The sequence below is a fragment of the Diabrotica undecimpunctata genome, chromosome 4, assembly GCF_040954645.1.
Source record: "Diabrotica undecimpunctata isolate CICGRU chromosome 4, icDiaUnde3, whole genome shotgun sequence".
NCBI classification, from domain to species: Eukaryota; Metazoa; Arthropoda; class Insecta; order Coleoptera; family Chrysomelidae; genus Diabrotica; species Diabrotica undecimpunctata.
In genome coordinates, this window is record NC_092806.1 from 11,904,759 (window position 1) to 13,006,796 (window position 1,102,038).

At 33.0% G+C, this 1,102,038-nt stretch overlaps 20 protein-coding genes across 21 annotated transcripts; 11 read left to right on the plus strand and 9 right to left on the minus strand.

Annotated features, from left to right (window-relative positions):
• The first annotated feature begins 21,851 nt into the window (after window positions 1-21,851).
• On the plus strand, window positions 21,852-716,077 carry FMRFaR (FMRFamide Receptor). The gene is made up of 8 exons (XM_072527842.1): window positions 21,852-22,110; window positions 406,654-406,733; window positions 542,059-542,106; window positions 694,103-694,570; window positions 696,836-696,971; window positions 701,501-701,801; window positions 704,644-705,017; window positions 715,581-716,077. Exons 4-8 carry the CDS (start codon window positions 694,246-694,248, stop codon window positions 715,774-715,776), a joined length of 1,332 nt encoding a protein of 443 aa, XP_072383943.1. The 5' UTR covers window positions 21,852-22,110; window positions 406,654-406,733; window positions 542,059-542,106; window positions 694,103-694,245; the 3' UTR covers window positions 715,777-716,077.
• On the minus strand, window positions 166,009-181,145 carry LOC140438565 (uncharacterized). Its single transcript, XM_072528226.1, has 2 exons — window positions 180,810-181,145; window positions 166,009-166,290 (listed from the first exon to the last, which is right to left on the minus strand). Exons 1-2 carry the CDS (start codon window positions 181,050-181,052, stop codon window positions 166,009-166,011), a joined length of 525 nt encoding a protein of 174 aa, XP_072384327.1. The 5' UTR covers window positions 181,053-181,145.
• LOC140438566 (uncharacterized) lies at window positions 203,937-204,338 on the plus strand. The gene has a single exon (XM_072528228.1). It carries the CDS (start codon window positions 203,937-203,939, stop codon window positions 204,336-204,338), a length of 402 nt encoding a protein of 133 aa, XP_072384329.1.
• Window positions 291,328-301,435, plus strand: LOC140438567 (uncharacterized). The gene is made up of 3 exons (XM_072528229.1): window positions 291,328-292,876; window positions 292,958-295,699; window positions 301,266-301,435. The coding sequence occupies exons 1-3, from the start codon at window positions 291,328-291,330 to the stop codon at window positions 301,433-301,435; spliced, it is 4,461 nt and encodes a 1,486-aa protein (XP_072384330.1).
• LOC140438568 (uncharacterized) lies at window positions 481,466-482,812 on the minus strand. The gene is made up of 2 exons (XM_072528230.1): window positions 482,215-482,812; window positions 481,466-482,061 (listed from the first exon to the last, which is right to left on the minus strand). Exons 1-2 carry the CDS (start codon window positions 482,810-482,812, stop codon window positions 481,466-481,468), a joined length of 1,194 nt encoding a protein of 397 aa, XP_072384331.1.
• LOC140438569 (protein FAM200B-like) lies at window positions 509,427-511,684 on the plus strand. The gene is made up of 2 exons (XM_072528232.1): window positions 509,427-509,590; window positions 511,384-511,684. Exons 1-2 carry the CDS (start codon window positions 509,427-509,429, stop codon window positions 511,682-511,684), a joined length of 465 nt encoding a protein of 154 aa, XP_072384333.1.
• A 140,727-nt stretch (window positions 716,078-856,804) lies between the features above and the next one.
• LOC140439172 (uncharacterized) lies at window positions 856,805-866,806 on the plus strand. The gene is made up of 5 exons (XM_072528910.1): window positions 856,805-856,945; window positions 858,238-858,477; window positions 859,159-859,281; window positions 859,372-859,581; window positions 864,874-866,806. The coding sequence occupies exons 1-5, from the start codon at window positions 856,898-856,900 to the stop codon at window positions 865,219-865,221; spliced, it is 969 nt and encodes a 322-aa protein (XP_072385011.1). The 5' UTR covers window positions 856,805-856,897; the 3' UTR covers window positions 865,222-866,806.
• A 139-nt stretch (window positions 866,807-866,945) lies between these two features.
• Window positions 866,946-889,707, minus strand: LOC140439171 (heat shock 70 kDa protein cognate 2-like). The gene is made up of 6 exons (XM_072528909.1): window positions 889,600-889,707; window positions 882,918-883,098; window positions 870,758-870,992; window positions 868,662-868,940; window positions 867,634-868,601; window positions 866,946-867,268 (listed from the first exon to the last, which is right to left on the minus strand). The coding sequence occupies exons 2-6, from the start codon at window positions 883,089-883,091 to the stop codon at window positions 867,020-867,022; spliced, it is 1,905 nt and encodes a 634-aa protein (XP_072385010.1). The 5' UTR covers window positions 883,092-883,098; window positions 889,600-889,707; the 3' UTR covers window positions 866,946-867,019.
• Window positions 889,708-900,934: 11,227 nt separating this feature from the next.
• Window positions 900,935-922,969, plus strand: LOC140439173 (transmembrane protein 135-like). The gene is made up of 9 exons (XM_072528911.1): window positions 900,935-901,192; window positions 903,556-903,686; window positions 903,776-903,899; window positions 905,110-905,240; window positions 906,728-906,818; window positions 908,154-908,321; window positions 909,954-910,094; window positions 917,473-917,639; window positions 922,904-922,969. The coding sequence occupies exons 1-9, from the start codon at window positions 901,031-901,033 to the stop codon at window positions 922,947-922,949; spliced, it is 1,161 nt and encodes a 386-aa protein (XP_072385012.1). The 5' UTR covers window positions 900,935-901,030; the 3' UTR covers window positions 922,950-922,969.
• Window positions 922,970-925,279: 2,310 nt separating this feature from the next.
• LOC140439174 (protein obstructor-E-like) lies at window positions 925,280-975,179 on the minus strand. The gene is made up of 4 exons (XM_072528912.1): window positions 974,977-975,179; window positions 929,677-929,901; window positions 928,740-928,928; window positions 925,280-925,832 (listed from the first exon to the last, which is right to left on the minus strand). The coding sequence occupies exons 1-4, from the start codon at window positions 975,158-975,160 to the stop codon at window positions 925,513-925,515; spliced, it is 918 nt and encodes a 305-aa protein (XP_072385013.1). The 5' UTR covers window positions 975,161-975,179; the 3' UTR covers window positions 925,280-925,512.
• Window positions 975,180-995,445: 20,266 nt separating this feature from the next.
• Window positions 995,446-1,020,461, plus strand: Upf1 (Upf1 RNA helicase). The gene is made up of 14 exons (XM_072528913.1): window positions 995,446-995,591; window positions 995,659-995,907; window positions 999,896-1,000,126; window positions 1,000,241-1,000,420; window positions 1,000,519-1,000,731; window positions 1,000,965-1,001,356; window positions 1,004,840-1,005,122; window positions 1,005,258-1,005,629; window positions 1,006,775-1,007,190; window positions 1,008,412-1,008,695; window positions 1,011,528-1,011,766; window positions 1,015,216-1,015,413; window positions 1,015,502-1,015,770; window positions 1,017,827-1,020,461. Exons 2-14 carry the CDS (start codon window positions 995,728-995,730, stop codon window positions 1,017,870-1,017,872), a joined length of 3,303 nt encoding a protein of 1,100 aa, XP_072385014.1. The 5' UTR covers window positions 995,446-995,591; window positions 995,659-995,727; the 3' UTR covers window positions 1,017,873-1,020,461.
• Window positions 1,020,462-1,026,918: 6,457 nt separating this feature from the next.
• Vlet (COMM domain containing 10 protein valette) lies at window positions 1,026,919-1,028,989 on the minus strand. The gene is made up of 2 exons (XM_072527843.1): window positions 1,028,797-1,028,989; window positions 1,026,919-1,028,744 (listed from the first exon to the last, which is right to left on the minus strand). Exons 1-2 carry the CDS (start codon window positions 1,028,826-1,028,828, stop codon window positions 1,028,180-1,028,182), a joined length of 597 nt encoding a protein of 198 aa, XP_072383944.1. The 5' UTR covers window positions 1,028,829-1,028,989; the 3' UTR covers window positions 1,026,919-1,028,179.
• A 1,421-nt stretch (window positions 1,028,990-1,030,410) lies between these two features.
• Window positions 1,030,411-1,032,458, plus strand: LOC140438132 (U3 small nucleolar RNA-associated protein 15 homolog). The gene is made up of 3 exons (XM_072527844.1): window positions 1,030,411-1,030,567; window positions 1,030,618-1,030,874; window positions 1,031,191-1,032,458. The coding sequence occupies exons 1-3, from the start codon at window positions 1,030,478-1,030,480 to the stop codon at window positions 1,032,413-1,032,415; spliced, it is 1,572 nt and encodes a 523-aa protein (XP_072383945.1). The 5' UTR covers window positions 1,030,411-1,030,477; the 3' UTR covers window positions 1,032,416-1,032,458.
• Window positions 1,032,459-1,033,007: 549 nt separating this feature from the next.
• On the plus strand, window positions 1,033,008-1,038,787 carry DCAF12 (DDB1 and CUL4 associated factor 12-like protein). The gene is made up of 6 exons (XM_072528914.1): window positions 1,033,008-1,033,559; window positions 1,033,969-1,034,196; window positions 1,034,653-1,034,820; window positions 1,035,674-1,035,889; window positions 1,036,383-1,036,571; window positions 1,038,057-1,038,787. Exons 1-6 carry the CDS (start codon window positions 1,033,152-1,033,154, stop codon window positions 1,038,210-1,038,212), a joined length of 1,365 nt encoding a protein of 454 aa, XP_072385015.1. The 5' UTR covers window positions 1,033,008-1,033,151; the 3' UTR covers window positions 1,038,213-1,038,787.
• Window positions 1,038,788-1,045,542: 6,755 nt separating this feature from the next.
• Window positions 1,045,543-1,069,764, minus strand: LOC140439179 (uncharacterized). Of its 2 annotated transcripts, none has more exons than XM_072528917.1 (10): window positions 1,069,372-1,069,764; window positions 1,067,180-1,067,344; window positions 1,065,672-1,066,861; window positions 1,058,172-1,058,280; window positions 1,050,175-1,050,361; window positions 1,048,767-1,048,908; window positions 1,048,411-1,048,676; window positions 1,047,001-1,047,269; window positions 1,045,760-1,045,880; window positions 1,045,543-1,045,701 (listed from the first exon to the last, which is right to left on the minus strand). In XM_072528917.1, the coding sequence occupies exons 1-10, from the start codon at window positions 1,069,578-1,069,580 to the stop codon at window positions 1,045,675-1,045,677; spliced, it is 2,685 nt and encodes an 894-aa protein (XP_072385018.1). In that variant the 5' UTR covers window positions 1,069,581-1,069,764; the 3' UTR covers window positions 1,045,543-1,045,674. The 2 variants fall into 2 exon arrangements, with proteins under 2 accessions (XP_072385018.1, XP_072385017.1); XM_072528916.1 differs by having other exon boundaries at window positions 1,058,172-1,058,292.
• An 827-nt stretch (window positions 1,069,765-1,070,591) lies between these two features.
• On the minus strand, window positions 1,070,592-1,078,010 carry Prp5 (pre-mRNA processing factor 5). Its single transcript, XM_072528915.1, has 2 exons — window positions 1,077,319-1,078,010; window positions 1,070,592-1,073,191 (listed from the first exon to the last, which is right to left on the minus strand). The coding sequence occupies exons 1-2, from the start codon at window positions 1,077,856-1,077,858 to the stop codon at window positions 1,070,651-1,070,653; spliced, it is 3,081 nt and encodes a 1,026-aa protein (XP_072385016.1). The 5' UTR covers window positions 1,077,859-1,078,010; the 3' UTR covers window positions 1,070,592-1,070,650.
• A 299-nt stretch (window positions 1,078,011-1,078,309) lies between these two features.
• On the plus strand, window positions 1,078,310-1,079,182 carry LOC140439184 (probable U3 small nucleolar RNA-associated protein 11). Its single transcript, XM_072528923.1, has one exon. The coding sequence runs from the start codon at window positions 1,078,424-1,078,426 to the stop codon at window positions 1,079,129-1,079,131; it is 708 nt and encodes a 235-aa protein (XP_072385024.1). The 5' UTR covers window positions 1,078,310-1,078,423; the 3' UTR covers window positions 1,079,132-1,079,182.
• Window positions 1,079,183-1,079,203: 21 nt separating this feature from the next.
• Window positions 1,079,204-1,084,814, minus strand: NANS (N-acetylneuraminic acid synthase). The gene is made up of 4 exons (XM_072528919.1): window positions 1,084,543-1,084,814; window positions 1,084,072-1,084,411; window positions 1,083,200-1,083,426; window positions 1,079,204-1,079,848 (listed from the first exon to the last, which is right to left on the minus strand). Exons 1-4 carry the CDS (start codon window positions 1,084,651-1,084,653, stop codon window positions 1,079,465-1,079,467), a joined length of 1,062 nt encoding a protein of 353 aa, XP_072385020.1. The 5' UTR covers window positions 1,084,654-1,084,814; the 3' UTR covers window positions 1,079,204-1,079,464.
• A 239-nt stretch (window positions 1,084,815-1,085,053) lies between these two features.
• Window positions 1,085,054-1,095,815, plus strand: LOC140439180 (poly(A) RNA polymerase gld-2 homolog A-like). Its single transcript, XM_072528918.1, has 8 exons — window positions 1,085,054-1,085,137; window positions 1,085,198-1,085,432; window positions 1,085,586-1,085,840; window positions 1,086,615-1,086,786; window positions 1,091,801-1,092,101; window positions 1,092,214-1,092,382; window positions 1,095,022-1,095,294; window positions 1,095,353-1,095,815. Exons 2-8 carry the CDS (start codon window positions 1,085,285-1,085,287, stop codon window positions 1,095,808-1,095,810), a joined length of 1,776 nt encoding a protein of 591 aa, XP_072385019.1. The 5' UTR covers window positions 1,085,054-1,085,137; window positions 1,085,198-1,085,284; the 3' UTR covers window positions 1,095,811-1,095,815.
• On the minus strand, window positions 1,090,183-1,091,183 carry EMC3 (ER membrane protein complex subunit 3). Its single transcript, XM_072528922.1, has one exon. It carries the CDS (start codon window positions 1,091,016-1,091,018, stop codon window positions 1,090,293-1,090,295), a length of 726 nt encoding a protein of 241 aa, XP_072385023.1. The 5' UTR covers window positions 1,091,019-1,091,183; the 3' UTR covers window positions 1,090,183-1,090,292.
• Window positions 1,095,816-1,102,038: the final 6,223 nt, after the last annotated feature.

Consider the following 1,102,038-nt stretch of genomic DNA (forward strand, 5'->3'; position numbering starts at 1 on the left):
TTATATGATATAGTTTGGCTTAAGTGTTATATATTTTATTTATTTTTGTTTTATTTATTATTTCGAAGAAATTTTCGCCAAGGCAATGTTTCTGTTAAAAAATAACAAGTTTTGTTCTTTTTAATACAATTAAGTGTTATATGTCTTTTTTATAAACTAAAAATTGCGTAAATTTATGACAACAATGTTCAACAACGTTTTTTGAGTTGACTGGTTTAAATTTTATTGTAGTTTGTTCTTGTAAGAGTTAAAAATAAAGTTTTTGATGTTTTAGATTAGAGAGCTATTTTTCCAAATACTGTATAGAAATATATTTGAAATATATAACTATAAAACAAATTGGTTGTAAACATAAAAAAGTATTTTTTATCCAAGGGACGTAGAAGTAGAAGTGGACTCGATGGCTCAGCGGGCTGACAGACTTATTTCGAACTGAGAAGTTTATGTACAAGTCTAAAATAATGAAATCCAAAACAGATCAGCGACTTTGAATTGCAATTTACGAGGGAATAAAGTCGGCCGATCGGTGGTATAGGTTATGCTGACTCATCGGTCCATAAGATGATAAAAATCAGAATAGTTGTAGAGGTAAACCTTATTTTGGTATTAACAAGGTTTAGAGTGAACCAGTGCCTCCTATTTTAACAAATTGTTCATATTTGTAGGTACTCTTTTTGTGATTTTGAGACTACAATTGACAAAGAAAAATTATAACGCTGGCCTTAGTTAATTCTTTATGTTAGGGTTAATTTAAATACAACCAAATGCAATAAGGAGCCACGTACTTCAAATTATATTTGTGTACAGAAACACTAAAGAAAAATTAGGGAATCATTGACTAATAAGAATATTTAAGACTAATAATCCTCTCCGTTTCGACATTAAAAAGTACTTGTTTTAATAAATTCTTCATATTAGTCGTACTCGTCTCTAGTTTCGATATTGACTCGTGCATTGGTAAATTCTTTATATTAGGATCAAGTTAACTGTCACAATTATGTTGCCACGTTACTATAGTCCTTCAAATAATATTTGTGTAAGGAAACATTCAAGAAAATTTTGGGAATCATGGACTAATTTGAATATTTATCAGTAGTACTCCCCTCTCATTTCGATATTAACTCTTGCTTTAGTAAATTCTTCGTATTAGAATCAAGTTTAATGCCACAACTATGGTGTCATGTTATCCTAGTCCTTCAAGTTATATTTATATATAGAAACATTCAAGATTTTTAAGGGAATTTTTGACTAGTATGAATATTAGGCACTGATACTCCTTTTTCGTTTCGATATTAAAAGGTATAATTCATGCTTTACTCAATTCTTTATATTAGGATTGAATTTAATGCCACAATTATGGTGCCACGTTACTATAGTCTTTCAAATCATATTTTTGTGCAAAAAGATTTAAGAAAATTTAGGGAATCATGGACTAAACTTTACAATCTTCGTATTTGTCTTTGACTGGCTATATATTTTGCCATGCGTTGATCATTCAGCTTGCTATTGCCATTGTGGAATATACGCCTTTCTTAAAAGAAATCACCCTTCTCTGTTCTGAGCTGTTTGCTTCTAATTTATTTTTAAATTATCAAACTATTATCAACTTTGTCGTCGCTGAAATCAATTTTAAATGTCACTCTTATACTGACTCAACAATATCAGAGGACATAAACGTATATACTTCTTTTTGTTCTTTTTATGGTCTATGTTTTTGACAATTCACCTAGCCAACAGCCCTAATACTTCCATGTCTGTTCAAAAAATGGCTTCAGTCTTTTTTTTATTAGTTTCGATGTTTTTTGTCTGGTATATCTGTTTTTTGGTTTATTCTAGATTGTCGTATTTGTTCTACCAAAAAGTGTAACTTAATTCAAGATTATTGCAACAGTGGTGTCACGTAAGCATGTGGTTCTCAGTATCTGTTTTAATGTGTTCCAAAATTCAAAAAATATTTTATTACTACAGCACTGCAAGAGTTACAATACTAGGAGCAATGATTACCTGGATCATAACGAAAGTTACCTATATTGTTTTATACTTTTAGTGTATACAATTATCTCGAAATCACAAAAAGAAAGTGAGTAATAAATTCACTGTATTTATGGAAATTTTCTTGTAGTATCAATACAAAATTAGTTTATTTGATAATGTTACAACAGGGGTTCAATGTGAACCCCGCTTACTTTAATACATTTTTCAATTCCTTCACTACATTTTGCTTTACCTGCTAGATACAAGGAGTGGTCCACAAGTTTCAGGACTAAGACTTAAAGAACTAAAAACTTACATTAAAAGTATTATAAATCAATAAATGTTTGTACTCTTCAAAGTACTATCCTTGGCACTGTTTTTTAGGAATGTTCTTTAGTTAGTTCAGTGAGTTTTTTTTAATTTTTTCTATTGGGCCAAACATTTTTTACTGAATAGTTGACAAAAAATCGCGTTCAAAATTTACAGAAGTAATTAGAACATGCTTGCACTGAAATTATTGGTTCTAAAAGCTCTTATGCAAATAAAAATTATGTTATTGAATCTTCTTTCAGTTGAAATCTAACAAAAATACGAACTGCAATTGAGTATCGGAAAAAACGTAAGTTTGGTTAACTTAAATGTTAATCGATGCTGCCATTGCTGCCAACCCATCGATATAATATACCAACCACATTCCGCCGGTTGCGACGTTGCCACGCAATTCAAAAATCCTGGAACTTAGTGATCAGTCCTCGTACATAATAAATTATTAAGACGAACGTTATAATTAAACAATTTATTCACAAATAATTTATTTTTATTTATTAACATTTATTTCTATGGTTGTTTAACGCACATTGTTTTGTGCATTTATATATTAAGTGTATATAAAAATAAGACAGCTAGAAAGTTCACAATAAATAACTCTTTACATTAAATAAACAAAATTTATAGAATGGAATAATATAAACAATATTAACTCTTTTTGTTTGTTAACGAATATCAATTATTTTCCTTTTTTTGGTGGTTTATTCCAAAAGTATTTGATCTTCGTTCATAACTTTGCAATGCTTTGTAGCTTGTCATGTTGCTCCTTTGGTACTTACTTTCCGTGCTCTCTTCAGTTCTGGGAGCTTTCATTGCTTTACGATATCCAGGACTCTTTCGTTGGTTTGTACAGCCCCACGGTCATACAGATCATCTTCAGCGTAGCCTTACTTTTTCAGATTGTACTTGTAGTGGGTCACTCCACTTCGCAGCCGGTTTAGAGGTTTGCACCTGGAGAAAGGTAAGTTGACCCTACAACTATTTCCTCCTTATCGTCAAGTAAAGGTTGTGGATCGTGCCAGATCCAAATTTCTCTCTTTTGTTCTCTTGGTGAGGTCTCCAGCTGTTTTGTGTGATGAAAGAAGCTGCGGCGTGACTTCATTCGGGCGGAGTTGTTCGGAATGATCATGTAGGGGGAGACAGCTGTCTTTGACTTGTTTGTCTTTATCGACCTCTGCGGCTACAGCTCTTCTGATCTTAGGTGGAGCTATTCCTGCGATGGAGTAGATTTTAGGGAAATGGGTAAGTCTAAGGCACTCTGTAATGATTCGACCCGTCTCATTTAGAGCAGTATTCACTTACGAGGCGTGTGTTTAGAGTGTGCAGACCAGATCCGCTGAGAAGCTCAGCAGCCTGCAAGTACTGAGTGCGAAGGATATGTGGATGAGCACCCCAAGTTGTGCCTATCACTTACTTCAGGATGTTTTTTTGATATGACTTTCATCTTTATGGTATGAAGGTTATTATTTAAATGGAAAGCACATATCTGTGTTTTTGACGGATTGGCTTCAGGTGGTTTCGTTCATAATAAATGAATTTTTTTGTTTCATGATGTATTGGCTGGTCGTTTGTCTAGATGTTAAATATCAGGTGAGGTAGAACGCTACCCTGGTCTAATTCGTTCGTCGCATCCTTAGAAGTAATTCCTATTCGACTTAACATGCTTCAATCGGTGATTTAAGTCACCGAAGCAATTCTGAAATTCACTTTTTGTAATGGTCTTCAGTGTCATAGTGTTATTTGAATCGTCGCTATTTCATTGAAAGGTTCATTTTAAGCTGCATTCTTATTTTCAAAGCCAAATAGAACTTTAGGTAAATCATAATAAAACAATATTTTTCATTCACAAATTGGAACAAAATCGCCACATGAATGAACGCCACTATTATTTTCGGAAGGGGTGTCACGTAGTTGCAAAATGTGGGGTCTGAAATCTAAAATTATATTCTGGTCATGAATAGCGGTTGCCAGATCTATAGTTAATTTTTCTGCGCATGTTTGATGGACAAACATAGTACAGAAAAGGTAATAAAAGGTAAGAAAAGGTAATAAAAGACATGAAAAACGTGCAAAGACTCATGTAGGACGGATGTAGAAGCAATGTAGCCTCAGGGGTAATACTAAACCTTCCCCATTACATATACATTTAAGGAGGATCGCTCTAAAAAGTACCTTTAGGTTAACACGTACTAAGTATAACTTTTGAAATTTTTTTGAGCTTCTTCTAATTGATCATCAATTTGGATTTATACCTCGATGGTCTAATAACATATGTAGGCTTCTGTCGAATGCATTTGAGACGGGGTAACTATCTACACACTGTCTTTTCAAAGATATTCAACAAAGTGTCTGATGATATACTACTTCATAAACTCTGGATAATTGGAATAGGTGAACCTCTGCTCTCTTGGTTAAAAGAGTTTCTTAATACATCGTAAAGAGATTGTTCAAATAGTCAATTTTCTGTCCTATATCATTAGTGTGTACTTCAAGGGTCTCTCTAACACATTTATTAATGATATATATGAGTGTTTCACTGTCGTTAGTTGCTACCTGATGGTTGCTGATGACTTTAAATTGCTCTATCTTATTAAAGTCTACTGACTTTCTTCAGATCTAAAAATCGAATGAATTATCAGTATATGATTAATCACTGACCAAGATTTTCTTAATTGCCAAAGGAATTTTGTATAATTTGAATAGGTTTCACCCATTTTTGTCGAGTTTCAGGTAAAACTTTTATATCTTTTGTACTTTTACTCTTATATAACTTTTTCTCAGTCTTCAGTGTCATTTTCAGCGATTACACAATATGATGAACGCAAAAAAAGCAAAAGCTACAAACTCTTATTCCTGTTGGCAACTGACATATCGGAAAGAGTTACTGATTACGCTTTTACTCCACAGAGGGCGCTTAGACTCGAAGTTATGAATGAAGGTCGTATACTTTTAATACATCATATTTTTATTTTATATAAAGTTCAGTTGCTTTCTGACTAGGCAAATTCCACTTCCTATGAGTTTATTTAATGTTAATATTAGGAGAATAACGTCGCTATTAAAAACATATCACTAAGAAACATTCACTAGAAAAGGACAGCAAAGCAATATAGTATCGACAATTGTTTAAATATAAGATAATACGATATTAAATGCTTTTACAATTATTATGCTTATGAACTCGTTTATCTACGAAGTTTAAAATATACATTCGAGTGATCAGAGGTAAGATCTTTTGCATTTTTTTCCTAATTTGAGTTCTATTAGTTCACGAATTATGCTAATTAAAAAATCTTCGTTGTGAACGGTCAACGGTCCTTAGAAATTTTAACATTTAACGAAATACTTACATCTCAAAGATCGGTAAACCTTTGTGTGGTTAAAATTTGTCGCAATTTTTATGCCAGGGCAATTGAATATTATTGCAGAGAAACCATATGTTTCATGCCGTCATGATAACACAGGTTCAATCATTTTCATATAGGACTACATACCGTAAAGAATCAGTGGACTCTTGTTAAGTTTATAATGTTTTTTATATTTTTGGCATAAGTAGACAATCTTTACTAAATGTTTACATTGTTATAGACTAAGCAATAAACCGGCGATTTTTGTTATTTTTATCATTTATTTTTTAACTCAGTCTCGTCTCGTTTTCGTTCATTAATTTTAGGAAAAGACTTCCAACTTTTAGTTTTTCCGAGAAATTGTTTTTTCTGATATAATAACTTTTGTTCTACCCTTTTTTAAGCTATGCTATTAGACTCAGAATCATTTCTGCATTGGTATTATTTCATCCAGTCCGTGACAGGCTTCCATATAGAGTCGTCTACACTCTGGGAGCAATCCAGCTCGCACCCTGCCCTACCTTTTACTTCACAAAAAACTCGAAGGCTGATTTGCTCTTTCAACAAATTGTTTAAATTTTAGTCTAAGAATAAAGTCTTTCTCAAGACTATGAAGAAAGCACAAATACACTAATGGATCTATTAATAGCAGAGGATTCTTCGACATAAGATAGCAAAAGACTTTTACAAAGCAGATGAGGCAATAACCGAGGAACTGTTCGTTTTTTCGACGAAATAACAAGGTTTTCAAGGTAAACTTCTTTTGGTTAAACTTCTTGGTTCTAAAAATATAGCACAATCTTTTTTTACTCTCGTCATTGATTGCAAATTACAATACTGTGTGAAGACCACACTTGTTTCAAACTTCTATTGGATATTTTAAATAAATAACGTATATTTTGTGCATAACTCTAACAATAACTCATCTATCTTTATTGGTTTAACTTGGATTGATCTCACTTTTTTCATCTTTAGTAGGTTGTTCAATAAGTCTTATCATTCCATAAGAAATTCCTTAAGAAAGTTTGTAATTCATGTTGTTGTTCAATATAATCCCTCCGAACTTGAATACACTTGTCCCAGAAATATTTTAGTTTATATATTCCATCTCTGAAGTGGGAATTCGTTCAGTGACAATCGTTTTCCACTTCCTTTAAATGAGTTTTTTGAATCGATAAGTACAGGCAGAAGTCAGACGGAACTAAATCTGGCGAATAGGTGGGATGGTATAACAATTTCGTTCATGATTTTTGTGATGGTTTTTTAGAATCGCGTGTAGAAGAGTGTGTTATCTTGGTGAAACATGTGAAAACCACGAATTTTTTCATTCAGCTAGTCAAAAATCTTACAAAATAATACTTTGACTTTATTGCTTTACCAATTAGAGGTTATCGAATTGCAAAATTCCTTTCGGATTCTAAAAAATTGGTGCCTACACTTGCTTGGTCGAAATATGGACTCTAGCTTACCTCGCAGCCAAAGTAGCGGTTGGCAACACTCCTTAGTTTAATTTAGAAAGATAGTAGTAGATGTAAGTTTCAATAATACTCATAAAATGATGCATAATTGCACCGTTTGTCGATTTGATGGAATCAGTGTATCTTTTATTGATCAGTATATAATATGATTTCTAATAATGTTTACTTTGCTAATTGCAATTGATTTCTATGTCTACAGTCTACGAGATAATAGTTGGAAAAAGTGTTTGGCACCACTATACCATTATAGTTACCAACAGAATTCTACCAATCTAGCTTCCATTTCGTTCCTTACTTTCAGTCCAAACCAACCTTGTATCTTGGAATATACCTTTTCCCAAAAAAATATTTCTGCATGATATTCATTTTTCTATTGTAAAAATATACTGTGATACTTCACTGTAAATATATGAATGAGTTAAAAAATGTAAATGAAATTGTCATCTGTTTTATGTGTTCATCAAACAGGAGTACTATCTTTGGAAATATAAAATGACGAACTTAGTAGCGCCATCTTTTATCAAGCGACCAAACTTATTGAAAACATATTTATTCCGCGTGTTTTATTTACCATGTTTGATTTCTTTCTGTATCTCGTTTAACTAAGTTTAAAGTAAGCGGAATTTTTGTTGGAATATTTAACCGTCAGTCTGTTTTAGCATTTTGTTTCGTTTTGATAGTATTTTGATTATATAACTAGAGAAGATTTTCAAAGTTTGTCGGTTGCTTTGCAATAACTACTGCTATACAATTGTATAATAGAATAGAATAAATACCACTAAAAAGAATTCGTACCACACGTATTTTACGTGATGAAATTTTTTTAACAATCTTGCCTCTAAAAATGTTTGCAATAACGTTTAACAGTTTTTTTATTTATTGTTATGTAGTATTGTTTGTAGTCTAATGCAATGTTTTTATAAAAAAGCTAAAATATACTGTTTGGTTACCAATAAAATTGTTTTATTTAAAGCGTTTCTTTTTTTCTTGCCTTTTCTGACTCCCTTGATAGTTGGAACTGGACTCACTTCACTTTTTCGACTTAGTAAAGCATCAAGATATACTTCAAGAAGAAGAAAAAAGAGAAAAAGGCAAAACGAAGCTAATTATGAAACAGACGTAATTTAATAAAGGACAACAGTAGATAAATCATCAGTGTCTTTGCTTTAAATAATTACGTTTTGAGAGCTGTGTCGTTAAGCTAGTAAACAAACGTGCCAAATAAGCAATGCCTATTTTCCAGCTGGGAATTTAGAGTTGTGTTAGCGGTAGCACCTTTTATCGGAACCACCAAAATCGAACAAACGATAAGCAACCCCTACTTACTTACCAATAGCTTAGGGAGGAGGATGTGGTAAGTCGTATTACATTCTTTTGACCTGGGGTTGTAAAATTAAAAAAAAATCGGCGTAAGAATGTAGAAGGTAAAAGGAAACCTTTATATTAAAGTTTCCTCAGAACGTCTTTAGATGGCAATTCAAATCACAAGCCACAAAGAATCCGTTACTGATCATGGACTTCGGAAACCTTGATCCGACAGGGAAAGTACAACTTAGAGCGCGAGACCTTCCAGGTCGTTAGTAGACGAAATCCTCGCGTAGCAAAGAGTTTAAGAACAGAAATCCACAATACGATTCGCAACCTGGAACGTTGAGTCTATCAGCCAGGAAAGCTAGACAATCTAATGCAGAAAATGATGCAGATGAAAATAAATATAATGAGCTTAAGCGACGTTCAGTGACCATAGACAGGTAAACTCAAAACAAAAAACGGAATGATGCATTATGCTGGAAACAATGAGACACAGAAACAGATAGATCAGTAATTAGCTTAGCCCGTACGCAGGGAGAATAGTAATGGTACAATTTTAAAGACGAATAAGGTCTTCTTCTTAACGTGCCCTATCAAGTCCCCTTGACGTTGGCGATTAACATGGCGAAACTGTCTCTGTCTTGAGCTATTCTTAAGAGTTGCTCAGCTTTCCTCATTCCTGTCCACTCCCTGATATTCTTCAACCAAGAGGCCTGCTTTCTACCAACTCCTCTGCGTCCTTCGATTTTACCCATCATAATAAGTTGAAGAATATTATATCGGTCTCCCCTTACTACGTGTCCAAAATAGGTTATCTTTCTACATTTGATGTTATCAAGCAGCTCGCGAGCAGCATTTGTTCTCTCAAGGACTGCCACATTTGTCAGTATAGCCGTCCATGGAATTTTTAGTATACGTCTGTGCAGCCACATTTCAAAGGCCTCCAGACCATTAATGGTGGATATTTTAATGTCCATGCTTCGACACCGTATAAGAGGACTGACCAAATGTAGCATTTAACCATGCGCTTTCGAAGTTGAAGTTGTAAGTTATCATTACAGAAGAATGACTTCATTTTTAAAAATGTCGTGCGGGCTATCTCCATTCTACGTTTTATCTCTTGATCTTAATCTAGTTGTTCAGTAATATGGCAACCAAGATAATTAAAACTGGACACTCATTGAATTATATGACCATCAACATATAATCGTGCATCTTGATGTGCTAAACGGCTAAACACCATGTGTTTTGTTTTTGAACAGTTTATGTTTAGGCCAAACTCTCTTCCCACTGTATCAATGGCATTTAAAAGGCATTGTAATCCATTCATGTCATCACTTAAAATAACTGTGTCGTCTGCATATCTGATTGTATTTATCAGAATTCCATTAACTTTCACGCCCCATTCCAAATTATGCAGCGCTTCTTTAAATATTCTATCTGAATATAAATTAAATAACAGTGGGGATAGTATACAACCCTGTCTGACACCTCTTTGTATTTTACATATTTCTGTTGATTTTCCGTTTATGCGAGCTGTCGCTGTTTGACGCCAGTATAACTTTTCTATGAATCGTATGTCTTGATTATCAACTCCTTTATCTTTTAATATTGTAATTAATTTGTGATGCTGTACTCGATCAAAGGCCTTTTCATAGTCAATAAATACAGCAAAGACGTCTTTCCTTTGATCTCGACATTTCTGCAGTAATCCATTTAGTGCAAAGAGGGCGTCCCGAGTTCCCAGTCCATTTCTGAAGCCAAATTGTGTTTCATCCTGGTCTTCTTCACATTTATCTCTGATTCTACTGTGTGGCTCATAAGGCTTATCATTCTATAATCGCTACAGTTTTTCGGACGTTGTTTTTTTGGTAGTGTTATGAATTCGGACTTTAACCAATCTTCAGGGATATCACCAGTCGAATAAACATCATTGAAAAGCTTGACCAGTATTCCAATGTTTTTCTCATTTATAAGCTTTAACATCTCTGTCGGTATATTATCAGGGCCAATGGCTTTCTTGTTCTTTGCTAACTTTATAGCATGCAGTATTTCTGATTTTAGTATTTCTGGTCCTTCACCTTCAACTAAAGTCTCCAGTTCTTCGGGTCTATCATCATTATACAGTTCACTTATACAATTACACCAGGTTGTTCGAATTTCATGTTCGTCTATTATCATTTTTCCCGACGAATCGGTTATAGTATGTGGAGTTTTCTAATGATAAAGACCAGCTACTTCTCTAACTTTTTTAAACATATTAAACGTATCATGTTTTTCATTCAACTTTTCTACTTCCTTGCATTTATCCTCCATCCATTTTTCTTTAGCCACCTTTATTTTTTGTTTAATTAGTTTCTGTTTTTCCTTATATTCTGTCTTGTTACCTTTCAGTTTCCTTCTTTGCTCCATTAATTCCAGAATTTCATCAGTTATCCATTGTTGTTTTTTGTGTCTGTGTAACGTTGTTGAATATTTTTCTATTACTTTCAAGGTAAGATCTTTAAATGTGTTCCATATTTCTGTGTTGTTTTCATTGATTGGTTTCTTTAGCTCATTGTTTAAGTCATGTTCTATTAACGTTTTGTTGGATATTGAGATATTTAATTTTGGTGTTTTGGGGCTTTCTTGGACTTTTTTGAGCTTCATTTTGATGTCAGTTATTACAGGGTTATGGTCTGAACCGATATCTGCATCAGGATATGACGAATAAGGTAAGTGAGCCAAATATTGCTAGCTTAATGTTTGGTTGTAAATAAAATCTACACTTTTATTAAATGAAGAAAAATTTGGGTAGTAGTAAAGAAATGAATTTATTGTCTTTAATAATATAACTGCGAGACGTAAGTTAGGGATATAGCTAAAAATTAAATAAACAATAATACAACAAATTATACTGTATAAATCAATTAAGTCACTTATTTACATCAACCATTGATACTAGCTTTTGTTTTTTTTTATTCAAAGAAATAAATAATTAAATTACATTAAATTTATAAGTTGTTAATAGTTTAATACCTTAGGAAAAGAAGCCGAAAAATCTAAAAATTACTGGGCACTATTTTTTAACTGGAATATCTAGGGGAGTCAATAAAAAAGGCGTACAATCTTGTAGGTATCAAAATTTTTACTACGTCGTGGTCGTAATTAACATTTAAACAAAAAAGCGACTTCTTAATTCAATTCAATATTGAATATATGAAAAAACTACGCATTTTAGATAAAAACTTTCAACAGACGACTTTCTTGAAAATACTTTCTCTTTAAAATGAGATTTTCTAAATAAAAAAATGTTTATAAACAAAAAAGTAATTGAAAATTAAACGCCAAAGTAAACATTTTTTCAATTGTTTATAATAATTAAAATACACATTTAAAACACATTTAATAATGTGAATTTTTATGTAGTTACTATATTTGCGAAAGATGGACCGGATCGGTCAAATAGTATTTAAACAATTCCATGTGTTTATCCCCTTTGATAGAAAAAAGGTTATTTTCAAATAATGACTGTACAGGTGCTATTTCAATACTTAGAATAATTTTTTTGGTTTGATTCTCTTTATAGGGTCTCAAATTTTTAGGTTTTTAAAAAAGAATAATATTTTTTAATTGTTTAGTTACGAATAATTGATGCAAGTAAAAGGGTAGCATTGGTTCGGGGCCACAAAAATAAATTTCCCCAGATCTACTGAAAAACAGGGCATTTTACAACATCTGGAAACAACGCCTTCCATAAGAGCCTATGTGTTAGAGTGAGGTAGAGGCTGTTGTTATTAGTCAGATTACTACGTGTAACACGTTAAATGAAAGAGGAGGAGATATCCAATACGGTAACACAAAAAAACAGACGAAAAGATATTGTCAAAACGGTACTATATTGTATCCCTGTTGCTATTGGTCCAATTTTGACATATGAGACGTCAAATGAAAGAGGATGAGATATCGAATATGACAACAATAAAATCAAAAATGGCAACATTGCCAACACGGCACTACATCGTATCTTCGTTGGTATTGGTTCAATTACTACGTATGAAGCGGTAAATGAAAGAGGATGGGTAATGTGACTGATACCAACAGAGAAACGATATAGTGCCGTTTTGGCATTGTCTTTGCGTTTGATTTTTAGTTTAACACATTCGTTATCATCTCCCCTTTCCATCGATACCTTGCACGTTGTTGAACGTTGAGCCGTTTAGACGTTACAAGCTTAGTGTCCTTTTGACAATATGCCGCCATGTTTTTTTCTGTGTCTACGTATTTTTTGGCCCCTCCACTTTCCATCAATACCTTGCACGTTGTTGTACGTTGAGCCGTTTAGACGTTACAATCTTAGTGTCCTTTTGGCAATGCCGCCATCTTTGTTTTTTGTGTTAACAAATTCGTTACCTCCTCCCCTTTCCGATGATACCTCTTACGTCATGATCCGATGAGCCGTTTTACCCATCCCCCCCGCTAAAAGCGTCAAAAATGACCAGAATGGACCTTAAAATTTTTTAAAAATTTCCCCACAATCTGGGGAAAATTGATTTTCTACCTCACTCTAACACATAGGCTCTTATGGAAGGCGTTGTTGAAAGATTTTGTGAAATGTCCTGTTTTTCAGTAGATCTGGGGAAATTCTATTTTTGTGGCCCCGAACCGGTACTGCCCTTTTACTGATGCAGAATGAAATACCATTACCAGTGTTGTACCAATTATAATTTGCTTACAGGGGGTTAAAAAAGAGGACTGAACAATTACTGGGCATGGAGATAGGGTAAGCAAATAAATTAATACGTTTTCGAGCGGCTACTCGTATTTAGGTTGGAAAACAAGGTCGTGGATAAGTATTCCTTTTTTTTTGGGGACTGGGAGAACTAACTACGAAAAAGTAATTAAGGAATACGTACAGAGATGTCCTAGGCAACACTAAACAAGAATATTTCTAAACTATTTAAGGTCGCCGTTAAAAAAAGGTACAAGTCCAATTTTAAAGAGGAGGGTAAGGTACTAAATAACCTGAAGCCAAATTTCCATGCAACTCAGTGGTGACACGATATTTATTGACATTGTTTTAATTATAACTGATCTAAGGCATGAGATTTAGAGGTTAAACCGTGGGAAAATCTTAAATTATGTTGTTTAATGTTAATTGACTTTCTTTTACTTCAATAAAAGATGATTTGAATCAATTACTTGCTTTAATTTACAATTATACCATTTTCTTCTAATAGGTGTAGTTTTTACCCCTAAAAAATAAAAACCAACCAACGGAACAAGTCCAAAAGTGAAGTGGAGGGTGAATAGAACCTAAATCCAAATTTTCATGTAATTCGGTGCTGATACAGAAAACGCCGGTGTATCGCCGTATTTCACGTTCATTTACTCGAGTAAAATACAATAGATCAAAACCGCCGAATAGAAAACACATTGCTGATCGATAAAGACCCTTGCCACTGTTGACACTTTACTTGCAGCATCGATACTTTCTATGACATGGGGGGTAGTGGTATTAGGAACGGTGGCACCTACCTTTTTATTTTAACTTAACACAATTTTCATAGCAGCTGTAATTCCTCAAGAATGGTTATTGTCCACCTTTGTTACACTACCAAAGACAGCACATACAATAGGATATTCACAGTACAGAACATTATCTTAAATAAATAAGCTACACACTTAAAATCTTCCTGAAAATAATACCGGAATACTCTACTCAAAAACTGGAAAAGGATATAGATAATACCCAGTTCGGATTCAGGAAACGAATTGGAACCAGAGAAGTACTCTGCGCTTTTAATATACTGGCGCAAGGATGTGTAGAATCTTTATAACGAAATGCTTCCACATATTCCACACTTCCACCAGAACCCGTTCCAACACGATGGGGAACATGATTGAAGCCACTTTTTTCTATTCTAACTATTTCGCAGATTTAAAAAATGTAACTGTCATTCATTAAATCAAATTTTAGTTTGCTTCAAAAAACTATTACTCAATTAAAATCATCAAAGTTGTCCTTGGTAGAAAGCATAGCCTTAATAAAAGAAATTAGATCAGCTTGTCAAAGGTGTCACTAAAAACAATGGTTTTCAGAAACTTACTGAGGTAGCTGACGTTTTGTCAGTAATCTTTGCAAAGAACTAGAATTAAACCAAATTAGAATCAAATTATAGAAATATGCAAAAGACCAATGCATGAGTTAAAAGAAATGACCAGAGACGGAAATCTTTAAAGACGACAACACATGACATCCCGATGACCACTACAGTCCCTCTCGGGTTTCAGGACTGAAGAGAAAAATGTCATTTATTTTTTAGGCCTTTAAGGCCTTCTTTTATTAATTCTGCGCTTTTTCTTTTTTTACGATGCCCTTCTGTTCCGGATGTTATGCGATTAACATGGCAATCCTTATTTTGCTGGCACTCATTTGGAATAGTCTGGTTGAGGACTTGTTGGTACTGGAGCCAAGCAATTCTGCGATAATGCTGACTAACCGAGTAACTTGTTCTTTAATCAGTTGACTGCTTCTTCTATTTTACCTAATGAGGGTGATTTTATTTCTATTTGTCCTCTGTCGTTGTTGTAGTCGTTTGTTTGTATTCATTATTTTTGATTTCTGTTATGTATCGACATTCTTAATCAAGCCATTGTTCTTTTCTTTCGGTATGCCTAGGATTTCTTTTGCAGTTTCTTCTCTAAGACTATTATACGTTTCGCATTAGTTGTTTATGTCTTTATGTTTTTGTTGGTTTTCTAATCTTCTTTTTGTACTTTCTGAATAGGTATAGTTTGTTCTCTTAAGATAATATTTTGTTAATTCCCGATACCCTGTGTACGTTTCAATTAGGGTCGGAAACTCTAATTAAGAATTCAAATGGGGAAGTTATTAACCTGAAACTTAGAGGGATGCATGAAAATTTAATTAGGGTTAAGTAACAGCGAGGTCCTACTGTTCGCGCATTATTAAAGATATTTTAGTAAGTATTTTACAGATCGTAAAAGAAATATTATTTGGCCTACAATAACAATAAAACTTTACACCGAGAACTTAAGTATAAACTTGAATTAGTACTCAAGAAGTTTTATGAAATTTGAAAGGTAATATATAATGTACAAGTACTGTATTACTGGTGCATTAATAACGCTACTTTAGTACATTTTATTATAGTAGGGTGAAGTTACTTTAGTTTTATTCTATTTTTTCCTATTTATAGTTTTTATTTAATATAAACATAAACTCTTCAACAACTTTGGCTGTTATACACCCTTTTTAACACAATTTTTAACTTGACTTCAAATTTTTAGTTAAAAATGTAATTTTCATCACAATCAATTGTGGCTTTCTTCTTCTTGTGGTGCCTATCCGTTACGGATGTTGGCTACTAGCATGGCAATTCTAACTTTATTGACCGCAGCTCGAAATAGTCCTGAAGTGGTCAAGAAAACGATTTTCGTAAGTTCTGGAGCCAAGATATTCTTCTTCTTCCTGGTCCCCTCTTTCCGTAGAGCTTTCCCTGTAATATAAGTTGCAGCAGGTTATATCTATGATCGTTTCGCATTATATGTCCAAGATATTCTAGCTTGCGCTGTTTCACTGTGGATATAATTTCACATGTTTCATCCATCCGACGTAGAATCTCAATGTTTGTTATTCGGTCCACCCAGGAGATCCTCAGTATCCGTCTATAACACCACATCTCAAACGCCTCGAGTTTTCCCATGGATGCCTCGGTTAGTGTCCATGATTTAACGCCATAGAGCAGCACTGTAAACACGTAGCATCTCAATAAACGGATTTTCGTTTTTAAGGGTAGGTCGTGGCTCTTAAATATCTTGCTCATTCTGACAAACGATGACCTGGCTTTTCCAATTCTTTCTTTTATCTCAGCTGAGTGGTCCCATTGGTCGTTTATGGTGGTTCCTAAATAGTAATAACGGGGCACTTGTAGTATTTGTCTACCAGTAATTGACTAGGTGGAATATGCTTCTTACTGATGACCATGTACTTTATTTTCTTGATGTTAAAATCAAGCCAGTATTCTTTACTGATTCTCCACAATTGCGTTACTAGTGTCTGTAAACCTTCTAAACTGTCTACAAAGAGGTTGGTGTCGTCTGCATATCTGATGTTATTCAGGCGCTCACCATTTATGAGAATACCCTCTTCGATATGCTCTAAGGCCTGGCTCATGACGTGTTCCGAATAGACGTTAAATAATAGGAGAGAGAGTATGCAGCCCTGTCGTACTCCCCTCTTTATTGCAACTTCTTCTGTTAGTTGGTCTTTCACCCGAATGGTTGCTGATTGGTTGTAGTATATATTCTTGATTACTCGAAGGTCTTTGTTATCCAGATCAGTTGCCTTTAGCATCTCATGGATATACCATGAGCTTATCGTCCTTGATTCTGTCGAAAGCTTTCTGGTAGTCGATAAAGCATACATAAATATCGCAGTTGACGTCTCTATACCTTTGAAATAATACCTGAACCGCGAACAAGGCTTCTCTTGTACATAACGCATCCCTGAATCCAAACTGTCTTCGTGAGATCTGTGACTCGCATTTCTGATAAATTCTTCTGTGTATTATCTTTAAGAAGGTCTTAAGAATGTGGCTTATTAGACTGATAATACGATGCTCTTCGCATTTTTTTGCATTAGGTTTTTTAAGTATAGCAATAAATGTAGATTTTAACCAGCTCTCTGGGATTTTTCCCGAGTCATAGGTTTTATTAAATGTTGTCGTAAGCCATTTTACTCCTTCGTCTCCCATGATTTTTAGAAATTCTGAATAAAAGTTGTCGGGCCCTGGTGCTTTACCTGCTTTGGTTGCTTTAATTGCGGCTTTGACTTCGACTTGAGTGATTGGTGGTCCTGTGTCGTATTCCATAATTATCTGGTTGTTATCTCTGTCGTCATGGAATGTCTTCTCAACGTGTTTCTTCCATATATTCTTTGTTTGTTCAATGTCTATTACCGGGTCGCCATGATTATCAGTCATATGTCCTGATCTCTTGAATTTGTACATTCCTGCTGCCTCTTTTACCTTCTTGTGGAGATTAAACGAGTCGTGTCTACTTTCCAATGATTCTATTTCTCTGCATTGATCTTCCAACCATTTGTTTTTGGTTTCTCTAATAGTTTTTCTTATTTCTTTGTCAATTCGTTTATACTCCCACATGTCTCTGTTTTTAGCTCTTCTTCTATTCACCATCATATTTAGGATTTTATCAGTAATCCACTCTTTCTTTTGAACCGTTGTCGGGCGAAGATATTTGTCTAGGATTGTCTGGTTAATTTGTTGTAGTTTTGCCATTTCGTTATCTGGTTCATTAGCTTTGTCTGTATTTTTTAATTCTTTTTCTATATAGGTTTGCACCTGGTGCCTGGTATCTTCATTTTTTAATGGTCCTTAATCGTATTTTCTTGCTTTTGCACTCTCTATCTTCTTCAGCTTTAGTCTGATGTTAACGACGAGTGGGTTATGGTCCGACCCGATATAAGCAACAGGATATGTTTTGGCTGATGTTATTAAGTTTCTGAATCTTTTATTCACCATAATGTAATCAATTTGGTTCTGATGATGTGATCTGGGGCGTCTTGAGGTGATCTCCACGTATATAATCTCCTAGGTGGTAGTTTAAAGAAAGAAAGAACAACTGGTGATTACCAGTTGTTCTTCCACAGCGAAGGTGATCAGGCGATCTCCGCGTTCGTTTCGTTCCCCCAGTCCAAAGAGTCCTACGGTTTCTCCATACCTACCCTTTCCCACTTTGGCATTCAAGTCTCCTATAAACATTTTTATTTCGTTTTCGTGAAGTTTCTTCAGAACACTCATTAGTTCCGAATAGAAAGTTTCGATCTCTTCGTCTGATTTGTCTGCAGTAGGTGCATATACCTCGATTGTGTTGGTCTTAACAAGGAAGGTGTTAAACTGAATACGGAGTATTCTCTTTGAGATTGGGACGAAGTTTGTGACGTATTTAGAGATGTTCTTATTCACTATGATACCAACTCCGTTAATATGTAGGTCTTCGTTATTTCTGGAGTAATAAATCTGGTGGTCATGTACTGTGCACTGTCCAGATCCAGTCCAGCGCATTTCATTTACACCCATTATATCGATAGCAAGTCTATCCATTTCCTTAATGGCATTGTGTGTCTTGCCCTCCTCGTACATTGTTCTCACATTCCACGTAGCGATCGTAATGGTTGATCTGTGGGGTTTTAAAGAACAGGGATTTCTCTATACGCCAGAACTTGGTACTGAAAACGCTGCTTCCGTTTCCAGGAAAGGGGAACTAGGCTATACTTATTTAATGGTGGCAATACTCGGCATGTTACAATACTTGCCTTGGGTTATTGTAACATTTTATAAGGTATGCTTTCCTAAGGCATACCCACTACACCCTCCAGTATCGCCGCTGCTTGGTCGGAGATTGCTTATTCAGTATATTCGCAACTAATCTTGGTAGCCTGCAGCTTAGCCTGAGCTAAGCCATTGTGGCTTAATCCCATGTGAATAAAATTTTTAATCTGTTTTCTGTTTCTTAGTTACCAATTTTTACGCTGGGTCTTTGATTTCAATACAGGCTAATTATGATACGTATGTTTCTACATTACTTTGTTGTAGCAGTTCTACAAGTTTCTGATGTCTATAGAATGTCTTCTGAAAAATCAATGAGGATCATACAGATCCTGATGATATGCATTTGGATATTTGCCTTAGTTATAAGCGAAATTAATTAAGTGTTTTGATACACCTACTTCTTTTAGTATCTGTCATAATTATTATCATTATCATCAAATGCTTTGGGATAATCTATAAAATATATTGAATAGTGGAATATTGAATTCGCTATGTACAAATTAGAACTACAGACGGAACTCATAGAAGCTACAAAAGCTCTGTATAAAGAAAATAAAGTGTCCATTAAAATGGGAACAAGAATCATAGGAGACTTCACCACAACAAAAGGGCTCCTGCAGGGTTGTTCCACATCTCCAACCCTATTCAAAATATACTTAGAGAAAGCCTTGACTACATGGAAAAGAAAATGCGAAGGCATGGGAGTACCGGTACGGAACGAATACCTATATACGTTTTGCAGACGATCTAGTAGTAATTGCACAAGACCAAGACGACCTCAGCTACATGATGAAAAAACTACAGGAAGAATATACCAAGGCTAACCTAGATATTAACCTCGCGAAAACAGAGTACCTATCTACAAATGAAAAAGACATAGGAGATCTACAGATTGATGACAACGTAACAATCAAAGGAAAGGATAAATTCAAATACCTGGGGTTTATAATCACGAAAAAGGCAACAACAGAGGAAGAAATTACACAAAGATTAGGACAAACAAGAACAGCAATCCGACAACTTAAGTCAGTATGGTGGGATAGACACCTAAATATGAAGTCAAAAACGCAGATTTATAAAACATTAGTGCGAAGTATTATGACATATGGGGCTGAAAATTGGATCATAAACAAGAAAAACAGCAGTAAGATAGTAGCAACAGAGATGGAATGTCTGCGAAGATGCTGCAGAGTAACAAAAATGGATAGGAGAAGTAATGACGAAATAAAGCAAAGAACATCAATAGAAACAGACATACTAACATATATAGAACAAAAAAGCGTAAAGTGGTATGGACATGTAAGAAGAACTAGCGATAGCAGATGGATAAAGAGAATAACCGAATGGAGCCCCATAGGAAGGAAGAAAAGAGGACGACCCCGAAAATCCTGGAGGAACGAAGTAGACGACGCCATGAGTAAGAGAGAACTAAACGATGGAGAATGGAACAACAGAGATGGAAACGGTTGAGCGAGGGAAGGCAGTGAATACTGTAGAATCCCTAAATATATATATGAATTCCCTAGTCTTATGGTTAGAAGGTGTTTTTAAGTATCTCTACCTTTGATAAATCCAGTTTGCCCTTAGGGTACTTCTCTTTGTAGGAAACTATTCTGTTTCTCTTTACTCATGTCTAGCATTGTTTTGCTGACATCTGAGATAAGGAATGGTTCTATAATTGTCGCATGTTATACTAGAATTTACCGATCGCCAGTCTTATGTCATTCTTGAGTATATCTAGTTCTTCATCCATTTCTTCAGAGATTTGATAAACAAATTCTTGATTGTTGAACATCTTTATATAGATCCGGGAATATAATTTCCATGTCTCTGCTATATCTTATCTGTTGGTTTTTAAGATTTCTGTGTGGTCTTCAATGGCCCAAGCTCTAGCTATAAAGTCTCTTATATTGTGATAGTACTGTTTTTTATCAGCCTTGCGTCTTTGTTTTATTTCTTTATTGAGGTTTCTTAAATTAACTTTTTCATTTTACGATATACATCACTTTGACAAAGATTTCTTCTATTCTCAATTATTTTAAAGATTTCATCGATTATCCAGTGTTTCAGTTTCAGAGGATTTTTTTGCACTTCTTGGAAAAGGTCGTCCTTCTTTCTTAGTTCTACCCTCTTTGTCTTTCTCCGGTTGTTGAGCGCTTTAAGTTTGAGCTTAACTTTATGAACTGAAAGTGAACACATTATGGAATAATAAATAAATGCCACATGAACAAAAAAACTATCCGGCAATTACGTTGCAAGATAGCTTTTAAAAGCGGTTCTCAAACTTTTTTGGTATGTAGCGGAAACAGTTATACCTATGTGTATTGTTTAATAATAATCATACAAAAAGGATAGATACAGTCAGAGTTACTGAGTAAATAATAAGTTAGTAACTTATTTTTTATTCCTTATCAACAGTAAGAAGTTGTGGATATTCATCACGAACGATGCAATAAAAACCATTCAGTGTAATTGTTTTAAACAATTTTAAACAAGAAGGGTTTTGAAACCGTAAGCTTATTTTGGTAATAAACGTATCTATCTATCTCTGTATCTATCGCTCTATTTATCTATCTATCTCTATCATGTTTCTCAACAAAAAAATAATAAAAAAAGTTCTTAAAGTGGTCATAAGTGGTGCTTATACCCTCTATATGATATTTATAACAATAAATTTCACCAATATGTGAGTTAAAAAGGTACACTATTTTGGTAATTAGTTCACATATACGACAAAATGCTTTATGTCCACGTAACAGTCAATTTTTTTAAAAACTGCAAGCTATTTTCAAGAGTTTAACTACCTTCTTGTGTTTGAATAAACGCACATGTCACGTCAAAAGGATTCCATGATCACAGACAAGCTTGCATGCAGTATGCAGGAGCACGAAAGTCTCCTCCGCAACATCCTGCAAACTTTTCGGAAGTATCCTCTTCTTCTCTCGTCTCCTCCGCCAAGCGGCGAGCCACCAACGACTGACGCGTCGTCGAAAATGGAGGCGCTTAGCGTCCTCAGTGCTGGTCGCATCGTAGAAGGCGCCACAACCCGTTGACTTTGATGTGATATACAGACATCGCGGAATCTGCGGTCGGACGCGAAAAAGTTTTTGACTTTTTCCCGTAGCGCGCTGTTTCCTTTTTTGCAAAACTTCGAAACAATTTTGGTGAATTTGTGGGAAGTATTTTGTGTGGATTAGAGAGTGATTGTTGTTTGTTTTACAGTGGTCCAAAACTTTTGACAAGTTTTTGAAAGTTTTTCTTGGAGAAAAGTTTAATATTCTAAGTGATTGCTGGTGACACTTTTTTATTTTATGACAGGTTGGTAGTAGTTTTTCTATATGAAGAATCTAGATAATATTTGCATTGATTTTACAAGATGATTGATTTGTTTGAAGACCAATTTAACATTTTTTAAGTCATGTTTTAACAGGCAGTCAACACTTTCCTTTCATACATTAAAATTCTAAATTTCTTTTTATTTTTACATAAAAAGTGTGCTTTTTTGAGAACGGTTTCTAGACTGGTAGCCAAAATTTGTAAATATGTAATTTTTGTAATAAACTTTTATTGGAAAAGGAAAATAACCACTTACTACTTTTCTGGATGTTTTTATTACAAAGGGGAACAGAGGATAAGAATTGAAAATACAATTTAATTACCAGTTAAATTATATCAATATTAACCCCGCGGTGGTAGCGCCTCTTTTGAATAAAAATTTGATAGCGCCGGGTTCACTAGACCCGATATATAAATATAATACATATAAATATATATTTTTGTATATTTTTAAATATTTTCCTAGCCTTTATTAATTAACTATCTATTCGTATTACGTGCCACATTGTACAATGCATAAAGTTGGTCCAGTGTATCAACTCCACCTTTTGTTTTATTATAAAATGTGACAATTTCTGGTTTATATTGATTCCCGGAATCTTCATCAATTATATCGTGATATAGACTAGAGACTAACAAAACATTTTTATTTTGTTTTGGAGTATAATACACAAGGGTAATATGTTTTTGAAAACCAAATACTTAATAGAAGAGGTTTAGGCTTTATATTATTAAACTCCAAACAAATGCCACGTCTATTTTTCCTGATTGTGCCTACATAAGTTAATGTTTGTGTCTTCAAAAGATCATTTATAAGTGGAAACGTTGTCACAAGTAATATTTCGCGACATTCCCGAAATTGGTGTTAACAGACGCTCCACAATACTTTTTGAATGATTTTTTACTCTAAATGGCCCATTTGGTTGCTCACTGACGTAAACATCTAGGTTTTTAGTGTAACACATCTTCGAATCTACTAACATAAATATCTTAAGGCCGGTTTTATTAGGCTTTTTTTGGTTAAGTATTAGCGGAAACTACATCGTCCCCTAAATGCCTCCAATTGTTCATCAAGTCCCAACTGTATAATTAACTGTCTTTGCAATTCGTAACAAATTCATCAAAAAAAATTCTTATCGGAGCAAGTTTATCTATCTAGAGCTTTTCGTATTCCTCGTGTTTCCCTATACTCAAAACGTAACATTCCACAAGAAGCAAAAAACGAAACCTTTCCAAGGACATTGTCAACCAGAACATTTCTACTCCACACCCTTTTCTATCCCACAGTTCTTCAGGATTTAGTCTAGCAACTTTTCAACATCCTGCCAAATATAAAGCCTTTATTTCAGTTTTATCTGTGGGTCGTGCCAATCTTTCTCGGGTGTATGTAACATTTTCAATAAATTTGTTTGTAAATTCATTTATTTTGTATCTAGCATACCGTCGGAAATAAATAAACTCCGGTATTCTGCAGGAGTTTTTACCTGTTTCGCCACTCCTCTAACTGCGGGTAAATAAGTAATTATATTCTTCCACGGGGTTTTCCTCTTGTCGAAGCCAAACTGCGTTTTCACCACACTGTCCCATCTCCAGCAGTAAAACGAGGTATTCGTGTGTTTTTCGGTTCACAACTTTCATCAGAATTGGAAGAAGAAGCATCCTGTTCGGTATTCGATGACTCAGATTGAAGTTCGCAATGGCTGAAGTTGTCGGTCTCTGAACAATCATCTTTCGAATTAATCTCTATTTCACTGTCAGATGGTACTTCTTTCAGTAGACGAAGAAGTCTGGCTTGCTGGGCCTCGAAATCCATTATCTGCAAATAATTATTGTCATAAGTTATAAAATACAATGTAAATAAATTATTCACGTATATAAAATACTAGTTAATCAAGTAAAAAATTACTAACTGATTTGGTAGCGCTGGGTCTCCTGAACCCGACATATCCACTTTACAAAAAACAAAAGATCGTAGTACCATGTACTGTCGGAGAAGATAGAAACAGCTGAATGGTTTTGTTCACAGCGCTGTTGCCAACGAGGTTCTGTGCAGTTAAAGGTAGGTTCGGGTTTCACAGACCCGGCGCTACCACCGCAGGGCTAAAAGGAGGATCATCATGTTATTGTACGATAAAGACACAATTACTTCTTTAAGCGAAAACATATCTTAAGAGGAGAAAAAATTGTTAATATATAACTAACAAATAAAAAAAAGTGATAGAAAACATTGCTGGGATAACAAACGAGTTCAATAAAAAAAATGTATCTATAATTTTAAAAGAAACGGATAGTCATAATCACCATATAGTCTGTAGCATCCTCTGCTAGATAGATGCCTCCCTCAGTTGTTTCCAATGCTCCGAATCTTGTGCCGTATAAATCCAGTTTGCTTGTACTTCTACAGTATGTTTCAACGAAAATTTGACCCCCTTTGAACTCAGAAACTCAGAAAGAAGAATTTCTTCAAAATTTAAGAAAACACGTTAATTTTTATTGGAAGTGGGACGAAATTTAGTGAAATCATAAATAACAAGCAACATCGATTGTTCAATACGTGTTTTTCCGACGTGTGTACTTTAATGTTAAATGGTGAAGTTAATAGACATAATTGTCGTTATTGGAGACGTTGTTAGAAGACGTTATTGATTTGCTGATCACTGACACATTGGAATCTGATAATAATCTTTTAAAAGATGAACTGACTTTCAAACAGAACGGGGCACCCTCACATTATGATATACGAGTAAGACAATTTTTGAATCAACGTTTTCCAGTGCGTTGGATTGGCAATGATATCTGAGTTTTTTTGGAGTACGAGTCTTCATTTTACAATCTTCTTACTTTATTATTTATTTTGTGTTCCTACTAAATGCCCTGCTGAGTTCTATCTCCATTATTGATTAAATCGTTTACGTGTCGAAAACAATATTAAGTTTGTTCTTATGACAACCTCCTTCGCTGAAAGCTTTTGTTAAGTATAAGCGTTAAGTACTTTGTAAGCTGCTTAGTAAGTTTTCGCACTAAAATGTTTTTTATGATTGGTCTGTATTATATCGTGGCAAACCCAAAGTAATAGGGTTTTAAGACGGTTAGAATATGTGTTAAAGCTAGCCCGTATTAGTCGTTTAAACAAGTATATCAAATTACCTTTGTACGCTCAAATGAAGTATAATTATTATCCATTTTAACAAAATTATGGAGTATTTATGAATTTAAAGTATTTTTAAAACAAATACTACCGGTTCTGAACATTATAACATATCTAAGGGAATCAGCAAGTGTGGGAGACTAGGTTTCAAAAACACCGCACAGGCAAAGACTTGTCAGCATCTGAACACGCTATAGGCTAATAGGTCGACTCGAGTTAGGCTACCGGGATGGGCAGCTCACGTATTCTGTTGGTAAAAGAATTATTTTAATTTATTTGAAGGTAGGTACAGTCTGAGAGACCATGCGTCATGACTCAGTTAGAGTTCTGGATACGAATAAAGTTTTTAGAAGTTTTCTGACTACTTTTTCCTACTATTTCCTACTTTTTCCTGATTCTTTAATAAAATAGAATGTTATACCTATAATTTGACTTTTTAAATGCAACTATAGGCCTTTAAAGAGAAGAAAATCGGGGTTATCTAAAGCCCCTTTAGGCCCTTCAAAACGAAAACCACAAAAACCGGGCCCAAACACTTGAGCTCTACAGAGACATAGAGTAGCCCAGATCAGTGGCTTGGGACGTAAGCAAGCAATTTTAGTTACGCGGACGTCACTAGAGTATAACTGGATTAAAGCGCCTCACGCTAGCCTGAATTTTCAATCAATTAGGGTACCATGTTGGGGTTCTATTACTAAGGCTAATAGTGTGCTCCTATCGCGCATCAGGTTACTATAGGAGGGAAAAGGTTGGTCAGGAGCATTAAAGTAATTTTTTAGGTACACGTCAATTTTTAAGTATCTCCTTAAAAAAAATCAAAAGGAATCAAATCAGGTGACCTAGGAGGCCATTGTATTGTTCCTCTTTGACCTATCCACTGATTTGGTTCAGGTAGTTGCGGTCCAAGGCAGCGTAACGTGGAGGAGCGCCATCTTGCTGCCGCCATAAATCATTTCTGTTTGGAAACAATCGATTTAATTCGGGAAATAAGAAGTTTTTAAAAAATTTTAAATATCAAGGACCTGTTAAGGTTTCTTCGAAAAAGTATGGTCCAATTATCCTATTATCTATTATTCTCGCCCAAAAATTAACTTTCTCTGGGTGTTGAGTACGGCACGGTTGCATTTAGTGTGAATTTTCCTCACTGAACCCTTTTTTTAAATAGATCGGTTCTCTGTTATTTTGTTTCATTATAATTTAACAAAATTCCATTCGTTTATCAAAATCATCTTCCATTAGTTCTTGTACTAACTAAACTTACTTTGTAAGGATGCCACTTTTTCTTCTTCAGCTTTCTAAGAACTGGTCCATGTCATTATCTAACGCTACTTGCCGTGAACTGGTATGGGGATTATCTTGAAAGACTAACAGATCCTGTAGTTGTTTGGTAGAAATTGGTTTTTTACTACTTTTAGGGAGATCTTTGACATGTCCTGTTTTTCTGAATTTCTGTTTAATTTTCCTTACAGTGGATTGTGAAATTGGTTCTTGGTTGGGCTATTTATTATTAAAAAACGTACATACTTTTTTCTGCGTACGTGTTTTATCTCCACAACCAATAATTATTAGAATTTAAATTCTTTGCGTTTCAGTCAGCTTCATGTTGATAGATATAAAGACTTTTTGAATACGTCTACTACAATAATACTATTAATTACTTAACAAAAAGTTAATTAAGTTATAGTTCCATTAATCCATCCAAGTTTAAGTAGTAACAGTGCTTACGGAACAACGAATTTATTTCTTTCATTTTTACCATACTGTATATATATATATATATATATATATATATATATATATATATATATATATATATATATATATATATATATATATATATATTCTCAGTTCTTAAATCGTTTTACATAATTTCCATTAAAAGTAGATAAATATAAATCTACATAAAAATATTTTCTAAACTATTTGTAATATCTATGCTAAAATTTATAAATAGTTTTCATTCAAGAGTTCAAAAGAATCCAAAACGATTATTAAGTGTCGTACATTTTAAAAAAATGCCAAACGTTTTATCAGTTCTTTAGCGAAACAGCAAAATTGTCGCGCAAAAAACTGTCGAGCGGATAAAAAATTGTTCAACTTTATTTATGTCAAAGTTACGTTTGTGCATCAGGGGATTTTAAAAGTATTATTTTTCGGTTATATATATGATGTTACACTAGACTATGCATTAGACTTATCTCTGAAAATATGATATTTAAACTCGGAAAATTTGTACTTTCGTGTAACTGCAGCTGATCTACACGTTTAAAATATTTACGGCTCTCTATCATTTCAGTTTTATCGGCTGTCTACCGATCACAAAGATTTACGACAATAACATTAAAAATGTTTTATTCAAAAATAAATATATTTCAAGTTTATGTTCCTATTTAAGATAAAATAAAAGAAGAACTGAAGCATTTTTACAATATATAAGAATTTTATTGTAACTTTCAGACTGGGAATTCAAAACGAAAGAAATAAAAGAATTGCTCATTTCTGCCATAATCGCGATAACATACAGTGCTAGTCAATAATCCATTCCCATCCCTCGTATCTTTTGAACGGTTATACTTATAATAGTGACATTTGGAGGGAGGTAATAAACAGATATAGGCTTCTTAACTAGTCATATGTCATTATTAATAGTGACAGATGACGTTACAGCGCTGGTGTGACAGATAATTTTAAATAGGACCTAATGCAAGTGATACCTCGTTTGAAAGGTATTGAAAATACCTATTCAACCACATTAAATTTGAGTTTAAGCCCATTTTAATAAATAAATTAAATAAATACTAAAATTGTAGTTTCGCATTTAATTAATAAATATTAAAACCTCCGCCTCTGGTTACTTGTCAAAAAGTTGACGTTTTTCAATTCTCTAATGATTTTTACGTCAACGTCAACTTTTTTGACAATTAACCAGGGGTGAACGTTAGAATATTTATTAATTTAATGCAGAACTACAATTATTTTAATATACCTATTCAATAATACTAATTATGTTTGGATTTAAGATGATTTTGACGAATAAATTAAAAATTAAATAAAATAAAAATTCTAACGTCTTTCTTTGGTTATTTGTCAAAAATTGACGTTTAATTGTTGAAATTTAATTATTTTGAATAGGGATGTGGCGTCTGTGGGACAATGGGGTTAAAAATATTGCATACGATGATATCACTGATTTTGTCGAAACTGCCAATGCCAGTGACAGTGTAAATGTAAATTCTGAATTTGAATGCTGAAAAACAGCAAGTTAATTCAATTTGTACAAAAATTTACATAAGAAATTCGTTTTCGATGAAAAACTGTTGGTACAAGCAAGTTTTGGTGTAAGAGAAATTCCACTTTTTGTTGTCATTTTAGAGGTTATCATATGTCACAATCAGATGAACCGTTCAGGAGCTGTGAAAATTTCTGGTCATTTTGTATTTTGCAACTTAAATTTTTTATTGAGATCAATTTTGGTCTCAGGGTAACCTTCGATAAATAATCCTATAACTAAAAATAAAAGGAATGATATAGGGCAGACGAGATCACGTTAGACACAGATGGCGTGGCTAAGAAACCACCTTAACTTTTGTTAGAAAATAGCACCTGAAGAGCAAGATAATATATCAGTTTCCAGTTTCTACAAATCTTTCGTTTAATAAAAATACAAGATATCATTATGTAAATAATTATCAAAAATATATTTATCTAATAATTCTACAGAACAATAAAACACTGAAAACTTTGTTTTCAAAACTTCCACAAAATTTATTTTAACTTCTTATCACTACAGCTGTTTCGGCTAATTGCCTTTCTCAAGTGATCTCTTTTTGGCTTGGGTTTACACTTTATAGTCTCTAATGAAATAGGTTGAGGAGGGGAGAACTGTTTGTCTCAAGCTGGTCATTCAGAATTATATCTGTGTTTTTTAATTTGTTTATTTCCATAGATTCTAACAAAGATAGCTTAAGGCCTTTATTTTGAATGTGTAGAATTTTAAATTCGTCATTAAACGAATGATTATGATCTAGAAGGTGAAGTGCGTATGTAGAATCTGTTTTTCTGTTATTGAAAGCCCTTTTATGTTCTGCTATTCGTTTATTAAAATTTCTACCTGTTTGACCAATGTAAGTTTTTGGGCAGTCGCCACATTTAAGTTTGTACACACCACTGTGTAAGTGTTTTTTATGTTGGCTCTTGTTGTTTTTAATATATTTGCCTAGGTTGTTATTTGTTCTGAAAGCTTGTGTTATTCCTTTCTTTTTTATGTGTTTGGCTATTTTTGTTGATATTTTTCCTGTATATGTAATCGAGCAGAAGGTACAGGGTTTTTTCTCTGGTGGTGGAAATACTAAGTTCAGGGCTTTCTTGTGTAGTTTTTTATTTCAAATTTTATTAATTGTTTGTTCGTTGTATCCATTGTTTACTGCTATTTGCTTAATGATATTTAATTCTGTCTCAAAATTGTATTTTGACATAGGAATTGCTGTTAATCTATGTAACATACTATGATAGGCTGCCAGTTTATGTTGTGTGGGATGGGATGATGAATTGTGAATAGTCGTGTCAGTATGAGTAGGTTTATGAAATATGGAGAAGTCATGTTTTTTTTTAAGTTTGGTAATTTTTAAATCTAAAAAATTTATGGATTGATTTTGTTCTGTTTCTATTGTAAATTGTAAAGCCCTGAACTTAGTATTTCCACCACCAGAGAAAAAACCCAGTACCTTCTGCTCGATTACATATACAGGCAAAATATCAACAAAAATAGCCAAACACATAAAAAAGAAAGGAATAACACCAGCTTTCAGAACAAATAACAACCTAGGCAAATATATTAAAAACAACAAGAGCCAACATAAAAAACACTTACACAGTGGTGTGTACAAACTTAAATGTGGCGACTGCCCAAAAACTTACATTGGTCAAACAGGTAGAAATTTTAATAAACGAATAGCAGAACATAAAAGGGCTTTCAATAACAGAAAAACAGATTCTACATACGCACTTCACCTTCTAGATCATAATCATTCGTTTAATGACGAATTTAAAATTCTACACATTCAAAATAAAGGCCTTAAGCTATCTTTGTTAGAATCTATGGAAATAAACAAATTAAAAAACACAGATATAATTCTGAATGACCAGCTTGAGACAAGCAGTTCTCCCCTCCTCAACCTATTTCATTAGAGACTATAAAGTGTAAACCCAAGCCAAAAAGAGATCACTTGAGAAAGGCAATTAGCCGAAACAGCTGTAGTGATAAGAAGTTAAAATAAATTTTGTGGAAGTTTTGAAAACAAAGTTTTCAGTGTTTTATTGTTACATAAAATGAATTTCCATCAAGTAACGGTCGAATCCATCAATTAATTCTACAGAATCTTCATATTCCATATGTCAATAATCAAATACCTACCACTTACAACTATATCACAGTTTAATGCTTAAAAGAGTTTCTTAAAAGAGAATTCTTTTTAAAGCCATATACTGTAACTGTATATTCAAACCGATACTTATTAGACGTATTTCACACCTTATCTATACCACTAATGTTTCAATATCCTACAAATTGAACCGCCTTTATCCACCATACACTTATATTAATCCGTCCTTTCCTACTTCCGTACAAATATCTCTTTGAAGTTGAAAGCGAGTGGTATTCACACCCCACAATCCTTAATAGTAGCGCCTGTCTAATTGCGAAATCACACAATACTAAGAAAAGTCTATCCAGCTTTCCAGATTGATAGGTAATTCGGTAGTTTCAATATATTTTAATATCAATTTAGTAGTCATACAGGGTAACATTTTGAAAACTTTAAATATAAAATATTTATAATTATGATTTGCAAATTTGGACCTTTTATATGTTTAACTGATTTAGTATGCTTTAGGCTTAATTTTCCAAAAACAAATTTTTCCCCAATTCAACCACGTCATCATTAATTTTCATGGTTTAATTTTGAAAATCCATTACTACATGGTTTTCCGATAACTCGTCTACACCTACTATCATATCATGCGACATATTATGACGTTAATGAAACTTTAAATAACTTTTATGATAAGATTTTTTCTGTGTTTAATAAGTATATTCCAGTTTACAAAAACTTTAGCCATAAATACCCACCCTGGTTCGATGCTGATATCATTCACAACATCAAATTAAAAGCAAAGTTTAGAAAAAAGTTTAAACGATTCAAAAATCAGTGTGATTTGCTTGAGTTTCGACGGTTAAGACACCTTGTCTAATCAAAAATCAGTTTGGCCTACAATGTATATGTCGAGAATATCCAAATTGCTTTATCCATCAACCCCAAGAAGTTTTGGTCGTACGTAAATTCGAAAAATAATAGTTCAAGAATTCCTGGTGTGATGAAATATAATGACATTACTACTTCCGACCCACAAAATATTGTGAATATGTTTGCAGAATTTTTCAAGAGTGTTTTTCTGTCATCAGATATTAATTTCAAGGTTAACTCTTCCTCAATTAACGCAGATTACTTAAATTTTTATCCTATTTTAGAGTCTGAGATAATTTTGGCTAGTTAGAAATTGAAAGACAAAATGACGTGTGGACCTGATAATATTCCATCCTTTTTGGTTAAGGATTGCATAGGTGCCTTAACTGTGCCACTATTAAAAATTTTTAATTTATGTCTTCTTAACAACGAATATCCGAGTCTCTGGAAGGAGTCAAAAGTGTGCCAAATATTCAAAACTGGTGAAAAGGGTCAGGTAGAAAACTACAGACCAATTTCCATTATTTGCAATCTATCGAAAGTCTTTGAAATAGTTTTGTATAATCGTATTTACTCACGCACTCGTAATCAGCTGTCTCAATATCAACATGGTTTTCTCTCCAACCGGTTCACTGTGACAAACTTATTAATGGTCACACAATATATCTCAGCGGCCCTAGATAATAGAAGTCAAGTTGACGTCATATATACTGACTTTACGAAGGCGTTCGACAGAATTCACCACGGCGTATTACTTTCTAAATTGTGTCTCTTTGGTCTTTCTGAGGATGCCGTGACTTTTATGAGGTCTTACTTGTCAAATAGAACGCAGTTTGTTGCTTATAAGCTTATAATGGTTACAAATCGGAAAAGTACCTAGCTGCTTCAGGGGTTCCACAAGGCTCTAATCTAGGTCCATTATTGTTCTTGTTATTTATTAACGATCTGTGTGAATCAATTTCTGCACCATGTTTATGTTATGCCGATGATTTAAAGATTTATTCATTGATAAGCGACCTTAATGATTGTCATTTTTTGCAGAGTGAACTGAATCGTGTACATGAGTGGTGTAATGCAAATCATTTGAATCTTAATGCCAATAAGTGCAAAGTAGTTAGTTATTCTAGGAAACAGTCTAATTTATACCATCCTTATATTATCAACGGCAATGAACTTGAACGTTTAAATAAAATTAAAGACCTTGGAGTTACATTTGATTATAACCTCACCTTTGTTGAACATGTAAATTTAAAGGTTAAAGAAGCACTTAAATCTTATGGATTCATAATTAGAAATAGTCGAAATCTCACTAATACTAAGGCAATTAAATTACTTTATTACACTTTTGTACGCTGTAAACTGGAATATGCCTCTGTCATTTGGTCACCTTTTTATGATGTACATATCCAACTTATAGAGCAGGTGCAGCGTAAATTTTTAAAATTTTTGTCTTTCAAAATTAACGGCATATATCCCAAGATAGGCATCAGCAATAGTGCGTTGTGTAGCGGTTTGGACGTAGTATCATTAGAATCTAGACGAATTAATGCCTCCCTAATATTCCTGTACAAGCTACTACATAATCTCATTGACTGCCCTGATATTCTTCGACAAATAAATTTTAACGTTCCATCTTATCCAGTGAGAAATTCGATTACGTTCAGAAATACACAAGCTAGAACTAATCTTATGTTAAATTCTCCTCTATTTCTCATGTGAAACTATTATAATTCCTTAAGTGCTTACTGCGATATATTTTACTGCAGTTTAAAGCAGCTTACTAGGATGGCTGAGATCTACCTAGGTGATTGAGTAGTTTCTTTATGTTAAGGTAAAATACTTGAAAAATGTGTTTTTTAGTTAGTACTTATGAATTATTAATATATCATTTAACTTTAGTATTGTATTTTGTCCTATAAATGGATTCTGTTGGATAATAAACGCTATTATTATTATTATTATTATTATTATTATTATTATTATTATTATATTAGGCATCTATATATCTATCTATCCAGCCCTTGCTGTCCAATTTTGGACATAGGCGTCTTCCTTCTTCCACGTCTCTCTCTTGTAGGTAGTTTGTATCTACTTCAGGGCCTGCGTGTTTCTTTAAGTTATCTGACCATCTCATATTTGTGGCCTTCCTCTTTTTTATTTGTAACTATATTGTCTCCAGTTTATAATCATCTTATTCCATCTGTCGTCTTTCTGTCTTATGAAATGTCCAGCGAACTTCCACTTAAGTTTTGCTATCTGCGTTAATACATCGGTCACTTTTCGAGTGATGATCACAAAGTGTCGGTCACAAAAGTGACCGATATATTAGGCATGATCAAAATATTGTAGTGAAAAATAATTTTTCCCAGTCGTACCTTAATTCATGTGCCTTTATTTATCATTGCCAATGTTCGTCTGTTCTCGCCCACTTAATTCATTTATAGGTGTTTTGTAAATTAAATTTGTCAAATTTTTCTTCTTCTTGATGTGCATATCCGTTACGAATGGTGGCGATCATCACGGCAATCTTTATCTTATCTGCAGCAGCGCGGCAAAGCTCCACAGATGTTGTATTGAACCAGATTCTGAGGTTCTTTAACCAACATGTTCTTCTTCTTCCCGGACCTCGTTTTCCAAATATTTTTCCTTGCAGGATGGCTTGAAGGAGAGCATATCTGGATTCATTTCGCATAATATGTCCGAAGAACTGTAACTTTCGAGATTTGATGGTGGTCAGTATCTACCTCTCGGTTCTTATGCATTCTTCTGAGGACCTCCCTATTGGTAACTCGGTCAGTTCACGAGATCTTAAGCATTCTCCGATATAGCCACATCTCAAATGCTTCCAGTTTTCTGCACATATCTTCTTTCAAGGTCAACGATTTAACACCATAAAAAAGGACAGAGAAGACATAGCACCGCAACATTATTACTTTTAGAGAGAGAGGTTGAGAGAGTATCAAGAGAGAGGTTGTGTGTGTCATCTGCATATTTGATGTTGTTTAGCCGGTAACCATTTAGTAGAATACCTTTTTCAGTTTCGTGCAAAGCTTCGATAAATATTCTTTCAGATTACAGATTGAAGATTAGAGGGGACAAACTACAGCCTTGCCTCACTCCACGCATGATTTTCACATAGTCAGTGTGTTCACCTTCAACTCTGAGATTTGCTGTGTGATTCCAGTAAAGATTTCTAATGATCTTGGTTGTTAATTCATGTTTCTTTTAGTATTTGCATCATCTTGGCGTGCTGTACTCGATCAAACGCTTTTTCGTAATCAACCAGACATGCGTATACGTCGCAGTTGACGTCTCTGCATATCTGGAATAAGACTTGTACTGAGAACAGAGCCTCTCTAGTACCAACAGCATTTGTGAACCCGAACTGGTTGGGGGAAATTTGACATTCACACAGTTTGTAGATTCTCTTATGAATTCTGAATTAACTTCTATTTTCTATTTACGATATTTTAGATCCGGAGTTTATCAAAATTTTTATGGGTGTTTCACTCACAAAACTTAAATTTGATCCATTTTCTTTTTCCTTATGTCCTGCCAGTTTTATAAATTCCTTTGGATGATAAAAAATTCCAGTTTGCTTCTTTGTTTTTAGTGAGCGCGTTCGTGAAAACTCTCATGTTGTATTTCTGCTGTCATCACATTGTCTTTCTTTCACATGCTTTTCTACTTGCGTCTTATTTACTTCTCTTGGCCTTTCTGAGTTATATCTATTGTCCCGAAAACCTTGTTCATTTATTTATCTGTAATTGTTATTTTCTCTTAAATTTGTATACGTATTTTTATTACGATCTTCCCTAAATCTGTCTTTGTTCCATTGTTGGTTCCTTGGTTTGTAATTCTCTCTTCTGTTTTCTCTATTCAAATATTCTTGCCTAGGGATAAAATCTCTTTGTGGCCGTTCTTGATGATAATTCTGTCCCCTCTCTTTGCAATCCTGCGTTACTTGAGTTCTAGCTTTTCTGTCTCGTAGACGCAATTCTCTTTTTTGTAAGAATTAACAAAGACTATCAATATCTTTATAATTTTGTAACGTAATATTACGATCTTCTAAAGTTTCCTCGAAATGTCTGGCAAATAGTTCTACCAATTGTTCTGATGAATAATTATATTAAAAATGTTTGGCGTTGTTGTAGATCTGTAATGCATAGCTTTTTTCTGATATTTATTTTTGTCATTATATCTTCCGTTCTGCAGTTCCTTGTTAATTTCCAGTTGCTGGATTTTAACCAAAAAAAATTAAAAAATCTTTTTTCAAAATTTTCCCAACTATTAAATTCCTCTTCTTTACTATCAAATCATAGGCTCGCTTTAGCTTTGAGATGGTTTCTGATAGATTCTTTACACGCTTCGAAATTTTCCGCATATTGTATTTTTTTTTTAATTTTGATAAATGGAACCGGGTGTGTTTTTCTCACATCCTCGCCAAATTGGATTTTCACGTCACCTGTACCATGAATGACTATTTCCCTTCTTTCTCCGAATTTTTGTTGAGTCTTGATATCTGCAATTTGTTTTGCTTAACTTTTTCTTCTATCTCTCGCTAGTCTTCTTGTATCGCGTTTTCAAATTTAAATTCTAATTCCTTAAACTTTCTTTAATTTGATCTTTCATTTTCATTTTTTGTTTTTTCATCTCTTTCTTCATAATTTTCAAACATCCTTTTATTTCCTTTTTATACTTTTCTATACGTTCCTCCATTTTTCTGTTGTTCTCTTCCAAGGCTTGTTTTGTCTCCTGGTGATCTTTTTCTATTGCTTGTTTTGTTTCCTGTTTATTTTCTTTCATGGTTTGTTTTGTTTCATCCATTTTCTTTGATGTTTCTTGTTGATATAATTGCATCAGTTGTAAAATCTTCTATTTAAATGGGAATAAGCCACAATTAAAGGTTAAAGTAAGTTTATTATAAGAAATTATTATTATAAAAAAATAGCTTCAGTAAAATATTCTCTATTTCTGATAATTTCTAACTTTCTGTCTCTACCATTGTTGTTTCTTCTTGATCTACAGTTTCTTATTGTCTTGCGTTTTCCTTGCTTTTATTCCTTGTACTATACATTTTGTTTTTAACTTTTCTTCTTCCCCGCCAAATACGAAACTTATATTTTATGAAATCTCCCCGCCAGATGTAAAAACTTTCTCGAAAAAAAAATTCCTCGATTTGTTGCACATACAATAAATTTTTCACTCACAGAAATATGAATTGTCAAAAAATAAAAATGTTTATAAATTGCTATCAAATGTCAATAAAACTGTTATATAAAGTTGTTAAAAATTGTAAATATCAATAAAAATCAAATATAGAAATGGAATATATCGACATTTTTTTCACTCGACCAATAAATTCTTAACCATCTCTAAATTTCTTTTCCAATTGCTTTCCTTTTCAAATGCAACTAATATTTTTGGATTGCCACACACGTTTAGACGACAATTATTATGATTTGCAAATTTGGACCTTTTATATGTTAAATGGCTGTAATATGCCTTAGGCTTAATTGTGCAAAAACACAAATTAATCTTAATTAAAATTTGATCTCAGGGCTCCCTTTATCGTTAATTATAATAAGTGGCTTCAAAGTATTCTTTAAGCAGTTGCCTTTGAGGAAAGGATGGACAATAGGAAAATAAATTAAACCCAATAATTTTGTGATACTAAACTAATAAATAATTTATTAAAACAGAATAAAAAGATATAATAAATATATATATTTTTTTTTATTTCAACTTTAACGTGCTCGGCTACTATGGCCACTTACACAGGTACTATAACATGAATTTTCATTACACAAACATTTACATTAAGAATATGTTACAATAATACGGAATGATAATAATATGTTATACAATGTCTAAATTAAAATCTAATTATATTTTTTGATATAAGTGTTCATCTCTAAGGAATTGTAGCACAGCTTTTATTTGGTCAGGGTTGTTTAGGATATCTCGTACTTCACTTTTGAGTTTGTATTGTAATCTTCTGGCCAAATGTTGATGGCATTCAGTGAGAATATGTTTGATTGTCAAATATGATTGGCAGATTTGACAGGAGGGACGGATGCTAGAGGACATTAGGTAGCCGTGTGTGAGTTTTGAATGTCCTATCCGAAGTCGTCTTATCACAATGAGATCTCGTCTTGAGAGGGCTGAATAGTCAAATGTAGGCTGACTGGTTATTGACGGTTGTATTTCGTGTAAGATCGAACGGTTAGAGTTCCAATGCTGCTGCCAAAGGAGTCTGGTTCTTCTTTTAATATATGATTTTAGGTCCTTACAAATTTGAATTTTATCGGTGATTTCAGGTGATGCTGTAGCAAGTTTAGCATAGTGATCTGCAGTTTCATTGCCTTCTATACCAATATGTGATGGCAGCCAGATTATGGTAACTGTTATGTTTTGGGACAAGATAATTTGGTAAGAGTCTAGGATCTTTTGGACGATTGGATGATCAGTAAATATATTTTTGATAGAATAGATTGATACTAAAGAATCTGTGCATATGGCAACCTGCTTATTAGGTGGAGATATATGGTTAAAAGCTTGCAATATACTAAATAATTCGCCAGTATGAACGCTGCTGATGGCTGGTATAAGTGATGACTTAATTAGTGAATGAGAGGTTGTAACAGAGCAGCCTACTCCTGTGTCATTTTTTGAGGCATCCGTGTATAATATTAGGTCGTATTTATTTGTATCTATAATGTCTTTAAATGCATTTATAATGATCTCTTTCGGATGTTTATTTTTATCGAAGTTGGTGAGCGAGGTGTTAAATTTGGGCGTGGACATGATCCAAGGAGGAGATGGAGGGAGATAAAGAGGAAGGGTATGTGAAAGAGAGATATCATTAAGTGTCTGTGCTAAAATTAGTGGAATAGGTTTTATTGGTGGTAAGAAATTGGTATTGTGTAAATTATACGTGGACATTACAAATAAGGGATGCACTGGATTAGAGGGGTTAGCTGATACCGATGCTGCAATAGAGAGTAGCAGTTGTTTTCGTCTTATACAAAGAGGAGGTTCGTTAGCTTCGCAATAAAGATTATCTACAGGACTAGATCGAAAAGCGCCAATACAAAGACGAAGGGCTGTGTTGTGAATTGAGTTTAGAAGGTTAATATATGTTTTGGAGGCGGATATATATATATATATATATATATATATATATATATATATATATATATATATATATATATATATATATATATATATATATATATATATATATGTGACAACCATAATCTAGCTTGGAGCGTATTAGTGATCTGTATATTTTAAGAAGTGAGTTTTCGTCAGATCCCCAATAATGATGTGATAGAGTTTTTATTATGTTTAGTCTTATGCTCGTTTCTCTTTTTATTGCAAATATATGTTGCTTCCAAGTTAGTCGTGAGTCAAACGTTAATCCGAGAATTTTGCATTGTTTAACAACAGGAAGAGGGACATTGTTGATCAAAATAAGTGGAGATGGAGAAGGGGGACGTCTACTAAAGTTTATAATTTTAGATTTTACATTGGATAAAGATAACCCCATGTCACTAGTTGTTTTTAAAAGTGTGTCAACAGCAGTTTGAATAAGCTTCGAGGTGGTAGAAGAGTTTTGTCCATGACAGTAAATTACTAAGTCATCAGCATACATGATATGTTTAATAGGGGAAATGAGGTGAGAGCATAAATCACTTATTGCTAGATTAAAAAGTGTAGGACTTAGTACCGATCCCTGAGGTACGCCATCAGTTTGAGTATAAGTAGAAGATAAAATACCGTTAACAGAGACTCTGAACGATCTAGAAGATAGAAAATTTCGTATGAAGTTAAATATATTACCATTAATATTAAGAAGGATAAGTTTGTTTAATATATATTGCCTACTTATAGTGTCAAAAGCACCTTCAATATCAAATATGGCAGCTACGACTTCTTGTCTTTTGTTTAAGGCCTCTGATATATGAGTTTGGAGGATTACAAGGTTGTCTTGGGTTGAACGGTTCTGACGAAATCCTGACTGTTCACTAGCAAATATCTTATGTTTTTCAATGAACCATAGGAGTCTTTTATTAATTATTTTTTCGAATATTTTGCACATCGTACAAATTAGTGATATAGGTCTATAAGAGTTGGCCAAGGAACGTTCTAGGTTAGGCGTTTTAATAGGTATTACGATAGAGTTTTGCCATTGATTGGGAAATTGGTTAGATGACCAGATTAAATTATACATCTCATGTATTTTGAGTAGGCTACAGTTTGAGAGCTTTTTGATTAATATGTAAGGAATGTCGTCAGGACCAGCGGCATTGTTTTTACAAGTTTGAATAACTGATACTAGTTCTTCAAAAAGAAAGGGAGAATTAAGATGTGTGATGTCCATTATTGTTTCGGGTGAGGAACAGGGTGGGGCGTTAGGTAATGGTTTTCGTAAGGAGGCATCTATTTTACTTTTGAATTTAGTGTCGAAGTGCGTTGCTAGGGTTTCACCGATTTCTTGATTGTCAGTGATTGTAGTGTTATTTACAGCAATACTAGAGATTTTGAGGTTGGTGTTGTTTCCTTGGATTTGCCTAATCTTTTTCCAGAGGTCCGCCGGATTGGTGTTTGAATTAATAGAGGATACATATTCTCTCCAAGATGATTTTTTACTTTGTTTTATAATAAATCGGGCTTTGGCTCTGGTTTTCTTTAGTTCAATAAGATTCTCCAGATTTTTGTTTTTACGGTAATTTTTAAGAGCTAATTTTTGTTGTTCTGTTGCAGTTTGGCAAGATGTATTCCACCAAGGTACTGCCTTTCTTTTATGGGAAATACTATTTTTGCCTATGTGCAAATTTGCAGCTTTAAGTATGGAATCTGTGATTAATAATAGATTATTGTTAATATTGTCGGATAGGGATAGAGAAGGTAAGGTGTTATCTGTTTGTGAAGTATAGTCTATCCAGTCGGCATTTTTTAGCCGCCAGAAGTTTCTGGTTATAGTTTGTTCATGGTTGGAGATATCAGATGATACAAATATTGGAAAGTGGTTGCTGTCATATAGATCATCGGAAGTTTTCCAAGTTAGTGAAGTATATGTTTTTGGGTCGCTAAAACTAAGATCTATTGCCGAAAATGTGCCAGAGGAAAAGTTCAGATGCGTATTAGAGCCTGTATTTAGTAGACAGGAGCCTGTGCAATTGATAACGTTTTCTATAGTTTTACCTTTGCCATTAGTATGGTTTGACCCCCACATAAAGTTATGAGCATTGAAGTCACCTACTAGAATATATGGAACGGGGAGCTGATATATAAGATTTAGAATTTCAATTTCTTTAAGGGGGTAGTTAGGAGGAATGTAAACACTGCATATCGTAAGTTTATTAGGACACCAAGTAGTTACGGCGATAGCCTCGAGTTCGGTGGTGATGAGAAGATGGGATGAATATATTTCACTTGAAATAAAAATAGATGTCCCACCACTGGCTCTGTCACAATTAGTTCTGATATAATGATATCCTTCGAACTTTTTTAGTGTGGGAAGCTTAGATATTTTTGAGTTCGTTTCTTGTAGACATATGATATCGGGTTGTTTTTCTGTCACTAGTTGTTGGATTCTTTCAATACGGGGAAAGAACCCATCGCAGTTCCATTGGATTAAATTGAAGGTGAATCTTGAGTTGAAGGGGTAAGGGGCAACTGAGATGGTTGTTCTGGCTGTTGGGAGATAAGGATTTTGGTTTCATCATCGGTTAGGAGTTAAGATGAGACGCTGATATTATCAGAGTCATCTGGGTTTAGCTGTCTTTTGATTTTCTTTTGAAGTCTCGTAAGTCGATTTTTAAGGAATCTTTCCTTAGTTTCTGAATGGAGAACTGTTATGTCTTGTAATAGTCCTTCAATATTTGACGTAAAAACAAAAGCTTCATTAAGTGGACTAGGATTACCATGTGTATTTTCTAGGAAAGCAATAAACTGAGTCTCGGTCAAAGTTAGACCAGATGGATTATTTTTATAAATGGCCGCTACGGATTGTAGTGAACTAGCTGTTAGATTATGTTCCTCTGATTTTGTAGTTTTTGCTTTTTTCTTGTGAGGTTTGGAGATAGTGTTTGTTTTTGTGGATAACGGAGGAAGCATTTGGTTAGACGCTGGTTCGGGTGTACTTGCTGAAGATAATAGAGAGAAGGAATATCAGAATTGCTGTCTGTTGATATAGCTCTTTTTTGTCCTTGTGTGGGTGGAATTGATGGGTGTATAGTTTCAGTATCTATTTCAGTGTGGGTTTCTGTCCAATTTAAAGTAGTTAGGTCTGATTGAACAGGAGTGTTTACGTCAGAAATTATATCAGTAATTTCAGATGTAGAGGGCTCTAGATGGGGTAGTTCAGTTTGAGAAAAAGTAGTTGGATTATTGGTACATGAGTCAGCGGTATGTCCGACCTCTTTACATAAAAAACAATGCAATTTATCCGTAGAAATAAATATTCTATAAGGTGTGTTTTCGTATGTAATAACGAAGTTTCTATCTATTGAAAAGTTCTCTTTATCGGGGATAATATACGTTACTCTTCGGAAGCTTATTATGTGTGCATAACCTTCTCCGAGTGCACCACATTTCACAAATGACACAGGAGAGACCAGCTGTAATCCAATATCTTTAAGGGCTTTCTCAATTATGGAATGTGGAATTGAAGGAGATACGTTAGATATAAGAAGGCGTTTAGCTGGGGTGATAAGTCTTCTGATGGGAACTACTGTAGAGTCGATAGAGATATTTTGATGTGTTTTTAGAAGGTTATCGACAACTGTAGGCGAGGAAAGATAAATACAGATGCGGTTATTTGGAATACGTGATGCAAAGGTATTGTTTTTTGGGATAACAATGTCCCCTATAGCTTTAACATAGTCAAATAAAACAGTATTTGGAATAGCGTGCATTAAAATGGCTTGCTCCTTACGTGGGAAAGTAGGAGGTGGAGGTTTGGATAAAGTAGCAGCGACATATGATTTTGTGGGGAGGACTTGTGGAGTTGTGAGGTTTTGATTTGAGTTCATTTTTGTGAGTGTTCCTGGATACCAAAAACACTTCACTTAATTTTTAGTATTGCAACAGTCGTCCTATTAGGACACTGTGGATAAAATAATAGGAATATAACAGTTACCTGTATCTGCAGTTTTCCTTCAGTTGAATATAATAATATTATAGTCCAATAATAATTGCTTTTTCCATAACACACAAAATAATTCGAATTATCACATCACAAGGTAATGTTTACTCGTTGGCTACATCAATGGGAATCTTGAATACTAATTAATTGTAATATAACTATTAAATACTGTTTAATATACACACAATTATTAAAAATTAATAGGAGAACTTCTAATTATTAAGTTTGAAATATATATTTAAATTTTACAATTAATTAAAATCATATATATTTTTTTTATCACACAACTCTTGTTCTAATTTTCTCCTCAATAGCATTAAACTCCCGATCAGACATTGCATCGCCATCTTTTATCAAAATCCCTACATTTATTTTTTTATTCGACGTCTATTATCCGTGTAAAACTAATTTAACTCTCGCTTAAATTCAAACGAATGTTAAGCATTTCAACCTACACACCTCCAGTCTCACGCTGCGGTAATTCTCGACACATGGACGATGCTACAGAAACAAATGAAAATAGCAGCAAAAATAAACTGTGATCTATGGATCAATTTGTCTTGAGGATATATTATAGCAAAGGTTATGCGTATCATGTATAGGTTGCTTTAATATTTGGAAATATAAATATATTTACAAATATTGCTTAAAATGTAACAATAAAATTATACAGGAAAGCGATTTATTATAAAAAAAAATTTATTTTATTTTTTGACTGTATTTTTTTTAGTTTCGTTAGGACCAGAATGTTTTGAACTAAAGAAGTAATATACTAAATCTAAAAAATACATCTTGTGACATAAAGACACACACACACAAAAAGAGTACCTCCCATTAAGATAGGCAAAATGCCCTCACTCTCAGAGTTCAATTTTTTTTATTTTTTTACGTTCCATGTGAATAAAAAATAAGGCTTGGGACATAGAATTCTTGTTCAAGGAGAAATGTTATACAAATCTGACACTGGAACTGCATTATCAGTAACCAAGAAAGGTAAAGCATTGACTGGTATAAATACTCGCAGGTTTACCTCGAGGTGTAAAGGCCAAAGAAGCAAAACTTAAAGATGTAAACGAGCTACTAAACAAACATTTCTGTTCAAACTGGAAGCAAATGCAGAAGTTAAAATTCTATCCCAAAGCTTTAAACTAGAATGAGCGACATACGCAGGATTTTAATGATCCAATCAGTGAACATACGGAATTTATTCCTAGTTTTCGTGTGTAATATATTAATATAAAATAAATCCTTTCCTCTAAATAAGTATTTTCTTTTATATTTTAAAATTTATATCATCATTTTAATTGTTTTTAAAAATTGACAGAAGAAAAAATATCTAAAATATATTCAAAAGTAAAGTTGTAAATTGTTTTTTTCTAATCTAGAATCTGAGAATCTAGACCCCTCAATTATACCCAATATGACTGAAAGTTTTAAATCGAGAAAAGTAAATAAATATTTACTTTTATCTATGAAAACTATTCCCTATTTATATCTTTATATCCCTTATTTATGAAAAGTAAATAAATATTTACTTTTCTAGATTTACTAAAGAAAACAGAAAAAAGCTTTACATTTCAATATCTACACATGATTTATAAGTTAATTCAAATATGGGTGTAGAAATCCGATAAAATGTGATATCGATCCTTAATAATACTCCTCTAAGTTTATTAATTTTTCATCAAATTATAGAGTTGAAAAAGCTATTACATTGTTACAGTATTATTAAAATAATTGTTCTTAAACTAATAACTTCATTTCAATTACTCAATACAAAATAGTACAAAAATATTCGAAACTTGTAATATTAAATCGCATCAAACAATAATAGTCTAGGCGGGATCTGTTTTGGAGTCAACATTTTCCATAGGAAGCTATTTTTTTACTGGAATCCCTTCAGGATGTGCCCAATATCGATAATCACGATATGCGCCAGTCGCAAACCCTGTGCTAATTTTTTTATTTAATAAAATCTGAAAACAATTGAAAATTTCTCATTTTCTTGCTCCTATTTTAGTTTATAATTCGGAAAATATTGATCCTAGAGAAAAAATTATAAGAAGTTAAAAGTTTTGTTATTCAATTTTACACAACATTTCGTTAGCTAAAAATTGAAAATTTAATGTTTATTGTTGAAAAAGTAGCAATAATTGAAAAAAAAAGTACAAAAAAATGAAGTTAATCCTTTAAATGTTTTCGACTTTCTGAACTTGACTTACAAGCTCCATATTCCGCATAGAAAATCTTTTTAATATGTTTAAAACGTGTGCTAAATTTTGTTAAGAACGGTCGGATAGGTTTTGCATAATAATTTTGCAATCCAGCCTACTGGAAAAAAAATCGCAAATTTTCAAATTTATAGTAGGCCCTAAATAAGCCTCTCAGATAATTGCAAATTTTTTACATATAAAAAAAGGCTCAAACTTTCAAACGCTTTTTGTAAAATTCAAATCGGTTCACTAGGAGAGCCTAGAAAATGTTTTAAAGTTTTAAACATTTTATATATATATATATATATATATATATATATATATATATATATATAAATATATATATATATATATATATATATACATTAGACTTATAAACAAATTGAATAACTTTACGTGCTTTAAACATATCAATTTCAAAATTTATACACTTAAAGAACATTAAAAGACGCTTCTTAAAAAAAAAGATACATTCGGCTTACTGGTTGCCGAGATATTGAAAGTCAAAGTTGGCATACATTTGCCGTGTAACCATAAGTGATAGAGGGCTCGTTTTTACAAATACCCTCGTCTTGTCAAGTACTTTTTATATAAAAAGTTTTACGTAATGCGCTTCATGGCAACATCCATAAAAAAGACAAATAAAAAACCGTTTTTTGCGTAAAGTGTCGCTTGGAATGCATGAGAGGTGGTGGTGGGGGACATTTACTCGAAATGTGAATCGAAGAGTTCAAAATCATAGCGCGCGCTAAAAATTGCATTATCTCGGCTTCTTATTAACCAATTTTGCTCTTTTTTTTGAATCGATGTCTCGGACGACAAGGATTTCAAATATCGTATTTCAAATACCATTTTTAATTTCAAATTGGGAAATTTGCAATAAACAATTGTAGGTTAAACAAGTAATTGCATTTTTTCTTCATGCATTTTTTTTGAGCTTGCAATTTATACATTGAAGTAAGTTGTTACTTTTAGTAAAAAAATATGTATTTATAAATTGTTAATAAATAATTTAAATTGTTAAAACAAAGGCGAACGAAAAAAAAATTTTTTTTTTCATAAATAAACTTTATTTTGACTCACTCTTCAATAATTTTTTTTTAAAGTCTTTTTCTTGTTTTGGAAAGACAAGAATCTTTAGGTCTTATTTCTTCCTCAAAACCTTCATTGTCCATTGCAATATCTTCATCCTCGATCTGTAAATTTAATGTTTCTTCTCCTTCATCTGTAGCTTTATCTTGTGCCTCTAGAAAATCTAAGGAATCCATTTTTGTACAAAGTTTTTTACATTTGCAACTAATATTTCTGAATAATGAGTCAGGTAGTAATACCTGCTCAGTTTGTATTGGCTCAAGACCATTTTGAGTTAGTTCCCACCCCTACTTAGTAGCATTCAAGTTATTTCCAAGCCACTGCTGTACTTGGAAATATACACAAAGCGAGTGTTGCTCAGCTGCAGATTGTGTTGGTGGCAGCATGGACAATTGAAAATTTTTATTTTTGCAACCTTTATTAAAGCACAAGTAGCGAATTTTATTCAATGTAAAATCGCACTTTGAGTGGCCCATATACAATGCCGATATAATTTTACATCCGCTGCGTTTAATTTCTTCCTTAGTGGCACTTTTTTCATTAAAAATGGTTGCTTCTTGCGATACTTATATCATTATTTGTTGAAAATAATTTAACAATTTTGCTTTTTCCTTGATAAAAAAAATGCAGAGGTTGTATCACAACCTTATAAATTTTGAAATTGATATGTTTAATGCTCGTAAAGTTATTCAATTTGTTTATAAGCCTAAAAAATGTTTAAAACTTTAAAAAAATTTCTAGGCTCTTCTAGTGAACCGATTTGAATTTTACCAAAAGCGTTTGAAAGTTTGAGCCTTCCTTTATATGTAAAAAAATTTGCAACTATCTGAGAAGCTTATTTAGGGCCTACTATAAATTTGAAAATTTGCGATTTTTTGCCAGTAGGCTGGATTGCAAAATTATTATGCAAAACCTATCCAACCGATCTTAACAAAATTTAGCACACGTTTTAAACATATTAAAAAGTTTTTCTAAGCGGAATATGGAGCTTGTAAGTCAAGTTTAGAAAGTCAAAAACATTTAAAGGATTAACTTCATTTTTTTGTACTTTTTTTTCCAATTATTGCTACTTTTTCAACAATAAACATTAAATTTTCAATTTCTAGCTAGAGAAATATTGTGTAAAATTGAATAACGAAACTTTTAACTTCTTATAATTTTTTCTCTAGGATCAATATTTTCCGAATTATAAACGAAAATAGGAGCAGAACAATGAGAAATTTTCAATTGTTTTCAGATTTTGTTAAATAAAAAATTTAGCACAGGGTTTGCGACTGGCGCATATCGTGATTATCGATATTGAGCACATCCTGAAGGGATTCCAGCAAAAAAAATAGCTTCCTATGGAAAATGTCCATTATGGTCTAAATTTCTACAGATCCCGCCTAATCTAATAACTGTATTAAAACTTTCCTATAATACAAATAAGGTACCCCGGGGTAATAGAAACCTAGAAAATCAGTAATTTCTGTTTAAGGATTTCTAAAATATTTAGATTCATATCCAGTCTATAAGGTTACTGTTAGGTTACACTATTTTCTAATATGAATGTGGTGTTAAAAAATAAAAAAATCTTTAAAGAACTTTTTTCTAATAAAAAGTTTTAATCATTGCCCCAGTGGCAAGGGGCAAGTGTAAACATATCTCTGGGGCAAGTAAAAATAAATAAAAAACATTTCTAAATACCTTTCTAATAAATGTTTTAAAAAATATGGCTATTATCGAAAATTATAGTGATTTAGAGAAATAGGAGACGAAATTAAAGCCTGTTGTCTTTTTGTAACTTACTTAAATGCGACTGATATATCTGGTACGTTAAGAAAATAATATTTTCCATAATTTTTTATTCATTTACGAAGTCAACCAACTTTAACTTCAGTATTAAAGTACTGCAAAATTTTAGCGACATGATAAATATAATTTGAGCCTCATTTAACTGGAAATTTCATTAATACGAAATCATCGGGCATAGCCTCATGATGTAACTCTTTTTCTATGGGAGAGGTTGAAACCCTTAATATATCAATATCGTCATCGGAATCTGATGTGGTTTCAATGAAAGCTTGTTCATCATCACTTCATTTTTATTTCTCACTAATGATGCCTTCTTAGAATTATAATCTTGAAATCGTTGGAAAGCCTCGGGTTCAAATTTTTTAACAGGGCTCACTGTATTGCAGAATGGGTAAATACCGCTCTTACTGAAAGCCCTTCTAATATGGTTCTAATTCAACGCCTTCCATACTTGTGAAATTATAGAAGAAAATATTAATTTTGGTAACTTTGTACCGTAATTTCTTCTTTGCCACTTTATAAGAGCTTCATCGTACATTTGTCTTAAAGGCTTGAACACAGCCAAATCCATTGGCTGTAGAAGATGGCTAGTACGTGGCGGTAGTTTTAAGATAATTATGCCTTCCTTTAAAGCGTTTTCTATAAGAGCAATTGATGTGTGCGAAGAGTGGCCGTCATAGATTACAATAACGGGTCTCTTTTTAGGAATATTCGGAAGGAACGTATGTTCAATATAATTAGAAAATGTTTCCGTTACTATTTATCCGTTTATTGTTGCTCCATATGTAATTTATAGATATTCGTCATCTTTCATTGCCCAACCAATGAAAAACTCTAATTAGTTGGATGATACCGTTATCTCATTCGTTCAAATATCAACAGAATGGATGATGACCAATTATCACAATATTTTTTAATCGTTCTTTCCACAATTATCTTTTATAAGTTTATTCTTTTTTCTCATATCTTATATTTCATTATAGTTTTATTTGATTAAACAAGTCGATATGATTTCGACAGTTGTGGATTATATCCAAAAACTATTACGTTTTCTATCACTTTATTAGTTATAAGGATTTATCTACTTTTTATAATAGTTAAGTACCCATATCTACTATATTACTAGCTTATTGCAAAATGAAAAAAATTATCCAAAAGCAGCACATCTGCTGGCTTTGATTAGTTGCATACTAAATTGGTGAAACTAATATTGCTAATTTTTGATATTGCTTTTATTTTTTATCAACCAATCTTTCTAATAAAGACCGGTAATTAAATAGATGCGAAAAAAGTTCTTAAACATTATAAGGTCCACAAAGGAAGCTAAAGAAAACATTTTTTTGTTTTTCAACTAGTCCCTAGTATCACTGTGCCGTGACTGCCCTTCTGCTTTCTGTTTAAGTAGGTAATTTTTCTTCTTCCTTCTTTTATGTAGGCTTTAAAGCCTGTTTCTTCTTTAATATTAGCCTCCTAAATTGTTTAAATCATCGCACCATATTTTTCTTGGTCTGCCAATATTTCTTCGTCTATTTGGTGACTTATCTCGTGCTATTCGTACTATCCTATCCTCTGCCATTTTACTAATATGTTCGTTCCACTCATGTTTCCGTTTTGTCACCCATCCATTTGTCTTTTATATTGCATGCTCTTCTTATGTTTACGCTTCTCTACCTATCCAACAGACTTTTCCCTGATATTGGTCGGAGTATTTTCATCTCTGTTGTTTCTAATAGTTGTCTCGTTTTAGATGTGTCTGGTTTTGTCTCCACCGTGTATGTTGATATAGGTCTAATTGCTGCTTTATAAATTCCTATTTTTGTGTCTTGTCTTAAGTGTTAACTTTGTTTTGGATCTTACCCAGTCGTTCCTCTTTTTATCTGACAGCCGTATACTTACCTAACATTGCTCTTTCCATTGTTCTTTATGTTGTTACTAGTCTATTCATATTTGCCTTGGTTAGGGTCCAGGTTTGACATCCATATGTCGTGATAGGAAGGATGCATTGGTTGAACACTTTGCTCCTCAAGTATTGGGGTATTTTGCGGTTCTTAAGTATCCAACTAAGTTTTCCAAATCCAGCCCATGCTAGTCTTGCTCTTCTAGTAATTTCCGCACTTTGGTTCTCTTTGACAAATCTCAGGATTTGGCCTAAAACAAAATTTTGAATAGCTCACTATAATTTAAAGAGCGATGGAGAGTGCCATGCTCGGAATCAGTTGGAGAGATACGATTCGGAATATCTTCATTAGCGAGATAGGTAAAATTATCAATGTCGTGGAACGAATAGCAAGGATCAAGTGCCAATTATTGGAAACAACCCTAAAAAATGGACATATAGAATAACAAACTGGAGACCAAGAAAGAACAGGAGAGGAGGGGTAGACCGCAGAAGATGTGGACGGATGTAATCAAACATACCGTGGGCAAGCAATGAATGAGAATTGCTAAGAGTAGACATCAATGCAAACAATTAAAAGAGTCCAGCAGTGGATAAACATAGGATGAAGACAAAGTAGAAGAAAGAAGGTTGAAACTTTCTGAAAATCAACAGTTAGGATGATATTTCATCAACTTCAAGAATGTCAAAATCAGATGTGCTAAAATAAATATTTTTAAAAAGACATTTTAAAATATCATTTCTCTGCAGTTTTAATTAATAATATTTACATCGTAGTTTCGTTTTCAGATATGTTAGCACATACCTTACTAAATCCCTTTTCCTTTTTGAATAAGCTTACACTATCATACTATAAATCACAATTGGAATTTAGCTAGTAGAAATATTCATAATTGGCTGTTTAATATTTATAGAAAGCCATTTGTTGACATTATTAACACATTTTTTTATGTAAATTTATAAATTTGCAATGCTAATTTTGGTTTAGTTAAAATAATAGTAAAATATGTCTTGGTAATATTTAAAAAAATCTAAACTACCTGTATTGAATTAGTTTGGTTAATGCATTTGTTTTTTTTTTAAACTTTTGTCTCTTGCTTTTAATTTAATTTAAATTTCTTGCTTTTTTATTGTTTTGTTTTAATTTTAGACTAATATAACAATATAATATACTTATTTACAAAGCTTAACAGGCCTTGAAGACCTAGGGCTAAAATACAAATAAATGAAAAACATGTATTACAATACTTGTATCAACTGGGATGGCTTCTTGTCAAAACATGCTCCTTGCCCACTAAATTGGCTTACTACTCTCCTCCATTTATCCCTGTTTGTTGCTCTTTCTTCCCAACCATTAATTCCCTTTTTTCTGAAGTCTTTCTGTATGCTATCAAACCATCTTTGTCTGGGTCGTTATTTTCTTCTTTTCATGATTGGGCCCCATTTTAGAATCATCTTTGGCATCTTCTTGCTTTCCATTCTCATCACCTACCCCATCCATTTCACATTCTGTGCCGTTATGATACTACTGATACTTGGTTCGTTATACAGTTCATCTAGCTCCCTGTTTGTTCGTCGCATCCAACTTTCGACCGTGTTTTGCCTCCATACATAGCTCTCAGCATTTTACTTTGTCATCTTTCCAATTCGTCCGTATTTGCTTTTTTCATTGTCCAAATTTCACCATCATACATCACTATGGGCCTTATTATTGTTTTATATATCCTTAACTTCATTTTCCCTATTATTATTTCGATTTAATCAGTGGTTTCAGGCTTCCTATCTTTTTATTTCCCTTTGCCAATCTGGCATTCAGTTCCCATTCTTCTTGACCTTTCTCTTCTATAATAACACCCAGATAATTACAATATATTCCCTTAATTCATTAGATAAAAAAGTAAACTTCTTCTCTTCCTTTGCTCTGTATTTCCGAGTATCATGTACAGAGTGGGTAGATAAAATTAAATACCTAGGAATGGTTGTTCAGAAGAACCTTAAATGGAAGGCACGCATTAACTACTTGGAAGTCAAAATAGATAAAGCAAAAAATGTAATGCGTGCTTTGTGTGAACCAACTTGGGTGTATGACCCAAAAATATTAAAAATGATCCAAGAAGTACGTATCCTAAGTTATTTTAATTACATGCCCTAAATATATCTTAAAGCAATTAGATCAGATGCACTACCAAATTATCTGGATTAACACAGGATGCATGAAGTTAACTCCAATCCAAGCCTTGTTATTAGAGTTTGGAGAACTGTTATTAAAATACGGGCGTGAATTGCTCACAACAAAATTTTTGTTAAAAACTTAAGTATTAAAAACCACCCTGTCATAAAATTAATCGTTGAGATAGAAGCACTTTGTTATATAGACAAGAAAAACTGGAGAAATAAGGAAAAACAAATATTGATAACAACTCTTAGAAAAATCCAACCTTAGTTGCAGAACCTATACTATAGTAAATTGCTTCCTTGCTATGAATACGAACTGGAGCTATAACTTTAACCAATGAGAAATTCTGATTAAATAAAAAAAAATTAATTCAACCTTATGAATTTGGTGAACATAGTTAAAAAGTTTCGTTCATACAACAATTCTTTACGGATGGCTCAACTGATACAATGGGAAATGCCGGATAGATTATTCATTTTCATCTAAACTACCCGATCATACCCAGCTATGTACAGCGGAGGTGATTGCGATCAATCAGGCAGTCCAAATTATACTGGAAGAAAATATCACCAAAGCTGTTATCTTTTCTGACTACAAAAGTGCATTACAAAAAATAAAAATAACAGAGTTTTCCAAATAAACACAACTTCTTCTTCTTCCTATGCCGTCCCCATTAACGGAGGTTGGCGACCACATTTTTAAAAGCTTCTCTGTCTTTTGCAACGTGGAATAATTTGTCTACAGTCATGTTTGTCCAGTCTCGAATATTTCGCAGCCATGACTTCCTCTTTCTACCTATTCCGTTTTTGCCATCGACTCTACCCTGCATGATGACCTGCAGAAGACTATATTTATTATTTCTTAGTATGTGTCCAAGGTATGCAGTCTTGCGTACTTTTATCGTTCTCAACAATTTTTTGTCTCGACCCATCCTTCTCAGCACTTCCTCATTGGTGACCCTGGCAGTCCATGGAATTCTTAACATTCTCCGGTATATCCAAAGTTCAAAGGCTTCAATCTTTTTAACTATTTGCGCTTTAAGTGTCCATGTTTCTATCCCGTACAATAGTTGCGACCAGACGTAACATTCAACAAACCTCAGTCTCAGCGCAGTATTCAGATTTTTGTCACAGAACAATTGTTTGAATTTTAAGAACGCTGCCCTTGCCATTTCTATTCGTACCCGGATCTCTTGGTCTGGATCTAATTCTGTGTTGATGTAAGCTCCCAGATATTTATATTTTGTCACTCTCTCTATTTGCTGTCCACCAAGAGTTAGTTGTTCATTATTTATTGGACTCCTTGATACTATCATAAATTTGGTCTTATCTGTGTTGATGTCAAGTCCCATTTGAATGCATTCACTATTTATTGCATCTAGTAAAGTTTGTAGTTCTTCTATACTCTCAGCCATAATTACCGTGTCATCTGCAAATCTCATGGTGTTTATGATTTCTCCACCAATTCTTATTCCCTCTTTTCTTTCCCATAAGGTTTTTCTGAATATGACCTGTGAGTACACGTTGAAAAGCGTCGGAGACAAGACGCATCCTTGCCTAACCCCTCTCGCAATCGGTATATTATTTGTTTCTATATCGTTCACCTTTACTACTGCTTTCTGGTTCCAGTATATAGCCTTAATAAACTCAATGTCTTTTTTGTCTAAATTGATGTTTTTTAATTCATCTATTAACTTCATATGCTGCACTCGGTCAAAGGCCTTCCTAAAATCTATGAAGCATACATATGCACTCTTGTTATATTCCCGACATTTCTGCAAGAGTACCGTCAACGCAAATAATGCTTCTCTTGTACCCATGCCTCCTCTGAAGCCAAACTGAGTTTCATCTATCTGCTCCTCACATTTCTTATAAATTCGGTTTTGAACAATTTTCAAGAGAATCTTTAATAGGTGGCACATTAGACTTATCAATCTATAGTCATTACATGATTTGGGATTGTTGTTTTTTGGTAGAGGTAAAAATATCGATTTAAGCCATTCTTCCGGGATGTTGCCCTCTACATATATGTGGTTGAGAATTCGGGTGAGTCTCTTTATATTACCGTCATCTAAGGCTTTTAACAGTTCAACTGGAATTTGATCAGGACCCGGTGCTTTTCCTTGTTTTGCATTCTGTAGGGCATTCTTTACTTCTGAGGGTAAAATTTGTAGGTATTGTTTTTCTTCACCTATATCTTGTTCATTTTCTCTCTCGTCATGGAACAGATGGATTATATATTGTTCCCATACTTCCTTTATTTTGCTCTCTTCAGTAAGTATTTCTCCATTATTATCTCTTGTTATGAGTGTTCTTCTTTGTCTGGTGTTGCCTGTAAGTTCTTTCATTTTTTTATGTAAGTTTGAGGTGTCATGTTTGTTGCTGAGTTCTTCCAATTCCTGGCATTCTTTGTTCATCCATTCCTCCTTAGCCTTTCTGATTTCATATTTGATTTTATTCTTGATGGTTTTATATTTATTTTCATCTTTATTTTTGTATTTTCTTTTTTCATTTATTAGCTCAACTATTTCCGGTGTCATCCAGTCTTTTTTAGTGGTTTTCTCTTCTTCGCCTAGGACCTCCTTTCCCGCTTTTAGTATGGCTTTTTTCATATCTGCCCATTCAACGCTTCCTTCAGTTAATTTATTTATCTCAACTATGACTTCTATATATCTACATATATCTATCAACTATATATCTACATCTATGACAACATATGTCATATTTAACGAAAATATGAATTATCCAAGCAAGGCACAATAATATCAAAATCTTACTGGTATGAATCCCGAGACATCTGGTATAATTGGAAACTACAAGGCTGACCAACTTGTTAATATAGGTCGTTCCCTGAATATTCCCATGAACATCGAACTACAATTTTTAAATTTTATACCATATTAAAAAAAAAAAAAAAAAGATTTGGTCCAACTGGACAGCTGAATGGTATGAACGATATGGTACAAGTAGTTCATTCTATTTCAAAATTTATAAGCACATCCTCACTCTACCATCTTTTTCTTTTGCGTATTTTAGGCCTTAAGGCCTTGTTGTACACACTTTACGTAAGGACACACTCTACCATGGTTTAATAAATTCTCATTCATCGATAGGAGATATTTAACCAGAATTATCCATATAGGAACGGGTTATTGCTCATCACCTCTTCATCTATTATAAATTTGAGTCAACCATGATCCTTATTGCGAATATCGCCAAGTAGGAGGCTTTGTTGTGTTGTCTGACTAATATTTTAGCTTGAGAAAAATTAAAAAGAAAATACCAATACAAGTATACATGTAGAATAATCCAAAACAAATAGATGATGATTAGAAGTGTAGACACTGATTGCCGAAGCAAGACAAAGAATGTCTACCCCCAAAGTAAACTAGGTAAATTGTCAATGACTAGGTCCAAAAAAAGAATAAGAAGAAGAAGATACTGTTGAAGATTATCATAATACTTATAATAAGTAGTATATTTTTATTATGAAGAATACAGATAAAATTAGATTATTAATTTTCTGTATTATAAAGTAACCAAATAAAATGATTTGTTTAATTTGTATTTTCAAAACGATTTCCAAAGTGGAAAGTAAAACGCCAAAATTAACGTAGTTTCAATTAAAATTGTTTTCAATTAACATTAAAAACAGTAGATGAAATAAAAATTCAGTTCTATTTAGTATAATTTTCACTGATATCTATTTGGTGGTTGCAGAACAAAAAGTGATTTTTAAACAAATTTTTTTTCAAAACTAACATTATGCGCACCTTAATAACAAGTCGTTGTCGTTACCAAACTTCGTATTCACATTTTGTTGTTGTTTATATTCCAGTTAGGCTACTATCATCTAATAAAATACCAATGTCTCTCCTTAACAGTACATGATAAAGGAATAAATTGGATTTAATGGTTGTTTAATGGATGTAATTTTTTGTCAATAATTATATGATACAAATATATAATTATTATTTGTTTATGGTGGACCCAGACATTATCGTTTCATTACTGATTAGAAAAAATTACTGTTTGATTGGTATTAAGTTTAAAATTAAACGATAAAAATTTGTTAATGGATCTATATTTTTCAGTAATTAGATTTTTTCTACTGCCCATTTATTATATAGAATATTTTAAGATCATAGTACTTCATTTCTTCTGGATACTCTTCTTCTTCTTTCTTTATGTAGGCTTTAAAGCCTGTTTCTACTTCAATATTAACCTCCTAAATTGTTTAAATTATCGCACCATCTTTTTCTTGGTCTCCCAATACTTCTTTCGTTCATGTGGTGACTTATCTTGTGCTATTCGTACTATCCTATCCTCTGTGTTCGTTCCACTCCTGTTTCGGTTTTGTCACCCATCCATTTATGTTTTCTATATTGCATACTTTTCTTATGTTTTCGCTTCTCTCTCTATCCAACAGACTTTTTCCTGATATTAGGTCCTATAATATACTTTCTCCTCCGTGTCTTAGAAGCTCGTTGGATATTCCGTCTGATTCTGGCGACTTTCTATTTTTGAATAAAAGTGGATATTCCATATTTTGGATACTCCATACCTCAAATAAAAGTTATTCCTGTTCGTTAATCAAAATCATTTCACAGGATACTGGGAGAGAAATAATAGGTTTGGATATGGACTGAGGGTAGGACAATAGTTTTCCCTGTGTAGTAGGAGATAAAGCAAAGCTCGCGTATGCAGGCGCTCATTCTTAAAGTAGATCTGTCTACTTGATGGCTTTTAACAAATTTTTCAATGGTCGTGTAAGCCGTATCTATTTCTATGTCCCTATAAAGGTCACTGTTTCTGTTTTGTAACAAAGAGCGTTGACAACTCTCCTCAGCACTTTAGTTTGAAATGACTGGATGATGTCGAAATTACTTTTACCGGCACAACTTTGCAGCTGGATGTAATATGTTTTATAGGTTTTAGTATGTGTTTACACAAAAGCAATTTGTTCTAAATTGACAAGCTGGATTGTTTTTCCAATAGGTAATACATTTTTTTATACTTAACGCTAAGCTCTTTTCTTTTCTTTTTGACATTTTATGTAACACCCAAATATTTAGTCTTTTATTCTATACCGGGGGTAATTTAACAAGAAGGGAAATAGCGCAGATGAAATCAGAGAAAGAATAAACAAGTGCAGATCAGCGACCCGTGCCTTAAACTCTCTTCTCTGGCAAAAAACAATTCGACGAGAAACCAAAAAACACATTTACGGTAGTATAGTCCAAAGTATTACACTTTACGGTTCGGAAGTATGGGACGTCACCAAAGCTAATAGAAACAAACTTATGACGACAGAAATGGATTATCTAAGACGAAGCTGCGGTAGATCGAAACTGGAGAAAGTTAGAAACGAATAAATAAGAAACGAAATGAAAATGGAGTGAAATATCAATGATGACATAGAAAGAAAACAATTAATCTGGTTCGGACATGTTAAAAGAATGCCAGAGTACAGATGGCCTAGAAGAGTACTGGAATGGATCCCTCCTGAAAGAAGAAAGGGACGACGACCACGGAGAAGTTGGCACAACGATATTGATGAAGCAATGGCGGCAAGATACTTAGAAGAGGCAACTGCATATGACAGAAAAAGATGGAAATTGGGACGGAGAAGCGGCGACAGCCGTAATCAATCCGTTATTATATATATATATATATATATATATATATATATATATATATATATATATATATATATATATATATATATATATATATATATATATATATATACTCTATACTGATGTAAAAACAACTATAAACAAAATATCATACGAACAATTTTGGAGGTTTTACGAAAAACCAATAACACCGATCAATTTTGAACAAAAATTCTAATATATTTCACTCTAAATTAGAAACCTGACATCTTACGAAAATAATTACTCAGGGAGAAGTAAATAATGACCGAAAACTAAATCAGGAGGTCGTTCCAAGAAAATAATTAACTGAGGGCTTTTTTGGCCGAAAATAGGAAACTTTTGGTCACTTTTATTACTAAATTAAATTAATGGCAATCTAGACTTATCTGACCGGTTCAGCGCTCGCCTTATTTTCCCGGATCTTTACAAAGGAAGAAAGACCACGACAGACTTATGCTACAATAACAAAATCGTAGATTAAATCAAACCCAGAAAAAAATAAAAAAGATTTTTCATTTTGTTGCCAAATTGTAAATATTTTAAATGATCAACTGTATTTACAACTTTAGTACAATGTGAAACAAGAATTTAAAACAATTATTATAGTTTATATTTTGCTTTTATTCTTATAACTGGATTATCTTCTAACTTATTGGATTAATTAAAGAATAATTTAAATGTAAAATTCGAAATTGTCGACGTTTATGCGCAAGGTACAAATTATACCATGCTTTTTGGTGCAGCAAATAAAAGAATATATTATATTCCATATGCATCGCTACATTTTATAAAGGACTGCGTTTACTAGAAGTGTAATTTAGATATTGTGATTTTGGGCAGATCAAATGCCAGTTAAAAGAGCCGTAAAAATATTTAAAAAATAATAATAAATAAATAATAAAATTATTTTATTTTATTTTAAAAATACCTATTATTTAAATTTTATAAACACAGAAGACATAGTACCTTTACCCTAATCTACAGTACTGTCTACTGTGCTACTTTTTTTAATACCACCATAATTTGGTATTAGCCACCATATTCACCTGACTTCTTTACGACTTTTGGCTGTTCCCTAAACTAAAAAAACCTGAAAGGGGAAGTTTAGCCACGATTTATGATATAAACACCTCATCGCTAGAAAAGTTTAAGACCATACCCAAAATTAAGTATCAGAAGTATTTCCAGAATTTGAAACAGCACTTGCTTAAGTCTATTATATTTGTTCAGTATAGTTTGAAGGGGACAATTTAGATATTAGTAAATAAATATTTTTTCTCGAGAAAATATAAAGTAACCTTTATTTTCAACAAACCTCGTATATTTCGCTTTTTGTGTTTTAAAAATATATTATTCCAATTAACATTTACCTTGGCATCTGTTGCCAAACGCTGACAATTTGACATATCACTTTCAGGGGATCGTCCTTGTTAGTGATTGTCAATTATTTAAAAGAGGTTTGACTAAGTTGATTCCCAGCTGATAATAAAAAATGCAGTTTATTTTTGTACTTAACCCAGCTTTTTAGTATTTTAAACTTATGTGTAATTGGACAAACATTTACATTGATTTTTCCCAATAAATATTTTTTTAGAGACTGTTGCAAATTTTACAATTGTTTTTAAGAAGTTGTAGTCCGTCTTAAACTAGGGCCGAACTACTTGAAGTCAATGCAAAGAAACAGAGCTGATGATTTTTGTCTAACTATAATACATATTAAATCTCACAAATATATGAAAAAAAAAAAAAATACAAAAATATAGTTGTCAAAATAAACCGAGAGATTTATCTCAAAAGGTCAAAACCAGAGAGTTTAAACGTACCGACGAAATATTGTAAACGTGGCAAAACTATTGCAGAGATCTACATAGAAATAACGAGACTAGCAGAAAATCTATAACCCTCTGACTATTCTAGAGAACCTAATATCTTACTTTTTGAAGTAAAAGATGCAATTAAATCCTACAGAGAAATAAATTCCCAGGCATTTACACAATACCAGAAGAAATGCTGAAGTCACTAGGTGACAAAGTACTAGGTGTATTACCTTCATTATAAAATATCGCAAGAACAACAGGAGTTTGTAAAGGAAAAAGGTACACATGAGCAATGCCTAAACCTGAGACAACTCATTAAAAGTCGAGACAATTTCAAGTACTTATGGTAATATGCTTTATTGACTACCAGAAGGCATTCTATTGTCTAATCTTGATAAATCTTTGGTTCATTTTAATACAGATGCGTACACTGATACACTTGGTGATACTTATTAAAAATCTGTGCAATGCACATTTGACAAGAGTACGACTAGATCAGAAGTACTCTACCAAATTCAGAGCAGAGAGGGGGATTAGACAAGGATGAGTGTTATCACCTGACTTATTTAATATTTATGGCGATTATGTCATAAGGATGGCTTTAGAAGGATGGGTCGGTGGCGTAACGGTGGCTGGTAGTAAAATGTCCAATATAACTAACGATGGCAACTACAAAACAGAATTTCGGAGACTCATAAGTATGCCAAAAATGCGATGAGTTGCCTAACTAAAATTTGAAAAGATAGATCTATCACAATAATTCTACACGAAGCAGAATACGAATATGAATATACTTGGACAAATAATGATGCCTTTGATATGTTGTGTTGGAGAAGAATGCTGCGCATACCTTGAAATAATAGAAAAAGTCCACACGTATCTTCAGTGAATTTAGAGAGAATTAGTTTAGAGAGATTAAATATTTCTGGCCACGTTCCAGGAAGAAGACCAGGAAGACAGTCAGCAACCCGATGATCCGACCAAATTGAGAATCCAGCGGGCCACTCATTCTGCAAATCTCTTCTGCAGCTAATGCATATAGAAAATTTGTTAGAACTATTGGAGAAACACATGATCCTCAGTTATGGGGAACCGACAAGAGAGAGAGAGATAGAGAGAGAGAGAGATGGAGATAATATAGAATCTATATACTTTCCTAACATAGTACTGTTAATGCTATTTACAGCCACGTTTGTCTGTTCCCATGTGTTCTTTGGTATTCCTCTTCTAGCCCTTACAGGTGTAGCGTCATCTACATATCGAATATTTGGATGGATAGGATGGATGTCGTTATTAATTTTTTTAATACTACTTGGCTTTTACCATTTTGTGTTGGTTTTAGGAGAGTTTAATGTTTATATTGAACAGTATTTAAAATTGCTTGTTTCGTAGATTACAGCAAGTTTGTTATTTATTTCATTTGTTTTTTTTTTTCAAGGGCTTTCTTAGTTACTTCTTCTGAATATTTGTTGAACAATGTTGGCGATAGCTGATAGCTAATAGGATAATATATTATAGGATAGAATACCTGATAGGATAGATAATGCCAAAAAACTTTTAAACCAGCTCTACCTTTCCTTCCTAGAAGGGGGATTAAAAATAAATATATCTAAAACCCAGATAATGACAAATTTTGTAGTCACCGAAGATATATGGGCAGCCTTCTTGTTCAATCAATTGATTGAACAGGAATTGAATTGAATTGGTTTCATCGATTTGATCGAATTAATTGAATCATCAATCAATTAATCCCTTAATTTGTAATCTCACATTATTCTTAACTTCTTAACTTTTTATAGTTTCACGGTGTATAATTGAAACATTGTGAAACATATCAAGTAATATTTTAATAATAAGAGCCCATTCAACCTGCAAACCTACAAACTTAATAAATTGCGAAATAATATATTTTCTAATTAAACTTCCTAAGTGTTGCAATAACGGCATAGATTGAATTATATTGTAAGCTCATAGTTCACAGTTTGCTAGTATGATAGATGAATTAACCTCTGTGCTGAGGTATACATTATTTGTGAAATATTAAATTGGGGATTTGAGCTCATTTGAGCGCAGTCTATTATAGAAAGTTACCTAACCAACAACTAGAGTGTAATTATCAGTAGCTATCAATACAACTATAATTTTTACTCTACACTTCAATCATTAATTTACCATCGTCGATTGAGAAGAATTGGACAAAGGGACATTAGAAACCAATTCGATCCTGATATTAACATCGAATTGTCCACTTCGCAAGTTAAACCACATTTTCAAATCGTACGAAATACCAACATGTCTTAAAAGAAAACCTTTAATCAGTGTGTTTTGCCAGTGTTCACTTATAAAACGGAAACTTTGACTATGACAAGCAGGACAGCGAAAAATATTCGGGTGGCTCAAAGGACTCAAAGGTTTCAATATGAGACACGATCCTAAACCGCCAGCTACGACGAAGATCAGAAGTGGCTGTTGCTGTAGAATAATAGCAACACTGAAGAGGAACTGGGCAGGTTACGTGGCTTAAATGACAGATAACAGATGGATAAAGCGAATACTGGAATGAAGACCAAGAGATGATGCCTACCGAAGCAAAGGTCTTTCACCAACACGTTGGATTAACGATCTAAGACGTTGCCATAGGAAAGGAAGGCAAGAGATACAAGATCCAAACAGATGGAAAATTATGAGGAAGACCTATATCCATCAGTAGACAAGCAAAGGTTGAATGATGTTGGCGACACCATACAGCTCTGCATCACAACTCTTTTTATTTTTATTTTTTCTGATACGGAATTATTAATGCGTAGTCTCGACTTTTGTAGCAATTATACAATAACTGCCGTAATTATCTGTACTTGGCTGATTTTTTTTTCTATTTCCATTTAACGATTTTAATAAATGGTTCAAAATGCGATGTTAATTTTTTTTTATAAGATCTATAACTTAGTGTAATCAAATGTCAGATCGTCGCTGCATATTTATACATCATATTTTTCTATGAATGTTGAGTTGTTTTTCCCAAAAAATTTATATCATAAATTATATTTGCAATAATAAAACATGAAAAAATTAGATTTCTAACCACTTATTTTATTTTTATTATGAATCATAATCGCCAGAAGAGTCATAAAAATTATATTAAGAGCACCAGATCATAAAACTGTCATCTTTTTGGTGCCCCGTATACAAAAAATGTGCAATAACGAAAACAGTCTAGCATTTATTTTGGATATTATAATAAACATTTTATATTGACAAGGAAAAGTTACGATGCATTCGCTAAAACGTTTTTGACTATTATTTGTTATCCTTCGTTTATATAAAACTGTTATATTGGAAAAAGTAAGTGGCAGATTTGGTTTAGATTTTAATATTAAAAATATTGAGTATATGGAGTATATGGTCATACCATAGGGTGGTTCAACCAACAACAAATAGAACGGGTCACAATTACTGCTATCTGGACACAAATTTGAATGATCGGTGAGATTACTCGACGGAGGTAAAAGTAAGGATTGAAAAGGCAAGATCAGTATTTATTAAAATGAAAAAGATTTTTATAAACCACAATGTATAACTCCCAATTAAGGTCCTCTAACTGAAATGTGATTTATTTTCTCATTTATTTTGTACTGGGCGGAATTGTGGACTTTGTCCGAGGCATCTATAAAGCGCCTTGAAACATTTTAAATGTGGTGCTATAGACGCATACTGAGAATCTCTTGAATGGAAAGAGTTATTAATAATTAAGTCTTGCAAAGAATGAAAAAGAACTACGAAATAAGCATAGGCATCATCAATCTAGACATAGGGCTATCTCAGCTCTTTCCATCTGTCTCTGTCTTATGCGGCTTATCCAGTTACTGCTAACACGCTTCAGATCGTCAGTTCATCTGGTTGGTGTCCTCTGCTCCGTTCATGAGTTTTTTGATAATTTGGCGATGTGTTCGGCCCAATTCCATTTTAGCAACGCGAGTTTTTCGATAGTGCCCATTGTTGCTGTTTTAGGATGTATTACTTAGTTTGTTATTCGGTCTCAGCATCTGGCACAACTGAAATATACGGGCCTACTAGATTCTTTGATGATCTTGATGGGCTATAATGTGGAAGCTTTTCTTCTTCTTAGGGTGCCTGTTCCGCCTGAACATTGGCGATCATTCTGGCTATGATGGATTTGTTAGTTGCTATACGGAATAGCTGTGTTGAGGACTTTCTATACCGTGCTCTCAGGTTAGCAAGCTAGGTTATTCTTTTTCGTCCTGGGGCCCTTTTTCCTTCAATTTTACCTTGCAAATTGCATTGGAGTATCTGCCTTGATTTCTTATTATATATCCCAACTAGGTACTGCAGCTTACGACCCTTCACGATGTTGACCAAATGCGCGGTTGTGTTCATCCTCTGTAGTACTTCTTTATTGGAGACTTTGTCCATGGTATCTTCAGGATCCTTCTGTATAACCATAGCTCAAAAGCCCCTGAAGTTTTGATAGAGTTTCCGCCTTCAGTAACTACGTTTCTACTCCGTACAGAAGCACTAAGTACACGTATACTTTTTCCATCGTCAATTTGCCAAGCGTCGGCTTTTGAGATTCTTTGATGTCAATGCCGACCATTGGCGTGGAAATTAAGAAAAGGGATCAGTTATCAAACGCATATTTCAAGAAAAATCATACAATTTTTATTAATTTTTACATAATTATATTCAGGAAAATTTCTCAATTTTTGGGCAGAAATTGTTTAAACAATTTTTTAAACAAATTCAAAATATCACCTTTTGTGCTCCAAAAAATATTTTTTAGGTTTTTGGGTGACTCTAAATAAGATCTATGTCATTTTTCTCAAAAGTTAATAGTTTTGGAGATATAGGCGATTTAAAATCCGAAAAATGCGATACCTAATATGCATTTTCGAGGCTTGAAAAATATGTAAATGAGTATTTTTGAGATTCAAGAGTATCTAAACTAAAGTATCAACATTGATTTTGATGAGAAATCGGAGCAATATTTTCCGTAGCAGAAAAAGGTGATCTTTTGAATTTGAATTGTTTCCGGCAAAAATGTCCGGCACCCTTCAACCTTCGATTTGTTTAAACGGGGCATTTTTGAATAGGACTCTTCAAAGGACAGAATCAGTTTTTTTTTTCAAATGGGAGCGGGCTCACAACATCGAATAAATAACAAATTAATTCTTTCAAATTAAAGCTTGTTAATTTTAGTGATTTATAAGAATATTGGACTTATTATTTAGTTTTTACATAAACCATAATATTTTTTTACAATTATCTGTAAATAATGGCTCATTCTGTCAGAAAATTTTAAAAGATTGTCTATCCAGCAATTAAGATAGTCAACTGAAATTTAATTTTTAAACACGGCCTACTGTTAATGCACAAACAGGGTGAATCTTCAATATTTTGCTTCGAGTTAGAGATATCTGAAAAAGTTATTTGGAAAAGATGTTCCAAATATTATTATAACCCCACATAACAAAGTTTTATGTCAAAATTCGCACTTTTACTTTTTTCATTAATTGAAGAGCTTATTTCCAAAGTGTCTTAAATCCAAAATTTCGATTTTTTTAATTTTCTTTTTTTAAACTTTATAGATTTCTTCAAGTCTAGAATAAAGTTATATGTACCAAAACAACTTCTTATTTACCATTTAAAAGTGCATATGAAAATTGTAAAATTGTATAATTTGTATGTTAAATTTGTATGAAAATCTGTAATTTCATGGATTTCATTATATGGATTTAAGACACTTTGGAAATAAGCTCTTCAATTGTAGTCAGGATTCTAAAACGGACAGTTGGCTGTCCCGAGATGCATCTTTAGACAGCCAATTGTAGATTTAGGATCGAGATTACAAATAATACTGAAAAACTAAAATTGCGAATTTTGTCATGAAATTTGGTATGTGCGGTTACAATAAGTGGAACAACTTTTCCAAATAAGTTTTTCCGATTTCTCTAACGCGAAGCAAAATATCGAAAATTTACCCTGTTTGTGGATTCGCAGTAAGCCGCGTTTAAAATTTAAATTTCAGATGACTATCTTAAAAAAATGTGCACTATCAACATGTATGACTGTGCAAAATGTCAAATCTGTATGTATTTTAGTAGCTGATATATAGAGGTGTCTTCATCTTAAATGCGATACACTGTATAATAATGAATACTAGTGTTCAAGATGCATCGCGATAGCTGTAAAGAAATTAATTAGAAGGACTGAAAAGAATCGTCAGAGTCTTCTGAAGTCGAATCGTTCCCAGGTTGGATAACTATTGGTGCTATTGCCGGTAAAACAGGATATTCGTTTTCTATTTTTACAACATGAGCTTCGCAATTTTTCCACACATCGCTATTAATGCCACTAATTATTTCTCGAATATTCGCAATGGCCATTGCGCTTAATGTTGGTGACTGATTATATTTTCGCAATCGTTTTTTTACGGTACCCCAAACCATTTCAATTGGATTAAAAATGCAATAGTATGAGGGTAATCGCAAAAGAGTATGGCCGTGCCTGCTGCAAATGGTGTCAATAACGTATTCGTTTTTAAAATTCCGACTTTTGATCATTCTAATTAATTCTTTCTTTACTGGAATCTTTTTAGGAACAGTGATGTTTTTAAGTTGCATAAATTTTAAAATTTCGTCCTTTTTCGTGTTATTATTAGGTATTTTATTTAATATGCGGGAATGATCCGACGCATTATCCATAACAATCACTGAATTCGGCGGAATATATAATTATATTCAGGGAAATCTCTTAATTTTTCACGAATCAGTACTAAAGTAGGCACTCTATTTTCTTTGTAAAAATTGTAAACTGTTCGCTGAATAACGTCTTTTGCAGCAGTGTCAATCCTACCCAATTTTTTATTTGGTCGCTTTCGTTTTAAGGAATGATCTGTAACTGTGCCTAATTTAATAATTGTATATATCGTCTTATACCCGATTTTTGTTAATATATGAATATTCGAAACAATTGCATTATCAGCCATCTCAATATTTTCTTTTTTCAAACACTCATACATATTTAAAACTATTCTTTGGGATTGTACGTGCAAATCTTTATTTTTTAATTCCGGGCTGTCATTAAAATAATTGTCATTATTTATTGATAACACAGAAGTTAATGCATCTTGATCATTCGTTTCAAACGGTCTCCAAAATGCCATTCTAGAAAAATATAATATTACTTACCTTATAAACCTCCGCCTGTGATATCTGGTTGCAAAAAGGAATATTTTAGGGTGTCAGATAGCCAGACACACAGGTGTTCAATACGATTTATCGCTTTGCGCTGCGCTGTTGTCATAATGCATGAGTTTAAAATTACTGAATGTAACTTTAATATAACATATTAATATATCTGCAATTTTTCATGTTTCCAGGTAAGGTATAAAATCAATGAAATTTGGAAAAAAATAATACAATTCTTGTAACCGTTTTTGAGAACTTGGATTCTTAAAAGATGTCTGATTTCTTAAAAGTCGATCATTATATCTATAAGAGTATTACCGTTAAATTCACCAACATGGCAACGTCAAGATAGATCGAAGGTCCAAATTCTCTCCAGACTACAATGTTGCCGATATTAGAAAATTACTTAGAGCATAAGTAATATATAAACGTTCACGGTTGCTTTAATTCATTAGTGAAGAGTCCATGGAAATATTAGTACCTAGTTAATTAATTTATAGATATATTTTTTGGGAATATGTTCATATCATTTTTTAAGAGTGTCGTTCGTTGACTAGCAATTGAATAATAACGAATAGAGAATAGAGAATATTGTTTAAATATAACCTTAGGAATTTAAGGAAATATGTCTGACAACCTTGATTTGAAAGGCGGTCTCTTTAATACCAGAATGAGACATGTTTATGTTGGAAAATTATTAGTGGATGTACTATAACATTTAAGGAGCCTTATTTTTGTTTCTAGGATGAGGTCATGGCTCTTGAATACAGAGCTCATAGTCAAGAATGCGTATTTTGCCTTTGCGATGCAATATTTAATCTCTTGTCATTATTTTTGTTTTTTTAAAGTTCATCCTAAGACCTACTTTTTCCGAAGCTTGAGATAGTTGCGTCATCATGGTCTGTAGTTCTTCGAAACTTGTAGCTAATAGTACAATGTCATAAGCGTATCTCAAATGACTCAGTCTTTGAACACGTCTTCCAGTCCAAGTGTAAATAGCTTTGGTGAGATAACATAACTGGCGAACTCCTCTGTTGATTGGTATAGCTTTGGTTTTCGCATCTATTTGTATTTTCATTGTAACTTTTTTGTAAATATTATGTATGAGGATTCTGTATCGGGAGTCTATCCTGCAGTTGTTCATAGCTCTCTCTATTGCCCAAAGTTCTATGGAGTCGAATAACTTTTTATAATCAATGAAGCCAATGTATAAGTTTCTGTATTTGCGTTCTGACTGTAAGAAGATGATCCGCTGTACTGTAACCTTTTCGGAATCCTGCCTGCTCTACCGGTTGATAGCTATCGAGCTTCGACGTTAACCTGTTCTCTCATAAACAGTTTGTACATGACAGCAGGGAGATTGGCCTATAGTTCTTCAGATCTTCCCTGAAACAATACCTGCACGCTAAATAAGCTTCCATCGTACCAACGGCGTTCACAAATCCAAACTGATTGGGTACAATTTGTTCCTCGCATTTTCGGTAAATTATTTTGTGGATGACTTTTAAAAACAGCTTCAGCAGATGGCTCATTAGGCTTATAACCTTCACAAACTTTTGCTTCTGGTTTTTTGGGCAATAATATGAACTTGGAAGCCTTAACTTTATATAAATGTATGATGAATGTCGACATTCACCGGTAAATGTTAGAAAATATGATATTTAACCAATAATTAGAACATACGCCAAGCGTTTTGGTGAATGATGACATTCACTGGATTTCTGGATTTCACAGTAACCTAATACACTAAATATTACACTCCAGAAAGTAAACATTTAAAGGTAGGTTAGCCTTTACTTTTTGGTGTCTGAATCAGCTCTACAGACCTAAACGATTAATGAAATGTGTACAAAACTAGTACAGTTATGTTAAAATAACTATATAACAATTTTGATAGATAAAATCTAGAGACTAGATATAAATCAAAACATTTTAATCATTCTCACTTCATACTTGCATAAGTACATAAAAAAACTAAACATGATTTGATTTTGTTTAACAGTTTTTTCACGCTTCAACAAAAATTGATTGATACATGACTATTTCATTAAACTGCCTAGTCAATCACATATATATTATGATATAAAAAATGTGTCGAATAATAAAACCCAATGCTTAAATGACCTTGATTATACGTTTACATTACGAGAGCCATGACACTGGCATTGAAACTTCCATAGCTGTTGTGCAGGTCAGTGCAAAAACAACCTTTTGATTTAAGAAGATTTAAAAGTGATAAAAACGTGCTTGCATATTGTATTGTTCTATTATGTGTGTTTATTTCTCGAGTAAACAGCTCTTTATCTATGTATAAGCAAATATTTTAAATAAACAAATCAAAAATATCTAAGAAACAAAAAGTTTTTTTCTCAAATATATATCAATTTTGATTGGATTTTAAAAAGTGACAGAATTAATTTCAGTGTACACTTAAAGTCACGTACATAGACCGCTTTGCCATTTAATGCTTACTTTACTTTGTCGTGTCCAGACATGTCATTTATAAAATTTCGGTCCAGTATCGGGCTACGTCAGTTCCATCTTTGTTAGCGAGCCACAAATATTCGAGGGTACGTCGATGAGGACAGTTTCTGCATGTAAGAAGATGTTCCATATTCTGTGTTTCTCCACAGTCACAGTTCACATCATCTTGGTCGATTTTTCCCCATTTTGCCATGTTTGATTTTACTGGAGCGACCCCCGTTCTTATCCTATTCATAGTTTTCTACGTTTTAAAATCTAAGGACTGGTCGGTCCATTGAAACTGGGGAAGAGGGAAATACTCAGGCGGTTCATCCAGCACTGTTCCAAGGAAGCTTTTACTAGATTTTAGTCGCTTTCGTGGTGTTCGAGCTTTGTATAGGGCATGCCGCTCGTCTGTGATTTGTTTAATTTTCTCTATGTGCTCTGCAACGCCTCTGCGTGTTAGGGGTTTTTCAATACTACTGCTTTATATAGATTTGCGTAGATAGAGTGGCGTTGGTTTCATGCAACCGTTACTATCCTGCATGTCTCATATAGTGCAGTATCAACTTGTTTGGTGTGGGCAGATCTGCCCCAAATGGGGCACGTATATTCAGCAGTTGAGAAACACAGTGCCTGTGCCGTTGTTCTTAAAACGCCAGGACGTGCGCCCCATTTACTTCCCGTTAGCTTTCTGAGCATGCTGTTCCTAGTTGTTACTTTCCCTCTCGTTTTTATGCAATGTTGTCTGTAGGCGAGAGACCGGTCCAGAGTTACTCCAAGATATATAGGTTGGTTTGCGTGTTCTAATGTATTGCCATTCCACGCAATTTGGAGTTTTCGCTTGGCTTCCTTTGCGTGAAGGTGGATAGTGCAGACTTAGGTTTTAGAGGGATTGGGTCTCAGGGAACTTTGAAGGTAGTACGCTGTCATTGTTTTTAAGGCAGTTTCGAGTTTCTTCTCCACTTTTTCAAAACTATTTTCTTGGGCACATATTGCAAGATCGTCAGCATAGAGGAAGTGCTTGGTTTCGGTCGGCGTAAGTTGGTCGTTTGTGTATATATTGAAGAGCATTGGTGCTAAAACACTTCCCTGTAGAAGGCCATTTGCACTAAGGAATATACGACCTTACCCAGATGGTGGTCATTGAGAGTGTCGTATAATTTTCGGAGCAATGTTTTGTGCCTAACTGTGTCATAGGCTGCTGTCAAATCTACGAAAGCAGCTCCTGTTATCAGTTTTTCTTCAAAGTCCTCTTCAATGTGTTCTGTTAGTGCGAGAACTTGACCGATGCAAGATTTGCCGGGTTTGAATCCTCCTTGTTGTGGGATGAGGTGCCTTATTTAATGCTGATAACTTTATGCTGATAACTAGTAGCCCAATTAAGCGAAGATATCTTTTCCATCTTTATGTATAACATTTTACTGCTCTGTTGTGTCAATCAGCGCTGCTCAACAAGTTTTTAGATGTATTTTATTAAAACAGGACCGACGGAATATATTATATTCATAAAGTGAATTTATTAACAAAAATGTTTTAATGAATTTTGTTAAATTTTTTGTGACGTACAATGTAGGTTCACCAAATAATCAAAGGTATGCCTTTCAAGAACAAATTGTTATTAGAAGAATAAGGTTCCATTCACACATATTATTAAAAAATGATTCATGTTATCCAAACACTTTTATGGGCAAAGAGGTATGTACTGCCGCGGCGATATCTGTAAAGTTCGTATTACCATCAAATTCTTACTTCTTGCCATATACATACAGTGGAGCTCCGGTAATCCGAAATAATTAGGATCGAACCCATTTTGGATTACCGATTTTTTTGGATTAAACAGATTTTATTAAGACACTTTTTTAATAAAAAATAACATAAATACGTAATATCGATATCATTAAGAACAGTACTTTCGTTTTGAACGCAAAACACCGTTAAGTTAATAGCGAAAATATATCTCAGGCCCATACGGACACATAGACGAGTTTATGCTAACGTCACGCGCCAATCAGACGAATTTCCATAACCAAAATATCAGTCCCTGCCCAATTCCCACTGTCAGTGTCTCATCAAAAGTTCGAACTCGTGTGATTACACATTTCATATTTATTTCTACGGTTTTAATTATTTGAAACAATAATAATAATTAAAAACTTGTTCCTGACTTTTCTAAAGCTGTACAAACTCATCTACGATGATCACTTGGCCCAACTGCTTTATCTTTCTTTATTTTTTAAAGTGCTTAAATAACTTCACCGCTTGTTCTTTTCGTGACCATTGCTGTTACTCTCTCCGATAGCTCAAATGGTTTTCTATATTTTCCTCTGTTAAGACTTCCAAGATTCGAAGACCCTATCCTGATTTTTGTATCTGACACAATTTAATCTAATTTTTTTTGTATTTACATAAAGTACCTCGACGACTATGGCCATTGGTACAAGAAAAATAATGTTAAATTTATAATCAATAATAAAAACAAATAATAATTATATCACTTTAATTAATGTTCATTAGGTTAAATATTCTGGAAGAGTTTGGCGGTTTTTGGAAACTAAATCACTTATTTGAGAAACCCAATAAGTCAAAAAATTAAAACTTTCGGAAAATAAGAAAAAACTGTGTGAGGAAAAGACGAAGATTTCTATATGTTAAAAAAGTGATATAATTCCATTTATACATCATTTCTTGACTTTTTCACTCCAATATTGTTTGAAAAAAAGATTGAGAATAAGCTCTATATAAGCTCAAACTTGATTGACTTATGGAGTTTCTCGAATAAATTGATCAGCGTCACCTGAAACTAAACTTTCTAAGAAACTAAAATGAAACAAAATACACATAGTACTGTAATTTATATTAAAAGTACAAAAAATATTATTACAACTCAAAAAAAAACGGGTGTGGCAGTCCAGTGGGACTGCCGGTGGAAGTTACACTTCTATACACGCATTCGCCGTTACAAATTTATTTGGGAGTCAATCTGCACAATCATTACATACGTAATTTTATAGGTAAGACATAGCAGAAAGAGAAACAGAATTAATAACAACTTACTAACAATGAAGGATTGAATCAATATTTTGATGAAAATGTATATTTTTATTTTCATATATGTATGAAAGGAGTTGAATGCAAAATTTTTTTACACATACTCTGCAGTAAAATTTATTGTTTATTTTGTTATTAATATAATAATACAATACAAATTAAACTGCATCATTTATAAGTATTTAAAAATGACAATAATATACATAAAAAAATACACTACAATACAGTGCAACATAATTCCATATATAATAATACAATACAAATTAAAATGAAATATCCATAAGTATTTAAAAATGACAATAATGTAATAACATTAATAAAAAAGTCTTCCCCGACTGGGAATCGAACCCCGGTCTCCTGCGTGACGGGCGGGGATACTGACTACTACACTACCGAGGACATAACACAAATGTATTTCAAAATTGACAGTTCTGGATCATACAGTGATTTATTGAGATTATTATTTTGAAATACAAAAGAATAATATAATTATGAACATTTAATAAATAATACAAAACATATCACATAAATAATAATATTAATAAATATTTTATTATATGTATAATATTATATGTATATATATATATCTTTATATAATATGTATAATATTAAATTATATATACAAAAGGAACATTTTTATATTCGAGAGAGGAAGAGAGAGAAAATATATCTTCTGTCTCTCTCTTACTCATTATCTTACATATGTAATGATTTCACAGATTCACTCCCATACAAATCTCCAACGTGGAGCGCGCATATAGAAGTATAACTTCAAAAACTGGTTGTTGTGGGCCAGTTGAACAATTCATTATAATAGTCCTGGATATTTTTTACATTCGGTATATAACTTTGTAGTTTTTGTATACCAACGATCTTCCTATAATTAATTGGAATCTTTTTACTGGGATATGCCAATTGCCAATGCTTCAGGCAATATTATTGTATTTTTCTATTATTGTCAAGACTGAAGGTGTGATTGGCTAATCCGTTACTAAATGGTGTGTTACAAAGAACTTCTCTTAAGTTCTCGTAAGAGTGGTAAAAATGCATGAATTGGCTTATTTTTGTTGAACCTTCCGATTACTTAAATATTTTTGCCACTGGATTCCGCAGATAACATGTTTTTTTGTAGTACTCTGGCCACAAAATTTTGTAATCAATTACGTCTTCAGCATTGTCCCATACCACAATAAAGCGGTTATTTTTACATAAAGTTTTTATCAGCTGTCCATATTCTTCCATGGGGTATACACGCTCTTCTTCTTCTTCATGTGCCATCTTCTCCAAGAGGGTTGGCAACCATCATGGCAATTCGCACTTTCAATACCAGCAAACGGTCAGCAGAAGTGCAGTTAAACCAAGCTCTCAAATTGTTTGACCAAGAGATGCGCCTTCTTCTGCGACTCCTTCTACCCTGTATTCTTCCTTGCATTATTAATTGAAACAAGTTATAATGCTCGCCCCTCATGACATGTCCCAGATATTGCAGTTTTCTGACTTTAATTGTATTTAAAACCTCTTTATTTTTTCTCATTCTTTTCAACACCTCGACATTCGTGATTCTATCCACCATATACGGTCTACTTTTCTTTTAATCACCGCAAAATCCCTATCACAGAGTAGGAAGGAATTACCCCTTATAGGAAAATAATGGTCAATGGTCTTAAATTTTTCGAGAGAAACCAAAGCGGAAAGAAACCTTAACACAGTGTTGTTTTTATTTTGCGCTCCATAACCTGAAAAAACATAAAGATATTTCACTAACTGCATGTTCTCAATAAAATACCCTTTTTTTTAATTATATGATTTATTAAGAATTACATAAAATGTTTGATTTCTGAAACGAAACAATTTATAAAAATAAAAGTTAATTTTCTACTCTTTGTTAATTTTCTTCTTCCTTTGATCCTTCCAACATCATGGTATAGGCTATTATTGTTATCAGTGCTACAAAGGCAATAAAGTCTACAATGATGACATAATATGTCATAATATGACATTTTTAAAACTCCAAATTTATTTAGGGACACAAAGTTCCAAGTACAGCTGTTACAGTGCCCTAAGGTTCCAAGTACAAGTCTAACATTTTGAAAAAACCATGAAATTTACATTTTATACCACAACGACAGCATTGTTTTAAGAATCACTGTATTAACAAATCCTTAAACAATAATATATAACATATCTGACAAAGTACCTCATTAGAAATGAGCAAACTTTATTCTGGCCCTTCTTATCGTTACCCTAATGATACAGGAAAAACGTTGCTTTTTCTGTTTTATTATTGTTAACACAAAAACGTTCATTGTTACCTGGTGAAGATAAGAAAACCTCCTGCACCGGAATTTGTGGCAGTTAAAGGTTCTGCATAAAATCTATAGAAATAACCCCAATTTCCTCGTTGGACTCGGCCATTTCTTTAACAAATTTTATTTGAGTTGAAAATTTCTTAGCTCGACGTAGATGAATCATTTTCTCGGCGGCTGCAACTCTCTTTGCATTATCGTTCAAATGCGTACTACTTATTTTCATTGCAAGCTCCTCATACACATAACACATGTGTCTACCTGAGATCTTCCACATGATAATTCAAAATCTTCTTTAAAAACTTTTCTGTAGTATGAATACTTAACAGTGACATATTCCAGAAATGTTTCTGTAAACATTTTGTATGAGTGATATTATAGTTTCTTATTTAAATAATACTTTGTCTTGCTAGTACAGCTTTGTGAGATATGATTTAATATGTTCACGAATAGCATCTGTAATAATACCAGAAATTGCATTGCCTGGGGTACTTTTTCCCCGTTTGTCGAATGGTAATTTTCCTGCACTTAAAAGAAGTAAAAGCCGCCTCACTCGGTCAATTGTTACTTGGTGAAAAAAACAGAAGGCTAATTTACAAACGGTAATTTTCCTATTAGAGGTTGATATGGAGTATACACAGCTACTACTTCAATTATTTATTGAAAACTCACCAAGTTCTTTTCTTCTACTTCGTTGGTTAACTTCAGTTGCAGAAATTAGGTTTTGTAAATAACATTATTTTTTGTAGTCAAGTCCCTAGGTGGTTGGGAAATCTGCATTTTTTCGTCGCTACTGATCAATAAAAAGCACTTTTTCCTGAACCTAAAAGTTAGGTACATATTAAGAAATTTAGATTGATTAGTCAACAACAAATTGTTTTCAATGAAAACTTTTTATCAGAAAAGAACAAATTATCAACTTCCTTGCAATCTTGGAAAGATGGAGAAGGAACTGCAGGAACATTCTTCACCTTCCAATTGATATATTCGTTTCCTTTTACTCTAGCTGTTCGTTTCATTATTTCATTTCTAAATTCGTAGAGTTTTTTTATTCTTTTCTTTTTATGATTAAGTAAATTAATATCGTTACGATCACTGTCGCTTTGAATTATTTTAAAATAGTTTTGTCAAGATATAAAATAAATACAATACAATATTATTACTACTGTATACGTATTCACTACACATTTATCTACGAGCATCTACGAAAATTGACTGTTTTGATGGGAAATCTAAGTCATATAATATTTTCTACCGATTCGTATAAATAAGGCTAATTATATTCCATTATTATTATGTTCTTTTCCAATGCAGATTTCTCCCTATGTCCAATTTCAAGTAAAACTGTCGTACAAGTTCGTTTCAAATAAAATAAATACTAATCGTACAGTTAATCCTATGAAAAATATATTTTTTTCTAAATCGTTATAAAAATACATGTGTAAACTTTACGCCGAGGTGTAGACAATAAAAATACCTAGCAGAACCTTGAGAAATAAAATTATACCAGATGCTTTAATTTTAGTTTCTGACTATTCGCTAAAAATTATTAGTGTGAGGCGATTCATTTATTAACTTTGTTTGTTGTTTTTAACTTAATCAAATTAATGTCGTGTTTTTTTGCGTACGTACACGAGGAAAGTATTTGTAGAATAAAAAAATGTAGCTCATAAGAGCTTTTATTGATTTATGTTGCGAGTTTTTAAAAAGATTTATAGAGATTGAATTGTTGATTGTAATGTGTTTGCCCTTATTGCTTTCTCTTGGCAAATATACGGTTGTTTTAGGTCACTTTTTATTTAAGAAATATTAAAGTATTTGCTTTTTTTAACCTTTATACAGGGTGTTTCAAAAAGGTATGTCATAAATTAAATCACGCATTCCGGAGACAAAAATAAATTGATTGAATCCAACTTACCTTAGTATAAAAGTATACACAAAAAAAGTTACAGCCCTTTGAAGGTATGTATGTATGTACAGCGTTAACAGGCCTTTTAGGCCCATTGCTGGATGGATAATTTCCATCGTTTTCTATTCTTAGCTAACAGCTTCCAATCTCTGATTCCCATCTCTCTGACATCTTCCATCACTGCATCTCTCCATTTCTTTCTTGGTCTTCCTCTCTTTTTTTTGCCCTCAGGTACTCTCCAAGCAATATTCTTGACTAGTCTATTACCTTGCATTCTTTCTAGATGGCCGAGCCATTCTAGTCTACGTTTTTTTACCACATTTGTTATTGTAGGGTTAGCATACAACTGATACACTTCTGCATTAGTTCGTCTTCTCCATTCTCCCTCTACTACTTTTCCACCAAATATTCTGCGAAGTATCTTTCTTTCCCATGCTTCCAATGTGTTCTGTACGGTTTTGTTCATAGTCCATGTCTCGGCAGCGTATAGCATTGTGGGTCTAATTATAGTTTTGTATACTCTTATTTTTGTATTACGAGATATATCTTTGGCCTTAATTATTTTGCTCATGGCTCCAGCACACCTGTTGCTCTTGGTCAGTCTCAGGTTGATTTCAGTTTCTTCTTTACATGTCTGATCAATAAGAGTACCTAAGTACATATATTCATCCACCTTCTCGAATTCTACAACTGATCCATTCTCCACTTCCAATTTAAAGGATCCCCTGGTGCTTATTCCTTTTTTGCTCGAGATCTCCATGTACTTCGATTTATTAATATTAACTTTCAGTCCCATTTTAGAGCTTTCCCGAATCAGTCTTTTTGTTATATTTGATAGTTCTTTTCCATTTCTTGCAATGAGAACCACATCATCAGCGTATGCTAAGCATTGGTGCTCCTTGTATAAAATAGTACCGGACCTATTTATCCCACTAATCCTTATAATTTTTTCTAGAACTATATTGAATAGCAATGTAGACAACGGGTCTCCTTGGCGAACACCTTTTTTCACATCGAATTCTTCTGAGACTGTACCGTTGCATCTCACAGCACAAATGGTTTGTCTAATTGTCATTTTTACCAATCTTATTATTTTTTCTGGCACTTGGAATTCTTTTAGTGTTTCTATTAACTTGTTTCTGTTTATTGTATCGTAGGCAGCTTTGTAATCAATGAAAAGTACTTGTGCTGAAATGTTGTATTCATAGCAATTGGTCAGGATTTGTTTTAGCATAAAAATTTGATCGGTTGTTGATCTTCTTTTTCGAAATCCTCCCTGGTATTCTCCTAGATTCTTCTCTATATATATTTCTAATCGTTTTTTAATAAGTATGGCGAGTACTTTATACATTACTTCTAATAAGGATATTCCTCTATAGTTTGTGCATTCAGTTCTATCTCCCTTTTTGTGTATAGGAATTATAATCGACTTATTCCATTCTTGAGGCATTTCTTCGGCATCCCATACTTCTAGTATTAGCTCACCAAGTTTGTTTATTAAGACCTCTCCTCCATATTTTATGTTCTCTGCCACAATGCCGCTCTCCACGGGACTTTTTTGGTTTTTCATATCTTTTATTATTTCGTCAATTTCTTCTCTTGTGGGCTTTGGTATTTCTTCTATTACTATTTGAGGTCTAGGAACATAACAATTTTCTTCAGTAGTCACTTCGTCATTTAGTATCTCTTCGAAATATTCTTTCCACCTTTCACATATTTGGTCTTCATCCACTATCAGGTTTCCTTGCTTATCTTTTACATTCATCGTTCTTCCCTGGTACCCAGTTTTAATGTATTTTACTTCTTTATAAAAATATTTTATTTCATTTTTCTTGTAATTTTCTTCAATGCGCTTAATTTTATTCTCCATATACTCTCGTTTCCGCTCCCTTAGGATTTTCTTTACTTTTTTTCGTTGTACGGCATACCTTTCTAGGTCGTCTTGTTTTTGCGAACGTAAACTTTTTAATCTCAAATATGATCTTTTTTTTAACTCTGTTCTGCATTCGTCATTGAACCAGTGGTTTTTTTAAATCTTTTTGCTCTTGGTATGTTCTTCGAAGTAGCTTCCTTTATTAGGAAAGTATTTGTAGATTAAAAAAATCTAGCTCATAAGAGCTTTTATTGATTTATGTTGCCAGTTATTGGAAAGATTTCTAGACATTGAGTTGTTGATTGTAATGTGTTTGCCCTTATTGCTTTCTCTTGGCAAATATACGGTTGTTTTCGGTCACTTTTTATTTAAGAAATATTAAAGTATTTGCTTTTTTTAACCTGTATACAGGGTGTTTCAAAAAGGTATGTCATAAATTAAATCACGCATTTCCAGGGACAAAAATAAATTGATTGAATCCAACTTACCTTAGTACAAAAGTGTACACAAAAAAAGTTACAGCCCTTTGAAGGTACAAAATAAAAATTGTTTTTACATGTTACATGTTGTTACATTATCTCCTAAACTACTTGACATTTTGTAATAAAAATGGACACGTTACTTTCTTGTTCTGAAAGCATTTTTCATAAAAAAGGAACAACAAAATCTAAGAGCGCAGAAAAATTTTAACGGGGGTGTGCATCCTCAAATCTCCCCAAACTTTTGACTACGTTCTAATTAAATGAATTTTGTGGTATTGGTTTAACACATTATTTCTAAAATTTTTTGGCTCATCACTTTTTTCAAAAAACAGTTTTCATTGAAATACGGCCCTTTTTATTAACCTTCAAAAAATTACGTGCAACTAAATAAATGGCTTAAATGAATAAGCAAGTACAAAAAATGTCTATAACCTCTATAAATATAATATTACAATAAATGTTCAAAATGTCCCCCATTTTCTTAATCACATTCGGTATCGTTTTAATAAGGGAAACCGAATGCGCTGAAAAATCATATTTTTCTGAAGGAATTGATTTGCAGCGTCAATTATTCTAACCCTAAATTGTTGTTCATCCTCTATTGTTACAGAATACACTTTCTCTTTCATAAATCCCCAAAAGCAAAAGTAGATGGGGTTAAGACCTGGACTTTTGGGTTGCTAAGAAATAGGTGCATTACGACCCCTTCCAATCCACCGGACACGATACTGCCTGCAAAGGGATTTCCGGACTTCATTACTGTAATGCGGTGGAGCGCCATCTTGTAGACACCACATATTTTGTGCTCGTTATGATGGTTTGTTATTCCATTTCTACTGAAGGTAGCCTCGTCGGTAAACAAAATATTTCTAATAAAATTAACATTTCGAGGGGGTTAAGGGCTGCACACCCCTCTTAAAATATTTTTCTGTGCGTTTAGATTTTGTTGTTTCTTTTGTATGAAAAATGCTTTCAGAGCAAGAAAGTAACGAGTCCATTTTTATTACAAAATGTCAAGTAGTTTAGGAGATAATGCAAAAAAACAATTTTTATTTTGTAACTTCAAAGGGCTGTAACTTTTTTTGTGTATACTTTTGTACCAAGGTAAGTTGGATTCAATCAATTTATTTTTGTCCCCGGAATTCGTGATTTAATTTATGACATACCTTTTTAAAACACCCGCATTAAGTTACACATGTAACTATTTAGAGAATTCGTCTAATTGCTGTTTACTTTGTATTTATTTAGCCTTTAAAAAAGATCCAGGTGACTAATTTCTCAAAAGATTTTTCAAGAACTTAAAATAAGGTAGGTACCACAGATTTAAATAAACATTTTTATGGGATGGGACAGCGTTTTTTGCTGCAGGATGGGATTCGGGACTAAACACGGGACGGAACTGGCGCCTTGTCCCGCATGTCCCTCAAAAACTGCAGTTTTATTATTAATGAAATGATTAGATAATTAAAGTTCTACAACTATCAGCATTATGTTTGCAATTCTTTTTGATTTATTGTCATGCACGCCTGGTATTCAAAAAATTGTTTTAGTTTTGGTCCTCCTAATAAACCGTCACCTAACATTACGGCGAAATCACCAGATGTCCCATCCCTTTTTGTTTCGATGACCTATAAAAACCTTTTTTTAATGAGAAAAGAACAATCAAGTAAATAAGAGGTTTGTTTTTAGACGGTCAACCCAGGTACTAGAATCAACTTTAATTTGGGAAAAATTTTTATTTTTTTTTGGTAGTCAGCTTTCTTTGGGGATTCCTCCTTTCAAAATTCACTCTGAATTCCAGACCAGATAATCATCTATCTTTTAATATGACTACGCCGTGATAAAAGAGATTGGATTGGACCATTTGGGAGTTCTTCTTCGGTTTCATACATCACCGATTTTGCTATAACCTTACTGTTATACTGTGTTATACTTATTAGCCACATGATTATCCAGATTTAGCCATACGACTCCCTATAAGGATAAAATTGTGATATCTAGTTGATGTGACTTGGTATGCTGGAATATCTCCCAAAATTTTCGTACCCATCTGGACGTCGCGAGGAGTACAGCTTTCTGCATGGCTTTATAGAGATGTTTATTTAGATCCAGTTGTTTTATGTTCTCTAGGAGGTTTTTGGGAATAACACCAGTAGTAGAAAGAATAATAGGTACTGTCTAGATACTTTCCATTCTCCTTTGTCTCCAAATTTGTATTTTTAGAAGCTATCGTTCAGTTGTATTTAACAAGCAAATTATTGGTGTTAGGTATCGCCACATCAATAAGTGTTGTTTGCCTAGTAAGTTTAATAACTAGTATAAAATTCGGTCAATTATGTGCCACTGGTTGGTCTGTGAGCACAGTGCGGTCCCAGTATAGCTTGTAGTTGTCATTTTCAAGCATTCTGTCAGGGACGTATTGTTAATACGTAAGATGGTAGGTTATAGAAGTCCCAGTTTGCCAGCTAGTTCTTGGTGGATAATTTTTCCTACTGAGTCATGGCGTTCTATATAATCAGTTCCGACAAATGCCTGGCATTCCCTGGTAAGATGTTGGATGGTTTCTTGGGCTTGGCATCCATATCGACATTTGTCATTTTGGACTTGAGGATCTTTAACAATATATTTCAGGTAATTTATAACCAGATCGTCAATGGCAAGTAGAAAGCCATCGGTCTCGGGAAACATCTTTCCTGATGTCAACCAATAGTTCGACGCTGTATTATCGACATATTTTTGACTGATCTCATTGAGATCTCGCCCATGCAGAGCCTTACTTATCCAGTTGCACATTTTTTCTTGTTTAGTCAGGTGATTTATGCGCATTTCTTGTTCCCCCAGTTTAAGCGGCGTTGTATCATCTACTGCGCAAATTGTTTAAATTAGCAGCCAGTTTATGTAATTGCTCACCTATGTCCATAAGTCCTCTTTCTGCTTAATATCGCGGTAATGTTGTTCTCTCTACTGCACTGCCTAGATGGTGTTTTTGCGCATTTGTGAGAAATGTTCTTACTTTTTGCTGAAGACTCTCTATATCCGTTTTTGACCAATTTATAATACCAAATAAGTAGCTCAGCGTGGGACAGACGTACGTATTTATTTTAAACAAATTTTTGCTATTAAGATATGACCGATTTAGTTGTCTTACTATTCGTACGAACTCGGAAGTTAGTTCGGTTTTCATTTGTTTATGGTCAATTTTCCGCGCTTGCTTTACTCCGAGATATTTGTACAGACCATTTTTACCCATTGCCTCGATGTTTTGGCCATCTTGCATATCGAAACCTCTGGGCTGAACCTTTCCTCTGACTATATTTAGTATACGACACTTGTCTAGTCCTAAATGCATACTGATATCATTTGAGAAAGTTTTAGTCACATTATTATTATTGTTACAGGACATAATTTTATAGATTGTTAAGAGGCAATACCTTGGCCTAGAGAGCCAAGACTGATGACGGATATTCCTAATGGTTAGCAAGGTACAAGTTCATTTTTTTTTAAATTAAATAAATTTAAACGGCAGTCTAAATTGAAATAAAATGTTCAGATACTGGAAACTAATAAAAATACATCAATGAATGTAAATTGGTCCGTACGGTTTTGTTATATTCATTTTAGTAGAGCGAAAAACGTCCTGTAAATGGGACAAGTGGTAAATTTAAGCGAAAGGGTATGTATAGTGACATCGTAATTGAAATAAAGTGTAATTGCCGTTAAGTTTAGGTGAATGCCCCAAAGTAATTAATATTAGCTATTAAACTAGCCGCTGATCACACGTTTGCCCTAAAATGCAAAGAGAAATATGCAAAATAGAACGGCCAAAAGTGGGAAAAGTTCGAATCATTAACGTCTGGACTAAATTCCGAAATTTTAATTTTGTACATCAATGACAAGTATCGTTTTATTATTTGGTTAGCTAAGAAAACTTTTTTGGTGTTCACTAGAAATTATCTATCAAGTCATTGAAAAATCTGTAATTAGGGTTGATTGGGAAACCCCTTAATAATAAGGCTTGTTGGTAGGATAGTCACAAATATAAGTTACTTAAAATTTATGGCTATACCTAATTCGTTTTACAAATTACCATCTGTCAACAAAAGCACGTGAAAGCCAAACAGGGTGGTACTGAGGTATATTATATGATTTTTAAATTTTTAAAAATATTTACTTTTGAAACTATTAGTGTAAGAATTTCTTAAAATTTAATCACTGTGAGCAAAATTTAATGTTTTATTGAAGGAAAATGTGCTAAAATAAAATATTCATTAACTGAGAGATACATAACAAAGTAAACATTTTGAATAAAAAAGCATCACGCTACAATTTGAATTTAAATAGAGTGGTAAGTTTGGATCTGTAACATGAGAATCCGTCTGACTTAAGCCAATAAATTATATTTAATAGCCTCTTGGCGAATGAGAGGGCGAATATCAAAACGTGCTTATGTTTACAGATGGAAATTTGCTAAATGAATAAACTTTAGCCGTATATTTTTCAGAAATCTTTTTAAAAATAGGTAAAAATTAACACATAATTAAAACAATAGGACATACATAGATATACCTGGATTCAACAAACAGGCAATCTAAAATCAGTCATCGATTATATTATTAGTAAACAAAAATCTGTATTGCAGTGAAATGATGTAAGAGTTCTCCGAGGAATAACATGCTCCGAGGAATGAAAATTTTGTTCCCACTTAAGATAATACACGGAGACCAAAACCTTGAAGACAAGCAAGACTTGCAGACAGTTGACATTCCGAAGTACAACTTCAATAGTTTTATAAATGATAGTACTAAACAGCTATACCAACGACGACTGGATGAAAAACTACGAGAAATAGAGAGACAAACATTTTCAGATATGTACGAGAATATTATTGCCAGTTTACACCAGGCCTCTAAAGAGACACTCGGGACACAGCAAAACAAAATTTAGTAACAAAATATGGTGGAACGAAGAAATCGAATATATGGTAAAACAGAAAAAAGAACAGCATCTAAAATGGCTAAATACAAAAAATACTGAAGACCATCAAGCTTACAAAGAAACCGATAGACAACTACGAAAAATGATAAAACAAGAAAAGAATAAAACATGGGATCAGAAATGTCAAGAAATCAATACATACATCGGAGGGAAGCAATGTACAGAGGTATGGAATTTTATACAATCAGTAAAAAATACAGGAAAAGACAAAGAGCACACATACACACCATAAAACCAAGACAATGGAAAGATCACTATGAAAGCTTGCTGACAGAGACAAGACAAGAATACCTAGCGAACTCCCAAACACAGTCAGTACATATACAAGGAGAGGAAGCGAGGGTAGACATCGAAACAGTAAGGAAGGCTGGAATGACCCTAAAGAATGGTAAATCCGCTGGACCTGAGGGAATCTATGCTGAAATGCTTAAGAATGGAACTCATAAACTATTTGAAAAATTAACGTATGTGATCAATCAGTGCCTAAATGGACACCCAGTACCAGAACAATGGAGAACGGCATACATGTCCTCAATACACAAAAAGGGGGACAAAAGGAATTGTAATAATTATAGAGGCATATCGGTAACCAGCACCCTGAGCAGACTGTATGGACGAATTTTGAGAAATATGATCGAGGAAGAATATAAGCACAATGAAGAGGAAGAACAAAGCGGGTTCCGTGCAGGAAGATCGTGCACAGATAACGTATTTTGTCTTAAACAAATAATAGAAAAAAGATCGGCTAAAAATCTAGAAACTCATATTACTTCTGTAGACCAAAAAGCATATGACAACATCCCCTTAACAAAATTGTGGACAACGCTGAAAAGATCTAACATCAATCACACATTGATAAATGCTGTACAAGAACTATATAGAGACTCAAAGGCACAGATAAAAACAGGAAAATATCTAACGGAAGAATTCCTGGTTACAAAAGGCTTGCGACAGGGATGCTGTATCTCACCAACCTTATTCAAATTATATGTTGCAGCAGCATTGGAAAGATGGAAAAGAAAGGTGCATAGGATGGGTATAGAGCTTAGCAATGAACGTATATATACACTCCAGTTTGCTGATGACCAGGTAGTACTAGCGACCGACAGGGAAGACATGCAGTACATGCTTAGAAAACTGATAGAAGAATAAATGATTTAAATTAATTACTATTTAAATGGGAATAAGCCACAATTAAAGGTTAAAATACGTTTATTGACGTTTCAATTTCCACTTCGGAAATCGTTCTCAAAATACAAACATTTGTTTACTAATATACTTCTGTAGAAAACCATGGAGTTCTTCGCCTTGGAAACGATTTATTTTTATTTATATTTCTTTCACCAAGAACTTCCTTGGCCGAGGCTAAGATATTAGACTTAATTTTTGTCCAGCTTTCTTCGACTCCACCTTTTTTTGTGATATATGTGTTTCTGCTTTTTCCGCTTATTCTTTTTTGGAATAGGTATCTTGTGGAATCATCCTGTAAACGTTCGACTTTCATCTTTGTGGTGTATTCTGGTGTTTTTTAACACATATATGTGTTTTCATTCGGATTTTGCACAATACCAATTTATGATCGCTTCCTATTTCTGCTGATGCTGATCCATAACGATTATGGAAGATATAAATGCAAGAATAGACAAACCCCAATGGGTGGTTTTTTGGAAGTTTTGGAAGTTTTTAACTGTCAGAGATTCTACAAGTCGATTTTTTGCCCGTTACCTTTTCGTCAATAAAAACCTAAATTTCTTTTACGACGTTTTTCGATGCTGAAAAATCGTTTCAGAAAAAATCGTGATTTACGCACAAAATATTGTGATTTTATGCAAGAATGTTTAGATAAGTGTCATATGTCTCTCATTCCTACAGAGCATAACCATTCTCCTTCGGCCTATTATATAACTCATCACGCCGTTTTTAAAGAACAATTTTTTTAATGCAAGTTTGCGTGACACATGGTGTACCTCTAAATGACACCTTACTTGTAGGTATAAAGCTTTGGAAGGATATTGCTAGCCTTTTACTTAGTAATTTCGATTCTATTCCTATGTCTTTGTTTGCGATATTAAGCCAATATACAGGCAAAAATATGTCTTTTCTGAGTATTGGGACTATTAATGTAGACTATTGCATTTCATCATCCTAGAATTTCTTTCAGAAATTGGATGAAATACCAAATAAAGAACTAAAAATGTTACAAAAAAAATTTTTTGCAATTTTATCATTTATAAATATACAGGGTGCCAAATCAGACATTGTTTCAAGATAAAACTCGCCATATCTCATGTAAAACACTACAATTTCCAGTATAACTGGAAGTGGTAGGTAACTTCTACCTATTCCTAACCTAAAATATAGGTTAGGAGTAGGTCTCATATCTAAAAACCCCGCATTTTAAATTTTCAGATATTAATTTTGTTTCTCTAAAACGTGTAATTGGGACTCCCAAAGAATCACCCCGTATATTTGTTTACGGTTAGGAGTAAACACAAAATTTCCTTGTTGTACTTATCTTTTTGTTTTTTTTTACTTTTAACTCTTAATTAAAATAATTAACTAATTTTTTAGACAATGCATTAGTAAGTTAGTTCATGTGTTGTTTTTGATTTATGCAGTATGCTTAGTCATCTTAACTGATAATTATACGTCAAAAACCTTTCATTGAATTCATTTTTAATTTTAATTTTTCCCAGACAACCGACGAATTTTTGGAGATCACTGTACTTCACTAAAAAAGTTTCTTTGTTTCCGAACATGTGGGCATCCACCTACATATCCAAACCAGTATTTGCTTAATTTAGTTGTCGATATTCGAAAGGTTAGAGTGGCCTTCCTAACCTTTTTTGGGAAGATTAATTTAAAAAATATTTAAATATGGGCTTAGGATATTTTGCTATTTTCTTCTTAAGACTAAAGTTTATATGATAGGGACATACATTTTTTGAGACAATGAAAGTCAGCAAGTAAAAGTAGTTCGTACGAGGACCATTCTGACGTATATTTGCTAATTTACTATCTACTTATATTTCGCTTTTTATTAAGCATAATACACAGCGTCTATTTTATCTTAAGTAAATAACTATTTATTAGTTATCAAAATTACACTACTTTGTGTTGTAAATTAAAGTGGAATTACTTACTACAGATATCACTGATGATATTCTGATAATATGTTAATATTTTTATAATAAATTGTATTCTAATGGTATTTGTTGTAGTTTGTGGGAGTTTTTTTATGGGAAGGAGGTGGTAATTCATCTAAAGACCGTACCAGGCCGTGTCCCAATGTAATGCTCATTAATGCTTACTTAATGCTTACTAATTACTTACAATGTAATGTAAGTATGCTCAGGCATGTGTTAGATTCAGGGTGGAAGGATCCATCTGCACGCAGTCCTCCCAGAGGACCCTGCCTACCAACTAAAGTACACTCCCTCAACCGGACTACTCATGTGGTAGGTCTTCTCCAGACCGGAGCATCACATGAAAAGCTTGTCTGTTCTCTCCCTCTCTCTCTTACCCTTGCTGTAGATTCCTTTCTAGTATTTATTTCTTTTCGACAAGTTAAGTTACTGCCTTCAGTATCGCCTTGTATTCAATCTTTCCTCTCATTGCTACCGGCATTATTGTATTTGTACCAACCCTACCTTCTTTCCTGTGTAATTCGTTTCTGTCGTCATTGAATATTCTGCACTCTGGGTAACATCCCTACAATCACTTGCATGGCCACTGTTGATGTTGTTCTATATGCACGTTCTACCCTTAGCAGTGCTTTTCTTTGGGCTTTTTCTAGCATTCTCCTATATTTGCCATACCGGTATCGCATAGAGTACAGTAGAGTGGACCACTTCCATTAACACTCTCCTTTTTTCAGTCCCTGGTTGGGCATAATCCTTGTCAGCGCCGAAATTTTCTCCTCTGTCTTGCAAACGACGTACTTCACGTCCTCATCAAACGTTCGCCTCATAGCTTCAGTCTTGTCGACCGCCAGTAGGAGGTCCCTGCTTCTCATCTACGTCTCCACTTTGTTGAGGGCTAGGTTCGCTCTATGTATGATTAACCAGTATTGTTGTGCTTCACCAGCACCTCAGGTCATCCACATACGCTATTTCCTATACACCAATGTCCTGGTCGGCCTCTAAAATCTCATTGTATAGAACATTCCAAAGCAACGGCCCAGGATGGAGCCCTGCGGCACTGTCACCGTTGTCCTCATAGAGTTACTCCTTGGAATATTGATACACCTATTTATGAAGTAGTTCCGAACCAAGTTTTGCAGTTATAGATATCTCCAAGTCGACCAGTAGTCTGAAGATAATTTTCCAGCTAGCCCTATTAAACGCATTTCCTATATCGAAAAAGAAAGCCACCATCCATTTGTTCCTACATTTGGATATGATACTCTTGATCCTGGTTATGGAGTCTACTGCAGAAGAAATAAAACGTAGATATGATATAGCAAAAGTCACTGTAGAAAAGATGGACAAAATATGGAAGGACTCTTAAATTTCGTGAACTCTAAAAATGAGGTTGATCAACTGCTTAATATTCCCAATATTGACATACGGATGTAAATCTTGGACTCTACAACAAGCGAAAAAAAAAAAAGAAAGATAGACGCCACTAAAATGTTCTGTTGGAAAAGAATGTAACGAATTTCGTAGATTGACCACAGGACAGATAATTCAATTTTAAATGAGCTAAAAGTCAGCAAACGGCTATCTAAATAGCAAAGTCCATCTCCAACAATTCAAATACTTTGGACATTTTATGAGAGCAGACACAGAAAACAAGGAAAGACTCATTATCCAAGGTAAGGAAGACGGCCGAAGATCACGAGGAAGATACCCAACAAAATGGATCGATCAAATAACAAGAGTATGAAAAAGCAGTGCCGCATTTAGGTCAATTGACGCCTTAGGTAATTCTCTAGTAGCCGCCCTTCAAACTTGTATTATTTTTGCGAAAAAAATTACAAACAAAATTTTTTATTTAAATAAGAATACATTAAAAATGGATTTAAAATACGATGTTTATATACATATAACAGAAAACATTGTCATTCCAGTTCAATCACATCAGGGATTTCTTCCTTGATTTTTCTTTGACAAAATCATCTATAATATCATAATTTATCGGCTTTGTTACGGCACTTTCTAAAGTTATTTTGGCACTGAAATTATTTTTAATTCTTGACATTTTCAAAAATGATCTTTCGGTGGACACGTTGGCAACTGGAATGCACAAATAAATGTGCAAAGTAATGTCAAAATTAGGGAAAATATCTTTCAATCCACTCTTTACATATTTAGATATGTCAATTGGTGATTTTATTGTGGTGTCCAAATGACCCTTAAAGTGAATGAATTCATGTATGAATTATGAATGATGTATCTTGGTCGTCTTTATAAATTTGTATCAGATTTTCAGCTTTTTTAATAATTTCTTCATTGTTTAATTTTGGCAAATCTGTTATAACACGAAAACGTTGATAAATAAGTCGATAAGATTCCAGATGTCTATTCAGGTCTCTTATCAGCGTCGATTATAATATAGAATGTCTGGATTTTTATCTCATCACTAGCTGAAAAGTTTAGTTCATCATTGGCCCCCTCGTCAAACACGTTGCAAAACATTGCGCCAGTATTGTACTTCGTTGTTAAACGTACTTGTTATGGAACAGTCAGTCTATTCTGTTTTTTAATTTACCTCGATTGAATAAACTCAAGACATTTGATTCTTCATGTCGCTTTATTCTGATGCCAGCATTCTTCCAGTCATTAAAACTTGTATTAAAAGAAGTCGGTTGCGCCTGAAATAGATGACAAGGAATACAAAATACACTATTTTTCGATGTAGAATAAATCTTTTATTATCTACAATGGTACTTCCAAGTTTCAGTATAATTCAAACCAAATTAAGTCTTTAGTTTCTGCCTAATGTGCAAAATACATTTACATTGAAGTATTTAATGACTCGCCACCTTTGCGTTGCTACCGGCGGCGGCGGCCGAATAATCTCTAAATGTTTTCTAGAGATGAATGCCCACTTTTATTCCATTAATGGATATACATTTTTTTGTGCATTGATGCTCTAGGCAACTGCTTATATTTGCCTAATGGATAAAGCGAGTTCACAGTGATAGGGTGGGAGCCTCAGAATCTTCACGTTGTGCTTTTTTGCAATATTTTCTATTATGTACCTGTCATATTTTGCTTTGAAGGCCTTAACTACATCAAGTAACTCGCATTTTAGGTAGTATTCTTCAAAAAATAGGTCCTTTGACAGAAGCCATTCTTGAATATCTTTTTTTAGTGTTAAACTATTTGGAATTTGTTCTGACTTTCTGCTGTGATAGGAGGCATTGTCCATTACCACAACAGTTTTTTCTGGCCAATTTAGCATTAAGTTTTTTTTTGAACCAATCTTCGAAAGTCAGTCCATCCATTTCGTTGTGGTAGTCCTAAGTATTTTTTTGCCAAAAACATGAGCTCTGCTCCATCAACAAATCCACTGGTAGATCCTGCGTGCAATAAAACGAACCGTGCACCACGAGCTGTTGGAGCTTTTAATCCTGTTGTCAGACCACGAACAAAAGCATCGCGATGAGATATAATTGTTTTATCAACCCAGTATTTTTTCACACTGTGCCCGATATTTATCCATGATTCATCCAAATACACTATGTTGTATCCTTTTGTACGGTATTTACGAATTGCGCGTAAATAACGATGACGTCACGAGATGATTTCTGGTTTTTCAATCAAAATTGAGTTTCTGCCACGTTTTATAAACACAAAATCCATATCACTCAGCAAGCGATGTAGCGTGACTCGTGAAAGGTTGAGCAAAGTTTCTTTGACATTTACAACAACTAATATGGTGTTTGACACCTTCATCGTACTTGTTGTCATGAGAATTACCAACCTTTCGCTTTTCGGGTCTGCTCTTTGGAGATTGTTGTCCAGCAGGTGATGAATATTCCTGTCGTATGCGAAACAGAGTTTTTTCGCAAACACCGCTCATTTATGACACATTCCTAATTACACTTGATACAGAATCGTTGTTATCCTGATTAAGATGATAATTAATAATATTTATTAGTATCTGCTTCTCTGAAAGTTTCAGAGCTTTTCCACGTTTCCCTTGAACAATTTCCTCTATTTTACGGTAAAAATTCGGTGTCGAATATAAGAATAGTCAACGACATAAAATATCAATAATTGCCAACAGCAAATCACAACAACAGCCACCAACAAATAATAACAATAACAAAACAGTAACGGTACATCCAAGATGGTATAAATAATCGTAACTCCAATATGTTTACGCGCTCCGAAGAACAAATAAAGACTAATTGAGGCCCTGGATGTATCAAGCTTTTAAACATATTCTGTACAAGAATTACTCTAATTGCTTCTTAATTACTAAATAACTTAGAAGAAAGTATTTGCAGTTAATATCAACCAAAATTACAAATTGCTTACACATTATGTCAGCAATTAGCACCGCATAGACATAAATCATATTTTAAATTTGGCAGTAAGTAGAAATTACCGGAATTATTTTAAACTTTGAAACAAATGTTTATTTAATGCACATTTTATTATACTACTGCTACTAATAAAAGATAAAAGTTGATAAGTTACTATTAGAAACAAATAATGTATAAGATGATGTCAAATTATTAGCAAACGATATTTGTAAATTACATAAAATTGTACGTGAGGACTTGTTGAGAACTCCTGGTTTATTCCGTTCATTTTGAAAGATAGACAATAGAGAACGCCATCGCTCACTGCATAAAACTAGCAACGTCTTGGCGAAATTCCCATATGGTTAGCATTGCATATCTTACCCTATACAGACTAGTCATTTTGAGACAAAGTATAGTAAAGATTATATTTTTGTAAAATTCATGTTTTATACTCTGTTTTCAAAAACTACTACAACAAATAATTAATTGTGTTAATTTCATTAAAAATCTCCCAAACCTTTTTTAATTGTAAACCCTCTCGACAAATGATGGTAAATTATTAAGGTAAACGAAGGTCATATCGAACATTCGGTATAAAGTGTTTTAAACGTTTGTTCCTATAATGGTTAAACAAAAATGTAAAAAATGTTTTAGATTATCAATTTTAAGTATTAATGGATATCTGTAATTGTCCTGCTGTTAATTGCTTGTTAAATTTAATTATAAGCCTTAAAAAAAAAGCAATTATAAAGTTTAATTAGCATAATGCATCTATCCTGTGACAGAAACCATCAACATGACAAAAAATACATTGACAATGACTATGGTAACAACTTTGTTGTTACGAACCGAAGTATATTATCTATAGGTATAGAAAGTATTGAGCCATTGAAAATTTGTACAAGATACAAATGACGAGAATTCCAGTAGTGGGGAAAAATACGAGAATAGATACCTTTTTATAACCTTTCGCCGTACGCCTCGATTGAGATAGCAAGATAAGGAAATAATATGGAGGTATTAAAATAACAAAATCTCAGTCTTTTTCTTTTTATATTAGGCTCAGATTTATTATTATTAGAGTTTTGTACTTGGCAACACAGGTACACAATGCTTCTTCTTCTTCTTCTTTTTCTTTCTATTTATTGGCTTGCATGCTCATGCATCTACAAACACAGTAAAGAGCTTTGATTTTTCAGACTTTAACTAAAAAATTACTTTTCTATAAGGATGCTTAAGATAATTTGAAATAAACTTAGTATTCTTTGCTCAAACTAGTTCGGTGGCGTAGCCGCCATGGTATCCTCATGACGGTCAAGCCTCGAATCGGTTCACAATGCTAGTAGTGATTCCAGTTGTCAACTGTCACTTGTAACCTTATTTAGTAATGTAGCACATGTTTAGTTTTAATTCTTACTGTAGAATAAACTATTTAAATAATTAACTGCTAACAAATTCCAAGAATGATTGTTCAAACTTAAGGTTATAGTTGTATTTTTGATGGTTCTCTTGTGTCTAGCGTGTTAGCGTGTAAGAGATTTGCGGCGTTGACAAAAACTTTGAAAGATACCCACATGTGTTCCAGTTTTTAAAGAAGCCGAGGAATCAAGGTTTGCTTCCCAGGGAACATGTTCCATCCTCATTTTGTTTGTCCGTGGTTGTCATCCCAGGCTATTTGGCAGTTGATGCATTGTTTGTGTGGCAGAGAATCCAAATCCAGTTCTAACTCCAGAAATTTCAAAATAAAGAAATTAACATTTAGTGACGTACCAGGTACCATTTTATAGTTAAACTTTTTTCATGTAGAAATAAACAGTTTTTCATTTGTAACATTATAACATTTGTAAATTATAACCACATAATAATTAAAATTACAAATGTTAGGGTGTGGCCTAGCTATCATATTAATTGTTCTCAAGTTTTAAAATTTAGTGGTGACATCTGACAATTAGTTTTATTGTTGACATTTGGTAAATACCTAATCATAAATTGAGATCTTTGTTTTGGTTTTGTTTTTTTTTTAAAAGGTTAACCACTATGCATAGTTCCATTTACGAGCTACTTTTCATTGTAATTGTAAGTTTTGAAGTATCTCCAACTTCTAGAGTTTGTAAACGGATAGTAATATAGTAAGTTTGTTTTTTGGATTTTATTATTATTTGTAACTGTTGGTGAGACAACAATTTTTTTCCCTAAACCATTTTTATTTATTTCTTTTAAAAACGTTTCTAACCCCTTTTTGTATTGTTTAGAAAGGACGCGCCTTTTCTTTCATCCAGCAGGAAGATTCTTCTAAGCGGCCTCCATTTTAAATAGCTTAAGAACCTTCTTGTGTTTTGTTTATACAGGAGACTCATGTAAGTATCTCTTTTGCTTTACTTTTTGTATTTGCCCTAATCCAATCCCATCTTGTTATTCACTTATCCACGATCCAGCTCTCCAAATAAACCCCAAGTAGCCGTTCGCAAAAGTTTCAAATTGTTTTGTTTGCCCTATCTCGACCCCAATAATTTCTGTCCCAAATTTTCAACCCCCTATAATAATACCCTATGTGGTAGGCAAAATAATCGTTACAACACGATGCTCTTGTTTGTTAGTTCCTCACTTAAAAAATAAATTGTGAAAAGCAATGCTACTTACGATCTTGGAACAAGCCTTATAAAATACTTGGTCTGCACTTAGTTTAACTTATGAAAACACTTTATCAAAGCACTTTTTGAATGGTGGACCTATTTAAATTTCGTATACACTAAACTCTGTAAAAACACGATACAACTTACTTTAAAGAAATGCCAGAATTTGACAGAAACTAAAAAAATAATTATACCCTTAAAAGCAGGTAGGTAGCTACGACTTGCTATGCTAATAAAATAATCTTTTTCGTGGAAAATCATAATTATTAAATGCAGGTAGTAATGAAAAAGTTCTGAAAGGTATTAAGCGATATGTAATAAGCTCGATAATAATATAAGTTTAAAGATTAAAAATTCCAACTAAGAGAGGAAAATTTTAAACTTTTGTATTTAGTTATTTTTAAAATGTTCAAAATAAATCGTGTTTATCTTAAATATGCAATGTTAATTAAAATGAGCAAAAATATGGAATATATGCATCTATATTCACTTTGCATATTGTATCATTTGTAAATTCCTGGATATATATTTAAATCCTCTCGTAGATGTATTAAAACACCAAAGTATTTCAATTCCTCTTAGCGTCGCCGAGTTAAAATAAACCATTTTAGAGTTTGTTTATATTTCACAGATGCGTTTTTCCTCGGTATTTCTTTTGATCGAAACCGCTTTTAGGATATTTTGCGTTCCCGTTTCCGTCTAAGTGTTTTGTTTATACCAGTTGAGCAAATTAATTTCAAAGATAATTGCGACACTCTCGCTGAGGCGTGATCAAAAGCGGTAGACTTCAGCGTTAGTCCAAATTTTTCGTCGAATTTGAAATGTTTTCTCGTTTTTTGTCCCTTTTTATGGAAAATAAGTAGTTTTGTGGCAGTTAATAGTAGCAGTTCAATGTGTAGTTGCAGTCTAATTTTTTAAGGAGAAAAGTTTCCAAAGTTTTTGTTCCAGTGCCCCAACTTCCAACCTCAATAATTCGCACGGTGATATATAGTTTTTGTTCGTGTGGCAGAGAGTTTAAGCCCAGTTCTACACCCAGAAATTCCAGTGAAGTCTAGTTTCCACCCCCAGCATTTTTGTGTAAAACCCCAGTGCAACTTTTGTGTTTAAATTTTAAAGGAAAAGTAAAAATAAACATTTTATTAATGATTGCTTTCATAAGAGTTTGTAAAGATAACTTTTTATTTGTAATCATTTATTTCTGTTATAAATTATAGCCCACTAACAATAGTAAGTGTTTCTCTTTGTTATTTTTGTATTTACTTTTGTGACTATGAATATAGTATTTTTGTATTGTCTATTTTTGTCACTGTTTATGGTGAGACAACAATAAATGTCCAATTTACTTTCGTTACAATTTTTAAATTTTTTCCCCAAAACAATTTGTTTCTCACATATTTCGTTGAAATTTGTCACCCCGAAGTGGTGTCCTTATTGTAAATAGCTAGAGGTCCTTTCTGTTGTTTTGTTTGTCCATTTGTTCCAAGAGATTCATGTAATTACCCCTTTGTTTCATTTTTGTAGTTTTTCCTCATTTTGCCTCAATCCAACCCCCTTTCCATTCACTTATCCACGACCCAGCTACTCCAAATAAACCCTGAGTGCCGTTCCCATAAGTTTCATTTATTTTGATTGCCCTATCTCCACCCCTAGTAACTTCTGTCCCCAATTTTCAACCCCCTATAGTAATACTCTATAGGGTATTGGTAGGTAAAATATTACGTTACAATATATTTCGCTCTCTAGTTTATAAGTAGGATAAGTCCACAGTAACATATGTAGTAATAACAATATCCGTTAAGAGTTTTCTTTAAAAAATGTGTCTGGAAAAACATGAAAATCGGCAACAGCTATATCCCATTTCCATGTTACATGTTGCATATAATCCAATCTGCACTGATTATAGTTGCATCTAAATGACCTTTCAGCAGAATGTAGATTCTATTAGAGATTGCAAAATTTATTTAAAACGTGAACAGAGAATAGCAATCTCTACTGGAAAAAATTTTATTCGTGGAAATGACACCCCATTGTTTTGTCTGTTTTTGTTCTACTGTTTCAAATGCTTTTACACAACTTAAACTCGTAAAATTTAGAAGGGCTACGGACAGAACTGCAGGATTTATCGCAAAACAATAAAAAAGTTTTAACTGAAACGCGATGAGTAGTGCAGTATTTGCCGATGGCGCCCAACGTTTTGCTAATATCGAGCTGGACTTCGACAATTTGTTCGGCTATTCTTTTTTTTGTATTGAAAATTTTTTAAATATAGAAAACTTGATTAATTTATAACAAATGCCTATTTGTTTATGTATTAACGGGGTTACCCTTATTTACTAAAACTGCAAAAGGTTAAGAGAATTTATTAAAACATAAATTGATAAATATATATATATGTATATATATATATATATATATATATATATATAAATATATATATATATATATATATATATATATATATATATATATATATATATATATATATATATATTTGTCATTTCTAGCATTTTATTACATCATTCTCGATCATTATAACAGTCATCGTCATCTGCACCTTGGTCCCAAATTATTTTAAAGAATGATTCTAGTAAAAATGAAGAGTTTTTCTTTCGGTTTCGGTTCATTAAAATATGTATATATACTGTATTTATTTATACTGTAAATATTAGTGTGTGGTGCGTTATCATTACTAAATTAGGTATATTTATCTGATTTATCTTGCGTGTCAAAACGGTTGTAAATATTTGGCTTTGCTAATTAGTTGTTTTCGCCGATTATCTCCCCGTTTACTACCAACTAAACAGGTTTATATATAAATATATTTATAATTTTTTAGCATTATTACATTTCTGTATCTAAATTCAATAAATCTATTATCATTTATTTCTTAATGGAAATATAATTTCCAGAAGAATACAATAACACTGCCCTAAAAAAAATTTGTTTGCAGACCTTTTTTTTCCCTTGTTGGTTTCTCATTGATAACGATATTTTGGTTGCCACAAACCCAAAATTTACTATGGGAATAAAGAAAGTGCATAGACTTTTTATATAATATGAATTTAATCAAAAACGGTATTATTACAGTAACAACAACTAGGGAAACATGGGAGACTGACGTTCACTTAACAAAAAAATCTAATTTTATTTAGGCAAATAAGAAAAATAAGTTGTTAAATACGGATTATAAACTTTTTTCCAAGTAATTTCACTAAAAATAACATAAATAAACTTATACCTATTTTTTAATGAATAAAAAAATATTAAGAAAAACGTACACTGAGCGGCATTTGCAAAAAGTCTGGGGTAATACCGCTCAGTTACCTTTTTATGATATATATGCATTGTTATTCTTTACAAAAGTCACAAATACACATTTTTGCTTTTTCGCAGCCACTGTACTCTGAATTAAACCATCTACACTCTTGACCAAAGTCATTGCAGATTATGCAGTAGATATTCATTTGGAAACGGAAGAAGGTGAAGACGCTTCCTTACATATTCTTCGTTAAGCTGGCATCTTTTTTGTATTACATATCATATCTCTTTTCTTCTTTATAAGTAGTCCTTTAAATTTTGCTGAGGAAGTATCCAAATATAAATCAATTAAGTATAGAAACCAAGAAAAAATATTAACGAAAACTGGAAGTTTTAAATGAAGGGAATGATCGATAAGAGGATAAAGAAGAGACAGAAAGGCCAATCGTAAAAGATATTAAGGAACAAAATAAGGAACAAAAATTGAATTATACAAAAATATGCTTAGGAAAATTTACAATATATATACCGCACAAAGACATTCATAAGGTAACATGGACTTTTTCCGATGAAAAAATAAAAAATCAAATAGATCATGTCCTAATAGAAAGCAAACATGAAAAGGCAATAATCGATTGCAGGAGTTACAGAGAAGCAGATGCTAACAGTGACCATACACTAATAATATCAAAATTAAAACAAGAGCTACCAATAATACCAAAACCTGGTAGAGATAAATTAAATTTCCAATTAGAGCGACTTCAAGAGAAGCAGGTTGTAAACAGACTAGAGGAAGAAATAAATAAAAAACTAGAGAATCCAATCAAACAGGATTGAGGATTCATAGATGAAGAATGGCAGACCATACAGACAGCCATGTCGGAAGCAGCGGAAAACTGTATAGGAAGAGAGCATATAAAAAAGCGGCAAGACTGGTTTGATGAAGAATGTAGGAATGTTTTGACAAGAAGAAACAGGGCAAAACTACAAAAAAAAAGAAAATACCCAAAATTCGATCGAAAACTATGTGGCAAAAAGGGAAGTGAAAAGAATTTGCAGAAAAAAGAAAAGGGAACAGCTAGAAAAGCAATAAAAAAATATAGAAGAAGCCTACATAAACAAAGAGGTAAAGAATTTCTACCAAGAAGCTAAGAAATCCAGAGAAATTACAAAGAATAATCCATAGTATTGCAGAAACAAAGAAGGCTTACTTCTAGGTGAAACAGCAGAAAAATTAAACAGGTGGGCGGAATATTTCGAAGATCTATTAAATACAGACCAACAAGAGGAACTTGAGGGAAATGAGAATTGGCAAAAAGATGAACGTGAAAGGACGTGCGAGGAACCAACTCTGAATTAAGTGAAAGAAATAATAACAGACCTAAAAAATAACAAAAGTGCAGGATAAAGTGGTATCCCAGCTGAGATTTTTAAGGAAGGTGACGAAAGATTGAAGGAAAGGATATTTCACTTGATACTAATAATTTGGCAAAAAGAAGAATTGCCGAAACAATGGAATAGTGCTCTTATTTGTCCTATCTATAAAAAAGGAGACAAAACGAAGTGCGAAAACTATATAGGTATAGCGCTATTAGAAGTAGTGTATAAAATACTTGCAAAAATTATTGAGAAAAGATTAATATTGTGATACCAAAGTGATTGGAGAATACCAGGGAGGTTTAGATCAGAAAGAACAACTACTGATCAAATAAGTATGTTAAAATTAATACAAAATAATAGCTACGAACAAAATTTAGGATTGCATATGCTGTTTATCGATTTTAAACAAGCATATGACTCTCCAAAAAAATACCAGAAAAGCTTATAAGGCTAGTGAGAATGACGCTTAGGAACACGATGAATAGGGTAACAATAGAAGGAAGCTTTGTAAGACAGTTCACAGTGAATAGAGGTTTAAAACATGGGACTCAGCTATCAACGAATTTATTTAAACTAGTATTAAAACAAATCGTAAGAAGGTCAAATATAAGCACAAACAGAACTATTTTCAATAGCAGGGAATAGCGCATAGCGTACGAGGATAATGTGGTGATACTAGCGAGAACAAAAAACATTTAGAAACAGTTTTCCAGAAATTTGAAGAAGAAGCGAAAAGATATGTATTAATAATAAACCAAACAGAAACGCAATATATGGAAATAAGAGAAGGCATAACAAATGATAACAAATATATCAAAATGAAAGGAGCAGAGACTGTCTATAGATATAAAAGAAGAAAAAGAGATAGACACAAGATTAATGAAGGGAAGCAAAGCGATAGGGTCACTATATACATTACTGAAAGCCAAAAATGTGCCAAGAACAGCTAAACTTTGACTTTACGAGACAGTAATTAGACAGTGTAAAAGGTGCTCAGAAAAATCTTCGAAGGAATAAATACCACAGAGATTATTTGGAGAAGATGAACGAATAAAGAAATCATGAGGATGTATTGAAAACCAGCAATTACGGCAAAAATACCAGCCCAAAGAGCTAGATGGCTTGGTCACATTATACAAATGCCAGAGAATTGAAATCATGTCTGCAGGAATTTTACATAACGATAGAATAAGACACGAAGAAGTAACGAGAATTATGCGGATAAAAGGTTCTTTTATTGACAATTTAGAAAGTTGTCAACTGATCGTACTGTGCCAGTACGGAAACTAACAGGTTGCCAAGAAAAACTAGAATATCCAGAAGGTAACATGTACCAGGAACCTAAGAGAAGAATACTGGAATACTAGAAGAAAATGAAAACTAGATGTCAGACCCCGTTGAAACACTCTATAAGCCGATGTGAATATATTTTTATCGATTTTTTACTTAACCCAGATATTACTACCGTCCTTTTAAAAGGCAGTGTAAATTATGCGTAATTTAGGTTAGTACAGCTACCAACTGATAGATGGCTCTAGATGAAGTGTTTTCAAGAGCCAGCATTCGACAAGTTTTAACGATTTTAGTGCGCGCACATGCTGTAATTGTGAGGTTATCTGTGTAAATTGCGAGGTTTTGGACTACAAAATGGATGCTTATAATTGGAGGTAAGTCTAGAATTAAAAAATTGTTATTTCGCGGTATTGGCATGTGGATTATTGTATAATAGGGACTTATGTACGTATATTCTTGGCTCGAATAGTTGTCACGTTGTTTCAAAGGCTCGCCGCTTGGGATTTCATTTTGTTCTTTTAAAAGGACGGTAGTAATTAGTACTACCAACGTGCGTATTGTTTCAGGAGGCCTCTCAAATTGCATGAGCTAATAGAAGAGCTTGATTCTGATGAAATCCCAGTCTCTCCAAATGGTTTGATTATATTTCCCCCAGAAAATGCCAATGATGATGTCACCGATTGCGACTCCGGCGATGAAGAACTAACTACAATAAATAATTTACCGGGTAGTCAGTTGAGAAACGATGTAGAACTTATTTTTGACAACGCGACTGAATTACCACAAGATTCTGTGAATTCCAGCCTACCAGAAGAAGATTCGGATGATGACAATATACCATTGGCTTTGTTTCTTTCCAAGGAAAAGCTGCCCCATCAATTAGAGAAGAGAATATCTGCACACTGGATTTAAGGAGACTTGTATCAACACCCTGATTGTACTTACTGGAAAACTCAATTTGGACCGAAAATGACTCAGTCGCCGATGGAAATTTTCAATTTGTTTTTTAATGATAAAGTCATCAATTTGGTTACCGAATACACTAACATCTACGCAGGACAAAGAAATCTTTTGAATGACATTACTCAAAATGAGATTCGATGTTTTATAGGCGTTCTTGTATTGAGTGGTTATGTGGTTGTGCCGAAAAGGTACATGTACTGGGAAAATCGTGACGATTCGCACAACGCAATGATGGTAGCTGCTATATCTAGGGATAGATTTTCCCACATAATGAAAGTTTTGCATGTTTGCAATAACTTGTCATTAGATAAATTTGATAGATTTGCCAAGATGCGACCCCTGTTCGACGTAATAAACAAAAAATTTATACAATTTTCCCCTTTAGAACAACATCACAGCATAGATGAGGCAATGGTTCCGTATTTTTAACAATTCATCGGGGGAAAACCAATCCGTTGGGGGTACAAAATGTGGGTAGGAGCCGTTCGTCTGGGATACATAGTTTGGTTTTCTCCTTACCAAGGTATTTCCACTACAATACCTGAACAATATAAAGTCCTTGGATTGGGTGCATCAGTAGTTCTATCCTATGCAGACAGATTGAATGAAGTATGGCCTCAAAGGCGATTCCATCTTATTTTTGATAATTATTTTACTTCTATTCATTTACTGCATGAGCTAAAACAAAGAGGCATATTTGGTACAGGCACTGTAAGGGAAAATCGCACCATGAAATGCCCTTTACCCTGTTCATCTATTATGAAAAAAACTGAACGTGGTAAATACGAGTATCGTCTTGATAAAAATACAGGAATAGTGGTTTGCCGCTGGCATGATAATAATATCGTTTCTATTGCTTCCAATTTTGTACCAGTAATGCCTTGCTTCTCTGTAAAGAGATTTTCACAAGCAGAGAAAAAACATATTCAAGTTCCTCAACCAAATATGGTTAGAATATACAATAACTTCATGGTTGGCGTTGATCGCAGTGACCAGAACATCAGTTTATATCGAGTGTCCATAAGAGGAAAGAAATGGTATTTTCCCCTTTTTGCTCATTGCGTTGATATGGCTATTCAAAATGCGTGGCAGATTCACAAAACTCAAGACGGTAAACTGGATCAACTTGAATTTAGAAGATCTATTGCAACTAATATTTTGGAAACTTTTAAAAAAGAAACAAAACGCGGACCTTCTAAGCGGAATTCGAATGCGGTAGCCAATTCAAGATATGACGGTATTAACCACTTGGTTCTTTATCAAGAAAAGCAATCGCGATGTGGATATTGTCACAAAAAAGTCCAGTTTTTGTGTGAAAAGTGCAAAATACCTTTACATCCAAAATTTTGTTTTAAATCCTTTCATTCTTTGTAAATTGATACTAATAAAATATATATGATATCTGGTACCGTATATTACTACCGTCCTTTTAAAAGAACATGTCAAAACTTGACAGGTATCGTCATAAAAAAATATATGATTGTGTTTTTTGGTTCCATATGCTATAATTTCCATGAAAATTCGAAATTAATTCAAAATGTTAACAATAAAAGTTTCAGTAGTATCTGGGTTAAACAAATGTATAGCCTTAGTACAAATTATACAATTCAAGAAACTACAATAAATCCTCCAAAAGAAAATTGTTTTTTGTTTTTACATTACATCCAACAATATAAAAGTGAATAATAAATCATCGTGCTCTTGACATAATTAATGGCACATTAGCTTTAAATATCTACTACTGGAACTCGCTGATATTTTAGAGAGTGCAGCTCTAGCTATTAGTCAGATATTCCATTTCATTCGACATTAATCTCGGAAAATTATAAAGCTGTTTTTCACACATTATGAATTTATTGCTATGGTGCTTGAAATTATCTCGAGAATTCAATTATATTGAAGTAAGATAGGACGTGAGTACTGGAATGTTGAGATAGACGTGAGTGTCCTGAAGATATTTTATAAGTTCATAATATAAATTTACGATTCCTAAAATTCTTCATGACTCTTTTTTATTAATACTAATAAATATAAACGGTTAAAGCTAAAAAATATTATTTAGTAGTACGAAAAATCCTTTAGAAGACGTTAGAGACTTTGCTCGACATGTATATTAAGGATGAAACATTGGTACACATTCTAGTACATTAAGTACAACATACCTACGAAACTCAACCGAGACAGCACACTACAGAAAAAATGGAGAATACATGAAAATAAAGAGAAGATCGATAACATCCATAACCAATGTCCTGAGACGTAAAAGGGTCATGGACATATGTTTAAACTAGATAGAATCTATGCCCAGGGATAGAGTGGTCAATACCACTATCCTTGGAGAGACCGTGTTGGTCCAGGTCGACAGACGGGAGTTCTGTCACCACTCATGTGGAATCTGGTGATGGACAAACTAATAGGCAAATGGCAAATGGCCATAAAACAATTAGATATGTGGATGATTTGTGATGTGGAAAGTCAAAGATCGCGTGAACGAAGCCCTAGAACTAGTAATACAATGGACTTACAAATAGGGGCAAAATTTAGAGACAAGAAATTCAGCTAAAGGAAGAGGTAAAGTATCTCAGGGTTATACTAGATTTAAAACTTACCTAGCACCGGCAATTAGAAGAAATAACAAGCAGTGCAGTTACAGTTGCAGTTATGAGGGTCAAGCGTATGGGAAGAAATGGAAACTAAAACTAAACATGGTGTTTTGGGTGTACATCATGGTAACCAAACCCACAATTTTATAAGCAGTGACGATGTGGTAAACTAAGACACTTCAGACACTTCAAACAGCTGTAAAAGCCAAACTCAGTAAGGTGCAAAGACTTACGAGTAAGGGGATAACTGGTGCCATGTGTATTACTCTAACAGCAGGTATAGAGGCCTGCCTCCCTTACACTTGATAATATAAGGAGAAGCAAGTTTGGAAACTTACAGAATAAAGCAATCACTGAACTTTTGCAACAGGGAAAAATCTGGTATACAGATAGATTAAAAACTACAGCGGAAATGGGGGCAGAAATATACTCCAATCATCCAAAAATTAGCAAAAGCTTTGACTTGGGGAGAAACTGCATTGTCTTCAAGCGAATCTTTATGTGATACTATAATGTACAAAAGAAAATAATGAGAGAGCTCTTGAAAACAGGAGATAAATATATTGTCAGACAGCCAAGCGGTTTGAAAGCACTAGCGTGTCAGGAAGTGACGTCTAGGATAGTGATAGTGTAGGACTGCAACAAAGGACTAAATGAACTGAAAGACCGGAACAAGGTTGAGCTTGTCTGGGTACCAGGATATCAGGGCATTGAAGGCAACGAAAAAGGAGATCAACTTGCAAAGAGGATCAGACAAATCAAACGAACCGGCTGTAACTCTGGGAGTATTAAAAGCTGCAGTTCATAGGGCCGTGAAGGACTGGATCAGAGAGAGTTATAAGCAATATTTAGAGAGAATCCCAAAACAAACACATGGAAAAATTCTTCATTGGTAGACCATGTAGAATAAGAACAGAGGAACTGCTTCATATGAACAGGAACAAACTGAGAAAAGTAACAGGAATGTTGACTAAGCACGCAAAATAGGCATTTATAATGAAGACTTTAATTGAAGATTCTGTGACAAGGAACTTTTTTTTTTTTCGTCTTTATAGAGGGGGGGTCTGGAATCTTCAAAAGAAATCTCAGTCCAGGGCGCCACCTGACCAACTTTAGTGCAGGATTCGTTCTTCGTACTCCCGGCGATAGTTCCCGAGGTACTTTAAAATGCCCTCTCGTCGCCGAGTCTACGCCGAACGCCTACCTGCTAAACCAGACCCTCCTCTGTCATCCAGCGATTCGGAAGCGGAATGGCCGCTGTAAGGCCGGCATCACTTCCGAATCACTACTTTTATTCATTCATTCTCCATTCATACACATCCACACTCTATTCATCAGCAAGGAGGCTCCCTGTCTCGTTCCAGGTAGCGCGTAGAAGACACTCATCGCTCCTAGTTCGGCATCCGTCATGAGACTCCTACAGGCAGTTATCTCTACCGCCTCGCTCCAGACTGGTGCCGCGTAGAGGACGATCGATTGTACAACACCGTGTAAGACCCTCCTCCTTTCGGATTTGGGTCCTCCAATGTTCGGCATCACCCTCCCCAACGCAGCCGTACTATTCGCAGCCTTCCGGACCACCTCCCGCACGTGCTCTCCTCATTTTCCATTCTGATGCAATGTCACTCCTAGATACTTTACATGTTTCTTAGGTGTTAGACATGCTCCCGCACATTTTAATTCAATATTTTGCCTATTCCTTGTCTCCTTCAGAATGATGGCTTCGGTTTTCTCTGTCGCAAGTTTCAGTCCGTGCTGCGTCATCCATTTCTTTACGACGCCGCCTGCGTTTCTAACCCGGTATTTGAGATCTGGCTCATCCCGAGCCACTACCAGTACAGCGAGGTCATCCGCGAATGCGAAGGGGGTTGTACCCTCTCCGTATTCACAGTGCATAACCCCGTCATATGCCAGATTCCATAGCGTCGGGCCCAAGACAGATCCCTGGGGTACCCCGGCCGTCACGTCCACGATCGTGCCCTTTTCCACCATAATCCTTCTCTCGGACAGATACTCCGCCACCACATTCATCAGGTAACCAGGACATTCTCTCTCCTCCATTGCCTTCATTACGTCGTTCCACTGCAATGTATTGAATGCATTCTTAACATCAAACAACAGCAGAGCCGCCCAGCGATGTTCATCCCCTCTGTTGCGCAATGCTTCGAGTACACTCATGATTGCATCAATCGTGCTTTTCCCTTTACAAAAACCAAATTGCCTACTTGATAAACCACCTGACCTCTCAATCATGTCGTCTATGCGTACTCCCAGCATCCTTTCATACAGCTTACTGATGCATGGAAGCAGACAAATGGGGCGATACTTTTCCCTAGCTTTGGGAAGCAGTATTAACCTCGATGTCCTATATATTATATGTCCTATATGTCCTATAATCCTCGATTTCCTTCCTGTGACAAGGAACTAGAAACTGTAAAACATGTATTATGCGATTGCGAGGCTCTGGAATGTAAAAGACAAAAACTGTATAGGCAATCAAGAAGAGACCCTGGTATATTTAGGATACACCAAGCAAAAGACCTGTACAAACTTCTACAGGGTACAAAAATTTTAGACTGAGTGTAGGAAACAACAATGGGCAGAAAACACAATAAGCTTTAGCTTCGGTAATAACGGAAATCTTTTGTATCAGCTAGCTCCAGGAAAAAAAAATAAAATCCATAGAATTGTTATGGGATCTCATAATATAAAGAACAATAAAAGAAAAAAAGAAAATAAATGCAAATGCAATGACAAAGAACGACGAAATTTACATTAAAAATAAAATGATAAAGAAATTTAAAGAACCTAATTGAAAAAGAAGCGTTTTATTTGCCTTCTATAATTAATTTCTCTTGTGAGATTTCTGTCTTGAGTAATATCAATATTTCGGTTTCCCTCTCTCTCTCTCTCTTTTCGGTTTCCCGTTTTAGTGCTTCCAGGAACGTTCAACTCAGTAATTATTCGCACTAAGTGATTATTATTCTAACAATATCATTAATAAATCATGTTCCCAAATAATTCTTCAAAATAATACATGGCCCTATAAATCAAAAACTGGAAAAAGGAACAGATAATAGTCAGCAAAATAAAATAAGAAAGTTACAATATCTGGGACACGCACTGAGGGGAAAGCAAAAGAGGAGGAAAAAGTATATGAAGAAGGAGAGTATCGCGGTTGAAACATTTAAGGGACTGGTTTAAATGCAGTTCAGTAGAGCATCGGTGGATAGAGTAAGGATAGTGATTATGATATCCAACCTCCGATTGAAAGAAATCATTAAAAAAAAAAGAATTTTACCATTTTCCTCAGTTTCATTTGTCCAAAGAGCCTTTGTAAGATCCACGGAGCAAAGATGTGTTATATTCATTGTTCGTAAAAATATGTACAATGTATCTGCACTGTATACAAAAATGTTTACTGGAATAGTACAAATGAAATAAATAAATGTTGAAGCAAATATTTTTGTTGAAAAATTGTTTAAAGTTTTCTGATAACTGTAGTATTTATATCTATAAAATCAAACAAAATAAATCCTAAATAAAGTCTAGATATATTATTTCAAGATTCTTTTTAAATATTTCTTTTATATTTTGGTAAAAAATTTAATTAAATGATCGTAGTAAATATATATATATATATATATATATATATATATATATATATATATATATATATATATATATATATATATATATATATATATATATATATATCACAATATATCACATAACTACTTATTATTTACCAAATTCCAGGTATCTATATATAACCACTTTCAGCATTCTTGTTTTATCGGTCTCCTAAAGAAAACCTGTCTACTTGGATTATACAAATTACTTTTATCGCAATAGTAAGAAAATCTCCTTTAAAACCAGTTACTAATTTTAAAATAAAACTATTTATTATGTACCAAATTTCAGGTATGTGTATAAAACCAATTTCAGCATTCTCGTTTTATCAGTGTCCTAAAGAAAACCTGTCTACTTGGATTATACAAATTACTTATATCAAAATAGTAAAAGAAAACCTCCTTTGAAACCAGTTACTAATTTTTAAATGAAACTATTTATTATTTTATCGAGATATCGAAGAGGCACTTAGAATAACGAAAACAAGAGAAATCACGATAGTCCTAGGTGATCTCAATGCAAAGATTGGAAAGGGACAAAGCGGAAAGTGTATAGGAAACTATGGTCTGGGAAATCGAAACGAGAGAGGAGACCGTCTGTTACAATTCTGTCAAGAGCAGAACTTTATTATTACAAACACATTTTTTATGTTACCAAACAGACGACTGTATACATGGCGATTGCCCGCAGATACATCGGAGAAAGTAGTCAGAAACCAGATACTACATTATGATCAATGAAAGATACCGTAATGCTGTTAAATCCGTGAAAGCATATCCTGGATCAGACGTGGCCTCAGATCATAATCCACTTATAGCCAAAATTACACTCACCCTTAAAAATATTAAAAGACATCAAAGAATCCCTACAATAGACACAAGAAAACTTAAAGAACCTAAAGTAAAAGAATGCCTCCAACATGAACTGCATGTGAACTGCAACAAATTGAACACAGACACCAATGGTATTGACGAGTACTGGAATCGACTAAAAGATTGTCTACTGGAACCCTGTAAAGAAATACTAAAGACTTCCTCAAGGAGAAAAGAGGAATGGATGAATGACGAGATACTCAATATGATGGAACAACGGAGACAATTTAAAAACAAGGATAACAATAAATACAGAGAGATAAACCACTAGATTAGAAAGACGATAAAGCAGGCAAAAGAAAAATACTTTGAAGAGCAATGCAAAGAGATCGAAGACCTTCAAAATAAATATGATCTGTTTAACCTACACAAGAAAGTCAAAGAACTGGCAGGACTAAGAAAACAAAATCCCACTTGTACAATTCTGTATAGACACGGTACTGCTATAACACATACGGACGAGAAAATACAAAGATGAGCAGAATATATCGATGAATTGTTCGATAATGAAAGAGGAGATCTGGAGCACATAGAACTTACGTCAGAAGAAATAGGTCCATATATTACAAAAGAAGAAATATTGCACGCATTAAAAACAATGAAGAGCGGGAAAAGCCCTGGACCTGATATGCTTCCTATAGAAATCTTAAAAATTCTAGATGAGAAGCACATTGATGTTTTAGTGACACTCTTGAACCAAATTTATAGTTCAGGCGTATTACCCAAAGAGTCGTTAACATCTATTTTTATTTGTCTCCCTAAAAAGAAAAACGCAAGAGAATGCAGCGATTACCGCACCATTAGCTTAATGTCTCATACGCTAAAGTTACTACTTAAAGTCATCCATAACCGAATATATCACAAACTGGACATAGACGTTAATAATACACAATTTGATTTTCGCAAAGGCCTACGAACACGTGAAGCTCTTTTTTCACTTAATATACTAATACAAAGATGCTTGGACGTCAATCAAGATATATACGCATGTTTTATTGACTATAATAAAGCATTCGATAAAGTACGACATAAACATTTAATGAATGTCCTGAAATCAAAGAAGATTGACTACAACGACCTCAGGATCATATCAAATTTATACTATAAACAGCGAGCAAAAGTACGTGTTAACGAACAGCTGTCAGAAGAAATTGAAATTAGATGTGGAGTAAGGCAGGGATGCGTATTGTCGCCAATTCTTTTCAATGCTTACTCCGAAGAGGTCCTGAAAAAAGCTCTTGAGGGTGAAACAGCAGGAATAAAGGTAAATGGAGTTCCCATTAACAACATTAGATATGCGGACGACACTGTAATCTTAGCCGAAAACATTGAAGATCTTCAGAGACTGGTGACCAGAATAGCAGAGTATGGAAAAGAGTATGGTCTAACAATGAATGTCAAGAAGACGAAATTTATGAGAATATCGAAAACTCAAAGAAATAACGAGAATCTTCTAATAAACGAAACCAACGTCGAACAAGTGGACAAATATGCATACCTGGGAACAATGATTAACTCCACAAATGATTACAATCAGGAGATAAAAATAAGAATAGAAAAGGCTAGAGCAAATTTCAACAAAATGAGAAGAGTTCTATGTACTAGGGATTTAAAACTGGAACTAAGAGTTAGGTTGGCGAGGTGCTATGTTTTTTCGACTTTATTTTATGGGATGGAATCTTGGACCTTGAATGCGACATCAATGAAAAAACTGAAATCATTTGAGCTGTGGGTGTACAGAAGAATTCTGAAAATATCATGGATAGAACACGTCACAAACAAAGAGGTTCTGGGAAGGATGAACAAAGAAATGGAAATTTTAAATTCAATAAAAACAAGAAAATTAGAATATCTCGGACATATTACACGTGGAGAGAAATACACCTTGCTCCAACTGATTATGCAGGGAAAGATCCAAGGAAAGAGAAGTATAGGGAGGCGTAGAATGTCATGGCTGCGCAACCTGAGAGAGTGGTACGGATGTACATCAAATGAACTTTTCAGAGCAGCCGTCTCAAAAGTCCGAATAGCTATGATGATTGCCGACCTCCGCCGCGGAGATGGCACTTGAAGAAGAAGATTTATTATTTACCAAATTCCAGGTATGTGTATAAAACCACTTTCAGAATTCTAGTTTTATCGGTGTCATAAAGAAAACCTGTCTACTTGGATTATGCAAATTACTTATATCGCAATAGTAAAAGAAAACCTCCTTTAAAACCAGTTACTAATTTTTAAATAAAACTATTTATTATTTACCAAATTCCAGGTGTTTATATTACCACTTTCAGCATTCTTGTTTTATCAATAATATAAATTACTTATATCAAAATAGTAAAAGAAAACCTTTTTTAAAACCAGTTAATAATTTTTAAATGAAATTATTTATTATTTACCAAATTCCAGGTCTGTATATAAAACCACTTTCAGCATTCTCGGTTTATCGGTGTCACAAAGAAAACCTGTCTTCTTGGATTATACAAATAACTTATCAAATATAAATTTCTAGAGATCTTGGATCTGTTATACTCTTTTTACGCGGACGACACGTGTGAATGTTGAACTATGGTCCATTATGAATCCTAGCTTTGTTTTGCCTTTCGACGGTTTTGTCTTGCACCTTTAGTTGTTCTTTTAGATTTTCTCTTCCTTTTTTGAATATAAACGCGTGCGTTTTCTCTGAATTTATTGTTTGCCTGTTTCTTAGTATCCCGTTTGTTATGTGTGTTAAAGATACAATTGCTTTTGAAGAAAAATACAACAGATGCATGTTGGTGATTTCGTCTATACCAGGTGCTTTCCTTGGTGAACTTTTCTTGATCAGTTCACTTGGTGATGTGGAATTTATTATTTCTTCTTGTTCTTTGCATTTCTAGTTATGCTTCTTTGACTTCTTCTATAAAGTCTATGTCTTCGTTTTGGTAATAATTTAGTGTATACTCTATCTCAAGGGTTCTTCTCGCCACCTTGGCTTCTCTTCTATTGTCCTTCCGTTTTATCCGCGGAGTGGGGGAATGGAGTTTCTATCGTTTATTAAAGTTCTTTGAAGCCTTTACATTTCTTGCATGTTTTGGCCCTCTTCTTCTATTTCTTTTAAGCAATTGTCCTACTGTTAGCTTTTGTTTTCTATTAATAACTGTTTGATTTATTGATTCAGTCCTGTTTATTTTCTGATTAATGTGTCTAAATCTTCCCATGTGAATTTTATATATTTCTTCAGTAGCGTTATTTCTTAATGCTTCTTTTATGATGTTTTAGATCTCTAGTACTTTTTGCTTTTATTTCTTGTAGATTGTCAATGGTAGAACGTTTCCAATTCCTATGCTCACTAATCGTTTAAAGTTTGACCATTATTTTCTTTTTTTTCCTTGTGTTGAACCTCAAAATGTTCAAAAGGTTTCTAAACTCCTCGGGCCATCAGCACATCTTTATCGAACGCCGGCTGGCAAATTTCATTCGAGTGCGTAGCAAGAACTGTCGTTATGTTAAAAATCATGACCAAAAAAGCGATTATTACACTACACCTTCTTAGTAAGTCTTTTACAAAAATATACTTTTTGAGCTCTATCCGTTTGTTTTCAATTTATTTTCGACACCTACTGGTGTACTGTGGAACGCTTTGATGGCCAGAATTAGTACGTGAGATTTATCGAAAATATTTAGTGTAAAGCCGCTCTTTCAAATAAAGGAGGATAAATTTTTGATAAATAAACTTTCTGAATTATTGTAAAATATGTAATTTTAATATTATGTAATCTCAGAAAAATTTTATGTCGGCCTTAATCTTCGACAGAAAAACTAATAGTGCATTTTTATTACCAAGGTATGGACCAATTGAACTGAGAGTAAGCTAGCAACTGTTATGACATTTTTTTTGCTTCACAAAGCCCCATCTCACATGGCTCTCACAGTTTCAAGATCTGCTCTAATTATCTCGAGACTGGATAATTCGCACTATCAAGTTTCGAGTTTATGAAACAAGTTATGCGCTTTTTAAACTTAAAGCTTAATGGAAAAACTTAATGTCGTAAACTCCAATAAAACTTTTATTTGGATCATTAAATACATTTGTTAATCTAGTAACAATGGGAAAATTAATTTCTTCCTGTCTTAGTTCGTTGTTTACAAGTTAATTCAAATACGAATATATTTTAATATTAATTTAATCTGACACTATATATCACTTGATAAAAACAAAAATAATGTTGGACATCCGCATTGAACCGCAACTTTAAAGTGTCATATAAATATTTTATGATGGATTTAATTAACAATGTAAACTAATTTTAACAAATTGTAAACATATTATATTTCATGCATACGCATGCATGGATTTTTTCCAGAAGGTGAAAATACGGTGTAACACAAAAGTAGTCAAAAATATTTTGAGTAGTATCCTTAATACAGTATTGCTCAAAATAAACAGTACTGAAACTGAAACATAGATGTCTCTTTGTGCGCGCTGTCATATTCAAATTAACTAGTATAGACCTGTCAAGTAATCCTTAAACAATTAATTATTAAGGCCTAATTGTTCAAAATGGTGTTAAATACAGAGGAGAAAGTGTTTCTTGTGATGCATTATTTTCGCTCATACGGAATCGGCCGACGTAATAGTGCAAGTCTGCAATACGTGTGTGATCAAACATACGGTTTAATAAACGTTCTTCAAGTAATACTGTAATTTTGAAGGTTGCTGAACAGTTTAGAAATACGGGTAATGTATTGTGCCAACGAAAAGGAAACTCAGGGCGTCCCAGGACAGTTAACAACAACGATAACCATGAAAGTGTTTTTAAGCGAATCTTGGAAAATCCGAAAGCCAGCTAGACAAGAACAGCGTTGCATCTTGGTTTAAAACGAATTTCCTTGCAAAGAATCCTGAAGGAGCTGGATGCATTTTCGTATGTGATACAGGTACATCAACAATTAAATCCCAGGGATTATCACAGTAGAGTGGAATATTGTGCCAGAATTCTTGCATTACAGTATGAAAATCCTGCATTTTTGAAAAATGGGAAACATGATTTCTGGGCTTTGCTAGATCAGATGAAGTTCAAGAAGTTCCTTTACATAGCGCAAAAGTGAGTGTCTGGTGTGCAGTTTCGGGACACGGAATCATTGGTCCATACTTTATCGAAGAAAATGGTAGGCAAGTCACACCTAACCAACAGAGGTACATACAAATTTTAACACGCTTTATCCCTGATCTACGTTAATCTTCTACTGCTGTCGCAATTCGTCAATTTGGAACATTTTTTAAACAAATTTATCTCACAATTTACTGACGTTTTTTAAACGGGCTCGAGCCCGTTTTTAAACGGGCACCACCAACCATCAATGAGTTAAAGGATGCCGTTAGAGCCTTCTTCGCGGACTTGAGACAACCTTTATTCCATAACATTACGAGAAATCTGGAATATCGGTATGAAATCTGTATTGAGAGAGGAGAAGTTCATTTAGAACTTGTTATAAAGTGTCAATAGTATGTATTTTTTAAAACAAAATAATTACAAGTTCAATACTGTTTATTTTGGGCTATACTGTATTATCTTTAATCTACTTTTTCTTCTACTATTGCCAATTCGTTACCTAATGTTACCATATTGGTTATTCTTACTTTATTTGTGGAAAAGCTCTATAGTATTCGTTTGAAACTATTGTGACTATCTTCAGAGTATCTTGCAAAAGTTTTCTTAAGCATCTGGATGTCGCGAGTAGTATATCTTTCTCTATGGTATAGAGATTGTAACAATGTACCGACTCATTAGAAACGGCGGCCACCAATGTGTAAAAATAAAACTACAACTGACGTTGGGAGTTTTCTACTAGCTCTAGTTTCTCAAGTGTAGGTACGTCTCATCTTAAATGCAAATCTGAAAAATGAGTTTGGCTGGAATAAATAAAACATAATCTTAACTAATCATATTTATTATACTTAGTTGAAAAAATTAATTTTTGCTGTAGTTATAGTGTGATTGTAGTTGGACGTAGATGAAGTAGTTTCAGGCCATGTTATGTTCCACGTGCTTCTGGAAATCCCACTCAAATAGGGAAAAACATTTATATAAGGCCACATAAAATAAAATAAGTGTTAGCAATAGCCTAAATTTTAACCATTTCCTTGCCATAGAAGATTAACAAATATTTTTTTTTTATTTTTAAATGGATATTTACAATTTACTCATAAGCAGTACATTGAGTAATTTGTAAATATAATGACAATATTTACTAGATTTGGGTATCGTTCAGCGGCGGTTCTCCATTTTTACCTATGTAACCAGGTTTTCTAGTCAAGATTTTTCAGTCTTCGTTTTTCCATTGATAGATGATTTAATTCACTGATAATTTGGTTGTGGTGCATTGAATTACGAATTTTGGCCTTGTTGACATGGAGTGACATAACATCTCTTACGGTTGGAGCTAGCTATCATACGCAATGTTTTTGATTGGAAGATCTGCAAAATGTTTGTGTTTGAAATCTCGCTACAATCCTAGAGTTCTACGCCGTTAGTCCATATTCGTTTTAGTATAATTTTGTAAAGCAGTATTTATTCTCCAATGACGGTTGTGTCTTTCCCAAAAGTAACCAATTTATTTGTTTCAATTTTATATTGAGCTAATTTTTTTTGGCGTTATTGTGTTGCTTCCAGGTGAACTTTTGGTCCGAATGCAACCCAAGATATTTCACTACGTCTCTAGCAGGAATAGGTAATTTGTCAAGATTAACTAGTAGACAGGTGTGTCTTGTTATTGTGAATGTGATTTGGGCTGATTTTTCGTTGTTGGCTTTAATTTCCCACTTTGTCAACCAATTCTCTAATGAACTTTGATCAAATAAAAGGCAGATATTTAGCACAGTTTTAATAATCAAATCTTGCCCAAGTGATTTCGCTTCAACAATTATACATAGAATGTCATAAACATAAAATTGTACATCACACTACACTACACAAGGACAAACACTTTAAAATTAAAAAAAAAAATAGGCGAAGCTACATTATGGTCAGCATCAGGAGAGAAAATGGCTCCCGATCTTAACGGCAATGTTAAGGTGACATGTGACATGACTGCTTGGATGGGCAGTCACAGTCATGAAAAAGTGATCTGCACATTTCAAAATTCTATGAAACTAAGCATTGACCAAAGGTCCAACTGACACTACTATAGGAAATCAACTTACGAAATATGAATTTATATAGCATATTTTAAGTAGATTGCATAATCCAAATCTCACACTCAAACCTGTCTATAATAATTAGGGTGTTAGTTTGAGAGCCACTGAAGTGGACGTAAAGTATGAATGCAAGAAATAGACTAAACAATCTATTAGACAATGGGTGGTTGACTACAATAAAAGAGTCTACCAAGTACTATCAATACTGTAGAAAAGACGAAATCTGACTATGAAATTAAAATACTAAAATTAAAAATCAAATTGAGAGCAGAGTGTATACACGGGATATAATTCAAGTAGACCAGTTAAACCCACGGTCAATAGGAGAACTATTAAATTAATATGTCAAAGTGTTACTCAAGACCAACTGACACACAGTGGAAAATAGTGAAATATACAACTGTGGAGATGGTATATCTAAAATTACGCAGAGGTATAGAGAGTATAATTAACGCCAACTATAGATCAATTGAACCTGAGCAAGCTAGTTTTGTAAATTATAGAAGAATAAAATAGTAATGCAGGCTAGATTATAGATATACTAAATTATTATACAAAATATACCTGCAGGCAACAACCACTGTCAGATTACATACTAACAGTAATCGCATAAAAATAGAACGGGGGGTTAGACAAGGAGACCCAATGTTACCTAAACTTTTTAATACGGTGCTAGAACATGCTTTTAAGAATTTGGATTGGATGACAAAGGGAATAAAAATAGATGGAGAATATCTAAACAACTTACGTTTCGCCGATGATATACTTATAATAGCTGAAGATCTAGGTATGGCAAGAGAGATGGTACAGGAACTCGTTGTGGCTACAGAAAGTGTAGGTTTAAATATAAATATCTCGAAAACAAAAATCATGACCAATTTGGTACCCAACCAGAACATCAGTATTGGTGGAAAAGAAATAGAACTCGTAGATAGATATAAATACCTGGGACATGAAATTATGATTGGCAGGGATAACCAGACTCATGAACTGAAGAGAAGAATCGGCCTTGGGTGGGCAGCATTTGGAAAACTGAGAGAAACTTTTAAAAGTGAGCTGCCCACATGCCTAAAGAGAAAGGTATTTGATCAGTGCGTCCTCCCAGTCTTGACGTACGGAGCAGAAACACTTACCTTAACAAAAGCAGCAGCTACCAAAATGAGAGTCACGCAGAGAAGAATGGAGCGGTCCATGTTAGGAATAACTCTGCGAGACAGAATAACTAACGAAGACATCAGGAGAAAAACCGGAGTGACTGACATCATCGAGAAGATAGCCAGACTAAAATGGAGATGGGCAGGACACATAGCCAGAATGACAGATGGGCGATGGACAAAAAGGTTATTGGAATGGAGGCCAAGGGAAGACAAGAGAAGCGTCGGTCGACCACCTACAAGATGGACTGACGATTTAAGAAGACTCGACAAAAACTGGATGAGAGCGGCGCAAGATAGACGGGGTTGGAAACATGAGGAAGAGGCCTATGTTCAGCAGTGGACTCTTGAGGCTGCATGATGATGATGAAAATAGTAATGTTGATCAAAGTATGAAATTAATAAATTTTTAGTGGGTATACTCAGTGCAGGAAGTCTAAACAGCTGAGCTGGATCCCCTACGAGGTGAAGCTGCAATAAAGTTTTTAAAAATAGGTTTAAATTTACTACAATTTAAATTAATTTGAGTATTTAGACAGTGAGACTTTCCATTTGTTTCCTTTGTAATCTCCAAATCTTCCAATAAAAGTCCGTCGATACTGTGGTAAACCAAGACGAAATTGTCAATCATCCAACTGAATTCTTGAATTCGCTTGATTTGTCAGGCATACCACCGCCCGTTCTTACATTGAAAATTGGCATACCCATCATTCTTCTTTGAAATATAAATCCACCATGACTTTGCAACAATTTTGACTGAAAAATTCAAAGGTGAAGACGTACTGGCACGTACTGACAGATATGCCGTTCGAATTCAAACGTTTACAGTTTACAGTACAAGAACAATCGTTGCAAGTGTGTGGATTAACTTTGGGGAGTCCATGCTTCTCACATGGGCAGCTCCTCTATGTGGCCTGCTCACGCTTCGGAAAACCTTGTGATTTATTCGTTTACGCACCAGTAGGAAAAACAATAAAATATTGTGTATTCCGTAGCACTTCACTAGATATCGAATTGAAACGAAACACTGCAACGTCACAATTTTTTTAAAATGAATAAAATCAATAAAATGACTTAAAATGAATTGTATATTTGTGTAATGTCTTTCCTTCAAATTTATTTTAGTTGTTGGCATAGCAACGCGAGCAGGGCACAGCTAGTTGATCATAAATCATAAAATCGGTTTCAAATTAAAAATTTGTATTTTGAGAATGATTTCTGAAGCGTTAAAATAAAACACATTTTAAAATAAAATTGTTTTTAACACTAGAAAGTCGGAGGGACCAATTTTTACCCCTGTTGCGATTTGAAGTTATTGTAGTTCTTTTATTTGACACAATAATAATTTCATATTTTATGACTTTTAATATTTTGATACAAAGTCTTATTTAACGCAAAAAAAGATTGTTTACTAAATTTATTAAATGGATTTTCTAACAAACCTACCATAGAAGTCTGAAGGGGCCAAACTGGCCCTGTATTAATTATTATCGTTTTCTCGAAAATTTGACGATTTCTTTTAACTTTCTGTAGGATAGATAAAATTATGTTTATGTACGTTTATTCCTAGAAGGTATTTTGTTACATACTGTTTGTTCATTGAAAGTATTTTGTTTATTTAGCGGTTTATTAGGTTCTGCTGACTCTCGTTTCTAGAATATTGAAACATTCGTTCAATTGTGAAAATTCAAGACGACTGTAAAGATGTCTCGTCGTGGACTATCAGAGCTTGAACTTCTTGAAGAAATACGAAAAATACAAGAAGATGTTTCGGGAGGTGAATCTGAATTTGCTGAAAATAATGAGTCAGACGATGAACAATACGTACCACCACAAAATAATGATTCAAGTGACTCTGATGGTTAAGAGCAGTTAGAAAGTTTTATTGTACAAGGCTCACCAATTTATGGAAACACTGCTTCTACAACTCAACAGCACGAGTCAGCTAATTTTATCGTGAATCCAAGTGCATCTAAGCCAAGTCACAAGAGAAAAAGAGGTCAACAAGGAAAAACTATTTCAATCGGAGACACCGAACAATCGAAAGACGGAACAACGTGGAAAGTTATTGATTCTGGATCAGTACCTGGTAAGATTATGATTTTTAGTATCTCCATATTCAATGAATGTTTGCTCATTACAGGACGCCGCGCTCAGCACAACATTTATCGAGAGGAATCAGGTCCTACGTCGTATGCAAAAAGGAACGTCAGTAACAATTGTGTGGTAAGTGCTTGGCATCTAATAATCAACGACAGCCTGTTACGTCATATAAAAGAATGCACTATTGCAGAAGCACATCGATGTTTGAAAAATGACACATGGACTATAACTTTGGAAGAACTGGAGGCTGCCCTTGCTATTATGTACGCAAGAGGAGTCTACGGCGCCAAAAATTTCCCAACCAACAGTTTGTGGTCAACAGTATGGGGTCCTCAGTTTTTTAGGGAAACTATGCCATGAGACAGATTCAAGGATATTATAAAATATCTCAGATTTGACATAAAGCAAACGAGATCTGAACGATTGAAAACCGACAAATTTGCTCTAACCTCTGCGGTTTGGAATGGATTTATAGAAAATAGTGGTGCATGTTACAAACCGGGAATAAACCTTACTGTGGACGAACAACTACTGCCTTCTAAAGCCAGGTGCCCGTTCACACAGTACATATCAAATAAGCCGGATAAGTTTGGCACAAAATTTTGGCTTTTGACATGCGTGGAATCAAAATATATTGTAAATGGTTACCCTTATACTGGCACTGATCATCTACGCAAGAAAGATACATGAACATGTTGTTTTGCGGTTAATGGAAAATCAACTGGGAAAGGGCAAAAATATTACGACAGATAACTACTTTACATCGTTAAAATTGGCCAAGGCATTGCAAAAACAATCAACAAGTCTTGTGGGTACTTTGAATCGCAACAGAAAGGAAGTTCCTCTAAGCGTAAAGAGTAAAAATGGAGAATTATATGTTACCCATATATTCCAGAGCGACGAAAAGATAACACTTACTGCATACCAAGGAAAGAGTCACAAAAATGTGCTTTTGTTGAGCTCATTACATCAATCAGTGGATGTTGCTGTCGATGGAAAAAAACTTCCTCAAACAGTAAGTTTTTATAATAAAACAAAATACGGGGTTGATATAGTGGACCAAATGGCGCGTCTTTATACTACAAAAGTTGCTTCAAGACGATGGTCAATGCACGTGTTTTATAACATTCTTGACTTAGGAGCAATAAATGCATGGATTATTTATAAAGAAGTTACTGGAAGTAAAATCAGTCGTCGTAAGTTTATTCTTCAGCTGTGTGAAGAATTACGGGCTCCATACCTTGCCTCCCGAAATGTGGTACTATACCCAGCACCACCGGATTTACCAACCACCAGCACTGTTACTAGCCAAAAAATAAAAAAATGTCAGTTAAAAATATTTTGTAAACGAAATCATACTTCCAATGAGTGCCACGGCTGTAACAAGGCAATGTGTGGCAAATACCAAAAACTGCAAACTGTATCAAATTCTATCGTCAAGAGTTTATATAATTTCTTAAAACTGTTTATTTTTATTTTTTGTTTATTCCCAAATAAATAGTTAATTCTTAACTTGGTTTTTATTCATTTAGGAACTTGGGGCTAAAATGATCCCTTCGGGCTTTCTAGGTAAGTATGCTAAGCCCGACTTTCTAGTGTTAAATCACAGCAAAAACAGTAAATTGTCTTATGACTATTATAATTTATAGATATGGACAGACACGAGTCTAAATTTATCAAAAATTATCAATTAATCATAAAACATACATACATTTTTCTGTCTGTTCTAGTTTTTTTATTTGGACGTCCCAAAAATTGAAAGCCTTCACCCTTTAAATATAATTTGCTCCATATAAATTCCATTAGGTCGCATCAATTTTCTTTAGCTCCCATTAATTCGACCCCCGAATCCCGCTTATTTTTCATATGAAACTCGTATCTCCTACAACCAAGTGCTATCGTACACCGAAATGATCAATATCAATAATTAATCTTCCTGAAATTTGAGCTACGATAGCAGGGTCACAAAAAATGATGAATCGTTGACAATTTTTCACCAAAAATAATCGAATGAGTGTAATGAAGGCTCGTTGATTAGCTGTAACACTTTGTAATTATGTTTTTTTACGAATTAGGTACACACTCAATTGGAAATTCTTGAATGGATTGATTTCCACCTTGGCAATCGTTTACAACACACAAATCTGAAAAATAGTCATGAAAAATGTTTTCTTGAAAATAAAATTTGTCTAGTAGTTTAATTTTATAGATCTGCCTAACTTATAAAGATGCTAATTTAACATATTATACACATCGTAAAGTGGAGAAGTTTAAAATAGTCCTATTTTTGAGGTGTATTTCACGGATAACTACTAGATACTACTAGAGTTAGATATGGTGGATATCATGAGTAAGCTTTAAGTTTATAGTCCAGGGGCCAGGGCTGTTTCCCCTACGTGGAACAAAATCCACTGAGTTTCAGAGTGTATTCTTATCTGGTTTGACTCGCTAAATTCAAATTTCCAACTTGTTTCGTGTCAAAACTATTACCGATTAGACTGCGATAAGAAGTGAATACTTCTTATCGCTCGGTATGATATTTTGCACGGGCCCGAAATCCTATTTAGCGTGTCTCGAACAATCGAGACGCGCATAGTAAGTGCATATAAATACATAACACTTATTATAATTTTATATAGTATATATTTATAAGAACACGAGAACGACTTGGCTGATTTCGACTTTAAAATATTTGTATAAAATAAAATAAAAACTGAATACATTTAAATAAAATTAAATAAAATTAACTAAAATTATATAAAAAAATTATAAAAAATTATAAAAAATTATAAAAAATTATAAAAAATTATAAAAAATTATAAAAGATTATACAAAATTATAAAAAATTATAAAAAATTATAAACAATTATAAAAAATTATTAAAAAATTATAAAAAATTATATAAAATTATAAAAAATTATACAAAATTATAAAAAAAATACAAACAATAAAAAATTTTAAAAATTATAATACATTTTAAAAAAATATAAAAAGCTATAAAACGTTATACAAAATTAATAAAAATTTTAAAAAATATATAACCAAAAAATTATTAAAAAATTATAAAAAAATATATAAAATTAAATTATAACAATTTATATAAAAATATAACAAATTATACAAAATTATAAAAAATTATAAAAAATTTATAAAAAAATTATACAAAATTATAAAAAAATAATCAATTATAAAAAAATATATAAAATTAAATAATAACAAATTATATAAAAATATAACAAATTATACAAAATTATAAAAAATTTAACAAAAAATTATAAAAAATTATATAAAATTATAACAAATTATACAAAATTAAAAAAAAATTTAAAAAATTATAATAAATTTTAAAAAAATATAAAAAATTATAAAAAGTTATACAAAATTTTTAAAAATTATAAAAAATATATAAAAATTATAAAATTTTTATAAAATTATAACAAATTATACAAAATTATAAAAAATTATAAAAAATTATAAAAAATTAAAAACAATTTTAAAAAATTATAATAAATTTTTATAAAATTTAAAAAATTTAAAAAATTATAAAAAGTTATACAAAATTATTAAAAATTATAAAAATATATAAAAATTATAAAAAATTAATAAAAAATTATTAAAAAATTATGAAAAATTATATAAAATTATAACAAATTATAAAACATTATATGGAAAATATTAAAAATGTATATGATAAATAGATTCTGTTATATTTAACAAATCATTAAAATCAGCAAGAAAATGAAATTTAAAAAAAAATTAGATTTTTTAAATTTTAAAGAAGTTTAATATGGGTGTTACTATAAAAAATTCAGTAATAAGCAGACATACAATTTCATTAACTTACATATAGTATAAAAAAAAACTTTGTATTCACTTGTGTCGGCACTCACACACCCAAGTTCCACGCTCTTTTTTGTCTCTTATCTATGGAACGACAAATTTGAAATATTAAATTCGAGAATGACCCCCACACGAAAAACTACACGAACAAGCCGTATTTTGCCGAGAAAATTAATTTTGGGACCCAAAAAAAAAAACGGGTGTGGCAGTCCAGTGGGACTGCCGGTAGAAGTTATACTTCTATACACGCGTGCGCCCTTAAAAATTTATAGAGTCAATCTGCACAATCATTACATATGTAATGCTATAGGTAAGAGAGAGCAGAAAGAGAAAAAGAATTAGCTATATAGGTATATGGTGCATCGTTTGCTGTATATAAACATTTGACCTGTAATAGGAGTATAGTAAATGAAGGATGGTATCAATATTTTAATGAAAATACATATTTTTATTTTTATATATGTATAAAAGGAGATTAATGCAAAAAAAATTTTACACATACTTTGCAGTAAAATTCATTGTTTATTTTGTTATTAATATAAAAATTACAATACAATAAATACACTGCAACGTAATTCAATATAATAATACAATATAAATTAAAATGTAATATTCATAAGTATTTAAAACTGCCAATATACATAACTTGCTTTACGAAGATAAAAATAAAAAACCAACAACTCGGATTATGTTGTAAATTTTCATTTTATTTTAAAATTTATGTTTTTTGCGTATATTACATATATTTAATAAGATAATAGGAGGTTTTTAAATATTTCAAAAATAAAAAAGGAAATTCATAATTGGGATTCGAACTCACAACCACCAGCGTATGAACCAAACACGTAAAGGATTTGCCAATTAGACATGACACTAACGGATTTCAAAATTGACAGTTTTCGGTACAACAGTGATTATTTTGAAATACAAAAGCCTAAAATAATTATAAACGTTTAATTTTAAATAATACAAAACATATAACATAAATAATAATATTAATACATATTATATTATATATATTATATATATTTATATATATAATATTATATATAATATTAAATATATATACAAAAGGAACATTTTTATTCTCGAGAGAGGAAGAGAGAGAAAATATATTTTCTGTTCTATTTTAAGTCTGCCGACCGTGCGTATAGAAGTATAACTTCAAAAATATTTCAAATAAAATATGTAGCTCAAATCATTTTAAACAAAAATGTTTGTTAAAATGTTTTAAACATTTTTTATGTTGAATGAACCGTTTTCTAAAAACAACGCTTGAGCGACGGGCGATTTTGAATGTCAGTTCCGCGCAGGAAATCAATATTAAATAAAAATTTTTTTTTAGTTTTTGTATTTTGGTCGCAAATGAAGTCATTTTCTATAAAGTTATTTATTAAATAAACTTTAAAAACTTTAATACAAAAAGTCGATTTTGACAAAAAACATGAGGTATTTAAAACATGACTAAAAACACAGAATTTAAACTTTTACATTACAAATAATCGCAAGTCACAGCAAATACCTTGAAGAAGACGGTGTTAAGTGTAATTTATAGCAGAAGTTAAGTACTTTTGAAAAACGTACTAGTTAAGAAAGAGCACTTTAAACGTTTTAGCTCGTTTGTTAAATTTAACCAATTTAGAAATATTGACAAATTTCACTGTAGTCATTCGAGGCCGGAGTTCAATTTGGTGGTAATATTTATTAATGAATCCATACTACATAACACAAAAAGCTCCTTTATAGTAAAGGTGCTGACAAATAGCACCAAGTAATGAATGTGTTGCCCTTGGTCGTTATGTTAACAATAGAATAAACACCGTGGATGCGTCTCTAGGTTGAATGTCACGGAAAAAGCGTGCATCAAAACATGCTAGACACCGGAAATGCGTTTAACTTATTCAAAAATATAATGATTGTTATGTTTGTATTTAAAATATATTAAAATAAATTTGATCTAAACAAAAGGCAAATTAACACGTGTCAATTAACTAAATAATTGTAGAAGCAAGGATATAAGTTTTTATTGGTGTATTAAGTATCGATAGTACAGTTACTCGTGTGAAATTTGAACTATTAGGAAGTAGCCCAAGAAACAAAATAGTCAGATATTTTCTGGGATTAATTGTTTTGTTTTTTCTTTGACTATTCGAACTTTATCTAAATTATTATACGTTGTCCATTCGTCATCTTCCATGTCACCTAAATCATCAAAAACTTCCTTAATTTCTAAATCGATGTCCTTAGTGTACTTTGTGTGTATATCTATTCGAGATAATGCGTCTGTGTTTGTATTGGCTTTGTCTTTTGTGTAAATGTCCTTGAAGTCAAATTCTTCTAATTTCAATCTCCAGTGTACGTGATATGAAAGTATTTTTTTCCTTCCAAATAAGTAGAGTCAGAAGTACTTGGTTGCCCACACCATTGCCTTTACTTTTCTATTGTTGAGTAGTTGGTTTCCGTTTCGTTCAATGTTCTGGAAGCGAAGGCATGTGGTTTATCACTTCCAACTGGTCCTTGGGAAAGTACTGCTCCGATAGAGTAATTGCTGGCATCTATTGTAAGGTTAAACTTTTTCTTTTTCATGTACCATGTCCTTTTAGAACGTTGGTTACCATCATAGCTATCTTAATTTTATTTACTGCCAGGCTAAATACCATGCTTGTATCGAAGGTTAAACGGTTTGGAAAAATCCGAAAATTGTCATACCGGTCCATTAATTACTAAGTTATTGCATGTATCAAACCATTCTACAAATTTGCGTGTATGTTTGATTTTTGTATCCTTTACAAGCATGTTGTTATAGGTTTTGTGATTTTTGCGAAATTTGAAATAAACTTTCTGTAATATCCAAGGAATCCAATAAATCCCCTTATTTTTTAATTTTATTCTTTCTCGTGTAACTAAGTGTGCCTGAACATGAATTTCCTTTTTTAAGAACTAACATTTATCGACTTGTAAATCGGGCTTCTCTTATCCATTGAAATACCCTTGTGCGAAATATCATGTGTTTTTGAATTGATGTTGAATACATGATTAAAACGTCCATGTAGACGAGACAGATCTCTCCTTGGAGTCCTTTTAATACGCTGTCCATTATGCGTTGGAATATGGACGGAGCGATCTTGTCCAAATGACATTCTAATATATTCATAGTGTTCATTATACACATTAAATACTGTTTTTTTGCTAAAGCTGACGATAATGAACCACTAACACCAGAGATGACGACAAACGAAGAACTAAATATTGAGGAGGAAGAGGTAAAGGAAGCATTAAGCAAATTAAAAAATAGAAAATCAGCAGGAGAGGACAGAATACCGAACGAACTCCTAAAGTACGGAGGACCAGATCTGACCAAACAACTACTAAAACTAATCCAAAAAATAATAGAACAAAACAGAATTTCTCAAGAATGAAGATCAAGCATCCTAATACCTCTCTTTAAAAAGAGAGACAAATGGGACTCGGAAAATTACAGAGGAATTAATTTATTAAAGACAACACTAAAATTAACAACCAAAGTGATAACAAATAAATTCAATAAAATTATAACACTAGCAGAAGAACAACAAGGTTCTAGGTCGGGAAGACCATGCACCGACGCTATATTTATAATGAGGCAAGTGCAAGAGAAATAATTAGAATACAACAAACCGGCATATCTATGTTTCTTTATTCTTACAAAGGAATTTGACCTGGTCAAATTAAAAGACGTTATCCACTTACTGTATGCAAGAGAGATACCTCTAGGAATAATCAAATCGATCGAAAATATCTACCAAAACAACACAATAAAAGTAAAAGTAGAAGAACTAGCCGACCCTATTGAAGCTGGCAATGGGATAAGACAGGGAGACTCCCTGAGTCCTCTATTGTTCAGCCTGATTATGGACCGCCAACCGCCAGAAAATTTAACATGTTAATTTCCCCAAAAAAGACAAAATGCATGGTTACAACAGCAAATTTACTAAGATGTAAATTGGAGCTGGAAGGTCAGATAATAGAACAGGTGATGGAGTTTAAATATCTAGGCATCACATTATCTAGCTACGGAAAGCTCGAAACCGAAGTGGAAGATCAAGTGAATAGAGCAAACAGAGCCGCAGACTGCCTAAATGAAACAATATGGAGAAATAAAAATATCGGAAAAGAAACGAAAGGCAGAATTTACAAAACAGTCATCAGACCAATAATGACATACGCGGCAGAAACAAGACCTGACACAGAGAGGACAAAAAGGATGTTAAAAACAGCAGAGATTAAAACACTTAGAAAAATTGATGGTAAGACACTATGTGACAGAGCTAGAAGTTCAGATATACTACGTAGATGCAAGGTGGAGAACATCAAGAACTGGGTAAGAAATAGAAGAGTAGAATGGAATGATCATATAAGCCGAAAAACAACAAATAGAGTAGTAAAGACGGCAAGAGACGGTTCCAAATAGGAAGACGATCAGTAGGAAGACCACGAAAATACTGAGAATTTCTTATTCAGCCATCTTAAGTCGAGAGTGGTAAAATACTAACATCGTCCCAACTTGCCAAGAATATTGCTAATATGAGAAATTTTATTTCGTATAATTGTCTGACAAAAATATTTTAGATTAAGTCCTTACATTCTGACTTAGAGTTCGATTTAGAACCTAATTTAAACAAAAAATTAAATAACTACGAAGAAATATATTGAATAGAAAGACTAAATAATTAGGAGAATTTCGAATAAATATAGACAATTTTGAAAATATGGCTGTTCCATAATTTGACGTAAACAATTTATGTATTCTTCCACATTTTGACGGAAATCTAAATGAATTACATGAAGTTTTGACAATTCTTCTAAAACATTATTATGATAAACGGATCTGTTAGAGTTTTAGAGCAAAGACTAGATCCAATGAACATCGAATGTTCATAAATAACGAGGAGGAAAAATGTATTTAAACCGATATTAACTAAGAGGAATAAGGAAAAGAAGACGTCCAGACCCCTAACAGAGGGTTTCTTGATGTAAAAAAAATAGACACGTAGAACCGGAAACGGACGATATTTTCTATACTCCAATATTGTAAATAAATAAAAACAACAAATAAAAAGCGTATGTAGATTCTATATTCTAAAAAAGTCCTAAAGTCTATAATTATTGCATAAAAAATTGATGCAATTAGAAACATACCTTGACATGCGTGATTAATTTTGTCAAGCGATTTCAATCCTTGAATTTCTTATTAACAGTATAATTATTTTTTTCAGTCAATCTATTATACATCATCTAATATATATATTTTTTCAATTTTTTTCTCAATGATTCTCTCAATAATTGTCGTTCGTTCAATGTCGCACACCCATTAATAATTTATAACACTTTAAAAGTAAAACTAATAGTCCAGGTGGTCAATTTAATAAAAATATAAATCAATGGAATTTTGGGCCAGGATTTTTTCTGGGGCTGAAGCAGATCTGGGTACGTCAGGTCATTCTATCAGCATTTTCTCTTTTTACAACTAATGTGTCAGGAGAAACTAAACGTCAGGAGAAGTTTCAATCATTGCAATATTCAGAAAGCGGACCATAAGAGCTGCATCTTCTACAAATGTGCATTTTTTAAAAATAAAATTATTATTCTAATACTAGGTCAATAATTTTGACTAAGAAAAATAATTCTTAATTGAATATTTACAATAAATAAATCCTTTGACGAACTATCAATAAAGATTTGAAATCGAAAATGCAGATCAATCGTAAATCGGAACTCATTCATTAATCAGAATATCTAGTTATAAAAAACAAAAGAAAGAGTTAAGAAGCTGGTTACTTCTAAAAAAAAGAAAAAGAAGATTGTACTAGTGAAAATCAATAAGTACAAGAAAAAGAAACTGATAAAAATGACTTAAGTCCATGGTGTATTTTTGATGAATTTATTGGACATGACTCATCTAAACATACACCTGTATCTAGAGATATAAAAGAAGTCGACATGTATTTGTCTGATGATATTACCCACAAAAAATTTCGAACGGAGATTTTAACTGTCCATTACAGTGGTGGAAAAACCATCGCCATGTATATCCTAACTTAACCACCATATTCATAAAATATTGTAGTATTGTAACAAAATCTGTTCCTTGTGAACACAAATCTGGTTTAATTTTAAATAAAAGAAGAACACGGTTAACAAGAAAAGTGGAAAAACGTATGTTTTTAAATGTCAATTTAGATGATTCGCGACTTAATAATGTGTCATGTAAATGTAAGTACTATTTGTATTTTTTAATTTATTTTTTAAGTTATAATAAATATATCCTTCGTTAGTTTCTTTCAATATAATAGCCAATATATTTTTTGTGTACTCACTTATTTGAAACTACTGATAAACAATCAACTAGTTACAGTTTACGAAAAACGGTTCCGATAAAAGTGTGAACGACCCACCTCTAGTTTCTTAGGATCGGAACCAGAGATATGTATATCTCAGATCGGAACTAATCGGAACTAATCGAAACTAATCGGAACTAATCGTCTCACTACTGGGCAATGGGCAGCAATAAGAAATATGGAGGGGAGACCAAGGGGAAATATGATTGTTATCTTTGTCTATTCGCTGAAAATATGATTTTATATCTGTGTTAGATATCCTGTCAAATTTTACCATACCGACCATAAACTTTTACCTACACTGTATTTATGATAACTTGAAAAACAAACTAAACAATACAACCCGATATTAGTAATTGTACTACGTCGGATACTATGGATGTAAGGTTACCGTTTGCTAAAATTTTATCGCAAGATTCTTGCAGGCAGCGTACCATAACAATCACTGAACTACCCTTCAAGTATTTTTGGCCACTCATTGTACTTGGTATTTCTTTAAAAGGCCGTAAAATTTGGGAAAGTTCGATGTACATGGTTTTTGTTTTTGTCACGTTCATTTCTATAGTAAAATTCCACTATTTGGAAGAGTGATTTTATCGTTTAAACGCTGAATGTCCTTAAATTTAAATATACTCAGCAGCCCTCGAAAACTACCCGCGTAATTTGTACCCGATATGTAAAAACAGAAAAAGTGTGTTATTAGAAAAAAAAAAAAAAGAAATTATTGTGTGGAGAAGAAAAAACAGGAGATTATCATGAAGAAATGACTTCCGAAGTATTTGAGCGCTGGTTTAAGAGAATCTTAACAAAAGTAGAACCTGGTCAGGTCACGTCAATAGACGTTTTAGCGTACTTCCGCGACAGCCGGGTAGCATCAATACTCTTTCTGCAAATTTACTTGTGTTTTTTATAGCTTTTTGTAACAATAAAACACCGAAAACTTTGTTTTCGAAACTTCCACAAAATTTATTATAAAATCTATTACTACAGCTGTTTCAGCAGAGTACCTTTCTCAAGTGATCTATTTTTGGTATGCATTTACACATTATAGTCTTTAACCAAATAGGTTGAGGAGGAGAGAACTGTTTGTCTCAAGTTGGTTAAAGACTATAAAGTGTAAATGCATACCAAAAATAGATCACTTGAGAAAGGCACTCTGCCGAAACAGCTGTAGTGATAAGATTTTTTAATAAATTTAGTGGAAGTGTCGAAAACAAAGTTTTCAGTGTTTTATTGTTATATAAAATGAATTTCCATCAAGTAACGGTCGAATTCATCAATAATTATAGCTTTTTGCTTATGACATTCTGTATTTTTAGGGGAATGTAGGGAATAAACCACAAAATATATTCAAATGTTTAATTTACTGTCGTTTCGATCTCTATAAAGAGACCGTTTTAAATATATAAATGATAGATATATATTTTTTTATAGCTTTTTGCTTGTGGACTTCTGTATTTTTAAGGAGAATTTTGAAAATAAGCCACAATATATCTATTTACATGGTTAATTTATTGACGTTTCGATCTCTATTCCAGAGACCGTTTTTAAGATTAGAAAAAAAAAGAAAATAAATAATATAAGATTATATAAATATTATATAAATATATAATAATAAACAAATAAAATAAATGTAACTATCGTGTATATCTTTGAAAACGGCCTTTGGATATAGAGATAGAAACGTCAGTAAAAACCTGTAAATAAATTTATATTGTGGCCTATTTCAAACAAATAATATTTAAAAAATATAATATAATTAACGTTGAAATAAAAGTGACTGTACGCCACCGGATTTTCATACGTTTTTCCCCACTTCTCTGCCTTCAAACGATAAAATCACTCTTCCAAATAGTGGAATTATAGTTTAGCTGCATTAATATCGTTTATAAGTTCTTATAGTTTTTCAGAATTATTAGCAATCAGAACGACGTTTTCTTCAAATATTAGATGCCCTGAATATTCTCCATTAATCGATAGGCCTATATTCTGTTAGTTCATTTTGCTGAATATGTTTCTAGGGTTGCGGTGAAGAGCTTTGAGGATATTGCGTCTCCTTGTCGGACACCTTTTGTGGTTGGAAATTCTGGAATATTTTTTTGCCGTTCTGCATATATTTGATATTTCTGCATGCATGATATAAACGCACTGGTGTTTGTCAATGACTTGCTTGCTCTAGTTTCTATGACTGCCCTGGGATATATAGAATTGAAAGCGTTCTCCAAATCTACGTAAGTTAAAGCTAACGGTATTTCATTTTATTTAGCTCTACTCATTAGTTTATATATATTTACAAGTTTTGCAGGTTTTACAAGTTTTTTTACTATATATAATTTACAATATTAAGTACTACAGCAATACCTATATATAATTTGTTGATACAACAATCTAGTAGTTACTGAAGGGGGTATTTGGTTGGCTGATAATATAAAAAATATTATTATAATTATTGCTATCAGTAAAGTCAACTAATGATGGCAGTGAATAATAATTTTTTATTTTACTCGTAGAATAATTAAAAAATACGTTTTAAAATAATACATCATGAATGACCATATATAAGATATTTACATAAATGACTATTTAGAAAATATACTTTATTGAATAAAATTTTATTCATTTCTCTAAAACACTCATTATAACTGATCTAAAATCGTTGAAAATAATTTGTAAAAACCCTCGTTTTGTCGTTCATCGACCTTCATTACAGTAAGATACTTTTTTATTGTAGAAGTTATGCACTTCCCGTTTAAAGGTCGCGTTTGCCGTATTACCTTATTTGGTATAAAACCAGACACTTTAAAATAATCTACTTCCTTTTACTTTCATTCGTGTCGCTGTATAGAAACAATGTACATTGTTTAAATATTGGAATCACAATATGTTTTTGTCTGAATATTTATGATTACAGAAGTACGAATTATGTGGCATCCAATGATCACACAAAAAGATAAATAATTTGACAAAAAGCACATCTGTAATTTAAAATTGTTAAGTTTTACTTGATTTATGAGGGATTGGCGTATATAACAGTAGTGTTGACTTATGTATTTTATATCGTAGCAAACTAATAAAGCATTTGTTTAAAAACAATGATAAGGCATCTACTCTACATAAAATATAGTTAGTTCTTACTCCTCTCTTGTGACTACAGTACATACTACAGACTCCGTTTTCACAAACTGTTCACTTCCTTTTTATTACTTTCTTGGTTACAATGAACAGCACTATCCGTATCATACACTTCTTCTTTAGGTGCCGTCTTCTTAGTGAAGGTTGGCGATGACCTCTGCAAAGTCTTCCTATTTTGGGCTTTCTTTATTAAACTTTGAAAGTCTTATCCTGTCCAATCTTTGATGTTGCGTAGCCAGGTCATTTGTCGTCTATCCGGGCCGCGTCTGCGTTCTATTTTCCCTTCTATAATAAGCTGAAGAAAGTTATACCTGTCGTGTCTAAATATGTGTCCAAGATAAGACGTTTTACGCTTCTTGACAATTTCTGTGAGTTCACGTTCTCTATTCATACGCCTTAAAACTTCTTCATTTCTAACGCGGTCGGTCCATGGAATTTTCAGCATACGACGAAATACCCACATCTCAAAGCTCTCTAAACGTCGTAACGAGCTGACTGTTAACGTCCAAGCAGTATCGTAGCGACAAATTAAGATTACTGGTAGTGAGTAACTGTCGCATCTTTAAGAAGGTGTTTCTTGCCTGTTCTATTCTACATTTAACCTCTTGTTCTTGGTCTAATGTTTCATGTATCCAACAGCCTAAATACTTAAACTTATTCACTTGTTCAACTAGATTGTTGTTGACTAGTATGTTTATAACTGGTGTGTGTTTTTTTGAAATTAACATTGTTTTGGTTTTTTTTACATTCACCTTAAGGCCGTATAGTTCTCCTTCACGCACTACTTTGGTTAACAGAATTTGTAGTTCTTCTTCACTGCCAGCAATCAGTACTGTATCATCGGCATACCTGATATTGTTCACGATTTTTCCATTAACTTTTATTCCTTCTTGTGCTTCATCTAGAGCATGTGCAAAGATGTCCTCTGAGTACAAGTTGAATAATAATGGTGATAGTATACAACCTTGTCTAACTCCTCTTTGGATGTTTATGGTTTCAGTATTACCCATTTCAGTTCTGACAGAGGCGTTTTGGTTCCAGTAGTGTTCCCGTATTAATGTCGTTTGGATCCAGGTTCTTTTTTTGCAAACATTCTATTAGCTGATCGTGTTTGACTTTGTCAAAAGCCTTTTCATAATCTAAAAAAGACACGATGAACATAAGTCACTGGCGAAGGAAAGTAACAAAGAGCGACCCCTGAAAAATTAATAGGTGAGAAAGAAGGAAAAAATATACAGTGATGAGTGTCTTACCACCCGGCTTTTTAACGTAAGAGATAGCAAACACAGTTACCTTGTGAAATAAAAAGAGATGAAACTCGTAGAGGTGAGAAATAATCAGAAAAACCTATAATTTATATTACAGTACATTACCACTATCGATAGTCTCACACCTTTAGACGTTAGATTCGAGCTAAATCACCTCGGTCATAATTATTATGAGTAACGTCGAATGTGTGACGTATTTCCATTTTTTAATTTCGCATAAAGTAAAAACTGATTGACCACAATAAAGCAAAAAATGTGAATAAAATAATTTAATTAATAGTGATTATTTAATTTAAAGTTTTAAATTATTAACCAAGAATAATTTCTACTATGATTTGAGGAGTTTCATACACTCTTGTCACGGAATAATTATAAATCCTTTGTGGATTAGTGGTAAGAATTCGACATTGCGATACAGACATCGCAGACGATTAGAGTTCAAAACCCACATATGGTTTTCTTTTTTTTTTTTTAAATTGAAATTATGCAAAGATCGTTTTGCTTTGAATCACTAAACAAAACTAAACAAAAACTAAAGTTAAAACAAAAAATCTTATTCACAAAACAGTATCGTCGTACTTTCGAAAATAAAGTAAAAACTTTTAAAGAATGTTTAAATAAGTAAAAATTCTACAAAAATAAAAAAATATCCGTGGCCACTAATCAATCGATTAGGAAAAGTCGCACTGAGATATTCACTGACGATGCGAGAATTATGTGCAGGACAACCATCGTGTTAAAACCATATGGAATCGAAAGGTATTGGTAAATTACAAAGTGCTGGGACAATTTCATTTTGCAGAAGTTCCAAGTATTTCCGCCCAGTCAACATACCGTCTATAAAAAATGGACCAATGACATGATTCCCTATTATGCCTCCCCAAACATTTACTTTTCGAAGACGCTGGGTACGAGCGACATAAATCTGACTAGGATTTCCTCGAGATCAATACCTAGCATTGATTGAATTGTGACGGCCATGCAATGAAAACGTACATTCATCGGTGAACAAAACGTTCTCTAAAAAATGTTCATCTTGATGTGACATTTCCATTGCAGTTTGACAAAATTCTAAACGTCTATATTGATCCCCAGGGAATTGTTCGTTGGATTTATGAAGTTTATAGGGACGGTATCGATGTCTTTACAAAATTTTACCTACTCTAAATCTTGGAATTCCACATTGTTCTTCGAGACGAGGTGTTGATTGGGTAGGATTTTGCTCAATACTTGCACAAATCAAAGTGTCCCTTAGTTCCAAATCTGGATTTACCTCCCTTCGTCTGTGAACTCCTCTTGGATCGAACACGGATCCATAAGTAAAAAAATTACGTATAATAGACTGAATTGTTGATCGTGCTGGAGCCGGCCTATTTGGAAACATATTTACAAATTGTTGTCTAATCATGTTGTCTGATAATCCATTCACATGCCAGACAACAATTTGCACTTTTTCCTCGACCGTTAAAATCCTTTTCACGAATTGTTTTTTCAATAAAAAGTTTCTGTTTACCGTAAAAAACACTTCTCGATGTGTTATTATTTGATAACTTGAAGGCTTGATGATTTGGTTATCTATAAAGCAGGTAGCTGTTCTCGCGCATCCATTCCAATGTCGTCAATTATTTTGAAAATAATTACCTGTACAGAGGAATTGATATTAACACTGAGAATTTAGCGATGGATTTGACATTAAACAGTCTTCAATGGATTATTTTCCATTCACAACTGAAGACTGTAAAACTGGAATTAAATTTGAAATATTTTGTATTTCTATTTTATAACATTGGAATAAGAATAAATTATAAATAATGAGTTTTTAGAAAACTTGTTACCTAATATGTATCATATTTTCTATTATTTTTGATTGAGTAAAACAAAAATTTTACCCTTGGTGTGAATTGAACCCCAGTCTTCTTATCAATAGACAACGTCTCTAACTATTACGCCAACTCCACTTACAATTGTTTTCGGACTGATCATACCTATTTAGTTTAGTCAAATATTTCAGTTGAGTTATTTTTATTATTAAATAAACTTAAAGATTTTTAATTTAAAATCGCTACTAATTAATGTTTTTTACTATAATATATCTTAATATATTTATTCATTTATTCTAACATTAGAAATTATTAAAATAAAATATTTTCGAGGTCATCCGTATAATTATGACTGAAGTCAAATAGACACGTCTAATAACTAGACTTATCTCGTACTATATCACAACTTAATCTTCTTCTATCCTTTCCGCTATTTTGTCGGGTGGTAAGACACTCATCACTGTATACCACCGAAGACAGTACAGTAAATCATTTTATATGCAGTGCAAAAAGATAGAGAATTTTTGAAGGACAAGGAAGGTAAATTAAGATAGTTATTTTGAGTTGAAATGTGCATATGTATAAAAATTTATAATAAAATATTTTTTCTATTTTGCCAGTGTTTTACATATACAATAAATAAAGAATAGTATGATATCGTAAATATTTCATAGTATATTTATATTAAACCTGTACTGTACAGTTTTCGTAATCCTTACTTTATTTTTATTTTTAACATAAGACTTAAATATTACGACCTAAAACATTTCCGGGTTGAAAAGGTTTTAGAAACATAAAAATCATGTCGTAAATTTGATATCTGCCACACGTTCAATTTTTGAGATACTTTAAGGAAATACAAAATAAACCAACAAGTAATAACGCGGTATTGATGTTCGACAGTTTCGCTGGAAATCGCTCACTAAAGATCCTTTTATGGTCTCATAAATTACGATTGGGCGCAGAAGATATTCCGTACGATTTCGTAAAATGGCTAGTATAGTCATATGTTCATAGACGCTGAGATAATGTTCCAGTATTCAATAAAAGTTAATACAATGTATAAATATTTTAAGTTTATCGTTTTGTATTGTATGCCTATTATCTAGTCTACTTCTTTAACATGGTGTTAAACCATTTGTTGTCTGTTTCAACATTAAAATTCGTTCCATATTTCCATGGAGCGTTGCAAACATATTCTTCTTTTTTCTTTTTAATTATTTATTACCTGTTTAATTAATCGATTTTCATCAATTGTGTTCATAAAGTCGTGTTATACATTTCGCAATCTTATTTTTCTGTTTTCTATATAATTTTTAAGCTATTTAATTAAGAGAATATATTTTCTGACGGAACTTTTTTCCGATATTTCTGTCTGTGGGGATGGACTATAGTGGAGCCGAGCCGATTTTTTGATAAGTTTGAGCTCGACTCGAAGCTCGAAATTTCGGGCCGAGCTCGAGATAAAAGCTCGGCTTGAACTTCGAGCTGCAGGTTGAGCTCGTGAGTCGTGTCGGCTCAGCTAGAATAGTTCGAGCCGAGCCGAACCGAGCTCAATAACATAATAAAGAATGTAAAATGTAACGTTAATATTCCAGTTTCTCGAAACTTCTTTTTAATCTTACTGTTAACTGCGTTATGGGTATTTCTGGTTATTTATCATTAAATAAATTACACACTACCATCTAAGTTACCGATCTGTTTCCATACCCAATCGTCATGAGTATTTCATTTCTTTGCTTCACCCTTGAATAAATTATTGACAACTAATTGACAATTTCGTCTTGGTTTACCACAGTATCGACAGACTTATATGTTGTCGTTTTGCTGGGTATTTATATATATATATATATATATATATATATATATATATATATATATATATATATATATATATATATATATATATATATATATATATATATATATATATATACATTACAGGATCCAACTTGTAGGAACACATTTTGGATACGGCTATCGCCGTATTCCCGTTCTCCTCCGACAATCCTCCCGGTTCAAGGCATGCTCCTCCTCCAAACCTCTCGATTCCATCGCTCTTCTAATTCCTTCATTCCATGAGCGTCGAGGTTTACCTCTTTTTCTTCTTTTAGAGGACTTCCATCTGTGAAGTTTTTGGAGCCAACGTTCCTCAAGCGTTATCAATAGGTGTCCAAACCATTTTAAACCTCTTCTTTCTATTCTGTCAATGACCGTTTCTGTAGCATTCATGTTATTTCTTATAGATTCGTTTGTCTTCCTTTCCAGCCTTGATGTTCTAGCACTTCTTCTCAAATAATCCATTTCAACTGCCAACAATCTTCTCTTTAGGTCTGCATTAATTGTCCATACTTCAGAGCCATAACAAAGAACCGATTCAACGATGGTTTACCCTATTCTTTTTTTGTTCCTTTTGGAAATGTTGCGATCCGACCATAAGGAGTTCAGACATTGACTTGTAACCCACATTTTACATATTCTCTGTATAGACGCTTATCATAAATTCTAGATCATAAGAATCTTGAGCTAGGACGACTTGGTCATCCGCAAAGTTCAGGGAGATCAGTACGTCATTTCCTATGGGGATTTCTATTCCCCGGCAGTGATTTTTCCAATTTTGGAGGGCTGCCTCAATATATAAATTAAACAGTAAGGATGACATACTGCATCCTTGTCTAAGTTCTTTAGTTACTTTTATTGGCTCTGATAGTCTAGCCGATTTTTAGGTAAGTAGGATTATCCCTGTATTCTTCTGTGATTATTCCTAAAAGGTATTGACTAATGCCGAGTTGTTGTAAAGCTTACCACAATTTAAGTCTTGGTACTGTATGATACACTTTTTCTAGGTCGATGAAGGCTAGATGTACTTCGGTACCAACCGCTATTCTTTTTTCTATTAATTGTTGAAGTATAAACAAGCTATCAGTGCAAGATCTACCAGGTGTAAATCCACTTTAGTCTTCGCTAATTAGATGTCCTACATCATCTTGTATTTTTTCATTTATTACCTTTCCTAACAATCTTCCGAAAGTAGGTAGGACACTGAATCCTCTGTAGCAGTTAGGGTCTTTTCGATTACCCTTTTTAAAGATGGACACTTGGTGAGCGGTTTTTCATTCAGATGGTACTTTAATTAGTTGGCAGCATTGATTCATTAGAAAAGGTATTCGTTCTATTAGGAGTGAACCTCCTGCTTTAAGTAACTACAGCTATATTGCCAGGTCCTGGAGATCGCCCATTTTTCATTTTAATTACCGCAGTACGAACCTCGTTGTTGATAGTATTAATGTTACTATTTGTTTGTCTCTCCATACTGTATTCCTCTCCCAATATGTATTCCAATTTGGAATTTGGACTAAATTTTTATAGTGATTTTCCCACATTTCTATAGAAATTAAGTTGCTTAAGGAGTTATGAGTGTTTTTCTTTAGATTAGTGAGAGTTCTCCATTTTTCCGTAGTCTGAGAACCACCAATTAAATTTTTAACTTGAAGACATTTTTGTTCCCAGAAATTGCTTCTTTTATTTGATTACGTACTTCTACGTTTTTCCTTTGATATGTTACTCTATTGCTAGATGTTTTATTTGTTAGCCCCTTCTTATATATTTTGTTTTTTCTTGTATTATTTCTTTTACTTTTTCTGTCATCCATAAGTAACTTTTTTATTCTCGTTTTGAGGTTGTTGTGTTTATATCCATATTTCTTTTCACCTCATTTAGTTCCTTTTCTAATCTAGATTGAAAAAGATGTTTAATACTTGGTTGAAATAAAAGGTGCAATTTATATCTCTCCGTTTTGTACTGTGTAGTATTGTTTCTCTCACTTTCGGTGTTTTGTTTGTAGTATTGTTTAAGGGGGCACAAAAGATTAGCTAAAAGAAAGTAGTGATCTGTCCCACAGTTAGATCCTCTTTTTACTCTGCAGTCTTGGCACTTAAATTTTGATTTCTGTCTCATTATTATATATTCTATGATCGACTTGTTGGAGTGAAGGTCGTTCCCAAGTGTATTTATGAATATCTTTATGTTGGAATTGGGTATTCATAATTTTTAAACCAAAAACTCAATTAAGCTTTCCCTTGAACCATTTTTAACTATTTCTCCGTGCCGTCCCACCACGTCATCGTCTATTTAAGAACCTACTCTGGTATTTAGGTCTCCTAACAGTATTATTTCTTGATGACTTTTTATTTTATCACAAATGTTTGATAACTTTTCATCGTTTGTTGGCGCATAGACTCCAACAACTATTGTTTCGATGCCGTACAATGTGACAGTAATTGTCAGAATTCTTTCAGAGATGTACGCATAGTCTTTTATATATTTTTTTAACGATTTTTTTAAAAGAATTGAGACCCCTGATTTAGCGTATACGTGTTTCTCTATTTCTGACCATATATGAATGTAGTCTTTAATCTGTTAATTTCCTTGGCCTTTCTTTTTGGTGTCAGAGAGCACTATGATGTAAATTTTTTGCTTCGTAATTTCAGTTAAAATTACCGTTGCCTTGTAAGTCATGTCTTGAGTGTTCCAAGTACCAATTTTCAAAGTCCTTTTCTTTGCCAGGTGTCGTCGTCGTAAGTTTCCATCCATATTCTGAGGCTCGGCGTTAGAATTTTTAGTCAGGAGTTTTTTCAGATGATGAGGGACTGGCTCATCGCTCCAACCCACAAGCTTGGAGGACCAGGATTTTCTGTTAGGGTTTCTTCCCTTAGTAGACATGTTCCAGTTTTAAGGGGCCAGAAACTCGCCTTTCACCCTCTCTCGGCTGCTATATAAAGCACATCCATTATACGCCATATACCCGGTGGTTACGCGACATATGTCTTCAAGGACGTGAGAGTAGGATTTACTGGCAGAGTTAAGTTCTGTTTCTAGAACCCCCAACCTTTTCGTTGGAAAACGGGTGGACATTTCTCAGAATTTTATTGCAATATAAGAGTCGACATCTCATATTACCCCCGAGGTCCAGCCTTTAACCACCAAATAAATGTCATTTCTACTTTAAATTAATTTTAAGCAATAATACAAAACATTCACGAATTAATACAATAATTACTGTATTACTTAATTGTTATTGAACGTCAATAAAATAATGACATTTGACAAAAAACTAGTAGGCTACTTTCTTGCGATTGATAAGAAATAATATATTTTATAAGAGCATATTTATTTCGAATTCTGTCCGCTAGACCCAACTTATATACCTTTTTGGAATCAGCTCATTTTTATTGATATAAAATTAAAAATGTCACAAGATACAGGGTGTTACATTTACAAAAAATCTTATGGCGTCATCACCTGAATGTGTATCACTGTGTATAATTAAATTTTTTTGTAAAATGTATGTCATTAAAATTAAAAATCGTGGGTTAAAGTTTTTTTTAAAAGTCTTTTAGTTAAGAAAATATCCAATTTATTCCATACTTTACGGACACCCTGTATAATGAAAATCCATATTTGGTAAAAAAAAGTATCAGTCGTAGTAGAAATACATAAATTAGAAAAAGTATCAAGAGTATTAGCTAAAATATTGACAAGCTCGTTAAGGAAAGTTCGACACGTTTCGAATTCAGCTCGGCTCAGCTAAAAACAACTGGCTCGGCTAGAAGCTCGGCTTGCAAGAAACAAACCAGCTTGAGTTCGAAACTCGGCTCATCAAACCTGTTTGGCTCAAATTGAAAATTAAAAAGAAAACCTTGCTTAATAGGTCAAAATGTTCGTTTAATTTCTGCTTTGATAAATCATAAAGCAAGTCAGAAACGGAGAATATTATTTTTCCCCACATTAACTTTTTTTTAACAGCAATATCGCATACCTGGCTTAAAAGAATAGGTTGTTTCATGTTTTAATTATATTTGTTGAACTACCTTTTTGGACAACCAGTCATTTCTCTCTATTTAAAAATGTAACATAAGTTAAACAGTAAACATAAAAGGTAAGACGAGCATACCTTACCTTATTTATATTATTATATGATGAGTTAAGTAACAGTTTAATAAAAATGTTATATGTGTTGCTATGATTGAAATTGCTATTTCCAAGATTGGAAAGAAGTAATTGTTAGCATGCATACTTGGAATTTATAACTCTCCCTCTCTACCAAATACAGTGGACTTGGATTTAAATTTAATTACGTTTGACTAAAGTGCTCTAGTTATCTTATTAAAAGCCATTCTTCAAAATTGTAAATAAATAAGCAAACACACTTTTTTTAATATATAAAATAGTGAAATCAGAAATACATAGATATTGACAGATTAAAAATAACCCAACCCGAAGTAAAAAAGAAGAGATAAGCTTCGGAAAGACACTGATAGATGGGTTTTTATTTTAAGCAAAAGTAAGACAAGTGTTTTCCATTTCAACGAAGAACAGATGTCTAATTGGGCTATTAATCAAAACATGCGATTTCTTAATAGAAACAAACCTGTACTAAAAATTAATTTCTCGAAGCATTTGCTCGAAATAATTAAAAGAAAAATGGATTGCTGGCTAAAACATTGCATGTATTCGTTCTGAAATTATTGTACACATAGCTCCAAATAATTAGCGAAATATATTTTTTAAGAAAGATCTTTTTTTGGGAAAAATGTTTTATTATCTTAACCCATTCGCGGACACTTGGTATATTTTTAACCTACTCAGAACATCACTAGTTTTTTGTTTTAAAATCCTTTTTTATTGCAATAATAAGTACTGATCAAGAGTTAGAAAAGCGATTTCGTCTTTTTTTCTAGAAAAAAATAGGTGTCTGCTATTACAGACGTGTCCCTATACATTGAAAATTTGAATATACAGGGACACAGTCTGCTATTGCAGACGCATAGTAGTAGAAACAGATATTGCCAAAATAAATAAAAAACCACGTATTTTGTTATAAAACTAGTTACTGTCGTTAATAATACTCAACGCAAGAGGAAAACATTTTCTCTAGAAAAAAATACTTGGGAAAATTTCCGAGTGAAAATTTTTAAAACAATCTCCTACACATAGCGGTGGCTTCTCATCACATCCAGAGCAGCGCCATGATGTCTGCCCTCTTTTTCCATTTCTGGAGCATTGGCGACATCTCAAAAAATAACTTTTTCTTTTGTAACTGGAAGGCAAGGGTATTTTCTCCAAAACATGTTGTAAAGCAGCTTGAGGAGGGGCTGAACTTGAACATTCCCTGGGATTATTTATCGACCCACGTTTGACAAGTTTTCTTCCGTCTTTTATATTTGGTGAAATTCCAAGTAGATCTTTTATTATAGCATCTCGAAACATAAGAAGGGTGATCTTCGATTTCGTTATATCTCGGTAAAGAAGGTAACTGTTGACAACAGTAACGTCAATCAGATGAAATATTACTTTCTTATACCATCGTATTGATTTTCGTGAACAGCTGTAATAAGATGTTAACTGGTCACTTCTGTCAATACCTGCCATATTTAGGTTATATTCTGAGACTTCTTTTGGTTTAATTTTAGTTTTGTTGTAAGAATTAGTAGTCTCGATCATTTCTGGATGGAATTTGGTGGTAATCATCAACACCTCCCGCTTATCTTTCCATTTGGAGACATACACCTTGCCCTTTCGCAGCCATTTATGCTCACCCTTCTTAATTTTTTTGGTGGTGATTTCTTTAGGATTTCCTCTGCGATTCGACCTAAGGGTTCCTGTTGTATGAGTTTTACGTTGAAGTAATTTGTTTGACAGGGGAACGCTGTTATAATAATTATCCATAACAGCATGGTGTCCCTTGTCCAAAAAAGGTGAAAGAAGCCTAAATACGAGAGATTGCAATTTTGTCATATTGCCTTCTTCTATTTCTTTGCCTTTATAAATGTCGATGTTGCAAGTATAACCTTTTGTCGTGCACAGCTCGTAGAATTTGATTCCATATTTTGCTTTCTTTCCTTTGATGTATTGTCTGAAACTCAGCCTGCCTCTATGTAATAATAGGGACTCATCCAGGGACAATGCTTCCTTGGGAGAGTAAGCGCTCTGGTAGTTCCTAATCAAAATCTTCAATAATTCACTTACTTTATTGAGCCTATCATTTTTGTCTTTTTCATTTGTGCAGTTGAAACATCTGAGCAGATGTTCGTATCGGCGTCCAGACATAACATAGGAAAATACAGGGTGGTAGTATAGTGGATTATATGAGAAAAGTTTTCGCATAATTGGAAATCGAATTTGTCGTTGCAATAAAGAAATCCCTATAAATTTGTAAAGTTCTTCTTTTGTAGTCTCAACAAAGTTAGTTGTTCTGGAATGTTTAGGTTTAGGGCGATTTGATATCTCCAGCTTGAGACCATATCCATTGGTACTATTTACAAGAAGATCCATTACTTCGTCAGTCCAAAGCAATTTGAAAATTTCTAGTGGTACAGGTTCATGGTCAAAATGTAGTTGTATCCCTGCAGCAGCATGATCGAACTGAAAGTCTGGTATGTCATCATACGTTTCTTCCCAATCATCAGATTCTTCGGAACTAGAACCATCCGCAACCTCTACAGTTTGATTTACGACAGGTGGTGGAATTGGGTTAGTTTGACCTACGACAGGTAGCGAAGTTGAATTAGTTTTATCTGGTGGTGGTAGTGGAGTTGAATTGAAGTTAGATTCGTCAGATGAATTAGCAGAATAACTATCATTTGTATTTGAATACTCTAGGTATCTATCATCTGATCCAGCAAATTGGTCTGTATCGCTGCTACTCTCGTGATCATCATTTTCATCATCCGATTCAGGTTCAACTTCATCAAAAAGATCCAGTAATCTGCGTTCTTCTTTAGGGTCCATTTTTTCAGAACCTGGAACAAGTGTTTATTTGTAAAATAATTTACTTTGACCGTCAATACATTTTTATTTCAAAGATAGGCTAAGCACAAAAATATGTAAGAGTCATGTGATGGACGAAAAATAACACGTAGAACAGGGTAATAATATACCATGTATCTGTTAGCGTTAGCCGAAGGTTTGAGCGATTTTCAAACTAAACAATAAGTCCGGCTGTTCAATATCGAATCAGCAATCACGCAAAAATAATGGTTTTGTTTTAGTCTATCGTGGGAATAAATATAGATTTTATCTGAGGCAGTTTTCAAAAACAATAATAAACTTTTAAATGTACTTACTTTTGCTATAATTGCGACAATTTGCTTGCGACACCCAAAACGCGTATGTAGAAACGCACAATAAACGACTGCACCATGCAAAGTATATGGAGAGACTGCCTGTTTTAACAGACGTGACGCCATGAAAATATAATGTGAGTAGGGGAGCGCGGAAGAATCAAGGTCAAATAAAATGCTTTCATGGGACACTTCCCTGACAACAAACTCGATATATAGGGACACCAACCTTCATATTTAATGTATTTCCCTACACATGTGTCTGCACACTGTCCCTACACATGTGTCTGCAATTGCAGACACGCCCGCGAATGTGTTAATGAATTTTCAATCTTCTTAGTCAATAATACAATTAGTAAATACAGCAAAATCCGTCAATATTTCTCTTTTGTCGTTTTTCCATTACTGAAGATCGTGATTTCTCCAATAGTCTCAACAAATTTTATTGTGTAAAAAATTTTATGGACTCATCTCATGTTGTAAGTTTTTATGCTTCTTTTATTCTTTCTTCTAAATGTGCCTATCTGTTAGAGATGTTGGCGACCACACTGACCCATCTTATTCTATTCACAGTAGCTCGAAATAGATAAGTTGACATTAGAAGAGTCCAAAAATTAAAAGTCAATATTGTCACAATAGGTCTTAAAGTGAATATTTACATATTAAACTAAACGTAACAATAATCTACAAATTATATTTAGAGTAGAATAATGAGAAGCAGTATGCAAAAGAACTTGCTATTCTTCCGAAGCTATGTTCTTGTGGCATGTTAAAGTAAATGCTCAAAGAGATGTACGAAGGACAATAACCAAAAACAAAAGCGAATGCTGGGAGATAAACTGCTCCAGAATTAACACTTACCTGGGAGGTAGTAAAAGTACCGAAAGCTGGAAACTATTTAAATATCTTTGAAAAGATATCATCTCTACTATTAGCCTACGTGAATGGAACGAATACTTTAAAAACCAAGTAACGGAGGAAAGGACAGAATATTTACAAACACCACAAACGTACTCTTATGTACAAGTATATACAATAAATGCTGAAAGAAGGATATTCATCAAATCCAGGTAATATCTTACCCAAACAATTAAAATACGGAACTGGCAGGTGACTAACTCATGTATTAAAAATGAGGGAGACTGCAGTGATATGTAGACCGAAGAACAGGCTGGCTTCAGAGCAGTAGATCGACTATTGACCATTTTTTTCGATTATCTAACTTTTATTATTAAACGTAAAATTCTCCGGCATATCTATGGAGGAGTACAGGAGGGCGGATTATGGCGTAGACGCTATAATTTCGAACTTTACCGCCCGTACGACAAACCTGATATTATTAGGTCCATCAAAATAAACCGGCTGCGGTGGTCAGATCACATAGAGAGAATGAATGAGATGGAGCCGCCAAAACATATTTATAACCAAAGAATAGATGGAGTAAGAAGGAGAGGCAGGCCCAGAGCACGATGTAGGGATCAGGTGGAGGAAGACTTGAGAATGTTAGGAGTACGAAACTGGAAAGCTAAGGCGAAGAATACGAGAGAATGGAGACTTATCCTTGAGCAGTCTGTTACGTTGTCTCTGTGGGCTTTTAATAATATTGACGACCAGTTTCTTTTTAATATGTTTTATTAAAGACCAACTAAACTTAATACATGATTATATCTAACAAGCCATCTTTTTCGCCTCCTGTCCGCTGTCCATCCCCTTCACCTGTCACTCATGTTAAGGTAGGTTAACAAATATTAAGGTAGGTTCACATAACATAATATGCCCCTTTTTTTTTACAAAAAAAAACTAAACTATCCCAACAACCTAAATCTACCCGCAACACTACACTGCCGCATTACTCTTCTGAAAATGAAAACCTTTTTGGTCTATTTACAATTCGACCACTCCTGGTACAAAATTGATTACTTACATTTGGTCTATGTGACCTATTTAAGCTAACATTTAAATTGTCATAACTTTGATTTGAAATTGATGTATCGTTGTTCATATTTGGAGCCTCATACAAATTGGAACTAGCTGCTGTACTATTTTCATGTTTAACTATCACCTCACTATTTTGTCTACCAATTGTACTGGCAGCCTTTAATATGTGTTGTCTGTTCCTACGATAATGTACACCTTCAGGTGTTCTGACGACATATGATCTTGGAAAAGGACCTATTTCTATCACAGTAGCTGGTAACCACGGTGATGATGGAACCTTTTTATAAAATACATTTTCTCCAACAAACAGATTCGGTAAGTTTCTAGCTGACCTATCATGATATTCTTTTACTTTCCTTTCTTTTTCCTTAATAAATTTGTTATATTCGTCCCTATCAATTGTTTTTGGTATGAGTATTTTTTCACTAACAGGTAATTTCATTCTTAAATTACGTGCCATTAATAACTGTGCTGGAGAATAACCACATTCTAACGTTGTATTTCTGTATTGCAACATTCCCTGATATGGATCAGAGCCTGACTCTATACACTTATTAAAAATATTCTTTACAGTTTGAACTGTCCTCTCTACCAAACCATTACTTTTTGGATAATAAGGACTAGAACTTTGATAAGTAATGTCCCAATCTACTAAAAATGACTGAAACTCTTTTGATGAGAATGGGGTACCATTATCAGACATTAAGATCAATGGTATTCCATGTCTCGCAAATATAGACTTCATTGTACTAATGACCTCTTTTGCTGAAGTATTATTTAAAGGCGCTATTTCAAAGTATTTAGAATAATAATCTACTAATAATATATATGTGACTTTACTATAATAAAAAAAATCAACACCAATTTTCTGCCAAGGCAAAGTTGGTATTTCATGTGGTAATAGTTGTTCTGGACTATTTGATCTATGATATTTAATACATATTGGACACTGTTCAACTTTATTCTTTATATCTACTGTCATGCCTGGCCAAAAAACTACTGTACGTGCTTGTCGAATACATTTTTCATATCCTAAATATCCTTCATGAATTATTTCTAATATAACTTGACGCAATGATTCAGGAATTATTATTTGATTTCCTCTAAAGACTAATCCATCCACAACATGTATTTCATGATTGAAATTGTAATACGGTTTAACCTCCGTTTCCAATTTATTTTTTGAACTTGGCCAACCTTCATTATAATATCTTATTATTGACTGTAAAACTCTATCAGTTTTGGTTGCTGCCTGTATTTCCATTAATTTCTTTGAAGACACAGCTAAATTGTTAACTAATAAACTTCCATGTATACGTAACTCTTCATCTCCACTATCAGTATTATCTGGACCTTCTACTGGTGCCCTACTTAATGTATCTGCGATGAAAAGAAATTTTCCTGGAGTATAGCTAACTTCTAAATCATAAAGCTGTAAGTTTAGCATCATCCTTTGCAAACGTGCTGGAACCTCAGATAATGGTTTTTTAAAAAGACTGACTAATGGTTTATGATCTGTTTCAACTTGAACTTTTCTACCATAAATGTATTGTTTAAATTTAGTACATCCGAACTGGATTGCATATAACTCTTTCTCTATTTGTGCATAATTTGACTGAGCCTGTGACAAAGATTTAGATGCATATGCAATAGGTTTTTTGTTTTGTAAAATCACTGCACCAACTGCAAATTGTGAACTATCAACTGATAATGTTAAAGGTAAATTGTTATCAAAATATGCTAGTACTGGCGTTTGACTAATCATTTCTTTAAGCGACTCAAATTCTCTTCCATGCTCTTCTGTCCAATGAAAACTAATATTTTTTTTCAATAACAACCTTAAATTTTTTGTACGCTCTGCTAAATTATCTATGTACTCACCTAAATAATTAATCATTCCCAAAAATCTTCTAATATCAGCTACACTGTTAGGAATAGACATTTGACAAATTGCACTTATTTTACTAGAATCTGGACATATGCCTTCTGCACTAAAAATATGACCCAAATATTTTATATCTGATAATAGAAATTTGCATTTGTCCATATTGAATTTTAAATTGAATTGTTTTGCCCTTTCTAGTACTAGTTCTAGTATTTTATTGTGACCTTCCAAAGTTTCACTATAAATTAAAATATCATCTATATATAAACAAGCTCCTTCTATGTCTCCAACTATTTCATTCATTACTTTATGAACAATTTCAGGAGCGCAGCTTATACCGTAAGGTAATCTTGTAAATCTAAACCTTCCAAAGGGTGTATTAAATGTGCATAGCTTAGAACTCTCTAAATCTAATGGTATCATCCAAAACCCTGACTGTGCATCTAGTGTTGAAAAATATTTTGCTTTTGCTAATTTTGACCTAATCTCATTAAATGTTGGTATAGGATAATGACATCTTTTTATAGCTTTGTTTAAATTACGGGGATCCAGACAAACTCTCAAACTTTTATTACTTTTTTCGACTAAGACTATTGAATTTACCCATTCACTTGCTTCATTGACTTTTTCTATTACTCCCGTAGACAACATTCTGTTTAATTCTTCTTTTAATTTATCATGTAAAGAAAAAGGTATTCTTCTTGGCGGTTCTATTATAGGTTTAATATTTTTATCAATTTCTAAGTGACATACATTAGGTAGACAACCTAGACCAGTAAAAACTTGTTTATTTTTCTCTATTATAGACTCATGACTTACTAGACCAACTCTTTTAATTAATTTTAATTTATGACAAGTATCTAGACCCAAAATTGTTTGACACTCCAAATTCACAATAATGAACTCAATACTTTCTAACCTATTCGCAATTTCACATAACAAATTTACTTTTCCTACTATAGGTATGACATCATTTGAAAAAGACTTTAAATTTATACATGTAGGTACCAGTTCTAACTTTTCTACATTAACCTCATTAAAAATTTTTATTGACATCACATTAGCTTGTGCACCTGTATCTAAATAACATAGGTACTACATTTATTTTATTGATTCTGACTACAATTGACCAATTCTGATTAATACTATTCTGACTAATAGTTTTAATAACAAAACATGGATCACTTCCATTATTAGATGATTGTACTGTACTTTCTCTTAAATTTATTTTATTTACTCTTTTAGTTTGACAACATTTTGCATAATGACCTTGTTTTTTACAATAATGACCAATAGCTACTAATGCTGGACATTTATTTCTATGGTTTTCACCACATCTTTGACAAACTTTTCTTACCACTTGATTATTTTCACTATTCTTACTCTGATTTGCACATCCATTATATCTTGATTTAAAATTCTGACTCGTTACCTGACTTTGACTGTTTGTGTTCGTACCATCTATGTTGTACCTTTGACTATCATCATTTCTCCAACTTGGACCTGGGACTTCATTTCTATACCTTGAATGATTTGAATTGTGACTCTTGTAACTACTATTTTGGTAAAAATTCGGACCTGGACCATCTTTATTCTTCTCTACTTTGTATACCACTGCTTCTGAATTTTTATTTAACTGTTGTGCTTGCATTTGAGTTGTAATTATATTTTGAGCAATTTGTAATACCTTTTCTGTCTTCAGATCTACTTCTTGCAATAGTTTTTGCTTAATTGAATGGTATTTAGGATTTAAACCAATAATGAACATGTCACACACCAAACTTTCTTTTAAAATTCCTAATTCACATGTTAAACTCAAATTCTTTAGACTAGTCATGAAATCTTCAATGGTTTCACCATCTTTCTGTACTCTAGTAAGAAAATAATGTCTTTCTACTGTTAAATTTTTCTTCGGGTTACAGTATTTTTCAAATTTCCCTACAACTTCTTGAAATGTTACAGTATCCATGTTAACCTCAAATAACTTGTAAATATTTCTTGCATCTGTACCAATATAGTGCAATAATAAAGCTACTTTTCTCGCATCGTTTTCTTCCTCTAAACCTGTGGCCCTCAAAAATATTTTGAAATTTATGCTCCACTCTCCCCAGTTGTGTGCCAAATTTCCTTGCATTGACAATGGTTGGATTTCATTTCCTATTACGTTACTTTTTATTTTTACAACGACAGGTTGATTCTGCTCTATAGAATCTTGTTCCGACATAGTTGAACTTTATCTTTTTACCGTTTTTAATTAAATTTCTTTTAAAACCAACCAGACCACCACGTGCTGTTAGACCATGTTTCGACTTTTGTATGACTATTATAATACTCGTTGCTATAATCTGACCTGAATTTCTTCTGACACCATGTTACGTTGTCTCTGTGGTCTTTTAATAATATTGACGACCAGTTTCTTTTTAATATCTTTTATTAAAGACCAACTAAACTTAATACATGATTATATCTAACGAGCCATCTTTTTCGCCTCCTGTCCGCTGTCCATCCCCTTCACCTGTCACTCATGTTAAGGTAGGTTTACAAATATTAAGGTAGGTTCACATAACATAACACAGTCCAAGACCCACCATGGGTTATGGAGCCAATGATGATTATGATGATGAACTTCTATTATTGATTATCTAAATTTCTCTTCTGCGAAAAGGGAGAGAGATGAGGCAATAGTAATTCGGGAAAAATGTTTTTTCTTTATGGTGTAGTGAGATATCTTCTTGATGTGCCTATCCGTTACGAATGTTGGCGATCATCATGGCAATCTTTATCTTATCTGCAGCAGCGCGGAAAAGCTTCACAGATGTTGTATTGAACCAGATTCTGAGGTTCTTTAACCAAGATGTTCTTCTTCTTTTTCTTGGACCTAGTTTTTTAAATATTTTTTCTTGCAGGATGGCTTGAAGGAGCGCATATCTGGATTCATTTCGCATAATATGTCCGAAGAACTGTAACTTTCGAGATTTGATGGTGGTCAGTACCTCTCTTCTCGGATGATATTATAGGTTCAGAAATTGTTTACCCACTTTAATTAGTACAATTAAAAACTGGAGCACACGTATGTATTTTTATCATGTGTGTTTTGTTTCATAATACTTTCGCTACACTTTAGGTTAGCATTGTATACTCAGCACCGTGGTATAAACATTGTTTGACCAAATAACTAATATCTTATATAATCGTAAACAGACCAGCAAGAGGGACAGTAGTTTTTTCGTTCATTCATCACTCGTATTTTAGTCTAGTCGGTATTTGTAATGTAAACACGAACTTATAAAAATAAGTATTGAAATCAAAATTCAATATATTAATCAACCTCTCCAACAAGTTAAGATGCTTAAGAAGTATCGCCAACCAAGAGATGACAAGATTACAAGAAAATATCTTCTCTTTATATTATTTAATAATATATTGCCAATATTGACTCATTTAACCAAATAAAACTAAATTATTAGAAGAATTTTTACCAAGTAACAAAAACAAAATTTGTTTAAATTACACAGGTTTACAAAAAAAATATTTTTTAAAATTGTTTGCAATTTCATAACTGATTTTTATGTATTTTTCAGCGCTGATTGCAAAAATGCAATCCATTTTTTTCTATCACGTAAGGTTTTCTCACAAAAAAGGAATTACTTTTTGGTATAATAACAAAATTTTAGCAATTTTTTAAATTTTTTCTTAAGTTAAAGGATTTTATTTCATGTATAATACATGTTATAAACTACATATCTAGTACACTTACATTTCTCTTTAAGCTCATAAGTCCTTATAGTAACGCTTTTGCTTTCCGTCGAAGCTTCTTTTATTGCTTTTTCGGCTGTGTACTCGTTGAGGGTCATCTCGGTTTAGCATCCAGCAGTAGTCCGCTATCATGTTGACGTTCCATCTTCCTTGATACCTTCTTTCCATTTCCTTGATATCTTGGTGGAATCTTTCACCCTACTGTTAACTTACATCACCAAGGTTTGCAGGGAAGTAGTCTAGATGTGAATGGAGGAAATGAACTTTAATGCTCATGTTACATCCCAGCTTCTTAAAGTTGTCGAGCATGTCTGCGACGATTGTCTTGTAGTTAGGATCTTTTTTGTTTCCTAGGAAACCGGTAACAACTAGTTTAAAAGATGTCCATGCTGCTTTTTCGTTTGTTTCCATTTTGTCCATAAAATTGGGATCTATCATCAGTTTTCTAATGTCTGGTCCGACAAAGACTCCTTCCTTTAGTTTTGCCTCGGATAAACCAGGAAACTGTCCACAAAGATACTTGAAACACTCCCCTTCTTTTGGCAACGCCTTTACACATTGTTTCATTAACCCCAACTTAATGTGGAGTGGTGGTAGTAATACCTTTTTGGGATCCACAAGGCTTTTCCTCTCAACATTTTTAACCCCCACCTGTAAGGTTTTTCTCAAGGGCCAAACTTTTTTAATGTAGTGTTGCTTTCTGTCTCTACTGTCCCATTCACAGAGAAAGCAAGGGAACTTTGTATAACCACTTTGTTGACCAAGCAGCATTGAGATCACTTTCAAATCACCACATAGTGTCCATTTATGGTCTGAATAGCAGAGTTTGTTTAAAACCAGTTCGAGGTTTTCATAACATTCTTTTAAGTGAACAGAATGTCCAACTGGCATAGAAGCATACTTATTGCCATTGTGTAGAAGCACTGCTTTAAGGCTTCTTTTTGAAGAATCTATAAAAAGTCTCCACTCATCAGGAGCATATTCTATTTTGAAACGTGCCATAAGTCCAGGAACATCACTGCAAAACACCAAGTCACCTTCTTGAGAAAAAAAAGATACAAACTTCTTTTCCCTGGAACGATACCAAGAAAAAGACGTACCCGGAGCCAAAATATTTTTATCTTTTAATCTAGACCCTAAAAGTTCTGCCGAGTCTTTAGGAAGACCTAGGTCTCTAACTAAATCATTCAGTTCAGATTGTGAGAATGGAACGGGATCGGTTGTGCCAGGATCGTAGCCATCACTGTCTTCTTCACTTTCACCTAGCTGAGCCAATGGCTCGTGGTCATCTAAAATACCATCCAAAGAAACTGGAGGAGAGGGTATTGGTACTTCAGGTCCATGAGGAACAGGGCGAATGGCTGATTTGATGTTAGGGTAAGAAATATCCTTTTTGTTGTTCAAATTGAAACCTTGAACATTGCAAGAACAAAAATAGCAGTCATCACTATGGTTTTTGGGCTCCCTCCAAACCATTGGTATTCCAAAACGAAATGACTGCTTTTTACCTTGAAACCATTGTCTCAGTTCTTCAACACACACTGAAAAAACTTTGTGTGGGGCCCAAAACTTGTCTTGATCACCCAACTTTATACCAAAATAGGCAAAATATACCTTTTCAACAAAATCGGAAATGTTTCTTTGTTGCTTTTTAACTGTATAATTACCACAAATGTAGCAGAAGCAATCTGGTGAGTTGATACATCCTCTGGTAGCCATTTTTCATAAAACAACTTCACACCACAAGAAAACAATCTGTTTAGGCTGATGCCTTGAATTTATGTTCTTTGTAGTTCGATAAAAAATCACTGAAAGTTATTTGATTCACACTTTATTGCCAACTATCCGTGTGTCACGAGATATCATTTAATACTACTCTCACAATCACTACTAGAAATCACTAGTAACCACAGCACGTGAACAGTACAGAGTGAAGAGATACTGTGAACTGAAGAACAGGTAGCAGAAGCTCACTGCTTGGTGATGGAGAGGGGGATGGGCACTGTGGGAGACAGGCACTGACATAAAAGATGCTCAGTGAGTCAGTAAGTGGATGGCGAGGAAGGGGAGGCAATGGACAAGTACCGACATGCAAATATTGCTGGTTTCTCCTAATCAACTCTTTATTTTACATACAACTTGTATAGTAAAAAAACAGCTAAGTAACTTAAAATACCTTAAAGTATTTTTTATACTTACTAAAAGTACTATGGGCTTAATAAACAGTTCATAAAGATCCAAAAAACAAAAATTCAAACTCACTAGAGTACGGAACTATGTATAAAAATATCGAAAAAAGCTAAAAATAGACAAGCAGTTTGTGGAATAACTGTACGCGATGGAATGTTTTCACTATTTTTCCCAAAATTAGCGTTGAAAATACTATAAAAATCACTTATTCAATTTTAAACAATTTTTATGTCGCAGACCTGTGTTATTAATGTTGAGACTCTGTGTGTTTTGAGAACGATTTTCGAAGTGAAAATCGAAACGTCAAATAAATTTAATTTTAAAATAAAATTGTGGCTTATTCCCAACAAAAATATTAAATTGCGTTACCATAGATGCCATGGGAAAATTATTTCAGAGTAAGCTCAATTATTACTTATTCAAAAGCTATATTTTTTTGTCATTGTACTCTGTATATTTATAGAACGTAACATTGATTTCAACTTTATTATTCTCCTATTCCCCTGTCCCGTTGGAACAGTCTCAATAAAAATAAAAACTTTTCAATATTGTTCGAATCTAGTGGACTTTTCGAAATACCAATCTAGCTTTTCACATTTACTGACTGGAAAATGCTGAATTTTTATTTTTTTAATCAATTGAAAAATTTAATAACCAGACCTGAAGTTTATTAGATTATTAATTGTGGTTTAAAAAGTATATTTGTTAAATTTTATTAAAGCGACCAATTAATACACGTTTATTGTTTTTTGAGTTTAATTAACGCCTATTTGAATAAATAGGCGAGTACATTGGTATACATATAAAACGGATCTTTGCGGTTTTGATAGCTAATACATCAGCATAGAACTTTTTCTTCTTTATGTGCCGTCTTCTCTCAGAATGTTGGTAACAATTATAGCGATTCGAATCATCGATGCTGCAGCTCTGAACATTTCTTTATAACTACAGTTATACAGATTGCCAGATCCATGTCTAGATAGACTAGTCTAGCTAGCTAGAAAGAAGTGAGAGATCAGATACAAAAAATATATACACTGGGAGAACGCTTTACAGGTGAGATTGGGCAGTATTAGACCAATAATGAGGTATTGCACCTGATTATTCTCGCTTGCTATACCCAACATCTTCTGTTCTGTGTTGCTTGTTGCTACTGGAGAGTTGATACTTCTAAAGATGTTAAACATCGGACTCACAATCAATTTATTCTACCACCAACGATCGATAATTTACTATGCATCCTCAGGTCAACGGTAACTGGAAAACTGACTACTGAAAATATAAAAACCCATATTAGGGTACTGTCTGGTATAAAATATACACCAATTATGCCAATATTATATCTGTGATTATTAAATATGACTTTAAAAATTGATTAAATACACAAAGTAAAACTTAAGTGAAAAAACAATCTAGTAAAGTTGAAATTAAACAAATAAATAACTAATAAATATTACTTACATGCCGATACAAGGATTAATAATTGAGGCCAGTAGAAGCATAGTGGACTAAGCCCAAATTGAATGAATGGAGATAAATGGGTTTAAAAATTTAAAAATGGAACAAAATTTTCATTTAGCTTTATGTTTTAGTTTCGGAATATTTTTATTCCCACTTATTTTAGTATGTATCAAATGAGGTATAGTAATTATTTAGTACCGCAAAATGTATAGTAGCGACAGTTATTCCAATTTTAATTTGGGTTAGTCCACTTTGCTGAACTGCAGTTGTACCAAATTTAGTGAAGCAATAGTATGAAATAAGGAAGTTTTTATTGTTCAAACATATTGATAACACTAATATTACATCAAACTAAAAAAAAACATTAAATTCAGTCATCATCTTCATTCAATGCATTATCAGTTAACAGCTGTCTGAAGGTTGCAACTGTCGATGATTGAATACTTGTATAAAAATTATGATGCACCGGAGGAATAAATTCCATCAGTTGAACTAGGTCTTTCTTTTTGGCATCATTTATCACATTGCCAGTGGGGTATAATATGGGTAAATTATTGTTTACTGCAGGTAGAAGAGTTTTTGGTTTACTTATATCAACAACCTCAAAGTGTGCGTCATTATTGGAGTACTTGTAATGTATTTTATTCGGATGTTCTTTGGTGAACCATAGCCATCGAATTTTCAATCATTCAACCTTAGACTTTGATTGTGAAATTTTTCTGTTTGTGATCTGACTTTCTAGGACCGTGGTAGAAATAAAATCAGATGTAGTCATCTCTATAATCTTAAATGGATTTTTTTTCTTGCATTTTGTATAACGAATTGCCAGTCAGTAGGTATTTAAATATGGGGATGAAACTTTTTGTCTTTCTCAATCAAACCAAAATCTTGGTCACATGGTAAATAAGAGTAGCCACTCACCAAAAATTTATGATGTATTTCATCCACTGTGTATTCTGGAGAGCAAGTAATATAATTGCACAGTACTGACATCTTTATATTCCGGTTTTGGCCGCCACATTGATCGGAGTACATTATGACTTTTCTTGAAGTGACGAAATTTTTAAAGTAATACAAAATGCAAGACCCTATTTCTTGAGGTCCTCTTGAAGCCACTGTTTCATTCCAAGTGAACATATACGAGTTATTAGTACCCATATCGTGAATACTGAAGCAGTAGGTCCACAACTGTCTTTTATAGTAACAAATTCCAGTTGTTAATACTGGGCTGGGTAGAGTTTTCATCAAATCGAAACATATAACTGAAACTCCACAAAATTAATATAAACAACATAACCTACAAAATAAATGGTTTTAGGTATAACCTTATTTCTATTTATTTCTTACTTAATAATAAAATAATAAATGCTATTACCCACCTTCGATAGAGCTCATTGTACTTAAGATATTTACGTTCACAAGGAATCTGCAATTTGCACGATATTCAGATCTTAATGTAATCCACAGTATTCCCAATCGGGAAAACAGTAAAAGAGCACTACACCATACAGAAATGCAAAGTGGACTAAGCGCACGTAGTCCACTTTGCATTTCTAAGATCGTGAAATAAATTAAACGCTAAAAGTAGTATAATGCTGCCATCTAACAATCAAGTACTGAAGGTGTCTTGGTCCACTCTGCATTCGATAGATGTTTGTTTTACCGATTGAATGGTACGTTAAAATTAAAACTGACAATTTGTGGGTTAGTCCACTATGCTTCTAGTAGCCTCAATTAATGTTTGAGAAAACATAGTTAAAACTGTTATGGTAAACTGGTAACGGGTGATCATCGGTTTTATTGTAACTATTGCACAAATAAAGGGAAAGTTCTTGAGAGGAAAAAAGGTTTTGAGGGGAAAAGATATTAACAAAAGATATTAACTAAAAATGATTTCTTTTTACCTATTTGAAATGGACTCACACTGGCAACATATTCAAGATTATGACGTTAAACATCATTTTCTTCATGAAGAATCTCAAACTACAAACTTATGAAATTATTTATTAAGTATAGTAAAAAGCTCCGAGAATTTAGACGAATATACATCCTACGGAATTTGTACCTACCATCAAATACGTTCTTGGCTCATACAGTATATAATATTTTTTATAATCTATGATATTTAAGTTAAGATATTACATTCCGTATATAGGACGCAAACTTCTTATTGAGCTGAATTGTTCAATTAACCTCCTTTGCTAACGCTCACACCAACTGCAGTATATTTTATGACATAAATGAAATTGCACTTGTTGAATTGAAGTGTCGGCACTTTGTTTTTTACTTCTGCATTACCGTAATTGGAAACAATAGGATCTAGCGATGCATCATTCTGAAATAAGTTATTATCTTATACCTTACCCAATGCTTATAATATACGTTAGAAATATATATAATTTAGGACTACAACCTTTTTGTTCTGTGGTACTATGTTAATAAAAAGCAGGACAACCGCCCTTTTGGTATGATTTTATTAAAAAAAGAACCTTATAATCAGAACTTAATGTTATAAAAATAATATAAAACTTGAATTGGAAAGCAGTTAATCATCTTCGGAACATCAAGAATTGTCTTTGTTAACGACAACTTTATTTTTTGTTGTTTTTAAAGATTTATAGATGGGATGGTAAATAGAAGGTACCCATTCTAGCAATTCCGTTAGGTGGTTATATTTTGAATTATCAATTGGAATTATTTTTTCATTATTTATTTGGTCCAATATCTTTGGTAAGAGACCATCTAGACAACTTCTCATTTTTCTTTTAAAATTGACAGTTTTAAAATTATCCTGGGAAAATGTTGTTTTATAAAACATAATGCCAGGGTGGTTTCTTTCAACTTTCAAGTGCACAATTTTAGAGGATTCTTCTTCTTTAAGTTCCATCTTCTATCGAAGGTTGTAAATCATCATGGCTATACGGACTCTGTTGACTGCCGCTCTAAAAAGTTCTGCACTACTGCATTCAAACCATTCCCCTTTAGAGGATAGAAAAGTTTATTGTCTGTGTTCCGTTTCCTATTAATAAACGGACTTGTCGATTCTTTTCTGATTTTTTCAAAGTTGAAAAATCTCTGGTTTTTTTTTTAAAAGCTCATAAACAATAAGCGGTTTTAAAGAACTGCAGGTCCTTATAAACTGGAACCATTCATCGGATACAAAAATACTCATAGTAGGCAGTCTTTTCTTCTTCCTCTCAATCAGTGCATGTATTGTGTCTGCTTCGTTGTGTGTATGCCCCTTGAGTAAATATTTATGATAAATTCTAACCACTGAGATGTTGTGGACATCTGAGTTGTCTGACTAAAATGTTACCTCTTCTGTTGTAGAAGGTAAATTTTTTAAATACATTACAGAGAAAGCTATCTCGTTTCCACCCATTTTTGCAATAGACTCGTCCCTCATGAAGCATGAACCTTCAGTAGTACTATCATTATAAGCAGTACTATCAATATAGACGGTAAAATTAAATATTCATAACTGCTTTAAATAAAACGAGTTTCTATTTGTTAACATGGGTGTGAGGTGGCATTTTTGCAAATCCATCATTGCTACGACTGCGGTTAAATTCTGCTTGCATCTTATCTTACCCCGCCTTTTTAACTTGTATCTGTTTTTTGCGTCATTCAAATGATCTGTCTTCACTTTAAAATATCTTCAACTCCATTAGGATCTGCCTCTTTTCGCTTATTTTCAAAACTGTCACAAATATCACATATATCAATGTTAGGGGGCTTGAAATGAAGGTTCAACTCGGTAGAAAAAATTTCCTGGTTTATACTTTTCTTTACAGCAAGTTGTTTAATTACTATTTAAATGGGAATAAGCCACAATTAAAGGTTAAAGTACGTTTATTGACGTTTCAATTTCCACTTTGGAAATCGTTCTGCCAAATTGCCAAACATCGCTGTTTGGCATTCGCGTTTACTTTGATCCGTTTTTACGTTTAGAAAACTGTTGTATTTATCATGTTTGATTTTTATTTTCTCTTCGATTTCTTCATCCGACCAATAGGGTTTTCTTCGTGTTATCTTTTCATACTCGCTTAATTTTTCTTCTCCTGCATTCTTGAAAAATTATTTAATATAGTTCTATAGGTCCTCTATACTATCAAAATTTTCGCATAATAGTTTTTCATCCAGTCGTTTTTGTATAGTATTTTTGAGCTTTCGTTGTTTAAGGTTTTCAAGTTGTACTTAATTTCCAGAGTTGTTTTTGTACTGTTCCTGTTCATCTTCTTTTTCCTTGGCTAATTAAAGGGGAATTATTTTAACTGACCAAGTGGTGAATACTTCTACATATGCTTCTGCTATATACTCGAACTTGTTGTATCTTGAGCTTTCTATTTTGTCGAGTTATCACAAAATCGAAAATTTATTTTAAGATTTAATATAAACACCACTAAATTGTTCCGTAGATCACTCAATAAGATGCGAGTTACTATGATGGTCACCAACATTCAGATCGGATAGGTACCCTTAGGATGCATCCCGTTAAACTCCCGACATAATTGCTTGTCCCAAACAAGGATAAAAAGAGTTTCATGCTAAAATTATAATTCATGCCATGACTTAAAAAATTTTCACAAAACCTAAGAATTATTATCTTCAAATCGAGGAAGGCAGGAGATAAGTTATTTTAATTAATGTTAAGCTTTGACCCACTTAATACTCAAGATAATAATATTTAATAAATATAAATGAATTTACATCATTTTGACATAACCGCTTTATTAATTCTCACCCGTTTTAAGCACTCTATATCTGTGTATCTAACATCGGCTTTTGTAAATACTTTAATCGTTTAATATTTTCGTATATAATACACTTGCCAAAAAGTTCCAACAATTTCCTTTTTATGAAACTGTTCCAAACGACGTTATGTACAACCAAGGGATCTATATTATATTTCGTTCGCCATAAAGACTGGATGGCTGTTTTGAAATTGGATTAACTGATGCCGCAAATGATGTTTCTCTACCGCAGTGTCGTGGGTATTAAACTTTGTATTGAAAGTTCCGATGAATAAATACATTTAAAGTTTTGTGTAGTTCAAAGCTGTGAAAGTAGAGCAAAAAGAAGACAGAACAACTAGTGGAAAATTAATTATTTGCCGGTTGGCTAATCTATAAAGTCTTTTTATTTCTCATTAATTGTATAAAATTGAATTGGTACATTATATTCTAGAGGGTTAGAAATTAAATAGATGATTGCTATTTAATAAATTTGTATCAAATAAATGTGCAAACATGCTGTTATACAGAGTTAATTTTAAGTATACAGCGTGCGCCAAACTTCTGGCTTTCTCTTACTACGGCTAAATTATGGAGTAGATAAAAAATGTTTACAATGAAACTAAAATTTGCAAAGCATCATCAGGTCAGTGGTACAAAGTAAATTAAATGCTGAAATTATAAAAAGCCCATATTAGGGTGCTGTCTTATAAGGATATAGATCAAAACAGTTATAGATAAAAAAAAAGGTTTTAGTAATTATGCCAATATTACATGTCTGTGTTAATCAATATGCATAAATTGCATTAGCAGACAGAGTAACAACCCACAAATTGGTAAGAGAAAAAAATCTGTTGAATTGTAATAAATTAGAAATAAACAAAATACTACTTACATTTCGGTACAAGAGTTATTATATAGTGATTGGTAATTCATAGTTCAAACTATCCCTTATTACTGATAATAGGTGGTCTTCGGTCAATGTTGTAACTGTCTAACAACTTAGGAGGAAGTTTCTTGAGGGGAGGGATGTTAACATATGATATAGGAGTAAGGTATATGTTATTGTTTGTTGAAAGAAAATGTGATGTTTTATATTATTTAAATCATTAAAGTTATTTATATTTATTGAAGAGATATATTTTGAAATGTGTGTAAAATTATTATATAAAAATTTTCAATAATTTAAGGTATTCTATACCGTGTGCCAATTGTAAAAACGTGTAATCGGAGAATCATCTCGTAATTTTCACAGTAGAGTGATCTCGCATCGCAGCGATATAAAAACCAAAAAAATAAATGCATGGGCGCTGACAGAACATGCATTAACGTTAAAACATGAATTTAATTTCGAGAATTCCTGTATTTTGGCAAAGGAAAAAAAACCATTCAAAACGTGTTTTTTTGGAAATGTGTTTCATAAAATCCAATACGTCTTGTATAAATAAAAAGTCTGACAGATAAACTGAGTAACATTTATTGTTATTTACTGACAAAACATCAAAAATAAAATAAAGATTTACTTTTACATATACACACCATAATACACCTGCATGCAAAACATGTTGCATACCATCAAGATAGGTTTAATATACTACTTTCATTAATAGAACATGAAGAACACTTAATTACATTTTATTCATACTATTTTTGTTTTTTCTTTCTGTTCTCTATGGGTCAGTTAAAACACACCATTAAAAGATGTGAGAAACGAAATTTTTACTACCGATAACTATATTTTAAAATGTATTTTGTTCATTATTTTATATGTTATATTTTATATGTGTAATTAATGTTGAGTGTCATAGTTTTATATAAATAATCTCGTCGACTAGTAAGTTGCACTGACAATTTGTGATATGTTGTAAATATTTACACATTCTTCTAATTACAGTGCCTTGAAGAAGGAATAAAAACAATTGCGAAAGCTAGACCAAAAGTCAAAAGAGAGTTTCTGTAACATCCCGGCCAAACTTTCTGACTGCAGCCCTAATAAACTGTGTTGTTTGTTTATATTTACAGTCAATAATATCCAGTATTTCTTGTATATATATATACATATATATATATATATATATATATATATATGTATATATATATATTTATATATATATATATATATATATATATATATATATATATATATATAAATATATACGAATCCCATATTTTTTACAATTTTTCCTCCAATTCGTTGACGGACCTGACAGGATGTTTTCTCAAAGCTTTTCTCATTTCGCGCCACAAAGTCTCTATCGGGGACAAGTCGAGACTGTTAGAAAGCCATTTCAGAAGTTGTATGACATGGTGTTTAATCCATTATAAACTCTTTTTTGAGGTATGGCAACCTGCGCCATCGTGTTGGAAGATAAAATCTTCCGCTGATGTTAAACGGTATTTTATACTCGGTAAAAGACGTTCTTCTAAAATATTTAAATATTTGTCCGTGTTTACAATCCCACCGATAAAATGTAACTTTCCCACATCTTTAGACGACATGCTGCTCCAGATCATGACAAATGCAGAAAATTTAACTTTTCTCTTCAGACAGTCGGGATGGAAAGCTTAATTTTTCCTGCGAATGACGCGACTCCTACTGCCTCCAAAACAAACTTTAAATCTTTACTCATCACTGCATTGTATGAAAGTACTGGTTTCGCTTTTTTTGTTTCAAACAGCAATTATGTTGAGAAATATCGAATTCCTGAATGTTGTTCTATTTTTACAGCCGAGGCTGCTGCTGTACAGAAAGCACTAGCTTGGTGTGTCACTAATTATTGTGAGAACATCGTTATAGTATCAGATTCTCAGGCAGTATTACAAGCTATTCGTAGCCATCCATTGGATAGTTTTCAAAACTCCATTATACTTGATATCAAAAAATTATTACATGATCTAAAATTCACAAAAAAAAAACAGTTACTTTACTCTGGGTTAAAGGACATAATGGAGTAATTGGAAACGAATTAGTGGATGGTATAGCAAAAAATACATCTGAGATATCCGAAATTACAAATTTTTACTACTTTAAAGATCTTTTTTCTATTATCAGGAGTATTGGCAGGGAAATATGGATGTCAAAATATAAAGAGGTTCAGAAGACTTCAAGAAACCATTACTTTTCTATTCATCCATGCTTACCAAAAAATATTCCCCATTTTAATTTTAACTATAATAGAGTACATTCTTCGTTAATAACCCGGTTAAAACTTAACAATGGCCTCTTTCCAGAGCATCTGCATAGGATTGGAATCTATGAAACCCCTTTCTGTCCTTGTGATGGTAAATCTGTCGGAGATTTGAACCACTTATTTTTCGATTGTCCTAATCATAGAGAACAGACTCGAAGCCTATATCTAGGTTTAATTGATCTCAATATTAGCCTACCAGTTAACATCAGCAATCTGTTATCTTATTCTGACAAATCTATATATAATATTCTAATCAAGTTTATAAACGATTCTAAAATAAAAACTTAAACATCCTTATAACAATTTTCTGTGGCAAAAAGATTTTTTGTCTATTGCCATCTCTCTCTCTCTCACACACACACACACTGCATTGTATTGAATCCCATTGCAACTGAGTCCAATCTTTATGCTATTTTGACTATTTTAGTCTATTTTTTTTGTTGTAATGGTAAAAGTGACGAAACAATTCCTTCTAATTTTTTCAACTATAAAACTTACTTCGTAAGTACCAAATCAGAATTTGTGGGCCTCTCGGTGACATGTTGATCTAGAAACGTGTCTTCCAATAACGTCACTCCATAAAATGCTTTACTAACCATACTAGTGATCAGTGTAGTGTGTCTGTGGGCTCGGAAACCCTGAAGAAAACATCGAAGAGGATGTCGAAAGCTCGGCGCAATGATAATTGACGCTATTCAACCCAGAACACTGTTGAATTTATTATTAATTCCTGTAATAGTATAAATCTTAGCTCTGGCATTAATATATATATATATATATATATATATATATATATATATATATATATGTATATATATATATATATATATATATATATATATATATATATATATATGGAAGGATAATGCGAGTGAATAATATATATATATATATATATATATATATATATATATATATATATATTATATATAAATGGCTGTTAGCTGTGTTTAAATATAATATGGAAACGCTTTTAAATACATACCTTTTGAAAGTATAAATAAACCCTTTTCAAAATATATAATGAGTTTCTATAGCAGCTCTCGTTTGATCTAATTCGGGAACGGATTATTTCCTAATTGCTGGAGAAAACCGTTCAGCAATTAAGTGGGTTATCGCCTTTATACCTCGTTAAAAAATTAAATTGTTTTTTAAGTCAATAGGACACACGGATTTTACGAGAAAAAACGATAGTTTGATGTTCAATTATTAGACTTATAGGTTAGTATTGATGTTTTATTGTTTCAAAATTGTTATAAATAAATTTCCGTGGTAAACATTGTGTTATCATTTTACTGTAATATTAAAGCATAACATTTTTTCGATTAAAAATAGAATTTAACTTAGGTATAAAAAATCGAGCTGTTTCAAACGTTAAAATTTGGACGTTCATAAATCCCGAAACGCAACAATATATCAATTTGTTTATGTATTTGTTTAAACTGACTTTTGCAATATAAAACTACTTAACTTAAGCTTTTTGTTTTTTTAAATTCGATGTCCAATCTATTGAAATATGGTCCGAAAAACACTCGGTATTAATTGTTTGTTTGCATTTTACGCTCAATATAAGCATTTTACGAAAAAATCATAGCAATAATTTTGTTTTAAATTAACTCAAATGATTTCTCAAATTAGAAGTATAATAACTGAGGAAAAGTCCGAAATATCCCAAAACGATGTGAAAGAAGGAATAAACAAATTAAAAAACAGAAAGTCACCAGGAGAACATCAAATACCAAATGAACTCTTAAAATATGGAGGTGATCACCTTGTACAACAACTGCAACTTCTTATTAATAAAATAATCACCACGAATAGAATACCAGATGAATGGAGGATAGCGATCACAGTGATGTTCTTCAAAAAAGGAGATAAGAAAGACCCCAATAATTATCGAGCAATAAATCTATTAAATACAACACTCAAATTGACAACAAGAATAATAGCGACAAAAATAAACGAACGAATATCTCTGCAAGAGGAACAGCAAGGATTTCGGACAGGAAGATCATGCACGGATGCAGTTTTTGTAATAAGACAAATAAAAGAAAAGTCAGCAAACAGCATATATATGTGTCTGATAGATTTGAAGAAAGCGTTTGATAGAGTGAAAATTCGGGACGCGATACATTTATTATATGAAAAGGGAATATCAATGGATTTAGTAAAAACCATTGAGAATATATAAAAAGATAATATAGCTATGGTAAGATGTAAAGGAAAACTATCGCAACCTATCAAATATGAAACTGGCATTAGACAAGGAGATGCGCTGAGCTCATTAATATTTAATCTGATAATGAATGAAATCATAAAGAAAGTTAAAAAAAGAAGAGGATATAGAATGGGAGAAAAGGAAATAAAGACCTACAAAGATTAATTAAAGAATTCGAAGATACGGCGCTCATATACAACATGGAGATCTCAACAGAGAAAACTAAAACGATAAAGTGATATTAGCGGAACCGAGACGATGTAAACTAGTCGTAAATAACAAAATAATAGAACAAGTGATGGAAACTGAAAATTGGGAATAAAACTGTCAAGCTACGGAAAAGTGGAAGAAGAAGTACAAAAATAAGTGAACATGGCAAACAGAGCAGCAGGATGTCTCAACAACACAATCTGGAGAAACAAATACCTCACAACGAAAATGAAAACCAGGATATATAAATCAACAATAAGACCGATAATGACGTACACAGCGGAAACAAGAGCAGATACGGCGAAAACACAAAGACTACTGGAAACAACAGAAATAAGTCTTACGAAAAATAACAAACCAAACTCTAAGAGACAGAGTAAGAAGTGAGGAAATACGAGCGAGATGTGGTATAGAGGAAATAAACGCGTGGACCAAAAGAAGAAAAGTGGAATGGAATCAACACATCAAAAGAATGACAGAAAATAGAATAGTACGAATAGCAAGAGACAAATCGCCAAATGGAAGAAGATCATTGGGACGACCGAGAAAAAGATGGTCAGACAACGTCAATTGAGGCTAAAAACCGAAGTAAAACAGGCATTAAGCCTATTTATAAAGTAGGAAGAAGAAGAAGAAGAAGATTTCTCAAATTAACTCAAACTGATTTCTAACGATTCTATGATTTAGAAGACCATAATATACAGTTACCAGAATTACAAATAAAACAGGATGTAAGTGTCTGAATTCAATTTAATTTTCATTTTTTCAATAAATATTTGCTGCTCCTGTAATATATACGTAACAAGCGTGTCAAAATATTCCAAGAGTTCCTTGAAAACTGCTTCTATGCTGTTGATTATTTCCGATATATATGCTTCAACTGATTCGCTGTTCAGTGCGGCATTGGCCGTGTTACCAATGGTTTTAATTGCCGATGCGGAGCCTTTCCACAGTTTTTCAAGAGTGGCTATGGTCTGTTCGTGTAAATGGGATACCTGTAATTAAAAATAAAACGACATTTTAACAATATTTAACACAGTATTGTTCAGTATTAAAATAACCTGTTCTCATTTGAAACGTTGGATATGTTTCTGAGAGATATAAATGAAGGGTAGTAGGTTTATAGATTATAGAACCTCTAGAATTTCTCTTAAATTATTTTTAAAAATCTTTGAAAATATTTTCATAAAAGAAAAAAAAATATTAAATAAGTTTAACGATAATTTTTTTTTGTTTACAGACAATGCCTCGCACCTATAAGAAGAAGTTAGGGCCAACAAGAAAATTACAGTACAATAAAATTTATATGTAACGAGCATTAAAAGCTGTTGTTAGTAGGAGTATGTCTATAAGAAAGGCCTCTGAGAATTTTGGAGTACCTTATACCACCTTACAAGAAGAAATTCGAAAAAAGAGGCAACATCTCAAGATTGGAGCGCCACCAGTTCTTTCTGAACTGGAACAAAAAAAAGCTGGTTGACTGTCTACTAGTGTGCGCGGACTGGGGATATCCTCTACACAGTATTGACATTCGATATATGGTTCAGCAGTTTCTTAACAGAGCAGGAAGAAGAGAAAAACAATCAGAGACAATTTATCAGGACCAGATTGGTTCTTCAAATTTATGGACCGACATAAGGATCTCACCGTAAAATTGGCAGAGAATACAAAAAGGGTAAGGGCTGCAGTCACTTATGAAACAGTTGAAGAGTATTTTCGTCATCTCGGAGAGTCTTTGAAAGGGGTCGCACCATCAAATGTGATAAACTATGACGAAACCAACTTCACGGACGATCCAGGAGCTGTAAAAGTCGTGTTCAGAAATGATCAAAACACGCTCATCGAGTGATGGACACGTCGAAAACGAGCACTAGCGTTATGTTTTCAGTTGCTGGTGATGGAACACTGTTGCCACCTTATATAGTGTACAAGGTAAAGCATATGTATGAAGAATGGGTCGATGGAGGTTTTCCTTGTGCACGATATAATAGAACGATCAATGGTTGGTTTGACAGCACAACTTTTGAAGACTGGTTCCTATCGATAGCATTGCCCTACTTCAGAAACTTAGAAGGCCCTAAAGTAATGATAGGGGATAATTTATTCAGTCATCTTACAGTCAATGTTATCGAGCAATGTTAAAATAATGGTATAAAGTTTATACTTTTACCTTCAAACTCCATAGATTTATTACAACCACTTGACGTTGCCAATTTTCGACCTTTAAAGAATGCTTGGAGGAAAGTGCTCACAATTTGGAAAATCAAAAACAGGGGTGTCCTGCCCAAAACTGTTTTTCCAAGACTGTTAAAAGAAACAATAGAAAAAGTGGGTCTGAAATCAACCTCAAACACCCAAGCAGGCTTTAAAGCTTGTGGCATAGTGCCTTTAAATCCTGATCAAGTGCTCAAAAAATACAACATTTGAGTCGTACAAATATGGACAATACCATTGTCGATCATTTGAGAGAACTAAGAACAGGTTTAAGTGAAAATCCAAAGAGAGGTAAAACGATGAAGGTGGCAGCAGGAAAAAGTATTTCTAACAAAGACCTTGTACAAGAAAGTGAAGGTTCTGAAAATGACCAAGGGTTAGATCTAAGTTTTTCAGAGTTGGAAAATGCCGAGGAAATTTCAGAGGACACACCCCAGGTTTCTGATGATACACATTTTCCGCTTGGAGAATTTGTTGTCGTTAAATTTGTTACGAACAAAATAATCGATTTTTTGCTGCTAAAATTACTGATATTTCTGACGAGGAGGTCACACTTCAATGGTTGAGGAAAAAGTCGTCAAAAAAACAAATTTGCTTTGCTTATTCAGAAATCGAGGATATCGCCATAGTCTAGAAAGAACAGATTATAAAAAGAATACAAGCAATTCCTCTCAGAAGAGAAACATTTACCTACAGGGGGATTTACAACCTTACGTTAGAATAAGTTAGAAAGTAGGTACCAAATTACCAATGTACCACCAAAGAACCAACGTCTTCCTTTTGTTTTTTAGAAATAAATGTTTTCTTTTATGTTTTAAGTTTTTTCAATGTTTTAAACCCGAATTTGTATTTATTTTCGAAATAAAGTTTTTTAGTAAACAAATGTGTTGATTTTTACAATTTATTCCATAAAAAATAGTTTTTTGCGTAATCGGTTTTACCCTAAAGCTTGCTTAAAAGGAACATAAACGCAATTCAACACCCGATCGGTTTTACCCCAACCTATGGGTAAAACCGATCACCTTTTAAAAATAAATGAAAAAAAAAACTATTAGGATGCTTTCAAAAGAAAAACCACTAATTGGCACTATGATCCTTTAACATATATAATTTGCAGCTTTCTCGATTCAAAAATAATCATGAAAACATGAAAAAAACCTCAAATTTTGGTCGGTTTTACCCCGTTCGACGGTACTTGATGGAAATTCATTTGATCTAACAATAAAACACTGAAACCTTTTGTTTTAAAACTTTTACAAATTTGTTATATTTTATCACTACAGCTGTTTCGGCAGAGTACCTTTCTCAAGTGATCTATTTTTGGTATGTGTTTACACTTTATAGTCTTTAATTGATTACATCGGTCAAACTAGCAGAACTTTTATCAAAAGTATAGTAAAACATAAAAGGGCTTTTAAAAACAGGAAAACAGAAAAACCATCTATAATAATTAGAATCTATGGAAATTAACAAGTTAAAAAATACAGACATAATTATGAATGACCAACTTGAGACAAACAGTTTTCCCCTCCTTAACTTATTCAGTTAACGACTGTAAAGTGTAAACGCATACCAAAAGTGGATGACTTGAGGTCCTTGAGGAATGCACTCTGCTGAAACAGCTTGCTGTAGTGATAAGATATTATCATAACTTTTGCGGAAGTTTTGAAAACAAAAGTATTGTTTTTTTAGCAAGCTCAAAAGTTGTCTATTTTTCAAATTATTTGAATTTTGTTGTGTTAATTTTTGTATGTAATTTTTTTTTCAGTTTAGTTAGATAACATGTATAAACTGCATCTAGTTTTATTATGTTAATACAGTTTTAGTAATTTTGTATAAATATTACCCAATATGTGTAAAAAACGGTTTATTTCGATTTCCGGCGAAACTACCAAAGTTCAATGGAAAGAAGATAGCAAAGTTGTAAGTATTAAACAGTTCTACAACTTTTGTATTTGCACTTTTTTCATAAATCGTTAAAATTTATTCGAAAAATTCAAATAATCGAGTTTTTAGTTTCCTATTTTTATCTTCCACAAACAATTTTTATTTTAATCAAATTGGTAAAAAGTTTTTATACCTATCCCGAACACACTGTAACTTGTTTTTTCTTTAAACGTCAAATAATGGTGACATTACTTATCTAACTTGATCCTGTCAAAGTTTGATGTCTCCGCCGGCAGCAGTTTTTTTTCCCATTTATTTACGGCGGAGGGAAAAATGTTGTCATGGCATCAATATGAAACATGTCACAAAGCAACAATACAAATGTCATTAACAACAATTAAACATCATTTTTATTTAAAGTAATATTAAAAGTACAATTAGTTATTGAGGCATTTTCAAAATTGAAACCGTGCAAAAATGTTCCCGACTCTTGATACGCATTGGTAATTGTTGATGATACTGATGGTCGAGAACAACTTTCAGCAATCATTCCCGATGTTGGCGAATCATGAGGGTTTAAAATTTTTTGAGCATTATCGTTCTTATTTCTTATTGAATCCTCTATATATCCTTCGGCAACCGTGCTTGATTTCCAGCCCCCATGTCGTTTGAGGCATTCTAGATTTCCGCCTCCATCAATTAAAAGTGTTGCTGAAGTTCGTCGTAAAGAGTGACCGGTGTATGCGCTTGCGTCGTTTAAATTTAAATAACTAGCTACTTTTTGGGCTACTGCGCTGATCGAATGTATTCCCATGACGCTTCGGTAACACTTTCCATTTTGGTACTTGATAAAAAATCGGTTTTCTGTGAAATTTTCAGGCCGCAGTGATGCATACTTTTTATACAGTTTAATGTAGTTTTGACCAATTATCGTAAAAGATCTAATTTGTCGTGTTTTACTGTCTGGGATTTTGATAATTATTACATTTTCTTTATCCTCAATGTCCACAGTCTTCATTTTTACCATTTCGTCGCATCGACAGGCGCCGGTAACCCCAATTAACAAAACAATCTGAAATATTTTTATAATTTAGTAGAGTATACTATATGCCTTGCAATATAATTTTTTTTTACCTTTAATCCTAAATACAACTTATCTGGCGCTTCAAACAAAAATTTATCAAACTCGTCTTTAGTGAAAACTTTAGACTTCTTTGCAGTATATCCTTCGCTTGTTTTTTTTTCAGAAAGGCTTGTAACTTTAAAAATTTGCTTATATATCCACATTTTTTCTAATAACTAACTCGGATTTTATCAGAGAGTATCGTGACCACATTGTAGAAGATTTCCATTTATTTTCATTTTCCATTATATTAAAATATGCCAGTAAAACGTCTTCGGTAACTTGCCGCACTCCTCTTGTATCGCACCAGTCTTGGAAGTGCTTGTACGCTAACCGATACTTTATTCCGGACTTGGAGGGCCCCAAACGTGCTACTGCATCATTAGCCGCGGACTCAATTTCGTTTAGGTTTTTCATTTTCGCACTAAATTTGCGCTTGCGGTTGCAACAACAATATGCTGTCTTTAATAATTGCACTTACTTTACTTTTTCGTGTCTGGATCCGACTACAGTTTTTCTGACCAATATCGGGCTACGTCTACACCCTTTGTATTTGCGAGCCATAAATCATCGAGGGTGCACTGTGATGGGCAAAGTCTGCATACTCTCAGGTGCTCCATGTTCTGTATTTCCCCACATTCACAAAGTGCGTCGCTGTCTGTCTTGATGCCCCATTTAATGAGGTTCTGTTTTACAGGGGCAACACCTGTAATTAATAATTGCAAACAACTGTCAAACAACTGTAACCAGGGAGACGCAAATCCCACTGACGACTTAATTATTTTAATTTCTAACATCTAGACGACTTTGATAGTTGTAACAGTTAATTTCGAGTAAAAATAGCGTGTGAATTGTACTATTTATGGTTGAAAATTGCTACGTTTGAAGAAAAAATAGTATACTTTATTCGGCAAAGAAGCGACTTTTCTTGACTTGCCCTCTATTACGCGCCTCACTTCGTTCGGCGCGTAATATCGGGCGCGTCAAGAAAAGTCATGCTTCTCCGCCTCATAAAGTAATATACTATTATTTAAAATATTTATTTTTTCCCATATATTTATTTAATATTGAAACAGGACTTTAATCGAAAATTCTCACGTAAAAATACCTGTTTTTTAAAGTCGGTGCTGTTCGCAGAAATCTCTACTTTGTAGTAGTGTAAAAAATATACATTAATGTAATGAATTTTGTCAAAACATTCAAAAAAACTTGAATTCAAAATGTTTTGTAGTTAAATTAAATTTTGAGTTATTTATAGTTTAATTACTCAACAAAAAGTAGGAATCCATGTTACATTACTAAACGAAAAAATTGCAAAATCATAAAACATAGAAATTCCAAAAAACATAAGAACATACTTGATTTTATAAATATTAAAGATATGGTTTAAAGGGAATTTCTTTTAAAAAATGTGACTGCAACAATTCTTTTGAATAAAAAATTTAATTAATTATTTTCTAATTAAATTTAATGCATAGAAAATGTTATAATATAGAAAATAATAAAATTCTTAGTGTTTTCACATAGTGAGTGACTCCTTGTTCTTTTAGTTCTTTTATAATAAAAAGTAGGCATACAAGCAGTATGATAATGCACTTTTACTGCGACTAAATTAGGCAGATTTTTCAAATGAGTTAAAATGTTTTTATCGAAATCATTTAATGTGTTTTGTTTTTAAAAATGCCCCCTTTCGAATTTTGCCACTGTGCTGCCAGAACTCGCATCTTTTTTACTACGTTTTATTTTGATCAATCCTTGACATATTCAATAAATTACAACAACTAATTACACCTCGTACATAAACCATTCGAAGTTCCACTCACTTTTTGTTAAAATAATTGAAGCACACGTTAATATAACAAAGCTGGAAAGTTTTCTAGATTGTATACATCAAAACTTAAACAAAGTTGTAGTTCTAATGCATTTCGAACTTGTTTCTGGTTTGTCCCTGTCTTGTCTTATCACACATTGTTTTGCAAGAAAGCGAACAACTATTTCTTTAAGTGACAATCCCTGTTGAAGGAATTATATTTAGTGGAAATTCCAAACTTTAACTTTGAAATTTTCAAACAAGACTTAAACTACTGGAAATGAAGGGAGTTGGGAGAAAACCGTCTTGTAGATTTTAACAAATAGTATCGCACCATTCCTTCAAATCGATAGAAAATGATAAATATTTAAAGATTTTAAAGCCTTTTAACTTGACCATTGGGAGAAAATGATATCTGTCCACGCGTAATTGGGCGAAAACAATGATCTTCATCAAAGCAATATCGCTTGCCACGCCGGCGCGTCGCATGTATAATATTTTTCAGTTGATTCGTAATTATACACGTAATTAGATTTATTAGTTTATTTACAAACAACAGCAGCCGATTGTTTTGTGCAAAAATTATTGTTATACAGTATTGTTTAGTGTGAGTTCAATATAACATTATCTCAAACTGGCTAATAGTGAAAAAACTGATAGAAAAAAGAAAATAATGGGGAGGATGGGGAGGAGGGAGGATTTACAAAGTCGTCCTTAAACCGGTATGGTGCTACGGAATTAAGTTTACGGAATTTGCCTTCTGCCTTTCTTCCTTTTCCCTCCTATTCCTCCCATTAGCATTCTTTTTGGCAGTGTCGTATTTTCCATCCTTTGGATGTGTCCCAACCATCTCAGTCTTTGTGACTTTATGATCCCTACGATATTCGGCTCTCCATACATCTCCTCTAATTCCATATTTGGTCTTTTTATCCATATACCATTCCATAATTTACCTTCAAATATTTTCCTGGGGACTTTTCTTTCCCAGACTTGCAGCAAGACTTGCTCGGATTTGTTCATTGTTTATGTTTCACTGGCATATAATACAATAGGTCTTATTACTGTCTTATATATTCTTATCTTAGCCCTTCTAGATATTTTTTTGCTTCTTAATAAATTGTTTAGTGCAAAAATACAACGGTTACCGGCCATAATTCTCGCTTGGATTTCTTCCTTCATATTTGGTCTTCTCGTGAATGTCGCTCCTAAATACTGGAATATTTCTACTTCTTTGAATTTATATGGTTTTTCATCTGTTATTCCTGTCAGATATGGTTCTTGTAGGTAATCTCTTTCTGTCCATTCCATATATTTGGTCTTTTCTTCATTCATATACATCCCTTTCTTTCTCGCTTTCATTTCTAATCTTTTTATTATTTCTTTTAATTCTTGCTTACTTCTGGCTCTCAGTACAATGTCGTCAGCGAATGCTAAGCATTGGTGTTTTCTTTGATATATAAGTCCTGACCTGTTGATTCCAGCTTCTTTGATGGTAACTTCGAGGACGATACTGAACAACAGCGATGACAGTGGGTCTCCTTGTCGCACCCCCTCACTGACCTCAAACTTATCTGTTTCTTCGCCATTTATTTTAACCCTATTCTCTGTTTTTCGGAGTGTCACTTTTACCATTCTTATCAGTTTTTCACTGATTCCCATTTCACGTAGTGATTTGTGTATTTCTTTGCGCTTTATCCTATCGAACGCTTGTTTAAAGTCGATGAATAGGGCCATTGTAGGTTTCCCATATTCGTAGCTTTCTGCTTGTATTTTGCGCAGTAGGAAAATTTGATCCACTGTGCTGCGCCCTCTTCTGAATCCACATTGATATTTCCCCTATGTCATTATCTATATTTTGAGATAGCTTATCTTTTATATATACTGCAAGTATTTTATATCCAACATTTAGTAGGGCTATTTCCCTGTAATTGTGGCATAAACTTTTGTCGCCTTTTTTGTGAAAAGGGCACAGTGTCGCTTCGGTCCATTCCTTCGGTAATTTTTCTTGTTCCCATATGTCTTTTAGCAACTTTTCCAAATGCTTAATTAGTACTGGTCCTCCATATTTAAACATTTCAGCTGTTACTTCATCTCTTCCTGGGCTCTTATTATTCTTTAGTTTCTCTATTATTTCTTTTATTTCTTTTTCGTTAGGTGGTCTTTCCTCTATTCGTTCTTGATCGACATTTTCCTTCACTTCTTCTTCCTCTTCATATTCTGTTGTGGGAATTTCATTTAAAAGTTCTTCAAAGTATTCTTTCCATCTGCTCAATATTTCTTCGTCACTTACTAAATTTCTTCTATTTTTGTTTTTGTAGTGTACAGGTTTTCCTTGGTACCCCTTTTTCTCATTTTTCATCCCTTGATATAAGTTTCTAATTTCTCTATTTTTATAGCTCTGTTCTATACATTTTAATTTATCTTTATTGTATTTTCTTTTCTTAGATCTCATTATTCTTTTGGCTCTTTTCCTTTCTTCATTGTATTTTCTCTCTATCTCTGTTGTGTTTTCTTGCATCATTTTCATTCTTAATTTATGTCGTTCATCTAGTTCCATTTTACATTCATCGTCGAACCATTCTTTGTATTCGTGTTTTATATGTCTATTACTGGCCTGAGCTGCTTTGGTCATACATACTTTTATTTGCATCCATGTTTGTTCAATGTCCCCACTTTCTGCAATATTATCTAATCCTCTACTGAGTATTCTTTCATATTTATTTTGTTCTTCTTCTGTCAGTAGTCTCACAGGTTTAGTTGCTTTATACTTTTTCTTCCGCTGGTTTCTAAGCACTGGAATAAGTTGTTTCATTTGTATTCCAACTATAAAGTGATCTGAATCTGCATCTGGACCTCTGTATATTCTTATGTTCTTTATACATTTTTGCATATCTTTTTCGATAAGCACATGATCAATTTGGTTTATGGTTTTCCCATCCGGTGATCTCCACGTTCCTTGGTGTATTCTTTTCTGTTGGAAGTATGTGCGCATAATGATCATATTTCTTTCTTTCGCGAAATCAATTAGGAAGTGACCATTTTCGTTCGTTGTTTTATGCAAGCTGTATTTTCCTATGGTGGGTACATATATTTCTTCTTTTCCTATTTTTGCATTACTATCACCTAGCACTATTTTTACATCGTATTTGGGGATATTTTCGAATACTGTATCTATTTGATTATAAAAGTCTTCTTTTATTTCTATACTTTTGTCTTCAGTCGGTGCATGTATATTTATAAATGTTATTTTTTGGTATTTTCCTTTTATTCTTAATACACATATTCTCTCTGAAATTGATTTGAAGTCAACGATTAGATCTTTCAGCTTTTTATTTACCACAAAGCCTGTGCCTAACATTCTATTTTCTCCTAGGCTGTTGAAAAATAAATAGTCGTTTATTTCCATTGAGTTTTGCCCTAATTGTTTTGTTTCTTGTAGTGCTACTATTTCGAACTTGTATTTTTTGCATTCGTCGATTATGTGTTTTAGTTTTCCTTCCTCGTACGTTCCTCTTACATTCCATGTCCCTACTAATATGCATTCGTTTATTACTTTGTTTCCAGTAATGATCTCTACATTTTGTTCATCTCTTGTACCTTTATCTTGCCAAGTCGTCTTCGTTATTTTAACCCTAAATTTTGCTGTTAGTTTTTTGGTTTTACATTTTTATCTTTTACGGCCAATTGTCGTTGACTGTTATTCCATGTCCATATTTCTCCATCTATGATTAGCTTCTGGAATCCTACTTTTACATTTTTTCCATTATATCTCTCTACCATAGCCTTACTTCTAATTTCTTTCTTGATAATTCTTTCCTCCTTTGACATATCACCATTTATGTATATTCGCTCGTCTGTTTTGTTTTTTAGTTTATTTTTATTTTTTATTACTTCAACATCTGGGGGAAACATTTCACTCAATTATCGAAATTCTGTAAATATTCCAGTCCAAAGTACTTAGGATTATCATAAACGCTTCATACTACGTAGCTAACAGTGTTACGGCTCGTGATCTTAAAACGAAATCTGCCAAAGAGGAAATATCCTACTTCTCTCAGATGTATGATAAACCACAGAAAATTACCCCAACACATTGGCTAAACCTCTAATACGACGTCTCGTCCAGCGAAGATTATACGGTATCTTCCATGGTGATCTACTTGTCAGATTTTTTTAAACTTAGTATTGTTCTATAGTGTAGTCTTGTGATGTCACATCGTTCTGATTAATTGCAGGCCCCAATTTACTATGGGGCTATCAGGGTATGCTATTATAAGATTTTTTTAGATCTACGAATATTTTTTCTTTTCAGCAGAACAGGTTGTCAGTACAATACCTGTCTGTATAAAATCCAATTTGCTCTCCGTCTTCCGTAACTTGCTTGTCTATTTTTTTATAATCTTGCTGTTAACTTTAGAAAGAGAGTTTGTTACACTGAAACCTCTATGCTTGCAGAACTTTCTTCTGTCTTCTTTTTCATGGACGTTTGATACGAAGGCTGCTTTCATTCGGGTGACAGTTCTTTGCCCCTTAAACAGCAATTTAACACAAAAGCGAGTAGTTGCAGTAGCGAGTAAGATCCACACTTTAAAAGTTCAATAGAGAGACCTGTAGGTCCAGAAGCTTATCTATTTTTCATTGTCGTTAAAACTTTCTTTACTTCAGTTAGTGTTAAGTATAAAGTGAGTTCTCTTCTATAAAATATGTCTCTGTTAGAAAAGACTGGTCATTATCCTCAGAAATAAATTATGGACAATCTACAGTCAATAGATTTTGATAAACATATTTTAAATCATTTAACGGCCTGTGGCTGATATGAACGTTTTACTTTTTATCCGTTCTCAGGATTTATATTGTTCTCCATACTTCTCTTAAGCTGCTGAAGCTAGTGCTCTATTGTTTATATTATTTACACTTATTGTCTCGTTTCAGTTTTTGCCCTCATTACTTATTTTTTAACACCCTTAGAGCATCTTGTGGTGCAGTATTTCCGATCTTCTGTGCTTTGGTATTAACCATATAATTATGTGCCTTTTTTTTCTTTTCTGCTACCTTTACTCGAATATCGTCAATCTATCATTCTTTTGTACTCCTTCGATATAGTATTTGCTCTCCCAAGGCTTTTATAGCCGCTTCATTTATCCATTTTTACTGTTTCGGATAAGCATATATGATATTTCAAGCGTAATTACAGTAATATATTAATTAGGCCACTTTGGTGCTTTCACTAGACACTCGTGATTGCCCAAAAATTGAGAAATTTCACGTAGCTATTTAAAAAAACACATTTACCTTTAGCACTCTCTAGAGATTTCCTTTAACCTTATACTAACAGATCGAAAAATGAACAGTTTTGTTAAGTTTTTATGTTATAATAATGGGTAAATGGGATGAGATAAAGGTTTTTTATTTTGTAAAGTATGCATAATTATGCAGTTTGTAGCTACGGGCGCACTGCAACATCGCACATTGTGTTTCTCATATTATTAGGTTTCAAAATTCATTCCACACATACTGTATCAAACTTTAAAACAATAGATAACTTCAAAGTCCAACGGATATGAACACAAAGGTAGGCTGGATGGCAGAAAAGGCAGCTACGGAAGCGATTATCTAATAATGACTGTTGGTAGAGGGGTCGTTAAGCTTGGGGCAAATATACCGAGTTTATTATGTTAAATAACTGTTTCAGATATATTGTAATACTTTCATGTAATTAAAACAATATGGAACCTTTAATTAATAAATTTTGTAGAAAATTGTTGTAATTGTTAATTTTTTTTTTAGGACACCACTCAACAGAATAGTTCGAACTCTCGTGCCTCTTTTTTGTTGTATGTACAATATTTAACAAATCTATACAAGTGGTTAGATATAAGGGTAACATTTGGCTAGATATATGAGTCAGTGACAGAAACTTTTCTGTCGTAAAAAGCGTCTGCACTAAAAAGAGAAGTATATATGCGTCACCAAGTCTTGTAAAGTGTTTTACCTAGTACGCAGTATAGATTTTGCAGATGAAGTGAATCATTAAATGCAATAACGAAGCTAGTTTGTAACGATGTGCATCGCTAGCTATCGTCGCCGACTTATCAACGCTCTATACATACGCACTCCCACCGCAAATACCACTAACATCGATGCATGCTAGAACGGTATAAAACAGCGTACGCCACAAGAGAAAATCGACACAACTGATTTTCTTTAGACACCCCAATCTCAGCAGATACACTACACACAATTTAGCCGCAAGAATCGAATCGACCTGAGACTCGGAGGCGATCTACTCCAGCTTCGTAACCAGATTAAGGACCTTGGTGTGGTGTTCACTGATACACTAAATTGGTGGGCGATCTAGCTGCAAGCTATAACAGGGTCAGGAAAAGAGTCGGTTTACTGAATGCCCTCTGTGGTAAATTCAGACAAACACACTCAAGTACACTTATATACACGTACAAAACATTTATCAGGCCGGTGATTGAATATAGAGCAAATCTTTATATTATGTTCAATCACCACCTTACACAACAACTGCTGGGATTGGAATGGGGAATCCTAGAGTAAACAACAAACGGTATGACTACCCCTCTGCCTTCATACATCAACTGTCGAATATCCAGCCCATCAATGAGAGGCTCTTCTCTCTGAGTAGGAGTTATACAATCAAAACCATCTGTGGGTAAAACTTCAGAGCCCAAAATATCATTTAAACTACCTGCTCAGTCATCGGAAAGGTAATAATCAGTAGACACTTTAAATGCAAACTGCCATTCCTACTTACTAAATTGCTGACCCTTGCCAGCAACGAACTTTTTGAGGAATACATTGATATCCTGGAGGCAACTCCACTTTATTTTCGCCGTGACTAATAAATAGCTCACTTTGAGCTTTGCTACGGACAGGGAGGGATCGGTTTTCTCTGGTTTTCCGATCCCATTGCACAAATATACCTGTCTATTGTTGAGGCTACAGCAACAACTGCCCTTTTCGCGATTCATAATATTTATTAATTAAATTCATTCATAATTCATAATTATATAATTTTTACTAATAAATTTCTGAAAAGGACCGTTTTAGCTTAAACCCTTTCACCTCTGACCACCCTCGACACTACCTCCTCCGCAGGACTACAGCCACCGACGTGTACGACCAGTGAACAGAACAGAGCGACGCAGCCGACACCTTACAAGAACAAACCATGTCCTAAATAGGTGTCCCTCCTAAAACAGGACAACAAAACCAGCCATAAAAAAATACCACCAACAGAAAAATAATAACCAGACAACGATGGAAGAGAGAATCAAGTTGTGCTAAATTTCTGATCAAGTGGGACTTCACCGAGCCTTTGGGTGTTTAAGGTCAACCGCCCGGAGTTGTATCAGAGTATCTGCAAACAACTCCACTGGCTCTAGGGTGATGATCGTCACTCGACACTGAGTGACACACTTTTCTGACTTTTTGTAAGCTTTGTCCATAAAATTGTACAATTTTCAGTGACAGTAAAGCATATTTTTATTCTATTTTATTTTAAGTAGCTTGATCAGACACCTAGACTAATAAATAAGTAAGTATATATAATTAGAAGGTGTAAACATCTTCAAGTACCTAGGTTTATTACTAACTAAGGACTATAACGTCAGGCAAAAAATTAAAAGAATTCCAATGAATATAACTATGACCTAGGAAGACAACTGGTTGCAATACTTCCAAGAAAAATTAAACCGACCGAATGCAGAGCATCAATAAGATCAGTTTTAACATAAGAAGCTGAAACGTGTTCTCTTACACCCTATAATCAAGACCAGTTTAAGGAAGGACTAAAACAGTAGGGTTTGTGACGTAGGAGCTTTGGGAAATCTAACGTTGTGAAATTCATTAAGGCAGTACGCCTTAGATCGATTGGACGTGGTCAAAAGTATTTGACCAAAGAGGACTACTGGGACGACGTACTATACCGAAAAGACCAAAACTCAGAAACCGAGATAGCCTAGAAGACTTTTTTTTTGTGGCATAGACTTTCGTCATTCAGCCAGTCTCGAAAGGTTATAATATATTCCTTAAGAAAGTATATACACATAAGTACAGATTATTTCTCCCAGACAAATGCACAGATATCCCTAAAACGAAGTAGACGAATAATTAATAGAAAAACAAGTCGAAGGAAAATACAAGGACACTTGCTTCTCGTCTAGGTTCCCGTCAAGACATTTATTTTAACAGACAAACAATACTGGACCACGGATAAGGTATTGTTACATATAGGATAAACAGCCTAGAAGACGGGTTATCAAAGTTAAAGGACGAGGAAGATTTGCTACACAAAGGATAAAATGGAGAATGTTTTAAAGAGGGCTTTAACTAAGTGCTACTAATGACGACTTAACAAAATAAGGACCCGTTAAGGAAGTATAAAATCATCAAAAAGATAAGACATTTTATTTGCTCTCAATGCTGATCTAAAACAAATATAACTACCTTACCTTTTGCTTTGCTTCTTCTCCTATCTTCAAAATCTCCGGATCCAACTCCTTTTTAGTTTTATCGACCGTCTTTTCAATAGTTTCTTTCATAACTTCATTTATATTTTCTAATTTCTGTTTAGTATCCAATTTTATGTCATCGAATTTTGCAACGATATCCGCTTTGATCTCATACAAAGCATCTTTGGCGTGCTTGATAGATTCGTCTTCTTCGGGTGGTGGTGTCGCCGAAGAAGATTCCATTATTGGTAATTATTGATCTAAAAAAAAAGTATTTCTTGAAAATAATGTAATATAAATTTTATTTTACACTGCCAATTGTCAAAAATGTATGTCAGTTATGTCAGTAGGGGAAGTAGAAATTTAATTTTTAAGACAAGCATTGGAAAATAAATAAGAACACCGGAAAATTTAATTTTTTAGAAAAATTTTAGCATTAAAAGGAGCATTTAATTAATTTCGAAGCTGTTTAAATATTATATTATAGTTTATTGTATATATTGAAGCAGTTTTCATTTTTATTGTGTTTTGAAGAGTAGTATATTGCTACAACTGTAATGTTTTCCATTTTAGTATCAAGAGTAATATTAGTAGGTAAGCGCCGGGAGGGTTTGAACAATTTTTTTAATAAAATTATGGCGTGGACATGGATAACAAATATCTCAAATTTTGAAATCATTCTGATTATTGTATGTCTCCTCACTATATATTTGCATAGTTTGTGTACAAATATAACGATGTGAATGAAATATTCGCATATACATACCTGATGTGTCCAAACCGTCCTGACTGACCGGGAGGTCTGGACAATAAACGAATAAATACAGAAATATTACTTAAGGTTTTTTTTGCCAAAAAAGCTTTGGATATCAATAAAACAAACAAAATATTCATTATTAAAATAAACTGTACTGGGAAAGATCAATGTTAAAATATATCATGTCTTTATATCTGGCACTTTGATCTGTCAAAGAATTTGGTAACCTTACAATCACTTTTTCTCACCAAACCGATTGTAAGCAACTTGCTTTTTCAAAAATTTCACGTTGTAGCCATCTACAACAACTTCTTAAATTTTGGCGGCATAATGTCGAACCGAGTTTTTTCCAAACACCTTACAAACTACGAAACTATCAATTTGAAGTTTAGTAAGGTCCTCATCCTGATCTTCATCGTTTTCCAAATATATATCTGAAGATGAGTCTTTGTAAATCACTTCTTGCTCATCGGAAGACGACTCGCGCATTACTTTCCTCTTTACCATCTCTATTTTTGACGTGACAACGTCTTAAATTAGGTTGTGGCTCGGAGTCATTTAAGAAAAAGTGTAACGCCCGCTCACGTCTGTTACAGTGAGTCGCCGAACGAGAGAGAGGCCCGCCGGACCGGCGAATGCCTTGCGTCTCTCTCCCACTCAAACATGATCGGTTCGCTGCGCGCGGCACTAGAGAATTAGGCGCGTTGAATCGCTAAAGTTGAAAATCGTTGAACGTATCGTCAGCTGTGTCTGTAGTGAAAATGTGGAGTGCTTAGATTCGTCATTTACAACAACTACAACAATAAAGGTAAATAATTGTACACTAATATTTCATTATCGTAAACTATGATTGATTGATTAATTGTTAGATTGACACAAAAGTTGAGAAACTGAGTTTATAGGTTATATCATACTATTGACAAATGTTGATAGTGTTAAGTAAATTATTAGTTTAAATCACTCTGCAATCAATCGTAATTCAGTCGATTGAGAAGAAACAGCGCGTATTTCTAGTCAAACATTTAAAATAACAAATTATAACTTCTAACCTGTCAAAACAGGGCGACCAAACAAACGAACTAAACCGACCAATCACCACGCGCGAAGTTAGAATTTAACTGTGTTTAGCAAGAATTTCAAATTCCAATTTTAGTAAATGTTTTAATTTTCAACTTTACCATTTACATTTAGAAATTTTAAATTTATTTAGCAAAAATTTGAACCTTCGATCTGAATAAGTGTTTTGATTTTCAAATTGATTCTTTAAAATTAAAAATATTAAAATATATATAATCAGAAGTGAACGTCACATAACATTATCTGTACTTATTATTATTTAATATGTAGGCAAATACATGTAACCATACTTGGTAGACACAATTGGAAATAGTAATTTTTTATAACTGAAAAAAATAAATATATAAAATACTGGTAGCAAACAATAACTTCAATGATCGATATCTCCGCAACTAATTGATATATCGAAAAAATTTTCAAATAAATTATAAATTCTTATTTTCATTCAATTCCTTGTTCCTATTGTGCAATTTAATAATATTCATATCAATAAATATTCTACCGAGAAAAAGACGTTGTCACGTAAAATCTTCGCCCGTAAAACCGACTTTACAGGCAACCGATTTTTTTATTAATTTGTGGTGTCTCTTTTTTCAATTAGGTACTTTTCTGCAATTGAATTGCGTTTCGGAGTATCAGTTGCTATTATGTTTGTTCTTCTTAACGGACCTTCTCTAGTTAATTTTCTTTCTAGAGATTTCGGGTATGGTTTTATTTGGGATAGTAGAAGTAATCTTTCTTGTGCTCGCTTTGGACTAAAGTGCCAGGCTGTCACAATGCAGAGAGGCTAAATTGCGACAACACCTACACATTTTAATTTGAAAATTCACTTGATGAAGAAACATTGGGGAAAATAATTTCATTAAACATTATTTCTAAAAAATTATTCTACAACTTTATATATAATACTTTTATCGTAAAATTAAAAATAAAATGTACAAAAATAAAAATACAAAAATAACTAAAATTTTTTGAACAAATTTTCTTTTGGTCCTTATAATTTTTGCTTCTGGTCATTTGATAATAAAATGACATCAAAACAATATTATACAGGGTTTTTAATGATAAGAGTAATTTACACTACAAATTTGTTTAATTATATAAATTTCTCTGGCTCTTGAGTACTCGCCATCTTTTAATAAGTGGTGCAAAGGTTTTTCGCGCTGTATCTCCGTAAACTAGTAATCCTACAGAAAATTTAATTGACATTATTTTTAGCAAATTAAATTTTCTACAACATCGATTCTCAAATTTTTGTTTACACGTACCACTTCATAAATTCTGCGCCAATCGCGTACCACATATTAAAAAAGTAGATAAAAAAATTTATTAATTTTGGCAAAAATGTATTTATTTAAAAAAGGGCATTATAAATATTTCAAAATAAAACTTACAGTCTAACCCAGTCCAAAAATTCAGCAAGAAGGATGGTTCTGCATAGCTAGAACAAGTGAATCGATATCAGGATCAATTGTGCTTAGTTTCATTCGTAAATTTGGATCAAGATTAAACCTACTGCGAAATTTATTATTCACTTGTAGTATAGCAGAAAATCCAGTTTCACACAGGTAGGTGGTCGTAAAAGGAAGTAAAAATAACAATGCTTTTTTTGATAAGGCTGGATATTCAGTTCAGTTCAGTTTTAATATTTAGCCAGAATTCGGTTAATTCTAATTTTGAAAACTCTATTTTCAAACCCCCATTACACGATAGTTCTATTAAAGACTCTTTTTTATCCTGTTTTAATGTTTCAGGAATGCTATCCAAAATAAATGGTTATCGTATCCAAAGAAACTGAGCATAGTCTTCGTCAAAATATTCTTTAAAACTATCAATTAGCATTTGACAATGCTGTTTTATGTTAAAAATAATATCATCTTTAATCTTTGTTTATGCTCAACCACAAAATTTTCTAGATTGGTAAACGACTGCAAGTCTTTGTTTGAAACACTATTTTTCATCATATAACATTTCATGATAAAAGCATTTATTTTGTCGTTTACAAAGTCGCAACTCGAATAACCTGTTCAACATTTTTCCTTTTGATAACCATCTTACCTCTGTGTGTAGCAATAACTGAATATGATCACTTCCCATTTCAGAGCATTGTTTTGAAAATAAACGCGAGTTTAAGGCTCGAGATTTTATGTAATTGACTATCTGAACGGCTTCATGGAGAACATGTTTAAATTCATCTTGCATTCGCTTTGCTACCAAAAGCTTTTCTGTGAATACTACATTGGGTAAAAATACAATTTTCTGCAACCAGTTTTACTTTGGCAGTTACACCTCCGTATTTTCCTGGCATGGCTCGGGCACCATCCAAACAGAAACCAACGCATTGTTTCCAGTCTAGTCCATTTTGCACAAGAAAATCATTGATTTTCTTGAATATTTCATCGGCAGTAGTTAGTTCCGTTAACGCCTTACAAAATAAGTACTCTTCTTCGATTTTGGTTTAAAATATATATCGCACATAAACCATAAGCTGAGCATAGTTTGTTACATCTGTGCTCTCATCAAGTTGTATTGCAAAAAATAGTATTTTTTATCCGGTTTACCAATTTTTCTTTAACATTTAATGCCATTATTTCAATCCTACGACGTATGGTATTATTGGATAATGGTATAATACCTGAATTCTCCCCAAAAATACACATTACCATATCTTGTGCGGCAGGTAGAACTACTAGTTCTTCACCGATGGTATATGCTTTTCCACACTTCGCCATTCTTAAACTCACGAGGAAGGATGCTTCTACTGCTTTTTAGTTCCTGCCGGTGAAATTCGATGTTAATTTTTTTGTGCCTCTCATGTCCGTTAACTTCCGAACGAAGTAATCCTTAGGTTTATTTTCCAACACTCAATGCTTTGTATTGAAGTGGTGTTTTAATAGCGGTTTCATACACTGGTTAGAAAGAATTTCCGAACAGATTACACATTGGGGCCTTGGCTCATTATTTATATTCGTGAATGTAAATTCCATATTAATGTATTCAGGATCATATTTCCTAACCGCCACTTTTAGTTTTTTGAAAGAACTCTTTTTGTCATCACCCTGTATAGGCTCCGACTCTGAAGTGGAGCTCGATAGACCGGGATTTTTAGATGTTCTGTTGTATCTTTTAAGTCACTTATCCATTTTTGTATATGCAAAAATGAGCACGAATCAGTAACAGCAAATTACTCGTCTTTTCATTTCTTAGTAAATTTTATTAAAATTCTTCGTTTCTTCTAGTCTATAGAGTACCACCTTTAAGTGCTTTTTACCACCAGCGGTAAGCGTACCACAGTTTGACTATGACTGTTCTACAACTTTATTTCTATTACTTTTTACTATTTAAACAAGACCCAAACGAAAATTTATTTCAACAGTTTTAGCTATTTTTGTTTATACCTTTTTACTACTTTTTTATTCACTTTATTAGTAAAAGTAATAAAAATAGAGTTTTAGACAATTTAATTTGCAATTAAAAATTTCGGACAAAATTTTTTGTAGGGTTAATAGTTTACGAGATACAGCGCGAAGACCCTTTCCTTTATTTTTCCAAGATGGCGGCCGGGGGATAAAGGTGGCCTTAATTCATAAAAAAATGTAACATTTCAATGGACTACCTTTAAAACATATAACCCTGTATTTATTTATTTGTAGTATTATGAGATTTAAATTAATAGTTCGCCTATTTTAGATGAATCAATATCACAACTTTATTAATATTTCCATTTTTTAATTCCTTCGTGTCTATTTTAAACCTTTAAATCAGTATCGATATGATAATTTTAAAGAAAACCAACGACATATATGTCCATATCCAATGTCAAGCGCACATATCAATCAAATTCGAATAACTCATTAAATTTCTATTTATATGCTAACAAAAACATTGCTTGCCCAAACAAGCTTAATGACTAAAAAGGTCGATGTAGGAAAATGATTATTAGCAGCAAATTCTGAAAGGTTTAATTACCCACCGTAGTTGACATTTTCCAAAAATGTTATTTTTCTCTGTTGAATATCGATTACTACTCCAGTTCATTGAACGACCATCAGTTGGTATGTTTTTTAATAGCAATAATATACAGGTGAATTCCTGTTTGACATCAAGTACTTAATTGGGAAGAGGAGAACGACGAATATTTTAATTTAGTATCAACCAAAGAGCATTTAGTAGAATTGACGATAGAAGAATTTATTAGTTAGTATTCTTCTAAATTGTCCGTATAAAATTCATCGCTTTTCTTAATTTCAGAATTACTTAAAGTGAAATACTTTTCGTCATCTAAAATAATATTTTTTTTTTGTTACCCAGCTCAGTTGGCGACAGCATCTTGATATACTATGGAGTTGCACTCGAGAGTATTTAAAGCACTTACATCGCTTTCGATATTTTTTAAGACCGTTTCTTCTCAATTTTAACGCTATCGTACTCGTAGAAGATCTGTATTAACAAGTCACTCTCCTTATTGACATTCCAAACTGGTTTTTTGCTCTTGTCACCAATTTCTCTGACCTCTGGACAATAAATGCACGTGGTATTCCACTTTTGGGAAGATTCAGACAAGGTATTCTCTGTTTGCACTCCGCTATTGTTCTAAAAATTGTTCTGAGTCAAATGTTTTCATTCTCGAATATTCGACACACTTTAGCTTTGGGTACCCAACCAACAAACTTGTAGAAACTTTTTCTTATCCTTAATTTATACGATATCTTAAAGTAAAAATTTCAAAATAAATAAATCTCAACTGACAGTAAACAGAGTAAACAAACTTTTGTTTCCAAAGACAACTTAATATTATTTTGTTTTTGCTAATATGGTAGCAGTTTTGATTCACCCTATACTTTCTTTTGTCTATTTTTATCTTCTTGCGTTTTCACGATTGATAATATAAATATTTTGGACTCTGTTTCTTCTTCTTCTTTTTCCTCTTTATAAGCAATTCTGCTTGTTCATTGGCGGATTAATACCTCTATGAAAGATTGTCACTCCATCTTTTGCGCGGTTGTCTCTTGTTATTTTGAGGACACGGGTCTCCTCCATTCTGCTTATGGGGTTATTTAATTCTTTCTTTTTTATTTCTTATCTCTGCCGTTTCCAGTAGCATGTGCGTTGTGGCTGTGTAGGGTCTTGTTTCTGAGGCATATGTCATTATTTGTCTTACACTGGCTTTATAAATTCTTGATTTCATCTCAGTGTTAATGTATCTGTTTCGTATATAGTGTAATTAAGGCATCGTGCCACTCTATTTGCTTTTTGTACTTGATCTCTCACTTCTTTGTCCAGGTCTCCATAGCTAGACAGTGTAATTCTCAGGTATTTTATTTCCATTACTTGTTCAATACTAATGCCATTAACTTGTATTTTACATCTGTTTGGTACTTTACTTACTACTATTGTTTTAGTTTTCTGAGATTAGATTGTCATATTAAATTCTTTTGCTCTTATGTTAAATCTGTGGACCAGTCTTTGCAGACTATCTTCATCTTGGGATACCATAATTGCGTCGTCTGCGTAACAGAGTATTTTGATTTCTTTATTTCCAATTTTGTATCCTCTTCCTATGTTAACGCTTTTGACGATTTCATCCATGATCAAATTGAAGATCATGGGGCTCAATAAATTCCCTTGTCACATTCCGCTGCCTATTTCTATAGGTTCTGTAAGTTGTCCATCTATTCTGACTTCCATTTTGTTCTTTTGGTAGATGTTTTTAATAGTTTTTATAATGCAACTCCATCTGCAGTTTTGTTGTGTGGATCGAGTAGCTCGATAGAATTGTTGCCGGTCCCAAGCCCGGATAAAGGAGGAGGGGGTCCACAGCCAGATTAGCATGATACTGATAGACTTTAAAACCATACAGCTTATAGAAACAGGATTATGCCTCGGAACAGGAATGGACTCTGTTTATAATAAACAAATTGCTTTGATCTTAGTTTCGTCTATAGAGTTTAAAATAGAATGCTGAGTTCTCATATTGGCTATTTAGTCATAAAATAAATAAAAAATTTTCCTTCTCCACTCGTGGGAGATTAAATGTTCTGACTGCTTCACTTCCACGGTAACAATCGTAGAGGTACGATGTGTGAAGTCTAGTCTGAGCTTGAGCTCAGCTTGTAGCTCGGCAACATCGGTTTTTTGTGAGTAGCACAACCAATAAGGCAGTAATTCAGTTTCAGCATGAAATTTAAAATAATAAAAATTTTTCTAAAAAGAACGGTTATTGGAGTCTTTTGGGAATGACTCTTTAGGTTAAGAAGACCCCTGCTGTAGTATTATTACCTGGAACTACAATGAGCCTAATTAATCTGTTCGATGGAAATTCTAGGTTTTCCTATGAAGCAATTACGTGTATATTATGACGACGAAGTGAGGAAATGTCTTAGAATACGTCCTGGAAGAGTAGTAACATTCCAGCAAATTTTATCCTTATTCAGTGCCGCATATTTAAGAGCATCTACAATGGCTTCTGTGATAAATGGTTTTCAAGCAACCAGCGTGTGGCCTGTAAATATAGCCGTTTTTTCTAAAGCAGATTTTTTACCATCTTCTTCTTCTTCTTCAAGTGCCATCTCCGTGGCGGAGGTCGGCAATCATCATAGCTATTCGGACTTTTGAGACGGCTGCTCTGAAAAGTTCATTTGATGTACATCCGTACCACTCTCTCAGGTTGCGCAGCCATGACATTCTACGCCTCCCTATGCTTCTCTTTTCTTGGATCTTTCTCTGCAGAATCAGTTGGAGCGAGGTGTATTTCTCTCCACGTGTAATATGTCCGAGATATTCTAATTTTCTTGTTTTTATTGTATTTAAAATTTCCATTTCTTTGTTCATCTTTCCCAGAACCTCTTTGTTTGTGACGTGTTCTGTCCATGATATTTTCAGAATTCTCCTGTACACCCAAAGCTCAAATGATTCCAGTTTTTGCCATCAGCTACAACTAATAATAGAACTTGGGCCCAGTAGACCTGAAAATCAAGTAAATCCTCTTATGGAGTCTATTAGAAGAAAAACTCCCAAGCCTGAATTAGGTTTGTCCTTCAGAAAGGCTCCCGAGCCGCAACCAAGATCCTCCAAAGAAAGTGACTCTAGTTTTAAGTTCTTAAGTCCCTAAGCTATCTAGCATTGACTATTTACTTTAAGCGCTGCTATTGTAGCAGTAAACAAGAGATAAAGCTGCCTTTTTGAGGTCTTACAAAACAGAAGGCGGAATTGGCACAGGAAAAAAGTAGGCTATGGAGGCAAAATTCGTAAAAAGAAAGATAAGTGATGATCAAACCAAATTACAGACGAGTAAAAAATCCAAATTAAAAAAATAAAAAAGTAGATTCAGATTCAGAAGGCGAAGATAGTGACACTGACTGCTTGTACTGTGGAGACTTTTATTCAAGTTCTACATAGGGATGGATAAGCTATTCCAGTTGCCATAAATGGACTCACAATTGATGTTTAGGTGTAGACGAGGAGGATAATGAAGCAGTATTTGTAAAAGAGTTTTGTCAATAAGTTTTTCTTGGTTTCAATTTCGTACCCTTTTTTTTCCTAACCGACGGAAAAATGGGGTAATATACATTATTTTCTGTTCTTTCATATAATAAGAAAAACTTTTTCTTTTTTAACTTTAAGTTATATTAATAAATAGATACGACTATAACAATAATATTTGCCTTTTTTCAAGACTTTGACAGATTTGTTTTAAAACCCAATTTAAACCTTAAGTTCCTTATTTTGCCCACCTTTCCCCTATGTCATTGAACTGGTATTGAAGTGGAAATTTTAATAAAGGTACAATATATAGGTTGTTGTATTTAAAAAACCAAATAATAATATTACCAGACAAATGGTAAATCTAGCAACATTACAAGCATCAAATTTGATATCTCCATATCGCAGAATAAGCTTATCCCGATTTTTGTAGAATTCGGTTCACCGATTTAAGAGATAATAAGACGTGTCCAGACTTTTGATCCACTCTACATATATATTCGCCTGCGCTTATACTATTTCTTCTTATTAAGATTCCAATACACTTATTCTTCTCATTATTTCAATAAGTTTTCTTATGCTCTCTCTGTTATATAACCCGAGTAAACAAGAAAGCCTAATATAACTAATAATGGCCATTCCCAATCAGAAACCTTACCAACTAATAATGTCTAGATATATACTATCTATTTATGGCAAGCGCTTTTCTCTAACTTTCCTTTGAACCCAATAACAACTAAACTTGCACGAAATTATTCCTTATTGAAAATTAACAAAACTGTTTAGTATGTCCTAAAGACAAAGCGAATATGCTTTTCCTGGTTTCTATTGCGAAACTCTAACAATAGGATTAATTTTCATTATTTGAATAACCAGGTCATTCTCAGGAGAAATACGTCGAATACAGGGACATTCCTTCGTTCTAAACAATCTTAAAGAGATAATAATTAAACTTACAGTTTAATTATTATCCTAAGTGTTTCGGATAAAAATATAGAGAGAAAAAAACGGAGAAATATTTTATTTGGTACCATAGTGTGAGAATTACTTAAATTATTTAAAGGTTTTATTTAAAAGTCCGTATTTAAAGTTGCTTCAATTAAAATGTATTTTCGATTAACAAAACTTTGATTTTATTGTATTAAAATTCGAAATTGTGTCCGGTTTGTATGAAGTTCTTTGTATTTTACTTACTTTTGTGTTATGCGTTGTTTTAGCAACTAACCTGTTTGGTCAATATAGCTACAATCACATTCACTGTATTTTTTTATGAAGACAACGTTAGATATAAATTCTTTAGGTGTTATATCTCTGGTTTTTGCCAAATATAACCACTTTTATACCACTTGTTTCTTCTATACCACTTGCTTCTATTAATCCTACTTTCCCATGCAATGTATGAGTCCACACCACACCAGTTCTAACACTAGTTGATACTCATTGTTACTTGTTAAAGGATAAGAGATATTTTTTAATTACTAATAAAGTATTTCGAAAAAAAAAATTTAAGTAAACAAAGAACATTGAATTAAAAAGTAAACAAAAGAACAAATAAATTATTTGTGATATTCCTTGAAGAATTTGTCATGCAGAGAGATATTTCAGCATTGACATGCTTTAACTGTCTTATTTTTACACTTGACAACGATGTCTTGATTTTTCACATATTATAAGGTGTTGTCCACTGGATTTTAGACTTTCTGGTACAATAGAAGAACGTGATGGTAACTGGGTTACATATTTTTGTAACAATGACAGTACCACCATTCTTCGAAAATATAAGTTATGGTATTTGTAACCATATTGTCTAGCAAGGATCTACGCATTACTCATACAAACATTAAACCGTCCATATGTTCGATATGTCCGTCCAATAAATCGACACCTCCTATGAATGTTTTGTAAGGTTAGGTTGGATGATGTCAACTTTTGTTTTAGCTGCAACTGAATACCTTCCTACTTTTTAAATCAGTGCTATTCCAAATTTATTTGACAGCAAATTCACAAATTCACAATATTACTATCGTTCCACTGTAGGGCTATTATTTTTTTATCCTCTGTTAGGAGGCTCGCATGTGCACCTCTTTCTCTTTTTTTATTTAATTTTTTTGCTGTGAAAACAGTCTCTAAACAGCGACTGGGTAGAAGTCCTGAACGTGAAATCAAATCTTTTCCGTCAAAGAAAGTAATAATAAAATAATTCCTCATAATTTCTTAAGATGTAAACGTCGAAATCTGAGAATAAACATTAACGATTTGTAGTTTAAAGCTAGGGGATAAAGGTGTTACGTACACAAAAGTCTAGTTTCACAAAACGTTGCTGTTTCTTTTTAATATTGTAATTAAGGCGGAGGTATTATATTTGAAGCCCAGCCTGTGACTTTCTTCTTATAATATGTTCATCAATATTTTTAGTTGGCTGCCTGCTACCGTTTTTATAAAAAGAGCCAAATAAACGCTTTTGATCTTGCGAAGTTATTTTTGCAAAACATTTTTCTACACAACACTTATGGACAGCAGAACATAACTTATTCTGTACAATATTTGCCGTAAATTTTGACACATACTCTTGTCCACTCTATCCCTTAGATTTTGTCAGATTTTCTTTCCAATAGTCTTTCTGAAAAATTTTCTTTTTGGCACCTTTTGACACCACTTTATCTAAAATAGCTTTACGACTATCCATTACTTTAAAATGCATTTAAACTTACAGTTGAAAATATAACATAACCTCAATCACATTGTCAGAAATTCACCAAAACAGAGTTAATTTAGAGGCACAAATAATTCTCAGCTGTGCCAATACTTCACTAAAACAGTGTTGTACCAACGTAAGAAACCGTAATATCGTACAAAAAATTGGTAGACTGACAGAGAACAACATAAAGAATTCAATTCTGTGTTCTCCTGAAGAACGCCTATGGGCCTTTGGTTATTATAGTTACCGCCTCAATTGTTCAAAAAATAATCCTAAAATTATATATTTTTCAAGGCATCATTCATTGGAATCAAAAACAAAATAAAAATGTTTCACCTTTATCCACTTATGTGTTCAATTAATTTTATTACTTTTATAATCAATATCTTTAAAGAAATTTCCCAGTACCTTCATTGTGCAAAAATTATAACAAAAGGTTTTCTCCTGTCGGTAACTCTCCAAGTTCAATATAATATCTTTCTTTCAGCTAAGCAATGTTTAAAGAATGTCTTAGAACATTTTGACGTTTGTCAAATGAAGTTTGTTACATTCTATATTTAATATTTAGTTCTCTTTAAGTATTTTATATTTAATTTTGTAATTTGTTTCAGGTAGGACAAAAACTATTATAGTAGTATTCTTCATGATCAGCTGCCTTTCGCGTGACACAGTCTGCCTAAAAACTATAGCTTATAGATCTGGTAAGATTAGAAATTTCTATTGTTTTTATTAAACTGAAAAAACTTTTTAATAAAAAGAATAAAAAAGTAATAACAATATATAGATCTTGGATTTATGAATGAGAGTTTTTTAGATTTTATTCCAAGAAAAAAAACTATATTTCTAATTTTTGGATTTCAATTTAAATAAAGACGATATTACTGAACAACCGTCTTAATGCTACATGAATTTAGAGAATATCCCTCTATTTATTTCTCTTAGTTCGTTTGACTGTTATATCCTTATATTCTGTATACCCCGGCTCTTTTTAAGTTTCGATTGAACTCACACTGTTTTAATTATTTGAACAATACGGACCTTAAATAACAATCTGTTTCGGGTGGTCTGCTGTTATATTTCAGATGTAAACGTTCGTTTTGATCGTTTTATTCAGTGAAAGAGAAATGGGGTTGATATACAAACCAATATAAATGTAGATAAAAGAATATGGAAGTTATATTAATATAATTCTAAATCTTCTTCTTCTTGTAGTGCCTATCCATTTCGGATGTTGGTCACCGTCATGACAATGTTTCTGAAAACTGCTGCTCTGAAAAGAATTGTGGTTGTTGTGTTGAACCACGCATAACCACATATACCTACGTAGACTTTTCAGCCAGGAAACGGTTTTCTTTCTCGTTTTTCTTCTACTTTTATATTTCATCTTCAATATACTTCATTGTTCCTCATGATGTGACCGAGGTATTGGATTTTGGCTGTTTTTATTGTGGTTATATAATACTAGATAATTATGTCAAACTTATACAATTTTGTATCTTGTTTTTCTGAGTATTCGTTTTATGAATACTTTTTGAAGTGTTTAATTGAATGGCGATTTTTTTGTAGAACTCTGCATGAAGAACAATATCTTATTTGGGTTTTAAAGTTAAACGAAATAATAGGCTGCTGAATAAGTTTTGCGTTTCAATAAGAGGGGGCGTTGCTACTAGCCCAATTTCTTTTTTTATATTGATACACTCTTTATATACATCTGTGTGGAGTTTTGTTTCAATTTGTCAATTCGTTCTTTGTTTACAATCTATTTAATATCGACGTGTTCCAGAATATTTTACAATGGAAGAAATCATGTATTGTGCAATGATGTAATTTTTAATGTTTTGAAAGGTTTTCCGCCCTCTCGGGATAAATATATCCCACAAAAAATTTAAAAGTACGCGTCCTTTAGTGAAGAAACAAGAAAATAAAACTGAATTGACAATACTGCTTGACCTCCGGCATCAGTTACAGATTTATTTTCACAAGTGCTCGACGTTTCAATTTTCAATGCATTAATGTTCACTTTTTACTGTTTTCATCGAAATTTTTGAAGAGTAAATGAATATTTTCTGCATTTATTTCAGTGATACACCATATTCTAACATATATTTGCTCGAAATATTCCTGATTTTCTAGGAATAACTCTAGTGGGACTATAATGTCCCAGTCAATTTTTAAACGGGACATATTTAACCGATCGGTTTTTTTTGCAGTATGTCGAAACGAAAGCATTCTAAAAAGGAACTTTAATCTTTAGCCAATAACCTTTCATACATTAAAAGTGAGCCAAATCCTATTGAGACTGATGACGAAAATTATGGGACAGAGAAATAAAGCTGAAAATCTCGTAGTCATAATTGATGAAACAAAGAGGAAAATATAATATTGTCTATCCTAAACGACAGCTTTTTTTTAAGATTCCAGATTCCTCCAATGAAATTTTTGGGTTGTTTTTTTGTTATAGGTTACATTCTGCCTGCACTTCGACACTGTTGGTCAACCCTTGCTTACGTTGATAATATACTAATTAAAAATAGTATTTCTAGAAATAGATTATCATTATTACTATCAAAAATGTACATGAATGATCCAGAAAATTAAAATTCTCTTAAGACGTATTACGTAGACAACATTGTAATTTTGTTTAAAGCATACATTTCAAAAGTGTTGAACTGATTCTTCTAGACAGAGTACTGATGAAAGCAAGGTGAAATTTAAAGGGCGTTGTAACAGTACTTACCGATGAATGCTGTGAAAAGGGGCATTTCAATATGGGTAAAAAGTGACGCTTTAACTGGTTACATCTATGATATAAATGTGTATGCCGGGAAGAAAAACGGACAAGTTAATGGAGAGCTTGGTGAGAGAGTTGTCCATAAATTAGCTAGTACAATAAAGTCTATGGACTTGGTTATATGCTTTGACATATTTTTTCCTCAGTGAAGCTCATGGATTTTATTTCCCTCTGTATTGCAAACAAGAAAAATCTACCAAAACTCATCAAAAAATTGATAAGAGGACAATCTGAGTTTGTTGGAAATAAATAAATATGGTATAATTTGTGCGAAGTGGCAAGATACCAAGTAAGTCCTAATTCTTAGTAAATGTCATAGAGTTGGCCTTAAAACTGTACTGTATCGTGATAAGGATGGGTCTGAAAAGAAGTTGCCTGCCCAGAGACAATTAGCTTCTACAACTATTTTATGGAAATAGTGGATTTGGTAGACCAAATGGCAGATTATACGACATACATCGCAGATCGGGAAAATAGTGGAAAAATATGTTTTTTTGACTAATTATGGTTGCTGCTGTAAACAGTTGTGTAATCCACAATGATCTTTATCGGAAAAAATATACCTTGACTTGAAAGGCTATGTGAAAAGTTCACATAAGAATAAGGTAGACGGGAAAGTTGTCCAAGAGGACAAAAGGCATATTAAATGTAGGAGAACATCTGCCAGTTAAGAGGGAACATGTCGATGTTGTGAAAGGTGTTTCCCACGGAAAATAGAAAAACCAACCACAACATTGTGCAGAATGTGTCAAGTTCCACTTGTTAAATAAATGTTTAAGAACACTTGGACTTTTTTTCATAGGCTACCACTGGGATATATACGTCCCAGTTAATAATACCGATGGGTAGTTCCCATGGGTTGACTTCAAACAAGCCGTTTCTGAATATTTATGTAAATCTGGGAAGTCACTACCAAGAAAGAGAGGTCGTCCAGTAGGACAAAATGAGACTCCAACGTCTAGTCATCAAGGAACTCCAATGTCTAGTCGTCAAGGAACTCCACCTGCGTTAACCAATGGAATAATGTTTAATACGGACTGTTGTATATCGTTATTATTATTACTTTCAGTAATACAGTGTCATCTTGACCTAATCTAAAGTACTTCACCTATACCTATGCCATGAGACCTTGTACCGCCTGTCCCAGGACTTAACATTCATGAGCTATTCAGTCTCATGACAATAACCCCACACCAACAAAAAGAACAAGAAAAACTCCTGCAAGACATTAAGATATACCAGTGGCGGCTCGTGGCTTGAGAGACAAGGTCGGCAAGGTATTTTTTGTCTCCTCAGATAGGTATACCGTCTAATAAAGACTTCAATCATCATAGGAGATTTTTTGTTGTCTTCTTTTTTGTTTTTTTTTTGTTTTTTCCTATAAATTTAGAACCTAAACATGTTTATAAATTAACTCTAGTCTACGTTGTTTGGAAGTAGCAAAATGGGTTATAACGTCATCGTAAAATTTATTAGAGTTTTGGAGAGATTTTAAAAGTTTTTTTTCTATTGACATTTGAGACAAGCTTGCCATTCTCTCTTGTTTCATGGTATTTCGACAATACGTTTTGATTCTTTTGAGGCAAGAGAAATCTCGTTCATTTGAGGCAGACGTTGGTGGTAATGAGAGAATTAATGACAATAATTTATTAATTTCGGTAACAGTTTGTTGTAATGAATTACAGTATATAAAATTATACATATCTTGTAACTTATCCCACCTTCCGAAAATATTTGGATCAGCATATAAAACTTTTAATTTATTTTTTAATTTTATTTTATTAAAGAATGATGGATAATTTTTAATTGACCTATCTAATAAATATCTTGGAAATTCTTTGGCGTAACTTTTAAATTTTGAATCGTCAAAGAAGTCAAAAATTAGCAAATCTTCAAAATTCGAAAAACGAGTATCTATTTGCATAATAATAGTATCCAAAATTTCAAAATATACTCGTTTTTCGAGATCTGTTTCTGTGTCATGCCTTTGTCTTTTTTTTGGGGGTTCGGAAATATCAAGCGAGTCCAAAACGTCACTGCGTATATACTGGAAATTACTATCATTACGAAAATCTCTGAGATTTTGCACCAGTCTTGTTATTCTATTTTTGGAATGAATAATGTCAGTTAACTGATTTTGAACAACATTGAATATCAAATCGGTTTGGATAAACACTTTCTTAAAAATATTTAAAAGTATGTTAAAAGAGTAATCATTTAATAAAGTTTTCAAACAGATTGCTTCACGGATCGAGATATCATCACTTTCAAAATCGTCGCATTCAATAATAAAATCAAAAACTTCCAAAAGCTGTTCACGAAAATCTGCTACAGTGAAAACTAACCGAGATTTAAAATTCCATCGCGTCTTACAAACTGTTGGCATTTTTTTCGAAACAAACCGTTCTAAAACATTAGTCCGTTTAAGCGAGCTTGAGAAAAATGAAGCAAATCCGCTTAAACTGGCAAAAAAAGACGACATTCTTTAATTTTTTTACATGTATCCTGCAAAACTAAATTCATTCTATGCGCATGACAGTGAGTAAATAAAGCTTGCGGTGCAATAGTTTTAACTTTTGCCTGGAGACCATTTAATTCACCAGACATCACGGCAGCGCCGTCATAAGTTTGCCCTACCAATTTATTTTTGATATCAAAAAATTTTAATCTGTCCTTTAAAACACCAAAAATATATTCTGCCTTATGGCTTTTACTCACGTCTGTAAGACCTAAAAACCTCTCATAGATATTACCACGTAACGCGTATCGAACAACAATTGATAATTGTGAATGACATGATATGTCGGTAGTTTCATCTACTTCTAGTGAAAAGCAAATGGTTTCCTGAATCTCAGATTCAATAAAGTTACTCAAAATGTAACTAATTGATTCTATTAATTCATTTTGGATTGTTTTAGATACACCGCTAAATGTCTTCGAGTCAGAAAGTAAATTAGAAAATTCCAAATCGTATTTCTTAAACATTTTTATTAGTTCTCTATAATTACCTTGATTTAACGAATGCTCCGATTCATCGTGTCCCCTAAAAGATAATTCCTGACAACTTAAAAAAATTACAATATCAATTAAACGACGTAAAACTGCGTGATTATTTTTTACAATTTCGTTATGTTTAATAGCATTTTCGTTGGGCATTATCTAATGAAACATAGATATTTTGTTTTCCAAATAAATCTAATTTAATCTGGCTGTAAGTATGATCTTTCGAAATATCATGTTTATGTAAAGCCCTAAATAATTCCTTTAAATCATCGTAACCAGATTCACACCACGGATTTTGATATTTGCCCCTATTTGTCGAAAATAAAATGCAAGGCCAACAGAAAAGTTTGTTTTTTATTTCACTCCCGGTAAGCCATGAGTACTTGCTGTACCAATTATCTGAAAATGATCTATTACTTCCCTTACCCGCACTAATATTTATAAGCCGGGACATTTTAGGCAAAGGACGCACCTTATTTTTAATAACAATTTGTTCTTCGTATGGAATAGATGAAAACCCATTATGCAAAATATAATTTACAATATCAGACTTATCAATACTTACAGTTTCTCCCATGGCTTGCATTTTTTAGGTTAATTTACCTGAATTTGTTTACATTTTAATTTAAAAAAAAACTTCTAATATGTCAAAAAACCCTTTAACCTTTAACTATTTACGGCAGACGTAACGTATCACAGTATTACTTTAGAAAATAAAAATTAATCACAGAAAGAAAGGTTAGTTCGTGCATTGAATATCACTTCACTTTACTACTTACGTTCTTATATGAAATAACATTTCATCCCGCGCTGGCAATGTACAGTTTGCGACCAATCACCAATCCCAATGAAGCATCGGCAAATTTAAATTTGCCGTACTTGGTAATTAAGTTCATATGAAAAGAAATGTATATTTGGTTGCTAATCAACTAATATTCCGTTGATTTTTACAAGTAAATCGTCAAGGTTGGGATCGGCGTGCCGAACACTCAAAACGTGCCTTTTTAAGAATTCACTGGCGGATGGATTAACGCTCAGATTGGACGAATTCTTTTAAAAACCATGAATAAAATTTAGTCTGGTCGAATTGGTCGAATTCTTTTAAAAATCATGAATAAAAGTTAGTCTTTATTATCTCACAGATATTTTTTTATTTCTCAATAACAAATGACATCAACTGATTACCTGCCACAATTAATTATTAAAATACTGATTAAATTAAATATTAAAAAAACTATAATATCTATAAAGGTGTGGGTCGGCACTGCCGACCCTGACCGGCCGCCACTGAGATATACCGTTAAATTCTGTGCGTACGGACAACATTTTACACATGCCAGAATGGTAAAAATATTGCGAACAGTGTCAAATATATACAAAAAAAAACTTACACCAAATGTAAAAAGTGTGAAGTATTTTTATGTTATAATGAAAAAAGGAATTGTCTATAACTAATGTAACATAAATAATACATAAAAATATTTTTTATTTCATGTTTGCAATAATTCATGCAGTAGAGGGTTAATGAAGTTGTAATGACTACACGTCGTTGTATTTATTTGAAGCAAATTTGAAATTTTAAATAAAACAGAAATGATGTGTGTAAACAGTACACTTCAGTAAAATTCCGCCAACTTATTAAACGGAACATGAAAATGAAACTGAAATGATCCAAAAATACATCAAAGTATAATAAATAATATGTCCCTGGCTTGAAACACGTGTGTATACGGCTGTGATTGCTATCCAAGGTGGTGAATAAGCGTATCTTTGTTTTCATAATATAATGTTAATGAATACCTATTATCGTTGCACTGCTTTGGTATAGGAATTTCATTAGCTATCATAATTGTCATCTTATCGATTGTTATCTTAACGATTCCATTCACGACAGCAATACGGACGTGGCTTAGAAACTTCTCCTTCTTTTTGTTTAATAACGTCAGTAATTGCAGTCACAAGAAGACCCATCAGCTTTTATTGAAAAGCTGGGAAATTGGCTGTATCTTTAAGTTGAAGAGCTAAGGATGAAACGGGACAAATAATAAAGATATTTTTTTTTGCAAAATATTTTATTGTTTTGGAAATAAGGAATATACTTGACGATTTATGTGAAACATTTAAAATATTATAAAAATTACAAGCATTAGATGGATATTTGAGCAACTTTATATACTAATTTTACACTTTTTATTATTGAAAAATCATTAACATCTCAACTTGTATTTTATGTGTTATTTTCTATAAAAAATAAACTATCGTAACAAATAAACCAATGAAAAAATACAGCTATTAGCTATTACTCCAGTCGTTAGAGACGAAAAGACCACTGAACGTCTAAAAATCATACGAACAAGCTGAATTTTGTCGAAAATTTATGTATTTACGAATTTTTTCCAATAAAAACAAGCAATAAAGTTTACCACTTTTACCGCCGGCCTTTTCTCTAAAACCTTCCACGTAGAGTGAGGAAAACGGAAAAAAATCGATTTACCAAGAATCTGTACGCTGTAACGATGTTCTGATCGTTTAACAGTTCGAACCGTGGAAGTGTCAATATTTGCGCATCCACTTCTACAACGAGATGACGAAGTTGGATTTGTAGCGGCTATTTAAGGCGTGTGAGTAGCGAAATTAGACAGTCTTGTAGTAGCTAGCGCTCTAGGCTCCCTAAATCGCCGGTGTAGTGAACCTGCGAGCCAACGCGGACAGAGAGATTTCCGTATTGAGGATCGTACTCTGTCCTTAACCAAGCGAAACCCATCGGTATTGTGTATTGAACATTGCCGTGGGTCTGCACAGCCGAATATTTTATTTGCGAGTGCGTTCGGAGCCCCCGCTGAATTGAAGCGGACGCAAGCATAAGTCTGCGTGTGATCGACTTCACCTACTTCATTTCTTTATTAGTAATAATTAATTTCTTTTCTTTTATAGACGTTCGCCGGGGAGTTCATTCATCGCGGGACCCAGACGGGGACGTAGAATTCACTTCATTTTTATTTATTGTATGTACGGCGTAGAATTCATTTTATTTTATTTATTGTTTATATATGCTAAATTAATAGATTTATTTTTTATTTCAACCTGTGTTTTACTGAGTCTGTCGCCCCGAAAGAGCTACCCATCACAAACTGCCGCCCGAGCAAAATTAATAACATGCTGACAGATAAAGACACAGACTCAGTAACAGGTACGTCGTGGATTAACCGACTTTGCAAAGAGGAATTGCAGAGCGAGGCCGAAAAATGCGGCTTAGATCCCAAGGGAACCGTCGACGAATTGAGAGCACGAGTCAGAACTTATTTTAAAAATCGCGAGGAAGCTACAGGAACAATCCCAAAAGAAAAAACTTCCAAGGGAACAGAATCCGACACACTGACCCAGGAAATTTCGGGCATCCGAAGACAATTACAGGAATTAACAATAACGAAACAAATGGGGCAACCAGAGTTGCTAAATCAAGTACGAAAGTAGAACACACACTTCGACAAGAAACATTCGGATGCAATAGAATTCTTAGAGAGGATAGACGAATTAAGCTTGGCCTACGAGATCGATAAACAAGACCTACTAAGAGCATTACCAGAGTTATTAGGAGACCACGCTTTGTTATGGTACAGAAACAATAACAAAAATTGGAAGTCATGGACAGATTTCAGCGAAGATTTTAAAAAAGCTTTCTATCCCAGGGGATATTTGCTACAACTAGAAGAGCAAATCCAAAACAGAAAACAGAGACAAAACGAACCAGTAGATAGATATATCACGGAGATTTAAACAATAATCAGACGAGAATGATCTTTTCCCAGAAACCAAGAACTCGAAAGGATATACAAAAATTTGTTACCAGAATATAAGATAAGCTTTATGCTCGCCGCCGGGATTTCGGAAACTTAGCCGAATTACAAGATTTAGCCCAAGAATACGAAGTTTTAGAAGACGAAAAGACCCGAGCAAATCAGATTTGCCGTGGAAACTGGAAACGCACGGACCAAGCAGAGTACGATGCGAAAACGGCATGCTTTAGATGCAAGATGCCAGGTCACAGCCGTAACAACTGCGAAAACCCATGGAAAAAGTTTTGTTCGCGTTGCGGCAGAGAAGGAGTTTACAGCAGCGACTGCTGTTTCAGGCATCAGGGAAACGAATTACAGACTGGAAAAACAAGGAGTCGTCCCAGTCTGTAAGACAAGTTAATTATTTAATATTGGATATAAAAGATGTAATTAAAAATTTTTTGAATCCCAACACCTGGATTGCTGTTATTATTTTTAACATCATCAAAGTTTTGAATCTTTTGGCTGTAGTAATGCTATGTTTACTAATATTGTTTCATGGTACATTGACATTTTGTTTTCGACACCGTTCATGGGTATCTTGTCAATCAGTTACCAGCTGAAGTCCGTTTGAAGAGGTTTACTCTCCGGACACTGGAACTCACTTAAAGCATGGGTGTATGTTACCTGAAGTAAAATTTAATTAAAATATTAAACATCAAATAATATTAACAACATCATGTACAATCTTTGGTAACATTATATATTTTAAAGGGTTTTTACCCTAATATTTTGGTGGCTCAGGCATGGTAACCTGTAAGTATAACCATTTTGCTTTTTTAACCTTAGTCAAAATTTTAAACCACGTTTACTTTAATTAAATGGTTTATACTTATTTTAGGTATTGTTAACCTAATGATGGAACTGTTGTTCCGAAAACGTTCGTGTTTTTAATGTAGCCCTTTTAAGGGTTTTTATAAACTATACCCATTTACAAAGATTAACCTCTTTTTGTGATACGTGGTATACAGCCAGCTGCAGGAATTATTTTCCTTGTGGATTTTGTTTATAATTGTTAAAATAAACAAAAAAAAATTGAAAACATATGTCACAAGAGTTTTTTTGTAGTTACTATAAGTGTAAAAGATGGGACTAATCTGTTGAATAGTTTTTAAAGAATTCTAATTGTTTATCCCACTTGCGAAAATAAAAGGTTTTTTTGGTCTCATTACCTTCGTAAACTCGTACTCCGCCTCTGATAGTTGAGGTGAATTGAGTAACTCTGTAATTATTAGTGCCGATCGCAAACCCGGATAAAGGAGGAGGGTTTGCGTCAGGAAGAGCATCCGACAGTAAAAACCTTGCTAAAACCATGGAAAGAAGAAATATGTAAAATAGTTTAGAGGCTACGGCGTTCCCCGTAAGCGACGCGGAGTTGCAGCTTTGCCTGACCCCTGTGAAAAGTGAGCTGGGGCTACCCCTTAGATTACGGAACGGACCAAAGAAGCCAGTCCTGAGAGTTGCAACTCTCAACGTCAGAAGCATGATAGGCAAAGGAAGAAAGCTCGTCGATTTCATGCAGAGGAGAAGGATTTGCGTACTTTGTATGCAGGAAATTCGTTGGAAAGATTATAAGTCGAGAGATCTTGGAGATGGATGTAAGTTAAAGTATAGTAGTTCGAACAGTCACGGCAGAGATGGAGTAGGTACTATTTTGAACAACGAATGTAAGGAACATCTTGTAAGGGTAACAAAGGAAGAATTTTGGAGGAACCTTGATTGCGAGATGTTCGAAATTCCTGTAGACGAAAAGTGTCTTATTGGAGGAGATTTGAATGGACATATTGGTACAGAAAAAGCAGGAATAGAAATAGTTTATAAAGGTTTGGGGGTGGGAATAAGAAATGATAAAAGAAATATTTTGATTGACATTGTAGTGGCATGAGGTTTGGCTGTCATTAATATTTATGAAGACTGAAGACCAGTATGTTACAGACGGTAGCGGAGGACTAGAAAGTCAGATAGATTTTGTGCTGTGTTTAAGAAGTTAGCTAAAAGAGGTTACGAACTGTATAGTGATAAAGGGTGAGTGTGTAGCTAGTCAACACCGACCGGTGATAGTGGATACGCAGACAAAGATAAGGTAGCAAGAAAAGCAAGTAGGACACCAGAAAGTAAAGTGGTGGAAGTTAAAGGATAAGGATTTGGCAATAGTCTTTAAGAGTAAAGTACTAGAAGAGCTTGAGAAAAAATATACGGTAAATGACTGGTGGAAAGCCAACAGTAAAATTGTCGTGCGAGTGCGAGAGGAAGTGCTAGGAAAAACATGTAGTAAAGGGCCTTTTAGAGACAAATAAAAGTGTTAAGAAATCCTCAGCTTGTTCGGCTAATTCAGCTTGTTCGTATAATTTTTAGATGTCAAATCTCTGATGGATGGGCTATAAATCAAGTTCACTAGGCCAAGGTAATCAAAAAGTTACTTACTTCTGTTGTTCATATCTATGCTACCCCAAATGGTATGGTGATCGTTGGAGTCGACGCCAATAATAAGTTTTATGCGCTTATATTTGGTATATTTTAGAACGTTCTCTAAGTTAGTCTCTGAAAGTTGTTCTTTAGAATCAATAGGGACGGTGAGAAGACGGAGCAATTATCTCTAAATGATTAGAAAATCAAGAAAAATTATTAAAGACAAAAAATATGATGCTGTGACATTTTAAATAAAATTTACTTATTACAATTGTTACAAAATGTTATATTTTTTAAATGTTCTGCATATACGTACTGATTGCACAGAATATAAAACCTTTGAGATTTCCTGTCCTTAATTCTGATGCATAAAAAACATTGCTGATGTATGGCAATAACGGGAACAAGTTGTTCGTACGTTCATATAGTACAAAAAAACAAATGAGCATTAAATCTGAGATATTTCTCAGAAACGCGTTGGTAAGCTTCTTTTATCAACCGTTCTTATATCTATATATTATTTTGTGGACGTATATTCCATATGATTCTTACATCCGGTCCTGATGCGCCGCTCGGGGCAAACTAGCAACGTGGTCGGCCGTTCTCATGTAAGACATACATTGCCTGTACATCTTACCTGCACTGCATTCTACCTGTGGCTTTTACTATAGATCCATTAAACGTCGCTGAGTATTTTGCTTTATACTTTAGTGAGATCTTTTAGTGAAATAAGTTCTGCAACAATTTGCTGACTACTTGGCGAAAAACTATATTTCTCAAGAGGCAGACTCTCCTTCTATTTAATTCTAATAAACTTCAGTTTTTAGAAGTTTTAAAAGATATTCAAATTGACACATATAAAAACACGAAGTTTTGTGAAACGAAAAAAATGGTACTGAAAATACTTTAAGAGCATTAAAAATTTGTTCATCACAAAATAGCGCAAATTAAGCAAAACAAAATTATTAGATTTAATTTCGTCAAATGTATTTCATTTACATTCATATCAAAATAAATGCTTTAAATGCCTTAATTAATTAAATGTTTTAATTTTGAATTTTAATTTTAATTAATTAATTAAAAATTAAACAAATACCTATAAATTGAAACTGTTTTAATTTATATTTGTTTAATTTTGTAAATGTAGAGGATATCCTGGATGTTTTTACACTTTATTGTTTTTCCTCATATACAGGGTGGTCCTTAATTAATTGTACAAACGAAAACCGTGAATTCTACACTTTAAAATATTACGATTTAAGCCAAATTGCTTTAATAAAATGTTGATATTAAGAAAGATACAGGGTGTTAAAGTGCAAATTTAAAATTCTATTTTTCGCTATAACTTTCACGTTTGTAAACATTTATGCATAAAAATTTACAACTGGGTATTTTTAAATATGAGAAATTATAATTTATTGCAAACTTTGATGTAGCTTATTGAGGGCGCCACATATGCCACATATGTGGCATACATTTGCACTTAACTTTTTTGCTGTTTGAGTCTGTATTTTTGATAAAAAATATTAAAGACACATTATTTTAACAAAAAAAGGTATACTTCTTAATAACTTCAAAACTTAACAGTTTTCGTGATAATCGCATTTTACAAATCAGCTGCATAATTCTGATTTAAGGCAATTACTCCAAGCAACGAAAGAAAAATAGACAAAAACATTAATAAATCTAAATTTTGGTATAAAATACCTTTAACTAAAGTCAATAGTTAACGAAATATTAAATAAAATAAATATATCAGCATCATAATTGATAATAGGATTTCACAAAAACGGAATAATAGGGATTTTACATCAAACATTTTACGTTTTATATTAAATTAAAGTCATAATCAAAACATTTTGTTTACAAACCAAATTAAGAAATAGTTAAACTAAATAACATAACTTTTTGTCAACGTAAGTATTCGATATGTCCACCATTTTCTTTAATTCATTTGTCAATATATTACATAAAAAATTGTCTCATGTTAAATAGCATCATTGGTTCTAAAGAAACTGCTGCAGTATTTATTTCTTCCCATAGTTGGTTGCGAATGTTTATGGGATTTTTATAGAGACGTTGTTTTAATACGCCCCATACACCAAAATTAAGCGGATTAAATTCTGGGCTACGTGGTGGCTATAATGCATAATGGATGAATATATTCTTTTGGATACATATCCAAACCTTATGGTATATTATGGAACTACATCTTATTTGTAGCAGAGGTTAAACTGTGATGTATTTGATTCATTGGTTACTTATATAAACACGGAATAACCTATAAATGTCATTACTTATTTATATGATTACGTTACAGCTTACGAGTAACTATAATTACATCTCGAACACATGGTCTATTATGATTAACTAACGAACTAATATTATGCTGAACTAAATTACCTGTGTGTTTATTATATCTATAACAATATCGGTTATTAGGCCAACTATGATGTTTTTGTAAAAATGCTGAGTCTTTAGGGTTCGATTGGTAGCAAAAGTATTATGAAACAAGACACATATGTGTTATTCAATACCTGGGCTTTAGTTTCTAATTGTCATTGTAATGAATGATAAGTATTCTTTTGGAATTTTTTATAAATTAAATAATTATATATTATAATTATAAATAATTATATCAATATCTCACCACATTGCAAAAGAATATGACTGCCACGATAAATCCAACGTTCGGAACAGTTATATTTAAGTATGTTCTCACTGCCTTCTCTCTAGAATGTGGTGGTGTACCATCTTACATAAACCACATATTTTGGGTTTTCAGCATTTTACAATAGGGAAAAAGTAATACAATTCCAGTAGATATAGAAACTTAAGAAGCGATATAAAAGGGAAAATGTAAACATGATGACGGCCAACGTCTGAATACGGACACGGCACCTAAAGAAGAAGATGAAGAATATTTTCATAAGACATTTAGCAGCCATAACAAAAATTTTGTAATGTTACATTATCATCTTTGAGTTGTTGTAATAAGAATAAAATGTGAATTATGCTTATCTACAGGTATTCAGTGCTTCACCGCACAAATATTACAACTAAGAATTATTATGCAGCTGACTTATAAAATGCGAATATCTCGAAAACGGTTAAATTTTAAAGTTATTAACAAGTATACCTTTTCCTTGTAAAAATAATGTATCTTTAATATTTTTTAACACAAATAAAGCTAACTTTAAAAGCAAAAAAGTTAAGCGCAAATCTATGCCACACATGTGGCATATGTGGCGCCCTCTATCAGTTGCATTAAAGTTTGTATAAACTATTCTTTTCCCTTATCATGTCATTGATTTCCTGGTTTATGTCTCTTAACTTTTTCATGTGTATGTCTATTTCTTCTTCAGTAGTGCTATTTCTGAGAGCTTCTTGTACGATGTTTTCGAACTCTAGGACTCTTTCTTTTATTTTTTGTAGATTGTTTATCACTGGGACGTTGTTAATTTCAAAAATCACAAGTCTTTTATATTCTATAAATATGTAACAACTATTTTTATATAATTTCTATATAAAATACAAAAGTCACAGTACCAATTTTGCCGATAATAATTAAAATTATTTTTTTAGAACTTAGTAGATAAATACTTAATCCGCTTAACAATGGGAGCGAACTAGTATTCGGTCTTCGGAGCGATCTAGTATTTAATTAGAAGGGTTTTTGACCTCTGGAGCGAACTAGTGTGCTCCGTTTGCAGCATATCTTTCTATTTTTTGGATCTCTTTAGCGTCAGCAGTGTTGTTGTTCTTTGAAACACATTGTTTGTGATTTATTTAGTTAAAAGTGATCACGGTGACAATAAATTATGAGTAAAGTAATTGATGAAAGTGCTTACAATATTTAAAAAGTTTGATTTTAAATCAAAATTTATATTTTAAATAAAGATCACACTGTATTTATTCTTAAATAAAACTGATTCCCTTGTATTTGATTATGCCACATTTTCCTTTAATAAACGATCCTTTCATGTATACTTTCGATACCGAATAGTTTTGAAGTTTCACATCCTTAACGTTCTCAAAGAGACCACAAAGAGGTTTCTTGACGGTTTATTTTTTTGTAATTTAGTACCTGATGTATCGATGTTCCACAGATTGTTACCGTCTCAAACTAGAGCCTTTGGTAAAGTTATACACTTGGACTATATATCGGCGGAGTGTACAACATTTTCCGTAATTTCCACTTATTTTCTAATCGTACTGTATTCTATATTATTATAGAGAATAGATGACAACTTTTCGATAGAAACATCCTCTCAAAAGAAAATCTAATATCGAATAATACTTTTTTCTACCGTCAGTGGTTGTTCCATGTAGCCAATATCTCGATCGACTAATTTCCTTTCGGAAAGTTTTTTCTCCAAAAAGGGTCGCTGGTCAGACTCAGTCTCGCATACAGTCATTCATATTCATAAGTTATTATTCAAAATGTGATAAATCGATATTTCTTTTTACTAGTCTCTTCTTTTTACCGATAAAATGCATTTTCGCCAGGGATTTTTTTGTCAAAGATTTTCATTACTAGCAGCCACTGTCGTGTTTTATTATCTCAGTATAGAATGTTTTTATTTGATTGATTCTTAAAACTGAATGAAATTGGTTAGACATTCCTCTAAATACTTATTGTCGTGTTTTCCTAAACTTGATATTGTTCTGAAGCTCTTTTCTTGTGTCGTCTTCATGCAATTTACTATTGTTGTTGAGAATAAGTGACAATTTCACTTTAACATAAGTTTATTTGACGTTTCGATTTCTACTCGGAAATCGTTGTAAAAATATAAAACATTAACCATTCAGTAGGCGCAGTTTATTTTGTGTATCAGTAGTCGTACACGGTCTACTACACCAGTCGTAAAAATAGTCCTCTGCATGCATTTTGTTTAAATTTCAATAAAATATTCTATTGTTTTTTCAAAAAATTTAAAAATGTTCAAACTCTTTGTCATTGCGTCATAAAAACTCACTATCACTAATTACCAAATAGAGAATATTTTAAATAAAATCGATTCAAAAAGTTATCACAGCCCAATTACATTTTCTATAGAGATAATAGGATTCATACACTGATGTAGCACTGTATGTTGTAGTTTACCGAATACACCTGTCAAAATCTCTCAATGCGATTCCCCAATTCAAAACTACCAATTAGCAAATTATCCGAGTGACAAGAGTGCTGATTTCGTAAATATCAATTCTGCGTTTTGACCTGGAATTTCAAAGTGATACACACACATGTGGATAGCGATCTGGAAAATTGCCAGAACTATTAACAATCGCTAAACAGTTGCTTTTCAGATAATGGATGTAACATTACAAAGGGGTATCGTATCGGTACGGTTTCAACACTTTAAAAATTAAATGCCCTGTGTTAAATGGACTAAGTAATTACAGTTTGGTTTTAAACTGTAATTGTAATGATAAAAGAAGAAATTGTATTTCCATTTACTGGGTGTTTCTATATTCGATCTAAAACACTCTACAAACAAGAAATTCTCACAATATTGATATAGAAATATAAATCCGTAAAGAGTATAGTTGGTGACGTACATAGGTTAAAAATTTGAAATCCGAATAAAAAATTGTGTACAGATATAAAACAGTTATTATGTATCTATTATTTTTTACACTGTCCAATCTTTTATTTTTGTGAAAAAAATGTTTCCTATATCTTTAGAAGGTACAGAATATGGGAAAAATAATTAAAACAATTTTTGGCTAATATATACTTCTTCTTCTTCTTCAAGTGCCATCTTCGCTCCGAAGGTTGGCGATCATCAGCGCTATACGTATTTTCGAAACTGCTGACCGAAACAATTCGTTGCTGCTACAGCTATACCATTCCCGTAGATTCTTTAGCCTTTCCTGCTATTTTCCCTTGCATAATTATTCGAAGCAGTTCATATCTTTCGCCTCTTGTAATGTGTCCCAAGTATTGCAGTTTTCGTTTTTTGATCGTAAATATGACTTCCTTTTCTTTATTCATTCTTCTCAAGACCTCGACATTTGTGACTCTCTCGGTCCATGATATTCTCAGGATTCTGCGATACATCCACAGTTCAAATGCCTCTAATTTTTTGGTATCAATCTTTTTCAACGTCCATGACTCCATTCCGTAGAACAGCACAGAAAGTACGTAACATCTCATCAGGCGAAGTTTCATTTCAAGGCTCAAATCTCTTCCGCAGAACACTCTCTTGATTTTAGTGAATATGGATCTGGCTTTTTCTATTCTTATTTTGATTTCTGCTGAGCTATCGTTGTCTTCATTTATAAAAGTGCCTAAATATTTGTATTTGCTAACTCGATCGATAATTTCATTGTGTAAATATACATTTTGAAAATTTTGTGTTGATTTCGATATTACCATAAATTTAGTTTTCTTTATGTTCAAAGATAGTCTTTATTCTTCGCTGCAGTCTGCTATCTTATTCACCAATGTCTGTAGTTCTTCAAGTGTTTCTGCGATCAGAACGGTGTCGTCGGCAAATCTCAGATTGTTTAATCTAACACCATTTATTTTAATACCTACGGATTGCTCAGAGAGTGTTCTATTCATTACGTCTTCGGAATAGAGATTAAACAGGGTTGGTGACAGTATACACCCTTGTCTCACACCTCGCTTTATTTTAATTTCTTCAGTGGTATTATTCTCTACTCTCACTACTGCTTTCTGATTGTAGTACATATTTGCTATTAGTCGGATGTCTCGTTTATCTAAATTCTTTTCTGTCAGGAGTCTGATTAGGTGATCATGCCGCACTTTATCAAAGGCCTTGTTGTAATCTATGAAACACATGAATACATCTTGATTTATGTCAAGACATCTTTGAGACATAACGTTCAGTGCAAACAACGCCTCTCTTGTTCCAAGTCCATTTCGGAATCCAAACTGGATATTATTGATGTCCATTTCCAGTTTTCTGTGTACTCTAGAGTGTATAATTTTCAGGAATATTTTCAGTACATGGCTCATCAGACTGATTGTACGGTAATCACTACATTGTTTGGCATTTATCTTTTTTGGTATAATAACAAAGGTGGATAAAAGCCAATCTTGTGGTATTTTTCCTGATGTATAAATGCTATTGAAAAGTTCAACTAAAATGTGAATCGAGTCTTTTTCTATTAGTTTAAGGATTTCCGTTGGTATTTCATCTGGACCTGGGACTTTACCATTTTTCATTCTTTTTAGTGCGTACATTACTTCTTCTTCCGTTATTTCTGGACCTTCGTCTCCTTGTATGTTACTTAGCTCAGATTGTTGTCTATCATTTGCAAAGAGTTTTTCAATATGGTTTTTCCATGTCTTCAACTGTTCTTCTAGTTATGTTATTATGTTTCCGTTGACATTATACAGGGTATTTGGCTGCTTACGTTTTTGTGTACCTGCAAGTTCTTTCACTTTTTTATGTACATTAAAAATATCATGTTTTGCCTGCAATTGCTCTATTTCTTCACATTTTCTTTTATAAAAATCTTCTTTTGCTATTCTGGTTTCTATTTTGATTTCTTTCTGTATTTGTTTATACCTTTGTTCGTTTTTTCCTTTCATTATTCTCCGATTGTCCATGAGAAGAAGGATCTTATCAGCCATCCACCTTTGCTTTATTTTTGGTTTTTCTTTAGTTAGAATTTTCTTCGCAGGACCTGTTATCGCCATTTTTACGTTTTGCCATTTTTTATCTATGTTGTTCGTTGTCTGAGATGTTTCTTTTTCATGAAGTATTTTCAAATTATTATTAATACATTTTTGCAGTTTCTCCTTTACCTCCAGGTTACATAAATGACTGACGTCTATCTGATTTGCTCTTCTTATTGTTATGGTCTGAAAAGACATCTGCGCCTGGGTAAGCTTTAACGGATTTAAGGAGTTTCTGTAAAGTTCGTTTATCAGTAAAAAATAAATAAATTTATACTTAGCAATAACAAAAAAACGGGTTGTATCAAATATGCTACACTGGGCACTAACACTAAAAATTAAATTTTTAAGTTTACAGATTTACGTAGAACGAAATGTTACGAAACAGTTATTAGTTTTGTTTAAACACAAATGTAGATCGTACTTAGAGCTACTTACTTCTTTAGGCGGAATGTAAGATGTTGTAGCTGAGCGATCTCTTTTAGCTTGAATTGATTTATCTACTTCACTTGGACATTTTCTTTTCTTCGATTGATTGGAGGCTCCAATATGACATAAGCAGTATGCTACTTCTGCGCGAAAATCTGTTAACCGAAGGATATTAGTTTGCTTCCGGTTTCCTGCACATTTTTTTATACAGCAACCAGCTATTTATTACAACCATATCTACTAAATGGTAAAATAAACGCAAATACCACCCCCATGCCCCCATGCTCCCCATGTGTTTGTTGTATTATTTTACAATATATGTACAGTTCTTCTGTTTTCGGTCGTAACGATTTATTGGGGTAATAGGAATTTCTTTGACAAAACTAGATAAGAGTGATACGGTTTTGTGGTCTTTCCAAGAGACAGAAGACACTTTAACATCATCAATGTTGCTTACCTATTCGACAGAGGTACCTGTTGCTTCTTTTCTAATGATGTCTTCATTTGGCAATTTGCTATTGGATATTCTTACTCTGCGAACGGTTCCTAGCGAATGTATCCCTTTTTGTGCCAATTGAACTAAGAGTGGAAACGATGTGTAAAAACTGTCGAAATACACTCGATAATTTTTAAAACAAAGAACGTTTCTGCAAAGTCTAATAACAATATTTGCGCTAGCCCCCAAATCCGTTTCATTTGGCAAACAGATTTTCGCAACTTGTATATATTTCAAATTTATGGAAAAAACCACCAACCCCACAAAACACATACAATTTATAACCCCATTTGTAGGGGTTAGCAGGTAGATATTGTTTTAAATGATGTCTAGCCTTTGATGTGCATAATTGCTCGTCTACGAATAGATATTTTTGTAAAGGTATAGACTGAAATTTAGAATTCAATGCATCAACTACAGGTCGCAACTTGTACAATTTATCATAATTTGCATCGTTTCTTCCTGGTGCTTTACTATTGTCTGCGAAATGAAGAAATCTACGGATTCTCTCAAATTCATTTTTGCTCATACATCAAATATTTGGTGATAACCAAGGGATGCTGACCAGTACTTTCACACATTCGGCATATGTACAATTGACATGTATCTAAATGTATTTTGAGCTGAGTAGAAGTCAAATTTGCAGATTTATTTACGTCCACTTGCGTATGTTACAAAGTAGATTCGGAAACAATTTTCTCTAATAGATTGTCATCAAAGAAATATGAGAAAAAACTTATTGGAAGTCTGAAATATAATTAGACACAGTATCGTCACCCAAAAATACTAAACTATCTTCAGGCAAAACTAAATGTTTTCTTTTTCCATGTAATTGTTCTTTCAATTTTTTGACATGGTTGTTAGGTTAATTTTGTGCATGTATTTCACCATTATTGACCTTTTCGTTAGATTCGTCAATACCAGCTGGATGCAGCAAAACAGTTCCATCTTCTAATTCGATATCCATCGACTAAAAAATCAAATGTTTCTTCGCTAACTTTCATAGTGTCACAAAGATCGACAGAATCTTCAACTTCAAGCTCTTCATCAGACTCATCAGTTTTATCAAAGTCGTCTTCACTTTCTGATAAATGTGCCAATATGTCTTCTAAATGTATAAATACAGACGAATGTTGACGAATGTTGAGGATTCCATGGGTACAAAGAGTTACTAATGTTGAGGTACTTCGTCGCATGTGTAAACAAAAAGAATTACTAAGAATAATCAAAGAGAGGAAAATGCAATACTTGGGTCATGTGTTGAGAAAGATATGAATTACTTCAAGTTATACTGGAAGGAAAAGTACAGGGCAAAAGATCAGTAGGAAGACGCCAGAACTCGTGGCTGAAAGACCTGAGGAGATGGTTCGACCGCTTATCCGCAGAAATCTTTCGCGCAGCAGTTTCCCAAACTACAATTGCCATTTGGATCGCCAACCTTCGAAAGGAGACGGCGCAATGAGAAGAAGAAGTCTTCTAAATCTTTTTCTGCCAAATAACCTTTATTTTTCTTATGGGACATTTTTCTGAAACAATTTTATTTTCGTTAGGTATATAATCACTGAAAATAATGAGTAAATAATCATATATTTACAGAATTTGTAAGTTATATCCATATGCCCTATTGGTCCGATGTATCAGATCTGCTACAACTATTTTTATAGCATCGTATCACCCAAATATAATATTTTTGTTTCATATAATAATAAATACTTTGTAAAACTAACCTTATGTATTGGAATAAATGCACAGCAAAGCACAATTTCACAGTTGTTTTTGTAAATTCTTATAAATAACGGTAGCCTTCCAGTCACCACTGACCACCAGTACGACTCACAAAGAACTGACCTCTCTAATCTCACTTCAATACCAAAATCCTCAAAATAGGCTTTGTAGTCCGATAAATCCGGGGGTTTGCATATGTGATACACTGAGCATCCAGGTTAAATTTACTGTATCATATACAAATATACGAAATTTTACCAGGCCGTATCAAATCTGCTACAGTGTAGGGTTAACATTTAAGCGGGCAGACGAGAAGTGTGAGTCCGCTAACAAATATTTTCTCATGTCTTTTTGGTAAATTCCACAACTAAACCTGCTGACAGAGTTAACCTTCTTAAATAATAATTGATACTAAGTGGATATATACGACTCTGGATCTTAACAGAGAGACAAAAGCAAAATGATTGATGTTTTAACTAGATTTATAAGATATAAGTGATGACACAAATCTAAAGATCCACGGCTCCAACAGGATTTAAATAGTTTGCAGTAAGTAGATTGCTCAAGTTACCTATTAAGAACCAAATAGATCATTTAGATAGTTACCGATATAATATAACTTGAATACAGTCATTTCCTCAACTTTCTTGACGAGCATTGTATCAACTAATTAAGTTTGTTACTACAAAGATAATGGAAAGTTGGTTCAAGTTTCTGTAACTTTCCAAACTCCAAGACTAATATATACAGAATGAAGGTGTATGTTAAGCGATCGAGGAGACTTAAATAGTATGTCATGCAAATCGATTAGGTGTATTACAATGAATATCGAAGTTTTATACTCATCAAGTAAAGTTTTTGCTCCAGAATGTTTAACACTCACAAGAAGATTGCAATACGTATTTAACTTATAGTTCAGCTAAGAAAATTTACGTGCATAAACGGGCAATACGAGTTGGCGGGACCCTCTCTCCCATGTATAATGATAATATGATTAATAATTAAGAAATATTAGGCTGCGCAACCTGAGCGAGTGGTACGGTTGTACATTAAATGAACTTTTCAGAGCAGCCGTCTCAAAAGTCCGAATAGCTATGATGATTGCCGATCTCCGCCGCAAAGATGGCGCTTGAAAAAGAAGATTATACGAAAATATTAACAATTTATGCGAATTCGTAATTATTTATTGATTATCAGCGGCGTTTCATAAAGACGTCTTAAAAGTTTTGTATTAAAATTTGAATTTATTCGAGACATTTATTTTATAACTATTTTTTATTTATAACTACATATTAATATTCTGGTTTAAGCCTAAACACTTGGATGGGATGTGGAGTGGGTAACATAAGCCGCAAACCCCTATATTTTCTATCTTATTCATAGGTATATCCGATACACCAGCGTAAGCTTGGCCAAGTAGCAGATCATTTTTAGTTTTAATGCTGTTACATAACCCTTTTTGTTTTCTGGTCAGGATTTGAGCAATCAATTCAGTAGATCATTCACTGTGAAGTCTGGGCCGCTTGAGTCTCTGACCCACAATTTTATTATAATCGTAAATACACGTTTTTTGTATTTTTAAAAGAATAATAAATAGTTGAATAGATAATCCTACAATAAAAATTAATATATATTCTGTGATTTAAAATTATCGTACGATCATTCTTAGCATATTTAGCACAAATAAAGTAAATCCATTCTTAACCGTCTTGGATAAAAAATATATTACAACAACAAAATTATTTATATTAATCCTTTCTAGTCAGATGATCCCATTTGGGATCATAGCAATGTTTTCTGCTTTAGCAGCAAAGGAAACTACTTATGTAGATTTGGCAAACGATATTGCGTTGCCTCACCTTCCTACTAAATGACGCTGCATTAATTTATTTGACAATTCTATCAGTAAGCGTTAGTCACATTTCAATGTAAAACTTCGTAGTGAAACAACGATCATCAATTCACTGTAAATTTCAAATCATTCTAAGGTGAGTAATTGAACCAGTAATTGCAAGAAAAAATTTATCTTGCTTCTTACATTGTTTTTATTTGATAATTTGCATTATAGTTTGCTCATACTTACAAGATTGTTTATGTAAACATTATAAATATTAATGAATCCAAATGGAATCATTCGGCCATTGTGGAGGTCTCCAAATGGCATCATTGGGAAGTCGTGTGAATTTTGTTTCTGTCAAGAAAATACAAAAGTACAATATACTGTGTTATGTCAGATGGATCGTGTGTTCAAAACTACCAAAACCAAAGTTTCTTTTCGGGAATTGCAAAATCTGTCTCAGGAAGAGGTAGTTGGTCTTCTTGACGACTCTGATATCGAATTTGATGTTGATAATGAGGAAGAGACTATGGAAGAAGAAATGATTAAAGAAACTCAAATAGAAGAATTATTGGAAAATAGTTTGAACACCCAAGTTACAGACTACCCACCCACAGAGAATATGGAAGAAAAAACTGTTGAAGAAGTTACAGAAGAGCCACAGACAAGTCATGCCAAGAAAAAAAAGCATAGAAAAACCAACTTATACACCTGTCCAATATTTTAAAATGTTTTGTGACAATGATATTATTCAAAATTTTTCTGAGCAGACAAATTTGTATTATGTGCAAAAAACAGTAAAAATATTGATACTAATGCAGCAGAGATAGAGCAGTTCCTAGGCACACATATATTGAGTGGAATTGTTCGTGTTCCTTCGTAAAGAATGTATTGGGCAGAAGAAACGCGATATAATACGATAGGTGATATCACGTCACGTAATCGTTTTGATAAACTGCGAGCATATTTTTAAGTCAACGATAATTTAAAAGTCTCGTTTAGCAACAATGACAAATTATATAAAGTAAAACCTTTAATTGAAAAAGTTCGGCAAAATATGAATAAGATAGAACCTGAGGAATTCAACAGCATCGATTAGTTTATTATACAATTCAAAGGGCATAGTAATCTAAAGCAATATATAAAAACTAAACTTCAAAAATGGGGCATAAAAGTTTTTGCAAGAGCAGAACGCAGCAGCATAATATACGATTTTAGATATATGTGGGAAAAAATAGTCCAAGATGAATCATTCTTGGAATTAGTGAGAAAATAGAACTGAAGTTGGTCAGAAATCTGCCAAATCACATGAACTTCAAGATTTTCACTGATAATTTGTTCACATCTTGCTGCAGGGACTGTAAGAAGTGGGTGGCTAGTAGGTTGTCTTTCTTCAGAAGACAAAGTTCTAATGGCAAAGGTCGTGGATCCTCTGATGTAAAAATAGACAGCAAAAAAAATATATTACTGCTCTCAAATGGTATGACAATAAGTCCGTCATATTAGTATCGAACTATATAGGAAAATATCCTCTTGATAAAGGGAAGAGTTGGTGCAACAAGAGCAAAACCTATGTAGAAAATGAACGGACAGCAACTATCAAAGAATATAATGGTATTCTCCAATCACTTTGTTATCCTAGTTTATTAATCTTTTCCTAATAATTTCTGCAAGTATTTTATAGACTACTTCTAATAGTGCTATACCTCTATAGTTTTCGCACTCCGTTTTGTCTCCTTTATTTTAGATAGGACAAATAAGAGCACTATTCCATTGTTTCGGCATTTCTTCCTTTTGCCAAATTATTAGTGTCAAGTGAAATATATTTTCCTTCAATCTTTCGCCACCTTCCTTAAAAATCTCAGCTGGGATACCACTTTCCCCTTCACTTTTGTTACTTTTTAGGTCTCTTATTATATCTCTTATCTTCCTGCCAATTCTCATTTTCATCAAGTTCCTCTTGTTGGACTGTATTTAATAGATATTCGAAATATTCCGCCTAACTGTTTAATTTTTCTGTTGTTTCACCTAGAAGTAAGCCTTCTTTATTTCTGCAATACTGTGGATTATTCTTTGTAATTTCTCTGGATTTCTTAACTTCTTGGTAGAAATTCTTTACTTTTTTGTTTATTTAGGCTTCTTATATGTTTTTCAATTGTTGTTATAGCTATTCTCTTTTCTTTTTTCTGCAAATTCTTTTCACTTCCCTTTTTCTTGCCGCATAGTTTTCGATCACATTTTGGTTTTCTTTATCTATTTGTAGTTTTTCCTTGTTTTTTCTTGCCAAAATATTCCTACATTCTTCATAAAACCAAACTTGCCGTCTTTTTATATGCTCTCTTCCTATATACTGTTCCGCTGCTTCCGACATGGCTGTGTATGATCTGCCACTCTTCATCTATATTCTGCTTGACTGTATTCTCTAGTTTTTGATTAACTTCTTTCTTTAGTCTGTTTACAACCTGCTTCTCTGGAAGGCGCTCTAATTGGAAATTTAATTTATCTCTAACAGGTTTTGGTATTATTGGTAGCTCTTGTTTTAATTTTGCAATCAGTAGTGTATAGTCACTGTTGGTATCTGCCCCTCTGTAACTCCTGCAATCGATTATTGCCTTATCATGTTTGCTTTCAACGTGATCCATCTGATTTTTATTTTTCCATTGGGAGACGTCCATGCTACCTTATGAATGTCTTTGTGATCAAACCTTGTGCTAGCTGTCTTCATTTTGTTCTCTGTAGCAAATTCTATTAATATAATCTAAAATTTAAACTAAAAATGTAAACTTTGTCCCTCTGTTATAATTTCCTTCGTTTCTACTTTCGCATTCATGTCACCAATGATTATCTTTATATCGTATTTATTTATATTATCTACTAATTATACAACTAAACACAAATAAACGGTGTTAAATTAGTTTTTTTATACAACAATTTATTCTTTTTGATTTTTTTTTTGGTATTTGAATAAACTTTTGTTTCTTTTCTACAAACATCTATCAAGAATTAACGACTGAAACGAATAACTTTTAATGACAGCTATTCTAAAACATTGAGGGAAGGATAATCTCTAACGGAAGTTACCGTCTGGGTTTGCGACAATATAAACCTAACAGTCCGCCACTGATGATGCTACCGAACCAGGCCATTTCATCCCAACTATCACCGACTTCGGTTTAAAAGTACTCTTCATCGTTGCCACAGTCATAAAACACGACAATCCCTTAATAAGACCATAACCTTTTATGTTATATCTTATACACCGGTCAGTGCTGTTTTGGCATTTTATTAAAACGGGTCTAACTTTCCTATTACAAAAAGTTTTTTTATGGATTTTAGCGTAGATAATTAGATAGCTATGGTTATTTATTTATTTAGAATGCGGCATTTTGACACCGAAAGCCTAATAGATTACAGGTACACGACACTAATCAAAAACATCTACGAGAACGCTACATCAAGTATACGACTACACGAAGACACAGAAAAATTCAGCTTAGGTCGAGTAGTTAGACAAGGAGACAATATTTCACCAAAATTGTTCACGGCAGCTCTAGAGTCAATATTTAAGAACACTCAATGGCAAGATATGGGCATCAATATAGATGGAGAAAGATTAAATCATCTAAGGTTTGCAGATAATGTTGCATTAATCGCAGATAACTTACAGAATACAGTTTCTATGATGCATTCGCTTAAAAGTCTGTCTGAAAGAGCAGGATTAAAGATAAACTTTGAGAAAACTAAACTTATGACAAATCTCGTATTGAGTAGAAATATAACTATAGACAATAATACCATACAACAAACAGACACTTACAAATATCTGGGACACGAGATCAAAATAAGCAGAGACAATTAAACACATGAAATACAGAGGCGAATAGGCCTGACATGGGCAGAATCTGGCAAATTAAGCCATATTCTAAAAAGTTCAATTCCCATGTGTCTCAATCGAAAGGTTTATAACCAATGTGTTTTGCCTGTACAAACTTATGGAGCAGAGACTTTAACACTCACGCAAAAATCTGCAAATAAACTCAGAGCTACACAACGAGCCATGGAACGTGCAATGCTGAACATGAGCCTTCATGACCACATAAACCAACAAATCAGACAAATCAGGAGTTCAAGACGTCATCGAAAGAATCACGACGCTTAAGTGGAACTGGGCAGGTTACTTAGCCAGAACACAAGATGAACAGTGGACAAGACGTATTATGGAATGGAGGCCTGAAACTATAAAAGAAGCCGAGGACGACCACCGACTAGATGGACCAATGATATAAAACTCGCTACAAGCGACCTAGTGTAGAGAACACTGGAAAGAACTGAGGGAGGCCTATGTCCAGCAGTGGACGCGAGTGGCTGATTGATGATGATGATTTTGACACACTTGTGAGATTACAATAAAAAATAGACAAGTTAAATTAAAATTTACTCCTAAAAAACTAGATAAATCTAATTTATAGGCAAACAACGATATTGAGTTCTGATGCGGTTAAGTATGCACCAGGCTACGTGGTGGGCAATTTCAGGAGGTGATGCAAGGTATAATCGTATTTGTTTAAGATTCCCACCATTCATGGGTCCATTTGGTGATCGTTTTGAATTCAATTGATGCGGCCGTTTCTGCGGTTTGTATGAGAGATTCTCTGGAGCGCAGTAGACTTTTGGCTGCATCTTCTATATGTATCTCGAATCTTTTTACATTCTTTGGTCAAAAGAATAGCGGGACATCGTGAGCATTGTTGATCCATATTGGTGTGCACTATTTAGCTACATAACAAACAAGAGCTAAGCCTGAAGACCTGTGTATGTATGCCAATACTTCTCATGTTGTGAACACTGCTTATATTGATTTTATTTAGTGATGTAGTTTTTAGATTTTTGGCAACTGTATTTAAATGTTTTCCTGAAGTTTAACGTTCCATCTAAAGTCACATCTAGGTATTTTGTGTGTTTATTGTGGTTGAGTCGTATATGATCAATGTGAATGTTAAGTGTTCTTTTGGGTGGAAGGAGGTTACTTCCGTTTAAGAGGCGTTGATTCAAAGTTTCAATTTTTGAAAATAACTTCCCATAACTTTTAGGTCTTCAATCAGAACCTCCTCATCTTCTAGGAATTTGGTTTTGTTAAAAAAGACCAGTCATCAGCATAGTCAAACTTTATTAATATTATTAGCATGCCTGCGATGTAATCTGCGATCTAAGACAAGGCGATCCACTTTCTCCTTTTTTATTCAACTTCGCTTTAGAAGTTGCACAATCCACTTCAGATGTGAAAAAAGTTTTTACCCTCCTTGAAATAAGCCTTAAGGCCAAGGCAGATAAGACCAAGTACATGATAGTTAACTAAAATCTAAAACTACGAAAAAGGTAAAACATTTTTTTAAATAAATACAATTTCGAAGTCGTCAAAGAATTAAAATACTTGGGACAAGTGATAACAGACGAAAATAGTTGTGACATAGATGTAGCAGCTGAAATCATGGAAGGAAATATTGTTTTTTTAGGGATGTAATGAAAGTAGAAGTCAGCCAATCATCCGGTATTTCTGTATTTCTCCGGGTTCATAGAATATATTAAAAAGTTTAGCAAGCACATGTATATTCACTAACCAAAAACAGCAGAAATACATATATCACAGCAAGTGATGGAGTCGAAAAAGGCTAGGCAAAAATTAAGCCTAATATCTTAGCCTCGGCCAAAGGAAAATTCTTGGTGAAAGAAATAAAAATAAATCGTTCCGAAGGCGAAGAACTCTATGGTTTTGTACAGAAGTGAAGAAAAATGTAAAGATAAGAAAAATGCTTACCTGAAATGCATGTCAACGAAACACAAGAGGCATACCATAATTACAAGACAATTAGAAACGAAACAGATGCACTTGTAAGAAAAATAAAAAATGATCATTGGGAACGCTTTTCGAAAGAAATAGAACATGATTTTTAGGGGCTGTCAAAGGAAACATGGCGTTTCATAAGAGGTCAAAAAACGGAGGTAAAGGATTTAATAGAACCAAAACACATAGAAAAGGTTACGTGGATTGACTGCCCAAAAAAGCTATATCCAGAGGAAGAACAAACGACGCTAAAACCAGAAACACAAGAAATTACCACAAATGAAGAACTTAATATAAATGTACAAGAAGTTGGAAAATACTTGAAAACCTGAAGAACAGAAAAGCAGCAGGTAAAGACGAAATACCAAATGAGTTACTGAAATTTTGTGGAGCAGCAATGACAGAACAATTAACAACATTAATTAATAAAATTATAAAATACAATAAAATACCGGAAGAATGCAGAACGAGGGAACTAATTCTACTATTTAAAAAAGGAGATAAAAAACAGCCAGAAAACTACAGAGGTATAAACTTGTTAAATACTATCCTAGAACTTACAACTAAAATTTTACAAGTGCTAATAAATCAGAGGATAAGTTTAGCAGATGAACAACAGGATTTTCGTAGTGAAAAATCGTGTATAGATACAATATTCGTTATAAAGCATATTACGGAGAAATCACTGGAGTATAATAAACCAGCATTTCTGTGGCTGATTAATCTAAATAAAGCGTCTGACAGAGTAAGACACAAATATGTAATCCATCTTCTGTATAATAGAGAAGTTCCCCTAAATATTATAAAAACTATCGACAACATCTACCAAAACAACAAAATGGAAGTTAGAATACATGGACAACTTACAGAACCTACAGAAATAGGCAGCAGAGGAATAAGACAAGGGGATTCATTGAGCCCCATGCTCCTCAATTTAATCATGGACGAAATCATTAAAACCGTTAACAAAGGAAAAGGATACGGAATGGGAAACAAAGAAATCAAAATACTCTGTTACACAGACGATGCAATATTGATAGCCCAAGAAGTAGTTAGTCTGCAAACACTGCTTCATAAATTTAACAAAGGAGCAAAAGAATTTTAGTATGACAATTTTATCTCAGAAAACTAAAACAATAGTAGTTAGTGAAGAACCAACCAGATGTAAAATAGAAATTGATGGCATCAGTATTGAACAAGTAATGGAAATAAAATACCTGGGAATTACACTGTCTAGCTATGGAGACTTGGACAAAGAAGTGAAAGATCGAGTACAAAAAGCAAATAGACTGGCAGGATGCCTTAATAACACTATATGGCGAAACAGACACATTAACACTGAGACGAAGTCAAGAATTTATAAAGCCAGTGTAATACCAATAATGACATATGCCTCAGAAACAAGACCCGACACAGCCACAACGCAAATGCTACTGGAAACGGCAGAGATAAGAGTACTGAGAAAAATTACAGGAAATATGCTGAGAGATCGAAAAAAAGGGAAGACATTAGAAGAAAATCGTACTTTGTATAAATGAATGGACACAAAATAGAAAAAAAAAGAATGGAATAACCACATAAGCAGAATGGAGGAGACCCATGTTGTCAAAATAGCAACAGATAAGTCACCAATCGGCAGAAGAAGTATTGGACGACTGCACAAAAGATGGAGTGACAACCTTCCATAGAGGTATTAATCCGCCAACGAACAAGCAGAATTGTTTATAAAGAAGAAGAAGATGTATATTCACTTGTGACGTCTCGATCAAAACAACGATTTAATATACAAGTAAATGATTTCATTTTGAGTGTAGAAAATATTTTACTTAAAGAATATCTTAAAATCACCTTGAACATGATACGCCCATGTCTTGGATATCAAAGGATTTCTATGGAAAGTGTCCTTCTCAATACCTGCCGGAACAATTTAAAGGATAAGTTTCATCTGTGGCCTGAAACCGCCGACCTCTTTTATATTGAAGTAGTTAGCAGCTTGGAAAATAGACATCAGGGTAGAAAATGAAAACTTAAAGTCTTTTAGATACTGTTGTCAGCTCTAAAATAAAGTTAACATCGGCTGGAGATGGCTATTACTAGAACGAGGTGATTCCCTATACGAAAATGTTTTTTATTATCGATTTCATAAAAAAATATATAGGAATAAAAATAAATACAAATGTACAGACATTAGTTGTAACAAACAACTTTAATGATTTTGACCATAAAGACGTAATACATTTTTATAATAACTACTATTTTTTCACTGGCTTTGTTTCACAGACTTTGCCTTGAAATGGGGTGGAAAATAATTAACTATGCAGGCAAGAAACAAATATATACCTATCTATAATTACACATATCGGAAAAGTCTAGGGATATTTTTATAACATAATAAAATTCATAAAAATAAATTCATGTGGTCATTTAATCTCAATTTAATTGCTTCCGCTTCCTTACAGCTCAGCAGTACCTCGTCACCATTCTTTAACCTATCGTTCGTCAGTTTGCTGGTGCTGTTGGTCAAAACTTCCACCTCATGTAGATAATGCTCGTCCACATGTCGCACGCTTAGTGAGAGACTGGCTTTCCATTGAAGGTATTGATGTATTGCTTTGGTCACCACAATCCTCCGATCTGAATGCCATCGAGAATCTTTGGATTGCGATTGGACCTGTCTGTACATACTGACGGCGTCCACTCGGTTCGATATTAGAACGCTCACTTAAGGCAGAGTGACGTGTACGATGGTCAGCGCTGACTTCTACGCGGCGCCGACGAGCGACGCGTATGACCGCTGGGCTGTCAGCGCTGATCACCGTCCGCACTGAGAGCTAGGCGTTATTCAAAAACGCTTCCTTGAATTTCATATATTTTTGGCAGTGGGCGCTGATGGTGGTCGTGAGACTACGGACGCTAATGCCGTCGAGTAGAAATTATGCGCCTTGTGTTAAAACACGCGTAAGGGCGCATAATTTCAAAGTTATACGTGACTGTAGTGGACTGTCGGAGTGATGACGTAGATTTTATTGACATCTGTCAGTTTCACCAGTTCTACAAGGTTATGTAAATAATAAAGCATGTTGTTTTATAAAAATAGCAATAAAATGCATGTATCAATAAAGTAAGGTTAGAATTTCTTTAATTTAAACTTTTAAACTATATTTCATAGAAATAGAACACTAAATTATGACGGTATTATCATAAAAAACACTATACTTAAAAGAAAAAGCAGCAGAGGAAGCAAAATGTTAACTTTATAGAAATTAAAAAGTCTTGAGATTGGGCATTTAAACTTTTGTTTATAAAGTAATAATAACAATATGACAGCTGTGACGTCACACTCCAGCGGTCCGTTGCGCCGCATTGAGATCACTTTGTCTGCGATGCGCGATGTCAGCGCTACGTGTTACTTGATGCGTGTGACTCTATGCAACGAGTGAGCTGCGCGCTACCAATGCGAATAGCGGCGAATAACGCGGACTCGCCAACGGTAATGTCGTTCGTATACTATAAAGCTGTTGTTCGCCGTTGACCTTGGCGCTGGCTATCATATACTGCGTTTATAAACTTTCGGTTGGCGTTGGCGTTAAAGATCATTTCTAACCTTACATTTTTGATTTGGTATTATTAATTTTTGCCTGAAAATTAATACAATGGAAAATGAAAATGCTCGGCCTTTGTCAGGTGCAGTGGCACTTATACACGATACTTTGTATTCGAGCAGCACTGAGCCTTCGAAATAAAAGACAACGTTAATACAAAAGGAGGACCATTAACCAGAACAGAAAGACAAGAGGTAATTTTAATTATTATACAATATAAAAAACTGCGATATATAGCAGTTTTTGAAATATACCAGGATACAGGTTCCAGTGTTTGAGTAATTACTGCAAATGATAAAACCAAAAATAAATGTAAACTATCGCTCTGATGGAAGTTCTTATATATAGGGAATATAAATTAAATTGTCTAAACTATTTTACTTTATAAATACAAACATAAACAAACAAATAATTTAATTTGATTGGTTTGACAAAACTTGTCACTTTTTCGGTATCGCTATTGGCTGCGATGACAAAGATACAGTCTTTTTTATGTTCTGTGATCGTGACTACAACCACAGAAGGGTTGGTGTATTCTGTGCTACAACGGCCAACGGCAAAAGATAAAGTTGGTTCATCTTGAACGGAACCGAACGCCAATGCTAACGGCGAACGATGTTTATAAATAGACATACGAGTTTCCCATTTGATGTTGTACCTCGAACGTCAGCGCCAGCGCCAACGCCAACGTAAAGTTTATAAATCAGCCTTTACTCCATGGTAGTGCCTTAGTGCCTTTGTTAGGTTGAACCTAGGCTAACCAGACGACATTAGCGCTCCTATAACAGACCCCTTAGACAAATGTCTACATTCTTAGAAGTCCGAAATATCAGAAAGAACTTTTATGAATCTAGTTTTTTTCCCTTTACCTCAAAACAGACAAATTTTATATGGATTTATTACTATCGCGTAGAGGGCAGCACGTATTTGATATATAATTTATAAGATATAAAGGAATAAAAGTGACAGTTAAAACTGGTGTTTTTGTTTCTAAATATATACAAACTAGTTTAGGAGTTGATATAGACATATGTCTACATGGTGACCGAAAGGATTAAATGCATTAAAAGCTTATAATTAATTAATTATAATATATATAATGCTTATAATGCTACAATAATTAATGCTTATAATTTGGACAAGTTCTTGTGTTTTGTATGCTGCACCTGAGAAACATAACTGTATTTATTAGGTGCATGAGCGTAACTCATTTTCTTTATCGATTTGTCAGATTACAGAACTGCTCCACTTTTAGTTTTTGCAACAATATCGTTTTACGCAAAAACTTGTGTTGATAAGTGGCTGATGTATTTATTTGTTCTTGGATGCATTGATTATTTTATTAATAATACATTGTGTGCTCACAGATTCTGTTTAATAACACGAGACTAATACGTAACGCAGCGTGCTATTTTATTGTAGCCTAACGATGTTCTGATTACTTTTCCACTTCAAAAATAATAATTTGTCAGGATCGATATTACGACGTGCTTACCTAGATAGAGAAACCGAACTAGTAAACTCTTTTACACTATTATATATACAGGGTGAGTCATGACGAACTTTACATACTTTTACCATATGTAGAGTCCCTCAGGGAGCATATCATGTGGCCACTAAAAAATGTCAACTCCTCTTCTTTATTAATTAACAGGGTGATTTGTGTAATTGACCATTTATTTCATTTTACTGTAGTGTTTATACGGCTCATTTGATTTTTTTAATTTTTGCATGATACAGTACACTACTATCAAGCATTCGACTGGTATTAGCTAAACTAAAAAATTCCAGGACTGGCTTTGGAAAAATTAATTTAGGGATTCGTATTAAATATTACACCCTGTATAAATTTTTTTTAAAATGCAATAAGTGATTTTCAAACTACATAAATAGCTAATGAAAACGACATATGCGACAATGTTGTCGCACTTTTATTAAATTTTTAGTGAACGATCAAATCTTACCAAAAATAGAACAACCATAATGAAGTAATAAATTATAAGGTAATTAATTTAAACAAATGTTATAAATTTCAAACATTTTAATTGAAATGATAAACTGAGTCACTGCACAACAAAAAACAGTAACTACTGACAATAACGAAGAACAATTTAAAAAAAAAACTAAAAATATGTACATAGTTATGATAAACCCATAAATTAGAACTGGAAAAGATACAATAATGGTAACAAAATAAAAATAATTCAAAATAGATTTTCGAAATGGAACCCTGCATTGACGTATTGAATTACGGATACTCTGGGGATCGTTTCTAATAGTATTACAACAATGTATAATTCTATCAATTAATTGTTGTCGGTTATTAATATTCACTGCGTAAACTAGTTGCTTCAATTGTCCCCAAATATGGTAATCAACGGGATTGAAATCAGGGGATCTTGAAGGCCACGAAATAGGACCTGCACGTCCTATCCACCTGTTGCCATAAACATTATTGAGATGTTGTCTCACTGCCAGTAAAAAGTGTGGGGGTGCCCCATCATGCTGAAAATACATCCCTCGAATAGCAACGTTCGCGTTGGCAAGCAAATTCGGCAAAATATTTTGTAGAAAGTTCAAATAGACCTGCCCTGTTAAAGGACCATCAAAAAAGAGGACCTACTAATTGGTTCTTTATGACACCAATCCACACGTTAACCGAAAACCTTAACTGAGAACGACGTTCTCGAATAGCATGGGGATTTTCTTCTGCCCACACATGTGAATTTCGTGAATTATTTATCCCGTCTCTGGTAAATTAGGATTCATCTGTAAATAGTGTCCTGTATAGCGTTGGTCGATTATTGTTAATTCATCTACAAAATTCCAACCTATCGATCTCATCTCCAGCATGTAGTCGCTGAACCATTTGAATGTGATATGGGTATAGATTATTTTTTTGTAAGACTACTTACTTTTGATTGAGTAACATTGAGTTCTCGACTTACTTGTCTAGTGCTTATTGTAGGGTTCATAGTAACGGCGTCCATAATGTCATCTTCCTGCGCTTCATCTACATGTCGCTCTGTTGTTCCACTAGGAAAAGTGCCATTTTCTCGCAAATAATTAAAAACTGACCCAAATGTTGGATGACTGGGAGTTCGACGATTAGGAAATCTCCTGCGATATTCTCTACTAGCAGCTCTACCATTCCCATTACAGAATCCATAAACAAATATTATGTCTGCATATTCTGTGGTCGAAAACTGATGTGGCATTTTGAACGAAAGTAACAAAAGCTCTACCAAAACTAACACAATGTACTTAACATAGATATGACAGAAGAAATATGTATTCTTGTACACATAAATAACAATTGATAATGACAATAATGACAATGGGTATAAAATATCAAGAAACGTCAAACGGTCAACGCCAACCTTCATTTTACTTTATTAGATTTATTTTTATTTAGTACAGTTGATGCAATGTATTATTATTTGACATAAAATTTTAATCATTTACAATCAACAAAAACTAACACATACAAGAGGTTTGACTTTTTAATCAATTTAATTTATTATTTATCGAAAATAATGCCCCAATACGATCTATGAGTAAAAATTTAAAATTGAAAAACAATTGATCCTATCGTAGAGATAATACAAAGTGATAGTAAAGATGTTAATTTTCTACGTATTAGATTATGTTGTAGGAACTCATTTTAATTAAAATGTTTGAAATTTATAACATTTGTTTAAATTAATACCTTATAATTTGATACTTCATTATGGTTGTTCTATTTTTGGTAAGATTTGATCGTTCACTAAAAATTTAATAAAAGTGCGACAACATTGTCGCATATGTCGTTTTCATTGGCTATTTATGTAGTTTGAAAATCACTTATTGCATTTTAAAAAAAAATTATACAGGGTGTAATATTTAATACGAATCCCTAAATTAATTTTTCTAAAGCCAGTCCTGGAATTTTTTAGTTTAGCTAATACCAGTCGAATGCTTGATAGTAGTGTACTGTATCATGCAAACATTAAAAAAATCAAATGAGCCGTATAAACACTACAGTAAAATGAAATAAATGGTCAATTACACAAATCACCCTGTTAATTAATAAAGAAGAGGAGTTGACATTTTTTAGTGGCCACATGATATGCTCCCTGAGGGACTCTACATATGGTAGAAGTATGTAAAGTTCCTCATGACTCACCCTGTATATGTTATGATTTTATTGACAATTTTAAACTATATTTTTGTTCTTTACTTTTATTTGACAAATATTTGAGCGGTTCAGAGGCAAAGGTGACTAAGCCACAAAGTGGAGTTTTTGTGATAAATCATGTCAAAGTTAACTTTAAATAAAAAATACAATTTTTATGATAAAAAAAATGTTACACTTTATTTTTTTTTAAGGAAAAGCTAATGTCATAAAACAACATTAAAAGAAAAATCTCACCAGGTTTTATTATTCTAATTCTGTGTTCAAAAAGTATAGGCACATTTGCAGTTACAAAAAATATATTCCTAGAGAAACTTGTGTGTTAAGGCTATGTTTAGGCACATTTGCCATAAAGAAAACTAAAACAAGTAAATTGTTTAAAACAAAAATTAAGACGAACAGAAAACAAATCTCCAACTTTTTAGCTAAAAACTTATTCTAGTGCGTATTTTTAATTTTCGTGTATAATTGCTTCTTCTAAGCCCTTTGGAACCAGAATAAAACCTGTGGAACTCAGGCGGAATAAACTTAAGTAAATCCATTAAATCCTTTTTCTTTTCGTTTGTTATTGCTGTCCCATTTGGATAAAGAACATCTAGGTTGTGCATTACAGTAGAAGATGATGAGCGGCCTTTGATTTTGCTTAAATCAACCTTGAAACAAATCCATGTTTTGTGCTGTATATTTTACATAAATTTTTTTTGGTTCGTTTTTAAGATATCTACCTAATCTTTTGAATTTTAAGCGATTCAACTTTTTCACCAGTTATAGATTCAAATTTTATATTTGTTATCTTATTCTTAAGATACTTGATACTAAAAAACCATAGTAATTTTATTCTTTTGACTTGGAATTTTGGATTTCTTTTTTTGGTCGATTGAATTATGGAAAACCAAACATCGGGATCAAAAATTCGATCGTAGTGTTTTCTCTCCTTTTCAATCAACCCAAAATCTTGATCGCATGTATTAAAAGTATGTTCAGATACAAAAAATCATTGTTCTATAACTTTGAGTGACGATTTACACTTTTTATATTTACCATTTGCATCTTGAAAAGATGTCCCATGTTCTTGTTTTTGTGCTAAAGCTAATGTAATGGAAACTCTTACATACCACTTGGTCACAACGTTTTTCATCCGGTAAAGTATATACACGAGTTTTAGACCTACATGAATTTTGATTTTGGGTATAAGTTCTCTTTTTGCTTTCTACTTTTATTTGACCTTGAATAAAAGCTGTTTTCATTTACCAGTTAAGCGAATAGTAATTTTTAAAGATGTTTTGCTTTCGTTCGTTAGAAATTTTTATATGACACTTCATTTTGCACGAACATGGTCCAACTACGAGTTCTTTAGCATTTTCACGTTTTCCTTCTTCCGTCACATATTCTTCTTCCTCTCCCTGGCTATCTTCGTTTTATACCTTGCATGATTCTAAAGATTTCTTACTCTCTTTTTGGAATGTTGGTGCGATTTGCGTTCTGGTTCATCATTGTCTTAATTCTTAGTGTTCGACAACCCATTTATTTTTTTTTCACTCAAACCATCATTATTCTCGTATACGACAATAAAAAATATATATTACACATAAACCTGCGGCAAAATAGCCTAAGCCACATTTGTTTATAAATGGGTATTTAGGGATTATCTTGCTTGTTTTATATTTGAATATTAATATTGTTACTGTCTTACCTGAAGACACGAAATTTGAAGAACTGGGATTATAATCGCTATCTATTTCGCTGAAATCGGATCCGAAAGGCTCCGATGCGTCACTGCTCATGTTTACATCCACAGATCACCTAACCTCTAGATGCTTCACGACAATACTTTAGTTGGATATGAAATTCAGCGCTCCAAGAGATTTGTATCGGAACTAATTCAAGCGATAAATTACGCGGGAAATTCAAAATTTAATTTTGGTGGGAAAATTTAAATAAAGCTTAAAATATTTAAATATTTTGGCGAATTCGAAAAAAAAATTGTATTGTACCGTTTACGAAAAAATAAGACAAAATATAATTTATTTATTTATTTAATACATGTAAAACAACTTTGTATATAAATTTAGAATAGAATAGAAATATGCTTTATTACCACTGAAAATTGTACAATTTTATGGACAATGCTTACAAAAAGTCAGAAAAATAACAATTTAAAATTTACTGAAATTACATAAATCGTCAATATCACAAAATAAAAGATAATAAAATACACAATGTATTGCAAAATTTAAATAAATTGCAAATTGCATAATAAATCCTTACTAACTAATACGTTTAAGTTTCTGCATGTGATACTCAAATATATATTTATACAAATACTTTAGTTACTGATAATATGGTCTTTTAGATGGATAGGTTTTTGTTCTTTTACGGAACTTAGGAAAAGAAGTTGCAGATTTAAGTTGCAAAGGGAGATGGTTGTATAATCTTTTTACTAAATATAATATAGATTTCTTTACTAACGCAGTGGACGGGATCAGTAAATACGATTAAAGGTTGAATTTCTGGTGGAGTAGTCATGATTAGGTCTTGCTGAAAAAACATGTAGGCGTTTACGAATTAAGCAAACAGTTTCTAAAATATATAAAGAAGGAAGACTTAAAATCCCGTGATTTTTTAAGTATCTTCTGCAATATGTTATTCTACCGAGACCAAAAAGATATCGTATTGCTCTTTTTTTGTTTGTAATTTAAAAACAACTGTCAGATTAAGCAGCTGTTCTAGAACCCCAAAAAACAAGACCATATCGAAGATGAGACTCGAACAAAGAAAAATATGTTATTTTGGAAGATGCTAAATTAATTTTCTTCAAAACAGATCTTATTGCATAGCAGGCTGACGCTAGTTTCTTACTTAACAAATCGATATGAAGGGACCATTTAAGGTTGCTGACTATAAAAATACCAAGAAATTTTACAGAGCTTCTATACAGAGCAAAACCTTCTATACACCTTGTATACTTATTGTAATGAAGACTTGGCATAATCGCCATTTCGTCAAACATTATAGCTATATGCTTATCCATTCCTTCCATTTTTGATGTTGTTGCTTTTAGTGACTCAAATATTAACTTATTAATTCCTGGGCCTCCAATAGATTGAACCAGATGTCTATTTAATGTTGACTTACTGAGTAAGATTAATATATTGGAAAGAATACTATATGAACGAGCACTTTGTTTGTATAAAGACAAAGCCAAACATTTCTCATTAAGAGTAAATCGTCTAAGCTTTGTTGCTTTACAGCTCTCTCTGTACTGAATTTGAATTAGCATAGCTGCCATTCTATTAACGTTCTGAAGATCACCCAACTTATTTTCTTTATAAAACTCTTCAGCTTCAAACAGTCTGCGTTGAAAAGACTTTTTGTTATTTCTTTCCAAAGAGTATTTGTGGTGTAATTATTTTAATGCTCCATATAATTTTTTCTTTTTAGGGGTAATTGTACCTCTTGATATATTACACTGCTGCAATATTTTCAGTGGTGTGAAATTCTTAAGGGCAACACCTAAAAATAAATGTGATGTTAATTTCTTTATTCAATCCTTACAAGGCAAAATCGATTCATTATATTAACCTTCGTGTAGTGGCATTACTGCGTGAGAGACTTAGTAGACTGTTTTTTGATGTAAGTATTAAACAATTTATTGTAAGTACTAGAATGTTTCAGTACCTTCATATATCTTTGTTAGATTTTAGCAATGGGAGATTATAAACACAGGCAAGCTCCTATTTCTAGTTTTTAGCCCCAGCTGGTCTATGACACTGAGGCAACTAAACTTAAAAACTCTAGTGTCACTATCCGAAGGTTAAGCAAACTGTTAATTTTATAGTTAATCATATTAGAGAATATTTATAAATCTGCTGATGACAATACAAAATATAAAATTTTAACTACAATTACCTTTTAAATCCTTACTCTCATCAGTTTGTATTAAAATTTCTTCGTTTGGTAACTGTGCATCATTGTGTTCGGCAACTAAAAAGTTTCATAAAATAGTAACCAATTTGAAAATTATTGTTATCTTCGTAATACTTACTACAATGGGGTATCTCAAATGATTGAAACATGTGTGTAGATTGTGCATCTCTACTTGTTGAAGAACTCTCAACTAAAACAAAAAGTTAATATAATAATTTATACCATGATTCACTTCAAGTAAGATAATTTTTATTAATTACATATTAGGGTCCAGTAAAAGAAATTTTTGGGGTTAGCACCTTTGGCTCTGAGCCACTCATTTATGTACGTGCCGATGTTTGTTATAAAAGGGATATGTGTTTTTTTCTAATTATTGTCTTAATTAATTTTCAATAATTCATTAACGGTTACCTAACGTCGCATAAACTCAGTATACCCATATAAAGCATCTATATATCTGCATACATATATCAATGGTTGTAATCTGATGGAAGCAATAGTTGTACAATATTAGAGAGTGGTACGGCCTGTTTAACTAGCGTGTGAACTATAAACAGAGCGATATGGAAACGTAGGTGGATGCGTGCAATGGTGAGGTTTATCCAATTAATCTGGATTACAAAGAGAATATTGACAAGTAGAAATATGGGAACATATTATGTTTACACGACAATGCACATTTTGTGATTGACGTTAAGAGGCGAAATTAAAAATAGGTCAAAAGCTTTAAAGAACAACATAGTGCATACAAGTGTCTTACGAATCATTTATAATTTTCAGTATTAATCGAATTATATAAAACTTTAAAGGTCTTTTGGTTACTTTAATAAACAATGGGTTAATTAAATAGGGTCTTAAATTAATGTGACCTTTATCCTTTCTTAGAATAGCTAGTAAGCTCCCAGAATTTCAAAGCGTCTTCAGTTTTAGAAGACAAATATTCAACCACTTATAGATATAGACTTATCTTCTTTCTTCTTAATTACATATAAACAAACTTCGTATTGCATATTTTAAAGTTTAGATAAACCTTTATGTTGTTTTTATAAGCAAACATATCACATTACAGCAAATTGTTTAGGGCCTAGAACTCTTTAGGACAAGAATCCTTTCAGTCTAACAAATCACCCTTAAGCTATGGCTCCACGAGCGACAGATTGTCGCTAGCAGTAGCAGTAAAATGTAGCTTGATAAATGAAAACAACAGCAGTGATACTGAGTGGCTCCACGCGCTGAAGATTGTCGCTTCGTTTCGAGACCGAGACGCGTCGTCAAGGTCGTTTCGCGTTCGAATAGATCCGGACCTATTTTTTAGCAGTAGTTTGCAGCGCGTTTGTTGCTCCACTAGCAGTAATTTGTCGCTTGTAGCGGTAATTGCCATTTAATCGGATATTTTTGTTCTTGTTTGTTTATTTCTCTGTGTTTGTTAAGTTGTTTTATAAATTACTTTAAAGTTCTATCATACAATTTTGTGTCTCAAATCATAACAAAAAATTATAAGTTCTAAGAAAGAAATAAATCCAATATTTTCTTTATCGGTACTCTAGATAACAAAAATCAATGGATGTTTTTTTTTTTCAATCTCAAGTAACCATATCAAACTGTAATTTATAATAGATGCTATTATTAAACAAGAAAAAGTTGAATAGAGAGTATAAACAGTTTTTATTGATTTCCCAAAAATCTATTTTTTCGATTTCCTTCTTCGAACTGGTGATTCATTTCTATATAAGTGGTTGTCTAATCATGTCATATAAATAAAATTTTAATAATTACTGTTTATAGTACAATTTTATTATCCTTCAGTACTAATGTTTCGTTTTCGATAGCTTGGCGTGATTCATAAATAAAAGAATGCAACAAAGCAGATTTTATGTCGCATCAGAATTTTTTAAATTATTGTAACATAAAAAAGCAAGTTAGGTATTGGAAAAGGAAGATTCATTACATCAACCCAATATGATAAATGAATATAATCGACATATGGGAGCCGTCGATTTACTTGATAATTCAGTAGCTAATTACAGAATACGCAGAGGTAAGAAGTGGTAGCGGCCCCTTTTTATTCTAATGAAAGTTAAATAGTTAAATATTTTTAGGTAGATACATGTATAGGATTATAAAATATGTAATTTCAAATCTTACTTTAAGGTAGGCAATTGCTAATTTTTCTTCTGGGCTTAGGCTATCACGCATTGATGTATCCTGTTTTCGTATGACATCTTCTATTTCACATAATAAAAAATTAAAAGAAGACACTGACATCCTGTAATTCTTTTAATTTGTTGTGTAAGAGAAAAAATTTTCCCTCTGTCTGTCTAGGGACTAGAACAGGGTGAATCCACCATTTTCGTTGTTTTTTAACCCTACGTCGAAGGCACAATGCCAATATTAAAGCAACTTTTGTTTGAAATGATAGATTATCCACACTATATTATTGTATTATCGGTGTGAATTTATTTTACTTATTTATTTATTTATTTTATCTGCTATATACACGGACATTATATAAACACACAAGATACCACTGATTGTAGCTGCGTCATATTAACGCTCATGGAGCCATTACAAGACCAAAACGCGGTGATATGCGCGCTGTAAACCGTCGCTCGTGGAGCCATGATTTTACTGCTTTACTGCCGCCGTAATTTTACTGCTACTGCTAGCGACATTCTGTCGCTCGTGGAGCCATAGCGTTAGAAATGGGATATTCCAGCCAGCAATTCTAGTACCGAACTACACCTAACTAAACCTAACCAAGAAACATATACGATTTTAATATCTCCCGTACTTCGAAAACTAATTGTATCTTAAGATCAGTTATCAATCAACAAGAAAACACTTTCGGAAATCAATATTACTCCATCTCCTACTGAAGAATTAAATTAAGAAATGCCAACAAAACTAATATTTCACAATGTGTCAAATAATTTTAACGTAACATATAAACAAACTGTTGACTTTTTTGAAAATTATTTCAGCTCGTCTGTTCCTTGAGCTTGCTACAAACATACATAACGAATAAACCCAACTTTATGAATATGATAACAACAATTCAGTCGTATTTTACAGAAAAAAGCATGAAAACCAAATGCACTACAATATTAAACCAAAAAAAACTTTTTTTTTTGAACGAACAATGTTACAATATTTGTTATATACGATAATATAATCTGCAATCTTTTAAAAAGTCAATTAGAGCACCCTACACATTTGGCCAACTAAGTATCTGTTTCAGTTTGCCGTTTATTATGCGCTAGTCTATATAGTCTATAATAACTGCACTCAACGAGTAAGTGTTCTACTATTAGACGGTGAAAATCACAATGTTTACAAGCAGGTGGGTTTTCAGACGTTATCAGGTATCCGTGAGTGAAGCGAGTGTGTCCTATTCAGAGTCTTCGAATGATGAGTTTGTCCCTCCTAGTCATTGTAAGTATCTTAAATGCGTATACAGTGGGATTGATTATGTGCAATTTTGTGTTTTGTCCATTCCAATAATTTTGCCATGTTTTACGAGTATTTTGTTTTATGGTTGTTGCTAGATCTTGATAAAGTTGAATTTTTTCTAGGCGTAGGTCAGAACAACTTGCTTTTCTTGCTGCGATATCTGCAAACTCATTTTCACTGATCTCCCCTACATGAGACGTGGTCCAAAGAATGGTTATTGATGTTCCTCTGCTGTAGTTTTGATGACAGATGTGTTGAATTTTTTGGACTATCGGATTTAACTAGTATATGTTGGCAATGGACTGAATTGAAGAAAGAGAATCGGTGCATACAGCTAGAGATTTCGTATTAGGAGAAGTGCTTTCAAGAGCTTTAAGGATACCATATAATTCTGGAGTGTGAATACTACAAGTGGTTGGTAGTCGGTGTAGAGCTAAGGTTATGTTTTCGGTACATACAGCACAGCCAGTATTCTTTTCATCTTTAGATGCGTCGGTATAAAGAACTTGATTGTACTGTTTTGCATTTATTGCTTCTTGAAATAATTGTCTAAGGAGGTGGTTAGGAGTGCCTTCTTTTTTATGTCGAGTAAGACTAGTATTAAAAGTGGGTAGCTTATTGGTCAATGGAGGAATATTGGAAGTACTGATGGGGGTAGTTATATTCAGGTCTATAGCTGTTACCAAAGGATTTACTAATTGTGGAAGGGGGTAAACAGATCTGTCTCTATTTTCAGGAGCGTGGTGGATGTTAATGAGCTTAATTACTGGGTTTTTTGGGTTGGCGGAAACTCTAGTGAAATAGGAAGAGTGTAAAAGCTGACTTTGTATGAAAAGGAGGTTCCAAAGCTTCAATGCACATGCTTTCGGCGGGGCTAGATCGAAATGCACCTAGACATATACGTAAGAAGGTCATTTGTATTGAATTTCGGGATTTAAGATAAGTATTGCATGCTATATAGAGCATGCATCCATAATCTAATCTTGAGCGAATAAGAACTCTATAGATTCTCAATAACATATTTTCTTCAGCTCCCCATTGATAATGTGCAAGTGTTTTCAATATGTTTAGTTTACCAGCACAGTTGTCCTTTAGATTTTTTAAGTGTATTTTCCAGTTTAACTTCTGATCGAATATTAGGCCCAAGATTTTATGATTATTTACTGTAGGTAAAGGAACATCGTTTAGATATATTTCCGGGTTTTGAACACTTTGCTTTTTGGTAAATCTTAGTATCGTAGATTTTGAGCCGGAAAGTTTGATGCCGTGTTGTGTGGACCAAGAATATACGTAAAGTAAAATAAACAAGTAGATCATCAGCGTACAGTAGAGCTTTTACTGGTTGACGGACTTCTCTTGAGATCTCATTGATTGTTAAGTTAAACACAGTTGGACTTAAAACACAGCCTTGAGGTACACCATTAAGTTGTTCGAGAACATTTGACTCATTGCCGTTTATTGCAACTTTAAATTTACGGTGATTTAAAAAGTTATCTATGAACGTGTAAATATTGCCTGTAATATTATTATCGATAAATTTCTGTAATATTACATTCTTTGAAATAGTATCGAAGACGCTTTCAATATCGAAGGCTGCCACAACTGTATCATGTTGCTTATTGAAATTGTCGGTTATATGGTTTTGTAGTAATACTAAATTGTCCACTGTGCTTCGATGTGGTCTGAATCCCGATTAAACGGAGCTAATTATATTGTGCTTTTTAGAAAACCAGTTAAGTCTATTATTGATTAGTTTTTCCATTAATTTGCACATGCAACATGTTAATGAGATCGGTCTATAAGAGAATGGCTCTATTGAAGGTTTGTCGGATTTTTTTATTGGAAGAATGATGGATTGTCTCCACAGGTTGGGAAACTTTTCGTTGATCCAAAGAAGATTATAAAATGAAAGTAATTTTGTGAGTTCATTGATGGCTAAATTTTTGAGGAATATGGAGGGTAAATTGTCAATTCCTGCTGCAGAATTTTTTAAGGTAGATACAGCAAAGGAAAGCTCTTGAAAAGTAAAAGGTGCGTTTAAAGCGAGTAGGTCATCTAAGAGATCTGTAGTAGAAGGAAGATCTTTATTGGGAGTCAGAGTATTTGTGTAGTTGTCGTTTTTGCTTTTATTATAAAAATGAGTTGCCATAATTTTAGCAATTTGATCATCTTCAGTTACTATTGAATTATGATAACTGAGCGCTGAAATTGACAAGTGTGTTGTTTTCCCCTGCATTTGTTTAACATAATTTAAGTCCTTTTTATTAACTTTTTTAATTTTAGCAACATAGCGATAGAATTGCTTCTTCCTACTTCCTCCCAATACCTTTACTAACAGAAAAACTCCTTTAATTTCATCCTTGCCATAGGTAAAATATTAAACCTCATCCTGCAATAAAAGATCAAAGTCACCTGCACTAATAGGTAAAGAAATATATAAATTGGTTTGTATATATCCTCTATTCCTATTTTTGCATCGAAGTTGTCAATTGTCAGCTGTATATCTTTTTTTTTTGGCAATCATGATGGTTGCCAACCTTCTTAGAGGAGATGGCACATGAAGAAGAAGAAAACGTTTAGACTACTTGTTATTGCGAGATTTCCTTTCTATTTTGTTTCTTGTAACGCCAGTATATATATATATATATATATATATATATATATACCGGTATTTAGGCGCCTCGCCCTTCCGGTAGGCAAGCTGGCATCACTGAGCCGCAAGCCCTTATCTCTTGCCGTACTGCTCCACCATAGGCCGATCAGACACCAGCATATTCTAGTCTAAGCCGCAGATTCATTTAGACTGCTGCGTTAGACTTTTTGTTTTCTGTACACCGAGCTGGGGACCGAACTCACGTCCACTGACCCACTCGCAGTGAAGCGAATGAGAACCGGCCGCCCATCCCGCTTGGCTATCTGACCGACCGATACGCCAGTATACGGACTCATATTTATTTAATTCTTTTGAAAGTTGTTTAAGAATTTCTTCATTTTAAACACCTCTTTCATTTCCAGTTCCTACCTTAAAATTCTTCTGATAATTTTTTACTTGTATGTTCTTTACCTTTTCCTTTGCCGAATTTAATTCCAGAAGACATAATGATTTTTTCTAATTGACTAACGCAGTTTCTCGCGTTTCTTGGCTGTTGCTTTATTTCCAGGTCATTTCATCCATTGTTTTTTGATATGATACACATATCTTTAGTGTGTACAGTCAACAACGACTGTAACAGAATAAGAGGCAGACAAACAGGAGTAATCCTAGGTGCGCGAAGAAGAAGAAGAAGAAGAAGATATCTTTAATGAACACTCTTTTTAATTTATTCTAAAATGATTCTGTTGATTTTTATTCTAGAGTTCAGTATAGGATTGCTATTATTAATTTATATTTAAAAAGTTTTATGAGCTTTCATAACCTAACCTAACGTATCAGAACTTACATAAAATATTGAAGAACCATTTATACATATCTCTACAAACTGTAAAAGTAAAATTTTTATTATCATTAAAATAAAATGAAACTTGATAAAATGAATTTTCTATAGTCCATGTAAAGAAAATAAACTTAATTGAATATTTTAAAAGAGTTTTCTCCATAGATACTTGAGATACATTTCTATTCGAATCCACCGATCTAAAAGCAAATACTTTACTAGGATCTTACGATCTACGATCAAAGATAGTGTCAACAAAGATAATTGAAAAGATTTTCTTATTACAAATTCTAGTCAACACTCTACTTTAATAATCCCGATATTGAGCACAATAGATTCTGATAACAAGCTACGATATTACAAAAATATATACTTCATTATTTTTCGAACTAAAAAGAATATTTCAATATAATATGATATTTACGACAGAACAGCAAAGTTGTTAGATATTATGTTTTTTTATGGTATTAAGCCACGATTATTGGTTATGATTGTGATGAAAATCACATTTTTAAGTAACTAGTATTTTTTGTACAATTATGTAGTATATTGAATACTGTGTATATACATATAACAAAGAGTTTGGTATAACCAAAGATGTGTATTTATGTGTATTGTGTGTTGCATAGTAGGTCTAAGTAATATGGCCATCTAAAAAATTTTCTACTATTTTTATGTTTAAACGATAGAATTATTGATACTAGCATAGTAATACAAATTCAGTGTCGACTGTAAAACAAATGGTCCCACATTCATTATATGTCAGCACAGTACGTCATTGTTGTGAAAAGTCACTATTCTAGAAGCTGGTTATTAATTACATAATTTTTAAAAAAGACTTGTTCTAATAGGTAAGTTTTTATTATATTAATTGTACTTACTTATTTCAGTGTATAGTTTTTGATTTATTACATTTTTTCGTAGACAAATATCAAAATACAGTGTTGAGTAATATGGCGAGGTGAAAAGTAGGATTATATGGCCATGGCCATATTTATCTTCCTGTGGCCATATTACTCTACAATAAATATTTTGCTTGCTGTATTAATATGATTTATTTTGTTACAGAAATTAGACGAGAAAGGTTGCAGGTTATTACTTCCCCATCAGCAGAAAGTTTTGGCACAAAAAGGCGTAAAAAGGGTACATGTTGTTACAAACGAACATGAACAAAGTGTTACTATTGTTTCTTGTGGTAATGCTCTTGGTACAGCAATCCCTCTAATGGTGGTTTTTAAGGGTAAACGTAGTAAGCCAGAATGGGTTGACTCATTACTTCCAGATGCCGTTGTTCAAATGACTGCAAAAGGCAGCATAAATATTGAAACTTTTTTAGTTTGGCTTCAACACTTTGCAAAATTTAAAACTGCTGGTCTGTGCATTATCATATTTGATGGTGCAAGAAGTGACTTGGATCACACTATTGTAGAAACTGCCGAAAGATACGAAATCACCAAGCTCCAACCAATGGACAAAGCTGTATTTAGAAATTTTGAATATTACTGGGATGATGAAGTTATAAAATATTATTTTATCCATAGGGATCGTGTTATAACTAAACAGAGATTTGGGGCAATTTTTTCAACTGTTTGGAAAAAAAAAACCACCTAATATAAAATCGGGGTTTTCTTCAACAGGAATTTTTCCATTCAGCCCAGAAGCTATCCCAGAGATAGCGTTTTCTCCTAGTACTATCACGTACCAACATCAGGAAGATAAAGAGAATGTGCCATTGTCATAAACTAACGTTGGTAATAAAGCAAATGATTGTATCCCGTCAACATCAGGCATACAACAAAAAGATTACCGTTGTCATTCTACTTTGGGATTACAATCGAAAAATAACTCAAAAGAAGTATGTCTGGACACTGATAATAGCAACTCATGTCTTCCCTTCACTACGGGTATTCAACCGAAAAATCGCCCGAAAAAACCCTTTCTGGACACTGCAAAATCAAAAATTTTTAATAATTATCAATGCTACGAAAATTAACCAATCCAACAGAAAAATTGAAGTCCTTGCCTGCTAAGAAAAACGGAACAAAACAACAAGAATCTTGGTTCTGCAAATTATGGTAGATATGAGACTATGTAGCGTATGTAGCACTTATGTCCACGAAGAGTGCATGCGTCTCACAGCCAAAGACAACATTGATACATTATTATGCCCTGATTGTGAAAAATAAGATAATATTAAGTTTTTGTACTGTATTTGCATAACATTTAAAAAAATTGTTAAAAATTTAAAAATACATAAAATACTTATAGTACTGATTTGTATAGCAACAATTTCAACTTTGTAGGTGCAATACTAGATTTTATAGTGTCTTTTGCTTCATTTAAGCTACTTCTCCAGTTCCAAATTCATTTTATTTATTAAATCTTCTGCCAATCAAAACAAATCAACTGCCAGTATTATGTATAAAAGACATAAGGCATGTCATGTATGTGCATAAATGAACTTGAAAACCATTGTACTATAAAAAGTATATTAAAACAAGTGTTTTTATAACATTTGTTTTTGCTTTTCGACATACGTAACAAAACTAAACTCTAAAGTCGCGTACAGACTAGCACACCATTCGCGCTCAGAGCATTCGTTGAAATTAGAAATCACCGCATATGTATGCGTGCTCAAAGCGCTCCATCCATTCGTGAAAAAATGTCTGAGTAGCTGCTTATGGTTAGTGCCGCGTTTGTGGATATTAGTTCATTAAAAAAGAAAAAACAAAGGAAAAATAGGCGATGGTGGACGACGCATTTATTTAAAAATAGAACCATACAAATGAAGTCCGATTTACTAGTAGATTTAGCGTTAGAACCTAATACTGGACAATTTCTGCTCATTTTCTTCTTCACAACTGCTAAATCTATATCAAGATTTCTTGAAATCGACTTCCATGCATCTTCTTTTTTTGTTTTTGAATAATAAAACTTATTTTTTGGATCCCATAATATAGGGTTTTCTTCATACAAATCTATTAATTGTAAACATTGTTCATTTGACCACTCCATTTTACACATAAATCAATAAAATGAATAAAACTCAATAAAACCAAACTTGTCTTGCAAATGCAACAAATCCCCACGCTATCCGTCTAAACTGAGCGCGAACGCACACGTATGTTTCTTTAATGTGTGCGAAAAAACCGACACCACTCTGGCTGGCAGCATGTGTGCTCAAGTCATTCGCGAGAAGCAACGCATGCGGAGAGAGGTTACGAAAGCGCCGTCCACATTTGCACACGTATGTGTATTCATGGCTGCTCACCGCATGCGTTCGTAAGTCTGTACGCGCCTTAATAAAGTAACCGAATATACAATTATTAATATAAACGAACTTTATAAAGAATTAATAAATTCTAAGAGTTGTTTTCCAACAAACCTTAATCTTTTAACATTTTCAAATAATATGGTAATTCTTCATTGCATTTACAAACATGTTAAAATATGTAAATATAAGTTGTAAATACTATATAGGCATAATCTGTTAATATGATTTAAAAAAAAAAGAAAACAAAAAAAAAGTATACCACAAATTAAAAAAAAAACATAAAAGAATTAAGGAAATAGAAACAGAACAAAAACCAAAAAAATTAATCCAAAAAAAGAACAAAAAAAAAGCAAAAACAAAAAAAAGCAAAAAAACAAAAAAACAAAGTAAACAAAACAAAAAAAAACACGAAATTAATAAAAGAATAAAAAACAAAATAAAAATATATCAAAACAAAATTTATGTATCCATAAAAATATTAGGTATATTTAGTACAAACATTGATAACTGATAACAAGAAAATTTTGACTATGAATCTGCAATCAATAATAATTAAAATTCAGTCGATTTTAACAATAAACACACAAGTCTGGCTAATTGGCACTGCCAAAGCCATTTTTCAGAAAATAAAACTGACAATTGTCACAAAAAATGCATTTTGCCTATAATCCGAGCTTTAGTCATCAGTAGACTTCGGCAAATATGCAAATAAAAATGTAGAAAATATGCGCATAAATATGCACGTGTTTACCCGAAAATATGCAAATATTTTACAAAATATGCATACAAATAAATAAAAAAATCGTAAAATAGTAACAATTTTATTTAAAAAAAAAGTGTACATAACTAAATATTTCCTACTATTCATTAATATTTACATTTATTTTAAGTAACTACATCATTTTTAAGTATGAATAAACTTATTTAGAATTATGGTAACAATAAATGACCAAGTGGTGTTCAAAATTTTCTAACAAAAACTTGTGGCTTCTGTCTGAGTACATATATTTATATATGGAAAAACTTCGTTCAACATCAACTGATGTAACGGGAGCATTTTTCAAACTAACCAAAACATTTGGTTCTAAATTAATTGTTTCCGAAATATTTCCAGCTAGAACACTGACTACTTCAGAAAGAATATGGTAACCTTTATTTTTTTCCATAGTAGCTTCAAATTTTTTTGAAATATCTTTTCCAATATTACCTCTAACGTTCCGACAACATGACGCAAATTCTTTTATTAATGCTGTTTTTTCGAACAATGACAGTTTTGGTGATTCTAACTGAGTAATTGTTTTTTGAACAAAACTAAAATTTGATTTTATAAATGAAAGTTCTTGTTGAAGCAAGTTACTCTGAAAAGTTTGTTTAGAATCCAAAAGAGATTGGGAACTTTCATCTGTTAACGTATCAATTATGTTCTTTATTTTAACAAAATGATCTGCATAAAAATTAGCTGCTTCTAACCATGTTCCCCATCGCGTTAAAATCGGTTGTGGTGGAAAGGAATATTAGGTAGCATTTCTTTATAAAGTTGAATTCTTATAGGAGATTTAAGAAATACTTTTTTGACACTGGATATCATGGTATTTACAAGAGGAAACTTTTTTCGTATTTCCTCTGCAACTCTGTTTAATCCATGCGCTACACAAGTAACATGTATTAAATCTGGGAAAAATATTTTTAAATTTTGTCCTGCTTTCACCATATAAGGAGCAGCATCCGATAAAATAAGCAGTAATTTATTAGAAGGAATAGTTGTCGGAAGAAAAAAAGTTGCTAATGTTTCTTGTATAAAACGCGAAATTGTTAAAGCAGTTGTTTTCTCAAGTTGCTGGCATGAAATAAGATGAGATTTTGGTAAGGTATCTTCTTTAAGAACACCAATCAATAAATGAGCAATATACTTTCCTGAGGAATCAGTGGTTTCGTCTACAGATATGTAAAAATAATTATCTGCAATTTCTTCCTTAATATTAATTAACACCGACGAGTATAGCCCGTTCACATTATTTCTTCTTAGAGACCGATCACTTGGAACATTAAGTTTGCAATATTTTTTTAGAAACGAACTAAAATTTACATTTGCTAATTTTGAAAGCGGTATGTTTGCAGACACTAATGCGCGACACAAGTCTTCATTAAAAGTTTCTTGCTCATCTAATTTTTTTGAAGTAGATTGGAAACATTTAGCCATTGAAGTTTGATGTTTTCCTCCTATTTTTCCTTTTTTTTGCAATGTGTGAAGCAGTTCTCACATGTTGGTCTATCTGAAATTTCTTCTCACATGCTATCTATAAATAAAAATAAAAACCTTTATTTTAACCCAACCTTTAAAATATAAAAATATACAAGGTGTTTTTGGTTAATCAAATAACTGGTTTGGAAAAAAAAACACTCGCTAAGTGTTTTAAATGCAGTATTAATCCACAAATTAGTTTTTGTTACTAACCATTAGTACATCATATAACTTATTTTAAAATTCAACAAAAGTTTTTTTTTGTTAATTCAATTACAATAAAAATAATTGTGTTTTAGAATAGCTGACTTCATAAAAAAAAAGTAAAGGTGAAAAATTTTTCTAAATACACACCATTGTATTGTACCATGGACAATTTTTTCTCACTAAAGGAAGCTATTTTTCATTTAAAAACAACCTACGAGTACTAAATTTCAAGTAAATACGTTTATTGGTTTTAAAGTTATTGTTGTTATTAACTAAAAGAATTTAATTTTTTTTAATTTTAACACCCTGTATCTCAAAAAGTAAATAAGTTTGACCCCTCATTAACTATATCGTTTTGTTCAATTTTTCGAGAAGTATCTACAGTCAAACGTTGTAAGTGTCATTTGGAAACACCCTGTATGTATGAAATATTAGATATTTAATAGAAAATATTAGATACTTACAATTTTGCCACAGACTGAACAGTAGATTTTTCCCATATCCATAGACAGCTCTTTATAAGGTTTAATCCAAGTTGAAGCACTGGTTGTTTTAGGCATTATAAAATCACAATCTTCCTTTTTGTTACAAACAACGAGTGTTTACGCTTTGAATATCAAAACAAAAATGATTTACAAATCTGAGCATCAAATTAGAAATGTTTAGGTACCTAATTCAATAAACTGGGAGATTTTGGAAAATCCCTAAATTAGGAACAAAACTATTAGCCGTTTACTTGCTGTTAAGATACAATAAATTGTAGATAGATTTGGGGATTAGATCATAAAATGCAAATGAGCGAACCCTTAGCGATTATCCAATAACTGAATGCCTCAGTGACCGAGACTTTCTAAGAATGTTGAGGGCTACTTAAATTGATCTTCTTTGAAATTGTAAATGTTTTGTACCTGTAGAGATTACGTACTTAGATCATTTCTTGATTAAAATGACTACAAAATTTTATACAAGAATTGAAATAAATTGGTATGTTTAAAAATTTTCAAATACAGTATAAAAATCTGAACTTTTATGCACTTTATGCAAACTTTTATACAAATATGCCAAAATATGAAATATTTGCATAAAATATGCACAATATGCAAAATATGCAATATGCATATTTGCCGAAGTCTAGCAGCGAATTTATGTTTTCAGTCGTTCTCGCATTTATAAGTATTCCATCGTCTTTATCAGGCTATTTCATGATGTGCTAATATAAAGTTAACTCCCACAAAATGATTTTAATAATAATACAACCTGTCAGATCAAATTTTAGAACACGTGTTTAAAGTTCGTTTTTGTAGATACTTTAGTATCAAAATAAACTTTGTTTTGTTAGTGTATTCTAGCTAATTAAATGTCTGAATACGGCTGAAATATAAGCACATTTCTTTTTAGTTATTTTGAGCTTAGCCGAGATCTTAGTTAGGACGCTCCCAAGCCGCTTAATCTACTGGTCTACGCCTATTTTTACTCATTTTGTTACATGTTTTTTGGAACTTAATAAAATTAAGGGGGATTTTTCAAGCCGTCCTTTCACTAACAAGATTCGCAAAACTACACAGTAAAAATAATCTGGAAAGAAATCTGTTGTGAATTTAATGTAGCACAGACTAACAAAACATAACTATTTATTTACTTATGAAACAGTTATAAATAATTCAATTAATCATAGCAGCGTAGACATTCCGAGCTGCTCATCGACATAACATAATCTCACCCAAGCATGTCTAATATGATGTATTACTAATAGCCGACACGTGGAATGCACTGAATACGATGATTGAGGAGTTACACACAGAATATCTAAAAAAGGACTGAAAATGAATTTCAGCAAAACTAAACTAATGTCAAACAAAGATGACAAACCTATGATAAACATCCAAAGGACAGAGATAGAACACGTAGATGAATATACATATCTGGATCAAAATGTCAAGGTAACCAAAGAAAATCAGACTACCGAAATAAGCAGACGTGTAAAAATGGGATGGGCAGCATTCTGAAGGCTCTCATACGTACTTAAAAATAAAAATATACCTCAAAGACTGCGAACCAAAGTGTTTAATTCCTGTATCATATTATATTATGTTATATCATACCTGTACTTACATATGAAGATCAAAGCTGGACATTCACTAGAATAAACATGGAGAAGATCAGAAAAACTCATAGAGCTATGGAACGACAGATGCTGGGTATCTCACTCAAAGACCATAAAACCAATGAAGACATTCGTAATAGAACAAAAGTAAAAAATGCTGTCGAACAGGCAGCTAAACTGAAATGGAAATGGGATAAACATAACGAACGTCTTAAGGATGGTCGATGGAATAAAGAAATCGGGAATTGGCGTCCATATGAAGCCAAAAGACCAAGAGGAAGACCGCAAATACGCTGGAACGACTAAAAGAACTGCAGAACCAATGTGGAAACGTCTTAGAAGCAACAGAGATGAATAGCGAGAATTAGGAGAGGCCTATATTCGGCAATCTAAATAGAGAGAAGGGCTTAAAAAAAACTTTTTGGCCACATGGGAGATTTACATCAAGAATGAAACGATAACGTTGGCAAGAATTCTTATTAACATGTAATCAAAAAAAAATGTTCGGCCATCCCGTAGCTAAATACACTCTTGTACACATCTAGGCTTTGACAAAATAAGATGATCGATGTCTGCTTCTGACACATCGTTCCAAGCAACTTAAACTTCATGGGGTAAGTGTGCCAGAGTCTGTGGGGGATGGTGAAAGGGTGGACTGTCTCCATCTCATTATGTACCCACATGTTCAACAGAACTTAAATCTGGTGAACCGGATGGCCACGGCAAAAAATTAACGCCATCTTCATGGAGAAACTTCATAGTTCAACGAGCAATACGAGGACCCGCGTTATCTTGCTGCAAAGTGACGTGTCGACGGCCGTCTAGATAAGGCAAGTGGTTTGTAAGATGTCATTAACATAACGCACAGCTGTCATACTGCCTCGAATAAACATACGTGGTAATCGGATACCATAGGCAATAGCCCTCCAAACCATTACTTCAACTGTCCTGCGTATTGTGCGTGCCTCAACATAAAGAATTCTTAGGTAGTTATATTTTCCATAATTAAGATGAAATTTATTGTATTAAATAAATATTCTACCATCTTAGAGTTCAATTGTTGTTTTGTAAATGCTGTTGCTTTCGTGCAAATGATTAATATACTACTCATTATTTCAAATGCTATATATTTGGTATCATAAGAAATTTCTTAAAGTACATTTCATGTAATGAATGTACAATTATCTATTGATTTTGTGTTTAATGTAATACGAGCAAATCCCTTAGATAATACTCTATGCACTACTCCTAATGAAGCTTATTGGGAATTATATTTGTTAGTAATTTACTGCACAATTGATGAGCTGGTAGCTAATAATAGACAAGAGCAATTAACTATTTAAGGGCTCAATGTCGTTTAAAAGCAATAAAAAATTATATCCACGTAAAGTAATCAAAATAAGATGGCATTTTAAAAACTATACTATGGGTAGAAATAATGTTATCATATAAGGGTTCCATTGGAATGACTGATTAGAATACGACAGAAAGAGGAGAAATAATTGCAGAACTTTTTCTTTTTATGAAACTTGTGAACTTTATAGTAGAAGAAGTAAAATTCTGTCTTTCGTATACTCTAATTTTCGACCTTTTTCCTAACAATTTCAATTTTTTTTCCTTCTTCTGTCTTTAACTTTTTGTAGAAAGTCCACTGTCTAGAATAATATAAATCTATTTGATTTACCTCTTTTTTATGATTTTCTTACCTATGTAATAATATAACTTATTCTGAAGCTATTTTCTTGTGGCATTTTAAATTAATTACTATTTAAATGGGAATAAGCCACAATTAAAGGTTAAAATACGTTTATTGACGTTTCAATTTCCACTTCGGAAATCGTTCTCGATTTCCGAAGTGGAAATTTAATTGTGGCTTATTCCCATTTAAATAGTAATTAATATAATTTAATTATTGAGTATACTATTAATAAAAATCATTATGAATTATCGCATAAAAACAATTAATTTTAAAATAAACTGTCATTTTACGACATTTTTGACTGCATAGTTTTTGATTTAAAACTTTGCTTACCATTAATCCTGGAACCAAAAAGTGGGGTCGCCCTTGGCTCAGCCGTTTCGTTTTTCTTGAATACGCTTGCGCGTAGTCTGGACCTCGGACTATCGCATAGTACAGGATAGACACAAATCGGGCTCTGATTCCTGGTAGTCACCTCGTAGTTTTAGTACTGGTTGATAGCTTATAATGCGTGTATGTCTCTTAACACGTTTACGCCATTACCAGATATATAGGTCTGGCATGAACTTTACGTTCAACCGGCACTGAAATTTGGAGACCTTGCGCTAGCGCCACCGACACCGATAAAATAGATATTTATGAACTATAAAAATAATAATAATAAAATTATAAATATTATGATATAGGTACCTAAGGAATCGTCGTGATGTGCTTTAGATTTTAGTTGTGTTTTAAGTTACCAGATGCTAGCAGCTGGTAACGTCCCACAAAGACGTTTTTTACACTATGGAAACAAAGAAAGTTTTATAGCAAACATTGTACACGTGTGTTGTTTTTTAATTAAAATCTATAAAAATGTCGTCTAGAGGCGAAATAATGGCTAAATTTGTGTTGAACAAGCACCAAAGTGGTTGAATACAAACTGCAAGTAAATCTAATAGTGATCCATTTGAAAACTTGTCTGATGGAGATCCTGAATTCACTCCTAGTGAAGGACGAATCAATAAATTTGAACGAAGAAGTATCCAGTGATAAAGAAACTGATAATTATAAATCGAAAAAAGAAATTTGTAAGAATAAAAGTGAATCTTATAATTTGATTGTCATTATCTTTATTTTTAGGTGATGCTGAGGAAGATGTATGGACTGACATTCAGGAAACAGATAAATTAGATTTTAATGAATATCCTACAGATTCAAAAATAAATATTTAATGTGAAAATATGAGCTTATTGGATATTTTTTGTCTACTTGCCACAGATGAAATTTTGGATTTAATTGTTCAAGAAACCAATAGATATGCAGAACAAGAAATTGGTGTACACAGTATCAAACAACAATCTAACAGTAAGTGGATTCCGACTAATAAAGAAGAAATTAAAAAATTCTTTAGTATCGTGATCTGCATGGGATTCGTGAAGGTCCCTAATATTCGATTATATTGGTCCAAAAATGACCTTTATAATAATAAGTTTATCTCATGAGTTATGACTACGGATAGATTTTTATTACTTTACGGTATCTACATTTTCAAAATAACGACGGTATATTAGAAAGCAACGACAAATTATACAAAATCAGACATGTTTTTTTAGCTGTACTTAATGACAGATTCATAAAAATAATGATTCCTGGAAGGAATGTAGTCATAAGATGAAAGAAAGTATGGTACCTTGGCGTGGTCGTTTGAGTATATGGCAATATATAAAAAACAAAAGCCATTCTCAGAAAGTTGTGCTGACCTTAATGAATAGCTTGTTATATACCCGGCGAACTTTATATGCTGATAACTTTTATTCGAGCATTACTCTTGCAAAAGATCTATTAGATCGCCAAACTTTTTATTGTGGGACTCTTGGAAGCAATTGGAAAGGTATTCCAAGGGGAATAGTTCAAAAGAAACTAAAGAAAAATGAAATAATTGGCATCACAAATAAGGACAATATAAAGGTAATCCGTTGGCAATACAAGAGACCGGTATTAATGTTATCCAGTAAACCTGAGCATATCCTAAACTTCTGCAATATGGGCAAGAAAATGAGATAAAAAATAAGGGAGGAACCAGTGGAATATATTTTTAAACCGCTAGTTATCCAAGACTACAACAAAGCTAAAAAAGGTGTAGATTACAGTGACCAAATGGCAAAGCTTATTATTCTTTCTTAAGAAAAGGTCTTAAATGGTATCGTAAGGTAGTCTTCGAACTAATAGTGCTACAATTGGATTGTACTATAGTACAATTGGATTAGTGCTACTATAGACAATCCACAACAGCTGGATTGTCTATAATAAGACAAACATCGAATAAAAGCTACCCATGCTAACGTTTCGTGAATAGTTAGCATTACAAGTTTCAAATCAAAATGAGTGTATTTCTGAAACCAATTTATCAAAACGAAAACATTGTCTGCAACCAAAAGAAGGTCATGGTAGAAAACGTAGAGGAAATTGTGTTAATTGTTACGAGAAGTTGAGAAAGACTATGAAAAGTAAGGAAGCTGACAAGAAGATGACCAAAGTAAACACTTTTTGTGAACATTGTGAAAATAAACCGGCTTTGTGCTAAACTTGTTTAAATGATAGACATATCTAATTATTAATTACTATTTTAATTATTATATATTTGTGTACACTTTAATATTACTTCAAATAAAAATTGATCATTTTATTTATTTCTTAAAAGTAAAATATTCCAAATTACCACATCAGTATCAGTATATTTTTTTATATACCGTAAATACTTTACCGGACATCGGAATCTGGTGCTATGGCTGTCAGAAATGGATTAAAATGTTTACTATGAGATAGCAGTGTTAGATTCAAGGTAATTTCAAATACAAAGTCACAGCAAATGTTTATTTATAGATATGTTTACCAAACTCATAGGTCTGGTATCGTCCGAATGGTAGGCAGTGTGACCAGAAACGGGGATCTGGTAACGTCAGTAAATGTTACTGACAAATTGAATGTTGTGAATGTGATTTTTAGATAAGATAGATTTTCATAAGATCGAAAATTAGTCGTTTTGTCTTTTGAGCGCATGCTCTGGTTTACGTTATAATTTTTTTCAGAGTAAAGTAAGATCTTTATTTTGTTTTTTATCCTAATTATTATTATTATAGGAAATATTATTGTATGAAAGAAAGCGCTCTCTTATAAAAAAATAACTTTGGGACGAGCTATATAAAGACGAATAAAGTAAAGATATCAGTGGCCAGGAGTCTTTAGATAAAGAAAATAGTGAAGATGAGGATGGCTGTTTAGTCAATGATAATCCTGATGAATATACATTACAAGAAGTATAGAAGTAGGTAGAAATAATGAGGACGTAATGGACATAGAACCTACCGATAATCCTACAGAAAACGTCCCGGATTTTCTGCTCGTAACAGTTTCTATAACTAAATTCTTACTCAACAGTTTTTCTGTCAGTCTATTATAATATATTTTTTTATAATTTCTTCTAAATAAACTATATTTTATTTTTAAAAAATCGTAATTTGAGTAACTATTTAATTTTTGCAGAATTTTTAAACCTTAATATAATCTCGTAACTCTTCTCAATTTCCTTGACTTATGTGACCCAAATCTGGCAAAAATTTGGACTAATGACTTAATTTATGTGCGCCGCATACCGAACCATAAACATCCGCCATCCGAAAAGAAACATTGCTCTTCCGCAGTTGACCCAAAAATTTTAAAAACAATCCTCAGATTTGGGTCACCGCCCGCAGAAGATTCTCGTATGCATTACGGCTGCCGCCTTTACCAATTGTGTTTTACATTAAATTTAAATCTGGACCAATTTACTCGTTTAAGATGTGACAGGGGGTTAGTGAGATACTCCGTAGTTCCGGCAGATTAATCTGGGATTGTTGGGATCTTTATGCTTTGCCGAAATAGTCTCTATTCCACAACGGGTAGTTAAATGGAGTGAATATTATTAGAATAGAATTTATATATATATATATATATATATATATATATATATATATATATATATATATATATTATATATATATATATATATTATATATATATATATATATATATATATATATATATATATATATATATATATATATATATATATATATATATATATATATGTATATATATACAGTGTGTCAATTTTAAAACTTACAATGGGCTATATCTCACGAACAAAAGCTGATATTGTTGCGTTCTGCACATACGATGACCTCAATATAACAATTTTGGTCATCCTGAAGGGGGAGAGAAGATATTCTGTTCAATCTAGAACTCGCTGGTTTCCCCCTTTTGGATTGGGTATGTATATTCAAATAAAGAAAAGAAATGAAAACCAGTGGACTGTATAAAACTCTATTTTAAACAAGAAGGTGAAATTAAACATAAATACACATAACCCAATATACAACTATAAATAAGGAAGAATATATTGCTTAAAAGAAGAAGAATATATGTAGTACAAACTTAAATATTAATCAATACGTAACGACACACAAAAAAGAGAACCATAAACAAACCATAGATAGAAATAATATTATACAAAAAAGAAATAAAAATATGAATATATATGTCATATAAAAAAAATTGATATTAAACGTGAAAGAGTGAAAAATATACGCACATATTATAATATACTTAATTCGTAATAAAATGAATAAACCTCGTTAATACAGTTACACAAAATGCAATCAAAAATATCATATATGAATTATATCAAACTCAACTCAAATTATATATTCAAATACAAATATTTAAACTCAATTCAAATTATAATCGGGAATGACATATTACAAAAAATAAGAATATAGTAAATACTACACAAAACAAAACAAAATGTCCACTTGACAACGTTTAATGTTCTGAATAAAGTTCAAAAGTTCAAAATCGCGACACAATATGTAATAATTGGGCACCAAATAAACGTACTTAGCCCATGCAGCAACAAAATTATGGTATTGTTCCTTACCCAATGAGAAGATGGCACTCCGGCCACCGCAAAAAATATGTCTTCACCGACGAATAACAGGAACCACAAAATTCCTAATGTAACTTTTCTGCATCAAAACGACTTCCTCGGTCAAAGGACCGATGCTAAGTGTCTTAAGGTACTCTTAACCCAAACGCACACACATGTGTGTGGTTTGAGAGATAAAACTCGATTCTGATTGTGTAGATGCATCGCTTATCTCGAATACACATCTGTGTCATTTTGCAGATTGCCCGTCTCGTAGCATGTAGTTTTTAACCCAGATGCACCCTTGTACACGAAATCTTGATATACGGGGAGAATCAAAACTACCAGAAAAGTCTTAATATTTAATAAATGTTTATTAACAGTTGCGAAACTGCAACAGATATCGAAAAATGCTTGAAACCGTTTCTAGAATAATAAGGGGGAATTAAAATGACATAAAAGAGAAATCATCATCATCAGTGACATTACAGCTCGTTATGAGCCAAAGCCTTCTTCAGAACAATCTTCAATTCGCTCCTGTCTCTGGCAACTCTTCTCCATGCTTTAACTCAGATGGATTTTAGATCATCCTCTATGTTATCTTGATACCTAAGTTTTGGTCTTCCTCTGGCTCGTCTTCCCACTGGTCCTCTTCGGTCGAAAATTTTTCTGATCGTTGCATCTTCATCTCGCCGTATTATATGTCCTCTCTGTCGAAGGCGTGCTAATTTAATACATTTTACAACGTCAGGTTCCCCAAAATTTTTGTATAACTCAAAGTTGTAGCGCCTACGCCACAAACTCTGTTGTTGGACTCCTCCATATATTTTTTTTTAGAATTTTTCTCTCGAAACGTTTAAGCAATTCTTGGTCATTATGTGTAAGTGACCACGTTTCTGACCCGTATATTAACACTGGCCTCATTAGTGTTTTATATATGGAAACTTTAATTTTTCTGGGTAGTTTTGGGGCCATCTGTTTTCTCAAGCCTCATGAAAGAGAAATCACTGAATAAAATATTAAAAGACCAAATTAATTAAGATCTAGTTATCGTGGTTGAAAGTCTTTGTTGATTATATGGTAAACTAACCTTTTATTTCCAAGAATTTTCTAATGGCTCCTTCTCTTATTACGACTGTGATTTGCCTACCTTTTGCTCGTACTCTCAGTTGCTCTACACACGCCTGCTATCTCCTCTGCTTTTCAATGTCTCTCGCACACACTATCGCCGCAACAGTCTCTCCAAAAGCTCCTTGATCAAACTCCTGTCTCACAGGAACCCAAGAAGAATCCTCTACTGGCTCCTTCTCTTATTACGACTGTGATCTGCCCACCTTTTGCTCGTACTCTCAGTTGCTCTACATACGCCTGCTATCTCCTCTGCTTTTCAATGTCTCTCGCACACCCTATCGCCGCAACAGTCTCTCCAAAAGCTCCTTGATCAAACTCCTGTCTCACAGGAACCCAATTTCTTTCTAGTCGAAAGAATTTTCTATTAGTCGACTAGTACTAAATATACTATACACCTATTTGTTTATTTCAGGATGTACTTTCGTTTTCCACTGCTACCAATCCTTGGGGCTCGTTCCACAAACACAAAAAAGCACTTGCTTCTTTGGACGTTCAAATCATAGTAGTCTTCCTTTTTCCGGGCAAAACCTGATTTCCTTCACTTCAATCCCCCCTTCTCCTTTTCATTAATCAGCCACAAACATCCTATATACCATGCCACCCCCTTCGACCAATCAAATTATGTGACTTGTAAAACATATATTCTATAACCTATCTCTCGCTATGTTATATAATGTTGCTGTATGTTAGTATTGTTGAATCTTCTTAACTTTACAGCAGTTTCAATTGGATAAAATAGAGCATAATCCTTCTCTTTAATACATAAAAAGTTCTGTTACATATATGGTTTTAATATGGAATTTATTATAGAAATTGTCTTGATGGATTGTTTAGTGGACTTTTTAAAAATGGCTTCACACTATAATCAGATTCTCCATTTCTATTATCTCCATTTAATTTTGTTTTAATTATTAAGATTATGAAAGCATTGAATGCCTACTAATGACTACTTTTTACCAAAGCACGGAATTTCTTCTCAGGAGTTTATTTAAAGGACAGGGTTTTGTACAAACATCCCACGACAAAGTGCTAGAGTTAGGATCTCTACTGTAAAGACTGTCCTATCAGCCAGAGTATTGTTGGTCGTATCCTTCAACTACTAAAATTTTTTAAAAAAATATGAACTTTGTGACTTAACAGGAACATAGTAAATTTGATATAAAAAAAATCGTTTAATGTCTTTTTTGATTTTCTCCTCTCTCTACAATATCAAAACTTTTTGAAAAAGATTGAACTAATAAAATATGTCGCTTTTGTAAAATATCAAAGATTAAACAACAAGAATGAATTTCAGATGTCTCGAAACATTAATCACCGAAGAAATTGAACGTTTTATCGATAAATATTTAAATTTGAAATTAAACATCCGCTCAAATTTTTTAAAGATGGAGCTTTTACAGTCTTTCTATCTGTTACGTTATACCATTAATTTGATTTATAATTAAGGCCTTTCAGGCGATAATTACGTCATTATTTTCTGAGCTTTCTTATTACTTGACTATTACATTGCTGCCTGTTTTGGATCTCTTATATTCTTCCATGTTGATTAATTTTAACCGGCAAGAATATGAAATTTTAATTTAAATAGCACCATTGCTATTTATAATTAATTTAATGTTTTATGTTGGTTGCCATTTTTAACAAAATAAACAAATTTTGATTGATGTAACAAATATTACAAATATATATATATATATATATATATATATATATATATATATATATATATATAAATATAATATCCAGATAGAAACTCGATATCGTTGCAATAGAGCAATAGATATGCTAAGTGACCTAATCCAAACAACACAGAGGAATAAACCTATTTTGGTAATGGTGGACCTATTCTCAAAATACGTAAAATTATATTGCTGCCGAACAATAAAAGGTACGGAAATAGTTGGAAAGATTGATCAATTTATTGAAGAAGTTGGAACACCGAGAAACATACTGTTAGACAATACCACATATTTTCGAAATGATAGATTTAAAGGACAATTAAGACAAAGAGGAATCGATACCAAATTTGTGCGTATACGTCATCCACAGAGCAACCCTTCAGAGAGAGTGATACAAGAGGTCACAAAATTTTTACGCATAGCATCGGATGACCAATACAGACATTGGGATAGAAAAGTGCCAGAAATAGAAGAGTATTTGAACTCTATTCCCCACACGATAACAAAAGAGGCACCCGTATTTATGATGAAAGGGCTAACACCACCAAGACCCTGGGAAGAACCAGAACAAAGGGAATACCAAAAAGTGACAGAAATAGTACAAAGAAGATTAAGGTGAAGTGTAGAAAAATACCTTCAACGCCAACAGAGACAAAGAAAAAGAAGGCCAGTTACTTTTGAAGCAGGAGAAAAAGTAATGGTAAGATCGTTGAGAGTATCAAATCTAAATAACAGTGTCTGTTTTTTAGGAATGTTCATAAATCCCATTTTGTATTCTATGATTTGTTTGGCCCATATAAGGATCGGGAGCAGTCTGCACAAGGAATTTCATAAACCCCGTGTTGTTCATTTGAAATATTGTCTTTAATTGATCGGACAAGAGATGAAAGTTTTTATTGGGCGATAAACATTATCGTTTAGGCAATATTTAACCCCCAACAAAAACTTTCCTGAGGGTTTAAAGTTTGAAGTTAGAGACATTATACATAAAATACGTGAAAATAAAGAACATGTTTCTATAGAGACGGTGTTAAAAAAAATTAAAAGACAAAAAGAACGAAAGGCTAATAAAAAATGATAAAGTTATAAACGTCCCATGTTTCTATTTTTCTTTTAATAATTGTTTTACTTCAATTTGTGTTAATTTAATTCATTTATTAACTTTATCTTTTATTTTATTATTTTTATTCTAAAAATAATTTTTGCCAATTCTTCATTTAACTCTTAAATCAACTAAAAATGTTTAGTTTTCATTTTTAATCTGTATTTATGTCAGTTATATGTTCTGTATTTGACTCCAGTCTGTTCTATCACAGACACGGAACATATAAATTTCTATGCAACAACACTGATGACAAGCATCTCTCATCAGCTGAGTTCCCTGGAAATTTCACGGAGTAACAACCAGACAGCGACTGAAGCCAGAGAACTTTTTACGACATATTTTTCAAACAGAAATTACCCATTGTTTAAATGTTAAATAAATAATAAGTAAAAACTGCGTTAACTTAATTGGTTTTTTAATTTGTCAGTCGACCTATCCTTAATCAGTTTGATTCCGATTTTTATAATTTTGACATCGTTTGTCCTACAACGTTAGATTACACCGAATTTCACTTATCAATTCCTTATCGAAATCCATTTTTTTTTATTCTATTCAATTTCAAATAGGTATTGAAAAATGTATGCGTATTGTACGATTGCGCTAATCCGTTTAGTTTGTTTGATCGGACTATTCTATTATACGACTGCGGATCTTACGAATGGCTGAAGGCGCCAGCAGGTATCTGGACACGTGCCTGGAAGTGTTTGTTTTCGGTGCGTCCGTTCGATCAACTTTAAAAACTAATCTGTCCAATCTGCCTCTTCGTAATATGACTGGCTTTTTGGTGCGATTTGGACACAACAATAAGAATTAAATGGATTAATAAATTTCTATGGGAAATCGGATAATCACACAGTCGCATGGTGGTACGACTGAGGCACAGTTAGTATATAGTGTTAGAACTATTGTTTAATAAATATATTTTTCCGTCGACCGTCCATTTATGATCAATTTTAACACCCTCAAAATCATTGATTAATGAACCCTATTAATGAATGATTTGCAGTGACAATAGTGATTGGCAGTGACCTGTGGTGTAGGCAGCCAAACATATACCTATTTATATTCCCACTAAAAAATTAATTTAAAAATAAAGTAGCCGCTGTTAGTACTATCTGTCATTGTATGTCATTATTTACTTTATTGTTTAAAATTCTGTGTATTTGAAAAATCAAAAGATGGATATTGACGAAGAGTTTAATTTAACTCCACCAGAATTTAACTTCTTCTATCACAGAATTTACAGAGGTCCAAGAAGACTTAAATATAAATTTGTCAAAATGCTATAGGGGAGAGGGGGGCAAGTTGTTACATAATTGATTCTATTATTTATTTGGGCAATAGTAGATCTTTTATATGAAAACTAAAATCGGATTAAGGTAGTTGATACATTTACACAAATAATGTTAATTTTAATTTATTTAAAAAATCATATTTGACATTTTGTTATTATCAATTTAACTCAACTTGTAAATTGTAACAACATACCCCACTATGAGGCAAATTGTTACAGTCCATGGGGTAAGATGTTACAATAGAAAAAAAAATTCTAAAAACTTCCCACAACATTATTTAGTGGTCACAGAAAGAACCCTTGCTTAGCTACAAAAAATATTATAAACATAACACAAAATGAAATAAAATAAAAAATGAAAATCTGAACAAACCTGTTTACAAGAATGTTAAACTAGTCACTATCGGACGAGCAGTGAATACAAATATAAAAATCATCGTCTTTTCCACAAGCAATATGTGCCCACTTTTGACACACAATGCACCGAATCCATTCTTCGTTTTTGGACTTCGAAAATGGAGCTAAACATACCAGACACGTCGATTCCTCATCCTCTTCCGAGCTTTCAGAATCTGATTTTTTGAAGGTGTTTTTGGTAATGACGGTCCGTTTCTTACATTTTTTAACAGTAGTTTTTACCTTGTTTCTTGATTCACCTGATATGTTTCTTTTGGTTGCCCTCACATTTTTTTTTCTTTGTCTTGCCTTTTCTTCCTCCTCCAAAGCTGATTTAATGGGAGTATCAGTCAAAACAGCGGTTCATTTCTTCGGACCCCCTTTGGATTTCCTTGGCATTGCTTTTGGATAAGGCTTCAACTCCTGGGGCGTTATATGAGTAGGTGAATCGACAGGTTCATTTATCGCCAAGTTAAAATCTGTGCTTGTAGAAGGTTGCTGTTGGGAAGGAGTTCTATGTGTTTCGGTGCCAATAGGTGCCGGATCTATGACTACTGTTGCGTTTATATTTTCTGTTATTGGCCTATTTGTTACCTCTGCAGGCAAGAATTCATCATCTTGAAAAATTTCTCTGTTGTATGGCCAAATTCCTGTCACACTAAATCCTTTTTGTATATTGAGAGGTGTAACAGCAAGAGGAAATGAATCTTTAAGAACGATAGGAATATCGTAAATGTTCATTACTTTACCGGGATTAGATCTTAACCATGCATCTGCAGCACTATTAAAATATCTTTTAAGTGGGCCAAATACCGTCCTATCAAGCGGCTGCAACTTGTGTGATGTATGTGGCGGGAAACTTAAAAGAACCACTCCATTTTCTTTGCAAAAATTCAACACCGGAATAGACAAATGAGACTCGTGATTATCTAATACCATCAAAACGGGTTTCTCTTTGCTACATCGTACAAACTGGACGAAATGTTTCATAAACAACAAAAAGTTATCACATGTCATCCATCCAGAGGAATGAGACGCACCTACACAACCAGGAGGTCCATTGGCTACCATAATATCTTTGAATTTCTTTCTCGGAAATATTAAAAATGGAGGTACAAAATTTCCAGTTGCGTTGACAGCTAATGCCAAGGTAACAAGTTGACCTCTTTCTCCAGATGTGATAGCACCTACCTGCTTAGTTCCCCTTTTTGCAATGATTTTTGTAGGCCTTTGGACAGTTGTAAGTCCAGTTTCGTCCATATTGTACACTTCTTGGAGCTCAAATTTATATTTATCATAAACTTCGCCGAGATTGTTAAAAAACTGTGACACATTATGACGATTAAACGCGATAGCTCGACCCATACTAGTAGCTTCAGGTGTCCGGACTGATAAAGTTCGATGCCTCTTCAAAAATCCATATAGCCAGTCTCTGGAAGCTATTTCATTAACCTTCCAATTTTCCGGAACTGATATTTGATTGGCTGTTGCATATTGAAATGCAAATTTTCGCAAATCAGAAGTTGTAAGACCGTAATAAATTTTAGCAGAATGCTCAGTATATGCGGCAAGTTCCTCTTCTTCAGCATTGTTAAATATTTTTCTGGCCGTAGCGTAGCCGACGAAGTTCTTGTTACTGTTTTCAGCACCTAAGTTTGATTTTCTTTTCATATAGTGGTGCAATGTCATAAAATTAACTCCATAGCGAGTAGCAGCATCCCTAATTGACAGCAGCATCCCTAAGTGTTCTTGTAAAACGGATTGCGCCGCCCTTTCAAATTGTTCGGTTGGAATAATACCCCTTGTGGTTTTCTTGGTATACGTTCGCACCATGTTAAGCTATCTGAAAACAACCAAAACAATTTCATGATAGAAAAATTTAATAAAACCTAATCTGTGTTTCTAACATGCTTTGCGAAAATAAATGTAGGTAGGTATGCTATTCATTACAAACAAATTACTATCTACAAAATATGTCTGATCACAATATTGGATTTTTAGTGAAATCATAAATTATGGTAACCATATTGTAACCATTGTAGGTATTTCGATATATTCTTACATTAACGTGTTCGGGGCAAGTTGTTACAGTAACAACCTGGCCCCAGATTATTGTAACAACTGGCCCCACGTGTACGAAATGAGGTTAAGTCAACGTTTTTTGGTAAATATTGAGAATCAATTACTAACAATAGAATGCCAATAACGAGAAATATATACGCTTCAAAACTATATAATACACATATTTATACTACTTACCAATTTCTCACAAATAAAAACAAAAGCCACCTGACAACGGTACAGTTTTAGACCCGAAACCACATTCTAAGCAATAACACTATGATGGATGTCTGACTTGAGTATCAATATCCGTTCACAGATGACGGGTCGGTTGACCCAACTTTCCATAAAATATCGGCAACTCATGATACTTGCTGCGTTTTAAAATAATTGTGTAACAACTTGCCCGTGTAACAACTTGCCCCCCTCTCCCCTACAGCAGATAATGATTTATCAATATCTTCCTTTAATTTCAGTAATTGTACCATTTCTAATATTAATGTTTACTATAATAAAACTACCACTAAGGAAACTTTGAATAAAGTCAATAAAAGCTAAAAAAATTGTTGTTTATCGTTAAGTAGATAAATATTTAAACTAAGATATCTTTATTTCTGAAAAGTACGGTCGACGGAAAAGTTTTGTAATGAACTAATGAATTAAAATGGCGATTAACAATCTCGAACATTAACGCGCTCGCTTCGCTCACGCGTTAAAATATCTCAATTGTTAATCGCCCTTATTAATACACTTGTTGGTTAAATAACTATATATAAATTATTTATATTTATTATATATATATATTTTTTTTTGAACCTATTCTCTATCCTTCCATTGTTAGATGTAGGTCTCCCCCAGTTCTCTCCATCTTTCCCTATCTTCAGCTGTTCTCTGCCATGTGAGACCTCCTTGTTTCCTGATTTTTATTATATATATTTATATTTATATAAATTATTAATTTATATAAATAATAAATAAACATTTTAGGCGTTTAAAATTTCCCAAGATTACATAACTTTATATAATTTAACACATTTGATGATTTATTCCATAATAATTACTGTAAAAAACAGTTTAATTATGAAATGGACGGTGCGAGTAGAAAAAGAATATTAAATAGCTTACCTCGTGTTCATTATCATTCGCAAAAATATTGTTTTATATCCTAAGGGCAAAACAAGTGTGCCCACGAGTCGCTATTCTCCCTAATCTGTTTTGTTGTTTTACGTAAAAATCCAGCATGTGTACTTATTTAAGTATTAGGCAAATGAGCTTGTTTTAAGAGATACGTTAAGCATAGCAACAGAATAAAAGCTTTGTTATTTCCAAGCTTCAGTTCTACATAAATTAGTAGCTCTTTGTGTAGCGAAACAGTCACTTTTTAAAAAACATCTGAATATTTAGATGTTTGTATATTTTTTCGTTACTAAATACTTTCATTAAGGGCAATTATATTTTTTTGTTTTAACTTTTAGGTATTTACAATCCCATTTTAATACATCAATTAATAGTGAAGCTTAAGAGAGAGAGAGAGAGATGTTGTATTATGTTCGCTCCGTCGCACATGTTCACTTTTCTAGTAAATTATTCCGTATTATTAAGTTTTTTAAAACAGTATTTTCTATACTTTTATATATTTACTTATGATGTATTTATTTCAATAAATGTATAATTATTATTTTTTTTATTTTTATTACAATTTTGATATCGGTAAAGTATAAAAACTAGTCACGAAAAGATTAACAGTGCACTTGATTAATAAAGAATTAGAAATTTATTAGTCCAGTGACGTTCTTATGGATTTTAAACCTAAATTTGGCAAGCCTTAATACAACAATAATTTTTGTAAAATTGTTGATAGTGTGATATGGTATATAATAAGGCATTTTAAACATTTTTATATTATTCTTTTTATAAATAAGGGAGATATGGAGTGTATCCCACAAGATACATAGTCAAATATCCAAACATATTGTAAAAGTTTATTATGTATCTTATAAGAAACATAGCCTAAGACTGTAGGTGAAACCTCACAATAAAAGCAGAAACTAAAAGTACTAAAACTAGTTTTTTAATAAAAAATAGAAGCAAAAAGTAAAAGTAAAGTAAAATTGTAATTTTTCGTTCCAGTCCCTCTATAAGGAGAACTGAAATGGCAGACTAATTACCTCGTTATAAGTCGATCTCGTTATATCAGACAACAATAATACTGTGCATACATATGAATATGTAGTTTTTTAAAACATTAACTTCCTATAGTGAAGCCATTCGGAGCAATATAAGATACTAATAAATATTGTTTAAATGGCGTTTAAAAAAAAAAAAGTTTACTTTTATTGTCAATAATATACGTTAAAACAAAAAATCTGTATTCTGTAAATCTGTATAAAGCATACTTTCAAGGATAACATAAACTATTGCTTCTGCAATTGGAAGAAGTCTGTCATTTTTGACTGCTTTAAATTGTCCATTATCATTCTATATTTTCTAAAGATGTGAAATAGTTTTATTTATTTTACAGAAGTTTATTGCGTTTAGGGGCAGTTAAAAAGGGTATTTATTTATAGCCACGGCCGGGCCAAAAACGTAATAAACACGTTTTTAGATGTTATTTTCTCTCGTTGTAACCAAATTCGCCTCGTTATAGACGGTTATATAGAAATTTCACGGGACATCTAATATACCTTGTTATAAGCGAAGTTGTGTAAAGCGTAATAACCGTGTTCGTTATAGAGGGAGTATCTTCTTCTCATTGCGCCGTCTCCTTTCGAAGGTTGGCGATCCAAATGGCAATTGTAGTTTTGGAAACTGCTGCGCGAAAGATCTCTGCGGATGAGCGGTCGAACCATCTCCACAGGTCTTTCAGCCACGAGTTCTGGCGTCTTCCTACTGATCTTTTGCCCTGTACTTTTCCTTCCAGTATAACTTGAAGTAATTCATATCTTTCGCCTCTCAGCACATGACCCAAGTATTGCATTTTCCTCTCTTTGATTATTCTTAGTAATTCTCTTTGTTTACACATGCGACGAAGTACCTCAACATTAGTAACTCTTTGTACCCATGGAATCCTCAACATTCGTCTGTATATATACATCTCAAAGGCATCTATTCTTTTTTCTATTTCAGAGTCCATTGTCCAACTTTCACAGCCATACAGTAAGACAGAAAAAACGTAACATCTGATCATTCGGATTCTAAGCTGTAGACTAAGGTCTGATCTTGTAAAAAATGTTTTATTGCTCATGAATGTTTTCTTTGCTTGTTTGATTCTTAATAGGGTTTCTTTTTTTGGATTACACTGACTATTGATATTTGTTTCCAAATATTTTATGGAATTTACCTGTTCTATTATTTGACCCTTGGCATACACCTGTACGTTTATTGGTGTCTTTGAAAATACTAAAGTTTTAGTTTTGGAAACGTTTAGATGCAAACCGAACATTTCGCTGTGGTGAACTACCGCATTTATTATATTTTGTTGTTCTTGTGCGTTGCTTGCTATTAAGACGGTATCATCAGCATATCTGATGTTGTCTATGCTGATTCCGTTAATCTTAATTCCGCCTTGGACCTCGTCTAATGCTTCTCTGAATATAGACTCCGAATACAAATTAAAGAGTAGCGGTGATAAGACGCAACCCTGTCTCACTCCTCGTCGGATTTGTATGTCTTCGGATGTTGTGTGCTCTATTTCAATTGTTGCCGTTTGGTGCCAGTATAGTTCTGAGATAATTCGCAAGTCTTGTTCGTTAACTCCAGTTGTTCTCAGAATTTCGATCATCTTTTGATGGTTAACGCAGTCATATGCTTTTCGATAGTCAATAAAACATGCATATACATCTACATTCATGTCTCTGCATCGTTGCGTTAACACATTTAAAGCAAGAGGGAGTATACTGTAGTATTATGCTCGCAAACTGATTTTTTATATTTGACTAACAATACAAAATGTCATTCCACGATAAAGATAATTAGGGTTAGATATCTTGCTAACTACCAGCCATATTTCTTTTTTGCCATTTAATTTTGAATAAAATTCAGCCCAACAAAAAGTGGCCCGCATATCTTTAGGTTTTAATTTGATACTAAATACTTATTTAGTATATAAAAACACTTACAAGAAATATATTTGTAGGACCGTTCATTAGCATTGCGAATACAGAAGCCTACGCAAGAAGTATTTTACAAGTATATAAACTTTCCGCAGCTATTTTAGTAAAAACGACGTAAATTTAAATATTAAAATTTACCACAAGAAAACATTTTGGAACTTTCTATTCAGATACATGGATTTAATTTTAAAGGGTAACTTTACCTGAAACCTCGAGAAGTCGTCGGAGTATCTGAAGTAATTATCATAATTTTATGAGTAACATCTACAGGAGTTAGAAATTTTTAGGAGTAACTACTCAACCGAGAAATGTGTTCTCGATGGGGTAAGTAACTATATATGAGAGGTGCCAAACCATAACGTTGTAAGTGCCACTCGAGCTGAAATACGTTTAAACCGTTGTATGTACCGACCTTTACTTGCACTCTTAAAGCCAAAGATATCTCCACCTTGAATACTAAGAAAGAAAAGTCATAACGTTGTAAGTGCCTTATGAGTTGCAACTATAGTTGCTACTATCCAGTTAAAGTCAAAAGCTAAGCTATTGCTAAGCAAAAACTAGAAATTGACCACAGGCAAGCTGACGTGGCAAGACAACAATGAGTACAGATTGCATAGAATACAGAGGAAACAACTCATATATTCGAATGGTTTAATTTGATCTCCAGCAACAAATCTTTCAACATTAACTCATACCCAAATGTACTATAGCCGTCAGCTTGCCTGTATTAAAATGGATATTCATTTAAAAGACGAAGGAAGGGACATCATGCTCTTCTGGAATAAAACTGTCGGCAAAGAGGGTCTAACGAGATAGCTTCTTGTCTGTACAGGTTTTTTACTAGTAGCGAAATAGGATTCACTACAGATAAGCAAAAGCTTATTCTCTTGTCAGATAATTGTGCTGGCTAAAATAAGAACCAGACTTTACTTGTTATGTATCTCGTTTTGATTCCAAAAGGTTTCTTTTCCAAAATTTCCTGTGAAAGGACATACGTTTATCGCATGTGATTGCAATTTTGCCATTATAGAGAAAACAACGAAGCATGCCAAGCCGATTATAACAAAAGACCTTATTGAAATTATTGCTAATGTTGGAAAGAAAAATCCGTTCGTAGTACATATAGTGTATATATAAACTTCTCCAAGAAATTAACGCACCACTTTGAATTATTAAAATATTTTATTAGTGTTAATAAAAATTTCCATTGTAATGTTATATTTTGCAAGCCCCTTGTATATGCTATTCGTACACTCTATATTTATTGAATGTGTTTTATCGGTATAGTTTTTTTTTGCAACAATATAAAAAAAAGCAAAAAATGTACTAATTCTATAATTTTACTAATTTCCAAGTGTTCACGAACTTTATTCGTGATTCGCTACTGTTTAATTGTTGATTATTGTTAATTGTGTTTATTATGGAGCGTTAATCACGTAATTTAACCCGAGATGAATGTGCCCAAGCAGTGATATTCTCGGAAGAAGGTTGGAGTTACCGAAGAATTGGTCGTCGATTTAATGTGTCCCACACATCCGTCTCACGGATATTAGAAAGATTCCTCGAAACAGGGATCATACTTGCAGACCAGGGCTAGGACGAAACCGGGTAACTACCACTATTCAAGATCGAGTTTTAAGAATTTCTGCTCTTCGACAACGTTTTGTAACACATCGAAGTCTATAAATTCAGCTTCGAGACGTGCATGCTATACAAATTAGTACTCAAACTATTCGCCAGCAACTTAGGGAATACAACGTAACACCTAGGATTGCCGCCCGAGGTCCTCTATTAACTGTAAAGCATCGAAGGGAGAGACTACATTTTGCCAGAGAACACGTTAATTGGTTAGAGGCTGACTGGGAACGAGTGCTATTTACTGATGAATCCAGATTTTGTTTGTACAAGAAGAGACGTGTTCGTGTGTTGCGACGACCCAACGAACGATATGCTCAGTGTAACTTCTCACACACCACATTTTTTTATGGAGGATCCGTTATGGTGTAGGGTGGTATTTCTTTAACCGCACGTACGGACCTAGTGGTCATACAAAATGGAACTATTACAAGTAAAGGGTACATATTGGAGATCCTGGAGCAACATGTAGTACCATTCGCTCCTTATATCGGTGAAAATGTCTTGCTAATGCAAGATAATGCCAGACCTCACGCTGCACAGATCATCAGAAATTATCTAGAAGAGGTAGAAATTAACACTATGGAATGGCCAGCGCATAGTCCGGATTTAAATCCGATTGAAAATATCTGGGATATCCTTGGTAGGGTATTAAGAGCGACACCGATCCAACCAAACAACATACAGGAAGTGGGAGAGAGGCTGATCCAGATTTGGAGAGAACTAGACCAAAATGAAATACGGCAATTAATTTTAAGTATTGGTCAACGATGTGAGGCTGTTATACGTAGTAGAGGTGGAAACACTCGTCATTAAGACTTCTTTCATATTTTAGTTTACTTTCATTATCATTATTTTTTTAGAATTTTCCGCTTTATTTTTTTTTTCTCCTGTACTTCAACATTTTCTGATGATTAGACAAATTGTTATAATTACTAATAAAATGTAGAATAAATCTAATAAAGTTTTATTTTTTATTTCTGTGCCTGTGTACAAATAAAATTGATTTATTGAAGTGGTGCGTTAATTTCTTGGAGAAGTGTATATATATATATATATATATATATATATATATATATATTTGGAATATTGGAATTATTTCATCTTTTTCTTAATTTTTATATATAAAATTATTAAACAAATTATTTAATCTCTTGGAGTGAAAAACTTACTGTACCACTTTTAAAAATTTAACCAATTTAAATGTAAATGAAACATGTAAAAGTTAAATTAAACATTTAAAAATAAATTAGTATAGATAAAAATAATTTTTAATCCCACTAAGACTGAAGATCTACGAAAAATCCTTCTAGAATTTAACGATGCCTATGGAACTGGTCCAACTGAGGATGAAAGCTGATCTTGCTGCTTTTAGGTCCTTTCTCACTTCGAAAAGAATTATTCACCTGCAAAAATCAAGTGAAAGTCACCGAAACTACTATTCCATTGCGTCTCCAAAACGAAATATTTAAACAATACTACGTGTTTGTTTGAAACTTTTGTTTGTTTGTCCTCTGTCGTTTCTAAAGCAATATTTGTGCTTTACATTCGTATTTCAGTAACAAAAATGAGTGCTAGTGAAAGTGTTAAACGGAAGAAGAGAAAATGTGTACTACACACTGACGAGTATAAAGTCAATAGAATTAAAAATGCAATATTTTTTGTAGCAGAGTATGTTAATTATAAAGGCAATAATAATATAGTAGTGCGAGAAAAACCAAAGAACCGTGCAGGTAAATAGTTGTAACGAATATACCTAGCCAAGTTATGTTAAATTAGGTTATATTTTAGCTGCAAGATAAAATGCTGGGATAAAATTACGGAAGAACAGCGTCAGGACGTTTTGAAGAAAATATATTCCTTCAAGACAAAAATCGAACAAGATATTTACCTACAGAGTCTAATCAAGGCCATACTTATAAAAAATCGAAGACCAAGAAAATTAGAGAACAAGAGAAAAAGATCATTTAAAGAGAGAACCAGCTCATTTTTTATACCGTTCATTTTTCAAATTTTCAAAAATTTCTTGATTTTTAAAAATGGTGGCCATCTATATAAAAAATATATATCAACAACTATGTTTATTTATGAATCATACTAAGTCATCGCATTTAATTGAAAATTATTCTTAAACTAAGATTTAAAATTTTGTAATTTTACCCTTGTCATGTTTCAATTAAACCCTATTGTCAGTATTTTATACAGTGTGTAAAAGCCAAATGGAATAAATTCATTATTTAGGTTACTGTACATATTTATAAAAAATCCCAAAATATGTCAAATTTAAATTATAACTTGACATTCTTTAACGTGAAAATGCAACCCCTACCTTCAACCCTCTTAGAATGACAGGTACAACCCCCAATTTTTAAAATAGGAAGTATAGGCTTGTGATATATCGTTTGAAAGGTCTTTTCATTCTCCATTCAAAAATGTAGTCGCTTTCAAGTTTATTAAGATTAATTAAGATAAAATGAATTAAAATCATGTGGTTACCGAAATTCGCTACAATACAATCAAAAACTAAAATGTAATGCAAAACGTAATAAAATGTAGAACACGAAAAAGAACTATAAATGTTAATGAAGTAGATGTTCAAAATGTTCACCGCGAACGTCTTGGCAACATCCTACTCTCAAATAAAACTGTCTTCTAACATTATTTAACATAACAGGCGTGATCTACCTAATCGCAAGCGTTATTCGTTCTTTTAAGTCATTTAAATCAGAAGGTTTAGTTTTGTACACATGGCTCTTCACATATCCCCATAAAAAGAAATCTAATAATGTAAGATCAGGTGATCGCGCTGGCCATTCAATCGATCCTCGCCTCCCTATCCACCGATTGGGAAATATTGTATCGAGGTACTGCCGGACATTAAGTTGGTAATGTGGTGGTGCTCCATCCTGCTGAAACCATATCGTATTCGCTGGAACTTGAGGGTTTCCTGGATCAGGATATAAATTTGCCAACGTTATAATGACATCATTTTGAAGTAGTGCCAAATAATTGTTACCATTCAAGTTGCCCTCAATGAAAAAGGGACCAATGATATTGTTTCCTACAATCCCTGCCCAAACATTAACCTTTTGAGGGTATTGAGTGTGTTCTTCTGTCATCCAGTGAGGATTTTCCGTGGCACAGTAGCGGCAATTTTGCCGATTAGCATGACCGTTAAGTGAAAAAGTACACTCATCAGAAAACATAAGTCAGTACACTCATCAGTCTTCTAATTGGATAATATTGTTATCCAAAATGTCCATCATTTGCTCACAAAAAAAAGTTCTCCTATCAAAATCACCTTCCATGAGCTCCTGAGTAGGTATCATCTTATAGGGATGGAATTTATTTTCTTTTAATATAATAAAATCCACAAGGAAAATAATTCCTGTAGCTGGCTGTATACCACGTATAACAAAAGAGGTTAGTCTTTGTATGTGGGTATATTTTATTTTATAAAAACCCTTAAAAGGGCAACATTACAAGCACGAACGTTTTCGGAACAACTGTTCCATCATCAGGTTAAAATGCCTAAAATAAGTATAAACCATTTAGTTACAGCAAACGTGGTTTAAAATTTTGACTAAGGTTAAAAACAATAAAATGGTTATACTTACAGGTTAACATGCCTGAGCCACCAAAATATTTCTTTGGTAACATTTTTCATTTTAAAGGGTTTTTACCCAAATATTTTGGTGGCTCAGGCATGTTAACCTGTAAGTATAACCATTTTATTGTTTTTAACCTTAGTCAAAATTTTAAACCACGTTTGCTGTAACTAAATGGTTTATACTTATTTTAGGCATTTTAACCTGATGATGGAACAGTTGTTCCGAAAACGTTCGTGCTTGTAATGTTGCCCTTTTAAGGGTTTTTATAAAATAAAATATACCCACATACAAAGACTAACCTCTTTTCTTTTAATATGTTTACTATCGATGTATGGCTAGCATTGAATGTAGCGGATGCCTGTCTACTCTATGTATGTGGATTTTCCTGAAACTCAAGCAACACATCTAATTTGAGTTCATCACTCAGTGCATTGGCAGCTGCTTTTTTTATCTGCCTTACATGACCAAACTCGCGAAACTGCTTCTCTACTTTACTTATTGTTCCTTGGGATATAGGCGGTAAATTAGAAAACTTCTCATGAAATAGGCGAGTTACTTCCTGTTGTGTTCGGGTGTTATCTCCGTAACCAATCATTTGTAAAACTGTTATTTTATGCATTTCCGTTAATCTAACCATTTTTCAGAATTGAATTGAACAAACTTTTTAGTTAAATTAAAATACTGACAACTTAAATAAAACAATTTACTAATGCGTGTTAAAATAACGTTGCCACGGAAATTCTTTAAAGTTTTTTAATGGTTACCATCTAAAAACCACATTGCTATGGTTTTTGTTCACTTTCTCATTATCAAGACCTAAACGGGAAATAAGTTTTGAGTATATTTTAGCGAATTTCGGTAACCACATGATTTTAATTCATTTTATCTTAATTAATCTTAATAAACTTGAAAGCGACAACATTTTTGAATGGAGAATGAAAAGACCTTTCAAACAATATATCACAAGCATATACTTCCTATTTTAAAAATTGGGGGTTGTACCTGTCATTCTAAGGGGGTTGAAGGTAGGGGTTGCATTCTTACGTTAAAGAATGTCAAGTTATAATTTAAATTTGACGTGTTTCGGGATTTTTTATAAATATGTACAGTAACCTAAATAATGAATTTATTCCATTTGGCTTTTACACACTGTATATTTAAAATAATTTATAACATCTAATCTCCTGGAAACGGTTTTGTGAAAAATTTAAGTTTTATGACTTACTATGTTTCATAAATAATTGATTCATATAAAAAGAAGAAACTATAAAAACTAAGAATTAATTTTTATATTTGTGATATTTGCAATATATTATCAAGTTGTAATAGATGTAGTAAAGTCTGTATTCTACCAATTAAAAGAATTCTAGACATATAAAGAAACGATCTTAAAAAGTGAAGCACAAGCTACGTAAACAGAAATCTTTTTCCACTCTTGTCTATCTTTACTTTACTCTTGGAACCGTACACACTCCGCGGAAACACCTTCTTAGATTTGCGAAGTAATTTATTTATTTTATAAAGAAGTGAAGTGCTGTACATGAATAGCCTTTATTTATTAGGAACGTTTCAGGAGAAAATTGTGCGAACAATAACGGTTAGATTAAGGGAAACGCGCCAAATTTACGAAGTAGCAATTTATTTTCAAGTCACCGTCTGCAAGGCTTAAATGAACACAGTCGGGCTGATGTAATTTCTTTTTAATTATTATGGTAATATACTAAAATGCTCGAATAATAATTTATTGATGTATTTTATCAAAGTTGGTTAATTGGAATATTCTAGAAATAGTTATTTATCTACCAGGGGTATTAATACGTTCATCTCTTCATCTCTGGTAAATTGTTTTGTTGTCCTTCAGATATGCATTGATATTTGAATTTTTTTTGCCTTCTTCTTCTTAAAATGTCTATCTGTTTCGGATGTTCGGAAATCCTTTGCCTTCCTGGTCCTCGTTTTCCGTCTACTTTTCCTTGTACAATTAATTGCAACAATCAATATCTTTCGCTGTTCCTCATGATATGACCGAGGTATTCGATTTTGGCTCTTTTTATTGTGGTTAACAACTCTTTTTATTTTTGCATTCTTACTAAAACGTCCTGGTTAGAATTTTTTCTGGCAGTTTTTTTATATGTTTTCTAATTTCATGGTCTAAAGTGATCATCTAAGGACTATTTAAGCAAAAAAGAAATAATCAGAACACCTTTATTCAAAATAAATTAAAAATAAACTAATAATAGGCAATTCTCCATAAGCAAAAACCACAACTTAACTGAACAATCTTACCAAAAAATATAAAGACCATATGATCAAAAATACAATAGTAAATAAAAATCTAATAGTAAGATAATACAAGGAAAAGCTCTGCCCGGTTGTACAGTGAAAGAAAACAAATTAATCGCTGTTTGAATTCACGCTATTTTGACAACTTATGACAGCATGCTCCAGGCACAGTAATGATTCACAGTTTGAACAGATATATTTAGTTTTCCGATCTCGGCTTCTTGTACATACTGAACATCTTCCCATGAGTTTTGGAATCTTGGCAGGTGGCATCTTGGCCAAAATGTGCAATGTTTTAACGAATACTCCTTGGTATTCTTGGATTATTTTTTCTTTCAGATATGTGGTCCTGGATCAATTCAAAGCCCAACATTTTGATAAACAATCTTCTGACAAGTTTGAAGTCTTGATTGTTTTCTCTGTATATCACCAAAGCATTTATGGCGGCTGTATTCAAGAGAGAAAACACGATCGTAAGAGGCCATCTCCGTGAGTTTCTAGATACGTTATATGATGCAGACAGTTCATCCACTACATCTACTCTACTTTTAGTAAAGTTGTAGAAGCTTATTATTTCTGGTAAATTTTTATCGCCAGTTGCTTCATCAATAGCTCCATCATGGTGCATGGTGGACAACAGTAGGATGTTTTTATTTTTTTTTGGCACATACGATAAAAGTGTAATATCTTTCTGAAAGCCAAATAAAGATGTCACTTGTTCTCTATTCTGGACTGTCAAAAATTGTGCTGGGATGCATCGTTTGTTCTTTCTCAGCGTGCCTACTGACGTAAGTTTATGCAATTCGTTCAGCAATTTTATCATTAATTCATAACTAGTGTACCAGTTGTCAAAGGTCACATTTCGGTTGGAACCAGAAATAGGTTGTATTAGCCTCTCTACTATATCTATTGGAGAATTACTAACACTGTAGGGACCTTCTGGCTGTTTTCCTGCATACACTTCCAAATTTAAAACGTAGTACGAACGGGCATCAACTAGGGCTTGAACTTTGATCCCATACTTTGCAGGCTTGTTGGGCATGTACTGTTTAAAAGCACATCTTCCACGAAAAGACTCCAACTTCTCATCTATCGTCACATATTGAGAAGGAGTGTAGGCCTGCTTACAATTTTCAATAAATTTGTCCAGAATTCCACCAACTGGAGCTAATTTGTCAATCGCCAATCTGTCTTTACGATTCTTGATGTTATCGAACCGAAGACAGACCATCAGGAATTGAAAACGATTTATAGACATCGTATTGCGGAATATACATCGACACCAGTTCCATCTGTTTGCCATAAGTCTCTCAAATTCTGACGATTAGAATGAAACATACCTGCTAAATAAAGAAGTCCGATAAATGCTTTAATTTCACATTCATTGGTTGGTTTCACCATGCATTTATTTTGATATGCAATTGATTTTTGTTGAATTTTGAGATTGGTCCAGCGCACTATGTCTTCGATCATTTGTCGGTCAAAAAGCAAGTGCCAACAATCTAAAGCACGTTTAGCATTTTTTGCATAATGCTTCACACCCGGTAAATGAGTAATAATGTTCTCTGATCTTGTTCGAACCCGTTTATTATTTGAAGCAAGTTTGTTCCATTGTGTTCCGTCTTTTCCGAGATACATTTCTTCGTTTCTTGGAGGTCCGTCAGTGCTTTTATTTTCCGTCTCATTCTGAAGTTCTGTTTTTGATGTCTCCATGTGTGAATCTCCGTCAGAAACTACATCTTCTATTGCGATATCCTGCTCCGAGTCGGTGTTGTGGTCGCTTTCAGAAATATGGTCAATATCGTCATCGCTTCCCGATTAGATGGCACCGTCATCAATTTCAGCCCATAGAGCTTCAAGCCTTTTCTGTTCCGCTTCGTATGACATGATATTTTAGCTAAAAAATTAAACAATTAAATATGCAGATTCAAATAAGTCAAAAATAAAAACTTACTTATAATGTCAAAATTGCAAACGCGAGTACATAGGTGGGGTTTGACACACCCCAGAGCGTTTCAGGCGTGTGTAACTTCACTCACTGCCTACAATGTACTGAGTGAGGTAACGCCTGAATTCGATGATGGGGACATTTTTGGGAAGCTATTAGGGTGGACGTGCGCATAAGTCTGCGTTTGATTTATTTTAAGAGCGATATTTGGGAGCTGGGGTTTGTGAAACCTCACATATGTAGTGCCGGGTTAATTCTAATTCAGGCTTTAACATCCTCTACTGCTTCTTGAAAGATTTCCTCAGAGTATTTGTTAAATACTCTGAGGAAATCTTTCAAGGGTCGCACTCGGACGTCCCAGAATGCGATGGAGAGATAACATCCAAGCAGATCTCCGGAAAATGAATATTCCATTTGACCCTAGGTTGATGGAAGACCGAACAAATTGGAAAAAAGTTGTACAGTCCGCCAAGACCCACCCAGGGTTGTAGCGCTACGTGATGATGATGATAAAACTGTCAAGTCGGGACGTGACAACTATTTTTGTCGGTCAATAAGCCTACATACATCAACTGTCGGGCCCAACGATGCCGGGCCTAACGTTGTCGGTTACGACAATGGGGTGGTCTTGTCAGGACGTATGTAAATTGTTTAAAACTGTTGTGATGTGATGTTTTTCTTTGATTTTGTTTCTTTGTTTTATATTCTTCTTCTTCTTTTGGTGTCTATTCGTTTCGAATATTGGCGATCATTCTTGCTATAATTGTTTTATTAACTGATGCTTTAAATTCTTGTTCTTCCCCCAATTCCTCGCTTTCTGAACACTTTGCCCTGAAGGATTATTTTCAGTAATCTGTACTTAGTGCCGTTTCTCATTATAGTGTCCGAGATATTCTAACTTTTATATTAGCAATTAAATAAATAAAATATTCTTAATAACAAATAGAGATTTAGAGCTTTAAAACTTACAATAATTAACAGAAAAAATTAACCTTGATGCTTTAATTTTGTCCATAACTTTATAAAACTGAAAACAATGTTTCACAAAGAAAAGAACGAAATTCTCCAATATAACAAAAAGATAATAACCATTCCTCTCTAATCCGCAAAAACCGCTAAAAATTAAAAGCCAGATGTCACTCTGCCCGGACATTAATTGGTATGATTAAAATTTTTGTTGGGAGAATTAGAACAGAAATTACTTGGAAGGAATTTTCTTCGACAGCCCTTAAGTTCGGATCCGAATGGATTCCGAAAGTTTTTAAAATGTTTTCCTTGAACTAGCTTAATAAAACTTTTAGCGATTTGGTGAATAAATGTAGAAAGTTAACAGTAATTTTTAAAATTTCAATATTCGAGGGCATTCGAAATAAGAAATGTTTGAAAACACTTCATAAGCTTCGAAAAATATTCACAGTAAATTTTTGCTAGCTTTATTATGCAAAAAATATTTTTAAATGGATTTAAAATGAAAGGAAGGGATAAAAATGTATTTAATCAAAATGCAGCTAATAAACATTTGTGGAAAATTTTATCTGAAGATACTAATCTATTTAGTAAAATTGACAAGCCATTTATAATGGGTTTAACAATTAAGTACTGAAAGAAACGTACTGAAAGAAAAAGGAATCACCCGTTTTGTGTCAATCATATCAAGACTCTTTATAATATAAAGACAATATGTATAAAAATGAACTGTTACCGATGTACCAAATAAACTTAAGTGAGATGCCTAAGATAGTAATCCGTTTTCTAAGACATTAATTATATTTGTCCTAAGTCATTGAGAAACATGATGTTTAGGTAATTTTAACTACTCCAGTCGTCAGAGACGAAAATGCCCGTTGATAGCGGATCCTCTCATTTTATATCTCTAGTTACTTTGAACTGTCTTAAAAAGCTTCCTTCCATTGTTATCCTATTTATCGTATTCCTAAGCGTCATTCTCACTAGCATTATAAGCTTTTCTGCTATTTCCAATGTTCTGATGGTTTCATATAGGATCGTTGGATTTATGGAATCATATGCTTGTTTAAAATCGATAAATAGCATATTTAGTCCTAAATAAAGTTTTGTTGGTAGCTACACTCGCGATCATAAAATCCGGGTCACCTTGAAAATTTCAAGTTTCTGGAATATTTTTGCCTCTGGTGGAGTAATAACCTTTTTTTAGGTTAACGTATTTTTTATTTGTCGTCAATGTTTGTTTTGAAAGAAAAAGAAAACGGTTTTTTATTGTTTTTATTGAAAAAGCAGAAAACAAACCAAATTGTTGATAAAACAGGCATACGAAAAAAATGGAAAATACAGAACGTGGTAAAATGTCACTGAAATTTCAATGACTAATATCGTGTATTGCCTCCACTTGCTCTAATGACCTCTTGCAGACGACGGGGCATACTCTCAATTTTTCTCCGGATTACATGTTGTGGTACGTTATTCCACTCTCCTACTAACAGATCCTTAAGCTCCTGTCCGTTGTTAGGAGGAGATGTTAGGGGTTGAATACGTTTTTTCAAATCGTCCGAGATATGTTCGATGGGATTCAGGTCCGGAGACCTAGCTGGCCAGGGTAACCTCGTAATTCCAACCTCGTCCAAGTATTGCATACTGATCGTGGCAACGTGCGTTCGCGCGTTGTTCTGCATAAAAACGACGTTTTCTCCAAGCCTTGCCATGGTATGCATAACATGTTCTTCCAGAATCTCCGTAATGTCCCGTCGTGCAGTTAAGGACCCATTTTCGATGAAGGGTAATTCTGTGCGAAAGTCGGAAGATACACCTCCCCAAGCCATGACCGAGCCTCCACCAAATGGCATTCTTGGAGCAATGCAAGCTTGTGAAAATCATTCACCGGTTCTCCTCCAAACTCTTACACGTCCATCGGATCCAGTTAGGCAGAAACGGAATTCATCTGAGAATAACTCTTTGCTCCAATCGTTAATTCCCCAATGCGCGTATTGTCGAGCAAAAGCTAGTCGTGCAACTCGATGCGCCAGGCGAAGTGGCGGTCCTGTAGCCATTACCCGAGAAGATAGTCCAAAAGAACGAAGTCTTCTCCTGACTGTTGCAACGCTAACATTGCCATTTCGTACTTCCTGTAGACGATTTCGATGCATAATCGCAGTTGAGGTCAGGTTTCGTAAAGCCTGAAACACAAGAAAACGGTCATCTCGTACCGTGGTCATTCTTCTTCGTCCAGATCCAGGTCGTCTGGATAGCAAACCCTTCTCCTGAAAGCGTTGAAGCACTCGTTGAACCGTAGAAATACTTACGCCAACGGTTCTTGCGACTTGCCGTTGAGTATGACCGTCTTTCACAAGCGCAACAATTTGTGCCGTTTCAATAACAGTCAAGGGTATTTTTGGCAAAAAATATACAATAATAAACACTAATAATGGCACTAATAAACACTAATGGTGGCAATAATAAACGTTTGTTCGTTGCGTTTGAACAGAAAGTCGAAGCACAAATGAGACATTTAAAATAAGCAGCAGTTACAGGTACCGTTCATTTTGGGAAGTGTGCGCTTTCCCGCGAAATCGGCACCATTGAAATTCTTTGTTGCAAAGGAAACCGCTAAGACTACAACAATTCCCAGAAACATGCATTAGTTTGTATTTGTGTTATTATTATTTACGATAAAGCTCGTTAAAAATGAATTATCGGTGATTTTCAAGGTGACCCGGATTTTATGATCGCGAGTGTATTATTTTGTATTAATTTAAACATACTTATTTGATCCGTGGTTGTTCTTTCTGGTCTAAAACCTCCCTGGTATTCTCTAATTACTTTGTTATTATATTTTATTAATATTTTCGAAATAATTTTTGCTATTAGTCTATAAAGTATTTTATAGACTACTTCTAACAGTTCTATACCCCTATAGTTTTCGCACTCCGTTCTATCTCCTTTTTTATAGGTAAGATAAATAAGATCTCTATTACATTGTTTCGGTATTTCTTCCTTTTGCCAAATTATTAATGTCAAGTGAAATATCATTTCCTTTAATCTTTCTCTACCTTCCTTAAAAATCTTAGCTGGGATATCACTTTCTCCTGCAGTTATGTTATTTTTTAGGTCTCTTATTATTTCTTTGACTTCATTCAAAGTTGGTTCCTCGTACGTCCCTTCTTCAACTTCTTGCCAATTTTCATTTTCCTCGAGTTCCTCTTGTTGATCTGTATTTAATAGATCTTCGAAATATTCCTCCCATCTATTTAATTTTTCTGTTGTTTCTCCTAGAAGTAAACCTTCTTTGTTTCTGCAATACTGTGAATTATTCTTTGTATGATCTTTATATGATTTAAAAAAATATTATTAGGCAGGAATGGATGGATGAATATTGAATCCAAAGTGGAGAAAGGAACTGCAAAAAGTTCGCTAATCAGAGAAAATCTTTAACATAACGAAAAAGTCAAATTTGTAGCTAAAGATGTTGTGACGCCCTGTAAAAAAGAATTTTTACTTTCTCATACATTATTATGCCATTAGCACTGCTGTAGTAAAGGCTTTAGTACTATTTGCGACTTCGTACTTATGCGAAATGGGCTTTTCTGCTGTTGCAATAATTAAAAACAAGTACAGCTCAAACATAAACTTGGAACAAGAAATAAGAGTGGCAATTTCCAAACTGGAGCTTCGGTTTCATAAGCTGTGCTTAAAAAAGCAAGCACATCCCTCACATTAACCAGCCAGTTACATAAATAAATATCCCTTTTCATTTTTGTGCCTATGCTTTGATTTCGTTCTTAATGTCTTAATATCTAATAAAATATAAATGTTCAAATAGTATTTTTGTTATAACTATAACCTGTTACTAGGCTAGTACTAAAATTGGTAAGTATTATTGGGGGTTGGGTTGAGGGGGCGTCGCCAAAAGTAGCAAAGTCCCAAGAACGTCACAGTATGAATAAGTCTGGGAAGCCCTGGTGTATATAGTCCCTAAAAGCACAATATCAAAGCTTAAAGTACTTATATTATACTACACTTTTTGAATTCGCGGGTGATCTTAATGCGAAGCAGAGACAATGGGGTTCAATACATGTATCAACAAAGGGTGAAGAATTGCTCAAAGCGATAAATAAGAATAAGTCTGAGGCAATTTCAACAAGAAAGCCTACGTATTCGCCCACATACCCTTTAAAAATTCCTGATTTATTAGACTTTTACATTAATAATAACGCATTGAGCAACTATATACAAATAGAAGAGAACTAGAAGTCAACTCGGATCATACTCCCATTATATTAAGTATTAGTGAAAATATCATTAAAAATCCCCACAACCCTGTGTTGGTCAACACTAAAACAAACTGGGACAGCTCGACAACTACAGTAGAAGAAATAATTGACTTGGCGGTGTCATTAAAAACTAAAGAATACTTACCCCTGGATTACTAAGAAGATTAAAAGAAAAAACTACTATATATACATAGATTATTCTATGAAAAAATAAGAGCGAGAAAGCAATGGCAACTAACCAGAGCACCACAAGATAGAATAAAAGTAAACCAATTTGCCTCTGAACTAAAGAAATAGGAAAGTTGAATGCCAACTCAGAGTTGGCGTTAGCATTCAACTTTTCTACTGTTTGGATGTAGTAAAACTCGTTCGAGTAGGGACTTATGTTCCCGCTTGATAATCTAACAGTATCGGCATACTGTCATACAATTTAATACCTTCACATATGGTTTCATCCATTTAAACTCAACCAGTGTTTGGTTCTGAGGCTATTGAGCAAGTACTAAAAAAGTTCACTGAAGATGGACTGATATGACCGAAAACGTTTTGAACTTTATTTTTTTGGATTTTTAAAATTTAATTTTTAATTATATATACCAATTACAACAGAACTGTTTTACTGCAATGTTCGAGTTTTTAACTATATGGCATACAGCCAACTCCCGAGAATTATCCTTTTTAAGTTAATTAATGTTTTACAGTCGGCCCTCCAAACTTTATTACATAATATTTTAAGTATGTTTAACCGCTTTTGGCATTTTTGGTGGAATTTATTAATATGCATATTCCAATTTAATGTTTTAAAAACATTTTTTTTCTAAATAAGTTACTTACATTGACTGCGTTATAGGGAAATCATTTTCCGAAATCAGGAAATCAGCCGAGTTAACATAAGCTGTAAAATGTTTGTTGCTGAAACTAGGTTATTAGATTTAAATCTGCATAAATACTAACTTTAATAGGAGCTCTAATTACATTTATAATGCTAGTAAAGCAATTAAAAAGAGGGCTGACTTAAAATGGACTCTTGAAGGATTCCATTATCTAGCATTTTTGTAGAACATGTCTTTTTCCTCTTCTTCCTCTTTATAAGCAATTCTGCTTGTTCATTGGCGGATTATGACCTCTATGGTAGGTTGTCACTCCATTTTTTGCGCGGTCGTCTGATACTTTTTCTGCTGATTGGTGACTTATCTCTTGCTATTTTGACGACACGGGTCTACTTTATTCTACTTATGTGGTTATTCCATTTTTAATTCCATTTTGTGTCCATTTATTTATAAACTGTACATTACATTTAATGTCTTCACTTTTCTTTCGATCTGTTAGCGTATTTTCTGTAAATCTTCTCACATGTACACGATATCTGCCGTTTCCAGTAGCCTTTGTGTTGTGGCTGTATCGGGTCTTGTTTCTGAGGCATATATCAGGAATATCTGGCTTGGTCTTACACTGGCTTTATATATTCTTGACTTCATCTTAGTGTTAATGGGTCTGTTTCGCCATATAGTGTTATTAAGTCCTGCCAGTCTATTTGCTTTTTGTACTTGATCTCTCAGTCTGTAGTAAGTTATGATTATCAAACAGGTTATGTCACACCACTCGAATGCCAGAGAAACGATGTGTAAAAAAGGTGCTTTTTGGAGAAGGCAGGGGACTTATTGAAGACGTTTCGCTTCTTAAACAAGAAGCGTCATCAGTTCATCTAAAAAGAACAATATGAAAAACCAAACATCCATGGAAAAGTTATTATAAGTTGGTTACCTCAAAAAGATATGTAGCAGTCAAAGATATAAAATGTGTAAAGAAGCTTATGATACTGAACATTAAATATTATGTTGTATAGACAATTAATTGAACTGAATACAGTTTACAAATTAACTCAACTTATCACAGCAAAAGACATGTGGTAATGGTATATGTATATAAAAAAATATGTGAAAAAACTTAAGTAAAAAACATTAATTTATAGAGAACCAGAAAGATCATATGATGCACTTCCAACAGTATATAATTATTTAAATTTGATCTTAACTTTAGGTAACATTATTAAAAATTAAATTATAGATATTTAAAAAAATATATAATGAAGTTACCACTCTTAAGCTTCTCAGTCGCTGTCGTTGAAATGCGACAGGAATCTAGGTACCACGCCGAACGAGGCGTGGCGTTTTTTTTTCATATTGTTCATTTTAGATGAACTGATGATTCTTCTTGATTAAGAAGCGAAACGTCTTCAATAAATAGATGAAGTAGCCACCTTCTTTGTCTTCTAATTCTCCACTTTGACCGAAAAACCCACCACTCTTCGAGTGTTCCTTAGTTTATATTGGATTGACGGTCGTACTCCTTTTTTCGATATATATATATATATATATATATATATATATATATATATATATATATATATATATATATATATATATATATATATATATATATATATATATATATATATATATATATATATATATATATATATATATATATATATATATATATATATATATATATCTACGGCATTAAGTGAACTCCGCCCATGTTAAAATTCAGGTTCAATTGAGCTCCGTGGTCAAGTGGATACCGATATACGGAGCTCACTTGACAATTCCGTAATATTGGTTCAGTCGATTCATCAGCATGTAGAGTTTAATAATTTATAAAAATTTTTTGGAGCCCGTAAATACCCCTGTATCATAAATGTATATCGCTTAGTTCACGTGTATATATTATAGGGGTCGTTCAGATCTTCTTCATTGTATATTTGAACCATACGTTTATCGGTTTAACTAAGCTCTGAGAGTTTGGCAACTGTGCGATTATACCGTATATTTTCAACATATACCCTGAACGGTTTATATGGGCTCCTTATTTTTATCTACTGTTTGTAGACAGTGGAATGTCATACGCATAACACTGTGTAACAGAGGATATCATATTACCTGGTATAACTACGTACTAAAATGTAACTGGTTCTTTAAAAAACAGGTATGAAGATACAAAAGGATTTGGGCTAATTATTGAATGGAATGTTCGCTTGCATAAAAAATTTTATTTTTTCTGTATTTTTAAAGATGTTGTTTTTTCATTTAATATAATTTTATTAGTTCAATGCCGAACTTGATGTTTTTTTTAATTACAGAAATTTCGTAATATATTTTGTTTACGTGAGTGTCTTTGTACATTTTATGTAAGCATCTGATTAATAAAAACTACTTTTATTTTATTCAATCTTCTGCGATATATTGTATAAAGCTTTTTTAATATTTTAGTTCTGGTCTTATTTGTGTACTACATGTGATATCTCGATAGAAGGTTATCTCAAAATAAATATGGTTAAGTACTACAATAGATATTTTTGTGTTAAAATGGGTAGTAGTGTGCACAAAAAGAAAGAATGGTTAATTTCTCTAACAAGGTATATTCGGCAGCACAAGCATATAGTACAAGCGTCTATGTTTTAAGGGCGGAAGGACGTGCGCCTCATTTTTAGCTGAAAAGCTTGCGAAGAATAATATTTCTGGTCCTCAATTTACCTTTTAGTTTTAAACAATAATCTATGTCTGACCCGGTGTGATACAAACTATTTTGAAAACGTCTATATTGAGGAAATTGAAGGAGCACCCACGAGTTTTTCAGGGGTTTTGGCTGAAAATATATTTATAGTTTATTTTTATTGTGCAATAATAGGTGTCTCGTCTATATAATAGAAGTCCTAGTATCTACCGGTATGGATCGTTTGTTTGTGTAAATGTTATACAGTGTAGGTGCCTTTATGCTACCCCAAGCGAGACCGTTCTTCATCTGCTACTCTTACCAGTGAGTGATACAAAAAATATTTTCTTATGTTGGCATACGCAGACAATGTAAGTGAGCTTGTTATCTAAGGGGATATCATATAGTTTTTGGAGAAATATTCTGTAATTTAAGGTGTCGTAAGCGGCATTTAGATTGAAAAATACCACCCCTGATACCGGATATTTTTCGTACCCGTCTTTTTTTTGCCAGGTTTAAGCAAGGTAACAACTTTGGCTTGTCTCTAAATTTTGGCTATCTCCATAATTTGAATACAGTTGTTCATCATGCGGATAAGCCATTGTGGAGTGTTTTTGGTCCAGGTTTCGTAATAAACTTTGTGCTCAGATCCTCAATGTCGGTAGTTGTATTATTTTTCATTAAATATGTAGATGGTGGATCCAAGCTCAACATCGTTAAAAGGTTCTCTCGGCTGACTGGTTTTGTCCTTTCTTACTTTAAGTTATTCTTTGCTTCTTTTGCGACAGAAATAGCATGTCTATATCTATGATGTGGTTTTCAGCGATCAGCTATATACCAAATACTCTAGGTTAGGCCCTATATGTGTTTCCTGCACTAGAGATAAGTTACATTCGTGTTTAGCTCATATGTCTGATAAGTTTAAGTAAAGTAAAGTTTCTTGATCTCTAGATATACCCTTAACAGTTATAGACATATGTTATTAGAACAGTTGGTTCTAACAAGGACCAATTTGACAAAATCATATTAAAGGGGTGACTGAAGAATTAGCCGATTAATTAATTAATCATTACCCGGGGTATGCCCGATTGCGGTGATCTTATTAGTACTTCAATCTTCCTTAACGCGCGTTCTTTAAATCCCATAAGTAATGCCTAATCTTTTACTTTTTATTAAAAATTTAAATTTTACATGCCGTGTATTACTTTTTGACGATATTTCGAATCAGATTTGTATAGTAATAATTTTAGGTATTAAAGAGCCTCTTTGTGAAAAATAAATAAGTTTGTGATATCGGTCGCAACTCATATCTAGATAATAACAAAATAAACAGTTAAAATAAGTGTAAACAATTTCAACTACATATATCAGTGCCACTGTTCAGGTGATGGGTTTATCACAGATTATCAAAGATTACATTTTAATTCAATGTTCTATTTACGTATTTTCAATATTAAAAAAGTAGGAAAAGACATGTTTATGCTTTTATTTTTTTAAATTTATTCTATTTTCTTTTTAGAGTTCCGTCTTTTTTGAACGACCTGTGTTCTTTTTTTAATTGGGCACTTGTCCAAAGATATGACAAATACTCTGTCCTCTACTATTCTACATTAATATGACTGATTCATTATTTTCTCTAAACACTCTGTCCTCTGCTATTCTACATTAATATGACTGATTTATTTTATCTTTCTTGCAGCAATTTTAATGTTTATCCTGTGTATCTTCTTCTTCTTCTTCTTCTATTTATATAGACATAACTTTCATTTTTCATTGTGCCTCCAGTAAGTTGCCGTTCCATCGTTTTCGTGAGCTTCCTACTGATCGTCTTCCTACGGGTTGACCGTCTCTTGCCGTCTTTACTACTCTATTTGTTGTCATTCGGCTTATATGATCGTTCCATTCTACTCTTCTATTTCTTAACCAGTTCTTGATCTTCTCCATCTTGCATCTACGTCGTATATCTGTACTTCTAGCTCTGTCCCATAGTGTCTTACCATCAATTTTTCTAAGTGTTTTCATCTCTGCTGTTTCTAATATCCTTTTTGTTCTCTCAGTGTCAGGTCTTGTTTCTGCCGCGTATGTCATTGGTCTGATGACTGTTTTGTAAATTCTGCCTTTCTTTTCTTTCCCGATAGTTTTATTGCTTCATATTGTTTCATATAGTCAGCCTGCGGCTCTGTTTGCTCTATTCACTGGATCTTCCACTTCAGTTTCGAGCTTTCCGTAGCTAGATAATGTGATGGCTAGATATTTAAACTCCATCACTTGTTCTATTATCTGACCTTTCAGCTCCAATTAACATCTTAGTAAATTTGCTGTTGTATCCATGAATTTTGTCTCTTTTGGGGAAATTAACATGTTAAATTTTCTGGCAGTTATATGAAATTGGTGCAGCATACGTTGTAAATCATCTTCATTTTGAAAGAGTAGTATTGCGTCGTTTGCACAGCAATTTTAATTTGTTTTTCTTCCATTTGGTATCTTTTTTTAGTTCTTACTTTTTTATTATTTCATCCATAATCAGGTTGAACAATAGAGGACTCAGGAAATATCCCTGTCTTATCCCATTGTCAGCTTTATTAGGGTCGGTTAATTCTTCTTCTGCTTTTACTTTTATTGTGTTATTTTGGTATATATTTTCGGTCGTTTTGATTTTTTCTAGAGGTATCTCTCTTGCGTACAATAAGTGGATAACGTTTTTTAATTTGTGTTTCTTCTGCATATCATTATTTCTTCTGTGTATTAAAAGTTAAATTTTGCTTATTATTAAGATTCCCTTAACGTGTTTATTAATTGTCTTGTTTCTGCAGTACGAATATATGTGTATCATGATAGATTGTAATGCATATTTCATTTGCGTTTGCCAATTACTTTTTCACTTCCTCAGCGATAGGTCTTTTTTTCCTCATCAATAACCTTATCTTATCCTCGCTCGATACAGCTATTCTAAGATATTTATATTTCACTATATGCTCTATCATTTGGTTTTTATCTCAAATTTGCACCTATGACGAAATTTATAATACATATCTAATATCTGGTGCTTTCATATGAAACTGGAATAAAACACTTGGTAGATAATATTTATTTGTTTTGAGTACACTTTTTTTAGAACCTAGTACATAAAGGAATAAATATTTGTCTGTTTAGTGTTTTCCAAGTCTGTAAAACATAAACAGGCTTAAATATTAGATTATACATTTATTAAGAATATTCAATATCGAAATTGAAGATTTTGTATCACAAAATATGAATAGGTTTTTACATTTTGTTTGACGTTTTAATCTTCTAATCGGAGTTAATTTTTCGAAAAACTATAAAATTGTGAAAACAAATTGCTATATAAAAGTACGAGGCAATATTCTCATGCTGTGAGCTTTGCTGCTCTGTTACTTGTATAACGCTTAAGCTATTTTTAATTTTTTGTCAATATTTTTGAGGTGTTTCCTTAAATGACCATGTTTAAGGTTAGTACGTTTGATTAAATGAAATTGACATTAATTTAATAGTTTCCATTTTATTAGTACTGATGGTATATAACTAGCATCTGTTGGTACTATATATCAATTTTAACATGTGGAAGTGAGAGCACTCTCTTGTTAGTATTTTCAGTGTAAATTATGTGGCAGCCGTAGCTCAGTGGCTGTGTTACTGGCTTAACAAGCTGGAGGGCCCGGGTTCGAATCCTGGCACCGACAAAATTTGAATTTCTAATTTAACTGCGCTGCCACCGTGCTTCGGAGGGTACGTAAAGCCGTCGGTCCCGGCTACGAAAGTAGTCGTTAAGTCATGTTAGGGGCGCTTGCGCGACCTGAAAACCCTAACACTAGACCTTAGCCAGAAGGTTACACGAACTTACTTACTTACTAGTGTAAATTATGACGAAACCAGAAATAACCCATAATATTCCCCCCGTGTGATCTTAGTATTTCCATTGATTGAATAATATAGGGTCTCCAATATTTCAGTCAACGGTATGTCAGAGTGGTTTTTATTAATTTTTATATATATTTGCAACATGAAGAAGAAAGTTCAGTATAGGCAGTTAAACAGCTAACCTGTCAATTTAAAAGTAAGAGCAAGTACCAACTTGCTGAAAAGCATACCCATACACAAAAGGGATGATAAAATGTACTGCACAAACTATAGCGGTATAAGCTATATATTAATTATTAGGATATACAGATTTTTTTCTAATAAACCTATAACGATTGAGTGAATAGGTGAACTATCAAATAGGAGACTATTATTGTGGAATTAGAAATAAATCATTGATCAATTATTCACAATTAGGCAGTTAATGAGAAATGTTGGGAATACAAAAAAAAACATTAAACTAGTTATTTATAGATTTTGAACAAACACATGATATAATAATAAGAATAAAACTATGGCATACTATGGCATAACTAGGCTTAATTTAACAAGGAGTAACGTACAAGTAAAGTAATATTTCAAGGAAAATTATCGACTTATTTTCAAATGTACATTAACCTCAAACAGAAAGAAGACATTAGAAGAAAATGTAACGTAAAGTGTATAAATGAATTTACACAAAATAGAAAAAAAAAATGGAATAATCACATAAGCAGAATGGAGGAGACCCGTGACGTCAAAATTGGAAGAGATAAGTCACGAATCGGCAGAAGAAGTATCGGACGATCGCGCAAAAAATGAAGTGATAACCTTCCATAGAGGTATTATTCCACCAATGAACAAGTAAAATTGCTTATAAAGAGAAATAATAACAAGAAAAAAAAAGTAACATCTCTCAGATAAATAAGCGGAACAACAGAAACTGAGTATAAACGTGTGTTAGAACACTTTTAGAAAATTAGTTTAGTGCGGCAACATAGAGCCTGTCATATGTCCGTGCGTTTTATGTTCAAGATCAAACAATCTGACGGGATCAAGTCGGCAATTGACAATTTTGACATTAATCAAATAATTTCCAAGAAGACGCCACGTTTTTCTAATATTTCACAAATTCATATGTTCTACTAATTAGTTTTTCCAAAAGTTAATAAATAATTCTATTTACTCACACAAAATATAATTTACAGTCCACACCATTAATTACTATTATCTACCACAAGATAATCCAACATATTTGGTCAATTCTAGCCGGATAGTGTGAGTAAAATAGAATCCATAGTTGTAACTAGAGGCTGTTCAGAGGTCGAAGACAGTCCCATTTACCATTTAGAGGATCCAAATCCATCAGTACATGTGAGTTTGTTCCATTTCTATTATCTTTAAGATTTGATCAAACAGTGTATTTGAATTTAAATTTCCATAAACAGATTTTTCCATATTTTGATTGTATAACGCCATAGATTATCAATCAGCTAGTATTAGTATTCTAGCAAGGTATTTCTTATTATTATTCTTAAGTGTTGTTTTTGAAAGATTGCCATAAATCTTAAAAATGAGTAGCTTAGCCAACAATATAAGAATCAGAGGTTCTTATAAAGCCAAACTAACAAGTTTAGAGAACTTTGTGAATATATTAAAAAATGCTACACCATCTAGCAAACCTGAAATATCAGAAGTTCAGTTAAGACATGACTCTGGTAGCAATTTGTTAGTTGAATTTGATCAGATCCAACTACAAATTGAGATTGCTACCAGTGAAGATAAACTACAAGAACAAGTTGATGAAAGAGATGCTTTTGAAAATAGGTATTTTAAAGCAATTAGTTTTTTAAAAGATTACATTAACACTAATACAGTAATTAATACATTGCCTCCTAGTTCTACACCACATGTAGACTCATTAAATCATCTCTTGATGCCAAAAATGAAAATACCTGTTTTTAAAGGTGATTTTGAACAGTGGTTGGAATTCAAAGCCACATTTACCAGTGTAGTTCATTCAAATACCACACTTCCAGATATTCATAAATTTCAACTCTTGAGACAATCTGTGGATGGATATGCCAAACGTATTGTAGATAAAATTGAATTCTCAGGAAATTATTATCAGACTGCATGGGATGCACTCTGTATGCGGTATGATAATAAAAAATTATTAGTCAATAAACATATTAAAGCCATTTTCAATTTAGATTCCATCCAAAAAGAATCACCTAAACATTTAAGGCATTTATTAGATAGTGTCTCAGATAGCATGTCATCCATTGACAGTTTACAGATTACAAAAAGTAGTTTAACTGACCTTTTATTGATTTATATTATTTCCAATAAATTAGATAAACAAAGTTATAGAAAGTGGAAGGAATGTCATATTAAAGAAGAGCTTCCTACTTTAACTGAATTTTTTAATTTTCTAAAAGTAAAAGTAGACACTTTGGAAGAAATTCAAGACCAAAGTAGTCAAAAACCTAATACCAATTATAGTAATAATTCTGGTTTTAATTATAAACATGAAAACCGTGATAGTCGAGGTGAATATCAAAAAAGAGTTTTCCAAGTTAATGTTGCAGAAAGAAAGTCTTGCGTTTTGTGTAAAGGTAACCATTTAATATATTCATGTATTGAATTCCTAAAATTAGATACAAAAAATAGATTGTCTAAAGTCAATAATTTAAAGTTGTGTCATAATTGTTTGAGACATGGACATAAAGCTGCTGAATGTACTTTAAGACCATGTATAAAATGTAATTCCAAACATAACTCATTAATACATTTTGAAAATAGTCAGCAACATTCAACTGACACTGCTTTAAAATCTCCATTAGATTCATCATCAGTTAACTGTGCACAAAGTGATGAGTTGCCACCAACGGTAACCCATCAGTTTTCTGCACAAACAATGAATATTAAACATACCCAAGTTCTTTTATCAACAGTGGTTTTTAATGTTAAATCCAATAATCATGAATTAATTCCATGTAGAGCAATTTTAGATAGTGGTGCTCAAACAAACTTAATAAAAGAAAGTTTTTGTAAAAAATTAAATATGTCCATGATTCCTACTAACCTAGCCATTAGTGGTATAAATCAGACAGTATCAAGTATTACCAAAAAATGTCAAATTACAATATGTTCCAGAGTTAATAATTTTAGTATTTCATCCATATTTTATGCTGTGCCAGCTATTTCAAATCAAATTCCTTCAACCAGTTTTGATATTGAAAACTTTAATATCCCATGCAATATTCAATTATCTGATCCTTTGTTTAATGAATCTGGTAGCATTGATGCTATTATTGGTGCCCATCTATTTTGGGACCTCCTTTGTGATGGAAAAATCAACCTAGGAAAAGGTTTGCCAAGTTTACAAAACACTAAATTGGGTTGGATAGTAAACGGAGCTGTCCCCTATGAGACAACTCATGCAGTGTGTCATTTCACTAGAACTATAGCCGAAGATGAGCAGTTAAAACTATTTTGGGAAATTGATTCAATCCAAGATCCCATACCACCATCAAAAGATGATATTTGCTGTGAGCAAATATTTGAAACCACTACCACTCGATCAGAAAATGGACACTTTATTGTTCAGCTTCCATTTAAGTTTTCACCTGAATTATTAGGAGAATCCTTAGATACAGCAATTAGCAGATTTTTGTTACTAGAAAAAAGATTTTCGAGAAATAGGGAACTTAATGATTTGTATAAACAATTCATTAAGGAATATCAAGAACTAGGACATATGGTTAAAGTTAACCCCACTATTAGCTTACATCCTTCTAGAAAATCATATTTTTTACCCCACCATGGAGTACTAAAAGAAACCAGTCTTACCACAAAACTAAGAGTAGTTTATGATGGTTCATGTCCCACTACATCTGGATGGTCTCTTAATGACCTACAGTACACAGGGCCAAAAATCCAAAATGATATTTTTGACATCCTCATTAGATTTCGGCAGTACACATATGTGGTGTCTGCAGACGTGTCAAAAATGTATCGACAAGTAATGGTACATGAAGAGAATAGACCACTACAACAAATTGTCTGGAGAGACAATCCAACAGATAATATTGACGTGTATCAATTAACTACTGTAACCTATGGCCAAAAATCAGCTCCATTCTTGGCAATGAGATGCATGCGTCAGTTAGCCTTTGAACATGAATCTCAGTTTCCTTTAGCTGCAAAATCCATATTAGAAGACTTTTATGTAGATGATCTGTTGACAGGATCAAACAATTTACAAGAGTTACAAATGAGATGTAATGATATTTTTAAAATTTTAGAGTCTGGAAAATTTATTTTGAGAAAATGGATTTCCAATAATCCTGAAACCATTCTTAACATTAATTGTAATGATATTTCCAACAATGTTATTAACATAGGAGATTCTGATAGTTTTAAAACTCTTGGAATCCAATGGATGAGTCAACAAGATATTCTTTGCTTCAAAATTTCTCTTACTGAAAATTCCAATCATTTATTTACTAAACGCCAAATATTATCTATCATTTCCAAAATTTATGATCCTTTAGGTCTGCTAAGTCCAGTCATATTAATTGCTAAACTAATAATTCAAACTCTATTTCGACTTCAAAAACCATGGGATGAAATAATCCCTCCAGAATTAAATAACAGTTGGACCAAACTGTATAATCAACTACCATGTCTAAATAAATTACACATTCCAAGACCAGTACTTGGATTAGGTCATAAAATTACAAGCATCCACTGCTTTTGTGATGCTTCAATGCATGCTTATGCAAGTTGTATTTATGTATGCAGCATAGATCCAGAAAGCAAATACCATTCTCACATTCTGTGTTCAAAAACAAAGGTCGCTCCTATCAAATCAATAACAATACCTAAACTTGAATTGTGTGCAGCTTTGTTAGGTTCCCAATTAATTGACAAGGTCACCAAATCTTTATCAATTCTAAATATGCCGATATACATGTGGTCTGATTCAAAAATTGTATTAAGTTGGCTAAAACTGGAACCTAGCCAGTTACAAGTATTTGTTGCCAACAGGGTAACAAAAATACAATCACTCACCAGTAGTGATAGTTGGCATTATATCAATACAAAGGAAAATGCCGCAGATATAGCTAGTCGTGGAATCTTTCCTGAATTCTTTCTCGAATCACAACTGTGGTTCCAGGGACCGCAGTTTTTAAGACAGCATCCTGATTTGTGGCCTAATGATTCAACTGATGAAGTAATTGAATTACCAGAGCTTAAACGATCTGTTCAAGTATCACTTCATTCCACTGTTCAGAACAGCTGGATTACTAATTTTATTACCAGATTTTCCAATTTGCATAAAATGAAAAGAGTTTTTTCATATGTAATGCGTTTTATTAGAAATATTAAAAATAAGACAAAAGCCCCAAGCTTACTTTTGACTGTGCATGAAACCAATGATTCTTTTCTGCTATTGATCAAACTTGTGCAAGCAGAATCCTTTCATGATGAAATTTTATGTTTGTTAAATGATAAACCATTGAGCAAAAAATCCAGATTGCTTCATTTGTCTCCCATATTAGATAAAGGATTAATTAAAGTAGGTGGTAGACTTATGCATTCAACATTGCCAGAAAATGTAAAAACACCAATCCTATTGCCGAAATTTCATGTATTAACCAAGTTAATTTGTACACACTACCATGTCAGTAATTTGCATCCTGGACCACAGCTTCTATTGTCATTAATCAGACAACAATATTGGCCTATTTCTGGCAAGGTATTAGTAAAGCAAATTGTAAGACAATGTGTTAAATGTTTTCGTGTGAAACCTCCTCACAATTGTGTAAAAATGGGATCTTTACCCAATGAACGCATTACTCCAGCCTATCCTTTTGAAAATGTAGGACTTGATTATGCAGGTCCATTTCCACTGAAAGAAAAAAAAGGTCGTGGAAGTAAAATTTTAAAATGTTATGTTTGTGTATATGTTTGTTTTGTAACAAAAGCTGTACATTTGGAATTACTCACTGATATGACAACTGAATGTTTTCTTGCATGTTTTAAGAGATTTTTATCACGAAGAGGAATTCCTACCAATGTTTACTCTGATAATGGTTCAACCTTTAGAGCCGCTAATAAAGAGTTGAGGTCTATCAAAACTTTTTTATATGAAAACCAAAATAAAATTAATGATTTTGCTTTAACAAAAAATATAATTTGGCATTTTTCCCCACCTTATAGCCCAAATTTTGGGGGTTTATGCGAATCAGCAGTGAAACAAATGAAGTTTCATATGAAAAGAACGCTTAAGAATATAAATTTGACATATGAGGAATTTCTCACCTTGCTTACCCAAATTGAATGTATTTTAAATTCGAGACCATTGTTTGCCAAATCAGAAGATCCATCTGACTTGGAACCAATAACTCCTTCCCACTTTTTGACATTACGTCCTTTAGTCTCCATTCCTGAACCAAATCTCTTACCTATCCCAGTGAATCGACTAAGCAGATTCCAACATGTTCAACAGCTGCATCAGAGATTTTGGAACCGCTTTTCCAAAGAATATATCAGCCAGCTACACCAATCTTATAAATGGCACCACAGTTCTACCAACAACATTGTACCCGGATCCTTAGTTATCATCCGTGATACCAATCTACCTCCATGCAGATGGATTTTGGGAAGAATAATTAAATTATTTCCTGGTAAAGATGGAGAAAATCGAGTAGCTGAAATCAAAACTTCCAATGGACTCATCATCAGATCTACACGACATTTGTTTCCACTGCCAATAGAAGATTAATAGTGTCGCAGTGTTTTATCTCGGGACTAAGTTTTTTTTGCTTTGATATTTACTTGTTTCCTACTATATTTTGAAGCATACTTCAACGCCGGGAGTATGTTAGAACACTTTTAGAAAATTAGTTTAGTGCGGCAACATAGAGCCTGTCATATGTCCGTGCGTTTTATGTTCAAGATCAAACAATCTGACGGGATCAAGTCGGCAATTGACAATTTTGACATTAATCAAATAATTTCCAAGAAGACGCCACGTTTTTCTAATATTTCACAAATTCATATGTTCTACTAATTAGTTTTTCCAAAAGTTAATAAATAATTCTATTTACTCACACAAAATATAATTTACAGTCCACACCATTAATTACTATTATCTACCACAAGATAATCCAACAACGTGAAATTCCAAAATTAACATTAAATAAATTACCGCAAATCGTACGAACTGAAATAAGTGTTATTTTCTGCTCATATATATAATAAGAACTATATTTAAACCAAGTGACAGAAAAAAAATTATATATATATTTACTTCTAAATGATTAAGGTCTATAAAATTATTATTAAAGTTAAAGCTTATACAAGCGACAAAGTTTTTAAAACAATTAGACCGAACATAATATCATAACTGTAAAACATAATACCTATATACGGAAACAATAAAGAAATAGATATGTTTAGTGGTTATGAAACCGCTTGTCGTCTGCCATGAATTTTATTACAGAATCAAGTTACCAATACCATAAGACACCAAAATATTTTGTCTGAGTAATGACTTACTACGATAAAAAGAAATAGAATACTTTTATAATACACAACGTTATAACGTTGTGTAAACGCATGTTAATAACAATTGGTAATAAAGACATAAAGATACCCACTAGAAAGTTTAAAATTTCAAAACGACAGTAAAATAAAGTTCAAGTATATTATTTTCATTATTTGTTCAATACTGATGCCATCAATTTTTATTTTACATCTAGTTGGTTCTTTGCTGACTACTATTGTTTTAGTTTTCTGAGATGAAATTGTCATAATAAATTCATAATGCCAGGTATTTTATTTCCATTACCTATGTGGTTATTCTATTCTTTTTTTCTATTTTGTATCCATTCATTTATACACTATATGTTACATTTTCTTTTCGATTTCTCAGAGTATTTCCTGTAATTCTTCTCAGTACTCTCATCTCTGCCGCGTCCATTATTCTTTGCGTTGTGGCTGTGTCGGGTCTTGTTTCTACTAATGCTATCAATTTCTATTTTACATCTGTGGTCCTTTGCTGACTACTATTGTTTTAGTTTTGTGAGATGAGATTGTCATATTAAATTCTTTTGCTCTTATGTTAAGTTTGTGGACAAATCTTTGCAGACTATCTTCATCTTGGGCTATTAATATTGCGTCATCTGCGTAACGGAGTACTTTAATTTCTTTGTTTTCCATTCTGTATCTTCTTCGTTTGTTAACGCTTTTGATGATTTGATCCATGATCAAATTGAAGAGCATGGGGCTCAATCTCAACGAATCCCTTGTCTTATTCTGCTGCCTATTTCTATAGGTTCTGTAAGTTGTCACTCTATTCTGACTTCAATTTTGTTATTTTGGTCGATGTTTTCGATAGTTTTTATAATATTTAGGAGAGCTTCTCTATTATACAGAAGATGGATTACATCTTTCAGTCTTACTCTGTCAAACGCTTTCTTTAGGTCAATCAGACACAGAAATGCTAGTCTATTATACTTCAGTGATTTCTCAGTAATTTGCTTTATAACGAATTTTGCATCTGTACACGATCTACCACTTAAAAAACCCGGTTGTTCATCTGCTAAACTTATATTGTGATTAATTAGCACTTGTAAAATTTTAGTTGTAAGTTTTAGCGTAGTATTTAACAAGTTTATACCTCTGTAGTTTTTTGTCTGTTTTTATCTCCTTTTTTATATAGTAGAGTTAGTTCGCTCCTTCTCCATTCTTCCGGCATTTTATTGTGTTTTATAATTTTATTAATTAATATTGTTAATTGTTCTGTCATTGCTGCTCCACAATATTTCAGTATTCGTTTGGTATCTCGTCTTGACCTGCTGCTTTTCTGTTCCTCAGGTTTTCAAGTATTTTCCGAACTTCCTGTACATTTATATTAAGTTCTTTATATGTTGTAATTTCTGATGTTTCCGGTTCTAGCGTCGTTTGTTCTTCTACTGTATATAGCTTTTTAAGGTAGTCAATCCACGTATCATTTTCTATGTATTTTAGTTCTATTAGTTACTTTACCTTCGTTCTTTGACGTCTGATGAAGCGCTATATTTCCTTTTGCAGACGAGAAAAATTATGTTCCATTTCTTTCGAAAAACGTTCCCAGTGACCATTTTTTATTTTTATTATAAGTGCATGTGTTTCGTTTCTAATTGTCTTGTAATTATGTTATGCCTCTTGTGTTTTGGTTGACATGTATTTCAGGTAAGCTTTTTTGTTTTCTTTACATTTTTCCTTCACTTTACTTATATTTCTTTTACCGAGAACTTTCTTGGCCGAGGCTAAGATATTAGACTTAAGTATTGTTCAGCTTTCTTCGACTCCATCACTTTCTGTGATATATGTATTTCTGTTTTTTTCGGTTCTTCTTTTCTGGAATAGGTATCTTGTCGAGTCATCCTGTAAGCTTTCGACTTTTATCTTTGTGGTGTATTTTGGTGTTTTGTTATCACATATATGTGTTTTCATTCGGCACAATACCAATTTGTGATCGCTTCCTATTTCTGCTGATGTTAGTGCTCTCTATTCAACAGAATATAGTCTATAATAGATCTTTGTCCTCTACTGTTTTCAAAAATGTATTTGTATTGTTCTTTGTGAGGGAAAAATGTATTATTATTACGTATCTGGTTTTTGCTGCAGAGGTCCGTTAGAAGGTTTCCGTTTTCATTTCTGATATTTTCGTTATATCGCTGTTTTATCGCTGGAACTAAATCATTGCCAACACGGGCGTTAAAATCACCCATAATGATTATATATTTATCATTTGGGGTCTCGTTTATTACAGTCTGAAGGTGTTCCTAGAAGTTTTCCCTTGTGGTGGTATCTTTGTTGTTCTCTGGAAGTGAATTGCTACCACATTCAGAGGTTTAACATCCAGTATAAATACACTTACTATTTTTATACTTGGTGTAAAAAATTTTTGTGTACTAACAGAGCGACTCCTTCTTTGGCTCTGGTTTCTTTGGCAACACCACTGTAAATCATGAGATGGTCATCTATAATAATTTGACCCTTTTCCTTTTTTCTTTGTTTCTTTTAACGCACACATGTCTATATTTTTTTTTCTACAAGCTCTTTTGTAATTTTCTGCTCTCTTGTAGAGACTTTACGTTCAAAGCACCGATGCGAAGTGTATTTCTCGTTTACCACAAATTCGTTGTCCTCTTTCTCCCGTTAGTCGTCGTAATGAAATCATTCCTGTCCCGAGGCATAATTCTGTTTCTATGAGCTGTATGGTTTTAAAGTCTATTAGTAGGGTGCTAAACTGGCTGTAGACCCCCTCCTCCTTTATTTGGGCTTGGAACCGGCAACAGTTCTGTCGAGCTACTCGATCTACCCAAAAAAACTGCAGGCGGATTTGAGATATGTTACTTAAGGATGTACTTAATCTCTATTAATTCTTTGATCTGTTTTTTATTCTCTTTCAGATCTGTTTTATATTAGGTAAATTCTTATTTCATTCCTTAGGTAAATTCTTATTTCAAACCCTCCAGCGTACTTTCAGGTCTACATATTATATAAGTATTTTAGTTTTTTTTTTTTCATTTTACAATGGTTGGCTACATAAATGGCCCTGTCATTCGCTAAAAATAAATCTTCTTCTGTGTAGGTCTCTCTCATCTCTGTGCATGCTAGTAGATTTTTTGTGGTAACAAACTTTATAATCTTACCGAAGGGGCTTCTAATTTCAGAAACTGTTACACGATTACTCTATTTGATATACGTACATTAATGTACTAAATGTTTTAGTGCCAATGCATTTTAATAAAAAATACTAATTAATAAAAACGGAAATTTTCGCTTTTCCAAGTTTATAATACACACTTTCTTATGTTTGAAAATATATAAAAGTAATATAAATTACCGCCTGACTTATTAAAACTAAAAAGTAAAATAAAGGTATATAGCGGTTAACAATTTATATTTAACTACATAAATTAGCCAAATAGTCCTTAAATTTCTCCATGATTAAATTGATGGATATTTAAATAAATTTCAAGTTCCAGAATGTATCTGCTGTAAAATTTGAAAATCTACTACTAATACAATTATTGGCAACATCGCAGGAGTTTAGAAGGATATGCAATATCGTAAATACGGATCCCAAAAATGGTTTATCCTTTTGTGGAGTCCACTTAATCCTACGTGTTGGTCGGAGTCTACATAAAGCGCTACATAGATAATAAAATACACGGTGTATATTCTACTGGAGTTAGTATAATACCGTTTTAGAACGGAGCTTACATTAACCGCTAGATGTATATATATATATATATATATATATATATATATATATATATATATATACATAGTTTGTTAAGGAAGCGATGAAATTTCGAACTATAGAGCGTTTGGTGGTGATGCAGATCTTGTGAAATCCAGCATAACAAACCACCCAAGATGCGTGGTCCACATTATGTGAATGAATGAAAGTGATCCTGCTAAAATAGCTATACTGAATAGGCAGAGAAAGTGCAGAAAGACTTAAGGGAGATTGGAGTAAGGAGATCGAGAAGCCACGCACTCGACCGAAAAGGATAGAAGACTGTTTTGAGGCAGACCAAGGCTCACGACCTGCTATAGCGCGAACTGATGATGATGAGTGGAAAATTCTAGTTCTTGAAAAGTCATAGCAATATCGAAAGGGTCTTTTTACATGAAAAATTTCAATATTTCTTATTGTGTAATAAAAATTCCGGATTTATATTTTGGTAGCTAGAATTTTGTTGGTAAACTTCAACTAACGTTTAATCAATAGCTTTTTTACAAGTGAAGATCTTATTAATGTATGTAAGTGCATTTATATGGCTATAAGAGTTGATACCTTTAAGTTTACGAATTTATTCATTTAAATAACCTGCGAATTTGGTGTGATAAGCAAGTTCTCCAAGTATCTTTTTTGATATAACGATTTAGCTCTAAGTTTTTTAAAACTAAGTAAATTTTTGTCCGTTTTATGTTTTTTTTAAGTTTTTTAACGGTATGTTTACAAGATGACAGAGCTTGTGCAATTTTACTATTCCACCAACGCAATGATCACGTTGCCTTTTATAAGGTTTTGTCTTTTCTATATTTTTTTAACGCCGTTTTTAACGCTTAAAGATGTAATATCATAGTTTATATCATTGCTTAAATGGAAAATTTTCAAGTTTGTCGGTTCCGATGTCGGATTGATAAGATGTCCAATTTGCGTTTTTTAATTTCCAAGACTGATAGATTGGGAAATAAAGAAGTTTATTTTATATTTTCTTTTTTTTTATTTTATGTTGTCAATGTTTTCATTGATAAATGATTTTATTTTTGTTTAGAAATGATAAACATACATTTTTAAATGAGCTCGACAAAAGCTAGCCCAATTATTTTTTTAAAAAAACCAGGAAGTTGCAAATTAATATATTGGTCCCTAATGTGTTTTTACGACGTGTTTATTTTTCTTAAAATTCCTCAGCATTTAATTTACGTCTAATTGAGAGAATTTTATATTAGCGACCTATATAACTTTACAAACACGTAGTATTTTTCTGTAAACATCAAACATGTCACTTTCATACTTAACGGTGGGTTGTAACGGAAAACATTTTTTCAAATTTATAATTTTTCAAAAGTTGGAAAACAAGAGTTCACACAACACGTACTTGTTTCAGGGCAGGATTAAGTTACTTTTTGCTTTATTTTACTTTAGTTGTGTGTGCGTCTTAAACTTTTCAGTACACAATTGAGAAGCAATGATGGAAAGCTATAAAATTTTAAATAATTAAAAAAAATTTAATTTTAATTTTTTGATAAAAAAGAAACTCTTGATATAAGAAACCAAAACTTCCAATACCTTGGCCTCGTCATAGAAAAGCCAAAACAGCATTACATGTATCTTAATATATAAAAATGTAAAAATCATGGATAAACACAATATTGGAGACAGCCGTAGGGTAAGGTGGGGTAATTGGATCATAATTTTGCAACAAATCTCCGTTCGGCTTAGATTTTTAGTTACCTTATGATCAAAGTATAAGTAAGTTTTAAACTATAATATGTCTAAAAACATGACCATCATAATACTATTTAAATGTATGAAACCTTAATTTGATTAAAGGTATTACAATAATAATAAAATAAATAATAAAATTGTACTTACGGTGGGTCCAGTTACCTCAATTCACAGGAGTAACTGGAGCAACCAGCCCAAAATCTCATAAGAGCTGGTAGAAATCATTGTGGGCTATATAAGCCTGATTGCAATGATTATACCTTTCACAGAAACCTCAAACTTTAATTTAAATTAAGCGGATTTGAAACCAGACTCAATGCAAGGATACTGTCTCGTACAGCAGATAAGATTTATGAACAAATTATATACAGTTTGCAGCTAACCATTTGTATTTATTGATATTAAATTAAACAGCTTGTAAACTTACATTAACAAATCAAAACAAAATTCTTTATGAAACAGAAACTGCAAATTAAAAAATAAGATTAGTAAAGAAGCGTTTATAATCTCTAAGAAATAATGTTTGGTTCTTCAATTGCACCAATAACCTCATTCCAATCATATTTTCCAATATCTGCTTTATCTGGCAACTTCCATGACTTCAAAGATTTCTGCATCGATGAAATTTCAACGTGGTCATCTGTAAAGCTTAAAGATTTTTTTTGGAAAATACGCTTCATCATACTTAAAGACTACATATTCAACAATTTGTTTAAGGCCTAGTTGTTAAAAATCTCCACAGGTCTGCTCACCAATATTATTACAGAACATTTCAAACTTCTTCTCGCTATCTAATTATCTTTCATTTTCTTCTACCATATCTTGCAAATCAACATCATCACTACTTTTTGATATACAATCAAAACTGTTCTTTTTCTTCTGTTTTAAAAATATTAGTGTAGTCCTAGTGCGTGAAGCTTTTGGTATGGCGTTTCTTTTATTATTTTTTTTTTCAATTTATTTTATTTTTTTCTTTCCTCCCTTGTATTTTTTTTTTTATTAGATAATCTTTGCAGGTGATAATTTTACAGTTAGTGACCAGTCTTTTACATTTCTTCCCTCAATTCTGTGATCTTGTATCTTTTTCATCATTTCTAACAACAATTTCTCAAATGATTTACGTATTTATAAAATAGGTCCAATTGGCGAGATAGGACTTTCTTTTTTTACTTAAAATTCGTTTGCAGAACTAGCTTTGGTTTTTTTTACCATTGCAAAGGTAGAGACGGACCTTTCTGGCTTTTCTGTTATGATTAAAGCGTTCGAGACATGTGATTGTACCGTATCTGAAGCAGTATGGGATGCTTGTTGCCGTACAATTGGATAATTGTAATCTTTCTGATTTTCAACGGCTATAATAGGACTTGAATCTGGTTTTAGTGCTGCTGAAGATGTAGGCCTACTGGCTTCTGATTGTACTGTGGCTAAGGAAAAGATAGTTACTAAGTGTTGGATAGCCAAAGAAGCAGTGGTTTTCAAGTATCTGTAGTGGAATTAGGAAGATTATTTTTATACCTTAGCAAATCATATTTTTTGAATATTGATGCAGAAATTGCATCTCTGTTGAGACTTTGTTTATCGGCATCGTAAATTCCTGTGGCTTTAAATTCATTAATTATATTAATACCTATCATACATACCTATCATATGCTAAACTCGGTTCGCTATTCCCAGTCCGAACTGTCTAGTGAATTTAGTAATTATTTTTTTGCGAAGTTAGTTACTTTTTGACAGACTAAAAGTGGCTGGAAATTACTATACAACCAAGCACACGTACTCATAGCCAATATTAATAGTAAACAAACTAAATAGTAAATAAAATAGAACTTGCGAATTACCGACAATAAATATTTATTTATCTGCACCATATAATAAATATTTATGTTAAATTATAACAACTAAAATATATTTTTTAAATATATACTACCCAAAATTTGATGTGTTTAGTATACACTTCCACTATTTAGAATAACTCTTCTTTTTTTAAACAAAGTAGTATGCAATAGTAGGATACTTTAGCTATTAATACTGAGAAGTAGGAATTGTTGTGTTGTAGGTTTCCGACAATGAGTTTGTCAAAATATGCCCGAGCTAAGCGAATGGAGTTTAGCTTGGTTATCATTGTACATATATTGTCTTTGCGATGAGTTTTTCCCTCTGCCACTTATTGAGTGCCTTGTTTCAATCATTTTCAGACCTCTAAAACTGACACATCTAATGGTTGTAATAAATATGTCGTGTGTGGAGGTACCTTCATTATAATAATTTTCTTTTTTTAATAACTTAATCAAATCTGGACACATGGATAGCATGGCCATCATATATTAATAAAACTAGTCTTTCCATTGCAATATTAGTTAAAAAACATCTCTTAACCAATTAAAAAACAAATTAGTTTCCATCCAACCTTAAGACGAATTAGTTTGGGATATTGTATTCCCATTAATCCAATTATCCATTACATTATGTACCTTTTCCGTCGACCATCCATTTATGATTAATTTTAACACCCTCAAAATCATTGATTAATGACCGCTATTGATGAATGATTTTCTATTAATGAACGATTTTATTATAGGCAACACAACATACATTGCTTGTATAATAATTTAACCACATTTAACGCTCTGTAATTGGCAGTGACCTGTGGTGTAGGCAACCAAACATATAGGTACCTATTTATATTCCCACTAAAAAATTATTTAAAATGACAGCCGCTGTAAGTACTGTCTGTCATTGTATGTCATTATTTATCGTTAAGTAAATAAAAATTTAAACTAAGATATTTTTATTTCTGAAAAGTTCGGTCGACGGAAAAGTTTTGTAACGAACTCGTGAATTAAAATGGCGATTGACAATCTCGAACATTAACGCACTCGCTTCGCTCGCGCCTTAATATATCTCAATTGTTAATCGCCCTTATTAATACACTTGTTGGTTAAATAACTATTAAATACACAGAGGACAGGTATCATTTGACAATTAGCAAAACATCACAACAAAACAGATGCATTTTTTTAGCCAGACGAACTGGTCTTTTGAATGCTTTTTCTACGAATTGCACCAACGACTTGTTTTACTAGGGTCGTGGCAAAATGACGTCTCGTCTCAATTAAATATACAATCTGATTTCTCCTTTAGGTTTAGTTCTTCCACAGTTTTTATTAATACTTCAAAAACAATTATAGATGCATTATAGATGCAATCAAGTGAACCCAAGGGTTCACCTGATCGCATCTAACATGTTCAATAATCCTAGGTTTCTTTATTGACAGATGGTGCCTAGTTTTAAATGATCTAAACAAGTCAGGGCCTGGTCTCCGGTTTTTAAATCTACTTCTGATATTATTCTGTCTTATATACAACTATACTAATCCTTCCTATCTGGATAGGCCAACTCCATTTTTGTTCATAATTTTTAAGCAATTTGCAATTTCTTTTTTTTTCAAGAGATGACAAATACGTCAACTCTTCCACCACAGTTACCTTCTTTTAAAGTCGGTTCAGTTCCACGCATTCGTTTAACGCAGTGCTTCAGTGTAGATCGTGGAATGTTGTAAAATAATACTGCACCCCGTGTCGTATTGATGCCATTTCTCATGGTCATGAGAAGTCAGCACCTTTCAGAGTTTTTTTTATGTACGTTCGTACCATTTTCTGCAACAAAAACCAATAACCTAGGCTTTGAAAAAGTAAAGAATGGAAAACATTTTTAGGTCTTTATTCTTATAAAAAGGAGACCCTTTAGATTCCTTTATATTGGGGAGTATACCTGTTGTGAAGGATTAATTAATTATGTACGATAAAGTTTCGGCAATATCTCTTCTTCTTATGGTGTTCTATCCAATTAGTGGATGTTGGCGACAATTCTGGCATACTCCTCTCGGTCTTGCGTGGCTCTAAGAGTGCATGGGCATCGAGGTTTGCTACATTCCTTATTTGCCATTTTCCCTTAAATTTTTTTTTAATAATTGAAACTACCTTTTCATCAGTTGTTGGGCAAAGAAAAAAGCTTCTGTGAAATTTGTTAATGTTCATGCTATAATTTGGAATGATATTATTGCTATGATTTTTATCAATAATTTTTAATCGATAATTTATGTGGTGCTGCATTCTGATTTACCCTTATTATCTTCCAACTTTCTTTCATTATATTATTTGATTTTATAATACGATCATTATTAGGTACTGTGATTGCAAGTATTGCCATTTAATTTTTTGCCATTCTTGGTTGAATAACTTATAATGGTCGGTGTAATAAGGACTATTCAGTTCCTTGCGTAGCCTAGTCATCTCACACAACATATGGACATTTCTAATGTAATAAAGGAATTTATTTTTCTTTCGATATGTTCTTTTCCATATTCTCGGAAATATCATATTATTTATATTCAAAAACATTGATTTTGTCTTTTAATTCGTCGACTAATTTTTTGAAGTACTTATTTTCACTTTCTAACGATTTATTCATTTCAACAATTTGTATTTGTTTCTTGAAATTTACGTTGGAGGGATCACAACAAACCATTTTGTTTTCGTCTATAAAAACTATTTTGAGCACTGCTTATTGCAATATTTATGATAACTTTCAAGTTTTATATCACTGTTCTCGCTATTAATATCGAGATTTACTTGACTACTAAGATCACTGATGAGTTTACTTGACGCTATCTTGATGACCCCTTACATGTTAACTAACAGATTTATTTAAAACAATTATTGTGAAATTTGGACCAATGCCAGACGACTGGAGAAGCAAGTACTAGTGGTTATACCTACTTTGGCCTATTTTTTCTTTCCACATTCGAAAATACAGTATTCTCTAGCTATTCTTCCACTGGGTAATTAAACAATTACAGTAATCCTCCGTTTTTTGAGATTTGACTGTATATGTGTATGTTCCCTACAATATTAGAATCTCCTGTAATAAACTGTAAGAATGTTATAAGGCAGTTTTCCTCATTACGGTTCTGTTCAAAGAGAAATCAAAATTTAAGTCTACAGCTGCTCGAAACTTTTTGGTGGTTTCATTATTAACCTGAAACATTTTTTTATTTATGTTTTGGCTCCGATTGTATAACAAGAGTTTATATTAGGTTGCGAGGTCAATCAAGTTTTGTTTTTGTGAAAAAAATCACCGCTTTGACGTAAAATAATAACAGTAAATTAAACTACAGGTATTTCGTGCTCTTTTTATTTAAACAAATATTAATACTATATCATTTTGGGCAATAAAAGTAAAGTTTTCACATCAGATTTTGTCATAATAAACAAAAATCTGATATATTTAGTATGTTCTATAAAGATTGATACATTAGAAATACTTTTTCCGGTTATTTTTGTAACTATTTGTCTCCTTTCTTGGTTTAAGCTAAGCTAACTTTTATATTGATTTTGTTCATCAAAAAATCTCATATAATCACGTGTCCGCGACTTAAGATATTAAAGGTCAAAGGTCACGAAAATGAGTTTTCTGCAAATATCTCGTTTCCCTTACACTTTATGACATTTAAGGTGGTAAGAAAAATTGTAGAATGGAAAATTCTCTTCAATTTTTGACTCAAGTACTTTTATGTACCTTTAATCCTTCTTAAGATAGAGCGCAAAGAGTGGGGGACCGCTTACCTGTGTATACGGTAACGCGAAGTCAGCCAGTAGGATTCAATAAATAATAAGTCATATAGTTAATTATTCACTTAAAATACTATTATTACACACTACTGTAATTTAACACATTACATTTTCTGTCAGTTTTTACACAATTTCTTTTCTTAAAGTAACTATTCCTTTCATTTCTAGTTTTCTTATCAGTATTTTATGCACCAATTCACAGAAATTATTACAAGGAAGTTTTTCTTAAAAAGAATTAGTTCTTCGCTGGCGCACTTAAATAAGATATATTTCATAGAAAATGATAGAGCCTGTGTTTCCGTTCTTTCAGCCTGTTTTATAGTGTTTGTGCTTTTGTATCCTGGTGCTTTTGCCCACAAACAGTAGGAATATTCTCAAAACGAACCTCTATAACTATTACAACTCTTTTGTTTATACAGTTATAACAAGAGACATTTATAACAATCTTATAAATGCTTTGTTTATATGCCTTAAAAAGATAATTCTTAAAACTAGAATTCTTGGATGCCTTTTATTGGCTTTAAAACAAAATTGAATGAACATAATTTTCAGTTATTTTCTTTTCGCTTCTTTACTATCTCATTATGAATTTTAAATCAAATAATAATAAAAAAATGTTTTTGTTGCAGGTAGGACATATACTATTATGATAGTAATCATCATCAAATGTCCCTTCAGCCCTTCATGAGTTTGGCCTAACTCAAAACTAATATGATTCTAAAATACTCCTGTAGTATTTGTAGTTGTTAATTGGTCTGGTAACTCATTGGTCTGGTAAGAATAAAATTTTTTTCTTGTTTTGAACACAGTTGAACTTTTTAATAACCCCGTAACAACACTCGTAACCGGTAAGCTGGAGTTACGCAGATTCCTAGTACTTTAGAAGTTGTAACATTTTCCAGTGACCTTGAAACTTGCGCGCACTCATTGACCTTCAAGTCACTATTGATAGTTATTCATGGTACAATGAACACAATGTATGATACATAATGTTCCAAAATCGGTTCGCTTCGCGCATGACGTAGTCAAGACCGCTGCTTCACGCAACATTTGAATGTAGTTGTATAGGAAAGACTTTTAATTTTAAGTGTTTTTATATAATTTGACTAATTTAATTATAGTAATTATAAAGGGATGATAAAATTATGTTATTATAATATTTAATAATAAATAAAATTTTGAGGTTAATTTAAATTTATTGATTTTTGGTACAGTTATTTTGTTAACATAGATATTTTTTATAAAACACGTTTTAATTATCTTTTATTACACGTAGGTGCAAGTTAATCAACTTATACTCCAGAGTTTAATGTTTCAGATATTCAAAAAGAATAAAAAAAGTGGTAATGAAGGTACACAAAATTTGTATGTATATACTGATATAAACACAAAATCAAAATAAATATTGATAAAGTCAACTTTATTTAGATCGGATGAGCTAGCTGGCCATTGATTATGAGTGTAGTAGTGAGGTCACACAATATTGCACAATATTTTAAATGACATCTTTTGTAATTTTCACCCATAAAATTATCTTGGTATTGTTTAATAGGATAACATTATATATTTTAATAATGATAACATGATTTAACAAAGAAAAATATGTTATTTTGAAAGATGCTAAATTGATTTCCTCCGAAACAGATCTTATTTCAAATTGCATAGCAGGCTGAGGCTAGTTTCTTACTTAACAAATCGATATGAAAGAATCATTTAAGGTTGCTGTCTAAAAAAATAACAACGATTTTACAGTAATATGTTAAAAAGCTTTAAACTGATATATTCATATAAATTCTGGGTCTTCGTTAATCTACAAAATGAAAGATATTATAATAGAGTTTTTTCTAGTTGCATAATTACTATGCACATCACTCAGTTTATCTAAATGTTTTTAAAAGCACCTATTTTTAACACATAACAAACATTCAAACATTGCGATTGTTCATGAAGAATAAAAATGAATTAATGCAAAGCTGAATGAATTACTGCAGAGCACCGATATCGTTAGATTTGTAAAGTCACAAAGACTAAACTGGCTTGGCCACTTAAAAAGAATGCCAGATAATCGAGCTGTACAAGTAATCCAACCCAGCATATATCTAAATTATTTTTCTATTATAAAATAGATGACTCAGTTAGTATTGAGTTACTTTAAAATATATTTATTATTTCATAACTTGCAATTTGCAGTCGTCACCATTGATAACCGATATTATTGTCGAACTTTTGTTTTAATATAAGCGTTCTGTCTTGCCAGTGTAAAGTCGTCTGAAGTCGATATTTATTGTGTTTTGTGTTTGAACTAATTTGTGCCTTATTTTTATATTATATATTGTTTGGTAAGTAAATTTTGCATATAATAATCGGTGGGTTATAGTAATGTGTATATTTTTTATTTTACTAAATTTAAAAATAAATAAATCTAAAATACCATATTGAATTATAAATCATATTTTCCTTATTGCAAGAAAACTATAGAGATGTCAATCTATTAAAACCTATTAACAAAAAAAATATAGGTAAAAGAAATAAAATAAGACAATCAATTTAAAAAAGGTTATAGTAATTATGCCAATATTACATGTCTGTCTTTATTAATATACATAAAATTGATTGAGCAGACAAAGTAAAAACCCAAAAATTGGTAAGTGATAATCTATTGAATTGTAATAAATTAGTAACAAACAAAATACTACTTACATGCCGGTACAAGAATTTTTGGTTAATGATTCGTGATAAATAGTTCAAACTATCCTGTATTGCTGATGATGGGTGATCTTCGGTTAATATTGTAACTCTCTGACAATTAACGAGGAAGTTTCTTGAGGGGAGAGATGTTAACAAATGAAATAGGAGTAAGGTATATGTGATTGTTTGTTAAATGAATGTGACGTTTTATATTATTTAAATTATTAAAAGGTATTTATATTTATTCAAGAGATATATTTTAGAAATGTGTGTTAATTTATTGAAATTTTTTACAGTAAGAGGACAGTTGTATGACAATCAATGAAATTAGATGTACTATTTTGTGGGTGTGAAATTTCTTTGACTTGTAATTATCAAATTTTTAATAAAGTGCATTTAATTTCTGTTTTGGCAGAAAATTGTGATATGTTAAAATTATAAAACTAAAACAATTAAGGACAATTAGGGACAAACACAATTAAAAGGACAAAAAAGACATAAAATTTAAAAAAAGGGGACTTATTAGCACATCACTTTGTAGGAGAGGAACTGGTAAAATTGAGTTTTTTTGTTGTCTACTCGTATTTTACGAGGTAACTTTGACAAGCTAATGTAGGTTAAAGTGTGACAGTTTTTCTTCTATTTCTTAGGGTTGTAACTAAAGTTAACTAGCTTCTGAAGCAAACAGACCTTACTAAAATAGTAGTTAAACAATTAAATGGAAATTGTAAGCTAATATGTATAATATTGGCATACTTTTAATAATCATTAAATGAATTAAATTTAAATTTAAATGTGACAATCGAACTAATTGAAATAATCTTTTATACAGGGTGGTCCTTAAGTAATTGTACAAAAAGAAACCATAGATTCTAAACTTTAAAATATTGCGATTTAAGTCAAATTGCTTCAATAAAATGTTGATATTAAGAAAGATACAGGGTGTTGAAGTGGAAATTAAAAAATTTAATTCTCACTATAACTTTCATGTTTGTAAACATTTATGTATAAAAATTCATAACTGGGTACTATTGATCATCAGAAATTATAATCTGATGCATACTTTAATGTAGCTAATAGAGGGCGCCACATATGCCACATATGTGGCATACATTTGCACTTAACTTTTTTGCTTTTTAAGTTACCGGTGTTTGTGATAAAAAATATTAAAGATACATTATGTTCAAAAAAAAATGTATACTTGTTAATAACTTCAAAACTCAACAGTTTTCGAGATAATCGCATTTTACAAATCAACTACATAATTCAGATTTAACTCAATTACTCCAGGCAACGAAAGAAAATTAGACAAAAGCATCAATACTTCTGAATTTTGGTATAAAATTCCTTCAATAAAGTTAATAGTTAACGAAATATTAAGTAAAATAAATATATTAGCAGGATAGAAGAGTAGCATTTGACAAAATAACAGAATAATTGGATTTTATATCAAACATTTTACGTTTTATAATAAATTAAAGTCATAATTAAAATATTTTAATAATAAACCAAATTAAGAAATAGTTAAACTTAATAAAATTAAACTTTTTGTCAAAGTAAGTGTTCGATATGTCCACCATTTTTTTTAATTTATTTGTCCATACATTCCATAAAAGATCGTCTCATATTAAATAGCATCATTGGTTCTAAAGAAACTGCCGTAGTATTTATAATAAGTATTACAAGTATAATATATACTAAACATAATATAATAATAAAGTATTCGTTTGGGAATTTTATGAATTAAATAATTATATTAATATCTCACCACATGACCAAGGAATACGACTACCACGAACAATCCAACGTTCAGGAAAGTTGTATTTAATTATGTTCTCACTGCTCTTTTTTCTATAATGTGGTCGTGAACCAATCAATAAAATCATTTTTAAAAAAATGTAAATAAATCTCACCATTCAAATTACAAGGTAATTCCCATTTCCATAAAAAATAATTACAAATGGTACCAAACCATACGATATACATTTTAAACATGAATTTTAAATAAACTTATGGTTTGAAACAATTGGTAATTATTTTTTACGGACATGCGAATTACCTTGTAATTTGAATGGTGAGATTTATTTACATTTTTTATAAAATGATTTTATTTGATTTATTAGAAGAATTGTCATCAAACTTAAGGCGAAATATGTGGTTTATGCAAGATGGTACACCACCACATTATAGAAAAAGGGCAGCGAGAACATACTTAAATACAACTTTCCTGACCGTTGGATTGTTCGTCGTAGTCATATTCCTTGGTCATGTGGTGAGATATTAATATAATTACTTATTGCATAAAAATCCCAAAAGAATACTTATTATTATACTTATAATACTTCCCATAAACCCAAAAATCCCATAAACATTCGCAACCAACTATGGGAAGAAATAAATACTGCAGCAGTTTTTTTAGAACCAATGATGCTATTTGATATGAGACGATCTTTTATGGAATGTATTGACAAATAAATTAAAGAAAATGGTGGACATATCGAACACTTACTTTGACAAAAAGTTTAATGTTATTTAGTTTAACTAATTCTCAATTTGGTTTATAAATAAAATATTTTGATTATGACTTTAATTTAATACAAAACGTAAAATGTTTAATGTAAAATCCCATTATTCTGTTATTTTGTCAAATCCTACTATTCTATCCTGCTAATATATTTATTTTATTTAATATTTCGTTAACTATTAACTTTATTAAAGGCATTTTATACCAAAATTCAGAAGTATTGATGTTTTTGTCTAATTTTCTTTCGTTGCTTGGAGTAATTGCGTTAAATCTGAATTATGTAGTTGATTTGTAAAATGCGATTATCTCGAAAACTGTTGAGTTTTGAAGTTATTAACAGGTATACCTTTTTTTCATAAAATAATGTATCTTTAATACTTTATATCACAAACACCGGTAACTTAATGAGCAAAAAAGTTAAGTGCAAATGTATGCCACATATGTGGCATATGTGGCGCCCTTTATCAGCTACATTAAAGCATGCATCAAATTATAATTTATGATGTTCAATAGTACTCAGTTGTGAATTTTGATACATAAATGTTTAAAAACATAAAAGTTATAGCGAAAATTAAAATTTTAAATTTCCACTTTAACACCATGTATCTTTCTTAATATCAACATTTTATTAAAGCAATTTGGCTTAAATCGTAATATTTTAAAGTGAAGAATCTACGGTTTCTTTTTGTACAATTACTTAAGGACCACCGTGTATAAGAAAAATTTTAAAAATTTTTAAAAAGTCAAATAGTAATTACCTATTTGAAATGGACTCACACAAGCAACACATTCATGATTTAAAAAAATATAGTTTTCGAAAAGGTAGCTCTACTAATATTATGCTAGGTAATAATTTTAAGCTATGAATTAATTAACAAAGTTTATACTCAACTGAAAACATGGAACTCTAATCCAGGGTAACGCTTTTGCGGGTATGTTCTGCCTCGAAGACTAATTAAATCAAAGACGTCGATTTACGTTAATAAATCAGTAAACGCCACGTTCAGTTGCAAGATACAGCTCCATGCTAGACTAAACAAATACGTTTAGGCACTGTACACACTACAAAGTGGTATGTTGTAAGGCAATATTGGTCTGACACCGACAAGTGTTTAGCCATTGATTTGCTTCTCCAATAACTCTCCATATGTATGTATTTATGCAACTACTACGGAACTGAGATTAACTTAATTTTAGATGAAAATGTTTGCAAACTTCGTACCAATAAACTGTCAACTATAACAAAGTGTAAATTAGTTTTTTATACATTTTTTTTCTATTTTACACATTTATTTAGGAATTAATATGTTAGAACTAAGTTAGAAATTACTCTTATTATTATTGTTCAATAATTACAACTACGACTTTGAAGATATTTGTTTAACAGTCCCTTGAGTCATTTTCAAATTTACAATGAGTGAAATTCTTGTTTGGAAGACAATTTTAACTAAAGTCAAAGTTAAACTCAAAAGGAAGCAAAATTCAAAGTAATTGCAATTATGTTGACGTGTTGGCTGGTCGCCAGGAAAAAAAGCCAAAGTAATTATCCTTTGAGAAGAAGGTTACACATATCAAGAAATAGCAAAAAAATTGGTAGTAGCACCACAAAATCAGGTGTAATAAAAGTTTGTAAACGTTATTATAACACTCGAATGACAAAATTAGCAAAAAGAACAGGCAAAATACCGAAAGTTAGAAAATTACTACTATTAGAAGAAAGTTGTGTGAAAATGGATTGCGAGCACGAACTCCTAGAAAGAAGCATTTCCTGAACAAAAAACAGAGGCAAAAACGCATTAATTGGGCTTTGGCACGTAGAAAGTGGTCAGAAGAACAGTGGAGTAAGCAATCCCCTGTAAACTGCACACCTAATAGATAGCATGCTCAACGACCGAATGTTTCAAGTAGTGATGGGCACAGATATCAGCCCACCAAAGAAACTTAAGAATGGCCTACCACAGGGGTCAGTGCTCTTTCCACTACTGTTTAGCTTATACCTAGCAGATATGCCGGAAACACAGTCAAGAAAGTTCGGATACGCCGATAACTGGGGCCTCACTACACGATGCAGAATACTAGAAACGTCTGAAGAAGTTCTGACGGTAGACATATATATATATATATATATATATATATATATATATATATATATATATATATATATATATATATAATGGGCAAATATTTCCAAAACACAAGTTATTTGCTTTCACCTGAACAATAAACTTGCTGGAAAGGAATTCAACATACGGTTTGAAAATACCACACTTACCCACAACAAAACACCGGAGTACCTGGGCGTAACACTAGACAGAACGCTATCATTTAAGGAGCATTTAACAAAAACTGAACAAAAGTCGAGTACAAGAAATAACATTATACAAAAGTTCTGCGGTACCACCTGGGGAGCATCGGTTTCCATTCTCCGCTCTACTGCCTTAGCCCCTGTTTTCTAGACCGCTGAATATTGTGCTCCAGTCTGGCTACACAGTCCATACGTAAAAATGGTCGACAATCAGCTGCACAGCACTATGAGGATGATAGCTGGTACAATTAAATAAACTCCCACCCAATGGCTTCCAGTATTAAGTCACATCTCACCTCCACATTTACGACAAGTCGACGCACTCACACGTGAATACAAAAAGATCATGAACAATATAAACCTGCCGATCCACCAAGATACCGAGGATGCACGAAATACCCGTCTCCGTTCTAGAAAACCACCAATGAAAACGGCAAGAATGATACACGAGGAGTTCAACATCATGAATGCATGGTCCCAAGAATGGAACGAATGGCAAAATAACATGCCCTGCATTACCCACAAGCCAAAAGGTTTTGATCTTCCACGCAAAACATGGTCCACTCTAAATAGGATCCGAACCAGACATGGCAGATGTGCATACATGCTACATAAATGGGGAAAGAACCCGTCTCCTCACTGTGACTGTGGGGAGAACCAAACCATCGACCACATTATTGAAGAGTGTCCCTCAAGATCCTACAATGGTAGCCCTAAAGATTTCCTGTTTGCAACTTCAGAGTCAATACTGCCACTGTTTTTTGCGACTATGCCAAAGCTTCTGATTGTGTATATCACATTTTGATAAAAAAACTAAATTTAAACGAAATTCGAGTTTTTTTTTGAATTGGTCTTAATCTTTCTTAAGGAATAGGACAACAGTTTCTTTAACAACTAGTTAAAGCAAATAATACTGACTCTAGTCACAAAAGCATTGTATGTAAAGTACAACAAGGGTACATTAGGTCACATATTGGATCCGTATTGGGTCCTCTACTTTTCCTTATCGTTACAAATGACATCACTAACTTAAAAATCGATAAAAAAAAATTTTCTTTTTGCTGATGATACCAGCATTATATGGAGAAATTCTATTATTGCAACTCTTCATGCAACTATAACTTCTGATATACTTAAAATAAAAACCTGGTCCGACTCTCAAATTTACTCTCTTTTAACGTGGATAAGACAATAGCATTATCCTATAAAGGAGCTCTTTAACCCTTGTTTCTTTATAACAGCCAGATCGGTATCGTTGATTCTGTAAAATTTCTTGGTATTTTTGTAGACAGCAACCTTAAAAATGCTCCCTTCATATCGATTTGTTAAGTAAGAAACTAGCCTCAGCCTTCTGTACAATAAGATCTGTTTCCAAGAAAATCAATTTAGCATCTTCCAAAATAATATATTTTTCTTTGTTCGAGTCTCATCTTCAATATGGCCTTTCTTTTTGAGGTGCTAGTACAGCTACCCATGATGTTATTCTTAAATTACAAAAAAGAGCAATGCGATACCTTTTTGGCCTTAGTAGATTAACACAGATTTTAACTCTTCCCTCTATATATTTTAGAAACTGTTTGCTTGATTCGTAAACAGCTACATATTTTTCCAGCAAGGCCTAATCATGACTACTCCACTAGAAATTCAACCTTTGATGTGTATTTACCGATCCCGTCCACTGAGTTAGTAAAGAAATTTATATTATATTCGGCAAAAAAATTATACAACCATCTCCCTTTGCAACTTAAATCCACAACTTCTTTCCGTAAGTTCCTTAAATTGACAAAAGCCTATCTATCTGAAAAACCATATTATTTAGAGGTAGAGTTTCTTAACGAATAACGAAGAAATTACAGTACGTTTAGGTACAAGCAACTAAAGTGTTTTTATAGATATTTGGGTACCACATGCAGCAACTTTAACTTAGTACGTAAGGTTTTAGTATGCAATTTACAATTTAGTTAAATTTTGCAATGGATTGTATATTTTATTAACTTTTATTTGGTGATATGGACGATTTATGTAATTTTAATAAATTTTAATTGTTATTGTTATTTTTTCGACTTATTGTAAACTTTGTCAATAAAATTTTACAATTTTCAGTGACAATAAAGCATATTTCTATTCTATTCTCGTCTATTTAATTTATTGTAGAATATTGTTTTTTTTTATTTTGAAAAACCCATATACAATATACAATTGTATATTGTTTCCATAAATAATTTACTGATAATTTTTTTGTAGATAAGTAATGGCTTTTAAGGCGTTTAACATAATATACAATGTATTCATACGTTCACTGTATTTTTATTTAGACTTTTATATACGCTTTAAAATTAATAGAAAAATATGGTTCAGCTACTCACTCTAACCAACAACTCTACTTCGTCGAAGAATTTATATCCATTAGTATAAGCTGTAACTTGCCATTACTTATCTAGTATTACAGTTACAGTTCAGCTGCTGGATTGAGGTCGATACGGAGGTCGTATTTCTCGATTAATATAATTTAGAGCTACTCATCGATACTAATTGACAGTGACCTTTACTGAACTTGAACACGCGGAAACTTCTTAGAGGGTGAAGAAGTTTCGGTCTCTAATAAAATGTATCTATTACTAAAAGTTTTCTCTTTATTGAAAGATGCGTCAAAAGATCTTATAAAGAATATAACGCGGTGAATATTAGGTAAAACATTTTCTCTGGTATTATTTTAAAAATATTTTTTATTTACACAAAACCGCATCGACCATTATATGTTATTATTACGGTGTGTAGAATGATAGAAACGAAATTCAATATGAATTTGTATACAGGTAAAGTCATCATCAATATCATTAGCTCTACCCTTTTGTGGATCTTAGCTTGTTCTATGTTTTTCCGCCATTTTGATCTATTCCTTGCTTTTTTCCAGTTGTTTATCTTTATGAGTTTTTAGATTTTGTTCCACTTGTTCCATAGATCTAAGTTTAGGTCTGCCTTTTGGTTTCTCACTACTGGAGTTTGCTTTAAATCTTTTTGTATTTCATTCTCCTGCAAAACAATCAGGTTACTTAATAAAGAACATCTAGACATTATTGTGAAACTCTTTAAAGATATCTACGATACGGACCAGATTCCAAAAGATTTCATTCGCTCTACATTGCCCTATCCAAGATACCACGTGCAGAATTCTAACATTAGGTTTACCAATAATACAGCGATAGTGTTAGATAAAATCGACGATTTTTAGTGTCTTTTAAATGATCTACCTTTTGCAAGTAAAGCTTTGGGTTTAAAAATAAATATCAAAAAGACAAGACAGCACTTAAAAATAAGTTTAGAATTGCCTGCGCCAATGCCAATATAAACATTTATTAATGTTTGTCATTTTAATGTAGATCTTGATAATCCTTCATTAAAATCATCACTTCAACAAGTATCTACAGTACGATTACTACAAATAAGTATAAAAAGTTTCATCTATATATACAATCGGTCTTTTTCCACCTATATATATATTACTTTAAAATAGAATTAGGTGAAACTACGAAGAAAATTTCCAAAAAACCCAATTTGTTTTTAAAAATAATATGAAAACTAGGGAGGCTGTTTTTGAGCTAATTATCCTATTACAAAAATGCCGCAATCAAAGAAAAGATCTTTTTGCATGATTTGTTGTATATCAAAAGGACATTCGATAAAGTACATAATGTATTTGATGCAGATGCTAAAGAATATAGGAACAGATGATAACGATATATTTGTGTCATTAACAATCTAAACTGTATATATCATATATGGACGAAATTTACATACAACGAGGAGTCAGACAGGGTTGCATTTTATGTCCAATGTTTAGTCGGACTATTTATTTAAAAAAGCACTTAGGAAAGAGCCAAATGAAAAAAAAATCAACAGAGAAATACTTCATGTAATTAGATATGCCACTGATACAGTAATTCTCTTAAAAAATATTGCAGGTCTACAAATTTAGTTTGACCATCTTCATGAAATGGGTTTTAAAATAAACTCAAACAAAACCGAATTTTTACTCCTTAGCTGTAACCCACATCTAGATGTTTAGGAATACAAATTTACATGTTTAGGAACGGACCATCTAGATCCAAACCCACCAAAACCACTTCTCTAAAATTCGTTGCAATAACCGTCTCTTGGTCTGTACTCTTGTATGAAGCAGCAGTGTGGACCATAAAAGTGTCAAGCATAAACATAATCGACGCAAAATAAATGTAAATTTATAGACGTATGTTGAAGATACTGTGGACGGTAAGAAAAATTAACGAGACTTCAGTACTAAGAAGGTCAACAAAGATAGATGTCTTATATGGTACATAAATTAAGGACACATGCCTTGCTTATTATCTACCATTTATCTATCTGGTATTTCTCAATCAACTACATCCTTACCCACCCCAATTAAGCTCCTAAACTGAGCAACGTGGTCTTCAGAAAGTCTTGGTGAGTGATTAGCTTTTTAACATATACTTTTTTTAGATTTTTCGGTACAGTAGGTACTGTAAAAAAAAAATTATAAAATAGATTTAATATAATAACTTGTTTCATATTTATATTATACTAATACTATAAGAAAAATCCCACTTAAGCATAAGTAATATAGAGCAATCAAGGATTTTGTACTTATTACCGGCCATAGCTCATTTTGTGTACTGTATGTACTTGTATAATAATTATAAAAGTTATAAAAGGTTTATACAAATAAGAATAAAGCTCCTTATAGTTGTTTGTTATGAAAAGGGGGTAATCTGATAACTATTATAATTTAGGAACTATGAGCGTTTTATAAAAAACTCTAATTGCTCTCCTGATAATAATTTCTTGAAAACTTTAAAAAAGTTTCGCTCTAATTTCTCTATAGTCAGATAGTGTAATATTGTATTAATTAAAATCTCTTGTTTAAGTATAATCTATTTTCTATCCTCAGAGGAGCAAGATTATCTATAAAGTAGTTGTTTTTTCCTATATTCTTTTTTTTGTGTTTTTTCCTTTTATCTATATTCCTTTACGGAAAAAAATTCTATTATAAACTAGAAAAACTTGAAGGCAATAAACAAATTAAAATTGGAAAAGCACCAACTTTATAAGACGATTTTAGAATGTTATCTCGTCGTTATCTTTTTGGTATTTTTTCCGATTCTGAGATTTTTTTATAGATCTAGGATCTTAGCCTTATAAGCACTATTGAGTAAAGTCGCGGTAACATACAGTGTGGCGAAAAAGTACGGAAAGAAGGTAATTTCCCTGCAACCAATAAATATATATCTATGAAATTCGACGATCATGAATGAGATGATATTCTGCATTTTTTAGAGAACATTTTACTTTTTTTAAAGAGCAACCTAGATCGAGTTCTATATCGAAGAAAAGTTTATTTTTTCCTCTTTTGAGTAATACCAAGGTACCAGTTTATTTATGAAAAATTTTGTTACATTGCAATTTTATTATTCCATTTTTATTTTTCACTAAACTTGGTAACACCTCAGATATATTGAAAATCTAAAACTAAAAATAGTAGTATATACTGAAAAAATGTTAAAAAACATTTTGTTTACAACAAAATATCAAGTTTTAAATTAGTCTTACTTGTATTTGGTATCTGCAGTGTTTAAAAGTAATTTTTAATAACAACGCCAAAGTTATCCGAAAAGGATCAAATCCAGATACTAATGTTAATCGGCTATGGTGATAGAAAACTACTTACAAAGAAAAAAATCAACTCATTAACAATGTAAATATTGAAAGGCCTCCTATAAATAGATCAGCGGTTTCTAAAATTTTTAATAACTTTAATGAATCGGGTAATGTATGGGATCGCCCAAAATCTGGTATACCAAAAATCGCAACTAATGAAGATAAGACTGTAGATGTCCTTCTAGATGTTTAAGAAAATCCTAAAACATCTACGTGTCTATCTAGAACTATCTAGAAATTGTAGTATTAATAGGAAGACAGTATAAAACATTTTACATAAAAAGTTCCACCCTTATAAACTTCAAAACCACCAAGAATTAATAGAAGATGATTTTGATCAGAGACTAAACGATTAACAATTTTTTAGATTCCGTTGCAATTGCCGATATAGGTCAGAATCCATTCCACAGTGGATGGATGAGACTCACACACAATATCCACAAAAGGTTAATGTGTGGGCTGGTTTAGTAAAAAACCATAATAGGTACGTTTTTCTTTGATGGCGCACTGACCGGTGTAAAATACCTTGATCTTCTCCAGCATCAAATTATTCCTAAAATAATCAACTTATCTTCAAATATGACAGTGTGGTTTCAACAGAATTGCGTACCTGCACACTATCGTAATTGTTAGGTGATATTTGAATAACGTTTTTCACCAGAGATAGATTGATCGAATAGCTGCACTTAAATGACCGGCAAGATCTCCCGACTTGACTCCAAATGATTTCTTGTATGGGGCTATCTTAAGGACGAGGTCTATTTTTAACAGATTTATTGCAAACAAACAGACGGCCAACATTTTGAGTACCTTTTTTGCATGGCAAAAAATGCATTTTTTTTTCATTTTAATTGTTACTTTACAAAATTAATATAAATTCTTCATCATCATCATCATCAGTGGCGTTACAGCTCTTTATGAGCCAAAGCCTTCTTCAGAACAATCCTCCATTTGCCCCTGTCTCTGGCAACTCATCTCCATGCTCTAAATTCCGATAGACTTCAAATCATTTTCTAGGTTGTCTTGATACCTAAGTTTCGGTCTTCCTCTTCTTCGTTGTCCGATCGGCCCTCTTCGGTCAAAAACTTTTCTGACTATGGCATCTTCCTCTCGTCTGATTACATGACCTATCCATCTGGGGCGTGCTACCTTAATGAATTTTACAACGTCAGGTTCTCCAAATCTTCTATACAACTCAAAATTGTAACACCTGCGCCACAAACCTTGTTCTTTTATGCCTCCATATATTCGTCTTAGTATTTTTCGCTCAAAACGTTTGAGCAATTCTTGGTCATTCTGTGTTAGTGTCCAAGTTTCTGAACCATATGTTAGCACTGGTCTTATTAGTGTTTTGTATACAGTCAGTTTAATTTTTCTAGGCATTTTTGAGGCCATCTGTCTTCTTAAGCCATAGTAACACTTCTTCGAGCACTATTCTTCTTTTGATTTCTTCACTGACGTTGTTATCTTTGGTTAGCAGCGACCCTAAGTATATGAAGGTGTTAACACCTTCCAGTTCTAGGTCATCAATTATTATTCGTGTAGGTGTCGGGTAGCTTGAGCTAGTGCAACACATATATTTGGTCTTTTGAACATTTATATTTAGCCCCATTCTGTGTGCAGATGCTCTTAACGACCGAAATGCTTCAGTCAGAGATTCTGTGGACCTACCTATGATGTCTATGTCATCTGCGTATCCGACAATTTGTACTGATTTGTTAAAGATAGTACCATTCGTAGTAATCTACGACTCTCGAATTATTTTTTCTAATGCCAGGTTAAATAAGAGACACGACAGTCCATCACCCTGTCTTAATCCATTTTTGCAATGGAAGGGTCTTGAGAGATCGTTTTGGATTTTTACCATGCTCTATGCACCTGTGAGTGTAAGTTCAGTTAACCGGACAAGATCAAACGGAATTCGAAATTCTACCATAGCAAGTAGAAGTTTATTTCTATTAACGGAGTCGTACGCGGCTTTGAAGTCAACAAATTAATATAAATTCTTCAACAATCATATATATCATGTCGTTGAAATTACATGTATCATGCAATACGCTAAACGCTGACGTCACACAAATTTAAAACGCTCTCTAGAAAATGAGAATATCGTCTCATTCGTTAGTAGAGTGTAGAGTATTCTTTGCTGTAATTTAATGATTTTGAAAAGTGATGTAGCAGTTCGTTACTAGAGTGTAAAGTGTAATTTGCTGTAATTTAATTATTTTTAATAGTAATGTTGCATCCGTGGGAGAATGGGGTTGAAAATATTGCCTACGATAATAACACTAATTTTGTAGAAAGTGCCAGGAAAAAACTACCTGTATGTAAATATGTTTTAATATGTACAAAACTCAATATGAGGAATTTGGCTTCAATGAAAAAATGCAGGTATAAATAACTTCTGATTTAATAGAAATGAATTTTTCAACTATATACAAAATAGTTAAAAAAGAACCCCACAATCGCAAAAAGCGATGTGACTAAAAATTTTTAAGACTATAGATACTTTTCGAGGTCTTGAAAACAGCTTTGAGAAAACTCTTCACAATTGAGAAAAAACTGGGCTTTCAATTTAAAATAATAAATAAACGTCATATTATTATATATCCCGAGAACGAAATATTAAATTAAGTTACGGGATGAGAAAGAGGGAAAAAATATAAAAGGTCCTGATAGGCGGAAATTACGAAAAAAGCCAAAATATGCAAAAAAAAATAACTAGAATAAGCAAAAAAGAAAGAAAAAAGTTTTAAAAAAGTTAATTACCAAAGAACTGAGTTAACTGCCAGAATTCCAGCTTTGCATTATGATTTTCAACCACAACTCAATTTAACTTATATAAAATTCATTATTAACTATTTCATTGCTATTACTCGTAGGTTATAACTTTAAATTACTTTTCAGAAATATCGGAAGTTACACATATATAGTTCTCAGAAGTAAGAAAATGTCACAAACAAATTTAGAGATCGAGGCGTTCAAGCTTAAAATAAATACGTAGGGAATTTGTTAGTTCGTAAATAAATATTGCAGAAGTTGTAGAATGAGTATTAAATCTACGAGTTAGTTGCTGTTGATATGTAATTATACAATGCACATAAATTATTTTGTAAGACTTGCATTTAATCTACACAGCTGTACGGAAATACAGTTATTTGTCGAGATTTTTTCTCAACAAGGATAACGAGTATAGTTTGATAAGATGTTTAAAAATTATAAGCAAATAAATGTATTTGCATTGCACTCTGGCAATATTGATATTTATTTTATCTAACGAGCATCTGTCTCAGTTACGATTATCTTGTTATTACGGCCTCTGCCGTTCAAAGCTTAACAGGTATAGATGGCGCTTTTGGTAGCTACCACTCGAGAAGTGGGAAAAAGCAGGACAATTCGTTAGCTTTCCATGTAACAGTTTATATCTACCCGACTGTCTAAAGACGTACCTCTGTCTTTAAACATAAAACATAAAAGTTTTTTTAAATATCCCAAAAAATGTGTTGGAATGCCTGGTCTCACTAATTAATGATTCCTTTAAAAAAGGTATAATTCCACAGTGTCTAAAGACAGCCATGATTACTCCTCTTCATAAGGGTGGCGAAAAATCGAATGTCTGCAAATATAGACGTATTGATAGACTACCGGTCCTATCCATAATTATTGAGAGACTTCGAAAAACCCGACTTATGTCCTTTCTTGTTGAAAACAATATTTTATCACAAAGTAAGTTTTGCTTTTTATCTAATACATGTGCCAGTGATGCTATGTTTTTTGTACTACTTAAGGTCTATCAAGCACTAAACAATAATCTTTACACTGACACTGTTTTTTTGTGACTATGCCAAAGCTTTTGATTGTGTAAATCACGACATTTTGATAAAAAAAACTAATTTTCTACGGAATTCAAGGTATTTCTTTGAATTGGTTCCAATCGTACTTGAGGAATAAGAAAGAACTAGTTAGAGCAGATGATACGGACTCTAGTTACAAAAGCATTGTATGTGGAGTACCACAAGGTTACAAGGTTACAAGGTTACAAGGTTACACAAGGTTTTTGCTGATGATTAGACTTCGGCAAATATGCAAATAAAAATGTAGAAAATATGCGCATAAATATGCACGTGTTTACCCGAAAATATGCAAATATTTTACAAAATATGCATACAAATAAATAAAAAAATCGTAAAATAGTAACAATTTTATTTAAAAAAAAAAGTGTACATTACTAAATATTTCCTACTATTCATTAAGATTTACATTTATTTTAAGTAACTACATCATTTTTAAGTATGAATAAACTTATTTAGAATTATGGTAACAATAAATGACCAAGTGGTGTTCAAAATTTTCTAACAAAAACTTGTGGCTTCTGTCTGAGGACATATATTTATATATGGAAAAACTTCGTTCAACATCAACTGATGTAAAGGGACCATTTTTCAAACTAACCAAAACATTTGGTTCTAAATTAATTGTTTCCGAAATATTTCCAGCTAGAACACTGACTACTTCAGAAAGAATATGGTAACCTTTATTTTTTTCCATAGTAGCTTCAAATTTTTTTAAAATATCTTTTTCAATATTACCTCTAACGTTCCGACAACATGACGCAAATTCTTTTATTAATGCTGTACTTTCGAACAATGACAGTTTTGGTGATTCTAACTGAGTAATTGTTTTTTGAACAAAACTAAAATTTGATTTTATAAATGAAAGTTCTTGTTGAAGCAAGTTACTCTGAAAAGTTTGTTTAGAATCCAAAAGAGATTGGGAACTTTCATCTGTTAACGTATCAATTATGTTCTTTATTTTAACAAAATGATCTGCATAAAAATTAGCTGCTTCTAACCATGTTCCCCATCGCGTTAAAATAGGTTGTGGTGGAAGAGGAATGTTAGGTAGCATTTCTTTATAAAGTTGAATTCTTATAGGAGATTTAGGAAATACTTTTTTGACACTGGATATCATGGTATTTACAAGAGGAAATTTTTTGTTGTATTTCCTCTGCAACTCTGTTTAATCCATGCGCTACACAAGTAACATGTATTAAATCTGGGAAAAATATTTTTAAATTTTGTCCTGCTTTCACCGTATAAGGAGCAGCATCCGATAAAATAAGCAGTAATTTATTAGAAGGAATAGTTGTCGGAAGAAAAAAAGTTGCTAATGTTTCTTGTATAAAACGCGAAATTGTTAAATCATTTGTTTTCTCAAGTTGCTGGCATGAAATAAGATGAGATTTTGGTAAGGTATCTTCTTTAAGAACACCAATCAATAAATGAGCAATATACTTTCCTGAGGAATCAGTGGTTTGGTCTACAGATATGTAAAAATAATTATCTGCAATTTCTTCCTTAATATTAATTAACACCGACGAGTATAGCCCGTTCACATTATTTCTTCTTAGAGACCGATCACTTGGAACATTAAGTTTGCAATATTTTTTTAGAAACGAACTAAAATTTACATTTGCTAATTTTGAAAGCGGTATGTTTGCAGACACTAATGCGCGACACAAGTCTTCATTAAAAGTTTCTTGCTCATCTAATTTTTTTGAAGTAGATTGGAAACATTTAGCCATTGAAGTTTGATGTTTTCCTCCTATTTTTCCTTTTTTTGCAATGTGTGAAGCAGTTCTCACATGTTGGTCTATCTGAAATTTCTTCTCACATGCTATCTATAAATAAAAATAAAAACCTTTATTTTAACCCAACCTTTAAAATATAAAAATATACAAGGTGTTTTTGGTTAATCAAATAACTGGTTTGAAAAAAAAAACACTCGTTAAGTGTTTTAAATGCAGTATTAATCCACAAATTAATTTTTGTTACTAACCATTAGTACATCATATAACTTATTTTAAAATTCAACAAAAGTTTTTTTTTTGTTAATTCAATTACAATAAAAATAATTGTGTTTTAGAATAGCTGACTTCATAAAAAAAAGTAAAGGTGAAAAATTTTTCTAAATACACCATTGTATTGTACCATGGTCAATTTTTTCTCACTAAAGGAAGCTATTTTTCATTTAAAAACAACCTACGAGTACTAAATTTCAAGTAAATACGTTTATTGGTTTTAAGTTATTGTTGTTATTAACTAAAAGAATTTAATTTTTTTTAATTTTAACACCTTGTATCTCGAAAAGTAAATAAGTTTGACCCCTCATTAACTATATCGTTTTGTTCAATTTTTCGAGAAGTATCTACAGTCAAACGTTGTAAGTGTCATTTGGAAACACCCTGTATGTATGAAATATTAGATATTTAATAGAACTATTAGATACTTACAATTTTGCCACAGACTGAACAGTAGATTTTCCCATATCCATAGACAGCTCTTTATAAGGTTTAATCCAAGTTAAAGCAATGGTTGTTTTAGGCATTAAAACATCACAATCTTCCTTTTTGTTACGCACAACGAGTGTTTACACTTTGAATATCAAAACAAAAATGATTTACAAATCTGAGCATCAAATTAGAAATGTTTAGGTACCTAATTCAATAAACTGGGAGATTTTGGAAAATCCCTAAATTAGGAACAAAACTATTAGCCGTTTACCTGCTGTTAAGATACAATAAATTGTAGATAGATTTGGGGATTAGATCATAAAATGCAAATGAGCGAACCCTTAGCGATTATCCAATAACTGAATGCCTCAGTGACCGAGACTTTCTAAGAATGTTGAGGGCTACTTAAATTGATCTTCTTTGAAATTGTAAATGTTTTGTACCTGTAGAGATTACGTACTTAGATCATTTCTTGATTAAAATGACTACAAAATTTTATACAAGAATTGAAATAAATTGGTATGTTTAAAAATTTTCAAATACAGTATAAAAATCTGAACTTTTATGCACTTTATGCAAACTTTTATACAAATATGCCAAAATATGAAATATTTGCATAAAATATGCACAATATGCAAAATATGCAATATGCATATTTGCCGAAGTCTACTGATGATACTAGTATCACCTAGAGGAACTCTAATATTGCAACTCTTCATGCAACTTTTTATCTACTTAAAATAAAAACCTGGTCCGACTCTAATTTACTCTCTTTTAACGATAAAACAGTAGCATTATTCTATAAAGGAGCTCTTCAACGCTTGCTTCTGAATAACAGCTATATCAGTATCGTTGATACTGTAAAATTTCTTAGTATTTTTATAGACAAAAACCCTAAATGGTCCCTTCATATCGATTTATTAAGTAAGAAACTAACCTCCTACAGTTATATTTTATTTTTAAATTTTATTTATCCGTGAGCTTTCTCTGAGTATTGGTTTTGCATTTCTGTGATTGAATGACGCAAAGCCCTGAGATTATTTAGCAATTTGAGCTAGACCAAAAAAAGTTTTGTTTCATTAATTATTAATTTAAAATAAATATAAGTTTTTTATAAACAAATACATAAAGAAAGAAGTAGAAACAAAACAATGTATATATATATACATAATCATACAATACTAAATCATACAATTACAATAATAACTTTAATATTGTTGATTCTTTTCACTTTAGGGAATTTATCAACAACTTCAAATTTCCACAAGGATACATTTTAGTGAGTTTTGATGTAGTGTCTCTTTTCACTAACTTACTTCTATCCTCCTCTATGTTACCACCTCCTTAAGAAATCATTGGAACTCCATTCAACCTAACTGCCCTGTTTCATGGGATGTATTTGCAGAACTGTTGCAACTAGTATTTGACACTAATTTGTGACAAATATTATCTTCAAATATTTGGCACACGTATGGGTTCCTCAATCTCACCTATCCTAGTCAACTTTGTACTGGATGATTTGGTATCTGACCGTTTGGGTCTTTTTGATTTTCAAATCCCTTTTATTAAGAGGTATGTGGATGATTTATTATTAGCCTTACCCCCAGACAAGATTCAGGCCACCTTGTCTATCTTTAATGAGTTTGATCCTCACTTACAGTTCACTGCCGAACTGAAGGACCCTGTCACCAATAGTATTCCCTTCTTAGACATGCGTGTCATTAGAATGGGAGATAACACCTTAACCACAAGTTGGTATAGGAAACCGATGGCCTCTAATAGGTTTCTCAACTACCATTCTTGTCATCCTTTCAAATATAAACAAAACGTAATTAAAGCTTTAAGCTGTCGGCTAAATAGATTGACACATCCGATTAATCGAAGGAATCACTTCAATTATTAAGAAGTATTCTAATTGAGAATTCCTACCCATCCTCTCTCATTAATAAATACCTTTACTTACAAAGCTATGGCTCCTCTTTAGATGACATACCCAATGGTGACTAACTTAGAATAATATCTAATAATTCAATTAATAGCATTGTTCTGCCTGATACTGATCTTGGGACTCCTACTACTCATTATTCATCTTTACCTTACTTCCCTCAAGTTACTGAGAAACTTATTAAACTTTATAAACAAAATAACATACCTGTGAAAATCGCTGTTAAAAATGCTAAGACTGTTAGAAATTTGTTTTCAAAATCTAAAACACCCTTGTCCCTTCTGGAACAAGTTAATACCATTTATCACATACCTTGTGCTGAGTGTGACTCATGTTATATCGGTCAGACTGGGAGATCATTGAAAGGGCGCCTTACTACTCATCGTAGTGACATTAATTTATCTAAACATACTTGTGCTCTTGCACAGCATGCTATTGATACCAAGCATAAGATAGACTTTAATGAAGTTAAGATTCTTGGCACAGAACGTAATCTCGTCAAAAGACAGTTTTTGGAAATGTGTTCAATACTTAAACACCCGAATGCTCTTAACAAGAGAACAGACATCAGTAACTTGAGCCAAATATATCATGCTTTAATATTGCAGAATTAGGCTTAACAAGCTATTTACTTTATCATTGTCATTTAAGGTGTACAGGTTTACCATATTTTCATATTTCCTCATTAAATAATTAAATACATATAAACATATAAATAATAAATTTAAATAAAATAAAAAAACAAACAAATATTTCTTACTTATATTAACTTAAACTTATGTAACTTTTGACATAGTCACTGGTTGCATATTCACATATATTTATTAACATATAAAATAATTTTAATATAAAATAGAATACAAGAAATATTTCTTACTTATATTAACTTACACGTATGCAACTTGCATTACTGTTGACCTAGTCTCGTGTTGCATATACACAGATTTGTATTATATGTTTTTAATCAAATAGTTCAATACAGTTATATCATTGATATGATTCATAGAATCCTTTCTTTTCATTTGCAGCTCCAAGTTATGAACCTTGGACTGTTGGAAATTATAATTGATCTTCACCTGTGGCTGATATGAGTTTTTGGTTTGACCTCACTTGTTTTGTTTGTTTTTTCTTAGCCGATCAATGGGGGAAATTTGGTGTTATCAATCACCTTTCCTTTCATTTATTGGTTCCTTACAAGCAGGTTGTCACTTAAACTCATCCTATAATTTAAATAAACCGCTCTATCATTAGGGTTGGTATTTCACCTTGCTGTTCTGTCATAATTAATGGTAACCTCAAGGTTTTTACTGTCTTTTGCGTTGATGGCGTGATTGCCTTTATTGAACACCATTTTACCGGCAGCATTCAAGAAGCCAGGAGTGGTAATTTCATTATACATTAAATTATTCAATTTCAATATTAATTAATATAATAATGCTACGTAAAGTAAAAATTAAATCATAACTATTGCTATATTGTTGGAACTGCTTCTTTGATTTTCTTAGTTCTTCATTCCCTTTTTTAATGTTTTTTTTTAACTTATACATTTATATAAAAAAACAAAACCACATGTTCTTTTTGCTGTGCTGAGTTTGAACAAATTGTTAACTTATCTAGTTCAATTTATTGTTTATACATCATAATCGTATAATGTCCATTTACTTAAGTGTCTTTACAACTTTGTTATCACTGACTGCTACATATCTTTTTAAGGTAACACATGTAACAACTTTTTCATGCTTGTGTGGTTTTTTCATATTGTTCTTTTTAGATGAACTGATGATGCTTTCTGATTAAGAAAGCGAAACGTCTTCAATAAATAGATGAAGTAGCCATCAACTTTGTTTTTTTTTTCTCCACCTTTTGACCGAAAAAAACCCACCACTCTTCTGAGTGATCCTTAATTATTTATATATATATATATATATATATATATATATATATATATATATATATATATATATATACGTATAATGTATATATATATATACATTTCAGATTATATTTTTTATTTTATTTTGATCGATCTCAGTTAGAAACTTCATGGCGAAGCGTAATCGGGTCCGTATCGGGTCTAAGGGGGAAGTATTTAGCGTTAAATTAGATCAATTCACAGCTCCAAGCCCGGTCCGTCCTTCAAATAAGATACTGCACCTAATTTGATAATCGCCACTTTAACTCGATATGCGAAATTAAATGTTTCAATTACAGTTTTAGTTCGTAGCCAGGAAATGTGATAACAGCAGAAGGAATAAGGTCAGTGTCGAGCGAAGACTACCATTTCAATATTTAATTAAAAATTTAAAAAATCTTGAATCATTATTACTGTGTTGTATATTTTTTGCTTATTTAAATGTTAAATTATTTAGTAAAATATTTAAATTCCCTACGTTACCATACATACTTCAAATGATGCGAAAAATTATTTGTAGGATGGACGCGTATGTGGTTTTCCATTCCTTTTCATACCCGCCCAGAGCTACTTAATTTCACTTACGTTTACACAAGTGAGTTCTCAAATATATAGAGTCCCGCTCACGAACACGTGATTGACGCGTGAGTCACGAGCCAGGTCATACAAAATGCATAAATTAAGTTTATTCCGAACTAAATGCAAATATAAACGTACAATCGACTTATCTCTGCTCCGAAATTGATTAATTCTTGCATAAGTATTATAAAACCGTGACCTAAATAATTATGAACGTTGAAAATCACTTATAAAAAATATAAATAAACATTACCTTCTTTTGCAATGCATTCTTTCGCATTTAGTAGCAGAAAATCTTTTGCAATGAAATATAAAATAATCAGTTTCCTTCCTGAAACTGGCAGCGATATAATTAAAAAATTTTCCAAGGAAGTTTAACTGTCTGTTTTTCTTATACTGGGAAGACATTGGAGGGAATATTTATGACTTAAGAGACTTGCCATCCCGCTTTTGAAACACATCGTAGTATCTTTGCACAGTGATTACACCATGTAAAATCTTGCACGCTTTGTATTTTTATAATTTTATGTTTAAGAAATTTATACCTTTATACGCCAGAAAAATTTTAAAAGTCTTTTCCAATTTCCTCTTTTGATTTCATTCTTGATAAACGCGACTAAAAAGCATGCTATTCAACCTGTCAAAGCCTGAAACTTCAGACATGCATATAGTACTATGAGCACAATCGATTAGATTAGTCCAGTAACGTAAGCTGCTGCAACTAATGCTATGTGTGAGGGAGCGCACGATCACGAATTTTCTTCAGTAACGCTCACACTCCATCGCTCACCTTCACACCTGATCACGTTCACGCCTAAGAAGATTACTTACGTTCCCAAAGAGTCGCGCTGTGTCCCCAATTATTTCACATAACGCTCCCAACACAAGTGATTTGGGGATTAATCCCTAGGCAAAACGCAGATAAAATACTGATACAGCCGTTTTAAAAATGACTGTTTTTGAATGTGCTATTTTTAATGGAAAATAAATTGTTATTGAGTTCACTTTTCTTGCTTACTTACTTTATTTGAAAATTCATTTATTTTTAGGTTTAGATTTCCACTTCGGAAACAATTTTTGAAGTTTAAATTTGGCTTTGTAGGAAAATAATAATTAAATCCTGATTATTGTTATCTAATTAGAAATGATTTAAATAAAGGTTTACGATTTGGAGATTGTATTTAGTCAGCTATTATTTCAATAATTTCATCAGATATCTTGGTCTTGATTATTTAGACTCACAAAGCAAATTGGAATTTCTAAACATGACTTTGTTTTTTTAGATCAAAGACTATCTGTAAGTTGCTAAGTTCAACCCAGTCATACGTCTTAAAGCGGCTTCCCACGGTCGGCGATATTGCGGACGTAAGCGGACCAGCCCGCACCACGCACCGTGGGAAAGGTCTCGTCCGTGGTAGCACAGACACGTCCGTGCTGGTGTGTCCTATCCATCTAGAGTCGGTAACATCAAAGGTGCGGTACATGCTCGTGCGACGCGATCCTAGCGCGTCTGTGTTTTAACAGACTAACAACGCAGTTGTCTTTTCTGTAATGTTGTCAAAGTTGTTTCGCAGTTTTTACTTAAACTTTACTTCTCTTTCACTTGGCATTTTGAAATAACGTTAAATCAAACACTACTGTCATGGACCTACACAGACTATCACGGACCGTAGGAAGAGCTCTGTCTCCGGTGCGTTGCCGTCCGTGCTGATCGGCTGTCCGCGATGATCTGTACAATCGTAGATCGTGGGAAGCCACTTTTATATACAATTTCTTATTTATAATATTTTTTAAAAACGCTTTTCGTTTTGGACTAACCATCCTTAGGTGACAAAGATATGATCTTGAATTTGACTAAGATCTAGCAGCTCTTAAGATTTTCTATGTGATTACAGCTGTAACACATAACTTAGTTGATCAGTTGATGTTGGTCTGTCTGCTTCTTGAAAATTCATTGACTCTAAACTGATAACAAATTTAACAAACCAACTCAACAAGCAAATAAGCAAATCTAAGATGATTTATTGTATTACTATGAATAAATCTGTATTTATCTTAGCGATTGATATAATATTATTATAACTATATATTGATATGTATTTGAAAACGCTCTTTCGGAGAGCCCTCAGGGAAGTGGGTAAAGGAATGATTATCAATAAATCAATATATTCTTCGATTGCTACTTTTGTCTTTATTAAAGATTTCTTTTTTAAATCAATTTAAAATCAATAGTTGAACAATAAAGTGAAAAGGTTAATTAAGAAGTTCTTATTATAATCACTACAGTGGGGTTCTAATTACAGTGTCGTACTAAAAAAATTGAGAAATTTAGTGTAATGTTCGATTCTACCAAAATTAAGAATAAATTTCCACTTAGCTGTTAGAAATTCTATCTTCTTGATTTCTGGAGACACGATCCCAGGTGAGTACTTAATATTTATTATTATTATTTCCTTTAATAATCCGACGTTTTATCCGACTTTTATCCGACTCTTATGGACAATTGGATAACATCCGATCCTAACTAATATGGAAAACTAATAGCCAATCCCTTAAGGAGTCGCGAGATTATAAATATAAGTTGAAAAGATGATCAAAATGGTTTGAGATTAAATCACAGAGTAAAAATAAAAGGCCTTTGTTCAAATGTGGCCTTAAAGTGTTTCTAATACGAAATTGGTTTATAAAATCGAGTTTTTTTTAGTTTAAGAAAACAAATCCACACGATAGGTGATAATTGCTCAGCTTCTCACTGCTACAACTATTAAATTTTCGGAAAACTATCAAGAAAACTCTAGAAAAGCAGCAAAATTGCGTTGTAAGTTCTACACGAACCAATACTTTTTCATACAAAAGACCACCAAAGAAAGGAAAAGAAAAAAATTAAAGATAAGTTTTTATCAGGCGCCGGCCATTGTCCAGTAAGAATTTATTTAAAATACGTTGTTGTACTACTAATAGGATTGAGATCTGTTTAAAAATACAAGAAGAAGAATTCTATCAAGCTATTTTTAACATTAACCTTTAAAATAAGAAATAGGCTTTTTGGTTTGTTTATTTTTAATTCAAAGTTTATTATTCATTTAAATTTATACTTATTTTTGTTTTAGGCTGTACAAAATCAAGGAAAGAACGAATAGATCATCTCAGCGACCAAATAAGACTTGGGAATGCATTAATTTTCCATGAAATCTTGTGGAGTTGTTGACAATTATTTAGCCAAAATTAAAATAATAAAACTTTATTTCAATAATTTATTCTGAATTCTTTGGACTTGTAACAATATCTCTAAATATAAATATTTACTGCAGTCAAATAACGGAACTTAACGAAATCAAAAAGATCACGAGAAAAAGATACATCTGTCTCCCAAAAGGACCCACGCAGAAGTATTTGTTCTTTCTTCAGAAAATTACCAATCTGACACATGGTACTTTCTAATTCCATGGATATACTTAATTTAAAAAAAGATACAAAAATTTATGGAAAAAAGTACGTGTGTCTAATTTGACCTTTTCGAATTTACCCACTGCAGTTTCAAATGGTCAACTTTTCTATAGTTCTTACTCTGGATGAACATATGTTCCGCTAATATTAAAGGCAGTTAAAAGATTTCAAAGCGCATGGATCAGTAGTACGTTGAAGAAAAATAAGAAATAAAAAATAAAAAAATTTTGAAAATGTTACATTATTCCATGAAGCAACACCTAGTTTTCAGTTTATAATAGTTTCGTTAATTTGCACCAATCTTCTTTCCTTTTGTAATAGTGTGCTTTCCTTTAGCGGTTTTCCTTTAGAAGAAATTTGTATCAACTCGACGGTAAAAATTTGATATATTTTTTTGATCAGATTGTCCTATCGACAAAAATCAAAAAGCATTTAAAAGGTGAAGAGTGAGGGAGTACAGCTTTTTTATGCCACTTTTGCATTTTGCCGCAATAAAAGTCATTTTCTATAACAGTGTTAAATAAATAAACGTTGCGCGATTTTTGCCATTATTTACGATTCTCATTAGATCATTAAAATGTATTACTTTTTAAATATCTTCAAACCCTATGGCATGAAATTATGGAGGTCTGAAGTGAAATCTATCTAGTTAAAAAACGTTGAATAATAAAAGGCTTGCTTCACTTTGAAACCAACCGCATGATATGCACCTTTTAAGTCAATAAATAGACCAAAGTATACGTTAACCGAATACCACAGCACACTCCCACCAACGAGGCCTCTTACGTCACGATTCGACGAGCCGTTTTACCCCCACCAAACTAAAAATGTGGCAAAAAAATTTTTGCAGAGTACGGGTCGCTTGGGCCAGACAGTGTGACGTCACTCTCAATAAGCATTGGATCTACATTACCGACTCAGCAGTCCCCACTTAGTCAAGATCGCAACCCTTGGTTGTAACTGCCAAACAGCCCAACGTACAACAATGTGCAAGGTATCGATGGAAAGGGGAGGGGTAACGAATACGTTAACATAAAAAACAAAACATGGCGGCGTATTACAAAAAGGACACTAAGCTTGTAACGTCTAAACGCCTCAACGTAGGCCTCACCAAGCTAAAAATGTCGCAAAAAAATTTTTTTACTACACCCTGTATATGAATGTATGTATTTACACACCTGTTATACGCAAAATATGGTTCCAGTCTTGACTAACGTTTTGAAATGTGCTGTTACGCGTTGGCCGGTAACGCAGCTCCAATGCTTACCGACATTGGTGCCAGTGACGTCAGAATTGGACTTTAACCATCTGGCCAAGTAATCCATACTCTGCTTTCCTTTTTTTTGTATTTATTGCTCTTTTGCAGCAAGGGTAATAAATTAAAACATTATTAACCAGCAATATATTATAAAAAATTTAATTGTTTTTTTTGTAATTACGACTTTGCTCCAGAATGAATTGTTTTAAAATTATATGGAAGGAAAGTAGAAAAATATCGATGTCTTTAGTAATTTTTAAATATTAAAATTTTTTTATTAATGTTCCCGACCTCTTGAGATGGAGGATAATTCAATTATTTTTACTGAAGTTATTACCTAGTTAAATTAGTATATTACCATATTTAAATCAAATCACATCGGTCACGTAACTTTGTAGTTTACTATTAAACCCCACTAAATGAAATATGTTCCACATCTGAAAGCCAATCAAATCCCCAGTAGGGTAGGATAGTCGTAAAGATGATAATCAGCGTAGTATAAAATTATGAGTTGCAGAAAACTGTTTAAAATGTCTCTACATTGTACAGACTATATTACTGGTTGCCGTTACGACTTTGTTTATTTAAATATAACAAAAAATAGCTGCAGAACTTGAGAAAATCTATTGATTTTCGTATTTATTGGTCCCGGTTGATTTACTTGTCTATTTGAATACCTGAAGGGCCACTAAAAACTCTCCATTTATGTTTGATTCTTATATTTATGTTTAGAAGGTGTCTTATTAGTCCAGTCGTCAGAGATTTTACCCCTAAAAATCATAAGAACAAGCTGAATTTTACCTAGAATATTAATTTTGGGACCCCTAAAAAACAAGCGAAAAAGTTTATCACTTTAACCCCTTTGGGATTCCCCTAAAACTCCCCTCGTAGGGGGGTAAAAAAGCAAAAAAACCGATTTACCAAGAATCTGTACGCCGTAGAAAAAAAATGTTTCAAATAAAAACTGTAGCTGTGATATTTTGAAGACAAAGTTTATTACCAATTTTTACTTAAAACAAACCGTTCTCTCAGAAATAACGCTTGAAGCGACCGGCGATTTAGAATGTCAGTTTCGCGCACGAAATAAATGTTAAATAAAATTAGTATTAACTTGACACTAAAAAGTCGATATCAATGCGTTTTTATTTATAAAAAGGTGCAGCTTTTGTAAGCAATTTTTGTATTTTTCCGCAAATGTAATCAGTTTCTATAAAGGTGTTCAATAAATAAACGTTTGCACGAATTTTGCATTTTTTACGATTCTCGTGAGAACAATATAATTTATTACTCATATTGACCGGTCGTAGTGAAATTTCCATTATTGGAGACCACTCTTTAAAACCTATAACATGAAAATTCAATTTTGATTTGTGACAACAAATATGAGACATTTGAATTATGACTAAAGTCGCATGCGACGGGCAAAGTTACTAGTATACTTATAAAATTCATAGGTTTAAATAAAAATTGACATATAAAGATTATTTAGAAAACCAAAAGTAAAAACCTGAAAATATTTATCCAAAAAGAATAATGAATATTTTTAAAATAATATTAAATATGTACCTTGTAGTATTTGTAAATTTCTTGGTATATATTGAAATCCCCTCGTATATGTACTAAAACACCGAAGAATAATTTCAGTGTATTTCTATTTCTTTTCATACCGTAAGTTAAAACACCGACAAAGTATTTCAATTCTTTTCAATAGTAATACCACTAGTGATTCAATTTTCGCGATAAGTCTGTCGATTTACTTCTAAACGAAACTGAGTTGCTTGAAAACACTTGCTTGTGTTTTCTTTAAGAAACTCAGTTGAGTTTAGAAATAAAAGACAGACTTATAAGCTAAATTAAATCACGAGTGGTATTTTATTAGACTATTTCATGAACAAAGTGATAGGTCGAAAATTCAGTAGAATGAGAGGAAGAAATTTAGTTAGTCTTTCGTTGTTATTTTCTGCATCTAATTTGTAGTTGCGATCTACACAGAACATCATAAATTGTCTCCATATATAAGATTTAGATTTTCCTGTGTTACTCGGTATATTTTCTTCTCGGTATATGTTTTGGTTTATAACTTCGTTTGAAGTACCACCGAAACGACTCGTTTTGACGTATACAGCTACAATAATTTTTTTGGCAAACGTCAAACTTTGCTTTGCGATCGGTATCCATGGTTACGTCGTTGAAAACACGAAGCTGATAGACCAATCAGAATTGAAAGACAGTTGGTGTTTTCGCGATAACACAAGCTGTCTTTGGTTTGTGATTGGTCAGATTATGTGAAAATTTCAAGATGAAAAAATAATTTTAAGTGAAATAGTCAATTCAATTCTCGAGGTCGATAATAAACAATTTTAAAGTTTGTTTATATATCACAGATGGGTATTTCCTCGGTATTCTTTGATCGAAAGCCGCTTTAGGATATTTTGCGTTCCCGTTCCCGTTTACGTGTTTTGTTTATACCAAGTTGGGCGAATGAATTTTAAAGATAATTACTCTTGCTGTTAGAGGCAGCTGGCTTCAGTGTTGGTCCAAATTTTGCGTCAAGTTTTTTCGTTGTTTCGCCCCTTTTCATGGAAAATGTGTAGCAGTGTTAAGTTAAATGTGTAGTTACAGTTAAAAGTGAGGTTTGGAAGATGAGCTATTGAAAGCAGATGTGTTTAGTTTAGTCGGAAAAAAACGGCAAATTTGTTAAAAAAAATTAATTTTATACAATGTAATGTGTCAATTTTGGACGAGTAATCACAGTTTTTTTTTATTTTTGTAAGCTGTCTCTCATCTGAGATATTTGTAAAACGGCGTTTACAACAATTTTAAAAATACCCACATGGTTCCAGTTTTTTTTAAGAAGCCGAGTCTAAAGTTTGTGTGCAGTGCCAATTCTAACCTCAATTTGATTTGTCCTAAGAAGCCTTTTCAAAATACTAATTTGGAGATAAATTTGTTCGTGTGGCAGAGAGTGCAAGTCTAGTTTCCAACCCCAGAAATTTTAGTGAAACTCAGGTAACTCTTTTTGTTTGAACTTTTAAAGTAAAAATAGACATTTTTTTCTAATAATAATTGTTTTCATTAAAATTTAAGAAATTGTAATAACTAAAATTGTAAACCTTAGGGTGTGGCTTAGCTGTCATTTTATTTGTTCTCAGTTTAAAGATTTAGTATTGAAATATGACAGCAAGCACTATTTTTGACTTTTGGTACATATCTAATCATATTTGAGATTTTGTTTGGTTTTTAAAAAAAGGTTAATCTCAATGCATAGTTTCACTTAAAAAGATATTTTTTTATTTGTAATAATTTATTTCTGCTACAAATTGTCGCCCATTAACAATTGTAAGTTCTTGTAGCATCTCCAACTTCTAGAGTTTGTAAACGGATAGGACATAGTAAGTCTGTTTTTCTTTCTTTAAGTTCCATCTTCTATCGAAGGTTGGAAATCATCATGGCTATGCGGACTCTGTTGACTGCCGCTCTAAAAAGTTCTGCACTACTGCATTTAAACCATTCTCTTAGGTTTTTAAGCCAGGATATTCTTCGTGTAAGTCTGTTTTTGATATTTTGTATTTTATGGTTCTATCTATCTCACTATACAGCCCTTGCTGTCCAATTTTGGACATAGGCCTCCTCTTCCTTCTTCCACGTCTCTCTATTGTAGGCAGTTTATATCCACTTCGGGCTTGCGTGTTTCTTTAAGTCATCTGATCATCTCATTTGTGGCCTTCCTCTTTTTCGATAATAACTATATGGTCTCCGGTGTATTATCATCTTATTCCATCTGTCGTCTTTCTGTCTTATGGTATGTCCAGCGAACTTCCACTTAAGTTTTGCTATCTGCGTTAATACATCGGTTACTTTTGTTTTGTTGCGGATCCAAGTATTTCTTTTCTTGTCTGATAGCCTGATGTTTAGCATTTGCCTTTCCATGGCTCTTTGGGTCTTTGCTATTTTTTCCATGTTTTCCTTTGTTAACGTCCAAGTTTGAGAACCGTAGGTGAGAATAGGGAGTATACATTGGTTGAAGACTCTTGTTTTTAAATATTGGGGGTATTTTCTATTTTTTAGTATATAGGAAAGTTTTTCCAAGGATACCCAAGCCAATCGTATTCTTTTCTTTATTTCTCCAGTCTGATTTTCTTTATTTAATTTAACTAGTTGTTCCAAATATACATATTCTTTTACTTGTTCTATAAATGTTTGTGCAATTGTAATTATTAATTCTTCTGGTTGGTTGGTCATAATTTTCGTTTTATTATAAATCATTTTCGTTTTATTATAATTTTATTGTTATTATCTATATTTGAACTTTGATGTTTATGAAAATATCGAAAACTCAAAGAAATACCGAGAATCTTCTAATAAACGGAACCAACGTCGAACAAGTGGACAAATATGCATATCTGGGAACAATGATTAACTGCACAAATGATTACATTTATGAGATCAAAATCAGAATAGAAAAGGTTTTCGACTTTATTTTATGGAATAGAATCTTGGTCCTTGAATGCGACATCAATGAAAAAACTGGAATCATTTGAGCTGTGGGTGTATAGAAGAATTCTGAAAATATCGTGGACAGAACACGTCACAAACAAAAAGGTTCTGAGAAGGATGAATAAAGAAATAGAAATTTTAAATATAATTAAAACAAGAAAATTGGAATATCTTGGACATATTACACGTGGAGAGAAATACACCTTGCTCCAACTGATTATGCAGGGAAAGATCCAAGGAAAGAGAAACATAGGGAGGCGTAGAATGTCATGGCTGCGCAACCTGAGAGAGTGGTACGGATGTACATGCATCAAATGAACTTTTCAGAGCAGCCGTCTCAAAAGTCCGAATAGCTATGATGATTGCCGATCTCCGCCGGGGAGATGACACTTGAGGAAGAAGATATTTGTAACTGTTTGTGGTGAGACAGTAATAAATGTGTAATTTTTTTTCTAAACCATTTTGTTTATTTATTTAAAAAATAAAGTTTCTAACCCCTTTTGTTTCATATTTGTAGTTGCCCCAATCCAACCCCCTTGCCATTCACTTATCCACGACCCAGCCCTTCAAATAAACCCTGAGTGCCGTTCGCATAATTTTCGATTTGTTTTGCTTGCCCTATCTCCACCCCAGTAATTTCTGTTCCCAATTTTCAACCCCCTATAATGATCCCAAAAGGCAAAATATTAGTTACAACCTCAACTAAATATGGACAGTAACAGAAGAAAATAAAAAAGTTTTTTTCGAAAACAGTGATTTAAATAGCACAAAACTGAATCCTATTTTTAGTGTTTACTAGAAATGGGGAAGACGTGTCTTGTTTAGCGAGAATTAGCTTTACCAACGTAAATTTCATGACAAAACGTATTTGAGGGATCATACAAAAAGACAAAGAATATACGGACAGTAAAGGGGTAGTAGAAAATAAAACCAGAAAATAAATTATTAAACAAAAGAAAAATAATAAAACAAAATAAAGAGTTAGAAATAAACGAAATTTAAAGAAGTTGGGAATAAAATAATTATTTGAAGATGATAAACAACAAGGTAACGTTTAAGAAGGTAAACTCCTTTATCTTTAAGATTTTCAAGATAAAATCCACCCCCCTTTCCTTGGTAGTTAAAATTTTGTGGTAAATTTATTTACAAAATCCTGCTCCTCGGTCCTAATCCCTTTTGGGATGTGGTGACACCATTAGGCCTTTACAGTTTTTTCACGATTTCCCTCCATCCTTCCCTGTCCTGGGCTAGTTGTTCGGCTTCATGTAACCCTTGGTTAATCAATATTGTTGTTTGATCTACCCAATAGCTTAAAGATCTTTCCCTAGGTCTCTTTCCTTCAATTCTACCCTCGACTATCAGTTTTTCCATCGTACCTGTTCTTCTAGCAATGTGTCCAAAATACTGCAAATATATCTATTGTATTTGTTTAAGCAATCTATCCTATCTATCTATTTACAATATATATCCCCATAAAAAAATAAAGATTGACGGATATGAGTATTTTTTTATTTTTATTTTGCATCAATAAGGACAATACCTGGATGTAAAGTTCTCGGTGGCCCTCCTGTATATACATTAATTCTCATCAAATTCTGCGCTATCATATTAAAATATCGATTTAATCTAAAGCTTCAGCTCTATAAACTATATAAAAAGAATCCCTATTTATTAACTCATGATGGATGGCGTATTTCCTCGAGGTAACAAAAAATAAAAAGACAAAATTTTCCTTTCAGATATATTGAGTTACATTTTTGTGATAAAAACTGATCATTGAAACTGCTTGTAAATATAATCTTTGCTAAAGAAAACCACTAACATGATGGAGTGAAAAGTTTCCAGTTTATTCTACTTCAGTAACAGATACAAAATGAGGAAACATAAATATTGTAATCAAATGAAATAATTCACTTAACTAGAAGCAATGATGTAGAAGTTTATATATAAATAATAAACTCAATAATCGTCGTGTCCAAGGTTTGGTATTCCATAATGTATATAAGGTTCGTACAGTATTGTTATATATTTATACTAATATAATAAATAAGACTCAACAAACTTCAACTAACTTATTTATTGACACCCTCACAATTGACATGACACAGATAACCTAAAATAACATAAAACATAGTGGCCTCTTTTATAAAGGAACTTTCATAACAATCTTCTCCGCTTAAAAAAGTAAAAAAAAATAATTAAATAAGCAAATCTTACAAATTTAATTTGGTAGGAGCTTTAATTACTCTACCTGAACGAGTAGCAGTAACTGTTTTAGTAGTAGAAAGTCTGACCTCAGTTTTATCAAAGATCCTTTCAGTATTTTCATTAAAATCATTGAATTCATTTTTATCATTGCTAATAGGACTCTCTACTGCTTCATTTGTTATTGATACTTTTCTCGACATTACATTATTAGCGTTTACATGACTGTGTAACTGATTCTTGCCCAGAATCACTTACAACTTTTTCAGTAGTGGAAACTATCGGTTTTGTTCAGTAAATTTTGTAAATTTGAGGAAGATACCTACATCTTCCTCAAATTTACATTTACGAATATCACTAGCATATACAAAACTTATATTTTCCCCTATATATACGAAATATGTTGACGCACTTACAACTCGTACTATCTTACCCCTGAACCATAACTTGGTTTAATTTATTTTTTACATATACAATTTCGTTACTATTATAGTTTTATACCATTGGACGAACTTGATTCTGCAATACGAATTTTATTATTAGGCTTAATTAAATCAAATCGCGTTCTAGGCTTAACTTTAAATAAGTTCTCTGATGGACTAATGCCTGTAACCGTTGATGGTGAATTTCTATATGTAAACAAAAAATTTAACAACTGGCTTGCAATCATCTGTCTTGTTATTAGAACGCTTCTTCCAAAATCTAATGTTTTATCCAATCCCTTTTTTACCGTTTGTACTGCCCTCTCCGCAATGTCATTACTTTGTGGGTGCTAGGGTGGTGCCTTTATTGGTATGATCCCATTGGCTTGACAAAACTGTATAAATTCACTAGAACTAAAGGGTGGTCCAGTATCTGAAACCAATTCAACCGGTAACCCAAACACAGCAAGTACTTCTTTTAATTTATTAATTGTTTCAGAAGCATTTGTACCCCTGTCCATCATTTTAACATACATTCATTTACATTTATTGTCTACTACTATTAAAAAAGTGTGATTATGCTTATGAAAGAAATTTATACTGACTCTATAAAAATTATTGGGAGCATTTGGCCAAGGCAAAAATGTACTAGAATTAGAAAAGTTTTGTGTTTCTTGACAAATACTGCTAGAACTAATAAAATTTTCAACATCATCTGTTAACTTAGGCCACCAACAGTAAGATCTAACTAGCATTTATGTTCGTACTACTCCTAAATGCTGTTCATGAAATAAATATAAGATATTATTACGCAAAGAACTAGGGATCACTACTTTGTTTTGTGCTAGTAAGCAATGATTTTCAACTGATTATTCATATTTTCTTTTAAAAAAAGGTTTCAATGAAACATCTGATACCGATTCAGGCCACCCAGATAACGTAAAATCTATTACTTCCAATATTAGCAAATCTTTCTTAGTAGCATTCATAATATCTTCAAAATTTAAAGGAATACTATTAACTAAACTGAAAGAATAAAGAGAACTTGAGATTTCTGTTTCTGATGTCATCGGAAGCCTCGATAGACCATCAGCATTTGCAATCATCTTTCTCTTTTTATACTGTATTTCATAATTATAAACAGATAGAATAATAGACCATCGAGTGATTCTAGATGCTGTAGCTACTGGAATACTTTGATTCTTTCCGAAAATAAATTGTAAAGGTTGATGGTCAGTCAACAATACAAACTTTCGACCATATATATATATATATATTTATGGAAACGTTTTAAGGCAAATATTATAGCTAAACTCTCCCTTTCCAAATTAGAATACCGTTGTTCAGCTGTTGATATTGTACTAGATGCAAACATTATAGGTTTTAGATCATCATCTATTTTGTGGCTCAATAGTGCTCCAACTCTATACTCACTAGCATCACAATTAATACCAATTGGAAGGCGAGGGTCATAATGAGTTAATACATCATTTGACATTAGTAACTTTTTACTCTGCTGAAAAGTTTGTTCAGCTTCCTCATTCCATTCAAATTTTGTGTTTGCTTTGCATAGGTCATATGATGGTTTAAGCTTTGTAAACAAAATACTAATAAATTTCCCATAGAAATTAAGAAGACCTAAATATGATTTTAACTGCGTTACATTTTCTGGCGCTGCAGCATTTTTAATACATACGACTTTTTCTTCCGTTGGATGTAAACCACCTGCATCTATAATATGATCCAAAAACTCTACGCTTGATTTATAAAATTTACATTTACTACCATTTATTTTTATGTTGTATTCCTCTAATTTTTTTAAAACATTAATTACATTTAAATGACATTCATCTAAAGTTGTACCATGAATTAAAATATCGTCTAAATAACATTTAGTTTTTGGAAGATTGGCCAGCACTGTTTTCGTTTGGAAAATACCTGGGGCTGAGCTTACGCCATAAGCAAGTCTGTTATATCTAAACAACCCCAAGTGGGTGTTAGTAGTAAAATAATCTTTCGATTCTTTCCCTATTTCAAGTTGCTGGTATGCTCCTTTTAAGTCTAACACTGTAAAATATTTACAACCTGCTAAACTAGCATATATATCATTAGGCAAAAGTAATACATAGTGATCTCCATTTATGGCTGTATTTAACGTCTTTTTAAAATCAACACAAATTCTAATTTCATTTACATTCCATGATATTCCACATTCCACGTAAAAATGATTCAAATTCATTTTGGAAATACATCAATGATAAACTATCTAGCCATAACCTACTTAACTCCTAATTTATCAAGTCTAATCTGCAAGGAATGGTCAAAACATAGTTAATTTACTTCTTCCAAACTGTGTATTCACCAAATAACAACAACCTTTACGTACCTATCCATCCATTAAATAGCAACAAATATTTGTCCTTCTAAGATAACCATGACCGATATTTTTAATGGAATAAATGAGCTTCCCAATAAGCTTACTGCTGGCCCAGATGGAGTGCCTAATTTTGTATTAAAATAGTGTGTCTGTACCCATTTAATGCAGTTTATTATATTGTTTAAAAGATTTCTGGAAACCTCTATATTTCCTTCTTCATGAAATGAAAGTTATGTTGTTCCTATATTTAAAAATGGTCAGAAAGACAACATTGAAAATTACCGTATGATTTGTGTACAATCTGCAATCCCTGAGCGATTTGATTGTCTTATAGCGAAGCAACTTTCTTGGTTATGTAAAGGCTTAATATCTCAATCACAACATGATTTTCATAGCAAATAATCCACTTCAACAAACTTGGTTTGCTATCAATCTGATATATTATCTTAAATGGAAGACCGTAAACAAGTAGATGTAATATACACAGATTTTTCCAAAGCATTTGATCGTGTAGATTACCAAATACTTTTGGGCAAATTAATTAATGTAGGCATTGAACAAAACGCCTAACAAAATGTTACGTATACAGTGTACTATACTATGAAGTGGAATCATGGACGTTAAATCTAGACACAATAAAACGACTTAACGCCTTTGAAATGTGGACCTATAGAAGAATTATGAGGGTTTCCTGGGTAGATAGAGTTACGAACAATGAAGTACTAAGAAGAATAGGTAAGGAGAAGGAAGTTATGCATGTGATACGGGGCGAGAAGTATGGCATCCTGCGACTCATAATGCAAGGAAAGATAGATGGCAGAAGAAGCATCGGAAGAAGACGAATTTCATGGCTCAAGAACCTGAGAGAATGGTTTGGATGCAGCTCAAAACAACTTTTTAGAGCTACTGCCTCAACAATTAAAATAGCTATGATGATTGCCAACTTCCGTAGCGGAGATGGTACCTGAAGAAGAAGAAGAAGGCATTGAAGTCAGGTTTGTTGAATGGATTAAAAACTTTACATCTGTTTTGGATGTCAAAAAGGTATTCTTTGAGTCAGTTATGATTGTGTAATTTCTCTTGTCCGTTTTGTTAATTAATTTTAGAGCTTCAAGGAGATAGAATTATAGAATTAATTTCAAATTTTGAATCCCAACTGTGAAATTAAATATTGTAATTTAAATTGTTAATGGGGGTTAATGGGGTTATCCCGTGTATTAAATAAATAAATAGATTATAAACGAAGTTCTATATTTTATTACGCATTTTATAGATGGCATACACGGAGAAGTTGTAAAAAGGTATAGACCGTTAAATTGATGGTATTCGTAAAATACCTCATTTTTTTTAGAATTGAACTTCAAATTTGAGCGCGCTGATAAATTTCGCAATATCTCGGTTTCTATCGCACCCAGGAGCTTGATTTGTTAAGGGCAGTATCTCGATAAACTAATAGGAACTGTGCTATTTTATTTTCTCCTGAAAAAATAAATTAGTTAAATTTTTTTATAAAATGTTAACTTTTATTATTATATCGTGAGAAATATTTAAATTTTGTTTCTCACTGCTTAGTTGATTTTATGATTTCATCGAACAATATAAGAGATGATGATGATGATGATGATGATAGTTTGTTTGGCATGGAAACCAGTCCTTTTGCCACAGATTTTTAAATGATTTACGTTATGTTTATCAATTAAAAACTTGATTGTACTAAATTTATATTATATATCCGGATGCATGTAAGTGATTACATATGAGTTCGTATATAGATTTCTGATTCAATGACAGTAGGTGGGTTATGTTTACTGGAAGTTGTACATTACTTTTAACTAGGTTCTCATAAAACGTAGATGAGAGTGCTTTATTTTTAATACATCCAAACAGGATGTGATTAACATCACACTGGGAAATATTATCGCATAAACACTTTCCTGATTCTATAATGTTTAATCTAGCCAGGTGAGCAGGAACAGCACCGTGACCAGTTTTTAATCTTGTGATAGTTGCTGCTGATCGTTTAGATATATTATAATGGAATATGTGTGGTAATTCTGTTAGGGATGGTAACGTAGGATGGATCTTGTAATAATGATTATTTGAAGTATTCGCCAATATTTTCCATCTGTCTTGCCAGTTAAAATTTATTTTTTTAGTATAAAAATTGATTAGGTCTGATACTGTGTAAATATGTTCTTGTATACCTGAATGAGTAGAATCCTTAGCGAGCTCGTCTACTTTTTCATTACCTTTTATCCCGGAGTGACTTTTTGCCCAAATAAATGTTATATCTTTGTTTCTCATTTTTTGTTTAATGTCACATATCAGCTCACATGTTTTATGGTTTAACTCAGTATTATTAAGTCCACTAAGAATTGACTTAGAGTCTGAGATGATCACAGCATCTTGCAAATTTGCGTGCTCTAGCCAATCCAGAGCTTTCCTAATAGCTACCGCTTCTGCAGTGTAAATAGAGCAATGTGGAGGAAGCTTTATTTTAAGTGATTTGTTTTTGGAAGGAATATACACTGCAGACCCTACTTTCCCATCGTTTAGTTTAGAACCATCTGTGTAAATTATAGTTTCATTAGTATATTCACTCAATATGGAGTTCAACAGCTTGTTATTTATTTGATGTGAATCTGAATATTTCGGAAATATAATATTTAATTTTTTTAAGATTGTATTAAATTCTAATTTATAAGATGGTTTAATATAATTTGTTGAAAGTGTAACCGGTAAATCATTGGTTTCCAGAAAGGCATCTGCTAATGGTGGTGAATTTTTTATTCTCCAATAATTGTTTACTAGATTTTGAATGGATAACTCATACAGCATACTTAGTAGGCCACTTGTTCTAGCCCTTAATTTTAATACATATTTTGTTGCTAATAAATTTCTACGATATTCTAATGGCATTTCATTACTTTCAGCAAGTAACAGGGGGCATGGTGTTGATTTCATAGCACCCAAAGTTAATCTCAAACTTTTAAACTGAATACGATCTATTTTTAGTAAATGTGTTTTGCTTGCTGATCCGTATAACACACATCCGTAATCCAAAATTGATCGCACGTAGGTCCTGTAAAACATCAATGCAACTTTGGGATCAGCACCCCATTTTCTGCAAGTGACACATTTAAGAAGATTAATGCCTTTCTCACATCTTTTTTTTACATATTGGACATGTTTAGACCATAGTAATTTGGGGTCTAGGATTATACCAAGATATTTATATTCAGTGACAACGGGTATATCATATCCTGACAGGTGTAGACTATCAGGCGTACGTAACCTATGTCTTGTAAATATCATAATGGCAGATTTTTCTGGGGATATAGTAAGTTCGTGGTCTTTAGTCCAATTATCTACTAGTTTCATGATGTGTTCCAGGACCTCCACACAATCGTCATATGAATCACGGACGGAGTAAATACATATATCATCGGCGTACTGTATACATTTTATGGAATCAACAAAAATGTCGTGTATACTTGCCGAAAATATGTTGAAGAGAATTGGGCTTAATACAGACCCCTGTGGTAATCCTGTATGAGTTATTCGTGGACCATATAACTGATTACTATGGTCTCTGATATATAAAGTTCGGTTGCTAAAAAGATTAACTATATTAGCGGATAAATTTGTGGAAAACCCCAGTTTGCATAACTTTGAATGCATTACTGTTAAATTAACACAGTCGTAAGCGCCTTTAAGGTCTAGAAAGAAACATGCTAAATATTTATTTTTTGAAAAATTTAGTTGGATATCTGTTGTTAAGTGACTTATTGCATCTAGTGTTCCCAGACCAGATCGAAATCCGTATTGAGTGCTTGGCAAAAGATTATAGTGTTCGACTGTCCAGTTAAGACGATTTTTAATAATTCTTTCGAAAGTTTTTGTTATACAAGACAATAGAGAAATGGGTCGATAAGACGATGAGAGAGTTTTGTCTTTGTTGGGTTTGATAAAAAGACATATAATTGTTTCTTTCATTTTGTCAATGTAATTTCCTTTCAAAAGCCAATCATTAAATATTTTTAATAAATGATTTTTTGCCTTATCGGGAAGGTGGTTAATTATGGAATAAGTAATATAATCTTTCCCGGGCGCAGTAGATTTTGATATTTTAATAGCTGCATCCAGTTCTTGGATGTTTATTGGATTTTCTAGTAATTTAAATTTACTGGAATTGCATATTGATACGTGTTTTAATTGGTCTTGAACGTATGGTGGAGCGAACTTGTCAAGTAACTCTTCTATTAGCTCTGTTGAAATTGGTTGTGTCTTTGAATGATAATTTTTGTTAGCCATTTTATTAACAAATTTCCATATTTTGTTGAGCGGTGTATTTTTATTGATAGTATTTACAAAGTTGATCCAAGATGTTTTTTGTTTTTTCATAAAAACAACTTTGCATTTGGCTTGGATGTGTTTAAATTGTAGATAATTTTCAAGATTTGAGACAATATTATACTCTCGAAAAGCTTTTTTTCGACACGATATTAAATTTTTACATTCGTCGTCCCACCATACGGGAAGACCGGATTTTGGTTGAAATGATTTTTGAGTAATCATAGCAGAGTCTGCAGCTTCGCTAATTGTTTTTATTAAGTTATTAAACATTTCCAAAGATGTAACATCTATGGAATGAGTATCTAGAAGGCATTTTTCTAAGTAATTTTCAAATATAGACCAGTTCGCTGAAGACTCTTTCCATTTTGTGGAGGTATAGATTGTTCTTGGGGAATATTTCAAATCTAGGGTGATTTGGATAGGGATGTGGATTGTACCTAGTGAGTCATTTAGAGGATTCCAGGTAGTAAAGCCTGTTAAATGAGGAGATACTAATGTTAAGTCTATCATAGAAGGACGTTCGTTTGGTCTGGATATTTTGGTTGGTCTTCCGTCATTGAGTAAAATTAGATTAGTATTGTCTAAAGCGTCAGCTAAAATATTACCTTGTGCACTATCCTGTATGGAACCCCACCTACAGTGATGACTATTAAAGTCGCCCCCAATTAAAAGTCTGCCTTTAATTTGTCCAAATAAATTTTCCCAATCTTTGGATGAGACATATATTTTAGGAGGTTTGTAAACACATACTATTGATAATTTAACTTGTTCTAGAAAAACACCGCAAACCTCTATATTTGGATTATAATTTGTTTTGAATTTTATATCTGAAAAGGAAATGTTGTTTGCAACTAAAACAGCAACGCCTCCATAGCCATCACGTCGATCAACTCTAACATTATTAAAACCTTTAATATATAAATTTTTATTTTGTGACAACCAAGTTTCGTTCAGAAGAATGACATCAATTGTATGACTTTCTAGAAAATTAAGCAAATTAGTCTTTTGTTTTATAATAGATTGGCAGTTCCACTGAAGAATATTAAGTGTTCTATGATTCCCCATCACTATCGTTGTCTGATAAACAAGAAAGTATATTTCTGATTTCATTTTGAGTGACTTTTTGGAATTCAACTGAGACTAGTTTGGGGTCAATTTGTTTAATTATTCTTTCTAAAGCAAATGGAATTTCTTGTAGAATTTGTAATTGTATTTTTTCTTTATATGCTATAAACTCATTACGATATGGGTTAGGAATTATAGGATGTGACACTGATTTTGTTTTAGAAGTTGAAGGAAATTGTAAGGCAGTTTTACATTGAGTCGGGGATATGGCTTTTCGTTTAAGAGGATTAGAAGTGTGTTTAGGTTTAGGAACGAATGAATTGTTTACTGTACGGTCATTTGCCGCAGTCGGGAGTTGGGGAAAGTTATTTAGGTTACTAAGCAATTCAAATTTATTATGTGTCGTGATTTTGGCATAGGATGGATTTTTTGCTAAAAACTCAGCTTCTTTAAATGTAGTATTCTCAATCGCCATTATTTTTTTAATATTATATTGATGTTGATAAGCTGGGCATTGTTTCGTTAGAGTCGTATGATCGTTTGTTTTACAGTGAAGACAATATTGTGAGTTACTACAACGGGAGTTGTCTTCGTGTTCTTTGCCACAATTTTTGCATAAGCTGAAAGTGGACTTACACTGTCTGAGAGTATGACCAAATTTAAAACAATTTAAACACTGTACCACAGGGTATATGTATTGTTCAACTTGAAACCTTACCAAATCTAACGTAATATATTGAGGAATAATATTTCCTTCAAATGTTAAAATTACCATTTGCCTAGGAACAAAAATAGTTTCATTATCTGAATCAATAAGTTTTCTTTTCATACGTCTTACCTCGGTTATTTTTTGGTCGGAAATAATATTATTCATCATATAATTTTCGTCCAAAAAAGTATCAACTTGTCTAATTATTCCTTTTTTGTGATTAAAAAAATTCGGAATGTAAGCAATAAATTTGTTAGAAATAATTATGTCGTGATTGACTAAACTATTTGCACAAGTGTAAGAATTAAAAATTACTTTCACTTTATTTCTACCGACGAGTTTAATATCGACAACATCTTTCTTAAAAAAGTTATTAATGAATAAATAATGACCTACTCGGACTGGTGATAAACGTTTAATATTTGGGTCGATGGACTCGACAAAAACAAAAAACGGGCCTTTATCAGAGGATTTATACCTATTATTTAAATCAAAACGGGCACTTACTGCCTCCATATTTTCACCTTTATCAGGGGGTGGCTTTTCGCCACCCGAAGAATCATCCATTTTTAAATATAAAGAACAATCCTACCTTGTTTTATTATTCCTTACTATTTAAAAAACTAAACTTTAACTGCTTAGAAATTGAAAACTAATTAGCACTTAATTGATGTGGACACTATCGATGCCGGCACACAACTCAACAATATAAGAGGGAAGTTTAATTTTGAGTGAAAGGTATGTGTGTTTCTGGTTTAGAGTTTGCATGTATACAAAATATGTATATGGCATAATTTTACAAAGAACAGTTAAAAAAAGCCTCGTGTGCGTTTTGTCTTGTTCATATTCTAAGTCAAAACTAAGTCGTTGCCCTTTAAAATGATTTTCATGGCATAAAGTCCAACATGAAAATGTCCTTAAGAACAGTATCGTACAAAAAGTGTTTTCCATATTTATTACAACAAAAAACAATGTCGTCAGACTACATTAAATGTGCCGCTTCTTGTGAGCTTATTAACACAGACAATGCTAAATGTATTGCATCACATTTTAAGCGTGGTGAATAATTAGAGCGGATGAAAATTTAATAAGCATTCGCGGGAGCAAAAAATAATTGCTGGTGAAAATGTTTTCCCTTCGTCGATCTGCTCAACTTTTTTCTTCCTCGATATTACCAGAAATTTATAAGAATTCAAACAATTAGAACTTTATTAAAAGAAGCTTGTTTGGGAATCCGAAACAAAAAATAATTATCAGAACAATGAAGGCAGGCAATATCGGATGATTTTTCTGTATGTATTGTCTTCGCTTTTTTGGAAAGATTAATAAAAATGTGTAGGCTTTGCTAATTTCGGGGATTTTGACGTTAATTAAATAAAAATATAGCAGTTTTGAATAATTTATTTTATATAAGATTTTGGTTACAACAAAATATGGTAATTTCTTAAGAGAATAAAAAAATTCTAAAAATAATAGTTTTTATAAAATATGTTTACCTGCAAATATACACTGTGTCCGTAAAGTATGGAACAAATTATTTTTTAGCTAAACAGAGCATTTTAAAAAATAATCCCGAAAGACGTCGATTTTTGATTTTAATTTACCGTATTTTAAAATAATATTCTAATATACAGGGTGAATTACTTTCGAGTAATGAGGTACCGTCATTTTTTTTTTAAATGGGACACCCCCATTTTGTCTCAATTTTCGGATTACTCTAGCTGAGTTGATTCCAAAAATGTATCACATGTTGATTCAAATTGGTACAGGGTGGACAAAAATACAATACTTTTGTGTGTGCTCATAAAGTAACGCGTTAGTTAAATTAACAATATCAAAAATAATTATTGTCTAGCGGAAAGAATATGAAAGAAATTTTTTCTTATCAATTTAAAAGAAATGTAGTAGGCTATGTTTTTATTAAATGTCATTATTTGTTTAGTAATTTATTGATGTTCAGTGACAGTTTAGTACTACAATATTTTTGGTATTTGTCAATGTTTTAATTATTGCTTAGATTTAATTTGAAGTAGAAATGGAGTTTGTAGTGTAAAGCAAAGAATTGAAATACTTATGATGATTGGGTATGGGGACAGATCGCGAACTCAGATGGAAGTGTGCAATTTGTTTAATAATAAATATCCAGAAAGACCTATAACGCGTTCAACAGTCAGTAAGATTGAAAAGAAATTTCGAGAAACTGGTACGGTTGAAAATGCACGAAAATCAGGTCGTCCCTCTGCAAATGGTGATACAGCACTAGATGTTTTACTTAGTTTTGAAGAAGATGCGCACACTTCTGTGCATAAAGTTAGTCGCAATATCGGTGTTAGTAAAATAACGGTAGACAAACTATTAAAGCTTGAAAAATGGCATCCTTATAAAATCAAACGTTTGCAGGAATTAAACGAAAATGATCCCGATAGAAGAATGCAATTTTTCGAAGCAATGATGGATAACTGCCACCGAGACCCTCTCTTGGTACAAAACATTATTTTTTCTGATGAGGCCAGTTTCACGTCAAATGGCGAGGTTAACCGTCAGAATTGTAGATACTGGGCAAAAGAAAACCCCCACTGGATGCGTGAGCATCATACACAATACTCGCAAAAGGTAAATATATGGGCTGCAATTGTAAGAAATCGAATCATCGGACCCTACTTTTTCAAAGGTAATTTAAACGAGGCAACGTACCTTGCGTTTTTAAGGGGGTAGCTCGTACCTACTTTACGTAATTTGTTTCCCAGCAGACGTAATCGTGGAGGTTTTGATGAAAGTTTATGGTTTCAACAGAATGGTGCATCTCCACATTATGCTGTAGATGCTGTACCTAGATGAAATTTTTCAGAACAGGTGGATTGGTAGACGTGGACCTATTGAATGGCCAGCGAGGTCCCCAGATTTTAATTCTTTAATTATGTTATGTGGGTCCATCTAAGGAATGTTGTGTATCAAACGAAATCAGCAAATATTCAAGAATTACAACAGAGAATTCGGACAGCAATAAACAATATTTCTCAAAATACAATAAATAAGGTTCAACAAGAATTTGTACAACGTTTGGGATACTGTCAAATACAGCAAGGGCTGCAGTTCAAACATTTATAAAGTCATGTATTTCTTCATATTCTGTCCGCTAGACAATAAGTATTTTTGACAATATTGTTAAGTTAACTAACGCATTTAGGAACACACACAAAACTATTGCATTTTTGTCCACCCTGTACCAATTTTAATCAACATGTGATACCTTTTTGGAATCAGCTCAGCTATACGGCTCAGAAAAAAATGACGGTAGCGTCATTACTCGAAAGTAATTCACCCTGTATATTAGAATATTATTTTAAAATACATTAAATTAAAATCAAAAATCGTCTGTCAGGATTATTTCTTAAAATGCCCTGTTTAGCTAAAACAGAATTTGTTGCTTAGGTACTTTACGGACACAGTGTATATTGGCTTATTTATTTATATTTATGATTGGATTTAATTTCTTGTGTGAAATTGAATAATCTAAGGCAGGTATATTTTATGAACTCTCTTCTCACAATAAAATATTTAAAATTTTTAAACTTTTTAAATTTTAAATACTATTTTATACTATTACAGATAGTTCTTGACACCGACAATTGTTGATTTTCGATTATTGTATTTAATATTTTTATTTTGCTTATTATCTTATTACCAAGTGTTGACCTATAAGTTTGAAATTGTAAATCTGATCTTTTTAGTTTCTGATACAATCCTTAGACCCAATCCCTACAAAATCATACCAATATTATTCATAAATTAGATTACAATATCTATTTAAATATTTAATCACTATATCAAAGTAATTTATGTTTACTTTGCATCATATAGTTGGTTAACCTTATTTACAGTACTAATAAAAAAAAAGAAGAATTGTCACACTTTAACCTACAACTACTTCAACTGTGTCAATTTTACCTTCTAAAATTTATTAGACAACAAAGAGTTATTCATGTTTGCCAGTTCCTCCTGCATACAAGTGATGTATGCAGTGCTATAAAATACCCCCTTTTTTTAAATTAAATGTCTGTTTTGTCCTTTTGAATGTGTATGTCTTCACCTTATTCTATAATGGACACGACTTACCACCGGAGTGGACAAAAGCACATATTAACAACATCTACAAAAAAGGAGATAGAAAGAATTGTTCAAACTACAGGGGGCTAAGTGTCATAAATTCACTCTCAAGACTGTATGGAAAAATAATAAAAAACAAAATTGAAAAAGAGATGACAGATGTTGAAGAAGAGAATGGCTTTCGTGCAGGCAGATCCTGTATGGACAGTATATTCTCTCTAAAGCAAGTTATCGAGAAAAGATTAGCCCACAACCTTTCAACTCATATAGTCTTTATAGATCTGACAAAGGCATACGATAGTGTACCACTTTCAATGCTTTGGGTAGCAATGGAAAAACAAGGAATAAGCAAAAAAAATATACAAGCAGTACAACAACTCTACAAAAATATGACGGCAAACATTAAAACTGGAAATAGATTAACTAGAGAAATTCCTATTAGTAAGGGTCTAAAGCAAGGCTGCTGCATAGCACCTACACTCTTCAAAATATATCTAAATGAGGCACTCTCAGTGTGGAGAAGAAAGTGCTGCAATATGGGCATCCCAATCGGAGATGATAGATTGTACACGATACACTTCGCTACAAGCCATTCTAGCTGAAGACGAGAGTGATGTAGGCTACATGCTTAGAAAACTGGAAGATGAGTATACCAAATGGGGCCTCATAATTAATATACAAAAAACTGAGTACTTAGTTGTAGGAGAAAAACCAGAAAGCCTACAAATCGAAATGGGAACTATAAAACCAACAGACAATTTCAAATACTTGGGAGTCCAAATAACATCAAAAGCAGGAAGTAGCGAAGAAATACACTCCAGGATTGGCCAAGCAAGATCAGCTACCAGACAGCTACACGGACTATTATGGAATAAAAAAATAACAAAAGAAAATAAAAGAAGAATCTATAAAACAATAATAGAAAGTATTGGGCTGTACGGCGCCGAACTCTGGGAAATAAACCAAAGAAACAAATCAAAAATTAAGGCCATGGAAATGAACTACTGGAGACGATGTTGCCAGCTCACTAGACTTGATAGGGTGAGAAACGAAGATATTCGGAGAGAAATGGAAATCGATCTAGACATAATAGACACAATCGAAGCCAAAAGACTTAACTGGTATGGACACCTTCAGAGAATGCCTGAAAATAGATGGCCAAAAAAAATAGAAGAATGGACTCCGCCAACTAGAAGAAAACGAGGTAGACCAAGACGATCCTGGAGAGACGATGTCGACGATGCAATGACCGCCAGAGATTTAACAACTGAAGATTGCTTCGACAGAAAACGCTGGAAATTAGGATGCGAGAAGCGGCGCCAGCTGTAGAAGACTCGCTTGTTATATATATATATATATATATATATATATATATATATATATATATATATATATATATATATATATATATAGTATTTAAGATTTTTGCTACAGCAAAATCTTCTATAAATGGACTGGAGCAAATAAAAAAAGGTTATTACTCTTTGTTTAACAGTCGTGCAGCCAGTCCTAAAATTTTTTTATTAAATAAGATATAAAAAGAAAATAAATTTATCAATACAGATGAAGCAGTATGACCCGATAAATGGAAATGCAAAACAAATAAATTTATTTTACAAACCATGCAAGTCAGAGAGATTTAGGTCTAAATGATATATCGTTTGAAATTTCCATGTTACGCGTATTTTTACATTGACCTATTGTGCATCAGCTGGATATACATCCAAACACAATCCCAATTTGATACCCGTAATTTGTGAATTAAGTCTATAAAATCTATTTAGCAAACAATCCCTTTAATCGGGAAAATTACAGGTGACGTTCTGTTTTCACGAACGTTTAAATCCCAGATTTTCGGAGTATCTAAAGGCATAAATAACACTTTGAAGCTGAATTTAGAGCGCAAATTAGGCATATCTCATGACATTGCAAAAAGAGTTAGGGGGTTGTTTGACAGAATTCTATTAGTAATACTCGATTTTTATATTTTGGTTTTATTTGTTTTGCATTTTTGAAGCGCAGCTTCTATACTGGCGCCGTATTACTTTTTCTCAATAGTCTATAGAGTTTACCGTCACAAAATAACGGTTCTTCACATCGATTCACTAGTCTTAATCAATTCGTTTCTACTCATCATATATTTATTCTAAGTAGGTTTAAATTAACGACTGCATAAAAAATAACATATACAGCAGGACACTAAGAGAAATATACAGGACAAAGTATGGAAAGACTATTACAAGGAACTGTTAACAGAACAAAGAACACAATTTATTGGAAAAGAAAACAGTCGAAGACGAAGCAGATATCCCGCAACATGAAATAGAAATAACAGATATGGAAATGAAAACGGCCATAAAAGCAATCAAAAATAAGAAAACACCGGGACCTGGAGACATCTCAACTGAGCTTATAAAGTACGGCTCAAAAAAAATACACCAGATGATAGAATGGATATTTCAGAAAGCCATAAATGGAGAATAGCTCCCAAAGGAATGAACAGAGGCATATATGACATCTATATTTAAGAAAGAAGATAGAAAACGATGCAAAAACTACAGAGGAATAAGTGTAATATTATCAATAGGAAGATTATATGGGGCTTGGCATCGAGGCTTGAATCCGGACGATACTGTCAAAATACGCTCCGTATTAAAATATAAATTTAGTGTAACAAAGTGAAAAATAAACTAATACAAATAGACTACAGTGAATTCAGACCGACGGCTGTTCTTCCGATAAAAATATTTCGTCAAAATTCAGCAGATATCAGTGAGTAAGCATTGCAAAAAGCACAATAACCTCTTTATACAATTAATAAACAATAGACAAAAACATCCCGATAAGAGCTGAAGTGCTGTCTGAAATAAAAGCGACGTTGCCGGCTATTGAAAAATTTCTGCATTAAATCCGAATCATTATTACGAAAATCCAAATCTGAGTATAACTCTAAAGTGCTGAGAAGGGTTGAAGCTCCGGCAAGTTGATTGGGCAGACACCCTTACCGCGGTACAATGGAGCAGATACTAGAAAAATTAGAGAAAATCGACGAAAGAAATGTAAGAATCGAAAGTAAAATAGATAAAACGCAAGTAGACCTGGATAAATTAAATAAAGAAAACGAACAGTTGGAGGCAGATAACAAAGCAATGAGAACTAAAATCACAGAACAAGAAGTTAGAATCGAAATACTGGAAAGACAAGCCAGAAGAAAAAACATAGTAATACAGGGGGTCGAAGAAAACCAAACAGAAAGCGAACAAGAGACGATAAATAAGATAAAGGGGATAATGAAAAAAATCGGCGTACAAACAAACCTAGATAAAGAACTGGTAGAGATGAGAAGAATAGGCAGACAAGGTGATCCCCAAAATGTACCCAGACCCATCATATTAGAAATGAAAACGGAAGCTACGAGAATGGAAATTCTGAAGGCTGCTAAAAACCTAAGAGGAACTAAAATATAGATCAATGAGGACTTCCCGAAGAAAATACTACAAGAAAGGAAGCATCTTCTTCAGCTCATGAAAATGGTACGCCAGGAAGGACACACAGCCGCATTAAAATACAACAAATTATGGATAAATGGTGAACCGTTCTCACTGGAGCAACTAGAAGGCATAGATGTAAATTATTGGAAGAAACCTGAAGAGAAGAAGGGTAACGCTAGGACAATAAATGACAGATCTCCCATATCTGATAATATAGATCCAAGAGGAAAATTTATGAAAATGGCGTCAAAAAACTAACAAAAAATATAACAAAAGACGGCGACAGTATAACGGAGTTGGCAGTGAATACGGTCATGAAACTGTTTTGTAAGAAAAGACGCAAAAACAAAACAAAACAAAATAAAGCAAAAAACAAAAATAGAAAAATAAGAATAGGAACGTGGAATATCAAAACACTTCTAAGACCAGGCATAATGGAAGAGTTGGCAAAAGAAATGATAAAATACAAGATGGGAATACTAGCGCTACAAGAAATAAGGTGGGCAGGAGAAGGGATGATTGCTAGAAGAAATTACACAATGTACTACGCAGGAGAAAGCAAACAGGGGCGCAATGGAACTCCCTTTCTAGTTAGTAATAGCGTAAGAGACAAGATTATTAACTTTAAAGCGGTTGATGGAAGAATATCATATATTAGAATGAAAACTGGATGGAGACCAACAACAAAGAGACCAAAGGGGAGACCCAAAACAAGATGGAGAGATCAAGTCTTAGGAGACATAAAGAAGCTGAGAATCTACAATTGGAAGGAGCGCTGTAAGGACCAGAAAGAATGGAGGAAAATTGTAGACAGGGCCAAGTCACACATGCTGCTATAATAATAAAAAAAAAACAACAGCGGACTGATTCTCCGCAATAAATAAATCAGAGAGCTCAAAAGGGCGGCAAACACTCCGCCAGGAGTGAATAAGCCATGATGATGATGATGATGATATGGGAAGATATTGCGAGAAAAGATAGAGCAAGCGATAAAAGGCAAAATCGGGGAGGATTAGGCAGGCTTCACGGCAGGAAGGTCATGCATAGACCACATATACACACTGAAATAAGTGTTAGAAAAGAAAAAATTAAAAAATAGAGATATACATTTGGCATTTGTGGACCTGAGAAAGGCGTATGACTCTGTACTAAGGTCAGGACTATGGGAGACAATGTACAAATTATAAATACAGACGGAACTCATAGAAGCTACATAAAGGAAATAAAGTGTCCATTAAAATGGGAATCATATAAGACTTCACCACAACAAAAGGGCTCCTGCAGGATTGTTCCACATCTTCAACCCTATTCAAAATATACTTAGAGAAAGCCTTGACTACAAGGAAAAGAAAATGCGAAGGCATGGGAGTACCGGTACGAAACGAATAGCTATGTACGTTAAGCTTACGTTACGCAGACGATCAAGTAGTGATTGCTCAAGACTAAGAAGACCTCAGTTATATGGTAAAGAAACTACAAGAAGAATATATTAAGGCTGCCCTAGATATTAACCTCGCGAAAACAGAGTACCTATCTACAGGTGAAGAAGACATAGAAGATCTACAGATTGACGACAACGTAACAATCAAAGGAAAGGATAATTTCAAATACTTGGGGTTTATAATCATGAAAAAGGCAAGAACAGAGGAAGAAATTAAGCAAAGACTAGGATAAACAAGAACAGCAATCCGACAACTTAACTCAGTATGGTGGGATAGACATCTAAATATGGAGACAAAAACACATATTTATAAAATATTTTTAAGAAGTATTATGACATATACGGCTGAAAATTGAATTATAAACAAGAAAAAAAACAGAACATGTTTTTGCATCTCGGAGGTTTGAGTCTGATTTATTTAGATAAATCACAGAGATTTCGATGAAAAAAAAATAAAAATCGAGTATAGAATATTTTTTCTGTAAGCGTATCACAACATAAAGAATCTCGACGACTTTACAGATAAAAAATACTTAACTGCTATTAGCTAAATAATAAAGTATTAAATTTTAAAATATACATATAATTTAAATAGACTATATTATATCTAAGGCGAGAATTTTAAAGAGTTCACTCTTCCTGAAAAGTTGTGCACTTCAAAAAGTCACACCTTTGAGTGGCTTCCGCATATCCCGTCGAGTTATTGGCACATCGTTCAGGGAGTCTCGAAAATGTTTATCTCAACTTGTAGTGAAAAGGCGATTGATCTCAACATGCTCCTTTAAGCTCAACGGAAACAAGGCATAAAGGGCAAATACTTGAGAGACACTGTTAAGAACCGCTCCCTTTGCCTTGTAGAAATTATCGAACTTGGTCAATGAACAGGGACGTATATTAACTGAAGTGTACTCGATAAAAGAATGGTATACGATACAATACACGAAATTTGCTTAAATTATTTTTGAGACATTTATGTTTAAGATTCCGGTCTAACAATAGTGTATCGACATAATTTTAATGAGAGAAATAGAAATTGTCTTAATTTTCCGGTTTCATCGTGATTGTCACTTTTAAATTAAAATCTACTATATTCTATATTATAAAAGAGTTAAATTTGAGAGAAAAAAAAAAAATAATAAACACTGTATTAAATTTTCGGTTTCACATTGAATTTCACAGTTAAAATAGAATCAATTATATTTTATATTGTAAGATACAGACAAAGTTGAACTTTTTTTATGAAATCTACTCTTTTGTTTCGTCTTTGTTATTGAAATACTCTGTTAAAGAAGTATAATAGGCAAATTCATCGTTTCTTTACTGATACAGTTAAACAAAACGCGTGTGTCCTTTGCTTCTAAGATAGCGACTGCCACAGACCAAGGGCATAGAGTGACATTTTGTTGCGTTGTGTCGTTCGTCGATTTCGTTGTTCAGATATGGTTTATCTTTTGGAATCCTGACTAGCCTGATTTGATTTAAGTAAAAAAAAATGTACCAAAAATTAAAAAAAACGGCTTCGGCCACAAAAAAATAAAAAAATAAAACATGTAACCATCGAACGACCCATTAAAAACAGTGTGTACCAATAAGTAACAATATAACTACCGTTAAAAAATGGATGCCAATATGTACCCTTCAAGGTCTAGGTTTTTATAAATTTCAATAAAACTCACAACTTTCTTTAGGAGCCATTGTTAGGCCTTATCTAGCTCAGTCCCTCAGGTGTGTGAACGTCTTATCTTAGTAGGGTAGACCGGGGACAATTGAAACATTTCTGCATTTTGATTTTTTTTCTCCGCATCTATCGCAAATATCTAAATTACTAAATTAGTTATAAAAAGCGTATCCTATTGTGTTTCTATATATATCATTATATTTTGTCTATATAATGTCATTAATAAGATATTAAATAAAAACTTGAACTTGTCAAATTGTTTCAATTGTCCCCGTGGCAGGGACGAATGAAACAGATACCTGGGACAATTGAAACAGCACTAAGACATAGAAAAATAGTGTTTATTCTAGTGAAAAACATACAATATAGAATATTTTTTATTCTGAAAGGCAATTGTGGCATACGTATAGTTCTTCTTGGCGAGTACACTCTTCATGGGACCAATGACGACACTCAGTGCACTGCACCCATTTCTCTCCAAGGCGACTACTACGATATGCTTCCAAGCAAACCAGACAATAGCAATCATCCTCTTCGTCGCTATCACTCTGTTGCTGATTGTTCTGGCATTGTTTGGTTTTCTTGTATTTTCTAAAAGTTGTATTTGATTCGTCGTTTAACTCAGTCACTTTTTTCTTAACCTGTTTTTTCTTTTTTGCGTCATATTCCTCTTGGATAGCATTTTTCTCCGGCGTATCTGTATAAACTGCAGACTTCCTCACTTTTCGTTTGCCAATTGTTTTTCTAGGGAGCGCTTTCGGCAACGGTCTAACTGCTTCTGGTGAAAATACAACCTGCGATGCTTGAGCAATGCAAGTGCTTGGAGACGCTGGCTGTGTGTGATGTTGTGGTGATGTTGGCAAGATATCAGCTCTCTTAGTATGTAGAGGATTTTCACTAGGTGCTTCTTGAAGAACGTCAGTGGCATATGGTGTCGTGTTATTAAGAGCTGGTCTATCCGTGACATATGTCTCTGTTAAAGGGATATATGCCTGTTCAAGCAAATCCAACTATAATATTTGATTGCGTGAGGACCAACGTTAGAGATAATTTAGCTATGCTGGGTATATCGTAAATTGTCATCGTTTTTCCTGGATTATTTCTCATCCAAGAATCGCAACTTGAATTGAAAGCCTTTTGAAGGGACCGTAGATAGAACAATCCAGAGGTTGCAACTTATGCGAACAGTGCGGGGGAAATGACAAGCCGACAATGCTATTTGTTTTACAGAAATCCAATCAGCGTATACTTATGTGCGACTGGTGGTTATCAAGTAAAAGCAATACTTTATTTTCGGTTGAAGCGTTAGTATGCTTTTGAAAATGATTAAGGTATACCAAGAACTCTTCCTCTTGCATCCACCCGCTCGCGTTTCCCGCTCCAATACACCCCACTGGACCGTTACGGACTAAGTGATCCTTGTATCTTTTTCGTGGAAAAATAAAAATGGGCGGTATACTGTTACCGATAGCATTGACGGCTAAAGCTATGGTCACCAATGTTCCCCTCTCTCCGGATGTAAGTGCTCCAACCTGTCGTGTCCCCTTTTCGGCAACAACTTTACTAGGTTTTTGAACCGTCGTTACCCCCGTTTCATCAATATGATATGTATCTTTTGGTTCAAATTTGTACTTATCCATTACATTAGCCAGGTTATCATAAAAAAGTTTTACGTTCATTACATTGAAACTGGTTGCTCTCGAAAGACTTGTGGCTTGAGCGCAGCGGATTGAAAGTTCTGGATTGCGTTTCATAAATCCAGAGAATCTTCTCCTGCCATAGCATTTTGTCTCCAGGTATCAGGCATGTTCAACGAATATTTCACGGCCAATTGAAAGGCCAATTTCCGAATTTCTTTAGGCGGTAACCCGTAAAATATATGTGCCGCTTTGATTATGTATCCAGCAATGCTTTTTTCCTGGTCTATGTCAAATACTCGTCTTACGCAATGATAACCCATTGTGACTGGAGTAACGCATCCTTGCTCAATTGCTTTTTTCTTTTTTTTTTGATAAATCTACTTAATGACACGTAGTGTAGATCAAATTTAGCTGCAGCTTATCTTATGGACGTGTTATTTTCAGTAACCTCTTTATAGGCTTCTTCATAAACCAAAACGGGTTTTAAACCCCTTTCCGTTTTTCTCACTCGTACTCGTGGCATCCTAAAACAAACCAAACAGTTAATAGGGCTCGTGCACAAACTACGTTGACAATTTTTCCAAATTTTTTCTACAATTTAATCTACGTTATCTCACATGAATTTGAGGGGGGTATTAATAACGCCCCTAAAGTGTTAACCACTGGATACTCTACTACAACGTACAATAATAAATAACATAAAAGACTACTCTGGGGACAATTGAAACATGTTTCAATCATCCCCTATACTATTTGTTTCAATCGTACCCACGAGACATTTTTTCGTAAACACTTAAATATCTTTTCACTCTAGGACAATAGTAATAATTTAAACTGGCCTCCCTAAAGAAGAAATGCCAATTTAACTACAAAAATAGTCGAAGCTGCATACTTCCGATATGTTGCGTCACCTTTTGTTGTTCAGTGCAAAAGTTTACTTCGGTAGCGGTAAATCACGCTAACGAGAATGTACACATGTAATGCAAACGACAATCAATCGCTGACTGATAGAGACACCGGGCTCCTAGAGGCGCTGCGTTTGCTACAAGCGCGCGCGGTTTTAATCACGGAATACTACCAATATGGCGGCGTTTCAATTGTACCCTGTTTCAATTGTCCCCGGTCTACTCTAGTTATTTGGGAAAGTATTTAGTATTTATTTTCATATTTTACATTTAATATTTTTTTTGCTGTACTATGATATGATCTTATTTAATGGTATATTTTAACTACTTATTTACTTTAAAAGATATTATTTTCTGCTATTCAGTAAAATCTCATTGTCAAACTGGCTAGCACATTTAGTCTGTTTTTAAGTTCAAAGATATTGACTTGTCTTTTGTTATTTGGAAATTATGTCGCCAGCACACAAAACGCTGTAAAGTATCATGTTTCAAAGTTAGATTATCGGCATTCAAAAGCGCATTACAATAGAGCTGATTTATGGGGGTGTACTTGTCCCATGGACCACCTAATGGTCAGAGTAATTTCTGACCATCTCAAGACAACACTTTCTATCGAGACAGCGTACCGAAAGCATATCCAGTTTACCAGGTTTGTCCTTTTTATACCTCGGCGCCAGCCGTCGGTCGCGACGGCAGATACAACTCTACTCCACTGGCTACGATTAATACACCAATATTTCAGAGGTAAGACTTTTTGTTTGTACAGATAACAGTAATGAGTTAAAGCCAGCTAATTTTCGTAATTTATTCACAATTAATATTTGCTATTTTCGCTAATTTACTAACAGTCAAAATATTGCATTTTTTCTCCCATTATTATTTCTAAATTATTTAACCAGCGATCTCTAGTTTTACACCAAACAGTAGTAAATCTGAACAATAAGTTTGGCTGGGACAAATAAACCAATATATTAACTATGCATATTTATTATACATAAAAAATATAAAATTGAAATTTTAATATTAAATCAAAATTAAACAAAACAAATCTTGTATATAGCTTTACATAAAAACATTTTTAAATGATAACTATGGCTTCTGGTGTTGTCTTTATAGTTAGATAGAATTGCAGAATGTAGTAGTTAGTTGCTGATGTAGCAATCTAGATACATTCATGTTTGTAACTTTTGTAACAGGTGGCCATTAAACTCTAAATCTGCATAGCAGCTGCAGTTGTTATTGCACGATCGATCATGTGCTGTGGAAAGTCTTTAACGATGACCTAAGTGTCTCCAACACCAGTTCCGTGACTGTTGCACCCTACTTTCTAGCTCTCTCTCAAACAGTCTCCTCTCGGCTATCTATATGTTGCATACCAATTAAGTATATGAGACCGTGTTCGATATTTCACAGTATAAACATTTTTCATTTTATCCAATTCCAAATCTGTAAAGGTATGCCCTGAAACAACGGTCCTGTGAACATCTACGTCAGGAAGTAATCCAAGCGATGATGCCTGCAGTACATCTATTTTCTCAGATTAGAGACTTTCGTTCACTGCGTCACTCTTTTCAATTCGTCCTATTCCTCTTGCCACACCACAATGGGCCTCTCTTTTCCTCTTTTCTTAAACGTTCTTTTAATATGTCTTTATTTCTTTTCTCGTATACTTTTCCTTTACTACTTCTCTCGTATACTACCAACGCCTCGGCAGAGACTATTCTGTATGCACATGCCACCCTTAACTCTTCCTATCTGCTCGGATAAGCTACTTTCTGTACGCCTTTGTTAAATGTTCAATACCCCAGACATACTTCGCGTAGAGGACGATCGATTGGACAACAGAATAAAGAACCATTCTTCTCTTAATTTTGGGTCCTGATGTTGGGCATGACATCCCCAACGCGGCGGATCTCACTGCAGCTCTTTGAGTCACCGCCTTTATGTAATCCTCACACCTTTCGCTTTGACTCAGAGTCACATTTAAATATATCACGCATTTTTTGAAACCACTCTGTTTCCTGCACATTCGAATGTTATCCCATCGCTTTTCTTTGGCCCCTTAAAAACTATAGCCTTGGTTTCATCCGCAGCCAGTTCTAGGCCATGCATTTTAATCCACTCCTCGACTTGTACGCTGTGCATCGAAGATAAGGTCCTCCCTCTCTCGAGTTGCTATCTATCAGCCTAGCGGGGTCATACGCAAATGCGAAAGGAGTTACACCCTGTCCGTATTGTTGACTCACAACCTCGTCATATGCCTGATTCCACATCGTAGATCATAGGAGCGACGCCTGTGACACTAAAATCGTCACATCAATAACATTTCTTTTTTACTACAATTTTTCTCTGACAGATAGTCCAAGACAAAATTCATCAAGTACTTACGGAAGACTTCCATCACCGCATCCATTGTGCTCCTGTTCTTTCTGAAACCGTACTGCCTGGGTGACAACCCGCCTGAATCTTCAATGACTGTGTCGATTTCCCGTCTTATAATCCTCTTGTATAATTTACCTATGTATGACAGAAGCCAAACAGGTCGATCTTGTCTTCCCCTTTGAAAGTAGCAGGAAGTTTCAAGCAGTGCGTTCATGTGTTTCAAAAGCCATGTTGGCTCCAGACTACCAGTGTTTTTCACCGCTTCTTGTGGTATCTCATCTAGTTCCGGAGCCTTTCGTGTCTTTAGGACATTCAACGATTCCTTGGGTTAATCTATGGTAAAATAAAGAGCTCGTTCAGCTTCGGCGTCCCACTGCACTCTATACCAATGGCCGTGTGAAAACAGTTTTCAGGTAACCTCAAGCTTCCTGTCCAGTGGTATTTCCTACAGTCCGTGTTGTCTTCTTGACTTGCCTTGTCTTCTTGTATGGCCTAACAACACCTCGGGATCAGTCTTAGCCGCATCCACTATCCCTCTTTATCTACCACTAGAGACGAACAAGGTACATATAAAAAGTATTGTGCTTTTGACTTATCGATCAAAATCTCACAAGAATCTATAATAGACACATTGTGATTTTATTAATCTAAATAAACTAATAACTGTTGAAATATTGGTTTATTTATCAGAACGGCACCTCTTAACATCTACTAAGACATCGTATTTCACAACCATATAATTTACATGGCACTCATGAAGTGCCATCACAATAAATTCTTACTTTAAGCACCTATAAATAAAAGTAAATACGTCGGGTTTTAGTCACACGTTATTTTGGGACAACAGACCACCTGTTGCATGCGCCGCAGAATGTGTGCTTAAATAAGTTTTAAATAACTTCGAATGTTACACATTATGCCTTCATTTTCCTTAAAATAGGACAGTTTCGCTTTCAAACGTGCAGGGTCGGAATGAGAATCGAAATGGGTAGTTTTTTTTTATTTGGGTTCGATCTCCTGGTTGGAGATTAGAGAATTGGAGATCAATAGAAAATCGTGATCTTATTTGTTAATGTTCTAAAGAATTAATGTGTTATGAGTATAAATCAAGTGTATTAAGTTTTTCATTTAGTATACTTATCAGTGGCGGCTCGTGGCTCTATAGACAATGTCGGCAAAATTGTCTTTGTCTCTTCAGATAGATAAAGACTTCATTTATCATAGGAGACTTTTTGTTTTTTCCTATAAATTTAGAACCTAAACATTTTATAAATTAACTCTAGTGTACGTTGTTTGGAAGTAGCAAAATGGGTTATAACGTCATCGTAAAATTTATTAGAGTTTGGAGAGATTTTAAAAGTTTTTTTTCTATTGACATTTGAGACAAGCTTAACATTCTCTCTTGTTTCATGATGTTTTGACAATACGTCTTGTCTTAATTCTTTTGAGAGAAGAGAAATCCCGTTCATTTGAGGCAGAAGTTGGTGGTAATGAAAAAATTAATGACAATAATTTATTAATTTCGGTAAGAGTTTGTTGTAATGAATTGCAGAATACAAAATTATAGGGGAAAGTTTCTAAATCCGCCTCCTTAATCGTACCACCTCTATTTGACTGCTTTATAGATACGCTAGAGCTTCCTAACAGTGTTATTGTGTACTACAAGAGGAATACCGCGAGTTTCAACAGAGTTGTGCATGTTCGCACCATTCTGCTTTGTATTATTACAATTATTGTGTTTTTGAACGTGTGCTTGTAGATTTCGTGCATCCTACGTAAGCTCACATCTTTTTTAAAGGTAAGTGTAATATAATTTTATCAACAAATTTGTATAATACACTAAATCTAGTAGGTATCTAAAAACCAATAGGTTAAGGCAAACAGTTTTATTTTTAGGTTATAAATTGCAAATCTTTATGAAAAGTAAGAGTTGCCTTGATCGCACCTCGCTACTTTTCCTTGATCGTACCGTTACGATCAAAGACACCCTCTCCTGTATTATATAGGGTGAGAGGCACTTATGGAATAAAATTATCTCTGTCCTTGTTTTAAAAAATCATAAAAAATGCTGAGATCTGTTGATTTTTAAATATAAATATTCCGTAAGTGCCTTCCACACTGTATACAACTACCTACTTATTTTTCAACTAGCAGGAGTAATAACAACCTAATACACTTGTATTTTTGTGTTTTAGATGGAAAAAAGGACATATGGGTTATGGAGCGAGGACGATATGAACCGGTCTCTTCAAGCTTACCGTAATGGTGATGTTGTATTTCATAAATGCTGCCGTCGGTATGGCATACCAAAGCCAACTTTCAACCGGCATCTTAAAGGAAGAAATGTTGCTAAGCCATAAAAAACATTGGTCGGTTGTCTATCATACCAGCGGACATAGAAAATGATATTCTAGATCATATTTTTAAGCTAGAAAGCTTAATGTTTGGACTTACAATCACGGACGTAAGACGGTTGGCATATCAAATTGCTGAGAAAAAACAATATTTCCCATAACTTTAATACTCAAACTTAATTGGCTGGTAAGAAATGGTTTTACTCTTTTAAACAGCGACATCCTGAACTTGCTTTGAGAGATCCTCATGCTAGATCTTTATTACGGCTGAAAGGGTTCAACAAAGAAAATTTTTGTGAGTTTTTTGACATCCTACAGAAGCTTGTTGAAGAAAACAAAGTCGATGCCACACGATTTTACAATGTTGATGAGTCAGGACTTTCTACTGTCCAAACCAAAAGTCAAAAAATACTTGCCAGAAAAGGTAAAAAACAGGTAAGTTCAATTTCAAGTAGCGAGCATGGTATCAACACTACTATGGTATGCTGTACCAGCGCATCCGGAAACTTTGTTCCACCTATGCTTATTTTTAAGCGTATGAGAATGACGCCTGAGCTTAAAGTTGGAGCTCCACCTGGAAGGTTGGACATATCTGAGTCCGGGTACATAACCATTGAACTGTTTATAAAGTGGCTGACACATTTTGTTGAATTGTAAAACAAACCTCAGACACAACTCATTCCAAAAATCTTGATACCATTGAATATGCCAGGAATCATAGTGTTACCCATATTGTTACAACTTCCAGGACATACAACACATCGACTTCAGCCTTTTCAGCCCCTTAAAGACCTACTTTATTCAAGCAGTTGAAAAGTAACTGAGGACTAATCCTGGACTATGTGTCACACAATACCAAATCTCTGGATTAGCTACAGAGGTGTATGGCAAGGCTGCAACTATTTAAAATGCAGTTAGTGGTTTTCGTGTCAGTGGTGTATGGCCAGTAGACCATACTGTCTTTAAAGAGAGTGACTTTGCAGACTTTTTTTAAGATCTTTAAAAAAGTTTCTATAAGTTTTTTATGCAAAACCTACCGTTCTCTGACTATTCAACATTATATGATGGATTTTTGTATTTAATGAATAAAAGTCTATTGTATTTTATATCCACGTTTTCCAATGAAATCTAAATTTTTGGAGTCATTCGCGAAAAACCGTTTAGAAACATGATTTTTTGCTATGTAGTTTGTGAAGTTTCAATCACGAAAAACTCCAAAAATATTGACTTTTCGAAAAAACTCTAGAGAGCATTTTTATATTAAAATATTTTATCGACTACCATGTTTTTTTGTGACCCCCGATTTAGGACGGTAACCTCCCCCAGAGAAAAAGCACATATTGTTGTGGGGTAGATTTTGATCTTTGACGTTTTTTTTAAATACTACCAAAATTTAAAGCAAATCGATATATACAGTGCTAGTCAAAAGTCCGTTCCTCCCCTCGTATCTTTTGAACGGTTATTGTTATAATAGTGAAATTTGGAGGGAGGTAATAAACAGACGTAGGCTTCTCAACAGGTGACGTAATAGTGACAGATGACGTTACAGCGCCACTGTGACAGATAGTTTTAAATGGAACCTTATGGCAAGTGATACCTCGTTTGAAAGGTATTGAAAATACCTATTCAACCATACTAATTTTATTTAAGTTTAAGCTTATTTTGATGAATAAATTAAATAAATACTAAAATTGTAGTTTCGCATTTAATTAATAAATATTTAACAAAGAATTCTTATAGTAAGTGTTCAAAATTTGCTCCATCTACTTTCTGACAGTAATGCATCCTTTTTATAAACTCTTGTCGTACTCGTTCAAATGTGTCGGGGGGAATTGCCCTACATTCTTCAACAATTCGTTGTTTCAAAATGTCAATAAGGTCGGGTGCTGTAGCGTAAACATTAAATTTTAAGTATCCCCAAAGAAAAAACTTTAATGTCGTGAGGTCCGGTAACCGAGCTGACCATTCTATCGTACATCGTCGTCCAATCCATCTACCACGATATTCTACATCTAGGTAACATTTCCATTGAGATAAAAAGTATTTTTGTCACTAAAACAAATTGTTTTTATGTAATCGGGCTGTTGGCTAATTTTATTGGACTTATTTTCCCAGAATTCTAGTCTTCGGTCGGAGTCATCATCTGAAAGTTGGTGCACAATTTTTAATTTGTATGGATAAAATTTGATTTTAGCCAACACTTCGGTGTACTGTCTTTTGATTGATTCCATAGATAGATGCGACTTGAGCTGTAGAAGTAGTAGAGTTTACTACCATTTCTAAAATTATGTCAATTTTTTTGTCATCACTAATTGTTGTTCGACCAGATCGTTTGATATCTTTAACACTACCTGTTTTTTTAAACTTCCGGAGAAACTTCCTCAAATAAGCTCTTGATGTAGGGCGATCGGGGTTCGTCTTATTAAAAAGACGTTCCGCTGCATGGAAATTATTTTCACATTCACCAATTATTAACATAGCTGCTACTTTGTCGGCTACAGTACGTACCATTCTGCCTTCGTAAAAATTTAAACGTCTCGTTAAACAATAATCAAACTAAATATTAATTAGGAACAACTAACTAAAAACAACTTGACTAAACTTGAATTGACTAAACTTGAATTGACTAAACTAAGCAGAAACTGAAACTATATGTTCAGGTATAAAGCGTTTGCAAACTAAAAATAACTTGAGAATTGACTAAACTAAGCAGAAACAAAAACTGAATATCGAGCTATAAACGCTTTTTCAAACTAAAAACAACTAAAGAATTGATAAACGTCAACTTTTTGGCAAATAACCAAAGGCGGACGTTAGAATTTTTATTAATTAAATACCAAACTACAATTTTAGTATTTATTTAATTTATTCATCAAAATGGGCTTAAACTCAAACAAAATTATTATGACTGAATAGGTATTTTCAATACCTTTCAAACGAGGTATCACTTGCCATATGGTCCTATTTAAAATTATCTGTCACAGTGGCTCTGTAACGTGATCTGTCACTAATAACTCACTCGTTATGACTAGCTAAGAAGCCTACGTCTGTTTATTACCTCTCTTCAAATTTCACTATTATAAGTATAACCGTTCAAAAAATACGAAGGGGGGGACGGACTTTTGACTAGCACTGTATAAAAAAATCAGAGGTTTTCTTCTATTATTACCGTCATATCATGGACTAAATGTAGTAAGTATCCACGTTTTCGGTGAAGTGCAAAAGTAGTTTGGTTAGTCATTCTAAGCTTTAAGAGCTTTTTTGAACAGCTGTAATTACGATTTTCAAGTAGTTCCAATAAACTGACGTGCAATTCACGATGCAGTTTTTTTTTGTAGGTAATTAGTAGTTTATATTATCTGAATAAATTATGAAATGGTACTCACAGCAACTTAAATTTTATTTTTATTCACTGAAACTCATAAAAGAAATACAATTAAGGATAAACAGCAACATTGTCATCTTACATTTTATTATGTAGTGCCATGAAATATTCCATTGTTTTCTGATACGGGCCATTTACATACCGCAATTGAGATTAAATTTAGAACAACTTTCCCAAAATATAAGAGTCTCTTTTTATGTTTGTTTTTAAACCACTTTTGTGATTTCCTGATCCAAAGATATTTTTGCATTTCAGTTGTGTCGTATATTGTTATATAAATAATTTTAAACTTAATTATTCTCTGCCATTTGCCAGCAAAGATTTGAGTAAAACTTCCAAAGATATTACATCTTCATGTATGACGTATTAAAAAAAAAGTAAAAGTAGACTAAAATTATTATCTTCTTCTTTTTCTTGTCGCTGCTTATACATAATAGTACAATCTTGAAAGTACTATCTTGATTAATTAATATTTGTATTTCCTTTACTACTCCTTGGACTCTCCTCCATGTTTTGTTCTTATGTACTTCTCCTTCATGTATTTATCAGTCTCTCCATTTAGTCTTCCCTGGCCTACTAATTTTTTATTGTTTTCTGAGCGTGTCCACTATCCATTTCCAGTTTATTCTTATTAGTATAATGAACTTTCCAATAGGTTCTTGCCCTATAAGGATCTACAGGTTGTGGCGTTTAAATTTATTTCAGTTTAAAAGTTTTAACGAAACTGTACGTTCATGTTAACCTCATGTGTAGAGATTATTTTCATAGGCCTGAATATGTCAAGTATATTTACTTACTATACTTAATACTACCTACTACCATACTTAAAAGTGTAATTACATATGGCATAGAAGTTTGGCCAATGAAACAAAAAACAGAGAAACTGTTACTAGCAACAGAAATGTACTTCTGGAGAAAAGTAGCAGGCAAATCAAGAAGAGATCGGATACCAACTGAGAGAATACGAGAAATGATGGGAGTCAAGCATACAATAGTTGATGACATACAAACAAAACAGTTAATATTGTACGGGCATGTACAGAGAATGCCAGATGACAGGATTCCGAAACAGATTTTGACGTGGATACCACAAGGAAGAAGAAAAAGAGGAAGACCGAGAAGAAGCTGGAGAGAGGGAATTGAAAAAGAACTAAAGGAAAGAGAAATCCCTCCAGGCCTATGGTTAAATAGAGAAGAATGGCGATTAGGAGTCGGAAGGTGTCGAAGAACGCTGGGAACCGATAGTAGTAGTAGTATTTACTTACAAGTTTAACTTATATATTCACAAAATTTAATTAGTTTTGGCCATGATTAAAGTAAAGTAATAAGATATTCTCATTGGAACAGAACCACCCCTTTTTTTTTCAATTAGCTGCGGAGAACTTTTAAAAGAGCAAACCCAATTTCAGTATGGGTAGTCAGTTGTTAGTTGTATGTTGAAATGCATTCTAATGTTAATATAGTTTAGTTGTGTCGAGAACTCACATATTATGTTGTACTAATTTGATCATGCTCTGCTTTTTTAATTAATAACAATATTAAGTGATCCTTTTTTGTAAATTATAGAGTCCCACTGGCAATTAACTTTTCAGACCTTTTCTACCCACTGATTTCTGCCGACGGAGTTAACGACACTTCAATTCGCTGTATATTGGTTTACTACCAAAGATATTCGGACCGGGTATTATGTACCTGTTCCTTTGGTTTCGTCATCTGTTATTCTCTAGGCCGATTGCCCTGTCTACGAATGTCGTCGAACTGTAATGTGAGTCCTAACTAGTTGACTATTTTCTTACATTTAGTGTCGGTATTAAGAGAATATAATTTTTATTCTAAAAAGTATAGTAAATTATGGAAATTCCTGTTTATTTTTGTAGCATAAATTTAAGAAAAACGAAACAATGGCCTATTGGATTCGGTTCTAGGTTACATCCTTAGATCATTTCATTTATCATAATTTTGTTTATATTATTATTTTTCATTTATTTAAAGCGGCAATCTTTTTTTTGTCTTTATAGAGGGGGTCTGGAATCTTCAAAAGACATCTCCGTCCAGGACGCCGCCTAACTGATCCTAGTGCAGGATTCGTTCTTCGTACTCCCGGCGATAGTTCCCGAGGTACTTTAAAATGCCCTTCCTTCGCCGAGTCTACGCCGAATGCCTATCTGCTAAACCAGACTCTCCTCAGCCATCCAGCGATGCTGAATTGCCGCTATAAGGCCACCATCACTTCCGAAGCACTACCTTCATTCATCCACAGACTATCAGCAAGGAGGCTCCCTGTCACGTTTCAGGTGTGTGGAAGACCCTAATCGCTTCTAGTACGGCATCACTCCCAGGCGGGCATTTCCTTCTTCCTCACAGTCTGACTTACGCATTCTAAAACTCATACAATCCGACCCATTTTTCTAGCTTCAATTTACAGCATCTTTCCCTATTACCTTTGCCGTTGGTTCAGCTGTCCCCACAAGGCTGCCGCAGACACAGTTCTGTAGGCGCATGCCACTCGCAACAGACTCATTCTGTCCACTCGTGTCATGAGCCTCCTATAGGCCATTACCTCCACCGCCCCGCTGCAGACTGGTGCCTCGTATAGGACAATCGATTGTACAACACCGTGTAAGACCCTCCTCCTTTCGGATTTCGGTGCCCCAATATTGGGCATTACCCTCCCAAACGCAGCCGCACTATTCGCAAGCTTTTTGGGCCACCTCCCTCACGTGCTCATCCCATTTTCCATTCTGATGCAATGTCACTCCTAGGTACTTTACGTGTTTCTTGGGTTTTAGACATGCTCCTGCACATTGTAATTCAACACTTTGCCTGTTTCTTTTCTTCTTCAGAATGATTGTTTCGGTTTTGTTGCCGCAAGTTTCAGTTAGTGCTGCGTTATCCATTTCTTTACGACGCGGTCTGCGTTCCAAACCTATTGTTTGAGATCAGGCTTATCCCGAGCCGCTACCAGTACAGCGAGATCATCCGCGAATGCAAAGAGGGTTTTACCCTCTCCGTCATATGCCAGGTTCCATAGCGTCGGGCCCAAGACAGATCCCTGGGGGACCCTGGCCGTCACGTGCACTATCGTGCTCTTTTCCACCATAATCCTGCTCTCGGACAGATACTCCGCCACCACATTTATCAGGTAACCAGGATATTCTCTCTCCTTCATTGCCTTCATTACCTCGTTCCACTGCAGCGTATTGAATGCATTCCTAACATCGAATATCAGCAGGGCCGCCCAGCGATGTTCATCCCTCATGTTGCGCAACGCTTCGAGTACACTCACGATTGCATCAATCGTGCTTTTCCCTTCTGAGCCAAAAAAAAAACCGTGAAAAACCAAACTGCTTCTGAGATAAACCACCTGACCTCTCAATGATGTCGTCTATGCGTACTTGCAGCATCCTTTCATACAGCTTACCAATGCATAGAAGAAGACACATGGGGCGATACTTTTTTCAAGCCTTGGGGAGCAGTACTAACCTCGATGTCCTATAAGGCTCAGGAAAAGTTTGTGCTTCCAGCAGTGCATTCATGTGTTGCAGAAGCCAAGCAGGCTCCGCCCGTCCTAGACCCTGCACCGCCTCAGGTGGTATGTGATCCACTCCGGGAGACCTGTACGACTTGAGTGAACCGAATGCCTCGACAAATTCATCCATGGTTAAGTTAAGGTTGCAACCTGCTTTAATTATAAGATTATTGACAACAATAATGGTTGTAAGATAGTTGTTTTGATTAGTATTTAATAAATACATGTTTCATGATGACAACAGGTGTCATTATCTGTTTTTTTTTTCAAGTTAATATGTATACATATATGTATCGTTCTGACGAGACCTAAAGAGGTCGAAATACGTATAAGCGGTTGTCGCTGCCCTGTATCAAAACAAAAATATAATACCGTCATTATGTTTTATTACTTACTTCGTGTGGAGTACCAGAAACTGAATTCACTACGAATTTTGACCAGGATGAACGGCATGTGGAATGCAATTTTAGATTCCCTTGCCGAGTAATTTATCCAGCTGTTTGTTTCGCAAGTTTTAGGAAACACAGTGGTAAAAATTTGAATTCGGTTTCGCCAGGTAGAAATCGTTTGATTTCTCTTTTTGTTAATATGTATAGTTTAATTTCTTAAGAGACTTAATGAATACATTTTTGTTTTGTTTTAGTATTTTCTGAATTATTTTATTGACGATATAACTTTTTTTGCTTATGGGTAAATATATCAATTTTTAAAATTTTCTTTGATACCTCGTTGTTTGTTTTTACGTATTTTTTATGTTTTTGAGAGAAATGTGAATCTAATGCTTAGTTTATCTTGAGTTCCTTTATGAGCTATAGGTTAAAACTCATTGGAGCCCATTTTGTTTTGCAATTTAGCTGTATTCAGTGTTTCTTGTTTTTCTTTGATCGAACTGTTATCTAATTATGTATCCTGTCTTTCATCTGTTATTTTTTCTATCATTTATATCCTTATCCTTTTCCTTAAACGACCATTTTATTTTGGACGGCTATTACCGTCATGGCATAGTGAAGTTTGCTTTGACGGCTATAGACGTCAACGTACCCGTCAACGTTTTAATACATAATTTTTAAAAGAGGAAAAGTATTATATTACATACAAAAGTATAAGAAATAACTACCAAATAAATTACTTCATACTCACTAGTTAGTGAGACTAAAATTCTCAACAGAATTTTTAAATACTTTTTACTGACTTTCCCCAAGTCAATATTGTGGAATTTTGAAAACTTTTTTATTTTATATTAGACATTAATTGTTTTGTATCGACTTTGGGGGACAGATTTGCGTAAACAATTTGTCAAACTCATGTAAATTGCTAAAAAAACTTCAAAAAAATTAATTATTTCAAAAATAATTACTTACAATCTTCTCTCCTCGTTCGTTGTTTGACATAACTTTATTTTTTAAGTACTTTCTAAATAAATTATATTTTTAACCCTTATCAACGCGACTTTTCTTTTTCTCAGAGATAGAGATAAAAAGTTTTGAAGATACGAATCCCTCTTAATTTGTTTTACTGAAAGGGATAGAAAATTAAAGAAGTTTAATTAACTAAAGGGAATGTTTTCCGTGCATTTTTCATAATTCTAACTAATTAGGTTTTTATACGCTGTTAAACGTTTCTTTCAATTTAAAAACGGGTTATTCTAAAAACAAAGGACGTTAAATCTCACAATTTATATAAGTTTTTTTAAAACTATTTTTCGTTCTGTACAAAATGGAAACCAAGTTATTAAACGTTTTTGTGTTCATCTGTGACGATCTTTCCTAGAGTCAGATTGCGTATTGGTTTTTCTTTTAATCTTTATTTTTATCTTTTCGTCATTAACAAAGTTAATACATACATGCTGGCATAACAATTTTTACACAGTGAATAAAACACATAAATCCGGATAATTTTTATTTTAATTATACAAATTAATACCTTGTAATATCATCCTTGCAGTCGATGACCGAAGAACCTAAGAAGGTCCTGAAATGTTATGTGTGGTCCATTTTATTGTATGGTTGTGAGATATGGACGTTAAAAACCACAATGCTAAACAAGTTAGAAGCATTCGAATAGTGGTGCTATAGACGAATCCTAAAGATATCGTGGGTTTCGCACACTTCCAATGAAGATGTTCTTCAAATGATCAATTCAGAACGTCTGCTCATAAAAACCATAAAGAAGAGAAAAACAGAATACTTCGGCCATATAATTAGAGGACCTAAATAACATCTACTTCGCCTTATAATACAAGGAAAAGTGGAAGGAAAGAGATGGATTGGTCGAAAGAAACTTTCATGGCTGCGTAATATTAGACAATGGTGTGGTTCCACAGTAGAAGAATTATTTCGCGCAGCTGCCGACAGAGAAAGGTTCCAGGAAATTGTAAACATGATGACGGCCAACGTATGAATACGGACACGGCACCCAAAGAAGAAGAAGTCGATGACAAGCTGGATTCTCTTGGGCATGGATTGAGCAGAGTTCAAGAAATATTCTTCTTCCATGGTCAACCACAACCTCTTCAACTCCTCTTTCAGCTGATTTATGTTGCTCGGTCCACACTCTTGAACTTAATTTTTCATCTTATTCCAGGCGTTCTCGATATAAGGTCGCGAGTTACCTGGCCATTCCAATAGGTTGATATTGTGATCATTTTTTTCTTTGACACTCTTTTGGAGTTGTAAGCAGGGACACCACTGTGTATAAAGAAGTCACATTTGTGAATTACCCAAAAGTTCATATAGTTGCTTCCTCATTCTAATATTATTTGGCAAGAAATACAATCCTGCCCTTCCCTTATTTCTGCTAAACGCACCCCATACCATTACACTTTCAGGATATTTGACGGTTTTAACTGTGAACTTTGGATCAAACTTTGACGCGATGTGTGGACGATGAACAAATTTAAAACTTTCTCTTACTAACCTGAACTACTTTCGTCACTGAATATGACTTTTTTCCATTGTTCAGGTTTCCAATGCTGATACCTTTTACAAAAATCTAATCTTTTTTTGCCTAATCTTCATTGCCATACCAGAAAGACTCAGAAACTCAATCACATCAGTGAAAACCTATCCCGGGGCTGACTCTCAATTGGATCACAACCCATTGGTGGGTAAACTGGGAATCAAACTAAAACGTATAGAAGGGAAGCCTACCAAAACCAAGATATACATTAGGAAATTAAAGGATCCCAAAATTAAACAACAAGTACAGGAATTCTTAAGAAGAAACATTGGAAACTTGAGTGAACCCGCACAAGACGCAGTTGCTAAATGGGAATAAATAAAAAGAGCTGTTGAAATGACAAACAAGACACTTCTGTTACAGGAGCGCGTAAAGAAGAAAGAATGGATGACGGATGAAATCCTTGATATGATGGAAGAAAGAAGACAACACAAATGCAAAAATCAAGTGAAGTATCAAGAAACAAGTCACAATATAAAAACAAAGATAAAGGAAGCGAAGGAACGCTGGCTGAAGGAAAAATGCGATGAAATCGAAGAGTGCGACAGAAGATATTACTACCACAACATGCACAAAAAGATCAAAGAATTAACAACTAAAAAGAAAACCAATAATCCCCACCCGACACTAATAGACGCAGATGGTAACCTTATATCAGACGACTTGAAGCTCATCGACACATGGAAAGATTACGTAGAACGACTTTTTAACGATAAACGCAGAGCGACAGTGGACCAAGATGACGAGATGACTGGACCCGAAATACTAAGGTCTGAAGTGGAAAAAGCCATTTCATCGCTAAAAAACGACAAAACACCAGGTCCCAACAACATACAGGGCGAGATCATAAAACTCCTATGCGAAACGGATGACCACTTCCTCGATTTTCTGACAGGCCTTTTTAACACCTTTTACGACAAAGGGGAGATTCCGGAGGAATGGCTTCGATCGACCTTTGTAGCAATACCTAAAACACCAAGTGCAAAACACTGTGATCAACACCGCTTAATAAGCTTGATAAATCACATTACCAAAGTTTTCACCAAAATCATACACAATAGAAAATATAGCAAATGCGAAGCAAATATATCGGAGTCACAGTTCGGATTCCGAAGCGCATTGGGCACAAGAGAGGCGATCTTCAGTCGGCGATCTTCAATCTGCAAGTTTTAATTCAAAGATGCAGAGACATGCACAATGACGTCCACTTGTGCTTCATCGACTTCTCCAAGGCGTTTGACAAGGTTAAACATGATAAACTCATGGAAATGCTCAGGAAGATGTATATTGATGGCAAGGATCTGCGCATAATAACCAGTCTCTATTGGAACCAAAGTGCTGAGATAAAGATGGGCAACTTACACAGTGGGAAGATATTAAAAAGGGTGTACGACAGGGATGCGTCCTCTCGCCGCTCCTGTTCAATATATACTCTGAACAAATCTTCAGAGAAGCACTGGGAGAAGTTTCGGAGGGTATCAAAGTAAACGGAGAGGTAATCAATAATATTAGATATGCTGACGACACAGTTATTATCGCAAATGACTGCAACGAGCTTCAAAGACTCATGCAAATCATACACACAGCAAGTCAAGAATATGGTTTAGAACTCAATACAACCAAAACTAAATGCATGCTCATCAGCAGAACACAACAACCTCCGATGCAATTGACATTAAACAACCGAAAAATAGAACAAGTGGAGACATACACATACCTTGGAACCACAGTCAACACAAAATGGGACCAGTCAACAGAAATAAGATCACGAATTGAAAAAGCGCCAAACGCGTTCAACAATATGAAAAAGTGGTTCACAAGCAAAATCTCAATGGAACTAAAATTTAAGACTGGTCAAGTGTTATGTCTTCCCGGTCTTGTTCTATGGAGCAGAGGCATGGACCACAACGGAAGCCACCCTGAAGAAACTAGAATCCTTTGAGCTATGGATATATCGCCGTATTCTTCGGATATCGTGGACAGACCACATCACTAACGTGGAAGTAATGCAGAGAATAGGCAAAAGCAAAGAAATAATCTTCACCGTAAAGAAACGGAAGCTTGAGTACTTCGGACATGTCATGAGGCATACTAAGTACCGGCTGCTACAGTTAATAGTCCAAGGAAGAATCGACAGTAGGAGGGGACCGGGAAGAAAACGACACTCATGGATGCATAACCTGCGACAATGGTTCAGACTAACATCGACCGAACTGTTCAGAGGTGCCGTAAACAAAGTCAAAATAACCTTGTTAATAGCCAACGTCCGAAACGGATAGGGCAAAGGAAGAAGAATCTTTTTTTTCTTCATTGCTTTTGTAAGCAAGGGCTTCTTTGCAGCACATCAACTTAACGTGAGATAATGCTAGATTTTTCTGAAGCTGGTAACGAATTGTGAAGGAAAACAGGATATTTATTTGTGAGTTTTGTGGCAGTTATGGAAGGGTTCAACATTACTTCACGCCTGATAATGGTGTAGAAAAAAGAAGTTTAACACTGACTACCCACATAAAGCAACTGTGTACAGTACAAACACGCATAATAAACTAAAGAAACTTAGTGGTCGCCGCCGTCGCAACTTTTTAAATAATAGTTAGTGTAAATATTGTAAAAATAAATTTTAATAATATATGTAATAACAAGTTTATTATTAGATAGCATCTTCACACAATTCCAAACTAGAATATTTCTAAAATGTGGAAAAAATTAAACCTACCGTATTTTAAACTTCCCTGTATTTTCGTCAAATCTAACGTGATCAATTCGTGGCCACGAGCACTTTTATTACATCAAACCATCAAAGCGAGCTGTATAAAACCCCCATCAATTTTTGAAATCTTCGAAAGCCATCCGATTATTTGATTACAGTACCTTTTTTACAGATTACGTTTTTGTTCGAAACAAAAAAGAGTGTTTGATTGGCTATCGGATATCTCCGGATGACGTTACAGCACTGCTTAGTGACGAAACGCCGTTGTGAAATGTATCCGAATAATGTATTGTGTAATAACAAAGGTTTCAGATATGTAGTAAGTTTCTACTAAAAGTCAAACAAAAAGTTATTTAAATGAAAGACAACCTTTCACTTACAAAATGATTAAATATAAGTCCAAATTTAAAGAATTTTGTTCTTTTTGCTTTTCTTTTTTCGGTGCCTATTTGTTTCGGATAATGGAAATTTTGACCATTCATATTTTGTCCACCCTGTTCAAAATAGTCCAGTAGTTGTCATAGAACACCATGTGCCCAAATTTTTAACCCAGGAGCTCTATCTGCCTCCGAGACCTCTACAGGGTGTTTCAAAAAAAGGTAACCCTGTCTCTAGTGTAGGTAAAAAACTGAAAAATAATTGGGGTTTGCTTAGTAAAAAACTTTTGTAACGCCATCCGTTTTCAAGATACAGGGTGTTGAAGAAAAAAAAAATTACGCATTTTTTACAATTTTGCCGAAACTACTGGCAACATTGTAACGAAATTTTATACGAATATGTTTTGGAAGCTGATACATCCCATGAATTTATTTTTATATCTGATTTTCATAGAGGGCGCTAGTTACTCAGATCGTACTAAGTATTAGTCAATATAACTTTTTTGAGAGTATAATTATTAATCAAAATTTCAAGTAAACTCAAACATTCAATTTTACACGAAAAAGGTACTCTTGGTAAAACTCGATACTGTGTACCGTTTTCGGAATATTTTGATTTGGAAATTATGAAGTAATAATTGATGCTGGTAGTAATGATAAAGTTCTAATAGGTATACCTCTATTTTCTCCAAGTGTGCCATGGAAATCTGACATTTATTGATTGTTATGACGATAAATCAACAATAATTAGAATGTTGAAACCTTGTTATTTGTAAAAACAAATCAAAATGTACTCAAATGTTGAATCCACTGATATGTTATTAACCTTAGGCGAATGTTTAGGATGTTCTAGTGCAGCTGTGACACGTTATGCAGAAAAGTTTCCTAGAAGAAACTTACCAAGTAAAAAAACATTTAGAGCCGTTGAACGACATTGTCGAGAAACTGGGAATGTGAGACCAAATAAAATAAATTCTGGTAAACCAAGAACAACAAGAACAATTAATAAAGAAAATAATATTTTAAGTTTACTTGATCAATATCCAAAAGTTAGCGTAAGGAATATAGCAAGACAAACAAATACTTCTTCTTCAAGTACTTGGCGGATACTGAAAGAACAGCAATTACATCCTTATCAAAGTCCAAGAGCTCTTGCCAGATGATCTACCGGTTAGAGTGGATTTTTGTGAAACATTGCAACAAAGGACAGCCCACAATCCAAATTTTTTAAAATGCATTCTTTTTAAAGACAAGGCCACCTTTACCCGACAAGGTATGTTTAACTCACATAATGCACACTACTGGTGTGATGAGAACACACGAGTTAAAAGAGTATCACATTACCAACACTCATTTAAAGTTAATGTTTGGGCATCAACTTTAGATAACAAATCATATTCTACCTGGAAATTTAAATGGTGATATGTATCTGGATTTTTTAAACAATTCCTTATTCGAGATAGAAGATTTAACGCTAAACAAGCGAAGATCTTTATTTTTTATGCACGATGGAGCTCCACCACACTTTGATAGAAGGTGTCGTAATTGGTTCAGTAATCATTTTCCGAATCGATAGATGGGTAGAGGTGCAGAAGCTCCGATTCATTGGCCTCCTCGGCCATGCGATTTTAACCCTTTGGACTACGCAGTTTGGTCGTATATTAAGGAAAAAGTCTATGCTACAGAGGTAAATTCACGCCAAGAATTGGAAGAAAGAATTCAACGTCAATTTAATGACATCATAGCTGATCCCCTACCGTTTAGAAGATTAATGGAATCTTTAGAAAAAAAATTAGACTTGTGTATTCGCGAAAACGGAGGCAATATTGAACACTTACTGTAATTGAATTTTATTTTATGTTCTTAGTCATTAATTTAATTTTCTTCTTGTGAGTTTTGTTTAATTACTAACTATTTTATACCAGCATCAATTATTACTTCATAATTTTCAAATCAAAATATTCCGAAAACGCTACACAGTATCGAGTTTTACCAAGAGTACCTTTTTCGTGTAAAATTGAATGATATTTAAGTTTACTTGAAATTTTGATTAATACTCTTAAAAAAGTTATATTGACTAATACTTAGTACGATCCGTGTAACTAGCGCCCTCTATGAGAATCAGATATAAAAACAAATTCATGGAATGTATCAGCTTCCAAAACATATTCGTATAAAATTTCATTACAATGTAGCCAGTACTTTCGGCAAAATCGTAAAAAATGCGTAACATTTTTTTTCTTCAACGCTCTATATCTTGAAAACGGGAAAAGAACATCAATATTGCTATTGCTGATCGTGCTAGGTTGAATTTGGAGTGCAATTCAGATATTTTGAAATTGGCATACCTACTCTGTTAATTACGTTCGCCTCAGTTTTCCAATTGAAAACAATTTTAATTAAAACAATATTATTTACAATAAAAATTATTATATTATACCTATTTTTTTTATATTACATTTCCTAGCAAGATCAGCTGTAACATTTCGTAACGTTCGTTGTTTCGTGTATGTCCCAAATACTCGCTGCCTTTATTCAATAGATGAATAATATCATGTATCGATTATACTGTTCGACAGCAATTTTGTTAACTAACTAATTCTTGCTCATTCTTATGCATTTTGCTGTGAATATTATCTCAAAAATTGCCTAGAATTTGACATATATATTAAAAATACATATTTTTGTGAAATGTTTATATTTATGTTCCTGAAAATAAATAATAAACGAAATTATCGTGGAGTCTCTCACGCCTGTGGCGCAACCAGGGGGGTTTTGGGGGTTAAACCCACCCCCCCTCCACAAGGGCATAAATAGGAAAAAAGTATATAAAGAACAGTAGGAAAATGTAACTTGTAATATTTTTCATTAAGTATATTTCGATAGAGTTACCAAATATTAGGCTCATGAGAAGAGTAGACAAAACGAGTCTGTTACGAGTAGCATGCACCTACACAGCACTGTATCTGCGGCATTATTGTGGACTATCACGGGTTGTGTTTCTCTGCATGTGTTAGCGGTAGAAAGGAGACATCTCTATGATAGAAGAAAGCCTTTGACAACAGCCATAAAAAAAGAAGAAAGGAAAATATGAATGGACAGATGGCAAGAAGAGTGAAATAACACAGAAGATGTTGTCCAGTAGACCAAGATGCTGATCCCGAGCCTAAGGGACCAGGTAGATTGTCTGTTTTAGGGCGTATCTTCATAGGTTCAGAAAGACAGATGCAGATAAACGCCTATACTGCGAATATTCCGACACTTTTACTTACACAATGCTGGAGTGTAATATATGTAGAGTGAAGAGAAACAGAATGTATAGAAATAGGTATGAACCCTGTAACTGCGAGAGAGATGATCTTGAGGATGACAGGAAGTAAGGAGGGAAGGAATAGTGAATAGGAAAGAAGAAGAAGAGAAACCCCAACCGGACCAACGACAAAGAGAAGATCTAGATAAGGGAAGGAACTGTTTCAAAAATGTCCTCAACCTTACAGCGGCCATCCCACTTTTGGAGTACGGTCCGTGAGATAGTCAACTAGGCACAAGTAGGAGAGGGTGGTTTTAGTTGGTAGGCAGAATAACAGATACCTAAATCTTTGACACTTTTATCTTTAGTACTTTAAATTAAACTAAAGCCCAAATTTTAAGGACTCAAAAGTGAGGTAGCATAAAAAAAAGTCGCTACCCAACCAAACACCCCCCTCCAGGAAAATTCTAGGTGCGCCACTGTTTTACGCATCTCAAGTCCGTAACAAACAGCCATTTTAATTAAAGTAAAAGACAAAAAAGTAAATTTTGTCAATCAGTGCTATTATTTTTCTATTTATCCTATGGCCATACTGTCCAGATGCGCGTCCTACGCTGTATATAACACGTGCAAAGATTGTATGCTCCATATAAAGCAGCTCAAAATAGTTATATAAAAACAAAACTCCATAAAAGTGTTTGTTGCCGTTTACACGAACACAAATAAATAACAAAAAAAGCAAATACCGTTTTGAGAGCATAAACAATCACTGAAACTTCAACTGAAAAGTCGCTTTATGCGATTTCCTCGTTCGAGTCACGAATCCTAATTGGCTTGTTTGATCAGATGTTCAAAAAATACACAAATTTCAATTTAAATTCAGCAGTCAGAATTTGCCGATGAAGTAAAAACGTGATAAAATAAACGAATCGCCCAGCAGTTGTTGTCCTCTACACAAATTATATCGGTTTTGTTTTAAATTCATTTAATGACAATTTTCGCGGGATTTTATTGGAATTTTATTAAAAATGTTTGAAACTTTTTGTTTGTGGCATATATATAAGTTAAATATTATGTTTAAATGGGAATAAGCCACGACTGATTGTAATGAAAATTACATTTTATAATTCTTTCTTTCTTTCTTTCTTTCTCCCCTTCCTTTTACCCTATCAGGGTGTCGGATTTGGGCTAGCTATTTTAATTTTCATTTACCCATCTCTTCCATTCTTTTCTGTTTCCTGCCATTATTTTCAATTCCTCGAGTGATTTTTGCTTAAGTTTTCCCGCCTCTACTACTTGCTGTATCCATTTTTTTCTTTGTCTGCCTCTTTTTCTTTTTCCGATGTTTTTTGCTTCATAAATTTTTCTTGTTATTCTATTGGATTGCATCCTCATCAGATGCCCATACCAGTTCATTTGTCTCTTTGCTATTTTGTTCATTATCGGTTCCTGGTTGGCCATTCTCCTAATAGTCTCGTTTCTTAATCTATCCCATTTTGTCTTTTCTTCTTAGATGTCTCATCTCCATTGCGTTTATCCTGCTCTTATGTTTTTCCAGAATTGTCCAGTTTTCACTTGCATAGAGCACAGTCGGTATCACGATTGTGTTATATATTTTTATTCTTGTTTCTCGTGCAAGTTCTCTTTTTCCCATTATTGGGGCTAACGCATAATATAACTTGTTTGATTTCTTTGCTCTATTTGTTATTTCCCAGTCTATTTTTCCGTCATTAGTTATTATACTTCCTAGGTATTCGTAAGTTGTTACTATTTCCAATTCTGAGTTTTTACATTTTATCTTTATTTGATTATTTTCCTTATCTCCTTTGCCGCTGATTATCATTATCTTACTTTTTTCCTCGTTTATCTTCATTTTAAGTTCTTCTATTTGTTCTACCCATATATCCATTATATCTGCATTTTATTCTCGGAATCTGCTATTAGTACTATGTCGTCTGCATACATTAAGGACTCTATTGTTACCGCTTGTAATCTGCGGTAACTTATTATTGTCTGTAATTGATTAGTTCTGACTCTAGTGTTTCTTATCAATTCGTTCATTACTATTATGAATAGCAAAGGACTGAGACTATCTCCTTGTTTAATACCTCTCTTCCAATTAAATGCTTCTGATCTTTCCCCTGTTATTTGTACCCTTCCTTTTACCTCTTTGTAAGTACTTCCTATAATTTTTATCAATGCATTAGGTACGTTAATTTTCCTCAAGCATTTCCCTATAATATGTCTTTCTATCGTGTCAAATGCTGCTCTTAGGTCTATGAATGCTAATACTAGTTTTTCCCCCGTATCTATGCTTCTTTCTATTAGGTTTTTAATGATATATATGTTGTCATTTGTCTGTCTTCCCGGTCCAAATGCCGTTTGTTCTTCTCCCAATACCATTTCTACTTCTTTTCTCAGTCTCTTCTCTATTATTTTCGTATATATTTTAAAGCATACCGATGACAGACATATTGCTCTATAGTTTTCGTAGTTTACATGTTCTCCCTTTTTTGTATATTGGCACGATGATATTGTTCTGCCAGTCTTTAGGGATTGTTTGTTTTTCCCACGCCTCTTTATATATTTTCCATAGCCAGTTTATTCCTTCTTCTCCCATGTATTTTACCATTTCCGGTTCAATTTCATCATCTCCACCTGCCTTGCCTATTTTTATATTTGATAATCCTTCTATTACTTCTTCTCTACTTATTTGCTCTGGCTCTATGTTTTCTTCGCCTTCATTGATTATATTGTCTTCCTTTATCACTTCGGTATCAAATTTTTTCTCATAATATTCTTTCCATACCCTAGCTATTTGTTCTGGGCTTATTTGTATTTGGTTTGCAGTATCTCTTACTGCGTTTATTTCCTTTCGTTTTCCCTGCCTTATGTGTCGTATTGTCGTCCAAAAGTTTCTATTATTTGTTATATATTCTTCCTGAAGTTCTTCTCCAAATTCTTTCCATGTTTTTGCTTTTGCTTGTGTGACTGTCTTTTTTGCCAATCGTCTCTGCCTATAGTATTTTTCTTTATCTTCTTCTCATCCCGTTTCGATGTATTTTTTCCATGCTATTTTCTTCTTTTTTATTTCTGTCTTCACTTCTTTATTCCACCATCTTGTCCTTTTTAACTGTTTATTATATTTTTTGATTCCACACACTTCAGTTGCTGTTGTCTTTAATACTTCACTGTAGGTATTCCATCTTTCTTCCATTGTCCATGTTTCTTTTTGGCACTCTATTTGTCTCAGTCTTTTGTTAGTTTTTGTAAAATTCTCGCACACTTTTTATCTTTAGTTTGTTTACATTTACTTTCTTGTACTCTTTTTTTCCACTTCCTCCATTTTTTCATCCTCCAGTTTTGCAGTGACCATCCTGTGTTGTGTAGACAGTTCGGGTTCCTTTTCCGTTAAGATGTTTTTTTATATTTTGTTCTAGGATTCTCGTATAGACTATATAGTCGATTAAGCTTTTCGCATTTCTCTCTTCAGCCACACATGTATATTTGTCGTTAATGGTTTGTTCACTGAATGTGTTTAATATTATCAGGTCGTTGGTTTGGCAGAATTCCAGCATTTTAATTCCATTTCTATTTAGTGTTTCTTCCCCATATTGTCCAATGCATCTTAATCATCTGTTAATATCCTTACCTACTCTTAAATTCCAATCGCCTAAGATTATTATTTTTTCTCTTGTCTCTCTTAATTTGTCTAATGCATTTTGGAGTTCGTTGTAGAATTCTATCATTATCTCTTCTTCATTACCTTCTGTTGGTCCGTATATTTGTATTATTCCTATCTTGTCTTTTTTGTTCTATTTGGGCTGTGATTATTCTAGATGATACTACTTCGTAGTTTGTTATTCTTGATTCTATTCTTTTATTCACTATTATACCGACTCCTTCTTTTGCTCTGTGAACCTGTGGTACTCCGGAATAATATAGACTATATTTCCCATTGATATTGATATGTCCTTTCCCTATTTTTTTTTTGTCTCGCTTATTCCCATTATTTGTACCTTCATTTTTTCCATTTCTTCCGTAGCTTCTATTTCCTTGCCGGTCAGAACTGTCACATTCCATGTCGCTATTCCTATATGATTTGTCTTGTTAAGATGTATTTCTTTATTACTGTATTCTTCTTCTCCATTATTGGTGTTAACGTTGATTTGACATTTTATAATTAAGTAAATAAATAAATAAATTCGTCATTTCCTTTTAGTCAAACATAATCTGTATAGAATTCGTCAGTTAAGTAAATAAAATAAACAAACAAACAAATACACTAAACAAACTAATAACAAAAACGGCACGTGTAGGCCAGTACATGGCCTTATTAGAGACAGCCCTAGCCTTATTAGAGAAATGCCTTAATACAAATTTTATTCTTTAATTGACCTTTGAACGTTGTGATTATGTAGAACTATCTCACTATTTATAAATGAAAACTTATTACTATGTTAAATTGCACTGAACCAACGATTTTTGTTCATATGTTTGAGATAAAATTGAGCCGAATGCAGTTAAGGAAGTTTTTGCCAAAAAAGGGTAAAAAGGGAGTGCATATAGTAGCATCTAAGCACGCTGAAAACGTGACAAACGTGCCGTATGCCAATGCTAATGGTCAGTACGTACCTCCAATGATATTATTTAAGGGCCAGAGGCTCAAACTAGAATGGAAAGAAAATCTTCCTTCTGGAACCAAGGTATTTATGACACCTAAAGGAAGTATGACAAACGATGTTTTTGTGAAGTTGGAACATCTTCAACAGTTTCGAATTGAAAGTAAAAATACTTTGTTGATTTTGACGGTGTTAAGTCTCATTTAGATGTAAACATCGTTAAAGCTGCTGAAAAGTACGACATTGTCCGCTTTTGTTCACCAAGCAATACAATACATGATCTACAGCCCATGGATGAGCTTGTTTTCAAATTTTTCGAACCGTTTTGGGGCGATATGGTTCTTTGTTTTTGGATGAATATTCTTAAACGCTCGATAAGACGCATATTCGTTGGATGAATATTTTCTAAAGTTTGGTCCAAGGCTATGACACTAGGAAATATGATCTCCGGATTCAAATATACTGGAATTTACTCTTTCAATCCATCAGTGATTCCAGAGAGTGCTTATGCACCTTTATATCTAAGTGAGCTTAAAATCCCAATGATGAAAATGGAAATAAGCAAGACTGAAACACTTCCATAAATCAGAAGAAGTGCAGAAAGTAAACAAAGTACTTCTGCAGAATCGATAAATTAGTCTTTAACCAAATGGATTAAAACTTTTCTTCCTAAATGTTCTCTAAAATAAAAAGACAACATTCTTTAAACTACTCGATTCATGACATATCAGACAATGAAGATATGGAACCTGTACCAACTGTTACCGTTTTAGACACCACATTTAAGCTAAACACGTATTTTACCTAAATGTTGTCCACTGCCAATAGTAAAACTAAAAGGATTCAAAGAAAAAATCCATTCATTGACGAGCCCAAAACCTAGTGGTTAACTTGTTTGATGCTCCTTCTGATAAAGGCGATGCTGCATCGAAAACTATTAAAAAGAAAAATGAACAGCCCAAATGCCGCCAAAATGAAGAAAGAATTTTCAAGGAGTGAAATTGTTTATCCGTCACTACCGTCTACAAGTGGTACAATTAAGAAGCCATCAACTAAGTCTTTACAGCGAGGCCTGTCCCATAAGGAATCATGGTACTGCTTCGTTTGTGACGTGGACCAGATCAAAGATATGAAGATGTGATCAGCCTGCTGATGGTATGCTCACGAAGAATGCGTAGGATTTACACAATCCGACAAAGACACATTTATCTGCTTAAAATGTAATTTAAACGATGTACAAAAATTTTATAGCTTATTGTATGAGAACAAAGATAAAGCGACTCAAGATGCCTTTATTTTGAAATACTGCACTGTGAATCGTACTGTGTGCCGTCGGCCAAAAATCGAAAAGTATTCTCCAAAGAAGCACCAGGTAAAATGTTTCATCCGTAATTTTTTATCCAAGGAGCAAGTTTCAGTTTGCCAAGCAGCTTTTTTCAACATGCTAGGAATAACAAAACATAGGCTTTCCTATGAGATAAAACGATTTAATGAAACAGGCCAAGTACCGATTGAACGCAGAGGTGGTGATCGGAAATTTGCGAAATATCAAGATAAGCTGGAAGGAGTACAAAAGTTTATAAACCAATTAAAATGTACTAAATCCCATTACTGCCGTTCAGTGACGAAAAGAATGTAGCTTCCATCTGAAATCAACGTCTCAAAATTGTATTTAATGTGCACTGCTCAGAAAATTTGATCGGAGACTGTGAAAAGGTCGTTTTTGCTATATATTTAACAGAACATATAAATTTGAGCTTTAAAACTCCAAGAACAGACGTTTGCTCAAAATGTTTAGAGCTAAGTAAACGCATTAAATACGAGAAAAATGTGCAATCTAAAATTAAACTAATGACTGAAAAACGGCTTTACAAACTTTGAGCGAAAGAATTTTTTCAATTTGTTCAAGAAAACAGAGAAGACCTAATCACTTTGTCGTTTGACTGCCAAAAAAAATTTGGTCTTTCCCAAAGTTTCTGATCAAAGTGCTTATTATTCAAGGCAGTTTTTTTTTTCATAACTTTACTGTTGTTGGAGGTTCCCCAAAGTCTCCACTTTCAAAGGAAAATGTATTTTCATACTGTTGGACTGAGGACATGTTTGGCAAAGAATTAAATGAAATTTCCCCTGCAGTCTTTTTTCGACTCAATGACACTGATTTTGGGAACATCTCAAAGAAGGTACGATGTGCTAGCCGAGAGCGCACCACTAAATGTTAAATTATTTAAGTTAGTTTTTCCTATAGTTGGTCACTTATTGTTACAATCCGATACCGTTTTCGATTTACGAAAATCAGAAGTAGTAACTACCCCTGGAGAGTACAAGGAAATTATTTATGAATCTTCTACGATCGTTGATATAAAACAAAGCTGTGTTTACAATTGGAAGTCTGCTGTTCAAGAGGTTCTTAAACCAGTAGGAGCATAAAGTTTTCAGTTTAAGAAATGTAAAAGGTACATTTTAAAACAATGTAGGATAGGAAATGTTTTAATTGGAGGTGAACTTCATTACAAAAACGATTTCGGATCTTTTGTAAATATCACACGAGAAGGCAAATAGATTAGCCTGATCAATCCAGGAAAAGTTATCCCCGATGCTCACAAAGTAAATTATTTTTAAATTGCTTGATGTGCTAAATCTTTTGACCAAACATTTTGGTTTAGACTGGACACAACTCGATCAGATGAACTACTATAAAGAGCTTTTTCAACGTTATAAACAAGAAGCAAACGAGAACTACTTGGAGAATCCTGTTTCAGAGTTAGAGTCTGTCCAAACCTGTGAATATATACCCGAACCTCCGGATATTTTAGTTTAAGTTATATGTATATAAATTGATTACATATTATTATTATCGTTCAATATCAAAATATATTTTTTTTACTAAGTAACCGACACAATGATGTTTTATTAGTTTCAAAAATGGCAATATCCGTATAGATCAGTTTATATCCGTCAATCTCCAAGCATTGCCAACAAAAAAGGCAATCTCCAAAATATAATAGTAAAAAAAAGGAAAAGGAATAATTTCTTAAGCTCCTCTTTCTGGACATCCGTTCACAAACCAATCATTCTTCATCAGTTTTATTGTTTTAATTTAATTTTGTTAGTTTCTACAGTTTTTCGCAGTTTCCCAAAAAATTATGGAAATGGTGATTGCCGACTTAGGTTTTACACTCCTCAGATATGGGGAGGAAACTATCATTCCTGAACTTTATGTAGACAACGTATATAAAAATACTGAAAACTCAAAGAAATAATGAGAATATTCTAACAAACAAAACCAATGTCGAACGAGTGGACAAATATGCATATCTTGGAACAATGAATAACTCTACAAATGATTACTTCAGGAAATCAAAATTAAAATAAAACAAGCTAGAGCAAATTTTAACAAAATGGAAAGAGTGCTCTGTAGAAGAGAGTTAAAGTTTGAGCTGAGAGTTAGTAGGCAAGCGGTTTACCCCTCAAAAGACGCTTAGAAACAGAATATACCGACTAAAATTCTTTTTGCATTTCTAATGCACCAAGATGAAATGTATTTTTTTTTTAATTTTTACAAGTGGGCCGGCAATTGTTATTAACAAATAACTTACAAAAAATACAAAAAAGCAATTTCACCGAATTGCTTCGGAATCAATTTTTTAGGTGTATCTCATCAAAATAAACACTTTTTCTCTCTTGATAATTTTTCGAAAAATGCTTCCTTTTCGAGTTATTTGCATTTTTTTGATGAAAAAATGCCTTAATTAGTGATTTTTGGGATTTTTTTTTCTAAAAAACTATTAAATGAATTGCAATTCTACAAATAGCTTTATAATCTTTAAACCGTCGAGTACAAGTTAGAATATTTTGACAAGGATAATTTTTTCTATCTTGCTAACAACGTGGATCCAAATATTTCGAATATGCCTTTCGAGCAGTCTACCGCTAAGTGTGTACAGCGGTTTCGGCGATACAGGCGTGCGGCGCGTAGAAATATTTGTTTAAATTTAAAAATTAATTCAATACAAACAATATTACGTACAATTTATAAAAAAAAGATATTTCTAATTATTTTTATATAGACATATTATAATTAAAACAATTCAAATTAATTCTTTACAATGCTATAATAATGTAATTTTTCTTTTAATATACGTGGTGACTATATTATTGAATGTTTTATTGTGAAATACATTAAACAATATAATATAATTAATTTTCATTGAAAAATATAATAAAATTAAAATCTAATATTAATTATACATCGTTTTCATTGTCAATAATTTGAAAATTTTCGTCAAGAGCAACAGGATTTCCATCTAATAAGCCGATTTCATTGTCTTCAATAGAGTCGTCTTTAACATTTTTACAATTCTCTGGTGTACATGCACATACTGCGCAGCATTCTAAATTATAGGAAATACAATTACAATTGTTCGTAGAACATTTTCCGGTACATGAGCAGAAATACTTTTGTAACATATCTATAACACATGCCTTCAAAATAATTAAAATCGAAACAATTATTTTCCATTGTCCAACCATGGGTTAATGGATCAAGAGATGAAATAATATTGTTTTTTTGCTTGAATCCATTCATTTATTTGCCACTTTGCTCTTAAGTAATGTTGTAATAATGGTGGTTTCGAAGGTGGTAGTTTTTTATTAGATGCATTTTTTTTAGCGCCTACAGCACCTCAACCGCTCACCGCTGTACACGCTTAGCGGGATACTCTCGAAAGGCATATTCGAAATATTTGGGTCCACGTTTTTAGCAAGATATAAACCATTTATCCTTGTTAAAATATTCTAACTTGTACTCGACGGTTTAAAGATTATAAAGTTATTTGTAAAATTGCAATTCATTTAGTAGTTTTTTAGAAAAAAAATCCCAAAAATCACTAATTAAGGCATTTTTTCAATAAAAAAATGCAAATAACTCGAAAAGGAAGCATTTTTCGAAAAATTATCAAGAGAGAAAAAGTGTTTATTTTGATGAGATACACCTAAAAAAATTAATTCCGAAACAATTCGGTGAAATTTCTTTTTTGTATAAGTTATTTGTTAATAACAATTGCCGGCCCACTTGTAAAAAATAAAAAAAAATACATTTCATCTTGGAAAAATATATAGAATCGAATAAAAAAGGTTTGGTGCATTAGAAATGCAAAAAAAATTTTAGTCGGTTGATGCTCTGTCCTCTGCTTATAGGGGTAAACCGCTCGCCTATAGGTTTCCAGGTGCAACGTTTTTTAGACTTGATTTTATGAGATGTAAGCTTGTACTTTGAATGCGACAAAGGCCTTTCAAGTTTCCTGAGCTCAATAAATAAATAATTCAAATAGTTTATACTTAAAGATAGTATTATACTTATAAAGATATATCTAGTAAAAAAGTGTGTCTCAAACTTTACAAATTGTATATGGGTGTTATAAGCATTTTTTTTGCTTTGTTCTTGATAGACCTTACTTTTAACCAAACATCTTTGGACTTCTCGTATATAAAGTTAATGTAACACAAAACAATAAAAAGCCTTTACTTAAAAGTAATTAGGTAACTGACAATACTGGTAAGGAAATTTCATTTTATAATATAAAATCGAATAAATACACAAAGATTGATCGACATAAGATTATCTATATATCTTCTAAAAATAGAGTTGTCTCACAACACAACAGTGCATATCACTTGTCAGATATACCATCCCGTTCACGATATTTCGACATATTTGTTCCAGAGAGCAGGATTACTCGAGATAAGGCAAAATTCTAACCCGTCGTATCTCCTTTTCTCCGTTTTGAAACATTATAGTCATTCTGCTCTCATCTCTAGGGGGAATAGAGTCTAAAAACAGCGAACGAAATAAATGTCGTCTATAGTTTGAGAAATGTTCCTTTCGATACAATTCCGTGATGGAATTTGGTCAAGAACTTTTCCATCTTTCATGAAATTTTACGGAAACGGCGAGGGAAAACGTACCGACGGGATTACTCGATGATAGTGTTTGGACATTTAACTTTCCTAACCGTTCATGAAAAAATATTGGAGCTTGGTTTGACGCGACATTTAATACCTGATATGAAATAAGAACGGGTAATTCCGAGATAGATGGACCATTGTTTAAAATTTTATTAGGAAATTACATTAACCCATATTTAACCATATTTAACCATATTTAATAATGAAACAAATATTTTCAATAACGTGTTTTTGGCAATAAATTAGTGTAATTATACCGCGCCAAAAAACTTACGTTGTAACACGCGAACGGTCAAATCGACCATATACATAGTTTTCGTATTAACCCTGAACTGGTGGCGCCCCATATCGGAACACCAGTAGTGGCGCCAAGTCCGACAGACCCAAAATTCAATAATTTATTAATTAGAAAATCAAAACAATTGGTGTATTATCGAGCTTTACTTCTTTATGAATATCATTTAAATAATAAACTGTAATTTGGGACCAATAAATAATATAACCTTACAAAATAATTAATAAATGGTGGATGTTCATGAATTGTAAAAAATAAAACAAGGGTTCATGCAAATTAACTTTTATTTCATTAAGGGGACAAAACAATAAAATATAAGATTTATTTGTCAAACTGAACTATGAGTTGCACTTTTAAACATTTTGTGGGTGCAATATACAATCAAGGCACTGAAACTGGGCATATGTTAAACAAATAAATTTTTTGCACATTTGATTTGATTTTAGCTTGGGTCCAAATTTTTCATCAAATTTGTAATGTCCTTTTGTTCTTCGTCCTACGTTATGGAAAATCAGTTTAGTAGCGGTTATAGTTTATTTTTATGAACGAGAGAGTAATTAGCATAATTTTAACTGGTAGCTCCGACCACTCCATGGGCGTGCTCAAGATTAATTGAAAAATTACTTTAAATAATTGTAAAAAATAAATGAAATATTTCAGTGTTATAAAGTGTTATGTGTATGTAAACAAAAGTGACCTCTTTTATCACACACTATATTAGAACTGACTGGCCTACATTAAAAAGGGTTTTAAAAAATTCACATTTTTTTTTAATTTTTAAAAATTACAAAAGAGAAAAAGAGTTTTTAAAACCGTCTAAGGTATGTTAAATAGATGAATAAAAATATTAATATAAAACGTACAGCTACTTGTTACAAATCCAAATCAGATTCAGAAGATGAACTTTCAGAACCAAGATTTATAATAACTGGCTCGATCATTTTATCAGTAATATTGTCCAGCTTCCACATTTTTTCCTCTTCTTTAATAGTGTGATTTACTGCCTTTTCCAGTTTTCAGGTTTTACATTATTTACGGCCTCCAAAAACAATTGTTTAACATCATGAATTTTAAAAGTGGTATTTTTTCTTGAAACTTCACTCTTTATCTGTGCCCATACCAGTTCAATCGGGTTTAATTCACAATGATATGGATCTAAGTACTGTCATTCCACAATTTTTGGCAATTTCATCAATTTCGTATTTTTTTAATTTTTCTTTATGAAGGGCACACAACGAATAAAGTTCCTTTCTTATAGATCCGGGATGGTACGTAATATTTTTTGAACTCAGCCAATTCTGCAAGTCTTTTTTTAACCACTTGGTTGTGGGCAGTCCTTCTATAAGTCTGGAGTGATAACTTGCATTATCCATTACTATTACACAGTTCTTAGGAAGAAGATCTATCATTTGTTCGAACCATTCTTGAAAGACATCAGCGTTCATGTCTTCATGGTAGTCACCGGTACGAGTTGATTCAAAAATGTTAATAAACCACCTTCAACAAAACCGTCTGAACTGCCAATGTGTACTATTATCAGCCTGCGTCCCTTTCCTGATGGTGGGTTTAAACCAGTAGATAAGTTATTTACAAAAGCGTGCCTTTGACTTGTAACAGTTTCATCCTGCCAAAATTTATTTGGTGTATGACCCTTGTTGATCCATGTTTCATCAAGATAAAATATTTTTCTTTTTTGGTTTCTTATTTCCTTTATGGTTCTTAGAAAATGTCTTCTCCATATGACAATATTGCTTCTATCTAATAAAATAGACTTTCTGGGATTCTTTTTCCAGCGGAAGCCTATTAGTTTTAAAAGTTTCCATAACGTACTTCGACTCATTTCTGGGTAATCCTTATCATCTCGAACTGAGACAAGAACTTTATCCAATGTTGGAAATTCTTGTCTAAAGAAGAATTCATGCACTTTCCGTCTAAGTCCTTCTTTAAAATGATATTCTATTTGAAATTTTGGTTTCCCTGGAGCATTACGTGGCATTTGAAAACTACCACATTTCTCTTCTTTAATAACTCTGTAAATCGTAGATTTCCCAACACCAAGTGTACTGCTAACTAACTCAACGGTCTCATCAACACTTTCACATAAACGTTTGTCTGTAAATGATTTAAAACAATTAAATATTAATGTTTTTTCATTAACTGTTAGAGGATCAATTTTTCGGCGTTTACACGGCACTTCCAAATTTTCCATAACACTAGTATACACAATAAACTGCACCTTGCAACTGAAGTACCTACTTTTAGTGAACTGTTAAGAATTTTGAATACGCCACTTGGACCTTCCTATATACAAAATGGAAAAACCCACTATCACATTTTCTGTGGAATAAGTTTAGAAGGTAATTATCTAGTCAATTACTGTCGTAGATTCCTGAAATTAAAGAATTAAATGTTTGATTGTTGAAACCCTTACTTCGTGGAATGCACTCATTTCAGATAAAATAAAACGTTTTATTTTATCTAAAGAATTAAACTTTCTTTTGCAAATAGGCAAAGAATTAAACTTTATTTTGCAAATAGATAAAATAAAACGTTTTATTTTATCTAAAGAATTAAACTTTATTTTGCAAATAGGTAGGTACTTATTAAACTTTTATTGGTTATATATAACCAATAAAATAAACATCTTACATTTCTTGCAAATTCATTAGTACCTGTTAACCTCCATCACTCCGACACTGGCAACCTTATTTAGGGATTAGTAAACCTCACAACTATTGTATTCTATTCTGCTCCAACCTTTATACCTGGTGGTCATACTCAATTTAAAATTGTTTTCTTATATACTTCTGTAAACTTGTTGACAAATATCTGTTTTTCATTGAGTCACCCGTATCAACAGTTTAGGGATTTGCATACATAATTTATTGTTTTATTACTCTCTCATACATAAAAATACACTATAATAGTAGCAATTTAATGTGTAATTGCAGTCCAATTCTACCTGTCCCAGTTTTTCTTAAGGAGAAAAGTTCCAATTTTTGTGTTCAGTGCTTCTTCAACCTCGGCGTTCCTGTTTTGTTCCAGAAGCAGTTTTTTGATCGTGTCCAGAGAGTTCAACTTCAGAAATTTTAGCAATAATCCCAGAAATTTCAGTGTAAAATTTTATGTGAAAACCCAGGTAACATTTTGTGTTTAATTTTCAAAGTAAAGTAGACATTTTTTTCAAATAACAATAATTGCTTTCATAACAATTTAAATAATGTAATAGGTATTATATATTGTAAACCAAGGGTGTGGTTAGGCTGTCAATTTATTTGTCCTTTGTCGTCAGTATAAATGTTGACATATGACAGCTAGCCTTAAATTGTCTATGACGTTTGTTTATTTTGTTTTTTTTTTGAAGAGGTTAACTTAATGAAGTTTCATTTTAATTAAAAGATAGATCTTTAATTTTAATAATCTATTTCTGCTACAGTTATAAATAACTTAATAATAGTTTTGAAAGTTTTTTGTAGCGTTTCCCAATTGTAAACAGATGAGACATATGTTAGTATTTTTTACATTTTATTTTATTATAAACCCATGTAATTTGTTTATCTGTTTGTGTAACTATTTGTTTGAGACAAAAATAAATGTTTATTTCATTTCTCTGAACCATTTTGTCTTTTATTTGAGAAAAAACTTTTTTTGTGTTTACTTTTTTAGGAAGGAAGAGCCTTTTTTCCTTCAGTAAGTTTAGGATCCTTCGAAGCGGCGTCTTTTTTTTCTTAAATAGCTAGAAGTCTTTCTTGTTGTTCTATTTGTTCATTTGTCCCAGGAGATTCATGTAAGGAACCCCTTTGTTTCATTTTTTTGTAGTTGCCCCAATTCAACCCCCTTGCCATTTACTTATCCACGACCCCAGCTCTCCTAACAAACCCTGAGTGCCGTTCACATACGTTTCGATTTATTTTGCTTGCCCTATCTCGACCCTCATCATTTCAGTCCCCAATTTTCTACTCCTTATAATAATACCTCATGTGGTAGGCAAAAATATTTCGTTACACAGTTTCTACTTCAAACGATTGAAGTAGACGACTTTGCTCCTTTTCATAACTCATTGTGCTAAAAATATTAAATTTGACTAAGCAAAATATAAAATAATACATGTTTACATAATAGAATAGGAAATGAGGCGGAAATAATATTAACTATCAAAAGACGAAAACTTGAGTACTTAGGACATGTGATGGGCAAAAATACGCATTATTACAACTTATTATGCAAGGCAAAATCCGAGGAAAGCAAAATGTGGGAAGACGAAGAATATCCTGGCTTAAGAACTTAAGGGAATGGTTTGAATGCAGTAGTGCAGAACTTTTTAGAGCGGCAGTCAACAGAGTCCACATAGCCATGATGATTTCCAACCTTCGATATAAGATGGAACTTAAAGAAGAAGACATAATAGAATACATAATATCAGCAAAATTACTCACCATTTGTAAAATAAATTCCAAGAAACGAAAATAAAACAACAGTCACTTGAGTTACTTAAGTGGTGGCGCCAAGTCTAATGAACCCAAATAGGCTATAACCCCATTCTTTTTATACCGTCTCTTGGGTCTGAGTTACTTGGCGCCACCGCTGCAGGGTTAATAAAAATAAAAACTTATAAAACTTTTATTTTAAATATGAATAAAATTGAATGCTCAATATGTATTTCTGACATATAGTTTAGTATGCAATTGTTTAATAGTAGATATAAATTAAATTATCTACACTCTTTCCCACTCTCCCCCATCCTTTATTTGAAAAAAAAAGTACTTGAACAACTTTGTGCGGAATTCAGGCCTCTTTCTAGTTTACTTATTTAACACTGGGTATAATTGGGCATATTTCACAAAAAACTGGTTTTCAAATTTTTCTTCACAGGTTACGCCCCCTAGCGGTTAATCCAGAAACTTGAAAGTTATTTTCAGCGATTTCTTTTGGCCACTTTTACTAAGGAATTTTTTCTCCTAAAGTTATAACATGACTAGTTTCTGATATATAGCCGAGAGATCGGCTTATTGGACCACCCGGTACATACGCCAGTCTATATAGATAGTCAATAAACAGTGCATTTTGAGTCATGCAACTAACCCATTCGTACTTGAATGGTGTACGTTTAATAAAGAAAGGATTTTACAAATAAATGATGGTTTCCAGCAATATTTTTAAGCTTTTTGTTTTGCTGCATCTCGTGATTATAAACCGTGAATGTGCATTATACAATATAATTTTCTTTGTGCTATTTTAGCTTTTAAAAGATTAAATCAAAACAAGTTACATTGCATGCTATGAATTAATTTTTAAATTTTTCATAATACTGGGAACCTTATTATATGGTTGTATTACCTTAACATAAATTTCATCAATGTATTGTTAAGTAGACCAAGATATTTAAAATAAAAAAAGCGATAATCGATCGTCATTTACAAATAAGAAAGAATTTACAGATTAAAGAAAAAACACAAGAGGGGAGAAGATTACGAAACATTTGTAAGACATACTTACATAATAGTGATAGTAATAGTGATGTGGAAACAAATTATCCGCGCGCCAGCCGTGTTGTTTTGAAATTTTGAATGTTTAGTACTTATTGTGAATTTTAAAATTATGCATAAGAATTATACGCATAAGAATTCTTAGATATTACGTGTTTAGGGTCCTTCTCTATGGAGTAGAAAGCTGGAGTCTTACAGAAGATGCCATAAAACGATTAGAGGCTTTTGAAATGTGGTGCTACCGACGTATGTTGAGGGTCTCATATATACACCACACAAGTAACATAACTATTCTCCAGATGCTAAGAAAAGACAGAAAACTGGCTTAGTTTGACCACATCATGCGTAATGATAAATACCCACTTCTACAGTTGATTCTATAAGGCAAGATTGAGTGTAAGAGAGGCCCTGGACGTAGACATATATCCTGGCTGGCCAATCTTAGAAAGTGGACTGGTCAAACGTCAACTCATCTATTTCGAGCGGCTGTGAATAGAATAAGATGGGTCAATGTGGTCATCAACATCTGTAGAAGATAGGCATATTTAGAAGAAGAAAATTATGGGTATGAGGTAGATCAAGGATGTTTGCAGCTAATGGCCGAATGCCTTCGAGACGACGCGAGACGATGAGAATGAAATATTGAGTACGACGATACAGAAGAAGAAATTTCTGATACGGAAGGTGTTCTCCTGGGCCTTTTATTCTTGGTAAAGGCACAACTACTAAATGAATGTGCATCTACATGCATGAATGACACTTCTAAGAAAACTATAACGGAAAGAGAAACGCAACGGACATAGATGCTTTACAAATTCGTTCTTTTATTGGTTTACTCTATTTGACAGGTTTATTGAAAAGTGGCAGGATAAACAAAGACGAACTTTGGAATAAAGATGGTACATGAGTTAAGATGTTTCGACTAACAATGTCCAGGTACCGATTTAAATTTTTACTACAACACCTAAGGTTTAATGATTATAGATTCACGTGGGGAAAGAAAATTATTGTATAAATTTTGTCATATGCGAAAGATTTTTGGTATGTTTACTTTAACGTGCAAAAACGGTTACACGCCGTTTGAATATGTCACAATAGATGAAAAATTAGAGGTCAATGCAGTTCTAGACGTAATAATTTTTATACCTAATAAACCAAATAAATATAGATTAAAAATTTTTGCGCTAACAGATTCCTTTTATAATTTCAATTTGGAGCCATATTTGGGATAAACCCACGAGATCCTTCTGTTGTAATTCTCCATCGGAAATGACAAAGAGAATATCATGGCCTCTAAAAGGAACAAAACGTAACATTACTGATGACAATTGGTTTTCAAGCATACCAATAATCCAAATCTTGCTTCATGATTACAAACTTAGATTTCCATTAACATGCCGCCAAAATAGGAAAAAAGAAACTACCATATAAATTTTCTTGGAAAGCCAAGAAAGCGCTGGGAAGACACAGTAAGCAGCGACGCACAAGCACTTTTAGGAGTCCGTGTATGGAGAAGAGCAGCCACAGACAGACAAGGGTGGAGGCAAAAAATAAAGGAGGCCAAGGCTCATTTTGGGCTGTAGTGCCGTAGAAGAAGAAGAATATAAATTTTCTAAATCCAAGAACAGCCTTACTCGATCCAGCATGTTTGCTTTTCATAATAGTATTACTTTGGTGGCTTGTATACCAAAAAGAAATAAAAACGTATTCCTCCTGTCTAGTTTATATCATGAAGATACAATTGATGAGAATTCCATGAAACACCAAATAATTCTTGACTACAATTCCACAAAGGGGGGGAGTTGATTCAATAGATAAGTGATGTGCACTAGGAATACTCGACGATGGCCAATTTTTTCTTCCATACTAACTAATACAAAAAATATTAGAACAAAACAGCATTCCTTAGGAATGGAGATTAAGCATCCTAATATCTCTTTTCAAAAAGGGAGAAAAATCGGACCCAGAAAATTACAGAAGAATTAATTTACTAAACACAACAGTAAAATTAACAACCAACAGGATAACAAATTAACTAAATGAAATTATAACACTAGCAGAAGAACAACAAGGTTTTAGGTCAGGAATATCATGCACCGACGCTATATTTATAATGAGGCAAGTGCAAGAGAAATCAACAAACCAACACAATAAAAGTAAAAGTAGAAGAAGAACTAACCGACCCTATTGAAGCTGGCAATGGGATAAGACAGGGAGATTTCCTGAGTCCTCTATTGTTCAACCTGATTATGGACGAAATAATAAAAAAGTAAGAAATAAAAAAGGATACCAAATGGAAGAAAAAAACAACTTAATATAATCTGGTATGCTGACGCCGCAATACTACTCTCTCAAAGTGAAGATGATTTACAACGTATGCTGCACCAATTTAATATAACCGCCAGAAAATGTAACCTGTTAATTTCCCCAAAAAAAAAAGACAAAATGCATGGTTACAACAACAAATTTACTAAGATTTAAATTGGAGCTGGAAGGTCAGATAATAAAACAAGTGATGGAGTTTAAATATCTAGCCATCACATTATCTAGCTACGGAAAACTCGAAACTGAAGTGGAAGATCAAGTGAATAGAAGTACAGATATACGACGTAGATGTAAGGTGGAAAACGTCAAGAACTGGGTAAGAAATAGAAGAGTAGAATGGTAGTAAAGACGGCAAGAGACGGTTCCCCAATAGGAAGAGGATCAGTAGGAAGACCATGACAACGATGGAAAGAAACTTACTGAAGGTACATTGAAAGACAGAGTCATGTCTACATTAAAAGAAAAAAAGGATGCCAAATATAGCTGCTATAAACCTCACGGTGCTTATCTAGTGTAATAATAACGAGATTTGTTTACCACAAAGATAGTTTTTGCACAATTTGTCATTCGCTCTGATCGAACCGCAGCTTCACGTTTGTGCCTGTCAAGCAAATATACCACGTATCATGTCAGCGAGAATAAAGAAAATCACTAAGGTATATCCTGTTAATCACTCTTGACATTTCTAGATGGTAGTAGAGGCAGATGTGGCTTTTGCTACGGAATAAAAAATAGACCCACCAGTCGCAGTTGCAAAAGATGTGGAAAATTTATGTGTGGTGAACATACTATCTATGCTTACCCAGATTGTTTTCAGGATAATTTTTTTGAATAGTTTTAAAACATGCTCTAACTGTAAGTTGCCATTTTTGAATAGTTGATTAAAATCTACTAAAATCATTTCCAAAGATATTACAATAAATTTAAGCCAGTAGGTTTAACAAAAATATATAGCAGTGGACATTCAGTGGACAAAATCTGTCATATTATTATGTATATATCACATCATTTATACGATACTAATTAATAATAATTTGTTACAGCTATTTCTACAATTTTGCGATCATCTCCCAGAACTGACAAATAACGAAATTTATCACTAATAGCTGGATCATTAAGAAAGGTAAGAAAGATTATTTATTTGAAATTTTCGTTAAGACCTTTCAAAAATAACAAATGACCAATAACAGAATCCATTAATAATTTCCTCCAACAATTACTAGTTTCGTTTACTTTAGTTATCCCATTTGAATAAAGCGATTTCTGTGAAACACGGATACATACATCCCAATCTCCTCAATAACCATCATTCAAATCAGATTTGCAAATGACAAGAGCAGGGTAAACTTTGATCAAACTCGTACACGGGGGTAATGCGAATTGTGAATCAATAACTTCCGAAATGTTAATTAATCATTTCAGGAGCTAACCACAAGGCCCGTCTAAATAATTGATGAAGAGGCTGGAAGTAAACTCGGTAAAACTTAAATATGCGAGTAGTTTATCCTCGCTAGGGGTCACAGAGGCAATAATAGTATTGGAGATTTCTAGTGGCGAAGATTTACAAGGAGTTTCTGTAAAAAACTGGCTGACTCATACATTTTACTAATTAGGCGTAAATACCGGTTAAAATTTTCACTGAACGTATCTGTTACCTTATGGGTTTATCCAATACCCCAGTCGTCAGAGACGAAAACACCACTGATCCTCTAAAAATCATACTAAACTGCTGAATTTTGCTAATAATGTCAATTATGGGATCTTAAAAGAGATATTGTTCTGAAGCTATTTTCTTGTGGCATTTTAAATTAATTACTATTTAAATGGGAATAAGCCACAATTAAAGGTTAAAATACGTTTATTGACGTTTCAATTTCCACTTCGGAAATCGTTCTCAAAATACAAACATTAGTAAATGAAACAAATTTTGTTTTTTGTTACTTAGTGAAAAATTCTTCTAATAATTTAATTTTATCTGACTCATCTATATTGACAATTCAGACATACATTATACATTTTAAAGTAGACGACTTTAAAATGATATTGCCAATATTGTTGAGTTGCGTTCCTGGGACGACTTTACTTATAAGATAGTTCATTCGATTATATGAAATCAACTTTAACTTGAGAATATCCGTCAGAAAAGATCATAACATGTAATTCGTCTTTAAAAAGACAAATACATGCCATGATGACAGTAAAATTCTCCTGTTAGTGATTCCATAGTAAATTATGAGAGAAAAACCAGGAAAAAACCTCATAATACTATCCCGACATGGTAAGTATTTGATCGTGCATTTAGTTTACCTTCAATAAACACCAAATTCCGATTTTATATGTTTGTTATTTAAAAAACATAAATGATGTATTCTCTATATGTTACTGACTTACCAATACTGGTATTTTCCTTTTAATAACTTCCTCTTTCAATATGGGTAACCAGATCCTACTACATTCTGCCGAGGAATTCGCGACACAATTGGTCTCATTTAGCATAATTAGAGCCGGTTCTTTGATTTTTTTCTTTTTACCATCCGTTTCTTTTAGGACTATATTTGAATCATTCCATTGAACCCTATGTTCATTATCTCATGCGTGTTTACATATTTGAGATCTATCAAATTCTCTATTTTTAATATAGGATTGATGTTCACTTATTCTAACATTTAATGGTCTTGATGTTTCACCTAAATAAAATTGATCGCCTTCACAAGGTATTTTATAAATGCAATTCTTTGTCCTTTCTTGTTCATTGTTAGGTTTGGTTTTGGACAAAATAGATCTCAACGTGTTTGTTGTTTTGAATGTTGTTGAAATGTTAAATTTATTTCCTATCCTTTTAAGCTTTTCCGATAATCCTTTTATGTATGGTATTGTTATTTTCCTCGTATTATTCCTTGCATATGCTGTAGGATCTCGTTCTAAGTTGTTTTGTTCTATTCGATCGATTGTTGAAAATTCCTTATTTATAAACGATAAAGGATAATCATTTTTTAATAAAACAGATGTTAACAAATGTTTTTCCTCCAAGAACGAATTTTCGTTAGAACAAGTAATTTTGGCTCTAATTATGCTAAATGAGACCAATTGTGTCGCGAATTCCTCGGCAGAATGTAGTAGAATCTGGTTACCCATATTGAAAGAGGAAGTTATTAAAAGGAAAATACCAGTATTGGTAAGTCAGTAACATATAGAGAATACATCATTTATGTTTTTTAAATAACAAACATATAAAATTGGAATTTGGTGTTTATTGAAGGTAAACTAAATGCACGATCAAATACTTACCATGTCGGGATAGTATTATGAGGTTTTTTCCTGGTTTTTCCCTCATAATTTACTATGGAATCACTTACAGGAGAATTTTACTGTCATCATGGCATGTATTTGTCTTTTTAAAGACGAATTACATGTTATATTTTTCGGGACGGATATTTTCCAGTTAAAGTTGATTTCATATAATCGAATGAACTATCTTATAAGTAAAGTCGTCCCAGGAACGCAACTCAACAATATTGGCAATATCATTTTAAAGTCATCTACTTTAAAATGTATAATGTATGTCTGAATTGTCAATATAGATGAGTCAGATAAAATTAAATTATTAGAAGAATTTTTCACTAAGTAACAAAAAACAAAATTTGTTTAATTTACTAATGTTTGTATTTTGAAAACGATTTCCGAAGTGGAAATTGAAACGTCAATAAACGTATTTTAACCTTTAATTGTGGCTTATTCCCATGTAAATAGTAATTATTTTAAAAGAGATGTAAAAAAGTTTAGCACTTTTACCTGCCGGTTTTCGCTAAAACGTCCCTTGTATTTGGGGGGGGGGGGGGGCGATTTGATAAACAAAACAAGCAAAACAAACAAATCAAAAAAAAATTTAAATAAAAATTGAGCTGAGATAATTTTAAACAAAAATGTTTTTTTGTGTAGAGTGAACAGTTCTCTCAAAAGCAACACTTGAAGCGACCGGTGATTTTTAAACGTGAAGAGAGCAATTTCGTACGCAATTCTTGTATTTTTTCACAGATGAAGTCGGTTTTTATAAAGGTGTCAATCTTTTCTCAATAGCCTGCTTTTGAAAAAATATCGTGTCTATACAGAATCTACCTGCATGAAAGCCATTTTATTCTTCTGTATTTGTCATATCTTTTTCCAAAATAACTTAAAAATGAAAGAATTTTTTATCAAAAATTTAACAGTGTACCACAATGAGGCTACTAATGTCAATGATTATGATATTGACTACTAATGGTCAATTCGGAAGACTTAATATATTTTTGAATTACAAATATTGCTTGTAGTTTTGTAATGAAAAGACCTAGAAAGTTTATGTACTTACTCCTCAAAACTTTAGTCTCGATCTCTAGTTTATATGGTTAAAGGATCATAACGTTATACATTTTGGTTTTAGTTTCTCAAAAAAATGATTTTTTGTGGTTTAAATTTGAAAAAAATACATTTAATGATTTTTTTTATGCAAAACTTACGAAAAATTAACGTTTTTACGAAAAAAAAAAATGGATTAGTTATTCCTTTATACAGTAAAAAAATACAAAAAATGTTTTTACAATAAAACTATAATTATAAATTTAAAAAGTCCTTGTTTTTGTGGCATATGTAAGCGGTACTTTACTTCGAAAGAGCACAGAAGACTTGTGCCTTTATAATCAGGCTACGTAAATGTATCTTTCGAAAGTTTGTAAGGTATCAAAAATGAAACTTCGACCGACTTGTTGGCGCCATTGGATGAACCTGTCACATGAAGACCTGAGCAACAAACCGTTTTTCCTGATTTTTTCACAGAACTAACTTGAAATTCAATAAGGAAAAAAAAAAACCTCAACCATAACAGGCAAGCAAGGAATGGTGGTAGAAATAAAATTGACGAAGACAGGAAACAAGAAATTATAACACAAATAAACAAAACTCCGAAGTATAAGAGTCACTACCGAAGACAACAATGTTTTGAAACTCAATTTCTACCGTCGGAAGTAACGCTTGCGTTATTATATCGAATGTACAAAGAAGAAGTGGTAAATCCTGTTAGTTTTGTTTCATACAAGCGAATATTTTATTCAAAATTTAATCTAAAATTTAAATCATTAAAAAAAGACACTTATAACACCTGCGACACCTATCAAGCCAAAATTAATTGTTTTCCAAATGAAGAGGAGAAAAGTAATTTACGTGAAGAGCATGATAAGCATATTCATATATGGTAGGAAGCTAGACAAAAAATGACTAGTGACATGAGTAAAGAATGCAGTTGGTTGGAATGTTGTTCTTGAGAAAGTTTTAATCTAGAAAAAACATTGGGTTTTATAATCTAGGAACACATTCGGGAAAAACTAATAAGGGATTCTGTAATATTTGGATGGAAAATGAAGCAGGTAGGGTCGCTCAAGAGATTGGCTCTTGCTTGATGAAATTTATTGACGAGAATGTCTCATCTGATATTACATAGCTTGTGATGTGGTTTCATTCATGTGACGGACAAAACCGCGATATGAGGTTTATGTAAATGTATCTTTTAAAAAAATTATATACTCTTTCTAGTCTCTGGTCATAGCTTTTTGGCAAATGATTTAGACTTTTCTGATGTCGAGTGTGCATAAAAACACCAACAAATATTATACACTCCTGAAGATAAGAGTAATGGAAGGATGTCAAAAAAAATTAGTTTGTCGTTACAGGTATGAAATCTACAGATTTTCGCAGCTCGGCAAAACTAAAAGGAAATATAACAAATAGAAAAAGAGATGTCAACAAAGAAAAAATCAGCTGGCTGCAAACTAGGGAAATTATGTTGGACAAAGCCAAGCCATTTTCAATTTTTATGAAAACACGCTTTGAAGATAGTGCTTACACTGAAGTGGATATCGATATATAGACGATATACCTCTAATATGGCCCAACGACAAGGAAATCTCCAATTCAAAATTCAAGACATCATGTCTATAATGCATCTTAATCCCGAAGTTTGTCAGTCTTTTTATAAAAGTTTGATGGGGAATGCAAACTTGGAAGATGATTTAGATGGATTCACAGGACTTAGACACAGACCAGATTTAGAAATCCAACCAATTATTAAATCCCAGTAATTTCATAATAACAGTTTTTTAGATTATACGCGTACAGCGTATTAAGTCACCCCAATTGACCGTATTTGAAGAATTCGTTATCATAGAAGATTCTGACGAAGTGTCTTCAAATATCTTCCAATATACGGGTGAACCGATGAACAACTAGAAATAAACAAGATATTAAAACCCCAGTGTTTTTTCAGCTTGAATTAGTACCAGGTTATGCCGATGATGGTTAAAATATACACTTGAATATACTTATAATACCAAAAAACACAATTTTTGATACGACTTAAATTTTGAGCGGGAATAATAAATCTAAACTTTAATTTAAATCTTTCACCAGCAGAAAAATAAACAGTTCACCAAAACTTAAGCATGCTATTTCATTTCTGCAATAAAGTTTAGATGGCGGAATTGTCTTAACGTTTTATTTAAATCGGTTTATTTCCGCTAGAAATGCTGGAAAAAGTTTCCTTTTAACCAAACACAGCAGAAAATTACGTGGAAGCATTCTAAAACTAAAGAGATTGAAAACAGAAGAAGTAATTTCATTAGCCCGATAAGAGAAATGTAGATAAGATGAATATTTACATAAGCGATTCGCTTTAATGTCGTCTAGGGGATTAGTAAACAAATTCTGTGAGTTATTTTTAGCTGGAGTTGCATATTGTACTTGCAGATGAAGAAATACGAGTATATCATTCAAAAAGAGAATTTTTGTATTAAATGTTTAAACAACCAGCGACTAGTTTTTGTACATAAATGTAAAAAATAATAATTAAGTACCTATAAAATAATTTTAAAATCAGATTTTTATTTATTTAATATATTTAATTCTTGTTCCTAAATATCTCTTTTATGATTGGCCATTTTTCTCTGTCTTCTTTGTCCTTTTATCGATTATTCTCTCCGTTTAAAACTTCTAATTTTTCTTGGTCTCATAATTGATTTAAATTTAGATATTTTCTTAATAAGTAAAAGTTCCTCTTTTTGTGAAATTTAAAGAACAACTTCTTCTTTCTGATACAGATATAATAAAAAACAATAAACAACTTTACACACAAATTAACAAACAACAAGAAATAAGATCGTGTAGATAAAAACAAATCAAAATTGACAGAAACATAATTATCCACCTACCAATTTAACCCTTTCAAGTCAGATTTTTTTTTTAATTATCGGTATAGAATTTAGAACTTTTTTTGTTTAAAACGTATAAATATGCAAACATAAACTCCGCCAAGATCCGCCATTTTGTCCGGGACATATATGTCCCAGTCAGACTTTATTGGAACATATATGTGGGACTGTAATAAGACTTCAGACACCAATTTATTACTTTATTTTAGTAAAGAAAAATCATGATTACTCAACCAATTATGTCACCTTCTATCAAAGTGTGGTGGAGCTCCATTGTGCATAAAAAATAAAGATCTTCGCTCGTTTAGCGTTAAATCTTCTAATATCTCGAATAAGGAATTGTTTAAAAAATCAAGATACATATCACTATTTAAATTTCCAGGTAGAATATGATACCCTAATTATTTGTTACCTAAAGTTGCTGCCCAAACAATAACTTTAAATGAGTGTTGGTAATGTGATACCCTTTTGACTCATGGATTCTCATCACACCAATAGTGTGCATTATGGGAGTTAAACATACCTTGTCGCGTAAAGGTGGCCTCGTCCGTAAAAAGAATGCATTTTAAAAAATTTGGATTGTGGGCTGTCCTTTGTTGCAATGTTTCACAAAAATCCCCTCTAACCGGTAGATCATCTGGCAAGAGCTCTTGGACTTGTCTGTAATGATAAGGATGTAATTGCTGTTCTTTCAGTATCCACCAAGTACTTGAAGAAGAAGTATTTGTTTGTCTTGCTATATTCCTTACGCTAACTGTTGGATCTTGATCAAGTAAATTTAAAATATTATTTTCTTTATTAATTGTTCTTGTTGTTCTTGGTCTACCAGAATTTATTTTATTTGGTCTGACATTCCCAGTTTCTCGACAACGTCGTTCAACGGCTCTAAATGTTTTTTTACTTGGTAAGTTTCTTCTAGGAAACTTTTCTGCATAACGTGTCACAGCTGCACTAGAACATCCTAAACATTCTCCTAAGGTTAATAACATGTCAGTGTATTCAACATTTGAGTACATTTTGATTTGATTTTACAAATAACAAGGTTTCAAAACTCTAATTATTGTTGATTTATCGTCATAACAATGAATAAATGTCAGATTTCCATGGCACACTTGGCGAAAATAGAGATATACCTATTAGAACTTTATCATTACTACCAGCATCAATTATTACTTCATACTTTTCAAATCAAAATATTCCGAAAACGGTACACAGTATCGAGTTTTACCAAGAGTACCTTTTTCGTGTAGAATTGAATGATGTTTAAGTTTACTTGAAATTTTGATTAATAATTATACTCTTAAAAAAGTTATATTGACTAATACTTAGTACGATCCGTGTAACTAGCGCCCTCTATGAGAATCAGATATAAAAACAAATTCATGGGATGTATCAGCTTCCAAAACATATTTGCATACAATTTCATTACAATGTTGCCAGTAGTTTCGGCAAAATCTTAAAAAATGCGTAATTTTTTTTTCTTCAACTACCTTTTTTTGAAACACCCTGTATATTAAACCTAGAGCTAAGATTAATACTATTATAAAAATTAATATTAAACTCACCAGTCTTCCGGGTTGAACCGCGTCGTTATCCGTTGGGCCGAGCTTTCGACATCCTCTCTGATGTCTTCTTCAGGGCTTCCGAGGTCTCAGTCTCCCGAGCCCCCAGACACTACTACACTCACTAGTCACTTGTAGTTCACTCACTAGTTCACTACTGTGAACTACTGTTCAGTAGTGTTAATGGGGGTGTCCATTATACAACATGGAAACTTTTTCAATTTTATTAAAATCTATAAAATTAACGAATAAATATTAAAATTACTTTATTCATTTTTAAACATATTACTTATTTAAGTTTTAAAAATACAAAAAACATAGTATGAAGCTTGGCACCAGTCTACAGTACGGCCTAGTGTTTCATTTTGTTAATTCAGCCACTAAAAAAAGAGAGTCCAGCATTAACTTGCTACAAAAAAGCAAAAATGACTTTAAGGTAAGGTAAGTAGAAAGTACATACATACATGCATTTGATTGCAAACTTAAATAGTTCTTGGTTAAAGTTAAACGAACAAATTATGTAAGTAACTTTAGCTAATGCAGAAAATTAGCAAACTATTTCAAATTTATTATCATAACTGCAAATGCCGCTCTAAATTGCTTAAAAATTTGCGATGAAAAACATTAAACCGGAACTTACAACTAACTTTCTACGGACCAAAGTTCGTTTATTAAATTAGGTTTGAAATAACAAGATTAACCCATCGAACCAAAGTTCCCGTCGGCAACTCACAATTGACTCTAATTTATTATCGCTAGAATTAAGGTGCTCCAATTGAAACAGGCGAAATAAAATTAAGACTGCACAATTTGTGTTCTTTTACTAACTTTTCTACTTATTTCAGCGCGGTAATGTAGTTAAATGATGGCAGTCGCGTAAGTAATTGTTGGGAACTAAATTTCTCGAATAGTTCTTAATAAATTGTCACAAAAACATTTTCTCGTTGTTTTATTTTTGATGAGCTAAGTTAAATTTACTTCTCTACTCGTTAGATAGCAAGAGCGTAGTGCATATACTGCAAATGTTGCATCACAACCCCCAAGATTACTTCTATTTAAAAGTTAACACATAAAGTGCCACCATAATAATATTGTTTGATGCTCCATACTAACCAAACATTTTTTTTTGCAGGAATTTATTTAAAATCTTAAGAGATATGACATATTCTTCATAAACAATTCAGTTTTTGAAAAAAAAAATGCAAAAAATGGTGAACAACATCAACCCTCCGCGGCCTTTAATGATTACGTCCGTCGCTGTGGGCGCTGTGGATATGCGCGGCTGACATCACGTGATCGCCAAAACGTTTCATTCTACGTTTAGTTCTCTTCTTATGTCCGTTATTGTATGTATAAGTGTCGGCCATCGCGTCGTGTTTTTGTAATTGCAATTGAGTATTTTTGTAGTTAACGAAAATATTGTTTTACAAGAAAGAACAAGAATGACTACAAAAACTATGGAGTGAAATACTTTCTGAGAAAAGTCTGATTTTCCACCAGACATCAACCAAGTGACTGAGATTCAGCTGGTTCTGATGAGCCAATATTTTTAAAGAAATGTCAAAGGTTTTGGGATTCACCTTTTAAAACATAAGATATGACTTTGCAATCGACCAGTTCTTAACAACCGATAGCAGAAGAGTTTCGTTTAAAAGAAATTGAACAGACGTCCAATGTAGCAGAGGCGGATCTATTACAACAGTATTTTTTGTATCTGATAATGTACAACATGTTTCAAACCTAAATGCCAATACATGTGATAGTGCAAAGTCTAACGAGGATGTTATTGAGCAGAATACAGTCTTTCTCAAATCTGACGACGATCATGCTACAACTAATGTAAAGAATGTAGACTGAAGAATGTAGAAATTTTACAATAAACCAAGTTGGGATCTGCTACCGGAAATAATTTGAAATACTTTGCATTTTCAGTGGAATATCCTGGGATCCGTAATTCTATATATGATAAATATAATATGATTCCATATGACTTTTATAAGCTTTTGATTACTAATGGTAAACGTAGATCATGCACACAATAATAAAAATACAATTCCAGAAGAAATAGAAAAGTTTTTGGGACTAACAATGTTGATGGGACTTCTTTCTCATCCTACAATGTCTTTATACTGGTCCAAGAAGATCATATCTAAAAATAGACTTTGTCAGCTAATATCAAGAAATCTTTTTTAATTACTTCTAAAGAACTTGCACTTCGCTGACAACGAAGCTGTTATGGAAAGCAATGACAGATTGTATAAGATTAGTTCTCTTTTTTCAACTTAAAAGAAATTTTCAAATGCCTGTCATACCATCAGGTATAAATTGATAAAACTTTGGTACCATTTTAAGGGCGATTAAAATTTGAACAATACATTAGCAATACGGGCCACAAATTTTGCAATAAAATAAACTGTTAACAAGGTACGGAGTATACATAAAAAACCTAATAAAATAAAAGACTCTTTGTGGTATTATCGCTAAAATATTACAATTCATAAAAAGATTAAGTTTAAAAGGAACGTGTATTACATTTCTCATTTGTTTATATAAAATATGTTTAATAATTCGAATCGAGGACATTCATAAAAATAGTCTTGATTAGAATGTGCAAGTCAGCAGTATTGTGAATCGTAGGTTGATAACACAAACTTGACCCACTAATGAATGACTGCTGATATAGCAAGGAATATTATAAAAGAGACAACGAATATTATCTTGGAGATCATAACTAAATTAACGGCAATATGGCAAGTCGAGATAGCACGTATTAGCACAACGTTAACTAAGTACTATTACATACAAGATTAAGTAACTTTGTAAGAGTGTACAGTAGTGTTTTAAATAAATGTACCATACGATACCATAAGTGAAGCTTATTTATTACAAAAGAAAAGACAAATCCCTAAATACAGCAGTTTTAATATTTGATTCATTCTGTTAAAGATGATTTTGACAATTTAGAAAAAGAATCAAAAAAAGTTAAATGTTACATTTGTACTAATGATAAAAAAAGCAGAAAACACGAAAACTATTTGATAATGAAATTCCAAAACATGAAATAAGATTCAGTGGCAACATTTTAAAGTTAATATATATTTTGTTGTATGCGATTTTTAATTAGCAACATTAAAGAAAGATCTGAAGGATATAAAGCTAATAACAATAAATTCAAAACAATGTTTCCTGATTATTTCGAAGCATCAATTGAATTTTACAACTTTAAGCAATCGCCATTTTAAAGCTATTTTTATGTAAAGATTTGTTTTGTAATTTTACCATAAATATTAAGCTTTTTAATTGTAAGAAAAAAATTAAAATAGATCTATAATAAAAAAAAACAGATATCTGGCTTTGTAACAGTCCTTTTTTTCTTTATTTCCTTGTATTGGTTCTATAAAAATAAATAATCTTATTTGTTCTTAGGTTGGCACACTGGATTCGTGGCAGTTTTGATTTTATAAAAGGTATTTAAGCAAGCTAAATATAAACAGTGCATTTTCATAATTAACTCCTTCCAACTTAATTTGTTAAATACAAATCAATTTTTTAAGTAAGCTTTTAGCCGCAAATTTATTTTCTAAATTAAAGTTAATTATATCTGAAAAGTTGGAGATTTCCTTAGATTCAGTCGTTCTCGATTTGCCCGAGGATTTATTCCTTTTAATGGCGCGTTTAAGTAAAGTGTTCCTCTGTTTTGATTTAAATGGAATCTTCGGATCGCTCAAAGAGTCGCAAACGAGATTCTGGCTGAACTTTATCCTTATATAATTCCAACATGCCTGGATGCGCTTTGTGTCTATTGGCAGTGGTGTATCCTATTCTTTTTAATAGACAATATTTTATTTTCTACTACTAGGAAGAGCTAGTAGCAAAAAAGAAGGTGAATTCCACTTTAAGTTCACTTTTGGAAATAAAGTTCTAAACGATATGAATGGACTACTTCAATGCACAATTTTATTATACACACACATGTCATAAACCAGTAATGAAGAATATAAAAATTATATATATATATATATATATATATATATATATATATATATATATATATATATATATATATATACTTTCTTGTGTTTTGTTTCACTATTAAAATCAAAATTTTCATGTTTGGTAAAGTCTATCGCAATTTTTATAATATTTATGTGAATTTATTCTAGAATGTAGGTGCTGACCTGTTTGACCTATATAAACTCCTTGACAGTTTTAACATGGAATTTCATGGACTATGTGTGTTTTTGTGATAGAGGGGTTTTACTCTTAAGTTTTCTAAAATATTTATTAGTAAGGTTTTATGTGCTATTTGTAGATTATGTTAGTATTATAAATATTTCAATTTGCTTGTTTTTGTTGCCATTTACCATATATTTGGTCTTTTGTACATTTAGTTTAAATCCCAATTTCTCATAATTCTTAAACAGTGTCCTTAGCTTATTGCTAGTTATAGTAAAATGACCGCTAGAATCCAGAATATTCGACGATGCGAATTCAATAAGAAGTTACCACCTATCAGCACCGAATATTCGGGAGCCTGACAACATCAATTGTGACTTACTAAAACCGCAAATTCAGCAAGTGTAATGATTTTAAATAAAGCATTGTAAAACCACCTTTTTTAGGCTGACAGTCTGACAGTTTGATATTAGTGTGATATTATTCTGAATAATATAATAATATAATATAATAATATAATTTTGAATTGTGTATAATAAAATATTTCATTATCATTATCATCATTTGGCTCTACAACTCTATGTGAGTCTTGGCTGCGTTTACTGTTTTCCTCCATTGTTGTCGGTCCTGAGCAGCTATTTCCCATTGCTGTATTCCCATTTTGCGTAGATCACTGGCTACTGCGTCCTTACATCTCTTTCTTGGGCGACCAACTGACCTTCTGCCATCGGGCCTTTCCCAGAATGTGGCGTTCAGGAGTCTTTCGTCACTCGATCTTAGTACGTGGCCCGCCCATCTTATTCGGTTTGCTTTAATGTAGCGTACTATGTTTTCATCTCCATATACTGTCTGAAATTCATCATTGTGTCTTCTTCTGCATTCTCCTGTTGTCTCTTCTCTGCAAGGCTCATATATAGTCCGCAGTATCTTTCTTTCCAGTACCAGTAATTTTGTTGTTTCCCGCTGGTTCGGAGTCCATGTCTTGCTTCCATACGTTATTGTGGGACGAATTATTGTCTTGAACACTCTGATTTTTGCTGGTATTGAGAGTATTTTTGATTTAAGTATGGTCATTAATGAGTAATATGCCCTGTTTCCTGCAATGGTCCTGGCTGCCACGTCCTTTTCATATTTATTTTCAGATGTTATGATCGCTTCCAGGTACTTGAGTTCTTTGACGACTTCAAAGTTGTATTCATTGATGTTACGTTTTCTCTAACCGTTGGTCTTGGGTTCTTCGTAACCACCATGTACTTGGTCTTGTCCTCGTTGACCTTCAGACCAACTTCCTTGGCTCAGTTTTCGAATAGGATGAAAACTTCTTTTGCATCTCTGGTAGATTGTGCAGTTGTGTCCACGTCATCCGCAAACCCTCATAGTATTTTTGATCCTTCAGCGGCAAATCCGTTTGTCAGTTGTAGTTAAGCTTTTCTTATCGCATGTTCCAGTGCAAAATTAAATAGCAGGGGGGGGGGAGGATCTCCTTGTCTAAGCCCGGTGTAAGTAATAGAGAAACACATTATAGCAACGAAACTCCAGAAGAAGCTAATGCAAAAAGTTTTGTTCGTCCCTTACAATACTTCTTCAGGGGATGGATAGTACAATGACCGCTAGAATCCAGTATATTCGACCATGCGAATTCAATATAAAGCATTGTAAAACCACCTTTTTTAGTCGGACAATCTGACAGCTTGATATTAGTCTAAATAATATATTCTGAATTGTAACTAAAATATTTGCTAGTGTAAATAAAAGTTTATTTTGAGTGTTTGTGCTTTTTAAAAAAGTCTTTTTCAAACGAAAATTCATAATTAGTATGAGTCGTCAGTATTAGCAGCTATTAGTAAACTTTATCGCCCGTGAACAGAAGAGAGTATATTATGTCATTATCCACCGTTATTCCCATTTGGTCATTTCCACCGATATATGCTGAGTGCTTCTTCCAGGTTTATTTAAAATAATAGAGCGCTAAGGACATCCCTGTCTTATACCCTTACTAATCAGAAAATCTTTAGACGTCGTCTGACCTACTACTACTTTGACTGCGCTGGTATATCCTAAGTATAGGGTTTTTGCAGCTTTAATGCAATTTTTACTAATACCATTGTTTTTCATGCACACTCACAACTGATGTAATGGTAGGGTATCGTAGGCTTTCTCAAGGTCGACAAAGCTTAAGTAGACATTTGACTCTCTTTCTATGTATTTCTCTATAAGCTGTTTAATTGTCAATACACTTTTACACAAGAGCGACCAACTCTGAAACTGTTTTGGTCTTCTGATTCTTTAACTGAATTAACGTGTTTTAGTACACGCCTATAAAACCTTTTTAAAAAACGTATTACACCAATTATCCTATAATTTTTGCAGTGTTTTCTGCTTCCTTGTTTATAAGTGGAATACATAATTGCTCTATTTTATTCTTTGTGTGGCGACTTGTATTAGTGGGGCAATAAAGATAACTGCAAGAATCTCCATTAATTTATCCGGAGCTGCTTTAAGTTTGTGGATATGGTAAATTGAAGCCGAGTTTACTTATGATCCCTTCCGACACATAGTCCTAAGACGGGTCCATTATATCACCCCTAGATGCTTTGAATACTTCTTTACTTGTATTTTGTGGACCACGGGCTTTCTCATTCTTTAGCTGCATGACACTTTTTCATACTTGTGCAGCAGTTATTATTGCTTTTTGTTAAACATTAGAAGATTTCTTTTTAAGTGATTTTCTAAAACTCGATTCTATCTTTCGTTAAAATCTTATGATATAAATCTCTGTGTTCGTAGTCCTTGTTGTAAAAACAACCTATTTATAATATTTTAATCGTAATATAGTTATTTTACCAAATTGTATGCCCAGCTCGTCAGCTGTCGTGTTAATGTGTGTTCGACCAGCTCCCTCATAAACTCTCTCCACCCCGCGTTATATGACTTAGGACAGTGCGAATTTGCCTCTCGAAAAGTAAATACGGGCTGGGGTGTATTGTCGATCCCGAAAAGTGCGTGATGTGTAAGTGATAGATGCGCTTGTAAAACCGGTGCGTTGTTTTGTGTTAAACCGTATACCAGTTTTGTCTTTCTCAATACTCTGTATCTTTGTTACTGCCTCTAAGCACTATAAAACTAATGATATTTGTATAACTCTTTTTAGTATTATCAGAATTGCAATAATTATCAATGTAGAATCAGCGTAAATCATCTTCATTAGGTATATGTGTTCCTATCCTCGGCAGTTCCAGTTGCTATGCATTTAATCAGTTTTACATTTTTTAGCATGTAAACGTTTACAAGTTTCTAGTTCATGAGTCCACCAACGGCATTCCTTTCTTCTAAATCTATTACAGACTTTTTGCCCTAGAGCTTCTTTTGCAGCATCGTTAAAGCACGATTTTATGCTGATATATGTTTGGTATATCAGTTTGGATTAAGTTGTAGTTGATATAGGAATTTAATGGAATTATCCTGTAAACTATCTAAGTTATAGTGAACTACCTGTCTTGAGTTTCTTGGCTTTTTAATTTGTTGGTGTTTGGTATATAGGGCAAACATTTTGCTTACTGTAAGAAGCAGGTAGCAAGTACAGCTAACTCGTTTAGATTTTACTTGTTTACTCCCGCGCTGTCGACCGCCGAAAGGTGTTAAGTTTAATGGCATAAGAAAAGGTGTTATCCAGTTTTCTAAATTTATTAAATACTTTGAGAAATCAATATAAAAAAAATTATAAACAAAAAGTTACATATTATTATCATTAAATATGCATGCATAAAAGGATAACGATTTTTATCTTCTAGTTACACATTTAAGATAAATTTAGAACGTTTTAAAATAAGTTCCTAATACAGAATAAATCGAGTCTTAAACACAAAAGCTCAAAAGCTGTGTCATCGTTTTATTAGGAATCATCTAATATCGAAGTTTCTAAATAACGAGAGCTGGTTTCTGGAAAAGTCGGTATGAATATTTATATAAGTGCCTAAAATAAACATCTAGGGAGAAATTCTAAAGCTGAATAAGGCTTAAGTGACAGTTAAGTGCCATTTCGCAGTACATTTATTTATAAATGGAAAGAGGGAGGAAGTATTATATTGGGTACGTTGGATCAAAGATCTTTCAAAGTCGAGGAAACAAATTGTTAGAAACGTGTATTTAAGGGAATTTATTAGGGAAGAAAGCTTTAAATAATAATTATCGGAAAAAATGTTATATAATGTATTCCATTGTTAAAGGTAATTAAAAAAAATAAACAATTTAAACTTGAGGGTCAACCTAATTCGAAGTCAATTTCTCGCAGATTTTGTAAGGCTTGTAAGGAATTTTATTTTATTTTAATTATTATTACTATTTTGATAGTAATAAATAAATAAATTATTTATTAATTAAGTATTTTTTAATAGCTGCTTATCATATTTAAATTTCTCTTAATTTGTTTATTATTCTGAGGAGTTATTTTTTTGGTTTCTGCTTGTACTTTTAAATAATTCATTTGTTAACATCTCTCCCCTCAAGACACTTCCTCGTTAATTGTCAGACAGTTACAACATTAACCGAAGATCACCCATCATCAACAATTACAGGATAGTTTGAACTATGTATCACGAATCATTATTTAAAAATTCCTGTACCGGAATGTACGTAGTATTTTGTTTGTTTCTAATTTATTTCAATTCAATAGATTCATTATTCAATCTTCGCTTATCCACTGCTGGACATAGATCTCCCTCATAATTTTCCATCTATTTCGATCTTGTGCCTCTTGCATCCAATTCCTATGACAACGTTTTAGATCGTCAGTCCAACGTGTTGGTGGACGACCTCTGCTTCGGTAGGCATCATCTCTTGGCCTCCATTCCAGTATCCGCTTTGTCCATCTATTATCTGTCATTCGAGCCACGTGACCTGCCCAGTTCCATTTCAGTGTTGCTACTCTCTCTACTGCATCAGCCACTCCTGTTCTTTGTCGTAGCTGGCGATTTGGGATCTTGTCTCGTAGCGAAACGCCCAACATAGCACGCTCCATCGCCCTTTGACACACACGGATCTTTTGAACTGTTCTCCTTGTCATGGTCAACGTTTCCGCACCGTAAGTTAACACTGGCAAAACACACTGATTAAACGTTTTTCTTTTAAGGCATATTGGTATATCAGACGATTTGAAAATATGGTTCAGCTTGCCAAAGGCTGCCCAAGTCAGTCTTATACGACGGAGAAGCTCAACGGTTTGGTTATCTTTTCCTATGCGGATCTCATGACCTAGGTATTTATAGGCCATTACCTGGTCTATGGATCTTGTTCCTACGCATATATCTTCGCTGACTACAAGATTTGTCATCATCTGGGCTTTAGATATACTTATTTTCAATCCCCCTTCTAGCGAGGAAAGGTAGAGCTGATTTAAAAGTTCTTTGGCCTCATCTATCCTATCAGCTATTAGTACAATATCATCTGCAAACCTTAGATGGCTAAGCTTTTCTCCGTTTATGTTTATGCCCTTGTCGGTCAGTTTTGCCCTTTTACATATATATTCCAAAAGCGTAGTGAACAGTTTCGGCGATATGGTGTCCCCCTGGCGTACTCCATGTTGTATCGGGAATTTCTGGGTTTGACGATCACCCACTCTAACACTGGCTGTTGCGTTTTGGTATATGTGTTTAATTATATTTATATACCGATAGTCAATTCGGCATTCTGTCAAGGCTTCCAACATTTTTGTTGATTTACGGTGTCGAATGCCTTTACATAGTCGACAAATATTAAAGCTAGTGGTTTATTATATTCAGTGCATTTTTCTATAAGATTTTTTATTACCAGTAGGTGATCGTTTGTTCCATAGCCTTTTCTAAAACCCGCCTGTTTTATGGGCTGATAAAATTCCAATTTATTTTCTAGTCGTTTCGTAATTATTTTTATAAATAGTTTATAAATATGTGAAAGTAGACTTATGGGCCTGTAATTCCTGAGGTCGGTAGCATCCCCTTTTTTATGAAGTATGATAATTTCTGCGTTATACCACTGGGTTGGTATTATTGCTTCCTGCAAACATCTAGATTATCTCTTACCAATTTGTGGGTTTTCACTTTGTCTGCTAAATCAATTTTATGCATATTAATAAACACAGACAGGTAATATTGGCATAATTACTATAACCTTTTTTTGATCTTTATCTTTATAAGACAGCACCCTAATATTGGCTTTTTATAATTTCAACGTTTAATTTACTTTGTACCGTTTGACCTGAAGATGTTTTGCAAAGTGTAGAAAGCGAAACCGGTCGTTTGGTAGTAAAATTAAATTTATTGTCAGCAAGTCTAATTTTATTTCTTTTACCTACACCATTATCCTTTGCCAGGTAAACAACTTGATATATTACGTGACTCAAGTGATTGTCGTAGATCATTATCCATCCACTTGGATTTGCCAAACCCACTATGCCAGGTAGAGCTCGTTGTGGTCTATGCTTTTTATAATATTTCCTTGGAAAAAGCATGACAGGTGGCAGAAACGTACCATTCGCACATACAACGACACATGTAGCTAGTACAACTATTTAGATGTTTTACACCTTTCTCCGCTACGACTTTTTTAGGTTTTTGCACTGTTGTACAAGTCTGATCAAGGTTATCTGACAGCAACATAATATTGGAACTGCATGTCGCTCGACCCTTGGTTTTTATTTGCGCACCATGTCTTTAAAAAACATAATAAACTTTTATTGTACCTTTACAACATAATTTTATAGCATACACACTTGGTACAAACTTTAGTAATACAGAATAGGACAGTCCCATTGTGTACTATCACCCAATGCCTCATTGTATACCAAGTAGCATTGTTATAAACAAATGAAAATACAGTGTGGTATTATTGACCCCATTTAAAATTGATTGCATAAACTCAACAAACATTTCAAACACGAATTTATTTTTTAAATATCTTATTTGACTAAGTTTTTATAAATAACAGCAGTTTTTACCACTGGATTAAATTTGACCGCGTATTGGGTAAAATTTACTTCTTCTTCTTCATGTGCCGAGCTCGATTATCGAGCGTTGGCTATCAAATTGGCTATAGTAATTTTGTTGACGGCAGCTCGGAAAAGAGATGCAGAGGATCTGTTAAACCAATCTCTCAGGTTTCTACGCCATGACGGTTTTCTTCGACCTGGCCCTCTTCTTCCGTCTACCTTGCGTTGTATTATTAAATGGAGTATATTATATCTCTCTGGGTGGTGCATAACATGGCCAAAATATTCAAGTTTGCGATTTTTAACTGTTTTGACGACTTCCGTAACTTTTCCCATCCGATGCAAAACAACTTCGTTACGAACTCTATCCACCCAACTTATTCGTAGGATTCTTCAATACACCGAGATTTCAAAGGCTTCCAGTTTCTTAAGAAGTGTATCCATCAAAGTCCAACCTTCGACACCATACAAAAGAGTAGAGGACACATAACATCTCAGTAATCTAATTTTCAGACTTAAAGTAATATTGTTTCCACATAGCAGTTTCTTCATCTTAAAGAATGCAGCTCTGGCCTTCTTTATCCGTATTCTAATTTCTTTGCTCATGTCCCAGTTCTCAATTAGATTACAACCAAGGTAAGTGATACTGGTAGTTCTCATCAGTTGTTCACCATAAGCTGTTACCACTTCCGGTTGTATTGGAGTTTTACTGACGACCATCACCTTTGCCTTTGCGGTGTTTAGCTTAAGGCCATATTCATCACACGTTGTGGTAATCCTATTAATTAGATGTTGAAGTTCTTCGTAATTGCTTGCAATTAACACTGTGTCATCCGCATATCTCAAATTATGAATATTGACGCCATTCATTTTTATACCACATTGAACATTATCCACTGCTTTATTGAAAACGAACTCAAAATAGATGTTAAATAGTAGCGGGGACAAAATGCAGCCCTGCCTTACTCCTCTTCGTATTTGAAGCTCTTCAGAAGTGTCCCGGCCAATCCTGATGTTTGCACGTTGATACCAGTAAAGATTTTTAATAATGCGTAGGTCTTTATCATAAATACCTACCTGCTAAAAGATTTTGTAAAATTTACAAAATAATCAAATTCCTACAAACAAAAAAGACTAGATACATAAAAAAAGTCAAAATAAGAGATTTTCCAAAAATATTTTTTCAAAAGGTTCAAATAAAAATGTAAAAAAGCAAGACATTGGATATCCAATGTTGAAAAAAATTAGGAGTCCCGGAACTGGATAAATTCATCGCATATGCGATGAAGGTGATCTAAACAATAAAAATTTTGGCATTGATCGCACGTTTGTTTAGTTTTCCGGTCAGATTTTCTGGAACACTTTTGACGCCGTCCACGTCCCGTATGTTGCTTTTTCGGTGAAGCTTGATCACTTTCTCCCAAAACTTAGACTATTTTGGATCGTAAATGTTTTGTAAGTCGCGGATTACTTTTGCGTTCTTCCATAATTGGCGTAACTAATGCTAATCCCAGATCTTCCAGGAATATACGACGTTTCTTTGAATAGTCACTAGTGTTTGTTCTGTAAATTACCTGGCTGTTGATTCCAGCTGTGTCCATTAGTGAAAAAAATATTCTTAGTGGCCACCTTCTACAATTACGAGCTACACTGTAACTTGCTGTTAACTCATCCACCGTATCAACCTCTCCTTTTGTAAAGTTATAGAAACTTATTATTTCTGGTAAAAGTTTCTCGTCGGTAGATTTATCTATTTCAAATCACGTTTTTCCATTTTTTTGGCACAAAAGATACCACAGTTATATGTTGAATCTCTCGCTTTTTTTTTCCTCAGAGTTCCTACTGAAGTTAAACTATGTCGTTCACGCAATGATATTTCGATTTTAATTCTGCATAAATTTCCATATTAAAAACTTAAAAAGTACGGGAGTCTACTAGGGCCTGAATTTTTATTCCGTATTTCGCGGACTTGTTCGGAATATACTGCCGGAATGAGCAACACATACGAAAAGACTATTTTTCAAAAGCTGCCCTAATAGGAGCCAACTTATCAGACTGTTGCCTTTCTTATCGATTGTCTACATTATCGAAACGTAAGCAATGCAATAAAAATGTAAATCTATTGAGTGCCATCACTGAACAAAATATATCGCTTCCTGTACCATTTGTTTGCCAAAGGTCTTTTATATTACGATGACAATTTCTATATACACCCGCTAAGTAGAGGAGGCCAAATAATGCTTTTATTTCAACAATATTGGTCCTGCTACAATATGCTTTATCTTTGTAGGCTAACGCTTTTTTATATATCAATACATTCGTGCAGACTGTGATACCTTCAAGCATTTCTTCATAAAAAAAGAAGCCAGCAATCTAAAAGAGTCTTAGCGTTTTTAGTATATGGTTTGAATCCTGGTAAGTTCGAAATTATGATCTCTGACCTCGTTCTAACTGCTTTATTACTATGGTGTTTTCTCCATTTTGTTTTGGAATCCCTACCTAAATATTAAGGATATTTTTTATCTTGTTTTCGCTTGTTTTCAGATTCCAATACTTCTAGTTCCTAATTTTTTTTATTTTGTTCACCATCAGACTGATTACTTATGTGATCAATTTCGTTTTCATCATCGGAGTCCATGATTTCGTACTCATCATCTTCGAGTTCCTGCCAAAGTGCCAATAGTTTGTCTTGTTCTTTTTCGTAATTCATTCTAGAGAAAAAAGTTTATATGTTCAACAAATAACGCCACGAATTAAAATTGTCTTAGTTATCTTGCGAATTAAAATTGTGTCTTCGTCACCCAGGTGGGGTCACTGTTTTAGGAAGCTATAGGCAACCAATAAAACATCTGTGTAATAACCATAGAATTATGCTAGTTCTAAGTGTGTTGATGGTACCATTAGACCCCACCTGGATGACGCCGGGTTAAGACACGAATGGTATTTCACGCATGTTCTTGCAAATTGACGCAAATCAACAATTGGTTTCGATAATAAGTTAACAAAACTATATAAAAAGTATCTTCTTACCTTAATTAAACAGTTTATCACTGTAACTTTCACTAGGTCACGAATGAATTAATGGAATTTTGACTAGCGCTCTAAAATGACATTTCTGTGATAATGTTGGTTGCAGGATTGAATCTTGGAGATAAATTTGAAAAATTTTTAGATTGTCTTATTGTGTACCATGTTGTCGTTGTGTACTGCTCTTCCCTAAATACAATTATTATTTTTAAACATACTATTTAGTTTATATAATAATTAAATTTACTATTAAATGAAATTGATTTATATTTTATTAATATTTTACTATTTTGTTTAAATTTGACAGGTCTGTCAGAAGTAAACAACGTTTGCTTTGTTAATAAGTCTACAGGCGGCTACTTTATTCCATTTTAAAAATAATATTTAAATCTTAAAAATATACCGTCTTTTTTAACACCTTTTTTACTTTGTGTAGGTTCTTTCATTACTGAAGGTAGGAAAAAACCTAGAAAATATTTCCCAAAAATAATAAAAATCCGAAACATCTACTCTGTTTAAAACAAAGTATGTACTCATTATCAATTATTCATTAACTCAAAGAATATACAATAAAATTTATACCAGTAATTAAACATAAACAGGAAGAACAGCAGAATCTACGCAATTAAACGAAACACAACATCTAAGAAACATATTTCATTAAGACCTTATCTCGGATACCTGCTTTCGGGGCTATTAATTAAGATCGCAAAGGTAGTTACAGCTTACATTATGGGAAAATCTAATTTAGTAAAGGTACAAAAACTAACTTAAGCGAGCCCTTTATTAACGACATGTTTTCTTATATTGTTATCCACAGATTTCATATTGCAACTATCTTATATTGGATTTATGTGTTTAAAGTAAAAGAATTTAGGTTTTTGTTGATCGTTTTCATTCAACTATCTGTATTTTTATTCATACAATAGACTACGAAAAGACATTAAAGGTTGTCATATGACGACACTTATTAAACAAAATAACATCACTTTTTGGATAAATATCGTTTTACTTTGTTAAAAACGTATTAAATTAATTAAACTTATCTTTGTTATGTTAGGCCCATGATATCTATTTAGTGGATTTAATACTTAGTATTATTTCATCAGAGGAAGACAGTGTTAACGCTAAATGAAAACTTTTAGGCAGGGTGCACAGATATCAGTACTTACGTTGCGAACTAAATGAAGAATGGGATAGAAGTACGGAAATAAAACGGCGTCCAACGAAAAATTTTGAAAAAACCATTCGAGGGTATTAATTATCATATTTTACAAAGATATTAACCAAAAAATAATTTTTACAAGTGCAAATAAAACCTCGTGAGTTAAAGGGTTGAATAAATTTTGACAATTAATTAAAAATTATAAAATTTTGTAAGTTTTCTTTTCGTTCTTCTTGGCCTATAGAATGAAACTTATCTTTTGCGGTTTTGTAAATTATTTCATCAAAAATTTGATATCATAACAAAAAAAAAAAAAAATGAGATACAGTGAGTTAAAATCGCTTTACTAAGCTCAGAGATATGGCTATTCAGATATAGGATAAAAAGGACTCAAGCTTAATCTTTAGGCGGTAAAAAAAGTTATAGGCTCGGGCTAGGAAATTCAATCAGTATCCATTGTTGTATACATCTACATCTACTTTTACCTAAATTTTTATGGAATTTAAGATTATCAGGAAAAAGTACTATCAATTAGCAAATGATTAAAAATGCGATTTTCGAAAAACTGGCTATTTTTAAACACTGTATCTTCGAATGAAAACGACAATAACCTCTGCATCTCGAGAAAATCTTCTAAGACGACCAATAGTTAAAAATGACTGGATGACACAAGACATCTTATATCTAATGGACGTTCGGAGGCAGTATACATCCATAAACAGAGAAAAATACAATGAAATACATAAAGAAATCCGAAAAAGAATTAAAGTAGCAAAAGTAGGTGGACCAATAGGTTTCAGCTAAAGTTTCTATTAAGCGTGGTATCAGACAGGGATGTGTTATGTCACCGATGTTGTTTAATGCCTACACTGAACCAGTTTTTGAAATAGCGTTAAATAATCGCCGCAAAGGTGTTAAGATCGGTGGTGAAATTATTAACAACATCAGATACGCCGATGACACCGCAATAATGGCAGAGAGTCTAGAAGATCTTCAAACCCTGTTGAATGCTGTAAACAACGAATGCACTGAAAAGGGCTTAACAATCAATGCAAAAAAACAAAATGGATGGTGGTCGGAAAAATTAATATCGAAGACTCAGTACTAAGATTAGGTAACAAAATCCTGGAAAGGGTGGAACACTTTATATATCTGGGTAGCTGGATTGACTGCAGGGTTGAAAGTGTCGAGGAAATTTCGACCAGAATAGAACTCGCACAAAAAAACTTTATTAACTGGCGTTCTGTATTATGCAGTAGAAGTCTGTCGTTGACCACACGTCTAAAAGTATTGAAGTGCTACGTCTGGTCCACTTTGTTCTATGGATGTGAAACCTGGACAACAAAAATAAAACATCTTAACAAATTAGAAGCGTTTGAGTTATGGTGTTACCGTCGCATGCTCAGAATCCCGTGGACAGCACACATATCTAACGAACGAGTGCTAGAGACCGTGCACAAAGAGCGAGCATTGATCAACATCATCAAAATGCGAAAGGTCCAATACTTCGGTCATATAATGAGAGGAAATAAATATCGCTTACTCCGGTTAATCATTCAGGGCAAAATCGAAGGAAAACGTTGGGTAGGAAGAAAACAACTGTCCTGGCTGCGTAACATTAGACAATATACAGGTCGAACGGTCGAGGAACTGTTTCATCTAGCTGCCGACCGAGAATCATTTCATCAGCTTGTCAATATGACGATAGCCAACGCTTACATACAAGCACGGCACACAAAGAAGAAGATCTTCGAATCTACTAAATAGATTGTAATTTACCAACTCCTTTAATTCTTAAAAAAATCAAACCGAAACAAAATTGTGTCTATTTTTAAGGCATCGTTTTTTATTTTGTTGAACATCTTGTATAATATATTTTTGTAAAACGTCCTAGGCTACGCTATTCATCCTTTTATCTCCTACACCAATATCAATTCAATACCACAAACGCAATAAAAACATTTCCCGCTGAATGCGGAATATCTCGTGTTTAGGAATTGTAAAGCAATTTTTCAAAATATATTTTATTTCCCTCAAGCGATAGATGAATAGACAATGTTGGCGTTTTAATGCTCAAGGCTTTACTCTTGTTTCAGGAGGCAGCAGTAACATTTACATTTCTTTGAGACTTCTATTTGCCGTTCGGGCAGTTTTCCATTTTTATTATAAAAAAAAGGACCTCCAAACTCATAAAAGTCGTAGAAGCTTTTTGGTTTATAACGATAAAAAACTAGATAATTTATATGATTTTGGACATTCCTACAATATTTACATGGAATTACTTGGGGGGATTTTGTATGAAGGAAGGACACTATATATTGATAATTATTATACTAGTGTAAATTTATTGAAAGCTTCTACAGTGTAAAGTATATGAGCGGAACTCTTAGATCTAACAAAAAAAATCTCAAAGCTGTATGTCAAAAAAAAATTGAAGAAAGGGCAAATATATGGAAAACAAAATGATGAGGGCATAAGAGTTGCCAAATGAATGGATAAACGTCCTGTATTAATGATTAGTATAGTTCCCAGCCATACAGTAAATCTCCAACGGACAGGAAAAAAAATAGAAAAGGTGAAGACATTCTAAAACCACCTGAGGATATTGCTGATTATAAGACAAAGAAAGTTGTGGACTTGTTCGTTCTCCGATCAAATGCCTTCATGTTATACCCCGTTAAGAAAAAGCATTAAGTGGTACAAGAAATTGTTTTTCTAAATTTGTCGTAAAGCAATAATAATAGGGTTATTTTCAATAATTATGGTAATAATCCTAAAATATGCAATATGTTATCTATTCGCGAAAAAATTATTAAAGGACCATTACAAAGTAAAATTACAGTAAAATTAAGTCCTCGTGAACCAGACATTGTTCCAGTGAAAAAAACCAAAATTATCTTTGCTAAAGAATAAGTTACAATAATACGAAGGTAGTGCTAGACAAACAAGAAGACGCTGCTTTTTACCGTATAATAAAATTCGGGATAGTCAAGGATCAAAAGCAGCCAGAACAATAACAAAAAAAGTGTGTACATACTGCGATACATGTGAGGATACACCAACTATGTGCCTTCCTTGCATTAATGAAATTCACAAACCCACTTAGTTTTGTTTAATGTTTAAATTATCACTTAAGTTTTGTACAATATCTATGTTATACTACGATGTTTTAATTTTAATAAACCATTTTTACTGCAGTTTGCTGGCCTTTATTTGCGACTATATAAATTATGATCTGCCAAAACGGCTGCAAGCCCATTTATTTAAAACTATACCATTTAAGTGTCTACGCAATATAAACAACATGTCTATTAACTGAGAGAGTTAAGAAATAGAAAGATACCGTGTACCACCGGTGGCCATAAGCGGCTAAATGAAAAGTTAGGCATGTACCACCGGTAGTACACGTCATCGCGAACGTGTTAAATAAAAAAATTAAACACCTTGGGGAAACCTACAAAATGTCTCAAAAATTCTGCGCAGTGTCAAGAAAATTAAAAAATGAGGGATATTAAAAAATCATTTAATTTTTTTTAAGTGCATATTTTCCAAGCTCTAGATATAATTATTTAGAGTTTTAACAAATGGTTTGCAACTTCTTTCTACACGCTGCTGTCCTCGACGCATCAAGGAATTTGGATATCGGTTAAAATACTTGGGAATTCCAAGGTTGGCCAAATCCAAATTTCTAATTGATTCGATGCAGGGAAATTCCACTTTCGCTACGTAAAACAAAGGATTTGTTTGACATAAAAGCAGGTAGATTTTCTCTCATCGGTCAGTCGAGCTTGCCTCTTCTACTGTAGACCTAGTCGGTGCTATTATTGTTCCTACTAAGTTATTGTTTTATTTCTGATTTTTTTATATACCATTTTATTTTAGCATTATTGTATATTCAGACCTTTTCAGGTTAGAATAATATATTGATCTATATTTGTTTTGATTGTTTATTTTTCTTGTATTTTGTGTCTAAGTTGTTCTTCCGTAAGTTAAGAACACTTAGAAATATTTATCTTGCTTTTTCTATCTTATATTCTGATTTGTACTTTGTCTAAGTAGTTCTTTCCGGTAAGTCAAAGAACTCTTAGAAATATTTCTCTGAATATTTGACTTGTTATTTTAATTGTGCGTTTAAGCCGTTCTTTTCCGGTAAGTCAAAAGAACACTTAGAAATATTTTCATAATCATTGTTGCATTATTATTTCCGATATTTTATCTAAGATATTTTCTTCCTTAAGTTAAGAAAATACTTAATACATTTGTCTCTTTCATTTTCTATTTTATGCTAAGTTGTTTCTTCCGTAAGTCAAGAAACACTTAGCAATATTTCCACATCTTTTCTGTATTTGATTTTCGTATTTGTAAGTCGTTTCTTCCGTAAGTCCAGAAACACTTATAAGTATTTGTATTCTTATTTTTCCATATTTGATTCTCTTGTTTGTTTTCACTCTAAGTTGTTTCTTCCGTAAGTCAAGAAACACTTAGAAATATTTCCATACCTTGTTTCATATTTACATATTTCATTTATCTGTATTTCTGTCCTAAGTTGTTTCTTCCGTAAGACAAGAAACACTTAGGAATATTTCTGCACTTTTCTATTCTTTTATCTTGTGTATTTTACTTTTCATTCTAAGTTGTTTCTTCCGTAAGTCAAGAAACACTTAGAAACATTTTCTTTGCATTGTACTTTTATACCATTTTATTTTTCTTGTTTACTGAGTTATTCCTTCCGTAAGTCAAGGAATACTTAGACTATTTTACCTGTTCTGTTTTCTATTTTTGATCTGTTATTTTGTAACTGCTCCTTGAAACTGTTACCTATAACAGATACTTGTCACGGTAACCGTTATTTTATACCAGTAGAAGTATTAAACCATTTTATCAGTGACAAGCAAAGATGGTCAACACCCGGTCTAATTCCGAGGACAGGAAGAAGTCCGCAGAGCCGGCGATGGGTCCTACAGGCCCAAATGCCCCCTCTCGGCAACATGGCGCCCAACAAACAAAACCCGAACTCACGACCCCAGGACCGTCTTCGAGCCAGCCTGCTACAGCTGACTTTATCTCTGCCTTGATGCAAGCGATGGCGGCCCTATCCACAACTCAAGGCACTGCACCCCAGATGCCTCAGCCTGGGACACCGAAGTCCAGGATAAATTACACGAAGCCCCCTCAATTCTCAGGCCGGGACACCGAGAATCCGCTCAGCTTTTCGACAAAAGCTGAGAATTTCTTAATCAAACATAAGGTAGACGAGGACCAATGGATCGACTACCTCATAGACAATTCCCTCCACGGCGATGCGAAGAAATGGGCTCAGAAATTCTCATACACGGACCTGCCATACACCACATTTCGAGACCGTCTACTAAGGAGATACAATGACCCTGCCGCAATTTCAACCCTGACGTCGAAGCTTCATGGAGAACATCAACGTAGAGACGAATCCACGGAGGAGTTCATTAACCAGAAATCTGCCTTATTCAGACGTCTCATGCCACATACCCCCGAGGACCAGAGGTGTATAACGATAGCGAACTTACTGAGACCCGACATCGCGATCTGCCTGAGAGCGAACATCCCCAGAACCGAGGAAGACCTTCTGACAATCGCCCAGGGCATGGAATGTGACATCCGCCGGACCGGCAAACCCCAGCAGCAGCAGCAGCAACAACAGCCGTACCGTCCCCTACGTCAGGATAACGCTCCACGACACCCTGAGGCGATAGACCAATGGAGGAACCCCAGCGGACAGTACAGGATGCCATCAATGGACCAACCATCACCTCCAACCCCACAGAACCAGGGAAACGCCAATCGGGGCGCCAACTGAACCCTGTTGTGAAGATGGTGCCCCAACTGAATCCTATTCAGGTACAACCCTCGACAGCAGGCCTCCCCCAACTCTATGGAAGGATCAACGGGCAGCAAGTGAAGATTTTGGTCGACACCGGTGCCTCCGGGAACTTCGTTCACCAGAGGTTGATCCAGAGACGGGACCTGCAACGAGGACCAGGACTGGTTCAGCTGGCATGTACGGGCAGCACATCCCGCACCCTAGGGACTGCTGCAGTCAATATGAACATTGACACTCTGGACACGACTGTAAACTGCATGGTTATGGAGGATTTGAACCACGACGTTGTGTTAGGGATGCCTTGGTTGGAGCAGGAAGAGGCCAATGTAGACATACCCCGAAAATGTCTACACGCTGGTACTGCCTGCCGAACCACCATCTACTGGGCGACCCCAGCAGAAAGGCAAGCCAAACCACAACAGCTGGAATTCCATCAAACCCCATCCCAACAAGCAGAGCAGTCAACCCAAGAGGACAATGAAATATTAGACAACCGTCCACGTCAGCCGACCACTGAAGAAACCGAAACAGCGGACATCAGTATAGGCACACCCGAAATAGAAGAAGAAGCCTACGGCGTTCAATTACTAGAGACGATGGAGGACGTCGACGAGGAGGAAGAACCTAGCCTGACAGCAGATGACATGCCAGACGCCGAATGCTTTCTATTGATAGAGACAATGGAGCACGGCGACGAGGAGGAGGACACCGACCCCATCCTCGACGGTCCGGTCGACATACCACTCCGAGAGGAAATCCGGAGAAGTCACCGGACACACAAGAGAAAGAAACGACTTCGAAGACGCGAGCAGCAAACCTCCGAAGAAGTACCCACAAGCGAGATTGAAGAGAATCTCCTCCAAGAGTTCACGATGGTGGACGATGCTGACCATAGGACCCTGACCCCTCCGGACAGACGGGATGAAGGAACCACAGCGCAGCCGACCGCCAAAGATGAACAAGGATAAGGTCCCATTACGACACGTGGAGATATCAAGTTGAATTGAGTAGCCTTATATCTTCACGACGTCGTAGGACCTCCTCAGGGTGAATAAAGTAGCCCTGACGGAAGCAGACGAGCCACCCGGCACACCTGGACCACCTGGGCCTACTGGACCATATACAATTAAGTTCAAATATCTTAAGTACAATATCTTAGTTTTTTTTTTATCTTAAGTCTTTTACATTATATTCTTTTAGGGTAAAAATTTTATTATTGTATTTTTTTTTTATTCTTAAATTGTATTTTTCTATTGTTTTAATAAATTTTCTTAGCACCGTTAGGTCTTTCAGAGGAGGGGGGATGTCCTCGACGCATCAAGGAATTTGGATATCGGTTAAAATACTTGGGAATTCCAAGGTTGGCCAAATCCAAATTTCTAATTGATTCGATGCAGGGAAATTCCACTTTCGCTACGTAAAACAAAGGATTTGTTTGACATAAAAGCAGGTAGATTTTCTCTCATCGGTCAGTCGAGCTTGCCTCTTCTACTGTAGACCTAGTCGGTGCTATTATTGTTCCTACTAAGTTATTGTTTTATTTCTGATTTTTTTATATACCATTTTATTTTAGCATTATTGTATATTCAGACCTTTTCAGGTTAGAATAATATATTGATCTATATTTGTTTTGATTGTTTATTTTTCTTGTATTTTGTGTCTAAGTTGTTCTTCCGTAAGTTAAGAACACTTAGAAATATTTATCTTGCTTTTTCTATCTTATATTCTGATTTGTACTTTGTCTAAGTAGTTCTTTCCGGTAAGTCAAAGAACTCTTAGAAATATTTCTCTGAATATTTGACTTGTTATTTTAATTGTGCGTTTAAGCCGTTCTTTTCCGGTAAGTCAAAAGAACACTTAGAAATATTTTCATAATCATTGTTGCATTATTATTTCCGATATTTTATCTAAGATATTTTCTTCCTTAAGTTAAGAAAATACTTAATACATTTGTCTCTTTCATTTTCTATTTTATGCTAAGTTGTTTCTTCCGTAAGTCAAGAAACACTTAGCAATATTTCCACATCTTTTCTGTATTTGATTTTCGTATTTGTAAGTCGTTTCTTCCGTAAGTCCAGAAACACTTATAAGTATTTGTATTCTTATTTTTCCATATTTGATTCTCTTGTTTGTTTTCACTCTAAGTTGTTTCTTCCGTAAGTCAAGAAACACTTAGAAATATTTCCATACCTTGTTTCATATTTACATATTTCATTTATCTGTATTTCTGTCCTAAGTTGTTTCTTCCGTAAGACAAGAAACACTTAGGAATATTTCTGCACTTTTCTATTCTTTTATCTTGTGTATTTTACTTTTCATTCTAAGTTGTTTCTTCCGTAAGTCAAGAAACACTTAGAAACATTTTCTTTGCATTGTACTTTTATACCATTTTATTTTTCTTGTTTACTGAGTTATTCCTTCCGTAAGTCAAGGAATACTTAGACTATTTTACCTGTTCTGTTTTCTATTTTTGATCTGTTATTTTGTAACTGCTCCTTGAAACTGTTACCTATAACAGATACTTGTCACGGTAACCGTTATTTTATACCAGTAGAAGTATTAAACCATTTTATCAGTGACAAGCAAAGATGGTCAACACCCGGTCTAATTCCGAGGACAGGAAGAAGTCCGCAGAGCCGGCGATGGGTCCTACAGGCCCAAATGCCCCCTCTCGGCAACACTGCCACCGTTTGATATTATTAGCAAGCAATTTATGAAAGTTATACTTGTAATTGTCAATTAGTAGCATTTTACTTATTTCAAATTTCATCATGATGGACTAAAGACAATCAAACCGTAACTAAAATAATAACATTGAGATACGCACTAACCCTATTTCTTAACATAAAATTTCAGGGGAAACAGGGAAATACTTCATAATACTTTAGTGATAATATCACCACACGATTCAAATTGTCTTTAGAAGTTTTTGGTTGCACAAGATATCCTCGTGCACAAATTATAATAAAAATGTCTCTGATGTTTATGTTAACTATTATTTTACCAAGTAAATATAATTAGTTTTTGCAGAAAATTAGATTACTAAAGTTAAGAAACTATAAAGATTACTAAAATACACAACCACTTTCTCGAGCGTGTGTATGTAGCATACACCGATTTTGCTGGTGAGCGACTGAATATAAAGATACGGAAAATTAGCGAAAATTATTCTAGCACTATGAACCTAACAACTCTGACAAAGTGCATTGTCTGAACTTCGCTCTAAAGCTTTGTAGTGTACAGAGAAACCATTAAAAATACCCACATTTCTCTACTTGCTCTAATTAATAGAAATTTATAATTTACAAAGTTGAACGATTTTGAACTATGAAAGCCACGACATTTTAGGAACATAGCGGGTTGCTTTGAAGCAGACGGTGAAAAGTAGTATTGAATGTGATATTCTAAGTAAATTGTTGTTTGTTTGTTAGTTTAATTTTCAATGGCCTGTCTACACTTCTCTAGAGATATCACCTGATCCAACTGCTTTAATTTATGTGGTGTTTGAGAAACTCTGTTATTTTGGTCAAAATTTTAAATTTACTGTTTTTCTGTAGAAGTATCTGTTCAATGAACTATCAAAAGCGTACATATATATATATATATATATATATATATAATATGTGTGTGTGTGTGTGCGTGTGTGTGTGTGTGTGTATGAGTGTATATCTATTATTCTGATAAGCAAATTTATAGATTTTTAATTGTACTACAATGGTTCAAATAGCTTACCTTAACTCAATCTTACTCCGCCTCTGATTTTGTGGTTTAGTATCTCTTCTGTTGTATTTGCAAGTAAGAGGACCATAAGGTATAATAAAATACATAAATATCCAAAATAAATTTCATCAATATGTTGTATAATAAAAAAAAAATCAATAGAAAGTGTCGTATGCAAAATTCCTCAATATAACATCAGCAACAAAAATTCATATACCTGCTATAAAATGATTAAATTTTTTCAGTTTTTTACAGTTTCAAAATCATGACATATAAATTATTAGAAAATCAAAACACACAAATACACACAAATACACAAACACACATATCCCTAGCATGTTTGACAAATTGTAGGAACAAAAGAAAGTTGTTTCTCTAATCACGTCGATAACTATTAGTAAAAACAAACTTGATCAAAGATGTAAGATCAAAGTTAAAATTGCAAGTTAGATCGTCTTCTTCTTCTTCTGGAATCTGGTTTCTTCTGGTTGAATGGCCTCTCCTTCTGGTTAGAACTTTGCCCAAAGGAAGTATATTTATAGGACAACAATAAAAAAACTCCACCTGCTGGTTTCTGGTTCTGCTTCCAATCGTTCCAAAATTTGGTAGTCTCTCAAAAAGATCTTCATAGCCTTACCTCAAATAACTAGTATTCAATAAAAACTTACAATTGTTTGGAAGCTCTCTGCTTTTGTAATGCCTGGCTGCAAAATCACCCACTCCACGGCTTTTTACACTACTACACTAATTCTCAAAAAAAAACCCTCAGAAAATCAATATTTAATTTTAGTGAATAATTTTATCAACAAACACAAAACAAACTTTCTCTTCAAAATCTTGTAATTGACCCCTTATATTTTTGCTTTCTTCCATCAACAAAGTGGCCGTATTTTCAACTGTTTCCTAAAGTCTTCCCATTCGTCAATTAAAAAACTTCATTTCAAGATGTAGCTCTCCCAGTCTTTCTTTCGACAGAACCTCTATACGCTTAACATATTAGCCGACCTCGCTTGGCAACATTCCTCTAAAATTAGCACTCCCTTTCTATTAATGAAACTTATTCTTATTCTTATAAGGATACTAAAGATGTGTCAGAGTCTTCTTTTAATAATAGTTTCATTGCAGCTGGATTTATGTCTGGTTTACAAGGAAAATGAAAAAAACGTACTGTTATGTAACTCGAAAGGGCAATTTTAGAATGTATATATACCATTTTTCAAAGTAAAAACGTTGGACATCACAATTTATATAAAGTGACGTCACTTATATTTTAAATTTCCAGAACGTCAAACTTAGAGTTCGAATTTTCCTAACACAGCTAATAATCGGAAGCCAATACGGAACTGCTCGATCTTTCATAGGCGTCAACATGGTATAATAATCAGAAAAATGTAATCATTATTATATTCGGAACTTTAGAATTTTATTGATTAAATAATCAAACATATTTGCTATTATTAATAGTACAAATTTTATGAAATAACTCTTTAAGTCTAATATTCTACAAAATAATAATTTTAATTAAATAGATCAGACAATTGTACGCAACAATACTTATACTATACACATACCTAACAATACTAATTTTAATGACAGTTCAGCGTGTGGCAAAATTGTTTAAAGTGTTGCCGCTTTTTTAGTGTAAGAATTTTGTTTATGTTTTGATTTCTTACACAATTTGATCATAATATATTATATATTAATAAATTGTATTTATAAATACATATTAAATTTAGATTAATGGCTTAAAAAACTAAAATTATTGTTGTGTATTGTGATTGTGCTATGCCAAAACAACTAAATAGTCTGTAGAAAGCTGATAAGCTTTCATATAAGATAGATTATTTTGCACAAGAAATAATGGTGAGACGTTTTTATTATTAATGCTATGAAAGATGTAAGTTTAAAATTTAGAATATATAATTTTGTATTACAATGTTTTCTTATGTATTTCAGTGTGTTGCAGTAGTCTTAAAACTAAATGTATTTACTGTAAATATAACAGTTTGACAAATAGTTGACATTTTAAAAATTTCTCACTTACTAACTATTCTGATCTTTTGGCAACGCTGTGGAGTTCTGACGTCGTAAATCTTGAATGACGTGCAATCATTTTTATATGAACAATTATATAGAAAATATATATATATATATATATATATATATATATATATATATATATATATATATATATATATATATATATATATATAAAATATTTAACGTGATTATTTCGACCAAAAAACAATTTATAAATATGTTGGAAATATCGGGTATGTGGTCTATTAAATAAAAAATCTTTGTTTTTTCTAAATCTCAATATTTCGCCATTTATTTGATGGCTTCATCGGGAGTAAAGAAATTGAAAGATTATACACATAAATAAAATTAAAACTAAAATAACATTATTGTTGATTACACTGTACATTTAATAAAATGCATGTTAAAATTTAAAATATCTTTGAGCACGTTCGTTACAATCAATAAGATGGAACTTCCATCTTATTGATCCATCCATTGAGTTCCATCTTATTGATTGTAACGAACGTGCTCAAAGATATTTTAAATTTTAACATGCATTTTATTAAATGTACAGAGTCATCAACAATAATGTTATTTTAGTTTTAATTTTATTTATGTGTATAATCTTTCAATTTCTTTACTCCCGATGAAGCCATCAAATAAATGGCGAAATATTGAGATTTAGAAAAAACAAAGATTTTTTATTTAATAGACCACATACCCGATATTTCCAACATATTTATATATATATATATATATATATATATATATATATATATATATATATATATATATATACATCTTTTATAGAAATTTTTTCTATAAAAGTTTTTAACAAAAGTTAGTTAGTAAAAAAAAACAAAAATTGTTTAATTTACTATAATTTACTAATGTTTGTATTTTGAGCTTCAGAACAATACTTCACTTTATGACAAATTTATTAACTGTACTATAAGAAATACAATCTCAACGAAGAAGAAATATTAGCTTTTAAAAAAATCAACCATTGCATGAAATGATCGACCCTATAATAGTAAATTCTTTACCCAGCTTTTCCAGCATCCCACGGTTCTGGCTGTATGATTCTATTCTACTTTGTATTTTATTCCAAAATTCCAATTAACTATTTATGTGAAAGAATGCCTTAAAATGTTTGGATTTAATATAAATTCCTTCTAGTATTCGGAAGTTAAGGGGCTATGAACGAACAGAATGCACCATTATTGGATGCGCCTAGATAAAACTTATTTTAGAAAGTTTTATTAAATAAACAGAAAAAGCAATCAAATAGTTCGGTGTATATCAATCAGTTTTGAAATCGTTTTGTGTTTTTATTTCTCTTCAATTTTCTGTTCTGGATAAAAGAGGAACTGTATTACTGTGGCATGTTCAACCCTAGAAGAACCAAGGATGGGTAAAAAGTATTCCATAGCATACATTACATTACATACGATTTTCTAAATACCTTTGTTCCTAAAAATCTTAAATAATTGTTGGCATACTACTGCGCTATTAGATGACATAATTAGCATTTTTATAATTTCATTCATTTCTTACATTTATAAAAACTTTACGGTGAACTAAAAATAACCCCCCTTATTCCATTATGAAACTGGTAGAACTTTTTACCAAATAGAGTTCTTGAGTGCTGGAATAACCTTAACGATAACATTGTCTCTGCTCCCTCTACCAACTCGTTCAAAAACAGACTTGACCGTTTTACATTATAGTTAAAATATTGTTTTTCTTTTAAACCAAAAATTGTAATTTTATTTCTTTTATTTGTAATTTTTGTTTTTTTTTTACTAGTAGGTTATTAATGAAATTTCTTTGTTTTTGGGCATAATAGGGACTTAGTTCCTCTGCCCTTGCTTATGTATAATAATATTAATAATAATAATAACTTAAGAACTTATTTTTAAGAACCACAAATGAGCCAAACAACAACAAGAGCTCCACCCGCTGAAGGTGCTGCGCTGGAACATCAGCCGGCGCTCACTCAAGCAGGACGACCGAGGCAGCGCATGAAATGGACTGTGTCCATAAACGAAAATATTTTGCGATTTTATTATAAGGTGACAAACCTCGGTCAAGAAACGATCGGCTATCGACAACAACTGTATGCCGAATTTTGCAGGGAATACCCAGAAATTCAAGTATCTGAACAAAGAGTAGCAGACCAATACCGGGTAATTTTAAGAAACAATCTTATCCCAGAGACTAGACGCGACATTATCAGAAGCGAAATTGAACAGGAGATCCATAACCAAGAGCAAGTTGCAGACCAAGTCCCTAATGAAGTCCCCAACGAGCAGATTCCTGAGCTTCTCGTACAAGAAACTCAACCTAATAATACACAGCAGGACAATAACGAGTTGCACGATAGTCTGGTAAACGAGATGGCACGCGCTGTACAAGAGTTTAGTGGAACAAACCCACTTAGCAGACCACCGCTACCAAAAATAAACTCTTCTAAGAAACTAGGAGCGCTGTTACAAATTGTGAATACTGAAGTCCTACCCAATTATATCACAGAAGCCCACACATTAGAATATTTGCATATGCTGATTTACTGTGCGGCAACAGCAATTGCTAATGTTATGGGCATTAAGATCAGAACACGACGGGGTACCAACATCGGAAGGACTGGTAACAGAATAGCACCCTGGGAAAAACGACTGCTGGGGAAGATTGAATTACTGCGTAGGGACATTGGACAAATAACAGAATACATAAGAGAAGTAAGAAGTAGAAAAATCATCAAAAGAGCTGAAGAAATATTGTTTAACACTCTAAGACACTCACGACATGATCCAGAAAACAACACACCTCAACAATGCCTGGACACATTAAAACAAAAACTATCTGTTTACTCAGGCCGCCTGAGGAGGTACAAGGTTAGTAACCACCGGAAATGCGACAACATACTTTTTGAGCAAGCAGAGAAGGCTTTCTATAGGAAACTTAATTCCACTGTAGAAAATGCAAATAATAAATCCTACCTAAGCCAAGAAGAAATTCATGAGTTTTGGGGAAACCAACTTTCGACACCAGCTACTCATAATAACAATGCTGGATGGATTGAACAAACGACGAACAACTGTCAACACTACAGTAATATTCCTTATGAACCTTTCACCACTGAAGAAGCCTCGAACATTATCAAAGAGCTTCATAACTGGAAATCTCCTGGACCAGACGGAGTTCAAAACTTCTGGCTAAAGAAGTTTTGGAGTGTTCATGAGCTTTTAACAGTATTTATTAATAATATTATTTCTAATTCACAGGAAATACCATCATTTCTTACTCAGGGAACCACTTATCTAATACCGAAGGATCAAAGTAATACCCAAGATCCAGCAAAGTACCGCCCAATTACTTGTCTTCCAACTTTGTACAAATTGGTCACATCCTGTGTGGCCCGGCGTATCTACCAACATTGTGCTCTGAACAATATCATAGAGCCTCAACAGAAAGGATGCGCTAAGGGCTCCATGGGCTGCAAAGAACAACTTATTATCGACTCAGTCATTTCTAACCAGGCATACACCAAAAAAAGAAACCTTTTTACTGCCTTCATTGACTACAAGAAGGCTTTTGATTCAGTGCCGCATGAATGGCTTATAGATATATTGAAAATATATAAAGTCGATGATAATCTCGTGACCTTTTTGAAGAATATAATGGCAGAGTGGAAGACTAAAATTCACCTCCAAATACCGGGTGAAATTAATATCGAAACTGAAAATATCCCTATTAACCGGGGGCTTTTCCAGGGGGACTCGTTGAGTCCACTTTGGTTCTGCCTAGCAATGAACCCACTATCTCAGCTGCTGAACTCTACTGACTCAGGTTTTAGCATCAAAAATAACAACACTGTTGTAGCGAAGCTTAATCATCTGTTGTATATGGATGATTTAAAATTAATGGCTTCCACTCGAAACCACCTAGATGAGATGCTAAAAACTGTAGAAAATTTCTCAAATGATATCAGTATGAATTTTGGACTAGACAAGTGCCGTATACTAAATATAGTCAGAGGAAAGATTCAGCCCGGAGGTTTCGATATGCAAGATGGCCAAAACATCGAGGCAATGGGTGAAAATGATATGTACAAATATCTCGGAGTAAAACAAGCGCGGAAAATTGACCATAAACAAATGAAAACTGAACTAACTTCGGAGTTCGTACGAAGAGTAAGACAACTAAATCGGTCATATCTTAATAGTAAAAATTTGTTTAAGGCATTAAATACGTACGCCTGTTCCGCGCTGAGCTACTCATTTGGTATTATAAAGTGGTCAAAAACAGATATAGAGGGTCTTCAGCGGAAAGTAAGAACACTTCTCACAAAGGCGCAAAAACATCACCCACGCAGTGCAGTAGAAAGAACAACATTACCGCGGTATCAAGGGGGAAGAGGACTTATGGATATAGGTGAGCAATTGGATAAACAAATTGCTAATTTAAGAACTTATTTTCAGGTACAGGCTGAGACATCTACTTTACATCGAGCAATTTGCGCAGTAGATGATACGACGCCGCTTAAACTGAGGGAACAAGAAATGCGCATAAACCACCTGACTAAACAAGACAAAATGCGCTCCTGGATGAGTAAACCTCTGCATGGGCGACATCTCAATGAGATCAGCCAAGAATATGTCGACAATACAGCGTCGAACTATTGGTTGACATCAGGAAAGATGTTTCCCGAGACTGAGGGTTTCCTACTTGCCATTCAGGATCAGGTTATTCCAACTAAAAATTACCTGAAATATATTGTTAAAGATCCTCAAGCCCAAAATGACAAATGCCGATATGGATGCCAAGCCCAAGAAACCATCCAACATCTTACCGGTGGCTGCCAGGCATTTGTCGGTACTGATTATAAAGAACGCCATGACTCAGTAGGAAAGATTATCCACCAAGAACTAGCTGACAAACTGGGACTTCTCCAAACCGACCATCTTCCTTATTATCAATACGTCCCTGATAGAATGCTTGAAAATGACAACTACAAGCTATACTGGGACCGCATTGTGCTTACAGACCAACCAGTGGCCCATAATAGACCCGATCTCATACTAGTTAATAAAATTACTAGGCAAACAACACTTATTGATGTGGCGATACCCAACACCAATAATTTACGTGTTAAATACAACGAAAAGATCGCCAAGTACAGAGATCTAGAAATACAAATCAGGAGACAATGGAGAATGGAAAGTACCCAGACGATACCCATTATTCTTTCTACCACTAGAGTCATCCCGAAGAGCCTCCTAGAAAACATAAAAAAGCTGGGTCTAAACGAACATCTATATAAGATTATGCAGAAAGCTGTGTTACTTTCGACGTCCAGATGTGTACGAAAATTTTTGGGAGATACACCGACATACCAAGTCACCTAGGACTCGATAACATGGAAAGAGTCCCACCAGAACTCAATCCTTTTGATACCGTAGGTATCTGGGATGAGTGAATTTTCCCCTTAGAGGGAGTGTGAGCCGTATGGCTAAATCTGGATAATAACTTATCTTCAGCATTCGACGGTAGCACCACATCTCTAAACTTTCAATATTTTCAGGAGTCCAGGCCTGTACACCGTATAATAGCGGGTTAAATACGTAGCCCCTTAGCATTCTTAATCGTAGAGGGATGCTTATATCTCTGTTACAGAAGAATTTCCTCATCTTTATGAAGGTGGCCCTGGCAATTTCGATACGTCTTTTTATTTCATTGTTTTGGTCTCCAATTTCGTTTATTGAAGTCCCCAAGTATTTGTAACTTGACACTTTTTCCATTTGAATGCCGTTTATACTAATATGTGCTGGTTGTGCCATGTTCTTACTAAAGGCCATATACTTGGTTTTTTTGATATTGATACTTATGCCATAATTGTTGCAGGCAATATTTATATTTGTAAGTAATCGTTGTAATTCTTTTACTGTTCTTGCAACTAGTACAGTGTCGTCTGCGTATCGAATATTATTTACAACCTCTTCATTGATTACGATTCCTTCGTTTGCTTGCAAAAAGGTTTCCTGGCAGATGCTTTCACTATAAACATTAAATAGCAGCGGTGACAAAATGCATCCCTGTCGTACTCCTTCACGTATTTCTATTGCTTGTGATATCTCATTTTCTATTTTGAATATAGAAAATTTTTTTTCTATTTTTCAGAATAGAAAAAAAAATATTGTATTTGAAAGGGCCTGAACAATCACTGGGCCTGGAGATAGGGTAAGCAAATAAATTGAAACCTTTGCGAACAGCTAGTCGTGTTTTTGGTTGTAGAACTAGGTCATGGATAAGGATTCCTTTATTTGGGGGGAACTGGGAGAACTAACTACGAAAAATAAATAAAAACATACTTAGATAGATAGATACATAAATGTCCTAGGCGACACTAAACAGGAAGATTCCTAAACTATTTAAAATAATACGCCGTTTAAAAAAAACCCAAAACTCATAAAAGTAACATTTGTCGGTTTTTTAAAACTCTCGGCGAGAACGATGTTTCACCGTTCAGACCCTACTTTGTTCTCCTTGCTTTTTGACCGCCACGCCAACCTCTCGTTGTTAAACTTGTCTCTTCCCGTATCAGTTTTTTTACTTGCAGCTAATCCGGATTTCCCCCTTTGTGGAAACTTATTTAAACTAAAACGCAGTTAAGGCGAACTTGACAATTACGCAGTTAATATTATTTTCAGATGATTCCTCAAATGCACTTAGGTAAAGATAGTTCAAACACTCCTGATCATGGAGCTGCGCGAAGGCGGAGTCAAATTCACCTAAAGGCAGAAAGGTTCTATTGTAAGTGGAATTATACAGTGCATAGTACAATGCGTTTCGCATGGAAGTGAGGACTAAACCAAATTTCGTCTACTGCGCCGTGGTCAGGAGTGCTTGCAGTATCTCTAAATAAATTTCAGATCGCTGTGACGTAAGAGCCAAGAGCGCGTTTAAGTACACAACTTCAGATCGCTGACACATATCAGCTAGGGGCGTATCAAATGAATTCTGTTTATATATTTAAATATTCGATATGTAAAGTAAAAAGATCATGTTACATAATAAGACTGTGAATATCGGAGAAGACCCCAAAAGATCAAATGGTGGAGATTTAGTCTAGCCAAACATGCATTTGAAAAAAAGCATGCTGAAGCATTTTTTTTAAATTTTTATCAATATTAAAACAAATATTTCAATAATGGTCATTTTGTACCAAGCAGTAAATATTTCAACTTAATGTATACAAGAAGTATTCCCAAATGTGCCCAGTCAGTTTCAAAAACCTATAAACTTTCAAATTTTTCTATTGTTTCACTCAATTCACCAATACTTTATATAAAGTTTAAAGCCCTTATATCCGCTTTAATGTTAAGTTTATCGCCTTACCGGTATAAACTACAGTCATCCATCTTATACCGTTCTTATAGTATATTCTCGTAATTGCATCTTTTATTATCTGTCGTAAAGGGAATTTAGGACCGTGCTTTAGCGATTACTTATTGATGGCCGTGAAAAACTTTGTTCCTTGCCAGTATATATGGAAGGGTGTATTTTCCTTTTAAAAAATAATACAGAATAAAGGGTTTTATGAATAAAAGAGTTTTACTATGGAGAAATATATTGCGTGGATCAAATTGTGAAGTGTTAGTGTTTGTTAAAATCATTGGTGAAAATTCAAGGGGTGATTGAAACATTGACCTTTTTTACTATGTGACTATTTCTCATTTACTTACATTTGTTTTTTTGGAGTTATTTCCATCCTTTCAGTGTATACTTTTTAAACTTTAATCCTAATTGAAACTCTCTTTACTGCTGTACCATTACTACTTTTACCATTATTATTGCATCATTCATACGATCGGTTATAAGGATTATGTCATCTGCGAATCTCAAACGACTGAGCTTCTCTCCATTTATGTTGATACCATGCTCGTTTATGATCTGGCTCTTTACAAGTATGTTCTAAAAGCGTCGTGAATAGTTTTAGGGAGACAGTGTATTGGTTTCTTGTTTACTTAGTCTTATGCTAGTTGTGGCATTTGATTATTGTAGTGTAGCGATGGTTTATTTGTCATTCTGTGAAACTCTTTTAACATTTTCTGCTGGCTTGTGGTATCGAACGCTTTCTCGTAGTCCACGAATATATGTGCCAATGGTTTGTTATATTCTTCAGAAATCTCAATAATTTATTTTATAACTAGTAAGTGGTCATTAGTGCTGCATTCCGATCTATAAAGTATAATTCAAGTAAAATCGAAGGAATCGGTCACACAGGGGAATGTCCTGCGCCATTCTCTGTACCTTTAAGTGGTGTGTAATTATACCTGCTTCCAACTGCTGCAGTTTTAGTATGGGTTTTGTCTTTGAGCTACGTTGACGTAAGGTTTTATTACGGTATCAACCGCATGTCAGTGTTTACGTTTCTATAGTTAAAAGCGCTCCAGTGTGTTGTTTCGCTATTAGTATGGCAGCAAGTTCAACAAGTTGTTCTAAATTTACTTGCAAATCTGTAAAACCTTCAGATTATGATTTTGAGGCTATTTTAGCTCAATCGACTGACAAAGTACCTAACGATTTAGAATATTTTAGTGATAGTGATATTGACGATGTAAGCAAAGAAGTAGGCATTGAAAGTCAACACGACACCGGAAGTGAGCAATCGGAAAGTTCTGAAGACGAATATGATTCAACTGCTACTGCTAAGTCATATTTGTACGGCAAAAATCGTTTTAAGTGATCTACTACAGAACCCATAAAAAATGTAAGATGTACGTTACACAATCTTGTAACAAAACTACCAGCTCTTCGGTCCAAAGATGTAAGAAACGAGACTTCATCATTTTTTTTTAATTTTCGTATTTCCGAGTATATAATACAAGAAATACTTAAATGGACAAATTATAAATTACGTGCAATTCGTGAAAACTATAGAAAAATAAATAGACCAGAACTAAATAAAATATATGAAATAGAACTGAAAGCCTTTTTGGGATTGGTTTTATACACATCAGCTTTCAAATCCAATGACGACGATATACACTCTATATTTGCTACAGATGGCACTGGTAGGAATATATTCAGATGTTTTATGGCAAAAGAAAGATTTGTAATATTTCTAAAATGTTTACGTTTTGATAACCCTCTTGATAAAGAGGAAAGAAGAAAGATGGATCCAACAGCAGCTATTAGTAACATATTTAATATATTTATATCAAATTGTCAAAAACTGTATTCCATAGGCACATGTGTTTGTACTGATGAAATGTTGGTCAGCTTTAGGGGCAGGTGTAGGTTCACAATGTATATTCTAAATAAGCCTGTGAAATATGGCATTAAAATAATGTGCCTGACTGATGCACAAACTAGTTACTTATACAATGGCTATATATATGCAGACAAGGACACTGACGGATCTGAGGAAGAAAATACTATGAATAAACCAACTCAATCTGTTCTTCGGCTTGCTAAACCTATTTATGGAACCAACCGTAATATCACAACCGATAATTGGTTTAGTTCTATAGAATTAGTACAGCAGTTAGAAGTTAAGAAGTTAACCTATGTGGGAGCACTTAAGAAAAATAAACGGGAAATCCCTCCGGAATTACAGCCACACCTATGCAGGGAAGTAAATTCGACTTCTTACGGAAATTTACGAAAAGTTTAACCCTAATTTCGCATGTGCCAAAAAAATTGAAGGCTGTTTTACTTATTTCTTCGATGTACCATTCAATAAGCACGGATCAAATTACTGGAAAACTAGAGAATATAGCTCATTATAATCTTTCGAAACGAGGTGTCAATACGCTAGATGCCAAGTATTATGTATGGTTCTCATGTACGGATATACTTGGCAACGTTGCACTTGGTAAACGGAACCACAAGTGACAGCCGTGACATAATAACCAGACATGGACAACAATTAGGTTAGGGACTCCATGTGAGTGAACATGAATAATAATGTTAATTTAGATACCATAATAAAGATTAATAACGTCGTTCTCGACGGTGGCCACTTACTGTTTTTTACCGCATCATTGGTGTAGCATATTCAGAGAAGACTCGAAAATCCCAGAATCCTGAAAGAATTGATATGTTGTATTGAACGAATACTAAGACAAAAACGCCAAAAAGAAGCAGATTTGGAAGAAAGGCTTGAAAAGAAAAGTAGTGTTACTTATGTCCAAGTGCATTAAAGCGAAACACCTTTTATGTGTGCTTTTCTTGTGGAAAACCAGTGTGCTTACAGTGTACAAAGAAAATTTGCGGACTTTGCGCTCAAAATGACTAGTTATTTTATTGAAATTTTTAGTTATTGTCAGTATTTTGTATTTTATTTTTTGTTTATTCATATTATTAGCCTGTGCCTTTTAACATTTTTTTATCATTTTTTAGTTACCAATACCAACTCAATTTTTTTTCTAATTTAATTTATAAAGGATTTTGTAATAACGTCCGCCATTTTTTTTTAATATTACACATGCGTTCATAATTTTCTTGAAAAAATAAAGTTAATTTTATTCGCAGCAGTATTTTATTCTACAGGAATGTGAAGAATTATTCCGTAGTTAATGTAAAAAACAATACAGTGATATAAGACAGTTATATGAGACAAATTCATATTGAAAACAAAGGGGCATAGGCAGCGGTATGACATACCGCATATCAGTGCTGTATGTCATACCGCAAACATCCCAAGTCGAATCTCAGATAGGGGATAGACATACAGAAGAAACAAGCAGTCTGTATACTGATATAGTACTGTTTCAAAATTGTCTACACCAAATTCCAAAAATTTTTGGTCTCCATTTTTGTTTAGGTTCGTTCGTGTCGTAAAGTTAATATTAAACGAGATAATTTAATAAATATGCTTTTTTACTGTTTTCGTTGTTAACTTAAAAAATATGGACAGCAAAAAAATTTTCTGTAGAAATTGTAGCAAATCCCATTTGCAACAATTTTAGTTCTTATCATTTTTGTCGAAAAGAGAACAGCAGAGATATTGAGCAAAAACGGTTCTTCTTTAAATTTAGGATGGCGGCTAACGCATCGGTGGAATACATTTGCCGTTTTAAATTTACCCTACTATTCACCCATCCCAAGGGTTGCAACAATAAAATTTCGGTTAGCTCGCCACGAAAGTATTGGCCAGAAAGTTGACTTTTAAGTGACACTGTAAATTTTAGATAACATTACACTGTTTTCCAATAGAAACCTTAATTTAAAACTTTCTACTCCAACTCTAATAAATAATGATAATTCAGTACATCAGTTAACTATAAAACGCCAATTGGAGAAACAATGTATATGGTATCTATCCATGACATAATCGACATGCAACTCGCATTAAAACTAATGCTACTATCTCTCCAGAGCTCAATAAAAAGTGTAACTATAAATTTCAGGTGAAATTGTTATCGTAATTATTGATCCATGGCTTTGGATCTGCCAATTAAGCTAAATAAGTAGTTATTAAAGTGGAATAGAGGTTTAAGCAGAAACGGTTTATTGCCTCGGAACAGAAACTTTAAATTCTGGTAATTTATGCAATTTCTAGATAGTTTCAGCACAATTTAAAGTAGTTAGACAAATTAGCTAACTCTCTGAACAGCAGTTTATTAACACAATAAAACCCATTTAAAACAAAAGTTTATTTTTGCAATTATTTTTGCTAACGACTATATCGTTTATAGATTAGTATTTACAAATGGAAAGTTTTTGATGACAGTTATATTCGCATTATTCATAACCTTCCTACCTAACACCAGTGGAAAGGGGGGCGAATTCTTACCCCAGCTCCAGCCCCAGCAAAACTAATATTGCACTGCAAGATACCACACGCATGGAGAAACAGCATAATGATACCAATGTTCAAGAAAGGAGATAAAGAAGACCCCAACAATTATAGAGGTATAAATTTACCGAATACCGCACTTAAGCTTACTACAAAAGTCCTAACCAACAAAATCAATAAACTAACAACTTTATCAGATGAACAACAAGGATTCAGATCCAGAAGATCCAGCGTAGACGTCGTATTTTTTGTACTAAGACAAATCACAGAAAAGGGCATCGAGTACAATAAATTAGCATATCTATGTTTTATAGACCTGAAAAAGGCTTTCAATCGCATCCAAGTCAAAGATGTCTTACATCTGTATAAAATAAACATACCAATCAATATTATACAAACCATCGAAAACATCTACTTTAATAATCGAATATAGGCAAAGAAAAATGGAAAACTAACACAGTATATACCAGTACAAAGCTAAGTCACACGGGGTGACTCGTTAAGCCTACTTCTCTTTTATATAATAATGGACGAAATAATACAAGCAGTACGTAAAGGTCATGGTCACAGAATGGGGAACAAAGAAATCCAAATATTATGACATGCAGACGACGCTGCATTAATCGCCGATATAGAAGACGAGCTCCAAAGAAAAACTAAGAAATACAATATGATAATATTAGCAGAAAAAACCAATTGTATGACAACATCTAAATACCCACTACGATGTCAAATCGAAATCGAAATCGAAAGGTTTAGATATCTGGGAATAGATATAACTAGTTACGGAGGTGTTGAAGAAGAAGTACGACAACAAAGCTTAAAAGCAAGTAAAGCGGCAGGATCTCTTAATGACACAATCTGAAAGAATAAACACCCAAGATAAGACACAAAAACAAGAATCTATAAAGCAGCAATTAGACCTATATTAACATACACGGCGGAGACAAGACCTGACACATCTAAAACGAGACGACTACTAGAAACACCAGGAATGAAAATACTCCGACGAATATTAGGGAAAAGTCTGTTCGATAGGGAGATAAGCGAAAACATAAGGAGAGCATGCAATATAGAAGACATAAATGGATGGGTAACAAAACGGAAACAGGAGTAGAACGAACTTATTAGTACAACTTACGTCAAATAACTGTCAAAGTTAAACTTGATAATTAAAAGTTCTCCTATTAGTTTTTAATAATTGTGTGTATATTAAACAGTATTTAATAGTTATATTACAATTAATAAGTATTCAAGATTCCCATTCAGGTAGCCAGCGGAGTGGTACGGTGGTTAACGTGTACGGAGTGTAAATAGCTCCCCCCTAAATGGGGGAAGCTTTAAAAAGAAAGACGCCGTTAGGTGTAACTATTAACCAGACAATGAGTGCAAATAACTCTAAAAGTGATGCGGAATCAGAAAATTATTTATCGGTCCCCGTACAAGACATGGATACCACTTTAAGTTCTGAGACAACAGCTGAAACCAGTCGTCAGGTCATTAGTGATAAAGAAAAGGATATTTATAAACAAAATAAAACACCTAAAGTTTTTAATCTAAGAAATGGAGATAAGTATAATTTGAGTAATATTTGTGTTTTTATCGAACGAAAAAATATTGAAAATGCCGGCCGTCTTCATCCCTTATTTGTGGGAGATATCTTACACAAAAAACTAAATGTTAACAATATTAACCAAATTAGATCTGTTGGAAAAAATAGAATAAAAGTTAGTCTAAAAACATGTTCTGATGCCAATGCTTTAGTAAACAATCCTCTTTTATCAGAAAATGATCTTGTAGCGTTTATACCTAATCATTTATTAGAAATTAAGGGTTTGATAAAAGATATTGATACTCAATTCGATACGAAATATATTTTAGATAACATAAAATCTCCTTCAACAGTAGTTGATGTTAAACGTACACATCGTAGAATAGAAAAGGATGGTGATATACAGTATGTCTTCAAAAAAACCATTATTGTAACTTTTGAAGGGAACACTTTACCTAGTTATATTTCAATAAATAGTGTATATTTTTCGGTGGAGCGGTTTTTTAGCAGAGTTACACAGTGCTTCAGATGTCTACGCTATGGTCACATTTCTAGGCAATGTAAAAATATTGAAGAGTTATGTATTAAGTGTAGTAATGTAAAAGCTGAAAATCATGTTTGTCACGATTCAGAAATTCGCTGTTTATATTGTAAAACAAATGACCACGTTTCTATTTCAAGAAAATGTCCTCATTATGAAAAACAACGTAAAATTAAGAATGTTATGGTTGAACAAAATATTTCCTTTATTGAGGCAAAAGAATATTGTGAAATGTCTTATTCTGGTATATCTGTAAACAATAGTTTTTCTATTTTATCCAACTCCAATTTTCCGCCTTTACCAGCGATTGAATCTAAGTCTGGAAATTCTAACTCCCTTTTACACTCAAATTTTAAGAATAATAGCAATTACGTTTTGCCCACCCATCCTACACGAAGTCCTACCGGCCATAGCAATAAAAAACGTCGAATTTCTAATGACACTCCTCCTCCACAACCGATGTTTCCGTTTCAGTTTGGCCCTAATCAACCACTGCCTCGAAATAATAATCCACCAAATTATCAAAATTTAAATAACAAAAACATTGTAAAGTCAATTGCAGATTTTATAGTTGAATTTTTAAAAGGTATTCATACCATTGAAGATATCAAAAATTTGAATAATGATTTAATTCAAACAGGAATAAATAAAGTGTTGGAGGACACATGTTAAAAGTAACCTTCACTCCATTACCAAAGACATTAAATATTTGTCAGTGGAATGCACGTTCTGCTGTTTCGAATAAAAATAGTCTAATGCATTATCTTGTAAATAATAATATTGATGTAGCAATAATAAGTGAAACATGGTTTAAACCCAAAAAAGTATATAGTTTCGTAGGTTATAATGTAATTCGTAAAGATAGACAAGATGGTTTTTCAGGAATTTGCATTTTGGTCAAAAAGTCGATTTCACACCTAGAATTAAGCATAGTTTCCAATTTTAATGTCGATCTTCTTGTTTGTGGTATTAATATCAAATTCAACAATAAAACTTTAAGTATAATTTCCGTTTATAGGTCACCGGATATTAAAACCAACACAACTGATTGGGTAAATATTTTTTCGCAGTTTTCAACTCCATGTATTATTGGTGGGGATTTTAACGCGCATCATGCTACTTGGGGATCCCATAAAAACGATTCTATTGGTAAACAACTCATTGAAGCAAGCAATAATTGTGATTTTGTAGTTATGAATACTGGCGAACCCACGTGTATTACCCGGCCAGGATGCAATGATTCTATGATAGATGTTACCTTTTGCTCCTCGGACGTAGCTAGTGATATAGATTGGGCAGTTTACTCTGACACACTTGGATCGAATCATTTTATGATAAAAATAACTCTTGCAATGCAGCAAATTCCGCAGGACATCACAATTCCGCGATATAGATGGAACCTAAAAGGAGCTAATTGGGAACAATATAAAGAGTTTGTGGAAGACTACTTTTATAACTTTACTGATGCAGAATATCCAACCACCAAAGAAAAATATGCATTCTTAATCAATTGTATAAATAATGCGGCACAAAGAACTTTAAAAGAATACAGACCGTTTAAGTGCAAAAATCGAACACCTTCACCTTGGTGGGATGCAGAATGTGACAACATAATTTCTGAAAGGAAACATGTACTGCAAGTATACAAAGAAAACCCCACAAAAGATAATTTTCTTGCATACCAAAAATGCATGGCACTTACTAAACGAACATTAAAAGAAAAAGCTAAAAAAAGTTGGATTGAATGGTGTTCCAATCTCAACAAAAATACTCCAACTAGCATGATATGGAAACAAGCAAAAAAAATGAATCGTAAAACAATAAACATTGGTAAGCCACATAATGATAATTTAATAGATGAGTTTTTTAATCATGTAGCTCCCCAGACTGTTCCTTTCACTGTAAATATCGAACATACGATCTTAGATAAAAAACATTTTTTGGCAAATAATTTTCACATTAATGAACTAAATTATGCTTTAAGAAATAAAAAAAGTACTGCCCCGGGTTTTGATCAAATAAAGTATCCGATGTTAGGGAACCTACCAATTATAGCAAAAAGTTTTCTTCTACAAATTTTTGATGAGATGCTTGCAGGTGAGTGCATTGAAGATTTTAGGAAAATTATAATCACACCGATTCCTAAACAAGGTAAAGACCCTAACTTGGCCCATTCTTATAGACCAATTTCTCTGCTATCATGTGTGCAAAAAACTTTCGAACGTATGATAAAACATAGGCTGGAATGGTGGCTACATAAAAAAGACCTGCTTACGCCCTGTCAATTTGCATACAAAAGAGGAGTGGGTACGCTAGATGCACTTACAACCTTAGTAACAAATATTCAAAATAATTTCTCTAGAAATAACTTTCTTCCAACAATTTTTATTGATATTGAGAAAGCATATGACACCTTAAACTTAAATATTTTGAGTAAAAAAATGATTATTGATTTTAACATTCCTAAGGCAATAGTGTATGCTATTATCGGATTATATTCAGAAAGACATGTTTATGTCAGGGATTTTAACAACCATTTATTAGGCCCAAGATATGTTTTCACAGGAATTCCACAAGGAGCTGTCTTAAGTCCTTTTCTTTTCAATTTATATACAGCTGACCTACATAAATTAAAGTTGGAAAAATATCCTTTTAAGATCATCCAATATGCAGATGACTTCTGCATTTACTGTGAAACAAAGAAGAGAGATGAAGCTTTTGGATTTTTAATGGATACCTACAACGTTGTAGAAATATGGTTGGAAGAAAATCACCTTCAGCTGTCGGCCACAAAATCAGTAGTGACCATTTTCAGTAGACATAATATTCCCAATATCGAAACATTTATAGTAAAACAGCGAGAAATTCCTTTTAAAAAGGTAATTAAATATTTGGGCATTATACTGGATCACAAGCTCACATGGAAATTTCACATAGAATATATGTTAAATAGATGTGAAAAAGGCCTAAACTTTCTGAAAATGACAACTAAAACTTGGTGGGGAACAGATGTTCAGACTTCCTTACTTTTTTATAGAACTTACATTCGCTCTATCATAGATTATGGATGTTGGTTATATGGATCTGCCAGCAAGAACTTACTAAACAAATTAAACATATTTATAAACCAGTGTTTGCGTATCTGTATTGGTGCCATGAAGACAACTCCCATTGAGCCCCTTTATGTTGAAGCACGTGAGCCTCCAATTTCTCTTAGAAGACATTTCTTGGCCGAAAAATTTTTACTGAAAATTAAACACCAGAACACTTTCCTTTATACCGAATTAACAAATTTAAACAATTATGATTTAACGAATAAATATTGGATTAAGAAAAATTCTCCAACCCTATGTGAAGCTCTTAGAGAAAACACAGTTTGTGCTGATGAAGCTATTAATTTAAAATCACACACAGATATAAATGATTTTGAAGCTCTTTTTTATAGCGTTAAATTTATTAAACCAAATTATGTTAACACTGGAAGAGCAAATAACAACATTATAACAAGCATCTTATCCAATTGGGATTACTACAGTACTATCTACACGGATGCCTCCAAATCAGAAGACGGTACAGGATGTGCCTTTTACATCCCCATGGAGAAGGTAGAAAAAATGTTCAAATTAAAAGCAAATATTTCCATATTTAGTGCGGAAGCAATTGCCATATATCAAGCCCTACTTTTTGTTTCTAACAGAGATTCCTCCGTTATTATTGTTTCAGATTCCATGTCAGTTCTCACAGCCATTAACCAACCTTTTGTTCCAACCACATACTCCAATCCCTACATAATATTAATTAAAAAATTAGTTAAACACTTTAAGGAAAATAAAAAAAATGTGATATTTATATGGGCCAAAGCACACAGTGGAATTAAACATAATGAACATGTGGACCAACTAGCCAAATTAAGTATTTATTCAGTGGATACCACAGAATTTCTACCCAGTATTTCTGATTTGGTTGCTTCACGCAAGGCAGTTTTAAAATATAAATGGAGTGACCTATGGTCTGAGTTTTGTTTTACCAACCCAAATAGATACACTTCTTTACACACAACTGTCCCTGTTGCACATTGGCACAGAACTTATAATGTCCCTAGGCGTTATATAACAACCATATCTAGGCTTAAATTTGGACATGCTTGTTTTCCTGCTCATCTTGCAAGGATTCATGTGATCGAGAGTAAAAACTGTGTGGAATGTGGAGTAGAAGGTGACCTAGATCATGTAATTTTTGGTTGTGCCAAATATAATTTGGAATCCACCTTATTATATAATAATATAGTTCGTATTACCGGTAAATCTCCGTTTAACGTTTTATCTGCCCTAGCGACTCAAAATAGATTAATTTACGATTGCATAATCGATTTTTTGACCAAATGTAATATTTTTCTTTAGTAAAAAAAAAAAAAAAATTGGTTTTTACTTTTTACCTTTGTTTTCTCTAATTTATATGTTTAATCCTATTTACCGTGGCCTAGTTCTGTGTATGTTATATATTATAATGTCCTGATGGTCCCCTGGACGTGAAACGAGTGACCCATGTTAATTGTATATGTTTATGGATATATATGTGTATGTATTATTTATATTTTTTCTCTTCTTTTTGTTAAATGTTGTAAATTTATCTATTTTAGTCTATTCGATTGCAAATAACTCAAAAACTTTTTACTGTACCTAATGAGATTAAAAGATTATGTAACTGGCTGTATGGCAAACTGCCGAAGCCATAAAAAAAAAAAAAAAAAAAAAAAAAAAAAAAAAAAAAAAAAAAAAAAAAAAAAAAAAAAAAACTTATTAGTAGAATGGCAGAGGATAGAGTAGTACGAATAGAACGAGATAAGTCACCAAATGGATGAAGAAGTTGGCAGATTAAGAAAAAGATATTGCGATAATTTAAACAATTTAGGAGGCTAAGGAGTAAAAACAGGCTTTAAAGCCTACATACAAGAAGGAAGAAGAAGAACAATACGTCGAGTCTAACTATTTATTTAAGGAATCTTTAGTGGAAATAAAAATATTCTTCTAATTTTCTGCCTATTGTAAGTATGCATTTTTAAAGAAAGAAAGGTAGATTTATTTTTACTGGTACCTGAAATAATCAAAAGAAATTTAGGATCAAAAAAATTTTGTAGTTGGCAGACGCTGCTTATAATTCTGGTAAGTAAAATGGACAAACTACTGCTGAGTGTGACTGCGAAGTTTGTAATTATTCAATCCTAATAAATGTTATCACTTTTAAAAGAATATGAAAACTTTGTAGACGACTACTTAGATGAGGAAACCATTGATGATAGATGAGCTTTGAAAATCCCAGCTAGGCATAATAGACCAATTAACGCCTATATTTCCACAGTATCGGTAGGTCTGGCTTCATTCGGATCTGTATAATTCTTTCTTAGTTTAGAAATAAATATGTTTGTATTCTTTACAATGGTTTCGAGAATATTATCATCAATAAAACATTTACAACACTCTAAAGGATCAACTGCTTGACGAGCATTTCTTTTGAACCTGATAAGTATGAAATTAAATTAGAACTTCTTGTCCAAACATTTTTTGGAGGCGCATGTTTTCTCCAGGATACCCCATCTTTTGCATAATAAAAGAGCCGCCGGTTTTTCGTATTTGTTTCAAAATATTTTGAAGTTGCAGGTTTCTCCCCCAATCCTTCCCCCAATTCTGTTTCCAATTCTTCCTCTCATTCTTCTTCTGTGTCTTTGTTGTGGTCACTTTATTCACACCTGTCTGGTTCTATCTCGCTTTCCAAATCAATATTTTCTTCTTCTACTTTATCATAGAGCTGTTGTAATCTTTGAATTTCTTTCAGATAAGGATCCATCACCATAATCTGAAAAACAAGAAAAAAATTAAAGGCTGGAACATTACTATATTTATATATAACTATAGGAATTAAATTTCTTTTCATTTCTTTTGAACCTGATAAGTATGAAATTAAATTAGAACTTCTTGTCCAAACATTTTTTGGAGGCGCATGTTTTCTCCAGGATACCCCATCTTTTGCATAATAAAAGAGCCGCCGGTTTTTCGTATTTGTTTCAAAATATTTTGAAGTTGCAGGTTTCTCCCCCAATCCTTCCCCCAATTCTGTTTCCAATTCTTCCTCTCATTCTTCTTCTGTGTCTTTGTTGTGGTCACTTTATTCACACCTGTCTGGTTCTATCTCGCTTTCCAAATCAATATTTTCTTCTTCTACTTTATCATAGAGCTGTTGTAATCTTTGAATTTCTTTCAGATAAGGATCCATCACCATAATCTGAAAAACAAGAAAAAAATTAAAGGCTGGAACATTACTATATTTATATATAACTATAGGAATTAAATTTCTTTTCATTTCTTTTGAACCTGATAAGTATGAAATTAAATTAGAACTTCTTGTCCAAACATTTTTTGGAGGCGCATGTTTTCTCCAGGATACCCCATCTTTTGCATAATAAAAGAGCCGCCGGTTTTTCGTATTTGTTTCAAAATATTTTAAAGTTGCAGGTTTCTCCCCCAATCCTTCCCCCAATTCTGTTTCCAATTCTTCCTCTCATTCTTCTTCTGTGTCTTTGTTGTGGTCACTTTATTCACACCTGTCTGATTCTATCTCGCTTTCCAAATCAATATTTTCTTCTTCTACTTTATCATAGAGCTGTTGTAATCTTTGAATTTCTTTCAGATAAGGATCCATCACTAAAATCTGAAAAACAAGAAAAAAAATTAAAGGCTGGAACATTACTATATTTATATATAACTATAGGAATTAAAATACTTACTCTATGTAGGTTATACTTAACAAAAAATAGAAAAATAAATTTGCTTGTCGAACACAAAAGTTACTCAAATAGTCGGGTAGAGTCTGGCAGACCAAAAAATAACTAGCGAACTATTATACACTAATACAAACCTCGTTTTTCACTGTTTTTCGGCATGTGAATGGAAAGGTACTGAAGAACGCAGCGCACTCCGACATAAAATAAGCAGTGAGGCATTCGAAATAAATTGTAGCTGGTCTCACAGGCCCCACCTACTCAACGGTTAACTCGGCCAAAAATCTAATTCGGTCATATTTTGTTTAAAATATACTTAATAACCACAATTTTTACTAGAACACTGTATATTTTAATATAATACATTCTGCTAACATCAAAAACTGCGATAAAATGATCACCACACAATTTCTATCATAAAACCCCCCAATTGCGTTCCAAGTTCAAATAAAAATAAGAAAAGTTTGTTTAAAAAATTGCACTGTTGTTCCCGTCGAAAATTGCTTTCAGTATCGTAATATCGCTGTGCACAGTTGCAGAAGAGTGCCTTAGCCATTCGATAACATTTGCATACGCTCCAATGTTATTACTAGACGTTAGAGGCCAAGGTCAAAACTGTTTCCAACTGTTTCTGGATTTTCTTTTTGTGCTTAGGTTTACATTAGGGACACGTGACATTTACCCGGCCACTTCAATCTATTTTTAGAGCGGATATATGCGCTTCTATGCTTGTTATGGAACTTTTAAATTAAGTTAAAACATAATATTAGAGAGAATAAGATATATGAAAAATGATAGCTTTATGTTGGAAACTTGTACTTTAGTTTTATTTTGAGAGACTTTAAATGTAAGAAAAATATGACCACCGGAAAATTTTAAAACTAACTTTACTGCTAAGTTATTATTTTTTATTATTAATTATATTTTTTACAGTTTGCCTAAAGTGCGCAAAATTTTTCTGTTAATATGTCTATAAAAGTTTATTAAGATATTTTATTAGAGTCGACATGCATCATATAAAGTGTCTATTAACTCACTGATAACCTTACTTTCCTGTGATAACTTCTGTTTTATATAAACGTAATTTACACTACACAGAATAACGACCTAAAGAATATACCGGGAAAGTTCGGAATAGGTCAAAAAAAAAAACAAAAGAGGAGACCGCTTTGGAGTTTGATAATACAAATAACTATTCTATTATGAATACTCGAATATACCTTAAGTACACGCCGACTTAGTACTTGTATGGCACTTGACACATTTAAATTTACATATATTTTACATAAAACCTAATACATATGTTTACAAACGAACATCTAACTTATTTATATAGTCTATCTTCTCTGGAGTCGCCAATAAGAAATCCTCTGACCTGCCATGATAGGATCTTGTGGGACACTGTTCTGGTTCTGTGATGTGACAGATGGATTGTGGTTGTCCGCAGTCACAGAGTGGGGATGGTCGTTTAACCCATTTGTGCATCATGTAACCGTATCTGCCGTGTTGGGTTCTGATTAGGTTCAGCATAGTTTATGTCACAGCCACCTAAAGCTTACAAGCCGTGAGGTGAGAAAATTGGCAACGTTGGAGGTAGTCCGATAGTGGTCCGATAGCCCTGTGTTTACTTGGAGAGATTATGCTAATTTTGTTTGTATTTCTTGTATTATTGGTGAATTATTCGATTAAAAAAAAGGTATGTATTTTTTACGTATATTGTAAAAATTGTATGAAGCATTAAAGAATTAGATATATATTATTCAGACAAATAATACGTACAAACTGTTAAATTCACAAATTCAGACACTGCTTTAGTAATTACAAACCCCAAGTCGATGTTAATTTATTGGTACAGGGAGTAGTAATATGATATTCTAACATATTTTTTTAATAACAGATGCCGAGACACTGCAGTGTACCAAATTGCAAATCAAATTATGCAACTACTTTAAAGTATGAAAAGGCCCAAAGTGCATTCTCTTTTCCCAAAAACGATCACCTTCGTACTCAGTGGGTTAGATCTATTAACCGTGAAGATTTCACAGTAACTTCTAATTCGGTAGTATGTAAAAAACATTTTGATGCAACGGATATTATTGAAAGTGAGTCATTCATTGATAAAAATGGTACGGTTCTTCAACGAAATTTGGTTTTTCCCAAGTTGAAAGAGAATGCGATACTAAGGATTTTTGAAAACCAACCGTTATATGTATCTAACCCAAAACCACCAACAAGAAAAAATCCTGAAACTAGACGAGCAGAAATAAGCCTCCGGAAAGGAGAGGATAAGCCTTATCGTGGATTTCAAGGAACTTTTACAAAGTGTTAGTGAGAGGATTGAGTTAAAAAACTGGCAAATAAAAGTTGTAGAAGAAAGGATTTGTTTTTATTTATTAAATATTGACAATCAGTGCAGTGATGAGTGTATAAATGTTATTTCAAACATTAACATTACGAAGGAATTACTTGTATCTGTTTATGTGAAGGACATCCAACTGTCACCTCATGATTTAAAATGTATTTTACCATTTGACTGTAAGTTATCGCGGTGGTCACAACTAGAAAATCTGCTGTCCAGGTATTCTTTTTTTTTAAAGTCCTATTGACAATAATTTTAAAATAACCAAAATATGTAGTGAAATTGACAGAGTGATAGAAAATACGGATGTAGATAAAATGAAGGGAGTTCTGGCTTTTGTGAAAAATCAGTTACTGTTACTAACAGCAAGTAGGGCAAAATATTCTCTACCAACAATTATTTTTGCTCGTACCATATATAATCAGTCACAATATATAAGCTGAATGCACTTGTATTACTTTTAAATTCTATTAATATTACACCTCATTGTATTCAATGTTTTGCAGTTTTAATAGATGTGATATATATATATATATATATATATATATATATATATATATATATATATATATATATATATATATGTACCTTATCAGACTATTTTGTACGATTTTTTTACTTAATTCTATAGCGAAGATTATGATGTTCCTCTTTTATTTATTATTTTGTTGGGCTCTTTACAGTCGGACTACTTCTAAGAGCTGATGCGGCGTTGCAATTTTTATTTCACGGCTTGTAAGCTTTAGGTGGCTGTGTTTATGTTCATGGGAACGGGTCTTGGGAACCGACATCAGAATCCTTAAAAAACTGAAGAATGGACTGCTTTAGGGATCTGTCCTAGCTTCTCTTCTCTTTAGCCTGTACATCGTTGATATACCAGAAACAGACCAAGGAAGTTTGGTTACGCCGATGACTGGGTCTTTGCAACAAGGTGTAAGTCATTTAAAGAAACAGAACAAATCCTCACGGTGGACTTACACACAGTGGGAAAGTATTTCCGTAAGTGCAGGCTCCAACCAAAGAGGTTTCCAGTTTTCACCTAAATAACCAGCTTGCAGGAGGAACACTCGATATCCAATTCGAAAACTCCACACTCGCCTACAATAAAACACCAAAACTTTGGGGTGACTCTTGACAGAACCCTATCTTTCAAAGAGCATCTGTCAAAAACAGCGGAAAAACTTAAATCCAAAAACAACATCATCCAGAAGCTGTGCAGCACAACATGCGGAGCATCGGCTTCCACCTTGCGACCATCTGCTCTGGGCCTTGTCTTCTTAACCGCGGAATACTGCTGTTCAGCCTGGCTTAACAGCCCACATATACGCAAAGTAGATGCCCAATTGAACAATACAATGAGAATAATTGCTGGCGTTATCAAATCCACCTCTACGCAATGGCTCATGGTACTGGTCCACCATCCAAACTACGGTCCTTCCCTTATAGGTGATGTAATATCACATATAGTCCCTCATATGTGATGTAATATCTCCCTCAAATGTGATGTCATATATGTAATACACTCCCTTACTAGTGAGCACAGAAAGATACGCTAATCTCTCAAGATATAGATGCTGCCAATAGTAATCGTCTACGCTGCAGACGACCGCCAATAAAAACAGCACAGACTGTTATGGAAAATAAGTTCAACTTGAGGACTACTTGGACTCGAAAATGGATGGAAAGTCCTGGAGATAGGTCTAGAAATCAAATTGACTACATCCTCACTAATATTCGGCTGAAATAAAATTATCAACCCATACAGTCAGATCATACCTAGGGTCTATATAAGGATTAGATTATGCTCTTCTCGTAGTTAAAGTAAAGCTCAAACTTAAAGCGCCCAACAAACGTAGAGAGACAATCAAACTATCAAAGAGACTATCAAACATTGTGATCAAACAGCTATTAATCGCCCAAAGGTAAATAATCTTGTGAAACAGAAACACTGTATAACAGATGAAACCCTTAAAATAATTTAGAATAGAAGAAATCATTGTCAATGTGGTGTTCATAGTGAAAGAGAAAAAGCTAGTTTAAGATATCTCAACACGGAAATCTAACGAAGCCAGAAAGCCAGAATTTGAGCCTAACCACACAGAAACCCTGAAAACTAACAGAGAAGAAATAGCAGAGACATGGAGATTATATTGTCAGAATCTATATAAAGATGATCAATGCCAGGAACTTCTTTATTAAACCCTAGAAGAAATCGAAGAAAAACCTAATATACTCCAGAATGAAATAAAACTGGCGATCAGCAAACTTAAGTATAACAAATCATGAATGTGTTGCTTGTGTGAGTCCATTTCGAAAGGTAAAAGAAATAATAAATTAGACTTACTCACAATCAATTTAGACAATAACTGTCCAGACAACTGTCTGGACAGTTAAATTAAATTGATTGTGAGTAAGTCTAATTTATTATTTCTTTTACCTTTTAAGTATAACAAAGCACCAGGTCCAGATATGATAACAGTAGAAATGCTCAAAGCCACAGAAGAAAACGAAATAAAATTGCTTCATTTGCTTTGTAACAAAATATGGTATTCCCCGTAATGACCTGACGACTGGACAAAATAAATAATAACTGCTGCAATACATCCAAAAGGCAGCTTCCATACATGCGACAACTATAAAACCAAAATTCACCAGAAAAATAAATTATTGCAGGTGGCTGTATACCATGTATCAAAAAAAGAGGTTTCCTTTTAAACCCCTAAACCCCTTTTTTAACTATAAAACCATCTCTTTAATCTCACATTTCACCAAAAAGGTTGCTACACATAATCAATGAGAGAGTGAAAACTTTGCTACAAAGAGAAGTATCCCAAGAGCAAACTCGATTTACTAAAGGTAGAGGTACTCGAGAATATCTTCTGAACATAAGACAAATAATGGAAAAATCTAGTAAATTCAATATATCCCTATACATTTGTTTAATAGATTATCGCAAAGCGTTTGACAGGGTCAAATGACAATACTCATGGCTAAACGAAGTAGGCATACCACAACACTTAATTTCGCTTATTTTTGACCTGTACTAACACACTACTGGAACAGTTAAAGTCCTTGACTTACTCTCAAATGAATTCGATCCAGAACAAGGTGTCAGATAAGAGTGTAGCAAAATTCGCTGTAGGAAATATGGCTAAAATATGGAAGGACTGTCAAATTTCACGATCTCTAAAAATGAGGTTAATCAACTGCTTAATATTCCCAATACTGACATACGAATGTGAATCTTGGACCCTACGATAAGCACAAATAAGAAAGATAGACGTCACTGATATAATCAGTTTCTAAATAAAGGTAGATTGCCGAAGATCAGGAGGATAATCCCCAACAATATAAATCGACCAAATTACCGGAATATACAATGCACGACTTACAAGAAATTCCAGAGACAGATATCTTTAGAGGCGAACAATATGTATGGTTTATGGTTATGGTTTATGGCGAACAATATTGTATGGTTTAAATGAGTTTGTCAATTTGATTTTGTCCTGATCAATCACTTCTTTTCCCATACTCCTGTTTTTTACAGAACCGTAAAGGTATGTTTTGCTTTGGACTAAGGAAAGTGCATTATGAAAAGTTCTTTCAGGGTCTCTTCGCCAATCCTGAATACTTGTATAATAAAGGTGTAATTATCTGAGCGGTCCATAACCTATTGGCAAAATTAAAATTTCATCTGAGTTCTGTCCTTTGATTTATATACAATGTTGCTATTTTGAACATCTTGAAAATGTTTAGCAGACGTCTCTAGATCCAATATATGTCTTATCGTCTGTTTAACCTTACCTAAATAGTATTCTATTCACCCTTTCTCTGTTACTCACGCGCTTCGTGGTAACATTCACGTTGAAAGCTAAACGATACGAAAACCCTAAATTTCCTAGACTATGTTAGGATGTCTGTATCATTAGAAATAAAAGGAAAACCTTTAAATATTATTCTTAAAGCTTTGAAAAAGCGGTGAGTTTATTGTCAAGCTATTATAGTTCGAAATTCCCTATAGTTGTTTTATGTTTTGGTGTGGGTACCAATTGTATCTTAAACCAAGTAAGTTAAGTATGTATCTATAAATAAAGTTTTCAATTTCAATTGTCCCTTTTAGCAGTAGATCGTAAATAAAAAAAGAAACAAATTCCCTTTTAACAAAAATGATTTTTGGTGTTACAAATGACGTCACATTTTTATCTGGAAATAAATCGTCCGGCTTTGCAATAAGCCCATAAACGTGGTCGAAAACTAATTTATAAAATCCAATATTTCATTTTCTGAACCATTATCCTCTGTGTAGAAAATCCTAATTTTGTTTTCAACACTTTTCACCCATAATGGATGGATTTCGTAATAACCGCATTTCATATTCTATCAAAAAAATTTGTATGGTAAAATATTGTGTTGGAAAATGTTATCAAAACAAATTGCGTTGTCTATTTTTGTGTCGTTTGTTGGATGGAGTTGTTATTTTTGAAAGGCCTGTAAACATTTTTCACGGACAGAACAATATAGCAATGATTTGAAAAAATGATGTGTCTAGACAAATATATTAAAATACCTACAAAAGAAGGTGTCAATATATCGCCGAACATCAAAAGTAGAAAATACAATAACAAAACAATATGGGCAGAGTAAATATAAAAGAAATTAAGTTTATATGGAATTAACCCACAATTAATATAATGATAATTATATTTTACCATGAAATTTGACATTCAATTTCCACTCCGGAAATCGTACTCAAAAAAGATTGTTAAATAATTTTGTTAAAAAACGATGTACGTATATAATAACATAGACTGAGTATGTCAGTAACGAGCAGTGACGATAACATATTTTGTGGTAATTCGATCTGTCTCTCTCTAGCACATTGAAACTCCCCATTCGCTCTCGCCCTAACAAAAAGAGACTATATAGTTGCTATATTTACTTGATATAAGATAGAAACAACAACAACAAATACGTCGTAGTCACTACCCGTTGCTGGCATGTTCAGTCTATAAATATATAGGACTCAAGACAGAGCCTTGAGGTACTCCACAATTAATAAAGATAATTACTAGAGTAGCGCTCATTGACTGATACAGACTGTATCAGAAGGCATCTGTCTTACAAGAATGAACTGAACCACTTTAGAGCAGTGCCACTAAAACCATATCTTTCCAGTTTATTAAGAAGTATTTTGTGATTGACACAGTCAAAGGCTTTAGATAGATTACAAAAAACTGCGACAGCAACATAATCGTTATTTAAAAAGTACAGTTTTTCCATGAATTCGAGGATGGCATAATATGTACTTTATAATGACTGGAAACCGAATTGGAAGAAAGAAAGTAAATTGTGTTTTTGTAAGAAAGTCCCAATTAGGATTTTTACCAATTTTTCTACAACGTTTGAAAGCGACGACAATAATTAACAGGTAAATCGTGGTCACCACCTTTATACAGAGGAATGACCTTAGCACGTTTTAAACAATCGCTAAAGTGACCCGTTGAAAAAGGTGTGTTAATTGCCTCCGCTAAAATTCTCAGAACATTATCAGGAAGAAGGGATAAAACTTTAGATGAGATATCAGTCGAGTTAGTGAGAAGAAAATAAAAGGAATTTGTACTATTTAAAAAATGCAATGGATCAGAAGAAGAATTAAGTTTTTCAGCAAGTTCTGGACCTACCGAGCAGTAATATTTATTCAGCTCACTAGGGTCTAAGACTATATCAATAGTTTGGGGAACTTTAGCTCTAAGACTATTAACTATAGGCCAAGATTCCTTTTGTTTATTATTAGCATTTTCCATTCTAGATTTAAAAGATATACATTTGGCTAATTTAGTAACCTTCCTATATATGGACCCATAATTTATAGAAATATATCAAAAATTCATCATTGCACATTATATGTTTTTATCTTATGTTTAAGTTTTTGCAGGAAATTCTAATTCCTTTAGTAACCCAAGTTTTCTTACTTTTCGACTTAAGAATTCTTTTTTGAAATGCTAAATTGAAAATCTTCATGAGAGTGTGATGAAATTGATGAAGCAAATCAGGAGAGCAAAAAATAATATTCCAATCTTCCTGATTACATAATTTGATAAGCCTGTCAAAATTACTTTTGCTGAAAATAAGAGTACGACTTACTCACAATCAATTTATTCAACCACCAACGACCGGTTTCGGATAGTATAATTTTCTATGCATTTCCAGGTCAACGGTACATGGTGCTCTCAGGTACAATTACATATAGCAATTATTCCAACATTATGTGTGTGATTATTAAATATGAATTTAAATTAAATTAAATTAAATAAAACTTAAGTGAAAAACGATCTAGTAAATTGAAAAAGAAGTTTGTCTTTATTTATTAAATAGTTGCAGTAAAACCGATAAACACCTGTCACCAGTTTACTATAACAGTTTTTTAACTATGTTTTCTCAAATATCTAATAATAATCCTTGTATCGGCATGTAAGTAATATTTATTTATTTAATTTCAATTTTCTAGATCATTTTTCACTTAAGTTTTATTTTTTAATTTAAAATCATATTTAATAGTCGTACACATTTAATATTGGCGTAATTGCTGTATATTCTGAACCAGACAGCACCTTATTTGGGCTATTATATTTTTGGCATTAAGTTTACCATGTACCGTTGACCTGAAGATGCATAGCAAATTATAGTATGCGAAACCAGTCGTTGGAGGTAGAATAAATTGATTTTGAGTAAGTTTTATTCTTATTTCTTTTTACCTATTTTAAATTTGAAGGGTCCACGGGAAAAACGTGTTCAGACACATTTTGTAACTTTTACAGGAGAGCTAAAATAGTGTTATAATCTTGTATAGAAAATTCCTAGAAAATTCTAAAATGATAGTAAATATATTATTAAATACCTAATGAATTTTGAAACAATTCAATAAAATCGGTAAGATAGTTTCGAATATACATAGACGCTTTGAACGTGAAATGAAATCTTTTCTGTCTTTTTCATTTTAATTCAATAAAAATTCAATTATATCATCATATGGCACTTAAAAAATAAAAACTATAAAAACTAAACAAAGAACATTTTGGACTTGCTAATAACGTGTTTAGTCCATTGTGATAACTCCACGTAAGTGATTAGTCCAACCATTATACCTTGAAATGAAGATTGAATTTTCAGAATAAAAGATAGGTCAGCTTTAAATAACTAAACACAAAAATTAAAAAGCACAAAATATTTTATTCAGAATCTACTTTACAATATTACGTTTTTTGTTTGGCTTCTTTTGATTTTCAGAGTAATATGGGAGATTGGTAAAATATTGTCTTGCAGCATCCTCATAGAATTGTTTAAGTACTTGTAAATCATCATACTTCGGCTTTGATATCGGTAGGCGATCTGAAAATAAAGGCAAACATCACCTATTTTGTTTGAATTTTACTTTGATGGCCCTAAGAAAAAGATTACTACTATTTAGACGTACCTTGATAAGCCTGTTCAGGGTAGAAGAATTCTCCATCCTGCAGAAGAGGTTGTCGATCAGTTTTACGTCTAACGTCAGATTGTAAGTGTCTCTATGAAACAATTTGGTTACTTCTTTTGTTATTTTAGCCTCAAGAATTGGTCTTGTAGGAAACGGGCATTTGTCCTTATAATTTGCTTTTAAAAAAGAGGTCCAATCTCGTATCATATCCTGCTGAACTGGAATTATATTGAATGGTGTGGAGTTTGATCGTCTTGCTCTAAAAACGTCATTCCATTCATTTGGGGTCTCAACTATGCTTCTCTTGTTGACCAAGGAAATATTTTTATCGCATTCCAGATAAGAATGTCCTCTGATGGGAAACGTTATTAAAACTTTGTCTAGTCTGTTAATGCCATGAACTAAGTGATACAGGAACAGAAATACAGGGTAATTTTTGTTCTGTCCCTACATGAGTCACAAAATATTTGAAAATCTCTTACATTCGGATTAAGAACTTTACTCATGTAGTAATTCAAGAAGCTTATGACTTCATTTGCACCCTTATTTCTTATATCTTCGGCGTAGGTGTAGAATATTGCATCCCGGTTTGATGTATATTAAAACTATAAAAGGACAACTGTCGCTTATAATATACATCATTTGATGTAATGTTTGGAACCGGTAAATTCTTCTGGTAGTCCATACATACACATTCTTTGTTAGGATCTGATAGTTTCTTACATAGTTTCCTTGCCTTTCTTTTCCTTGTATAAAACGTCACTGCTCTTAATTTATGTAACTTATTTTCATTTCCAAGAGCAGTAATTTCACCCTCAATCACTTGTTTCTGATCGTCACTAGCTTCAGTAAGTTTAAGATTTAAACTCTTAATTTCCGCATTGTATTTGTCACATATTGAACAAGTATCTGTTCGGGGGTATCCAAAAGAAAGATTAAATTTATTATTAAAGATTTTTCTGTAACTCTCATACGATACAGGAAGATTGGGATATTTTCCTTTGTAAAGTTCATAGCATTTAGATATCGATAAATCTTCAGGTACAAATTTTTTCAGTATCGTTGAGGCCATAATGGCATCTTATACCTCTAAATGAGTTTATATGGTCATAGACTGCCTGTATTTTCTCATCACTCAATCTTTGGGGTCGATTTAAATAGCGACCTCTTTGGTCCCTAGGAGTCAAGCCTTTTTCTTTTGTCTTGAAATACCATGTAAGGATATGAAAGCCTTCTTGCAAACAGGAACTTCCTGCATAATATTGCCTCGTTTCACTCTTACTAAATATCTAAAATTATAGTCTCTACTTTTTGGATCGTCCTGTCTAGGTTTTCTACGAACAACCAATGTTACTGCAATAAAAGAGGTTAGATATGATGACTGTTCATTACAATTTCCTAATAGATTAAAATCTTTTATAATCCCTTTCCTATCCTCGGGCGGAATAATTTTAAAACAACCAAACATTGAGCAGTTACAATCAGGACCTGTTTAATGACTACTAGCTAACATTCTTTTGTTTACATCAGTTAGTCTACCAAAACTATGTTTTTTTCTTAGAAGTTTTACCTGACGATGGCTTCTCTCTCTCATCACCACTAGTATCTACACTGTTAATTTCCATTGTTCCTATATAATTAATTACTAATATATATAATAATCCCCGATAAATTTTTGTATCACTCAAAGTTAATAATAAGTGCATAGTTTTGGGTGGAGTTTATATCCCTCCTGCATCCGACCTAAATGTATACATGTTGCACTGCAGTTCAGTTGAATATGTGATGGAGAAGTGTGAAAACTTGTTACTGTGTGGTGATTATAATTTGTCAAATGCTTACTGGAGTAATGACAACTTTGGATTAAATGTTGAATGCCCTGAAGACTATCCTGCTGTGTATTTGGCTAATTCTTTTGGTTATTTTAATATGTTTCAAATAAACAATTTACCTAATAGTCGTAATGTCTTTCTTGATTTAGTATTTACTAATTCAAATAATGTTGATGTAGTTATTCCACTTGATTCACTATTCACCTATAATTGTAGAATTAACTGGTTTTGAAAAGCATGATCAACTGAACTACGAGGAATTTTATTATGATTTTAAAAATGCAAATTATATTGGACTAAATGATTACTTTGCAAATTTAAATTGGGACTTACTTTTATCAGATGATGTGAATTACAGCTTAGCAGTATTTTATGATTTTATGTTTATAGGTTTTGACTTCTTTGTTCCGACCAAAAAATTTAAAACAAGTTCGTTTCCGATTTGGTTTAATGGTAAATTAAGGAAGTTGATATATTTAAAAAAGAAAATACATAAGCAATATAAATTGTTTGGCAGAAGGGATGATTATTTAAGATTTTCTCAGTTAAGAAATGAATGTAAGCAAGTCTCCTCTCAATGTTATAGTAACTATTTGAATAATATTGAGAATGGGATTATATCTAATCCTCGACATTTTTGGAAGTATATCAATAATAAACGTAAAAGTTATAATCTGCCATCTAATATGTTCTACGGTAATAGTACAAGTGATAATGCTCAAGACGTAGTTAATCTATTTGGTAAGTTTTTCTCAACTACATATTCTAATTCTAAAATTAATCAGACCCCAATTTTTAACCATCAGCAGAGTGTAAATGTGAATAATTATAGTATTGAGGTCTCTGACATAATTGATAGTGTTTTAAAGATGCCTTAGAAATTATCGCTTGGACCTGATTGTTTGCCAGCTTATGTTCTCAAGCATTGCATTTTCACTCTTGTAAAACCTATCTGCTTCTTATTTAATTCCTCATTGAGTACCGGCATCTTTCCTGATCTTTGGAAGACTAGTTATCTAACACCAATTTTTAAATCTGGTAATAAAAATGATGTTGAAAATTATCGAGCGGTTTGTAACCAATCTGTATTACCCATACTTTTTGAGTGTCTTGTAAATAACTTTTTGACATGGAATTGTAAAGATTTAATTGATGTTGGACAACATGGCTTTTCTAAAGGTAAGTCTACATGCACGAACTTAATATTGTATACGAATTTTATAGCTAATTCAGTGGAACAGAAGGGTCAGGTTGACGCTATCTACACAGACTTCTCAAAAGCCTTCGATAGAGTTAACCATGATCTGCTTATTGCTAAATTAAATGGCTATGGATTTGGAGGTAAAATAATTGAGTGGATAGGTAGTTATATATCTGGTAGAGGTCAGTATGTTAAATATGGAAATTGTTTATCTCAACGAATATCTGTAACCTCAGGAGTTCCTCAGGGGTCTCATATTGGACCTCTCTTATTTAATATATTTGTTAATGATATATCCTCAGTGATTAAAAATAGTAAATTTCTAATGTTTGCTGATGACCTTAAAATATTTCGAATAGTTAATGACCTAGTTGATGCCTCTTTGTTACAGAATGACATTAAAAGCTTAGCTAGTTGGTGTGAGGTAAACATGCTATACTTAAATATACAAAAATGTTTTAAAATTACTTTTGGAAGAACAAGAGAGTTTGTAAATTATGATTATTGTATAAATAATGTACCTTTAGAGGCACGTCATAATATTAAAGATTTGTGTATAAATTTTGATTTTAAACTAACTTTTAAATATCACATTAACGAATCTTCAGCTAAAGCTTTAAAAATGTGGGGATTTATTCTTAGAAACTGTAATCAGTTTTCAGTACAAACTTTAAAAATGTTATACTGTAGTTTAGTTCGATCAGTTTTGGAGTATGGTTCTCTCATTTGGTCTCCTTCATATAACAGTGACATCTACATTATCGAGAGAGTTCAAAATAAATTCTTGAGGGTATGTGTTTACAAAATTGGTTTTATTAGACATCAATACACATATGATGATATACTGTCAATACTAAATATCCAATCACTACATGATAGAAGATGTCAAGCGGATTTATGTTTCCTTTTTAAAATTATAAATGGATATGTTCAAGATCCAGAGTTACTAAGTTTAATAAATTTTAATGTTAATACTAGAAGAACTCGTAACACTGAGATTTTCAACATTTCATTCCACACTACGAATTATGGCCAAAATGAACCCATTACAAGAATTTTACGAACTGCCAATGAGCACAGCAATAGTTTAGAGTTATTTGGAATATCTACAGCAACATTTAAGAAATCATTTGAGAGATTTTAAGCATTGTTTAATAACTTAAGGTACTACTTTAATTGAATTTTGTTTGATTTTAATTTTGGTTGGTTTTTTATTAACGCAACCTATATATAAGCTTTGTAAAGGTTGACGTCATATTTCTGTAAAAATAATATATCCGTTAATTAAATAAATAAATAATTAACACTGACTGATGTACACTCAACGACAACCAATAGCGAACTGATGCAATGGCTCCAAGGAAGGACTGAACACGTTCTTTGCGTTTAGGCAAGCGACTAAGCACACTCATTTATTTATATCCGGTATACGGATAATTGCAGGATTTACAACATTTTTAATTAATATTAATTGACAATAGATTTTAAACATTTATATTTTATCTATCAGTGATTACTTTATTTTTTAGTAATTTTTTATCTGCTTATCCAAATTAATTATCACCAGCGCGTATATATGCAGCTACATTTTTAAGTAATTGTTAATGCATTATTTAAATAAAACATACTTTCATTCTTCGCAGAGCTAAAGTTTGATTATCAAATTACTGTTCAATTTCGCACTTCGTAGAATGAAAGAAACAATAAAGTCGAATGTTTTGTAGAACTCCGACGACAGAAACACCTGGATTCTTTGATGCAATTAACAGCATTCGTGCACAGTGGAAAATCTCAAGAAACATTATTTCGGAATAGTCTTGATGTGAATAGTGTGGCAGAAAACACGTGTTTGCACTAACGCCAGCATGACGTGATGTTGTGAAAGGCGCTTTATGGTGTATTACATACGAGTTTCAATGCATAAATTGTGTAATAGAAAAGGACGATATTTTCCCGCTCTATTAATGTATTTTGAGGTTATTTTTGGTATTTTATGTATTCAATTGCGACATTTGTCAGATGTCAAGACAATATTACAAAATTTCGTAATAACATGCAGTAATAAATCTGTAACAAGGTTTAGATAAAAATTCGATACGATTCGATGAAAGATTCCGAGCACGACTATCAGGAATATGTAATAGAGTTAAGTTGGTCACCGTGGCAACACATAGACATAAAAAGGTTACTGCCGTTCGTTGTATTGTGAAAAATGTAGTTTACTCTAACAAAAAGTATTTGTATTTTATATAAGGTGTTAAGTAATGATAATTGAGGAGCGTCTATTCAAAACGTCACATGTCCATCATTAAGTGAAAATAAGATAATAGTGGGATTCTATAGAAATTCCCAAACTGAACAAGAATATAAGGTCAGAATCAAGCAAAATACATCTTGTCCCGTATTAAACACATAGGAAGATATACATATCCGAGCAAAACAGCACATGTTCCAATCGAGTAATTTGATTGTATATTTCGACCAAAACTACTCATGTCCATGAGTTTATAATATGGACTAGTGCAAATTCTTTTTCAAAACAGCACATGTCCACAAATCAAAGTTTTCTATATTAGGCTTTTTTACCTATTTTGTATGCGGATACTCAGTCATAGATGGCAATACTAATCCTTTATAATATTTTAAAGTGTTTGTTTACAAAAAAATACGATATCTCCACGTTTTGTATCTGTGGTTAACTTATAAAGTGCTAGCACGCAGCGTACAATTATTTCGTTTCAAATACGTTGTTTTTGTTCTGCGAATTTTTAAATTTTTAAGAGCTACATAATAGTTTTACCTTACTCTTTATAGTTGAAAATTATTTAATAATAAAATATGGATGGAACTGTGGGGCAAATTAACGTTGGCTCTAGAAAACACTCGAGGCGAGATATTTTAAAAGAAGAGAAGACTATTTTTAGCAATTCGATTACTAAATTTTAATATGCGTGTTCATTAAAGGTATACCAACAATGACACTGGAATGAAGAGATTCGAACGTCCTTGTAATCATAACTAGAAAAACTTAAATTGCAATTCAGTTTCACTAGAAGAAACTAAGATACAGAGGGAAAAACTTTATGGATATTCCAATAAAATTGATCAAGACCAGAAATTGCGCCATTTTATCTAAGTGTGTCCACTCCAGAGGAGACGTGAAAGAGATAACACAGAGGACAATAATGTTTATCAACATTAAAAAATATCAATTCCTTATCTTATCTTTATCTGTTTAATGATAAACAATGAAAGATCCTTCTGTTTCAACACGTGTTACAACAATAAACAATCCTTTCAAAAATTACAATAGAAAACTTTCCGTAAAATCTTTCCATACCTTCGTAACTACCTGCTTATTTAGAGGTGAGTTGACGACCTGCAGATATTTCGCGGAAATAAACAAAAACTCCATATTTCGTATTTATCGCATTTATATTCAAAAATTTCGCCGAAATTCGCATCTATTTCGTAAAAACGAAAATTCCATACCCCATGATATGTTGATTATTTATGGAAAAGAGCATTGTAACAGTAATTGAGCTGTCCAAATTTATGAATATTGGAATGTCAAAAAATGTTGTTCATAGAACATTTAGGGAACAACTTCTATTCTGATATATATATTTTGATATTTCTCTAAAATTAACATTTTGCAGGTAGAACCTAAATCCATCTAGTGTTACGTGCGGATGAAGCATGTTTTACGAGAAACGGTGTGTATAGTTTTCATAATTGCCCAATATGGCAATAAGGGCTGGAATAATTACCGATCATTTGATAGGTCCATATTATTTACCCAGAACACTAAATGGAAAGGCCTAGTATAATTTCTTACAAAATGTTTTGCCGGTATTTCTTGAAGACGTGCCTTTGCAAACAGACGGAGCCCTAGCACATTTTACCTGAACTGTTAAAAATCTTCGTGATACCACTTATCCTCGTCGTTGGATTGGTACGAATGAACCCATTTTGTGGCCACCACGAAGTTTTGAACTCAATGTACTGGAGACATCTGAAATAGTTAGTTTATGATCACCGAGATGAAATCGAAACAGAAGCTGAATTACGGGAACGAATTTTTTAATGTTGAAGAAACTATCCGACATAATTTAGTTAACTATGGCATTTTAAACATTTATTTTAATAATTATTGCCAAGTAAGTACAAGTATCTAATTTAATTTTAGTTCACAAGTAAACAAATTACTGATAGTTCGAGCATGACGTAAAAAAATAAATTAGAATTATTAAATGTTGTCTATTGTATTTAATCTCCACTGTAAACTATGTAATTCAGTTAAAACACTCGGCATTCAACACATTTAAAGCTTAATAAATACATAATACTAGATCAGTTTTAAAAAATAAAGTGTTTTTTTATTCTAAATAATTGGCATGTTAACAAATCGTTTAAAATAATGCGTTATTTCAATTCATTTCAGAAAAACTTTGCAAATAATTTTTCTTAGTTGCATTAATTACTTTTTAGGAATAAAACCACAGTATTACTTACTTACTTATTAATAGTAAATAGTAAAAATAATAATTTATTTAAAAGTTTAAACTTTAATCCAAAACCTTAATTCTTCTTCTTCTTCTTTTTCTTCTTCTTTTTATATAGACATGACTTTGTCTGTTTTACAATGTGCCTCCAGTAAATTGTCATTCCATCGTTTTCGTGGTCTTCCTACTGATCGTCTTCCTATTGGGAAACCGTCTCTTGCCCTCTTTACTACTCTATTTGTTGTCATTCGGCTTATATGATCGTTCCATTCTACTCTTCTATTTCTTACCCAGTTCTTGATGTTCTCCACCTTGCATCTACGTCGTATACCTGTACTTCTAGCTCTGTCCCATAGTGTCTTACCATCAATTTTTCTAAGTGTTTTCATCTCTGCCGTTTCTAACATCCTTGTTGTCCTCTCTGTGTCAGGTCTTGTTTCTGTCGCGTATTTTTATTTCCCGATATTTTTATTTCTCCATATTATTTCATTTAGACAGCCTGCGGCTCTGTTTGCTCTATTCACTTGATCTTTCACTTCGGTTTCGAGCTTTCCGTAGCTAGATAATGTAATGCCTAGATATTTAAACTCCATCACTTGTTTCATTATCTGACCTTCCAGCTCCAATTTACATCTTAGTAAGTTTGCTGTTGTATCCATGCATTTTGTCTTTTTTGAGGAAATTAACATGTTAAATTTTCTGGCGCTTATATTAAATTGGTGCAGCATACGTTATAAATCATCTTCCCTTTGAGAGAGTAGTATTGTGTCGTCTGCATAGCAGATTATTTTAAGTTGTTTTTCTCCCATTTGGTATCTTTTTTAGTTCTTACTTTTTTTATTATTTCGTCCATAATCAGGTTGAACAATAGAGGACTCAGGGAATCTCCCTGTCTTATCCCATTGCCAGCTTCAATAGGATCGGTTAGTTCTTCTTCTATTTTTACTTTCATAGTGTTGTTTTGTTAGATATTTTTGATCGTTTTGATTGTTTCTAAAGGTATTTCTCTTGCATACAGTAAGTGGATAACGTCTTTTAATCTGACCCAGTCGAATGCCTTTGTAAGATCCACGAAACATAGATATGCCGGTTTGTTGTACTCAAATGATTTCTCTTGCACTTGCTTCTTATCTGTAATTTTCCGGGTCCAATTTGTCTCCCTTTTTAAAAACACACCATATCCAAAAATACCCATTGGATAGTTACGGGATGTACGGTAACAAATTGCAGACGAGCGGTACAATTAAAGTGATCTAATTGTAACTGTCCATATTAGTTGTCATATATCAGATATCACTTTAAGATTTTAGTTAAATCTGAACGACTAGGATTACTTAGGATCGTTAACCTTCGAAAGAAGATGGTGCAATAAGAAGAAGAAGGACCCTGAATGTAACAAAAGAAAGTATGGTTTCTTATCAATCTACTGATTCTTGTGATACTGATGTTAACAACATATTTTTAATTTACATTAATAACTGATACTATAGACTAATAAATTCAAGTAGACAAATACATTATCGTGGCTGAATGGATCAAGTTATCCAAAGTCATTAATTAAATAAAAAAAACTTAAACTATAGATCAGTACCATCTTCCCCCGCCTATATTTTGATTTAAATTGTTAAATGTTCCCTCACATATTCACTGACCGTTTTTTAAACGAGCACTGAATTTGTGTTATAAAACGTTCCAAATTACGCAAGAAAAAGTGAGCGATGATATCGAAAATCAAATCTTGAAACCAACATTTAAGCACACTTGATCCATAAACTACCCCAACGTAGTACACGACCTACTAACCATTTGCCCATCAAAGAGAACGACCCGTCGAAGCGAAAATTCGTGTTTTACAACTCTACCCACTCGATAGATTTCCTTCAGCGGCATAAAGGTGAGCCGAGGCTGGTTGTTTGCTTTCAAAAATCAGTGTTTTATATTATATTTTATTTTCTTCTATCTGGAAAGCTGGAATGTGCGTAGTAAATGAGATAGGAGGGTTGAAAGGAACTGTCAAGGTCGGAATGTTGTAATAGAGGAAAATTTTCTGCACATCATAAAATAAAATAAATATTTATTATTTTATGACTTTTTTATAGTTCTATGGCATAGAAACAAGGTAATAGTTAGAAAGGAAATGTCCACATATCTAAGCCATAGTTTGGGTTTATATTCTGCTGTTCTTATTGCCCGTTTCTCTATGTCTTGCATAAAAAGATTTGCTATCACGGGAGATAGCGGTGAACCCATCGGTGCCCCCTCAACTTGTTTGTACCGTTGATCACCATATATAAAATATGTGTTGTTTAAGCAGTGCCTCGTCAAATTTAGGGTATCTTGCGGTACTGGGTATTTTCTCCTTATAATTTCCAAGGATTCATTGATGGGAACGTTGGTGAAAAGTGAAACAACATCGAAACTTACTAACAAGTGTCCCGGCCCAAGAGTAACATCTTTTATACGCTCGATGTAGTGGCCTGCGTTCTTAACGTAGGAATCAGCTTCTTCTGCGTAAGGCTGTAGCTTTTCAGCCAGGAACCTTGCCAGTGGTTGTAACGGTGATCCGATGGAGCTCACTATTGGTCGTAGTGGTAATCCATCCTTGTGAACTTTTGGTAGACCGTACAGTTTTGGACATCTCGATGATTTTTCCCGTGGAATAAGTTGAAAATGATGTTCTTTATTAATATTAGATGTTTGTATTTTTGCTTTTGTTGTTTTTTCTAGATATGTTGTCGGGTCAGTCGATATCTTCTCGTATGATGGATCGTCTAGAATATCTTTCATCTTTTGATCGTAGTCTATGACATTTATAACCACTATAGCATTGCCTTTATCAGCTGGAAGTACAATGATTTCTTTATTTTTGCGCAATGAATTTAATGCCTCTTTTTCCTCGTGTGTTAAGTTTCGTTTTGGCGGTTTAGCTGTTCGTAATATGCGTGACACGTCTTGGCGTATAGTCTCGGCCGTGTCGGATGGTATATTGGTTATTGAACTTTCCACTTCGCATATATTTTCAATCGGTATGCGTGCAGGAGCTACTGCGAAATTAAAACCTTTCGAAAGAACACTCTTTGTGGCTTCATCTAGTCTGAAGTTCGAAAAATTATAAACCAGTTTACAGGTATCTTGTTGTGGCGTTTCTATCGGTTGTTGTTCTAATGATAGTCTCTCGAACTTCTTAATTTGTTTTGTTTTTGTTAAGTCGGCGTTTGTCTCTGTTCGAAAGTTGCTGAGCGTATCTAATATGTTCCATAGTACCGGATGTAATGTGTTGCCAAGAATCAGGTGAAGTTTTAATAATCTCGAGTTTATCTGATCGATTTCTCGTCTGGTGTCATGGATGGATTCTCTAATCAGTGCTAAACTAGCCCGTCTTAAGATGTTTTTGGTTTTCTGGTTCTTTTTGTGAAAACTTAGTTTCATGCTTTTAGGAATTACCTTTTTGTCCCTACACCGTTCTAAAAAAGTAAGATTGCATAGCAGTGTACTTCTTTTTGATCTCATTTTCTCGAATCTTCGGATATCTGGTAGAATTTCCTTCCCGTGAAGGTTAATTATGTTAGTTTTGATTTTTCCGCGGGAGCTGTATGTTATATCAATGGTATTCCGGGTTTGACTCCGCGTTAAATGTTGTTGGTTTTGATAAAAACCATTTTGACGACGTTTCGGCAAGATCTCACTTGCCATTTTCAAGTCTCTCTGGATGGTCTGCTTCTTGTCGATGTTCGAGTGGAAGTGACGCTACGGGTGCTAGGCAGCTGGCTTTTGTAGTTACTGCGCGTTGCGCGCGCTCTTGTAATTGGTCCAGTGCGCAGGTCAGTGGGCGGGGTCTTGGTCGATTCCGTTCTTGCGTTATTCTTCGGGATAATTGGTTTCCATGTTTTTGGCAATCTTTGGGCATCGTCTCGAGAATTTAAATTATTTTCTTGTTTTTCTATTTCTATGGCTTCTCTGATAATTTGTTTTCTCTTGTTTTCGACATTCGCTAACATTACCGTATGTTTGAGGTCAATTTTGTGTCCTGTAGCTAAAGAATGCTGGGTTAGGGATGACGTCGTTTCTTTTCGTTCGATGGCATTGCGATGTTCTTCTTGTCTTACTTGGATCCTTCTATTTGTCTGTCCAATATAGGCTCTATCGCATTCTCCACAGGGAATTTTGTATACTTCTTGGTTTTCTAGGGGAATCTTTGCAAAAAGTTACAAAAGCGTTAAAAAACAACGGCTTTTCCACACACAGAATCGAAAAGGCACGAAGACCACAAAAAACAACAAAAGAAATAAAAGAAGATGAAAAACCGATTGCCAAAACCACTCTACCGTATATTAAAGGCACAACAGAGAAGATAAGCAGGGTCCTGAGAAAACACAAAATAGAGACTGTCTTCAACACCGACAGAAAAATCGCAAACATATTACCATCTGCCAAGACAAAGACACCTGACATTTCATTACTGAAACACCCTAAGTCCGTTTTACAAATGTTTATTTAAAGAGTTTAGTAACGATTTATAATGCTTTTTTATTTGATAAATTCTTACATTAGATGTAACCTATTAACTTCAAACTTTACTTTTAGTGACCATTTTCAGATGCTTATAACGTTTTTTTCATGTCGTCACCTGAAAATTATTACAGGCATATTGAAAACGTTTACAAATTATTTTGAACGTGATACAATGTTGAAAAGTTTGATATGTGTCTCAATATCTAAATGTACATTTCAGCAATGAAGCTTCCGGTTTGCTTGCCCGTACATACTTTTATTTGTGAAAATACCAAAGCGTTATTTGTTGCAGTATAGATAGAAAGCTCACTACCGTTTGCAGCTGACATCTCACACGTTCTTTCGAAAAAATTTAATGGATATTTTCAACACTTATTGTGCGTCTGTCGCAGTTACAGAATGTAATCAAAAACAAAAAGATCACAATATTGTTTGATTGATAAATACACTGCATACTGAGACGCAGTTTGATATATTCAACGTTATAATATGAAAATTTTGAAATATTGGAATCTTTGTTCATATGTTTTGTATTAAAAAAAAAATAAAATTCGGAATATTATAAAAAGAAACTTTTTAAAATTTATTAAGCAATATTAATAATCATCCTTTGACTTTAAAAAAACGTTATGATATTTGCAATGTGAATCAGAAAACTTTAATTAAATATATTTTTAAAAACTTTTATAAAATTAATGGTATTTTAAAAAAGCGATAATTTTTGATCTTCTGATGGTGTAGAGTCTTTTATTTGGAACATAAAAAAAATTCTGTCACAAAAAAATTATTGACTGACCTTTTAATTCACACACGACGATGTCTCCTTTTGACCAAAACAGCTCCCTCTTGTTGATTATGTTAGCTACCAATCAAAACCTTCTCCGTCCTAAGTATTAAACTATCAGCATACCAGCAACTCTTTCTGCAAAATACGAGCAAGCCTCTTTTACCAGTACTTGTTCAAACAAACTCCAAAATTCTCTTCTCTTTTTCATATACTTACAATATACTGAGACCCAAGTATTTTTTTACTTGGTGTCCCAAATATTTTTATTAGTTATAGTTCTTGTGACTTATTCACTTGGACTTTACAAAATCAAGGAGGTATTCGACTTCTCAACTTTGACCTATCTCTCGTTCCACCTTTCAGCCATCCACCTATAACTATTAACACCACTGATACTTGCTTCTTAACTGACTACACAAAACTTCACTTGCTTCTTTCAGATGACCATTACATAATAATCTTTTCTACTCCAAACTTTCAAACATTTACTCTCTTTCATTCCTATTCCAAACTCGCTAACCAATCAGAAATTTCCTATATCCCTCCTCTTATTTTACATCAGAAAAACCCAAGCATCGCTTCTAAACAACTTTCTTTGAAAATGATAATTGTTTTATCTTATACTTTCTAAATACAATAACTACCTGCTGGCTTTGGCCTTTCCAGCGAAACAAAACCAAAGTCTTTTAAAATATAACATCTACAAATACCGGGAAACAATTGCTATTCACATTTAAGTTTTACTAATGTTTTTCAGTCCTTCAGGGTAAAACTCATGGATAAACCCACTGCTTAATTAAAACTAACTTAAAACAAATATTTACAAATCGATGTACAGGACGTTGTAAATTTATGTGCCCGCGTTCTATAACCAAATAAAATTTTTATTTTATCTTTGATTAATAAAATGAAACACAACAATAAATATATATATGTTATTAAACCATTCCCTTTTCTAAGTTATGCCTTTCATAAGAAAATTAGTTCTTCCGTGCGCAATCGAAGCGAATTCAGTTATAATGGTAAACAGACAGCATCGAGAAAACACGAATATCCTTTCATCATTTATATGTCCTTTACGAAATCGCGATTGAACGGAAACTAACAAAAAAGAAAGGTCTCTTGAAACTTTGAAAAGTTTTCCCGTCAGTAAATTTGAATCCGAAATTGGGTTTAAAACGGTCAAGTAACTAGTTTTTGCCGTCTTTTGCGATTTTGTTTTATAAGAATATTATCAATACAAGTAAAAAATATGTTTGCTTTCCAATTTATTAAAATTTTTCTTTTTTCAACAATATTTAAAAAGATTAATATTACTTTAAAGACGAGATGAAATATTTAAAATATACCTGATTCGAGATAAAAGTATACCGAGTATACTGAATAATGCAAATAATAATGGGTATGTGAAACATGAACGATGACAAAACAAAATGAGAATAGATTAAGAGTCGCAGTAAGAAGAATTCTCAGAGAAATATATAGACCATTTAAGAATAATACCACAGAGCAATAGAGAGAAAGAAAAAAATATTTAAGAAAGACTGCCAAGAGACAAGATCAGTATATCGTAAAGCTGGTCTGGGAAGAGAAACCGACCGTTAGCGAGGCCAAGGATGCGGTGGAAAGATAAGATCTGCTGTCTATTTTGGCTGTAGGCGGTACTTATTGTATCTCAATATGTGGTCTAGATATTTCAAGTTTTCTTTGTTAAATTATGCTTACAATTTCTTTTACTTTGATAATTCTGTGCATCACTCTTATGTTAGTGACATGCTCAATCCATGATATATAAAAAATGCGTCAGTATACCCACATTTCGACTGCTTTTAGTCTTTTTATGAGCATCTCTGTCAGCGTCCATGCCTCTGAACCGTATAGTAAGAAAAGAAAAATATAGAATTTAATTAGTCATAATTTTAGAGAAAAAGGCACATCGTTGCTTCCAAGGAGCTTTTTGATATTCTTAAATGGTACTCTAGCTCGATCTAGTACTATACATACAATTCTACATGGTCAATTCTACATAGTCAATGTTGTTTATCCAGGCCATATTCCTCACTGACTGACTGCATTAACCTTTACCGTTCCCTGTTGTAATTCATCTATGCTACTGACAAGGATCACTGCGTCATATCTTATGTAGTTAGTTAACTCACCGTTTATTTTCCATACATTTTTTAAATACTTTGTTAGAGTAAATATGTTGGGGATAAGATACGACCCTGTCGTGACATTTCTTTTGATCTCTACACTTTCAGTAAATCCATTACATATTTTTGCTCTTGATGTTTGACCCCAGTATAGGCTTACCACAATCTAAATATCCTTGTCTTCAATACCTGTATTTCGTAGGATGTCTTTTAGTTATTCATTGACTGCTGTATAAGCACCTGGAAAACAAAAACTGCTTCTCGAGTTGCAGGAGCTTTCCAGAAGCCAAACTATGATCTATCAGATTTAGGCGCTCTAAATATTGAACAAGCAGAGGAACTAATGATGGAGCATTGTAAGTGGAGGCAGATTAATAATAAAGTGAAGATCTATTTCGGATCTTCCCCAGCTTTTCTCGAAAAGTGCTGGAGAGAAAAAAAGATGTAAATAATAATTTCTATAAATTGTTCTTTTTCGTATTTTTAGCGGAATTTTAAACATCGTTGTGACTGGCGTTTCTTGTTGTAAAATCGAGGAAGGTGCATATTCAAAACCGGTTTGCATCATTTTTCGATATTCTCAGAATACCTTTTACCGAATTATAAGATTTCTTCCTTTTATATCAGAATGACAGTTTTCTTTGACATTGCTTGGAAAATCTTGATGTTTCTCGTGATTTGCCACTATGTATAGAATAGAATAAAACAGAAGAGAAATTTGTTTTATTGTCACTAAAAATTATAGAATTTTATGGACAAAGCTTATAAGCTATGAACTAATAAGTTAAAGTTGCTTCATACGATACCCAAATATAGATAAAAATTCTTTAGTTACTTAAACATAAAGATACTGTAATGTCTTAGTTATACATTAAGAAACTCGTCTTAAAAAAAATGTCATTCATAAAGATAAGGAGAAGTAAAGGACCTAATACTAAACGTTGTAGTACTCCACATACAATGTTTTTGTGTCTAGAGTCAGTATCATTTGCCCAAACCACTGGTTTCCTATTCCCTAAGTAAGATTGGAATCAACAGAAATATTTACCTGGAATTCCATAAAAGCTTAGTTTTTTATCAAAACGTCGTGATTCACACAGTCAAAAGCTTAAGCATAGCCACAAAAAACAGTAGCAGTGTTTAGTGCTTGGTAAACCTCATATAGCATTGACAACGTAGCACCATTGGTACATTTATTAGATAAAAAGCTGATCTGATTTTGTGATAATATGTTGTTTTCAAAGAGAAAGACGTAAGTACTTTTTTTAAAGGAATTATTAATTAGTGAGACCACAACTTCCAACCAATTTTTTGGAGGATTTGAGAATATTTTTCTGGATACTCCATCAGTACTACAGAATGATTTGCTTTTGATAGTATTGATTGTTTGAATCAGTTCAGATTTATCAACTATTCTTAAAAAAATCAATTCGAGACCTTTTTTGAATTGGGAAAATAAAAAATGGGATCTTGTTGTTTGCAAAATATTCAATGTTATATTTTTACTCACAATATTCATTAAGGTTTTTAGGGTTTGAAAGGAAAATGTTTGAGCTGTGTTAGTTATAGTTTTTTTCTTAGATGATTTTGATATTCACTTTTAGAGATTCTTAGATGATTTTGATAGTACACGTTTTTAGGCGTTTTAATAAGTTTTAGATAAGTTTCTCGGTACTTGGTGATATATTCAGCGACAGAGACGTTGGTAATAAATTTCTTAATGTATACTAGTGAACGGATATTCTTGGCTGATATGCAAATATCTTTGGTAGTCCAGTGTTTGTGATGTTTTGGCTTAAATGTAATTAAAGTAAATACCTTATTGAAAATACAGACAAGGTTATGTAAAAAATCACCGAAACTATAGTCCATGTACACAGAAGGAAAGTGCCACCCAGAATTCAAGCAAAAATTTTGAAATTTACGAAAGTTCTGAGCGGAAAAAATCTTAAATAAACGTCGGTTTTTTGAGGAAGGTTTGCTGAGAGTGTAAAACTTGGTATACACTGCTTCATAATCATTTTTCATTAACATACAGAATAAAAAAAATATCTCAATACAGCAGATTATATAAATAGATACTGTGGGACAGATAAAAGACCAATAGGTAGGAGACAACTAGGAATATCCTTTACAAGATGACGAGATACTTGACAATCAACGTAACAGAAACGACAACATCCGTAGGATTGGATCAGTGAAAAACAAAAAAAAATTGAAGCAACCTATAAAGCGAATCGTTACCGAAAATTTTCAAAAACAAAATGATTTATCGGCTAAATTATTTATGATCGATTTCTTCCCCTTTTTAAGTTTTACCCTCTATCGAAGGTTAAAAATCATCATAGCTGTGTGAACCCTGTTGCCTACCGCTCTAAATAGTTCTGAACTACTGCATTCAAACCATGCCCTTAGGTTCTTAAACCAGGATATTCTTCATGTTCCCATATTTTGTTTCCCTGAGAGAGCTTCTTTAAATATCACTTAATTCTAGATAATAAAGAGTAATGGGAACAGCACGCAACCATGACGGACTCTTCTCTATATTTTGATGTCTCTGGTGTTCTGGTTGTCAACTTTTACCTTATTAATTTGATTATAATATAGATTAAACACATTTTTGCATATAATTTTCAAATAATTGATTTCGCAAAGTAACAAACAAAAATATATATTTATATATATTATATAAAGAAAAAGCTTTCGAGGTATTCCAAAATTTGAAAATTTAGCGATTTAAAACTCCAAATGCCAATTCGAAAAGTCAAATGTTAAAGATATTGTTAATGCTGACAAAAAATCAACTATATACCGACTAATTATTTTTTGTTGTAATATGAATAGTGGGAAAGAAAATCTACTAATTACAGCAAATAGGAAAACTCCGCTGCTGAGTTTAATTGTATATGTCCATTTCTATTTTTATATAAATTTAATGAAATACGTGGTTGAATTCGTCACGGTTGTTTTCAGTAATGATTAAATCCACGAAACACGAAGCCCTTATACCACACTAGTCATATTATTCCTTTGTCAATTAAGTATTTCGGTTTGTAGTTTGTCACTAACAAACGAAATAGAACAGCACAAACGTTTACCTTCAACAACTAGACGCTCTAGTTTTGGTGATGAACGGAAGTAAGTAGGAAATTGTGCTTGTTTGGTGGGTTGGCAATGTTGAAATCCGCCGTTTGATCGGAACACGTCTGTCACAGAGGTGAAATAGAGTATAATTAATGTAACACAACCATAATGTGTAAGATATACCATACAAATGTGCTACAATATAGCCTAAAGAACACGAAACAGAGCCGTTATCAGGAAATGTGTAAACTCTACAACGAACCTATTTTAATTTATGAAAATTTCTTTTGTCCCCATCAAATCATTTTCTAAGTATTAGAATTAGATCAGAAATATTTTCTTTTTAAATATAAAAAAACATACAAAAATAGTCATTTGACATACATGAAGTTATACTTCTATACGCGCGCTCCACGTTGGAAATTTGTATGGGAGTGAATGTGTGAAATCATTACATATGTAAGATAATGAGTAAGAGAGAGACAGAAGATATATTTTCTCTCTCGTCCTCTCGAATATAAAAATGTTCCTTTTGTATATATAATTTAATATATATATATATATATATATATATATATATATATATATATATATATATATATATATATATATATATATATATATATTATATAAAGATATATATATATACATATAATATTATATTCATATAATAAAATATTTATTAATATTATTATTTATGTGATATGTTTTGTATTATTTATTAAATGTTGATAATTATATTAGTCTTTTGTATTTCAAAATAATAATCTCAATAAATCACTGTATGATCCAGAACTGTCAATTTTGAAATACGTTTGTGTCATGTCCTCGGTAGTATAGTAGTCAGTATTACCGCCTGTCACGCGGGAGAACGGAGTTCGATTCCCAGGCGGGGAGGACCTTTTTATTAATATTATTACATGGTAAATTAAACACATATGCGTAAGTAGAAAAGTTATGTATATTATTGTCATTTTTAAATACTTATGAAAATTGCGTTTTAATTTGTATTGTATTATTATATTGAATTATGTTGCACTGTATTGTAGTGTATTTTTTTATGTATATTATTGTCATTTTTAAATACTTATGAATATTGCATTTTAATTTGTATTGTATTATTATATTAATAACAAAATAAACAATGAATTTTACTGCAGAGTATGTGTAAAAATTTTTTGCATTTAACTCCTTTCATATATATATATATATATATATATATATGAAAATAAAAATATACATGTTCATCAAAATATTGATTCAATCCTTCATTTACTATACTCCTATTACAGGTCAAAAGTTGTTTATTAATTGTTAGTAAGTTGTTATTAATTCTGTTTCTCTTTTTGCTATGTCTTACCTATAGCATTACATATGTAATGATTGTGCAGATTGACTCCCAAATAAATTTGTAACGGCGAATGCGTGTATAGAAGTGTAACTTCCACCGGCAGTCCCACTGGACTGCCACACCCGTTTTTTTTATGCTTTTTTTGCTTTTTTAAAATTTGTATGTTTTTTTGGAATTTTTGTGCTTTTTTATAACCCCATATATAACCTCATATAAACATAACATTTAATTTTACTCTCAATTATAAATTATTACTTAAAACTTAATGCTATACGAGTAGATGAACTCTGAAATTATAAACGTTACAAAATGAAAACCTTTTAGACACTTTTCAAAATAACAAAAAAACTCCACGCGTTATTATCTCTAGAGGAAAAAAGTTTTGAAACATCCTAACACCTATTACAAAAACACGTTGTAACAGAATTGTGTTTCAAATTCAATTTTCAAAAGAGGGTGATTAAAGGGAAAAAAAGTTCTTTATACAAAGGAAGTTTTACAATATATTTAACTCCATTTAAATATCGCTTTTGTTCTCATTAAACTTTTCTTTTTCATTTTCGTTTCAATTTGCACCTAAAGATGTACATTTAGAGACAAAAATAGGACATATTAATTTTAAAATTTATTTTTTGTGTAAATACCGCTCCATGTTGGAAATTTGTATGGGAGTGAATCTGTGAAACCATTACATATGTAAGATAATGAGTAAGAGAGAGACAGAAGATATATTTTCTCTTTCTTCCTCTTTCGAATATAAAAATGTTCCTTTTGTATATAAAATTTAATATTATATATATTATATAAAGATATATATATATATATATATATATATATATATATATATATATATATATATAAATACATATAATATTATACATATAATAAAATATTAATTGATATTATTATTTATGTGATATGTTTTGTATTATTTATTAAATGTTCATAATTATATTAGTCTTTTGTATTTCAAAATAATAATCTCAATAAGTCACTGTATGATCCAGAACTGTCAATTTTGAAATATTTCTGTGTTGTGTCCTCGGTAGTATAGTAGTCAGTATCCCTGCCTGTCATGCGGGAGACCGGGTTCGATTCCCGGTCGGGGAGGACTTTTTTATTAATATTATTACATTATCGTCATTTTTAAATACTTATGGATATTGCATTTTAATTTGTATTGTATTATTATATGGAATTATGTTGCACTGTATTGTAGTGTATTTATTTATGTATATTATTGTCATTTTTAAATACTTATAAATATTGCAGTTTAATTTGTATTGTATTATTATATTAATAACAAAATAAACAATGAATTTTACTGCAAAGTATTTGTAAAAAAATTTTTGCATTTAAATCCTTTCATACATATATGAAAATAAAAATATACATGTTCATCAAAATATTGATTCAATCCTTCATTGTTAGTAAGTTGTTATTAATTCTGTTTCTCTTTCTGCTGTCTTACCTATAGAATTACATATGTAATGATTGTGCAGATTGACTCCCAAATAAATTTGTAACATGCGTGTATAGAAGTGTAACTTCCACCGGCAGTCCCACTGGACTGCCACACCTGTTTTTTATAATAGGCAATAACTGTTTAATATATTAGAAACAGCAGAAGATATGGGTTGCTGCAATTAATTCTACAAGGAAAAGTAAAAAGAAAGCGAGGACCAGGAAGGCGAAGGATTTCCTGGCTGAAAAATCTACTTACGTGGTTCAACATACCACCCACAAATCTTTTCAGAGTAGCAGTTTGCAAAATACAGATGATGGTTCACCAACATCCGAAACAGATAGGTACTACAAGAAAAACAAGATCTGTGGTAGCTCTCACTACATGTAATGAGCTGCATAAGATTCTGATGCCTTCTGTAAGTCAATAAATCAAAATTGTCCAATAGGAAATCGATTTTTATTCATAGTGCCCTATGATATCTCGTATGTTTCTATACGTTCATTTGAACGTATAGAAAGTTTCTATACGTTCATTTGAATGTATAGAAACGTCAAATAATGAAGATACTGTGTAGTGTCCTTTTAGTAGTTGCCTTTTTTATTTGTTCTTTCTAAATATAATTAATATATTCGCCCTTTTTCACTTGATATGTCGCATGTTAAGAGTTGATCAGTTGTTTATTTTGTATACAGCTAGAGGCCTTCTTTAAGTCAATAAATCAAAATTTGTCTAATAGCACATCTATTTTTATCCGTAGTGCCCTATGATATCTCGTATATCGCTATACTATCATTAATAATGAAGATACTGTGTAGTGTACTTTTAATAGTTGCCTTCTTTGTTTTTTCTATCTAAATATATTCAATATATTCGCCCCTTTTCATTTGATACGTCGCATATTAAGAGTCGATCAGTTGTTATTTTGTATACAGCCGGAAGTCTTCTTTAAGTCTTTAAGTCAATAAATCAAATTTTGTCTGATAGTAAATCTATTTTTATCTATAGTGTCCTATGATATCTCTTATGTTGCTATATGCCCATTAATAGTGAAAATACTGTGTAGTACCCTTTTGGTACCCGCCTTGTTTGTTTTTTCTTACTACTTAGTATATTTATTATTTTCTCCTCTTTTATTTGGTAGGTCGAATGATAGGATTCGTTTAGTTGTTTATTTTGTACTCAGCCAGAGGCCTTCTTTAAGTCAATAAATCAAAATTTAGTTAAACTATTTTTATCCATAGCACCCTATGACACTCCTATGTACCTATAGGTTCATTATAAATAAAGAAACTGTATAGTGCCCTTTTGGTAGTCGCCTTGTTTGTTTTTCCCTTCAAATAACTTCTAACAAATTAAATTTGTTAAATTAACCTCTTCTATTAATTTTCTATTGATCAATGTAATTTCCGAACCAGTGTCTATCATAATTTTAATCGGTTTCCCGTTGATAAAACCATCTACAAACTTTAAATTTACTCCACTTCTTTTATCATCATTTTCTGCCAATTTAATAAATTCCTTCGGGTGACAAAAAATTCCTGTTTGGTTTTTGTATCTAGTGAGCGCCTTCGTGAAAAGACGCTTGCTGTTCTTCTGTGCTCCTTCTTCCGTCGCTCTGTCTTTCGTCCTCATGTTCTTCTATTTGCGTGTTGTGGATCTCTCTTCTATTTTCTCTTGGTCTGTTGGACCCGTATCGGTTTCCACGATTTTCCTGTTCATTTCGTCTACTATTATTTCTGTTTTCTTGATAATATGTGCGAGTGTTATTTCCATTTTGGTTTTCTCGATATCTGTCCTCATTGCATTGCCGATTTCGTTGTTTATAATTTCCTCTTCCGTTGTCCCTATTTTCGTTTTCCCTTCTAGGAATAAATTCTTTTTCTTTGTAATCCCTCCTAAAGTTTTGTCCTCTATCTCTATAGTCTTGATTTTCGCGTTGTTTATAATTTTCTTGCGATCTTCTTATTTTTCTTTCTCTCATTTTTGCTTCTCGTATTTGTAGGAATTGGCATAAACTGTCGATATCTTTGTAGTTTTGTAAATTTATGTGATCTTCTAGAGTATCTTCAAAATGTCTGGCAATCAGTTCTACTAGCTGTTCAGAAGAATAATTGTACTGCAGGTGTTTTGCATTGTTGTATTCTGAAATTCCCATTCTATCATGGTATCTCCCATTTTGTAAGTCTTTGTTTATTTCTAGCTGTTGTATTTTTCCCCAGAAATAACTTAAAAACTTTTGTTCGAATTTATGCCAATTGTCAAATTCTCCTTCTTTGCTGTCAAACCATAAACTCGCCTCATCTTTAAGATGGTTCCTTATCGTTTCTTTTGCTGTTTCAAAATTACCGATGTATTGAATTTTTTTTTTTTTTAATTATTTATGAATATTACTGGGTGTAATATTTTTACGTCCCCGCCTAATTGTATTTTTATATCACCGGAACTTTGGATGAGTATTTCTCTCCTATCTCCCGTCTCTCGTTGTTTTCTGATATCATCAATCAGTTTTTCATTATTTCGGCATCTTTCTTATACATAATAAAGATTTTTCTTATTAAAATATTTTTTGTAGTTTTTTTTTTATTTTCTATTTTTTAAGTTAGATTATAAATATGTTGCATTTATGTGTGATATTCACTAAACAAGCAAACGACGAAAATTTTATGTCGCAGACAACTATAATATCGATGACTCTATATAAATTTAATATTTGTTTATATTATTTCTTTGTTGAAAGGTCTATTTTGCATTTTCAAATAATTTTATTACCATTAATCCCGAAAACAATGAAAATCTGAACGATAAATATCTAATATCAACAAAATATCGATGCAGTTTTAATAAAATATAAATATTCATTATTTAATATGGTTGTTCCTATGTATATTTTATAATTTACAGATTAAATTTAAATCTTTATTTTCATAATATTAATCATAAATATTAAAATATCAATTTGATGCGTCATCAACAGATATTTTTAAAACAAAGGCAATATTTTGTACAATAAATTAAATTGCATCTACAATTTGAATATACAAGGTGGGAATAAAGTCATCACCCGATGTTCCTTTGATGTAATTTTTTTAGAATGAAAAATTTGGTTCTGCTTGTGAAATTTGCTCATGAATTTATTCCATCAAGTCGAGAAACTGATATGGGCCAAGTGACCACCGCTAAAGTTGATGACCTTACGGACCTGTTTTATGACATTTTCCATAACTCTTGCCCCAGAATTTCAAGTGACTGGTTACCGCATACCTGGGGTTTAAAAATTCCCCATACAAAGAAGTCTGGAACAGATAAATCGGGTGAATCGAGCTGACCAGTGCAAATTACCAAAACGGGAGATTAAGTGAGCCAGAAGTGCTTCCTTCAGAATATCGGTTGTGGCTCGAGCAATGTGCACCGTTGCACCGTTTTTTAGGTACCACATGTTCTCCAGTCCCAATTCATCCAACTTCTTCTTCTTCTTAACATGCCATACACCAAAGTGCGTAGGCGACTATCTCATTACTAGAATTCTGTTCTTGGCGGCGTGACACAGCTCGCCTGTATTGTGTATTCCTGTCCATTCTTTAGGCTCCTCTCTACCTTCGATCTTCCCTTGTAGGATTAACTGTGGTATTTCATATTTTGCTCCTCTCAATATGTGCCCAAGGTACCCAATCTTGCGTTTTTTAATTAATTCAAAGAGTTCTCTTTCCACGCCGGCTCTCTTAAGGACGTCATCGTTTCGAACTCTATCCACCCAAGGTATGCGCATCATTCTTCTCAATGACCACATTTCAAATGCTTTAAGTTTGTTGATAGATGTTTTTTTCAAAGTCCACGTTTCCATGCCATAAAGCAAGATGGACCATATGTAGCACTTGACCATTCTGTAGCGTATTTCGAAATTTAGGTTTTGATTACATAGGAGCGGTCTGAATTTCACAAAAGCTTGTCTTGCCATTTGTATTCGGGTTTTTATCTCTTGTTGTGGATCCGATTGGTCATTGATTGTGGTGCCAAGGTATTTAAAAGTTTTCACGCGTTTTATGCGATCGCCACCTATGCATATTATCGGGTTTTCTGGAGGGTTTCTGCTAATGACCATATATTTCGTTTTCAAAATGTTGATTTTAAGGCCATATTTTTTACCTATGCTATTCACCTTATCAAGTAATAACTGCTGATCTTCCAAATTATCAGTTATAATCACTGTGTTCGCATAGCGTAGGTTGCTAATTGGTATGCTGTTTACTTTAATGCCTAATTCCGTGTCTTCTAATGCTTCCGCAAATATATTTTCAACATATAAATTAAAAAGCATCGGAAAGAGTATGCAGCCTTGGCGGACACCTTTCCGGATTTCAAATTCATCCGTATATTGGTCTTGATCAATCCTCGCCTTTGCCAATTGGTTCCAGTATAGATTCTGAATAATTCTGATCTCCTTCTGGTCAATGTTGGCCCTATGTAGTAGTTTCATCATGATATCATGTTTAACATTGTCAAATGCCTTCTCGTAGTCGATGAAGGTGAGGTAGACATCTTTTTGTTGATCTAAACAGTTTTGCATTAAGGTGTTCAAACATAAAATTGCCTCTCTTGTTCCTAGTCCTCCCTTAAAACCGAATTGTGTTGACCAGCTAAGTTCTTCTAGTATCTTGTACATTCTTGAGTGTAATATCCTAAGGAAGATTTTCAGCAAGTGACTCATTAAACTGATTAAGCGGTGTTCATTGCATTCTCTGGCATTAACTGTTTTTGGGATCATCACAAAGGATGACTGCAGACATTCTCGCGGAATGTAACCAGTATCATAAATTCTATTGAACAGCTTTACCAAGATTTCGATATTCTCCTCGTCTAGTAGTTTTATTGCTTCTATATTAATTACATCTGGACCTGTTGCTTTATGCATCCTTGTGGTTCTAACTGCATATTCTATTTCACTTCGCATTATTGATGGCCCTGATAAGTTTTCAGAAGGAAGTTTGCGCGTTGGTTGTGTTGGTCTTTCGTCATTAAAAAGTCTTTCTGCGTATTCTTTCCACGCCATTGCTATCTCCTCTTCTGACTCTATGTATTCGTTTCTGTCGTTGCGTATTCTTGTTCTGTGGTGGCGTTTGTATATATTCGATATTTCTTTGATCTTCTTATGTAGTCCAAAACTATCTCCTTTTTCCTGCAATTGTTCTATTTCGTTGCACCTTTCCACCATCCAACGTTCTTTTGCTTTCTTAACCTTCCGGCGAATTTCTTTGTGTATTTGTCTTGATTACGGTGTTGTTTATGTTGTCTTCGCTTTTCCATTAGATCCATAATTTCGTCCGTCATCCATTATTTATGCTTTCTCTTTCTGATCTGTGTTTTAACTTCCCTGTTTACTGCCAGAATCGTTCCTTTAATATCATTGACCATCTCTTCGATATCATAATTTTGTTCTATTATTCGCATTCTTTCATTAATTTGATTTGCATAGCTCTTCTTTAGATTTTCGCCTCTCATCAGTTCTCTTGTATTTATTGGCGTGCTGGTGTTTGTATTTGTTTTCTTAATTTTTGCTAGTTTTAACCTCACATCTGCTATTAGCGGATTATGATCGGATGCAATATCAGCACCTGGATATGCTGCGATTCTTTTGATAGCGTTACGAAATCTTCTGTTTATTAAAACGTAGTCAATTTGGTTTCTAATTATTCGATTTGGACGTTCTCCTGGTGATTTCCAAGTATATCACTTACGAGGTAAGAGCTGAAATCATGTGTTCATGACGACAAAACCGTTCTCCTGGCAGAATTCACACAGCAGGTCGCCTCTTTTATTTCTAACTTTAAGGCTGTACTCTTCAATTATGTCTTCATATCTTCCTTTACCCACCTTGGCGTTAAAGTCGCCCATTATTATGTTTATGTCCTCTTTCTTTGTTCATCCAACTGGGAAAGACAAAATTCCGTAGCCCGAGCCATCCACAGTCGTCGTTTAGACTGCGGCTTTTTCAAACAAAATGGCCCGATAACTCATCCCGAGTAATGGCTTTTCGTGGGTGATACATGGGTTTTTGGTACCCCAGAAACAATAATTTTGTTTATTTACGTATCCGCTAAGATGAAAATAAGTCTCATCGGTCAAGATAATTTTCGACGAAAAACAATTGTCCTTATTTTCATTGGCAAAACAACTGCAAGTAGAATTAATATACAAGAAAATGTATTGGTTCATGAACCAAACATCCAAATTTAGTCTACATGATAAATTAATACTGTATAAATTTATTCTAAAGCCAGTTTAAACTTACGGTATGCAGATATGGGGTACAGCATGTAATTCTTACTTACTGAAACTTCATCGTTTCCAATCTAAAGTTTTGAGACATATTGCCAATGCACTTCGGTATGTACCCAATTATGTTGTAAAAATATTGTTGTCTCACTCAGTGGCACTTACAAAAATAGACTACTGAACCATCCAATGGTAATAATTCTCTTAATATAATAATAAGTAATGTTTTATGCGATTTAGAGGAATTTAAGACTGTTAACAATATTTTGAACTTATACTCGATATCATATGAAAATAGAGACTATACGAATATGAGAATACCAAATCTTAACATCTTATATGTGCAATCCACTGATGATCTTATCATTTACTGCCACGTTAAATCGGCTTGCAACACATCTAAACTTCCCTCAAGCAATTGGGTTTTTAGTATTCACATCGAAAATTAGATAAATACATAATTTTTAAGTCTATCATATGTCTGTTGGTTCCGTCTATGCCTGAAGATTTTTTAGGTTTTAGTTTACGTAGCGTAGCTTTAACGTCAGTTCGTAAATTTCGAGTTTTTGATTCGAGGCTGTTTAATATTCTTTAAAAATAAATTTAAATCGACTAGCTATGCAAAAAAATCATCATCATCATCAGCCGTTTTGAGTGCACCGCTGGACTTAGACCTCTCGTAAATAATTTCAATGCATTCTATCTTGAGCACCCTGGAGCCAGTTGTGCTGAATGCGCTTGGTGTCATCTGACCACCTTGTTGAAGAACGTCCTCGATTACGATAAGCATCATGTCTAGGTCTCCATTACAGAATTTTCTTCTTCCGCTTTTCATCTTTTAATCTCGCAACATGCCCCGCCCAGTTCCATTTCAATGTTTTAATCCTTTGAACTGCGTCAGTAACACCAGTTTTTCTCTGAATTATTGTATTTGATACTCTGTCTCTGAGGGATATATTCAGCATTGACCTCTCCATCGCTGTACCATTCCCATTGTAGCATTTAGCATTGACCTCTCCATTGACCTGTGCCACTTATATTTTCTTGATTAATTTTCTGGTAAAGGTCAATGTTTCTGCTCCATACGTTAGAACTGGGAGTACACAGTGATCAAAGACCTTCCTTTTCAAGCACATGGGAATATCTGATCTGAAGACTTTCTGAAGGTCTCAGTTTTCCGTAATCTCATGTAATTTAATCTCGTTACCTAGATATTTATAGCTACACACGTGTTCAATTTGGGTGCCGTTAGTTGAGATATTTTTCGCCATTACTAGGTTGGTCATATATTGTGTTTTGGAGAAAGTAATTTTAAGTCCAACTCGTGTACATGAGCTCTAAAGGTCTTGAAGAAGCTGGCAGGCATGATCTACCCAGTTTGTAATACGGATTATGTCGTCTGCAAATCTCAAGTTGCTCAAAAATTCTCCATTTATGTTGACTCCAATATTTTCCTAATTATTGTTTCTCATAGCACTCTGCAACAAAGTGGTGAATAGCTTAGAGAGATGGTATCTCTCCTTGTCTAATACCCCTCTCGAAGGGAAATGTATATGTGCTGCCATAATACATTCTAACTGCAGCTGTTACGCTATTATATATATATATATATATATATATATATATATATATATATATATATATATGTATATATATATATATATATATATATATATATATATATGTAAATATTTTTTTCTTTTTGGGTGTGGTAGTCAATAAAAACAGAGCTTTGCTAAGGCGTACTATTTATTCTGAATCCAAGCTTTCGGTGGTTTTTTGCCACCTTTATCAAGGTCTACAAAGAAAATTACTATGTTGTAACAATTTGAATGGTGCCAAAAAAAAAGGCTATAAAAAACTATAAAAAACTTACCCGAATGTAAGATTCGTGGCATAAACAACAACGTTAAATAACATGATAATACTGAAGTTGCAACTAAACTTAAAAAAGTTACTGTTAAAAAAACACTTTAAAATTACTAAATACGTTAAAAGTTAAAAACAAAATGAAGGACGACATGTTAAAACAGTCGTCGCTGCAGGTTTGATTTCAGTCACATTTCACGAGCAGAAAGAGAAAGTGGGTGGACAATTATTGTTTAAATAGTTAGGAGAAAATACAAAAAACAACTTTGAAAATAACGTCTCACAAAATACTGTTTATGAATTTTGAGTAATACCAACTGTATTACCAACTTAAAAATAAGCGGGAAATTAAAAATGTTATTTATAACATAAGCAATCGAAAGAAAATAGTATTTAGTAAATAGGTTTAGAAAAAATAATAACTCAAAACAAAACAAAACTAAATTAGTAACTGAAGTTTGATCACAAGTATTCAAATAATACTGAAATTTTAAAAAAAGAAAAGAAACAAAGAAAACTCTGAGATGCAAAATAGCTCAGTCAAAAGTCAATATAAAATTGTAAATTTTGCTAAGATTCTGGATCTCAGATATCTTATTAAGATTGTTATTATCACTCTTGCTGATATGTACCATCTCTAAGAAAGTTCTCTTAAATTTATTTTTCTCTCTGGCTAATATTTTTACATTGTTGAAATCTATCTTATGGTCTAGATCGATAGTATGCTCTGCCAAAGCACAAGTAGGTTTGTTTAATCTACAATCACTCTTCTGAGAAATAATACGGCTAGACAGATTCCTTCCAGTTTCACCCATGTACGTGGATGGACATTCAGTACATTGAATGCAATAAACAACATCTGTAGTCTCTAGAGTGGTTAGGGGTTGTTTTATTTTGCTATATAGCTGACGTATGGTTTTGATGTTCTTGTTAGCTATTTTGATGTTCTTAAAGTCTTTTTTTTTCCAAACTAGTCAAAAAAATTTTGGACTACTTTTTCTTACTATATATATATATATATATATATATATATATATATATATATATATATATATATATATATATATATATATATATATATATATATATATATATATATATATATATATATATATATATATATATATATTCCGAAGAAGAGTTGTGTACCTGTGATCAATACTGCACTCTGTAAGAGCTCTTAACATGGAGCTATGCTGGACTGAGTCAAACGCTTTCTCCAAGTCTTCAAATATTAATATCAATGGCTTGTTTTCTTCTGTACGTTTCTCTATTTAGGATTTTATTACTTGTAGGTGGTCATTCGTTCCAGAGCCACTCCTAAATCCGGTCTGCTCTAATGGTTGGTGAAAATTCAGCTTATGTTCAAGTCTGTTAGTAATTATTCTCATAAAGAGCTTATATAAATGACATAACAAGCTGATATTTCTGTAGTTTCTAATTTCTGTTACATCTCCTTTTTTGTGCAATACTATTATAATGGCACTATTCCATTTTTCTGGTGTAACTCCTTCAAAGAGCCTGGCATTATAAAGCGTTTTTAAAGCTTTTATGACGCATTCGCCTCCTAACTTTAGCATTTCACTTACAATGCCATCTTCTCCAGGTGATTTGCTGTTCTTCAGACCATTCAACGCTGATTCAATTTCCTCTTCGGTTATATCTGGAAGTTCCTCTGATCCTTGATTTTGTATGGCTTCGATTTCCACCTCTGGAATGTGAGCATCTCGACAATATAATGTTCTATAGTACTCTTCGAGAATTTTCATAATTTTTTGTTGTTCATATACAGCATTTCCTTGTCTATTTTTTAGCTTATAAATGTTCCTGGTTCCTGTCTTCAACTTTCGTTTTAGAGTTTTAAGGCTTTTATTTGCAAAAGTTTATTTGCTATTATTTTTATGCAAAAAAATACGAAATTATAAATCGAAACGAAAAGTATAGGGCGCATTTTGATAATATTTGTCAAATTTTGATTTGAATACTCAACAATCGACTAATCACTATAATAAAAAAGAAGACGAAGGATACAAACTATTTAAAATATCTAATTTCATTTTTATTATTTACTGTGGCTCTAGAAACTTTATATTGTACTGTTACTCAACACTTTATGCAGTTTTTGCATAAAGTTCTAAAACATACCATTATTTCGCTAGAAACAACATTCCAATAAATATCTTTCATACCCTTCAATCACTCTCGAGGCAAATCTAAAAACTCTCCATACCCTCCTTTATTCCAAAAAACTTCTCGTTCGTATAATTGATTATTTCGATTACAGACCGTTCCAAACCAATTTCAGTTTTGCCAGTTTCGTGATACTTTTAACTGATATTCCGTGTTTCATTCACGAAAAAGCCATCAATCACTTTTGGTTAGTTTTTTTCTGGAGCTCTAAGCTGTTGAGGAGTCGGATATAGGCTTATAGGGTCAAAGGTCAATGCGAGTTTCCGTATTATGCAATTTGAATCCTCACTGCGGGTTTTCGGTTACGAGGAAATGACTGTAGTTATTTACAAAAACCCTATTTTTATTTTATGATGTAAACAATAAATATTATTTTATATGTGCCATAAAAAATGATAGTAATGTATTCATTACTAGCGTATTCGACTAAAAATAACTGTATTAATTTTTTTTATATATTATGTTCTTTCAATTTTATTTCATCACCATAAAAAAGCTGTAACTATCCAATATACCGACTAATAATTTCTCAAGACATATACTTTCAGTAATTTTATTTGATAATCAATATTATTGTTTCCCGAGATCCACCATATTGTGTACCTCCTGGAACGTGACTAATAAAGCAGCTTAAAAAGAATGCGTAGAGTAAAACGCCTATATTTCGGAATTCCAAGGAAATCATTGACCTTATTTATTGGATCGTTTATTTTTAATAGATCTAAAAAGCAAAATTTTTATTTATTTTAGACTTTTATTGAAAATTTTCAGTTAGAGTCACAAAAATATTGTTACTTGGTGTCTAGCATATCTGTCATTAACATTTAATACCTGACCTTAAAAAAATTAATTGATATATAAAGGGAATAGTTTCTATTCCAAGTTATTGGAAACGAGCTTCTGTTCTGATTTATTAATGAACTATTTCATTTAGATTTTCTATTTTTGATTCACTAATTTGTTCCTTCGTTTTTAATATCTGTTGTCTAATACCTTCGTATCACGTTCTATCTCTTATGGTTATAGATAGGGTTATAGTAGATCGCGGCAGGGCCTATTTATGAGCCCTTAAGACACATAGATCATTTGCTACAGGTCAAATATATCACTTTTATGACCTAGTCTTTAAGGTTTCTGGTATCCAGGCTGCTATGAACTCCCTTATCTGTTATAATCAGCAGGGCTATATCAACACCTTTGTTAATGCTTGTTAGGCTACTGGTTCATAATAATGTCTAATATCTCAAACTAAAAGATCCTAGAAGATATATACTGTAAATATATCTATCTAAATAAATATCCAAATGAAATAGTGAAAAGAATGACCCATTAAATTGTTTGAAAATAGTACCTCGTGGTCCTAGTTATTTGATAGGAACTGATAAAAATAAAAAATTGAAACTATGCAAAAATATGGTGTAGGACTGTGGAATAGAATTTCTACCCACCTGGGGTACCTTCCGTGTTTCTGTTGCAATCGACATGTTTGGTTTTGGAGGTTTTGGTCATATCCCACCACGCTAGCCAGACGGGTTGGTGGGGTAGAAGAATGTGTCGTGTCCACCATTGTAACCGAGGTTAGCGGCCTACTCAGTTCAACCAACACCCCTCGGAAAAGATGGGTCCGCACCACTCATTCTTAATGGAATTAAATTTCCTTAATTCTGGGTGTTACAGTTATACCGCTGATACTCGGTCGTCAGAGTCTCGTTTGTGATAACAGGGTTCAACAAGAACGACTGGGTAAGATCCAAAACAAAAGTAGAGGACATAGCAACAAAAATTGCCAAACTTAAATGGAGCTTCGCGGGCCACACTGCTAGACAAAAAGACCAACGTTGGAATACGTACAATACAACATTGGAGACCTTACGAAAGTAAATGACCAAAAGGAATACCACAGATGAGATGGGTTGATGATATTAAAAGAATAGCCGGAACAAATTGGAAATATGTTGCTCAGGATAGAGACCGATGAAAGAAGTTGGGAGAGGCCTATGTCCAAATATGGACAACAGAAGACTAAGAAGAAGAAGAAGATGCGAAAATAATCCGTGAACCAAAACAATCTATACAAAAATGTGGCTGATTTTCTCAATTTTCACAATATGTGTCGACTTTATTGGTTTTATATATGACATATTTTCGCCCGTGTGTTTCAGAATTTTTTTGAAGCAGTTCTTGCACATTTTTCTTCTACTATGTTTATTCCCCTCTTTCTTTATTTTAATAACGTGGTTTTCACAAGCTAAAGTCTAAGTGGCACAGTCTACAGTTACATCGGCTTTTCACACTTAGATCAAATCTTTTCTGAAATCTGTTATAGAGATCGTGTTTCCTGTTACCAGTTTATATGAAATGTACGCATTTACCAAATATGTGGTTAGGATAAGTTCAAATCCTACTTTTCGGAGTCAGATTACACTTTTCCTAACTGGATTTGAATAGACTCTAAATTGATCTGATAAATCTACAGCTGCTTTACCTTGTGCAGTCCACTAAAACCTTGTTTCAGTTTTATGTGCTTATTACATGGCACTCCTATCATTTCGTTTCCATGTTTTGTAGAAAGCATAATAATGTTTCTTTTATCTTTATAATTGATGATTAAAATTCCGCAGTCATTTTTTAGGGAACAAATTTTACCACGTTTTAACTTGGCTCTTACAATTTCTTTGGTCAGACCTTTTCAGTTTTGCCGAATAGTTCCAATTACATGTGTATTGGCATCTTACATTTTTTTGGCCAGAGACTAGTGTACCAGTTATATTAGTGTTTGTCCCACATTTACTAAACCTTCAGTTAGATATACTTAGTACAACTTTTTCAGGAGTGACCCTAATGTCTTCTTTGCCTGCATCTATTTTGATATTATATGTGTATTCAGAACAAAGTTTGAATTAAAATGTTATTCTATACTTACGCCTTTTTGTTTTAATATAGTGACGAAACCCTAGTCTCCCTCTAAATGGTAGGAGAGTTTCGTCTACACAAAGAAATGCTTCAGGGATATATAACGACTGAAAATTTGTTTTTAAAATATTCAGCAATGTTATTTTATACAATTTGTCGCTTTTATCTGCTTCTGCATTATTAGCAAAATGAATTATGCGTAATAACAATTTAAATCGATTTGTCGACATTACTGCAGTAGTTAGGCAATGATGGCTGTTTTACGAATCCCATCCAAGCCACTAATCCTAGAAATGTGTTGAACTTTGATGAAGTGTCCTCAACTGTAAGAAGTTAAGCTAAATAGTTGTTTGTCTCATCGCAGATAAGTGATATTACTTTATACGATGTACAATTCGCCAACAAAGCTACTACCTCTGGTTGCACTCCCGATGAAACAGAGAAAGAATCTATTGGCTTACTATTTCTAATTCTGGTCCCTCATAATGGATTTTTATTTGATTGTGAACCTGCTACCGATATTGATGTCAAATTCTTAGATTCTTGCCTATTAGTTGGCATTATATGTAACATTACATTACATAATATATTAAACTACTTGTTAAAGGTAAGACAGATCCAACATCCTGAATACCTAATTTGACCCGTTCTGTTTTATTTATAAATATCTGCATATTTTCTACACTTTCTGAATTGCATGACCTTTGTGATTCCAATTCGGGCTTATACTGGAATGATTCATTACTATCTGAGCTCTCAAACGGTTCCCAGTCATCTTCATCTGAGATTTCTCCAAAATTGTCTGCATATTTTTGTAACTGTTGATTTTTTAGTTTACGTTTACAAGGGAACATTTTGTAAGTTTTGTACCTTATATACAAAGAAACTACAGTATGATAACACTGGCCCGCAGAGATACACATACGAAAATATTGCAGGCAAGGAATGTGTTAAATATCATTTCACAAAAAACTATTTTATAACTTCCTTGAAAAATTAATATAGAGTGCCACACGAATCAGTCCCTCTTAAAAAAACGATTTGTCATTCTATATAGCTAAAAGTTGATGAAATCTGGCGACTAAACGATAAAAGATTAAAAGACGGAGACAAGAATATCCTGCCAGCAACGTAGTATATAAGCTCTCTCTTGAAAAGCGGATGGAATTTTTCTCTCCACTAGATCAGAAATCACGATCCCTATGCGGAAAGAAATACTTTAAGATAAGTAACACCCGAAAGAAATTAGACGATATTCTATTCTAAGTTTTGTTAGAAGATAGTGTGAGAAAATGTGGTCAAACTTACTTTAATAAAAACGGGGATTTGGAAATGCAGTCTAGAGTTAAAGGTGGTGAATCTACTGTAAATAAAAAATTATAAAAAACATTTTATTTTTTTTTGTGTCTATATTCAGTGACTAATTTATTACTTACAGTTTCATTTAATTTTCATCTTTAAAGCTTCATCAGTTCTCTAAAATATAACAGATGACATAGAGTTTATAAGAAATACAGATGTTAATAGTTCATAACGTACAACTCAATATGTAGTATATTATCGATGTTATTATATATGTTATTATATATGTACACACAATACAACACAAAATTAAGGATTATTATACAAAAGCTGTATACAATTACAGTTTACAAATACAAAAAGTTCCTAGAGAATTCCAGTATAACAAAACTTCTAAAATAGAAAATTGCCACCTGTCTACTTTTCCTATTCATCCACTTTACTTATTTGCTCTTAATAGAAGCTTTTTCGTTAAATTAAACGTCCAACTTTTCTTGATTACATTTAGCTTTAGAATACCTCTATATATATTTTCCGTGCTGCTAGAATCGTTTGCACAAATGTGGCCCAATTCGGCAAACCGCAACAGAAATATCTCTAGCGAGCAATAATTTAAAGAAAGTTTTTGAAACCCTTAAAACTTCGAATGGACTTGCTCAGAAAAGCGGTTAGAGGGTTGTTAATAAAATACTCCAGTCGAGTCTTTTAAGCAAATGTTTTGCTTTTAAATTTACTGCAAGGTATTTATACATATAGAGTGAAAAGTTAGGCGTCATTGCTCAAGAGCAAATGTTATCAATTTTTTTCGTAATACAAACAAACTTGATATTGAGGGCTATGATGTATCATTTATGTGATAATTACATGCTGTAAACTCCGATTGTAACACATTTATGTAAAAATTTTCAAATCGCTATGATGTAAGAACTACGTATAACGGGTTGCCTACCTTGATATGTAATTTATCTTATGTAAATGTAATTTTTAAGATGTCTAAAATTGCGTGCCGTTTTCGCTCTTAGTTAGGTTATGTCATGTTAATGTATAATAGTTTCTGTGTGTTATTTTAGTTACAATCAATTTTATAGTTAGACATAAATGACGTGCAAATGAATCTTCAAGAGCTACTGCTTAGCTGTTTTTCTTTTGACTTTTAAATTTTTTTCAGAATCGCAAACTCTTCTTCGCGACTTCTTTTAAGTTTGTTAGTATTTTGAGTATTTTAGTATTTGCATCCCCTTTTTGATTATTCTTAGTATTTTAATCTAATTCTTGATAAGTGTTAAACGACTTCTTCGTTTTGGATGCGGTCCAAAGTTTTTTTAAATTGTGTCGTTAAACTCACAATTTGAATGCGTTTTAACGCTCCTAGAAGGAGCGCACTTTTAACACTACTAAAATGACCGCCGGCGGTCAAATAACTGCTTATGGGTTAAATGCGTAAGGGACAATAATAGACAATATAATTTAATTTGTATTGTTATTTATGATCATTTACTTTTGATTCTAGTTGCAAATCTTAAAGAGATTTGTTTTAACCCATTTATTTATTGACAACATGTATTACGTACATGAATGAAAACAAGACTTGGCACCTTATCAGTTAAAATATGTGGCTAAATTACGAACAGAGCTGCAAAATCGCATAAATAAGAATTTAACAATTCGATATATAAATATTATACCTATAATTACACCAAGAGGGAAAACCAAATGTGGTAAAGAGGAACAGCAATCCGCCAGACATGAAATGGGACTCAAGAATCAAAGCTTGCTGAAAATGGAGCAAACTCATCTGTACCTAAATAAGGTAAATATATCGGTATAAGCAATCCATCACTAACTCATCAACCGATTTGGGCGGATGAGTTAATAAGTGCTATAGCACTTTTTGGTCCCGTGGTTTAGAAATTAATCCAAAAGGATGAACCTGTATGTGGTCAGCAGCATAAGGATGAAGAAACACTACATTAAATATCGTCAGATTTCCCTAGAACAATAACTATGCAAAATACGGTTAGTCACTTGGCCCCCAGTCCACGATGGACCTTTAATGTTCGAAGGGTGCTAAGAATCCACGCTAGGAGCCACCTGAATGTGGCAAATAACTATATAGAGAACAAATTCCTTCTTAATTTTGGGATATGGAATGTGAAAAGATTGTTCGAACAAGGAAAGACGCACAACGTGATTCAGGAAATGGACAGACTGAACCTACAAATATTAGCCATAATATTGCGGTAAAAGATTGGTCATGGATAAAACGATATATTACTCCGGAAATAACAGCCGAGATCATCTATACAGAGTAAAGATAAACACCTTCAGGAGATTCCAAACAGCAATTTTGTTACGTAATACAACTTTTACTCAAAAATGTTAAGACCAACAAAAAGATTTTTTCGTCTCATTTATAGACTATGAAAAAGCTTTCAACAAAGTTAAACATGACAGTCTCATGGAATGTCCAAAGCGAAAAGGACTTGACAAAAATGATATTGACATAGTGATAAATCTCTATTGGAACCAACAGGCTGTGATAACATTAGATGGACATAGCACAGATCGACAGATACGCAACAAATAAGTAAAGGTGTGTACAAGGCTGTGTACTTTCACCATTACTATTTAACATATATTCCCAAGAGTTATTTACTTAAGCACTTAAAAACTTAAAAACTGTACGGAAGTGATCAAGATAAATACTGAAAATATAAATAACATTAGCTATGCCGACGATAGAATCATTATCGCTGAAAGTAAGAAAAACCTGTAGACGCTATTAAACACAATTTTTAATACTGGGATTACAGTTTGGTTTAACAATGAACATAAAGAAAACAAAAACCATCATTAAAAGTAGTAAAGTCATAACAAGGATTCAGATAAAAAATGAAGATATTGGACAAGTGGATAAAATGAAGTACTTAGGAGGCTAAATTATTGAAGATTTAAATCCGAAATCAGCAATTTGAAAAATAGAGCAATCACGACAAGCCTTTTTAAAGATGAGGAATTTAATTTTAATATAGTTAATTTTTAATTAACTAAGGTCTCAATCTGCAAATCCGATATCGTATGGTAACCTGCTATCTCCACTCTATTCTTCCTTATGGTGCCGAATCTTGGACTGTTAATGTTGACTTGATGAGAAAGCTGGAAGCTTCTGAGATGTGGCTTTTTAGAAAAATTTTGAAAATACCATGGACCAATCACATTACGAACAAAATGGTGCACAGAATGGAAAGAGATAGAGTACTTTTAACCACCATTAAAAGGAGAAAGACAACATATTTGGGCACTCACTTATAAATGAGAAGTACGAGTTGTTGAAGCTGAATATGAATGGTAAAATCGAAGGAAAAAGGGGTCATGGTAGACGACAAATATCTAGGTTGAATAAGTATTCGTTACTGGACCATACTAAACTTGTACTTTACCTTCATATCACGGTCTTTATCATATCTCAGGTTAGGGAGGCGCCTGAGGGGATACGTAATTAAGCTAGTAAAGAACTAATAAACATTTAATGAATACATTGTTAGCTATTTTAATTTATAATAAAGTATATAGAAGGAGTTCTTTTAGAATTCGTGACTTCTTTGAACAATTATATTCCTGCAATGCGATGTTTAAATATGGCTGCATTTTATAAACAGCTCACACAGTAGAAGTTGATTTTGTTTATTAATAACCAGAATTAGTATAATTTTATTATAGAGCAGGGCTTGGTAAACTGTGCGTCTTGTGTGAGTATAAAATATATGTATTAATAAATAAATCAAATAAAAAATATAACATTAAGTCGACAGACCCTTGAATTATTCGAAATTATTTCAAAAATTGTTCAACCCGAAAATTCTCCGATGGTCCACGAAATTATCCAAAAATCGGATAATTATCCGGACATTGACAACACTGTCAACACAACAGACTCAGTCGAGTTAGCACAAGGCACATTCTATTTCGACGGTGGGCTCCCCTCCCCTGTATTCCCTACTGTCGTGCGATGCGTGTTATGTCATTTAGTCAAGCTTTTGTTTTGTTTTATTATGCACGCAGCATTATATCAACAATGAATACTTATATTTAAAAGAATAGAAAACGAAGTGAAGAATCAGGCGAGAGCAATAATGTTATTTTAGGTAAAAAGAAGAAATATAGGAAATATGACGAAAAGTATTTGGATTATGGATTTATTTACGATACTAACTTGAATGTAGAACTTCCACAATGTGTTGTTTGTCACAAAGTGTTGGCGGCTGAAAGTGTATTTCCTAATGAACTAAAACGGAATTTGGAATCAACTCACAGTCATTTACAAGGTAAGCCAACAGACCTTCATGTAAGAAAATTGCGAGAGCTAAAACATCAGACCACGGCTTTGGTTTCAAGAGCATAAATTCCTATTGAAGCATTGCTAGCCTCTTACATGGTAGCTTATCGTGTTGCAACATAAAAAAAACCACATACGATCGTTAAGGCACTGATCTTACCTGCAGCGGTTAATATGGTAACAGTAATGATTGGAGAATCATCATAAATAAATAAAAAAAAATGTACCTCTTTCAAGCAATAAGGTTAGTCGCCGTATTCACGACATGGCAAAAGATATTAATGAGCAAATTGTGGGGAAACTTTCAGGTTTATTTGTCATTCAACTGGGCGAGGCGACGGATAGTAATGATGATGCTCAATTAATATGTTATGTACGGTACATACAAGAACCATATATATGTGAGGATCTGTTTTGCAGAAAAATATGTCAAAGTTGTAAAGCTACTGATTTATTCGAGATTTTAAACTCATATATGACTGTAAATAATATTAAATGGGATAACTGTGTAGGCGTGTGTACAGATGGTGCCCGAGCGACGTCTGGATAGTATGGAGGACTACAAGCTCTCATCAAAATCAAGGCTCCAAGTGTAAAATGGACACATTGTGTCATACGTAGAGAGACCTTAGCAGCAAAGAACACCTGAAGTAAGTGTTGTGATAGATAGCATTATTAAAGTAGTAAACTACATTAAAACACGACCTGTGAAATCAAGGCTTTTCCATAAACTTTGTGAAGAAATGGGGGCCGAGAACACCTCTTTAATTTCTTATTGCAACTTTCGTTGGCTGTCCAAAGGTAACGTACTCGCACGTGTACACGAATTAAGAAATTAGTTTTCCACGTATCCATATACAGAATCAAATTATGATACGTAAAACTTTATTAATTCAGAATTTATAATAAAATAGTAGCATACCGCTGTGACATATTTAACAAACTAAATGATCTGAATAAGTATTTGCTGGGAAACAATACTCATATTCTGCAATTGGCAGAATAAATTACTTTGTTTCAGAAGAAGTTGCTCTTATAGAAGAGAAAATTAGAAGATTAAGAAATTGACTGTTTCCCTGCTTTACAAGGTATTCTACAAGAGAAATCGATAGAAATCCTTGATCCGTCTTTAAAAAATGTGTTTACACAACACATGTTATTATTGAGCGAACACTTTGAGAAATAATTTCCCGAAGATATGAAGCAATATGACTGGGTTAGAGACCCTTTCCTGTCATCCACGCCATCGACACTTTCAACGGAGAAAGAAGAACAACTGACAAAACTGTCCTGTGATTCCAGACTAAAACTACAATATGACAAGACAAACTGTTTGAATTTTGGAGCTTACTTCCTCATGAATATCATGCCATCAGCACAGCTGCAGTCATTAAAAACAAGTACAGGACAAACATAAACTTGAAATAGAAATGAGAGTGTCAATTTCCAGATTGGAGCCCCGGTTTCATAAGCTGTGCTCAAAAAAGCAAGCACATCCCTCACATTAGCCAGCCAGTTATTTTATTTTGGGGCCTATGTTTTGATTTCGTTCTTAATTTCTAATAAAAAATATAAATGTTCAAATATGTTTTTGTTATAACTATAACCTGTTACTAGGCTAGTACTAAAATTGGTATTAAAAGTATTATTGGTGGTTGGGTTGAGGGGGCGTCGCAAAAAAAATGTCAAAGTCCCAGTCCCAAGGGCGTCACAGTACGAATAAGTTTGGGAAAACCTGCTATAGAGTAAAAATATAACTGAGTACAAATTTAACGTTACATCGCTCCTTCTACGACTTAAATTTAATTAATTAATTATTGGTTTTATTCTTAGAGTCCATATTTCAATCCCATAGAGATGACATAAAAGAAACCAGACGTAAAATTTTAAAAGTTTTAATTTTAATTTAGTATCAAAATGTGCATCGCAAAGTGGACGTCGTAGTATATATCACCATCATAAGTTTTATCACACTAATAAATCCCCCTGTATTTATAACGTATCTGAGCCTATAAACCAGTCCGTAACCGAGCGATATTGCTGTAATCAATCGCGTATATTCGCGTCGTTACATTTCATCAACACAAATGGAATTGTGTTCTCCATTCATTACCATTCACCCTGATTTTCAAATGAATGTGGAAAAATCAGAGATCGAGAACGAATTTCCTTATTCCGTCGAAACAAAAATCGACAGTTGGACAGCTTTCGCCCACTGGTGAAATGCTAAATTTAGTTCGAATTTGACCTAACCGCAGACGGTTTTTATTACAGATACGAGAAAAAAGGCAATTTATCATTCCGTGATGTCATTACACTTGATGACAAGAAAAGATTCGGCTATAAAAGAATATTAAAGGACACAGAAAAGTTCCGTATATTTACTGAGACGATATAAAACTAATATTTATTTAGATAATTAATAATAAATCAGAAGATTTAGGTAAAGTCTACAAAAGTTGCTGTAAATATTATTTTGCGGAGTTACATATTCTTTCTATAAAGTATTTCGTAACCCTGAACTGCAATCCACAAATAAAACGCAGTATGTACAGCCAACTTAAAACCGATACATCGGCTATCAATTTTTTTTCCAGTAGGGGAGAGTGGGGCACATTCGGCCTGGGGGCAGATTCAGCCACTGCAAATAAAATTTTAAATAAGCAGAATTTCGCGCCGAATTTTTGCTAGAAATGTAGCAACAATCCATCTTCACTTTAGTTGTTGGTAATTGTGCAATAAACAGTGTCCAAATATTTGTTTTGTTTTTAAGTGTGTTTTTTCAAGCTAAAGGTAAGTTTTTAAAAAATATAATATATTTTATGTGAATTAGATAGTTGCTGTTCACATATTTTTGTAAAAATTTGCTCATATTAGGTTGAAAATCTCTAGTTTCAGAATATGCATTGACATAACCTCTAACTTTGACTAGAAGGTCACAATAAATTTTTCATGCTTGGAAAGTCAGGTGGGGTACTTTCGGCCGGCCTAACGGGGTACATTCGGCAGTGGCCGATTGTGATCCACACTAATTTAGTAGTAGTTTTAGTGATTATTTTGATATTTTTTTTTGTATTGCAGATGGTAAGAAAGTATCAACATAAAACAGATCGAGCAAATATAAGTGAGCAGCGCATAAAATATGCTCTACAAAATATCTTTTCATGAAATATGTCAGAAAGACAGGCAGCAAGAACGTTTAATTTAAAAAGACAAACTTTGCAATCTGGCATGAAAAAAATGTTAAGAACAATGACGGTTGAAGAGTTTTTACAAAAGTGTAACGATAATGGATACGAAAGCGAAAATGCAATAGTAGGTTAGTTGATTGTTCTTGTGTTTTAAATATTTTTTTGATGTACTTGTTTGTCATAGATGAATAAATATATGTTTTTTAGGTAATTACGCTTTAAGAAGTGTATTTTCTTCCTCACAAGAAGACATGCTAGTGGATTACATAAAGCAACGTTCTAATATGAATTATGGCTTAACCTACGAACAAATAAGATCAATGGTTTTTGACTACGCGAAGATTTTACGAATTTGTAAATATCCAGGGAGCTGGGATATAAATAAAAAGGCAGGAAGAGAATGTCTACTTGGCTTTATGAAAAGGCACTCTGATTTATCATTAAGAAAACCGGAAAGCACGAGTTTGGCAAGTGGTCTCGAATTTAGTAAAACAAGAGTGGAGGAATTTTTTCAAAATTACAAGACAGTGTTACAAAAATATAATTTTAGCCCTGATCGAATCTTTAACTTGGACGAAACAGGTGAAACAACAGTCCTACGCCCTCCCAAAATTGTAGCACCAAAGGGTAAGAAGCAAATAAGTCTAGTATCGTCGGCTGAAAGAGGTGAACGTGTAACAGTTGTCGGGGTTATAAGCGCCATAGGAAACGCATTACCACCGATTTACATATTTCCCAGGATTCCCAAGAAATATCGAAGACTATTTATATGAGGCACCGTCTTTAAGTGTATTATTTGGAAATAAGTCTGGGTGGATGACTAAAGACCTTTCTATTAAAACTCTGGGGCACGTTGTCAACCACACAAAATGCTATAAGGAAAATAAAATATTATTGCTGCTGGACAACCATGAGTCGCATACTAGTCTAGACGCAATACTTAATGCACGAGATCATGGAATAGTAATGCTTTCGTTTCGTCCGCATACTTCCCATAAACTCCAACCACTTGATGTGTGAATTTATGGGCCTTTTAAGAGTAAATGCTCTGTTTCCTTAAATTAGTAAATGATAAATAATCTGGGAAAAACTGTTGCTGTTAAAAATATCCCAAAAATTACGAAACAACCATTTTTAGAGGCATTTTTCCTTAAAAATATTACAAGCTCCTTTAAAAAACCAGGAATATGGCCCCTTAATTCACAAGCATTTAGTGACGCAGATTTTGATGCCACTAAGGTCTATAAGAATGAATCAAGACGTGAAAATATCTCAAATCAAGATGCAGATTTTGAAATAAATAATCAGCCATCTACTTCAAAAAGTGCCAGCGTAGTCCTTGATGACTCTGTACAAGATAATATGGAAAAGTCGGGGATCGAAGGCGACGAAACAGTTCCGAGCAAAATTCTAAGTCCTGAATATGTAAGACCTTTCCCAATAGTTGAAAAACGTCAATATAAAAAAAGAAAAATTAAAGCAAACCAAGGAAAATCTAGAATTTATACAGAAACCCCTGAAAAACAGCGATTGAAAGAAATAGAAAATGAAAAAAAAAATAAAAGAAAAAGTGAAATAAGAACAAGAGGACAGTAATCTAAAAAAGAAGCAAAAATTCTTAACCAATAGGGATAAACAAGCAAAGAAAGCAAAAATCCAAAAAATTAAAAAAAAAAGTTTTTGATGACAGCTCTAGCAGTGAGTATTTTTTGTGACGACTCGAATGACAATGAAAGTCTTGCATCTTTTGAATCCGGCGAGGAACTCATAAAAGACACTTGCATATTAGTAAAATTTAAACTGAAAACAACAGTGGTTTATTATGTTGGAAATGTGGTTGAAAAAATATCTGATTCTGAATATTTTGTCAAATATTTTCGGCGCAGGGGAAATTCTAATAAATTTTATTTTCCTTCAATAGACGATACAGAGACCTTCGAAAAATCAATTATTCATGCCAGGCTTACCAAATTCTCTAAATCTCGAAGAGATTCGACGGTGACACTTCACTACAACTTTGAAGAAATTATGGTTAAGTAAATATCTTTGTTAGTTATTAGTTAATAATGTTTTTTAGTTCATTAGTTTTTTTTTGATGTACTAATTTTCTTACTTTTCCATATTTTGTACGTTCAAAACAATGTTTGATAACGTTTCTTTTAATAAACTGTTTCATTTGTAACAATGCCGTTTCTATATACCTTAAAACATTGCGGCCCAAAGTGCCCCTTGGCCTGGCTGATTGTACCCCCACTGGAGGCACAATCAGCCAGAGTGTAATATATATTTTATTTATTTATTAACAAAAAACTAAAATTTATTTAACAAAATTGTTTTAGTTTTTAAATGGACAAAAGTATAAATTTTACTTTTTTGTTTTCAAATTAAATATAATGAAACATTTTTTGTATTTTTTACCTAAAAACAATTATGGGGCCGAATGTGCCCCACTCTCCCTACCAAAGACTCTATACTATGTTTTGATAACTTTTTAACACAATAACAGCGCTTCAGGCCTTGTAGGCCCCTGGATTCTAAAAACTTGAATATTTCCGCCCATTTTTTTTGGTCTCTTGCTTTCTCCCGCCCATTTCTGACAAGTCTTGCTTTGCTGCTTCCAACCATTTATTTTTTTTGGACGTCTTCTTTTTTTTTCATTTCTCCCTCCTTTAGTATTGTTTTAACATTTCGATTCTCTGGCATTCGTATATTGTGACCAAGCCATCTAGCTCTTTGGGCTCGTATTTTTGCCGCAACTGCTGGTTTTCCATATATCCTCATTATTTATGTATTTGTTTCTCTTCTCCAAATATTCTCTGCTGTCTTTATTCTTATGCAGATTTTTCTGAGCACCTTTCCTTCCCAGATCTCTACTTTCTTTTCTTCCTGCTGGTTCATAATCCACGTTTCACTGGCATACATCTCTGTGGGTCTGATTACTGTCTCGTAGACTTGCAGTTTAGCTGTTCTTGACACATTTTTTGCTTTTAGTAATGAATGTAGTGACCCTATTTCTCTGTTTCCCTTCATAAATCTTTTGTCTATGTCTTTTTCTTTTTTTTTCCCGTGTTCGTTATGGTTAGTCCTAAGTATTCAAATTCTGACACTTTTTCAAAACTATAGGCAGTCTTTGCTCCTTTCACTTTGATATATTTGTTATTATTTGTTATGTCTCCCCTCATTTCCATATATTTCGTTTTTGTTTGGTTTATTATTAATCCGTATCTTTTTGCTTTTTCTTTAAATTTCTGGAAAACTTTTTCTAAAAATGTTTTTTTGTTGTTTATCTGTGTTTAATAGATTTCGAAATATTCCGCCCATCTGTTTAATTTTTCTGTTGTTTCACCTAAAATTAAGCCTTGTCTTACAACTGTCACCTTCATAAAATAAAATAAAATAAAAAAAAATTAGCAAATTAAAAAATACAGCCATAATTCTTAATTACCAACTTGAGACAAACAGTTGTCCCTTCTTCAACTTATTCAGTTACAGACTTAACATGTAAACGCATACCTGTTTTATTGTCAGATAAAATAAATTTCCATCAAGTAACGGTTGAATCCATCACTTACTTAAAGAGTAAGAGAAGACATGCTTATGCTTTAGAGTACGGGTACTTTATTACAAAGTACCCTTTGCTTTTGGCAATTGGTTTCTCACTTTCTCAGCGATGGGTCACCCTTTCCTCATCAATAATGTTCTCGCTCGATACTATCTGAATATCTTATTCTACGATAGATATTTAGATTTCACTATATGCTCTACATTTCTTGGCAATACTTCTGATAGCTTTTCTAGTAATACTGATCTAATTAATACCTGAGTTTTACTTACATTGTTTTGTCAGCGTTCTCGTCACATATCCAGTCAATAGCATTGGTTTAATCACTATATTATATATCCTGATTTTAGGGATTCGTATTAGACTTCTGGATTTAAAAGTGTTATGAGGGTTATATATACATTAGTTAGTTACCTGAATATTCCATTTTATTTCTTATGTGACAACGTTATCTACGATACCTAAAATTCTCTTTTAAATTATATGTGTTTATTGTTACGTTATGCCCTACTCTACATCCTTTCTTTTGTATGTTAAAGAACATTTATTTGGTATTCTGATTACTGACTATTAGACCGTTTTTTTGCTGCTTGTAGCATTATCCTATAGCATTTTAATATTTAATCTATGGACTAAACCCGGATAGCAAATAGATATTCTTCACTTTCTCAGAGAAATAATATTCTAACATACAAAATCCTATTAAATTGCCAAAACCTTTCTTAAATATTATATTCACTTATGAGGGGCAGAAGCAATATCAGTACTATAATAAGGCGTATAGTCCTGGACTGGCTAATCGTTGGATAATAGGAAGCATGAGTGTAACAGTTTTAATGTTTTCCTGACTGCTACCTGGTATCGGTGAGCAGAGATATCAGTACCAAGTTAATGCATATAGGAATTGTTGCTTGAACTTTATTATTATTAAATAGCATTATAATTCCTAGTAAAATCGTCATCACTTTACAGTAAGACAAATTTTCGAACGTTGGTTATGGAAACGTTATGTACATACCACCGAGTTTCCTTTGTCGATATCCAGCAAAATCTTTGTAATAATGATCAGCGAAACAAAAAACAACAGATATTAAAATAGGCGCCAAGAAACTGTAATATAAAACAGTCGAATAAAATACAAATTCTCCATTTAAATATTCAAAAAATTAATGAACAGCTTACTAAAATAGACATAACGCCTATTTAAGATGCAATCCATTAATGGACCAAGGTACAAAGCACTCCTAGCATATGCTAATGATATTGATCTCATAAGAAACTCTCTCCCATCCGCAAACTACATCTTTAACAAAGTGAAGAGAGCACGAAAAATGTTTCACTTAAAATCAACAAAATGAAAACCAAATACAAGCGAATCAAGAGAAGAGAGCAATTCAATACATCTAAATAAAATATTAAAGTTAACAACTACAATTTCGAAAGTATGGAACACTTTAAATATCTTAGATCAATAATCACGGTTAATAATAATGTCACTAAAGAAATACATAGCATAATTCTTCTAAAATTTTTTAACCTCATTATTATATCTCTACAAATCCGTATAGAATAAGAACATATACTGAATAAAGAAAGCTCTTATAACGATATTGTTCAGTAAAATAAATCGCTTAAGGTAGATCGAGCACATGCATAGACGCCAAGATGTCAAACTTGTAAAACTGGTATGGAAGAAACTTAGCACAGAAAAATGCCACTTGGGTGTCTCAGTATACAATGGAGAGAAAAAATAAAAATAAAAATAAAATCAAATCTCAATAAATAACACACATTTCATAAATATATCTCTAGAATAAATATAAATAACTTTTAAATAACTCAATGGTATGGAACATTACTTTAATCTAACAAACAATCACATTACACCTATTTCTACTTCATTGTATAAAATCTGTCTCCTCAAGAACTTCCCCGTTTATTGTCAAACAATTACAATAACAGACTTAAGTTCTCCATTCAACAATACAGGATAGTTTGAACCATGTTCTTTCAACCATCAATTAATAGAGTACTGGCATGTAAGTAATGTTTTATTTATTTGTTCATTTATTAATTTATTACAATTTAATAGACTATTTTACCAATTTGTAAGTCTTACCTTGTCTGCTTAAACATTTTATTCATTTTGAAAAACCACAGACATCTAATATTGGTATAATTACTGTAATTTATATCATCTATCTTTGTTTATCTTTATTAGACAACACCCTAATATGGGTTTATTATTTCAGCATTTATTTAACTTTGTATCGAGACCTGAAGATGCTTTGCATATTGTAGAAAGCGAAAACGGTCGTCTGGATAGTTAAATTAAATTGATTGTGAGTAAGTCTAATTTATTATTTCTTTTACCTTTTTTAAGCCTTCTTTTTTTTCTGCAATACTGTGGATTATTCTTTGTAGTTTCTCTGGATTTCTTAACTTCTTGGTAGAACTTATTTACCTCTTTGTTTATGTAGGCTTCTTCTATGTTTTTCAATTGATCTTCTAGCTATATTCTTTTCTTTTTTCTGCAAATTTTTGTCACTTCTCTTCTTCTTGCTACATAGTTTTCGATCGCATTTTGGGTATTTTTGGGTATTAAAAATGTAAAAAAAAATTGGTGTAAAATATATAGAAAATTGTATAAATAAAAGGTTAAAATGGTAAAAAGGTAAAAAACCTAACCTTACATAACCTAACCTAACCTAACTGTGTATATCGTGCTAACTGTCGATGTATAGAGAAAGGTACAAAGAGTTGCCACTCTGATTATGGGCGACACTTTTGATCTTTATATTTTTAGTTTATTAGTATTTCAACAACATTATTATACAGTTTCTTTTGTTATTTATATTTCTCAATATAATGACGTATATTGTATTTATTTGATGCATTACATATATATGTTTATAGACAATAGAAAAAGCACACGCTTCACTTCAGCGGAGCCCGTTTTATTTCTACCCTTGGTGCACAAAAAATGCCACACAAGACTGATCTACCGAGCAGCTAAATCCATCGCTGAAAAATATTCGATACAAAGCAAAGAAATATGAGTTAAATATTTTTCAGTTCAGGTGAAATATTTTCGAGAGTTTGAAAATCGAATCGGTTCGCATAAAAAAAGGCGATATAAAAGATCTAGCAGTGTTATATAAAAAGTGGGTAGTATAAATACTTTGCAGCTTTAGAAATCGTTTCTTTTGAAATGATACGAAATGTGGTGGGTACAATATTAACTGTTTTAAAAAATGTTAGATACGAGGAAGAATTATTTACAGTAGGAAAGCAACTAATAGAACCAGAAAAAAATATTTGGTTACCAATTAACACGTTGCGTACGGCTGTATAAAAAAAATATACCCCCAGCCGGCGTTTTTTTTTATGTAACTAGATTCATTTTTATTTAATTAACATGCCACAGTAATTTTTCTTGTTTGATTTTCGATCATAAGTTTTTTTAGATTTACTTTGTGGCACAACGTTTGTTTCACGCCGGCCAGGGATTAATTTGTTTATTCCAGCCGGCGTGGTTTGTTACGCGTACCACACGCTATATTTCGCGCCAAATGCATATTCATGGTTCTTGGAACAGTAGTGGGGTGACTGAATTTGCAGATCGTTTGTATTCTGTGTCTAGTTAGAAGTAGTCTTAGTTGTTGCTGACGGAGTGTTGTTATTGTGCCATTTATTGCAATATGGGAGATTATGAAAAACAACAGAGCCGTCTGCAAGCCATTTGGGATGAGATTATGTCTGATGAGGACAATGAAAGCGAATTTGCCGATGTTTATTTGTCAGAAGAATATGAACCTGAATCTTCCAATGAGTATTCTTCTGATGGTTGCGAGGAGCCAGTTCCTAAAAAGCGTGTCAAGAAAAATGATGAAAAATCTGGCGAAGGTACGTCTAATGTGGTTTCTGCAACCGTAAGTTATTGAACTTTATTTTTATTTTGTCAACAATAAACAGATAAACTTTTTGTAGATGGATTTGGAATCTGGTTCACATGAAACTATTTGAATCCAAGGAACAAGGACTGTTGAACAACAAACAAATATTATTGATGTAACTATACAAGAAGTAATTGATATGGCTACAATTACTGAAGAAGTGTGTCATAGCGAACAATTTCAGTTGAGGGAAGTTGATGGAACATCGCTGAAAACATTCGATTACAGTGTAGAAAACGACGGAATAAAATCTTCGTATTAGGAGAATTATATAGATCAAGAACCATATGATTGTTTTAAGATCTTCCTTACTGACGACATAATAAATTATATAGTTAAACAGACCAACTTATATACACAGCAGGTTTTACAAAATTATACTACACCGTCAAATAAGAGGAAACACAAAAAGAAGTGGGTTCCCACAAATACTTCTGAAATGGAAAAAATTTTTGGCATTATTATTTGGATGGGATTAGTCAAATACTCTCGAATAAAAGCATACTGGAGTAACGACATTTTGTATACAAATTCAATAAAAAGTATAATGTCTCGAGATCGTTTTGAAGAGCTATTAAAGATGTGGCACTTTAGCGACAATAATGACCGATGTGTAGTAAATGATCGGCTAAGAAAAATTACTCCTTTTCTCGAGAAGCTAATTGAACAGTTTCAAGCAGTAATGGTGCCATGTGAAGAAGTATGCATACATGAAATACTTGTGCCGTTTAGAGGACGCCTAAAATTTAGGCAATATATAAAGAACAAACGGCACAAGTTTGGCCTAAAACTGTACAAATTATGTACTATAGGTGGGTACACATACAATTTCAAAGTGTATTCTGGTAATGATAAGACCGATGATGGTAGTGCTTCCGCAGGAGTTGTGTTGCATTTGATAGATAATCTACTTGACTGTGGGCGTAATTTATACACCGACAACTATTACACAAGTGTGATTCTTGCAACCAAGTTATTAGAAAGAAATACACACCTAGTTGGCACTGTAAAAGCCAATCGTAAACTCAATTCTCTCAAAGTGGTTAATACTAAATTAAAAAAATGAAATTGTTGCTAAAGAAAGTTCTACTGATATAGTAATGCTAAAGTGGAAAGACAAACGTGACGTGATGATGCTTACGATAAAACATCAAGCAGACACCACTAAAATAAAGAACAGACGCGGTGAAATAGAGAAACCAACAACAAGTGCAAGAGCTACATTGATTTATCAGATCAACTAGAGTCTTACTCTCATTGCCTTAGACGAGGTAATAAGTGGTACCGAAAATTAGCAGTTAAACTGATTTTTGGCTGTGCATTAGTAAATTCCTTTCTGATATATAAAGGAGGTAACACAGAAAACAATTCAAATAACGAAATACAGAGAGCTGTTAGCTGCAAGGTTATTATTCGGTAAACATCGTGTGGACCACATGGAGAACGAAAAAGTGGATGATATAGAACAACTAGAACACGTTTTGGTACACTATAAACGAAACCGTTGTGTTGTGTGTTATAAGGCCTTAAAAGAATCAAATGACAGGAACACTGCAGCGAATACTTGTTCCCGATCAGTTTGGCAATGCAATGGGTGTAAAAAGAATTATTGTATTCCTTGTTTTTTTCAGGAACATAAGATGAACAAGAAATAATATTTGTTTCGTTTTGTTATAATTTACTAATATTCCGATGTTTCATATGCTTATTATAGCTTTCCACTCAAACAGAATTTTTACTATTTACATTTTTTTATTTACCTTTACGTTTACAAACGTCCGGCGCATATCAGCCTCTCGCTAGGACGACTCTTTTTGTATTCCTGCTTAAATAGCACAGTCGCATGAACCGTTTTGTAATACACCCCGTCTAAGTGAAAGTATACCATGTGGTACACCATTTCTGCCACGCCGTCCAAGGACCAAATCGAGTGTGAGACACGTATTGTCTCACGCCGTACGCAACGTTTAAAAAACAAAGAGCTTATATACATATAGTTGAGTCCATGGTTCTTTATAATTTAAAGCATACGGAATAAGTCAGAAACTGCTCCGATCACGAATAATATCATCAAATCTAAGGTTATAAAATAAATAAAATGTCAAATGTTAGTTTTGCTTCAAAATTTCCAATCCAAGACAGGACATGAATCAATACAAGGAGGGCTAAAATTTGGAACTAGAAATAAAGCTAGAGATGAAATGGTCGAATAAGCTACAGCATTAGATATGGTCATTGTTAACACAATTATTTCAAAAGAGAGAAACTCAACTTGTTACATACAAAAGTTAAGAAAATCAATCCCAAATAGATTATTTCATGACAAGAAAAGAAGATATACATGAATGTAAGTTACCGTGTTTCCGCTTCTACATACCGTAATTTTCTATCTAATATTACTATTTTCTGACATTATTATTTTTAATATTTGAGTCTGGCTGAATGACTAAAAGTCTATGCCAAAAAAAAAATTTAATATTAATGAATAACCACCAATCTCGATATTTCCTATTTTTCAGGTGTATCGTGATAGCATTCTATAAATTTGTCACACTCATCGACAAAACATACATTACTTTATAACTCTTTATTTTCAATACCTAATGACTATAATCTTTAATTTTTATAACAAGATAAATTTACATAACACACTTACAAAAAACTGTAGAGTTCCCTAATTTGTTACGTTAAAAATACTTCTTGTTCATTGTGTTTGTGTCTAAACAAATCCTTGTACAAAAGCAGTTGGCCGAATATATCAGAAAACGATTTGACGTATTATTGACTTTTATCTTGAATGGCTCTGCTGACTAGTCATTATTTCCTGTGCTGAGTAGACATTTTTAGACTTTGGCAGACGTAAACGGCTTCAAGTAAAAGTTTATTTTCAACATTCTTCGTTTAAAATTGCAGTGCTCTATCCGGTTGAATAAACGAGTGCTGAAACCGTTTTCTTGTGGTACGTATTTAAATATGGGAATCCTAAATTGATTGGATTGTGGAGCGGCAAAATAAAAGAAAAATTTTATTTTTATTACAATACTTCATTGTAGTTTATGTCTATCTAAAAATATAAAGTAAATAAACTGATCTCTTCGAAGGAAAACTAGAAGGAAAGAGAGGACTAGGAAGAGTACTGGTTTGGACTGATTTAAGTTGCATAAAATATTCGTTAAAAAGGCTATAAAAAGCTATATATATATATATATATATATATATATATATATATATATATATATATATATATATATATATATATATATATAATAACGGATTTATTACGGCTGTCGCCGCTTCTCCGCCCCCAATTTCCATCTTTTTCTGTCATATGCAGTTGCCTCTTCTAAGTCTCTTGCCGCCATTGCTTCATCAATATCGTTGCGCCAACTTCTCCGTGGTCGTCCTCTCTTTCTTCTTTCAGGAGGGATCCATTCCAGTACTCTCCTAGGCCATCTGTACTCTGGCATTCTTTTAACATGTCCGAACCAGATTAATTGTTTTCTTTCTATGTCATCATAAGTTTGTTTCTATTAGCTTTGGTGACGTCCCATACTTCCGAACCGTAAAGTGTAATACTTTGGACTATACTACCGTAAATGTGTTTTTTGGTTTCTCGTCGAATTGTTTTTTGCCAGAGAAGAGAGTTTAAGGCACGGGTCGCTGCTCTGCCCTTGTTTATTCTTTCCCTGATTTCATCTGCGCTATTTCCCTTCTTGTTGAAAATGACCCCCAAATATTTGCAGGATTGCACGCCTTTGATTTTGTCGTCTTCCAAGACTAGGTCACATATTTCATCTGTTCCCACTGAGAGATATTCACATTTTGTCATATTCATGTTTAGACCTGCCACCTCATATTCTTCTTGCAGTTTTCTTACCATATAGCTAAGATCGTAGCTGTCTTCGGCAATTACTACCTGGTCATCCGCAAAGAAAAGTGTATATAGCTTGTTTTCTTCCACCGTTATTCCCATGTTTCTACATTTTTTTACCCATTTCACTAAGGATCTGTCCAAATAGATTTTAAATAAGGTGGGTGACAGACAGCAGCCTTGTCTAAGTCCTTTTGTTGTTTGAAAAGAAGAGGTGATTTCTTGTCCCATTTTAATTCTTGCAAAGTTTTGTTCGTAATATTTTTGAGTGGCGTTAATAAGAATTGGGTTTATTTTCAAGTTACCCATTTCTATCCATAGTTGGGAGATCGGTACACTGTCATATGCTTTTTCCAAATCTATTAAAGCTATATGAGTTTCTCTATCACTCTGCACATAAAAAGCTATAAAAAAGTGTTAAAAATTATTTTCCTGACCTAACCTCCAAATTGCTAAAACCCGTTGTGGGTGAAATTTGAACCGTTGATTTTTAAGTTTCTTAAATTGACCACCACCACCAATTGACTTGTCAACTGAACCGATCCAATTTAAGCAACCATATTGTAAATTAAACCAGTCCCATTTAGCTCTTCATAGATTTATTTTTTATTTCAGAATGTCATCACGTGGTAAATATGGCAAGTGGAGCACACAAAATATACGCAGCGTTATTACCGCTTTTCGTAATGGTTGTTATGGGCTTAATGAATGTTCAAGGATGTTTAAACTACCTATAGCTACACTAAAAAGACATCTCGAATAGAAAAACAAACGGGCAAATAATTCAAATAAAAAAAATAAGCAGGTTTACTGTATTTAATAAAGAAATTAAAGCAGAATTGGCTAAATATATTTTGATTTCCGAAGAGCGAATTTTCGATGAGACAGGCTGCTCAACCGTATAACGGAAATGTCAGAAAATTCTAGCCAAGAAGGGAAAACATCAAATTGGGAGAATGTCTAGTAGAGAAAGGGGTGTAAATACTACTGTGGTTTTTTGTGCTAGTGCAGCAGGGCAGTTTGTAGCAGCCATGATAATTTTTAAGAGGAAACTTTTTTAAGAGGAACTTTGATTAGGTGCTCCACCTAGCAGAATTGTTACTATTAGCGATACTGGATATATCACTAGCGAACTTTTTGTTAATCATTTTATTGAAACAGTTAAGCTAAGCCCTGAGGCCCCTGTTTTGTTATTGTTGGACGGCCGTAGCACCCACAGTAAAAACCTGAAAGCTCTACAAATTTCTAGGGATAATGGAATTAGGTTATTACAGTTACCAAGTCATGTCACACACAGACTTTTACCGTTCGATGTTGGATTCTTCAGAGCCTTCTAAAATGTTTATAGACAATGCATTCAGAAATGGTTGGGAAAGAACGTGCGTCGAACTGTGTTAATGTTTCAGGTTTCCGGGATAATTGAAGAGACTTCTGGGCTTGCCGCAACAGTGAATGCTGTTCGTGCCAGTGGCATTTGGCCTATAGATGAAAATGTTTTTATAATAACTGATTTTGCAGCTTTAATGATGTCTGACAGTGCATCAAACTCTAACCATGAATCCCAACAGCATCCTCTTCTAAAGAATATATTATTCCATTAGCAGAAGGAACGAAGAGAGCAGCAATAACTTCTTTAAATACTATTTCAATTCAGGATATTTTGCCGATACCTATAAAGAAAACAAAATAACCAAAATTTTGCCGCACCCAGGACGCAGTTGAATTGACTAGTTCATCGTACAAAAACGAACTTGAAGCACGGGCTGTGGCCTCTAAAGTAAAATCGGTTAATATTTTTGAATAAACTTTCAGACTTGCAGAGTATAATTAAATGAGTGTAATTAATTATTTGAGAAAATAAAACACCGCTTCATGTGCAGAACAGAATGACAACATGATGACAACTTTTTTATTACTTCAATCATGGTAGCTAACCTGATTTACAATATGTTTGGGGATCAGGATAGGCAACATTTCAATACCCCCTCTCAATGTATACAACATTTATAAAAATAATAAATTTGGATGAATTGTCAACTACATAAACAAAAATAATCTTAATAATTAAACAAAATTAAATTGCACAAAAAGAAATAATAATAATTCTAGTTCATAATACAACTGAACAGTTTACAACTTATATCTACATATTGAAGTATTCATAAACTTTCCAATAACTCAATAAACATTGACATAAGATGACAAAATAAAATACATGATTCACATGAGTACCTAAAGTATAAATGCACCAATTTACAATATATAAAAAGTAATTAAGCTTTAGTTACTTTCAACATTCTTGAATTTTTATCATATTTCTGGGACGTAAAAATATTTCATTGAGTAGCACTGAGGCTGAATATGTTTCATCAAGCAATTGAAGTCCCCTTCTATTTACATGTCCTAACCGTAAGTGCCATAAGTTTTTATTACTATGCTTTGCTACTAAACTGGATTGCACTTTATTTAAATGAAAATTTGCAACAAATAAATTACTTTTGTGTTTACAACAAATAAGTTTGAAGTTCTTTTTTATTATTTCAGCCTTATTTTCTTTAAACACAACTGTGAAACCCAAATTGTTTAGTTTACTAACTGATAATTGATTATATTCTAGGTTATTTAATATGAGTACATCAATGTTGATAGGAATTTCATTGTAATAAACTTTTAACATACCTTTTTTACAAGAATTCATTACCCTTCCATCTGCTATTTTAATGCCAACAGGCTCAATTTCAACAATGTTACTTATAAATTGTTCATAGTTACCACTGCACATATTATTTTGTGATGCTCCGAAATCTATTATAAATGAAATTTGGTTGTCATCATTCTTGAGATCTTCAGCTGATAGGGCTGTGATAAAACTTACTTTATCTTCAGCTACTTTGGCATGGACATTATGCTTACTTTGTGTATTATTACCAGTTCTTTTGCCACGGGAATAGTTATTCCCACGAAAAAATCTACCTCCACTGCTGTTACCTCTATAATTATTGTTTTTTCTGAAACAATTGGACACTAAATGGCCTTCAAGTCCACAAAATGAGCAACGGGGTTTTTTATTATCTTGCTTTGTATAAATCGAGGATTCTTTACTTACTTTTTCATTATTTTTCAACTTCAGTTCTGCATCAAGTAATTTTGCTTTAACAAAGTCAACAGTTAACTTGTCATTTGACGTTTCTAATACAGTAATTACAGTGTCGAACGTATCTGTCATTGTTAACAACAAGTGACAAACCTTATCATCTTCTTCTATTGTGGTTCCAGTGGATTCGAGGTCACGTATTAAACAATCGAACTCAACGAAAAACTTTTGTAACTCTGTTCCTTGTTTATATTTCAAGGTTAATAACTTTTTTCGCACATATAAACGAGAAAGAATACTGTTTCTTTCAAAAACTTTTTCTAAATTTTTTATCATTTCGAAAGCTGACTTACAATCACGAATATATTCTAAATGTTCATCTGTAATGCATGTGACAATAATAGATCTCGCTGTTGCATCATGCTTTTTATGTTGAGATTGCTCGTCTCTTGATAAAGCTGCTAGTTGCGTTGCAGCTACTTCTGTGGTAATCAAATCTTTAACACCTCTGGCATCTAGAAGATTGCCTAATCTAAATTTCCAGGACGAAAAATTCGTAGATGTTAATTGCGGATATAAACTCACGGTTGAATTCGCACTACTTAAACTTTGGGCTGCCATTCTTAATTTTATTGCCGGTCACTAACATTTTTGGCCGGTTTCCACAAATTGGGAACACTAAACAAAAACTTTACTTGTTATGGAATGTACTCTGGGCCCATAACCTTTTGAATAAACTTTCAGACTTGCAGAGTATAATTAAATGAGTCTAATTAATTATTTGAGAAAATAAAACACCGCTTCATGTGCAGAACAGAATGACAACATGATGACAACTTCTTTATTACTTCAATCATGGTAGCCAACCTGATTTACAATATGTTTGGGGATCAGGATAGGCAACATTTCAATAAATATTACTTTAACATTGTCAAAAATTGGTTGTGAAAAAGAGGTAGCAAAATTAGGTGTAACTAAATCTGACAGCTGGTATAGTGAAATGTGCAAGTCTGAATCAGTCGATTAAATGATCCATTGTGTTAAATGTAAAATTTGGTTTCATGCAAAATGTGCTAATGCACATTTTGCACAAGTGGTTAAGTTTATCAATTACAAAACGTTAAATATTAGTTTATGTTATATTAATATACATTTTTTAACTCGTTTCTCATGTTTAAATATAGGTTTTAAACAGGTAACAATATTATACAGGTAACAATTTGGGGCGCTGACGCTCCAATCAAAGATGAAGGTATTTCAAATTGGACTTTTGTTTATGTTTTGTTTTCATTTGAAAAATAAAATAATATAAACTAGCACGTATACTTATTTGTGATTTTCCGGAATGTAAACAGTTTTTAGTAAATAATTTTTATGATAAAATTTTAAAATATTTATTAGCATGTTTAATACAATAGATATTTTAAGAAGAAGAAGCAGGTGTTCAGAGAAATTTTATTTTATAATAAGTAAAGATTTTTTGAACAATATTAATACCAAGAAAATTGTAAAAGTAAAAATATATTATAACAACGATATATTACCCTTTAACAACGAAGAAGTACTATATAGAATGGATAAAGAGCGCGAACTAGTCGTAACCATAAAACCTCGCAAACTAGAATACCTGGGCCATAGAATGCGCAATGAACAACGATACAACCTACTTCGGACCATACTTCAAGGTAAAGTGCATGGGAAAAGAGGTCCAGGACGAAGAAGAATATCCTGGCTGCATAACCTGCCAAAATGGTTTAACTTAACCACTACCGGACTTTTCAGGACAGCAGTCAACAAAGTCAGAATAGCCATGTTAGTGCCCAACATCCGTAACGAATAGGCACCATAAGAAGAAGATATTACCCTTATTTTAATACATAGTAATACAAATACAGTAACACAACCCTTAATACAATTTTTTTTACTTCTTATTGTTTTCATGCATAATAATGTTATTTTTGGTGCTTTAAACGCAAAATTTTCTATGGAAAAAATGCAGCACGTAATATACTTTTCATATCTTCATTTAATCAAAAAACGATAGTACCAGAGTAAAAACAACTATAAATTAAATTATAAGTACTACGTACTATGTATTACACTAAAAATACTATTTTTTAGGTACAGATCATAAAAATTTCACTAAATCTCTTTATGATAATAAAATCCAAGTTATTTTGTAGTTTTCTTTCTTTTCATTCTCATCTCCTAAAAACACAAAGAAGTTCTTGCATGATGTCTTCCATATTTGCGAAACAACAAAAATTTCTTATTTAAAGATCGCGTCACTGATTCGGAGAAATTTATTTTTAACAAACTGAAATCCTTTACCATTTTTGATTAGCTTTTACAAAATTTTTCATGAATCCGAGCGTAATGTAAAGTGGTGGCAGAAAAACATCTGGTATAGTAGCACTAGAGGTTTTTGAGATATATTTTTATCTCCAAGTATTAAACTTTTGATTCGGGAGATCCTGTCTTGATAATATATTTATCCTACGACAAATAATTGAAAAGCTTGTCGAAAGAAGTAGAGAGACCCATTTGGTATTTATAGACCTTGAGAAAGCATATGATAGTGTCCCGTTAAAGAAAATGTTTGAGGTCCTCGAAAGGTCCGGATTGGATTCGACGTATATCCGAGCGATATATAAATTGTACGAAAATGCAGTTAGTTGTGTAAAAATTGGAACCAGAACCTCAAATGAATTTAAAGTCACTAAAGGCCTAAAGCAAGGATGCTGTTTGTCACCGACACTCTTTAAAATATACGTCCAAGAAGCATTGAGGAATTGAAGAAATAAATGTAGATTTATGGGCATCGAAGTGGGATAAGAAACTCTGTATACATTGTTGTTTGCAGATGATCAGGTGGTGGTTGCAACCGATGAGGAAGATATAAATTATATGAATCGAAAATTATTTGAGGAATATGCCAAATGGGGGCTTACTGTAAACATAAACAAAACAGAATATTTAAAAATTGGAGGAAATACCATAGATCTGAGGCTTGAAAACGCAGTCATAAAAGGCTGCAACCAGTATAAATATCTAGGAAGCATCATATCAGCAGATGGCAGAGTTAAGATAGATGTACAAAACCGAATAACCCAAGGGAAAAAATGTATCCGAATACTGAATTCATTACTGTGGTCTAATAAAATAAAGATGCATACCAAACTTCGCGTATACAGAGCAATTGTAGAACCAATTACCACATATGGTGCCGAATGTTGGACGATGACAAAGAATGAACGAGATAAAGTAGACGTTGTGGAAATGGATTATCTTAGAAGGTCATGTCGAGTATCGAGAATGGAAAGAATTAGGAATGAGGAAATACGAAACCGTACAGGAATTAGAGATACTCTTTCAGATAGAATACAAGGAAGGCAATTGCAATGGTATGGTCATGTGATGAGAATGGAGGAGGAGCGGTGGCCAAAGAAAGCCTTAATGTATGTTCCGCCAGAAAGAAGGAAAAGGGGAAGACCACCAAATTCCTATAGAAGAGAAATTACAAAAACAATGCAATCTAGAGGCTTAGAAGAGGGAGATTGGAGAGATACGAAAAGATGGAGGCCGAAATGCGGGAAGCGGCAATCGCCGTAGGACCCCCGTTATATGATGATGATGATTAAACTTTTTCTTTTAGGCCAATTTTTCACTACGTAATGTTTATCCCTTGCATGCCTGTCCCATTCAAACAAAAACAGCAAAACTTGTATATCCTTCCTATAAGCCAGGAAGTATGGCTACGACTTTCAGATCATCACATATACTCTACAGAATATTGTAATGTGAATCGCAACCGGGACCTATGTCAATTGTAAGCAAATTGATTTTTCGAATAAAGTAAAAGATCATCATCATATTTTTCTCTTTTTGGAAACATGTCAAGCTAAAACTCAGTTGGACTAGAGCATTGGATGCCCAAAACCACAATCTTCGTTAGAGTTCAGACCTAATCGCAGCTGCACAGATCAGATCCTATCCCTAACAGCACATATTAAAACAGGTTTTCAAAGAAAGCAAAAAACATTCGTTGCTTTCATTGACCTATCTGCTGCGTACGATACTATCTGGAGACAAGGATTAATCTGCAAACTAATCCTTGCCATTTCGTGTCAAAAGGTAACTAATCTCATTGATAGCATGCTCACAGACAGACCTGTTCAAGTCACAATGGGCAACTTTAAAAGTGTCCAAATGAAGTTCAGTAATGGACTGCCACAGTAATCTGTTTTGGAACCCTTACTGTTTAATTTATACATCGCGAACCTACCTGGGATAACTTCGCAGAAATTTGGCTACGCTGGTAAATGAACCACTACAGCAAGGCATAATAACATGGATATTACAGAAACAATACTAACGAATGACCTTGCCGTTGTGGGAAAATTCTTTCGCAAGTAAAGGCTACGGACCAATGTAACGAAAACCAAAGTGTGCCATTTTCATCTGAATAACGCCAAAGGCAACAAAAATGCACTTGGAAAACAGACTGCTCACTCATAACTCAACACCAAAATATCTTGGAGTGACTCTGGACAGAACATTAAGTTTTAAAAAACATTTACAAAGAACGGCAGCAAAACTGAGAACGTGAAATAATATAGTCCAAAAGCTATGTAGCACCACATGGGGGTCCTCAGCCTCCGTACTTAGATCATCCGCTCTCTCTCGGACTTGTATACTTGGCGGCTGAATATACTTCCCCTTTATGACTTAATAGCAAACACACGAAGATTATTGAAACCCAATTAATCCAATGATCTCAGCTACAATTAGACCCACACCGAACTATTGGCTTCCCATTCTGAGTCAGATTCCACCGCCGAAATTGCGAAGAAATCATTCTCCTCTCAAAGAATATCGAAAAATCGAGGCTAATTATAAACTACCCATCTACCATGATAAGCTTGATATCGAAATAAACAGACTGCGCTCCAGATATCCTCCATTGTTTAAAAGCCAACTTCCTACATTAGAAACATTTAAACCTCACCAACGCTTGGAGAAGACAAAGGGAGAGCGACTCACCACAGGAAGCACACCAAATGGCCTGTATCAATCAGAAACAGCCAGGCTTTGAACTGAACCACAATACATGGACAACGCTAAACAGAATACAAACAAGCAGCGGTAGATCGGCTGACAGCTTACATAGATGGGGAAGCCCTTACTCCTGAGTGTGACTGTGGTACGCAACGACAAACCGTCTGTAACATTGTTGAAGAATGCCGCCGAAGGCGATTCCCTGGAGTGTTCGACGAGTTTTTGAATGCGAACAAAAACGTTTTAAATTATATTAATAATACATTAGATATTAGCTTGTAATACTTCATGTAACGTTTTATATTGATTTTTATATATGTGTTCTTATTTTTTCCCATACGATAAATAAATAATCACAATCTTTTCAGTTCAAAAAAGTTTTGCAGTAAGAAGCCGAAAATTGTATTTTTTAGTCTATCTCGTAAACGACTATTTTTACGACTACTTAAATTTGTAGAAACGATATTCATACTAATTAAAGCAACGGCAAGAAGATTGTATAATATGGCAATGAATCGTATCTTCGCAAGACAAGCGAACGATAATCTAGCCGGTTTAATTCATTTAGTAACATATCAAAGAAAATTATACGGATTGTATCAGTAGGCGTGAGTGAATTCAAATTCAGTAAAGGTCTCCTGCAAAAACTTGGATTGACGTATTTTGGGGTAGTAAATTATAAATTATAATTTGTAGAAATCTGAATAAGGATTGACGGTTTGGGTTATTTGCAAACCAAAAAAGTTGGTGTATTTAGAATATTCAATTATTTTTGATATTCTGGTACAGATCATCAGAAAGTTTGTGGTATCGTTAGTAGTGTGCATTATTCACAATTATACAGATCAGTTTGTAAACGCCCAAGTAACAATACAAAAAAAATATGGTTCTATATTTTTTTGTGTCATTTCGTTTTAATAACTAAAATATTATAAATTGTAAATACTTCCTGTAGGATTTGATGTATTGTTACCCTTTTATCAGCGGCAGGATTCATTTAGCATATAAGCTTTTGTGTAGTTTTATTTTTTTTAGTTTTGATCTAAATAAATAAAGCCGAATCAAAGAGCGTATTAGCTATTTAAGCAACTGCTGCACAAACATCAAGAACAGAATCATCTTCAGTCTCAATGGTTACAGTTTCTTCTGAACAAAGATCAGATGTAGATTCACCATCAACTTCAGTAGTTTGGTCTGTTTTAGAGGTAATAAATGGAAAACGAAGATGCTTTACACTATTTTTTAACCTTTACTACCCGATTTATTAGAAAGAAATACTAAATACAACGACTTGGAGCAAAATTATGTAGCATCGAAATGTTTCATGCCTGAGAGTAACAAAGCTTGTAGCCCAGATAGATATAGGGATACCAGAAATCACCATTACAAAAAATCTCTTCCAAGAGCCTCAAATTTTCGACATCCAAGTTACCGGTAGCAGGTAAAATTCCAAAAAATAAGCAGGGCAACAAGTAGGTATCTAATAAAAGATACTCACAGGATACAAAATAGGTACCTATATTCGAGATCATCTAATAATGACTGGTTTCTATACCATTGGCGTGTGTACACAGCTGACAAAGATAAAATAGATATCGCTAGAAAAACAACAGGGCGTGAAAAGTAAATAGGAAATAGCGAAAAGCCAACGAATATTGCACTGTCGACGACTTGAATTGTTGACGACTATTGACATTTATTGGAGTCTATTGCCATCTGTTGGCCTCTATGGGTGTCTATTGACGTCTATTGGTGGCAAACAAAATTGAATCATGGTTTATAAGGACAATAAAGAAAATTTATTTTAGAGAAACAGTTACAAAGATAAATGCATAAATTATTAAAAATTAAACTCACAGCCAGTTGAACTGGCTTAATCTCTAAGGATTGAAAAGCTTAGTTGAAAAAAGGGAAAGATTTGGGTTGGTCATGCGAGATTAGCCCTAATTAAGGGTACGAAGATGGAACCGTTTAGAATCAACTTTGAAAGTTAAAATGTGGAAGAGAAAATGATATTTCAACAATTTCAGGAAATACACTTTAAAATTAACAATTGCGAAAGATTAATTGTTGGAAGAATAAGGCAGTAGATAACCAAAGCAGTGTAATGCCGCCCATGGATTTAGCAAGTTGTCTTTTTGAAGAGATTTTGAAACGTTACCAAAGGCGAAGTTAGTAAGATTTTTATGGAAAATAATTCTGAGAAATGGCGAGATACGTTGAAAATGCTTTAGTACATAACCACGGCATACTTGATTATAACTTTTAAAGTTTGTATATTAGGAACTTTAATGAAAATTACTTGTGCTGAAATGTTGTATTCATAGCAATTGATCAAGATTTGTTTTAGAATAACAATTTGATCGGTTGTTGATCTTCCCTCGCGAAATCCTCCCTGGTATTCTCCTAGATTCCTTTCTCTCTTTGTCAACCATTTTCCATCCACTCCTGAATGTAGGTCTCTCCCAATTGCTTTCATCTTTCTCTATCTTGCGCCAATCTAATCCACTGTTTACCTGCCACTGCTCTTATGTCATCGACCCATATTTTTTGAGGTCTTCCCATGCTTCTTGTTGTCGTCTTTAGTCTTCATTCTAGAATTCTTCGTGTCCACCTGTTGTCATTATATCGGGCTACGTGACCTGCCCAACGCCATTTGATTTTTGTAATTTCTTCCACAGTATCCCTAATCTTCGTTCTACGTCTTATCTCGGTGTTTCAAATCTTATCTCTCAGTGATATTCCAAGCATGATTCGTTCCATTGCTTTTTGCGTTGTTTCTAGTTTTTTAGCAGATTTTTGTTAAGTCCTACTGTCTCCAAGCATGCATACTACCAGTTTGTACTTACGGCTTGAAGACAGTAGCCTTTACCAAAACATCTGCTAAAAAATTAGAAAAAACGCAAAGAGCAATGGAACGAATCATGCTTGGAATATCACTAAGAGACAAGATTAGAAACACCGAGATAAGACGTAGAACGAAGATATATTGTGAAAGAAATTGCAAAAATGAAATGGCGCTGGGCAGGTCACGTAGCCGGATATAATGACAACAGGTGGACACGGAGAATTCTAGAATAGAGACCAAGGACGACATCAAGAAGCATGGGAAGACCTCAAAAAGAAGGGTAGATGACATAAGAACAGTGGCAGGCAAACAGTGGATTAGATTGGCGCAAGATAGAGAAAGATGGAAGCAATTGGTAGAGACCTACATTCAGGAGTGGATGGAAAATGGTTGATAAAGAAGAAGAAGTCTCCAAGCCGTAGGTACAAACTGGTAGTATGCATGTGTTATACACCTTTTTCTTTAAGTTTACAGGAATGAAGGTGTTTTTCAAAGATATATGCTAGTTTGCCGAAAGCGCCCAATGTCAGTTGTGTTCTTCTTTTAATTTCAGCATCTTGATTTGGTTTTCCTAGTTTGATGACATGACCTAGATATACATAATGTTCAACATTTTCTATGGTATGATTTTGTATTGTTATATGTGTCTGGTCTCGACTATTCCTTTCTACATATATCGTATTATATATTTCCAATCGTTTTTTAATTAGTATAGTAAGCACTTTATATATTACCTCTAAGAAGGATATTCTTGTATAGTTTGCGAATTCAGTTTTATCTCCCTTTTTGTGTATGGAAATTATAATGGACTTCTTCCATTTTCGAGGCATTTCTTTGGCATTCCACACTTCTAGTATTAGCTCACTAAGTTGTTTTATAAAAGCCTCTTCTCCATATTTTAAGTTCTCTGCCACAGCGCCGCTCTTCCCGGGGTTTTTTAATTTTTTATATCTGTTATTATTTCTTCAATTTCTTTTTTTGTGGGATTTGGTATTTCTTCTTTTGCTATTTCAGGTTAAGGAACGTTATAATTGTCTTCAGTAATCACTACGTCATTTAGCATCTCTTCTAAATATTCTTTCCACCTTTCACATATTAGGTTTTCGTCCACTATCAGGTGTCCTTGCTTATCTTTTATATTCATCGTTCTTCTCTGATACCCAGTTTTAATGTATTTCAAATAATGTATTTCTTCTAATGTATTTCTCTGATACCCAATTTCATTTATTTTACTTTATCATCCATATAGTTTCCTTTCCGCGCCCTTGGGATTGTTTTTCAACTTTTAAATCTCAAATTTGATCCTTTTTTTTACTCTACTCTACATTCGTCATTGAACCAGCGGTTTTGTCTAAATCTTTTTATTCTTGGTATGGTATTCGACGTTGTTTCCTTTATAGTGTTTGTCATTTTCAAGAACTTTTGTTGTATGTTACAGTAGCATTATCTTGTTTGGTGTAGGTTTATTGTATATTATTTTGATAATTCTGCACTACCTTAAATTTTCGCAGCTTTTTGAATTAAATTTACGTTGAACTTTCTTTTTCTGTTTATTCTTTTAATTACTTCATCTCTCATAATAATTCTAACAAAAAACTGACCTTATTAAGATTTACTGTAACGAATATACACATCACGGCCAAGTAAAAAATATTAATGACTTATCGTAAGTCGTCATTTTATAATAACCAATAAAACTGCAACTGTTTCTTGGTACGTTAATTCCAAAAGAGATTTGAAAAGAAGAGAGATACCATACTTTTCCTAATACCACCGATACACTAATAAATTCTAAACGCGAAAAACCTTCTCTTCAACCTTCTCGCGAAACACAGCTATTATAAATCATCCACAAAGGAATGAGAATATACATTTTACATCGATATTTCCGCCGACCTTTTCATGAATAGGCTGATTAGGCTTAGTGGTCTGCGGAGCAATAAATCAAATGATTTTCCTGATACTTGAAACCGATTCTATTAAAAGTTGGTAGAACGGTTTCAGGTAAAAAATACTAAATAAGCATTGTTGAATATAGAGGGTTATATTAAGAATGTCTCCCAGTCCGTCCCAGTTTTCTATAGAAATGATTAAGTTTATTATGTCATTTTCAAAGGGAACGTCAGTCGTTTAAGGAAAGCTGAGTCATTAGAAGTTTAATCAATTAAATGGGAAGCCGGAAATATTTTATTAGAAGTTATTGATTGATAAAGTTGTAATATGCTGTTCTCAGAAGATAATGAACGCCCCAGCATTGGTTTTACAGTTTTACAGAGTTTAATAAAGAAAAATTGAAATGTATATACAGGGTGTCCAAAAACTCTCCTGACAAACGAAGACCGAAGATTCCTCAGATAATTTTAAGACAATTTAACCCAATTCACCTAGTCCAAAAATGCTTCCTGAAGGTGGCGCCTTGTAAATAGTTTGTTTTTAATATTTCTAGAACGCTTTTAGTTACAAAAACGAAAACGAAAACTGTTCATAGGCGTCCACTTTGGGTAGGTCGACGGTTATTTTAACGTATAACTTTTTTGTCTTTAACTTTTATGCATTCGTGATAGTAGATTAATAAATTTTCTGGTTTTCTAGTACTAAAAGGTACTTTTAAATTAAGTCAGTGGGATACACCATTTTCTAGAAAAATCGATTTAAAAATTTTTCGTTTTTGCGTCATTAAAGTTAAATTTAAATAAAGTATATTTCGTCATGAAAGGTACTTTAATTGATTTTATAAAGTATCTTTTGTTTTAATGAATGAAACACAATTGAGATTTACACAAGGAAATAGTCACTTTTAACACCTAGCTCTTGTGTTTGGGGCTTTTCAGTTGATTTTTAACTAGCAGTATAATAAGTCCTGTGATAATTCATTAAATCGTTATCTAAAAAAAGAAACTTAAGCCGACCATTTATGACTATATGATATGTCCAGCAGCGGTCTAAACGCGCTCAAAGCTGTCAGAAGCTTTTCAAAGGCAACCTGACTAATGACAGTTGACACATAAATCATGGCGTTACAATGAACTATTTTCTATTGTCTATTTCCTCAAAGGTAAAGAGGCAGACCAAAGAAGACTTGGTGGAGACGTAGATGAAATGAGTTAAAAGAATTAATATTATTATGACTGAAGATTACAAAGTTAAAGAAGTCAACTTCACACAGGAAAAAAGACTACAACGATGATGATTTCTTGTCATTAGTTGCAGCAATAATAGATAACTTTAAATTGTTAAATAATAATAGTTACCGTAGCCAATATACTAATCTAATAAGTATGTTTTCATATTTCAACTCACACGCCTATGAACATAACCTCCAAAACTGGTAAAAATAGGATTTTTTTACACTTCTATAAATTGGTACTGGTAAGTACAGTTGGTCAACAAAAGGTTAAGATAGGTCGTTATTTTTTTTCTTCATCCGTAAACCGTACCGAACCCAAACATTCAACAATACTCGATTTTCGAGTCGAGGAGTTGTAGTCGATGTGTAGTATAATATCAGCTATTATTTTGGACGGTACTTTTAAATCAAAAATATAAAGCAATTAGTGTAGAATTTGTTTCCCGCTTGTGGTAATTAAGAGTTGGCAGTTAGTTATTTAAATACTTTAATAGAGTCAGCATTAAAAGTCAACATGTGTTAACACTGCTGATATTGTGACCCTGTGTTGACAAGTACAAAATTCCAATAATTAGCAGAATCCAGTTCAAGTGTTGAGAAGTGTATTTTATTTGTTTGTGAAACATATTTATTATAATATAAATAAACGTAATTCAAACTTTATGACATAAGTCATAATGACATAAGTTTCCAGGAAATAAAAATATCGACTAAACAATTCGCAATGTACTGCCAAGTAATAAATTAAGACAAAATTCCGTACTCTAAAACCGTATTATATATAGTTTTGTTTATACACTATTTCTTAGCATATTACGCCGGTAACATCTTTTAAAACATACATGGTATCCAAAAAATAAAAATATGTATCTAGATAGACATTTCTGCAGTAAGGAAAAGGAGGAAAGTGCTAATGTTAGGAGCCGTTATTTCAAATAGCCATATGATATACGGTTCTTGTAGCACTGGAAGTGTCGACAATTTATTCAATATTGAGTACATGTATAAGAACCTCATATGGTTTTTTTTTTCAAACGGGCTTAAGTGTCCATCCAGCCAGCAGCAAATGTGTAGTAACGTTCACCTAATTTAACCCATTCTAACTAATCTAACTACACTACTATTCTGAAAATTAAAAAAAGAACTACAATGGGATAGGGTTACTTTTCGCACCTTTAGGTGACTCACAGACAGAAAGAGTAGACCACGGAAAGTATAGGTAGAAATAAATAAAATTTGGCTATTCAACAAAGGTAACGAACTAACACCTACACTGAAGTTTTAAGTTTTAAAAATTTTAATAAACTTAAGAGTAATTTTATATACCTTATACCTATTTAATGATAGCAAATAAAGTATATTGAAAGGCGGGTATAAGTTTTGCAATAATAAAATAATAATAAGTTCCTGTGTTTGTATTTCGAATTGACTACAAGCATAAAAAATATGATCTAAGTCGCAAACCACATTGCAAGTTTCACAAAGTTCAGAAAGTGTTAATTACACCGATTTTATATGTGTTGAGAAAAGCTTACATGTCCGAAATTCAGCCTACAAATGGTCACAATGTCATTTCTTGTAAAATCATAATCTTGGTGCCACAAAACTGTCGGTATACTTGGATGTAACAGTGTGTATCGTGTGAGGTCATTAAAGCAATGGTTTCTTTACTGCAATTCCCATTTTCCCTTAAAGTAAACAGCGTTAGTATATGTTAATATTTTTTTTTTCAGATTGTTGCTGTAAATTTTGGATCACGTTTTTGCTGATGATATTATACAGTAAGTGTGTTTAAGTCGTTATTTAAAAGTGTATGTAATTTAATTATGTATTTGTTACTATTGGAATTTTCTTAACAAATAAGTTACACGCACTCAAATTTGAGTTTTCCTAGAAATATTGGAAACAGCTTAATTGGACGATAAAGATCTACGAATAATTACAAATCTATACTGGCATCAAGTGGCAAGAATAAAGGTTGAACAAGAACTGTTGGATGAAATAAATATTAAAAGATAAAAGAGGAGTGAGACAAGGCTGTATATTGTCGCCTTTACTTTTTATCTTATATTCGGAGGAAATATTTAAGGAAGCCTTAATGGAGACAACCGAAGGTATTATTATGAATGGAGTAACCGTCAACAATATTAGATATGCCGACGATACCTTAGTGCTTGCTAATTGCGGAGAAGACCTTCAAAATCTAATAAACAAAATAAAACAGACTTGTGATCAGTATGGATTAAAACTCAACGTTAAGAAAACTAAATATATGATAGTTAGCAAACAAAATTATATACAGGATGACGGTATAAAAATCGGAGATGCCACACTGGACAGAGTAGAGAAGCTCGTGTATCTCGGCAGTATTATCAATGAGAGCTGGGATCCAACGGCAGAAATTAAAAGCCGAATAGAACAAAACAGCTGCCTTTGTAAAAATGAGAAACCTACTTTGTAGTCACGATTTTAGCATTAACCTTCGAATGACATCTTGCTACATCTTTCTTGTCCTGCTGTATGGAGAGGAAGCGTGGACTCTAACTGAGGCTATTTTTAGACGTTTGACAGCCTTTGAGATGTGGGTATACAGACGACTACTGAAAATAAGCTGAGTCGACAGAGTTAAAAATAAGTAGGTCCTTAGACGGCTGAACCAAACAACACAACTGGTCAATATAATAAATAAACGCAAGCTGGAATACTTCGGTCACATTATGAGACACCCTGAAAAATATGATCTTTTACATCTGATCATTTAGGGAAATATCCAAGGTAATCGTGGTCCTGGTAGAAGAAGAACATCATAGCTAAAAAATTTAAGGCAATGGTATGGAAAATCAACTACATCGTTATTTAGAGCTGCTGTCACTAAAGTCACGATAGCGAATATGGTAGTCAACATGATATCCTATGATCGATAATGGTCATGGAACTAGAAGAAGAACGAAAGTAAAATGTTCTAAATAAAGTTAAAGGTAATTAAACGTTACAAATAAAGGTTAAAATGTCTGTTAACTAGCGAAACAGGATAAAAATCTGTATCAATTAAGGTATACTAGTAAGTTATACAAATAAACGTATTTAAATATAGTACCAACAATATAGGGTGTTAGATGTACGTGAGATGCCGTTGGAGGCAGTGGGGTAATATCACGTACCTAAGACAGAACTGTATTTTTAGCAGAACAGAAGTAAACTAAGATTGCAATTGAGATTACAAAACTGGTTCATCTTCGGATGAATGTGTACCGGAAATTTAGGTGCGGCGCTAAGGTCTTCGCTGTTGTCGTTTAACCCTTGAAACAAGTAATAAGCTCTGCTATTTTATTTAATACTGCCAGCAGTTACTTAGGTTGTCGATACAAAGAGGAAATAATTGCTATTTAATATTTAATTAATATTTGCATGATGTTGCGAAACTGCAACAGTACCCTTCACTGTAAGTGATGACGGAGCCTAAGTAATTAAATTGTCTAAGCATTTTGTACCCTGCCATGTTCCTTATATCTGTTTTGTTGTTTCTGTTTCTATCGAAGAATATTATTTTGGTTTTTGTATGTTTATTTTCAAACCATATTCGGTACATACCGTGACCAATTAATTTATAATCTATTCCAGTTCTTCTGCTAAAGATGTCAATATAACCGAGTTGTCAGTATATCGTACGATTTTGGTTTTTTGTCCTCCTATTATGGCCCCACTTTGTCATTACTCAAAAATTTGACTCACAATATATTCACTGTATAAATTGAATAGAATGAGAGATAATATGCATCCGTGCTGAACTCCAGATTGTAACTTAACTCTTAACTAGTAATGTTGACTATTGATTGTTGTTTGTTTGCTTCAAAGCTTTTATAGTTCAATAGACTTTTCAAAATCGAAAATACTCTCATAAAATGTATAATATTCCAGCAACACTATATTATATTATTCTGACATTTCAACTATTTTATAAAAAAACTCGGCCTTGTTTTGAAAACATGACCTGTTCCATCTGTTGAGTAATTTAAGTTCGTAAAACTCAAGAGTTGTCTATTTATTAAAAAAGTTCCTTCGCCGTATCACCGACACGTTCATTTATAGAACGTCTTTGCTGTGGATATTGCTAGTAGTAAACTAAGCCCTGGCTGTAAATCGGGCTTTGTTGAAATTTCCTTCAACACGTTTATTGTTTTTAAATGGTTTGGTCATGGAAACACAGAATACAAAAATTAAATAATCCAAAGAATAACTTTTTTATCTGCAGTTTATATCTGCACAATAATAAAACAGTAAGTTTAGATATACCGAGTTTTTAGAACCACATTCAAAAATAAGATAATTAAAAAGTTCACATCATAGGTGAAGTAAGCCTTTTTTGTTATGGACACTGCTTTGATAAAATTACAGTGGCAATATTCACCATTTTCAACATTGGAAGAAATTTGATTATATTTTTCATATGATTTTAAGTAGTAATAAAGAACTTTATTGACCAGCATTGTAAAACTCCACTTCATTAATATAATTTGGAGAAATTTTATTCCTCTGAATTAGTCCAAAGATTTCTGGTCTTTAGGTTTCGTCTCTTTATTCTACTCTCTTGTTTTTTGGCAGGAGTTTGCTTGCACACGTGGTCGTTACCGCCATGCTGAGTGACATTCAATATCTTAAAACACTTACCTGTTCAGCATCAAAAATAAACGTCCTGAAAAACATATGTGTCACAATACTCAACTCTAAGTGTTAATTATTATTTTGGCTTGTAAAATAAAAATTCTTTAAAAATCTATGCTATAGTCCTAACTTAGTACCGTGTGGTAGCATAATTTTGGTCTATTAACCAGTCACAAAAACACATCGGCTTAGCTTCACTAAATCACTAAAACACCATGAACTATCTGAATATACCATGCGGTCCATATGTATGGAATAAATTAATTTTTAGCGTTATTACGTACTATCTGAAAAAAAAACCTGAAACAGGTCGATTTTTTTTCTTAAATTGACAATCTACAGTATGAAAATATTATTTCCTTCCAGCACCCCCTTTGAATTATAAGCATCCCCTCGAAAATTTTAAATAACAAGAGGGGTCATGTGGTACCTTGTTAGAAAGGGATTTTAGTCCTCTGTTCAGTAATATAAAGTTTTTTGAGTTTGTGCAATCATAACTACGAAAATTGATTTTTACAATTAAATTAAATGTTCAACTTGACCACCATTATTCACTTCTTGACAATAACCGAGGAGATTTTGGAATTCTCGTACAACATTTTGTATGTCTTCGGGGGTTATTTTGTTAGTTTCTTCCGTTATCCTTACTTTTAATTCATCAATATTGCCTGGCCTATTAAAATATACTTTAGAAATATTCAGGTATTTTCGTATCTGTTTTACTAAACATTAGGGAAAAAACTTTAAAGATAATAAAATATTAGTCAAAAAGCCACATAAACAATTGATATGAATCTAGTAGGCTGCTGTCATTTAGGTATTTAAAGTTACTAAAAGACGTCAGTATAATATTTGTGCGAGTATTAAATTTAATTATGGCTCATTTGTCCGAGACTCAAAGAGTAGACACTTTAATTATGATTGGTTTTGGTAATAAAACAAGAACTCAAAAGAAGGAGGTTTGTGAAATGTTTAATAATAAATACCCTGGTCAACAAGTTTCGCAGTCTACAGTTAGAAAAATTGAACAGAAGTTTCGTTATACTGGACATGTAAAAAGTATTGAAAAACCAGGTAGAAATGTTAAATTTACTGATGAAAAAAAGTTAGATGTACTTCTATAGATTGAGGAAAATCCGCATAAGACAACTCGAAAACTGGCCGCCGTCAATGATGTATGTAAATCATCTATTTTGAGAGTTTTGCCTAAAGAAAAAAATCACCCTTACAAAGTTCAGTTGGTTCAGGAGTTAAATGAAAATGATCCCGATAAAAGGCAAGAATTCTGTGAAATAATGATGGACAGAATGAACGCAGATTTGCAGTTCATAAACAAAATAGTTTTTTCTAATGAAGCGACATTTCATTTAAACGGAACGGTTAACAAACTCAGAAAAAATCCTCACTTGGTGTGTGAGACTTACGCAATATCCTAAAAAAATTAACATTTGGGCTGGTATCATTAATAATAAAATTATTGGTCCTTATTTTTTTTGAGAGCACAGTTGATGGTGAGGTTTATCTAGATTTTTCAATTAACTTTTTAGTGCCTACATTACGAAGATTTTTTCCTGATGTCAATCATACAAATGAGAGAGATCGATCTATTTACTACCAACAAGACAAAGCCATCCGCATTTTGCACGTATATTTAGAAATTATTTAAACGAAATTTTTCCCAATAGGTGGATTGGAAGACGTGGAACGATCGAATGGCCGGCTAGATCCCCGATTTGACTTCTTCTGACCGTTCTTGACCCCTCTCGATTACTTCTTATGGGGCTATTTAAAATAGAAAATATATTTTAATAGACCAAACAGTATTGTTGATATAAAAGTTAGGATAACGGAAGAAATTAACAAAATAACCCCCGAGGTCGTACAAAATGTTGTGTGGAAATTACAAAATCGCCTAGGGTCTTGTCAAGAAGTGAATGGTGGTCATTTTGAACATATAAGTTAATTGAAAATTACATTAAAAAATACATTCTAAATATTATGTGACATTATTATCTTCATTCAAAATAAAATTCAAACTTAAAAAACTTTATATTTCTAACAAGGTCCACACGACCCCCTTTGTTATTTAAAATTTTCAAGGGGGTGCTTATATTACAAAAGGGGGGCCGGAAGGGGATAATATTTTCATACTGTAAATTGTCAATTTAAGAATAAAAATCGACCAGTTTCAGGTTTTTTTCAAATAGTACATAATAGCGCTAAAAATAAATTTATTCCATACATATGGACCGCATGGTATGTAAAAGAGTAAACGGCCTTTTTAATAATAAATTTTAGTAGAAGATATCTACCTTCAAACTATATGAAACGGTAGTCTCCATAAATATTTTAGTTTATGACATTACCACTGGAGCATAAAACCTTTTGCTCAATATTGTCTTTCTTCATAAAATAAACTTTTTCTTGAAATGGAATTTATGCAGCACCTGTAGTAAACTAACAAAATACATAAATAATTATATATGGTATATTATATACTAAACTCGACACTACAAAAAAAATATGTGTGTAGGTATATATATATAATAGTTTGGACACCAACGAAGAAAAATTGGCCGATGTGTAGAGTTGTCCGTTGTATAGAGTTATCACTTAATTAATTAAAAAAACAAAGAGGTTTTGATTTGCTTAATCTTTAATTATACATTTTTGTACATATTTACATAAGCATGTACACAAATAAAACAAATAAAATACTAATGTAGAAAAGGTAAGTAAGTTCCATTCACTCAACTCGGGCATATTTTGACAGATTCATAGCTGGAAACCTACAACACAAAAGTTCTTAGCTCACTGTCTTAACAGCTTAAATAGACTTATATTACAGACTTCTTTGATTGAAAAAAAAAAGAATTGTTATAAATAGTGGAAGTGTATACTAAACCCATAAAATTTTGGGTAGTATATATTTAAAAAATATATTTCAGTTGTTATAATTTAACATAACTATTTATTATATGGTACAAATAAATAAATATTGATTGCCGGTAATTCGTAAAGTACTATTTTATTTACTATTTAGTTTGTTTACTATTAATATTGGCTATAAGTAGTGTCCTTGGTTGTATAGTAATTTCCAGCCACTTATAGTCTGTCAAAAAGTAACTAACTTCGCAAAAAATAATTTTGGTTTGTTTTTTGTTTTGAACATTATTTTTCACAATTTCTGACTTAAAATTAAGAATTACATTAGATATTTTTTGACTTTTTATTTTTTAATATATAAAAAATAATTTCTAAACCTCTCTTACCTAAACTAAACCCTTCTTAATTTTAGGTAAGCATCATTTAAATTACTTACAGTTATTGTAAGTTCTAGTTCATCGTCACTATTATTGTCGGAAATATTCGTCGGCTGTTCGTTTTGTTTAAAATCACCAACACAAGTAGCTTAGTTTACTTCAGGATTTTTCGTCCATAGGGCTGCTTCAATCTTTAGGTAGTTTAAACCTTATAAAACACTTTTTAATTATTTTGGTTGAAACGTCTCTCCATGCTGCCACAAACCAAATTAACGCGTTAGCAATTGTTATGGACTTCTCTAGTTCAACCGTTGATAAAAAACATTCTCTAGTTAATAACATTCTTCTCATCAAAAACTTTCTATACAGGGCCCAAAGTTTTTAATTATACCTTGGCCTAACGGTTGACAATGTGCTGTAGTATAAGGTGAAAAAAATATAATCGATATGTTATATAACTGAATATCCGAGTGGGATGTTGCGTTGTCTAGAAATAAAAAAAATTATCGGTTTTAACGTTGCATTTTTCTGTCAAATTTATGCAGCTAATCGGTCATGATATCTCTGGTCATCCAGGCCTTCTTGTTGTAGTACTAGTCGACTTGGAGTTTATCAGCATAAAAATTTTTAAAACATCGAGGATTTTTACTTTTACCAATCACCAAAGGTTTTTCTTTTTCATCATTTAAATTTTCACACAATAATACGGTCACCCCATCTTTAGTAGATTTACCCCCAGTGAACTTTTTATTAGAAAATGTAAAAGCTTTACTTAGTAGGGCTCAATAATATAGACCAGTCTCGTCAGCATTATAAATATCTTCAGGTAAGTAGCCACTTAATATTATTATTATACTTACTTCATCGTTTCTTTACTTACTCGGTAAGGCGAAATGTGTGCGTCGTTCGCTAACGAGGCGGCGACTGTCACGGTATTGTTGACGTGAGGTTTCGTTGCGTTGTGCCGTTCGTCGGTTTCGAGGTTCCGATAAGGCTCGCCTTTCGGATACCCGGCTAGCGTTCGTGTGCTTCGTTTCGAGCGTCAACTTACCTCCAGCCTGATTCGATTCGAGGACACTAACAGGCGGGGAGTTTGACTGGAGCGGTACAACTGTCAAAGAATAACGCAGGTGTCCTAAGGCCAGCTCAGCGAGGAAAGAAACCTCGCTTAGAGCAAAAGGGCAAAAGCTGGCTTGATCCTGATGTTCAGTACGCATAGAGACTGCGAAAGCACGGCCTATCAATCCTTTTGGCTTGAAGAGTTTTCAGCAAGAGGTGTCAGAAAAGTTACCACAGGGATAACTGGCTTGTGGCGGCCAAGTCTTCATAGCGACGTCGCTTTTTGATCCTTCGATGTCCTTTTAGCCCGATGCAGCAGTATCTTTTTGACAGCTGAATATAATTAACGTATTTGAAAAAATGACGCATATGAAGAAAAACTATTTTTGATCTATCATTAAATATTATTATTTAAAACAACAGAACAATATTACATTAGTATTTTAATAAATCCTTATATCTACAATAAAGTCATCTTAGCAATGCAATTGTATAATTTTTTGCAAACAAATGATGTAATCCATAGCATTTAATTATTATATGAATACCTGTTTAATACTGTCATTTTTTTTTCTTTTTATTTTTTAAAATAAATTGATTAAATTTAAAGACTTTTATAAAATTTAATATTTATTTGAAAAAAAATCGAAAACAATAAATTGTGACTTTTCCGATTTTTCAGCTAAAAAAATTATTCAGTTGTTAATAATACATCCAGTTATTCGGTAAAAAAGATTCTAAGCTTTCTCGAACCGCAGATACTGCAAATATTTCCAATCTCAATGTTTGGCGGTTCTTAAGTCCCTCCACCATTTTTCACAGTCGCAGTGTGAACGATCATCACGCGAACGATCATTTTAAAAGGGTACTACATAGTACATAATGCTTTAAAATTCTATAAATTGCATACTTATCAATTGCATCATAAAATATAGGTATTTATTAATAATGTCTCCTTAACTATAACTAATTACTCCCTAATTTTAACTTTTAAAATTTATAAACAAACGAAATATTATTGTTCTGAAGCTATTTTCTTGTGGCATTTTAAAGTAAATACTATTTAAATTGGAATAAGCCGCAATTAAAGGTTAAAGTACGTTTATTGACGTTTCAATTTCCACTTCGGAACTCGTTCACAAAATACAAACATTAGTAAATTAAACAAATTTTTGTTTTTTTGTTACTTAGTGAAAAATTCTTCTAATAATTTAATTTTATCTGACTCATTAATATTGACAATTCAGACATAGATTATACATTTTAAAGTAGACGACTTTAAAATGATATTGCCAATATTGTTGAGTTGCGCTCCTGGGACGACTATACTTCTAAGATAGTTAATTCGATTACATGATATCAACTTTAACTTGAGAATATCCGTCAGAAAAGATCACAACATGTAATTCGTCTTTAAAAAGACAAATACATGCCATGATGACAGTAAAATTCTCCTGTTAGTGATTCCATAGTAAATTATGAGTGAAAAACCAGGAAAAAACCTCATAATACTATCCCTACATGGTAAGTATTTGGTCGTGCATTTAGTTTACCTTCAATAAACACCAAATTCTGATTTTATATGTTTGTTATTTAAAAAACATAAATGTTGTATGCTCTATATGTTACTGACTTACTAATAATGGTATTTTTCTTTTAATAATTTCTTCTTTCAATATGGGTAACCAGATTCTATTACATTCTGCCGAGGAATTTGCGAAACAATTGTTCTCATTTAGCATAATTAGAGTCGCTTCTTTGATTTTTCTCTTTTTACCATCCGTTTCTTTTAGGACTATATTTGAATCATTCCATTGAATCCTATGTTCATTTAAAACAACAAACACGTTGAGATCTATTTTGTCCCAAACCAAACCTAACAATGAAAAAGAAAGGACAAAGAATTGCATTTATAAAATATCTTGTGAATAAGATCAGTTTTATTTAGGTGAAATATCAAGGCCATTAAATGTTAGAATAAGTGAACATAAATCTTATATTAAAAATAGAGATTTTGATAGATTTCAAATATGTAAACACGCATGGGATAATGACCATAGGGTTCAATGGAATAATTCAAATATAGTCCTAAAACAAACGGATGGTAAAAAGAGAAAAATCAAAGAAGCGGCTCTAATTATGCTAAATGAGACCAATTGTGTCGCAAATTCCTCGGCAGAATGTAGTATGATCTGGTTACCCATATTGAAAGAGGAAGATATTAAAAGGAAAATACCATTATTAGTAAGTCAGGTACAGCATACAACATTTACGTTTTTTAAATAACAAACATATAAAATCAGAATTTGGTGTTTATTGAAGGTAAACTAAATGCACGACCAAATACTTATCATGTCGGGATAGTATTATAAGGTTTTTTTCTTGGTTTTCCCTCATTATTTACTATGGAATCACTAACAGGAGAATTTTACTGTCATCATGACATGTATTTGTCTTTTTAAAGACGAATTACATGCTATGATCTTTTCTGATGGATATTCTCAAGTTAAAGTTGATTTAATGTAATCGAATGAACTATCTTATAAGTAAAGTCGTCCCAGGAGCGCAACTCAACAATATTTGCAATATCATTTTAAAGTCGTCTACTTTAAAATGCATAATGTATGTCTGAATTGTCAATATAAATGATTCAGATAAAATTAAATTATTAGAAGAATTTTTCACCAAGTAACAAAAAAAACAAAAATTTGTTAAATTTACTAATGTTTGTATTTTGAGAACGATTTCCGAAGTGGAAATTGAAACGTCAATAAATGTATTTTAACATTTAATTGTGGCTTATTCCCATTTAAATAGTAATTACTTTAAAAGAAATATTATTTAAAAAACACTACCAACTTCTCTTCTATTGGCCGTAGAAGGTAGAAGGTTATTTTGTTTAAACGTATATTTTTTCAGTCTACCTAATTCGAAAAATTAACCATTAAACATTACAAAGTTATTTTATTGGATAATAGCAAAAACATCATTTTTTTTAACTGTTTATTTAAAGACGTTTTTTGCAAAAATAATTTGTTTTTTTCACTATTTTTTGTGATTTTATGTTCAAGAATCCATTGCTCTTTGTTAAGTACCTATAGATCTATACCCTATGTAGTAATAAATATTTAAACTTTTGTTATCTGGGATAAATATTAAATTTTTCTTATATTTATATAGAATGTTACTTAAAGCAATTATTAAAAAAGTTATTGCCATTAGCGTCGCATTAGGTAATACAAAAATAGGGCCTATCTGATATTACCTCAAAACGTATTTTTTAGCAACTTTGTCTACTTTATAACTTAAAACGACCAGATACCTCTAATATTTTTTTATCTCTTTCGTTTTCTGTACTAGGGTAGTAGTAATAACGCTATTTTCATCTCTTTAGTCTTTTTATTTTCACCGGAAGCTTACATAAATATATTAAATCTTTGTTTTCACTTTGGCCAGTTGTTCTTTGCGCTCTATTTTTATCAAAATTTGTTATGATATAGTTTGGAACAAATATTTTTAACCACCGTGTTTAACCTCACTTTAAATTTTAACATTTTTTTATTTTCATTTTATTTTCATTTAATCATTCCTGACATCATGTTTTAGCTAGTTTATACATATTTTTGGCTAATATTTATGTAATATTTAATAAGAGTATTTACTTTAATTTATATTTTCTCTTTTACATAATCATTAACTTTTTATCTTCCCCTTGTCATGTCTAATATGACTTACAAATGTTGCCAAGTTACTGCAATATCATCAATTGATAACTTTGTAACACAATATTATTCGCTCTTTTGAGTTTAGCGCACGTAAGATTAAGTTTAGATTACAGCCTTTTATTTTCAAATACGGTTTTCAACATTTCACATATTTTCTGTACTTACACTATCATTTTTACTACATGCAATCTTTATATGTGTGTGTTTGTGTGTAAATGAAACTGGTTAAAAAACTAGTGCTTCAGCCACAGACTTTGATTAGAAGTTTCTATTGCTATTATTATTGTCACTTACCAATTGAAATAATAATTTTGGCATTGATATCTAAACAAACATTATAAAAATAACAAATAAAACGTATTCTCTAATCAAAAAAAAATATGGAAGAGACATAATCGTTTTAAAAGTGATACTTCAATAACGTTACAAATCTCAAAGAAAATCTGCTTTTTGCATATTATTTTAAAAAATCGAATGATATTTAACCCTTATCACTTTGATCTGAGTACTCCTGGTAAAAGCCTGTCTTTTCCTAAAAGAAAAAATTTATATTAAAGAAAACAAAAAACCAAAGGCATTTATAAAGTATAACTCGGTAGAATTTCAGAAAAAATGTCAACAATATTAGACAGAGACGTTTATAAATTTACAAAAGAAATTCCGGGATCCCAATATTTGATAAAAACAACTAGGTCGGTGATTTTGTAAAATATTTGAGAACTGCTTATCTAAAGTCGTTCAGTATTTGACAAAATCGATTATATAATCATTATAATCATATATAATCATTTTTGAAAAGCCTTCTCCTTAAACAACGAAGTATATATAAATATAATATAAATAAAAAGTGCTTTTTATTCGGTCTTTAAAAAAATATAAAATTTCAATTTCATTCGAACTTTCCCTTTTCAAAATTATTTAAATTCCAATTTTTTGCGTTTCGAGAAAAGTCGACCAAAGCGAATGGGTCATGTCTAAAGCAGAAACTACAAAGATATATTAAGGTCATTAGAATAGTAGTGAGCTCTGTAAATATCCGTGCGGCAAAATTGCAGAAAGAGAAAGATTGTTTGCAAATATACCCTGCCGGTAGGACATATTGCGCCGCTCTATTTCATAGTTTTGCAAACGTTAGTCCACAAAGGAAACTTGGTTTTAGAGGAAAAAGACATTAATTTAAAGTAATAATCGTAATCTTTCAGAAAATTGCTATGAAACCTGTAATGTTATTGATATAAATAAATAAATTATAAGGAGTTCTTAAAAACCTTAATATAGTAAATTATGATAATAAAACTAAAACAAACCAAACTATTCTTTAAAGAAGAATATGTGTATTTTGTGCAAAATATATTGGGTATATTTAACACTAAGATGTGTACTATTTTTAAATTAATAGAAGTCAATTTAATAAGTAAAATTTATTAGCACCAAGTCATACAGTTTGCTTGGCGAACCAACATAGACTAAAGGCCAACTAGGCCAAATTCTATTGATTGCAAAATAGCTGCAGCAATCAAAAGACCAAAAGCAGAATTAGTTAGACCATAAATAAATTTCAGTTATATAAGTCTCTAGCGACAGATGGCATATATCCAATACTTTTGTATATGGGATTAGAGGCATTTATAACGCAGATATGCAAGATCCTCAAAGCTAGTTTAGCATGGGGGCTGTACCGGAAATACCGGCAAAAGGTTCAAGTCATACTTTTTTAAGGTAGGTAAAGTATCAGACGACCTAACACCAAAGTCGTATAGGACAATAAACAAATCCTCTTGTCTATTAAACACACTGGAAAGACTTCTGTAATAAAAGAAGAAGTGCTAAAATATAATCCTTTTTGCAATCGTTACTATGCATACCAACCTGGTAAATCTACAGACTCAGCGTTGGATGATCTAAATAGAATTATCTCAAAGTCAATAGAATTGCCTACGGTAATATGCAGCTGCATAAGGATATTCCTGGAAAATAGGATTGTAATATCCACTCTGGATCTAGGTAGAGTAACAATGTAAGCAAAAGCAGATATAGGCTTTTTACAAGAAGGAGTTCTGTCACCATTACTTTGGGCAGCCTTGGTAGATGATCTGAAAAATCTGTCCACAAAATACTTACGATATTGTAATCGTCGTCAGCGGCAAATTCGACCAGGTTATATCTGGGAGAATGCAATTCGCTCTAAATATAGTTAATAACAGGTGTAAACAAGAGAGACTGCCAGTCAATTATCAAAAAATAAAAATCATTAAAAATTACAAAAACGACAGCATCACAAGGCCTAAAACCTAAAATTAGTACTGGGCGGAACAGAGATTCCATTTGCCAAAGAAACAAAGTACCTGGGGGTTTATTTTGATAAGATGCATATGTGAAATACTCACATACGGAAAACCACACAAAAAGTTATTATGTCCTTGGACTGTGATAAGAATTAAGGTCTTAACACCAAAATAACCCCTTGGTTATAAACAAAAATTAGTAGGCTAATGATAACCTATGTGTCTATGACGTGATGGACAAAGACACAGCAAGTGGAAGCAATAAGTAATACATAAAGGCCAGTATGTCTGTCTATTACGGTGGCCATAAAACAACTTCAGCAGTGTTGGAAGTACTGCTGAATTTTTAACCACTTCGTATCATATGCGCTAAGCGCATAGTTCTAACAATAGGAAGTTATTCGCAGAAAACAGAAACTATAAACAGATATTGTAATGGGATAATCCGTCAATGCAACAGCGATGAGATATAGCTTTGATAATAAATACAGAATTAATATATCAGGCAGGGAAGATTGAAAGGAAATTGTGCCCATACAAGCAGAATATATATAGTATACTCATGGCAAGGGATACATTTCCCAGTAAGTCTATCTAAGGATGTCACAATTTTCCAGGTGGAAATAACGGCAATCCATCACTACGTGGAAGAAATGGAAAGGAATGACAGACTTCACAGATAGCCAGGCAGCGCTTAAGGCACTCAATTCTATAGAGGTCAATTCTAAGCCAGTATGGGATTGTGTGGGTGCCCTAAATAAAATAAGGTTACGGTAACCTGGGAAATAAAAAACAAGGTTCATAATGCTAATTAAACAAAAGAAATGGCCAACTATACAAAGCTTAATATTACCATTTATTGGTCGGGAATCCTTCTGCGGTATTGCAAAGGCAGTAACAAGAAAGTGGCACACAAATCTCTTGAATTGTGAAGGAATTCACCAGGACAAAAACAGGCCAAACATTTATTATAGAACATTTGCCAAAATTTACAGCAGATCTAATAAACAAAAAGAGCAAAACAGTCAGGAGTAAAGGTAGAAATAACAGAGCACATTTTGTGTCAATGCGGTAGCCTAGAAAATGTATGGTTTTTTACATTAGGCGAAGAAAAGCCCCGGTAAAGAGCTACCTGGAAGGTTTAGTCTCAAAGCCTTTAGACCTTAATTAGACCTATTACAAAGTTTTAGGCTAGAAAATGTAATCTAGGGAATAGGTAAATTTGCACCTCATTAAATCTATCTATCTATCCACAGATTACTTGTAATTTAAAAAATAGCATAATATCATACGAAAGGCTATATAAGCATCCAAGAGCATAACGGGGAAATAAAAACCGACATATACAGCATTGCAGCATCCTGAAAAAATTACTATTCATAAGTATACAAAGACACTTCAAAAGATGGATCAGTTTCGGATTATAAGAAATATAAAATCAAACAGTCAGACCCAATTTTTTACGAGCAGAATTAGGAGAAATCTTTCAACCAAGTCAGAAACAAATAAAAACTAGAGAAATATGGCATACCAGCAAAATATCTTAAATCAATGGACAAAATTAGAATAGATGTAATTCTTGATATATGCAACATAATTACTGATGAATCACCTAATGAGTGGTGCGAATCAACCTTTATGCCTGAATATAAGAAAGAATCAAAAATATCCTAATTCCGCCTGCAAACAAAGTTCCTGTTACACATAATCAATGAATGGTTTCCAAAAATGTCTACTGCCAGAGACAGCCAATAGGATAGTCAGTGTCGTTATTTTTCACATTGCTGCTTGGGTGGCAGAAATATGAATTTACAAAAAATAGATAAAAATAAGATCGAAAATTTCGAAATGTGGTCTACAGGAGAATTCTTCTAGTGCCCCGGACAGAATATAGAACCAACCTGTCAATTTTGAGTGAGCTTCATAAAAGAGAGACTATTAAAAATAGTAAATCGAGCACACCTAAATTACTTCGGCCATGTAACCAGAAGAACGAAGACTAATCTGTCCTCCATGCAGTCCATAAGAAACGTACATTCTATCCACCCAATAGTTCAAGAAATCCAGAGTATATGTAATCGCCTTCAAACTAATGGAATTACAGTAACAATATTGTGGGTTCCATCACTCGTTGGTATTTCAGGTAACGAAAAAGCCGATCAAGCAGCAAAACAAGAATGTTCTCTTAACGTAACAACAGACATTCAAACATCATCAGATTTAAAAAGAATAATCAAACATAAAATAATGGACCTTTGGAATGATCATTGGAAAAAAAGCAATACCAAGTTAAGCGTTCTACAACCAAACATTTTCTACCACCAGCTCCCACCAATGAAAAGAAAGGACAAATCTATCATTAGAAGATTGAGAATAGGGCACACACGAATTACGATACATTAACCCCGATTGTCAGCAGTATTGCAGTTCAATAGCCCAGCCGATCAGCAGTTTCGACACATATTGCAGACAGGTCGTCATCAATTAATTTCATATAAATATTGTAAATTTTTATTCTAAAACCAGTTGTAATTATATTAAATAAAGTGCTGTTACTCTGTCAGTTGTACCTTTAAAAGGGCCTTTTTTAAAAGTACCTTCGGGAGTGACAACCCTTAAGTCACGCCTTACACATGGACACCTAATGAATTCCAGTAATCAGATTTTGTGCCAGTACTGCAACAGCACGACTTCCGTAACACATGTACTTCTTGACTGTCAACAATACCTAGCGGCCAGAAGTAAATACAATCTTGGTAACGACCTAAAAGACATACTTATCTCAAACAGCAGCAACTATGAAAATGTATTAAACTTTTTAAAAAACACATATTAAAGTTATACACTTTAATATAAAACAAAATATATTATAAAAAATGTATTGTAACTAATTTGTACCCAATGTAAAGTATTAACCATGTAAACATAAATGTAAATTGTACCTGTGTCAATGACCATTAGCTGTCGAGACACATATTTTTCGAAACAAAAAAAAATAATAATCTTAAACTCTAAGAAGTAATGTATGATGTGGTGAGACCAATAACTTGGATTTTTATTTATTAGAAAGTCTAATTAAAAGTAGATTAGTATTAAATAATATAAAATAATATTTAATACTTATTTGGGTCCAGATTGTGTCTTATACAAACATTATATTGTTTAATTTTTTTGTGACTAGAAATATAATTACACTTTTTCATTCAATTTAAAAACCATAAATTAAATTAACGTAATCTTTATCAAATAACTTCTCTAAACAATATACTTCCAAATATACTTCCAAATAATGCATTTTCTTACCGTGTTATTACAAATATGGTAAATAAGGTTAATTGAACTTATCATATACAAGAGCTTAGTCTAAGTTTTTCAGGCAATAGAAGAGAAACTATTTTCTAAATAAATCTAATGCAATTTTCTAAATTAACTTTGCACAACAAAAGCCTAACACCAGATTAAATTAAATTAGAAAGAGTGATCAGTCACTTTTAATTGTAAACCAAGAGTAATCAGTATAGATTGCAGACAAGCAATTAACTCGTAGCAAATTGGCAAAGTTTCTAAAACAAATGAAAGACTTCAACTTTCGCAATTTTAATTTATCTCCAATAGTTCTATTTCGTATATTCGCATATTGTAGATTTTTATCGACGTTAAATTTTACAATCAGTTTAAAATATTTAAAGCTTTGTACAACGAAATAAATTTTTGTTTTTTTTTTATTTACATAAAGTACCTCGACAACTATGGCCATTGGTACACGAACAATAATATTAAATATATAGTAAATAAATAATTATTATATCAATTTAACTAATGTCAATTGGGTTAAATCTTCTGGTAGAGTTTAGCGGTTTTTTTTTATTTCAAATTACATGTCTTGGCTGCTGTGGCCATTGACACGAGGAACTGTATTACAGAAAACAATAAATTAAGTTACTGTTAATATGTAACTGTTTCAGTAACTGATTCAATAAATTTCAATACAGATGATATCTAAAAAAAAGAAAATAAAAAACTAAACTAGCACATGATTACAAAATTGAAATATAGATAGGTGATACAATTACAACAGGTGATATAATTTACAGTTTTTAAGAAACTCTATTACATTAGACATATTGTTTTTGGATTTTAAGATATCACATAAACTTCCGTGGATACCATGTTTGATCCGTGCTGCTGCGTACTGGTTACATTCCACAAGTATATGGTGTACACTTAGACGGGAGTTGCAATATTGGCAGTTTGGAGGTTCTTCAGAAACCATCAGATATCCGTGGGTTAGCCGGGTGTGCCCAATTCTAAGCCTTCTAATGATGGTCTTCGATTTTCTTTCCGTAGTAAAAATTCTAGGTCCTAAAATGTTTGGTTGGATGGACTTAAGTTGGGTATTGTACCTGTTCCATTGATTTTGCCACATTGAGGTAGATAACTTTTTAATTTCAATTATTATATCTTGAAACATTTGGACTTTTTCATCTGTAAGGTCAGAGCGACGTGCTTCATTTGCTGCGTGGTCAGCATTCTCATTTTCTTTAATACCAACATGTGAAGGATTCCATATCATCGAAACCGAAGTGTTGCATTTAACAAGTGCTGTACATCTTTCGTGGATCTCATTAACTAAAGGATTTGATGTGTAGATTTTTCTAATCGAATTTATGGATGATAATGAATCTGTGCAGATTGCTAAGTTTTTGGTACCCTGCATTGGAACCTCTGGAGTTAGAGCTTTAAGTATAGCGTAGAGTTCTGCTGTGAATATACTGGTCATGTTGGGTAGTCTATACATTGCTAGTCTGTTATTTGAGGAAGTAACAGCACATCCGACACTTTCTTCGTCTTTAGATGCATCTGTGAATATTATGTTATCAAACTTGCCTCTATTAATTATGTCGTTAAAAGTTTGTTTCATGAGTATCGTGGAGGTTTCTATTTTCTTATATCTGCACAAATTTACGTTAAAGTCAGGTAATATTTTTAGCCAAGGTGGAGTATTGGGCTGAATAATGGGGGTGGTAAGATTTAAGTCAATAATTTCTAAGAGTGGCAATGGAAACTGTAGTGATGAATTGGCAGTAGCTCTACTGTGTGCACCTGTTAATTGAAAATTTTTAATAAGTTGGAAAGATATATTATTTGGGTTTGCAGAGGCCTTAGAAAAATAGGAGTTTAGTAGACGTTGTCTTCTAATATTTAGAGAAGGTTCACATGATTCGACATATGTATATGCTTACTGTAGAGCTAGATCTGAAGGCTCCAAGGCATATTCTTAATGAAGTGTTTTGAATTGTATCTAGTGATTTTAAATAAGTTTTAGGGGCAGACATATATAATATCGATCTATAGTCTAACTTAGATCTTATTAGGGCTCTGTATAAACTTAATAGGACTTCTTCTTTGCCTCCCCATTGTCGATTGGCTAGTGATTTTAAGAGATTTATATTTTTTGAGGCACTGGCTTTAGTTTTTTCTATATGTCTCTTCCATGTTAATTTTTTGTCGAAAATTACTCCTAAAAATTTGTGATTTTCAACTACTTGTAGTGGATGCTCTTTTAATTTTATGAGTGGAAGAGATGTTTATATTTTCTGCTAAAGTTAATCACTTTCGACTTTGTAGGCGAGAAGCTAAAACCAATTTTGTTAGATTAGTGAGAGATGTTATCAATAGTATTTTGCAAAAGAGTGCTAGTGGAGCTTGTTACTTTACTCGAGCAGTAAATAACTAGATCATCCGCATAGATATTATGTTTGACAGGGGGTTGTACTAAGGAACTAAGGTCGTTAAGAAGCAGTAAAAATAAGGTTGTGCTGAGGACTGATCCTTGAGGTACTCCTGTCTCCAGAATATATGAGGGAGACATTTTACTATTTGCAGAGACTTTGAAACTTCTGTTTGTTAAAAAATTCTCAACAAATAGATATATGTTTCCAGATAAATTAGACTCTTTAAGTTTTTCTAGAATTGCCGGCCTTGATGCTGTGTCAAAAGCACTTTCTATATCGAGTGAGACAGTTATAAGGTTGTTTCTATTAGAGAATGCTTCTATGATATCGGATTGAAGAGTGATAAGATTATCCATCGTGCAACGATTTGGACGAAATCCTGATTGAGCGGTATTGATAATATTATGTTTTTCAAGATACCAAAATAAGCGTTTGTTGACAATTTTTTCCAGGAGTTTGTAAAGTGTGCACGTTAATGAGATGGGTCTAAATGACATAGTTGTATTGGAAGAAGTATCATTTTTCTTGAGTGGAATTGTTATAGCTTGTCGCCAAAGTGTTATAAATTGGTTACCCAGCCATATGTTGTTGTAGAATTCTAGTAACTTTATTAGAGTATCTTCATGTAGATGTTTTAGGAATATCGATGGAATGTCATCCGGCCCTGCAGCACTGTTCTTTAAGGAGTTAACAGCTTCGACTAATTCCCGATTGTTAGTGGGAGATTGACAGGATGATCATTGGGATTTGGATTCTTATGTACAACACATTTATTTGTTATGTTTGTTGGTCTAGTACAGTTGTTATCAAGTTTAGTTTTATTTAAATAGTATTTGGCAAGTGTGTTTACAATCTGCTGGTCATCAGTTATGACATTGTTATTTTCTATAATGGCTGGAATTTTGTATGTTTTATATCTACCTTTCATCTGTTTTATTTTGGTCCATATTTGACTAGAAGGTGTGTCGGAAGTTATGCTACTGATATATTTGTTCCATGAGTTCTTTTTGCTTTCTTTAACAATTCGCTTAGATTTAGCTCTTAGTTTTCTAAGATTTATTAGGTCCGCTTGGTTTCTAGTTTTACGATATCGGTTTAGTGCTTTTTTACAATCTTTTACAGCTAGTTTACATGACTCATTCCACCACGGAACATATTTTTTGTAGGGATCAAAGTGGTATTTACCGATGCATTTTTCAGCGGAAGTTATAATACAATTAATCAACATGTTAAGATCTTCATCACCAGAATTCATAAGGTTTTTTTTAAACTGTATACTTTTCGGAAAACAAATAATAATTATATCTCTTTCTCTAATGTCTATTAGGTTAAATCTTGTGGTATAGTTGAGAGGTTTTTAGAAACTGTATAGTTTTTGTGATCTTTGTAGGGTTGTTGAGTATTTCCTTAAAACTAGGTTTTTAGTCCAGTGCTTTATAAATGTTGGTGAATTGTTTGTAGTCGGTGAGAATGTGTTTTACAGTAAGGTAAATATTGCAATGGTGGCAAGTTGGACGAGTTTCAAAGGACGTCAAAAAACCATGGGTAAGTTTGGTGTGGTTGATTCGGAGTCTTCTAATAATCGATTCTTCCCTTTTCAAGTTAGGAAGTCCAGGGAGAAATGACCAATGAATGGTTGGATTTTATGAAGAGTTGTTTTGCTCTTTTGTCATAAGTTTTGCCAAGTATCCTCTACTTACTTTTTCAAAAACAAGTTTTAAATCGTTAGCTAGTTAAATTGGGGTGGCCATAGTAATATGCTTGGTAGCTTCTATGCTACTGCATAGAAATCTAATAATCTGCTGCTTCATTACCAGTAATTCTAGTATAAGACGGCAGCTATATAAGAACTGTTACATCGTAAGCAGAGAGATTTTGTATTGTCATGTCATGTGTATGTCATAAATGTTTTGAACTAATAGTTTTTAATAATAATGTTTTTCGAAAATAAGTCAATTAAGCGACTACTTTCTTTTATATATATTTATATATATATGTAAATATTACTGATAAAACTACATTTAATCAATGTGAAACGTAGATTCTATTATCAATAGCAATTTAAATTTTTTTAAAAAAAATTTACTGAACAAAAACAATCTTAGTGCCAATTCCAAATTAATTCTAGACTTCAAAGTTTTATTAGAAATCAAAATTAAACAAATACGATGTAAATGAAAAGGAAATAAACAAGAGTTGACTCAATTTCCTTTGTCGTCATTTTTTGTGCATGACAAAATAATAAATATAGCGGCGAAGAAGGCGAATTAGACCTTTATCATTTCCGCAGGATCTTTGAAGAATTGCCGAACCATTAAATTTAATTGAAAATTTAACTCTCAATTAAATGGTGTCTGGGGAAATATTGGAAAAGGCATACCACAGCTGTGAGGTTATTACTTGTAAGATGGAAACTAAAATTTATGTAATCTTCTAAATGTGATAAAAAAGTTTTAAAGTAAGTGATGGATTCGACCATTACTTAATGAAAATTTATTTTATCTAACAATAAAACACTAAAAACTATTGTTTTCAAACTTCCAGAAAATTTATTTTAAATTATTATCACTACAGCTGTTTCGGCCCGAGTGCTTTTCTCAAGTGATCTATTTTTGGTATGTGTTTACACTTTATAGTCTTTAACTGAATAAGTTAAGGAGGGGAGAACTGTTTGTCTCAAGGTGGTCATTCAGAGTTATGTCTGTATTTATCAATTTGTTGATTTCCATAAATTATAATGAAGGCCATTATTTTTTTAATGTAAAGAATTTGAAATTCGTCAATGAAAGAATGATTATGATCTAGAAAGTGAAGTGCGTACGTAAAGTCTGTTTTTCTATTATTAAAAGCTCGTTTATGTTCTGCTGTACGTTTGATAAAAGTTCTACTAGTTTGACCGATATAAGTTTTTGGGCAGTCGTCACATTTAAGTTTGTATACACCGCTGTGTGCTTTTTCTTTTAGCTCTTGTTGTTCTTAATATATTTGCCTAAGTTATTGTTTGTTCTAAAAGCTGGTGTTATTTCTTTCTTATTTATGTGGTTGGCTATTTTTGTTGATATTTTGCCTGTATAGGTAATCGAGCAGAAGGTACTGGGTTTTTTCTCTGGTGGTGGAAATACTAATTTCACGGCTTTCTTATGTGGTTTTTGATTTAAAATTATATTTATTGTGTATTCGTTGTACCCATTATTTACTGCTATTTGCTTAATGATATTCAGTTCTATCTCAAAGTTATTTTTTGACATGGGAATATCTATTAATCTATGTAACATGCAATGGTAGGCAGCCAATTTATGTTGTGTAGAATGGGATGATGAATTGTGTATAGTCGTGTCAGTATGGGTAGGTTTATGAAATACAAGATATATTATCATAAAAGTCGTTTGTAAAATAGTATAAAAACATTCATATAGTAATCCGATCTCTAGAAATTTGAAAGAAAATGACTCAGTACCACGGAAAGCTTTCTGCACATTAATCAACAGTAGTTTTTTTTAAATAATGTTTAATTTAGTTGCCTTTGTTCTCAAATAATTTAGAATTTGGCTTTGTTAGATAATATCTTCATCAAGATTTTCTTCATCTTCGATAGTTTGTCTGGCAATATCTTCACCAAGATTTTTCTACATCTTTTATGGTTTGTTCAATATTTTCTTCATATTGAGTAATATTCGGCATTTCTATGTAATAAGACGTTATCTATCTACCGTATACTATTCTTTCACATTTATTTCAACTTTAAATAGCACAATAAATAATTGAAATTGCAACTCAGAAAGAACGGTTTTTTTGAGTTTAGTCAGTTTAGTTTTTGAGTGCTAAATGTCAACTCTGTTCATTTCTTTGTGAAATACGCGTGAAGATATTGTTTAGCAATGAGTTTGACTGAATATCTCACCATGCATTAAAGCATGTCATCGTACACGCATAGAATAATAGGAGGTATAATTCGCTATGTTGTACTTCTGCAATAGTACGCAGTAAAGGGTTAATAAAAAAGGTTATCATATTTTTTTAAGTCACTTTTTTAGTACTTCCTTCATTAATAGTCAAAATTTGTTACAAATATAATGATTTGTATAATACACTTATAAGTAAAAAATACTCGAAATGATCTCTTTTGTATTTTTGTTTTTAACAAGATGCCGAATTGTGTTTCAGTATTGTTGATTATACTGTATTAATAGCCTTTTATTTTACCATTTTGTTGGTTTCCGATAACGTATTTACTTTTATGCTATAACTAAACATATTAAGTTTAATAAAACAAAGACAAGTATTCCAAAAGCTCTTAACACACATTACGAACATTTGCCTAATTAGCACAAGGTTACAGTAATACAAGATGTAACGAGAGGTTGTTTATAAACGTAAAGCTTACCTTGTTAAGTAGATTTAAATATACAATTTAGCCTTATTTGGATTTGTATATACATATATATATATATATATATATATATATATATATATATATATATATATATATATATATATATAAGTATGTTGGAAATATCGGGTATGTGGTCTATATTAAATAAAAATCTTTTTTTTTTTGTTTTTTCTGTTTTTTCTAAAGCTCAATATTTCGCCATTTATTTAATAGCTTCATCGGGAGTAACTGTAAAAAACAAACATTGCAAAAAACTGAAGTACACTTAGATTTACAATACTTACAGAAATTAAAAGATTACACACATAAATAAAATTGAACATTAAAATAACATTATTACTGATGTATATGTACATCCAATAAAATGCGTGTTAAAATTTAAATATTTTTAGCACGTTCGTTAACAATAAATAAGTTGAAACAAGTAAAAGTTATTTCAAAATGCAAAAAATAAAAACGGGTGTGGCAGTCCAGTGGGACTGCCGGTGGAAGTTACACTTCTATACACGCATTCGCCGTTAAATTTATTTGGGAGTCAATCTGCACAATCATTACATATGTAATGCTATAGGTAAGACATAGCAGAAAGAGAAACAGAATTAATAACCACTTACTAACAATTAATAAACATTTTTTGACCTGTAATAGGAGTATAGTAAATGAAGGATTGAATCAATATTTTGATGAAAATGTATATTTTTATTTTCATATATGTATGAAAGGAGTTGAATGCAAAAATTTTTTAACACATACTCTGCAGTAAAATTCATTGTTTATTTTGTTATTAATATAATAATAAAATACAAATTAAAATACAATAATATGCATAAAAAAATACAATACAATACAGTGCAACATAATTCAATATAATAATACAATACAAATTAAAACGCAATATTTAAAAATGACAATGATATACATAACTTTTCTACTTACGCATACATGTTTAATTTACCATGTAATAATATTAATAAAAAGTCCTCCCCGACTGGGAATCGAACCCCGGTCTCCCGCGTGACAGGCGGGGATACTGACTACTATACTACCGAGGATATGACAGCAATGTATTTCAAAATTGACAGTTCTGGATCATACAGTGATTTATTGAGATTATTATTTTGAAATACAAAAGACTAATATAATTATGAACATTTAATAAATAATACAAAACATATCACATAAATAATAATATTAATAAATATTTTATTATATATATAATATTATATGTATGTATATCTTTATATAATATATATATATATATAGAGAGAGAGAGAGAGAAAAGAAATTTAATCTTTGCAGATTAGTTAAATAGTAAACTCTTAAATATTGGGGAAATCTGCAAGAAAGACTCTAATGTGTATCAATTGTTTCGCCGAACGTTTTCGCCAAAGAGAATTAATTTGGCTTCTTCAGGGCTGAAAGAGAATAAATTATAATTAGCTACCATATATTATCTATTAAAACATTATTAGTATTGTAATATATTATAACCGTAACTTAGAATTGTAGAGTTAGAATATTAAAAAACTTAGCTAGTAACATAGTGGTGTTTTTTGTTACTATGTGCAAAAAAAGTTTTTTGTAAGGTTTGAAATGTATGGTAGCTTTGAACTTGACACGTAAAGGCTTACCCAAGGTTAATCGAAAAACCCAATGTAACTACATTTAAAAGGAGGTAATTCTTTGAATTGTCGGCAATAACTAAATTTTTGATTTTTAGATAGTTTAAAAGTGAGGTTCTGTTTTAGCCAGAACGCAAGCGCTGACAACTTCATTGTTCTTATGAATCTTTATGTCGTTAAGGTTCATTGGTCAAAAACGAATGAATTTAAATCCCAGTATAGGGAAATATTATTTTGATTTACTTTATTTAATTATATTATATTGTTCATGTATTATTGCATCTTATTGAGATGTATCTAAGAAAAGCAGGGAATGTTATATATTTTTTTGTGTTAATGAAAATTAATTATAAAGGTATGTTAGTTGTTAACGGATATATCAGTCAAGTTAGTTATCTGTGATATAGTATTGTTCTTGGTATCTGATTTAAGTAACAAGTGGTATATATCGCTTAGATTCTTGATGGAGACATTAATGGAGACATTTAAAATGTCTTATATTTTCCTTAACGATTTCTTCATTAATGTTAAGAGTGACATCAAGAATCTAAGCGATATATACCACTTGTTACTTAAATCAGATACCAAGAACAATACTATATCACAGATAACTAACTTGACTGATATATCCATTAACAACTAACATACCTTTATAATTAATTTTCATTAACACAAAAAAATATATAACATTCCCTTGCTTTTCTTAGATACATCTTAATAAGATGCAATAATACATGAACAATATAATATAATTAAATAAAGTAAATCAAAATAATATTTCCCTATACTGGGATTTAAATTCATTCGTTTTTTACCAATGAACCTTAACGACATAAAGATTCATAAGAACAATGAAGTTGTCAGCGCTTGCGTTCTGGCTAAAACAGAACCTCACTTTTAAACCATCTAAAAATCAAAAATTTAGTTATTACCGACAATTCAAAGAATTACCTCCTTTTAAATGTAGTTACATTGGGTTTTTCGATTAACCTTGGGTAAGCCTTTACGTGTCAAGTTCAAAGCTACCATACATTTCAAACCTTACAAAAAACTTTTTTTGGCACATAGTAACAAAAAACACCACTATGTTACTAGCTAAGTTTTTTAATATTCTAACTCTACAATTCTAAGTTACGGTAAGATCAATAATGTTTTAATAGATAATATATGGTAGCTAATTATAATTTATTCTCTTTCAGCCCTGAAGAAGCCAAATTAATTCTCTTTGGCGAAAACGTTCGGCGAAACAATTGATACACATTAGAGTCTTTCTTGCAGATTTCCCCAATATTTAAGAGTTTACTATATATATATATATATATATATATATATATATATATATATATATATATATATATATATATATATAATATTAAATTATATATACAAAAGGAACATTTTTATATTCGAGAGGGGAAGATAGAGAAAATATATCTTCTGTCTCTCTCTTACTCATTATCTTACATATGTAATGATTTCACAGATTCACTCCCATACAAATTTCCAACGTGGAGCGCGCGTATAGAAGTATAACTTCAGCAATGTAAGAAAACATTAGAGGAATATTATTTCTTTAATTAATCATTAAGGCTAGTTAGTATGATTAATCATTAAGGTGAGTGTAGTTTTAAAGTGTGTTCAATATATTGTAATATATGTAGCTTAATTGCTCCGTATCTGTTTTATAATTTAAAGTTTTTTTTATTTTTGTTAATATGGTACATCTCCAAAAATAACCTAGGTACTTTTGTAATTTTCAGTCTGTGTCAAAATACGAGCATTGTTGTAGTCTTACAGATGACCGGTGTTTTTATAGTGCTAGACTACTGCACAAGTATTTTTTCCCAAGCGGCAATCACTTTTATGCTGTGCGATACGTTGTTTTAGCCACTGCGATGTATAGCCAATGTAGCTTTTTTCAGATCCTAGACACGGTATTTCATATACCACATTACTCCTATAGTGGTTGGTACTGGGTCTTTAATTTTAGAATAAAGTTGTTTGCTATTTATGGTATTGTATTTAGCTATATTAATATTGGAAACATCTTTAAATATGGATATGACAGACTGAGATAGACCGTTAATAAACGGGAGTTTTTTATATTTGATTGACTCAGCTCTGGATGATTTTTAATAGTTCTTTTGTGGATAATGCTTTTTAACTGAGTTTTCGTTTTTCTTGAATACTTTGAAGCTGCCTCCGCTTGGAATCTCTGGCCAATCTTTCACATTTGAAAGATATTATATCTGTGAAAGGGTCGATTTTTATGCCGTACTCCGTAAAATGTTTTTCTTGTACCATTTTTGCTGTGGTATTCCACATTTACTTTACAGACGACTCTTTATAGTCTTCGCCATTGTCTTTTTTATGTTAAAGACATAAGCCTCGACAATTTTTGCTAGTTCCGTTATGGAACCTGTAGAAACTCCGAAAATTGAGTCCAAATAGAGCTTTTGAAGCTCTGCGTGTTCAGTGGGACATTTTTTTTTTATTTCTTCACCTGACTGGCATCCAAAGCTTGATTTTTTGTCTTGATTCATTATACCTATCTGTCCAAAATTGATTACTCCTTAATGACGTTTGTCAAATTGACAACAATAGAATTACCAGACACCTTCGTGACGGATCTGTCATAATTTTGTCGCTGAGAAATCACGGAGTTTGGTCAGTAGAAAACGAGGCGTGGCTATGACGTTTTATCAGTTAAAAATAGTCTAGTGAAATAGTCATATAGAAATCTGTTAATCGGACATATTGTCATCAATTTAGGTCCGAGAGTCCAACCGTTGCACTTCTCTCACATAAAATTGGCCGCTCGTTCTTCTCCCGTGCTCAGAATTGTCCTATATCTAACGGTTCGTGAGAAAAAATGTCCGTTGGATGCCTATGTGTCCTCATAATTTTGTGAAAATATAAACTAAATATTTCGTTACAAATTTAATTTATTTCTATTAAGCCTGATGTGCAGATTCAAAAAATATATACATGTGCTCATAAGAAAATGCACCGTTTGGCTGGAGAATGGAAAAAACTGTAAATTTTTCAATTCGATTTTTTGTTTTTTTCGCCAAACTGTTGGTACACGTCTAGGAAAAAAACACACTTTTGGAGTAAGCTAGACCAAGTACATCTACCAACTTCAATTTATTTTCTTTTTTTTTTAAATTTGAACTTGCCCAAAATTGTTCAAGGGGGTACCCTTGGATTTTTTTTAAAAATTCAATAATATACTTTGTATAATCAAATTTATAACTGTAGTTCTGTAATTTGAAAATAATCTCAATACAGCTAAATGAATGTACTCTATAGGACAACTACCTAATCCAATATTCTATTCGCAAATAATTTTACGCTCGGAGGAAATGAAAACTCTTTCAATAGCTTTGCAACAAAAAATGTAATTTTCTTTTCTCCATGGCGAATTTAACACATACGATGATCTCTTTGTCAAAGAATGAACGTTCTGAACGAACGGTGATTCTGTTATTTTCATTTCGACTGTGTAATAATAGATGAGCTTTCTGTTTGAATTTGAATTTGAACAGAAATTATATTTGTAGAAATCTTTTCAATATTGATGCCAGTAAATATTGGATATTTGTGATTGGGTTAAAACTTCTGTTGAGTACGTTTTTGTTATTTTTTCATCTTTTCCTAATATTATTACCTTGTGAAGGTAAACATCAAGTTCGTATGTAAGTTTAAATGAATTTAAAAATATTTTCATTACACATGTCGAATACTTAGTGAAAGACTAGTTATATAAACATCACCCCATCAAAACAAAAATTTATTGTAATTTGAAAGTTTTCTGACTGCTTTTAGAAAAAGAACAACATTTCAAATGTACAACTGTTTGAATGTGAATCAACTTACTGCATTAGTGAAAATATTGTCCGGCGTATGACACTCCTGTCTAATTTTGTCCATTAGGTATCTTTCAATAACATTTCTAAATAATATTCTTAGGACAATAATAATTTAAAATTAAAAATCAATAAATAAGACGACATTTAGCACACACACACACACATAAATATATAGATAAAATTGAAATTTGCTACACTAATGGTCGGTATTGAAATGTTGCCTATCCTGATCCCCAAACATATTGTAAATCAGGTTGGCTACCATGACAGAAGTAATAAAGAAGTTGTCATTCTGTTCTGCACATGGAGCGGTGTTTTACTTTCTCAAATAATTAATTACACTCATTTAATTATACTCTGCAAGTCTGAAAGTTTATTCAAAAGTCGGTTCTTCTGAATTTATCACTAGATCTAGATTTTGATGCGAGAGTTGACAGTATTCTGTTTGACAGTTTTATATTAGAAATTTTAACTATCTTTAGACTTTTATTTACCATCTAGAAACTGATTCATCAAGGACATTTTCCAGAATAGCCATAGCCATAAAAGAAATATTTTTTTCTTGACGTAAAATAGGTTTAAATCCCATTTCTACAGACTAATATGGTGAGTTTTCTGTTACACGTGTACAAAAATATTTCTGTTAAGTAGTTTCAACATTGTTAAATAGTAACTTAAATTTTAAAAGACGGTTCTATTATTAAGTATATATTATTATGTGCATGAACCAGTAGATAAATCAAAAACAGGTCTTTTCGTCACTTAATTTAATATTAATTCACTCGTGTGTTATTTAAGGTAGTCGTTAAACAAAGTGAATTCAAATATATGACTCTGTGTCACGATATATTACCATTTTGCTGCGATAGGTGTTGTGATTAATGGAAATTTTATTTTTATTTTTCAGGTGCATGCTGCGGAAGTTTTTATTGATAACCACCGCGTATTGTTTTTATAAATTGACCTAATTACAATAGTAAATAGAGTGGAAGATTTCTACTTTTTTGTAACAATAACATTTGCTTTTTATTTAAACGAAAATAATCCAGCAGCAACTGAGAGTCATTAGCCAAGAAAACAACAAAATATACAAATATTATTCGAAAGTGTATAATTATAAAGCAGTCTTTAAATATTCTTTTGAAGTTTAATGTGTAACAAAAATGCTAACAGAAGCAGATGAATAAAAAGATGATCCTTTTCCAAGACTTCAATAAAGCAATAAACAGCGTCGGTGTTAAATGGGGCCTTGAAATTGAAAAAAAGGAATTTCCATGAAACCCTATATGCAAGATAAAAAAATTAGGATAAAAATTACTGAATTGAAATAGATTGACAAAGAATAATTATTAACTTACCGCATTTTATGCAGGTTTCATTACAACTACACAACACGAGATTTTGGCTATAAATATAAACATCACACGCTATTTTCGACAGCCAGCTAAAAACTGAGAATGAAATTGGTTGTGACTTTTTTATCTAGCTTCTTCTTAACGTGCCCTATCAAGTCCCCTTGACGTTGGCGATTAACATGGCGAAACTGTCTCTGTCTTGAGCTATTCCAAAGAGTTGCTCAGCTTTCCTCATTCCTGTCCACTCCCTGATATTCTTCAACCAAGAGGCCGGCTTTCTACCAATTCCTCTGCGTCCTTCGATTTTACCCATCATAATAAGTTGAAGAATATTATATCGGTCTCCCCTTACTACGTGTCCAAAATAGGCCATATTTCTACATTTGATGTTATCAAGCAGCTCGCGAGCAGCATTTGCTCTCTCAAGGACTGCCACATTTGTCAGCATAGCCGTCCATGGAATTTTTAGTATACGTCTATGCAGCCACATTTCAAAGGCCTCCAGACGATTAATGGTGGATATTTTTAATGTCCATCCTTCGACACCATATAGGAGGACTGACCAAATGTAGCATTTAACAATGCGCTTTCGAAGTTGAAGTTGCAAGTTATCATTACAGAAGAATGATTTCATTTTTAAAAATGTCGTGCGGGCTATCTCGATTCTACGTTTTATCTCTTGATCTGGATCTAGTTGTTTAGTAATATGGCAACCAAGATAATTAAAGCTGGACACTCTTTAAATTATATGACCATCAACATATAATCGTGCATCTTGATGTGCTAAACGGCTAAACACCATGTGTTTTGTTTTTGAACACTTTATTTTTAGGCCAAACTCTCTTCTTACTGTATCAATGGCATTTAAAAGGCATTGTAATTCATTCATGTCATCACTTAAAATAACTGTATCGTCTGCATATCTGATTGTATTTATCAGAATTCCATTAACTTTCACGCCCCATTCCAAATTATGCAGCGCTTCTTTAAATATTATACTTGAATATAAATTAAATAACAGTGGGGATAGTATACAACCCTGTCTGACACCTCTTTGTATTTTACATATTTCTGTTGATTTTCCGATTATGCGAGCTGTCGCTGTTTGACGCCAGTATAACTTTTCTATGAATAGTATGTCTTGACTATCAACTCCTTTATCTTATAATATTGTAATTAATTTGTGATGCTGTACTCTATCAAAGGCCTTTTCATACTCAATAAATACAGCAAAGACGTCTTTCCTTTGATCTCGATATTTCTGCAGTAACACATTTAGGGCTAAGAGGGCGTCCCGAGTTCCCAGTCCATTTCTGAAGCCAAATTGTGTTTCATCCTGGTCTTCTTCACATTTATCTCTGATTCTACTGTGGATAATGCGTAGAAATATTTTCAAAGTGTGGCTCATAAGGCTTATCATTCTATAATCGCTACAGTTTTTCAGACGTTGTTTTTTTGGTAGTGTTATGAATTCGGACTTTAACCAATCTTCAGGGATATCACCAGTCGAATAAACATCATTGAAAAGCTTGACCAGTATTCCAATGTTTTCCTCATTTATAAGCTTTAACATCTCTGTCGGTATGTTATCAGGGCCAACGGCTTTCTTGTTCTTTGCTAACTTTGTAGCATGCAGTATTTCTGATTTTAGTATTTCTGGTCCTTCACCTTCAACTAAAGTCTCCAGTTCTTCGGATCATCATTATACAGTTCACTTATATAATTACACCAGGTTGTTCGAATTTCATGTTCGTCTATTATCATTTTTCCTGACGAATCGGTTATAGTATGTGGAGTTTTCTTATGATAAAGACCAGCTACTTCTCTAACTTTTTTAAACATATTAAACGTATCATGTTTTTCATTCAACTTTTCTACTTCCTTGCATTTATCTTCCATCCATTTTTCTTTAGCCATCTTTATTTTTTGTTTAATTAGTTTCTGTTTTTCCTTATATTCTGTCTTGTTACTTTTTAGTTTCCTTCTTTGCTCCATTTATTCCAGAATTTCATCAGTCATCCATTGTTGTTTTTTGTGTCTGTGTAACGTTGTTGAATATTTTTCTATTACTTTCAAGGTAAGATCTTTAAATGTGTTCCATATTTCTGTGTTGTTTTCATTGATTGGTTTTTTTAGCTCATTGTTTAAGTCATTTTCTATTAACGTTTTGTTGGATATTAAGATATTTAATTTTGGTATTTTGGGGCTTTATCTAGCTAAGTTAGCTAAAACTAATTTAAAAAAGGGGTGATGTTCGTTCAAATGGAAATATTTTACCTTCTTCTTCTTCTTCTTCATGTTCCGTTCCTATCGGAGATAGGAAATCATTCTGGCAATTATAATTTTGTTGGTTACGCGCCTGAACAGTTCAATTGACGGAGATTCAAACCATTCACGGAGATTGCGTAGCCACGAGATTTTACGTCTTCCTACGCTTCTTCTGCCTTTTATTTTACCCTGCATCATATTCCTTAGTAGTTCGTATTTTTCACGTCTCAGGATGTAAATTCGTATTCCAATTTCTTGATTTTTATGGAATTTAAAACTTCGCATTGTTTTTCTAGTTGTTCGAGAACTTGTTCGTTTGTTTTGCGATCCATCCATGATATTTTCAAAATACGTCGGTAACACCACATTTCGAATGCTTCTAGGTTTTTAATGTTGGATTTTTTAAGTATCCAAGCTTCAACCCCATACAAAAGGGCAAAGAAAATATAACATCAAAGCATTCTTATTCGGAGCGATATATTGATATCGCGATTACAAAGAAGTTTTCTCATTCTATTAAATGTTGAACTTGGTTTTCTTCAAATTTATTTTTAGTCGATGAATGTTGCAATATATATTTAGTTGTTCAGCAAGGTGTTGCAGTTCTTCTAGTGTTACTGCCAGAAGGACGGTGTTGTCAGCATATCTTATGTTATTAAGTGGCTCACTGTTTAATATAAGGCCCTCACTGACCTCGGCAAGCGCTAATTCTGAGATTGCTTCACTGTATGAATTAAATAACATAATATTTTACCACTTAACTATAATCATGGCCAAAACTAATTATTAAATCTTGAGGATGTATGTGAGATTAAAACTGAAATAAAGTAGTTTAAAAGAAAACGTGCTCGTTTATGAGAACATACGGATACTTTAACTTCAAACATAATTTATTACGAAAATGGAACTTTCAAGTAGACATATTTATACGTTTTCAAAATGATAAAAAATATTAATCTCTAGAGTTAACCTGGAAATACCGTCTCATCAAAAGTTTTAAATTTAAGAGAAATTAACATGCTACAAAAATGTTTAAAATATTTCAGAACTAGACTAGACTGTGGGTTGAATTGATCCTTCATATTGGCATCAATAATATTAAGGTTGTTTTTTCTTCTTTCGTTGTTGTATGCTTGGCATTCTAAAAGAATATTTTTACCGGAGTTGCCAAGACGGCATGACTGTGGATGGAAAAAGGAATGAGTTCTTTATTTGTTAGATGAATGTGGGTTGCTAGACTATGACCAATTCGCAATCGATTTATTATTACTTGCTTACTGCGTTTCGTTGGGGGTGGTAATTTTGTGGCAACATATTTTACTTGTTTCATCTGGACTCTCCCATTTATGAATGATGACGCTATCTCGCAGACACAAGTCTTACTGAATCCAATAGCCATTCACTTCTTGCCCATATTTGGCAATCTCCTGCCACTATAGCCTAGTTTAGTTGTCCAACAACTCACGTGCTATCTTTTAATCTGGATGTTTCTTTGCTCGGCCTGGAGGTTTTCCTTGGTTAAAGCTTTTTTATTACTTCCCTCTTCTATGCTTTCAACAGTAGAATCTGGCACTCTCATTCCTCTTGGAGCTCGCAAAATCGGAAGTTCTCCTCTTTGCATTTTCTTCTCAAGAGGCCGTCGGCACTCCCATAATTTCTTCCCTGTGACAAATATCAAACTCACAGGTCTGTAGTTTCTCCAGCCATTGAGCTATCTGGCCTTTGGATGTCTTTAAATTAAGTAGCCATTGGGAGGTAGAATGCTCGGTTCTTATCTTCAGATAGAAGGCCCCTGTACTTGTTAAGACTTTTCAACCGTTCAGTGGAGAGTTGGTGTATACTGCTGGATATTCACACGTTTTCTTCTATCCTGGTCTCTCTTGTTACTAGCTTATATTTTCCAAGTACTTGTCCCTTTTTAAAGATGATCTTGTTGTCACTTGGGTTGGCATTTTTACTGGAACGGTCTTCTTTCCTTATCTATCAAACGTCGTCACAATGGCACCCTTGTATCCCTCCTCTTTTGGTTCTAATAACTTGGCTCCCAAGCGATCAGAATCATCAATTTGTGCTATTAAGATTCGCTGTTAGGAGGGATCTTTGTATGTTCTGTCATTAACAGAGTTTATTTTGTTGATTTCTAAAGGCGAACAGAGAAAATATTGGTTTATATATTATCTATAAAAATATCTGATGACAATGGGCTTAGAGGATTACCCGTGATAAGTTTTGCTTTGTTATTTGTATATATTTGAATAATAAACTCTAAGTAATTCTTGATTTATACAAATTTCAATAAGATGTAAAATTTCCGATGGAATGATTGAATCTGTAAGATTATGGTCTAAAATATTTTTTATTAAAACAAAAGTGTCTGTAGGAGGAATACTATAAAAAATATATTAATACTTACGTGAAAACAAATTCATGTGGAGCTATTTATTAATTGAAATTGTGATTTTACGGTTAATTTAGGTAAAAATTAAATGTGTTACAAATAATCCCTTAACAGTTTTTTTAATTTTATTTGACGGAGCTGTATAAAAAAACTACATGGGTTATTGGGTGATCAGATTTGTGTAGTTTAATTAAAGGGGGACTGTCGGTTCATAACACGTGGTATTTTTGTTTTTTCTTATCAATTTCAATATTAATTGTGAATTTTAAACATCAGTTTAACTTGTTTTTGGTAGTTTGTTTTCTGTAGGATCTTTTTGTTGTTATACTATCCTGATTTTTTTTTAATTCTATTGTTTTTTTATTCTATTTTATCCATAGCATTAATAATGGCGCTACCTTTACCAATTTCTTAGCTAATACTGAAAGACTATATGCTAAATTAGTTCTATCATCATCATTGGTGCTACAGCCATATAAAAGAGTCTCGACCTTCCCAAGTCTATTAAGCCAGTCAGTTCTATCCATTGTCAACTGTTGCCAATTTGCTACGCCTATTTTTTTATCATCCTCATCTACACTATCCCTCCATCTGAGTTTTGGCCTACCCCTACTTCTACTTCCCACAGATTGTGACATAAGGATTCTTCTAGGAGGGTTGTTTTGCTGTGATCTTACCAGATGTCCTGCCCATCTTAGTCTTCCTATTTTTATAAGGGATACTACGTCTTTACCACCAAATATATGTTTATATCTGTGATATATCTCGTAGTTGTACCTCCTTCTCCAAACACCATTTTCACAGATGCAGCCAAATATTCTTCTCGGGATCCTTCGTTCAAATATAAGCAGGAGGTTTTCATCTGCCTTGGAAATGGTCCATGTCTCCGACCCATATGTCAACACTGGTTGTAGAAGGGTTTTGTATATGGTTATTTTTGTTTTTTGACTTAAGTTTCTGCTTCTCATATGTCTACTCAGTCCAAAATAATATTTTTGTTTGCTAGGATTATTCTTCGCTTGATTTATTTCGTCATGACGTTCTCCTTGGTGATCAGGGAGCCTAAGTATGTGAATTTGTCCACCACTTCAAAGGTAGAGTTATCAACCGTGAATTGGTGGCCAATGTTTCTGGCTCTATTTTTGGGTATTAATGCCATTATTTTAGTTTTCTCCTTATTTACTTGCAGGCCCTTTTTTTGTGAGGCGTTTGACAAGATGTTATACATTTCTTCTAGCTTGCGTGCTGTGCAGGCAACTAGGTCAACATCATCTGCATATGCCAAAATTTGGGATGATCTATTAAAAATGTTTCCTCTGTTGTCTATTTGGGCATCCCTGACCGCCTTTTCCAGAGCTATGTTGAAAAGGAGACACGCCAGCGCACCTCCCGGACGCAGCCCAACATGCGTTTCAAATGCCTGTGATTAGTTCTATAGGGGCTAAAAATTACATTCCCCTACGGAGGATTCCGGAGTTATCTTTACCTTTCAGTACAGGAGTCTCAAAAAGTTGCATCAGTACAGGCGACGGACTGTAAGTCCGCATATTAAAAAAGCAAGTATGAGATGGATTTAAAAAATTCGCATATATTCGTGAAATGTTATAAACCCATATATTTTTCATATTTAACACATGAAAGCTTGGTCGAACGGGTCCTTTTAACTGCAGCGTCCCCTTTGTTGGCTAATATTCCCAGCTGGATGCGGTGGTGGATCTTTAGAAAAAGTTACAGGAGCACGAAGATGATTATCAACTAATTGCCTAGCTAAACTTTTTTAAAACAATTTTTACTGGTAACATTATCAGGGTTGCTGCAATGAAAAATGACATTTTCATTAATACCTGCAATATTTAGTATCGAATAGAAAACTGCCATTGGCCACCTCCTGGTATTTCTTAAAGTGTTATAGGCAGCACACAGCTTATCTACGGTATCAAAACCCACTTTAGTATTGTTATAACCCATTATTATTTCGGGTTTACCGGTTACTTCATCTATTTTATTATTATAATGAAGACTGGCATAAGAGTGGCATTTTGTCGAAAAACAAATAAACTACTGTTAACTAACCGTGACTTGGGGAGGTTGACAAACTTAAGTGGTAATTCTGTTTTATTTTTACGAATTGTACCAACTAACGTCAGCTTTTTCGCTTACAATGGCTCTAACAGATCCATACTTGTGAACGAGTTATCGGGGTAGTAATATTAGTTCCTGATCCGTATATGGATTCACATATTCTCAAAACTATCGCATTTGGAGAGTTAATTACATCATAAGGACCATCAGGTTGCTGCCCTACATAGACTTGAAGATTTGAAGTAAAGTAAACATTGGCATCAACTAGCGCGAAAATTTTAATCCCATATTTATTGAATTTATTTGGAATATATTGCCTAAATGAGCAACGCTCTCAAAAGGCTTCCAATTACTCATCTACTGTTACCAAATAAAAAGGACTAAGCAGTTTACATATGGGTGCTAACTTTTCCAGCTTCTTGCGTTCTTCGGAAGATTCGAATCTTAAGTACCGTAAAAAAAATTGAAACCTACTAATAAGACATCACAAGTCAAAATAACTTCACCCCTGTTCCTTGGGTATTGTATAATTCTCGGAAAATTAGGGGACTTGATTTTAAGACGCCGGCTAAGTACAGGCCAAATAGTGCTTGAAGCTCGCATATATCCGTGGGTAATGTATCTCTTTCACGAGAATAATTGGCTGCAGTTGAAGCAATATGCAGATTGATACATTAGACAATATTTTCTAATATACCTGTATTAAAAAAGTATTTCCAGATTTCAAGTGAATCTTTCAATATTTTGGATAAGTTTTCGGACCAGGTAAATGATTCAATAAATTTATAGATCTCGTTTTAACATTCTTTGGTGGTACGTTTTTTTCCACTTAGTAGATTTGTTTTTGCCAAAAAAATACTTCTGTGACAAGAGATGCTTCCACTTTAATATCCGCAAACTCTTGTTCGCTTTCTGAATTATCATTTCTTTCTTCCATATAAACATCGTCTTGGTGATCATCATTATCATAGAAAGGTTAGTTTATTTTTTTCAGACGGGTTCTTAAAAAGCAAAGCAGAATTGCCTTCAAAAGTTGATGGAAGAAGCATTATTAGATGATGAAGAAGAAGATATAAAAAGCGACTACCGAAAATAGTGGGAAGTATGCAAAAAATTCTATATTCAATTAAACGCGGACTGTGAGCCTGGGCGCGTGTAGTGGGAGGTTAATATTTGTACACGAACTTGCTTTACACCAAGCGACATTATTACTATTGATAATGCTAATAATTCTAGAGTCACGAGGCAGCTTTTTTAACTTCAATTCCGTGAATAACATTCAAATTCAAAACAGTGAGACAATAATGTAAAAATATTTTTCATACAAATTTTCTCTGCTGAAAATTCAATTTATTTTCTTTTTTTATCATGTTGGGATTTATTGCACGACTTGAAAATTAAATTACGTCCCTGAATTGTTGTCTAGTTATTCTGACGTCATATATTTTTACAGACATAATGTACACAGAATGCATAATTTATGCTCTCCTGGAGTTCTTTGTTTGCTTATCAAATCCGTACTTTTTTACCCCGTACGTCTGAAAACTTTTAAACATGCTCGGTCTTTCCCGTAAATCCATATTCAATTTCTGGTCCCTTTTTTATCCTTCACATCGCTTTACATTATATATACTATTAATAAACTGTCATGACATTAAATCCTTTTATCAAAAAAATAATTTTCGTAGAAACATCCCCGAAAGGGAAGTTTCTATGGCAAGTGTTAATCATTAGGAAAGTTTTGGGAAACTTCGAAGTAAACTTATTATAGTAAAAGGAGACAATAACGTGCTTTAATTTGAAAAGTTTGCAAAGGCATAACCAAAAATTGTTATTTGATCCCATTAATGAAAATGAAACAGTTGCCCTCGTTTATTTTGGGTTAATATACACAAATCTGTAGAATAATAATAATCATTATTATTATTATTAATGAAAAAACAGGAAAAACGGCGGCTAAGGAAAATTTAATCATTAGGGGACGTTAGTCAAATCACGGAATATGCTCGAGGAACAACAAGTAGAAACGTAATCAGAAGAGCTAAAAAAAAGAATGCTAACAACAGTGTCTGGATACATTAAAACACAAACTTTTCATTTGCTTAGGCCGACTAAGGAGACACAAAATTAGTAACAAACGAAAATCCGACAATGCGCTTTTTGAGAATGCCAAGAAGACGTTCTGTCAGAAACTCAATTCTACGCAGAAAATGCCAATAAATCGTACCCAAGCCAGAAAAAAATTCATGAGTTTTGGGGAAATCAACTTTTCACACTGCAACTGCCAACACTACGGTACTGCTTCCTACGAACCATTCACTACAAAAGGAATTTCAAATATTATCAAATGGAAATATCCTAGAACGGCGTTCAAAACTTCTGTCTCAAGAAATTCTGGAGTATTTATGAGTGCTTATCAACATTAGTTAGTTTCACAATTTCTAATCCACAGGAAATACCATTTTTCCTAACCCAGCAAAGAACTTATTTAATACCAAAGGATCAAAATACCACCCAAGATCCAACTAAGTATCGCCCAATTACTTGTCTTTTAACTCTGTATAAATTGGTCACATCCTGTGTAGACCGGTGTATCTACCAACACTGTGCTCTAAACAATATCATAGATCCTCAACAGAAAGGATGCGCTAAGGGTTTCATGGGCTGCAAAGAACAACTTGTCATCGACTCTGTTATTACTAACCAAACACATAGCAAGAAAAGGAATCTCTTTACTGCTTTTATCGACTAAAAAGCGTTTGATTTAGTGTCGCATGAATCGTTTATAGATATAAAAAAAATATATAAAGTCGATGATAACATAGTGACCTTTTCAAAACATATAATGTCAGATTGGAAGACAAAAATTCACCTCCAAATACCTGATGAAAACAATATCAAAACTGAAAATATTGCAATCAACTGGTACCTATTTTAAGGAGATTCGTTGAGCCTACTGTGGTTTTGTTGAGCAATGAAGCTTCTATTACAGCTACTGAACTAAATTGACACGGGTTTTAGCATCAAAAATAACACTACTGTTGTGGCAAAGCTTAATCATCTATTGTATATGGATGATTTAAAACTATTGGCTTCCACTCGAAGCCACCTGGATCAAATGTTAAAAACAGCATTTGATCCAGGTGGCAAACAGAAAATTTCTCTAATGATATTAGTATGCACTTTAAAAAAGAAAAACTCTAACATCTTACTAACCGAATTAACACTGACCGTATGTAAAATAATAGGCAAGAAATTATATACACAAAATAGAAAAAAAAGCTTAAAAATGGGAAGAAAATCATAACGTCGAAAACCACTGGAATCAGATCAAAATCGTCATGCAAGTAACGACCAAAAAGTACAAAACTATTAATAAAAACAAAAAAATAATGGATGACTGATGAAATCTTAAAAAAAATAGACGACAAAAGGAGAAATAAAAATACTGAAGAATACAAGTCGATAAAGAGTTTGGAAGGAAAATCCGAGATATAAAAGAAAAATGGCACAGCAGCAAATGTCTTTAGATAGAAGAATAGTATATAGAATACAGAGATATGAGACTTGCCGCAAAAAATACGAGTTCTCGATCACACAACTGTATTTAAGAAAACTAATTAGTTAACGTCACCAGCCATTGCCACAGCAAAACTAATAATGCCTCAAAACTCAACGTTTGATTTTATGTCCCCTATTACTAGACTTAATGGTAATATAAACATTCTTAATGGATATTTAAAGAAAGAATGTGCAACTGCGTTTAAAATACGCAGTTTGTTTCGTGAGAAAAACTACGCACTTTTAACATAATCTAACACAGACGCCAAAATTTATTATAGGACAAAACTAAAGTACTGCTTTAGAACCAGTAAAAAAAAGGAGTTACGACACAGTGCAGTAACATCTTGGTATAGTACAATCAAAATTTTGAGGGACGTTAAAACTGTAACACTGTAACGCTACAACTTAAATGTAAGAAATTTGGACTTTTCTTATTAATAATTCTACTAATCTAGTATACCAAATAGTCTCCTAATATCGTGTATTTGTCTACTAATATTCTACTAATCTAGTTTAACTAAGGGGCCCTATGCTTCCGTTACGAGAAGGTATGTACTTTATATTGGATATAATAGAGCTATACACATCAATACATAAAAAATTGGAAATGGTAATATAATATTTACAAAAAAATGAGCAAAATTTTACCAAAAACTAACTTATTAAATAAACTTTTTCTATCGAAATGTATTGACTATTACCTAAAAAATGGCGTGATCTTTCATTCACCCAAACCACTTTTACTTATTTCATTTCAGATTGCCGCGTTTATCGAATCTCTTTTCGTAAAGGCCTGCACACAATTGCCAATAGGGCCCTTTCTAACCCTAAGATATCCTATATATAATTCCACATTTATTTATTATGAACAACAAAACGTAATCGCGAATCCCAAATCTGGCGTTTGAATGACGTGAAATAAGGAATTCGGTGAAACGGAAAAAATTAAAGGGTAGCCGATACAAACCTCTAATGGTTATACAAAATTGAAAACGCTTTTTTGGTAATATATCAAAAAAATAACAGATGAAAAAATAATTGAATTTTAATCGCACGTTTTAGGTAATGCAGGTAATATGTTTATAAAAAACTACCTGACCAGGCAAATTTTGTAACTTCTTAAAATTAAGCAATGTTTTGTTAAATTATTATATATTAAATTATTATAGCTGCGTTATATTTTTAAAATATAGATCAAATTAATTATGTTCAATAAAAGTTCAAAAAAGAGCTAGTTGACGTGGCAAGAAAGTAAGCATTTCCTTAATGACTTGAACTACAATGTCAATTGTTTTCATTAAAGAACTTTATGATATACTATATTTTTCGTTGTGTTGCCAGGCGCGAGAATGAACAAAGTAGATGGTTTATCGATCTGAACATAGATACTATGTTAAATAAACCGTGCGGGATACCTTTTTAGTGTACTAAATTGTTAATTAAAAAGCACGCCTTAAATTTCTGCAGAAACCATAGAGATTTACTTACCACAGGTGTATATTAACCGAAAAACTCCAAAAATTCCAATATCTGGTTATTGATATGTCCTAAAGACGGTTTAATTTTGCTTATTTTTAAACTAAAGACTTTTGGTAGAATAAATGCTTTTTAGCCAATAACGGCCAGGTGAAGTAGGTGAAGGTGAGGTTTACCAAAAAATATAATTAAATTGAGACAAATAAATAAAAAATGAAAGCAACATTATTATATCTAAATTCTGAAATCAATTATTTATTCTCTTTTAATTAATCTAAAAATTAAAAAAGACAACTAGCTTTAGTAGCGGTACGTACTTGACGGTCAAGTCCTGACCTGTGTCACCACCCGTGTAGGATTCAGAAATAGGTGAGTGAATATTATTTTTGAAATGCGAAGTTCATCTGCATAAGCGTTCACGGTTGCCATGGCAACGTGACGTCAGCCTATCTTTCTCTATAAATATAACTAGACTATAAATTTCTCTCAGCAACAATATTTTGAAATTTAGTCTATTATATAGATATTTTTTATATAGTATAGTGTATAGTATAGTATTTATTAGTTTAGTTTAGTCACAGTATTAATTTTATTTGTTTAGTGCACTTTATTAATACATTTCTCTGTAATTTCTTTCGGATTTCGGATATAAAGTGTTCTCGTGGATTTCGTACATTTCTAAAAGTTTCTCTGTCTTTTGCAACGTAGAATAATTCGTCTATAATCATGTTTGTCGAGTCTCGAATATTTCGCAGCTATGATTTCCACTTCCTACCTATTCCCTTTTTGCCATCGACTCTACCCTGCATGATGACCTGCAGAAGACTATAATTAAATGGTGGCTAAATGAATGACTTGGTGTGTAATATATTAGAGACTCCGTTTAGGCATTGGAAAAATAAAGATAAAAGGGATGTTCTTTTACATGGTTGACCAACCAGTATTTTAAACATCTGCGTCTGATTCAGAGTGGTCGGCTGCAATCAGCATCTGACTCAGAGTGGGCGGCTAAATCGAAACTCACCAACCCATTTCAGCAGGCGTGTTGTTTTAATCGCCAAAAAACCCTCAATGAAATGTCAAGGTTCAGAACTAAAATACCCCAGGCAAGCAGAACGAATCGTATCTAGTATAAGTGCCCTAAAAAAATATTTTCAAGTTATTAGGGCCCTAAACTCTATACATTTTTTTAACGAATTTTTAATGAGATTTGGGCACGAAGTAGGTACCAAAACTCCTTTTGGCTCCAGCAAGATTTCCTCATTTTCACCACTTTTTTAGACCACGAAGTGCCGATGACAAAATACAATCTAAAACGATGTCATTTTTCTCTTTATGTAAAGTTTTTCTATGCATTAGTCAAAATAAGAACTGTTTTATAGAATATCATGTTATAAATAATTAAAATATATAGTTATTATAATATGCTTTAATATTTTTTCCACTCTGAATTTATCCCAGCGGTACCTACTTTTCAGTACCATATTGTTTTAGTAACAACACAACATCAATTATGAAATTAAATTATTTAAAATGTATTAAAAATTTTTATAGGATCTTCTGTTCAATAAAAAAATGATATTCATCTCTATGATATCAAAACCTGGGATATAAGGATAGTTCCAGTCACTGGTACTTTTAAATACCTATTGAGTTGAAAGGGTTAAAAGAGTCTTCTCTTCTGTTACAATTGTTTTGAAGAATTTTAAGTTTCATTAGAATACTTTCATTAATAAGGTTAGCATTAACGTACCTTCAGTCCGGCGCTGACAAATCTGAATAGTCAGCCCGTCGTTTGCATGTGCTGTAACGACAAAAAAGTTTTTCATCCGAAGAAGCGGAAATGTCGACAAGGAAAAACTTCTGCTAAGGACAAACTAGACAAAACAAATAATTTAAAATGCATGAACTTATTTCAACCGCCATACGTTCACGTATAAAATAGAAAACAAAGTGGGACGGAATACTGATCATTTCGTTCTAAATACGCCATTTTTATAATGAACAGGACCTGACTTGGCTCAAAGTTCCAATATTAGGGTCAGTAATTTAAGAAATGTTATACGAGATACGTGAAATAATTGCAGAAGCTAATAATAGATTGACTAATTTATGCGGCTCTAAATTAGCCACAGAAAAGCGTGTTTATTGTGGTCTCTACAGATTTGGAAATTTTGTGCAGTAATAATCATTTCACTTATAAATATTTAAGTAACATCTAAATAACATCTATAAAATACCACGAACTATCAAAAAAAAGGTGCAAAAAAGTTTACCACTTTTACCCTTGAGCTTTTTCCTAAAAGCCCCCTCGTAAAGGGGGGAAAACGAAGAAAAATCAAAAATGTTTATTAACATTTTTTGTGTAAAATGAACCGTTCAATAAAATTTGTATCAGCTCGACGGTAAAACTTCAATATCTTTTGATCCAAGTATCCTATCGACAACAATCAAGATGCCTTTTAAAGGTAAAGAGAGCAGCCTTCGTATTCATTTTTTGTATTTTGCCGGAAATAAACTTAGTTTTTATAAAGGTGTTAATAATGGTGGTTAAAAAAGATAACTTTTGCCAGTTTTTATGATTCTCATGAGATCAATACAATTTATCCCTTTTATTGATCAGCCACTATGGAGTTCCGATTACTAGAGCCTAATCTTCAAAATCTACAGCATAAATTTTAGGTTAGAATTTTGGCAACAAATGTGAGGCATTTGAAATATGCTTAAAAAACGCTGAATTAATGCTTTCGCTGAATGTTTGAATTAAACCAGTATTTAACCCTTTGTGTACTGGTGGGCTAAGCGTTAAGACACATTTTAAACAATTTTTATACTGTAGCTTGGTGTTCCTTGCGCACACAGTCAATACGTGGATTGTCGAGATCCCCTCCAGCGACTCACACATCAAATTTTGTTTCGCTGACCATTGGTAATATTTTTATAGTGGTATGTTTACAGTGACTAGCACCTTGGTTGATGGTGCTGTATTATTTATGAATTTTTGAAGATTTTTAATAAAATGGCCGGTAAGTTTTTCTAAAAATATATTGTATAGGTAACCTATATTTGTTTGTATTTGTGTGGTAATGTTCATTGATGAATTTAGTACATTTTACACCTTGTAATTATGGTGGTGGCAGTACTAGGACACAAGGCAAATGCATGCTTTTTTGTTCCAGGCAAAAATAAACATTCCTATACCGATTTGGAACGTATGTCCCAAGAGGAAATCTTTACTCTTATTGAAGATATTCCATCTGATGTAGGTTTAAATATTGATGACAGCTCCGATGACGATGATGAAACAGATTTAACAACAAATATGAATCAAAGTATTTTTGATATAGAATCTTTGCCAATTATCTTTGAAGACGCCGTTTCAGTGGAAAACCAACTTGAGGACGTCTTAGAGACAAATCAAATTGAAGCAGATGAGAGTGACGATGATGATAATCTGTTGGATATGCGTAAAAGGAAATATTTTTTTTTTCAAATACAATTTGGACTAGAAACTCCCAAAATTGCATTTCCTATAAAAAAAATTTAATGAACCAGTCGGCCCCAATATACCAGACAATATTAATTCTCCTACGGATGTATTTCTTCAACTCTTTAAAAAGGACCTTATTGATAATATTGTCTTTCAAACCAATCTATATGCGGTCCAAAATAACGACTGTGACGAGAATAGATTTACACAAACCAATGCAGAACAAATGTGGGTATTCTTAGCAATGAATTTACTAATGAGAATAACGGGACTTCCTAGTCTGAGAGACTACTGGTCTTCCAGAGTGAATCTTCGAGATGTGTATATTAGTTCTTGTATGCCAAGAGATCGGTTTATGTGGTTGCTCAAAAACCTGCATTTAAACGACAATTCTCTTCAACCTAAAACACATGAGGCCAACTATGACAAACTATATAAACTTAGGCCTTTACTGAATCATCTATCAGAATCGTTGTTTGCTTGTTATAATCCCTCAGAAAATCAAGCAATAGACGCGTCAATAATAAAATTTAAAGGACGTAGTTCCTTACGTCAATATTTACCAATGAAGCCCGTAAAAAGAGGCTACAAGGTCTGGATCAGGGCCGACGAATCTAGATTTGTATGCCAATTCAATGTTTATACGGGAAAAATTGCTGATACGCCAGAAAAAAAATTAGGAGCTAGAGTCGTAAAAGATCTTATTTCTTCAATTCTGTGGAACTAATGAAAAACTTACGCGAAGATATAATTTACTGTGGAACAGCAAGAAAGGAAAGACAGAACACACCTACGGATATAATAGCGGTGCAATCAATTAGCGAGAGGGGAGTCGGTTTGGCGAGTTAGCAAAGACGGTACAGTTTTTATGAAATGGAAAGACCGAAAGGATGTTTTGTTTATAAGTAATTATTATAATTCCGAACATATTGGAACAGTATCTAGAAAGAGAAAATATGGTACTATGGAGGACATTGTTTGTCCAATACTAGTCAAGGACTATAATGCTAACATGGGTTTTGTTGACAAAATGGATAGTTACACTAAAATCATACCAAAAAAATGTTGAACATTATGTATATCTAGGTCATGTTATCAGACTAGGAAAACCAAATCAAGATGCTGAAATTAAAAGAAGAACACAACTGGCATGGGGCGCTTTCGGAAAATTAGCATATATCTTGAAAAACACCTTCATTCCTGTAAACTTAAAGAAAAAAGTGTATAACACATGCATACTACCAGTTTGTACTTACGGCTTGGAGACAGTAGCCCTCACCAAAAAATCTGCTAAAAAATTAGAAACAACGCAAAGAGCAATGGAACGAATCATGCTTGGAATATCACTAAGAGACAAGATTAGAAACACCGAGATAAGACGTAGAACGAAGATTAGAGATATTGTGGAAGAAATTGAAAAAATGAAATGGCGCTGGGCAGGTCACGTAGCCCAATATAATGACAACAGGTGGACACGGAGAATTCTAGAATGGAGACCAAGGACGACAACAAGAAGCATGGGAAGACCTCAAAAAAGATGGGTAGATGACATAAGAACAGTGGCAGGAAAACAGTGGATTAGATTGGCACAATAAAGAGAAAAATGGAAGCAATTGGGAGAGACTTACATTCAGGAGTGGATGGAAAATGGTTGACAAAGAAGAAAGTCAATTTATGAAGTTGACAAAAAATCGAAGAAATGGTGGCACTGTATCTTTTGGTATTTTTTGGACGTGTCATTAGTAAACGCCTTTATTATTTTCAAAAGTAGATCCTGTGGACAATCGCTTACGTTGAAGATGTTTAGGTTAGCAGTCATAAACGGACTTATTGGCGCCCAACCTGACATACCAAGAAGAGGACGCAAAAGAGCCAATGACACTGAAGTAAACCACTTCAAGCGCACCGTACCCTTCGAAGTCCGATTTGATAAATGTGCACATATGCCAATTCATATGAAACCAAGGAGATGTGCCTTTTGCAGCACTCGAAAAGAACCACACAAGTCTTCCTGGAGCTGTTCAACATGTAATGTCGGACTGTGCCTTAACGACAAAAAAAAAAATGTTTCTCTTTATACCATTCAAAATAAAGTTCTACTTTTGAAAATATGTTATTAACCTACGACTAGTGTCCTAATACTAATGACACGGTTTATAGCCTTTGTTAGCTGATAAAAAAATTAAAAATACATTACATTGTTAATAAAAATAATGATTTTATATAAAAAAAAAACCAAAAAACTTGTTAAAAGTAAAAAAAAATAATTCCGTTGTTAAGTGGTTAATTTAATCGTTTTATTATTATTCTCTAATCTAAAAACATTGGGGAATCTTTTTAGGTCCTCTATATAGGATGTGATTCTGAATGAAAGCATTGATGAATAACTAGTCTCCATACGTCATTTGGACCTTTTCTTATTTTATTTAATTTAAGCATTTAGCCACTAGTTTATCAACTCAGTTTTAAAAAAGTTTTTTAAGTTAAATAAAACCTTCTGGGTTACAACCTCTGAATGGATTTATTTACATATAACTGTTTTTTAAGTCCCCGAAGGAGATATTTTAGGTTAACGGTAAAGCACTTTGTAGTAGGTAATTTCTACAAGACTTTTCTTAAGGTTAAAATATAATATATCTGAAAATTACTTGGCAAGCAGATTTGTAGCTCTAAACTTCTCGTTTATTCTGTTCCTAACAGCGGTTTTAAACAAAATTTTGTTCAGCGTAAATGAAAATCTTTGGTAATTAATTATTATTTGAACCTAAGACTTTGCCGTCCTACTTTAATATATCACACCTGCGTTATACATCTTTCTGATTATAATTTCCAACATATTTTCCTTTTAGTTTTTAAATTCTTATTTTAGAACCCTGTGCATGAAGGTTGTATTAAAGGTTTATAATTTAATAGTGGTGTAACGTGCCAAAAATCTGGAATGATGTTTTAATTATTTGTTGAATTTTGAATGGTTGAATTTGGGTTTCATCGTCCTCGCTTTTTTTACTGAACAAGCTATGACGAAGTCGTTTAGGTTCTGCCTCTGCAAGGTATGGCTACTCCTTTTTTTTTGTTACAGAAGTCAGTATTGAGAAATTTGTAAGCAATCGTTGTATCGTAATCTACTTGTTTGACTCTTTGGAGAGTTTGAAATCTTTTATTGCATGCATTGCCGTTGGATTTTAGGTCCATATTGAAAAATAAATGTTTTGTCACAGGTTATGATGCTTTATAAGAAGTTTGCATGCTTTTCGATGTGTTTGAGAGTATCATAAGGCACAAGCTTATCAAAAATGTTCCTGATGTTTAGGTTATTATGCAAAATTAGCTTACAGCTTTTTTCTTATTGTTTGCATGTTGAATTATATTATTAGTTTGTGTTTCTCCAACAGATCAGTAATCAATGCATTAATAATAATACTAATATCAATAACGACGCGGTTGAACCCGGACGACTGGTGAGTTTAATATGCTTTTCCTGAAATAAAGTGGCGTTGGAGTATAATTTAGTCAAACGTTTCGCATTTGAATCGGAATCGGAACCGAACCAATAGAACGATATAACTGTTATTTCGGTATCTCTACCTCTTCAGTCGCTCAAGTTGATTCAAACTCAAATTCGAAAGCTTCAACTGATGTTTTCACAATACTTCCCACTTTGTATTGCCGTGGTACAGAGTGTAGGTGTCTTGAGAAACTTGGGAAGGTGCATGTAGCAGAGGAGCTCCATATCCATTTGGCTACTAAAGCCGGAACTGCCAAAAGTTCTAAAACCAGGAAGCGAGTTGCATGAAAAGTATTGTTGATACGGTTATATATCAACGTTGGTAGCAACAATGTATTTGTTTTCAATATCTAACAGTCTTAAATAATGTTCTTTTGACAAGCTGATAATCAGCTGGTGAAAAAGTACGCACTGTTGCTTTAATCATCATTATTAGTGCTACAGCCCTATAAAAGAGCCTCGACCTTCCCAAGTCTATTACGCCAGTCAGTTTTATCCATTGCCAACTGTTGCCAGTTTGCTGCGCCTATTTGTCTACCATCCTCACCTACACCATCCCTCCATCTGAGTTTTGGCCTACCCCTACTTCTACTTCCCAAAATTGTCACAAAAGGATTCTTCTGGGAGGGTTGTTCTGCTGTGATCTTGCTAGATGTTCATCTTAGTCTTCCTATTTTTATAAGGAATACTACGTCTTTACCACCAAATATATGTTTATATCTGTGATATATCTCGTAGTTGTACCTTCTTCTCCAAACACCATTTTCACAGATGCCACCGAATATTCTTCTCAGGATCCTTAGTTCAAATATAGGTTTTCATCTGCCTTGGAAATGGTCCATGTCTTCGACCCATATGTCAACACTGGTTGTATAAGGGTTTTGTATATGGTTATTTTTGTTTTTTGGCTTAAGTTTGTGAATTTATCCACCACTTCAAGGGTGTTGCTGTTGCTTTAATACTGTCGAAAAATAAATCTATGTAGTCCGTCTTTGAGTTTTTTGCTCTTCATGTTCTTCTTCTTTTTTTTAATAATAATATATTGCATTAATCCAGGTTTAAACATATTCAGTAACTAGCACCAGTCTCACTAGCATGCCAGTGGTTGACTAGGATAGCGCTGGACAAGTCGTGTACATGTATCCAGTAGCTGGCGAGTGTCTTACTGGCACGTCAGTTCTTACTTGGTGAAGTCAGTCGTTTTTTGTTTTTGTCAGTATTGTATTACTTTTGCAAAAATATACGCCAGATACTGGAACAATATGTTTACACGTATCTACAACCGCGGGCAAGGGGTTAGATGAGACGCGGACGATGGCCACTGGCATGAAAAATAGACCAGCTCTCCATTCGAGACAGCGCTGGCAGACAGAGCTGGACTGGCGCAAAAAAGTTTTAACATTATGCCACTACCAGGTCAGCACTGTCGTGCCAGGGCGACTGGTGCCACTTACTGAATACGTGTTTACCTGTCTTTAGTGCCTGCTGCACTTTCTATTATAGATCGATTTTTTTCTGTATTAATTGTTTGGTTCTGATACCTGATGAAATGTTTGGTACTGAAACCGGCGCAGTAGAAACATTTTGTGAAGTATTGTGTTCTGCTTTCCCATTTCCTTCTTTATTTTCGTCTTGTATCGATAAAGCTTTCTCATTGTTATCAGATGTGTTCTCTGCAATATCGGTTAATGAAAATAGACATTTCTGGTCTCCCATTTGTGGCAATAAAAACACCAATTCTTCTTGATACCTTCATTTCTTTCTTTTAGTGGCAGTTTGACCTGTTTTTGTTTCACGGAGTTTAGAAACTTTTCAACATTGTTTGTTTACATTTCTCCGCTAAAATAAATGGAAAATGTTAGTACACTTCTTTTGTTTATTGCGTTGTAAGGTTTTTGAGAGAAGTATGTAAAAGCATCATACTCATACAAAATCTACTACAAGAATGTATGCCAATACCAGCAGCAGCACGCTGAAAAGTAATAGGGAACGAGTTTTGAAAATTTGTGGACTTTTTCAATTGCCTGGAAGCGTTGGATGACAAACATCTAGAAATTGTAGCACCTGAAAATAGTGGATTACATTTTTTCAATTATAAACGTACTTTTTGGTTGTACTTCTAGGAATAGTTATAAGTTTACTGCAGTATACATAGGTTCCTACGGTAAGAACAGTGACAGAGGAATATTTGCTAGTTTAAAGCTGGAAAAATTTCTAGAGCAGGGAACGCTTCATATTTATGAAGAAACAGTGTTTCCTGGAACAGGTATTATGGCACCGTACGTAACAATTGGTGATTCTGCTTTTTCTTTAAAAACAAATTTCATGAGACCATACCCTGAACCACAAGCCAATAACGATAGCAAGAAACAAATTTTCATCTACCGGCTATGCTGTTCTTGTCGTTTAGTAGAAAACGCCTTTGGAATTTTGGCTTAAAATGCTTTACATTTCCAAACCCAGAAATGTAGAAAGTGTTATTTTGACCAAATACATTTTGCATAATTTTCTGTGAGAAGACCCTGTTTTACAACCTGAGGTTTCATGCGAACTATTTAAACTCGTCTTCTCGTCCGAGAAACGTTCAAAGACTTGGTTGACTTTTTGTTGTGAGTGTCCATTGGCAAATTCATTAATAGTTATTAAAACTAGCATAGTTATTGTTTCTAACAATGTTATTTACTTATGACCGTAATTAGAACTATACAGCTAATGCTTACGTGTTTTATTTAATTTAACGCCAATTTCCTTTCATCTTTTATTTATGTGTAGTGAATCAAAATACAGTTTATCTCCCAGATTGTACAATTCCTCACAACACCGCGCCAATTCAATCAGCTTTTCATCATTCGTCAAACTGCGAAAATCGTACCTTAACCTGACCGTTTCTAATTCATACTACCCTACCGCTTTGCTCCACTCAGATCAAGTCACGATCACAGAATACTCCATCCCAACTCACGATCAAAATACTCTCCTTGAGAAAGCTCGCAGTCAAAAGAGCGGGACAGAAAGTGAGCGTCGTGTTTAGTATGAATAGCACGATTTAAGATTCGTGTAAAAATACTTGAGCGAATCTTGAGCTAAGCTATAAATATGACTCAGCCTTAACTCAGTCGTTAATTGAGTTATTGATTAAACATTTGTGCTGCGACTATTGCGCTCTCCAATCCCGTAGTATAAACGGATAAATCATGTCCAGAGATTGCATGGTTCTGGTAGCAAACCTTTTTTACAGAACTTTAAATTTTTTTAATGTATAGATATTTTCACAGCACCATGTAAAAAACTCTATAAAGAAATGAAATACTATTTGTTTTATTACGACGTCAATTTTTTTTGTACTACTGTTTCGCTTTCTTTTATTTCCTTTGTTTTTTCAATCCGGTAGATCGTACATAACCGTAAATAGAACGTCATTTTAGCGAGTTCGACTTCCCACAGTTCGTAAAACGGCATTATGGCCATCGGAGGCGGTTGTTTCTCGATTTCTCTCCAATTAGTAAGTAGAACATGAAGGCAAAGACAAAAGACAATACCATCATTCAACAGAGCTCCCGTAATATCTGCTAAATGGATTTTTTTTCTAAAATATACGCTAAAGTCTTAGTGGAGAATCAACAGGGGTGGATTTTAACGCGACAAATTATTGTAACGCTTCTTATTGAAATTTACATGTCTTGTAAGCGTAGGTCACTGACAAACTTACAATTTTATTTCATTTCATTACTAGAATACATGTAGTTATATATGTAAATTATGTAAATTTATATATGTAAATTACTAGTTATACTCGTAAAATTGTAAACCACATTGTTTTTTATTAATTTCCTGGTAAAGCTAGGTCCCACAGATGTAATAGATATGATGTTCGAATTGGTCTAGAGAGCTGAGGATATTCCGTAAGTTTCAAATCTATAAACCTTTTTACTGTTATTATGATAATAATAACAGTCTAAAAGGATATTTTTAACGCATAAAAGTCACCACAATTTTCACAGAAAGTAAATCCAGAGAAGTCATTAGTTACATGTTTATCAGTTAGTCTTGTGTGGCATATTCTATTAAAATTTTTGTTTTTTCGTGTCATGGAAAAAAACTTGAACTGTTCAATGGAGGAATAGATATTACGAAAGGATTTTGCTTAAGTAAGCTTGCTAAGATCTTAAAATGATAAAAAACGAGTGTAAGTCTGCATATCTCTGAAGGTTAGTTTTAACATTGTAGCATTTTAAAATTCCTTGGTATATATTGAAATCCCCTCGTATATGTATTAAAATACCGAAGAGTAATTTCAGTGTATTTCTCTTAAATGTGTATCTTAAAAAATCGAAAAATAATCTTTCAATTGCTCTTATCGTCGCCGAGGAATTTAAAATAAACCATTTTAGAGTTTGTTTATATATCACAGATGCGTTTTTTTTTCGGTATTTCTTTTGATCAAAGACACCGAGACAACACATCCACCTGCAGACAAAGTTCATAAATAATTAGTTTACTTTCAACAACAATGCTAGTTCAATAAATAGCTTCCCCCGCTTTCCTGTTTATCGACACTATATAAATAAATCTAAATACTCACAAAACCGAATAGAAATATGGACCAGTTTTGTCCTAAAATAATACCTAAATATACTCTACAAGTAACACAAAAAAAGCAGATGATGTTAGAAAATTGATAGAAAAAGATAATGATTTAATCTGGAAGAGTATTACCGAATTAAGCTATCTTAAATAGGTTTTAGAATGAGACAACTTAGGAAAACATTCACCTGCAGACGAAGTTCATTAATAATTAGTTTACTTTCAACAACAATACTAGTAAAACAAACAGGTTCCCTTGTTTTAATGTTTATCGACACCATTTTATAAAATATAAATAGTCACAAAAACGAATCAAAATATGGACCAGTTTATTTTTAAGCTTTTGTATGAATTTCTTTTAGATACTCGGGGTAATTTATCATGCAACATATTTCTTTTAATTTCTGCAAAATTTTTTGTTTTTGTCTTGGTTTTATGTAACGTTAGAAGGCTACGGGACGTATCCCTACTTGTTCAAGGCAAGTAATGTCTTTTTTTATACAATTTTTTTACATGCGCTTTTCTGTGGAACGTATTCACTGCATAAAACGAGACTTTACTGTATTAATAAAGATATTAGTACAAAATGGAAATCAAAAAGAAGTGGAAACTGGAAAACCATTAGATTTATTGCCTCATTTTTCACTGACAAGGAAAACATTGATCATAAACCAAGAACCTTTGCTTGCCTCTTTGGCATTCCTATTATTTTATGTTTTTATGATTTCATAGATTTTCGTGACGGTCCGAGGTTAGGCTGAATACATTAGAGACACCAGATAAATTTCCAAATTCTTCGCCTTTTATTTTCTTAAAGCTCTATTCCCGACTGAATTCAACGGAATTCCGTAAATCGTATTTTTGTGTACAAAAACGGAGACGACGTGCGCCGGATTTGGTCTACTTACTGCCTTTTAGAGGTAATACCGCATAGTAAGCAGGCGAAAGAGAGCAGAATATGATTTACGTGTTGGTTGTTCTTGAGAGAATGAATTATTGAATCGTGGAGTGGCGAAGTTGGTGTGAAAAGTCACTTTATTGACGCGTCATTTTCAATCAACCCTAGTACATTTTAACGTTTCTTTTTTTATTCAAAGACGAAGTAGCATTCACCTTTAGTCCAGGATATGACGGTAAAAATAGTAGAAAACCTCAGAATTGTGCAAATAAAAAAAAGTTGATATCATCTTTATTAGCGTTGTAAACAGCTAACTATTAACATTGTAGGTTTGCCGCCATGAATCATTGCAAGGTATGAAATGTTTTTTTTTATTATTTCTACCTCATAAACATTGACGTTAGTTTTTGGTTGTGGCTGATTGATTTTTTTTCTGAGAGATTTAAAGCTGATTCTCAAGCTGCTTGAATGAGATGAAAAATCGGAAACTCCCTTTTGTTATTCAATAATTCTTTGGATGCTACTTCAAGAGACTTCAGTTGCTTCAACAACCATTTTTAAAACAGCAGATTTTGTGTTATTTTTTATTGTTATTTTTTCAAAAATTGATACACGTTGTATTTTTTTTATTTATTTATTTAATACACGGGATAACTCCATTGACAGTTTACATTACAATATACAATATCACAGTTAGGATTTAAAACTTGAAATTACTTATAATATAAAATCAATATTAAAAAGTTTAAAAAAGAGTTTAAAGAATGAGACTAAAAATCTTGCATACTAAAAAAAACAAACAAAATGTAACAAGAACAAAATTCAACAATCCCAATATACATATCACAAAGCAAGAGATCTTTTTAACTGAGTTAAAGTTATATTGAAAAGATCAAAATCGAGAACATTTAATACCCCCATGTATCTATCCATTGGGTTGTGAATACCATAGGTTAATCTGTGAAAAGGAATATTGCAAACATTGTGGTAACGTAGAGCTTGATGGAAAACAGTAAAGTTAGGTTTGGACAATCAATAAGTCCATGTATAATCTCATATATAAATATAGCTCCTGACATATCACGACGGTTCTTGAGTGAGGGTAAAGATAATTGTTGTTCGTTACGAGAATAATCATGATTTTCAACAGTAGTGTGGACATGGTAAGCACAATATCTAAAAAATTTATGCTGGACTCTTTCTATGGTATCAATATTGTTCTAAAAAAATGGGGTAACCATATAACTGAACAGTATTTCAAAATAGTTCCAACTAACCAATAATAGTACACCAATCTTGTTGAATCAATGGAGAAATACTTGCAAATTCTAGTAACGAAACCAAGAAGTTTAGATGCCTCTATTAAAGTTAAGTTTATGTGGGCACAGAAAGTAAGCTTTTTAGCAAAAATAACACCCAAATCCCGAATAGAATAAACATAATTCAGTGGCTGATTATTAATAGTATAGCTTGTTTCAATTCTATTGACTTCACGAGAAAACTTAACAACATTTTTTTACATTTAAGTGGGGTTCGTTCTGATTGCACCAATTTTGTAGTCTGTCTAAGGCATCTTGTAACAAGGCTTGATCTTTTAAGGTATCTCTAAATTTCCAAAATTTCAAGTCATCTGCTAACATTAAACATTTGCTATTTAGGAAACAGGAAGTGATTTAGTTAACGAAGATATTAAAAGGAGTGGACTTCTTGAGGAATTCCAGATATTACTGAGATACTGTAAGACACATGACAACCTATCTTGACTCTTTGACTTCTCCCAGATATATAGTTTTTAATCCATTCAACAAACCTGACATGAAAGCCTACATTATTTAATTTTCCTAAAAGTATTTGGTGATCTACACGATCAAATGCTTTGGAAAAATTTCATCTACCTGTTTACGGTCTTCTATATCATATTATATTAGATTAATAGCAAACCAAGTTTGTTGCAGTGGATTTTTTGCAATGAAAACCATGTTGTGATTGAGATATTAAACCTTTACATAACCAAGAAAGTTGCTTTGCTATAAGACGGTCGAAGAGCTATGGGACTGCAGATTTAATACAAATGCTACGATAATTTTCAATGTTCGGTAAGTGCCAAAATCATTATTTCGAAATAATCGATTTTTTTTCTTCCACAATGAATGTATTAGAAGTAACATTCTCAAAATTAAACAGATTTATTCAAGTGAATTATGTTTTTGTGCATTAAATAATTTTGGGAACTTTTTGTAAAATAATTGAAAAAAAAATTAAACAGCTATAAAATCTTAGAATGTGCTAAGTGCTATCACAAAAATATAAAATATTGGGATAAGTAATAATGAAAAACACAAAACATGTAGGTTCTAAGGAGTATTGGACTTAAATAGGTCTTCATAAAATTTTCTATTTCCTTTCTTCAAAAAGTGAACCATTGCCAACAAGTTTTGTTTTTTTTTCTTCAGAAATTCTACTCTGGCAGGTCAAGTTAAGAAGAGTCATTTCTGCAATAGTTTTTATTGTAACATTTCTCTTTAAAACCTTTGTTGATTTCCAAGTTTCCAATTCATTCAAAGTTTCTCGTATTTTAACTAATCCCTGATTTTTTCGGTTAATGTTGATCCATTGAGCTTTTGAAATTTGAAGCTTGGATGTACTGATTGAACTTTCAGAAGTCAAAAGAAGTCTTAACGCTTCATTAATGTAACAAGAAATGGTGTTTTCTTTCATCATTCATCATCATTATTGATGATACCGATTTTTACCGACCATTTTACACCCGATACTAGATACCCTCAGTAGTAGATAGATTTATCTCATCGAAATACCCCTTGGAAACTAAATAAATCCATAAAAACAATAACATTTTATTTTTATTTTGTCCGGCACAGTTTTCGCTCCAAATTGTTACTTTTCGTTTCTTTGTCCGTATATTAGTGAATACTTTCAACACACATGACGCAATTTCATTCCCTCCACGTCCTGTTATACACTCATGCCACGAAAACATCAAACCAGTGTCATTGTCCCCTAGGTGAACAGAAAGGATGTAGTTGGAAAGCTGTTGCATATAATACATTTGACTATGAGTTAGAGTTGGCAATGATAAGACCTGCTGTAGATCCATGGAAACTGTTATGGTGTCACTCGTGGGTTTCTGACAATTCTGATGGTCTTTTCTCATTGCTTCTACAGCTGCTTTAGCTTTCCGGTGGTGAAGTTCTAACTTAAATTGAGCATCTTTCTGTGTGGGATCTTTTGTTTGCATGTGCAGTAAATCACAGATGGCACAGGTATCCGTTCTAGGCTTACAAAAGCTTACATTAGGAAATTTTTTTTTTAAATTTGAAAGTAAAAACGATAGCTCACTGCTGAATCAGGATGAGCTTCCTTAAACGTCAAGTAAAGTCTATTTATATTGAGATCGAAGCTCAGATACTGTTTCTCGCTTTTTAAACGGTTGTAATATCCCACGTCTCTGGGAAATTTGTTTATGTGCTCGATAACCAATGCTCTATCTTCCGGCATGAACTTTCTAAACTAAAGTTTATTACCTCTCCTTTCCTTATAAACTGAATCTCCGCTTTTTTTTCAACTTAGCTAATATTTCAATTTGTCTTGGAGTTGTTATTCCAAACGCTGCGCAAAATGTCTTCCTACACACCTGTAAAATGTTGCCTTCTCCGTTGGGCAATGTGAAGGAAAGCGTAATCTGTATCTTACTTTCTCCTGGTCTCTCATAATTTCCATGCATTCTCCTCTTGATAGCACACACATGGATAAAATTCATAGCATACGTATTTTGCCGTACATTATCATTCAAACCATAAAATTCGTGAAAAAGCCTCAATTTTTGTTCATACTGTATCTCTTTACACTTGAAGTTGTATTTGCACAATATCTTAAACAAAATGTTAGAATAACTACTGCCCAAAAATAAAAAAAATATTCGACTAACCTTATTTTTAGGAGGCTGCTTGATAAGAACTTTTTATTATTTTTCTTTGTATAGTACTCTTCTCCAGCATTTCTTTTTTTCTGCCTTTCTTTTTGCTTATTATTATAAACAATATATAACAAATTTACTAATACAACATCAAAACAATACTGAAACTGTCATATTTATTGGCACTTACCACATTTTTTACCGGCGACGTTGTGGCGATTGACAAACACGCACTGTGTTAAGAATTTTTTAAGTATGTAATAATAACCCGGCGACTTAGCGCATTATATAGGTTGTTGGTTATGGTACTTGGAACATTTTAAAGGTACCGTCTTCATATATTTATGACATTTTTCGTGTTGAATGTTTCTTTTAAGAATTGATTTATAGGATACTACGAATAAGGTGTATCAAGAAACAATGGTGTATGAATTGCGATAAACTGTACAAGATTACTGTAATAAAACCGATATATGGCTTATACAAATTTGACGTCCTTTACTTTTGTTTCGTTTAGAACATCGATTATGGACATAAAGGTTAATCATAAAGATTATGAAGAATACAATTTTATAACTAACGAATCTTGCGAATCTTTATTTTATTATTATTGTGTCTGTTATAAAACTGTTACAAAAAAATTATCCTCTGCTGCCACTGGGCGTCCCAAAAATCTCTCGTTGTTAAACCGGCATAAAACGATGGAAATGTAAAGAAGACGAGTAACAGCCCTTATTTTACGAGGTAAAAGGATGCCTTTATTGGGAGATATACCATTCAAAGGTCTTCCATCAATAAAATTCGAATAAAGCTACCGGCGAAGTTATTTACGAGGAAAATCATACTCGGGAATTCTTTAAAAACAATATTTATGTTTAGGGATATGAATCCTATTTTAATATTAAAGGTCGGAAGGAAGGGAAGCCGTACTCGTAAAGGTCGGTGTCCGAAACGGACTATAAACAAAAAGGTATTAACGATATAAAAAAACTGATTTAAATTTATGAGGCTATAAAGAAACAATAAAGTGTATAGGTTTGGGGTTTGCCATGTTTAATATGCTAAACCACAGTTGGGATATTCTCTATAATAAATCAAAATACAGATAGGAATGAGCACCTTTCCATAAAACTTTGCCATGAAAAAGGTAAAAACCGGACATTCATTTTAGTAGAAAATTCAATTCTTTTTATTTTGAGATAAACTGTGTAAATAAAAGGTAAAGAGCAACAATTTTAAACGTTAATTCACAATAACAGTATACAAGTGGTTTATTCGGTTAATGTACCTATACTTCATCTAATGTACTTACCGTTGCACGTCATCCGCGTCATAGTCCGTGAGGTCACATGATACCAACACGAAATATTTAGGCGGTAGGTGTGTTCTTTTTTAGAATCACTTTGCCGAGTACACTGGCATTACAGCCGCTAGACATATTTTATTATATACGCGTAGAAATGCATTATAAAGCGTTTTTATAAAGAACATTTGTTTGGAACACACTGTAACTGTAATCAAACTAAGGCGATATTTTGGCATAAATCGGTAATACTTATTTGACAGTTGTGGTGTTGACACTTTTTATTTTACATTTTACATAAAATAAATTAATATCTGTGTATTACATTTTACATCTTTATACGACGCATACAAGCGGCTCAAATTGTTTTTAACAAGATTATTTTTAAACTATTGTTTTGTTTCTATTTATTTACATTAAATATTAATTTGTTTTGTTGTTTAATCCACTTAATTTAATTTGATTTAAAATGGATTCAGGATTTTTTTATACTTTGGCAACTATGTCAACTTCGATCTCTGTCAATGATAATAACGTGCAACGGTAAATTAGATGGACTGTATATGGGTTTCAGATTAAGTAAATAAGCAAATATTCAACTGACCAACTTAATACAATATTTAGGCTAATCTTTTGAGTAGAGTAGAGTAGAATATTTATTTGTAATTGCAATTGTTTGTAGCAAGTAAAAAAAAATAGATAGTATTAAAAATGTAATATAAAACGTAACTTAAATATATACAAAAATAAGAACACATAACAGAAAAACATTTATGGCAAAGTTACGGTAAGCAGTTTAGAGAATGTTCTGCAATGAGTCATATATTTTTCTAAACAGTAAAAACAATGTTTTAGAAGATATTTTTTATAGCTTTATCGAAACTATCACAGTTTAGCTGTTTAATACTTTTTGGTAAAATATTGTAATAGTTATAATTAAGACAATTTTTTTCTGAAAGACTTAATCTACAGCGATTTGTACGTAGGTAGTCACAGTTTCGGGTATTGTGAACATGGACATCAGACTGCTTTATTAACTGGGCACGTTTTCTGTGAATTTCAGTTAGAACTTGAAATATCAACAGAGTAGGTAGCGGCATAATTTTGAATTTGATAAAGAAAGGTCGGCAGTAGTCTAGATAACTAACCCCTGCTTAAATCTTCACAGCTTTCTTTTGCATTCTTCCTAACATCAAAGGTGTCACTGACTAAATCGACAAAATTCTTAAACCAAGAGGAATAAAAACAATATTTACCCCCCAACAAAAACTTTCATCTCTTGTCCGATCAATCAAAGATCACGAAATTAATGAAATTCCTTGTGCAGACTGTCCCCGATCCTATATAGGCCAAACAAATCGTAGAATTCAAAATAGGATTTATGAACATTCCACTTCTGTTCGCAATTCCGACTCAATTTCAACTCTCGGTCAACACCATCTTCATACAGGTCACAAAATTGATTTTTAAAACTCCAGAACCATAGCCCCCATCCGCTTCTATAAACCAAGAATTATCCGAGAAGCCATAAAAATAGAAAAAAGACCAAAATGCCTTAATAAAAGAGATGACGCCATACGGTTACTTCTACATGGAGACCTCTCATAAAGAAAATATCGCCCCCTCAATCCTCGAATCAAAATCCTACTGTCGAAAATGTTCGCCCCAATCCTCACCCTAACCCCCACCTAGGCCACGTCACCATCGACGTATAAATGAACCGTCCCCTGGTCCTAGTCGTAGTAACGAAGTGACTAGTGAGTGTAGTAGTGTCTGGGGGTTCGGGAGACTGAGACCTCAGAAGCCCTGAAAAAGACATCAGAGAGGATGTCGAAAACTCGGCCCAATGGATATCGACGCAGTTCAACCCAGAAGACTGGTGAGTTTAATATTAATATATATATAGATGTTAACTGGAACCGTATTAGAGGTTGTTGTTCCATGTCTTATAACAGATTCATCAGCATCGTCGAATTTCTCTTTAATAACACTTACATAACACTTACTTCTTATTTAATGGAAAATTCTATCAACAAACTTTCGGTATCCCTATGGGAGCAAAGATTTCTCCTATCATTGCAACTTACGTTATGGATTATTTGTTAGACTCAGTCATTCCTTTATTATCCTTTCAAATTCCATTTATTAAAAAATATTTTGATGATATCATCTTAGCTATAACCAATGACAAGGTAGATGAACTATTAAACACCTTCAATAGTTATGAGCTGTAAAAGTAGTCCAGAGATGGAAGCCCCAAGGAAACAGAACAAGAGGAAGGCCCCGTAAAAGATGGATAGACGGCGTAGAGAGGGATCTTAAAACCATGAACATCAGGCAGTGGCGAAGGAAAGTATCCGACAGGGCAGAATGGAAGAACATTGTTAAGCAGGCCAAGACTCACAAAGGGTTGTAGCGCCATTAGAAGAAGAAGAAGAATAGTTATGACCCCTACATCCAGTTCACTATAGAGAGGGAAGATGGTAATTTGTCTGTCCCCTTTTAGATTGAACTGATGAAGCTTGTAAATTAAATAAGCGAAACGTCTTCAAATATAGGAATGGAACTGCGATTTCCTTTTATTATTTCTCCTTTGACCGATATCCTCGTGACCAAAAGATTTATTTTTTTGGAACTTACTTATTGTATATGTATATTATTGTATAAACATATATATACATATATGTTTTTTTTTTCTCAATTCTGTACTAATAATTCCATCTTTCCACTTTATAATATGGATAATAGTGTCATAGTAATTGTTTATTTTAACCGACTCACTAAAAATTGTACAATGCGAATTCACTCTATAAACTATTGTGGTTACCATAACTCCTAAATAAAATCAAACAAATGTCATTTATTTAGATATGCTAAAAAAATGTAAATTTTTATTCTTAAAGTTGTAAGTATTAAAATATTCACTTTGTTTACACATAATAATTAATGATTCTAATAAATTTACAGTTTTCTCCTGAAGAAGTCACAAAATCGTGACGAAATATTGAGACTGAACAAATAGAGTTTTATATCCTGACCGATTGCTGATACTATAAATCAATATACATATATGTATATATATATATTATTATGATTGTTTATTTTGACTTTAATCTTAGTTTATTGAGCCAATAATAAAGAATTATAACTTATTTGTTATCAAAAGTAAAATAATCCTTATATTACCTATGTTCGATGGATTCAAAAGATTTTCTAGTTGTCTTTTATCGGGAAGAGAAGAAAGGATAAGAATACAAATATATTATATTACAAAGATTTACGTTTCTTTATTTTATATGAACGAATAAAACAATTATTAAATTCTGTCGTTATCTTATCAATCATCATACAAGAAAATAAATCAAATTTTTATAATAATAAGATTATAAAGCTACATACATTTATATTACGTGAAAACCAATTTTACTTAAAATTTTCTTTACTTGAAACAAGAAACAACAAAACTTTAAACTTTTGATTAGCCTAACAAAACCTCAGTTCTTAAATTTGAATGCTAATGACCAGGATGTCAAACCGATCCTTCACAGATATAAAATTCAATTGTACAAACACTTACAGCTTATTTTCTTCTTGAGTTGTATGTTGGAACATACCCAGAAAAGTCCAGTCTCCTCAACGATGTGGTCTCTCCTCTTTGGCACCTCGGCTCCTTCTTAACGTCTCTGCAAACCTCCTGCAGACTACACAAAAAACACCTGATTCACTTCTCCAAACTCAGCTACTTATTTATGACACCAGGACCTCCTTTTGTCAACTTGATGCCGTAAGAATACTTTCACATATACTTTATAAAATGCCCACCGTAGATACAAGGACCTCTTTTAATCTACTTGTTATCTCCTTCTGCAAACTATTCACTTCTTTTCGTTACGCCGGTATCCAAACTCACGAACCACACCCTATCTTGAGACAAACGACTGTTTCCTTTCAATGACCAAAAAATCACTAACTCCTTCGGTCTCATGATCGGCTCACAAATTCCCATTTAAAAACGACCGTCCAATCAAAAGCTCACATTGTGTTTACCATGATTTTGGAAAAGCCTAATTTCGGTTTCAGAGAAAAACTAAATAGCTTACTTTAAAATTGGTTTTGTCAATACATCATTTATACATATTTCAAAAGATTAGAATATGGTCATTTAATACTCGACTATACAAACAATGAAAAGATTAACTTACAGGTAAAATATCTTCTAATTCTAAACAAAGGTTTTTTGATAATTTTGTTTGAAACGGAAAAAGGTCGTTTGCCAAACAAATTTCTATTCTTATCTACACTAAATCTTATCTTAAATTACTATATACATTTTTGTTTATAATGATATCTTAAAATTTTATTCCGATGGATATTTTTATTTATTTTTCTTTGTTTGGGAAAGAAAAAGTATGACAATATATATATATATATATATATATATATATATATATATATATATATATATATATATATATATATATATATTATAGCAAATACATTTTGGTATATTATTTATCTTTCGTCACGTCTTCTAATCTTTAATCAAACAATTAAAACATCAAGAACACACTAGACTTTAATCTCTGAGTAAACAGTCCTGATGTGGAATCTGACAGCTGCAATTATTTTCCACAAACATGAACGCGTTACGCATAATGAGGCTAAAATTATTTATTGCATAACCCCTAATGGAATGTTAGCTGCTATTAAATATGCTAAACGTGATTAATTGGCAATTAGGGTAGCTTGTACCTCATGGGAACCGTTACGTGAAGAGTGATGTCTATGGAGAGGAAAGGCAAGCACAACCTCGATATAATCGACATCTGCTATCTAAATGCCAATTTGCAAAACGTTTTCTCTTGATGTCTTATTAATATTAAGTTACCGCTACTATTTATTTTATTAATATTATACAGTCAACATAAAATCAAGTGGCAGGAAATGATGTGAAAACAGAGTACAGTACTAGGAAAATTATTTATATATTATGAAAAATAAAAGGACTTCATTGCGAAAAACTTAAAATATTTTTGACATTAAATGAAATTGTTTATTCATCTAGAAGTGGAGCAGATGGTAATAATATACACCATAGGGGTAGCTGAAAAAAGACCTCATATTGAAATATTACTGTGAATTATGCATATAGCGACTTTATTGCCAGGAATACTTCCTTCAAACTCATTTTCTTTTCATATCCAAAGAATCCCACAAGTACTTGTAGGGGGATAATAAAAGCTTACGCTTACGTCATATTCAATGAAGAAGATAAGTGTGCCCTGAATAGAAAATTAGCCACATACGTCCCGCAGATTAAATAAAAAAAATTATATGCACTGGGACATGTCTGTCACTGACTGGAAAGACGTTTCTTTATAATTTAATCTGCTTAAAAAATCCAAATCGATATTATATTTATGCTAGTTATAGTTAGCTTTACGTGAAAGCGATTTGTGCGATTAACAATGCCGTTTTGTATAAGTTGTATTCTTTTATTAAATGCTGCCATAGCTATAAACATATTTAATAAATACCGGGTGATTCAAGCATAAAATAATATTTTAATTGTGTTTTATGTGCCGGTAACCATAAATAAAAGAAAACAATTAAGAACAAATATTCCAATCTAAGCCTTTTATTAATATGTTATATTGGAATTAAAAAATTTATTGTTATTTGTTTATTACCTTAAAACTAGTACATGTGTAAAAAAAACTCCTATATGCTTTCCTATATAACATATTTCAATGATTCGAATTTTTTTGAAGGCTCAAATACCCTTATATGCAAAAGAATTGTACCGTCAAAAGGGGTGTATCAGGTAATGGTCGCGAATCGTGTTTTCAAGAACAAACCACGCCAGCATGATTGGAGGCGAATGTTTTCAGGTCGGAAATGTAGCCAGTACTTGTGTCAGAGATGCAGACCGTTCTATTTTCGTATTTTACTCCCAGTTCGATGCAACACGTGGTCAGCAGTAGTACGTTTAAACAATATAGAATTTTTATGAGATTTTGAAAGGCAGAAAATCTTCAACTGTAAACCGTATAGAAAATTTTGTTAGGCGATTGATTTTATTGTATATTATTGGCTGAAGTGTTCTATACACGGTAAGTTAACAAAAATAGGAAAAACGTTGCAAGGTTTTTTTACACATTTTTTTAAATTAACAAAATGATTTTCTAGGGGAGAATCGGGACAATGGGGATTATAAAAGAACGCCAGGGACCAAAGTTTACCAAAATTATGATTGGAATTCATTTCTTCGACAGGCTCAGGAAATATATAGAATTCCTAAGGCAACTTTACAGAGAAAAAACAAAGGGCCAATGAAGAAACAAGAAGAACAAACCATTCTCACACAAAATAAGGAGGAGGATATGGTTCAGATATTCGGTGCGCTGTGAAAGGTTATTTGAATCTAAAAGGCATTAAAATAAGACGATTTAACGACCATTTACCAGGTCTAGACGGTCCGTTCTTTTTTATTTCGACATAAGTATGTCCTAACGCAGAGGCTGTGTGAAAATATCACGAATACCCGAGCAGGTGTTTCTCACGAGTCTGTGAATTTATATTTTGATAATCTCCAGGATACCTTGAAAGATATCCAACCCAGTTCCATAATTAACTACGACGAAACCTGTTTCGTCGTTGATCCCGGTAGAAAGAAAGTGACAGTAAGATAAAAGACTCGCCATCCAGAAAGAATTATAGATTTTTCAAAAAGTTTCACGTCCGTGATGTTCGCTACCAGTGGGGGAGGAAATTTGCTACTGCCTTTTGTTGTGTATAAGAGCAAACATCTCTATGACACTTGGATGTCTAAAGGCCTAAGCAATGCACAGTATGACAGAAACTCGAATGGTTAGTTTGACTAGCCTCTTTTTGATAACTAATTTCAAAGTGTTGTTTTTCCTTATTTAAAACAGTTAGCACCAAGACTTTTGATAGGTGACAACTTGTGCAGTCACCTCTATTACAAAGTAATCCAATTGTGTGAGGAAAATTCCATAAAATTTGTATTCCGGCCCCTCTCATCCACTTACTTGACTCAGCCACTAGATGTGGCAGTTTTTCTTCTTCTCTAAGTTCCATCTTCTATCGAAGGTTGGAAATCATCATGGCTATGCGGACTCTGTTAACTGTCGCTCTGAAAAGTTCTGCACTACTGCATTCAAACCATTCCCTTAAGTTCTTAAGCCAGGATATTCTTCGTCTTCCCACATTTCGCTTTCCTCGGATTTTGCCTTGCATAATAAATTGTAATAATGCGTATTTTTGCCCTCTCATCTCATGTCCTAAGTACTTAAGTTTTCGTCTTTTGATAGTTAATATTATTTCCGCCTCATTTTCTATCCTTCTAGTTACTTCCACGTTTGACATTCTTTGAATCCATGATATTCGTAGGATTCTTTTGTTACACCAAAATTCAAAGGCGGCCAACTTATTCGGATGGACTTGTTTTAATGTCCACGCTTTCAAACCATAAAGAAGAGTAGAGAACACGTAACATCGAAGCATTCTCAGGCGTAGTTCTAATCTTATATCCCGACAACAAAGAAACTTTTTAAGTTTAATGAATGATGCACGTGCTATTTCTAGGCGTGTCTTAATTTCTTTGGTTTGGTCTACATCTGATGTTATCCATGTTCCTAAGTATTTATAGTTATTAACACTCTCAATTGCAGTATCTTTAATAGTCAGTTGGGTATTTGCATGTGCAGACTTAGTCATGATCATGCATTTAGTTTTCTTTAAATTTATCTTCAGTCCGTACTCATGACAGCGTTCATTAAAGCGTTGCATTACGTTCTGTAAATCATTGTTGTTATCCGTCATTATTTATTCGTCATTATCCGTCATTATGGAAGTTTTGGGTCTACTTAAAAAAACTTGGAGAAGGGTGCTCCAAGACTAGAAAAACAAATACAAAGAACCTATCCCAACACAGTATTTTCCAGCCTTACTGAAAAAAGTGCTTGGTGATATGAAGACCTTACAAGAAAATATTAAACAAAGTTTTTCTGGAACTGATATTATTCCGCTGCATAGAAAACAAGTATTGAAACGACTTCCAAAACCTAAATATGGCGCAAACGTAAACTGGGCAGCATTTGTAATGGATTTGTTGAATTCAGGAAGTAATGCATGCAATCCAACCATGACAAAAAGGTAAAAAGTGCCTGTTACACCTGGAAAAAGGGTTTTCATAGAAGATTTCACAGCACCTGGTTCATCCAATGTCAAGTAGTTGATAAGGATTTGTATAGTCTTGATGAGTTTGTGGAGTTAGATGCCTAAAAGGAGTCAAAGTCTTCATCTTCTGATGAAAGCCAGTCTGATGAATCCCCAAATTTGAAATAGGTGATTTTGTTGAAGTAGAATATTTCACTGAAAAGGGCAACAAATATTTTGTTGGATTATTTCAGAAGGTAGGAAAAGAGCTGCTCACCATAAAATTCTTTTGCCCAAACAGAAATTAAATAAGCTGTTTTGTTTTTCCGGTAGTAAATGATAAATCTCAATTTAACAGAAACCAAGTGAAAAGGTTGTTCTCGAAACCGACCATCCTAAGAAGAGGCAGCTATGAACTTCCAAGGAAGCCAAGCCAAAGGGCGTATTCAATTTAATCAAAATTAAATTATAAATAAATAAAAATTATCGAGACAGCTACAGAAATATTTTTTCTTAATCACCTGCCAGTAGGACAGATGAAATAATTATTCCTTTTAACATCTCTAATGAGGATCTACAATTTTAAAATTTTGTAAAAAATAGCATCATGTAGACAATAAAATATCCTACAAATTAAAAAAAAATAAGAAAACAATGCCTTACCTATACAAATCTGAAAAAAAAACATAAAGATAACTTAACATTTAACCAATAATATACATATATATTTTTTGAAGTGGCGTTCAAAACAGTTTTTTTTAAATGAATTTTAAAAATTTCAAAAGCGTTAAAAAATTTGAATTTTCCTCCAAAAATGTGTAAAAAGTACTATGATATAGACAATAAAATATACTACAAATTGAAAAAAGAATAAGTCCCTACTATATTTAGAACCCCTGATAATATCTTCAAAAAAAAACAAAAAAAAAACACGTTTTAATTATTTTTTTTGAGGTTATGTTTGGGTTTAGGGGCTTAATATTTTTTTTGGTTGGATACTTTTTAATACAGAACATGGTATTTTTATTTTTAAAGTAGCGCTGGGGGCATTTTTCACTATTTTAACCATCTAGACCCTTTGCTGATTTTTGATTCAACCTTCATTAGTGGAGTCGATAGTAAGAACAGATTATATGGCCAAAATAGCTGACCTTTCTGGTTTTGAGAATATTTAGCAGTTCTACATCTTTGTTTAGCTATCTGTGGACTTCCTCCTTGGTCGTACGGTTGATCCAGCCAATTTTGGGAATTCGTCGGTAATACCACATTTCAAAGGCTTCTATTTTGTTCGTAGTATCAGTTTTAAGCGAGCATGTGACACATCCGTAAAGAAGAATGCTCCATGTGTAGTATCGGTGTGTTATTAATCTCATTTAAATCGAGAGGTTTCTATTTTAATGATATGCACGAATTCATGCACGTATTCTGAAATTTGGTTCTGAAACAATTAATTACATTTTAAAACTATAACTCTTATAGTTATATGATCGTATTTAAAGCTCAACAAGATCCAATGTTCCGAATAATACGAATAGTTTATGTTTATTTTCAAAAAAGGTATTAACATTTCTAAAAAAACCAAAATTACTGACTTATTTTGCTGCTTTCTAAGCAACACATAAAGACAAAAACATTTAAAAAAAAACACACACAATTTTGAAGGCCTTTATATGACTCCATAACTCTTAAATTTGTTTCAAATGCTTCATTTTTTTCCTGATTATTACAAAATATTGAAAATTTTTAGTTGTTTGTCCTTAATTTGTTAGAACTCCAAAAAGTCGACGGCAGAAAACATAGGTTGTTGTTACAGAGGTCCATACTACTTAAAATAACTGTCTTTTGCTTGGTCGGTTCAGAGTTACGAAAAAAACCCTATTTCCCTGGTCTAATAGCTATGTTAAATATTTGTTAAATTGTTTGTTAAATTATATCTATTGCATACATTCTGGAATTCTATCTTGGTATATTCATGTTACTAGTCTCTACATTTAACTAATATTTTCAATTAATGCACAAAATATTCAGCATGATTTAGAACACGAGAAATAAATTCTATTAATCCATTAACAAATGGTGGGATTTTCGAGTTAATATCAATAGTAATTAGTCTAATTAAAATTTCATAATTGCTTTATGATAATTTTAATTTTATAAAACGCCGCAAAATGCAATTTGCGTTTCGGGATTAATTCAGGACATTAAATTACTACTGTCTAGAGTTGTGACCGTTATAAGTTGTTTAGTGAAGCAAAATGAGTGAAGACTCAGATATAGATTCTAAGATAAATCATGAATGTGTTGCTTGTATGAGTTCATTTCAAATAGGTAAAAAAATAAAATTAGACTTAGGTACTCACAATTAAATTAATTTTACTACCAAAACGACCGGTTTCGCTTTCTACACTTTGCAAAGCATCTTCAGGTCAAACGGTACAAAGTAAATTAAATGCTGCAATTATAAAAAGCCCATATTAGGGTGCTGTCTTATAAAGATAAAAAAAGGTTATAGTAATTATGCCAATATTAGATGTCTCTGTTTATTAATATGCATAAAATTAATTTAGCAGACAAAGTGAAAACTCACAAATTGGTAAGAGATAATCTATTGAATTGTAATAAATATACTACTTACTAAAAATACTACTTACAATCCGGTACAAGAATTTTTGGATAATGATTCGTGATACATAGTTTAAACTATCCTATATTCCTGATGATGATCTTCGGTTAATGTTTTAACTGTCTGACAATTAACGAGAAAGTTTCTTGAGGGGAGAGATGTTAACATATGAAATAGGAGTAAGGTATATGTGATTGTTTGTTAAATGTAAGTAATGTTTTATATTATTTAAATTATTAAAGTTATTTATATTTATTCAAAAAATATATATTAGAAATGTGTGTTAATTTATTGAATTTTTTTTTACAGTACGAGGACAGTTATATGACAATGAATGAAATTAAATGCACTATTTTGTGGGTGTGCAATTTCTTTGACTTGTAATTATCAAATTTTTGATAAAAAGCATTTGATTTCTGTGTTGGCAGAAAATTGTGATGTCATATGTTAAAATTATAAAACTAAAATCAGGGACAAACAGAACACAATTAAAAGGACAAAACACACATAAAACTTTTAAAAAGGGGGGCTTATTGGCACTACATCACTTGGCAGGAGAGGAACTGGTAAAATTGAGTTTTTTTGTTGTCTACTAGTATTTTAAGAGGTAAATTTGACAAGCGAATGTAGGTTAAAGTGTGACAGTTCTTCTTCTATTTCTTAGTGTTGTATCTAAACTTAACTAGTTTTTGAAGCAAACAGACCTTACTAAAATAGTAGTTAAACAACTAAATGAAAATTGTAAGCTAATATGTATAATATTGGCGTACTTTTAAAAATCACTAAAGTTAGTTACTGTGATTAATAAACTTCATTTATCAGTTAATGTATGTTGCCTTTCGTAAATCCTTTCTATATGACATAAACAGTTAAATTATTGTAGAGTATTAGATTTAATTTTGTTATTTTAGTAATTTGTCTTGCGATTCATTAAACCTTGTTTTTAATTTAGTTTTAAAGACCAAATTTAAGAACAAATTTGTCAGGTAAGACACTAATTACCGAAATGGATTGACACGATATTTTTGAACGTTCATTTGCTGGAGACCTAATTGAAATGTACTTGGTTTGACGTTGAATTGAAACCGTCAGTTAATTGGGAATTGAAACTATGCCTAACCGGTCACTATTTGAATCTTACAAATGCAGACTGAACAGATTTTTGGCTCAGTTAACTGGAAAATAGGTCAAACATTCGTCTGGATTTCGGACTTAACAACAGTGTCGACGATTAAGGCGAATCGTAATTGGAATAACGTGTTCAGCGGTCGTCAAGAAGGATTGTATTTAAGTACGGTAGTAATAGAAAAGCTCTAAAGGGAGAGATTTTCGGGACGATGAACAAAATCTCCGGCCGAAACCGGCAAATTTTTATGGAAATGTACACTTAAACCAAGGTCAAAGCCAACTGATACAGTGAAAATGGAGTTTTGTTTATTTTATTGTACCCCGAGTATTCTGTCTATTTTTTTTGGAATGATCATAATATACAATGTGGCTCAAAAAGTTGTGTAAAAATGAAAAAATCTTTTCTTATAACCTATTTATACTTTATATTGAATCCACAAGGAAAATGAAAGTACTGTAGTTGACTGTATACCATGAATCACAATTTTTTTTAAAATTCTTTATAAAAGGTACATAATTAAAAATACCCTATCGGGCTACATAACAGAACGTTTTCGGAACAAAGAGTCCATCATCAGTGTAATATTACCTGAAATAAGTATTACCACTTTTTAGTCTAATTTTGACTAAAGTTAAAAAAGCAATATGGTCAGGTACGTAGGTATACAGAGTGATGTTAAAGTATTCAACAGATATCCTCCATGGCAACGTAAGACTCCCAATAGGGGATTTTGCTGAACCTAATAACTTGTTTGAATGGGTTCTAGATGACAACTAATTAAAATGACGTTTTTAATACATATAGACACATACTAGTCTTAATGTGACACCAGCCACCAGTGTGTTAAATAAATATGTTAAATAAATAAATATGTATAATTTTTTAATTTATTTGGTTTCGAATTTGGTTTCGAAAATTAGTCTACGATTTTATTATCAGATGTCGCTACATTGCGTCTATACGAAGCCATGTTATAGTTGCTTCCTAAGGCAAAAAAGATTTATTTCACGTTCAGAGCGTTTGCGAAAGCCGTTCTGATGAGGCCTATTGGGCTGAAATACGTATAAACGGATGCGCAAGCTCCCTGTACGCGAAATAAAATTTTAACTGTCTTTTTCTTTTTAATTTATTATTCCTTATTACAGTAGAAAACGTCAATATGCTGAGATTAAAGTGTGGTACACCCTGGAAATTATATTAAAGCTTGTGATGAGACTATTGTATTTATGGAGAGACTTTAAAAGTGTTTGAATCTAAAGTAGGCTAACATCAATACATTACCTAGTGGGACAAAGACAAAAGAGATATTGATAAGGCCCTTTATGTTGCTAATTCTTAGGCTGTCCGTTCAGAACGTTGGAGATCATTCTGGCTATGATGACTTTGTTGGTTGCTACGTGGAATAGCTGTTTTGAGGTCTTTCTATACCATGCTCTCAGATTAGCAAGCCAGGATATTCTTTTTTGTCCTGAAGCCCTTTTTCCTTCAATTTTACCTTGCAAAATGTATTGGAGTAGCTCATATCTGCCTTGATTTGCAAGTACTGCAGCTTGCGTCCCTTCACGATGTTTGTGATATATCACGACCAAATCTGCAGTTGTGTTCATCCCCTGTAGAACTTCTTCATTGGTGACTTTGTCTGTCCATGGTATCTTCAGGATCCCTCTGTATTACCATAGCTCAAAAGCCTCAAAAACTCTATCAAAAGAAGTTTTGATAGAGTTTCCGCCTTCAATGTTCATGTTTCTACTGCGTACAGGAGTACTAAGTACACGTAACATTTAAGCAGCCATATTTTTGTTTCTAGGGTGAGGTCATGGCTTTTCAACACAGAGCTCATAGTCAAGAATGCACTTTTTGCGTTTTCGATGTGACATTTATTCTCTTGAGTATAAATGAGTCCCACGACTCATTGATTATTGCTCCCAAGTAGTTGTACCGTGAGACACGTTCAACTCTCATTTGGTTCACATACAAATTTGCTCCAGTTATGTTTTTCTTGCTGATGATCATTCGCTTGGTTTTGCTGGTGTTTATATCCAGTCCATATGTTCTACTTGTTTCCCTTATTTTGTTCATTAAGTTTTGCAGCCCTTTTATGGTATTGGAAAACATTATTGTATCATCTGCATACCGCAGGTTATTGAGCTTGACTCCATTTATTGAGATGTCTTTATCAATATCTATTAGAGCCTCTTCAAAAATGTGCTCCGATACAGGTTGAATATCAGTGGTGAAATTATGCACCTCTGTCTCACTCCCCTTAATATTTTGACCTGATCTATAATTATCCATCTATTCGGAGTACCGCTGATTGATTCCAATACAGAATAGCTATTATTTTTAGGCTTTTTTCGTCAGTACCTGTCCTCTTCACTACTTCCATCATTTGTTCATACCTAACTCTATTGAAAGCCTTCTTGTAGGCATTCTTGTTGCCTCTTCTTCAAGGCATGCAAAAACATCACAGCTAACATCTATACATTTTTGTAACAATACCTGCACCCACAATAATCTTCCCTAGTACAAACGGCGTTTACAAATCCAAACTGATTGGACGCAATTTGTTCCTTGCATTTCCGGTAAATTCTTTTGTGGATGACTTTTAAAAACAGCTTTAGTAGATCGCTCATTAGGCTTATAGTCCTATAGTCTCCACAAACTTTTGGTCCTGGTTTTTTGGGCAATGTATGAACTTTGCCTTGTATATTTTAAGTATTTCAGTTAGTATTTTAATTTGTTCTGCATCTAATAGCTTCAGCAGTTCTGGAGAAATTTCATCAAATCCCAATGTCTTTCCATTCTTCATTTGTCTGACAAAGAATTCTTTCCATACTTTCTTTTAATATTCTTTGATAATGATCACTGCTGCATTGCTAAGCTGCTAAGAAGAACAACACTGGGATGGGCAGTATATGGAAGACTGCGTGATATTTTTAAAGGTGATATACCTATCAGCTTAAAAAGAAGAGCCTTTAGTCAGTGTGTCCTGCCTGTCCTTACATATGGCGCAGAGACACTTACCCTAACAAGGACATCTGCACGAAAACTACAAGTGACGCAACGTAGAATGGAAAGATCATTGTTAGGCATACCGTTGCGAGATAGGGTAACAAACGAAGAAATGCGTAGAAAAAGTGGTGTAGAAGACATTTTAAAACATATAGCCAAAATTAAATGGAAGTGGGCAGGACACGTCGCTACAATAAAGGATAATAGGTGGACCAAAAAAATTTTGGAGTGGAGACCGAGAGCGAATAGACGAAACCCGGGAAGACCACCCACAATATGGACTGACGACATAAAGAGGATTTGTACCAACTGGATTGCAGCAGCGCAAGATAGATCTGAATGGAGGTTTTTCGGGGAGGCCTATGTTCAGTAGTGGACGACTATGGGCTGATGATGATGAATGGTAAGATTTCCTTCATGATCTGATAATTTTCCGCTGTTGCGTTTTCTGAACTTTCCAGCTATTTTCTTCACCTTTCGATGGACATTGAAGTTATCATATCAACACGGATACTTCTCTATTTCTTGACATTGTTCTATTTTTGTGCTTCTCTTTGGCTTCTATTATCTTTTTTCTGAAGATGGTATATATTCTTTTATATTCTTGGAGATTTTCTTTGTTTTTCTCTGATCCATAAGTTCAAGTATTTCATCGGTCATCCACGATTTCCGTTTCTCTGTATCTTTCTGCAGGTATTGTTCTTTTATTTCTCTCACTGTTTTTTGTATGGTGGTCAGACTTTCCTCTATAGTTCCTGTATTTCTGCATTTTAGCACCTTTGTATTGAGGTTTTCACTTACCTTCAGTTAAATATTTAGATCTTTTAGTTTTCCAACATCATACTTCTTCATCGACGTACTTGTAATCTTCTTCGTTCTGACTTTGAAATTACCTACAACTGGTACATGATCAGAATTTATGTCTGCTCCCGGGTATGTTTTGACAGATGTACAGCTATACCTCTTATTTACTAGCATGTAATCAATCTGATTTCTTACAATCCTTTCCACAGAATCTAATTTGTGTTTATTATTATTAATTGATTTGCTTCCGCAGAAATCTCCAATATATCTCCCCAATCGTCCCGTTTTTCTAGTCCAAACGGTCCAATTGCATATTATGTTTTGCTGTCCCCAACTTTGGCGTTGAAGTCACCCATGACAATCGTTAAGTTTTGCTTTTTTAACATTTTCACGACTTGATTAATGCTATGGTATAGTTCTTCTAGTTTTTTTTTCTAGCTATTAATTGACAGAGACAGACCGTTCAATTGTTTTGTGTATATATCGAGATTGATGTAGAAATCTATAAAATAAAAGTATAGAACAGTTATATTGTCATTTATAATTTATCTTGAAATGTTGTGTTTAAAAATTGTATAATAATTATTGAGATGAAATGACCAAGAAAATATTTGGGTTGTAAGTAGGCAATCATCAATAAAAATACCTGATACAGAGAGGATAAATATAGAATAATAGGAAATGAAGCCCTAAATGTTTTTAATTTTTGGTAATATTTGGAAAATTATATTGTAGAGATGTGTATGATGTGAAGATATTAATTGTTGATGATAGGGGGTTAAACTGTTTAATGTGTGTATTTATTGAACCTTCTTCTTTGTCAACCATTTTCCATCCACTCCTGAATGTAGGTCTCTCCCAATTGCTTCCATCTTTCTCTATCTTGCGCCAATCTAATCCACTGTTTGCCTGCCACTGTTCTTATGTCATCTACCCATCTTTTTTGAGGTCTTCTTATGCTTCTTGTTGTCGTCCTTGGTCTCCATTCTAGAATTCTCCGTGTACGCCTGTTGTCATTATATCGAGCTACGTGACCTGCCCAGCGCCATTTCATTTTTGCAATTTCTTCCACAATATCCCTAATCTTCGTTCTACGTCTTATCTCGGTGTTTCTTATCTTGTCTCTTAGTGATATTCCAAACATGATTCGTTCCATTGCTCTTTGCGTTGTTTCTAATTTTTTAGCAGATTTTTTGGTGAGGGCTACTGTCTCCAAGCCGTAAGTACAAACTGGTAATATGCATTTGTTATACACCTTTTTCTTTAAGTTTACAGGAATGGAGGTGTTTTTCAAGATATATGCTAATTTGCCGAAAGCGCCCCATGCCAGTTGTGTTCTTCTTTTAATTTCAGCATCTTGATTTGGTTTTCCTAGTTTGATAACATGACCTAGATATGAATGTTCAACATTTTCTATGGTATGATTTTGTATTGTTATATTTGTCTGGTCTCGGCTCAGTATTTTTGTTTTGCTGTAGTTCATTTTTAAGCCTACCGCTCCTGAAACTGCATTTAATTGTTGTAACATATCATTTAGTTCTTGGATATTATCGGTCATTAAAACTATGTCATCTGCGAATCGCAAGTGGTTTAAGTATGATCCGTCGACGTTGAAACGTATTTATTGAATATAGCAAACTAATGAATAGACAATTATAATTCAATGAGGAGTATGTATTAATGGAGTGTTTATTGTGAATACTAAATAATTTATAATGTTTAATGGATTTTGAAAAATTGATTATGTTGGAAACAAAGGTTAATTAAAGTTTAGGGTATGAAAGTGTGTAATACCATTTAGTCGTGGTTGTGGTTATGAAAGCTGTTTAATTATAAATGTAGGTGGTAATAATGTTTTTATTTGTGTTCGTTTTTTTCTGAGTCCATGCAGTTTTAAGCATCCTTCTGTAACACCACATTTCAAATATTTGTAGCTTATTTATGTGTTCTTGCTTCAGTGTCCTTAACCTTAATAAGAACACGAATACAGAAAATTTTACAAACAGGTTAACACAAAAAGAAAAGTTTTCAAGCCACAAGCGAACCAAGTCAAGGCCCTTAACGGAATTCTTTTAAACGAGAGAGTGGAAGTACTAGAAAGATGGCAGGAACATTTTAGTACGCTACTTAATGGAGAAAGTAGAGCTGAAGGTAGATATGATATAGAAATAGAACAGGAGGATACTGAACTACCAACTTTGGAAGAAATAAACAAAGCAATTCAGTCTCTAGCTAGAAACAAGTCACCCGGAGCAGACAACCTACCCGCAGAAATATTTAAATGTGGCGGTCAAACATTTGTAACCCTCCTTCACAAACTACTAATACAGGTATGGCAAAAACGCGCGTTACCAGAAGATTGGAATACTAGAATTATATGCCCCATACACAAAAAAGGAAACGTTCTTGAATGTTCCAACTTTAGAGGGATTTCCCTTCTTAACACAACATATAAAATTGTGTCCCTGATACTTAACGAACGACTTGCACTTGATATAATAGGATCCTACCAAAGAGGCTACTTGAAAAATAAATCTACCATTCATCATATATCATCCATCAGACAAATATTAGAAAAAACGACGGAGTATGACATAGACTGCCATTACATCTTCTTAGACTTTAAGGCAGCGTACGATACTATTGACAGGCCCCAATTATATTCGGCGATGATCGAATTAGGAATATCAAAAGGATTGGTAGAATTAATTAAAATGACAATGATGAAAGTCGAATGTAAAGTGCGCGTACAAGGGGATGTTTCAAAACCATTTAAAACCAACAGAGGACTGCTCCAGGGAGATGCGCTATCACGCACGCTGTTCAACCTAGCGTTAGAAAAAGTTATGAGAGATTCGGGAATAAACTTAAAAGGTACGATATATACCCGTAGTATACAAACAATGGCATACGCTGATGATATCGTCATAATTGGAAGAACCCAAAATGAAGCAGTGGAGGCTTTCACACGTATCAAAAATGCCGCAGAAAACATCGGACTTCTGATTAATATCCAGAAAACTAAATATATGACGGCCATATCAAGAATTCAACAAAATAACTTAGAGGTGCAACACGAAACAATAGAAATGGTAGAAGAATTCTGCTACTTAGGATCACTGGTAGACTACAAAAATAACACATCCAACGAGATAAAAAAAAGAATATGCGTGGTTAATCGCTGTTATTTTGGCCTGGGCCCTCAACTATGAGCGAGAAGTATGTCAATAGCAACAAAGTGCAAACTTTATAAAACAATAATACGCCCAGTGCTCACATACGGATCGGAAACATGGGCAATGGCGACCCGAGATGAAGAGTTACTGCGAGTCTTTAAAAGAAAAGTATTGAGGACCATATATGGCGGAGTAAACGAACAGGGTCTGTGGAGAAGGCGATATAACTTTGAACTCTATAGACTTTTTGGTGATGCAGATATTGTGAAGACCATCAAAATAAACCGCCTAAGGTGGGTGGGCCACGTTATGCGGATGGATGAGAGTGATCCCAGTAAAATAACTATGCTAAACAGGCCGGTCGGAAGAAGAAGAAGGGGGCGACTTAAACTCAGATATCTGGACGATGTACAGGAAGATCTGAGGGAGATTGGAGTGAGGGGCTGGAGAAGGCAGACACTCGATAGGGAAGGATGGAAGAATGTTTTGAAGCAGGCCAAGACTCACGAAGGGCTGTAGCGCCAACTGATGATGATGATGATGCTTTAGTGTCCAGCTTTCAAATACAATTGTAGTATCGAAATCATGCAACATTTCAGAGCTCCTATTCTCACTTCTAATCTAAGATCTATTCGCTGTAACAAAATTATTATTTTGGCAAAATTCGATAAGTCTAGCACCCCTTTTCTAACCTTTGCGTTTAAATCTCTCATTATAATTGAAACATTCTGCTCTTCAATGGACTTTAAAATATTGAAGATTAAAAATATTAAACAAGTGCAATTTTTAACATATTTATAGTAGGGATTGCGGTTTTTGACAAAACACCGGTTTTCGGTTATACCGGTTTTTTGTTGTCTACAGTTTAACCTGGCGGTTATAACCGGCCAAAAAAACCGGTTTTTGCAAAAACCGGATTTCGGTTTTTTTAATCAAATAGGTTACAAGTTTGCACTTTCAGTTTGCTTCTGTATTTATAAAGTAAAATAAAATTTGAATTACGGTTTTGTTTGGAATAATTACTTAAGAATAATAATTATGATTGGGATCCAAAATAATACCTAACCTAATCCTAATCACCGTAAAAACCTAATAACCGGTTTTTACTTTAAAAATAAAAAACCGGTTATAACCGGGACAAAAAAACAACCGATAAAACCGGTTATTGCGAAGTAAAAAAACCGGTTTTCGGTTAAAACCGGTAGGTTTTTCCCATCCCTAATTTATAGAATTAGAAAACATAAATAAATATTACAGAAAAAAGTTATCCATACATTTTGCATTTCCTTTAAAACGAGTTAAATAAATAATAATCCTAGGACTGACTACATATTGCAGCGTAATATCTCACAAAGAATAAAGAAAAATATTCTTTTATTGCCGCAAGTTGGTGTAGGCCTCCGGCTTGTTCGTTAATATCCTTTTTCTTTCGCATTGTACTCGCGCTACAGACGCGTCGGTGGCGTCAAGAAAATTTCTCAGCTCTCGTCTTCAACATAATACTTTGTCCCGTTTTTTGTCGCGAAAAAATAAAAAGATGTGTTAAAGTTTGCTGTACTTATCGGGATTGTCCTTGTTGTTTGCACTGATGGTTCTTCTATCATTTTTTAATGTCCTTTGGTAATCTATGATAATACACTGGAGTGCAAAATTAACCGGACACTCAGAGTTTTATATATTTTTTCGTTTTAGATAAACACTTATTTAATTTTTTTGAATTATATTGTATTCCTTATTAGCAAAAACGTTTTTTTCTTGTTTGAATTTATTTAAATGATTATTATTATTAAGAAACAATAGTTTTATACAAAATTTTGTTATTAATGTGAAAGTGTCTTAAATTAAACAGCATTATTTGCAGTTTAATTTGGTATTTTATGTGTTAAAAAGTTTGGCTTTCGTTTTTTTTGCTCAGTTTCTAAAATTGCAATAAAAAAAAATGATGACACTAGAAGAAGTAGTATACTTTTTCCAATGTCAGTTTGCCAAGCGTCGGCTTTTGAGATTCTTTGATGCCAATGCCGACCATTGGCGTGGAAATTAAGAAAAGGGATCAGTTATCAAACGCATATTTCAAGAAAAATCATATAATTTTTATTAATTTTTACATAATTATATTCAGGAAAATTTCTCAATTTTTGGGCAGAAAATGTTTAAACAATTTTTTAAACAAATTCAAAATATCACCTTTTGTGCTCCAAAAAATATTTTTTAGGTTTTTGGGTGACTCTAAATAAGATCTATGTCATTTTTCTCAAAAGTTAATAGTTTTGGAGATATAGGCGATTTAAAATCCGAAAAATGCGATACCCAATATGCATTTTCGAGGCTTGAAAAATATGTAAATGAGTATTTTTGAGATTCAAGAGTATCTAAACTAAAGTCTAAACATTGATTTTGGTGAGAAATCGGAGCAATATTTTCCGTAGCAGAAAAAGGTGATCTTTTGAATTTGAATTGTTTCCGGCAAAAATGTCCGGCACCCTTCAACCTTCGATTTGTTTAAACGGGGCATTTTTGAATAGGACTCTTCAAAGGACAGAATCAGTTTTTTTTTCAAATGGGAGCGGGCTCACAACATCGAATAAATAACAAATTAATTCAAATTAAAGCTTCTTAATTTTAGTGATTTATAAGAATATTGGACTTATTATTTAGTTTTTACATAAACCATAATATTTTTTTACAATTATCTGTAAATAATGGCTCATTCTGTCAGAAAATTTTAAAAGATTGTCTATTCAGCAATTAAGATAGTCAACAGAAAATTAATTTTTAAACACGGCCTACTGTTAATGCACAAACAGGGTGAATCTTCAATATTTTGCTTCGAGTTACAGATATCTAAAAAAGTTATTTGGAAAAGATGTTCCAAATATTATTATAACCCCACATAACAAAGTTTTATGTCAAAATTCGCACTTTTGCTTTTTTCATCAATTGAAGAGCTTATTTCCAAAGTGTCTTAAATCCAAAATTTCGATTTTTTTAATTTTCTTATTTTAAACTTTATAGATTTCTTCAAGTCTAGAATAAAGTTATATGTACCAAAACAACTTCTTATTTACCATTTAAAAGTATTTACCATGGATTTCATTATATGGATTTAAGACACTTTGGAAATAAGCTCTTCAATTGTAGTCAGGATTCTAAAACGGACAGTTGGCTGTCCCGAGATGCATCTTTAGACAGCCAATTGTAGATTTAGGATCGAGATTACAAATAATACTGAAAAACTAAAATTGCGAATTTTGTCATGAAATTTGGTATGTGCGGTTACAATAAGTGGAACAACTTTTCCAAATAAGTTTTTCCGATTTCTCTAACGCGAAGCAAAATATCGAAAATTTACCCTGTTTGTGGATTCGCAGTAAGCCGCGTTTAAAATTTAAATTTCAGATGACTATCTCAAAAAAATGTGCACTATCAACATGTATGACTGTGCAAAATGTCAAATCTGTATGTATTTTAGTAGCTGATATATAGAGGTGTCTTCATCTTAAATCCGACACACTTTATAATAATGAATACTAGTGTTGAAGATGCATCGCGATAGCTGTAAAGAAATTAATTAGAAGGACTGAGAATTATCGTCAGAGTCTTCCGAAGTCGAATCGTTTCCAGGTTGGATAACTATTGGTGCTATTGCCGGTAAAACAGGATATTCGTTTTCTATTTTTACAACATGAGCTTCGCAATTTTTCCACACATCGCTTCCCACATCCCGCATTCCCACTAATTATTTCTCGAATATTCTCAATGGCCATTGCGCTTAATGTTGGTGACTGATTATATTTTCGCAATCGTTTTTTTACGGTACCCCAAACCATTTCAATTGGATTAAAAATGCAATAGTATGAGGGTAATCGCAAAAGAGTATGGCCGTGCCTGCTGCAAATGGTGTCAATAACGTATTCGTTTTTAAAATTCCGACTTTTGATAATTCTAATTAATTCTTTCTTTACTGGAATCTTTTTAGGAACAGTGATGTTTTTAAGTTGCATAAATTTTAAAATTTCGTCCTTTTTCGTGTTATTATTAGGTATTTTATTTAATATGCGGGAATGATACGAAGCATTATCCATAACAATCACTGAATTCGGCGGAATATTGGACAAGAGTTGTTCAACAAACCACTTTTTAAATAAATCGGCTGTCATATCTTCGTGATAATCGGCAGAAGACTTTGTTATATTTTTGGCCGACAATAGCAATGCATTAGATACAATTAGAACAATTGCATTATCAGCCATCCCAATATTTTCTTTTTTCAAACACTCATACATATTTAAGACTATTCTTTGGGATTGTACGTGCAAATCTTTATTTTTTATTTCGGAGCTGTCATTAACATAATTGTCATTATTTATTAATAACACAGAAGTTGACGCATCTTAAAAAATGCCATCCTAGAAAAATATAATATTACTTACCTTATAATAAGCCTCCGCCTCTGCAAAAGGAAATATTTTAGGGTGTCACATAGCGAGACAAACAGGTGTTCATTACGATTTATAGCTTTGCGCTTCGCTGTTGCCATAATGCATGAGTTTAAAATTAGTCAATATAACTTTAATACCATATTAATATATCTGCAATTTTTCATGTTTCCAGGTAAGGTATAAAATCAATGAAATTTGAAAAAAAATAATACAATTCTTGAAACCGTTTTTGAGAACTTGGATTCTTAAAAGTTGTCTAATTTCTCAAAAGTCGATCATTATATCTATAAAAGTATTACCGCTAAATTCACCAACATGGCAACGTCGATATGGACGGAAGGTTCAAATTCTCTCCAGACTACAATGTTGCCGATATTCGAAAATTACTTAGAGTATAAGTAATATATACAAAGTTCACGGTTGCTTTAATTCATTAGTGAAGAGTCCATGGAAATATTAGTACCTAGTTAATTAATTTATAGATATATTTTTTGAGAATATGTTCATATTATTTTTTAAGAGTGTCGTTCGTTGACTAGCAATTGAATAATAACGAATAGAGAAAAGAGCATATTTTTTAAATATAACCTTAGGAATTTTAGGAAATATGTCTGACAACCTTGATTTGAAAGGCGATCTCTTTGATACCAGAATGAGGCATGTTTATGTTGGAAAATTATTAGTGGATGTACTATACAAGCTGTTGGTTTACAGGATGATGGGCGAAGCATTCATTATATCGCAAATGTTTTAGGAATTTCTCGAACTACAGCGTTTGATGTAATACAAAGATTTCGGAAAACAGGACAATACACCAGAATGCCAGATTAAGGTAGACACAGTACTACAAGTCAAGCTGAAGATCGCTTTATCATATTGCAAGCGTTACCCGATCGGCACCAGTACTTGTTTAACAATTAAATAATGTCCATAGAAACACAATTTTTATTTATACCGTTAGAAAATGCTTAAGTGAATATGGATTACGGTCAAGAATATCTGTCAGGGGACCAGTATTAACAGCAGATTATCAGAAGTCACGTTTACACTTCAAATCAAATCAAATCAAATTCTTTATTTTCTTTCTGACAATCATAGTTTGTATAGAATTACTCATAAATATACATTGCTAAAAACTAAATACCAAACTAGACTAAACAAGACATGAAATGAATTTAAAAGCTAAATGAAATACAGCTAATATCTAAGATCTAAAAAATTCTTCGACTGTATAAAACACTTTTTCACATAAAAATTCCCTAAGATTCCTCTTAAATACATTTATTGAACTGATGGACTTTACAACTGTGGGTAAATGATTAAACACCTGTAGCCCGTATACCCTGGGCAATTTAAATTTAATGTTACCTTTTGAAAATGGTATATAAAGTTTATTACAATATCTAGTATTTAAATTATGCATATCACCACTCGTTTTAAACTGATGTAAGTTATTAAAAATAAAAACACATAATTCAAAAATGTGTAGACACGCCAAGGTTAAAATTTTATATTCTTTAAAATATTCTCTACAACTAGTTAGTCGGGAGACACCAGCGACACAACGCAATATTTTCTTTTGTGTGACGAAAATACCATTTGCATAACCAGACGTACCCCACAAACATATCCCGTATCTTAGCCTGGACTCTACGAGTGCATAATAAATCATAATTAGCTGATTTTCCGTCAGAACATATTTTAAATTTCTAATTAGATAGTTAATGGAACTCAACTTCGAAACAACCGCTCCACAATGCAACTCCAATCCAAACTTTCGTCAATTGTTATTCCCAAAAACTTGCCTGACGACACCGTAGATATTTGCATGTTATTAAAAATAAGCTAAAGATTTTCCAGGTATTTATGTTTATTGTGAAAATGTATAACTTGCGTTTTTTGTGCATTAAGATGCAACGAGTTATCGCAAAACCAAGAATATAAAGATGAAAGAAAATCATTACATTGATGTTGTAGGATTACGTTGGATTTGTTAGATAGAATAATTGACGTATCATCCGCATATATAGTGAAATTTACCACTCTGTCTACTTTTACGATGTCGTTAATGTAGACTACAAAGAGAATTGGTCCTATTATAGATCCTTGGGGAACACCCATGTTTGTAGTGACTTTGCTCACCAACATCTTAATTATTGTGTGGAAGAATGGGGTGCGGTGCTTTTCACGTATGAATCAAAATTCACCAGATACTCATCCAATTGGTGGCCTAAGATTTAAAAAAAGAGCTAATGAACGTTATCATCACTGTTGATTTACTCCCAGTGTTTAATTTGGTAGAGATGGTATAATGGTGCGGACAGGCATTTCCTTAGAGACTCGTACAGAACTCGTTACAATTCGAGGGAGCAATTTAAGTGCTGATAGGTATACTGAACAATGTTAAGAAAATCATGTAGTGCCATTTGCCCCATTTTTTAAGAAAACTTTTGGCTGATGCAAGATAAGGCTTGTCCGCACATTACAAGAATAACACAGAATTACTTGGATGAAATTGGGAGTCCTTTATTACCACGACCCCAAGGAATCTAGACTTAAATCCAATAAAGCATACATGGGATATTCTGTGACGACGTATTCAACGTAACCATGTTAGGCTTTAAATCATTAATGACTTGGAGCAAGCATTCGTGATGAATTAGAGTAAATCCCTCAGGAAGAATTTGCTACCTAAATCCGAAGTATGCCTCATCCAATGAGAGTCGTAATTAGGCTCATGGAGGTAATACACCTTACTAAATATCATTACTATTTAAATGGGAATAAGCCACAATTAAAGGTTAAAGTACGTTTATTTACGTTTCAATTTCCACTTCGGAAATCGTTCTCAAAATTTTCGAAGTGGAAATTGAAACGTCAATAAGCGTACTTTAACCTTTAATTGTGGCTTATTTCCATTTAAATAGTAATTACTTTAACATACCACAAGAAAATAGCTTAAGAACAATATTACTAAATATCGTTTTTTATTAAGAAAATTTTTAATTTAAAAAAATGAATTTTGGGTTCTTGGCAGACTATTAAATTTATATGAAATTTTTTGAAAATTTAGTCTTTTTTTTGTTGTTAAAAACTTGATTTGTAATAAATTTTGGCGATTTTGGAAAAATCTGGGCATTTGGTTAATTTTGCACTCTAATATATTATAGACTTTTTATCACCTTATTTATTGATGCTTTTGTTAATTTTTACAATGAGATTTTTGGTCCAGAATGTGACGGTTTTCTGCTCAGAATTCTTTTTATATGCATAGATTTGATTGAAATTTTGACAGTACGTAGAAAATAGCTCAAACATTAAAAGCTACTTTACGCCAATATGTGGTTTTCCTCTGAGGGTGGTTACCACTCCAACTCAGGGATGAAAAAAGTTTATCAAAACAAAAAACCATGGAAATAACAAATTTTAAGACGAAAATGTTTTTTGGAGCTTTTTCGAAAAGTCAATAATAAAACATATACAACCATAAACAAAGTTACAGCTATTCAAAAGGAAACTTTTCTTCATCGAACACAAAAATACCTAAAGATGATGTTGGATAACCGGAAGAACAATGGGAAGCTTTTCTTGAAAAAATTATAGAAACTTTCTTAAAGCTCTTAAAAACCTTTAAAAATAATCATTAGCAATAGTGATCTGGAAGTTTAACTGGTTTAGAAAGTTTAGTTTTGAAAAAATTCGATTTTAAAGCGAATACACTATTTTCGGAATTTCTCAAAAATCCAATTTTTTTCAAAATAACTCTATAATTAAAAAAGATACAAAAAAAATGGAAACAGATAAAAAAAATAGCTTTTTATACTAAAGATTTTGATTGATTCTTTATTTCTACGAACTAAAAGTTAAATGAGATATGGTTGTTTAAAGATTGTATTCACATGAGTTTAATGCCATCTGCCAACTGCCATGGTTTTTTGATAAACTTTTTTACCTTCGAGTTGTGATAACCAGCACCAGAGGAAAAACACATCTTTTGATCTTATGTTAAATCTGTGGACCAGTCTTTGCAGACTATCTTAATCTTGGGCTATCAATATTTCGTCGTCTGCGTAACAGAGTATTTTGATGTCTTTGTTTCCCATTTTGTATCCTCTTCCTTTATCCGCTTTTGATGATTTCAACCACGATCAAATTGAACAGCATGGGGCTCAATGAATTCCTTTGTCTTATTTCGCTGCCTATTTCTATAGATTCTGTAAGTTGTCCATCTATTATGTTGTTTTGGTAGATTTGTTTGATAGTTTTTATAATTACTCTAAAGAAATCAAAGCTCGAATAGAAAAAGCACAAACAAACTTCAATAAAATGAGAAAGGTACTTTGTGTCAGAGAACTGAAATTAAACTGGAGAGCTGGGCTGGCAAGCTGTTATATTTTCTCAACTCTTCTTTAGGGAATAAAAGAATGGACACTTAACGCATCGACTACTAAAATGTTGGAAGAATTTGAACTATGGGTGTATAGAAGAATCCTGAAGATATCATGGACCGAGCGTGTAACAAACAACGAAGTCATGAAAAAAGTCCACAAAAGAATGGAAATATTGAAAACCATCAAGACACAAAAGCTGCAATGCCTAGGGCATGTTATGCGTAATGAAAGAATCAACATACTTCAATTAATTATACAAGGGAAAATCCAGGGCAACAGAAGTCGCAAATTTTAAAGGTAAATATTATAATATTTCTGGGGCAACTGAAAAATATATGATCTAGGTTTTCTTCTTCTGTACAAAATTCACATTGATCATTATCTAAAACCTTAAGTTTAAATAAATGTTTGGGGTAACAAGCATGTCCAAATCTCAGTCTAATGATCGTGATAACATATTTTCTAGGTACATCTGTTTATTGGAATATCTGTTTGAAGAGAAGTGTATGTATTAGGGCTAACAATGGAATATGCCTTCCATATATTATCTAAATTATATAAATTTTAATTTTAAGGAAGCCAGAAAGTCGCAAGCCGTGATTTTGTACGAAGTTTCTCTACCAGACAAAATACTTCATCTTGCTAATTGGTTAAAAGTAAATTACTAAGATCAGAAAAAAAAAGAATCTATGATATTATAATACGAGGTATAATGAAACATATAGCATAACATTTTTCAGTAATAATATTTATAATTACCGAAGTAGATTTTGTACAAACCAGCTGGAAATTAGGGAGACGTAAAATTTAGGGAAAGAATTAATCTCAGGAATAAAGAATATGTATGAAGAATAAATTTTTAATACTGAATGACATTTAATTAAAGAATCTACACCCTTTTCGCCTTTTTTTGAGATACAAAATCACTAGTAATATTCATCATCATTTTATAAAGGGTTTTTACCGAGTACTCAATATTATGTTATTTAAAATATTAAACCAATCATTAGTAGTTGAAAAATTATAAAGTCAATACAGACGTTATTTCTAAAATCGAAATAATACTTTTTAAAAATTGGTTGTGTAACTTTGTATGTTATTTTTAAAAGAAATTGCAGAACCACATTTTAAAATGAAAATTGATTTTACTATTCCTTAATGTTCAAAGACACCAAAATTTCTACAAGGAAATACATACCATAACATTTAATTGCATATCCTCAAAGCCATTACACTCCGGTAGAACCCTCCTAATGAAAGCCGAAATGACCCCTAAATTATTTTCGCCCCAACCACAAAACACGCCACAATCAACATTATAAACAATAATCCCCATATGATATACGCTTCTCACAGATGTGATATTTATCTACAGGAGCAACATTAATTGCCTTAATAAATAACAAAACCTACCCCTGACGTTTGATTTAATAAGATCGGCCTCGTACTCCCACAAACCTTAGAAGGGATGAAGCGTCATTCCCCTTGACTGGGTAAATTCGAATGAAACTCTGCCTGAGCACACAAGATTTTCGAAAGTTGGAAAATATCTAGCGGAAGCTAAAAAAACATATTACATGTATTGGAAATACAATGTGCTTTCAGATAGAAAGTGTAAAGAAAATATATACCGTATCAGAGATATTATTTTTATATAGGATTACAATTTTTTTTATTTAGACGCATAAACTTAGATCAATCGCTAGAAGATATTAGCTATAAATTACTAAAATATTGAATGCCATCAATTTTTTAACAGGATCTTTAAACTGCTCCGTAATGTAGAAGCACTAAGTTCTTAGGATTTCTTACTAGTCAATTATAAATTTTTTCTGGCGTCGAATAAGATCTGAGGCGATTTCTTTTAAGGATTTAAGACTTCTTAAAGCACTCTTTTTTTCTGTGCATGTTACGTATATCATATCTACACTTATGGACAAAAATATCCAATATTTGGGTATACTTTTACATTTTATAACTGAATAAGTCTATTACTGAATAAGTTGAGAAGGGGAGAGCTGTTTGTCTCAAGTTGGTCATTCATAATTATATCTGTGTTTTTTAATTTGTTAATTTCTATACATTCTAACAAAGATAGCTTAAGACCTTTATTTTGATTGTGAAGAATTTGAGATTGGTCATTAAAAGAATGACTGTTTTTCTAATATTATGTTCTGCTATCCGTTAGTTAAAAGTGCTACCAGTTTGACCAATGTAAGTTTCTGGGTAGTGCTACATTTAAGTTTGTATACGTATATAAGTTTTTTAAGCTTTTTTTCATATTTTTACATCACATCAACTCAACTGTTTGTAAAAGTATTTAATTAATATTTTGTTTATATATATATATATATATATATATATATATATATATATATATATATATATATATATATATATATATATATATATATTGTTATGATATGTAAAATCGAGAAAAATATTGGTTTGTTTAAAAATATTTCAAAGTTCAAAAACATTAAAATAATTCAGATAAGTAGGATAATATCCAACAAACATTTCGAAGAAGGAAAGTTATTAAATTCTTGGATTATCTGTACTAACCAAAATGTAAGCTTTGCATAAATTATTTCTTTGTTATACTTGAGTGACCCGCATAATTTTAAGTGAAATCCAAAGACAATTGAACGGGGTTTTCCAAAATACATTAATGCAGTGATTAGAGACAAATAGAAGAGATTTTAGAAAAAGGTTTTTGTTAGTTTTTAAGAATTATAGAAAATATTATTTGTAAATAAGTTTTAGGAAATTTTATAATTATAGGTAAAAATTTGTTTGTTATCGAAATGAAAAAATGGGGGAATCGTGACGAGTTTTGATTGGCGGAGATTGAAAAAGGTGGGATAAGTATGTAGGAAAAAGTTTAGCGAGATTGAGGAGAGAGAAAGGATAGGCAGTTGGTTTCCAAGTCTGTAAGACGAACAGTGATTGTTCTCTGGCGGTTCCTGAAATGTAGCAAGCAGTAGTGTTGAATGTTAGTGAGTTTTTGTGGAGTTAGTGTATCTGACAGAAGCTGAAGCAGCAAAATATTGTAAGTCATATTTCTCTACTTATATTCCAAGAGTCACTGTTCAGGCCAACGAGAGATTCAGTTTATCGTAAAGAGAAGATATTCCAAGAATCATTTTTCACTCGGGCCAACGAGAGATTCAGTTTATCGAGAGGAGAAAGGCTATCATAATTTGAATGATTTGTGCTTTTGAAGGAGATCATTAAGGACGATATACTTGCAACAATCTGTGTAAGATTGCTGATTACATAGGGAGCAGTTGAGAGGAGATAATATAGTCTACAAGGAACAAGGATTTGGACCACTCATCATCAGAGAGAGATATTTTTGTTTCTGCAGTTTTTTTCTTTTATTGATAACACAATTTTTACACGTAATTTAGAAAGGATATAAATATTTTGATTAGGAGAGTTAGAATAGTTTGGGATTTTGAGATTTCAATTAATATTGTTTGTACCATTAATTTTGATTGTTCACGTACGGAGAACAAAATTTTGAGAATCCTTATATGAGATTTGTTTATTGAAAACTTTTGAGTGTGAATTATTTCATTATTTTTATTTCAATATATAGTGTTAGATCATATGTGTTTTTTATTATTCCGGTATTCTCTGGACCTTACCTTTCACATGTAATAGCATAGATATTGAAGCACGAATTTAACCCTGAGATAAAAGAATTAAAATTGTGATAGAGTAATAATCATATCATTTAAATAATTTTAATTAATCAAAAAAATTAATTAGCTAATTATTGCTTGGCGCACCAAGACTTTAAATATCACAATAATATATACTCAGGGATTGGACAGTATTCACGGCTTTCCCTCGCTCAACCGTTTCCATCTCTCTCTGTTGTCCCATTCTCCATCGTTTAAGCCTCTCTTACCATGGCGTCGTCTACTTCGTTCCTCCAGGATTTTCGAGGTTGTCCTCTGTTCCTCCTTCTTATGGGGCTCCATTCGGTTATTCTCTTTATCCATCTGCTGTCGCTAGTTCTTCTTACCTGTCCATACCACTTTAGTCTTTTTTGTTTTATATATGTTAGTATGTCTGTTTCTATTGATGTTCTTAGCTTTATTTGTCATTACTTCTCCTATCCATTCTTGTTACTCAGCATCTTCGCAGACATTCCATCTCTGTTGCTACTATCTTACTGCTATTTTTCTTGTTTACGATGCAATTTTCAGCCCCATATGTCATAATACTTCGCACCAATGTTTTATAAATCTGTGGTTTTATCTTCATATTTAGGTGTCTATCCCACCATACTGAATTAAGTTATCGGATTGCTGTTTTTGTTTTTCCTAATCTTTGTGTAATTTCTTCCTCTGTTGTTGCCTTTTTCGTGATTATAAACACCAAGTATTTGAATTTATCCTTTCCTTTGATTGTTACGTTGTCATCAATCTGTAGATTTTCTATCTCTTCTTCAATTGTAGATAGATACTCTGCTTTCGCGAGGTTAATATCTAGGCCAGCCTTGGTATATTCTTCTTGTAATTTCTTCATCATGTAGCTGAGGTCGTCTTGGTTTTTTGCAATCACTACTTGATCGTCTGCAAAGCTTAACGTATATAGGTATTCGTTCCGTATCGGTACTCCCATGCCTTCGCATTTTCTTTTCCATGTAGTCAAGGGTTTCTCTAAGTATATTTTGAATAAGTTTGGAGATGTGGAACAACCCTGCAGAAGCCCTTTTGTTTTGGTGAAGTCTCCTATGATTCTTGTTCCCATTTTAATGGCCACTTTATTTTCTTTTATATTTTGTTTTTAATTTACCTTATCGCTCTATTATACTACGATCTTATAGTATATTATTTTATTTTAATATGATATTATTCAATTAAATATTTTAATTTTATATTTAATTTAAATTTCTACATTCATATTTTTAAATTACTCCCTGTAAAACTGTATGTCTGCGTAAACTCACATGGATGTGAAGTTCTGGGAACGCCACTTGTTAATTACCTCAAAAGCACAAAACGCTTTTAAAAGATCAATTATTTGAGGCATTTATCTAAACTATTACATTTCTTAAAATTGGAATGCATACACTATTGTACCAAAAGCTCCAGATGGCAGTGTTAATTTATTACGATATATCTATTCGAGAGATCCCTGGATCACTTAGGTAAGAGGATCTGGTTCCATGAAACGGGCAGCAGTTAATAAGTACTCAAGATGATGAGGAAAGTCTAGCGCCTAATATTTCACTTCTTCTCGCGGTGATGCCACGTTTTTTTTTTGAATCGCAATGCCGGCTACCGATCTTAGATGCTGTCCTTGCTACGTACCAAATAACACATTTCAACAAATGGTAAGTGAGTTTTTTTTTCTGAATTGATAACAGTTTATGAGTTATGCCAAGTATTTTTTTATTTTCAACCATATATTTTTTTTGTTTTGTCATCTATTATTTTAATTAATTTACCAGCAAATTTCAATACATCCTACTGTAAACATTTACTATTTAGTAACAATTTCCTTCATATTTGGATTTAGAATATTTTATCTTCTTATCCTTATCCTGGCACCATAATTCTGGATCTATCTCTGCCGGTGTGTCTGTGTCGTTCTATTCAGACATCTCTTGTGTCCTTCTACAGTGTCTTATATTCATAGTTTTCAGGTCGTCTTTCATTATGACCCCGGCAGTCATTACTATCATCATCATCATCATCCTCATTAACCTGTATGCATCCACTGCTAGACATAGGTCTTCCTCAGCTCTTTTTATCTGCCTCTGTCTTGTGCGGCTTACATCCAGTTACCGCTAACAAGCTTCAGGTCATCAATCCATCTGGTTGGTGCTCCGTAGTGCTCTTTGTCTTAATCTCAACTCGAAAATACGTTTTGTCCATCGGTTGTCTGATGTATTTGCAAGATATACCTGTTTGGTTATTTGAATACATCTATAGGAATATTTTATAAAATTTAGTTTTGTCTTCTGTAGCCGCAATAACCATTATGGTGGATGCTGCTGTATTTTTTAAACAAAAACCTACTTTTTTAACTGTCAACACCCTGTATTTTGCAAACAAGCGTTATACCTAATCTTTTGTTTGTCTTTTGTTGAAATTTCTTATTTTAAAACATAAAAACTTCCCCAATTTAAAAGCAAGGAAATGGCACATTCTGTATATATAATATTTATATGATATATTTAAATTTAGTTTACGTCTTACTTCCACTATACTGTATAATATCTAAATGTGTTGTCCTAGATTTAAGCTCGACATAAAACGTTCCGTTCGATCATTTCTATACAGTTTTGTGCGCGGTAATCCATTTCCTGTGGCTACTATAGCTTGTCAGATTAACCACTCATACTTTATGATTCCGGTTTCTCAACAAATTTTCGTCGTTGGAAACTTTTGTTTGTACAGGAATTACTGTCAAACGGTTTTATAAAAGAGACATTCTTTTTTTTGCGGAGACTCGACCGAAAATACTTTAACGTCATCTTGAGTGCAAGTTGGAGAATATAAAGTTGGGATTATTCTGAGGAGGTTCCATATAAATTATTTCGTAAATGGTGGTTAAAATAATATCTAGTGTATTAATAGAAGTTAGTAAGAATAAAATCTATTTTGTGTACTGAAAATCTTATTCCAATATCCTCTCCTGTTTTTTTTATTCTTATTTTATATTCACAGGATGATGTTTGTAGGGGTCCTTAGTTATAAACAGCCTACCTAAGACGTGAACACTGTGAGACAAAATTCTTGCCCTTTAAGTTGAAGGTAGAGGCATTTAGCTAACTCATCAGTACTCAGAAAGTATATGGAATGTTCAAAACATAATTACTTGCTCCGGAATATATTCATGCTAAGGTGCATATGATGCATTCTGCTGTTTCTTCTAGATAAATAATTTTCAATAAATAACACATATTTTAAAATATACCTCTTCAATAAATATAAATAACTTTTTCCGTCGACCGTCCATTTATGATCAATTTTAACACCCTCAAAATCATTGATTAATGACCCCTATTAATGAATGATTTTCTATTAATGAACGATTTTATTATAGGCAACACAACATACATTGCTTGCATAAATTAATTAAACTCTCTGTAACCAAACATATACCTATTTATATTACCACTAAAAAATTAATTTAAAATGAAGTAACCGCTGTTAGTAGGTACTATCTGTCATTGTATGTCATTATTTATTTTATTGTTTAAAATTCTGTGTATTTGAAAAATCAAAGGATGGATATTGACGAAGAGTTTAATTTAACTCCACCAGAATTTAACTTCTTCCATCACAGAATTTACAGAGGTCCAAGAAGACTTAAATATAAATTTGTCAAAATGCTATACAACAGATAATCATTTATCAATATCTTTCTTTAATTTCAGTAATTGTACCATTTCGAATATTAATGTTTACTATAATAAAACTTCTTCTTCTTCTACGGCACTACAGCCCAAAATGAGCCTTGGCCTCCTTTATTTTTTGCCTCCACCCTTGTCTGTCTGTGGCTGCTCTTCTCCATACACGGAATCCTAAAAGTGCTTGTGCTTGATAATAAAACTACCGCTAAGGAAACTTTGAATAAAGTCAATGAAAGCTGAAAAAATTGTTGTTTCTCGTTAAGTAAATAAATATTTAAACTAAGATATCTTTATTTCTGAAAAGTACGGTCGATGGAAAACTTTTGTAACGAACTCGTGAATTAAAATGGCCATTAACAATCTCGAACATTAACGCGCTCGCTCCGCTCACGCGTTAAAATATCTCAATTGTTAATCGCCCTTATTAATACACTTGTTGGTTAAATAAGTATTAAATACTATAACATCACATTTATTTTTCAACAAACAATTTACATAATACCTACATTTCTAGCCTAGTTGGTAATATCTTTTTCCCCTCAAGAACTATCCCTTTACTCGTAAAATAGTAGCAGTAAAACCGATGATCGCCTGTCACCCTTTTACCATTACGGATTTTTAAACTATGTTGTCTCAAATATCTAATAAGAATCCTTGTATCGGCATGTAAGCAATATTTAAATAATTTCAATTTCACTTAATTATTTTTCACTTATTTTATTGAATTAATTTAAATTCATATTAATTTAATTCATTTTGTACTAGACGGCACCCTAATACGGGTTATTATATTTTCAGAATTTAGTTTACCATATACCGTTGACCATAAGATGCATAGCAAATAATAGTATGCGAAACCAGTAGTTGGTGGTAGGATAAATTGATTGTGAGTAAGTCTTATTTCTACTTCTTTTTACCTATTTGAAATGGACTTACACATGCAATATATTCAAGATTTAAGCTATTCGCTCCGTGCGTGACTGACGCGACACCTACCGCCTTCATCTGACTGTTTTGGACCTACCAATTTTCAGGTTAAATATATGACATTTGTTTGACATTGTTTATGTACAAAATAAATGTAGTATTAAAAACTGGGCTTCTCAAAATTCATCATAGTATATCTTTTTAACCCCAAACGGAAAAGAAAGGGAAAAATCTAGTACTGGCAAATCAAGTTTTTCACGTGAAAGAGCATATTTATAATTAAAAACTCTCTGAGGCGGACGGTCAGTAGTATGCGTTTTCCTATAAGTTGCTTCCAATCGTAGAGGTGTTTTCTCAAATTTCAAGGTTTGTAATTAAACCAATCAGTAGTACGTTTTCTGCTATTCACGTTATTTAAAGTAAAACAAATGCTGTATTCTTCACACATATATCTCATAAACAACTCTGCCATGTTGGTTGAATTACATTAGATATCGTTAAACAGAATCCAATCTTTGGATTTAATTTTTTCCACAAAGTTCTTAATATTCTTTTCATTAATTAATCTTTTTTAGTCTTTTCTATAATTGTAGACACATTTTTTAAACTACTTATAATAACAAATATACCTAAATGATCAGATATTACAGGATCGTAGATAGCTGTATTTAAATTGAGTTGAAGTAAGTGAACCTTTTGTAGGCACTTTTATGAAGTGCTCTTCAGTTGCTTCCATAAAGTCCTCGTAGACACACCGTCTCAGGACTTGCAACTTCAACGTGGAGTCATATGTCGCCATGGTACCTAATCCAACGGTAACTTTAACATCCTAATTATTTATAAGATATAATGTCAAACAAATGTAACTTATTATTTGTTAACGGGTTTTTACCCATATATTTAGTGGCTACATTCATGTACTCCTAGACACCGATGATGGAATGATGGATTCCGAAAACGTTTTGTCTAACACAGCCCGTTTGGGTTTTTAAATATATACCTTTTACAAAGGATTTTAATTAATTTTTTAATATATGGTATACAGCCAAATACAGGAACGTAGATTCCTTGTGGAAAACATAGTAAGACCAAGGAAAATATTTTTTTTATTTTAAAATACATATTTACAATCTACTCATAAACAGTACATTGAATAATTAGTAAATGTGATGACAATATTCACTTGATTTGGGTACCGTCCAGCGACAGTACTCCATTTTCACTAGCTATCATACGCAGTGTTTTTGATTAGAAAGTCTGCAAAATTTTTGTGTTTGAAGGCTTGCTATAGCCCGGTTAAGGTGATAATACTCTTTGCATAATGGCAGTTTAGAACAGAGTAATCATCGTAAGATTTGTGCAGTACACCGGAACTGATGAAATTTTGAAAATAACTATATAGGATGTCCCACCAGCTTTGTTGTCGTTTGCCTGCTTGATCCAACCCCATCTACGTCAGATCTTCGTCCTTGAGTATAGAAATGGTTTCCTTTTTGTTCCAGTTGAGAGTTTTGTCCTTGCAGCTCCAATTCCAGAGATAGATGTCCCATAGATGTTTAACAAGTTTTTTTCAAAGTTAAGTGCGAAACAGTGAAATTCAGCTAACTTTTTAAGCGATTCAATTTTAAAGTAAAGACAGACATTTTTTGCTAAAGTAATAATTGCTTTCATAACAATTTAAAAATTGTAATATTTAACAATTTTAATTTGATTATTATATAGTATATTTTTTGTGCCATTTGTATTTTTGAGAACTGTTTGTGGTAAGACACAATAAATGTTAAATTTTGTTCCTTAACATTTGTTTTTTTTTTAACTAACGTTTCTTTGAGTTTCCGTTTGAAAAAGATATGTTTTTTTATGTTTAATAATTATTTCTCTAGTTACAACTAGTTGTTGTAATAATAGTTATAATTAGGCACCTCGAAGTGGCGCTCTTTATAAATTACCAGAGGTGTTTCCTGTTTCTTGTTGTTTTATTTTTTTTTCCAAGAGATTCATGACCCTTTGTCTCTTTTTTTTAGGTGCCCCAATCCGACCCCATGTCGTTCACTTATCCACGACCCCAGCTCTCCAACTAACCCCTGAGTGCCCGTTCTCACAAGTAACGATTGTTTTGCTTGCCCTATCTTCGCCCCCATAGTTTCTGTCCCCAATTTTCTACCCCTATGTTCTTACCCTGAGGTAGGCAAAATATTTCGTTACAAAGTGCGTCTTCTTGTTGTTAATGTGATTTGGGCTGATTTTTCGTTATTGACTTTAATTTTCCATTTTGTCAAACAATTGTCTAATGTATGCAAGTCATTTTTAGGCTTTTCAGATGCCATGTCTGGGTCTTTGTTTGAAATTAAAACGGCTGTATCGTCGGCAAAAGTCGCCACTATGACGTCATCTGAAATAGGTGTGTCAGCAGTAAAGATTAGGTACAGGAAGGAACCGAGGACACTTCAGATTCAAGACTTGTGTCAGTGGAATGAGTTCTTTTTATGCCAGAGTTAGAAGGGACAGATAATGGTGTTATAGACTGTTCATTTGGGTTTGTTATGTCAGTAGGTAGGTTATTTGAATAGATTTCTTCTTTTGAGGAGGGTGAAAGAGGAGATATACTAGAAGGAGGATCAATTGGCATTTGGCTAGAAGTTGTATTTGGAGAGGGATTGCTAGTGATTTCTTGAGGGTTAGGGCAGGAGTCTGCAGTGTGTCCAGATTGCTTACATAAAAAGCATTCTAGTTTGTCCGAAGTAATAAAGATCCTATAATTTGTATTTTTATATGAAATTACAATTGAAGTATTTAACTCAAAGTATTCTTTATCTGGTATCACAAAGACTGAGCGTCGAAAACTGAAGATGTGAGCATATTCGTCTTCCGGTGAACTACAACGGATAAGCGAGATAGGGGAAGCAAGTTGTAATCCAAGTTAATTTTTAAGTGCTTGCTCTATGAGTGCATTCGGGATCGAAGGACACACGTTAGAAAGTAGTAGCCTCTTTGCAGGTGTGATAAGTCTGCGAATAGATATTATTTGATTTCTAACAGAAATAGTCGGATTATTTTTTAGAAGATTATCTACTACGGTTACGGAAAGATAGATGCATATACGCTGGTTAGAAATACGTGAAGCAAAGGTTATTTCTTTAGGGGTAACAATTTCGCCGATTGCCTTTATGTAATCAAAAAGCACTACGTCTGGGATAGCGTTCATAATAATGGCTTGAGTTCTACTGGGACATGATGTTGCTGTTATAGATTTTTTCTGTGTGATTTTGGTAACTGCAGCGAAGCTAGGTTGAGCTGTTTGTGATGATGATGCCATAATTTAATTTTAATATTTTGGATGCCAAAATATTAAGTATGGCCAGAAATGACTGGCCTAATTTTATTTTCCGAAAGTATTTAAGTAATATCGACTTACCAATATTTACTTGATAAACAATCACATTAAACTAACAAGTTTTTATTAAAAATACTATTAGTAGAAGCCTGATGTTCACTCATTGGCTTCTGAAATAGGAAATTAAATAAATTATTAATAAATATTAATTAACAAATTATTAAAGTTATTCCATATATTGTTCCACACTATACGTTTAAGCACTTATTTAGAATTTTATAAATCCACTGGGTTTAAAATGTTTCATATGCAAGTGTATTTATAAAGGTTATGAATTTCTGATTGTACGGTATTTTATTTCCAATAATTAAATATCCCTTACATTTACATAAAATCGGTATGCTTTCAATTGGAAACTTTTTATCCACTACCCGATATGCACATTGAATATTATTTGACGTTACATTCAAAAATAGAGAGTTTTGTTATTTTGTTAGAAATATTTTGTTTTGATCACATTTGTCCATCATGTTATTTCGCTTCCATGTTGTTCAATAAGTTCGGATTGTGTTTTTATCTCTGCAGTCGAATAAGCCAATAGTAAATTTAATACTAAAATGCAGGTAAATATATACATTTATATAAATTTTATGGAAACATTTTATTAACTCTGCGTCACTGGCAATATGAGCATTTCTCTCACGCTTTCGTTAAATATGCACATTCTACAAACGATGAATCATTCTAGATGACTTTTTGAGTGTCTTTATCGATATGCTTAAGCGTGTGCAATGTTTACTGTAGACTGGTAATACATATCGTATACTTGTTAGTCGTCTGCAGACTGTGAGAGTTTCTCTCATCGCGCGAGTTCTTACGTTAACATATTGCTTGTAGGGTCAAAGAAAATTCTGGTAAGTAAAAACCTCATAAATATATCACACAAAAAACCAACACCATTGAGACCGGTAAGGGGAGGTGCATAAAAGTGCTTTTAAAGGAAATAATCTTACAAAATCAAATATTTGTGATTCTGAAAAGAACCGTTTTGTATTATTTTTTTATTTGTTTATGCCTTGTCACGCCTGATTCTTCTGGCTAGCTTAATGTCTTTAAGCACAATATTGACCCTCTCACGCGGCGTTTCTGTTCCACGAGCCTACTACGCGCAGCCTGGCTCGCGAGGTAAACTTGGCGGCATTTACCTCACGCGGCGCTCTCATGATCTTAGTGATTTTTAATCAACTTTAGTTAATCATGGATGTATCACGTGTTCCTGCTGCTTTGATTCTAATTGACGACCTTAAACAAAAAACAAAAAACGTAAAAATAAATAAAAACATAGATGGTAGGCATAATTCAAGACATTGAATTTGAATTAGTAGAAGAAACATTTTTTTTCACTGCGCGCGGCAGTCTTACGAAATGGATCACGCCGCTTTAGCGTGAATAACGCATACATTGACATCTTCAAACAAACCTACCAAATATGCTTAACTCGCTCTCTGTAAGACTTACAGTGTAAGCCATAACTGCTTAACTCTGAAAACGTATCTGAAAAGGTAAAAATCTGAAAGGTATAGTTTTCTGATAAGTAGCTCAATACGTTTCAGGTAACGTCTAATTTCACGCTGGGTAAACCAACAAACTTCACAGTGTACAATGTGCAGTAAAAAAAGTGCCATCCTAAAAGTTAGCAATTTGTGAAGTAATCCGATTTTGTTACATGCACAGATTTGGTTTTGTTTTTGTGTGGTGATAGTTCATAGTCTTTATATATATATAAATATATATATATATATATATATATATATATATATGTATATATATATATGTATATATATATATATATATATATATATATATATGTATATATATATATATATATATATATATATATATAATTTTCACTTACTTTCCCGACTGAATTAATAAGCGTCTTAAGGTCTTAAAGTGTATCGACTAGCAGCACTGTGTCTCCTGCATATATTCATGGGCTTTCAACAATTTTAATAGCATGTTCCTAATCACCTAATACATTAGTTATATCCTTTGAGTGTATGTTAAAAAGGATTGACGAAATCACATAACTTTCTTCATTTATTTATCTTAAGTCATTGTTTTTTTCTAAAAAAAAACTTAGGTTTTTTCCTACATATATAATATTCCATATATAATTTTCCTACATATATAATAGCGGTAAAATCCCGGAGAACTGGCTGCAGTCAACATTTATTACAATCCCGAAGAAACCAAATGCCCAGATCTGTTATGACTATCGGCTTATAAGCTTGATCAATCATGTCACTAAAGCGTTCACTAAGATCATTCATAGAAGAATATATGATAAATGTGAGTCAAATATTGATAGATCGCAGTTTGGCTTTCGGAAAGCACTTGGAACTAGAGAAGCAATTTTCGCTCTCCAGGTGCTTATACAGCGGTGTAGAGACGTTGATAAGGACGTGTATTTGTGCTTTGTAGATTTTAAAAAAGCATTTTATAATGTCAATCATGAACAATTGATAGCTATTCTGCGAAAGACAGGTATTGACGACAAGGACATTCGAATTGTGGCAAACCTATACTGGGGTCAAACAGCAAGAGCAAAAATTGGAAACGGACTCACTGAAAGTGTGCAGATCAAAAGAGGTGTCCGTCAGGGGTGTATATTATCTCCACTCCTATTCAATATTTATTCCGAAGAAATATTTAACAAATGTATGGAAAATGCAAATGAGGGCATAAAAATAAACGGCTAGTTAACGAACAATATAAGATATGCCGACGACACGGTGATCCTTGCCAGTACCATAGACGAATTACAGCAGGTAATGGAAAGAGTTTATTCAGTTAGTGAGGAATACGGCCTGAGCCTCAACTTCAAGAAGATAAAGTGGATGCTGATAAGCAGGAAGCAACAGCCTGCTCGACAGTTACGGATAAGTAACATACTAATTGACCATGTAGAATCTTATGTGTACCTTGGCACTAACGTAAATGCAAAATGGGAACAGGCCACAGAAATTAAGGCGAGAATAGAACGAGCTAGGGCAGCATTTAGCAATATGAAAAAGCTCCTCATAAGCAGGGATTTGTCTCTTCCCCTAAAACTACGTCTAGTTAAATGCTATATTTTTCCGATCTTACTGTATGGACGCTGACGGAGACGCTCACGAGAAAACTAGAAGCATTCGAAATGTGGGTGTACCGACGCATTCTTCGTATATCCTGGACCTAACATGTCACCAACATAGAGGTAATCCAAAGAATCGGAAAGGAGAAAGAAATCGTGAATACAATTAAACAAAGAAAGCTTAAATATCTAGGCCACATATTGAGACACGATAAGTACCGTCTACTGCAATTGATTGTCCAGGGATAAATAGACAGTAAGCGAGGGCCAGGCAGGAGAAGACACTCGTGGCTCCAAAATCTGAGAAAGTGGTTCGGGCTCACATCGGTCGAACTATTCAGAAGCGCCGCAAACAAGATCAGAATTGCCATGTTAATAGCCAACGTTCGCAACGGACAGTGCACTTGAAGAAGAAGAAGGTTTTTTCCCGTCAAAGATTTATTAGATTTTGATGGCGAAAAGTCTTCATTCAAGTTAATAAACCATAAATACCAAGTATCGAGATGTATGTCTAGGCTTTCCGGAGTTTACCAAGAAAGATCAAACGTTTAGTTTAGTGTGAAAAACGCTTGCTGCATCATTTAAAAATCCAAATTGAGTTCCTCTATCTTCTTCTAACTTTCTGTATATGTATGTTGCTTGTACGTATTATACTTAAAAATGCTTTTAACATGTTTTATTGGAATTATACTGCGATAATCTAGGCAGTTTCTCTTTTGTGTATCCCCTATTTTAAGAATCAACTTTTTGCTGTTCTGTATTGTTACCAGTCAGGGATTCACTTCTCACTTGCATGAATCATATCATTATCAACATATGTATTAAGAGTTACATTATTTATATCTTTTGTAATTACCAAAACTTCTGTAATGACCCAAATGTATAAGTTTTAAATGGACGTACAAAACGAAAATGTAAACTTTAGTATTCCTAGGTGTAATCACTAACAAAGGATCAACGCATAACTGATATTTTGATAGGTTAGGTTTTGACAATAATGTCTAAAGTTGCACTACCGTATTTTTCAAACTACATATGCTAAAGCATGAATAATAAGCTTAATGTCCATGGCAGTAAAAGAAGGAACAGCTGTTCCAAATAAATCCTTTTTACGTAAATTGAGTTATTAATTTACTACTTATTTTGCTAGTAAAGTTAGAAACTGTTAAACACGTGGACATCTGACTTTTTAAGTGAAACTATCTCTTATTCTTACCATGATACTATGATTAAGAAGATAAGATATTGCGCATAAGTCGTGACGTAATTGGAGACTTGCACGTTCGTAATGTCAGTTTTTTGTATGTGTCAATAAATAATCTTTATTAAATAGTTTGGAGATATCTTTTTGTGTACGATTATTGTAATTATTAAACCTTTATTTAATATTATTATTTTGCTAATTAAATAATTTCATCACAGAATGCATAAAAATCCCATTTAACTTTAACAAGAATTCAAATCTGATCTCCAATGACGGCATGCGCGAACACGACCGATTTTGTGCTACGGGAAGATCCTATCTTGTTAGTCATAGTATCATGATTCTTACTATAAAAATGATATTAACTTGAAATACAAAAAAAAGGTCATTCGCCCTCCTTACTCCAAGCCACAGAATTACAATCATTGTAATTTAGTCTCAAAAAATATAAAATATTCAGTGTAAAACCTGTTATAACAAAATATTTCAAAAACCATTACTAATCTTAAATTACTTTTAAAAATTCCCCAACAATATCAATCAACGTGATATTAGAATAACTATGGTTGCTATCGTCTTAGACGGCGTGCATGAGAGTTTACCGATGTAATTTCGTATTAAGAGCTTGCTCTTCCGCTCTTGCACCACAACGATATGCAAGGATTTCAAGGGTTTCTCAAGAGCTTCCTGTGTTCCTGGTGGCCTCACTGATTTGCATTCACAAATGAGTCTGAACAATAATTCACGAGATTAGGAATCAGGACAAGAGGTTTGTAAGAGATTGGAAACTTACTGAAGTTACCTAAGTCGTATTTAAGGTAAATTTTAACTATGGATATAATAGAACTCAACAAGCATATTTCCGAAAGATAAAGGGATGATTATTTAGGACCATAAGACCCCGACAGCGTGGTATGAAATTATCTGGATATGTCATTAATTTTTTATTGTAACTTTTGTTAAATATCCATATTTTGTTAAAGATTAAAAACGGATTAAAAAGTCCTTAAGCTATTGCTAGCAGAATATCACTTAACTCTTCTTCTTCCTCCTTATATGATATATATTAACTGAGAGAGCAACAACTTGTTTTCACTGATCCTGACTGCGTAAGGCCCAAAATTTGCTATAAATTTTGCTACGTTCATCCGCACTGTTTATCATAGCATTTCTTTCTGCAGTGACACGGTGGTTTCAGTGTCTTTCGTTCAACACTATAACCTTCGCGATTAACATATTTTTCTCCCGCCGGTCTCTGTTTTTAAGTTCTTTTACTTTTTCCAGTGTTCTGGTTCACATTTCCGTTTCCTCATTTTTTTTTTATATCTACGTCTTCCTCTTCTATTTAAATATTATCCATTTTCTATTATTATTGGACGATCAATAATATCACATTTAAAACCAAAAAGTTCCAAACGCCAAGCATATTTTTTTATTTTATTTATATGGTTTGTATTAAACATGAATGAAACTGATTTTTGATATGTGATTAGTTTGAATCACAGGTGGGAAGGTACTACCAGATAATGTCTCCATTTTTTTAATGCTTCAACGCAATCACATGCTTCTTTTTCAATTTCAGAATGCTTTGGTTCAGAATCTGCGAAGGTACGTGAGAAAAAAGCAACGGGTCTTCCAGGTGGATGCGTGGCAGCAATAGCAAATTCAGATGCATGTGTTTTAACAATAAGAATTTCTTTTTTATCAATTGTCCATAGAAGTGCATTAGCTATATCAGTTCTCAACTCCTCAAAAGCAAATACCAAGTCTAGACCGAATCGAAATTTCTTGCAATCTCTAATTTTTGCTTAAAAATTATTAACCCATTTTGAGTAATTTGAGAACTTTTCAAGGGCCCTCTGAAGACTTTTAGAATCATTAAAAACTGGTAAATTTAGTAGAGGCTTCAGTCTGTCTAAATCATGTTTCATTGTAGAGTTTTCTGTTCCCAAAATCCCAAAATATTTATAACTTTTTATTGTAGTGGCATTTATTTTGATTTAAAGTTAACCCACATTTTTGAACGGCATTTAAAAATTATGTAAATTTCAATCATGGCTACTTTGTACCCACACCACCAATGTAGTATTACTTAGTATTTAGTTTTAATGTTGTGACAGTGTTCCTAATGTTATGACAGTTGTCAGTATTCAAATAATTATTTTGTCATTCTAATATCAAGTTTTATGGGAATAAAAGCCTTAATCTGCACAAAGGTATTTAACTACAATTTAATTCGCATAAAACTTGACATTAGAATGACAAAACAATTATTGGAATATTGACAACTGTCACAACATTAAGACCATTGTCACAACATTAAAACTAAACACTAAATTATACTACAATATGATGACTAGAAACGAATTGATCAAAAGTAGTGAATCGATGTGAAGAACCGCTAATTTGTTACGTTTCCCGTGACGATGCCATATTGTGGCACTAGTTCCATAACGCTTGCCTCAGCGTTTGCTATAAAGAAAAATAGTAATACAACGCCATTATAGAAACTTCCATTCAATAAGAGAAAGACAGTAGCTATCTCGGTAGGGGCATCTGGCAATGTAATTTAACAATTGTATTGTAAATTTTTACTCGATCAGACATGACCAAAAACAAGTGTTGTTATTTTCAAAGATTTGGATAAACAATTCTTAAGTGTTTCTCTTTTTTAAAGTTGTAAAACGCAAATTAAAATTTTGTACAGAGTGGAAAAAAATGCGACACTGTCATATCATGGCAAATATCTTGGACTTATCACAAAGTAAACATGAAAGGCCACATCTAGAGGGCGTGGCTGATTTCTTGGGATCACATTGTCACCAAACTCAAAAAATGCGTAGTAAAAATAGGAACCACTATACCAAAGAATTCACTATACCAAATAATAGAAAAGACGAAGTTATTACGAACCGACCCTGAATATGACATACTCTGCTTACACACAAGCATATCCTTAACGAAGAGCCTGTTTTTTATGTATAATAAAATATGTAATTATCAAGTGCTTAGTGTACAGAACCAAATGCTCGCATGTGCCCTTAGTACCTTAAGCTTCCAATTAAACTCTAGGTAAATTACAATAGAACAAACTGTATACCAAATTGGAAAATATTATGTACCCTGCTGTCTGTGCAAGTCCTCCGCTAATAACCCCTAGAGATTCCTCCTCATCAATTCTAATCCCTTTTGGGATGTGGTGACACCATCAGGCCTTTACACAGTTTTTTCACGATTTCCCTCCATCCTTCACTGTCCTGGGCTAGTTATTCGGCTTCATGTAATCCTTGGTTAATCAACATTTTTGTTTGATCCACCCAACGGGTTGGAGATCTTCCCGTAGGTCTCTTTTCTTAAACTCTACCCTCGACTATCAGTTGTTCCATCGTATCTGTTCTTCTAGCAATGTGTCCAAAATACTGCAAATATCCCTGTTGTATTTGTTTAAGCAATCTGTCCTTTACTTTAAGTTGTTCTAATATGGATACGTTAGTGCGATGATCAATCTCGGATATTCTTAACATGCGGCGGTATACCCACATTTCAAAAGCGTCTAGTTTATTTTTATCCGCTTTTTTAATGTCCACGTTTCAGATGCATATGTGGCTATGGGGAAAAAAACGTGCCCTTACCAGCCTTAGATTTGTGTGTATTGTTATGCTAGAAGTTTTCCAAATTGTTACCAGTTTCATCATAGCTATTCTAGCAATAGTCAACCTTCTACGTATCTCTCTGTCGCAACCTCCGTCATTTGTTGTTAGGGACCCCAGGTATATGAAACTATTTACTACTTCAAAGCCACCAATTTATTTAATGTGTTCGAGAATATTCCGAGCTCTGTCTACTATCATGATCTTTGTCTTACTCCTATTTAGCTTTAGTCCATATGTTTTGCTTTTATCCTCCAGACATCTCATTATGTCTTCTATTTCTTCTTGATTTGCCGCGATTATTAAAGTGTCATCATCATATCTCAAGTTACTGATTTTTTGACGTCCTACTGATATTCCACGCTTCCATCCGTCTAGTACCTTTTGCATAATGGTTTCGCTGTAGATATTAAATAGAGTTGGCGAGATTATGCATCCCTGCCTGACACCTGCCTCTGTTCTGAAATGATCGGAATTGGTGTTGTTTATTTTTACTGTGCACTTATTATTTTCATATAGACTTCTAATTAGTTGAATTTAGTGGTGGGGTGTTTCCATTTCCGCTACTATGGAACATAGCTGCTGCCATTTGACTTTATCGAAGGCCTTTGTGTAATCCACAAAGCACATGAGCATAGGAGTATTGAATTCACGAGTTTTTTTGATTAGTTGTCTGACATTAAGGATGTGTTCTATTGTGCCTTTTCCTGGGATAAATCCCGCTTGTTCTTCTGATATCTGAGGCAATAGAAAAGCTTTTAGTCTTTCATGTATTACATGAAGTAGAACCTTGCTGGCATGGGATATTAGGGTTACCGTTCTGTAGTTGCTGCAATCTAGCGGAGTTCTTTTTTATATATAGTGATGAAAGTGGATGTTGTCCAGTCGTTGGGCCACTCTCCGGTTTCCCAAATCTTTTTGCAGATCATATGCATAACATTTACTCCAACATCTCCAGTCCCTTTTAAAACTTCTGTGGTGATCAGGTCTGCGTCAGGAGATTTTCTATTTTTTAACTTTTTGTTTGCTTTTTCTTCCTCTAACTTTAGAATGTTTGGTTCTCTCTCTGCAGTAAACTAGTCGTGATTTGTATTCTTGGGATCATCTGCATATAGACTTTGACAATATTTTCTCCACATCTCCGCAATCTCCTTCTCGTCATTTATAATATGTTGGTTTGATCCATTATTGTTTGTGTGATTGGTTTAAATTCCCTGGATAGATATCGGATTTTGTTATATAGCTCATGGGATTCATACCGGTTTGCATGGCTCTCTAGTTCTTCGCATTTTTCATTTATATGTTTATTTTTATCATCCCTACATGCTCTTCGCTAGTGATTAATGCATGTGTATTTGTGTAAATAAAAAAATTCCAATTGAATTTTATGGTAATTTCCAAAAAAAAAATATGTATATTATATTAAACATATTTAAAGGACCTTTATTTTTGTACAAAACAAATCATTTGATTTAATTTCCCCCTTTAAAGCATATTCGTGAGCGTTCATGTAAAATAATACCACTAGACAAGGGACAGACGTTTCCAAATACGTAATATAAGACAACCCCGTCTAGTGTCGTTACCTAAGGGACAATCAACAAATTGATCTGATACGATAACACAAGTTATTAGAGCAGGTTGATCCAAGGGTCCCTCTGGGATATTCAATTAGAACTTGTCTCAAATATGGCTGGAGTTGAATGCATAATGAAAATATGGGATAAAGTGGTCTGCAGCGTAAATGGTGTTTACGGGAAATTGAGTGGTTACTTATAATAGCAATTTCAGAGTAGGACATATTTTTTTTAATTGCGCTTGTTGTTTAATACGTTCTTAAACACAAAAGTAAAAATAGATTAAAGTTTAAAAGCAACATTAGAAAACGAACGATAATACATTTTTAAATATTTTATTAAAGATGGCATAATTAGTTGATATTTGGTAATACTTCTGACATCGTTACTTTTTATATTTATTTACTTTGGTTGCTGTACGCCAGGGGTATCAAACTTGTAACTCGAGATGAACATTTTTGCGCCTCTGTTCTAATAATATCCTTTATAATTTATTAACTATATGGATCATTTTAAATTCTAATTATTCTAATGTAAAATTCCAATTGACTCAAACGAAGTTACGTTAGGTGGGGGTATGACATAGCAAAAGACTTATGACGTTGATGTAAGTGCTGTTGCCATGATTTCACTAGTTTTGCAAATTTACCCAAATAATGATTATACTATACGATTTTCAAAAAAAAAAATTATGTAGCAGATTCTACTAAAATCAACACTTAAATTTATAACAACGTATTTCTAAAGAATTATGAGTATCCACCAAAAAAAATGTGTTAGTGACAACATTGTAATACAAGTTGCAAATGGCGTTATAAAACATCATATCCTAAATTTTAGAAAAAGGCGATAAAAACAGTATACATTAATTTTTATAGATCTAATAAACACTGCTAAAAGAGAAGAAGGTACATTACCAAACTGGTATGGTACTCCCATTCAAAAGAATATTTTTTGTTGATGGGTGAAAGTTAAAGTTGGACAAATGGCTATTAAACATTCTGAGGATTAGGAGTTTATTTTTACAAGCACCAGGTAAGAACAGCACCTAATTATACCAAACTTTTGTTAGTAAATACAAACTCGATACTATTTTGTTTTTGTACTTAAATTACCTTTAAATCTTAACTAACATTAGTGTTATATTTATATAGGTACTATATATATTTTAAAATCATTAAAACTCCTAACTCTTATCATTGCATTCCTAAAATTGGCCTTATTTTATAAAAAAAAGTCATATATTCTTAATTTTAATAATATTTCATTATTTTAGATTTTCATGGATCTTCTACTTCTGAGCAATAGTTACATAGAGTTACATGCTAATTTGTGATAATCCTGAAGAGAAAGATCGCAGAAATGCTAGAGTTTACACTTTATTATCTACAGATGGTACTTTAAGGCAGAGTATTTTAGAAGGTATGGAACTTACAACAAACCATTAGTAATGAATATAGAGGTATCTATATTTTTATATCAAAAGAAAGATCTCCAACATGATGGGAGGATTAAATGAAGATTGGTGGAAAAATCCCTTCATGAAGTTGTCCAACTGGTACAAAATTGCAGCCAATGGAGACAGCAAGCTAACAACATTTAGAGTGTCTCCACCCACACTTTAACAAGGGCTCAAGAAATGAGGAGGATGAGGTTATTTGTAGCCAATACTTTACGAAAGAAAATTATTCAAATAAACAAGTGTCAGGATGTCTGTGTTTCATTTTGTTGTTTTTGGGACTTTGGTTTGTTAATGTAATGGAAAACAGATATAATCATAAAAAATAAAAACTGTCCTATACCATAATATACTCTGTCTGTATCAGATATTATGTTATACATTTATATATAAAAATGTGTAAGTGTGTACTGTATTTTTGGACAGTGAGAATATATTTTTTGGCATAGAATAAGTTTTTATTTCTTATTTTATGACTATATTTACTTTTCATTAAAAGCATACTTTTTGAATTTTGGCGCCTAAAAATCAGAGCATATTTTTTGAATTTGCCGCCTAAAATGCATAACCTAAGTTTTGAATTTGCCGCCAAATGAAGTTAGTTTTGGCCCGTCCCTATTTGGCGCTAGAAACTCTGTTCCAAAACTTTCTATGGGAGATACCTTACTACGGGGGTATATACTCTGCACTAAAAGGATCCCATACACGAGCGAATTATTCATCGAATTTGATGCGTGGAGAACCAAGTTCGTAAAGATATTCGTACGTACATGGTTGGTCGCGAGCCAAGTACGTTGCGTCACAAAATTCGTGCGAATTTATTTAGCAGGTTTTGACTTGTCCGTTAGTGGCCTTGAGATGAGCCAATCAAATACGAGCAAAACGAGTTTCGATTACCATGGCAGAGTGGACAAAAGAGATTTTATCAGAATCAATAGAAATTTGCCATCTTTGCTTATGGAAAATTAAAAGCAAGAAATATACAAACAAAAATATAAAAAATAAAGCATACGACGAAATGGTGCAATTTTGCAAAGTGTATTTTAAAAATGCAGCTCGTACTTCAGTTACGAATAAATACAAAATATTCGAGCTCCATTCCGAAAAGAGGCCGAAGAAGTGGAGCTTAGGCAGAAAAGGTTTACGTTCCTAAACTTTGGTTTGTATCTATGCTAATTATGTTGAGAATTTTGAAAAGATGCTCCATTATAGTCGGACAATTTTCAATTAAAGGTGACTAATCTACAAATTAAACTAAACGGTAGCGGCAACCATGATAAATGTCAGCAGTAAATTCTTACCGTGGTCATTTTTATTGTGTATCCTTCGCCCATGTAAATATGTAAAAAAGTAAGATAGTCTCATAAAAATTTTCCCCCGTAACAATATAAATTGGTGCGATTCACTAGTGTATAGTGAGACAAGTTCATTGAATAGTTTGAAACATCGGTAAACTTATCAATATTTTGCTGGTCTATATATATTTACGTTATTAGAAAGAATGGGAAGGAGAGAAATTTGATATTGTAGTTTATTCGTTATACATTAAATATGTGCAGAGAGTATAGTGCACTATAAAATTTGAGGCAAGTTTATTCTTTATATAGTATTAACCCATTAACGGCCGCTCAATATACAAAGAGAAATTTGACAATTAATTTATTAGATCGGAATAAAAACGCATAAGTTAAGACTAATTTACAACCAAAAAGATTTTTTCTCGCATTTTCAAGGAAAACAATACAATTTTTAGTAAAGGAACATGAATCTGGTTTCATCTGGTAAAGCAAATTTAGATTGACGCCCATGTACTAAGTTTGACAATGATGTAGCGGTTTCTTCACTATTATAAATTATAAATACTTATCTATGTCGGCTCATGCTTTCTTTTATAATGTGCACTTTTTTATTTTCATCCTTTGACCAATACATATTAACTTGAAGCAGAGTGTGAACGAGATAATATACATACGCTAATAATTTTTTTTTAATCTATGTTATTCATTTCAAAATTGTGACTTTTATTCTGCGATGTATAAATATTTGTAAAATATAGAATGCTCTCAATTACTTTTTTATCAAAAAAGAGTGAAAAAACTTCAATATATGACTTGTCTCCATGGTTAGCTTCTATATTGTCTAAATATTAATCAGACTGATGTTGAATTACTACTAAGCATGAAGGAATATATGTTGTTACAACTTGAGACAAATTTGGATTTACTATTTTTGCTTGGTTTTTTCTTTGAACGTTTTATCTGTGGTTCAGAGGAATATCATAATCACAGTCAGAATTCCCAATTACTTGTATTTCATATGTACCTGCAATATCCGATTTTATTCATTCTTCACAAATAATATTATCATCAATGTCTTCTACATCAGAAACTTTCTAATCTACTCTCGGCGGCAAATAAACCACATAATAAACCACAAGTGAGTCAGCATTTTCACAATCTAAGTCTTCTTCTAACAAAGCTATTTACTCTTTAGTAGTTAGTGCCATCTTCATTTCATATTTCGAAAATTTACTGAAATAAACAAATGCACTACTATATACAAGTATTCACATAATAATAGTTTAGCTCACTTCATTTTAATTTATATGAAGTTCATACTATATTTTTATATTTATATAAACAAATAAACACAAGGAAACTTTAAATTAAGAAAAACAAATATAACGTTTACAGCACACAGTAATTCTATAAATAGGGAATTATGTGTAATGACGAGATCGTATGTTAAAATTTTAGATTGTTTAGTCTAATGAAAAAAATAAGTATTTTCCAAAGTTTTCTGTTTTTTGAAGTTCTGTATTAGGTACTCACTATTAATAATAAAATTTTACTTTAATTTGTTAGACAACTATAAGATACCTGTCAAAAGACACATGGTAATTTAATAATTATATTGGTCTTAGATTTAATTTTTACATAATTAGTTATGTGTTTAAATAAATAATTAAACATGTTTTTGGTACGCCTCTGCAAAATTGATAAGCGGAATATGATTTCGTTGAAAATTTATCATTAAGGGTTTCGTTAAGTGCGATGTTGCCAAGTAATCACATTCAATTAAAAATTGTTTTAGTATAGATAGCATTTCAAACATTGAATCTTTCGCTTCAAGTTCAAATAATGGTAGCGCCGAAGAAAATGAGACTAATAAAAATTCCGAAATCGTCATGATTGTAGACAATACTTCAGATAGGACAGAAGTAAGTTTCATTATTTATTTATCTCATAAAAATAAAAATAAGTCACGCAAAAAATTGAAAATATTTATGATTTGTCTTTATTAGATAGTTAAACAACCAACTGAAAAAAAAGATTAAGAAGATACGAACATCCGAAATCGATGAGTTTATGAAAGGAGCAAATGTTGCTAATATAAATTCTCTATTTTTAACTAAGGAAAAGTATCGTAGTATGCCCTGGAAATTTAAATAAATATTTTAAATAGAAGACGTCTTACTACATGATAAAAAAAATTGATAATGAGAAAAATTATTTTGGGACAAAAAACTTTTGCCAGTATAAAACATTTTATGTCATAGATTTGTTTTAATATTATGTAAAATTAACGATTTATGACTGATCAATGGCACAAGCTGAAAAATGTAATCACCCATCCTTCCTCTCGTTAAATTTTTAATCGTGTTAATTAATTCGTTTAAAAAAAGGACGAGAGATCTCAGCGGAATATCCTAACAAGAATACATACATGAATTTAATTTTTATCAGTGTAACTGACACAACTTATGAATATCCATATTAAAAGCCCTACTCGCATTTAAAGCGGTTTAATTTAAACACCTTTACCGAGTTATTTAACGTTATTTTACAAAAGAGGAAAGATTATACTGTCATTCCGGGGTGTTGTTGTTTCGCTTTTACTCCAAACAAAAGTTTTATTTAGGCCGAATGCTTAAGTGATAAATGAAATTTATGCTTAACTTCCCTTTTGTATCTGTTTATGAACTTTTCTAATTTAGAATTTTCCAGATACGCTAACGCCTGGCTGGCTGCCTAGTATATATATGTCCGTATTAAATATTATATTGTTTGGAAACTTTACTATGGATGTTTACAAATATTGCCTTCATAGACTAAATTTATGAATTTTGTACAACATCTCTAAGTAATTTGGAAAATTGGTAGATTATACAATAGGATAGTATCAGGTGAATATCAGTTGAATTAATGTTAACTATATAATTCCTTATATTTTATATTTCACATCAGAGGAAGTGTCTTATTCAGGGCATTCTTATATAGCCCGAATTCTTTCGTCATTTGATCTCTTATTGGAATATATTATGAGTGGAAGTGCATTAATAAGAACGGCTTAAGAGAAACCGAAAAGAAACTTAAAATTAATCAGGGACGTTCATTAATTAGGGAATTATTAAAATTGTAGGATGTCTGAACTCCTTATGGTAGGATGGCAACATTTCCATCATGAACATAAAAAGAATAAGGCAAACCATGGTTGAATCACTTCTTTGTTATGGCTCTGAGGTATGGACAATTAATGCAGACCTGAAGAAAAGATTGTTGGCAGTTGAAATGGATTATTTCAGAAAAAGTGCTAGAACATCAAGGCTGGAAAGGAAGACCAACGAATCTATAAGAAATAACATAATTGCTACAGAAACGGTCATTGGCAGAATAAAAATGAAAGGTTTAAAATGGTTTGGACACCTATTGAGAATGCCTGACAAGCGTTGGCCCCAAAAACTTCACAGATGAAAGCTCCCTCGAAGAAAAAAAAGAGGTAGACCTCGACGCTCACGGAATGAAGAAATTAGAAGAGCGATGGAATCCGGAGGTTTATAGGAGAAGCATACCTTGGACCGGGAGAACTGGCGGAGGAGAACGGGAATCCTGTAATATATATATATATATATATATATATATATATATATATATATATATATATATATATATATATATATATATATATATATATATATATATATCCTTACCTACTCCAATGCACTTCCTGATTCTGAGCAACGAGTCTATTACAAAGTTGTTGTAAACAATCAGCTTATTACCAACTGTTCTTATTCTTTTTGACCATCTGAGCTATTTTTCGTTACAAAGAGAGATAGAGGAAAACCGAGGGAAATATGAAAGAACTGTATGGCAGAGGACTTAAAAACGAAACTTTTAAATGAAGAAGATGGTATAGACAGAAAGGAACAGCGACTCCTAAGAAGAGAAAAGCTGAGACAGAAAAAGAATCTAGGGCTAACTGATAACGATGGATCAATTTCATTTCCTCCTGATGACCTCCCACGTTCCTATTCGTTGTTATTTTTATTAAAGACAGAGTTAATTAGATATTTCGTTGTCTTCTTCTTCTTGATGTGCCTATCCGTTACGAATGTTGGCGATCGTCATGGCAATCCTTATATTATTTGCAGCAGCACAAAAACGCTGCACAGATATTGTATTGAACCAGTTTCTAAGGTTCTTTAACCAAGATATTTTTCTTCTTCCTAGACATCGTTTTCCAAATATTTTTCCTTGCAGGATGGTTTGAAGGAGAGCATATCTGAATGCATTTCGCATAATATGGCCGATGAACTGTAACTTTCAAATTTGATGGTGGTCAGTACCTCTCGGTTCTTATTCATTCTTCTGAGGACCTCCTTATTTGTGACTCGGTCAGTCCACGGGATCTTAAGCATTCTCCGATATAGCTACATCTCAAATGCTTCCAGTTTTCTGTGCATATCTTCGTTCAAGGTCCACAATTCAACACCATAAAAAAGGACAGAGAAGACGTAGCATAGCAGCATTCTTTCTTTTGTATCAAGAGAGAGGTTGTGAATCTTAAAGAAGGCCCCCGTCCGATTGAAGGTGGATCTAGCTTTTCCGATGCGAGCTATAATCGCCTGGTTGTCTTAATAGTTAACTATTATATCAAGTCTTTAATTTCTAATTAATTTCTACCTTTATTTGGATCTAAAATTCATTTCACTTTATTTAAAAAAGTATTTTTCTGTGCTTTTCGAGTTTAAAACGGTTATAAAATCTGAATTAAAATACTTTTTGATAATGTTCAAATTTAACACTTTTATCTTCCTTTACAACTGAAATTCATTTTTAAAACTAACTATTCCAATTAAAACCGAACAAGTTTTTTGCTCTGTGATAATAGAGAAAAAAACAACATAAAAATATCAAGCAGAAAAATCTTTTACTGCTCTCTGAATATTTTCTTTCGCGTGCAATTAAACAAGACGTAGTTAAGTGCATTTTAAAAGATGGATTTTATCTTAATAATTTTATGTTTAAAAGCATAAACGAAATTTCTGAGATGGTAATTAATTTGAATGCTTTCGAATTAAAAAATTGAAGAAAAAGTGTTGTGTTGAAAATGTTTCGTTCTTGTAATATTATAACCTAATTGCAGGTTGTTGGTCATTATTGATTCTTATTCAAGAATATGAATTAGTTAATAAAAAATCATGCGTAATAGAATTAATGACAAACTTTAATGCCTTAATTGGTAATTTATTAAAAGCTCTTAGTATCCACATATTAATATGAGATGTCAAAAAATTTTGATACCTTTTAAATTTTTTTATCTGAGTGTGAGACAAATTTTGATTTTGTAATTTTAAGAAAATGATTTGGATTTGTTTTAAGTTGAGGGTTATGCATTAATATACAATTCAGGTACATTTAACAAAAACAACTGGGTGATGATTTGTGTGAAAATTTATATTAACCATAAGTATAAAATAATAGATTTAACAGTATCAAAACTGATTGAATTAGAAATTTTACTTAACAAAAAGAAGGTTATTTTAACCTATATAGATCACCCAGTACTTGTCCAATAACATTTAATAATAATTCAATCTATTACTTAAAAATATCAATAGATCCGATACTTTTGTAAGTGATATAAACATTATTCATTTAGAGTGTAATAAAGAATTCGTAGAGGAGTATAAAAGTATCATGAGTGAAAATTGATTTATATCATATATAAGCGAATATACACGTCCAGCAACTAGAACTTGTCTGGTTCATTTATTTGTCAAATGTTCTTCAAACTAACATACATTTTCTCTTCCAAACACTGAAAATCTAAATGAATACTTCGTTAATGTGAGTAAAAATATAACATTAACTATTTTGCCACAACAATATCCTATTTCCTATCTCCCCAATTCAAAAAATGGCTCGAATTCATTCTTTATAAAAGTAGTTGATAAATCTGAACTAATCCGAACAATCAATAGTATTAAAAGCAAATCTTCCTGTAGTACTGATGGACTATCCATAAAAACTTTTTTAAATCCCCATAAAAAATTTTTAAATGTATTGGAAGTCCTAGTCTCATTTATTAATTATTACTTTGAAAGAAAAATATATTTCCAGATCGCCTAAAGACAGCCAATAATATTCCTCTTCATAAGGGTGGTGAAAAATCGAATGTCTTCAACTATTAACCTATTGCCTTACTACCGGTACTATCCAAAATTAATTAATATTTAAATGGGAATAAGCCACAATTAAAGGTTAAAATACATTTATTGACGTTTCAATTTCTACTTCGGAAATCGTTCTCAAAATAAAAAGAAAAGCCACTAGAAAATAGCTTCAGAACAATATCCAAAATTATTGAGAGACTTATTAAAGATTGAAAAAAAAAATTTTGTTGAAAACAACATTTTATCACAAAGTCAGTTAGGTTTTTATCTAATAAAGGTACCAGTGAAGTTATGTTTTCTGTACTAGATGAGATCTATCAAGCACTAAACAATAATCTTTACACTGCCACTGGTTTTTGTGACTATGCCAAAGCTTTTGATTGTGCAAATCACGACATTTTGATAAAAAAAACTAAATTTCAACAGAATTCAATGTATTTCTTTGAATTCTCTCCAATCTTACTTGAGGAATAGGAAACAATTAGTTAGAGCAAATGATACTGACTCTAGTCACAAAAGAATTGTATGTGAAGTACTACAAGGTTCAGTATTGGGTCCTCTACTTTTCCATATCTTTATAAATGACATCACTAAGTTAAAAATCGATGGAAAAAGATTTCTTTTTGCTGATGATACCAGTATCACCTGGAGGAACTCTAATATTGCAACTCTTCATGCAACTAAAACTTCTGATCTACTTAAAATAAACACCTGGCCCGACTCTAATTTACTTTCTTTTAACATGGATAAGACAGTAGCATTATCCTATAAAAGAGCTCTTCAACGCTTGCTTGTTAATAACAGCCAGATCAGTATCGTTGATTCGGTAACATTTTATCGGTCATTTTATAGACAGCAACCTTAAATGGTCCCTTCATATCGATTTGTTAAATAAGAAATTAGTCTCAACCTGCTATGCAATAAGATCTGTTTCGAAAGAAATTAATTTAGCATCTTCCAAAATAACATATTGTTCAAGTCTCATCTTCGATATGGCCTTCCTTTTTGGGGTTCTAGTACAGCTGCCCAATCTGATATTATTTTTAAATTACAAAAAATAGCAATACGGTATCTTTTTGGCCTCAGTAGAATGGCACATTGCAGAAGCTACTTCAAAAATCACGGGATTTTAACTATTCCCTCTTTATATATTTTAGAAACTGTTTGCTTAATTGGTAAACAGCCTCCTTTTTTTTTCCAGCAAGAAATAATCATGACTACTCAACCAGAAATTCATTTGATGTGTATTTACCGATCCTGTCCACTGAGTTAGTAAAGAAATCTATATTATATTCGACAAAAAAATTATACAACCATCTCCCTTTGTAACTTAAAGTTCCGTAAATTGACAAAAGCCTATCTATCTGAAAAACCATATTATTTAGAGGTAGAGTTTCTTAACGAACAACTAAGAAATTACAATACGCGTAAGCTGCGTTTACACGATGACAATTGGCGAGACAATTGTCATCACGTGGTTGCGGGTTGTCGGAGGCCGGTCCAGTTGAACGAGAAGATGTTTATACAGGGCCAAATATTGCCATGGCAGTAGACAGCTAAAACATGGCCGACTGCTCGTCATCTGTTGTGTCCGGTGAGAGAACTTGCAAAAAACAAGACAGCACTACTAGCCTACACCGTTCACACGGCGCCAATTGTCGCGACAATTGAGATTTCGAGTGGTGGGGGGAGGGGCCACTGGGCGCAGCTCATTGTCCTCAGTCTACTCCCGGAGACAACCGAATTTTGGGCCAATTGTGAGGGCAGTTGGCAAGGCAATGGGCCCGAAGTGTTTAGACGAAGACAATAATTTCATGCCAGTCAATTGTCTTCTGACAATTGTCTCGCCAATTGTCATCGTGTAAACGCGGCTTAGGTACAAGTAACTAAAGTATTTTTATATATATTTGGGTATCACATGCAGCAACTTAAACTTATTATTTCGTAAGGTTTTATTATGCAATTTGCAATTTATTTAAATGTTGCAATGGATTCTATATTTTATTATCTTGTACAAAATTATCAACGACATTATTTTGCAATTTAATTTATTAAAAATGTGCTTGAAATCTAACTTGAAGGTATCAAGTATGAACTTGAAGAGTTTTATTAATTAAATAACCGCGAATATAATTTATTATATTTTGTTGTGATATATCATTTGACCTATAACTATTCAGTATCTATTACAGTAAGTTCATTCGATATTCTGTAAGTATGTGCTGGTATTTTAGAAAAATCTGAAATTTTTAATAATCTGGCATCTGCAATACGTTCACAGTTTTCAGTACCAGAATTTAACAAATTTTAACATAACAAATTCTTAAAGCCCCTTTGAAATTGAATGATAGTTGAGGTAATACAATTACCGTGCTGTTGTCTCATTTTTAGAAACAAATTTTCCAACACATCTTGATTCAATCTTCTATACAGAAGATACTAAAATCCAGAAGCTTTTAGTACATCCCACAATTTCATCACGCCATGAATTGTTATTCTTCAACCCTTAATAAAGTTTAACCGGTTTGTAACATTATTGCATGTCTGAAAAACTTAAAGTGTTTTAAAACAAAGTGTCACAGTCTCTAAATGGACAAAATCTGAAAGTACTTTTCTTATATGCTTCAAGTGAAATATTTGAAAAAGCTTCTTTCCTCATTGTTACCAGTTGACCTTCTAGTTCATAAACTTAAAGCCTTAAGCGGTAGTTCTCATTTCTCAGATGTTTGATATTATTTTAAAAACGCTGTTTTCTTGGAAACCGGTGAAACAGTATTGGCGAAGTTTGCATAATCTGTGTTGATGATCAGGAATATTAAGATATGTTAAAGTGATGAAGGCTCCAGCTGCAGAAAACTGTGACCTAAACAATGAAAGTGTAGACATCCAACATCCAAAGCTAACAAAGTCAGTCATATTACTTTTTTGTCATCACTCAATACTGTTTTTTAACTTGTAATAACTTTATATTTCTAAAAATGGGTATTCACAGTAATTCTTAAACCCGAAATTGTTTTAAATGTATATTTTAACTTTTAAGATCTGAATACATAAATACTAATTGTTATTTTTTTCACCTTCCAGGATACTTCGGAAAACTTTCATTTTATTTCGAACATGTATTTTTACACTTTTTAACGGCACATATTTATGTATCCACAACTTTTTTCCACTTGTATTCATTTTAATAGTCAAATAAATCGTACAATATACAGGGTGGCGCACCGAAAACGAAACAGATGCATTTACTGGCAGATGATTCCTTTTAAAAAAAAACGCTTGGACCCGTCGATTTTGTTATCGAGGGGGAAACAAAATTGGCATAAAATCACATTAACATTTGCAGCCCCCTAAGCGGGGGTGGCACCATCCCTAAAATCTTAAATGGAAAGGGGGGTCGAACGATCCATCATTTAAAAGGTCTTTCAACTCCCTTTACAATGATGTAAATTTCATGTACTTCAATTCAGTAGTTTTGGAGATTTATTGATTTAAAGTTTAAATACATCATCGTAAGAGGAGATCAATACATAGCAGCAAAGTTGTTAAAAAATAAAGAATGAACTGACCTGTCAGCCGAGTAAATGTTAAAAATGACCACCATTACTTTTCATGCAATAATAAAGATTTTGCTGAAAACGTTGCCGGACATTTTGCAATATTTGAGGAGTAATTTGATGGCACTCATTCACAATTCTTTGTCGTAAATCTTCTAAGGATGTTGGCTGAGTAGCATAGATTTTGCTTTTTAAGTAACCCCACAAAAAGAAATCCAAAGGTGATAAATCTGGCGATCTTGGGGGCCATTCAACGGCACCTCTTCTACCAATCCATTGACCTGGAAAGGTCTAATCTAAATAATGCCGAACTCTTAATGCGTAACGTGGTGGGGCACCATCCTGTTGGAACATCAACATATTCTCAACGTATAGACCATCATTCTGATTTTCAATTATATCTGTTAGCGCAGGATCTATGGCATTTTGCAGTAATTCCAAATACATTTCACCAGTCAAATTTCCAGGTAAGAAAAAAGGACCAACCAAATGATCGCCAAAAATGCCAGCCCAAACATTTAATTTTTGTGGCTGCTGTGTGTGTACCTCATGGTAAATTCTGGGATTAGAGTCCGACCAATATCGACAATTATGACGATTTACTTCGCCATTTAAAAAAAAGGAACATTCGTCGGAAAAGCAAATGTTAAATAAAAATTGTTCATCGTTTGTAATTCGTTCACTCATAACTTCACAAAATTCTAATCGCTTATCAAAATCGTCTTGATTAAGTTCTTGTACAAGGTGAATTTTATACGGATGAAAATTATGGGCCTTTAAAGTTTCCAGTCCAGTTTCCCGAAATTTAGCTACAAGTTCTAGAACATATTTTCGGTGCACAATATTGTTCTCATTTCGCTCATTAAAAATTTGTGCTGTTCTATTAGCGCCCTGATTATTTCCGAAAAATATTTCAATAATTTCAACCCTTTCTGCCGTGGAATATACCATGGTTAATTTATGTATAAAGCAATAAATGATATTTTAACAACAAAGATTGATCAAATCAATCGCAAACTAATGTACTATTTCCTATTTAAAATAAGTACGTGGCATTCTCTACTTATCTTTCTTCAAGAAACAACTTTTTTTGTCACAAATGACACTTCAATTGCTATTTTTATTATTAATAAACCATGGGCGTAGTAAATAAAAGCATTTACTCATCAAGAAAATGCTTTTACTCAAATTTCTTCTGAAAGAAGTACAAACTAATTTGATGTACCTATTAAAGTCTACTTTATACTTTAAATCAATAAATCTCCAAAACTACTGAATTAAATACATGAATGTTAAATCATTATAAAGGGAGTTGAAAGACCTTTCAAATAATGGATCATTCGACCCCCCTTTTCATTTAAGATTTTAGGGATGATGCCACCCCCGCTTAAGGGGCTGCAAATGTTAAAGTGATTTTATGCCAATTTTGTGTCCCCCTCGAAAACAAAATCGACGGGTCCGAGCGTTTTTTCAAAAAAGGAATCATCTGCCAGTAAATGCCTCTGTTTCGTTTTCGGTGCGCCACACTGTATACAAAATACTCACGAATATCTTATTTTATAGATTTGTTAATTAGTTATGTAAAAATTAAAAATAAACCATTTAGGAATGACATTTGTTTTTTATTTTTGTAATTTTCCACTCAATAAACTCCATTATCAGTTGTTTATTGATTTTACAGCTTAGAATTACTCATATTTTTATTTCCAATATTTAAAAGCATGTCAGTGCAATTATATTTAACAGAAGAGCATCGTCCTATGTCGTATAACCGCAAGTTTACATCTTAGCTGATGCTCACTTCACACTATCAAAAATATTTGGACCATGTTTACTACGGAGTTGATCCTAATCCATCGTATGGATGTATATATTTCTTGTATTGTATATAACTTTCAGAAAATGTTCTTTTTTCTATCGTATATTTTAATTCAGTACATTCCAAGTATAATTTGTGAATCCAGGAATAGAAAACTTAACCCGGTTTAATTTATTTACGGCAAACATAGATCTTCTTTTTCTTCTTCTACTTCTTGGAGATCTTTCGATCTGTTTAATTCTGAAGCTGCCTCTGGTTAATTTCCTGGGAGGTAGATTGCCAACTATCCCTCCATCTTTTAGGTGGTCTTCCTGGAGGTCTTGAACCTTCTTCTTATGGTGCCTATCCGTTACGGATGTTAAACACTAACATGGCTATTCTGACTTTGTTGACTGCTGCCCTGAAAAGTCCGGTAGTGGTTAAGTTAAACCATTTTCGCAGGTTATGCAGCCAGGATATTCTTCTTCGTCCTGGACCTCTTTTCCCATGCACTTTACCTTGAAGTATGGTCCGAAGTAGGTTGTATCGTTGTTCATTACTCATTATATAGCCCAGGTATTCTAGTTTGCGACGTTTTATGGTTATGAGTAGTTCGTGCTCTTTACCCATTCTATGTAGTACTTCTTCGTTGGTAACTCTGTCTTTTCAAGAAATCCTCAACATGCGTCTATAGCACCACATCTCAAATGCTTTGAGTCTCTTTAGTGATGCTTCAGTTAAGGTCCATGACTCCACGCCATATAAAAGAACGGAGAATACGTAGCATTTTAGTAAACGAACTTATTTCCAATTTTATTTCGTGGCTGTTAAAGATTTTTTTTCATTTTGACGAAAGCTGATCTTGCCTTCTCAATCCTTATCTTAATTTCCGTAGATTGGTCCCACTGTTCATTTAAATTTGCACCCAGATAACAAAAGTTGGTAATTTGTGTTATAGGTTGTTGGTTAACTAGTAATTGACTAGGTGGTATCCTATTTTAGCTTACAACCATGTATTTGGTATTTTTTGATGTTAAAATCAAGCCCAAACCTGTTACTTACTTCTGCCACCCTGAAGACAAGTGTCTGCAGACCTTTAAGAGTGTCTGCAATAATGACAGTATCATCAGCGTATCTTATGTTGTTCAATCGTTCTCCGTTTATAAGTATTCCCTCGTCTATGTCCGTTAGCGCTAGGTTCATAATGTGCTCTGAATATGTATTGAACAATAATGGGGACAATATACATCCCTGTCGCACACCTCTTTTTATCTTTATGTCGTCTTGAACCGGGCGGGTTATTTTCTAGGGCAATTTTTGGGAGTCTATTCTCATCCATTCGTTTTACATGACTAGTAAAGACACGACCCAGTAAAGGACCTAAGGAGTCAGATCCATAAAGCATCCGCATTGTCGGGATGTCTGCGGGAGATAGTCTGGTCAAATCCGTATATGCGCACAGATAGTAAAATTAGAATCTTGAATAAAGACTTGCATACGACCGATCATGACATATGGCATAGAAGTGCGCGAAGATACCAACAAAACGAAACAGATGCTAAGGGTTGCCGAGATGAAAAACCTAAGAACAATAGTGGGCAAAACAAAAAGAGACAGGGTGAGAAATACAAATGTTAGAGAGCAGTGCAAAATTCAAGATATTGTAAGATGGGGAAGGCAGCGTAAAAGCGTAAAAATTTAAAATTTAAATTACGGTTCTGTCGTAGCTTGTCACTCTCCGATCAATTAATCAATCAATTTCTCAATCCGATCCTGCGTTTTCCGTTTTAAATATCGCGATGGCGTTCTAACACACTTCAAAGGCGTCATCTGAGAGTGCGCATTATGATTGTTATTTATTCTGTGCTTTCGGTATTAATAATAATAAATCGTGTCGAAAGCTAAGTTGTCGGGACGGCGGCAGAAAAAATTATTTACATTCTTATTTCTTATTTACATATTTACGTGTCATTTTTTCAAATCGTTATTTTTTTACTACCTCGTAACACCCATTTAGCCCAAATTTAATCGCTTTGTTTAGCAAGGTCTGTCAATGCGTGGGAGATATCTTTAATGACCCTTCATTATCTGTCCTTCACATGGACATTTCGAGGGAGATTAGGGTTATCCGTTCACATAAAATACGGTTTACTGCCCTGATTAAAGAGTTATTTGGCAAAAATAATACTCAAAATCCCGGTAAGTTAAATTCATTTGTAGGCATTAAAAATATTAAAGGAATTTGATTATTACACATAATATTTGCTATAACTACAAACATAAAGTTACTGTTATACGTAAAAATCCCCAATATATCATCATCATCATCATCATTTAACCCGGATCTATCTACTGCTGGATATAGGTCTCCCTCAGTCTTTTCCATGTATTTCTGTTTTGTGCTGTTTGCATCCAATTTTTGTCGATCCGTTTTATGTCATCAGACCATCTTGTTGGTGGACGACCTCTACTTCGATGTGCTTCTTGTCTCGGTCTCCACTGTATTATTCGCTTTGTCCATCTGTTATCCGACATTCTAGCTATGTGCCCCGCCCAGTTCCACTTAAGGGTCATAATTCTTTCTATGGCATCTGTCACTCCTGTTCTCCGTCTTATTTCCTTGTTCGTGATCCGATCCCTACGAGAAATGCCTAACATCGATCGTTCCATGGCTCTTTGGGTAACACAAATTTTATTTCTTACTTTCTTGGTTAGTGTTAATGTCTCTGCACCATATGTAAGTACTGCCAACACGCACTGATAAAAGACTTTTCTTTTAAGACACATAGGCAGTTCTGATTTAAGAACATAGCTTAGCTTGCCGAATGCCACCCAAGTGAGTCCTATGCGGCGGCTTAGTTCGCACGGCTAAGTACTTATATGAGGTGGTTTCTTCAATATGCATGCCATTTACTGAAATCTTTTCGCTTAACACAAGATTTGTCATGATTTGTGTTTTTGTGTGGTTGATTTTTAATCCTACTTGTAGGGAGGCTAGGTATAGTTTCTCCAGTTGCGATACTGCATCATCGATTCTGTCAGCAAAAAGGACAATATCGTCAGCAAACCTCAAATGGCTAAGCATTTCTCCATTGACATTAATTCCTTTTTCACTCAGATTTGCGTTCTTAAACATATGCTCTAATAATGTTGTAAACAATTTTGGCGAAATAGTGTGTCCCTGTCGCACTCCCCGTTTTATTTTAAATACGTTGGTCTTTTTATCTGCCAGTTTCACACTTGCTGTCCCATTTTGATAGATGTATTTTATCATGTTTATATAGCGAAGATCTATACGGCACTCTGTTAAGGCTTTTAACATCTTTTGATGACTTATTGTGTCGAAAGCTTTTTCGTAGTCAACAAATATCATGACTAATGGCTTGTTATGTTCAACACTCTTTTCTATTAAGTTCTTAATTACTTGTAAATGATCATTCGTGCCATATCCTGCTCTAAAACCTGCTTGCTCTCTTGGCTGATAGAAATCCAACTTACTTCCTAGCCTGTTGGTAATAACTCTTGTAAATAGCTTATATACTTGTGACAACAAGCTAATGGGGCGGTAGTTTCTAAGGTCGCTGATATCTCCCTTCTTATGAAGTAAGATGATTTCCGCGTTGTTCCACTGCGTCGGTGTTATCGCTTCGCACAGACATTTATTGAACAGTTTAGCAAGTGTCAGTAAGAGCTTATTTCCTCCTAGTTTTAGGCTTTTGGTCATAACCCTGTCTTCACCTGGGGATTTATTGTTCTTCATCACCCGAAGTGCATTTTTAATTTCGTCAACAGTTATGTTCTTCTGCATTAATTCTGAGCCTTGATTCTCTATCTTTGGTAAGGGGCGTCTTTCATCGGATTCACCTGTTTCATAGAGTTGTCTGTAGAAGTCTTCCACTGTTTTCACTATTTCTTCCTTATCAGTCACAATGTCGTCTTGTTTATTTCTTAACTAATGTATGTTCTTTTTTCCTGTGGACATGTTGTGTCTTAGAACTTTTAGACTTCTATTTTTCTCTGTCACCCTTGTCACCTCTCTCATGTTATGTTGCCGTATGTCTTTTCGGATTTCTTTGTTTATTGTTTTACTGTTACCCCAATATATACTACCCAGCATATCGTGAGAAATAAAATTGATTATTTGACGTCAGCTCAGGCTACCGACCCCCCACCCCCCCTAATATGAGACTTTATTTAGGAGGAAAAAAAATAGGACAACCCTAGACAAAAATGCAAGGATATAACATCAAAGAGAAAAAATAATAAGAAAACTTAAAAAGAAGTAAAAACTTCTGGTGTATAATGGTATATTATTTTATTAACACATTGACTGCCACAAGGATCAACGGCGATCCTAACTAACAGATTACAATTTTGTGCCATTAGGATCACCGGTGTTATCAGAATTATTATAACGGTCGGCATTGTGAGGACGCTCAAATAGTTTTACTGTGGCACACTAGGAACCCATAGCTTGCTTATGTCCTTTTGTTAGGCGCGATAATGTCGTAAATAGCTTGTAACGACAGTTGAGAATAAGGCGTTGTAGAAACGATTAGTGGCATTGTTTATTAAGTTTGTCTACGGAATTAGCAGTTTTCTTGGCAAATTTGGAATTATATAAAGTATATGTAGTTTATTCATTTTAAAATCTTGTTGCTGGATTATTTGTAAGGATAAACAAAATATTACAGAATTTATTTTGCATAACCTCAAATGTTTTTGCTTGCATTTAATTAATGAAAAATTGTGCTAGTTTTTAACTAGTTTTGTGCTAAGTTACTGTTTTTAATTGAAATTTATCTTTTAGATCATGGATAATTTACCAAGGACGAGTAAAACGCAGCGTATATCAACTAAAAGTAAAAAGTTGACACAGGCGGAGTCTGTGTCAAACTGAGAGTCACGTAGAGAAGAATGAAGCGGTCCATGTTAGGAATAACTCTGCGAGACAGAATAACCAACGAAGACATCAGGAGAAGAACCGGAGTGACTGACATCATCGAGAAGATAGCCAGACTAAAATGGAGATGGGCAGGACACATAGCCTGGAATGACAGGAATGGCAGGAATGACAGATGGGCGATGGACAAAGAGGTTATTGGAATGGAGGCCAAGGGAAGACAAGAGAAGCGTCGGTCGACTACCTACAAGATGGACTGACGATTTAAGAAGACTCAATAAAAACTGGATAAGAGCGGCGCAAGATAGACGGGATTGGAAACATAAGGAAGAGTCCTATGTTCAGCAGTGGACTCTTGAGGCTGGATAATGATGATGATGACAGGCGGAGTTGCTCCAATTGTGAAGGAGGGGGATTCTGATGAATTTTTGTTATCCGGTTCAGAATACAATCTGAGTAATAAAGAAAAATCTGATAGAGAAGATGAATGTAATAGTAATTTAAGCTTATTGGATGAAAATGCACAACAATCGTTAGAATCTAACGACCAGCAAAATAATGACGATAAATGGTACGAAGTTGACTGTACTCATTTATGTCTCAATATACAGTTTTCTGGTAATGAATCATATGTCTATGATGATAGTTATCCTTAAAATAATACCGAACTAACTCCTTTTTATGTATATAGGAAACTGATCGATGATAAAATTTTACAACTTATTGTAGAGGAGACTAACAGAAATCCTGCGCAAGTAAAAAATGCACGTTATAACAGATCATTCAGAATCCATGCATGGAAACCTACCAATAAAGAAGAAATTTTACAATTTTTAGGTTGGGAATTTTCAAGCTTCCCAAAATCGCTGATTATTGGAGTCAGTCACCATTGTATGATTTTTCATTTATTTCTTCTTTAATGACCAGAAACAGATTTTAGCTTCTTTTGAGTTTCTTATATTTTGCTGATAATATGGCTGCTTCATCAAACGATCATTGCCATAAAAGTAGATAATTATTTAATATGGCACAATTACGTTTTGCCCAACAATATAATATCGGCTCAATACTAGTTGTTGATGAAAGTATGATTCCCTTTCGAGGAATATACACTGTTCAAACAATATATACCTGCAAAGCGTCAGCGCTATGGCTTGAAACTGTTGAAATTATGTAATCCTGCAGGTAATACTCTAAAAATGATTATTTATACCGGCAAAATGGCTAATAAAGGGCAGGATTTATTGGGAAAAATTGTACTTGATTTAGCAAAAGACTATTTACAAAAAGGAAGAGTTATAATAACCGATAATTACTACACGTCTCTGCCGTTAGCAAAACAATTATTAGATGCTAGTAGCCACTTATTAGGGACACTACGTAAAAAAAGAAAATATATTCCAGAAGATATGCTTTCCTTAAAATTAAAAAAAGTAGAAATAATTGAAAAGGAACATCGTTATGGCATTTTAAAAGGTACGATAAACGTGATGTTCTCTTCATGACGACCAGACATAGAATCGACATTAAAGAGACAGGTAAACAGAAGAAAGATGGTGTAGCTATAATTAAACCTGAAGCAATTATAGACTATAACAAAGGAAAAGATGGTGTTGACGTCTCAGATCAACTCGCAAGCTATTTCTCACCTCTGAAAAAAACTGTTCGCTGGTAACATAAAACTGCAATTGAAATTTTATTGAATATGGCTGTCATCAATAGTTTAATAATATATAATTTCTTTAACACACCAAAACAGAAAGTTATCTCATTTGGATAACTAAATAATATTCTATAAACTAATATAAACTAATTCAAAATAGACTAGAGTTAGAAACCAATTCGCTAAGAATTTTGCTTAGTTGAGGAGATATGTTGTGGAATGCAATTTTTAGATTCCCCATGTCTCTCTTAACATCTTTATCAACGTCTGTTTTGCCTTGCAATTCTTAGAAGGCACAGATTAAAGCGAAATTCTGAATTTGGTTTCGAAAATTAGTCTACGATTTTATTATCAGATGTCGCTACATTGCGTCTATACGAAGCCATGTTAAAGTTGCTTCCTAAGACAGAAAAAATTTATTTCACATTGAGAGCGATTGCGAAAGCCGTTCTGATGAAGCCTATTGGGCCGAAATACGTATAAGCGGATGCGCAAGCGCCCTGTACGTGAAATCAAATCTTAACTGTCTTTTCCTTTTTACCTAACAATCTTATCGTGGCAGCCAATGTGTTAAAAAATAATTAAAATTTTTTTAAATGGATTACATTTACTCCAGAACACTTTCGATCTGGTTGGATTATCATCATTGAAACATTTTAAAAAGCAGTTGAAACTAGCTACTGAAATAGGTTTAAAAATCTTTAAATTAGATGACAATCGTGGTAATATTTATTACGGTGATGACACAAGTGCGATGTTATGAGATTTGACCTAAAGGAAACATACTTTTTCCTTGCCCGAAAACGGGGACTACTTTGCCCACCAGGTAAAGTAGTTCACCCAGATGGGTGAAAAGGTGTATACATTTTATTCTATGAATAAATGTCTATCCTTCATATCCTTAACTATATGTCAGATAGGACAAATATTCATCTGGACGTAAAAGACCGGTCCTTTAATGCAAGCAGTTTATTATTTTAAAAATTTAAATTTTAATTCTTTTCCAAGTTTGTTGTTCATAAAATGTTGGCTGTGAAGTTGGTGATCGATAAAAAATATAATATAAAACTAAAACTTTCCCAACAAATGAATTGCTAAACTACAATTAGTTACATTAAGTTATTATATTGTAGCATGTCTTTGAAGATAACTTCTTTTGTAAACCGAAAGCGCTCAGTTATAAATGGATTGCTTTACACATTTTCAAAAGTACTTTTCTTTTCAATTCATTTATTTATCCTAAGTGTGTACAAAACATATCAGTCTTTTGAAATCCAATAAAAAATAGTTCGTGACGAACGCCAGTCCTTAATAAAAAGGAAAGAAAACATCGAAAACGTGTGATTAAAAATGATGCGCTTGTGGTAAATGACGCGTTCACTGTAACCGATAGAATTACTACTACTACATTTCACGAATTTCCATTGAATACAAAAAAAAGCGAGCAAAAATTAATTTTGCTCCATTGATTTTATTTGACGATAGTTGAGTGGAATATCAGATGTACTCATAATTAAATTCCAGTAAAGAACTCACTTGATTTTAGAATTTTATTACTAAAAAATCGAAATGAAATTGGAGAGCTTTTATAGACACTCTAATGTTAATTTTGTTAATTAAATTTGTTTGAATCTTTTGTCATTATTTCGTCCCACAGAGCGGTACGTAAGTTAAATTTATAGTTTTGTAAATAATTTACGTACGTAGAAAAATCTTCATATAAGGAATTAGACATTCATTGCCTGTTTGGACATCCAATTGCACTCTATAGTTTCTTGAAGGTTTTATATTAAGTCTTTCTTTCAGTTTATAATTTGGGATTTGTGTATATAGTCTATTCTCAGCCATTCTGTTTTACTCATATAATAAGTACTGTAGGGATAAGAATATTGGGAACTTAGTGTTTCTTTATTAGAAAATTAAAAGTCTATATGAAAATAATTAGTGCACAGTAAAAATAAACAACACCAATTCCGATCATTTCAAAAAACACAGGCAGGTGTCAGGCAGGGATGCATAATCTCGCCAACTCTGTTTAATATCTACAGCAAATACTTTATACGAAAGGTACTAGACGGATGGAAGGGTGGAATATCAGTAGGAGGTCAAAAAATCAGTAACTTGAGATATGCTGATGACACTTTAATAAAGAAGACATGGAAGACCTATTGAGACGTCTGGAGGAGAGAAACCAAACATATGGACTAAAGCTAAATAGGAGTAAGACAAAGATCATGATAGTAGACAGAGCTCGGAATATTTTTAAACACATTAAAGAAATGGCGGCTTTGAAGTAGTAAATAGTTTTATATACCTGGGGTCCCTAACAAATGACGGAGGGTGTGACAGAGAGATACGTAGAAGGTTGTCTATTGCTAGAGCAGCAATACATAAAACTGGTAGCAATTTGGAAAAATTCTATCATAACAATGCACACAAAACTAAGGCTGGTAAGGGCACTCATTTTTCCCATAACCACATATGCATCCGAAACGTGGACCTTAAAGAAAGCGGATAAAAATAAACTAACTAACGTATCGATATTAGAACAACTTAAAGTAAAGGAAAGGTTTCTTAAACAAATATAACAGAGATATTTGCTAGATAGATATTTGGACACATTGCTAGAAGAACAGATACGATGGAAAAACTAATAGTCAAGGGTAGAGTTGAAGGAAAGAGACCTAGGGGAAGATTTTCAAGACGTTGGGTAGATCAAAGAAAAATATTGATCAACCAATGGTTACATGAAGCCGAACAACTAGCCCAGGACAGGGAAAGATGGAGGGAAATGGTGAAGAAACTATAAAGGCCTGATGGTGTCACCACATCCCAAAAGGGATTAGGACTGAGGAGGAGGACGAGGTGTTTCTTTGTTTTATGATGTTTTCAACCATACATACCGAATGTATAAACGTAGTATACGTGACACAAGCTTACTAGATAATATTTGATATTACGTATATGGTCTCTTTGTTTCTTTACAGGTTAGGTTAGCCGTGTGGTCTAAGTCGCTGGATTGATATTACGTATATGGTCTCTTTGTTTCTTTACAAGTTAGCTTAGCCACGTGGTCTAAGTCGCTGGATTTAAGCTCTGATTATGCACCTAGGTCTAACCCATGTGTTTCAAATGTCTAATGGTATATACATTGAGTTTTCAAATCAATAAATATGTTGCCGTTACATGTCTAGCGGTGAGCGTAGCACCATGTCTATCAGTGGACGTTACTACAACAGCATGCAGCTTTTTCATCGTCAAAATCATTTCAATAACAGCGAAGATTATATCTTTTGCTAATGGCTGGAGGTCTATGTCTAGCGGCAAGTACAGCACGTCCATGTTTATTAGTGGACGTTGCCACGTGCAGCGAAGATACATAAAATGTTTCATAAAATGTCAAATGTCTAATAGAACGTTGTAAAAAACGTCGAACGACGCATAAAACGTCAAAAAAACTTTGAAAAAGACGTTGAACGACACATAAAACGTCATACATCGAATGTCACATGAATGTCAAACGTTTGTATATTTTCTGGAGGTCTACGTCTAGCGGCAAGTACAGCAGGTCTATGTTTATCAGTGGACGTTGCCACGTGCAGTGAAGATACTACATTTGGCTCCGCGTGGCGGGGAGGGGAACGTTGCTACGTATCGATAAACGGCGTTTTGACGTCACCTGAGCGGGAATCGGTATGCCGATTCTGGGCCACGATGGGGGCCAACGAATAAGTACGTCATGATACGTTGGCATAGTAACCTCTGACAATTCCAGACCACGTTGGTCTAGAACCCTCTGACAGTTCCAGGCAACGTTGGCCTAGAACCCTCTGAGAGGGACACTGCGATAAGGATGTGTCCAAAATCTCTCTGACAATTCCAGACCACGTTGGTCGGGATCTCTCTGACAATTTTAGACCACATTGGTCCGGATCTCTTCTTATGTATTTGGTCAAGATCTCGCGTACTATGATGTGGTCGGCATCTCTCCTTATATATGTGGTCTGGATCTCTCGTACTATGATAAGGATGTGGTAGCACTTTTACCCCCGACTTCCCAATAGAACGCCCTTTTACTGCTCAAAAGAATATATGACTGAATATTTGTATTTGTTAATGTTAAACAAATAGAACTTTAAACTCTTCTTGAAAGTATTGTTTCCATCTATTGATTATTTTTTTTGACGTGACAATGTCTTAAATTAGGTTGTGGCTCGGAGTCACTCATGAAAAAGTGTAACGCCCGCTCACGTCTGTTACGATGAGTCACCGAACGAGAGAGAGGCCCGCCGGACCGGCGAATGCCTTGCGTCTCTCTCCCACTCAAACATGATCGGTCCGCTGCGCGCGCAGCACTAGAGAATTAGGCGCATTGAATCGGTGCGTGCTTGTGTCTCTGTCTTTCTCGAGCGTTCTTGGCGTTGGAAAACCGAGAAAGCGTCATAATACAAGTTCGCACGTGTGGTTAAAGTATCGTCAGCTGTGTCTGTAGTGAAAATGTGGAGTGCTTAGATTCGTCATTTACAACAACTACAACAATAAAGGTAAATAATTGTACACTAATATTTCATTATCGTAAACTATGATTGATTGATTAATTGTTAGATTGACACAAAAGTTGAGAAACTGAGTTTATAGGTTATGTCATACTATTGGCAAATGTTGATAGTGTTAAGTAAATTATTAGTTTAAATCACTCTGAAATCAATCGTAATTCAGTCGATTGAGAAGAAACAGCGCGTATTGCTAGTCAAACATTTAAAATATATTTCTATAGTTAAAATTTGTGCAATTCTTATTTTCATTCAATTCCTTGTTCCTATTGTGCAATTTAATAATATTCATATCAATAAATATTCTACCGAGAAAAAGACGTTGTCACGTAAAATCTTCGCCCGTAAAACCGACTTTACAGGCAACCGATTTTTTTCATCTGATAATATTTCTCCTGTTTTGTTTTAATAGGATTTATGTCATGTGTGTTGTTGATTGTTTTTTGCATTTTATTGTTCTTTAAAACCGCTTTAGATTTTCTTTGTCATTTCTTTCTATTTATTCACCAAATTTTATCCGATATTTTTTTCCAATTCTAAACAAATTAGCATTTTCAATATCTTTTATTTGAAAATTTAGTTGTTATAAAGCATATAACGAAAAAGCAAGTTAAGGTAAAGTATTTTTTCTCCCCATAGCAACACTATAAATTACACACAAAACTCTACCTACTAATTTATACCAAATTGGACGCAAAACCTTTCTGGGCAGTATTTTGTCCATTGAGTCATTTGTAATCCGATTTAGAGCACATTCCTTCAATCCCATATGTAGAAAAAAAAACAGGATAAAAAAGCCAGGCACAAAAAGGTCATTTGTTTAATCGGGCCAAGCTACTACACGCATTCCAAGAGATTTATGAAGAAAAAGAGGACTCTAGAGGGCCGTTTTTATTTTTCTGCGAAGGTACACTCAGAAAACCAGAGTTTGAGGAGTATTCGATGAATATCGGCAAATTTTAACAACAAGCTCCTTCTATATTATGAATACGCAATGTAACCTCTCTTTTATAGAATCTTTAAATAAGGAATATATTATTACGATGCAAGACTCTCCTTTCTTTTGTATTTACTGTGCTCCATTCCTACGGGCTAACTAGTCTTATAGATCCTTGATTTCATCCCACAGTTAATGTGTTGGTTACGCCATATACATAGTGTTATTAAGGTATCCTGCCAATATATTTGCACTTTGTACTTAATCTCTTACTTATCTTTCAACGCCTCCATAGATGAACAGTATAATCTCTAGGTTCTTTATTTCCATAACTTTTCAGTGCTAACTCCATAAACTTCCAGTTCACATCTTATTGGTTCTTTACTGTTTAGGTACTACTGTTCTAATTTTTGGGTTGAAATCATGGTGTTAAATTCTTCTAGGCTATCCATATTTCATCGTCTGCATAACGGAGAATTCTTATTTCATTTTTCCCATTTTGTATTATGTTCCTTTATTGACGCTTTTTATGACTTCATCCATGATTACATTGAATAGAATATTGTTTTGTGAATCCTCTGTCTTTTTTCATTGTCTGTATGCGATTATGATGGAAAAAGAATAGACAGAACAAAGGAAAATTGATAAAAACAAAGCCTTTTTGTTAAAAAATATCATAGAAAAAACCGGAATAAGGAGATCAGAACAACTGTTACGAACAGCTCAACAGAGACGGTAAAAATCTGTGTACGGTACTGTCTGTGACCACTGCTTGGACCTGATTGTGCCGTCAAGCACATGGCAGGAAAACCGGCAAATCCTCATTCCTATCTTAACCGTACTGCACTTGCAGTGTCAATTTCACTATAAGCAATATTGATTTAGTTTAAATTTGTAATAAGAGCTGACAATTAATAAACCGTAATTGAAAGACAAATTATTTTTCTTATTAAATATTTTCTTGTTTAAATAATATTGACCTTGGAAACAAGAATCTCCTATTAAACTCTTGACTTAATTTACAGCGAAAATGTAACCAAATAAGCTGTATAAACAGTTACCTATTTTTTATTAGTGTATAAATCTCAGCCTAAGAAGAGATCATTAAGAGAGTATGAAACAAAATGAAAATTTACGCCCACGTAATTCTACAGCGCGGCGTCACTGAAGTCGAGACTGAAAATAATCACAATGAGGTAAAGCCATGGAGCACTAAAAGGTCGCGTACGAGATTGCAACAACTGAGATTATGCTGATTCGAATGGAAAAGCTGCGATTCTATGACGTGAGTGTAAATTGAGAGAAAATCTTTTTGTGATTGAAAGTGCTCTTGTGAGCGAGGTTAATACGCTGTTATGAGGAGAATGTGTTGATGATATGTGAAGATATTGATTAAAGATATAAATTGTTAAGCAAAAATATTTTTTAAATCTACAACTGAAAATGTAGATGTATATTATGAAGATATTTTTAGCGTTAATTTATAGTTTTAAACAAATTATATAATATTATTAAACTTTTCGATTACTTCATTTACTACTACCCCATGGTAGAAACAAAATTAAGAGCAAGTACCTCAAAGGAAAAAAAGGACAAAAGTAGCACTGGCTACAAATTGAAACTCTTGTAAAATCCTCGCATACTAGAAAGGAAATTATCTTGAAAATGATAACACAACAGATGAGAATTTAACAGCTGGCAAGCAATGGAATATATGTAAAAAAACAAATAAGCAAGCGGTAAATGATCAGCGGATCAGAAAGACTCACTCTATGCAACGATTGGTTTGACGAATTATGTGAAAATATCATTAAAAGTGAAAATAATGCAAATAAATTTTTGCAACAAATAAGAACACGGGATAAGGAGCAAACGTACAGAGAACTCAGAAAGTAGGAAAAACGTGTGCATCAAAGAAAAAAGCGGACCTTTGAAAATCAGATTATGCCAGAGCCTCAATTACTAAAGGTGCAAAATAAAGGTGCAGTGCTTATCAAAAATAGAGGTAACTGTATTTTACATAAAATTCACAGCATAATAGTCAAAGCCTGATAAGAAAAACAAATTCTACAGGAATGGTGCAAAGGAGTCATATCTCTACTGCACAAAAAGGGAGATTTTTTGGAGTGTAAAAATTATAGGGAAATTACTCTTCTGAACACAATATACAATTTGCCAGGTATTCTTTAGTTAATTGGAGTCCGTCTTTGGACTTCTAAAAGACCTCTTTATTGGTTGTCTATATATGTGTATATATTGATCCACTTTAATCACAAGCCTTTATGTTTCTTAATTTCTTTTAGACGGATCACCCTTTCCTAGAAAACCATTAACAATTTTATATTATTTTAAGATTTTATAGAACAAGATGAATTTTATTTTTAATCAGATTTTAAAGCCATTTAAACACCACTTCTCAACTTTTTTTCATGTGATCCATTTTTCAAATCGATATCTTTCATGAATGTAATTGCGAATTCTCCACCACCAATGTCACGAAAAACATTCTGGCTTTTTTTTAAATTGTTAGCCGTCCGAGCTACTCGTCGCTCTCTATAAATGTGTGCCGACAGTTTTTAGGGTGATCCTCTCTATCTTTGTCGACTATATATGTGAAGCAATTAATCATATGCGAATAATGTAGTAGGAGCGTATGAAATATGTACGAAAAGTTTGGTACTTTTCAAAAAGCGTCGTTTGGAGTTATCGAATGCATTTTATGGACAAGGAGATATTTATATTTTATTATTCATTTCTATTTATAATTGATAACAGTGCCCATATTTATTTAAAACATCCGATCATTTAACATGCTGTTTATCAGGAGTGCTATTAACCCATCTAAATAAAAATAAGTATTATTCATTAAAGTAAAGCCTAGTTAAGGAAAAAATACAACAACAAAATTTTTTATGTACATAACTTAAGAGAAAAACACTGGTGCGTATACGCTTCTTCTTCTTATAGTGCCGTGCACCTATAGTGCGTTGGCGAATTATCTTAAAGGGGGGCAGACGTCTGTCTTTTGTGACATTCAAAAGATCGCCAGTGTTATTTATGCCTGTCCAGTTCTTTATGTTCCGTAGCCACGACATTTGTTTGCGACCTACTCCTCTCTTGCCTTTTGGCACGTATACACTGTATGATTATGACATACTCTGCAACGTCTACGCTTTTCTTGCTTAAAAATAACGTGATCGAGATGATCTGTGCGAAGTTCATTTGGTACACTCACTGAAGCCGCTTGAGCTTCTCTGGTATTTTTGAAGTTCAAAAGTCGCAAAGCTAAGAAAGATCTAAAGTCGATTTGCGACATTTTATCATCATTTGCTGTATTATATATTTTCCACGAATTGACGATCATATTGTCTAAAACATTTTTAAATAAGGGCCACCACCATTTCTTACCCATAACCGTTATCCGGTAGTTGGATCCACCATCGTCATATAAATCTACACCACTCATTATACTGGTAAATAACTGCAGGCTGTGGCACACTAATAATTTTTTTTGTGGTCGGTTGTATCTCCTTGCAGTTGACAATGGTTCAATGTAGTAATAAGTGGTAATCAATATAATTATTGAATTATCGTTCCATCTTTCTAAAGAAATGTGAGTATAATTCTTAAATTAAGAGTCATAGCAACACTTAGGGCATTTTTCATAAGGTGTATACACTTTAGTGGACACCCTTCTCTTCTATCTGCTTTTATAGTGCCTGTTGCAAAAAACCCTTGTTCTTTCAGTGTTTGAAATAAACCATAGAATGAGAAGAAATTGTCGAAAAATATGTTATGATTATTCTTATTTTTAATAATTGATAATACATCCAGAATAACTCTAGTACCCAATGTTTGTTTTTTGTCCACTAGCTCAGCAAATGTACTTTGATAGAGCACAAACTTGTACATATATCCTTCACTTGAACAAATACATCAAAGTTTAAAACCGAACCTTACTGGCTTGCATTTTGTAAACATCTTACAAGAGTGCCGTCCAAAGTATGGAACCATTTCTTCATCTATAGATATGTTGTGTGAGATCACACCGAATTGCATGAATTCCCCATGGGTTTTGTCAAAAAATGGGCGCAATTTACAAAACTTATCACTTGTATCAAGCTGTTTACTATCGATTAAATGCAAATTACGTTTTATGGAGATAAATTTGTTACCGCTCATGCAGTCTTTTACAGTCTGTACTCCTTTATCTTCGTCAAGTGACCAACACATGTGGGCTTGAGGTAAAGTGTGGTATCCCGATAAAATTAAAATTCCAATAAAGTTGAAAAAGTCTTTTCTAGTTAAACTAATATTGTAACGAAATATTTTGATTGCCACATAGGGTATAATTATAGGAGGCCGAAAACTGGGGACAGAAACTACTGGGGGCGAAGATAGGGCAAGCAAAATAAACCAAACTGTGCGAACGGCACTCAGGGTTTGTTTGGAGAGCTGGGTCGTGGATAAGTAAATAGCAAGGGGTCGGATTGCGGAACTGCCAAAAATTGAAACAAATGGATACTAACATGAATCTCCTAGACCAAAAGGGTTAACAAAAAACAACAAGAAAGACCTCTAGCTATTTGAAACAAGGACCCCGTTTCGAAGAATCCTAATCTTTCTGGAAAAAGGAAAAAAATGCTCTTCTTTCCTAAAATAAACACAAAGTCACAAACAGGGGTTAGGAGACTTTTCTAAAATAAACAAAATGGTTAAGAGAGATAAATTAAACATTTATTGTTGTGTCACCACAAACAGTTACCAAAATACTGATGGCACAAAAATTACTATATTAATAGTTACAGATATTTACTAAAAATAACAAAGAAAACTTACATGTGTTCTATTCATTTACAAACTCAAGAGATGCTAAAAAAACTTACAAATGTTACTGAGCTATAAACTGTGGCAAATAAAAAAATTATTGCAAATAAAAAATTATCTTTTTAAATAACGAAATCAATTATTATTATTTTTTTAAAATGTCTATCTTGACTTTAAAATTTAACACAAAAAAGTTACCTGAACCTCACTAAATCTCACTCTGCACAATGTCTGGGGTCAGGAACTGGATCCATTAAAACCTCTGGGGGCAGATCTGGGATGACAACCAGGGACAAGAAGATGAGGGTGGAAGCCAGCACCGGCTGGAACACAAACCTCGAAAACTGGTCTCCTTTAAAGACTGAAACAGGCACAGCATAACGGCAACATGAGGTCATCTTCATTAACTGTTGTAAAACTGCTCAATACTACACATTTAACTGCTACTGTCACTTCATACTACATTTCCATGACAAAAAAAGGAAAACGAAAAGATTACGAATTTGAAAATAAATTCGGACTCCAACAAAACTAAACACGCCTTAATCAGCGGCCGGCTTTAAACAGAGTGAGAAGTTATTTTCAAAATTCATTCGCACGATCTTGGTATAAACAAACGGTAACGGTAATGGGAACGCAAAATATCCTAAAAGAGGCTTCGATCAAAGAATACCGACCAAATACTCATCTTGTGAAATATTAACAAACTATAAAATGGTTTATATTAACTCTAGCTACGCAAATAAAAAGAAGTTGAAAGATTCGGTGTTTTAACTTGTACGAAAGGAAACAGAAATATACTAAGATTATTCTTTAATATTTTAACAAATACGAGGGGATTTAAATACATATCCAAAGAATTTTTAAATGCTACAATATCATGTCTGTTATTATCTTGAGCATATTGTAAAGAATATTGAATAATCATGCCTTGTATATATAAGTCAAAAAATAGAAAGAAAATTTCTAATCGTGTCAGACTTCCAATTTATAAAAATTTCAAAATATTTGATTGCTGAGGTCAAGAAAATATTAAAACTAAACTGGTGCGTTAACGCACCAATGGTAAAAGATGGGTTAATGTATAGAAAATTGTAAGGAGACAAAAAAAAACAGTACTTGATTATAACGCGAAATGCTTTACCAAAGGTGAATGACTTGACGTAAAAAACAGCTGTACGGAAACTAAATTTGATACGAACTTTGAATATCTATATATCACACAAGACAAGTAACAGCTTGTCTACGGATGAAGTCATAACAGGAGAGTATGTCAGAATATGATACATCTGGAAAGACTAGAGTCGCAAGCCAATAGAATACTTTTGTATATAGATACAAACTTAAACAAGCCAACAAATAGTATAAAGAATATATAGAGACACGCATATCAATTAAAGGTTAAAAATATACAATTATACTATACAGTAAATACGCTAAAATTAATGTTTACATAAACGCAAAATGTTTTTTTTAGTTCAAATCACGACGCAATATGAAAGAGGTAGTTCAGCAAAATATAAATTCGCAGCAAAATGTATACACCAATAAACGGTACTCAATATTGCAGCACTGTAATTTTGGCAACAAATAGTATAGGTTGTACTTTACCCAATGGAATAGTAGCAGCAGCTACCGAAAACGATGTCTTATTCCACAGTCAGCAACCTCAAAATATAGCGAGGTAGCGAGTGCTACCCTCTAACTTTAAAACACATCATTTTGGCTGATGGAACTAGTGTCACTAAAAAACGACGATTGGTTAACAAGTTGACGCTGCGTGTGGACGATAATTACCCAAGCGATCTGCAATTTTAACTAGACACTTATTTCTCTATGGTTCTTTGTTCACAACACTGTATAAATCAACACTCTGTTATTTGCAACCTTGTACAAACAACCATTTAATTGTTTAATAGTGTCTGGGTTTGTTTTTGTAAGCGAAATCTTGGCTAATTATACGGGGAGAATTAAAATCATCAAAAAGTCTGTTAATGTTTTAACAATGCTTATTTATAATCGCGATACCACAAGAGCTACTGGTGTTATGTTTTATGACAAAATAAGTTAAATACAAATGTATCAATTAGTATGAATATTGTGTTTATAAATTATATTGACGACTCTTTTGGTGGTGAATTATTTTCTCTCCGGTGTGCTTGGGCTGTAAAATCTCGTGTTTTGTTTCTTACCCTTGGATGGCTTGTTATATTACAAAAAACTGAAGTGGTACTTCCGCGTTGGTTTCACGAATACTGAGTCTGGCTGTGTATGTCGAATAGTCTTTAAGTATCTCTTAATGACATTATTGCATCGTCTACATGACATATTAGGTTACGTAAGTAAAGACACATAGACATGTTAAAATAGTTAAAAAAATATGTGTGTAGGTACGGAGCAATTATTTTGTAAAATTTTACCTTTGTACTTATCGATGGAATTGAAAGTTTAAGAAGAAGATTGAGCCCAAACTAGCATCTGTTAACCATGCAAATTCTGCTTTTTTTTTAGTAATACATAAAAAAAATTTAACTTGCAGGTAAAATTTTTAAAAATCGGCCATTTTTTACTTAAATTGTTAATAAATAAAAATATACGAAAAAAAAAATTGCTGTTGTCAAAAAAACACTATTGTGTTTTTACTGTATTAAAAATACTACTGTATGTTTAGTCATTTCCCGGATGTATTAACGCAAGTAGATGTATTCATAAAATTTGCAACTCTCTCCTACAGCAACCTAAAAACTGGTTTATCGCATAAAAAAAGTTGATAGGACGTTTAGGGTCAGCTTAAAGTAGGTCATAAGTAATAGATTCGTCGAAAAATCTTACCATATAGCCAAATAAGCGTAAATATTGCAATATTATCCTTTTAGGAAGGTATACTCAACGAACAAAAAATAAGCTTGCTTACATAGTAGCAGACATGGTCTCGAAGGGGTTTAAATCTTCGTAAATCCAGTCTTAAATAATAAATTGAGTAATTAAAGTTTGCGGCAAAGGACTGAAATATCGGATAATAACATAGAATCTCATTAAGAGTGTAAAGCTTTGTTTAAAATAATGGTGTAAAATCGTAAAGGTATGTGACAATGTTTTGAGAAAACATGTCAAAGGCATGCTCAACGCTACAAAGAATTTTGTTAAAATGTTTGTAGTGATTAAGATTGTATGTACTTATTATGTATATATATATATATATATATATATATATATATATATATATATATATATATATATATATATATATATATATATAAACTCCTGGACAAAATTAACGCACCACTTTAAATAATCTAAATATTTACAATATGAACACAAAATAAAACTAAGTTACACTGAAATAATAAACACCTACAAATAAGTCTAACATGACTTTATCATGACCTTAATTTGCCTTATTGTTTCTTTAAAAATTTGTTTTTGTCGGAAATGCGTAAATAAGCTAGCATAACTCCAAATTGCAAAAAGAAAAAAATCAGTAAAGTAACACAATAAAATGCATCTGGGTCATCACTTATACCGCGTAGGAACTCCTCTACTTCTTATGACTGCTTTTATGCGTCAAAGCATGCTTGATATTAAATGTTCAACAAAAGTTTGCGGAATATTCTCCCATTCGTCAATAACGGCCTCAATGAGTTGGTTGTGATTGGCAATAGGGAGTCTACGACTTCGAATCTTTTTTTTGAGATAGTCCCATAGATGCTCTATAGGATTCATGTCCGGACTGTTAGGTGGCCACTCTAATAATGGAATATCAACATCATTTAGGTAGCCAATAACCTGTCGAGCCACATGAGGACGAGCGTTGTTTTGCATGAATAAAAAATTAGGTCCAAGAAACGGAGCAAAAGGCATTACATGTTCGACAATAATGTTGTCTAAGTTATAATGAGCATTCATAGACCTCGTACGTATGGGGACCAACTCCGTACGAGCTTCAAAACAAATTCCCCCCAAAACATATTAGAGCCACCACCAAAAGGTACTTTAAGAGAGATATTGCAGCTGGCAAACCTTTCTCCTCGCCTTCGCCAGACACGCTCACGGCCATCTGAAGCTTTTAGGCTTACTCTAGTCTCATCGGAGAAAAGAACTCGTTTCCAATCATCGATGGTCCAATTTTGATGCAATCTTGCAAAATTCAATCTCTGAACCCTGTGTTCTCTGGTAAGCAAGGGTTTTTTGGCCGGTTTTCTGTTGCTCAATTCTGCTTCATGTAAATGTCTTCTAACTGTTCGAGACGATATCGTGACATTTCGAACATCTGCTAGTTCATTTTTTAGCAAATTGTGACTCTCCTATCTCTGAGCGCACGTTGTCTCAAAAAACGATCATCAATTTGATTGGTGCAACGTTTTCGCCTTTGCCCTGGTCATCGATGGTACTACCCTGTTTCATTATATCGCCTCACCTTGCGACTGATGCTGGAATGATGTCTTCCAGCATCAGTCGCTGAAAAATGAAAAATATATGAAAATTCAGCTTGTTAGTATGATTTTTGGGGGCCAACTCTCTGACTGGACTACAAGATGACATTTGGGAGATTCTATTTGATATTTCGTAGAATATAGCGCAAGCAAGGCCACACTGGCTCATAAAAAAGACGCCAACCGAAATTCTTAAAAAAGGCGCCAACCTAAACTTCAAACAAATGCGCAGACCCCCCCCCCTAAACTTTTTACCTAAAACTTTTTTGAATTCCTAATAAATTAAGCTTAATTTTAATTTAAATCCATAAAATAATTTAATATTTTTATTTGGAATAAGCCACAATTTTGGTTTAAAATAAGTTATTCTTGACCTTCGGATTTTTATCTGGAAATTACCGACAGGACGTCCCACGATACACCAATTAACACCTCGTACGATGAACCGGCAATGTGGGACATACAAGCATTTTAACTGCAAAAACTTTAATATACGCTATTGGAACTGGAATTACCGCGGCTCCTGGTACCAAACTTGCCCTCCAATTAATCCTAGTTAAAGGGTTTAGAGTGTACTCATTCCGATTACGATGCCTTGGATCAGTCCCGTATCGTTATTTTTCGTTACTCCCTCCCCGTGCCGGTTGTGGGTAATTTGAGCTATCATCGACAGTTGATAAGGCATCGAAACGTCAAAATAACGTAATTTTAAAGCAAAATTGTGGCTTATTCCCAATAAAAATAGTAAATTATATTGATACCATAAAAAAATAACTTTAGCTACTCACTATCCCTTTACTCTATTATACTCTTTTGTACTCCCTGGATACTCAAATAATTTTTTAAAAACTGTAAGTAATTCCTTAACTGCTTCTATAGAAGAATCTTCTTGTTCAAAAAAATTACTTTTAGGATTTTTTCAAATTTTTAGTGCGCTCTAAAACTCGATATAAAATGGGAATATTTTGGTAAGTATTTTACATTATCTGTAAATATTATCCCAAAAAGAAAAAAAAATCCCCTTTTATACCCCCATTGAAGTAATAAGACGCTCTAGCATTGCATGTAAGCGTAATAAGTATAGATGGTATTAAATACTAAAACTTAATGTAGATCATTCAAACCAAATAAATTTAAGGGTAAACTTAAAGTGTCTTACCAAACCATAGGTAAGAAATTATAAGTTAAGTATCCCTAATGGCAGGTGATTCATGGGATTGGAAAACTAAGATAATTTAAAATTAATAATTCTATATCAGCTAAGATAATTGTATACACCCTGAAGGGTTTGATTATCTGATACTTGATACGAGTTGTATTTTGATATACCCACTGGCTTCGTTATGTAGGATTCTGGGGCACAACAATTCTACATGTATATTTATAGTTATTTATAGTAATTGAGCGCAGAAAACTGTACCTGTACATTTTAGGCCAATTGTGCATGTTCATCTTTTATATTATAACAGAAACAGTGGATGTTAATATCCATTAAAGGCGCCCGACTCGAAAAAATATTCTTCAAGGGCACCGCACGTCGCATCTAAGCTATCAATACAAGCTCCTAGGAGCCATATTTTGTATTGTATTTGTATTTATATTGTATTTTGTAGAAACACCATGCTTAATTGAACCAATAAATCAATCAAACGGCGAAATCAGTAGCTACATTATCTTTTTAACATTAAATTCTTTTTTGGGTAAATTAAAAATTTGGGTAATTAAATTTTCATTTAAGATGTGTTTGTCGCTTTCATTAAATTTAAGAATTTCTTGCTCTTATAATATTTTTTCTGTTATCTTTTTTGACTTTAAAAAGGAAACATAGTTGTACTGAAATAATGATTTTAATTCAACGCAAAAAATTAAATTTTATCGAAAACTGAAGAGCTGTTTTAGCTAGGAGCAATAATTCAATCTAGAAAATTATGTGTATCGATCGTGGAAGTAAATTTAAAAGCACAACATTGGAAGATGCTGGAATAGATCGGGAGTTATCAACTCGGGAAAATAAAAAGCAAACAAACTTAAACGTACGCTAAAGTAGAATCATAGATCAAAAGATGCCGAGAAAATTTATGTACGGTACCGGAAACAGCCTACAAGGCTGAATTTGTGCGCATATCATTCAGTTCACGTAAAAGAAATTAAAAAGATATACACGGACCGTACAAAAAGAGATTTTTATTGGAAAAATGCGCAAATAATCAAAATGTGAATGATCTTATTCAATAAAGCTTAAAGAAAAATTTACAAAGATATTAAAATAAACGCGAAGAGATTTCCACAATCTACGCATACATAATGACTTAAACATTATCAACAATACTAGGATGGTTTTGAATAAATATTAGGTATTATGTTAAAAGTAAAGGGTCAAAGTAATGACATTATAAATAAGATTACTAAAACCCCACATGTAAGTATTTGAACATTGTCAAAATATCCAAGGGATAGTCCAGAGAATATATTATTCCCCTCACAACACAGTGTCAGATTTAACTTAATGGTATATTTGAATAATTACGTTTGTAAATCATGAATGTGTTGCTTGTGTGAGTCCATTTCAGAAGGTAAAAGATATAATAAATTAGACTTACTCACAATCAATTTAATTTAACTATCCAGATGACCGGTTTCGCTTTCTACAATATGCAAAGCATCTTCAGGTCTCGATACAAAGTTAAATAAATGCTGAAATAATAAACCCATATTAGGGTGTTGTCTAATAAAGATAAACAAAAATAGATGATATAAATTATATAAATTACAGTAATTATGCAAATATTACATGTCTGTGGTTTTTCAAAATGAATAAAATGTTTAAGCAGACAAGGTAAGACCCACAAATTGGTAAAATAGTTTATTAAACTGTAATAAATTAATAAATGAACAAATAAATAAAACATTACTTACATGCCTGTACTCTATTAATTGATGGTTGAAAGAACATGGTTCAAACTATGAACCATGATTTGGCTTATATGATCCTTCCATTCTGCTCTTCTATTTCTTATCCAGAACTCAATGTCAGCAATCCTTGTATATTTTTGTATATTGCAGTCCTAGTTTATTAGGCAGTAATTAAATTTCCAGAAAACCTTGTCAAAATTTCTTAATACGGTTAGCTACATTTACTGCAAACTAAATTTAGTTTATGTTAACAGCAAAAAGAATAGAAACAAAGCGACACTGCGTTTCCTAAACGAGTTTACCGAAATTATAATCTTACGGTTTGTGTCTTTTGTAAACCGGATTAGTAAAAGGAAATCTGTATTACCGCAAGACGCTTTGCATCCTCTAAACAACGTTATTGAGCAAATCCCTTGTACTCCAAAGACTTTATTTACGTTTACAAAAAAGGGTTCTACCCCGAATGTTAACACTAACAAGCATTATTGTTGTTAATTTTGTTTCAGCTTTAGGGTTAGGTATTTATCAACTTAATTATTTTCGGAGGAATCTTCGTGTGGCCAAAGGGTATGAAATTTTCGACAAATTTGTTCGCGGTAAACATTACAAGAGTAATTGTTTGATAAGAGATAAACGTGAACACTATTAAAATATGTGTTTTTGATTCGAGATAGGATGAAAGAGGGACGGGCGCTTGTAAGTTTAATATAAAATAAATTAATAAAATATTCTTAGCATGAGAGACTAAAATAATTTTTACTGGCTATAAAAAAGCTTCTGATTCTTTGTGTTCGCTTTCAGGGCTTACCTAGAGGTTGTTCTTTAATTTAACCGTAGATTATCGGACCTGTTCAGCCGAACGTGATTACCGGACTCTCGAAAATTTTACTACCCATAAAAAAATGGCTTGTAAGTACAAAACTTATATTTAAAATCTGAGTAGGTGGGTTTTTATCACTATAATACCATATTTTAAACAAATAAAAATTATAATTTGTTAATGTTTTGAACACTCGGAGCACATTTCTCTAAGATTCTCACCGCATACCGCATGTTTACATTCTTGGCAATATGTAGTGGTCATTCGTTGTTTTTGGCTCGGACAATAAAAGCAAATGTTTCTTTTTTTTTCTTGATATGTGGGAACTTCTTCCGCCGCAGATACGTTTAGAATGTGAGCTATATCTTGACCAATATTTCGACGCAAAGTATTTTTTGCGAATCCATGGTCTCATCCATGGTTCGGTAAGAGACTGGCTCAAATCAACTATATACTGGTACCGAGGGACGGGCTTGCTTTTGACCTCATTTTAATGCGTTTTATGTGTAAATGACATAGGAACTATCGTTTAACAACGACCCAGACAATAATACAGAGAAAAGAAGTTATGAAACAGAACCTCAAATATTGAAATCAGAAATTAAGGCGGCAATTAAAATGCTAAAATTCAGAAAAGCAGAAGTAAAAGATGGAATAGAAGCTGAAACAGTCGAAGAAATGGAAGAATTAAGGACGGGAGTAATGCTTAGAATTTGCAATGAGATCTTCAATACCAGAAAGTAGCCAAATGACTGGGGTAAACTCACGTTTACTCTCATATATAAAAAAGGTTCACAGGCAGATTGCAGTAATTACCGTACAGTAGCATTGATATCACACGCGAGCAAAGTAAATAAGTATCGTCCTCACTAGTTTATTGTTAAGCCTTGGCAGGGTTAATTATTGTTTCTTATTTTTTTTTAATAGATATGTTTGGTTAAAATTTATTTTATTTGCTATCAGCTGAGGGTTCATGGTTTAATTCCTACTTTAAGACAAGACGAACTCACACTTGAGACACTGAGCTAGGCGAAGTATAGACGATAATTCAATCTTTCAATAGACTTCAATTTTCTTTGGTAGTCTTATCGTTACACACTAACAGAAGAATTTTACTGTAATCATTGCATATGGTTGTCTTTTGAAAGACAAATCTCATGCTATGATTTTTCTAGTTTTTCTTGACCCCAGGAACGCAACTCAAAAATATTGATTATATGAATAAGTCAGACCAAATTAAATTATTAGAATAATTTTTTACTAAATCAGTTATTAATGTTTGTATTTTGAGAACAATTTCCGAAGTGAAAATTGAAACGTACAAATAAAATAATTATTTTTAGATATACCTTATTGTAATTTATTCCCAGTAAAACGGTAAATTGTATTAAGATGTCACAAAATGGTATAACATTAAAAAATAAATAATACTGTAGTATTCTTAAGTCGTTTAAAAAATTCAGCTATTGCGATGTTAGTTTAAAATATTTACCGTCGTATTTGGCGCCGAATCCATTAACTTATTATCTAAAACAACAAGTAGTCAATACACTCTGGCCATAACAACCATAGCCAACAAATCTCCCGAGTAGTTGTAGATAATAATTCCAAAAATATTCCACTCTATTCGTTTTTTTATGCTCCAATTTTCCATTGTGTACCAAATCAAGCAATTATGTCTGTTTCCGGTCAGTTATTTTGGCGAAAATGGGTCTTGCTGACTTGTCGCCCTTCGTCGAACTTGAATTAACTGGCGTCTGGGGTGCCATCTCGCTGCCGCCATCTATCGGCGTCACTAAAGCTTAGATTTACTTTTAACTTGGGGTTTAGGTTCGTGTCGCGGCGAGAAGTTGAGGGAAGACTTAGATATTTGGGTTAGACGGACGAAAAACAAAAGTGGAATTTTCTTTGCTTTTGTAAGAACTTCTATAAATACCAAAATGTTAATTGGCACTTAAATAATTCTCGTTCATTCGACATTAATCTAATGTTAAAATAGCTTAACAAATGTAATTAATTATTAATAATTTTGGAGAATATTTTTTAGATCGTATTCAATCGACGTCTTCCCTTTAGTTTCCGTAATTGTGGACGGTCGCCTTTTTAAACTCTGATTTATTATGTGGTTGTTATTCCTGTTGATTATTTAAATAAAATCTAGTTGTTTCTATAAAATTGTGTACTTTTTAATTTCGTTCTTTTGAATGGCAGGGTTAGATTTGTTATTTTCTCTCTGGAACATTCTCATAATTTAAAAAAAAAAACCCTTTTTTTTGGAGTTTTTCCAAACAAGGTTTTAGCACATAAACTTAAGGGTTAAGGGAATAGTTGTCGGTATATGGGAGTAAAAGGTCGATTTAGGGTAGTTTGGCGGTTGACACAATTGGGGCTCTTCTTCTTCTTCAGATGCAAATCCACTAATGGATGTTAGCGATCACATTTTCCATTAATTCTCTATTTCTTGCAATATGTATCAGAGATTGTATGTCGTTAATCCCTGTCCATTGCCTTATGTTTCGGAGCCAGGACATTTTCTTGCGTCCCATTCCTCTCTTGCCTTCAATTTTACCCTCAATTATAAGTTGGAGGAACTGGTATTTTTCATTTCGCATGATGTGACCTAGATACGCCGTTTTCCTTTTCTTGATGGTTTCGAAAATTTGTCGTTCTTGGTTTATTTTTTTAAGGACATCTATATTTGTGATTTTCGCTGTGCATGGTATATTTTTAGGATACGGCGATAGAGCCACATTTCGAAAGCTTCTAATCTGTTTATATTCCTCGTTTTGAGTGTCCAGACCTCTACGCCATATAGCAGCACTGACCACACGTAGCACTTAGTAAACATTAGTCTCAGTTGAGGATCGAATTCTGAACAAGTCAGTACCTTCTTGAATTTTACGAAAGCTTGTCGAGCTTGCTCAATACGACATTTTACTTCCCTGTCCGATGCCCAGTCTTCAAAAAGCCACGATCCTAGGTATTTAAATTGGGGCTCATGTCTCTGGAAATCTCAAGGTCCTCATACAAATCCAACCGTAAAGTGTTCCTATCTTGGATGTTGTGAATTAACTTGACACCGTCAGGGATGTTAAAATGATGATTGTTGACTTTAAGGTGATGATAAAAAGCTGATGTATTATCTCTTTTAGAGTGTCCTGCAGATCTAGTTGAGAGTGACCTATAAGTCCTGCCAATGTAGGAGGCATTGCAATCAGAACAAGTCAGTCTGTAAACTCCACTACAGTTCATATAGTGTATTGTATCTTTAGTATTTGTCAAGAAATGGTTAAGAGTATTTCCAACTTTAAAAGATATGTGTGTGTTTTCTGAAGAATTAATTATAATACGTCTGATCTTTTCGGATAATGTGGGGCTGTGATAAGGTAAAGACCTATAAATTGGGGTAGAAAAAGAAGATTGAATTTTTTTAATATTAATGAATTTTTATAAAATTACAAAACAAGTAAAAAATGTTCAAAATCACATTACAATAATAGTTTTAGTCATCGTCACTATCTTCGTTTATTTTAGGTTAGTAGCTGATGAGATAAATAAGTTTGAAAGTATTTTTTCTGGTCTATTTTTTTTTTGACTTATATTTTGCATTGCTAAGATCATAGATAATTGCGGCAATGTGAGAACAGGACCCTACAGTTCCTAATCCATTGGCACAGCCACAAACATCGCGCAAAATACTGCTGTATACGAATTAGGTTTTCTATTCGACATACCATTTTTGTAGTTCTTATTGTTAGTGTCTTGACCTAACTAAAACTTTAACACAATTAATAAAGTTTAAAATAAATGCATGCATTAAGTATAACTACAAAAGTCCAAGGTGTTTTAACCACAATTGTGGTTTAAACCTATATAAAATTATTTATCTTAAAATTTGGAATTTCCTTATTACTAATCCATTTTGAATAATGTTTTGTATTTTATAAAAATCAATATAATCATTCTCATCACATTGCATAATGCATATTATTGATAATTTATATTTTTGTTACAGATTAGTCATCCAATATGCAGACAAGACTATTTAGTTCTGGTCTATTCTGTGGCAAATCCACAAATGACAAATTCCACCTTATTTCAACGATAATAAATCAATGAAGACTTAGTTAATGCACCGTACCTGAATATCAACCAAAGATGATTGACACTACGACCGGAGAAACACCACTTCCCCCTAACGATTCAGCACCGTTCATCGTTTGGCCCATCGTTAACGCCAATCCAAACGACACCGATTTCCAGTCATGTATATTGGACTCGGAAACGATTGTGTTCTTCCAGTTTGTCGTCAATGGTCTTCTGATGAATTTTATAGGGGTACTTGGAGTGCTAGGAAACATCATCTCTATGATTATTTTATCTAGGCCGCAGATGAGATCCAGTATTAACTATTTGCTTATTGGACTAGCAAGAGTTGACACGGTGTTGATTATAACGAGTATGCTGCTGTTTGGATTACCAGGTAATATAATTTACTGACTTATATATATCGTAATTGTTAAAAAAAGTTGTTGTGTGAGAATTTGTTAGAAAGTCTCATTTATATTTCATATACCAGAATTTTACTTTGTGTACACTGGCCCAAATTAGTAAAGAGACGTGAGTTCTGGTTGCGCAAAGGCAACATTTGAAAAACGGGGAAAACTTCATTTTCTGCAGTAAAATCTAGTTTACTATTTGAACAACTGTTTTAAATATTTCAATCTGAAAGATACAAACAATGTTTGTTGTTTTATTATTTCACTAATCAACTATTTAAACTAATGGCGACCCTCTTTTAATGTGTTTCCTTTCTTTAACGTCTTTGGTTATTCGAAAATTAAAAGTCCATAGCAAACAATAAAAAGTTAACAAAAAAGGTGTTCTCTTTGGAAAATAAAATAAAATAGTTGTAACGAACTGTCAGATAAAACTTGGTAACGATGTTCTTAATTTTCCAAAGACGTCTTGTACCTCCCTTTCTATAATGTGAGCATGTCTCACATGTCTTCTTATCTGTCTTCTTATTCTTCTTTTTATGTAGACATAACTCTGTCTGTTTTTTAATGAGCTTCCAGTAAGTTCTCGTTCCATCGTTTTCGTGGTCTTCCTATTGATCGGCTTCCTATTGAGGAATCGTCTCTTGCCATCTTTACTACTATATTTGTTGTCATGCGGCTTATACGGTGGTTCCATTTTACTTTTTTATTTCTTACCCAGTCCTCGACTAATATCTGTACTTCTAGTTCTGTTCCATAGTGTCTTGTCATTAATTTTTCCAAGTGTTTTCATCTCTGATGTTTCTAACATCCTTTTTGTCCTCTCTGTGTCAGGTCTTGTTTCTACCGCGTATGACATTATTGGTCTGATGACTGTTTTGTAAATTCTGTCTTTCATTTCTTTCCTGATATTTTTATTTCTCCATATTGTTTCATTTAGGCTCTGTTCTCTATTCACTTGATCTTCTACTTCAGTATCGAGCTTTCCGTAGCTCGATAATGTGATGCCTAGATATTTAAACTTCATCACTGCTTCTATTATCTGACCTTTCAGCTCCAATTTACATCTTAGTAAATTTGCCGTTGTAACTATGCATTTTGTCTTTTATGGGGAAATTAACATGTTGAATTTTATAGCGGTTATATTAAATTGGTACAGCATACAGTGTAAATTATCTTCACTTTGGGACAGTAATATTGCGTCGTCTGCATAGTAGATTATTTACAGTTGTTTTTCTCCCATTTGGTATCCTTTTATAGTTCTTAGTTTTTTATTATCTTATCCATAATCAGGTTGAACAATAGAAAACCCAGGGAATCTCCCTGTCTTATCCCATTGTCAGCTTCAATAGGGTCGGTTAGTTCTTCTTTCTACTTTTACTTTTATTGTGTTGTTTTAGTAGATATTTTCGATTGATTTGATTATTCCTAGAGGTATCTCGCTTGCGTACAATAACTGGATAACGTCCTTTTATTTGACTCGGTCAAATGTCTTAGGTTCAAGGTATCTTACAATGATTTCATTCCAAACTTTTTACGCCCATGGCTTTTAAACAATAGGGCGCCACACCTATTTTTCTTAATTACAGGAGTTTGGCAACACATTGCATCCGTAAGACCCTTGACTTTCTGGAAAAGACCCAAATTGCTGGCTTGATTTTGTCGTTTCCAAACCCTTTACTTCATAGAACTTGCTCAGGTCGCATAAACGCTGCTCCTTTTTCGCGCCAAATGTCTCGCCTTCTGTTAAAGCCAGTTTGATTTGAAATGGTTCTCTATGTTTAACCCCTATTTAGGGCTAATCTCGCATGAGGACCGAAGCTCCCAGTCTGTGGCAAAAAATTTTTTTAACTGTAGTCTATTCTTTTAAGTGGAGTCTTTTTAAGTGGAGTCTTATACTTCCTTTTTTCTTTGGGTTTGTGATTTAGTATTTTGTTTAATTAGTCGATTTACATCCACTCTGTTTAAATATTGTTTCCGGTTTGTTCTGTATTCTTTTACTTTCCCACTGATCAAGATTAGTCTTTTAATGCTTTTTACTTTTTGAGTCAATCGATATTATTTTTTAATTCCTCAAAAGAATAAAACTAATATTTTGCAAAAAAGTTTTTTTGCTAATAATTAGGATACCACTTGTCAATGAACTTTAAACTGAATTTAACTGTGCTATAAAAACCTAAGTACCATATGAGAAGAACTCAGCTACGTCTGGTATTATGACTTTCTGACCATATATATTTCTATTTCAGGCTTATATCCATACAGTGGAATGTTATTTACATATTTCTACGTAGTATTACCTCACATAGCGCCGGTGGTGTATCCGCTAGCCACAGTAGTTCAGACTGCCTCTGTGTATCTTACTGTTACAGTCTCATTAGAAAGGTAAGAATTGTTTATTAAATATATTATATAGCAGTAAAAGTGTAGTATTATATACGTTGTTATGGTAAGCAAAAAGTAGTACCTGCTATATCAAAACATAAAATTTTCTAACAAGACAAAGTTATACCATAAATGTCAACATCTACATCACACAGATCAGATGTTCCTAACGTGCTTTTCGGTTCCAAGGAATAAATGAAAAAACTGTTTCTATGCAACCACCGATAAAATATTTTTAATTCACTCTAAACTCTCTGTAGATGTCTTTTAAAAATAAAAAAAAAATTATAATTTGAAATTTCTTCTTCTTCTTAGGCTCCAACCCCTCCTGGTTCAGGTACTCTCCTCCTAAGTCAATCTTTTCCGAAAGAAATTATTTTTTATCAAATTTATCAAAAACAATCTGCTACTGCTTCTAACTCTCCGATTCTGGTGTCCTTTTAATAAAGACATAGACAGCCTATCCTCAAATAATTTGTATTTAAAGAAACTGAGCTTTAAAGCTCTTTGCTTAAACTGCTTGGCTGCTGCCACAAAACTTAACAAACTTTTCTTCACTTTCTACTTACTTTCTATCACCGGTAAAAAAGAACAGTATTTATTTTTCTTTTACAATTTGACCAAGAAACCAAAAACCCTCTTTCTCTTTCAAAACTCGTACCGAACTTCTTTAACTTCTCTTTTTTTCTATTTTTTCAAAATCCAAACCTTGGATTCCTTTTCTACCACTTCTTCAAAATTGCTTTCCTACCCTATCACAACACTCCAATAAAAGACATATCTTGGCACCTACTTCCTTTGGCAAATCCTATTTTTCTGCCTCGTCATTTTTTCTATTATCCAAACAAAATGTATCGAGAAAAAAAGACATCTTAAAGACTGTTCAAGAAACAAAATTGATTGCGCTAAAAGCAAGAAAAAACAAGGGTGGATGACAGAAAAAATACTGAGACTTATGGATCAAAGAAGAGAAGTCAGAAATAAAGAGAAAAACGAATACAAGAGGATCCACGAAATAATCAGGCAGAAGATAAGATACGCGAAAACACAATTTTATAGTAAAGAATGTAATGAAATTGAACAATATGAAAGAATTAGCAATACTCAATTTGGGTTTAGGAGTGGCTTGGGTACAAGAGAAGCCTTGTTTAGCATACATAGGTGCTAGTACAGAGATGCAGAGATATAAATCAAAATGTGTACATTTGTGCAATCGATTTTGAAAAGACTTTTGACAAAGTCCGACATAACAAAATGCTAGAAATATTGGAAACAGCTGGATTGGACGATAAAGATCTAGGAATAACTACAAATCTATACTGGCATCAAGTGGCAAGAATAAAGGTTGAACAAGAACTGTTGGATGAAATAAATATTAAAAGAGGAGTGAGACAAGGCTGTATATTGTCGCATTTACTTTTTAACTTATATTCGGAGAAAATATTTAAGGAAGCCTTAATGGAGACAACCGAAGGTATTATTGTGAATGAAGTAACCGTCAACAATATTAGATATGCCGACGATACCTTAGTGCTTGCTAATTGCAGAGAAGACCTTCAAAATCTAATGAACAAAATAAAACAGACTTGTAATCAGTATGGATTAAAACCCAACGTTAAGAAAACTAAATATATAATAGTTAGCAAACAAAATTATATACAGGATGACGGTATAAAAGTCGGAGATGCCACACTGGACAGAGTAGAGAAACTCGTGTATCTCGGCAGTAATATCAATGAGAGCTGGGATCCAACCGCAGAAATTAAAAGCCGAATAGAACAAGCCCGAGCTGCCTTTGTAAAAATGAGAAACGTATTTTGCAGTCACGATCTTAGCATTGACAGATCTGCTGTATGAAGTGAAAGCGTGGACTCTAACTGAGGCTATCCTTAGACGCTTGACAGCCTTTGAGATGTGGGTATACAGACGACTACTGAAAATAAGCTGGGTCGACAGAGTTAGAAATGAGGAGGTCCTTAGACGGCTGAACCAAACACACCAAACACAACTGGTCAATATAATAAACAAACGCAAGCTTTATCGGTTTTTTCGGTCACATTATGAGACACCCTGAAAAATATGATCTTTTACATCTGATCATTTAGGGAAAGATCCAAGGTAATCGTGGTCCTGGTAGAAGAAGAACATCATAGCTGAAAAATCTAAGGCAATGGTATGGAAATCAACTACATCGTTATTTAGAGCTGCTGTCAATAAAGTCACGATAGCGAATATGGTAGCCAACATAATATCCACCGATCGATAATGGTCATGGAACTAGAAGAAGAAGAAACAAAATGTCCACCAGTATCTTGTTAAAACAAAATCTACGTCATATATATATATAATTTCGGTTTACAACGTTCTTCGGCGTCTTCCGATTTCCAATCTCCATCTCATTCTATCGTTCCATAGATCGTCCTCCAGTTCTCTTTCTCTGATTTCTTTATCAACTCCTTCTCTCCAACTTCTTCTAGGCCTTCCTGGTCTTCGCCTACCTCTTGGTTGCCATTCAAGAATTTGTCTTGGTATTCTATTCTCCGGCATTCTCCTTACATGTCCGTACCATCTGAGTTGTGTCGTTTTGATGTCATCAACAATATTATGTGTAACCCCCACGATTTCTCGGACGTTCTCGTTTGTTATTCTGTCGCGTCTGGAGATTCCCGCCGAGCGGCGCCAGAAGTCCATTTCTGTTGCTCTAAGCATTTTCTCTGATCTGTCTTTTAGGGGCCACACTTCGCATCCATATGTTGTGATACTTTTTATTATGGTGTTGTATATTCTTCTTTTATTGTCTTTAGAGATGTTTTTATCCCACAGTACGCTGTTTAGTAAGGCTATGCCTTTCCTTCCCTGTGTATTTCGTTCCTTAATGGCTGCATTTAATTTTCCGTCTTGAGTGATCTTTACTCCTAGGTATTTGTAGTTATCACATAGTTTGATCTCTTGATTTTCCTCTACGAGAAGGTTATGTTGATCTCCTCCGATACTCATGTACTCAGTTTTTTCCATATTCACTTCCAAACCCCACTCTGTAAACTCTTCTAATAGTTTTCGCATCATGTAACTAAGGTCTTCAGAGTCCTGTGCGATGATGACCTGGTCATCCGCAAAGCACAGAGTGTACAAAGTTAAGTCTATTAGTGGTATGCCCATATTCGTACATTTTTTCTTCCATTTGTTGAGTGCTGCTTCGAGGTATATTTTGAATAATGTAGGGGATATACAGCATCCTTGTCTTAGTCCTTTAGTCACTTTGAATCCCGGTGTTATTAGATTTCCTGTTTTAATTCTTGTTGTTTGTTGGTAGTACAACGTTTTTACTGCTTCAATCAATTCTATATTTATATTTGTTTTCCCCAGTGCCTCCCATAATTTATCAAGCGGGATACTATCATATGCTTTCCTAAGGTCTACGAACGTCAGATGGACTTCTTGGCCACGAGCAACTTTATTTTCAATTATCTAAGTAATAGAGAAGACATGGTCTATTGTAGATCGACCTGCACGAAAACCAGCCTGTTCTTCGGCTTCCATATCTTGGTATTCTTCTTCTATTCGATTTTTTATTATTTTCCCATATATTCTGCTAATACTACTAGTAACTGCAATTCCTCTATAGTTTTCAGGTTTCGATTTACGAAATCTACGTCATCCTAGACCATTTGGAATAACCAAAATCGAAATCTTTTGTTTTTGGCGGCGGCCTAGAAATAATTTACCCAACTTTTTTCATGTACATATGCCTTTGTTTTTTCTGCATTTTTTTTTCGCTTTGTGCCGTGTTTTTTTTCTTCCGCTGCTATTATTTCTGCATCATACCAAGTCTACAGAGGGATTTTTTTATCCTATTGTTTATTTTCTCTTCTTTTTTTAATTGTCTGATGATACCGATAATTTATTTTAACTCTAAAACTTTTGTCTACTATCTCCATCTCATTTATATTTATATGTATTTTTTGTTCCTGTCTATAAGCCTGTCTATAATCCTGTCCTGTCTATAATAATTACCATATTATAGACATTATAATTATTGTCTATAATAATTAGTACTGTGATTACCGCTATTACTGTAGTCTTATTTTAATAACATCCTTATTTTATTGATTGGTTTTTCATATCTCGTTTTATGTTCTATATCTTCTTCTAATATCTGTAGGTATACATCGTGCTCCATTTCCAATAGGAAGTCTTCCCAGTATGTTTTTTTGTATTCTTAAATAGCGTGATTTGTTCTATTTTTTATTCTATTCTAAACTTAATAGTCTTCATACGATCTGTTTTAATGTACTTTTACAACATTTTTATACGACTTTTCTTTAGTAAAATACCACAAGTTTAGTTAAACCAAGAACAATTTAACAATTTAACGACCTTAAGGTAATTATAATCCAAGCACACCGTATGTATCCAAATTAAACAAAGACAAATTAAACATTTTGCCTTTATGATGCCTCTAACATACTCTATGCTAAATTCAATATAGCCCCTTTATTGTCTGTACTCCAATAAACTATTATTTCCAGATTTGTAGCTGTATGCCATCCTTTGCGAGCACGATCGCTTTGTACGTACGGTAGGGCACGGATTTACGTGGTCGGAATCATAATATTTTCCGCCATGTACAATTTGCCGAAGCTGTGGGAAACAACTGTGCAGAAGGAATGGAGTGAACGAGATAACACAACCATCTACTGTGTAAGAGAATCCGAATTAAGAGGGAATGAGACTTATATCCACATATACATTCATTGGCTGTATTTAATATGTATGTACCTGGTGCCCTTCGTTGCTCTGGCTGTGTTAAATGCTTGTATATATAGACAGGTAAGAATTCACATTAATATAATAACTGTAATACATATATATATATATATATATATATATATATATAGTATATTATGATATTGAAATTGATCAGACGCCAACTTTACATTAAATAAGGAAAAGACAGTTAAGATTAGATAAGATAGATAAGATTAAATGTTTAAATTTAATCTCAGGGTTCCTTTTTGAGTTCTGAAATATCTTTGCCTTATAATAGAGTGAGAACATACAACAGGAGCAAAACAACATAAAAAAATGTAAATCGTACAAAAAAATTAAATATATTGATAAAGCACCTTAAACAATATGTATTACACATATAAAAACAAAACCAAATATAGATATCGCTTTATCATTAAGATTTCGGGTTGTTTTAAAACCATGTCGATAAATACTTGCTTTAAAATATTCCCACAGAAAAAAATCATTTGGAGATAAGTCTGGTGATCTAGGAGGCCACTTGATCTTACCACGAGAAGAAATTAATTTATTTCCAAAAATGGTTTCTAAATAATTTTAAACTTCTCGTGTATTGTAAGCAGGACAGCAGTCTTGCTGAAACCAAATATCGTCAAAATTTACAGGAAGTAATTAAACTGTCGGAATGATTTGATTTTGCAACAATGCTAAATATTTATTACCCGTTAATTTTCCATCAATAAAAAATGGACCGACGATATAGTTCCCCAAAATACCTGTCCAAATATTAAGTTTTTGGGGATATTACGTTCGTACTGGAATACTCAAGTGTTTATTATACCGAAACCAATATCGTACGATGGAATGATTACGTTTCCGAGGTAACGAAAATGTAGATTCATCGGTAAACACAACGTTCTTTAAAAAATATTCATTTTCATTTGGTTTATCCATCATGAATTCACAAAATTCCATGCGTTTGAAATTGTCCTCGGCTAATAACTCTTGAGTAGTTGAAACTTTAAAACAACGGTAGCCGTTTCATTTTAAAAGATTCCTGATAGTCCTATATCAACTTTTTCAGAAATGGTTTTGCTCAAACAAGGATCCCTAGTTTGAGCAACACTACAAACATTAATTTATAATACGACTAATAGTTGATTGTGTCGGTATTGGCCTATTTCATAGGCACAAATGTCACGGGACGAGTTGTCCTCAAAATACTATTTTAAAATTTGTATTTTTCCTTCGTTTGTATATATGGTTAGAAACACTACTTTAATTTCAGCTTATGGCATTATAATGAGAAGCAAAGGTATTTTATTTGCTTGATCAGTGATGTTCCTTGGGGCTATTGCCAAATTGGTAGATACGAGTACCTTCGGTAAAAATCGGTAGATTTTATATACATCATTTTAAACTTTAAATTATAAGCAATATTTGGATTAATAGTCGGTCAGATAGCCAAGCGGGCTAGGCGGCCGATTCTCATTCGCTTCACTATCGAATAGTTTAGTGGACGTGAGTTCGAGCCCCAGCTCGGTGTACAGAAAAATAAAAAAGGCTAACGCAGCAGTTTAAAATTGTAGATGAATCTGCGGCTTAGACTAGAATATGCTGGTGTCTGATCGGCCTATGGTGGAGCAGTACGGCAAGAGATAAGGGCTTGCAAAAGGGCGTGGCGCCGAAATACTGGTGTATATATATTTGGAATAATAAATGTATTAAAGTATAAATTAACCAATTGAAATGATACCCAATGACCACAAACAAAATTGTTATTAATAAAACAATATTATTATCTGCACAAAAATCCAGAATTACGAATTTCTCAAAGAGAGTTTCAGAAAAAATCGGTAGACAGAACAACACTGTTAGCGTGCCCGTATCGAATACGCTGCTACGGCTACGAATCGCAATATGGAACAAATATGTTAATTAGAAAACATAGAAATTTACACTGGTTAATTGCAAATCAGGGAATCTCAATAATTGTACTAAAAATCCCAAGTTCCGTTAAAAATTTCCAATATACAGTCCATCTAATTTACAAACCGTTGCACGTCATCGGCGTCTTAGCTCGTGACGTCATATGATACCAACACGAAATATTTAGGCGGTAGGTGTGTTCTTTTTTAGAATCACCGAGTACACTGGCATTACAGCCACTAGCCATATTTTATTATATAGAACTAATATTTAAAGATTTCTATTAATGTTAGCGTAAAGAAATAGACAACAATATGTTTCATTTAATTTGTATAAATGCATTAAAAAGCGTTTTTATGAAGAACATTTGTTTGAAACACACTGTAACTGTAATCGAACGAAGGTGAAATTTTGGCATAAATTGGTAACACTTATTTGACAGTTGCGGTGTTGACACTTTTTGTACTTTATTATTTTAAATTTTAAAGTAAATACCTCTTGTTTTATATTTTTACCTATTTAATAAAATCTGTTCTTTTTAGAACAAAATTAGTGTGTTTTATTTAAAAAATGTCACGTAAGAATTTAAATAGTCGTTGTAAAGAGTATAATAATAATTATGTGACCTATTTGATTTAAAATGGATTCAGGATTTTTTTATACTTTGGCAACTATGTCAACTTCGATCTCTGACTTAGATAATGACGCGCAACGGTTTGTAAATTAGATGGACTGTATATGTATATGCTTTTTCTATGCATTTACAAGTTTGATTCCGCGCTAAAGAACTTTGGTTTGAAAACTCATTCATTTTGGCAATGTTTAACCAATGATGATGCAAAGAAATAAATATATTACTTAAATCAGTTTTACTTTTATTGTATCGATTGTGTCAATTTTAAATACATTATTATTGTATCTTAATATAAAAATAACTATATTGTTTGTATTATGTTGGTTATATCGTAAAATGTGTTTATCTGTTTATTTTCAGGTACTAAGAGCGAACAAAGAGCGCCAGCGTCTCTCTCGGAACCAGAAGCGAGAAATCGGCCTAGCTACGATGCTTCTGGGTGTAGTCGTCGTCTTCTTCATCTGCAATCTTCTACCGCTAGTGATAAATATTATAGAAACTTTCCAAGTCCAAATACCGTTTGAACTAGACTACCTCTTGCAAACCAGTAACTTGTTAGTGACGATAAATTCTAGTGTTAATTTTATTATTTATGTGATCTTTGGTGAGAAGTTCAAGAGACTGTTTTTAATTTTGTTTTGCAATAACAATCTGTTCAGAAGCGGCAGGGAATCTCCGGATGGAGTAACGCATGAAGATAGTTTTATTTCTAATGGAGACAGACACAGTTTAAGGTAAATATTTTAGAAATACTTCTTTAACTTTAGAGTTTAATAAATAAATATAATAATATATATATATATATATATATATATATATATATATATATATTAAACTTAGAGCTAAGATTAATATTATTATAAAAATTAATATTAAACTCACCAGTCTTCCGGGTTGAACCGCGTCGATATCCATTTTGCCGAGCTTTCGACATCCTCTCTGATGTCTTCTTCAGGGCTTCCGAGGTCTCAGTCTCCCGAGCCCCCAGACACTACTACACTCACTAGTCACTTCTAGTTCACTCACTAGTTCACTACTACGACTGGGACCAGGGGACGGTTCATTTATACCGTCGATGGTGACGTGGCCTAGGTGGGGGTTAGGGTGGGGATTGGCGCGAGAGTTGGCGCGAACATTTCCGACAGTGGGATTTTGATTCGAAGATGGAGGGGGCGATATTTTGTTTATGAGAGGTCTCCATGTAGAAGGTAACCGCATGGCGTCATCTCTTTTATTAAGGGAATTTGGTCTTTTTTCTATTTCTATGGCTTCTCGGATAATTCTTGGTTTATAAAAGCGGATGGGGGCTATGGTTCTGGAGTTTTCGAATGATTTCGAAAACTCCAGAACCATAGCCCCCATCCGCTTTTATAAACCAAGAATTATCCGAGAAGCCATAGAAATAGAAAAAAGACCAAATTCCCTTAATAAAAGAGATGACGCCATGCGGTTACCTTCTACATGGAGACCTCTCATAAACAAAATATCGCCCCCTCCATCTTCGAATCAAAATCCCACTGTCGGAAATGTTCGCGCCAACTCTCGCGCCAATCCCCACCCTAACCCCCACCTAGGCCACGTCACCATCGACGGTATAAATGAACCGTCCCCTGGTCCCAGTCGTAGTAGTGAACTAGTGAGTGAACTAGAAGTGACTAGTGAGTGTAGTAGTGTCTGGGGGCTCGGGAGACTGAGACCTCGGAAGCCCTGAAGAAGACATCAGAGAGGATGTCGAAAGCTCGGCAAAATGGATATCGACGCGGTTCAACCCGGAAGACTGGTGAGTTTAATATTAATTTTTATAATAATATTAATCTTAGCTCTAAGTTTAATTGTACTAACCGCGGAAATCTTTCCGAACATTATATATATATATATATATATATATATATATATATATATATATATATATATATATATATTGTTATGTTAAAACATCATAAAGCAGATCACAACAATATATATATATATATATATATATATATATATATATATATATATATATATATATATATATATATATATATATTATGATCTGCTTTTTCTTACTTTTATATTAACTTTTTATTTATTTAATTACTTTAATTAATTATTTAATTAATTATCAAAGTGTCGCAAGATCATACACAAAAAAATAATCTCAGGGTGCCTTTTTATTATGCAAAAAAGGCTTATCAGCTTAGGTTATACTTATATTTTCTCGTGGCTTCCAGTATCTCTTAGTTGTTCCTTATCGGGATAAAATAGGAAAAGGAAATAAATAGAAACAACATAAATAAACAAATACAAATATCTTTTATTATCAAAAGCAATAATATGAAGATTTATCAAATAAATTCCATGGGCTTAACTGTTCCAATGAAAGTTGTACCACACAAATTAATTTTAATCTATCAACTAGTTATCGGTTTGCTTTTTATAACATTGATAAAACAACAAACAACGACGATGTCTCCTTTAGACCAAAACAGCTCCTTCTTGTTGATTATGTTAGGCTACCAATCAAAGCCGTCTCCGTTCTAAGTATCAAACTATCAGCATACCAGCAACTCTTTCTCCAAAACACGAGCAGGCCTCTTTTACCAGTACTTGTTCAACAAACTCCAAAATTCTCTCCTCACTTTCATTTACTAACAATCGCTTGAGACCCAAGTATTTTTTTCACTTGGTGTCGCACATATTTTTAATAGTTATAGTTCTTGTAAGGTACTTACTTGGAGTTTATAGAATCAAGGAAGTATTCGACTTCTCAACTTTGACCTATCTCTCGTTCCACCTTTCAGCCACCCACTTCTATCAATTCGTCACCTCAATACTACAACTAGATAACTCGAAAATTTTCATTTTTGAGATAAGTTTACCAATAGATGTAAATATATCATCTTCATGTTATGCTATAACTAGACAATTCAAAACGAACCCTATGAGTCAATATAACTAACTTTCAAAAGTAGATAACTTTATAAATCATCCTTTGTTTAATATTACAACTCGATATCTTAAGTTATCTACTTGTTGCACATTTAATGACTAAGCTGTTAGTCACACAACTATACAACTACACTTACCTAGTTGTAGCACGTAGACTTTATTGTGAATTGTGTGATTCAAGAGATGAAGAAAAAGTTATTTTGGCCATGTATAAAAACATTTTTAATAAAAATTTCAATTTAAGTTTCCATCATCCTAAAAAAGATCAGTGTCGTGTTTGTTCTCATTATATTAGTGCAACCACTGATGAGAAATCGTTGCTCAAAATAGATTATGAAGCTCATCTCTTTCTTAAGGATCAAGCTAGAACCGAAAAACTTAAAGATTGAATTGATGCTGAATTTTCTAATGGATCACACATATGTGCCAATTTTGCTCTCCAGCAAGTTTTATTAGTACCCTCTGATTCAACAAATAATGCACTCTTCTATAAACGTAGGCTTGACAACTACAACTTCACTATTTACAATGTTGTCAGTAAGCAAGGAGATTGTTTCATTTGGAATGAGACTCAAGGATCCCGAGGAAGTTGTGAAATAGCCAGTGCAATTTATCTTTATCTTAGATCACTTTCAGAAACAACAACCTGTGTCACCTTTTTTAGTGACAGATGTGGAGGCCAAAACTTGAATCAGTTTACTGCAGCAATGTTAATGAAGGCAGTAAATGATTTAAATAACCTGGAAATCATTAAAATGAAGTTCTTGGTTTCTGGGCACAGTGAGATGGAATGTGATTCCATTCACTCTGCAATAAACACAGAATTCAAACGTGTGTGGGGAAAGCTTTGTGGCCTGAAGATTGGAAGCTCGGGGAGCCAGAAAAAAGGAAGACAATCTTTATCTTGTTCATGATTTGGATCAATCGGACATAAAAGATTTCAAAAAATTTGTAAGGGATAATTTGACTATTCGGAAAAAGGATGAAAATGGAAACGCTGTTCTTTGCCAAAAGATGTGCTGGCTAAGATTTAGGAAGTCACAGCCGTTTATTATGGAGTTCAAAGAATCATTTTCTGATAAAGGATTTAGACACTTAAATTTAATCAAACGGACCCTCACTTCAATTCAATCGCCTTTACAACCTTTGTACTAACAACTGATTCCAATATCTATACAAAAATATAAAGATCTGATATCACTATTTTCTGTGAAACCACCTGCTTTGGGAGATTCCTACAGGCCATTTTACACCAGTCTGCCATACGAGAATAAAGAAGATTCAAGTGAAATAGATGACGGTCAAGACTACGAAGGTGACTCTTAAAGAACTTATCTGTTTGTGCCTCTTCAGAAATTACAATTACAAATTGTTTCATATCAATATTCATAAAGTAATTTTTTGTAAATATTTTTTTAAATGTTAGTAGGTACCTACTTAATTTTTATTTTTTATGTGTAACAGTTTATAATTTTAACTTAAGAAATAAAAAAATTACTTCTAGTAGTTTTTTAACAAAAACCAGGGCCAATACAAGAAAATATATATTGCAACAAGTACATAACTGGGTTTTTTGGTATATGCAACAACTAGATAACTGGGACTTTTCCAACTTTTCTCCTGATATTCCTAATCTTGGAAAATATATACATTATTAAACCTCATGGATGGTCAGTAAAGAAGGTAAGAATGTTAAAAACGAAATATGGCTTTAATATTTTGTCAATTTTAGGCTAGAAAGGAATTCACACTTTGCAAAAATCTTTAAATGCGTTTTTCCTAAAAGTGTTATATTTGAGTTACCTAGTTGTAGTATTGAGGCCACGAATTAACAACACTGGTACTTGCCTCTGGCGAAAACTGACGAAATGCCCCTAAGGATGCTCTATTGAGCGAAAGTACTTGGGCAAGATTTAATTGATAAAACTGTGCTCGATATCTGCCTTTATTTTTCAAAGTTAATCTGTATTTTGCAAACTGGGCTCTGAAAGATTTGTAGTTGTTGTGTTGAACCAGGTCCGTACATTTTTCAGCCAGAAAATCCTTCGCCTTCCTGGTCCCCGTTTTCCTTCTACTTTTTCTTGTAGAATTAAGTGCAGCAACCCATACTACTTCACACTGATTCTTTCAATTTGTTGTTTCTTCTTAGAGATCCTTATATCTTTTGTTTTCTTAATGTTCAGTGAAAGTCCATATCTCTGACTCACTTCTGTGATTCTATTTATCAACTCCTGGTTAGCTTCATAACTTATGGAGGACTTTATAATTCATTTGAATTGCAGCTTCAAAATCCTCTACTGCTTCTTGAAAGATATCCTCAGAGTATATGTTAAACAGCAAGGCTGATAGCATATATCTCTGTCGGACTGTCGGAATTTTTTTCTGTTGATCTTGCAGTTTGTTAGCTGTGTTGTATTTTTGAAGACCAGCTGCTTGTTTTACCTTTTTATGCATATTAAATGTATCGTGTTTTTGTTCCAACAACTCTATCTCTTCACACTATGTTTTTAACCAATTTTCTTGGGTCTTTCGTATTTTTGTTTTTATTTGTCTCTAAAAATATTTGTACATTCTTTTGTTATTCTTTGATTTTCTTCTTTCTTCCACGAGTTGCAGTATATTGTCATTTATCCAACTTTTCCTCTTCTCTTTATTTTCTATTAGATGTTATTCTCTCTTCTATTAGAAGGCCTATGATACTGTACCCGCTAAAAAGCTATCAAAAGATTTGCAGGAAACAAACATTAACCACACAGTAATTAACGCCCTTAAACAGCTTTATGAAGGATCAACGTTGGGAATAAAAATTGGAAATAGACTTTCAAAAAAATTTCCTGTAAACAAGGGACTCCGGCAGGGGTGTTGCATATCCCCCACATTGTTTAAAATCTACGTGGCGAAAGCACTGTATCAGTGGAAGAGAAAGTGCAGAGGAATGGGCATTGACCTGGGAGAAACTTGCCTATATACCCTACAGTTTGCAGACGATCAACTCCTTATAGCCAACGATAAAAAAGACCTGACATATATGGCCAGAAAACTACAGGAAGAATACAAAAAGTGGGGTTTAGAACTCAACACACAAAAAACAAAAATCTCCCAATAGGTGCAGAACTATCCAACATTCAGATGGACACAACCGAAATTGCATTCTGCACTGAATATACCTACCTAGGAATTGATTTCGACACCACAGGCACAGACAAATTAGAAAACGAATAACCCAGGCCCGTAGAACAATTGGATGCCTTAACGGAGTTCTTTGGAGCTCAGAAATTGGTAAAAGACGAAAATACAATATATATGAATCTCTCATAAAAACCAGCTTAACCTATGGTACAGAGACATGGAGACTAACAGAAAGCAATAAAAGAAAACAACTCGAAGCAACAGAAATGGATGTATTTAGACGATCACTTCGAATATCTAGGGCAGACAGAATTAGAAACGATGAAATAAGGAATCGGATGGGGGTAGATGGATCACTGGCAACAGACATAGAAAGGAAACAACTTATATGGTATGGCCATGTTCAAAGAATGCCAGAAACAAGACTACCAAAAATCGCCATGACATGGATACCACCAAATCGTAAGAAACGAGGAAGACCAAAAAGAACATGGAAGAAGGGAATAACAAAGGCAATGAGCTCCCGAGACTTGACCGAAGAACAATGGAATGATAGAAACTCGTGGAAATTAGGCATCGGACAACGACGCAAGACGTTTTGAAACCGATATATATATATATATATATATATATATATATATATATATGTTATTCTCTAAACACATATGTTTCACATATATTCTGGAGTGATTCTTGTGGATCATATGTTTGCTCAATGTTACTTTTTTGAATAATCCGTGCGAATGTCTCCTTTGTTTCCTTATCTTTTAGTAATCTCATATCACATTTTTGTTACTATTCTTTTCTGTAACCTTTTTAAATCTAAATCTAAGTTAACCAATAACGGGAATATTATCTGTCGTATCTATCAGTAACTTTTTACTGATAGATATCCATTATGGAATCTCTTGTTCACCATTATGTAATCAATTTGATTCCTTATTATGTTTCCTGGTTGATCTTGCGAAGAGAATCAAGTATACAAACGTCTTGGTGGTAGTTTGAAGAACGTATTTAGTATTGCAAATTCTTCTTTCTCTACAAATAATTTTAATCTTTCTCCCCTTTCATTTCTCTTATGTTTTCGCGGTTAGTACAATTAATCCTAGAACTAAGATTAGTACTATTACAAGAATTAATATTAAACTCAACAGTTTTCCGGGTTAAACCGCGTCGATTATTATTGCGCCGAGCTTTCGACATCCTCTTTGATGTCTTCTTCAGAGCTTCCGAGGTCTCAGTTTCCCGAGCCCTTAGACACTACTACACTGATCAATAAGCAATACATCACTAATGCATCAGTCCTAAAGTTATGCTTGTACAAACATTTTGGAGAATTATTTTTATTTATAAAGATTTATATTTGGAAATCAATAAATTCTAGTAAGTGCCTTTAATATACATAGAACCTTACTAGACCACCCTGTATACAAGCTTACATTATATTATAAATTTATATTTGGAAATCAATCAATTCTAGTAGGTGCCTTTAATATACATAAGCCCTTTGAGGCGTCGCGTATTTCTAATCCTCTTAAATCTCGCTACCCCTAACCGCAGCAAAGACTATATCAGAGCAGATTTTCACTTGTTTATGTCAAAGCGAAACATTGATTAGGATTATAGATAATCTTTAACACTTTCACTAGAACAACAAAGACTTTACGAGCATTAAAGTCTAAGACAAAGAAATAAGATGATTGATTACCGAACCACGAAAAGCTTCTTCGAAAAATAACTGTCGTTAATAGCACGCATCCCTGTCAACCTTTGTTTATTTTCCATTAAGCAAGATATAATTAAGTTTTTGATGGAAACAAGTTAAAAATTGAAACGCAGTTTTATTCTCTTATAAGGCGGCTTTATTAATTAAGTGACGCCTGATGTAAAAAAGACATGAAAATTATATAAAAATGACATAGTTTGGACAAAAGTTGATAAAAAAATGTATAAAACGCCATATAAAATCTTCATCTCTCAAGACATTTTTTTTGCTATAACTGTAAAATCTCAGGACACATTATATCACAGTACTCCAAGCCACTAGCTCAATTAACCCATAAACAAAGCAATGAAACATTGTTATCGAGCACAAAAATATATCTTTGCCAAAAACCCAATGATGCCTTCTCAATGTGAACAAATGTCTATTTCTAATGACCCAGAGATACCGAACAAAGTGGATACATCAAATAAGGACAGTCACATAATTAATCAATTAAAACGTAGCTTTGATAAAATTATTTCACCTGAAGCAAATCCATTTTCAAAACAATGTAACATTTTTCCAACACCTGAAGTCCAAGCAAAAGCAAAAAACTAAAATTAGTTCAGCAAGCACTTCTAAATGCTCATCTGAACCTGCTAAAAACTTCATATAAAATCACTTTCTACCTTTTGCTCTAATCTATGACCAACTTAACATGCTACTAATGAATATAACTAAATCAACAGATTCTATAAGCACGATTTAAGAATATACCACAGACCTACCAGCCTTGTCCAATATGCTCAGTCAAGTTTACCCCCATTTAAAGGAAAGATCCATAAAACGCAAATTAAGGTCCTTAAGGAAAAAATCTATAATTATCTTGGTAATGAGGCATCGGACTAAAAAAGTGACACATCTCAATTAAGCCAACATTAAGATTTAAGTCCCCATTGAGACACTCAACACCTCATTGAGAAAATGATCAAGGCCGAACTAATGGAAGCTCAAGGAAACTTTAGAAGATTCCACTTCCTGTGGATGCCATCTCATATAGGTATAGAAGGGACTGAACAAGCAGATACTAGTCCGCGTAACGCTATCACCAATAATCCATCAGAAACAGAGTGTCGGAGTGTCGCTAGCGATCTTAGCGTTTATTTCAAAAATAAGGGATTAATGGCGTGGAATCGGAAGTGAAATGATTCCAGTTCTACACTCAGAACCATCAAAAGTTACATTTTTACATGGAAATCCACTGCCAGAAGTAGAAGATGTTAGATTATTATTACACGTCTATGACTTGGACACTGTAGGTATATTCACGACTATCTCTTCTCAAATAGTGAACCTCCAAAATGCGAAATATACAATACAGTAGACAGTATAAACCACTTCTTGATCGACTGTCTTAAGTATGTAAATCAAAGATATTCTTACAATTTTTCAAATAACCTGAAAGCATTACTAGATAAAAATTTTGTACCGGACAATTTATTAGGTTAGTTAAAATGTATAAAATGTATAAACACAAAATTTAACTTAAATTTGATTAAAATTAATTTAAATTTAATTAATCGATTGTTTCTAATGTTTAATTTAAAATTGTATGAGTGATATTCATCAGGAGTCATTATTTTGTCATATCAAGATTCCACATATCTTGCAAGTAAAGTTGACAAAACTCTTAATTGAACGGTATAATTTGTACCTATAAAACTCAAAATACTTTTCATAATTTAAAACGTTGTTGCGTCGTTCTCTGAGTTGGTTATTTGTCTTCGGTGGGTGTGTGTTTGTGTCCTGCTTTAGGTATCTATCAGCTCTTCAGGACGTGGTCTGTTTTGTGCATTGTGGCACCGGAATCGTTGTGTCTTACCGGTGGTATTCAATACGTCTGCATGTCTACCTGCTTAGAATTCTGGTAAATATTTACGCATTAGAAATTATTGTAAAAAAATTAGTCTTTATTCTGACATGGTGACCAGCATAACGATACCAATGTTTAAGAAGGGAGATAAAGAAGACCCCAACAATTATAGAGGTACAAATCTACTAAACACCGCACGTAAGCTTACCACAAAAGTCCTAACCAACAAAATCAATAAACTAACAACTTTATCATATCATGTGAACAATAAGACAAATCACAGAAAAGGCCATCGATTACAACAAACCAGCATATCTATGTTTTAGAGACCTGACAAAGGCTTTCGATCGCATATAAGTCGAAGACGTCTTACACCTACTGTATAAAAGACAGATACCAATCAATATTATACAAACCATCGAAAACATCTACTTTCATAATCGAATACAGGCAAAGATAAATGGAAAACTAAGACAGTGTATACCAGTACAAAGCGGGGTCAGACAGGGTGACTCGTTAAGCCCACTTCTTTTTAATATAGTAATCGACGAAATAATACAAGCAGTACGTAAAGGTCATGGTTACAGAATGGAGAACAAAGAAATCCAGATATTATGTTATGCAGACGACACCCCATTAATCGCCGAGACAGAAGACGAGCTCCAAAGATTAACACACACCTTCAATACAACAGCCAAGAAATAGAATATGATAATATCAGCAGAAAAAACCAAATGTATGACAACATCTAAATACCCACTACGATGTAAAATCGAAATTGATGGGAAAATAATAAAGCAGAGAGCAAGGTTTGGATATCTGGGAATAGATATAACTAGTTATAACAAAGCTTAAAGGCAAGTAAAGCGGCGGGATCTCTTAATGGCACAATCTGAAAGAACACACACCTAAGACAAGACATAAAAATAAGAATCTATAAAGCAGCGATTGGACCTATATTAACATACACGGCTGAGACAAGACCTGACACACCTAAAACGAGACGACTACTAGAAACAACAAGAAAGACTTCGATGAATATCAGGGAAAAGTCTGTTGGATAGGGGGAGAAGCGAAAACATAAGAAGAGCATGCAATATAGAAGACTTAAATGGATGGGTGACAAAACGGAAGCAGGAGTAAAACGAACACATTTGTAGAATGGCAGAGGATATGATAGTAAGAATAGCATGAAATAAGTTATCAAATGGACGAAGAAGTATTGGCGGATCAAGAAAAAGATGGTGCGATAATTTAAATAATTTAGGAGGCTTAAATTTGGAATCTTTTGCAATGATTTCTCTTAGAGACAGCTGAACGTCGGGCACATCTTCGAAATTAATAAAGGTTTATTTGCATTTGATTGTTCGAAAAAAGTGTATTGTTTCGTGCATCGTCCCTACTTCTTATAAATCGTCACCTCTTTTATCTTGTATGATACCCAAACCATTTAGAGCATCTCCTCTGGCTCTATCAATGCTGGGAATAGGTATGGTTACAGATTTTTCAACAGCAATTGCTAGAAATTTTTGTTCAGTTAATTTCACTTTATTGAACACTAAATTATTTATTTATATTTTTTTATTATATTATACAAAGAAGAAAAATAGGAAAAATGTTTTGATTTATTAAAAACAATGTTTTCTAATTACTTTTCAGACTTCAGCGGCATAGTACCAGCTTAAGCCGAAACGGAACAGGTTCCAACTTCGGCCGCACCAACGGCTCAACGCGCATACCCAACCGAAACAGCTGCCGCTACAACCGAACCTCGAGTCCAGGCCCTTGCGTCTACTACCCAGCTAATCGCAACAACAAGGAAATTACACAGACGACAGTATTAATAGGAGATTGACAGTGGGAGCACCACGAGACGGCGCTGATAGGGGATCATGACGTATGACACACGTCTCTTCAGAGTATCCACCGGTTTTACGGAATCGGCGAGGAAAGTGTACAGGGTGATTAAGATAAGAATACTTTTTGTTTACAAGTATGCTAGATTTATATTGTATATCAATATGAGTATTAAACCTGAGACAATGTTTTTAAAAATTAAAAACGATACAAATGAAGTGACGATAAAATGTTTTTGTTTTCAAAATAAAATGAAATCATGTGATTTATATTTATCATTATCATCATGGTATCTCTTTGGGCTCTTCCAATTCATTTCTCACAGGGAATCAATCCGCATTAATATTTTGGTTCTACAATTTGTTGTGTGACTGGGCGTCTTCTACAATATTTCTCCAGTCTTTCCTATTTTTGCTTATGGTTTTTAAATCTCTAATTCTAATTATCTGGTTCTCCCATCTTGTCTTTGGTCTTCCTCGTAGTCTGTTTAATACTGGTCTCTATTTAGTAATTTTATTGATAACTGCTTCTGGATTTCTCCTTTCTAGATGTCCCATCCATACAAGTTTTTGTGACTTGATAAATATCACGCTCTCTTCTTTTTTCTCTCTCACTTCGTAGTTTATTACTTTTCTAAATTCATCTTTACCCAAGTTTAGTGGCCCTGCTATTCTCCCCAATGATTTTTTTCTTTAAGATCCTCAATCTTTTTTATTTTTCTGTATCAGGTACATTATTTCAGCACCATATGTGATTATTGGTGTAATTTCTGTTCTGTAAATGTTCAGTTTAGTAGAGTAAGCTTCTTATCTTTGAGGAAGTTGTAGCATTCCCAGTAAGTTCTGTTGCTGCCATAATTCTTTCATTGATCACTATGCTAATTTCGTTAGTTCTATTAACAGAGACTTCAAGATATTTAAAGTGCCTTTTCAAACTCATATTCTCCGATATTTAACCTTTTCACATTAACTGCACTTTTTCTTGAGGATATTAGAAACTTGGTTTTATTTTGATTTATTGCCAAACCTCTCTTGCTTGCACAACTTCACAAATTTTTCCTTTACACTGTTTAGGTTTTTGCTTATCAGTGCTATGTCGTTAGCGTACGCCACAAGTTGCGTAAGCGACGTCGATGATATAATTTTGTACCTTTCATTTCAGTAGTTCTTATTGTTCCTTCTATAACGACGTTAATAATAGAGAGTCGCCCTGTCGTTTCCAGTTGCTATTTACATATTTTTGGAGATGCCGTCATCTAATATTATTGCTGCCGTGGATCCCTCCATTGTCATTTTCGTAAGCTTTATCAGTTTCATTGGAATATCTAGGTTTTTCAAGACTTCTATTAGGTTAAGTCTTATTGGGCTATCAAATGCTTGCTTGAAATCTATGAAAAGGATGTGTAAGTCGATATCATTTTCGTAACACGTCTGAATTGACTGTATGATTATGTGTATTGCGTCTATTGTTGACCTTCCCTTTCGAAATCCCTGCTGGTATTCTCCTATTTTAGTTTCAATACATTTTAAGAGTCTTTGTCTCATAATGATGTTAATATTTTGTAGCAGCTGTTTAACAATGTTATTCCTCTATAGTTGTTATATTGTGTGGTATCCCCTTTCTTTAAAATAGAAAAAATCCACCCTGTTTTCCATTTTTTGGGCAACTTTCTTCTTCCCAAATCCTCTTTATTAGATCGTATGTTTTTCGTAGCAGTTCTTCTCTACCTTGTTTTAATAGCTCGTTTGGGATTTAGTTTAGACCTGATGCTTTATTTTTCTTCAGATCTGTGGTCACACGTACACAATCCTTATATGATGGATTTTTAATTTCGTTTTTATTATTAAAATATGTTTTTTTCGTGCATTCGTGAGTGCTTTTTCTAATACTTTTCGGAATGTTTCTTTCATATTTTGACATAAATCTTAACTATTGATTTTTCTTATTATGGGATTTTATAAGTTTATATAGCTTTACATTATTCGTACTAATTAATTCCAACTCTTCTATAAGTTCATCCATTCATCTATTTTTTGCTATTTGTACAGCATTTGTCTGAGACTTTATTTTTTCTTCTATACCCTTCCAAGTCTTCTGCTCTACTTGTCTTCAGCGATTTCTTTCGGGCTAGATTTTTTTTCCTAGTTGCTGTTTCGCAATCTTCGTTGTGCCCAGTCTTTTTTCCTGTCTATTTCTTTGTAAAATGTGACCTTTTATTTCTTTCTACGTTTCTTCTATTTTTTTAGGGTTTGAGACTTTTAAATTTACAACTCTTTAAAATAATGTTTCTGAATAATATCTGACTCTAGTTTCCCTACATTCCTTTTTTCCATTTGTATATTGCTTTGTATCTTTAATTATTTTCATTTCCACATTTCCTATTGCCAGAAAGTGGTCAGAATCTGCATTGGCATCCCGATATGACCTGACATCTTGAATTGTCCTTCACTACTTTTTTTTAATCGAAATATGATCTACTTGATTACCCTCAGTTGATCCTGGTATTAGCCATATTACCTTATGTTTTTTTGTGTTTAAAGTGTGTGCTCATTATATATGTGTGATCAGGTCTTGATCAGCTTTGAACATGTCCTGATCAGCTTTAAACATCGTGATCAGCTTTGAACAGGTCGTAATCAGGTCCTGATCAAGACCTGATCAGCTTTGATCAGATCTCTACACACAAGACTTTCCATAAGACTAAAACAAAATAAGACGGTTAATATGGAATAAGGTCGAATATTTAGTTGTTAATATTTAGTTGCGGGAAATGTAGATCAAAATAACGTCATAACGAGGCGGTGACATGACCGAAGGTCAAGGTGTGACAAAGTGGCTACCTATCTACTTATTTATAAATATTTATATATAGTATAAAATCACAGTTGGATTGTCAAGTGATGACAGATGACATACTTATTTCAAGATAGCAAACTATTGCCAGAAACAGAAACAAATGACTATTAGAAAACCTAAATTGCTTTGCAGAAACAAAACAAATGTTATATACTTTATTAAGTATAAAAAACCAATAGTATTAAATTTTTGTAGAGCCTCCAACAAATATAAGTGCTGCCAGACATTAAGAAATATTGTATAATTCTTGTCAGACTGAAAATTTGATAAGAAATGATATTTTTACGTTAAATATGTATTAAAATCTGGGTAAAAAAAATATAATAGTTCAAACACAGTTTTCAGGGAGAAGTTTATTTAAACTCATTCCACTAATTCATTCTACGGTTCCGAGTTTAAAAGTCCTAAAAGAAGATCTTTTAACGAGTTCAAATACTAATTTGAAAAATATAATATTAGGTTTAATACTCCTTTGATATACTCCTTTTAAATGAAACTTTTAAATGGCAATTTACATTAGGTACTTTCAGCAGCAACTGAAAATCTGACTGCTATGTTTTTACTAAGTAGAAATTAGATGAACAGAGTAGGCAGAAATATATGTTTAAGTGTTTAATCCACCAAATGTTTTATTTACGGCCTAAAACTTACAAACGGGACAAATAAATGTTAAATAGTAGCCACTAGCTTGGTCAAAACAGTTTTATTTTTAATACTCTAATACAGATAATTATATTACTAATATAATTATATACTTATATATATAGTTATATTAGTAATATAATTACAGACACTAATTTAATTTTTAAAATAACAAACTTCTTGCCTGTAAACAAAGTAAAAAATATAACTAACATAAGCAAATTATTTTGCTTAATAAATGTTAAGTACCTTAAAATTACAGCAACCAATATTTTTCTCAATTTTGCGACAAAATTAATCGCATTACTAATTATGCTAATATTTAATTAATATTATTCTTCTCCTTCTTCTTTTTATGTAGACACGTCTGTTTTTCAATGTGTGTCCAGTAAGTTGTCGTTCCATCGTTTTTATATCCAATATTATTAGTATTATCCAGATTTAGCCATACGGCTTATATTCCCTCTAAGGGAAAAATTCACTCATCCCAGAAATCTACGGTATCAAAAGGATTGAGCTCTGGTGGGGTCCTTTCCTTGTTAATATGCTCACTATGAGCAATTTTTACTGAAGTCAAACATCGTCTATCCTTACAGAGAGGCAGGAGAATCCGATTATATCAAAATTAAACGAGTGGTTCTACAGGGATGCATACAAGAAGCAGTAGAGGATGTTAAAGCGAGAATTCGAATTATTGAAGAACATTCGAATTCCCGCTAATATTCCGCCAACAAAACAACAGGCACTACAAAAAGAAAAAGAACTTTAATTTGTTTCCGTATCGGTATATCAATATATATATATATATATATATATATATATATATATATATATATATATATATATATATATATATATATATGAGTCTATAAATCAAACGGAAGAAAACCTAAAGTAATAATAAGGACGAAGAAATGTCCATTTACGGACGAAGTGACGTGGTTCACAGACGTGTCATTTGAAAGAGAGTTGGCGCGAAGGTTCTTGATAAGAGGTGCTGGATTAGTAGACGAAGCCAACGATATATTATTAAAATTGAGGAGAGGGCTCCATGTTAAAAGAAACTGGGTACCGTAGTCTCTTTTATTGAGACAATTTGGGCATTCTGCAATCTATATGGTTCTCTTATTGATAAATTAAGGATTATCATTGATAATAGGAGATGATAGAATGACAGGAGAGAGATGTGCCCTACTGCAGCTGATCCTGTAAATAAAATAGAGAGAAAAAGGTTGAAATTAAGACAAAGAATGATGACAGCATGAAATATAAAAGTAGATGTAAGAACTACTAACATCTAGGGGGGATGGCACTGTAAGAAAAAAAATTACACAAGATAATAAATCCGATTCTTAGTCGATTCTAGATCTAATAAGAGATTTGTGGAACATATTCAGTGTAAAATATATTCTAATTTCCCAAAGGGTATTTAATAATAGAACAAGAATTCACTGCAGAATCTCTCTCTCTCTCTCTCTCTCTCTCTCTCTCTCTCTCTCTCCAATAGCGCTATAGCCCAAATCGAGCATTGGTCTTGACCAACCTTACCGGTCCCGCGTCGATCTTCTCCAGGTTCTCAGTTCTGCAAATTTAGCGCGTCTGCTATCACTTCACCCTCCCACCTTTTCTGTGGCCCTCCTTTTGGTCTTGCACATTGCATTTTACTATGTAGGTCTCTTTTGGCAATCTTTCGGTCTCCATTCTCATTACGTGATCAGCCTAGCGAAGTCTCTGAAGTTTAACGAATTCTGAGATCGGTGTCTCTTTGAACAGTTGGTAGAGTTTATGATTGTACCTGGATCTCCATATTTCGTTTTCGTTAATAGGTCCAAATATCTTTCTTAGGACTTTTCTTTCGAAGACCTCCAGTTTTCTTTTTGTCTCTTCTGTCATCACCCATGTCTCGCATGCATAACATACTATTGGTCTGATAATAGTTTTGTAGACCCTAATTTTCGATTTCCAGTGTGTTTTTTTGGACCGGAACACATGAAGGAGTGAAAAGTAAGCTTTGTTATCCTTTATTATTCTTCTTTGAATTTCCTGTTCTTCTGTTCCATCCGTTTTTATTGTAACTCCTAGATATGTGAAACTTGCTGCAGTTTTAATATCGTCCTTTAATTTAACTGTGCGTCTGTTTTCCCTAGCTCTTGCCTGTGTTAGTTTTTTTTTTCTTTTGGATATTTATTTCTAGTCCGGTCTCTTCTACCCCTGTTTCTAATTGATTTCTGCCGCCTTTTCTGTTCTGTGATACATGATGCTAATGTCATCGTCATAGGCGGTAATCTGTGTTGATTTATTTGTTAGGAGATTGCCTACGTTCATAACGCAGCTTATCAAACTTACATTTTTACATACATTTAAAATTAGGAGAATACATTGGTAATAGGTTGCCAGTCAAAAAGTGGCCGCAAATAGTTTTAATTCAATTAGTAGTAATTCGTTTTTGGCAAATATTTTATTTCGTTTATTTATTTTTTAAATAAAATACACTGCTCATGACGTATATGCATGTTTTATATCAAATTAAAGCTAATTGTTTTCTTAATATGATGATATAAGTCTGTCTGGCTAAAAATGGTTGAAAATTGGGGTTGCCAACTGTTAAAAACTCAAGGTATCAAAGATAAAGTGAATAGAGTTAGGGTGCAACGAGACTGGTTTGACAAGTGATTATGGGTACATTATTATATATCTATCGACGCATGCTTTAAAAGTTCACACAACTAATACTTACAGCCAGTAGCGTTGCGCTCTAGCTGTCTTTGATTTTATCTTTGATACCTCGCGTTTTTAACAGCTCAAGACCCTAATTTTCGACCATTTTTTCTCAGGCAAACTTATATCATCATATTAAGAAAAAACTAGCTTTAATTTGATATAAAAAAACATGCATATATGTCAGAAGTAGCGTATTTTATTTAAGAAATAACTGAAAGTTTTTGTCAAAAATTAATTACTAATAATTTAATCAAAAATATTTGATACCACTTCTTTTTGACTGGCAACCTATTATAAATTTGAATTTGATTAACTACGTTTGCATTACTACTGCACCTAACTACCTGCAGTAAGATCTTCATAACGTTTTTAGGATTTTTTGTCTTTTGCTGTGTGTTAGGGTAAATGTTCTAATGTGTTCTTTCTTGGTAAGTTTTTGATTACGACGGTCGGTTATAAAAATTTATGTTATTAATAATTTATATTTCTTGTTGTGAGAATATTGTTTTGCTGTAATACCGTAATACTGTAATATGTAAGTTTGTTTTAATTATTAATAATGTCAAAATTATTCTTTGTTATAAGTCGTCCATTTCTATTTTGATAGATTACTGGCATTAAAAATATAGTTCCTTTTTTCATATTTACGCCATTAGTTCAAAAGATAGAGCACTGATGATAAATCTAACGGACCGTAAACAGTAAAAAAGCGTCTGGAAAATTTCAAATTGCTTTCAATTATTTTTTTACTGCTGCAACTGCTGCGTGCTTGATTTATTGTATTGCAAGAAATAAAACAAATTATTGCGGTAATGCGAGTAGTGTATTACGTAAAGTATAGATGGGAGAACAAATGAAAAAGAACTAAAAAATATTATTTGTTGGAACGTATAAATTAGGAAATTATATATAGTATGTCTCTGGATATGAAATCTATAAAATTTTAATCTGGTTTTCACTATCCGTTCATTTATGTTTGAGTAACTTTCTATTCGATAAATTTGTGTATCTGGGCTCATTAATAACCAACAAAGTACTGAAGAAATAAAGCGGCGGTCAGCAATCGCAAAAAGCGCTATGGCAAAATTAACAAAAATTTGGAAAAGCCATGAAATAACTACCGATACAAAAATAAATGGGACTAGTAAGAAGTCTAGTTTTTCCAGTTTCTACTTATGCATCGGAATGCTGGACCCTTACTGAGAAAGACAAAAAGAACATAGATGTATTTGAGATGTACTGCTGGAGACGAATGCTGAGAATACCATGGGTGGCCCGAAGAACAAATGAATCCATATTGGACCAGCTAAACATAAAGAAACGACTAAGAACACAAATATCAGAACAAATAATAAGCTATTTTGGGCATGTGCTTCGAAGAAATGGTCTTGAAAAACTTACCATCCAGGGAAAAGTAGAAGGCAAAAGAAATAGAGGTAGATCTCCCACACGATACACGGACCATATTGTTGCTACCATTGGCGCTCCATTGTCAGAATGTGCTAGAATGGCAGAAGATAGAAAAACGTGGAGGAACATTGGGAAATTTAGCTAATAGCTTCATGATATCACGATACCTGCATCAGGTTAACGACTAAGAAGAAGAAAACTTTCTATTCGACCTCGACAGGAATTTCTCACCATTATGGGCGATTTTAATGCCAAGATTGGAGCTGGAGATAAGAAACAGTACATTTTGAGCACATGGACTTGGAGTCAGAAACAAGAGAGGAGACCTCCTAGAAAAATTCGCAGAAGACTCAGAACTAGTTGTCACCAACACATTCTTCCAATTACCACCTCGCAAGCTGCATACGTGGAAATCCCCTCAAGACAGACCCGGGAGAATTATTAGGAATCAAATTTTTGTAAATAGAAGATTCCGAAACAGCTTTACATCTGTCAAGACTTATCCTGAAGCAGACTTGGAGGTAGACCACGTTCCACTGGTGTGAGTATTTCGAGTCAAACTCAAAACTGTGCAGAAAATGAAAAGTACAATCATAAAAACTACGTATGCTGAAAGACCTTGATATGAGGATGCGAGTCCAAGCCACGTTAAACGAGCAAGTGACTGCAATTAGAGACGAATCGAATGAAGAACAAACGATCAAACCTATTACAGAAATAGTGCAAAATGTAAAGAATAAACACTTAAAGACAGATAGATTAATGAAGAAAAAATCATGGATAACAGATGAGATCCTGAAACTAATAAACGAGAGAAGAGAAGCTAAAAATGACCCAGACAAATATAGAACTATAAATATATTAATAAGAAAGAAAATCAGAGAAGCGAAAGAAAAAGAAGCAAGTAATTACTATTTAAATGGGAATAAGCCTCAATTAAAGGATAAAGTACGTTTATTGACGTTTCAATTTCCACTTCGGAAACCCTTTTCTGAAAATCTTTCAGAAATTGAAACGTCGATAAACGTACTTTAACCTTTAATTGTGGCTTATTTCCATTTAAATAGTAATTACTTTAACATGCCACACGAAAATAGTTTCAGGACATTAAAAAGAAGCAAAGGAAAGATCCGAATAAATTGAGACTCTGCAGTCAAAGTACGATAGTCACAATGTACATAGGAAAGTTAAAGAACTCACAGGGGGACTAAGACGAAGGCAGAAAGAAAATATAACTGATTCTGACGGAAACATCATCTTGGACAAACAGAGTAAAATAAAAACGTGGAAAGAATATCTAGAAAAACTATTTGAAGACCAAAGAGATAACACCTTTGAGCTAGAAGAAAAGGTAAATGATGGACCAAGAATATTACAGCAGGAAGTTTATTTTGCAATAACACAGTTAAAGGATGGCAAAGTGGCAGGCCCTGATAATATACAAGCAGAATTACTCAAACTAATGGACAACAAATCAATAGCAATCATCGCATAGATATTCAACAACATATACAACTCTGGAGAAATACTAACAGAATGGCTGAAATCTGAGTTTATTGCTATTTCAAAAAAACCAGGAGCCAAAAAAACCAAGATTACCGTACTATAAGCCTCATGAGGCGTCTCCTAAAATTGTTCCTAAAGATAATTCATAAAAGAATCTACAAGCTGTGTGAAAGTCAAATTTCCCCCAACCAATTCGGATTCACAAATGCTGTTGGTATTAGAGAGGGTTTGTTCTCAGTACAAGTCTTATTCCAGAGATGCAGAGACGTCAACTGCGACGTATACGCATGTCTGGTTGATTACCAGAAAGCGTTTGATCGAGTAAAGCACGTCAAGATCATGCAAATACTAAAAAAAAGCAGGAATTAACAACCAAGATCTAAAAATAATTAGAAATCTTTACTGGAATTAGACAACAAATCTCAGAGTTAAAGGTGAACACACTGACTATGTGAAAATGATGCGTGAAGTGAGACAAGGCTGTATTTTGTTTCCTCTAATCTTCAATCTGTACTCTGAAAGAATATTTATCGAAGCTTTGCACGAAACTGAAAAAGGTATTCTACTAAATGGTTACCGGCTAAATAACATCAGCTATGCAGATGACACCATAGTATTTGCTGAAAACTTAGAAGACCTACAAGTTCTTGTTGAGATTTCCTAGAATTCGAAACGGCGGCGAAATAGGTCGGTCTAGTCATCAACGAAGACAAAACCAAGTACATGTTGCTTACTAAGGCTCCTATAGCCAATGAGGAACGGGAAACAGCATTTGAAAATCATACCTTTGAACATGTTGACAGCTTTACAGATCTTGTCTCGCTAGTGACTACTGCAAATAAAACAAGCGAAGAAATTAAAAGACGAATAAATCTTACAAATAGGGCATACTATGGATTCCAAAAACAATTCCACTCAAGAAATACCCAAAGAAAAACTAAAGTTATTATATACAAAACACTGCTGAGGCCGGTCCTCACATACGGGGCGAAAACATGGACTCTAACGCAGAAGGATGAAAGACTTCTGGAAATATTCGAGCGTAAGATACTCTGCAAAATATTTGGAGCTATAAACGATCAAGTACAGTGGTGCAAAAGATTTAATTTTAAATGAATCCAACTTTTTAATGAACCAGATGTCGTACCGTTCATTAAAACACAACAACTTAGATGGGCCGGACACAATATGAATAACTGAGAACATGATTGCTTCAAAGCTAACGACAGGAATACCTATAGGAAGAAGAAGCAAAAGTCGACCGTGATTTAGGTTGTTAGATGAAGTTGAGACCAACTTAGGGACCAGAGATACTAGAGATCAGAAGATGCCAACACGTTACAGAAACCGAACAGAATGGCGACTAATCTTAGAGCATATCAGGATCCACAGATGATTGTCGAGCCAAAGATGATAATGATGGATTAGATTTTAAAACTGTACTATTTTCATTATATCAGTTACTGACTTGTTTACAATCTCGGTCGGTAACCTACCATAAGTATAAACAATAACTATTGGCTAGCGATCTATACTAAAGGTGTGAAATACTATTCTTATATATGAATTATGTATATTTACAATGACCATATTTCTAATTATGTACTCTATATATCAAACGAAGGTGAACGACGTGCCGGTTCAAGTTCACATCAAATTGATGATTGTTTAAATAGTTATTAACCATTTATCGTTACATTAAAAAATACAAGGTATTTATATTCCTTAAATTTTTGATCAATTCAAAAATTTATAAATAATAAAACTGTTTTAACTGAAACTTGTCATTTGTTTTACTGTATTAAATATTTGGTTCTTACGCTTTAATTGCACAAAATAAAATTTAATTACTTCCTAAATATTTGTCCCGCAAATTTTAAGGACAGATCAATCGAAATACGAATTTATAAGTAAGAAAAATGAATAGCTAATAGATAAATCATTTATCTTGTGTTCAGTAAACCTTGGCATTGTGCAGTCAATGATTCTTTACGCGGTCCCAGTCTAGTGTGAGGTGGTGGAAATACCGAAATGCAAGAGTCTCATGGTATGCGTGGACAGAATTAGTTTGCTTCTTGTAGTGCTTAAAGGATTATATCAGCTGCCACCGTGTGGGTGATTGGCAACATTTAATGTCGCTCAGTGGACGAAGTTGTTGATCCCGGACCTAGGAAGCTGGGCGAACTGTCGACTGCGACGATCTGACGCAGGTACTTAATTCCATTACGATGATTGTTGGGAAACTGTGACACATAAAATACTACAATGTGTTAGATGGACGGGCGAAATAAATAAGCTTGAGAGAGTATGAGATTCGAATTTGTGAGGTAAATGGTGAAGTAAATATCAGGTGAAAAGTGATCCACAAGCATATAGGACGGTGCTGCAATAACATTGGCAAATGAATAGGATCTTGAAGATCTTTAGCTTGAGATATATAGATTGAGGCTCAAACTGACGATAAAAGGAAACTAAAAGAGATGGCATTGTTCGCTTAGTTGTACGAATGAGAATTTAAGTAAGCGAATAGAACATGAGCGGAAGGATCTATGGGGGCTGCGCGACAGAAGTGGGCATAAAGACGATGAAATATCTAAATATAAAACTCTCTCGTTATTTGGATTGACAAAGGTAGTCTCTGACAAACAAAATGACCCTGATGTAACGATCCGCCGTTATACCTCCCCCACTATCTTTATCAGGCAGGAAAACCAACTCGGTTTTCCCATCCATGGAAATTCCTGCCCAAAACATACACGAACCGCCCTCATATGACACAGTTTAGTGTAGACAGTGTGGGCAGATCCTACTTTCGTCAAAGAATAATTAATACCTCTGACTCCATTGATAGTCGTCCCAATCTAGATGTTCGCGATGAAATTCTAATCTCCTTTGCTTTTGGGCTGCAATTAGCTCTTCGTGTTAGGCTGGCTACCTTTATTCTCTTTCTGAGTGTAGAAATGCTGGTAACCACAGCTTGCACCTCTCTAAGCACTTTTTGAGATTAGCACCACTCAAATGTCGATTTCTCAGGGATTTCTATACAAAAAATCAATCAACTTTCTCTCTTGTCTTTCGTTTACAGCCTTCTCCTTATCGGCAGACATAATCATCAGTATCCTGGTACTGACTATATACCCGAGACACAGCTGATTGGCTTAAATTTAATTGATATAAGGCTCAGGGCACAAGGCTCAGGCACAAGGCTCAGGACTTCTCTCAATAATGTTATTGCTTGAGCTGCTTTGATGGTATCCATGGTATCAACTTCGTATAATTGATTAATATATTAGTGAATTGATATGGAAATTAATGCGTACAATGCGTGTCGATTTTAATGAGTTCAATTCTGATCCCTTCTCTACGTGTTGCATTCTTTATTTGTAATACGTCATTCGATTCGCCAAAAATTCGATTTAAGTTGTGTTTGAAACTCATAGGACGACATAAGTATTATTTCAAAAAACGATTACTGGTCTTATCTTTTCTACAACAGGAGGTCCTTAATACCTAATCATCACCTAGGTGAAAGCTCATGACCAGGAAAGAAATAATATTATTTATTTCAAGTTCATATGTAAACTGTAGCTGAGGATCATAGAAATTAAAAAAATTTAAGGTAGTTTGGACTTTGTCCGGTGGTAAGGCCAAACACAGGTGGTCTACATACCTCTTGACAAAAGTAATGTGAGAATCCAACAGTTGATGTCTATTAGCGAATAAATCGTCAAGTACAAAATTGACTAGTATTGGAGATATTGATGATCCCATTGGAGTTCCAAATATTTAAGGGTAGTATGTTTCATCAAAGACCAAATAATTAGTACCAAACACCATTTTCAGCATCTCAGAGAAGTTATCACACGTTAAGTTGGTATGAGCTTGAATGCCATTCCAATGGTTACTTAATGTTGAAAGAACAACCGCTAATGGTAAATTCTACAAAAAAACAGACCACTTCGAAGCTAACAAAGATGTATCCATTAGGAAGTTGGAAATTATTTATGAAAGAACTGAATGTAATAAAGTCTCCAACATTAAAGTCATTATCAACGTTATACACTTTATTGTGATATTCAATAAAAACTTAGCTAGGTTACCATTGGGGGAATTAATGGGCCTCATGCAGAATTGGAGATTGTGAAGTTTTGGAAGACAGTAAATTCTATGTGAATAGCCATTATAGGAATGCAAAAATTTGGCCGTAGGGTCATCAATAATTACATTATATCTCTTAAGTTGAGTAATATATTTATTGATTTTATTAGTGATAGTGGAAGTTGGATTCCTGGTTAAAGGTTTGTAATATCGCTCATCGTCCACCAAAGTTTGGTCAAGAAAAAGATATTGTACCTTTTCCATGACAAAAGTGGGATAGTCCTTATTATTCGTAAGAACCAATAAGTCAGGATGGTTTTTAAGAAAGAGGGAACTTTTATTAAAAGCCAAGTCGACCTCCGAAAGGGAGGAAAATGGTTTATGTGTAAAGTTTTGAAGGATATTGTTGCAATTGGAACGAAGGTCAGTGAGATCAAGATCACTGCCATGTGACAGGGCATATTCAATGTCAGGTAAAAAAATTGCAAATTGAATAATCCTTGAAAGAGAGGTGTGGTCTAAATTTGGAACCCAAAGCTTAAATCTTAGAGACATTAGACGGGAGGTTAACCTCAGAAGAGTTTTTAAGCCATTTTTTTTTTGTTTAATAAGATCACTGTCCAAAACATAGAGGGAGAAAGAGAGAGAGAGAGAGAGAGAGAGAGAGAGAGAGGAGCATAAACAAACTCGTTTACAACTCAAATATAAAACTATTATTTGTCAATCACATAATAGGGTTCAATCACACAATCATCCACGTTAAAGATAAATTACTCTATATATGAATTCTTCATTTATTCTATTTGATCTGTCTCTAAAATATGCAATAGATATAACGAACAATGTAAATATTTGCTAATGTTAGTCACCTAAACTAAAGCATTTAATGAGTCTTAAAATTGTCAAATCCTAAAAGATATGTCTATTTTCCCATTGTATGTGTTAGAAAACAATAGAATCTTTATAAAAGTACCCATAAAATAGGTAATAACTTGTAGAATACACCGAAACCTGTCAGATTTCCTACGTTATAGAATAGTACGATGTATAGCAGATCGGGTTACGTAAATCTACCGTTTTTATACGTTAGCAAAAGTACAGACATGTCTCTATTAATTATCAAATAGTAAGTACCTGTCTGATTTGGACTGTGAGTACCTGTCTCTACTTTTGCCAATAAAAAACGTATATAGCACTCACGTAACAATAGTATACGAGTTGTAGTGTTGCGTAAGAAGAACCAAGAAGCGTATAATAAATAACCAGTTGCCGTTAGAGAAATCTACGACCCTCTTTGATTCTTAAAAAACCGAATTTGGGAACATGACCAAATTATAAATGTTTTCGTTCTCCACCTGTATATGAAAAAAAGTGTAATTTCAAGATATTTTTAAATTTCATAATTTTTAAATGTTTAAAATCGTACCTAAACCGATCTACTATACGATATGATTAATCATGGACCTGAACCTAAAACCTATTTCCTGTAAAAATATTTGTGATTCTAGTGAATTTTGTAGAAAAAGTTAGACTGAATAAACTTTCTCAACTGAACCAAAGTCTTTGTAAACGAATCCAATTAGGAATTTTCATGGAAAGTTTTATGTAAAAAGTATTTTGTGATAAAAGCTAAAACTTTTAGTTACATTTAATCATGCACACTCCTTTTATATGCTTATTGGTGTAGATATATAGTGTATTATATTTTATTAAGGCTAGAAGAAATGGACTAAACAAAAATACTACTCAGAAAAAAACTGCAAGAATGCCATGTAAGTGAGGGATTTCTGTCAAACGAAAAAATATTTGAAAGAAATAGTTTATTAATTAGGTTATATACAGGGTGGGCCATAAATTTTTGCAGTGTCGAAATCACTTTTAAAAAAATACAGAATCAATTAAAATTAATGTTTATTTAATAGGACTAATACAAATTGGAAAACCGAAAAAAAATTTTGCAAAAATTGGCATAATTATTATATATTTTGTACCAGTTAGCAGCGTAATACTGGTAATTGTAATTTCAGCATTTAATTTTGCTTTACCGATACTTGAGGATGCATAAGTAAATTGTAGTAAAATTGGTCGGCCGTGGTAGAAAAACCACGTCTTTACCTAACTTGAAATGGATTTAAATAGGCAACATATTTAATATATAAGTAAAAGTAATTCGAAAGTAAAATATTTACCGAACAGTATAATTTTAAAAGATATTTTGTACAGTATTTTTATTATCAAAGTCAATTTTAATAATAATACTGTCATAAGAAGATATTTTTATCAGTATGAAAGCGTCTAAAAAGTTCAATAAAACAATAACTACGTATATATGTAATAGTAATAATAACATGAATTTCCGGCTTAACTAACATTGCTTGCTAATTCAGGATTTAATATTGCCCTTTCATAACAAATTTATCCATGATTAATAGCAAACTTCAACTAATTACTGCAAATCACAAATCTCGCAAACAGACATGTCAATTTAGTCTACTTTCCACAGAACGTAAAACTTAATGAGAATTAGGTAAATCCTCGATGCTTTTCACCCGACACTTCTTCTTTACATGCCATCTCCGCGACGAAGGTTGGCAATCATCACTGCTATTCTAACTTTGACCACTACAGCCCGAAAGAGTTCAGTTGAACGGCATCCAAACCATTCTCTGAGGTTTCTCAGTCAAGACATTCTTCTTCTATCTATGCTGCGCTTTCCTTGAATCTTTCCCTGCATTATTAGTTTTAGGAATTCATATCTGTCACCACTTGTTATATGACCCAGATATTGTAGTTTTCTTATTTTGATGGAATCCAGTATCTCCCTGCCGTTCTCTATTCTTCTTAGTACTTCTTCATTGGTTATTCTGTCTGTCCAGGAGATTCTCAGCATTGTTCAATATGTCCACATTTCAAATGCTTCCAATTTATTGAGACATTGTTTATTTAAAGTCCATGTCTCCACACTATACAAAAGAACAGAAAATACATAACACTTTAGTACTCGTTTTCTAAGATTTAGGCTGAGGTCTCTACAACATAATATTTGTTTAATATTATTGAACGCACTAGCCTGTTCTATTCTAACTCTAATTTATTTTGTATAATCGTTTGTTTCAATAATGTTTGCCCCTAAATAGTTATAATTCTAAACTCGTTCCATCGTCTTATTATTAACGTGTAGATTGATGTATCTTATTTTTTTCTTTGATATAACCATGAATTTTGTTTTCTTTATGTTTAGTGACAGGCCAAATTCTTCACTCGCTGCAACAACCTTATCTAAAATTCCTTGTAGATCTGTAATATTTTCTGCTATTAGTATTGTATCATCAGCATCTCTAATTTCACGTATGGGCAGGCCATATATTTTTATGCCTGCTACTTCATCTTTTAATGCTTTTTTGAATATTTCCTCTGAGTATGCATTAAACAGTGATCTATCTAACACCTCTTTTGATTTTTATTTTATTAGTTTTTAAATTATTTATTCTTATGACAGCTTCTTGCTCATAATACAGATTATTTATTATTCTTATATCCCGTGTGTCGATGTTCTTTGTTCTCAGTAGTTTTATTAACGGATTATATTTCACTGTATCGAATGCCTTATTATAATTTAGGAAGCAGACATAGACGTCCTGGTTTACATCTAAACATCTCTGCATTAACACATTTACTGCATATAATGCTTCTCTGGTTCCTTGAACATTTCTAAATCCGAACTGAGTTTGTCCAATGTCTAACTTTTTATAAATTCTACGATGAATACTCTTTAGGAATACTTTTAGTATATGGCATATTAGACTGATGGTACGGTGATCGCAACATTGTCTGGCGTTTTTCTTTTTCGGTATAGTCACGAATGTTGATAGAAGCCATTCTTTAGGTAATATACCTGTTCTGTATATGATATTAAATAATTCGACAATAACATGTATATTGCAGTCGGCGATAAGTTGCAATATTTCTGTCAGTATTTCGTCTGGTCCTACTGCTCTACCAGTTTTCATTTCTTTAATTGTGTGTTTTACTTCAATTTCTGTTACTTCTCACCCGATACGCAAATACCACAAATCACCCACAGTTTTCCCACAATATGACACTGGATTATTCTACAATTTGAAAAAGATAAAATACCGAAATAAATTAATATGAAACATTATTAGAATAATACCTTTTATCTAATTCATATCTGGTAATAGTATAGGTCTGTACAATAATTTCATGAGTCAATGCTTTTGTATTTTCTTTCTCTTTTTTCTGTAAAACTTCTCAAGTAGCTTGTTCTCCTATGTGAGGCTCTCTGTTGTTCCCGATGAAGTGACCAACAGTAATCACTCATCATATTGGTGTTCCAACGTCGCTGGTATCGTTTCTCTATTACCTTGATATCCTGGTGGAATCGTTTGCTTTATTCTTCACTGATATCACCCAGATTTTCAGGGAAAAGTCAAGATTTTGCAAAAGTGGATTTTGGGGCTCATTAAACTTCCCAAATATTTAAACTTATCTAATAAATTAGCTACTATAAATTCGTAGTTAGGGTCTTTCATATTACCTTAAAACTTGATTACAACTTTTTTGAATGCAATCTAAGCTTTTTTTTCCTTACTAGTCAGCTTTATTTGAAACGTGGAATCGAACATCATTTTAGGAATATCTGGTCTAACAAAAACACCGTCTTTCCACTTAAGTACTTGAAACATTCTCCATCTTTATGCAAGGCCTTGACAAACTGTTTAATTAACCCTAATTTGATAGAGGGGAAAGGAGGATCTTTTTTGGATTTACCAAAGTTTTCTACAAAATGTTTTTCTCGCCAGGTGTTAAAACATATCTTATGGGCCATTGTTTTGTAGACCAGTGTTTTTTTTTGCTCTACTGTCCCATTCACTAATAAAACATCAAAACTTTGTAAATCCCTTTTGTTGACCAAGTAACATGCAAACAACTTTTAAACCTCCACAGACCATCCAATTGTGAGCTAAATAGCTGATTTTCTGTATAATTGTGTCAAGATTTTGTGTCTCTTTCATATGAACTGAATGAGCAATAGGAACCGAAACATAAGTGTTCCCATTGTGTACAGCTTTTAAACTTATTTTTGAAGAGTCTATAAAAAGCCTCCAATCATCCTTATTATACTCAATAATAAACTCATTCATTAGACTACCAATATCATGACAGTAGACCAAATCCTCTTTATGCCTAAAAAACTGAGCAAACTGTTGATCTCTGTACCTGTACTTGTAAATAGATATAACAGGCGACAACAAATTCTTTTCTTTTAATCTTGAGCTAAGTAATTCTGATGTTTCCTTTGTTAAATCCAAATCTCTTAATAAGTCATCTAACTCAGCTTGTGTAAAAAACTATGGTTGTAAATTTTCTGAAGGACATCATAGAGACAATCAGATTCTGATTCACTAATATTTAAAATGTCATCAATACGTAGAGGAGGCTCAAGGACTGGTAGTTCAGGTCCATGCTCTACCGGACGGATGGCAGACGGTAGATTAGGATAAACAATCACTTTCTTATTTTTGGAGTTATATGTAGAAATATCGACAGTATAAAAATAACAATCATTTGAATGATTTTTTTTGCTCTATCCGTACCATAGGCACTGCAAATCTGAAAGCCTTTTACTTCCTTAAATCCTCAACACAAACATAACATACATTATGAGGAGGAGCCCAACCCAAACTATGTGAGGAGCCCAACCTTTGTCTTGGCCACCAATTTTCACACCAAAACATGGAATATACACATTTTTTACAAAGACAGTAATATTTCTCTGATGTTTTTTAATAACAAAATCACCACATATGTAACAAAATGTATTTGGACTGTGAATTATTGTATCCTACATATTTAAGCTGGTAATTTAACTTCAATGTTTATGTTCCTTTCCTTCCCTGATGGTAATTTAATTATTAAATTATCGTTTTGCGATTTTTTGATTTTTGTATTATGTATAAAGGACAAATTATATTTTCCTAATATTTTTTATATATTTTATGCTGTATATCCCTGGAGGGAGGGAGTAACCCCAAAGATTATCTTAATGAGATGCAGTTTTAAGTCCAGTTTTAATATTCAGTGAAAAGACATTGTTTGTTTTTGATTAATATTTACGTCAGTTGCCTCGAAAAGTCTAAAAAACGTCATTTTAACATAATGTGATTAAAATAGACGACCAGTAACGACATAAAAATCATTCCTTTGTAGAAAATTAATGTTTCAGAGACAATGCGCCTTCCTGTTTCTGGAGCGATTCATTTTCATTGTGACTAAATTTCCAAGAAGCGAGGATCTACACGTGAGTGGCCTCACTACTTTCCTGCTTGATATCGTCTGTAGCAACATTCGATAAAATGTTGTCATAACCTTCGGAATATTTTGGACTATGATAAATGCCAAATATAATCTACTTCAGTGATTAAAATAAAGCAAAATTAAAGTGCCATGAAAATTCTTAGTTGGATCTGTTATTGTTTATCTTCCACCACATTCAACTTACAGTGTACATACAAACTAACTCCACAAATAGTATATTAAGCGATTTTAAGAAATCACAGATAATTAAGGACACACTTTTCAATACTATATTTTAGGTAAAAGCTGAAACCGCCCTATTAGCACTTATATACTACGAAAATTGCTGCCTAAGTCGTGTCCAAAAGAAACAGCTGCAAAAGTGACAAGGTTATTTTCACCATCATGACATACACATATTTACAATTTTTTTAAAAAATCTTCCAAAAATGTAATAATTTTTATTTATTTTCTAAAAATATAACATAAAAAAACGAACCAGTTCATATAATAATACAGTAGAAAATTGTTTTAAGTATTCTCCGATTGTTATCGATCCGATTTCTGACCTGAAAGTAGTAGCTCAGTCTATCTATTATATTATATTGTAAATTATGCAATCGTATACAATTAAATTGTCATTGTTTTTTTTTAACAACAGCAAAAGTTAAACAATTATTATTTTCTGTCCCTGAATATTTTAGTTCATTTTTCAGGGAATTTTCAGGGAAAAATAAATAATTAATAAAGATATCGGCCAAAGCCTGGATTTTTCAAATTTTTTTTAATAATATTAGTTTATTTACAATATCATGGTGCATTATCGGTAAATATAAGTGTGCACAATTTCGAACAGATTCTTTGCTGACATGAAATACCGAATTCTCGAAATCAGTATGACGCGGGTGTTTTAACACCCGAATCGAACGTGAAACGAATACTACGACTGTATTGTTCTGTCGATATATATTTTTATTATTTTTAAATGCATATTTACAGTTTACTTATAAACAATACATTGAGTAATTAGTAAATATGATGACAATATGGACTGGATTTGGGTACCGTCTCCATTTTCATCTGTGTTCCTCCATTGGTGGCTGATAATTTCACTGATAATTTGACTGTGATGCATTGAATTACGAATTTTGTCCTTGATTGGCGTGGAGTAATATGACATCTTTTACTGTTGGTGCTCCTAGGTCATTGTGGATCGTTGCTTTGCTCTTGCAGCCCAGAGTTCTATGCCGTAAGTCCATATTGGTTTTAGTATTACTTTGTAAAGTAGTATTTTGTTCTGCCAAGTAAACAATTTATTTGTTCCAATTTAATATAAAGCTGAGCTTTTTTTGGCGTTAAGGTCTTGTTTCCAGGTGAGCTTTCGGTCCAAATGCAATCTAAGATATTTTACTACGTCTCTATCAGGAATAAGGGCGTTGTTTAGACTAACTTATGGACAAGTGTGTTTTCTTATTGTGAATGTGATTTGGTATACAAGTAATTTTGCAGCTTTTCGGATGCTATGGCTGGGTCTTTGTTTGAAACTAAAATGGCTGTATCATCGGCGAAAGTCGCCACTGTGAAGTCATCCGTAATAAGTATATCAGCAGTAAAGATTAGGTACAAAAAGGGACTGAGAATACTTCCCTGAGGAACTCCGGATTAAATTGAGTGATAGGTTGAAAAATCATTATTGATGTTTACTTGGAACGAACGTTCGTTAAGACTTTAGGATAAGGTATATATCGCTAGGCAGTAAAGATTTTAATTTATATAGCAAACGGTTGTACCAGACTTTATCAAAAGCCTGCTGAATATCGAGAAATACTGATATGCACACATAGTCTTTTCTTCCAAAATTTTCTTAATTTTATTTACTATTCCATGACACTGTTGGTTTGTTGAATATTTTTGACAAAAACTAAACTGATGTTAGGGTATTATGTTCTCGAGTGGTACCATTTCGCTTATTCTATCTAGCAGGAGTCTTTTAAATATGTTGGACATTAAGGGTAACAAGTTTATCGGACGATGGAAAGAAGGTTTTGTAGACAATTTACCTGGCTTACCAATCATTATATTATGAGTATATTTCCACTGGATTGGAAAATGACTTATCATCAGCATTCTATTGTAGATAATAACACGCATAACAAATGCTTTTCTGGGTTGATGTTAAAGGATTTTCCCATCGCATCGATTAAATCGTATCCTGGGGCTTTGTGAGAGTTGGTACTCATTATTATTCTGCGAACCTGGAATGGGGAGAATGCTTTTATTTGAGGCGATAGTTGGCAGGGTACATCTAGATATTTGGTAACTACATTATCATTTACCTAAATATATTTTCTAAATATTCTGCAAATACATTAGCTTTTTCATTATCAGTATGCGCCCGATTTCTGTCAGGTTTTCTCATTGGAGACATTGAGTGTCGGTTTCTTGAATTTTTTAGTTGCTTTCCATATAGAGTGGTCATCTGGAGAGATATTGTCAATATAGAAATTGAAGGTGTTATTACGAGCTTGATTTAGTAGGTATATATTTATTATTACTGTTTCCATTTTGTCTTTAAGGATTTCCTGAAGCGACTTGGGAACACCTACCTTTATATGTGATTGGTTGCTGCACTGTGTTTTCTGGGTAGTACGTTAAATTTTAGTCTGGGTATTTTTTGTGCGTTTTATTTACGTTTTTTTTTTTGTTTCCGTGTTTTACTACGACTTTATATATAATGCAACCTCTGTAATTTGCAGGATGGCTACCATTACATAAAGCACAAATTTCAGGAGTATTTTTAGGTTTAGTACCTACATGTTTTTGTATCATGGGGACCATCGCATTTTATGCAATAGTATGCTTTTAAGCAATAATTTGGAGTGCCCATAGGCCTGGCATCGGATGCACTGGATTATACTGTTCTTTTGTCTTGGAACCTCTTTGTTGAATTTTGAGTTTCTATTTCGTATGCTTTTATACTATGTATGTTGGGCTCAAGATCGATAAAAAAAAGTGAACGAGGTTTTTCTGTTAGTCTATGTTTAACATTGATTATGTTTCTGACATGGTGGCCTTTTTCTCAAGTTCTGTTTTTATGGTATCTGTATCAATTGTGTGATGGAGTCCTCTTACTACAACTCTATTCTGTTAAAGTTGGCAGCTGTGAAATACAATTTTCTTATCTCTGATATAGCTTACTAGTTTTCTGTGTGTTCCTGGCGATCTCTGTAAGTGATTTAATTATTGCCATATAGACGGCCACTCCGTAGACATAGATTAAATGTGGCCTTTGATCTTTTGATTGAGTAGTTAATGTTTGGTTATCAGTGTTGTTCACAGTTTAGTTTGGTTTCCATTGGTCTCTTGTTCTTCTAATACTTGTTATCTGTTGTTTGTTGTGGTTTGTGTATTTTGCTTAGCAGGTCTTTTTATTTGTGATTGTTTTCTGTTTCGTTACTTCTCGTCAAGAAGGAGTTTTATGTTCATGTGTATAACTTTTCATTTCTTCTCCGTTCGTTGTTTGCTCGAGAGTAATTTGGGTTTTCAACTATATGCTAAGGATGTTATATTTGATTTAAGTGAGTATATAAGGGTACTAAATTTGTAATAACTTGAGCCAGTCGAGGTGGTTGTTGCTGAAGGGTTTATTGATTAGCAGAAATGTTAGGGAAAGATTGTTATTGATTTTGGTAGTACTGTGACATATCTACCGATATTGATTTGGCTGCTGTCCATTCTCGGTCGGGAAGTGGTGTAGCTCATCATAGTATTCTTGAAGTTTTCATCAGGATTTTGTCAACGACATTGGTAATTAAGTAATTATGTTTTAAACCAGTTTTGAGCTTGATGTCACTTTTGGATGAAACTCACTTATGATCTTGACAGCTACCGATACTGTAATTGGTATCAACGTTTGTAAACTTTTAAAGTTCTTTTTGTGTCTATATGACGATAATACCATTGACCCACTGACTTCAGTTTGATGTAGATTATTTTTTTTTGTTTTTCTTTTAATTTCCCTTACAGCGAAATAATAACTTAATTTAAGTTTCCATCGAGATTGTTCTAAAATAATTCTGTGCTTGTGTAGTAAATAATGTGATGTTGGGGGTTTGTGTTTATATTCCATTTTCGTATAATTGATAATGTTCGGAGCCTTCACCATTTTCAAGGCGAATACGCACAATATACTGTTAATAGAAAGTTTCTGGCAAATTTAAAAAAAGCTAATGTTACAAAAACACCTCAAAGACGAAATGTAAATTTTATATTAAATTTCATTTCACAAAAACTTTATTAAAATTTCCTAGGCAATCTAAATTATGAAGGGTAAATAAGCAATTTGATTTTTTCTTCAACTTATTTAAATTTGAAGCGAACCTCAGAACACCTCTATACATAAATAAGCAGTAAATCTTTGTGCCCAATATGGATCAAATGAAGCGAAAGAATATGACGTCGAATGATTGATCGTATGCGAGACCGCTGAGTGAATGATTTAGATTAAGGCGAAACGGGGAAAGCAATTAACGCTTTTACGAATAATATTTTAATACTTTTATAATACATGGGTAAATGGTGTTCACTTTTTTATATATATACAAGGGAAGACGCAAAAAATGTTTCAATGTTTTTCTAAATATGTTTCCATATCTTAAGTTTTACCATTGTTTAGCTATTGTTCTGAAGCTATTTTCTTGTGGCATTTTAAATTAATTTATATTTAAATGGGAATAAGCCACAATTAAAGGTTAAAATACGTTTATTGACGTTTTAATTTCCACTTCGGAAATCGTTCTCAAAATACAAACATTAGTAAATTAAACAAATTTTGTTTTTTGTTACTTAGTGAAAAATTCTTCTAATAATTTAATTTTATCTGACTCATCTATATTGACAATTCAGACATACCTTATACATTTTAAAGTAGACGACTTTAAAATGATATTGCCAATATTGTTGAGTTGCGTTCCTGGGACAACTTTACTTATAAGATAGTTCATTCGATTACATGAAATCAACTTTAACTTGAGAATATCCGTCAGAAAAGATCATAATATGTAATTCGTCTTCAAAAAGACAAATACATGCCATGATGACAGTAAAATTCTCCTTTAGTGATTCCATAGTAAATTATGAGGGAAAAACCAGGAAAAAACCTCATAATACTATCCCGAGATGGTAAGTATTTGATTGTGCATTTAGTTTACCTTCAATAAACACCAAATTCCGATTTTATATGTTTGTTATTTAAAAAACATAAATGATGTATTCTCTATATGTTACTGACTTACCAATACTGGTATTTTCCTTTTAATAACTTTCTCTTTCAATATGGGTAACCAGATCCTGCCGAGGAATTAGAGCCGATTCTTTGATTTTTCTCTTTTTACCATCCGTTTCTTTTAGGACTATATTTGTATCATTCCATTGAACCCTATGTTCATTATCCCATGCGTGTTTACGTATTTGAGATCTATCAAATTCTCTATTTTTAATATAGGATTGATGTTCACTTATTCTAACATTTAATGGTCTTGATGTTTCACCTAAATAAAACTGATGATATTGAAAGAGGAAGTTATTAAAAGGAAAATACCAGTATTGGTAAGTCAGTAACATATAGAGAATACATCATTTATGTTTTTTAAATAACAAACATATAAAATCGGAATTTGGTGTTTATTGAAGGTAAACTAAATGCACAATCAAATACTTACCATGTCGGGATAGTATTATGAGGTTTTTTTCCTGGTTTTTCCCTCATAATTTACTATGGAATCACTAACAGGAGAATTTTACTGTCATCATGGCATGTATTTGTCTTTTTAAAGACGAATTACATGTTATGATCTTTTCTGACGGATATTCTCAAGTTAAAGTTGATTTCATGTAATCGAATGAACTATCTTATAAGTAAAGTCGTCCTAGGAACGCAACTCAACAATATTGGCAATATCATTTTAAAGTCGTCTACTTTAAAATGTATAAGGTATGTCTGAATTGTCAATATAGATGATTCAGATAAAATTAAATTATTAGAAGAATTTTTCACTAAGTAACAAAAAACAAAATTTGTTTAATTTACTAATGTTTGTATTTTGAGAACGATTTCCGAAGTGGAAATTGAAACGTCAATAAACGTATTTTAACCTTTAATTGTGGCTTATTCCCATTTAAATAGTAATTAATAGTTTAGCTGTTCAGGAGCATGCAAGTGCAAAAAGTGGTACTTTTGGTTAGGAATAGAAAAGTTGAGTATGTACCATTTTTACATTATTTTCGATGTGACATTTTCATCAATATTCTCTCTCACAATATCTCCATTCAATCAGTTCACGGAAAGTTCCTTTCGGTGTGTTAAAGTACTGAGAAGCAGAGAAGAGAGCTGATTCAGTGGACTCTGTACTACGATGCATAAACTAAATGGGAATGTACAGCATTATAGGCCAGAGGTATAAGTTTTTCTTAAAACATCTCAATAGGCAGGTATTTGACGAGTTTTTCCAATTTAGTGAGAACAACGCGACGATTGTTGAAGCAGGTTGAAAGCAGAAACAGTACAAAGGTAAATGGCCCTAGTGATGAAAATATTATCAACTTCATTGTCAAATCTTGAAGATATCCTATACCGACCACGTTACTATCCAGGACGTTTTATTAAGAATGCAAAAAAGAAAAGAATTGTTAACCGCAATAAAAAGAGCCAAAATCAAATACCTCAATCACATCATGAGGAACAGCGAAAGATATCGGTTACTGCATTTAATTCTCCAAGTAAAAGTAGAAGAAAAACGAGGACCAGGAAGACGAATGTTTCCTGGCTGAAAAATCTACGTTTGTGGTTCAACACAATAACCACAAATCTTTTCAGAGCAGCAGTTTGCAAAATACGATGATTTTCATGATGGTCGCCAATATCCGAAACTGATAGGAATTACAAGAAGAATAAGAATGAACTTCTTCTTCTTCAAGTGCCATCTCCGCGGCGGAGGTCGGCAATCATCACAGCTATTCGGACTTTTGAGATGGCTGCTCTGAAAAGTTCATTTGATGTACATCCGTACCACTCTCTCAGGTTGCGCAGCCATGACATTCTACGCCTCCCTATGCTTCTCTTTCCTTGGATCTTTCCCTGAATAATCAGTTGGAGCAAAGTGTATTTCTTTCCACGTGTAATATGTCCGAGATATTCTAACTTTCTTGTTTTTATTTAATTTAAAATTTCCATTTCTTTGTTCATTCTTCCCAGAACCTCTTTGTTTGTGACGTGTTCTGTCCATGATATTTTCAGAATTCTTCTGTACACCCACAGCTCAAATGATTCCAGTTTTTTCATTGATGTCGCATTCAAGGTCCAAGATTCCATTCCATAAAATAAAGTCGAAAAAACATAGCACCTCGCCAACCAAACTCTTAGTTCCAGTTTTAAATCCTTGGTACCTAGAACTCTTCTCATTTTGTTGAAATTTGCTCTAGCCTTTTCTATTCTTATTTTTATCTCTTGATTATAATCATTTGTGGAGTTAATCATTGTTCCCAGGTATGCATTTTTGTCCACTTGTTCGACGTTGGTTTCGTTTATTAGAACATTCTCGTTATTTCTTTGAGTTTTCGATATTCTCATAAATTTCGTCTTCTTGGCATTCATTGTTAGACCATACTCTTTTCCATACTCTGCTATTCTGGTCACCAGTCTCTGAAGATCTTCAATGTTTTTGGCTAAGATCACAGTGTCGTCCGCATATCTAATGTTGTTAATGGCAACTCCATTTACTTTTATTCCAGCTGTTTCACCCTCAAGAGCTTTTTTCAGGATCTCTTCGGAGTAGGCATTGAAAAGAATTGGCGACAATACGCATCATTGTCTTGGGGGAATGAAGAATGAAGAATGAAATTAGAAACAAGTAATTTCAAAATTGAATTAAAAAAAAATGTTTTTCGTAAAAAAATTTTTTTTTGTAAAAGATAAAAATAAAAAACCAAAAACTTAGTTATTTGAATTTTCCACAAAAATTTTGAGGTTATGTGAAAAAAGTATAAATACAAAAGTTGTAGATCTTTTTGTAACCTACAACTTTAACATTTAACTTTTTTCCATAGCACTTGTAGTTTCGCCGAAAATCGCGATAAACCGATTTTTACCCCTAAAAACTCACCCCCTTCCACTTCCCGACCTCGGATGGAGTGCAATTTATTTTTTCTTCAATTTTTACCGTATTCTCTTCCTTTTTCAATAGGTTTCATTCTACTATAATTTTTTTTTGATTTCAAAAGTTATCGACCCTGGTCTATAAGCACAAAGCACACAAAAAAGATGATTGGACCTCTTAATAAGGGGCCACTTACGATTTCTCTCATTATCAATTCTAATTTTTTTTTTGTTGACTGTTTCTCAAAATTGTTCTTTTGTTTATTTTTATTTATTTCTAGTCGTTCTAAAAACTTATTCATTTTCAAGTATATATTATTATTTAAATTATTTGTTTTTTTTATTCAGTTAAAGAACTTAAAAAATATTTGCAATAAATTATTTGGAATGCTTGTATGTCTGATATAGTATGAAATATTATTGTGATTTGCTTTTTATTCTTATCTATATAAGTATTTTATTCCTTATTTATTACACTTCTCTTTTTTCAAATCATGAAAATTATTTTTGTTATATGAACAAACCGAAAGTGTTTCCATTTAACTCGAAATTAATCTTTTGGGACTAGGAACCGCTCAAATTTTAATTGCTTTCATTTTTATCGTATTATGAAAATGTTTGTGTGAAATAACAAGTTTAATTGTGTCTACGCAATAAATATCTTTTTATAGAAGCATATAATTTTTTTATACAGTCATGGACAAAAATATCGAATATTTTGAAATTTTCCAATTTTTTTGTAGTCACTATTATTTCAAAATAATTTTAGATTAGTGGTACTACTCATATAGTAGGCTGATGTACTCAACTGGTTTGAAATATTTTGATGTTTATTTTGACGTTTATTCAGTTGGTAGTGTCATTCGTACATTTTATCATAAAAACCTTCTTCGCGTAAAGGAAAAATCATACTAATTCGGTTATTTTTAGTTTTATTTATAAGTTTAATTAAATATTGTTTTGATTTAACTAAGTTTAAAACAAGTATCCCACCAATTCGGCACTACGATGAAGTCCAAGTAGCACATATTGTAATTTTGTACGAGGAAAGATATGCACAAAAAGGTATCGCACGACGTCTCAGCAAAACTGAATCTATAGTTTCAAATACTCTAAAAAGGTACCGCGAAACAAAAAATTTTGTACGAAGACCTGGTCAAGGACGCCCAAGGTGCACAACCGTAATTGATGACCGTTTTTTGGTTCTTAATTATACACGAAATCGTTCATTGACATCGATGCACTTCAGAAATGAGCTATTAAATGTTAGACGTTAATGTGAGTTCACAAACAGTTAGACGAAGATCAAAAGAAGCAAACTTAAAGCCCAGACGCCCCGACAAAGTTCCACGTCTTCTCCAAAATCATAAAGCTCGTCGTTTGGAATTTGCAAGAACACATATTTAGTGGAATATCGACAACTGGAAAAACGTTTTTTTTTTACTGATGAGACCAGAATCCTATTATGGAAGCCAGATGGTCAAAACTACGTCCACAGAAGAGTTGGAGAACGATTCGCCAGATGCAGTCTCTCTCAGACCGTTAGTTTTGGAGTTGATGGCATAATTCTTTAAGAAGGTATTAGTTGGAAGGTACGTACCGCACTTGTGGAAGAGATTGGACGGATGACTGGTGATTCTTACGTTTAAAACATCCAGCAAGATCATGTTTTGTCATATGTTGGTTACATTGGATGTGAAAGATTCACGTTAATGCACGATAATGCTCTCTGCCATAGTTAGTAATTATCTTGATGAGGTCCAAATTCGAAGATTGGATTGGCCACCGTCTAGCCCGGATTTAAATCAAATAGAGCACATGCGGGATCACCTGAAACGCAGCATACGACAAAGAAATCCCGTTCCAAATACGATAGAGCAGCTTCGGCTTGCTGTACAGGATAAATGGAATGCAATTTCCCAAGGATATCTCCAAAATTTACTTGCAAGCATGCTGAGAAATATGCAAGCAGTAATAAGAGCTAGAGGGGGGAATACTCGTTACTGATCATGCACTTCTTTCAGTTTAAACCAGTTGTTTAAGCAATTTAAATTATCATTTAAGTTTAGAGTAAAATAACCTTATTTACCTAATATTAAACATTTATTTTTTTCACAATTTTCTCCGCATAAAAACTTAAAATTGTTCATTAAACATTGTTAAAATAAACTCTATTTTACAATAAACGACTTGTTTGACCAGAATTTATTTTGAAGAAACAAAAACTTGAAAATTCCAAAATATTCGATATTTTTGTCCACGAGTGTAGAAGAAATTCGTGATTAAGTTTTATACTATTTGTTATAAACAATATTTTTTTATCGAATGGAATTTCATAAACTGTTTAAGCAATAATAAAATAGCAAGGTTCTGAAACTACTTTCTTGCGGCGTGTTTAATTTAAATATTACATTTATATAGGATTGAACCACAATTATTATTGGTTGTGATGAAAATCACATTTTTAACTAATTACCTAAAGTTTTGACATTTCAATTTCCACTCCGGAAATCGTTTTCAAAAAAAGTTTATTACATTTTCCAAAATTAGTATTTTCTTCTTGTAGTTTATTCTCCTATCGGAGATTGGCTATTATTACAGCTATCCCTACCTTATTGGCGGCTGCTCTGAAAAGATCTACTGAGCTGCAACTATACCACTCTCTTAGGTTTCTTAGCCAGGAAATTCTTCTTCTTCCTATGGATCTTTTACCCTTGATTTCACCTTGCATTGTGAGTCTTGATATCTCATATTTCGCACCTCTGGTAATGTGGCCTAAATATTCCAGTTTCCTTGTTTTGATGTGCTTTATGACCTCGCAATCTTTTTGTAGCCTTCTTAACACTTCTGCATTTGTAACTCGTTAGATTCATTGTATTTTCAAAATCCTTCTATAGCACCACATTTCATATGATTTCAACTTCTTTATATTATCCACTTTTAGTGTCCAGCTTTCCATTCCATACAACAAAGTCAAGAACACGTAGCATCTTAAGGCTCTTATCCTCAGCTCCAGAGGAAGGTCTCGATTAACAAACATTGTTTTTCATTTTTGTAAATGCTTGTCTTGCAATTTTAATGCGTGTCACTATTTCTACTTGTTTTCCCTCGATATCTAGCCTTCCTACTGTATGTTGCTTAAAAATAATCATGCACTTGGTTTTCTTAACGTTGATTTGTAGTCCATATTTTATACTGACTTGATACAATCTATTTACTAAGCGTTGCAGTGCTTCTAGACTGTCTGCAAAAACAGCGGTGTCGTCTGCGAATCCTATGTTGTTTAAGATTTTTCCGTTTATTGATATACCCTGTTATTACTCTGATATTGCTTCCTTACAAATAGCTTCGCTGTACAGATTGAATAACAATGGGGACTGCATGCAACCCTGTCTAACACCTCTTTTGATGCCTATAGTTTCTGTGTCGACATTTTCGATTCTAACCTTTGCTTTTTGATTCCAGTACAGATTGACAATAAGCCGTATATCTCGAATATCCACATTCTTTTCTTTTAACAGTTTTACTAGTTTCTGCTGTCGTACTCTATCAAAAGCCTTTCGATAATCTATAAAGCAGACATAGAGATCCTGGTTCATATCTAGTCGTCTTTGCGCGAGAATGTTAGAAGCGTACAGAGCCTCTCTCGTTCCTAGTCCTCCTCTGAATCCAAACTGGGTGTCATCTATATCTTCTTCTATTTTTTTGTATAGTCTTCGAAGTATTATTTTAAGAAATATCTGAAGTGTGTAGCTTATTAAGGAAATTGTTCTCTACTGATACATTACTTCTGTTCTATCTACTTTGTTGACCAGATCTAAAAGTATATGCAGTGTTTCATCGTAAATGCATTTAATTAGCTAAGTGGGTATCTGATCTAGGCCTACTGACTTTGCAGTCTTCGCATTTCTAATTGCATGTTCTAATACGCACGTTATTATTTTCGGTCTTGTTTGTTCCTGTGGTTCTTCTTGTTTCATTTTTCATTATATCATCGTCGAATAGTTTCATTATGTATTCTTGCCAAAATCTTAGTTTATCTTTGATGTCTACAATGAGTTTACCATTATCATCTTAGAGTATCCCATAGTGTGCTCGCTTTTTGGTATTTGTTAGTTCTTTTTTTTTTCATATTAAAGCTGTCGTATTTTGTGTCATACTCTGCTATTTCTATGCATTGATCTGTTAACCTCTTTTCCTTGGCCTTTTTTATCTCTACTTTAATTCTACTTTGTAGTTCTTGATATTTTGGCTCATTTATCCTTTTGGCTTCTCGCCTCTCTTCCATTAATGCTAGAATTTCTGTCATCCTAGTCATCATAGTCTATTTGATTTCTGACTATGCGGTCTTTGTTGTTTGCAGGAGATCTCCACGTGTATAATCTTCTGTCAAGTAGTTGGAATATTGTGTTCATTATTGTTCATTTTGACAAAAATCCACAAGTTTATCCTATCTTTTGTTTCTGTCATTAAATACAGCTACAACCACACATGACAATAAATACAGTTTTACATAATAAAAGCGCGCTCTTTTTATAGGCATACCAAATATACAAGAAACTTTTAGAAGGAATAGAAAAATGTATCAACTGACAATGTCTCATAGAAGGCCTCTTTTTTTATAACTAATTTGTTTTGGTAATTTGTTTAATATTTCAAAACTGCAATAAATCCTTAATTGATTACTTGCCTTAAAATCGCTTAATATTAATAAAATAATCTGCTGTAATGTGTCGAAAAGGTATTGAAAGTAAATAAATGATTTTTTAGTTTGGAATAACAATAGCAAGCCATAATTTGAATTATGTTATTTATCTTTGAACTTATAATATTATGTTACCTCTTTTTGATTCTACTCATATCGCTAATGAGCTTTGTTCAAAGGACTTTCTTTAAAAAATAAACTTCTTGTTTACGTCTAAAGTAAATGGTTACGTTTATTGGTATAGAAGTATCAAAATTTATCAAACATGTTTATTGTTATAAATTTTATCAAACACTTTTTTGTGCTTCGCGGTATCATGGCAGCTGTTATATCAACCAGTGCGATGACAGCTATCTGCTTTTCTGCGGTAGTTGGTGCTAGCAAAGCCGGTGGCTCTTATAGTTTTTCTATTGCAGTTGATTTCAATAAGCATAATGTTAGTCTGCATGTTTCGTTTAGGACGACATCAAATTTTATGGGCGTTCATTGATTTGAACTAGACCGTACTTTGACTCATTTGGAACTATTGAATCAGGCGAACCAGTGATTCTCAAAATAGCCGATTAGTCTTCTCACCTGCTATTGGTAAGTTTTCTGAGGACATAATTTCTGATTGGCTTTTTTGACGTATGTCTCACAGTGGTATGTCAAGGACCTGTCTATTATGACACTTATGTAGATTGGTTTATTTGTATGTTCAATTGTTCAATGTTTATTTGCTTGCCATGTTCGAAGATAAAAGCAGTTTACTCAGTCTTGACTTTGTGTTTTACATCGGCTCTTCTTTCCTTTTTCTTTAGCATGTTCTGAAGTAAAGACTTTTGCTTCAAAACATGCTTTAAATTGGCTTCAAAGTATGTTTTAAAAAAATGTTTAACCAGTAGTAATCCTTGAACGGATCATACCGTTTCGTCAACAATTTTATGATATTCTTTGTACATAAATGAAGCTTTGGTTGATCAGTGCAAGCCCTGCTATTTTTCATTTCCTTCTTCTAGTATTCTGTAAATTTGAGAATTTGACTGGAGGATTTTTTACCAGGTTTAAACTCACCTTCTGATCCACTTTGTTTTGCGATTTAAATTGAGTTTTTGGCAACTTAGCCCAAAACGTTTTATTTGTTTCACACACATATCATCCACGTGTGCTACTTTTCATTCGTCATTAAACGAACGGTTTAGTTTTGTTCTTTATTCTGAGAGGTGACTCGGGACAATTTCTTATAAATTTGGTGTCTCTAGTTATATTTTAGATTTGTAATCTTGAGCTGGGCCTTTCGTATAGTAGAAGCTGGAAAGTTATGTAGTCTGGTTGTAAATTTTTATTTGCTTGATCTTAGTAAAATCGCAGCTGAGCTACTTCATGAGGTTCCACGCTACCTTATAAATGTCTATTCTGTCTAAAGTATCTACTAACTATATCGACTTGCTTTACTAAGTATTTTTATCAGCAATGTTCTACACTCTATCCTTTCTTAGTGCTATTCTCTGGCCATTAGGTTTGCTTATAAATTAGTCGTTTCACATGAAGAGCTGTACTAGAGATATCCACAAGAATCTAGAATGCAGTGTCATATCCTGACCTGCATCCTGAGGCCGTTGAACTTTTCTTGGTCCTTTTGCCTTTAAGATTGAGTTTTTAATCTCAGGACAACAGGGTTTTCTACTACTTGCAAATTTTTTCAATAGAAGCTGCTAAAAGTGTTGGCAAGTGGAAGATTACGTGTCCCTGCAGTCACTTGGTTGTCAGACCCTTGATAGTGATTCAATAAGGAGTTTCATCTTAAGGTAAGGAATTTAGATATAGCCAAATAAGTTAAGTACCGTTGACTTGTTCTTAATATCCCTGCCTTCAATATCGATTTCTTAGTTTAAGTACAAGAGTTGTCCACTACTTGCCAATTCTTTCACCCGAATCTGTTGACTGGCAAGTGAAAGACTACGTATCCGCATAGTCACTCAGTTGTCAGTCCCTCGATAGCAATATGATAGAGAGTATAGCCTCAAGGTGAGATAATGTGTTAGAGAGTAAAGATATAACTGTTTAGCGTTAGTCCAATAAACGATTTGCCAGGTTTTGATACACTCACTATAGTAAAATTCCACTATTTGGAAGAGTGATTTCATCGTTTAACCGCCGAATGTGCTTAAATTTAAATGTACTCAGCTGCCCCCGAAAACTACCCGTTTAATTTGCGTTTTCTCATCAGAAATCATAGAATGTATAATTATTATACATGTATTTTTTTAAATACCTACCAATAGGTACCGAACTATCGAACATCACATTAGAAAATAATGAAATCATCATGCCCTGCGACCATTACACGTACCTGGGAATCGTTTTTGACACAACCGGGAAAGATGAGATGTAACAATAAATTGTTTTATTGTTACATAAAATGAATTTCCATCAAGTAACGGTCGGATCCATCAATTATAGTTTTTTTCTTATTCTATATTTTTAGCTGAATGTAGGAAATAAGTCACAAAATATATTCAAATGTTTAATTTACTGACGTTTCGATCTCTGTAAAGAGACCGTTTTCAAATATATAAATGATAGATATATTTATTTTTTATAACTTTTTGCTTGTGGAATTCTGTATTTTTAGGGAAAATTTTGAAAATAAGTCACAATATATCTGTTTACATGTTTAATTTACTGACGTTTCGATCTGTATTCCAGAGACCATTTTTAAAATAAAAAAGAAAATAAATAATATAAGATTATATAAATAATATTATATAAATATGTAATAATAAACAAATAAAATAAATGTAACTATCATGTATATCTTTGAAAACGGTCTTTGGATATAGAGATCGAAACGTCAGTAAAAACCTGTAAATAAATTTATATTGTGGCCTATTTCGAACAAATAATATTTAAAAAATATAATATAATTAACTTTGAAATAAAAGTAAGTGTACGCCACTGGATTTTCATACGTCTTTTTCCTCTTCTCTGCCTTCCAACGATGTAATCACTCTTCCAAATAGTGAAATTATAGTATAGACTTCATCATCCAAAATGCAGTGAAACTTTTAAATAGTCAGGAAAGAATACTGAACAAATTAAAACTGTCAGGTTATGGAATTAAGGATAAGCTCATTTAAATTATTGACGAAAATGCCAGTATGATACTGGTAATGAGGTAAATACATTGATGAAACCAATTGGACTATTATGTCAGTAATTTTATTTAATCTGTATCATATTCAACATGTTCAATCTTTCCTACATAATGTCTCTCATTCGTAAACGGCAGTTTGAATAGTCTTCAGGAAAAATTGCAAAAAATTCAAACTTTGGACAAAATTTATTATATTTTTAAATAAAAGTTTTATAGCAACCTTTAGTTTTAAAATGAAAAGCTAAATTTCCCACAAAATTAGTCAAAACTATTTTCAAAACACAGCATTTCAATAGGATATTTCTATATCAATCAATCAACATTCACCACCACTATTTTTAATTTAGTTTATTTGTTTTGGTTGGTCAATAAAATATCTACGCAATACTGCACTTGGTTTTAATTATATCCCCAAAAACAACACTCGCTCCCCGCAAGGGAATAATCATTTCCGTTATAAACTCAATTTTGATTTGATCGCAAGTGTTCGAACAAACCTCCATACGGTTCGATAAGTTTTAATTTCTTCTTATTATGATTTCAACACAGTACGCATTCGTACACTTCTATTCGGTTGCTATAATTTTTGTAGTTTTATTTTAAACAAGTTTTATCAATGTCATATGAATTGTTCTACATATACACTGAAATCAGACAATTTTATGAATAATAATTATGTCCTTAAAACTACTCTACAACTCTAAATAATTACATACCTATACATAATCTATGCTAACAAAAAGAAGAAGTGATTAAGACAGGTGACGTTTCGATAAGTTACAGTTGAAACGACACATGACTTAATTAACAAGTGCTTGTCAAAAATGCCGGCCACATGGTTATATTAAAATATTTTAAATATTTAATAAAGGCTTTGTTTGCCATTTTTCCTCAAATTCCTCCAATTTCCTCCAAAACTGTGTATTTTGATATCGATTTTACTATACACTAAGAGATAGTGCCAACATTAAGGTAAGAATAAAAAATGACATCTTTAATTATGATGATTGTAAAGAATGTTTTTCAATTACAGCAAGTTCTGATGAAGCCCAAAATTATGTGGCGAAAACTTAACTTTTAAAAAAGACACTCACTTAGAAGCATCCGTTTTTTATCGTTTCCTTAGTATTGGGCCGTTCCCGGTTACCTTCAACTGTCTGTTTTTTACCAGTAGCCCGTTACTGTCTATGACTTTCTTATATATATATATATATATATATATATATATATATATATATATATATATATATATATATATATATATATATATATATATATATATATATATATATATATATATATATATATATATATATATATATATTTCTACCGATTATAGTGTATACCAAGTTTCGCAGCCGTATGTCGTGATTGGTAGTATACACTGATCGAATGCTTTTTTCTTCAGGTGGATTGGCATCTTCGATTTGAATATAACTGCATTTCTACCAAAAGATGGCCAAGCCAGTTTCATTCTTCTGTTGATTTCTGGAAGTAAGGATCGCCAGATTTATGTATTAATTGTCCCAGGTATACATACTCGTCTACTGTCTCAAGTGTAGTGTTATTTACTTATTAAGTGTTTAAGTTAATTTTTAGGCCATCTTCATTGCTAGCTTCATTTAGGTCACTTATAAGTTCTTGTAGTTCTGCGGGATTATTAGCAATCAGAACGATGTCGTCTGCAAATCTTAGAAGGCTGAGGTATTCTCCATCAATGGATATTCCTTTGTTCTGCCAGTTCATTTTGCTGAACAAATTTTCCAGAGTTGCAGTGTGGAGCTTTGGTGATATTGCGTCTCCTTGTCGGACACCTCTGGTAGTGGGAAATTCTGTAGTGTTTTCATAAATTTTTAAATTAGCTTTTGCTTGTCTGTATATATTTGCTAAAGTTTCTATGTACGGTGTGTCAATGCCTTGTTTGATCAAAGTTTCTATTACTGCCTTGAGATATATAGAATTGAAAGCCTTCTCAAAATCTATGAAGGTTAATGCTAGCGGTATTACATATTCTTTAGTTCTACTCATTAGTTCTCGAAGTGTATGAATATGATCCATGGTACTGAATCAACTTCTGAAGCCAGCTTGCTCCCTCGGCTGTGCAGCATCTAATGCGTTTATTAATCTGTTGTTGATGATTTTTATGACTATCTGGTATATGATTGGTAGTAGACTTATAGGTCTGTAGTTTTTGATATCCTCTTTGCTACCTTTCTTATGGATGAGAATTATGTCTGCTGTATTCCAGTGGTCTGGTATTCATCTCGATCTTAGGCAGTTCGTAAATATGCCTGCTAAGATTTTTCGAGTTTTATTGCCAGCTTGTTTAAGCAGTTCCACTGTTATTCCATCTATTCCAGCTACTGCACCGCTTTTAATTTTTCTAATTGTTGATTCTACTTATTCCGGAAGGACTTCTGGTACATCTTCTTAGTTACTGATTACTTCTTCAAGTTTGTCAGGAGCTTTTTATAGTTCGCTGTAGAATTTAGCCACGAGTTGTAGTATTTCATTTCTGTCTGTAATTCTGGTGTTTTCGTTTGTTAAAGCAACGATTTATTCTTCCCAATGATTAATGCTTTTCTTGTTTTCTTATTGTTTTTCCCGTTTTTAATTGCATTTTCTACCAGTCTTTCATTGTATTTTCTTATGTCTTCCTTAATACTTTTTCTTATTGTCTTACAAAGCTATGTGTATATAAATGTATCTGATAATTTTTCGACTGTTCTAACAACCATTCAAATTTCGTCATTTTGTGTCATGTGGAACAATTTCACCCAATCATGTCAACATTAGACTGATAATTGCATTCAGTGCAATTTTCAATCCCTATGACAACACGATCGAGTTTGACAACTTCATCCAAATAAATTTCAAAATGTTACGTTTTGGCAATGAGAATGTTCAAAGTATAAATGCGCTAATCAAAGAAAGAATTCCCAGAAATACAACCTACAGTCACAAATATATTTGGGGAATATTCATGGAATTTTGCTGCGGACGAGAATATGAGTTGAATGAACATAGAAGCTTAGAAGAATTGGCGTTGATACTAAAAGATTGGGCCGTCAATATGAGAAAGAAAAACGGGGACGAAGTCAAAGAGGCAACGGTGAAGACAATGTGGAACGTTTCGTGCAAACTATTGCAAGAAAAGTACTATAATGACTATAATATTATGATTGACCCGTTTAACAATATAGTGTTTAAACCAGCCCGAGATGCCCGCGATGCAATCAGGAAGAAACTACAAGCAGATCCATGTAAACGTAAGGCCAGTTCAGTTTCGTTAAATTGGTCTGAAATTAAAAAAATAATATTGCTTTGGGATGAAGATACCCCTGAAGGTCTTATGCGTAAATTTTACCATATTGCTGCTGTAGAATTAGCGTGGCGAGGAGGAGAGGCAGTTGCTTGTCTGGTGGATTTTTTTCAAATCGAGAAAAATAACGATGACACTCCAACAAATCGAATTGAATACAATCCGGTATTCAGTAAAACGTGCCAAGGTGGTTCTAAAAGCTGTGCAAGTAGTAAATGGTTGGTTATCAATAGTGAGAGACAAAGATGCCCTGTACGTCTTTTTCATAAACTGATATCAAAACGAGGCGACAATATTACCTCACCACGACTGTTCTTAAAACCAAATCGACACTGGAAAAATGAAACTAACAAATGGTACGATAATGTACCTGTTGGAAGAAATACAATGAATGGATGAACTAAATCTTCTGCTGGAGCAATTGGCTTGAATATAAAGGAGAAAAAGATAACAAATCACTCGAATAGATCAACTGCTGTTAGCGAATTAGCAAAAAGTGGTGTAGAAGAACAACAATTGCTAAAAATTACTGGTCATGGCAATCAGAATTCTATAAAACCATACTTGAATCTCGATCAAGAACACCACAACAAGATTATAAATATTATGCGTGGTAATAGATCTTCTATAGTAGAGAACAGCAACGAATCTAATGTTAACTGAAATTTTAATAATTGTACTTTCACTAACTGTACTTTTAATAAATAAATGTTTCGTTATGTTGAGTTATGATTTTTTTTTCGAAAAATTATCCGCCGAATATCCCTCGGACATTGATGAATGCCTCATAATGTCATGACAAATTGCTCAAGCTCGTTGCTTGGTAACAGCACTCAGCCTTCGGCTTCGTGCTGTTACCAAGGAACGAGCTTTCGATTGTCATGAAATTATCTCGTCTGTTATCAATGTCCTAGGGATATTACTACTGATAATAAACAAGCATCTTGAAAACGCGATAATCTGTCATATCGAATCAGAGGTAAAAAAAGAATTTTCCTGATAGTTTGTATAAAAAATGTAAAGTAGAATATGAAACAGTGACTTAAAATACAACAACAATACTTTTTCAGTATATTTCAATATTTTTTTAAAAATTATTAAAAAATTTTAGAAAATTATGTGGTTATTAAATTCCTTTATAATAAAGTGTCAACAATTCTCAATATTATTTACGATGTTGTGTGTAGCTTTAGTATATTTATATAAATTTACTCTTATTTAAACCTAAAGTTAAATACTTTCTCGATACCTTTTCAAGTTTCTAAGACTGATCATGACAGCACGTTAATGTATATAAAAAATTACTTAAGCTCACCACTTGTAAATAAATCAGTATTCGGGGGTCGATGTTGCTGTCACTATCAATCTTTCCAAAGTGCATGCTAAAAAATCTTTGTGAATATCGAGCACACATGTCAAATATTTTATCCAAATAAAATATATTCTGTGAGATTTATATTCTTTTCTTATCTAATCCGTTGTCCCCTTTCACAAAATGCGACGTGACGACGGATGGAATTTTATAAACTTCTCAAGGATCCAAAAGGGGTTGAGTCGAGATGACGGGAAACTGATATTAAAGGTAAGTGTACGGTCAAGGTGATATTCGAGTTGAAGCCTGAGTATTTTTCAAAATATGACCTAAGTTGATCAACAATTTGCAGATTTTTTTAATATATGAATAAATAAGTTTTTAAAAATGCAATATAAAGCATAAAAAATTCAATACCCAAACAGGGGTATTGAATTTTTAGGAGAACTTTAAAATAGAGCCATGCTGTTTATATTTAAATCAACGAACAATGTTATTTTACAAATTAATTTTCGCATACATGCGCATATAAATTTAATGGCAATCGCACAAAATGGAAAACAAGTGGTACAGCTGGTTTCTAAAAAAACTGATACGACTCTTCAAACGTATTTTGTAGAAAATTGAGCAGTGTATCATGAAGGGTAAATACTTATTATTTACACACTGTCACTGTCACTGCCAAATCTTAGAATTTGTCAGATAACTTACTTTGTTCTCAAAAAATGGCTCCACACGCTAGCAGAGAACTAAAAGCAAGAATTGTAACAAAATTAGAAGATGGTTGGTCACTATCTGCCGTGGCGAACCATTTTATCGTAAAGAGAACCACAGTTTTTAATATTAATAAAAGATGGAATGAACAAGAAACTTTTGAAAGAAAGCAAGGTTCTGGAAGACCAAAAATATCTACCGCTCATGAAGATTGTATGCTGTTAAAGCCGTAAAAGCATTTCCTGGATCAGACGTGGCCTCAGATCACAATCCACTTATCTCCAAGATTACACTCACCCTTAAGAATATTAAAAGACATCAAAGAATCCCTACAATAGAAACAAGAAAACTTACAGAACCTAACGTAAAACAATGCCTCCAACATGAACTGCATGTGAACTGCAGCAAATTAAACACAAACACCAATGATATTGAAGAGTACTGAATGGAACAACGGAGACAATTTAAAAACAAAGACAACAATAAATACAGAGAGATAAACTACGAGATCAAGAAGATGATAAAGCAGGCAAAAGAAAAATACTTCTAAGAGAAATGCAAAGAGATCGAAGACCTTGAAAATAAAAATGATCTGTTTAACCTACACAAGAAAGTTAAAGAACTGGCAGGACTAAGAAAACAAAATCCAACTGGTACACTATTGGATAGACATGGGACTACTATAACACAGACAGAAGAGAAAGTACAAAGATGGGCAGAATAAATCGACGAACTGTTCGATGATGAAAGAGGAGATCTGAAGCACATAGAACTTACGTTAGAAGAAATAGGTCTATATATTACAAAAGAAGAAATATTACACGCATTAAAAACAATGAAGAGTAGGAAAAGCTCTGGACCTGACATGCTTCCTATAGAAATCCTAAAAATTTTAGATGAGAAGCACATTGATGTCTTAGTGACACTCTTGATCCAAATTTATAGTTCAGGCGTATTACCCAGAGTGGTTAACGTCGATTTTTATTTGTCTTCCAAAAAAGAAAAACGCAAGAGAATGCAGCCATTACCGCACCATTAGCTTGATGTCCCATGTGGTAAAGTTAATACTAAAGTCATCCATAACCGAATATATCACAAACTGGACATAGACTTTAATGATACACAATTTGGTTTTCGCAAGGGCCTAGGAACGCGTGAACCTCTTTTTTCACTTAATAATCTGATACAAAAATGCCTGGACGTCAATCAAGATATATACGCATAATTTATTGACTATAATAAAGCATTCGATAAAGTACAACATAAACAATTAATGAATGCTCTGAAATCAAAGAAGATTGACTACAACGACCTCAGGATCCTACTGCGAAGAGATCCTAAAATAGCTCTTGAGAGTGAAACAGCTACAATAAAGACAGTAGATATGCGAACGACACTGTGATCTTAGCCGAAAATATTGAAGAGTACGGTCTAATAATAAACGTCAAGAAGACGAAATTTATGAGAATATCAAAATCTCAAAGAAATAACGAAAATCTTTTAATAAACGGAACCAACGTCGAACAAGTAGACAAATATGCATATCTGGGAACAATGATTAACTTCACAAATGATTACATTCACGAGATCAAAATCAGAATAGAAAAGGCTAGAGCAAATTTCAACACAATAAGAAAAGTGCTATATACGAGGGATTTAAAATTGGAACTAAGAGTTAGGTTGGCGGGGTGCTATGTTTTTTCGACTTTGTTTTATGGAATGGGATCTTGGATCTTGAATGCCACATCAATGAAAAAACTGGAGTGTCATTTGAGCTGTGGGTGTATAGAACAATTCTGAAAATATCGTGAACAGTGAAACAAAAAGGTTCTGAAAATGATGAATAAAAAAAATAGAAATTTTAAATACAATTAAAACAAAAAAATTGGAATATCTCGGACATATTACACGTGGAGAGAAATACACCTTGATGAAATACACCAACTGATTATGCAGGGAAAGATCCAAGGAAAGAGAAGCATAGGGAGGCGTAGAATGGCATGGCTGCGCAACCTTAGAGAGTGACACGGCCTTCCAAAAATCCATAAGCCCAATGTTCCCCTAAGACCCATCGTCAGTGCATACAACTACCCCACTCGGAAATTGGCAAAACATCTCGCTTTATCCTTACAACCATTAACCGAAAAAGCTTCGTCTTTTGTCAAAAACTCTTTTTATTTTATTGATCTTTGACTCTTGTATTGATGACACTTTTGTCATTTGGCCTTATGGTAAAGACACGTTAGATCTCTTTCTCTGCCACCTAAATGGAATACATCCTAGTATTCAATTCACGATGGAAGTTGAGTCTGAAGCGTCTTTGCCATTCCATGATGTTCTTATTCAGAAAAACTTACCTCACAGTTTTTCCTATTCCGTGTAACGGAAACCCACTCATAAAAACCGATATCTTAATGCCCAGTCACATCATCACCCCGCCCAACTCAATTCAGTTGTCAACACTCTCATTTCTCGTTCCATAAGAGTTAGCGACAACAATCATAGGTCATCCGAAAAACATCTAAACACCATTCCATCCAAAAAAGAAACCTTGCCGCCGGATCAACCCAAAATCTTTCTACCTTTTATTAAAGGTGTCACTGACAAGTGACACCTTTATATATATATATATATATATATAGTAAACTCTTAAATATTGGGGAAATCTGCAAGAAATACTCTAATGTGTATCAATTGTTTCGCCGAACGTTTTCGCCAAAGAGAATTAATTTGGCTTCTTCAGGGCTAAAAGAGAATAAATTATAATTAGCTACCATATATTATCTATTAAAACATTATTGATCTTACCGTAACTTAGAATTGTAGAGTTAGAATATTAAAAAACTTTGCTAGTAACATAGTGGTGTTTTTTTTGTTACTATGTGCAAAAAAAGTTTTTTATAAGGATTGAAATGTATGGTAGCTTCGAACTTGACACGTAAAGGCTTACCCAAGGTTAATCGAAAAACCCAATGCAACTACATTTAAAAGGAGGTAATTCTTTGAAATGTCGGCAATAACTAAATTTTTGATTTTTAGATAGTTAAAAGTGAGGTTCTGTTTAAGCCAGAACGCAAGCGCTGACAACTTCATTATTAGTTCGTATGAATCTTTATGTCGTTAAGGTTCATTGGTAGAAAACGAATGAATTTAAATCCCAGTAAAGGGAAATATTATTTTGATTTTCTTTATTTAATTATATTATATTGTTCATGTATTATTAAGTCTTATTGAGACGTATCTAAGAAAAGCAAGGGAATGTTATATATTTTTTGTTAATGAAAATTAATTATAAAGGTATGTTAGTTGTTAATGGATATATCAGTCAAGTTAGTAATCTGTGATATAGTATTGTTCTTGGTATCTGATTTAAGTAATAGGTGGTATATATCGCTTAGATTCTTGATGTCACTCTTAACATTAATGGAGAAATGAACACTGAAAAGTGTTGAAAATAGCTTTGGCAATAATAATAACAACATTAAACTTAATGTAGCTTGTAGATCAGCCCTAACAATTAATAATCTTTATTCTAAGATAAAAGATAAGACTCCCATAGATAGGCTTACTAATATTGTCTACAACATTCCATGTCTCTCTTGCAACAATTCCTACATCGGTCAAACATCTCAATTATTGAAATCACGTATTACACTACACAAAAGTGATTCTCGACTTCACCCTGACCGTTGTGCATTAGCCAAACATGTCCATTCCACTGGTCATCTCATGGACTATACTAACACCACAATTCTCCACCGTGAGAACAATAAATCTAAAAGAGAGTTCATTGAAATTTCTTATATTTTCCTTAACGATTTCTCCATTAATGTTAAGAGTGACATCAAGAATCTAAGCGATATATACCACCTGTTACTTAAATCAGATACCAAGAACAATACTATATCACAGATTACTAACTTGACTGATATATCCATTAACAACTAACATACCTTTATAATTAATTTTCATTAACAAAAAATATATAACATTCCCTTGCTTTTCTTAGATACGTCTCAATAAGACTTAATAATACATGAACAATATAATATAATTAAATAAAGAAAATCAAAATAATATTTCCCTTTACTGGGATTTAAATTCATTCGTTTTTTACCAATGAACCTTAACGACATAAAGATTCATACGAACTAATAATGAAGTTGTCAGCGCTTGCGTTCTGGCTTAAACAGAACCTCACTTTTAACTATCTAAAAATCAAAAATTTAGTTATTGCCGACATTTCAAAGAATTACCTCCTTTTAAATGTAGTTGCATTGGGTTTTTCGATTAACCTTGGGTAAGCCTTTACCTAACTCTACAATTCTAAGTTACGGTAAGATCAATAATGTTTTAATAGATAATATATGGTAGCTAATTATAATTTATTCTCTTTCAGCCCTGAAGAAGCCAAATTAATTCTCTTTGGCGAAAACGTTCGGCGAAACAATTGATACACATTAGAGTATTTCTTGCAGATTTCCCCAATATTTAAGAGTTTACTATATATATATATATATATATATATATATATATATATATATATATATATATATATATATATATATATATATATATATATATATCAAGGAATTTTAGAAGTGCTACAATACATTGATGATTTAATCATGCTTTAGTTGAAACAATAGTATTTTATACAACCGTAGGCAATTGTTGTATACGCGTATATTCCAGTGCTATGATTCTTAAATTCGGTTCTGATGCACCGCTCAGGGCAAACTGGCAACGTGGTCGGCTGTTCTCCCGTAAAAAAATGCATTGCCTATCTTACCTGCACTGCATTCTAACTGTGGCTTCTACTATAGAAACAGGTTATTCTATATAGTTATCACAGAATACATCACCCAACAAGAAACGAAACGAAGGGCTTTTTCGCAATCCAAATTTCTGTGAGATCCGCCATGTTCTAAATAGTTTATCTGTCAACCTATAAAAACTGACGTTTTTTTAGGTATTGAGAAGTGTTGTTTCGTGTGTGTTGTATAATATATATAACAAGCGAGTCTTCTACAGCTAGCGCCGCTTCTCGCATCCTAATTTCCAGCGTTTTCTGTCGAAGCAATCTTCAGTTGTTAGATATCTGGCGGTCATTGCATCGTCGACATCGTCTCTCCAGGATCTTCTTGGTCTACCTTGTTTTCTTCTAGTTGGCGGAGTCCATTCTTCTATTTTTTTTGGCCATCTATATTCAGGCATTCTCTGAAGGTGTCCATACCAGTTAAATCTTTTGGCTTCGATTGTGTCTATTATGTCTAGATCGATTTCCATTTCTCTCCGAATATCTTCGTTTCCCACCCTATTAAGTCTAGTGAGCTGGCAACATCGTCTCCAGTAGTTCATTTCCATGGCCTTAATTTTTGATTTGTTTCTTTGGTTTATTTCCCAGAGTTCGGCACCGTACAGTCCAATACTTTATAAATTCTTCTTTTATTTTCTTTTATTATTTTTGTATTCCATAATTGTCCGTAATAGTCCGTCCGTCCGTGTGTGTTGTGTAATAGTAAAAAAACAATAAAACTGTTATACATATTTGAATACCTAAATTAATAAAAGTAGAAATCGACTGATTTTCATCTCTATTTTGAAATTAACTCTTTAACTCTAAGACCTTTTTATTTATCAATACAGAATTGATACATGGGTTGTATTAAATTTTACATAAAAAAAATTCAATTCGTACAAAACAGATCTACTTAAAACAAAACACATTAGTTTTAATGATTACTTCGTTTCTCAGTGTAACTATAATTTTACTACGCTACAGTTTTGAACGACTTCCTCATTACTTTTCTTAGTGTACTAAGTAGTTTAACTGTCACTGTCACTCCAAAATTTCTGTCCCCGAACATCAAAGGTACCGACAAAGCTTTCGCTTCTTGTTGGGTGGTGTATTCTGTGTTGTTATTAATTTAATGACATTTATGATTTTTAAATTTTGATATACTTTTCAGATATTTTTTTAATTTCTGTACGTCTGAGACGACAGACTACCATTACGTGTGTCTAATTAGTTATTAAACAGTCGTAGAACTGTAGATTTATACTTTATAAAGGAACTTCAATCTAATTTCGAAATAATAATAAACTTATGTTAGAAAAAGAGAATATAAAAAATAAAAACAAAAGATTTAATAAAATAAAGTACAACATTTATATAAGATACTTTTTCTAAGGTCAAAGTTTCAAGTTTACGTCCTTTAAAATGCCGGGATAAAAGAATTTCCTCTCGATATCCATTCCCTTTTACATTGTTCTTCTCAGAACTTTGGCTCTATGTGACAGAGGTCAATAGCTCATTTACGCCTAATTTCACAGTATTTCGAGGAAGCTAACAAATTGATTCTTTCACTTACAGCTCATTCATTTGTTAGGGAAAGAGATTCAAAATGGGGTGTCTGGTTAATGGACTGAACTATGGCTTATAAAATATGTTTTGCATATAGAATGTAGAAAGTGTTTTTGTGTGGAAACGTATTGCCGTTAGCTTCTGAGTAACTTGTCAGAAAGTAGGGCAGATGATATTAATGGGAGATATAGTTATGTTAACTAATCGAGGCAGAGTAGTAAACAGTTTTGGCATGAAGTTAATGAGTTAGATATTACAAAGATTGATTTTATTGAAGTAAAAGCAGATAATAGGAAAGCGGTATTTATAGACGATATTCTGAGAGCATGGTTTTGTTTTTAATAAAAACTATTAAACAATTGACCCATCAAGACGTTATTATCAAGATAAAATAGATTAGTTCACGGGCAGCAGGAAACGACAAATGGGGCAAAACAGAGGTTAGGATTCTAATTGGAGAATATTTGTAATAATTTTTAAACTATATACCCATATATACAACCACATATATACACATACATTTAACCATATACAGATCACGACATTGTTTTCTTCACAATACAACACAATGGCAATCGCTGTGACATATTACATGTTTCCACCTCTATATTCATTTTATAATAGGTACGATGTGTCGTAATTCTCATATTGACATTAAAAATTTCAAATGAAGTTCTGAAATAATAAACAAATAACTAATAAAATTCCTATTCCCAATATAAAATTTTAGGGTCATTTAATACGCGAAGTAATTGATTTATTTATTGTTGCCTTCGAAAATGGACCCCCCAACAAGTGTTACAACAGTTAAAAATACCATTCAACATTTTCAAACGTTAAGATGTGTAAACGGTTGTAAAAAGTGTCATGAAGGTAATGAACCACGTGTTAGACCTGTCGATGAGGAGCGTCAAAACAGGGATATTGATATTTGTGCTTTTGTGGAAGCTAGTGAACCCTGAAATAGTGTACAAATTGCTAAGGAAGTTAACGTGAATGCTCGAACTGTCCAACGAGTTCTCAAAAGAAATGGATATCACTGTTTTAAAATACAACCAACGCAAGAACTGTTTCCGGAAGATAACTTTAGGCGGATGGAGTTTTGTGAAATTATGTTAGATAAACAGAATATAAATCTACACTTTTTAAAAAATATTTTATTTTCTGACGAATCTTCATTTTCATTACATAAAAAACACAATCCATCAGTTGCAAGGTAATATTCTTAAAAAATAAGCACCTTAGTATTGCAGTGCGAACGCAGCATCCGCAAAAGTTAAATGTTTGGACTGGGATGTTAGGCGACCATATTGTCGGTCCATTTTTTATCGGTGGAAACCTAAACGGGCCCAAATATTTACAACTTTTACAGAATGAGATCATTCCGGCAGTTCGACGCCTTCCCGTTAATTTGCAGGAGGTTTATTTCCAACAGGATGGGTGTTCGAGTCACAACTCAACCGAGCAACTATTGACTTCCTCAATCAAACGTTTCCTGATCGACTGATAACTACACGTGGTATAATTAAATGGCCCGCTAGATCCTGTGACTTGGCGCCCAACGATTTCTATTTTGGGGTTTTCTCAAAGAAAACATTTATAGTCATTTATAAACAAACCTAGTCGAATTAAGGGGGAAAATACTTCATTTCTCTGCAAGCATTACACCAGCCCTACTCCAAAATATGAGGAGAAATCTGTATGGAAGATTTGGTTACTAAAAAAATTTATTAAAATCCTTTGTAAAAGGTATATAGTTTTAAAAACCCAAACGGGCTGTGTTAGACAAAACGTTTTCGGAATCCATTATTCCATCATCGGTGTCTAGGAGTACATGAATGTAGCCACTAAATACATGGGTAAAAACCCGTTAACAAATAATTAGTTACATTTGTTTTACATTATATTTTATAAATTATTACTTTAACATCCTAATAATTTATAAAATATAATGTAAAACAAATGTAACTAATTATTTGTTAACGGGTTTTTACCCATGTATTTAGTGGCTACATTCATGTACTCCTAGATACCGATGATGGAATAATGGATTCCGAAAACGTTTTGTCTAACACAGCCCGTTTGGGTTTTTAAAAATATATACCTTTTACAAAGGATTTTAATAAATTTTTTTAATATATGGTATACAGCCAAATACAGGAACGTAGATTCCTTGTGGATTTGGTTACTGTTTAGCACAAGGAGGTGGAATATTTGAGCCCTTAATGCATTAATCTGCTTTACTAATTTTTATTTTTTGTTAGGTACATTTTACGAAGTTTGCAGGTTCTTAATTAGGTAGTATTTTTTGTGTTATGTTTAAGTTTGGAAGAATTTTATTGTTTTTTTTTTATTTAAAAGTACAAACGATTCTTATTCTGATTTTTTTCTTCTTTCTTGTCTTATTGTTATAAGCTTTGTTCATAAAATCTGTATAATTTTCAGTGACAATAAAGTATATATTACTTATTTACTTACTTATTTATTTGTATTGCTATTAAGACTAAAAAATAACCAAAAAATTAGTTTAGAGTATTATAATAAATATACTCTAAAGATGGAATTGCAATAAATGTTAATTCCTATGGTCAACAAAACAATGGCTTTATCTATATACACATACATTTAACCGTCATCATCATCATCATCACTGGCTCGACAACCCTTTTTGGGTCTTGGCCTGTTCCAGGATTCTTCTCCATTCTGATCTGTTTCATGCTTTTTTTTCCAGTTTTTTACTTTTAAGGTTGTTATATCATTTTCTATTTGTTCTAAGTATCTCAGTTTCGGTCTTCCTCTTGTTCTTTTTCCTACTGGCATCTGTTTGAATATTTTGTTTGGTATTTCGCCTTCTTCCATTCTTTCTACATGTCCTATCCAACGCAGCCGTCCTATTTTAATGAATGTTATAATATCCGGATCCTGGTATATTTTGTATAGTTCAGAGTTGTATCTTCTTCGCCATATTCCGTTTTCTTTTGTGCCCTTAATATGTGTCGCAAGATTTTTCTTTCGAAGGTGACTAACAACGTTTCCTCTCTTTTAGTGAGTGTCCAGGTTTCTGAGCCATATGTGAGTACCAATCTTATTAGGGTTTTATATATTTGGCATTTTGTTTTTCTTGCGACGTTATCTGATCTTAGTTGCCCAATTAAGCCATGGTAACATATATTGCAAATACATTTAACCGTATATAAGCTAAATATCTATTTTTGCTCCTAAAACAAACTTGATTAAAATGTCGAAGATTTCTTTCTCTTGTTGTGCTAATAAAGTAGGAATGTTAGTTGGTAGATATAGACTAGAAGTGAAATTTTAACTCTAAAGGCGCTTACATATTTGTGGAACGCATGTGGCCGAAGTCCTGCGACCAAATGCTTCGTTAAATGTGTACGCCCCAACAAACGATAGCAAACGCATGTGTTTGCTTTTGCTAGAGTTCGCTCACTGGGCGGTATATCAAAAGAAAATTGAAGAACGAATTCGTTTAATTCGGCTGTGTTTAATGTGTACGTTTCCGAGTAAAAATGTCGTTGCGATTTTGTTTTGATTTTCTAATTTGCAATAATGGAGTGGACTAATTTTATTCTTCTTGTTTAAAACTTATTGGTTTATATCGAGGGCGGGAAGTTTTATGAAATCCAGTGCATAAATCTTGTATATGAATCACTACTAGCTAAATATCGTAGGGTTAACATTAACCTTTCGGTTGGCGGTATCGCTTCTCTAAACTTTGTATCTTCTTTTGCGATTTTTGGACCAATTTCATTTAATAACCATTCAAAATCAGTAGACTTCATTCTACAAAAATTTTGAAACCCCGTATTCCATTTCAACTTTTAGATCCTTAAATAAGCCTATCCATCTACACCGCCTTCTGCTACACAACCGGTAACAATGATGTGGTTTACCAGTGCCGTTTTTGGGGGAGATATTTTACTTCTTTGGCCTTTGCCTCACTAATAATAATATACAACGCACTTGCGATAATTATATCCTCATTCGATGTCAGTTTTAACAATTTACATCAAATAAATAACTACCGCGTCACAAATCGCCAAAAATACCCGCGAACCTGACCGAATGACTGCAAACGAATTCGTTCGCTGTAATGTGGACGAAGAAAACCTCAACGGAGCTGTTTCGAGCCGCAACGAGCAAGGTCATGATTGCCAATATGATTTCCAACATCCGGAACGGATAGGAACCAGAAGAAGCAGAATGTGGACGAAAGACCAAATTATCCATCTAACGTCGAAAACATGGAATAAATTCGGTAGAAACGCTTCGGTCACGTACGTTCGTGAGATGTGTACGCGCATTTAGACTTTTAATACATTATAAAGGGTGTCGTTGCAGATGCGGTCGTAGCATTTGCGATCACGGCTATTTTCGTTGCATTTGCGGTCATACAAAAATATGTTGATTTTATCGTTGCATGTGCGGTCATTGCCTAATAAACAAATAATATTTTTACCTTTGTCTACTACTATCAGATGAATAATCCTATAACCAAATTTTTGTAAGATTTAAATAATATTTACCACAGACTTTGATAAGAGGAGAAAATATTCACTAATAATGTTATTACGGCAAAAAGTATTTTGATGTAAAAAAACTTGCTTCTTTTGGGAGTTTAGTGGGATTATGTGCACTAATTAAAAAAAATGAAGATAGTTGATTTAATAAACCTTAGTGTCACATAAATAAAATATTGTTCTGAAACTATTTCTTTGTGGCATCTTATGCAATTTACTATTTTAATGGAAATAAGCCACAATTTATGTTAAAAATTAAATTTATTGACTGATTAAAATGGTAGTTGAATCCATGCAGTCTAACATCTGGAAAAACAGTTTTGAGAGCTTGAATAACAGCATCTTCAAAATCAAGCGTCACTGGTTTCAATCCGCCTAGTTTTTTTGTCAGTATTGTAAACAGCCTTCTATACGTTTTCATGTTTTTGTTTGGTAGAAGCGCATACAACACAGGAACAATTCTTGTCTACTTTAAAATGTATAATATGTCTGAATTGTCAATATGAATGAGTCAGATAAAATGAAATTATTAGAAGAATTTTTAGCAGAAACAAAATTTGTGGCTTATTTCCCATTAAAATAGTAAATTGCATAAATAAAATATTAACGAATTGTTGATTATTTCTATATAAATGGACTACCTTACTCTTTGTGTAAACGCTGGTTCTGGTCCGACACCAGTTTGTAAATGTCTTGAACGACAAAGTGTAGACTTACGTGAGGCATACAAAGGAATTTCACTGACAAAATCAAGTCCTTTTTTAAATAGTTTTTCGAACTCTTCCTTGTAAATGTCTGGGGTTGGAGTGTCTTCTTCTCGAGCTCTCTTTTTTGAAATGTACGTAGTCTTTTTTACTTCTAAGAGAGCTACATCGAGGACACAGGTGGGTTGGTTGACTTCGAGTAATTCCGTCAGTTTTGTTTTCATCCTCCCTTTACAGTTGTGGTGACGTTTTTTTACGCATACCCAAGTTACAACATCTTCCTATATTTTCGATACTGATATCTAGCATAAAGAGCAGAAAGTTTTCCCTTTGTGGTTTTAATCACTTCAAAATGTTCCATTATTAAAAGTTGTTTTGCACTAAACAATCTCTCAAACTAACAATATACAAATAATATGCATTTGTTTTTATATTTAGATTTTGGTAAGTCTTTCCCCAATCTTTATAATTAGGAAAATACAAACTTTCCAAAAATCCGTAATGAGGGGATTATTGTGGTTTAGTCATTACTGTTTTTATGACCTATTGTTCGAAATATAGATAAGCGGATTAAAATATTTCAATAGGGTCCACCGGGCCTGCTAATAACTCGGGTGGTTACTAATTTACGACCTTCTTACATTTCTAGCTTTTAAGTAAAATGACTGATCGCAAGTGCAACTTTACCTGCCAAAATATTTTGGATTGACCGCTTTTGCAACGAAAATTACCTTGACCGCATATGCAACGACCGCATCTAGACCTATTTCATTATAAAGTAATGGCGATGATCACTAATCACTTAAATATTTTCAGGCAAAATTCACAGAAATTCAATAAAAGCCTTTGCCATACGATTCCAAACATACACAAATAACAATGGATGCTAATGGGGCAATAGTAAAGAGAATTTAAAAATTAGTACAATTAAAATGAATGTATTAGTTACGAACTTTATTACGATAAATAAAATAAATTAATGTGCAACGGTGTAATATGTATAGAAACATAAATATGATCAACGTTTTTGTAACAAAGAAATTACAAACGTGACAAGCACATTTATACAAGCCAATGTTTAATAATGCCGTGTTGGTTTTGTTCGAAAACTGATAAAAGTAGTATAACAAATACCTTTATTCTAGATCAAAGCTAAATAATCAAATAATTTGAATAAATTATTTTAAATCACATCGAGTGTTTAGCAACAGCGTTGAATTTCAACAGAATATATACATAAATAATTTCACAATAGCTTCTAGCCTTTCATTATAAATCGGACTAAAAAAATCCTATCATCCATTCATACTTTATCGCTACTGAAAAACAGACGAAAAAAGTTAAACCGTAAAAATGTTCCTTCAGTGTTGATTCTATGGTCTCTTTGTTCGCATTTCCTTTGACTCTTTCTTTTATTTGTGGTTCGTATTGGGATGTAAAGTTCGTTGATCTGCGTAGAGATATGCAACACACACCCTTACACCCTAAGCTTATCTTATCGTATCTCTTCAGACCAATTCGTGGAAATGACAAGAGGAATTACATAAGAGACGTCTGTGCTTTACGTTTTATTTAGACAATGCAGCAGCTAGAGAACGTTAAGATTTATGTACGAAACCAACTTGATTTGCTATTTGTATGAAGCTTTGTGGAAAGGACATTTATTTAGTAAATGTTATCACATAGTCCGGGCTGTAAACTAAAAAATTTTAAGTTTCCCATAAAAAGATATTTACACATACAAGTTCACATTGCAAAATAATACTATAATAATAAAGAGAATCAAACATCAATTTCAAATATAAATAAATGAATAGAAAACAGCATATCGTTTAAAAAAGGAGACAAACTACTATTGCTATAGATAAATATATTGAACATAATAGCAAACCAATAGAATTTTTCCAAAATCTTCTTGTGTCTGTCCGTTCCGAACGTTGGCGATCATTCTGGCTATGATGACTTTGTTAGTTGCTATGCGAAATAGCTGTGTTGAGGGCTTTCTATACCATGCTCTCAGGTTAGTAAGCCAGCATATTCTTCTTCATCCTGGGGCACTTTTTCCTTCAATTTTACCTTGGAAAATGCAATGGGGTAGCTCATATCTGCCTTGATTTCTCATTATATATGTCCCAAGTACTGCAGTCTACGGACCTTCACGATCTTGACCATATCTGCGGTTGTGTTCATTCTTCGTAGTACTTCTTCACTGGTGATTTTGTCTGTCTATGGTATCTTCAGGATCCGTATATACCATGCGGTCCATATATATGAAATAAATTTATTTTTAGCGTTATTATGTACTATCTGAAAAAAACCTGAAACAGGTCTATTTTTATTCTTAAATTGACAATTTACAGTATGAAAATATTATCCCCTTCCAGTACCCCCTTTGAATTATAAGCACCACCTCGAAAATTTTAAATAACAAAGAGGGTCGTGTGGCACCTTGTTAGAAAGGGATTTTAGTCCTTTGTTCAGCCATATAAAGTTTTTTGAGTTTGTACAATCATAACTGAGACAATTGATTTTTACAATTAAATTAAATGTTCAACTTGACCGCCGGGGGTTATTTTGTTAGTTTCTATCGTTATCCTAACTTTTAAATCAGCAATATTACCGGGTCTATTAAAATATACTTTAGAAATAATCACGTATTTTCGTATCTGTTCTACTAAACATTAGATAAAAAACTTTGAAGATAGTAAAATATTAGTCAAAAAGCCAAATAAACAAAGTAGATAAGCTATGTATGTCTGAGGCCATCCCCTAAATCGCAACCCCTAAAATCGCAACCCCCGGTCGTAAGTTCCAAACGGCTTAACGTAGGATGACGTACGAGAGCTCGTTGGAAAGGGGATGAAAAATGGGGTTGAACGCAGTATGTGCCGTGCGCATCGGAGCATGCCAAAAGGTCATTACGTCATATCTTTGTTTCTATTGGTCCGATCGTGAAGTACGATAGCTCGTTGGAACGGGGAGGAGACAGGGAATACTTTGACACAAAAAAACAAAGATGGCAGCATTGCCAAATGGGCGCTAAAACCTATCTTCGTTGCTATAGGCCTGATTTTGACGTATGAGGTGTCAAATGAAAGCGTTGGTGACACAGAAGCCATGTCAACGTTCAGTATGAACATTCTTCTTCTTCTTTTCCGTACTGTGCCTAAGAGAACGTGACATTCGACGTAGAAGGTGAAATGTTACGCAAAATGACGTGACATTCGACGCAGGACGTGAAATGTCGCGTGAAATGACGTGACATTCGATGCAGAACGTGACATTTATGTCAAGCGACGAGTTGTCACATAAATGTCACGTTCTGCGTCGAATGTCACATAAATGTCACGTCCTGCGTCGAATGTAACATAAATGTCACGTTCTGCATCGAATGTCACGTCATTTCACGCGACATTTCACGTCCTGCGTCGAATGTCACGTCCTGCGTCGAATGTCATTTCATTTCGTGTGACATTTCACCTTCTACGTCGAATGTCACGTTCTACGTCGAATGTCACGTTCTCTTAGGCACTGTACGGAAAATAAGAAGAGGAATGTTCATACTGAACGTTGACATGGCTTCTGTGTCACCAACGCTTTCATTTGACACCTCATACAACATGACAACGCCCATTTGGCAATGCTGCCATCTTTGTTTTTTGTGTCAAAGTATTCCCCGTCTCCTCCCCGTTCCAACGAGCTATCGTACGTGACGATCGGACCAATAGAAACAAAGATATGACGTAATGACCTTTTGGCATGCTCCGATACGCACGGCACATACTGCGTTCAACCCCATTTTTTATCCCCTTTTCAACGAGCTCTCGTACTACATCCTACGTTAAGCCGTTTGGAACTTACGACCGGGGGTTGCGATTTTAGGGGTTGCGATTTAGGGGATGGCCTCAGACATACATAGCTTATCTACTAAACAATTGATATGAATCTAGTAGGCTGCTGTCATTTAGGTATTTAAAGTTACTAAAAGACGTCAGTATAATATTAATTTGTGCGCGTATTAAATTTAATTATGGCTCATTTGTCCGAGACTCGAAGAATAAACATTTTAATTATGATTGGTTTTGGTAATAAAACAAGAACTCAAAAGGAGGTTTGTGAAATTTTTAATATTAAATATGGTCAACAAGTTTCGCAGTCTACAGTTAGAAAAATTTAAAAGAAGTTTCGTTTTACTGAAAGTACTGTTAGTAAAAAATATTGAAAAACCAGGTAGAAATGTTAAATTTACTGATGAAAAACAGTTAGATGTACTTCTAGAGATTGAGAAAAATCCGCATAAGACAACTCGAAAGCTGGCCGCCGTCAATGATGTAAGTGAATGATCTATTTTGAGAGTTTTGCATAAAGAAAAATACCACCCTTAAAAAGTTCAGTTGGTTCATGAGTTAAATGAAGTTGATCCCGATAGAAGGCATGAATTCTGTGAAATGATGATGGACAGACTGGACGCAGATTTGCAGTTCATAAACAAAATATTTTTTTCTGATGAAGCGACGTTTCATTTAAACGGAACGGTTAACAAACTCGGAGAAAATCCTCACTTGGTGTGTGAGACTCACGCAACATTCTAAAAAAATTAACATTTGGGCTGGTATCATTAACAATAAAATTATTGGTCCTTATTTTTTTGAGGGCACAGTTGATGGTGAGGTTTATCTAGATTTTTTGATTAACTTTTTAGTTCCTACATTACTAAGATTTTTTATTCATACAAATGAGATAGATCGATCTATTTACTACCAACAAGACAGAGCTCTTTCGCATTTTGAACGTATAGTTAGAAATTATTATATAGAATAAATATTATAGAAATAGGTGGATTGGAAGACGTGGAACGATCGAATGGCCGGCTAGATCCCAGATTTGAATCCTCTCGATTACTTCTTATGAGGTTATTTAAAATCTAAAGTTTTAATTTTTTAAGTTATCAAAATTTTACATCTTAAAAATCAATTTTCTCAGTTATAATTGCACCAAACTTAAAAAACTTTATATTTCTGAACAGAGAACTAAAATCCCTTTTTAACAAGGTGCCAAACGACCCCCTTTGCCATTTAAAATTTTCGAGGGGGTACTTATAATTCAAAGGGGGTGCTGGAAGGGGATAATATTTTCATACTGTAAATTGTCAATTTAAGAATAAAAATCGACCTGTTTCAGGTTTTTTTCAGATAGTACATAATAACGCCAAAAATGAATTTATTCCTTACATACGGACCACATGGTATAACCATAGCTTAAAAGTCTGAAGTTTTGATAAAGTTTTCTCCTTCAATGTCCACGTTTCTACTCCGTATAGAAGCACTCAGGACACGTAACATTTACGAGGGTAGTCTGGATAATATGAAAGAACAAATCCGAGGTAAATCTCCTATAGAAATATTTGAGAAATTTCCCGACAATGAAATTATTGAATATATTACACAGCAGACGAATGTATATGCTGCTCAAAATAATAATCATCAATTTTATGTAAAGCAGGAAAAGATAAAGATATTTCTGGCTATTTTACTTTTTACTAGATAACATAGATTGTGCCACGAGAGCGTAACTATTGGTGTTTAGATGAGGATCTTTAGGTTCCTCTCGTGACTAATGCAATTTTAAGGAACCGTTTCCAAGAAATTAAAAAATTGATACAAGGGACAGAATGTTTCCAGTGAGGCCTCTCATGAACAAACTAAATAAAAAATTTCAACAATTTGGCATATTTCACAGAGACTTATCAATTGATGAAGCGATGATAAAGTATTTTGGACATCACTCATCTAAACAGTTCATAAGGGGAAAACCAGTAAGATTTGGGTACAAAGACTGGATGCTTTGTAGTTCAACTGGTTATTGCCAGTTGTAGCCAGTGTAGATCAAAAGTCGCGGCGTTGACTTTAGGATCACAAGTTGATGTAAAAATGCTTGATGTCGTTGATGTGCCTACTGACCACGAAGTATTTTTTGACAATTATTTTACTAGTTACAATTTGATGGAAACTTTAAAAGAAAAGGGCTTTAGGGCAACAGTTACAAAATGTCCTTTGATACCTTCCGCTGTAATAAAAAAGAAGAATCGTGGATATTTCAAATATCGCTTTGACAAAACAAGTCTACTCCTTTTTGTAAAATGGAAGGACAACAATGTGGTCACAATGACATCAAATTACGATAGTATTGAACCACTTTCAAAGGCGAATTGTTGGTGTGCTGTTGCCAAACGAAAAACTGATGTACCCCAACCCCTCATTATACAATGCTTCAATGGACGCAGTTGATCTCTTTGACCAATCGGTTAATAACTACCGAGTCAGAATACAAGGTAAAAAATGGTGGTGGTCCATTTTTATTCACATGCTCAACTCAGCTCTTGTTAACTCATGGAGGTTACAAATATTATTTAAGAAGTTTCTAGAAAACGACTAGCAGGATCTGTACCAATTAGTCTAAAAATGAATGGAAGCGGTCATTTTCCAAAGAAAATAGACAAACAACTTCGATCTCGCTTATGCCATCAAAGAGTACGTTGGATTTGTATAAAGTGTGACTATGGATAGTGTGGTGTGGATATACCCAAGTATGTACCTATATTGTAAGAAAATAAAATATTTTCATTTTTACACAATGTTCTATATTTTTGTCTCCCGATCAGCCAGCCCATTGTACTCATATAAGTACACCTACTTTTTGCTAAAAATTTAATTTTTTATGTCGAATAACAATAAATTGTTACTATTTAACCATGATCCGACAAGGACATTTAAAAAAATCTTGTATTATCGAAAAAAAGAAATGTCGTGGGATCAAATGGGGTAATTATTATTATATATTAATTATTATGTAAACTATTAATTTCTAAATTATCGAGACAATATTGCACAGGCTAGAATAAAATTACTTATTGATCTTATTAGTCAGAGTGTAATTCTAGGAAAATTTTCGAATGTTTTTACTGCAACAAAATTACTTTAAATTTTAAAGACGACCAGACAAATAACTCTCGAGCAATGAATGTCGCATAAAAAATCAATTGTATTACGTAGATTCTATATTAAAATAAAGGAGTGGTTGGACTAATGGAACCATTAGGATTCGCAACCAATTCGCACAGACACAACAATATCTCGAATATTCTTTGAAAATATTATTCCAGCAAGCCCTTTTTAGCTCGCGACAATGGCAGTAGTGTTTATTAAATATCTAAAAACTTTTACGCAAAATTCCCTAAGATGCTACTACAAACTTTCAACAAGTAAGTAAATTTGATTTGCAAAAGAGGCTTTAAACATGCCGCCGAGAAGAGCCGGGCATAATATAATATTGAAACTTCAACAAACTTTTTGATCTTCGTCTTGAGTTCAGATTCCCAATAACGGGATTTGTCCTTTTGAATGTTTAAAAATGAAATTGACTTGATATAAGACAAATATATTTTTGAGATCTGGATCTTTGGAAAAAAGTTGCGTGATGTGCTCCTACCTAATGGATCAGAAGTAAGTAATAGTCGAGACTGAACAGTGAGATAATATTGCATTCAATTACAGACTGTCTGTTTCACCTGTTTTTTTATATATAAAGAATAAGTTTTAACTGTTTATATATATATATATATATATATATATATATATATATATATATATATATATATATATATATATATGATTTGTTATTTATGATATATATATTTGATAATATTATAATTTGCAAATTTGGACCTTTTAATTTATTTAATATGTCTTAGGCTTAATTTTGCAAAAATAAATAAATTTATTTTAATTAAAATTTGATCTCAGGGCTCCTTTTATCGTTAATTATAATAAGTGGCTTCAAAGTATTCTTTAAGAAGTTGCCTTCGAGGAAAAGATGGACAGGAGGAAAATAAATTAAACCAAATAATTTTTTGATACTAAACTACTAAAAAATTTATTAAAAAAGAATCAAAAAAAATTATTAAAGTTGTAACGTAATATTTTGCCTACCACATAGGGTATTATTATGGGGGTTGAAAGTTGGGGACAGAAATTATTGGGGGTGGAGATAGGGCAAGCAAAATAAACAAAACTGTGCGAACGGCACTCAGGGTTTGTTTGTAGAGCTGGATCGTGGATAAGTTGAATGGTAATGGGGTTGGATTGGGGCAACTACAAAAAAATGAAACAAAGGGGTACTTACATAAGTCTCTTGGAACAAACGGACAAAAAAACAAACAACAGGAAGGACCTCTAGCAATGAGAGTAGTGAGAAGAATGTACAGTGTATAAATGAATGGACAAAAAATATAAAAAACAATGGAATAACCACATAAGAGGAATGGAGGAGACTCGTGTCGTCAAAATAACAAGAGATAAGTCACCAATCGGCAGAAGTATCGGACAACCGCGCAAAAGATGGAGTGACAACATTCCATAGAGGTATTAATCCGCCAATGAACGCAGAATTGCTTATAAAGAGGAAGAAGAAGAAGAAGATTATCAATAATTGTTTCTACTTGTATTCAAATAAAAGATCTCTTCTCCGTGTTTTCTTTTTTAAATTAAATCAAGACAAAAATTTTTTTTCAAGAAATATTACTTCTTTTAATTTTTTTATATCTAAATTAAAAGATTATATTTATTTTGAAATAAAATCACCGAATAAATATTAAAAAAAAAACAAATTAATTATGATCTAGTCATGATGGTGGTTGAAAGTCTTTGATGATTGTATGGTAAACTAACCTTTTATTTCCACGAATTCTCTACTGGCTACTTTTCTTCTTAGGACTGTGCTCTGCCCACCTTTTGCTCGTACTCTCAATTGCTCCACAAACGCCTGCTATTTTCTCTGCTTGTCAACGTCTCTCGCACACACTATCGCCGCACCGGTCTCTCCAAAATCTTCTGGACCAAACTCCTATCTAGTAATATTCCTTTTCCCGGGCAAAACCTGACTTCCACCTTCAATCCCTCCTTCTCCTTTTCACAATCAGACACACACATCCTACATACTACTTTCGACCCTTTCGATCCCTTTCCCTTTCGACCAATCAAATTCTGTGACTTGATATCACAGATACAAGAGAAGAGCTCAATGCTATGATATCACATAACTTTAGTATTTCTAAATTTTACATAAATAATTACAATTTCTTTGTAAACAAAAGATTTAAACATTATATTCTAAAATTTTGCCTTTTTTGACATTTGTTCAGAGAATCCCTTAATGGATTTGGATAAAGAATAATGGAAAATAATTTTAAATTAAATTAATAAATCAAATCATAAATAATAAATTAATCTATTAAATCTTTGATAAATATCAGTTTAGTTATAATTATTATAATTAGACTTCGGCAAATATGCATATTGCATATTTTGCATATTGTGCATATTTTATGCAAATATTTCATATTTTGGCATATTTGTATAAAAGTTTGCATAAAGTGCATAAAAGTTCAGATTTTTATACTGTATTTGAAAATTTTTATACCAATTTATTTCAATTCTTGTATAAAATTTTGTAGTCATTTTAATCAAGAAATGATCTAAGTACGTAATCTCTACAGGTACAAAACATTTACAATTTCAAAGAAGATCAATTTAAGTAGCCCTCAACATTCTTAGAAAGTCTCGGTCACTGAGGCATTCAGTTATTGGATAATCGCTAAGGGTATTTGCATTTTATGATCTAATCCCCAAATCTATCTACAATTTATTGTATCTTAACAGCAGGTAAACGGCTAATAGTTTTGTTCCTAATTTAGGGATTTTCCAAAATCTCCCAGTTTATTGAATTAGGTACCTAAACATTTCTAATTTGATGCTCAGATTTGTAAATCATTTTTGTTTTGATATTCAAAGCGTAAACACTCGTTGTGCGTAACAAAAAGGAAGATTGTGATTTTATAATGCCTAAAACAACCAGTGCTTCAACTTGGATTAAACCTTATAAAGAGCTGTCTATGGATATGGGAAAAATCTACTGTTCAGTCTGTGGCAAAATTGTAAGTATCTAATATTTTCTATTAAATATCTAATATTTCATACATACAGGGTGTTTCCAAATGACACTTACAACGTTTGACTGTAGATACTTCTCGAAAAATTGAACAAAACGATATAGTTAATGAGGGGTCAAACTTATTTACTTTTCGAGATACAGGGTGTTAAAATTAAAAAAAAATAAATTCTTTTAGTTAATAACAACAATAACTTTAAAACCAATAAACGTATTTACTTGAAATTTAGTACTCGTAGGTTGTTTTTAAATGAAAAATAGCTTCCTTTAGTGAGAAAAAATTGTCCATGGTACAATACAATGGTGTGTATTTAGAAAAATTTTTCACCTTTACTTTTTTTTATGAAGTCAGCTATTCTAAAACACAATTATTTTTATTGTAATTGAATTAACAAAAAAAAAACTTTTGTTGAATTTTAAAATAAGTTATATGATGTACTAATGGTTAGTAACAAAAACTAATTTGTGGATTAATACTGCATTTAAAACACTTAGCGAGTGTTTTGTTTTTCCAAACCAGTTATTTGATTAACCAAAAACACCTTGTATATTTTTATATTTTAAAGGTTGGGTTAAAATAAAGGTTTTTATTTTTATTTATAGATAGCATGTGAGAAGAAATTTCAGATAGACCAACATGTGAGAACTGCTTCACACATTGCAAAAAAAGGAAAAATAGGAGGAAAACATCAAACTTCAATGGCTAAATGTTTCCAATCTACTTCAAAAAAATTAGATGAGCAAGAAACTTTTAATGAAGACTTGTGTCGCGCATTAGTGTCTGCAAACATACCGCTTTCAAAATTAGCAAATGTAAATTTTAGTTCGTTTCTAAAAAAATATTGCAAACTTAATGTTCCAAGTGATCGGTCTCTAAGAAGAAATAATGTGAACGGGCTATACTCGTCAGTGTTAATTAATATTAAGGAAGAAATTGCAGATAATTATTTTTACATATCTGTAGACGAAACCACTGATTCCTCAGGAAAGTATATTGCTCATTTATTGATTGGTGTTCTTAAAGAAGATACCTTACCAAAATCTCATCTTATTTCATGCCAGCAACTTGAGAAAACAAATGCTTTAACAATTTCGCGTTTTATACAAGAAACATTAGCAACTTTTTTTCTTCCGACAACTATTCCTTCTAATAAATTACTGCTTATTTTATCGGATGCTGCTCCTTATATGGTGAAAGCAGGACAAAATTTAAAAATATTTTTCTCAGATTTAATACATGTTACTTGTGTAGCGCATGGATTAAACAGAGTTGCAGAGGAAATACGAAAAAAGTTTCCTCTTGTAAATACCATGATATCCAGTGTCAAAAAAGTATTTCTTAAATCTCCTATAAGAATTCAACTTTATAAAGAAATGCTACCTAACATTCCTCTTCCACCACAACCTATTTTAACGCGATGGGGAACATGGTTAGAAGCAGCTAATTTTTATGCAGATCATTTTGTTAAAATAAAGAACATAATTGATACGTTAACAGATGAAAGTTCCCAATCTCTTTTGGATTCTAAACAAACTTTTCAGAGTAACTTGCTTCAACAAGAACTTTCATTAATAAAATCAAATTTTAGTTATGTTCAAAAAACAATTACTCAGTTAGAATCACCAAAACTGTCATTGTTCGAAAGTACAGCATTAATAAAAGAATTTGCGTCATGTTGTCGGAACGTTAGAGGTAATATTGGAAAAGATATTTTAAAAAAATTTGAAGCTACTATGGAAAAAAATAAAGGTTACCATATTCTTTCTGAAGTAGTCAGTGTTCTAGCTGGAAATATTTCGGAAACAATTAATTTAGAACCAAATGTTTTGGTTAGTTTGAAAAATGCTCCCGTTACATCAGTTGATGTTGAACGAAGTTTTTCCATATATAAATATATGTACTCAGACAGAAGCCACAAGTTTTTGTTAGAAAATTTTGAACACCACTTGGTCATTTATTGTTACCATAATTCTAAATAAGTTTATTCATACTTAAAAATGATGTAGTTACTTTAAATAAATGTAAATCTTAATGAATAGTAGGAAATATTTAGTTATGTACACTTTTTTTTTAAATAAAATTGTTACTATTTTACGATTTTTTTATTTATTTGTATGCATATTTTGTAAAATATTTGCATATTTTCGGGTAAACACGTGCATATTTATGCGCATATTTTCTACATTTTTATTTGCATATTTGCCGAAGTCTAATTATAATTTTATATATACTTTTTAGCTGTAACAAATTAAAACCAGAGGTTTTGGAACAACCTGTATATTGCGTCACCAACAACATGAAATAAAATTTTTAAAGCGTTTAGTTTCTCTTTTTGTATATTTTTTTCCGACTAATACTCAATAATATTTCAGTAAATCGAAATACATTTAATCCAAATTAAATAAGCTTTGTAGAAGACGTCTAGAGGAATTGTGAACGCGACTAATTGCCGATAGCGTTCAAAACTTCATTAGGAAACATTAAAATCACGACTGCCGAAGCGGCTAACAAGATATACGGAACAAATTATCTTCGCCATTTATTTAAATCATCTTAAATTTGTGTAAACATCCTGCTGGGATTAATTTCTAGTAGTCTGAGTCGCTTTCAGCAAAAGGGTAGATCTAACAGCTGAAGCATTCCCCGGAGTTTAATAAGGGGTGCTTGACCTTACCGACTGCGAAGACTGTTGGATTAGAGGACTCGAGGGATGAGCACATTACGGTCCTGATTTCGTTGGTGACTATTTGATGTCGTATATCGTTTAGTTGGAATATAAGAAAAAGGCATCGCGTACGGCGTACGAAGTTCTTCAAAAAGTAACAAAAAACATGTAATTTTGTACTCTATTTGCGATTTTTCCTATTTACCATGTCTTTTGATACCAATAACAATAAAAGGATTTATTTCGCACATACGTTATTTATTTATCTCAGGTTTGCTTCTAATTAGTACCTGCATTGTTGGTTTTTGGTCGGGTTTATAATGGACCCAGGATCTAATTTCACGCTAGAAAATATTAATCTTGCACTTTCCATATCGGCAGATAGGATTACGTTTCGTTAATATATTCAGGGATCTGTAAACTTAGTCGAGGTGCATGGAAGCTGGAAAATAAAGCGCCTATTTAATTTATGTGCACTAATAAGGCCCGAAGGTCGTTTTTAATAAACAATAATTAACGGAGGATTAGCGATAGTTTATTGGAAACTGTCAATTGGAGCTTAATGTTTAATACTAGGTTATAATCCATCTAGAAAATATCTCTGGACAAACAATGCACATTTTTTTATACTAGCATACTCAAATAAAATTATAAACACGTAAAATATTTTGTATTAGATTAGTCACAAATTGTGACTTTTTCCAAATCAAAATTTAGAAGAAAAAATATAGTGAAATTTTTTCATGAAAGTATTGGTTTATTTTATATAATCATTGTTTATATCTTAACTAAAACATCAAAATTAACACAAGTTTTTAAGAACCGAAAACGTCGCACCAAAAAAGACCTATTGAAAGACCAAAAAAGAGATGGGAGCACAATGGTGTAACGAATATTTTGCCTACCATATAGGGTATTATTATGGGGGGTTGAAAATTGGGGACAGAAACTATTGGGTTGGAGATAGTGCAAGCAAAATAAACGAAACTTAAATGCTAACGCCGCTTAGGGTTTATTTGGAGAAACTGGGTCGTGGATAAGTGAATGAAACAATGTGATTGGATTGGGGCAACTACAAAAAATTAAACAAAGGGGTACTTACACAAATCTCCTGGACAAATGGGCAAACAAAACATAAGAAGGTCCTCTAGCTATTTGAAATAGGGACGCCACTTCGAGGAACTTCCTGCTGGATGAAAGAAAGGGTTCTTCCATCCTTGATTTAAATAAAATTACTTTGGGGTTAGAAATTGGAACTCAAACTCTCTGCCACTGGAACAAATGCATCTCCATACTATGAAAAGTATTTTGAAACGGCTTCTTAATTAGGATAAATACAAATTTAAGGTTGAAATTGGTGGCACTGGATACAAACTTTAGACTCGGCTTCTTAAAAAACAGGAAAATGGAACATGTGGATATCTTTCAAAATTGTTGTAGACGACACAAATCTCTTAGATACTTAGAAACATAGAACAGTGATTACTCTTCCAAAACTGACACATTACATAGAGTATAATTCACTATTTTTTAACAAATTAGCCGGTCTTTTCCGACTAAATTAAACAAGTCTGCTCATTATGGCCACCCTTTCAAACCTAACTCTTGAATTCTCTCGACTTCGATCTGTGTACCGGCTTTTACCGTCCCTTACCTCGCGTATCAAGTTGAAGGGCAAGCAGACCGGAATTCTTGTCAAACATGCTTCAAATTATAAATATCATAAAATGACCTTGACGTACAAATATAAACCAAATATAATCATATTTAACTTCGTAGCCGAATTATTTCTTGGGGAGTGTAGGATATGTAAAAAAAGACACCAAAATTTATATATAGCCCAAAACCTTAAAAAAAAATTTGTGTTACTTGAACATCGATATTTTTTAAAAGAATTTTCTGCATGCTACAATGGGAAGTAAATGAGGATGCAGAAATGTACTAAAAACACGTTAATAGAAAAGAACAGAAGTAAATCGATACCACTTCTTCTTCTTCTTCAGCCTTCATTCATCCATTGTTGGACATAGGCCTCCTCCAATTGTTTCCACGCTTCCCTATCTTTTGCAATTCTCATCCACTGCTTTCCAGCTACAGCTGTTATATCGTCTATCCATCTCTTTTTGGGTCTTCCCACGCTTCTTTTTGTTTCTCGAGGTCTCCAGAATGTCACTTTATGAGACCATCTGTTGGTGTCTTGTCTTGCTACATGTGCTACCCATTGCCATCTCAATGTCGCTATTTTTTCCATGATATCGGTTACTTTAGTTCTTCGACGTATTTCGGTGTTAGGAATTTTGTCTCTGAGGCTTATATTTAACATGGCCCTCTCCATGGCCCGTTGAGTTACTCTTAATTGTTCTGCCATTTTTCTTGTTATTGCCATAGTTTCCAATCCATAAGTTGCAACTGGTAGTATACAAGTGGCATACGTTTTTCGTTTTAAGCGTATTGGGATTTTTCTGTCTTTTAAAATGAAGCTCAACTTCCCAAAAGCAGCCCATGATAATTGTGTCCTTCTTTTAATTTCTAGGGTTTGATTTTCCTTTTCGTTTTTAATTGCATGTCCTAGATATATATATTGTTCTACCTTTTCTACATTGATGTTATCTATCGTGATGTTTTCTAGGCTGTTGCTTAATATCTTTGTTTTGTCGAGATTCATTTTTAATCCTATTTGATTCGATTTGTGATTTAAATCTTGTAGCATTGATTTTAGTTCATGGATATCTGTGCTTATTAGTACTATGTCGTCTGCGAAACGCAAATGGTTAAGATATACTCCATCTATTTTTAATCCCTTTTCGACCCAATTTAGTTTTTTGAAGACATTTTCTAATGCCAAAGTAAATAACTTGGGTGAGATGGTGTCACCCTGTCTCACGCCTTTGCCAAGGTCTATTTTCATAGTTTCCAGATCATCATCTCTTTTTACGTGAAAAGTAGCATCATCGTATATATTCTTAAGGAAGGCAGCATATCTTGAATCTACTCTGGCGTCGTCCAGTGCTGTTAAGAAAGCCCATTTCTCGATACTGTCGAATGCTTTGTGATAGTCGACAAATGCCAGATGTAGTGGTATGTTGTACTCTATTGTTTTTTCAATAACTGTCCGGATTGTTTGCAAGTGATCGATAGTGCTAAAACCCTTACGAAAGCCTGCTTGCTCCACCGGTTGGTATGCATCTAGCTTAGCTGTCAATCTATTTGTTATTATTCGGGTTAGTAGTTTGTAAAGGTGTGACAACAAGCTTATTGGTCGGTAGTTTTCTATATTTGCGGCGTCTCCTTTTTTATGGAGTAGAATGAATTCCGCATTTTTCCATGCTTTTGGTATTTGTCCTTCCAATAGGCATTTATTCAGTAATGCTCTCATTGCCTCTTCTAATGCAGTGCCTCCCATTTTTAGCATCTCTGAAGTAATTTTATCTTCTCCTGGTGTTTTCCCATTTTTCATTTGTTTTAGGGCGGCTCTAATTTCTGATGTTATTATTTCAGGGAGATCCTCTGAGCCCACATTTAAGATATGTTTTGTTGGTATCCCGGGGTTCGGAATAGTAGAAGTATACAGCTTCTCGTAAAATTTTCGGATTTCTCTAACGATCTCTTACTTATGCGAGCACAATGTTCCACGGTCGTCTTTTATCTTTATGATTTTATTCCTGCCAGCGGATTTACATGTTTTTAGTACTTTCATGTTCTTATTGTTCTCTATGGTTTCAAGAATCTGGTTTGTTCTATAAGCTCTGAGGTCTTTTCGAATATTTTTCTTAACACTTCTGTTGAGCGCTTTATAGTCCGGGTTATCTCTGTTCGTTCTTCTTCTTTTCTCTATCTGTTCTAGAGTCTCGGGTTTTAGCTTAGCTTCTTTTTGTTTTCTTATTCTGCAACAAAGTTTCTTAGTGACTGTTTGTATGTCTTTAGTTATTTTCTCAGCTAGTTCATCTATATTCTTGTGCTCAAAGGTATTTGTTTCTAGTTTCCGTGCTAATTCCTCTTGATATTTCTCTTTATTACTGGCTAGGATGTCTGCCGTCGGTAAAGGGTTTGTTGTTAATAGTTTTCGTCTTTCTCTCTTTACGTTAATATGTATATCGGCACGAACTAGTCTATGGTCACTGCCAGTATTAAATTTGTTCAGCACCTCGATGTTTTTACATATTGATCTATCACTGGAAAGGATAAAATCTATTTCATTCTTAACTTGGCCGTTCGGGCTACGCCATGTCCACTTTCTTTGTATTTGTTTTTTATAGAACGTGTTCAGGCAAAACATTTTTTCGGTTCTTATGAAATTTGCTAATGTCTCTCCTCTGGTGTTTCTGTTGCCTAGACCGAAGTTTCCTATGTAGTCTGAGTCGCCTGGTATTCGCCGCCCTATTTTTGCATTAAAATCTCCGGTGATGATAACATAATGTGTTTTTTCTAGGTCTTTAGCTCGCGTTATATCTTCGTAGAGTTTTTCTATTGACTCGTCATCCGCAGTGGAAGTTGGAGCATAGCAGTGTATTATTTGTAAGCTATATCGTTTATTCAGTTCTAATACAAGATATATCACTCTTTCCGACACTGCTGAGTATTTTACAATCTGGTGTTCTATTCTTCGGTTGACCATGAAAGCCACTCCTCCTTGACCGTGGTTCTCTTCTGAATTATATTGGTATAAAGTGTGCCCAGATTTTAGGGTGGTCTTTTTCTCTCCTTGAAGTCTCGTTTCACATAAGCTTACAATATCCCATTTAATAGCCCCTAGTTCCTACTCTAATTCCTTAAGATGGTCGTTCGTTCTCATGGTTCTATACTGGAGGAGGCTATACGATACCACTGGAGGAGGCTAAACCCCGACTTGGGCTGTAATACCTTTGTATGGATGGAAGAATTCTACCAAAAATTTTTTTAGTAATTTGAGTAATTCTATTTGTTTATTAAACAATTGATTTTTGCAATTTAAAAAACGCGGTTGTTGTCGTTATATTTCGAGTCGCTATAATTGTTATTTTTTAAGGGTGGAGAAGTATTTATTTATTTTTATTTGATATTAATATTCTCGGCTACTATGACCACTTGCGAAAAGACGATTATTAAAGAAAAAATGTTACAATAAATAATACTGAAGCATCAGTGTATAGTACTATATCGTATTTCTTTGTAAAGATAATTTCTTTAAAAGTTTTTATAATGAGTTCCTTGAGGGATGACTAGAGACCAAGGCGAATACGGGGATAGGAAAAATGGAATTGTTTGTGGTAGAGAGATCTCATCAAGTAATTGTGCCAAAATTAGTGGAAAGGTGTTTAATGATACTAATTTAAAGAAGTGATGTAGTTGGTGTATTGTTAGATGATACAAAAAGAGGATATACTGGTTTAGAGAGATTAGAAGAAATAGATACTGCGTAGAAGTATAGTAGTTACTTCATTTTAATCCAAAGAGGGGGTTAATTGCTTCGCAATGTAAGTATTCGGAGATTTTGGAGAAACATCCAAAACAGTCGTAGAACGTACCGAGCATAAAAAATTGGTTAGTTAAAAATAATATCAATTTTCCGGAATACGCCTTCTAATCAGAGTTACCGGAAATTTCGAAAGGTGATGAAAAACCAACAGTTTATATAGTTGATCAAATTGTATCAAGTTATGGACATCAAGTACTACGGTTACAGCCGTATCACTGCCAGTTTAATCCCATCGAACACATCTGGGGTATATGTAAAACGTATTATGATAAACGTTGGATGCAGTGGATACAGTGTCGATGCAGTTAGGGAAATGTGGCAAGAAGCTCTTAAAACTGCAACTCCAGAAATATGGGCCAAAACTGTAAATAAATGTGAATAATTATTATTAGAATAGTGGTGGACCGGGAAAATAAAATTAGTGAAATTAATCCAGTAATTATAGATTTACAAAATAATAGCAGTAGTGAATTTAGTGACTCAGTTGATGATTTATAAATTTAAATAATCAGTAAGTACACTATTATAATGTTATTTACAAAATAATTGTACAACAGGTTAACCATTATATTTATACATTCATTATTAGCAAAATAAACAATAATATTTAAAATTCCTGAATTTTTGCTACTCATTTAATACAAATTAATTCTAACTGATAGTAGCAAAATATTCTAAACAAAGTAAGTAATTGAAAAGATTATGAAGAACTTCAGTGTAGTTTACCGTGCCTTTTACTACAACGAACGGTTTTCTGCGAATTCCGTTAATCGTTTAGAAGTGTTAGTTGGTTGTCTGCATTTGTGTTTCCACTGTTTATTTTGTTGTGTTTATTTCCACTGAAAGACTGTTTATGAAACTCTTTACTTTTTGTCCTAAAACTCAAGCTACTTTAATCTTAAATGACACAAATGAGATTCCTTAATGCTTTAATTATGAGTATATTTGACAATTTGACATAATTTTGTTATTACAAATAATAGGTATACTAATTAGTGTACTCTTCCAATTACCTGAATGTAAATTAGCAGTGGGTTAGAATTTATGAATTAAATGCACACATTTATTCATCCATTTTAACTTGGTTATTTGGGTAACCAATAAACAACAAAGTGAAATACATTTTGCATCGTTAATATTTAATTTAGAATCGTTAATATCCAGTTTAGTTTAAAAGGCAAACAGAAGTCAATACATATCGCGCACTGGTGGTTAGAGGAACATGATGCAGTAGTATTTCATACATATTTAGTTTAAAACTTTCTGTAAATGTGCTGATTTGTATAACTTTGTAGTTCTAAGTTAAAAGTGAATCAACAAAGGAATTGGTTATACCGCAGACATCATATTAAAGCAAATACCTTATATTAAAATTGATGTAACATTTGGTCATAATTATACCGCGCAAAAGATGGAGTGACAACCTTTATTAACCCTGTGTTGGTGTGGTGGGGTGTGTTAGACCCCACGCATGCAAAAAATGGAATTTCTCTCAAAAACAGCATCTTACCGCCCTCTATTCTATCTAGCTGTTACTATAACATCACTCTATCGAGTAGCATTGGTATTTTCATAATCTCTTCAATACCCACTTACATAGATGTCAGAATATGCCGCAGGGGTATGTCACACCCCACCACACCTCTGGCGTCAGTCAGTCAATCATTTGCCTGGACATTTTTTCCGAACTTCACGTGATTTTTTTGTTTTTTACTCGGGTTGTTGTGCTCAAAATTTGTTATAAATATGTGTAGTTATGAACAAGAGCAAGCAAGGTTGCTAAGATTCTGGGAAGAGGTACAAAGTGATGAGGAGGATGCTATTCCTGATACCGAAGACGAAGTGCAGCTCGACAATGTTAGTGAAACACAGACACAGAACAAGAGGGCAACGAAGATAAAAGTGAACAAGAGAATAGAGATGATGTGAGTATATTTGCTAGATATTATTGGGGTAGAGATAAAGTGACGAAATGGGCTAAAAAGGTAGAACTACGAATGGTTCGCACTAGAGCCGAAAATATAATTTCTCAATTGCCTGGCGTGAAACGACAGGCTAAAGAAGCTAAAACTGCAATTGATTGTTGGAAGCTTTTCATGGATGACATACTCATTGCTGATATTGTAAAACATACTAATAAGAAAATAAATTCAGTGAGTGAACGTTACAGCGATGATCACCAATACGTAGTAAAAGAGACCTTCGAGCAAGAAATCAAGGCTGTATTTGGATTACTTTATTTAGCAGGAATTCATCGATCGTCTCAGCGAAACCTTGAAGATTTATGGGTAAATGACGGCACAGAAATGCCAATATTCAAGAAAACTATTTCTCTAAAACGCTTTTAATTTCTGCTAAGGTGCTTGCGGTTTGACAATGGAGATACACGAGTAAATATAATAAAAATCGATAAATTAGAGTAAGTAAGATAAAAAGAGTAGTTGACAATTTTTAGTCTGCCTATACACCAGGCATGTATCTCACTTCTTCTTCCTCTTTTGGCATCATAACCCTGGATGGGTCTTTGCCTCTCTGGCTATGTCCTTCCATTGGGATCTCTCTTGTGCCCTTCTTCTCCATTGTCTTATGTTCATTGTTTTCAGGTCGTCTTCCACGTCATCCAACCATCTCGTTCTGGGCCTTCCTTTTTTTCATCTTCCTATGGGCTTACATTGTAACATTTTCTTTGTTTTTTTTTGCATCGTTTTGTCTCTGCACATGTCCCAGCCATGACAGTCTTTGACTTTTCACAAATCTTACAATGACATAACCTTTATTTAACTCATTAACCCCGTCGTTTCTCCCAATTCTCCATGTGCCATCTTCTTCTTTTACCGGGCCATATACTTTCCTCAGTATTTTTCTCTCGAATGTCCTGAGTTGGGCTTCATCTTTTTTCGTCATTACCCAAGTTTCACATCCATAGGTTACTACGGGTCTAATCAGTGTTCTGTAGATAGTCATTTTGGTTCTTTTGTCTAATAATTTCAATGTCATCAATCTTTTATTAGCATAGTATGTACGATTCTCGCTGGAAATACGTGCAATAATTTCGCTACTTACGGAGTTCTTCTGATTGATTTCTGTGCCGAGATATGTAAAGGCATCCACTCGTTCGATAGTATAGTTGTCTATTGTGATATTATTTTCATTGTCAGTTATTCTTTTGACTGTCATATACTTCGTTTTTGCTTCGTTTATTTTGAGACCTCTTTTTCTTGCTTCAGGATCAATTTGTTTGAACACTTCCATTAGTCGTGGCTTATTCCTACTAATGATGGCTACATCGTCTGCATATGCAGTAATTTGTACTGATTTGGTGTTTATATGGCCGGTTATATTGGTTTTTCTGATGACTGCCTCAAGAACTAGGTTGAATAGCATGGTTGATAGATCATCACCCTGTCTTACTCCCATGTTAATGTTAAACAGGGGAGTCAGTTCTCCATCTACTCTGACTGCGGCTTTTAAACCCTGCAACGTCATTTTTATGAGGCTGATGTATTTCTTAGGTATACCTAGATTACAAAGGTCTTCCAGCATTCTGTCTCTTTTCACACTATCAAAAGCTTGTTTAAAGTCTATATACATATTATATAGGTCTATGTCGTATTCATAAGCTTTTTCTTGTATCGTTCTTAGTATGAATATGTTATCTGTAGTGGCTCTATTTGGTCTAAATCCATTTTGATAATCACCAATTATATTTTCGGAGTATTCTAATAATCTATTGTAGATTATACCAGAAAGAATTTTGTATATTACATTTAGCAATGTAATTGGCCTATAATTCTGGCATTCCCTCTTATCTCCTTTTTTATATATTGGCTGTATGAGGCCAACTGTCCATTCCTCTGGCATTTGCTCCTTCGTCCATATTAATGTTATTAGGTAATGGATTCTTTCCCAGAGTTCGGATCCTCCATGCTTTAATAATTCTGCCGAAATTCCGTCCGTTCCTGGTGCTTTATTGTTTTTTAGTTTATTTATTATCTGAACTACTTCTTCATAACTCGGATTTTCGATGTGCAGCTCCGCGGTATAATATATTGTCTCGTTCTGCTCATTTTCGTTGTCTGCATTTAGATTTTCTTTGAAATATTGTTTCCATCTCATTATGTATGCATGTATCTCACTGTTGATGAAAAATTGGAGACATTTTGTGGCAGGTGCCCTTTTCGGCGATACATTCAAAATAAACCGGCTCGTTATGGAATCAAAATCGTTGCTTCAGTCGATTTAAGATGTTATTATACTACAAACTTGGAAATTTATTGTGGTTTTCAACCGGATGGTCCTTTCAAACTGAGTACAAAGCCTACAGATATAGTTTTACGATTGATTTCAACAGTGTCTGGCAGCAAACGAAATATCACATTCGATAATTTGTTCACTAATTATCCAATAATGCAACAACTTCTTGAAGAACACCAATTAACATCTGTGGGTACAGTCCGAAAGAATAAGAAGCAAATTCCTCCCAATGGTCAACACAAAAATCGAGAACAGAATTCTACACTTTTTGGTTTCCAAAAAAATACAACCTTAGTATCATATATCCCAAAGAAAAACAAAAATGTCCTGTTGTTATCAACACTACACCATGATGACAGAATAGACCCATCTACGGGAAACGCTAGGAAGCCAGAAATAGTCACATTCTACAAAGCTACTAAAGGAGGGGTTGACACAGTTAACCAGTTATCAGGTACATACGATGTTTCCCGAAACAGCAGAAGGTGGCCGTTGACGGTATTCTATGCGCTCTTGAATACGTGTGGAATTAACTCTCAAGTAATCTATAAGATCAACAATAATGACTATACACTGAAACGTCGAAAATATTTGAAATATCTTAGTTTGTCACTTCTTCTTCTTCTTTGAGTGCCTCTCCTATCGGAGATTGGATATCATTAGGGCGATTCTAATTTTACTTACTGCTGTTTTGTATAATTCGTTAGTGGTACAGCCAAACCACTCTCTTAAATTTCTCATCCAGGACATTCTTCTACGGCCTGGATTTCTGCGTCCTTGGATTTTTCCTTGCATTATATTTTGCAGGACTGTGTACTTTTGTCCTCTCATCAGGTGGCCGAAGTATTCAAGTTTTCTCTTTTTTATATTCAATATAACTTCTGGATCGTTATTTATTCTGCGTATTACCTCTTCATTTGTAATTTTATCCACCCAACTTATTTTTAGTATACGGCGGTAGCACCACATCTCAAAGCTTTCAAGATTTTTAACATTCCTCTGTTTAAGAGTCCATGCCTCAACACCGTACAGGAAAGTACTAAATACATAGCATTTTAACATTCTATTTCGTAGCTGAATACTAATATCACGATTACAAAATATTTTTTTTATTTTTATAAAGGTAGACCTGGCAATTTCAATACGTCTTTTTATCTCGTGATTTTGGTCACCTGTTTCATTGGTGAGGGTTCCCAAGTATTTGTATTCGCTTACTTTTTCGAGTTGGGTACCGTTTATTTTGACAGTTTATTTTAACAGTTTGTCACTGATAGCAGATTATATGGAAGAAAAACAACAGAATCCTCGGTTGCCGAGAAAACTGCGTGAGACACCGGGCTATAAGATTGCAAATTGTGATGAACCGTTGCCTAAACGTCATAAAGTACAAAGTAGATGTGTAGTGTCTCCCAGAACAAGAAAAAGAACAAGTCGCTATGTGTTACGATTGCAGACATTTTGTTTGTTTAGAATACGCATGTTTCAGATGCGATACTTGCGTCAACGAGGAAAGTCAGTAAATGTTGTAACTTTTGTTGATGTCTGCATTATCCTTTATAATGTTTATTTGTTTGTAAGTCAATAAAGACACTTGTGTTGTGTTTTGTGTTCAGAAGTCTTTAGTTTTTTTTCATTTCAGAAAAATGTAATGATTTTAAGTTGCTATTGCTGCTATTTTTGAACTGTGCAATAAATTGTTTGAGCTGATAATACTTTTTCAATTTTTTTAATAGTACGCACTATTTCAAACGACAAGTATATACTTTTGATGCAGATACTCAAGTATTGAGTTTTCCAAGACGTATTTTGCTATGGAGTATGTCACACCCTACCACACCCGACACGTAAGTTTTAGCCATAACACCAAAGTAGGGTTAAGCAAAATTAAGCAAAAGTTTTTACGTATTTCCCAAAATAAAACTACTTACAAGTCGAATGAATATGATATTTAAATAGTTATTGCAAAATCAAAATACTTAAGTCTCATTTTTTCGATAGCATAGTTTAATAAGGTAAATCTTGACTTTACTGATTGGACTGGAAAGAGCTGGGTGAAAAGCTGGATGAGGACCATATGGATGAGAATGATAAAGACCTTTATTCCTAGTACGGTATCACTCCCAAATGGGCATTTCTTCCTTCACCACATTCTGACTCTATATATATATATATATATATATATATATATATATATATATATATATATATATATATATATATATATATATATATATATATATAATGTCGGTTTACAACGTTCTTCGACGTCTTCCGATTTCCAATCTCCATCTCATTATATCGTTCCATAGATCCTCCTCCAGTTCTCTTTCTCTGATTTCTTCTAAATCTTCTCCTTCTCTCCAACTTCTTCTAGGCCTTCCTGGTCTTCGCCTACCTCTTGGCATTCAAGAATTTGTCTTGGTATTCTATTCTCCGGCATTCTCCTTACGTGTCCGTTCCATCTGAATTGTGTCGTTTTGATGTCATCAACAATATTATGTGTAACTTCCATGATTTCTCGGACTCTCTCGCTCGGTATTCTGTCGCGTCTGGAGATTCCCGCCGAGCGGCGCCAGAAGTCCATTTCTGTTGCTCTAAGCATTTTCTCTGTTCTGTCTTTTAGGGGCCACACTTCGCATCCATATGTTGTGATACTTTTTATTATGGTGTTGTATATTCTTCTTTTATTTTCTTTAGAGATGTTTTTATCCCACAATACGCTGTTCAGTAAGGCTATGCCTTTCCTTCCCTGTGTATTTCGTTCCTTAATGGCTGACATTCTGACTCACACATTCTGACTCACACATTCTGACTCACACAGTCTAACTCATTTTTTGCCTCTCATCAAAATTTATTCCCTCAACTTACAGTATTTTTCCCTCTTACCTTTGCTGTTGGTCCAGCTCTTTTTCCTCCTATTCTTTCTTTTTGAGCATTGCACAGATATGGTTGTGTACATTAGACCCCGCTTTATTTTACATCTTTCTCTCAATCATCGGACGGCTCCAAAACGGATACAGGTACGGGGGCTGGAATATATGGAATAAAACCAAGTCCGGGTATGTCTAGGAACATACGCGACCGTATTTCAAGCCGAATTAGCTGCTATACACAGGTGCGCTATGGAACTAATCGGCCGAAATGTAGTTAACGACTCCATCGTTATCTATTCGGATAGTCAAGCGGCTCTAAAGGCTCTCAGTTCGGTACAGGTCGATTCATGGCTGGTATGGAACTGTTTGGATGTCCTCTCTCAGGTGGGAAGTCAAAACAGGTTGACACTTGCCTGGGTGCCGGGACATAAGGGTCATCGTGGCAACGAGAAGGCCGATGAATTGGCCCGAGAAGGCGCATCTACGCCACTGGTTGGTCCGGAACCCTTCTTTGGAATCGCAAATACGATAAAAAGGGCAGCCATACACAAATGGGTGCAACAGAAGTCTCTTGAGTGGTGGAACAACTCACCAGGACAGAGGCAGGCCAAACAGTTCATCAAAGGACATTCGGCTAAATTTACAGCAGACTTACTTTCGCACAGACGTAGGACTGTCAGAATGATAGTGGGTCTGCTCACTGGGCACTGTAGACTCAATAGACACTTAAGTCTCATAGGCCTGACAGAAGAGGACACCTGTCGTTTCTGTCTGGAAGAAGAGGAAACCGCTCTACACGTTCTGTGCCATTGCGAAGGTCTCGCACGAATGCGGTTTCTAGAACTCGGAGAGGAAAAACCGGAAGCACCAGGCTACATGAAAAGGCCACTATCAAGGCTGTTGAGTCTCATTAAGAGGACCAAGCTAGATAAAGTGCTTTAAAATAGGGGGGAAACACAATAGATCTGCAAAGGTCGCAGTGTATCAGGCTCTATTGGCCGCCCCATTTTCTACATTCTTTCTACATTCTTTCTTCTCTCAATCATTTTTCTCATTGTAACAAAATTTACACCTATCTCTCTTTCGTCTCTGTTACCTTCTACTATCCATCTGTTGCACTGACATAGTATGTGTTACAATGTCCGCAGTATAGGCATTCATCAGTGTCAGAATTTCCGAACCTAGAGAGGTATGCTCTAAAATACCAGTGTCCTGTAAGCACCTGCGTTAGGAAATAATCCAGTCGCCTGTGACCACAGTATCCAAGATGTCCTCATCAAGCCTTTCACCCAGCTCTCTTTAGTCCAATCAGTAAAGTTACCTTCATAAACTACATATTTATTCGACTTGTAAGTAGTTTTATTTTGGGAAATACGTAAAAACTTTTGCTTAATTGAAAACATTAGAAGTGGTCTGCGGTCGCCCATTGTTTTGGCCCTGATTTTGACGAATGACATTTGTGTCAACAAATCAAGTCTTTTACGGTCTTTTTAGAGTACATCAATATTTAACATTTTTTAACATATAATAGTCTTATATAAATACCTTTTTATTTTCTGTCATATAAACTGTGCTGTCATGCATTTTCAAATCGAGGATAGTGTGTAATATTTGAATTCCAACACTGAAATTTTGTTTTGCTGAGTCAAGTTCACTTCTTTTCACGCTTTTAATTAGGTATTGGGGTGTTGGACCACTAATGGCGTCTGCTTTGTCGTCAAAAACTTTTGTCCAGTTTTTGTTCGGTTATCTGAACTAGTTACTCCCTAACGATATTTCCAATTATATACATAAAAGGCAATTTATATGATCCCTTTTAAAACTTTTTATATCGTTTTTATATTTTTGATAAAAAACATTTCGAGTAAATTTTTTTGACATTAATGTTAATATAATGTTCTTCTAAATTCCTTAAAAAGATAGAGCATGGTTCGAAAAATTGTCCATCCCTTTCTATTACTCAGTATTTTTAGTATTAAAATTTAGCTACCTACCAGGAAAAATATTTAAATTAGTCATTTCAGAAACAATATAAGTTGAAAATTATAGTTTTGAGCTAATCACGAAAATCCTATACATTATACATTACACATTTTTACTTACTTTTGTTTTTTAAGTTATATTATGCTTTTTGGAAAAATGACTTACCTTGTTTTAGAAAAGAAATAAAAAAATTATTTTTTTTTGAAGAAACTTTATTATCTTTGTCAAATATCCAACAAAATAAAGGCAATAATAATACAGGAGAAATACTAGTAAACTAGGCAAAAGAAAACATACAATATATAACCAATACGTTCTTTAAAAAACCAGAAAAGAGAAGATGAACCTGGCAAAGCCCAAATGAAATAGCAAAGAATAAAATAGACTATATATCATGCAACGACAGAAACGTAATATTAGATCACCATCATCAGCCTATAGTCATCCACTGCTGAACATAGACCTCCTGGAAAAACCTCCATTTAGATCTATCTTGAGCTGCTGCAATCCAGTTGGTACAAATCCTCTTTCTGTCGTCCGTCCATCTTGTAGGTGGTCTTCCCGGGTTTTGTCTATCCGCTCTCGGTCTCCACTCCAAGATTTTTTTGGTACACCTATTATCCTTCATTCTAGCGACGTGTCCTGCTCACCTCCATTTAATTTTGGCTATATGTTTTATAATGTCTTCTACACCACTTTTTCTACGGATTTCTTTGTTTCTTGTCCTATTTCGCAACGTTATGCCTAACAATGATCTTTCCATTCTACGTTGCATCACTTGTAGTTTTCGTGCAGATGTCCTTGTTAGGGTAAGTGTCTCTGCGCCATATGTAAGGACAGGCAGGACAGACTGATTAAAGGCTCTTATTTTTAAGCTGATAGGTATATCACCTTTAAAAATATCACGCAGTCTTCCATATATTAGATACAGTAGTGTTAAACACGATAAACATAGGTAGCGATCACAGAATGCTAATGACACAAATAAGAATTAACACCAAGATAGCAAGAGAAATACTTATAAACGTCAAGCTAATAAATTAATAATAATGTTGATAAGAAGAAACTTTTTCGTGTCATCGCAAACTGATTACTGTACTTACATATATTATTAGCTGATTTAATAAATAAATCTGTAGAGATGGGTATTTTTCCCACTGATTTGAAAATTGGTATCGTTTCCCCAATATTTAAAAAAGGAAACAACACTATGTTAGAAAATTATAGACCAATTACCGTACCAACTGTCTTGTGTAAGGTTATTGAAAAATGCATTCATAAAAGGATGTTGTAATTTCTTAGTAAATATAACATAATAAGTTCATATCAAAATCGGTTTCTTCCAGGTAAATCAACCGAGAGTGCATCAACAACATTTTTTAAATTCGTTTATAGTTCATTAGATCAAAAGAAATTTGTTGGAGCCCTCTTTTTTGATTTAACTAAAGCTTTTGACTCTATAAATTTAAATGTAGCAATTTGTAAACTAAACGGACTTGGATTTCGAGATAATTTTTTAAAATGGTTACAATCATATCTAGAATATCGACAGATGTATGTCAAGGTCGGTCATTCTCAATCAGATTTGTATGACGTTGATCTTGGCGTTCCACAAGGATCAATACTGGGTCCTTTGTTATTTCTTTGTTATATCAATGATATGCCTAAATATATGAGTACGGAAAATATTTTTTTGTATGCTGATGACACGACTTTGGTGGCATCTGCAGAAAATGCTGAGGAATTGAGGTTAAAACTCAATACCTTAGCCCATGAGTTTACGTCTTGGTGCGGAAAAAACTCCTTAATAGTAAATTCGAGTAAAACAGTATGTATACAATTTTATATAAAAACTCCAATAAAGGAAAATTTATTGGAGTTTTTACAAAAGCGCATAATTCGCTTGATTTTTAATTTACCATGTAGACATACGTGTAGAGAGCATTTTAGAAAATATCAAACACTCACTGTTCCCTCAATTTTTATATACAGAAGTATTCTGTATACAAAAGCTAATATTAATAGATTGTAATCAAATTCAGATGTACACAATTATCGTACCAGGAAAAAAGATTTCTTTAGGACTCCTAAACATTACACTTCTATGTTTGAAAAAAACCCTGATTATAGCGGCGTAAGGTTTTTTAATCAGCTCCCATCCAAATTAAAAAGTGAAGCAGATGATGATAGGGCATTTAAGAATAAATTGAAGACTTATCTCATCGAGTCATGTTTTTATAGTGTCTCGGAATTTATGTCTTAGATATGTTGTATGTTGTTTCTATATTTATGTGTATGTTTATATTGTATAGGTAGTCTTTAACGTTTCTTTTTACTTTGACATGTCCTATATTATGTAAATAATCTGCAAGGATGAATAAAGTTTTATTATTATTATTATTATTTACATTCAATATTTACATTTACATATTTATAGAGTTATATACAAGTTTTTGGTACATATTTTCTTATATCTAGTAACGAAAAAAAATGTTTATTATCAATATGATTGTTCTCGTTTTCACATATCACTAATTCACTGTGTTTCTGTACTATAAGCGTGTAGCCTATTTTTATGCACCTACTTGATCTTACCGTTATCTATCTTAATTCTACAGTTAACGTTATTTACGTCTGTTATTAAGAAAGGACCTGTACAAAAAATTAAATTAGAAGAATTTTTCACTAAGTAACAAAAAAACAAAATTTGTTTAATTTACTAATATTTGTATTTTGAGAACGATTTCCGAAGTGGAAATTGAAACGTCAATAAACGTACTTTAACCTTTAATTGTTGCTTATTCCCATTTAAATTTCAGTTTATTAGCCCATTATTTCCTACATAACCCACAAACATCGCGTGGTTATGATATTCCTCCATTATCCTACGTTTTTCTTCTCTAATATTTCTAGTATTTCGCATATGTTTATTTCTATATATTCAATAATTTGTTTCCTTCTTTTGTACTTTCATCAGTTGTGCACAATTTAAAAATAATATCATTTACGTATATCTTTACTTTACGTACTGCATTCTCTACCGCCAGCCAATCAAGCTGTGTCAAAATTTGACTTAAATCAAAGTGATTGAATCCTGTGGCCATGCTCTTGCTGCATTTGATTTTGTTTTTGATCCGCAAACTCAGTCTTAGTGAGATTCGGTCTACTCCAAAAAAAAATTGGTAGTCTATACGCCTCTAAATTATTTTTTACTTTCTGTAGGTTTACTTTCTGTATCCTTGTGTCTTGTTTCTTCCATTTTTCACAAAAACTGATATGTCATTTGTCATATGTCATATGTCAATTTATACCTTGAAATCCTAAATAAAAATTTAACGAATACTATAATACCAGTACCAAAGAATCGATCTACATATACTTAATAAAACAAATAAAGTTCAAAAACTCAGCAAGGCAACACAAGATTTAATAAAAAAAAAGAGACAACTACTTGTGCACTACCGAACACTTAATAAAATAGAAATAACAGAAATCAACAAAATAATTAAGAAAAAGTTTAGGGAAGCATAAGGAAGTACAAAATAAGACAGTTAAATGAAATACTACAAGAAAAGAAAGGCATGCGAGAATGGAAGACGAAAACAAGCGAAGATAGAAATTTAATTACAAAACTACTGATCACCAAGTTCAAAAAATAACCACCATTTACAAATAATTGCTTGATACTTTAGTTTGACTCATATACCTATTAATTGACCATAATACTTTTATTCCATCTTGTATATTTCGCTCACAACGAAAAAACTCCAGAACATTTTACTAAGTTGCCTAATTGTCAAACCGAACTTTTTTCCAACCAGCAGCATTTTAAATCCCTCGTGTCTAGGTAAAACTCTGAAAAATTTTCTTTGTTCTTTAAATTGATTACGTTCATTTTTCGTGTGTGCATGTAGAATTACTCAAAATTACATTAATCTCCCTCGTACATAGGGGCTGGGACAAAAGGTTTAACCTTGCGTAATTAATTTAAAAGGTTTAACTTATGGAATAGAAAAGATAAATTAAATTAAATTGTCAATATTATTTTGACTTGATATTCTCTTTGATTAAAAAAAAAGTAATTTTAGCTACAAAAAAAGCTTTAAAACTGTCAATAGATTTTCGTAAAGCTATTGGTTCATTGTTTAAATAATATAATTGTATAAAAATATGAACTGAAAATGCATTTCTGCGTGTTTGGAATGCAATATAGTAAAAAAAATCATTTGACATGTATATCGTCCTTTAGAAGATAGCAACATTCTTCTCCATCTTTACATTGATCGCAGATCTGGTCTTTTTTAATTTTATTTTCACGATAATGCTCTTTCAAAATTGGATCTAACTAAGTTAACTCTGGATCTAATGTCCATTCTTTTCCTGATAAACTAACTAACAGTTTTGATTAGCTATCCAGTTAAATTAAACTTAAAAACTTTTTAAAAGAGTCATCATTTCTATATAATACCTCTGTTTTATACAAGATTTTATTTTCCCCATTAGTTTGTTTTCCTCGAGTTATGATTATTCTTTTGGCTTCACTGATACCTATAACTTTTTTGAGTGAAAGTGCTTCATGTTTTATGTCATACAAAGTCCAACCAGAGCCCAGCTTGCGTACTTGTCCTTTCTTAGAATAGATTTTATCAGTGGCGGCTTTTGGGGGTAGGCAGGATAGGCCGGGCCTACCCAATAATTTTAAGAGCTTTAAAATTGAAAAACATATATTCAAAAATTATGTTAATGCATGTAAATAACTTTTAAATGTATTAAATCACTCAATACATTAGCGTCCGTTAAAACAACTATGTTATTATATTACCACAGAAAGCATCGAATCGTATTCAGGCATTTTAAATATCATTAATAGGCCCGATCGGAACTGGCCGACCCAGCTTACATAAGATTCCCGTACAAAAAACGTTTGAAGTTAAGCAGCTTGCCGGACAACGATTTATATTGTCGTGTTTATGCATGCTGTTTAGGCACCAGACGATCGGGCCTACGACGATCATCGTTGTCACTTGTAACGTAATTATCGAATTGTAATATAAATTTTCTTTTAAATTATGATAAAAAATATGTAAAATAATCTATAATTGTAACATATTTTTAAACAAACATCACAATTGCAAACAAGTGCATGGTTGCCTAAATAAATTTTAAAAAATTCGTAAAATTCGAAGAAAAAAATCACATTTGCATGATTTCTATATCGCCTGATCGCCTGTTTTATAACTGATACATAAAAATGAGTTTTTATGACACTTTACCAGGTTGCAGTAATAGTAATGTAGATAGTGAGTGTTTGGACATTGTTGTTTCACTATTGAAATCGCCATAATCTAGAAGAACTGAAATTGATAGAAAAAAAATTATTATGAATGAAAGGACAACATTTCGTATTAACCAAAAAGATGGGAAAAAGGTGCGTACTTTTAATTGCTCTTGGTATGATGTCTACAAATGGTTGTCTGGAAGTACTACGAAAATCAGACTATATTGTAGGCCGTGTTTGTTATTTTCTAATAAGAAATGTGTATGGAATTGTGAAGGATACTTTGATTTAAAAAATATGTCTGCCTCCTTAAAAAAACATTCCAGTTGCAAGGAACATTTAAGTAATTTCCTGTCCTTTAAGGATGTACAGAAGAGGGCATTTTCTGTTCGCGATTTGCTAAATGAAAAATCAAGAATCGCATAAATTAGATACAATGCAGAAGTTAAAATGAACAGAGAAATCATTAAAAAATTAGTTAGGGGGGAGGGGGTCATGACCCCGTGACCCCTCCCTCTGAATCCGTCACTGATTACACATAGCTATTAATATGTAATTTGCTGGCTTGGCCTATCCAAAATTTTACCACACCAGCCGCCACTGGATTTTATAATATTTGTCTGGTGACTTTATAAAAGCTTTGGCACGTAAGTCTAGCTCAACTTGACCAAAAACTCGATCAGCTGCCATAACTAAATGGCAACGAACGGGAAACGTAATTGTAATTGTTTTAATAGTTTTTGGGGCATCATTCAAAAGCCACAAGGTGAGTGCATGTACTATGTGAGAATTTTTATTCTGACCCCCATATCCATCCGAAAACAATCTTATCTGGGTCAAAATCAGTCTTTTTAGAAAGTCAGTCAACGCGGAACTTATTCTACTACACCTCTATACTTTGTAATATCTCTGATTGATTATTTTTTTAGGTTTGGCATAGTAGCAAGAAAGTCTTTGTTTGCCAAAAAATATTTTCCTTTTATTTTTAATTGCGGTCCAAGAAGAATTCATACGATAGTGAGAAAGAATATGCTTGGTACTGGTATAAAAGACAATCGTGGTGGAGACAAAAAGTCCAAGAAAAATACGCTTAAATTAGAAAGTATCATGAAACTTATTTCGTCTTCGAAGGTCCATACAAGCCACTATGACAGAGGGAAATATAAGTTAAACATAAACATTTGTCGTCTGAGTTAAACATAAAAAAGCTCTGGAAGATGTATAATGATCAGATTCAGTGTGATTCACTACAAACAAACTACAAGTACTTTTCAGCATTTAGCAGTAACTTCAATATAGGTAGACAATACTTAAAAAAATTTTGTCTTTATTTTTTTAGTAACTTGCTCGTTTGTTTTAGCATAGAAGTCCAGCTACTGATGGTCGTGGCTTTTGCATAAGAACAAACACTGAGAATTTGATTTGAAAGTCTGCTCCTCATATAATTATATATATATATATATATATATATATATATATATATATATATATATATATGCCGAGCTTTCGACAAATGCCGAGCCTCTTTGATGCCTTCTTCAGGCTTTCCGAGATCTTAGTCTCCCGAGTCCCCAGACACTACTACACTGATTAGTAATTAGTGTTACAGTGATCGTAAATTTTACATTATTAAATAGATACTCACAGAATTTCTCGAAGCACACAATATCATCCCAATTAATATGGTAGATCAACCTCCAATGAACTTACGGATTTCACTAGACAAGTCAAACAATTACGAGAATAATATCGCCGTAGGTACACTAATAGATCTACAAAAGGCATTCCATCAATAACGGATTGATCAGGAATCTAATTGACTATCTCAGTGATAAAAGGTTTGTTAAGAAAAAAACTGTATTTTTTCTACAACATAAGTAGTGAGCCAGAGGTTTGAACTGGCTTAATGTGAAGAGTTTGATTGAAGAAGTTATCGGCAAATCATGTTCTAAGTCAAATTGGTAGCACATAATATTTGATGATTTTAAAGCACTTTAATTTATATAGCACAAATACAAAATACTTTGTTTAAACACGTATTTCAACCAAAATTAATTTTATTTATTATTTTTCTGCTATATACGATAAGAGTTTTGACGTAGAACGCATATAAGTTGCAAAGTTACCGAGATTACACTGTTGTAATGGCGAGACGTAGTACCTGGTTTGAGGCGCAAACACATAATGCCTTTTAGAGCGTACTGTCCGGCTTAATATGCGATTATAAGATGCCGTTATTGCTGCTCCAATCCAAAAATTTATAGGAAAAAAGCAAACCACTAACTCAAAACGATTTTAACGGCTTTTAACGAATTTATCGTACTTTTATATAGTGAGTTATTTCTTAGTTGCTGATAACTGTCCGCCAGTTTTAAAAACGAAGTTTTTCTCAAAATATTTACTCTTCGGATCTAGTCGGTCGATTTTAATAAAACTTAATGCATTTTGTTGGATATTTTACTAAAATTTGACAAAGTAGTTTTTCAAAATGTCCACCATTTTGTTTTTTAAGAATTTTCAATTTTTCTGTTAAACTAGTACGTAAGGGCACTTCCTTTTTAAAACCCTTCTCGAATTTAATATTTCAAATTATTTGCCGTTTCGGAGATTAACTGTCCGCCATGGACCAGTAAAGTTTGGACGAAAAATGTTTTGGCACCATTTTTAAAATAAACAAACAAATTAACAGAAAAAACAATTATTTTTAACATTTAAAAGTTGTATAATAATGCAAAAGAAGTTTAATTGACGTATAAAGTAAATAAGATACAAAAGAAATTGTTGAAAATGTTCCATTCTAGACGGTAATAGAGCCAAAGCTTTCATCCCTTAATCCAAAAGACTCGCAAATTCAGGAAGTGTATGTACTATATTGATAAATGTATGCATTTATATGCACGTTTATTGTAACATCCTTACGAATACTAGTTATTTAACGGAAGGTTTTAATGTCTTTCTGTCTTTAAGAGTCTTATTTTTAGACTGTATCTGTGAATTGCAAAATAAACGATCAAAAACGAGTTACTTGAACTTTCCCAACAAAAATCGTATCGCACATTTTAATTTTCCAGACGTATAAAAAAACACTGGAAGCGGTTAACTATTTTTCTCATTCACCACACGTCAATGATTCTCGTCTATCAAGGAAATTTGCCAAGGTTAACAACGCCTCCAAGGGTTCTTTAACTTCAAAGAGTAAAACATGATTTAATCTTAGACAATGGCGCTCAATTAAGGGACTGATCGAGGGTCACGGATATAAAGGGATAAGTCATTAGGTGTCATTGACATGACGAATATAAATTAGTTAATTTGCTTTTATATGATTAGACAGAGATGTCACTAAAATACGTTGGGGTGCATAAAAGACTATTCTTGGTATTTACTTAAATAAACGAACAGAAAAAGTTGTATAGATATATGTATATATATATAATCTGTATATATAAATCCTAAACATTTATAAAAATCCCCACATAATTTAAATTATGCAGGATTCCTTAGTTAAAATATGACGTTCACCTGGCATAAATATACCATTTGTTAGAACCGTTTTGCCCAAATTTAATTTAAATGGAAGTGCTTAATTAAACTGTTTTAAGTGCAAACTCAAATAATAATGTTATTATATCCTCGGGGAGTATTCAGCTAACCGAAACGTTTGTAGTTGAATTTGAGAGAATTTTTTGTTTCGAAATACACCCAGAAGGTGGTTAACGAATCGTAGCACGTGACAAACAATTAGCAAATAAAAAAATAAAAGGTTTTTCGGCCTAATTAGGTACTGTCTGCATATTGTATTCAATCAAATACAACGGGGTAAATAATATATATACGTATTTTATATATATATATATATATATATATATATATATATATATATATATATATATATATATATATATTGTGATGATGTTTTATTTGTGAATGATTTAATGAGCAATGAGTGTTTTTTAATAATATATCTATATATATATATATATATATATATATATATATATATATATATATATATATATATAGGGTTTTTATCGCGGTTCTCAAAGAATTAGTTTGTAAGCACTTTTTGAAATTATTTTTATTATATCTATTATGAAACACACATCTAACATAGCCAATGTAAATTCAAAATAAACTATCTTTAAATTGAAATTCTTATGAAACTAATTAAATTATATAGACAATGTAAATTTTAAACAAACTATCTTTAAAATTGAAATTGTTATGACACTAACTAAATTAAATTAACAAAATTTTGTACCTTTCTGTCACTGAATGCCTAAATGAAACTGTTCTCCAAAATAAAGATTTTAATCACCACTCAATGTCTTCGTTCTCTGCCTCGGTTATCTTTCTTTTGTAAACTTGCCTTGCCAAATACTCCACAATTTTTTAATTATCAGCTTCCACCAATTTAGAATATTTTTCTTCTTAATAGCATTTATATTTATTCTTCTTTTTAATACACTAATATCCAATCACCATATAACCATTATAATTTGATTTCTACTAATCTCCAATCAATATTCTTCTAATATACTTTCCAATACTATCAAATTTTAATACTAAATCACTGATTATTGCATACTTCATACTTTCTTCCTGATTCTGACTGACTAATGACTTTTTACTGACTTTATACTGACTGCTTACTAACTGTGTATCTCTTTATACTGACTTTACTATCTTGAAAATCTCCCCAACTGACTAACTATATACTGATTGCATAATGACTGACTGACCGACTTTATATTGACTTTATACTAACTGTGTCTCACTTACTAACTGTCCCCTTTTTTCCAAATCACCGAGTATTTATATCTTTTCAATGTTCCAGAATCATCTGGAAAGAAATCATATTCGAATTGTTCTCTTTCCTAAATATATGAATTTCCTCGAATACTCTATTTCGCAAACAGGGTTAACTTCCGTGTTCTAGAGAATTCTTTACTTTTCTATCGAGAATTTTATTGACATTTAGGCTTTTTAGATCAGAATATAAACTTATATGTAAATTAAACACCTTAAATTAATAAATAACCCCACTTTATATTCGTAACTATTATTTAACTGTCTGTCACTTATTCAGAGTTTATTTGGTTGCCTATGCACATGGCTCACTTAAATATATTTACAATATTATAATTTAAAAAAAAAACTTTTTACACTTATTATATGGTAATTTCTTAAGAATACCCTCATATAAATAATTTTATAATATTCCCTAGTATATAACTTTAAGTATTTAAATAACCAAATACTTTTTATATCTAATATTATCTAGTGGGTAACTTATAAATTATTTTTTTAAACACTATTTTTCTTTCTCCTATGTTTAATATCATCTCAATTATATATATATATATATATATATATATATATATATATATATATATATATATATATATATATATATGAGGCGGTGAAAGAAATAGTGGTGTAAGTCATTTTTTTATACAATAGTAGTAGTAGTAGTAGTAGTGCATATTCAAAATCTCCATATTCAAATCTATCAGAAGCAACAGTGGTGTAAGTCATACCTCTTATACCTCTTATATTTGTTCACAGATAGCAGCACAAATTGACAGGCAAACAAAATTTTTTTAGTAGTAGGGGGAATAGTGGTGCAAGTCAGGGCATACCCCTATTCCTTCATTCCTAAGGCAGGCATTCCTGTGTCCGGAAACATTGAACATTGTTCATCTTACCAATCGCACTACACTAGGAATAAGAATCCCAAGCGTAGGTATCTATCTTCTGACCTTAATGTTACCCTTTTGTATCCCTTGTACAGTGAGTACTGTCAAGAACAAGGCACTGTCCCTGTTTCCTGTAATATTTATCGCCGTACATAATGAGTACAATCTTCATTTTCATATACCACTAAAAGATACATGATCCAAGTATGAGCTTACAAATAAAAAAAAATCGGTTGCCTGTAAAGTCGGTTTTACGGGCGAAGATTTTACGTGACAACGTATTTTCCCAGAGACACAAGCACGCACCGATTCAACGCGCCTAATTCTCTAGTGCTGCGCGCGCAGCGGACCGATCATGTTTGAGTGGGAGAGAAAGGCATTCGCCGGTCCGGCGGGCCTCTCTCTCGTTCGGTGACTCATCGTAACAGACGTGAGCGGGCGTTACACTTTTTCATGAATGACTCCGAGCCACAACCTAATTTAAGACGTTGTCACGTCAAAATGATAATAATATCATTAATATTAATTTAATATTTTTCATTTTATTTAATATTTATTTTATATATTATTTTATATTTTTTATATATTATTTTATATATTATATATTATTATATTATTATTTTATATATTATTTATATTTTATATATTATATTTTTATATATTATTTTATATATTATTTATTTTATATTATATTATTGATCTTATTATTTTCTACAAAATTTATTTGAAAATTTTTTCGATATATCAATTAGTTGCGGATATATCGATCATTAAAGTTATTGTTTGCTACCAGTATTTTATATATTTATTTTTTTCAGTTATAAAAAATTACTATTTCCAATTGGGTCTACCAAGTATGGTCACATGTATTTGCCTACATATTAAATAATAATAAGTACAGATAATGTTATGTGACGTTCACTTCTGATTATATATATTTTAATATTTTTAATTTTAAAGAATCAATTTGAAAATCAAAACACTTATTCAGATCGAAGGTTCAAATTTTTGATAAATAAATTTGAAATTAATTAAAATTTGTAAATGGTAAAGTTGAAAATTAAAACATTTACTAAAATTGGAATTTGAAATTCTTGCTAAACACAGTTAAATTCTAACGCGCGTGGTGATTGGTCGGTTTAGTTCGTTTGTTTGGTCGCCCTGTTTTGACAGGTTAGAAGTTATAATTTGTTATTTTAAATGTTTGACTAGCAATACGCGCTGTTTCTTCTCAATCGACTGAATTACGATTGATTGCAGAGTGATTTAAACTAATAATTTACTTAACACTATCAACATTTGTCAATAGTATGACATAACCTATAAACTCAGTTTCTCAACTTTTGTGTCAATCTGACAATTAATCAATCAATCATAGTTTACGATAATGAAATATTAGTGTACAATTATTTACCTTTATTGTTGTAGTTGTTGTAAATGACGAATCTAAGCACTCCACATTTTCACTACAGACACAGCTGACGATACTTTCAACGATTTTCAACTTTAGCGATTCAACGCGCCTAATTCTCTAGTGCCGCGCGCAGCGGACCGATCATGTTTGAGTGGGAGAGAGACGCAAGGCATTCGCCGGTCCGGCGGGCCTCTCTCTCGTTCGGCGACTCACTGTAACAGACGTGAGCGGGCGTTACACTTTTTCTTAAATGACTCCGAGCCACAACCTAATTTAAGACGTTGTCACGTCAAAAAGGCTGCAATAACAGATGATAATGAGATAAGACAGATTGAAGTAGAGCACGAATTTCATCTTAGAAAGGGCAAGCTTGCCCGTACTTTTACGAAAAATGATACAGAAAAGGCCCAGACTGACGGTTCTTACTAAGCGTTTACTTTTGATCTAGAGAAAGCCCTAGTTTTCCCAAAACTAACCACATCTATCTCATACTATAAACGTAATATGTACATTTACAACTTGGGCTGCCATGAGCTATCATATGACTTAGGCTAGATGTATGGATCGGATGAAATAACAGCTTCGAGAGGATCTCAGGAAATCAGTGCCTGTGTCACAAAGCACATAGAATTACGTGTAGCAAATTCAAAACATGTTATAGTGTACAGTGGCAGCTGCACCGGTCAAAATAGAAACTGGAATTTTGCATTGGCCTTGGTACAGTTAGTTCAAAGTGATAATAATAGTATCGAAATAGTTGATCACAAGTTTATGGCAAGAGGACACTCTTACTTACCAAACGACTCAGACTGTAGTTCAACTGAAACTCACTCTAAAGGTAAACAGATTTATGTGCCTGAAGATTGATTTTTAGTCATAGTTCGGTGAAGAAAGAAAAAACTTTCATTTTCACCAAAAAGCTTAGAGAAGACTTTTAAAGATCTGAAACAACTCACTAAATCAATTACAAAAAGAAAAACCAATACTGATAACCAATCAGTGTTATGGTTAAAAATGCAGTGGATTAGAGTCAATAAAGATGAGCCATTCTCACTGTTCAATAAAAAAACACTAAATGAAGATTTTTTACTTTTCACAAATTTTCAAAACTCTGTCAAGTATTTTTTATGTGGACGTCCACGTTACGTAGACGTACGTTGGACGTTTAGCACCACGACATTTGGACCAAAATAGGACATATTTTAATCACATAAACGTAAAACGTAACGTAAAACGTAAAAAAATAAAAAAAATCGGTTGCCTGTAAAGTCGGTTTTACGGGCGAAGATTTTACGTGACAACGTCTTTTTCTCGGTAGAATATTTATTGATATGAATATTATTAAATTGCACAATAGTTGTTTGTAGTTGAAACGCGCTGTTTCTTCTCAATCGACTGAATTACGATTGATTGCAGAGTGATTTAAACTAATAATTTACTTAACACTATCATGTCAATAGTATGACATAACCTATAAACTTAGTTTCTTAACTTTTGTGTCAATCTAACAATTAATCAATCAATCATAGTTTACGATAATGAAATATTAGTGTACAATTATTTACCTTTATTGTTGTAGTTGTTGTAAATGACGAATCTAAGCACTCCACATTTTCACTACAGACACAGCTGACGATACTTTAACCACACGTGTGAACTTGTATTATGACGCTTTCTCGGTTTTCCAACGCCAAGAACGCTCAAGAAAAACAGAGACACAAGCACGCACCGATTCAACGCGCCTAATTCTCTAGTGCTGCGCGCGCAGCGGACCGATCATGTTTGAGTGGGAGAGAGACGCAAGGCATTCGCCGGTCCGGCGGGCCTCTCTCTCGTTCGGTGACTCATCGTAACAGACGTGAGCGGGCGTTACACATTTTCATGAGTGACTCCGAGCCACAACCTAATTTAAGACGTTGTCACGTCAAAAAAAATTCTGGCAGTGAGGGCATTTAGCTTATCTTAATGGTAGGTACCCTTTGCCGGTGTGCTTATTTGTCTGTGCGTCCTTTAAGTAACTGCTTATTAGTTTACCTCCATCTTAATGAATATCTTTACATATAAATAAATTAAAATAAATAATAAATAAAAAAATTTTAATATTTTTCTCCTGCAGAGCCATTAGTTCTATAATAAAAATTTAAGTACCGACATTGTCCTGAATACTCAGATAAATAACAAAACTATTATAACACACGATTTATTTACGATATTTAAACAGGATTATAAACTTTATCGCACTACCATTGTGGTTAAAAATTATTTTTTCTCTAGTTTTGACCAATTTTAATGAATTAAAATTCATAAAAACGAGAAACTCTTTTCGGAAATTTAACTGAGCACAATAGATATTGTTGCGTCCAATATGTTTCAGTTGAAATAAACCGAAAAACATTTTTTGTTCAGTTTTCAGTCATAATTCGAAAAATATGGAATATAAAATCTCGTGATGAATATAGTCAGTACATTATTGTGCAAACAAATTAACAATTTACCTAAAACAATACAATTTTTAGTCGAAAACAGATCCCTATTCATCAATAATTACACTAATGCAGTTAAAAAAGTGGAATTAATCTATAACGCTTATGTGTTGTATTCAATATAAAATTCGGTAATTATAAATAATTAACTGGTGGTTGACTGCGTTCCCAAAATATGTATACTACGGAATTGTGCATTATATATATATATATATATATATATATATATATATATATATATATATATATATATATATATATATATATATATATATATATATATATATATATATATATATACATATATATGAAGAGCTTACTGTGAAACAATGACAAGCCACACATGAGTTCAAAAAGAGTTAGTGCTATGATCGGTTAAAGTAATAGTATAACAAGCCACTAAAAATTTATTTCAGCCTGTCGTTAATAGATGACGCGACAAACCTATGGTAACAGTGTTGCATAGATCTAGTTTGTCTAACACAAGCCACATCAAAATGGCGAACATGGGCGAAAGCGTTTCAGATATTTCTGTGAGTTCTGACGATTCTAGTAAGACAAATACTGAAGTTCAGTCGACATTCGATGACAGTGACCGTGATCCTGACTATGTACAATCTAGAAGTGACTCAAGTGATGAAAATACAGCGGTACGTAATTTTTTTGTTAAATGTGTCTTGTCACATTATTACCATTAAAGATTAAAGTATGATTGTTGTGGCTTGTGACATGGCTTGTTATATTATTGCATTTTGTTGTAGGATAATGAACAAGGTCCGTCAAGAAAAAGGACAAAACCAAACACACCCGACAAAACTCTAACAAGTCGATGGAGACAAAGCAATGAACACTGTTATTCAAGATCAAAAAGAAAAATTCGACGAAATTTAGGGCAACCATATGTAAGCGACAAATCGAAAAAAAATGTGCCTGGTCGAGAATTGGGACCGCCTTGCAGTTGCACTAAGAAGTGTAGGGAAAAGCTTCAGGGCCACGAGAGCAATATTTTTAACGAATTCTGGAACCTCGGTTCATGGGAGTTACAAAATAGCTACTTATTCGGATGTATAGATATTGTTAAGAAGAAAAGGTCCTACCGACAGAAGAAAAAACATCAAGAATCGCATAGAAAGAGCAATGCAGTCTACTCCATTAATGGTAATGGTGAAACTACACGTGTCTGTAAAACAGAATTTTTAAATATCCACGGACTTCAAGCTTCTAAGGGCAGAGTAAATAACATTGTTAACAAGAAGATAGAAGGAAATCTAGTGCAAGAAAGAGACAACAGAGGAAAGCATACAAACCGTGAGAACAAAATATCTGATTCTGAAATACTAAGTGTTAAAAACCACATACATTCGATTCCAAAGTATCAAAGTCACTACAGTCCACACAAGAACATGAATGAAGTTTATCTGATAGAGTCAGCAAAATCAGAAAAAAATGATTATAGCGAATTAACAACAAGACTTAACTTGCACAAGTGTAAGGCTCAGGCAATGCAACAACTACTGAAGAGCGAAACAGCCCAGTCCAAAATTGATAACAGGACATGTGTTATATCGTTTGACTTGCAGCAAGCGTTACCGATTCCCAAATTAACCACTGGTCCTGCATTTTATTGCAGGAAAATCTGGATGTATAATCTAGGAATCCATGATTGTACGGAAGACGCTGGTCATATGTTTGTCTGGACGGAAAACATTGCAAAAAGAGAGCATAGCAAACTGGCTTTTAATGTCTTTATGGTTCCAGCTAGTGAAGGAACAAAAGTTTAAGTCTATTACACACCATTTTTTAGTCAGCGGACACACTCACCTTCCCTCCGACAGGGATTTTGCTCTTATAGAAAGTATGCTCCGCTTGTGTACTCTCCTGAGGAATGGCAAAAAAATTATAAAAGAATCTAATAAAAAGAAGCCCTTCAACTTAACTGTTATAAAGCAGGAAGATTTCCTCAATGTACAACCACTCTTAAAGAACCTTAAAAAGAGTACTCGCACTGATGACCAGCAATCTTTGGATTTTTCCAATGTTTTTTCCTTTTTGTTTAGGAGTGATAACAGACAAGCATTTTACGTTAAACATTCTGTGAATGGTACCTACAACCCCGTTAGTGTTGTCAAGAAGGGACGTCCTAATGTGTTTACTGTATCTGCTTTAAAACAGAAGTATATTGAGCCCATTCGGATTGCAAAAAAGAAACTCGAAAATGTAAGATCATTATTACCCTACATACCTTTAGTGTATCATCCATTCTACAAGAGTTTACAAGAGGATGTCAGCCCTGATGTTGCGGATGAGGTCGCCGAGTTGGTTGATTAAATAAGATTTTGGGTACTTATCATTAATGTAATAATGTAACAAGCCACATTTTTTTAAATAAAGACTGTTTTTATCTTTACTTTGGAGTAATTTTATTAATATTGTTATAAATATAGTTCCATAGCGCAACATGCACCCACATATCTAAATTAAAACAACAAAAGTTGTTACTGGATTTTATAATATTATTTTTAACATTCAAAGTCAAATATCTCACTTTTGCCTTTTTGAGGATTGTCATTGTTTCACATTAAGCTCTTCATATATATATATATATATATATATATATATATATATATATATATATAGTTGGTTGATCCTCTAATTCCACCCTTACAGGTGCATGGTCTGAATTGAATAGGTCTTGAAGTGTCAGGAGTCAGGAGTACAAATGGTCGCGTCTATTGCCGATTTCGAAAAGTTTCTAAAGAAAGTAGGAGAGCCATCATTTGATTATATCAAATTATTATCATCTATACAGTCCATTAAGATTTTGTCTTTCATATCTGGATGATTGTCTAAGCCCCAGGCAATGTGATGAGCATTGAAGTCACCTCCTATTATGAACGGTCTTTCTATAGATGTTATGAAATTGTTCCATTGTTGTAACTATAACTTTTCTCCTGGGGGAACATACATCGATATAAATGTGACAGTGAATGACTTGAACTTAATTTTAATGGCTACTTTATTAATGTTTAATAATTTGACTTTCATGGTGACTTCCTCTTAATACAGATTTGAGTTTATTAAAATTGCCGAGCCACCACCGACAGTTGCTGAAAAGCGGTCATCTCTAAAAATATTATATCCGTGAAAGTAAATATACTTTTCTGGTTTAAATCTAGTTTCTGATAATAATGCGATATCAACTTTCTGGTTTTCTAGTAGATGGAGGAGATTTTCTCTATTAGAGTTAGCCGATCTACAATCCCATTGACAAATTACCAAACTATTTATTTATATGAGAGAGAACTTAAAACTGTTTGAATTAAATTTATTAAAACTGATTTTTCTGGGATTTCAAAATTTTTGTGATTCATGTTAGAAATAATATTTATAACTATATTTGATATTAGTTCTGTTAATTCTTTAGGAGATTCATGTATTTTGGATCCTTGTTCTACATTAAATGCAGATTGATAAGAAGATGAAGTGAAAATGCCGCCAGGTCTGTTGGACATGGGGTTTAACCTTATCATTTTTTGATGTTCTATTGCTATTGGGTCTTGCGAGAAAGGGAGTGGACGTTTGGATTTTGGAGGTTTTATTATTGTATATCTGTTTAACCTGAAGGGAGCGCGTGCTGATTAGGGGGTGAGGGGGATGTGGGCAATTGAGTAGAGGAATATGAAACAGATGGAGCGTTTATAATTGGGATTTGATGTGAATTTATTGAGCAATTATTAGCTCTTATCGATGCATAGGTTACTTAAGGAAATCATTACTTTTTGCTGGTATTTTTCTACATTGTGTAAAACATGGTTAATTACGATATATTTTGGTATATTTTGACATTTGAATGATACAATTATCGATTTTGTAGGTTTAAAAACTAGGTACTTTATTATGTGTTACTATTTTTCTCTTTATTCTTTTTACATAATCCACCGAGAATTTATAATGGTGATCAAATTCTTTTATTTTATCTTTAAGATATTCTTCCGATATATCTGATTCTAGATCCCTAACTACACTTAATTTAAATTATTGAAATTTCGGAATATATGCAATTAGATTTTTTTGAATAAGCAATTTAGAAGTAATTAAGGTATTTGCACTAGCATAGTTTTTGGATGTTATCCTAATCCGGTTGCGTCCAATTGAATCAATTTTTTTAATATAATTATCAATTTCTGGTTGTAAGGTAAATAATATTTCACCTATCTTAACTGCATTTAATTTGCCTGTAAAAATTTTTCCGTCGTTTTTAATAAATGTGTGAAATGGCCCTAAATCAGTTTTATAATATAAATATACAGGTCTGCTTTTTTCTGGTTAATTAGAATTTAGGGAGTTAATTTGTTTATCTGTTTTTAAATGGTTAATATTATTAAGATTACTTATTAAATAACTACATTAAGAAAGTAAGTAGAATCAAAACAATATATGTAATATAGTTCATAAAGTTCTGTTTTAGTTCTTTACTCGGTTTTGAGTACCAGAAACTAAATCACTAAGAATTTTTACCATCATGAACGGCATGTGGAATGCAAGTTATAGATTTTCTTGTCGACTAATTCATTAATCTGTCTGCTATGCAAGTTGTAGAAAGCACAGTGGTAAAAATTTGAATTTAGTTTCGCAAAGTAGCTTGTTTTCTTCAGACTTCTTAAATTAGCATCTCACCGCGATTATTACGATCTTCCATGTGTGCGATACAATTTAATATATAGACATAAATATTTAATAAAACGAAAAATTGTCTTTATTCGCAAAAATACTTTATAATCTTAATAATTAATAATGAAATATTCCAACGTAACTTACAACTTATTTCAACCCTAAAATATCCAATTCAGCTCGCAGCATCAGAAGGAATTAATTACACAACGTCCCATAGAGGCGCTCTAAATTCCGGCAATTCCGAACACTCCATAACTAAACATCTAGTCCAACCCTCATCGAATGAAGTGGTGAATATCTGAAAGTAAGTATGTGGCTCGGACAGTGCGACTAGCCAAAATTAGTAGTGTGTCAATAGATGGTGGTCGTAATTTAAAGTTTAGTCCGGTGAAACTTGGTGGTTCCGGAAAACTTTTGTTTATTTGCTATAGTCACGCCCATTTGGGTCTCTTCGCCTATTTGAATAGTTTTCGTAAAGCGGAAGTGAATCGTTAACTACGTAAAACGTCCAGCATCGGACATTTAATCGCTAACTGTATGGAAATGATTATATTGAGTACATTAGGAAACAAACAAACTTGAAATTATTGAACGCTATCATTATGTTATAACAATAATAATAATAATATACACAGATAGGCACAATATAGCAGCTAAAATATTCTGACAGGAAATAGTACTAAAACACAAACCATATTACAAATATCATCCACAAATAGTTTTTAAAAACAACTACGTTAAACTATACTGGGATAAAAAGGAAAAGACAGTTAAGATTTGATTTCACGTATAGTGCGTCTGTATATCCGCTTATACGTATTTCGCCCTAAAAGGGCTCTTCAGAAGGGCTATTTACAGTCGCTCTGAACGTAAAAATAAATATTTTCTGTCTTAGGAAGCAAAAGGAAAAGACAGTTAAGATTTGACTTTTTAAGACTTTTTATTCCGATATACTCTGTACGAGTACTAGAAACCAATTCGCTAAGGATTTTTGCTTAGTTGAGGAGATATGTTGTGGACTACAATTTTTAAATTCCTCATGTCTCTAATAACATCTTTATCAACGTCTGTTTTGCCTTGCAATTCTTAGAATGCACAGATTAAAGCAAAAATCTGAATTTGGTTTCGAAAATTAGTTTACAGATTTTAATATCAGATGTCGCTATTTGCGTCAATACGAAGCCATGTTAGAGTTGTTTGCTATTGAAACATACATAGGAGGTACAAGAACTTCGGAGTCATGGAAAGTACTGAGAGGATTAAAACAAAACTCAAAAGAAAAAATTAAATTGGGAAATATACAGGACAAAGAATGGAAGGACTATTACAAGGAACTGTTAACAGAACAAAGACCACAATTCGTTGGAAAAGAAAACAGGCCAAGACGAAGCAGATCCCCACAACAAGAAATAGAAATAACAGATAGGAAAATGAGAACGGCCATAAAAGCAATCAAAAATAAGAAAGCACCGGGACCTGGAGGCATCTCACCTGAGGTTATAAAATACGGATCAAAAAAATTAAACCGGATGATACAATGGATATTTCAGAAAGCCATAAATGGAGAACAGCTCCCAAAGGAATGGACGGAAGCATATATGACATCTATATTTAAGAAACGAGATAGAAATCCTATGGGATCTAGTCTTTCACCCATTCTAAGTAGCTACGTCATGAATGATGTTATCAGTGATTGTATCAGCAATTGCACTTTTTTCATTCCTTTTATTAAAAGATATGTAGATGATTTAGTTTTGGCACTTTCTAAACACAAAATTCATGAAACAGTCAACATTTTCAACAGTCATAATTAACATATACAATTTACAGTTGAGGAAGAGGTAGATAATTCTCTACCATTCCTTGACATGAGAATTGTAAGAAATACAGACAATATGTTGAAAACCAGATGGTTCAGAAAACCCATATGTAGTAATAGATTTATAAGCTATTACTCTCATCATCCAAATAAGATGAAAATGAACCTTATAACAGGATTAAAAGAACGTGTTTTAAAACTTTCTCATCCAGATTATCTACATGAAGATCTTCAATTGTTAAAAAATATTTTAATTGAAAATTCTTATCCTCCAGATATGCTACATAGGATGCTTTTTTCTAATATTGTTAATATAAATAACTTTTTTTGCTAAATCTCAAAACATTGTATCTAACAATCAGAACATCTATTATCATTCACTACCTTTTATACCATCATTAACACCTAAATTAATACAAACACTAAAGGTTATTGACAATATAAAAATAGCAACAAAGAACATCAAAACTATTTCATCTTTATATTCCAAAACTAAATATCCTATAGACAAATTTGAAAAAACGAATGTAGTATACAGCATTAGTTGTACTCAGTGTGAATCTGACTATGTTGGTGAGACCGGAAGAAATCTTTCAAATCGCATTATTTCTCACAAAAGTGATTGCAGAATTAAAAAACCATCTTGTGCTTTGGCAGAGCATGTAATCGATAAAGACCATATTATGGATTTTGATAACATTAAAATTTTATGTAGTGAAAGTAATAAATTCAAAAGGACTTTTTTGGAAATGGTTTGTATTAGCAAAAGTGATAATAGTTTAAACAAAAGATCAGAAATTCAAAACCTAAGCAAAATTTATAATTATATTATTTCTTTATAATTTATATATAAAACTTGAAAAATATCACATTTTTATTTAATTTTCCATATATCTGTTACATTTTTTCAGACATCTATCAATGGTGAATAAATCTTCTTCTTTTTTGTTACTAAACAAAAAAAAATTTTTAAACAAAATTTTATTTTTGACAATATAATTGTCAAAGGTAAACATTTTAAGTTGGCATTTATGTCATTGAGGCTTATTTGTAATTGGTTGCTACTTTAAACTATTTATAAATTCAATTATTTTTTGTTAAGAAAATGTTTTCAAAATTATTAAAATTTCAGGGAAGAATTTATTAGATAGGGGCATTTTAGTATTAATTCTTTGTGACATGTATTTGCAGCAATTTGTATTAACGAAACTAATTCTATTTGGTGAGTTAACAAAAAATGTTTTTCTTTATAGTTCAACTTTTCAACCCATCGAAAACATTTATATATATATATATATATATATATATATATATATATATATATATATATATATATATATATATATATATATGTATATATATATATATATATATATATATATATATATATATATATATATATATATATAGTCGGTGGCCAAATTATTCGGGACACTAAGATGATTTCTTAATTTTCTAGTGTAATTGAATTTTTTAGCAAGTTGTTGGTTTTAAGGCTTGCTTCTATTTTTTGTATAAAAACATTTGGTATTAAGGTCACAAAAACAATGAGTTCTGTTAGTTTTTAAAATAAAACCATTTATTTTTTTCGCAAAAAATAATTGTTACATAAAATCACTAATTTCAGTGTTTAGTGATGCCATCTTTTGCTGCAACTACAGCTTCTACACGTCGGGGCATGCTCTGAATACAAACTTCTGCATTTTTTTTTAATTTTGGGTTATGATGCCATTCTTTAATAAGAGCTTGAATCAACTGCCGCTTCGTTGTAATAACATCTTTGGCGATCTCCCGTTTGGTTAACTCCCACATACTATCTATGGGGTTTACGTCAGGTGAGTTTTACGGCCAGAGGGCCTGCAATATTTTCTTTGGACAGAAATGCAATTACACTTCCAGCTTTGTCACACCGTGCCAAATCGTGCATAAAAATGTAATTTGTTTGACCAGTGAACCATTCTTTGAGCTGGAGAAGTAGCCGAGTTTCAAGTATTTGCTTATCCTGGTCCTGTTTCATTGTCCCTTCCACGATGTATAAGCGTCCCATATCCTTGGCCGAGATTACAGACCACACCATGACACTAACCGGATGTTTAACCCTCTCCACAATGCAATCTGGATGGAGCTGCTTCCCAGGACGTCGTCAGACGAACGCACTTTTGTCCACCAAAATCTGAAATATTGGTTCGTCGGAGAAGTATACCTGAAAAAATGAAAATATTTGCTGTTTACGAACTCCATTCGTTAAAAAAAGTTGTACTTACTCGATTCCAGTCTTCAACGGTCATACTTCGGTGCTGCTTGGCCCATTGGAGTCTCTTTCTCTTCATGGCTTCGGTGAGCCGTAGTTTTTTCATAGGCCGGCGACCTATTAGATTCTCTTCGGCCAGTCTTCATCGGACTGTTCTTCTGAAACATTAATTCCTTTGGTATTTATCATCGTAGTCAGATGGGCCACACTCTTTTTACGATTTTTGAGATAAATGTCCCTGATTTTACGGTCAGTACGAGGAGTATTGATCCTTTTCCTCTCACATTTTCCAACACGGCCCGGTTCCAATGCCTCGTTTGAATCAATTTTAATTTAATTCGATTTACTGCAGACTTTGAAACACCTGTAGTAGTTGCTATTACTCTGTGGGAAAGTGTAAAGTGCAGTAATATCGTTTTTATTTCTCTAATTTTCCCTGGAGACAAGTCTGCAATTTTTACCATACTAAAAAAATAATTTTGATTTTGAACAATGTTTTTAAATAAAATCGTGTCATTAAAGGCAGCAAAATAACTAAATAACAAATATTACTTTCCTGTTAAATATATCTGACGCGAAAACCTAGCAGAAACGTTTTGAACAACTTGCAAATATTTTTAAGCCTCACTGCGATAACAGCCGATAACCAACCGAGATGCAACAGCAATTATTATTTCATACATAAGCAGTCTACCAGTGATGCCTCCTAACTTAATTATCATACCAGGAGAACTGCCAAATATAATGCAGATATAAACACCAATTTTTTTGGTCAAAAAAACCATTTAAAGTAGAAAATACAAAAAAATAGGAACCTAATAATAGTGTCCCTAATAACTTGGCCACTCACTGTATATATATATATATATATATATATATATATATATATATATATATATATATTCCTCGACGCATTAAGAACATACCGCACTTGCAGTGAAATCAGGATAACCTAATCAAGCCTTTCCTAGAGAATTGTCATCATGGTTTTACATTTTACCATAACTGCATTTCGGTTGAAGCGAGTAATTTGTTCGGCAACCGTCTAGACGCTTCTCTATATAGCGTCATTTATTTCGCGCTTCCAAAAATAGAAAAGAGGAAAAACTTGCTTCAACTAGTTAATAACCTTTGAATCGTCCTTTATTTTTATTCAAATTTAGATTTACTTAAAAAAATATTTTAACAAATCATACAATGAGATGCGACAGTATTTTTTCTCAAGATATTATAGTTTTGATACATAAACTAAATTTAGTACCTAACGATATATGGATACAAAATTTTCATTACTTTTTTTGAGTTTTTGAAAACTTTAATACTTCTTCTTTTTATTTTTACTAGCGGACCAACTCGACATCGAGTTTTTTAAATGAAATTTTTATTTTGCGAGAAAAATTAAGAGATCAATACAAACAATATAAGCAAGAATATACATAACATTCATCAATAATAATGCAAGTAAAAAGTGTATTAAATATCACGAAATATTTCGTCGAAAACAATGTTTTTTGTTACAATGTTATCATTTAGCAGTTAATTTTGCATGCTGATCACGAATCCGGTGTCAGATTTGCTCTATCTTGACGTTTTATGCGCGTTTCGGGTCACTTCCGGTGTCGGATCGCAACCGAAAGTACATATTTAGATTCGTCTCGACGAGACCTTTCGATCCATATATACATTGTGGGGTCTAAAACTTAAAGTAAATTTTAACTTCCGGTCATGTCAAAACCGGAAGTGAATTTTTGTACCAAAAGTATATCTTGACAATCTCATACGTAATACTAATAACATTCCGAAAAAATATTTTAATTATCTAATATGGTTTTTGAGTAAAGTGGTGGACAAGAAAAGGGCTTAGCGTTTTAGAATATAAGATTGCACGTTTGATACTGATACTAGTGTCTTTTTAGGCCATCAGAAAGGAATTATTACATAAGATCGACCACTAACGAATAACCGATAATTCACTTAGCTCAAATGAGAAACTTTGAGGATACTAAATCGTTTTTGAGTAATTTCGTTTAAAATTTTTGTGCTATGCTCATAGAATCTTCTGAAAAATTTCAGAATTCTAAATTTTCCAAAAATTTGCTATGCAAATTTGCCATTAATGGACTATAAAAAATTCATAATGGTTCCATAATATTTTCTAGAACTTATTAAAATTTTCTCGAAACTTTGGTCAAGGAGTGAACATATGCCTGCAACTGTCAAAAACCTAGAACATTCTTTAAATTTTTAAAAGTTTTTATACTGAGTCAAAGGGATATATAAGCGCGGTGTTTGTTGTTTTTCTATCAATTTTCTATCAATTTTCTAACTCTAAATCAACTGCTTTTTCTTGCTTTACTTGTAAAATATATTTTTCTATTATTCTAGGACAAAACTGGTCCATATTTCTATTCATTTTTGTGATTATTTATATCGTGTCGTTAAACAGAAAAACAGAGGAACCTGTTTATTTCACTAGTATTGTTGTTGAAAGTAAACTAATTATTTATGAACTTTGTCTGCAGGTGGATGTTTTGCTAAGTTATCTTGTTCTAAAACCTGTTTAAAATAGCTTAATTCTTCAATACTCTTCCAATTTAAATCATAATGTTTTTTTATCAATGTTCTAACATCAACTGCTTTTTGTTGTTTTAGTTGTAAAGTAAATATTTGCCTTTTAAAGCACGTGGTCTAAGAGATTTATTTATTAAGAGCGGTTTCAACATCCTATTTCCAGATGTATTGTTACTCGATCTTTATTTGCTTTATGTCCCTTGCAGTTTTTTGATCATTTGCAATGTAAGTACGTTTAGGCATTTTTTTTCAATCATCAGCATCATCAGCGTTAAATACTTGATCGGCACAATAGTCCCCATCGTCAATGTTTTCGCTAGCTCCTGTGTAAATATTTTTGCTGCTGCTTTATCTGCTGTAGCACTCTGTCCTGTGATATTGATATTATGTAATGCATTTCTTTTTATAAACACAATTAGCCATCCTTTGCTAGTTCAAAATTTTTACCAGCTTGGGAAGTGGAAGTTGGTGGCTCTGACTCTTTCATTAACTCATAAAACTGAAGAGCTTTTTCCTGGATTAAATAACCACTTATAGGAATTCTTCTTTGAATCAGTCGATCCAAATTGCCATGGCTCTTTTTGTTCTTTCCAATAATACATCCCTTTAGTAAGATGAAAATTTGGCGCTTAATTTTATACCAAAAATTATAGATTTTCTTATAGTTACTTCATTCTTCTTAATTGCTCTTACAGTTGATTCCCCTAAATTAAAATGTTTTCCAATTGCCGTAGACCCGTTTTTCTTTTCCTTCTTCTTCTTTTTCTTCTACTTCTTAAAGATCTTTCGATCTGTTTAATTCTGAAGCTGCCGCTGGTTAATTTCCTGGGAGGTAGATTGTCGACTATCCCTCCATCTTTTAGGTGGTCTTCCAGGAGATCTTGAACCGGGCGGGTTGTTTTCTAGGACAATTTTTGGGAGTCTATTCTCATCCATTCATCTTACATGATTGTACCACATCCTCTTACGCTGCCTTCCCCATCTTACAATATCTTGAATTTTGCACTGCTCTCTGACGTTTGTATTTCTCACCCTGTCTCTTCTTGTTTTGCTATTTTGCTCTTTTGTATTGTTTTTAGGGTTTTAATTTCGGCAACCCTTAGCATCTATTTTTGTTTTGTTGGTATCTTCGCGCACTTCTATGCCATATGTCATGATCGGTCGTATGGAAGTCTTGTAGATTCTAATTTTACTATCTGTGCGCATATACGGATTTGACCAGACTATCTCCCGCAGACATCCCGACAATGCAGATGCTTTGTTGATCTGACTCCTAAGGTCCTTTACTGGGTCGTGTGTGCTTGATATATCTATGCCCAGATATCTGAATTACATCACCTGTTCTATGGGATTGTTCTCAACCACTAACTTACATGTTTTGCTATTGTCATGCATTTAGTTTTGTTGGTAAGAATGGTCATATTTAGTTGGCGGCTTATTTGAAAGAACTGAAAGAGCTGTCTCTGAATATCATCATCTGATTCGGCAATAATTGCTGCATCATCTGCGTAACACACCATACCAATTCTTTTGTTGCCCATTCTGTATCCGAGATTGAGAGATGTTACTTTGTTTATAATTTTGCCCATGAGTACGTTAAACAAGAAGGGGTTAAACTGTCGCCTTGTCTAATTCCTCCCGGTGTCTGAATATTTTCAGTGAATTGGTCTCCTGCTCTAACTTTGGTTACATTGTGGTTAATTAGGTTATGGACTATCTTTGTTGTGTTGGTCGGTGTTTCATTTTCTACTAATATATTTAGAATGTCTTCCAGGCAAACCCTGTCAAACGCCTTCATCAGATCAATGAAGCAAATATACGCTGGCAACCGAACTCTATAGCTTTTTCTTTTATTTGTTTTATTATTAATAATGCATCTGTTATAGACCAACCTCTTGTAAAACCTTGTTGTTCTTCAGCATTAGTGATTTGCCTTTCCAATTTGTCCTTAAGAATACTCATGAAAAGTTTTATCGTTGTATTTAAGAGGGTTATTCTTCCTCTGTAGTTTTGTGGGAAGGTTTTTTGTCCTTTTTTAAATATGGGATTGTGATGCTCTTATGCCATTCCTCTGGTGTTTCTGTGTCGTTTAAGATTTTGCTATTTTCTTTCCCTAAGCGATCTAATATTGCAATTTTCGTTTCCAACGAAATTTATTGTATTTAATGTTTTTTTCTCCATTGGGCCAAATAAAAATGATCTTAAGAAAAAAGAAAAAAAATTAGACTTACGATATTGAGATGGCAAAAACGTCTTGTAATGAAAAATAAAACTTTATGACACTCACTTGAAATCTTTCAATCTGAAAACCGTGCTGCTTATTATACTGCAACTTGGAGCCTATGTTGGGAAAAATTATTTTAAAACAATAACAGGTTATACCTTTCAATGCGAAACTCGCAATGATGTAATAGGGACATTATCTTCTTCTTCACGTGCCATCTCCGCGACGGAGGTTGGCAATCATCATGGCTATTCTGATCTTAGATGCTGCTGCTCTGAATAGTTCAATTGATGTGCATCCGTACCATTCCCTCAAGTTACGCAACCATGAGATTCTTCTTCTTCCTACACTTCTCTTGCCCTGGATTTTCCCTTGTATAATCAATTGAAGTAGGTTGTATCTCTCATTACGCATAACATGCCCCAGGTATTGCAGCTTTCGTGTCTTGATGGTTTCCAATACTTCCATTCTTTTGTTGATTCTTCTCATGACTTCGTTGTTTGTTACATGCTCGGTCCATGATATCACCCATGATAGGGACATTATGTATATATATAATTAATATTGCATGTTGCAATATCAGTTTTTTTTTAATACTTTAGTACGGGGTCCGTGAAGACTCCACTAGACAATTTACTGTCAAAGAACATTCAAGCTGCACACGTCTTTTGATGCTGATTTAAATATATAATGGACGACTAGAGCGTGAAATTAAATGTGTCGAGAAAGAAAGTGGCGGATATTGAGAGTCAATATTTTTTCCTTTTTTATATTTGTCATTTTTTGAAGTCACTTTAAGTTGGTTTTGATATTAAAAAGTTTCTTTTTTGGTACTGTATAAAGATTAAAAAGTCTTAGCTTAGATTAATCATCTTAAAGCGAAATTTTTTTCCTAGGTCAATAAATATTATAATTAAATTAAACGAATATCCAGTGGGGTAGTGATACGTCTCAAATAGCCTTTCCTACTCAAATATCAACCTCACATTGTAAACCCTGTTATTACATATGAGGCTCTGCGTACCGAGTATCAGCGGAACATCTGTAATAATTGGAATTAAGAAAATGTAATTCCATTAAGATGTCATCATCATCATCATCATCACTGGCTCGACAACCCTTTTTGGGTCTTGTCCTGTTCCAGGATTCTTCTCCATTCTGATCTGTTTCGTGCTTTTTTTCTCCAGTTTTTTATTTTTAAGGTTGTTATATCATTTTCTATTTGTTCTAAGTATCTCAGTTTCGGTCTTCCTCTTGTTCTTTTTCCTACTTAAGATTCCTTCCATTAAGATGTACTTCAATCTAACTCCCATATATCCTTTCCTTTTCACACCTCGACCGGAAGGTCGTTAAATATTTCTGGTGGAGGTGGGCAGCGAACGGGAGTACCAAGATAAGGCACATAGAAAATTATCCACAGAATGGTCCACAGAAATTAAAACTCAGAAAATTAATTAATGCAGTTACATGGAACGTACAAGGGCTAAAGACAATCACAGGTAAGCTGTCAAATATTGAAAGAGAGCTGGTAAGGTATAACATTAAAATCAACAAATAATAAAAAATAACATAATGGCAATTATGTTTGCTTCTCTAGCAGTGAAACCCAGAACTATACAGGTGTTTTTGGTCTCACCAAGATTACAAAAGTCTGTCGTCGAAAGCTGTGAGCGATAGGATAGTTCTCTTAAACAGGAAGGCAAACCAAAAAAAACTCAATATCATACTCAGTATGATACAAGCAAACCAGTACCGCAAGAAAACATAACAGTCGAGGAACATTTCGTATATGAATTTCGCACCAAAGTAACATTCCATATACGTGTTTGTCACCTCGCCACCCATTGGTTGAAACATGAGCACGTGCCGCAAAGGACCAATAGAAAAGTCCTAGGGGGGTATATACTCTGGTCCTAGGTGCAAATAGATATACGGAATGTTTAGATGCAGCTTGTTCATATAATTTGCATGTACCCAATTACTTAAGGGTTAAACGACCTCTACAAGTTATTTACAAGAATAGTAATGGAAACAAAATTAGATTTTTACTAACCTGGAACGGAAGCAGTCAGGTTTTACGAAAAACTTTAAAATTAAAAAGCGAGTTTTTACTATTTTTTTACCTTTTAACTATATTAGCATCCACCTATAATAGCATTCACCAGCATGAACAAGCATGTTCACATGATATAGTTGGTACGATATTTATTCATAAAAGATAATTATTCATAAAAGGGCCGGCGTAGCGCAAGCGGTAGGATGCTTGACTCGCAAGCTGGTGGTCCGGGGTTCGAATCCCACCGCCGGCAAGAACATCTAGACATTTTAAAAATGTCTATAGGCCCCAGGTCGACTCAGCCTGAATAAAAATGAGTACCTTGGGTAAAACCAGGGGTAATAATAGACGGTTGAAGCGTAGCACTGGCCATGTTACCTTCCTTGTATACCGTAGGCCCTAGATATAGCAGACTACCCTGCTATACTCCCAAAGCCGCGACAGCGGTATAAAACGGGAGACTACTATTATTATAGATTTTATGTATAATAATATATGCCAGAATTTTAGTCCCATATTGCTATGCGGAACAAATAATTATCTTAATTCACCCCACCACTGCTGTTAAGTTTTGGTTGAGAGTACAAACATTCGCAATTTATCTAACGCTCTCTTGTCACATCACACTGAATTCGAATGATACTGTACTAATGCACAGCCAACAAGACTTTATTTATGGACAAAATTACAAAGAGAACTGATTAAATTTCGTGAATAAATTACTGCAAGTCGCGCTTTTGCTTGCATTCGGATATTTCATACGATGATTAATGCTTATTTGAGTACCGTAGTTGGGAGAAATCATTTTTCTTTTTCCGCGATTCGGCTGACAGATTAGCATAACCTTTGCATATTGATGTATATCAATAATGTGCCATACATCAATTGTGTGAGTGTGCATTTGGCTTGTTGTGGTAGCTAAATATATAGTATGTGCGTATATTTATGATTTTGAATCTCATTATATGCAGGTTTTCTGAATTAACTTCACTATGCGTAAAAGCACTCACATGCATAGTCAAACTCGAAATTTAGTTGCAGGGAATTCGCAGAATAGATATTATTGTGTCTGGTCAGTTGCGTAGCAAAATAAACATATTTATTATACAAGGTGACAATCTGATATTCCAATCTTTAATATTTTCGATCCTGTAAATAATTTGGAAAATCATTGAACGGATAATTCTTCTTTTTTCAATGAAAAATCTTATTTTAACTATTAAAAAGCAGAAATAATTGAAAATATTCCCAAGTTGAGGAACCAAATATATCAGTATTTTTAGGTACTTATTTATTTATTTATTCCATAAAAGTATAAATGTCACTTATGGAAATGCTAAATATACAATTACAAACCCTGAGCGAAGGTTATATGGGTCAAACTAGACAAAAAATATATAAGACAAACACTAATATAATAATTACTTTAACACATTAAAAACGTTTAATAAAAAGATGAGGTTTAACTGTACAAACCATTTGTAAATGTCTTCAGATGTTATCGTTATTTATATTTATTTAACAGATCGAAAACTCAAACTTTTATACAAAAATTTATACAAAAATAAAACAAAAAAAAACTATAAGAAATGTCAGTGTAAGGGACATATAAAATGGTTCTCATAGATTAGATTTTTTAATTTTCGTTTAAAGGCATTGATATTTGTTGCGTTGACTATATCCGGGATGATATTGTAGTACTTTATTTCTATGTCCTATATTCGGATAAATTTCCGCGGTCAGATAAGCTCTCGGGAGAACCGCATTGAGAATTTAAAACTCAACGTTTTGGCACCCATTTTGGAGCCATTATCAAGAGGGATATGGTTCCGTTCGAGTTCGGGGTCTCAATCTGCCTACTCCCCTCACTTGTGACGTACCAATATCTTGTTCTGTAGAAATACAAGAACCGTCAAACGGCACTGAAGTCTCAATCTGCCTACTCCTCATTGTCGAGTGACGACCGGTCTTACCGTGTGTAGCTGCTTTTATACTCTCAGTATGGGGCGGGGGTCGCTGAAGCAGCGATCACCATGTTGTAGGCATTCCTTATTGTCATCGCGCGTGTTTAAGCTGTTAGGCCGTTTTTCAATTTCGATGGCTTAACGAATAATTCTCGATTTTAAGGAGCGGATAGGAGCGATGGTTTTTGCTTTTTCTAAATCTATTTTGTGGCCTGACTGAATATGATGTTGGGCTAGGGCTGAAGTAGTATCAGAATGTTTTACAGATATAGAATGTTTGTAAATACGGTCATGGATTCGTCGGTTTGTCTGACTTATATATGTACGTGGTCAATTGGAACAAGGTATCTCGTAGACACCATGGTCTTTATTGGGGATTTAGTCTTTTACGGATCTGATGAAATTGGACAACTTGAAGTGAGTAATGAAGATTTGAGTTCTATTGATTTGAGTTTTGTGGTAGCCGTTTTGTAAGAGTGTTTGCCTTATTGAATTGATTTTGGATGATCTGTGATTGTTGTAGCTAAGTCTTATCAAAAGGGAAACAAGAGTGTTGATGACTGAATTGCGTTGTGCGGGGTAATGATGTGACTGGGCATTGAGATAACGGTTTGTATGAGTGAGTTTTCGGTACACGGAATAAGAAAAGTTGTGAGGTGGGTGTTTCTGAATAAGAACATCAAGGAATGACAAACACGCTTTAGACTTAACATCTATGGTGAACTGAATACTGGGATGTGTTCCATTCAGGTGAGTGAGGAAGTGATCTAATATGTCTTTACCATGAGGCCAAATTACAAAGGTGTCATCAACGTACCTTAACCAACAGTTTTTTAACAAATTTTAAAAATTTCTAAAGCGTTCAAAAATTTTAATTTTCCGCCAAATTTTTGTTTAAATACCACGACGTAAACAATATAATATTCTACAAACTAAAAAAAAAATAAGTTTTTACAATAAATAAAACCGACGATATCGTAAAAAAACGAAAAATAACGTTTTAATTTATTTTAAGGTTATGTTTGGGTCTAAGGGTCTAAAAAGTTTTTTTTGGCGGATACTTTTTGGTATAGAAAAACACGGTATTTTTATTTTCAAAATATCGCTAGGGGTATTTTTCACTATTTTAACCGGCTAGACCCTTTCTACTGACAGAATTCATTCGAAATAAATAATGCTAAATAATAAGTTCAAAACGAATCATTGTCGTTTTTGAGTGGTTAAATTTTATAATCGCCAGTTTTTTCTGTAAAGTAAAGGCCTTTAACCTTTCTAATATTAGTAAAGTAGTCGTCTCTACGCCATTTATTCTTCAGTCTAATAACATAATCCTTTTGCTTTAGAGCTTAAAGAAAACTTTAATATTGCGCATTCCTCAGCGTTTTTCGAATTCCATTCCGTAAGGATTGTTTGCCTAATTGGGTTCTAGCTTCTTTATTGTTTGGAAGAAGTCAGTCTTCTAGACACAATTAAGGAGGATCATTATGTGAATAAATTCAATGAACATATTGTTATTAATGTAAAGCTGAAACAATGCTTAAAATTCTTGCTCGTCTAGACGGGTTAAAAAGGAAGGGCGATTGTACGAAAACAAAAAACTTATTTAAATTGTCGCTCCTTCCATAACAATACTAAATTGTCTACATAAATTAGTAAAGAAATTACGCTAACTAGTTTTAGCTGATTAGAATTAGTTCCAAATCAAATAGATAAACAGCGGAATAAAACTTCATCAATAATTTTAGGGCAATGGAAAAGTCACTTTAATAAGTTATTGCCAGAAAATAGAGCAGAATTACAGATCAATAAAAATAAAGAGCGAATAATAGATGTTCTTTTGGGATACCAAAAATATGAAAAAAAGTTTGTCCCTACTACCCTCGAGTTTCGCCCTGGAACCTCCCTTGTAGAGGGGCAGAACACATCGATTTACCAAGAATATGTACACTATAAAAAAAAGTTTTTGAATCAAAAAGTGTAGCTGAGATAATTTTACATAAAAATGTTAATTAGCACTTTTTCTGTAGAAGGAACCGTTCTCTCAAAAACAACGCTTGAAGCGACTGGCGAGTTTGAATGTCAGTAACGCGTGTAAAATCAATTTTTTAAGAAAGTTTGCTCAAATAATATTGAACAACAAGGCTTCCGAAAGAACCGCAGCACAATAGACGCAATTTTTATTATTAGCCAAATAATAGAGAAGTCTGTTGAATATGGAAAACCAGCATACATGTGCTTTGTAGATTTAAAAAGTGCTTTTGACAGGGTGAAGCGAAATGACATCTTAAATTTATTACAAGCTGAACAAATGGACCATCAGATAATTAATTAAATTAACAAGAACAACAAGAAACGAGTTATAATGCCAACAGGGGAATGCATAGAACTAAAAGGAGAAATCCGCCAATGAGACTCGCTCAGCCCATTTTATTCAATATGGTGATGAATCAAATAATTCACGAAGTAAGAAAACGACACGGATACCACATGGGAGCGCATAAAATCACGATACTTTACTATGCCGATGATGCAGTACTAATTGCTGATAACGAAAATGACCTACAAAGGCAGTTCCACACCTTTAATATCACAGCAAACAAACTTAATATGAGAATATCAGTAGAAAAAACTAAATGTATAGTAATCAGTAAAGAGCCGCGTAGATGCAAACTAGAAATAGACGGCAAAATTGTAGAACAAGTAATGAAATTCAATTACTTAGGAGTAGAGATCACTAGTGACAGGGATATAAGAACAGAGACCACAAGGCAAGTATCAAAAGCGCCAAGAATAAGTAGTGCCTCCGAGAAACCATATGGAGAAACAAATATCTGACCACGGAAAGCAAAATGAAGGTATACAAGACAACAGTAAGACCAATCCTAACATATGCAGCGGAGACAAGGGCCGATACAAGAAAGACGAAACAACAAATTAACAATATCGAAATGAAAGTATTAAGATCAACAGCGGGCATATCATTAAGAGACAGACAAACCAACAGAAGTATACGCGAACAATGCAAAATTCAAAATATTAACATGGATAAAAACAAGAAAAAAAACTGGATTTAAACCGAATGGGACCAGATAGATTAGTGAACGTCTGTAAAAACAACAAACCATATAGCAGAACACCAGTTGGAAGGCCGCCAAAAAGGTGGAAAGATAATGTACAATCAACAACGACTGAAACAGAATAAGAGGAAGACAAACAGGAATAATCCTAGTCGCGCAAAGAAGAAGAAGAAGATGAACTGCTGTAGTAACAATAATTATTTCTTAATTATTTTAACTTTCTTTCTATTATTATTTCATCTCAATCTTCACTAACAACCCTGTTACAGCAGTTATGCCAACGATGCAACCACATCAAAATAATTCTGAGGCACTAATATAAAAACGACCCTCATGCTATCGCCCCTTAAGCAAAACAGTCCCTCAGACAGGTCAAAAGACCTCGCCAAACCTGAAGATCGAGATCGTATGTGACAAGCGTGAGCTCCGACAATGGTTTGGGATGACCTCAGCGGAGCTGTTTCGCAGAGCAGTCAACAAAACCATGATAGCCTTGATGATCGCCAACATCCGGACCGGATAAGGCACTGAAGAAGAAGAAGAAGTGAGCTCGATGGCCAGAACTTTCGGGCCACACAAAGTAAAACACAAGATGTCCCATTACTCAGGGCATCCAAAGTAACGCTCAGTACAAATGAATCCTCATTCGTTATGTCCTGCGATGGGGAGAGGTGGTTGATTATAGCTTGGAGGTCAGATAGGTACCGCTTTATTAAGGAGTGTGATCGGTTTGATCTTCGGACAGGTAAGTCCCACTGATCTATTGGAACACACATCTATTGGTCACTCAGAGCTATTGGATCTATTGGTCATTCAGAGCTGGGATTTGTAAAAATTGTGTGTGTGGTGTAAAAATATTTTAAAAGATAGATTAGTATGGTATCATGTTTGAATTCAAACTCCTTAATATCCTGAAATAAATTTGGATTTCTAAAGGGAAAATCTACAATTCATCCACTGGTCTCTTCGATCGAAAATGTTGTTAAAGGGATTGAGAATCGAGTAAGCAAGTTTGCTATTTTGTTTGACTTTACGAAAGGATTCGATTAGGTCAACATCACTTAGCCCGTTTTAAATTCTGTTTCAATAACAGGAAACAATGTGCTGCAGTAAATAACACTATAGCATAATTCCTATTAAATTTGGTAAAACAAATAGAAGACTCAGAAGACGAAAATACTCAGTTTTGGCACATGTTTTTGTCTTGAAGAGCTTTGGAGATTTCCTGGTAGAAATGTTCAACATCATCGTCTGAGTGTTCGCTGGTAGGTACGCAAGCCGAGCAATTTTCAGGGAATATATTTTATTAAATTAATTCAAATTAGACAAATTTGACTATTGAGCAATGACAATATTCGTTATTTAATATTCAGTACCTAATGAGTTAGTTATCATGAAATATAGTAGATAATATGTGAAAAGCTATTTGTTATCGAATTACTGCTGTCGTAATGAAAATCTGTGCCAAGCTTAATGTTATTCCGTCCCTGTAAGAACATTTTCCTGTCTCTTTTGTATTATTCTGCAATATTATATTGCAGTGGTGCGATCCCGACAGTTTTATCAAAAAATTTCATTTTACGGTAACTTGCTCCTGAATATGATTTTTGATTGCTTCTCATAATTTGCCACATATGTTACACGCTTCGCTCGACCATTAGCAATATTGTTGTCGACTGATAACCCAGTCTATTGATATTGTAGTTCAGCTGTGTGAAAATATTCAGTATTAGGAAGCTTTGCCTCTATACCGGGTAACTTATAAAAGATGTTTATTACTTTACATGTAGATTCTATATCTTAATATAATTAAGATGATTTATTTTCTCATTCATTGTTCATTTCTACTGTTTTTGTTGAGAAATTTATGTCATTTCATGTCATAAATGACAGGAATTGTTGTTTGGTGTAAGGTGCATTAAATTTTGTCCTAATCTCGGTATATGATTGTGCATCGTGTCGGTTTGCTATCCCAGCCCACAGCTTCTTCTATATTTACTAGGTTTCTATTTATAGGATTATAATAAATTATAATAAATACAATTACGGACGAACTACTGCAAAGTTTGAATTATTTGCACAAGAACTGGAGATACTGAAATCTGCATGGCCACCTAAATCTAAATACTCAGGAGTTTGTTCCAGAAGAAATCACCTCAGCAATATCAGAAATTAATTCTGGAAGGGCACCCAGCTCCTATAAAATCCCTACAGAATTTTTACTTCACTGCATCAAATATACTAAAAAATTACGGGCTGATTTATATACAGATATCTTAAAATCAGAATAAATTCCCCACTAACTTAAAAAAAACCCTCCATTATAGACATTAAACCAGGAAAAAATTATTAGCCTAAAAAGTATTGCACTGCTAAGCTTTGTCTATAAACTATTGGAACGCTTAATCTACAACAGAATTAGTAGAAAAATTTTTGAATTATATAATAACAATTGAGCAAGCAGGGTTTAGACCTAAATTCAGTTGCACAGATCAGATCCAATCCTAAACAACACATATTCAAGCAGGTTTTCAAAGAAAGTTAATTTACCTTAATTGACGACTGGGCCATTGCAGTAAGACATAATAACGTGGATATTACAGAAACAGTACTAACAGATGACCAACGAAAACCAAAGTGTGCTATTTCCATCTGAATAATGCTCAAGCCAACAAGAAACTCTCCGTTCACTTTAAAAATAGACTGCTCACTCCTAACTCAACACCAAAATATCTTGGAGTGACTCTGGTCAGAACATTGAGTTTTAAAGAACACCTACAAAAAAACGGCAGCAAAACTGAAAACGCGAAATAATATAGTCCAAAAGCTATGTGGCACCATATGGGGTCCTCAGCCTCCGTACCCAGATCATCCGCTCTCGGACTTGTATACTCGGCGGCTGAATATGCTTCCCCGGTATAGCTCAATATCAAACACAAGAAGTTATTGACACCCAATTAAACCAGACAATGCAAATGATCTCACGTTCAATTAGACCCACATCGAACTATTGGCTTCCAATTCTGAGTCACATTCCACCGCCGAAACTGCGAAGAAGTCATTCTCACCTCAGATAACATCGAAAAATGGAGGCTAACCATCAACTACCCATCTACCATGATAAGCTTGATATCAAAATAAACAGATTGCGCTCCAGATATCCTCTATTACTAAGAGCCAACTCCTTACATTAGGAACATTTCAACCTCACCAACGCTTGGAGAAGACAATGGAAGAGCGACTTACCACAGGAAGTACACCAAACGGCCTGTATCGATCAGAAACCACCAGGCTTTGAACTGACCTGAAATACATGGACAACGATAAACAGAATAATAACAAGCCGCTATAGATGCGCTGACAGCTTATATATAGATGGAGAAAAGCCGTTACTCCTGAGTGTAACTGTGGGGCGCAACGATAGACCGTTCGTCACACTGTTGAAGAATACTCCCAAAAGCGATTCCCTGGAGTTTTCGATGAATTCCCGAATGCGACTGAAAATGTTTTACATTATAATAATAATACATTAGATGTTCGTTTGTAATACTCCCTGTAACGTTTTATATTGATTTTCAATTATGTGTTCTTATTGTATGTCATACGATAAATAAAAAAAAATACCTTAATTGACCTATAATCTGCATGCAATACCGTCTGGAGACAAGGGAAAAAATCTGAGGAGTGAAAATCTTCGTCTGCCTCTGCTAAAATAGTAAGGAAAACTTGCGTTATGATTTTCTCCTGGCAACGGTTTAGGTTCGGAAAGATCAAGTTGGTCGCTAACTACGGCTTTTCCAAATGCACTTTCTCTGAATGCTCTACCATTACTATTTCGTTCGTATTCCCCAATATCAACCGACAACAATAGCCCGCCTGCGTCAGCCACAGCTAATAATACAATAAAAAAATATCTTCTTCTTCTAGTTCCATGACCGTTATCGATCGTTGGATATCATGTTGGCTACCATATTCGCTATCGTGACTTTATTGACAGCAGCTCTAAATAACGATGTAGTTGATTTCCATACCATTGCCTTAGATTTTTCAGCCATGATGTTCTTCTTCTACCAGGACCACGATTACCTTAGATCTTTCCCTGAACGATCAGATGTAAAAGATCATATTTTTCAGTGTGTCTCATAATGTGACCGAAGTATTCCAGCTTGCGTTTCTTTATTATATTGACCAGTTGTGTTGTTTGGTTCAGCCGTCTAAGGACCTCTTCATTTCTAACCTTTATTCTTGCCACTTGATGCCAGTATAGTTTTGTAATTATTCGTAGATCTTTATCGTCCAATCCAGCTGTTTCCAATATTTCTAGCATTTTGTTATGTCGGACTTTGTCAAAAGCCTTTTCAAAAATGAATGCACAAATGTACACGTTTTGATTTATATCTCTTATCTCAAAAAAATATCCTTTGTAATTAAACTATGCTGACCCAGATTCGGGGGCTTTAATCCTGATATGCTTTCTATCAATAGAGCCACAGCAATTAGGCAAATTCCAAAGTTCCCAGTATCTACTCGCTGTTTAAAGCCATAATTCTCTTGATGGTTTGGTCAGATATTGTGGCTGGAGTACTGTCCAAATTGCTGTAGATTGAAATTTCGCCGGATACATATTTAATTCTTTAAATACATCAATCCACTATGCCCTTGCATCTCTTTTCTATAAGAATGTACCCAAAACTGACGTTGCGGACGATTTTTGTTCATATTGTTCACATTTAAAAGCGTTAGCATAACTTCATCATTAGATGACCACATTTTGAATTTAACTAGCCTTTTTAATGTCATGATACTTTAGTGTGCGCTACCTGCCACGCCAGTGCCATGTCCGTGCTATGTCACTGCCATGTTACATGTCACGCCAGTTTGGTGGGTAAATACATATTAAATTTGGCTTAATAGCTTTAAAAACTAATTATTGTTGTGTATTGTGATTGTGCTATGCCAAAAACAACTGAATAGTCTGTAGAAAGCTGATAAGCTTTCATGTAAGATAGATTATTTTGAACAAGAAATAATGGCGGGACGTTTTTCATATTAATGCTCTAAAAGAGGTAAGTTTAAAATTTAGAATATAATTGTGTATTAAAATGTTTTCTTATGTATTTTAGTGTGTTGCAGTAGTCTTAAAACTAAGTGTATTTACTGTTAATATTATTTCTCAAGCTGTTAAAAATTGAAAATAAAAATAAATATAAAAAAAAATAAAAAAATAAAAAGTGATTATTTTCTTTATTTTAAAAATCCAATTAACTAGTGTATTGTATTCTTAAATAGTTGATATTTCAAAATTCCTCACTTTTTAACTATTCTGATGTTTTGGCAACGCTGTGGGGTTCTAACGTCGTAAATCTTGAATGACGTGCATTCATTTTTATATGAAAATTTCTATATATATAGGTCTGTTTGTAGAAGGTAGTCTGCCATTGATTTGCATCCTCGTGAGTTGGTAAAAGTATACTTGTGTCGATATTTGTTAATAAAATTGTGTTATTAATTTTGTATTTATTTTGTACGCAGAAGTTTATAAGAGCTCCCTATTTTGATTATGGTACTTTTTTCATTTCTACTATAAGCAGTCATTGTATCCATAGAAATCAGTGGAAAGAGAATATTTTAAACAAAATGCATATTTACACTGCCACTGTTGCAATACAAATATCTATGCATTTTGCATTTGTAAGGGTGGACAACAATGAAAGGCATGAGATATTTAGGAGCATTCAATGAGCGCGGAAACAAATCGTTACAATTGTATGCCATTGTACAATTTTCAATTAATTAATGTATTATCTGTCGAATCCATCCATATCATAATGTTAGTTACAAGCTAAATAGAATTTACAATTGCACTGCTAATCTTGTTAATCTCGACAATATGCATTAGTAATTCAAAGGCGTTATTATATATATATATATATATATATATATATATATATATATATATATATATATATATATATATATATATATATATATATATATTGAAATGATATTGAACATGGGAGAAGGAAAAATAGTGTTTAAATGTAAAAGGGAGAAAAAATAATTCAGAAGTTATATAGTAGATAATATTGGATGTAGGGGGTGTTTGGTTGTTTTAATAAGTTATATACTAGAGAATTTTATAAAAATGATTTATGTGAGGGCATTCTTAAGAAATTAGCATATAATAAGTGTAAAAAGTTTTTTTTTAATAATTATAATATTGAAAATATATTTAAGTGAGCCATGTGCATAGGCAACCAACTATACATTTAAATGACAGTTGAAGAATAATTTGCGAATGTGAAATAGGGTTATGTGTTAGTTTAAAAATGTTTAGTTTACATATAGTTACTTATTTAAGTTTATATTCTGATCTGAAAAGCCTAAATGTCGATAAAATTCTCGATAGAAAAGTAAAGAATTCTCTAGATCACAGAAGATGGCCTGTTTGCGAAATGGACTATTCCAGAAAATTCAGATATGTAGGAAATGGAACAAATCGAATAGGATTTCTTGCCAGATGGTTCTGGAACATTGAAAGGGTATAAATACTTGGTGATTTGGATTCAAGATGGCCAGTCCAGTTAGTAAGAAAGTTAGTTAGAGTTAGTAAGAAAGTTACTTACAGTTAGTTGTTCAGTAAGTTTCAAGATAGTCAGTCAGAAGGTACAGGTGTTCAATATAGTGAGTTAAATGAAGATTAAGAAACAGTATAAAGAAAATATTATTGAAGATTAAAAATTATGTTATGTATAAATGGTGATTGGATAATGGAAGAAGTATTAATTGAAAATTAAAATTATATAATATATTTGGTGATTGGATATTGGTATATTGAAAAGAAGAATAAATATAAATGCTATTAAGAAGAAAAATATTTTAAATTGGTGGAAGCTGATAATAGGAAAAAGGAATTTCACAAAAACAAGGATAACCGAGGCTGAGAACGAAGACATTGAGTGGTGATTAAAATTTATATAGTGGAAAACAGTTCATTTAGGCATTCAGTGACAGAAAAGTACAAAATTTTGTTAATATAATTTAGTTAGTGTCATAATTATTTCAATTTTAAACATAGTTTGTTTAAATTTTACATTGTCTATATAATTTAATTAGTTTTATAAGAATTTCAATTTAAAGATAGTTTATTTTAAATTTTGTATTGGTTATGTTAGATATATATGTGTGTTTCATAATAGATACAATAAAGATAATTCCAAAAAGTGCTTACAAACTAATTCTTTGAGAACCGCGATAAAAACCCTATATATATATATATATATATATATATATATATATATATATATATATATATATATATATATATATATATATATATATATAGAAAAGGAGTACGACCGTCAATCCAAAATAAACTAAGGTACACTCGAAGAGTGGTGGGTTTTTCGGTCAAAGTGGAGAAATAAAAGACAAAGAAGGTGGCTACTTCATCTATTTATTGAAGACGTTTCGCTTTCTGCTCAGAAAGCATCATCAGTTCATCTAAAAAGAACAATATGAAACCAAACATCCATAGAGAAGTTACAACAAAAGTGTGTTACCTTACAAAGACATGTAGCAGTCAATGATGATAAAAATATGAAAAACCTTACGAAACTGGACATTCAGAGTTAACGTTGTATAAAATAATTAATTGAAACTAGGTATAGTTTGCAATTTAACAAAATTAGCAGAGCAAAAGAACATGTGATAAACATACATGTATAAAAAAGTTATTATAAAAACTTAAGTAAAAAACATTAAGGTTTATTTTAAAGTGTAAAGAACTAAAAAGATCATACGAATGCACTTCCAACAAATTTATTTAATAAATTAGATTTTAATTTTAACTTTAGGTAACATTATAAGTTATTTAAGATTAATAGTAATAGCTTTATTAATTATTTATTGTTCTTTTTGATGAACTTGTTTGATAAAATTTAAACTGAAATTGATTCATAGAATCTTTTTCATTACGGTCCTAAATGTTTGAACCTTTGGACTGTGGAAGTTGTATTAATCTTCACCTGTTAGCTGGCTAACTAGTGACGTCATAATATTATAATATATGATATTTTGGATTGACTTCGCATGCTTTGTTCTTTGTTGACAGATCAATCACTGTTGGGGTAAATGGTGATCTTAACCACCTTTTCCTTTCATTGTTTGGTTTTTTAGCGACAAGCTGTCAACCAAATTTATCACATTTTTTGAATATACCGCCTTATTATATAGAGGTTGGTAAGTTGCCTTGCTGTTTATGTCATTTTGACCTCAAGGCCACGTATCTTCACGTTGTTTGCGTGGGTGTTTAAACCTGTAAATTCATTTATCGGCGAGACTCAGTAAGCTAAAGACTGGTAACTTCATTTTATCTTATTACTATTAATCTTAAATAACTTATAATGTTACCTAAAGTTAAAATTAAAATCTAATTTATTAAATACATTTGTTGGAAGTGCATTCGTATGATCTTTTTATTTCTTTACACTTTAAAATAAACCTTAATGTTTTTTTACTTAAGTTTTTATAATAACTTTTTTATACATGTATGTTTATCACATGTTCTTTTGCTGTGCTAATTTTGTTAAATTGCAAACTATACCTAGTTTCAATTAATTATTTTATACAACGTTAACTCTGAATGTCCAGTTTCGTAAGTTTTTCATATTTTTAACATCATTGACTGCTACATGTCTTTGTAAGGTAACACACTTTTGTTGTAACTTCTCTATGGATGTTTGGTTTCATATTGTTCTTTTTAGATGAACTGATGATGCTTTCTGAGCAGAAAGCGAAACGTCTTCAATAAATAGATGAAGTAGCCACCTTCTTTGTCTTTTATTTCTCCACTTTGACCGAAAAACCCACCACTCTTCGAGTGTACCTTAGTTTATATATATATATATATATATATATATATATATATATATATATATATATATATATATATATATATATATATATATATATATAGGGTGAGTTTTTAGTGTGCGACATCACGATAATTCCATTATGGTATAGAATATCCAAAAAACTTATTTAAAAAAAATGTAGGCACTGATATTCTCCATACTTGGAAAATATGTGGAATTCTACAGGGTGATATTCATAGCTACGTGGTATAGCAAACATACAATTTTTTTAAAGAAGTAATGCATAAACAATTATTTATTTTATATAATAAAGTAGACAATATCTTGTAGTTTTTAAATTAAGTTTAATTGAAATCATTGATAAAAATTTGTATCCAGGTTGAACTGCAAAACAAAATTACGATCTTCCCAATTTTTTTAAATGGATCACCCTATATTTTATTTTTTAGAAATATTGTATTTATTATACTCTTTCATTTTTATATAGCCTTTCCTATATCTAAACTCATTACTTTCCGAGCTATTTTTAGTAGTAGTTATACAAAATTATTGAATTATCGAAAATATCATTGCCGATATTTTTCTAAATAAGTTTTTTGGGTATCTTTCCCAAAATGGTAACAACCAACCTAGCGGAACTAGAAAATCAAGTATTAGAATTCAGACTTTTATAAGTAAGGAAAATATTATTTCGTCTGTATCCATGTGGCCATTTATTCAGGAAAATAATATTGTTGGAACATTCTCAAATTTTAAACAATTTGAGAATTAATTTAACCCTTCCAATAAGCAATGTAAGCGATAAAAGATCATTCTCAGTAATTGCCAGAATGCAATAGTTCACTACTTTATATAGAAAGAGAGCCATGAAATAACTATTAATTATGACAAACTAATTGACGACTTTGCAGAATTAAAAGTGAGAAAAAAAGGCAATATAGTTTAGTCAATCTGTCAATTATATTTATTTAATTTCTGTATATTACTTTTTTTCCTTGGAATCTGATAAATAAATAGAACTACATACTATATAATTTAAAACCAAAATACCAAACGCAAATTATGTGTCATGACTGAAAAATACACCCGGGATTACAATGTTGCATCGACCCTTTTTAGCCTTAGTCAATGTCATTAATTCTTTTTTAAAACATCGTGAGCGTGAGAATCCTTCTCATGCATGAGCGTGAACGATGGAATTTGACTTACGACAATTCGCAATTAGACGCTTCCTCGCTTATTGAATCAGTTGCGGCAGTTTACATAGCGAAATAATTTCAGTAATCTTAATAACCTTTGATAGGTTGAATATCGCGCTTTATTGTCACGTTATCAGAATAAAATCTACATACGAAATTGAAAAAGATTTGAAGGAGATGAATAATTCTTATAAAAATGTCAGGCGAAAATTCTAATAATGAGCCTGAGTTCAATGCTAAACATTCTTTTAGAATCAAGACTTTAAATTTCATGATTGATCAGATAAAGACTTGCATGACAAGAAGGTTTTCCCATCAAAAGCGCCTCTATCAAGATCTGTCATTTTTTGATCCAAGGTTTCCTGAATTAAAAAAAGGTATACCAAAGGGTGACTTTCAAAATATATGCACTTTAATTCCATTAATTTTCCTTTAATATTGGTATAAGGAAAATATTGATTTAATTTACATGTATTAGGATTTCAAAAAAGTTTGAGGTAAAAAGTTTAGGAGAGTAGGGTCTGGTGCATTTTCTTAGAGTTTAGGTTAGAGTATTTTTTAAGAGTATAGATTGGTGCCTTTTTATGAGCCAGTCCAGCCCTGGTATTGTCAAAGATTAAAAATACATTTTTTTCTTGTATATTGAATTTTATTTAAGTTGTCAAAATATTCACTTGGATTATGTTCATTAAATCTATATAGTATCTTTTAAGTCTTTTATAATGGTGAATTGTCGGAAATAAGAAATAATCGTATCGTATCTTATTGTAGTATATTTACCACAACAACGTAACCATTTATCAACTCTTTAGACCATTATTCTTTATCTCCGAAGTTTGTGTTTGCCACTTTCAGTCCCACTTTAGCGTAAAAAGATTCCCAGCTAAAGGGGCTAAATGAATCTCCTATTTATTTCGATTAACTTCATTAGTATTCTAGAAATAACACCTGAACGGACAGAGACTGGAAAGGACGCCTAAAAACACTAATTTGAGCTAATACGCCTACTTTTACTTTATCCGAAACAATTTAGTTCAAGGGCAACGGTTTGATCATCATCATTTATCTTGATCTTGGCCTATTAGTTAGATTCGGGTCGAAGCGTTGCCCGAAAACCGATCTTTCGGATAACCCGAAATGTTTCCACCAAGCGGTAATTAAAAAGCCAGATTTGTTTTATCCAGAATGATTAAATCTATCCTCATTTGAATATTTTCAATATTTTTGTATAATTGTGAATTATACCAAAAATACCAAGACCCGGATATAATAAAAATTTATTCAGAATTCATGAGAACAGATTGATGGATTCAGAAAAAACCTTAAAAAGCAACATAAATGGCTTAAAAAATTGGCATTGAGAACTTTCAAAAGAAAATGAATATTAAAAAAGACATAATAAATATTTTAAAGAACTAAGGACCAAAAACTGAATTGTTTTGACTTTTTTACTACACCTTGTATATTACAAGAAGTGATAGACGAAAAGATGATACGTCGTAGTGTCTTTTTGTCGAAAGTATAGTCGAAAAGAAGACGTGATAGCTACCCGACGAGAAGACGAATTGACAGTTGACAGACGAAAAGAAGACGAATTGACATGACAGACGCCATGGCAGATGAAAAGAAGAAGAAATCACATGACAGCGGCCCGAAAAGAAGACGAAAAGAAAGTTTCCACGCTCACCTGTCACACCTGCCACGTGCCACACCTGGTGGCGCATCAAAGGATGCCGCTTTTTCCCACAGTCCGAAAAATTTTCCCAGGCTATGCCCCAACCTCTGCTAATGGTAAGACAGTATAAGTGTCTTACAGAAAATTCAATTGTAGCTTATTTTATTTTATTGCTCCAAAATGAATTGTTTTAAAGTTATAAGCAAGGAAAGTAGAAAACAATCGATATTTTTAGTAATTTTTAAATATTTTAACTTTTTTATTAATGGTCCCGACATATTATTATTATTATTGAATTTATCACTAAACTATTCCTGCCAAAAACCTGAATGCCACATCTCACATTCACCTCAAAACAGATCCGCCCTGGTCTATTATTTTATATAGAATAAATATTCTATAGTTGTAAATATGACGAAAGACGGTTAATAAATAAAAATCTCCCTTAATTAATCTCAAACTATTTTTAAATCTATAATATAAAAATGAATCGGAAATTGTGTTGGTAAGCGCATAACTCAACAACGCATGAACCAATCTTAACAATTCTTTTTTTAAAATGTTCCTTGAAGTCTAAGGGAACCATCTTTTACGGCAAGAAAAATTAGAATAATTTCCGGGAAAATCCTGAAACAGCTATTCTTTTTTCCATACAAATATTTTCTAACTAAATGTCGAATCAATTTGAACTTTATTGCTCTTCAATAAAGTTTATATTAAATTACAAGCACTCACTACAAAAGTGATAATAATATCGTGAACCCGACCAAATTGAAAAGACAAAAAATGTAAGAGCTATAGATTTGATTGGCCTCGCAATATTCTTTCTTTTGTTTTAGTTTCGGAACGAGACATAAATTGCAGCAGTTTTCACGTCGTTGCATCTTTCAAACAAACTGCGTTGAAAAGCGTTTATTATCTTTAATAATTAATTTATTATTAATTTAATATACTCTATACACATACAACATTGTTTTGGCTTAAAGGACTTGACTCCAAGTCATACCAATTTAAAATACAGTTAAAAAAACTAAAAAGTAGTGTTATATACTGTTTGGGAAAGTATGTACTTACTATTTCTTTCTTATTCCTTTTGATTTCGCATTTTTCAAAAACTCTTCTTTCTGAAAAACGCCATCCCTAAAATACTTCTTATAATCCTTGAAACACATGATAAATACTTGAAGGTAAGCGTCGCTTAAATACACCGAACGAACGTATTCCAACGAAGTTGCGGCTTTGTTAGCTAACATAATACTTCTTCTCCATACTTTCTGCATACTTCCAGCCAATATTTTATTTTCGTCTCCTTCTTCTCTTTGCACTGTACCAGTATCTAAATCTACAACGATACCATTCTCAATTTGGTAATTTTCAACAACGGATCTGGACAGTACTCCACATAGTACGGGTGTTGGGCTTTCCACGATGTCCCACAACGATTCTGGGAGAATTGGTATGCATGTATGATGCCACGTAAAAGGATATAGAATACTTTGAAGTGAGTCTATACACGACGAAAGATTACTCATCATAGAACTGATAAGTATAACTTTTCTTTCCAACAACATCGAAGACAATATCTTCAATAATACTTCCGATGTTTGGGAAAGTATGTACTTACTATTTCTTTCTTATTTTTACATTTAATATTTTTCTGTTACGGTACTGTAATGTAAACTAATTCAATGCTGTATCCTAACGACTTTGGTAAAATATATTGCTTCCTGTAAAATTGCTAAACTGGTTGTCTCATGTATTATGTTTGAAGTATGGAGAATTTGACTCCTTTGTATTCTGTGTCACAAATATGCACACAAGTGTACGGTTTCGTATTACGGTCTCAATTAACTTAAATTATCGCATTCTAAATCAAAATACAATAGGGTGATTTATTGATGTACCCTCTTCTACCCAACGGCCAAAAGATTCTTTTCTGGCCTGCAATCTCAAGACACTTCATCCCCAGACAGCGAACGAAACACACCAAGTTTTGTAGCTCTCGTGCCATAGAGTCGCGTCGGCGGGCGCCCCGACGCGGTACCAACGAGATTTACTTGGCTACGACTCCAATAGTTCAAAAGGTAAGTCTATATTCTTTTTACAAACATCAATAATGAGTAAGACCAGTTAATTTCTCAATTTATTTACAGTTGTGTTTGCTATTTGTCGCTAATCTATTCACAAACAAAATATTTCATTTTTTCGTTATTATTATTTATCGAATATCATTTAACCAGCGACCTCATTAAGTTTTATACAAAACATATACTATTTGATTATATTCTCTTTTACAGACAAAGTAGATATTTCACAGACAACAACAACCTGTCAGTTTGCCGGAGTACAGTGGTATACACACACGTGTTGTTTTTCTTGGATTTTCTGTTACCTTATATACTCAGTTTTCTTTTGTCAACTTGATAAACGAAACAAATTCTCCAGTTTTCTTTGATTTATTTAAGTGTTTTAATACCTACTGAATAATAATTATTAAGTACTAGCAGACCCGACAGACTTCGTTCTGTTAAATAGGTTTGGAATGTGGCAGTTTATTTCCTGAACAGAACCATCACCATGATGTAGGGCGGTGTGTGAGGGTCAGCTCGGGTGACCTAAGTATCTTCGCATCCACGAATTTTGGCCACCCTTTTGGACCCACTAAAAACCCCTACTAGGCTGTTTGCCAGAGGCCTTCAAACTAAGAGGGGAACTTAAGGTTCAAATCTGATTGAAAAATAATCTAAAGGGATAGTGGGAACCTAAAGGTGACAAATATTTATAAAGTGGGTGCTTCAATGATAAAACATAGAGATAATTAATTTATTTCTTATTATTATTTTTAGTAACATATGGTTAATAACCGATGTAATAAAGAATAATGAAATAAAACGTATATAAGTATTTTCAGTTATCGCTTTATTGTAAATCAAATAAATCATAGTTATTAACAAAAATCTGTTTTATTTTTATTATAGTGCTTTATGATATACAATGTTTTTTGTTTGATTTCCTGGTGAATATACAAACAAATCTGATGGTTTTCCAACACGGGAACAGGTAAGATCTATGGAGCAATCATAACCCATTTGGTGGTGCAATGATTTTATTAGCAGGAGATGATCGCCAAACATTGCCAGGAATTCCACGATCAACGCCAGCTGATGAACTCAATTCATGTTTAAAGTCCTCCAATTTGTGGAAACATGTCGAGGTATTACACTTAAGCAAGAATATGCGTGTCGAGTTGCAAAATGACCAATCTGGAGACATATTCTCTAAAAAACTCATTGACATTGGTAATGGCAAATTTCCTATAGACATCTTGACTGGTTGCATTAACTTTTCTCAAAGTTCTTGTCAGTTAACTTGATCAAAAGATGAACTTAAATTAAATTAAATTAAATTAAATTCTTTGTTTTCTTTCTGACAAATATAATTTGTATAGAATTAGTCATAAATATACATTGCTAAAAACTAAACACTAAACTAGACTAAACAAGACATGAAATGAATTTAAAAGCTAAATGAAATACAGCTAATATCTAAGATCTAAAAAATTCTTCGACTGTATAAAACACTTTTTCACATAAAAATTGCCTAAGTTTCCTCTTAAATACATTTATTGAACTGGTGGACTTTACAACTGTAGGTAAATGATTAAACACCTGTAGCCCGTATACCCTGGGCGATTTAAATTTAATGTTACCTTTTGAAAATGGTATATAAAGTTTATTACAATATCTAGTATTTAAATTATGCATATCACCACTCGTTTTAAACTGATGTAAGTTATTAAAAATAAAAACACATAATTCAAAAATGTATAGACACGCCAATGTTAAAATTTTATATTCTTTAAAATATTCTCTACAACTAGTTAGTCGGGAGACACCAGCGACACAAGGCAATATTTTCTTTTGTATGACGAAAATACCATTTGCATAACCAGACATACCCCAAAAACATATCCCGTATCTTAGCCTGGACTCTACGAGTGCATAATAAATCATAATTAGCTGATTTTCCGTCAGAACATATTTTAAATTTCTAATTAGATAGTTAATGGAACTCAACTTCGAAACAACCGCTCCACAATGCAACTTCCAATTCAAACTTTCGTCAATCGTTATTCCCAAAAACTTGCCTGACGACACCGTAGCTATTTGCATGTTGTTAAAAATAAGGTGAAGGTTTTCCAAGTATTTTTGTTTATTGTGAAAATGTATAACTGTTTATTGTGAAAATGTATCATCCGCATATATAGTGAAATTTACCGCTCTGTCCACTTGTACGATGTCGTTAATGTAGACTACAAAGAAAATTGTTCCTATTATAGATCCTTGGGGAACACTCATGTTTGTAGTAACAAGTCTAGAGCTACAACTGGTCACACAATCCTCGATCCTCGTCTGCAGGCTCACATATTGTTGTCTATTGTTTAGAAATGACATAATCCACTGTAAAGAGTTTCCTGTAATACCTATCTGTTTTAGTTTTTTAAATAATATTTCATGGTTGACACAGTCAAATGTCCTACTAAGATCACAAAATATTCCAATAGGACATTCGCCTGCATCAATCAAACTGGTTAAATGAGCATAAAATGCATGGACTGCCGTATTAGTAGATTTATTTTCTTGAAATCCATGTTGATTTATAGTTATGATATTATTGTTTTTTAGATAACCATTTAATCTCTTTAAATATCCATACTCAAATACCTTTGAAAATATACTGGGAATTGTTATAGGCCTATAATTGCTGACCAGTTTTGGATCTCCTTTTTTAAAAATGGGAACTACTTTGCCTGTCTTTAAGTCATTAGGAAAATCCCCATTGCAAAAAGACAAATTGGTGAGATAAGTTAAAGGATTGATTATAAAAGATAAAACTTTTTTCACCAAAAATGCAGGTATTTCGTCAAAACCACTAGAGGATTTGTTTTTAAGTTTACTTTGCAGGAGTTCGATCAGTTACTGCCCAGTAAATAGGTACAATTGAAAGAAATTTTCATGATCTGTAATAATTGACTGACTGTCTTTGTCTACTGTATTACCTAAAATTTTCGACACGATATCAATGGGTGCATTTTTAAAAAATGTGTTAAAAGTGCATGCTACCTCTTGGGGATCTGTTATTATATTATTATCATCATACATTAAAAAAGTATTAGCATTGCTATTAGCACTTTTTGAAAAATCATTGACAATTTTCCACGTGATTTTATTGGGATTATCAGACGAAGTAATGATTTTCTGGTAATAATCTTTTCTTGTTTTGGTCAAAAGTTTTCTATGTTTTTTCCTTTGTTGTTGATAAAAATCTCTAAGAATTGGTACTGCCCTTGATAAAGCGTGTAAATTTCTTAATTCAAAACTAGACTTTCGCACTTCACTATTAATCCATTTATTTTTAGTTGTTTTGATTTTTTTTCCTTGTTAATGGAAAGCTATTATTAAAATGATACAAAAAGATATTTATAAAAGCTTGAAATGCTAGATTAGTGTCTAAGATTCTATAAACATTATTCCAGTTTTCGTTAATGAGGTTAACGATAAAGTGATTTATTGATTCCTCACCAAATTGTCTTTTTTGTATAAAGTATGACAATTCCGTTTCAAAGTCAAGTTCCACTAAAACCGTTCTGTGATCTGATACAGTGTTGTCAAGTACACATGACAAACCGGAGTTCGAGTAATTTACAAATACATTATCTAACGTTGTAACGCTGGTATCCGTGATCCTAGTTGGCCAATTGACAAGATTAAAATTAATATTAAAATTCAGTAAAACATTGAGTAGATTAACATGGTCGTTAGTCATATGTCTGGTATCTACATTAAAATCGCCACATATTACAAAACGTATATTTGGTTTATATAAATAATTTAAAATACCTTCGAGGTTAACTTCAAAAGGTGTTTCCAGATGTTACTCAAAATTACAGAAACCATGATTGGTAGATCGAACGGGCTATATTGGCTAAATATAGATGTAAATGAATTAAATTTCAAAATTCAAAAAGAAATTACAGGCGAATTAAGGATATAAATCAGTTGATTCGGCTACTAACCAAGATGATGTCGTCAACTGTATATTCACCAGGTAATCAAACAAAAAACGTTGTATATCATAAAGCACTGCAATAAAAATAAAACAGATTTTTGTTAATAATTATGATTTACTTGATTTACAATAAAGCGATTTAAGCTCTCTGATTCTGAGTCTGAGCTGACCCTCACACACCGCCCTATCATCATGGTGACGGTTCTGTTCAGGAGAATTAAAGAAATAAACTGCCATATTCCAAATCTATGTGACAGAACGAAGTCTGTCGGGTCCGCTAGTACAATTATAAAATTAAAAGCACACAAACTAATAGATATCGAGTATCTAGGTAGTCTAGATAGTATCTATCGTATACATTTCTTATAAATTGGAGGAATGCTTTGGGGAAACAGTAAACGAGACTCTTAACCGCTATTCCTAATAAATTAAACAAAATTAAGTTGCAACCCTTCACAAACACCTGTCTAGGATAGGCGAAGAGATTATGAAGTGATGGCACGACCAATTCCTCGTCCTATGTTCCTTTGTATTTTCATCAAGAGCGAGTAAACATCAGATTACTACAACCAAGGACTTTAAGTGTAAATCAGTCGCAATTTACTTACTAATACCGTATTAGTTCCTTTTGAGATCTACAAATTAACCCATTAAAGTGAAAAAGCTTATAGGATAGTCCAGTGGAAAAAAAAAACTTGAATTGTATTTGATTTCAAATTGGAACATTTTCCAAATCAAAATTTAGATGAAAAAAATTATTTTTTTATAATTATTACAATATAATATAGTTACAGTTAATAAAAATTAGTAAAGGGTGTTTTTTTAGAGGTATAGAATTTTAAAATGGAATAAAACAAAGATGATTTTTTAAATTGACATGAAATTGACTTTATTCAAAAGATAATCTTTTAACATTATAATTTAAATATGATTTTTGGCGCATGACCAATGGCGTATTAGAGGTCCAATTTTTGATGACTTTTTCCAACATGTGTGGCCGTATAGGTATAGGCAATAACGCGGCGAATGTTGTTCTCCAAGTGGTCAATCGTTTCAGGCTTTTCGGCGTAGACTAGCGACTTTACATATCCTCACAGAAAATAGTCTGGCCATTCACGGGTCCGAAACGTGAAACTATGCGGTTACCAAAATTTCTTTCAATAAATCAATTATGGCACGAGCTGTGTGACATGTTCCGCCGTCTTGTTGAAACCACAGCTCCTGCACATCATGTTTGTTCAAATAAGAAATAAAAATGTCAGTAACCATGGCCCTATAGCGGTCACCATTGACTGTAAAGTTCTGGCCAGCATTTTTCATGAAGAAGTACGGCCCAATAATTCCATCAGCCGACATAACACACCAAACAATCAGTTTTTCTCTCAGTAATGGTGTCTCAACATACACTTGAGAATTATCTTTACTCCAAATACGGCAGTTTTGTTTGTTGACATAGCCATTCAACCAAAAGTGAGCTTCATCCCTAAGCAAAATTTGCTTATGAAAATCAGGAAAACGGCAATCTCGTTTTGGGCTCATTAACAGAATCTACGCCTTGCTAAGTGATCGTGTAGCGTTAATTCTTGCTCTAGTTGGATTTTGTAATCACGCAAACCAAGATCTTTGCGCAAAATCTTCCATGAAATGGATGGACACATATCTAACTGCTGTGCATGATGGCGGATAGACTGATTCGGGTCTTTCTCTAGGCTACGCTCTACATCAGCAACAATTTCTTCTCTACGCACTATACGACATGTCTTTGGATGCTTATTATCATTTAGAGTAAACTTAATGGTTAATCGAATTAATTACTCTAATGCTGTGGCGCACTTAGGGGGGATTTTGGGATTTAAATCCCCTCCTCCAGGGCATATAAAGTAAAAAGTATATAAAGAATAGTAAAAAAATGTAACTTGTCTTTCACACACAATACAAAAAATCCAAAACACTAATTGAATAATTAAATTACCACTTTTGAATATGTAGAACACAATAAATATTGTATAAACACACAATAATTAATAATATTTTTCATTATATTTAGATATAGATACCTAATATTAGGCTTATGACAAAAGTATACAGAACGAGTCTGTTGCGAGTAGCATGCGCCTACAGGACTATATCTGGCCTTGTGGACTATCACGGGTTGTGTTACTCTGCATGTGTTAGCAGTAGAAAAGAGACATCCCTATGAGAGAAGAGAGCATTTGACAACAGCTATAAAAAAAAGAAGAAAGGGAAAGATCAATGGAAAGATAGCAAGAAGAGTGAAACAACAAGAAAGATGTTGCCCAGTGGACCAAGATGCTGATCCCGAGCCTAAGGGACTGGGTAAATTGTCTGTTTTAGGGCGTATCTTCATGGGTTCAGAAAGACAGATACAGATAAATGCGTATACTGCGGATATTCCGACATGGTTACTCACACAATGCTGGAGTGTAATAGATGTACAGTGGAGAGCAACATAATGTATAAAGAAATAGATATGAACCCTGTGACTGTAAGAGAGATTATCGTGAAGATGACGGGAAATACGGAGGGATGGAATAGTGTTTACAATTACATCCGAGCAGTCATTAAAAAGAAAGAAGAAGAAGAAAAACACCAAGAGGGCCAACGACAGAGATGAGATCTAATTACTATTTTAATGGGAATAAGCCACAATTAAAGGTTAAAATAAGTTTATTGACGTTTGAATCTTTGATCTTTGATCTTGCACTGATAACTTGTTTATACTCCAACAATTAATAGAAAAAAGAATAGCGCTTGGTACATCTAGCCTTCATCGACCTAGAAAAGGCGTATGATACAGTTCCAAGATTTAAATTGTGGCAAGCTTTACAACAACTCGACATTAGTCCATACCTTTTAGGAATAATCACAGAAGTATACAGGGATAACACTACTTACCTAAAAATCGGAAATAGACTATCAGAGCCAATAAAAGTAACTAACGGACTAAAACACGGATACAGTATGTCACCCTTACTGTTTAATTTACATATTGAAGCAACCTTCCAAAATTGGAAAAACCACTGCCAGGGAATGGGAATCCCCATAGGAAATGACGTACTGTTCTCCCTGAACTTTGCCGATGACCAAGTCGTCCTAGCTCAAGATTCGTGATCAGCATGCAAAATTAACTGCTAAATGATATCCATGTCGACATTTGATGAACTAAAAATTGCATTCCGGTTTTGAGGTCGACTTCCGGTTTCGTTTTTATTAGTCAAATCAATAGAGAATTCAACGTAGAGTTCAAAAATGTAAGTTCACGAAATTATCATTTATAGTTTTCGAGTTATTGATAAAAATATTTTTACTTCCTGTCATTGTATATATTGTATATTTTTCTCGCAAAATAAAAATTTCATTTAAAAAACTCGATGTCGAGTTGTTCCGCTAGTAATTAATAAAATACTATTTTTTTAATAATGAAACATTTAAAATTCAGTATACCTACTGATATATTAAATTTTCTAAATGAAACGTTCTAAATGAAATTCTAATAATAGGATTATGTATTATATTTTATGTATTATATTTTAAATTATATTATATTATGTATTATATTTTAAATTTAACGTAAGTTAATTGTTAATTAGAAAGAGTTACTGGGGCTTAAGAATAAGGCGTTTAACAACAAAGATCTAATCAAAAACTACTAGTTATGAACATAACATTAGTATGACCGAATATAAAACAAACATGAAGGAATTATTAGAACATATATTAAATTCAAAATTATATTATATTATAGCAGTAATCATTAAATAAAATATTTTAAGCAATTTTTTCCCAATTTTTTCCAAGCAAAACTCCTCTTTTAAAAATTTTCTCAATCGGTTCGCCATCTGTTGGTAAAAACTTGTACCACTCTCGAATGTCTTGTAGATCCCAGTCTCTCGAAAATGTCTAGACTGTGACTAATACATACAACAGTATATTCGTATTTAAATAACCCAAAAGGGACGGTATCAACTGAATGAAATTTGCAGAGAAACGAAAAAACAATTTAAAAAATGTTTTAAATGTTTCTGTTTTTTAATTATATGTATATCATTAATTATAATTATTAATTCATTCAGTTTAACCCTTTCATAAATTATGAATATGTTAGATTGCAATTTTGTACTTGTCAATATATATATGTATAGTATATTATCATTTTTTTACAAATTTTTGGTCCCAACTAGAATTTTATACAAAGTGACCTTTACGAAATATATGAACTAAAATACTTGTCGACATACAACATGTACATGTACATTGTGTGTGGACGGTATAAAATCTTTGTGGACTTAAAAATATTTACAACAAAACTACTGAGGATAATATAATTTGTAATAATTGTTGTTTTTATTTAAACATACGTATATGTAACATTTAGCGCATTTTATTCGTGACCATCCTTTACAACCTGGAAATTTACATCTAGAAGCAAAGTAGGTATTTTCCTTGGACAAGGAAAGAGGTATTTTCCATCACAGAGAGAGAACCACCAAGAATCAGAGATACGGTTAAAAGCTCTTTTCCCCTCCATCGCTTCCGCGAGTTTCAAACGCGACCGATTTTGAGGACCACATTTTGATGCTTTGTGGGCGATTCAGTTGGAAGTCAATCTTTTTCGAATTTAAAACAAAACTTTAAAGTATGTGCTTTCAAATGAAGCTAATTGGGTCCCTTAATTATTATATACTGGCACAGGACCGACAAACATGGAAGGCAATAGTAAACGCGGCAAAGGCTCACGAAGAGTTGTAGCGCCATTGATGATGATGATGAAAGATGCTAGTTTTCCAAATATGAAAAAAAAATTTTCCTGTAGGCAATAGTTAACAAGGTATTCTAATCGTTTATAAGCAAAAAAATCGACATGTTGTTGCAAAGTAATTTTGCAATATTTAAAACCGTTTTTCTTATTTTTTTTATAATATTGATAAAATAAACCTTCTTCTTTCATAAGCTGTTCATAGAATTACTGTAGGTTTATTATTTTCTGACATATTGTTGCAAAAAAAATTATTTTTGATAAACAAATAAAATAACTTTTAAACTATTTGACCGATCGCTTTGAAGTTTTGATCAAATTTTAACCACAAGACTAAATCCTTTATGTAATATAAAGATTCTAAGTTCATTTTTAAAAAGGTTATTTATAAAAATTAATAATTAATGACTTATTTTGCAATTTTCTAAGCAACACCTAAGGATAGAGATATTTAAAAAACGGCATTTTGTAGGTTTTTATATGACTCATAAGTTTCTTACACTCAATTTTTTTTTTTTAATTGTTCATCTTTTGGTGATAGACGAAAAAGCAAAGATTGACCGTTTTTTAATCTTAATTTGTTGATATCTAATTTAGGCCAAAAAAATCGAGTGCAGGAAACATATAGGTTCTTAGTATAGAGATCTATACTACTCAAAATAACTGTCGTTAGCCTGGAGGAGTCTGTGTCACAAACAGGGTACTTTTTACTTATTTCCCTGAATTATATCCTTTCGTGATTCATCGTGATTTTACTTCATCTGGAATTTTAGTTAAATGTTAAGTTAAAGGTTAAAAAAATAAAATGAGTGGCAGTCGGAATATCAGTTACGATTGTTACCATCAAGCAAAAAACAACTTATAAATTCTTAGTTAACGTTTAAATATACTGTTACGATAAATATCATGGCCTAAATTAACTGTAAATATAATATGATGACTAATTCTGTTTTGTTGTAGAAATTTCGGCGAAGGATCTAGAACCAAATTATGGTGAATCAGACCGGTCTGAGCTTCTGGTTCCATCGATGCAAGATCGACGCTGTTCTCGAATATCAGGATTTCATATATAACAACGGAACTTTAATTGAGGAGGAAATTTGATTTTGAAGACGCGCTCGTGATTTAAATGTTACGCTCGCCTATATAAATTATGTATTGTTCGTTAAATAAATTAATATAAATAAAAAAATAAATTAAATTCGTAAGTGCTATAAATATTGAACCTTTTAATAAATTCACAACAATACGCTGAAATAATGCTACTTAATAAATCAAATTTTGAGCTGAGCAAGCGAGACAGCCTTGATTAAAATTGAATAGTATTTAGCAGAAGCGATATGGACCGTGATTTATTCCACTGTTAATGTTCCCTTTATTAACAATCAAAATGAACATAATTTTATAGGATAAAATGGTCGCCTGAGATAAAATTGTCTATCTCGAGTGGCGTACTGAGTTACGTCGTTAATGGAAAATCCTCCTTTCGTCTGCTAACTAACGTCTTTTGAGTCTTCTTTCTTCTTGTAACACTGACCATAAGTTTTTATACAAAGTATCTTTAAAATTCAAAACAAATAACCAAAGATACAATTGTTGTTACGTAAACCAACAATTAGAACACTAATGATAAATCACCTACAAACTAACCATGAATAGGTATCTAATAAAAAAATCTTCTTCTTCCTCTTTATAAGCAAGTCTGCATGTTCATTGACGGATTAATACCTCTATGGACGGTTGTCACTCCATCTTTTGCGCGATACTTCTGCCGATTGGTGACTTATCTGTTGCTATTTTGACAACACAGGTCTCCCCCATACTACTTATGAGGTTATTCCATTACTTTTTCTCTATTTTGTGTTCGTTCATTTTTACCCTGTACGTTACATTTTCCTCTAATGTCTTCACTTCTCTTTTGATCTCTTAACGTATTTCCTGTAATTCTACTCAGTATTCTCATTTCTGCCATTTTCAGTAGCCTTTTTGTTGTGGTTGTGTCGGGTGTTGCTTCTGAGGCATATGTCATTATTGGTCTTACACTGTCTTTATAAATTCTAGACTTCATCTCAGTGTTAATGTATCTGTTTCGCCATATAGTGTTATTACGGCATCCTGCCAGTCTTTTTACTTTTTGTACTTGATCTCTCAATTCTTTGTCCAGGTCTCCATTGCTAGACAGTGTAATTCCCAGGTATTTTATTTCCATTACTTGTTCAATGCTGATGCCGTTAACTTCTATTTTACATCTGGTTGATTCTTTGCTGATTACTATTGTTTTAGTTTTCTAAGATGAGATTGTCATATTAAATTATTTTGCTCTTATGTTAAATCTGTGGACGAGTCTTTGCAGACTATCTTCATATTGGGCTATCAATATTGCGTCGTCTGCGTAACAGAGTATTTTATTTCGATGCTTCCCATTCTGTATCCTCTTCCTTTGTTAACGCTTTTGATGATTTCCCTTGTTTCCTTGATTTGACAAGTCCCCTTGTCTTATTCCGCTGCCTATTTCTATAAGTTCTGTAAATTGTACATCTATTCTGACTTCCATTTTGTTGTTTTGATCAATGTATTCGATAGTTTTTATAATATTTAGGAGAACTTCTCTATTATACAGAAGATGGAATTCATCTGTGAGTCTTATTCTGTCAAACGCTTTCTTAAAGTCAATCAGACACAGAAATGCTGGTCTCTAGTGATTTCTCAGTAATTTGCTTTATAACGAATATTGCATCTGTACACGTTCTTTTACTACGAAAACCCTGTTGTCCATCTGCTAAACTTTTAGGGTAGTATTTAACAGGTTTATACCTCTGTAGTTTTCTGGCTGCTTTTTATCTATGTAAAAAATGTAGTTTTAGTAGTAAAAAAATAAGTTAAAGGCTTAAACTTGGCTAAAATATACGAATGTAGCATTATTGACGTTGCAGTATTATTGACAACCAAATCGGTGGGCATGATCCTTTCTTTTATATCTGTTATTCTATTTCTGCTTCTGCCATAATGTTTTGTTGCGAAAGCCATTCCGCAAAAAACATAATTTTAAAAAATCAAATTTATCCAGCAACTGACAACACTATAAGCTAGTGTGTCAGTAGGCTAAAGGCCATAGTACAGAAGAAAAAGAAGATTGTATCTGTTTTATATAGATGTAAATATCTTAGAAGTAATAACGTTGCCATACAAACAAAATTTGTTTATAACAATCTTAAACGTCTAATTAAATTGTTGCCTTGAGTTTTGATTAAATTCCAGACCATTTTAGAATTTTCAATGGAAACACAAAAGGAAATATATAATCCCAAGCAACGCAGAGATGGGGTAACTATTGTATTGTATATTTTGTTACTTTTTATTCTCGTAAGCTTAAAACTCCGGTTATTGGACCGTCGTATTTCAATACGAAGTTCATCCACGATTTTATTAGTGTTGAGGGTTCATTTGAGGGTTTGTATGGGTTCGTTTTTATGAAAATAAAATTTCCGCAACTTTTCCAAGGTAAAATTTTTCGTTTTTGTCGTGAAAACTAATAAACTTTTAAGTAGCATGAAGGACAAAATCACGAACACTGACCTATTAACATTAATGTTTGATAATGGGATATGGATAAGGTTATAATTAACACGCTTATTGCAACAGTAGCCCTTATGCTAAAGAATTATGCTCTAGCAATAGAGATTCCATAGCGATCGGTCAATGGAAGTGCTACAATTTTATTGATCTCATGAGAAAATCGTAAAAAATGGCAAAAATCAGGCAATAGTTATTTATTTAACAGCCAGCGCGTCCCCCTCTTTTAGACCATTATTAATGTCAAAGAACGTAGAGCTTTCTCCTTCACGTCTTACTCATGAGTTTACGTTTTGCATTGTTAGTTATATGAACTAACTTAGGTAGGATCCCAAAGTCTATCATTGTATTATATAATGCAGTTTTATTCACACTGTCATAGGCTGCTTTAAAGTCGAAGAAGAGATATTGTGTATCTATGTTAGATTCTAGTGGCTTTTCCAGAATCTGTCTATGTGCTTGAATTTGATGTGTAGTTGACTTTCTAGCAGTAAATCCGCATTGATATCGAACAACAGTATCCTTTGTAAAATGTTTATCTTTCAAACAATACATTGCCGAAGATTTTATACGCAGTTGCTAACAGAGAAATGCCTCTGTAGTTCTTACAATCGAGTGTATCACCCTTTATATGCAACGGACATATTATTCCCTTTAGCCACTCTTCTGGTACCAATTCATTCTGCCATATAAGTATTGTTAGATAAAATTAAATTATGGAAAGAATTTTTTACCAAGTAACAAAAAATAAAATTTGTTTAATTTATTTATGTTTGTATTTTGAGGACGATTTCCGAAGTAGAAATTGAAACGTCAATAAACTTAGTTTAACCTTTAATTATGACGTATTCCCATTAAAATAGTAATTAATCACAGGTTAATATCATTCATACAAATTAAATATAAAGTGTTATTCTCATTACAATCAATTGTGGTTTCATCTCACATAAAATAAAATTCTTTAATTCAAATTCACAACCAACCCTAATTATAATATTTTTCGATTGTACTATAGAATTAAAGTTTAAATTGTTCTCTTCTAGTTACCAAACAGATTTATTAATTCTGCTGGTAATTTGAATTTAAATCAAAGTTCCTACAAAATTCCTAATTCTTCAGAAGAACCCATGGACTTAAGTATTTCGCAGGAAAATTTGACATACTATCACAGAAGAAGTGAAAATAGACAACGCTTTACCACAACAAATCTTGACAATGAACCTAAATATAAAATATATGAAGAATCTACCGAAGTTCCCTCAGAAAGTGTTTCAAATTTTAAGGTATGTTTATGTATAGAAATTGTTTCTTGATTTTTGGTTAAGCTTTAATAAGACTGGGTCTTCCGAAGTCTTCATAACATTGCCCCCTCTCCTGTATCAGATGGTGATCCCTCTATCAGAGGTGTAGATTTACACCCGGGGATGTGTTTCCGTATTTGGCTTTTTGATCTTGTGATTTTCGTTCTTCTTACCCTTATGTTTTTCTGTGTGTTAGGTTGCTAATTCCTAACGCCACAACCCCCGTTTGGAGGACCTTTGCTTCAGCCGTCCATTCTATATCTTACAGATACAGTTAGGAAATGCTTCGCAATGCTGCTAAAAATATAATAATTGAATCCTGACTAGATCTGATCCTGATCCAGACATTAGTCTCATAGTTCAAGACGTTAAGGTATTTGACTGAGCAATGTGGGACAGTAGCCCTAGGATTAAAGCATTTCCAAGAATTAAAAGAAGAAATAAGCAGATCAAACCAAAGTAAAAAATCGGACTCCTTGTAATCCAGAAACCAGACGCATATTATTTATGAAAATGATGACCGGGTTTTTGGACCATTGGTGAACTTAAAAATTGCTTTAGTTTAATGACTGAACATTTTTTACAAAACTAATACAGAAAACACAACTTATTGTCTTATATTTGTTGACCTATATAATTTAATATATTTTTTCTATTATTTAGAAACAAATCGTCCAATTGGGGAATAGTCCAGAAATGTTAAGTCAGCACAATCAACATAACTGTGTCTCTGGAAAAAGAAAACGTGAGAAATTTGTTTATACAAATGAAGGAAAACTTGTTATGGTAAGCATGTTCCAAGAACAAAGCTTAAAACTTGATTTTTATTGTACCAGTTATTATATTAATATATATACTAATAACTGCTTATTATAGGTATCCGAAGAAGACACTCGATGTCCACAAAATTTAACCCAAGCTACGCAACTTGAAATTTTGAAAGCGGCCAAAACCCTTTTTACTAAGCGAACTAGGACACTATATCAATGGATCTACCCAACGGCTTCTAAACAAGAAATACGAAGTACCGTTCTTACATTGTGGGATTCTTTGAACGAGAGTGAAAAAAATTTTTATGTATCGCAGGTAATTAATTCGTATTGGAATGCTATAATTATTGTGCTACCAGTATTGAAAGTGGCAGGAAAAGAGATTCGGTTGTTTCTGCATGCATTTCACTAGCTCAGTTTTTGAGCCATATTGTTTTTTTTTCTTCCTGACGCCTTCATCTGAATATATTTCTTTACATTACTACATATTGAACTGTTTTTATTAATCTAATTTATTGTTTTTTTGTTTATTATCAAAGGTTCTACACTTATAACACTTACAAGTTTATTTAAAGTCTTTATTTGTACAATATAACTAATTTATTTTACACTAATAATTATATAATTTATCTAAGTGCGTTACATTTTAAAACTCGACGCGATGTTCAAAAACCAACTAACGTTCCTTTAAATAAAATGTCCCATATATATCTAAAGTGCCGTTATCGAGAATCACGGCGAAGAATCGATGACCTTCCATCGCAGGAATTGCATTAAAAAAGGTTTTTTTTATATCGGAGGGGGACCCATACGTCTAGAAACTCGTCGGCCTTCCTAACCTTTGGCGAAAAGACTGGAAGGTCACGCCATACTGGTTTTTTATGGCGGCTTCTACCGGCTGGTGTATGATCTAGAAAATACTTAAATAGAAAAGATATTAGTAATAAATATGTTTACAGTTTTGAGTCATATGATGCGTCATTATCTATCGTAACAATATTTAGATGTAAAAAACTGTACTTTTCTAGGTGTTTGATTACATGCTCGAAATACATTATTGTATTTATGTTCCTTCTAGAAGAATTAAGGACTCCAACCAATCCTTTCAAATAATCTAGTATTCTACATAAGGTTAAACGTATCAGTTAAAACTGTTATTTCGGTCACATTAAACATTGACTTTTTCGGAATACTTTGGACACTTTTGGATCCAAAAATTATTTCGTTGCTAAATATGATTTTTTAGTGAAAATGAGGGTCAGTTTCTAATTGCTCTAGAGCCCATTCAGCAAACACACGTCGTTAGCTATGGTCGTCTACCTTCCGCTTCTGGGTCAGTTGAATTTTGTACAGATGCAGGCCCAAGGTATAATTCCCTCGGATTTTTTCGAGGGAATTGTAACATGCCAGCGACGATGTTTTCTGCTGGTTTTACGTTTCGCTAACTCACAGATGTTGGTTGATTGTTTACTGAGCCAATGAACTCAAATTTATCCACGACCCTGCAAATAGTTGTCTCAGTGAGGACGATTATGGCGACCATAATTGCGCCTGTGCGTTGTATGAATAGAACACTTATTCTAATAAAGAAATTGTTAATATTTACACATGTTGTACTTTGTATTCATCTATAGTGATTTCTCAAAGCACACTGAATAAATGGTAGCTAGTTTGACAGATATAGCTTTAACAATATGACGGCTAGCAGCTGTCAAAGTTCGGAAGTCTCTATTGGAAGACAGACTAGTTTTCCATACCTACTATTCGCTCCGTGCGTGACTGACGCGACACCTACCGCCTTCATCTGACAGTTTTGGACCTACCAATTTTCAGGTTAAACATATGATGTTTGACATTGAAATACATGCGAAATTGACAAATATTAATAATTAACTTTTTAATTATATTTTTTCAGTTTATGTACAAAATAAATGTAGTATTAAAAACTGGGTTTCTCAAAATTCATTATAATATATCTTTTCAACCACAAACGGAAAAGAAAGGGAAAAATCTAGTACTGGCAAATCAAGTTTTTCACGTGAAAGAGCATATATTTAAAAACAGTAATAGTAAAGTTATGATATAAAAACTAAAGTCATCAGGCACTCTGGAATTAGCTTAAAGCCTTATAAAATATCATTTAAGGTAAATTATTTAAATTTTTCCTATTTCAATTGCATAAAAATGAAGTTATGTGATATTTACTTTTTCATATTAATAGCACGGATCCATCTTTTTCTTTTCTCTAATTTATATGTAATCTTTGGGAACCTATAAAAACTACACTTACTATTTTTGCTATTATTAGCACAATTAAATACGCAATATGTATTTGCACACATTTTTGATAAAATTTATGCGTAAAAAGGTAGGTCCAATTGTGTCATATTTCGCCACTACGCACGCTGGCATCGTTTCAAAGTACCCCTACCATGGTCACGCATGGAGCGAATAGGTATTATTAATATAATATCGTAAGAAAATCGAAGAATATTGTTTTGTTGATCCTTCGAATAATTTCTTAGTTTAAGATTATTTGACCATTATTTTCTTTATCTACCTGTTGGTTTAAGATCCGATTCTACTCTTATTTTCTATACCTTTTTTATTTCTGTTGTATTATCCTCATTTCATGCTTTGTTCCTTAACCCCTTAATGCATGATTTTTTTATTTTTTATAAAAAAAATCTATGATTGCAAACTTGACTTCAAGATTACGGGAAAAATAAAAAAAATCCCACTTGGTTAGTTTTTTGTATTTTTTCATTTTTTTTTTGTGTGTCATATATGGCACACTATGCATTAAAACAAGATTTAATAAGTAAAATTATTTAAAAAAATGGCATTTATTACTTTCTAATTATAATAATTATCTAGTATAAAAGTTGTAAAAACAATTTCTATCTTTCTAAGCAAAAAAAAAAATATTGAACTACAGGGATATTTGCATATTTGCCTTTCACTAAACCATAATGGAACATGACCATATCCATCTGTTCGTACATCTTGCATTGGAATATCGGTTGCTGTTCTTCTTTTCTTGTTTGTTAATTTTCCATACGACGACCCCTTTTTGTAGGAAAACCAGCTTTATTAACTTTGCATAAACACTCTGCTGCTGCCATTTTGAAATCTGCCAGAGCTAAATTATTATGCTTATTGCCACTTCTTCTCCAAAGAATGTACGCATTGACAGTCATTAAATCAATAATATCGAAAAATATACGCATGTACCATTTTTTGGATCTGTGCCATACATGTACCATATATGTGTCTTATCCTTTTTCGAAAACCATGTAACTTCAACTGTCGACATACTCCCAGCATATGTTGATAAAGTTAGATATGTTCTTTCCAAGTTACATTATTTTTATTTCTATTCTTTATTAGATTACGTTGTAATTCGTCCAAAGAAATATCATTTTCGCTATATGAACTGCTTTCTAAATCCGTTTCTGGGGCCAATATAATAGGGGAAATATCATAATCTGATAGCCCTTCGTCTTCACTACCATCTGGTATGTCCACTAGGTACCACAAGAGTTTCATCATAAAACTTCTTTGGATCCATTATCTTTTAACATTTTTTTTATTATTAAAATATTAAATAATTTTTAATACCTTTACCCCTGTTGCTAAGACGCCCATGGCCGTATTCGCAAATAGCTATGCGGGTGGGATCGTTTACCATTGGAAAGGTTTATTGCAAACTACGGACTTTCCGAACCACGGAATTCTCACGTACAGAAGGTCCTACTTATCAAAAGACGCCGCCGAAATAGTATACTTTACGGTAGGGCTTGGATTAATCCTTTCCGGTTCCAGGCGGGTTTCTTTTTAATAAATTTAGTAAACATACTCTTAAAGTATTTTATAGTATTTTTCTGTAAGAACCTAATCCAAAAGATTTCATATCTCCTCACGCTTCTTCTCGTTACTTTCTATGTCCGTTAGAAGCTTTTTATCTTCCTAGAAATGGTTACAGCCTGGCCTGTCATTTTTAAGTGGGGTTTATCCAACTTTTTTTTTGGGAAGTTTGTGAAATTTTTAGAGGAACATTACTTCTGAGAGGGCGGTCTTTGAGTAAAGACGCGTGCTTATCTTACCGTTCTCTGTGAATGTTTTCTTTAAGTGTGTATACACTTAAATATTTAAGTTTCTGAATCTAATACCATATTAGATTAAATATGGTTTAAAGATTTATTTAATAATTAACTGTTGATATCTTTCCTTGGATTTGGTCTCAGAACCTAATTATCGTTCCTTATCTCTTTTCATTTCTAGGGTTTCTTAATTTTCCCCTTGAACCCCAAAAAGTTAAGTGGCGCCCTTTTTCTATCTTATCTTATCTTTGGTAATTTTACCCATCTATCTTTTTGTTTATTTCTGTATCTTTTCTAATATATCTTATCATGTCCTATCTGTACTTATTGTTGGACAATTCGTTGGACCCATTCCCGGTTCCAAAAGCTAGTTTCGAACCCACGCCTTGCTCTCCACCAACCATCTGGCTGCCGTCCGCAGTGTCTCCATTGGTGACCTTTCTAGCACCATCCAAAAAAGATTTCCGAGGTTACAATCTAAAATAAAAAAAAAATAATATCTAGTTCAGAACGCTTATTGTGCCATATATGAAAGAGAGTTTTGCACGACAGTGCATATTGTGGCCATAAGCATATTTTTGATCACAAAATACGAAAATATAAAGAAATACGTGAAAATACTTACAGAAATTATTTCTTGAAGGTATATCCTTGATGTCGTTTTTTTTTTGTACAAAAATGTTCAGTAGAAACTTCGATAATTTAATATCAAATTGCACAATTCTTATGAACAGCTATCAGACCACGGCCATTTGCAAATTTTCGTAAAAGTTCATTTTGCTGCATTGAGATGGCGCTTTATTACCGGTTATACGAAATATGTGCTCTATATTGACATTTCATGCATAAATACTTTAAAATCAGATTTGATCTCTAACGGTTAGGTATAAAACTAAGTATTGTGCCATATATGACCCACTATGCGGTAAGGGGTTAAAGTTTTGTTTGTTGTTCTGCGAAGTACTTTCGTTTGCTGTTTTCAATAACCTTTATCTTACTTTAGTCTCCGAACAAGTCTCAACATTTACTAGTCTAATCACCATTTTATAAGGGTGACACATGAGAAATTGTACATACCTCCACCTTGTATGGAGACCCCTATAAGGAATATTAAAACCACAAAACCAGATTATGCAAATAATTAAAACATTTGTATTATTAAAAATATAGCAAATATATACAGCTATTCTCATAGCAGAACCTTTATATTCTGGTACTTATTTTATTATTAAAAATTTAAGCATCTAGTTGGTCGATTTATATTAATTGTTACGAGTTCTATTCTGCCGTTCCTAGGTAATTTTATACCCAAATATCATAGATTCCCAAAGCGATAGTATATCTAGATTTTCCCCTCAATGTATATAGATCTCTCTTTCATATGATCACAACTCTTAAAGTATTGTCGAGACTGTATACACTAAAAAATTCTCAAGTACAAGTTGGCGCAAAACTCTGATATGATGGAAACCTATGGTCTTATTTAACAAAGATCTTTTTTCTAGGTTCTTGGTTGTAATCAGAGCAGCCTTATGATTAACCCCCAATTAGAGTCAATAAGAATTCTTTCACCAGCTATTCATAAAGTTGAAACGATACCCAAATTAAGAGAACCCCAATGCAGCCTGAGCAGTCACACCAACTTCCGTATATTACCTCCTGCAAATGGAGCTAGTTCTTTAACTTTTGAGGAATTCGAAGCAATGACGGAGAGAACTAAGAGACGAAGAAGACGACAGAGAGGAGGTCATGTTAACAAGCCTAAACTTGAAGATTTTCGAGACGATCCCGAGTTGAGTCAGGAATTGGAAAAGTTTGCTGGACAATTTAATTTTAATAATTATTTATCTTAGGTTTTTGTAAATTTTTTTTAATAAGTTGAATAAATGGTTTCACACATTTTATTATTAATCTCTATTGGTCTATGTTAGATATGGTTAGGCAACCCGGACTACTAACGTGGGTATCGTTGGTTGCCTAAGGTGGAGAGACGATCATTATCGTCCTCATGTCATAGTATTATTAACACGTGTCTATTTAATGTATCTTAAAATAAAAAATAATAAAAATCCTATTGTGGAGTTTAATATGATTTGATAATATAATCCTATGCATGCAGAAACAGCATAATGATATCAATGTTCAAGAAAGGAGATAAAGAAGACTCCAACAATTATAGAGGTATAAATCTACTGAACACCGTACTTAAGCTTACCACAAGAGTCCTAAACAACAAAATCAATACACTAACAACTTTATGAGATGAACAACAAGGATTTAGATCCGAAAGATCCTGCGTAGATACCGTATTTGTACTAATACAAATTACAGAAAAGGCCATCAAGTACAATAAACCAACATACCTATGTTTTATAGACCTGACAAAGGCTTTTGATCGCATCCAAGTCGAAGACGTCTTACACCTACTGTATAAAAGAAGCATATCAATCAATATTATACAAACCATCGAAAACATCGACTTCCATAATCGAATGCAGGCAAAGATAAATGGAAAACTAACACAGTGTATACGAGTACAAAGCGGAGTCAGATAGGTTGACTCGTTAAGCCCACTTCTATTTAATATATTATTGGACGAAATAATACAAGCAGTACGTAAAGGTCATGGTTACAGAATGGGAAACAAAAAAAAACAAATATTTTGTTATGCAGATGACGCCTCGTTAATCGCCGAGACAGAAGACGAGCTACAAAGATTAACACACATCTTCAATACAACAGCCATGAAATACAATATAATATCAGCAGAAAAAAACAAATTTATGACAACATTTAAGTACCCACTACGATGTAAAATCGAAATTGATGGAAAAATAATAAAGCAGCAAGCAAGGTTTAGATATTCGGAAATAGATATAACTAGTTACGGAGATGTTGAAAAAGAAGTACAACAAAGCTTAAAAGCAAGTAAAGCGGCGGGATATCTTATGACAAGACACAAAAACCAGAATCTATAAAGCAGCAATTAGACCTATAATAACATACACGGCGAAGACAAGACCTGGCACATCTAAAACGAGACTACTACTAGAAACAACATAGATGAAAATACTCCGACGAATACCAGGAAAAAGTCTGTTGGTCAGGCCCGTTCCGTCTATATTTCTTTGACTCGTCCTTTAGTGTATTTGCCGCGTGTATATTAATACACCGTAATTACCGTTTAGATTTTATGACATTAATTGTATTTTATTTTGGCAGATGTTAAATAGTAAGCCGTCGAGCCGTACATCCAGATCGCAGCCGCAGGATTGGCAGCTTATTTTTATTGATTGAAATATAACTTTACTTTGTTATTTATTTGTTCCAAATATATAATTTGTTTTAATTTAAACCTGAGTTTTACTGAGTCTGTTATCTAAAAGAGCTACCAACCACAAGTTGAGTTCTTACTGAAAAATATGTTTTCCTCCAGATTGTTTATCAATGTCTGTTATCCACTTTGGTATGTGTTTCTTTATACATTTCCTTAAATTGCTGTCTATTCTCATTTAATGCTGTAATTATGGTAAATATATTACACAAAATTTGTATTATATCCTAAGATAAAAATGACTCCAAAATTATCATTTAATAAAATAAAGTTAGATATAAATATACAACAAACATTGAACAATCCACAGATTTGTTTTAATCAACCTCTTCAACTTTTGGTCCACCTTGTCCTCCTTGGCCCGCTTGTCCCCCTTGTTGGCCACCTTGATGAAGTTTCATCATGATTGGAGAACACTCTTGCTGCAGTTCTTTCATCTTGTGTTCGAATTCATCCTTTTCAGCGAGTTGATTGGCGTCCAGCCATGCGAGAACTGCAGAACACTTGTCTTGGACCAATTTTTTATCTTCAGCCGTTAGCTTATCGGCAGGAGCATCTTCAACGGCCTAAAATAAAAGCAATAATATTAGACTATGAAATATTCAGCAAATGGATCATATAAGGATTTATTAATTTGCTGCAACATCTAGAGAAACCGTATTTCTAATAAAATCTTAATAACCATTCGATCTTGATGAAATTTTCATAGCCTATAGGAAATACTCCTAAAAGTTTTGATGTTTGACAGTAAAGTTTATGATAAAAATCCCAAAATCCTCAGTAAAAAGATAAGAGATAAAATGTTGCTTCAATGTAAGTGGTATTATAATAGCCCCATTTATATTATTTAGTCTTCTATACTTAATTTTTATTTTATTTGGTGTTACATGTAAACTTAAAAAGAAGCTGCGAGGTATGTTATTTTCCTTACCTGTTTGGCACTAAAAATGTATCCTTCCAGCTGATTCCTAGCAATAATCCTTTCACGTTGTTGCTCATCTTCGGCGGCATATTTTTCTGCATCAGAAAGCATTTTGTCGATCTCAGCTTTAGACAACCTTCCTTTGTCGTTGGTAATGGTTATCTTCTCCGACTTTCCAGTACTACTGTCTCTTGCAGACACGTTCAAGATACCATTGGCGTCTAAATCAAAAGTGACCTCTATTTTTGGAATACCTCGTGGAGCTGGTGGAATACCCGTTAGGTTGAATGTTCCCAAAAGATTATTGTCTTTTGTCATAGCTCTTTCTCCTTCAAAGACTTGAATGGTGACAGCGTTTTGATTGTCGGCGTAAGTAGTGAATGTTTGTTGTTGCTTGCAAGGGATTCTAGAATTGCGTTCGACAATTTTGGTCATTACACCTCCAGCGGTTTCGATTCCAAGAGACAGCGGAGCGACATCTACGAGAAGTACATCCTGAATTTGGGAGCTAGTATCTCCACTGAGGATAGCTGCTTGTACAGCAGCACCATAAGCTACAGCTTCATCAGGATTGATGCTAAGATTTAGAGCTTTTCCACAAAAAAAGTCTTGCAGCATTTTCTGAATCTTGGGAATTCTAGTAGAACCACCAACCAGAACAACATCATGGATTGCTCCTTTGTCTAATTTAGCATCCGTTAAAGATTTCTCAACTGGTTGAAGAGTAGATCTGAATAAGTCCATACAAAGTTCTTCGAATCTTGCTCTTGTAACTTTAGAGTAAAAGTCTACTCCTTCGTGTAGAGCGTCAATTTCAATACTAGCTTCAGTACTGGAGGACAGTGTTCTCTTAGCCCTCTCGCAAGCCGTTCTTAAGCGTCTCAGAGCTCTAGTATTATTACTTAGGTCTTTCTTGTGTTTTCTTTTAAATTCCTCTACGAAATGGTTAACTAACCTATTATCAAAGTCCTCCCCACCTACAAAAAAAAACGTAAACACTAGAAGAAATGTTTTCTATAATAATATATATCTCGTACCTAAATGCGTATCTCCAGCAGTAGATTTAACTTCAAAGAGGGACCCTTCATCAATAGCCAAGATAGAGACATCAAAGGTGCCACCTCCAAGATCGAAAATAAGAACGTTCTTTTCACCTTTGAGGTTTTTGTCTAGACCATAAGCCAAAGCAGCAGCTGTTGGTTCGTTAATTATTCTTAAAACATTAAGTCCGGCTATCGCACCTGCGTCTTTCGTGGCTTGTCTTTGGGAGTCGTTGAAATACGCTGGTACTGTGACGACGGCATCTGATACTTTTCCTAAAACAGTAGTTTTAAATGTTAGTTGTGATAAAAAAAACTCTGTGAATTGCGTTGGTTGGTTTAAAATCAGTTCTTCTGTAGGCACTCCACAATTGCCACACGCCGTTTTTTTTTGTCTAATAAGTAAACAGCTTGAAAGAAATTTCAAATAAAAAATATTCATTTGTAGCTCAATAGAAAATTTCTATAATATTGTGCTAGATAAAGATTCATAGATATATACGTGTAGGCTTATAATTTACAAACAATCGAGAGAAAAGCTCGTGGCAGAAAAATTTTAATAAAAGGAGGAAAAATTTAGAAAGTTGTAAACTATATGGAGCAAAGATATAGCCAAACAAGTTGCAGGTAGATCCACTGCGGTACGCCGGAGAGTAGTGTGACATTGTAGCATTTAAAATTTTTTTGGATATGTATTGAAATCCTCTCGTATTTACTAAACCGAATTTATTTTTAAATTCGTAATCTCTTCGTTTTCCTTTTTTTGTCATGGAAATGTAGTATAAAGTGACAGTAGCAGTTGAATGTGTAGTATTAAGCAGTTTTACAACAGTTTTTTAAGATGACCAACAGTTTCAGTCTTTAAAGGAGACCAGTTTTCGAGGTTTGTGTTCCAGCCAGTGCTGGCTTCCACCCTCATCTTCTTGTCCCTGGTCGTCATATCAGATCTTAATGTATCCAGTTCCCAACCCTAGACATTGTGCACAGTGAGATTTAGTGAGGTTCAGGTAACTTTTTCTGTGTTTAAATTTTAAAGTCAAGATAGACATTTTTTTTTAAATAATAATTGCTTTTATTATTTAAAAAGATAATTATTTACTTGTAATAATTTTTTATTTGCCACATTTAATAGCCCAATAACATTCGTAACTTTTGTTGCAATTCTCACTTGTAAACGAACAGGACATGTAAGTTTTTCTTTGTTATTTTTATATTTACTTTTGTGACTAATAATATAGTCTTTATGTATTATCTGTATTTTTGTAACTGTTTGTGGTGAGACACAATAAATGTTTAATTTATCTCTCTGAACCATTTTGTTTATTTTAGAAAAATCTCCTAGCCCCTGTTTGCGTTCTTTATTTTAGGAAAGAAGAGCCTTTTTCCTTTATCCAGCAAGATTAGAATTCTTCGAAGCGGCGTCCTTATTTCAAATACCTAGAGGTCTTTCTTGTTGTTTTTATTTGCCCTTTTGTCCAGGAAATGTATGTAAGTAATCATTTGTTTCAAATTTTTTTGTAGTTGCCCCAATCCGACCCATTGCCATTCAACTTATCCATGACCCAGCTCTCCAAACAAACCCTGAGAGCCGTTCGCACAGTATCGTTTATTTTGCTTGCCCTATCTCCACCCCAATAGTTTCTGTCCCCAACTTTCAAACCCCCTATAAGTATACCGTATGTAGTAGGCAAAATATCTATGTTACAACATATCTAGCTTCACTGAGTGATACAGTTACAGTGATACAGATAGGTATCAGCTCAGGTATGTCTCAGACAGGTACGTCTTAGCTTATACGGATAGCCTGCGGTGATCTTAGCCTATGGAAAATTTAATGACATGGTCAGATATATAATGAAACAGATACTGAGTTTAGTCACAGAATGGACTTCAAATTTAGGGCTTAATATAAGCATTCAGAAATCCAAAATCACGAAATTTACCAGAAGAAGGAATTTAGAGGGAAACCTAAATGCTAAAAATCTAAATGTGGAAGATCTTATCGGTAGATCGAAAGAATTTCGGAAAGGACGGTGACTACGTAAAAATTAACAGATATTTGAAATAAATACATGTTCTTTTAAGAAACTTGCCTCCTAAATATGTCTCTGCAATTTCCTTCATCTTGGTGAGAACCATCGAGCTAACTTCCTCTGGTGCGAATGTTTTCACTTCCCCCTTGTACTCAACTTGGATTTTGGGTTTGCCACAGTCACTGACTACATTAAATGTCCAATGTTTCATGTCGGCTTGAATTTTGGGGTCATCAAATTTTCTGCCAATCAATCGTTTGGCATCGAATACTGTGTTTTTAGGGTTCATTGCTACCTAGTAAACAAAAAGTATTGTAAAGCATTAATAAAGTCTTTAAACAAGCAAATTGAAGCAGTTTATTACTTTTTCTTATTTTACGAATATTTATACGGTATTTATTTATTTATTTATTTATATTAACGGTAGAATTACACTACGTTAATAGTAGAAATATTATAAACAATATCAAAAATCCTACTTAATTAGATAAAACGTAATTTATCATTACGCAGAAAATTTTTGTCATTTTTTATAAGAAGTGGAAGTTTTTATATTCATTTGATTGTCGACAAGTAGGTAAACATCGTATCAATAGCAAATGAATTAAGCCATAATTACGGTAATTAAGGTGAATTAAAAACCTATTGTTATTAAAATTTGAAAGTTTTTACTTGCAAAATTAAAACCCCATTGTGAAAAGGTATAAAAGTTTTATATTCACAAATAAATAATTAAACTGTTAAATTTTTCACAGTCCAGGCACTCTTGGATCATAATGTGAGATGGGTGTAGTGGAATATAGAAAAAGGCAATATATTTTCCCAACCAACATCAAGTGAGACATTACTTGTTCAATAAAATCAAGTGCTCTTTACTGAGAATCAAGCAAGAAGTCAAAATGAACAGATTTTATACGTCTAGTTACAGGAAAACAAGAAAAAGTAAAGCTTAGTATAATCATACAACAAATGAAAATCCAAATAATATTCCACTTCAAAAGAAACTGGATGAAGAAAAACAACAGCAAAATGAAGGTATAGAATATCATGTATAGAAATGCAAAAAAAGGAAGGCAAGCGATTCTCCCAATTAAATACAGCCCTACCTCTACCAATAGAGAAGTAAACTACAAGAGATTCAAACGGCACTTAAACTACCATCAGTCATTCTAACCAAATTGGAAAAATACGACATCCTAGTAAGACGTGTGTCTACAGTGTGCCTAATAGTGTGTCTATTACGAACTATAGAAATGAAATAAAATAAGACAAGAGCAAAAGAAAAACAGTGCATGGCATTTGCTGATGATCTAACGATTTTGGCAAGAACCGCTGAATAGTTAAAAAGAGTGTTGAAGAAAATTATTTAAATAAAGAAGCAAAGTTTAATTACTGATTACATTGTCAGAAAAGGAAGAGCTACACAGAACGAGAATAACGTTTGTGAAAATTCATCGTAAATGAATACCGCAAATATCTACTGCAGAAACAGTTTCCTCTGACGATGAAGATATTTTTGAGCCACTTCGCAAACGGTGCAAACCATTATGAGATAACGATAATGATTAAAAATCTTAATAAAAAACTATATACACCTATTACATTCCCATAAAATAAAAATAATTCAGTTTTAAATACAAGTTTTTTCAATCTTTTGTATGAATCTCTTTCTTATAGTCGAAGTAATTTATCATGCAGCATTTTTGTTTTAATTTCTGCAAACTTTTTTGTGTTTTGAATAAAATCCTTTATAAAAAGGTATATAAAAAACCCAGTTGGGCTATGTTAAATTGGCAAAACGTTTTCGGAATAAGTATTCCATCATCAGTACCAAGTTAATACATGGATGTAGCCACTAAATATGGGGTTACAAACCCTTTAAAAATTGCTAATTGAAATTTAGTTTACATAATGTCTGTTTTACAATTTAGATGGTAAAGTTACCGTTGGATTGGTAACATGGTGACATATGACTCTGCAGAGTCATATGTCACCATGTTACCAATCCAACGGTAACTTTACCATCTAAATTGTAAAACAGACATTATGTAAACTAAATTTCAATTAGCAATTTTTAAAGGGTTTGTAACCCCATATTTAGTGGCTACATCCATGTATTAACTTGGTACTGATGATGGAATACTTATTCCGAAAACGTTTTGCCAATTTAACATAGCCCAACTGGGTTTTTTATATACCTTTTTATAAAGGATTTTATTCAAAATTTTTAATATATGGTATACAGCCAAACACAGGAACTTAGTTTCCTTGTGGATTTTTTGTGTTTGTCTTGGTTTTATGTAATTTTATAAGGCTGCGGAACGTATCTCTACTATTTCAAGGCAAGTAGTATCTTTTTTATGCGATTTTTTTTATATGCGCTTTTCTGTGGAATGTATCTACCGCATAAAACGAGACCTTACTGTATATGATAAAAGGTATAGTTTTAAAAGGGTGGTCAATTTTGAATACCTGGGTATAGTATTCGATGAAAATGGAAAAGAGAAATGGAAAGTCGATGCCAGAATAGCAAAAGGGGATAAAAAATTAGGTAGTTTAAGGTCCCAAATGAATTCAAAATACGTTGCTAGACAAAGAAAACTTCGAATATATAAAACAGTAATTAGATCGACAGTAACATATGTCTGCGAGGCATGTACATTCAATAAGAAGGAAGGCTTTCATTCTGGAAAGATGGGAAAGAAAATTATTGAGACGCGTATTCGGAGGAAGAAACAACGAAGAACCAACAACAAATTAACGGCTTTCTACAAATATGCTATCATCACCAGGTTCATCAAGTCGCAAAGGATATGCACAGAACACCTTTTTTTTATAGAGGAGGCCTGGAATCTTCAAAAGACATCTCAGTCTAGGATTCGTTCTTCGCACTCCCGGCGATAGTTCCCGAGGTACTTTAAAATGCTCTCTAGTCGTCAAGTCTACAGCAAACGCCTGTCTACTAAACCAGACCCCCCTCTGTCATCCAGCGATCCGGAAGCATAATCGCCGCTGTAAGGTTGGCGCCACTTCCGAAGCACTACCTTCATTCATCCACAGACCGTCAGCAAGGAGACTTCCTGTCTCGTTACAGGTAGCGCGTGGAAGACCCTAGTACAGCATCACTCCCAGACGGGTATTTCCTCCTTCCCCACAGTCTGACTCTCACAGTGTAACTCACACAGTCTAACCCATACAGGCTGACTCACTTTTGTACCTTCAACTTCCAGCATCTTTCCCTTTTACCTTTGCCATTGGTCCAGCTGTCTCACTGCACGGATATAGTTGTGCACACTAGTCCAACCTGCTTTATTTTCAATCATTCTTTCAATCATTTCTCTCACTGTAACAAAATCCACACCCGTCTCTGTTTCCAATCTGTTTCTTTCTACTATACATCTGTTGCACTCTATCATCGTATGTGTTATAGTGTCCGAGTGTCCACAGTATAGGCATTTATCTGTGTCGGCCTTTCCGAACCTAAAGAGGTAGGTCCGAAAACACTCATGTCCTGTGAGCACTTTCATTAAGAAATAATCCAATCGCCTGTGGTTACAGTCCTCCCAATCTCTTACGTTCGGGATCAGCATCATTAATTACTGTGCCACATCCTCCGTATTGTTCCATTCTTCTTGCCATCTTTCAATTGACCTTTCCCTTTTCTGTCTTCTGTCGGCCATAGTAAGGTTTGGGTCTCTTCTCTCATAGAACTCTTTTCTTTCCACCGCCAAAACATGCAACGAAACACATCCAGTGATAGTTTACAAGACTGACACAGACATAGTCCTGTAGGCGCATGCCACCTGCATCAGACTTGTTTTGTTCACTCCTGTCATGAGCCTCCTATAGGCCGTTATCTCTACCGCCCCTCTCCAGACTGGTACCACGTAGAGGACGATCAACTGTACAACACCGTGTAAGGCCCTTCTCCTTTCAGATTTGGGCATCACCCTCCCCAACGCAGCCGCCCTATTTGCAGCCCTCCGGGTCTGCTCCCGCACGTGCTTCCATCATTTTCCATTCTGGTGCAACGTCACTCCTAGGTACTTTACGTGTTTCTTGAGTGTTAGACATGCCCCCGCACATTGTAATTTCACACTTTGACTGTTCCTTTTCCCCTTCAGAATGATGGCTTTGGTTTTCTCTGCGGCAAATTTCAGTCCGTGCTGCGTCATCCATTTCTTTACGATGCCGCCTGCGTTCCGAACCCGGTATTTGAGATCTGGCTCATCCCGGGCCACTACCAGTACAGCGAGGTCATCTGCGAATGCGAAGGGGGTTATACCCTCTCCGTATTCACAGTTCATAACCCCGTCATATGACAGGTTCCATAGCGTCTGGCCCAAGACAGATCCCTGGGGGACTTAGCCGTCACGATGACGATCGTGTCCTTCTCTGCCGTCCGGAAAGAGCTCTCGTGTTACCTTAAGCTTTTTGTCCATAGGCATTTCGTAAGGAAAATACGCATGAAATATCTTTATGGCAATCCTGTATCCCTGACCCAAATGTCCTTATCCAGCTTTTCACACAGCTCTTTCCAGTGCCTTTTTTTTTCTGTACGGATTTTCCTGTAAAATCTCCTCTTCCTTGCGCGGTACTCTTTCTCGATCTCTACTATGGCCTCAGGGTTGATCCCTGCTCTACTTTGAAGCACGTGAAGGTTAAAGTACGAAACAGAATTGAATGGAGAAATATTGTTCATCGGGTAATTCAGAGCAGTTAAGCACTTTATATATACTTAAGTTTGAGTTTTAATTAAAATAATTGTAATTAGTTAATCTTATTAAAGGATATCAGGATATCAGGATAAAAATGCTTTTATCCTTAAAAGCGCTTGTTATAACCGATGAGGGATAACAAACTACTTCGAAGTCACTCGCCAAACTAATGCTCTTTGGCGTGTAATTTGAATGTGTAAAAATGAACGTATCACTTTACAAACACTTTTAGAAATTACTGTCGCAATGACTATTCCATTTCATAGAATAGTTCTAGAGCAATTTATACACCTGTTAACGATTTAAACATACGTTGGAACAGTCATTGATTTTTGTAATACTCATCTGGCAGCGTTCCAACTGTTTGAAAAATTGAATTTGATACTGAGAACCGACTATATTTAACTGATTTATTTTTTGAAGCGGGTCAACTGCCTTCATAAATAACAAACACGAGAAGGATTTATTTACATTTTAACGCGTATTAAAATCATAAAACGCTGTTTATGTCACAGTTTTAGCATAAATTTATTAAAAAAATAAACGTTTTTATCTCTATACAATTGATTATTTATATTATGAAACAAAAAAGTTTCTGATTTTATCATTCCGGCACAATATGGTACCAAAGTGCATAATGAAAATTAATAATTTTTATAATGGCATTAACATTAACTTTTATTTTCTCCTATTTCCAATTACTATGTTTGTTATAAATGTGGTCCCATATCAAACTTTTTCAAATTAAGTGTTTTTATTTACAAAATTATATTTATTGTTTATGTTTTTATTGGCATAATTACTATAACCTTTTTTTGATCTATAAGACAGCACCCTAATATGGGCTTTTTATAATTTCAGCGTTAAATTTACTTTGTATCGTTTGACCTGAAGATGCTTTGCAAAGTGTAGAAAGCAAAACCGGTCGTTTTGGTAGTAAAATTAAATTGATTGTAAGTCTAATTTTATTTCTTTTACTTATTTAAGAATAGATGCCTTTGAGATGTATATGTACAGACGAAGCTGAGAATTCCATAGGTGTAAAGAGTTACTGAAAGTTTGCCGAACGCTGCCCATCCCATTCTTACTCGTCTCGATATTCCGGCTGTTTGATTTTCTCTGTTAGCTCTGATTGCTTGTCCTAGATAGATATACTTATTTACCTGTTCTATTTTTTCTGTTTGTATTTTTATTGCCTCTTGGTCTTCCGTGTTTGTCATTACTTTTGTTTTGTTGAAGTTAATTTTTAGGCCTTTTTGCGGTGATTTTTCATGAAGTTCATTCAGCATTAATTCTAGTTCTTGTCGTTCCGAGAAGATCAGGAGTATATCATCCGCATATCTAAGGTGATTTAGGTACTTTCCGTTAATACATATTCCTCTGTTTTCCCAATCTGTTGATTTTATTATATCTTCGAGGGTCAAGGTAAACAGTTTAGGTGAAATTATATCGCCTTGTCGGACTCTTCGTTTAACTTTTATATTATCCGTTATTAATTTGTCGTCCAGAATTACGGTCTTGGTTGCGTTTTGGTAAATATCATGTATCAATTGTCGGTATCTTGAATCTATGCTACTATTGACCAGAGCTTCTTCCAACGCCCAGTGTTCAATGCTGTCGAAAGCCTTTTCATAATCTACGAATGCTAAGTACAGCGGAAGGTTGTATTCATTGGTTTTCTCAATTAAGATTTTAAGCGCATGTAGATGGTCGATTGTGCTGTATCCTTTCCTAAATCCGGCCTGTTCCACTGGTTGGTAGTTATCAAGTTTATAGGTTAGTCGGTTGTTTATTATTCTTGTGAAGGTTTTATAGGTTACTAATCAAACAATCCCTCTATACTTACGAAGCAAGGTATATAACTCCTGTATAATACCGGTGCTCACCTACGGAGCACAGACATGGACATTTACACAGGCCAATTTGGATAGAATAAGGAAGGCACAAAGAGCGATGGAGAGACAAATGTTGGGTATATCACTTAAAGATAGAAAACGTAACCAGTGGATCAGAACCAGAACAAAGACAGTAGACGCGATAGAATAAGCAGCAAAACTGAAATGGAAATGGGCTGGATACAATGAACGTCTCCAAGACGGACGATGGAACAATGCCATCGGAAAGTGGCGTCCATACAATGCAAAGAGATCAAGAGGCAGACCACAGATGATGTGGAAAGATGACATCAGGAAACAAGGAGGTCCCACATGGCAGAGAACAGCTCAAGATATGGAAAGATGGAGAGAACTGGGGGAGACCTTATATCCAACAATGGAAGGATAGAGAATAGGTTCAAAAAAAAAAAAGAGTTACTAATGTTGAGGTACTTCGTCGCATGTGTAAACAAAAATAATTACTAAGAACAGTCAAAGAGAGGAAAATGCAATACTTGGGTCATGTGTTGAGACGCGAAAGATACGAATTACTTCAAGTTATACTGGAAGAAAAAGTACAGGGCAAAAGGTTTCCAGTAGGAAAACGCCAGTAGTCGTGACTGAAAGATCTGAGGAGATGGTTCAACCGCTCATCCGCAGAAATTTTTCGCGCAGCAGTTTGCAAAACTACAATTGCCATTTGGTTTGCCAACGTTCGAAAGGAGACGGCGCCATGAGAAGAAGAGAAACTAGCCACGAAATTAACCTAAACCTAAATGTGCGAAAGGGAAAAAGGACGGAGATGGAAAAAATAAACTCAATTAACACCGCTAAGGAATGGGCACACCCGTTAAAGTGTTAAATATCTTGTACATGGGCCCGATTCTTATCAGACATTAAAAAATGTCTTATTAATCCAGAAGCCAAAAACTTCTACAATAGCTTGAAATGGAATGGTCACACAAGCAATCAAGATGCCAATACTTGAACTTCGTAAACTACAATGATGACTAAAGCAACACTATTTTAATGTACTAATCATTTAATTAGTTGTAGTTGGGTTGCAGAATCTTAAAAGAAAAATAGACGAACGATTTACTGAGGAATTGGACGAAAACACTTTAGATGAGACTAAGAATAACATATAAATTCGATAGGCAAAAAATACTATCCTGTCACCAAAAATGTGTTTATGTATATAAACAAGATTATAATAAATTAAAATTTGATATTACTTTAGGTTTGCGTGATATATGTTATTATTTTTAAAGATTCAGAAAGAAAAACTTTGTTTTCGCTCTCCTGAAAAATTTTGCAAAATTGATTAAGACCGTTTTTCCTCCCGGTTCTTTATTTTTATTCAGCATTGGTCGTAAATATCACTTCTTAAATTTTTAATTTGATAAATTTACAATTTTTTAAAATACGAGCAAAATCTACATTTAAATAAAAAGATAAAGATCGGCTGCAATCAATTAAACTCTACCATAAACGGTCTAATAGTTATGCATAATTTTCAATTTACTCTTACATAAGAACATATGTTAAACATATCACCTTCGGCTGATGCTGTTCGTAAGATTTTTGCCATATCGGGAATACCGGTATTCGACATTCGGTCGCCTTTTACACAATTATTGTACCAAATACGAACTTATTGCAAGTGTTTCTTAATTCAGCAGCTATTTATTCAAAATTGAAGTTACAGAAACCGATTTCGAATTGTACAAGAATAAAAAAAACATGTGAAGATAAATGAGTGAAATTAATTTGTCATATCCACAAGGAAACTAAGTTCCTGTAGCGGGCTGTGTACCATGTATCACAAAAAATTTATTAAAATCCTTTATAAAAGGTATATAATTAAAAAAAAACCAATCGGGCTGTATCATAGAGACAAAAAGTTTTCAGAATCCATATTCCATCATCAGTGCACTAGGTATACATGTTTTGCCAGTATATATTAGGGTAAAAACCCGTTAAAAGGTGTAGATTAAAATTATGTTTACATTATTTGATCTTATATATTAAGATGTTAAAGTTACCAATGGATTTGATAACATGGCAACGTACGACTTTACATGAAGTTGCTGGTCCTGAGGACACTTTGTCTCCGGGATGTCCAGCGAGTCCAAAGAACTAATGAGAACATTTACGCAACTGACCCTTTTAGCCAAGTAACGGATGATTGTGGAGCAACCCTATTTCAACAGCTAAGTCAAGCTATAAAGGCAAAGTGGATCGAAACTCTGGAAAAAATGGGCATGGTACATAGCCGCCAAATAGCCTTGTTAAAAAAGTTAGTGATTTTATATATATATATATATATATATATATATATATATATATATATATTTATATATATATATATATATATATATATATATATCGGTATTTAGGCGCCTCGCCCTTCCAGTAGGGATCTATGGAGGAGTATCATCGAGCCGCAAGCACTTATCTCTTGCTGTACTGCTCCACCATAGTGATTAATTAGTGATTCTAAGGAACATAAATCACGTTGCAAGTTTACAGCAAACCAAGTCGGTAAGTAACTCCTTGTAAAAGGGAGAACTAAGAACCCATATAAAGACCCAAAAACCAAATCTAGAGACTGAATCAAGAGACCAACCACCTAGGAACTCCATTTACACTAAAAGAACTCCACGATGTTGTTAACAGGCTAAAAAAGGGGGAAAAGCTGCAGGTGTGAATGATATATGCAGTGAATAAATAAAGCATGTAGGCCAAGGAACAAAAAATGGATATTGCACCTCTATAGCACGTGCTGTAAAGCCTGTGAAATTACATAATTATGGAGAAAATCTAAAATAACGGTCTTGTTTAAACCAGGGAAAGACCTAGAAAATCCCAGATTGCTTATGCCATATATCAGCCGAGTGCATTTAAATTACCTCAAGGATCCTACTGTAGTTCCCAATATCTCCGACCGTTACCTCAAAATGGGAGCGTTCGTTAGCTCAGCGAAATGCATCTTGGTTCAAAAACTGTCCACTTGGATTCAACATCGTATCTAAGTGGACAAAGATGTCAGCTGAAAAAATTAGAATAGACACAAAAAAACATAAAATAACAAACCATTCTCATCGATCATCAGCTGTGTCAGCCTTGTTCAAGCAAGGTGTTTCTGAACAGGAGTTAATTAAATTAACGGGTCACTCAAATGCAAGCTCTCTAAAATCATATCTGCAGCTGGATTCCAGTTACCACTAGAAGTTAATCAAAAACCTCAGAACAACAAATAAAGCTGGACCTTCGAGTTTCCAAATGCTACAGGTCAATAATACACAAAATCATGCTTTGGTAGAAAAGAATGGGCAAACTACAACAGCTGATAATAATTGTATATTTATTATTGTTAACAAATAAATAAAGATTATGTTTCGTTGATCTATCTATCTATCTAATTAGCCTCCTTCGGTCCATCTCTAGACATTCCTTTTCCATTCTTCTCTGCCTGTCGCTATAGTCATCCACCTAGAGCCCACGTGCTTCTTGATATCATCTGCCCATCACATTTGGGGCCTTTCTCTGCTTCGTTTATATTCCCACGGTCTCCAACTTATAAGAATTTTGTTCCATCGGTCTTGTTTTTGTCTTATATTGTGTCCTGCAAATCTCCATTTCAATTTTGCAACTTCTTGTCTAACATCCATCACTTTTGTTTTCTCTCTTATCCACTCGTTTCGCTTTTTATCCATTAATCTTATGTGCAACATTTGTCTTTCCATTGCTCTTTGGGTTTTTATGATTTTGTCCATGTTTGCTATTGTAAATGTCCACGTTTGGGAATCATAAGTGAAAACAGGGAGTACGCATTGAATGTATACTTTGGTCTTAAGATGCTGTGGATATCTTTTGTTTTTAAGAATGTAGCTTAGTTTGCCAAATGCCGCCCATGCCAGTCTAACTCGTCTTTTTACCTCTGCTGTTGGGTTTTCTTTGTTAAGTTTTATAATTTGACCCAGATATATATATTGTTCTGAAGCTATTTTCTTGTGGCATTTTAAATTAATTACTATTTAACTGGGAATAAGCCACAATTAAAGGTTAAAATACGTTTATTGACGTTTCAATTTCCACTTCGGAAATCGTTCTCAAAATACAAAGAACTTCGTAAAAAAATCGTTCTCAAAATTTTGTATTTTGAGAACGATTTCCGAAGTGGAAATTGAAACGTCAATAAACGTATTTTAACCTTTAATTGTGGCTTATTCCCAGTTAAATAGTAATTAATCCAGATATATATAATCCTGAACTTGTTCTATTTCATCTTGTCCGATCCTCATTGTGATGTCTTTATCTGTATTTGTTATGATTTTGGTCTTGCTGTAATTCATATTAAGACCTATCTTTCCAGCTTCTATGTCCAGTTCTTTCATCATTTCAAATAATTCTTCTTTTTTATCGGTTATCAATGCAATGTCATCAGCGTACCTTAGATGGTTCAAGCGTTGTCCACAAATTTTTATACCTTTTTCTTCCCATTCTAATCTGTTAAAAATATCTTCAAGAGCTTGATTGAAAAGTTTCGGTGATATTGTGTCACCCTCTCTCACGCCTCTATTTATTTGTATTGATTTTGTTCCTTCATATACTTTAATTATTGTTTTGGCTATATATATATATATATATATATATATATATATATATATATATATATATATATATATATATATATATATATATATATATTGGCTACTAGTTCCGTATATCTGTGGTCAGTTCTGCTGTTAATCAAAGAACTTTTCACTGCCCAATGTTCGACACTGTCGAAATCCTTTTCGAAATCTATGAACGCTATATATAGAGGAATGTGGTATTCATTTGCTCGTTCTATAAGTATTTTCATACTAAGTAAATGGTCACTTGTGCTGAATCTTTTTCTAAAACCAGCTTGTTCTTTCGACTGGTATCCGTCGAATTTTGTCGTCAATCTATTAGTTAAAATTTTTGTTAGGAGTTTATACATTACATTGAGGACTGTTATAGGACGGTAGTTTTTTATATCTGCTTTATCACCTTTCTTGTGTAGGATAATGGTTACGGATTCCTTCCAGTTGTTTTGGATTCATTTTTCTTTTAATATCTTGTTAAAAAGGGAATGTAGAGTATTAATTACCACTTTCTCACCATATTTCAGCATCTCTGCAGTTATTCCATCTTTTCCAGGCGATTTGTTGTTTTTCATTCCTTTCAATGCCTTCTTTATTTCTGATCTCTTTGTTTCGTTGATATGGTGCATTAATTGTCTCGTGAAATATGTAGTCTTGTCGAATATCATTCGAGAGAAAATTATTTACCAACAAAATTTTCTTCTGGTTTTTATACAAGTTTGTTGCCTTTTGGCAATTTTCGCTTATGAAATTTTGACAAAATCACTCGACTGACGTTTCGTGATTTAACTGTTTAACTTTTGTACCAGTCGAAAATATTGCTGGCATAATTTTCTCTCTTATGATATTATATACGAATAAAAAACTTACATAATTCTTAAAATTTTTATTTTAAACGTTTCGTTATAGAAACTTAGTATTTCATAAAATACTTTATCCGTTATATAAAATAAATAAATAAATATTTAACATACATAATAATTATATCACTTACTTGGTTCTTGGCAGCATCCCCTATAAGCCTTTCGCTATCGGTGAAAGCGACATAGCTAGGGGTGGTCCTGTTTCCTTGATCGTTTGCTATAATTTCGACTTTACCATGCTGCCAAACACCAACACAGGAGTAGGTGGTACCAAGGTCGATGCCAATTGCTGCTACCTTACCCATGATTGACCTGAAATAGAAAAGAATTGTAGAATGAATCATTTTGTGCGTAGACGTAGGTAGAGAAATACAATTTTGGCTTGGTCATATTTTAATAATTAGTAACTGCCAGTAATAGGAAAATATTTTAATAAATTATAAGAAAGAAGGGTTAGGGCGAGTTTTTTTAAGCAAATTTTGTTCTGAAGCTATTTTTTGTGGCATCTTATAGTAATTACTGTTTTAATGGGAATAAGCCACAATTGAAGTTTAAAATAAGTTTATTGACGTTTCAATTTTTACTTCGGAAATTGTTCTCAAAATACAATACAATTAATAAATTAAAATTTTTTTTGTTACTTGGTGAAAAATTCTTCTAATAATTTAATTTTATCTGATTCATTTATATTGACAATTCAGTCATATATTATACATTTTAAAGTAGACGACTTTAAAATGATATTGCCAATTTTGCTGAGTTGCCTTCCTGGGACGACTTTATTGTAAGACAGTTCATTCGATTACATAAAGTCAACTTTAACTTGAGAATATCCGTCAGAAAAATCATTGCATGTGATTTTTTTTAAAGACAATCACATGCCATGTTGACAGTAAAATTTTTCTGTTTGTGATTCCATAATAAATCATGAGGAAAAAAACAGGAAAACCCTCATATTACTATCCCGACTTGGTAAGTATTTGGTCTTACATTCAGTTTACTTTTAATAAGTTTTGTTTGTCTCTTTTTACCATTTCTTTATTTTTGGACTATACTTCCATTGACCTCTGTGTTCATTGTTCCATGCGTGTTTACATATTTGGGATCTATCAAATTCTCTATTTTTAATATAAGTTTGATGTTCACTTATTCTAACATTTAATGGTCTTGATGTTTCACCTAAATAAAACTGATCGCATTCACAAGGTATTTTATAAATACAATTCTTTGTTTTTTCTTGTTCATTGTTAGGTTTAGTTTTAGTTAAAATAGATCTCAATGTGTTTGTTGTTTTGAATGTTGTTGAAGTGTTGAATTTATTTCCTATCTTTTTAAGCTTCTGTGATAATCCTTTTATGTATGGTATTGTTATTTTCCTCGTATTATTCCTTGTGTATGCTCTAGGATCTCGTTATTATGTTTTATTGGGTTGATTGTTAAAAATTCCTTATATATATATATATATATATATATATATATATAAAGATAAAGCATAATCATTTTTTAATAAAACAGATGTTAACAAATGTTTCTCCTCTTAGAACGAATTGTCGTTAGAACAAGTATTTTTGGCTCTCTCGTATAAGGATTTAATGATTCCCTTTTTAATATTGATATTGTGATTTGAAATCTGTTGATATTCTATCTCATATCCAGTATCGTTCTCAGAGATTAAATCATCCAGGAAAGGTAGTGTGTTATTATATTCCTTTTCCATGGTAAATGTTATTGTCTCTTCTTTATCGTTTATATCATTCAGGAATGTGTCCAACAACTCTGATCAATATGAGGTTATATTGAGAATACATCATGTACATATCTCCACCATACTGTGGGTTTAAAATTTTGTTTAGAAATATTATTTGTTTTAAAAGCTTCCATAAATATATCGGCTAATAATGGAGCAAAACTAGAGCCCATTGCTAGACCAAAATTTTGTTTATAGAATTCATCATTTAATTGAAATTAGGTAGTATCAATAGCTGATATATTTATTCTTGTTTTAGCTGCCAATGTATCGCCACTCTTTAATTTTATTTTGATTATATTTAAAGTCTTATCTAATGGTAGATTTGTAGATAAACTATTTATGCCAAAACTAACTAAAATATTATTTCAATTAAATTCTATATTCGTTAATTTACTTAAAAAATGTTTTGTGTATTTTTTATAAATGTGTCATTTTTATTTGCAAATGGTAGTATAATGTTATGGCTCACTCCCATTAAAATAGTATTTATTTAGCAAAATTGGAAACTATCACATAAGGGACCTAACCTAACAGAAATATGAGGGGAGCAAAGGAAACCCACCCTATTACTAACTTTTTTGCAGCACAAATATATGACAGGTACAAATACAATTGTCCTTATTGCTCAGCAGCTTTTAAATAACTAAAGGGTATGCCATATTATTTGCACCAGGGGCAAATTTTCTTGCGTTTTTCATAAAAAAAAAACCCAAATCAATGGTTTTTAAGATAAATAAGAACATTTTGAGAAAAAGATAAGAGTTGTTTCTTTAAAAACAGTTGCAAAAACAAATATTTTCTTGCAAGATTAACTTCTAGTTCATCACTAACTGTCGGGGACAGAGCTATGATAATGCGTTTAATATGTATGGTAAATTATAAGCTAATCCAGAATAAAACAACATATTTTTTCTGTCTAACTAAAGATGAGTTTGACAATTTAGAAAAAGAAGCAAAAAAAGTTAAAGACATTGCATATTATACTAATGATAAAAAACTGCAGGAAATACGAAAACTACACTTACCGGCACGAAAAAGAAAGCATTTGCATTTTTAAAATAAAAATTTGAATTCTCTTATAAACTTTTATTATTATAATAATGTGAACAAAACCAAAACAAACTGTTTTAAGTAATTTCTAACAAAAATTTAACTTTTGAACAACGAACTGTTTCAGTAGATAACAATTTAAAAATTAAGAAAAAAAACGTAAGTAAATATTGTAACAAATTGGCGCTCAATTCAGACGCACATCCAGTCTTTATTTATCACGTCAACTGCTGGACATAGGCTTCCCTTAAACTCCTCCATTCTTTGCGGTTTTGTGATCTTTGTTACCAATGCACTTTGTTGACAACTGTTGCAGGTCTGCGACAGCTTAAATTTGCTTCTCTAAGCCTTCGTCTAATTGTTCGTTCACTTACGTTAGAATTTCGGACGTACTGAAGTCGATTTCGGATGTGTACAGCCGTTCGTGGCACGACGATCTCGTAGATTTTGTAAAGGCCGTATGACACTATGCATTTTCTTGTATCATTTCTTATATCGTTTCTGATATAACAAAAAAATGGATAGTGTCATACAAGCGTATAGTTCTTATATCGGAAACGATACAAGAATGTGTGTCCTTGTACAAGAAATGCGCCAATTAATGCGCAAAAACGTAAAACTTCTGTCATAATAGCGGCTGGGGGAGAACTTTGTTATACAATTAGACCAAGCACCAAGCAGACATCAGTGCCCAAAGAGAAAAGTGCCCACCAACAATAACCAAGATTAGAACAGCACTAGTCAAATTGAAAAACAATAAACCACAGGGATTGGATCAAATAGCATCGGAACTACTGAAAGTAGGAGATGTATTACTAAAAACAATACATAACCGCTTTAAAAATTCGTAATGAATTTAAAGATTATTTTATATCTCCAAATAAGAGAGTAGAATTTCAAGAGCATGCCATTCAAACAGATAATTTGTAAAAAAAAACAAATAAATTATTACAACCAAATTATTTACTATTTCTGTCTTCCATTACAGCCTGTTGAATATCTTCAAAAATTGTGGTTTTCAATTTTGTTTTAATATTGGGACATTTTATTTCTTTCATTTTTGAACCACAGTATTTTTAAAAATAATCAGTAGTATCTGGCTTGTGGTCCTCAGGTACTGCAGTTCTATTTTTATATGTGTCAAAATTTCGACCAATCATGTGCCGAATCACATACAATTTCCGGTAAAAGAACTTGCATAGTGTCATACAGAGCACAAATGTGCAAGAAACGATACAAGAAAACATAAATAACTTTTGATATCAGAAACGATATAAGAAATGATACAAAAAAATGCAGAGTGTCATACGGCCTTAAGAGGATGAAGTGATTATCGCGGGCATTAGTTCGTCGTTGGGGACCGGTTCCAGGTCGTTTTATGTAATCTCCGGTTTCCAAAAAACGTGTAAAAGTACGTTGCACAGTACTATTGGATATTTGCTACTTTTGAGCAACATATCGCTTACTTTTTTCATCTTGAAGCAACCCAACAATAGCAGCCGCTGTTTCAGGATTTACAACTTCAACTTCAAATTGTGTTGTGACAATTAATTCTAAATAATAAATATAATAAAGTGATAAAAATAGTGTACCGTTTGTAGAAAATTTCATGGGGGAATACCAAGCCGGCTTCAGAAAACATAGATCTACAATAGATCAGATCTTTACTCTAAGACAGCTGCTTGAAAAATTATGGGAATTCAATAGAACTATCCATAATCTCTTTATAGATTTCCGGAAAGCGTACGACAGCATTAAAAGGGATCAGATGTGGAATGCAATGGCAGAACTTTCAGTTCCAAAATACTTATCCAGCTGGTTAAGTTATGTGTGAATAGATGTAGATCTATAGTGCGGATAGGTAACAAACTTTCAGAATCTTTTGAAATAAGCAGTGGCCTGAAAGAAGGAGATGCGCTGTCAGCTCTCCTCTTTAATATCATTCTGGAGAAAGTAGTAAGAGCAGTACAACTTAAAACAGAATTACTGACAGTAAATGGACCAAAATTACTACTAGCATACGCAGATGATATTGACATTGAGGGAAACACAGTCACCAATGTGAAGGAGACTTTTAATTAATTGGAGGTAGAGGCAAAGAAAACTGGTTTAAATGAAGAAAAAAACCAAATACATGTGCATCAACAGACAAAAGGGACGAGATAGAATAGGGCAAAATGTTACAATAGACCCATATAACTTTAAAAGAGTGAAGAATTTTAAATATCTCGGAGCAAAAATCACTGCAGATAACGATATCGCGAAAGAAATTAAAGGAAGAATTCAGGCAGCAAACAGATGTATGTACAGCCTCCACAATACTATTAAATCTAAAAGCCTAACACGAACATCAAAGATTAGAATATATAAAACGGTGATTAGACCGATGCTCATGTATGGGTGTGAGACGTGGACCCTGACCAAAGAAACTGAAAAAAAACTTGGATGTTTTGAGTGGAAAATCCTAAGAAGAATCTTTGGGCCTTATCACGACATTAATAGCAACCAATACCGAATGAGAACAAATACTGAGGTTAAGCAGATGTATAGAGTGGGCGATATAGTCGAAGAGATTAAATCCTAACGTCTAAGATGGCTGGCCATGTCCATAGACTCCCTAATAACCGCCTTGCCAAGTTAATATGGGAGGAAGCCCCCACAGGAAGAAGACCCTTAGAATGTCCACGAATGCGATGGAGAGACAATATATGGTAAGATCTAAGAACAATGGGACTGCCCACTGACCCAACTATTATGGACGACCGTTCAAGATGGAAGCAAGTTGTGCAGTCAGCCAAAACGCACCCCGGGTTGTAGTGCTACGAGAAGAAGAAGAAGAAAAAGTGTATTCTTTATTTATGATTTTTTACGCATTTTTTTTTTTGGATAAGCACTTAATTTTATTAGAAATTACTTAAAACTGTTTGTTTCGTTTTTGTTTACGTTATTATAATAATAAAAGATTAATTGGAATTAAAAATTTAAGTTTTTGTTTTAAAAATGCAAGTGCTCCGTTTTATTTCAGAACATAAAATAAGATTCAGTGCCAAAAAACATTTTAAAGTTAATATTTTTTTGTTGTATTCGATTTTTTTAAGTATTAACATTAAAAAAGATCTGAGTGATATAAAACTATTAACAATAAATTAAAAACAATCTTTTATGTGATTGTGATAGTGAGTCTTCCATAGAAGAACTAAAATGTTATGAACAAGAATTAAACATAACAGAACTGAGACTAATTTAAGACTTTTATAAGTAAATACAATATTAGGTCGCATTTATCCTTGTGGTCATTTATTCAGGAAAATAATAATAATGTAACATTCCCAAATTTAAACACAATTCTGAGAATTTATTTAATCCTTTCAATAAGAAATGCAAACGGTGAAAGATCATTATCAGTAACGATCAGAAAAAAAATTTTTTTAAGATCCAGATTAAGCCAAAACAAATTAAATATGTTATCATTACTTTATATAGAAAAAGAGTTATTAAATGACTCTATTAATTAAAATTTTGCATAATTAGAAGTGAGAAAAAAAGGCAATCTAACTCATTAAACTGAGAATATTTGTTTAAGCATTATAGCTTGTTTATTATAATATTATAAATTAAGTTTATTTATATTTTGTACATGTATATTATTTTTTCTTGGAATCCGATAATAAAATAGAACTATATACTATAAGCTTTAAAACCAAACTACCAAACGCAAAATATTTGTCATTACTGAAAAATAGGCCGGGAATTACAATGTTGCCTAGGGCCGTGAAGGAACACTAAAAGTATTATCGTATGAAGACACAAAGTGAACAACAGAAATAGCTATCAAAGCATTTAATGGATGCTTACGTCCAGCAGTGAACAAATTTATAAGCTGATTAATGATGCCGATAATCTTTTAAAGAGTTAAGACTCTTCTTTATTATTTTCACATTATGGCATTTAATAAATTCTGTCAAAAATGTAATATTTAAAAGTAAAAACTAACAAATGAAATTTTAACTTACCGGTCGACTCTCCCAAGTTTTTTTTATCACAGTTACGCACACTCTCGAAAACTCTGCAAACCGCGTCTAGCGACTATCGTATATCTGGATATTAAGTATAAAATGTTTGTCTATAATGATTGGCCGAATGCATTGCGTACCAACTCCCACGGTCCTTACGAGTAGGGAAAAGTGGGTTAGCAAAGATCGATCGCATCTTACAACTTACTCTTTTAAATTAGTTTATTGAACTGTTAATTAATTAATACGAAAAGAAGTCAATGCTTGCGTATACCGGTGAAAAAATAAGCTAGTAATTATTTGTTCGTTCAGTCTATGGCAATCTATGTATATTCATAGTTCTAAATTACACCCCAATATAATACAGACTCTGATGTACTAAAATAGAAAGACGAAATGACCTTCTTTTCAAGTCTTCACTTTTTTGTGTATCATGTCTTATAATGCCTTTCACTCTTCTATTGGTGTTGTGTTTCAAAAACTTTAGTAAATATAATAAACCCCAAGTAATCCGACAAATTTGCAGCGGGTTGTCGGACCATCGAATTTGTCGAATTATAGAGTATGGCCTAACTCACTCCATAGCCTGTCAGAAAATATTCAATAATTTTTTTAAAAGCAAAAGGTATATCCAATATAGGATGCACCACTCTCTTCAGCCCATTTCAAACTCAGCTTAAATGTATTTATCGCATCATTCAGTCACTTGCGGATCAATTGCAATTACCTCCTGTTTATCCATTTCTATTATTTGCTCTTTATCTATTCCACAACACCAGATTTTCAATACTCACAAAAGTTATCTGTGTTTCGGCGGCAGCTTGCTTGATTACTTTTGAAGTAACACTGGTTTGTAGATCTGTGTTAATAGTGGTGACAATATGTGACCATAATTTTTTGACGGTTAATAGTTGATAAAAGCAATTTGTTCCAAGATTGACAAAAAGCTAATACCAAATCTGTAATGATGAGTTCTTTTAACATATGGCTGTTTGGCTTTGATACTCTTAGAAGCATAAGTTTGTTTTACATAATACATAAGCATAATTTTCGTTGGCAAACTGAATAATATGCTGATCCATTGGTTGAATCTGTAGACTTCAGTTTGGTGGAAGAAAGATCGCAGTGGTGCATTTATCCTTTGTTGTTACATCTTCTTCAAACAGATGACCGGGAGCGTTATCAAGAAGCATAACACAGTTTGAGGAAAATTATGACCTATTATGTTTTAACTTTTGACATGAAGCATTCATTAACTACTTTTTGAAAAGCTCTTTTTAGATTTTCAACGACCATCACCTATTCTATAATGCATGTGTATACATATCACTACCATCATGCGCGCTGTAGATAGAACAGCGCAACATCAAAAGTATAAAATGCCGTAACCAATACAGCGAACCGAGTCCGATCCAGTCTATATACTGGAAGTTAGGTGCCAAAAACTGGATCCGTGACATATTTCCCATTTATTAAGAGTTTTAAGACTTAGGACTTGTTTTATGTTCTATATATGAATTTAGAGACTTCATGAAGCTAATTTTATTATCCAGAAGACCAGTCCTATATTCACAACTATTCGTGAAATACCTCAGAGCTGGATTTTCTTTTAAAATAGAATACGAAAATTGTAATTCGCGGATGTAAGTAATGTTTTATTCTGGGATGAGTCCAGGTTTTGCTTGAAGTCAACAGAAAGTTGCGAAATAATCTAGAAAAGACAGAATAACCTATCGAGGAGGCTTAGTTATGGTTTGGGCTGGCATAAGTACTAACTTATGAATGGAGGTTTTATAATAAAAGCAAGGTATATAGCAACCATTTTAGATGAGCATGTATACCCTTTACGCCATTTATACGACCTAATTTTATTTTTATGGATGATAATGCGCGTCCTTACGGCACTTAAATCGTTAATGAATATTTAAAAGATAGACGTCTAAATAGTCCATATGAATTGACCACCGTTCAGCTCTGATCTCAACCCAATCAAACATCTATGGGACACACTGGGAAGACGAATTCAATTTCGACTGCCCTTGTCTGAGCTTAGTTCGGTTCTGCAGAGAATATGGGACGAATTGGGTCAACTTTATGTTCAAAATTGAATTACCACAATGTCAAGATGTATGCAGGCTGTTATAGGGGTTCGATGAGGAAATACTATACTGAAATTCACATTCAGGTGGCAGCGTTACAGAGATTGACCAGTGCAGTGAATTATTCGAACAGGCATAAAAAATAATTTTTATGCCACTTTTTCAACCACAAAAAAATGTTCACATTATTAAAAAGCGATACAAATGCACCGCCTTAAAATGGTCAGTATATTTTTATCGAGTTTATGTTATAAGAAATGAATCGGGTATATGTACGAAAACAAAAATCGACGGACAGAGGTGTATATCCTATGCATTTTTATGTATTACTAACTGGGTTTCGTTTTCTTGTTTTCTGTCTAGGTGTCGGACGGGATCGGAGAATTACAATTAAGTATATCGGAGAGGCAATGTTGCCGATTTTAGCGCTGTATGTAGTGTGTAATATTCAATCCAAAACTTAACGTACTGTATAAATACATTGCATGAATTAATGAACAGGTATTAATGAGCTGAAATGTCAGATAAATATTATATTTTTACATTTTTTGTTTTCTTAATTGTAATTTGTCAACAGTTTCCATGTTACTATTTTAAAGTTTTTATAATTGTAATTTGTGGAACAAAAATATGTTGAAAAAAACTCAACCATCATGTACAAGTTGTAGTCCATATGACATACAATTCTGTGAGCAACTGGGTTTTATATTGTATAAAATATGTAAATTAATATTGTAACACAATTTTACTGTTACAAATAAACTCTATTATTATTAATATTATTATATATCATATAAATGTGTTTTATTAAGTCTAACAAACGACACAGAAGTAAAGCAATATTCCCATGACAACACGCAATTAGTATTTACAAATAAAACCCTCGAGCACAAGCTTTTGAGGGTTATCAGATTATAAAATGAATTAAATGGAGTTAACCAGAATATATTGTTTATAATCGCTTTAAATTTTATTATAATGAATTGAGTTATAATTTTACTTTACTTAAGACACACATTATCGAAAGGACAGGTAAATACAGACTTCCACAAATACGCCAAATTCTACATTAATTTACAAATGGATTATAGAAGTTTAAACGATTGGGGGTAATTCTTAAAGGTCGAACTCATTCAGATAAACTAACGATAATATTTTCAATATAAAACAAATTATTAAAAGTCGAAAAGTATATAGTAAAACTAGACACGCATATTATATTTAAAGTATTGTTCTGAAGCTATTTTCTTGTGGCATTTTAAATTAATTACTATTTAAATGGGAATAAGCCACAATTAAAGGTTAAAATACGTTTATTGACGTTTCAATTTCCACTTCGGAAATCGTTCTCAAAATACAAACATTAGTAAATTAAACAAATTTTGTTTTTTGTTACTTATTGAAAAATTCTTCTAATAATTTAATTTTATCTGACTCATCTATATTGACAATTCAGACATACCTTATACATTTTAAAGTAGACGACTTTAAAATGATATTGCCAATATTGTTGAGATGCGTTCCTGGGACGACTTTACTTATAAGATAGTTTATTCGATTACATGAAATCAACTTTAACTTGAGAATATCCGTCAGAAAAGATCATAACATGTAATTCGTCTTTAAAAAGACAAATGCATGCCATGATGACAGTACAATTCTCCTGTTAGTGATTCCATAGTAAATTATGAGGGAAAAACCAGGAAAAAACCTTATAATACTATCCCGACATGGTAAGTATTTGATCGTGCATTTAGTTTACATTCAATAAACATAAAATTCCGATTTTATATGTTTGTTATTTAAAAAACATAAATGATGTATTCTCTATATGTTACTGACTTACCAATACTGGTATTTTCCTTTTAATAACTTCCTCTTTCAATATGGGTAACCAGATCCTACTAGCAGGTACTAGTTCTCATTTAACATAATTGGAGCCACTTCTTTGATTTTTCTCTTTTTACCATCCGTTTCTTTTAGGACTATATTTGAATCATTCCATTGAACCCTATGTTCATTATCCCATGCGTGTTTACATATTTGAGATCTATCAAATTCTCTATTTTTAATATAGGATTGATGTTCACTTATTCTAACATATCATTTAATGGTCTTGATGTTTCGCCTAAATAAAACTGATCGCATTCACAAGGTATTTTATAAATGCAATTCTTTGTCCTTTCTTGTTCATTGTTAGGTTTGGTTTTGGACAAAATAGATCTCAAAGTGTTTGTTGAGATTTGTTTGAGATCTATTTTGTCCAAAACCAAACCTAACAATGAACAAGAAAGGACAAAGAATTGCATTTATAAAATACCTTGTGAATGCGATCAGTTTTATTTAGGTGAAACATCAAGACCATTAAATGTTAGAATAAGTGAACATCAATCCTATATTAAAAATAGAGAATTTGATAGATCTCAAATATGTAAACACGCATGGGATAATGAACATAGGGTTCAATGGAATGATTCAAATATAATCCTAAAAGAAACGGATGGTAAAAAGAGAAAAATCAAAGAAGCGGCTCTAATTATGCTAAATGAGACCAATTGTGTCGCGAATTCCTCGGCAGAATGTAGTAGGTTACACATATTGAAAGAGGAAGTTATTAAAAGGAAAATACCAGTATTGGTAAGTCAGTAACATATAGAGAATACATCATTTATGTTTTTTAAATAACAAATATATAAAATCGGAATTTGGTGTTTATTGAAGGTAAACTAAATGCACGATCAAATACTTACCATATCGGGATAGTATTATAAGGTTTTTTCCTGGTTTTTCCCTCATAATTTACTATGGAATCACTAACAGGAGAATTTTACTGTCATCATGGCATGTATTTGTCTTTTTAAAGACGAATTACATGTTATGATCTTTTCTGACGGATATTCTCAAGTTAAAGTTGATTTCATGTAATCGAATGAACTATCTTATAAGTAAAGTCGTCCCAGGAACGCAACTCAACAATATTGGCAATATCATTTTAAAGTCGTCTACTTTAAAATGTATAAGGTATGTCTGAATTGTCAATATAGATGAGTCAGATAAAATTAAATTATTAGAAGAATTTTTCACTAAGTAACAAAAAACAAAATTTGTTTAATTTACTTATGTTTGTATTTTGAGAACGATTTCCGAAGTGGAAATTGAAACGTCAATAAACGTATTTTAACCTTTAATTGTGGCTTATTCGTATTTAAATAGTAATTAATTGTATTTAAAGATTTTAAAAATACTTTCGATCAGATTTAGTAACCATTCTTCTTCGTCTTTCCTCGCTATAATCTCATTAGACGTTGGCGATCGTTCTGACTTGCATAAGTTTATTTGCAGCCGTTCTAAATATGTAATGTTTTACCCATCCAATGTCAGATTGTTTAGCCAAAAGATTCGTCGTCTAACCGGCTTGCTGCTTCTTTTTAAAAACCCTTCTGGTCCACGCCCACGAGATACGCACCATATTTCGGTAGAGAAGAGTTGAGAATATATAACATTTAGTACTCCAAGTCCTACAATTTTATTAAGGCCCAAATTGCAACAAACAGCTTGCATTCTATAAAACATACTTATAGCTTTAAATTGAAGCAAATCTACTACAATGACATTCCCTCTCCCTCTTTGCCAAAGAACACTAGATAGTGTATGATATTTTTTATACAATATCTAAGAACGCACCGTCATGTAGAAATAATTTGCAACTTTCTATTTTAAACGAAATATAAAATAATATGTAAATATTATAGGAAAGGGAATATTCACATTCCGTCAAGTCTGTCACTCTATGACACAGAACTGCTGGTAAGACGGAATGAAGAATATATATGAAGGAGAATTATTATGGTGCTTCTTCTGTAGGGTTGTGGTAGTTGAATATCGATATGTTTGCTTGCTTGTTCTTTATTCTAATATAAGATGGCCTTTTATTAACTAACTACACTAAATGGTATTACTTTTTCCTCCATTCTTTTATTTGAGATAAAGGCTGTCCCATTTTTCTGTATGTTTTTTTTTTTTATTCCGAATATTACATAATAATATGTTATTCTCAATTTTTCCTTAATTCTTCCATCGTATTTCCTGCAAAGCTAAAATTTCTAGTCCATATTTTTAAATTTCTAGGCCTATTTCTTGCATTTTACCTGTTGCTAGCATGACATTGTCTTGACATCATGATATGAATGATAATTTGTTTATTATTTTCCACGGAATTTTAAATTTGCCCTACTTGCTCCCATTACCAAAATGTAATCATGAATTTTAAAAATGCTCCTGTGGGTATGAATAAGTTTCTTAAAATATCTCCTCTCTACACGCTAAACTATCTCAAAACGAAATAATTTTTCACCGCAATCTGAACATCTTTTGCATCAGAATCAAAATCATAAGTTCATATATTTTAATTAATCAATTAAGGAGATTTTAATAAAAATAATAAAATGCTAATCTATTTTTTATTAAAAATAGTAGTTAAGTAAAACTATTTTTAATTTGGATTTATTGTTGGTATCTTTATTTTTACATCTATGAAACTAGTTTAGAACATGCGAACCAAAAATAAACTTGAGTGAAGTTTTTAAATGACACCCACTTTACAAAAGCAGTTACTCACATCCCCACAGTAAAGTCGAAAGTCCGAATTTGGATTTTGGAAATACGCTTACAAAAGTGGGATAAAAACAACAATACAACAAACAAAAATAAAGTTGAGACTTCCAAGAAAATTGTTGTTCTTTTTGTTTGGAAAATATTTTTTCTTCCTTCTTCCCTATCTCTCACTTGTTGGTTATAAATATATTCTCCATTTCTCCATTTCTAATTCTTTCTAATTCTGAAAGAAGATGACCTTTAGAAATGAGAATGAGAAAGAAAGAAAGAATGAGAAAAGAGGACATAAAAATAATCTATAATCGGTTCACAATTTGTCGATAGCTCACTACAAGTTTAACCCTAATTAGAGAACTGAAATACAGAGAGGATAGATAATACGATATAATAGTAAAAACCAACCTGAAACTGACGGTTTAAGATGTTTTAGACTAACCCACCTTATATCTGAAGGAAAACAATACCTTATAATCCAATTACGAAGGTATTTTCAATGGTTACAGATGACCGACTAGTGTCGTAGAGTATATGATTGAAACATTTATTTGAACTAAAGAAATATATTTTTTAAATTGTACTTATGTAAATTATATTTTTTAATAAAACTTCTTTACTTTATTCAAAAATAAAAAGTTTTTTGCCATTTGTAAAAGATACATTTATTTAATTAAGGGGAACGGCGCTAAATGTCGCCTGGCAAAATTTCCAATGTGTTTTAAATGTATCGATTATTTTCGAATCCGGAGAAAACTAATAAATAATTTTGAAAAATTTAAACGCAGAATGAAAGATTACATTATTACTGAGGATTATCTATTAATTTTTAATTGAAAATATTGCATGCAAAAGAAACTTTTTATTTATTCTAATAAATATGTCATTCTGCCTTTAAATTTTTCAAAAATGCTTTTTAGTTTTCTCAGGATTTGAAAAAAAACGGATACATTTAAAACACATTGAACATTTTGACAGGCGTCATTTTGCGCCTTTCCCCTTTAATACCTTACGATTACAACTACTATTACTTACCTTATATAATTACGATTAGAAAACTATTCAAATATTATGACTCTGATATGGATCTCGTTTTAGAGAGCTCAATTTAGAACAATATAATTTGTAGTTTTTTTTCTATTGTTGCACTAATAGTTGCATATTTATCTAAATGAATGTAAAATACATATCAGTTAAAACATATTTTTGCTTGTCTTCGACAGTGCTTCAAATATTGAAAGAATTTATTATTAACCTCTCAGCACAGCAGACCGTTTAAGTCAAAGCTTTCATCCCTAATCGAAAATAGTCGTAAATTCGTTAAAAACAAAGGATAAATATCATCAAACTCTATTCTACTAACGTATTAATTTGTGTTGGAAATAAATTAATTTAGTTTAATATTTTTTATTGTGCAAAACTACTACTTACATACACACACAAAAAAATAACACAGTGATTATATTTTTTACTTCTTGCCCTTCTTCTTCTTCTTTTGTGCATCAGGCCACGGAAATCCTCTCCATCGCAACAAATCTTGAACGTTGTGACAAGTAGTGTAAGCATTTTCCATAGCCACCTCAGTAAAAATATCTACGTTGCATCTGGCACTTTTAGATCGCGATTTTCGTCCACCACCTGCCTTTTTTGGTTTACCACCACCTTTTTTCTTAGCGTCGCCGTTCTTGGCGCCGTTTTTGGCTTTTTTCTTTTTGCCTTTGCCCGCCATTATTTATTTGTGGGAAAAATACTAATTAAAGTGTTTCCTAGATTATTCAGAAATGGGTTTTATGTTTGATCAATAAGTATTTGTCATGTGAGTTGCCATATAAACGGAATGTTGCTATGGTTATTTATGTAACAAATAAACAAATAATTATATACAGGGTGATCCTTAAGTAATTGTACAAAAAGAAACCGTAGATTCTGCACTTTAAAATATTAAGATTTAAGTCAATTTGCTTTTATAAAATATTGATATTAAGAAAGATACAGGGTGTTGAAGTAAAAATTTAAAATTTTATTTTCCGCTATAACTTTTACGTTTGTGAATATTTATGAATAAAAATTTAGAGTAGGATGCTTTTGAATAGGAGAAATTATAATTTTATATATACTTTAATGAAGCTGATAGAGGGCGCCACATACGCCACATATGTGGCATAAATTTGCGCTTAACTTTTTTACTCGTTAAGTTAGCTTAATTTTTGTGAAAAAATATTAAAGACACATTATGTTTACGAAGAAAAGGTATACTTGTTAATACCTTCAAAATTCATCCGTTTTCGAGATAATCGCATTTTATAAGTCAGCTGCATAATTATTATTAGTTGTGATATTTGTGCGGTAAAGCACTGAATACTTGTGGATAAACATAATTAATAAAGATTACTAAAACCATTACACAAAATTTTTAAAGAAAAAAATTAAGATTTTTTAATTTTTAAAGAACTGTGGTGTTATTATAAAAAAATAGTGAAAGAAAGTGTGGTGTTATTATAAAAAAATATTAAAAATTTATCTAAATAAAAGGCTAGGACGACAACTCACACTGTTCGTCTACGATAACTCCTAGCACTCTACTTAAAATGATAACCCAACCTAACTCTTAGTTCCAATTTTAAATCTCTTGTACATAGCACTCTTCTCATTTTGTTGAAATTTGTTCTAGCCTTTGCTATTCTGATTTTGATCTCCTGAATGTAATCATTTGTAGAGCTAATCATTGTTCCCAGATATGCATATTTGTCCACTTGTTCGACGTTGGTTCCGTTTATTAGAATATTCTCGTTATTTCTTTGAGTTTTTGATATTCTCATAAATTTCATCTTCTTGACGTTTATTGTTAGACCGTACTCTTTTCCATACTTCGCTATTCTGGTCAAAAGTCTTTAAGGATCTTCAATATTTTCGGCTAAGATCACAGTGTCGTCCGCATATCTAATGTTGTTATTGGGAACTTCATTTACCTTTATTCCAGCTCTTTTACCCTCAAGAGCTTTTTTCAGGATCTCTTCGGAGTAGGCATTAAAAATAATTCCAACGCTCTATTAGATTTTTTTATAAACTATTACTGCCACCCCGTGTCTGTGTTGGTTATTCTCGCTACCGGAATAATATATTGTGGCTTCGTCTGTTGATAAACAAGCTGAGTTGGGCCACTTAGCTTCATTGATACCCAGTACATCAATATTCAACCTGTTCATTTCTTGAATAACATTGTGCATTTTACCAGACTGAAACATGTTCTGAACATTCCAGGTCCCTATTCCAGTGTTGGACAGTCTTATTTTCTCATCTGCGTTCTTTTGACAAGGAATTTGCTAATTAACGACCTGAGAGTCCTTGTCTTCTTCTCCCCTGCCGGATCTTGGCTTTCGAGGGCCATGATCAGTAACGCCGTTATTAGTTTCTAAAACCATGATGATTGTGCTAGGGATATCCATGGGGATCTTTAATGTAGTGGTTTCCCCTTGCCTTTTACATCTTTATGCCGTTGACCAAGATATTGGTTCATGCACCTTTGGTACCGATTTCTCAACCCCAGGACAAAAAGGGTGACCTACCACTTACCAATTCTTCCGCCCTTAGCCGTTGATTCATAAGTATAGGATTGCTTATACCGGCAATCGGTCGGTTAAATTTTCGCCATATCTGGCTACCCTCACTTAGTTTAGCCTGCAGACCAATGCAGTTGTCCGGGATGCGGCAGTTGGAGCCATAAGTGAGAGTCAGGTGTCTTATGAGGACCAGTTAGTAAGAACCATATCCCCTCTATGACGCTCGATGTGGTCGTTCCGATAAAAGGTGATACCTCTATAACACAACCCTACACCCTTCGTTGTTATTAGTCCGATTCAATTACAATCCACTTGTTTCTCATCAGATTGTTCTTGGGAAACCTGTATCCTGATGTTTTCGATAAGCACAAAGGCACAGCATAATACTGACGCATCTTATTTTCCCAAATTTAATCCACACGATAAAATAAATGCAATATTTACTTAGAAATAGACAGGTTTGGACAGTTGACGTGACCTCCAACTACACTAGCGGCGTCTGTGTTGAACTTTCCAGATTAGCTGCCATTTGGCGTCACTTCCACTACTGATTTCCATTTTTTGAAACGAAAAAGCGAAATCACTTTGGAATCTTATATTACAAGTGGTGTCATAATAAAAATACAAAAATATAAAATAAGTTGATATTATTGTTAACGCCGCCTACTTAGATACTGAAAATCGTTCCAATAGTAAAAAAATCGTTCCAAAAGTACAAAAGATCGTACTGAAAATATTTGCTTTCGGTACGGGTACGATTTGTGTAATGAATTTAGTAAATCATACCCAAAGTTTAGTTCTCGGAAACAATATATCATAAAGGTACAATAATTATTGTGAACCAATCTCACTCTGTAACACTTGATCAGAGACCTCTGGACTAACTAATTAGCGAAATGATGCATTTCCGCTTAATGGGACGTCCAGTATTATAAAAATTTTATAGAACACATCATTAAAGCTTTAAAGTATATTGCACACAAAAAAAACAATGTAAAACATATCATTTCCATACAATAGCTAGTTAATATTAATATAACATGTCTCTTAAAATTCGAGAATTTACGAAATAAAATAATCAGTATTACTCGTATAGATACAAACTACAATTTATTAAAAGTATACTCTTTTGCTATACAGAATAGAAAAGAGTGTGAATTCAAAATGCCTGTTATTATTAGCAAAGAACTGTTTTATGAGAAGATAAGCAAAGAATTGGACTGTGGTGTCATACATTATTGGACACCTGATTGTGTAAAAGGAACTTTACCTGTGTTACCGCAAGTGGCTATTGGATCAGCTAAATTTTTCTTGCCTGTATATTTGGTAAGTTCTGTTTGAAAATATCGATTAATGATCTCTAAGTGAAACCAGAAATTGTAAAAACAATATTTATTTAATCAAATCCAGGACGCGTTTTGATGCTTGGAGATCAGTAATCATTATTACTTCACAAAGCACATTAGATAAATCCTTTTCATTATAAAGTTCTGTTTGCTTTCCATATTATTTCTATTACTATTTTACATCACATTTCTTGTATATATTTAATTTATAGTAATGATAGTAATACAGTATATTTATATTGTTAGTTAGAAGAAAATAGGATCCAAAAATTGTGATTTCCGGAATGCAAAGCTTTAGATTGCTGTTCTAATTTGGTAATTGTAAATGATGTACCGGCACCTAGAGCTACTCCTCCAAGTCGTTCCAAATCGATTATAGGTATAAGGATTATCACTTTTAACATAGATTCAGTCTTTAATTGGACTATTCTCTCAAATACCAATGGATTCAATTAATTTCTTATCAGACTTTCCTTGAAATATATCGTATTTTAAAATACGTATACATGATGTAAGTTCTTTTGATTTTAGCCACTCACATGCCCACATTTATATTAGTTTATATCCTGCTTCTTTTGCAGAAAAAACCATAATTATAGTAAACTGTATTTGTATCGGAGATACGTAACATGCATCTGGCATAATTATTGTTCTTCTTTAAGTGCCGTCTCCCGATCGAAGGTTGGATATTATCATCACTATCTTTACTATATCTACTGCTGCTCTGAAGAGTTTTATAGAACTGCATTTAAACCAGTCACTTAAATTCTTCAACCATGACACTCTCCTTCTTCCTATACTCCTTTCTCCTCTTATCTTTCCCTGTATTATCAGCCTTAGCAGTGCATATGGGACATTGGAATGAGGAGACAGCAGAGCGCTGTCTTTTTTATATTCATTTTTAATCCATATTTTTCACAGAAACTGTTTGTTTTGTTTAGCAGTAATTGGAGTTGTTCAGCAGAGCTTGCCATAATCACAGTGTCATCTGCATATCTTATGTTGTTAATAGATTATTCCTTCACTTTGAGATAGTAATGCTTCTTCAAAAGTGGTATAATTATAGTAAACTGTATTTGTATCGGAGTTATAGTGATCTACCTTTACTACACAAATGGTTACTCCACCACCGTTAAGGGTGTGTTGTACATTGGGAAGTTTATTCTGTTTGCATTCTTATTCTGTTAATTGTTTAGTTGGTAGTAAAACGTTTCAATCTCTTTCTCATTTTTATCGCCTGTGAGAGCGTACACCTATATTATGTTTACTGGGACTCTCTCTTTATTACTTTTCATAATTGCAAGTATGTCTGAAATTTGCGTAAAATGAAGTCTTCTTCTTCTTCTATGGTACTACAGCCCAAATTGAGCCTTGTCTTCCTTTATTTTTTGCCTCCACCCTTGCCTGTCTGTGGCTGATCTTCTCCATACACGGACTCCTAAAAGGGCTTGTGCGTCACTGTTTACTGTATCTTCCCAGCGCTTTCTTGGCTTTCCAACCGGTCTCTTTCCCTGCATTCTAATTCTCTGCCAGTCTGGCCCATTGCAATCTTTGTTTTCTAATGAAGTTTGACAGTGGTGCTTAAGTTGATTAAGCTCCTTGTTCTATCGACTTCTGAAGATTCCGTTTTCCCTCACAGGTCCAAGTATTCTCCTCTATACTTTCCTTTCAAATGTGTCGAGTTTGCTTTTGGATGTTTCTTTCAGTACCCATGCTTCACTGCCATAGCATGCTATTGATCTAATTAAGGTTTTATAGATTCTCATCTTTGTATTTCGGTGGACATTTTTAGACCGAAATATATGGGAGAAAGCAAAATAAGCTCTGTTTGCCTGCGTTATTCTCTTTCGTATTTCTCCATCTTCTGATCCGTCGGCATATGTTTCTACTCAGATGTATGGAAACTTTCCAACCGTTCCAATGTCGTCTTCATGTATAATGTTTGGTGGGACTATATTTCTTCTCATCTGTATCATTATTTTTGTTGTTTCTATGGAAATTTCCAGACCTAGCCGTTTGTTATCGTTTTTAACTCTGCGTATGTTTCCTGTGCTCCTGTTGATGTTCGTAAAACGAAGTACCGCTCTAGAAACTTGTGGAGAAACGTAATTAGGGAATAGAGAAACGCAAAAAAATGATAATGATACCACTAAGCTTTCTGTGCATTCATATGTTTAATTTAAAATGTACATCTTTCATGGTTTTCCTGGCCACCCTGTAAAATGAGACTACCTTTATATCTTACCTTATTCAAATGCTTTATATATGTTCTATCTATTTTTTTATATATAAAATAAAATATAAGAATATTATTTTCCAAGAATTTTCACTATTTTGTTTTAGTTACGAATGATAATCGACTATAAACGTAAAAAGAAAAACATATTAAAGAAATTTGTGATAAGGGAAATACGATCCGTATTGTATGGTGTTTGCATGAGTGGTATTTTAGTTTCTTCAGTTTGTCTATTAAGGTAAGATTATACTATTAGAAATACTATTTTTAATATTCTTATATACATCGTTTTTTAGTAATACAGAGTCAATTAGTTTTATTTTTTAGAAAAATATTCGGAAGAATTCACTATTATAACTTATTACTTATACCAGGATTTTTGTCCGGTTTTTCAGTTCTCTTGGAATCTGATGAACACCAAACTCTGGATACCCTGATTTTTTTCAATTCGGTAAAGTATTATTGTGAGATTATAAAAATTTTCTTGGTTTCCTCAAATATTAAACTGTCTTAGAATCATTATGGGCATCAAGAAAGATGCCCATAATGATTCTAAGATTCTCTGATAAGAGAAGTCTTAAGAAATGAAATTCAAACGTAACTGGAACAGTTATAATAACAAATTAAAAAAGGTAATGGCTAAAATCATGTAGCACCAGTGACAGAAGGCTTTTTCCTGGATTTTTTTCTGTCATCACAAAAATGGTGACTGGATACTGTCAAACCTCTACAACATACATGAACTATGAAAAGGAGGACGAATTGTTTAATATATATATGAAATGTTTAGTAACATGAGATATATATATATATATATATATATATATATATATATATATATATATATATATAGAGTAAAGTTAGTAGGTATCGGCATAGCTCGCAACAAAGGAAAAAAATACAATAAAATATGTATATAAGATGGAAGGCAACCGTATGTACGTATTTCTGACTATTGGTCGTCTTCAGTGCCGCAGCCAAGTTAGAAAAGGAGCATGTTAACTTGAGAAAGGAGCAATGCGACCAATTTGAAGCAATAATGTAAGAAGGCTCGGAGGATTCCAGAGCTACAACTAAGACATCCACGGAGGAAGCTAGGCTACCTGAGGAAAGGAATGTCAAACGTTTAGAACGTTTCAAACAACAAGAAAAGGTTAATGCGAGTTAATAGCAAAATAAAGTTAGTAGGTATCGGCATAGCTCGCAACAAAAAACTGGTTATAGTTTTTTTTTCAGCGAAAAATTCACATTTTTTCATTTTTAATCGTTAATTTTGCGTAAACTATTAAATCAATTTTAATTTAGCACAACTCAGAGTAAAGCTTTATTTATGTACTTTTATAATAAAAGTTGTTATACTAAAAATTATTAAAAAACAGCCGTATTGCAACTTAAAGAGCCATAAAGAAATTATATCCAACAATTTGGAGTTGCACGGGCTTGGAGGTTACTCCAGACATTGCCCTTTATAACACTATGCTGTTTTCAAAAATTCACTAATTAATGCACGTTTTTTTCTCTACTATCTTAGAAGTTCGATATTTCGTTGACTTTATTTAACTTCATGAGGAACATAGAAATGTTGTGTTTTATTTTATAAAGCAAATTATATCAGAGCGACAAATACTCTACTAACTGTATTTTATTTTTTTTTTTTTCAGTTTATTGAAACCAACTTGAATACTCTGAAATTTACTGCGACTAGACAAACAATTCTTTTTGTCATAGTTAGTGGAATTTTAATGCAACTTATTGAAAATAGAAAGGAAGAGCTTAATTTCAACTATTGGTGGTAAGTAAGCACACAATTTGCTTTAATTAAGTTTTTCTAGGTTTGTTTAAAAAACTGTATTTTGCTTTGAAAATACAGGGTCTTCCAACATAGGTACTGCCAAATGTGACAGTTGGTAGCGGCCACATTGTTGCTACATCTACCAAATTGGCTGCTATTTATTCAGTTTGTTATGCAAAATCACCGTGGATCAAGATAACGTACAACGCATGCAAATGATAAAATTGTTCTATTTAGGTAACCTTCAGAGCGTTTTGCCCATTTTACGGTCACCATAATCGGCCTACCAGAAAGACTATTCGCAGGGTAGAGGATAAATTTGAGTCCACTAGTACAGTTACCAATCAACCAAACACATACGTCGACAAAACGCAAGATCTACCGAAAATGTCGCCGCTGTGCCGAAGATTGTACAAAGAAATCCAAGACAGTCGATTTCACGTCGCTTACAAGCACTCGGCATTTCACAAATTATAACTTTTAAATATCTCACGTCACGAGAGGTGCTTCCATGAAGATGGCATTAAGTGTAATTTGTAGCTGAAGTTGTGTAGTTCTGAAAAACGTACTTGTGCAATCGAAAAGAATGAGTTTTAAACATTCTAGATCATTTGTAATGTGAAAATTTAAATTCAGCGTATTTTAGGCATATTTCAAATGACTCGTATTTGTTACTAAAACTTAAAATCGAAATTGCATTCTAGAAGTTTTGAAAATTAGGCTTTATCAATGGAAATTCCATAGTGACCGGTCAATAGAAGCGACAAATTTTATTGATCTTATGAGAATCGTAAAAAATGGCAAAAATCCCGCAAAGTTTATTTATTGAGCAGCTCTATAAAAACTGACTGTATTTGAGGTAAAATACAAAAATTGCATACAAAAGCTTCACTGTTTACTTTTAAAACCTATTTTGATTTTTGTCCATAGGACACTTTGATCAAAACTTATCCAATTTTTAACGTTGAGTTGATATAAATTTTATATATAAAATTGATTTCACTCGCGTAACTGACATTCAAGATCGCCAGTCGCTTCAAGCATTGTTTCTGAGAGAACGGTTTATTCTACAGAAAAGGTGCTAAGAAATATATTTGTCCAAAATTATCTCAGCTGCATTTCTTGTTTAAAACATTTGTTTCTACGGCGTAAAGATTCTTGGTGTTTTTGTTTTCCGTTTTCGCCTCCTACGAGGCGGGTTTTAGGGGGAAACCCGGGGGTAAGAGTGGCTTACTTTCTTACAGCTTGTTCAGCAAAATTCGGCTTGTTCGTATGATTTTTGGAGGTTCAGTGGCATTTTTGTCTCTGAGAACTGGAGTATTGTTTTTTCCTTTAAGATAATGGTATTGGCAAAGCCAAAAGGCCAGTCATGACTTGGGTATTGTTAAATCGAAATATTATTTGAGCTTTTAGAAGTATTCGACTATTGTTGGTATTCTTAGAATTTGGTTTGTAATATCTCTAATATCTTTTTTTATCATTTTTAGGTTTTATACTCCTCCTTTAAAGAAAAGCTTAAATGATAATTACCAAAGTAAATGTTCTCATGAAAACAGTTGCAGATTTTTTATTACAAATGTAAGTTATGTATAAAAATTAGATCGAATCATTTTATCTCTTCATTCCACCACAAAGCATCACGTACATATTGTTTTTGTGTTCCCAATGTTTCTTTAGTAGCGTAGCATCGTGTACGAGACTGTACTTGTATGGGTTTCTCGAGTAATCTTGAAAGTTTGCTAGCAGCAATATTATATGATGTTGTTATAGCTGAATTGTATTGAATTGTATAAAGGTATTGAGATTATATTTGGATTATATCTGTAACAAAAGTTACAGATATAATCCAAAAGATTGTATGTTAAAATGGAACTGAGCAGGATACATAGAAAGAATGTAAGATAACCGTTAAACGAAGCGAATTATTAAATGGCGACCAAGAGCAATCAATAGAAGTAAAGGCAGACCTCAAACCAGATGGTCTGATGACATCAAGCGAATGGCAGGTCACGAATGGATGCAAAAAACAAAAAACAGAAATGAATGGACACACCTAAGGGGGGCTTACATCCGACGATAGGTGGAATAGCTGTTGATGGTGATATGAGTCCCTATAAGCCAATAGTTTGGTTGTCTGTAGTATGTAATATTTACCTGATATTATGAAGGTAGAAATGCTGCGGCTCGTACTAAAAACTCTGAAATCAGAAATCTGAACCACCACTAAAAGCTCTTATTAGTAGCTTCATTTTTTTTAACGATAAAGTAATTTATTATTGATTTCAGATTACGTGTTGGTTGTAGCTAGATCTATCAATGTGTATATTTATTATTGAAGAAGCCGTTGATAAAAACATGTACCTGTTGACGTCAAATCTTCATATACTATCATTCCAATTTAATAGCCTTAATATATCGAACAGAAATGGAATACGATCAATGAATTTACTTTTCTTGTTTTTAATAATTTTTAAAAGTTGTTAAATTCGGTTTATTTAGCTTTTGTTGTTTATCATTAAATTCATTCATGCATCCGAGGCAATGCTTAGGCTTTTTAGCAAGGATTTTTACTTATAGTAATGAGTTAGCTTTCCACTACAAACACCTTTCTATATCCGGGCTTTGAATCAACAGAAGTACCATCGAGCGACTCAGTCTACCCAATAATACTACAGGCGGAGTTTAAAAATGTTATGGTTCTTTAACAAAATATGTCACCTAGAAAAAATGAAAACGATATTGAATAAACATTATTTAAAAACCCACGTCTATACAAAATTATGTAAGGATATGATAAATTGTTTAGTATCGAAAATAAGCATTTGCTTATCAAACATAAACTAGATGTTTACTCATTTTAGTCATCTTTAAAATTTTCATATACTTGCAATTAACTGTTTTACTCCATTTTAGGGACTCAAAAATTATTTTATGTTAGGTGCTGGAGTAAATATCACCAAACGCCTATTAGGATCATTTAAACTTCTAATAAAATCTCCAGCGAAATTGGTCAATGTAGTCTTTCATAAATCAAACGTGTATTTTGGTCTCCTAATTGCTGCTTACGTAGGAATTTATAGGGTAAGTTTAATTTTTAATAAGATAGTAGTAATATTCTATAATTAGAAGAAGAGTCCTAGATCTTTTAGACAACATAACTTTAGCTCTAATGAAAAAAAAATAGTAATAACACGAAAAAATTTTAAAGAGAACAAAAACAGTTTTATGGTATTCTCGTCTACTTTGCGTTTTTTCATTTTAATTCAGTCATTGCTCCACCTCTTTTATAGAGTCCTACTGGTGATGTGCTTGCTTGATTCATTGTAGTACTATGTTCGTTTCACTCTTTGTTTACTACTTATTAAATGGTATTTAGTCACCAACTATTGTTCAAACAGACTTTTTTTTTTAATTTCCAACGAGCTAAAACTCTAATGAACAGATTACGAAAACGAAATCAACAAGGGAAAATCCAGTTATTTAAAAGAAACGGCCTTATCAGAATCCCTTACAAAATAAAGCAAAGGAAAACAAAGACATGATCACAGAAGTACCAGACCTAACAAAGAAAACACTTTTTAATAACTTCGATATCTTTTTTATAATAAAAACTGTCTTACTTACTTAAAATAGCCATTAACTGCCTTCATCACTTCTTTACAGTTAGAAAATCTTTGACCACTAAGCAATTTTTTCCAACTTGTAAACAGAAAATAATCCGAGGGGCTAAAGTCGAATAGGGTGCATGAGGTAGCAATTCAAACGTCAAATTCATGTATTTTGGCCATTGTGATACACCAGATCTATGAGCTGGTGTATTTCCTTGATGAAACAACACTTTCTTTTTAGCTAAATGTGGCAGTAGTCAATCAAAATTATCTTAGGCGCAGCCCAAAAAATTGACGTCATGATCTTGCCTGCAAATAAAACGATATTTGTCTTCGTTGGAGCCCGTTCTTCCATTTGAATCCAATGATTATTCTTTTGTCTATTGTGTAAAGTGATGGGCCCATGTTTTAATCATGGTAATGAAACAGTGCAAAAATTCTGTTTTGTTGCTGTGAAACAATTGTGAATTGAAACATCTCCACGATAGTGTTTTGCTCGAGTTTGAACAAACGCGGTACACTTTGTGAAGACAACTATCGTATATCCATATTATTCAATATTCGCCAAGTTAACTTGTTTCGCAACTTTGAAAAATGCATTTTCCAAATGCAATTTTTCATTTCTTCATGATCGCATTAGTTCACAAAATTCCCTGACGTTTTCACGAATCGAATGCACCAAACTGTATCTCAATCCGTCTTACTGCGCCAATTTTAGAAGGTTCATTGCTTCATTTCTTCGAATATTTACGGATAGTAGATTGATATTGTTGACACAGCCTTTATGTTAAGATGTATAGAGATAATTTTAATGTTTTTTAATCTTAGGATACAATCTTGGTTTGATCCTGTGGAAGTCTCTTATTAAGTGTTTAACTATATTGTTTTATTTACAACAAATCCAGTTTCCAAAGTGCGTTTATTTAAATATAGCGGTAGAAAACAATTTTTTCCCTTTATTTAAAATATTGTAAGTTTTTTTAATAAGGCATACTATTAATAGACCGATTAATACATACCTGAATACAGAGTGAAAAATTAGCTACTGCCTGCATATAATTTATTTCTCGGATAGTAAAAAATAATACAGATTTTTTCTTTCAAGGCTATCACGTGCTACTTGAGACAAACTCAATTATTAGGTGAGAAATGTCATGGACTTATCGCCGGTGCTGTAGCTGGCGTACCCTACTGTTTTTATCCAACTATTCAACTTCCAGTTTTGGCAATAACAACAACATTGCAGGTAAGCTCAAACGCATAATTAAATACTGCCAAGTGTGTATTTCGATATTATTTATTTTTTTTCTAAAATCTAATTTGTATGTGGTTTACAGTTTTTAATTTTTAATACGGTAAAATAATAATCGGTTTTAAAACGTTCTACGTCATTGACTACTACTACTGTCGTCTGTTTATCGACTGGTCCTATTTAAAATTTAGTTTCTCTCTCGCCTTTGGGATTTAATTCTTTCTATCCAGCTTTTTCGTCATTCGCTCTCCTATTCCCTTTCATTTTCCACATTAGGAATAGTTTATATATTAACACATTTTCTTCTTCATTGTTCTTTACATAAGACCATCACAGCTTCAGTATTTTAATGATGTTGTTTATTATTATTTTAACCTTTACTTCCACGAATTCACATAGTCTCCTCATTTCTAATTTCTTACAATCTTTAATCTTTTTTCATAATGTTGCGTCTCTTTATGATTATTTTTCTTTTGATATTGCATTGACATACGTTAACCATTTTTTATTATTGTGTTGTATATTGTATGTTTGTTCTCATTTGAAATGTCTTAATTTTCATTTATATATTAATGGATACCACTACAAAGTTTCTTGGAAGCTAAATTCAATATACATTATAAAAATTAAAGGCAATTAAATATACCCCTGCCTCATTTCTCGTAGTTTCACTCACTCACTCCATAATATTGTTGTTTTCCGACGAATTCTGATATTTTCAGTTTTTGGTGATTATTACCCACTTTTTGCAAGACGCTCATTTTATCGTGATTTAATTTAATTTAATTTAATTTTAATATTTTAATAATTTTTACCAATATTCTTTCGTATACGCTACTGTCTATTTGGATATGTGTACGTGACTATATCTAAAATATTACCTGCTGATGTCGCATTTCCTAAAGTGTTGTATCAGTTTGATATTGACCATTGAAGTGGAAGTTGTTCAATAGCGGCATTCTGTACCGCAGCGTAGCTTGTCATGTAAGTAAAATTTGTTCATACAGTTTTTTAGCACTTAAATTAATTGATGTACTTTTTGTCATTTTAGGGGTGCAAAATGGCCAATTAAGTATTTGACAGAGATTGAGTTGCAAGAGATTGCGGAAAATTTGTCTGATTTTGACGAAGATATTGTTGATGTTACTGATTCAAGTGGAGAACAAGAAATTATTGAAAATGATAATTACGACAGCAAATCGGAACTATCTGATAGTGATGGTAACGATGATATATGTCCGTTACAAGAGCTAGACGATGGTGATTACCAATTTTATATAGGCAAGGATGAAGAAACAATTTGTACAAAAATATCCCAATAGCTTATGGCAATAAAACCAGAGCAAAAAATATTATGAAAGAAGTTCCTAGACCAAAAGGTAATGGAAAAAATATATTGAATCCATTAGATTCGTTTCTTTTATTGATAACTCCAGCTATGATTGACAGTATTGTTACTTGCACTAATATATATATCAACAACAGAAGAGCAAATAATCTATCTTGCCAGAGAGACAGAAATTGCAAATTAACCTCTGGTAATGAAATAAAAACTTTGTTTGGGATCTTATTTATTCTTGCAGTAAAAAAAGGAAATCATGTAAACGTTCAAGAAATATGGGCAAAGGACGGAACCGATATGATACGGGCCAGAGCTGCATTTGGTTACAAAAAATTCCTCTTTCTCCTTCGTGCTCTTCGTTTCAAAAAGATCGTGAACAAAATGATAAATTAGCTGCTATTAGAAGAATATACACAGACTTTCTAAATAATTGTATGAGTAATTACTGTTTGGGGAAATACGTCACTATAGACGAAACTCTTCACCCTTTTAGAGGGCCATGTGCCTTTGAACAATACATGCCACAAAAACCAGCCAAATATGACATGAAACTGTATGCACTTTGCGATAGCAGGTCTTACTATATATAGGATTTCGAGATATATTGTGGAATATATAGAGACGGACCGTACAAATGTTCAAATAAACCATTCGATATAGTACAGCGTTTAGTTTCTTCCATAAAAACTCCAAAAGAAATATAACTATGGATAGTTATTATACTAGTTATCCTTTAGCTGATTATCTCATGCAAAATGGCCTGACAGTTATTGGCACCTTGAAGAAAAACAAAAAAGAACTTCCTCCCCAATTTCTTCCGAATAAACTGCGCGAGCTATTGGATCTTCAATATTTAGGTTTCAAGATAATATGCCCCTAGTTTCATATGTTCCTAAAAGAAATAAAGCTGTAGTATTGCTCTCTACCATGATCAATACAGACGAAATAGACGAAGATACAGAAAAACCAGTATTGATTTTAGAATACAATAAAACAAAAAGTGGCATTGATACGGTTTACCAAAAATGTGCTTCCTACACGACACAAAGGATTACCAGAAGATGGCCATTAGCAATATTTTTTCGCATACTAGATTTAGCTGGAATAAATTCCGAAGTTATTTATAATTGCATTAAGCCAAATATGTCGCCACAAAGAAGGAGAAAATTCATACTTGATTAAGTTTCTCCCTGATGAAGGATCATTTAGAAGACCGAGCGAAGATACTAACACTTCCAAAAGATGTAAGAGAATTTCTGCTGCCTTTTCAAAGTGCCAAAGAACCCACCAGCACGGTAAATAAAAGTCGAAGTGGACGGTGCCATATATGCAGTGCGCATAAAAACAATAAAACAACAGTTTCCTGTGACTCATGCAAACAATTTATTTGCAAAAATCATAGTGAGAAAAAAATTCAGTGTAATATGTTTTTGTATCCTTCCATGGAGAAAGACTAATTTAATTATTTTGTATTTAGATACTTTTCTTTTTTGATTTTTTGTGAGAGAATATTGTTTATTGTAAACGTTTTCTTTGTTTTTATATTTTGCGCCTGAGTCGTTACATTATGTTAAGGCCCGTTTTCACACTACGTCTTATTGTACGTTTTGTGGGTCATATAAAACGTACGACAAAATGTACGTTTTGTCCAGTGTATACACACTACGTTTTTCCTTCCGTTTTCTACCTCATTTCTAATTCAGATTCTTGAGTTGTGTGAAGTTTGTTTAGTGTTTTTTTTTATTATGGAGGAAACACGGCTGCTTTCTTTTATTTTTTTAACTATAAAGATACTACGACTGAGGAAAAAGGGGATGAAGAGGGAAAAGACAAGATGGTCAAGAGAGTGGGCTTCTAAAAAGAAGCCAGTATTCCCACGTCTCGTTACTAAAAGAGGCGAACCAGATGACTGGCGCAATTATTTGCGAATGGACACCTCAGCCTATTGTCAATTGCTAGAGTTGGTAACACCATACATATTGAAATAAGACACCTCATGAGAAAAGCCATTACACCCCATGAAAGACTCACAGCAACTCTCAGATATCTTACAACAGGACGCAGCGTCAAGAACTTGGAGTTCACAATCATAATATCCAAACCAGCGTTAAGCCAAATAATTCCTGAAACCTGTAATGCAATCTACTTGGTTTTAAAACATAACTACTTAAAAACTTTTATACAATTCAATAAATTCTCCGAGAAAATCGTGGGTGCATTGCCGCAAATCTGACATTATTAGGCTTTTTTTTGGGAAAAATGAAACGAACTACAATGGAACTAGTCGTCAAATAAGTCAAGATCGGAAGACTTGTCTGAACTGTATTTTCACGTAACGTTTTATCCTATCAGTTCTCGCAAAACTATGCTTCTTCCATCATTTCTACGATCTGACCTTGGATTTCATTTCGATTCAACAAGACGTACGTTTTGCTGTTTACATGCCACGTTTTATTGTATAGGATTTGTTCTATCCAACAAAACGTACAATAAGACGTAGCGTGAAAACCGGCCTTTAAAGTCATACAATAAATTGCTAAAAATAATGTTTTTCTTTTTTTGCGCCGTTTACGAATTTTTCTAAGAAAGTTTTGATAATTTTTAACTTTCAATACCATTTTTTCTATGTGCGGCATTAAGTGCCGCAGTGTGTCCACTCATGTAACTTTAAGAGACGTGGCTGCCGGAGGGTTAACATATTGAAAATCTTTTAGAAGTCTCTAAAACACATGAAGACTGGTTGTACTATATCCGTATATATTTTAACCATAATCTGCAAACTGAATAATACTTCTCTGGTTCAAAGTTTGTTTCTCAAACCAGACTAATAGGGATGTTCACTAATTTTTAAATATTGTTAAATTCAATAGGTTATAGTATATATAAAAACATTGCAAACATAAAATTGTTTAAAAATATATATTTCTTAAGATAAATCAATTCTTAATTTCAATTCTGATGGAGGCTAGAAAAACGGCTCCTCGCAGCGAGGCTACGGTGTGTGTCGTCAGCAGTCGTATTGACAACTTGTTTTGTATACGTATTTACGAAGTGTGACCAGTTCTTTAAGTATTTAATCACTGATAATGAAGCCAAATGGTGTTTTGTTCCTGGGTGTCTAAATACATCTAAAAACAATTCTGAGAAGATTTTTATTACAAAAAGAGGTTAGTCTTTGTATGTGGGTATATTTTATTTTATAAAAACCCTTAAAAGGGCAACATTAAAAGCACGAATGTTTTCGGAACAACTGTTCCATCATCAGGTTAAAATACCTAAAATAAGTATAAACCATTTAATTACAGCAAACGTGGTTTAAAATTTTGACTAAGATTAAAAAACAAAATGGTTATACTTACAGGTTACCATGCCTGAGCCACCAAAATATTTGGGTAAAACCCCTTTAAAATGTAATGTGTTACCAAAGATTGTACATGATGTTAATAATATTATATGATGTTTAATATTTTAATTAAATTTTACTTCAGGTAACATACACCCATGCTTAAGTGAGTTCCAGTGTCCGGAGAGTAAACCTCTTCAAACGGACTTCGGCTGGTAACTGATTGATAAGAAGATACCCATGAACGGTGTCAAAAACAAAATGTCAATGTACCATGAAACAATATTAGTTAAACATAGTATTACTACAGCCAAAAGATTAAAAAACTTTGATGATGTTAAAATGATAACAGCAATCCAGGTGTTGGGATTTAAAAAATTTTTCTATAATTATTTAATATTGGATATAAAAGATGTAAATTACTGGTGTTGTTGAAGGTCATGTTTAAGAGAATGACGTGTGCATTAGGCAGCTTATGTTACTCTTTATCGTATGGAGTGTGGTCTAAAAAGTGTAATTTGTGACGAATTAGCTTAAATATATGGAAATGTCCTTTTATGTTGCTTACATCTAGGACAAGGAAAAAAAAAATAAATAGTATATATTTGTAGCTAATGTAAGACTTCGTATTTAAATGTAATAGTTTAATACTGCTCGTATCGTAAACATTTTTAATATAAGTGAGTCCAATAGATTGAGAAATGGGATTAAAAATCTTCCGGCTGAAGGAATTAGAGTTATAATATATGTGATTAAATTTAAAAAATTGAAAATTATTTTCCTTGTGGATTTTTATTACAGTTCTAAACAATTTAACACCATATTCACTTAAAATTGTCAAACCACAGGTTTTTATATCTGTACCTCGGAGGGATACAACACTATGTCCATTTTTTCAATTTTGACACTTTTACAGATTAAAAATTAGCTTTTATAACTTTATTTAAAGGAATAGAGTACTAGATCCTAAACCATGTACTGATAAAGAAAGTGACCTTTAAAAGAACACCAAGTCCATTTTTACTTAGAGGGATAAAACACCATGTGGACTTAACGTTTTGTCCCTCTACGCATGTGAATTACCGTCGCGCATATCTCTATGATGATAGGTAGACTGTTAGTGATCTAATAATAATACTTTTGCCATTTATGGTGTGTTTACAGCGGTTTGTTACTAATAATAAGAACAATGAACCATAATTCTCGTAGGAGAAAGATTCTTGAAGTACCTACTAAAAAGTTCTGCGAATTCTTCTACTGCATTTACAGGTAAGCTACCTTTTTGCTCATTATTTTTAAATTATTAAAAAACCTAACCTCAAAAGGGTAATGTAGTGATTTGATACCAACCTTAGCAATATTATTAAATCGTTTACAACCAATATTATACGCCTTGTTTAATTTCAGAATCAAATAACACACCAAGCAATGATGTTTTAAATGAAGAGCATATTATTAGAGATGCCTTGAGTTTTGATAGCGAAGATCAGTCTGATATAGACAAAAGTTCTGATAAACTATTCGTAGTGGAAATGAAATAAGATCTGCATTACTCAAATGGGCAGATACCATCATTCCTGACAGTAACATAGAAGAAATCATACTATGGTCTTACAAATTTTACGGCCAGAATAAAAATGTTAGCATTAATACCTACTTGTTTAAAAAAGTAAAAATTATCATCCAGAAGTTTCTACTAAAGAGTAATACTCACATGGAGGCGGACACTGTCCATGCGCTGATAGAGCGAAAGAGAAAAAAACTTAACATTTCTATTTACACGCCCTGGGACTGGCAGCAGTTAGTCAGACAGACCTCAAGGAAATATACCGTACATAATATGGAACCAGAAGATTTTAAAAATCAAAACATCTTACAATCCGCCTTTGATTACTAAAAAAGAGACATTAACAAACAACAAGTTCTTCTGTCAAACTGTGTTTAACTGCAAGTTAAACAAAACAGCATTGGAACTCTGTTTTTAAAAAGTAATTTTCATGACGAAAACCAGGAGATTGACCTTGTTAGATTTCGAAGGCGACACCTTACATTGCCAAAAGATTTGCAACTGGTATCACAAAGTCCAATACTTATATCACAACAAACGTATAACGATCTATTGGCATTACTGTCATATGTTCCTACAATAGTGACTATCCAGAAGGAGACTTACTTGAAAATGACTGAGTGGTTTGTACCTAAAATGCAATTTTGGTTAAATATATAGATATATTATTTGTATTTGTAAAGGTAAATTGTATGGTTAAATAAATTTTGTCAGTAAAAGTCAAATAGGATTGTAGTTGTTATTGAATACCCCATACTAATTATTACAGAACAATAAGTTTATAAGATGGATACAACACCATGTCCGTTAAAAGGGTTAAAAAACACAGGAACAAATTTGGTTTTAATTATAACAAATGTATTATGTAAATAACAATAAACAGAATGTTCTATTAAAATATTGTTTCGATATCTCAATAAATAGCTGCAGGAATAATACTTTTTGGTGAAAAAAAGTTTAAAACTGCTCTCCTGTAAAGTTATTTCTTCTTTTTATTTTTTCGTGACAAAGTAGGATTCAAATAACTGCTTCAAATAAGGATAAAATTGTAGAATTAAAAACAATTTAAAACTTTCGTTGTATAGAAATCTGCAATACTAACAATAAATAATTGTTTTAGATTTTATATCACAACCTTTGCAAACAATACAATATAACCAATCATTTCTACCAAAGGTTATTATTGTATCAATTTGTGCATGCCTGTAATTTGCACACCAACTTTTTTTATCCAAACATACGTTCACCGTATTACAGTAAAATGGTCGACGCCTGTACTAACAGATTGTAAGTATATATAAACTCTCTCAAAAACTTCTCTTAAAACATACCATATACAGTGTGTTCCAAAAGATTTTTTAGGACACACTATATTTAATTAAAGAAATCAATAGCTCTTTTAGACAAATTCAACGGTGTAGGGTTTAGCACCTCCTCAGTCCGTTATTCTATGCAAGGAAATGGTGACATCATGATGTCTGATTGACTGTGATTGACCTAGCCTTCTCTAATAAAGGCAGGTTTAGCATAGTAGTGGCGCCAATCCGGCGCTGTCTCTATACACATTTAAATATATCGTTACAGTCGCTGGCGTACCTGTGAAGACTACAACAAACGATTGACTTGACGAAGTAGGAACTGGCGTGCCAGTAAGACTGGCGCCAGCTATTGGATACGTGTAAACGTGCATGTCTAGCGCTGTCCTAGTCAAGCACTGGCATGCCTTGCACAGAGAGACTTATGCCAGTTGCTGGATACGTGTAAAGCTGGCTTTACTTTATGAAATATTGGAGAAAATATGAAGAAATGTCAGTTTTTGTTACTAACATTACAGTGTTGCTATATCATATCGAGAGTGCTATACGAAGTACAAAAGATCAAATACTCCAGAATCCTGAGACACCTATAGAAGAATACGAAATGAAACAAAGCAGTTGGTAATAAGAACAAAAAATGAACACTGGGACCAGTTTACAAAAAGGATGCAAAGCGACTTCTATGGTACACAAAAACAAATATTGAGATTCATAAGAAACCAACGAAAAAAATGGAAGACTCATAACATGGCCTAAGTACTTAAGTTTTCTTCTTTTGATAGTCAATAATATTTCAGCTTCATTTCCTATTCTTATAGTAACTTCTGCGTTCGACATTCTTTGAGTCCATGATATTCGTAAAATTCTTCTATAACACCAAAATTTAAAGGCGGCCAACTTATTTAGATGCACCTGTTTTAATGTCCATGCTGCCAAGCCATAAAGAAGGGTAGTGAATACGTAACACCGAAGCATTCTTAGGCGTAGGTCTAAATTTGGTGTTATCCATGTTCCTAAGTATTTGTAGGTATCCACACTCTCAATTACAGTATCCTCCACAATTAATTGGATGTTTGCATCTGCTGATTTAGTCATGATCATGCGTTTAGTTTTTTTTTCAAATTCATCCATAGTCCGTATTCAAGACAGCACTCATTAAGTCGTTACATTTCATTCTGTAAATCCGTCATTATTACTGTATCATCTGAATAACGCAAGTTATTCAAAACTTCTCCATTGACAAATATACCTTCTATTGAATTTGAGAGCGCTTCTTTAAATACCGCTTCACTGTAGACATTGAAGAGTATTGGTGACATCACGCAACCCTAGCGTACTTCTCTCTGTATTTTGATACTTCTGGTTGTCAACTCTTACCTTGGTAATTTGATTCCAATATAGATTAGATATAATTTTCACATCACGACTAGCAATATTTTTGCTTTATAATATTTCTACAAACTTTTTATATTTAACCTTATCAAATGCTTTTTCAAGATCTACAAAACATAAGTACATGTTCTGATTCATATCCAAGCATCTCTGGGACAGCACATTCAAGCCGAACAAAGCATCTCTTGTGCTCATACCCTTTCTAAAGCCAAATTGTGTGTCACTAATTTCATATTCCAATTTTCATATTTTGTTCTGTGATCTGAGCAGAATATTTCGCTTGACTTTTTGGGTATTACCACAAAGGTCGATTGCAGCCATTTTCTGGGGATTGTGGAAGTCTGATATATTAGATTAAAGAATTCAACCATTACATCAATAACATCTTTATCAATGTGTTTTAATAATTCGATTTGCACATTATCTGGTCCGGTAGCTTTGTCCTCTTTTATTTTTTTTATGGCATAGATGACTTCTGCCCGTAATATTGGTGGTCCAGTATCCTCTGTGGTTTCTAATGATAGTTCTTCTCTTTCATCATTAAATAGCTTTTGTATGTAATTGGTCCAGTGACACAATATGTCCTTCATATTAGTAATAATATCTCCTTTATCATTTTTAAGGATATTCTTTCTTGTGTTTTTTCTAGAACCTGTCATTTATTTGATTTTTTTGTGTAAATTAAAGCTATTATGCTTTTTATCCAGATCTTCTATTTCCTTACATCTGTCGAAGAGCCTCTTTTGTCTCTCGAATTTTTTTTTCTGATGTTTTTCTGAATTTCTTTGTATTTATTCAGGTCTTTTACTTTATGCTTTCTTCGTTCTTGCATAAGTTCAAGAATTTCTACTTCAAGTGGTTTGAGGGTTTCTTTTCCAACTGACACAAGAGCATGTAGAGTTTCTGCATTATATTCATTGACTTTCCTTAAGTTTTCGTTTATTTTAAATTTCGTTTCCGCATATATGTTGTCTTGTTTGAGCCGCCTTGTATTTATGACTTTCTTGGAGCTAGGGTGCTTTACATTCTTTAGTTTCACTCTTATCGACAACACAACTGTATTGTGATCGGAGAATATGATCCAACGATCTGATGATTGTGATTCACTTTCAAAAAAGCATAGCTTTCCAGAAAAATGTAAATTTCGAGTAAATAGACAAATTCTGTGTAATTTTTCAATACTGGTAAATAGACAAGTTTTTCAGAAATACAGAGTCGTATTTTAAAAATTTTCAAGCGGGCAGTGGTCTTAGTGTACAGCTTTTATAAGGGCATAATTTTTACTATACAGTATGAGCAAATAATATCTTTGAAATTTAAACATGTTCAATATTTCTGTATTGCCTTAAACAGTTTCATTTACACACAACGTGTGTTGTAGCTAAGATTGAGGGTGCATTTAGACTTAAATGTATAAGACTCTCAAAAAAATTTAAAGCTTTATATAAGGTTTGAATTTAATTTTGCTATTAAAGGAATTATTGATTTCTCTAATAATCATTTTTGTGTAAAGAATGAGTTAATAACCTACCAACCGAAAGAATGTTTAACCCATAGCTCTTATTACAATTTTGTTTGATGACTCGATATATTATAAAAATTAGTTTCATAAAGTTATTTTTTAACGTTATCTTGATTTTAAAAAAGTCGAAATTAGTTAAAATGTATGCAAAAGAAATCAACAATAGATAAAATTTCATTATAAGGCAGCTGGTGGAACAAAATATGAATAAAGGAATACGCTTATATGGTATTTATTGGTCTTAAGGCATCTTCTTCTTTTTATATAGACATAACTCTGACTGTTTTTCAATGTGCCTGCATTAATTTGTCGTTTCATCGTTTTCGTAGTCTTCTCACTGAATTGCTTCTACTATGATCGTTCCATTCTACTCTTCTGATTCTTACTCAGTCCTTGATGTTCTCCACTCTGCATCTACGTCGTATATCCATACTTCTAGCTATGTCCCATAGTGTCTTACCATCAAATTTTCCAAGACTTTTCATTTTCGCTGTTTTGTGTCCTTCTTTTTGTTCTCTCTACATCGGGTTGTATTTCTGCTGCGTATGTCATTATTGGTCTGATGACTGTTTTGTAAATCTGTCTTTCATTTTTTCCCGATATTTTTATTTCCTCATATTGTTTCATTCAATGATACTGCGACTTAATTTTTCACTTATGTTTCGAGATTTCCATAGCTAGACCGTGTAATGCCTAGACTATTAAACTGCATCAATTGTTCTATTATGTAACCCTCCAGCTCCAGTTTACATCTTAGTATCTTAGTCGATTATTTGTTGTTACAACCATCCATTTGGTCTTGAGGAGGCATATAATAGAATTCCTTACCCGCAGTAGAAAAGAAAGACCAAAGAAGACTTGGTAGACGTTTAGAAAAACATATCTGTCATGTATATATTACATGTATATTGGTGACACTTAAAATAGGGACTTACGAAGAGATACAGGGACGCCGACCCATTATAGACATACTATCTTACTAATAAAATACTCGTATATAAGTATAAAGTAAATATAATACTAAAATAATTTGTTACAAATAAACTCGGTATATGTTAATTGTAAGTATTCCCAATTTATTCCGGAATAATAGTTTGACAATGTCGCAATCTTTTGCACAAATACATAGAACAACGACATATTGAGTGAAATATGTCAATTTTGATTTTTCTTTGAAACTGACAATGACAATTGACACCAAATATATCTTTATTTAAATCCGTAAAATAGTTTCGAAACACAATTCAGATTTCTTCTTTAATCTGAGCCATCTAAAAATTGCAAGGCAAAACAGACGTTGATAAATATGTTAATAGAGACATGGGGAATCCAAAATTTGCATTCCACGACATGTCTCCTCAACTAAAAAGAAATCCTTAGCGAATTGGTTTCTTGTACTCATACAGAGTAGATCCGAATAAAATGAAAAAGACAGTCAAGATTTGATTTCACGTACAAAGTGTCTATGTAACTGTTTAAAGAAGAAATCTGAATTGTGTTTTGAAACTATTTTACGGATTTATTATCAGATGTCGCTACTGCGTCCATAGCGAAGCCATTTTATTGTTGCTTCTTAAAGACAGAAAAGATTTATTTTTCACGTTGAGGAAGCCTATGAATATCTGTTCTGATGAGCCCTATTAGGGCGAAATACGTATAAACAGATACATAGACACTTTGTACGTGAAATCAAATCTTGACTGTCTTTTTCATTTCATATCTTTATTTGTTATCTTATATTTTAAGTTTGAGTATTTTAAAAATTGCAAAAAACCTTACATCATTTTTAGAAAAACGATATCTTATTCTAAATTCGCTATCAGTGTATTTTGAAAAGGGATTTATTCTTTCTAGACTTAAACAAGGGTGTGGGTCGGTATAATCCTGGAATAAATTCTTATATCAAGTATAACCTATATCTAAGTTATTCCATGTTTAATGGTAGTGATTTTGCCTATACCTGATTTATTCTGAGTATAAGTTTTATACTTGGTTTATTAGTAATGCTGATAAAAGCAAAGAAATGAAGAATAATGCTACAAAAGTACTGTCAGGCATTAAGAAAAGAGTTAGAGTAATTCGAAAAGTTGTTATTATTAGGTAAAGAAATCGTTTTCATTTTTCTTCCAAGCGCTTGTTGTTTCTTTTTCATATATAATGATCGTCCGAAAAAATTACAATAAGAAATATCTAAATTAACACATAACAAAGTGTTGAATGAACTTTTATGTAAATCAAGATAACAAAAAATATATCTGCATGATGTCATCAATAATATGGCTTATTATATCATTTTACTAATTCTGATTGTTTGTTTTTAGAACCTCAAAAATATACGACCAGTTAGTAGAAAAATATTTTTTGTAAAATAAAAATTATAAAAATTTTTATTGTTTATTTATTTTTAAATTTTTGAAACGTTATCTCATAGTGAAATTAAGTTGACTACATCTACACATTGCTGAATACGGCTCTGATTAGAATGACTCGTATATCGGCAGTCTAGTAGCAACAAATACCTCAGAGTTTTGGCAACACTGATCTGCATAAGCCAAACGTTCCATTCTAAACGTGAAATAAAGTATAGTAAATAGTACACGCTACTATTTTATTACTATTAGTTAACAAGAACACCATAGAACAGGTGATGTAATTCAGATATCTGGGCATAGATATATTAAGCATACACGACCCAGTACAGGACCTAAAGAGTCAGATCAACAAAGCATCCGCATTGTCGGGATGTCTGCGGGAGATAGTCTGGTCAAATCCGTATATGCGCACAGATAGTAAAATTAGAATCTACTAGACTTGCATACGACCGATCATGACATATGGCGTAGAAGTGCGCAAAGATACCAACAAAATGAAACAGATGCTAAGGGTTGCCGAAATGAAAACCCTAAGAACAATAGTGGGCAAAACAAGAAGAGACAGGGTGAGAATTACAAACGTCGGAGAGCAGTGCAAAATTCAAGATATTGTAAGATGGGGAAGACAGCCTAAGAGGACGTGGTACAATCATGTAAGACAAATCGATAAGAATAGACTCCCAAAAATTGCCCTAGAAAACAACCCGCCTGGTTTAAGACCTCCCGGACACCCACCTAAAGATGGAGGGATAGTTGGCAATCTACCTCCCAGGAAATTAACCAGAGGCAGCTTCAGAATTAAACAGATCAAAAGATCTCCAAGAAGTAGAAGAAGAAGAAGTTAACAAGAAGAATCACCTACTTCAATGGCGGGTCTTATACTAACTTTAATAAGCTCTAAGAATAGCTAAGAATTACAAATATCCAGGCAAAGATTGTGTAGTTACTGATACAATCAAAATCGAAGGCACTTGAATACTTAAAAAAATAAAAAATCTGTGTTTTTGGACAGTAATATACCCGACAAATAGCATAATGCTGAGGTAATTCTATGGTACAAAAAAGGAGATCCCTATAAATTAAAAAGCTACTGACCTATCAATATATTAGAAGTCTTCTTAGTCACTTATAAAAACTCCTTACAAGAATAGTAACGAATCGTTTTGAGAAAAAACTTGATTTCTACCAGTCAATAGAGCAAGCGGGATTTCGTACCGGATTTGGAACAAATGATCACCCACAGAGCATTAAAACGGTAATAGAAAAGACTATCGAATACAATCGACCACTCGATCTGGCTTTTGTAGATTTCCATAAAGCCTTTGACACCGTTGAATTTGACAAAATCCTGGAAGCACTACAAACATGCCGCATTGACTACCAATATACAAGTTTAATTAAAATACATACAAGAATACAACTATGTCTGTGAAACTACATAAAAACACGGATCATATCCCAATCGGCAGAGGAGTCCAACAGGGTGATACCTTATCGCCTAAACTGTTCACTGCAGTACTAGAATATGCTTGTAAAAAACTTAACTGGAAAGAGAGAGGCCTGAACATTGACTGTAGAAGAATAAAAAATTTGAAATTCGTAGACGACATAGTTTTGTACAAACCTAGTACCTAGCAGATATCAATATTGGAGACAACCAAATAGAGCTGGTGGAAAAATACATATACCTTGGATACGAAATAAAGGTCACAAAAGACAACCAAGCATCTGAACTACAAAGAAGAATACACTCAGCATGAGTAACCTATGGAAAACTCAAAGACATCTTTAAAAGTGATATACCAATTTCTTTAAAACGTAAAACATTTGACCAACGTGTGTTGCCTGTGATGACTTATGGTGCCGAAACTTTGACATTGACAGCTACAACTTCTAAAACGCTGCAAATAGCTCAGAGAAAAATGGAAAGGTCAATGCATCGCTTCGTGACCGAGTTAGAAATGAAGACTTAAGACGAAGAATAGAAGTTACCGATATAATTTCCCGAATTGCCACACTGAAATGGAACTGGGTCGGACACGTCGCCCGAATCAGTGATAAAAGGTGGACGAAGAGATTGCTTGAATGGAGAACGAGGTTACACACAGAAGTAAAGGAAGACCTCTACTCGTTGGACTGACGATCTCAAGAAAATGTCAAGAAATTAGATGAAAAGTGTAAGCATCTTATTGTCTATAAACTCCCGCTAATAACTCTTAGTAGTCGGTGCACTTTGAAAACAGCCAAGGTAATATTAGGCATTTAAACACCGTCTCCATCTACATCTATGTTAATTTCTTTGAGGGCTTTTTAAAACTAGATATACTTTTTTTGTAAAATTTATTTTAATAAGGTACACACGTTGTTTATATATTACGTATACACAACAATACAAATTTATCTTCACAATTCTAAACAGTTCATGGTTTTTCTAACCATTCTTGTCAATCACACACTCGCCTGATTCGTATCTATTTAACTTCAACATTTACAACTTAGTTCATACATGCACAAAAAAACTCAAAAACATAACTAAATAACTAAATCCCTACTACTACTTAGTTCCTAGGCCTGTTCTGGTTTTTGTCAGGTATAGGAATGGCGCCAGGTGGTAGGTTCGGGAAATCGTTCTTGCCTTTGTTGTTGGGATTATTTTGTGGGATGTTGTCGAGTTCATCTTCTTCTGGAAGTGGTGGTGGGATTGTAGAAGGAATGTCGCAGTCGTCAGTAGGAGGTACAACGCATCTTAAGGCATGACGGTCGAATACCAACATAGCCGGGCACCGTTGGAGCCTTGGGTATCCTCCTTGGCATTGCCAGTATCTGTTGCAGGATTTTCCTAATGGTACGTTTCCATTGGGGTCGTCGTTACAGAGAGCTGCAAAGTAAATATCGATGTAATTATTGTACAATGAAATTGGTATGTAAATATAGGGTGGTTTTTTGTATATTACTACGCATTTCGCTAGAACCACTTTTGAAGATTATATGGATATAGAGATTTATGGATATGCTATTTTACATCGAGTGATTTAACAGATGTAACCAATATTATTATGAAGCATGTCCGATTTAACACCCTGTATCTTTATAAATAATAAACTGGTAAATACAGAAAGGTCTCTTTTTATGCGGATTATTTTTACGTGATTTTAAAGTTGTGTGGTTTGTATTTCATCCAAAAATTTCTATTATTAACTATTATAATTGTAGCATTTGCAAATTCCTTGGAATATATTGAAATCCCCTCATATATGACATTAAAAACCAAAAAATAATTTTGGTGTATTTCAATTCCTCTTTGCATCGACCATCGAGGTCAATAATAAACCATTTTAAAGTTGTTTATATATCGCAGATGTGTAATTCCTCGGTATTCTTTGATCGTTAAGCCGCTCGATACTGCGTTTTCAAATAAATATTCCCGTTTACTGTTTGGTTTATAGTTAAGCGAATGATTTTTAAGAATTTACTCACTCCCGCTGAAGCGTTGTCAGAGACAACTGCCTCCAGTGTTTAGTCCAAATTTTTCTTCAAATTTGTAATATCTTCGTTTTATGTCCTTTTTTATGGGAAAATGTGTAGCAGTGTGAAGTTAATCGTTACAGTTTAAAGTTTTAAGTGTGGTTTGGAGGAATCGTTGTTTTCATCCTCGTTTTGTTTGTCCCTCGTCGTCTATTTATGTCTATTTATATTTATTCATATCGTTCACACGATATGAATAAATATGAATAGTCACAAAAACGAATAGAAATTGGAAACTGGAAACTTTTTTGTTTTTGTCTTGGTTTAGTATAATTTTAGAAAGCTACGGGACTTTTCCCTATAGTTTGAAAAGTCTATACTGAAAAAGTAGGTATCCCTACTTTTTCAAGGCATATAATGTCTTTTTTGTGCAATTTTTTTATATGCGGTTTTCTGTGGAACGTATACAACGCATAAGACGGGACCTTACTTTATTTGGTTCAGTAAAAATTTGTTTATTAACACAACTAAATAACAGCAACCTAGTAAGCGTAAAAATTAAGAGAAGAATATACCTGGCGAACAGAGCTTACTTTGGACTAAAGCAGCTCTTAACATCACACAGAATTAGCAGAAAAACCAAGATACTAATATATGAAACTCTTATTAAACCTGTGAGACATTCTTCTTCAGGTTCCTTCTCCTATCGGAGGTTGGAAATCATCATCGCTATCTTAATTTTATTGGCCGCGCTTCTGAATAATTCTAATTAGCTGCAACCGAACCACTCTCTCAAGTTTCTTAGCCAGGATATTTTGCGTCGTCCTGGGTTTCTCTCCCCTTGTATTTTCCCTTGCATAATTAATCTAAGTAATACGTACTTCTCGTCCCTCATTATATGACCCAGATATTAAATCTTTCTAATTTTAACAGTTTTTATGACTTCACATTCTTTCTTTATTCTTTGTAACACCTCTATATTAGTTACTTTTTCAGTCCACGATATTCTGTAGATTCTTCTGTAGCACCACATCTCAAAGGAGTTTAATTTTTTGATTTCAGACTGTTTTATTGTTCACGCTTCCATGCCGTATAGTAAAGTAGAAAAAACGTAACAACGTAGCATTCTTGTGCGGATATCTAGATTAAGATTACGGTTGCAAAGTAAGTTCTTCAATTTTATGAACGCGTTTCTTGCCATTTCTATTCTAGATCTGATTTATTTTGTTTGATCTCCATCTCCGGTTAGCCACGTTCCTAAATATTTATATGTTGTTTTCAGTTGTAATTCAGTTCATGTTGTAATCAGGTTATCTACATTTTGTGGTTTTTTTGAGAATATCATTGATTTCGTTTTCTTGAGATTCATTTGCAGTCCGTACCTTTTACATGCATTGTATACATGTTGTATTATGTACTGTAGATCTTCCATGTCAGTTGCAAATATGACCGTATCGTCCGCATATCTAATATTATTAATGCTATTTCTGTTGACCAAAATACCTTCCACAATATCCAATAAAGCTTCTTGAAATATCACTTCACTGTAGACGTTGAATAGTTGGTCAGAGTAGTTGGTCACGTAGTTGGTCAGAGGCATGGACTATGGTAAAAAGCGATCAAGAACTGTTAGACCGCTTTGAAAGAAAAATACTTAGACACATATACTGAGGAGTACAAGAAAGTGGGATATGGCGCAGGCGCTACAATTATGAGGTGTATCAATGCTATGAAAAATGCAACATCGTCCGGTCTATTAAAATTAATAGACTAAGGTGGCTAGGACAACTTGAAAGAATGGACACTGGAGACCCCCAAAGACAGGTATTATATCAAGAGCCAGCAGGAACCAGGAAGAGATGCAGGCCAAGATCTAGATTTAAAACTTAAGTCGAAGATTATTTGAGGAATCTAGGGGTCAGAAATTGAAAGGCCAGGACGAAAGATAGGGGGGAATGGAGACTAATTGGACTAACGAACGTTCAGAACGGATAGACACCCTAAGAAGAAGAATAATAATAATGTGGTCCGAGCCTAGCGTGTCTACTTTAATCGACCAGTTTACGCTATTACCGAGGTCTGGCGAATATATTGATAAGTCGACAGCAGATTTGACACCTGATCAAGAAATTTTTGTTGAAGAAGGAGAACAAGTCGTTAATTTGAACAGAAGCATTAACTTTATAGGACCTCTAAAGATCGTTATGGGTATTGAAATCACCTCCAATAATTGTTGAAACATGCGAATTGTTTAGAAGGTTGTTGTTATTTTGTTTAGATTTGTAAAAAATATTTCAAATAATATAAATCTAATTCTTACGATGTTTTTGACATCCTTCAACGTTTTCGGGCCAATCGCAGGAGTGGGTTTTTTCATTGTAGAGAAGACCGCCGATGCAGAACTGTTCAACAACGGTTCCATTCCAGCACGTCCAGTATCTGGTACAAGACGTTTCGTGTCCGAAAATACCATACAGCCATCCGCAATGTTCAGTACCAATTGGTGGATCTAAAACAATTATTGTAAACGTTAATAATTAGAAAATATTTTTCAATTCAATTTATTTGAATACCAATACTTAAATTAAATTCAACGTTAAATCTACTATAAATATAAAAAAAAAGATAATTCGCAATATCTGTTAAATAACTTCAATAACATTGGACAGCACATGTGGCTTTGTTAACATTCAATAACAGCTAACCTGCAGATAAACAATCAAATAGAAATACAAGTTGAGCAGTAAATAAAACGTTTTAAAACAAATAACACCTAGCACATAGTTAGCAAATCCTATCTCAGAATGAGAAGGGTGAGGCTAAAATGCAGAGCCACTCAGCTAAAAGTAGAAGTCCCCAACAAAAATCTTTCTGGTCCACCAGAATTGGAGGTTAGGCCTGTTTCCCCACTACATGGAAAAATTTTATTGCAAAAAATCTTGGAAAGAAAATACCAGACAGCACACTGAAAAATAAATGATTTTCATACTGGTCGTTCTTTTGTTTTAATCATTTTCTGCGTCTTAGTTTTTTCTTCACTCTATTCGATAAAATTTATATTTATTAAGTGGTAATGAGTAGAATAATTTATTAAAAAATAAAGGATAATTGTCTATAGACGGAAAACAGATTAAAAGAACAACACCAAGACTAACAAAATATGTAGATGGTATAATCGAAGCTGGAGGAATTGCATATATCCAGGAATAGAGTACTTGATATACTGGGAAATTATCATGATAATGAGTATTACTTACTTGCTTGTTGCTTTCCGTCGCAATAATTCGCCCTCCAAGGGTAATCACATCCTTCCGTAACACCTTTGTTTTTGCCTGCAAACACTAGTCCATTTGGACAATCGTACAATTCTGGTTGACCGTTAACACACTCCCAGTATCTATCGCAATACGTGATATCGCCGACAACTCTTGACTTTATTTTACAAGGATCTTCTTGAGCTCCTTTTTGAGCACTGGCACAACCTGAAAAATAAATAGATAATATTAATAAGACAGTCCAGATCAAATTACTATTTCTAACGAATAACCGATATGATATAGTAAATTAAATTACCACATGGACACAGTATCTACCCAATCCCTTGATTGAATAAAAATAAAAGTTTTTGCGTATAAATTAACAAGTACCTAGTAGTATTTGTGTTAATTCAGTAAAAAAATACACATCCAACCTGATGTATCAACGAGTAGAGGTGATAGGGTGTAGTAAGTCCGGCTGAAATCAGGATAGGTTCCCTTTTTTAAACTGATTTAAATCTATCTCATTCTATTTATAATTTTAAATTTTAAATAATCAACGGTGAAGTAATATACATGTTCAAAAGTTGTTTTAACACGTATTTGGAGTGCTTCTTCTTCAATTATTAGAAGATTATCTTTATAGAGATATGAAGAAAGCTGTAAGTTTTTGAAAGAAAAGTCCTAAGGAAGATATTTGGACCTCTTAACAAAAACGGAGTATAGAGAGGTACAACCATAAACTCTACCAACTGTTCAAGGAGGTACTAATCTCAGAGTTTGTTAAATTTCAGAGACTTCGATAGTCTGGTGCTGTTCATGTAGTGAGAATGTACATAGTAAAATGCAGGGCGTAAAATGAAAAAGAAGGCCTTGGAAAAGGCTAGAGAATGAGGTAGCAGCGTACAAGATCTGCCAAATGGTGGTTTAGAATTTTCTACAATTTAGTCGATATGGCTATGGATTTATTCGTTCATGCTAATACAAATAAGTAGACGGAAAAAACTCGACCAACTATCATTTCGCCTAAATTTAACAAGACAGTTGATTTCGGGCTTTACTTTACGGAAACGTAGAATAAAATCCAAAATGTTTTTAGCAAATAAACGTTTAGTTTCGAATGAAGTGGTATTAGCGGAAGACATATGCCAAACAAGGAGAAAAATTACAGGCGTTGTAGGATGTGCAGTACTAAACAAAATGAGAAAAGGACTCGGTATATCTGCACCTACTGCAATCTTCCATTACGCATGACACCCTGTTTTAAGAAATTTCATGGTCAATGAAATGTATTTACTCGTTTATGAATACATATTGTGTATTTTATGAGTTCTAAATAAAGTAAAATTAGTTTGAAATGTTCCTTTTTTTTAATTTACATTTTTCGCGTATGGGCACTGGGAAGTATTATTCCCACCACCCTAATAAAATAGGTGGAGGTGCAAATTTTCTTTTTGAGAATATGAATCATTAAAGGTGGTTATATAATTGTTAACCAGTCTAAGAAAATTATTTAAAACTATATAATCTACTCACGACTGTAAAAGAGTTAAAGACTTTCCTGTTTTTCTTCCTTTTTTAGCTTCTTGGTCAACTTCTTCATTCTCTTGTATTCCACAATGATCTTTTAACATATTCTAGTAATTTTTCTTGATTCTTGGGTAATCTCGTATAATATACGTCAAGAATAATTGTAATGTAAAAAACATTAACTGAATCAACTAAAACCCAACCTTTTTCAGTTCTACCCAGAACGATTTATCTTTTTTTCGTGACAAAGTATGATTAAAAAAATCTTTGATATGTTTTAATCGTGGTGGGTGTTGAATGCGTGAGGTACGAAGTCAAGATCATTTCATAAGAAAATTATACGTTACGCCTTTTCTTCGAGGTAAGTGATAATGTAGAAAGTAGCATTCGGTTGTTTATACATATATCTGTCGGTGATGATATAACGATATTTTTACTATTATTATCCGGTTTAAGTATTACTTAGACATGTAAAAGTTATGTAATGCCGAACCCATCTCGTTTATTATCAGAATAACTACAGAATGATACATTTTACAAATTATAATTTCTGACCTATACAGTTTGGACTTTTCTATGAAGATTGTCTCCTAATAAGCTTAATTTTTATTTGTCTGTTCTTTATTAACAGATTCTCTTATTCAATATGAAAAAGTTAAGAATATTAACATATTCATATGACATAACAAAACATACAAACATTGTAGGGTGATCCTATAATAAAGGAGGTCAAGGAATGAGAATTCAGAAGAAATCATTGATAGATTTGATCCTTGATAAAATAGTATCTTTTTCTGTTTTATCTTTAACACTTTGGTAGGTTCAGATTCAGAGCAAAAAAATTCTTAAACAAAGCTGTTTATGATCCATACTGTTAGGACAAATATTAGAATACGGGAAGAAGAAATTCAGAAATATGAGGCTCCCACTTAATGATTACGCCCTGTATTCACTTAGTTTTGTAGATGACCAGATAGTAAAAGCACAAGAGTATGATACCTAAAGTATATGGCTAGAAAACTTGTATGTCATGTGTATATACGTTTAGGAGGACAACAAAGAAACTCTACACTAAAATGGAATGGAAATACAAAATTGTAGCAAATATAAATACTTGGTAATGAAACTTTCCTATAATGTCACCTCGGGGGAACAATTAAGGGTCTAGCCACCTTCTGATATCCGGGTGCTCTGTAGAGGGCTTCGAATATACTGTCGAAAGCTCCTCTACTTAAGTCCATTTTCGGGTTATAGACTTGGAAAATATTTATCTTCGGTGTCTTGCCTTGAAAAAAACAAGATATTTCTTACATGACAATTTCTTCGTCGAAATAAAAAACACCAAGTTAAGTTGAAACAATTCTCAGCCACAGAGTATGGAAAAGCAGGAAGCAGAGCCCCGAGAGCACTAAGCTCTCGGAGAGCCCGTGAGGAACTGACCTGGCTGACCTGAAAATCGCCAATATTTATTTGCGCTGTTCGAGCGATAAATAGGGATTTCCAGGTCAAGAGCCAATGGGAAAATTCGAGGCGGGGCGATGCGCATCGAAATGCGTACTAGTCCACAGACTATCGCATTTGATGACAATAACGGAACACTAGATAAAGACACTAGAGAGGAAATATTCAAGAAATAAACTTCAGTCCAGTTTTTGTTCTAAATTCCCTTCAGTATTTCCTAAGGACTACGCACTGAGTCTGAATGAAATCTTATTTTCACAAAAAATGTATCAATCTCTCCCACATCTGTCATAATATTAATTATGTTACTCAGTCATACACATCTCTCACAATCTTTACACATCGGGAATTCCTTTCTTCTCTCTATATCTGTAGAGTAGGGAGGGCGAGTCAAGTCCCATAGCACTGATGTCACAATTGATTCATTGTTCATCCTCCCAGGGAGCTGTCGTCCTTAGCTCATTGTCCATCCTGTCATTTCCAGTAACGTGGACAAGTCACCAGGGGACATCTCACTTATGTAAGCAGTTGTAGGCCAGGACTCGCCGAACGCGTACTCTCGAATTGACAATAACTCCGAATATTCACACAGGGCATGCTCTAGAGTTTTGCCTTCTCGTTCACACTTCCTGCAAAGAGATGTGTCTACTATCTCCTAAATGTAGAGATGTTTGCTTAATTGATAATGACCAGTTAAAAACCAACTGTCAAACGTAGGTTTTTCCTGGTCATTTCTAAATACTTTTTTGATGCAGACTCTTGAAGGTTCCTTAGCGTTACCTTAGCAAGTCTGCACACTTGCCTTTCTTCCCATCTTTTCACGGTTTGGATATGGAAGTGGCATTTGACAATTTCTGCGATTGTTGTAGTTGACCATCCAAAAAGATCCCCAGGTCCTAAGAGTCTTAGGCCTGCCGCCTTCCTAGATAGTTATTCAGCAATACGGTTACCTTTATTCCTATTGTGTCCTTTAATCCACCTCAGGATGATGTTATTACCATTCGAAGCTTGAGTTAATGGTTAGTGGTACTCGATTACTAACCCTGATGTGACACGTGGTCTATTCAAGGTTAGTAGTGTAGTCCGCTTGTCTGCTGTCCGTGCAGATTATTATGGTTTTTCCGGCTTTACCTTTTTGGGTTATCTCTTTTACGGCTATGGAGATACTAGCCAGTTCTGTCTGAACTACGCTGGCATTTTTATCAGTGCTCCATTTTATTCCTATCTTCACTGATCTGGAGTATATTCCGCATCCTTGTTCAATTTTGGAGCCATCGGTGTATATGCAATAGGTATTTGCCACGTTTGACTTCCTACACTGTCTAGTTTTCACTGTTTACATCGATTTTGTATGGTTTGTCAAAAACAAGCTTAGGTTTAATTGAGTTACATCCTGCCTGTAGCAGGGGTAATGCATCTAGCTCTCCCTGTCAGAAACGAAATCTCAATTGTGCTGTTCCTACATCTAGGTTTGCACCCACTGAGTGCAGATGCATGTCTTATATAGGTATGTCTAGAGGGTTGATGCCAATAACCAACTTCATTTCAGTAGTTGGTTTAGTTTATGGGTTTGGTTTAGTTTATGGTTATGGTTTAGTTTATGGTTATGGTTTAGTTTGTTGATCGCTGTTACCTATAGCACTTTTTGTACTCAAACAGTAGCTCCGTAAGTTAGAATTGACCTAATGTTAGTAGTGTAGATCCAGGCCATCACATTAGGTGATCCTTCTTTTTCGGGTGAAGAGAACCATCTCTGTCTTGGATTTATAGATAGTAAATTTACCTTGCCTCATGTTTTTATTATTAGTCTGAGAGCACCAGTAACAGAAAGTGTTCTCAAAGTTACCGCTTTGAAGGACAGCAATGTCGTCTGCATGCTATCGTGTAGAATCCATTGCTGTTGAGTTAAAAATATCAGGAAGCGATGAATACGAGATACCTGGGAAGAAGATGACGAACAACAAAAGAGAATGAGATCTAGAAAACGGAAACCGATATTTATATATACCTATCTATCTTTCATAAATACTAATGAGGATCTACTTGATGAGCCCATAAACAAAATCAAGAGCACCACCTAAAGTATCTTCGATTCATCCTATTACCAATTCCAGAATAATTCTGTTACCAATTTTCGATCGTAACCAAATTTTTATCAGTATTTACTTTCAGTACAACGTATGTAACGATAGTTGTTACGTTTGCTCATGTTTTACTTAGTATTCTAATTTTAATGTCAAGCAGTAAAGATAAAAAGCATGAAACCGAAAAAGTGAAAATAATATTTGATAAAACGAATTAACCTCTACCTTACAATATAATAATTATTTATCTCTCGCATAAAATGCAGTATTTTACTCAGTTAGAGCTATAATTAGCAAACTTTCTTCTCTAACAAGACAAATAGGAATTTATAGTATTTATTTATAAAATTATATAACCTGTTCGTCACTGTATTAATTATCAGGTTTTAAAGGTCAAGTAGCATAATCGATTGTCAAAGAAATTTCTGTGGTAAATTTTTATGAAAAAATATAATTTCTTATTCTAGGAAACAGTAAAAATGGATATAATTTTTTTTGATGCTGATGAATAAATGTTTATGTATAAGAGTGCAGATAATAATAAAAACGATATAAAAAAATTTATAAAGAATAAAAAACCTCTTGAAATACATTAGGTCGCAAAAGATTTATTAAAGATCGATTTTTTATAAGTTTAGATAGACTAGTACGAGGTATATGTAATTATACTATCATAGTCAATTTTAGAGTTTCAGTATGCATCGAGCAGTACTCAATTATAACGTGGAATCCATTGCAGTTTACAGCAAACCGTTGCTATTGGACAAAAATAAAAGTTGTGACTTCACATTGCAAGGCATTTAAGTTTACAGGTGAGGTCTCTGAATTGTTTTGCGCCAGTGGCCATGTCAAATCGTCGCCAAATATTGATTTCAGGGAACGGACCAGTTTCTATTCAGTGTTGACTCATGTGGCTAAGACAGGGAAGGATTTTGGGTCGGCTAGTAGATGGATAGATATAGATATATCATAGAGCACGATTTATCTTCTTCTTCTTCCTTTGCCCTATCCGTTTCGGACGTTGGCTATTAACAAGGCTATTTTGACTTTGTTTACGGCACCTCTGAACAGCTCGGTCGATGTTAGTCCGAACCATTGTCGCAGGTTATGTATCCATGAGTGTCGTCTTCTTCCCGGTCCCCTCCTACTGTCGATTCTTCCTTGGACTATTAACTGTAGCAGCCGGTACTTAGTATGCCTCATGACATGTCCGAAGTACTCAAGCTTCCGTTTCTTTACGGTAAAGATTATTTCTTTGCTTTTGCCTATTCTCTGATTTACTTCCACGTTAGTGATGTGGTCTGTCCAGGATATCCGAAGAATACGGCGATATATCCACAGCTCAAAGGATTCTAGTTTCTTCAGGGTGGCTTCCGTTGTGATCCATGCCTCTGCTCCATAGAACAAGACCGGGAAGACATAACACGATTTATCAGTTTTTGAATATAAATTGGTAAACACCAGCAAACTATGGCGATTTCGTTGTTCTTTCCGACCATTAGACATACATCGATGTATACGAACTCAAATCCAAATATCAACAAGACGTCTCTACATACCTATAGTACCAAATCCACTTCTTACGCCAGCCTGCTTTCTCGGTTGTGCAACATCTAATGCATTTGTTAATATGTATGTTGTTAATGATCTTGTATATGATAGATAGTAGACTTGTGGGTCTGTAGTTTTTGATATCCTCTTTGCTACCTTTCTTATGAATGAGAATTATGTTTGCTGAATTCCAGTGATATATGCCTGCTAAGATTTTCCAGGTTTTCTTTGCCAGCATATTTAAGTAGTTCCACTGTTATAGCATCTATTCTAGCTGCTTTACCGCTTTACGTTTTTGTAGTTGTCGATTCTACTTCTTTTAGGGGCTTTGTATAGTTCGCTGTAGAATTTAGTTACGAGTTGTATTATTTCATTTCTGTCTGTATTTCTGGTGTTTTCTTTTGTCTAAGCAACAATTTATATATATATATATATATATATATATATATATATATATATATATATATATATATATATATATAATTTAGCTCTCCAGGCCTAGAAGGCCCATGGCTTGGGTTACTATTCTTTTCCATTCTTTTCTGTTTGTTGCTTTATTTTTCCAGTTTGGTATTTTAAGTTTTTCTATGTCTTTTTCAACATCCTTCTTCCACCTGGTTTTCGGTCTGCCTTTCTTCCTTTTCCCTCCTATTCCTCCCATTAGCATTCTTTTTGGCAGTCTCGTGTTTTTCATCCTTTGGATGTGTCCCAACCATCTCAGTCTTTGTGACTTTATGATCCCTACGATATTCGGCTCTCCATACATCTCCTCTAATTCCATATTTGGTCTTTTTATCCATATACCATTCCCTAATTTACCTCCAAATATTTTCCTGAGGACTTTTCTTCCACTTTTTCATCTGTTATTACTGTCAGATATTGTTGTTGTATGTAATCTCTTTCTGTCCATTCCATATATTTGGTCTTTTCTTCATTTATGTACATCCCTTTCTTTCTCGCTTTTATTTCTAATCTTTTTATTATTTCTTTAAATTCTTGCTTACTTCTGACTATCAGTACAATGTCGTCAGCGAATGCTTAGCATTGGTGTTATCTTTAATATATAAGTCCTGACCTGTTGATTCTAGCTTCTCTGATGGTAACCTCGAGGACGATACTGAACAACAGCGATGACAGTGGGTCTCCTTGTCGCACCCCCTCACTAACCTCAAACTTATCTGTTTCTTCGCCATTTATTTTAACCCTATTCTCTGTTTTTCGTAGTATCACTTTTACCATTCTTATCAGTTTTTCACTAATTCCCATTTCACGTAGTGCTTTGTATATTTCTTTGCGCTTTATCCTATCGAACGCTTGTTTAAAATCGATGAATAGGGCCATTGTACGTTTCCCATATTCGTAGCTTTCTGCTTGTATTTCGCGCAGTAGGAAAATTTGATCCACTGTGCTGCGCCCTCTTCTGAATCCACATTGATATTCCCCTATGTCATTATCTATATTTTGAGATAGCTTATCTTTTATATATACTGCAAGTATTTTATATGCAACATTTAGTAGGGCTATTCCCCTGTAATTGTGGCATAAACTTTTGTCGCCTTTTTTGTGAAAAGGGCACAGTGTCGCTTCGGTCCATTCCTTCGGTAATTTTTCTTGTTCCATATGTCTTTTAGCAACTTTTCCAAATTCTTAATTAGTACTGGTCCTCCATATTTAAACATTTCAGCTGTTACTTCATCTCTTCCTGGGCTCTTATTATTCTTTAGTTTCTCTATTATTTCTTTTATTTCTTTTTCGTTAGGTGGTCTTTCCTCTATTCGTTCTTGATCGACATTTTCCTTCACTTCTTCTTTCTCTTCATATTCTGTTGTGGGAATTTCATTTAAAAGTTCTTCAAAGTATTCTTTCCATCTGCTCAATATTTCTTCGTCACTTACTAAATTTCTTCTATTTTTGTTTTTGTAGTGTACAGGTTTTCCTTGGTACCCCTTTTTCTCATTTTTCACCCCTTGATATAAGTTTCTAATTTCTCTATTTTTATAGCTCTGTTCTATACATTTTAATTTATCTTCATTGTATTTTCTTTTCTTAGATCTTATTATTCTTTTGGCTCTTTTCCTTTGTTCATTGTATTTTTTCTCTATCTCTGTTGTTTTTTCTTGCATCATTTTCATTCTTAATTTATTTCGTTCATCTAGTTCCATTTTACATTCATCGTCGAACCATTCTTTGTATTAGTGTTTTATATTTCTATTACTGGCCTGAGCTGCTTTGGTCATACATACTTTTATTTGCATCCATGTTTCTTCAATATCCCCACTTTCTGCAATATTATCTAATCCTCTACTGACTATTCTTTCATATTTATTTTGTTCCTCTTCTGTCAGTAGTCTCACAGGTTTAGTTGCTTTATACTTTTTCTTCCGCTGGTTTCTAAGCACTGGAATAAGTTGTTTCATTTGTATTCCAACTATAAAGTGATCTGAATCTGCATCTGGACCTCTGTATGTTCTTATGTTCTTTAGACATTTTTGCATATCTTTTTCGACAAGCACATGATCAATTTGGTTTATGGTTTTCCCATCCGGTGATCTCCACGTTCCTTGGTGTATTCTTTTGTGTTGGAAGTATGTGCTCATAATGATCATATTTCTTTCTTTCGCGAAATCAATTAGGAAGTGACCATTTTCGTTCGTTGTTTCATGCAAGCTGTATTTTCCTATGGTGGGTACATATATTTCTTCTTTTCCTATTTTTGCATTACCATCACCTAGCACTATTTTTACATCGTATTTGGGGATATTTTCGAATACTGTATCTATTTGATTATAAAAGTCTTCTTTTATTTCTATACTTTTGTCTTCAGTCGGTGCATGTATATTTATAAATGATATTTTTTGGTATTTTCCTCTTATTCTTAATACATATATCTTTCTGAAATTGGTTTGAAGTCAACGATTAGATCTTTCAGCTTTTTATTTACCACAAAGCCTGTGCCTAACATTCTATTTTCTCCCCCGCTACTGTTGAAAAATAAATAGTCGTTTATTTCCATTGAGTTTTGCCCTAATGTAAAATAATGTAGTGACTTACATATTTTACATGTAGTGACTTAGTGGGTCTGGCATATGCTTTTAATATTATTTTAATTGTGACGTTCAGGTATACCTGTTAGCACCGAATTTTTACATGCTTGTCCATATTACTTCTTATATAAAAAGGCATGGATTTCCTGCCGAAACGTCGAAAAAAAATATAAAAATGTCTTAGTATCAAAACAATTTTTTTTATGAACCTAAGCTCAAGAAAATCCACTAAAAATATATATTACGGTTCAAGAACTAAACTCAAACAATATTAAGAAAACTAACTGAACTTCATTTTTGAGAGAAAACTCCAAATAATAACAAATAATAATAAATTAAACGTTTCTTCGTGAAAATGTGAAATCGTACGCTGACAGCTGTACCATTCCACCTAATTAACAATATATCTTAATTTAAAAGTAAAACTAAACAAATTTCAATAAATTGCCATTCTAGCCTACATAAATAATATCATTTGCTTGAAATCTTACAATTTATGTACTGTATTGATCTAGGATGCTGCCAGTAGAGTAGAAAGTACAGAGAAAGTTTGGTATTTCTCTCGCAGTACACTCGACTAAGTGATCTAATAAGATATGCCCAACCGTCTGTTCGCGGGTCTAAAAAACTGACCTTTAACTTTGACATACCGGGTTTTATATAACAACAAATCATAGGCGTATCTGTGAGGGCAATAATCATATGTAATTTGCAAGTAAAGGATTAGTAACTTTTGGCTTGAAGATATACTGCTTAAGGGTGATTGCTATTCATATTTATGTATCTTGTAAAAATTTTTATGTGGTCAGTTTTTTTGTGTGTAGTTATTTGAATTTTGTTGTTCAAGTAAACGATTTTTATATAATTATACGTAAAGAAAAATCACAAAAAATTGTAGGGTATTGTTTATGTACTTTGATAAAATAAAGATATCGAGCACAGTTTTATTAATTAAATCTTGCCCAAGTACTTTCGTTCACTAGAGCATCTTCAGGGCATCTAAAATAAGCGAAAAAACGTTTTTTTAGTTGAAGAAATTGATTAACCTCGATAAAAAAAGTTAATGGATGATAAAAGTTTTTTTATGATTAACGTTTTAGACTTACTTCGTCAGTTTTGGGCTATCCAACAATTCCAGAATATCATAAACATAAAATTAAACATGAAGTAGACCATAACACTACACTAAACAAGGACAAACAGTTTAAAATTATTTAAAAATCTAAGCTACATTCTGGTCGGCAACAGGAGAGAGAAGAGAGAATGGTTCCCGGTATTAACGGAAATGTTAAGGTGACGTGACATGTGACATATGACAGTTTGGATGGGCAGTCACAATCATGTAGATGTGATCTGTACATTTCAAAATTCTATGTAACTAAGCATTGACCAAAGGTCCAACTGACAATACTACTAATACACTACTGGACCTTTATTTTTTTTGGGGGGGAAAGAGGAGAAAGGGTTTTCGCACTGTATCTAGTAAATTAGCAGCCTTACAAAAATTTTTATTAGACAATATTTATAGCAAATTAAATTGTCTACAACTTTATTTATATTACTTTTAATCGTAAAATGAAAAATAAAAATGTTTTAAACAAAAATAACTAAAAATTTTGAAACAAATTTTCTTTTGGGCCGTATAACTTTGTTTCCGGTAATTTTACAATACAATGACATCAGACAATATCACAATATTATATTTAATATGTAATACAGTATATAGTTTATAAGGTACAAGCCAGTGCTTATTAAGATAGAAACAATCAGCTAAACACTGAGTAGTATTTCAAAATCAAGAAAGAAGTTACACAACGATTGAGCATTATTTAATTAAACACATTTTAATTTTAAGAACCCTTTTACAGAGGATACATTTACATTGGCATCCTCCTCTTTGATTCCATTGGCAAAAAACTTTGATACTACTGCATCCTTTGGCCAAACATCTTTGTTCCAGGCTCTGTTTAGGTTTTCTTGATTAATAGTGACCTTTATGGAACTATTTAGAATAGGGAGTTGCTGTGCTGACAGAAAACAGAAACGGAATCTGCAGTTAAGTTAGGAATAAGTAAAAATTAAATATAAATATAAATGAAAAATAAAAAACGTGGACAAGGCCTACTGTTAAAAATGCTAGGAGGCATTTTTAATAAACGTTTAATTGAAGGCAAAATATTCCCGCAAATTGGAATCTATCCTATGTAAAAGAGGGCTAGCTTATAACATTATTTTTTCCTGAGCATTAAGCAAACTGTTAAGAAGATCTTGATTACATGCTAAGGGAACTTAAAGATGTAACAATTAATAACGTGGGAATAACTGAATACTGACGAATAGGGGAAGAAAACCAATTTCCAGAGTTGAAATTAAGAAAATTAAAACAATGGGAAGAATATAATTATCTAGACCTAGACAGTACTATATCTGATAAAGGTTCATCTGAACAGAGTTCACCAGAGACAAAAAATGAATGTGTTCTTAATTATTTACTTTGGTCCAATAGAATTTGCAGTAATACAAAATTAACAATCTACAGAGAAAAAGTGAGCCAATAATGACATACGCATCAGAATACTGGTAGATGACAGAAAAAACAAAGAAAACAGTAGAGGCAGTAGAAATAAATTTTCTCCTAAGATCATGTCAAATATATAGACTAGAAAGAACCCGTGTAAAAAGTAACCAAAATCGTATTTTAAACTATTTTATTGGGTTTTAAAGAAATCAGATAGTTGTATATATAGGTAAGTTAGGTTATGTAATATTTCTGTTATGTGCGAATCAAAAAAAGGAGCTTTATTCTAAGGCCTTCTGTAATTACAATTTTTTCCGATAACTCTGTGCTAAATATTTAATAAAATAGTGATGATGCCATTTATTTTTAGGATTTATCTTTAAAATTGTATGGAATGTCTTTACCAGACGGCTAACATGCCAATCTTCAACGGTAGGTACGTCCAATTAGCTTGTTAACCACCAATTGGAAAACAATTATCTAAATATGTTGCTATTAACTAAGGAATCCTTTCGAGTAATTTTTCCAAGAAAGTTCTTCTAAATGACGGCTGCTAAAACTATTTCGCTTTAACAATATAAAATAGAAATTATGATAGTTACAAAAGCATTAATTCGTCGTTATAATTACAACAATTACTTTCCGTGAAAGTTAAATTTATTTAATTACCATAACAGATGAAAAGAGATAGGTATAACATGCTGCGACGATTTAGGATTTAACTGGTATTTGCTAATGTCTTGTTAGCGAGGCGATAAACGCTTCTAAATTGAAATAGGAAATAATTATTGATCATTAAAACATAATTTAATATTTATTAGATCATAAATAAAATTAACAAGACGCTGATAACATACAATGTGTGTATATAGTACATTTCTACATATTTTCTTGGCTTCTTTACCGTTTTTTCTTCAAGAAAAATCTATACAATGCGGTCGATTGTTTAAACTAACAAAAATCTACTTTTACTCCACACTTAAACCAATTCAAAATGCTTTCTTCTCTGTAGACTTCTTGCTATTCTTATAATATCGAAAAAGTTATCATTTTTCATTCTATAGACTGTCTTGCCAACACTCTAGTGTCCGCAGAACAAGCAAGTTTTAGATCTAATCGGAGCTGCTGCGATCAAGTACTGGTAATAGTTTATATCGAAGCTGGCTTTCAGAATTGCCTCAAAACATTAGTGGCGGTTTTACACATGACAGCTTATGACACAGTCTAAAGAGAAGGACTGATATATAAGTCCTTACAAGACATTCCTTGCAAAACAACTACTCGATTTATCAACCAAATGCCGTCTGACAGAATATTTCAATTCATTTTGGAAGACAAACTCAGAAGGAAAAAAACTAAGAAATGAACGTCACCAAGGCTCAGTAGCTTCTTTCGCCGATGATAAAGCTAATGTTGAGAGAGATGTTAAGCAATATTTCCTAGAATTGGATACAGCGGCCAAATAGGTCGGTCTAGTCATCAACGAAGACAAAACCAAGTACATGTTGGTTACTAACAATCCTGTAGCAAATGAGGAAGGAAAAACAGTCTTTGGAGTCATATCTTTGAACGTGGTGACAGCTTCAAATATGTTAACTCGCTAGTGACTACTAACAATAAAAGAAATACAAAAACTTACAAATAGGCCATACTATGGACTCCAAAAAAAATTCACAGAAAAAAATATAAAACAAAACTAAAATTGTTATATACAAAACACTGCTAAGGCCACTCCTTACATATGGGGTGGAAAGATGGACTCTAACGTAGAAGGATGAAAGACTTTTGGAAATATTCGAGCGTAAGATTCTCCGCATAAACAATCTGGGGCTATAAACAATCAAGGACAGTGGCGCAAAAGATTTAATTTCGAATTATACCAACTCTTTAATGAACAAGATGTGATAACGTTCATTAAAACACAATTACTTAAAAGGACTGGACACATAATACGAATGCCTGACAATACGATTGTTAAAAACGATAGGAACAGCGATACTAAAGATCAGAAGATAACAACACGTCACCAGAAACCTAACAAAATGACGATGAGTCTTAGATCAGACCAGAATCCACGATTGTCGAGCCAACGATGATGATGATAATGACTAGGAGTAAATCTATAGAAACCACAGAGCGGACTCTAACGACCGATCTACAAGTTTTAAAGGAATCTTTTAAAAAGTGGAGACTTTGTCCTAGTGTTATCAAACCTGAAGTATGCTGTTCATATCTCAACAATAAAATGGCCCATAGGAAATTAGGTGTTATGTTACAAGACAAAATACTTCCATGTAATAAGTTTCCTAAACATCTTGGAGTTACGCTAGATAGTACCCTTTTTATAAGTAACACCTTGAAAAGGTCTCTGTTAAGCTAAAAACGAGAAATAATTGTTCAAAAGCTCTGTGGAACCACTTGGCGATTTCCAAGCCTTTATACACTTGTTAAGTTAGGTAAATCAAATTAACAGCACTATGTGTGTGGTAACCGGATCATTGAGATGCATCCAACTTCAATGGCTTATCGTCCTCTCGGTAATAGCCCTACCTGATATCCGTAGACGAAAGGCCTTATTAAGAGAACATAAATAAATCAATGATACAAAGCACGTGGTGTTCGTGTGTATTAAGGTATAAAAAAAGTGCTTATTACAAGCTTAAATTTTTATTTTAAGAAGATCTTTTCGGAATTAAATCATTCCATCATCAGTTAAATAAAAAGTTGTTAAAAAACATTGTATGGCCACTTAAAAAAAACTTTCGAAGGACATCCGTATTAAAATATAATCCTCATGTTATTTATCAAGGTAAATGCAGTAGACTTAACTTATTGATTATTAAAAACTGAAAATGGGGGCATCTTAAATGACCCCCTGTAGCTGGTGAGGTTTTTTCGACTTACATTACCTCTGATCTGTTCTGGAGTCTAGGGCTAACTCCAGACTCCAGACTCCAGAACAGATCAGAGGTAATGTAAGTCGAAAAAACCTCACCAGCTACAGGGGGTCATTTAAGATGCCCCCATTTTCAGTTTTTAATAATCAATAAGTTAAGTCTACTGCATTTACCTTGATAAATAACATGAGGATTATATTTTAATACGGATGTCCTTCGAAAGTTTTTTTTAAGTGGCCATACAATGTTTTTTAACAACTTTTTATTTAACTGATGATGGAATGATTTAATTCCGAAAAGATCTTCATCATCATCATTTTGGCTTTACAACCCTGTGTGGGTCCTAGCCTCCCCAAGAATTTTTCTCCAGTCGTCCCTATCCATCGCCTTCCTCCGCCAAGCACGTATTTCCATATTTCTCATATCTTGGTCTATGTTATCTAGGAATCTTGTTCTGGGTCTTCCTCTTCTTCTTTGACCAATAGGTCTATAAAGGAGCGTTTTTCTAGCTGGGTCGGTTTGCTCCATCCGCATTACATGGCCTACCCACCTCAGACGTCCTATCTTTATGTGTTTTACGATATCTGGTTCCTGGTATATCCTATAGAGTTCGAAGTTGTGTCGTCTTCTCCAGACACCATTTTCATTTACCGCTCCATAGATGCGCCTTAGTATTTTTCTTTCGAAACATCCTAACATGTTTTCATTGCTTTTTGTTTTTTTGTTAAAGTCCAGGAAAAGATCTTCTTAAAATAAAAATTTAAGCTTGTAATAAGCACTTTTTTTATACCTTAATACACACGAACACCACGTGCTTTGTATTCAACAGGTATACTAGCCACTCCTGGATATCCCCACTTCATGGTTTGTTCCAGTTTCACTATTAAATCAATGATACTCCAGACTTACCAATACACCAAGACATTCGTGATTTGGGAAGGAAGTCATTTGGCTCTTTTATTATATTGTTCATTAATCTTTTTAGTTCCTTCTTTTTTGTCAATAAAAGTGTAAGATCATCTGCGAATTCTATACACTGATGGCCATTGTTAAAGATTGTTTATTTACTTTGCTTTTTCTAATTATTTCTTCCAGTATCAAATTAAAAAGAGCCTCCTTGTCGTAATCCTTTCTTTGTTTCATAATTAATTTATGACCCTTCCTTGCTATTTCGTTTATTGTGTTATTTATAGTCATTTTTACCATCCTTTCGACTTTACTTGGTAGCTTACCTCTTTCATTATTGTGTTAGCAAGTTTTCAAATCATGATAGCCTCTGAATGTTTCAGTTTTATTAGATTGTCCGACACCTATTTCAAATAACCCAGACGATATAAGATGTGGGTGTGTAGAATCTACACCATTTATGACCCCATTTCTTACTTTCTTTAATCCAGCTACCAGTAGGTCATCGCCATTTATCAAATTCGCATATGAACCGAACACTTCATACTAAATTTGTTTACGCAACCGTATAAGCTGGCGTTTGTTTTATCTGCAGACATTTCTAATTTAATATAGCCATCCTAATGTTGGCTTTTGTAAACAAAAGCAGAGAGAAATTATACACCTTTTGTGTTATGTAATGACTCTTACTTTCAACTCTGACTCCAGCTCGTGCCATGGCCGAGTTCATTGTGGATTGTGGTCGATACGATTCGGAACATAGTTGTACCGTAAAATTATTTGTTAGTTTAATGAGACTGGATTTAAACGAAGCGTAAAATGCATATTTTAGGAAAAAAAGCTGTTGTTTTTAACGGTAATTTAAGATACAATCTTTTGTGGTATTCTTTATTTGTATTTATTTAGCATACTCACTTTCCAATCATTGGTTCAGTGATTGTTTTAGTCGATAGAAAATAATTAAATGCAACTCTTCTTTTATTTAGGTGTTTTCAATATAGCCTCTTATTCTGCTGGAATAATATTGTTCCATTTCCACTTTTTCGATCGTGTTGTGCTTGTTATTCTCTCATTCTAATCTATATTCTGTTTTTTACCAAAGAGAACTATACATTTTTGTAAACAACGAAAGGTTATGTACTTGGACCATATTATTAAAAATAGGCACCATTAAAGGTCGAAGAGAACTAAATCACAATGAAAATTCATAGTTTAGAAACGTGTGAAACTGTTGCGGCATATGATAAACGCATATACAGATACACACTGTAAATCGTATGGCACCAAAAGAAGTTTTCCGTATTCTGTTGTTAAGGCTGTACTGCTGACTTTTGCCACTTGTTCACTCATTTCTTCCTCGATATTGGTGTTGTTTGCTAACGTAATTTTAAAGTATTCAAATTTTATTACTTTTTATGGAAACTTAATGAAAATTCATATTTAATTTAATGTAAAAATAAAATCGCAAGAATGCTTCTTAATCTGCAAAAATATCAATATGACATGTTTTGCTGTACAACAGTTTCTTCAGAAGAAAAGCAAATCCCTTGTAACGCTGTCACAATATCTCTTTGTTTATTGAGAATTAAATATGTACTTTTAAAACCATTGATTTATAGTATTTCGATAAAAATATAACTGTTTACTTTTTTGTGGTTGAACTAATGCCCTTATGTAATCACGAGGTTGGAATATTTAGTTTAATTGGTTTTACCGTGAACAAAACAAGTTGTATGTTCAGTTACCCGTTTTTAAAACTTTTTCCGTCTGACCTATGTATACTTTTGCACATATATTAGACGTGATCTTAACTTCGGTATCTATCATGTTTATCTTTATTATTTTTTATGTATTTACTTAAATAATTTATGGTGTTTAGAGCTGCTTTAATTCTTTTTGATTTCCATAAATCTGCACGCGTGCGTGAGATATTAAAAAAAATAATAATCATGAATAATGAGAGTGTATAATCAACAGTTTTGATTAAAAATATAATATTTGTAAATACTAATAAAGCAAGAGCCGGTGAACCAAAAGCTACATTTCAAATTATGGATAACAAGGCCCAGTTTGTCTGAAGATGTCCAGGGGAAAAATATGAAAAGAGGTGTGTAATTAATACAGTTTAAACATCTCACCTCAGTAATGACAAGCGAAAGAATGGTTTGGTAACAGCCATGAGATATTTATGCAGGATGGAGCACCTTGCCATACGGCTAAAAGTATTAAAAATTTTTTGTTAAACAAGATATTCCGCTCCTACCATGGCCCGTCAACTCACCAGACATGAACCCCATTGAAAATGTCTGGGAATGCCTAAAAGGAGAATTAGCCAAGGAAATAAATACCAACAAGGTTCAGTTGATAAAAAGGATCATTTTCAATTTATAAGAAATCGCAAGAAAATGCATAAACAGCATGACTAAGAGAGTGGCTGCACTGCTTAAATCCAAGGGTGGCGTAACAAAATATTAATATTATAGTAAAATATTGTAATAATTTACGTTGTTTTTGTCCAATAAATGTGCAAAAAGGTTACTACTATCATTTGTGTTATGTTTCTTACTAATAGCTAACATAGTTATAATTATAATTGATTATAAAACACAGAAAACTAGAATTTGCTAAGTGAGTCTAATAAATTGAGCAGGTACTGTATACAGATTAGAAGCCTGCAAGGAAATTTTCGTTATACTGAATATAGTTTTTTATGAATTTTTTGAAGAATCATAAAAAATGGGGGTTTCTATTTAAGATTTTAAGATAGAAAGATAATTAAGTTCAGATTAGCATTTATACGAATGAAGCCACTCCTAAAGTACAAAAATCTAAATTTGGAGATCAGACTACGTATCATTCGCTGTTATATATTTTTAATATTATTATATGGAGCTGAGACTTGGACATTAAAAAAAAATGCAATTTAAAGAGAATCGAGGCTTTCGAACTCTGGATATACCGCAGAGTATTAAACATATCATGGACTGATAGAATTACAAATAAAGAAGTACTGGAGAGGGTTGAACAGAACTAATCACCACTATACAAACCAGAAAACTGGAATACCTAGGCCACGTGATGAGGGGACCAAAATATGAAATTTTGAGACTCATAATACAGGGAAAGATGCCAGGAAGAAGATCTGTTGGCCGAAGGCAGAACTCATAGTTGAAGAATCTACGTGATTGGTATCAATGCAGATCGATTGATTTGTTTGGAGCAGCAAGTTCAAAAATAAAAATAGACATTATGATTGCCAACCTCCGTAGGGAAAGGGCACTCTAAGAAGATTTAAGATTTCAAAGTTGCACCAAGCCCACCTTCAAGATATTAGGTGCGGGGTCTGTTTGGTGCCATTAGATAGATTTTTCAAAAATAATAAATACGTGTTTTTTGGTTTTTAATTTGGAAGTATATTTCTCAAGATATTTATGCGTTTCCATAATTGTTTCTAGGTTATCAAGACAAATCGTTGCTTTCGATTCTAGCGCCATCTATTAACAATTCGAAAAAAAATATTCTCTATAAAAGGTACTTATTTTTTAATGAGGAATCCAAATCTGCAATATAAATGGGGGTTCCCATTTAAAATTTCTCCCTCCCTGCCCTAGGGGTGTCTACTAGCCAAAATCACGAAAACACAAACCTCATACTGGCTTCATCTTTAATACTTGTATTTTGGGTATGCGCTGACAAATTTTGACCGTTTACAAAATAATAAAAGTCTTCGGTTCACGAGCTCTTAGGCTATAATTTATAAATGGCTAAAAAATTTAAAAATAAACATTTAAAGTTTGTTTAAAATTAAGCAGTTTTTTATTTTTTTAATAAACTGCATATGAATAATGACTGGGATCAGCGAACCGAGTATACCAAATAAATAGCTAAATATATAAAAGTGGGTTACTTTTATATATTTAAGATGTTTACTTCTTCTTCTTCTTCTAATGGCGCTACAACCCTTTGTGAGTCTTGGCCTACTTAACAATGTTCTTCCATTCTGCCCTGTCGGATACTTTCCTTCGCCACTGCCTGATGTTCATGGTTTTAAGATCCCTCTCTACGTCGTCTATCCATCTTTTACGGGGCCTTCCTCTTGTTCTGTTTCCTTGAGGCTTCCATCTCTGGACTACTTTTACAGCTCGATTATCTGGCATTCTTTCTAGGTGACCAAGCCAGTTTAGTCTTTGTGATTTTACAAATCTGACAATATCTGCGCTCTGCATTAGTTCATCCAGCTCGTGGTTCATTTTAATTCTCCACGAACTATCGCTGCATTGGGTTGGTCCAAATATCTTCCTTAGTATTTTGCGCTCAAATATTCTCAGTTGATTTTCATCAGTGGTTGAGAGGGTCCACGTTTCACATCCATATGTGACCACTGGTCTAATTACTGTTTTGTAGATTCTCAGCTTAGACTCACGATTCAGTAACTTACTTTTCATTAAGTCTTTGTATGCATAAAAGCACTTATTACCGCTAAGAATCCGTGCTTGTATTTCTTGACTGATGTTGTTGTTGTCATTTATTATTGAGCCTAGGTAGGGAAAAGTGGAGGCATATTTGTAGGTATGGTTGTCTACCTTCAGATTCTCATGTTCATTCGATTTTGTGCACTCCATATATTTTGTTTTGCTTTCATTTATATATAGACCAAACGTAGCAGCTTCTCGTTTCAGTTCTATAACTTTTTCGCTTAATACCCTTTTGTTGCGGCTTATTATGGCAACATCATCCGCATATGCGCATATTTGCATAGATCTTGTATTAATACAGCCGTTTATATCCAGTTTTCTAACAACAGCTTCTAAAGTTAGATTAAAAAGTGTTGTTGATAAGGCATCCCCTTGTCTAACTCCATTTTCAATATCAAAGGCCTGCGTCATATCTCCATCTATTCTCACCATAGCTTTGGAACCCTCCAGAGTCATTCGTATAAGTTTAACCAACCTATTTGGTATCCCTAACATAGATAGTTGCTTTAACATCTTTTGTCGATCTACTCCATCAAACGCCTGTTTGAAATCGATATACAAGTTGTAAATAGGTATGTTATATTCAACACATTTTTCATGTATACCTCTTAACATATGTATTTGGTCTATAGTTGACCTCTTTGGTCTGAAGCCACATTGGTATTCACCAATAATCTCCTCCGAAAACGATTCCAGGCGGCTATATATAATTATTGATAATATCTTGTAGATGACATTTAAAACTGTTATGCCCCTATAATTTTTGCAGAGTCGTTTGTCTCCCCCTTTGTACATAGGAAGTATGATTCCCACTTTCCAATCTTCTGGGATGACTTCTAGTGTCCATATGCGGTCGATTAGTTTATGGATACGCCTCCATAGCGCATGTCCACCATTCTTTATCAGTTCTGCAGTTATTCCATCTGTGCCAGGTGCTTTGTTATTTTTTAGATGTTTTATGACGTTTATCGTTTCTTCCAATGTTGGTTGCTCAACTAGTTGTTCTGCTGTGTGGTGAATTATCTCTTCATCTTCGTTTTATTCTTTTTCTGGGTTTAACAGCTCTTGAAAATGCTCCTTCCACCTTTTCATTATTTCCTCTTTCTCGCTGATAATTGCCCCATTTTTGTCCTTGCAAACTGTTGATCTTTTTATGTAGCCTTGGGTGCATTGCTTGATTTCCTTGTAAAATTTTCTAGCCTCTCTTCTGTTATTATAATCTTCTATCTTCTATTAAGATGTTTACTAGTTATTTTATTATATTATATTATTATATTATTATATTCTATTATTATATTTTATTATAATATATATATATATATATATTATTATATTTTATTATAATTATACTAACATTATTGAAAATTAATTACTTTTCGACAATAACTGCAGTCTCAGACGATGAAATGTTAGAAGACAAATTTGACACATAAAAAAAAATCAGCCTTGCATTAATTATTGGCAATTGAATGTTTTTTATGCTATTTATTAATTGGTGTGAATTTTTTATTCTATATTTTGAAATAAAATTACAAAGGTTTTTTATTATATCAATTAATGACCTTAAAAGTTTTATTGATGGAGCTGTGGCAGAATAAACTACTGATCTAATTTGACATTTGTGCAATTTAATTAGGGAATAAAGATTTGGAGGACTTGGGTACATAATTAAATATTTAAATTTTTCAGATTGATTAATTATACTTTTATGATTATTAAGAGCTGGTTTTATAGCTTGAATATATTTTTCTGTGGGATAATTAGATAATATTTGATATGCATTTGGTTTTAAAAAATTAAAGTGTTTGGTGTTATAATTTGTTTAATTTAAACTCTTATACATATGGTATTATAATTTTTAATTGTTGATTTTATAGAATATAAAATTTGAGAGTAAAATTATTATGAATTGGTGCTACAAAACAATTTTTAATTAAGTCAAATATCTAATAGTTTGCATTAAGTAGGTATGTGAAATTTTATATGAATTTATTATTAACTCAATTTCTACTCCAACTTTTCGAATTTACCTAAATGGTAATTTGTATTTAGATTTTAAATCCTTTACTATAGTACATTTAAAGATGATTGATAGCAAAAATTTTATTGCACGTGAGATAAAACCCAAAATAATATAAAACAGTGACGGAAATTTTCTAATACAAAATATTCTGCATTGTTCTGAAAATGTTTGGGTTTTACCTAAAATTTATACCAGTTTATTTCGATTCTTGTCTTAAATTTTGTAGTCTTTTTAATCAACCAATGATATAAGTACGTATTCTCTATAGGTACAAAATATTTACAATTTCCAAAAAGGAGAGGGTCAATTTATAAGCCCTCAACTTTCTTGAAAGGATTAAAATTTCCAAGCGGCAGAACGTGTTTGGCAGATTGTGAATCATTTTGGTTAAGATTGGGTATGTAAAATTATGTGATTATAATACACAGAATTGTTAGTTGTATAATAAAAAGCGGTGTTAAAAAGTGAACTTGTATAGTATAAATGTCATACACGTCTAATTGAACCGTGCCAATGAAAACTTAAGTGTTAAATGTACATGATGCTCTTTTACATACTCATTTTACAAGTACTGTTCGGAGTATAGTTTCTAAGTGTTCAGATATGACTGGAGTTAGAGAAGTACTACAGAAGCACCTAAAACTTTAACAGGGGGAAAACCATTTTATATAGACGATACTGTGAAACAATCGATTTGAAGAAAAGTTCATTCATTATATTAAAAAAAAAGATTCCTACTTTGGATAAACTTTTAGTACACATTAACGAAGACGAATTTTTGCCACACAATAAAGGAGATAACTTGTGGAAAACTTTACGTGAATTAAGATAGGTTTATGAGAATAACAATAGAAAATCTGCGCTCGTAGAGAAAGACGAAATTATTTGTTGGAGGACGCAATATTTAAGGGAAATAAGAAAATTGAGGAGAGAAGGCAAAACTACTTTTTATTTAGATGAAACATCGATAAATGGAGGGCATTTTGTGAAATTAGTTTGGCAAGATAAACGTTACAAATGCTCGTCGGGCATTGACAGGCAACTTTTATAGAAGGTTTGTCTAAGGGCTTAAAATTTCCAAATGGTAAATGTGGTAAATGTGGCCTAAATATTGCAGCTTTCTTGTGTTCCTCTGTGGTTAGAGCGTTCGAAGATATCTTCTTTTTTGTGTATTTTACAGTTTCCAATCACTGCGGCGGGAGTTCTAGGTCCATATTTCTTGTATGCTACTGTAGTTTCTTTATGGTATCAAGGTCACCTTCTTTAAATAGTCCAGCTGGGAGATTATCTATTCCTGGTGATCTGTTTCTAGCTAGTTTGTTAACTGCGGCTTTACACAGCCGCGGAATCGTTGGAAGTTCCTCTTCCCTCTAGGCTTTATGCTTACCTCATATCTTTTCTCTTCTAGGTTTTCTTCTTTTTCCTCCATATTTAGTATCTAGTTAAAGTACTCCTCTTATCGATTTAATACATCTTTTATAGTTGCCTTGTTAACTTTCTTATAGAATGATTCGAATTATTTTTCTTTAATAAGTTATTCTATATATTTAAGTTCCTTATTTAAGTGATTTCGTTTATTTTTTTGTGTATCCTCTTATATATTCTTTTCTTTGTCTGGTAATTCTCTACAGTTGTTCTATTTCGTTGGGTAAGCATTTTTCTGTAGGCTTCACTTATTTCCCTTGTTATATTCTTGCATTTATCGTCAAACCAATGATTCTTACGCTCACAAATTTCTATTTTTACTTCATTTTTTGCTGTTTCTTCAATATCTTTCTTTATTCTGATCCAGTAGGAGTCTATATCTTTCTAGTCTCCTTCTATTTTCGTACCGTTCTACAACTGTTGCAGCTCTCAGCTTTTACATATTTTATTTCTTCCTATTCATTCTATTTTCTTTGATGTTTGAAATTCTGGCCCTCTATGTTGAGAAGAAGGAATGTATTTTAATATTTTCTTATATTATAAACAAAAACTTCTTAAAAGTAGATAAATTGTACAAATAATTTTTAATAAAAAAGTTATATCAAAAAACTATTTTGAGGTTAAAAAATTGTATGTGTACCGATTGTTTATTTTATATCGTTTTATAACTTTTCGAAACCTGCATCACAAATATTTATTAATTTGCAATACTCATTGTACGCGAGCATAACTAAAGATAGTTACTTTTCACATGCAATAAAAATTTGCCGCAAATTGCCAGAACGTTGTTACTCTCATAATTATTGTATTATATTAACAGTAAACCAGTTACATAAGTTGATTACGATAAGATGAACCAAGATTCGACTCAACAAAAAGAAAGTAGGTAATCTTCTCTCTGATGACTTACACAAAGTATCTTGCAATAAGTTTACAAATAAAATTTGGACTTGGTTAATTTATGGCTATACGAGATCGAGGAATTTGTGAAGTACGCTTTGGTATAACTGCAGATGGTGATCATAAATTAATAAGGTTATTGTATTAGTAATGAAGTTGCACTAAAACGAAGGATGATAAAAAATAGTGAGGAATAATTCTCACAATTAAATAAAATGTAAAAATGTAATTATAACTCAAGTAACACTCAGTTCTCACTTAAGGTCACAAAAAATTGTTCTTTGTGATTGTTGTAGAGCTCCTTCCCACCTAGAAATATGCTCTGGCTTAACTGCCAGTGAGAATAGGGCAGTTGTGATACAGAAATGCTCGATCCTTAACTTTTGTGAAAATTCCAGGTCATATTTGTCGAAAATTTCTCTGCTTATTAAAAACGTGGATACTCTGGAACAAAAGATAAATTCCCTGGGCCAGAAGATGATATCTTTTAAGCACAAGTTTGAGTTAGTGGATGAGAAAAATAGAAAACTCAAGCTCAAATGGTTTATCAGACAAATATTTATCAGACACAAGTGTTGAACAGTCAATTAATAGAAATATAAACGAACTTTTATTCATAAATAAAAATATTGACGAAAAGGTCAATGAATGTTCCAGACGTGCTAGTAATGTTATATTATACAATGTTCAAGAGTCCAATTTCCGAAGAAACCTTTCTGAAGAATAGTTAATGGCAGACAGTTCTTCTTAGATATATTAAAACTTCTACCAGTTGCCTCTAATGATATCAAAAAAGTTCTGAGAGTTCGGTCTTGTTGGGTGGCCATGGAAAAAACAAAACTTCATTAAGAACAACTTCATAAGGTTTTAAATGAACTTTTTCTTCTTCTTCTTTCTTTTTGTATGTAGGCTTTAAAGCCTGTTTCTTCTTCAATATTAGCCTAATAAATTGTTTAAATTATCGCACCATCTTTTTCTTTCTCTGCCAATACTTCTTCGTCCATTTGGTGACTTATCTTGTGCTATTCGTACTATCATATCCTCTACCATTCTACTAATGTATTCGTTCCACCATTTCCAAAAAGGCATTTCCTTTAATTACAATTAAGTCAAAACATTACAAACTCTGGACTACCAAAGGTATCCGCATATCAGCCAAGAATATGCGTTTACTACTGTACATTAAGAAATTTACTACCAATGTCTTTGTCACTGAATATATCTCCAAGTACGGAGGAACCTATCTAAAACTTATCACAACAGCTAAAACAATGTACTATAAAAATCGTCTGGGAAGGTCTAAAAATGTTGCAAAAGAAAATTGGTCCATAATAAGCGATCTTTGAAATAAAAATAACACAGCTCAAACATTTTCTCTTCCAAACTCTGAAAATCTAAATGAATACTTCGGTAATGTGAGTAAAAATATGACATCAACTATTTAGCCACAACAAGATCCTATTTAATATCTCACCAATTCAAAAAAGGTCTCGAATTCATTCTTTAAAAGACCAGTTGATATATTTGAACTAATCCAAACAATCAGTAGTATCAAAAGCAAATCTTCCTGTAGTACTGATGGACTATCCGTAAAAATTTTCTTAAATCTCCCAAAGAATTTGTTGGAAGTCCGGGTCTCACTAATTAGTGATTTCTTTGAAAAAGGTATATTTCCAGAGTGAGTGGTGAAAAATCGAATGTCTGCAACTATAGACCTATTGCCTTACTAACGGTCCTATCCAAACTTATTGAGAGACTTATAAAAGCCCGACTTATGTCTTTTCTCGTTAAAAACAACATTCTATCACAAAGTCAGTTCGTTTTTTCATCTAATAAATGTGGCAGTGATGCTATGTTTTCTGTACTACATGAGGTCCATCAAGCACTAAACAATAATCGTTACACTGCCACTGTTTTTTGTGACTATGCCGAAGCTTTTGGTTGTGTAAATCACGACATTTTGATGAAAAAACCAAATTTCTACGGAATTCGAGGTATTCCTTTGAATTGGTTCCAATCTTACTTGAAGAATAGGAAACTAGTTAGATCAAACGATACTGACTCTAGTCACAAAAGCATTGTATATGGAGTACCACAAGGTTTAGTATTGGGTCCTCTACTCTTCCTTATATGACATCACTAACTTAAAAATCGATGGTAAAATTTTTCTTTTGGCTGATGGTACCAATATCACCTGGAGGAACTATTCATGTAACTATAACTTCTGATCTACTTACAATAAAAACCTGATCCGACTTCAATTTACTCTCTCTTAACGTGGATAAAACAGTAGCATTATCATATAAAGGAGCTCTTCAACCCTCGCTTCTTAATAATAATCAGATCAGTATCGTTGATTTTGTAAAATTTATTAATTATCCCTTCATATCGATTTGCTAATAAGAAACTAGCCTCAGCCTGCTATACAATAAGATCTGTTTCGAAGGAAATCAATTTAGCATATTCCAAAATGACATATTTTTCTTTGTTCGAGTCTCATATGGCCATATCTTTGATATGGCCTTACTTTTTGGGGTTCTAGTGTAGCTGCCCAATCTAATTATTGGACATAATTAGATTGGGCAGCTGTATATTTTTAAAGCGGTATTTGTTTGGCCTCAGTAGAATAACACATTGCAGAAGCTACTTCAAAAATCGCGGCTTTGTAAACTTTGTCCATAAAATTCTATAATTTTTAGTGACAATAAAGCATATTTCTATTCTATACTATTCTAAGTTAAACGTCTACTACCAAAATTCTGGTGGCATTAGAACAAAAATTGAATGTTTAAAATCCTCAGTTTTGACAAGTATCTTGTTGTTATAATATTGGTGGAAACATGGTTGAATTAACAAATTCCTACTGCTGAACTTAGATGTTTTGATTACACAATCTTTTTGAGTCAACCGTAAACACTAGTTTATATCTAAGAGGAGGAGGTGTACTTGTGGCTATTAAACAGTGTTTCGTTGCGCATCAGCTCACTGTTACTCCAACTGTGGAGCACCTTTTTATAAGCTTTATATTGATGGCAAAAATATCATCTTATGTGTAGCTTATATTCCATCGATTAGAAAAGGAAGTAAGTAGCACCAAGTGAAATTTGATGTGTGGGGATATAAATATTTTCCATATACTAGATACTACAGAACAAATTCTAAAGTAATAACATATCTAACCTTTGGTATTTAGCAAAGTAAATTATATAAGCATTATAAAAATAAATACAACTTTATAGTCTTCATAAAACAACGATGCCGTTATATATAACAAAGGTTAAATTACCGCATTAAAAATCCATTTATTGTAAAATCGAATGCAAATCTTTAAGTATGCATCCTGGAATGTGAAACGAATATTAATTTGTTTAAAAATACCGCAATTAAAATCTACTTGACATTCTTTGAGCATGCCATTGTTCGGTTAGGTGTGTTTGATGTCCAGTATAAGCCGTAGAGTTCGCGTATCATACTAAGGACTTCAAAGGACGTTCACCTCTAATATTATGTATTTTTGTGTGGGAATGTTTATTTACCTTTCCACAAATTTAATAAAAACGTAATAAAAAGCGTAGGGGGATTTCGGAATTCAATCAACGGTGTAGAAACTTTAAAATTGTAGGTATATTTTAAAAAATACAATAATTTTAGATGACTTTTATATGTTTTGTTCATGAGTTCTGCTTCTTCCTGATGTTCCTTGTCAAAACGTCGTCAAAACAATGGTTTTTCTAAAATCCAAAACAATTTAATGCAAAGTCAAACCCGGAAAACCATATCGATACTACTTAAGAGATAGGAGAAATTAACGAGAACCGAAGCAAAAAAGACCTGTTTGATCCAATGCAGGAAGACAAATAAATACCCACGTTTTATTAGTGATCGCACCGACCACCTCATGTAGTCCAGTATGGGTTCCCTGTCAGCAAATTGACAAGAAGATCTGATTTCATCAACATGCAGGTGAGAGCACGATTGTTGAACTTCCATATTTCGTCCGTACATTCCGATATAGCATTCATTCGTCGACAAATATCAAACAAATTCATCCAACTTGAACATCTCCTTCCCTCAACCATTTTGGATCAGTATGAATCTTTCCTAATTAAAAAATACAACTTCTTTCCACATAAATCTCTATCTAATCTCCAAAACAAATAAACAAGCTAGGAACCACTCCGTTCAATCGCTTACCATTTCACGAGAAATTGATAAAAAATCTCACAGACATCCAAATAACCAACAACGTCCTCAAACTTCTTTCTCTCGGACCAAAGTTCGGATTACAACCCTCATTCAAGGACTACTCTGTATGTAATTTCGTAGCTGACATAGAAAACATACTGTCTCACTCTGAAACCAATGACCTTCTCGAATTAAGATCATCTGCCAATAACATGCTCACCAACTTCGCACAAAAGTCTTTTAACGCCAAAGCCGATATTGATCTAATACATGAACAAACGTCCACTTTTCTAAAAAAAACTAATAACTAGTGATAAAATCCTTATGATGAGAGAGCAATACATTAACCTAAGCCCGCTACTCCTAGATGATAGTAGATACTATCAACCACTTCTTCGCAATCATACTTCAACCTACACCAACAAAATCAACCGATATATCACTGAGCTTAAAAACAAAAAAATTATTGACGAGAAACCAGCCAAATCCCTCCATAATTACAATGGCTATGTTCCTAGATTTTACTGTCTCCTCAAAATTCGTCAATATAGTCAATAAATGCTCCCAACACGAATATAGCTCAATTTCTAACGAACATTCTTTCACAAGCATACAATTATAATAATGACTTCAACATAAAAGATTCTTTTCAGTTCAGTGAATTTATTAATAATTATCAACTACCCAGAGGCTTTGTCTTAGTAAGTTTTGACGTAGTATCCTTGTTCACAAATCTTTCACTTTCCACTGTATTAACTTCTCTCCGTAACCATAGGAATCAAATCCAACCCCACAGTCCGGTATCTTGGGAAACGTATTGCTTAAAACTTGGGAATTATTAAAATTGATTTTAGACACCAATTACTTAATTTTCAATGACAAATATTATCGTCAAATTTTTAGAACTCCTATAGGATCCACGATTTCTCTTATTCTAGTCAACTTTGTACTAGACGATCTTATTAATGAGAATATCAATAAGTCATCAATCATTAGATTTCCAGGTTCAGTTTGTAAAACGGTATGTCGACGATCTGATTTTAGCAACCCCACCGGACAAGACGGTGGACACCTCATCAGTTTTTAACTGCTTTGATTCTCACCTACAATTTACATGTAAATTTGAGGTTGATAACAGCATCCCGTTTTTAGATATGCGAATTATTTGCACAGCTGATAACAGATTAGTCATTACCTGGTACAGAAAAGAAATGGCTAGCAACTCTTTCTAAAATTACCATTCCACACACTCAATCAGATATAAACTTAACCTGGTACAAGCCCTCAGCCTTAGAGTACACATTTTGACATACCCGCTTTACAAAGAAGAATCTCTCAATCTACTGAAGTCCATAGATAACTCCTATCCGGCATCCATATTCAATAAATTTCTATATTCCAAAAGCTATGAGCAGTCCATTACAGAAACACCAAACGGGGTAACATTAGAGTCCATTTCTAAGAAAATACAGATGAATAATTCCCCTCTCACTCCTGAACAAACCACAAAATATGCTTCGCTCCCGTACTTCCCAAAAATCACGAACAAGCTTAACAAACTTTTCAAAAACTTACCTGTTAAAATAGCCTTAAAAAACACCAGAACATTAGGAAAGTTATTTTCGAATACAAAAACTTCATTGGCCTCTCTAGAACAAACTAATGTCGTCTATCATATAACTTATGCAGAGTGCAACTCCTGCTACATTTGCCAGACCAGCCGCTCTCTTCAAGGTTCACTAACGTCCCACAAAAGCGACATTAGGATTTCTAAACCATCTTGTGCCTTTGCACAACATGCCATTACAACTAAACACAGTATCGATTTCACGAATACCAAAATACTGTGCAAACAACAAAATTATCACAAGCGATCCATCCTTGAAATGTGCCAGATTTTAAAACATCCAGCGTCCCTAAAGAAAAGAATGGACATCGACAACTTGAGTCAGATACATCACTCTTTCATCATACAAAACAAATAAAAAAACCCCTTAGAGGACATAAACTTCATTCCTATTCTTCTTCCCTTTTTTTCCTATATATTTTTCCCTATATAAAAGACCTTGTATACCAGGACCCTCCAACAATGCCAGATGATATGAAAAATAGAATAAGAGAAGCTTTTAATAAAATTGACAAACGTTAAGAAATGTGGCTCGCTCATTTGAATATCGGTTACAAACTTATATAACGTCGAAGGTGGACATATGACAATGAAATTATCGAGAGATGTCTCACTAAAAACTCACCCTGTATATATATATTGTTATGATGTGTTATTTGTTTGAATGATGAGCAATGAGTATTTTTAATAATATAATATATAGGGTTTTTATCGCGGTTCTCAAAGAATTAGCTTGTAAGTACTTTTTTAAATTATCTTTATTATAACTATTATGAAACACACATATATATCTAACCTAGCCAATGTAAATTTAAAATAAACTATCTTTAAATTGATATTCTTATAAAACTAATTAAATTCTATAGACAATGTAAAATTTAAACAAACTATCTTCAAAATTGAAATTGTTATGACACTAACTAAATTATATTAACAAAATTTTGTACCTTTCTTTCACTGAATGCCTAAATGAACTGTTTTCCACTATATAGATTCTAATCATCACTGAATGTCTTCGTACTTCGGTTATCCTTGTTTTTGTGAAATTACTTTTTCCAATTATCAGCTTCTACTAATTTAAGATATAGTTTTCTTCACCAGCATTTATACACCACCAAGCAAACCAGCAAACACCATTTATATTTATTCTTCTTTTCAATATACCAATATCCAATTATTATAAGTTGATTTATACTAATCTCCAATCATAATATAATTTTAATTCTTTCCAATGTCCATCCAATATTCTTCTAATATACTTTTATAATCTTCAATAATTATTTGTGTATAATTATAAATGTGCATTAAATATATGCATAATTTTTAATCTTCATTTATCTCACTATATTAAACAATTTGTAACTGATTCACTGACTCCAACTAACTTTCATATTTCTTACTAAACTTTTCTGACTGACTTCTTGAAATTTCTGAACAATTTACTTCACTAACTAAATGTGTTTACTAACTTTCATAATGAACTGGCCTGACTTCTGACTAAAAACTGCCATCTTGAATCCAAATCACGGGTATTTATATCTTTTCGGATGTTCCAGAACCATCTGATAATAAATCATGTTCTATTTAGTTCTATTAAATACTTGTCTGAATTTTCTGGAACAAACCATTTCGCAAACATGGCCATCTCCGGTGATCCAGAGAATTCCATTCTTTTCTATTAATAATTTTGTTGACATTTAGGCTTTTCAGATCAGAATAAACATTTAAATCATTAAATATATATAAATTAAACATTTTAAACTAACATTATTATTATAACCCCACTTTATATTCGTAATAATTCTAAAATGTCACTTGGAGAGTAAGTATATCTGTCTATCACTCACTGTATAGTTGGTTGCCTATGCACATGGCTCACTTAAATATATTTACAACATTAAAATACAACTTTTTACACTTATTATATGCTAATTTATTAAAAATGCCCTCACATAAATATATTTTTATTAAATTCTCTAGTATATAACTTCTTAAAATAATCAAATACTTTTTTATATCTAATATTATGTAGTATATAACTTATAAATTATTTTCTATAAACCCCAATCGTCACAATATATATATATATATATATATATATATATATATATATATATATATATATATATATATATATATATATATATATATATATATATGTAGGAAGAGAGAGAGAGAGAGAGAGAGAAAGAGAGTGTGTGTGTGTGTATCTGAATGTATCAATGGCGATTCAATATCTAACTTTAGTATTTTTCATAACCGTTTGTACTCAATACTTCTAATTAAAATTAAATGTTGAAACAAATAATTACATGCATTCCCTATTAATCTTCAAAAAGGTCTGCATACTTTATTATGTTAATTTTTATAAACATCAATCCACTTCATCTTGCAAAATGCTAACCGCAGTGGACATCGGCCGATTGATTAAGCAATGAACATCTACACTTTTTATCGAATATTTAATTACATTTGTTATACATTCACCCATTCACGAATGGTATTTTAGACAAAGTTCTTGACATTTTTTTCTTTAAATTAGATCAAGCGTTAAACGTTTATATTAAAAATTCATCGAAACCCGTAGTGGATCTTCTTAAGACTAGGTCAGTGTGCAAAGAATGTAACAGGAACTAAAAGTAAGAGGAATCGCGGTAGCCTTGGAATCGGATAGGTTACGTAACGTGAGAGCTTCGTGTTTTTAGACCAAGATATGTGTGATATATGTGCAGCGATTTTTTTATTAGATCCGCTTAATCGAGCTGTAGTTAAGAGGATCGTACCGTCGTTGAGAGAATCGGCAAATTTCTATAAAAAAATCACAAGAAAAATTGTAGAGGGCAGTGTTAGCAATCATACTATAATAATTAAAGTTGACATATAATAAATACACTCGTTTTTACGATATAGGTACTATCGTGCCTTTAAAATAATTCTTAAATCTACTATAATTTTCATAAACCATATTTTACAATGGAATTAATTTCTAACAAAATAAATTCTAAAAAAATAATGGGTATTTATTTACATTAGTAGAGATAGTGCAAACACTCTTTACCATGGAGCTGCGCGAAGGCGGAGTCAAAATTCACGTAAAGGCAGAAAGGTTCTATTGTAAACCAAATTTCGTCTACTGCGCCGTGGTCAGAAGTGTTTGCACTATCTCTAAGGGTCGCTAAAAATGCGAATTTTTTTTTTGCTCAGCCTAAATAATGGAAAAATAGCTGAAGATAAACTGGGTAAAAAAGAGAAACATAGAAAAGAATGGATGTCAGGTGAAACTTGGAATCTTATCGAGGAAAGAAAACAGCAAAAAAAGACATTTTGCAAGCAAGAACTGTAGAAGAAAGAGCTAACCTACAACAAGAATATGAAACAATAAATAAAGCAGTTAAAAGAAATACAAGAAGAGATAAAAGAAGGTGGTCTGAAGAACTGGCAAAACAAGCTGAAACAGCTGCACAACACAGCAGAACTAGAGAGCTATACCAAATTACTAGACGACTAACAAAAAATGGGCAGAACTGTTCAAACATTGTAAGATCCAAGACAGACGAGTTACTTACTACAACAAATGACGAAGTACAGAGATGGAAAGAGCATTTTCAGGTGAAAACGCAGATGTAATTGTCAAAACCCGCAGAATGTAGACTTGCGTATATTTTGCAAGGTCCCTTCCAAAACGGAGATAATAACAGCTATTAAATCTCTGAGAAAGAACAAGTCTCCGGGAATCGATAACATTGCTGCCGAAATACTTAAAACTGATCCGCATCTAACTGCTAAACTTTTGCTCCCCATAATCCGAGAGGTGTGGGAAACAAACCGCATTCCAACAAGATTGAATTTCGAGCTGGTCAAGCAGGCTTTAGAACAGAATCCTCCTGCATAGACCGCATTAATACTGTGAGGCTAATAGTGGAACAATCGGTTGAATGGAACACACCCCTATGCATGGTTTTTGTTGACTTCGAGCGGGCCTTTGACAGCTTATCTTATGCTGATTTATGGAAAATTTTAGAGCTAAGAAACATCCCGCATAAAATAATTTTCATTATAAAGTGACTGTACACTGAGGCGAAATGAAGCGTGACACAATGGAATCAACAGCGACAAATTTGACATACTTACTGGAGTCAGACAGGGATGCATGCTTTCTCCGTTTCTTTTTAACATAGCAGTAGACTATGTTCTCTCCAAACTAGACTCCGACCAAGAGGGACACAAATGACGTTAACCACACGCCTAAGCGATCTGTTTAAAAATCAGTATTAGTAAAACCAAATCCATAAGAGTAAATGCAAGAAATATCACGCTATTTAGTATAAACAACATGCAGATTGAAAATGTGGAAAACTGTACGTATCTTGAAAGTGTCATAACAGAAAGCGGAGGTACAGAGGACGATATTCGTATGAAGATACGAAAAGCTCAACAAGCATTCAGCATATTCAACCCTGTATGGAGATCGGGCGAATATACTACAAGGTCAAAGACCCGTATATTTCAGTCAAATGTCAGGTCTATTCTACTCTACGGATATGAAACCTGGAAAGTGACATAAACACTTACAGATAAACTGCCGGTCTGTATTAATAAATGTCTACGACGAATTGTTCGTATTTTCTGACCTAACATCATCAGAAACGAAGATCTACTACACCTGGCCGAACAAAAAAGAGTAGAACATCAAATAAAGTCCAGAAAGTGGAGTTGGATTGGTCACACATACTCAGAAAAAATAATTCCAGTATTGCAAAGATTGCCCTAGAGTGGAATCTCCAAGGAAGAAGAAAAAGAGGTTGCCCTCTAGAAACTTGGAGAAGATCCGTCATGGACGAGATAAGAGGTCAAGGAAAAAATGTGGGGATAAAAAAGTCAATGAAAACGTGTTTTATTGGAAATTAAAAGGGAAAATCCCAGTTGATGCCTGCATATCATATTGTAACAAACTTACAACGTAGTAAAAACTTCTGATATATGATAGTATATATTTGTTAAGAAAATCCAAAAGAATTAAAAACTTTTTCAAAATGTGCTTCGCCTTCACAGGCAACCACGTCACATTGCTACCTCGGTGATACTTTTGATACGTCAATTAACAAAATGAACCACAAACCCTTAAGAGGATCACTAAAATCCTAGACAGCTAAAATTTACATCGGTTGGAATTAATGAGCCACGCTCATGTGTGGCTCATATTGCGCATGTTCCTAAAAGTAGTGCATAAACAAACCTAAAAAAAAAATGTGAAAAATGTATAAAAGACAGTTAATTTGGTTTCAAAAACGGCTTATGAACACAAAAAGCAGTTTTTGCAGCTTCTGGTTGAAGCAACTGGAAAAACGCTCCTTGATAGACCCATTGGTCAGAGAAGAAGAGGAAAACCCAGAACAAGGATCCTTAATAACATCGATGAAGACATGAGAAATATGGGAGTGTGTGCTTGGCGGAGGAAGGTGATGGATAGGGAAGACTGGAGAGAAATTTTTGAGGAATAGGACCCACGTAGGGTTGTTAAGCCAGAATGGTAATAATGATGACATGCATACATTCGACTACAGAGACATTCGAACAATAGCGAGTCTCTATTGGGGTCAAACAGCTAAAGTGAAAGTAGGATCTACATTGACCAATAAAATTGAGATCAAGAAAGGGGTACGACAGGGCTGTATCTTGTCTCCTATTCTCTTTAATATATACTCAGAAGAAGTATTTAAGACAGCGCTGGAGGAAAGCACAGAAGGCATAAAGATAAATGGAGAAATAATTAATAACATAAGGTATGCTGATGACACTGTGATTCTAGCAAGTAGCATGGAGGAACTGAGTTGCCTAATGAGTAAGATACAAAAAACAAGTGCACAATACGGACTCAGACTAAATATCACAAAAACCAAATGGATGTTAGTAAGCAAAACCCAACAACCAACACAGCAACTGATATTAGACAATGAAAGAATTGAACACGTGGATTCGTACATCTACTTGGGAACAACAGTTAACTCAAATTGGGATCAAGCGAAGGAAATATGTATAAGAGTAGAAAAGGCAAGAGCATCGTTCACTAGCATGAAGCAAATTTTCACCTCTAAAAGCCTCACCCTACCTCTCAAAATTCGACTTCTGAAATGTTATGTATTCCCGATTTTGTTATGTCGAAATGTGGGCTTACCGACGTATATTACGTATATCCTGGACTGAGCACGTGACCAACGAAGAGGTACTACGCCGGATAGATAAAGAGAGAGAGGTAGGAAGAAGTATAAAGAAAAGAAAGTTGGAATACTTGGGTCACGTTGTGAGACATAATAAATATAGAGTACTACAGCTGATCGTTCAAGGGAAAATAGACAGCAGAAGGGGTCCAGGGAGGAGAAGACACTCGTGGCTCCAAAACTTGCGGCAATGGTTCGGATTGTCATCTGCTGAACTATTCAGATCTGCCGTAAACAAAGTCAGAATAGCCATGTTGATTGCCAACGTTCGGAACGGACAAGGCACATGGAGAAGATGTACAGATAATGGCAGACCATCGACTACCGAACTTAGTATTGGATTGGCACCATCTGAACGAAAAATCGAGGAAGACCAAAAACAACATGGCTTGATCGAATCCAAAAGGCAATATCAGAGAGAGATCTACGACCAGGAGACTGTGCTGAGAGACAAGAATGAAGACTGGGAACAGGAATGCTATAAACCAGACATTATATATAAAATAAATAATATGTCTATTAACAATCTGAGATTAATGCAAGAATATTAACAGTTTAGAGACATAAAAAACTGGTGGTCATATCTAATAATAGAACAATAATTAGAAGAGGGTTTCATATGGATTCGACAACCAGCATGAACACCTACAGGCTGCATATCGTAAGGTACCAAAAAAAATGTATGTAAATATTTATAAACACCTCTTAGAAAAATTAAATCTTTAATAAATCTCTTGTACATAAACAGTGTTAAATAGAACAACAAACCCATTATAGCATATTGTTCGATTTTCCATGTTTTTTATGAATTAATTTCACTTATGTAACACAGATTTCTTCAGCAATATACCCATATTCGTTTTAATCTGCCTTAGATTTATTTGTATCTTGTAAAAGTTGTACCAGTGTATTAAAAATAGGTTAATAGACTCTGATTATTTTACTGCCATTTTCTTTTGTTAATGAAATGATACTACTGATCAGTGGCGTAACTTACACGTACTAAAAGATAAGAAAATAATAGGTACCCATATGACTACATGTTTGAAGTCGTTTTTGTAGCGGGGGGTCCGAGGATTTTTACCAAATTTTAGTATATTATTGTACATTTATTGTATATTTTTTTTTAATTGAGCGTTTTGATCCATAAGTAAGCCAACACATGTGGTCGTTAATGATTTCTGTCATCTGTATTATTATTCTGCAATAATAAAACTCAACTAATTCCTAAAATGGATAACAAAACCTTAATTTCAAGCGTTTAAGGAAGCCTTTAATTGGTCGCGAACCAAAGTTATGGCAGTTTTAATTTTAACTTAAATCTGAGGTATTAAATAGGTGAAGGCTAATTTTGCTTAAATTTTGAGTTTTTAAAAAGTGACGGAAATTTAGATTTTAGATTTAGATTTAGAAATAGAGGGCTTTATAATAGGAATGGCTTTAGAGGAACGTATAAAAGCTCGTAAAACCAATGCTCGTTCGAAAGTTATTAAAAAGTAATTCTTTAATTTACCGGTTTCAATAATTTTTTTCTCGTTTGGTTAAATTTTGACGTTAAAGTTTGAAATTTTCTTTTGGTTTTTCTTGACCTATAAAATAAAACGTATCTTTTGAAATTTTGTAAATAATTTCATCAATAAGTTGACATTATGGTGGAGTAATTAGTCCGAAAACTTTCTGGAAAAAGACCGAAAGGGTCTTTTTAATTATATACATTTTATAAACGATTTTTAAATAAAACTTTTGTGATTTATGGTATATAAACAATGTTTGTATATAAACAATGTGTTCTGGGAAAGGCCAGAGGAAAGAAGGTCTGTAGGGCGGCCTAGAAAAAGGTGGAAAGATGCAGTCAAAGAAGATCTAGAGAAAATGGGAGTGCGACAATGGGAATTACTGACACAGGACCGAAAAACATGGAAGGCAATAGTAAACGCGGCAAAGACTCACGAAAAGTTGTAGCGCCATTGATGATGATGATGATGATTTATGGTATACAACCAACTACAGGATACGCTGGTATATATACCTATGGATGAGCGGCTTGGTGTTACTCACTCCATAGATCGTTATTGGTCGAGTGTTCATGCTTTAAAAACCAGAATATAAATAGTTATAAAAAAAACTAGCTTTTACTAAAAATCGGTATATCTGTTATTTGGCAAATTCATCATCACGTAGCGCTACAACCCTGGGTGGGTCTTGGCTGACTGTAAAACTTTTTTCCAATTTGTTCGGTCTTCCATCAACGTAGGTTCAAATGGAATGGTCATTTTCCGGAGATCAGCTTGGATGTTATCTCTCCATCGCATTCTGGGACGTCCGAGTGGTCTTTTGCCTGTGGGAATCTCCTCCCATACCAGTTTTACAAGTCTCTTGTTATGCAGTCTGTACACGTGGCATTTGGCAATTTGCTATTTGTTATTTGTGTGCTATTAGGTTATTGTTGCTTCTAACACATTTACGAAAGACGCATTTCTAACACATTTATAAAATCCATAAAAAATTTAACACATTAATTTCCCCAAAAAATACAAAATGCATGGTTACAACAGCAAATTTACTAAGATGTAAATTGGAGCTGGAAGGTCAGATAATAGAACAAGTGATGAAGTTTAAATATCTAGGCATCACATTATCTAGCTAAGGAAATCTCAAGGCTGAAGTGGAAGATCAAGTAAATAGAGCAAACAGAGCCGCAGACTCCCTGAATGAAATAATATGGAGAAATAAAAATATCGGGAAAGAAATGAAAGGCAGAATTTACAAAATAGTCATCAGACCAATAATGACAAACGCGACAGAAACACGACCTGACACAAAGAGGACAAAAAGGATGTTAGAAACAGCAGAAATGAAATCACTTAGAAAAATTGATGGCAAGACACTATGGGGCAGAGCTACGAGTACAGATATACGACGTAGATGCAAGGTAGAGAACATCAAGAACTGGGTAAGAAATAAAAGAGTAGAATGGAACGATAATATAAGCCGGATGACAATAAATAGAGTACAACAGACAAATGTTCATGTCTACATAAAAAGAAGAAGCAGATAAAACTTTTTATTTAAACACTAAAGGAAGAACTTATATAAAAAAAACTTGTGGACAAACCACACGCTTTTAGAAAATGTTCTCGAGTGAGTAGCTTAACAGAGACATTATGTCTAAAGAGAGTTTTAACTCATTGAGCTTTAAAGGACATAGTGGAATAATTGAAAACGAATTAGTGGACATTATGGCAAAAAATACATCTGAGATATCAGAAATTATAATAAACATTTTCAACTTTATAGATCTTTTTTTTATTATCAGGAGTATTGGCAGGGAAAGGTGGAGATCAAAATATAAAGAGGTCCAGAAGACTTCAAGAAACCATTACCTTTCTATTCATCCTTGCTTACCAAAAAATGTTCCCCATCTTAACTTTAACTATAATAAAGTACTTTCTTCATTGATAACTCGGCTAAAACTTATCCAAGGCTTCTTTCAGAGCATCTGCATAAGATTGGAATCTATAAAACTCCCTTCTGTCCATGTAATAATGAATCTCGGAGATTTGAACAACGTACTTTTTGATTAATCTTAATCATAGGAAACAGACTCGGAACCTGTATTCAGGTTTAACCGATCTCAACAATATCCTAGCGGTTAACATCACAGCAATCTGCTATCTTGTTCTGATAAAGCTATATATAATATTCTAATCAAGTTTCAAGATCAACTATACAGCGAATCGCTAAAATTACTCTCAAATGACATAAAAGAACTCACTGTACTTTTCAATCAAATATATGATACCAGTGAAATTCCATCGGACTGATTAAAATCGATCTTTATTCCTCTACCTAAGAAACCAAACGTTAAGAAATGTAGCGATTGTAGACTCATTAGTTTAATGAGCCATGCCGCTAAAATACTGTTGCATATTCTTCTAAATCGAATTAACAACAAGTGCGAAGAAATAATTAGTCAAGAGCAGTTCGGGTTCCGGAGATGCCTTGGAACTAGAGAAGCACTATTTTCTATGCAAACACTCCTTCAACGATGTTGGGAGGTAAGAAAACCCGTATATATGTGCTTCATTGATTTTGAAAAGGCATTTTATCGCGTTCAGCATACCAGACTAATTACCGCCTTGCAGAGCATCTAACTAGATGAGAAAGACATCAAACTTATTGCCAAACTTTACTGGAACCAAACAGCCACTATTAATACCAACAACAGAGAATCAAAGCCAATCAGTATTGGACGAGGCGTAAGACAGGGCTGTGTACTGTCTCCCACCCTCTTTAACGTGTATTCTGAGAATCTATTTAGGGAAGCTTTAAAAGATCAAAAAGGAATTATCATAGGAGGAGAAATAATTAACAATATACGGTACGCCGACGATACTGTGATTCTAGCTGAAAACATCGACGATCTGCAGGAGCTAATCAATAGAGTTGACATGGAATGCACAAATTGGGGACTGTCGATAAATATCGATAAAACTAAATACATGGTGACCAGTAAAGTGGATATCGGCGCAACCCAACTGATATTAAACCAACAACCGCTGCAGAGAGTTCAGAGATTCAAATACCTTGGATGTTGGATTACCCAAAATCTGGATCCATCATTTGAAATTCGGTGTAGAATTGAACAGACAAGAAACTCATTTCAAAAATTCAAGCCTCTATTATCCAATAACTCATTAAATTTGGAAATCTGTGGTCTGTACTTTTGTATGGATGTGAAACTTGGACTTTAAACGCCGATATCATGAATAAAATCGAGGCGTTTGAGATGTGGTTGTATCGAAGGATACTAAAAATTCCATGGACTAGCAGAACCAGAATTCGAAGAAGTTCTTCGAAGAATGGGACATCAACGAACTCTATTAAATATTATTAAGAGGCGTAAACTAGAATATCTTGGACATATAATCAGAGGACCAAGATATGAGTTCCTTCGGCTAATTCTGAACGGTAAAATCGAAGGAAAGAAATGGATAGGACGGAAGAAACTCTCTTGGTTGAGGAATTTGCAGCAGTGGACAGGTTTGACAGCGGACCAATTGCTACACGTAGCGCAAGACCGAGATCAGTATAACAATATTATAAGCATGGTAGTCGCCGACGTTCCATAGGGATATGGCACTCTAAGAAGAAGAATCAAGTTTATTAACGATTCTAAGATAAAAAAACATACTTATAACAATTTTCTCTTCCCACACACACATAGACAACACCCTGAGCTTTAACTTAAATATTTTTAATTAGTGTGGATGATTTTTACTTATACATTATTAGTCTGGAAATTGCTACTTCTTTACTCACTCTGTACAGTCTGATCAATCTCTACCATCAGTATAACAAAAACTGGCCTGTTTTCTCCGATGAGCTGATATAGCAATCTCATTCATTATAAAAGGAACTCATTGCCCCACAATACGTTCGAAACTTCGAAACAGACGTACCACGGAGATATCTGCATCGCGAAACGAGAAACGAATCCTCAAACCGTCACCGGGGGAGCAATTAATCACAAGCAGCAGAACAAATAATAATTATTCATCATTTACTCGTGAATCGTGAACTTATTAGAGAAAGTAGAGCATTTGTTGACCCTGAACTTTCGATTGTTTAACAGTATTACTCTTTAAATCAGTGGAGTGTGGAAAATCGTGAAAAAATACTACGATTCAATAGGATTTACCGAGATGAATCACGAAATGAAATAATAGCTTCGCTAAACGCAACATAAAATCGCTTTCAAGGTGTATGAAGTACGTCGATAATCCCCAATATGCATATTTTAACAATATCTATAGACCAAATAGGAATAAAGTAGTTATTCTAATAAAATGAGATGAACCCACAAATCATACATGCATCCGTGGGTCAACACCATGTGGAATTCTTCGAAAGTGAGCAGATTCCATCATAGTGAAGAGTATGAGGAGGAATAAATTTCCATGTGATCTCTAAAAAAGTCAGAAAATCCTTTATTGAAGCTTGTATATCCTTATTCTTTAAAAATTGTGCAACTTCCTTCATTTGATTTTTTTTTGAGCGAAGAAAGTTTGCCTTATCGAAGATATGACTGATGGATTGCCACGTCTATTGATAAAATGTTTGAGGATGAGTATAAATGACTCCGTAGTGGGGCTTAAGACAAGTTTAAGGTGACAGTCTCAAGTGACCATGCAGATACGCACAACGATATAACATTTGGTTATGGGGGCCTTACGAAGTTTGGAGGGTTTGAGATTGTTGGTTCACCTATGTCTGTTTCAGCATATGTAAATGGTAGAGAACACAGATATTCTCTAGGCAAGTCTGTCATTAAATGAGATCCTGGTTGAGCCTTAAATCTAAAGCACGATTTACAGCTATGCATGATTCGCTTGATCTTGCGCAGAGCATTAAGAGGCCAATATTTCAACCTGAAACCTAGAAAGGGGTTAATGGACAAAAGAGATGTTGTTGAAATTGGAGTGTTATCATTGAGAATAGAAAACAAATTACCTTGAATAAGTTTAACGATCGTGAGTTCGGCTGACTTAAGTTAACCCTTAACTTAAGTTAAGGGGTTAATGGACAAAAGAGATCTTGTTGAAATTGGAGTGTTATCATTGAGAATAGAAAATAAATTACCTTGAATAAGTTTAACGATCGTGAGTTCGGCTGACTTAAGTTCGAAGTAAGTAAGTTAAGTAGGTTAAGTAAGAAGAGACAGTGTTGTTTCTATAAATTTGGAATTTCTGGATATAAATTTAGATTTAAAACTTTTGAAGTTGTTGAAAAAGATTTTTTTATATATTTTAGATGTAAGGGTAGTTTTTAAGGGCTGAAGTATTGCACTTAACCAAAATTATTTTGTATAAGAAGATCATTTTATTTTAGATGATATAAATGTACTACAAAAACGTTTTGACCTAATAAACGATTTTTTACAATTATTTTTATTAAAAAGGGTGATTTTGAAAATTGTTTAAGGGTTAACAATGTACATAATATCCATTACTATAATTTAAAATATTGCAATTGCATAATTTAACATGATTTAATTCCATAAAATGCTTAAATATTATTTTTTTTTTCAAGAAAGGATGGTTTTCACCCCTTAAAAATAAAAAGCTCATCTAGCTCATATATAACTTTTGAAGAGGTGGGTAAGATAAGTTTAATTCCAAATTTATTTCAGTTATTTTTTAGATAGGCTTGTCAGTATTTTCAATTAGGAATTTCCTTTAGTTACAATTAAGTCAAAACATCACAAACCCTGGACTAGCAAAGGTATCCGCATATCAGCCAAGAATATGCGTTCACTACTGTACATCAAGAAATTTACTACAAACGTCTTTGTCACTGAATATATCTGCAAGTATAGAGGAACCTATCTAAAACTTATCAAAACAGCTAAAAAAATGTACTATGACAATGATCTGGGAAGCTCTAAAAATGTTGCAAGGGAAACTTGGTCCATAATAAACGACCTTTGAAATAAAACTAACACAGATCAAACATTTTCCGAAAATTGTACAATTTTCAGTGACAGTAAAGCATTTTTTTATTCTATTCTCCTTCTATAAAAACTTTAGAGGTATTGACCTGTTTTCTTCCACACTGACTGAACTACTGCGGAAAATTTGAGGAAGAGAAACAATGCCTGAAAAGTGGCCTAAATCTATTACAATTCCAATTCCAATGACTACAAAAATATCGGCATAGTTGATATAATTAATATGGTAGAAGAAATGGAAAGCCAAACAAATATAAAAAAATAATTGATTGACGAATATAATACAGGTTTTAGAAGACGAAATTCCGTTTCGGCCCAGACGCTTACATTAGAACAAACATTGGTATATTCTCTTACCGCAAACATGTGCAATTCACCATTAACCATTAGTAAAATTATACATAATCTCGTTACCATATTTTACACCAAATTTAAAAAACATAGTCATTAACATCTTTTATTTATAATAAATTTTTTGATTTCGACTTTAACTTTTAACATCATGTACCTATCTCAATAACGACAAATCTTACCATACTACATGACAGGAACTTTTAGTCTTCAAATTAAATAACGAATCATCTACAAAAATATTTTAGAATTTTTAGATTTATTACTTTAGAATCACCCTGTATAACTCACTTAAATAAAACCAATAAAATATGTGAAAAAGTTATTTTACGTTTTTTGCATACAATTTTATTAATGAGAATTGATTTAAACTAATATTTTGATTTATATCGCATCATAATACAAAATTAGAAATTCATTCATTTAAAAAATATATTTTTTCCCTAGATTTAAAAATAAATATTTATTCATTTTTTATCGAGACAACATATTGTCTTTAAATACAAAATAGTTTATTATCGAACACAGTTGATGGTTTTTGTTTTAAGAAGCATAAAATTGTTTAAAAATAATAACTATTGGTTATATAACTTACCAAAAAGCGCAAGCGCCACCACACAAAAAACCGTCTTCATTTTCCTGAGTCGAACGAACCTTTCACAACTGACCGTACCTACTAGCGAACGCCAAATACAAACACTGGCTCTTTGCCGGCAAAAGACTTCTTCCTCACTGAAGATATCTTGTATGTTCTTCCTCTTTTCAAACGGGCGAATCATCGACTGGCCAACTCACTGCTTTGAAAGTGGTACCACCACCATCGCCAGTTGGTACCAGCGTCCTTAAGAATTATAATAAATGGTTTTCTTAATATTCCCAGAGCATAGTTGGTGAGTTAAGAGGATGATATTTAAATATGTTAAATATTTCTACAGTCAGATAATATGTACATTATATGAATATGTTATTTTTAATGTATAATACAAGATATTTTTAAGATCATTTTAAAAACTATTTGTTTTCTTAAAATTCTATTTTAATTGTTGAATATTGGCTATATTATAAGAATTAGTTAATGAAAAATTGCAAAGTCAAGCAGAAGGGGTAGAAATTCCGACGATTGTGTAGTATTTGGAACAATTCGAATACTGTTGATGAAAGAAGACAAAGAATTGAAGATCACTCAAGCAAAAATAAGTATGTATGTATAGTGTTAACAGGCCTTTTAGGCTCATTGCTGGATGGAGGATTTCCATCGTTTTCTGTTCGTAGCTGTCAGCTTCCGATCTCTGATTCCCATCTCTCGGACATCTTTCATCACTAAATCTCTTCATTTCTTTCTTGGTTTTCCTCTATTTTTAACTTTCAGGTACCCTTCGACCAATATTCTTGACTTGTCTATTACCTTGCATTCTTTCTAGATGTCAGAGCCATTCTAGTCTACATTTTTTCATTACTTTTATTATTGTAAGGTTAGCATACAATTGGTTCACTTCTACATTAGTTAGGCTTCTCCATTCTACCTCTACTGGTCTTCCACCAAACATTCTGCGAAGTATCTTTCTTTCCAATGGTTCCAATCTGTTCTGTATGGTTTTGTTCATAGTTCATGTCTCGGTAGCGTATAGCATTGTGGGTCTAATTATAGTTTTGAATACTCTTGTTTTTGTATTACGAGATATATCTTTGGACTAATTATTTTGTTCATGGTCCCAGCACATCTCCTGCTCTTGGTCAGTCTCAGGTTGATTTCAGTTTCTTCGTTACATGTCTAATCGATAAGGGTGTGGCGAGAAAAGCTGATAAAAGTAGCTAATAAAAAGCTTCTCGTTCACAATACTTAACGAAGACCACGTTGCTCAGTTTGGGAGCTTCATTGTTGGTGGGTAAGGATATAAATGATAAAAAAAGTACAGATTAAAGACAAATAGATAAATAATAGATAATAATTAGATAAAAAATATAACAGTTTAACAAAGAAAAACAAAAAACTCTGTTGGAAGCCTCGAGCTACCAATCTAGCTTTCTTAACTATCTTTCCGTTCACTTCTTTTTCACGAAAAACCCACTTTGAGTCTATTACACTCACATTTTTTGGTTGTTTCATTAAAGTGCAAGTATTGTTTTCTTTCAAAGACTGAAGTTCATCGCTGATTGTTTGTCTCCATTCCACGTTCTGACTGCTTCAGAGAAGGTTTCAGGAACATCATCAAGAAATTGCCCTACTGATAAAGCTGCTAGTAGATTCATCTCTGTAACATATTCACAATCATAGGTTTCAAGATATATTGGTCTCCTTTTATTTCGTTTATTCTTCTATTTTCGTGTAATTCTTTCAACTACTTCTCCTTCGTGTATATTTTCTTGTTCAGTGATTCTTTCAGGAGTATTTTCCACTCTATTTTTGGTTCGAATTTGAGCAATTTGTTCATTCTCAGTAAGTCTAATTTTATCATTTTCAATTGAATTTTCATCAAAAATTATATTCCGTGCATTATATTTCTCACTTCTGGATTCCATAGTCTGTAGCTGTTATCTGAATAATCCACCATAACCAGCTTTTCACTACGAGGATCAAGCTTAGATTTCCTATTGTCTTTAGATATTAAATTATAAGCATTACAACCAAATAATTTTATCTTTCCCATATTTGGCTGTTCACCATGGCTTTTATCTAAATTTGAATTAAAAATTATACACCTTGCCTTTTCCATAATGGTTCTGTTAAAACGTTCAGAAACACCATTCTATTCTGGATTCTTAGGTACTGTGTACTGAATTTTGATTCCATTATTTGAACATAATATTTTAAAAGCTTTTGAAGAGTATACACCTCCATGATCACACCTTATTCGTTCCATTTACATTAAATTAGCAGTGACTATCTCAATACATTCTTTAAATTTATTTATTACTTCAGGCTGTAGTTTGTGCTTCTTTTAGATGTCTACATCTTAATTTAACACTATAAAAGTTATTTCCTAACTCACCAGTTATCACAGCATGATTTCCTTTCATTATGTTGACTTGTGTATCTTTGAATACAAGTTGAAGACCTGCTTCATCCATTTTCTTCATCATCATTCAATCTTCGCTTATCCACTGCTGGACATAGATCTCCCTCATAATTTTCCATCTATTTCGATCTTGTGCCTCTTGCATCCAATTTCTATGACAACGTTTTAGATCGTCAGTCCAACGTGTTGGTGGACGACCTCTGCTTCGGTAGGCATCATCTCTTGGTCTCCATTCCAGTATCCGCTTTGTCCATCTATTATCTGTCATTCGAGCCACGTGACCTGCCCAGTTCCATTTCAGTGTTGCTACTCTCTCTACTGCATCAGCCACTCCTGTTCTTTGTCGTAGCTGGCGATTTGGGATCTTGTCTCGTAGTGAAACGCCCAACATAGCACGCTCCATCGCCCTTTGACACACACGGATCTTTTGAACTGTTCTCCTTGTCATGGTCAACGTTTCGGCACCGTAAGTTAACACTGGCAAAACACACTGATTAAACGTTTTTCTTTTAAGGCATATTGGTATATCAGACGATTTGAAAATATGGTTCAGCTTGCCGAAGGCTGCCCAAGTCAGTCTTATACGACGGAGAAGCTCAACGGTTTGGTTATCTTTTCCTATGCGAATCTCATGACCTAGGTATTTATAGGCCATTACCTGGTCTATGGATCTTGTTCCTACGCATATATCTTCGCTGACTACAAGATTTGTCATCATCTGGGTTTTAGATATATTTATTTTCAATCCCCCTTCTAGCGAGGAAAGGTAGAGCTGATTTAAAAGTTCTTTGGCCTCATCTATCCTATCAGCTATTAGTACAATATCATCTGCAAACCTTAGATGGCTAAGCTTTTCTCCGTTTATGTTTATGCCCTTGTCGGTCAGTTTTGCCCTTTTACATATATACTCCAAAAGCGTAGTGAACAGTTTCGGCGATATGGTGTCCCCCTGGCGTACTCCACGTTGTATCGGGAATTTCTGGGTTTGACGATCACCCACTCTAACACTGGCTGTTGCGTTTTGGTATATATGTTTAATTATATTTATATACCGATAGTCAATTCGGCATTCTGTCAAGGCTTCCAACATTTTTTGTTGATTTACGGTGTCGAATGCCTTTTCATAGTCGACAAATATTAAAGCTAGTGGTTTATTATATTCAGTGCATTTTTCTATAAGATTTTTTATTACCAGTAGGTGATCGTTTGTTCCATAGCCTTTTCTAAAACCCGCCTGTTCTATGGGCTGATAAAATTCCAATTTATTTTCTAGTCGTTTCGTAATTATTTTTGTAAATAGTTTATAAATATGTGAAAGTAGACTTATGGGCCTGTAATTCCTGAGGTCGGTAGCATCCCCTTTTTTATGAAGTATGATAATTTCTGCGTTATACCACTGGGTTGGTGTTATTGCTTCCTGCAAACATCTAGTGAATAGTTTGGCAAGGACCTGCCATAATCTTTTTCCAGCCACCTTCAAGGCATCTGCCACTATTTCATCGCCTCCGGGGGACTTATTGTTTTTCATTTCTTGCACTGACCTTCGAACTTCATTGGGTGTTACGTCCGGTAAAATTTCAGATCCCTGATTGATTATCTTTGGTAATGATCCACTCCGGTTACATTGCTGTTCTTTGTATAGTTGTCTATAAAAACTCTCTATCGTATTCATAATTTGAATTCTATCCTCAATGATTTGCCCCTGTTCATTTCTTAATTTGTGGACGTTTTTTCTTCCAATGGACATGCTCTGTCTGAGTACTTTCAAGCTTTTGTTTTCTTCTATTACTCTAGTTATTTCCATCGTATTGTATCGTCTCAGATCTTTTCTAACTTCCTTTTTAATTGTCTTATTCAAAGTAAAGAAAATATTGTCTGTGAAGAAAATTTAATTTTCTTCACAGACATTAAATTATATGAAAGTTGATTAGATACCCATACATTTTTCATCTTAATTTGGTTACCATTTACTGGTTGACGATTCAAATCACTTTGCTTTATTGCTTCTAATGATTGTTCCTTCTTTGCTACATTTATGTTATACATTATTTCCTGGATATTATCTAAAAACCGTTTAATATCCTTTGTAACTAAGTGATTTGTAGCACCACTGTCTATTACGAAATTTATTTCACCAGATTCTGAGTTGCTTACTAAGGTGGTTTCCTTTGCAATTAAAAATGTTTCCTTTTCACCATTATCTGCTGGGAATGCCCTATTTCCATTTTTATTTTTCCAACACTGATTGCTCTTGTTGCCAATTTCCCATAGTTATGGCATTTAAAATGAAATGGTTGATTATTTCCCACATTAACATTACTGGTTCCAGCTTTATTCTTCCATTTATTCCATGGCTATTTATTTGCTACAAATACAACATCAGGATTTGTTTTACGATCATTTTTATTGCGCCATGTCTCTTCCATTAGTAGCTTGTTTTTAAGAAAATCTAATGTAACTTTAGTTTCATTTTGACAAAACATAATTGTTGTAGTAACGGCTTGATAAGCTTCAGGCATTGCAGAGAGTAATTGTGATACAACTTCACTATCTTGTACTTGACTTCCTGCACTTTTAAGTTCCCACACAGTTAAATTGAATTATGTTAAAAACATATTTAAACACCCTGTTGTGTATTTCAATGACTTTAAATTCTGCTGCAGTTAAACCTGTGTCGAAATTTCCTTCTTTTGGTAGGTATTTTCCAATGTACCTATAATCTATTTTGTTGAGGTATTTGATTGAATCATTTCCAGTACATTGTCATGTAAACATTGCACAATTAGATTTCAGGCTCTCACATCATTTTTCATATATACTTCTCGAGCGACATCACTTGCAGGTTCATCTTGGGATAGTGCAGCTTAGACATTAGCCTGTTTCAGTAACAATTTTACTCTGAATATCCAGTTGGAGAAATTATTTCCATCAAAGGGTTTGATGTTTATAACATTTGTCTCCGCCATTTTTGTTGTTGAGTTCCGTACCACGTTTTCCGCAAACACTTGTGTTTTCTTATTACCACTATGTAAGTTTCTTAAATTTCCATAACTCTGAGACCATAAACTTTAAGGATGCATGATGGAAAAATGTTCTACTTTTTGACGTTGACACTAAAGTAGAAACCCTCAATTTAGAAGAGTGATATCATAGTTTAAACGCGGAATATCCTCAAATTTAAATATACACAGCGGCCCTCGAAAACTGCCTGTTTTCTCGATTGCAATTTGCGTTTCCTCATAAGAAATTACAGAATATATAAAGTAGTATATTTATTTGTGCTTCTCTATAGTGGACTTGACCAGAAGTTGTCGTACAATGTAGCCAATTCTTGTTCACAAGTAGTAATTATGGTCATACAAAACCTGTATTCTTCCATGCAGCGATTATTACCGTCATAAAAATACAAAAAAAACCTGATTTTTTCAATAGTAAAAATTAAGCACAAAATTGTAATGAAATAAATTTTATTTATATGTTCCGTTTCGTTACATATTTAAATTTATAAAATAAAAATCGATATTTTAAAACAATATTTTTCAATCGTTTGGCAACTTTGGAATTAGCGACGGAATTCCGTTTCAATTCAGATCCACAGAAAGCCGTAAGACTAGTTTTTGTCGAGCGAGTGCCCATCAACAATAGGTTATTTACATTGGCGTTTCTGAGGGTAGGGTATTTTATGCGATAAGTTTGTGTTATTGATAAAACGTGTTATTGATAATACGAGTGTTATAGTTTGTCGTTTTATAGTAAATTTTTAGTTATATTCTGTGATTATTTGGTTTGAGTTTTATTGGAGTTGGACGAAAAACCGAGTTGTCCCAAGAGAAGACTGCAAAATTCTGATGTTGATTCCAAAAATGAAATGCCGCAAAAGAGACGGAAAATGTTAACGTCCGAAGAGAAGGTAATAATACGAAACGTTTATGAAGGAATTGTCGGCAGAAAAATGGAATTAAATGTTAGCCAAGCGGTCGACATTTGTAGCAGTTTAACAAAAGTATCCGTTAGCTGTATTTATCGTGTACTTAAAAATACATCGGAAAATAAAAAGCAAGAAAAAGGTAAAACTAGAGGTAGGAAAAGCATTGTTTTGGATGACGAGACAAGGAATATTATACGTCGAAAAATTCATTCATTTTATTTTCGGAGTGAAATTCCGACACTGAAAAATATTTCTCAAGATCTCGAAAACGATGACTCCTTACCCAAGATATCTCGTAGAGTCTTAACCAGGACTATGCGTGAAATGAACTTTCGATATGTAAAACTCAACAGAAAAAGTATGCTATTAGAAAAAAATAAAATTATTGTGCGGAGAAGAAAATATTTAGAAGAAATACGCAAAATTCGCAGCACTGGACGCAAAATATGTTATTTGGATGAAACCTGGATTAACCAAGGTTGGAAAAGGTCATACAGTTGGAAAAGTTTGGCAAGATTTAAATGTCAAAAGTAAACGCGAAGCATTTATAGAAGGCTGATATACAGGATTAAAAGCTCCATCAGGAAAGGGACGGCGTTTAATCCTCACTCATATAGGAAGTGATACAGGGTTTCTTGATGATGGTTTTCTTCAATTTGAGTCGAAAAAAACAGGTGATTATTAAAGAAATTAAAAGGGAGGATTCAACAATGGCTTACAGAAAAGGGGATTGCAAACGAAGAATCAATGCTCAAAATTTAGCTCCTTGACATTGCACGGTTAAGGAAAATTGAATATCTTAAATATGATGCAGATGAAACTGCAAAAGATTATGGTGTCAAAGTTCTGCGTCTACCACCTTATCATTGCGAACTTAATCCCATTGAACTTATCTGGGAGCAAGTGAAAGGAGAAGTAGCACGCAATAACAAAACGTTCAAATTAAACGAAATTAAGAAACTTTTGATTCAAGCAATCCTCCATGTAACTCCAGAGAAATGGGCTAAATGTATAGGCCACATAATTAAAGAAGAACATCGTATGTGGGAACTTGACACTTATATAAAAGTTTTACTTGAGCCAATTATAATTACACCAGGTGGTGAAGATAATGACAGCGATAGCAGCACTGCATCTTCAGGTTTAGACAGCGAATAATATTTTCTAATAGTTTAATAAGAACATCAGCATAAAAAAAACCAAAAACAAAAAGAAAACGAGAAGAACATAGTAAGTGTGTATAGTGTTTGTGTTTAAACACATCAAACATTATTTTTATTTTGTTTTTATAGAATTTTATTTTGTTTTATAGGATTTTATTTTGTTTTGTTTTATACTGTTTAAGTGTTTTGTTCATTTTATTTAATAAGACAATATGGCTCTTGGCGAACACCCATTTAAAAAAAGTATCGCGCCACAAGACATACCTCTGGAGTGGTGTGGAAACTGTCTTAAAATTTGTTTTAAAAAAATTTCATTGTGTAACTCTTTAAGGACGGGTCACGTCAAAAGACGTTTTAGCGTAACTTCCGCCACAGCCGGTTGGTATCAGTAAACTTTCTGCAAAATTACTTCTTTTTTATAGCTTTTTGTTTGTGGCATTCTGTATTTTTAGGGGAATGTAGGGAATGAGCCACAAAATATTTATTCATATGTTTATTTATTGACGTTTCGATCTCTATATCCAGAGACCGTTTTCAATTATACAAATGATAGTACTATTTATTTTCTATGGCTTTTCGCTTGTCGTTCTGTATTTTTAGAAATGATGTTGGGAATAAGCCACAATATATTTATTCAAATGTTTAATTTACGGATGTTTCGATCTCTATAAAGAGACCGTTTTCAAACATACAAATGACAGATATATTTATTTTTCTATAGCTGCTTGTTTGTGGCATTCTGTATTTTTAGGGAGAAGGTTGGACATAAGCCACAATATATCTATTTACATGTTTAATACATTGACGTTTCGATCTCTATTCCGTTTTTAAAGATAGAAAAAAAAATAAACAATATAAGATTATAAAAATATATAATAATAAACAAATAAAATAAATATAACTATCATTTATATCTTTGAAAGCGGTCTTTGGATATAGAGATCGAAACGTCAGTAAAAACTTGTAAATAAATATATTGTGGCCTATTTCGAACATTAATATTTGAAAAATAAAATATAATTAACGTTAAAATAAAAGTAAGTGTACATCACTGGATTTCCAAACAGCTTTCCGCATTTCTGGGCCTTTAAACGATGACTCACTCTCTCAAATAGTGAAATTATACCATAGTGTCACTGACAGGTAGTGTCAACACTTAACACATGAAAATATACAATATAGAATTGTAATGCCATCAGTTTGCCGGGGTGGTCATATTATTTTTATAAATGTTTTTACAAAACTAAGACAAGGAGGTATCGATATTTATAATTTTTCTGATTTGGACAGTGTTTTTTAACGTTCTGCCATAAAACGTACTATTATATATTTCCAAATTGAAAGTATATAATTTTTAGTTTTTGTATTCCTTTTTTAGTTTCAATTTACATTATATCCTTCATTTGATCATCTTTTATCTCTTTTTTTCTGAAAACTATAATATATTTGTCTTTAGAAAGTAGTGGTTAACACAACAAGATGCTTCTCTACTTATTTTAACTTCTTAAACTCTCACCTTTATCGTCTAATTTTTTGCTAATCATAATAATTTTTCAGTTAAAAAAACACAGTTTCTCTACACATAATTATTTTTAATTGTCGGATCTTAACATAACAATAAAAATAATATATTCATTTTTATTAATACAATAAAACTCTTATCTCGTTCTGTATTTAATTTAAAGTACATTGTTTGTTTATTTCAAACACGATACTCTATTTTAAAACAATTGCTCAATCAAAAACTTGAAGGAAAACAAAGGCGCGTTGTCATTTGGACAGATAAAACGAATTAATAGCGGTAATATTGCTTCATGTCTAAGGCAGGTAAAACAAATTAGGAAAAATTAATAATAATATGCAACAATGAATCATTCTCCTTGTGTTTATTCCCATCGTGAGGCCGAAGCTGTGTCTTTTTGAATTATTCCAAGTATTTTCCCAGAACGGTACCACAATCGTCATAGGCGTTCCACAGTTAATTATGCTAAAAATAAAGTACAATGTTATAAGACTATGTTATGAATAGAGGCTGGAGTATATGCAAAAAGCATCTGCATATTAATATGTCCTTAAAGTTTTGGCGCAAAATATTTATCGATTTTTTTTTAATACATTTATTTAACCACTAACTATAGTAGAAGCCACAGTTAAAATGCAGTGCAGGTAAGATGGGCAATGTATTTCTTACGGGAGAACAGCCGACCACGTTGCCAGTTTGCCCCGAGCAGCGCATCAGGACCGGATTTAAGAATCATAGCATTTGAATATACGAGCACACAACAATGGTATACGGTTGTATAAAAGACTATCATGATTGTTTCAACTAAAGCATGATTCAATCATCGATGTATAAATAAGAGAGTTACATTGTTGAACTAAACAATAACATGAAGAAAAATACTATAAAAAAAGTAAAATATATCAAAAACTCATTGTTGATAGCTTATCTATATTTATCAATTTTCAATAGCTTTCATTGTAAATACATTCTTTGGGAAATAAAGATCATTATAAAGTCATTAAGAGAAGCGAATCAGTTTTAATCTTCATTGTTCACGCAAAGCAAACATGTCTCTTTGTCGATTTGAGTACTGGCCATTAGACCAAAAATTTGTTGGCAAAAACTATGAAAGCTCAGTTCTATTTCTTTTTCGTAAGCGAATGAAAGTACCTACATCATGGAGCTGTTGCCAGTATTTGTCGTGAATTTCAAACAGGGTATGACTCTTAGTGTGCAAGTAAAACTGGTGGTGTTAAATGTATTGAACTATCATCTGAACTTAAAAAATGGTGACAGCTTGACTATTACTGTCGAAAAAGACTCGAAAATGTGCGGTGTGAGAGTTCGCAAAATTTATGACATCCGCGAAGAGGTCCAGCAAGGCGAACTGAAACCGGTACAAAAAAGGAAGAAAAACAATTTCCAGTCCAATTCACGTGAGAATACTTAAGATGAGGGAGTGAAATCTCGAATAAGGAAAATTGTCCATGATTTTGTTTTTTTGGAAAATATAACACAAACCGTCGACAGCATAATGAACAGAGTGAAGGATGATAAGGACCTACCAGCTTTTTCAAAAACCATATTTCTTAGGCTACTAAATAACATGGGTTTGGAATATGGTAAAAAAAAAGTGGAGATACAAGTACCTCAGATAAATAAAAACATTGAGGAAGAAGGATAATGTAAACCTTGTTTATACCGATGAGCCTTGGACTAACGTCGGTGTTTCAGTTAAAAAGGAATGGAGGAACACAACGATCAAGAATCCACGAGATGCCTTCATAAGAGGGCTCTCTACTAGACTGAAATCTCCAACCCAAAGAGGTCATCGGTTTGTTCTTCTTCATGCTGGAAGCGAAACTAGTTTTGTGGCATGGGCCGAATTAACTTTTTTCGCCAAGAAGGGAACCGCTGATTACCACAACGAAATTGACGAAGATCTATATGAAAAATGGTTTGAGAAGACGTTAATTCCAAACTTGCCGAAAGAAAACGTTGTCGTTCTGGATAACGCATCATACCACTTCAGCAAATTTGATTTCCCTAAAAAACTGTGGAACAAAAGGCAAATCCAGGATTGACTAATCGAGAAGAACATTTTCTTCTAGGAAGATTACCTAAAAAATGAATTACTGGTTACTGCGGTCGCATTTAAAGACGAGTACAGCAAGTACAAAATTGAAACAATTGCGGAAAAATATGGTGTTAAGATTTTGAAACTGCCGCCTCACCATTGCGAGCTGAATCCGATTGAGATAGTGTGAAGTCAAGTGAAAAGGTATGTGGCTTCAAACAACGTCGATTTTAAAGAAAAAATGGTAGAACGGTTGATAAAAGAAGCTTACTAACGCCTATCTAAAGAGCAGTGGCATAATTATGTGAACCGTGTCAAAAAAGTAGTCATTGAACCGGTAATAATTAATATAGGAGATGATTCAGAGGATGAGGACGATTTAGATATTGATTGCGATTAGTATTAATTAACGAGAAATATCTCAAATTTAATGCTTATTTTTTTTTAGTACTGTACGTATAGTACATTTCAGTTATGATCTTGTTGTGTATTTTATGTATACTGTAAGCTTCTTGCATTTTTTTTGTATAAATGTATATAAGTATTTACGAGGTATTAGATATTTTATGTACACAGGGATTTAAAGAAATAATTTGTTATGCTCTTATAAACGGTCCTGATTTCTGTCTATCGCCAAACTACCACACACTTACCACTGTGCCGACATGAGCGGCAACGCTGCGCGCCGTAAGACCAACACTGCATTCTGACTGTGGCTTTTACTATATAAGTTTATTTTACTGTTTACACAATTTTCAATATCTCATTGCCGTACATTTAGTTAAATATTCTGATTCTTTTTGTTGTATCTTATGACCATGTTTAACCAGATTCGGTAAGATAATATATCGGTAATAGATAAATACAGATGATGTTAATGTGTCAGGATTTATTTCATCAGCTCTTATACCTCACACATATTTTTCCTTGGGTTTACAATATTAAATACTTCTTTTGTATTAAATGGAATCTTCTTCTTCTTCAAGTGCCATCACCGCGGCAGAGGTCGGCAATCATCACAGCTATTCGGACTTTTGAGACGGTTGCTTTGAAAAGTTCATTTGCTATACATCCGTACCACTCTCTCAGGTTGCGCAGCCATGACATTCTACGCCTCCCTATGCTTCTTTTTCCTTTGATCTTTCCCTGCATAATCAGTTGGAGAAAGGTGTATTTCTCGCCACGTCTAATATGTCCGAGATATTGATGTCGCATTTAAGGTCCAAGATTCCATTCCATAAAACAAAGTCGAAAAAACATAGCACCTCGCCAACCTTAGCTCCAATTTTAAATCCCTTGTATATAGCACTCTTCTCATTTTGTTTAAATTTGCTCTAGCCTTTTCTATTCTGATTTTGATCTCCTGAATGTAATCATTTGTGGAGTTAATCATTATTCCCAGATATTCATATTTGTCCGCTTGTTCGACGTTGGTTCCGTTTATTAGTAGATTCTCGTTTTTTCTTTTCGATATTCTCATAAATTTCGTTTTCTTGGCGTTCTTGTTAGACCGTACTCTTTTCCATACTCTGCTATTCTGGTCACCAGTCTCTGGAGATCTTCAATATTTTCGGCTAAGATCACAGTGTCGTCCGCATATCTAATGTTGTTAATGGGAACTCCATTTACCTTTATTCAATTCAATTGGCGAGAATACGCATCCCCGTCTCACTTCACGTCTAATTTCAATTTCTTCTGACAGCTGTTCGTTAACACGTACTTTTGCTCGATTTTTATAGTATAAATTTGATATGATCCTGAGGTCGTTGTAGTGAATCTTCTTTGATTTCAGGACATTCATTAATTGTTCATATCGTACTTTATCCAATGCTTTAATATAGTCAATAAAACATGCGTATATATCTTGATTGATATCGAGGCATCTTTGTATTAGTATATTAAGTGAAAAAAGAGCTTCCCGCGTTCCTAGGCCTTTGCGAAAACCAAATTGTGTATCAATAACGTCTATGTCCGTTTGTGATATATTCGGTTATGGATGACTTTTAGTAGTAACTTGAGACATCAAGCTAATGGTGCGGTAATCGCTGCATTCTCTTGCGTTTTTCTTTTTTGGAAGACAAATAAAAATCGACGTTAACCACTCTTTGAGTAATACACCTAAACTATAAATTTGGTTCAAGAGTGTCACTAAAACATCAATGTGCTTCTTATCTAAAATTTTTAGAATTTCATCTTTCATCATCGAACAGTTCGTCGATATATTCTGCCCATCTTTGTACTTTATCGTCCGTCTGTGTTATAATAGTCCTGTGTAGGTAACTTTCTTGTGTAGGTTAAACAGATCATATTTATTTTGAAGGTCTTCGATCTCTTTGCATTTCTCTTCATAGTATTGTTCTTTTGCCTGCTTTATCATCTTCCTAATCTCGTGGTTCACCTCTCTGTATTTATTGTTGTCTTTATTTTTAAATTGTCTCCATTGTTCCATCATATTGAGTATCTCGTCATTCGTCCATTCTTCTTTTCTCCTTGCGGAAGTCTTTAGTATTTCTTTACAGGGTTCCAGTAGACAATGTTTTAGTCGATCCCAGTACTCGTCAATATCATTGGCGTTTGTGTTCAATTTGCTGCAGTTCACATACAGTTCATGTCAGAGGCATTCTTTTACGTTAGGTTCTTTAGGTTTTCTTGTTTCTAATGTAGGGATTCTTTGATGTATTTTATTATTCTTAAGGGTGAGTGTAATCTTGGCGATAAGTGGATTGTGATCTGAGGCCACATCCGATCCAGGATATGCTTTCACGGCTTTAACAGTATTACGGTATCTTTCATTGATCATAATATAGTCGTTCTGGTTCCTGACTACTTTCTCGGTTGTAGTTTTCTCTGATTCTCCGACTTTGAATGGAATAGAGTGCCGTTAATAAAAAAGAGTAATTTATTTATTTTAATTATTGATGTAGGTATTAAAAAAAATTAAAGCCCTCACAATGTACATTAAAATGTATACAATAAAATCTACAATACTTTTTTTACATTGCATCCTTTAATTACAAACACCGCCACCCATGGAATAGAGTATTGTTGATGAGAAAGAGCAATGAATTTATTTTAATGATTAATAAGCTGAAACCTTGAGGTATTAAAAACAGTTAAAGCATATTAGCATGTGAATATTCTTTATACCTACTGTTTAAAATTTGTTTATTATTTAAAATACAAAAATTTTTTTTTACTTGGGAAAAGCAAAAACGGTAATCAATACTAATCGAACAACGAAAAAATCGTAACAAGAAAATACAAAAAAGAAAGAAAACAAATTTTTACCTAGATGCAACGTGGTTCAAGGTGGCTCAATTAAAAAATATAGTGGACAAAACTACTCAAACTAATGATCAAGTTTTAATAAAGAGTTTCTTCTTCTGGTGCTACTCCTATCGGAAATTGGATATCATAATGAATAAGTACTTAGGCTTTGTTGATTTATGGTTTTACTTTCTTTTTTTATTGCAAATACATTTTATATTTTATTTCTTTTCAGTGGGTGGCAGAGTAACCCGTTTTACAGATTACCAGAAAGATAAGATTCATGGCAAACACTGAGTTAAGGTTTTTTTTTATGTGGTGTAAGGAAATAACTTAAATTTTCCTCATATTCGTGGTCATGTCTCACACCCCTCTTCCTGTGTTTAACTTTGGTTAGTTCAAATTTTTTCCATTTTTAGTTTTTTAGAGAAGGGTTTTTACTATAACTCGAAATAGTAGCAAATGACACTTTCAACAATGAATGATTCAAATATATATGGGAGACGTGGACAGAGAATCATCATCATAAGTGGCTCAACAATCCATTGTGGATCTAGGTCTGCTCACAAAGAAATCGCCACTCCTGTAGATTCCTGGCAACTTCCTTCCATCTTCTGACCCTTAGAAATCTGTAGGTCTTCTTTCACATCATCAATTCATCTCCTTCGTGATCGTCCTCTACTTCTTGTGCCCTCTGGTTTTAAAAATGTTAATCTCTTCGTGTATTTGTGATCTGACATCCTAGCAATGTGTCCAACCCATCTAAGTCTCTGCACTTAAACGAATTTCACAATATCTGGATCGGTGTATAACTGATATAGTTCAAAGTTGTATCTTCGATGCGTTAGCCCATTTTCATTTTCGATTCCAAAAATTTTTCTAAGAATTTTTCTCTCGAAAATACCAAGAAGTCTTTCATCATTTTGAGATAAGGTGCACGTTTCAGCTCCATATATCAAAACCGGTCTTATTAAGGTCTTGTATATATTGAGCTTTACTGTTCGTTTTGTATTTTTATTTTTTAAATGTTTCTGGAGACCGTGAACAGTTTTGTTTACTATTGCTATCAGTCTTTTTATTTCGTCGCTTATCGTATTTGTTGCGTTTACTAGCGATCCAAGATATGTGAATTCTTTGACTTACTCAAAGGTAATTCTCTGTTGGATATTTCGGGGGTTTTTAAAAACCAATATATATTTCGTTTTTTCCTCGTTTATCACAAGTCCTAATTCACTTGCCGCGTCCGCAAGCCTTGTAAAACACTGCACAATATCTCTCATACTTCTGCCTACTATAACTATATCGTCAGCAAATGCAAGAATTTGCGTCGATCTATTAAAAATAGTTCCATTCATTCTAATATTTAATTGTCAGATTGCCTTTTCCAAGGCAATATTCAAGAGGAGACACGCCAGAGAGTCTACCTGTCTTAGAACATTATTAATGTCAAAGCACGTAGAATTTTCTTTTTCAATTCTAACGCATTAGCTTACGTTTTGCATTGCCAACTTAACTAACTTATGTGCATTATATAATGCAGTTCTTTTCACACTGTTATAGGCTGCTTTGTAGTCGACGACGAGATGGTGTGTATCTATATTATATTCTAGTGACTTTTCTAGAATCTGCCTATGTGCTTGAATTTGGTGTGTAGTTGACTTTCCAGCAGTAAATCCGCATTGATATTGATCAACAATATCATTTGTAAAATGTTTAAGTCTTTCAAACAATACATTGCCGAAGATTTTATACGCAGATGCTAACAGAGTAATGCCTCTATAGTTCTTACACTCCAGTTGATCACCCTTTTTATGCAACGGACATAACTTATATTATTCCCTTTAGCCACTATTCTGGTACCAATTAATTCTGCCATATAAGTACTATTAGTTTATGGATGTAAATCAGAAAATATTTCTGTTAGGTCATAAACTAATAAATAATAATAACCATAAATTTCGGCTCCATGGTTCAATTTCGTCATCTATCCTCCTGCTCCTTCTTCTTCATCACCCCAGAAATCAGACAATGTATTCTCTCAATTCTTTCTCTCCTCTCAACATTATGTTTACCACGTTTCTTTCATCCAGCCCGAAACCCATTCGCCTCTCGAAATCTCCCCTCTCATTTGCCCATCCCTGGCAGTTAAGAATGTGGGCAGGAGCATCCGGTACCCCACAAACAATACAGTCTGCCGAGGCAGATGAGCCTATTCTATTTGTGAAGGTGCCAAAACTACCATGTTCGGTCAGAAACTGCGTCAGGAAGTAGTCTAGTTTCCTGAACTTACATTTCCACCACGGCGTCAGATCGGGAATAAGCTCCTTCGTCCACCTTGCCTTTTCGCTAATATTCACCCATTACCTCTGCCACTCCACTATTGTTCTTTCTCTCTCATTATGATCTATATTTCCATCCATCCTCCTCGCATACACTCTCGCTCGCTCTTTGCACAACAAAACGATCGGTATCACCGCTCCAATGACATACAGAGGCTCATTTGAAACCATCTTGTATGCGCTAGATACCCTGAGGAGCATTCGCCTTTGCGAAGTTCCATCAGTTTGGCGTATTTTGCAGTGTTCAGCGCGCTACACCACACGAGGGCAGCGTAGGTTAACACTGACTGGAAAACTCCATTAAGCACCCTCCTTTGGTGCTACCTGGGCCTTCAATGTTTAGCATCAGCCGTATCAACGCCTACAGATTTCGGTTCGCCTTCTCTACCGTCTTTTGGATGTGTACTCCGAACCTCAGTCCTTCCGACAACCAGACTCCGAGATACTTAACCGATTTAACCGGTGCAACCTCCACACCTTCCACTATAAAGCGAAGAGAGAATTTGTCCCGGCTCCCTTTAAGAACTAACACCTCAGTTTTTTGAGGCGCTAGCTGTAGATCGTTCTCTCTGATCCACCTACTAATACGACGCAGGGCTGTATTAGCCGCATTAGCCATGTCCAAGAGTGCATCCCCTTGGCATCTATAGCCTCAACACCCCGTCGTACAGGAGATTCCGCAGGATGGAACCTAGTACTGGACCCTGCGGAACACCCTGCGACAAACTGATGCTGGTATTTTTTCTCTTAAGGATCTGTCAGTAAAATATCTGTCAATTACGTTGACAAGGTACTCACTAACGCCCAATTCTCTCAGCCTGAACAGGATAAAAGCCACCTATCTCTTTGTGTCCTGCGTGACTAAACAGGTTACTTCTGTGACCGCATCTATTGTTTAATAATAATCTTCTCCATAATCTATTCTAAATTCTTAACCTCTATTTTTGCCATGAGACCTCGCACCGCCTGTCCTGTGTCCTCGTACTGTCAACTGTCAACCAACCCAACATCACTTGAAGTGGTACAAGCGATCAATGATCACAGGACTTTACATTCATAAGCTATTCAGTCTCATGGCAGTTTGTGATAAAGATTGAGTTTCTACAAATAAAATGATTACTTTGCATGGTAAAATGATTGTAGAAAGTAATAGTACCTACTACTCGTAGTAATAGTAGGATCGGTATTACATAGTAATAGGGAAATAGATGGAGACTCATACAGTAGAACTAGAGCGGAATGGATAAAATGGAAGGAAGCGAGTGGAGTGTTGTGTGACAGAAAGATTTCAATGAAACTAAAAGTAAAATTCTATAAAACTGCCATAATACCAGCTATAATGAATTGAACTGAATGCTGAGTAGTTACAAAGAAGAGTAACGAATGCACGTTGTGAGAATGAGAATGCTTTGATGCTATAGATGGCATCAATTATATATGTATATTTCTTATTTTGTAATGCCCGTTTAATAAATAAAATTAAAGATTTGATTGAACCCTCTTTCATTTACTGACTCAAATTATTACCTGTAGGGCCTGCGTAGCGCAAGCGGTAGGATTCTTGCCTCGCACGCCGGTGGTCCGGAGTTCGAATCCTACCGCCGGCAAGAACAACTAGACATTTTTAAAAATGTCTATAGGCCCCAGGTCAACTCAGCCTGAATAAAAAATGAGTACCTTGGGTAAAACCAGGGGTAATAATAGGCGGTTAAAGTGTAGCACTGGCCATGTTACCTTCCTTGTATACCGTAGGCCCTAGATATAGCAGACTACCCTGCTATACTCCCAAAGCCGCGAGCGGTATAAAACGGGAGACTATTATATATTATCACCTGTATGATCCTCTCTAATACATAATTGTTTTATAGACTCAGTCCATCTTTTAAGTTTTTGTTCTAAGTACATCCATTATTATTATTCCATCTGCATCTTTCTCATACTTATTGGTTTCACCCTACTCATTGTTGTTATTTTTTTATCTTCTTAAGCATATTCAAAAAGTCATATTTACTTTTTAGCTCTTCAATCTCTATGCAGTGATTTAGTTTTCTCTTGATTTGTCTGCCTATCAATTTATATCTATTGAAGTCTGTTGACTTCAAGAACCTTTTTTCAGTCATAAGCATTAAAATGTCTTCTGACATCCATTACTTGCTCTTATTTTGGGCCAATTTTATCGCTTCTTTAATGTTGTCCCACTTTCTGTTTGTGCCATCCGTGTTCTTTACTTCCTTTGAAGTTTTTGTTTATTTTGTAAGATATTTTCTTTTTTATTTCATCTATCTTTAACTGTCTTATCTTATATATAGACTTGTAGACTATCTACTTAATAAATATGAAACAAACAGTATAAATATCAGTTTTCTTTTGTAATTGTCCTTTTCTTTAATTTTCCACGATTGGCATTCAACAAAGAAAGCTTGAAATATATTTGAAATATGTAACTACGAATTATTTTATTGTACTGTCATTAGGAAAATACCTATCAATGATTATATTGTACATTAAAAGACATTATGTCATTAACTTTCACTTAATCAACAGGAAATTATTATTTTTAATTATGACGATAGTTTAGTAAGTAACTATTAACTTCAGTATTGGATTTAACGTTAAGGTTTCAACGATTTAACTGTACATTAAATACAATAAATATTTGAGACATTAAACATCCAATGACTCATTAAATACTAAATATAATGTCTATTTTTTCCTTCTCTGTTAGAAGTCATTAACGAAAAACAATGTATGAAACATTATGAGTATCTGCGGTACAACTCTAGCGGAAATGTAGACGAAAAAAAAAGCTTAGTCAACGATTTTGCAAAGGTAACCTCAGACACTGCTTTAATATATTAATTCTTTTGTAGCTTCTCGATCATATAACTCAGATTATCAGACTTCTAGTCGATTAGGACTTGATTGTCTATAAATATTAATGGTATATGAATATGTATTTGTTTCTCCCTGATAACCTTTTTACATTTTTTCTCAGAGTTTGTTTTAGAGTGCTGTCCAAATAGGTATATATCAAAGAGTATACAGAATATGAAATATCCCTGCTAGATACCATTTGATGCATTCACTATGATTCCCGGTCCTTTAATAAATACTTAGTTTTCTTTGTGTACGTTTTTGTGGCCTCTATTAATGCATTTCCCATTCCCTACATTTAGGTATTGTTTGACGGCTTTAGCATTTTAATTAAACGAAATCTAAATATAACATTCTCAAAAAAGTATAAAACCCGATAAAATTGTGTACTCCGACATCCTGGTATACCATTTTATTTAAGAAATTAGATACTACTTTCCTGGCAAACCTATGGAAATTTATTATATGTGTATGTTTGGTTGCCTATGCTACAAATAACAGGAAGAGGCTATTAAAATTAAAAGGTAGGTATTTCAAAATAAAATCTTAATTTCATAATAATCATTTTTAATCACAAATTACATGCCCAACGAGGTATTACACTTTAATGTACAAAGAAATATATATTTTAATAACAATAACATTAATTGCTTTAAAATAAGTATAATAAAATTAAGTAGTCATAACAACAATATCTGCATTTAAAAGGTCCAACCATTTACTAAAACTTATTTTATAAATATTTATTAAGTTATTCGTTTATAACTACATTGAAATAATTGTTGCAGAAAAATAATTCTTATTCTTTTTATTTTAAAGCGACCGCCAATGAAGAACAGGAAACATTCACACGCATACAAATAAGGTAAATTCGCAGCCAATACGTGCTCTGTTTTCGTTTTTAATCGTACCAATAAACATATTACAAAATCTGGACGATCCAATGGCCACGTACGTCAGTGTCAAGTGTCAACTACCAATAAACAGCCTTTAAATTATTATCAAAAAACAAATGAGTAATGGGAAATGGTGCTTGCTGTCGTAAGTGATTATTTTCAAGTAAACTTGAAAACCTGGCACTAATTTACACATTTTTGATATTTTTAAGGACAAGGCAAGTAATTTGATAAAATACTTGATCGATACCAGAACGAATCGCTAGCAGTTTAATGACAAAATGAGTGTGGATGCATACGGACCGAGCTCCCAAACACTCACGTTTTTGGACACCGAAGATGCAGATTTAATAGGAGCGGATACTCAGGGCTCCGAATGTGACTTTACCGATTTTACAATTCCCTCGCAGACACAGGCCTCCCAACATGACCATGCTGGCCCCAAAGTGTCTGGAGTACAGGTTAGTAGCTGACCAAGGTCATTTTAGAGAACATTGACTGGTCACAAGTTACTTTTTTATTCCAACTCATTTTAGAAGCTCATAATTAAGAATTAAGTGAATAGTTTTCCCACAAATGTTAAATGTGAACATTGAGTTTGGACATATGTAAAAATATTTTATTCTCATCTGTTCAGTGCATTTCAAATAATTATCATGGACAATTTGCTAGTGCCTTTCTTTAGATTCATTTTAGTACAATTTGATATCTGAATGTTTAAATAATTAGAGTAATATGCACTTTTGTTGAATCAGATATAAATTTATTTATATCATGTACTAATTTTCTTATCACTATGTTAATCCTCATGGTTTTATTGTCTATGCTTAATAAAAAAGGTTAATAAAATACCTAATGTTACTGATAATTAACAGAATTGAGATGTATTATAGATTATTAATCGTTAATATTGTTAAAATATTAAATAAAAATACACTATATACAGGCTTACCTGATTTTGACCTTATCGATACTATTTAATAGATATATGATATTTGTACTCATAAATTTTCATTCTTTAAGTGCTAATTATTTCAAAAACATTAGTAATCTATTCTAATACTAAATGTAACAGCTAAGGGAGTATCCCACCCATTACATATCCTAAAATAACAGCCAATGGGCATGGAAAACAAATAATTAGTAAAATCTCTAATATATCTTTTACATAATCAATTGAATTGGTAGTGTAAAAGGTTCTTATCTTATTACAACCGTGAATTCACTGAACCCAGTACCAATTGTCTAGTAAATTAATTTTTTGCTATGTTGGACAAATTTTGACTTCCACTAAACAAGTAATGAATATTCAGGTCCATTCTTCATGATTATTCTTCTTTTTTTTAATTCATGAAGTTTGCAACAGCAATTTCAGCTATTAAGTAATAAGGTTTTGTAGCAGTTTTTGTGTTTTCTACAAAATATTCCAAAGCTGAGGGAATCAACTTACTAAGTATGCAAACAGCCATGTATCAATTTACTCAAAGTGTCCTACAAGCACTAGAACAGCACGAGGCAATATTAGGGTGATTTCTAGATTTAAAAAAAGCATATGATTGTGTAAACTACAATCTATTACTGAAAAAACTAAGCTTATATGGTATAAATGGATTAGCTCATAATTGGTTCAAATCATTCTTATCAGAAACATCACAAAGGGTAATTTTAACAAATGATAATATGAATATTAAAGCTGAAATGAAATATATAAAACTAGGCAGTTCTCAGGGCAGCATAATTGGACTGATAATTTTCATTTAGTACATAAATGATATGGTATACTGTGTTAATAGTCATAATTGTAGTCTAATTAATTATGCTGATGATACAAATGTTTTAGTAAGGGCAAATCATTTAGAGATTCTACTAAATGAATCTGTCAGTATTTATGGTTAAATGTTAAAGTGGTTCTTCAGTGAAGGAATAATTATAAATAAACATAAAACTAATTGTTTAATGTTGATAACAACCATATCAAATGTAGAATGTCCAAATAATCTTCTGTTAAATGATACAAATATTGAAATTGGCACTAAAACTACATTTTCACTCATGACAATTGATGCAACATTGACATAGGAAAGTCACATACAACAACTTAATAAAAGGTTGAATTCAGTGTGCTGAGTATTATCACAATATTTAAATCAAGATGACCTAAAAACAATTTATTTTTCAAACTGTTAATCTTTGGTGTATTATGGGGCAATTTTTTATGATAAAAGCAATGAACTTGATAAAATATTTTTCTGTCAGAAACGAGCACTCAGAATTATTACAAAAATGATATTTGGAACATCTTGCAGCGGAGTCTTCAAAATTAACAATATCTTAATGGTACCTGCAATATATATTGAGGAATTTCTACTATTCCTTTTTAGAAATAAAGATCTGTTTGAAATGAATCTACCTACACATAGTTATAACAACAGGGAGATTAAGAATACTTACCCCATGCACAGATTGACTGTGACAGAAAAAGGTGCCAAATATGCTTGCATGAGATTCTTTAGTAAATTGCCCCATGACATTAGAGTAATGTTAAAATTAACTCAGTATAAAAAAGCTGTGCATAAATTGTTGTTACAGATTGAACATACAAGTTGATTGACTTTATGAATTCAAATATGTAACAGGATCTCTGTAAACTTTTATGTTTTTTTTTTGTTTTGACATGTATTTCACTCTGTGTGTATGTCTTTGTATATATGTATCTACAATTTTCGAAATAAAGATTACTACTACTACTACTAAATTCGTTGCTTTATCTTTTTGAACATTATTATAAGGAGCATTGTCAATTACTAGCACAGATTTCAGAGGCAAATTAGGAATTAATTTCTCTACCAAGCATTTTGTATAATTTTTGAAATTCATCTCATTATGATAATCTGTTGTAGGTATTGGACTCAAAAATAAGTTAAGCATTCAGATTGAAGATTGCCTCACTGCCAGCATAAACAATTATTAATATTTGTCTATTTGGTGTAGGTCTTGGTAATCATTCATTGGAATCATCATTAAAACTTTTCCGTTTTATTTTGTTTTCCTTCAAGAAAATCCCATTGACTATCTATTTCTTAAAGAGAATATATTACACCTATATATATACACCTTTAAATTTTTTTAAAAATTTGGCATTGTAGTTACAATTTGGTCAACAGTAAATGGCATCGTCATCTTTTGCTTGACAATCCTCTGTGGATCCTGGCTTGTTGAAAGATTTTTCGCCATTCTGTTCAGTTTCTGGTGACATGTTGTCATCTGATTCTGATCATTAATATCCCTAAGCCGGTCTCTACTCCATCTAACCACCTAATTCTCGGTCACCTCTGCTTCTTCCTATAGATATTCCTGTTTATTAGCCTTTTAGCAATAATATTGTCCGGGATTCATATTATGTGTCCAGCCCATCCAAGTTGCTGTGCTTACGATATCTGGTTCATTAGAGTTGGTATAATTTAAAATTATATCTTCTGTGCCACTGCCCTTGATCCTTTATAAGTCCAAAGATTTTGAGGAGTATCATACGCTCGAATATTCCCAAATGTCTTCCATTCTTCTGTGTTAGATTTCATATTTCCGCCCAATATGTAAGGACTAGTCTCAGCAGTGTCAACAGTAAATGTATTTGTAATTATTCTACATAATGTAAATGTATCTGCTTTGTCTAAGTCAGTTTTAGCTTTTTTCCATTTGTAGGTTTTTTTTGGCTGTATAAAAGATGAACTATTACCTGCAACTATTTCATATTTTTCCTTGACAGAACTTTAAATACTTCTTTCTTCAAATAATTTAAAATTTACCTCAATGTGCAATTTTTTACCTATATCCTTGTGTCCAAATAATTGTGTTCTAAAATTACGGGGTCCCATCAATTAAATAAATAAACATTTGATTTGTTTGGTTTTTTCTTATCTTTTATGATTTTCTGCTCTTTTCAACACACTTTTTTTATTGTTTTGTAGGTTTTCCTTATTTCATCAAATATTTCACACAGTTTTTGTTTCTTAATTAGAAAACATGTCTTACAGGACAGATCCAATTTGTCATTTGTTTTTTTCGGTTATTTGTTCTTTCTTTTATCTGTGTTAAAAAGAATTCGAAATTACTTGAAATATTTAACTGTTTACAGGAATTTTATTTTGCTAATTTCAAAAGTTCACTGTATCTACACGATTTTATGGTATCGCAATGAAACTCTCGATTTATGTCAACAAAACATTGAGGTTATATTTGTGTTGGAAAGTTTCATTGGTGGCGCCCTCTAAGCGGGTATAAGCAAAACTAAAAAGGCAAACCCCGCATAGTATTAACCAAATAAATATTTACAAATATGTAGCTTTGTTCACTATGCTTGGATAATTCTAAACTAATCTGATATTCGCGTTTTAACCTTAACATATCACCATAACATCACATTTGTAAAATTTATTTTTATTTTAACAGGTAAATAACAACATTGTCAACAAAATCGCAGCTACGACCAATGCTCTGGGAGAACTACAATTTGAGGAAGATGATGAAGAGGGATATTTCAATACTAAAGAACTGCCTGATTATGCCTGCAAGTACTGTGGCATCCATGAACCAAACTGTGTTGTTATGTGCAACCTCTGCAAGAAGTGGTTCTGTAATGGGAGAGGAAATACTTCCGGAAGTCATATCATCAATCATTTGGTGAGTTTAAAGATTTTAACTATTACTATTCTCTCTTTTTTTTTTCAATTAAGATATTAATAATCCAGCCATTGTATTCCCAGACTTAGCCCTGTGTTACTTTTTCTTGTTTAGGTAAGAGCCAAACATAAGGAAGTTACCCTCCACAAAGATGGGCCATTGGGAGAGACAATTTTGGAGTGTTACAGTTGTGGAGTTCGTAACGTTTTTGTTTTGGGTTTCATACCAGCTAAAGCAGATTCTGTAGTTGTTCTATTATGCAGACAACCTTGTGCTGCGCAGAACTCGCTTAAGGTACACATATTTAATATTACATTCATTTAATTTTATAAATTTAAACTGCAGAGTGATTTGTACATGTTAAAAATTTTATAATGTTTTTGTTCCTTTAGGATATGAATTGGGATCAAGAACAATGGAAACCTTTGATTGCCGACCGTTGTTTTTTGACGTGGTTAGTCAAGATACCTTCAGAACAAGAACAATTGCGTGCTAGACAAATTTCCGCCCAACAGATCAATAAATTAGAAGAATTATGGAAGGAAAATGTCGATGCCACTTTCCAAGATCTAGAAAAACCCGGTGTAGATGAAGAGCCACAACAGGTATGTAAAATATTTAAAATTATTATGTACAACTTCAAATCTACTTCAATTGTACATCAAATTTATTATGTATAATCATGAAACCACTTAGGATATATGACTTGATAACCAATAACATGATTTTCAATCTATTAATATTTTCCTCACTTCGATCAATCCTCAATACATTAATCTATATTTTGAGAACTTAAAATGACTAAAGTCATACGGTACTTTCACGTACTTTTTTTCAGGTACTTCTCCGTTATGAAGACGGTTACCAATATCAAAACATCTTTGGTCCGTTAGTAAAGCTAGAAGCCGACTACGATAAGCGTCTCAAAGAATCCCAAACTCAAGAAAACATCGAAGTTCGTTGGGACGTAGGCTTGAATAAGAAAACTATTGCATATTTCACCCTCGCCAAAACTGATGGAGATATGAAATTGATGCATGGAGATGAATTGAGATTGAGATACGTTGGAGAAATGCACAAAACATGGGCGGGAGTCGGACATGTCATTAAAGTGCCCGATAATTACGGCGAAGATATAGGAATTGAGTTGAAGAACGGTTCTGGGGCCCCTGTGGATTGCGCAAGTAACTTTGTTGTTGATTTCATTTGGAAGAGTACCAGTTTTGATAGGTAAGATCATAATATTTAGGGATTGTATATTGATCCATGTATTTTAACTTCGATAGCCTTTCTGACGTCAAAAGCCACGCTTAGGAGGTAAAATCAAAACTTTTCACATTTTCTTAGTGTTTATGTCGCTTCCCCGAGACATTTCAACGAGATCCAATAGGAAACGCTTCAAGTGCTCTGTTGAATGAATTTTCACATTGCTGGGACGTTTTAAGTGGTGTTGACGTTTCTATAACTCATTTGTCGTTTATATAGCGCTTTTGACATATCTCCAGTGCTGCTAACTCTTTGGGGGCTTCTCCAACCCTGGGAGTTTGAAATTTTTTCGGTACTTGTGACGCCTTTGAAGCAGTTTTAAGTTTTTCCAGTGCTTTTAACACGCCCCTACGGTTTTTAACGCCGTTTTAAAATCTTTTTTAATGGAGTCGAGGCATTTTAAGCACTCTTGAATATTTTGTAACAATGTAGAGGATTTGTAGATGCAGCACTTATGATGCTTTTCAAACTTCTTCAATACTCTCGAAGCGCTTTTAACGTTTTTCCAATGCTTTTGACGCGTCTCCGTTATTTTTTGAACCTTCTACGTTTTTGATGCTGTACAAGCACTTAAATGCTACTGACATTCGTTTTCCAGTGTATACAGTTTCTTCAGAGAGAAGTTGTTTATGCGCTTTTGACGTTGTGTGTGTTTTGACGAGTGTTTTTGACGGTTCTCCAATTGTTTGGACATTCCTCTTTTTACACTTTTCTAGAGTATTTGACGCTATTTTGGGGCTTTTTAAGATCTAACGCATTTTAAACTTATCCAATGCTTTATAGCACATTTGACCTCTTTCCAATTTCCATTTCGTCTCCATTTCATCTCATCCATTTCATTTGACGCTTCTCCATTGTTTTTCAATCTTGTTCAGTGCTTTTATCACTTCGTCCTTCGTTTTGATACTTTTGCAGTGCTTTTGTCGCATCACAAGCGCATTTGATGCTTTTCCAAACCTTGTGAAGAAACTATTTCAATGCCTTTATAGCTTACTCAGTGCTTTATAAACTTCTCTGGCGCTTTTCGAGCACTCACATGTTTTTTCAGTGCTGTTGACTCTTTTTAAGAGTTTTTGACATATTCTCAGTGTTATTGACAAATTTTCAATGCCTTTGACGTTCTCCAGTTGTTTTTGATGCACTAACGCTTTTGATGCTTATCCGGTGCGTTTGACACTTTTCTAGTGTTTTAGACGCGCCTCTTACGCTTCTCCAGTGCTTTGAAGCTTCTCTAACAATTTATTAGCCTCTCCAGCACTGTTAAACTCATCATTTCCAAAAGATTTGACGCTTCTCAAATGCTTTTCATACTTCTCCAATGCTTTCGAGGTGCTTTTAACGCTTTTCCAGTACATCTAACGACACTCTAGCTCTTTGGAACCTTTTCCCCGCGCTTTTGATGCTTGTCCAGTATTGTTGAGGCTTCTACAGCGTTTTAATGCTATTCGGGCAATTGTAACATTACTGACGTTCATTTTCCAGTGCATTTGGCGATTTTACAGTGCTTGGGACACTCCTTTATAACTTGTTATTTTTCTAGAGCATGGATGGAGTTTCTCCATAGAATTTGTTTATGCGTTTCAAGCGTTTTTGACGCTATTGTCGATTTTCCAGTGTTTTTGACGGTTCTCCAGGTCTTGCCACATTCCTTTTTTGGTGTTTTGAAGCTTCTCCAACGCTTTTTAACCTTTTTAAATAAGTGGCTTTGATGTTATGTCATTTTTGCAGCACCGTTGAAACTCTTTCAATGCTTTTGACGTTTGTTCCACGATTTAGATGTTTCTCCGCCGCTGTTGATGATTTTCAATACCTTTTGCCAATTTACCAGCGCATTTGTCATTTTTTTAGCGCTTTAGAACATTTCCAATGCTTTAGACACTTCTGAAACACACAAACACATTTTGAAGCCTCTCCAGAACTTTGTGAAGCTTCCTCTTACGCTTTTCCAGTTCATTTGGCGCTTCTTCGTTGCTTTTCAATATTTTTCAGTACTTTTGTCACTTCGTCCTTCCCTGTGATACTTTTGCAGTGATTTTGGCGCTTTGGATTTTTTTCAAACCTTGTAAAGAGGCTCTTTCAATGTCTTTAACGCTTACTCAGTGTTTTACAAGTTTCTCTAGCGCTTTTCGAGCCCTCACGTGTTTTTAACCGCTTTTTACTCTTTTCAAGCGCTTTTGAGATATGTCCAGGGTTCTGACAACTCTTTTGTCCAGAGCTGTTGATGCGCTAAGGGGCTTTTAAAACTTCTACAGTGGCTTTGACGTTTTGTCAGGTTTGCAGCACCTGTGACCCCCTTCCAATGCTTTTGTCGCTTGTACAGTACTTCTTGAAGCTTTTTCTGTGTAACTTTTATACTACAAGTGCTATTCAAGCACTTGTGCCGGTATTAATGTTTTTCTAGCCGTTTTGACGCTTAATTGGCGCGTTTCCCATTGCTTTTTACGATTCTCCGGTAGATTTGACACTTTTCCAGTGCTTACACCCGCTTCTTACGATTTTCCAGACTATTTGACGCTTCTCCAGTGCTTTTGAAGCTACCCCATGCTTTTTGGACTTCCCTATGTTTCTCCAGTGCTATTGATTCTTAAAATGATAGCTATATATGAGCAACGAAACTTTGTAGACGTTTAAAAAGCGTTTTTATTCTATGGGTACCCTTTGTGATGTCAGAGAGATCCGTCCCATTGGTCCAAGATCTATTATGTAACATTAATATAGAATAGGGACAGGTATCATTGTGCAATGGATTGGAAAATTAAAAAAAACAATATTTTTCGTGGTACCTATAAATTTATACGTAAGATTCAGAAAATAATCTCAGGTTTATAACGAGCTAGCGCCAATGAGCGATCAGGAAGCGTGTTCATTGATCTAATTGTAGTTGATCGTCTACCTTCTGGTAGTAATTAGAGATATCGGTATTACTTTATCTCTGATTGGTTCAGATTAATTACTTTTCAAATAAAATACTCTGCTTTGTTGATAGTTACATGGCAAGCAGCAAGCACTGTTTTATTTTGAACCATCTTCTTCTTTCATTGTAACGTGGCTGGAGGTAATAATTATTTTTTTATCGTGTGGAGCATGCTACTACTGACAATAGACTCGTTGTATTGATGAGACATAGGAGATATTTTAAAGTGACCGATACTTATTTCTGGCACAATGAGCGCGACTAAGGCGAGAGTTTAGCCTTTCTTTTATTTCAAGACGAATGGTAAGGTCCATCCTTCCCTGCACCAGCGACATGGCGCCCAACGTGGGGCATTACAATTATTTGGGTTGGAGAACAATTATTTATATTATATTGCTTTGTAATAATACTTGTATGAGAGGTCATGTATTTATTTATAGGCCGTGGTCTGGAGTTATTTTTTTATATCTACTATTTTATTGTCGGAAGTATATTTTTGACATAAATCAAAAAGTTCTCTTAATTGCTTCCAGAATGCAGTTGGCCCTTCGAAAGTTCGCTGTCGACGATGCTTCAGTTTCCGCTTACATATACCATCGTCTATTAGGCCACGAAGTGGAAGAAGTTTTATTTAGATGTCATCTCCCCAAACACTTTTCGGCTCCCAATTTACCCGATTTGAACCGATCACAAGTTTATGCCGTGAAACACGCACTACAACGCCCTCTATCGTTAATCCAAGGTCCACCCGGAACTGGAAAGACTGTAACATCCGCCACTATCGTTTACCAACTTGTTAAACAAAATGGAGGACCGGTAAGTATCAGAAATATAATTTTTCTATTAATATCCGTAAATTATTGTTTCATACGTGAAACTTTAGGCCTTTTTCTTATGGAAAAGAATCTATTATTATAGTTTTTGTTTGTAGCGTCACTCCATTTATTTTAGGTTCTAGTATGTGCCCCTAGCAACACCGCTGTCGACCAACTTACGGAAAAAATCCACAAAACTAACCTTAAAGTTGTCAGATTGTGCGCAAAGTCGAGGGAAGCAATCGACTCCCCTGTTAGCTTTTTAGCTTTACATAATCAAATTAGGAAAATGGAAGGCAATACAGAATTACAAAAGTTGCAGCAACTAAAAGACGAAACGGGTGAATTGAGTTCTGTAGATGAAAAACGTTACCGAATGTTAAAGAAAATGGCTGAGAAGGAACTGTTAGAAGCTGCCGATGTTATCTGTTGCACTTGTGTAGGTGCTGGCGATCCTAGACTGGTCCGACTCAAATTCCATTCTATATTGATTGATGAAAGTATGCAGGTGAGTTTTTATTGGTTAACCATTATATTCTACACTCTAAAGCGCAGATTTGATAACTTATGGCGAAGTCCCTTTTTTTAGAACAATTTGAAAGTTCATCAAACTGTAAATCATTATATTCTACGTCCTCAAGCGCAGATTTGCTAAGTAATAGAGAAAATATTTGTCAAAAGAACAATTTAAGTTTATCAAATGTAAATCATTATATTCTACGCCATAAAATGTTGATTTGCCAAGTTAGAGCGAAGTAATTTTTCAGGAGAACATTTTGAAGTTATTCAAACTGTATCAAACTCTAAATCATTATATTCTACAACCTACAGCGCAAATTGGCTAAGGTATAGACAAGTATTTTTTCAGGAAAACAGTTTAAAACTGCACCAAACTGTAGTAACTAACTGAATATCTATTTTCACACTGTAAGTTGGCTCATGGGGTCAGTATGGCCCCAGCCTCTTATATCTATTTCCGTTTTCTTTATTATAATTTCATATTCTATTGTCAACTTTTATTTTCGCTTTTGGCAGTTTCTTAATACAGTCTTTATTAGACATTTCCATTACCTTCGTAAGTTTAGGAGACAAGCCTCGACGTCGTTGAGGCTTATACAGCCAGACAAGATGGACCAACTTGGAAGCTTTCATTCATAGAACGAGAATTATATTGAGATTTCATGTTTTCACTGATTATCTAAATATATTGTCGACCAAGGTCGTTGATCTTGCTCCTCTTTAACTTTATTTGGACGACTCATTTGTTACCTGTGACCCTCTTCTGAAAGTTTGAGCCAAACTCAAGGTCACGCTTCACACGCACTTCACAACCTCACACCTGACACCAATGTAAGAGTAGTTTAAAAAGTTCGGGGCATTTGATATATATATATATATATATATATATATATATATATATATATATATATATATATATATATATATATATATATATATTCAGGGGTTCTACAGTATTCACTCTCTCTCTCTGTTGCCCCATTCTCCATCGTTTAGGCCTCTCTTACTCATGGCGTCGTCTACTTCGTTCACTAAGATTAGCTTTTTAAAACCTCCAGAAATCAAACAGAAACAAGTTGAGATTACGTCATTGATGAATAGACCAGATGATCATATACTTTGCTTTCTTTTTAGGCTACCGAACCTGAATGTATGGTACCAGTAGTCCTCGGCGTCAAGCAACTTATTCTCGTAGGTGATCACTGCCAATTAGGACCTGTAGTAATGTGCAAGAAAGCTGCGAGAGCGGGTTTGTCGCAGAGTTTATTCGAAAGATTGGTAGTACTAGGTATCCGACCGTTCCGTCTAGAAGTCCAATACAGAATGCATCCAGAACTATCCAGATTTCCTTCCAACTTCTTCTACGAAGGTAGTTTACAGAACGGAGTTAGCGCGGAAGAGAGGAAGCTAGCGAAAATCGATTTTCCTTGGCCTATTCAAGATAGGCCTATGTTTTTCTTAGTTACGCAAGGTCAGGAGGAAATTGCCGGGTCCGGAACGAGTTATCTGAACAGAACTGAAGCTTCGAATGTTGAGAAAATTGCGACTAGGTGAGTCAGCGATTTAATTTGCATTTGATATATAATTTCCAATCATGTTTCCATTTTTTAGAATTGCAAACTAGAAATATAATGAAATAAAATAATAACCTAATATACCTTTATTTAATTTATAAAATAAAATATCTTATTTAATCTTTGCTGATATTTACTCAGAAAGATAGATGAAGAGGAAAGAGTAGCACTCTTTATGAGTACTAGAAACAAATTCGCCAAGGATTTTTGCTTAGAGCAGGAGATATGTTGTGGAATGCAAATTTAGATTCTCCATTTCTCTTTTCCATCTTTTAGCATCGTCTGTTTTGCCTTGCAATTCTTAGAAGGCACAGATTAAAGCAAAAAGGAATTAGTTTTCTTCATCTAAGGCATCTATAAAATAAGAAAATAATTTTTATGGCAATCAATTCATTCTAAAATCCTGATTTTTTTTTAATAATAACCGCAGACCCGCGAATGTCTACATTGAAAATATGACTCGCCCGCTACAAACAATTGTGCTACTATAGTATAGTACAGATAAATTAGAAAGTATAAGGGGTGTTATAATTTTGAACGAATGAGTATACAGTAGACTCCCTCTATAACGAAAACTGAAATGGCAGACTAATTACCTCGTTATTGGCCGATCTCGTTATATTAGACAACAATAATACTGTGCATACATGTGAATGTAGTTTTCTAAAACATTAACTTCCTATAGTGAAGCCGTTCTTAGCAATATAAAATGCTAAATATTGTTTGAATGGTGTTTTTGAAAAAAAGTTGTTTACTTTTATTGTCAATAAAATACATTAAAACAAAAAAGAGTTGTTTCCTTTTATTGGCAATGATATACGTATTTCAAGGATAACATAAACTATTGCTTCTGCAATTGGAAGAAGTCTGTCATTTTTGACTGCTTTAAATTGTCCACTATCATTCTATCTATCATATTTTCTAAAGATGTGAAACAGTTGTATTTATTGTAAAGAAGTTTATTGCAGGCGGCCGTTTATTTATTTATAGCCACGGCCGGGCCGAAAACGTACAAAAACACCTTTTTCGATCTTATTTTCTCTCGTTATAACCAAATTTTCCTCGTTATAGAGGGTTATAGTTCAATAGAAATTTCACGGGACATCTAGTGTACCTCGTTATAAGCGAAATCTCGTAATAACCGTGTTCGTTACAGAAGGAGTATACTGTATTTTTAAAATGGTTTTTCTTTTACAGATTTTTAAGATCGGGCGTAAAACCCGAACAAATAGGTGTGATTACCCCATACGAAGGTCAAAGGGCGTATTTAGTGCAATACATGCAATACCAAGGATCTCTGCATAGCAAACTTTACCAAGAAATCGAAATAGCTAGCGTAGACGCTTTCCAAGGTCGCGAGAAGGACATAATTATTATGTCTTGCGTACGTTCCAACGAACATCAAGGAATAGGATTCTTGAACGATCCTCGTAGGTTAAATGTTGCTTTAACTAGAGCTAAATACGGAATAATCATTGTAGGTGAGTAGCATTACAAATAGATGCGTACACTAAAAGTTTTGCATAGAGACATCTAGCGGAAAATATTGACAGGTTGAAAATTTATTTAAGACGAAAAACTTGGATTTGGTGATCATCCTGCATGCGTTGCTGACTTGACACTGTGTGATTTATTTACGGGAATCAAAGGCAAACTACGCGGTAAACATGTTAAGACGTCGGTCGAGGCATACAAAAATCTTATTTCTGAGAGAATTTTTTCGGAATGCTATAGTGTACTGATCTTAAAAGGTAGATTCTTCGAAATGCAATAATTAAACTTTTAGTATGCACCTCGTATACAATTATACCATAGGAATGTTGACAGTATTAAAATAAAAGTATAATTTTCTTCCAAACGGTAGTTCCCATGATCAACGCCCTAAAAAACACAATATTTTTCTTTATTATTCATAAATTTCATTTTTATTTAGTTATTAAAATGTAATTTAATCAATCTCAAATCACGTGACAAGGATCACGAACCAAATTGCATGACGTCACTTATTCACAAACGTCATTAATGTCAATGTCATAAATTCATAACAGCGATACAGGCCATGCACCTTTTTCACATTTTTCTGTCTTTCGAGTAATGTGACCTAACCACCTGACCCTGTGCTTTGACTTTTTGTACAATTAGGGGTTTCCCATACATCTCCATTACCGCTTGATTTGTTCTTTTTCGCCAGTTTCCCTCCGCCTTCCTAATACGACCAAAAATCTTCCGCAGCACCTTCCTTTCCCAGATCTCAATTTTCATTTCATCTTTCTTATTCCTAGTCCAGGTCTCACAGGCATACACTGCCACTTGCCGAACGACTGTTTCATATATTCGAATTTTTGCTGCCCTACATACATTTTTTGCTTTTAGGATATTGTTTAATGAGTCCATTGCTCTACTTCTCTTTAATAGTCTCTTTTCTATGTCTTTTTCTTCTTCCCCTTTATTCGTTATTGTTACACCCAAATACTCGAACTGGCTGTCATTTTCAATTTTGTAATCCTTTCCTCTCGTTTTAAGTGTGCTAAATTTTCTTGCTTCATCTTCAAAGTTCTTAAAAATGTGTTTAAGTTCTTTTTTGTTCTTGTTAAGAGGACTACATCATCTGCGTACGCTATACATTGCTGTTTATACTGGAAAATGGTAACCGTAGTTTGGATCTTACTTTCTCTCATTATTGCCTCCAAGACAAAGTTAAACAGATCAGTAGAAAGTGGATTGGAAAACAGATTTGGCATACTTCCTTCTATGACCACTCTATTGTTTTACTTGTTAGTGACATTTTCAATAATTTTATCAACTTTTTTGATATTCCTAGATTTTGTAGAGCTTTATACAACTTTTCTTGATCAATTGAGTCATACGCCTGTTTAAAATCAATGAAGAGCATGTAGAGTCCTAGGTTTTGTTCATAACAGTTATTTTGTATCAATTTTAAGGTAAATATTTAATCCACTGACGTTCTTCCTGCTCTAAACCCTCCTTGATATTCACCTACTATGCCATTCTTGTATTTTTTCAATCTATTACGTATGATCTTTGCTAATATTTTGTACACAACATCCAGTAGTTTATTGTTTCCTTTATTTCCTGTTCTATTGGTTCCTCTATCTGCTCCTCATCATTATTCTCTCATTGGCCCATTGCCTCATCTGTTTGCATCTGTTCTTCATTATTTAGCATTTAGTTCTTCAGAATAGTGTTCCCATCTGTTTAATTTCTCTGCATTATTTCCAAGGGGGAGTCCTTCTTTATTCCTACAAAAAACCGATAATGAATATACAATCATAATCATCATTGCTATTTATTATTAGTTAAAAACATCATTAAGAGTAGAGGCGCAAAATTTTGGACCAATGCTTTTTAAATGCATTTTTTTCGAAGTATTTTAAAAAAAATTTAAACGCAGAATGAAAGATAACATTATTACCGAGGTCCAAAAGTCCCCGAAAACTTCTATAATGTTTATTTTAGTAAGTTTTTTTTTAATAACGGATTGATTATGGCTGTCGCCGCTTCTCCGCCCCCCAATTTCCATCTTTTTCGGTCATATGCAGTTGCCTCTTCTAAGTCTCTTGCCGCCATTGCTTCATCAATATCGTTGAGCCAACTTATCCGTGGTTGTCCTCTCTTTCTTCTTTCAGGAGGGATCCATTCCAGTACTCTTCTAAGCCATCTGTACTCTGGCATTCTTTTAACATGTCCGAACCAGATTATTTTAGTAAGTTACAGGGGTGAAAAAGAAGAGAAAATTAAGTGTGATTTTTAATTTCAAATATCTCATTCAAAAGAAACTTTTTGTTTATTCTAAGCCCTCGGTAATAATGTAATCTTTCACTCTGCGTTTAAATTTTTTAAAAATATTTATTAGTTTTTGAAACTTAAGAAACTTTGTTAACTTTTAAGGTAAAGAAATTAAAAATTAAAAAAACATAATGACTTATTAAAAAAAATAAATCAATAATATTAAAAATATTATAGAAAAGATTTTCACAAAAATACATTTTAGATTGGCTGGACCCAAGTGCCGGACGTTCGCGGGAGCACTGAAGCCACATATTCTATTAGTTTTCGATACAAATAAATATATTTTTGGTTTTTATTTGTGATAGTTACACATTGAGGCACCTCGCAACACTTACAGTACTTGTTTTACTATAAAATTGACAAAAAACTTCATTCAAGCTTAACTGTTTACCAGCCTGGGAATATACGTCATACATTCCTAAATTGTGAAGATGGCACATTGTCTATTTATTCTGATTATTCTGGTATTCAAATTTCATCTTCAATTTTGACTTATGTCGTAGGAAATCCTAAAGTGTTGTCCAAACAACCGCTATGGAATCATCTGTTATCTTTCTATAAAGAACAGAAAGTCTTAGTCGAAGGTCCACTCACGAATTTAAAGGAATCGCTCATTCAATTCGCCAAACCTAAGAAGTTGATCAATTCTGAAAATCCCGGCTCGCACTTTATGACCACTTCTACGTTTGATGCAAGAGAAGCTATGGTACCCGGAAGTGTATATGATCGCAGTGCTAACCAGGTAAGTCATTAATAATAGAGAAAATATTTATAATCATGAACAGAGCTTAGCTCATTACTACTTGAAAAGATACAAGTTTAATTTAGCGCATTATCTACCGTAAAAACCCGAAACGACCACACGAAAATTAAGACGAATTGGTTACTACATGGATTTAAGAAAAGAAATATGTGGTTTTGATTTTGGAACATTGAAACGACATAGCTCTATAAAAAACAGTCATAAAACAACTCAAACAGGTTTATTATAGTGCCCTATTTATCTTTCGCTGCTTCTTTTATTATACAAATAGTTGCTTCCACGACTATCATTAACACGTTAACCAAAAAGGATTAAATCGATGAATGGTTTTGTTACAATATCTTCCATTAAATTTACACCTCATTCAAATTCGACGTGCAGTAAAAGTAAACAAAACCAGGCTATGCTACGTAAGACTCCATAGGCGTGCGGTTTTGCTTTCATATTTCCTATCAAATTAATAAAACAGTATGTACAATTAAAGATTTGTTTACTATGAACAACGAAGATAAAATATACAATGTTAGTATTATTTTCAAGGAAATTCAAAATTAGCTTTCCTACTATAAAATAAAAAGAAACTTATGGTTTGGCAAAAATAATAAAGCAGTAATTGCAACGTTGTTTTGACACTTAAACGATCGAAATCGAAACATCAAATATACTTATTTTTTAAAGTAAATTGTGTGTTAGTTCGCCTCAAAAGAAGTAACTTATTATTATGTTTTCAGTTTTTATTTGAAAAACAATAAAACTCACGTGATCCAGATTACAAATGTTACCAGAAATTGAAATCTCATTTTATATAAATTTCGTAAATTTGAATACAGATATACCTTAACTTAAAATGTTTTCATAAACAAAAATTTTGTATTAAAAAAAAATAAGGTGCACTTGGAGAAGTGCCGCCAGAAGTAAAAACTTCTTAAATTTTCGTTTATGACAAATATTTTAAGTTGTTGCATTGGATTTCCTTGAAAACCATACTAACATTGCATATTTTATATTTGTTATTCATAGTAAACAAAACTGTAATTTTACATATTGTTTTAATAATTTAATAAGAAAACAAAACCGTATGCCAAATTTTGATTTATTGACTAAGAAGGCTTCTGGCTGAGTACAAAATAAACAACTGATCAAATTCTATCACGCGATATAGAAAATGAAAGGGAAGGATATAACGAATATATTAAGATAGAAAATCAATTACATATCTTAATAGATTCGTTATATCGTCCCTTTTCATTTGCTATGTCGCAAGTTAGGTTTCGATCAGTTGTTTATTTTGAACTTAGCCAGAGGCCTTCCTTAAGTCAATAAATCAAAATTTGTCTATAGTAAATTTATTTTCATTCATAGTGCCTTATGATATCTCGTACATAACTATACGTTCTATATAATCAAGATCCTGTGTAGTGCCATTTTGGTAGTCGCCATGTTTTTTTCTATCTTAATATATTCGTTATATACTCCCCGTTTAATAAATATCGACAACCGAGTTGAAGAAAGCGGATATTCAAAAGTGGCTGCGATCAAAAGTTTTGACAATTCAGTTCTAAAAGTCGAGCTTTTGACTATTGTGAATAAACATAAAAAAATACACTATTGTAAGCATATTGTAGATGAAATGGGTAAAGAAAAAAAAATGTATTCACAGGCACTCGAGGTAGATTCTGAGTAAAATATTAAATAAGTTACACTTTGAGTTTTTTGTTTTATTTATTACTCAGATATGTTGAATGTTTTTATTTTTGACAAGATTTTTCTGACCTTTGCATAGGTTTTTGCTTTGAAATTTCGTTTTCCTTAAACCAACGAATGGAGTGCCATTAAGAGCTCAGTTCACGAGTGGCAACTCCGTTTCAACCTTAAATATTACGTTTAATTTTAAAACATTTTTACACATTTAATGTAATTGTATTTTAATTCCGTGCATTACAATAACGGATTCACGTTATTATGTTGTTGGAAAACCTCATTCTAACATGTTTATTCAATTATTTTCAGTTCTGTTATTCCTGTGAACGACTTATGCTACGATGTCTACTTCATATTTTCATATGTATTTCATAATACAGGAAAATATAGGTTTATACATCGTTAAAATCATGATGTGGGAGTGCCCCTCGTAACAATCATACTGTTGACGGTTTATTTATACTTACTGCAGCTCTATCTTGTATTTAGTGTAGAAATGTTTAGAAAGGTTTTCGAAGCCCCGCCCGTTGTAACGTCAGAGGTGAGGTAGTCCATTAATAAACACAACTGACCGTTTCCACTAAACAGACTCGAGTTTCAAAAACTCGGGATTCGAAAAACAAAACGAACTGTTTCAAAACACGCCAGTCTTTAGTAAAGTTTGTGAAAAGTTGCTATTTTGTTTTATTGGATACGAGTTTGTGTTTTGTTTTGTTTTTATTTTGTCCGTTTGGTGGGAAACCGCCATTAGATATTACATTTAATTTTAAAATAATTTTTACATATTTAATTTAATTTTATTAATTCAATGCATTACAATAACGAATTCGCATATTATGTTGTTGGAAAACCTCATTCTAACATTTATTAATTTAATTTTATCTTTGTTATTCTTCTGATCATAAAATATAAATGATAACATTTATTATAAATATAAATGAATAAATTCAAGCACTGTAATTCCCTGACGCACGCCCTGGCTAAAATATTATCACTAGAACAACAGTGGTCCAATTAAGTTATAGCAATTCTTCCGCGTACAAGGACTACTAAATGATATGGTATGCTGAGTTTCGTATACGATGTCTATTTATATAGTTTATGAGGTGGATATTATGTAGGTTTATACATTGTAAATCGTGATTTGGGAGTGCTCCTCGTAATATTCATAATGTTGATAACGTGTGTTGGTTTGTTTACTGCTACTGCATCTTTAAGATAAATTTGGTGTAGTTTGTTCATTTTCTCTACACTTTTTTTGACTCATGACTTAAAATTTATACAAGGTAATCATACGATCATAAAGCAAATCAAATATTTTAAGTACAGTTCATAACATTTCAGTTTTGGTTATTTTTTGACTGTCAGTCTATTATTGTACTGTGTTTTTCAGTACCCTTATGTAACTACTGTTACTTTGTGTTACTGTACCGTATGTTCAATAACTTTTTGACAGAGTTGCTTTCCCTACATTTATTGCTTCTTTTTAAATGACCATATTGGCTTTTTACATAAAGAACAAATGATTAAACGAATGAACCGTTTTTGTACTACAATTTTGGTAAAAACATATTCCACAAATGAAGTTCCTTCTTAAATTGCTCTAGCTGTACATTTACTACAACTAAATACATAGTTTAATAAATTTAATAGCTTTCCCTGACTGTAAATTTTTATTTATCTCAAATTTATTTGAAGTTGTTTGCATATAAATATATTATTTGTAGACAATGAACGGGCAGTTCAATTATCCAAGCCACAGGGGCGTGCCATTGGACGTTTTTGGTAGAACTCACGATCCAATCAGCTACATATCACCTGAACGTGCTCAAGCCAGTATGAACCTACCAGTACCGGTTGGAATGTTCATGAACATGGCCCATATTCCTCCCAGATTCTACAACCAACACCAACAAGCGTTACAGGTAAGAACATTTGTATATTTTTACTCATATTCGAGAAGTTTTCTTTGTTCTCTGTGTTTTAATATGTTGTAATTTTTATTTAATTTAGGCTCGACAGCAGCAAAACCATCGCAACAGAAAACCGCCTCAGAGACAGAAGGGCAAAGGCGGTAATCTTAGTCAAGATCACACCCAACCATTCAGCCAAAGTCTACAACTGACACAAGGCATGTCGCAACCTGGTTTGTCTCAACCTGGCTTCAGTTTGAGTCAACCTGGATTATCACAAGCCGAACTCAGCCAAGATCCCTACATGGCGGAATACCAATCGCAAATGGATGGATTGTTGTCACAAGATTCTACATACCAGGGAGATAGGTGAGTGACATATTTACACATTGTTTCTACAGCGCTTAAGATTTTTAACTGATGTATGTTCACCAAAACCACATCAACCGCGCAGGGTTATTAGTGGATATAACAGACACAAGAAATAGTATTCCTTTCCTAATGATTGGAATGTTTCTAGTTGGTTTTTTATAGTATGTAAAATAGGGTCGTAAACTCCATTCGTTTTACACATTCCCATCTGTCAACAAACGCACGTGAAAGCCAAACAGGGTCGTACTGAGGTATATTATATGATTTTTATAAATATTCACCTTTGAAACTATTAGTGTAAGAATTGCTTGAAATTTAATTACTGTGAGCAGAATTTAATGTTTCATTGAAGGAAAATGTGCTAAAATAAAATATTCATTAACTGAGAGATACATAACAAAGTAAACATTTTGAATAAAAAAGCAACACGCTACAATTTGAATTTTAACAGACTGGCAAGTTTGGATCTGTAACATGAGAATCCGTCTGGCTTAAGGCAATAAATTATATTTAATAGCCTCTTGACGAATGAGAGGGCGAATATCAACACGTGCTTATGTTTACAGATGGGATTTTGCTAAATGAATATACTTTAGGTATATATTTTTTCAATCCCAGTAGTGCATTTTTAATGAGTCTGGACCGTAATTGTTTTCCTTATCCCTTGTTTTCTTTCTTTGACCTATTAGCCACTCTATACACTTTCCAACTATTGTGAATAAAAAGAAGTCGATATATTCGATTCGTTTGGTCTAATTTAAGAGCATTTTCTGACTTCGACATATATTTTCTTCTGAGCCGTTCGCGTCTTCATTCTCAGGTATTACTTCGTCGACAAGATCTGCCTCATTATTATTTTCAACGTTCGAATTGGTTAGTTCTACATCATCTAGTTCATGCTAAAAAATAATTGTATTTTCAATGTCCAAATTGGCGTAATCCACAGGATCTTGAAACTTTTGAGCAGCCCAAACTAAGCAATTATCAACGTTTTCACTTAAATTATCTTCGTCCAATTCTTCCAGATCATCGTCACTTTCAAGAAAACGTTCTGCCAACTTTTCCAACTCCTGATTTGTCAAAGGTTTTCGAAAATCCTTTTTTTTTTGTCCACCGCCCTGAGATTAAAAAAAAGCATAAAATGCATGTTGTAGCATATTTGCTACATTTTATTAGAACACCCGGTAATTTATTTTTATGAACTCTGGATACGCACTGGTATAACAAATAGTTTAAATGCTTACCTAATTTTCCAAATTTATCGAGTTTGCCTGCCAAAACCGCTCCAAATATTCAAAAAAACACAAATTTACTATGCCAGATACACACATCAACCACCAAAACAACAGCTGACAATCTCAAGACTTTTTAATTTCTATAAAGTTAACATTTTGCTTCCTCTGCTACTTTTTCTTTTAAGTATAGTGTTTTTCACGATAATACCATCATAATTCAGTGTTCTATTTCTATGAAATATAGTTTAAAAGTTTAAATTAAAGACATTCTAACCTTACTTTATTGATACATGCATTTTATTGCTATTTTTATAAAACAACATGCTTTATTATTTACACAACCTTGTAAAATTGTTGTAGTAACTATTAGAATACTTAGATATTGCAAAAAGCGGAAAGATTCTGTAAAAAAAAATGAAAAAATAACGAAAAATACAAATTATCCACACTAAACAAGGTTTGTTTGGAAAGTGAAACTGACAGATGTCAATAAAATCTACGTCATCACTTCCACGGTCCATTAAAATTCTGTACTTGCTGCGCCATCTATTGCCCGCAAAGCGAAACCCGATTTAAAGTGTGTATATAGTATGTTACACTATGCATTTAGGTGTATCATAAACCATTTAATGAAAATAGAACACTTCAATATTTTATATGTAGCAGATATGCTACATGCTGCATTGTAGGGTTAAGAGCATTTTCTGACTTCGACACAGCGTTATAAATCCCCTGTAAATAGATAATTAAAAATAAAATAATTCACTTATTAGCTTTTTAATATTGTAGATGTTGCTTATATAATATTATAATTTTAGGTCAGCCTTCTACCAGCCAAGTGCCCAGTTCTCCCAGCCCTATTGATCGAGTTCGGCAGAAGAATGACAATAGAATCGCGGGAGCGGTCTTCTGAAAATTTGCAAGTGAATGAGATCTGATCGTCAAATTGTCAGTAACGCAGCAAAACAAGGTCACAAGATGTCGACAACGGAATAACATAAAAAAAAACAAATTCGACACGAAGAGAGATATTACACACACAATAATAAAACGTAAAAAAATACTAGAGAAGCGAACACCGGAAGTGAGACGAGTGTTGCGCATTTCTCCATATTTTGTATCCTCCAAATCGAAAGGGGGAACGAAGCTCTTCCCTGTAGGTGACGTTTTCACACCGCTGTGACTAAGATACATTTATTTACATCAATTGTAACTTATTTTAAGCTTTTATTTTAAATTTAATGTTTTTTATTAAGTTTACTTTCTGTTGGGCGTTTGTACATGGGGGTTTAACTGTATTATTTGGGAAGAGTTTGGTAACAGAATAAGTAGAAAGAAGAAAATGGTTTAATGTTTTCCTAAATTGATTTAATCATTTAACGTTTATAAGTTTTTGCTTTGAGTGGTTGCAATGTGGATCAGATATGAATTATCTTGGTTTGCTATGGTATTTTAGTGGTTGAAATGTTAATTGATGAAGGCTAAAATCGCTTCGATGTTGTTCGAGTACGTTAAAATGAGACATTACCCTAAAAACTACAATTTAATGAGGGCGTTGGATTGTTTTGGATGGTTTTCAGCGCAAGGGGTCTCACATACCACTTTTATAGAAGTAATCAGCGAAATAACTTTGGAAAACCTTGTTTTATTCTAAAAAAATTGAAATGCTTTAATTTTATAGAACTGAAGAGAACTTTACTTCTTGATATTACAGTGCAACTAACTTCAAATGATCAAGTAAACAAAATTTAAACACAAATGATCAAGTAAACAAAAGCTAGAAGAAGGGCCTATCTGCTAAAAGTGTATTTTGATAAACAAGCATTCAAAGATTTAACATCCATGCCTAAGGCGAACCAACAAGCATTGTATAAGTGTTTTAGTTTCAAGAATTTTCGATCCATTGATAAAGATGGAGATAGAGAACACCTTTATAAAATATGTCCTTTTTTTTCTTTTCAAATGAGTATTAAAACAAGTTTACATAAGCCCTTCTTCTGGAGAACACATTTGGCAGATTAAAACGTCTTCCGCAGAAGAAAGACCTATAACTTTTTACTGGTGTATAGTATACTACAGTTATATGGTATAGTATACAGAGGCTTAAAATAATAATCAAGATCTTTGTACAATAAAAAAACTTTTATTTTGTTTACACTACATTTAATATAATTTTATGCTAAATTTCCTCACCATATGAGTCATCAGCACTACTCTCATTGTACTTTTCAGCCGGTGTGCTTTCTTGAAATAAAAATTTGTAGAAGTTTCTACTTTCTTCTCTAAGTACTGAAACAAGTCTCTCACGTCTTTTATTTTATACTGATTAATAGAAACCCGAGGCAAAGGTGTAAGAGTAAGATCAAGTGACAACGTTTTTGCATATTTAAAAGGGGTATACATTTCAAAGTAGGTTTTAGAAGCAGCCAGTGTCCCACAAGGTTTATACTTCAGCACACCATACTGCTGTATTTTAAACTCGCAGCCTTTATTCACAGGCTTCTTAAAAAAATAAGGAAGAAGTGCTGCATCCCAGTCATATATTATAGAGGAGTCATGTTTGAGGCAGAAAGGAAAAGGAGTTTGTCTGCACTGTACGATTTTTTGTATGTAGACTTTGGGTTCTTCGACATCTTGAACTCTTTTTAACCCCATAATTTCTGTAGAGAACTGGCGCAGAGAATGGGATTAATATGTGAACATTCTTAGCAGTGGCTTTCCAAAAATATGTATCGCTGTCTTTAAATTCACATCGTCAAGATATTGAAGATATCACAAGAAGTGGAGTGGACAATACAATAAATATGATAAAATTCGTAGCAGCGGCGTTCCAAAAAAAAACATGTATCCAAGTTAATTGAAAGTTCCAAGTAAGATTATGTAAATTTCACCATTATTTTAACACTAAAAGCCAAAATATTGCTCGAATACTTGTTAGAACCTCTATCATACTGAATAGGAACCAAATTAGTGACTTTTTTCAAGCAACTAAGAATAAACCACAAATTTTTATGTATTCAATAGTGCTTTTGAATATTTTTTAAAATAGTCTATAAATTGTCAATAATCTTCCAGACTTCCAAAATATTACGGCTAACATCCCACCAATAAGTAACACAGAAACAAAGTTGTTTCGCTTTGGTAGAGACATTATGTCCCAATCAGTAAAAGAATGAATACAAGTTTGTATAGCTTTATTTTTTATTTTTCTATTTCGACATAATTGTCAGGGTTAATGGTTTAACTATTGTATTACTAGAATCATATTATGTTCTTGTTTTATTTCGAGCAAATAGTCCGTTTCGAGATTGAAAAAACTCGATTTGTTTATTATCGCCGTCACTCACTGCTTTTTTGTTTTGGACTTTTCCTGCATACACCGAGCAATCCACGTAAAACTGGACGTTTCTTGTGAGTCAAATTTATTTCAAAATAAATAAAATGTTCAATGTATTAAGGTTTTTTTTTAGTTAGTTCCTTTTATTCCTATCCTATATTATCTGAAAGATGCGAGAAAATGGAAGAGTTAATAAAAATATGACAACTATAACGTATACAAGAAAATTAAACAAGGACTGGAATTTCGGGCTAGTTATCACACAAGTTTGTAAATATAACACTTTTGGGCTAAAGGAAGGCTACTTGGATTAAAGTGTCTTAACCCTATAACGCTGAGCGTGACGTTTTCGTAGCGTTTGATAAACACTGGTCTTATGCACAAAATAACCCATGTAGGACGGCTACGCCGACGGGATCGGTATCGTTACATTTCAGTGAAAATATAGCAAACCCGTTTTGATTACGTTCGCGCGGCACATTCACGTGAGATGTTTCTGTTTGACAGTGCACTAATGAAAAGTTAGGTTATAGTGTACTGTGGAGTGTTTATTGTTATAAATTGGAATCAAGCAGCATATGAACGTTGGATTTTTTTTTACATACTTCTAGAAGGACGATTATCATTCGGCGAAGGTAATATGTGCTAAAATTAATTTTTTTTCTGTATTTTTATTGAAAATTTTAAGCGTTACGAAATCGTCACTCGTCTTTTGGATTTTTTTAGATTGATCAAAATAATTATGGATTGTGCAGCGTTTTATGGCAAAAAACGTCTTCCCTTAATGGATGAGAGTAGTACAGATACTGTAGATGGTTCTGATATTAATTTCGAGGATTTGGGTAATTATTTTTATAGTTCTTTTTATAATTTTCTAGTCATTTGTATTGACTGCTTTGCCTCTGTATTATAGTTTGAAATGACTCATTTATACTCTTTTTTTATTATAGATGAATCTGACGATAGTACTGAAGAAAGTGAAGCCAGTGGAGAAACAGTAGCTGTACCAGAAACATTAAAATCAAATAGTCGTAAAACCTATCCACTTTGGCGACATGTGTCAACTGAAGATTCTGCTAAACCACTTCCTATATGGTTAGGTCAACTAGAGCCGTCTGGAGTTGTAAAGCGACCTGTGGAATATTTTGAAATTTTTTTTCGGAAGATATTCTGACTTACATAGTTGAGCAGTCAAACTTGTATGCCATTCAAGAAAACCCCAATAAAAGTCTGTCATTGTCAATTCCTGAATTGGAACAATTTTTAGGGTCCTTATTGGCAATGTCCATGGTAAAACTATCCAACTCAAGATTGTATTGGAAAACTAAGTTAAACTGTCCAATTGTATCGGAAGTAATGACCAGGGATCGGTGGGAAGAAATAAAATCCAAAATCCATTTTAACGATAATTCGACAATACCAGAAGATAATACCACATATGACAAACTATTCAAAATAAGGCCATTGATAAATCATTTACAGGCGAAATTTAGAGAAATTCCAATGCCTCAAATGTTATGTATTGATGAACAGATAGTACCATTCAAAGGCAGATCTAGCATTAAACAATATATACCCAGCAAGCCACACAAATGGGGCTACAAATTATTTGCTCTTTGTGATGAGAAAGGAATTATGTATGATTTTTTTATATATTCTGAAAAAATCCAACCAGTAACTGGAGAACCAGATTTAGGAGCTAGTTCCAATGTGGTACTGCAATTAGCCACTCATATTCCTGTAGGTGCAAATCATCTCCTATATTTCGATAATTGGTTTACCTCTCTAGCTCTGATGGTGCATTTGGCAAAAAAGAAAATTTATTGCCTTGGAACAGTAAGGATAAATCGCTTATCGGGAGTTCCTCTAAACAAGGATAAAGATTAACTAAAAAAAGGTAAAGGATCCTTCCAAGAAGTCTCGACTCTAGTAGATAATATTGAAGTCATAGCAGTAAAATGGGCTGATAATCGGGTAATCAATTTGCTATCAACATTTTTGTCTGCAGAACCTACTGAAACATGCGAGCGATATGACAAAAAGACTAAACAGAATATTACAATTACCTGTCCAGCTATTGTCAAAACCTATAACCAATTTATGGGTGGAGTGGACCTAATGGATGCATTAATTGCTCTTTACAGAATTCATATTAGATCTAAAAAGTTCTATCACAAATTGTTTTTTCACTTTTTAGATGTTACTGTGGTAAACTCTTGGCTCATTTACAGAAGAGACTGCGAATCCTTACAGGTACCTAAAAGAAACATAGTTAATCTCCAAGAATTCAAAATGAGCATTGCAGAGGCACTGCTATTGGAAGGGAAAAGAACCCAACAAACAAAAAGGGGTCGTCCATCAAAAACCAGCACAGATGCAGAATTTTCAAAAAAGAAGAAGCTAGGTATAGCCACTAAAAGTATTCCGGTAGCAGACATACGTCTAGATGGGATTGATCACTTGCCCATGGTCACAGATAGGGGTAGGTGTAAAAATATCAATTGTAGAAGTGCTCCAGTATATATGTGCACCAAATGTAAAGTACACCTGTGCATTACAAAGGAAAAGAACTGTTTTATACATTTCCACACTACATAATAACTTCTATTTTTGTATTTAATTTATAATAAATTGATGTTTTTCAAATTTATTATGTCTTTTATATCGATATTGTGCATTACTATGTATGTAAAATTAAGCAAAAAATCAAAACTTTTCAAAATTTAAATCATGAGTTATTTCTTAACAAAGGACTTTTGTGACGATTTCGTAACGTTTCAAAAAAACACCTAATATTTAAAAAAAAAACTGTTTTTTTTTTTAATCTGTAAATTAATAATAGCAAAATAAGTAATAAGAAACAAAAAAAAAATTTTTTTTTGAATACATTAAAAATTCGGCGTTATAGGGTTAACAAGGATAAGATCGCAGTAACCCTAGTATTGGTTCAATCTGGAATATGTATAACTTTATTAGAAGGCTGACGAATTGCACATCTTGCTCTGAATTTATCATTCCACAAATCAATGAAATTGTAACAGCGCAATGATTTTACAGGTATGCAAATTAATCGTTTGGGATGAATGTACATTATCCCACAAGACGCCATTACAGGCACTGGACAGAACTTTGAATGATATTCGTGACAACAAAAATATTTTTGGTGGAGCCATGATTCTATTGTCAGACTGTTCCTTATTTAATAATTATTCCCCAATTAACTGCTGCGGACGAGCTAAAAACTAAACGCATGCGTTCATCCAATTTGTGGCGGCACGAAAGATGCTCCAATTGACAACTAACATGTGACTGTTTTTGCAACAAGACCAAAGTCCAATTGTGTTGTCAAGGCAGTCGTTATATATTGAAAATGGTGAAGTCGCTATCTAGCCTTCATCGACCTAAAAAAGGCGTATGATACAGTTCCAAGTTGTAGCAAGCTTTACAACAACTCGCCATTAGTCCATACCTTTTAGGAATAATCACAGAAGTATACAGGGATAACACTACTTACCTAAAAATCGAAAATAAACTATCAGAGCCAATAAAAGTAACTAAAGGACTAAAACAAGGATGCAGTATATCACCCTTACTGTTTAATTTATTTATTGTGGCAGCCCTCCAAAATTGGAAAAACCATTGCCAGGGAATGGGAATCCCCATAGGAAATGCCGCACTGTTCTCCCTGAACTTTGTGGATGACCAAGCAGTGGCGGCTGATGTGGTAAAATTTTGGGTAGGCCAAGCCAGCAAATTACATAGCTATGGTCACGGGGTCATGACCCCCCCCCCCCAACTAATTTTTTAATGATTTCTCTGTTCATTTTAACTTCTGCGTTGTATCTAATTTTTGCGATTTTTTATTTTTCATCTAGCAAATCGTGAACAGAAAACGCCCTCTTCTGTACATCCTTAACGGACAGCAAATTACTTAAATGTTCCTTGCAACTGGAATGTTTTTTTAAGGAGGCAGACATATTTTTTAAATCAAAGTATCCTTCACAATTCTATACATATTTCTTATTAGAAAATAACAAACACGGCCAACAATATAGTCTGTTTTTCGTAATACTTCCAGACAACCATTTGTAGATATCGTACCAAGAGCAATTAAAAGTACGCACCTTTTTCCCATCTTTTTGGTCAATTCGCAATGTTGGAGTAGGCCTTTCATTCATAATAATTTTTTTTTCTATCACTTTCAGTTCTTCTAGATAATGGCGATTCTAATAGTGAAACAACAATGTCCAAACACTCACTATCAACATTACTATTACTGCAACCTGGTAAATCGTCATAAAAACTCATTTTTATGTATCAGTTATAAAACAGTCTCACATATATAAGTTGCATACAATCAGGCGATATAGAAATCACGCAAATGTGATTTTATTTTACGAATTTTTTAAAATTTATTTGGGCAACCGTGCACTTGTTTGCAATTGTGTTGTTTGTTTAAAAATATGTTACAATTATAGATTATGTTACATATTTTTTTATCATAATTTAAAAGAAAATTTATATTACAATTCGATAATTACGTTACAAGTGACAACGATGGTCATCGTAGACCCGATCGTCTGGTGCCTAAACAGCAAGCATAAACACGACAATATAAATCGTTGTCCGGCAAGCTGCTTAACTTCAAACGCTTTTTGTACGGGGATCTTATGTGAGCTGGGTCGGCCAGTTCCGATCGGGCCTATTAATGATATTTAAAATGCCTGAATACGATTCGATGCTTTCTGTGGTAATTTAATAATTTAGTTGTTTTAACGGACGCTAATGTATTGAGTGATTTAGTACATTTAAAAGTTATTTACATGCATTAACATAATTTTTAAATATATCGGCCTATCCTGCCTACCCCCAAAAGCCGCCACTGTGACCAAGTCGTCCTAGCTTAAGATTCTTATGATCTAGAATTTATGATAAAGCGTCTATACAGAGAATATTTCAAATGGATCGCAACATTTCCAAAAGGAACAAAAAAAAGAATAGAGCAAACCATGGTTGAATCAGTTCTTTGTTATGGCTCTGAAGTATGGACAATTAATGCAGACCTAATGAGAAGATTTTTGGCAGTTGAAATGGATTATTTGAGAAGTTCTAGAACAGCAATGCAGGAAAGGAAGACCAACGAATCTATAAGAAATAACATGAATGCTACAGAAACAGTCATTGAAAGAATAGAAAGAAGACATTAAAAATGGTTTGGACACCTATTGAGAATGCCTGACGAACGTTGGCCCCAAAAACTTCACAAATGGAAGCCCCCTGGAAGAAGAAAAAGAGGTAGACCTCGACGCTCATGGAATGAAGGAATCCGAAAGTGATGGAATCGAGAGGTTTGGAGGAGGAACATGCCTTTTACCGGGAGGATTGGCACGGGAATACGGCGATAGCCGTCTCCAAAATGTATTGTATTTACAAGTTGCATTAATGTCAAACGTCAATAAACTTATTTTAACCTTCAATTGTAGCTTATTCCCATTAAAATAGTAATTACTTTAAAATGCCACCAGAAAATAGCATCAGAACAACAGATAAGATCTAGATAAGAGAGGGAGTGTTCCAAAAATGTCAACCTTACAGTGGCCACCCCACTTTAGGAGTACGGTACTTGCGACAGTCAACTGCGCACAACTAAGAGGGTGGTTTTAGTTGGTAGGCAGGATAATAGATACCTGAATCTTTGGCACTGCTATCTTTAGTACTTTAAATTAAACTAAAACCCAAATTTTAGGGACTCAAAATGGAGGTAGCATAAAAAAATTTCAAAAACCCCCTCAGACAAATTCTGAGTGCGCCACTCTACATTACCCACCAATTGACAACTAACATTCTTGTCGCTCAATCTATGCAAGAGCTGCTTCAATGGACTTCAATCCGTTGGAGATCGGAATGAGAAATCTTTTGAGTTATCTCATCTGTATCTTCTTCATGGATGGCGTTTAGAACTAGATTGACAATTGCATCATCTGTCAGTTCCATTTCTTCATCTAGATCCATCCAATTGATGATGTCTTGATTTCCGATTGTTTGTTTTACTGGTAATTGATTGGCTAGGTTGGTTATAGAATCAACTTCACAGTCATCAGTTTCAAAGTTACAAAGACTTTTGAGTATCCACCGAAAAAAAATGTGTATCTAATAAACATTGCTAAAAGAGAAGCATGTTTGGCATAGGATAAGTTTTTATTTCTTATTTTATGACTATTTATTTGGGTTGATTTACTGTTCCATTGAACCATTGTTCTTTTACATAAACAATATGACCTGTGATCAGTTTTTCTATATTTATTTATTATATTTTTAGTTATTATCTATAATTATTTTATTTATTACCCTACCTTCCTCTTTAGTAGTGAATCCATAAAACTGTAGGTAGTTACCTTATGTTCCTATACATTTTTATAATTTTTTTTTGATATTTTTACTACATGATTTTTCCTCATATCAATAGATATCGTCCATTTTTTATTTGTAACTTTGTACTTACTTTACACTTTCTATCTTGGTTACATTTTGGTGTTCATAGAGACAAAAGCTAGAGGAACGACAAAATATTTTTTATATTGTTTATTTCCCATAAATTAATATCACAATACATGGTAGTACACTATATAGAAGCTAGATGTAATTATTAATTATACAAATGCATATAGATATCTAGTACATTCAGTGTTGCCAGGTGACATAAACCATTTTGCGGTAGGGCAAACTTGAAAAATATGGTAGAAATACCATAAAGATGACAAATTTGTTGTTTTTTACATTATCTAATGCCAATGGTGTATTTAAATGCCTTTTTATAACAGTAACAGTAACATTTGTAAATAATTTTCACCAGAAAATACATACAAAATTTTTAAAAACAATTTTTATTAAAAATTTAACCTAAATAAACTTCAAAAACATTAACTGAAATCAAAACTAAACCTAAAAAATATGGTAAAACAAAACAACACTGAATTATGAAAAAATCAACCATTAGATCTCGTCAATATCCGAGTTCTGCTAGTAAATGTTTTTATTAAGAAGTTTTCCCATATCATTTTCTACCTTAAAATTATAGCAACTTCCGTCGTAGCCAACTATTCTCTTGCTATGTAGTAGTGCCTCAATAGACTTTGTGATTAATGTATTTCTCTGCTTATTTTTTAATATATTGACAACCGAAAAAATTCTTTCTACGTTTGCACTTGAATATGGTAAGGTCGATACATTAAAAACAATTAGGGATAAATTGAGGGAACATATTTAGTCCACTACCATAATTAATTTCACTTACTTGACTCCAAAATGCTAGTATATCATTAGATTCAGGCAACTCATTGTTTCGTAAAAGTCTACACTCATTATCTAATTATTAAAGATTGCCCTTATTTATCCCAATATTGCCCAATTTTGATGAAATATGTGCAATTGAATTAATTTTTCTACTTCACACCAAATCAGGATTTATGAACTGCAAATCTTCCAAGATGTTATTTTTTATGGGAAACCTTTTTAATAATTGGTCCAGACTCTCTATATAAAATTCTAAACACTTTAACTTTACAAATTCTAAATCATTTTTATCTACACTAGACGTAGAAATGTCAGAACCAAAATAAATCTCCTGTATTATTTAAAACAAATGCTTTAAATTAAAAAATGCTGTAGAATAAGGTATTAAAACGGTAGAGCGGTAGATCGAGGTAGAAAACGGTAGATCTACCGTAAAAACGGTAGACCTGGCAGCACTGAGTACATTAAAAAAATATTTGCATCTCAAGATATAATATAAATAAGTCAATAAAAGTTCTACTTTTTGACAAATATTTTGATATCAATGCCCTACATTGTTTATATTATCAAGTTTCATTTGGATCTTTTCCAAATTATTATACAATTGTTGAAGTTCGTTCTGGTTAAATTCCATGAATATTCTCTCTTTTTTACTATTATCAACAGATTGTGCAAGTTCGAATTGCATTCGTCCAATAGGAACACTCTGCTTATTATTAATTTGATCTGCAACCTGAATATTTAACTCCCAAGAAACATTTTCAAGCTTCATTCTACTACTAAAATTACCAAAATCTTCATTAGTGTGATTACACCATATCTTCACAAATTCTTCTGCCTTTTCATCCTCAAATTCTAGCTGTTCACATAGCTGCTTATATAAAACTGTTGGTTTAAGAATTACTTTACTGGATTGCTTAAAAATATGTGAAATGGACTGCACTAGAAGTTGCAATGCATCCTCAGTTAACTTCAAGGAGTCTTTTAGTTTTTTCAGTTCTTCCTCTGTAAACGGATTCTCACCTTCAGCTTCAACTATGTGACCCAAAAGTAATTGAAATTTTTTTGTTGAGAGAGAGTTTATTAATTTTACTCCATTTTTTAATCTAAAACATAAGATGAAATAATATTGGTGTTTATTTATAAATATCTACCAACCTTTCATTTATATTAATCCATTTTAGATTCATTATTATCGTGTTTATCTTCGTTTATGTTCTTGTTTAATAGCTAAAAGTAAACTTGCATGTAATGTAAGTAAAAGTTCAGTAAAAAGTAAAAACTAAGGAAAATATTTTCCTATTGTTTTTGTACTCATTCCACTTGGACCTGGGACTGGACTGGATTAGTAAGTTATTCATACACCAAGTCAACCCCAACAGAGTATATACCCAAAGCACATAGCCATCTAGTAAGGTAAGTCCTATAAAAAGATTCGGGAGAGAGTTTCTAGCGCCAAATGCGGACGGACCGAAACTAATTTCATTTAGCGGCAAATTCAAAACGCAAGTTCTGAGTTTTAGGCGGCAAATACAAACAATATACTCTTAATTTTAGGCGGCAAAATTCAAAAGTATACTTTTAATCACAGTATATTGCTAAAGAATTCTTTAACAATATACTGTGCTTTTAATGGAAAATAAATATAGACATAAAATAATAAATAAAAACATTTCTATGCCATAAAATATATTCTATCACTTCTATGTTCTTTGTTATACAATAAACAAAAAAAACAACACAATAAAAGAAAAATGAGCTACTTTGGTCACATACTAAGAAACGAGAAATACGAATTGATGCGGCCGGTCATACAAGGGAAGGTGGAAGGCAAAAGAGGGCCGGGGAGAATACGCACGTCCTGGCTGAAGAATCTGAGACAATGGAGTGTGAAAACGTCAATAGAACTTTTCAGAACGGCTGCAGATAGAGTAAAATGGGGCATGATAATCGCCAATGTCCTTAGGGATGGGGCACGTTAAGAAAAAGAAAGGGCCATCTGTAGATAATAAAGTATAAGCATTTCTGCGACCTTGCTCTCCAGGATCATCACAAATTAGTATGTTACTATTGCTCAGAAGTAGAAGGTCCATGAAGGTCTATAATAATGGAATATTCTTAAAATTAAAAATGTATGACTTTTTTATAAAATAATGCAACTTTTAGGAATACAATTATAGAGTTAAGAGTTTTAATGATTTTATATTATTTTATATTATATAGTATATAAATGAAAGATTCATGGTATGAAGTTAGGATTTAAAGGTAATTTAACTACAGAAGCAAAATGTACAAAACAGTATTGAGTTTGTATTTACTAACAAATCTTTGGTACAATTTGGTGCTGTTTTTACACGGTGCTTGTAAAAATAAACTCTTAATCATCAGAATGTTTAATAACCCCTCATAATAATGATAATAATATACAATTAATACGCTCCGATATTATGTTATTCGTTTATATATAAAAATGCGTAAGTGTATACTACATTTTTGGACAAAGAGAATATAGTTTTTGGCATAGAATAAGTTTTTAGTTATTATATGACTATATTTATTTTCCATTAAAAGCATACTTTTTGAATTTTGCCTCCTAAATTTTAGAGCATATTTTTTTAATTTGCCGCTTAAAATTCACAACCTTCGTTTTGAATTTACCGCTAAATGAAATATAGTTCCGGCCCATCCGCATGTGGCGCTAGAGACTCTCCAAAATTTTTTTATGGAACTTACCGTGCTTGGTGGCTATGTACTTTGTACAAACAAGGAAAAAGCAGAAAAATAAGGTTATGGTACATTTAACTATTATTGGTTATGGAAATCAAAACACATTTTAAAAATGCCTGCGTTTAAGAAATTAAATACTAAAATATATCAAAAAAGTGGTCCGGTGATCACACCTGATTATATATACTGGAAAAAATTATCCGTAAGTCAATAAACTATAACACATACCTTTTTTAACTTTTAAACTTTTAGGTTCCAGTCTTGGTAAAAGAATTTGGTCCAATAGATTACATAGATTTTTCTCCGATAGAACCACATCATTTTGCTGTGACATGCTCAGTGCGAGTACAAGTTTACAATCCAATTACCAAATTAGTTGTTAAAAATTTATCTAGGTTTAGAGAAAATGCTTATGGAGCAGTGTTTCGTTCTGATGGTAAATTAATATTAGCAGGTGGAGAAGAAACAAATGTGAAGTTGTTTGACGTATCGTCAAAAAGTTTATTAAGGTAAGGAGTTATTTTTGTTACATCAAAATATATCTTGGTAATGGTATTGCAATACTAAGACCAATTTTCAAAATTTTATTTTTAAATATTCCTTATACCATTTGATACATGCCACTCTTGTTTTACTGTATTCTTATATACTGTATAGATGTGTTATACCCTTACAAACCTGTTAGCTAACTTGTTTCCCTAGTATTTATCTTCATTCAGTTATTCAGGATCATCTGGTTCAATGGCTTTATTTTCTTAATCTTTTTGTAGTATTTTAATAAGTTGTGTGACAGTTTTTTCTTAAAAACATATTTATTATTTGTAGATTATTCAAAGGACATACTGCCCCTGTACATAGAACACACTTCCTCCATGGCAAACCACAAATTTCGACATTCTCAGATGATAAAACAGTAAAAATATGGGACATTCCAACTGAGAAAACCTTATTCACCTACACAGGTCACACTGACTACATAAGAGCAGGAACAACTTGTGCTGCTGTTCCTGATATAGTGATTTCTGGGGGATATGACCACAAAGTAAAAATGTTTGACACCAGGACAGAGAAGGAGGTAATTACAGTTGACCACGGAAGTCCAGTGGAGTCACTGCTTTTTCTACCTGCAGGGGGAATATTTTTGTCTGCTGGTGGAACAGAAATCAAAATTTGGGATAGTTTGGCTGGTGGTAGACTTTTGGGGAATATTTCTCAACATCATAAAACTATCACTTGTCTTCAATTAGCTTCAGATAATAAGAGATTACTGTCTGGAAGTTTAGACAGGCATGTGAAAATATATGATGTTTCTACCTTTAAAACTGTACATACATTAGATTTTCCTAATGCAATCCTAAGTTTGGGTGTTTCTAAAACTGATGACACTCTTGTTGCTGGGTTAGTGGATGGTTTAGTGTCAATTAGTAGGAGGGAAGAGGGAAAAGAAGAAAAGAAAACTACAAAAAAGGTTTCTGCTTATCAGTTTATCAGCAATACACATCAGCCTTCTGTAGATACTGTAGTTAATGAAGTACAGCATGAAACAGAACGAAAGTTTGAATACCACTTAAGGAAATATGAGTACTCAAAAGCCTTGAATAGTGTGCTTTTGCCATATGTTGTAAACAAGAATCCACAAAATACAGTGTCCTTAATACAGGAACTAATTCGTAGAAGAGCCTTAGACAGAGCTTTTCAGGGCAGGGATAAAAAATCATTGACTCAAATCTTACGATTCTTTATTAGGAATATTACCGACAGCCGATTTACAAGAGTCCTCATAGATGCCGCCAATATTTTCTTTGATGTGTATGAAAGTAGTATTAACACATTACCTCCTGAAGTTGGAAAACTTTTTATTGAGTTAGCTGACGTTCTTAAGCAAGAAACTGAATTAGTTAACAATCTGGCTGCTATACAAGGCATGATGAGCATGCTTTTAGCTAGTCAGGTTACAAATGTTGCTGAACAAACTGGTAGTGATAAAAAAGGACATAATCTTGTACCTAGTAGTGATGCACAAAAGAATTTTGTTTTAACAGTGTCATGATAATAGGATTTTGTAGTTTTATATGAATAAAAATATATATTTATAGTGTTGTTTTTATAAATATTTTCGTGAATAATATACTTATGCAAAGATACATGGGAGAGGGGATACTTTATATCACTTAGTTGCGCCAAATGTAGGCAACTTACCGTTACTATTGACATGCTGCCCTGGTTTCAATATTGTAAAATAAATTAAGAATAAACGAAATCGCACACTATACACAATTGCAAAAAGTAATAAATAAAAATATATTCCAATTGTACGAAATATACAAGAATCACTTATAAAATGAGAAAACTGACTAATTTTTATGGAAAAATCGTCTTCAATGATGAGGTCCTAACGAACAGAATTGTCTGAATGATAATTGGTAATTTAGTACCCTACCAATCCAGATGAAACCAACATGCACAAAGTACAATAAGCCAAATGATTGTTATACGAGTGATATCCGGTTACTTTTTAGTTAAAAAAATAGATGTAGAAAAGTAATTTTTCTGAACAATTGTGTATGGTGCGTTGCCTATCTATTAGTCGAAGTAGACAAGTGACAACTATTGGGATCATTCGTATGACGTCTTTTGTCACATTGTCACTTTTATTTGTTGTGGTTGGAACTTGGTAAAGAAATAAATATTCTTTACAATATAAATTCATGGATAAACCAAGAGCTTTTCAAATAAAAGACACTAATAAATTATTTTAGGGAGTTGCTTATATAATAAAAAGCAACATGTCTAAGACTTTTATGCTCCCGATATTTGGTTCTTCTCCATCTTGTTCTGTAAAGCAAAGACTAGAAGATAGAAGAGCTCGTTTAAACGCTTTAAAAGCGGAATTAAATAAGAAAACTGAAAAACCTGAAGATTTTATAACGTACGAAGACAGTGACAGTGATGAAGAACCCTTGTCTGTTCAGAAAAATATTTTAAGCACCTCATATAATTTTGTTGATTATGTTCGGAATAGGGAAATTCAGTATTCAAAATTGAGCACTGTAACTCAAGATTACGGTAGTAGACATATGTTAACGCATGAAATGTTCAAAGAGACTCCAATTAGTTTAGGTAATATGAATAAAGTGTTTTGTTCAAAGTGGTTAAGTGACAGACAAGTTGTTTTTGGAACTAAGTGTAATAAGGTAGAGTATAACTATTGACCAATTCAATAGGTATTATTAAATATGACTCAGTTATTTCTTGCACCTAATTTCAAATTTATGAAGACAGAATGGACTAAATTGTACACAAATCTGTTAAATATGGAGATTCACTATTTAATTAAAGACAGTGGTTATCAGATGTCTACAATAGATTTTAATTATTTAATAAATACTTTAAAAACTGTTGACATATCCCTATTATATTGAATATATCTTTTGAATCACACTGCAAACAATTTCTGAATCTACATTGTTTTTAAATCCATAATGAATATACATTGCAAGCAAGGGTTTTCTCTCAAAATGATATTGTAGTTTTAGCATGAGCTATAGCAATTTTAGTTTCAATTGAAAATCAATAATGATTCTTTATTGTTTTTATGAATAGTTAATGGTATATGATGTAGTCACTCACAAAATAGATCAAATACCATCATTGCTCAGTAGAAGAGATCTGTTAGGAAATGACCAACCGCAAAGTGGAATCCATTCAGTACAAATTAATCCTTCAAGGACTTTACTAGCAACAGGGGCTCGAAATACTTGTGATATTGCCATTTATAGGCTACCCACCTTAGATCCTGTTTGTGTTGGAGAGAATGCTCATAAAGACTGGGTAAGTATATAAAAAAGTGTGTAGTAAAGGTTAATAATAAAAATTAATGTTGATTTTACAGTATTTGTCCTTTTTAACTCCCTTTAGATCCATCCTTGCAAACAAAGTAGATCACAAAGAAAAAAAAATAAAACACAGATTCTAAATGTATAAATAAAAAATAATTTTGGCAGCTCAAGAATATATGTTGTGCAGTAATCAATAACTGAAGTAGAATATATTAACAAAAAGAGAAATCAAACGATTTCTACTTAGCGATAGCGATAGAATACCGTCATTCTGTAGAATATATTAATATACATCTCAGATTGGCACAGATTCTAATCATGAAATCACCCCAGCTTAAGTTTATTATATTAAACTTATAACCTTTTAACTTTCAACTATTAAAATGATTTTTAAGACATCATTTTTTTAATTTATGAAATATGAATCATGGTATATGCAATTTTTTAGGTTTTTGATTTGTGTTGGCTAGATGATGAGTTTCTAGTATCTGGCTCTAGGGATACCAAAATGGCCCTGTGGAGGATAACTCCAGAAGTACAAGAAACTGCAGAAGAGGTACCTAGGCACAAGTATATACAAGCAATATCAGTGAAGGACTGCAGGGGTGCTCAAAAAGTAAGATATTGCTGTATATTATTTACCTAATTTCTCACTTTTTATATGAAGTAGGTAGCAATATGCAACCTTCAAGTAGATACCTCAGAATCTATGCATACTCATTCGTTATCTTTTCTGTTTTATTTACTATTATTTGGATAATATCTGCTAGTTATTTCTTTCCATTGGTCCACTCTTCTTTGATCTCTATTTGCAAATAAAACTAAGCAATATTGTTCTGAAGCTATTTTCTTGTGGCATGTTAAAGTAATTATTATTTAAATGGGTATAAGCCACAATTAAAGGTTAAAGTATGTTTATTGACGTTTCAATTTTCACTTCGGAAATCCGAAGTTTCACTTTCCGAAGTGGAAATTGAAACGTCAATAAACATACTTTAACCTTTAATTGTGGGTTATTCCCATTTAAATAATAAAAACTAAGCAAAATTAAGTAAAATTAAATAAAACCTATTAAATTTATATACAATTAACTAAAATTATAAAAACTTATAAAAATTAAATAAAAAAATTATCAAAAATTATAAAAAATTAAGTATAAACAAATAAATAAAACTATAAAAAAATATAAATAAAAAAATAAAAAATTATAAAAATTAAATATTTTAAAAATTATTGGAAATTTTAAAAAATTATCAGAAATAAATAAGTCTACATTATTTAGTGAGTATTTAATTTTGTTATCTTAAAATACCGTGTACTTAACCACTATTTTGTATATTGTAAATTGTAACATTTAATGTGGCATTTATGTAGGTGGAGAACCTACATAACTTTGTAATCTTGAGAGCAAGAGTTGGCTACAACTGGTATATTTTTATACCATGTAAACTCCAAATTATATTTTGCAGGTACGAGCAATCACTTTTAATAAAAAATATGACGAAGTAGCAGCTTTAAGCTTGAACGGATTTATTCACATTTGGAATGCGGAGACCTTTAAACAAAAATTATCTAGAAAATTACCTTCCGCCCAAGAAAATGTCTGCTTAGCTGTTCAAGATACAGGACTTTATGCCATAGGATGCAGATCATATACTCTTCTTCTGGACTGTAGAACTTTACAGGTATGCTCATTGTAAAATATTCCTCTTTTATTGCTCTATGAATGATTTTTGATGTTATCTATATCATCGGTGCCCAAACAGTTGATTGCAATCGACCTGTCACAAAAGGATCATTTTTTCCTAATTGGCCTCCAAAATTTATTCTAGTTACTGATTATAAACAGATACCTGTGAAGAAAAGCTATAAATGTTATGAAAAATGTTTATATTTGTGAGTTAAGCACTCCCTTTCTTGAAGTGTTATGCAAGGTATAGTTAGACTTTTATGAGCATTTAAAATAATGAAGTGGTTTCTATTGAGACCACAACATGAAACTACCATAATAGACAGTGGTTGAATCGAAACGAAAACCACTCATATTTTTTTTACAAACATTAAAAAATATAGAGTTGAGCATGTTTGAATCCAATAGAACACTCAAATTTTAAAAGAAAAGTATGAAAAATCCTTTGTTTGTCAAAACTAAAACATAACACACTTAAATATTTTTAGGCAGTAAAGAAGGTAAATTCGAGATATTCCGGATGTGGCATCAGATCGGCAAGCTTCCAAGGCGACGTCCTCACAGTTGGTACTGGTTTGGGTATGCTAATGTTCTACGATCTCAAAGCTGGCAAATACCTCGACTCTAGCATTAATTCTTCTAGGACCGTAGTACTGAAAGCTAGTAAAGGCTATGTGGTAAGTGTTTAGAAGTGAAGTATACTTTGGTTGCATAAACGTTCATCAAGTTTCCCATTAAACTTACTCAGATTCTGGGTTCAATTTTTGATAAGCTTTCAAGACCTTTCTGGAGTCTTCATTAGTAATTCTGGTACCTCAGTCTCACGAGTCTTTTTTTATAATCAGATTTTAACCAAAACACTTGCGAGATATTTTAACTGAATTCATCTAGATGAATCTATGAATCTGTTTCGTTAAAAATTAAATTTTAGAAATGTGAAGCAAATTAATTCACAAGAGTAAATGAACTAATATGGGAGAAAAGCTATCAAATCTGCTTCCGAACATGTTGTACCCCACTTTTACAAGACTTTAGTCTACAGGTATTTTCAAAAATGCCTAGAAAATTTTAACAAAATAAAGTCATAAATAAATTCACAAAAAGTGCAAATGAACTACTGTGGACAAAAAACTCAAATTTCTTTTTTTTTAAGCAAATCCTTTATTGTTATCGAGAAAGTAGTTCAAATATTACAATAAAACAATACAAATGAATACAAAAAAGTACAAATGAATTAATACATGAGAAAATATATCGCATTTCTTTTTAAACAATGGCACTTTACAAATAATTTATTTGTTCGAAATAGTGTCAAAAATATTACAGTAAAACATCGTAAAAGAATTCACAACAAGAGCAAATGAACTAGGATGGGAGAAAAGCTCATCAAATCAACTTCCAAACAAGTTGGGCTGTACAAATTGTAAAGTATATTCTCATAAAGTCCAAGAATTCTACAATAACACAAGATTTTCGACCGCGGGAGCTGGATTGTTGGTAGAAACGGACACACGTGTTTTTTTGTGTTTCAGGATGGCTCTTCATCTGGTAAAACATATTAAGATAGGACGTCTGAGGTGGATAGGGCATCTAGGGATAGCTAGAAAAACGCTTCTTGATAGATCCATTGGTCAGAGAAGAAGAGGAAGACTCAGAACAAAGTTCCTTGATAACATCGATGAAGACATGACTGTATTAAATTTAATACCGAGTAATGTTACTTATTAGCTGCAAAATTGGGGTATCATTTTAATAGGCTTCTCATTATATGACCTCAAGTATATTGTTACGGTTTTTCTTCATAGGAACATTCATCAGCAGGTAATATTGAAGAAAAAAAAAAACGATTCTGTAGCCACCTAGTTTTGTTGACTTAGCCCCAAATGATTTCTTTCTGTGAAAATATGTCGACAAGATTTATGGCCACAGTCATGAACTAACTCAAAATTTATAAGAACTGCAACTGAAGACCATTGAACTATTGAAATAGGCCAAATCGGTATTTGTGTAAATAAAGTTAATAGCTAGAAAATATTTAGTAATGGCAAGATGTGTGTTATTAATTTCTTGGTATTTGAATACAGTATATAAATGAGCGTTTGTGCAACCGGTCGTTAACTGTTGTTGTTAACCATATATCACAATTATATATTTCTTACTAGTTTCCCGATGAAGAATTTGTCGACAATGTCCAAAACGTTAAATATGTACCCGCCATCTACACACACTGTTACGACAACAGTGGGACACGACTGTTTACCGCAGGAGGGCCTTTACCAGCAACGTTAACGGGAAATTATGCCGGCATATGGCAATAGAACATTTATTTTTTAATTAGGATATGTATATAATGAATATAATTTTTATCATAATTGGCAACTAACGCCTCCGTAGGGCGTTAGACGTTAGAATTTGTAGAGGTCTACAATCTCTAGTCTAACGTCGTAAAATGACGTGACGACGCTATTTTTGTTTTAAAGAACATCTATGCCTTGTTTAAAAACTAAAGACATTTAAAGGTACACCTTAAAAAAATTACTGAACATTTTCTATTTTTTTGTTTTAAACAAAGCATAAGCTGTGTGTGAAAACTCAAATTACCTTCCATGTAAGTGGTATTTACGTTGCAAATGTATTGCGTGTATTTTTTCCGAAAACAACCGAAAAATCCAAAATACTACAATAAAACAAATAAATTCACAAAAAGCGCAAACGAACTACTGTACAAGGAAAAGTATCAAATTTTGTAAGTTCTAATTTCCAAATTCCTTTATTTTTTTTACAATTATTCTTTATATTTTATAGAAGAAAAATTCGAAAACTTTTTTAAAATATTACAATAAAACCACCAATAAATTTACAAAATGCGCAAATAAACTACTATGGGAAGAAAGCTTTAATTTTTTTTGCAAACAAGTTGCACTTTACAAATCGTTTATTTCTCAGAAAAAGTCGGTAGTCTCTTAAAGTACCATAATAGAATAACTCGAATGAATTCACAAAAAGCGCAAATATACTACTCTGCGAGGAAAGCTATCAAATTTTCTATATAGCAAATTCTACTTTAAAAAATACTTTTTTTTCTTTATATTTATTCTTTATATTCCTATATTTTATTAAAATTCGAAAACCTGTGTAAAATATTACAGTAAAACATCACCGATGAATTTACAAAAGCGCAATTAAACTACTATGTAGAAAGCTAACAATTTTTTTTAAGCAAGTTGCACTTTACAAATCATTTATTTGCCAGAAAAATTTGCTAGTCTTCTAAAGTACCACAATTAAATAACTCGAATGAATTAAAAAAAAGCGCAATTGAACTACTATGCAAGGAAAGCTATCAAATTTTCTATGTAACAAGTTCTACTTTCCAAATTATATTTTTTTCTTTATTTATTCTTTATATTCCTATATTTATTAAAATTCGAAAACCTGTGTAAAATATTACAGGCAAACATCACCGATGAATTTACAAAAGCGCAATTGAACTACTATGGGTAGAAAGCTAACAATTTTTTTTTGTTAAGTATGTTGCATTTTACAAATCATTTATTTCTCAGAAAAATTTGCTAGTCTTCTAAAGTACCACAATTAAATAACTCGAATGAATTAAAAAAAGCTCAAATGAACTACTCTGAGAGGAAAGCTATCAAATTTTCTATATAGCAAGTTCTACTTTCCAAAATACTTTTTTTTTCTTTCTATTTATTCTTTATATTCTTATAATTTTATTAAAATTCGAAAACCTGTGTAAAATATTACAGTAAAACATCACCGATGACTTTACAAAAGCACAATTGAACTTTTTTATTTCAAGTAAGTTGCACTTTACAAATCATTTATTTCTCAGAAAAATTTGCTAGGCTTCTAATAAACTACCACAATTAAATAACTCGAATAAATTTAAAAAAAGCGCAAATGAACTACTCTGAGAGGAAAGCTATCAAATTTTCTATTATAACAAGTTCTACTTTCCAAAATACTTTTTTTTCTTTATATTTATTCTTTATATTCCTATATTTTATTACAATTCGAAAACCTGTGTAAAATATTACAGTAAAACATCACCGATGAATTTACAAAAGCGCAATTGAACTAATATGGGTAGAAAGCTAATAATTTTTTTTTGCAAGTAAGTTACACTTTACAAATCATTTATTTCTCAGAAAAATTTGATAGGCTTCTAAAGCACCACAATAAAATAACTCGAATGAATTAAAAAAAAGCGCAAATGAACTACTCTGAGAGGAAAGCTATCAAATTTTCTATTATAACAAGTTCTACTTTCCAAAATACTTTTTTTTCTTTATATTTATTCTTTATATTCCTATATTTTATTACAATTCGAAAACCTGTGTAAAATATTACAGTAAAACATCACCGATGAATTTACAAAAGCGCAATTGAACTACTATGGGTAGAAAGTCAACAATTTTTTTTTTCAAGTAAGTTGCACTTTACAAATCATTTATTTCTCAGAAAAATTTGCTAGGCTTCTAAAGCACCACAATAAAACAACTCGAATGAATTCATAAAAAGCGCAAATGAACTAATCTACAAGGAAAGCTATCAAATTTTCTATACAACAAATTTGTACTTTACAAATTCCTTAATTTTTTTTGTTTATATTTATCCTTTATATTCTTTTATATTTTATTCGAGAAGGATTCGAAAATCTGTTTACAATATTACAGTAAAACATCACTAGTGAATTTACAAAAGCGTAATTGAACTACTGTGGAAAGAAAGCCATCAATTTTTTTTTTTTGCAAACCAGTTGCACTTTATAAATCGTTTATCTCTCAGAAAAGTCGGTAGTCTCCTAAAGTACCACAATAAAATAACTCGAATGAATTAAAAAAAGTGCAAATGAACTACCATGCAAGGAAAGCTATCAAATTTTTTGTATAACAAATTCTACTTTCCAAATACTTTTTTTTTCTTTATATTGCTTTATATTTTATGAAAATCTGTTCACAATATTACAATAAAACATCACCAATGAATTTACAAAAAGCACAAATGAACTATTCATATAAATTCGATATTTTTTAAATGTAGTACAATAAAATTCAAATGAATTTACAAAAAGTGCAAATGAACTACCGCAGGACGAAACCATACGATGAGTTTTTGTTTAGAAATAAGAGTGCTTTAATGAAAATAGCGTTGTGAGATCAACGTGGGGTATATACAATACTGTTGCCAAAGAATGACTGAGCGAGTGCACACAATGGATCGCATTTATTTATATACTAACAATCGGAAAGGAGAATTTCACATGTAAATATTCCGTTAGCATGTCGCATCTTCGCATTATTGTGCGAATTTTTAAACAAATTTTTAATATTTAAGTCTTAAATTTTGGCAGAATACATTTTCTTAAGTATGTTAAAAATTATTCGTACCTTAGAAACTTTTAAGCTCACACATTCGTTACTAGATGCTTCTAATATCAAGCAGGTGTTTAACAACAATATCATTTTACTAGATACGTTTAAAATCACACAGACGTTTCTGAGAACGTTTACTGTTACTCTGATACCACCCACATGTACCTAGAAATGTTTAAAATCGTGCACACGTTCTTTTACCAAACGTTCTTAAACACTTTTAAAACTACTTCAACGTTCCTAGGAATTTTAACGTTTCTAGATAAGTTTAACAACAATCGCAGTTTTCTAGATACGTTTAAAATTGGAGAGGCATATCTAGGAACGTTTACAATTACACAAACGTTTCTAGAAATGTTTAAAACCATTCACACTTATTTAAAAACATTTAAAATATTGACATTTTATCGTTACAATCTTTTAAAATCACTCGAACGTTCCTAGGAACTTTTAGAATCAGGTATATGTTTCTATTCATACATTTATAGTTAAACAACAATTGCGATTTCCTAAGTACGTTTAAAAATCAGACATTTCTAGAAACGTTTAAAACCACTGACATACTTTAAACAGAAAAATTTATTAAACGTTTTTAAAAATGTCTAAAAGACGTTTGTAGATAAATTTAAAATCATGTAGACGATCCTAAGTACTTATAACATCAGGTAGACCTTTATAGGAACTATTAAAATCGCTCAAACTTTGCTAGGAATATTTAAAATGGCCTATATTTTTCTTGACACCTTTAAAATTAGTCGTAGCTTAACATCACACGTTTTTAAGCAAGCTGAAAACGAGAGAATCGCTCGTAAGATCAGACAGATGTTCATAAATACATGTTATTAGGCTCGTCTAAAATCACAGAAACGTTCCTATGTACTTATAAAATTAAATAGACCTTTCTAGAAACGTTAAAAATCATTCACCTATTTCCAGAAACGTTTAAAATCACTTATACGTTTTTACATACGTTTAAAATCAGGGAAACGTTCATAGGTACTTAGGCAATTTGGGAGCATATAGTAAGGTTTAAAATTATTCAACCTTTAAAGTTAGATGTTCCTAAGCAAGCTAAAAAGACATTACTCTATACAACTTCCACAAATAAAATAGAGATCATCCATTACTCCACAAGACTCATGAGCCCAATTTGAACATATTTTGCAGTTGTACCAGTCTTCACTACTCTCTGCGTACTTCTTTCCACATACAATGCAGTTTGAATCATCTTTAGTTGAAGTGACGACTGTGATATTGCCAATATTTGCATTTCGAGCGCTGTGGTCGATAACTACAGTTCGTTTCACAGATTTAACCTTGTTAGTAGGGATTGTGGATTGCAACGTCTCTAATTCATTTTTATACGGCGATTCTGTGAGTATCGTGGATTTCAGAGAATGTCTAGAAGAAGTCTTACCTTTCTTTTTCTGTGCCTTTGGTAGCGGACTAATATCAGTCACTTTTACCTTGGATGTCGGAAATTGGATAGGAATGATTTGGCTTCTCTGTATCGGTCTGTTATCTTCGGAATCGCCATCTTTAGGTGACCTTAAAACAGACTGTTTTGAGGTTGAAGGAATCGGATTATCATACATTTCAACTTGATTTACGCCTTCAGTATGAGCCATCATTACGGGTAATTTATTGACCTGTGATGTAGTTTCATTGTCCACTGATTGTTCCGTCGTTTTAGAGGGAGCGAATTCGCAGTCTTGAAATACGTCTTCGTTAAAAGGCCAAATTCCGGTTACTCGGAATCCATTTGTCGCTATCTGTACAAAAGATGCCTTTGAGAATGCTTCTGCAACAGCCCCTGAGATTTGATATATTCCAAATGTACGACCACAATGATTTTTTAGCCATCTAGTAAGGTACAAATCATAATAACGCATAAATGATTTAAAAGACGAAACATCTAGGGGTTGCATTTTATGCGTACAGTGTGGTGGCAGGCATAATAAAATAATACCATTCTCGCGACAGAAGTTTATAACGTCTAAACTTTTTGTATGTGAACAATGGCCGTCCAAAATAATAAGAATTTTGCACTCCTTCGAAGGTCTGGTTTGTTGTGCAAAATATTTTATGAATTTTAAAAAAACATCACGATCCATCCATCCTTTGTCCTGTGGAAATGCCGGACTACCGTTAGGTGCATTGTCCATCAGCTCTGGTTTTATTTTCTTTCTGGGAAATATAAAAGCAGGCGCAAGAAAATTGCCACTTGCACTCATAGCAGCTACTATAGTGACATTAGCTCCTCTTTCGGCACTTGTTAAACCTCCCACTTGCTTTTTACCCCTCTGAGCAAGAATTTTAGATAATTTTTGGACGGTGGTCACTCCGGTCTCATCAATATTCCAGATTCTATCTGGAGTGAGGTGGTGTTTATTATAAATACTTTCCATGTTGTTGAAAAAACTTTGGACTGCATTTTTAAGATCAGACAAATGTTTATAAGAACGTGTAAAATAAAACAATGTTATAAGGTTCGTTAAAAATAACATAAACGTTTCTAGGTATTTATAAAATTAAACATACTTTTCTAGAAACGTTAAAAATTAATCACATATTTCTAGAATCGTTTAAAATCACTCATACGTTCCTATATAAGTTTAGAATCAGGAAATAGTTCATAAATAATAATAAAATCAGGCGAACGTTATGTTCCTAAGCAAGCTAAAAATTAGAGAGACGTTTATAGACAATTTTAAGATCAGGCAGATGTTTCTAGAAGCTTTTGAAATCACTCACACGTTCTTAAGATCATTTAAAATCACTCACACATAAAAAGACAGCTTTAAAGTCGCTTATAATGTCAAATAAGACATTTCTAGATAAGTTTAAATTCAAGCAGACGTTCTTAAGTACTTATAAAATCAGGTAGATCTTTATAGGAATATTTAAAAACGAGAGGATCGTTCATCAGGCAGATGTTTCTAGGATCTTTTAAAATCACTCATACGTTTTTAGGATCATTTAAAATCACTCACATGTTTTTAAGATCATTTAAAATAACTCGTACATAAATAGATAGACAGCTTTAAAAACACCTGCAATGTAAATATTGTTTCAAACGTTTCAAATCATCCGTCGGCATCGCTTGAAACCAAGCAGATGTTCAAATCAACGTTCTAGTTACTTATAAAATCGAATAAGCCTTCCTATGAACGTTTATAATTACCCATAGTTTTCTAGGAACGTTTATAAATACTCACAAGTATCTAGGAATGTAACGAATGAAGTTTCAATGTACGTTTAAAGTCAGTGAATTTGAAAAGTCTATTATTTAAACAAAATCAGTTTTATGTAATTTCTTATCCCTTCCACAGATTGGTATGAGCTTTATTTATTTTAAATATAACATAAGATGTGATTTTTTATTTAATTTTTGTTATCTTGTACTGAGCCACCGAGACAAGTTCTGACAACAGTAAATTTGGTGTCGTACCAACCGTTTGGAAACTTTTTTTCTCAAAACAACATGTTCAGGGAAAAAATAATTCATTTAATGCATTTATTGAATTTTTTTTTAATTGAAGTTATACATAAACTAACAATTTTCCTTAATTCGGCAAAATTTTCAAGTGACATTAGCGGTGATATGTTACCTTCTTCGCGTTTTTATTTTGAGATTTATCAGTTTATTAATTGTTGAATAAATCAATTTTTAAATATAAAGACAAATATAACAAAAAAATATATAATAAAAAATGATAGTACTCGATTGTATTTGTGATGTCAAAAATAATTCAAAAAGAAGATATTGACACTGGGTACATAATTAGGAGTTTTCTCGGTGGCTCTATATCTTGTAGATCATGTTTTATTAAATGAATTTGGGCACTTTTGTGACATAACTTTATAGATTTCTTTTGTGCAATTGTATTTATTTACAAATATTGTATGAGGAGTCATCAATCTTCAATAGGATTAAAAAATGGCCTTTAATTCTAGTTTGAGTTTGCTTAAATACTAATATTCTGCCTTCTTAACCTTACCTAACCTATCACACGGGCGTGTATAGAACGGGCCTGGAAATCTATTTGTATTATATATCTATGGTTTTGCCTTTTATCCTTATGCGGGATCGACTTCTATTAAATTTCGCTATCTACCGATGCTTGAAAATTTCCTAGATCTGGAGACAAAATTGCTATACATGTCTCTGTTTAATATATTGGCTCTTATGGAGATTTCGATTGACAAATGACCAAATTTCCCCAGATTTCTGGATGAAAAACGATAAAAATAAACTCATACTATTTTATTTTATTATTTACAAAAAATTAGCATTTAACAGTATTCCATAATTATTCTAGTATATCAATTTTCACAATATAATACAAAATGTAATAAAAGAACTATGTTTCTCTAGTTCAAATTAATAATAGGGCCTTCTTGGATTATTCTGAAACAAAAATCGCGTTAAAATTTTATTTCATTGATTTTTCTCAAAGATAACTCACCAAAGGATTTGGCCTAAATCTGTACGCCAGCATCATTCTTTTTCTATAGGTCTGGTACTCATCTTCATCTTCGTGCGAGCCTTCTAAACCCAAACCTTGTGTATGTTCTCTAGCGGGCCCTCTAAAAATAAATATATGCAAGTTTAAAAAACTGATGAAGACTGTCGGTGGAAACACGGGTTTATACGGGTCATACTATCGCTGCGATAGTATAAGTCTATCTGCGCTAATATCGCTCCAATATTTTTTATATATTCGAGAAGAAATACACTTTAACGCCACGGCCTATACAAATCCTTTGATAAACAAAAATATAACTTCTTAACCGACTTGATTGTAGATTTTAGATGGATTTCAACGAGATTGCCCATATTTAAAATACCCTTCTCCTACTGACGCTACAACCTAAATTTGAACTTAGTCTTCTGTATTTTCTAACGTTCACCAGATTTTGTGCATCCATTGCCACCTCACTCTCTCATCTGTTCCGTGGTCTCCGTTTTGCCCTGGATAGTACTGTCTAGGACTCTTCTTGCCAATATGTCGTCATCCATCATCACTACATGATCAATATATCGAAGTCTCTGCAGCCTAGCGAATACTGCAATTCTGCAACACGATAGGAGCAAATCAATTTCCCGAATTTTCAAATTTTTGGTCCTTTGAGCAGGATTGCAAGATGTTATACTTTAGTTTTACAATATCTTTTTAAAATATTTAATTATATATATATATATATATATATATATATATATATATATATATATATATATATATATATATATATATATATATATATATATATATATATTAAGCTACAAATTCATATTCCTGTAATACACTGTGCTTGTTGGTAATATCTTTGGTTGATGACCAAGAATTTTGCAGAATAATTGTGATTTATTAAGTGGGCAATTTCATATTCTATTTTTTGCCTTGTTTAGACTTTTTACCTTGTAAATGTAAGTTTATGTTTTTATAATTTTATTTCGTTCCTATAGCTTCTCCAGTTTTTTCTTTTATTCGAAAGTATTAAAAGTAGAGCAAACATTTATTTTATCCTTCAATATTTAAATAACTAATTAAAAAATATATAGTCAAATCATGAATTCTTCTATCTATTAAAAATATGGTTCAAATAGAGTCAAAACGACATAAAGTTTATTAAGAAACACATGAAATAGCATTTCATTGCTCGTGATTATGTTAAAAGAAAATTTAACTAGTAAAAACTAACTTACTTGTTTATTGGTTCTACAATTCCCGTTCCTCCGGATCCTAGACCTTCCCCTTCGGACCAGCCGAGTTTTTGCAACATTTTAAAACCAATGTTGTCCTCTTTAAGTTGAAATTCTTTATAATCGGACTCGTTAAGTAGCTTTTGGTCTTTACCGCTGACTTTCTCCATAAACTTCTTTAACTCGTCGGCTGGCAGAAAGTCTCCTATGTGGTGTTTTCCTTCGGCTTGCTTGGTAAGTTCATCGGCCCATAACTGAGTCGTCAACATTTCCTAAAAAGATATTATTTTATTAATAGACTTCGGAGAAAGATGTATTATGTATTAAACTTTAAAATGCGTTGTAGTACAGCTTAGAAAGAAGAGATTTGGGTCAGTAAGGAAATTTTTGACCAGGAGACCAAGTTTTTCTCTACATATAAAATTTATGAGACAATCAGAGAACTTGGTATACTAATAAAAGTTGTAAGATTGGTAGTAGAGCAAGCGTGATACTGGACCACTTTGGTAACCATGCCATCAGGGTCTCCGATGCCGATGACCAGAAGTGTCCCCTTTGACGTTGAGATTTCCAAGAAGTACATCGACAATGACCAGAGTGTTGTAGAAGTGGTCTCTTATCGCTAGATTTCTTCTTTTCAAAAGAGATTGATGAAACAAGGACCACGCTGTATATTGAAGGTTCTCTTGATTTCGTTTTCGCAAAATTATACAGGTGTTTTCAAAGAAGTGATCGTCAACTAAGGGTGAGTGAGAGATGCAAGAAGTGGTAGATAATGACTAGAGGGTCTGGTAGACCATCGCCCTGTATTTGATTATTGCATTTATTTTTGTATACTTGTCAAATACTGATGATATACCCATTTAGTTTGTCGTATAATGTAACTAAACCAAAACAAATTTAACTAATCCAAAAAATAATGAGAACAAAACAGAATTCCTCAAGAATGGAGATCAAGATTTTCAAAAAGGGAGACAAATCGGACCCAGAAAATTACAGGGGAATTAATTTATTAAACACAACATTAAAATTAACAACCAAAGTGCCAACAAATAAACTAAATGAAATTATAACACTAGCAGAAGAACAACACGGTTTTAGGTTGGAAAGATCATGCACATACCCTATATTTACAATGAAGCAAGTGCAAGAGAAATCATTAGAATACAACAAACCGGCATATCTATGTTTCGTGGACCTTAAGAAGGCATTTGACCGGATCAAATTAAAGGGCGTTATCCACTTATTGTACACAAGAGAGATACCTCTAGGAATAATCAAAACGATCGAAAATATCTACCAACACAACACAATAAAAGTAAAAGTAGAAGAAGAACTAACCGACCTCATTGGAGCTGCTAATGGGAGAAGACAATAGTAAAATAGGCTTTATTTATTACATTCTACACTTACCTTCTCTCTGGCCTTGTGCTCCCATGTGCCACCATCAGTTTCTTCGTCCGAGTCGTACTCATATTTATTATGTCCGGCCAGTCTTAATCTTTCCGCTTCTTCTCTCTTTTTAACCATGTCTTGATACAACAAACTGACTTTGTAGTTGTCCTCCGTTTTTTTCCAGTCCTCTTCCGAGAGAGTCGCAGTACCATAAGTGTTTACAGCGTATTGAATTAAACCCGGATCGTTTCTGGTAACTTTTGTCAAAAGGACCGGTCCCGTATCTGAAGCAATCATTTAGGAAAAGATATTGCTTGTTTTTAATAAAATATATCTATCTGTATGGTATAAAAATAGTATAAAAGGTTACTTACTTGAGGGAGGAGGAGGAACGAATGACATTACTGGCATAGTTCTGGTCGGTGGACTAAAAACGAGAGCAGGTGGAGGTATATTGGCTTCTTGATTTCCCCATCTACTTTTCCTTTTTCTTTTTCTGTCGGCATTTTCTTCGTTCTGTAAGTATAGATATGAATTACACAGTACAAATAAATAAAAAATAACATTTTGCGGGTTAAGTAGGACATCCAACTCGTTACATTCGGATTATGATATTCAGTATTAATACACCAAAATAGCAGGTTAAATAACTCAAGGATTGACAGACCTGGAATTAAAAGTAACTAATATCAACTGGATAAACGAAAAATATTCCCTAAGGTTTGCATACAAAGATTGTCTTTTTGGTTTTGTATATAGCCATAACGACAAAAAATATATAGACTTACAGTACTTTATTGCTTTTCCAAATATGTCCCACCAAGATCGATACACTTTTTTATACGTTCAAACCAATTGGTAAAAGTCATTCCAGTCTTCACATGACATCGGCAAAATCGCTGATTTAAAGGCATCGATGGCTTCTTCTGGCGACTGGAAATTTTTTATTTTTGGGAACGTGAAGAAGTCGTGGGGATTCGTCCCGGAAGACCGGAAGAGCCGGGGCTATACGGTGGATAGTTTAACATTTGATATTTTGAGGCTCCAAAAATTTTATTGTCTTTTGGGCAATGTGAGCAAACATACGGTTATATACCAATCAGAAGTAACCGTTCTTCGATAACACCCACACAGCGGATTGGCGTTTATTTTCCGGTTAATACGAGTAAATCCAAGATTCATCGCCACTAACAATACTATAAACTTTTTTGTGACATTCCTTTGTTGAACCGTTCCAGTGTTTTTCGACACCAATTGACGCGAACAGCTTTTTGCTCTTCTATGAGCAAATGAGGGATCCAAAGGGAAACCAACTTTGTAACACCCAGTTCTTCATGTAGAATCTTTTGGGTCGAGGACTTTGAATTGCCCAAAGATGCCTCTATCTTCCGGTATGTTACACGGCGATCATCCTTAGTTAGCTGAAGAACCGTATCAATGTTTTGCTGTGTGACTGTTGTTTTGGATGGACCTGACCTGGATTCGTCTGTGCTCGAAAATGTTCTCGGCTATGATCCATTTTTCGACCGAGTTGCTAATTTCAAAAATTCACTGTATCTACACGACTTGTATCACAATGAAACTCTCGATTTATGTCAACAAAAGATTGAGGTTACATTTGTATCAGGTTTTATTGGTGGTGCCCTCTAAGCAGATATATGTAAAACTAAAAAGACAAACCTCGTACTACAATAATACCCAAAACAGCTGAGTCAAACTGGGGAGAACGATATTGTGACGAAGCCAAATTGCGCATCGAAAAATTAAGTAAAAGAAACATACCACATTTTCTTCTTTGACTTCTTTCTCTTCAGTCATATTACCTCCATCCTCTTCCAAAGCCATTTCCGGTTCATACTTATCTTCCGGTCTAATGTTCCGTTCTTCGGCAGCCATAATTTCCCTTTTGACTTGATCTACAAATCGCCGATATAGTTTGTACGCCTCCGATTCCTTATCGAATAGGAACCTATAAACAGTCCAAAAGAAATCGTACAAAGTTAAATTTTGTGAATACCTTTGCGGGGGATATATCTACTATGGATCAAGTCCTATTCGGATTTAATTCCTTAGAATTTGCACTATGTTGGGAGAATGAAGCTGATAGAATTACCTCTAATACCTTTATAATATGGCAGACAGTAAAGTAAGTTTTGTTTAAATCAAAACGTTGGTCATTGAGCACATTATAATTTATCATATCAGTTGAGAAGGCTGTAACACTTCTGGTCTGAAGGATGCCTAAAACTTTAAATTGCTTTTAAATTTCATTGCTGAAGAGAGAAACAAAAATACGCTATTACCTGTTCATACAATTTAAATAGTTTCCTACGCATAAATTTTTTGAGATCTGAGAAAAGTCACAAATCAGAGTAAGCTAAATCTGGCGAATAAGGTGGATTATTAAAAGTTTATTCTTTATCTTTAATTCACCCATTTTTGCAATGATTTTTAGATACACTTTTTGGCCGATTTCTACGCCCTTAACTCACTTCTATCTTGTACGAATAATCTACAGTTCCGAACTCCCATAATGTTTAAATCATTCTCGACAACGCTTTTTGGTTTCCACTCGCAAGTAGCCTAGCTAAGAATTCTATGATATTTGATTGATTAACTCATGTAACTAAGGTCGTAGGGATTCTGTAGGTTCCGTTGTATCTCGAACGGATCAAAAAAATTTCCTCAGCATCTTTCGACGCTCTTCGAAATGTCATCTTCGTTTTCCTTCAGCACAGTTCACGTTTCACAATACACAACCATATGTCACAATAGATCATCGAAAGCTGTGAAGATCTCTTTAAAAAAAATTTCACTTGTTCTTCATTATCATCTGCTGTCAACCTCTTGCATCCACAGACGTAGGTCTTCTCCATCCTCTTCTACTGTTCTCTATCCTGTACTTCCTGCAGTCAATTTCCTGTTGTTTTTCGTAAGTAATAATATTCATTGTGTTGGTGATCTACCTCGGTGCCTTTGGTTTTCTCTAGGTCTCCATTCTGAGTCTTTTGGTCCACCTATTACCATTTAAACGTGCTATATGGTCAACCAATCTCCATTTGCCTTGTGCAATCTTTTCTATGCTCTCTTCTTGTTATCCCCAGCATTACTCTATGGATTACTCTTAATTTACGCAGATTTTTTAGTCAATGTTAATGTTTCAGAACCATATGTTACTACCGGCAGTATACATTGGTTGTAACCTTTTTCTTTAAGCAAATTGATAATTTTCCTTTAAAATTGTCACATCTTATCAAACGCTGCCCATTCCAAACCTATACGGCGCTGAATCTTATAGGTTTCCTATTCTTATATCATGTCGAAGTAAATACGGCTAAAAAACTGACGGCCACATATTCGTAAACATCACTTGGAACTAAATTGGTCATGTATTTTGTTTCTTGAAAGTTAATGTTTAGGCCTACTTGTTCTGTTGCCTGTTTTAGTTCTTTCATCATTTAATACGCTTCATTTAAACTCTCGGCTGTAATATCATCTGCAAAACACAAGAAACGTAAGTATTCACCATCAATATTTATTCCGTTTTTAACCCAATCTAGTTCCTCTCAACGCATATTCCAGAGCTGCCATGGGAAGAGATGGTGTCGGTCTGTCTAATTCCTCGCTCAATCCTATATTTATTCGTAAAGTCGTGAAGTTGTTGCTATATATAATATGTTTTATCAACTTAGCGTATCTATAGTCCAATTTATTTTGTTCTAATAGTTTCAACACCGCCGGCAATTCCACGATATGAAAAGCTTTCTTGAAGTCGACTTGAGTGATTTATTATATTTCACACTTTTCAATCGGTGTTTTTAGTGCTTGTCTGTGTGCTAGGTGGTCGGTTGTTTAATAGCCTCTCCTAAACCCACTTATTCCTTAGGCTGATAGAAAACTAATTTTCGTTTTAAAAGTTTTGTGATGATTTTGGTAAGTTATCAGCAAAAATTTGCACTTGTTAACATGTATTTAATACATTTACGAGACAGAGGATAGCGTTAAGGCGAGGTTAATTGAGTAAAAAGCGGATAAAAAGTCTTCCGAAATATGTTTCTAAAGTCAAAATAATTTAAATTAAAGGGCTGTATATCAAGGGTTCACGGCAAGGTTCTCTTATCATATGCTGATATGTTAACACTTCATTATTTTTTTCATTCTTTTCAAAACTTTGTTATTTGTGACGTGATCCATCCAACCTTATTTGTCACTTTTATACTATTCACCAAAATCATTGCCAAACGCTTGAAAGGTAAACCGAACTTCTATCAATCAAGAGAACAAGCTGTTTTATGGAAAAGGTACGGGATGAGACAAATCTTTTAAGTAAAGTTCTGACAGAAAAGTCTGTGGAATCTAATAGACCCTCAGCCTTGGTGTTTATCGATTTCCATAAAGTATTTGACAAGGTAGAACTAAATCAGTAATAGTAGCACTGAAAAAAATGTAGAATATGTTACAGATACATAAGGCTTATCGAATGCATATACAGTAATGCCGCCACAACTGTAAAACTTCATGAAGCAACAGGTAAAATTAAAGTAGACATAGGAGTTAGACAAGGAGATATCATTTCGCCAAAATTTGTATAACTGTTCTCGAATACACAATGAAATCACTGTCTTAGGAGAAGATAACATTATTCTTATCACGGACAACATCGCTGATGCAAAACAGATCATGGTTATCATCATGAAAGGACCTGGACCTTCTCAAGCTTTCTGTGCCATTCTGCTCTGTCCATTGCTTGGATTTTCTAGTTGACAACAGCGATCTTCTCAACATCCTGTTACCCCGTCTATCCACCTCAGCTTTGGTCTACCCTTTTTTTGCATCTGCCAAGCAAAACAGATGATTGACGAATTATTAAAGGCCTCATGTTGGTCTCCGAATAAATGCAAACAAAACCCAAATAACGACGAATCTAGTGCTCGCACGACACATTAGAATAGAAAGAACAACCAATATATGAGATACAGCGCAGAATAAGTTTGAGTTGGGCTGCTTTTGGAGAAATACGGGAGGTATTTAAAAATAATATAAAAATGTGTCTGAAGAGAAAAGTATACCAACAATGCGTGTTACTGGTAATGGCATACGGAGCGAAGACATTAACGTTAACAAAAAAGTCTGCGGAAAATTTAAAAGTAGCCCAGGAAGCCATGGAAAGAGTCATGCTTGGAATCACTAAAAGAGACAGAATATGCGATAACACCACCAGACAAAGAACTAAAGTCAAAGACAGCAAAACATGTAACTACGATGAAATGGAGATCCATTTCTACTGCATCTACTTTTGTCTTTGTTTTTTCCGTCATCTGCCAGCATTCTGATCCATATGTCAATATTGACTCTACAATTGCTCTGTAGATTGTCAATTTTGTATTAATGGGAACTTGATTGGGCCAAAATACAGCATTCATAATACATATACTCTTTTGTCCCTGTTGAACTCATCGTCGGACATCACAATCAGATTCCTATCATTGTACGATCCACAGAAGCTTCCTTAATCGTTATATCCTACCTGTGTAATAACAAAAGTCTGAATTATTTCGGACTGGTATACAACACCGGCTTTTGAGTAGCCTTTAAGTTATAAAGTACGATTGATCGTACGAATACCGATGGTTCTAAGTTTCGTACTACTTACAAACACAGCTTGTACGATTTTTATTACCACAAACAAGCTCTCTTTTCGCATTTAGATGCGACGAAGCAGCTCACGACATTCAGGTCGTCAAAATAGGGTATTCGCCCTACTTGCTGGTTAGAGTTCGTACGGTTTTTAACGAGATCCGTAACAGTATTCCGGAACGAGTCTGTGATAAGGTGCTTAAATATCCGGCAACTCGCTTTTTATTAAATATGATTAGTTAATATCTTTATTTGTTCCAGCCAAACTTATTTTTCAGATTTACATTTTAAGATACGACGTTCCCACACCTGACAGATGTTAGTTTTATTGTTATACATCGGATCCTAACTTTAAGAGGTAGTTTGTTGTTACCCATTGGTACTCATGGTTACGAGGTTTCTACCCATTTATAAATCTAATAGCTCGCTTAAAACACCGGCTCATCATCGCTTACCGAAATGTTTGCTTTGTAAATCATAAATAGGGACGAAATCATGGGACCGTAGAGGGTCTTGAGATCGCATACCTCCGACAAAATGATGGACGAGACCAAGGATGAGATTGCGACCACAAACCCTTCGGTATCGCCCCAACAACAATTTTAAAGACCTCAAAAGCGGTTCAATGTAACAACCTTCATGATCCAATCTTCTAGTCCATACAACAAGACAGAGTCCATATAGTATTTGATCGATCTGAGCCTGGTTGTTATTCTGAAGCTTGCCACTTAATTTCTGGGTCTATATTGTAAACCGCCGAGTCATCAGCGTATATCATATTGGTTCGGGTTTGCCATTTATTTATATGACTTCCTTTTAGTGTTCTAGTGCTCGTTTAAAGGTGCATTCCGAGTAGTCATTAAATAAAATAAGAGACAGGACATATCCGTGTCTTACCCAATCATTAATGACTGTTTAGACCGCTTTCTTGTTTTACTGACGTCACTTGGTGACTATATTGATAAAACAAAGTATGCATGTCGTTGTTGCTCTATTCTATTTGCATCTAGAATTTCCTTAACTCAGTGTTTGTCACAGTCAAAATCTATGAAGCAAATGTATACTTCTTTACCCTGATATCTGCTCTTTCGTCGGTGTCTTATTTTCGGTATATTATCCGATGTATGATTTTTTATCGATAGATGTAGTTTCAGAATTTAGCTCAACGGACTTATAAGATGGTACTGTTCGCATTTGCTGGCGTTAGATTTTTATATGTAAAAAGTACTTGGTTCTTTAAAACTAAAAGACGCAGTATCAAAGCATAATATTTAAACATGCAGAGGAGTGCTGCCTACAAATTGATTTTCTTTTTATGAATAAAAAAAAATATCTTTCCAATATATTTCATCAAATTTCTATCAGCTTTTACGAATTGATGACGTAGATGTACTGCTTCATAAATGTACTTATAAAAAATTAAGAAAAAATGATTTTGAAATACGATTTGTTTGATAAATTCACTAAAATAACTGCCATATTAGTAGGTTTACTTGCAACTGACCGTATTTAATTTTTTTATTTAAAAAATTGATAAAATTCAATACACTAATAAACAGCTTTGTAGAAAATGTGGAAAGTTCACTGTTGAGTATATTAATTCAATAGGAACGTATTAAGCTACTTTTTAATCTTACTAGCCATCGCACTCTTACTATAATTATATCAGCTGAATGATTTTAATTATAATATAATATTTTATCGTAGCATCAAACTGAAAGATACACAAGTAAAGAGAGGAGGCGAATGTTGCGCAAAACACAGACTAACTATCTCAAAAAATGAATTTCTCATACACGTTAAAAACTCAAGCTAAAAATAAAGAAGACAACAAATAGAAAAGAATAGCAAAAACACAGAAAAATATACATTAATTACAAGACAAATCTATAAGAGACCTATATCGGAAGATTGGACCAAAAATTACGAGCATTTGATTTCAATATCATTAAAGATACATATGATCTCATGTAAAATTCACCAGACTAGAAGCCGCGAATCTTTGGGATACGTTGAAGAAGAAAATATCCAACACAAAGCAACAATAAACGAATACTTGCACTTACTACACAGAGAACAACGCGACGATAATTTAGAGCATTTTTTTGCAATAACTCTAGCGCAACAAACAGAAGTTTATTAATTTTGTCCAGTTATTGTTTTATACATTGGTCTTTCGAGCCGGATTTATAAGTATTATAGCAGTATTCATAGGTTTGAAGGAAGAAATTGCGAAATTTGTTAGATTGCATTGCATTGAAGGAGAAAAATGTGCTCTTACGTCAAGCTTCATGTAACAAGTCGACGGCAACGATGACAAAAGTACATAAAATGAAATTCATATTGCTTTCACACCCACAGTATTTAGCCTCCAACGATTATCTACTGTTTTTAGACCTCAAAAAGTAAAGGAAAGATATTTGAATCACATAAAGAATGTCCGAATATGTTGATGAGCAAGGGTACACATTTTTTAGTCGTAGTAATGGGTGGAACGAGCAATAGCAACGTAAGACTGGAATCTGGCAAAGTTTTAGCAAGAAGCTGTCTGAGCGAAAAATCAGGCCATTCTCGCATAAGTAGCAGCTCTTTGTCTTTTTCGAATAACCAGGAAAATAAAGCTATAATACTCATAAATCCGGCTCATAGACCAATGAACAAAATTAACAAACTCCTGTTTGTTGCGCTGAAGTAACTGTAAAATGCTCTAAATCAACGTTAAATTTTCAAATGATGAAGAGGTTGCCAATGTGAGTCCATAATAGTAATTTATAGATGAGTCAATACTCTTTAAACAGTACATAAGTCTTTATTTAACAAAAGCTACAAGCTAAAAATAACATGAAACAAACAATAAACAGCTAAATCAAAACCGAGAATTGATTTAGTTATTCACAGCAATAAATACTAAAACAAAGTCAAGACCAGATTGGAAAAAAAATGTGAAGGTATATTAATACCAGCATAATAAGTTTCGCAGATGACCAAGTTGTGACTGATCAAGACGAAGAAGGTCCAGTATTGCTTTAATACTGTAATAAGTCCTTATGGAATCAAGATAGGTTTTCTTTCCCAAACGAGAAAACCTTAACTGATTTAATTTCATTTCATCCTGTACAGTGCTAATTTTTTTAAAAACTATTTTATATATTTTAGGTCGATTTGCAAAATTTCGCGTGGATTATCAAAACAAATTAATTCAAATTAAATAATTGTGGATACATAAAAATGGAAAATAAAGGATAAAAGAGATAGAACGACGAAGAGAGAACGCTCATCGGGAGCATCTCTTTTAAAATCTATCGAGGAAGAGCGAGTCGATCCACAAGAACAAAGTCAGTCATACTTTTTATCAACAGTTAGGGGGAAATAATCTCAATTAGTCGCGACGTACGGACTTGGCATATTGATTAGAAAAGTAGTATCTACATTTAATACAGACAATATTTTGTTTTTTTGTTTTTTAACCAATATTTTACTAACGGACTTATTTGCCAACCAAGCGTTGTGGTTGCAAGGAATCTCGCTGAATCTGCAAGACAGTAGGTTAATTGGAAAGTAGATCAAATTAATTATCTTTTATATTTTGGGCCATTTGACCCAGCGTTCTCTTGTTACACAAATGGCGCCCAACGTGGGGCGCCCATATGACGAATGAAAACATGGAATTCCATACCATTAACTAGAGAAAACTAATTAAATAAAAAGAATCATAAAGAGAGATTAAGAAACGAAATAATTTAAAAGAAAATTATGAAGAAAATATTAAATTTGAAAATGAGACCAAAATGTATCATTTACAACGTTATGTATACATTTGTAGCATAGATAGTTACGTAAAATTGCTTTTGTTTTTAATTTAGAAAGTTTTTACACGAATAATTGTTTACAGAATGAATTACTATCCCACGAAATAAATTACTGAATTAAAAATCGATATCACTGCCTTTAATTAAAGAAATTTATTATTTCAGATTAAATACGATCAGCTGCGCTTCAAAATAAAGTAGAAAAAAAAAACAAAAACTCCCTCTAACGATACCAATGCAAACAATACAATAACCAATTGGACTTCATCCATGAGTTGTGTATATTTTTCTTTTTTTTTTTGTATAATATAGTCGGTGTACTGCTTGGCATACCACAATCTAGGATCTTGTTCTTTTCGCTGTCTAACGACGTCCTCGAAAGTGTCTCCACATTCTGCTACCATGCGACCCAGAGACGCCATCGCCTCGTATTCGGGGGTACCTGGGGGGAAAACTTCACAACACATCACTAAAACGCCCCGATAATGGCGCAGGGATGACTTGAGAACCATTAAAAGTAATTAAAAACCAGAAATTCGGGTATCGAATCTTGTATTAAATATGGTAGTTTCAATAATCAGTCTTTGAACTAATCAATTTAATAGCAAAAGTATGATTAGCAATATTTTAAAAATTTTCATGGTGGTCCAAAAATTTTTTTTGGTACAATATCTGACTAAATAGAAAATTTCTTTTTATTTAATTAAAAATCGGGTTATTTTAAATGGTATAAATATATTTTAACTTTGACTACGTCAGTTTTTTTGGTGAATTTAGTAGCTTTACAATCCACATAGAAGGTCATATAAGCTCGCATACATAGAACTTTTTTTATATAAAAAGCAGGGTTCCATTGATTCTACTGATAGCACCCGAGTGTTTATCGACCACGTGACCTAAATTACCAATGAGAATGTCACGTGGTCGATAAAGCCGGCCCTTTAGAAAGAGATACAGGGACTGCTTTGAGTCAGTGTGCTCTGTGGCACTGGAAGGAACGGGCTGGTATTGCAACGATCAGTCTATCCTGTATAATATGTCTATGATAATGGAGTATCCAAAAATAACCGAGCATGCAAGGCAATATCAATGCTCATAGATAAAAATATAGAAAGAACTCAATATAATATGGATCTCATAACTCGAAAATCAGCGCTACATACAACAAGAAGATTATATACGGTAGTTGACCATGAGAAATCCTACACGTAAGAGAGAACTCACACATTTATATAGGTATCATTTTGGCCTGTAAAGCTTCTGCTTTTGAAAATACTAGAGGATAAAGATCAATGATATATTAGTGATGGATTCGACCGTTACTTGATGGAAATTCATTTTATCTAACAATAAAATCATTATTATTTTATTGTTAATTTCCATAGATTCTAATAAAGATATCTTACGGCCTGTATACACCACACAGTGGTACATGGTTTGTATACACTACACAGTGGTACATGGTTGGTATACACTACACAGTGGTGCATACAAACTTAAATGTGGCGACTGACTGCCCAAAAATTTACATCGGTCGAACTGGTAGAACTGTTAACAAACGTTTAGCAGAACACAAAAGGGCTTTCAATAATAGAAAAACAGATTCTAAGTACACAATTCACTTTCTAGACCATAATCATTCTTTTAATGACCAATTTCAAATTCTTCACATTCAAAATAAAGGCCTTAAGCTATCCTTGTTAGAATATATGGAAATTAACACCTTAAAAAACTGAGACAAACAGTTCTCTCCTCCTCAACTAATTCAGTTGAAGACTATAAAATGTAAACGCATACCAAAAATAGATTACTTGAGAAAGGCACTCTGCCGAAACAACTGTAGTGATAATAAATTTTGTGGAAGTGTTGAAAACAAAAGTTTTCAGTGTTTTATTGTTATATAATAAATATGTGATCACAAACAGAAAAATACACCATAAACAGATAGTGGATGTGAGAAGTCTGACATCAACCAATGATGGTAGCGACCACTCTTTGGTACTTGGTAAACTGAGTTTGGTGGTAACCCCAGTTGGGAGTTTTACGTTGCCATGAAGTAAATCTGTTTAAAACTTTAACATCTTATAAAATTATCAGCAACCATGTAGTACATAACAAATTTAATAACATTTAAAGGGTTTTTATCCATATATTTAGTGGATTTACTCATGCTTACCTAGTAACAGCACTGATAATGGAATTCTCATTCCGAAAACGTTCTGTGATGTAGCCCGAAAGGATACTTTTTAAGGTACCTACTAGTACCGTGTAGAATGATAAAAAAGACACATTTCAACCATTTTTTTTTTGTATCTTATCCATTTTTCATGTCAATCATACCTTTTTATTATTATTATACAACTTTTGAAATTGTTTGTTGTTTGAAAAAAAAACAAAAAATTGTTTTTCTGTTTTTTTTTTCATTGTTCCTGTATTTAGAGGGCGCCAAAAACTTTTCGTCTAAAAATTACTGCTCCAAGGCAGACAGTTAATCTCTGGAACGGCAAATTTGAAATATAAAATTCGATAAGGGTTTTAAAAAATAAGTACCCTTACATGATAGTTTACCAAAAAATTGAAAATTCATAAAAAAAAACAAAATGGAGGATATTTGAATTTTTTTTTTTCAAAAATTGACCTTTTTTCAAAACTATCATAGAGAAAACCGAAGCAAACAAAATGCATCAAGTTTTATTAAAATCGACCGACTAGATCCGGAGATTAACTTCCGCCAGTTTTAAAAACATATTTTTTCTCACAATGTTTAATCAACGGATCTTGTTGGTCGATTTTAATAAATGTTGAAGCATTCTGTTTGTTTTGGTTGTCTTTATGATAGTTTAGCACAATTTAACAAACAAAAATAATAAAATGCGTTAGGCTTTCACGGCAATGGTCTAACTTGTTAAACTGTTTCTTCGGGCTGTTAGGCCGTTGTCTTCTGAGATTAGTTCTCGAGTTTTCCATCTTCTGGATATGTTACTGCTTCGCTTGTAAGCTGAAACTGACGCCGCGTTGTACTACGGAGGCAATATTTATATTTTCTACTCGGCTCCCCTCCACTGGTTTCGGCGTGAGGGGGCGTGTCGTCGATTGTAGCCTTTCTTTTTTCGTGTTTTGCAGGAAGGGTGTTTGTGGATTTTAATATTGGTATCCATGTTTTGTTAATTTTTAGTCCTTATTCTATCCGATTAAAATTATTTGGATGCTTATATATTTCCACCGCTTCACGATATAACCGTGGGTAGTACTGTGATGTTTTATCCAGCATCTGCGTTTCTTCAAACAGTATCCGATGTTCTCCGCTTCCCACAGCGCGTTCGGCAACGGCTAAACGACAATGGCTTTTATGTTCGTTTATCCTTGTGTTTGTGTCTTTTTGTGGTTTCCACATATACCATTCCACATGTGCATGGTATTCGGTATACTCCGGCCGTTGATAACGGGTCGCGTTTGTCCTTCACCGACAGTCCTTGATTTTCTTTGTTGGCTTGAAAATGGTCTTTACATTGGTTTTTTTAAGTATTCGCCCAATTCTGTCTGTTACCCCCGACATATAGGGCAAGAACGCTTTGCCTGTATATGCTGTTTCTTTGTCCTTTCTTCTAGAACCGTTGTTAATCGCTTTATGTATTTCTGTTCTGGTATAACCATTAGAGATGAGCGCTTTTTCAATATGAAGAAGTTCACTTTGCAGATGCTGTGGTGCACAAATTCTCTTCGCCCTCTCCTCCAGAGTTTTGATGATACCTTGTTTTTGGCCTGGATGATGATTTGAGTTCCTGTTTAGGTATCTGTCCGTGTGTGTAGGTTTTCGATAAACTTTATGTCCTAAGTAACCTTCCTTTCGATTTACTAATACATCTAGGAACGCTAGTTGTTGATCTTTCTCTGTTTCCTAATGCTGACTCCATTACCCTCTTCTGTAGATGCTCCATGAAAAGGTTGGCTACGACCGGGCTTAGTGGGCTTCCCATTGCTACTCCATCTACCTGTTCATAAATCTGGTCTTCCCATGAAAAGTAGGTGGTAGTGAGGCAAATTGATGAAAAGTGAGGCAAAAAATGAAAAGTAATTCCACCATATCCTTGGAAACTAGTCCCTCAATTAAATTCAGAACGTCTTCTAGGAGAACTCTTGTAAATAGGGAAACAACATCAAAGCCCAAACAAACAGTTTAACAAAAAATAATAAATTTTTTTGTGACTAAAAAAAGTCGAAAAAAGGTAAATTTTTGAAAAAAATTCAAATTTCCGCCATTTTGTTTTTTTTTTATAAATTTTCAATTTTTTTGGTAAACTATCACGTAAGGGTACTTATTTTTTAAAACCCTTCTCGAATTTTATGTTTCAGATTTGATGTTCCAGAGATTAACTACTATCCGCCATGGAGCAGTAATTTTTGGACGAAAAATTTTTGGCGCCATCTTTAAAATACACGAACAATAGAAAAAAATGAAAAAAAAATTTTGAAAATTTCAAAATTTTCAAATCTTCAAAAGTTTTATAATATAAAAGAAGTTTAATTGCCATATATAATAAATAATATAAAAGAAAATGTTGAAAATGTGCCATATTTTAGCATTCTAGACGGTAATAATTGTATTCATGAGCGAATCGAGTGGGCCGATTGAAGAGTAGTGCGATAAGACATTAGCGAATCGAATCGGTTAATGGTCGAGTAGGGCGATAAGACATGGAAACTCGGTGATAATCACTTATTGAATCCCGGAAGGCGCGAGGTGGTTTCAAAGCGGCAAAATCGATATAAAAGAATAAATAAATCGATAATAAAGACATTGTAAAAGTAATAAAATAAAAATCACCAAATAGTTATTTTTAAGAAGCACTTTTAACACATACATAGCGTTAAACTAACCGTTAATGATAACTGCATCAAATATAGCAAGGTAACTAATTACATATCCATTGCCAGGATACTTTCAAATAAATTTATTACATAAAAAACCCGATTTCTGTGAATCTATTTACTTTTAATAAAATTTTGTTAAGTATCTACTAATATGACTATATAAAAATAACAGTAATGTTAGTCATCCCTGCTTTGATAGTATTAAAAATATATAAAATGCATTCAGTACGATAAAGTGCTAGGTGACTGATCAAAAAATCAAGTTGTATCAAACGCATTTTATAGATTTTGTGAATGTTGTTTAATATCCATGGCGTAAGGTTTTTTATAGGTTTTTAAAACACAGTAAGGCATATAGTATAGACAAATTTGGAATATATTGATATATTGATAAATTGAGTATGTAGTTATATGTAATGGTTTGTATTAAAAACTTTTTTGCTCATTATTCATTTATATTGAACAGGTTAAATTAACTGTTACAAAAATATTAGTATGTTGTAGTACCTGTGCATTTGCACCTGAACATATGTAATGCAGTGGCTAAGAAACTTATGACAGAGTATAAACGATAGGTACTAGGGATTAAAACGTAAAAAACTAAATATCTTTCCATTCTCTGGGAGATATGATATGGGATCGAACTTAATATCAAAATATTAAACGTTAATCTCACCTGCTCATGCAGGTGACTACTAGCTACCTCCTGCCAGAAAACTGACTGCTATAAGACTTAAATGACTACATCAGGAATTAAGTCTCACAAAAATCTTCCAATCTATCCAGCACGCATGGAAGATGACTCGATTAATTTAATCGTAAATAGTCGTAATAAAGAGTCTGTATCTAAACCAGATGCAGCACTCGACACTAGGGCATACAAAAATTCTCCCCCCAGACGCACCGAAAATCTCAATACCGCATCGGACTACCGACAAATCCTGGTAGTCCAGATATAGTCCCGTGTGCAAAAAGCTCTAAATAACGGTGTCAAAATTGGCAAACTTATTTTCAAGAAATGATATGATTCATATGATAACCAAACTTGTATGGAATCATCTGATATTTGTTATTATTTGACGCGATTTAAAAAAACCAACATATGAAGTCAAACAAAATTTATTTTAAAACAATTTAATCACCAATACATAAAAATTTAAAAAAATTATGGTATACAGCCAACCACTGGGAATTTCCCTTTTAAATTTTATTTGTATTATTAATAGCATAAAAAATTTCAATGTAAATCGAATAATGTTTAAATGTTTTTATTTATTTATGTTTTTTAGTAGTCAATGCTACCATCCTTAGCCCTTATGCAAGCTTCAATTCGCGTGGACTTTCTCCTAAACAAACTGTCAACATTTTCTTGTAGTAGGTGGTTCCATTCTTCAAGAGTAGCTTGTACTAGCTGTGCAGAGTTTTGTTGATTATACGCAAGCTTTAATTCTTCTTTTAAGCATATTCCACAATGTCTATAGAGTTAAGGTCGGGTGAGCAAGCAGGCCACTTCAGAATAGTGATATCTTCTGCTTCAAGGAAGTCTGTAGTCACTCTGCTGGTATGTAGAGGTGCATTATCATGCATGAAAATTTAATTTTCTTCCATTGCACCTCTCCAAAGCCCCAGTACAGGTTCTAGAACCAAATCAATATACCTGCGAGATGTTACAGTTGGTTGGAGCAAAATTAAAGGAGTTTTTTCACGGATCATAATGCCTCTCCAAAACATGACACTTCTTCCTTTATATACGTGGACAGATCTGGCAGTTGCCATTGTCGCTTAACTTCCTCACCCTATAAGTACAGGAAATCGTCGGCCTTCGGATTTTACACAAATCCTGGTTTTATCTGGAAATAGCACAGTATACCAATTTCCAATATTCCAGTTTTGGCGTTGAAGACAATAATTTGGCGATCAATCTTGTGCTGCCTGAATAACTCATGAACCCGTAACAAATACTCTATAACGTGCCGAACTGTGTTATCTGATTGTTTTGTCAGGTTATCTATCTTCAATAAAAACTTTTATTCTTCGCAACAATAAATAGATTTTTTAAGAAATGAATATTGGTTTGAAATACATGATGATTCCATATAAATTTGGTTGTGTACCAACTTAACTGGAAGCTATTGAACGATGTTAGGAATAACCTTTTATTCTGACAATATATCTACAGTTTACCCTTGAAAAACACCATCTTTTACATTATTTACATAGATAAACAACATTGAAATAAAAGTGGATGATTGTATTTTTTTTTTTCAATTCGAGTTCTACCATTGTTGTACACATGTTTTGAGATTTCACCTCTCATCAGGAATACTTGTGGTAGCTTGAACTGAAATGAAATGCTCTTTATCTATATGGCAACATAACATGCCTGAGTATGCTAGTAGCGACCCGTATTTGAAGCAACAATAAGTAAGGAGAGTTCTCTTAAATGGCAAATTAAGTGAACTGCAAATCCAAGCTTACTCGACGATGTTAGGAATAAGCTTTTATTCCGACAATACATCTACAGTTTAGCTGTCTTTTTAACACCTTTTCTCTACGTAAAGAATGCAAAATATGTTATTTTTGAAAGGTAAACTGTAGATGTATTGTCAGAATAAAAGATTATTCCTAACATCGTCCAATAGCTTGGTTTAATATGAAGACCACAGACTTTTTTCAAGCAGTTCAACACAAGAAGAAGAATCTAAGTATATTGACTAAAGAAATTCATAAAATACACTAAACGTAAACTACAACAATTCTCACCTACTTCTTACAGAGTAAACTTTTCATTTTTATTAATGGCAATTATTAATTTTTTCTTTGAAATACATTCTAACAAATAGGGTTTGCAAAAAGGTCTGTTATAATGTTTTATTTTCATATGTGAATGCATTCTAATGTGTCTATACACTCCAAGTATTTCAGTAAGTGTAAAATTGAGTATTTTTATTAATATCTTACCTGTAGTAATGTCCTTAAATAGATGGACTGGCTCCAACATCTGAATACTTCCCGGGGGTGGTATGTTCAAAACAGGCATTTGATTGGCCACTGGTGGTGGTTGATTAATGAAAGTTTGAACCTGGGGGGCAGTAAACAAAGGAGGAGGGCACGTTACATTTACATTCACCATACCAGGAGGAGGCAAGACAGGCTGAGCCATCAAAGAAGGAATATTATTGGGTACTGCAGAGGCTGTTGTTACTTGGCCCACTACGACTGGTAGGGCAACAGTAACAGAAGAAAAGGCAGGTTGGACTGAATCTAATGAATTCGATTGTGGAATGGTGTGAATAAGAACATTTTGTGTTGAGGGGACTGTGATGGTAGCTGTGGCAGTATGAGACTGTGGGAGAATGATTTGGTTTTCATGTATTAGTGGAGGAGGTATCGACTTATTGGGCGGTGGGATATTTTTCAAAAACTCTGCAGGTATACCACCATCTTCACAAGGTGTTGGAATTGATAATAAGTCTAAAGGTTTTGGTGTTGGAATTTTATTCAAATGTAAGGAAGTAGGTGTGGGTATATTCTGAACTTGAATGGGAGCTGGTTGAGGTATATTTAGAGCATTTAAAGGTTCAGGTTGTGGAATATTTTGAATCTGTATAGGATTTGGGGGAGGTATATTCGCCAATTCCACTGTAGATACACCGCAAGGAGGTGGTACTGGGGTTAAATTTGCAGTAACTAAAGGTGGAGGCAAATTGACAGTAGTCAGAATTGGAGCAGAGACTAAAACACTCTGTGTAGGGGGAACTTGACTTAAAACCAAAGTATTAGATCCCTGCACTATTTGTGGGGGAGGAATGTTAAGAAGCACTGGCGATGCAGATATTACAGTTTCAGTAATGGCAGTTTGTTCTGGAATACTTTGAAAAGTCACTGTTTGTGCTGGTAGGACATTCTTTAAGAGAGGCTGACCTGTTACGTCTTGGGTACTAATGTTAATGGAAGTGATTTCATAAGTTGGCTGTTGGGGCTCTTGTGCCTGAGCTTGAACAATTGCAGAACTAAATGAAGTACTTATAGTTATTTTTGGTTCAAAATTTAATAGTTTATCAAAACGAGAGACTCTTTTTGGTTGGCGATCCTTAGGCGATGGTGAACGATGATGACTACTAGGTCTATCCAATTTATTTCTATCATCGCTAAAATATATTATTTATGATTATTATTATATTCTAGTTTATTAATTTAATGATAGGTAAGTTAGATATATATGTTCAATTTAAGTATACATTAATGAATCAAGAGCTGTAACAATTTTAATTTTATAAGTACTGCTTTAAAACAATGCTTATATATGAGCTTATGAAGATGTTTGCAGCTATACAATTTGATTAAGTTATTATAATTAACTTTTTTAATTCGAATTTAAATCCTCCTTTAAATCAGTGATATACATTTCAGATTGGTAGATCTCTTATTAAACTAATACTATATAGTATAGTAAAGAATTTTCTTACCTAGAACTTTTCTCAATTTTTCCTTTCAGTTTACTGCTACCATAATACTTGAATTTGGAATCTGTCTTTTTGGCCTCTTTCATCTGTTTGAACTGATTGAGGAAGGAACCATCATTAAAAAACGTATTTTTAACTTCTTTCTGTTCATTTATATTCAAATCAGTACTAAAAGTTATACAGTTGGAAATTATTACAATCTTATAGCGAATAATATTAGGAGAAGATTATTATGGGATTTATATAGTTGAGTATTGTTAAAACCTAAATGACCTGAACGATCCTGTCGTCTTTTGCATCCCGGCGACAGTTTGTAGCGAGGGTAAGATAAGACAGAAAGACATCTGGTTAAAATCAATGCTTCTCCGGCAAAGACATTCTGTTACAAGACATCGAATTAGCGGTATGTACTTAATAATAATATATTTGTAGCATTTATTTTTATTTCATTATTACATACAATTAAGTTTCTTTATATTTTTACATTTACGTTTACATAGAAGTATTAAACAGTTTCATTTATGGTCTTGAGTTCTTTATTAAAACAACGGGAAGTCCTAATAATATTAACCAACTAGTATCTGGAAGAATTCAAGATTCCGTTTTCAAATTGAACAGTTACCACAACAAGTATGTTGTTAAGCTACAAGAGGTAATTGAATAGCCTGGCAATGTATGTGATGATTTTATAAATCTTCAAATGATACTTAAAGCTTAATGGTACAGACAGGCACAGAGATTTGTATGTGTTTTGTTTCTTACCATACTTTTAAAACGGAGTTTTAAAGTTAAAGAGCCTGAACACATTAAAACAAGAGCAAATAATGACATTTTCAATAGATCTCATCAGATTTTTTTGTAAAAATGCCTACACAAAAATATGATGTTAAAAAGTAATAGGTAAAGTAGAAAATCAACTAATCATTTAGGATGTGACAAAAAGGAGGTTTAAAAAAGTTTTATCATCTCTTCACAAACATCTTTCAGCAAACACAGTGTGAAAATGCCCTTCTGTTGTCTTTTTGTTAATAATTATTGGATGTATTCATTTTTCTTAGTATATTTTTTCCTTTTTATACAATCTGTCAAAAACACAACTTATTCTATACTGAAAACCATGCCCATCAAAGCACAAACACTTAATAAAATAGCTTGTTTTTGCAAGGAAGTTTATTAAAACGCTACTTGCTTTGTATCTTTGTCTGTATATCAAAAACTTATTATGGAAGGTGATGTTGAAGTTTTACCTGAACTTATTAAAATTGCAGCAAATAATGTCAAATTAGATTTGCTTTAAGTATAAAATTCATTCTGAAAATGATTATCTTCAATTATGTCAGTTATGTAAACTAGAAGGGTCCAGTGAACTTCAGAAAATATGTTACTGGCATATTTATTGTAGCTTACGAGTGCCCCATTTACTAGTAATCACAAAAGTGGCCATTTTAATTGCAATTGGTGATAATAAATTATAGAACTTATAAATTCGTTAATATGGTTGCGAACAATGGGGAAATAGGAACAAACAAATTAAATGTTGCAATCTCCACTCAAGAGTAGATTTTTGCAGTGACATCAAATGGTAATATTGGTCTGACCTCTTCTTTAGAAAATACACTACACTAAAATCATCAGATGTCAAGTATAAAAGACTTTATGTCATGTAGACAAGAGGTCAACCTTGTGGGATAAATTTCTTTTCAAAAATATAAGAAAAAAATCAAAAATGTATATAGGTTATTGCATCTTCTTAATGGAATATTTTAATTGCTATGTAATTTTTTAATTTGCATAGAACTTTTGATGGTTAAAAATCAAATAAAGTAATTTGCAAAAAAAACTAACAAAAAATTTATCTAAATTATATCTATCTCACAAAAAGTTGTGGACACATCTTATTAATAAAAATTGAAATAAAATAGTTCTTGGATATGGAAGTAAAGGTACTGATGAAGAATTATTTGAAAATGGGGGTGTGATATTTAGCTTAAATTATTGCAAGGACTTTCGAATCCATTTCCATAAATAATTTATGGTAACTAGTGTATATATAATACATGTATCAAGGTATCTAGGTTAGTACTATTATAATGTAAATAATGTTCAATAAGTTTTCCATTAAATGACTAAATATTTAATGTTTAATGAAAGTTAAATTTATTAATAGACATGTAAAAGATATTGCATTTACTTACCTTTTAACAATCTGTTTACTAGAAGTGTCCGTCTTTACTTTTGTATCAACTTTAGGAGCCTGTTTAGCTTCGAGTTTTGCTTGTATTTCTCTTTTCTTTTGCTCTATCAATTTTTCTTGTTGGGACATTTGAGCAAAACGGTCATTTCGACTTATTTTTGATTGAAAGTTATATCTTTCGTTATACCCCGAGCCCTTCCTATTAGACATTTCATAAATATATATCAATCACGATATGAAAACTACTGAAAACGTAAGTTTGGAACTAAATATAATAGTCACATATTAATTCTACAATTCATAAAAAAGAACTGCCGTCATTGTTTAATTTTTACCAACATAAATATAACTTTAATCACCGCCATTTTATTTTATTGTTAATACTGACAATTGACATTAAGTAAAAAAGCAGAGATATGTAATTTGAAGTTATTATTGTTGATTTATAGATGGCACCATCAGTTCAACTACTTTAGATAGACGTTTTTCACTGAGGTGAGGAGGGACCGATAGGACTGAATACGTTTTAATATATAAATACATTTTGCAAATTAAAAAAATTAATAATTTTATACCATTTTACACAAGAAGTTTTTAGTTCATAGTAGATTTTTTAAAACTATGGTATACAGCAAACCACTGGAATTTTCCCTTTTAAAAATATTTTGTTTCCTTTCAAGTAATAATATTACGAAATATTGGTAGATTTACTTTCTATTTGATGATTTTCGTTACTACATTGAATGCTCCGTTTTATCCCTACTCGTTCATTATAGTATGTTGTTTTGCTTTCTTTGTGATTATTTAATCAAAACGAGGTACAGGCAGATGTAGAAATTAATCATAGAGTAAAATCCCACTGCAGGAGTACTACGTTCATAACGTAATTAATCACAATCGCCTTCTTCAAGTGCCATCTCCGCGGCGGAGGTTGGCAATCATCATAGCTATTCAAACTTTTGAGACGGCTGCTCTGAAAAGTTCTTTTGATGTACATCCGTACCACTCTCTCAGGTTGCGCAGTCATGACATTCTACGCCTCCCTAATCACATTCGTACATACATTCAAAATTTGGCGATTACAGACGATGAACGCCAATGCTAATCAGTTACATCACTCAAAGAAGGATTTGATACAAATGAAAACTAAATAAAAATGAAGATATCTATAAACTGATACTGGGGACACAGGTTTCATTCATCATTTATTGAAATAATGAGTCAATATTTGTAAAAATCTATTTTATTCTTACAATACACATATTTTACAAAAAAAGTATTTATACAACCTTATACCTAGCTTTGTTAAATGTATGATGACCTGCAGTTTGTAGTTTGAGTAATTCCTCTTTAATCAAGCGTGTAATTTCAGCCTTTGCCTTTGATACAGCCATATCAGAAGTACTCTCAATGGCAAGATATAGTTTGCGTTCTCCATCAGGAGGATTTTTGCCAGTGGGTACATATGTACCTCGAACAGTAATGCCTGCCTCTGAGTATTCCGAAATTTGTGCTAGAGCTTCTTTAGATGTGACTCTCCATCTTGCTTGTTGAGGGAAATCATTAATTTCCAGTTCCTCTTCGTATTTTCTAAATGTTTGATCATCATCCATGTTCCGGTCTTCATCATCATCATCTTTAGGTTGATAATTCAGTTTGGTGTTAAGTTTAGCAGCAAGTTGCTCAGCTACTGTTTTAGGTGTTATAGCTGGCTGAGGACCACGGCCTTTAAGTATAGATTCAGCTGCTTGCTGGGTTGCAAATTTAGTATCCAGAATGACACTCTTTGATAAATTGATCTTCGAAGCTAATCTCTTGGCCAGTTCAAGTTTATCTACAGCTGTTACACCAACACCAAGGGCATTTGGATTAACAATACCAATGGGAGCTTTGATTTCTTTAACAGTTCTTTTAGTAGCAAACATACTTTCAATTTGTTGATCAATGTCATGTTCCAAATCTTCATCATCACTATCTGCTAAACCTAAAGCAGCTTTTTGGAATTTCTTCTTTTCATTTACAGCTGCAGCTTCAGATTCGTCAAATTTAAACCCTTTTCCACTGAAGCCTCCACCAGTGTGTACTTTCTTTCCTTCAGATTCAAGCTTGGTTTTATAATTTTCCCATAAAGTCCTCATACTTTCTGGAACAGGTACTGAAGCCAATTCAAAAGCTTTTATAAGATCTCCAGCATATCTGGCTTGTTCAGGAGTTATGAAAGTAAAAGCAAATCCCTTGTTTCCAGCTCTGCCAGTCCTTCCACATCGATGAACATAATCTTCATAATGGTTTGGACAGTCATAATTTACAACTAAAATTAATTGTTTAACATCTAAGCCTCTAGCTGCTACAGATGTAGCAACAAGTAATTTTACCTTGCCGTTTTTGAAGTCAACAATTGTTGAATCCCTGTCGAATTGATCTATACCACCATGCAAGCTCATGCAGTTGTATGCGGCTCTCATCAGTTCCTTTAATAAAATATCAGCATTTTCTTGTTTGTCTACAAAAACAATTATGCTTCCAAGTTCTTGATAAATCCCAAGTAATTCGAGGAGTTTTAAAAACTTTTGATCCTCATCCAAGATAACAACATGTTGTTCTACATCTTTACAAACAACAGATCTTCCCCCGACTTGTACCTCTATCGGCTTTTGCAATATTCTTCTTGCTAATGCTTCCATTTGTCGGGGAAAGGTAGCACTGAACATTACAGTTTGACGGTCAGGCCTAACATTATCTATAATTCTCATTACTTGAGGTTCAAAACCCATGTCGAACATTCTATCAGCCTCGTCCAATACTATATAAGTAACTCTTCTCAAGTTGGTAACTTTGCCGCTGTTGGCAGCCAACATATCAATCATTCTACCAGGAGTACAAACAATAATTTCAGCACCTCGCTTTAATTCTGCTATTTGTTCAGATATTCCAGTACCACCATAGACACAAACTGCATGTAAGTTTAAACTCTTGGTGAACTTCTTTATATCCTTCCCAATTTGCATACAGAGCTCTCTAGTTGGAGTCATGATGATAGCAATAGGTCCATCTGTATCTTCCAATGGGGGCTGATCAAGAATATGTCTAAACATTGGTAGAAGGAAGGCCAATGTCTTACCGCTACCAGTTTTAGCAATACCTATTAAGTCTCTTCCAGACATAATTGCAGGAATAGCTTGGGCTTGAATTGGTGTTGGTTTTTCAAAGTTTAACTTTTTAAGAATATTCAATTCTTTTGTTGAAACCCCACATTGAGCCCATGTTCTAATTGGTTTGGGACAACCTTTTCCTTTCACTCTTATACCTTCCAATTCTTCTTTATATGCTTCCACTTCTTCGTGAGTCATTTTGGCAATCTCAGGCACTTCGACATAAAAGTTTTTTCTAAAAGAAATATAAACTATGTTATTGTGGTCGATTCTAGCCAATTCCTTTTTCTGTTTGTTTGCTATATTTGCGGCAGTATCTTTGAGATCTTCTTGCTCCTCTTCCGAAGAATACTCCAGTCCATCTTGATTCTGTTCCATTAATTCCCCCTTTTTGACATTACCTTTTGATTTAGCAACTCCAGTTACTATAACTAAAGCACCTTTCTTCTGGGTAGCTTCTCCAGGTTTTTTGGTAACATCAATTTTGTTTATTTTGCGAACTTCAGCCTGGACCTCTTTCATATATTCATCCAGGGTATCAACTTCATCTTCTGCTTTAACTTCCGCCTTCACAGTCACCTCCACAGGTGTGGAACTAACTGATGGTGGTTCAGAAGCATCATTAAACTGGGAATCAGCAGAAGATTTAGTTTCTTCTTTAATTTCCATCTAAAAAAAAAGAATTTGTAGTAAAAGATGAAGTAGTAATCAAATACTGCAAGATAAATGTTCAGAGATTTTTCCAATCAATAGTTTGCAAATAATTCTAAGGTTCTATACATTTTCACTATATATTTATATTACTTACAGTATGACAAGTGGCTGGTCATTTGCACGTAAATAAAAAGAAGTTTCATGAGAGATATAGAATAGACTTGTAGTAATGATTGTTCTGAATGCGGTGTTGCCGCGTAAAAAATTTAGTTGTAATTATTAAGAAAATTATTATTTCAGACAATATTTACACAAAGGTTATGATTGATTTTAAATTTAACCTTGTAGAATATAAAAGTAATATACAGTTAAAACCTCACATCAAACCAAAAAATTGTTATTCTTAGTCACTAAATAATCCATCCTTCTTCTTATAGTGCCGTGCACCTATAGTGCTTTGGCGAATTATCTTAAGGCCAGACGTCTGTCTTTTACGGCATGCAAAAGATCGCCAGTGTTATTTATGCCTGTCCAGTTCTTTATGTTTCATAGCCACGATATTTGTTTGCGACCGACTCCCCGCTTGCCTTTAATCTTTCCCTGTTCTCAATTTTTCGTACCTTGATCAAATTGAGTAGTTCTCTCTCAGTATTTGCCTTTCTTAAGACTTCTTCGTTTCTTACCCTATCTGTCCATGGTATGCGGAACATTCTTCGCAACGTCCACATTTCGAAGGCCTCCAACTTATTAATGGAAGGTACTCTTAACGTCCATGTTTCCATGCCGTATAACAATATGGACCATACATAGCATTTAACCATCCATAACCATAAATATCTTCATCAGAATCAGTTTGCTGCGTCGTCATCCAAGTCAAAGTTCTTTTGACACAAAGCTATCATCAATTGAAACGACTTTATCAGAAATTTTTTTCATTCTTTGACAGAAAATGTATCAAAAAACATATAAAATAATTCCATAACGTCATTTAATTTGAACCTGACATTTCTTGCGCCGGCGAAATTTTTAAGGACAGCCCAAACTAGTTAAGGGGGTATGTTCACGCCGCAGTTAAAATGAGTGGCATTCAAATAAACAAACGTTTTACAATTGTTTGAGTAGATGGCAGCACATACATCATATTCTAATATTTTAATTTTCCCAAAATTTAATTCTCTGAACAGCGACATTGTTGCCAGCTATGCAACAGGTACTGGAACTTAAGATCTGTACAGTTCGCTTTCAATCAGCAGTCTTCTTCAATGTAAGATGATATTAGTTGAAGCTTTGGTTGAAGTTTCACCAATTTTAATTTTCGCATTGGATCATTCGATATAATGTTTGTATCCTGTTGTTGTTTATGTACCTTTGCGGTTAAGTTTACCTTTGCTGTTTTAATTTTAAGTGTTGTTTTTTTAGTTTTATAAACATTTTAAATAGTGTAGTCGTATTGTTTCCTAATATCGATTGACTGAATATTTTTTAACAATTCTAAGTATTGAAAATAGATGTAAACACTAAAAAGTGTATTTATCCTACGATAAATATTATTTTTAATTAATTTCAAATGTTTACTGATTTTTCAAATTAAAATTAAACACAATAGGAAAAGCTAATGTAATATAAACAAAATTTTACTAATCTCTCTAATAAATAACAAACACTTTTTTATAATAATTTGATGACCATGGTACTTTCAACAAAAGAGGCTTTTTGATAAGTACTTAAGATAAGAGTAAATTCGCACTAATAGATACAAAACGTTCATTCATTTGGAAATATTTTATTACTTATTTATCTGTTCAAAAATATTTATTTCAAACCAATACAGAAATTTGCAATTTTTTGAAATACAAGTAAATAATGATCAAAAAAGGGATTATGCTAATTATCAATTGAATGATGATTGAGTTACTATTTATTTATAAGAGCAATATTTCTAAGATATCTAAAATATATAAGTCAGTTGAAAAACAGCGTCACTACAATAACATTGTTTTTTTTTTTTCATATCAAATGTCAACAGGGGAAGTTTTTTACCTCAGAAAATTTCACAATTTCATCTCATTTCTAATTATTACTCAAGTAAATTTCAATAATTTTTTTCACTTTAAAATGAAAAAGGAAATACTTATTTAAATGTACTGGCAAAAATTAATCGATCATTACATAATATTGTTTTGTCTATAAAAATTAAATATGCCAAAAAGTGAATAAAACGTAAAGGGTATAAAAGGGTAAAGGGAATAAAAGGTAAAGGTAGAGGGGGCAAAAATATTGTTAGACAGGAAATGCCATTTTGAGAGGCCACATAAACAAGGAAAAAGAGTCTCTTTCTTTGTTTAAGAAATCAAATTTAGGTTATGTTATTGTTTGTCCCAACTGTCACGTGAAAGCTTATTTATATTGAAGTTTTTTTAACAATTGTATCACATTTTAGACTATTATCGTTATTATTTAATTAAAACTTTCTCGTCTAAGTCACACCCTGAAAAATATTTTATAGCTACTGTTTTACGACCTTATAAAAAAACATGAAATATTTTTCTAATTAAAACAATCATTATATTAAAATTTTCAAACTTTGTACTAATTCCATTAGATAAATTAGAACCCCTACACCACTGTATGATTATTGTCAAGTGTCGTAAAATTTAAATTTGGCGCCTTTGCATTTCCGGATATGTCCGTCATATTAAGAGGCCACTTTTATGAATTTTGGTCTCCTTTTCATAACGATTAGATTCCCTCTTTTGTATTTTTGCTCGATGGATAAGCCCCACGTGACATGCTAGAGCTTATGTAATCGATGCATTATGTAAAAACCATTATAGTCCCCCAGTAAACATTTCGAGACATTCGGGTCTCAAAACTTTCAACCACGATTATATAACGTCACGGTGCCAAGGATAAAAATGGTATAATTGTATTGTTAAGACACTGTGGCGTTATAGATAATCATTAAAGATCAAACGAGGCCAAAATTTTTACTGGAAATACCGCTTTGCTAAATAAAACCCGTGATTCATATTTCCATAGTTACTGCACAACCCTTAGACAAGGAAAGAGAGTTCTCTTTCCTTGTCTAAGGCATAACCCACAGACAATTGGATAACCACAAAACTTGTTTTCAATGTTTTGTAGATTTTTCTTAAATTTGCCAAACACGCATCTGTCACCATTTAATACATCATTGCTGCCTTCTATAAAACACGTGAACTAATATTCCCATTTACTAAGTGAAAGCCGAACTAATTTCTCACTACCAAAATTACAACTGATTACGGTAATATCAACAAAATCCCTAGTTTGCAGCCCGAGCCCTTCAATTAAAATATTCAAATTTGAAAATTTATTTAAAAAAACTATCTTTATATAAATTGGTACCATTTTTTGAGATGGGGGCTACATATTCGTATTTAGCGAAATATTTATGTAAGATAGAATAGTTTTCAAGTATCCACCCTTTCATGCAAACAGAAAGTACCCAGCTGCTGGATTAATCAAGATATTCTCTTAATGTAAAGAACTAACACAGTGATGTTTTAAATGTATATAAATAATAAAAACAAATCAGTTCTCTACGATTCTAAACCTTATAAATTCCTTAAAAATAATTACCATAGCCTTCCTAGTAATATGCTCACTAATGATTCTACTGCAGATTCAGCATTCAGCTAATCATATTGCAGATTTTTGCACAATATTAGTCATATTTTCAACATACTTTCTTAAAAAACGTATATACTTCTTATCTAAACCAATTCATATAATTGAGCTCTCTAATTTTAGATGTTCTTCCAGAACTTTAAGAGAAATGTCAGGTTTTTAGTTCAGTTTCATCATACACTCATTCACATTCATATACAAGACTGAGTACATTTAATTGTTTTTTGGCTGAGTATTATCAATGTTGTTAACTGTCATTTGATTTGTCATTATCTAAATTTAGGATACTTTTATTCTCATGTTGTTACTATATTATTTTTCTCAATTTTATTTACTGTTTATGTTTATACATACCTTTGTGGATAAATTTGTTTTTATAATGTTTTTGTTGTTTAGTTAAACTAATTTAAATTTTGTAAATAATTACTTCTATTTTATAATGGGGTCATACCCGATAGAAATATATTTTTTACCTTATCATTTTTCTCTTCATCTTCAGAATCATCTTCCAGTGACCACTTTTTGATAATAGTTTCTGTATCTGGTTCAGATTTTACTTTACTGGCTTCTTTCTTTAAATTCTCCTGTTCCTTTTTCTTTCTCTCAGCTCTCCATCTTTCTATTCGTTCTCGTCTTTTAACCATTTCCATTTCCAACTTCTTTTGTTCTTCCTCTTTATCCAGGTTAGCCGGATCAAAAGATAATCCAGTATCATCTACTTTGGGCTTTTCCTTTGATCTAGATCGTGATTTTCTTCTTGAAATTTTTTCGACCCTTCTTTCCTTATCTCTACGATCTCTATCACGTTCTCTTTCTCTGCTGTAAGACCTTCGTTCTCGATCCCTTTCTCGTCTTTCTCTGGATCTAGATCTACTTCTTCGACGTGGGTCTCTGGATTCCCTGGATCGGCTTCTTCTATATCGGGACGATTTTGATCTATCTTTACTTTTTGATCTCGACCTCCTTCTTTTTCTTTCAGGCGTTCTACTTCGATCTCTGCTTCGCCGCACCATATTTTAAAAATTTATGAGTAATAATACAAATTTCTAAAGTTCAGACAGTTCTTTCTCTTTCAATAAAAATATCAAAACGTATATATTATGCGTCTATATTCGTTGGGTATATATTTATTTTATTAACCTAACCTCAACCTCTTTTCTTCTTAAAAAGAATCGGCGATCTAAATCGTACGCCTCAGAAATCGATTTTTTTTAACATTATGCAGCTAATTCCCTTTATTTGCTAAACTAAATTATTTTATTCAGCCTTTTTTAAATTTAGAACTATTTTTTTATTAAATTTTTTTTTTATATATTTAAATTTAAATAATTTAAATTTAAAGATTTGTCATATTATTTATTTTCAAATCACATTATTATCTATTCTGTAATCAAATTGATATTTCGATTATTAGTTTATTTTAATTTTCGATTAAAATGTAGAAATGTAATTGACATTTGACTTTGACAGTGACAATATTTTGATTAAGTGAGATTCTGATTTATAATTTTAAAACACGTGAAATTGAAATGTTTTAAAGGTTTACAGTATTTGTTTAATTAGGACAAACGTGTAAACATGTCGGTTTGGAAGAAAGCTGCGAAGGCAAATCAAAAAACCCACAGAGAACGTCATCAACCTGAAGAACGATCCCATTTAGGCCTCCTTGAAAAGAAAAAAGACTATGTGCTCCGTGCAAAGGATTTCAATGAAAAGAAAGCTACTATAAAACTTCTTCGTAAAAGGGCCTTAAACAAAAACCCCGATGAATTCTACCACCACATGATTAATTCAAAAATTGAAGATGGAACACACACTGAGATTGAAAAAGATGATGAGTGTTCACCAGAACAATTGATGTTAATGCGAACACAAGATTTAAAATATATAACTACGAAGAAAACTCAAGAGCTCAAAAAAATAGAAAAGTTGCAGTCCCAACTCCATTTATCCAGTATAGACTTTTCTAAAAATAATAAACACACATTTTTTGATAAGGAAAAGAAAAAAGAAGCTTCGAACAGAACATTGAAGATGTTGATGGAGAAAGAACTTCCTGATATTAGTGAGGATGTATTATTAAAATCAGCCAGGAAGACACAAGCATTGTACAAGGAATTAGCGAAGAGGATAGATAGAGAAAGGGAACTATCAGTAGTTCAACAAAAACTTGAGGTGAAACGTGCCTTAGAGAATAAAAAAGGAGTGTTACCACCTAAGCGGGTCAGGAGAGGTAATAAAGATAGTGCTCCGGTCTATGTGTGGAAATATGAAAGAAAAAAATAGCAATTTTCTAAATATATATGTTGTATATTTTTAGTAAAAAAGTTTATAAAAATATAAAATGATATTTTTTTTTACACTGTATCCTTTTCTTCATTTACTTTTCATGTTTATCACATGTGTCATCAATTTTTTCCACAGCCTGTATTTTAATGCAATTAGGAGGAAATTAAAACTTTGGAGTTGGAATGAAGCCAAAATCTATAAAAAGGTCTGGCAGTTATCAAATAAAAATCAGTGAACAATAAACAAGATGTTGCATCAATAAAATGAAGAATAGAGTACATAGTATACATTTTTTTATGTACTATGAGTAGAGTAGAAGGATATCATAGTTCACAATGCAAAATACTTAATAGACAGGTTTTCAAAATCTGTTAATAAAACTGGTTCATCTTCATGACCATCCACAACCAATATTTTTCCAACCACATCATTTAAAAGGGCACCATCTAACCCTTTTGGTTCAGCCACCTTCACATTTAAATCTTCTAACCTCAATTTGTGACCTTTTTGCAAATTGGTGCTATATACTAAAGACTTTCCAAGTTTCTCATAGCAAGCTTTTTCAGATTCCTGCAATTTTTTAATAGGAACTCCCATGGCTAATTCAATAGCTCTAATGTTATGAATTAAAGTCTGCAATTCAGTGGGATTTAAAGAACAGCTATGGTCGGATCCTTTTTGATTTTTATCCAATGTGATGTGTCTTTCTATAATCTGAAAATTAAAAGATCATAAATTGAACTCCATCTAACATTTTGAAATTATACAAATGGATAATAATAGAACATTTAAAAATTTCCTAAAATGTTAATATACATTTTTTCTGATCTCGAACATGACATAAACGGAAGACAGATAATAGCATATACATATAAAGTAATGAGACTAGGCAGAAAAAAAAGTAGCAAAACTGAACATAGGGGAGACTAGGGGAATTTTGTGCATCTAAGGGAAAATACTTACAAAAAGTTTCCTATGTGCAAACAAACTTTCATAATTTAGCTACTGAAACTTGTATCTATTGGGAACGTTATTCCCATAAAAAATAGGATTAAAGTTTAACGGATTTTGAAGAAAATAATTTACTTTAAAAAACTGTCATTGCGTGGTATTCCCCCAACTAAGGGGTAATTCTGCGTTCTACGCGGTATTTTCAATTGCGCTGGAGACAGTTCTGCATTCAGCGAACAAATTTGTAGGGTTGCATACCTAAGTCACGACGCAAAATTCACCAAGTTGTGCTCTGTGAAAAACCGAGTTCTTGTGAGTGACGTGAAATCGACTCCCTCCTCGCCCTCTGATTCTTCTTCATACTCTCACGGACAGCGGTGATGTTTTCGGTAGATCTTGCGTTTCGTCGACGTACGGCTAGTGATTGATTATTTACTGAACCAATGTATGTAAATTATAAAACAGTTTTATCATTTGCATGTGTTGTTTTAGGCTACATCCATCCATGGTGATTTGGCATTCAATATTAGCAGACATAAGAATATTAGAAGGGACCTATAGCAAGTTAATAGTTGAGACAGTTAAAGTCTCAGCTAAAGATGAGAAGATTAGCAATTAACTGTAGCAAAACAAAATTTATGAGATGTACAGGGTGTCCCAAATTGGTATGTTTTGCAGGGTATACCGAAAACTAAAGGAAATAAAAAAAAAAGTAGTTAAGAGGCCATCATTTCTTTTTTTGTTAAAGTAACGATTACTCAATCACATTATCAATAGCTCCCCACATTAGCGAGATACAGGGCGAATATTGAAAAATGTCGATAACGACAAGGTTATATAATCTTTATTAAGAAAAATTTTAAAAAACTTTATTGGAACTTTTGATATATAGGGGAGCACGGGGCACCTTGAATCATTGTTCGTATTTCAAATTCTGGCAGGTAAATGAGAACCTGTTACGGTCGACACCAGAACTAGTCATCTTTGTTTCGTAAAGTTTGGACGCGGCTGAGGGAATTGTGTTTTTGTGTGACAAAACTAAAGTTCATTCGTTTACCAAATTCCCATCAGTAAACTTGAGCACGTGTTGATATTCGCCGTCTCATTCGTCGAGAGGCTATTAAATATAATTTATTACCTTAAGCGAGACAGATTCGCATGTTCCAGATCTCAACTTGCCAGCATTTTAAATTCAAATTGTATCGTGTTGATTTTTAAGTTAATATATTGTGTTATATTTATGTTATAGTTATTGTTAAGTTATTTACTGGTCGTGTTATTTTTTAGAGTTTAGTTTAATTGTGATATAATGATTAAATTTCAAGAAATTCTTACACTAACAGTTTCAAAAGTAAATATTTTTAAAAATCATATGATACATAGGTCGTACATCAGTACGACCCTGTTTGGCTTACACGTGGTTCTATAAAAATCCTTACTTTGCAGATGGAACACGAGTATTTAATCTGGACCAAACAGACACATGCACAGTTCACAAGCCTCTGATATTATGCGACAATCACGGAAGTCATTTATCAGTGGAGGCACTTAATTTGTGCAAAGAAAATGGAGTAACTTTTCCACCACATTGCACCGATAAATTGCAACTGTTAGACGTTGGAGTGTTTAAGCCATTCAAAACGTATTACAATGCTGCAATAGATACTTGGATGATGCAGCATCCTAGACAAACTGGTTTTGTAGAGATTGCTCACGAGAGAGGAATGACTCCATCAAACATCACTGCTGCTTTTAAGAAAACATGAATTCTACGATTTGTTTGACCTATATAAGATCGGTGGCAGTCTGCACAAGGAATTTCATATACTCCGTGTTGTTCATTTGGAATGTTGTCTTTGATTGATCGGACAAGAGATGAAAGTTGTTGTTGGGGGGTATCTAAATATAGTCTTTATTCCTTTTTATTTAAGAAGTTTGTCGATTTTGCCAGTGACACCTTTGACGTAAGAAAGAAAAGCTGTCGTATGATGAAGGTCTGAGTCTTTGGGTTGAGATTGAGTGGGAGATTGATGTCTGTGGATGCTCCTATTGATGTGATTTTCACGGTAAACGTTTTGGATGATGGTTTGGTTTAAACTAGAGAGATCAGCGGGTCTACTTGCATCATCGCAAAGGCGTATTGATCTGGAGACAAGGGTATTAATGACTGAATTAATTTGTGAAGGTGGATGATGAGAGTTGGCATGCAAGTTACGACTAGAAAGGGTGGGTTTTCGATGAAGAGAGTAATGAAATCTTTGAGATTGGTTTTTCTTTATGATAACGTCGAGAAACGGTACAGATTAACAGTTTCTACCTCCATGGTGAACTGGATACCAGGATGTATACCATTCAGATCGATCTTAAAAGACAGCAAAGCATCCCTGCCAAAGGGCCAAATGACGAATGTATCGTCAACATATCGTAGTTAATATGTGAATTTGAGCATTGATGTGGATAGTGCTCGGAGTCTTTTATAAAGATATTGGCAATTACTGGAGATAGTGGGGAGCCCATTGGGGCACCATTTATTTGTCTGTAGAATTAATTTTGGAAGATGAAATAAGTGTTAGACATATGTTTATTGAGAGATAAGTAGTCTTGCTGGATACTGTATTTAGTTTTCAGAATGTTTAGAGTTTCGTCTATAGGAATGTTTATATAAAGAGTGAAACGATATCGAAACTTACTAGAATGTCTATACGTAGAACTTTAATTTAAATAACTAGGAACCATGATAAATGGTGATAATGACTGAAGTATTAAGACAGCTGAGAGAATCCAAGTACCTACCTACCTAGAGCATGATGTACTATATGTATAATCGATGTCACAGAAAGTAAGAGAATAAAGTAGGCGACAAAGATGAAGGTGTATTATTTTTTTCTCTGGAAGTGGTTTTTCTACATCAGTCGAACTGCAGCCTATTGATGTCCCTACTTGGGACATAGAAGCTTGAGATGACTCATAATGTAAATATTTATAGAAACATTAAAATGTTTGTCCACCTTGCTAGACTTTTACGTATATAATTGGACTTTATAACTTTCCCTCATTATCAAATATATTGTAGCGAATATATAAGATAAGAAAAGTATATAATTCACATTTTACCTTTGCACCCAAAGCTACAGCTGCTGCTGTTATATGAGTACCAAGCTCATGTCCGGAATAACCAACGAAAACGTCGGAAAAGTGCTCCTTGTATAAATTTATAACACTTAGATTTATATCAGCGACGGGTGTAGGATATGATGATACACAATGCAGAAGAGCAAAGTTTTTATGGTATTTCGATACAATTTTGTAGATAGCCTCGACTGTTTCGAATGACTGCATACCTGAAACAAAATACAGAATGTATCAGACAAAAACATTATTTATTGATAATATTTTTCTTAGAGCTTATAAAATTGAAATAGTGCTTTAAAAGAGTGAGATAGTTTTATTTATAATCGTAATTGAAATATTTTACAACAAATTAAAATTTACTAGAATTAGTCCGAGTCACAGATTTGGTCCCTAAAAACCAGACGAACAAGTTGAATTTTACTGAAAATGTCAATTTTGGGACTCCAAAAATGATGCAATAAAATTTCCCCCGGGCTTCCTCCTAAGTAGGGTAGAATGAAAAAAATCGATTTACCAAAATTTATTTACATAGTAAAAGTTGAATAGACGTTTCCAGCTTCCAGCAGCATCCCACGCTTTTATATCCCAACTGGCATTTCAAACAGTTTTAATAAACTATTTCAGAAATTTCAAAAAAACAAACTCTTAATATTAATATCCATTTGGTGGAGGAATGGTGTGCACGATGGTCAAAAAGATTGACGCGGCAAATTGGAAATGGTTGGCAGTTAGACATGAACGACAGATGAAACAAATTACAAACTTGGAAAATTCGAAGCACTTCAGCTTTATTACCACTGACTTCTCAGAAATACATATAACTGTAATAACATTCTCGATACTTCAAGACTTACCCGTCGATATGATTAAAAATAATCCACTTCGTGCAGCTCTCTCAATCAATATAAAATTATTAGCATCCCCAGATCCAATTTTAATAAACGGCACGCCACTGTTGATTAAAAACTCAAGAGATTTCATATCCATAGCTGAAGCACTCAATAAAATATCAATCGATTTTGCAAATGTTTGTAGCTCCGTAAATTGTTCTTCGCTAAATTCCAAATACTCTTTATGTTCGCCGTAAGTCGTTCCAAATGAATTTGGGGAGCTGTATGGTCTACGTAAAGCACCATGATTAAATTTCTCCGTTAGTGTTGTTTTCTGTAACTTTGCACAGTCTGCACCACAGTCCTAAAAATATTAACAAATCGTAGAAAGTAATTTACATATAACTGACAAAATAGTAAGTATATATGAGAAAAACTGCTAAAAATTAAGAAAACGATTTTTTATTCATCTAGCGACTTCATTTTTAATTTTACCTTTGCTATTTTTATTAGCTTTTTTGCTGTTGCTAAGCACCCTTGATGATTTTGTCCAATTTCAGCAATAACAAACGTTTTCGAATTTTGTAAATATTTTGTAAAATCCATTATGAACAGTAAAATAAATTTAATCTAATCTTCTGAGAACATAAAACAAACAGTTAATTTAATATCCAATTATTAAATAAATATTAATTAGTTTTATTGGAATTTAAAAGATGGTCTTGTACAAATGGTTTATTATCTATCAGCTGGTTAAATACCAAACACCAGAAAAGACAACTTTACAACAACTGATTTAATAGCAATAATTATATGTTAAAAATACAATATAACTGCTTTAAAACTTTCTACGATAGCTGAATATTTACAATAAAATCAAAAATTTTAAATTTACGTTTCAATTATTTTTTCACATATTTTTTTTGTTCATGGTTGGTAGCACTGATTACAAGCGCAACCGCTTTGGCGGTATCACTCAATTTTTTCTTTCTCGAAAATGGTGCTAATATAAATGTCACAAAAAAGTTTATATTCGCGTAATAGGTCATTTGAGTTCCAGTAGGGATATTATTCAAAATATATAAATATGGTATAAATTATAGTTTACACGAAAAAACAAACAAGTCTAAAATAATTGGTGTATTTTTAGTAGTATTTATTTTCGGCCAGAATTTTTTTGGTGATCAAAAAACAAACTTGTTGATGAGTTGAAACCGTTTTTTTTATTGATATAGAAATGGAGCCTCAAGTTATGACAAATAATAAGTTAAATATACTCTCAGACACTATGTTTTATGATATTCTCGCCAAAAAATCTTACCCATTAAATAACTATAGGAAACACTCCGAGAAAGATAAGTTGGAAGTGTTAAATAATAATAAAGGTGAGTTTGTATTAATAAAACAGTCAAAATTAACGTTCTAAAAAACATTCTGTACTTTCCCATATTAAAATCAGCCTCAAATATGACTATGATAAGTCATATTAATGACTAATGTATCTTAGGATAATAAAATATTATTTATATGGATTTTAGAACTTATTAAATTAGAATCAGATATGGGAAATTTAGAGGTAATAAATCCAAATGTTACATTCGTTAGTTTTCCACTAACTATGATGCCTCCTCCTCCCCACAAAATTGTCAATTATAATAACAATAAGGTAAAGCAGTACCACCCTAGAGACTCCCCTAGGCAACGAGATAATTATAGACCTATATCCCCCAAAGGATATGACAGTGATGAAAGCTGTACCTCTTATTCTTCAAGAGAAACACCTCCAGAAAGCAGTAAGTATATTAATGTATTATGTGTGTAGATCTCTAATATGTATTTAATAATGAATTTATTAGACATAAGTAGAGGTGATATAATACCTTAGAAAAAAACTAAATAACTGAAATTAGTGGTCTGTTTACTGCTGTTACTAAGAGTTTAACTTCTTGATTAACATTTTAACAAATATATATTACTTGCCTATGATTACTGGATTCAAATATATCATTTAAATATAATTTCTCACTTAAGAGTGTTACTGAATTTGCAGGATTAAAAAAAACATCCAATTCCCTTGAATGTTCAAAATATTCAATATGAAAATAGATATATTATGGACAAACACCACAAAGAATTGATTTAATTCTTTAAAACATTATTAAAACCGTTCTATATAGGATAGATTACTGATAGACAGATTTCTGAGGTTTAGTAGATCAAGTTTCATAGATTTTTTATAATATTTGATATTAAATTTAAAATTGAAAAAAGGATAATATTTTTTACCTTTTTCCATTTTTTAATGAATGCGATATATTCCTTTTTTTTATTTCTTTATTTTTTTGAGTTTGTTGATGATTACACAGCACAAGTGGTACAATATATGACTATTCTAAATAATATTTACTACAAGAGAAGTATTTTCTAATAAATATGAAGATTAGAAGATACAGGAAACATTGAATTGTTCTTTCAGTTTGTCATTAAATACTATTTCTCAATATTTTTACTTTACTGTTTCAGAGCACCCATCAATGCTCTCTATTATTTTCTTCTTTTTTTTCAAGGGGTAAAACCTACCAATTTAAGAAGTTCTGTGAATAGAGTTGATGAACAAACTGTAGTAGTAGGAAAATATTGTCATAATTCTCCAAGTGTTTACCATTCATCTAATGTTCATTATCAAGTACAACATAATCACAGTACACACAACAGTAATGGACATTACAACAAAAACAGGTAACAGTTGAAGTCAATGTGTTTCCTGTTATGTGTCTTGGCAAAATGCTTTAGAGTAGGTCAAAGTAAATGAGTTTTGTTTAAATTGATATTTCTGTTTAAAAGTAATTTGATATGAACTACTGAATATTATTATTATTGTAAATTATTTCTCTCTAAATTATAGATATATTATATTTCTATATTTTACTATTACCAACAGTTCATACACATATAAGGGCCAATATTTCATTAACTAGGACTGCTATTTTTTCCAAAAGCAGCTGAGTAATTCCATGTCAAGTTATCACAGTTTAAAACTTTTTTTATTTGTGTGACATTTTGCGTACTTTATTTTGCTTTTTACAATTCTTTAATACAAATTTCTATTCAGATATTTAGAATTTTGATCACTGTAAAATAAGAACATGCTTCATTACTAAAGATGAGCAAATATGCACAAAAAAATTAAGGAAATATGCACATTATATATGCAAGTATTATCAAAATATGTAAAAAATACAAATATGCCAACAGTTTTTTATTGAAATGCTGAATATGAAGACTTGGATTGAAGAATCCTTCGTCAAAAGAATTTCTGATTGAATTGGTAGTAAATAATATTTGCTGATTTTAAAACTCTTTATTTTATGTAGCACAATTACAAAAATACTTTGTTACTAAATTTATTTAACTAAAATTAATTTTATTCGTTATTTTTGTGCTATATACCAAGAGAGTTTTATGTAGAATGCAAATAAGTTACAAGCTGACTGAGATTAGTGCCTGGCTTGAGACGCGAATATGTAATCCCTTATCTCAGCTCCAATACAACAATTTTTAGGAAGCAGTAAACTGCCAGTTTAAACAGCTTTTAATGAACTTTCATAAAGTGAGTTACTTCTTAACATAATTTCAGCAATAAACCATGTTTTGTCATATATTTTCGAAGAAAATTTATAAATAAGAAAATAAAATTAAAAGATTTATTACCTTTTGAATAAGGAAAATAGTTAATCCCAATAGCATTTAAAGCCTGTTCAAAATGAACTAATCTGAAACTACAGTTGAGTTCATGGTTCTTTACCTATGCGTCATCATTTAAAGCATATGAAATAAGTCGGAAATCTACTCAATGCGACAGCAAGCATCAGAAAGTGGCTAGTACTACAAAAAATTTGATGTTATCAAATAAATAGAATGTAAAATGTTAGTTTTAGTGTCTACTGAGTCTAGACCATTCATTAAAATAACATGTGTCTTTACTTAATAACAGGCGGTAGCTGGTTTGTCTTTAGTTTCATGCATGGAAGACAATGATGCTTGATGCTAGATAAAAAATATGTGTTTTTTACGCACAGGTAAACTAAACTGTATATATTTTAAAACACATTTTGAAAGTTTTTTTTTTCACCACTAAATACACTAGTAGCCGTTTCAAAATTGTAGCCCTACTACATCATGTTAAATTGAAAATTTGACATGAAAAGTGAATTTTCTAGCATTCAAATGGAAAGTTATGCTTAAAACAAATTCAAGATATTTTACTCCTTATTTTTGCTGAGAATATTCTTGTTGGTAATAAAAAATGAGTGTGTAAAAAAATTTGAGACAAATCTAAGCGTTTCAATTAATAATTTATTCACTCAACCAGCTCTTGTTTATTATATTTTGTAGATTGTTTTTGACAAGTAGCCCCGATAAATAATATATGTTCCCTTTTTTCAGCATCAAAAAAGGATATGTTTAAAAAATCACAATATCCTGAGCTTAATTCAAATAATATCAATTTAAATAAAAGTTTTTTATCTAAATGTGTTGTGTTTGTTAAGTTCTTCTTTTAAGTTTGCATGTCTTTTGTGTTTTGTCCATTGTTTATTATTTGCTTAAGCTTCTTTTTCCTTATAATTTTTATTTAAGTTGTTAATATCTCAATCTTTTATATCTGTTGCTTTGTGATAATTATATAGACATTTGGGATGTATAGTACACAGAAATAAGCAAAAAACCCTGTTTAGCTTAAAAAATGCCATTTTTTTCGGTTTTTTGCTTACCATTAAAGGTATTTGAGGTAAAATTTGGCAATACATATTTTAAATCCCAAATCTGAACATCTGTGGGCTCAGCCAATCAGAAATGTGTCCCAGGTGTGAGGAAAGAGAAAGGACAACCAAACACTTTGTGGGCGACTGTCCAGCCTTTGCTAACTGGAGGCTACAATGGTTCCACTCTCACTAAACAACCCTTAAAGAGGTAATGACAGGGAGCAAGCTTGAGAGGCTTGCCAGTTTTATCAAGCAGATCGGACATCTAAAATGGAGTCATGGGAACCCCTAATAGGGATAGATCGTTCTAAAGATCATTAGGAGGAAACTAATAGTGCAAGGACAATGAGCTCGAGACCTGTGTTAATCAACGGAAGAGCAGCCCTTAGCAAAAAAATTGGCAATTTTAAAAACAAAAGTATTAGCAAATATCATTTTTAATGAATATTCCTTTTATTTGTATATAAAGAGTATGTCAATACAAAAGCAGAGATGTAGAATTTATAATATTAATCGCTTTTGAACTTCCATTTTTATGTTAAAATCCCTTCAAGTGTTATCATCGAATGGCCTTAACTCCAACGAAGTAAATCCATTTTTTTGTTATACCAAGTTTTAAACATTTTTTCAAGATAATAATTGTCTGTTACACTAAGTTTGAAACCCATTTTTTTAACATAGGTGTCTACTATAACAGTAGTGTGTATGTTTTAAACATTTTTAAAACATATTGCTACAGTGTTATATTAAATTTTAAACATTTTTCTTATGCAGAAGTGTCTATTATGTTAGTTTTTCAACATAAGTGTCTCATGTGAACATGAAATCTTTCTCCACTGTTTCAGTTCTTGGCTTAATTTCCTTTCAGTTTTTGTACGATCAACATGACCAAAACTTGTAATATCCCTGTTAACTCGAAGAAACATAGTTTGCTATCTTCGGTATTTTTTCCATGCACACAAATTTTTGTGAGAGTTTGCTAATTCATGAATTTCAGTCTTTATTTGATTAGACAGTAATATAGAGGGGAGATGTTGCAATATACCAGATTTCTTAAAATTTATATAAATATTTTCTTTTCCTAGAATTTGTTTGACCAATATTGGGTCTGATTATTCTTAGATTTGTTCTCTGATGATATTCCAAGTATTTCAATTGAAATATCGCTGATAATACTAGCTATATTTCTTCAAATCACAATGGAACTGCCTTCCATATTAAAAATAATAATTGTTTATTATTTTTTCCCTGATGCACTGTTGAACAGCCAAAATTTGATTCTTTGTGGTTATCTCTCAGATTTTAGTTTTATTTCTCTTTTTGGCTTACCACCAACTATTACCTTGCAGTTAAGGATAATTAAAACAATATATAATTAAAAAAACAATGTAATTGTCTACCATCTACCAATACATCAAAAAACAAAAAAAAAATGCATTTTACTATAATTTTAACAATAAATAATTATAATTTAAGTAATCTCTATAATATATCTTTTTCAACGTCTGCCATCTTCCACTGATGTTCTGTGATTTCCAAGGCTTCCCACTCTGCTTTAAATGGCACTTTTGGATCAGCAGGCATTCCAGATGCAGCTCCAGTCATCTGCATCTGTTCTTGCATTTGTTTACTTTGATCAGCAGCATTATTTTCTCCCAATACCAATGTATATATGCTTCTTAAACCAAAAACGTTCAGGAAATACCAAGAAGCTGATGATACCCAACTTGCATCTAAATGTGACAGTTCTATTCCTCTTTGCAACATAGATTTGAATCTTAGGGTTAGTGGAAATGGTACTTTTGTGGTTATAAAGCCAGAAAACATCCAATTGATCCAACCTCCGATCACTATCATAGGTAGGACATTTGTGAGATTACCTTTGAGCATATCTGTCATCATTGTTGGATCAGTCATCATGTTTTGGGTCACCGCGGGGCGTTTTTGCATTAAATACCCATCCTCTTTGTTGAAGGCTTGCTTTCTGATTAAAAAGGAATTCTTTGGAATATAACCACAATTTTCTCTCAAAGCCCTGGCCCTTAAAAGAAGCTGGGAGTCGGCTAACTGCTGGAGTTCAATCTTCTTTTGACTAGACAGTAATATAGAAGCGTAATGTCTTAATATACCAGTTAGGAATGTAATAACTACAATTGGTAAAAACACCCAAAAACGAATCTGGGGATCTACGATTAAGTCCGCACCCATCTTTGACGTCCCTTTACTTTTTATTCAAAGAGTACGCTTTTAATCTCCTTTAATTCTTCCAAATTTATGGTAAATTGAGTAATTATTAGTTAATTTTTTATTTAGAACATTTTTATTGATTCACTACTTCTGGAACCTAACCTGTTAAAAATGTGACAAGTGTCATATGTACAAATAGACTTATACATTGAATGTATTCAGTCACATTCGACAAAGAAATGAAATTCGTTTTTTAAAGGAAAAAATGGTTAAACATCTTTATATTCGCATGAAATAATATATTCCAGTTTTAACATCTGTATTGATTGGTCTAATCTATTCGGCTATGTGGCGTTTCAATATTATGTACTATCTTTAATGTAGGCTACAATTTGTGTTTAAAATACCTTTATTTTAATAAATTTTAATTAACATCTAATTAAGAATTAAAATAAATTTGTTCACTTTTTTTATCTTGATCAAATTAGAGGTACAAAATCTCTTCAATGAGAGGAAAAAAGGATGGGATGAAACCTAAAAAACACTTCTTATAGTATAATTCGATTCTTCCTATAGTAGAATAACATACATTTGTTTTCCTGATATTGATAACTGCGTCTCCTAAACGAACTATGAACTAAGGCTATAGCAGTCTTCATTATTCCAAACTACTAGGTATGCAACCAGTTTGGCATTTTCTAAGTAGCCTTTTTCGATACGTAAGAAAATTGCTACAACGGCACTTAAAGAAGAGGAAGCAACACATTATTTTATCTATCGTTTATGTTGTCAATTCTTTTTAGATACTATACCAACAGTAACAATAATAACCACAATTCCAACTCCAACGGCCGTCAAAAATATAACAGTCACTCGAAAAATAATATGGATACGATGATAAAGAGGGCGCACGGATTAGTGGAACGATTTAAATCTCGCGCGGAAATGTTGAAAATAGAACCCAATCCGCCTGGATTGTCTAGCGGAGGACCATGGGACCAACTTAATCAAGAAATTTGGGATCTTTTTAATAATAGGGCGCAAAAAGAGAAAACGTACGACATGAAAATTAACTTATGGAAAGATTTATTTTTATATATAAGGGTGAGTAGTTTAAAATATTATTGTAAGGGTAAAGATGTATTTTTAAAAATATTCGTGCAAATAACTTGTTATAACTTATAACGTGTATCATGTAGAATAATTTCCATTTCAGAAGTGTTTAAGCAGTTACGGTTTGTTTATGGTCGGATCCACCATGTCGGGATTCGGTTTGGAAAGTAGTGACATCGATATGTGCTTGCTAACGAAACCTTTTGCGAACGATCCTCGATTGGATTCTCTACACCATCTGGATGCGATCCGTGAACTTCTAGTCAAAAATGGTAGGTACCTTTTTCCTATATCGCTTGTTGGTCCAGACGTCAGAGAGTTGAACCCTAAAAATTATACGAACAAGCTGAATTCTGCCAAGAATATTAATTTTAAGACCCCCAAAAAAAAAAGATGCAAAAAAATTTACCACTTTTTCCCCCGGGCTTCTTCCTAAAACCGCCTCGTAAGGGGATAAAAACGCATAAAATCGATTTACCAAGAGTCTGTACGCCGCAGGAAAAAATGTTTTAAATAAAAATTAAAAATTGTAAATTCAATATGACTATGGAATAAATTAATATACCATAAAAATTGGTCGAGTTGCCAGTTAGTTCCTGTAAAACATACGAGTACGTCGTCTACGTATCTCCACCAATATAAAAACTGTTTGAATATGCGATGTTTTGAAATTTTTGTCTCTAGATGATCCATAAAACTGTGTGTCATGGAAATCTAGATGTTAACGTGAAGTTATTCAACGATATTTACGATATGGAACAGATTCTAAAAGCCTTCTTCTTAAAGTTCCATCTCCTATCGGAGGTTGGATATCATAACGGCTATGGTCACTTTGTTAGCTACTGCTCTGAAAAGTTGTAGTGAACTACAGTTAAACCATTCTCTAAGATTCTTCAGCCAGGAGATGCGTCTTCTTCCTATGCTTCTTCTTCCTTGGATCCTTCCTTGCATAATTAATTCTCAGCAGCTCATATTTTTCTCCTCTGGTTATGTGACCCAAATACTCTAGTTTTCTTCTTTTTATGCTGTTCATAATTTCTAACTCCTTATTTAGACGTCGTAGTACCTCAGCATTGGTAATCCTTTGAACCCACTGAATTTTTAATATTCTTCTGTAACACCACATTTCGAACGCTTCTATTTTTCTTATGTGTTGTTTCTTAAATGTCCAAGCTTCCATTCCGTATAGTAAGATAGAAAATATGTAAATAAGAAAAAATTCTAAAAGCCATACGTCGCTTATCAGACTATCGAAAACAATACGTGCGAAATTTTGCTAAAACCAGAGGCTAGTAAGATATACCAATGTATAACCCTTTTTTGATGTAGCTAGAAAGATCACCAATGATATACTGCAAACGGCAGCTAAGCTTGACTTTTATTTAATTTTATTTGATTTTATTTAATTTCATTTACTTTATTTTATATAAGTATCTTATAAAAATTATCCAAATCGATCCAGTCGTACTCGTGTTGTTGTAGAAAAAATATATTCTTCTTCTTAACATGCCATACACCAAAGTGCGTAGGCGACTATCTCATTACTAGAATTCTGTTCTTGGCGGCGTGACACAGCTCGCCTGTATTGTGTATTCCTGTCCATTCTTTAATATTTCTTAACCAGGATAATTGTTTGCGGCCGGCTCCTCTCCTACCTTCGATCTTCCCTTGTAGGATTAACTGTGGTATTTCATATTTTGCTCCTCTCAATATGTGCCCAAGGTAACCAATCTTGCGTTTTTTAATTAATTTAAAGAGTTCTCTTTTCACGCCGGCTCTCTTAAGGACGTCATCGTTCCGAACTCTATCCACCCAAGGTATGCGCATCATTCTTCTTAATGACCACATTTCAAATGCTTCAAGTTTGTTGATAGATGTTTTTTTCAAAGTCCACGTTTCCATGCCATAAAGCAAGATGGACCATATGTAGCACTTGACCATACTTGACCTAAAAATATATTGTATAGGTAAAATTATAATAAGTGTAATGTATGTGTATTATGTATATTACGGGTTCCTATACCCGTCTCGATTTTTCGCGTCACGCTAAATAGGATTTTGAATCCGTCCAAAACATAAGAAGTATTCACTCCAAAATTGTATAAAGTAAATTGGGAACTTTTCCAAATCAAAGTTAGGTGAAAAGAAAAGATTTTTTGAAAAATAAACGAATGCACGTCTAGGTCATCGTTTCGCACTCTACGAGTGACTGCAACGATGTTGCGAAGAGTTCGTGAATGTCACTTACACTTCCCGTTTGCACAAACTCGCTGCAGTCACTCGCGGGTTGCGTAACGAAGCTGAACGTGCATACGAAGCCACTCTAAAGTCTTAACATTCTTAACCTCATTGCCTAAAATCATTGATAAAACAAAAATTACTAAAAAAAATTTTTTTTTAGATTCATAAAAAAATTGTCTCCATAGAAGTTTCTACCTTTTTTGTTTCTTGAAAGTTTTTTTTTAAAGGCTTTATTTTGGACTCTTTAAATAAAATTTTATATATAATTTGTTTAAGTAATTAAAAAAAAAAAAAACAATTGGCACTCGATTTCAAAACTTGTACAATCAATGTCAAAGTTGTACAATATTTGCAAGATATGTAATAAGAAATGTAAATTTCAACGATGCTTCCTCCCCCAAAATGGCTACTGAAAAATTGTTTAATTTATAAGGTTTATCGTTAGGTAATAACTTTGTTAGGAATAAAAATTTTATAGTTTTGTTTTGAAATTCGTTCTGCTGGTAATTTTTCATGAATTTAAAAAAGTTGTCCTATGATCATTTTTAACCATTCTTTAAACTATACAGTAATAAATCATTCAACTCTTCAACTGACGTTTCGATTTCCACTTCGGAAATCCCTTTCGGAATTTTTCGGCTTTCAGGATTAAATTTCATATTTATTTTAGAGGTGACTGCAGATCCGGAGTTAATATTGGCCAAAGTTCCTATTTTGAAGTTCAAAGATAAAGAAACAGGATTTGAAATCGACTTAAACTGTAATAACGCCGTGGGAATTCGAAATACTCATCTCTTATATAGTTACGCCCGTCTTGATTGGAGAGTCCGTCCTTTGGTGATTATTGTGAAAATATGGGCCCAATCAAATAATATCAACGATGCCAAGAATATGACGGTGTCAAGTTACTCGTGGGCTTTGATGGTTATACATTACTTGCAGCGTAAGTAACTGAGTAGTTCGTTGAGGGCAAATTTTCTGAATTTTTTTTTCAATTTTAGGTGGAGTAGTTCCCCCAGTTCTGCCCTGCTTGCACGGATTGATCCCCGACAAGTTCAACTCTTTTCCGGAAAATCACTCAATGGATGTCCAAGAAGAACTTCCCACGATCAAAGATTTCCAATCGGACAACACCCTAAATCTGGCGGAACTTCTGATCGGCTTCTTCAGGTATTACACCAATTACGATTTCAACCACTACGCCATATCGGTACGGACCGGCTCCAGTCTACCCATAGATGAGTGTAGATTCACGAAAGCCCCGAAAAACGATCCACACCAGTGGAAATTTCTATGCATCGAAGAACCGTTTGATCATACGAATACAGCTCGTTCGGTGTTTGATTTGGAATCGTTCAAGCTCATTAAAAACATCATTACGGCCTCGTACGAAATACTCGTTAATACGAAAAATCTTTCTAGCATTCTCCCCGTGAACGGAAAATCGGAAGTAAGATGATACAGCGAAAGTTTTGATCAAATTCTTTTTTACTGAAGTAAACTCCTGCAGATCCTTAATTTACTATTGGAGTCAATTTTCCTATTAATTTTTATTTTCTCAAGTTATTTCCTATGATAATAGTTTTTAATTCTGATAGAGTTCTCTTAAGATTCATTTAATTCTTATGGTGTAGTGTGTTTTTGTCTATTCTTGATATATAATTGTATCATCACCTTCCGCTACATTCTACACTTATTATTTCGAGGCTTCTGATTCAAATTTCTATGTTTTTGTTTTGCTTTGTATGTGCCATTCATTTGTTTGTTTGTATTTTATAAGAATTGTTTGAAGCTTCTACTTTTCTTTATATTAAAATAAAAGTAAAAACATAAACCATATAATACATTATGAGCTTTAATCTAAAATAAATATTTTTTGGCACGCCAATGGTCAAATAAAATAACTATTCTAGTAGTTTCCTTCTATTAATGCGAATTTAACCGTACTATATCACTTTCTCAAACAAATTATATTGCGCAAGATTACAGTCCTCTTATTGACATCACTTTGACGTTTGATGTCATGAGGGATCTGTCAATTGTCATGAACTTTATACAAATAGTAAATTACGGACGCAACAGATTTTATTTTAGTTGTTGAACATTCCGAATTTTTGATCGAGGCCATTTTTATAAGATATTTATTACTATATATATATTCGGGAGAATTATTTAGATATTTTTTGTGTATGTCTTTGTTTGTGTTCAATAATTGACCACCACTACAGAAAGAAGTTGTATTGGAATTTAATTTGCCATTAATAACATTTATAAAACTCTTCTCATATAAAAATCAAAATATAAAGTAATCAAACGGAAGAATCACTCAAAGTGAATTATGATCAAATCTGATGTACTGTTTGTAAAGTAGCAGCTATTTAATATGTTTGTTATACATCAGATTTGTGTATATGTTCTTATATGTTTAAAAACTTGACAAAGTCAGTATTGGAATATCGAGATTTTATATATAAAAACTTTTTTGTTTAAGACAACTTCAATTTATTTCGGAAAATACTTTCCTGGGTTATTTTTATTATCATTATCAATAAAAAGTTGGTTTCAACTATGAAGGTAATGCATTTCTTTATAAACATATTTTTAAATTTGCTCAATTTTTAATTATTATTAGTTTTGCTTTTTTTAAATGTATTTATACAGTGCGAATCTTAAATATGTCCCCTCAATTATTTTCTAAACCTATATCTTAAATTATTGAATTTTTGTGTAACTGTTCTAAGACATCTCTTCAATATTTTAAAGTTTCAGTAACGTAATCATTAAAAATGGCGGATGGGTGCTGTTTTGTAAGATGATTTTAAATAGGTTCATAATAGCAAGTAACACATCAATTGAAATTCTTTTGTCACGTAGTTTCTAGATTACTAGATTCTAGAAAATACCTCAGGTTTTCCACCTTCTGGTAGATTCAATTTGTTTATTTCTTGTCAAATGTCAAAAATATGACGTCATCTACATTTTTTTGCTTCTTCTTCTCTTCTACGGCACTACAGCCCAAAATGAGCCTTGGCCTCCTTTATTTTTTGCCTCCACCCTTGTCTGTCTGTGGCTGCTCTTCTCCATACACGGACTCCTAAAAGTGCTTGTGCGTCGCAGCTTACTGTGTCTTCCCAGCGCTTTCTTGGCTTTCCAACTGGTCTCTTTCCCTGCATTCTGGCGTTCAGTGCTCGTTTTGGTAGCCTATCCTCTCCCATTCGTATCACATGTCCGGCCCATTGCAATCTTTGTATTCTAATGAAGTCTGACAGGGGTGTTTCCTTATACAGTTGATAGAGCTCGTTGTTATATCGAATTCTGAAGATTCCGTTTTCCCTCACAGGTCCTAGTATTCTCCTCAGTACTTTTCTTTCGAATGTGTCGAGTTTGTTTTTGGATGTTTCTTTCAGGACCCATGCTTCGCTGCCATAACATGCTATTGGCCGAATTAAAGTTTTATAGATTCTCATCTTTGTATTTCGGTGGACACTTTTAGACCGAAATATATGGGAGAGGGCAAAATAAGCTTTGTTTGCCTGCGTTATCCTTTTTCGTATTTCTCCATCCTCTGCTCCATCGGCATATATTTCTACTCCCAGGTATGTAAACTTTCCAACCGTTTCAATGTCATCTTCATGCATAATGTTTTGTGGGATTATATTTCTTCTCGTCTGTACCATTATTTTTGTTTTTTCTGTGTTAATTTCCAGACCTAGCCTTTTCGTTTGTGTTTTTAACTCTGCGTATGCTTCCTGTGCTCCTGTTGATGTTCTACTCATAATATTAATATCATCGGCATAGGCAGCCAGTTGAACCGTTTTATTGGTCAGTAGGTTTTCTCGTCCAGTTTGCATTTGCCTAACCGCATACTCCAGTGCCAGGTTAAACAATGTTGGTGCCAGCCCATCTCCCTGCTTTAATCCCTGCGAGATTTTGAAAAAATCTGTCCGGTTGTTTTGTATTCGTACACATGCCTGAGTTTCATCCATTGTGGCTTTAACGAGTCTAATCAGCTTATGTGGTATTGCTAATTCTGCCAATATATAGTATAGTCTGTCCCTTTTGACTGAATCGTATGCCTGTTTGAAGTCTACAAACACGTTGTGAACATCAATGTCGTGTTCCCACGATTTGCTCAAGACCTGCTTGACTGTAAATATTTGATCCATTGTCGATCTTCCCCGTCTGAAGCCCGTCTGATATTCTCCAATAATATTTTCTGCTAGTGGTTGGAGTCGCTGGTTTATAATATACGTGAGGACTTTATACGCTGTACATAGTAGAGAAATTCCACGGTAGTTTTTGCACTGGAGTTTGTCTCCTTTTTTATAGATTGGGCATACTATACTTTTCTTCCATTCGTCGGGTATTTTCTCTTCTTGCCATATTTCTTTGATAAGCGCGTGGATATGACTTGATAGGTGGTTGCCACCTACCTTATACAGTTCTGCTGGAATCTCGTCAACTCCCGGGGCTTTATTGTTTTTCTGGGCCTTAATAGCTTCGAGAACTTCCTCTATGGTTGGAGCTTCTACTTCAACTTCGTTCTCTTCTACATGGTTCGTACCCATTTCATCTTCCATATCTACTTGTGTTCCAAGTAGGGTCTGAAAATAATGCTTCCAGGTTTCTGTGACTTTCTGTTGGTCACTGATTATTTGCCCACTTTCATCTTTGCATAGGCTTGTTTGAGGTTTATATCCACTTTTTATCTTTTTTAGGTATTCGTAAGCTCCTCTAGTTTCGTTTTTTTTGAAATTTTGTTCCATTTCTTCTATTTGTCCATTTTCATAAGCTCTCTTTTTGTTTCTGCATATCTTGTCTGCTTTCCGTCTTGCGACTTCAAATGATGTTCGTCTTTCCCGTGTTCTTCTTGTTATGTACATTTTGTGCGCTTCGTTTCTTTCTTCTATCGCTTGCCTGCACTCGTCATCAAACCATGTTCCTCTTCTCTTCTTTTTCTTGTTTCCCACGGTGGACGCTGCTGCTGTCAGCACTGCTGTTTTGATATTATTCCATTTGCTCTCTATGGAGTGCAGTTCTTGTGTCCTTAGCTCATTTGTGACTTCTTGCTCGAATTTCTCTCTACATTCCTGAGTCTTCAGTTTTTCCAGGTCTAGTTTGTTTGTTCTTTGTTGTCTTTCGTTTCTTTCTCTGTTAACTCTGCACCTAAATTTGGTTTGCAGTAAAAGATGGTCTGATCCACAGCATGCTCCTCGTCGTGTTCTCACATCAGAGATACTACTGGCTGCCCTTTTGTCTATCATCACATGGTCAATTTGATTGGTTGTGGTTCCATCTGGTGAGATCCACGTCATTTTGTGTATGTCTTTATGTGGGAAGCATGTGGAGCTTATAACCATGTTTTTACTGGTGGCAAAATTTATCAAAAACTCCCCATTCTCGCTTGTTTCATTGTGCAGTGAGTGTTTTCCTGTTGTGCCATAGAACTGCGGTTCCTTGCCTATTTTGGCATTCATATCACCCATTATAACCTTAATGTCATTTTTTGGCGCGTTGTCATATACTATCTCCAGCTGTTGATAGAAGCTTTCCTTTGTATGTTGCTCTTGTTCATCTGTTGGGCAGTAGATGTTTATCATAGTAAGGTTGAAGAAGTGGGTGCGAATTCTTAGTTTGCATATCCTTTCATTCACTGCCTGGAAGTCTATGATTTTTGACTTAAAAACATTATCTACCACAAATGCAACTCCACATTCTTTGATTCCTTGTTCTTTGCCACTATATAGAATTGTGTGCGTTTTGGTGTCCCTGACACCTTTCCCCAGCCATCTTGTCTCCTGAAGAGCAGTGATCATAAGATTATATCTTTTTAGTTCTTGTAGAAGTGCAGTTTGAGCTCCTGGTCTATTTAGCGTCCTCACATTCCAACTTCCAAATGCATAGTCCATGTTTCGTAGCTTTAGTCGTTTCCGAAAGTTCCCCTTGTTCCGAGGCAAATGTTTAGGTTTCATAACAGTGTGTTTTTCCGGGAGTGGGTTGTTAGCCCACTGCCCAACCTTCCTCCTTTACCCGGGCTTAGGACCGGCAATGGTGACTCCTGAGCTACTCAATCCACCCATTAGTCACCACAGGCGGAGTTACACATTTTTTTTGCTGACAATATGTAATGCGATACATTATTTGAAAAACCTTGTTTGCTTAATATGTTCCTAAGGTTTTTCCACTAATAATTTACTAGTTGTCAGCTTTTATGCAGAAAACCTCAGTTTTCCACATTCTGGAGGTAGAATCAATGTGTTTATTTATAGAAAACTGTCAAAAAATGACAGATTTCTTAGATCTTGTTTGCCGTGTATGTTCTTAAGAGTTTTTCCCCTAATAATTTAGCAGTCTTTAGAGTTGTTATGGAAAGTACCTTTTTTCCACCATTTGGTAGATACAATTTGTTTATTTCTTGATGACTGTCAAAAAAATGACGTCATCTGCATTTTTCTTAGATGAAAATATGTCATGCGACACATTATTTGAAAAATGTTGTTTGCTCAGACTCTTTTCAGTTTTTCCACTAATAATTTGGCAGTATTTAGTTTTTATGGAAAATACCTCAGTTTTCCACCTTCTTGTAGTTTCAATTTGTTTATTTCTTTCCAAATGTCAAAAATATGACGTCTACATTTTTTTTTAGTTGACAATAACTCGAGTGATACGTTATTTGAAAATTTTTGTTTGTTTAGTATGTTCTAGAGAGTTTTTCCCCTAATAATTTAGCAGTCTTAAGTTTTTATGGAAAATACCTGTTTTCCACAGTTTTCTGGTAACATCAACTTATAACCGTCAAAAATACGACGTCATCGGCATTTTTCTTAGTTCACAATATGTCATGTGATACATCATTTGGAAGATCTTGTCCACTTACTCTGTTCCTAGAGCTCTGTGAGATTCTGTCAAGTTTTTTTTTAAAGGGTGATCATTTAATTGTCTTAAATTGATTCCAAGTAGTAGAATAACTTTTTCTTGTTTGTAGAAACATACTGCTTGACAATAGTTTTCAAATGATATGTCTCATATCATTCTTATTTAAAGAAAATGTCAGTAACGTCATATTTTTGACAGATGTCAACAAATAAACCATTTTCCCGCTCTATGGTTATTAAAATATAAACGGTTATCATTTTAAAACAGCACAATAGAATTGCACAAGATATATGCACACACTTTCAAATAATGTTACTTGCCATATGATTATTAGGCCACTTATCCAATTATATTACAAAATGGCACCCGTCGGTCATTTTTAATGACTACATCACTGAAACATTATAAAGATAATTAAAATATGCCTTAGTTATCTAAAAATTAACTTTACAGTTTAGAAAATGTTTAAGACTCGCACTGAACATAACATTATTTAACATTCTTAGAATTTTCAATGATTTTTTGTCATAATGTGGGTGATTTGCCATCATTCATCTAGCCTGAGTATCAAAATGCATGATTTTTGTATGCAAAACAAGAAATAGGAAATAGTCACACAGGACTAAATCAAGCAAAATAAGAGTGGTTTATCACTTTTGTCTCACTTAACGCTATCGTTCAAAGCTCATTTAATCGACGAAAGTATTTTCTGTAGATCCCAGTGAGATAATAAGGTCAATTTGTTGTTTTTAATATGTAGTTATTTATAAAACTAAAAAAAATCAAATAATTTAAAATGCTCACTTCGAAA

What these genes read in the sequence shown, in the direction of transcription:
- LOC140438565 (XM_072528226.1), bottom strand. Translation starts at nt 181,052, where the DNA reads ATGGAATCTTCTTCGGCGACACCACCACCCGAAGAAGACGAATCTATC. An exon ending in GAGAAGAAGCAAAGCAAAAG is followed by an intron (nt 166,291 to 180,809) that starts GTAAGGTAGTTA and finishes TTTTAATTACAG; the next exon opens with GTATCCCATTTACACGAACA.
- LOC140438566 (XM_072528228.1), top strand. Translation starts at nt 203,937, where the DNA reads ATGATAGGCAAAGGAAGAAAGCTCGTCGATTTCATGCAGAGGAGAAGG.
- LOC140438567 (XM_072528229.1), top strand. Translation starts at nt 291,328, where the DNA reads ATGAGTAGCTTAGCCAACAATATAAGAATCAGAGGTTCTTATAAAGCC. An exon ending in TATAAATCAGACAGTATCAA is followed by an intron (nt 292,877 to 292,957) that starts GTATTACCAAAA and finishes ATGCTGTGCCAG; the next exon opens with CTATTTCAAATCAAATTCCT. An exon ending in AGAAAAAAAAGGTCGTGGAA is followed by an intron (nt 295,700 to 301,265) that starts GTAAAATTTTAA and finishes TATACTGAATAG; the next exon opens with GCAGAGAAAGTGCAGAAAGA.
- LOC140438568 (XM_072528230.1), bottom strand. Translation starts at nt 482,812, where the DNA reads ATGAAACTAAGTTTTCACAAAAAGAACCAGAAAACCAAAAACATCTTA. An exon ending in TGTACTTCCAGCTGATAAAG is followed by an intron (nt 482,062 to 482,214) that starts GCAATGCTATAG and finishes ATATTAATAAAG; the next exon opens with AACATCATTTTCAACTTATT.
- LOC140438569 (XM_072528232.1), top strand. Translation starts at nt 509,427, where the DNA reads ATGGAATGTGAAAAGATTGTTCGAACAAGGAAAGACGCACAACGTGAT. An exon ending in GCCGAGATCATCTATACAGA is followed by an intron (nt 509,591 to 511,383) that starts GTAAAGATAAAC and finishes TTAAAAGAATAG; the next exon opens with AAAACGAAGTGAAGAATCAG.
- FMRFaR (XM_072527842.1), top strand. Translation starts at nt 694,246, where the DNA reads ATGATTGACACTACGACCGGAGAAACACCACTTCCCCCTAACGATTCA. An exon ending in GTTACAGTCTCATTAGAAAG is followed by an intron (nt 696,972 to 701,500) that starts GTAAGAATTGTT and finishes TATTATTTCCAG; the next exon opens with ATTTGTAGCTGTATGCCATC. An exon ending in GGAGACAGACACAGTTTAAG is followed by an intron (nt 705,018 to 715,580) that starts GTAAATATTTTA and finishes ATTACTTTTCAG; the next exon opens with ACTTCAGCGGCATAGTACCA.
- LOC140439172 (XM_072528910.1), top strand. Translation starts at nt 856,898, where the DNA reads ATGGAAACACAAAAGGAAATATATAATCCCAAGCAACGCAGAGATGGG. An exon ending in CCAAGCAACGCAGAGATGGG is followed by an intron (nt 856,946 to 858,237) that starts GTAACTATTGTA and finishes GTTCTCTTCTAG; the next exon opens with TTACCAAACAGATTTATTAA. An exon ending in ATGAAGGAAAACTTGTTATG is followed by an intron (nt 859,282 to 859,371) that starts GTAAGCATGTTC and finishes TGCTTATTATAG; the next exon opens with GTATCCGAAGAAGACACTCG.
- LOC140439171 (XM_072528909.1), bottom strand. Translation starts at nt 883,091, where the DNA reads ATGGGTAAGGTAGCAGCAATTGGCATCGACCTTGGTACCACCTACTCC. An exon ending in GGGATGCTGCCAAGAACCAA is followed by an intron (nt 870,993 to 882,917) that starts GTAAGTGATATA and finishes TTTGTTTACTAG; the next exon opens with GTAGCAATGAACCCTAAAAA. An exon ending in ACATTTTTAGTGCCAAACAG is followed by an intron (nt 867,269 to 867,633) that starts GTAAGGAAAATA and finishes CTTTTATTTTAG; the next exon opens with GCCGTTGAAGATGCTCCTGC.
- LOC140439173 (XM_072528911.1), top strand. Translation starts at nt 901,031, where the DNA reads ATGCCTGTTATTATTAGCAAAGAACTGTTTTATGAGAAGATAAGCAAA. An exon ending in TCTTCAGTTTGTCTATTAAG is followed by an intron (nt 903,687 to 903,775) that starts GTAAGATTATAC and finishes TTTATTTTTTAG; the next exon opens with AAAAATATTCGGAAGAATTC. An exon ending in CAATAACAACAACATTGCAG is followed by an intron (nt 910,095 to 917,472) that starts GTAAGCTCAAAC and finishes TAATTGTTTTAG; the next exon opens with ATTTTATATCACAACCTTTG.
- LOC140439174 (XM_072528912.1), bottom strand. Translation starts at nt 975,160, where the DNA reads ATGATTCGCCCGTTTGAAAAGAGGAAGAACATACAAGATATCTTCAGT. An exon ending in GGTGGCGCTTGCGCTTTTTG is followed by an intron (nt 929,902 to 974,976) that starts GTAAGTTATATA and finishes TTTATTTTTCAG; the next exon opens with GTTGTGCCAGTGCTCAAAAA. An exon ending in CGACGGAAAGCAACAAGCAA is followed by an intron (nt 928,929 to 929,676) that starts GTAAGTAATACT and finishes TAATTGTTTTAG; the next exon opens with ATCCACCAATTGGTACTGAA.
- Upf1 (XM_072528913.1), top strand. Translation starts at nt 995,728, where the DNA reads ATGAGTGTGGATGCATACGGACCGAGCTCCCAAACACTCACGTTTTTG. An exon ending in CCAAAGTGTCTGGAGTACAG is followed by an intron (nt 995,908 to 999,895) that starts GTTAGTAGCTGA and finishes TTATTTTAACAG; the next exon opens with GTAAATAACAACATTGTCAA. An exon ending in TTAAACAAAATGGAGGACCG is followed by an intron (nt 1,005,123 to 1,005,257) that starts GTAAGTATCAGA and finishes CATTTATTTTAG; the next exon opens with GTTCTAGTATGTGCCCCTAG.
- Vlet (XM_072527843.1), bottom strand. Translation starts at nt 1,028,828, where the DNA reads ATGAATCTAAAATGGATTAATATAAATGAAAG. An exon ending in TGGATTAATATAAATGAAAG is followed by an intron (nt 1,028,745 to 1,028,796) that starts GTTGGTAGATAT and finishes CTTATGTTTTAG; the next exon opens with ATTAAAAAATGGAGTAAAAT.
- LOC140438132 (XM_072527844.1), top strand. Translation starts at nt 1,030,478, where the DNA reads ATGCCTGCGTTTAAGAAATTAAATACTAAAATATATCAAAAAAGTGGT. An exon ending in TATACTGGAAAAAATTATCC is followed by an intron (nt 1,030,568 to 1,030,617) that starts GTAAGTCAATAA and finishes TTAAACTTTTAG; the next exon opens with GTTCCAGTCTTGGTAAAAGA. An exon ending in TCGTCAAAAAGTTTATTAAG is followed by an intron (nt 1,030,875 to 1,031,190) that starts GTAAGGAGTTAT and finishes TATTATTTGTAG; the next exon opens with ATTATTCAAAGGACATACTG.
- DCAF12 (XM_072528914.1), top strand. Translation starts at nt 1,033,152, where the DNA reads ATGTCTAAGACTTTTATGCTCCCGATATTTGGTTCTTCTCCATCTTGT. An exon ending in TTGGAACTAAGTGTAATAAG is followed by an intron (nt 1,033,560 to 1,033,968) that starts GTAGAGTATAAC and finishes TTTTATGAATAG; the next exon opens with TTAATGGTATATGATGTAGT. An exon ending in AGAATGCTCATAAAGACTGG is followed by an intron (nt 1,034,197 to 1,034,652) that starts GTAAGTATATAA and finishes GCAATTTTTTAG; the next exon opens with GTTTTTGATTTGTGTTGGCT.
- LOC140439179 (XM_072528916.1), bottom strand. Translation starts at nt 1,069,580, where the DNA reads ATGTCTAATAGGAAGGGCTCGGGGTATAACGAAAGATATAACTTTCAA. An exon ending in ATTTAAGGACATTACTACAG is followed by an intron (nt 1,058,293 to 1,065,671) that starts GTAAGATATTAA and finishes TGTGTTGTGAAG; the next exon opens with TTTTCCCCCCAGGTACCCCC. An exon ending in CGTTCCTCCTCCTCCCTCAA is followed by an intron (nt 1,048,677 to 1,048,766) that starts GTAAGTAACCTT and finishes TGATTGCTTCAG; the next exon opens with ATACGGGACCGGTCCTTTTG.
- Prp5 (XM_072528915.1), bottom strand. Translation starts at nt 1,077,858, where the DNA reads ATGGTGCGGCGAAGCAGAGATCGAAGTAGAACGCCTGAAAGAAAAAGA. An exon ending in ATGAAGAGAAAAATGATAAG is followed by an intron (nt 1,073,192 to 1,077,318) that starts GTAAAAAATATA and finishes CTTTTTTTTTAG; the next exon opens with ATGGAAATTAAAGAAGAAAC.
- LOC140439184 (XM_072528923.1), top strand. Translation starts at nt 1,078,424, where the DNA reads ATGTCGGTTTGGAAGAAAGCTGCGAAGGCAAATCAAAAAACCCACAGA.
- NANS (XM_072528919.1), bottom strand. Translation starts at nt 1,084,653, where the DNA reads ATGGATTTTACAAAATATTTACAAAATTCGAAAACGTTTGTTATTGCT. An exon ending in ATTTTTAATCATATCGACGG is followed by an intron (nt 1,083,427 to 1,084,071) that starts GTAAGTCTTGAA and finishes ATTTTGTTTCAG; the next exon opens with GTATGCAGTCATTCGAAACA. An exon ending in CTGTAGCTTTGGGTGCAAAG is followed by an intron (nt 1,079,849 to 1,083,199) that starts GTAAAATGTGAA and finishes TTTAATTTTCAG; the next exon opens with ATTATAGAAAGACACATCAC.
- LOC140439180 (XM_072528918.1), top strand. Translation starts at nt 1,085,285, where the DNA reads ATGGAGCCTCAAGTTATGACAAATAATAAGTTAAATATACTCTCAGAC. An exon ending in AGTGTTAAATAATAATAAAG is followed by an intron (nt 1,085,433 to 1,085,585) that starts GTGAGTTTGTAT and finishes TATGGATTTTAG; the next exon opens with AACTTATTAAATTAGAATCA. An exon ending in GGACATTACAACAAAAACAG is followed by an intron (nt 1,086,787 to 1,091,800) that starts GTAACAGTTGAA and finishes AATTCTTTTTAG; the next exon opens with ATACTATACCAACAGTAACA.
- EMC3 (XM_072528922.1), bottom strand. Translation starts at nt 1,091,018, where the DNA reads ATGGGTGCGGACTTAATCGTAGATCCCCAGATTCGTTTTTGGGTGTTT.